The sequence below is a fragment of the Somniosus microcephalus genome, chromosome 14 (assembly GCF_052327205.1).
Source record: "Somniosus microcephalus isolate GS21.2 chromosome 14, FLI_Smic_1.0, whole genome shotgun sequence".
Taxonomy (NCBI): domain Eukaryota; kingdom Metazoa; phylum Chordata; class Chondrichthyes; order Squaliformes; family Somniosidae; genus Somniosus; species Somniosus microcephalus.
Window position 1 is genome coordinate 84,428,840 of NC_141000.1, and position 1,079,820 is coordinate 85,508,659.

At 44.8% G+C, this 1,079,820-nt stretch overlaps 7 protein-coding genes and 1 non-coding gene across 14 annotated transcripts; 4 read left to right on the forward strand and 4 right to left on the reverse strand.

The window, feature by feature from the left end:
• Nucleotides 1-46,364: 46,364 nt before the first annotated feature.
• Nucleotides 46,365-629,814, forward strand: stxbp5l (syntaxin binding protein 5L). Of its 2 annotated transcripts, XM_086006840.1 has the most exons (29): nucleotides 46,365-46,821; nucleotides 104,458-104,555; nucleotides 237,734-237,815; nucleotides 254,052-254,152; nucleotides 336,267-336,401; nucleotides 351,913-351,976; nucleotides 381,003-381,086; nucleotides 408,257-408,380; nucleotides 420,714-420,792; nucleotides 430,297-430,451; nucleotides 432,851-432,923; nucleotides 435,975-436,125; nucleotides 442,850-442,917; nucleotides 448,659-448,699; nucleotides 453,910-454,127; nucleotides 457,206-457,381; nucleotides 467,119-467,244; nucleotides 474,903-475,054; nucleotides 478,601-478,666; nucleotides 508,883-508,948; nucleotides 537,557-537,607; nucleotides 542,724-542,813; nucleotides 567,825-567,998; nucleotides 595,183-595,419; nucleotides 596,574-596,934; nucleotides 598,030-598,195; nucleotides 616,305-616,416; nucleotides 625,950-626,170; nucleotides 629,608-629,814. In XM_086006840.1, exons 1-29 carry the CDS (start codon nucleotides 46,600-46,602, stop codon nucleotides 629,647-629,649), a joined length of 3,735 nt encoding a protein of 1,244 aa, XP_085862966.1. In that variant the 5' UTR covers nucleotides 46,365-46,599; the 3' UTR covers nucleotides 629,650-629,814. The 2 variants fall into 2 exon arrangements, with proteins under 2 accessions (XP_085862966.1, XP_085862967.1); XM_086006841.1 differs by lacking the exons at nucleotides 478,601-478,666; nucleotides 537,557-537,607; nucleotides 542,724-542,813.
• Nucleotides 420,305-420,501, forward strand: LOC147107640 (U2 spliceosomal RNA). The gene has a single exon (XR_015080933.1). It is a non-coding gene; the product is annotated as a U2 spliceosomal RNA (small nuclear RNA).
• Nucleotides 629,815-640,442: 10,628 nt separating the features above from the next.
• Nucleotides 640,443-730,930, reverse strand: polq (polymerase (DNA directed), theta). Its single transcript, XM_086006838.1, has 32 exons — nucleotides 724,283-730,930; nucleotides 723,277-723,388; nucleotides 717,520-718,378; nucleotides 715,493-715,675; nucleotides 713,886-714,016; nucleotides 708,086-708,242; nucleotides 707,043-707,151; nucleotides 706,048-706,273; nucleotides 702,133-702,292; nucleotides 698,268-698,414; nucleotides 697,405-697,617; nucleotides 695,778-695,920; nucleotides 694,373-694,562; nucleotides 692,355-692,497; nucleotides 683,017-683,210; nucleotides 679,824-679,948; nucleotides 679,416-679,659; nucleotides 673,807-676,445; nucleotides 672,762-672,905; nucleotides 672,181-672,386; nucleotides 671,822-672,062; nucleotides 668,927-669,120; nucleotides 667,395-667,529; nucleotides 665,418-665,592; nucleotides 663,722-663,851; nucleotides 662,296-662,414; nucleotides 661,640-661,824; nucleotides 658,834-658,945; nucleotides 658,286-658,410; nucleotides 650,031-650,190; nucleotides 644,090-644,205; nucleotides 640,443-642,530 (listed from the first exon to the last, which is right to left on the reverse strand). Exons 1-32 carry the CDS (start codon nucleotides 724,441-724,443, stop codon nucleotides 642,417-642,419), a joined length of 8,292 nt encoding a protein of 2,763 aa, XP_085862964.1. The 5' UTR covers nucleotides 724,444-730,930; the 3' UTR covers nucleotides 640,443-642,416.
• A 562-nt stretch (nucleotides 730,931-731,492) lies between these two features.
• Nucleotides 731,493-770,616, reverse strand: LOC147107642 (F-box only protein 40-like). Of its 4 annotated transcripts, none has more exons than XM_086006844.1 (5): nucleotides 770,574-770,616; nucleotides 768,034-768,123; nucleotides 752,496-752,523; nucleotides 748,718-750,631; nucleotides 731,493-733,604 (listed from the first exon to the last, which is right to left on the reverse strand). In XM_086006844.1, the coding sequence occupies exons 3-5, from the start codon at nucleotides 752,496-752,498 to the stop codon at nucleotides 733,371-733,373; spliced, it is 2,151 nt and encodes a 716-aa protein (XP_085862970.1). In that variant the 5' UTR covers nucleotides 752,499-752,523; nucleotides 768,034-768,123; nucleotides 770,574-770,616; the 3' UTR covers nucleotides 731,493-733,370. The 4 variants fall into 4 exon arrangements, with proteins under 4 accessions (XP_085862970.1, XP_085862969.1, XP_085862971.1 ...); XM_086006843.1 differs by lacking the exons at nucleotides 768,034-768,123; nucleotides 770,574-770,616 and adding exons at nucleotides 755,200-755,310; nucleotides 762,894-762,938; XM_086006845.1 differs by lacking the exons at nucleotides 768,034-768,123; nucleotides 770,574-770,616 and adding exons at nucleotides 755,200-755,310; nucleotides 762,894-762,938 and having other exon boundaries at nucleotides 752,437-752,523.
• On the forward strand, nucleotides 770,610-783,544 carry taf13 (TATA-box binding protein associated factor 13). The gene is made up of 4 exons (XM_086006850.1): nucleotides 770,610-770,734; nucleotides 777,413-777,491; nucleotides 778,248-778,345; nucleotides 781,596-783,544. Exons 1-4 carry the CDS (start codon nucleotides 770,681-770,683, stop codon nucleotides 781,764-781,766), a joined length of 402 nt encoding a protein of 133 aa, XP_085862976.1. The 5' UTR covers nucleotides 770,610-770,680; the 3' UTR covers nucleotides 781,767-783,544.
• popdc2 (popeye domain cAMP effector 2) lies at nucleotides 775,745-803,952 on the reverse strand. 3 transcript variants are annotated; one of them, XM_086006848.1, is made up of 5 exons: nucleotides 803,341-803,952; nucleotides 799,823-799,931; nucleotides 790,912-791,248; nucleotides 784,286-784,405; nucleotides 775,745-776,093 (listed from the first exon to the last, which is right to left on the reverse strand). In XM_086006848.1, exons 1-4 carry the CDS (start codon nucleotides 803,832-803,834, stop codon nucleotides 784,332-784,334), a joined length of 1,014 nt encoding a protein of 337 aa, XP_085862974.1. In that variant the 5' UTR covers nucleotides 803,835-803,952; the 3' UTR covers nucleotides 775,745-776,093; nucleotides 784,286-784,331. The 3 variants fall into 3 exon arrangements, with proteins under 3 accessions (XP_085862974.1, XP_085862973.1, XP_085862972.1); XM_086006847.1 differs by having other exon boundaries at nucleotides 780,967-784,405; XM_086006846.1 differs by having other exon boundaries at nucleotides 780,967-784,405; nucleotides 790,776-791,248.
• Nucleotides 803,953-842,954: 39,002 nt separating this feature from the next.
• Nucleotides 842,955-852,810, reverse strand: cox17 (cytochrome c oxidase copper chaperone COX17). Its single transcript, XM_086006851.1, has 3 exons — nucleotides 852,553-852,810; nucleotides 845,384-845,493; nucleotides 842,955-843,210 (listed from the first exon to the last, which is right to left on the reverse strand). Exons 1-2 carry the CDS (start codon nucleotides 852,669-852,671, stop codon nucleotides 845,409-845,411), a joined length of 204 nt encoding a protein of 67 aa, XP_085862977.1. The 5' UTR covers nucleotides 852,672-852,810; the 3' UTR covers nucleotides 842,955-843,210; nucleotides 845,384-845,408.
• An 11,298-nt stretch (nucleotides 852,811-864,108) lies between these two features.
• On the forward strand, nucleotides 864,109-1,070,527 carry LOC147107646 (potassium/sodium hyperpolarization-activated cyclic nucleotide-gated channel 2-like). The gene is made up of 11 exons (XM_086006852.1): nucleotides 864,109-864,867; nucleotides 923,988-924,183; nucleotides 931,226-931,333; nucleotides 939,917-940,051; nucleotides 942,367-942,528; nucleotides 1,001,541-1,001,634; nucleotides 1,003,666-1,003,793; nucleotides 1,035,630-1,035,776; nucleotides 1,047,010-1,047,247; nucleotides 1,066,138-1,066,305; nucleotides 1,070,395-1,070,527. The coding sequence occupies exons 1-11, from the start codon at nucleotides 864,149-864,151 to the stop codon at nucleotides 1,070,439-1,070,441; spliced, it is 2,142 nt and encodes a 713-aa protein (XP_085862978.1). The 5' UTR covers nucleotides 864,109-864,148; the 3' UTR covers nucleotides 1,070,442-1,070,527.
• Nucleotides 1,070,528-1,079,820: the final 9,293 nt, after the last annotated feature.

Consider the following 1,079,820-nt stretch of genomic DNA (forward strand, 5'->3'; position numbering starts at 1 on the left):
TCTCTGCTTTCTGTCCCTTAGCCAATTTCCTATCCATGCTGCCACTGCCCCTTTAATCCCATGGGCTTCAATTTTGCTAATAAATCTATAATGCGGTACTTTATCAAATGCCTTTCAAAAGTCCATATACTCAACATCAACCATACTACCTTCATTAACCCTCTCCATTACTTCATCAAAGAACTCAATCATGTTAATCAAACACGATCTGACTTCAACAAATCCGTGCTAGCTGTCATTTCCTACATTGCAACAGTGACTGCTCTTCAAAAGTACGTCATTGGCTGTAATGTGCTTTGGTACATCCTGAGCCTGTGAAAGGTGCTGTAGAAAGCCAAGTCTTTCTTTCTTTCCATTTATTAACCCATATTTTTCCAAGTGGCAATTAATTTTGTCTCGGATTATTTCAAAAAGTTCCTCCACCACCGACGTTAGACTGACCGGCCTGTAGTTGCCAGGTTTATCCCTCTCCCCTTTTTTGAACAGGGGTGTAACATTTGCAATCGTCCAGTCTTCTGGCATCCCTCCCATGTCTAAGGAGTATTGGAAGATTGTGGTCAGAGCCTCTGCTATCTCCACCCTTACTTCCCTCAGCAACCTAGGATGCATCCCACCCAGACTTTTTGAGTAACTTTTCTACTTTAAGCGCTGCCAACCTTTTAAGTACCTCCAATTTATCTATTCTTATTTTGTCCAATTACTCTATTACCTCCTCCTTTACTGTAACATTGGCAACATCCTTTTCTTTGGTGAAGACAGATGTGAAGTACTCATTTACTACTTTCTGCCTCCACTAGATTTCCTTTTCAGTCCCAAATCAGCCCCACCTTTCCTTTGACTACCATTTTACTATTTACATGTTTATAAAAGACTTGTGGGTCCCTTTTATGTTACCCATATTGGCCCAGAAAGTCGGATCCCAACGCGTGAGTAAGCACAGAGTACTCACGCGTGGACCCGATGGAAGTGCCGGTTTCTTGCATGCACTACGCATGCGTGGGAAACCGGCATTTCTGATCCTCTGAACAAAGGGGTTCAGAGGTGGAACGCGTGCGCGCGGGAGTCTGCGCGTGCGCGTTGAACTTCCTTTTTTTTTTACAGGTTTTTCCGTGCGTGAAGGCCGCTCCTTTTTACACATCTAAAAACCAGGCGTAAGGACTTCATTTTAAAAGGTAGGTGGTCAATTAATTAAAATTAGAACATTTTTTCCACAGGTTTATTATTTTTAAATACTTTAAAGTAAGGTAAGTGTATTTTTAGCCCCGTTTTTTATAAAATTATTTTTTCAAAAATGTAAATTATTGTTTAAAATAGTTATTTAATGTTATTTATAGTTTATTTAAATAGTGTGATTTTTTTTCAAATTTATTTTAAGGTTAAGTACTGTTTTGGGCGCCCGGAGTTTTCATAAGTTTGACAGTTCTTTCTGTCAATCTCATGATTGGGCTTTTCCCTCCTCCGTTTGGTTGCCCATGGCTCACATGATCCCAGCGGATGCATCGCACTAAGTACGCCGCTGGATCACGCAAGCACAGCGCGCCGGGAGCTGGACCGGGCCACAGACAGGAAATCCACGCAGGGCCAGGCCTCAACTGCCAGCGCGCTAGCTAAGTGTAGTTCGGGGGCTTGCACCCGCGGGAAGCCCCCGACATGAATTTCTGGGCCAATGAATTAAAATCAGAAAAGAAAAAAAAGTTTTAACTCAACTTTTTCTGACAATTTTTGGTCTTCTTTTGCTCTATAAATAGATTCCCAGAGAATTTGCAGCACTTTACTGAGCTATGGCACAGACTATGCCAATCATATTTGCATATCAGCTGCATTCCAACATCTTTAACATGTTTTAAATCTATAATTCTATGCTGAAAAACTGGAAATTTACAACATTTAGCAAAGCAGTCGAAGAACAGATGTTCTAACCCCTAGGCTTAGAAACATAGAAACATAGAAGATAGGAGCAGGAGTAGGCCATTCGGCCCCTCGAGCCTGTTCCGCCATTTAATGAGATCATGGCTGATCATCCAAATTCAGTACCCTGTCCCTGCTTTCTCCCCATATCCCTTGATCCCTTTAGCCTTAAGAAATATATCTAACTCCTTCTTGAATATATTTAATGAATTGGCCTCAACTGCCTTCTGTGGTAGAGAATTCCACAGGTTCACCACTCTCTGGGTGAAGAAATTCCTCCTCATCTCTGCCCTAAATGGCTTACCCCTTAGCCTTAGACTGTGACCCCTGGTTCTGGACTCCCCCGCCATCGGGAACATCCTTCCTGCATCAAGTCTGTCTAGTCCTGTTAGAATTTTATAAGTTTCAATGAGATTCCCTCTCATTCTTCTAAACTCTAGCAAATATAAGCCTAATCAACCCAATCTCTCTTCATACGTCATTCCTGCCACCCCAGGTATCAGTCCGGTGAATCTTCGCTGCACTCCCTCCATGGCAAGAACATCCTTCCTCAGATAAGGCAACCAAAACTGCACACAATACTCAAGGTGTGGTCTCACCAAGGCCCTGTACAACTGCAGCAAGACATCCTTGCTCCTGTACTCAAATCCTCTCGCTATGAAGGCCAACATACCATTTGCCTTCTTAACCACCTGCTGCACCTGCATGCTTACCTTCAGCGACTGGTGCACAAGGACACCCAGGTCTCGTTACACTTCCCCTTTTCCCAATCTATTGCCGTTCAGATAATAATCTGTCTTCCTGTTTTTCCCACCAAAGTGGATAACCTCGCATTTATCCACATTATACTGCATCTGCCATGCATCTGCCCAATCACCCAACCTGTCCAAATCATACTGGAGTTTCTCTGCATCCTCCTCACAGCACACACGTCCACCTAGCTTTGTGTCGTCTACAAACTTGGAGATATTACATCTAGTTCCCTCATCTAGATCATTAATATATATTGTGAATAGCTGGGGTCCTAGCACCGATCCCTGCGGTACCCCACTAGTCACTGCCTGCCAATCAGAAAAAGACCCGTTTATTCCAACTCTTTGCTTCCTGTCTGCCAACCAGTTCTCTATCCAAGTCAGTACCTTACCACCAATCCCATGTGCTTTAACTTTGCACGCCAATCTCTTATGCGGGACCTCATCGAAAACCTTCTGAAAGTCCAAATACACCACATCCACTGGTTCTCCCTTATCTATTCTACCAGTTACATCCTCAAAAAATTCCAGTAGATTAGTCAAGCATGATTTACCTTTTGTAAATCCATGTTGACTTTGTCCGATCCTGTCACTGTTTTCCAAGTGCTCTGCTATTATATCTTTTATCATGGGCTCCAGCATTTTCAGGCTTACCGGTCTATAATTACCCGTTTTCTCTCTACCACCTTTTTTAAATAGTGGGGTTACATTAGCTACCCTCCAATCCATGGGAACTATTCCAGAGACTATAGAATTTTGGAAGATGACCAGCAATGCATCTATTATTTCTAGGGCCACTTCCTTAAGTACCCTAGGATGTAGATTATCAGGCCCTGGGGATATATCGGCCTTCAATGGCGTCAATTTCCCTAACACCATTTCCCTACAAATACTGATTTCATTCAATTCCTCCCTCTCATTCGACCCTATGTTTCCCGACATCTCTGGAAGGTTATTTGTGTCCTCCTTTGTGAAGATAGAACCAAAGTATGTATTTAATTGGTCTGCCATTTCTTTGTTCCCCATTATAAATTCCCCTAATTCTGACTGCAAGGGACCTATGCTTGACTTCATCAATCTTTTTCTCTTCACATATCTATAGAAGCTTTTACAGTCAGTTTTTATGTTCCCTGCAAGCTTACTCTCATATTCTATATTCCCCCTCTTAATTAATCCCTTTGTCCTCCTTTGCTGAATCCTAAACTGCTCCCAATCCTCAGTTTTGTGCTTTTTCTGGCCAATTTATATGTCCTCTCCTTGGATCTTATGCTATTCCTAATTTCCCTTGTTAGCCACGGTTGAGTCACCTTTTTTGTTTTATTTTTATGCCAAACAGCATCTTAGTTCAGGTGTCTTTTTTTTCCAAAAATATCTATGCCATTCATTGAACATTCTCTGTGTGAAATTTCCTGCTACCTAATGCAAATTATATCTTATTTTTCCACCATTTCTGCCGTATAAAATTTGATTCCGTCCTCCCTAGTATATCCAAAAAGGTATGTGGCCTAATTTATATTGCACAGAACTGCTTTCAATGTACGTGCCAAATCCCAGTGCCCTGGAATCCACCCCATGTACATTATAGGTGCATTTATATTACCTTAATTTGTTGTTGTGGTATGGAAAGAGCAACGTCCATGCAGAACCCCTCCACCCCCACCCCCCCAAACCTCCACCTCCATCTCCGTCCATTAATACTGCTGCTTTGTCCAAGTCTCCGTGTAGTTCCATTGCAGACCAGTTCAAACTGCAGACTTGGGAACACATTTGAGAACACAACATCCTTTGCAAATCCTGCAGAATACAATGTATCGTGGTGAATCCTCCCAGCAGTTATGTGGAAAAGCTGCTGCAGGACGTAATCAGCACTATTGCAAAAGGATTTCTTCCCGAGGCAGAGATGAACTTTATGGTATTTTGCTTTGAGATTCCAAAGGTTACAGTGCCATCCTACCTTAGCAGGAGCTTTACTAAACCGATTGATCAGAGTGCAAATGTGGGGACAAGCTCTCCATGATTACATTGCTGCAGCAACAGACCTTGTGGTATCTTGAGGTGGCCATAGATGGAGATGGACACAGGTTAACTCCGTAACATGGTTTAATCAACACTTGCACATAAAAGCTTCTGCCATGAGGCAGCAAAAACAAAGAGTACAACCAGTACAGACCAGACTTAACTCAGGAGACCAATTGCCACAGCACCACCTGGTGGATCAGGTTACTCATAACCTCCCAGGTTACGACACTCCTCCCCCCTTAAGATTGCCGTATGCAATTCTTAAACAATAACCCTTACTAGGTGCTACGTTTTAATTAACCAGTACGCTCTAACCATGGTTAACCCCTGACTAATTTAACAGGTTTGTATAAGTCTTTCTGGTTGCTTGCGAATCCTTTGTGAACGTCTTAATTCCACTTGTGGTGGATTCTCAGATTCACTCGCACTTGAGATTGGAGTAGTCTCTGATGTTGGTTTTACTCTGTCCTGCTGTGGCCTGGCAGTACCAGTGTCCACTGGCACCTTATAAGCTGTGCTGGGTCCTGGAACAGCCTCCTCAATGCCCTTTGTTCCAACTGAGGCAGTTCCCCCTGCTGCCAGCTGAAAAGCTGATCCACATGCCGACAAACCCCTCGACCATCTCCTAGTAACACAAAGTATGACACAGGTCCTGTAATGCCCTGGATTAGTCCTGGTATCCATTTAGGTCCACAGCCGAAGTTCCGGGTGTACACAGAGTCCCCTATGGCAAAATGGCGAGCTTTAGTATGTTTGTCATGGTACGCTTTTTGGTTTGTTTGTTTTGTCTCAACCTTGCTTTTGAGATCTGGGTGTATCAGGTCTAACGTGCACCGCAACTTTCTCCCCATCATCAACTCAGCCGGAGAAAGCCCCGTGGTAGCTTGTGGTGTTATACGATAACTAAACAAGGCTCTATTGAGCTTGGTCTCCAGGGTGTCACCTGAGCTCTTCCTCAGGAGCTCCTTAAAAGTCTGCACGGCTCGCTCGGCTAACCCATTTGAGGCTGGGTGATATGGAGCCGAGGTGACATGTGTGATTCCATTCCTTACCATGAATTCTTTGCTCCCTTCACGAACAAAACACTGTGCATTGTCGGATACAATCATTTCTGGAATACCATGCGTGCTGAAGCTGTTCCTGAGACAATCCAGTGTGGCATCAGTCGTTGCAGAGCTCACTGGATGAACGTCGATCCACTTTGAGTGAGCGTCTACCAGCACCAAAAACATTTTGCCCATAAAAGGTCCTGCATATTCTATGTGAATTCTCCTCCAGGGTTTGCTGGGCCACTCCCAGGGATGGAGTGGTGCCCCGGCAGGTGCTTTCCTCTGTTCCTGACATATAGTGCATGACTTTACCTTTGACTCAATTTCAGCATCCAAGTTAGGTCACCACAGGTAGCTCCTAGCCAGTCCTTTCATTCTAGTCATTCCTGGGTGCGATTGATGCAACAGTTCCATCAAAGTAGAGCGTCCCTGCTCTGGGACTATGATGCGTGCTCCCCATAGCACACATCCATCTTGGACACTGAGCTCGTGCTGTCTCTGTCTGTATGGCGCAAACTCCGGTCCCTCACGGTGATCTGGCCAGCCTTTCAACACATACTCACGGATCCTTGACAGAACGGGGTCCTTGGCTGTCCAGCCCTGGATTTGCGCTGAAGTCATCAGGGGACTGATCTCCTGATCCAGCATCAGGACGTGCTCCTCAGGGGAAGTACTGCGAGGAGATTTTGAGAGGGGCAGGCGGCTGAGAGCATCAGCGTTCCCGTTTTCCTTGCCGGCTCTGTACGTGATCACATATTCATAGGCTCTTAGTATTACTGCCCATCTCATTATTCTCTGTGATGCCATTTGAGGCACTGCTTTCATCTCATTCAGTAAGCTAATAAGAGGCTTGTGGTCAGTACTGATTACAAACTTCCTCCCATATATGTATGAAATAAAGAGTAGATTGCCTTTCAAAAGCTAGGCTTTATTAACCTTAAAAAACCAGCAAGTACATGTTGAGCACCCAGTCTCAACCAAACTGTAGAGAACTGAATTTAAGATGGCCACCACAGGTCACATGGAATCAACTAACCAATAAGTTTACAGCATATATCTCAAGGCAGGAAAACAGGCAACCAATTACAATGCTTCTTATAAAACAAGAATAATCACCACAATGTACTTATGGAATTTCTTTACTCCAAATATAATGGCTAACCCCTCTTTATCAAGCTGTGAATAGTTCTTTTCCGCAGCTGTGAGCGTGCGTGAAACAAACCCGATGGGCCTTTCCGCTCCATCTGGCATGCGGTGGGCCAACACTGCCCCCACTCCATAGGGTGATGCATCGCAGGACATTATCAGCTCCTTCTTCTCGTCATAATGCACTAACACCCTGCTGGACTGAAGTAGCTCCTTTGACTGCTGAAACGCTTTCGCTTGCTCTGGCCCCCAACGCCATGGCTCCTCCTTTCTCAGCAGTTTGTGCAGGGGTGCCAGCAGCATCGATAAGTTTGGAAGAAACCGGTTATAATAATTCAGGAGCCCTAGATAGGCTTTCAGTTCAGTCACTGAGGTGGGTGCAGGTGCATCCTGCACTGCCTGCACTTTCCCTGGTAATGGATGGAGGCCTGTGGCATCCACCCGGTGTCCCAGGAATGTAACTTCCTTCTCCATGAAACTACACTTACTCCATTTCAGGCGTAGCCCCGCCTCTTCCAGCCGCTGTAGCACTTTGTCCAGTGTTTTTACGTGATCCTGATCGTCACTTCCTGTTAGCAGAATATCATCTAAGTACACGGCCACCTTTGGAATGCCCTGCAGAATGCCCTCCATAGTCCGTTGGAATATTGCTGGGCTAGAACTGACACCAAATGGTAACCTGGCATACTTGAACAGCCCCTTGTGCGTGTTCACCGTGACAAACTTTTTTGATTCTTCATCTGGCAATATCTGCTGATACGCATGACTCATGTCTAGTTTGCTGAATCTTTCTCCCCCAGCGAGCGATGTTAACATGTCCTCCATTCTCGGAATGGGGTACTGTTCCAGTGATGATACTCTGTTCACAGTTAACTTATAGTCACCACACACCCTTACGTTACCGTCGGGCTTCAATACCGGGACTATTGGTGCCGCCCAGTCTGAAAATTTCACTGGTTCTATTACTTTGTCCTTTAGCAGGCGATCTAGTTCCGCCTCAACCTTGGTTTTCATTGCAAAAGGTACCAACCTTGGTTTAAAGAAACGAGGCGTGGCATCACTGGCTACATGAATCTTGGCTGTGGCTCCCCTTATGGTGCCCAGTTCGTCCTTGAACACTAACTCATGCTTCATCAGCACTTCTTGCAGTGCCTCTGTACTGTCCTCCATTTTATTCATTGCCTGCCAATCCACACTCAACTCACTGATCCACCCTCGCCCTAACAGGTTTGGCCCTGACCCTGCTACCACTACCACCGTAAGCTCTTTGGTGACTCCTTTGTGTTCCACTTGTACTTCGGCCGCCCCCAAAATGTCCACCTTCTGTCCTGTGTAGGTTTTGAGACTAATGGGGCATGTACCTAGCTCTGGTACTTTTGCTTCCCCCCATAGCTTGGCGTACTCAGTCTGCGACATTATGGTTACACTACATCCGGTGTCAATCTCAAACTTAACTTGACCTCCGTTCACTATCAAATACTGAGTGAGAGGGGGTACGTTGGGCCTTGAAGTGTCTATACTGTATATAGTGAAAACCTCCTCACTAGACTCACTAGACTCTTCCTCCTCTTGTATGTAATTTGCTCGTTTTGTGTACTTCTCCCTCCCCCCTTTAGCATGCTTTGCCCCTTTAGCACTGCTTCTCTCACTCACTGCCCTTTTACAGACTTTCTTTAAGTGCCCTATTTTTCCACAATTGTGGCACTTTGCCTTTGCAAACCTGCAGTCCTTTGTATAATGCCACATCGGTAGCAATCCCCAACCCCGACTGGTAGACTTTTCGCGCCAGCTTCCATCTTGAAAACAGCTCCTCCCACTGGTTTACTCCATTTCTCCTTGCTCATACTGTTTAAGTCCTTAATGTCCTTGTTAGCCGTCTCCATGGCTTGTGCTTTTTTAAGTGCCGTCTCAAACGTTAATCCTTCTTCTGACAGCAACCTTTGCTGTATACTGTCGTCGTTAACTCCGCATACTAGTCTGTCCCTTAATATGACTGTGAGCGTATTTCCAAAATTACAGTCCTGTGCGAGCTTCCGAAGCTCCTCCACATACTCAGTAACGCGTTCTTCCGGCCTCCTAATCCTCGAATTGAATTTCCATCTCTGTCCAACACCGGCATCTCCACACCATGGCTATTTCACTAGGTTTCGGATTGAAATGATTCTTTAGTAGACTCACCAACTCGTCAAAAGATTTTTCTCCTGGCCGCTCCGGGCTCAGCAGATTCCTCAGCCGTGTATAGGTTTGCGCTCCCACACAACTCAGTAAAATGGCCCTTTTCTTTTCAGCACTGTCCACCTCGTTTGCCATAAAGAAATGGCTCAGTATTTCACAATACTCCTCCCAAGACTGCGACTTGCTGTCAAAAGGTGCCACGGAGCCTACCATTCCTGCCATCCTTGGAGTCCGGTCACTTCAGCCAAAAAATCAAACTCCGTTTCGACTCCCGCGGCCTAGCCTCGTGCTTTTCCGACTAGTTTGCTAACCAACCCGAGCACCTCTTCCGAATACTCCATAACTATGACTGATCCACCAAAACTTTTCCGTGCTTTATTCTCGTCGCCATATGTGGTATCTTGAGGTGGCCATAGATGGAGACGGACACAGGTTAACTCCGTAACATGGTTTAATCAACACTTGCACATAAAAGCTTCTGCCATGAGGCAGCAAAAACAAAGAGTACAACCAGTACAGACCAGACTTAACTCAGGAGACCAATTGCCACAGCACCACCTGGTGGATCAGGTTACTCATAACCTCCCAGGTTACTACAGGCCTTACGGCCGACATTTTCTTGGATCTAAAATGGCATTAATTCCCTGACTATCGAGTATATAAGTTACATAAAGGAGTGGAGCTGGCGGTGGGAAAACCGTTCATCTGTCCGTGGCTGCTTTCCTCCAATTTAAAAGAGCACTGTGAGCTAGGCTTCAGAGCATCATTTGCAAAACTAAAACAACTCATTGTATTGGCCAAGTGCTTAGCCCACCTTGAGGCACAAAAATTGACTGCCTGCAGTGATACACGTCACTAGAAGCAGTCATTTATATTTACTGCTGCTGGGACTTTGCCTCTGGCAGTGTGGGGACAGAACACTTCTTGCAGGGGTGCTCTGTGCTACTAGATACACAATGCCACATGATTTATCTTGCAGTGCTGCAGCTGAAGTCTGTACAGCATAACATAAGATAGCTATCTCTAGGCTCTGATATTCTGTCCTGTGGTGCCCAAGAATCAAAAATTAAGAGTCCACAAGGAGCAGCAGTAAGGAGACGCCTCCCAAGAAGTTGAAAAATAAAAATTTCACTGCTGGCAGATAAGGAACTAAATATATTTTTTGGGCCACAATTACTGGAATTATTTTTTTAAAGATGTTAATTACAGAGGGCTGGATTTTACCAGCGCTGAGGAGGCGGGGTTGGAGGCGGGACTGCTGGGAAAATCAAAAAGAATGGGAGCGGGTCCCGAACCCGCTCCCAACCCGCCTCCAACCAATCTTCCCGGGAGTCAGCTCCCTGATTTTTGCAGGGACCCAACTCCTAGCGGTGGGAAGAGGATTATAGCCACTTAACTGCCTGTTAACAGGTAGTTATCAGGCAATTAAGAGGCTTTTTCCCATTTTGCAACTTCTGCTGCGGGCTTCCTGATGTCGGGGAACCCCACCAGGGTAAGTGAGGCGTGTTGAGGGTCTGTTGTAATGTTTGTGTATAGATGACAGCTGCAGAAGTGGTGTGAAGGATACAATGGGACACTGGTGAGTATCAAAGGTAAGGAAATGTTGGGAAAGTCATTTTTAATGTGTTTAGATTTTTCTGTAGGTGACAGGCTTTGAAGTGTTTGTGTGGCCTCACCTCATTGGGAGAAGTGACAGATTGCTTCTGTACCCTCAACTGCAGCTGCCATCTGTTTTATCCTAAGGAGAGAGTCATTGGAGAGCCTGGGTGCAATGGTTCACCTTTGTACAGTGATTGTCAGTGTTTGACAGCACCTCAATGCTGTCAAACACTGTCAAATCATCTGTCAAAAATAAGGGGGAGAAATTCAGTATCGCCCCGTTTGGGCCGCAATTATCGGCCAGGCGCAAAGTTTAGCGCCTGCCGCTAATTCTCACCATCCGACTGTAAACTTGGCTTCTATCACCCCTGGAGGTGATTGGAGCACTAAATCAGGTGCTACATACCTGTCTTGAGGTACTAACACCGAGGAGCGAGGCAGTAGCTCAGAGTGCTGGCGAAGCTCATGTGATGTCAGTCAGCAATGGAACACAGACACACTGGCACTGGCCAGTTCTTAAAGGGGAGGGTCAATCTTGCTCTCCATCCACACCCTGCTCATTGCAGCCTTGAATCTCAGCCTGGAGAGGCCTGTACATCAAATCTGCTGGAAAGAATAATGGAGAGGCCCAGGGAAAGAGCTCAGGGTGCAGCCCCCATTGTCTCTTCTAAATCGATGCAAGGAAGGTCAAATCAAAATGATTCTGCAAAGTGCTGCTCAGTACCCAAAACTCCTTCACAAAGCGTTGAAGTCTCTCTCTCTCTCAGAATGCGTGGTGCAAAAATGTCACCGACAAAAAAAGGCAGGAAGCGGTCACTTTTAAATAGTGTACCCCCAGACCCTTCCCGACTGCAAAATGCTCCCCTCAACCTGTCGTTGCTAGCGGCAGGCAGAAAGGCAGGGCGCGCCACTCAATATCCGGTCTGGGGCGCTACCAGGTCATTGCACACTCGACTGACGTCACGATCTGCAGGCGCAGGAGATTGTGGTGGTAGTGTTTAGTGCCGTTGCAAAATGTCTGATCAATTTTGCGAGCGGCGCAAACATCGCCACGCCCGGGTTGGCACCATCCCACTGCAACACCATAAAGCATCCCTACAATGACCAAGCCATTCCTTTCAGACTCATCACCATTGCAGGGGGTACTGTTATGTCTCACCATTCACTGCAACTTAGATTAAACTTCAAATCTAACGTGGCCATGGACCCTTTGAAGATCCCGGCTGAAAACATGTCATGAATGACGTCACCAGACCTGCTCCATCTCATTGGGCCGGGCAACGTGCTGGGCGGGCTTAATAGGCCCCATTAAGGTAAATTCATTTTCAACAGCGGGATGGAGCCAGCAGCGGGGTTGCAACCCGCCATGGATGCCGCCCACACCGGACCCGCCCAGGTAGGTAAAATTCCAGCCATACACTTCTTTGTGTTGCTTCTTCCCAAGTGTCTTATTCCCAAGTGTTCCCCAACATGAGGGCATAGAAGTAGTTGGTGTCTTCTCAGGTAGCTGCCCAGCATGGAATTCATAAAACCTGTTGCCTCTACCTGCAACTTCCTCTGATGTACCTACACCAGTCCCAGTGCACCCTTTGTTTGAACCACGATGGGTTTGGTGTTTTTGGGTACAGTACTTGTGCAAGGCTATGTAATAGCACGTAACTGCCACTAACATAGAGTCATAGATTCATACAGCACAGAAGGTGGCCATTCGGCCCATCGAGTCCGTGCCGGCTCTCTGTAGAGCAATCCACTCAGTCCCATTCCGCCGCTCTATCCCCGTAGCCCTGCAAGTTTATTCCCCTCAAGTGCCTATCCAGTCTCTCCTTGAAAACATTGAGTGTCTCCGCTTCCACCACTTCCGTCAGCAGCAAATTCCAGGTCCTCACCACTCGCTGCGTAAAAAAGTTTATCCTCACATCCCCCCTGTATCTCTTGCCCAAAACCTTAAATCTGTGTCCCCTAGTCCTTGTACCATCAACTAGTGGGAATAGCGTTTCATCGTCTAGCCTATCCAAGCCCATCATAATCTTGTACACCTCTATCAAATCACCCCTCAACTTCGTTTGCTCTAATGAAAACAAATCCAGCTTCTCCAACCTATCCTTGTAGCTAAGATCCCCCATCCCCGGAACCATTCTGGTAAATCTCCTCTGCACCCTCTCAAAGGCTTCCACATCCTTCCTAAAGTGTGGTGACCAGAACTGTATGCAATACTCCAGTTGTGGCCTAACCAGCGCTTTATAAAGGTTCAGCATAACTTCTCTACTTTTGTACTCAATACCGCTATTTATGAAGCCCAAGATCCCATATGCTTTGTTAACCACTCTCTCAATATGTCCTGCCACCTTCAGGGACCTATGCACATTAACTCCCAGGCCCCTCTGTCCCTGCACACCCTTTAAAACTGTGTCATTAAGTGTATATTGCCTCTCCCTGTTCCTTCTGCCAAAATGCATCACCTCACACTTCTCTGTATTAAATTCCATCTGCCACTTGTCTACCCATTCAGCTAGCCTTTCTATGTCCTGTTGCAGTCGATTAGTATCATCCTCACTGTTTGCCACACCCCCAAGTTTGGTGTCATCGTCAAATCAAGAAATTCTACTTTGTATTCCAATATCCAGGTCATTTATATATATCAAAAAAAACAGTGGCTCCAGCACTGACCCTTGGGGAACACCACTGTCTACCATCCTCCAGTCTGAAAAACAGCCATTTACCACAACTCGCTGTTTTCTGATCTTAAGCCAATTCATTATCCAAGCTGCCACTGACCCACCTATTCCATGAGCCTCAATTTTGTTAACCAGCCTTCTATGTGGTACTTTGTCAAATGCCTTCCGAAAATTCATGTCGACAACATCCATTGCATTCCCTTCATCAATCCTCTCTGTTACTTCATCAAAAAATTCAATTAGATTAATCAAACACGATCTGCTGTTTACAAATCCGTGTTGACCCTCCATAATTAGCTTAAACCTTTCCAAGTGCCTGTTAATTTTTTCCTTGATTATTGTTTCCAAAACTTTACCCACCACTGATGTTAAACTGACCGGCCTGTAGTTGTCCTGACACCCTTTCTTGAACAATTTGCCACTTTCCGATCCTCAGGCACCTCTCCCGCAAAAAGGGAAAATTTTGGCAAGCCCTTCTGCTATCTCCTCCCCCAATTCCCTTAGCAACCTGGGATGCAAGCCATCTGAACCAGGCAACTTGTCCACTCTAAGCAGACTCAGCCTTTCTAGTACATCCTGTCTATCAATTTTCACCCCTTCCATTGCTTCTACCTTTTCCGCTTCTACCGATATTTTGTCAGCATTCACCTCCTTAGTAAATATTGATACAAAGTACTCATTGAGTATTCTAGCATTGCCCTGCGCCTCTAAGCATATATCACCTCTTTGTCTCTAATAGACCCCACCCTGCCTCTTAATACCCGCTTACTGTTTACATGCCGGTAGAAGATTTTGGGTTCCCTTTTATGTTAACCGCCATTCTACTCTCATATTCTCTCTTTGCCAATCTTCACTTCCCCTCTCAACTTATTGTATTTGGTCTGGTCCTCCCTTGAAGAATTCACCTGATATGTGTCATACACCCTCTATTTTTGTTTCATCATCTTCTCTATCTCCCTCATCATCCAAGGAGCCCGTGCTTTGGTTCCCTTACCCTTCCCTCTTGTTGGAATGTACCTAGCCTGTACTTGGAACATCTCCCCCTTAAAGATCACCTATTGTTCCGTTACAGATTTTCCTGTCAGTCTTTGGTTCCATTTTACCCTGGCTAGACCCTTTCGCATCCCATTGAAGTTAGCCCTATTCCAGTTTAGAAGTTCCACTCTAGATTGTTCCTTGCTCTTCTCCATTGCTAATCTAAAACTTATGATACGATGATCACTCGTACCCAAGTGTTCTCCCATAGACACTTGGTCGACTTGGCCCACCTCATTCCCCAGCACCAGATCCAGCAATGCCTCCTTCCTAGTTGGGCCAAGAACATATTGGCCAAGGAAATTCTCCTGAACACATTTCAGAAATTCCTTTCCCTCCTTTCCCTTTACCCTAGCATTATCCCAATCAATATTTGGGTAATTAAAGTCCTTCAGTATCACCACACTATAGCTCTTGCATTACTCTGCGATTTTCCTGCAGATTTGCTCCCCTACCTCCCTCTCACTATTTGGAGGCCTATAGAATACCCCCAATAGCATGATCATACCCTTTTTGCTCCTCAACTCTAACCAAATGGATTCTGTCCTTGTCCCCTCAAGGACATCCTCCCTTTCCAACACTACAATGTCTTCCTTAATCAGCACTGCCATCCCACCTCCCTTTTTTCCTTCCCTATCTTTTCTGAACACCTTGTACCCTTGAATATTAAGTGTCCAGTCCTCACCATTTTTAAGTCACATTTCCATTATTGCCACAACATCATATTGCCACACGACTAATTGTGCTTGTAGCTTACCAACCTTATTCACCACACTTTGTGCGTATACGTACATGCATTCTAAACCCATTGTTGAATTTTTCGTAGTCTTTCTTAGTCTGCTCCTATCTAATATGGTAGTACTTCCGCCTCTAGTACTACTTTCTTCTCCAGTACTATCCAACACACTCACTCCTCTATGCACCTTAGTCCTCTTTTCTACTCCTATATGCTGGTGCCCATCCCCCCGCCAAGTTAGTTTAAACCCTCTGCAACAGCACTAGCAAACCTCCCCATGAGAATATTGGTCCCGCTCTGTTGAGGTGTAACCCATCCGGCTTGTACAGGTCCCACTTTCCCCAGAAATGGTCCCAATCCCTCAGGAATCTAAAGCCCTCCCTCCTGCACCATCTCTCCAGCCACGCATTCATCTGTTCTATCCTCCTATTCCTGTACACACTAGCATGTGGCATTGTGAGTAATCTGGAGATTACTACCTTTGAGGTCCTGCTTTTTAATCTCTCTCCTAGCTCCCTAAACTCTGCCTGCAGGACCTCTTTCTGCCTATGTCATTGGTAGCAATATGGACAACGACCTCTGGCTGTTCACCCTCCCCACTCAGAGTGTCCTGCAGCTGCTCAGTGACATCCTTGACCCTGGCACCAGGGAGGCAACATACCATCCTGGAGTTACATCTGTGGCCTTAGAAACGCCTGTCTGCTCCCCTAACTATCGAATCCCCTACAACTATTGCTCTTCCACTCTTTTTCCTCCCCCCCCACCCCCGTGCAGCTGAGCCACCCGTGGTGCCGTGAACTTGACTCTGGCTGCCCTCCCCAGAGGAACCATCGCCCTCACCAGTACTCAGAACAGAATACTGGTTGGAGAGCGCGATGCACTCCGTGGACTCCTGCACTTCCTGCCTGGTCCTCCTCTTCTGTCTGGCGGTCACCCATTCCCTCTCTGCCTGAATACTCTTAAGCTGCAGGGTGGCCACCTCTAGAAACGTGCTATCCACGAAGTTCTCAGCCTCGCAGATGCACCGCAGTGACTCCAGCCGCCGCTCAAGCTCTGAAACCTGGAGCTCGAGTTGCTGTAGCTGGCGACACTTCCTGCACATGTGGTCGTCCAGGCTACACGAAGCATCCAGGACTTCCCACATGGCACAGGATGTGCACTCCATGGGACTGAGCTGCCTTGCCATGCCTCTAGTTAATAGACTAAGAACTAACCCAGCAGAAATAAACTTAAAACTTAACAAAAAACACTCCCCAGCTACTCACCAATCAGCTCTTTCCCTCTATTTTATAGGCTATTAACTAACTTAGCAGAAATAAACTTATGAACTTAAAATTTAAAAAAAAAATAATTTAAATTAAAAAAAATACACTCTCCAGCTATTCACCAATCAGCTCCTTCCCTTGTGCCCATGTCACTTTTTTTTACTCTGACGTCACTTTTTCAAAAACGGCCTCTGTTAAGCTGCTGCTGCTCGGGACTGCTCCGCTCTCGGTGCGCTCCCACCAGGTCCGCTCCTTCCGGTCTCCGTGCTGCTGTACGTCTGCATACACGCCACTGCTGGACAGACTGTCCTTGTAAGATCCTCTGATCTTTCTTTGCAAAGACCAGTGAACAGCTGTAAGGTAGTTCTCTGAATCCGTTGTGTATGGTTGCCTCTATGCATTTGCTGAACGAGTTGAAATCAGCCATGACTGCTTGAGGCAACTTATCCACACCATGTTCCATTGCTATGGATATCAATCCATACGCAGGCAAGTGACAGAATGAGGTGATTGCGAACTGTGAAAGCAGCATTAATACAGCTGCGTCTTGATTAGCTGATTTTCTGCCATTCCCACTAATGAATTTGTTTTTCATGAATTTAATGGCAAGAAAATCACTACTAGCCACCATTTAGAATGCCTGTGTTAATCGAGGGGAACAAATTAAGTAGTTTTCTACCCAAAAGACAGAAGTTATACCCATAAGTAGTGACTCAAAGCAAAGTTGATAGGGTTAATGGATGAATCAGAGTGACAGGCATGCTGGAAACTTAATCTGGAATGATATTCCAGGATGTAGATCAGTGATATAAGCTTTATTTCATTGAGATACAAGAAAATAACAATAGTGAGCTGAGGTTTTAGTGCAGTAATGCCATACAATTGCTATTTTACTGGCAGTGAAACCCTAATATATATTAATATCATTAGAAAATGTGTTTTTGGGCAGAATTTCATCACAGGCTTAGAATGAACAGGGTTTCACCTGGCACACAAAGGCTACTTCCCCCCAGGATGAGGATGAGATAGAGCAGAAATAATACCGGTGCTGTTTTTAGAGGCACTCAGGCCATTTGGAACCCCTGATGCATAGGAAAATATTTCCATTAAGCTTAATAAAAATCTTTATTTGATACTTGTTCTCTGCTCAAAGGCCTCACTGTAGCCACAGCAAGTGCACCATCTAAAAAAACACAAGATTTTTGGTGGCAGAACCCCAGGGGCATTACAGGAAACTCTTGTTTAAACGGCACCTAATTATCCGGTATTCTCTAGTAACCGGCAAAATTTTCACGCCGAAAACAACACCTCAATAACCGGCAATGTTGCCGAGTCCGAGTCTCCTGCAGTGGCCGAGTTAGTCAGTGGGGGTAGTTCTCCAAACTGCCACTACTCGGCTTCTTGGCGCTGTCGGAAGTCGGAACACCTCAATACCCCTGTAACAGGAGTCTGACTCTCCCGCGCTGCCGGTAGTCTCTTCTGATCCGCCATTTTACAGGGGTACTGTGTGTCTCTTACGCTGCTGGTAGTCACTGCATTGCATTACCCTCAACTGTACTGTACTTAATCAAGCATCTTCCACCATCAATTTAACACAACATTCTGTAGGTGAGTACCCAATTACTGTATACTGCACATTTCTTGATTTTTTTTTTTTCTTTTTTAAAAATAGCCTCGGTAGATCACCCTCTCTGGCATCCGGAATTTTCGATCAACCGGCAACACGCCGGTCCCGTCGGTGCCGGATACCAAAGAGTTTCCTGTAATACTGCCTCTACCCCCTCTGTGGCAATGTACTGCAAACTTAATGGAACATGGCAAATTTAAAGGAACAGCAGAATATGTTGTCGGATATGTGTATTGTATCACAAAATTCAAAGCAAACAGTGTTTTCCATGGCACACATGAAATAAAAGTCAGTAAATTAGACAGATGATCCACAGCAGCAATCATTTTTGTACTACAAGTTAAACCTGATCGGGTGGCAAGTGAATTTGTATATTCAGTGCACCTATTTCTGTGAAATTCCTGTAAATTATGGTGTTTCTAGCGGCAATATAGTTCGGGCATGGAGTTCCACAATTTATTGGAGATATTTCTAATAAACTCACTGGCCATTTTATTGCAGTGAATATGTTGTGTATCCTGCAGAATAAAAATGTTGAACAAGTAGCCATAACCACATAATACACAAGCATAAAAGACACTAATGCAATGTGTTGTGCTTGGTCCACAAGGTGTTTAGATACAAAATCACAATGGCATCTGTGAGTCATGATGGGTAAATATTTCACATTTTTTTAAGTGTTGAAATAAAGAACATAAAAAGAAACAGAAGATCAACCTTAAAAGTACGAGTATTACCCAAAAATAATACGGCTCTTGTGTTCCACAATTCTGCAGCTTATGAAGACTTAGGGCTAGAAATTCGGTGTCTTAGTGCCTCTAGTTATCGCCTCCGGTGGGTGATAATGGGGCGCTAAGGTCTTACCGCCCTGGCGCGGCGATGTTACCACCACCCACGAAATTCACCTGCTAGTTTGCGGCAGCAGTAACCCCCATCGCCACACTCGACTGCGGCCGGAGATCGTGACGTCATCCGGCCGCGCATCACCCTGGACCCAAAATTCATTTCTGCCTCCTGAAGTATCGCCGGGTGAAAACAACGCCAGCTTCAAGGGACGTGCATCAGGCGACTGGCCGCTTCAGGGGCGATGCTTAAGGGCGAGGTGGCCGAGGTAAGTAAACAAAAACTGACCATTTTTAATCCATTTTTCCGCGGGTTCCTGCCCGCGATCGATTGATAGAGGCAAACCCGCCCCCAAACCGCCTTTGTGCCCTCTTGCCAAGATGCGGGAAGCCGCCCTGCCCCGGGTCCCGCCTCCTTGGAGGCGGGAAGGGATTAAAGCCTATTAACTACCTGTTAACATCCTCCGATCCAAAAGTCAGCTGATTTCTGCAAAGTAGAGAGGTTTGATGAGTCCTGAACACAAGGACTCATCAAACTACACAGAATGTCAGTGTTTGACAGCTTCACAGAGCTGTCAAACAATGACATTTCTTCTTTCAAAAGTTCTAGACAGATGACATGTCATACGTTGATGTGCTCTGTCACTGACTTCCCCCTAATTGGCCTGCTGAGCCCGCAGGGTGGGCTTACCAAGGTCAATCAGGGGAAATTCCCACTGGTTGGCCAGAAGCTGTGGAGGCGGGACTGAGACCCGGCAAGCAGTAGTTCCACCTCCAAAAGCTTCCCATTCAGAAAATTCAGCCCTTTGTGTCCATCCAACTTCCCAAGCATTGTCTCCCAATGAGTTCATATGATCAGCCTCATTGACATGTTTCAGACAAGCTCCACTGTCCTCCACTCCCACTCATTTCCCAAAGGTCATCTCACCCTCAACTTGTTTTTTTTTTCCTGGTCTCCTTCCCCACCCTCCCTTGCTATCTATTTCCCTCAAAGAGGCACTGTTTGCTTTCAAAATTAAACTTAGTTGTTTTTGTAAAATAAATCAAATTGAATGAGAAAAAACAGTCTGCCTGCCATTCTCTCTCTACTTGTCTGTCTGTGTCTATCTCATAGGTGTAAGCAATTAACATTTACCTTTTCTAACTGTCAACAAAGCACAGATGAGATAAGTTTTGAAAAAAACGAAGAAAGACTTCGGGTTGATTTTCGTGTGGTGAATACAGGAAACTTTCGATTAACCGGCCACTAAATAACCAGATATGTCGGTTAACCGGCAAAATTCAGGAGTCGGTTCAGATAACTTTTTTTACTTTTAGTTACTGTTTTTTACTCATTTCTGGCTGTGCAAGCGTCTAACTGAAGCTGTTGCTAAGCTACAGAGACGCTTGCAAGCTGTGCTGATTGTTTTGAAGCTGTTGCTAAGCAACAGGGTTTGTTGCTAGATACGGAGCTCAGAAGCTCCGTATGTTTTAATTATAGCACTCGATTCTCCGGCAATGTTGATAGACCGGCACCAGCTCAGTCCCGTCCATGCCGGATACCAGAAAGTTTCCTGTACAATGAGTAGCGGTAGGTGGGGTGTCCACTCTGCCCACCTAATGCAGTCGGCGAGAGGTTGATGCCATTTTCGTGGTCAGGTCTCATTAAAATGCAATCATCAAGCTGCCAGTGCTAATCATGCTCCTGATAAGCACCTAACCGATTGCGAAGGTGGGAAATACGGCCACTACTTAAAGGCACCCAAAAATAGGAAATGCACTTTTCAATGGTGGATAGTGGGAAGCAATTTTCCGAAGCAGCAGAAAGCATGACTTCGTCCAAGGGCCCTAGATTATCTGATGCAGTTATAGAGATGCTCATAGAATAGGAAGAAGGTCCTCTTCCTCTCCGATGGGCAATGCGTGCTCAGAAAAATGAGTCAGCAGCAATGGAGAGAAGTGGCATAGCAAATGAATGTCACCAGCATTGTTCCATTGACTGCAGTTAAGGAAGAAATTTAATGACTACACCAGGAATTCCAAGGTAAGACCACCCTTTTATGTCTTTCTTATTATCTGTATGGCTGCAACATCCTACTTTAGCCCCAGCACGATCAATCATTCCCCTCCCCCCAACCACTTCTTATGTCTTTCCTCCAATCATAATGGGATACCTCACTGCACCTCCTTCTGTTTGCACTCACAACCTCAAGACCTCCTGCGGCCCTCACAACTAGTTCCCCCTCTTGGCCACACTTGACAAATTTTGATACCCTTCAGCAGGTCTTCAGGAGAAGCTAGCACAAAACAGGAGGAGGCTGCCATCAACATAGTTGGCCAGGGAGAGGGTGCACAGCATTGGACACAGCCAGGCTGGAAGCTGCACACAATAGGGTGCCTGACATCTGCCCATCTTTTCTCTATTTAACTCTCACCCACACACTCTGCATGGAAAACCTGGTGATGCATTGCACAGCCACTCATCCACTACTGCACAGCACAGAAATCAGTACCCTGCATAGTGTAGATAGTGAGTTAGAGGGATTAGCACTGGGTGATTCATCAAGCACAAGTGAGCAGGAGCAGATGCAGGTGGAAAGGACAGCCAAGGAAACTGCTCAATGGAGGGCAAGATCACATCCAACCATGGCTGAGGACAGATATGCAGACATTAGAAGCCCAGCCTTTAAAAGAAAGATGATGTCTATGCAAAAGTAATTGCTCAATGCATTGCATAGCCTGACAGAGAGCTTCAGAAATATGTCAGAGTGTGTAGAGGAGTCCACTACTGATTTGTGTGAAGTTCTGGTATGTGGTATTGACACTCTGCAGTCAACCGTGGAGCGAATAGTCACTTCAGTCAATGCAGCAGCTGAGCTCTCCCTGCAGGAGTCTGTGGCACCAGTAACAGCACCTCTCAGGGAAGCACATACTGGGATTATGCAGGTTCTGTGCTCAACTGTGTCCTCTGCCTGTGACAGGCTGAGAGACCAAATAGATAAGGGCTTCAATCGGATCACAGGTGTCCTACAGTCTGCTCTCTCACAGATCTGTAGAAGTGCTGAACCACAGCCTGGTAGCAGGGGCAATCATGCAATGGGAATGGAACCTTATGCCATCTCTCAGGATGACAGCACGTCTGGACCCTTGCCATGTCCTGAACCAATTAGTGCCAGAAAACCAGCTGGGCCAGGCTGCCCCGGCAGCCATTATGTTAGTGCACTCTGCAGCTGGGCTGTCTCAGACCCAAGCTCCTTAAAGTCGCTGACCACTAGCACCTCATAAGTCCTGGATTAAGATACCAGCCGAACAGAAACATGGAGGGCAATTTTAACCTAATCCACCCAGCAGAAAACTGATATGATCAGCTTGACATGTTCCCAGTTTTACTTTCCATCACCCGGCGTGTAAGACAGGCGGCCAATATGATCACATCAGTTTCCCCCGGGGAGTTTAGGTTAAAATTACCCCCAGAGACTGAGAGAACAAAATGTGAGACACAGCCAAGCAATGCATTAGAGATTTAAGAATTGATTTTAATGCTGCCCACCTGCCTGGTGGAAACGGGTGGGGAGTTTAGATGGCAGGGGAGCTGTGCCATGTTCCCGACGCGTTCCCACCTCCCACCATCTTAACTGACCTCAGGTCGGGCATGGGAGGGTCGCCTGTCCCAGACAAGCAGGGCCTACTTTACATGGAAAAGTCGCAATGCCGTCATGGAAAAGAAAATTGGGGCGGGGTATAAAATGGGTAGCAGATTCATTATTTTTTTTTATTCATTGATGGGATGTGGGTGTCGCTGGCTAGGCCTGCATTTAGTGCCCATCCCTAATTGCCCTTGAGAAGATGGTGGTGAGCCGCCTTCTTGAACTGCTGCAGTCCATATGGTGTAGGTACACCCACAATGCTGTTAGGAAGGGAGTTCCAGGATTTTGGCCCAGCGACAGTGAAGGAACGGCGATACAGGTCCAAGTCAGGATGGTGTGTGGCTTGGAGGGGAACTTGTAGGTGGTGATGTTCCCATGCGTCTGCTGCCCTTGTCCTTCTAAGTGGTAGAGGTCGCGGGTTTGGAAGGTGCTTTTGAAGGAGCTTTGGCGAGTTGCTGCAGTGCATCTTGTAGATGGTACACACTGCAGCCACAGTGCGCCGGCGGTGGAGGGAGTGAATGTTGAAGGTGGTGGATGGAGTGCCAATCAAGCGGGCTGCTTTATCCTGAATGGTGTCGAGCTTTTTGAGTGTTGTTGGAGCTGCACTCATCCAGGCAAGTGGAGAGTATTCCATCACACTCCTGACTTGTGCCTTGTAGATGGTGGAAAGGCTTTGGGGAGTCAGGGGGTGAAACACTCGCCGCAGAATTCCCAGCCTCTGGCCTGCTCTTGTAGCCACAGTATTTATATGGCTGGTCCAGTTCAGTTTCTGATCAATGGTAACCACCAGGATGTTGATAGTGGGGGATTCAGTGATGGTAATGCCATTGAATGTCAAGGGGAGATGATTAGAGTCTCGCTTGTTGGAGATGGTCATTGCCTGGCACTTGTGTGGTGCGAATGTTACTTGCCACTTGTCAGCCCAAGTCTGAATGTTGTCCAGATCTTGCTGCATATGGACACGGACCGCGTCAGTATCTGACGAGTCTCGAATGGTGCTGAACAGTGTGCAATCATCAGCGAACATCCCCACTTCTGACCTTATGATGGAGGGAAGGTCATTGATGAAACAGCTGAAGATGGTTGGGCCTAGGACACTGCCCTGAGGAACTCCTGCAGTGATGTCATGTGATTGAGATGAATGACCTCCAACAACCACAGCTAACTTCCTTTGTGCTAGGTATGATTCCAACCAATGGAGAGTTTTCCCCTTGATTCCCATTGACTTCAGTTTTGCTAGGGCTCCTTGATGCCACACTCGATCAAATGCTGCCTTGATGTCAAGGGCAGTCACTCTCACCTCACCTCTTGAGTTCAGCTCTTTTGTCCATGTTTGGACCAAGGCTGTAATGAGGTCAGGAGCTGAGTGGCCCTGGCGGAACCTAAACTGGGCGTCAGTTAGCAGGTTATTGCTGAGTAAGTGCCGCTTGATAGCACTGTCGACGACACCTTCCATCACTTTGCTGATGATTGAGAGTAGACTGATGGGACGGTAATTGGCCGGGTCGGATTTGTCCTGCTTTTTGTAGCCTATTTGTCACCCGGCACTAAAAGACTAAAAGTTAAAATAACCCCCTCCCTCGGAGATAATTACATTGTGTGCCATATAAAATATAGCAATCATAATACTAAGAATACCTAAAGGAGATTAAGGGAAATTCCTTGGAGCTTCTGCTGCTCAGCCGTAACTTTGGCGGAATTGTGGCAGAAACCCTATTAATGCACTTAAATGAGGTTTCTGCCACATTTAGGAACAGGAGTATGCCATTCAGCCCCTCGAGCCTGTTTTGCCATTCAATTAGATCATGCACTTCCAATGAAATTACAGTAGTGGCATGGGAGATGTTCTGAGGAAATTCACCCCTTACATTTTAATATATCTTGCCTGAAACAAAAACTGGAAAAGTTTAGCAACACTCTTGGTTACCATTGTGAATATGCATCAAATCAATGCTGCCGATGTCACATGTTCCCATTTGTCCGACAGTCAATGATATACAGACAGATATGATAGATTATTGCACACTTGTCATAGCATTTGACCTAATTTGATGTTTGAGAGTCACAGGTACCAGCTATTTGAGATAGCACCTCAGTAAAATCTGTGCATTAGAACAAATGAAAAAAGTAAACATAGCTTCTGTTTCGCATGTAACACGATGGTGCATCAGAAGCAAATGTTTCATCGTCAACAAGTTATCTTCTAAAAAATTGTAATGTTGCATAGTATCGAGTTGAAATAAAGAAATGCATAGAACCATAGATTTTTATAATTCATATTACATACTGAATAACAAATTAAAAACATTATTATTGCTTTTGTGCAGCCAAAAACTACCATAACACTCAAAGGCTAACAAAATCTGGAGTTCATTATGTGACATTCTCATGCCAGTCACGTCTTGACTGAAATGTGTAACCTAAGTAAAGAATTGCAGTGTAAAGTGACACATGTTTCACATGCCTCTGCTTCAACATCCCTTTAGGTCACAGCAGATTATTCTAACATATCAAAAAGAATTGACATGCTATGCAAGTGATGTCACTACTAACTATGGTACATGTGCCAACTATGTAAATTAAACCAAATGAGCCAGCTGTTCCATAAGTGCCAACAGGGACAAACAGACTCTCTGGTTCATAGATCCAGACAGCTCATTTGTTTGGTCTGGTCCAGGGACCCAGACAGCTTATTTTTTTGCCTTATTATTTATTTTTGTTACATTGTACTCTCCACATTTTGCAGTCTGAATCAAGGCAGCAACTATGGTTGCCAACCTTCCCTTCCAAGTCACACACCATCCTGACTGGGAAATATATCGCCATTCCTTCATCGTCGCTGGGTCAAAGTCCTGGAACTCCCTCCCTAACAGCACTGTGGGAGTACCTTCACCACACGGACTGCAGAGGTTCAAGAAGGCAGCTCACCACCACCTTCTCAAGGGCAATTAGGGATGGGCAATAAATGCTGGCCTTACCAGCGACGCCCACAACTCGTGAACAAATAAAAAAATATTGTCCTAGATTCTCCAGAAATTAAAGGTTAATCACCTGGACACTGCTTTGACCATCCTGGGAGAAAAATCATAGAGCATTCTCAAAATAAACACTATGGGGCCACTTGAAGCTGAGAAAGGGTGAGTAAATCAGCAAGTTTCTGCTCTGAATAAGACAAGCTAGAGCTTGGAATCTTCTTTTTTACTTCCCAGAGCTGGGCAACAAGCACCTGTAACAAGAGCTAAAACTTCTTTTTCCTTTTAAGTAGAGGACAAACATTTTTGCTTTGTTTAAACTCCCGGAATGTGTGATCTGGTTTAAATGCATTTCCTGAATGTGTGTTACTGACACACTGCAGACTATGTGGTATCCCAACTCCAATTACAGGGAGTTTCAATTGAAGTTTATTTTTCCCTCACCATCAACAGGCAAGTTAGTTCACTTACTTACACCGGCTCCTATTTCTTATGGTCTTATATTGTAAACTGAGATCTTCCAATCCAATCACAGCATGTGATGGGGTTCCTTTAACCACCAGAGTGCTTTCATTCCACTTGACTTGATGCTGTTGCATGAGGCTTGTGGTGACGTCTGTACACAGTTGTGCAAAAGTCACACTTTTAATGTTTTTTTGTTAGTTTGCAAAAAGAATGAGTCCTGATCAGATCAACCCATATTTTCCAGGGTCGGCCAGGGGTGGGGGCGACAGTTGATATTTGGGATGGAAGCCGCTCCACAAAGAGAATAAGATGTAATTAAGAATGGTACATTGTGTGTGTTTAAAGGTTAACCTTCTGATGATAATGCTTGTGCCAGATTATTGTACAGGAGTTCCACTCAGTTCAGTGTGCTACTTATCCATTTCTGTGATTTTTCAATATTGTTTATTTATATAATGTGCTTGAGCTTTGTGTGTACATAAAAAATCTGCTACACACACTGGTCCTTATTTTCCAGTGGGGGTAAACTGTGGGAAAACTGCCTGCTCCATTGTAGATGAGTTTCGAGCAGCACAGATCTTAAGCCATTACATTCTATGCTGAAACCTCCTGGAGTACGTCCAGCCAGAATTGGCAGCCCCAGCAGCAACTGTTTAATATAAGACGACTAATAAGAAGGGGAATGGGTAGAATTATGTTATCATACTCTTCCTTTACCTTAGAGACCATACAGATTTAATGTAGTGTCAGAGGATGAAGATGTCTCTCTGAATGTTGTGAAACACCCTAAATGAAATAATTTTGGGCAGTTCACATTAGATTGAGGCCCATAGGATAAAATGACCCTTCTAAAAAGGGTGAAAATATTACGATAAGGCTAACTTGACTCCGACTTGATTTTTTTTCAGCTTTGTCTCAATTGGGAAAGTTAGGTAAAAGGTCAATGCTGTAGGACAGCACAAAGTGAGAAAGAAGACAAGGAAAATCAAAAAGCGATGATAAGCTTATGCCACCTTAAGTTTTAAAAGCCAATAAATTGCAAGAAGGGGAGACTGAAGGAGATAGTCATGAGTTTATTTTGATTTTTCGAAACAATATGCAGTTTCGGTGGTCCCATTAAGCTCTCATTCAGGAGTCCAAACTAAATGTTATGCCTTCTGGTTGACTCTACAAATGTATATACTGTACAAATGAGACATGCAGGAATGTGTTAGTGAAATAGCTGTCAGAATGGATGAGCAATTGCAAGATACAGTCACTATATATACATGTCATAGAAAAGTTGACTTAAATTTGAATTGCTGTGTTCTCATGGTTCAAACTATATGAAGAAAAAATAAAACAGTGCAATGGTAGATTGACACATGGGTTACAACAGGAATAATTTGTAGGGCTATGGAGACACAGCGGGAGAATGGGACTAATTGGACAGCTCTTTCTAAGAGCCGGCATAGGCACGATGGGCCTAATGGCCTCCTTCTGTGCTGTAAGAGTCTATGATTCTACAAAAAAATTGTTCTTCACACCACATTAAAATGTTTATATGCAGGCATAATTCAACTTAATCAGGATGATCCAGTGACATGAATTGAATTTTAGCTTATTAATTTTGGTCAAGCATCTGTTTACATGCTAGTAAATTAAATTAAATTAAATTACTGTTAGCTTTATTTTAAGTCAAATTGCCTCCTGTATGTCAATCCAATACATGAAAATGTTTCATATATAATCCAGAAAGAGAGGCAGAAAGGACTAGTCAATCATACCCATCCCCCTGTTCAGCAGTCAAAAGCAACTGGTAAACTTGAATTGAAAATAATTAGAATCTTAGCACAAAGGCAGGCCATGCAGCCTATTGTGGCTGTGGCAGTGCTAGCTTTTAAACAGAAGCTATTTACTCCCTGATGGCTCAGTTGTTAAAAGGCAGGGCTCAATTTTGCCAGGCCCGAGGAGGCGGGAATGGAGGCGTGTGTGGTGTTAAAATTTCAAAAAGTGGCAGGCGGGCCCGACCCCGCCTCCAAGCAATTTTCCCAAATGCGTGGTTTCTGATCCCGTCTCCGTCCCACCTCCAAGAGGCGGGATAGGCCCTTAAGGCCCTTAACAACCACAGAATTGCCTCTATAATCCCATTTTGAGAAGCCTTTCTGATTTTAACACTTTTCCGACATGATGCACGCCTCCTCTGAACCACGACGGTGAAACCTGGTGGTAGCACAATTGGATTACTGACTATCAGCTGCAGCTCCACTATTAAATAGGAGATTTGATCAGTCATCATTTGCAGGTGGCAGGACTTTGTTGTCTCAGGTCTGGGGGAACTTTTAGCAGGCATAACCATAGCTGTGGAAGTTTGGAGCCTGACACCCATCTCCAGTGTGACCTCCTGGGAAATCCCTCTCGCCACCTTGACTGAGCGCTTCCTCAACTGAGGCATATACCAGAAGCATGGGAACCATTTATTTCCTTTCCTCCTGGACATCAGATTTGAACGAAGACCAGCCATGGCAGCAGCAGAACCATAAACAACAGCACCACCAACAGCAGCAGCAACAACAGGAGTGCCAAGCTGCTGCTCACCCACCTGAAGCTGCACAGGCCAGAAGGCGCCAGCGCACGACCACATTGCTGCCCAGGATGCAAGGAATGCACTCATCTTGGCCAGATTTGCTTAGCCTGCACAATCAAACAATTTTGTCTCGCACCTTCTTATCAGACCATCGACAATGGCCAAGAACCTGCAGATTCCTAGCACTCTGACCACCATACTGACAATTGCAAGTAATCCTAAGCCTTCAATGTGGAAGTCCCATTAGCAAAATGACACACGTCACAACTGCAACAGTTGCCATCAGAATTTTTATTTACAATAACCAACTGATGGATTCTCAACATTAAACATCACATTTCACCCAAGTGACTGCCCTTGTGACTACTGGGCAGTATCTTTCTCTTACGCATGTTCCTACGTGGTGGTTCCCCCTTGGCATCAGCAGATGTGGAGGCCCCTTGCTCACTTTCTTGCTGCTCGTGTCTCGACACCTTTGGCAGGCATCCTCTAGGGTTGCGAACCTGTGAGGGCTCGGCAACGGTCTGCTGCTCCTGCGGCTGTGCAGGGGTTGAGACGCCGATCTCAGTTGGGTGGGGACTCTGGTGGGGCTCTGACCAAGGGCTCTGCAGTGGCATGGAAGTGTGAGCGCTTGGAGAGGAGCCCCCACTTCCTTGTTCTCTGTCATCAACATCCCTCTCATGGGTCAGGTCCACCTCAGCGCTTGCAAGTGGCTTGAGAGCACCTTGCTGCACAAAAGCACAAAAGCAGTGTTGAATTGCAGAAAAACATCAGTAAGCAGCAGGAAAATAAATGCACTTGCTATAATGCACAATTTGGTTTGGCAAGTCAAAAACAGCATTCAAATGCAAGTCTCACAAATATGGCAGTCCACCTTTAAATGTTGAAATTCTAGATTAAATAATTTGGCGGCTTCCCAGTGCCCGATTTTTATGTGCGCTCAGTAAATGAGGAGCTGCGCTACAGAACAGAGTTAGTCATTTATCATGAGGCAGAATTTAATTCATTTAAATAATTTTGTAGCCTGTAATGAGGGCAGCACATGCACCTGGCGTGATATCAAAAACTTGAAAAATGTTTTCTCCCGTGGATTTGGAAGTATGGCAACAAGTGCGCTGAGGCGTATTTTCCCAATTCCACAGGTCTTGAGCCCTCAGATCAGGGGGTCTGCTCTCCAAGCGTTATGTTGAAGAATCAGTTCTTATGGGGGTATAATTGGTCTTCAACAAGAGCAGAAAACAGGCAATAGCGAATTGGCAGAACATTTTACACCCCATCCGGTTTCCTATTCTATTGACATTAATGGAAAAGAAAATAAGGCAGGGTGTGAAACAAGCTGCTGACCCGCTATTGCCTGAAGACCAATTTCACCCTCTGTATCTCTTGGACGTTGGCTCCTTCAGACTCTAAAAGCTACAGTTCGTTAAATATCCCTGAAAACAGCCATTGGAACTTCCTGGGTTTGAATAACTATTCACCAGATTTGAAAATAATTGGCTGTCATACATAAAATTGCACAAATCACACAATGCGGGGAATTTTAACCCCCAAGGGTTGGGGCGGGTGGGAAGGTAAAACATTTAAAAATCTTCAACCCAACCTCAACTCGTCTGCAACCCACCCACTTCCGGTTTCAATCTGCTCTTAGGAGGCGGGTCGATCACTGAAATCTTTAAAGGAGATTGCGTGCCTCCATTTGAGCAGGGTTTTTATTTTTAACTCATGGAGGCCTCGGGAATCCAGCCAGGTAAAAGGAGGTGAGAAGGGCCGGATCCATGAGGAGCCTGCCTTTATTGCACTGCTTGTGGGCCAGGAGGAGCAGAAATATTTCCTCCAACAAGCTTACCTTCGCGCAATCAGACACCGCGACTGTCTACTCCCTACCCCCCCACGATATCCGACCTCCCACAATGTCCGATTCACCACCTGCAATATCTGATTCACCCCCCACGATGTCTGATTCATAGAATCATAGAAATTTATGGCACAGAAGGAGGCCATTCGATCCATCGGGCTGGATTTTCATTGAGGAGGCGGGTAGGAGGCGGGACTACAACTTTCAGGGTTGTAGTCCTGCCTCCATCGAGTTGTGGCCAACCCACGCGATTTTCACTTGATTGACCTTGTTGAGCCTGCCCAGCGGCTCAGCAGGCCAATTAAGGGCCACTCGGCAACAGGTGACATCACAGATTGACGTTTCATCTATCAAGAGCTTTTGACAGATGAAATATCACCGTTCGACAGCTGTGTGAAGCTGTCAAACGTTGACAATCTGTACTCCAAGTTAATTCCTTCCTCTCAGGATGATTTAGAGATCTCTCCGGAACAGAAAGCTGAATGCTACAATTTTTGACAGATCACGGCCATTCTACTTTCTCTGCCGGTGAGATGAAGGACTCCCGAGACCTGAAGGAAGGAAGACTGTAAAGCTAAGTAAGACTTCTTTAAACACTTTAAACACACCAAACACACTTACCTCTGCACTGATGCACCCATCACTCACCTGAACACCGGACATCTCGACCCCTCCAAGCCCTTCATCCCGACGGCCCGCCTCGCTAACTTGGCGTGGTTTGGAGCCGTCGGGAATCCCACACTTCACCAATAAAAATAGGGATTACGCTAAAAACTACCTGTTAACTACCTGCTAGCAGGCAGTTAATTGGCACTAATCCCCTTCCCATCTCGAGAAGGTGGGTCCCAGCGTGGGTCGGGTACCCGCCTCCTTTGAAACTGGCATGGAGGCGGGTTGGGGGCAGGATGGGTTCGTGCCCCCCGATTTCAAGATTTTAACCCCCCACACTCCTCCAATCCCGCCTCCACGGCTCAATGAAAATCCTGCCCATCGTGTCTATGCCGATTCGCTCCCCACCTCTCCATGATATTTGTCCCCTGCGATATCTGATTCGCCCCCACAATGTCTGATTCATCCCCAATGACATCTGATTCGCCCTCACAATGTCTGATTCATCCCCAATGACATCTGATTCGACCCCACAATGTCTGATTCGCCCCCAATTGTAATGATCAGTAACATGTCATTCTAGAATGGTACACTAGGTGGAGCTGTATGTTTAGTAAAGGGCTACCCACAAGGCAGTAGTCAAGATGGATGCTGTATACTAGTCCACATGGCTGAATAAATGACTAGCTCAAGCTAGCTGTTCATAATGAAAACGTCTATTTATTTATGATCATAACATGGTACCAGGATTGGTAATATCTGCTGAATATGGTGAAACGCGACATGGAGAATTTGAAGCCACCAGAGGGTTTGAAACTCATGGGGAATGTCGACTGCAATTGGTGGACTTTCAAACAACAATTCAAACTCTATATTGCTGCCATCGGGTTCGGTACGATACCAGACGCAAGGAAAATAGCGTTACTGCTCACAGTTGCAGGCCCGCAGGCAATAGAGGTATTTAATACATTTGTATTTGATCAAGAGGAGGACAGCGAAAAAATGGGCGATGTGCTAAAGAAGTTTGATACACATTGTTCTCCCAAAAAGAACGAGACCTATGAGAGGTACGTGTTCTGTTCACGGACACAGCAGCAAAATGAGACTTTTGATAGCTTTGTGACCGATCTGAAACTGAAAGCACAGACATGTAATTTCTCTGAACTGAAATCATCCATGATTCATGACCAGATCGTGTTTGGTATTCATGATAAAAAGGTCAGGGAACATTTGTTGAGAGAAACTGAACTAACATTGGAGAATGCTGTGAAAATATGCCATGCCAGTGAGCTAGCTCAACAGCACGCAAAGACTTTCAGTGAAATTAATAATGATGCAACTGAATCTTGTCACTCACCACCAGAACAATCTAACACAAACACACATACAGGCTCTCATGAAAACACATCAGACTTACCTGTGCTGAGAAGATCCACACGTGAAGTAAAAAAGCCTGATAGACTTAATCTTTGAGTATAAAGAAAACTATAATAAAAGAATGAAAAGCTTAGAGTTCATAAAGTAAAGCTTTGAAAATGTGTTGACTGTTGTGAAGATGTTTATGTCGTTATGATTGATTGATATTGATTTTGTTTAACCTCTAAGGAAGGGGGATGTAATGATCAGTAACATGTCATTCTAGAATGGTACACTAGGTGGAGCTGTATGTTTAGTAAAGTGCTACCCACAAGGCAGTAGTCAAGATGGATGCTGTATACTAGTCCACATGGCTGAATAAATGACTAGCTCAAGCTAGCTGTTCATAATGAAAACGTCTATTTATTTATGAACATAACACCAATGACATCTGATTCGCCCCTCACAATGTCTGATTCATCCCCAATGACATCTGATTCGCCCCTCACAATGTCTGGGTCACCCTTCACGATATCTGATTCGCCCCTCACAATGTCTGGTTCATCCCCAATGACATCTGATTCGCCCCTCACAATGTCTGATTCATCCCCAATGACTGACATCTGATTCGCCCCTCACAATGTCTGGTTCGCCCTCCACGATATCTGATTCGCCCCTCACAATCTCTGATTCATCCCCAATGACATCTGATTCGCCCCTCACAGTGTCTGATTCACCCCAAATGACATCTGATTCGCCCCTCACAATGTCTGGTTCGCCCTCCACGATATCTGATTCGCCCCTCACAATGTCTGGTTCGCCCTCTACGATATCTGATTCGCCCCTCACAATGTCTGGTTCACCCCCAACCCCTCCCCGATGCCAGACCATCCTCCCACCCTGACCCACCGCGCGATATCAGACTGGGCTGGTATCCGCTCCCCGGCTGCTTTCCTGCCCGACTGAGCCTGTCAATCTGGCTGGCTGTCAGGTGGGAAACCAGTTGAAAAAAATTAAAAGCCGTCCTGCGGATAATTTCTGCAGGGGGTCCGGGAAACCCATACTTCCAGGTTTCCTGTCCGAACATCCTCTCGCCCCGCCCTCTTCCCAGCAGAGTAAATATCGGGGCCAATGCGTGTATATTCAAACGTAACTTGGCATCTCCCTCAAGTTTTGAAGAAAATTGATGAAGCTTGCAACATTTGATCCAAGTTAAGCTTCAGAGAAGATTTTAATTTTAGATATTTTTTTCAAAATCATCTTAATCCTGAATTTAATGCTAGGTAATATTGGGAAACCTAATATAACCTAAGCAGATGGGCGAGGAAAATCAGTTAGGGAACTGTTCTGCAAGATTCCTCGCCTTATAATCATACAATGTATTTCCTGTCATTTTCATGCTGACAACACTGGGCACAAGGGAAACCTGTGCATCCCTGCCATCCAGTGTTGGTAAGAGACTTGGAGGGATTTAAATTTTAAAAGGTTGTATTTAGCAATGCAATTGATTGCAGAGAACGGGCCAGTCTAACAAAAATATTTTTTTGCTGTTCCCTTGGATCCTATTACAGTACTTGTGTCACAACAAAATGCCTTTCTATTATAAAATACAAGGCAAGATCATTTTTGCCAGACACAAACTAATTGAATTTAGCTTTGTCTACCTTTACCTAAGTCTGCTGTACCTTCTCTTTCAGCTAGTTAATTTCCAGCAACATGCTGGTCTCTCAGTGAATCTACCTTCCCTACATAAATAAATCTACTATTAAAGCACCCATCTGACTGTGAGTGCCTTTACTAAAAAACACTTACAAGATAGGAAGTATATTCTGATATATCCTAAAATCAAGCATTACTCAAAATACACAGCACTGTACTCCAAAGCTTGCATGTGACTTCTGCATCATAGGGACGAAATGTGAACTTTTGCATAACCAGAAGCTACAAATTGAATGCCTGCCATAGCAGCACATCAATTGTTTGAGAGCAATAGGAGCTGTGTTGGCGATGGAGAAGCTGGTATTCATTTGTCTAGAATCTCAGGCAGGAACAGTAGTAATCTAAATGATTTACTTCCTTATAAATGATGCATGCCTCCTCTATAAATTGCATACAGTTCTTGAATGACATGTATGATATGCATAACAGTGGTAACTTTTACACGCTAGGGATGATCAGGAATATGGTCTGGTTGTATTTGCACCGGGACTGTTGTGTGTGCTCTTACAGTAGACTGAGCTGACCTTGCAGAATAATGCATATTTTTGTGGCACATGATACACTGGAAGTACACCAGGGTCCGGAGGATATCGGGTTAAGCAGTTCTTAAAGGGCCGCTTACCCTTAAGTGTGTCCCACTACAGAAGAGGGAAAGAATGGCTGAAGCATGACAATGAAGCAGCTTTGGAGGTACTGCTGCAGGAGCCCCTGGAAAGAAGGATGCCCCTTTTTGAAGCTGAGGACCACCTTACAGTGAAAAGCAGCATCAGTCTGGATAGAGGTTGCAGTAAAGGTAAATCCTGCCTCATCTGTGTAACATACCTGGAAGCAGATGAGGAATAAAATGACTAGTCTCAGGAAGATTGCTACATTAAGTAATGGTCACCTTTTGCTCATAGTTAGTATCTTCCTTTGCTTTTCATTTTTTATCTCCTTACTTATTCATTTATTCCCTCACATGCCGCATTGCAGCATAACACACTACAATGTCTTGCCATGTAAGCATACCCTGAATAGGCATCCCGCTGCAGCTTACTGGTTCTGGGTCAATGCAATATCAAGCAGCCAGAGGCCGACTCGGCCGGGTAAAAGGCTGGCCCAGGGAAGAGTTGTGATCGCGGAGGGTGGGGGGCGCTTGGAGCGGCAGTACGTTTTTGGGCCTCTTCTGTTGTTCCTCCAGGTTTTACTAAGCGAAGCATCCATGATGGATATTCTGTAGGCTGTTAAAATGCCATCAGGACCCTATGTACGTTATAAGATCTTGATTTGCATGTATTTATGAGGCTCTCACCTGATTCAAGTGGGTGCCTCCAACACACATGAAAATACCAGAGGGAATATGATGGCAGATTGGAAGCAAGGTGGTAAATTCACCGCTATGATTTTAACTCCATTATTGTCGTTTCCGCTTTTGGGTCACTATATTTATTAATTGTTTGTATACACAATATTTAAATTTCAGTAGTGATAATTGTGATTTGTAATCAATAAACAATTGTTAGTGGAGGTGCTGCTGCAGGAGCCCCTGGAAAGAGGGATGCCTCTTTTTGGAGCTTGTTGTCTGACTTATTTGATGATTTGGCAAAAAAGGGTGAATTAATTCAAAGTAACATGTAAGTATCCTAATTGAGGGTGGTAAGGTAAATTCATATTCAATCCGATCTGGGTGATCTAAGACAGTTTGGCAAGCCAAATGTGGCATCATTCACTCCTAGACCTAAACTGGATGGGAAACTCCAGAATCCTTTGTGAGGAGCTACATAAAATTACATAGAATATACAGCACCCTCTCCAGTGCCTCTATATCCTTTTTATAATATGGCAACCAGAACTGTAAACAGTATTCTAAGTGTGGTCTAACCAAGGTTCAATACAAGTTTAGCATAACTTCCCTACTTTTCAATTCAATCCCTCTAGAAATAAACCCTAGTGCTTGGTTTGCTTTTTTTATGGCCTTATTAACCTGCATCGCTACTTTAAGTGATTTGTGTATTTGTACTCCCAGATCCCTTTGCTCCTCTATCCCATTTAGATTCTTATTTTCCAAGTAATATACGACCTCCTTATTTTTCTTACCAACATGTAATACCTGACTTATCAATGTTGAGTTAAAATGAGGGCGTAAAGGAGTTGTCTGTTTCCTTGGCATATATTTATCGGGATATCTAAACCAGTGTTCTGACACAATCTATTCTTGAATATTGACATAGGCCCTGAATTTCCTCACTATCTTCAACAATTATGCTATTATTATGCCATAATTGTGCTAAAAAAGATAGAGGCAGCATTTGGAGCATAGTTCAGGTGCTCCAACCTCATGATGGGGCCATCACCTAATTTAAGTATTTTTGGCGGGTTTCATGAACCTAAGGTATGGAAGGTGCATAGATTATCTGCACCACAAGTGTTCAGTATTAAATTTCATTAATTAAAGTAAAGTATGGATTTAAAATCTGACAAGGCCATTTATCTTATCTAGGGAGAGGGGTTATGTTTGAGCAGTAGGCAGTATGAGTGTTGCTTCAAATAGAAAGTAAAAAAAAAAGTTATCATTTATTGCTGGGAAATTACTTCAGCTTATTTTGGATTCTACCACCTAAAATTTCTGTGGGGCTCTCCCCATCTCCTGCTGTAATTTCGGCAAAAGATCAGTAGAAACCCTGGAGAAACAGTGTAAACTACCTCAGCGCGCCCCTCATAGTCTCTATATTGTGCGGATGTTGCTGGCTGACTGCATGCCAAGTCTTGGAACTGTGACAGGGTGCCTGTGATAAGGTGCTTCTTACAGGTTCTGTGGAGGGCCCAGCCCAGAACACAGCACGGTGGCATAGTGGTTAGCACTGTTGCCTCACAGCGCCAGGGACCCGGGTTCGAATCCGGCCTCGGGTGACTGTCTGTGTGGAGTTTGCACATTCTCCCCGTGTTTGCGTGGGTTTCCTCCGGGTGCTCCGGTTTCCTCCCACAGTCCAAAGATGTGCGGGTTAGGTTGATTGGCTATGATAAATTGACCCTTAGTGTTAGGGGGATTAAATACGTGGGGTTATGGGGATAGGGTGGGATATGTGTTGGTGTAGGGGTTACGGGGATCGGGTGGGATATGTGTCGGTGCAGGCTCGATGGGCCGAAATGGCCTCTATCTGCACTGTGGGGTTTCTGTGATTTCTGTGATTTACTTTGTCATTCCTGTGCAGTCATAAAGAGGAAGAAATATAAAGGTAAATTAATGTGTAATAATGGGTTTTATCATCACCACACAGGATGGTCCTGAAAGTTCACATTTTCAGGCACATTGACCTCTCAAGGACAATTAGGGATGGGCAATAAATGCCAGCCTTGCCAGTGATGCCCACATAAATGAATAAAAATAATTGGCTGCCATGTTTGCCTACAAAACAACAGTAACTATACTTCAAAAGTAATTAATTGGCTGTAAAGTGCTTTGGGGTGTCCAGAGGATGAGAAAGGTGCTATATAAATGCATGTTCTTTCTTTCTTACGTGCTTTAAGGAGTCAAGGAAGGAAGGTAATAATACAAAGGCAAAATACTGCGGATACTGGAAATCTTAAATAAATTCAGAAAATGCTGGAAATACTCAGCAAGTCAGGCAGCATCTGTGGAGAAAGAAACAGAGTTAATGGGAGGAATTTTAACATGAAAAAACAGGTGGATTAGGAGCGTGGGGGTAGTTAGGTGGAGAAATTTGGTATCGCCCCATTGGGGCGCTAACTTTTAAAAGTTGAAAATATAAGCACCAGGCACTAATGCTTTTCAGCTTTAAAAAAATTCAGTGTTTGCACTCCAGGAAGGAAGTAGAGTGCTAAATCAAGCGTTCCACTTTCTACAAAAGCAAAATACTGTGGATGCTGGAAATCTGAAACAAAAACAGAAAATGCTGGAAATACTCAGCAGGTCAGGCAGCATCTGTGGAGGGAGAAACAGAGTTCGCATCCACTTCCTTCCTGGAGCGCAACAGGCAGCAGACGGGGCGGTAGGTGAGCAGCGCTGCACAATGGGCCATGCATTGTTTCCTTAAAGGGAAGGGCCATCACTGCAGGCTCTGCAAGGAAAAAACTTACCTGGTCCCCAACGGCAACTGCGATCCGGCTCGATCAGCCCAATGCACTGCAACAGAGAGCCGGGCTGATCGATCGCTGGTGAAGAAAATTGAAAAAAAAACAGAAAGAGCATTTGAGAATTTTTTCCACTTACCTCGGCCACCTCACCTTTAAGTATCGCCCCCGAAGCGCCCGGCCTCCCAATGAACGCTTCCTGCAGCTGCCGGTGTTTTAGCCCGGTGATGCTGCAGGGGGCGGAACCGAAGTTCGGGTCCGGGGCGCTACTGGGCAATGCGCAAGGCGATGGTGTCACGTTCTCTGGGCGAAGGAGATCGGGGCGCAACGCCATACTGCCACCGCAAACCTCCCGCCGAATATAGCGGGAGTCGATCTTCTTGCCGCGCCCGGGCGGTAAGTGATTAGCGCCCCATTGTCGCCCCTCCCCCCCCCGGAGGCAATAACGGGAGGCGCTAAGGTGCCCAATTTCTAGCTCAGAAAGTTTTAAATATCTAAATCCCAACCCCAACCCGTCCACTTTCAACTTTTACTCAGGCGAGATGGGGGACGGGCAGCCAACCCGCTGCCAGGAGACGGGTTGGCATTTTAAATATGATAATGAGGCCCTTAAGTCTCTGCTTTAACCTGCAGGCCAGGTTTAACTGCAGCCCCCCAAGCTCACCCAACAGCATCCCACCCCTCCCCGGGGTCGGGGATCGAACCCCCCCACCCCGGGGTCGGGGATTGAACCCGCCCGGGGATCGGAATTCACCCCTGGGGTCGGCGATCAGACCACTTCCGGGGATCGGATCCCCCGGGATTCGGACCACCCCACAGGGATCGGACCCCCCCTCCCCCCGGGCTTGGACCCCCCCCACCTTGGACCCCACACCTACTTGTTGCTGTGGCGTCCTCTCCAGCCAGTGTTTCCCGCCCGACTGGAAGCCAGCCTGTCAATCAGGCTGGCTTCCGGGCAGGGAACCTGCCCATGATGTCACACGTATGAGTTTTAACTCCACAGTGTGCGGAGAAACCTGGACTTCCGGGTTTACCGCGGTCTATCGGCCCCCCGCCCCGCGGTCAGAAACTTCAAAATCCAGCCCGATGTTTCAGGTTGTTGACCTTACATCCACCACCTGAAACATTAACTCTGTTTCTCTCTCCAACTATGCCGCCTGACCTGCTGAGTATTTCCAGCATTTTCTGTTTTTATTTAAGGTAATAATATTTTTTTTCATAGACTGACTCCTTACTTAGCTTCATTCCTGTACATTCAAATTGTTAAAACTCTTCAGAGTAGGGGTTTTACACAGTTAATACAAGGTTCAGCATCTTCCCTATTTAGAAACAGGTTAGATTTTTCTCAAATTTATAAAACATTGCTTTATAAAGTAGAGGATTAATATTTAATAAAGCTATTAAGTCATTACAGTTTAGCACCTATAAAAGGGAGTTGTTTAATCACGCATTGTAACATTTAAGGTACAGATTGTACAAAATGTTGATACATCTGTTACAAGCCACTTAAAGTAAGAGCGAGGATATATTTACATGCCACTGATTATTTTTAATCTTAAATTATTTGGATTTAAATTACAACTCTCATTATGGGTGCAGCTTCAGTGTTACTGTAAACATTGGGCGCTCAGACTGCATATTTTAATTATTATGTAATTTTTTGATGCAAGTGTAAACATTTGGAGATATCTCAGCTTTTTGCATTTTGCTATAAAGCTGGTGATTGATATGGCAGGATGGGGAGATAAATCGTACCAAGGGGGAGCTGGGAGGGATTTGGAACTCAAGGCCGATGCTGTCAGGATCAGGAAGCTCTAGGAAGGGAAATTAAATCAACAACGGGAATTAGGGGGAGCCTTGTGTTGACTACCTGAATCGAAAGCCCTGACGGTTGACAGGCCCATTTTGAAACAAAGAATCAGACATACTTGGATACATCAACCCCTGACAGAAATCAGCTGTTAGAAATAACAATTGGCACCGAAGTAGTCACTATTCTATCGGATATAAATATAGGAAAGAATAAGTCTACTATGTTAAACAGCAATGAAGCACAATTACCGAGTGACTGGCTGAATCAGATGTCACCATATAAAGTAGGGAAAGAATACTGATCTGGATACTTCCCAAATCCTTTATTATCTGGAAGGGCAATGTCGCCAAGGGAAAATTAGGACGTGGGAGAAAACCTCCAAATTGTTCAGATACGCGTTCTAGCCTCCAGCAGAGATTATCCTATCCTACAGAAGATCACAGCTAGAAAGCAATGGTTTAGTGACCCACTACCCATGTTTTTGTGCTCTGCGATTGCACAGTTCAGAAGCTTGCCATCACCCCATTTAGACTCATCAAATCTCAATAGTTCTGAGAAACATGAAGTACAAATTGCACAGGGGCCTATAGGTTTGCAACGATACCGGAAATGATATAACAACAACAACTTGTATTTATATAGCGCCTTTAACGTAGCAAAACGTCCCAAGATGTTTCACAGGAGTATTATAAGACAAACAAATTTGACATTCACAAAGTAGATTTGGGATGGCTGACATGCGAACATTCCAAGGAATGTCAGTATCTCTGGAAAGTGACTAGCAGCTGAAATATTTTTGCGGTATTATACCCAACTTCACAATCTGTACCTGCCTATATTGCAAGATGATTCATTAGGGGAAGAGTTAATTAAATCCAGGGAAGTTACAGACTGCAAAGAGCTATAATAGTGTTTCGGGGTTTCCTGGGGAAGGAGGACCAATACAAAACTGCCAACGATGAAACACAGGTAATATAACAGAATTCAAATTTATTTGCCACCTTAAGGAAAATAAAAGATGACGAGGTGTCACACCTGATTATCTGCATTAATGATATAAATTCCTAGCAAATGTGCTGGAGACATCTCTGCGATGAGGGCAGAACTTATTAATAATGTTCCAGGATTGGTCAGACCTTATGTAGATCCAGGCCTTATAGTGGCACCACGTACACTAGATAGCTTTAACGTAAAATTTTGAATACTGGTAGGATGAATTTGTCAGTGCCTTTTCCCTGGGCCATGATTTAATTTGCTAGCAAGAGGTAACGATTACACCTAGTGACTGGGTGCAATTGGATAACAGATACTAGGTGCTCCACAATGAAAAGAAAACTCCTCAGAGGCAGGTTACAGTCAGGCAGAAACCCATAGATAGATCTATCCAACCACAAATTGCAACACGGCAGAACCCCTTTGCTATGGTTGCTCAGCAACAGAGGAATATTGTAAGGTAGCCAGACAATTATTTGGGAACATGATTTTACCCAAGGATATTTGAAGAACAGTTTGAATTAATTGACAACCAGGTCTCTGGCAACATGTCAGAGAAATTGATTTGTTGAAACTGCTATGCGAATTCTCCACTGGGATGGATTGATAGGACTAGACAATATATTGAAAGAAAGGAAGCTTTTCTATTGCCTTAACCCCTTATTGCAACTCACTGGTAGCAAGAGTGTTGGTAGACCAACATATTGAGAAAGATGCTAGCAGATGATATGGTTGACCCAGCCTCCACCCTGTGGGCATTTCCTCTGGTGGAAGTTCCAAAGCCACCTGGGCAAGCTAGCCTCTGCATCAACTACAAAAGACTAAATGAGGTAACCATTGAAGACAAATCCCCAATGCCCTGTGTAGACAACTATTCAAACTTCCTGTCAAAGCTAAATATATTAGCACACTGCACCAGGATTCTGGATATTGGCAAGTGGCTGTACATCCTGACAGCAGGGTTAAGTTAGCATTTCACTCCAGCTGAGGGTTGTTCCAGTTGAAGGGACTACCATTTAGCTGTGCAATGCCCCCACTACGTTCTAGCATCTTATGAATAATTTGCTGGTCTGATTTACACCTGTTGTCTAATGTACCTGGAGTTGTGGTTCCACCCATGATACTGGACTACTTAAAGGACCTGCTTCAAGTGTTCTCCCAACTGCAGAAAGCAGGACTGACTGTAAAAACAAAATCAATTTTCAAGAAATGAATTATCACTCATAGGATGAAAACAACTTAGGACAAAATCCCAAATGGATTTCAATAGAAGTGAAAATTGGGCGGTTTCTGTAACAGGCAGATGATCTGCAATGCCAATTTTACACCTTAGTGGCAAGTTGAAAATCTACCCCATTGTGTTTAACACGTTTAACTTTTTTTCTTGCTAATTTTCACCATTTGCCCCCCTCTCCTGAAGTCACTAATAGTTTATTGGAAAATGCATGCACCCTGACTGCAATTGTTGTACGCCATTCAACCAAGAGATGCATCATAACCAAGCATAATCCTGTCTTTATTTGAACATCCACATGTGCATTTCTGGTGGGGAATCATTGGATAAGGATCAGGAGTAGGAAACTTCGCTAATTTTCCCTTCTCTAATCCAGTTATACTGCATCAGGTCAGTTAACTCAGGATGGACCAGTTGAAGCTAGGATCTTCCTCATCTGCATGGCACAGCTACTCACTGCAAAAACCCACTGAATTATTTAAATTTTTTACATTTTTAATTAAAATTGAAGTGTTTATTTTTGTATTTAGGGTTAATGTAACAATAATATATGAATAGCCTTATTACTGTAATATTAGTGTTTATTTCAGTGTCACATTGTATATCCTGCTGCTGCTCCAATCCCTATGCCTTAAAGATATGACCAAGAATCACAGAGGGAATGTCATATGCATTTGTACGATTTTACATTGACACCATTGCTACATCTTGTACTCCTCAGGCTTGCCAGACTAAATAAATTACGGAACCTAAATTCAGACTACCAGTCCCTTCAGTCTGTAGCTCCTCCACAGACTGCAGTCCGGGCTTCATGGCTGAATGCAATCTTTTCTGGTAGTTGTTTTAATATAATTAAAATATTCCATCACTGTGCTCCAGGCTTGTTATATGTCTTATAATTCTGTTCAACTGATGAACAACCTCCTCCCTCCTGCTGGGTAGATTTGAGGATATTCACCCCAGCACTAAATATTCTCTACCGCCAAATACACTTCTTGTTCTGTAAATCTGGGCATCGTGTTATTTAACCAAATATGCCATTTTCCAATCAGCTATGCCATTGGTATTATTGCATAGTTGCTCACAGGAGTCAAGACACTCATAGCTGGCTTGTTTAGATGGTGAAATGGAGTTATTACTGATTTCTAATTCTTGTCTGATTTACTTTACTGCCAATGCAAAGTTAGAATTTGGTGGAGCTACAAATGGGACACAATTGGTTGGCTGTGATACTGTGCAGTTAATGCTGCAAACCTGTCTAAATGTCTTTATTCCTGATATACAAAAAAAGGAATATTGACATGTACTAAAATAATAAACAATAAGAGAAAGCACTTAACAAATAAGGCCACTTACCCCATTGTGTCCACTCCTTCAACAAACCATATACAATTTGCACTATCATGAACTCTTCCCAACATGTAATCTTCCAAGATGATTAAACTCATTGAAATTTATCCCTGATCCCCAAAGGTACACAAGTGAAAACACCAGGATAGCCAGCTATAACATTCAACCGTGACCAGTTTCAGTTCACAGATGTTATTTGCAGGATTGTAACCATAGTATTCCATTGAGTATTTGACCACCTATGTCTATAAATAATCCTCAGTTTCATTCTTAACCAGATAGTCATCCAGCTTCCTTCTAAAGTTAGTAATCAGCATGACATTAACTGCTTCTAATGGAATACAAGAATGAAAATGAGAAATGAATGAGAAGTCAAAATTTAGAATGAGGCAATAGCTTTAATGAAGTTATTTATTTTCAGGAACTAATTGGATATGCTGTAGTGACTACAAATAGACTCTGTGAGTTCTGCAGAATGTCAAGTTCTTATTACTACAACAACCACTGACACAACTGCCTAGACTGTTAGTTATCATGTAGCAGAGCTTAACAGGACACAATGTTTATCTTAGCTGAATTCAAAAAGTTCTAGTCCAAGGGCAGAATGTCTTACTAAAAGAATATTTAATTTAACTCATGGAGCAAATAGGATACTCCAGCAGTACATCATTCCAGTTAGATGGTCGCAGATTTGATTTGTAGAATATTCCTGCCACCATTAGGATAACTTTTTCATTAAGTGCTTAAAAGTGAAAATTCGCTCAGGTAATTCAATATTCCATGCTGGAGGAAGGGTGTGGAAGTGAAAAAAAATCTGTGTTAACCCACTACAAGTATACCTTTTTTGGCTGAGATTGTTAAGAGTCATGAAATGTCATGACAGGGAAACATTGGTAAAGTCTAGAGTTGGGGAAAGACAAAAATGTAAAACAGGATGTAGATCTGTTGGACCAGAGAATTGGAAGTTTTATCCTGAATTGCCCATGACCTGAGATATTGACACTGGGTTCCAAAAATAAAGAAATGCTCTATTCCCTTTGCTGATAACACACAAAATTCATTGAAAACAACAGGTAAATATTACATTTCACGAGAGTCAGCCATGTCCTACTACTTCTTGAATCTAGTATTACCAGAACCAAAGCTCAGCATAAATGGATCAAAGTTATTTTGATTTTCTAGAAAATATAGCTAACTTTGCTGCTAATTCTTTGAGGAATTACCTTATATTTTTATATTGTTTCAATTCACCTTATATTAATGCCAGAAATACAATAGTTCCCAAAAGTAAATTACAGCAAAATACTATTCACTAATGTGATATTTACAATTATTGATAATTTCTTGCATATTTGTAATTATAATTGAACATTTTCTGAAAGTAAAACTTGTTCACTGTAGTATGATAGTTTACAATAATAACGGATATTATGCAACATGTGAGATAAAATCTGGCTAAATATTTGGATTGTAAATTTGTAATTAGCTTAAAAAAGTATTAATTTAATGGTAATTTACAACTAACACTAACAATGATTAATAGAATTGGTGCAAATAGTAATGGGCTGGATTATACATAAGAATCACTTAAAGGACAGTAATTTATCAAACATCTTTAAAGTGGAAAAGTGGAATGTATTCTATTTGGTTGGTTACAAACTAGCATAATATTATTCTCGTGATAATATTATTTATTAAGAAAGATGTTATAATAGCTGCAATCTACTTTTCTGTAGTACTTGTCAATATTTATTATCAAATGAAGTAATCAAATAATGTCTGCTGAGTATATTCCTCATACGGTCATACATGTGAGGAAATACAGTAGAGGAAAACCTATTACCCAAAGCCTAGAATAATTAGCCTGATATGTGATCAGTAAAGCGGAAAGATTTTCTAAAAGTAGAAACTAAAATTACAATGGTTCCAATCTGGCAGTGATTCAAGGTACTGATTTTTAAAATTTCCGCAGCGCAGAACTCTTCCCTCTGTAGACCACCTGAACAAAACCCACAATGTTACAATATTAAAATAAAGTAACAGGTTGCTACAAGATCGTGCTGTGGTTTGTTCTACTTGACGTATTACAAAGGATTTAAAGAGAACGTTAGTAGTCTTTACCTGGACGTTTTAACGGGAGTGTGTGATAGCTTCCATGTTTTGCTGCTTTTATGAATGCAGAACAAACCCTCTGTTTTCTATGATGCTTCCCCAGCCCGGTGATGAGAGTGGAAGGGATGAGGCGTCTCACCTCTGAGAAATGTAGTGCAAACCTATTTCAAAATATCCTTAAAGCAAAGACGCATCTCTACTGAGCCTAAAATATAAAACCGAAAATGTAATTATTTCTGATTGGCAGGCACAAGCGCTTCAATGAAACCTTGAACCGCAATCGAGACTGCAACCCATATACACATTGTGATGCTCGCGTACACAGATTGCTCGTCCAAATTGCTCTAAAAAGCGGATAGGGAACAGCAGTGAAATGAATGAAAAGGATAATCTTACACATTGCATCTTAAGGGCAGACACTTGTTTATTTCATAGGAGCGAGTCTTTGATATGAAACTGCGACTTGTTTCTCTGCAGATTGATTTCCTTCTCTGATTGCTTCACGACTCGGGCAGGTCTATATATTCCTGAATGCCGGGCAGCGCGGGGGAAAGGTTGGAAGAAAGAAAGGTACCTGTCAATCAAATGGATTTTCGGTTGCTTTGATCCAATCGGATCGAGGCTGGGCGGGATTGACTACAATTCCCAGAATTCCGCGAGCCATTCACGGGCGATACGTCAATCAGGCAGGAAATGGACCAATGAGACGCGGTGGTCCAGCCGGGACTTCCGGTTAGTGAGGCTCCGACCGTTAGCGCAAATTTTCTCTCAGTACGAGTATCCTCAGCGCGAGCGAGGCATGGCACCTGTATGAGGGGCAGCGCGTCGGATAGCTCATATTATAATATATATATATATGTCTGGAAGTATTTTTTTGTAATTAAATATATATATTTATTACAGACGGCAAATCCATTTTTCCAATAATTTGAATTTTTTTTTTTCTTGTGTGGATATTTTTTGAGGGAAGAAAAAAGGGCGACGGCACGGTGTATAGTTAAATAATTCCAATTTTGAAATTAAATTAATTATGAAGAAGTTTAATTTCCGAAAGGTGTTGGACGGTTTGACAGCGGCGTCCTCCCCGGCTCACCCTGGCGGCAGCGGCGGGCTCGGATCCGGGGCTGGCGGCAGCTGTGGTGGAGGCGGAGGCAGTGGCGGCGGCGGCGGCACCGCGGGAGGAGGGAGAGGAGGAGCTGGGGACGCGGAAATACCGGAGACGCTTACATCGGAACACTTCCAGATCTGTAAGGTAAGGGAAATAAACATGTAAAAAAATAGACTTCAATTAAAGGGAGAATGAAATAAACACATCTGGGTTATTGTTGATAAACATAATGAGGTGCAAGACCTCAGTGTAACTGTTAGCCGTCTGATCTGTCTAGTAATCAAATTAAAAACTTTTACATTAAGAGCGCAAGCATGAATTTCCCATCAGTTAGCTCATATTGACAGCTAATAGTGGAGGATTTAAACATGGATGATGGAATTATTGGTAACCCTGACGCAGTGATTTGTGTGAAGATCTAATTAATTTTCTCACTCTCACACACACAATATTAAATGCTGATTAATGATGAAGAACATCGTAAAGATGCACTTGGTGATGGGTTTAATGATGATGCAGAAGGTAAGGCAAATAAAAGCATACAGTATTCATGGTATCTTAACTAAAGTAACGAGTTTAATTTATATCTGAATTAACGCAAATCGTAATGAGGGACTAGGCGAGTCTTGGAAAACTTAATGCAGAGCCCTGTAAATTAAATTAAATGTTTATAAATTAATCGAAATCCACGTATTAGAGTCTATTTGAAATAAAGACGACAATAGAGTTCACATAGCAGGTAAAAAGTATCTCAGAACAGTTAAGAATCTGCAGGATAACTTTTAATACTGGAATTCAGTCAGTATATCATGCAAGATAATACATGCAGTAGCGAGCAGGAGGAGGGCGTCAAGAAGGTGAAGGTGCCAGAGACTTCTTACCTCAGAATATAAAGTCTGTAAGGAAACAGCATGATATAAATGACATGCAAAACTGGAGGTAGTTAAAAATGCACACCCCTGAGCTTGTCAAAATCGACATAGCATAAAAAGCCTTTAGATAGATTAGCTTCATGTAAAGATGTCAAACATAAATTGAAGTAAATAGAAAATTAAGAGAAGACAAGGGCAAAATGAAAAGACAGAGTTTTTCATGATTACAATATTTTTTCATGTTGTGAAGGGAGGCAATTAATAGAATCTGGGGAAATACCATTCATGAACACTAACCTGTAATTAAAGGCTTAATATTCTCAAATATATTATTTGTGACAATGTGTACAATAAATAACCTGGAGATAAGATATTCTCGGACAAGAATTTGACATTTAAAGAGGGTGGCTTGCTTCTGTAAGTGCAAAATATAATAGATAATATAGTGTGATTAAAAAAAGAGTGATCTATAGAACTACCTTCAGAACACTTAATGGCAGTCAGCTAAATCAATTAAATAATTTTGTATCTAAAAATAAATGTGATGCAATATGTATTAAATAATGCTATTACAAAGGTTTTCCATGGAAATACCAATAGAGCATATTTTAATGTAAATGCATGAATTGCTTTGTAATTTAGATGTGCTTATATACACGCGAAGGAAGAAATGTTTACGTGAAAAGACCTAAATATAAAATCCAAACTGTATAGGGTATGTAAATTTATTAAAATACTTCTAGAATTACTGAGTTATAATAGCAATAAATAGGGAATATGAAAGTTATTTCTTCCCCACAAAATAAATGTTGTAGTGGTCCTTAGCTTCTGAATAGCATTGGCATAATATAGAAATATATTTACAAATCACAATACATGAGCTGCAGTCTTTTTAAACCATCTTTGTTGTGATTATTTTAAATCAGAAAAATGTATTCTAAAGATCATGGTGGGATTTTTTTACTTGAGCAAAGTAAGTTTTCAGAAAGTAGATTGCATTATGCAGTGATTGACATGATAGTCTTGAAACGATTGTCATGCTGTTAATTCACCCCATGCTACAGATGTTTGAATACAAAGGAAGGGAGCCATGGATCGCTGAGTATTGAAAGTTAACTGTGGATTCAGTAATACGCTTGGGTGGAAACTTCTGGTATGATGTAAGAGCTTGTGCTGCAGAAATTGGGTTTCTGTGACGTATTTTAATATTTTTAAAGACAAATGTGTACTAGGACGCCAATGATGTTTTACCAAATGGCTATGTGAAAAAATGAGTGCTGTAATATTGAAATATCGTAGCAGGTTTAGCTGTGATAATTTCTATCTCTGTATGGATTCTTTTCTAGCAGATAAAATCTGCATGAATTACTTTCTGTAATTTAAAAAGTCTGTTATGTAGAATACTAAGATGTAATGAATACAACAAATTGCATTTCTATAACACTCCTCAGATGCAGGGAGGCATCTTAAACCACTTATAGGGCAATGGACAGAAAATAAACAGTAAGCCGGGTCAGGAAAGGGAAAAAAGAGGGATGGGATGAGGGTGGGTCAAAGCAGGACAAACTATGGTGGGGTGCAAAAGCACAGAATAGTTCTTTAATTAAAAAAAAATCCTGCTAATTAACATTTTATTCCACTGGTATCTATGATGGCTTCAAAATTCATGGATGTGACAGTTCAATGTAATGAACCTAAAATCGGTGAATTGGAAGTAACAGTGCAGGCTGTCAGGCATGTTTAGAATAAGTTCAGAATGTGAAGAGGCTTATCCATGGACTAAATAGCACTTTAGCGACAGAGAGCTGCTGACGTACTTTCACTCATGCGCTTGTGGTGCTGATGAAGAACTGTTGTATTGCACTGTCACTGCCAGTGCAATACCTATTTGTAATCATTTATACTCTTTGATTTTAGTGAAATAATGCTGTTGAAGTCCTCAAAAGATTAACTAGTCCCTGGTGCGTGTATTAATATTTTTTAAAAAAATTGTTAGAATAATAAGTAGGGGATAATATATAATGGGAAGTGGCATATTGATTTTTATTCAGAAGTGAGAGACTGCATAACTCATGAGCACTGCAGACTTGAGAACCGTATGGTCTTTTTAAAATCAATCACTTCATATCATCAAATTCTGTTTATTTTATGTCCTTTAGAAGCCAAGAAATACTTAATTCTTTAAATAATAATTCATTTTTAATCTCCCAAAACCATTTTACTCATTGGGCTATGATGTAGTACAGACAGTGTCTAGAGTACTGTCTACGCAAACTGAGGCTGTCACTTTCAGCGAAAACACTTAGGTGAACATCACCAATGTAATATTTATACAGACATAAAATATTATTATTACTTAAATAAACCAAAAGGAAGAAAGAAAGACTTGCATTTATAAACGCCTTTCACAACCTCAGGATGTCCCAAAGTGCTTTACAGCCAATGAAGTACTTTTGAAATGTAGCCACTGTTGTAATACAGGAAATGTGGCAGCCAATCTGCGCTCAGCAATGTGATAATGACCGTATAATCTGTTTTTGTGATGTTGATTGAGGGATAAATATTGGCCAGGACACCAGGGATAACTCCCCTGCTTTAGTGCCATAGGATCTTTTATGCCCACCTGAGAGGGCAGACGGGGCCTCGGTTTAACGTCTCATCTGAAAGACAGCACCACCGACAGTGCAGCATTCCTTCAGTGCTGCACTGGAGTGTCAGCCTATATATTTGTGCTCCGTTTCTGGAGTGGAATTTGAACCCACAACCTTCTGACTCAGAGGCGAGAGTACGATCAACTGAACCACGGCTGATAATACTCCAGAAGAGATAGGCACTGCAGACCCTCGCGTCAACAATGATAAATAATAGATAAAGGGAACCATATTATTTGGTTAGGCAGTTGAGTTGGTTGAATGATGTATACACGCTTATGTATATCCTTTATGTTCCACTAAAACATGGGGAACATTTGACCTGGTTATTTTTGATGTCTGGATTTGACTATGTGCAGTGAGAGATTTATGCAGTGTATGAGCCAAAGATAAGACAATTTTACTTATACAATACATGGACTTGTGAGACAAAAAAGGATCTGAAAATTGGACAATTGCAGATTCATAGTATTAACCATTCCTGTAAAACTGCCCAGGTATGCCCTGTCCACAAAAAGCAGGACATATCCAATCTAGCCAATTACCGCCACGTCAGTCTACTCTCAATCATCAGCAAAGTGATGGAAGGTGTCGTCGACAGAACATAAGAAATAGGAGCAGGAGTAGGCCATTTGGTCCTTCGAGCCGGCTCGCCATTCGATAAGATCATGGCTGATCTTCTCCCTCAACTCCACCTTCCCGCCCGATCCCCATGTCTCTTGGTTCTCTTAGTATCCAAAAATCTATCGACTTCTGTCTTGAATACACTCAACGACTGTGTATCCAGTCCTCTGTGGTAGAGAATTCCAAAGATTCACAATGCTTTGAGTGAAGAAATTTCTCATCTCAGTCCTAATGGCCGACCCTTTATTCTGAGACTGTGATCCCTAGTTATAGACTCCCCAACCAGGGGAAACATCCTCCAGCATCTACCCTGTCAAGCCCCTTAAGAATTTTATATGTTTCAAGGAGATCACCTCTCATTCATCTGAACTCTAGGGAATATAGGCCGAGTCTACTCGATCTCTCCTCACAGAACAATTCCCCCCCCCCCCCCCTCCCAATCGCAGGAATCAGTCTTAGAAATTGCTCGACCAAAAAAGATAATGTTATTATGAATTGTGTTAAGGTAATCCTGAAAAAAATTGCCCACAATTTAACACAACCCAGTATTAATCTCACTTAAAGGTCACAAGATTGGTCGTTGCTGGGCGTTCCCCCAAGGTTAGGTTTAACGCAGGCTTTGGACAGCATCGGGATCCTTTACTTAGCATCGGGCTGTTGCTCCCAGGGTGCTGTAGCACTTGCTGCAGCCTGGGAACAAATGTAGAGTATTCTATTCCACAGCATCAACACTCTTCAGTTTGATGGGAAAAGCACAAAAGCACGGTGGCATAGTGGTTAGCACTGTTGCCTCACAGCGCCAGGGACCCGGGTTCGAATCCGGCCTCGGGCGACTGTCTGTGTGGAGTTTGCACATTCTCCCTGTGTTTGCGTGGGTTTCCTCCGGGTGCTCCGGTTTCCTCCCACAGTCCAAAGATGTGCGGGTTAGGTTGATTGGCTATGATAAATTGACCCTTCGTGTTAGGGGGATTAAATACGTGGGGTTACGGGGATAGGGTGGGATATGTGTTGGTGTAGGGGTTACGGGGATCGGGTGGGATATGTGTCGGTGCAGGCTCGATGGGCCGAAATGGCCTCTATCTGCACTGTGGGGTTTCTGTGATTTCTGTGATCTGTGAAAATTAATGGAAAAATTGCAACTTCCTGTAAAATTTATCCCCCAAAAAGGTTAAGAAATTTAGACCCAAGTATGGCTTTGTAGTTGTTATGGTGCTGGACAGTGCTATCAAGCGGCACTTACTCACCAATAACCTGCTCACTGATGCCCAGTTTGGGTTCTGCCAAGACCACTCGGCTCCAGATCTCATTACAGCCTTGGTCCAAAAATGGACAAAAGAGCTGAATTCCAGAGGTGAAGTGAGAGTGACTGCCCTTGACATCAAGGCAGCATTTGACCGAGTGTGGCATCAAGGAGCCCGAGTAAAACTGAAGTCAATGGGAATTGGGGGGAAAACGCTCCACTGGCTGGAGTCATAACCTAGCACAAAGGAAGATGGTTGTGGTGGTTGGAGGTCAATCATCACAGCCTCAGAACATCACTGCAGGACTTCCTCAGGGCAGTGTCCTAGGCCCAACCACCTTCAGCTGCTTCATCAGTGACCTTCCCTCCATCATAAAGTCAGAAGTGGGGATGTTCGCTGATGACTGCACAGTGTTCAGTGCCATTCACAACTCCTCAGATAATTAAGCAGTCCATGCCTGCATGCAGCAAGACCTGGACGACATTCAGGCTTGGGCTGATGAGTAGCAGGTAACACTCGTGCCACACAAGTGCCAGGCTATGACTTATTTATAACAAGCGAGCATCTAACCACCACCCCTTGACATTCAACGGCATTACCATCGCTGAATCCCCCACCATCAATATCCTGGGGCTCACTATTGACCAGAAACTTAACTGGACCAGCCACATAAATACTGTGGCACAAGAGCAGGTCAGAGGCTGGGTATCCTGTGGTGAGTGTCTCACCTCCTGACGCCCCAAAGCCTTTCTACCATCTACAAGGCACAAGTCAGGAGTGTGATGGAATACTCTCCACTTGCCTGGATGAGTGCAGCTCCAACAACATTCAAGAAGCTCGACACCATCCAAGACAAAGCAGCCCGCTTGATTGGCACCCCATCCACCACCTTAAACATTCACTCCCTCCACCACTGGCATACCGTGGCTGCAGTGTGTACCATCTACAAGATGCACTGTAGCAACTCGCCAAGGCTTCTTCAGCAGCACCTCCCAAACCCGCGACCTCTTCCACCTAGAAGGACAAGGGCAGCAGGCGCATAGGAACACCACCACCTCCAAGTTCCCCTCCAAGTCACACACCATCCTGACTTGGAAGTATTGTCGCTGGTTCAAAATCCTGAAACTCCATCCCTAACAGCACTGTGGGAGTACCATCACCACACAGGCTGCAGCAGTTCAAGAAGGCGGCTCACCACCACCTCCTTAAGTGCAACTAGGGATGGGCAATAAATGCTGGCCTTGCCAGCGACGCCCACGTCCCATGAACAAATATTTTTAAAAATGCAGTAATACACAATTGGAATTTTATAGAGTAAGATCTAAATTGACATGTTCCATGTTTTTGCACATACATAATCTCTGAAATTAAATTAGGATTTAACTCTTGGGAACTGGTAGTTACATTCTTTTTATCGTTATGAATGCGTTCTTTTTTTAATCATTGAGGTAACATTTATTGCATTATTCAAAGCCTAACCTGCTTTGTGGTAAGAGGTAATCTTGGACTACTCTAAAATATGGGCAAAATTTTAGTCCTGAATATCAGCAGTATTTGTGCCATGGTATTAAAATTTTGTCTTACTCCATGACATGATGACATGCCAATCATCATTTAGATGTTCTTCTGTTTACGCATGTGCCCTGCAGCTATCGTCAATATGTCAGAGTACCTGGAAGGAACACTTAGGTATAGAGATCTCGCCAGGAGTGAATGGAACTTTTATTATTGCCTTATCCCATCGCTAGATAATTGAATATAGCAGCATAATTGTCATTTAGGGCACCTGACTGATCCTGATGCTGTAATTTTTTAGTTCAGGCATTTAAATGTAGTTTTATTGCTGACACGAAGGTGATGCCCACATGTTGAGGAAATTAAAATATGATGATTTTGACACTTGTTGCATTGCTTTAATGGAGATTTAGAGTTGCCTCCTTAGCAGCATGGTGTGAAATTCCTGTGATGCTGTTGAAGTAATTCTCTATTTTTACATGTAGCTAAAATTAATGGCCCGGAACTTGTGGTCAGCGCCGATGCTGACCTCAAAGAAAGCTGCCCGCAAAGATCTAGCGATCTCTGTGGCATGAATTTCCCCTCTCCCGATCTTTGTTTGAATCTGGTGCCACATTAGGCAATTCCTAAATGACCAGCAACAGTAATGTCATCAAGCTGGCTAAGCAACCAATCACATTGAAGAATTCTCATAGACAGCAAACCAGGAAGTAAAATGCACTGATTCTAATTTACTTTTTATAAATTTTAGAGAGCAAAATAAAGATTGGAACATGCACATATGATTACATTAGAAACTGAAATATCGCAAACTTTAAAATATATTATTATTAAAAACTTGAAATTCTTATTCATATTAATGGAAAAATGAAAAGGTTGTTCAGCAGTCAGTACGCTGTTAAAACCCCCAGTTACACCTCTTTTAACAAGGCTTAAAGTTTTAGGAGGGTTTTAACAGCGATATTCCATTGTAAAAGGGGAAGTTTTTATTTGTGATTTCAACTGATTGCCGGCTCTGGGAAGTTCCACAGCGCAACCTGTGGTGGAGCAGTGAATGACTGACCGCAACTTCAGGATTTCCACGTTCATCTGTGCATGCACTAAATCCTGAAGTTGTGGTCAGTTTCAGAGGGGTAATGACGGCGAACGCTGACAGTTTCACTGTCATTACCACCGCAAAATCCAGGCCATTAATTAATTTTTAAAATCAATAGTTGGCTCAAAAAATAACATTTATGGTAGTGTTAGCAAGAATATTAGTTATGTATTTTTATTTTGTCAGATAAAATTTACAGTATTGGGCTGTGGGTTATTGTAGAGTTAACAAACAGTACCACTGAGGATAGATGAATAGAGGATCTGCTCGGTTTTTGATCATAGCCACATCAAGCAGGAAGGCCGTGAGTCAAAAGTGCGACTTCTCCCAACATGAGACGGGAAAATTGGAGAGCTAATATGTCAGGCTGATCTTTGTGCCCTGGTGGTTTGCTGCATGGGCCATACATGACTTGGGAGCTGGACTGCGTATCCAACCCGTTGACTGCAGGCATCAGACACAACGGACAATTAAAAGAGAGTAAAAATAAAGGGTAAAGCTTATTTAATAAAATAATAGTAATGAAGCTGTATGTTATACTTCTGTGTATTTACTTTATAAAGCTATGAAAAACTACTCTTCCCTTTACTGCAATTTTACCATCTGTGTATCTAAAATTACTGAGGATAGTAAAAGTGCATACAGTATTAGATAAGTATACAATGTTTTCCTTGCATTACAACAGTGACTGCACTTCAAAAGTAAGTTATTGGCTGTGAAACGCTTTGGGATGTCTTGAGGTCCTGAAAGGCACTATATAAATGCAAGGTATTTCTTTTCTTTAGAGAAAAATGTTGTTTTAACATAAAGGGTACATCATGTGAAACAAATCTGATTTTAATTATCCTGTGATTGAGTTATTGGTATCCATCTAAAAACATTCAACTTTTCAAAACTAATTGTAAATTAAGTGTAGCAAGTTATATAACTCATTTATTCAACATTTTCTCCACAGTTATACATGTGTAGTCTGGAAAATAAAATTCTCATTTAAATTGACATAGTTGTGTATGAAAAAAAATCAATTCAGTTCTATTATTTAATCTATCAAAATATTTTTATTCATTCACTGGATGTGGGCGTCGCTGGCAAGGCCTGTGTTTATTGCCCATCCGTAATTGTCCTTGAGAAGGTGATGGTGAGCCCCCTTCTTGAACTGCTGCAGTCTGTGTGGTGAAGGTACTCCCACAGTGCTTTTAGGGAGGGAGTTTCAGGATTTTGACCCAGCGATGATGAAGGAATGGTGATATATTTCCAAGTCAGGATGGTGTGTGATTTGAAGGGGGACTTGGAGATGGTGTTCCCATGCGCCTGCTGTCCTTGTCTTTCTAGGTGGTAGAGGTCGTGGGTTTGGGAGGTGCTGTCAAAGAAGCCTTGCTGTAGTATATCTTGTTGATGGTATACACTGCAGACACGGTGTGCCAGTGGTGGAGGGAGTGAATGAGCAGTTTTGATTAATAAAATGATCTGTGATTCCTGCATTTTTTGTAAAACAGGATTTTGTGGAACTGAAACCCTATGTAGAGAATTAAATCAAAATTAATCATATAAATGCAATTTGAAAGCTGTAGCTAAAAGAGTTGAAGTAGAAAATGCCCTTGCACATTCTTTGCTATCAATTTCATAGTCATTTCAATGGATAAATTATAACTTTAAAAAAGTTGGTTAGGAACGGTGAATTTGGATTTTAGTTCATGTGATTTTTGATTATACAATGCTTTAATTTTAATGCAATTTGGTAATTCTTGATCAAATTAAATTTATGAAAAAAAGCTAGTTAATTTTCACAGAACAATTAAAAAAAAAAAAAAAATTCTGGAGGCAGCTGGCCAATTAATGTATGCCAGTGTTAGGAAAGATCAGTGAGCTTCTTATCCATTTTTAGATTCAAGTGAGTGGGCTCCAACGTGTTCTAACAGGCTTACAACAATTATAACTTGTATTTCTATAGCACCTTTAACATAGCAGAACATTTCAGGTGGTCAGACCTTACCAGGAGAGAAATTAGGGAGGTTATCGAAGGCATGGCAAAAGAGGTAGGTTTTAAGAAGGTTTTTGAAGGTGGGGAGAGATGTGAGAAAGTAGAGGGGCTTAGGGAAACAGTTCCAAAGTGTGGGGGCACAATGGCTGAAGGCTGTATTACCAAGTGAAGGTGGGGGGGGCGGTTGGTGGGTTGGTGGGTGCTGGTGGGAAGCACACAGTAGCCTGGAGTTGGAACCGTGAAGGGTGTGGTAGGGATGTAAGGCTGGGGAAGGTTGCAAAGGTAAGGCGGAGTGAGGTAGTGGACACATTTGTAGATGAAGCCAGTCATTTTGAAGCTGATGTGCTAAGGGACAGAGAGCCAATGGAGATGGGCAAGAAGAGTGGTGGTAGGTGTAAAGTCTGTGGGTTGTATTGCAAATAATACACAGACTCCAAGATTAACAAATAAAACAGGTCTTTACTATTCAGAGGTTCGGGCGAATCTGCCCTAGTTAACGTATCACAACCCTTATATACTGGTGTGGTCACTATCGGTATTACAGTATACATGAGCCAACAAATAGTGCCACACCTAAAGTAGTGCTCTTAAAGGCGAACGGTTACATTCTATAGTTCCCTTAAAGGTAAACGGGTACATACACTACAATCCTCCCTTTTTAGCTTTTTACTTACAGAATCCCGTTAAACATACAATCTTCAACTTTATATAAACAGTTTGCAGATATACTCTCGATGGAGTCAACGTCATATAACAGTTTACAAACATACTCTCAGTGGAAACAGTTTACAGGTTCAGTCTCTGTGGGAACAGTTCATAAATTCAGTCTCTGGTATTAATTCGTCCCAGACAGCATCTTTTTGGTGTAGCCGGTTCACCTGGTAAACGTGACTCCTCCATAGCCTTTTTAACAGCTTGTACTTTCGTCCTGTTGAACCAGCAGTGCGGACTTATACAACCCACTGGCTGTCTTGATAATGTCCCCGGATTTTTTTTACAAATTTAGCACCTTTCGTAGTGTTCGGACTGAGGTAGTAGAAGTAATAATATTTTAAACAGTTATTATCTCCGGCTTCTTCTTTTTCTTTTCTGCCTTTTTGAAACTCTCGAAGCTCCTTTCTCGGCGGCCAGCTGTAGCGCCACCAACTCTCTATGTTCCTTAGACCTTAAGTGCTTCATCCGCATTTCAGCACTTTGGGAGTTTTCATCACACTTTGGGCAGACCACCTCCTCGTAATATTCAGTGTCACTCAACAGGTCATGGTCACATTCGGGGTCATCCTGAGTTAGTCCATCGAGAGGCCCTTCTACTTCTTCCTTACCCAACTGGACGCTAGCCGACTGCTGTTCCTTCTCTATCTCTCTTTCTTTAAAAGACTTCCTCATGCGTTCATATTCATTCCACTCCTCCAGGGTTGTCTGCCATTCCTTCACTACTGACCTCAATACCTCCCCTTCCATCGAGGATTGAGTTATCAGGTGATTTAATCCTTCTATCGCAGCAGCTGTTTCCACATCCAGACATCTCTCCTGAAGAGACTTCTTCATGTGTTCAGCTTCCTCCAGCTTTTTCTGCTCCAAACCCCTCTCCTTTGACGATTTAAGCTCATGTTCAGGGCCCATTCTTACGATCTCTGTGTTTCTTACAGTTCCCTTTTCTTCCACTGAAAAGATTCCCAGTTGAATCTGTTCTTCAAGTCGTTGGACCTCGGCCATTGCCACTTCATATTTATTTCGTGTTTCCTTTAATAATTTAACGAGTTCTTGGACATCCTGTATTCCCTGTTCTGTTATGTCTTCCACCACTAATTTTTCCTCTATGGATTGAATCCCTAACGATGAGTCAGCCTTGGCCTGGAGCTCATCAAACATCTCCTGCAGTCTTTGTAATTCTTGCTCCTGTTCAGACTTTTGTTGTTCATATGCTTCCAGTAAAACTAGCTTTTCGGAGGTTGCCAAGTTAACCCCTTCCAGGATTGTAGTCTGAGCCTGTTCATACTGTTCTTTCAACTCGTTACACTCTGCTTGCAACAAGTCGTAGAGATGAACTGGAATACCATCCTGACTTCCTGAAGATTCCTCTTCCTTTGGATCGTTCTGTGCATATTCTAGTTCCTGAACAGCCTCAGGGAGATGTGATTGGTACTTGGCCACGATGGCTCTATGGTCGCTCTCTGCTTGAGCTAGCTGTCTCTGTTGTCTTTCCAGGGTCTCCCATTCGGTGTCCCAGAACTTTTTCATCTTTTCCATCTCTTGTACGAGACGGGCACTCAACTGTTCTAATTGTCGTTGTACTTTGACATAAGTTTGGGACCGAGCTCGGTGTTCTTCCATCGTGGATGAATCCTTAGCTTGAGCAGGCTCAGAATTCTCTGTCAACCTGGGGTTCTGCTCTACAGCTTGATTTTGCTTGGTAACATGGGCCTGCCTGCCTGTCTTCGTTTCCTTTCCCCTCATCAGCAATTCCCTTTTTGCCTTGTCTTCCATGTTTACATTGGTCGTCACGTCATCCATTTCAGAATCTGAGCTGATAGCTTGCACCGAGCCCTCCTTCCCTATGGCTTTTAGGTAGTGCCATTCTATGTTTATTTTCTGCATCCACTCCCGCCCTAGGAGTGGTGGTCCTCCCTCAGGTAATACGTACAGATTCATTCGTGGGTGTTCTTTGCCCCTATCTCTCACTTTGACTCGTATTTTTCCCATGGGGTATACATTATGCCCCGTGTATGTCTGTAATACGAATTTAGTATTTCTTAAGGGTATGTGAGAGAATAGCCGGTGGTAGTCCTTTTGGTTGATGACTGATACAGCTGATCCCGTGTCCAGCTCCATTCGTACTTGGACTCCAGCTATTTTTAGTGTGACCCAGATCGTCTGTAGATCAGTTACTTTACCCACATTGTGGATTCTCAGACTATCCAGCTCCTGGCTGTTTGGGTCTGAGTCTGAATTTTGTTCGTCTGAACTCTTTTCAGCCACCTGATGCACCGTGTTGTACTTTTCTTGTGGTGGTGGCTTCCTTTGCTTGTTGGTCTTCTTTCCGGACCTGCATACCTTCGCGATGTGACCCAGTTTGCCACATTTCCTGCACTCTTGGTTCTTAAACCAGCACTGATTCTGGTCGTGCGTTGTCTTTCCACAACGGTAGCATTTGGAAGTGCTTGCAGTAATTTGGTCCACCCCGAGTGCCGCCGCCTTTAGCTGCATTTCCGCCGTTCCTTTCGCTGCAGCTTCGTGCGATGAAGCTATGAGGACAGCCCTGTCCAGTGTGAGGTCGTTTTCTTCCAGAAGTCGCTTCTGCGTTCCTTCTTTGGCCAAGCCGCATACGAACTTGTCCCGCAGCGCCTCTGTCAAATTCCCTCCAAACTGGCAGTATTTCGCTAGCTTACGCAGTTCGACTAAGTATTCCGCATTGCTTTCATCTTTCCTCTGGGTTCTTGCGTAAAATTTAAATCGTTCAGCCAGCATCAACGGTGTGGGGTTCAAGTGATCCTTCAGCACTGCTACGATCTCTTCGAAGGTCTGGTCCACTGGTTTAACTGGTGCTATTAGATGTTTCAAGAGCCCGTATGTTTTTGCTCCCATCGAATTTAACAAAGTTATTGCCTTGTCGTCATCCTCAATTTCGTTGGCTTTGCAATATATTTCTATGCGTTCCACATACGTGGCCCAGTCCTCTATCTCAACATCAAAATCATTAATATTTCCTCGCTTAGGCATCTTCTTCTCTTCTCGAGCACAACACAAGTATTTCTTTACTTATTATTATTTTTCCTCTCTTCTTGAGAACAACACCAGTATTTCTTTACTTATTATTATTTTTCCTCTCTTCTTGAGAACAACACCAGTATTTCTTTACTTATTATTATTTTTCTCTCTTCTTGAGAACAACACCAGTATTTCTGTAAATTCTTATTATTTTTCTAAGATGGCGGTTTCCCGCTTCTGTCTTCTTCCCCGGCGGTTTTCCCGCGCTTCTCGGCTCTCCCCGCCCACTTTAATGGCGGTTTTCCCCGCGCTTTTCTGTTCTCCCCGCCCACGGCAATGGCGGTTTCCTGCTTCTTCCCCTGGCGGGAGGGGTACACTTTCCCCCGCGGGCGACGGCCGCTGGCTACCGGTCCCCAGCCTGTGCGTCGGCTTCAGCGCTCTCCGCTGGCTTTCAGACCCCCAGCCCGCGCGTCGGCTTCAGCGCTCTCCGCTGGTTTTCAGATCCCCAGCCCGCGCGTCGGCTTCAGCGCTCTCCGCTGGCTTTCAGATTCCCAGCCCGCGCGTCGGCTTCAGCGCTCTCCTTCCCGCGGCAGGCAACCGGCTCCGGGTACCCCCGATGACGGCGGACAGTTACAGCCTCTGAACTGGCTCTCGGCCAATTCCCGATTTCTCGGCTCTGTCTCACCCGGCCTGCTCCCGGTCTCAGCGCCTCTGGACCCGACTTTGTCTGGCTCCTTTCCCCCTCGACCGTGGTCGAGTGTACCGCCCTTATCCTCTGGTTTTACTCCTTCCTTATTTTCTTTTACTGTTCCCTTACTCACAGTCCGTGGCAGCCTTGCCTCTCTTGTCGATTGGCTCGCTCCTCACTGTGGCAGAAGGGACCGTCAGTGCCTGTTGCAGATGGAAGTTTTCAATGCCAAAATCTTCTTCTTTGCTATCGCTGCAGCCTCGAGTTTTCACCCAGCAGAACGACGAGGGCGGGTGCCTCACTTCGACGCTCCTTAGTTGCTTAGGAACTACTGTTGCCGCAGGGTACGATCGGCCTCGTCGCCATTGTAAAGTCTGTGGGTTGTATTGCAAATAATACACAGACTCCAAGATTAACAAATAAAACAGGTCTTTACTATTCAGAGGTTCGGGCGAATCTGCCCTAGTTAACGTATCACAACCCTTATATACTGGTGTGGTCACTATCGGTATTACAGTATACATGAGCCAACAAATAGTGCCACACCTAAAGTAGTGCTCTTAAAGGCGAACGGTTACATTCTATAGTTCCCTTAAAGGTAAACGGGTACATACACTACAGTAGGTGAGTGGGACTTTGGCAGGATAGGATGCAGGAGATGTAATTGGGATGAATTGGAGTTTATAAAAGGTGGAGGTTGGAAAGTTAGTGAAAAAGCATAAATGAGGGTTTCAGTGGCAGTGGGATGAAGTTGGGATGCAGATGGGTGATATTTCAGAGGTAAAAGTAGGTGGTCTTGGTGATGGATTGATTTGAAGCTCAAACAGGAGCATTATGTGGTAGAGTTTAAAGAGGCATCCAGGAGGGGTGTTGGGATCAAGGACTGAAGTGCAGTGTTTCTGGCTGGGACTGAAAAACATATCTTTGGTCCTGCTAATGTTGAAATTCAAAAAGTTGTAGCTCGTTCCCGACTTGATGCCGACCAGGCAGTCGACTAGCACATTGGCAGTTTTGTAATTGAGGGTTGTGGTGGAGAGGTGAAGCTGAGTGCCTTTTGGCATACAACAACAACTTGCATTTATAGAGCACCTTTTAATGTAGTAAAACCTCCCAAGGTGCTTCACTGGAGCGTTATCTAACAAAATTTGACACCGAGCCACATAAGGCAATATTAGGGCAGATTACCAAAAGCTTGTTCAAAGATATAGGGGGAGAAATTTGGTACCTTAGTGCCTCCAGTTAGTGCCTGGCCGGGGCGCTGAGGCAGTAGTGCCGCGGCGAGGCGAATCCAGTGCTGTACGCCAAATTCAGCCCCCCACGTAGTGCTGCCGCTATGAGTTAGCGCCGGGGACTTCAGCGGCAGGCAGATCGTGACATCAGTAATCGCTCACTGGGCGCCCGATCTGCCAAGTTGAATGTCGCCCCCCTGCCTTAGCGCCTCGCCCTGACAGAGACAGGGAGAGGAGGCGTGAAGCAGTTGGTAGCTGGCTCTAGGGGCGCTACTTAAAGGGATCATGAGCAATGAGTCGTAGCTCTCAGGTTAAGTGCTGTTTCACTGCTTCCTTGTCAGTTTGACATTGAATTAAACTGTTGCACAGTCATTTAAAGGTTGCTTAGTCTCTGGAGTGTTGTGGCTACTAAAAATTAATTACATTTATTCTCACAACATATCAAAGTGCTACACTTCGTTACATTAATGGGGGTTGTACTGGCAGTCGACCTCCAGGATCTATGGCGGAGGGAGTGGGGCAGCAAGAAAGATTGGAACATGTGGACAGAGGGAGGAGGAGGGCCATGAGGGCTCAACAGGAGGCCTTACCCTCCGAGGGTATTCCGACAGCACTTCTCCTACCTTCAATTAAGCGAGAACTCTGCCACCTCCTGCAACCAGACCTCGAGCCTCCGATCAGGGCGACCACGGCTCTCTCAGTGGCAGTCAAGGTCACCGTCGCCCTCAATTTCTTCACCATCGGATCCTTCCAGTCTGCAACAGGAGATACAGCTAACATCTCGCAGGTCGCCATCCATCGCTGCATCCGGGAGGTCACAGAGGCTCTCTACAGTAGGAGAAGGGACTACATTTCCTTCCCCATCACCAGAGAGAAGCACGATGAGCGTGCATGTGGCTTTGCCAGGATAGCGGGTTTCCCCATGGTGCAGGGCGCAATTGACTGCACCCATGTTGCTTTGCGGGCACCGCATAACAATTCTGACATCTTCCGTAACCGCAAAGGCTACCCCTCACTTAATGTGCAGTTGGTGTGTGACCGCAGACAGCGAATTCTCAATGTGAATGCCCGCTATCCTGGCAGCAGCCACGATGCCTTTATCCTGTGCTAGACCGGTGTGCCAGCACTCTTCCAGCCACCACATCAAGCTTGCTGCTGGCTGGTCGGAGAAGAGGGCTGGCTCATGACTCCCCTCCGCAAACCCAACATTCCTGCCCAGCACTCATATAATGAGAGCCATGCCGCCACCAGGAACATCATTGAGCAGACAATCAGAGTGCTCAAGCAACGGTTCTGATGCCTTGACCTCTCGGGAGGAGCACTCCAGTATTCAACTGAGCGGGTGACCCATTTTGTCGTTGTCTGCCTGATGTGCCTCAATAAGTTCCGAGACTGATGTTAGCGAAACAAAATAAGGCTTTTATTAACTTAGAAAGTAACACGTAAAAGAGAGAGATGTCTTCCTTCTGGAGGCTGAGGCCACACTGAGCCAGCTTACAAAAGGGGCCAGGTATGGGCGGAGCCCTACACACAGCACATTCCAATACATAATACAATGAGGACTGGGGGAAGGGAAATGACACTGAAACCGACCACAGTCACAGGCAGTGATGAATGGAATATATTTCATCACATTCACCCCTTCTATAGATTTAGTCTGTTCGGGGGTTTGATAGTCCTCTGCGACCGACGTGGTGCCGCGGGTGTCGGCTGGGTGTCCCCGGTAGCCTCCTGGGTCTCTGCCGGGGGTGCCGCCAGGGTTGCTGAAGGGGTAGTTGGTGGGGGTGCCGTTGGTCGATGTTCTTCCGGGGGTGATGAAAGAGTAGTGGGTGGGTAAGGGTTGCTGTGATCGTTGTCGCTGCTATTGCCGTGGTTGTTGTCGATGCCGGCTGGGGCGACGTCTTTTATGGACACGGTGTCCTCCCTTCCGTCGGCGTGCCGGACATATGCGTATTGGGGGTTGGCGTGGAGTAGGTGTACTGGCTCCACGAGAGGGTCCGTCTTGTGGCCCCTCACATGCCTTCGCACGAGTACCGGACCTGGGGTGGAGAGCCATGACGGCATGGATACACCTGAGGTGGATTTCCGGGGAAAGACAAACATACGTTCATGAGGCGTGGCATTAGTGGCCGTACACAATAGCGACCGTATCGAATGGAGCACATCCGAGAGGACTTCCTGCCAGCGGGAGATAGGGAGGCCCTTGGTCCTTAGAGCTAGAGTGACTGCTTTCCACACTGTCCCGTTCTCTCGCTCCACCTGGCCGTTACCCCGGGGGTTGTAGCTGGTGGTACGGCTCGTGGCGATCCCCTTGGACAGCATGTACTGGCGTAGCTCTTCACTCATGAAGGACGCCCCCCTATCCGTATGGATGTAGCTCGGCATACCGAACAGGCAGAACAGGCTGTTGAGGCATTTAATGACCGTGGCGCTGGTCATGTCTGGGCAGGGGAAGGCGAATGGGAACCGGGAGTATTCGTCCACAATGTTCAGGAAGTAAACATTGCGGTCGACGGACGGGAGGGGGCCCTTGAAATCTAAGCTGAGCCGCTCAAAGGGCCGTGTAGCTTTGATTAAGTGGGCTCTATCTGGGCGGTAGAACCGAGGCTTGCACTCAGCGCAAGTGCGGCAGTTCCTGGTCAGAGACCGAACTTCCTCAATCGAGTAGGGTAAGTTACGGGACTTTATGAAGTGGAACAGCCGCGTGACCCCTGGGTGGCAGAGGTCGTTGTGGAGGGTCTGTAGCCGATCCCCGGTGGCGCTGGCACACATCCCTCGTGAGAGGGCGTCAGGGGATTCGTTAAGGGCCCCTGGCCGGTAAATGATGTCGTACTCGAAGGTGGAGAGCTCGATCCGAAGAATCTTATCATTTTTAATCTTCCCCCTCTGTTTATTGTTGAACATAAACGCTACCGACCGCTGGTCGGTAAGTAGGGTGAAGCGTTTGCCGGCTAGGTAGTGGCGCCAGTGGCGCACTGCCTCCACGATGGCTTGGGCCTCCTTTTCCACGGAGGAGTGTCTGATCTCGGGCCCTTGGAGGGTCCTCGAGAAGAAAGCTACGGGCCGCCCCGCCTGGTTGAGGGTGGCCGCCAAGGCGAAGTCAGACGCATCACTTTCCACTTGAAATGGAGTGTTCTCGTCCACTGCCTGTAGCGTGGCCCGCTCAATATCCTGCTTAATGCTTTTGAAGGCGGCGTGGGCCTCAGCAGAGAGCGGAAAAGAGGATGCTTTCAAGAGGGGGCGGGCTTTGTCGGAGTAGTTGGGGACCCATTGGGAATAATAAGAAAATAACCCCAGGCACCTTTTCAGGGCTTTGGGAGTGTTGGGCAGGGGCAGCTCCCGTAGGGGGCGCAATCGGTCGGGGTCTGGTCCGATTTCCCCATTCTCCACCACGCTGCCTAGTATGCAGAGGCGCGTGGTGTTGAAAACGCACTTGTCCTCGTTGTAGGTGAGGTTGAGTTTTTGTGCGGTTTCCAGGAACCTCTCGAGGTTCGAGTCGTGATCCTGCTGATTGTGGCCGCAGATGGTGACGTTGTCGAGGTAGGGGAAGGTTGCCTGCAAGTGGTGGTCATCGACCATGCGGTCCATCTCCCTCTGAAAGACCGAGACCCCATTCGTCACCCCAAAGGGGACTCTGAGGAATTGGTAGAGGCGTCCGTTCGCCTCGAAGGCGGTGTACGGGCGGTCCTCTGGTCTGATAGGGAGCTGGTGGTACGCTGACTTGAGGTCGATGGTGGAGAACACCCGGTATTGGGCGATTTGGTTCACCATTTCTGATATGCGGGGTAGCGGGTAGGCGTCTAGTAGGGTGTACCTGTTGATCGTTTGACTATAGTCGATCACCATCCGTTTCTTCTCGCTACCCCTTACCACTACCACTTGGGCGCGCCACGGGCTGTTGCTGCGTTCAATAATGTGCTCTTTCAGGAGCCTGTCTACCTCGGTCGCGATAAACCGCCTGTCCTCCCAGCTGTACCTCCTGCTTTTGGTCGCTATTGGCTGGCAGTTAGGGGTAAGGTTCGCGAATAGCGAAGGTGGCTTTACCTTCAGGGTAGCCAGACCGCACACCGTGAGGGGCGGCTGGGACCCACCGTACTTGAGCATGCTGCTTTGGTGGTTGCACTGGAAATCCAGGCCCAAGATCACGCTCGCACATAGGTTCTTCATGATTAACACTTTAAAATTATCGTATACAGTTCCGTTAACGCCCAATTGTACCGTGCAGTAACCCAGAATGGTCGATGTCTGGGTTTTATCAGCCATAGAGATGGTACCCTGAGTAGGGACCACCTTTAGGGAGAGTTGCTGTGCCAGTTCAGGGTGGATAAAACTCTCCGTGCTTCCACTGTCAATTAAGCATTTAACCCGGCACCCGTTTACCTCGATGTCCACCATTGATTTGGATAGCGGGTGCGGCCTGGTCTGGTCCACTGTGACCGATGCCACTGTAGGGCCCTGATCGATACAAGATGGCGTCCACGCTGTCTGCTCATAAGATGGCGGACCCCACGAGGTCGGGCAAGATGGCGTCCAAGATGGCCGCTCCCACGGCGCATACACGGCGGTTGCGGGTTTTCCGGCGGTTGGTTTTTCCGGCGGGGTTCCCTCTGCACACCTTCCCGAAGTGCCCCTTCTTACCGCACTTAAAGCAGGTGGTGCCTTTCGCCGGGCACAGGTTTCTGGTGTGCTTTGGCTGCCCGCAGAAGTAGCAGTTGGGTCCCTGACGCGTCGCGGCTGTCGTAGGGCTTCTGGGGAGAGAGCTGGGCCCTGCCGGTGTCGGGCTGCCGGGCGGGGAAGATGCCTTCCAAGATGGCGGCGCCCTCGGTGCGCACGTGGCGGCGTGGACGGCGCGGGCTGAAGAGTAGGCGTCCGAGTTTCTCTGGGCCACATCCAGGGACCGCGCGGTGTCCGCAGCCTGTTTCAGGTCCAACCCCGTTTTTTCCAGCAGTCTTTGCCGGATGTAAGTGGAGCTGAGGCCTGTGATAAAGGCATCGCGAACAAGCTCGTCGGTGTACACTGCGGCTTTTACATCTCGGCACTTACAGTCTTTGCCAAGCATTTTCAGGATGCTTAGGAACTCCTCCACCGATTCCCCAGGTCGCTGTGCGCGAGTAGCGAGTAGATGCCTAGCATACACCTCATTCGTAGGCTGCTGGTAATGCGCCTTTAAGATGTCGCAGGTGGCCAGGTACGTATCGGCGTCTTGGATGAGGGGGTAAACCCGGTGGCTTACCCAATTCCGCAGAATTCCGAGTCTCATCCTCGCAGCGTCCGTAGCGTCTTTGACGGCTGCGGAATTGTCCAGGAAGAATTCCATACACTCAAACCAGTGTCCGAAGCGTGCTGATGCGTCCGGAGCATGTTGATCCAAATCCAAACGTTCGGGTTTCAGGAGTTGGTCCATAGTGTTGAAAAATAAGTTAATAAAATTGATGTGCCTCAATAAGTTCCGAGACTCGATGTTAGCGAAACAAAATAAGGCTTTTATTAACTTAGAAAGTAACACGTAAAAGAGAGAGATGTCTTCCTTCTGGAGGCTGAGGCCACACTGAGCCAGCTTACAAAAGGGGCCAGGTATGGGCGGAGCCCTACACACAGCACATTCCAATACATAATACAATGAGGACTGGGGGAAGGGAAATGACACTGAAACCGACCACAGTCACAGGCAGTGATGAATGGAATATATTTCATCACACTGCCCATTGTGAGGGCCCAGCCCTTGCCACCACAGATTGCGGGACCACCTCAGGAGGGGGGGGGAAGGAGGAGGAGGGGGGGGAAGGAGGAGGAGGGGGGGGAAGGAGGAGGAGGGGGGGGAAGGAGGAGGAGGGGGGGGAAGGAGGAGGGGGGGGAAGGAGGAGGAGGGGGGGGAAGGAGGAGGAGGGGGGGGAAGGAGGAGGAGGAGGGGGGGGAAGGAGGAGGAGGAGGGGGGGGAAGGAGGAGGAGGAGGGGGGGGAAGGAGGAGGAGGAGGGGGGGGAAGGAGGAGGAGGAGGGGGGGGAAGGAGGAGGAGGAGGGGGAAGGAGGAGGAGGGGGGGGAAGGAGGAGGAGGGGGGGGAAGGAGGAGGAGGAGGGGGGGGAAGGAGGAGGAGGAGGGGGGGGAAGGAGGAGGAGGGGGGGAAGGAGGAGGAGGAGGGGAAGGAGGAGGAGGAGGGGGGGGGAAGGAGGAGGAGGAGGGGGGGGAAAGGAGGAGGAGGGGGGGAAAGGAGGAGGAGGAGGAGGGGGGGAAGAAGGAGGAGGAGGGGGGGAAGAAGGAGGAGGAGGGGGGGGAAGAAGGAGGAGGAGGGGGGGAAGAAGGAGGAGGAGGGGGGGAAGAAGGAGGAGGAGGGGGGGAAGAAGGAGGAGGAGGGGGGGAAGAAGGAGGAGGAGGGGGGAAGAAGGAGGAGGAGGGGGGAAGAAGGAGAGGAGGGGAGGAAGGAGAGGAGGGGGGAAGGAGAGGAGGGGGGGAAGGAGAGGAGGGGGGGAAGGAGAGGAGGGGGGGAAGGAGAGGAGGGGGGGAAGGAGAGGAGGGGGGAAGGAGAGGAGGGGGGGAAGAAGGAGGAGAGGGGGAAGGAGGAGGGGGGGAAGGAGGAGGGGGGGAGGGAGGGAAGGAGGAGGAGGGAGGGGGGGAAGGAGGAGGAGGGAGGGGGGAAGGAGGAGGGGAGGGGGGGGAAGGAGGAGGAGGGGGGAAGGAGGAGGGGGAAAGGAGGAGGAGGGAGGGGGGAAGGAGGAGGGGGGGAAGGAGGAGGAGGAGGAGGGAGTGGGGAGGAGGAGGGAGGGGGGGAAGGAGGAGGATGTGATGAAATATATGCCTTCATCACCCCCTGTGTTTTACCTGCTTTGTATTGGAGGGAGGGGGAGGGGGAAGGAGGGAGAGGAGGAGGAGGACGACGATGAGGAGGAGGAGCAACAGGAGCAAGGGAGGAGGCAGCCACTCAATCAACCTTCCAGAAGGTCGGTCCCTGACTGCCTCATTAGACTGCGGTTCCAATAAATTAAACCCCAGATCTCTCTTCCTCACCACCTCCCCATCATTCCATCCCTGTCGCAGGCCATTTCACAGCGCAAAATTGAAATGAGACACCCCACAAAATAATCCAAACTGATTTAATAAATTTATCATTAATTGGTTAACACATATTTACAACAACTTTCACCCTTGTGCACTCCCTTAGTGTCTCTCGTTACTGTGCCTTTTGCCTACTCTAGTGCTCCTACAAAGTGTTGTCCTAGTGTCTGCAGCAGGGCTGGTGGAAGGCTGCTGAGTGTCCGTGCGGACTTGCAGGATGCCCTCGACCAGCTCGGGGCCTGGAAGGCCCGGCTGTACACTGCACCACCTCAGCATGGACGGCAGCAGTCTGGGATGGCTGGATAACGGGCAGCGACAAGGGCAATGGCGAAGTGTCAGTGGTGGGAGCAGGAATGCAGGCATCCTGAGAGAGGACTGCAGGTTCCTGTTCCACTGACCCACTGCCACTCCCCCGGGGCAGCACCTCCGCATCCCTAGCAATCTGTTGCCACACAGATTGCTGGCCTGCTGCGACACCATGAAAGACCCAGTCAACGGTGGTCGACTCAGCCACGATGGTAGCATGTCAGAGCTTGTGTGGCATCAAGCTGAGACTGCATGAGAGCAGTCTGAGATTGAATGGCACCAACCATAGACTGCATTACAGCACTAAGATGTTGCGTTGCTTCCGTCTGTGCTGCAATGGAAGCTGCCAGATCGCCTATCGCACGCGGCATCAGGTCTGGGTCGCCACGGTCTCTCTGGGAGTCGACTATCCTTTCCAGATTGGAAATGATAGGTTCCATGGTGTGCGCAGAGCTTTGTACAATGTTGGAGGCGGACTCCTCCATGCTTCTTACCATTGCCGACAGGCTCTCAGACACCTTTGCCATTGCACCTATTATCTCTGTGTGCATGCCCATCACTCTTCTTCTAAAGGCCTCCTCATCGAGGTCCTAATTGGAGTCCTGTGCAGCAGAACTCGTGCGCGAACTTGCCCTTCGGGGAGCTGGCCCCCGAGCTACCCTTTTCCCTTGGCCTTGCTGCAGCCCGCTCGTTCCCGTTGCATCACCCTGTGCCGATTCTGCTACTATACTAGCCTCTAAAGAACGCGTAGTGCCATTATCTGAGCTGGTGCCTGCAGGTGAGAGATGCAGTGACGCGGTGTGTTCTTCCTTCAACTCTTCTCCTGCCTCGCTCTCAACGGTGCCCTCCGGGACAGGCTGCTCGGGTGCTTGCTCATTATCTGGAAGCATTAAGGCACAAGAGTCGGGTTAAGGTGAGGGGAGGGGGGCAGGAAGTGAGAAAGGCATGCATACAGCATGATCAGCTAGAAAGTGGAAAAGGCTTGTGGGATGTGAGGAGGAGGAGTAGGGATGAACATACCGTTGTTGTCCCTAAGGGGGTCAGTGTCGCCAGTGGCCACGGCACCCACCACCTGGCACCCAATAATCTCCAGCACACTCTTTTCCAGCGCAGACAGTGGTTGGATGTCGGCTTGTCCCCTGCCTGTGTGCTCCTGCTCCCTCTTGTTGTGAGCCAACTTGGCCTGCAAGAGAAAGGAAAGTGTGTGAGTGAGTGTGGAGCAATGTGTTTGGGTGATGTGCTTGCCATAGTTAAATAGCTGTCATTGTGTGAAAGGTGTGAGATGTGGGTGTGAATGTTGGTAGGTGGAGATTGTTGGTGGGTGAGTGCTGGGGGTGGGGGGCTTTGGCCAGTGTGTGCAGACTGTGGTTCAGACTGTGGTATGTAGCATTTGTTGAGGCATTGACTCACCCTGACCACCCGAGTGAGGTCATTAAATTTCAACCTGCACTTTGTGTGGGTCCTGTGGACCACAGTGCTGCCCGAGACATGCTGGGCAACCTCCCTCCACATAGCACGGAAGACTTGTGGCGAGGGCCTCTTGCCACTTGCTGGGTAGAGCACCGCCCTCCGTCTCTCCACAATGGACACCAACTCCTCCAAAGCTTGGTCCGAAAATCTGCGGGCTCTCCCTGGGGCGTGGATCTGCCATCATGACAGCTGGTTGAGTCGTCCGGCTCCTTGAACTTGGCCTGTTCCTGCTTGCTGACACAGGTTCTCACAAGCAGCAATGCTGAGAATGAGGTTCTGCAGCATGAATGAACCTCCCCTTTAAGAACTGGAAAGAACCTGTGGCAATGATGACTTACGATTAGACTGCACCTGATATTGGCTAGCGCTTTGAGTCTAACACCTCTGAGCTAGGTCGTTAGCGCTTGATTTAGCGCTCCCATCCTTTGAGCGATGACACTGAATTTTGCGTGCAGCGAGATTCATTAGCGCCTGGCGCTAAATCTCAAACTTTTCCAAAGTTAGCGCCCATTCCTGGGCTATAATGAATTTCTCCACCATGGGTTTTAAGGAGCGTCTTAAAGGAAGAAAGAGTGGTAGATGTTTAGGAAGGGAATTCCAGAGCTTAGGGCCTTGGCAGCTGAAGGCATGGTTGCTAATGGTGGAGTGATTAAAATTGGGGATGTTCAAGAGGCCAGAATTGGAGGAGTGCAGAGATCTCTGGTCGGGGGGTGGGGGGAGCGGGGGTGGCGTTGTAGGGCTGGAGGAGGTTACAGAGATAGGGAGGGGGCGAGGCAATGGAAGGATTTGAAAACAAGGATGAGAATTTTAAGATCGAGACGCTGCTTAACCGGGATCCAATGTGGGTCAGCATGCACAGGGGTGACGTGTGCGCGGGACTTGGTCTGAGTTAGGTCACGGGCAGCAGAGTTTTGGATAACTTCAAATTTACGGAGGGTAGAACTAGGGAGGCCAGCCAGGAGCCCGTTGGAATAGTTGGAAGGTTTCTGCAGCAGATAAGCTGAGCGATTTTTTACGGAAGTGGAAATATGCGGTCTTAGTGATGGCATGGATATGTGGTAGGAAGATCATCTCGGGGTCAAATGTAACACCAAGGTTGCGAACAGTCTGGTTTAGCCTCAGACAATTGCCAGGGAGAGGGATGGAGTTGGTAGCCAGGGAATGGAGTTTGTGGCGGGGACTGAAGACAAGGGCTTCAATCTTCCCAATATTAAGTTGGAGGAAATTTCTGCTCATCCAGTCGGACAAGCAGTCTGGCGATTTAGAGACATTGGAGGTGTGAGAGAAATGGAAGTGAGGTAGAGCTGGGTATCGTCGGTGTACATGTGGAAACTGATGCTTTGTTTTCGGAAGATGTCGCTGAGGGGCAGCATGTAGATGAGAAATAGGAGGGGTCCAAGGATAGATCCTTGGACATCAGAGGTAACTGTGCGGGAGCATATGAAAGCTGACCCCATGCTTAAAAATTATGATATGAACAGAAACATATAGCTGAGGAATGTGAGTAGGCCAAGGGTAGAACCATGGCGCGTACCAGACATGACCATGCGGGCATGGGAGAAGAAGCTATTGCACAAGATGTGCTAGCTGCGTTAGCACAAGTAGGAGCCGTATGAAGACAGTGCCATGGAAGTCCACAGAGGTGGATGTGGAGAAGGAAGGTGTGGTTGATTGCGTCAAAAAGCAGGAAAGCATGACGAGGGGTAGTGCGCTGCAGTCATAATCACACAAAATGTCATTGGAGACTTTGACCTGAGAAGTCACAGTACTGCTGGCAAAGTGATTGAGGGTAGGCTTTTTTGGAGTGGGGTTATTATGGCACTTTGGAAAGGGAAGAAATGGTGTCTGAAGGAAGGGAACTTGGAAGGTCATTCAGCTTCTTGCATTTACACTGGCTCGCAGAAAGATCTGAGTCTCTTTTCCCAAATCATTAAAACATTTTCTTTATTAAATTCTTAATTGCTTCCCTTTTAAAAGCTATTATGGATTCTGCTTCCACCACTGTTGAGGCATCCTAGGTCCTAACAATCCTCTGAGTGAAAAAAAATCTCCTAATTGCTCCATTTGTTCTTTTGGTGACGATCATAAATTTATGTAGCCTAGTTACCAACTCACTAACCAGTGGAAATAGCTTTCCCTATTTACTTTACCAAAACCTTTCATGATTTTGAACTGCTCTAGCAGATCACCTTCTGTTCTAAAGAAAAGAGCCCCAGTTTTCTAGTGTCTCCTCATAACTAAAACCTCATCCTTGGTAAATATTAGTGAATTTCTTCTATACCCTCTTCATGGTCCTGACATCCTTGCTGAAGGTGCTCAAAACTGGGCACTGTATTCTAACTGCAACCTAACCAATGATTTAGATAGGTTTAGCATCACCTATTAGCTTTTGTACTCTATGACCCTAATTATAAAACTTAGAATCCCAGATTCTATTATTGTTTCATAGCAGTTTCTGATGTTGGTAAGGATTAATGGCTGAGTGTTCAGGCACTTAGTCCGGGGTCAGGGGAGCAAGTGATGGGTCATAGGGAGGGGATTAGTCTGGTGAGGGCTTCTTTCCATCTTCAACTCTGTTAGCATCGCCCTCTGCTTTTGGAATAAAACTACTCCAAGCATTTTCTTCAATTCCTACGCCTCCAGCCAAACATCTGTCACAAAGATGTTACCTCCATAAATGCACTTAACAATTCCCTTGCTTTCACTGTGGCGCACTCATCACCATCACTCATTTACAGTTTTCCACCCCCAACATTCCCCGGTACAGTAAAACCACCTTGTCCCTAAATTTAAAGGAGAGAATCGCAGATCGGAGAGAAGCTATAAAATGTTGTGAAGTTGGAGTTAGGATAAGGGGTGAGCTGGCATGCTCAGGGAGGACAGAGTGGCTTGAGGTTGAATAGATTGCCTCAATTTTGGAGACACATTGATAAATCGCAGCTGGTATCAGATGTGAGAATGGATAGGGCAGGAGAGAGAGCTTGAAGGAGGCAGCTAATAGCGGAGAAGAGGAACATGGAACTTCCCTTGCCTTCTAAGATGATCTTCGAGTAATAAGATGGCTTGGGTGTAGAGAGGGAGAGCTGATGTTGTTTCAGGTGGTTGAGCCGGATCTGGCGATGAATGACCCAGGCTGGTCATGCCCATGCTAACCTAAACCTGTGATCCGGGTAACGTTGGGGGTGGAAAACTGTAAATGAGTGATGGTGATGAGTGCGCCACAGTGAAAGCAAGGGAATTGTTAAGTGCATTTATGGAGGTAGCATCATTGTGACAGATGTTTGGCTGGAGGAGTGGGAATTGAAGATGATGCTTGGAGTAGTTTTATTCCAACAGCAGAGGGTGATGCTAACAGAGTTGAAGATGGATAAGGGTGTATGGATAACAAGAATGTGGTGATGGAGACCTCGGAATGACAATTAAGGTTAAGATTAAGGTAATAACAATCACTGTCAATCTGTGAAATATTATCCTCATAAATATAATTCTGATCTGGATTGACAGTACTGTGACATGTTTGACTGAGCACTTGGAAATCAATGAGGAACCACTTACAAAACACTACAACAATTACATACAACAGAAATTTAACTTGTTCACTGCTAACTATATCTTGGGATAAATATGAACATACATAAACAACAAACCCGAAAAGACCAGCTGGTCCATTGAGCTTGTCCTATACTGTCATGGCAATTTAAGCATGCCATGAGCCCTATTGCCCCCCCCCCCACCACCTCCCCCCGCTAGCCATGCAATCTCCTGAGACAAAAAACAGAGAAAAACCAATTTAGGGGGGAAAAAATCTGGGAAATTTCTCTTCGACCCCGAAGACAATCAAACATAACATACTGAATAGGAGCAGGAGTAGGCCATTCAGCCCTTCGAGCCTGCTCCGCCATTCAGTGAGATCATGGCTGATCTTCTGCCACAACTCCATTCACCGGCCCTATCGCCATATCCCTTGATGCCCTTACTAGTCAGAAATCTATCGACTTCTGTTTTGAATATACCCAATGACTGAGCCTCCACAGCCCTCTGGGGTACAGAATTCTAAAGATTCACCACCCTCTGTGTGAAGAAATTTCTTCTCATCTCAGTCCTGAATGGCCTACCCTTTATCCTGAGGCTGTGGCCCCTGGTTCTAGACTCCCCAGCCAAGGGAAGCATTCTCCTAACATCCACCCTATCAAGCCCTGTAATAATTTTGTATGGTTCAATGAGATCCCCTCTCATTCTTCTGAATTCAAGAGAATACAGGCCTAGTTTACTCAATCTCTTCTCATACGACAGTCCCGCCATCCCAGGAATCAATCTCGTGAACCTTCGTTGCACTCCCTCTATGGCAAGTATATTCTTCCTTAGGTAAGGAGACCAAAATTGTACACAGTACTCCAGGTGTGGTCTCACCAAGGTCCTATATAATTGGAGTAAGACTTCTTTACTCCTGTACTCAAATCCTCTTGTAATGAAAGCCAGCATACCATTTGCCTTCCTAATGGCTTGCTGCACATTTACTTTCAATGAACAAGTTCCAGGAGACCACAGTGAACAGAAGACACATCCACCAATACCCCCCCACCTACCTTTTGTACACTATGATGCAAGCCATAGTTAAGAACTTGTCCAGCTCCCTTTAGAATAATTGTAGTGAATCCACACTCGCTGAACAACCTGACATACTTGTTCACCTCTGAGAAAAGAAAAATCTCCTGACAGCTAACCTAGTTATATGTTTCTGTAACTTGTACTCGAGCCCTGTGGTCCTTCCTAATCTATTTACCTCAAATAGCCTACCCACATGGACTGGATCTAATCCATTCATTATTTTAAAGACCTCAATCAAATCTCTTTGAAGTCTATGTTTTCCAGAGCAGAAAACCCCCAGCCCTCTAAGCCTATTGTGGTAACTAAGGGCCTTTTAACTAGGTATCCTCTGAACCTTTTCTAGGGTCTCTTATCAGCGACCAAATGAGAGGACCAAAACTGGACATGGTATTCTAGATGCAGCTTAACCAAGGTTTTATAAAAGTATAGTGTTTTTTGTTCTATATTTGATCATCCTGGCAATAACTCCGAGTACTCTATTTGCTTTCTTCTGTAGTCTCGTGTCAGAGGGCGTGAACATTCATTTGTGTACTTTAACACCTAGGTCTTTCTGCCACTCAACAGCCTTAAGTACAAAACCCTGTATTGTGCATGCATGCTTAGTGATAGCCCTATCCACATGCATGTTACTACATTTATTGATATTAAATGACATTTGCCATATGAGTCCATTCCCTCATCTCATCTTGTAATCTATTTTTCGCATCCAAGGTCCTAACATTAGCACAGATCTTTGTATAATCCCAGAACTTGTCGACTGCTCCCCAACGCCTTCATCCAGATCATTCATGAAGATTTTGAAGAGCAATGGCCGTAACACGGATGCCAGTGGAACTCCATTAGTAACCAGTCCTGACACAGAATCATTGCCATCAATAACAACCTGCTGCTTACAAGAATGCTCTGGAATTCCCTTCCTAAACCTCAATTGTAAATTTTTTGGAATTCTGAAATTGAGACTGATGAAGTGTCTCTTTTTTTGCTTTTTCTTAACTTAGATTTATTTTTTATTCGTTCATGGGATGTGGGCGTCACTGGCAAGGCCAGCATTTATTGCCCATCCCTAGTTGCCCTTGAGAAGGTGGTGGTGAGCTGCCTTCTTGAACCGCTGCAGTCCGTACGGTGAAGGTACTCCCACAGTGCTGTTAGGGAGGGAGTTCCAGAATTTTGACCCAGCGACGCTAAAGGAACGGTGATATACTTCCAAGCCAGGATGGTGTGTGACTTGGAGGGGAACTTAGAGGTGATGGTGTTCCCGTGCGCCTACTGCCCTTGTCCTTCTAGGTGGTAGAGGTCACGGGTTTGGGAGGTGCTGCTGAAGATCCCTTGGTGAGTTGCTGCAATGCATCTTGTAGATGGTACACACTGCAGCCATGGTACGTCGGTGGTGGAGGGAGTGAATGTTTAAGGTGGTGGATGGGGTGCCAGTCAAGCGGGCTGCTTTGTCTTGGGTGGTGTCGAGCTTCTTGAGTATTGTTGGAGCCGCACTCATCCAGGCAAGTGGAGAGTATTCCATCACACTCCTGACTTATGCCTTGTAGATGGTGGAAAGGCTTTGGGGAGTCAGGAGGTGAGACATTCGCCGCAGACTACCCAGCCTCTGACCTGCTCTTGTTGCCACAGTATTTATGTGGCTGGTCCAGTTAAGTTTCTGGTCAATGGTGACCCCCAGGATATTGATAGTGGAGGATTCGGCGATGGTAATGCCGTTGAATGTCAAGGGGCAGTGATTAGATGCTCACTTGTTGGAGATGGTCACTGCCTGGCCCTTGTGTGGTGTGAATGTTACCTGCCACTTATCAGCCCAAGCCTGAATGTCGTCCAGGTCTTGCTGCATGCGGGCATGGACTGCTTCATTATCTGAGGAGTTGCAAATGGCACTGAACACTGTGCAGTCATCAGTGAACATCCCCATTTCTGACCTTATGATGGAGGTCATTGATGAAGCAGCTGAAGATGGTTGGGCCTAGGACACTGCCCTGAGGAACTCCTGCAGCAATGTCCTGGGGCAGTGATGATTGACCTCCAACCATCTTCCTTTGTGCTAGATATGACTCCAGCCAGTGGAGCGTTTTCCCCCCAATTCCCATTGACTTCAGTTTTACTCAGGCTCCTTGATGCCACACTCGGTCAAATGCTGCCTTGATGTCAAGGGCAGTCACTCTCACCTCACCTCTGGAATTCAGCTCCTTTGTCCATGTTTGGACCAAGGCTGTAATGAGGTCTGGAGCCGAGTGCCCCTGGCAGAACCCAAACTGGGATCGGTGAGCAGGTTATTGGTGAGTAAGTGCTGCTTGGTGGCACTGTTGATGACACCTTCCATCACTTTGTTGATGATTGAGAGTAGACGGATGGGGCGGTAACTGGCCGGATTGGATTTGTCCTGCTTTTTGTGGACAGTATATACCTGGGTACTTTTCCATGTTGTTGGATAGATGCCAGTGTTCTAGCAGTACTGGAATAGCTTGGCTAGAGGTGCGGCTAGTTCTGGAGCACAAGTCTTTAGCACGACAACCGGGATGTTGTCAGGGCCAGTACGCTCAGCCGTTTCTTGATATCACGTGGAGTGAATCGAATTGGCTGAAGACTGGCTTCTGTGATGGTGGGGACCTCAGGAGGAGGCCAATATGAATCATCCACTGGCACTTGTGGCTGAAGATATTTGCAAACGCTTCAGCTTTGTCTTTTGCACTCGTGCTGGGCTCCACCATCATTGAGGATGGGGATATTCATGGAGTCTCCTCCTCCCGTTAGTTGTTTAATGGTCCACCACCATTCACGACTGGATGTGACAGGACTGCAGAGCTTTGATCTGATCCGTTGATTGTGGGATCGCTTAGCTCTATCTATAGCATGCTGCTTCCGCTTTTTAGCATGCATGCAGTTCTGTGTTGCAGCTTCCCCAGCTTGGCACCGCATTTTTAGGTTCGCTTGATGCTGCTCCTGGCATGCTCTTCTACACTCCTTATTGAACCAGGGTTGGTCTCCTGGCTTGATGGTAATGGTAGAGTGAGGGATATGCTGGGTCATGATGTTACAGATTGTGGTAGAATACAATTCTGCTGCTGCTGATGGCCTAGTGCCTCCTGGATGCCCAGTTTTGAGCTGCTAGATCTGTTCTGAATCTATTCCATTTAGCACAGTGGTAGTGCCACACAACACGATGGAGGGTGTCCTCAGTGTGAAGACAGGACTTTGTCTCCACAATGACTGTGGTGGTCACTGCTACCAGTGCTATCATGGACAGATGCATCTCCGACAGGTAGATTGGGGAGGACGAGGTCAAGTAGGTTTTTCCCTCGTGTTGGTTCTCTCACCACCTGTTGCAGGCCCAAACTGGCAACTATGTCCTTCCAGGATTCGGCCAGCTCGGTCAGTAGTGGTGCTACCGAGCCATTCTTGGTGATGGACATTGAGGTCCTCCAACCAGAGTACATTCTGTGTCCTTGCTACTCTCAGTGCTTCTTCCAAGTGGTGTTCAACATGGAGGAGTACTGATTCATCAGCTGAGGGAGGGCGGTAGGTGGTAATCAACAGGACGTTTCCTTGCCCATGCTTGACCTGAAACCATGAGACTTCATGGGGTCCAGAGTCAATGTTGAGGACCCTCAGGGCCACTCCTTCCCAACTGTATACCACTGTGCCACCACCCCTAGTGGATCTGTCCTGCTGGTGGGACAGGACATACCCAGGGATGGTGATGGAGGAGTTTGGGACATTGGCTGAAAGGTATGATTCTGGGAGTATGACTATGTCAGGCTGTTGCTTGACTAGTCTGTGGGACAGCTCTCCCAATTTTGGCACAGGTCCCTAGATGTTGGTGAGGAGGACTTTGCAGGGTCGACTGGGCTGGGTGTGCCGTTGTCGTGTCCGTAGCCGGTGCCGAGATCGATGCCGGGTACCCTGTCCGGTTTTATTCTTGCTGTTTTTCGTAGCAGTTTTTTACAACTGAGTGGCTTGCTAGGCCATTTCAGAGGGCAGTTAAGAATCAACCACATTGCTGTGGGTCTGGAGTCGCATATAGGCCAGACCAGGTAAGGATGGCAGATTTCCTTCCCTAAAGGACATTAGTGAACCAGATAGGTTTTTACAACAATCTGATAGTTTCATGGTCAGCATTACTGATACTAGCTTTTTTTAAATTCCAGAATTATTTAATTAACTGAATTTAAATTCCCCTTGGTCTGAACATTTGTAGTGATGTGCATGCAACACACAAGAAGTTATACACTTTGAGGGCATTCACATGGTGGGTGTAAGTACCTTGGTGGGATGGGAGGAGGGACTGTTGGTACATTGGGGAGGGATGATTCAAGTGAACCGTTGCTCCGTGAGTTGCTGCCGCAGAGCTTTGGCAGCTGGTGGGATTGGTGGCCCTTGCTCTTTGTCATCCTCATCTTCCTGCTCCTCCATTTCTTCCTCCCCAGCTGTCTGTAAGGGTTGGCCCCTTTGCAGAGCAAAGTTAGGTAGAATACATCAGACAATGATGAAATTGGACACACTATCGGGGCTGTATTGCAGAATGCCTCCAGACCTGTCCAGGCAGCGAAACCTCTGCTTCAGAAGGCTGATGATTTGTTTTATGAGAGCTCTAGTGGAGGCGTGGGTCTGATTGTAGCACTCCTCAGTGTATGTTCTAGGTTCCTAACCGAAGTCATGAGCCAAATAGTTAGAGGATACCCCTTGTCCCCAAGCAGCCATCCTGTAACCCGATGGTTTGGATGGAAGAGAGGTGCGATTGTAAACTGGTGCAGGATAAAGGTATCCTGAGACCATGCACAGACCTTGCACAATGTGCTACCTGTCGTCACGCATTCAGGCATTGAGGGAGTGGAATCCCTTCTTGTTCACATATATCCCTGGGTCTTCACGTGGAGCATGCAAGATATTGTGCATGCATTCTATAATGCCTTGCCGCCTGGGAAGCCTGCCATCCTGGCAAAGCCCACAGCTCTTTCCTTGCTTTGCTGCCTCCATGGGGAACGAGATGTTTTGGTTCCTCTTGGAGTACAGTGCTTCCATCACATCCCTGATTCAGCAGTTGACTGCAAACTGGGTGATTGCTTATATCTTCTGTTGCAGCCTGGAATGACCCTATGGCATATAAAATTAAAGACCACAGTTACCTTGACAGAGGCATCTCAGACTAGGGTTTCCAACCCTTAGGATTGTCCTGGAGTATCCAGGGATTAAAGGTTAATCTCCCGTATATTACTGCAAGCAACCCGGAAAAAAAATCATAGGGGCATTAAATATAATTGTGTTTTTTTTCATTGAACACATTCGTTTCTTAGTTATAAAAATATTGGGCATGGAGAAATAAGGCTGTTTTACTGACAGCCAAGAACCATCCAATCAAGTAATGAACAGTCTGTCTGTTTGCTTTTCAATTGGCATGCAAAGACGGTGTGCTGTGAGGATGGATATGTCGGGCAACCAATGGTGGGAGTGTGGGGAGGGGACAGTTGGAGGTGGGAAGTCATGTGATAAAATCTCCTAGAATACGTCCAACTCACATTGCTCATCAATCAGGTTAAGGTATGAAATCTGGTTCGCGAATGCACGCATGGTGTAGGGCCTCCTGCGCCATTCCCTCCTTGTGGTGTACATGGATTTTCAAAAGGTGTTTGATAAAGTGCCACAAAAGGCTTGCCAGCAAAGTTGAAGCCCATGGAATAAAAGGGACAGTGGTAGCATGGATACGGAATTGGCTAAGTGACAGGAAACAGAGAAGTGGTGAACGGTTGTTTTTCGGATTGGAGGAAGGTATACAGTGGTGTTCCCCAGGGATCGGTACTAGGACCACTGCTTTTCGTGATTATATATTAACGACTTGGACTTGGGAGTACAGGGCACAATTTCAAAATTTGCAGATGACACAAAAATTAGAAGTATAGTGAACAGTGAGGAGGATAGTGATGGACTTCAAGAAGACATACAGGCTGTTAAAATGGTCAGACAACGTGACAGATGAAATTTAACGCAGAAAAGTGCGAAGTGATACATTTTGGTAGGAAGAACAAGGAGAGGCAATATAAACTAAAGGGTACAATCCTAAAGGGGGTGCATGAACAGAGAGACCTGGAAGTATATGTGCACAAATCGTTGAAGGTGGCAGGGCAAGTTGAGAAAGCGGTTAAAAAAGCATACGGGATCCTGGGCTTCATGAATAGAGGCATAGAGTACAAAAGCAACAAAGTTATGAGGAACCTTTACAAAACACTGGTTCGGCCTCAACTGGAGTATTGTGTCCGATTCTGGGCACCGCACTTTAGGAAGGAATATGAAGGCCTTGGAGAGGGTGCAGAAAAGATTTACAAGAATGGTTCCAGGGATGAGGGACTTCAGTTACGTGGATAGACTGGAGAAACTGGGGTTGTTCTTAGAGCAGAGAAGGTTGAGAGGAGATTTGATAGAGGTGTTCAAAATCATGAGGGGTCTAGGCAAAGTAGATAGAGAGAAACTGTTCCCATTGGTGGAAGGGTCGAGAACCAGAGGACACAGATTTAAGGTGAGTGGCAGAAGAACCAAAGGCGACATGAGGAAAAACATTATTACGCAGCGAGTGGTTAGGATCTGGAATTCACTGCCTGAAAGGGTGGTGCAGGCAGAGTCAATTGTGGCTTTCAGAAGGGAATTGGATAAGTAGCTGAAAGAGAAAAAATTGCAGGGCTACGGGGAAAGGATGGGGGAGTGAGACTAGCTAAAGTGCTCTTGCAGAGAGCCAGCACGGGCTTGACCGGCCGAATGGCCTTCTGTGCTGTAACCATTCTCTGATTTACCCTCTTCTACCAGTATCTCCTGGTCTATGCACTCTTCCTTGCTGTTGCTCCACATCCTCCAGCCGCAATAGTAAATCTAACAGAACAACCACAATAAAAATAATGGTGAATGCACAAATTGTTTAAACTCTGCTGCTGCAATCAAAACAACCAAAAAAAGAGACCCATAAGTATCCTCGCAGCCTAAAACGACTAACCAGAGACTTACTTTAATGGAGGGGAGGATTACTTTAAATTGCGCTTCTGCAGCCTGTTTCCCGATTGTTCCTGCCTTAATTTGCAGGATTTGCTTAAGAATTAGCAAAACAGGCGCTGGCGCAGATCAGTTTCACAAAAGGATCTTAAAACAGTTGAAGGACGCTGATTTAAATACACTATTGGCATAAACGCTTCTTTTAAATAGGCACCCGGGACAACTAATTTGCGGCCGAACCAATATGACACGCGACTCATGTCTGGTCAATATCAGGTGCATACAATTACAGCCCGATATTGGTAAGTTTAGCACCCCTTGCACGCCTGAAAAACAGATGAAAGGACATCCGATTTTGCTCCCAGAGTTCCTTCCCTGAAAAGAATCAAGCAGTACTAGTAATATTTCTATAACACTCAACCCCCCTGCACAACATGTATCACTTCCTTTTAAAAGTGTTAGCTGCCTTGTTTCAAATGATAAAATCTTTATATTCTGTCTTTTCATGTGAAATTGCAGTCAGACCACAGTGCTGGGATTTTTAAAATGAATGTCATGGCTGCAGTTTCCATTAAGCTGACCTCTGTTGGCTTGAGAGCTTGTTGATATAGCAAGTATAGACACTCGAGTGTACTTTCATATTCAAAAGAGGACATACCGCTTTGTTATAATATGGCTTGTAGACAGACTCCATTATGTCAGTTTGTTTGACTGTTACCACAAACAATTTATGCAGGTTTGCCACTGAGAAGAAGAGAGTCGTTATCTATAATGGCTGCCCTATTATGGGTATCCCGATGGGAAGGTTGTTATCGCTAGATACGAAAGGGCTACTTTGTTTGGTAGTGGGGAGTTACTCTTCAAAAATACTGGTTTTTATTTAAAGGAAATGAGGGATATATCTGAATGGCAGCCCTATGTTGTTGAGTTCACTCTGCTCAACCATATTTCTAGGGATTGCAGCGAAACAGCACTCCAGTTTATCAGAAGCGGCACTTATATAAAAAGCTTATTAAAAGTTATGATATAAAGAACTCTTTTTATAAAAAAAAAGACTTGCATTTATATAGTACCTTTCGTGACCTCAGAACGTCCCAAAGCACTTTACAGCCAATGAAGTACCTTTGAAGTATTGTCACTGTTGTCATGAGCAGCCAGGGAGAGAGAGAATCATGTATATAGGTATATAATTTTTGGCAGGAGCTGAATAAAATTGTTTTGGTTCTCCCAATGTTCAGTTGGAGAATGTGCCAGTTCATCTGTGGCTTGATGTCCAGTGGGAAATCTGACAACACGGGTGATTGTGGAATTGGGTGTGGTAGTGGTACTAGGTGTCACCAGCATAGGAAACTGAACATAAGGGGGTATAAATTATTTGGTGCCCAATTTTGGATGTGAATGTGGCAACGTGGCCGCGTCGCCTCCCGAACCTGGTGGCCTGAGGCCAGTCAGCGAGGCAAGAGTAAGGTAAGTTCCAAGAGGGACAGGTGAAGCGGTGGTTCGGGTGGAGGTTGGGATACTGTGAAGCCAGGGGAGCACTCCACCTGGCTGTACAGCAATGATTTAATTTTTTTTCTTAAACTTACCTTTTGGTGGCGGTCACCCAGTGATCACTTAAGCATCCCGAGCGGAGCAGGCCCGGCTCCTGTGGTAACGGATTTCGCAGAGGGGTCCTAAAACAACCATTAGACCCTTCATTTACATAGGTAAGGGGCTTAATACCTGAAAAATCACCTGACCCTCAATCAACTTGGACGTCTTCAGGCATTTTTTCAGCGCAGTGCATTGGTCCCCAAAATTGGCCCTTGTTACATCCGTAAAATGGGTGCAGTGAGGTCCAATTTCTACTCCAAGATGTTCAAGGGGCAGCATATAAATGAGGAAAAGTTAGACTGTCAAGAATGGAATCTTGGAACACTCTAAGGTAACTTTGCAGGGATGAAAGGAAGCCATTGCAAGAGACATGCTAGCTGCATAGAGATAGGTAGGAAAGGGATTGAGTGTGTGGAGCATGTAAGAGGACGGAGTGGTTGATAGTTGAACATCACGGAGAAATCGAGAAGGACAAGGGATGATATGCCACAATCGTTGTCAGTGTCTTTGACGGTCTCTGGCAGGATGGAAGCCAGATTGAGCAGATTCATGAAGGAAGAAGTGAGTACGAAGCTGGGTGGCAAAAAGGTGTTCAAGAACCTTGGAAAGGAAAGGGAAGTTGGATATAGAAATGGTATTTGGAGAAGATGGAGGTTTTTCTGAGTAAGGGCAATGGTTATGAAGAGGAGACGATCAGTACCTATGCAAAGGGAGCCACTGGAACAACAAATGGTAGTTGAGGGGAGAGGGGATTGAGGGAACAAGAGGTGGGTATCATGCAGGAGATCAGCCTGGTGAGAACTGTGGTGGTTGGAGGAATTATAGGGGAGAAGTTACAGAGTGATGTGGCATGAGGCTGGGCTGTTGAAAAGGGTGGAGGGGGCGGCGGTGGGAAACCGTGACAGACTGCAGGATAAAATGGTGATGGTGGCTGAGGCAGCTGCATGGATAGCCATTTTTGTAAGCTTGTGCTTGTTCTTGAAGTGAGTTTGGAGGGAGCAGGAATAGAGGACTAGAGCAGGTGGTTGGTCGTTGAAAAAAGGAATATGTAATTTATTATGTCCGTGTATAATTGAGACACGGACTGCAGGAGTTGATTATAACAAGTCTTTACTGAATGGAGACAACCTGGAAACTGAAACTACAGAAGCCTGCTAGGGCCTTTTATACAGGGGTGGTCACTGCCGGTACTGCAGTCTGAGACCAGTTATTCCCTTAAAGGTACATACACAACAATTCCTCCCCTTTTAGATAAACAGTACATAACATTCATTTAACAACTAAATAATAACTAATTACAATTACAATTACGGTTGCTAGATACATTGGTTGAAGTTAAGCAATTATAAGTTCAGTCTTTGAGGAGGCTTCCTGATTCTGTCTGGATAACGCCTCTTTGGGATATCAGGTTCTTCTGGCAAGGTTGCGTCGGGATCAATGTTGTTGTTTGGTTCGTCTGCTTCCAATATCACCGATTCTGCGGTAGATGCAATTGGTACTTCGGTTTCATCGCCAGGTGTATCAGATCGTGGTGTGGAGTTGACGTTTTCCAGTGACTCTAGAATCTGGTCAGCATGGCGTCTTACAATGCTCTCTCCAACGTCCACGGTATACATTAGAGGTCCTTGCCGTGTACAGATCGTTCCTGGCTGCCATTTCTCTGTGCGGTAGTCCCGGGCCAAAACTGGTTGACCTATCTTAAAACTCCTGGTCGGCCTTTCATTCATATTCTGAAACTGCCTGTTCTCCACGTCTCTTCTGATATTTGGCTTAACCAAATCCAAGCGGCATCGTAGTCTTCGATTGAAGAACATCATGGCTGGAGTTTGGTTGGTAACCGCATGTGTCGCATTCCGGTAGGCAAACAAGAAGTTATCCACCTTGTGTTGTAGGGGTATATCTTCATTACACATTGCCTTGATAGCCTTCTTGAATGTTTGAACAAACCTCTCAGCCAATCCATTGGTGGCTGGATGATATGGGGCGGATGTGTAATGCTTAACACCATTGTTCTTTAAGAACCTCCGGAACTCTTCAGACACAAACTGTGGTCCATTGTCAGAGCAAATCTGTTCAGGCAGCCCATTCCTGGCGAATATGGTTCGTAAGACTGTGATAGTTTTTTCTGTGGTGGTTGAGGACATTTTTATTACCTCTGGCCACTTTGTGCATCCACCGCAATTAAAAACATCGAGTCCATAAAGGGACCAGCAAAATCAATGTGCACCCTTTGCCATGGAGATGAGGGCCACTCCCATGGATGTAGAGGGGCTTGTGGTAGGGCGTTTTGGACCTTCTGGCATCCTGTACAGCTCTTGGTCATCTCTTCGATTTCTCTATCGATTCCCAGCCACCACACAAACGTTCTGGCTAAGTTCTTCATTTTTGCCCCTCCCAGATGACCCTCATGAAGCTCATTGAGCACTCTATCCTTCAATTTGGGTGGAATTACTACTCTGGATCCACACATCAAGGTTCCTCGGCACACTGACAGCTGTTCTCTTCTCAGCGAGAATGCTGGCAGCAGTGGTTCGCCATGTGCTGGCCATCCCTTCACCGTTAAATCATAGACCCAGGAGAGTGTCGGGTCATTTCGTGTTTCCTTTTCTATGTTTGCATTCGTCACAGGGAGACATTCGACTATAGTCGAGTGGAATAACTCCACTGGACCCACTGCCAGTTCTTCTTCCACCGTCGGCAACGGTAGGCGCGACAATCCATCAGCATTCCCATGCTGTTTAGTTCCTTTGTACTCGATGTCATATTGGTGTGCCCCTAGGAAAAGGGACCACCTCTGTAGCCGTTGCGCCGTCATTATCGGTACGCCCTTCTGAGGGTTGAAAATGGAGACGAGAGGTTGATGATCAGTTAGTAGAGTAAATTTCTGACCGTGCAGGTAGTGATTGAACTTCTTCACCCCCCACACCAGGCTGAGGGCCTCTCTGTCAATCTGGGCGTAGTTACGCTCGGCTGAAGTTAACTAGCGTGACGCAAAAGCTATCGGCCTCTCTGAACCATCAAGGAATTTATGTGACAGTACCGCCCCAATGCCGTAGGGAGACGCATCACACGCCAGTCTTATCGGTAGTGATGGGTTGTAGTGAGCCAATACTTCTCTTGAAGTGATTAGGTCCTTACTCTTCTGAAAGGCCCGCTTACATTCATCGCTCCATTTCAATGCCACTCCCGTTCGTAGTAGGGCGTTCAGTGGATGCAGAATTGTGGACAAATTCGGCGAAAACTTATGGTAGTAATTCACCAATCCGAGGAATGACCTCAGTTGCAACACATTTTCAGGCGCTGGAGCCTTAACTACCGCTTCAATTTTGTCAGGGGACTTATGCAACCCCTCTTCATCAATCACGTGGCCACAATACGATATCTGTTTCTTAAAAAACTCGCACTTGGGGCGATTGGCTCGTAGCCCATGTTCAAGTAGTCTAGTGAGCACCTGCTCTAAGTTGGCAAGGTGTTCACTGTCATCTTCACCTGTCACTAGGATGTCGTCTAAGTAACACCGAGTCCCCGGAATCCCTTGCAGGACTTGTTCCATCGCTCTTTGCCATATCGCCGGAGCTGATGCTACTCCGAATACCAGTCGATTATACTGGTAAAGACCTTTGTGAGTGTTTATCGTGAGATACTTCCTAGAGGATTCTTCAACCTCCATCTGCAAATATGCTTGTGCTAGGTCAATTTTTGTAAAACGCTTCCCTCCAGATAGTGAGGCGAAGATATCTTCTATCCTTGGAAGAGGATATTGTATTGTGTGCAGGACTGGGTTCACCGTCACCTTGAAGTCCCCACAGATGCGAACCTTCCTTGGCTCCTCAGACTTATTGTTTAATGTTTTCTTCATGACAGGAAGGATGGGTGTCGCCCACTCGCTCCAGTCTACCATAGATAACACGCCTGCATTCTCCAGCTCTGCCTCGACGGCTGGGCGAATTGCATATGGTACCGGTCTTGCTTTGAAAAACTTGGGAATTGCATTCTCCTCTATTTTTATCGACGTGGTTACGCCTTTAAGAGTGCCCAGTTCTTGTTGAAATACCTCTTTGGCGTTAGCTAAGATTGTTGACAATCGTCCAGGAGTGACGTCGTCATCCTTTTTACCAGCCACCGTCAGTGCCTGAATGGAGTGCCAGTCTAAACTTATCTTTCTGATCCATTCACGTCCCAATAACGGTGGTCCACCATCTTGCAGTATGTAGAGATACAATTTCCGTATTTTCTTGCCGTTGTATTCGACAGGCACCCTTATTTTTCCTCTGGGATATACTTTTTGCCCCGTATACGTCCTCAAGACAATGGATGTCTCTCTCAAGGGTATGTGTGAGAATAGCTGCTCGTAGTCTCGTCGATTCATGACGGTTAGAGCTGATCCTGTATCCAATTCCATTTTGACTTGGGACCCTGCTGTCGTGAGGGTGACCCAAATGGTTTGGTGATCCTCTTTTGCGATTACGTTGTGAAGTTTGAGACAGCTTAGTCTCTTGTTCCCGGATTCACTATCGCTCATCTGGTCTTCGGAACTACTGTCCGTCATCTTTTGTACTTTCCTGTACGGTTCCTTAGTAGCCTTTTTGTTGTCGTTGGTCTTCTTCCCAGACCTGCAAACTCGTGCAATGTGTCCCATCTTTCCGCATTGCCTGCATATTTTGTCCTTGGACCAGCAGTCCTTCTGGTCATGGTTTGTTCTGCCGCAGCGATAACATTTTGCAAATCCCCGTGTCATTTCGTGGGTGCCGTATTCCTGTGGCTTTTGTTGTATTTCCGTAGCTCCCCTTGCTGCTGCTTCGTACGATACTGCCACGCTGAAAGCCTTATCTAGCGTCAGCTCTTTCTCTGAGAGTAACCTCTTCTGGGTTCCTTCACTCAGGAGTCCACAGACAAATTTGTCCCGTAAGGTATCTGCCAGTCCTGCTCCGAACTGGCAGTGCTTTGATAGCTTGCGTAGTTCCGTAAGGTAATCAGCATTGCTCTCATTTTTATGCTGATTTCTCCTGTGGAATTTAAATCTTTCTGCTATCAGCAGCGGTGTAGGATTTAGGTGTTCCTGTAGGATAGCAACAATTTCGTTAAAACTCTTCGCCTTCGGTTTGGCTGGAGTAATCAGGTCCCGCAATAGGCCGTACGTTCTTGCGCCCATTAAATTTAGCAATACCGATGCCTTTTTCTCATCGGCTATTTTCGTTTGCCTCGCAATATACCTCGACTCTTCCCACATATGTGGTCCAGTCTTCTATTGCATTGTCGAAGGCAGTGATATCGCCAGTCTTTGGCATCTTGAAAATCTAAGATGCCGCCTCCCGCGCTTTGCCTTCGTCCCCGATGGATCAAAATGGCGCCTCCCGCGCTTTTCCTTCTTCCCTGCCGAGTTAAGATGGCGCCTCCCACGCTTTCCCGCCGCTGCCGCTGCTCCCAACGCTGTTGTTGGCGATTATATTTATTTTACTATCCTGTAATGGCGACGCCCTATGGTCTTCGCGCCTCCCTGATCGCTGCTGCCAACGCCGCGCTCCGCGGTATTATTTTTCTATCGCGCTTCAATATTTGCTCCGTTAATTGAAGAACAGTTCCCGTCGTGGAGCGGACCCTCTGGGACACTTCCCTCCCTCTTCTTAGGTCCGAACGCTGCCCGGCTTCGAAGCACCGGCCGCGCCCTGTGTGCTCCACCCTCTCTCTCTTTGCTTCCCGACTCGGTGCCCGGCCCCGTTGCAGAGCCACCTGATCGAGCTATAGCCCGCCGCAGCCCAGGAAGGATCAGTGCACTACCTGCCACCAGCCCGATTAGCTGGGAAACCACAGACTGGAGAACTAAGCCTGGCTCTCGACAGTCTCTCCTGCACTTTTCAATTCGATGATTTGGAGGGCGGTTGCCCACGGTCGACGCCCGTTTCTCGAGTTTCTTTGGATTTTTTTCCTTCCTTCTGGCTTTGACCTTCAATAACGTCGTCTGAGGTGCTGCCGAGTTGCAGGTAAGTTCGTTTCTTACTCGTCGCCAGTATTATGTCCGTGTATAATTGAGACACGGACTGCAGGAGTTGATTATAACAAGTCTTTACTGAATGGAGACAACCTGGAAACTGAAACTACAGAAGCCTGCTAGGGCCTTTTATACAGGGGTGGTCACTGCCGGTACTGCAGTCTGAGACCAGTTATTCCCTTAAAGGTACATACACAACATAATTCTCCTCACCGAAAGATGATCCTGTAGTTGTAGGAGGATTTGGCTGCGGAGAGGAAGGCTCGATCTGGTTGTTGACCAGGCGTATTATTTTTTAAATAAGAGCAGGAGTAGACCATACAGCTCCTCGAGCCTGTTCCGCCATTCAGCAAGATCATGGCTGATCTACTTCAGCTCCACTTTCCTGCCCTATCCCTTGATTTCCTTAGCGTCCAAAAATCTATCGACCTCAGTCTTGAATATACTCAACGACTGAGCATCCACAGCCCTCTAGAGTAGAGAATTTCAAAGATTTACAATCCACTGAGTGAAGAAATTTCTCCTCATCTCAGTCCTAAATGGCCCACCCCTTACCCTGAGACTATGATCCCTATTTTTAGCCACGTGATGGACTTTGTGGCCTTCGGACCTCAGGGCACAGAAGTGGGAGCCCATGATTGACTTGAAGGGGGCAAGCCTTCGGGGGTGGAACTTATAGAGATTTTGATTATGTTGGCAGTGGTGTTGTGGCAGATGGAGGGCCAGAAGGGAAAGAGTTGCCAATTTGAGACTGCTGGTGAAGGGGCTGCTAACAAGCTTTTTCCAGGGATTGAAGGTAAGTGTAGTGGGTAAGGTAAGCAGGGAAATGTGAATGGTGAAAGAGATGAGGTCGTGAATGGAGATGGTCTGTTAATGATTAAAATCCCACAAGTGACAAAGCTGCGTGAGATGCTCACTGCGAAAGGGGATGAATTGCTGCTGTGGTAGTAATAATGACAGGTGCCACAGAGGATTCCTGTGATGGAGCAAAAGGACTCATGTTCAGTGACCTGATGTCATTGTGTTGCTGGTAGTGCCCTAATTTCTTGCTGAATGCTTTACTAATCATGATACTCCTTTTTAATTATCACAATCTTACAATCACATGACAGATTCTACATCAGTGAGTATGTTTTTGATCACCTGAATTATCAAAATAACACATTACTGACCCTTCCACATAAACTACTGTGGTCACTATTATATATATTACAGTAATTTGTGTGACAGCAACAACTTGTAAATTATGTTTATTGCAGTTTGCTTCAACGGGAGTTAAAATTACTTAAGATCTATCGATTAGTAGTTAATTGGACCTGCTTATAATCATTAAATACAGATAAGAATGACAAAGGAAATAAATGCATTACCGTACACATCAAGTACAGTGATCACCTTCATTTCAACACTTCTAAACAAAATGTCTGCTCTTTTACAATGCACAAAACCAATGTGTTTATTATCATAGCAGTGAATTGTAATTCCCATTCTCCTTTTTTTAATCAGATAATTAATTTCTTCTCTAAAGAGGGTATGATATGACCTTAGGCAATGGTAATTGTTTGAATACAATTCAGTCCTATAACGAATTGTGGATCAAGTGGCAGCGTATTTTATTGTTAACCAGAAAGTTTTGCGTCCCATGACTACTTGTCATTTGAACTTGCTGATCTCACTTTAGCGTTTCTGTTTTTTGTCTTGTCCATTAGAATGGAGTGTGATCCAGAGCAAGTTTGCTATCCTCGAATGAGAGGGGAATAGAGATTCTCTTTCCTTAACTAAATCCCAGCTCTTAGTGGCCAGTCTTTGACGATATTAATAATTAACATGAAAACATCAGTATTCTTATAGAATATTGTAGGCCTGGACCTATTGGATAATTATCTATTGTGAATGGTATGTGAGGAGGTAAAACTCCTCAAGAGAGCTGCAGTTCCCTATTTTCAGGTTGCTGTGTATAAAAGTGCAAGGCATTAAACTTGTGTAGTTAAGGGAAGCAGATATATTAGTAACTTCTGATCTGTGTTTTGCCATGGATGTTAAACTATGACATTTAATGGCATGTTTGTTGAAAATGTTCAATTTTTAAAAAATAATTGAAACTCAGCACTTGACTTATGCAAGTAAGTATGGCTTGTTACAGCATTTTGGTGATTAAAGTTGGAAAATTACATCTAAGACCAAGGTAAGATGCATATCACTTTTAGTGACCATTTGGTTCCTTGTGCACCAGTCGCTGAAGGTAAGCATGCAGGTGCAGCAGGCGGTTAAGAAGGCAAATGGTATGTTGGCCTTTGTAGCAAGAGGGTTCGAGTACAGGAACAAGGATGTCTTGCTACAGTTGTACAGGGCCTTGGTGAGACCGCACCTTGAGTATTGTGTGCAGTTTTGGTCACCTTACCTGAGGAAGGACGTTCTTGCCATGGAGGGAGTGCAGCGAAGATTCACCAGGCTGATACCTGGGATGGCAGGAATGACGTATGAGGAGAGATTGTGTCGATTGGGCTTATACTCACTGGAGTTTAGAAGATTGAGAGGGGATCTCATCGAAACCTATAAAATTCTGTCAGGTCTGGACAGACTAGATGCAGGAAGGATGTTTCTGATGGCCGGGGAGTCCAGAACCAGGGGTCATAGTCTAAGGTTAAGGGGTAAGCCATTTAGGACTGAAATGAGGAGGAATTTCTTCACCCAGAGAGTGGTGAACCTGTGGAATTCTCTGCCACAGAGGGCGGTGGAGGCTAGTTCATTAAATATATTCAAGAAAGAGTTGGATATATTTCTTGAGGCTAAAGGGATCAAGGGATATGGGGAAAAGGCAGGGACAGGGTACTGAATTTGGATGATCAGCCATGATCACATTGAATGGCGGAGCAGGCTCGAAGGGCCGAATGGCCTACTCCTGCTCCTATCTTCTATGTTTCTATGTTATTGTCTGTGCTGGTTTATTGCTAGAGCAATCCAAAACGAATCTCGCTGCCCCATGCTCTCCTCAAAGCCTTGTATCTTCCTCTGCTTCAAATATTTATTCACTTCACTCTTTAAAGATGCACTGATCTCTGCCTCGTGCATTCCCTGTGGAAAATTCTATTCTCCAGTGTCCGAGAGCTACTGATGATGTCACTGAAGAGGAGTCATAGAGTCATAGAGTAATACAGCACGGATAGAGGCCCTTCGGCCCATCGTGTCCATGCCGGCCATCAAGCCCTGTCTAATCTAATCCCATATTCCAGCATTTGGCCCGTAGCCTTGTATGCTATGGCATTTCAAATGCTCATCCAAATGCTTCTTAAATGTTGTGAGGGTTTCTGCCTCCACAACCCTTTCAGGCAGTGAGTTCCAGACTCCAACCACCCTCTGGGTGAAAAAGTTCTTTCTCAAATCCCCTCTAAACCTCCCGCCCTTTACCTTGAATCTATGCCCCCTAGTTATTGACCCCTCTACTAAGGGGAAAAGCTCCTCAGCATCCATCCTATCTATGCCCCTCACAATTTTGTACACCTCAATCATGTCCCCCCTCAGCCTCCTCTGCTCCAAGGAAAACAAACCCAATCTGCCCAGTCTCTCTTCATAGCTGAAGCGCTCCAGCCCTGGTAACATCCTGGTGAACCTCCTCTGCACCCTCTCTAACGCGATCACATCTTTCCTGTAGTGTGGCGACCAGAACTGCACACAGTATTCCAGCTGTGGCCTAACCAGTGTTTTATACAGCTCCATCATAACCTCCTTGCTCTTATATTCTATGCCTCGGCTAATGAAGGCAAGTATCCCATATGCCTTTTTTACCACCTTATCCACCTGTTCCGCCGCCTTCAGGGATCTGTGTACCTGCACACCCAGATCCCTCTGACCCTCCGTCTTGCCTAGGGTCTTTCCCTTCATTGTGTATTCCCTTGCCTTGTTAGACCCCCCAAAGTGCATCACCTCGCACTTTTCCGGGTTAAATTCCATTTGCCACTGTTCCGCCCATCTGACCAACCCATCTATATCGTTCTGCAGACTGAGGCTACCCTCCTCGCTATTTACCACCCTACCAATTTTAGTATCATCCGCGAATTTACTGATCATACCCTTTACATTCATATCCAAGTCATTAATGTAGACCACAAACAGCAAGGGACCCAGCACCGATCCCTGTGGTACCCCACTGGCCACAGGTTTCCAGTCACAAAAACAACCTTCGACCATCACCCTCTGCCTTCTGCCACTAAGCCAGTTTTGTATCCAATGTGCCAAGGCACCCTGGATTCCATGGGCTCTTACCTTCTTGACCAGTCTCCTGTGCGGGACTTTATCGAAGGCCTTACTGAAATCCATGTATACCACATCCACTGCGTTACCCTCATCCACACACCTAGTCACCCCCTCAAAAAATTCAATCAAATTAGTCAGACATGATCTTCCCTTGACAAAGCCATGTTGACTATCCCTGATTAATCCTTGCCTCTCCAAGTGGAGACAAATTTTGTCCCTCAGGATTTTTTCCAGTAATTTTCCTACCACTGATGTTAGGCTCACTGGCCTGTAGTTCCCCGGTTTTTCCCTACTACCCTTCTTGAATAATGGTACTACATTAGCGGTTCTCCAGTCCTCTGGCACATCCCCTGTGGCCAGAGAGGTCCTGAATATATGTGTTAGAGCCCCCGCAATCTCCTCCTTTGCCTCACACAGCAGCCTGGGGTACATTTTCATCCGGGCCTGGGGATTTATCCATTTTTAGGCCAGCTAAAACCGCCAATACCTCCTCCCTCTCGATGTTAATATGTTCGAGCATATCACAGTCCCCCCGCCCTATTTCTATGTCTACATCGTCCTTCTCCATAGTGAAAACAGATGCAAAAAATTCATTTAGAACCCCTCCTACATCTTCCGGCTCCACACACAGATTGCCACTTTTGTCCCTAATGGGCCCTATTTTTTCCCTAGTTATCCTTTTACCCTTAATATACTTATAAAACATCTTCAGATTTTCCTTTATTTTGCTCGCCAGTGTTATTTCATGGCCCCTCCTTGATCTCCTAATTTCTTTTTTAAGTATCCCCCTGCACTTTTTGTACTCCTCTAGGGCTTCCTCCGTCTTTAGCCTTTTGTATCTACCAAAAGCCCTCCTTTTTTTCCTAATCCATTCCCGTATATCCCCTGACATCCACGGTTCCCTGTGGTTTTTGGAACCACTCTTGACATTTATGGGAACATGTTGCCCTTGTATGATCTCAATCTCCCTTCTGAAAGCCTCCCATTGCTCCGATGCGGATTTTCCTACAAGTAGCTGATCCCAGTCCATTTTGGCCAGATCCTGCCTTATCCTATTAAAATCGGCCTTCCCCCAATTTAGAACCTTTATTTCCGGCCCATCCCTGTCCTTTTCCATGACCACCTTAAATCTTACCATATTATGGTCACTATCACCAAAGTGCTCACCTACTAGCACTTTTTCCACTTGGCCGGCCACATTCCCTAGAATTAGGTCCAGTACCGCCCCCTCTCTTGTAGGACTTTCTACATGCTGGCTCAAACATACTACTCAAACATACTACTGTAGAAATTGAGCCCAAAACAATGTACAAGTTGTTTCTCCTATTTTAGAAGTACCATTTTGGTTAAAGTTACTACCTGGCATACTGGTGCATTAGTTGCATTTGTATATTTAGGTGGATACAAAAACATGTATAAATGTGGGACTTTGACACCAGATTTTACGTAAAGTTTGGTTTCACTTTAGTCAGAGGTCTCTGGCAATTTGAAGACTAATTGTTGGAATGTTTTTTGTGTAAGATGCTTCATGTAACAACAGCTGCAGACTTTTTTTTGAACAGGATACCTGGGTAGAGTTTTTCGGCCGAAATCAGCCCAACCAGCATAAAAGATCAATAAATTTCAAGTACAAGTTACATCCAGCGCAAATCGAGCTTCTGCGATATTTTATGCTGGTTTGCAAACATTGTGCTGGAAGCATGGCGAGCTTCCGCTAACTGCACCCATTTGTGGTCCTTCAAATTAAGCTTTTTTTTAGGCATAAGGCACTAGTTGGCACGTTTTAAATAGTTTATAAATATTTAATTTACTGAGAAACTGACTAGTGTATACCAATGAAACTAGTAAATGGTTTTGTATCATTTTTTAAAGTAATTTAAAATCAGGTTACTCACAGGTGGAGAACTAGACACTTATTAAAAATGCTATTTTTTGTGATAAATGCATTTATCCAATAGCATTTAGTGAAGTCTTGTAAATCAGACATGTATTCTTCATGAGCAACAATTTGCTGTCCATGAAGTGTATACCTTGCTTCTCCATCCCCTGAACACGTATTATTCATAAAAAAACACCTTTAGTTCATAGACAATCCAAAGTTAGCTAATAATCATTCTAGATATGGGCACAGATCATTATTCTGCATCCACAATCTTTTTTTCTTGGAGGGAGTGAGGAAATGGAAGAATGACCATGACATTAATTGGATGAACAACCAACCCATGAAAACAGGTGTTGATCAACAGGATCAGTCAGATCAGGTGTAAAACCTGCTACCATGACAATAGTAGACAATACTACCTGGACTGTTCAACACTGAGTGCTGGGTGGTGGGTAAGTAAGCCGGCCACTTCTAGAAAGTGCCAGCGCCTTACGGCGAATGAGTCCTGGAGGAGGTTAGTGGGTCTCTTGATGGAGGAAATGCAATCAAGATGCGGGTGAGCTAATCCTTGAATTAACCGACGTCATCCACAATCTACAAGCCGTGACTGGTAGAGTAGTGCTGCTTCTTCATAAATCTCACTTTAAACCAGCATCATGCACATGAAATATCCAAGGCCATTCTAAATTCAAAACTTCAGTGTCACCCAGTGATTTAACAATGTTGCATTATGTAATGCAATTTCCTTGAGTGCATTTTGTAGAGCAAATTGGTTCTAGAATTCATTTGCTCATCTGACAGATCAGAAAACAGCAAGACTGGCAGGTCCATGGTACAATTGTTTAGATCTTTCTAGTTGTTTGAAGGCCAGTCTGCAGAATTTTGACTGTTGTGTGCAACATCATCAATTGTGACTATGAAGTATTAATATAAAGTTATTTTTAAGTTCTATAGGAAATATATAAATAGATTTAGAAAGAGAAAATACTGTTAAACTTTATTCATTCAATTCTTAAGGAAAAATCTATTATAATTTTGTACATACAGTACTGAACATAGTTACTATTTTATTTCACAGAATAGAGGAAGTCCACATTTCTTGCTGATTTTAAATTAATTGTAGGACTAAGGTTAACTGTACTTCAGTTTTGCTTTGTTTAAAATATGTGCAATTTTTTTTCTATGTTCAAAGGTGCTATATAAATCTAAGTTGGTGGTGCTGTTGCCTATCTGAAATTTGATGTGGTCAGTTGAACATTTTTCGTGCTCCTACTACAAGCTGATTGCCCCATTATCTTCCATACAGAAAAGAAACTTAGAGAATGTTGCAGGTTCTCCCTTCTTTGTTCAGTTCATAGTTTCAGGACTTTTCTAATTGAGGCCTTTTATCTTTTAGGGCCTAGTTTCATTAATACTTTTTATAGAAATTGACTTGGTTTGTCTCATTTGAAACCAATTAATTGTTTTTGACATAACATTTATCATTGTAAACTTTTACTTATACTCATTTTACATTGCAAATTCTGAAGTTTTCAAATATTGAGAACATGGATTGTAATAAAACCTGGTTAGATTGACTTGTAGCACTTTTTTTTTAAATATCAGAAAATTGCAAATGAACTGAAACTTTCCTAATTCACTCTAATCACTCCCTATATTGGTGCTTTTCTCATTAGTATATTAGAATTTGAGCAGTATGCAGTAATAATAACAACTTATATATTTATAAAGCACCTTTAACGTAATAAAACATCCCAAGGCGCTTCACAGGAGCGTTATTAAAGAACAACAACATTTGACACCGAGCCATATAAAGAGATGTTGGGGCAGATGACTAAAAACTTGGCTAAAGAGAGAGGTTTTAAGGAGCGTTTTAAAGGAGGAAAGGGAAGCGGAGAGGCAGAGATTAAAGCACCCTTAGATTTTGAAATGCTATTTTTTGATTGGTATTAAGTGGCTGGTTAAAATCATCTCCCCCTAGGTCCCCAGCCTGTACACCAGACTCTAGGCTGCCGGTTGCTTAAAATGTGCCTGTCATTTAAAATGAGTTCTAGCAGTCTTTCCATAGACCACTGTAGCTGGAGTATTTCACAAAAGGAAAAATTATGGACAGAAATAAAACACCTGTAATTTATGCGTCACTTACTACAGCATTGGGAAAACAATAGATATTATTTCAAGGCAGTAATCTAATAATCCAGTGCCAAATTGTGAATACAGAGTCGATGTAGGTTATAGTCCATAATTGTTATCTGTATCCAAAGGTTAGTGCCTTGAAATTGCTGTTTCTTTTTAAATCCATAAATCAGTTTAATTTCATATGGTAGCTATAATAAAGATGTTAACTGCCATGAGCAGGAGTTGTGGTTATATTGTGCACTAGCATTGGTGTTGTTTGGGGGATAATCAAATCTCCACAAATACATACTTAAATAGAAGCACATAGCTCTGCTCATCAGTCTTCAACTGCCAGTGAAACCTGTAAAGGTAGAAAAGAGCTGATGGGATCCTGTGCCCTTTTTAATCATTAGAAATTTAAACGGCAGTGCAGTAGCCACATGAGCTCTTTTTTTGATTTAAAGATTAAAAATGTTATCTGTATACCTGTCATAATGGTTTGCTGAAGATGTTGACAAACTTCAGTTTAAGCTGCTACAGATGCCCTTTGTTGGCAAGAATCTCTGGTGAGCAAATAGGAAGTTGTTGATGGATTTTAGGAGGTGTTAGAAAAACCTCAAAGCTATACCAGATGTTGGACCAAAGACACTGATCCAGGGGTATGGGATACATGAATTAATGTAAAATGCATCAAAATAAGAATAGCATACTGATGTGTGTTATCTAGAATAATGGGTATGTAGATGGTAGTGATGAAAATAAGAGTTTTGATTAGGCATTTGTTTTAATGTATATTTAAAATATGCAAATAAACATTCTGACTGATTACTTCCTCTGGGTATTCACTAGGGAAGACATGAGCAATGTAACTAACACAGTAAAGTAAGAATTTAGTGCAAAAATTGAATGATCAGATGATTTGAATTGTGGCTTTGAATTAAGAATTAACTGTATTCATCCTTCTAGCACTTTGTTTCTAACCACATATTCATCCAGCTGTTTTCCTGAAAGATGTGAACTGATGCATCATAATTGCCATTGCTAGAGCCAGTTCCAAATATCGCTACTATGTAATGTATGAGGGGTATGTATGGGGGAGTCTTGGTTCCTTTTAATCTCAAGTCTTTGTGAGATGTTTTAATCGTACTCGTGTTCTTTGGTTTAGATCTGGGATCACAGTGCAAGTCAGATAGCATATTAAGCTAAATGACTTGTTTCTGTGCTGTAACATTTCACAACTCTATCTTGCAATGTTCAGTCCTCAGCATTTCAAAAGCTGGATCATGTCTTCTCCGATTTATTACTTTACATTTAAATATGGGCCTGAAACCTGAGTGTGTGTTATATAGGAAAACCTTAAAGCTTGTTTTCATACTTTCTTGCAAAATAAAGACACTACTTCCTGTTAGAAAATGGACCTAAAACCCATTATGACCAGTTATTGCAAATTGGGAAATTTTTTACAGATATGGAAAAATGTGAGTTATATATGGAATAGTTATAGTATTCCATTCACCCTCCCTCCCACCCCACCCCCTAAACAAATATAAAAATGTTTGGAATTTGCACACTTTTTGTGTAATGATTTTGATATGTGTTGAAGCTTGAGACATGAAAAACATTACATTTCAGTTATTGCTATAGATGTTAAATATCTAAATTAAATCTTAGAAGCTAGAAATCGGTTTTTACATTGAGGATTGTTGTGGATACCAATGGATTTTCCCCTCTGCAAAAATGTGGATTTAATTGTTCAGTACCACCATATGAATGGATAGATGTTTGCAGTATGGTTGATGCATTGTGCCACTGATGCAATAGCACTTGTGCCACTGATGCAATAGCACTTGTTATCTTGGCTATCCGTGTGTTCAGGAAAAAATATGTCGGTGAAAACACTCAATTTTGTTTCCCCATTCCCTGTACACTTTTTCTCTTTTATTGGCAGTTTATGCTTTTGTTATTGTACTTGTATAAAATACAGTATCGTGTAGAAAACAGTTGGATTTGACCTACAATCCAGACCCAAACTAATGAGAAGACCCATGTATGTCACTCATTCACTCCCTTTACAATCTTTGCTTTGTATCATAAATACCAAAGGCACTGTACCTGGTTCCTGTCATTGTTTTAAAAAAAAAAACCTGATGGTCAACATGAGTTGACTGCACAGCTCTGCCACTAATGAGGAGCAAAGAGTAGAAAAGCTCTTGAGCACAAGAATATAGTGTAATGGGTATTTGATGTTGTGGATGCAAATTGAACAGAAAATTTTTCACATTTTGATTGTACAACTTGCAAATATAGCATTTTCAGAAATTTGAAGAGGAAGTAACTTGATAAAACGGCAATTAATATTCATTGTTAAGAGGACCATGTGACTCATGCAGGTAAAAGTACATCTGTGAACTGCATTATACTAAAACTATTATGCAAAAAAAGTTCAAAATTCCATGTTTAACCCTGTGGATCCTTACTACATTATTGAACAGCATTTACATTGAAAATGAGGAATGTGAATATCAGTTTGAAGGAACAGAAAGGGTAGACAAGGGTAATGTAGTAGATGTAATATATTTGGATTTTCAAAGGTCCTTTGATAAGGTACTGCATAGTAGACTCATGACTAAGTTCAGAACATGTGGAGTCCGGAAACAAGAAGCAGAATGGATAGCAAGCTGGCTACAAAACAGAAAACCGAGAGTAGGGGCGCGATCTTGCCAGCCCTGGGGAGGTGGGTTTGGAGGCGGGACTGCTGGGAAAATGATAGAATCTGGGGGCGGGTACCCATCCCGCCTCCGTGCCATCTTTCCAGGAGGCGGGAAGGGGATTACAGCCACTTAACTGCCTGTTAACAGGTAGTTAACAGGCAGTTAAAAGGATTATCCCCATTTTGCCACCAGAGGCGCGGGCTTCCCGATGTCAGGAAACCCCGCCAGGGTCACCGAGGCGAGCAGTGGGTCTGCGGGGTGCAAAAGTGCGCTGTGGAGCCGAGTGATGAGTGCAAGTATGGAGAGGTAAGTATGTGAGGTGAGTGGAAAGTGTTAGAAAAAGTTTACTTACCTTTGTTTCTTCCTGCAGGCGTCAACAGTTTGGGATGCGGAGAGTCTCGCATCTTCACGGCAGAGATGACAGATGGCTGCTGCATTTTCCGATGCAACAATCATCTAATTTCTGCGAAAGAAAGAGGTTTGATGAGTCTCGAATACAAGGACTCGTCAAATAACATAGAATGTCAGTGTTTGACAGCTTCATAGAGCTGTCAAACGATGACAATTCAGATGAAACGTCATACGCTGATGTTCTCTGTAACCGGCTTTCCCTTAATTGGCCTGCTGAGCCCGCTGGGCGGGCTTAACAAGGTCAATCAAGGGAAATTAGCGTGGGTTGGCCACAAGTCGATGGAGGCGGGACTGAAACCCGACAAGCTGCAGTTCCGCCTCCAACGCACCCCCATTGGCAAAATCACCTCCTAGGGGTTAAAGGTAGTTACTCAGACTGGCAAAAGGTTGGAAGTGGTATTCCACAAGGATCAGTGCTGGGACCACTGTAGTTCACCATTTCCATAAACGATTTGGACTCAGGAATCGGAAGTGCAATTTCAAAATTTGCGGGTGACACCAAATTGAGGGATGTATTTAATAGAGAAGAGGACTGCAATAAAATACAGGAAGACATTAGTAAACTTGCAGAATGGGCATGTAATTGGCAAATGAACTTCAATATAGATAGGTGTGAGGTGGTACATTTCGGTAGGAAGAATAAGAAAGCCACATACTCCTTGGAAAATAAGTGTCTAAATGGGGTAGAGGAGCAGAGGGATCTGGGGTTATAGATGCATAAATCATTAAAAGTAGCTACACAGGTTAACAAGGCCATTCAAAAAAAGCAAACGGAGCTCTGGGGTTCATTTCTAGAGGGATAGAATTGAAAAGCAGAGAAGTCATGTTAAACTTGTATAGAACCATGGTTAGACCACACTTGGAGTACTGTGAACAGATCTGGTCTCCATATTATAAAAAGAATATAGAGGCACTGGAGGAGGTGCAAAAAGTTTTTTACTAGGATGATACCAGAACTGAGAGATTGAACAGGCTGGAGCGCTTTTCTCTAGAAAATAGAAGACTGAGGGTGACCTGATAGAGGGCTTTAAGATTATGAAAGTGTTTGATAGAGTAGATGTAGAGAAGGTGGGCTGGATTTTCATTTAGGAGGCGGGACTACAACTTTCAGGGTTGTAGTCCCGCTTCCATCGAGTTCTAGCCAACCCATGCGATTTTGACTTGATTGACCTTGTTGAGCCTGCTCAGCAGGCCAATTAAGGGCCACCCAGCAACAAGTGACGTCACAGATTGACATTTCATCTGTCAAGACCTTTTGACAGATGAAATATCAGCGTTTCACAGCTGTTTGAAGCTGTCAAACACTGACAATCTGTACTCTAAGTTAATTCCTTCCTCTCAGGATGATTTAGAGATCTCCCCCGGAACAGAAAGCTGAATGCTGTAATTTTTGACAGATCGTGGCCATTCTGCTTTCTGTGCCGGTGAGATGAGGTACTCCCGAGACCTGAAGGAGGGAAGGCTGTAAAGGTAAGTAAAACTTCTTTAAACACTTTACACACATCAAACACACTTACCTCTTCACTCATGCACCCATCACTCACCTGAACACCAGACATCTCGACCCCTCCAAGCCGTTCATCCTGACGGCCCGCCTCGCTAACTTGGCGTGGTCTGGAGCTGTCGGGAATCCCACATTTCACCAAGGAAAATAGGGATTAGGCTAAAAACTGCCTGTTAACTACCTGTTAACAGGCAGTTAATTGGCACTAATCCCCTTCCCGTCTCGGGAAGGCAGGTCCCAGCGCGGGTCAGGTACCCGCCTCCTTTGAAACTGGCATGGAGGCGGGTTGGGGGCAGGATGGGTTCGTGCCCCCCGATTTCGGGATTTTAACCCCCCACACGCCTCCAATCCCGCCTCCACGGCCCAATAAAAATCCTGCCCGATGTGTCCACTTGCAGGGCAGACCAGAACTAGAGGCCATAAATATAAGATAGTCACTAATAAATCCAATAGAAATTTCAGGAAAAACTTCTTTGCCAGAGACTGGTTAGAATGTGGAATTTGCAGAAGGAGTAGTTGAAGCAACTAACATTGATGCATTTAAGGGGAAGCTAGATAAACACGAGGGAGAAATATGTTGATGGGATTAGATGAAGAAGGATGGGAGGAGGCTCGTGTGGAGCATTAACACTGGCATGGACCAGTTGTGCCGAATGACCTGTTTCTGTGCTGTAAATACTATGTAATACTAAGTTTATTTATTTATTTATTGAAATTTGACATTCAATATGTTTCTTTTTTTTTCTTTATTCATTCACGGGATGTGGGCGTCGCTGACAAGGCCTGCATTTATTGCCCATCCCTAATTGCCCTTAACTGAGTGGCTTGCTAGGCCATTTCAGAGTGCTGTTAAGAGTCACCCACATTGCTGTGGGTCTGGAGTGACATACAGGCCAGACCGGGTAAGGATGGCAAATTTCCTTCCCTAAAGTAGATTAGTGAACCAGATGTTTTTTTTACGACAATCTGGTAGTTACATGGTCACCATTACTGATACTAGCTTTTTATTCCAGATTTATTTATTAACTGAATTTAAATTCCACAGCTGCCATGGTGGGATTTAGACTCATGTCTCTGGATCATTGGTCCAGGCCTCTGGATTACTAGTCCAGTAACATAACCACTATGCTACCGTTCCCTTGTTTCATGCCACATGAATGGATTTTTGAAAAAGTAGAAATGTATAGATTTAAATGCAGGTTTATGTCAGTCAAGATAGTTTTTATGTATAATTTTACCTTTGTGAAAGATGTTTACAAGGTCAGTTTTTAATGATTCCTTTGGTCCCATCTCTTATTTTGCAGACGGTGCGTCATGGCTTCCCCTGTCAACCGACTGCCTTAGCTTTTGATCCAGTGCAAAAAATCCTGGCCATTGGGTGCCGCACAGGAGCTCTACGAATGTATCCTTTTTTAAGAATTATTTTTTTGACTAGTTCACAAGAAGGTTTGTAACAGTGGACACTTGCATCTTCCCATCTACTGGTCATATTGCTTTCTTCTCCATTGAACCTGGATTGTTTGCACAGCAGTCATGGATAATATACAGCTTCGTCTCATTATGGTAAGTGTGTTTACCTGCAGCTTGTTCCATACTTAAATATTATTCAGATGAGTCTAGTCTGGCAGTGTTATGCTTATGTGACTAGGATTGTGTTGGAAAGTAATGATGTAATTCAATTTGGATCAGCTGCAGATGTAGGGGTAGAGTATTTGCTTCCTTTTATCCCATTTCTCTTGCTGGTATTGTGGTTTGCAATTCATTTACACACATGGTACAAAGAGAAACAGCTCAGTTCTCTGTCAGCAAATCTGCCTGTAATGTTTTTACCATTTTTCTGAACTGATAGGATGATCTCAGAGTTGAAATTGCCATCTATTGTTTTCAGTTTCCATTTCATTCTGGTGTTGCTGTATGTACAGTTTGCTACATGCATTCCAGCCATTTTAAGATTGAAGAGCCGTTGCAGCTTTCAGAATAAATTTCTGCTATGCACAGATTCTTTGATACAAATATATTTCTCACTTATTTCCACGAGATTGAGATGAAACAATTTTGTTCAAATGGAATAATTATTAGAGGATTGTTTTTTGAATAAAAACTTAGTTATAATCACATCTAGTGCAAGATTTTTGTTTCTTTATTTCAATAGGGATGTATGTGGTAGGGTACCTCAGTTCATGTGCTCTTAATGTGATCAAACTGCAGGAAAACGGAAATGCTCTGAATCTCGGTTCTAGTGGCGATACAAGATGGCAGACCTAATGAATAGAGAGATGGATACAGTCTCTTTTTGTACTTTAGGACAAAAGTAAATACAATTTAAGAAGAAAAAATTATTAGTTGTAGAATTGTATATTTATCTTTTTTAAATTAAGGTGCCACATTATTGAAGAGAACTAGTATATTGGGGAATTACTTCTTTATATTTTCTCTGTTTTTTGTCTCTTTTTATCATTGTATCAGGTGTTAGCCTGGCAATCTGCTTTCAGGTTTTAGCCAATGCAGATTTTGAGTTAACTCGAAGGAATGTCTTAGAATGATCTTAACTGATTTGACCTTGAATTTTGCCCTTTTTCTATAGCCTGTTCCATTATTGGGGATTTATGTGGGTTACTGTGTGTCTCATTAAGGATCTTGTGAGAAGATCACTTCTTTGAGCAAACATTATAGAAATTTAGGAAAGGTCAGACCAACTTCACCATACTGATGTCTTGGTATCAAAAAATTGTACGTAGTTCACCCTGCATACACCAAATACAAGGAAATATGTACACAGTACTCAGGAAAAAAAACTTGATTTTGTTCCTTCACCATCAGAAATATTGATCAATGACCAGGTTTATAACAAATGTGCGCATAAGTGGTTTGAAGTGCGATGTAGAGGCAGTCAAGAAAAATATGTTCAATAGTTCACAGTTTCATTGAAAATGACAGAATTATTTATTTCAGAGTTCTATGTAACAGGATACTCCAATCAAGCTGTTCATTCTGGAATGTATCCCTTGAATGAGGTGGACTAAATAACTCACGAGTGGCACAGAGTTCAGAAGATCCTACTTGCAAATGGAATCAATTCCAGATTTAGTATGTGTGGTGATATAAAACCTATTAAAAAAGGCACTTTATTCCTATAATAAAAACAGAGAAAATTCTGGAAACATGCAGCAGGTTAGGCAGTATCTGTGGAGAAAGGATGGTAAGGTTAACGAGCTCGATATTAACCTCCCCACGATGGGTGGGAGAGGGTCGGGGTGCATTACCAGTGGCTGTGAAAGCCGCCACCGCCACTCTCAATTTTTGTTCCTTCCAGGGCTCTACCGGAGTCATAGCGAGTGATTTGCAGTTGGCTACAAATAAATGCATAAGGCAGGTGACTAATGGATTGTTTGCCAGGGCTGTAGGTATGTAAACTTTCTCTGTGATACAATAGTCAGATTGAGCAGACACTAGGATTCGCGTCTCTGGCTGGCTTCCCACAGGTGCAGGGTGCCATCTACTGTTGCACACATTTGAGCACCTGTAGATCAACCAAGATCAACACAAGCGATCAATGTTCAGCTGGTCTGCAACCACAAGAAAAGTTTCATGCAGGCCTGTGCCAGATTCCCTGGGAGCCATGATGCTTTCATACTGCGGCAGTCCAACATCCTAACCCGTTTGGACCTGGAGCCAGCCTTAAAGGGTGACTGACAGGCAACAAAGGATACCCCCTTCAAATCTGCCTGAGACAACTCTGAGGAACCCCACCAATGAACACCAGGAGTGCTATAATGTGAGCCATATTTTTTTACCAGATATGTCATTGAACAAACCATCGGCATGCTCAAGTTGCGCTTCAGGTACCTGGACAGATGTGGAGGTGCCCTTCAATACTCACCAGCGAGAATCGCTAGGATAATCGTCGTGTACTGTGTTCTGCACAACAGAGCGCAGCAGCGAGGACTAAAGGTTGCAGGAGGAACAAGCCGCTCAGCTCTCCGCATCTGATGAGAATTCCAATGAAGAGGAAGATGGGGTGGCCAACGCTACATCAGCTGACCACAATGCTGCTCGGGATGCCAGGGATGTCCTAATAGCTCAAAGGTTCAGTTATTCACTCACTGGACCAAGTAACACCCCCCCCCCCCACCCACATTTACACGAGCAGTCCTTTTACCAACCACCCACTCGTTGCACATGTACCAATTGGTCTCAGTCAATTCATGTCTTTCACATTCAGCACCAAACAACTGAAAACCCAAGTTGGCACTTGACATGCCAGAATGGGGAATATGGGAAAATGGTGCCAAGTAATAAATTAAAGATATTAACACATTTTCAGATACACCCATGTACATAACTTCATTAAGCTGCAGCTTTTAATTTTCCTTCCCTGGCACTGCTACATGGTGCAATCCCTGTGCCTTTAGCAGCGGTAGTAGCAGGCTGCTCCATGCCTTACTCTGCCTTCTGAGGTGCTCGAGGCCAACGGTCTCTGGGTGTTGAGGCCCGTGAGGGCCCTGCCAAAAACTGGAGCAGGAGTGTGACATATTAGATGAAATAAACAGTGAGAGAGGAAGTATTAAGGGGTTTAGCAGCTTTAAAAGTGGATAAATCCCCAGGCCTGGATAAAATGTATCCTAGGCTGTTAAGCGAAGCAAAAGAGGAAATAGCAGAGGCCCTGACCATCATTTTCCAATCCTCTCTGGCTTCAGGCATGGTGACGGAGGACTGGAGGACTGCTAATGTGGTACCCTTGTTTAAAAAGGGAGAAAAGGATAGACTGAATAATTACAAGCCAGTCAGGCTAACCTCAGTGGTGGGAAAATTATTGGAAAGAATTCTGAAGGACAGGATAAATGTTAATTTAGAAAGACACGGATTAATCAAGGATAGTCAGCATGGATTTGTTAAGGGAAGGTCATGTCTGACAAAATTGATTGAATTTTTTGAGGAGGTAACAAGGAGGGTAGACGAGGGTAGTGCGTTTGATGTAGTGTATATGGACTTTAGCAAGGCTTTTGATAAGGTTCCACATTGCAGACTGGTCACGAAGTTAAAAGCCCATGGGATCCAAGGCAAAGTGTCAAGTTGGATTCAAAACTGGTTCGGAGGCAGGAAGCGGAGGGTGTTTTTGTGACTGGAAGGCTGTTTCCAGTGGGGTTCCGCAGGGCTCAGTACTAGGTCCCTTGCTTTTTGTGGTATAGAAACATAGGAGCAGGAGTAGGCCATTCGGCCCCTCGAGCCTGCTCCGCCATTCAATGAGATCATGGCTGATCATCCAAACTCAGTACCCTGTCCCTGCCTTCTCCCCATATCCCTTGACCCCTTTAGCCTTAAGAAATATATCTAACTCCTTCTTGAATATATTTAATGAATTGGCCTCAACTGCCTTCTGTGGTAGAGAATTCCACAGGTTCACCACTCTCTGGGTGAAGAAATTCCTCCTCATCTCTGTCCTAAATGGCTTACCCCTTATCCTTAGGCTGTGACCCCTGGTTCTGGACTCCCCTGCCATCGGGAACATCCTTCCTGCATCTAGTCTGTCTAGTCCTGTTAGAATTTTATAAGTTTCAATGAGATCCCCTCTCATTCTTCTAAACTCCAGCGAGTATAAGCCCAATCGACCCAATGTCTCCTCATATGTCATTCCTGCCATCCCAGGTATCAGTCTGGTGAATCTTAGCTGCACTCCCTCCATGGCAAGAACATCCTTCCTCAGATAAGGCGACCAAAACTGCACACAATACTCAAGGTGTGGTCTCACCAAGGCCATATATCAATGATCTAGACTTGAATATAGGGGGTATAATTAAGAAGTTTGCAGATAATACTAAAATCGGCTGTGTGATTGATACTGAAGAAGGAAGCTGTAGATTGCAGGAAGATATCAATAAATTGGTCAGGTGGGCAGAACAGTGGCAAATGGAATTCAATCTGGAGAAGTGTGAGTTAATGCATTTGGGGAGGGCTAACTAGGAAAGAGAATACACATTAAATGGTAGGACACTGAGTAGTGTAGAGGAACAAAGGGACCTTGGAGTGCATGTCCACAGATCCCTGAAGGTAGCAGGCCAAGTAGATAAGGTGGTTAAGAAGGCATACGGAATGCTTGCCTTTATTAGCCGTGGCATAGAATACAAGAGCAGGGGGGGTTATGCTTCAACTGTATCAAACACTAGTTAGGCTTCAGCTAGAGTACTGCGCGCAGTTCTGGTCACCCCATTACAGGAAAGATGTGATTGCACTAGAGAGGGTACAGAGGAGATTTACAAGGATGTTGCCGGGAGTAGAGAATCTTAGCTATGAGGAAAGACTGGATAGGCTGGGTTTGTTTTCCTTGGAACAGAGGAGGCTGAGGGGAGACCTTATTGAGGTGTGTAGAATTATGAGGGGCCTAGATAAAGTGTTTAGAAAGGACCTATTTCCCTTAGCACAGGGGTCAAAAACCAGGGGGCACAGATTTAAAGTAATTGGTGGAAGGTTTAGAGGGGATTTGAGAGGAAATTTCTTCACCCAGATGGTTGTGGGGGTCTGGAACTCACTGCCTGAAAGGGTGGTAGAGGCAGAAACCCTAACCACATTTAAAAAGTACTTGGATGTGCACTTGGGATGCTGTAACCTACAGGGCTATGGTCGAAGAGCTGGGAAGTGGGATTATGCCGGGTAGCTCTTTGTTGGCCAGCACGGACATGATGGGCCAAAATGGCCTCCTGTGCTGTAACTTTCTATGATAACTGCTCCACCTGCACCTGTGCAGGGGCAGACTGGCCCAGCGGGAGAGGAGGCAGTATGTTTGGTATTGGGGGTGGGGTGAGGTGGGCAAAGGGTGAGACATGCAAACACTTTGAGAGGAGTTTGCACTTTCATCTTCCTATCGCCAGCGTCCCTCTCCTGGGATCACTCCTGCTTTTCTCTGGGAGAGCAGCTTGGAGCAGATCAGTGATGTCTTGTAAGCCCATGGCTAATGTATCTGTCATCCTGTTTAAGGCGGTAAAAATGTTGGCATCCATAGGTGAGACTGCTGATAAGTGTGCCGCGATTCAGGTTCCACTGAGGTGGCCACTCTCTAAATGGAAGACATCCTCGCAATGGCTGCAAAATCAATCCACATATGTTTGAGCTGGACTCCTCCTTTCTCTGTGACATTGTGGAAATTGTGCCTGGCAAGACTGCCAATACCTCACACATTTGTTGTTGACTCTATTTTCTCCTTTTCATTGATGGCACCTTTGAGTTCAACATCTCTGTCCAGTTGAGCAGAACTTGGAGAGGACTGCGCCCTCCAACACAGACCTTCCACAGCTGGCCTTGTCACCATGCTCTGTTTGTGCTCGCTTGTGCAGTGCGAATTACCAGGTGACATCCCAACCAACTGTCCAACTGGATCCACTCAAGTGCTCATATCTGCGCTGATGCCTTGTTCTTGTTGAAGGAATGAGCTCCTCTAAGGAATCCTTGTCTGTAAAGGGCAGGGGCTGCTGTTCTTCGAGTGATGGCCTTGGAGGAGAGAAGAGACGGATATGATTTAGTCATGGGAATGTAGAAATGTTGAAATGATTAAGCACATGATTATTTCATTCGGTGCTGAATTCACGTCAAGATGACTTAGCCTTGTAGGAGATGTGGGTCAGAGAGATTAATTCTGTCACCCTGCAGCAATGAGGTAGGAGTCTTGCCACTTCCGATGTTCAGAATGGCTGATATGCCGCTTATCTCCAAAGCTTCCTGCTCGGCATTTTCAGCTCCATGATCAGTAGGGGTTCCACCTCTGGTCCTCTCCTGCTCCCATGTATTTTGCGCTCTCTTTTGCAAGGGAGCATGACAGACCTATGAGTGTCTTTAAGGCATGTGTGCATCCGATGGGTGCAGTGCTTTTGGTGAGGGTGACTATCAGGCAGCTGCATCACGAGTGTCACTGGCATGCATTTAAGGATGTGCGCTGAGCATTGGGGGAGCTGACTGAGGTGGGATCACGTTACATAAGGATTGGGGTGAATGGCAGTGGTGGATGGAGGAAGGGGGAGGTGAGGAAGTGCATTGAAACGCAACAATGGGTGCTGCAGAAATTTAAATGGGGGTGAGGGGTGATGTGAATGGAGTACGATGGACAAGACAGTGAGTGGTGGGGGGGGGTGCACTACAGGATCTAGGTTAGGCCACTTAAGCGCTTACTACACAGGGTCCATGTCCTCAAGACAACAGTCCTGCTGCTCACCTCTTGGGCCACCTCCAGCCATTCTTTCTTTGTTGTGGCAGCAGGTTTTTTCCCCCCGTTGCTAGGGAAGAGCGCCTCCTTGCATGACCTTTCTGCACCCAGCAGTATGTCCAGGGATGCCTCATTAAATCTCCGTGCAGCCTTTGCCTTCCCTGATTTTATTTTGCAACTTCCACTTAACACAATATTCAGAACGCCAAACTTCCTCCACCATTGCATCTGTGAAGTGGGCCTTTAAATAGTCAAGGTGAAATCGATTCATGTGGGTCTGCATCACACTTGATCATGCACATGGAGACACGAAACCTGGAATTAAAATAAGAGGCATTTCTATTCAAACCGGACATTCCCACGTGTCCCACAATCCTGTGCATTTGTTGCCTGCTATCGCCCGCACTCAGAACCTGTCTCAGCGTTAATATGGAGGCCAGCGTCTCAGGTCTATGACCCTTAGTCAGAACTGGAAGATGTTACAGATGAACAGCTTATAATGAGGAATAGAGCAAGGGTAAAGGGGGTGGGGAGAAAAAAAGAGACCACATACACAAGAAAAAAATGTAAACTGATTAACTAGCGGACAGGAGATAATTAAATACCAGATGTGATAATAGTATAAGACAAAAGGAGGCAATAATGAGATAATTTAGAGTAATAAAAATATATATGTGACCCAGAGGATGTATGAATGATTATAGCAGACTGGGAGGGAAGCGTGGAAAAACTGGCAAAGCAGAGTAGGCTCCAATGTTCCGGGAGCGTGGTGGAAGAAAATGACAGACCGACACCAGGGGTGTAGACCAATTCACCGGCCATGTAGGGAATACCCATGCCAAGCACCAACTCATACCTCCCCCATCCCCAGAAGTGCTGGTACACTCCTACATTACCAGCATCTGTTGTCAGAGAGGCAGGTGGATCCACTATAAGCTTGGGTATTACTTTAACATACCTTTAGGCGGCACTCACCTATTCCATAGATTTTGTTGGTCATCTTGGATGTTCTTTTCATTGGTGTGGAGATGCCGGTGTTGGACTGGGGTGGACAAATGTAAGAAATCACACAACACCAGGTTATAGTCCAACAGCTTTATTTGAAATCATAAGCTTTCGGAGCGCTGCTCCTTCGTCAGGTGAAGTGGAGAGATGCATAAAAACACAGCTTATATAGTCAGAGAATAATGTCAGATGTTTACAGGTAATCTTTCTAACTGCCATATATCACACCTCGGCAGAGAGATAATCACAGCAATCAAAGGTGTAAATGGTGTCCAAACAGGTCAGTCAGGAAAACATTACATCAAAGAACAATGAGGTGGGGTCACAAGGGGTCAAATGTTGCAGATGCTGGGTTCTGTATGAAAAACAAAAAAACAGACAAAAAACATTTTTTTTGCTGGAAATCACAGCAGGTCCGGCCGCATCTGTGTGGAGAGAACAAGCCAATGACGACTCGAGTCTGGATGACCCTACATCAGGTGGGGTTACATGTAGCGTGACATGAACCCAAGATCCCGGTTGAGGCCGTCCTCATGGGTGCGGAACTTGGTTATCAGTTTCTGCTCGACGATTTTGCGTCGTGTGTCTCGAAGGCCACCTTGGAGAATGCTTACCCGAAGATCGGAGGCTGAATGTCCTTGACTGCTGAAGTGTTCCCCGACTGGCGATTGTTGCGCGGTGTCCGTTCATCCGTTGTCTCAGTGTCTGCATGGTCTCGCCGATGTACCATGCTCCGGGGCATCCTTTCCTGCAACATATGAGGTAGACAACGTTGGCCGAGTCACATGAGTATGTACCATGTACCTGGTGGGTGGTGTCCTCATGTATGATGATGGTATCTGTGTTGATGATCTGGCATGTCTTGCAGAGATTGTTGTGGCAGGGTTGTGGTGTCGTGGTCGCTGTTCTCCTGAAAGCTGGGTAATTTGCTGCGAACGATGGTCTGTTTGAGGTTAGGCGGCTGTTTGAAGGCGAGTAGTGGAGGCGTGGGGATGGCCTTAGCGAGGTGTTCGTCGTCATCGATGACATGTTGAAGGCTGCGAAGAACATGGCGTAGTTTCTCCGCTCCGGGGAAGTACTGGACGACGAAGGGTACTCTGTTGGTTGTGTCCCGTGTTTGTCTTCTGAGGAGGTCTATGCGATTTTTCACTGTGGCCCGTCGGAACTGTCGATCGACGAGTCGAGCGTCATATCCCGTTCTTACGAGGGCGCCTTTCAGCGTCTGTAGGTGTCCATTGCGTTCCTCCTCGTCTGAGCAGATCCTGTGTATTCGCAGGGCTTGTCCATAGGGGATGGCTTCTTTAACGTGGTTAGGGTGGAAGCTGGAGAAGTGGAGCATCCTGAGGTTGTCCGTGGGCTTGCGGTAGAGTGAAGTGCTGAGGTGTCCGTCTTTGATGGAGATTCGTGTGTCCAAGAATGAAACCGATTCTGAGGAGTAGTCCATGGTGAGTTTGATGGTGGGATGGAACTTGTTGATGTTATCGTGTAGTCTTTTCAGTGATTCTTCGCCGTGGGTCCATGGGAAGAAAATGTCGTCTATGTATCTGGTGTATAGCGTTGGTTGGAGGTCCTGTGCAGCGAAGAAGTCTTGCTCGAACTTGTGCATGAAGATGTTGGCGTATTGGGGTGCGAATTTGGTCCCCGTGGATGTTCCGTGTGTTTGTCTTCACCGTCGACAACCAGTTCTTTACACATTGTGGTCAAGGATGAAGCGGATGAGTTGTAGGATGGCGTCTGGAGATTGGCTGTTGTTGGTGTTGAGTACTGAGGCTGTCGCAGCGATGCCGTCATCGTGGGGGATCATTGGAAATAGTTAACTGGGGTTTGGATAGTGTCTAGATGTTTTGCATATTCTAAGTCAAGATGCTAGATATTTCAAGTGTTTGTGCTTTCATATTGAAAAATAAATTGGTTTACTTTATACAAAGCTCAACTTGAAAGTAGCAATGTTGGATAGTTTGACCCTTAATCTTGTCTTTTGTGTATTTGTGCAGTGACTACTTGCAGCTTCTGTCTATACATTCATTTTTGTTCAGTACAGGAGATGACCCACCAGTATATCAGCAATTGTATAAAATCCATGGTCATAATTATTGTGGATATTGCTATTATAAATTTAAGCACTGATATAATGAGCTGAATTTGGAAAAATAGTAGTAAGTAGACTCCTTGGATATTTTGCCAATATAATATCTAGTGAACTGCTTTCTATAAAAACTGTCAGAATGGAAAACCTGTTAACAATAGTAGACTACCTCCACCATGTCAGAATTATCAAGAGTTTATAAAAAATAAAATTGCAAGAAAATGATTAAACTTAAAAATAGACATATGACAAATCTAGGGCTAATAGTACTAAAGAAAATTAAGAAAATAGAGGCAAAGCAAAAAAGATTAGTGAGCCCAAGAAGGGATGTGAAGAAAGACGAGGAGGTAACAAGGGAATTGGTTAAAGGTTTTTATAAACACTTTACAGCATTTGCAGTTTTACTTTTCTTTTGCCTTTGTACGAGGCAAGGCTTGTCTGACAAATTTAAGAGATCTTTGAGGAAATAATGGATAATATTGCTGAGAGAAATGCAGTGTATGTGGAATTTCAAAAGGCATTTGATAAGAATTCTTGTTGGTAAATTATGTGGCAAATTAAAAAGTTTAGAGAGCTTTCCAGATCAGTATTTTGCTCCCTATACAATCTGACTTCCTATAATGATGCATTGAGAAAACACAAATAAAGATGGTTTATGCTGCTAACAAGTGTTAAGATGTATTCCTGACATCATTTTGACCTGAATGGCCCTTAAATGTAGACGGCCTCAAGGTGAAGGCAAACCTAGATCACCTTATTGCAAGGTCAATTTAATACAACTGCTACTCAGTAAATACGTTTGTTTAATAGAATTATACATTTGTTTTGCATGGTACATAAATTATTTTCATTCAGGAATTAAATAGGGATATATTCTCATTTATGTTTACTCTCTTTTCACTTTTATTAATGTTCCTTTCATGTGGCACTACCTCTTTAATATCTCTTTTCCTTCATATCTTTTATTCATACATTATCAAACTTTACCAATGTGAAATGAAATTTGATACTGAATGTAACAGCAGTCTGATACTTGACATTTTCAAGAAGTGTGGATAAAGGTTAGGTGTTTATGCTATTAAGAAAAATATTAGTTGCAATGTTGGGGTTAGAACATATGTTAGATGAAATTCCTCTTATTGATAATTTTACCAAAAATATTGGTGTGACTACAAAATGGGAAATTTCAACTATTTCTTTTGCTAAAATTATCAACAGGATGAATTTCAACTCCCCATAGGAGTGAATGTGGATGAGAAATGCCAGCCCTCTTTCACCACTGAGTGTGTCTCTTACTTGTCTGTTGCCCGATAATGGAGTACCTGTAGCTTTGAAAGCCATGAAAGAATATATGGCTGACAATTCATACTTTCGGCAGAAACAGTTTGTATGATTGCGAGTGGCTCATTGGAGAAATAAGTGGACAAAATGGGGATAAAAATGTAACATGATAAAAACTGATCACTATATTACTGCATGAAAAGACAACAGTGTTATCCATTTCTTGGTACCTCAGTCATGGTCCAAAAATTGCTTCCTAATAAATCCCAGTGGGGTGTAAAAGTCAATCTTAGGAATGGTCTAGGATGGTTCGTATAAATGAGTACACAAGCAACTCCAGAAGCAGAGATGAAACAATATGATCCATTTATATGGTAATATTAATCAGAAGTTTACTGCTACTGGTTGGTGGCTCACAGGTGGGAAATTCTGTGTGCTTTGTTTCTGAATTAAAGTGCAAATATAATAGCAACTGATAACTCACATAATAGCAAACACGTCTTACTGCAGAATATAGAAATTTGTGATGATGTGCACTGTCCTATTTTAAAAATGTAACTGTATTACAAAATAACATTTCAGATCAAAGGGTGCTTTTGTATTACTTTTATATTATTGGCCTTGCATTATTGTATTCAGTTTGAATCAGGATCTTTCTTGTTCCCAGACTTTGCACTGACCCAAGTCATTGTAAGGTATTAAATTAACCAGGCATATCAGGTACTATTTTTCTTTGTTCATGTTGTCAGAAATATGCATCAAACTTATGATACTAGGCAAATATGAGCCTCTGCATTTGCAGCCCTCATCTGAAGATGAAGTCCCGTCTTCACAAAATGCAAATAATACTAAGCTGAAGGTGTATGACGTGACAACTAAGGAACTATAAAAGGACAGAAAAAAATTCCAAATGGACAAAATAATGGTAGATGAAATTCAATACAGACAATTGCAAGGTTTTACACATTTGATAAAAGAATGAGTTTCATGTTTACTTAATAAATTGTGTTGAACTAGTTAGGAAAGAAGCTGAAGGAGATCGGAGAGTGATGGTAGATTTAACATTTACCATGTTCATTCACTGCAGAGGAGCAGATAATAAAGCTAATGAAATGCAGAGCTATATTGTCAAATGCTGTGGCGGTAAAAATAAGTGATCTTGGTGATATATAGGAGGTGGGGTTGTAAGCTCAGCACAGTTAAACAGGATGCTGAGATTATCTACCATTGGGTTCAGCCTGAGTGAGGGTGATGGAGTCAGGACTTGGGTGTGGAGTTTTTAAGCAGGTGCCCAACAGCATGACTTCAGTCTCACTGATCAATTGGAGGAAGTACTGGCTCACCCCATGGCTTAATGATGGGAAGTGGTCAGACAGCACAATGGTGACGGTGGCAGAGAGGTAGAGCTGGGTTTCATTCACATGTATATAGAATCTGACCACATGCCTGTAGATTGCTGAGGAGCACCATGTAGAAAATGGGTAGGTGATGTTACAGCATGGAACCTTGGGGTAGTCCTGGAGTGCACTTGCAGGGAGGGAAGAGAAGTCATTGTACGAGATGTGCTGGCTATGTGGTACAAGTAGGAGTGATAACAAGTGAGGGCTACGACATAGAGTTAGGAACCATGGAAAAAAGACAGTGGAGGAGGATGAAATGGTCCAACATCTTGAACACAGCAGAGAAGTTGAGGAGAACAGACAGTTGCCCATGTTTTGGTAACTGACCAGGGTGGTTTCTATACTGTAGGCAGGGTAGAAACTAGATTGAAAGGATCCAAACAGTGAGTGATGGGAGGGATCAGCACGGAGCAGGGTAGAGATAACACACTTGAGGCCTCTGGAGAGGAAATGAAGATTAGAGATGGGGTAGTAATTGGAGAAGAATGTAAGGTTGAGGGTTAGAACTCTGGAATTATTCAAAAATTAGTTAGATGCTGTTATGGATGGACACTAGATTTCTGTGGCTAGATGAGCTAAATGGCTACTGCCATTTATACTTTTTTAAAAGAAGTGCAGTGACTGTTATGTCAGGAAATATGGCAGGCATTGTGTGTACAGTCAGATCCAACAAGCAACACTGATTTGAATGACAAGCTAATCTGATGGTGGTTAGTGGAGGAATATTGTCCTGGACATCATTCCTTACTTTTATTTGAATACTGTAATGTAATCTTTAACTTCCATGTTAATTATATGGGACAGAACCTTGCTATTTGAAACAGGCAGATGGGGTCTCAGTTCATTGTCATCCAAGGATGGCATTCGAACAATCCAGAATTAGAGTGTCAGCCTAGATTATGTATTCAGGTCCCAGATGATTCGTGAGTCCATAACCTACTGACTCAGATGAGAGTGTTGCCAAGTTGACACACAGTGAAAATGACTAATAACATGTTTAGCAGAAAATTAGTTAAAATAATGTGCCAATATTTTTTATAAAAGTGTGGCAATCTTCACAGTACTAATTAGGTTGTTAATAAGACATGTTCTCTGGCTTTGAACCCAAACACTTGTAATTATAGTAAGGTACAGTGCTAAATGTTGATCTGACCTAAGGATAGATACAAAAAGTGATTTCTGGTACAGTGGAAATATATAACTTGCATGATTGTGCAAAGCTATTTTGTTGAGGGTTTAAGCATATGATGCTATTAGGCCCATTTAAAAAAATATTGTGCTGCTTGATATATAGTTTATTTAGTATCATACAGCACAGAAGGAAGCCATTCAGCCCATCATGCCTGTGCTAGCTCTTTGAAAGAGCTATCCAATTATTCCCACTCCCTTGCTCTTTCCCCATAGCCCTGCACATTTTTCCTTTTCAAGTATTTATCCAATTCCCTTTCGAAAGTTAACTACTGAATCTGCTTCCAGCACTTTTTTAGGCAGTGCATTTAAGTAGTAAAGCATGATAGTTCAAGAGTATATAAAGTAAAAGCCTTTTAAAAATGAGTGCATAAAACACTGAGCCTGTTGTGTCTGCCATATCATTTTTATTCAATCCTGTGGTTTGGCAGAACATCTCAGTAGAATGCTAATTGGAAACTAAAGGTCAAATACTGTTTATTAGCCTGAGATTTGCAGTAAACATTGTGACTTGTTTTCTTCAGGATCTGAACTTATCTTATGCACAAGCTTAATGGATAAACCCAGGAGTTTATTCTGTTTGGTTTTTATAAAGGCAGTTACATGACAAATTGGTGAACCGGACGATCACACACCATTTCGGCTCAGTCAGCAAACATTGCATAGATTTATTTTCCTTCAAAATTATATAAGTTTTAAAACCAAAAAGTAATCAAACATGTACCTTGGCTTAAATTTGTGAGAGAAGATGCAGAGATTTAAAAATGGTTTTGACAAAAGGTCATCGACCTGAAACGTTAACTCTGTTTCTCTCTGCCTGACCTGCTGACTATTTCCAGCATTTTCTCTTTTTATTTCAGATTTCCAGCACCTGCAGTATTTTCCTTTTGATTTAAAAATGATGGATGTGCTAGTGAAATTGAGTAATGACTTAAAAATTCATGAGTGTCAGCCAGTCTGGTAGCTCTAGTAGCAGAACGTTTGAATTCTGGCCAGTGGGTTGTCAATTCAAATCTAGCTTTGACTGCTTTGTTTACCTCATTAAAACCTTGAAATGTAAAACTTCTTCAATCAAATACTGCACTGTACAGGAAACTCTCTTTTTACCGGCACCTAAATAACCGGAAATCTCTCAACCGGCAAAATTCAGGAGTAGGTTCAGGTAAGTTTTACTTCATATTAGTGGCCGTGTAACCGGGGTTCCTGGATCTGTGGCTGTGTAACCGGGGTTCCTGCACCTGTTGCCATGCAACAGGGACGCCTGGATCTGTGGCCGTGTAACCGGGGTTCCTGCACCTGTTGCCATTCAACAGGGACGCCTGGATCTGTGGCCGTGTACGGGGCTCTCGTACCTTAGTAAGTATACCTCTCTGTAATCCAGACTTTTTGATCAACCGGCACCACGCCGGTCCCGTCGGTGCCGGATAAAAAAGAGTTTCCTGTACTATTATTGTCTTAAATTGCTGTTTGAAAACCCATGTTAAACAGCTTTTTTTATTATACCTACAGCTAAAAATGGGGAAATGTTTTCTATAATGAAAATATCCTACTTGCCTGTGTCATATATCTGGTTTCATCCCTGTCACAATGTTTTGCATTGATTTGTGTCTCGTGTAACAGGGAGATTGGCTAGTTGATCACCTAGTACACAATTCAATCTTCTTTATTTAATTGAAAAAAATCACTTGATTATCTCATTGGATTGGACATGGATGTTTTATTGCGAAACGAAGAAATGTTGCCTATAGTCACATTTAGTATTGTCTTTTGTGTCCTTAGACAGCTAGTCTTGTGTCTGCGTTATAACTGTTATTGCCAGGATTAACAGGCAATAATATGGTCTAATAAGATAGAACTACTTATGCCATGTGAGAGTTTAGGCTATCTGTTAGAGTGTGCACTCCGCTTTGTAGGTTAACAGCTGACCAACAGTTGATGATGTGTGGGAAGCCAGTTTCATATTGCAGATGCATAATTCTACTGGTGAATGTGCAAAGATGGTAATGTTATCAGTTAAAAGTTTGATGCCTGTTCTCTACTGATTGATGTCTTAACTATCAGTTTTTTAAATTGATAGGTTTTCAGTATGAGCAGATGATTAAGACAGGTTTTACTGAAGTACTGCAGGGACTTGTATACCAGATGTGAACCAAATATGTACATCCATATCTGAGAGTTTTCATAGTCAACCAGTATATTTCTGGAGAGGGAAAGAGATAGAAAACATAATCTCTGATTAAGGGCTCAATTTTGCCAGGCCCGAGGAGGCGGGATTGGAGGCGTGTGAGGTGTTAAAAATCGCAAAAAATGGCGGGTGGCTCCGATCCCGCCTCCAAACAATTTTCCCAGAATTGGAGTTTCAGACCGTTTCCATCTTGCTGCCAAGAGGCGGGATAGGCTCTTAACAACCGGTTAAGTGCCTCTATAATCCAATTTTGAGAGGCCTTTCTGAATTTAACACTTCCCCCCCCCCGTGCTGCACGTCTCCTCTGGAACATGCCAGTTAATGCTGGCGGCCTCACAAGTGGATTGCTTACTAACAGCTGCAGCTCCACCATTAAAAAGGAGTTTTCAGCAATCATCATTTGCAGGTGGCAGAACTTTGTTGTCTCAGGTCTGGGGGAACTTTTAGCAGGACTACTCATTGTTGTGGAAGTTTGGAGCCTGACACCCATCTCCAGTGTGACCTCCTGGGAAACCCCTCTCGCCACCTTGACTGAGCGCTTCCTCAACTGAGGTATATACCAGAAGAATGGGAACCATTTATTTCCTTTCCTCCTGGACAATGGGGAAGGGGGGCTGTCGCTGATCCTGTGGGGGAGTAAAGGAAAGAGTTAGACATGTGAGATAAACGTTGCATGAACATTGAATTGTGCAGATGATCATAAGTCAATTTGTTAGAGCATCAGAATCAATATCAGTCACTCATGCAATGTCAGTGAGAGAGATGAAAAACTATTCTGTCACCAGCTTGCTCTGATGCACCCGTCTGTCCGTCCCCCACTTGCGCATCCTCCTCCACTCCCACGATCTCCAGGGCGCCTCCTCCGCAGTGGTGAGCTGGGCTATTGAGGATGGCCCTCCTCCTGTCCTTGTCCTCTCCCTCTTATTGTGGGCTCTCTTTTCCTGCAATGAGGGACATAAGTAGAGTTTGAGTGAGATTGAAGGAGTGAGTGTAGAGAATCCATAGCATAGATGCTTAGAAGGACACAAAGATGGAGTGAGGTGCCAAGACCAAGGACCCTCCCTGTGTGTTGTAAGTTGTTGTCATAGCATCACAGTGATAGGGAGTGTGAGGGCTGCATAGTCAAATAGTTAAGTGAATGTGAACATACACAGAGAGGGAATGGGTAAGGATGCAGGGATGTAAGCGTGAAATGGGATGTGGAGGAGGAGGAGGTTGACAAAGCAGAGTGCTGGTGAAGAGAAGCGATGGGGATCAGATTGAGGGTCATGGGGGTGGAATACTCACTTTTCCTGTGCGGAGAAGGTCATGAAACCTCTTTTGGCACTGCAGCCAGGTTCTGCTGCACATTGAAATCGCATTCACCTCCTGTGCCACTTGCAGCCACACAGCTTTGGTCTGTTGTGGAGGCTTTTTCCTCCCTGAGGAAGGAAAGAGCACTTCCTTGTTTGCTCTTGCTCCCTCTACCAGAGCTTGGAGGGAGGCCTCATCGAATCTGGGTGCACACTTTGGTCTGGTGCTGGACATAGTAGCAGTAGGAATCCCTCAGAAGTATGTTGATAAAGTTGTAAGGCTAAAAAAGAACCAAGGCCGCTTGCAGGCTTTAAATCCAGCTGCATAGATGATGTCATCGGAGGCAAGTTTCAGTATCAAAGACTCATTGGGCCAGGGGTTCCCACACGCTGGAAATCAAGTGCCCAATTAGGGCAAAATTGCACTTTTGTCCCACCTAACATTGGAGGCGGGGCCCTGACACGCCCCCAATGACAAAATCCAGCCCATAATCTCTGATTAAATAGTAACCACTTATAGTGGAAAAAATAAATAGTACAATGCAGTAAGAAGCATGAGACCTCATATTTGATAGTTCCTTTTGGTTCTGATTTAAACACATGATGATAAAACACTGAGTGACAAGCTACCCTTTTCCCCTTTAGCTGAACCAAAGGTCAGCTGCAGCTAAGAGAAATGGTGGGCAAACTGGCTATCCAAGTTTTTTCCAGTGCCCCTCTACAAGATCTTGGGAGGCATGAGAGTGGCTCAGGAGCAGGGCTCCTACTGACATTCCCTTCATTTCAGTGGGAAGGCAGCTGCCTTCTGCTTTAAACACTTTCCCTTTTCTCGTAGATTGTAGCTGAGATCAGGATATGAACATAGTGGAGGATTTGTCCTGTGTACCACCACACTACATCAACTGCTGATACTCACTTGAAGTCGTTGTGGTTAAATTGGGTGCATAAAATTGCAGCTAATGCTTTTCAACTGCAGTTTAATTTTCTTTTCATGTTTTCAAGGTTAAAGTGGTGTTTTTTATACCAAACTAAATTTTGTAATGGTGTTCATGTAGGTGATACATTAAATATGGTATCCAAAGTGGTGGGATGCTAAAGCTTTTATCTATCTTTATTACAGTTGCAAGGACCAACACATGTAATTATAGACAATTGGAGAAAAATGTAAGAACAGGGCCATAATAATGAGTGACTTTAATTATCCAAAAATAGACCGGGGTAAAAGTAATGTAAGTGACAAAGAAAGAAAGGACTTTCTATGTAGTGTCTAGATCAGCATGTCTTTAGTCCAACAAGGAAGGAGACAGTGCAGCATCTAGTTCTAGGAAATTAAGTGGGGAAACTAGGTAATTTAAGGGTAGAGGAATGTCTAGAAAATAGCAACCATAATATATTGAGGTTTGCCATAAAATTTGGAGGGAAAAAAAGGGAACCATCAAAGATAAAAGTACTTGATGGGGAAAAAGCAATTTCAATGAGATAAGAAGGGAACTAGCCAAAGTAAATTGCAAAGTAAAATTGGCAGTTAGGACCAGGACAAACAATGCGAAACATTCAAATTGGAGATGATTTGGGTAGAGATGAGGCATATTCCCACAGGAAGAAAAGGTAGTTAAGCAGAAGCTTTAGAGTTTTTTGGGATGAATAGACAACTTTAAATTAAGGTTAAAGGCATACGACAAATCTAGGGCTAAGATTAGCATACTAATTAAGTGATTCTGTTAATTCATAATAAGTGGCCCAGAATCTTCACTTAAGTAATTTCTGGAGTAAAAAGATCATTTTGGTTTTAAGTTCAGCTTTGGGGCAGCATTGTAAATAAGGCTAGTAGTTTGGTCTGTATGATTTATTTGTTATAATTGAAAATAGTTTCCTTCTGATCTTAATATATCTTTCTCTTTGGGGTTACTCAGCACCATAAGGGGAGGAGAGAAGTTCTGTTGTAGTACTAGATTTTTGCCAATAGAGGTCGTAAGTCATCTTCTAGGTGCAGAAAATGGATGTTGCAAAACAATTACAGTATTTACAAATATTGAAAATGCTGGAAACACTCAGCAGGTCAGTCAGCATCTGTGGGGGAGAACAGATAAGTGGATCTAACAACAGAAAATGCTGGAAATACTCAGCAGGCCAGGCAGCATCCGTGGCCTGCTGAGTATTTCCAGCATTTTCTGTTGTTATTTCAGATTTCCAGCATCCGCAGTATTTTGCAATTAGATAAGTGGATCTGTTGTGTTTGTACCGCTATACACAACTACATAAAATAATAAAGCAGCAGAGACTGAGAGTAACTTCAAGTGAACTTTACTGGGTAACTGGAACTTCGGCACTGACTATACAAATCGATACGCGTCTGTTATATACGCTCGCAACTAAGGATGTACATCCGCAAAACAAAGTAGTCCCTTCAATGTTGTATACATTACACTTCCTTCCCCCTTTATTACTTTAATAGTATATTAACGCAAAATTTCTATAATTAACATACAGAGCCTGTCTTTACAGTAACCTTTTTGTTTTCTTAAAAGTAACAAAATTCAAATTCCAACATAACATTTTATTTTGTCAACAGCCCTTTTACAAGTCAAGTCTCTGGGGAGGCCTCCTCTGCCTCTCTGGGTAACGTCTCTCCAGACTCTCTTGCTTTGGGGAATGAGACTGTACAGGTACAGGTGCATCAGATGAGCTATCGGCACAGGTAGAGCTCTCAGCTGTGGATGAGGCTGGTGCTGATGCTGATGAATCAGGAGTGTCTGTTTCCATGTCAGGTGAGTGGGCGAGGTATAGGGGTGTTTTTCACCTGAACATCCAGAATTTGGTCCACATGACCTTTCAAAACGTTCTCTCCCACATCCACAGTATACATCAGTGGTCCCTCTCTTGTGGATATTGTCCCTGGTTGCCACTTTTCCGTCCGGAAATCACGAGCAAGAACTGACTGTCCCACACTGAAGCTTCTTGTTGGCTTAGCATTCAAATGTTTGAACTGTTTGTTCTCTACATCACGACGTATATTCAGTTTAAGAAGGTCCATGCGAGATCTCAGGTTCCTGTTCAGAAACATCATCGCTGGAGTCTGATTAGTGGCTGCGTGTACTGCGTTCCGATAAGCAAAGAGTAAATTGTCTATCTTGTGTTGTAGTGGTAGACTCTCGCTGTACATTGCTTTGATGGCCTTCTTGAAAGTCTGTACGAATCTTTCTGCCAAGCCATTTGTAGCTGGATGGTACGGGGCAGATGTGTAGTGCTTGATTCCATTTTTCCTCATGAAACCTTGGAATTCGTCAGAGACAAATTGTCGTCCATTGTCTGCAGATTTGTTCTGGTAGGCCATTTCTAGCGAACATGGTCCTCAGAACTGAAATGGTCTTTTCAGATGTGGTTAATTTCATTTTAATGACCTCGGGCCATTTGGAATGTGCATCGACTGCAATCAAGAACATGGAGTCCATGAACGGTCCAGCAAAGTCGATGTGCACACGTTGCCATGGTGATGAGGGCCATTCCCATGGATGGAGAGGGGCTTGTGGTGGTGCATTCTGGACCTTTTCACATCCTGAGCAGCTCTTTGTCAGGTCCTCGATCTGTTTGTCAATTCCCAGCCACCACACATATCCACGGGCAAGGCTTTTCATCTTTACCATACCTAAGTGGCCTTCATGCAGTTCATCTAGCACTCGGTTACGAAGCTTGGGAGGAATCACAACTCGTGAGCCGCACATCAGTGTTCCCCGACAGACTGGTAACTGCTCCCTCCTAGCTGAGAATGCTGGAAACAATGAGTCACCATGCGCTGGCCATCCCTTCACAGTGATGTCATAAACTTTTGACAATGTAGGGTCAGTGTGTGTTTCTCTTTCAATGAGGGAGTTTGTCACTGGTAGCTGCTCAACTATTGTGTGAAATACCTCTGCTGAGTCAACTGTTGTAGTTCTCTTGGAGGTCGGCAGTGGTAAACGTGACAAACCATCGGCGTTGCCATGTTGCTTGGTCCCCTTGTATTCAGTGTCATACAGGTGAGCCCCTAGGAAGAGTGACCATCGCTGTAGCCATTGTGCCGTCATCACTGGAACGCCCTTCCTTAGGCTGGTGGTCAGTTAACAGTGTAAACTGTTGACCATACAAGTAGTGGTTGAATTTCTTGACTCCCCACACAAGGCTGAGGGCCTCCCGGTCAATCTGTGCATAATTGCGTTCAGCTGTAGTCAATGATCTTGAAGCAAAGGCTATTGGTCTTTCTGAGCCGTCTGGGAACTTATGTGACAACACGGCACCAATGCCATGGGGTGAAGCATCACATGCCAGTCGAATAGGTAAGGATGGGTCAAAGTGAGCTAGCACCTCTTCTGAAGTAATGAGTCTTTTACTCTCTTGAAAAGCTTGTTCACAGCTGTCACTCCACTTCCATTGTGACCCTGCCTGTAGCAGTGCATTTAGTGGATGTAACACTGTGGATAGGTTGGGCAAGAACTTTTGATAGTAGTTCACCAGTCCAAGATATGATCTCAACTGAGACACATTTTCAGGTGTTGGTGCATTAGTCACAGCTTCAATCTTGTCTGGAGACTTGTGTAAACCGTCCTTGTCAATCACATGTCCACAGTATGAGATTTCCTTTTTGAAAAACTCTCACTTGTCTCGGTTCGCTCGGAGCCCATACTCCCGTAACCTGATGAGCACCTGTCCAAGGTTGGAAAGGTGGTCGTTTTCATTCTTGCCAGTAATGATGATGTCATCAAGATAACACTGAGTACCTGGGATCCCCTGCAGGACTTGGTCCATTGCCCTTTGCCAGATTGCAGGAGCTGATGCTATTCCGAATACCAGCCGATTGTACTGGTAAAGGCCTTTGTGCGTATTTATTGTCAGGTATTTCTTTGATGCATCATCAATTTCCATTTGGAGATAGGCCTGGGCCAAGTCAATCTTTGTGAAGCGTTCCCCTCTTGACAGGGAAGCAAAGATGTCCTCAATGCGAGGCAATGGGTACTGTATTGTGTGGAGGACTGGGTTAACAGTCACTTTAAAGTCTCCGCAGATGCGCACTTTTCTTGGCTTTCCTGGTTTTGTGCTGGAGGTTTTCTTCATCACTGGAACTATAGGTGTGGCCCATTCACTCCAATACACCTTGGACAGGACCCCTAACTGCTCCACGTTCTCCAGCTCTGCTTCTACTGAAGGGCGAATTGCATAAGGCACTGGTCTGGCCTTGTGGAACTTTGGATTTGCATTCTCAATCTTAATTTTTGCTTTCATGCCCTTAAGTTTTCCTATTCCCTTCTTGAACACTTCCTGAGAGTCAGAGTATTTGTGACAGTCTCTCAGGAGTGGCGTTGCTGTCCTCCTTTGCTGACACAAACAGTGCTTGGATGGTGTGCCAATCCAACTGTATTTTCCTGAGCCATTTGCGTCCCAGCAATGGTGGCCCTCCATTTTCCACTACGTAGAGGTTCAATTGCAGTATTTTTTTTCTTTGTATGTCACTGTCACTTTTATTTTACCTTTGGGGCACAGTCTTTGTCCTGTGTATGTCTTTAACAGTACTTTAGTTGGCCTTAGCAGTATGTGTGAAAACAGTCGTTTGTAGTCATGTACAGAGATCACTGTTAAAGCTGAGCCTGTGTCCAACTCCATTTTCAGCCTAACTCCTGCTACTTCTGGAGTAACCCATATTATTCTGTGATCCCCTGTGTCTTTCACACTGTAGTTTTAGACAAGTCAGATCCTCTTCCTCTGAGTCTGTGTCACTTTTTTCTTTATCTGAACTGTCTCCAGTCATGTGGTGTACCTTCTTGTATCTATCTTTGAAAGGTTTCTTGTTTTCAGTCACTTGATGTACCTTTTTGTTACTCTATTGTATCAGTTTTCGGCTTCTTATTTTCTTTGCAGACTCTTTCAATGTGCCCTCGTCTGCCACATTGTTTGCAGTCTTTATCTTTAAACCAACAGTCATTGTGGTCATGTGACATTTTGCCACAGCGATAGCACTTCTTTTCTTGTTTCAGTGACATTTTATTAGTTGAATATTCCAGGGATTTTTGTTCAATTTCTAAAGCGCCACGTGCTGCTGCTTCCATTGATATTGCAATACTCAGAGCCTTCTCCAATGTGAGGTCTTTTTCAGACAGGAGCTTCTTTTGTGTGCTTTCACTTTGCATGCCACACACAAATCTGTCCCTCACTGCGTCTGATAAGCCCACTCCAAATTGGCAATGTTCTGATAATTTGCGCAACTTTGCCAAATATTCAGAAATGCTTTCGTTTTTGCTCTGGTTCCGTTTATGGAATTTAAATCTTTCGGCTATGAGCAGTGGTTTGGGGCTTAAATGGTCTTGGAGTGTGTCCACTATTTGTTTGAATGTTTTGTTTGCTGGCTTTTCAGGGCTTTGTAAACTACGTAGCAGCCCATATGTCTTTGCGCCCATAACACACTCAGCAAAACAGTGGCTTTCTTTTCTACCTCCACTCCGTTAGCCCCACAGTACAACTCCACTCTTTCAATGTAAGTTGCCCAGTCTTCAGTGCTGCTATCAAATGCTGCAATCGTGCCAATCATCGCCATTTGTTTTTTTCCAAACCCGTTTTTCTTTCTTTTCTAGTTAGCTAGCGTCATGCAAGTCCTGTGCACTTTTCACTTGACTTACGCATCCCCTGCCTAGCTTAGCAAGCGTGCTCCATTTTCTCTACCTTCTCGCTCCTTTCTTCCAAATTTCGGTGTCCTCTGGATGCGATGCCAGAATAGGAAGACGTAGGTTCATAATTCTCGTCGCCAATTTGTTGTGTTTGTACTGCTATACACAACTATATAAAATAATAAAGTAGCAGAGACTGAGAGTAACTTCAAGTGATCTTTAGTGGGTAACTGGAACTTCGGCACTGACTATACAAATCGATACGCGTCTGTTATATACGCTCGCAACTAAGGATATACATCCGCAAAACAAAGTAGTCCCTTCAATGTTGTATACATTACAGGATCCTAAAGGCATGACCCCTTCATCATGGATTTACAACTGAAGCATTTTTTTTTCTGTCTCCACAGATTTTGACTGACTTGCTGAGTATTTTCAGCATTTTCTATTCTTGTTTCATATAGAAACATAGAAGATAGGAGCAGGAGTAGGCCATTTGGCCCCTCAAGCCTGTTCCACCATTTAATGAGATCATGGCTGATCATCCAAATTCAGTACCCGGCCCCTGCTTTCTCCCCATATCCCTTGATCCCTTTAGCCTTAAGAAATATATCCAACTCCTTCTTGAATATATTTAATGAATTGGCCTCAACTGCCTTCTGTGGTAGAGAATTCCACAGGTTCACCACTCTCTGGGTGAAGAAATTCCTCCTCATCGCTGTCCTAAATAGCTTACCCCTTATCTTTAGACTGTGACCCCTGGTTCTGGACTCCCCGGCCATCGGGAACATCCTTCCTGCATCTAGTCTGTCTAGTCCTGTTAGAATTTTATAAGTTTCAATGAGATCCCCTCTCATTCTTCTAAACTCCAGCGAGTATAATCCCAATCGACCCAATCTCTCTTCATACGACATTCCTGCCATCCCAGGTATCTGTCTGGTGAATCTTAGCTGCACTCTCTCCATGGCAAGGACATTCTTCCTCAGATAAGGCGACCAAAACTGCACACAATACTCAAGGTGTGGTCTTACCAAGGCCCTATACAACTGCAGCAAGACATCCTTGCTCCTGTACTCGAATCCTCTCGCTATGAAGGCCAACATACCATTTGCCTTCTTAACCGCCTGCTGCACCTGTATGCTTCCCTTCAGTGACTGGTGCACAAGGACACCCAGGTCTCGTTGCACTTGCCCTTTTCCCAATTTATTGCCGTTCAGGTAATCTGTCTTCCTGTTTTTGCCACCAAAGTGGACAACCTCGCATTTATCCACACTATACTGCATCTGCCCAATCACCCAACCTGTTCAAATCATACTGGAGTTTCTCTGCATCCTCCTCACAGCACACACGCCCACCCAGCTTTGTGTTGTCTGCAAACTTGGAGATATTACATATGGTTCCCTTGTCTGGATCATCATTAATATATATTGTGAATACCTGGGGTCCTAGCACCGATCCCTGCGGTACCCCACTAGTCACTGCCTGCCACTCGGAAAAAGACCCGTTTATTCCAACTCTTTGCTTCCTGTCTGCCAACCAGTTCTCTATCCAAGTCAGTACCTTACCACCAATCCCATGTGCTTTAACTTTGCACGCTAATCTCTTATGCGGGACCTTATCGAAAGCCTTCAGAAAGTCCAAATACACCGCATCCACTGGTTCTCCCTTATCTATTCTACCAGTTACATCCTCAAAAAATTCCAGTAGATAAGTCAAGTGTGATTTACCTTTTGTAAATCCATGTTGACTCTGTCCAATCCTGTCACTGTTTTCCAAGTGCTCTGCTATTACATCTTTTAAAATGGACTCTAGCATTTTCCCCACTCCCGATGTCAGGCTTACCGGTCTATAATTCCCCGTTTTCTCTCTACCACCTTTATTAAATTGTGGGGTTACAGTGGCCACCCTCCAATCCATGGGAACTATTCCAGAATCTCTGGAATTTTGGAAGATGACCAGCAATGCATCTACTATTTCTAGGGCCACTTCCTTAAGTACCCTAGGATGTAGATTATCAGGCCCTGGGGATTTATCGGCCTTCAATCCCGTCAATTTCCCTAACACCATTTCCTTACAAATGATACTGATTTCATCCAATTCCTCCCTCTCATTAGACCCTATGTTCCCCGACATCTCTGGGGGGTTATTTGTGTCCTTCTTTGTGAAGACAGAACCAAAGTATGTATTTAATTGGTTTGCCATTTCTTTGTTCCCCATTATAAATTCCCCTGATTCTGACTGCAAGGGACCTACGCTTGACTTCACAAATCTTTTTCTCTTCGCATATCTATAGAAGCTTTTACAGTCAGTTTTTATGTTACCTGCAAGCTTACTCTCATACTCTATTTCCCTCCTCTTAATTAATCCCTTTTTCATCCTTTGCCGAATCCTAAACTGCTCCCTATCTTCAGGTGTGCTGCTTTTTCTGGCCAATTTATGTCATCTCCTTGGATCTCATGCTATCCCTAATTTCCCTTGTCAGCCACGGTTGAGTCACCTTTTTTGTTTTATTTTTATGCCAAACTGGGATGAACAAATTCTGTAGTTCATCCATGCGATCTTTAAATGTTTGCCATTGCCTATCCATCGTCAACCCTTTAAGTAATGTTCCCCAATCCATCCTAGCCAACTCGCGCCTCATACCATCGTAGTTACCTTTATTTAAATTCAGGACCCTAGTCTCTGAGTCAACTACTTCACTCTCCATCTTAATGAAGAATTCGATCATATTATGATCGCTCCTCCCCAAGGGGCCTCGCACAACAAGATTGCTAATTAATCCTTTCTCACTACATAATACCCAGTCTAAGATGGCCTGATCTCTAGTTGGTTCCTCAACATATCGGCCCAGGAAACCATCCCGTATACACTCTAGGAATTCCTCCTCCACAGTATTGTTACTAATTTGGTTAGCCCAATCTTATTGCACGAGTCTCTAATTTCCCGTTTAATGCCATCTCCAACCTCAGCATTACTGTTTGGGGGTCTGTATACAGCTTCCACTAACGTTTTTTGCCCCTTGGTATTTCTCAGCTCTACCCATACAGATTCCACATCATCAGAGCTAATACCCTTCCTTACTATTGTGTTAATCTCCTCTTTAACCAGCAATGCTACCCCACCTCCTTTTCTTTTTTGCCTGTCCTTCCTCAATATTGAATACCCCTGGATGTTGAATTCCCAGCCTTTGTCATCCTGGAGCCATGTCTCCGTAATCCCAATTATATCATATCCGTTTACATCTATTTGCGCAGCTAATTCATCCACCTTATTACAAATGCTCCTCGCATTAAGACACAAAGCCTGCAGGCTTGTTTTATTAACACTCTTAGTCCTTTTATAATTATTATTATTTAATCTTGCCCTGTTTGACTTACAGCCTTGATTTCTCTGCCTTCCACTTTTGCTTTTCTCCTTCCCGTCTTTTGCTTCTATCCTTGCTCCCCTTTCCTCTGACTCCCTGCACAGGTTCCCAAACCCCTGCCATTTTAGTTTAAACCCTCCCCAACAGCACTAGCAAACACTCCCCCTAGGACATCGGTCCTGGTCCTGCCCAGGTGCAAACCGTCCAGTTTGTACTGGTCCCACCTCGCCCAGAACCGGTTCCAATGTCCCAGGAATTTGAATCCCTCCCCCTTGCACTATTCCTCTAGCCACATATTCACCTGAAATATCCTTCTATTTCTACTCTGACTAGCACGTGGCACTGGTAGCAATCCTGAGATTGCTACCTTTGAGGTTCTATTTTTTAATTTACCTCCTAACTCCCTATGTTCAGCTTTTAGGACCTCATCCTGTTTTTTACCTATATCGTTGGTACCTATATGCACCATGACAACTGGCTGTTCACCCTTCCCCTCCAGAATGCCCTGCAGCCGTCCCGAGACATCCATATTTCCAGCATCTGCAATGTTTTCCCTTTTGATTAAAACTTGCAGCAATTTTATATTGGCTTGGAGTTTCCACTGATATATAAACTGAACAGGTTGTGGATAATGCTAAAGGTAATATTTTGGCACTGAATTTAATTATATATAGATTTACTCATATATTACTTAACTTTAAAAATCCAAAGAATCTTGATTGTAAAAACTCATTCATAGAAAGCTTTTCTCCTGTTTGAAATGGTAGAGCATACCAGAAATGCGAGCTGGAATATGTAGTGATCAATAGCATGTCATTCTATAGTGGACACTAGGTGGAGCCGTAGAGCTGTATATAGCTGTATGTATAAGACTACACTACCCAGCTATATATTATATTAAGACTATATTACCCATGAGGCTAGGCTACCCACAAGGCAGCAGTCAAGATGGAAGCCTCTACAAGATGCTGTACAAGTCCACATGTGCTCAATAAAATAACTAGCAAAAGCTAGCTGTGTTCATAATAAGAATGTCTATTTATTAATGAACGTAACAGAATATTGAAGATATATAATTGGGTTATACCTATTCCTGTCTCCCGTGCTATGTGGTCATCTTTCCAGAATGCTCTAATTCACTGCCTTGTTGTCTTTGGTTCCTGATACAGTCAGATAGAAACTGCTCATTGTCTGCCACAGTTGCAGAGCCTTGGAGTATTTTTTGCTGTTACACAGCCTTTTCCTCTGGATATCTGGTAGAGAATCCAATGCTGTAATCTAATTAAGCAGTTCAAATTACATCATAAATGGCAAAAGAAGCTCAAATGGTTTATTATCATCTGAATTCTAACATTTACGTTATAGTTTTTAAGTCCATTCCTAGTGTCCATTGGCCCTATTTCTGTAAATTATAGAGAATAAAATATTACCCTATTGCCCATTCTTTTATGGAATGAACAGATTTCCAGTGATACACACATTGTTGTATGTGTTTAACAATACCAAAGCACTTCTCCCAAAAAAACACTAAGGGCTGGATTTTCTCAACGGGGCTGCTGCTTGCCTGGTTTCAGTCCCGCCTTCCAACAGCCTCTGGCCAATCAGCGGGATCTTCCCCTGATTGACCTTGTTAAGCCCGCCCGGTTGGCTCAGCAGGCCAATTAGGTGGAAGTCAGTGACAGAGCACGTCAACGTATGATGTGTCATCTGTCAAGAATTTTTGAAAGGAGAAATGTCACCATTTGACAGCTCTGTGAAGCTGTCAAACACTGACATTCTGTGTAGTTTGATGAGTCCTTGTGTTCAGGACTCATCAAACCTTTCTACTTTGTAGAAATCAGATGACTGTTGGATCGGAGGAACCAACAGCCAGTCTGTGATCTCTACAATGGAGATGTCAGGACTCTGGCTCCACAGCGGCTGAAGGATGTAGGCAGAAACAAAGGTAAGTGAACATTTTCTAACTCCTTACACTCGCCTCACATACTTGCCACTCCACACTTGCACCCATCACTCACCTCTACATTGCACTTTCAGACCCCTCCGACCCCCGCAGACTTCCTACTCAGCTCCTACACCCTGGCGGGGTTCCCCGAGGTCGGGAAGCCCGCACTTTGGAGTGAAAAATGGGGATAATCCTATTTTCTGCCTGTTAACTACCTGATCTCACAAAGGCCTTCGACACTGTCAACTGTGAGGGATTATGGAGTGTCCTCCTCAAATTCGGCTGCCCTCAAAAGTTTGTCACTGTCTTCCGCCTGCTTCACGACGACATGCAAGCCGTGATCCTGACCAACGGTTCCACCACAGACCCAATTCACGTACGAACCGGGGTCAAGCAAGGCTGTGTCATCGCACCAACGCTCTTCTCAATCTTCCTTGCTGCAATGCTCCATCTCACCCTCAGTAAGCTCCCCACTGGAGTGGAGCTAATTTACAGAACAAACAGGAAACTGTTCAACCTCCGTCGCCTCCAGTCCAGATCCAAGGTCGTCCCATCCTCTGTGATCGAATTACAGTATGCAGACGATGCTTGCGTCTGCGCTCACTGGGAGGTCGAACTCCAAACCATCGTAAACACCTTCACTAAACATCCGTAAGACAAAGGTCCTCTACCAACCAGTGCTGCCCCCCCCCCCCCGATTATCAAAATCCACGACAAGGCCTTGGACAACGTGGACCACTTTCCATACCTCGGGAGCCTACTGTCAACAAGGGCAGACGTCGACGACGAAGTCCAACACTGCCTTCAGTGTGCCAGTGCAGCCTTCGGTCACCTGAGGAAGAGAGTGTTTGAAGACCAGGACCTCAAACCCGGCATTAAGCTCATGGTCTACAGGGCAGCAGTGATACCTGCCCTGCTGTATGCCTCAGAGACATGGACCATGTACAACAGGCACCTCGAAGCACTGGAGAGGTACCACCAACGCTGCCTCCGCAAGATCCTGCAAATCCATTGGCAGGATAGGCGCACCAACGTCAGTGTTCTTGCTCAGGCCAACATCCCCAGCATCGAAGCTCAACCAGCTCCGATGGATGGGTCACATTGTCCGCATGCCCGATACGAGACTCCCAAAACAAGCGCTCTACTCGGAGCTCCAGCATAGCAAGAGAGCCCCAGGTGGGCAAAGGAAACGCTTCAAGGACACCCTCAAAGCCTCCTTGAAAAAGTGTAACATCCCCACCGACACCTGGGAATCCCTGGCCCAAGACCGCACAAAGTGAAGGGGAAGCATCCGGGAAGGCGACGAACACCTCGAGTCTCTTCGCCGGGAGCAAGCGGAAGCCAAGCGCAGGCAGCGGAAGCCAAGCGCAGGCAGCGCAAGGAGCGCACGTCAACCCAAGTACCCCACCCACCCGCCCCTTCAACCACCGTCTGCCCCATCTGTGACAGAGACTGTAGGTCCCGCATTGGACTCATCAGTCACCTGCGAACTCATTTTTAATGTGGAAGCAAGTCATCCTCGGTTCCGAGGGATTGCCTAAGAAGAAGAAGAACAGGCAGTTAATAAGCTTTAATCCCTTTCCCACCTCGAGGAGATGGGACCCGGGGCAAGAGGGCACGGAGGCGGGTTGGGGGTGGGTTTGCCACCCGCCCCCAAATTCTGCAACCTTACCGGCAGACCCGCCTCCTGTAAGTGGTCGTTTTAACGAGCTTGTGGTGTGCGAGATCGGTTTTTGATTTCACACTGCTCGTGAGCGGTTCCGAAGCGCTCCCCCCTCACCGGTTCTAGACACTGAGCTTATTGCCAGACCACCTTGATGTGTTGGCCCAGCTTGTGACTCGGAAGACAAATGGATCAGGTGAGACAAGGTAAGTTTTAAATCAAAGGTATCTTTATTTTTAAGGAGGATAAAACATAGAGAATGAAGAAACAATGCAGACAAAAATCATGAACACGCCTCTCAATGGGAACTAAAATTTAACACACAAGAGTTACTTTGACTATCATAATACATCAATTCTAGATCAGCGATATAATAAAACGGGGGTGGAGAAAGCGCACGGCACAACGAAGGATGACTAACACTCCCGAATTACAAAGCCCTTAATATTAAAAACCCTCCCGTCTCTACAGTATACCTCAACTAGATCAGCTAGGTGGAGTTGGGCCTCTATGCTCACCAGGGTTTTTAAAACTGTCCTTGACCTTGGTGCTCCTGTATCGTCCGGGATCTCCAATCTTCCTTATGGGACCGGCTCCTGAACCTGCTCGAACTTGTAGGCCCTCCGTGCTCCTCGAACCGTAATCGAACCTCTCCACTCGCTCTGCCTTTGACCTCGTGTCTGTGTGAAACTTTTTTTTATGTCTCTTTTCCCCCAACAGTTATACTGTTTTCTTGCCCTTATCTTGGCGCCAAATCAGGGGTTTTCTTTTGTTAAAGTAATGGGCAGGCTGCTTTGACAAAAGCGGGAACTTTATTTTAATGTCTTGTAAATGAAACTAATGGGATCTGTTCTGTGTCCCTCTGAGTTTGGTACAGATAAGAGGTTTTGTCTGTGCTCTGCGATTTCAGAGATGGGTTTGCGTTTTGCTAGCAATTAACACACCTTGAGGTGTATATACTTTTGTTTTGACTTCGTTACTACTGTAACCATTTTAGCATATCAATTGCAGCCAGTTCTGGAATCTTCTAATCGGTAGTGACTCAGGTTTCTTTAAGATACTGCAGTGGTATGTCCTTCTGAAATGAGTCATGTGATCTGCCAACTCCATCTTGTGTTCATAAAATGTGGCCATTTCAGGGGTTTTACAATGTAGACTGTATTTTCCTGGATTTTTGCAAATCCTACACTCCTCAGGGCTGAGAAAATCCAACCCTTAGTGTTTCAGCTCTAGTGCTCACTACTTTGGTGGCCACAATTTAAAGAGACAGCTGGGTAAGCATGGGAATATTCAAAACTTTTATGTTCTGAGGAAAGAATGCAGACTAGGTGACAATAGATTATCTGCCAGAGAAAATTTCTGCATACTGTACCAGGTCAAAGGACTGCTCTATTAAAGATAAAGTAACTTGAGAAACATCACTACCAACTGAGTAACTGTGAGTTGAAGTCTTAGGTCTGTGTAACTCTTGAACTTGCTTGTCATGGTTGTGCATCTTATTTAAAACCAGTTGCTAATTGAGCCACTAGATGTAGAGGAGCTTGAATTATAAATTTTGTCAGTTGATATTGGATCAACAATATCATCAGTTTTGTGGAAGTCTGTGGCTGTCGGACTATGCTGGATAGAGAAAGGTGTGTAGTGGAATGGGGTAAAGTAGGAAGAAAGTGTTTTCTGATTTTTTTTATTTAATGGTACATGGGTCTGTAAGTGCTCTTTTGCAACCTATTTACAAAAGTGAAGATAATTGTACTGAATTGCTATATGCAAACTATAGTTTAGATTTATACATACATTATAGGCTTCATAATAAAATAATATTTACATTTATAATGTCTTTTATGTTAAAAGATCCCAAAGTGCTTCACAAGATGAACAGTTTTTTGAAGTGCTTTGATTGTTATGTAGCCAAATGTGGCAGCCATTCAGTACCAGTAACATCCATGAGATAAATTACTAATCTTTTTAAGTGGGTTTGTTTGAAGGAGGAATGTTGCCCAGGAAAAATGTCATGGGAACCTACTTATGAAATACGTATGCATTGTACACAAGAGTATTGTATTTGGCAAATTGGCTGCTGCATTTTCTACATTGCAATAGTGACTGCACTTCAAAAGTACTTCTTTGGTTGTAAAAACGCTTTGGAACGTCCTGAGGTCTTGAAAGGCGCTATATAAATGCAAATCTTTTCTTTTTGGATTTGAGCACATCAAAAAACCTAAGCCAGTATAAATTGAAACTTACAAAAAAATCTAATAAGCAATTTTGATATGATTCATTGGGCTAGTAATTGCATCGCACAGTGCCCATTTTTCGGGTGCTGCGCGGACATCTAAGCCCCCACAATGGTAGGCAGGAAGCACATGCACATTTCCAGCAGGAAGTGTACCGACCGCCATGTAGAGTGAGGACAAACAAGAGGCATCCTTTACCCACGCCTGAAGCAGGCATTAGACCCTTTCCATATGCAAATAAGGGCTCTAAGCCCGCTTGAGGACCCCTCTCCAGGTTTGGTTTGCCCTGACACCCGATCTCACATTCTCCCGGCCCCAAGATCCCCGACCCCCTGATCACCCTCCCCCAGCCCGAGTGACCCCAGGCTCCCACAACCCGATCCTCGGCCCAAGCTACTATATTCTAGGGCTCTGGGGGAGGGTTTAAACTAAAATGGCAGGGGGTTGGGAACCTGAGCAGGGGGACAGAGGAAAGGGAAACGAGGATAAAAGCAAAAGATAGGAGAAAAACAAAAGTGGCAGTCAGAGAAATCAACGGTTTAAATCAAACATGGCCACAGTAAATAATAATTCTAATAGGTGTTAAGAGCATTAAAAAAACAAGCCTGAAGGCTTTGTGTCTTAATGCGAGGAGCATTCGTAATAAGGTGGATGAATTAGCTGCACAAATAGAGGTAAACAAATATGATTTGATTGGGATTACGGAAACATGGCTCCAGGGTGGCGAAGGCTGGGAACTCAACATCCAGGGGTATTCAATATTCAGGAAAGATAGGCAAAAAGGAAAGGGAGGTGGGGTAGCATTACTGGTTAAAGAAGAGATTAACACAATTGTAAGGAAGGATATTACCTCTGATGATGTGGAATCTGTATGGGTAGAACTGAGAAATACCATGGGGCAGAAAACATTAGTGGGAGTGGTATATAGACCTCCAAACAGTAATGCGGAGGTTGGGGATGGCATTAAAAGGGAAATTAGAGAAGCGTGCAAAAAGGGCACAGCAGTCATCATGGGTGACTTTAATCTACATATAGATTGGGCTAACCAAATTAGTAACAATACTGTGGAGGAGGAATTCCTGGAGTGTTTACGGGATGGTTTCCTGGACCAATATGTCGAGGAACCAACCAGAGATCAGGCCATCTTAGACTGGGTATTATGTAACGAGAAAGGATTAATTAGCAATCTTGTTGTACGAGACCCCTTGGGTCGGAGCGATCATAATATGATCGAATTCTTAATTAAGATGGAGAATGAAGTAGTTGACTCCGAGACTAGGGTCCTGAATTTAAATAAAGGAAACTACGATGGTCTGAGGCGCGAATTAGGTAGGATTGATTGGGGAATGTCACTCAAAGGGTTAACGGTGGATAGGCAATGGCAAACATTCAAAGACCGCATGGATGAACTACAGAATTTGTTCATCCCAGTTTGGCATAAAAATAAAACAAAAAAGGTGACTCAACCGTGGCTAACGAGGGAAATTAGGGATAGCATAAGATCCAAGGAGAGGACATATAAATTGGCCAGAAAAAGCAGTAATCCAGAGGATTGGGAGCAGTTTAGGATTCAACAAAGGAGGACAAAGGGATTAATTAAGAAAGGGAAAATAGAATATGAGAGTAAGCTTGCTGGGGACATAAAAACTGACTGTAAAAGCTTTTATAGATATGTGAAGAGAAAAAGATTGGTGAAGTCAAGCGTAGGTCCCTTGCAGTCAGAATCAGGGGAATTTATAATGGGGAACAAAGAAATGGCAGACCAATTAAATACATATTTTGGTTCTGTCTTCACAAAGGAGGACACAAATAACCTCCCAGAAATGTCGGGTAACATAGGGTCTGATGAAAGGGAGGAACTGAATGAAATCAGTATTTGTAGGGAAATGGTGTTAGGGAAATTGATGGGATTGAAGGCCGATAAATCCCCAGGGCCTGATAATCTACATCCTAGGGTACTTAAGGAAGTGGCCCTAGAAATAGTAGATGCATTGCTGATCATCTTCCAACATTCGATGGAATCTGGAACAGTACCCATGGATTGGAGGGTAGCTAATGTTACCCCACTATTCAAAAAAGGTGGTAGAGAGAAAATGGGGAATTACAGACCGGTAAGCCTGACATCAGTAGTGGGGAAAAAGCTAGAGTCCATTATTATAAAAGATGTAATAGCAGATCACTTGGAAAACAGTGACAGGATCGGACAAAGTCAGCATGGATTTACAAAAGGTAAATCGTGCTTGACTAATCTACTGGAATTTTTTGAGGATGTAACTAGTAAAATAGATAAGGGAGAACCAGTGGATGTGGTGTATTTGGACTTTCAGAAGGCTTTCGATAAGGTCCCACATAAGAGATTAGTGTGTAAAGTTAAGGCACATGGGACTTGGGGGCAAGGTATTGACTTGGATAGAGAACTGGTTGGCAGATAGAAAGCAAAGAGTTGGAATAAAAGGGTCTTTTTCCGAGTGGCAGGCAGTGACTAGTGGGGTACCGCAGGGATCGGCCCTTGGACCCCAGCTATTCACAATATATATTAATGATCTAGACAAGGGAACTAGATGTAATATCTCCAAATTTGCAGATGAGACAAAGCTGGGTGGATGTGTGTGCTGTGAGGAGGATGCCAAAAAACTACAGGATGATTTGAACAGGTTGGGTGATTGGGCAGAAGCATGGCAGGTGCAATATAACGTGGATAAATGTGAGGTTATCCACTTTGGTGTCAAAAACAGGAAGGCAGATTATTATCTGAATGGCAATAGATTGGGAGAAGGGGAAGTGCAACGGGACCTGGGTGTCCTTGTGCACCAGTCGCTGAAGGTAAGCATGCAGGTGCAGCAGGCGGTTAAGAAGGCAAATGGTATGTTGGCCTTCATAGTGAGAGGGTTTGAGTACAGGAACAAGGATGTCTTGCTACAGTTGTACAGGGCCTTGGTGAGACTGCACCTTGAGTATTGTGTGCAGTTTTGGTCGCCTTATCTGAGGAAGGATATTTTTGCCATGGAAGGAGTTCAGCGAAGATCCACCAGGCTGACACCTGGGATGGCAGGAATGACGTATGAGGAGAGATTGGGTCGATTGGGCTTATACTCGCTGGAGTTTAGAAGAATGAGAGGGGATCGCATTGAAACTTATAAAATTCTGTCAGGACTGGACAGACTAGATGCAGGGAGGATGTTCCCGATGGTCGGGGAATCCAGAACCAGGGGTCACAGTCTAAGGATAAGGGGGACAGAAATGAGGAGAAATTTCTTCACCCAGAGAGTGGTGAACCTATGGAATTCTCTACCACAGAAGGCAGTAGAGGCCAATTCATTAAATATATTCAAGAAGGAGTTAGATATATTTCTTAAGGCTAAAGGGATCAAGGGGTATGGGGAGAAAGCAGGTACCGGGTACTGAACTTGGATGATCAGCCATGATCGCATTGAATGGTGGAGCAGGCTCGAGGGGCCGAATGGCCTACTCCTGCTCCTATCTTCTATGTTTCTATATTCTCCCCCATCCCTTCCCTCCCCGACCCCCAGCCTGAGCAACGCTAGGCTTCTCGACCGCTGGACCAACTCTTGGACTGACTTACCTGAGGGCCAGTGTGACGCTAGAGGCCCGATTGTTCTTAAGTCGTCATCCAGTCTTTGCAGGCATGCTTTAGGAAGGGTTGCCTTATTAGACTTCACTGTTATAACTTCAGTCCATTCCTTCCCTAGGCTTTTGTGCATCAGAGTGAGAGTTTGGGGTAAAGAGGTGTTTCCAAATTAATTTGATGGTTATTGTCACTTCATCCTAACTACAATCTAACTCATAAAATTAGGTATTAGATTTGTATTTGCTTAATGAGCTGCAAACAGAACACACAAAAACTATTAACATGGCAATAATGTAATTTCAAAGGCCACTGTAGTCAGCATTGGCCTACTGGTACTCTGTAATTTGTCAGTAAAGGGAATAATTACATTTCTTGCTTCCCATTAAAATGAGGTTACAGTGTTTTAGTATTGTTATTGAAGCTGTTTTTCTATTTGTAGATGTATTTATGGTGCATGTATGAAAACATATGTTGGCTTCAGCACAGAAAATAGAATTATGTGAAGGTTAATTATCATTGGTGATTATGCATTTGAAAGCTTCCCACTGCTTTGCTAGATGCCTTCCTTCCACACACATGTTAACTTAGATGCTGAAAATTTTCATCCATTATAAATACATCACAGTTGTGTCTTAATTTAATCAGACCAAGAAAGGAGGAGAACTTGTGTTACTTGTTGAAACTACTATAATAAGCTCATTTACAAAGCATGTGAAGCATTATGTTATGGCTAAGATCATTCTGCATCAAAACTGGAGCGTAGTTTGTGAAGTGAAGTTTCAAGTCCGAGCTAGAAATTAAACTTACCAAACCAGAACTGCACAGAGTGGTCTTGCATGGAATGCACTTAAACAGAGTGTTAATGTTGGGAATTTGGAGAGAGTGGAAGTCTCTGGTAAGTATTGGGTGAGTACTAGATGTAAAAAATGAAATTTAGTTTAACATTTTTAATTTAACCGTAGTTAACAGAAATGGCCTGCCAGTGACAGTGAACCGTCAATCAGCAATAAGTGTGTTATTTGTTGCTAATTACTGAGAGCAGGAAGCTGAGTCAGCACTTGTAAATTGGATGTGGCTGCAACAGGTTGTGTATCTTCTGCTGCTTCAGAGAGAGGTGTCTTTGTGACTGAGAGGAAGAGGTAGAGGTCTCTGCTGCTGTTGCTTCTACAACAACAACTATTACTACTGAGGTGCCTGGAGAGAGGAGGGAAGAAAAAACATCAGAAGGTAGCAACTCTGCATTGTCTCCTTTGATTGTGCTCCATTTTGGGAGAGGGAAAGAGGGGAGGAAGAGACTATCTTAACAACAACAGCAGTAAGACCATCATCTGTTTGGAAGGAGGGAGAGCCAATTCAACCTTCACCATCAGGTGGGTGTTTTGGTGCACTCTCAAATAAAAGACTGTTACTTATAGGTGGGGGGAGGAAAGAAGGAAAAGGCCGGAACATCGTGGGGCGTGTGTGTGGCCTTGTGAATAACTGGGCCACACACACTACTAATAAACACCCCTCCCCCATTGCTTGGCCGGGACAGCTGGAGCTGCCTGGGTGAAGTCTCTTTAATTTCCCATCAATAAGACCTGTTGGAGGACTGTGCCTGGGTGTTTCCAGCTGTCCCAGGTGAAGACACGTTTTCCCCCCCCCCCCCCCCCGGAAGAATATCATCCTAATAGACATTCTAAATACCATCGGAGAGTGCACCCTGCAAGCACCCACCCACCCACCATCGTGAGTAGCGATCCTGCCCCTGCAGCCTTCCTCCTTCCCTTCCCCCCCCCCCATCTCTCTCTCCCTCTCTGAAAGGCACCTCAATTTTCTTAATTAATTGATTATTGAGCAGATGGGAGAAGGCCCTTCTCCCATCAATACAAAAAGGGAGGGGTGGGTTTCCTTTGAAATCCCCTCTACTTGAGAACAAAAAACCAAGGCCATAATTTTTAACATCAGGCCTAAGACTTGGGGTAAGTGTAGCCCTTAAAAGAACACCCTGCCATGGCAATTCCATCTTCGCCGGTGGCGGGGACAGCAAGGACGTACGCGGACGTGGCAACTACAGCCACAGCTGCTCCTGTTGCCCCGTCACCCTTCCGACTTTTAACCAAAAACATGGGTTCAAGAGCTACACTCACCCCAACATGACCATCAAGGCTTGCGTGAAAGACATGGCTGGGGTTGTCGGCCCCTCAGCCATTGTTGCAGCCTCGAAAATGTACGGGAAGGCTGTGTTCTTCCTGGAGTCGGAGCAGGCGGTGTCCCTGGCCCTTAATAAGGGACTCACGGTGGGCGGGACTTTCCTGCCGCTGGACCCCCCTTGTTATCTCTAACGTCCCGCCATTTGTCTCCGGTTAGCTCCTCCTCCCCCACCTATGTCAACTAGGGGAGGTGAGGTCGGGGATAACGGCGATCCCGCTCGGCTTCAGGGAGGCTAGCCTCCATCACGTCTTCTCCTTCCGGCGCCTGCTTTTTATTAGTTGGTGCGGGAGGAGGACACGGAGGGTGCTTTTACAGTGCATCACGAAGGGACAGCCTACTGCGTCTTCTGGATGGTGTGCGGTGCCACGCCTGTAAGGAGGTGGGGCACGTACAGAAAAACTGCCCCACCTCCAAGGCTGCTAAAATACTTTAAGCAGCCAAGGCTGGCGCCGCTGCCACTCCTCCCCCCGTTCCCATCCGTGCGTTTGAAGCAGCAGATGCGCTGGCGATGTCGGAGTCCAATGCCATCACGGCCTCCGGCGGGGGGGGAGGGAGAGCGTCCGAGTGGAAAGAAGGCGCGGAGGAAAAAGAAGCACAGAGAGGCGGGTCCCTTCGACACACCAAGCACACCCATAATCACGCGCGCCCCGAACACCATACTGGCGACTGTGAGCGTGAGGGATCCTGAGCCTGAGCCCGTGACTGTACCCGTACCTGTTGCTGTGGGGAACTTACAACCTGCAGTCAGGCTCGGGCCCGGCAGAGAAACACAGAAGGAGGGAGTGGATGCGTCAGTAGACATGGAACTCCGGGAATTTTTGGTGGAATGCCTGGGTCATCGCGATGAGATCCAGCTGGCCCGCGCCACTGTTAAGACCATGGGTTGGACAAAGACGCGAGCTGCGCCGGCTCAAGACGTTCCTCACTGGGCTGCTGAGGGAGTGGAGGATAATGCGTGACTCCGCTCCCTCCCCACGGTAGGTTAGGTAGAGGTTACATTATGCTCTTGCCATGAAGATAAGCAGGGTGTGACTGGGCGAGCTCAGTTTGGGGTGGGGTCTGCCTCCTGGCATTTTAACATCCTGCTGCTGGAGGACAAGCGGTTCCGGGACTCGTTCAGTCAGTTCTGGGCCGACTGGAGGATGCGCAAGTGCCAGCAGGCCTACTCGGTTGCGTCCTCCGCCAGGACCAATTGGGAGAAATGTTCCGGACTCCTGGTGGGTCAGTGGCGGGTGGACTCCCTGCCGGAAGAGCTCAGGCCTTTTGCCTGGAGCACTACTCATCTCTACCTTAGCCCTGCCGAGGAAGCCTAGCCGGCAAACTGGCAAGAGCTGGAGGCCAAAGTCACTGCTCGCCTAGGGTGCTGGACAGGACTGCCCCGAGTGCTGTCCTACAGTTGTCGAGCGCTGGTCATAAATCCAACTGGTGGCCGCTATGCTGTGGTACCGGTTGGTCACTTTGATCCCTCCCCCTGTGTTTATGTCACCAAGATACAGAAGAAGCTCATCGAATTCTCCTGGGACAAAAGGAAGCATTGGGTCTCTCCTGCGGTTCTGAGTCTCCCGCTTAGGGAGGACGGTCAGGCGCTGGTGTGCCTTCGTACCCAGGTTGCGACTTTCTGTCTTCAGACCCTGCAGAGCTACCTGTACGTCGAGAATCCTCTCAGATGGTGTGTGCTGGCGACGTATTTCTTTCGCCAGCTGTGGCCTCAATTACGACACGCAACTCCTGTTTATATACCTGGAGGGTACCCGTGCCTCCTTGCGGGTGCTGCCTGTCTTCTACAAGGAACTGATCAGGGTCTGGAACAAGGTTGCTTGCAGATGGAGTTCTCCCCCATCAGGAGTGGTGGCCATCCTTCGGGAGCTGCTACTCAGGAATCTGCACCTCCGCGATCGTGGGTTTATGTGGCTGATGGAGGGCAGGGTTCTGTCTGGCAAGGTGGCCGGACTCGGGGACCTACTTGATGGCGGAGGAGCGGGTTGGATGGTGCCAGAGGAGCTGGCACAGTGCCTGTCCTGGGCTGATGTCCCACTCGCGGCCAAAGCCATCGAATCGCTAAAAGTGGCAGTGGGCCCTGACTCCACTAGGTGTGTCGAGGAGCCTCGAGCATGTGGGGCGAGCCCATCTGAACTGACCCCTGTTCGGACGGAATTCCTCATTGGCGCCAGGCCCCGAAACCTCCCTCGGGAGCTGGTGCCTCACAACTTGAACCATCTCCAGGAAATCCCTTCTGTGTCTTTGCATTCTGCACGAAGGGGATTCCTTTATGGGCTGCTGTTGCACAGCCTGCACTTTGTCATCTTTGTCTGCCGTCCGGACACGACATGTTGCCGTCTGGAGGAGGCAGGGGTCCCCAATGGTGGGCTCTCTACACTGGTGTCTTCCCTTTATCTATTGAGGACTTGGCCTGGAGGGTGTTGCACGGGGCAGTCCCTTGCAATAAGGTTTTAAATCAGTTCATGGACTCCCAGGTCGCCTGCATTTTCTGCGGCCTGGAGGAGTCCGTGTTCCATGTCTACGTAGAGTGTGAGAGGTTGCAGCCCCTCTTCCACTATTTGAAGTGGCTGCTCCTTGATTTGCACTTCAGCCCCACGCTCCTGATCTGTGGTTACCCGGTGCAGGGGGGAGCGGACAAATTGGAGGACTTCCTCATAGGACTGCTTCTGGGCCTGGCCAAGGTGGCCATCAACAGGTCCAGACAGCGGGCGGTCAAGGGGGTCGTTTGGCCCAATTGCCTGCCTCTCTTCTGCGGCTACATTCACACCCGGGTGGCCCTGGAGATGGAGCACGTGGTGTCCACCGACAGACTCAGGCCTTCCGTGACAGGTGAGCATCGGAGGGTCTGGGGTATAACATTTTAATTTAATTTGCTACGGTGCCTTTAAACTTTTTTGTTAAGTTACAGTTTTTATTGGTTGTGCCCCTTTAAAAAGGGGACACATGCTTGACTTTTAATACGCATTTGCCTGTAACAAGAAGAGTCAGCACTTGTAACTTGGGTGAGGCTCAGCTCAGAGTTGTTGAGTTGGAGTCGGAGGTGACCAAGGTTGGGAACTAAATATTCCAGGGTACTTGACATTTCGAAAAGGCAGGCAGAATGGAAAATGAGCATGTGGGGGTGGGGGGGTGGGTAGCTCTGATAATAAAGAATGACATAAGGACAGTAGTGAGAAAGGATCTTGGCTCAGAAGACCAGGAAGTAGAATCAGTATGGGTGGAGATAAGAAATAACAAGGGGCAGAAAACACTAGTGGGAGTAGTTTGGAGACCCCCTAACAGTAGCTATACTGTTGGACAGAGTATTAATCAAGAAATAATAGCAGCTTGTAACAAAAGTAATGCAGTGATCGTGGGGGACTTTAATCTTCATATAGACTGGGCAAATCAAATTGGTAAAGGTAGTCTGGAGGAGGAGTACATGGAATGCATTTGAGACAGTTTCCTGGAACAATATGTCGTGGAACCAACCAGCGAACAGGCTATTTTAGATCTAGTATTGTGTAATGAGACAGGGTTAATTGGTACTCATAGTAAAGGATCCTCTGGGGAAGAGTGATCATAATATGATAGAATTTCACATTGAGTTTGAGAGTGACATACTTAAGTCTGAAACTAGAGTCTTAAACTTAAATAAAGCCAATTACATAGTTATGAGGGGCAAGTTGGCTAAGGTAGATTGGGAAATTAGATTAAAAGGTATGACAGTAGATACGCAGTGGCAAACATTTAAAGAAATATTCCAAAATTCTCAATGAATATACATTCCATTGAGAAATAAATGCACCAAGGGAAAAGTGATCCATCCGTGGCTAACTAAAAAAGTTAAGGATGTATTAGTTTAAAGGAAGAGTCTTATAAAGTTGTGAAGAATAGTAGTAAGCCTGAGGATTTGGGGAGCTTTATAAACCAGCAAAGGAGGACCAAAAAATTGATGATAAGGAAGAAAATGGAATATGAGATTAAACTAGCAAGAAAAATAGAAACAGATTGTAAGAGTGTCTACAAGTATGTAAAAAGGAAGAGGGTAGCAAAAGTAAGCATTGGTGAAATTATAATGGGGAATAAGGAAATGGCAGAGACTTTAAACAAATATTTTGTGTCTGTCTTCAAAGTAGAAGACACAAAAAGCATACCAAAAATAGTGGGGAAACAAGGAGCTAATGAGATTGAGGAACTTAAAGTAATTATCAGTAGAGAAAAAGTACTTGAGAAACTAGTAGAACTAAAGGCCGACAAATCCCCTGCACCTGATGGGTTCTAAAATAGGAGGCTGTAGAGATAGTGGATACATTGGTTGTGATCTTCCAAAAATTCCCTAGATTCCAAAACGGTCCCAACGGATTGGAAAGTAGCAAATGTAACCCCACTATTCAAGAATGGAGGGAGAGAGAAAACCGGGAACTACAGGCCAGTGAGCCTGACATCACTCGTCGGGAAAATGCTGGAATCCATTATTAAGGAAGTAACGGGGCTCTTAGAAAATCATAATGGACCAGATATTCCGATCCCTACGGGTGGGTATGCGCTGTGTACCCACCCGTAGGGACATTGGAAATGCCGGTTTCAGGCATGCGCTGAAAACCGGCATTTCTGATCTGTCAAGAATGGCCTTGACAGATCCTCCGGCTGCCCTGGAGAAGGGCCTCTACGGGCGGGTAGTTCCGCTTTTTGGAGACCCTCCGCCCGCAAAAAAACCCTTACAATTCTTACACCTGGTAAAAGCAGGTGTAAGGCCTGCTTTTACCAGGATATGAGTTGAAAAACGTTTTAAAAAAATTAATTTTTTTCACTGATTTATCATTTAAAAATACTTAAACGTACCTTCGTTTATTTTTAGCCCCGTAAAAAACTTTAATTTTTTTAAAATTTAATTTTTATTTAAAATACTTAATTTATTGTAATTTCAAGTCATTTAAAAAATGTGATTTAAAAAAAAAATGTATTTAAAGTTTTATTATGTTTTTGAGGTGATCTCCATTCATATATTTGACAGGTCTTCCTGTCAAATGTATGAAGGAAGATTCCCTTCTGTGATTGGCTCCCCATGGCCCATGTGATCCCAGGGATGCTGCGAACGTGGGCCCTGCACACTTCAAGTTCGAAGAGGCCCAGGAGCGGGAGGGTGTGCGTCCCGGGAGCCCTCGGGTAAGGGCGTAGATTTTTCCAGCCCGCGGTAGGCCTGTGATCGGAAAATAGGGGCCAATATGATTAGGTAGAGTCAGCATGGTTTTATGAAAGGGAAATATGTTTAGCAAAGTTAGAATTTTTTGAGGATGTAACTTGTAGGGCAGATAAGGGGGAACCAGTGGATGTAGTATATTTGGATTTCCAAAAGGTATTTGATAAGGTGCCACATAAAAGGTTGTTATGCAAGATAAGGGCTCTTGGGGTTGAGGTTAATATATTAGCATGGATAGAGGATTGGTTAACGGTCAGAAAACAGAGTAGGGAGAAATGGGTCATTTTCAGGTTGGCAGGCTGTAACTAGTGGGGTGCCACAAGGATCAGTGCTTGGGCCTCAGCTATTTACAATCTACAGGAAACTTTGAGTTATCCGGAGGCGAACCGTCCGGCAAGCTCGAGCCATCGGCAAAAATCAGGAGCCGTTTTTTATTCTTTTCGTTTCTTTTCTTTGCTTTTTTTGAACAGTCAAGCTCTGTAAGGTCTGTAGCTAAGCAACAGCTTCAGCTAGAGACGCTACAGAGACGCTTGCCGACTGTTTAGAGGCTGTTGCTAAGCAACAGGGTTTGTTGATTCATACGGAGATGAAAATCTCCGTATGTTTCAACATTAACTCTGGTGTGTCCGGCAGTTTTGAGGGAACGGCAGCAGCTCGGTCCCGTCGGTGCCGAATAGCAAAGTTTCCTGTATATTAATGACTTAGATGAAGGTGTAATGTATCCAAGTTTGCTGATGATACAAAGCTAGGTGGAAAAGTAAGCTGTGAGGAGGACACAAAGAGCCTACAGAGGGATTTAGACAGGTTAAGTGAGTGGGCAATAAGGTGGCAGATGGAGTATAATGTGGGGAAATGTGAGGTTATTCACTTTGGTAGGAAGAATGGAAAAAAATAATAGTTTCTCACCATTTCAAAAATATTAAATGTTGGTGTTCAGAGAGATTTAGGTGTCCTCACAGGAAACCGAGTTAGCATGCCGGTACACCAAACAATTAGGAAGGCAAATGGCATGTTGGCCTTTATTGTAAGGGGTTGCAGTACAAGAGTAAGGAAGTCTTGCTACAATTGTACAGGGTTTTGGTGAGACCACACCTGGAATACTGCACACAGTTTTGGTCTCCTTAACTGAGGAAGAATATACTTGCCTTAGAGGGGGTGCAACGACGGTTCACTAGATCGATTCCTAGGATGAGAGGGTTGTCCTATGAGGAGAGATTGAGTAGCTTGGGCCTATACTCTCTGGAGTTTAGTAGAATGAGAGGTGATCTCATTGAAACATATAAGATTCTGAGGGGGATTGACAGGGGAGTGTCTTAAAGGAGGAAAGAGAGGTAGAGAGGCGGAGAGGTTTAGGGAGGGAATTCCAGAGCTTAGGACCTTGGCAACTGAAGGCACAGCCGCCAATGGTGGAGCGATTAAAATTGGGGATGCGCAAGAGGCCAGAATTGGAGGAGCACAGATATCTCGGAGGGTTGAGGGCTGGAGGAGGTTACAGAGATAGAGAGGGGCGAGGCCATGGAGAGATTTGAAAACAAGAATGAGAATTTTAAAATTGAGGCGTTGCTCAACCGGGAGCCAATGTACGTCAGTGAGCATATGGGTGATGGATGAACGGGGTTTGGTGTGAGTTAGAATACAGGCAGCAGAATTTTGGATGACCTTAACTTTATTGAGCATGGAAGATGGGAGGCCGGCCAGGAGTGTGTTGGAATAGTCAAGTCTGAAGGTAACAAAGGCATGGATGAGGGTTTCAGCAGCAGATGAGCTGAGGCAGGGACAGGGTTAGGCAATGTTTGGAGGTGGAAGTAGGCTGTCTTAGTGATGGCACGGTTATGTGGTCGGAAGCTTATCTCGGGATCATATACGACACCAAGGTTGCGAAAGGTCTGGTTCAGCCTCGGGCAGTTTCAAGTGAAAGGGATTAAGTCGGTGGCCAGGGAACGGAGTTTGTGGTGGGGACTAAAGACAATAGCTTTGGTCTTCCTAATATTTAGTTGGAGGAAATTTCTGCTCATCCAGTACTGATGTCGGACAAGAAGTCTGACAATTTAGAGACAGTGGTGGGGTCGAGAGAGGTGGTGGTGAGGTAGAACTAGGTGCCGTCCGCATACAAGTGGAACCTGACGTGTTTTCGGATGGTGTTGCATATGCGGATCACAAGGAAGGATTCTAAGTTCTTTTGATCAATGGCCTTGACTAATTTATCAAACATGCTACTTGTAATTTAAGTTACTTCTGAAGCTGTGCCTATTAAACACTGACAATTTGCTGAGGGACTTTAAATGATGCAACTGCAAGTGATTTCCCAAGGCCCCCACCCCGAGCCTTGTGGGTGAACTTGCAATTAAAGGTGTTTTTGATGCTTGGAGCTCCCCCATAATATTTTAATGAGGCTGATCCTGGAAATCACAGCAGGTTCAGTGCCCAGCACACTGCCCTACTTCCAGTTAGGTTCATGCCCAAATGGAAAATCTAGGCTTATGAGTCATTTGTCTCTCCAGACACTGAACTCTCCATTGCACAAACAGAAGTTAATTTGAAGCCTTGATTAGAAATGATCATTTATACATTTTACTAATTCAAATGAGGAAACTACTGGTTCATAGCGATGACATAGGGGTCAATTTTCTGCCAGCCGTCGGGCGGCTTTTCATGTGGCCGGGGGCCGAAAATCGCCGAAAAAGTGGGTCACAACCCCCCTCCCCGTCTGACTTTCGGACCGCCGTTTCTCTCCGACCCGCTTCAACCCCGCCCGCTGCTGGCGGGACTGGCCGTCGGAACAGTAATCAATTACAGTATCACCTTGTTTAAGCCGATTTTAGGCTGCCCTTGTGACTTTCAGGGGTTTCCCACGCAAAACACGCCTGCGGGGAACCCCGCTGATGAGACCTGGCGTGAAGCTTGCCGGCTTGCTTGCTGTCAGCTGCAGGTCAATCGGAGAAGCTTCAATTTAAAGGGACAGCACTTGTATGTTGAAGGACCTTGTTGTTGCAGGTTTGGGGCTACTTCTTCAAGGCTTAGGCACAGCTGTGGAAGGCTGGAGCCTCACACACTTCTCTAATGCGATCTCCTGGGAAGCCCCTCTCGCCACCCTCACGCAGCGCTTCCTCAGCGGAGGCATCTACGAGAAGCATGGGACGCCTTTTTTTCCTTCCCTTCTTGCCATTAGAGGATCTCCAGCAGCAGAGGCGGCAGCAGCAGAACCAGGAACAGCAGGATGAGCACCAGGCTGCTGCTCACTCACCTGAAGCTGCACAGGCCAGAAGGGGCCAGCGCTTGGAAGTGGCTTGAGAGCACCTTGCTGCGCTTTAGGGGGCCATAGGGACCCGTTTCTGCACTGGCAGTCCTACTCGGAAGGACTTCCATGAAGATCTGGTTTCTCTGTTCAACAGATGGCCAACGCTCCTCAAGAGATGTCATTCTCTTATGAGCACTCACCATGTTTTCCGTACCCTGGCGAGTTATCTCCTCCATGGAGGTTGCCAACCTTTCCATGGTGATGCGTTCATGTGCCAATGACTCCACAAAGGCTCTGCTCATGGTCGCTATGGACTCCTCCATTCGCTCCACACTCGCAGCGACCCTGGAGACAAAACTTGCCAGAGACTCCTGCATCTGTGCATGGAGATCCATCACCTCTTCTCTTGCGGATGGAGGCAGAGGGTCGACATGCAGCGCAGCTGAGCTGAGCTGGCAGAGTCCTGCGCCCTCCGACGAGGACTCTCCACTGCTGTCCCTGTCTCCAGAATCTGCTGAGGCTCACTTGTGAGCTGTGAAACACCAGGTGACAACACTACTCTATGTCCCGAAGGTCCCCCCGAGGTGTGAGTGTCTGCGCTGGTGCTGGGTGCGCTTACTTCTGCTGACGCTGCGCCCTCAGAGGTTGGAGCTTCCTCTGAGGAGTCTGGCTGCACAGCCTCTTCCTCCTCCACAGCGAGGACGGGGGCTCTGGATGTTACTGTGGGGGAGTTAAAGAAGGAGTTAGAGATGTAATGCCAAGGTTCTTCTGGTGACTCCCAGTGAGTTGGCATCTGCTGACACCTGCATCCATGCAGCATTGGTCTCAGTGGGAGGCCTCTTCCTCCCTGACCTAGGGAAGAGGACCTCCCTGTGGGCCCTAACCCCATCCAATAATGCCTGCAGTGAAGCCTCGTCGAATTTGAAGGCAGCTCGGCCTCTGCCGCTGGCAGCAGCTGGTGCAGGCTCCTCTGCCATTGTGCAAGAGTGGTTGAGAAGCCTGCAGAGGTGGAGAAGCTTGCTGGACACTTTGAAAGCACCACGAATGATGACATCATACTGTGGGGATTTCTGACTCGAATTGGACAATTAGCAACGCTTCCCACATGCTGGGAATTAATTAGCCACTTGAGGGAAAATTGCGTGGAGCTGGCTGACACTTTTTTATGTGTCAGAAACCCCACATTCGGGGAAACCTGACCATTTCCCACACAAGCCGAAAATCGGGGCCATAGTCTTAGGTTGTCGATTTTCTAATTATTATTCCTAACTGATTGATGCAAGCACTTTAAAACTTTCATTTTGCAAAGTATGGCTAATATGGTTGAGTAGGTGTTTTGTTACTTTCCACTGTTGTCATATAATCAAGAGTCGTGAGGAGATGAACAGGAGTTTACAACCTATTAGCCCCAAATGTTGTTAGAGATAAGTTACAATAATACCTTTTTGGGTATATGCAAGATATGTTACACAAAAACTTGAGGCTGAAGTGGAACGAACTGAAATGAAATTAATTTTTTTGAATGATGTAATTTTACTGGTGTAAATGAGATTTATAGATTAAAATTGATGTTGGTATTTGGAACCCTTTTTTAAATTAGTTCCTAGGATGTGGGCGTCGCTGGCAAGCCCGGCATTTATTGCCCATCCCTTATTGCCCTTAAGGTGGTGGTGAGCCACCTTCTTGAACCGCTGCAATCCTTATGGTGAAGGTACTCCCACAGTGCTGTTAGGGAGGGAGTTCCAGGATTTTGACTCAGTGACGATGAAGGAACAGCAATATATTTCCAAGTCAGGATGGTGCTTAACTTGGTGATGGCGTTCCCAAACACCTGTTGCCCTTGTCCTAGGTGGTAGAGGTTGAGGGTTTGGGAGGTGCTGCTGAAGAAGCCGTGGCGAGCTGCTGCAGTGCATCTTGTAGATGGTACACACTGCAGCCACGGTGCACTGGTGGTGGGGAGAGTGAATGTTTAAGGTGGTGGAAGGGGTTCCAATCAAGTGGGCTGCTTTGTCCTGGATGGTGTCGAGCTTCTTGAGTGTTGTTGGAGCTGCACTCGTCCAGGAAAGTGGAGAGTATTCCATCACACTCCTGACTTGTGCCTTGTAGATGGTGGAAATGCTTTGCGGAGTCAGGAGGTGAGACACTCGCCACAGAATACCTAGTCTCTGACCTGCACTTGTTGCCACAATATTTATGTGGCTGGTCCAGTTAAGTTTTTGGTTAATGGTAACCCCCCAGGATCATGATGGTGGGAATTCGGCGATGGTAATGCCGTTGAATGTCAAGGGGCGGTGGTTAGATTCTCGCTTGTTGGAGATAGTCAGTGACTGGCACTTATGTGGCGCAAATGTTACTTGCCACTTATCAGCCCAAGCCTGAATGTCGTCCAGGTCTTGCTGCATGCGGGCATGGTCTGCTTCATTATCTGAGGAGTTGCGAATGGAACTGAACACTGTGCAGTCATCAGCAAACATCCCCACTTCTGACCTTATGATGGAGGTAAGGTCATTGATGAAGCAGCTGAAGATGGTTGGGTGTAGGACACTGCCCTGAGGAACTCCTGCAGCACTGTCCTGGGGCTGAGATGATTGATCTCCAACAACCACCTTTCTTTGTGCTAGGCATGACTCTAGATAGTGGAGAGTTTTCCCCCTGATTTACATTGACTTCAATTTTACTCGGGCTCCTTGATGCCACACTCACTCAGATGCTGCCTTGATGTCAAGGACAGTCACTCACCTCACCTCTGGAATTCAGCTCTTTTGTCCATGTTTGGACCAAGGCTGTAATGAGGCCTGGAGCCGAGTGGTCCTGGCAGAGTCCAAACTGAGCATCGGTGAGCAGGTTCTTGGTGAGTAAGTGCCGTTTAATAGCACTGTTGATGACACCTTCCATCACTTTGCTGATGGTTAAGAATAGGCTGATGGGGCGGTAATTGGCCGGATTGGATTTGTCCTGCTTTTTGTGGACAGGACATACCTGGACAGTTTTCCACATTGTCGGGTAGATGTCAGTGTTGTAGCTGTATTGGAACAATATGGCTAGAGGAGTGGCTAGTTCTACAGCACAAGTCTTCAGCACGACAGCTGGGATGTTGTCAGGGCCCATAGCTTTTGCTGTATCCAGTGCACTCAGCCGTTTCTTGCTATCATGTGGAGTGAATCGAATTGGCTGAAGACTGGCTTCTGTGATGGTGGGGACCTCTGGAGGAGGTCGCAATGGGTCATCCACTCGGCACTTCTGGCTGAAGATGGTTGCAAACGCTTCAGTCTTGTCTTTTGCACTCGTGCACTGGGCTCCACTATCATTAAGGATGGGGATGTTTATGGAGCCTCCTCCTGTTAGTTGTTTAATTGTCCACCACCATTCATGACTGGATGTGGCAGTACTGCAGAGCTTTGATCTGATCTGTTGATTGTGGGATCGCTTAGCCCTGTCTATAGCATGCTGCTTCTGCTTTTTAACATGCATGTAGTCCTGTGTTGCAGCTTCTCCAGGTTGGCACCGCATTATTAGATACGCCTGGTGTTGCTCCTGGCATGCTATTTAACCAGGGTTGGTCCCCTGGCTTGATGGTAATGGTAGAGTGAGGGATATGCCAGGCCATGAGGTAACAGATTGTGGTGGAATACAATTCTGCTGCTGCCGATGGCCCACAGCGCCTCATGGATGCCCATTTTTAAGCTGCAAGATCTGTTCTGAATCTATCCCATTTAGTATGGTGGTAGTGCCACACAACACGATGGAGGGTGTCCTCAGTGTGAAGACGAGACTTCGACTCCACATTGCGGTGGTCATTGCTACCAATACTGTCATGGACAGATGCATCTGCAACAGGTAGATTGGTGAGGACGAGTTCAAGTAGGTTTTTCTCTCGTGTTGGTTTTCTCTCCACCTGTTGCAGTCTAGCAGCTATATTCTTCAGGGCTCAGTTAGTAGTGGTGCTACCGAGCTACTCTTGGTGATGGATATTGAAGTCCCCCACCCAGAGTACATTCTGTGCCCTTGCTATCCTCTGCTTCTTCCAAGTGGTGTTCAACATGGAAGAGTACTGATTCATCAGCTGAGTGAGGGCGGTAGGTGGTAATCAGCAGGAGGTTTCCTTGCCCATGCTTGACCTGAAACCATGAGATTTCATGGGGTCCGGAGTCAATGTTGAGGACTCCCAGGGCCACTCCCTCCCGACTGTATACCACTGTGCCGCCACCCCTGGTGGGTCTGTCCTGCCCGTGGGACAGGACATACCCAGGGATGGTGATGAAGGAATCTGGGACATTTGCTGAAAGGTATGATTCTGTGAGTATGACTATGTTAGGCTGTTGCTTGACTAGTCTTTGGGACAGCTCTCCCAATTTTGGCACACGTCTCCAGATGTTAGTGAGGAGGACTTTGCAGGGTCAACTGGGCTGGGTGTGTCGTTGTCGTGTCCGAAGCCGAGGTCGATGCCGGGTGGTCCGTCCGGTATTTTTATTATTGTTTTTTGTAGCGGTTTGTTGCACCTGAGTGGCTTGCTGGGCCATTTCAGAGGACAGTTAAGAGTCAACCACATTGCTGTGGGTCTGGAGTCACATAGGCCAGACCAAGTAAGGATGGCAGATTTCCTTCCCTAAAGGACATTAGTGAACCAGATGGGTTTTTACAACAATCCGATAGTTTTATGGTCACCATTACTAATACTAGCTTTTTATTCCAGATTTATTTTAATTAACTGAATTTAAATCCCATGGTGGGATTTGAACTTACGTCTCTGGATCATTGGTCCAGGCCTCTGGATTACTAGTCCAGTAACATAACCACTATGCTACCGTTTCTGGTAATGCTTCGTGTTGGTTTGTGGAAATTTTGCAGGATGCTATAGCAGAAAACAATTACATAGAATAATGTAAGGATAGGTTTTCTGATTTCGGTGCAGTTCCGGCCGAAGTAGAACTCTGTGAGTGCACCACTTGCTTCTCTTTGGAATGCTGAATTTATCTGACGTGAAAAGGATAACTAGCATTCTTCCTGTGAGCTGCATGCGAGTTTACAACACTCAAACAAATTCACCAAAGGGCTGGTGAATAACGGGTTTCTTTTATGCTTCTATAGTAACTACATAGATACCTGACACAGTTTCCAGCCCTACAATACATTGCATGTCATATCTTTTGTGCGTACGCTGAAATGTCATATGAGATCTTAAGCAATGCATTCTGTTGGGATTTGAAGTTTCCAAGGTTGAGCGAGCATTCGAGGCCTAGTGCAAATAGAGGCTAGAAACTCTCACTGTCTGCCCAAAACACGAGCTGTTGGCAACTATGCTTCTTGAGCCATTCTGGTTGTATAAGTGGCATTTATTTGAGAGCTGATGGTTTGGACTGGACTAGAGCTGCTTAACTTTAATATTTAACGGTTCTCAGCCAGTATTGATATTGTAGCCTTGTCATCTGAATATTTAATCCATTGAATAATTTGGAAAATAAAATCTGGGGTCATCTAGCCTCTTGGAAAAAGTATATTTTTTGAAATGTTTGCATAACATTATTATATAAGCTGCGTATTGGCCTATTGCTGATGTGAAGATAATTAAATTCCAATAAGGAAACTTTCTTGCTAGTTTACTTTATTAGAATGCTCCACTTGCCAGCTGAGTGAATTCGTTGAATGTTAATGTGGCTTTGCTGAGAAAGATGAATTGTATATAGTGGGATGAAGGATGATTTTGATTTGAATGTTTTGCATCTGAAGTGGCTTTCAGCTTTTCTGACATTATGTAATCCGTCACTCATCTGGAGAGAGAGATGAGACATTCATTTGTTATTTTGTTAGTCACAGCAGGTTGGTGAGCTATCTAACATAATTGGTTTAATACAAGTCAATTCTTAATGCTGGTTAACTTCTCGGCATTCTTTTGCATATTTTCTGCATTCTACAATTGAATTCTGCCTTCAACTAGCAAGTTTTTGCTGGTGCTGAACTGCCTTCAGAGCAGTTTTATTGCAGTCGTGGGTGGTCTGCTAGGTCTGCCTTTGGGGCTGGAGGATGAGAGGGTGTGGTGACGTCAGGCATGCAAGACTTCAACTGTGTTAGTCCACTACTTGTGTCTGTTTTCTTGCAGTCGTCGTGACCAACCTTGCCCTGAAAATACATACAAGACATTAAAAATTGGAAAAGCAGCCAGATAGCCAGCATTGTAGTCATTGCACATACAGTACTGTGATTGCAATTCAATGTAGCATTTGGTGGTATTGCAGCTTCAGAGGACACCTTTCACTATTTAGGTGTCACACTGCTAGCTACTTGTGTGTAGCTTTTCTGGAATCATGCAGAAAGAGGGAAGCTCGTTTGGATGCTTTGCATAGTATTTCCCTGAGGGTGCTGCAACTCACAATTTTGGTTCTATCCTGTTTGTCATCCCCCAATATTAATCAAGTATGCAGAGATGTATATACTTAACTTTGGAATTCCTCCTGATCTCATGAAACTGCCACTAAATATTTTCCTCACTTATAATTTAGGCTTGTGGACATGAGACTCCATTCACTCTTTCTGTTACCTCCATCCATCTATTTTGCACCTCTGTTTTCACAGGAAGGTGGCCTTCCACTCCAAAGAATGGCACCTTCTATTGCCTCTTCATGAAAAGGAGCATTTTTCTTCACATTACCCCTTTAGGTGCATTGTAGCTTTGATAAGAATATCCTGTTAAATCCTGAAACGTTCCCATTTGTGTAGCAGCCCTTTTAAGAGTTGCTGCCTTGCTGAAAATCATGCTCCTGCCCCACACATTTGCGCCTGGTTGAACTACTAGCTCCTGGTGTGAGAACAATTAGGGGGAAAGGTCTAGCCTTGCAAGTTCCGGTGAGGCTAACCCTCCCCATTGCGAGCACTCCTATGCTTGTGCCATAGTGAGACACAACCTAAAATTGTAAACCGTGCCCTTTCAAGACATATATCTCTTGTTGATTGAGAGATATAAGCTTTGAAATGGCAGTGTTTACAATTTCTTCCACTGATTTAGTCACATAAGGGCAAATGATGATCTAATCCAATTTACTTGCTTTTAGAGAGATTTCAGAACTGCTACTTTGATACCTGATTTGATTGGTTCACAGATAATTTGCATGTGTCCCCTTTACCGATTCCTAAATTACCTGGAACAGTGGAGCCAGGGCTTGGATTCAAGCAGCTTGATCATATAAAGGTAATGTCAGAATATGCCACGAGTTTACTGTAGTATTTGCAACATCCAGGATAGCTAGATATGCATTTTTTCCCATATCGTTTATTTTTCATATAATTAACTGTAGAAATTTCTGCCCTTGTCCTTATTTATCATAGAATAGTACAGCACAGAAGGCGGCCATTCGGCCCATCGAGTCTGCGCCGGCTCTTTCAAAGAGCCATCCAGTTAGTCCCTGCAATTTTTTTCTCCTTCAAGTATTTATCCAATTCCCTTTTGAAGACTACTATTGAATCTTTAACCACCACCCTATCAGGCAGTGCATCCCAGATCCTAACCACTCGTTGCGTAAAAATGTTTTTCCTCATGTTGCCTCTGGTTCTTTTGCCAATCACCTTAAATCTGTGCCCTCTGCATATCGACCCTCAGCCATTGGAAATAGTTTCTCTTTATTTACTCTTATCTAAATCCTTCATGATTTGAAACATCTCTATCAAATCTCCCCATAGCCTTCTCTACTCCAAGGAGAACAACCCCAGCTTCTACAGTCTATCCACGTAACTGTAATCCCTCATCCCTGGAACCATTCTAGTGAATCTCTTCGGTACCCTCTCCAAAGCCTTCATGTCCTTCCTAAGGTGTGGTGCCCAGAATTGGACACAATATTCCAGCTGGGGCCAAACTAGTGTTTTATATAGGTTTAGCACAACTTCCTGGCTTTTGTACTCTATGCCTCTATTTATAAAGCCCTGTATTAGATATACTTTATTAATTGTTTTGTTAATCTGTCCTACCACTTTCAAAGATTTGTGCACAAGCACCCCAGGTCTCTCTGTTCTTGCATTCCCTTTAAAATTCTACCATTTAGTATGTATGGTCTCTCCTCATTCTTCCTACCAAAATGTCTGACCTCCCACTTCTCTCCATTGAATTTCATCTGCCATGTGTCCACCCATTCCACCAGCCTTTCTGTGTCTTCTAAAGTGCATTACTATCTTCCCCACTGTTTCCTATACTTCCAAGTTTCGTGTCATCTGCAAATTTCAATATTGTGCCCTCTACCCCCAAAGTCCAAGTCATTAATGTATATCAAAAACATAGAAACATAGAAGATAGGAGCAGGAGTAGGCCATTCGGCCCCTCGAGCCTGCTCCGCCATTCAATGCGATCATGGCTGATCATCAAAATTCAGTACCTGTCCCTGCTTTCTCCCCATACCCCTTGATCCCTTTAGCCTTAAGAAATATATCCAACTCCTTCTTGAATATATTTAATGAATTGGCCTCTACTGCCTTCTGTGGCAGAGAATTCCACAGGTTCACCACTCTCTGGGTGAAGAAATTCCTCCTCATTTATGTCCTAAATGGCTTACCCCTTATCCTTAGACTGTGACCCCTGGTTCTGGACTCCCCGACCATCGGGAACATCCTTCCTGCATCTAGTCTGTCCAGTCCTGTCAGAATTTTATAAGTTTCAATGAGATCCCCTCTCATTCTTCTAAACTCCAGCGAGTATAAGCCCAATCGACCCAATCTCTCCTCATACGTCATTCCTGCCATCCCAGGTATCAGCTTGGTGAATCTTCGCTGAACTCCTTCCATGGCAAGAACATCCTTCCTCAGATAAGGCGACAAAAACTGCACACAATACTCAAGATGTGGTCTCACCAAGGCCCTGTACAACTGCAGCAAGACATCCTTGTTCCTGTACTCAAACACTCTCGCTACGAAGGCCAACATACCATTTGCCTTCTTAACCGCCTGCTGCACCTGCATGCTTACCTTCAGCGACTGGTGCACAAGGACACCCAGGTCTCGTTGCACTTCCCCTTCTCCCAATCTATTGCCATTCAGATAATTGCATTCCTGTTTTTGCCACCAAAGTGGCTAACCTCGCATTTATCCACGTTATATTGCGTCTGCCATGCTTCTGCCCAATCACCCAACCTGTCCAAATCATCCTGGAGTTTCTTGGCATCCTCCTCACAGCACACACGCCCACCCAGCTTTGTGTCGTCTGCAAACTTGGAGATATTACATCTAGTTCCCTTGTCTAGATCATTAATATATATTGTGAATAGCTGGGGTCCAAAGACCGATCCCTGCGGTACCCCACGAGTCACTGCCTGCCACTCGGAAAAAGACCCGTTTATTCCAACTCTTTGCTTTCTGCCTGCCAACCAGTTCTCTATTCAAGTCAATACCTTGCCCCCAATCCCATGTGCCTTAACTTTACACGCTAATCTCTTACGCGGGACCTTATCGAAAGCCTTCTGAAAGTCCAAATACACCACATCTACTGGTTCTCCCTTATCTATTTTACCAGTTACATCCTCAAAAAATTCCAGTAGATTAGTCAAGCACGATTTACCTTTTGTAAATCCATGTTGACTTTGTCCGATCCTGTCACTGTTTTCCAAATGCTCTGCTATTACATCTTTTATCATGGACTCTAGCATTTTCCCCACCCCACTGTAATTCCCTGTTTTCTCTCCACCACCTTTTTTGAATAGTGGGGTAACATTAGCTACCTTCCAATCCATGGGTACTGTTGCAGATTCCATTGAATGTTGGAAGATGATCAGCAATGCATCTACTATTTCTAGGGCCACTTCCTTAAGTACCCTAGGATGTAGATTATCAGGCCCTGGGGATTTATCGGCCTTCAATCCCGTCAATTTCCCTAACACCATTTCCCTACAAATACTGATTTCTTTCAGTTCCTCCCTTTCATCAGACCCTATGTTCCCCGACAGCTCTGGGAGGTTATTTGTGTCCTCCTTTGTGAAGACAGAACCAAAATATGTATTTAATTGGTCTGCCATTTCTTTGTTCCCCATTATAAATTCCCCTGATTCTGACTGCAAGGGACCTACGCTTGACTTCACCAATCTTTTTCTCTTCACATATCTATAAAAGCTTTTACAGTCAGTTTTTATGTTCCCAGCAAGCTTGCTCTCATATTCTATTTTCCCCTTCTTAATTAATCCCTTTGTCCTCCTTTGTTGAATCCTAAACTGCTCCCAATCCTCAAGTTTACTGCTTTTTCTGGCCAATTTATATGTCCTCTCCTTGGATCTTATGCTATCCCTAATTTTCCTTGTTAGCCACAGTTGAGTCACCTTTTTTGTTTTATTTTTATGCCAAACTGGGATGAACAAATTCTGTAGTTCATCCATGCGGTCTTTGAATGTTTGCCATTGCCTATCCACCGTCAACCCTTGGAGTGATATTCCCCAATCAATCCTACCCAACTCGCGCCTCATACCATCGTAGTTTCCTTTATTTAAATTCAGGACCCTAGTCTCTGAGTGAACTACTTCATTCTCCATCTTAATGAAGAATTTGATCATATTATGATCGCTCCGACTCAAGGGGCCTCGTACAACAAGATTGCTAATTAATCCTTTCTCATTACATAATACCCAGTCTAAGATGGCCTGATCTCTAGTTGGTTCCTCGACATATTGGTCCAGGAAACCATCCCGTAAACACTCCAGGAATTCCTCCTCCACAGTATTGTTACTAATTTGGTTAGCCCAATCTATATGTAGATTAAAGTCACCCATGATGACTGCTGTGCCCTTATTGCACGCTTCTCTAATTTCCCTTTTAATGCCATCCCCAACCTCCGCATTACTGTTTGGAGGTCTATATACCACTCCCACTAACGTTTTCTGCCCCTTGATATTTCTCAGTTCTACCCATACAGATTCCACATCATCAGAGCTAATATCCTTCCTTACAATTGTGTTAATCCCTTCTTTAACCAGCAATGCTACCCCATCTCCGTTTTCTTTTTGCCTATCTTTCCTGAATATTGAATACCCCTGGATGTTGAGTTCCCAGCCTTCGCCACCCTGGAGCCATGTTTCTGTAATCCCAATCAAATCATATTCGTTTACCTCTATTTGCGCAGCTAATTCATCCATCTTATTACGAATGCTCCTCGCATTAAGACACAAAGCTTTCAGGCTTGTTTTTTTAACGTTCTTAGACCTATTAGAATTATTATTTACTGTGGCCATGTTTGATTTAAACCGTTGATTTCTCTGACTGCCACTTTTGTTTTTCTCCTTCCTATCTTTTGCTTTTATCCTGGTTTCCCTTTCCTCTGTCTCCCTGCTCAGGTTCCCAACCCCCTACCATTTTAGGTTAAACCCTCCCCCAGAGCACGAGCAAACACTCCCCCTAGGACATCGGTCCCGGCCCTGCCCAGGTGCAAACCGTCCGGTTTGTACTGGTCCCACCTCCCCCAGAACCGGTTCCAATGTCCCAAGAATTTCAATCCCTCCCCCTTGCACCATTCCTCTAGCCACGTATTCACCTGAAATATCCTTCTATTTCTACTCTGACTAGCACGTGGCACTGGTAGCAATCCTGAGATTACTACCTTGAGATCCTATTTTTTAAATTTACCTCCTAACTCCCTATATTCAGCTTTTAGGACCTCATCCTGTTTTTTACCTATATCGTTGGTACCTATATGCACCACGACAACTGGCTGTTCACCCTCCCCTTCCAAAATGTTCTGCAGCCGCTCTGAGACATCCTTGACCCTTGCACCAGGGAGGCAACACACCATCCTGGAGTCTCGTTTGCGGCTGCAGAAACGCCTATCTATTCCCCTTACAATAGAATCCCCTATTACTATAGCTCTACTCCTATTTTTCCTCCCGTCCTGTGCAGCAGAGCCACCCCTGATGCCAGGAAGTTGGCTGCTGCTGCCTTCCTCTGATAAGCCATCCCCCTCAACAGTATTCAAAGTGGTATATCTGTTTAAGAGGGGGATGTCCACAGGGGACTCCTGCACTACCTGCCTGCACCTACTACTCTATCTGTTGGTCACCCCTTCCCTTTCTGCCTGCCCAACCTTTGCCTGCGGTGTGACCAACTGCTTAAACATGATATCCACGACGTCCTCAGCATCGCGAATGGTCCAGTATGTATCCAATCGCAGCTCCAGTGCCGCAATGTGGTCTGCCAGTAGCTGCAGCTGGACACACTTTCTGCACACATGGTTGTCAGGGACACAGGAAGTGTCCCGGAGTTCCCACATAGCGCAGGGGGAGCATGCCACGGGGCCGGGCTCTCCTGCCATGACTTACCCTTTAATTAATTTAAATTAAATTAAATCAAATCAATCCCACCAATTACACTACAGTTAAATGATATATTTAAGGGCCCTGGTTTACCAACAGTCCCCGCTACACCACAGAGACCCTAAAAACTATAAACCACAGAGTTAAAGTTTAAAAAGAGAGAAATACTCACCAACCAATCACTTACCTGCTTTCTGGTGACGTCAGACTTCGATTACTTTTTACTTCTCTCCCTCCCTCTGAGCTCTGAGATTGGAGATTAGTAAGTCTACCTGGTCCTCGCCGCTGGTTTTATCCCGCCGCTCGACCGCCTCGTCTCCCGCAGGTCCGCCACTGCCGCCGCTCTCAGTGTACTACTTGGGGAACACCTCGCTCCAGTCCGAAAAACAGCCATTCACCATAACACACTGTTTTCTATCCCTTAGCCAATTTTGTATCCATGCTGCTACTGCCCCTTTTATCCCATGGGCTTCAATTGTGCTAACAAGCTTAGTATGTGGTACTTTATCAAATGTCTTTTGAAAGTCCACATACACAACATCAACTGCACTGTCCTTATCCACCCTCTCTGTTACCTCATGAAGAAACTCAATCAGGTTATTCAAACACGATTTGTCCTTAACAAATCACTGCTGGCTCTCCTTTATTAGTACATGCTTGCCCAAGTGGCTGTTAATTTTCTCCCGGATTATTATTTTTAAAAGGTTCTCCACCATCGACATTAAACTGACTGGCCTGTAATTGCCAGGTTTATCCTTCTCCCCTTTTTTGAACAAGGGTTTAACATTTACAATCCTCCAGTCCTTTGGCACCACCTCTGTATCTAAAGGAGGATTGGAAGATTGAGGCCAGCAACTCCCCAATTTCTACCCTTCCCTCAGTAACCTCGGATGCATCCCATCTGGACCGGGTGACTTATCTACTTTAATTACCGCCAGCCTGTCTAGTACCTCCTCTTTATGTATTTTTATCTCATCCAGTATCCCAGCAACCTCCTCGTTTACCATAGCTTTGGCAAAGTCCTTTTCCTTGGTAAACACCGATGCAAAGAACTCATTTAGTACCTCAGCCATGCCGTCTGCCTCCACCAACCCTCTGACAACACTTTTACAGTTAATATGCCTATAGAAGACATTTGGATTCCCCTTTATGTTAGCTGCCAATCTATTCTCGTAGTGTCTCTTTGCCCCTCTTATTTCCTTTTTCACTTGTCCTCTGTACTTTTTATATTCTGCTTGATTCTCCCTTGTATTATCAAGCTGACATCTGTCATTCACCCCCTTTTTTTGCTTCATCCTACGCTTCAACTCCTTCATCATTCTGGGAGCTCTGGCTTTGGTTGCCCTCCTTTTCCCCATTGTAGAATGTACCTAGACTGTACCTGAACCATCTCCTTTCTAAAGGCCGCCCATTACTCCGTTACATTTTTGCTTTCCAGTCTTTGACTCCAATTTACTTGGGCCACATCCCTCCTCAATTCACTGAAATTAGCCCTAGTCCAGTTAAGTATTGTTATTCTAAATTGCTCCTTGTCCTTCTCCATAACTAATCTAAACCATACGATACTATGATCACTATTCCCGAGATGCTCTCCAACTGTGACATTCTCCACTTGACTCACTTCATTCCCCTGGACTAGATTCAGCAATGCATCCTTCCTCGTTGGGCAGGAAACATACTGATCAAGAAAATTCTCCTGAACACACTTCAGAAATTCCTCCCCTTCTCTGCCCTTAACACAATCACTGCCCCATTCAATATTGGGTAGTTAAAGTCTCCCATTATCACTACTCTATAGTTCTTCACGGCTCAGTAATTTCTTTGCAAATCTGCTCCTCTATCTCCTTCCCAGTATTTGGTGGCCTATAAAATAGGGTACAGTAGCATAATGGTTATATTACTGGACTAGTAATCCAGACGTCTGGAGTAATAATCCAGAGACGCGAGTTCAAATCCCACCACGGCAGCTGGGGAATTTTAATTCAGTTAATTAAAAAATCTGGAATTAAAAAGCTAGTAGCAGTAATGGTGACCAAGAAACTACAGGATTGTTGTAAAAACCCAACTGGTTCAGTAATGTCACTTAGGGAAGGAAATCTTGCCATCCTTACCCAGTCTGGGCTATATGTGACTCCAGACCCACAGCAATGTGGTTGACTCTTAACTGCCCTCTGAAATAGCCTAGCAAGCCACTCAGTTGTACCAAACTGCTGCGACGAAGTCAGCACTATGGGAGTACCTTCACTGTAGTGGTTCAATGGCAATTAGGGATGGGCAATAAATGCAACGCCCACATCCCGTGAAGGAATAAATAAAACACCAAGTAGCGTAATAGCTCCTTTATTGGTTCTCACCATATAGGAGTTAATATCTTAGTGCAATAGTATGTTAAATGGTAGTTATTTTTTTCTTTGTGCGTTCAGAGGAATGCAGAACTTTACTCAGTGCCTTTATATTGAACTTGGATATGTTAAAATTAATGTGCAACTGAGGAGCCAATTATAACATACCACTTGTTGAACTGCTCATTATACTGGTTACATGCTTATTATATTAGTTAAATAATGTAGAGTAAGTCAATCCAGCTGTGGAGTGTGAAATGGAGAAAACAAGGAGATCCTGAAAAACATGCCTTAATGAAGAGACATTTCAAGTTTTTAGGTGGTATGAGTAAAGAAGACTGTTTCAGTCTGCTTGGCAGCATGAAACAATGTTTACTGCTATCAAGTACATTTTCTAATTCTAATTGAAGTGAACATCTGCCATTGCTTTAGCATTGGCACATGAGAATTGCAAAGGGCTTTAGGAAGGAATGTCTGGCATGACACAGCAAAGTACTGAAGTTACTTCCTCCCTGCAGACCGCTTTGGAAAATATAAAAGAAGGACTAAGAGGAACAATATAAAAAAGGGATAACCGTGTAGTTTTTATATTTTCATCAGTCTTGTTGTCTATATCCCATACAGGAGTGAAATACTGCACAGCATGATAAACATAGAATCTTTAAAGAAACAAAATTGCTGTTTTGGCAGTTGCATATCACATTGACTTACTCAACACTCCTCTCCTTGGCATTCACTGAAGAACATATGCAAGTGGAAGTGGAAGTCAGGATTTGTGCCCAGAAATTGGTCACCCTAATTCCTATTTTTCGCCCATGAATCGGGCATGATGGAAAGCAATTTCTCCTGCATTTTCTGTTAATGAGGAAGTTTCTTTCCAGATTAGAAATGATTAGGTTTCCATCCGTTTCTTACATCTTCTTTTGTGTGACACAGAAATTTTCATATTAGACCAAGATTAACATATGTGATTAACACATTACGAAGTGTGATGGACACATCTCAAAACCTTAATATATAAATTGAAAGAAGTATATTTGGTGTTCAGAGAGATTTATGTGTCCTAGTACATGAAACACAGAGTTAGCATGCAGATACAGCAAGCAATTAGGAAGGCAAATGGCATTTTGGCCTTTATTGCTAGAGGGCTGGAGTACAAGAGTAAGGAAAGCTACAATTGTACAGGGCTTTGGTCAGACCACACCCGGAGTACTATGCACAGTTTTGGTCTCCTTATCTAAGGAAGTGGAACAGTGATCATAGTATCATGAGGTTTAGATTAGGTATGGAAAAGGACAGGGAGCAATCTAGAGTAAGAATGCTTAACTGGGGGAAGGCCAATTTCAGTGGGATGAGAACAGATCTGGCCCGGGTAAACTGGAATCAAAGATTGGCAGGCAAAACTGTAGTGGAACAATGGGCTGCCTTTAAAGAGGAAATAGTTCGGGTACAGTCGAGGTACATTCCCACGAGGGGGAAAGGTAGGGCAACTAAAGTCAGAGCTCCCTAGATGACGAAACAGATAGCCAATATGATGAAGCAGAAAAAGAGTGCGTATGACAGATGTCAGGTTGCAAATACATCTGAGAATCAGGCTATATACAGAAGGGTCAGAGGAGAAGTGGAAAAAGAAAATAAGAGGGGCAAAGAGAGGGTATGAGAATCGAATGGCAGCCAACATAAAAGCTAATCCAAAAGTCTTCTATACGCATATTAAATAGTAAAAGGGTAGTAAGAGGAGGGTTGGGGCCGATTAGGGACCAAAAAGGAGACCTACGCATGGAGGCAGAGGGCATGGCTGAGGTACTAAATGAGTATTTTGCATCTGTCTTCACCAAGGAATAAGATGCTGCCAAAGTCATAGTGAAAGAGGAGATAGTGGAGATACTGGATGGGATAAAAATTGATAAAAGAGGAGGTACTAGAAAGGCTGGCTGGACTTAAAGTAGATAAGTCACCAGGACCAGATGGGATGCATCCTAGGATGCATAGCGAAGTTAAGGTGGAAATTGCGGAGGTACTGGCCATAATCTTCCAATCCTCCTTAGATACAGGAGTGGTGCCAGAGGACTGGTGAATTGCAAATGTTACACCCTTGTTCAAAAAGGGTGTAATGGTAAACCCAGCAACTACAGGCCAGTCAGTTTAACTTGGTAGTGGGGAAGCTTTTAGAAATGATAATCGGGGACAAAATTAACAATTACTTGGACAAGTGTGGATTAAATAAGGAAAGCCAGCACGGATTTGTTAAAGACAAGTCGTGTTTAACTAACTTGATCGAGTTTTTTGATGAGGGCAATGTGGTTAACGCAGTGTACATGGACTTCCAAAAGACGTTTGATAAAGTGCCACACAATAGGCTTGCCAGCAAAGTTGAAGCCCATGGAATAAAAGGGACAGTGGCAGCATGGATACGGAATTGGCTAAACGACAGAAAACAGAGAGTAGTGGTGAACGGTTGTTTTCCGGACTGGAGGAAGGTATACAGTGGTGTTCCCCGGGGGTCGGTTCTAGGACCACTGCTTTTTTTGATATATATTAATGACTTGGATGTGGGTGTACAGGGCACAATTTCAAAATGTACAGATGACACAAAACTTGGAAGTATAATGAACAGTGAGGAGGAGCGTGATTGACTTCAGGAAGACATAAACAAGCTGGTGAAATGGGCGGACACGTGGCAGATGAAATTTAACGCAGTAATGTGTGAAGTGATACATTTTGGTAGAAAGAATGAGGAGAGGACATATAAACTAAATGGCACAATCCTGAAGGGGGTGCACGAATAGAGAGACCTGGGGGTATATGTGCACAAATCGTTGAACGTGGCAGGGCAAGTTGAGAAAGCAGTTAAAAAGGCTTACGGGATCCTGGGCTTCATAAATAGAGGTATAGAGTACAAAAGTGTGGAAACACTGGTTTGGCCCCAACTGGAGTACTGTGTCCAATTCTGGGCACCACACTTTAGGAAGGATGTGAAGGCCTTAGAGAGTGCAGAAAAGATTTACAAGAATGATTCCAGGAATGACGGTCTTCAGTTACGTTGATAGACTGGAGAAGCTGGGATTGTTCTCCTTGGAGTAGAGAAGATCGAGAGGAGATTTGATAGAGGTGTTCAAAATCATGAGGTGTCTGGACAGAGTAGATAGAGAGAAACTGTTCCCATTGGCAGAAGGGTCAAGAACCAGAGAACACAGATTTAAGATGATTGGCAAAAGAACCAAAGGTGACATAAGAAAAATCTTTTTTACGCAGTGAGTGGTTAAGCAATGCACTGCTTGAAAGGGTGGTGGAGGCAGACTCAATCTTATATTTCAAAAGGGAGTTGGATAAGTATCTGAAGGAAAAGAAATTGCAGGGCTACAGGGAAAGGGCAGGGGAGTGGGACTAGCTGAGAGTCGGCACAGGCTCGATGGGCCGAATGGCCTTCTTCCTTGCTGTAACCATTCTATGAAGGATATGCTTGCCTTAGAGGCGGTGTAACGAAGGTTCGCTAGATTGATTCCTGGGATGAGGGGGTTGTCCTATGAGGAGAGATTGAGTAGATTGGGCCTATACCCGAGTTTAGAAGAATGAGAGGTGATCTCATTAAAACATATAAGGTTCTGAGGGGGATTGACAGGATAAACGCTGAGAGGTTGTTTCCCCTGGACGGAGAGGCTCGAATTAGGGGGCATAGTCTCAGGATAAGGGGTCGGCCTTTTAAGACTGAGATGAGGAGGAATTTCTTCATTGAGGGTTGTGAATCTTTGAAATTCTCTGCCCAAAAGGGCTGTGGATGCTCAGTCATTGAGTATATTCAAGGCTGAGATAGATAGATTTTTGGACTCTAGATGAATCAAGTGATAAGGGGATAGGGCAGGAAAGTGGAGTTGAGGTCGAAGATCAGCCATGATCTTATTGAATAGGCTCAAGGGACCGAATGGCCTACTCCTGCTCCTTATTCTTATGTTCTTATGTATCCATCTAATTTATGAACAACGAGGACAGCATAGAACCAAAAATAGATTCCTGTGGAGCTATACTAATCATAGTCCACAGCTACAGCTTTACTCTATCACTTTCTACTTTCTATTGCTATGCCAGTTTTAAATCCATCAGTAATCTTCCATTTATTCTATCATAGGCCCCAACATAGGGGGACTGGGGAACAACTAATACCCCAGCTTTATTGTCAGGCAGACAATCTGAGATAATTGTCAGGCAGGCAATCTGAGATAATTGTCTTTCTCTCTGGTAGGAGGGTATAACTACAGCGTGACAGGTTTGCATGGGCTGTTTACATTATAAATATGGACATAGGCATTTATAATGAGAAAAAAAGTTATGGACAGAATTTATGACTTCAAAATAGTGACTGAATTTCATCTGAGTGCCCTGTTCAAGTTTTCTCCCACCCTCTAACCCGGTTTTATATGAAGACTACGTTTGGTCTTCACTCCCGGGAGTAAAATGAGTGATAGTGAATCGGCAACCCTTTTTACCTCTTTCCCGATTTTTATTTTCACTGACTTTGTCATTGCCGATTTGCCATCACCTGTTTTATACCATCGTAGCAAGTCATAATACCACCCCCGCCCTGTGTGCAGTGCCACAAAATTGACTAGTCTTGTTATTAAAGTAAAAATGACATATTAAATGAATATTTAATTTTACTGTTTAAATGAACTCCTCAGAATTCTGAATAATTTATGAAACCATTTTATCCTCGCAAATCATTTAGAGCTTTACTTCAATAGCCTCTCTATCAATTTGTCTACAAAACCATCACTGGACTTGGGGAAATAGTGAATAGTTTTGAAAGTGAAACAAGTGGTAACAAAGGGGAAAGTTGTTGAGTCTGATTAATGATGGAAGGCAGATTGTGTGGGGAGGAGGCCCGTGATCGGGAAGGTTGGGGGGAGGAGGCCCTTGATCGGGAAGGTTGGGGGGAGGAGGCCCTTGATTGGGAAGGCTGTGGAGAGGAGGTCCTTGATCGGGAAGGTTGGGTGGGGGGAGGAGGCCCTTGATCGGGAAGGTTGGGTGGGGGGAGGAGGCCCTTGATCGGGAAGGCTGGGTGGGGGAGGAGGCCTGCGATCGGGAAGGCTGGGTGGGGGAGGAGGTCTGCGATCGGGAAGGCTGGGTGGGGGAGGAGGCCTGCGAGCGGGAAGGCTGGGGGGAGGAGGCCTGTGATCGGGAAGGTTGGGTGGGGGGAGGAGGTCTGCGATCGGGAAGGCTGGGGGGAGGAGGAGGTCTGCGATCGGGAAGGTTGGGTGGGGGGAGGAGGTCTGCGATCGGGAAGGCTGGGGGGAGGAGGAGGTCTGCGATCGGGAAGGCTGGGTGGGGGGAGGAGGCCTGCGATCGGGAAGGCTGGGGGGAGGAGGAGGTCTGCGATCGGGAAGGTTGGGTGGGGGGAGGAGGTCTGCGATTGGGAAGGCTGGGGGGAGGAGGAGGTCTGCGATCGGGAAGGCTGGGTGGGGGAGGAGGTCAGCGATCGGGATGGTTGGGTGGGGGGAGGAGGCCTGCGATCGGGAAGGCTGGGTGGGGGGAGGAGGTCTGCGATCGGGAAGGTTGGGTGGGGGAGGAGATCTGCGATCGGGAAGGTTGGGTGGGGGGAGGAGGTCTGCAATCGGGAAGGCTGGGTGGGGGGAGGAGGATGGGAAGGCTGGGAGTTGAGGCTGGAGATCTGAGCTGGAGAACGCCGAAGGATTACTTGAGGGGCCTGGGGGGAGCACTGCCACTCCTGCCCCACAAGGAGTGCTAAAAGAGCCACTTACCTTGGGGAGCCAGAGCTCTCGCCTCCGTTTCATTGCCAAGTTTCCCGAACCTGGGAAACCTGTGCAGCAACAGTTAATTTCAAATTAGGCTCCCAATTGAACAGTAGGAGACCTCCACGGCGGGACACTCGGATGCCCCAATATCTGCCACCGTAAAAATGGTGACTGGCATGTGCACCGCGTGTCATGGTTGGGTTACGGGGATTTCACATTGTAATGCAACCCTCTACCGCCCGTTGTGGGGGGCAGGGCAGGGTGGGGCCCGTGAGTCTGGCATTATTTGGGCATATTGATTTAGTGTTATGTGCATCAAGATCAGTTATTCACATAATTTCTTCAGCATGCTGCAGTCACAGGAGTAGAGTATCTTATCATTTTAGGACAAGATAGCTGTTAAACTGACGTTACAGAAACATAAAATCAATTTCAGTCATTTGCATTGAAACAGGCCAAAGCCATAGTTTCTGCAGATTGCTTGCAACTGGTGCTACATTTGATATTTCAATCCCCACTTTTTTTGAAAGGTTTTATACAAAATATGTTCAGTACATTTGATGAGATGTTGGTTTTATGTTCTTGGACTGGAAAGAACAGTGTGGATTCTTACTACTGCTGCTTTCAATTTGCCAAATCGAAAAAGTGATTGAGTGTAAAGTGACTAAATCAAAGGTTATTGATTCTATATGATGATGATTTCAATAGCAATGAGATAGTGATGTGATGTTGGTTGAGGGCTAAATATTGACCAGGGAAAGCTCCCCTGCTCCTTTTCGAAATAGTGCCATGGGATCTTTTACGTCCACCTGAGGGGAAGATGGGAGCTTGGTTTAACATCTTATCCGAAAGATGGCGCTTCTTAAAATTCTGGATGATTTTTGGTTCTTGCTTTCTCTCCCCGTCTGCAGTCAATTTGTAAGCAGACTAGTGCTGCCTCTTGTGGAAATCAGCTAACTCAGAAGCAACCTGGGATCAAACCTGGGACTTTACTGGTTTGCATACCTTGGTGACAATTTGCCCTTTAAGCCATGTAGTTCTCTGGACCTCCCACGCAGCCGGCTTTTCAGTGGGAAAAACCATGCATGCGCAGTGTTTTGAATGGGCCGCGCAGCGCCCCAAAAAATTAACTGGAACATTGCTTGTTCAATGCATTTAACTACTGAACCATTGGCAGAGCTCATTTTCCAAATATCTCTCCCAATAGTCTTTATTTCTTCCCTTTGGTAGATTAATTTTGGAACACTTTTCATGGCTGATAGATTTACAAAAAGATATTTTAATCAATTTATGTGATTGTTGTTGCCTAACCTATACTGAAATCTCTAGATGCTGCCAGATACAAAGGTCCAAATCGATAACTAAATCAGCTCGGTTCTTTGTCTTAATTCAAGACACCAAATAAACACGGTTATAGAGAAACATACATTTATTTAAACACACTACTTACAGATCAGCTATAACCACAGCTTGGGGACCGAGTAGGTTGCAGCGAGAAGCTCTTGCTGCCTAGGTGGAAAACCGAGTTCTTTATTGAATCATCACCTTTTCTATCTTTTTCTATCATTAGCATGTGACAGCTCCACATTTTGATCTAACGATAACTTCTCTTTGTTCAACAATAACAACTTGCATTTATACAGTGCCTTTAACATAGTAAAACGTCTCAAGGCACTTCACAGGAACGTTATCAAACAAAATTTGACACTGAGCTACATGAGATATTAGGACAGATGACCAAAAGCTTTGTCAGTGAGGTAGGAGATTATTAAAGGAGGGTAGAGAGGCAGAGAGGTTTAGTGTGGGAATTCCAGCTGAAAGCACGGCCGCCAGTGGTGGAGCCGTTAAAATCAGGGATGTGCAAGAGGCCAGAATTAGAGGAGCGCAGATATCTAGGAGGGTTTCAGGGCTGGAGGAGGTTACATTGATAGGGAGGTGCGAGGCCATGGAGGGATTTGAAAACAAGTATAAGAATTTTAAAATTGAGGCATTGCTTAACTGGGAGCCAATATAGGTCAACGAGTGCAGGAGTGATGGGTGAATGAAACTTGATGTGCGTTAGGATACGGGCAGCAGAGTTTTGGATGAGCTTAAGTTTTTGAGCGTGGAAGATGGGAGGCCTGCCAGGAGTGTGTTGAAATAGTCTAAAGGTAACAAAGGCATGGATGAGGGTTTCAGCAGCAGATGAGCCCTAATATCACCTTATGTGGCTCGGTATCAAATTTTGTTTGATAATGCTCCTGTGAAGTGCCTTGGGACGTTTTACTATGTTAAAGACGCTATGCAGGAGCTGAGGTGAGGCAGAGTCAGATGCTGTTACGGAGGTGGAAATAGGCAATGTTAGCGATGGCGCAGATATGTGGTTGAAAGCTCATCTCAGGGTCAAGTACGACACCAAGGTTGCGAACAGTCTGGTTCAGCTTCAGACAGTTGCCAGGATGAGGGATAGAGTTGGTGGCTAAGGAACAGAGTTTTTGGCAGGGACCCAAGACAATGGCTTTGGTCTTCCCAATATTTCTGGATGTCGGACAAGCAGTCTGTCAATTTAGAGACAGTGGAGGGGTCGCGAGAGGTGGTGGTGAGGTAGAGCTGGGTGTCGCCTGAGCATATGTGGAACCTGGCATGTTTTCGGATGATGTCAGCACAGAAGGCGGCCATTTGGTCCAGTGTGCCTGTGCCAACTCCCCTGCTCTTTCCCCATAGCCCTGAAAATTTTTCCCTTCAAGTATTAAAATGTCAACAATATGGGATCCATCGAAATAATAAAAAGGAATCTGTAAACGATGTGAATGCTTAGTATGATTTTGCTTCAGAAAGGATCTTTAATGTACATTTGGGATTAAAATGAAATTATTATGGGAAAACCCATTTAATTATGCTGCTTCAAATGTCTCTTACTACAATAACAACAGAAAATGCTGGAAATACTCAGCAGGCCAGGCAGCATCCGTGGAGAGAGAAACAGAGTTAACGTTTCAGGTCTGGGACCCTTCATCAGAACTGGAAAAAGCTGGAGATGTAACAGATATTAAGCAGGTGCAGAGACAGGGGGCGGGGGGTTAGGAGGGGGGGAAGAAATAGAACATCCTGTACTTTTGTAAGAGGCAGGAAAGATAAAATGTTGCAAATGGGAATGGCAAAAATCATACTGCATGAAAAATGGGGGCAGGGATAATTATCTGAAATTGTTGAACTCAATGTTGAGTCCGGCAGGCTGCAAAGTGCCCAATCGAAAGATGAGGTGCTGTTCCTCGAGCTTACGTTGAGCTTCATTGGAACAATGCAATAGCCCGAGGACAGAGAGATCAGAGTGGGAGTGAAGCGGTGAATTAAAGTGACAGGCGACCGGAACGGACTGAACGGAGGTGTTCCGCAAAGCGGTCGCCCAATCTGCGTTTGGTCTCCCCAATGTAGAGGAGACCGCATCGTGAGCAGCGAATACAGTATATTAAATTGCAAGAAGTACAAGTAAATCGCTGTTTCACCTGGAAGGGGTGTTGGGGCCCTGGACAGTGGGAAGGGAGGAGGTAAAAGGGCATGTGTTGCATCTCCTGCGCTTGCACGGGAAGGTGCCAGGTGAAGGAGCAAGGCTGTTGGGAGTGATTGAGGAGTGGACCAGGGTGTCGCGGAGGGAGCGGTCCCTTCGGAATGCTGAAAGGGGAGGTGAGGGGAAGATGTGTTTGTGGTGGGATCACGTTGGAGGTGGCGGAAATGGCGGAGGATGATCCGTTGAATGTGGAGACTGGTGGGGTGAAAGATGAGGACAAGGGGAACCCTATCGTGGTTCTGGGAGGGAGGGGCAGGGGTGAGAGCAGAAGTGTGGGAAATAGAACGGACACGGTCAAGGGCCGTGTCAACCACGGTAGAGGGGAATCCTCGGTTGAGGAAAAAGGAAGACATGTCAGAAGCACTAGTATGGAAGGTGGCATCGTCAGAACAGACGCGGCGGAGACGGAGAAACTGGGAGAAAGGAATAGAGTCCTTACAGGAAGCGGGGTGGGAGGAAGTGTAGTCCAGGTAGCTGTGGGAGTCAGTGGGCTTGTAGTGGATGTTTGTTGAAAGCCGATCGCCAGAAATGGAGACGGAGAAGTCAAGGAAGGGAAGGGAAGAGTCGGAGATGGACCATGTGAAGGTGAGGGCAGGGTGGAAATTGGAAGTAAAGTGAATGAACTTATCCAGTTCAGGGCGAGAGCAGGAAACGGCACCAATACAGTCATCGATGTACCGGAAAAAGAGGTGACGGAGGGGACCTGAGTACGATTGGAACAAAGAATGTTCCACATGTCCCATGAACAGGCAGGCATAGCTAGGGCCCATGCGGGTTCCCATAGCAACACCTTTAATTTGGAGGAAGTGAGTGGAGTCAAAGGAGAAGTTGTTCAATGTGAGAACAAGTTCAGCCAGGCGGAGGAGGGTGGTGGTGGATGGGGACTGGTTGGGCCTCTGTTCAAGGAAGAAACAGCGCCCGAAGGCCGTCCTGGTGGGGGATGGCGGTGTAGAGGGATTGGACGTCCATGGTGAAAAGAACTGATTCTATACTGCAGTACCGGCAGTGACCACCCCTGTATATAAAGCCATAGCAGGCTTCTGTATTTCAGTCTTGAACTACTCCCTGTTCAGTAAATACCTGTTTTATTGTTCTCCTGCAGTCTGAGTATTATTGATCCTCGGACACTACACTGGCGACGGGCAGGTTTGAACTCGCCTGCAGTACTGCATCACCTCACGGGGATCTTTTCCCTGAAGAGAAGCTTCTTGGAGGTCGAAGTCAGAACGGCGGGCGTCGACCGCGGGCAACCGCCCAGGGATCCATCGGAGAGTTGCAGGGGAGGCTGTGGAGAGCTGGGCCTGGCTCCCCAGTCAAGGTGTTCCAGCAAGTCGTGCTGGTAGCAGGTAGTGCGCTGACCCTTCCGGACTGCGGTGGGCTCGGGCTCGATCGAGCGGCTCTGCAAAGGGGCCGTGCAGCGTTGTCGGGAGGAAGAGAGAGAGAGAGGGTGGAGCGCACAGGGCGCAGTCGGTGCTCAAGAACAGGGCAGCGTGGAGAGGATAGAACGCGGGGAAGGAAAAGTGATACGCGCCGAAGCCGCGGGTCGCCGCCATTACCCTGTAGAACGCTAGGAGCAGCGTGGCAGCAAGGGGAAGAAGGAAAAGCGCGGGAGGCGCCATTTTATTACATTGGGGAAGAAGGAAAAGCGCGGGAGGCGCCATTTTATTCCATTGGGGAAGAAGAAAAAGCACGGGAGGCGCCATTTTAAATCACTCAAGATGCCGAAGAGTGGCAGTATCACTGCTTTCGACAACGAGGTAGAAGACTGGACCACGTATGTGAAAAGAATTGAAGTGTACTGCAAGGCAAATGAGGTGGCCGATGGAAAGAAGGCGTCAGTATTATTAAATTTGATGGGCGCGAGAACGTACGGCCTATTGCGGAATTTAATTACCCCAGCTAAACCAATGGAGAAAAGTTTTGAAGAGATTGTTAATATCTTACAGGAACACCTAAACCCTACACCGCTACTGATAGCAGAAAGATTCAAGTTCCATAAAAGAAACCAGCACAAAGATGAGAGCAATGCTGACTATCTTACGGAACTACGCAAGTTAGCGAAGAACTGCCAGTTCGGAGCAGGACTGGCAGACACCTTGCGGGATAAGTTTGTCTGCGGGCTCCAGAGTGAAGGAACCCAGAAACGACTACTTTTGGAAAAGGACCTGACGCTAGAACAGGCTTTCAGCGTGGCAGTATCCTATGAAGCAGCAGCACGGGGAGCTGCGGAAATACAACAGAAACCACAGGAATACAGCACTAACGAAATGGCGTATGGAGCAGAAAAGTGCTATCGCTGCGGCAGAACAACCCATGATCAGAAGGACTGCTGTGTTAAGGACAAAGTATGCAGGCAATGTGGGAAAATGGGACACATAGCAAGAGTCTGCAGGTCGGGAAAGAAAACCAACACTACAAGAACTACTAAGGAAAAGTACAAGAAAGTAAAGAAATTGACAGACAGTAGTTCGGAAGATCAGGAGAGTGATAAGGACTCCGGGAGCAGGAGACTAAGTTGTCTAAAGTTACACAACGTGATCGCAAAGGAGGATCACCGAACCATTTGGGTCACCCTCATGATAGCAGGGTCCCCAGTAAAGATGGAATTGGACACAGGATCAGCCCTAACTGTCATGAATCGACGAGACTATGAGCGGCTATTCTCACACATACCCTTGAAGGACACGTCCATTGTATTGAAGACATACACGGGGCAAAAAGTCTACCCCAGAGGAAAAATAAGGGTGCCAGTTAAATACAACGGCAAGGAAACATAGAAACTGTATCTATATATACTACCAGATGGAGGACCACCATTATTGGGATGTGAATGGATCTGAAAAATACAATTGGATTGGCATTCCATTCAGGCGCTAACTGTGACTGATAAAAAGGATGATGACGTCACACCTGGACGACTGTCAAAAATTCTAACTGACGCGAAAGAGGTGTTCCAACAAGGACTTGGGACTCTAAAAGGAGTAACGGCAACGATAAAAATCGAAGATAACGCAAACCCAAAATTTTTTAAGGCCAGACCGGTACCTTACGCGATCCGCCCAGCCATTGAAGCAGAGCTGGAGAGTCTGGAGCGTTCGGGTGTGCTGTCCAAGGTGGACTGGAGCGAGTGGGCCACACCCATCATTCCTGTAATGAAGAAATCATTGAGCAGCACGCCTGGGGAACCGAAGAAGGTTCGCATCTGTGGGGACTTCAAGGTAACACTGAACCCAGTCCTGCACACAGTACAATATCCACTTCCACGGATAGAAGATATTTTCGCCTCACTATCTGGAGGGAAACGCTTTACAAAGACTGATCTGGCCCAAGAGTATCTACAAATGGAGGTGGAAGAAGCGTCTAGGAAATACCTCAGGATAAACACTCACAAAGGCCTTTACCAGTACAATCGACTGGTATTCGGGGTAGCATCAGCCCCAGCTATTTGGCAGAGGGCGATGGAACAAGTCCTGCAAGGGATCTCGGGGACCCAGTGTTATTTGGACGACATCCTGGTTATGGGCGAAAATGACTGAACACCTTGCCAACCTGGAGCAGGTGCTCACGAGATTACAGGAATATGGGCTACGAGCCAACCGCCCCGAATGCGAGTTCTTCAGGAGACAAATCTCGTATTGTGGCCACATGATTGATGAGGAAGGGTTGCATAAGTCGCCGGACAAGATTGGGGCTGTAGTCAAGGCTCCAGCACCGGAAAATGTGTCGCAACTGAGGTCGTTCCTCGGGTTGGTGAACTACTACCATAAGTTCTTGCCGAATTTATCCACAATTCTGCACCCACTGAACGCCCTGCTGCAAACTGGAGTAACATGGAAATGGAGTGATGAGTGTAAGCGTGCCTTTCAGAAATGTAAATGCCTAATCACTTCAAAAGAAGTATTGGCCCACTACAATCCAACACTACTGATTCGGTTAGCATCTGATGCGTCTCCCTACGGCATCGGCGCGGTGCTGTCACACAAATTCCCTGACGGTTCAGAGAGGCCAATAGCCTTTGCGTCGCGCTCGTTAACCTCAGCCGAGCGTAACTACGCCCAGATTGACAGGGAGGCCCTCAGCCTGGTGTGGGGGGTGAAGAAGTTCAATCACTATCTGCACGGGCAGAAATTCACCCTACTGACTGATCATCAGCCCCTGGTCTCCATTTTTAACCCAAAGAAAGGCGTTCCGGTGATGACGGCGCAACGGCTGCAAAGATGGTCACTTTTTCTAGGGGCACATCAGTACGACATAGAGTACAAGGGTACGAAACAGCATGGAAACGCTGATGGGCTGTCGCGCCTACCGTTGCCTACGGTAGAGGAAGCACCTGCAGTGGACCCTGTTGAGATATTCCATGTGACCATAGTCGAATGTCTACCTGTTACAAACTCAAGTATAGAGAAGGAAACCCGAAATGACCCGACACACTCTCTGGTCTATGATTTGACGGTGAAGGGATGGCCAGCACATGGCGACTCACTGTTGCCAGCATTCTCGCCAAGGAGAGAACAGCTGTCAGTGTGCCGGGGGACCTTGATGTGTGGATCCCGAGTGGTAATTCCACCCAAGTTGAGGGATAGAGTGCTCAATGAGCTTCATGAGGGTCGTCTGGGAGGGGTAAAAATGAAGAGCCTAGCCAGGGCGTTTGTGTGGTGGCCGGGAATCGATCAAGAAATCGAGGATATGACCAAGAGATGCACAGGATGCCAGAAGGTCCAAAACGCTCCACCACAGGCCCCGCTACATCCATGGGAGTGGCCCTCATCTCCATGGCAATGGGTACACATTGATTTGCTGGTCCATTTATGGACTCAATGTTCCTAATCGCTGTGGACGCCCATTCGAAATGGCCAGAGGTCATCAAAATGTCCTCCACCACCACAGAGAAAACTATTGCAGTCCTACGGACCATCTTCGCCAGGAATGGCTTGCCAGAACAGATTTGCTCCGACAATGGGCCACAGTTTGTGTCAGAGGATTTCCGGAGGTTTCTGAGGAATAATGGGGTGAAGCATTACACATCTGCCCCATATCACCCAGCCACAAATGGATTGGCTGAGAGGTTTGTTCAGACCTTTAAAAAGGCCATAAAGGCAATGCATAATGACGACATACCACGACAACGCAAGGTGGATAATTTCTTGTTTGCTTACCGGAATGTGACACATGCAGTCACCAACCAAGCTCCAGCCATAATGTTCTTCAACCGAAGGCTAAGATGTCGCCTGGATTTGCTCAAACCAAACATAAGACGAGATGTTGAGGATAAGCAATTCCAGCACATAAATGAGAAGCCAACCAGGAGCTTCAAGATAGGGCAACCAGTCTTGGCCCGCGACTACCGAACAGAAAAATGGCAGCCAGGAACAATATGCACACAGCAGGGACCACTAATGTACACAGTGGATGTTGGAGAGAGCATCATGAGACGCCATGCTGACCAGATTCTAGAGTCACAGGAACAAGCCAAACCGTACCACGAGCAGGTGCACCTGGTAATCAACCCGAAGTACAGATTGCGTCTACCTCAGAAGCAGTGGTATTGGAAGCTGACGAACCAACCAATGACAATGAGCCAGAATCAACTCCGCCGCAAGAACAGGATACTCGAGAAAGGCGCTATCCAGTCAGGATCAGGAAACCTCCTCAAAGACTGAACTTATAAATGATTATTTCAGTTGATGTATATAGTACAGAGAAAATTGTAATTGTAATTAGTTATTTAGTTGTTAAATGAATGTTATGTACTGTTTATCTAAAAGGGGAGGAATTGTTATGTATGTGCCTTTTAAGAGCACCTCTTTTTCCGGTACATCGATGACTGTATTGGTGCCGTTTCCTGCTCTCGCCCTGAACTGGATAAGTTCATTCACTTTACTTCCAATTTCCACCCTGCCCTCACCTTCACATGGTCCATCTCCGACTCTTCCCTTCCCTTCCTTGACTTCTCCGTCTCCATTTCTGGCGATCGGCTTTCAACAAACATCCACTACAAGCCCACTGACTCCCACAGCTACCTGGACTACACTTCCTCCCACCCCGCTTCCTGTAAGGACTCTATTCCTTTCTCCCAGTTTCTCCGTCTCCGCCGCGTCTGTTCTGACGATGCCACCTTCCATACTAGTGCTTCTGACATGTCTTCCTTTTTCCTCAACCGAGGATTCCCCTCTACCGTGGTTGACACGGCCCTTGACCGTGTCCGTTCTATTTCCCACACTTCTGCTCTCACCCCTGCCCCTCCCTCCCAGAACCACGATAGGGTTCCCCTTGTCCTCATCTTTCACCCCACCAGTCTCCACATTCAACGGATCATCCTCCGCCATTTCCGCCACCTCCAACGTGATCCCACCACAAACACATCTTCCCCTCACCTCCCCTTTCAGCATTCCGAAGGGACCGCTCCCTCCGCGACACCCTGGTCCACTCCTCAATCACTCCCAACAGCCTTGCTCCTTCACCTGGCACCTTCCCGTGCAAGCGCAGGAGATGCAACACATGCCCTTTTACCTCCTCCCTTCCCACTGTCCAGGGCCCCAAACACCCCTTCCAGGTGAAACAGCGATTTACTTGTACTTCTTGCAATTTAATATACTGTATTCGCTGCTCACGATGCGGTCTCCTCTACATTGGAGAGACCAAACGCAGATTGGGTGACCGCTTTGCGGAACACCTCCGTTCAGTCCGTACGGGTGACCCTGAGCTTCCGGTCGCCTGCCACTTTAATTCACCACTTCACTCCCACTCTGATCTCTCTGTCCTCGGGCTATTGCATTGTTCCAATGAAGCTCAACGTAAGCTCGAGGAACAGCACCTCATCTTTCGATTGGGCACTTTACAGCCTGCTGGACTCAACATTGAGTTCAACAATTTCAGATAATTATCCCTGCCCCTATTTTTCATGCAGTATGATTTTTGCCATTCCCATTTGCAACATTTTATCTTTCCTGCCTCTTACAAAAGTACAGGATGTTCTCTCTATTTCTTCCTCCCCTCCTAACCGCCCACCCCCGTCTCTGCACCTGCTTAATATCTGTTACATCTCCAGCTTTTTCCAGTTCTGAAGGGTCCCAGACCTGAAACGTTAACTCTGTTTCTCTCTCCACGGCTGCTTCCTGGCCTGCTGAGTATTTCCAGCATTTTCTGTTGTTATTTCAGATTTCCAGCATCCGCAGTATTTTGCAATTATGTCTCTTACTACAAGTTGCATTCATGTGATTCAGCTATCCATGCTAATATTTCAAACAAAGCTGTATTTGCTCATGGCTCCAGCACTGTTCATCAGAATAAACAACAATATTGTAACGAGTTGGATCACTTTTATTACCTACTTAGCCACCTACCTTCCCTGTAGTTATTAATGTTCCTAAAAGCTTTGCCAAGAACCGCACAAAGTAATTTTGCTAACAATAGCCTTAGAAGTCCGTAAGCAAATCTGAATCACATTGCTGCATATCGTAGTAGCGGGTCGAGTTCCCAGTATACTTAGTACTGGGAACTTTCATAACATATCACGTACATCATTACACTTCACTTTCATAGTTGTAACTGACTTTAGTTCCACACCTGGACTAGTCTCCTTTATTACTTGCAGGTCTAAAGTAGCAAACTGTCAATGACTATGCTTGACTTCATCTTCAAATTTGGATCAATTCTGGCAGGTTTCTCTGGCTGGTATCCTCCTCTTGCTGCCAGCATTGTTTTATGCTACTAGGCTGCTCTCGGGGCTCTCTCCTTTCTTGAACTTAAAATTCTCCACTTGTGTTTCTCTGGCTTAGGTTCATGATTGACCGTCTACTCCTGACTCCTTGCTATAAGGCCTGCTGCCCTCAGCCTCTTCAGCATCCTTGGGAGAGAGATTCTACAATCTCACTCTTCCTCTACCTTTTTTTCTTCTTGATCCTACTATATTTATAACATTTTATTCCTGGGTTTTTGCTCTGATTCAGCATTTGTTTTCCTCTGCTCTGGCTTTTCCTGCCTTAGCTCATTGTGTTCATGCACATTTTTGCCCTCTCTTAGTCTTCCCAGGCTTTCCAACGATGTGCCAAAGTTTTTTGGGTGATTTTAATTGATTGCCGGCTGCGGGGAGTTCAACAGCACGCCCTGTGGAGGAGCAGGGAATGACTAACAGCAACTTCTGGATTTCTGCGTTTAACTGTGCATGTGCGGATGCCAGAAGTTGCTGTCAGATTCACAGTTGCAAAGACAGTGACGCTGACAGTTTCGCCGTCATTACAACCGCAAATTTCGGGCCATTGAAGTATTGTTCTAGATTTACTTTTGTATTCCCTTACTACATGCAAACTGATGAAAATGTTGGCCAGGAAAGGACCAGCTGGTCCATCCAGCCTGTACCATACCATTGTGATGCCTTTGCATCACGATTCAGACACTCCGCACCCTAGGAATCATGTAATCTTCTAGGAGAGGCAAATTGACAGATTAAAACTAACTCTTAACCCACTATGAAGCCCCAGTTCATCCAAAATCTGAAACTGCTCCCATAAATGGGGTGGCTCTTCAAGCACGCCTAGTCAGGATTCAAGAAGAAGCTCATCATCTCATAGGCAGTTATCTCTAGCCTCCAACCTTTCTCCATCGGAGCCTTTTTTGTTTTTCTCTATTTTACTACTATGGTCAGTGCTCCTCTGAACTTGACTCTTGTTCTTTCTAACTCCAAATATGCTATTCTACATACTCTTTCTCTTCCCACCTCCCCACTGTGTTGAAATTGAGTCACATTGTACAATCTCCTACTGTAATCATTCTTTCCCAAGGACCTCAAAAGTGTGGAACTCCTTAACTCCCTCATTTTTTACTTCCTCCTATAATCTTCAGGTTTTCGAAGCCCAAGCTTGACATTCCTTAATCATTACTTCCTGATTTATCTAATCTATTTTACTGTTTTCAACCTTGGTGGTATCTTCAATTATGGGCCTTATCCCTTCTCCTTGAATTCTAAATTTACAAAAAATCTTCACGGTAAATCTCCCAGAAGATAATTCTTTGAAATTCTCCCTGACACCCAAGAGTAATCGAGGAAAATCTCAGAATATTCATTCAAAATTATAACTAACACTTGTATCTGACTAGTTGTGCCCCATCTGTGCATGACTCTGTGTACTTTAGAGCATTTGATTATCTGTGTCAATCCTTATCAAGTTGGAAGTTAATATTTATCCTTTTTTTTCAATAATGTATTGGTACAATACTGTTTCGTGCGAGGTGTCTCGGAATTCGGAGTCTGAAGTCTGGGGCGTGGTCTCTGAAGTCTGGGGGAGTCTCTGAAGTCTAGGGGTGTCTCTGAAGTCTAGGGGTGTCTCTGAAGTCTAGGGGTGTCTCTGAAGTCTAGGGGTGGTCTCTGAAGTCTGGGGGGGTCTTTGAAGTCTGGGGGGGTCTTTGAAGCCTGGGGGGGCCTTTGAAGCCTGGGGGGGGCCTTTGAAGTCTGGGGGAGGCCTTTGAAGTCTGGGGGGGGCCTTTGAAGTCTGGGGGGGGCCTTTGAAGTCTGGGTGGGGCCTTTGAAGTCTGGGGGGGGCCTTTGAAGTCTGGGGGGGGCCTTTGAAGTCTGGGGGGGGCCTTTGAAGTCTGGGGGGGGCCTTTGAAGTCTGGGGGGGGTCTTTGAAGTCTGGGGGGGTCTCTGAAGTCTGGGGGGGGTCTCAGCATTTGGAGGGGATATCGGGGAGAGAAGGAGAAAGGGAAGAGAAGGGGACTAGGAGTTGGGAGATTGGGGCTCAAGCGAGGGGGAGGGGGGGAGGTGGGCATCATCATTCTCTGCCGAGCCAGAAGAAGCAGTAACAACATGTAGTGGAAGCAGCACTGAGAGAAGAGCAGCCAGTAGTGTAGGAAGAACCAGTGGGGAAGGGAGGAGGAAGGTTCTTAAACTGAGGGCTATTAGACCATGGGACCCTTCACCACATGTGGCTATTGAGGTAGAGACTAATATTTAATATGAAAGGGAAGGGGATAAATAAAAGGAGGAATATAATAGGAGGATCTGGGGGGTTACAGGACAGAGTCCCAGCACAAGGGACTGTAGGCATCTACCTGTGCTGTAATTTCTCAGTTTCCCCTCTTTATCTGCTCACTGGTGGCCTCCTGGTTCTTAGAACTTCCCACACAACAGCTGCTGGCACGAAACCACGAGCATAAATAGTCATCCACAGGAGACCCAACCATTTATAAGGTATATGCAATAACATTTGTAATAGTCATGTGATCAGATGTCACATGATCATGCATCGCATGGTTGGAGTTCATGTGATCAGAAAATCATGTGATCAAACCACCAGGGATGCCTCCAACCAGAGTTGGCAAACTTAACCGGGCAATCTTTTCAAACTTCAGTCTGTCGAGCAGGGCACCATCCGACTTCATGTGGTGGAATCCATTTATTTTCCATTCCTGTCAAATATTATCAGGTATTTCTAATTTAAATCAGCATTAAGTGCAGAGCAGAGGAGCACAGGTGCAGAGTGTGAAAGCGGTCACTCAAGGGGAAAGCTCCGGTCAGACTGCGAGCAACGGGCTTGACACGCGAGTCGAGCACTCAAAACCCAACCGAAAACACGCGAGTGGCTGGAGAGAACGGGAAATATTTAATCTGTGATTGGAGGATCGCATCTCACTCAATTAGTACGTCAGGTAGTGATGAGCTTTTAACAACCCCCTACCCATGCTCCAGCAGTTCAAACATTAGAAGCTGCAGCACACGGAGGGGGGGAGTCCCAGACAGGGGCATGCTGGCCATTAATCCTCCCAATTTGGCTGGGATCTCCCAGGCACTCCTACAGTAGCCACCTTGCCCTGTGCAAGCTGACAACATAGCAGTTCCCACGATCACAACATTGCTCCCTCACCAGTACTGGGGCAGGAGGGAGCTGTTCCGTCTGGACGGGCTTCACTTGGCCAGTGCTGGGACTAGAGTCCTGGCGGATCATATAACTAGGGCTGTAGAGAGGGCTTTAAACTAACTAATGGGGGGGAGGTTCCTAGAGAGCGAATAATAAAAATGACAACAGAGAAGGTCATAGACTTAGGTAGCAGTGGGGAAATTAAAAACCAGAGCGTGTCAGGAAGGGGCAGAAGGTATGGAGTAAAAGGTAAAGTAATAAAAAGGGCAAAAGTAGGAACTACGTGTCACAAAACATCTTTGAAAGTTCTCTATCTGAATGCACGTAGCATTCGTAACAAAATAGACGAGTTAATGGCACAAATAACTACATATGGGTATGATCTTGTGGCCATTACAGAAACATGGCATACCAGGTTATTTAACGATCAGGAAGGACAGGCAGGAAGGAAGGGGAGGTGGGGTGGCTATGTTAATAAAGGAAAGAATCACTGTAATACAGAGAAATGATATTGGGTCAAAAGATCTGGATAATGAAACAGTTTGGGTGGAGGTAAGGAATAATAAGGGGAAAAAAACACTAGTGAGCGTAGTCTATAGGCCTCCGAACAGTGGCAACTCTGTTGGATGGAGTATCAATCAGGAAATAGTTGAGGCTTGTAATAAGGGAACATCTATAATTATGGGGGATTTTAACTATCATATTAATTGGACAAATCAAATTGGGCAGGGCTGCCTTGAGGATGAGTTCATTGAGTGTATTAGGGATGGGTTTCTTGAGCAGTATGTAACTGAACCGACCAGGGGGCAAGCAACCTTAGATCTGGTCCTGTGTAACGAGACGGGATTAATTAAAAATGTCCTAGTAAAGGATCCCCTTGGAATGAGTGACCATAACATGGTTGAATTCCATATTCAATTAGAGGGTGAGAAGGTTGGATCTCAAACAAGCATGCTAACTTGAATAAAGGAGACTATGAAGGTATGAGAGCGGAATTGAGTAGAGTGGATTGGGAAAATAGATTAAAGGGTAAGACGACACATGATCAGTGGTGTACATTTAAGGAGTTATTTTACAACTTCCAAAAAATATATATTCCACTGAGAAGAAAAGGGTGTAAAAGAAAAGACAGCCATCCGTGGCTAAGTAAAGAAATTAAGGATAGTATTCGACTAAAAACAAGGGCATATAAGGTAGCCAAATCTAGTGGGAGGATAGAGGATTGGGAAAACTTTAAAAGACAGCAAAAAATAACAAAAAGATTGATTAAGAAAGGGAAGATAGATTATGAAAGTAAATTAGCAAAAAATATAAAAACAGATAGTAAGAGTTTTTATAGTTATATAAAAAGAAAAAGGGTGGCTAAAGTAAATGTTGGTCCCTTAGAGGATGAGACCGGGAAATTAAGGGTGGGAAATATGGAGATGGCAAAAACACTGAATATTTTACATCAGTCTTTACAGTAGAAGACACTAAGAATATCCCAACACTGGACAAACAGGGGGCTAAAGGGGGGGAGGAGCTAAACACGATCAAAATCACTAAGGAAGTGGTACTCGGTAAAATAATGGGACTCAAGGCGGATAAATCACCTGGACCTGATGGCTTACATCCTAGGGTCTTGAGGGAAGTGGCGGTAGGGATTGTGGATGCATTGGTAATAATTTTCCAAAACTCCCTGGACTCGGCAAAGGTCCCGGCAGACTGGAAAACTGTAAATGTAACACCCTTATTTAAAAAGGGCAGTAGATAGAAGGCTGGAAACTATAGACCGGTTAGCCTAACATCTGTGGTAGGTAAAATTTTGGAGTCCATTATTAAGGAGACAGTAACAGAACATTTGGATAATCATAATTTAATAGGACAAAGTCAGCATGGTTTTATGAAGGGGAAGTCATGTTTGACAAATTTGCTGGAGTTCTTTGAGGAAGTAACGTATAGGGTGGATAAAGGGGAACCAGTGGACGTAGTGTATTTAGACTTCCAAAAGGCATTTGACAAGGTGCCACACAAAAGATTATTGCTTAAGATAAAAAATCACGGGATTGGGGGTAATATTCTGGCATGGATAGAGGATTGGCTATCTAACAGAAGGCAGAGAGTTGGGATAAATGGTTCATTCTCAGACTGGCAATCAGTAAGTAGTGGTGTTCCACAGGGGTCAGTGCTGGGTCCCCAACTCTTTACAATCTATATTAACGATTTGGAGGAGGGGACCGAGTGTAACATATCAAAGTTTGCAGATGATACTAAGATGGGAGGGAAAGTAGTGAGTGAGGAGGACATAAAAAAACCCGCAAGGGGACATAGACAGGCTAAGTAAGTGGGCAGAGATTTGGCAGATGGAATACAATACTGGAAAGTGTGAGGTTATGCACTTTGGCAGGAAAAATCGTAGAGCAAGTTATTATCTTAATGGCAAGAAACTGGAAAGTACTGAAGTACAAAGGGATCTGGGGGTCCTGGTGCACGAAACTCAGAAGGTTAGTATGCAGGTGCAGCAAGTGATTAAGAAGGCCAATGGAATGTTGGCTTTCATTGCTAGGGGGATAGAATATAAAAATAGGGAGGTATTGCTTCAGTTGTACAAGGTATTGGTGAGACCGCACCTGGAATACTGCGTACAGTTTTGGTGTCCATACTTAAGAAAGGACATACTTGCTCTCGAGTCAGTACAAAGAAGGTTCACTCGGTTAATCCCGGGGATGAGGGGATGGACATATGAGGAGAGGTTGAGTAGATTGGGACTCTACTCATTGGAGTTCAGAAGAATGAGAGGCGATCTTATTGAAACATATAAAATTGTGAAGGGGTTGGATCGGGTAGATGCGGGGAAGATGTTCCCGATGATGGGTGAAACTAGAACTAGGGGGCATAGTCTTAGAATAAGGGGCTGCTCTTTCAAAACTGAGATGAGGAGGAACTACTTCACTCAGAGGGTGGTAGGTCCATGGAATATGCTGCCCGAAAAAGCTGTAGAAGCTACATCATTACATAAATTTAAAACACAAATAGACAGTTTCCTAGAAGTAAAGGGAATTAAAGGTTACGGGGAGCGGGCAGGAATTTGGACATGAGTCTAGGTTTGGATCGGTCATGGCCCTGTGGGTAGCGGAGCGGGCCCAGGGGCCGTGTAGCCTGATCCTGCTCCTATTTCGTGTGTCTAATTCTGTTCGATTCAGGAGATGGTTCTGTGATAGTGGATTGGTGGTTAGGATCAGATCAGCCATGATCTTATTGAATGGCGGAGCAGGCTCGAGCGGCCGATTGGCCTACTCCTGCTCCTATTTCTTATGTTCTTATGACCTCAGGATGACAATGAGCTGGGAAACCCAACAAACAGAACATGAACTGAAATCACATCCTACAGGCAGGGCTGCATAATTAGGCACAATCCCAGGTGAGAGATATATATCGAAGGAACGCTGCAGGAGATAAAGCAAATCCTAGGTTATTTGGCTCATCCGGTTTATTGTACATACAATGACCATTTTGAAAATAAGGACACCTGCAAATAAAGAACACCTGATGCAAGTCCCTTAGGTGTCTCTACAGGTTTCACTATCTAATCTGTTACATTGCTCTTGCTTTTGTTTAATTTCTTAATAAACATAGGTTAGCAGTTTTAGTCTGAGCTAATGTTCTGTCACTGGTGTTTCCTGCCATTTGGAAAGATCAGGAGAGTATAGTTAGTATCCTGTACATTTCCAGTATATATCCTGAAGACAAAAGGGTTCATCATTCACCTGGAGGCCCGCTATTCCAGATCCCTTGCACACAGTTCATAGGAAGTACACATTTACCTATGGAAGCTTATTTTTGCATTGATGATAAGTGAAAAGAAATGGGAGAGAACCTTGAATTGTGTACAGGCATGATGAGGAAAACAAAGCAAAATTAGGTTGTATATAAACACTGAATAGCCAGCCTTGTGTTCCCGAAATGCTATAGAGAGTAAATAAAGCATGTACAGAATGCAACAGCAAGCTAGAGGATTAGTTTACAATGGGGCAGAGGCATGAATTGGAACTTTACACTCAGTACAGAGTGTGTGCCTCAAGCTTGGCTGTTGCTTTATGTTTATGCTCTTCGAGACGGATCCATGCAATACAACATGGCCTGCATCATGCAAACTAGGTGCTTCCAGAAGTAGCATATCCGAATCAATATCTGCCAAAGGCCTTAAAAACCATGTCAAAAGCAGTAGCATATTCATGATCCATGACGTGTACGAGCATCACATAAAATGCATGTCACCAAAATTTGACACATTTTCCTTGAGTTCACTAATATGCCTATAAAGAACATATATACCATAATATGTTGCTCTGATTCCCTTTAGCAAAGCACAGTACTAGGTATCAGCCCTGGCTCAGTGGTGGCATTTTTGCCTCTGAGTCAGAAGGTTGTGGGTTCAAGTCCCACTCCAAAAACTTGAGTACAAAATCTAGGCTTGCACGTCAGTGCAGTACTGAGGAAGTGCTGCACTGTCGGAGGTACTCCCTTTCAGATCCCACGGCACTATTCGAAGAAGAGCAGGGGAGTTCTCCCGGTGTCTTGGCCAATATTTATCCCTCAATCAACATGACTAAAACAGATTATCTGGTCATTTATTTTTCATTGCTGTTTGTGGGATCTTGCTATGTACAAATTGGCTGCCACTTTTCTTACCTTACTACAACAACAATGCTCATATTTATAGAGCGCCTTTAATGTAATAAAACATCCCAAGGCACTTCACGAGTGTTATCAAAAAAAAAACAAAATCTGACGCAGAGCCATATACGGGAAACTTTGGTTTAACCGGAGGTTGTATGTCCGGAAAACTCGCTCTACCGGCAGAATTCACCCCCCGAAAACAGCGCCTGAGTAACCGGCAATGTTGCCGGTTGCGAGTCTCCAACGGTTGCCGAGTTCGTCAATGGGGGTAGTTCTACAAACTGCCACTACTCGGCCTCTTGGCGCCAGCGGAACACCTCAGAAACCCTGCATCAGGAGTCTCACCCTCCCACGCTGCCGGTAGCCTCTTCTGATCCGCCATTTTCGGGGTTCCAGTACAGTACTGTGTGTCTCCAACGCTGCCGGTAGCCTCTTCTGATCCGCCATGTTTCGGGGTTCCAGTACAGTACTGTGTGTCTCCCACGCTGCCGGTAGCCTCCTCTGATCCGCCATGTTTCGGGGTTCCAGTCCAGTACTGTGTGTCTCCAACGCTGCTGCAACTCATTGGGCTGCATTATGGAAATCCCAAAAGTTGATCCAACCAAAAGGGAGAGAGTGGCGTTAACTTTAAAGCAGAAAATTGATATATGCAAACGACTAGAAATGGGAGCGAAGCGTATGCACATTATGAAAGAATTCCAAAATCGGTTCGTCAACAATGTACGACATCAAAGCGCAGAATGATAAGCTGCTCAAGTTTTATGCAAGCTCGGAGACATCTAAGAGTGTAGAGAAACGGCGCACGCTTCGTAAGCCTAAGCTTGAAGAGCTGGATACCGTGCTTTGAGTGGTTTGCTCTGAAGCGTTCAGAGGGTGTTCTGATTTCCGGACCCTTGCTAATATCAAAAGCAAAGGATTTTTATGCAAAGATTGAGCTCACTGACGAGTGTGCTTTCTCTGATGGATGGCTATCGTGCTTCAAGGCACGGCATGGGATACGACGACTCGATGTTTGCGGGGAGAAGAAATCGGCTGATCACGACGCCGCAGAAGAATACTGCGATTATTTCAATCAGATTGTGCAGCAACATGATTTGTCGCCAGCACAGCTATACAATGCCGATGAAACGGGCTTATTTTGGAGGTGTTTGCCAGAATCAACACTTGCTGGGGCTAGTGAGGCTAATGCTTCAGGTTACAAGAAAAATAAAGATCGTGTAACCGTGCTAACATGTGCGAACGCTGCTGGATCACACCGGGTTAAACTTCTCGTCATTGGGAAGTATAAAAATCCCCGTGCATTTAAAAATGTGAGGCACTTACCTGTTGAGTACAAAGCTCAAGCAAATGCTTGGATGGATAAGGAAATCTTTTCAAATTGGTTCCATCATACTTTTGCTCCATCTGTGAGGGAACATTTCCGTAGAATAAGGAAACCTGAAGATAGCAAATGCATTTTATTGCTGGATAATTGTAGAGCCCATCCGCATGAATCTGAGTTGGTTTCTGGAAATATTTTCACCATTTATTTGCCACCAAATGTAACTTCTTTCATACAACCCATGGACCAGGGCGTTATCCAAAATCTCAAGTGTCATTACAAGAAAGACTTCCTACGTAGACTGATAAGCCAAGATGATAATACAGGTATTCAGGCATTTCAGAAGGAATACAATCTTAAAGATGCCATCTTTAATGTTGCATGTTCCTGGAAATTGGTGAAAGGTCACACTTTGAGACAAGCCTGGTGCAAATTGTGGCCTTCTGTAATGTTTGCTGAAGGTTCTTCTTCAGAGGAGGAATTTCGTGGGTTCAATGTTCGTCCGCGGAAGACTGCAGTAATGGAAATGGCTGACCTGGTGAAAGATGTAGGCCCAGCAAACCCTCTACATCACCTCAGTGAAAGTGATATTGAGCAGTGGGTTGATGCCGATAGAGAAGTTGCTGTTGTGCATTTGCTAAGTGATGATGAAATAATGGAGAATGTTTTGAATCCAAGGAAAGAAAAGGAAAGTGTGATGGAAAATGAAGACGATGAGATTTCTGAAGTGAACAAGATTTCTTGGGCTAAAGCTGCAGCAGATCTTGCTTCATTCATCAAATTTGCTGAAAGCCGTTCTTGCTATTCTGCCCAAGAAGTTATGCAGCTCCATATTCTGCAGTCTACCTTTCTGCAAAGAAGGCAAGAGTCCACTAAGCAAGCAGACATCCGGGACATGTTTAAGAAAACTTCCAAAAGAGTTGGCGCACTGGAAGTGCCTGAAGAACCTGTTGAAGTGCATGATCCTGATGAACCAGTTGGCTTGGAATAAGTGTACAGTCAACTACCGTACAGTACTTTATACTGTACTGTACAGTCATTTAAGTTTTGGTGCACTGCACAGTCGTTTATAAGTTTTGTTTTACTGTTAAGTTATTGAAGAGTTATGGATTACCATCAACTGGCAGTACTGTACTTAATCAAGCATCTTTCACCATCCATTTAACACAACATTCTGTAGGTGAGTACCCAATTACTGTATATTGCACATTTCTTGATTTTTAAATTTTTCTTAGTTAAAAACAGCCTGGGTAGATAATCCGCTCACCACTCCGGAACTTTTGATAGATCGGCATCACGCCGGTCCCGTCGGTGCCAGATATCAGAACTTTTCCTGTACAGAGATTTAGGGCAGATGACCAAAAGCTTGGTTGAAGAGGTAGATTTAAAGGAGCATCTTAAAGGAGGAGAGAGAAGTGGAGAGGTGGAAAGATTTAGGGAGGGAATTTCAGAGCTTAGGACCTAGGCAGCTGAAGGCACAACTGCCAATGGTGGAGCAATTAAAAACCGGGATGTTCAAAAGGCCAGCATTGGTGGAACGCAGAGGTCATGGGGTTTATAGGGCTGGAGGAGATTACAGAGTTAAGGACGGGTGAGGCCATGGAGGGATTTGAAAACAAGGATGAGAATTTTAAAATCGAGGCGTTGCTTAACTGGGAGCCAATGGAGGTCATCAAGCACAGGTGAGCGGGACTTGGTGTGAGTTAGCACATGGGTGGTAGCGTTTTGGATGACCTCAAGTTTATGAAGGATAGGATTAGGGAGGCTGGCCAGGAGTGCGTTGGAATAGACAAGTCTAGAGGTGATAATGGCATGGATGAGGATTTCGACAGTAGATAAGTTGAGATAAGGGCAGAGACGGGCGATATTACCAAGGTGGAAATGGGAGGTCTTAGTGTTAGAATGGATATGAGGTAGGAAGCTCAATTCATGATCAAATATGACACCAAGGTTGCGAACAGACTTGGTCAGCCTTAGACAGTTGCTGAGGAGAGAGATTGACTCAGTGGAAAGGAAACGGAGTTTGTGGTGTGAACTAGTGAGGAAGAAAACTGTAGACTGCAGGAAGATATCAATAGACTGGTCAAGTGGGCAGAAAAGTGGCAAATGGAATTCAATCCGGAGACGTGTGAGGCAATGCATTTAGGGAGGGCTAACAAGGCAAGGGAATACACAATTAATGGTTGGACACTGAGAAATGTAGAGGAACAGAGGAACCTTGGAGTGCATGTCCACAGATCCCTGAAGGTAGCAGGACAGCTAGCTAAGGTGGTTAAGAAGGCATACTTTCCTTTATTAGCCGAGGCATAGAATATAAGAGCAGGGAGGTTATGCTTCAACTGTATAAAATACTAGTTAGGCCACAGCTAGAGTACTGCGTACAGTTCTGGTCACCACATTACAGGAAAGATGTGATTGCACTAGAGAGGGTACAGAGGAGATTTACGGGGATGTTGCCAGGACTGGAGAATTTTAGCTATGAGGAAAGATTGGATAGGCTGGGGTTGTTTTCTTTGGAACAGAGGAGGCCGAGTCGAAATTTAATTGAGGTGTATAAAATTATGAGGGGCCTAGATAGAATGGACCTATTTCCCTTAGCAGAGAGGTTAATAACCAGGAGGTATAGATTTAAAGTAATTGGTAGAAGGATTAGAGGAAAGTTGAGAGAGAACTTTTTTCACCCAGAGGATGGTGGGGGTCTGGAACTCACTGCCTGAAAGGGTGGTAGATGCACAAACCCTCATCACATTTAAAATCTGTTTGGATATGCACTTGAAGTGCCATAACCTATGGAGCTACAGACCAAGAGCTGGAAAGTGGGATTAGACTGGATAGCTCTTTTTTGGCCGGCACACACACAATGGGCTGAATGGCCTCCTTCTATGCCATAGATTTCTATGATTCTGTGAACTATTTGAACCCCTTAATTAATTTTCTTACATGGAAAATTATACTGTTAGCACTCATTTCATCTCTGAGTTAGTGAGCTGTAAACCCCTTTGGATTTGCATTCTGACTGAGCAGTCCTTCGGATTCATCCAGGGTGCTCACGTAAAGTTGATTTCTGGTTTAATTTGGGTCATGGTGCAGTGGTTTTATCCACTGTCACACAAGGCAGAATTGGAACATAAGTTCCGCTATGCAGATTAACGGTCCAGCAAACGGCAAGGCTGATGGCACTCGCTGTTATTTATGGGTAAATGGTATAGCAACTTCAGGCGAGGAGCAGATGCGCAGTTAAATGTGAATATCCAAAAGTTGCTGTCCGGATTGCTCCATTGTTAGCTTCGCAAAAACAACATCTCGCCTTTAACCTCCCTGTTTTTTAGTAACTTTCTGTATTTTCCTATTAATTGCCCATTTAACTCGCTACAGAAAGTTAAGTCTGGTCATTACATGCGCCTATACCCTTTTAATGACATAGCAAGTGTTAATAAGTGCCAATCAACCTCTCTGGCACTGAAAATTAACTATTACAAGTGTGGATTCTCATTCCTTCAGGTTTTGAATTGTTCTGGAAGATGTTACAAATGTCAGATTTTAGATTTTTTTTTTCTTACTGTTTTCTGTTTTTTTGTCTTTTGTTTCTCTCTTAATCCAATCTCCATTCCCTCTATTTCGCTTTCTGTACCTGATTTGACATTGAATTCACCCCCATTAATTCAGTTTCCTTCTCAGTCCTTCCTGTGTTTATTTTCCAATCCTTAAATCTCATTGTTTAAGGAGATACCCTGTTGGTTTCCCTGTTCACTCAGGTCCCAGATACCCTGTTGCCCTTGCTGCGCCGTTATCAGCTTGCACTTTCAGCAACAGTGTGGGCAAAATCTTTTTGAGCTGAAGAGTGTAGATGTTGGATGCCCTGCTACAGCAAATTCTGGCCCAATATTATGTCTCGTACAGAGCAATTGCAGAAGTTTTAAGTTATTAATTTCCTATGGAGCAAAGACTCGTGCAAACCAATGTCCAAGCTAATTGGACAGTTGAGTGCATTCTGCGGGTTAAAGGCCATTCTGCCCCATTCCACAGTTGCTTCCTTGGTGTCTTTATATCAGGTTCCAATTGACATAATTTGCAAGGTTCCCACTTGGAGGAATCTTCAGATACTTGCTACGTATTACTGACCAGATTTAACTGCAGCTCGTGACATGCTTTAACAGATTGTTCCTGACAACTGCTTGTTATGGCTTCTCCACAGGGGTCTCCTCTTCCTAAATGGCACTACATTGGTATGCTTCCACGTATAGAGGCTGCTTAATGAAAAAGGAAGATAAATTAATTACCTTTTAAGGTCATGCTTCAAATGATACACTTCCCCTACACATTGCAGTCCTCCTTATCAGGCTCTACAGGATTTACTTTTGTTGTTGAGCAGAATTAGAAGTTAGTTTCCATAGCATCAGATCAAAATGAACTGGTGCTATCATGCAGGTTTTTGGGGCTTTGTATGACATGGGCATAGGAGACCATGTTCAGTACTGCCTATCTACAACATCATGGCAGCTTTTTACATGCATCACACACATTTTCCCCAGAACCAATCAAGTTAGGCTTTATTCCTATGGTGTGTGGAAAATATACATCATTTGAATGATGATGAAGATCCCAAAGGGTATGTGAACCTGTCCCACTAATCTAATCACCTAAGGGAATGTTCTGTAAAAAATAAAATCCCCATCAAGACAATTAGGAACATAAAGCATACAGTTAAAAACTCTGTGGGATGCCAGGAATTGAACCTTGAGTTCATAGATATAAAGCATTTATTCTACTATTGAGTTACAACCCCTGAAATATCTCCTTTCGTAACTTAGAGCCCTAAGTTGAGCAGTCATCTCATATGTTGTTTTCTGAATTCTCTCAAAAGTTTCAATATTCTTTTGAAAATAGGATGCCTAAAATTAAACACAATGGCCCAGAAATTAGGATCGGGGGCTTGCCGCGCGTGCAAACCCCCGATGTACACTTACCCGGCGCGCCGACAGCTGAAGTTGGGACTGCTTGGAATTCCTGTCACTGGCCCGGTTCAGCTGTCGGCGCGCTGTGCTTGCCTGATCCAGCAGTGTAGTTAGTGCGATGTGCCGGCTGGGATCAGGTGAGCACTGGGCAGCCAATCAGGGGAGGGGAAACTTCATTCATGAGTTTGATAGTAAGAACTGTCAAACTCATGAAAACTACGGGCACCCAAAACACTACTTAAACTTTAAATAAAATTTAAAAAAATATCCCACTAATTAAATGAACTATAAATAACTTTAAAAAAACTATTTTAAACAATTAATCAAATTTTTGAAAAAAATAATTTTTTAAGAAATCGGGTCTAAAAATAAACTTACCTTACTGTAAAGTCCTTAAAAACAATAAAGCTGTGGAAAAAATGTTATAATTTTAAATAATAGACCACTTACCTTAAAGAATCAAGTCCTTACGCCTCCTTTTTACATTTCTAAAAAGTTTAGGCCCTTACACACGGGCAAACCTGTCAAAAAGAAGGAAGTTCAACGCGTGCGCGCAGAGTCCTGCGCGCACGCGTTGGACCTCTGAGCCCCTTGGAGGAAATGCCGGTTTTCCGCGCATGCGCTGTGCATGCTGAAATCCGGCACTTCCAACGGGCCCACGCGTGAGTACCCCGTCCGTACTCACGCGTTGGGACTGGAATTACTGGCCCATTATTCTAACTATCATCTTAACCAATGAGTTCTACAGCAATAAAACAACCTGTTAAACCTGTCTTAACAAAGGGTTCACCTGAAACGTTGACCCTATTTTCTCTCCACGGATGTTGCCTGGCCTGCTGAGTTTTTCCAGCATTTTCTGTTATTTCGGATTTCCAGCATCTGCAGTATTTTGCTATTGTAACCTATTAAATGTTCTTCGGATGCAGTCTAGCACTTGATTAGTTTCACTGATAACTTAACATTCACTGAATATTTTCAGTCAGTGGTTAATAATCATAGCCAGATTCTTTCTTATTCTACATTTGTTAGTGGATTATCCAGTTAATCGTCTAAGGAATGTTCCATGTTTCTTTGTCTTATGTGTGTGCATACCTTTCTTTAAACCATCCACTTAGTTAGTCTGGATTCCCCCCGTTTTTGAATACTGTAAATTTACCTTATACTAGTCACTTGGTCAAATAGCTTGATATCAGAAAGTTGTAATATTGCAAAACATACACTCCTCCATATCATTTAGGACACGTGTAGACAGAAAGAGATTGAAGAGATCCCTATTGAATTCTGTTAGTCATTGCTCCCCAGACATTTTGTTCCACTACTTCCTGATTTCTATTAGCAAACTCATTTTTGCAGAATGGCCAGCTCTTAAAACAGGACCAGAAAATGATGGTGCAAAATTATGGCAGAAATATTAAATGAGTACTTTGCATCGGTCTTCACTCTTGAAGATGATGCTCAACTATTAGAATTTAATAATATTACTAACAAAATTGGTAATATTAACATAGATGATCATATTGTTTTGGAAAGAATGAAGAACTTGAAAATAGAAAGAGCAGCCGGACCGGATGATATCCACCCATGGGTCCTCAGGGAGATGGGACATCTGCTGTGCAAGCTCCTAGCCTGTATTTTTAATAGCTCACTGCACTCTGCAATGCTTCCTGTAGATTGGAAGGAGGGTAATGTAGCCCCCAACTTTAAAAAAGGTGACGAGACAGACCCTGGTAACTATAGGCCCATTAGTTTGACATCAGTAATAGGTAAGAGGCTTGAGAGAATCATTAGGGATACAATATATGAATGCTTGGACAGAGAGGGACATATTGGGGATACCCAAAAGGGCTTCATAAAATGGTCATGTCCTACAAATCTAATTGTATCTTTTGAAGAAGATACTAAGTTGGTGGATGAGGGAAGCCCAGTCGACATTGTCTATTTAGACTTTCAAAAAGCTTTTGATAAGGTACCGCAATAGAGGATTCTCTAAGATCGAAGGCTCTGGTATTAGTGGTAATATATTGAGCTGGATTGAGAACTGACTAGCAGAACATAGGCAAAAAGTAGTTATAGATGGATTTGGATCTGTTTGGAGATCAATCACCAGTGATGTCCCGCAGGGATCTGTTAGATCCGTGTGTTAATGGAGACACGGAATGCAGGAGTTGATTTAACAAGTGTTTACTGAACAAAGTCTGGAGGTGAACTAACTACACAAGACGCTATACAGGCTTATATACCCGAGTGGTCACTACTGGTACTACAGTATACAGGGGCTTCAAAAACATAGTTCCTCTTAAAGGTACATACACTACAATTCCTCCCCTTTTAGATAAATAGTACATAACATTTTAAGTAATCATTAAATAACATTTTTACAAGAACAATAATATACACATTTGCTGAAGTTAATCAATTACAAATTCAGTCTCTCTGGAGGCTTCCTGACTCAGTCCGGATAACGCCTCGGTGGTGTAGTAGGTTATTTTGGCAAGGTCGATTCGGCTTCAATGCCAGTGTCGGGTTCACCTGGTTCCAGTATCACCGGATCAGAGGTAGATACTATGGGTATCTCTGCTTCATCACTAGGCGTATAGAGTTGTGGTGTAGGTTGTCCTTTTTCGGATGACTATGATCTGGTCAGCATGGCGCCTTATTATGCTTTCTCCAATGTCCACGGTATACATCAGCGGTCCTAGTCGTGTGCAAATAGTTCCAGGCTGCCATTTCTCGGTACGGTAGTCCCAGGCCAAAACTGGTTGACCTATCTGGAAGGTTCTAGTTGGCCTTTCATTCATGCTTTGAAATTGCCGGTTCTCTACGTCCCTTCTGACGTTTGGCTTGACCAAATCCAGCCGGCATCTTAGGCTTCTATTGAAAAACATCATGGCGGGGGTTTGGTTTGTAACCACATGTGTTGCATTCCTGTACGCAAACAAGAAGTTATCTACCTTATGTTGTAGATTTATGTCTTCATTACCCATGGCCTTTATGGCCTTCTTGAAGGTCTGGACAAACCTTTCAGCCAATCCATTGGTGGCGGGATGGTATGGGGCGGACGTGTAGTGCTTAACCCCATTGTTTTTTAAGAACTTCCTGAATTCTTCGGATATAAATTGCGGTCCATTATCAGAACAGATCTGTTCAGGCAGCCCATTCCTGGCGAATATGGTCCTTAATACTGTGATGGTTTTTTCCGTGGTGGTGGAGGACATCTTTATTACCTCCGGCCACTTGGAGTGTGCATCCACCGCGATTAAGAACATTGAGTCCATAAATGGACCAGCAAAGTCGATATGTACCCTTTGCCATGGAGATGAGGTCCACTCCCATGGATGTAGAGGGGCTTGTGGTGGGGCGTTTTGGACCTTCTGGCATCCTAGGCAGCTCTTGGTCATTTCTTCGATGTCTCCATCGATACCTGGCCACCACACAAACGCTCTGGCTAAGTTCTTCATTTTCACTCCACCCAGATGCCCCTCGTGAAGCTCCTTTAGCACTCTATCCTTGAGTTTGGGTGGAATCACCACTCTGGATCCACACATCAAGGTTCCTCGACACACTGACAGCTGTTCTCTTCTTTGCGAGAATGCTGGCAACAGTGGTTCGCCATGTGCTGGCCATCCCTTCACCGTTAAATCGTAGACTTGAGAGAGTCGGGTCATTTCGCGTTTCCTTTTCAATGGTAGAATTTGTCACCGGTAGACATTCCACTATGGTAGAGTGGAACATCTCCACTGGGCCCACTGTAGGCGCCTCTTCCGCCGTTGGCAACGGTAGGCGCGATAACCCGTCGGCATTCCCATGCTGTTTTCTTCCTTTGTATTCTATGTCATATTGGTGTGCCCCTAGGAAAAGGGACCACCTCTGTAGCCTTTGCGCTGTCATAATGGGAACGCCCTTTTTAGGGTTGAATATGGAGACGAGGGGTTGATGGTCAGTCAACAAGGTAAATTTTTGTCCGTGTAGGTAATGGTTGAATTTCTTCACCCCCCACACCAGGCTGAGTGCACACCACACCTGTCGATCTGGGCATAGTTACGCTCAGCTGAGTTTAATGAGCGTGACGCAAAAGCTATCAGCCGCTCCGAGCCATCAGGGAATCTATGCGATAATACCGCTCCCACGCCGTAAGGGGATGCATCGCACGCCAGTCTGATTGGCAGTGATGGGTTGTAATGAGCCAACACTTCCCTGGACGTGATCAAGCCTTTGCACTTATGGAAGGCACGGTTACAGTCTTCGCTCCATTTCCAAACTACTCCCGTTTGTAGCAGTGCGTTAAGAGGGTGCAGAACCGTCGACAAGTTTGGTAAAAATTTATGATAGTAATTTACTAATCCCAGGAACGACCTTAATTGTGAGACATTTTCAGGCGCTGGGGCCTTTACGACCGCTTCAATTTTTTCAGGTGACTTATGCAACCCCTCTTCGTTAATGACATGGCCACAATATGATATTTGTTTCTGGAAAAATTCGCACTTGGGGCGATTTGCTCGTAGGCCCCGTTCTCTCAGCCTCGTGAGCACCTGCTCCAAGTTGGCAAGGTGCTCGTTGTCGTTTTCTCCTGTTACAAGGATGTCGTCTAGGTAGCATTGAGTCCCCGGAATCCCTTGCAGGACTTGCTCCATAGCTCTTTGCCAGATAGCCGGAGCTGATGCCACTCCGAAAACCAGTCGATTGTACTGGTACAGGCCTTTGTGTGTGTTTATCGTGAGATACTTTTTAGAGGCCTTCTCAACCTCCATCTGTAGATATGCCTGTGCTAAGTCAATTTTGGTGAAACGTTTCCCTCCGGATAGTGAGGCGAAAATATCTTCTATCCTCGGAAGAGGATACTGTACCGTGTGAAGAACCGGGTTTACAGTCACCTTGAAGTCCCCACAGATGCGAACTTTGAACTTTTCTCTGTTCTTCAGATTTATCATTATTCAACGTTTTCTTCATGACCGGGACGATGGGTGTTGCCCACTCGCTCCAATCTACCTTGGATAACACGCCTGCTTTTTCCAAATTCTCCAGCTCTGCCTCGACGGCTGGACGAATTGCGTATGGCACCGGCCTTGCCTTAAAAAACTTGGGAATTGCCGCATCTTCCACTTTTATTGAGGCGGTGGCACCTTTCAGGGTTCCTAGTTCCTGTTGAAACACTTCGTTGGTGTTAGCCAAGATTTCTTTTAATCGTCCAGGTATGACGTCATCATTGTTTTTTTTCTTACTGGTCACCGTCAGTGCCTGAATGGAGTGCCAGTCTAAACGTATCTTTCTGATCCATTCACGTCCCAACAACGGTGACCACCATCTTGCAGAACGTATAAATACAACTTCTGTATTTCCTTGCCGCTGTATACAACAGGCACCCTTATTTTCCCTCTGGGGTATACTTTCTGCCCCGTATATGTCTTCAAGACAATGGATGTGTCTTTCAAAGGTATATGCGGAAATAGCCGCTCGTAATCCCGTCGACTCATGACGGTCAGAGCTGATCCTGTATCTAGCTCCGTTTTGACTGGGGACCCCGCTATCGTGAGGGTAACCCAAATGGTCTGGTAATCATCTTTGGCAATTACATTATGTAATTTGGGACAGCTTAGTCTCTTGTTTCCGAAGTCGCTATCGCTCTTCTGGTCTTCGGAGCTACTGTCCGTCATCATTTGTACCTTTCTGTACTTTTCCTTATTGACCTTTTTACTGTCAGCGGATTTCTTTCCAGATCTGCATACACGTGCAATGTGTCCCATCTTTCCGCATTGCCTGCATGCTTTGTCCTTGAACCAGCAGCCCTTCTGGTCATGGGTGGATCTGCCGCAGCGATAACATCTCTCGAAACCCCGTGTCATTTCATGGGTGCCGAAGTCCTGTGGCTTTTGCTATATCTCTGCAGCTCCTCTTGCTGCTGCTTCGTATGATACAGCCACACTGAAAGCCTTGTCCAGTGTCAAATCTTTCTCAGAAAGTAGTCTTTTCTGTGTTCCTTCACTTAGGAGACCGCAGACGAATTTGTCTCGTAGAGAATCTGCCAGTCCTGCCCCGAATTGGCAGTGCTTTGACAGCTTTCGTAATTCGGTGAGGTAATCAGCGTTACTTTCATTCTTGTGCTGATTCCTCCTGAAGAATTTGAATCATTCCGCTATCAGCAGCGGTGTTGGGTTTAAGTGCTCCTGTAAGGTATCAACAATCTCCTTAAAATTCTTGTCCATCGGTTTGGCTGGAGTGATCAAGTTTCGTAACAGCCCGTATGTCCTTGCGCCCATCAGATTTAGAAGTACCGATGCCTTTTTATCATCCGCTACTTCATTCGCCTTGCAATATACCTCCACTCTTTCCACACATGTGGTCCAATCTTCTATATCACTATCGAAAGCAGTAATATTGCCAGTCTTCGGCATCTTGAAAATCTAAAATGGCGCTTCCCGCGCTTTTCTTTCTTCCCCGCCGAGTTAAGATGGCGCTTTGCTGCCGCTGCTGCCAACGCTGTTCTCCGCGGTTCCCGTTGCGACCTGCAGCTTTTCGCGGTATTTCTATTTTTAAAAAATGTTTTTTTAATATATCGCTTCAATAGTTTCTCCGTTACTTGGAGAACCGTTCCCGTCGTGGAGCGGACCCTCTGGGACTTTCCCCTCCCTCTGCTCGGCCCGTACGCCGACCTGCTTTGCAGCACCGGCCGCGCCCTGAGTGCTCCACCCTCTCTCTTTGCTTCTGCTTCCCGACTCGCTGCGCGGCCCCGTTGCAGAGCCACCCGATCGAGCTCTAGCCCGCCGCAGCCCAGGAAGGATCAGTGCACTACCTGCCACCAGCCCGTTTAGCTGGTGAAACCACAGTTTTTTTTCTTGCTTTTGGCTTCGACCTTCGTCTGAGGAATCGATCTCCTTGAGGTGCTGCCGAATTGCAGGTAAGTTCGTTTCTAACTCGTCGCCACTGTTAGATCCGTGTGTTAATGGAGACACGGAATGCAGGAGTTGATTTAACAAATGTTTACTGAACAAAGTCTGGAGGTGAACTAACTACACAAGACGCTATACAGGCTTATATACCCGAGTGGTCACTACTGGTACTACAGTATACAGGGGCTTCAAAAACATAGTTCCTCTTAAAGGTACATACACTACAGGATCGGTGTTGGGACCGTTGCTGTTTACTATTTTTATTAATGATCCGGATGTGGGTGTTGGTGGCACAATCTGCAAATTTGCAGGTGATACTAAGATCTGTGCAAATGTTAGGACTGTAGACAATGCTCGTCTGTTTCAGGCAAATCTTAATGTGTTGAGAGATTGGGCTCAAGACTGGCAAATGATGTATAACTTGGATAAGTGTAGGGTTATGCATATGGGCAAGGCAAATGCTCAACATTCATATACCTTCAGGGAAAAGTATTACAGAAGTTTGCACATTCTCCCCGTGTTTGCGTGGGTTTTCTCCGGGCGCTCCGGTTTCCTCCCACAGTCCAAAGATGTGCGGGTTAGGTTGATTGGCTATGATAAATTGACCCTTAGTGTTAGGGGGGATTAAATACGTGGGGTTACGGGGATAGGGTGGGATATGTGTTGGTGTAGGGGTTACGGGGATCGGGTGGGATATGTGTCGGTGCAGGCTCGATGGGCCGAAATGGCCTCTATCTGCACTGTGGGGTTTCTGTGATTTCTGTGAGAAGGTGGAGATAGAAAGAGATTTGGGCATTCTAGTGCATATATCTCTAAAGGCACATGAGCAATGCTATGAAGCGATAGCTAGAGTGAATATGGTGTTAGAGTGTATTTATAGGACAATTGAGTACAAGACGAGGCATACTATTTTGTCCTTGTACAAGACCTTGGTTAGGCCTCACTTGGGAAACTCTGTCCAGTTTTGGTCTCCTCACATGGTGGGTAGGATTGAGACTTTGGAAAGGGTGCAGAGGAGGGCCACTAGACTAATTCCCAGTTTAAAGCATCTCAATTATCAAGATAGGCTATAAGAGTTGGGGCTCTACGCTTTAGAGAAATGTAGACTTAGAGGGGATCTGATTGAGGCTTATAAGATAATGAAGGGAATAGATTGTGTTCCATTTGACAGTTTGTTCCAATTAAAGAGGTTAGGGAGGACTACGGGTCACAAATTTAAGTTGTATAAGGCCAGATCTAGGTTAGATGTCGGGAGGTGGTTCTTTTCCCAGAGAATAGTGGATCTCTGGAACAGGCACCCATCTCATGCGGTGGATGCTGATTCGCTGAATTTCTTCAAGCGCGAGCTGGACCTGTTTCTGGCTGGGGCAGAGATCACCTCTAACAGAAGGTAGGTACTACAAGGAATTCAGGGCCAGTGTGATGATCTGGACTAGTTTTGATTGCCTAGATGGGTTGGAGAGGAATTTCCCAGATTTCTTTCCCCCAAATTGGCCTGGGTTTTTTACTTGTTTTTTTTGCCTCTGCCAGGAGATCACATGGCTTTGGGTCGGGTGGGGAGAATATATTGTGATACACGAGGTATTGCAATTGTGTGGGACAGGCTTGATGGATCAGAGGGTCTTTACCTGTCCGTCCTTGTTCGTAAAGTACGTTACTAATAGATGGAGCTGTTGAATATGGAGGTCACTAGAATTCAAATAGACTTGTAGTCCAGAATCTGGAACTGTCCTTCTTGTAACCAATAGCACGTTGAGATGCAATCAGCTCCTCAACATAAATTTAAAGAAACGTCACCTTAAGTGCTTAAGTACATTGTAAGCCATGTTATTAGATTTACATATTAAAATGATTTTGCTTATCTCAGAGATACCAATTTGCAAATCTGTAATCAAATGCAAAGTGTGTAATATAGCACCGAGCCTACCACTCCTGCTAATTGGCAATATGAATTAGAGCCCCAAGTCATTTTTTGTTTTAAATCTCCGAGGGTGAACAGTATATAGCTGAAATGGATTCTACAGCTTACAGTAACAGATTGTCTGTAAAGTGGAATACCAAATTAGTATAATGAGCCTTGTTCTGAGTCAATCTATTAATTGTAAGAGCAGGAGTAGGCCATATGGCCCCTTGAGCCTGCTCCGCCATTCAATAAGATCATGGCTGATCATCAACCTCAACTCTACTTTCCTGCCCGATCTCTATATTCTTTGATTCCCCTAGAGTCCAAAAATCTATCTATCTCAGCCATGAATATATTCAAAGACTCAGCATACACAGCCCTCCGGGGCAGAGAATTCCAAAGATTCACAACCCTCTGAGTGAAGAAATTCTTCCTCCTCTCAGTCTTAAATGGTCTATCCCTTATCCTGAAACTATGCCCCCTAGTTCTCGACACTTGAGCCAGGGGAAACAACCTCTCAGCATCTACCCTGTCAATCCCCTTTAGAATCTTGTATGTTTCAATGAGATCACCTCTCATTCTTCTAAACTCCAGAGAGTATAGGCTCAATCTACACAATCTCTCATCATCGGACAGCCCTCTCATCCCAGGAACCAATCTAGCGAACTGTCACTGCACCGCCTCTAAGGCAAGTATATCCTTCTGTAACCGCTTTCTGCGGTGGCCAATTTCCTATAGGCCCTGCCGCAATTGCCAATTATTGTAAGTGGTTTCGCCCTGCCCGTAGCGAGCATGCAAACCCCCTCACTACAAGTTCTGGACGATGGGGATTACTGAGGACAGATTGGAACACGGACAGCATTTTTGGGCTCACTCGTGCAATGTTTATTAAGGTTGACAAAACCATTCCATTCACATACAGTACGAGCGGTGTGAACACAACAGTACAGTTTAAAACAGTACAACCTTGACTTGTCCAACAAGCCCCTGCCGTGCTGACTTACCACGGCCTAAAAACAACACCCCGTGAACTAAACTGTCACAGGACCCTTCCAACGCTAAACCCCCTCTGGTTTGGTAGGAAAACACAGGCACCCCCTCACACAGCTAGGTGATCTTGTGGGTGTGCAGGCTTGGCAATGCTCACCTAGATTGCCCTTGATCTTGCTTGCAGCTTCCTCCCGTACGTCTCGGCTACCTGGTTCCGTACCGGCCATGCGGCATGCAAGTCCCAGTCTGAATCAAAGTCCGTCTCGGTTGGAAGAGCAAGGCTCAGCTCCTCTTGATGTTCCGTTGTGGGGAGAGCAGGAGAGAGAGAGCTATCCAAAACGGCGCTCTGATATAATCCCCCCCCCCCCCCCCCAAATACACAGACCGCTGTCTCTGGTTTTAATGGACACATGGCCTCAGGGAAATGGTTTCCAGGCCTCCTCCCAGGTTTGGATGGTTTAGATCTCGTTTCGATCTCCCAGCCGATTTAACTTAACGAGTTCATCTTCTTCAGAAACAATGAGCCGCCAACCTCGTTATTCATGACTTGGGAGTGGGCCTCTCAGGCCATTGTTCCCAAGGACAGTCCGTTACCAAACGAATGCAACCTGGTTACGTCAGCCACCTTCAGCTTGAGTGTTTTTCCACAGCTTCCCTCCCAAACAGCCTGTCTAGTTTTTAATAAGGGTATATGTTCATAATCTAAAAATCCATGGAGTCTGCGCTGACTGATACAGGCCCCCCTTTGATATTTCAACTTTTCCCAAACAGAAATATCATCAAAAGTTCTGTCGTCTTCCGCTGCGGGAGACGCACTGTACATCCCAACCAAACCGTACATCAAATTTTACCCCAGGGTCCTGTATCTCACACTTTATACAATAAATCACATCACAGTTACAGGTCTATATATACAAACAGAGTCAACTCTGGGCTATTCTTTAATCAAAGCTTGCCACTGGTTTCGGAGTGTTTTACTTCACTTTCTGCATGACAATCGGAGAAGGTAAAACACTAACGCACATTGAACTACTACAATCACATGAGAAATCACACGAATCCATGGGGGAATCACGATATTCAGACCGATGTCCCACCATGGCGGAGAAACCAGTTCTTTTATCTCATCCCCCGTTTCCCTGTTCTGATGCTCGAGGGTATAGAAATGCTTTTGGGAGAGTTCAACTTCCTTTATTAATTTTGTGAGGTGTTCGGGCAGAGGAGGAATTTCATACCCGAACCGTGTTAGTTATTGTTGCAGGTCTCATATTGAATCATTCACCGCGAGGTGTACCGTGGTGGGCTCTGAAATGGGAATGATGCGCTCTTGAGCCACCTGAACTTCTGTGTGGAGTTTGAAGCAGAAAGTCTTATCAGTGACCGGGCACCAAGTGTCGTTGTGTACCCGGTACTGGTCCACGCTTGTCGTGACGCAGTACGTCCCTCTGTCCGCATATGCTAGGGGTGGAACGTGACTTTGGGCCATCACCTCCATGGTGCAATTAATGGGCTCCGCACCCTCTGATTCAAACCCGCACACCGGCCGATTAAACGCATTCAAATGCTGGGGACAGAACACCACGTGCGCGCCCCTGCTCTGGCATCCATTGAGGTCAGTGCCGGTCATGGTGTGCTCCCACTTTACAACAAATGGAGGGGCCCCATGATGTCGCACGTGCACCCCATCCCTTAGGACGCCAATATTCTCTACTCGGTATACCTGCGCTGGCCGCGGTGACCCGCCCATTACCGGCATCTGGACTACAATCCCCATTATAGTGTTGTTGGACTGGCCACAGTCAACTGGGACCGGGTATGCCTCTGAGGCCAGTCGGAGTTGGCACGGGCTCATTAAATTTTCATACGGGCTGAGCGCAGTGAGGTGCTGGTTGCTGACCCATGAAGGGTCGCGACCTTGCTGTAGGCCCTCCAAATTACTGCACCCTTCGTTCAGCAGCCACGCACCGTACAACACACACGCATCGTTTTTCGCTGCCTGCGCTGAGGCATTCTGATTCTCCCTGATCAAAATATTGATCGTCTGAACGTGTGCCTCCAGCTCGGCTATGACTTCCTTTAAATGTATAGTCATAGTCTGATCTTCCCGTAACTCCGACCCCTCGAGCTCGTTACCCTCCCCCAGTAACTTTCGCAGCTGGTCCCTTAATCTGCAACTGTGCATCGTCCATACTGTTGATAATGGGCGTGCCCATGCTGAAGGCTATAGCCGCATCATTAAATAACCCCCGTCTATATCTCCCCGAACCACGCAATGGTTTACAGTTAAATCGAACAGACTTTCCCGATTCACGTCCCCGTAACTTAATTCATAAAATTGTCGGAACATTTCCTTCAACAGGGCTTCATATACTTTTTCCGTTGCTACCGGACACCACTGGGGCAGGTGTACCCGGGTTAAATTTAGAATGACTGACGAGACGTCGTAGTGAACATCTTGATACAAGATCTTGCCGGTCGGGACTAACACTAACCCATTCCTCGGTCCCGGTGTGGTGGTGGGGCAACTAATCTGTGTTTTCTGTACCGGTGGGGTTGTGGGCAGGGGCTTCCTTTCGTGTGCTACAAGTTCCGTGGAATTTACTGTGTTGGGAGGGTCTGGGATCACGCAGGAGTCCCCACTCTTGATCCCATCCGGTCCCGGAATCCTGCCATCGCCGCAAGAAGGCGATCGGCAGACCCGTTCCGACCCCCACATACACAAGTGAATTCCCTGTTGCTCTTTCCACCATTTGTTCCAGCACACTTCTACTCCCCTCCCCCCCCCCCCCCCCCCCCCCTTGCCCCCATAATCTGTCGGTACGTATCGTCCCCCAGTTTCTCCCAGTCCGCAGATCTGTTATGGCCTGGCCCAACTACCTTAACCACCACCACCGTCCCAAGGGAATGTGTCCCTCACATCTTAGACAGACGCATTTCCCCTCGGTCACCCTAACCCGTGTGGCTGTGATCTGCAGTTTGGGGCACGTGAAACCCTCGCTGCCGGAATACCGAGTCGAGTTCGCTGCCGGAATACCAAGTCGAGTTTGATCCTGGCCACCTTCCCTCGTGGAAGTAAGTGGCCATTCCGTCCATGTCCCATGTCCTATCCCCCTGTGTCACGGTAGGCCCGTTCCCTCCTGTGCAGCCATAGAGGAAGGACACCTCGGTGTCTCCTCTTTCCATGCTGCCAGTCCTGATCATCATTAGGAATAGAAGTACGATAAATTTGTTGGCCATATCCCCTTGTTCCTCCGATCTCCTTTGGTTCCCTGCCAAAACAAAAGCAAAACAGTTCCGTTCTGAGAGGGTTTTCCTCCACGGATCTGGTTTTGGTTATTTACAAAATATTTAGTGTTCCCTGCCGCATTAACGAGCGCCCCATTTAAGACCTCTCCTGTCGGGTCTCTTGCGGCTTGCGGTCGGCGAGTAGGGAGGCGTCCACGGCATCCTAGGCCGTGGGACCCGACTGCTCCTCCTTACTGCCCCGTCCTCCGGGTCATCATCGTCCCACACCATGGGAGGAAGACCTGCGTCCACCAGGCTCATGACTCTGCCCTGGTACCTTTTGGCCTTTGTTTTCCCCTTCTCGGGGTTAAACAACTTGCACTGGTTTACATGAAACCATTTTGTGCGTTTCGGGAATTTTACTGCATATACCATGGGGCTCGCTTTATCCACGATATTATAAGGCCCCGTGTACAGCAGCTCAAAAGCCCCTACTCGGACATAATTACGGACCATTACCTGGTCTCCCACTGCCCACTCGTGGGTTCTCTGGGGTTCTAAGAGCAGCCGATTTTTCTGGTGCTGGCTCCCCAGGTTACTGGCTGCCTGCCAGTGAATCCGTTGCAATGTCTCGTAGAGATTCTGGACAAACTTGTCCCGGTTCACCGCCTTGACCTGCGATTCGGTGAGGACCGGTGCCAACACATGGGTTGGGGTGTGCATAATCCTCTCGGTCATAAACTCGTGTGGGGAGTACCCTGTGCTTCTGGAGGGGCTGGCCCAGACACCCATTAAGACTAGAGGCAAGACCTCGTCCCATCTCTGCAGGAACGGGCTTATCTCCTTCCTCAGTCTTTCTTTCAGTGTCCGTTCACGCGCTCCACAATCCCTGATGACTGGGGGTTGTGAGCCACATGCCACTTCCTTTGTATTCCCAAGAGTTTTAAGGTGGCCTGCATCACCTGCCCCGTGAAATGGCTCCTTTGGTCGGACTCCACGACCTGTGGCAGCCCCCACTGGGAGAACACTTCCTTCACCAGGATTCTAGCTGTTGCAAGTGCTGTGGCTGCTTGGCAGGGGAAGGCTTCCACCCACTTGGAAAATATGTCCACCAGGACTAAACAGTACTTGTTGCCTGCTTTAGTGGTGGGTAGTGGTCCGATGAAATCGACCTGCAGGGACTGCCATGGCCCCTGTACCCTCCTGGTGTGTCCTATGGGGGCTTTCCTGCGCTGCGGATCGGGGTTATTGGCTGCGCACACCAAACAGTGCGCACAGAAAACTCGGACATCCTCCCTGAGCTGGGGCCACCACCCTGCCTCCTCTACCCTTTGCCAGGTGGTTTCTGGCCCTGGGTGTCCTGCTCCCGGGCCCCCATGGGCCAACTGGAGAAACTCCTCTCGGTACTGCGCTGGGACTACCCACCGATCCCCTTTGAAAAGCATCCCCTCTTTGATACTAATGTCCACTGCCCCGAACGGACCTTCTATGGACTCCCCATTCTCTCTCTTTACCAGGACGGCCTTATGGATAGGAACCTGCTTTAAGTCTGGGCCAAAGCTACCCCGTGTGCCTCCCTTGTCCCGGATTGCTGCTACCGGACCTGCTTTGTACGGATCCCAGAATACTCCTTCCCTGGCCCGCTGTTTGGCCAGCTCCTCTGCCTTTTGGTTGCCCTCCCACTTGTGTTTGACCTTCTCCCCGGAACCGGCCTTAAAAGCTAAGCCCAATTTCTGGAGCATGCCTGCCCCCGTGTTCACGAGGTCCTCGGAGTCAAATCATGGCTTTAATCCGTGGCAGGCTGTTTGCTACCAGGGTCCTGAGCCAGTCATTTCTGGGGACCCCTATCAGTTGTGTGCGGTCTGGTGCACCTCCAGTTGCCTTTGCGTACACCGGCCATAGCCTGTCCGCAAATGCAGCTGGTGCCTCGCCGGCCAACTGTCGAGTCCGTTCCACTTGTGAGAACGGACTACCCTGGGTGTGCCCCATGGCTCTCAGGATCTCCTCTTTCAACCCCTTTGTGGTGCCTCGCCCCGCTTTTGTGGCTGCGGACAGGCTCTGATACAGTTTCCCATCAAGGGAGAGCAGCACCAGCCTGTGGGTCTCGCCCTCGCTACACCCATTGATCCCCCCTACCTGCTCGACCTCCATAAAGTGAACTGAGGGGTCCTTGTCCTGTTTTAGTTTGGACAACTCTACTACCATGGCTTGCAACTGTGGGGTGGTGAATGGGACCACGTAATCGCTCTGCAGCGGGCCCTGGTCACCGTTTGGTGTGGGTGGACCGTACTTTTGCTGCCGCAGAGGATACATTGGTCTCAGTGGCGTTTCCGGCGGCGCTGGTGGGACTTCCCTGTCCTGAACCTTATCCTCTGTTTCCTGACCCTCCTTGTCCCACTCCACCCGGGTTTCCCCTGGTGCCATTAAACAGACCATGACTCTGGCCCCAGACAAGGCTTGGGTCAATTTTTTAATCCTTTCTTCGCAGGGATCGTGATCAGAGTCTTCATAGCCCCTACTTCTAGCTACCTTATGAGCTATTTTAATGTCCCTTAGCTGACCCTCCAAACCGCCAGCTCTCGTCGTTAATCTTGCGTTCTCCTCCCGTAAGGCCTGCTCATTTAACCTAGCCTCCGTAACCTGGCACTGCAGGTATTCCCCCATACTACGGGAGGTCTCTTCCTGCGCGCGTCTTTCCTGTCTTTCCTCGCGCAACTCCTCCACTAGTCTACTCCCCCTTGCGTCTGACTTGTCTTCAGACTCCTTCAGCTCGTTTTTGAGCTTTTCAACCTGCTCCAACAGAGCAATCTAGTCAGTCCCATTCTCCCGCTCTATCCCCGTAGCACTGCAAGTTTATTTCCCTCAAGTGCCAATCCAGTCACAATTCACAATTCACAATTCAAATCGCTTTATTGGCATGATAAGTTACATCTTATGTTGCCAAAGCATCAAAATACATTTATGGTTTACCACATAAACGCAGTTCTATTCATACAGTGTATAAACAGGTATATCCCGGAGTGTATAAATATACATTCGCATTGTTTATACATATTCTTTTCTTAGTTTACTGGTTGTCTCTCTGTTCATGGCAAGCTGTAACATAGCGTGCCGCCAGTGTTATACAGCTTCTCTCCTCTCCCAGTAGGAATGGGAGTTTTTGGTTGTCATTCAGATTTCTGAAATCAGGGCATATTTGTGAGAATTTTTGGTAGAAATTCTCCCTGATGCCCTGATATTTTCCACAAGCTGTGAGGAAGTGCATCTCTGTCTCCACCACTCTCTGACTGCAGTGAGAGCATATCCTGTCCTCTCTTGGCAGCCTGGTCTGCCTGTGTCTGCCTTTTTCGATCGCTAGGCTATGTTCGCTAAGTCTGTACCTTGTCAAGGTTCTTCTCAGTTTGTTATCCTTTACCATGGTCAGGTAATCAGCTATGTTGTATTGTCTGTTTAGGGCCAAGTAGCAATTGAGTTTGCTTTGGGTTTTTGTTGTTTCTGCCCAATATGTCAGATATTTTTCCTTTTGCTTAGCGACGATTGTGTTGGGTCGAATTCTTTGTGTTACCCTGTCACTGTCCTGGGGCTGGTTATTGTTAGTATTGTTAGTAGTTACTTCACTGAGTCCCAGGACTAGTTGACTGAGGGTATTCTTCTTTATGGTCAGCTCTTGGCATTTCAGGGCGTCGTAGTGATAGCATTGGGGATTGCTCATTTGTAGGTGATTCCAAAATTTGGTGGCTCTTTTTTGGATAGTGATTATTAATGGATATTGGCCTAGTTCCGCCCTGCATGCATTGTTTACTGTTTTCCTTTGAGTCCGGAGGATACTTTTACAGAATTCTGCATGTAGGATCTCAATTGGGTGTTTGTCCCATTTTGCAAATTCTTGTTGAGTTAGCGGTCCCCATACCTCACTGCCATAGAGTGCAATTGGTTCAATTACTGATTTGAAAATTTTGAGCCAAATGCTAATTGGGATTTCTATTTGGATTGATTTTTTGATGGCATAGAAAGCCCTTCTTGCTTTCTCTTTCAGTTCATTCACAGCCAGTTTGAAGTTTCCCGTAGAACTGATTTTTAAGCCCAAGTATGTGTAGTTAGTGGTTTGTTCAATTTTGGTTGTTCCTACTGTGAAATTTATTTTGGGTCCCTGATGTTTGGATCTTTGCTGGAACACAAGGACTTTGGTTTTTTGGGGATTTATTGTCAGGGCCCAAGTCTGGCAGTACGACTCCAGCAGGTCCAGGTTTTGCTGTAGCCCCTCTTTAGTAGGTGACAGCAGAACCAGGTCATCTGCATAGAGGAGGAATTTAACCTTGGATTCATATAGGGTGAGGCCGGGTGCTGTAGATTGTTCAAGTAGTTTTGCCAATCCATTTATGTAAATATTAAAGAGTGTCGGTGAGATTGGCGAGCCCTGCGTCACCCCCCGCCCCTGTGGGAAGTATTTTGTTTGTTTGTCTCCAATTTTAACTGCACATTTGTTGTTTGTATACATTGATTTAATTACATCATATGTTTTCCCTCCTACCCCACTTTCGATAAGTTTCAGGAATAAACCGTCATGCCAGATGGAGTCGAAAGCCTTCTGGAAATCTACAAAGCATGCGTAGATTTTGCTTTTGTTATGGTGAACGTGTTTGTCAATTAGGGTCTGTAGGGTGAAGATATGATCGGATGTTCTATAGTTTGGCAGGAATCCAATTTGGCTTTTACTCAAGACATTGTGCTCCTCAAGGAAGTTTATAAGTCTTTTGTTTATGATGCTACAGAATACCTTCCCCAGGTTACTGTTTACACAGATGCCTCGATAGTTGTTTGGGTCGATTTTGTCCCCACTTTTGTATATGGGCGTTATGAGTCCTTTGTTCCAGATATCAGGGAAATAACCGACACTCAGAACCAAGTTGAAGAGTTTTAGGATAGCCAGTTTCATTTTGTTGTCTGTGTGTTTAATCATCTCGTTTAGTATGCCGTCTGTCCCGCAGGCTTTTCCTGGTCGCAGGTCCTTGAGTTTTTCAAGAAGTTCTTTTTCTGTTATTATGGCGTCCAGCGGGTTTTGGTTATCTTTTATGGCCATTTCTAGCTTTTCCAGTTTTTTGCATATTTGGTGTTGCTCTGGTCTTAGTGTGTTTTTCTGGTATAATTTTTCAAAGTGGTTTACCCATGTGTCCCCATTTTGAATGGCCAAATCGTCGTGTTGTTTTTTGTGTAGTGTTTTCAAGTTTTCCCAGAAACAATTGGAATCAATGGATTCCTCCATGGAGCTGAGTGTATTCTTAATATATTGCTCTTTTTTGGTTCTGAGTGTGTTTCTGTATTGTGTTAGTGTCTGACAATAAGTAAGGCGTAGTTCCTCGTTTTCTGGATGTCTGTGTTTTTGGTTTGATATTTTTCTAAATTTTTTCCTCATGTTATGGCAATCTCGGTCAAACCATTTTTCATAGTTTTTTGTTTTGGGTTTGTTCTTGCGAGCTTTCAAGTTTGCATTTGTTGCCAAATTATCAAAAATATTGTTTAGTTTACTAACTGCCTGGTTTACGCCTTCTTTATTGTGAGTGTATATGTTATCCAGAAAGGTGTCTAAGAGAGCTTGAGTTGATGCATTGCTAATTGTTTTCTGGTATTTTTCCGTGTCGTTTTTGGCCCATCTGTACGATTTTTTGGTGTTGTACAGTTTACTGGGTTGTGTTTCTATGTTGTTTGTTTCTGTCTTTTTGAGGAACATAGTAATTTGACTGTGATCTGACAGTGTTGTTTGTGGTTTGACTGTGAATGCTCTGAAAGAGGATGGGTCTAAGTCTGTAATCATATAGTCTACTGTGCTGCAGCCAAGAGGTGAGCAATAGGTCGATCTTCCTAGGAGGTCTCCTATGAACCTACCATTGACAATGTACAGACCCAGGTTTCGACAGAGCTGTAGTAGCTGTTTTCCGTTGGTATTTGACTGCTTGTCGCAGTTATGCCTGTATGGAAGGGAAGGGATGTCAAAGTGGTTATTCCCGAAAACGTAATTGTTTCCTTGATTATTGGTGAAGTCTGGTTCTTCGCCCGTTCTTGAATTGAGGTCCCCACAGATCAACACGTTCCCCTGGGCCTGGTATTGGATAATTTCCCCCTCCATGTTGGAGAAGGTGTCCTCTTTAAAGTACGGGGAATCGATTGGAGGGATATAAAGTGCGCAAATGTAAACATCTTGGGTGTTTGAGATAATCTCCCTCTCAAGTTTGAGCCACATATGGTTTTCGCCCTTTTTTATAAATTTGATGTAATTCTTAAGTTCTGTTTTAAACCTGATCAGTATGCCTCCGGAGTCTCTGCCTTGGGTTACACTTGGTAATTTATTGGAGGGGACCACCAGCTCAGTGTACCCTTGGGGACAGCCAGTGTGTCTTTTCCTTTATACCAAGTTTCCTGTAAAATGATAATATCTAGGTCTTTAGTTTCATCTATGAACTCTGGGGTCCTACTTTTCACTTCTCGCAGTGAAGAGCGTAGACCTTGGATATTCCAGGTCGAAATATATAAGGATTTCATGTTAAGTTTGATCTTTTACTATGATAGGTTAAAGAGTGGTACGTGTTTGTCGTGTCTAAGTGTGGGAAAAAAAAGATCACATCAGTTGTCCACAAAAGTTAATACAATTTGGTTACAGTTCTTTCTATTAATTAGTCCTTGATCCATAAGGCGGAAGTAGATGCTGCTGCACATCTGCTTATTGTCTCTTAATGGATTGTTTCTGTCTGAGGTATTGCGTACGTCCTGTGCATCTCTCCCTCTGTCTGGCTGGGAGCAGTCCTATTCCCCTGTGGGACAGGAGTGGTGCAGGTCTGATATTGTTGTTTTGCATGGGGATCCTCTCTGGTCTCGGTTGGTGTGTTGGTCTCCCCTTGAAAACATTGCATGTCTCCGCTTCCACCACTTCCGTTGGCAGCGAGTTCCAGGTCCTCGCCACTCGCTGTGTAAAAACGTTTTTCCTTACAGACCTTGTATCTCTTGCCCAAAACCTTAAATCTGTGTCCCCTAGTCCTTGTACCATCAACTAGTGGGAACAGCCTTTCCCCACCTAGCCTATCCAAGCCCATCATAATCTTGAACACCTCTGTCAAATCACCCCACAACCTCCTTTGCTCTAATGAAAACAAATCCAGCTTCTCCAACCTGTCCTTGTCGCTAAGATCCCCCATCCCCGGAACTATTCTGATAAATCTCCTCTGCACCCTCTCGAGTGCCTTCACATCCTTCCTAAAGTGTGGTGACCAGAACTGAATGCAATACTCTAGTTGTGGCCTAACCAGCGCTTTATAAAGGTTCAGCATAACTTCTCTACTTTTGTACTCAATACCTCTATTTATGAAGCCCAAGATCCCATATGCTTTGCTAACCACTCTCTCAATATGTCCTGCCACCTTCAGGGACCTTTGCACATTAACTCCCAGGTCCCTCTGTCCCTGCACACTCTTTAAAACTGTGCCATTAAGTGTATATTGCCTCTCCTTGTTGCTTCTGCCAAAATGCATCACCTCACACTTCTCTGTATTAAATTCCATCTGCCACTTGTCTGCCCATTCGGCTAGTCTTTCTATGTCCTGTTGCAGTCGATTGGTATCATCATCACTGTTTGCCAAACCCCTAAGTTTGGTGTCATCAGCAAATTTAGAAATTCTACTCTGTATTCAAGTATCAAGGTCATTTTTTATCAAAAAAGCAGTGGCCACAGCACTGACCCTTGGGGAACACCACTGTCTACCATCCTCCAGTCTGAAAAACAGCCATTTACCACAACTTGCTGTTTTCTGTCCTTAAGCCAATTCTTTATCCAAGCTGCCACTGACCCACCTATTCCATGAGCCTCAATTTTGTTAACCAACCTTCTATGTGGTACTTTGTCAAATGCCTTCTGAAAATCCATGTAGACAACATCCAATGCATTCCCTTCATCAATCCTCCCTGTTATTTCATCAAAAAATTCAATTAGATTAGTCAAACACGATCTGCCTTTTACAAATCCGTGTTGGCTCTCGTTAATTAGCTTAAACCTCTCCAAATGCCGGTTAATCTTTTCCTTAATTATTGTTTCTAAAACTTTACCCACCACTGATGTTAAACTGACCGGCCTGTAGTTACTAGGAGTGTCCTTACACCCTTTCTTGACCAATGGTGTCACATTCGCCACTTTCCAATCCTCAGGCATCTAGGGAAGATTGGAAAATTATGGCAAGCCCTTCCGCTATCTCCTCCCCAATTCCCTTAGCAACCTGGGATGCAAGCCATCTGGACCAGGCGACTTATCCACTCTAAGCATCAGCCTTTCTAATACATCCTGTCTATCAATTTTCACCCCTTCCATTGCTTATAACTTTTCCACTTCAACTGATATTTTGTCAGCATCCACCTCCTTAGTAAACACCGATACAAAGTACTCATTGAGTATTCTAGCCTTGCCTTGCGCCTCTAAGCATATATCACCTTCTTTGTCCCTAATAGGCCCCACCCTGCCTCTTACTACCTGCTTACTGTTTATATGCCAGTAGAAGATTTTTGGGTTCCCTTTTATGTTAACCGCCATTCTACTCTCATTCTCTCTTTGCCAATCGTATTTTCATCTTCACATCCCCGCTCAATTTATTGTATTTGGTCTGGTTCACCCTTGAAGAATTCACCTGACATGCATCATACACCCTCTTTTTTTTGTTTCATCATCTTCTTTATCTCCCTCGTCATCCAAGGAGCCCGTGCTTTGGTTCCCTTACCCTTCCCTCTTGTTGGAATGTACCTAGCCTGCACTTAGAAAATCTCCTCCTTAAAGATCACCCATTGTTCTGTTACAGTTTTTCCTGTCCATCTTTGGTTCCATTTTACCCTGGCTAGATCCTTTCACATCCCATTGAAGTTAGCCCTATTCCAGTTTAGAAGTTCCACTCTAGATGAGAGGTAGAGCATAGTAAGAAGGCAGAGGAATTTTAGAGGCCCAGATAGATGGCGAATGGGAAAAGAAAGAGAATCTAAGGTTGCCAGAGCACAGAGGAGTGGTGCAGCTGTGCCGCTGCAACCAATGATGTGAGTACTGGGATGGGAAAGGGATATGTTAAGGGGAGAGAGGGAAGGGGGAGTAATTAAATAGATCTGGTAAATGAGCTAAATGTGGGTGAGCACCTTGGAAGTACTGACCACAATATAATAAAGTTTAAGATCCAACTAGAAAAGAAAACAGTCATTTCAAAACTAGAACACCAGATTGGATTAGGCAAATTTTAGAAAGATGAGAGAACTAGCTGAGGTGAGGTGGAAGGACAAATTGGCACACAGGGCTGTAGAACACCATGAATAAATAAAGAGGTTGGAAACCAATTAAAATTGAAGAAGCCTATAAGGACAATAAGAATAGTAATGAAAAAACTAAGAGAATTTGTGGTAATAAAGAAAACTCAGATGAATTATGAGGAAACTGTCAAAAAAAAAATCAGTAAAATATTTTACAAGTATATCAGTAAAAGGAGAATTGTTAGAAGAAAGGTGGGACTCCTGAGAGGAGTGGATTGGCAATTTATAGATGATGATCAAAACATGGCAGAGGTATTTTATAAGTATTTTGCATTGGTCTTTACCAAAAGAGAAGGATATCGGAGAGAAGGTTAATCCTGAAGTGGTTGAGGGTGAGATAAGGAAATATGATGGGTAAAAGAAAAATTGTAGACACATTAGTTAGGCTAAAGGAAGCCAAAGTGCCAGGAACCGATTGGCTACATCCTAATTTCCTACGGGAAATGAGGGAGGACATTTTCACGGCCTTAGAAATTATATTTCGGGGCTCTAGTGAGTATGGATGTGTGCCAGAAGACTGGAGAGTGGCCAATGTAGTACACATTTTTAAAAAGAGAGGCAGAGCTAATCCAGGTAATTACAGGTCAATTGGTTTAACATCTGTGGAACAGAAAATTATGAGTCACTAATTAATGATGAATTTACCATATAGCTGAATAAGAAGAAATAGTTAGAAGTAGCTTGCACAGATTTCAAAAGGGATGATCATGCTTGGTCAACCTCATACCCTGCTTTGAGAAGGTAGCAGGCATGGTCGATGGGGGAAATGCAGCAGATTACTAGAAGATTAAGGGGTCTGGATTGAGGGGTAGATAGCAAACTGGATTAAAATTGTTTACAAGGGAAAAAACAGAGTAGGAGTTAAGGGCTGTTTTATTTTTTAAAGTGTTTGGAAGTGGGTAGTGGCGTTCCACTGTGTTCGGTTCTGGGGCTACTTCTGTTTACTGTGTATATCAATGATTTGGATATAGGCCTAGAGGGAGTGATGTTGAAATTTGAAGATGATACCCAAATAGGCAGTACAGTTAATTCTTAGAAGACCAAAGAAAGCTGCAAAGGGATACTGATAAGATGGGCTTGAAAGTGGCAGATGGAATTAAATGTCAGTAAGTGTGAGGTGGTACATTTTGATTATTAAGACGAGCAGAAGTAATTATACTCTGAACAGAAGTAGGCTTGGTGCTGTGGAAGAGCAGAGGAATTTAGGAGTACAGGCTTGCAGAATATTAAAGGTAATAGGGCGTTAGTGACTAAGGTGACATCAGAGAAAAATAGAAAAAAGATCAAGCTAAAGGCACTATATCTGCATGAAGCATAAGCAACAAAATAGATGAATTAACAGCACAGATAGAAATAAATCGGTTTGATCTCATTTTCATTACGGAGATATTGTAAAGTCTGTGGGTTGTACTGTTAATAACGACACAGACTTCAGGAGTAACAAACAAACAGGTCTTTACTATTCGAAGGTCAGGGCGAATCTGCCCCAGCAATCCTGCCACAACACTTATATACTGGTGTGGTCACTGTCGGTATTACAGTATACAGAAGCCAAACAAGTAGTGCCACACCTAAAGTAGTTCTCTTAAAGGTGAACAGTTACATACAATAGTTTCCTTAAAGGTAGACGGGTACATACACTACAGATATGTTTGCAGAATGACCAAGGTTGGGAACTAAATATTGCAGGATACTTGACTTTTAGAAGAGAAAGGCAAAATGGAAAAGGAGGTGGGGGTAAGGGGTAACCCTGACGATAAAGGATGGGATAAAGACAGTAGAAAGAAAGAATCGTAGCTCGGAAAATCAAGATGTAGAATCACTTTGGGTGGAACTAAGAAACAACAAGGGGCAGAAAACACTGGTGGGAGTATATAGAGCCCCTAACAGTAGTTGTAGTATCAGGCGCAGTATAAATCAAGAAATTAGAGGTGCATGTAACATGGGTAATGTTATGTTCATTAATAAATAGACATTCTTATTATGAACACAGCTAGCTTTTGCTAGTTACTTTATTGAGCCATGTGGACTTGGTACAGTATCTGTAGAGATGCAGCATTGTGCTCCTGTGTGCAGGCTGCCATCTTGACTGTTGCCTTGTGGGTAGCCTAGCCTCATGGGTAATGTAGTCTTAATGTATGTATAGCTGGGTAGTGTAGTCTTAATGGGCCAGAAATTGCTGAACGGGGCTTGCAGCCCCGTTTTTGCACTTACCCCGCGCTCCTGCCGATCAGCTCCAGGGACGCCTGCACTTGCTGAAACAGAAAGAAGAATCCCGGGCAGCGTATGACGTCACGCCGCCCAGGAGTGCAGCCAGCGCGAAGCCAGGAGCGTGCAGTGCAAGTGAGACACGCCCCTTGAGGTCTCAGTTTCACTGGACACGCCCCCAATGTTTCTGTCAAGCTGCTAAGCATTTTTACATGCAAAGCAGCAGTTTAAATAGGTTTTTGGAAGTTTTTTGAAGATTTTGGTAACTTTTATAAACTTTTTAAAATGTTTACATTATTTTGAGTAATCTGAAGTAGTTTTAAAGAGAATTAAAGCAATTTAAAGACTTTTGAAAGCCCTAAAAGAATTTTTTAAATTCCATTTATTTATTTAGCAATGCCGTCGTCATACGTGTCTTCACACTGTTCTCTTTGGGGAACTGTATGAAGTAGTGGAAGGATTTATGGCCATGATTAACGCTCATTCCGTGACCGTAACCATCTTTGAACCAGCCATTAGGGCGGTTAGTCCTATGGCGGGAGGGTTTTACGGGCTCCCACAAGCTATACAAGGAGGGGGGGCCACCCACACCCACGGACGCAAATATCCCACTGGATGTCAACCCAGAATTTAGAGCCGGAGCTCCGACTCCACTTGCCGGGACTGTCTGGAGCGGGGTTCGAAACCCTACCCTGATCTGGCCCAGCGGCGGGGATCCTACCGCTATGACAAAGGCCCAATCCGATTAGCAACGTGAAATGGCAGCATAGGGCTCCAGTCACGGGGAGGGAAAAGGCGCAGGAAACGTATGGGTGTCACCTTTTGTGCGGAGTGGGCCTTTTGCGTAGCAGTAAGCATCCCCGCCGCTGGGCCAGAAGGAGTAGGGTTTTGAACCCCACTCCAGACAGTCCCGGCAAGTGGAGTCGGAGCTCCAACTTTAAATTCTGGGTGGACATCCAGCGGGATACTTGCGTCCGTGGGTGTTGGTGGCCCCCCCCCCCCCTCAGATGGGTTGTGGGAGCCCGTAAAACCCTCCCGCCATAGGACTAACCACCCTAATGGCTGGTTCAAAGATGGTTACGGTTACAGTCACGGAATGAGCGTTAATCACGGCCATAAATCCTTCCACCACTTCATACAGTTCCCCAAAGGGAACAGTGTGAGGATACGTACGATGATGACCTCTTGCGCAATGCACCTCCTTGGACCCTCAGTCGCAGATGCGAGGGGGCAAGTCGTGCAATTGTTAAATTTTTCATTTTATTGACATGTAAAATGTTGGCCCAGTAATTCCCTTCCAAATGCGCGAGTACGGTCGGGGTACTTACGCATCTGGCTGGATGAAATGCCGGTTTTCAGCATGCACGGTGCATGTGGGGAAAACCGGCATTTCCTGTCCTCTGAACTAAGGGGTTCAGAGGCAGAACGCGTGCGACTGCACAGGCAGCGCGTGCGCAGTATAATTCGCCGCTTTCATTAATGCTTTCAGTCAGGTCAAGTCATTACAACTTACACATGAAAAAAGCATGGGTACAGTTGCTCCAGAGGCTGCGGAGGAAGATATTTATTATCGTGGAGCTTCTGAAAGTATGTATGTCTGTATATATTCCTTTACTTATGTGTATGAATGTATTATTTAATTATGACTTTCAGAGAAAGTAACTTATTGGAAAATCATAATTAAAAACATACATTCATACACATTAGTAAAGGAATATAAAACATACATACATATACGTAAAGGAATATATGTGGACATACATACATAACTCATTCTCACATTCCATTCACACAGCCACAATTGCTCCTTCTACCTACCGTTCTGAAAACACTTTATTAAAAATAAAAAATAAAAATTTTAACTTTAAAACTTACTTAAAATTTCTTAAAATAACTTCCCTCCCTTTCCCAAACAAAAATATTGCATTTCAGAAGCTCCACGATAAAATATATCTTCCTCCGCAGCCAATGAACAACTTTACACTTGCTTTTTTCAAGTGTAACTTCTAAGGACTTACCCTCACTGAATCCATCATTGAAATCCACAAAGTTCACTGCGCAAGCGCTGCCTGTGCAGTCGCACGCGCTGTGAATAGACCTCGGGTCTGGAAATGCCGGCGTTCCCCGCATGCGCTGTTCCTGCTGAACGCCGGCATTTCCAACGGCCAGATGCGTGAGTACCCCGACCGTACTCACGCTTCTGGCCGCGAATTTCTGGCCCAACACATACAGCTATATACAGCTCTACTGCTCCACCTAGTGTCCACCACAGAATGACATGTTATTGATCACTACAGGTAATACAATCATGAGGGACTTTAATTTTCATATAGACTGGGCAAACCAAATTTGCAGTAACAGTGTGGAGGACGAGTTCATGGAATGCATTCAAGAGAGTTTTCTAGATCAGTATGTCGAGGAACTAACTGGGGAGCAGTCTATTTTAGATCTAGTATTGTACAATGAGACCGGGTTAATTAATAACCTTGTAGTAAAGGAGCTTCTCGGGATGACTGATCATAATATGATAGAATTTTATATTGCGTTTGAGAGTGATTCAGTTAAGCCCGAAACTAGGTTCTTAAATCTAAACAAAGCAAGCTACGTAGGTAGGAGTGGCGAGTTGGCTAAGGTAGATTGGGAACTACATTAAAGATATGATGATAGATAAGCAATGGCAAACATTTAAAGAAACAATTCATAATTCGCAACTAATTTTTTTTTGTTATTGGGATGTGGGCGTCGCTGGCAAGGCCAGCATTTATTGCCCATTCCTAATTGCCCATGAGAAGGTGGTGGTGAGCCACCTTCTTGAACCGCTGCAGTCTGTGTGGTGAAGGTAGTCCCACAGTGCTGTAAGGGAGGGAGTTCCAGGCTTTTGACCCAGCGAGGATGAAGGAACGGTGATATATTTCCAAGTCAGGATGGTGTGTAACTTGGAGGGGAACTTTGAGGTGATGGTGTTCCCATGCACCTGCTGTCCGTGTCCTTCTAGGTGGTAGAGGTCGCGGGTTTGGGAGGAGCTGCCGAAGAAGCCTTGCCGAATTGCTGCAGTGCATCTTGTAGATGGTACATAGTGCAGCCACGGTGGAGGGAGTGAATGTTTAAGGTGGTGGGTGAGGTGCCAATCAAGTGGGCTGATTTGTCCTGGATGTTGTCGACCTCTGAGTGTTGTTGGAGCTGCACTCACTAGGCAAGTGGAGAGTATTCCATCACACTCCTAACTTGTGCCTTGTACTTGTTGGAAATGCTTTGGGGAGTCGGGACGTGAGACACTCACTGCAGAATATCCAGATCTGACCTCTTGTTGCCACAGTATTTATGTAGCTCGTCCAGCTAAGTCTCTGATCAATGGTGACCCCCCCAGGATGTTGATGGTGGGGGATTCAGCAGTGGTAATGCTGTTGAATGTCAAGGGGCAGTGGTTAGACTCTTGTTGGAGACAGTCATAGCCTGGCACTTGTGTGGTGTGAATGCTACTTGCCACTTTTCAGCCCAAGCCTGAAAGTTGTCCAGGTCTTGCTGCATTCGGGCATGGACTGCTTCATTATTTGAGGAGTTGCGAATGGAACTGACACTGTGCAGTCATCCCCACTTCTGATCTTATGATGGAGGGAAGGTCATTGATGAAGCAGCTGAAGATAGTTGGGCCTAGGACACTGCCCTGAGGAACTCCTGCAGCGATGTCCTGGGGCTCAGATGATTGACCTCGAACAACCATAACTATCTACCTTTGTGCTAGGTATGACTCCAGCCAGTGGAGAGTTTTCCCTCTGATTTACATTGACTTCAGTTTTACTAGGGCTCCTTGATGCCACACTCAGTCAGATGCTGCCTCGGTGTCAAGGCAGTCACTCTCACCTCACCTCTGGAATTCAGCTTTTTTGTCCATATTTGGACCAAGGCTGTAATGAGCTCTGGAGCTGAGAGGTCCTGGCAGAACCCAAACTGAACATCAGTGAGCAAGTTATTGGTGAGTAAGTGCCGCTTGATAGCACTGTCGACGACACCTTCCATCACTTTGCTGATGATTGAGAGTAGGCTGATGGGGTGGTAATTGGCTGGATTGGATTTGTCCTGCTTTTTGTGGACAGGACATACCCGGGCAGCTTTCCACATTGTCGGGTAGATGTCAGTGTTGTAGCTGTACTGGAACAACTTGGCTAGAGGTGCGGCTAGTTGTGGAGTTCAAGTCTTCAGCTCGACAGCCGGGATGTTGTCGGAGCCCATAGCCTTTGCTGTATCCAGTGCGCTCAGCCATTTCTTGACATCACATGGAGTGAATTGAATTGGCTGAAGACTGGCTTCTGTGATGGTAGGGACCTCAGGAGGAAACCGATATGGATCATCCACTTGGCACTTCTGGCTGAAAATGGTTGCAATCGCATCAGCTTTGTCTTTTGCACTCGTGCTGGGCTCTGCCATCATTGAGGATGGGGATATTCATGGAGCCTTCTCCTCTCGTTAGTTGTTTAATTGTCCACCACCATACACGACTGGATGTGGCAGGACTGCAGAGCTTTGATCTGATCTGTTGATTGTGGAATCGCTTAGCTCTATCTATAGCATGTATGTAGTCCTGTGTTGTAGCCTCACCAGGTTGGCACCTCATTTTTAGGTATGCCTGGTGCTGCTCCTGGCATGCTCTTCTGCACTCCTCATTGAACCAGTCTGTGAGGGGTGGGTGGAGGGGGGGCGAGGGGAGGACCCCTGGCTTGATGGTAATGGTAGAGTGAGGGATATGCCAGGCCATGAGTTTACAGATTGTGGTGGAATACAGTTCTGCTGCTGCTGATGGTCCACAGCTCCTATGGATGCCCAGTTTTGAGCTGCTAGATCTGTTCTGAATCTATCCCATTTAGCACGGTGGTAGTGCCGCACAACACGATGGAGGGTGTCCTGAGTGTGAAAACGGGACTTCATCTCCACAAGGACTTTGCGACGGTCACTGTTACCAATGCTGTCATGAACAGGTAGATTAGAGGGGATGAGGTCAAGTAGGTTTTTCCCTCGTGTTGGTTTTCTCACCACCTGCCGCAGCTATGTTAGGTAACTTCAGGACTCGACCAGCTTGGTCACTTTTGGGGATGGATATTGAAGTCCCCCACCCAGAGTAAATTCTGTGCCTTGCTACCCTCAGTACTTCTTCCAAATGGTGTTCAGCATGGAGAAGTACTGATTCATCAGCTGAGGGAGGGCGGTAGCTGGTAATCAGCAGGACATTACCTTGCCCATGCTTGACCTGAAACCATGTGACTTCATGGGATCCGGAGTCAATTTTGAGGACTCCCAGGGCCACTCCCTCCGGACTGTATGCCACTGTGCCGCCATCTCTGGTGGGTCTCTCCTGCCGGTGAGACATTAGTTGAAAGTTATGATTTTGTGAGTATGACTGTGTCAGGCTGTTGCTTGACTAGTCTGTGGCACAAGTCTCCAGATGTTAGTGAGGAGGACTTTGCAGGGTTGACTGGGCTGCCTGTGCTGTTGTTATGCCTGTGCCGGTGCCTAGGTCGATGCCGGGTGATCCGGTTTTATTCTTACCTTTTTTCGTAGCAGTTTATTACAACTGAGTGGCTTGCTAGGCCATTTCAGAGGACAGTTAAGAGTCAACCACATTGCTGTGGGTCTGGAGTCACATTTAGGCCAGGTAAGGATAGCAGATTTCCTTCCCTAAAGGACGTTAGTGAACTGACAATCCGACTAGCTTTTTATCCCAGATTTATTTAATTAACTGAATTTAAATTCCCCAGCTGCCGTGGTGGGATTTGAACTCGCGCTTCTGGATTACTAGTCCAGTAACATAACCACTACGCTACCGTTTCCAGTGATAGACATTCTCTTAAGGAATAAAAACCCCACAGGAAAAATGGTCCAACCGTGGCTAACAAGACCAGTTAAAGATAGTATTATATTAAAGGAAGAGGCTTACAATGTTGCCAATAGAGTAGTAAGTCTGAGGATTGGGAGGACTTTAGAATTCAGCAAAGGATGACCAAGAAATTGATAGAGAGAAGATGGAATATGAGAGTAAACTAGCAAGAGACATAAAAACAGGTTGTAAAAGCTTCTATAGATATGTAAAAAGGAAGAGATTAGCTGAAGTAATTGTGGGTCCCTTGCAGGCAGAGACAGGAGAAATTATAATGGGGAATAAGGACATGGCAGAAACATTAAACAAATACTTTGTCTGGCTGAAGACATAAAAATCATTCCGGAGATAGCGGGGAACCATGGATCTTGTGAGAATGAGGAACTTAAAAGAAATTAGTATTATTAAAGAAATAGTACGTACTGGAGAAATTAATGGGACTAAGAGCCGACAATGACCCTGGATCTGATGCCTGACATCCTAGGGTTTTAAAAGAGGTGGCTACAGATAATGGATGCATTGGTTTTGATCTTCCAGAATTCCCTGGATTCTAGAACGGTCACCGCGGATTGGAAGGTAGCAAATGTAATCCCGCTATTCAAGAAAGGAGGGAGAGAGAAAATGGGGAAGTGTAAGAATAGATTCCAGGAGGTCAAAGGTTGTGCCACGGTTCTACATTACAACAGTGACTGCACTTCAAAAGTACTTCATTGGCCTTAAAGTGCTTTGGGACGTCCTGAGGTCATGAAAGGTGCTATATAAATGCACATCTTTCTTTTTCAAGTCTTTCAATGACGCCTCGCTTGATGTGCTGCTGGGGTCAGTGAGGAGCCGGAGAAATACACTCTTCCCCAGCAATAGGAGGAAGAATCCTGCTGCTGACACCTAGAAGGCGTGGCTGGAGGTGGTCCAGGAGGTCAGCAGCAGGAGCATAGTGTCACGCTCATGGATTCAGTAGTGGAAGCGCTTTAGTGACCTAACCAGGTCAGGAAAGGTGAGTAAAGTTGCATATTCATTTACATCCTGCTGTGCGCATCAGCCCACCCCCCTCACTCTGCTTTGTCAAGCCTACTCCATCACATCACTCCTCACACCCTTCCTCACATCCCCATCTATCCATGTTTCATGTCTCTCCCTCATCAACTGCATTGCATCAATTCGGTGAACACATGCCATTACAGTCACTCATAGGTCTCTTCTTTCCCTCATTTCAGGAGAAAAGAGTACACAACATTCGGGGGAGGGAGAGAACCAGAGGTGGTACTTCACAGATTTCCCAGCTCGCAAGTGCAGAGGAGGCAGCACTGGAGATCAGTGGCTTTTCGGCATCCCTGGCCGTCAGAAATGGGGACCTCCCAGCTACCTGGTGATGCAATTAAATATCAGCGACCTACATGTCATACAGCACTCAGTCATGTTGACTTGATTTCAACAACGAGTGAAATATGTTCATCTTCATAATGATAAGTTGCAGTATTCTTACATTGCCAGTACTAATTTATTTTATCTCCAATAGGGCTTTCACATGTGCAGTAGGAGTCGGTGGAGGTCGCGGACGACGATTCCTTAGAGGAGCTGATTTCTTTTGAGGGTGCACCATCATAGGACTCATGCATACCATGCACCAGCTCAGATATTCTCACTTCGGTGGGACTAGTTAGGCAGATACAGGAAACTCTTTGGTATCCGGCACCAACGGGACCGGTTTGGTGCCGGTTGATTAAAAATTCCGGATGACGGAGAGGGTTATCTACCGAGACTATTTTTAATAAACAAAAATTTAAAAAATCAAGAAATGTGCAGTATACAGTAATTGGGTACTCACCTACAGAATGTGTTAAATGGATGGTGGAAGATGCTTGATTAAGTACAGTACTGCCAGTTGAGGGTAATCCATAACTCTTTAATCGGAAGAGATTTCGGTAGCGCGGGAGAGTCAGACTCCTGTTATTGAGGTGTTCAGACTTCCGACAGTGCCAAGAAGCCGAGTAGTGGCAGTTTGGAGAGCTACCCCCACTGACTAACTCGGCCACCGTGGGAGACTCGGACTTGGACTCGGCAACATTTCCGGTTATTGAGGTGTTTTTGGAGTATGAATTTTGCCGGTTAATAGAGAATTCTGGATATTTAGGTGCCGTTTAAATGAGAGTTTCCTGTAGTTGGGTTTTTACCTGGTGACTCATCTTCACAAGTGAGCAAGAGCAGATGGTGGTGATAGGGACAGCAGTGGAGAGTCCGCGTCGGAGGGCACAGCCCTCTCCAAGCTCTGCTCAGCTGGACACAGATGCTTACCCCGGGGGCCGTTGATGAAAAGTAAAATCATTGAGCAGCAGCAGAAAATGTGCGATGCACTGACGCCTTCCAAGCATACTGAACACGATTGCAGAGAGAATGAAGGAGTCCGCCTCAAGCATGTCGCAGGACATTGAGATGATGTGTTCTTCCATGGGTAGAATGGCCAGCTCCATGGAACATTAAACGCTGCAATCAAATGAGTTCATGCACGCCTTGACCACAGCTGTGCACACTCTGAATGCCAACATGTCTGCCACCTTAAATAGGATGACAGATACCTTAGCCTTGGCCTTACAGTGCCACACTGATCTGCACAGAAGCTTTCCAGCACAGTGGTAAGAGTGAAATGCAGCTGGGCCATGAGAGGGATGATGGCAAAATGGGACATGGAAGTGGGGACTACACCGAAAGCACTTTTACTTCTCACCTGTTGCCCCCCCCCTCCCCCCCAGTCAGTACCCGACATACAGGCTCGTCTCCCAATGGCCGAGTCTGCCCCTGCACAGGTGCAGGTGGAGCAGTCTTTGGCGGGGCCCTCATGGGCTCCAAAGCCCAGAGGTCGTCGGGTAAGAGCATCTCCACAGTCAGAGCAGGGATCTGAGCAGCCTGCCTCTCTGCTGAAGCCACAGGGATTGCACCACATAGGAGCAGAAGGAAGAGGAAAGCTTTGTAGTTGCACAAGCGTGTATGAGAGAATGTAATGTTGTGAAGTTTCTGTTGTTTAGTTCAAGCATATAAATTTTACTCTTTTTGCACCACTTTCCCATCTTTCCCATTCTTGGTTGCTGGGTAGCAAGTTGTCTTTTAACTTGCTTGATGATGAATGGGAAGACATGAATTGACAGGGTCTGATGAGGGAATATGCAAGGGGTGGTTGGTTGTTTGCAATGTCAGTGGCATTGGGTGGGGGTGGGGTGAGAAGCGTGGCGTTGCATGTGCTTCTGATAGAGCACTGATGCAACCTAAGTAAACCTTGCATTAATAAGGGCATCCCGGGCAGCAGTGAGAGCATCTGGTGGTGCATTGCCCTTATCACCTTCCTGCTCCTTGTCTTCCTACTCCTCCCCCTCCTTGGAATTGTCTGAATAGGATCTGAGCTCTGCACCTTGTTCCTCCTCCAGGTTCAAACTTTGCTGCTGCGCAATGTTGTGCAGAGTGCAGCACACCACAACTATTCTGGACACCCTGGCCATTGCGTGCTGAAGGGCGCCTCCAGATCTGTCTAGACACCTGAAATGCATCTTCAGCATGCCGATGGCTTGTTCAATCACACATCTGATGGTCATGTGGCATTCGTTGTAGTGCAGATGGGCTTCATTTGTTGGGTTTCTGAGAGGTGTCATCAGCCAAGTTTGAAGTGGGTATCCCTTATCTCCTAGCAACCACCCCTTAAGTCTGCCTGCAGGTCCGAAGACGTCAGGGAGTGTGGACTGCCACTGGACAAAAGCATCATGGCAGCTGCCCGGGAATCTTGCGCACACCTGCATAAATATCTTTTTATGGTTGCACACCAGCTGCTCATTGATGGAGTGATGTAATTGCAGGCGGAGTTCACATAATTGCCCGCCCTGGCAAACAGCCCAGCAGTCACCTGCCTTATGCATTTGTGGACTGCCGACTGGAAGATCCTGGATATGTCTCCGGCAGAGCCCTGGAATGATCTGGAGGCTAAAAAGTTGAGGGTGTGGTGACTTTGACAGCTACTAGTAGCGCATGACCACAAGGTCCAGCAGGCAGCAGATCTTCTAGCAGGCTGCAGATGTCTGCCACCACCTGACTCGACAACCTGAGCCTCCTGAAACACTGCTGTTTGGATGTGTCAAGGAAACTCAGCTGAAAAATTTGAAAGTTAGTTGAAATATCACTCCAATTAAGCGATTAGCATATGTTAATAGGCAACTCCTGACTGGCTTTGAGTGGAATTTATTACTTAATCTTGGCTTTGAGTGGAATTTATTACTTAATTTTAAACAGTAATTTGTTGGTCCTCTGGGGGATTTAGTTAAAAAGCTCATTATTCTTTTATAATTTTAACTCCTCCCTCCCTTCACCTTTTTCCTATCCCCCATTCCTTACTCTCCCCTTCCTCCCTACCTCACCTCCAGTCCTTCCACTCTCCATCCACTTCCCTTCCCCGCAAATCTCACTCTCCTCTCTCTTTTCCACCTTCCTTTTTCTCTTGCCTCCCTTCAGGTTAAAATTCCCCCCATGTCAACATTCAAGATTAGATTGGACAGTTGGATAAAGGGAAAATGGATAAAGGGAAATGGGAACAGAGCAGGTAAATGTGATTAGGACTATTTGCTCGCGTAAATGGTAAAGAGAGGGAGAGAGAGTTGCGGAGGAGGGATAAAGGAATGAAGAGTGGTGGTGGGGGGGGGGAACGAGGAGTACGGCAGATAGATGGAAGGGGATAAGAGGGGATGGTGGATTGAGGAGAAGAGATGGAAGGGGGAAGAGTGGGCGGGTGGAGAAGGGAGGAGAGTGAAGATGGCAGAGGGATGGGTTGGGAAAGTTAGCAGGGAGGCAAGAGAAAAAGGAAGGTGGAAAAGGGAAAGGAGAGTGAAATTTGAGGGGAAGGGAAGAGGATGGAGAGTGGAAGGACGGGGGGAAGTAAGGAATGGGGAATAGGAAAAAGGTGAAGGGAGGGAGGAGTTAAATTTATAGAAGAATAATGAGCTTTTTAACTAAATCCCCCAGAGAGCCAACAAATTCATGTTTTAGATTATGTACTAAATTCCACTCAAAGCCAGAGGGCGAGGAAATTTAAATTGAATACTATTACTCACTCACTCACTCACACAATCGTGATCCCAATAAGCAGCTACAGACTGACAGGAAGCCTGCAAGTGGGCCAGCAATGAATGTCATAGAGGGCAGAAAGTTAATTTTTTTGAAGAAAATTTGTACCTTACAAACCTAAAGAGGCTTTTGGGATGAGGGAGCAAGATAGCTTGAGGAATGAAAAATGAAGGTTTTTAACCATAAAAATAGTGGAGACCGTTGGAGGGAGGAACAGGACACTGGAAACCCATGGATTTTCCTTAGAAAATTAAAGGGTTAAATATGTGTGTAAAAAGAGCTTCAAGGCTTTTATAAACTGCAATTACAGATATACTTTACAATTTAAATATATTAAATAAATGTCCTTTAATATTTTGGAAACACAAATCTGGTGCTGTAATCCTTATTTCTATCTTGACAAAATGAAAACAATCGTACTCAATCTGCTTTAACTGCCAAGGTTGGTTAAAGTCATTTTGTGCTGTAGCAGCAGTTCCAATGTGACAGGAGGACTATCTAAGCATCACTGATGCTTTGTTAGATATCCCATCAAGATTTGTTTAGAAGGTCATATTTCCTTACACATTTAGAATGTGAAGCATTTAGATTAGATGTGACATTGTGGCTGTGCAATTGTTAAAGTTTTAGATCTGATGTAAGTGCTAGGATTACTTTCATGCATTTCTGACATGATTTTGCTGTAATGAAGTTAGAAATAGAACAGGTAACTTTAATGGTAATAGACAACATGCACAACTTGCCATCATAGTGTGCCAAAGATCTGTTACCAAGCTCTATGAAATTTCATACGAACCAGTATATCTAAAGATGTTATAAAACTGAGTAATGCATGCTTGTACACAGCTGACCACTGTAGCCAGTTAATTCCCCACCATACATATTGGCGCAAAAAGTTCTGTAACCTGGTCAACGAACGCCGCCCACCGTCAGTTGGACTTTCCCTTGCCCGTTTAATTTCCATTATATTTTGCATGGCAAGTTGATAGAAGTGTGAAATGGAACCGACATGGTATCCTCTACAGGGCATCTGATATCTGAGTGAACAGGGCAAGCAACTGTATATCTTCTTAACCAATCAGATTGAAGGATTCTGAAATTAACAGCACAGGGTCTAAACAAGGAAGTGTAATTTAGAATGGTGAATTCAATATTAAATCAGGTACAGAAAGATAAATAAAGAGAGTGAAAGAAAGATTGGATTAAGAGAGAAAAAAGAAAAAGTAAAATAAAAATTCCAACAACAATTAAAACCTGAAGGAATGAGACTCCACACTTATAATAGTTAATTTTTGGTGCCAGAGAGGTTGACTGGCAATAATTAACAATTATCACACTGTTAAAACGGTACTTAGTCTGAAATAGACAAGCCCTAACTTTCTGTGGTGAGTTTACTTTGTATCTACAGTGCAAATAGAGGAACTTTACACTGCTCAAAGCATTTGAAGGGGGAGCCAGACACCAAGATGCCATTTTCACAAAGCCAAAGGAGGAGCGGCGCATCTCTGACAACAACTTCTCGATTTCCGCATTTAATCGCGCATCTGCAGTCGCCTGAAGTTGCTGTGGCATTTGCACTTAAATAAGCGAGAGCGCTATTACCCTCGCCGTTATTTTGACTGCAATTTTTGGACAATTGAGATGAGCAAGTGCTTCTACCTGCAAACACAACAATGTTTTGTAGAAGAAATGTAAATAAGATTTTTTTTTATGAATGACGCAATATTATCATGAGAGCACAATACGGAAAGATTCAAGGAATAAAATATAATGAAGTGATTAAGTAAAATATTGGTTTTAGGAACATTTTATAAAGCATCAAGCTAATAGAAGTAGGATTATGTATTTAGTAATTATTATTGTACTGAATTACATGGCATAACCCGAGTGGTTAGGAGCTGGAATGCGCTGCCTGAGAGGGTGGTGGAGGCAGATTCAATTGTGGCTTTCAAAAGAAAATTTGATAAGTACCTGAAGGAAAAAAATTTGCAGGGCTACGGGGAAAGGACGGGGGAGTGGGACTGGTTGAAATGCTCTTGCAGAGAGCCGGCACGGGCCGAATGGCCTCCTCCTGTGCTGTAACCAATGTATAATGGGAAATTCAAATCTACAATGCCATTATGACAGACTCTGTCACCATAAACTGTGATTATATTTGTTTGTGTCTCTTATTGAATCTCATTACTATTTACAGCTTTAATAAATTAACAAAGTGAGTTAATTTTCTGCTTAATGCACTGAGACTGGGTTAAATTAGAGATTTTTTCTCCCATTTTTAGTGAATTTGCAGACGTGTTTGACTTTATTCAGTACACAATAAATATTAGAATAACTAAATATTGCCAATTCCATCAACAAAAATCATGCACATTATTTAACCATATATTTAATGCAGGGGATGCACAAAATGACGTATGTATTTATCATGATGTCCCTTGAATTAAACATACGGCAACTTAGGTAATACTTTTTTACCTTTTTTGTGCTCATTCAGGTGAAGGATATTAGTGCTGGGGACTGGAAAACTTCCCATTTCAGTAACTCAGTGCCAGCTGCAAGGATAGTTAGGTGTAGGATGCAACTTGCACTCTGCCCTAACAATGTGTCTGAGCTTCAACCAAGCATCCTGGTTGTGATTGCACCAGTGTGACATCTTGTAGCGTCTATGGGCAAGAGTGCCAATTTTATGCTGTGGATTCAGATTACACAAATCTTTTTTAAGTACGACCTTTACAACCCACAGAGACTTTCATCCTATTATGAGAGTAAGCTTGCAGGGAACATAAAAACTGACTGTAAAAGCTTCTATAGATATGAGAAAAAGATTGGTGAAGTCAAGCGTAGGTCCCTTGCAGTCAGAATCAGGGGAATTTATAATGGGGAACAAAGAAATGGAGGACCAATTAAATACATACTTTGGTTCTGTCCTCCTTCACAAAGGAGGACACAAATAACCTCCCAGAGATGTCGGGGAACATAGGGTCTAATGAGAGGGAGGAATTGAATGAAATCAGTATTTGTAGGGAAATTGACGGGATTGAAGGCCGATAAATCCCCAGGGCCTGATAATCTACATCCTAGGGTACTTAAGGAAGTGACCCTAGAAATAGTACATGCATTGCTGGTCATCTTCCAAAATTCTACAGACTCTGGAACAGTTCCCATGGATTGGAGGATAGCTAATGTAACCCCGCTATTTAAGAAGGGTGGTAGAGAGAAAACGGGGAATTATAGACCGGTAAGCCTGACATCGGTAGTGGGGAAAGTGCTAGAGTCCATTATAAAAGATGTAATAGCAGAGCACTTGGAAAACAGTGACAGGATCGGACAGGTCAACATGGATTTACAAAAGGTAAATCATGCTTGACTAATCTACTGATATTTTTTGAAGATGTAACTGGTCGAATAGATAAGGGAGAACCAATGATCTAGACGAGGGAACTAGATGTAATATCCAAATTTGCAGACGACACAAAGCTGGGTGGGCGTGTGTGCTGTGAGGGGGATGCAGAGAAACTCCAGTATGATTTGAACAGGTTGGGTGATTGGGCAGATGCAGTATAATGTGGATAAATGTGAGGTTATCCACTTCGGTGGCAAAAACAGGAAGACAGATTATTATCTGAATGGCAATAGATTGGGAAAAGGGGAAGTGTAACGAGACCTGGGTGTCCTTGTGCACAAGTCGCTGAAGGTAAGCATGCAGGTGCAGCAGGTGGTTAAGAAGGCAAATGGTATGTTGGCCTTCATAGCGAGAGGATTCGAGTACAGGAGCAAGGATGTCTTGCTGCACTTGTACAGGGCCTTGGTGAGACCACACCTTGAGTATTGTGTGCAGTTTTGGTCGCCTTATCTGAGGAAGGATGTTCTTGCCACGGAGGGAGTACAGCGAAGATTCACCAGACTGATACCTGGGATGGCAGGAATGACGTATGAGGAGAGATTGGGTCGATTAGGCTTATATTCGCTGGAGTCTAGAAGAATGAGAGGGAATCTCATTGAAACTTATAAAATTCTAACAAGACTAGACAGACTAGATGTAGGAAGGATGTTCCCGATGGCGGGGGAGTCCAGAACCAGGGGTCACAGTCTAAGGATAAGGGGTAAGCCATTTAGGACTGAGATAAGGAGGAATTTCTTCACCCAGAGAGTGGTGAACCTGTGGAATTCTCTACCACACAAGGCAGTTGAGGTCAATTCATTAATTAAATATATTCAAGAAGGAGTTAGATATATTTCTTAAGGCTAAAGGGATATGGGGAGAAAGCAGGGACAGGGTACTGAATTTGGATGATCAGCCATGATCTCATTAAATGGCGGAGTAGGCTCGAGGGGCTGAATGGCCTACTCCTGCTCCTATCTTCTATGTTTAGGCTAGGCTTGAACCCAGATCCCAGAGGTGAAAGGCCAGTTTTTTTTTTAAACAGCCCTTTATATATAAGTTTTATGCAGAACTCATGAGTATGTTTGACATCTACTTTGGCAATTATCCTAAATTAGATTTAGGTACTTGGTTAGAATTGAATGAAGGAGTTCTGAATGAACAGAAAATGCATCCAACAACACAAGCTGCAATTGGAAGAAATTTCAATTTTTTACCCACATCAATTGAAATGATTAACTGGTTTTAAATAAACATTGCTTTAAAGCTGGTGGTTCTATTTCCTGAATGCTTTTTGTGTGAACAGTTAATAGCAGATTCCTTGACTCATATTCTATCAGACTCGGTCGTCCTGGCGTTGACTGCTACTGCCAACATGATAGTGGGGCAGCTGTGCTGCAGCTTCAGTTCCTGATCAATGAGGTAAGCTAATAATACTCAGTTGCCCGATTTCGGATAAATACAGAGAATCATTGACATATAATGGCATACATTTAAAAGATTCTGTGTAACTTAGATGGCTTATGTGCAGAGATCATGGCCTGAATATTCTGATTGGCCATGCTGGTAGACATGCAGTAGGATGGAAAAATCCATCGCTTTTCATCCTGGCCGGATTTGCAAGATCAGCTCATCCAAATAATTTTGGCAGGCTCCTTGACCACCCCAGAAGCCCACCTGAGAACAGTTAGAGAATGGCTATGGCAGGCCTTGGGCATCATAAATTTACAGTCGATCTTCCCCACCCATATACACAACATGCTTTTTTTCTGTTACTGTTTTCCTACCTTCCTTTAGTTCTCCCTTCTCCATGCATCTTTTGTATCTGTCCTCTTCAGTGGAGAACATCTTCACAAAGCCTTTTTAAAGCAGAGTAATCTACATCACAAAGTCCTCACAGTGACCATCATTAACTGTATAGCTCTGTGATTGTCATGAGTCACTGCAGTGTAAATGGTCACCATTCTTATTTCCTTTGCATGTAATTTCAAATGTTTCACTGATAAATTTCTCCACCTGCACCCTAATTAAAATCACTGATACTTAGCACAATAGTTTTATGAAAATCTAAGTGCCTTTAATTTGGGATTATAAGAACATATGAAATAGGAGCAGGAGTAGGCCATTCGGCTCTTCGAACCTGCTCTGCCATTCAGTAAGATCATGGCTGATCTTCTACCTCAACTCCACCTTCCCACACTATCTCTTGATTCCCTTAATATCCAAAAATCTATCAATCTCTGTCTTGAATATACTCAATGACTGAGCCTCCACAGCAGCAGATGGTAATTAGCAGTTACGGCCACATCAGGGAAAAATAGTAAAAAGTTAAAATTAAAGGTGCTATGTATGAATGCACAAAGCATTCGTAACAAGATAGATGAATTAATGGCACAGATAGAGATAAATAGGTTTGATCTTGTAGCCATTATTGAGACACGGTTGCAGGGTGTCCAAAGTTAGGAACTAAATATTCTGGGGTACTTGACTTGTAGAAAAGATACGTAAAATGGAAAAGGAGGTTGGGTAGCCTTGATAATAAAGGATGAGATAATGGCAGTAGTGTGGTAGGGCCTTAGCCTAGAAAATCAGGATGTAGAATCAGTATGGGTGGAGCTAAGAAATAACAAAGGGCAGAAAACACTGGTGGGAGTAGTTTATAGGCCCCCGAACAGTAATGATAGTGTTGGACAGAGTATAAATCAGCAAATTAGAGGAGCATGTAAAAAGGGTAATGCAATAATCCTGGGGGACTTTAATCTTCACATAGACTGGGCAATCCAAATTGGCAAAAGTAGCTTGGAGGATGAGTTCATGGAATGCATTCATGACAGTTTTCTAGAAAAATATGTTGAGGAACCAACTAAGGAACAGGCTGTTTAGAATCTAGTATTGTGTAATGAGACAGGGTTAATTAGTAATTTTATAGTAAAGGATCCTCTGGGGAAGAGTGATCATAATATGATGGCATTTCATATTAGTCCGAAACTAGGGTCTTAAATTTAAACAAAGCCCAATACGGAAGTATGAGAGGCGAGTTAGCTAATGTAGATTGGGAAATTAGATTAAAAGATATGATGGTAGATAAGTAATGGCAAACATTTAAAGAAATAATTCATAATTCTCAATGAATATACATTTCCTTGAGGAAAACAAATCCACTAGAAAAGTGGTACAACCGTGGCTAACTAGAGAAGTTAAGAGTTGTATTGGATTAAAAGAACAGGCTTACAATGTTGCCAAAAAGAGGAGTACGCCTGAAGATTGGGAGAGTTTCAAAATCAGCAAAGGTTGACCAAGAAAGTGATAAAGAGGGAGAAAATAGAATGAGAGTAAACAAGCAAGACATATAAAAACTGATTGTAAAGGCTTTTACAAGTATGCACAAATGGAGATTAGCAAAAGTAAATGTGGGTCCTTTAGAGGCAGAGACAGGAGAATTTATAATGGAGAATAAGGAAATGGCAGACGTTAAACAAATATTTTGTATCTGTCTTCACAGTAGAAGACACAAAGAACATTTCAGAAAGTGTGGGGAACCAAAGATCTAATGAGAGTGAGGAACTTAAAGAAATTAATATTAGTAGAGAGAAAGTACTGGAGAAATTAATGGGACTAAAAGCTGACAAATCCCCATGATCTGATGGCCCATATTCTAGGCATTTAAAAGAGGTGGCTGCAGAGATTGTGGAATGCCCTGGTTTTGACCTTCTAGAATTCCCTAGATTCAAGAACGATTTCCGCAGATTGGAAGGTAGAAAATGTAACCCTGCTGTTCAAGAAAGGAAGGAGAGTGAAAACAGGGAACTATCGGCCAGTTAGCCTGACCTCAGTAGCAGGGAAAATGCTAGAATCTATTATTAACGATGTGGTAATAGGGCATTTGGAAAATCACAGTATGATTTGGCAGAGTCAGCATGGTTTTATGAAAGGGAAATAGTGTTTGACAAATCTATTAGTGTTTTTTGAGGATGTAACTAGCAGGAAAGATAAGGGGGAACCAGTGGATGTAGTATATTTGGATTTTCAAAAGGAATTTGATACGCTGCCACACAATAGGTTGTTACACAAGCTAGGTCTCATGGGATTGGGGATAATGTAGTAGCATGGATTGAGGATAGGTTAATGGACAAAAAACAGAGAGTAGGATAAATGGGTCATTTTCAAGATGGCAGGGTGTAACTAGTGGAGTGCCACGAGGATCAGTTCTTGGGCCTCAGACATTTACAATCTATATCAATGACTTAGATGAGGGGACCGAGTGTAATTTATCCAGGTTTGCTGACGTTACAAAGCTAGATGAGAAAGTAATCTGAAGAGGACGTAAAGAGGCTGCAAAGGGATATAGACCGGTTAAGTCATTGTGCAAGAAGGTGACAGATGGAGTATAATGTGGGGAAGTGTAAAATTATCAACTTTGGTAGAAAGAATAGAAAAGGAGAATATTTTTTAAAAGGTGAGAGACTTACTAAATTTTGGGATTCAGAGGGATTTGGGTGCCCTTGTACATGAATCACAAAGTTAACATGCAGGTACAGCAAGCAATTAGGAAGGCTAATGGTATGTTAGACTTCATTGCAAGGAGGTTGCAGTGTAAGAGTAAGGAGGTCTTGCTGCAATTATATAGGGCTTTGGTGTGACCACACCTGGAGTACTGTGTATAGTTTTGGTCTCCTTACCTAAGGAAGGATATACTTGTCTTAGAGAGGATGCAATGAAGGTTCTATAGATTAATTCCTGGGATGAGAGGACTGTCCTAAGAGGAGAGATTGAGTAGAATGGGCCTATATTCTCTGGCGTTTAGAAGAATAAAAGGTGATCTCATTGAAACGTATAAAATTCTTAGAGTGCTTGACAGTGTAGATTGCTGAAAGGCTGTTTCTCTGGCTGGAGAGCCTAGCACAAGGGGTCATAGTCTCTAGGTTGACAATTTAGGACTGAGATGAGAAATTTCTTCAGAGGGTTGTGAATCTTTGGCATTCTCTATCCCAGTCATTGAGTATAATCAAGACTGAGATCAATAGATTTTTGGGCACTAAGAGAATCAAGGGATATGGGGATCGGGCGGAAAGTGGAGTTGATGTAAAATTTCAGCCATGATCTTATTGAATGGTGGAGCAGTCTTGGGGGGGGGGGTCATATGACCTATCCCTGCTCCTAGTTCTTATGTTCTTGTGTAAAAGCCCTTGTTCTTAAAATAAATATAGGGGATCGTTTTAAAAATTACTTTGGAAAGTGATGCGACTATTGTGGTTATTATGATGTTCCAACATATTTTGTGCTGATTAGGGGACACGAAAATTATTAAAGCACTTTGTTTTGTCTTGTCACTGTAAAGCATTACATTTAGCCCATCTAACTCGTTGCATTGTCTAGGCTCTATTCCATTTTTTTGTCTTTTTTAACCCCAAAATCATACCCCTCTAAACTATATGTTGAACAAAGAATCAATTTTAATTCCCTTTGAAAGTTTCAATTGGTTAATTACCCACTGCACTGGGTAGAAAACTACAACACACATCATTAAATCTGTATGAAGAAGTTATTCACTTAGGGAATTTGTGGTTACATTACTTTATAATCATGTTCTCTGGTTCTTCTATTTTCTTTGCTCAAAAAATTCAGATTATCAATGCTTTTTTGTTACTCTTTCCCTCCCCACCCCCCCCCCCCCCCCGCCCAAATTTGCTCCTTCTGCCTTGAAGACATTGGCCTAGAAATTCAGCTGTTCAGCGCCCGTGTTTCAGGCACTAACTGGCCTACTAAGCTCTCAATATGACCGGCAGGGAGCAAGCGAGAAGTGTACTGCCCACCATATTGGTAAAGGTAGATGTGTTGGCGACAGTTAAAGCCCAGAATAATTAATTCAGATTAGGGTCCTGCACGTCTTTCAGCACCCGTTTTCCATTTTCAAACGTCCCAGCGCTTCACTCGTCATGTGCTGACCCCCACAACACAACGTGCGCTAACTGGCAGGAAGGCCCTCTCACTAGTGCTATTTAAAGGGATCATGTAGAACTTACAGTTTAGTTGCTGGTTTCTCATTTCAGGCTGCTGGTTGTGTTCTGGATGTTTTTAAATGTATTTTATGAATATGGAAAGTTCACTTTGTCTACACAAAGAAAGATTTTGCTACATTGTTGTTTGCTCCAGCAATAGTTTGGGTGCAGACATGGGTGGTCTCATAGGGCTGTCTTCAGGGCTGGAGAACGAGGGGGAGCAGCAAGGAAAACACCAAAAAGGAAGAGAAGCTGTCAGAAGTGGGAGGAGAAAAGGGCACTGCGCAGGAGGCTATATCCATGGAGGAGCAATGTATGAGGTGCCTTTGCTTCACCAAGGAGGCTGTCACTGAGCTACGTCACCTGCTGCAGCCACATCATGGCCCACAACCTTTAAGTCATGGGCTCCTTTCAAGCTGCATCTGGTGATATCAGCAACATCTCACCGTTTGCAGTACACTGATGTATCAGGAAGGTCACTGAGGCTCTACACCATGAGGAACACCTACTTATCATTCTCTATGGCCAGAGTGAAGCAGGACGAAAGAGCACTAAGTTCTGCCAGCATTGGCAAGCTTCCCCAGGGTACAGGGTGCCATTGACTGCACACACATTGTCTTGCATACTCCCTATCACCAATCTGGCATCTTTATCAATCGAAAGGGATACTACTTCCTCAACGTACAGCTGGCTTATGACCACTGGCAGTGCATCGTGCAGGTCTGTGCCGCTATCCCAACAGCAGTCATGACTCTTTCATTCTGCGGCAGTCCTCTGCATTGCCTTTATTCCAATCGGGCCGCAAAGCTGCAGGCTGGAACCCGCATACAGCTGCAGAGAATGCATACAATGAGAGCCATTCTGCTACAAAGAACATTGTTAAGCAAACAATTGGGATGCTCAAGCAATGCTTCCGCTTCCTGGACCATTTTGGAGGAGCTTTGCAGTACATCCCTGAGTGGGGATGCTGATTTCTCAGCGTCTAATGCATGCTCCACAACTTGGCCATCATGAGGGACCAGCCTTTACCATCACCTGGGCAGCAACAAATGAAGGAGGAAGAGGAGGGTGAGAGGCAACGACCCCCAGAGCCCCTACCTGCCCAAGCTGTCAGAGATTATCACATCGAGGAGCGTGTCACATAAATCAACTTTTCCATTCCCCATTCCATCAACAGCCCCACAATCCTTACCACTTTTGTTACAACCACAATCCGATTGCTTTCCATTACTCTAGACTTATGGGTCTTGCCCTCAGTTCATTACAAAAACAAACACCAACACCAAATCCAGAACAAAACCCAAATTCATCAAACAAATATTCACAAATCATGTCACCATTGACAAAAAAAATCACTAATCACCCTTGTGTAATCCCTTAGTGTATGTCTTAAGTGCTCATTTTCTTATCCTCATGTTTCTGCAAAGTGTTGCCCCAGTGGTTTCATCTTGGGAGGTGGAAGGCTGCTGAACTTCCACTGAGGACACCTTAGATGGCCTTGTAGGATGACCTCAAGCGGCTCAGGGCCTAGAGGACCCCGTTGCAGACTGTAGCATCTTGGCATGGGCTGCAGTTGTCTGGGCCGGCTGGCTGTGTGGCACTAACAGAGGCACTGGTGGAGTATCCGGCGGTGAAGTAGACATGCTGTCATCCTGAGAGAAGACAGCCGGTACCTCTCCCATGGAGCGAAGGCCACTCTCCTGGGGTGGCACCTTAGCATTCCTAGGGCTCTGCGCGAGAACTAGGTGCAGGAGTGACTTGATGCCTTGGAAGCCCATTCAACAGCGGTCTCCAAAGCCTAGATAGCAGCCGTCTGAGCTTTCATGGTGGCAGCTTGTGCTGCAATGGAAACTGTAGGAACTGTCATAAGAGGCTCCATGATGGTGGGTTCCACTGTGGTGTTGATGGGCATATTGGACATAATTGTCACCATCATCTGCGTAAAGCCTTGAGCCAAGTTGGAGCTGGATCCCTCCATGCTCTGCGATATTTTGTACAAGCTCTTTGGCAGGCTGGCTAGTGTACCTAGCCTCTCCCGTTGTATGCCCATCAGCCTTTTCGGTAGGCTGGGCCCCTCAAAGTCAGCATCTGAGTCCGCTGCAGCAGAACAAGTATGCAACCTTGCCCTTTGGCGAGCTGGCACCTTTGGTGTCCTTTTCCTCCTGCCTTGCTCCTGCACACTAGTGTGCAGATACCTCCTCTAATCTAGTCTCTAAAGTCCACATGGTGTCAGTATCTGAGCTGGTGCTTACAAGTGACAGTGCATCTTTCAAAAGGCTGGACTCCTCTTCCTTGACTGGCTGAGGGTTGTAGACATTCTCAGCAACTGAAATGAAAGAGTGTGACAAGGATTAGCTTGTGGTGTGAAGAGAGAGAAAGAAGTGGGTGATGAAAGCATCTGAGGCTAGTCGTGCATAGTGCCTGCTGTTGTGTGCCACCTTCTCCAAGAAAGAAGGGAGTGTGTTAGTGAGAGTCTTGTGAAGTTTTGAGAGAATGTGGCTATCATGTTAGAATTGTTGACTGTGTGATGTGAGCTGTGGGTAAGTGAGTGTTGTAATAGTAGTGAGTGTGTGAGTATGAAGAGAAGGGAATGTAGTGAAGTGTGGTGCTTTGATTATAGGAGAGTGCAGGATATTGGGGGAAGGCAGTCTCGTGAGTGGTGTCAGTATTGTAATTAATTGTGCAACTGTGAGCAGGGAGTATGAGAGCAATCTTCTTACCTTAATAACTCTAGTTAGATCATTACATTTCTTATGGTATTGTAGCCATGTCCTAGGTACAGTACAATGCTTCTGGCATTGACATACACAGCAATTTTTTCCCCACTATCTGCTAATTAGATGCGTGGAGACCTTACTGCTCCCTGGCGGGGAGAGAGGATGTCCCTCCTCATCTCCAATGCCTGTACCAGGGTCCCCAACGCAGCTTGGGAAAACCTTGCTATCCATTCGCACCCTCCTTTAGCCATCTCTTAAGCAAGTTCTTCCTAGGTTTCTGCAGCTAGAATGCACCTCCCCTTTAAGAGGTGCTGGCTGCTTTTAAATGGCAGCATAGATGCACAATATCCAGCCAATGAGTTACACGGGTAGCGCTGGCTGCACGCTTGGATCATTAAAATCAGCAGGCAGCACAAATATTGCATGCGGTCTGCATACATATTAACTGGTGTGAGGCTTGCTCCTGTGCACCCAATTCTGGGCGTGACCAGATTTCTAGGCCATCATTATTTTTGACTATATAAACAACCGACGCTACCAAAACAGATTAACTGGTCAATCATCTTATTGCTATTTGTCATACCTTGATGTGTGTAATGTGGCTGCCATGTTTGTCTACACAGCAGCAGTGACTACACTTCAGAAGTAATTAATTGGCTATGAAATGTTTTGGCAGATCCTGATGATGTGAAAGACACTAGAAATGCAAGCTCTTTGTTCTTTCTGCTCTACATGTATTGTTTCTCAGTTGGAGTCTAAGCTAAGCTACAATAAGGAACCAGTAAATTTGACATTACTGCCACAGATACTGGAGGAAGGACAGAAGCTTGAAGTGCGATCATCCATTGTTGTTGCTACATACTTCAGGACTTCAACTAGAAAAGCCTGGTGCCACTGTCTTTCTGTGGCAAAAGGGTTATTTGGGGACCAGGTAGATGTGACCCTTGAGAATTGATGAAGCATCTGCAGACCTCCTGAGTTTATCCAGGGATTGCTCTGAAAGGGTCACTTTGCTGGGCAGAATGCCTAGTCAGCACCATGAGGTCACTTCTTCAGAATAAAGGAAGATTCATCCCAAAGATTAAACGCTCCTGACAGGATGGACAGTAGGGGGCCAAGAAGACTAATGTGTCAGCTTTACTTATTGTTCTAACCTTCAGTAGTGAATTTAAAATGTGTTGTGTCCGTGTATAATGAGACACAGACTGCAGTATACATGAGCTGTAAAAAATAGTTCCCTCCTTAAAGGTATATACATTACAATTCCTCCCCTTTTAGATTAACAGTACCATAACACTCATTTAACAATTAAATATCAAACTAATTACAATTAACACTTTTAACATGCAACATTAGCTGAAAATAGTCTATTTATATATTCAGTCTTTGGGGAGGCTTCCTGATCCTTTCTGGATAGCACCTTTCCTGAGTGTCTTGCTCTTGGTGCGGAGGCGATTCTGGCCCCCTGTCGTCGGTTGGTTCATCAGCTTCCGATGCTACTGTTTCTGGGGTAGATGCGACCTGTACGTCGGGTTCATCACCAGGTACATATGGGCGAGGCATGGGGTTGACTTGTTCCTGTGACTCTAGGATCTGGTCAGCATGGCGTCTCACGATGCTCTCCTCAACGTCCACTGTGTACATTAGTGGGCCCTGCCGTGTGCATATCGTTCCTGGCTGCCATTTTTCTGTTCGGTAGTCGCGGGCCAAGACTGGTTGCCCTACATTGAAGCTCCTTGTTGGCTTCTCGTGGATGTGCTGGAATTGCTTACTCTCAACATCTCTTCGTACGTTTGGTCTGAGCAAATCCAGGTGAGATCTTAACCTTCGGTTAAAGAACATCATGGCTGGGGCCTGGTTGGTGACTGCATGTGTCGCATTCCGGTAGGCGAACAGGAAATTGTCCACTTTGTGCTGCAGCGGAATGTTGTCATTGTACATAGCCTTTATTGCCTTCTTAAAGGTTTGTACGAACCTCTCAGCCAATCCATTTGTGGCTGGATGATATGGGGCGGATGTGTAATGCCTTACCCCATTCTTTTTCAAGAACCTCCGGAACTCTTCGGACACAAACTGTGGTCCGTTGTCGGAGCAAATCTGTTCTGGCAAGCCATTCCTGGCAAAAATGGTCCGTAGGACTGCAATAGTTTTCTCTGTGGTGGTGGAGGACATTTTGATGACCTCGGGCCATTTCGAGTGCGCATCCACGGCTATTAAAAACATTGAGTCCATGAATGGACCAGCAAAATCAATATGCACCCGTTGCCATGGAGATGAGGGCCACTCCCATGGGTGTAGAGGGGCCTGTGGTGGCGCATTTTGGACTTTCTGGCATCCTGAGCAGCTCTTGGTCAGGTCCTTGATTTGTTTATCGATTTCCGGCCACCACACATAAGCCCTGGCTAGGCTTTTCATTTTTACCCCTCCCAGATGACCCTCATGAAGCTCATTGAGCACTCTATCCCTTAACTTGGGTGGAATTACCACTCGGGATCCACACATCAAGGTCCCCCGGCACACTGACAGCTGTTCTCTCCTTGTCGAGAATGCTGGCAACAGTGAGTCGCCATGTGCTGGCCGTCCCTTCACCGTCAAATCATATACCCGAGACAGTGTCGGGTCATTTTGGGTTTCCTTTTCGATACAAGCGTTAGTTACCGGTAGGTATTCAACTATAGTCGAATGGAATATTTCGACAGGATCCACTGCTGGTGCTTCCTCCGCAGTAGGCAGTGGCAGGCGTGATAGCCCATCAGCATTTCCATGCTGTTTCGTGCCCTTATATTCAATCTCATAGTGATGCGCCCCTAGAAAAAGTGACCATCTTTGTAGTCGTTGCGCAGTCATCACCGGAACGCCCTTCTTCGGATTAAAAATGGAGACAAGAGGCTGGTGATCAGTCAGCAAGGTGAATTTCTGCCCGTGCAGATAGTGATTGAACTTTTTCACTCCCCACACTAGGCTGAGGGCCTCCCTGTCAATCTGGGCGTAGTTACGCTCGGCTGAGGTTAGTGATCGTGACGCAAAGGCTATTGGCCTCTCTGAGCCGTCCGAGAATTTGTGCGACAGCACCGCTCCAATGCCGCAGGGTGACGCATCACATGCCAACCGAATTGGTAATGCCGGGTTGTAATGGGCCAATATCTCTTTCGATGTGATTAGTGTTTTGCTCTTCTGGAAAGCTCATCTACATTCATCACTCCACTTCCATGGCACCCCAGTTTGCAGTAGGGTGTTCAGTGGGTGTAGTATTGTAGACAAATTTGGCAAGAACTTAAGGTAGTAGTTTACCAGCCCGAGGAACAACCTCAGTTGTGACACATTTTCCGGTGCTGGAGCCTTGACTACTGCCTCAATCTTCTCTGGGGACTTATGTAACCCCTCTTTATCGATAACGTGGCCACAATACGAGATCTGTTTTCTAAAAAACTCGCATTTGGGGCGGTTAGCTCGGAGCCCATATTCCTGCAATCTAGTGAGCACCTGCTCCAGGTTGGCAAGGTGATCACTGTCATTTTCGCCCGTGACCAGGATGTCGTCCAAATAACACTGGGTCCCTGGGATCCCTTTCAGGACTTGTCCCATTGCCCTCTGCCAAATAGCCGGAGCTGATGCTACCCCGAATACCAGCCGGTTGTATTGGTAGAGACCTTTATGGGTGTTGATTGTGAGGTATTTTTTTGATGCTTCTTCTACCTCCATTTGCAGATACGCCTAGGCCAGATCAATCTTAGTGAAGCGTTTCCCTCCAGATAGCGAGGCGAAAATATCTTCAATCCGCGGAAGTGGATATTGTACGGTGTGAAGGACCGGGTTCACTGTTACCTTAAAGTCCCCACGGATGCAAACCTTCCTTGGTTCCCCAGGCGTGCTGCTCAACGACTTTTTCATCACAGGGACGATGGGTGTAGCCCACTCGCTCCAGTCTACCTTGGACAGTACACCTGAACGTTCCAGACTCTCCAGCGTTTTCTTCAATTTTAATCGGCGCTGTCATGCCTTTTAGTGTTCCGAGTCCTTGCTGGAACACTTCTTTCGCGTCAGTTAGGATCTTTGACAGTCGCCCAGGTGTGACGTCGTCATCCTTTTTGTCAGCCACAGTCAGTGCCTGTATGGAATGCCAATCCAGTTGTATTTTCCGGATCCATTCACGTCCCAGTAATGGTGGTCCTCCATCTTGCAATACATACAGGTCTAGTTTTGGTGTTTCCTTACCGTTATATATAATGATCACCCTCATTTTTCCTTTGGGGTAGACTTTTTGCCCCGTGTACATCTTCAAAATAATTTTTGTGTCTCTCAAGGGTATGTGTGAGAATAGCCGCTCGTAGTCCCGTCGGTTTATGACTGTTAGGGCTGATCCTGTGTCCAATTCCATCTTTACCTGGACTCCTGCTATCTTGAGAGTGACCCAAATGGTTCGGTGATCCTCCGTTGTGATCACATTATGTCGTTTCAGACAACTTAGTGCCCTGCTTTCGGAGTCGTTATCACTCTTTTGTTCGTCTGAACTATTCTCCGTCATCTTATGTACCTTCTTGTACTTTCCTTTGATAGGTTTCTTATTGCTGGTTTTCTTTCCCGACCTGCAGACTCGTGCTATGTGTCCTACTTTTCCACACTGTCTGCACACTTTGTCTTTGAACCAGCAATCATTCTGGTCGTGTGTTGTTCTGCCGCAGCGATAGCGCTTCTCTGTTCCATATGACATTTCGTTTGTGCCATATTCTTGTGGTCTCTGTTGTATCTCTGCAGCGCCCCGTGCTGCTGCTTCATATGATACCGCAATGCTGAAAGCCTTTTCCAGCGTAAGGTCCTTTTCAGATAAAAGCCGTTTCTGGGTTCCTTCACTTTGAAGCCCACACACAAACTTGTCCCTTAAGGTATCTGCCAGTCCCGCTCCAAACTGGCAGTGTTCGATAGTTTGCGCAGTTCTGTTAAATAATCAGCATTGCTTTCATCCTTATGCTGGTTCCGTTTGTGAAACTTGAATCTTTCTGCTATCAGCAGCGGTGTGGGGTTTAAATGTTCCTGTAGTATAGTTACTATGTCTTCAAAACTCTTTTCCATTGGCTTCGTTGGGGTTACTAGATTTCGTAATAACCCATACGTCTTTGCACCCATTAAATTTAACAATACCGACGCTTTCTTGTCATCTGACACCTCATTTGCCTTGCAGTACACCTCTATTCGTTCGACATATGTAGTCCAATCTTCGACTTCATTGTCAAATGCGGTGATACTGCCACTCTTCGGCATTTTGGGTGTGGTTTAAAATGGCGTTTCCCAATGGCTTAAAATGGCGTCTCCTGCGCTTTCCTCCCTCCCCCGCTGCTACCAACGCCACTCCCGGCGGCTCTCGTGGCAATGGCGGCGCCCTGTAGGTTTCGCGCGCTTCTCCTGCGCTGCTGCCAACGCTGCTCTTGGCGGTCCTCGTGGCAATGGCAGCGCCTTGCGGGTTTCTGCGCGTCTCTCTCTCCCTCTCTTCGACGCTGCTCGGCCCCTGAACACCGGCTGCGCCCTGTGCGCTCTGCCCTCTCCCCCGTCGACGCTGCTCGGCCCTTTGCTGTGCCGCTCGGTCGGGCTCTAGCCTGCCGCTGTCCGGGAAGGGTCTGCGCACTACCTGTTGCCAGCCCGTTTCGCTGGACCACCTCGACTGGAAAGCCAAGCCTGGCTCTCGACAGCCTCCCTCGCAATTCTCGAGTCTCTGCTGGATGACTGGGCGGTTGCCCGTGGTCGACGCCCGAGTCTCTGGCCTTGACCTCCAATCCACTGATCTCCAGGAACGAATCCCCGGGAGGTGATGCAGAGTTGCATGTAGGTTCGAACTTGCCTTGTCGCCAATGTTGTGTCTGTGTATAATAAGACACAGACTGCAGCATACATGAGCTGTAAAAAATAGTTCCCTCCGTAAAGGTATATACATTACAAAATGCTTAATAGAGCATATATCATTGAATATAATAGCTGCTGGTTACTGTACATTCAATAAAACATATTCTGCTCACCAGCTAATTTAACATTTTGAGCACTAATTTTAAATGGGAACATTTAGTACTCTTAAGCGCCAGTAATTAGATTGGAGGTACCCAAAGCACTGTGCTTCAGGTGCTGCAGCTCCATATTTTCAGTGCAGGAGGTTGCTATTAAGTGTCAGAGCCTCATATTATGAGGTGTGGAGGCCTGAGACCTACCTTGTGCTTGATGTGCACTGCGCATAGGCGTACAACCTGGAATTGCTTTGAGCACTTCAACTCCCATAATGGATGCTTCAAAGGAGGCTCAGTTAAAAATTGCTCTCTCCTCCACAAAGGAGCACCCTTTATTACAGGAGCTCCTGCTGCATGGCCTTCAATCCCCGATCTGTGAACTATGCCATTCTTCCTACTGTGATTTTTTTTTAAAGTCTCCACTTTAAAGCAGTCTCCAGCCCTTTAACAGTTGCTGCCATCCAATCACCTGTCCTCACAACCTCAGTACTGCCCCACCATATCATGTGCAACGATGTGGCAGAACCATCTAAATTATGTACATTAGCTGACCTCAAATTATGGGCAATGTCAGCTTGTAGACTCTGCATGGCCAGCAGCCAATATGTAGCAGTCCCTTAATTTTAACAGTATTTAGATACTCATTATAATGAGTTCACAGTATTTCTGTTTAATATTGGAGTTCTAAATGGTTAAAGTGCCGGTCAACAGAGTGCCATTATTTGATACAGAATAACTAGTTTCAGAGGCACATTAAACTTTTTGAACTCCAAGCGATAGAAAGAGAAAGTGATTTCTCAATAGTGAACTTAGTGTTGTCCTAAATTAACGTAACTGACTTGATTTGTCTTGGAGCTTTACAAAAGCTAGTTCCCTATTGTCTTCAAGCGAAGCACCTCGGGAACTTTTTTACGTTAAAGACAACGGGCCATAATTTGTTGTAGTATGGCATCTAACGGCATCTGCTGTTAGTTAGACTGGACCTTGCACTTTTAGGTTTTAAATTTTTTTGCATAGCTAGTTGCTGAAAGTGCAAACTGATAATGTTGCAGCGAAGGAAACCGGGCATCTGGGACCTGAGTGAACAGGGCAACCGATCTCCTTAACCAATCAGATTGAAGGATTGTGAAATTAATAGCGTAAGGATTGAGAAAGAAGTGTAAATTAGATGGGCTGAACTCAGTGTCAAATCAGGTATAAAAAGAGAAATAAAGAGAGGGAAAGAAAGATTAATGAAGAGAAAAGAAGGAAAAAATGTTTTTTAAAAACTTTTTAATTTTACATTTTAAAAAACTCAACAATTTAACAATTAAAACCTGAAGGAATGAGACTCCACACTTGTAATAGGTACTTTTCAGTGCCAGAGAAGTTGTTGGCAGTAATTAAGACTCATCACGTTGTTAAAAGAGTACTTAGACTGATATGGACATTCTGTGGTGAGTTTAATTCATACCTACTGCACAAATACAGCAACTTCATGGCATTCAATGCATTTCAATGGTGAGCCAGAGAGGGAGGTGAGGTTTACCCTAAGCTAACGGCGAAGCGGTGCATCTCGGACAGCAACTTCCGGATTTCCGTGTTTAACAGTGCCTCTGCTCTCACCTGAATTTATGAGTGTAGGGAAAAAAATCAGGACAAGAAGCTATAATGGGCCAGAAATTCAGGTCCCCACGGGTGAGTACGTGCTGGGTACTCATGCGTAGGCCCAACGAAAGTGCTGGTTTCGTGCATGCACTGCGCATGCGCGGGAAACCGGAACTTCCACTCCCTTAAAGGAAGGGGTTCACAGGTCGAACGCGTGCGCGGGAGAGGCAGCGCGTACGCCTGGAACTTCCGTTTTTTTTACAGGTTTCTCCAGGAGGGTAAGTCTCCAGCAGCTACGCTTTTAAAAAGCAGTCGCAAGGCCTGCTTTTAACAAGGTAAGTGGCGAATTAAGTAAAATTAAAACATTTTTTCCCCACAGGTTTATTATTTTTAAATACTTTAAAGAAAGGTAAGTTTATTTTTAGCCCCATTAAAAACTGTAATTAATTTTTCAAAAATTTTAATTATTGTTTAAAGTAATTATTTTTTGTAATTTATAGTTATTTTTAAAATGTGATGGTTTTTAAACATTTATTTGAAGTTTTAGTTATGTTTTGGGGCTGATCTGTATTTATAGATTTGACAGGTCTTCCTGTCAAATCTATGAATAGAGATTCCCTGCTACGATTGGCTCTCCATGGCCCACGTGATCCCAGGGGACGCTTCGATCTAACTGTGCCCCTGGGATACGCAAGCACTGCGCACCGGCAGTTGGAGCAGGCCCAGGATTGGAATCCCATGCGGGCCCACAGCACAATGGCCAGCGCGCTAGGTAAGTGCAGGTCGGGGGCTTGCCCCCGCGGGAAGTCTCCGACCCGAATTTCTGGCCCCGCGATCTATATATATATCATAGAATCTTACAGCACAGAAGAAGAATCTTACAGCACAGAAGAAGGCCATTCAGCCCATCTTTGAAAGAGCTATCCAATTAAGAACACTCCCCAGCTCTTTCTCCATAGCCCTTCAAATTTTTCTCCTTCAAATATTTATCCAATTCCCATTTGAAAGTTATTATTGAATCTGCTTCCACCACTCTTTCAGGCAGTGCATTCCAGATCACAACTCGCTGTGTAAGAATTTTTTTTTCCTCATGTCGCCTCTGGTTCTTTTGCCAATTACCTTAAATCTGTGTCCTATTCTGGTTACCGATCCTTCTGCCACATGAAATAGTTTCTCCTAATTTACTCTATCCTTCAAGATTTTGAACACCTCTATCAAATCACCCCTTAACCTTCTCTGCTCTACAGAGAACATGCCCAGTTTCTCTAGTCCCTCATGTAATTGAAGTAACTTCAGTGGGCCGTTCTATCCTGTGGAGAGTAAGAATAATTTGATCATGCATTTCCTTTTTCCATATCTCTGCAGGGAGCTTTAGTAAGTGCATGTGCAGATGACACACTTCATCTATGGAATCTTCGACAAAAGCGTCCAGCAATCCTTCATTCACTCAAATTCAACCGAGAGCGGTAAGAGGCCATTCATATTGCTATTTTTGTGACGTGGCGTAACAAGAAAATTTTTAAAGCAATGTCTGATATACAAGCATATTTTGGTTCATAGTTTGTGATTTTTTGAAATGATCATGTTCACATGCCTATGTTCAAAGACATTTTATCATAAAATCAGAATACATATGCGACTTTCTTCCTGTACCAAGGCTAACATATCAATTATTTTTTGTTGCCAGCATTGTGGCTACTCCTTACTGCTATTGCTATTCCTATATGTTAAGGTTTTAATCTGTGCCTTACTGTTTTTCCTTTTCAATTTTGCTGCAATTTGCTATTTACTTGTCTCTGGGTTTTCCTCTGAATGCGGTGAATCAGAGCAGCGTACAGTTCCATTGATGCGAGCAGTCCTCCAGTACATTGCTCAAATGGCCATTCTTCATGTGTGAGTCTAGGCATGTGTGAGTGTTGATGGGTGATATAATCATGAGAGGCATTACAGTTGTGTCTGATTATGTGTTTCCTGTCATGCAAACCTACACACTTTGCAGCAGGGGTCATTGGATAATCATCAGGAGCAGATCCCTGAATCCACCCCCCCCCCCCCAACAGTTATGGACATTAACATATTTTGTACTGTCCCACTGCTGCCCTTAGACAGATGAACTAACTCAAGAATAATACTGCATGGTATATTTACTCATTAAGCCCTCAAAGGGGTTACTTTGTTTTGTTTTTGACAAAAAGTTCTGTACCTTATTTCGACTGTATTCTAAGTGCAGTCAAGCATTTGGATTGGCAGATAATAAAGCAGTCTGATTCTTTTCATCAAGTTATGATATAGCCTGTGACTGTGCCCGGGCCCCTAAGTCTAGACAAGGCAATGCTGCTTAAGGAGGTAATCTTCCAAGATTGGAATGAGCCCAGATAAATCAGCAATTGGAGGTTTGCCAGCCCCATCTAACCTTAAAAACTCTGCTGCACTGGTTCTTTTTTATTCTGCTTTAACTTTAAAGTTTGGTACAGATAGTTGACCTAGTGTGGCACCAGCAGATTCTGCTTGAAGGCAAAGCAGAGAACTGGTAGCTTGCCGACATGGTTATGAACTGATTGGTTCCTTCAGATTCATCATACCGCTAAGCTTTTCCAAAGCATCTAAATATGTGAATGCAATTATATTTTTTTGATACTTCATTGCCACCAAATAAGATTAAGAAATGCTATTCCAACTGATAGCACAACTGAGCACTGACCAGTTCTCCCCTTCTACTAAATGCTCAGTGCTGAGTCCATTTAAACATCATTAAAAAGCAACATTGAAATATTACTCAGTAACAGTTTATCCGTTGCCAATGCATGATCTGAAAATTCCCTAGTCCCCATTTGAGAAATGCAGCATACTGTAGCAACAACAGGAGCAGTGCCTTTCTTTAAATTTGAGACCATCTCCATCAATTTTAATGGAACGTTAAAACTACTCTTCTTAGAAGATTACCATTAGGTAAAGTGACCAAATCTAAGCCAGGTTGTCTCATGTGGCCAAGGTGAACCATCTCTACAGTCCACAGAACTATAGTATCATACAGCACAATAGTAATACCATACAGAACAGAAGGAGGCCATTCAGCCCATCGTGCCTGTGCTGGATAAGTGCTTATAAGTAAATTTTTGCTGCTTCTATTACTACTTGTCGGTCATGTACCTAAAGCAACAGAAACATTACAGGGCCAGAAATGCAAATGATGGGTTCTTGGGGGATATCGTTTTGCAGATATAGTCATTAAAATTTGCATTGTATTTATGATTCTCTTCTGCCTAGCCCCAGCACCTGTTTCATTTTGGCATTAATTGTAAGTTGTTCTATTTACTGTCTTCTCTGGAGTAAAAACTGAGGGCTGGATGTTAACTTCACGACGCACGGGGGAGGGGGGGGGCGGCGGATCCGGTAGCAAGATTGCCACATACATGCAGTTGATGATGCCCTGCACCTGTGGGAAGCCAGCCAGAGCCGCAACAGCTGAGCACCCACTCATTCTGACTGGCGTCATTGCAGGAAAAGTGTACATAATTGCCGGCCCTAGCAAACAAGCCATGTCTTATGCATTTGTGGGCCGCCAACTGCAAGATCCTGCAAATGTCTACGGCAGAGCCCTGGAAGGATCCAGAGGCAAAGAAATTGAGGGAGGTGGTAATTTTGACAGCCATTGGTAAAGCGTGGCCACCCGGTCCACTTGGCAGCAGGTCTTGTTCCAGTAGGTTGCAAATGTCTGCCACCACCTGACGCGACACCCTGAGCCTCCTCAGACACTGGTGTTCCGATTTGTCGAGGAAGCTTATCCTCTGCCTGTAGACCCTGTGTGCTGGGTATGGCCTCCTGCGAGCTGCTCCTCTCAGCTGATCCCCTCTCTCCTGTGGAGCTGCAGGTCTGTGAGCATCAGGCTGGTGCTGCTCCTGCTCCTGGTGCTGGTCATTTCAGTCCTCATCTGAGGTACAAAGTAACACAGCACAAGCGACACCCATGCTGATCTGATATATCAGAGTGCCAAAGTGCTGATCAGACATACAAATCTCCAAAGTGTAGATGACACCTCCAAAGTTGTAAAAGTAACCCCCAAATTTGTAAAAGTAACCTCTCAAATACTGTGGAAAAAAGCTTTTCATACAAGCAGGAAAGACAGCAGCTGTGAGGTGTCATACTTCCCGGTCATGTCTTCAGCACCCTCAGTTGCTGCAGTGTTCTCGTCTTGCAAGTTCCAGGAAGCCTGGGAAATTCATGGATCCACAGTTAAATTGCAAAAGCCATGTCAATTTCGCTGTAATTGAGCAATTAACATATTGAAATTGACAACCTGCCTCTCCCGAGGGAGTTGCGCGCATGCAGCCTAATGCACTGGAGTTAAATGTGGAAGTCAGCGGGTTGGAGTCGGCTTGCCGATGCGCTCGCATTTTTCCAGGACTTAACCCCCCCCCCCCCCCCCCCCCACTCGCACCCAAACCCACACGCTCATCCATGTTAAAGTCTCCACTGACTGTCTAACGGGAAACCTGTTTATATGGCATAGTAAAGCCACATAGGTGTGTCATGTTATTAAGCACATATAAAGACTGTGTCTATGTTGGTACTCCCTTTGGCAACCTGAACTCCTCCGTCACTTTCCCTGGGTATGCCCAGTCCCACCGGCAGGACAGACCTACCAGAAATGGTGGCATAGTGGTATACGGTTGGGAAGGAGTGGCCCTGGGACTCCTCAACATTGACTCTGGACCCCATGAAGACTAATGGCATCAGGTCAAATGTGTGCAAGGAAACCTGCTGCTGATTACCACCTACTGTCCTCCCTCAGCTGATGAATCAGTACTCCATGTTGAACACCACTTGGAAAAGGCACTGAGGGTAGCAAGGGCACAGAATCTGGTGGGGGACTTCACTGTCCATCACCAAGAGTGGCTCGGTAGCACCACAACTGACCGAGCTGACCGAGTCCTGAAGGACATAGCTGCTAGACTTGGCCTACGGCAGATGGTGAGAGAACCAACGCGAGGGAAAAATCTACTTAACCTCGTCCTTACCGATCCACTTGTCTCAGATGCATCTGTCCTGGACAGTATTGGTAGGGGTGACCATCACATAGTCCCTGTGAAGACAAAGTCCTGACTTCACTCTGAGGACACCCTCGATCGTGTTGTGTGCCACTACCACTGTGCTAAATGGGATAGATGCAGAACAGATCTAGCAGCTCAAAACTGGGCTTCCATGAGATGCTGTGATCTATCAGCAGCAGCAGAATTGTATTCCACCAAAATCTGTAACTGCATGGCCTGGCGTATCCCTCACTCTACCATTACCATCAAGCCAGGCGACCAACCCTGGTTAAATGGAAGTGTAGAAGAGCATGCCAGGAGCAGCACCAGGCGTACCTAAAAATGAGGTGCCAACCTGGTGAAACTACAACACAGGACTACATGCATGCTAAACAGTGGAAGCAGCATTCTATAGCCAGAGCTAAGCGATCCCACAACCAACGGCTCAGATGAAAGCTCTGCAGTCCTGCCACATCCAGTCATAAATGGTGGTGGACAATTAAACAACTAACGGGAGGAGGAGGCTCCATGAACATCCCCATCCCCAATGGTGGCACAGCCCAGCACGTGAGTGCAAAAGGATAAGGCTGAAGCGTTTGCAACCATCTTCAGCCAGACGTGCCGAGTGGATGACCCATCTCTGCCTCCCCCTGAGGTCCCCACCATCACAGAAGCCAGTCTTCAGCCAATTCGATTCACTCTGCATGATATCAAGAAACAGCTGAGCGCACTGGATACAGCAAAGGCTATAAGCCCTGACAACATCCCAGCTGTAGTGCTGAAGACTTGCGCTCCAGAACTAGCCGCACCTCTAGCCAAGCTGTTCCAGTATAGCCACAACACTGGCATCTACCCAACAAAGTGGAAAATTACCCAGGTATGTCCTATCTACACAAAGCAGGACAAATCCTATCTGACCAATACTGCCCCATCAGTCTACTCTCATTCATCAGCAAAGTGATGGAAGGTGTCGTCGACAGTTCTATTAAGCGCTACTTACTCACCAATAACCTGCTCACCAATGCTCAGTTTGGGTTCTGCCAGGACCAGACCTCATTATAGCTTAGGTCCAAATATGTGTAAAAGAGCTGAATTCTAGAGGTGAGGTGAGATTGACTGCCTTTGACATCAAGGCAGCACTTGACCGAGTGTGGCATCAAGAAGCCCTAGATAAATTGAAGTCAATGGGAATCGGTAGGTGTGGGGGGGGGGGGGGGAACTCTCCACTGGCTGGAGTCATACCTAGCACAAAGGAAGATGGTTGTGGTTGTTGGAGGCAAATCATATCAGCCCCAGGACATCGCTGCAGGAGTTCATCAGGGCAGTGTCCTAGGCCCAACCATCTTCAGCTGCTGCGTCTGACCTTTCCTCCGTCATAAAGTCAGAAGTGAGGATGTTCGCTGATGATAGCACAGTGCTGAGTTCCATTCGCAACTCCTCAGCTAATGAAGCAGTCCATGCCAACATGCAGCAAGACCTAGACAACATTCAGGCTTGAGCTGATAAGTGGCAAGTAACATTTGCGCCACACAAGTGCCAGGCAATGACCATCTCCAACAGGAGAGAGTCTAGCCACCTCCCCTTAACATTCAATGGCATTACCATCATCAACATCCTGGGGGTCACCATTGTCCAGAAACTAACCTGGACCAGCCACATAAATACTGTGGCTACAAGAGCAAGCCAGAGGCTGGGTCTTCTGCGGTGAGTGACTCACCTCCTGACTCCCCAAAGTCTTTCCACCATCTACAAGGCACAAGTGAGGAGTGTGATGGAATACTCTCCACTTGCCTGGATGAGTGCATCTTCAACAACACTCGAGAAGCTCAACACCATCCAAGACAAAGCAGCCCACTTGACTGGCATCCCATCCAACACCTTAAGCATTCACTCCCTCCACCACTGGTGTATCGTAGCTGCAGTGTGTACCCTCTATGAGATGCACTGCAGCAACTCCCAAACCTGTGACCTCTACCACCTAGAAGGACAAGGGAAGCAGGTGCATGGGAACACCACCACCTTCAATTTCCCCTCCAAACCACACACTACCTGACTTGGAAATATATCGCCATTCTTTCATCGTCACTGGGTCAAAATCCTGGAACTCCCTCCCTGTGGTCAGGGACAGGAGGATGTGACTGCGAGTGAGGCAGGTATGGGGACCCAGGAGGTGGAGGAGCCTCAGCCTTTGCAATTGTCCAACAGGTTTGAGGTTCTTGCGGCCTGTATGGATGAAAGCGGTGGCTGCAGGGTGGATGAGCAAACTGACCATGGCACCGAAGTACAGGAAGCCATTCAAGCGGGGGAGTTAATAGGAATGTAGTGGTAATTGGGGACAGCATAGTCAGGAGGATAGATACAGTTCTCTGCAGCCAAGAGCGAGAGTCCAGCCGGCTGTGTTGCCTGCCTGGTGCCAAGGTTCAGGACATCTGTTCTGGGCTGGAGAGGAACTTGCAGTGGGAGGGGGAGGAGCCAGTGGTCGTGGTCCATGTAGGTACCAACGACATAGGTAGAACTAAGAAAGAGGTTCTGCTGAGAGAGTATGAGCAGCTAGTGGCTAAATTAAAAAGCAGAACCTCCAGGGTAATAATGTCTGCATTATTACCTGAGCCACGAGCAAATTGGCATAGGGTAAATAAAATTAGAGAGATGAATGCGTGGCTCAAAGACTGGTATGGGAGAAATGGGTTTTAATTCCTGGGGCACTGGCACCAGTAGTAGGGAAAGTTGGATCTGTATTGTTGGGACGGTCTTCACCTGAACCATGCTGGGACCAGTGTTCTGGCGAGTTGTATAACTAGGGCGATAGAGAGGGCTTTAAACTAAATATTGGGGCATGGGATCAAATTTGGGAAGATGTGGTAATTCAAAGATTAGAGACAAGGCAATAGAGTAAAGGTATTAATATGGGAACTGATACAGACCGTGACAGGAAGGGATAGAGAGTACAAATCTAAGAGTAAATCAACAGATAAGGCTAGAGGTGACAAAACTAAAGGCTCTGCATCTGAATGCATGTAGCATTCGAAACAAAACGGATGAACTGATAGCGCAAATAGAAATAAATAAATATGATCTGATAGCCATTACAGAAACAGGGCTGCAGGATGACATAGGTTGGGACCTGAACATTTAGGAAAGACAGGAAGGTGGGAAAATGTGGAGGGGTGGCTATGTTAATTAATGATGGTATTAGCACAATAGAGAGGGATGACCTAAGTTCAGGAAACCAGGATGTAGAAGCAGTTTGGGTAGAGATGAGAAATAATAAAGGCAAGAAGTCACTTGTGGGAGTGGTGTACAGGCCCCCTAACAGTAATCACATGGTAGGATGGAGTATAAAGGAAGAAATAATGGGAGCTTGTCAGATGGGTACGGCAATAATCATGGGGGATTTTAATCTGCATATAGACTGGAAAAATCAGATCGGCAAAGGTAGCCTAGATGAGGAGTTCATGGAATGTTTTCGGGATAGTTTCTTACAACAGCACGTTCTGGAGCCAACCGGAGAGCAGGCTATACTAGACCTGGTATTGTGCAACGAGATAGGATTAATTAATGACCTCATAGTGAAGGTGCCCCTAGGTAGCAGCGATCATAATATGATTGAATTTTACATTCAGTTTGAGAGAGAGAAGAGTGGGCCCAAGACTAGTATTTTAAACTTAAATAAGGGCAATTATGAGGGCATGAATACAGAGCTAGTTAAAGTGAACTGGCAAATTAGGTTAAGGGATAGGTCAATAGAGTTGCAGTGGCAGACATTTAAGGGGATATTTCAAAATACACAGAATATATACATTCCAACAAGAAAGAAAAATTCCAAGGGGAGGACCCACCATCCATGGTTAACTAAAAAAGTTAAAGATAGTATTTAACTTAAAGAAAAATCATATAATTGCGCAAAGATGGGTGGCAGGCCAGAAGATTGGACAGAATATAAAAAACAGCAAAGAATGACTAAAAGATTAATAAGGAGAGAAAAATTAGAGTACGAGAGAAAGCTAGCTAGAAATATAAAAACAGATAGTAAGAGTTTCTATAGATACTTAAAAAAGAAAAGAGTTAACAAAGTGAGTGTTGGTCCTATAAAAAGTGAGTCTGGGGAATTAATATTGGAAAATAAGGAGATGGCAGTTGAATTGAACAGGTATTTTGCATCGGTCTTCACTATAGACGATACAAGTAACATCCCAGAAATAGCTGTAAATCAGGAAATGGAAGGGAGGGAGGAACTCAAGAAAATTATAATCACCAGGGAAGTGGTACTGAGCAAATTGTTGGAGCTGCGGGCTGACAAGTCCCCGGGTCCTGATGGACTTCATCCTAGGGTCTTAAAAGAAGTGGCTAGTGAGATAGTTGATGCATTGGTTTTAATTTTCCAAAATTCCCTAGATTCGGGGAAGGTTCCATTAGATTGGAAAATAGCGAATGTAACTCCTTTATTCAAAAAGGGAGGCAGAAAGCAGGAAACTACAGGCCAGTTAGCTTAACATCTGTCATAGGGAAGATGTTAGAAGCTATTATTAAAGACGTTATAGCAGGGCACTTAGAAAAGTTCAAAGTAATCAGGCAGAGTCAACATGGAAGGGAAATCATGTTTAACCAACTTATTGGAGTTCTTTGAGGAAGTAACGTGCTGTGGATAAAGGGGAACCGGTGGATGCACTGTACTTAGATTTCCAGAAGGCATTTGATAAGGTGCCACATCAAAGGTTATTGCGGAAAATAAAAGCTCATGGTGTAGGGGGTAACATATTGGCATGGATAGAAGATTGGCTAGCTAACAGGAAACAGAGAGTAGGCATAAATGGGTCATTTTCTGATTGGCAAGATGTAACGAGTGGTGTGCCACAGGGATCAGTGCTGGGGCCTCAACTTTTTACAATTTATATAAATGACTTGGATGAAGGGACCGAAGGTATGGTTGCTAAATTTGCTGATGAGACAAAGATAGGTAGGAAAGTAAATTGTGAAGAGGACATAAGGAGGCTACAAAGGGATATAGATAGGTTAAGTGAGTGGGCAAAGAACTGGCAAATGGAGTATAATGTGGGAAAATGTGAAGTTGTCCATTTTGGCAGGAAGAATAAAAAAGAAGCATTATCTAAATGGTGAGAGATTGCAGAGCTCTGAGATGCAGAGGGATTTGGGTGTGCTAGTGCATGAATCACAAAAGGTTACTATGCAGGTACAGCAAGTAATTAGGAAAGCTAATAGAATGTTATTGTTTATTGCGAGGGGAATTGAATACAAAAGTAGGGAGCTTATGCTTCAGTTATACAGGCCATTGGTGAGACCACATCTGGAGTACTGTGTACAGTCTGGTCTGCTTATTTAAGGAAGGATGTAAATGCATTGGAAGCAGTTCAGGGAAGGTTTACTAGACTAATACCTGGAATGGGCGGGTTGTCTTATGAGGAAAGGTTGGACAGACTAAGCTTGTATCCACTGGAGTTTAGAAGACTAAGAGGTGACTTGATTGAAACATATAAGATCCTGACGGGCCTGGACAGGGTGGATGTGGAGAGGATGTTTCCTCTTGTGAGAGAATCTAGAACTAGGGGTCACTGTTTAAAAATAAGGGGTCGCCCATTTAAGACAGATGAGGAGAAATTTTTGTCAGAGGGTCGTGAGTCTTTGAAACTCTCTTCCTCAGAGGGCAGTGGAAGCAGAGTCTTTGAATATTTTTAAGGCAGAGGTAGATAGATTCTTGGTAAGCAAGGGGGTGAAAAGTTATCAGGGTTATGTGGGAATGTGGAGTAATCAGATCAGCCATGATCTTATTGAATGGCGGAGCAGGCTCGAAGGGCCGAGTGGCCTACTCCTGCTCCTAATTCGTATGTTCGTATGTCCCTTACCGCACTGTGGGTGTACCTTCACCTCACAGGTTGCAAGTTCACCACCACCCTCTCGAGGGCAATTAGGGATGGGCAATAAATGCTGGCCTTGCCAGCGATGCCCACATCCCAGGAATGAATTAAAAAAACATAGGGGGAGAAATTGGGTATGGAGCGCCACCTATTAGCGCCTAAAGAGGGCAGTCAGTGGCTGTAGGGCCACTGGCCGCGCCTCCCGCAATATTCAGCGGGGGCGCTAATGGTGGCGTTAGCCTGTTGCGCTGCGCCGCCACCGATGACGTCATCGGTGTGAGCAGCGCCCCATTAGCGCCCCGATCGCGATATTTGGTAGCGAACGCCGCTGTAGCGCCGTTCGCTACCCGCGCCCGGTTCACGGGGCCTTGCTGTGCCGGCAGTGGCGCAAGTTAAGGTGGAGGTGCGGGGCTGCCGCCTTTTTCGGCGGCCGCCAGCCAGCACCTCCTGACGCCCCCCCCCCCCCCCCCCGCGGCATTGCCGGCTGTTTCCCGAGAGCCTGGCACTTCTCCTCGGTGCCGGGCTCTTTTGCCGGCACTCGCGATCGGGGATCGCGCTGTTGCAGGCCCCTCCCCCTTAACAATGGGAGGAAGGCCTGCAGCGTGCCGTGCCGCAGCGTGTGGCGCTGCGGCACGTTGCGCTGCGATATTCAGTTTCAGCGCCCTAAGAGGGACGCGGAGCACCTCGAGCCTCACCCCGTCTCCCTCTAGGGGCGCTGAAACTGAATTTCTGACGTTCGTTAATGCTCCGAACGCTGCGCAAAAATCAGCGCCCAGGCGAACTTGGCGCCACTTTGGCGCCTCAACACAATTTCTCCCCCATAGTCTTCTATTACACAGAAAATGTTATGTTACTTTTAAAATATATATTTTCAATAGCGGTAGTTGGTAGCCGTACCACATAGCAAGTTATGGAAAAACTGATATCCAGGACAAACCAAAATTATTTTTAAGGACTTGTTATTTGACAGTGGAATTATATATGGTGAGTTGATGAATGCAGGCTTTTTAATACACAAGATAGTGACAATGTTAGGAGAGAAAATTCAGAACTCACCACAGAGCCTGCAGCCACATTTCAATGGGCTATGTTGCCATAGCAATTCACAATGGTAAATATTGACAGAAAGGAATTAAGGTTGCAGCACAGAAATATGCCATTTTGCCTATCAAGTCTCTGCCCATTTTTTCTCTGCATGAGCTAGAACTGAGAGGTTGTAACCAATGTTCCCTGTAAGTCAGTGCTCCAGCGATCCCGCGCAGCTGGCTTTTCAGTGTAATAACCTCTCGTGCGGTATTTTGAATGGCCCGAGAGGAAACATTGGTTATACCTATCAGGGAAGATTGAACAAGCTAGGGTTCTTCCCTCTAGCAAAGAGAAGGCTAATAGAGGTCTTTAAAATTATGAAGGGGTTTGATAGCTAGACATAGAGATGTTTCCACTTGTGTCGGAGTCCAAAACTGGAGGTTATAAATATAAGATAGTCTCTAATAAGGATTATCTTTCTGTCTTATGGTTATGTCTTTGTGTGTGTGTGTGTGTGTGTTTGAAGTAATTTGTGTATACTTGCAGGTGTGCCTGTGATCTTTATAGGGATTTTTTAATGTTGAGTGATAGTTGTAAAATTGATGTTTATCTGCATCTGTGCTACTGATTCCTTTTGAGCGCATGTCTTTTTTTTCCCAGTTGATTTTCTTTTCTTTCTCATGTCTGATTTATGTCATTAGTGATGTGTATGTTGCTGTGGGCCGTTGCTTCCTTTTGTCAAGTGTTGTTTGTTTTTCTAGTGGGATGTGTTGTAGCTCTATCTCTATGCACTTGTATATGTGTATTTGTGGTGATTTGCTTTTTGTGTTTTCTGTGATTTTGGTTTGTATGCTGTGCTATGCTTTTAGCTTTGTCTGAAAAATAATTATTTGGGAAGAGGAAGAGAAGGGATGAAAGTGGAGAAAACATTGAATGGGTGAAAAACCATTAAATAAAGGATCAGGAGACATAGGCTGTGAAAGCCAGAAAAAAGTATTGGGAAAGAGGGAGAGTTGAAGCAGGTGGTAAAAAGACAAAGGGGAAAAAAATGAATTTGGGTGAGAAGAGGCAGAGATCTAGTCTAAGATAAGTTGCGAACACCAGAGAAACAGGGATTATGGAGGGAGGAGAAATGGTCGTACGTATAATGCTAATCTAGGGTAGACTGCCAACATCTACGAGGCAGGGATCGCGGCGGAGTCACAGGTAGGTTACACACGGCTGGGAAGGAGTACGGATTGTGGTGGAATCACAGTAAGCCAAAATAAAAGCCAAAAAGGAGTGGGGATTAAGGCAGGATAGTGGGTGGGATATGAATTGCCATGCAGAGAAGAATTGCCAGCTTTGGACCCACAGCATAAGGAGAAATAGAGATTAGGCAAGTGATGAAATGGAGCACAGTGGTTGGAGTAGAACACAAATGCCAGAAAAGATTTTGAGTAGTGGCGGGAAGGTGAATCTGGAAGCAGAGTTAATAGGGTGCGAGATGTTTTGGAATTAATTAAATAGATTAAACTAAGATGAAATGAATGCTGGAAAGTACAACAATTATCAATATGATTAAAAATAAAACTTACTGAAGTGAAGTTGAGGAAAATATAAAATGTTAGAAGATACATCGGCCAGCAATTTATTTACATTAAAAAAATTTAAAATAAAAATATAGTAGCTATAGAACCAGATCAACAGGCTCCAACTGACTGTTACAATGACAGCCAAGTGTGACAGGCAAGGCAGAATTAATATCTTAAAACAATTATTAAAGCACCATCTACTTGTGTCACAGGGCAATGTACCAGGTAAGTATGGCTTTCCAAACATAGGAATTCTCATTACTAAGCATTTTTCAGTGAAACTCCTGATCCTTGCCATGATTTTAATGTATTACTAGCAGATCTGCTGAGGTGCTGCCTCTGGTGAGGCAGATGATATGTTTATAATAATAGGAGTGTCAGAACAAAATGTGTTACAGAAAGTAAATGTGACAGGTAGAGGAAGTACATGGTAGATGTTCAGAATATTAATCATTTTTAGGATGCGATTGGAAAGGCCATCACTATTTTAAAGAAAGAGAACAGAAGATTTTTAAAAAATCAATTGTATATTGAGGTAATTAGCTAAATTCCATGGTGCCGTGGCTATTTATAGTTGGTGGCAATAATTTATATTAATTTCTTTTTAGCTCAGTAGCAATAGAGAAAATCTTAATTTGAATGGACTGATAGTACAAAAATTAAATTAAGGGTAAAATCATGATTTTTAAAGACTGAAGGCAGAGATCTGGGCAAAGAATAATTGTAGAGTTGAATGTAAATTGTAAATTGAATTGGGCGAGCACCTGCAATAGCAGAAATGTGTTCATTTTTAAGTTTCTAGTTAGAACTAAACAGATTTTTGAAAAGCTGGTTTTTATTGCTATTTTGAGGTTGCTGAGGGGGAAAATATGCAGATTTGGAAATGTGATATTAGTTTTCAGTCACTGACAGTAGAATTAGTGTTAATATTTTTGGGGCCACAGGAACACAATTTATTTAATTATATCCAGCTCAATTACAGCAGGGCACAGCACCAAAATCAGGCCAGCTGGAACTCGGAGCGGAAAAACAGAGCAGCAAAACACGTGGCAATAACTTTTCATAAACATAGGGAAGAAATACAAAGCACACACAGGAAAATCTAAGATTTTAATTTAAAATTAAGTACCATTTAAAGAGGAGATGTAATGGTAGACACAACCTTTACCAAAATATCAACATGCTCGAGAACACCACAGGTGATGTGACAGGCACGTGTGACTTTTCAACTCAACATTTAAAACTGTTATAAAGCAAAAAATCCTCTGACTCACTAAAAGTGAGGAAAATGGTTAATAAACTACCACAGTCTTATGAAAAGACCCAATCTTGAATGACCAATCAGGAAAACCCACCAATAAAAGAAAGAAGGATGTGAGCTAATTGAATTACTTAAAATGCTTTTTGAAAAACAGCTGCCAATCAGAACTGAAGAGGGAGGGAACATACAAATTAAAAATGAGGAACACTTGTGAGAAGACAAAAATCAAACTATTTTTGGGGCTTAAAGATATAGGGGGCTAAATTCGGTTGATTTGCGCCTCCTGTTAGCGCCCTAAGAGGCCTGGGCACGGCGCCGCTAATGCCTCCTGCGAAATTCAGCGGGAGGTTAGTGGCGGTGCTAACGGTTAGCGCTGCGCCGCCGGCGATGACATCATCGCCGTGCGCAGTGCCCCGCTCACACCCCGGCTGTAACATTGGGTGGCTCCCACCTACTTACCACCGGATGCTATGTCCGCCGGGGTCAGGAGGGCCTACCTGCGGCTGGGGCGGCGCTAGTTAAAGGGGAGGTGGCGGGCAGCCATTTTTGTTGCTGGCCACCTGCCAGCAGCTGCCCCCGTTGCTGTCCCCGGCCCCTGTGAAGTCCCCCCGCGGGGTGCTGGCTGCTCTCCGTGAGCCCGGCACTCCTCTTGAGTGCTGGGCTCGTTTGCCGGCACTCCCGATCCCTGGTGGCCCAGCTGGGCACCGGGATGCGCTGTGCCAGGCCCTCCCCCCTTTAATAAGGGGAGGAAGGCCTGCAGTACCACGGCACGTAGCGCTGCGATATTGCCTCGCAGTGCCCCAAGAGGGATGCGGGGCACTTCCAGTAGCGCCCCCTCCCTCTCAGGTGCTACCTGGGAAAATCGGCCGCGGGGGCGCTAACTTTTTTGGGGAGCTACCCAATTAATACCCCAAAGTTTTTTTTGTATAGAAATGTGGAAACTGCATAAATAATAATCCTTTCAGCATTTCATAAGAATATAAGAAATAGGAGCAGGAATAGGCTACTTGGCCCCCCTTCAATAATATCATGGCTGATCTTGGGCTCAAAGCTACTTCCCTGCCCGTTCTCCATAACCCTTCACTCCCTTATCTTGCAAAAATCTTGTCTATCTTAGGGCAACTTTTGGTCAGATAAATTCCTCATCCCTTGGACCATGTTCCAGCAGATAAAAGCAGAACCACACCCACACCAAGGAGCTAATTAAATCACGCCGTCTAGACCAAGGTGACGTCAAGCGTAATCAAGTCAGTGAGATCACACTGGCCAATTCTTCTGTGGGTCAATGAGTTCAGAGCTACCGAGAGAGCAAGTGCCAGGACTAAACCAGGCAACAATTTCACGTGTAAAGCTCTCGGGAAGCTAGCAATACCGGGCAACCTTAAATATCTAGTACAATGCTGGCTCCTCCCTCCTCTCAACAGATAATGGCCCCTACAGATGAGGTTATCTTTTTTAAAGACTATACTGGAAGAAGAATGCACTGCCTCAGTACTAAGCAGAAATGCCAGCTTAGATTATGCGCTCAAGTCCCTAGACTTGGGCTTCATCCCATGACTCTCACAAGGTCATACTGTATAAGTTGGCAAACCACCAATATTGTGCTTCATGCTTAAAGGTTGACAGAGGGGAAAGCAGTGAGGAGGTGCATGATGACTGAATGAGGCCACAGGCTCATCAGGGAAGGACGCTGTCTGGCAGGAATATAGTGTGGTTAGATACTCAATCGTCCAAAGGAGGCCTTGGAAAGTTTGGGTTTCATTCTCCCAGGACACCTCCCCTTCAAAGCTAGTCGTCCCCTCTCAATACTGCTAGACTCGAGCAATCCTCCAATGCTGCCAAACCTTGCACCCAGTGCTCCTGGACAGCTTTCTTCATAATCCCAAATCCCAGCACCTGTTTCAGTGCCTGCAAGACCCCTCTCCACATGCTCCAAAGCCCCAGGATCCTCCCCTCATTGTTTTCAGACCCCGAGCCCCTACATTAGCCTGCTAAATCTGAGACCCTAGCCCAGTACTCCCAGACTTCGGGCAATCTCCAAATAGCCAAGATCCCAGGGCCTCCCCAAACTGAATAAATCAGTGTCCCTGATAATACCACTTGACGTACCCCACTATATTCTTACATAAATCCCCCAACTCACTGCGAGAAATGCCATGGAACCTCAGCTAATTATGCACATAGCCATGGAATTTGAACAGAAAATACCGCCAACAGTCTCGCAATACTCTAATAAAAAGGTAATGTAACAATTTAATTAGTTAATCAGTAGCCATTATAATATATTTTATATGGAAGGAAACAGCATATCCTCCATCTCGCCATGAACAACACCATGGGAGATAGAGGCAGAGCCAGTGGGAGGGGTTCATGACCGCCCCAATCACTTTGAGGTTGGTCAACGTAGCTTTGGAGCATCGCCTCCATTTCACTCCTAGGAACCTCTGTCACCTGTCTTTCGCCTCAGCCTGGAAGTCTGGCTCAGGCTTCGAACTAGTTATGTCGGCGTTCCCAGTTTGGTTCACTTCCTGCCAAGTCAGACATATCTCAAGTTTGATTTCCACCTCACCTCCACCCAATTGTCCAAACCTAGCTTGGCTACTGATGGGAGATCTTGTAGTAGATAAGCTAGTGTTGCATCTAGCACATATCTGTAGTGTGTGGCACACTTGAAAGTGTCATAGGTGTAAAAGTGTATATCACAATTCTGCCTCATTGGCCCAAATAACTACTATTTGTTAAGTTAACTGTGTTGATTTACTCACATATAAACACATAGGAAAACTTCTCAATCACCAACCTTTACAAAATGAACCAGTAAACTGCTTTTTTTTTTTCAAAACTACCACTTTTAAAAATGAGCAATTGCAGTAAAAAATACAAACTGAAATGTTGAACTAACTTTTTTCCAGTTTCATTTTTTGGTTATCATGTTGCTTCTTCAGCCAACCCACTAAATACTGCTTAAAAATACAATTCAAAACATAACATAACCATAAAAATGTCCATGATTTGCAGAAAAGAATATTTAAACTTATCCATAAAATTGTTCAATTCCAGTTGGGAACCAAGCCACTAAGTTTTGGCTTCACGGACCTACCCTGCATCAGAGGCCTGGGGCTTGTTATTTGCTCCAATACTGGCATTTGTATTGTTTAATTGGCTCTTGCATGCCCTTCTCAATCTCCCACATTTAGTTCCTCTCTCCTACAGATGATGAATAACTTTCTATGCTCCTGGTGTGGCTACTGCTCGTTTTGGTCGTTTAGTGATGACCTTAGCCACTTGCTGACCTCCCACTATGGCCATTTCTGCTTTTTGTTCTCCTTTTTGTCCAGTGCTATATGTGAAAAGTTTTAAAATACCTCCAGGAGCAATTTGCCATCTGCAGTGAGATTCCACAGTTTCATTGTTCCTTTGCTGGGCCTCCAGCAACAACTTTCATTTATATAGGACCTTTAACATAGTAAAATATCCCACGGTGCTTCACAGGAGTGTTATCAAACAAAACTTGACGTAGAGCCACATGAGATATTAGGATGGGTGACCAAAAGTTTTGTCAAAGGGGTAGGTTTTAAGGAGAGTTCTAAAGAAGGAGAGCGAGGTGGAGAGGTTTTGGGAAGGAATTCCAGAGCTTAGGGCTTAGGCAGCTGAAGGCACGGCCTGATCAAGAAGCTGACCCTGGACCTCTCCCTGGTCATTGGCGCCATTCCATACAAAGGGTTCAACAATTGGTCTTCCAGTGAGGCCAGTAACTATAGCATGAGCAGTACTAGCATGAGCTGGCCGCACATGGAGTTCCCACAGCACATGGGAACTCCTCCTTATGACATGGTCACTGGTGGATCGATGAAAATCAGGTGATATACATGAGACCAGAATTGGAGGAGCAGAGATTTCAGAGGGTTATAGGGCTGGGGAGGTTACAGACATAGGAGGGTTGAGGCGATGGAGGGATTTGAAAACAAGGATGAGAAATTTAAAATAGAGGCATTGCCTGACAAGGAGCCAATATAAGTCAGTGAGCACATGGGTGATGGGTGAACGGGACTTGATGAGAGTTAGGATATGGGCAGCAGACTTTTGGATGAGCTCTAGTTTACGGAGGGTGCAAGATGGGAGACCGGCTAAGAGAGCATTGGAATATACAAGTCTAGAGGTAACAAAGGCATGGTTGAGGGTTTCAGTAGCAGATGGGCAGAGGCGAAGACGGGCGATGTTACAGAGGTGAAAGTAGACGGTCTTTGTAATGAAGAGGATGTGAGGTCAGAAGCTCATCTCAGGGTTAAGAACATAAGAAATAGGAGTAGGAGTAGACCATTCGGCCCCTCGAGCCTGCTCCACCATTCAGTAAGATCAGGGCTGATCTGATCTTGGCCTCAACTCCACTTTCCTGCCCGCTCCCCACAACCCTTGATTCCCCTGTTTTTCAAAAATCTGTCTATCTCCACCTTGAATATATTCAACGACTCGGCCTCCAGAGCTCTCTGGGGTAGAGAATTCCAAAGATTCACGACCCTCTGAGAGAAGAAATTCCTCCTCATCTCCGTTTTATATGTGCGACCCCTTATTCTGAAACTATGCCCCCTAGTTCTAGATTCCCCCACGAGGGGAAACATCCTCTCTGCATCTACCCTGTCAAGCCCCCTCAGAATCTTATATGTTTCAATAAGATCGCCTCTCATTCTTCTAAACTCCAATGAGTATAGGCCCAACCTACTCAACCTTTCCTCATAAGATCAACCTCTTCAACTCAGGAATCAACCTAGTGAACCTTCTCTGAACTGCCTCCAATGCAAGTATATCCTTCCTTAAATAAGGAGACCAAAACTGTACGCAGTACATGGAGTCATAGAGTTATACAGCACAGAAAGAGGCCCTTCAGCCCACCGTGTCTGCGCCAGCCATCAAGCCCTATCTATTCAAAACCCATTTTAAAGCACTTGGTCCATAGCCTTGTACACTATGGCGTTTCAAGTGCTCCTCTAAATGCTGCTTGAATGTTGTGAGAGTTCCTGCCTCTACCACCCTTTCAGGCAGTGAGTTCCAGATTCCAACCACCCTCTGGGTGAAAAAGTTTTTCCTCAAATCCTCTCTAAACCTCCTGCCCCTTACCATGAAACTATGCCCCCTGGTTATTGACCCCTCTACTAAGGGGAAAAGTTCCTTTCTATCTACCTGTACTCCAGGTGTGGTCTCACCAACGCCCTGTACAGTTGTAGCAAGACCTCCCTACTTTTATACTCCATCCCCCTTGCAATAAAGGCCAATATTCCATTTGCCTTCCTAATTACTTGCTGTACCTGCATGTTATGTTTTTGTGTTTCATGTACAAGGACACCCAGATCCCTCTGTACTGCAGCATTCTGTAGTCTCTCTCCATTTAAATAATATTTTGCTTTTTTATTCTTCCTACCTCACATTTTCCCACATTATATTCCATCTGCCAAATTTTTGCCCACTCACTTAACCTATCTATATCCCTTTGCAGACTCTTTATGTACTCCTCACAACTTGCTTTCCCACCAATCTTTGTATCGTCAGCAAATTTGACAACAGTACACCCTTCATCCAAGTCATTAATATAGATTGTAAATAGTTGAGGCCCCAGCATTGATGCCTGAAACACCCCACTAGTTACAGTTTGCCAACCTGAAAATGACCCATTTATTCTGACTCTCTGTTTTCTGTCAGTTAGCCAATCCTCTATCCAGTTTAATATATTACCCCTAACACCATGAGCTCTTATCTTGTGCAGTAACCTTTTATGTGGCACCTTATCCTTCTGGAATTCTAAATACACGACATCTACTGGTTCCCCTTTATCCACCCTGCTCGTTACTTCCTCAAAGAACTCTAGTAAATTTGTCAAACACGGTATTATGATTTTCTAAATGTCCTGCTATTACTTCCTTACTAATGGATTCGAGCATTTTGCCAATGACAGATGTTAGGCTAAGTGGCCTATAGTTTCCTGCTTTCTGTCTCCCTCCTTTCTTGAATAGGGGAGTTACATTTGCTGTTTTCCAATCCGCTGGGACCTCTCCAGAATTCAGGGAACATTGGTAGATTACAACCAACGCATCCACTATCTCTGCAGCCACTTCTTTTAAAACCCTAGGATGCAGGCCATCAGATCCAGGGGACTTGTCAGCCTTTAGCCCCATTAGTTTGCCTAGTACTTTTTCTTCAGTGATAGTGATTGTTTTATGTTCCTCTCTCCCTATAGCCCCATGATTATCAATTATTATTGGAATGCTTTTAGTGTCTTCTACCATGAAGACTGATACAAAATATTTGCTCATGGTCTCTGCCATTTCCCTGTTTCCCATTATTAATTCCCCAGTCTCATCCTCTAAGGGACTTTAGCTACTGTCTTCCTTTTTTATATACCTGTAGAAGCTCTTACTGTCTGTTTTTATATTTTTAGCTAGTTTACTCTCATAATCTAGCTTCTCCCTCTTTATTATTTTTTTAGTCATCCTTTGCTGGTTTCTCAAAAATTCCCAATCCTCTGGCCTACCACTAAACTTTGCAACATTGTATGCCTTTTCCTTCAATTTGATACCTTCCTTAACTTCCTTAGTTAGCCACGGATGGTTCATCCTTCTCGTACAGTCTTTCTTTCTCACTGGAATAAACCTTTGCTGAGAGTTGTGAAATATCTCCTTAAATGTCTGCCGCTGCTTATCTACCATCTTACCCTTTAATTTATTTTCCCAGTCCACTTTAGCCAACTCTGTCTTCATACCTTTGTGATTGCCTTTATTTAAGTTTAGGACACTAGTTTCAGACACAAGTTTCTCACCCTCAAACTGAATTTGAAATTCAATCATGCTATGATCACTCTCCCCTAGAGGATCCTTTACAATGAGAGATCATTAATTAATCCTGTCTCATTAAACATTACCAGATCTAAAATAGCTTGCTCCCTGGTTGGTTCCACAATGTATTGTTCTAAGAAACCATCCCAAATACATTCTATGAACTCGTCCTCAAGGCTACCCTTGCCAATTTGATTTGTTGAATCTATATGAAGATTAAAATCGCCCATGATTATTGCAGTACCTTTCTTACAAGCCCGCATTATTTCCTGATTTATACTCTGTCCTAAAGTATAGCTACTGTTAGGGTGTCTATAGACTACTCCCACCAGTGACTTCTTTCCCATTTATTTCTTGTCTCCACCCAAACTGAGCCAATATCATTTCTCACCACTGCCCTCATCTCATCCTTTGTTAACAGAGCTATCCCACCTCCTTTTCCTTTCTGTGTATCCTTCCAAAATGTCAAATACCCTTGAATATTCAGTTCCCAGCCTTGGTCACCTTGCAACCACGTCTCTGTAATGGCAATCAGATAATACCCATTTATTTCTATTTGTGCCGTCAACTCATCTATCTTGTTACGAATGCTGCGTGCATTGAGATAAAGAGCCTTTAATTTTGTCTTTTTACCATTTTTCTCTACTCTGACTCTATTTGCTGGTGCACTCTTAAGTTTGTATGCTGTGTCTCTTCCTGTCATTACTCCTATCGCTACCATGCACTATTACCTTTTCTTTTTTCTTTGACTTTCTAAATTCCCCTTCACCTGAACCCTCCCCCCCACTATAATAAATAGGATGCCAGGATTGCGAACGATCTGGTTCGGCCTATACAGTTGCCAAGGAGAGGGATAGAGTTGGTGGCTAGCGAACAGAGATTTTGGCAGGGACCGAAGACAATGGCTTTAAGGTTGAATGGTATGTCAGGACCATAAATCATGTCATTAACAAGGTCCTTGCTGAATTATCAGCCCTAAATGGCTGCGGCAAGATTAATTTGCATTAATGGTGTAAATCCAGTAATTTCATGATGCACAGTGAACTTTAATTGGGAGCCTCACTGTGAGATTGCAATTTTTTTGGTTTTGTTGAGGCTAATGGCAAATCGTCCAGCAACTTGTGGAGAATCGGAATTCCTGGCGTGTCTCCTCTTCACTGCAAATTGCTGTTTTTTTTACGAACTAATAATGGCAAACATCGTTAATTCCCCATTATTTTCCCAGCAATTTAATTTCTGCAGTTTCTTTCCTTATCTCCCTCAGGATCCTAGGATGAATCGCAACGGGCCCTGGCTCTTAGTCTTCCTTTAGGCTAACTAACTTATCTACAATAGTTTTTTTTATTCACCGGGTTATGTCCATTGCTGGCAAGGCCAGCATTTATTGCCCATCCCTAATTGCCCTAGAGAAGGTGGTGGTGAGCCGCCGCCTTGAACCGCTGCAGTCTGTTGAGGTGAAGGTACTCCCACAGTGCTGTTAGGTAAGAAGTTCCAGGATTTTGTCCCAGCGATGATGAAGGAACGGCGATATATTTCCAAGTCAGGGTGGTGTGTGACTTGGAGGGGAACTTGCAGGTGGTGTTGTTCCTATGCGCCTGCTGCCCTTGTCCTTCTAGGTGGTAGAGGTCACGGGTTTGGGAGGTGTTGTCGAAGAATCCGTGGCAAGTTGCTGCAGTGCATCTTGTAGATGGTACACACTGCAGCCATGGTGCGCTGGTGGTAGAGGGTGTGAATTTTTAAGGTGGTGGATGGGGTGCTAATCAAACGGGCTGCTTTGTCCTGGATGGTGTCGAGCTTCTGGAGTGTTGTTGGAGCTGCACTCATCCAGGCAAGTGGAGAGTATTCCATTACACTCCTTACTTGTGCCTTGTATATGGCGGAAATTCTTTGGGAAGTCAGGACTGGGTCACTCGCTGCAGAATACCCAGCCTCTGACCTGCTCTTGTAGCCACAGCATTTATGTGGCTGGTCCAGTTAACTTTCTGGTCAGTGGTGACCCCCAGGATGTTGATGGTGGGGGATTCGGCGATGGTAATCCCGTTGAATGTCATGGGGAGGTGGCTGGGCACTCTTGTTGGAGATGATCATTGCCTGGCACTTGTGTGGCGCGAATGTTACTTGCCACTTAGCAGCTCAAGCCTGAATGTTGTCTCGGTCTTGCTGCATGTTGGCATGGACTGCTTCATTATCTGAGGAGTTGCGAATGGAACTGAACACTGTGCAATTATCAGCGAACATCCCCACTTCTGACCTTATGATGGAGGGAAGGTCATTGATGAAGCAGCTGAAGATAGTTGGGCCTAGGACACCGCCCTGAGGAACTCCTGCAGTGATATCTTGGGGCTGAGATGATTGGCCTCCAACAACCACAACCAACTTCCTTTGTGCTAGGCATGACTCTAGTCTGTGGAGAGTTTTCCCCCTGATTCCCATTGACTTCAATTGTCCTAGGACTCCTTGATGCCACACTCAGTCAAACACTGCATTGATGTCAAGGGCAGTCACTCTCACCTCACATCTGGAATTCAGCTCTTTTGTCCATGTTTGGACCAAGACTTTAATGAGGTTTGGAGCAGAGTGCTCCTGGCGGAACACAAACTGAACATCAGTGAACAGTTTATTGGTGAGTAAGTGCCGCTTGATAGCACTGTCGATGACACCTTCCATCATTTTGCTGATGATTGAGGGTAGACTGATGGGGCGGTAATTGGCCGGATTGGATTTGTCCTGCTTTTTGTGGACAGGCCATACCTGGGCAGTTTGCCACATTGTCGGATAGATGCTAGTGTTGTAGCTGTACTGGAACAGCTTGGCTAGAGGCGCGGCTAGTTCTGGAGCACAAGTCTTCAGCACTACAGCAGGGATGTTGTTGGGGCCCGTAGCCTTTGTGCTCAGCCATATCTTGAAGTCACATGGAGTGAATCGAATTGGCTGAAGACTGACTTATGGGATGGTGGGGACCTCAAGAGGAGGCCGATATGGATCATCCACTCGGCACTTCTGGCCTAAGATGGTTGCGAACTTTTCAGCCTTGTCTTTTGCACTCACATGTTGGGCTCTGCGATCGTTGAGGATGGGGAAGTTCATGGAGCCTCTTTCTCCTGTTAGTTATAAAGTCATAGGGCTAAAAATTGAGTTGGGGCGCTACTTTTAGCGCCCTGGAAAAATTAGCGCCCCCGCACCGGAAATTTAGTGGTTGCACCCCAAGAGGGAAGCGGGGTGCTACTGTAAGCACCCCGCATCCCTCTTGGGGTGCTACAAGTCAATATCGCAGTGCTACGTGCTGCAGCGTCCGGCGGTAAGACAGGGGGCACTCCCAAAGATCGTGGCTGGGGCGCTGTGCACGGCGATGATGTCATCATGATGGCACTACTGGTTAGCGCCACCGCTAACCTCCTGCTGAATTTCGCGGGACGCGTGGTCGGAGCCGCGCCCAGGCGCTAGTTGCTTTGTGCCCTGTTAGGGCGCTAACGGGAGGCGCAAAGCAACCCAATTTTTCCCCCATAGAGTCATAATGGCTCCGAAGGAGGCCTTTCGGCCTATTGAGTCCGTGCCAGCTCTCTGTAGAGCAAGCCAGTCAGTCTCATTCCCCCGCTCTATCCCCGTAGCCCTGCAAGTTTATTTCCCTCAAGTGCCTATCCAGTCTCCCCTTGAAAACATTGAGGCCTAGAAATTCAGTATAGCCACGTTTGGGGCGCTACAGCATGGCGTTCGCTAACTTTTGCGCCCGGCGCAACTTAGCGCCACCTTCGCCGATATTCAGTTGCATCACCCCAAAAGGTTGCTGCTGCGCTAAAGCAGGCGATGCACGACTATCATTAGGTGCTAAGCCGGCGATCCGGGCGCAAACACCGAAGGCAGGTGCGGCGAGGTGCTCATTGAGGGCAGACAGTCAGGTGCCGGTCAGCACTTAAAGGGGGAGGGTGGAATTGCTTGGCTGCCACGCCCTGCACACTGCAGCCCTAAGGCAAGGCCTGAACACTGTTTCTGGAACAGCTCCACGCCCAGGAGAATGGAGAAGGCCAGGGAGAGAGCGCAGCGCTTCGGCGAGGGTGACCTGAGGCTGCTGGTTGGCGCAGTGGACCGCAGGCGCCATATCCTCTTCCCTGAGGGTGGCAGGAGGCCGCTGCCCGCCGAATATCGGAAAGCATGGAGGGATGTGGCAAACAGGGTCACGTCCAACAGCGTGGTTGGCAGGACACCAACCCAGTGCCGGAAAAAATGCAACGACCTCACTCGGGTTGTCGGTGAGTACCCTTTCCAGTATCCTCCTCATCCCTGCATGTGCACCTCACTTTATGGCCAAACGGGTCTGAAAGCCCTAATGGCCAGCCCTCAGCCAGCAGCTATGGGACTGTCATGAAAAGCACTTGCGCAATCAGGACTTTAGACACTGTCAGGGCTATTCGAACATGGGAGGCAGTGCGGGCAAGATCAGGGCTTGACACTGTACTTAGAGGCGGTCCTTTCTCTTGCAGGCCAAGCTGGCGCATAACAGAAGACAGCAGCGACAGACCGGGGGAGGCCGTCCTGACCTGAAACAGCTGAGCGACCTCGAGCAGCGAGTGGAGCGGATCATGGCAGGCCGGCTGAGTGGCCCCGTCGCCACTGGAGATGCTGACCCTGTTCTGGGCACCAATGGTAAGGTCATCACCTTTTTGACCTCTCCCTTTCCACTTGCGCCTCACACCAGCATCCTTTGCCACTATCGAACCAATGCAGTGCACAGCAGCACTCATGCCTCCCTCGCTGCCGCCCTGTCCTCACTCTAAAGCAACTCTTGTGCCTCCCTGCTTTCAGATGGTGACTCGCCAGGTGAGGAGGCAGCTCCTCAAGCTGGCACTGTGTCCGAGTCAGACATAGAGGAGGAGGAAGAGGAAGCCAGCCCATCAGGGACACCCTCAGCTGAGGCAGCCCATGGCCATGATGGTGACACGTCTTCCCTGGAGGGGAGCAGGGGGGAAGGGTCGGAGGATAGTGAAGCTCCGGGGACCAGCGGGCTGCAGCAACGCGGGAGGGGTGGGGAAGCTCGGCGGCCTTCTCCCCGGAGGGTGAGCGCGGCCTCCAGTCCTGCTACGGTGAGCGCAGAGGAGGTGCGGCTCCTAGCAGAAATGGGCGCCCAGGCTGAGCGCAGGCACACTGAGCTCATGGCTGCAGTGGCAAGGATGCCTGACTCCATAGAGTCACTGGCAAGGAGTGTGCAGGAATTCGGGGCAGCACAGGCCAGGAGTCTGCAACAATTCAGTGTAGCACAGGCCAGGAGTCTGCAGGACATCGCGGCAGCACAGGCTAGGAGTCAGCAGGACTTCGCTGCTTCACAGGCGGCTTCTAGCCAAGTGCTCAGTCGTGCCGTGCATTCACTGGCTGCTGTCATGCAGACACAGACCAGGGCCACACGGGCACTAACTGCTGCCACACTCGCTGGATCAGCCAGGCATCGCCGGGGCACTTGCTGTGCCGCAGCAGCCCAGCAGTCTGTGCCTCAGCAGATTGCTGCGCATGCTGCAGTGCTGGCCCGTGCACGTGCCAATGTATCAGCCGACCAGGGAGTGCCTGTGATCTGTCAGGTTGGCAGCATTCCTGCAGCCAACACTGTCACTCCTCCATTGCAGCTGCCACCAGCTGTTGGACAGACTGCTGCCGCCCAAGCAGAGTTGGAGCAGTCAGCAGCCGGCCCCTCCAGTCCCAGAACTGGTCCAGGCCGACCCCCAAGGGCATCTGCCGTCTCATCATCTGACCCTCAGCAGCCTTCCCCCAGCCTTGCTGCAGCCACTGGGGTCCCATTGAGGAGGAGCTGCAGGGCGGGTAGGGGCCAGTCACGGAAGCAAAACGGATCACCCTCGCAGGGGAAAAAGTAGAAGGTGTGGCCAAATGTTTTGTTTTACTTATAAAAGCCGAGACTGGTGTATTTGTTTCATATATAAAGGCTGAGACTGGTGTATTTGTTTCATATATAAAGGCCGAGACTGGTGTATTTGTTTCATATATAAAGGCCGAGACTGGTATATTTGTTTTACTTGTAAAGGCCGAGACTGGTGTATTTGTGTTTTTGGGGGGGGTTTCTCTCCATTAGTTTGTCATGTGGGAAGGGCACAGAGGTATCACAGTAAAAAATTTTCTTAAATCGCACTGTCCATGCTTTCTTTTGGAAGTCCTGGTTGCCCTGCTCGGCTGAGGGCTTGTGTAGCGGCTACATTCATCTTCTGCCATTGGCACAAGCCATTCCCTGAGAGGGGGGCCTAGAACCTCTTATGTTCATTAATAAATAGACATTCTTATTATGAACACAGCTAGCTTTTGCTAGACACTTTTATTGAGCACATGTGGACTAGGTACAGTATCTGTAGAGGCATCCATCTTGACTGCTGTCTTGTGGGTAGCCTAGTGCCTCATGGGTAATGTAGTCTTAATATACATACAGCTATATACAGCTCTACGGCTCCACCTAGTGTCCGCTATAGAATGACATGTTATTGATCATTACATCCCCCTTGCTTTGAGGTTTAACAAAATCAGTATCAATCAACTTTCAAGAAAACAATAAAGATAATATCAGTAACACTTTTGTTAGTGCTCTATAAACATAAACATTTTCAAAACAGTCAACACATTTTCAAAGCTTTACATTGTACTCAAAGATTAAGTCTATCAGGCTTTTTTACTTCACGTGTGGATCTTCTCAACATGTGTAAGTCTGATGTGTCTTCATGAGATTGTTCTGGCGGTGAATGACAAGATGCAGTTGCGGCATTGTCATCAATCTGGTCTTGAATAGTCTCTTGTGTTTTTAGGAGGGAACGGCGGTTCCTCCTGAGAATCTGTCCTTCCTCAGTTCTAACAGTGTATGACCTTGGTCCTACTTCCTCAAGAACTGTAGCTTTCCTGTTCCATGCATCTGGATCCTCAATCCTGACAACATCATCCCTTGTCAGTGGTTTTAGAGTTTTGGATGACTTGTCATAGTATGATTTTTGTTTCAGCTTTAACAGTTGAAGTCTCTGTCTCAGTTCCTCACTTTGCTGTTCTTTTGCACAGCAGGGTAGCGTGGTGTGCAACTTGCGACCCATTAGTTCAGCAGGTGAAGAACCACAGTCTAAAGGTGAGGCTCGGTAGCTCAGCAGGGCGAAATAAGGATCAGACTTGCTTTCTGTCGCTTTCTTCAGTAGCTGCTTGAGAACTTGAACACCTTTCTCTGCCTTACCATTTGACTGAGCATACAAAGGACTGGATGTGATGTGCTGAAAGTCATAATGTGCTGCAAACTGTTGCCACTCCTTACAGTTGAAGCACGGACCATTGTCGCTAACGGCAATCCTGGGAATTCCATGTCTGGCGAAGATGGATTTCACATGCATTATGACACTGCTTGCTGTGGTGCTTGAGAGCAGCGCCATCTCAGGATAGTTAGAATAGTAGTCAATCACTATTAGATAGTCTTTACCATTTAAATGAAAAAGGTCCATACCAACCTTTTGCCATGGTGCTGTTGGTATGTCAGCTACTATCATTGGTTCCTTTGCTTGTTTGTTTTGGTGTTTCTGACATGTCTCACATTTGCCTATCATGTTCTCAATGTCCTTATTTATGCCAGGCCAATAAACAGTGTCTCTTGCCCTCCTTTTGCATTTTTCAATTCCGAGGTGTCCCTCATGAATCCTTTTGAGCATGTCTTGACGTAGAGCCTGTGGAATGACTATTCTGTTCTGTTTTAGTAATAGTCCACTTGCGACACTCAATTCTGACCTTATGTGAAAATATTTTGGACAGGAACCTTTTGGCCAACCATGGTGAATGTTCTCTATTACTGTTTGTAATACTGTATCTTTTACTGTTTCTTCTGCTATTTGCTTTGATTTTGTGTCTGACACGGGCAGCGCAGCAGTGACCATACTCACATGAACATCCACGTCTTCTTCAGTAGAGCTCACATGACTCATTGTGGGTGCTCGGGATAGTGCATCTGCTAACACTATGTATTTGCCTGGTGTGTAGATCAGTTCAAAGTCATATCTTTGCAGCTCCATCATGAGTCGTTGAATCCTTGGAGACATCTCATTCAGGTTTATTTTTATGATGGCAACCAGAGGGCTGTGGTCTGTCTCAACTGTGAAGGTGGGAAGTCCATATATGTAGCCATGAAACTTTTCTAGTCCAACTACCAAGCCTAGACATTCCTTTTCAATCTGGGCGTATCGACACTCAGTATCAGTCATAGACCTGGAGGCATAGGCAACAGGCTTCCAATCTTCACCCTCTGCTTGTAGCAAGACTGCACCTAGGCCATCTTTTGATGCATCCGTTGACACGTTGATTCTTTTTGTTGGGTCAAAGAAGGTGAGTACAGGTGTGGTTGTCAGCACTGTTTTGAGGTTTACCCACTCTTGTTCATGTCTTTCTGTCCATGCAAACTCATTTGTTTTATGTAGCAGGTCTCGCAGACAGGCTGTTTTGGCTGACAAGTTAGGAATGAACTTTCCAATGAAGTTTATCATCCCCATGATGCGTAGCACTCCTTTTTTGTCAGTGGGTCGGGGCATTTTGAGCATGGCGTTTACTTTTTCCATATCTGGCTCTATTCCTTTACCAGATAGATTATCTCCTAGGAAAGTGACTTCCTGGACGCCAAACTGACACTTGGCTTTGTTGAGCTTCAGTCCATTCCGGCCTATGCTCTGTAGCACTTTAGTCAGTCTCTCATTGTGTTCTTTCAGTGTGGAGCCCCAGATGATGATGTCATCAACATAGACCCGAACTCCTTCCAGACCTTCAATTATGTGTTCCATCGCTCTATGAAAGATTTCAGATGCAGATATTATCCCGAAAGGCATTCTGAGGAAACAATACCTGCCAAATGGTGTGTTGAAGGTACAATATTTGGTGCTCTCTTCATCCAGTTTTAGTTGCCAAAATCCTTGTGAGGCATCGAGCTTTGTAAAGTATCTGGCACCTGACATTTCACTGGTGATTTCTTCTTGCTTGGGAATCTGGTAGTGTTCACGTTTTATGTTTGCATTTAAGTCCTTTGGATCCATGAATATTCTTAGATCATTGTTTTTTTTCTTTACACATACCATGGAGTTAACCCAGTCTGTTGGCTCTTCGACTTTCCTGATGACTCCTAGTGTGGTCATTCTGTCCAGTTCATTCTTGAGCCGGTCACGCAGGGGGGCTGGAACTCTTCGTGGAGCATGTACCACTGGCTGAGCATCCTCCTTTAGCTGGATCTTGTAAGTGAATGGTAGAACTCCAAATCCTTTGAACACATCCTGGAAATTATTCACTACAGAATCCACCGAGTCATCTGGTCTGCTTATGGCACAGTTTATACGGTAGACTCTCTTGACCAGTTCTAAGTCCTCACAAGCTTTGTCACCCAGTAGTGAATCAAGTCTTTCAGCCACAACAGAAAACATGAGATGATGCACTTCGTCTTTGACTGTCACTTTAAGTCTGCATACACCTAAGCTATCTATTTTCTGTCCATTATAGTCCTTCAGTAGTACTGACTTTTTCTGTATTTTGGGCTTTTCTTTCATATTGTTAATGTCACTCATACTGATTAAGTTTGCTTTTGCCCCAGTGTCTAGTTTCAAGGTAACTAATGCTCCATTTACCTGCAGTGGGATCATCCATTTGTCCTCTTTTACTGCATTAACTTTATGTTCAGCATTGTCCATTTCTGAGGGCTGCACATTTTCTGTATCCTTTTTGATATTGTCACATGACACCATTCCTACAAAAAATGTCTCACTTAAATCAGTGTCCTCAATTACATTAACTCGTTGCCCTTTCTTAGTTTGTACTTTTGAAAAGCATTGTTTGGCAAAGTGATTCTTTCCATTACACTTTGTGCACATTTTTCCAAATGCTGGGCATTGTCTTAACTGGTGTTTGTAACCACAGCGTTTACAATTAAAAATGTCATCCTCCGATTGCTTTTCATTTCTGTTCTGCCCACGTTTCTTCCCCTTGTAGGACACAGCACCGACAGCAGCATTATCACTCATTACAATCGCATCATTATTGATTTCACTGAAAGTCTTCGCGTGCTTTCGAGCTAGCTCGCTGGCTTGGCATATTTTCACTGCATTTTCCAAATTTCGTTCGGTTTCTCTCAACAGACGCTCCCTGACTTTTTTATCATGAATACCAAACACAATCTGGTCACGAATCATGGATGATTTCAGCTCGGAGAAATTACATGTCTGTGCTTTCAGTTTCAGATCAGTTACAAAGCTATCAAAAGTCTCATTTTGCTGCTGTGTCCTTGAACAGAACATGTATCTTTCATAGGTCTCATTCTTTTTGGGAGAGCAATGTGCATCAAATTTTTTTAGCACATCTTCTAATTTTTCTCTGTTCTCCTCTGGATTAAATACAAATGTATTAAATACCTCTATTGCCTGTGGGCCTGCAACCGTAAGCAGCAACGTTATCTTCCTTGCGTCTGGCTTCGTACCGAATCCGATGGCTGCAATGTAGAGTTCGAATTGTTGTTTAAGAGTCTGCCAATTGTAGTCGATATTTCCTGTGAGTTTCAAACGCTCTGGTGGCTTCAAATTCTCCATGTCGCTTTTCACAATTTTCAGCAGATCTTCACCATCCTGGTACCATCTTATGTTCATTAATAAATAGACATTCTTATTATGAACACAGCTAGCTTTTGCTAGACACTTTTATTGAGCACGTGTGGACTAGGTACAGTATCTGTAGAGGCATCCATCTTGACTGCTGTCTTGTGGGTAGCCTAGTGCCTCATGGGTAATGTAGTCTTAATATACATACAGCTATATACAGCTCTACACAGCTCTACGGCTCCACCTAGTGTCCACTATAGAATGACATGTTATTGATCATTACAGAACCGACTTGCAATAAGCCGCCGACGGGCGGCCCTTGCACTTTCTGCCTCCCTCCTGTGCTGGTCCTCCTCCTCCTCCTCCTCTGGTGGTCCTCCAATGTCTGCTGGCAGTGGCTGAGTCCTGCGGATAGCCAGGTTGTGCAGCATGCAGCACACGACAACGAAATGGGAGACTCGCTCAGGCGAGTACTGTAGGGCTCCCCCAGAACGATCCAGACAGCGGAACCGTTGCTTCAGCACGCCGATTGTTTGCTCAATGATGTTCCTGGTTGCTTGATGGCTGTCATTGTATCCCTCTTCAGCAGGGGTGCTGGGCGCACGGAGCGGGGTCATCAGCCAGGTGCACAAAGGATAGCCTTTGTCCCCGAGAAGCCATCCTCGTGGGTGAGGCTGGGCCTGGAACATGTCTGCCACAGAAGTCTGGCGCAGGATGAAGGCATCGTGGCTGCTGCCTGGAAAGCGGGCATTGACAGCTAGGATGAGCTGCCTGTGGTCACACACCAACTGCACGTTGAGCGAATGGTAGCCCTTCCGGTTGCGGTAATCCTCGGCATTCTCTAGAGGTGCCCGCAAAGCCACATGCGTGCAGTCAATGGCGCCCTGCACCATGGGGAAGCCCACTAATGCTGCAAAGCCCATTGCACGCTCTTGCTGCTTGTCACGGGTCATGGGGAAGGAGATGAACTGACGTCTCCTTCTGAAAAGGGCATTGGTCACCTGGTGGATGCAGCAATGTACCGCAAACTGGGAGATGTTGGAAATGTCCCCAGTAGCGGATTGGAAGGAGCCGGTGGCATAGAAGTTGAGAGCCACCGTCACCTTCACTGCCACCGACAGAGACGTCCTGCTCCTCAGCTGTGGCTGCAGATCTCCGCAAAGCAGGTGACAGATCTCAGTGACCACCGCCCTTCTGAATCGCAGCCTCCAAACACACTGCTCCTCAGACATGTTCAGATATGAGAACTGCTGGCGGTATACCCTGGGTGGGTAAGGCCCCCCTTTGCCGACGCCTGTTGCCCCTTCTCCGTCTGGCCATGACTGGCACTCTCTGACGGCGTCTCTGAGCCCTTTGAATGCAATGGAGAAGCCCAACGTTTCCACCCATTGCAGCCCCCATTATATGTTTCCAATCAATGCTGTGACACTGAAGTTAAAGACAAGTGCAAAGCTGTGGCCTGAAGCCACAAGTACCTGTGCGAGTGTTGAGCCAAACCAGAAAGCTCTCTACCTTTGTCTCTCTCCAAAGATCCGTCTCTCACAAAGAAGGAGTGGTGCAAAATGGCTGCCATTTATACTGCAGGAGGAGTCCCCTTTAATTAGCGCCCCGCAGCGACTGGGAACCGTTCCCCTCTACCAGTCTCTAGGGGCGCCAGGCGCACAATAGGCCGGCGCCACTGAATTTCCGGTTCGGGGCGCACAAAGGGCGTTGCACCATGAAATGACGTCAGGATCTGCGCGCGCAAAGGTTTTGCGCCGCCGCTAAATCTTAACTGAAGTTCGTGAGAGGCGCAGATCGCGCTGCGCCCGGGCGCTAGCCGCTTAGCACCCCACTTCTCCTCCTCCTAAGGCGCTAGCGGCTGGCGCAAACAACTGAATTTCTAGGCCGGAGTGTCTCCGCTTCCACCACTTCCGTCGGCAGCGAATTCCAGGTCATCACCACTCGCTGCGTAAAAAAGTTTTTCCTCACATCCCCCTGTATCTTTTGCCCAAAACCTTAAATCTGTGTTCCCTAGTCCTTGTACACCAACCAGTGGGAACAGACTATCCCCGTCTAGCCTATTCAAACCCGTCATAATCTTGTACACCTCTTATCAAATCACCCCTCAACCTCCTTTGCTCTAATGAAAACAAATCCAGCTTCTCCAACCTGTCCTTGTAGCTAAGATCCCCCATCCCCGGAACCATCGTGGTAAATCTCCTCTGCATCCTCTCAAGGGCCTTCACATCCTTCCTAAAGTGTGGTGACCAGAACTGGACGCAATACTCCAGTTGTGGCCTAACCAGCGCTTTATAACGTTGTTTAATTGTTCACTACTATTCATGACTGGATGTGGCAGGACTGCAGAACTTTGATCTGACCTGTTGGTTGTGGGATTGCTTCGCTCTGTCTATAGCATGCTGCTTCCGCTGTTTAGCATACAGGTAGTCTTGTGTTGTAGCTTTACAAGGTTGGCACCTCATTTTTAGGTACACCTGGTGCTGCTCCTGGCATGCTCTTCTAAACTCATTGAACCGGGGTTGGTCCCCTGGCTTGATGGTAATGGTAGAGTGAGGGATATGCCAGGCCGTGAGGTTACGGATTTTGGTGGAATACAGTTCTGCTGTTGCTGATGGCCCACAGCGCCTCATCAAAGAATCATAAAAATTTACGGCACAGGAGGAGGCCATTTGGCCCTTTGTGTCTGTGCCGGCCTAAAAAGAGCTATCCAGCCTAATCCCACTTTCCAGCTCTTGGTCCACAGCCTTGTTGCGGCACTTCAAGTGCATATCCAAGTACTTTTAAAATACGATGGGTATTTCTGCCTCTACCAGCCTTTCAGGCAGTGAGTTCCAGACCCCCCACCACCCTCTGGGTGAAAAAAATTTCTGCTCAACTCTCCTCTAATCCTTCTACCAATTTCTTTAAATCTAGGTCCTTCCTGTCCACTCCACCTAGGCCCCTCATAATTTTATACACCTCAATCAAGTCTCCCCTCAGTCTTCTCTGTTCCAAAGAAAACAACCCCAGTCTATCCAATCTTTTCTCATAGCTAAAATTCTCCAGTCCTAGCAACATCCTCGTAAATCACCTCTGTACCCTCTCTAGTGGAATCACATCTTTCCTGTGATGTGGTGACCAGAACTGTAGACAGTACTCTAGCTGCGGCCTAACTAGTATTTTATACAGTTGAAGCACAACCTACCTGCTCTTATATTCTATGCCTCGGCTAATAAATGAAAGTATCTCAAACGCCTTCTTAACCATCTTATCCTCCTGTCCTGCTACCTTCAGGGATCTGTGGACATGCACTCCATGGTCCCTCTGTTCCTCTCCGTTCCCTCTCACTTCTCCGGATTGAATTCCATTTGCCACTTTTCTGCCCACCTGACCAGTCCATTGCTATCTTCCTGCAGTCTACAGCTTTCTTCCTCACTATCAACCACACGGCCAATTTTTGTATCATCTACAAACTTCATAATCATGCCCCCTACATTGAAGTCTAAATCATTGATGTATAACACAAGAAGCAAGGGACCTAGTACTGAGCCTGTGGAATTCCACTGGAAACAGCTTTCCAGTCACAAAAACACCCGTCAACCATTACCCTTTGTTTCCTGCCACTGAACCAATTTTGGATCCAATTTGCCCCTTTCCCTTGGATCCCATGGGCTTTTACTTTCCTGACCAGTCTGCCATGTGGGACCTTGTCGACTACATCAAACCCACTCTCCTTGTTACCTCCTCAAAAAATTAAATCAAGCTTGTCAGACATGACCTTCCCTTTACAAATCCATGCTGACTGTCCTTGATTAACCCATGCCTTTCTAAATGATGATTAATACTGTCCCTCAGAATTTTTTACAATAATTTGCCCACCTCTGAGGTTAAGCTGACTGGCCTTTAATTACTCGGCTAGTCCCTTTCTCCCTTTTTGAACAACGGTATTATTATGTCCGTGTATAATTGAGACACGGACAGCAGGAGTTGATTTAAACAAGTCTTTACTGAATGGAGTCAATCGGGAAACTGAAACTACAGAGGCTTGCTAGCGCCTTTTATACAGGGGTGGTCACTGCCGGCACTGCAGTCTGAGACCAGTTATTCCCTTAAAGGTACATACACAACAATTCCTCACCTTTTAGATAAACAGTACATAACATTCATTTAACAACTAAATGATAACTAATTACAATCACAATTACGGTTGTTAGATACATTGGTTGAGGTTAAGCAATTATAAGTTCAGTCTTTGAGGAGGCTTCCTGATTCTGTCTGGATAACGCCTCTTTGGAGTATCAGGTTCTTCTGGCAAGGTTGAGTCTGGATCCATGTCGTTGTTTGGTTCATCTGCTTCCAATATCACCGATTCTGCAGTAGCTGCAATTGGTACGTCGATTTCATTGCCAGGTGTATCAGATCGTGGTGTGGAGTTGACGTTTTCCAGTGACTCTAGAATCTGGTCAGCATGGCGTCTTACAATGCTCTCCCCAACGTCCACGGTATACATGAGAGGTCCTTGCCGTGTACAAATCGTTCCTGGCTGCCATTTCTCAGTGCGGTAGTCCCGGGCCAAAACTGGTTGACTTATCTTAAAACTCCTGGTCGGCCTTTCATTCATATTCTGAAACTGTCTGTTCTCCACATCTCTTCGGACGTTTGGCTTAACCAAATCCAAGCGGCATCGTAGTCTTCGATTGAAGAACATCATGGCTGGAGTTTGGTTGGTAACCGCATGTGTCGCATTCCGGTAGGCAAACAAGAAGTTGTCCACCTTGTGTTGTAGGGGTATCTCTTCATTACACATTGCCTTGATAGCCTTCTTGAATGTTTGAACAAACCTCTCGGCCAATCCATTAGTGGCTGGATGATATGGGGCAGATGTGTAATGCTTAACACCATTGTTCTTTAAGAACCTCCGGAACTCTTCAGACACAAACTGTGGTCCATTGTCAGAGCAAATCTGTTCAGGCAGCCCATTCCTGGCGAATATGGTTCGTAAAACTGTGCTGGTTTTTTCTGTGGTGGTTGAGGACATTTTTATTACCTCTGGCCACTTTGAATGTGCATCCACCGCAATTAAAAACATCGAGTCCATGAAGGGACCAGCAAAATCAATGTGCACCCTTTTCCATGGAGATGAGGGCCACTCCCATGGATGTAGAGGAGCTTGTGGTGGGGCGTTTTGGACCTTCTGGCATCCTGTACAGCTCTTGGTCATCTCTTCGATTTCTCTATCGATTCCCGGCCACCACACAAACGCTCTGGCTAAGTTCTTCATTTTTACCCCTCCCAGATGACCCTCATGAAGCCCATTGAGCACTCTATCCTGCAATTTGGGTGGAATTACTACTCTGGATCCACACATCAAGGTTCCTCTGCACACTGACAGCTGTTCTCTTCTCGGCGAGAATGCTGGCAGCAGTGGTTCGCCATGTGCTGGCCATCCCTTCACCGTAAAATCATAGACCCGGGTCATTTCGTGTTTCCTTTTCTATGTTTGCATTCGTCACAGGGAGACATTCGACTATGGTCGAGTGGAATATCTCCATTGGATCCACTGCAAGGTCTTCTTCCACCGTCGGCAACGGTAGGCGCGACAATCCATCAGCATTCCCATGCTGTTTAGTTCCTTTGTACTCGATGTCATATTGGTGTGCCCCTAGGAAAAGGGACCACCTCTGCAGCCGTTGCGCTGTCATTATCGGTACGCCCTTCTGAGGGTTGAAAATGGAGACAAGAGGTTGATGATCAGTTAGTAGAGTAAATTTTTGACCGTGCAGGTAGTGATTGAACTTCTTCACCCCCCACACCAGGCTGAGGGCCTCTCTGTCAATCTGGGCGTAGTTACGCTCGGCAGAAGTTAACGAGCGTGACGCAAAAGCTATCGGCCTCTCTAAACCATCAAGGAATTTATGTGACAGTACCGCCCCAATGCCGTAGGGAGATGCATCACACGCCAGTCTGATCGGCAGTGCTGGGTTGTAGTGAGCCAATACTTATCTTGAAGTGATTAAGTCCTTACTCTTCTGAAAGGCCCGCTTACAGTCATTGCTCCATTTCCATGCTACTCCCGTTCGTAGTAGGGCGCTCAGTGGGTGCAGGATTGTGGACAAATTCGGTAAAAACTTATGGTAGTAATTCACCAATCCGAGTAATGACCTCAGTTGCGACACATTTTCAGGCACTGGGGCCTTAACAACCGCTTCAATTTTGTCAGGGGACTTATGCAACCCCTCTTCATCAATCACGTGGCCACAATACGATATCTGTTTCTTAAAAAACTCGCACTTGGGGCGGTTGGCTCATAGCCCATGTTCCCGTAGTCTAGTGAGCACCTGTTCTAGGTTGTTAAGGTGTTCACTGTCGTCTTCACCTGTCACAAGGATGTCGTCCAAGTAACACTGAGTCCCCGGAATCCCTTGCAGGACTTGTTCCATCGCTCTTTGCCATATCGCCGGAGCCGATGCTACTCCGAATACAAATCGATGATACTGGTAAAGACCTTTGTGAGTGTTTATCGTGAGATACTTCCTAGAGGATTCTTCAACCTCCATCTGCAAATATGCTTGTGCTAGGTCAATTTTTGTAAAACGCTTCCCTCCAGATAGTGAGGCGAAGATGTCTTCTATCCTTGGAAGAGGATATTGTACTGTGTGAAGGACTGGGTTCACTGTCACCTTGAAGTTCCCACAGATGCGAACCTTCCTTGGCTCCTCAGACTTACTAATTAACGTTTTCTTCATGACAGGAACGATGGGTGTCGCCCACTCGCTCCAGTCGACCTTAGACAACACGCCTGCCTTCTCCAGATTCTCCAGCTCTGCCTCGATGGCTGGGCGAATTGCATATGGTACCGGTCTTGCTTTGAAAAACTTGGGAATTGCATTCTCTTCTATTTTTATCGAGGCGGTTACGCCTTTAAGCATGCCCAGTTCTTGTTGAAATACCTCTTTGGCGTTAGCTAAGATTGTTGACAATCGTCCAGGAGTGACGTCTTCATCTTTTTTACCATCCACCGTCATTGCATCAATGGAGTGCCAATCTAAGCTTATCTTCCTGATCCATTCACGTCCCAATAACGGTGGTCCACCATTTTGCAGTATGTAGAGATACAATTTCCGTATTTTCTTGCCGTTGTATTCGACAGGCACCCTTATTTTTCCTCTGGGGTATACTTTTTGCCCCGTATACGTCGTCGAGACGATGGATGTCTCAAGGGTATGTGTGAGAATAGCCGCTCGTAGTCTCGTCGATTCATGACGGTTAGCGCTGATCCTGTATCCAATTCCATTTTAACTTGGGACCCTGCTATCGTGAGGGTGACCCAAATGGTTCGGTGATCCTCTTTTGCGATTACATTGTGAAGTTTGAGACAGCTTAGTCTCTTGTTCCCGGATTCACTATCGCTCATCTGGTCTTCGGAACTACTGTCCGTCATCTTTTGTACTTGTACGGTCCCTTAGTAGCCTTTTTATTGTCGCTGGTCTTCTTCCCAGACCTGCAAACTCGTGCAATGTGTCCCATCTTTCCGCATTGCCTGCATATTTTGTCCTTGGACCAGCAGTCCTTCTGGTCATGGTTAGTTCTGCCGCAGCGATAACATTTTGCAAATCCCCGTGTCATTTCGTGGGTGCCGTATTCCTGTGGCTTTTGTTGTATTTCCGCAGCTCCCCTGGCTGCTGCTTCGTACGATACTGCCACACTGAAAGCCTTATCTAGCGTCAGCTCTTTCTCTGAGAGTAACTTCTTCTGTGTTCCTTCACTCGGGAGTCCACAGACAAATTTGTCCCGTAGGGTATCTGCCAGTCCTGCTCCGAACTGGCAGTGCTTTGATAGCTTGCGTAGTTCCGTAAGGTACTCAGCATTGCTCTCATCTTTATGCTGAGTTCTCCTGTGGAATTTAAATCTTTCTGCTATCAGCAGCGGTGCAGGGTTTAGGTGTTCCTGTAGGACAGCAACAATTTCGTTAAAACTCTTCGCCTTCGGTTTGGCTGGAGTAATCAGGTCCCGCAATAGGCCGTACGTTCTAGCGCCCATTAAGTTTAGCAATACCGATGCCTTTTTCTCATCGGCTATTTCGTTTGCCTCGCAATATACCTCGACTCTTTCCACATACGTGGTCCAGTCCTCTATTGTATTATCAAAAGCAGTGATACAGCCAGTCTTCGGCATCTTGAAAATCTAAAATGGCGCCTCCCGTGCTTTGCCTTCTTCCCCGATTTAACAAAATGGCGCCTCCCACGCTTTGCCTTCTTCCCCGCTGATTAAGATGGCGCCTCCCGCGCTTTGCCTTCTTCCCCGCTGTTGCTAGCGCCGCTTTCCGCGGTTTCCGTTGCAACCTGCAGCTCCTCACAGTTTCCTGCGCGTTTAATATTTCTTTTTTTTTATTATTTTCCTGTCGTGGAACAACCCTGTGGGACTCTTGCCTCCCTCTTCTCGGGTCCGTACGCTGCCCGGCTTTGTAGCACCGGCCGCGCCCTGTGTGCTCCACCCGCTCTCTCTCTCCTCTTCCCGACAATGCTGCTCGGCCCCGTTGCAAGCCACCCGCTCGAGTTCACGACCGCCGCAGCCCAGGAAGGATCAGTGTACTACCTGCCACCAGCCCGATTAGCTGAAGCACCGTCGACAGGAACCAGGCCCCGCTCTCGACAGCTTCTCCAGCAATCTTCAACTCCGCTGACTCAGGGGTGGATGCCCGCGGTCGACGCCCATTTCTACTGCTTCTTTCTTCCTTCTGGCCTCGACCTCTGCTCACTTCGCTTCAGGAATGGATCCCAGGAGGTGGTGCAGACTGTAGGTAAGTTCGTATCTGCTCGTCGCCAATATTATATCCGTGTATAATTGAGACACGGACAGCAGGAGTTGATTTAAACAAGTCTTTACTGAATGGAGTCAATCGGGAAACTGAAACTACAGAGGCTTGCTAGCGCCTTTTATACAGGGGTGGTCACTGCCGGTACTGCAGTCTGAGACCAGTTATTCCCTTAAAGGTACATACACAACAGGTATAACGTTGGCAGTCCTCCGGCACTACACCTGTAGCCAGAGAGGATTGGAAATTGATGGTCAGAGTCTCCGTTATTTCCTCCCTTGCTCCTCTTAACAGCCTGGGGTACATTTCATCCGGCCTGGTGATTTATCTACTTTCACAGATGCTAAACTCCTTAATATTTCCTCTCTATGTTTATCTCATCGAATATTTTACACTCCTCCTTAACTAAAATCGTCCCTCTCTTTGTGAAGACAGATGCAAAGTATTCATTAAGAGCCATACCCAGGTCTTCCACCTCCACACACAGGTTACCTTTTTGGTCTCTAATAGGTCCTACTCTTACTTTAGTTATCCTCTTGCTCTTTATGTATTTATAAATCATCTTTGGGTTTTCCTTGATTTTACTTGACAATATTTTTTTATGCCCTCTCTTTGCTTTCCTAATTTCCTTTTTAATTTCATCCCTGCACTTTCTATACTCCTCTAGGCTTTCTGCAGTATTTAGCTCTTGGTGTCTGACATAAACTTCCCTTTTTTGCCTTATCCTACCCTGTATACCCCTTGATATCCAGGGGGCTCTGGATTTGGGAGTCCCATCCTTTTTCTTTGTGGGAACATATTTGCTCTGAACCCTCACCATCTCCTCCTTGAATACCTCCCACTGCTCTACTTTCAAGTAGCTGTTTTCAATTCATTTTTGCTAAATCACATCTCAGCTCAGTAAAATTGGCCTTTCTCAAAATGAGAACTTTTACTCCAGTTCTATCTTTGTCCTTTTCCATAAGTATGCTAAATCTAACTGAATTATGATCACTACCACCAAAATGCTCTCCCACTGATGCCCCTTCCACCTGCCCAGCTTCATTCCCAAAAACCAAGTCCAGAATCGCCCCCTCTCTTGTTGGGCTTGCTACATACTGGCTAAAAAAGTTCTCCTGAATGCATTTTAAGAATTCTGCACTCTCTGTACCTTTTACACTGATTCTATCCCAGTTAATATTAGGGTAGTTGAAATCTCCTACTATGACTACCCTATTGTTTTTGCACTTCTCAGAAATTTGCCTACATATTTGCTCTTCTATCTCCCTCTGACTATTTGGGGGTCTATAGTACACTCCCAGCAGTGTGATTACCCCTTTTTTGTTTTTCAGTTCAACCCATATGGCCTCATTTGAAGATCCTTCTAACATATTATCCCCCCGCACTACTGTAATTATTTCTTTAACCAATATTGTGACCCCCCATCCTTTTTTTATCCCCCTTTCTATCTCATCTGAAATCCCTGTAACCAGGAATGTTGAGCTGCCATTCCTGCCCTCCTTTCAGCCATGTTTCAGTAATAGCTATGATATCATGCTTCCACATGTCTATCTATGCCCTCAGCAAACTCACTCACTAATTTTCTGCCTGCCATTTCCAGCTTTTCTCCTTTTTGAATCTCATAGATACCCAGTTTTGAGCTGCTAGATCTGTCCTGAATCTCTCCCATTTAGCATGGTGGTAGTGCCACACAACACGATGGAGGGTGTCCCCAGTGTAAAGACAGAACTTTCGTCTCCAGAAGGACTATGCGGTGGTCACTCCTACCAATACTGTCATGGACAGATGCATCTGCGATAGGTAGATTGGTGAGGACGAGGTGAAGTAAATTTTTCCCTTGCATTGGTTCTTGCATCACCTGCTGCAAGGCCAGTCTGGCAGTTATGTCCTTCAGGTCTTGGTTGGTAGTGGTGCTACCAAGCTACTCTTGGTGATGGACATTGAAGTCCCCCACCCAGAGTACATTCTGTGCCCTTGCTACCCTCAGTGCTTCTTCCAAGTGGTGTTCAACATGGGGGAGTACTTCCTTCTATCCATCATATTATCCTTCATCTAGCTCTTAACAACTTCAGGAATCACCTTCTTTATACTTTACTTTAGTAAAGGCTGATGAAAATTTAACGTTTCTTTCTAAAAGGAAAATAACATTGTGAGGGGTTTTAATAGAGTTGAAAGAGAGAAAATGTTTACACTGTCATGAGGATCGGCAACTTGAGGACACAGATTTTTACGCAGCGAGTTGTTCTGATCTGGAATGCACCGTCTGAAAGGGTGGTGGAAGCAGATTCAATAGTAAAAGGGAATTGGATATATGCTTGAAAAGGCAAACTTTGCAGGGCTATGGGGAGACAGCAGGGGACTGGGACTAATTGGCTTGCTCTTTCAATGAGCAGGCACAGGCACGATGGGCTGAATGGCCTTTTCCTCTGCTGTATGATTCTACAATAATGGAAAGGGAGTTGTGGAGCCAATTTATTCTTGTAGAAATACATTTGCAAAGCCTTACTAGTTTTTCTTGTTTTTTGTTTTACTCCCTGACATCATCTTCACCACCTCACCCTCTTACATCCTTATTTACTCTCACTTAAAATCATTGTTGTAAACTGCCTTTCCAAGCCCAACAGCAACTTCATCACCAAGATCCCCTCCCTTAGCCTCTGCTTCTACAAATTCCTCACGTTTGGTGATGTTAATCTATGGATATATTCATAGAAACATGGAAGATAGGAGCAGGAGTAGGCCATTTGGCCCCTCGAGCCTGTTCCGCCATTTAATGGGATCATGGCTGACCATCCAAATTCAGTACCCTGTCCCTGCTTTCTCCCCATATCCCTTGATCCCTTTAGCCTTAAGAAATATATCTAACTCCTTCTTGAATATATTTAATGAATTGGCCTCAACTGCCATCTGTGGTAGAGAATTCCACAGGTTCACCACTCTCTGGGTGAAGAAATTCCTCCTCATCTCAGTCCTAAATGGCTCACCCTTTATCCTTAAACTGTGACCCCTGGTTCTGGACTCCCCGGCCATCGGGAACATCCTTCCTGCATCTAGTCTGTCTAGTCCTGTTAGAATTTTATAAGTTTCAATGAGACCCCCTCTCATTCTTCTAAACTCTAGCGAATACAAGCCCAATCGACCCAATCTCTCTCCATACGTCATTCCTGCCATCCCAGGTATCAGTCTGGTGAATCTTCGCTGCACTCCCTCCATGGCAAGAACATCCTTCCTCAGATAAGGCGACGAACACTGCACACAATACTCAAGGTGTGGTCTCACCAAGGCCCTGTACAACTGCAGCAAGACATCCTTGCTCCTGTACACTAATCCTCTCGCTATGAAGGCCAACATACCATTTGCCCTCTTAACCGCCTGCTGCACCTACATGCTTACCTTCAGCGACTGGTGCACAAGGACACCCAGGTCTCGTTGCACTTCCCCTTTTCCCAATCTACAGGAAACTTTGTGCTATCCGGCACCCATGGGACCGAGCTACTGCCGTTTTTTAAAAAGCTCCGGATAGACCAGCGTCAAATGTTATCAGATAGGAGCTTTTCATCGCAGTATCTGAGCACAAACACTGTTGCTCAGCAACAGCTTGTAAACACTCGGCCCGTGGCTTGGAAGCGTCTCTGAAGCTGTTGCTAAGATACAGAGACGCTTTCTAGAGCCTGCCGTGTCTGACCACAAACACTGTTGCTCAGCAACAGCTTGTAAACACTTGGCCCAGTAGCTTGGAAGCGTCTCTAAAGCTGTTGCTAAGCGACAAAGACGCTTTCCAGTGCCTGCCTGTGAAAAGAATGCTAGGAGAAAAAAAAACCTAACCAAAACGGCTGCTGATTTCTGCCGTTAGATCAAAGTTGCCGGACATTCAACTTCCGGATAGCACAAAGTTTCCTGTATTGCCGTTCAGATAATAATCTGCCTTCCTGTTTTTGCCACCAAAGTGGATAACCTCGCATTTATCCACATTATACTACATCTGCCCAATCACCCAACCTGTCCAAATCATACTGGAATTTCTCTGCATCCTCCTCACAGCACACACGCCCACCCAGCTTTGTGTCGTCTGCAAACTTGGAGATATTACATCTAGTTCCCTCGTCTAGATCATTAATATATATTGTGAATAACTGGGGTCCTAGCACCGATCCCTGCGGTACCCCACTAGTCACTGCCTGCCACTCGGAAAAAGACCAGTTTATTCCAACTCTTTGCTTCCTGTCTGCCAACCAGTTCTCTATCTAAGTCAGTACCTTACCCCCAATCCAATGTGCTTTAACTTTGCACGCTCATCTCTTATGCGGGACCTTATCGAAATCCTTCTGAAAGTCCAAATACACCACATCTACTGGTTCTCCCTTATCTATTCTACCAGTTACATCCTCAAAACATTCCAGTAGATTAGTCAAGCATGATTTACCTTTTGTAAATCCATGTTGACTTTGTCCAATCCTGTCACTGTTTTCCAAGTGCTCTGCTATTACATCTTTTATAATGGACTCTAGCATTTTCCCCACTACCCCTAGTCCCCTAATCTCCTCTCTCCGACGACTCTGCCATCCTGTCTTCACTTAATCTCACCCTTCACATAAACACTTACACCAACACATACATCTATAACTATCCAGTCAACGTGGCCTCTTCACCTTTGCAGTCCTCATCACTGATGGGTCTTTCACTGACTACTTCCACATCTCCTTTACCACCCAATTTACCCCGATCTCACTTTCTTCACTCTCTATCTTTGGGGAAAAAAGTGTCCTGCAGCTTAATGGATTTCTTCATCACTAAGATTGAGACCATCCATGCAGCTTCCTCTGCTACCACTTTTTACCCACTCCCCCCCCTTTACGCTCTGCTTCATACTCAACCTATCCCTGATCCCCTGTCACTCCTTAGTTTCTCTCCCATCTCCCCTCTATCCTCTTCAGTTTTTACCACAAGTACATCTGCTGTTCCCTCGAATCTCATTCCCACCCAATTCCTGACCAGTGAATTACCTTTGCTGGCCCCCATGCTTGTTGATGTTGTTAATAGCTACTTTGGATAGGCACCACTCCTCTCTCTTTCAAAACTACCATCATTAGGCCCCAACCCCTGATTCTGATAAATCCCACTCGATCATTGTAACGCTAACCTCTCTTTCCTCTCAATGGTGCTTGAATATGCTGTCACTTTAATGACGTGTCCATCTCTCCCAAAAGTCCCCGTTTGAATTTTTTAGTTCAGCTTCTGCTCTGCTCACAGAACTGAGATTTCCCTGGCCAAAGTCGCAAATTATGTCCTTGGTGACTGCGAATGTGCTGCGTTTTCCATCTTTGTCCTTCTCCATCTCATGGTTGACCATGCCATATTCCTCCATTACCTCCTCTCTGTTGTCCAACCCCGTGGCATTGTCCCTGCATGGTTTCATTCCTTCCCTATCTTAATGCAGTCAGCGAATCTCCAGCAACAGCTTCTCTTACCACCCGTCGCCTTCAGAGTTCCCAAAGGATCTATCCTTGGCACTATCTTCTTCCTCTTCTATATTGTGCCCCTTGGTGACAATGACAACTTTCATACGTATGCTGTTGACACTCAGTTCTAAGTAAGGGTAAGGGCCTAAAAATGAATACGGCAGCCTGTTAACCCTGACAATCAGCCCACCACGATTTTGAAAGGGGCCTACCATTGGGTGGTTGAAGCACCTACCTGTTTCACGTGGTAGGCTCCTTTAAATATGCAAATTGGGATCCTAGGCCATACAGTTTAGGAGAAAACTGATCAAAGTGTGCGCCTTGCATTCTCCGATCAGTTTAACAGGCAATAGAGGAGAAGAGGCCCAGCAAAGTTAAGTTTTACAAATAATGTGGGCTGCTGCCATCCTGGGAACACCCACCCTCCTCGCACTTACCTATCGGCCAGCTGGGGCAGCGTGATGTAGATCAGCCTTAATCTGTTGAGCTGCATTGGGACGCCTGTTTGGCGCCACACAGCTCGCTGATCCATTGTAAATGAGGCATGGGCCTCAAAATCACAGCTACCTCGTCACTGTCGGTCAGCCACCCAATACTCAAACTGACCCCAATATCTCTAATAACGTCCATGCTGGCCTCTCATTCTCCACCTTCAATAAACTCCATAATTCAAAACTTAACGGCCCATATCCTGGCCTACACTAAATTCTGCTTGCCCATTGTTAGATCCGTGATTCTGAGAGTATGATGTTTTTCAATAACCACACGGATGCTGTAACTTAACAATCAACAGGTATTTACTGGAGTAGGGTCGTCTCAAGACTGGGGTACAGAGGCATGCTCAAGGCTTATATACAGGTGTGGTCACTGCCAGTACTACAGTATACAGGAGCTGTAAAAGTAGTTCTCTCTTAAAGGTACAGACACTACAATTCCTCCCCTTTTTAGATTAGTAGTACCCATAGTATTCAAGTAACAATTAACACTTTAACATGTACATTAAACAACAATAGTCCATTTATAGATTCAGTCTTTGGGGCGGCTTCCTGATCCTTTCGGGATAGCGCCTTTCCTGAGGTTCTTGTTCTTGGTGCAGAGGCGATTCTGGCCCCTTTTCATCGGTTAGTTCATCGGGTTCCACTGCTATTGGTTCGGAGGTAGATGCTACCGGTATGTCGGGTTCATCCCCAGGTACACAAGACATGGGGTTGACTCGTTCCTGTGACGCTAAGATCTGATCAACGTGGCGTCTCACAATGTTCTCCCCGACATCCACTGTGTACATTAATGGCCCCTGCCTTGTGCATATTGTTCCGGGTTGCCATTTTTCTGTTCGGTAGTCACGGGCCAAGACTGGTTGTCCTACGTTGAAGCTCCTTGTCGGCTTCTCGTTGATGTGCTGGAATTGTTTGTCCTCAACATTTCTTCGCACATTTGGTCTGAGCAAGTCCAGACGAGATCTCAACCTTCGGTTAAAGAACATCATGGCCGGGGTCTGGTTGGTAACTGCATGTGTCGCGTTTCGGTAGGCTAATAAGAAATTGTCCACCTTATGCTGTAGTGGAATTTCATCGTCGCACATGGCCTTTATCGCCGCCTTAAAGGTTTGTACGAACCTCTCAGCCAATCTATTTGTGGCTGGATGATACGGGGCGGATGTGTAATGCCTTACCCCATTCCTTCTCATAAATTTTTGAAACTCTTCGGATACAAACTGTGGTCCATTATCAGAGCAAATCTGCTCTGGCAAGCCGTTTCTGGCAAATATGGTCCGTAGGACTGCAATCGTTTTCTCTGTAGTGGTTGAGGACATTTTTATCACCTCAGGCCACTTCGAATGAGCATCCACTGCTATTAAGAACATTGAGTCCATGAATGGACCAGCGAAATCAATATGCACCCGTTGCCATGGAGAGGAGGGCCACTCCCATGGGTGTAGAGGGGAATGTGGTGGTGCATTTTGGACCTTCTGACATCCTGAGCAGCTCTTGGTTAGGTCTTCGATTTGTTGATCGATTCCTGGCCACCACACAAGCCCTAGCAAGGCTTTTCATTTTCACTCCCCCCAGATGGCCTTCATGTAGCTCATTTAGCACTCTCCCTTAACTTGGGTGGAATCACCACTCTGGATCCACACATCACTGTCCCCTGGCATACTGACAGCTGTTCTCTTCTGGATGAGAATGCTGGCAACAGTGAGTCGCCATGTGTTGGCCATCCCCTCACCGTCAAATCATATACCCGAGACAGCGTCGGATCATTGCGGGTCTCCTTCTCTATATCCGCGTTCGTTACTGGCAATCGTTCAATTATTGACGAATAAAATATCTCGATAGGGTCCACTGCTGGTGCTTCCTCCACAGTAGGCAGTGGCAGGCGCGATAGCCCATCAGCGTTTCCATGCTGTTTTGTGCCTTTATATTCTATTTCATATTGATTCGCCCCTAGAAACAGGGACCATCTTTGTAACCGTTGTGCAGTCATCACTGGAACGCCCTTCTTAGGATTAAAGATGGAGACAAGTGGTTGGTGGTCAGTCAGCAAGGTGAACTTCTGCCCATGCAGATAGTGGTTGAATTTTTTTACTCCCCATACTAGGCTGAGGGCCTTCCTGTCAATCTGGGCGTAGTTGCGCTCGGCTGAGGTTAGTGACCGAGACGCAAAGGCTACTGGCCTCTCCAACCCGTCTGGGAATTTGTGCGACAGCACTGCTCCAATACCATAGGGTGAGGCATCACATGCCAAACGAATTGGTAGTGCTGGGTTGAAATGGGCCAACACCTCTTTAGATGTGATCAATTCTTTACACTTCTGGAAAGCTCGTCTACGTTCGTCATTCCACTTCCATGGTACCCCTGTTTGCAGTAGGGTGTTCAGTGAGTGTAATACCGTGGACAAATTTGGTAAGAACTTATGGTAGTAGTTTACCAGCTCGAGGAACGACCTCAGTTGTGACACATTTTCCGGTGCTGGAGCCTTGACTACTGCCTCAATCTTTTCAGGGGACTTATGTAACCCCTCTTCATCGATGACATGGCCACAATACGAGATCTGCTTCTGGAAAAACTCGCACTTGTGGCGATTAGCTCATAGCCCATATTCCTTTAATCTGGTGAGCACCTTCTCCAAGTTGGCGAGGTGATCACTGTCATTTTTGCCCGTTACCAGGATGTCGTCCAAATAACACTGGGTCCCTGGAATCCCTTGCAGGACTTGATCCATCGCCCTTTGCCAAATAGCCGGAGTCGATGCTACCCCGAACACCAGCCGGTTGTATTGATAGAGACCTTTATGAGTGTTAATCGTAAGGTATTGTTTCGAGGCTTCTTCTACCTCCATTTGCAAGTACGCCTGGGCTAGATCAATTTTGGTGAAGCGTTTACCTCCAGATAGCGAGGCGAAAATATCCTCAATTCGTGGAAGAGGATATTGTACCGTGTGAAGGACTGGGTTCACTGTCACCTTAAAATCCCCACAGATGCGGACCTTCTTTGGTTCCCCAGGCATATTACTCAACGACCTCTTCATTACAGGAACGATGGGTGTAGCCCACTCGCTCCAGTCTACTTTGGACAGTACTCCTGAACGTTCCAACCTTTGACAGCTGGCCTGATCGCATAAGGCACTGGTCTGGCCTTAAGAAACTTTGGGCTTGCATTTTCCTCTATTTTAATCATTGCTGTTATGCCTTTTAGTGTTCCGAGTCCCTCCTGGAACACTTCTTTTGTGTCAGTTAGCATTTTTGACAGTCGTCCAGGTGTGACATCGTCATCCTTTTTGGCCTCAACCTTCAGTGCCTGTATGGAATGCCAATCTAATTGTATCTTCCGGATCCATTCACGTCCTAGCAGTGGTGGTCCTCCATCTGACAATACATATATGTCCATTTTAGGTATTTCCTGGCCTTTATATATCACTTTCACCCTTATTTTTCCTTTGGGGTAGACTTTTTGCCCCGTGTACGTCTTCAAGACAATCTCTGTAGCTTTCAAGGGTATATGTGAAAATAGCCGCTTGTAGCCCCTTTGGTTTATGACTGTTAGGGCTGATCCTGTGTCCAATTCCATTTTCATTTGGACTCCGTCTATCTTGAGTGTAACCCAGATAGTCTGGTGACCCTCCATTTTGGTTACCTTATGTAGTTTCAGACAACCCAGCTCCTTGCTTCCGGAGTCTGTGTCACTTTTCTGTTCGTCTGAACTACTGTCCATCACCTTGTGTACCTTTTTGTACTTCTCCTGTGGAGATTTCTTACTGTTGGTTTTCTTCCCAGACCTGCAGACTCTTGCTATGTGTCCTGCTTTTCCACACTGTCTGCATACTTGGTCCTTGAACCAACAATCCTTCTGGTCGTGTGTTGTTCTGCCGCAGCAATAGCACTTCCCTGTTCCATAGGACATTTCATTGGTGCCATATTCTTGCGGTCTCCGTTGTATCTCTGCAGCGCTCCTTGCGGCTGCTTCGTGTGGTACTGCCATACTGAAAGCCTTGTCCAGCGTAAGATCCTTTTCTGATAGAAGCGCTTCTGGGTTCCTTCACTTTGCAGCCCACACACAAACTTGTCCCTTAACGTATCTGCTAGTCCCACTCCAAACTGGCAGTGTTTCGATAGCTTGCGCAGTTCCGTTAAGTACTCAGCATTGCTTTCGTCTTTGTGTTGGTTCCTTTTATGGAACTTAAATCGTTCTGCTATCAGCAGCGGTGTGGGGTTTAAGTGGTCCTGTAGGATTTCTACTATGCTTTCGAAATTGTTGTTCACAGGCTTCTCTGGGGTTATTAGGTTTTGCAGTAACCCATAAGTTTTTGCACCCATGGAATTTAACAAAACCAGTGCTTTCCTAGCATCTGGCACTTCATTTGCCCTGCAGTACACCTCAATACGTTCCACATATGTCGCCCAATCTTCGACTTCATTGTCGAACGTAGAGATACTGCCACTCTTCGGCATCCCTGGGTGTGATTTAACTGTCAAAAATGGCATCTCCCGCGCTTCCCCTTCTTCTCCGCTGGCACAAAATGGCGTCTCCCGCGCTTTCCTTTCTTCCCGCGCTCGCCCTTCTTCTCCGCTGCGGCTTCTAAAAATGGCGTCTCCCGCGCTCTTCCTTCTCCGCGGCTCAATGGCGTCTCCCACGCTCTCCCTTCTTCTCCCCGCGGACGCTGTTCAGCCCTTGAGCCCTGGCTGTGCTCTGCGTGTTTTTTTTTCTTCTTTCTGTGTGCCTTTCCCGTTTCCACCGCTCGGTCCTGAACCCGGCTGCTGCTTTACCCTCTCTCTCTCTGTTTTGTTTTTCCTCAACGCCGCTCGGTTTTCAACCCCCGGCTGCGCCCTGTGCACTTCACTCTCTATCTTACCACGTCGACGCTGCTCGGCTTTTTCTCCGCCGTCGGTCGGCTCCAGCCGCCGCTGTCCGGGAAGGGTCTGCGCTGTACCTGTCGTCTGTCTGTTGCTGAACATCGTGGCTGGGGAACCAAGCCCGGCTCTCCACAGCCTCCCCTGCGATGTTCACTCTCTGCCGGACGACTGGGCGGTTGCTCGTGGTCGACGCCCGTGCTTCTGGCCTCGACTTTCTTCCACCGCCCTCCGGAGCGAATCCTCGAAGGGAAATGCAGAGTTGCAGGTAGATTCGAATCGACACTCGTCGCCACTGTTAGATCCGTGATTCTGAGAGTATGATATTTTTCAATAACCACACGGATGCTGTAACTTAACAATCAACAGGTATTTACTGGAGTAGGGTCGTCTCAAGACTGGGGTACAGAGGCATGCTCAAGTCTTATATACAGGTGTGGTCACTGCCGGTACTATAGTATACAGGAGCTGTAAAAGTAGTTCTCTCTTAAAGGTACATACACTACACCCATCACTCCATGCTTGTTAATCGAACTGGCAAGGTATTAAATCTAAACTTGTTTTTATCTTCAAATCCCTCGACAGCATTGCCCACTCATTCCTTTGCAATCCTCTCAGCTTTTCAGCTCGTTCCATACCATTTAGCCTAGTGTGCATCTCTTCCACCTCTCCCATTCTCTTGGATCCACCAGTGGAGCAGAGCCTTTGGTCCTATTTTCTAAACATCCTCTGCCTCTCTACTTCTTCCCATGCTTTGAGAAGCCTTTTCAAAACCTTTTTCAAAGCTTTTTAACGAACTTTTGGCCATCTCTCTGATTCTCTCACTACGCCTTGGTGTGCACTGCTTTATGAAAATGTTCCCTCCGTAAAGGACCTTGGGATGTTTTTCTATATTAATGGTGCTATAAAAGTACAAGTTATTGTTGCTTAATGCCGAGTAACCGCACACTAATGTAGTGTAATTCTGCAGTACTATTCACATATTTTGATTGACTGGCTAATGGTATACTTGACTCAAAATGCTGACGTATATCAATAGTCACAGAAGCCTGTACTTAGGCTATAATTGACTTTTAAGCAGGATTTGTTTTTGCCTGTTGAAGTCTTGACTGCTAATGCTGAGGTTTTTTCAAATTTCTACTCTTAAAATGTTTATCAGTAAAAGAAAAGATTATGGGATACCATATCACAATGCACTCATTTATGGTATTACAGGGCATTCATGCAGAAAACTAGTAATACATCCTCATCATTACAATAGGTAGCAACAAAACAGATCAGCCTTATTTATATGCAGAGCCATGTCATGCAATGAGGCATTGGAGAATGTTGATAAATGCGTGGAGCAGCTTTTTTTTCTTTGGTTTGTTTTAAATAAAAATGGGAATACTAATTATAATCATGTTTGACAGAAGTTGTCAAATTTTATGCAAATAAATTAAACAGGCACTTTTGAAGGTCGCGTCCCATTTCTCCTTTCTCTGAATTAAAATTATGCAAATATAAAGAAATTATTTTGTGTCAGTTGTCATGCTTGTGTTCTTGAGGATTTTGTGATTGATGATTCCAGCTATTCTAATGCATCACGCATGCATGCTTGCCAAGGCATGAGTTTGCAAACCACATAATGAGAAAACTGTAGTTGCTTGAACCTCTTCTGTTGGCAGCATGCCCAATGGATGGCATCATACCAGAGCAAATAAGATTCAGTCATTAGCATCACAAGTAATATATTTAAATAATATCATTCAAGAAAATATTTTGATGGGAGTATCAACAAGCTCTGTAGGGGAGGAAATCTATTTCATAAATTTGTAATTTCTGGAAGTCAGTCACTTTTTTTAAAATGCAGTTGTAATCCTGTAGATTTCCTTGTGTAATATTCACAGGCTAAATCTGTGCCCTTTTTATTCTAAATCCTCGGGTTAGGCCATGCCAAACAGCCTCACAGAAATAATTACACAGAACTTAACCCTCAATAGGTGATGACTTGCGTTGGGCATATATGGAGGGACGAGTAAACTGGTGTACTCATGTTACATATTGGATTATTCGCCACTGAAGGGTCCAAGAATTTGTTTTAATTCATTCACGGGATGTGGGCATCGCTGGCAAGCCCAGCATTTATTGCCCATCCCTAATTGCCCTTGAGAAGGTGATGGTGCGCCTCCCGCTTGAACCGCTACAGCCCGTGAGGTGAAGATACTCCCACAGTGCTGTTAGGGAGGGAGTTCCAGGATTTTGACCCAGCGACAATGAAGGAATGACGATATATTTCCAAGTCAGGATAGTGTGTGACTTGGAGGGGAACTTGGAGGTGGTCATGTTCCCATGTGCCTGCTGCCCTTGTCTTTCTCAGTGGTAGAGGTCACGGGTTTGGGAGGTGCTGTCGAAGAGATGATTAACGTTCTTATTTAACTGATATACAGATATGAGTGTACTAGAGGGTTGCAAATGTTACACCCCTGTTCAAAAAAGGGGAGAGGGATAAATCAGGTAACTACAGGCCAGTCGGCCTAACGTGGGGAAACTTTTAGAGACATTGATCCATGACAAAATTACTTGTAAAAATATGGATTAATCAATGACAGCCAGCACAGATTTGTTAAAAGCAAATCGTGCTTGACTAACTTGATTGAGTTCTTCGATGAAGAAATGGAGAGGGTTGGTGAAGGGAGTGCAGTTGATGTGTATATGCACTTTCAAAAGGCGTTTGATAAAGTACCACATAATAGACATGTTAGCAAAATTGGGATTAAATGGCAGTGGCAGCATTGATGCAAATTTGGCTGAGAGATATAAAGCAGAGAATAGTGGTGAATAGTTGTTTTTCAGACTGGAGAGAAGTATACAGTGGTGCCCCCCAGGGATCTGTATTAGGACCGCTGTTTTTTATATATATATTAATGACCTGGACTTGGGTATACAAAGCCTAACTTCAAAATTTGCAGATGACACGAAACACGGAAACTCATGAAGGGTTTTGATATGGTAACTAAGGAGAAACTGTTTCCACTGGCAGAAGGATCAGTAACCAGAGGACACAGATTTAAGGCAATTGGCGAAAGAGCTAGAGGTGAGACGAGGAGTAATGTTTTTACGCAGCAATTGTTATGATCTAGAATGCGCTGCCTGAAAGGGAGGTGGAGGCAGATTCAGCAGTAACTTTCAAAAGGGAATTCAATAAATATTTGAAGGGGAGAAAATTGAAGAGCTTTGGGGAAACAGCAGGCAAGTGGGACTAATTGGACAGCTCTTTCAAAGAGCTGGCACAGACATGATGGGCTGAATGGCCTCCTTCTGTGCTGTAAGATTCGATTTTTATATACTTGTCCTGAGTTTTTCCCCACACACCTATTTTTTAAATTATTGTAACTGTTTGTAATATATCTGTGACAAAAGGGAATTTTTTTTGTACTTGCCAATAGCTATACAAGGTGATCTGGTATACCAAAGGCATTAATATGTAGCAAACAGTGAGGCGGATATTAGCAGACTTCAGGAGGACGTTGCCAGACTGAGGTAATGGGCGGACACATGACAGATGGGGTTTAATGTAGAGAAGTGTCAAGTGATGCATTTTGGAAGGAAGAATGAAGAGAGGCAATATAAATTGCCTGCTAATTACTTGCAATCCCAGGTTGAGCAAAGTGTTTGGAACAGATCAAGCGGTCTAGCCATTCCATTCATTTCAAACTTCCTGATGATTGACATCCTGAGAATCTTTTTAACGTAATATGCTTCTGTGTTGAAGACGAATCAGGTTTTTGAGAGCAGCAGAGCCATGATTTTTTACAGACCCTTTGACAGACATTTCTGTAGCTGTGAGCTACAGCTTGTAGGCTTATATTGGCCCGCCTGCATTCAGCTCACTAATCTGAGGCTAGCAGGAGTAAAAGCCTGATCAAACCACTCCATGGGATGGAAATTTGTCAGCGCCCAGTTTCAGGCACAAAGGCACTAATACATGCAAGAACCACGGCCTGAACCTGGGCCTCGGATCTCAACTAAATCATGTGGGCGAGCTACTGGCACGTGTTGTGCCTCCATAGGCAGCTTGTCTGATTGAAGAATTGAATTTCAGACCGCCTACCTCACTGCCAGCAGTCCTCGTGTAAGTCCCCGGGCAAGGGGAGGAAAACAGGAGGGGGACCAGTCAAGGGCCAGAAGTGGCCCTCAGGAACACTGGAGCCAGGAGGAGCCTTCCTGCTCCTCCTGACTCCACAGGAACTTTAAAAAAAAAGAAAATTGTTTAAAAAAAACCATACTTTTCGTGGCTTAAGAATCCTGAGCCTGTCCTGTCATCACAGAAGAATGTCAACGAGGGGGCCTAAAACAGGTGTTAGGCTACTTACTGTATTTACATATGTAAGGGGCCTACTGCCTGTTTTAGGCAGATGCCATGAACACCTTAAAAAAAAAAAAATGGCATGACACAGCTTCGGGTCAGACATTTTACAGGCATCTTTGGAGCGCTAGACATTGGTCCTCATTGGTCCCAATTTACACCTGTAAAACAGGTGTAACTAAGTCCAATTCATACCCCCATAAATAATGAGTACCATGTAATAGGTAAGCAGCTATGTTTTGAGGGTCAGCCTAATTTTGATAGCAAAGGGAATGCATTTTTATGATTTTGGCATTTTTAGCAGATTGGTAAAAGTTTGTAATTACTGTCGTAGTGTTTGTACTGAATACTGTTCTTTTACCTGTTTATGTTCAATGGCTTATAACATGAGACATAGTCTGATGTTTTCTCTTTCACCTACCAAACTCGAGGAGATCATGTGGACGCATGAGACATATGCCAATAAACCAGAGTACAGTGATGAGGGTTTTGTGCTCAACCTCAGGGTCTCGCTCTATTTCTCTCGATATTAGGCAGATAGAGGCACACTTTTCCTGGGGAAGAGAGATCTGCTTATGGGAGTGTCCAGTGACACAGAATCCAAGGAAATATCTAGCGTAAAAACCCAAAAACGTAACTGCTATATCTATCCTAATTGTTTTTTCTTACTAAACTTTTTTTTAAACTTTATTTACTTATTTTCCCCATAGCCCCCCAGGGACCAATTGTTCAGTTTTTGGAGGTGTTACTAGCATTGAAAAAATTGGAATTTGTCATGAAATGGCTCCTGAAGCAGGTTTTTATTTCAGCTAAGCATAGCATAGAAGTATAATGATCAATATGGATACGTCATACTTGCAGCCGTGCTATCTTAGCTGATTTCTTAAATGAAAAACTTGTTAACACTGGACAAATTATATTCTCTATGGCGCTTACGAGAAATCATCCACTGTGCAACAAGGGATTAAAAAGAACATATTTGCCTTTGGTGGCCCTGCAAGACAAGCTATAAGCACCTGCCTCCTAACCAGATGGTAATGAGATTTGAACCGTGCGTGGTCTGTCGCTCCAGCTTGTTTCTCACTCTTGGAGACTCATTTTGCTACTTGGCAACTGCTGCCTGTGAAGCTATTACCTAAAGTGAGTCACTGCCTTTAGGAGTCAAGGGGTGAGAGGCAGTAATTGGATAAAAGAAACATTTCTTAATAAAAACACTTAATAATCATCAAATAAATATTTGAAAGATATCTGCATTTAAACCATAGAAAAGACTTTCATAATTCATTTATAATAGAATCCCTATGGTAATCGTGATAGTTCATGTTCCTCCATGACTGATTTCAATTCATTTTCAGAAAGGTTTTAATTTTCTGCAGCATGACTTACAGTTGGAGTACATAATTAAATAGGATCTTGATTCTGGTTAGAGTATCAAACTCGTCGGCCTAGAAATTGGATAAGGCCTGAAAACGGGTACAGGCATCGCGCAGTGCTATGTGCCTGCGCCTATACAAAGTGGTGCAGGCAGCACTCAAAATTTGTGCTGCCTGCTCATTATAATGAATGCAGCACTAAACATGCTGCTGATTAGCTTAGCGCAGAACAGGGGGGCTCTCTGCACTATGTAAAGGGGAGGTGCGGTGCTTTTTTGCAGCAACACCTCATTGTCATTGTGAACAGAGCCATGGCCCAACAGGCAAGGAAAAGGGCAAGGAGATTTTCGGATGCGGCACTGGAGGCCTTGGTCCTGGGGATACAAAGACACTGTGAGGTCCTCTAGCTGCAGGGGGCAGGAGACCTTTAAGTCTGAACACCAGAAGGCTGTGGGAGGAGATCTCTCCAGCTGTCACTGCGACGGGTGTTGTCCCCAGGACCTGGATCCAGTGGCACAAAAAGTTTAATGACCTCACACGAGTGATCAAGGTGAGTGAATGCATCATCAAATGCCATATCCCACCATCTGCACCACAAGCCTCTCACACTGCTCAATGCACCACACCCCATCAATCACCACTCATACTTCACAATCATAGCTTCACTTCACCTTTACATACTTAGCACTGCTGTAAGACTCACACCCACATCTCACATCTTGCACACACTGCCAGCTATTCAACCAGGGCAGACACAGCACACAAACACATTGCACCACACTCACTGACACACTTCCCTTTCTCTTGCAGGCAAAGGTGGCACACAACCGCCGGGAGCAGCAGCAGACGGGTGGCGGGGAAGACAGACTGCAGAACCTCACAGAGCTGGAGGAAGCAGTTCTCAAAATAATTGGAGGGGCAGTCACAAAGTCCGTGGTGAGCGGGGAAGTTGAAAGCATTGCTAATGATGACGGTATGCTCATACCTAATCCTTCTCACATTCCACTTCCCCATATCCCACAATTTCTTCTCACTTACAAGCTGCTGATTGATGGTTTATACATGGATATCTTGCTCCTCCCCCCCCACCCCTCACCATAACCTGACCCTTGTGCATTTCTCTTCAGATACCCAAGAACTGCCAGCAGCCCAGCCTGTCCCTGATGTGATGGAGGAGGACAATGATAGAGAAGATACACAGGCACTGTATCTGACACTCACAGCCAGCAGCTCAGATAATAGCACTGTGCCTACTTTAGAGGGTAGTATAGAGGCAGAATCTGCACATGGTGAGTCACTGGGTGGGCTGAAGCCAGGCCAGGGAGAAAGGGTAGCTCCCCGGTGGGCAAGTTTGCGTACGACTTCTGCTGCACAAGACTTAGATGATGACCTTGATGGAGCAGCCTTCAGAAGAAAGGTGATGGCATGCACTCAGAAATGCTTGGTGCAATGGCAAGCCTGCCAGAGAGCCTCTTGTCAGTGTCAAGGAGCATGGAGGATTCCGGCTCCAGCATTGAATGGGGCTTTGCGCGGAGCTTGGAGCCCATGATTCCCAGGATGGAAATGATGGGCAACTCTATTAGAGACCTTGTGAACCCAGCCATGATGCTGCATGTGATGAGCGATGTCACAGCTTCCATTGCAGCACCGGTGAAAGCGATCAAACGTCTCAGTGCTGCATTGGAAGCACAGACTGCTGCCATCGTGGTTGGGTTTGCGAATGGGGAAAGGGGTTTGCAGGGTCTCACAGCACTTCAATCTGTCCCCCAACAGATGGCTAGGAATGCTGAGGTGCCGCCCTGGGGGAGTGGCGGTGGCTCAGTGGTGCAAAAACCTCCTGTCCTCTCTCAGGATGACAGCATTCGTACGCCCACCATTGCCACTCCACTAGTGCCCTTGCTGTTGCCTGTCATCCAGCCAGCCCCAGACTGCTGCCGCCCATGCCGAAGTGGTGCAGTCTACAGCCGGGCCTTCCAGGCCCAGAGCTGCTCGAGGTCATCCCGCAAGGCCATCTGCAGTCTCCCCCACTGAAAGTCAGCAGCTTTCCACCAGCCATGCTGCAGCCACTGGAGGAGCACTTTGTAGGAGCACAAGAGTATGAAAAGGTGCACGAAAGACATGCAGGGAATGCAGAAGGGTGATTAGTTGACTTTGTTCTTTTGATTTGCATTTGATAAATTTATAAATTATGATTGGAATGTTTGTTTTGTGGTGGCTTTTAATTCATCTTTGTGCCCAGGAGGACGCTGCGTTTCGTGACAGAGCAATGGTAAGATGGGGCAGTGGCGAGCAATGGAGATCTGTGGTTTCATTCACTGGAACCGGAGTCTGATGAGGCGCTCACGGACATCCTGTCTGGAATGGGGTTCTACTGCTTTCCTCCTCTTCCTCTTTCTCCTCCTCCTCCTCCTGAGGTGGTCCCGGAACTCATGCTGGCAAGGGCTGCATGAAGGCCAAGTTGTGGAGCATGCAGGAGACCACCACAAAATGGGACACCCGCTCCGTGTACTGGAGGGCTCCTCCCAAGTGGTGAAGGCAGCGGAACCATTGCTTTAGCACCCCAATGGTCCGCTCTATGACGTTCCTCATGGCAGCATGGCTGTCATTATACGAGTGCTGGCCACGAGTGGTGGGGTTGCGGAGGGGAGTCATCAGCTAGGTGTCGAACGGATAGCCCTTGTCTCCGAGCAGCCACCCTCAGGTTCAACATGGTGGCTGGAAGATTGCTGGCATCCCGGCCTGGCGCAGGATAAACATTGAATGAGATCATGGCTGATCCGATTTTGCCCTCAACTCCACTTTCCTGCCCGCTCCCCATAACTCTTGACTCCCCTGTTGCTCAAAAATCTGTCTATCTCAGTCTTGAATATATTCAATGACTCAGCTTCCACAGCTCTCTGGGGTAAAGAATTCCAAAGATTCACGACCCTCTGAGAAAAGAAATTCCTCCTCATCTCCATCTTAAATGGGAGATCCCTTATTCTGAGACTATGCCCCCTCGTTCTAGATTCCCCCACGAGGGGAGACATCCTCTCAGCATCTACCCTGTCCAACTCCCTCAGAATCTTATATGTTTCAATAACATCACCTCTCATTCTTCTAAACTCCAATGAGTATAGGCCCAACCTGCTCAACCTTTCCTCATAAAACAACCTAGTGAACCTTCTCTGAACTGCCTCCAGTGCAAGTATATCCCTCCTTAAATAAGGGGGCCAAAACTGTACGCAGTACTCTAGATGTAGTCTCACCAGCACCCTGTACAGTCGTAGCAAGACTTCCCTACTTTTATACAGGTAGACTATCCCTTATCTGAAAATCTTGGGACCAGCTGTGTTTCGGAATTTGGAATTTTTCGGATTTCAGAACGGTATTACGGGGCAGCACCTCGTAAGCAAACACATTAATATTTCTGCAGCGAACCTTATGAATATTCACACTGAGTGGGATAAATAAAGACTATAAATAGTATTACAGTTTATTTGTACAGTAATAATTTGGTAAATTAAATAGTGGGAGAAATGTAGACCATAAATACTCTAGTACAGTTTATTTGTAAGGAAAACATTCAGTAAAACTTCAAACATATACAGGTACAAACTAAGCTAAATACCTGTACATATACATGCAGTAAAGGTACATTACATCTGGCTTGACGATCTTGGAGAAGAGGGTACATCAGTGTTGTCATCGTCGTCATCAGGTTGGAGTCGGACAGCTGAAGATGGGCCAGGAACAGGATTCTCAAGTGATGAAGCAGCACTACGACAGACGGCCTTTTTAAAGATTTCTTCCAGTGTCATCTGTCTCATTAACATTGGTTTCTGTCTAAGCAGTCTCTCTTTAATTGAGTAAACTTGCATAATCTCTTGCTCACTGATAAATGCACGTTGTTCAAGGCCAGCAATTAACTGATCACACATTGTCACCATATCGCCTATGGGGACTTTTTCACCTGTGTTCACAATGTCATCATCATCACTACTATCCTCATGCTTGTCTTTATTTAACACCATTTCAGTAATTTCCCCATCACTCAACGAATGCACAACAGGTGCATCATTGTCAATGTTCAGCACTTCTTCGATGTCAGCTTCCTCTAACTTATTTACACTTTCGGATGATAAACCTTTGGCGTAAGTAAGGAGGTTTGATATCATCATCTTCTCCTGACTGACAGGAAATCCTTCAAAATCTTCATCTGCAGGTCCATCTTCATCAAACATCGTTGTAGGCCAAAGTCTGTGCCAAGCATTTATTAATGTTGGTTTATCAACATCGTTCCAAGCATTAGCAACTGCGTAAATGGCATCCTTAACATTGAACTCTTTCAGGAAGCTTTGGATTCCTATGCCTCTGTTGATTGCATCAAGCATACAGTTCAAAAAAACGTCTTTATACTTGCTCTTCATGGAGCGTAAAATTCCTTGGTCACAAGGCTGTATTAAAGATGTCACGGGGAAAGTTAAAGCCGAAAACATTACTTTTCACAAGAAGTTCAGGAGGGGGATGTGCGGAGCAGTTGTCCAGGAACAATAAAATGTTGCCGTTTTCTTCCAGTCCAACTTGCCTGCAATGAGCTCGTATCGCTGGTACGAAGTGGTTATTGAACCAGTCAGAAAATATTCCTCTGGTTACCCATGCTTTCTTGCTCGCATGATAATGCACAGGTAAATTGCATACACCTTTCAAACATCTCGGATGTTGGCTTTTTCCAATCACTACCAACTTTAACTTTTGTGTGCCTGCAGCATTGGCACACCCAAGAACAGTCAACCTGTCCTTAGCATCCTTAAAACCTGCTGGTGCACTCTCATCAGCCGTTGTTAATGTTTTTCTAGGAACGTAGCGCCAGAACAGAGCTGTTTCATCAGCATTGTAAATTTGTTCAGGACCGAGGTTTTCATCAGATATTATTTTGGCAAATTCGTCTGTCATTTTCAGCTGCTTCATGATCAGCAGAAGCTTTTTCACCACAGATTTTCAGATATTTTATACCATGACGCTTCTTAAATTTATGCAGCCAACCTTCTGAATATTCACACTCAACTTCATGGTATATTCTAGCTTGTTTCACGACCATCAAACCAGTCAGTGGCACACGTTCACCTCTTCGTTGTCGAATCCACTCAATCAGCACACGGTCAAGATCTTCATTTTTTGCCCTATGCAATGTTTTCCTACTTTTCATTAGTTTATGGTCACCACTGTCAGTGTAAAACTTCAACAACTTGTCTTTCTGTTTCTTTAAGTCATATACGGTGGTAGTTCCCACACCATATTCTTCAGTAAGACGTCGCACAGACACACCACGATCAAGCTTCTGCAATAACTCCACTTTCTGCGATATCGATAATGAGAGATGCTTCCTTTTCTGCTTCTCACAGTTACCCATAGGGGTATCTGCAGCTCTTTTTAACATTTTCACAAATCACAAAAAAACAAAAAATATCAAAGAGAGCAGCAGACGCACGTGTGACAGCACTGAGACACAACTGACGCCTCACACCTGCGTGGGTCAAGCCTCCACGAAAAAACTTTCGGTTTTCGGAAGTGCGGATAAGGGATAGTCTACCTGTACTCCAGCCCCCTTGAAATAAAGGCCAACATTCTATTTGCCTTACTGCACCTGCATGTTAACTTTTTGTGTTTCATGTACGAGGACACCCAAATCCCTCTGTACCGCCGCATTCTGTAGCCTTTCTCCATTTAAATATTGGCCCGTATTTTCCGATCCCTACGGGTGAGTACAAGCTGTGTACACACCCGTAGGGACCTCGCAAGTGCCTGTTTCAGGCATGCGCTGAAAACTGGCATTTCTGATCTGTCAATCCTCTTGACAGATCGCACGCCTGCCCTGGAGAAAGGCCTCTGCGGGTGGAGAGTTCTGTTTTCTGCAGAACCTCCGCCCGCTGAAATCCCTTAAAAATCTTTCGCCTGGTAAAAGCAGGCGTAAGGCCTGCTTTTACCAGCATAAGAGTTTAAAAAAGTGAAAAAAAAATGTTTTCACTCATTTATAATTTAAAAATACTTTTAAAAAAAGGGAAGTTTATTTTTAGCCCTGTAAAAAACTTTAATTTTTTTCCAAAAATTACATTTTTGTTTAAAATATGTAATATTTAATATGTAATATATAAAATAATGTAATTTTAAAAACGTGATTTTTTTTTTTTTTTAATTTACTTAATGTTTTGATGTGCTTTTGGAGTGATCTCCATTCATACATTTCACAGATCTAAGCTGTCAAAAGTATGAAGGGAGATTCCCTTCTCCCATTGGTTCCCCATGGCCCACATGATCCCAGGGATGCTTGCAAACCGCCTGGGCCCTGCACATTTCGTAGAGCAGAGGCCCAGGAGCGGAAATGGCCGGACCTCTGGAGCCCTCGGGTAAGGGCATAGATTTTTTCCAGATCAGAGGCCTCCGCACGCAGGAAGCCTCTGATTGGAAAATACGGGCCAATATTTTTCTTTTCTATTCTTCCTACCAAAGTGGATAACTTCACATTTTCCCCAATTATACTCCATCTGCCAAATTCTTGCCCACTTACTTAACCTATCTACAGTATATCTCTTTGCAGACTCTTTATATCCTCCTCACAACTTGCTTTCCCACCTATCTTTGTATCGTCTGCAAATTTGGCTACAATACACTTGCTTCCTTCATCTAAGTCATTAATATAGATTGAAAATAGTTGAGGCCCCAGCACTGATCCCTGAGGCACCCCACTAGTTACAGATTGCCATCCTGAAAATGACCCATTTATCCTGACTCTCTTTTCTGTTAGTTAGCCAATCCTCCATCCAATCTAATATATTACCCCCAACACCATTAGCTCTTATCTTATGCAGTAACCTTTTATGTGGCACCTTGTCGAATGCCTTTTGGAAATCCAAATACAATGGCCCCAATTTTCGGCTTGTGTGGGGAATGGTCGGATTTCCCCGAATGTGGGGTTTCTGACACACATAAAAAAGTGTCAGCCAGCTCCACGCAATTTTCCCTCAAGTGGCCAATTAATTCCCAGCAGGTGGGAAGCCTTGCTAATTGTACAATTTGAGTCAGAAATCCCCACAGTATGATGTCATCATTCGTGGTGCTTTCAAGGTCCAAAGCAAGCACTGCATCCTCTGAAGGCTTCCAAACGAACCACACAGGATGGCAGAGGAGCCTGCAGCAGCTGTGGGCAGTGCCAGACCCCGAGCTGCCTGCAAATTCGACGAGGCTTCACTGCAGGCATTATTGGATGGGGTTAGGGCCCACAGGGAGGTCCTCTTCCCTAGGTCAGGGAGGAAGAGGCCTCCCACTGAGACCAATGCTGCATGGATGCAGGTATCAGCAGATGCCAACTCGCTGGGAGTCACCAGAAGAACCTTGGCATTACATCTCTATCTCCTTCCTTTACTCCCGCACAGTACCATCCAGAGCCCCCGTCCTCACTGTGGAGGAGGAAGAGGCTGTGCAGCCAGACTCCTCAGAGGAAGCTCCAACCTCTGAGGGTGCAACGTCAGCAGAAGTAAGCGCACCCAGCACCAGCGCAGACACTCACACCTCGGGGGGACCTTCGGGACATAGAGTAGTGTTGTCACCTGGTATTTCACAGCTCACAAGTGAGCCTCAGCAGATTCTGGAGACAGGGACAGCAGTGGAGAGTCCTCGTCGGAGGGCTCAGGACTCTGCCAGCTCAGCTCCGCTCCGCTGCGCTGCATGTCGACCCTCTGCCTCTGGGTCCATCCGCAAGAGAAGAGGTGATGGATCTCCATGCACAGATGCAAGAGTCTCTGGCAGGTTTTGTCTCCAGGGTCGCTGCGAGTGTGGAGCGAATGGAGGAGTCCATAGCGACCATGAGCAGAGCCTTTGTGGAGTCATTGGCGCATGAACGCATCACCATGGAAAGGTTGGCAACCTCCATGCAGGAGATAACTTGCCAGGGTACGGAAAACATGGTGAGTGCACATAAGAGAATGACACCTCTTGAGCGTTGGCCATCTGTTGAACAGAGAAACCAGATCCTCATGGAAGTCCTTCTGAGTAGGACTGCCACTGCAGATACGGGTCCCCATGGCCCCCTAAAGCGCAGCAAGGTGCTCTCAAGCCACTTCCAAGCGCTGGCTCCTTCTGGCCTGTGCAGCTTCAGGTGAGTGAGCAGCAGCCTGGTGCTCATCATGCTGTTCCTGGTTCTGCTGCTGCCGCCTCTGCTGCTGGAGATCCTCTAATGGCAAGAAGGGAAGGAAAAAAAGGCGTCCCACGCTTCTCGTAGATGCCTCCGCTGAGGAAGCGCTGAGTGAGGGTGGTGAGAGGGGCTTCCCAGGAGATCACATTGGAGAAGTGTGTGAGGCTCCAACCTTCCACAGCTGTGCCTAAGCCTTGAAGAAGTAGCCCCAAACCTGCAACAACAAAGTCCTTCAACATACAAGTGCTGGCCCTTTAAATTGCAGCTTCTCCTTACCTGCAGCTGACAGCTAGCAAGCTTCACACCAGGTCTCAGCAGCGGGGTTCCCCGCAGGCGGGTTTCAGGTGGGGAAAGCCCCAAAGTCGCAACGGCACGGGAAAATCAACTTCAACAAGCAGATAATTGCTTGTTAGTGCTCCGACGACCAGTCCCGCCAGTGGCGGCCGGGACTGAAGCAGGTCGCGGGGAAACGGTGGTCCGAAAGTCGGATGGGGTGGGGAATCAGGTGGGGGGGGGTGGTCCCGACCCGCTTTTTCGCCGATTTTCGGCCCCCGGCCGCATGAAAAGCCGCCTGACGGTGGCCAGAAAATCGGGGCCAATACATCTACTGGTTCCCCTTTATTCACCCTGTTCATTACCTCCTCAAAGAACTCTTAATAGATTCGTCAAACACAATTTCCCTTTCATAAAACCATGTTGACTCTGTTCGATTGTATTATGATTTTCTAAATGACCTGCTACTACTTCCTTAATAATGGATTCCAGCATTTTCCCAATGACAGATGTTAGGCTAACTGGCCTATAGTTTCCTGCTTTCTGTCTCCCTCCTTTTTTAAATAAGGGTGTTACATTTGCGGCTTTCGAATCCGCTGGGACTTTTCCAGAGTCAAGGGAATGAAAGCATCGTGACTGCTGCCAGGATACTAGGCATTCACCATCATGATGCGCTGGGCGTGGTTGCACAACTGTACATTAAGTGAGTGGTAGCCTTTGTGGTTGTGGTAGATTACAGGTTTGGTATGCAGCGGCTGCAAAGCCACGTATGTGCAGTCAATGGCGCCCTGCACCATCGGGAAGCCCGATATCCTGGCAAAGTCACGTGCGTGCTCCTCCTGCTTTTCTCTGTTCAGAGCGAAGACAATGAAGTCCCTTCCCCTGGAACACAGCATCTCTGACCTCCCGGGTGCTGCGATGGACGGCGAACTGGGAGAGCACAAGGGAAACTGCAAGTAGAGCCCCCATGACTGGAAGCAAAGTGGTGTGAACAGAGCCCTTTAAATGAGAAGCGAGGCAATCTGCACTTGCAGCAACACTCCCCGTCACCTCAGCAACTTTAAACAACTCTAGAAAGCTCCAAACAGTTGCACAAACTTACACAGAGCCTGTAGAACTGAAAAAGCAAGTCAGCTGCAAGTTGTTGATTATTCCTTTAAATCTCGATGCCGGGGAGTCCTTCCTGCTGCTGAACGCATGTGATTAGGAGAGGGTGTTAAATAGAGCGGAGGCGTTGAAAATGCCAGATCATGTGTCAAATCAGCATTGCACACTCATTGACGCCACGATCTGCCTCATCTTACTATCTGCAGCGAGCGCAGACAACGGCAGTGCTGCCGACCTGCCCAAACTGGCAGTCGCTGAGGGACCCACCAGAAGCGAGGTGGCCGCCATTTTTTTCTTCAAAACCGGCTAAAGGCTCCAATTTCACGTCCACAGCCTTTTATGCTGAGTTGGGGCATCAGTAGCTGTTGCCAAGCTGCTGCTGTACAAACTGGATACATATGGGACAGGAAGAGGATGTATTGTCAACCAAAACATTTTATGAAAAATTAAATGAATTATGAAATTCTGTAAAATATGAAGTCTACTCTCTATCTGCTTTCACATAGAAAGTGCTTTGGGATGTTTTAGTCAAAGTCAGTGTAAGTAAGCTTTCAGCTTAAAATGACCAATATGTGCACTTGGCATACACAGCAGGGCTGCAATGGAAAATCTCCCCTTATATAAATGCAGGTTGTTATACCAATTCCTGTTTTAGTGTAATCAGTTATAATGTGGCTATGACATACCTTCTAATTTTGTTTGGTTCCAATAGTACAGCACTAAACTTCTTATAATCTATCCAGATGGCTCCACAATTACCCTGCCAGATCAACCATTTGAGTTTTAGTATCTCTAACTATGTTGGTAAATCAAGTTATCATATACAATAAATAAACTTGACTGAAAAAGTACTGAGAAGGGACTATAATAAGAATCTCTTAACTATTCTGAGGTTTTGGTTTGCTTCCAAATTCTTTTCCACCAGCACCCTTTAAAATAAACACAGAAGTTGCTCCAAGGCTGAAAGCATGGGGACTCAAAAACTCTAGGGTATGAACTCGTGCAAGTGCATGTTTTCTGGGCAATTTAAAATGGCAGTCGGCCAGATTGGGGCAGGAACGGAGCGAGTAAGTTCTCTGCTCCACATTAACTTACCCACCCCCCTGGTTTCCGCTAGGTAGGGGGAGTTTAAATTGACCCCCATAGGTCTAAATGAGACAAATTTGCAATATTTTCAATTTGGCTGGCTCCCAAACAGTATTGTAGCAAGAGTCTATTGTGTTATCTTAATATGCTTTCTGATCTTTTTCATCTAGCAAATTTGTTGCATTATATTTTATGTTCAGCCCAATATACAGTATCACTTGGAGGAATTACTTTTTGCCATAAAGATGTTTTTGCCAAGCAGTCAAGATTGTGTAATCTTACTAGTGAATTACAATTGGGTGATGGGAGATGCATTTGCTGCAGTACAATTTATGAAAGCCCTGCCCCACAGTATACAGGGAATCCAGAACGATTGGCAAATGCTAAATCTTGAAACTATTGTTGTCTATTATCTCTAAATCTATTATGATAGTAGGACATTACTTAACTTATATCAACCCAGTATAGACCAGCTTTCCATAAATGTTTAGAAAAAGTGATCTGAGAACAGAGAAAGCAGAAACATAGAAGAATTTTCCTTTTCCTTTTCCTTTATATATGTAACGCTGATTGGATTTCAAACTATTTGATAGGTACATATATTGCAAAGATTAGTGGTAGGCCAGAGGATTGGGAATTTTTTAGAATCCAGCAAAGGATGATTAAAAAAATTATAAAGAGGGAGAAGCTAGATTATGAGAGTAAACTAGCTAACAATATAAAAACAGACAATAAGAGCTTCTACAGGTAGTAGCTAAAGTAAACGTTGGTCCCTTAGAGGATGAGACTGGGGAATTAATAATGGGAAACAGGAAAATGGCAGAGACTTTGAACAAATATTTTGTATCAGTAGAAGACACTAAAAACATTCCAATAATAATTGATAATCAAGGGGCTATAGGGAGGGAGGAACTTAAAACAATCACTATCACTAAAGAAAAAGTACTAGGCAAACTAATGGGACTAAAGGCTGACAAGTCCCCTGGACCTGATGGCCTGCATCCTAAGGTTTTAAAAGAAGTGGCTGCAGAGATAGTGGATGCGTTGGTTGTAATCTACCAATGTTCCCTGGATTCTGGACAGGTTCCAGCGGATTGGAAAACAGCAAATGTAACTCCCCTATTCAAGAAAGGAGGGAGACAGAAAGCAGGAAACTATAGGCCAGTTAGCCTAACATCTGTCATTGGGAAAATGCTGGAATCCATTATTAAGGAAGTAATAGCAGAACATTTAAATCAAATCAAATCAACTTTTATTGTCATTGTTAGTGCACAAGTGCAGTACAACGAAATGTAGGCTTGCGGCTCCCGAGAGTGTACATTTAGATTAAGACATTTAAACATTCAACATACATTTGGCTTGAAATACATTAACATAAACATAACCATAATAAAGTGCATTGGCAGATGTGCAGGCTTTAGAGTTTATTTGTGGAGTTCAGTAGGATGACAGCCCTGGGAAAGAAGCTGTTCCTAAATCTGGTCGTACGGGTGCGAATGCATCTGTAGCGTCTCCCAGATGGCAGGAGGGCGAACAGACTGTGGCTGGGGTGGGTAGGGTCTTTGATGATGGACCGTGACCTCCGTAAACAGCGTTTCTGGTATATGTGCTCTATGGTCATAATACAATCAAGCAGAGTCAACATGGTTTTATAAAAGGAAAATCGTGTTTGACAAATTTACTAGAGTTCTTTGAGGATGTAACGAGCAGTGTAGATAAAGGGAAACCAGTAGATGTCGTGTATTTGGATTTCCAGAAGACATTCGATAAGGTGCCACATAAAAGGTTACTACACAAGATAAGAGCTCATGGGGTTAGGGGTAATATATTAGCATGGATAGAGAATTGGCTAACTGACAGAAAACAGAGAGTCGGGATAAATGGGTCATTTTCATGTTGGCAAACTGTAACTAGTGGGGTGCCTCAGGGATCAGTGCTAGGGCCTCAACTATTTACAGTCTATATTAATGACTTAGATGAAGGAACCGAGTGTACTGTTGCCAAATTTGCTGACGATACAAAGATAGGTGGGAAAGCAAGTTGTGAGGAGTACACAAAGGGGATGATTTTCAGTGTGCCGTGAGGCGGGCTTTTAGGCGTGCGGGGGGGGGTTAAAATCCCGAATTCGGGGGTCCTGACACCATCCCGCCCAAAACCCGCCTCCATGTAAGTTTCAAAGGAGGCGGCTACCTGCCCCGCACTGGGACCTGCTGACCCGAGGCGGGAAGGGATTAGTGCTAATTAACTGCCTGTTAACATGCAGTTTTTAGCCTAATCCCTATTTTGAAGGTTGTCGTGTGGGATTCCCGACGGCTCCAAACCACGCCAAGTTAGAGGAGTTGGGCCGTCGGGTTGAAGGACTTGGAGGGGTCGAGATGTCGGTGTTCAGGTGAGTGATGGGTGCATGAGTGCAAAGGTAAGTGTGTTTGGTGTGTCTAAAGTGTGTAAAGAAGTTTAAATTACCTGTACTTACCTTTACAGCCTTCCTTCCTCTACGTTTCGGGAGTTCATCATTCAGCCGGCACAGAAAGCAGAATGGCTGCGATCTGTCAAAAGTGACAGCCTGCAGCTTTCAGTGCCGGCAAGATTTCTAACTGAGTCTGCGTAGAAGGACTCAGGTTAGAAATAAGACTGTCAGTGTTTGACAGCTTCAAACAGCTGTGAAACACTGATATTTCATCTGTCAACACGTCTTGACAGATGAAATTTCAGTCTGTGACATCACCTGTTGCCGGGTGGCCCTTAATTGGCCTGCTGAGCCCACTGGGCGGGCTCAACAAGGTCAATCAAGTGAAAATCGTGTGGATTGGCCGCATCTCGATGGAGGCGGGACTACAACCTGAAAGTTGTAGTCCCGCCTCCTTCCCGACTTCTGAATGAAAATCCAGCCCAAAGAGTCTGCAAAGGGATATAGATGGGTTAAGTGAGTGGGCAAAAATTTGGCAGATGGAGTATAATGTGGGAAAATGTGAGGATATCCACTTTGGTAGGAAGAATAAAATAGTAAAATATTATTTTAATGGAGAGAGACTACAGAATGCTGCGGTACAGAGGGATCTGGGTGTCCTCGTACATGAAACACAAAAAGTTAGCATGCAGGTACAGCAAGTAATTAGGAAGGCAAATGGAATATTGGCCTTTATTGCAAGGGGGATGGAGTATAAAAGTAGGGAAGTCTTGCTACAACTGTACAGGGCGTTGGTGAGACCACACCTGGAGTACTGCGTACAGTTTTGGTCTCCTTATTTAAGGAAGGATATGCTTGCATTGGAGGCAGTTCAGAGAAGGTTCACTAGAGTTGAAGGGGTTGTCTTATAAGGAAAGGTTGAGCAGGTTGGGCCTATACTCACTGGAGCTTAGAAGAATGAGAGGTGATCTTATTGAAACATATAAGATTCTGAGGGGGCTCGACAGGGTAAATGCAGGGAGGATGTTTCCCCTTGTGGGGGAATCTAGAACTAGGGGGCATAGTTTCAGAATAAGGGGTCGCCCATTTAAAACGGAGATGAGGAGGAATTTCTTCTCTGAGGGTCGTGAATCTTTGGAATTCTCTACCCCAGAGAGCTGTGGAGGCGGAGTCATTGAATATATTCAAGGAGGTGATAGACAGATTTTTGAAAAACAGGGGAATCAAGGGTTATGGGGAGCGGGCAGGAAAGTGGAGTTGAGGCCAAGATCAGATCAGCCATAATCTTATTGAATGGCGGAGCAGGCTCGAGGGGCCGAATGGCCTACTCCTGCTCCTATTTCTTATGTTCTTATGTTTCATTCGCTAATTAACAGAGAAACTTATGATACCGCTTGTTTAATCAGAAGTGTAGTCTTCTTTCTCTGGTTCCTTTTTAATTGCATGGTCTTTTAATGTTTCTTGCTTCAGAACATCCGGAGCTTGGCTGTTTTTCAGTTGAAATGTATAGCTCTATGTCCCATTTGTTTATTCGAAAGTTCTACCAACCTAGGCAGTATTATCTGCTTTTTCTTAGAGCAGACATACAGGTTATAATTATCAGTGGGATTAAGCTCAATTTAGACATTTGCAAGTAATCCATTCCTCTTGTAAAACTTTCTCAAGGTTCATTTTTAATTGCATGCAGTGTTAATTAATTTCTCTTTCAAGATTGTTTCTAAAAAGCTTCTATTTCATTAGGATTACCAGTTTTATGGATTTTTGTAGTTTACAACTCACTTTGAGTAATAAAATTATATTCTTAGGTGATACAAAGTACAACCACATTAGGTTAAAAAAAGATACAGAATACATTTATTAATTACTCACACACTCAGGATCCATTGAGATTCCTGGTGTCACAAATATCCTATGATGTACAAAGGGCCCTAATTGCCTTTTTGGGAGTCAGTGGCACCATGCACACCAGTTTTACCTGGTAGTACAGACGAATAAGACCAAAGACAGTAAATGTACAATTATGTTTGTGGGGCCAGGAGGAGCAGAAGTTCTCCTCCATAGAATTTTACAGCACAGAAACAGGCCATTCGGCCCAATAGGTCCATGCCAGTGTTTAACCTCCACACAAGGCTCCTCCTACCTTAATTCATCTCACCCTATCAACATATCCTTCTATTCCTTTCTCCCTCATGTGCTTATCTAGCTTCCTCTTAAATGCATCTATGCTAGTCACCTCAACCACTCCATGTGGTAGCGTATTCTACATTCTCACCGCTGCCTGAGTAAAGAAGTTTCTCCTGAGTCCCTTATCGAATTTATTAGTGACTATTGTATATTTATGGCCCCTAGTTTTGGACTCCACAAGTGGAAACATCTTCTCTACTTCTACCCTATCGAACCCCTTCATAATTTTAAAAACCTCCATCAGGTCACCTCTCTGTCCTCTCTCTTCTAGAGGAAAGAGTCCTGGCCCGTTCAATCTTTCCTCATAGTTGTACCCTCTCAGTTGCACTTTCTGCAGTGCTTCTACATAATTTTTGTAATATGGAGACCAGAACTGTGCACAGTACTCTTAAGTATAGTCTAACCAAGGTTCTGTATAAGTTTAACACCTATTCCTCTAGAAATGAACTCCAGTGCTTTGCACTTTTTATGGATTTGTTAATCTGCTATGTTACTTTTAATGATTTGTGAATCTGTACCTCTAGATCCCTTTGGTTTTTGCCTAGTTTATCAATTATCTCCCTCCTAGCTATCTTAAATGTCTTGATAACCTTTTTGATCTCTTCCTCTAATGTCATGTCCACCTTGTTAGCCTCCCTGGTAAAAACTGAGGCAAAGTAACTATTTATTACCTGTGAATTTATCTTGTGCATCCCTTAGTGGCCCTGTCCCTATCTTAATTTTTCCCTTTTTGTTTATACGTCTATAGAATACTTCACTATTTCCTTATATTTATATGTCTATAGAATACTTCACTATTTCTTTTTATATTCTTTGACAATTTCATTTTGTAATTTCACTTTGCCTTCCTAATTGTTTTTTTGACCTATTACTTAACCCCTTCCTATTGCCTTTTGTCATCCTCTCCTTTTATCGCCTACGTACTTGCTGTATGCCTTTTTCTTTCATTTCAGTTTTACCCTCATCCATGGTGTCTCATTATTGGCTAGTTTGCCCTCATTTTTCAGTTGAATGTATTTCTCCTGAACTCTCTTTGATCATCTTTTTAAATATTTCCCACTGCTGTTCACAAAAGGATGTCAAGGCCTTGGAGAGGATACAGAGGAGGTTTACCAAGATGATACCAGGGATGAGGGACTTCAGTTATGTGGAGAGCTCGGAGAAGCTGGGATTGTTCTCCCTAGAGTAGAGAGGTTTAAGGGGAGACCTAATAGAGGTACAGGAAACTTTCGATTAACTACCCCCTAAATAACCGGAATGCTCTATCCACCGGCAAAATTCAGGAGTCGGTTCAGGTAACTTTTTTTACTTTTATTACTTTTTTTACTCCATTTGTTGCTATGCAAGGGTGTAGCTGAAGCTGTTGCTAAGCTACAGAGATGCTTGCAACTTGTGCCAATTGTTTTGAAGCTGTTGCGCAACAGGGTTTGTTGCTTTATACGGAGCTCTGAGCTCCGTATCTTTTACTATAGCGTTCGGTTATCCGGAATTGTTGATGAACCGGCAACACGTCTGTGCCGGATACCAGAAAGTTTCCTGTATTCAAAATAATAAGGGGTTTTGATAGAGCAAGTAGGGAGAAACTGTTTCCTCTGGCAAGTGGGTCAGTAACCAGAAGTTACAGATTTAAAATTGTCGTCAAAAGAACTAGAGGGGAACTGAGAATTTTTTTCACACAGAGGGTTGTTAAGATCTGGAACGCACTACCCGAAAGGGTGGTGGAATCAGATTCCATAGGAACGTTCAAAAGGCAATTGGACGTAGTTGAAGAGGACTCATTTGCAGGATTATGGGGTAAAAGCTGGGGTGTGGGACTAAATTGGACAGCTCTTTCAAAGAGCCAGCACAGGCACGACGAGCTGAATGGCCTCCTTCTGTGATGCAAGATTTTATTATTCTATTCTATGATTCTATGCTGCTCTATCTCTCCGTTTGTCAATTTTTTTTTCCAGTTTACCTAAATACAAACTTACGAACAATGACAGACAGAAAAAGACCCTCTGGCCCATTAAGCCTGTCCCACACAATTCTCCACCTCACCTGAAACCATGTGATCTCCTGGGAGAGGTGAAAAATCAGATAAAAACCCAGGCCAATTTGGGGGGGGGGGGAAATCTGGTATATTCCTCTCTGACCCCCCATAGGCGATCAAAACTAGTCCAGGAGATTACTCTGGCTCTGATAATTCTATGCAGTGCTACTTTTTGAACAAGATGATCTCTGCCCCAGCCAGTAACAGGTCCAGCTCTCACTTGAAGGAATTCAGTCAGTTGGTGTCCACTGCACAAGCCGGAAACCTGTTCCAGAGGTCCAATATTCTCTGGGAAAAGAATCACCTCCTGACATCTATCCTAGATCTGACCTTGTATAGTGTAACATTGTGGCCCTTGGTCCTACTTAACATATTTAATTGAAACAAACTCAACTCTTACACAATCTATTCCCTTCATTTATCATATAAACCTCGATCTAAAGTGTAGGGTCCCAGCTCTTTTAGCCTACCTTAATAACTAAGATGATTCAAACTGGGAATTAAGTTAGTGGAATTATCTGGTGGCCCTCCTCTGCACCCTTTCCAAAGCCTCAATACTGTATCACCCACCATGTGAGGAGACCAAACCTGAGGCCTGACCAAGGTCTTATACAGGGACAAAATAGTATGCTTTGTCTTATAGTCAGTTAACCTATTAATGTACCCTAGCACCCTATTCATCCAGCTATCGCTTCATGGCATTGCACATGAACCTTTAAAGATCCACGCGGTAGAACGCCCAGATCTCTCTCTTTCTCCACCATCTTTAATGCTTTTCCCTGAAGGGTGTATGTATGTTCAGCATTCACCCTACCCAATTGCATAACACTGCACTTTTCCAAGTTAAACATCATTTGCCAGTCACAAACCTAATCCCCCAACACATTAAAAGATGCCTGAAGCAGTCAAGCATCGTCTACAGTCCTGACACTCTCACAAACCTTAGTATCATCTGGAAACTTGCAGATCGTGCCCCCAACACCTACATATAGATCATGGATTGAAAATTAATTAACAGACAGGAAACAGAGAGTAGGAATAAATGGGTCTTTTTCGGGTTGGCAGGCGGTGACTAATGGGGTACCGCAGGGATCGGTGTTTGGGCCCCAGCTATTCACAATATATATCAATGATTTGGATGAGGGAACCAAATGACGACCTGAAACTAGGTGGGATTGTGAGTTGTGAGGAGGATGCAAAGAGGCTTCAAGGCGATTTAGACAAGTTGAGTGAATGGGCAAATACATGGCAGATGCAGTATAACGTGGATAAATGTGAAGTTAGCCACTTCGGCAGGAAAAATAGAAAGGCAGAGTATTATTTAAATGGTGATAGATTGGGAAATGTTGATGTACAGAGGGACCTGGGTGTCCTTGTACACCAGTCACTGAAAGCAAACATGCAGGTGCAGCAAGCAGTTAGGAAGGCAAATAGTATGTTGGCCTTCATTGCAAGAGGATTTGAGTACAGGAGCAAGGATGTCTTACTACAGTTATACAGGGCCTTGGTGAGACCACACCTGGAGTACGTGTGCAGTTTTGGTCTCCTTACCTAAGAAAGGATATACTTGCCATAGAGGGAGTGCAGCAAAGGTTCACCAGACTGATTCCTGGGATAGCAGGATTGCCGTATGAGGAGAGATTGGGTCGACTAGGCCAGTATTCACTAGAGTTTAGAAGAATGAGAGGGGATCTCATTGAAATGTATAAAATTCTGACAGGGCTAGACAGACTGGATGCAGGGAGGATGTTTCCCCTGGCTGGAGGGTCTAGAATGAGGGGTCACAGTCTCAAGATACAGGGTAGGACATTTGGGACTGAGATGAGGAGAAATTTCTTCATTCAGAGGGTGGTGAACCTGTGGAATTCTCTACCACAGAAGGCTGTGGAGGCCAAGTCACTGAATATATTTAAGAAGGAGGTAGATAGATTTCTAGAAAGAAAAGGCATCAAGGGGTATGGGGAGAGAGCGGGAATATGGCATTGAGATAGAGGATCAGCCATGATCATATTGAATGGTGGAACAGACTTGAAGGGCCGAATGGCCTACTCCTGCTCCTATTTTTCTATGTTTCTATTAATAATAATAGTAAAAGCAACGGTCCCGACACCAATCCCTGCAGGACACCACTGGTGACAGGTCTCGTGACGGGTCTCCAAACAGATCCAAATCCATCTATAACTACTTTCTGCCTACGACCTTCCAACCAGTTCTCAATCCAGCTCAGAGTATTACCACTAATACCAGAGGCTTGAATCTTGTAGAGAAGCCTCTTATGTGGCACCTTTTCAAAAGCTTTTTGGAAGCCTAAGTTCACAATGTCTACTCTGCTTCCCTCATCCTCCACTTGGGTGACTTCTTCAAAAAATACAATCAAATTTATAAGATGCAATTTTTTTTTTGAAGCCATGTTGGGTATCCCTAATGATTCCCTCAAACTTCTTTCCTATTACTGATGTCAAACTAATGGGCATAAAGTTATCCAGGCCCGTCTTGTCTCCTTTTTTAAAGATGGGGAGTACAGTATATTAGCTTCCTTCCAGTCTACGGGAACTGTCTCAGAGTGCAGTGAGCTATTAAAAATGTGGGCAAGTGGCTTGCACAGCATGTGTCCCATCTCCCTGAGGATCCTCGGGTGGATATCATCCTGCCCGGTTGCTCTATTTATTTTCAGGTTTTTAATTCGAACTAAAACAATTTGTTCATCTATGTTAATATTACCAGTTTTGTTATTAACTTCTTCATTAAATTCTAAGTCAAGCATTGTCTTCAATTTGTAACCTATCTTTGGAACCATGATAGCGGGAAAGGGTTTGAAAAATGAAATCAGTTTTAAATAGAGGAAGTGCAGTGAACGTCAAAAAAAATCTCACCTTGAAATGGCTCTTGTGGGCGGGTGCAGCTGAACCTTGTCTGAAAAAAGACAGTGGCCTAGAAATTCAGTATAGCCACTTTTGGGGCGGTAAAGTCGGGCGAGCGCTAAAGTTTGCGCCCGGCGCAAAGTCGATGGCACTTCGCCGATATTCAGTAGCTTCGCCCTAAGAGGTTGCTTGAGCGCTAAAACTGGCGTTGCACGCCTATCTTTAGGCGCTAAGCCGGCGGTGCAGAGGGATAGCGCCGAGGCCGGGTGCAGCGCAGGTGCGGTCATTTTTTGATTGACAGCAGACACCGTGGCGCCGGCCAGCTCTTAAAGGGGGAAGGGTCGACTTGCTCTGCTGCAACGGCCTGCACACTGCAGCCTTCCAGCTAGGCCTGAACACTGCTGGTGATCAGAAGGCGCCATGGCAACGGTACAGAAGGCCCGTGAGCGTGCCCTGCGCTTCTCAGCCCATGACTTGAAGGTGATGGTGAGGGCCTTGGAGAAGAGACAGCACATCTTGTTCCCGGACACTGGCAGGAAGCCTCCCACTAGCGTCTATAGGAAAGCCTGGAGGGAGGTCGGCCACCAGCGATGCCCCCAGGGACAATGTCCAATGCCGGAAGAAGTTTAATGACCTGACCAGGATTGTCAGGGTGAGTACCCTTTCCAGTCTCCTCCTCATCCTTGCATGTACACCTGACATGATGGGCAAAGGGACCTGAAAGCCCTAATGGCCAGCCCTTAGCCAGCAGCTATGGGACAGTCATGAACATCAATTGCACATTCTGCACTTTACACCATGGGAGGCAGTGCACACCACATCAGGGCTACACACTGGCCAAGCTATTCCACCATGGGAGGCAGTGCACACCACATCAGGGCTACACACTGGCCAAGCTATTCCACCATGGGAGGCAGCGCACACCACATCAGGGCTACACACTGGCCAAGCTATTCCACCATGGGAGGCAGCGCACACCACATCAGGGCTACACACTGGCCAAGCTATTCCGCCATGGGAGGCAGTGCACACCACATCAGGGCTACACACCGTACTTACAGGCCGTCCTTTCTCTTGCAGGCAAAACTTGCCAACAACCGAAGGCACCAGGAGCAGATCGGGGGAGGCCGCCCCCAGATCCAGGAGCTCACTCCCCTGGAGGAGCGCGTGAGTCGCCTCATGGGACCCCGGGTGATTGGGCCCGTCGCCTGTGGAGATGCCGACCCTCTTCTGGGCCACAATGGTATGGACATCACCTTTTGGACCTCTCTCGTCGCATTTGCGCATCCGATCTACCTCCTTTGCCATTGTCCGACCAATGCGCTGAATGCCACCAGTCATGCCTCCCTCGCTGACGCCCTCTCCTCACTCTAAAGCTACTCTTGTGCCTTCCTGCTTTCAGCTGGTGACGAGGAGCTCCCTGAAGCTGCCAGTGACAGCCCCTCCGAGGAGGAGGAGGAGGAACAGGAAGGCGGACCATCAGGGCAGCAGTCAGGTGCGGCTGCAGATGCCGAAGTAGTGGACACGTCTTCCCTGGAGGAGAGCCTGGAGGAAGTGTCGGAGGGGAGTGGAGCTGCTGGGACCAGTGGCGTCCAGCAACCCAGGAGGGCTGCGGTTGGTCCGCGGCCTTCCCCCCAGAGGGGGGAAGGATCGGAGGGGAGTGCAGTTGCTGGGCCCAGTCGCCGCCGGCAACGTGGCAAGGGTCGGCCAGCTCTGCCCCCTGCTCCCCAGCGGGAGAGTCCGGACTCCAGTCCGGCCACCTTCAACTCAGAGGAGGTGCGCCACCTCGATCAAATGGCCCAGGATTCGGATCGCCGGCACACCGAGCTGATGGGGGTAGTGGCACGGATGCCTGAGGCCATCGAGTCCCTGGCTAGTAGTGTGCGCGAGTCCGGGGCCTCACATGCCGCGAGTGGCCGGCTGATCAGTGATGCCGTCCAGACAGTGGCTGCTCTGTTGCGGTCGCAGACCAGGGCAACAGTGGCACTGACTGCTGCCACATGCGCTGCGTCAGCCAGGCATCGCCTGGACACCCGCCGCGCTGCAGCAGCACAGCGGGCTGCCCTTCGGCAGATTGGTGCGCATGCTGCAGTGCGGGCCCGTGCGAGTGCCAGAGTGGCACATCACCAGCCAGGGCCGACCATCCGCCAGATTGCACACATTCCTCCAGCCGTCACCGCCACTCCCCCAGTGGCGCCTCAACGGCAAGCGGCTGCGAATGATGTTGGCCAGGCACAGCTGCGCCAATCACCAGCCGGCCCCTCGAGGGGCAAACCCCGTCTAGGCCGCCCCCCAAGGGCATCTGCCGGAAGAACATCTAACCCTCAGGAGCCTTTCCCCAGCCTCGCAGCAGCCACTGGGCAGAGCTTGCGGAGGAGCAGCAGGCCAGGCAGGGGCCCCAAAAGGCTCGACAAGGTCTTGCCCTCGCGGCCCAAGAAGTAGACGGTGTGGCCAAGTGTTATTTTATATGGCGATGCCTATGTTTCTTTTGGCCATGGTTGTTTTGTTTCTGGGGATGTTTTTTGGATTAAGGCCGAGGATGAAGGCCATTTTTGAACAAATGTTCAGTTATTCCTCCCCAGGTTGTGGGAGTGAGTCATTTGATGTACTGTTTTTTGGGGCCGTTTAATGTTTCTGGGTTTCATGTGTGAAGGGGTTTCATTGGTCTAAAATAAAGATTTCTCTTTATTCAGACAGTGTCCATGTTTGTTGCTGTAAGTGTTTGTTGCCTTCGCCGGCTGAGGGCTTGCGGAGCGGCTGCGTTCATGTTCCTTCATGGCCACAAGGCATTCCCTGACGGGGCTTAGAAGTGACGTTCAATAAGCCGCCGACGGACGGCCCTTGGACCTTCTCGCTCCCTCCTGGGATGGTACTCCTCCTGCTCCTCCTCCTCATGCTCCTCCTGCTCCTCCTCCTGAGGTGGTGGTCCAACGTGAGGTGGCAGTGCCTGAGTCCTGCGGAGAGCCAGGTTGTGCAGCATGCAGCAAACAACGACGAATTGGGACACTCGGTCCGGGGAATACTGCAGAGATCCGCCGGAACGATCCAGGCAGCGGAACCGCTGCTTGAGGACGCCAATTGTTTGCTCGATTATGTTCCTGCTCGCTTGATGACTCTCGTTGTATGCCTCTTCAGCAGGGGTCCTGGGCGCGCGGAGCGGGGTCATGAGCCAGGTACACAAAGGATAGCCTTTGTCCCCGAGAAGCCATCCTCTTGGGGGAGGCTGTGCCTCGAACATGTCACGCACAGTTGTCTGCCGCAGGATAAAGGCATCGTGGCTGCTGCCTGGAAAGCGGGCATTGACAGCTAGGATGCGCTGCTTGTGGTCACACACCAGCTGCACATTGAGGGAATGGTAGCCCTTCCGGTTGCGGTAATCCTCGGCATGCTCCACAGGTGCCCGCAAAGCCACATGCGTACAGTCAATGGCGCCCTGCACCAAGGGGAAGGCCGCGAATCTTGCAAATCCCAGTGCACGCTGATGCTGCCTCTCCAGGGCCATGGGGAAGGAGATGAATTGGCGTCTCCTTCTGAAAAGGGCATCGGTCACCTGGCGGATGCAGCAATGCACGGCGAACTGGGATATGTTAGCTATGTCCCCAGCAGCGGATTGGAAGGAGCCGGTGGCATAGAAGTTCAAGGCCACCGTCACCTTCGCCTCCACCGACAGAGACGTCCTGCTCCTGAGCTTTGGACGCAGATCTCTGCGAAGCAGATGGCAGATCTCTGCAACCACCTCCTTTCGGAATCTCAGCCTTTTTACACATCTCGCGCCACTCATGTTGAGGTAGGTGCGCTGCTGGCGGTATGCCCTGACTGGGTAAGGCCTATGTTGCCGACGCCTGTTGCCCCTCTGCGTCTAGCCAGGGCTGCCCCTCTCACACCGCGTCTGCGAGCCCTACGGACATGACGCTGAAACTTTGGCACCCCATGCAGCCCCCATAATATGCTGCCAAACAGTCAAATATCCAAGAGGCCACTTGCAACGCTCTGGCCTGAAGCCAAAAATACCTGAGCTAGTGTTGGCCCAAACCAGAAAGCTGTCTTCCTTGGTCTCTCTCCTGAAATCCGTTGCACAAGAGTGTTTGCTGCAAAATGCCTGCCCTTTATAGTGCAGGGTAAGTGCCCTTTAATTTACGCTCCCCGGGTCCCGCGTCGGCTCTGTTGCGTTCCACTAAACAAGCGTGCGGGCCGCCGGCCGCACAATGGGGCGGTCCCACTGAAGTTCTGGATCGGGGCGCGCAAAGGGCGTTGCACGAGGATATGATGTCATTTTCTGCGCGCGCAGGTGAGTGCGCGCTAAACTTTGCGCCGGCGCTAAATGTCTACTTAATTTGGGGCGAGGCGCAGATCGCGCTGCGCCCGGACGCTACACGCATAGCGCCCGAAATTCACTTCTCTTAAGGCGCTAACGGCTGGCGCAAGCAACTGAATTTCTAGGCCAGTGTTCCAAAATCATCATCATCCAACAGAATGGCTATTTGGATCTCCTGAAAGCTTTCACATTTAGCAACCTATACCTTTCCAAATACCACACATAGCTTGGAGGTATGTCGAGCATCCAGCACTTAAAATAATAAATTGTGCTGCAACAATCTCAACAGACTGAACAAACCTACTATGCATTCTGACTGAACTCTACTGATCAACCCCACTGAGACACAAGAGCTGAAATGGCTCTCCTTCCCCCAATTACAACACTTGTGATTTACACCCCCACCCAGTGCCTAGTTGTTTGGAGCCAACTCCTTCTCAGCCACTTCCACACTGGTGTTTTGGGGACTGGAGTTCACACACCTCAACAGAGCATATCTCCCTCCCCTCCCCCACATTAGCCATCCAAGCAATGCCTCCTCACACCTCCTCCTGTCCCCCGCCCCACCTATCTCTCATGAGCATCGTTTTGGTGACTGGATCCCAGCCTCCTCACCCGAGGACATCTCCCTCTCTTCCCCCCCACCCCCAAGCACTGCCTAAGTTGATTGTAACCAACCTCCCTATTCTCCTTTTCACTTCCTGCATCATCCTCACTTCTCCCTCCTTACTCTTCCTTGCTTCTCCTGCCTCCATTCTCTCCCCTCTGCTTCCATCCTCTTCCCTCTATCTCCATCTTCTCTCCCCCTTCTCATCTTCTCTCCCCCTTCTCATTTTCTCTCCCCCCCTTCTCATTCTCTCAACCCTTCTCATTCTCTCCCCCCCTTCTCTCCCCTTTCCCCTCCCCCTCCTCTCCCTCTCCCCTTCTCTCCCCCTCCCCCTCCTGGCCTCCTCCCCCTTCTCTCCCTCTCCTCTCCCCCTCCCCCTTCTCTCCCCCTCCCCCTTCTCTCCCCCTCCCCCTCCTATTCCCCTCCCCCTTCTCTCCCCTCCCCCTTCTCTCCCCCTCCCCTTCTCTCCTGCTCCCCTTCACTCCCGCTCCCCCTTTCCCCCCCGCTCCCCCCTTCCCCTTCCCCCCCGCTCCCCCCTTCCCCCCCACTCCTCCCCTTCCCCCTTCCCCCTTTCCCCTCTTTCCCTCTTCCCCTTTTTTGCTCTCCCCGTTCTTTTCTCCTGCCCTCTCCCTCCTTCCTCTCCCTCTCTTCCCCCGATGTCCTCTGCCCTTCCTTCGCCCCCTCATCTTCTCCCCTTCTTTACTCCACCTCATCCTCTCCATCCCTCTCTCCCACTCATCCTGCCCTGACTACACCCTCCCACCTGCCTCCCATCTCCCCCAGCAATTCAATGATCCCTAGCCATCTAACCTTGCTTGACCTTAATGCTCCACTTATTCTTGACTCCTCGTGTGCATCATCACAGAAGATCAACTAATTTTTTTGTAAATGAATGGAAATATTGCAATTGAGTTTCATGATCTTTTCATGATTGAAACAAAACTGACCTCTCACCTGGGACAATATTTTCTTCTTGTTGCATATGTGTAATTTTTTAATATTAAAAAAAAAAATATTGAGTGTTATAACTGATGTTTTTTTAAAACCAGGATTACCTGCTGCCATCTCCCTTTCCAGAGTAAATGGTTGTACGTGGGCACAGAGCGAGGAAACACGCACGTTGTAAATATTGAGTCCTTTGTCCTTTCGGGATACGTCATCATGTGGAATAAAGCAATAGAACTGTAAGTATCATCCATGACCAAGTAAAGAATATTATTGTGGAAGGAAAGTCACATCAGTTCACAATGGCCATTAACATGAAATATCTAGAATCACTTAAATTTATAGCAATGATGCTATCTAATGAAGTCTGATGTAGGTCAAAAGTAAACTTTTTTTTAAATTGAGCTTGTGATTTTCATAGTCCCTGTTTCAATTGCAATGCATTATTTTGTGAATATCAGTTATCAGAAAGATATAACACTTCAGTAGGAGACTCAGCAAGCCCAAAAGTGCCTGTCAAAACTTGCCATGGTCCATAAGATTGCCTAACATGGGAGAATAATAATGGATTAAAAGAATATAGTGGCATTAATATCAGGGCAGAAAAAGCTGCTGCTGTTTCAATAAATTAGACTAACTATGGGAAAAGAAACAAGAAGCAAAAAACTGCAAATGCTGGAAATCTGAAACATGCTCAGCAGGCCAGTCAGCCTCTGTGGAGAGAACTGATGTTAGTGGTGGAGAAATAGGCCCCAGTTTCAGCCATTTTATAGGTGTAAAACTAGGGCAAAAATGACCAATTTTGTAGCACAATGTCCTGCACCGGAAGTGCATCCAATGCCATGTTAATTCAGGTGCTCGTTAAGCATCCCTGGCAGCGCCTGAAACAAACACTTGCCTAATTAAAATATGTAAATAAGAGTCCTGCGCCTCAATCAGGACCCTTTTGTGCAATTCGTGTCTGGAAGTGCCTGATTGGTCAGTTTCTAACCCCACCCAGAAGAACATGTTACCAACAGTCGGAAAGCAGGCTACAATTGCGATATTTAAAGGATCCTCACCTCTATTAAGAGTTACTGGTTAGTTTTTATAGGCTGCTGGTGTACTTTTGTGCCAATTTTCAGCTACCCAAAATAGCTGGATTTCCACAGGTGCAGGAAGTCACAGATTGTACCCATGTATCTCTACATGCTCCCTATCATCAACCAGCAATATTTTACAACAGAAGGGCTTCCATTCCCTTAATGTTGAACTCGTCTGTGACCACAGACAGAGAATAATGCAAGTCTGTGCCTGGTTTTCTAGCAGTTGCCATGATGCTTTCATTCTGTGCCAGTCCTCAAAGCCTCCTCTTTTCCACCCAGACCATAGGGTCAAAGGCTGGCAGCTTGGGGACAAGGGGATCCCCTCAACACCTGGCTTATGTTTCCTGTTAGGAACCTGGGCACAGATGCAGAGTTTCACTATAATGAGAGCCACACAAGAACAAGAGTTCTGATAGAGCAGACCATTGAGGTCTTAAAAACAAAAATTCTGCTGTCTATAAAGCTTTGGAGACGTCCTTCAATACAGCCCGAGCATGTCTTGCGATTCATGTTCGTGTGTTGCATGCTGCACTGTTTAGCAATACAAAGGTGGCCTTGGAGCCATCAGAGGAGGAAGAGCTAGAGTAGGAACATCAAGAAGAGGACGAGGAAGCGGAAGGTCCAGAGGAAGAGGAAGGCCCAGCATTGCTGCCACCTGCCAGAGCTCTAAGGCAGCAAATCATTGAAGAGAGGTTCTGTTGAGGAATCCCTCTCCTTACTATGGTACCAACCTTCCCTCACCAATGCACAGTCCCTCCAACCATCTCACCCAGTCCTTACACCCACCATCTAAATGTTGTCGATCTGTACAACTTCATGGGTGATGCTCTTGCATCATTAAGAATATTAAGACCAACAGCAATCCAAAAAGAGGTTACTACTCCACAATACTTTATCACACTTCATTTGGCAAATGCTTGTATTGAACAGAGAGAACTAAAAATCAACTTTGTGCAAAGCCCTAATGACTCTTCTATACCCGTTAACCTATTTTGGTGCTCCTATGAGGTGTATCTCCAGTGGCTACAGCTTTGGAGGTGGAAGGCTACTGAACTTCCGCTGAGGGGCGTTAGCAGTGGCCTGATTTTTCTCCAGTCTTTGCCGGTGGGCTGTTTCGCCATGCCAGCTCTTGCAGTGATGCCTGACGTCCAATATCTGGGAAGCCTCTGACCTCGCCATTATGACGCAGGGTATTTATGGGCGCTCCTAAATGCCTGGGCCCTGGTGTCGGAAGGAACGATTCAGATTTCTGAGAATGTAATTGGCTGTTGGGAGGGGGAGTTTGGAGAGAGTACCAAGTAGCTTCTCAGTGGCGGGGAGACAGAATTGCTTCCGAGTGGTTGTGGGTATGAATTACTTCAGTCATAGTGGGATTTGATGAGCTTTTCCATGATTTTGCGGGTGTCACGATTCCTTCCATGTAACAGTGGGAATGTGCGGTTAGGAAAGTGAGGGTAATTATATTGGGAGTATTTAACTAAAACTTCAGGTACACAAAGATTAATTTGCAGTTCAGTGCAGCTCATGTCTGTCCATTTCAAATTGTCTGCTGTTGGAAGTTGTTCATGTTTCCACTTGCCCCTTCTGGGATGGTTATGATGGGCAGACTTTCTAAAACAGGGAGAGGAGGTAGGTGTTGGGAGGTACAAGTTGAGATAATGGAGAGATGAGCTGGAGTTATCCTCCTTAAATCTCTCCCTCCATAATAACTCCCATATTAACGGCCACCACCTCGGCCATGCCATCTGATGTGGCCTTGCTATGCCCATTCTGTCAATCACAGATAAGGCCATCTCTGACAACCTCCTTGTATCCCTCTCCACTCGCATCCCTCTTCCCCTCCCAACCCCACTTCCCTCTGTGTCTGCCCTGGAAAAAACTCTTACCCCCCACCCCCCCCACCCCAAGCCACTTAGAACTGCACTTTCAAATTCCCAACTGTCTAGCCTTTGGCCCTCCATTCACCACGACATTTCTGTAGCTGCTTCTGCTCAATCATACCCTAACCTCCACCTTTGATGCCCTTTTCCCCATTAAGACCATTACACTCTCTCACTCTGGTTGTTCCCCTGGTATGGCCCTCATCTCCGCTCCCTTAAGTCCAAGGTACACAGACTTGAACATCTATGGCGGACAGCTGGTTTAATCATTAATCGCCTGATCTGGCTGGACCACGTAATGCACTACCGGATCCTGCTCTCCTCTGTCAAAACTGCTCACTATTCCAGGATCATCTTTAAATACAAAGATAACCCCTTCTCTTCTCCATTAAAAGCTGTCTTTTTAAAACCCTCTCCCCTGCCTCTTACATCCTCACCTCCAACAATAAGTGCAAGGAGCTCATGGCCTCTTTGCCACAAAGATTGAGACCATCCGTTCAGCTGCCTCTGTCGCTTCCCTCCCTTCCCCTAGACTACCGGACCAAACTTCACCTAAGGTTTCCCCCCTGCCCTAGCCCTGAACTCACATCTTTCTCTAGTTTCTCTCCTATCTCTTATGCCCTCTCCGAGCTCATCTTGTCGATGAGACCCACCTCCTGCTCCCTCGACCCTATTCCCACCAAACTGCTGACCACCCAACTTCCCTTCCTGACCCCCATGTTAGCTGATATTGTTAATGCTTCCCTCTCCTCAGGACCAATCCCTCTCCCCTTCAAGTCTGCCGCCTTCACCCCTCTCAGAAAAAAACACCATTGACCCCTCTGTCCTTGCAAACTACTGCCCCATCACCAACCTCCCTTTCCTCTCCAAGGTCATTGAATGTGTTGTTGCCTTCCAAATCCATGCCACCTTTCCCGCAACTGCATGTTTGAATCACTCCAATCGGGTTTCTGTCCCTACCATAGTACTGAAATGGCCCTTATCAAAATCACAAATGGCATCCTATGTGACTGTGACCATGGTAAACTATCCCTCTTCATCTTTCTCGACTTGTCAGCAGCCTTTGATACATTTGACCACACCATCCTCCTCCAACTCCTCTCCTCCATCACCTTGTCTGATTCCATTCTTATCTATCCAGTCGTAGCCAGAGAATCACCTGCAATGCCTTCTCTTCCGGCTCCCACACCGTTGCCTCTGGAGTCCCCCAAGGATCTATCCTTGGCCCCCTCCTGCTTCTCAGCTACATGCTGCCCCTCAGCGACATCATCTGTAATAACACATCAGGTTCCACATGTATGCTGACGACACCCAGCTCTACCTCACTATCACCTATCTCAACTCCTACTCTGTCTCTGATTTGCGACACTGCTTGTCTGACATCCAGTACTGGATGAGCAGAAATCTCCCCCAGCTAAATATTGGGAAGACCTAAACCATTGTATTCAGTCCCTGCCACAAACTCTGTTCTATTCCATCCCTCTCCCTGGCAACTATCTGAGGCTGAACCAGATCATTCGCAACCTTGATGTCGTATTTGACACCGAGATGAGCTTCCGACCACATATCCGTTTTATCACTATGACCGCATGCTTCTACCTCCGTAACATTACCCACTTCCGCACCTGCCTCAGCTCATCTGCTGCTGAAACCTTCACCTATGCCTTTGTTACCTCTAGACTTGAATATTCCAATGCTCACCTGGCTGGCCTCCCATCTTCCATCATACATAAACTTGAGCTCATCCAAAACTCCACTGCCCTGACTCACACCAAGTCCCGTTCACCCATCAATCCTGTGCTCGCTGACCTCCATTGGCACCCGGTCTGACAACGCCTCAATATTAAAATTTTCATCCTTGTTTTCAAATCCCTCCATGGCCTCAACCTTCCCCATCTTTGCAGCCCTCAAGCTTTTGACATCTCTGCACTCTTCCAGTTCTAGCCTCTTGTGCATCCCCAATTTTAATCGCTCCACCAATGGCGGCTGTGCATTCATGGATGGTGTGTTCAACCATGTTCAAGGCTGCTGACAGGTTGAGAATGATAGTTTACTACAGTCATAGTCACATAGGATGTCATTTGTGACTTTCTTAAGGGCCGTTTCAGTGCTATGGTAGCAGCGGAAAGCTGATGCCTGGGCCCTAAGCTCTGCAATTCCCTCCCTAAACCTCTTCGCCTCTCTAACTCTCTCTCCCCCTTTTAAGATGCTCCTTAAAACCTACCTCTTTGACCAAGCATTTGGTCATCTGTCTTAATATTTCCTTATGTGGATTGGTGTCAAATTTTGTTTGATAACGCTTCTGTGAAGTGCCTTGGGACGCTTTACTACGTTAAAGGCACTATATAAATGCTGTTGAGTTTTTATTTGCTGCTGCACAATTGCAACAATCCATTGGAAGCTCATTGCAAGGTGCATTGTGTCCATTTCAATGCAGGTCTGCTGCTGGAGACTGCTACTTACACTCTACTTCTGAGGTAACATTGAACCAAAATTTGCGATCGGAGGCTTCCGACCTGTAAAAAATCTACGAATTTACCTGGTGGCCCAAGAGGTGTGGAGACTTGCGATCCTGGGCCTCTCCGGGTACGCGCGGGCAGAGGCCTACGAATCCCAGGCACCCCTGGGATCACGTGAGCTGGCCCAACCAATAAAAGAAGGGATCCCCATTCATACTTATGGGAGTTCCGTACATACGGAAACCCCTTAAGTATGAATGAGGATCACTTTAAAAAATACATGAACACATGAAATATATTTTTTTAAATTACATATTTAAAATGAATTAAAATGCCATTTAATTAAATATTTTAAACAAAAATTTAATTTTTTGAATTTTTTAAATATGTTTTATCGGAGCTAAAAATAAACTTACCTTATTGGACAGGGTTTTTAATGTATAAATGAGTGATAAAATTTAATTTTTACCACGTGTAAGAATTTCACGGGCATTCAGTGGGCGGAAGTTGGGCAAATAGCGCAACTGTCCACCCGCAGAGGCCCTTCTCCTGGGGTTGCGGAGGATCTGTCACATGCTTAAACCTGGAACTTGCGCGGCCCCTACAGTCACGTACACACCCCGTATGCACCCATAGGGGTCGCAAAATACGGCCCATTATCTTTGAGGATATAAGGGGCTTTCATTTTTTACTCCTGGGACAATTTGTGAGACCATTAAAGGAGCGTTCTTGCAAATTAACAGAATACATGGCAGTTTTGGCTATCTAAAGTGGTGGGAGATGGTACAGCAACCTGCCGCATAATGTTAAGGGGAGTCCCACTTTATCAAACTACAGGAAACTTTCTGGTATCCGGCACTGACGGGACCTAGCTGGTGCCGTACCATCAAAACTGCCGTAGAAACCAGCGCTAATGTTAAAACATACGGAGTTTTTGAGCTCCGTGTGAATCCACAAACCCTGTTGCTTAGCAACAGCTTCAAAACAGTTGGCCGCAGCTTAAAAGCGTCTCTGTAGCTAAGCAACAGCTTCAGCTAGACCTTGCAGAGTCTGACTGGAAAAAAAAAGCAACGAGAAGTAAAAAAACTTATAGGAAACGGCTCCTGAATTTTGCCGCTAGATAGAGCTTTCTGGACATTTAACCTCCGGTTAAACGAAAGTTTCCTGTAGTCACACAATGTAACATTCACAGTGCCACCTACAGGTGCAGGTCCATTAGACTATTGCATCCATTGGGCTAAAAATTCCAAGGTTTAGTGCCGGCTCGATTGGTAGGAAAAATGGCGGCTGCCGCACTTTTGCCCACTGCTGGCGGTACCCGCGGTGGCAGCCATTTTCAGCAGGTTGGCAGCACTGCCATTGCCTGCGCTCGCCAAAAATATTGTAATGAATCAGAGAGTGACGTCAATCGGTGTGCATGTTGGATATCGCCACTCCTATTGCTGCCCTCTCTAAAGCATGCCCGTGCGTGCAGCCACTAAAAGCACTTCAGCAGCGTTAATGGCCATGAGGAGTCTAGCAGGACTTGGCAGATTGTATACAAAGATGGAGGCTGACAAGTGAAAAACACCGTGGCCTAGACATTCACTATGGCCCCGCCAGCTGGCTAGCGCCCAGAAGTTAGCGCTGGGCGGGAAGCCTATAGCGATCGTCAGATATTCATTGTTAGCGCCCCAATTCGGAACCGGGCGCTATACCAGGGTGTGCCCGCCTCCGCTTGGGGCGCTGACACTGAATATCAGCGCTCTTGGCGCCGCTGCGCCAGCCGCTGAGGAGCGGCAGGCTGCGGTACTGCAGGCCTCCTCCTTCTCTTAAGGGGGAGGTGCCTGCAACAGCCGGAGCCCCGATCGCGAGTGCCGGCAAAAGAGCCCGGCACAACGGAGAAGTGCCGGGCTCCCGCAAACCAGCCGGCAATGCCGCGGGGGGGGGGGGTGGGTGGAGGAGGCCGGGGAAGGAGGTGCGGGCAGGCGGCCGCCGAAAAAGTGGCCAGCCGCACCTTCCCCTTTAAAGCGCCCCACTAAGGATTCAGCACGGCCCCGTTCTCTGGTCGCTGTTTGCGGCCGCTTCGGAGGAGGCGGCCGCAACTAAATATGGGGATCGGGCCGGTTTCGGGGCGGTACCGGGGCACTGCGCACACCAATGACGTCATCGGTGCCGGCGCAGCGCTAACGGCTACCGCCGCCAATACCGCTGCGCTGAATATCTGCGCAAACTCATTTTTGGCACAAAATCACTCTTTAGGCGTTAACTGGGCGCAAAGCTGGCAGCGCCTTAATGAATTTCTAGGCCCCTGGGTTAATGGCGGAACTTCAAACGCATCCTTTGCCAAGGTTCTTCGTTTATACTTTGATTTTTTACTCATTGAGCGGGGCCGGGGTGTGGGGGTTGCATTTTCTGCCGGCTTTCCAGGAGGGCTACAGTGCTTGTGGGTTAGTAAATCAATGGGTGAAACCTTGTGGAGCAAGCTTTTAGTTCAGAACTGAACACCTGCACAAAACTGTAAAACCCAGCAAATAATAAAAAAATAATTCCTGAAGGGTATCAGATTGCCTGGAACTCCATTGCAACGTTTGAAGATCATCTCTGATAAGATCTCTTTTATCTTTATGATAGCGTCAGCAGAACCTCTAGTAAATTTGGACTCAACTGCTTAAGATTTTAAGGAATTATAATTAATTTATGCAAAATTCCAGAACCAATTACCTATCCAATAACTATTTTGTTTCGAGTATGCAAGACCCACTAAAATCTGGCACAATTACTACACATTTAAACACTTTCAGGAGTAACCAATGGGAAAAGATTAGTGTTACAGAGAACGCAGATGCATTAATCTCATGAACTATTAAAAAATCAACAAACATTGGGTGGCAGGTAATATTTTTGTAGTAAGTACGGCAACTGTTCTGTACATGGCCTACAAGTTCGCTCCTTTCTTCCCCATTCTTCACTGCAAGCGAAAGACAGACGCGACCTTCGGCCTCCTGCTGATTTTGTGGCGTAACACGCTGGAAAGAGCGCATTTCACCACAAAATCTCCGCACTGCTGATGTTAATTAGCAGGCAGCACCAAAATACCAGTGCTGCATGTGCTCTCTCGGTGGGCGGCTGTTAGTCTTGGCCGGCATTGTTACTGGCGGGTTTCCAGCGTACTGGAATTTTTAGCCCACTGTTTTTAATATATAATAGTTAGGTGTATATAATAATGATGTTGAGGTATGACTGAGGATTAAACATGGTGTGTATTAAGTATATGGAAGATGTTGAAGACTAAGCATTACACACAAATTTTAATCCTCATTCATACCTTAGCCCCCTAAATAAAAGTGCATGTACTCAGTACACCATCAACTATATGTTGCCTCCAAACTCAGTATACCATCAACTACCACATTGTCTCCAAAAATGAAGTGTATGCACTCAATAAATCCTAGTAAAACTTCAGCTGCATTCTGGACTATAGTAATATAAATGTTTAATGATTGGGGGTGGAGTTGGTCTTAATTATGCAGAATTTAAAATCTCACTTAATTATTTTCTAATATAAAAATCACAATTGCTAGAAATGGCAACCTAACTTGCAGTGGTTATCAAATTGAAACACCGCTTTATTAGACTGTTGTTCAGTTGGGCTTCTTCTTGATTGTGGTTTGTTGAAGAGAATAAGTACTGATGTCCCTCTTTGGACAGTGGGTAAAACATAAAGGAGTGGCATTGATGACATCCATGACGAATCACGCTGCCCCCCCCCCCCGAAAATGAATATATTGTTGACTGGGAGTGAGGAAAATGGGTTTGTGAGGAAAAAGGGAAAGATTGCAAAATAGAAATGGGTGACGAATGCCATTTGGCCTATCCAACTTTGGGAATCAGTATGCACTGCCATGTCTTCAATTAGCTTATCCCATTAAAACATAGGGCTGGATTTTCATTGAGGAGGCGGGTAGGAGGCAGGACTACAACTTTTGGGGTTGTAGTCCCGCCTCCATCGAGTTGTAGCCAACCCACGCGATTTTCACTTGATTGACCTTGTTGAGCCCGCCAATTAAGGGCCACCCGGCAACAGGTGACGTCACAGATTGATATTTCATCTGTCAAGACCTTTTGACAGATGAAATATCAGCGTTCGACAGTTGTTTGAAGCTGTCAAACACTGACAATCTGTACTCCAAGTTAATTCCTTCCTCTCAGGATGATTTAGATATCTCTCTGGAACAGAAAGCTGAATGCTGCAATTTTTGACAGATCGTGGCCATTCTGCTTTCTGTGCTGGTGAGATGAGGGACTCCCGGGACCTGAAGGAAGGAAGGCTGTAAAGGTAAGTGAAATTTCTTTAAACACTTTAAACACACCAAACACACTTACCTCTGAACTCATGCACCCATCACTCACCTGAACACCGGACATCTCGACCCCTCCAAGCCCTTCAGCCTGATGGCCCGCCTCGCTAACTTGGCGTGGTTTGGAGCCATCGGGAATCCCACACTTCAAGAATGAAAATAGGGATTAGGCTAAAAACTGCCTGTTAACTACCTGTTAACAGGCAGTTAATTGGCACTAATCCCCTTCCTGCCTCGGGGAGGCGGGTCCCAGTGCGGGTCAGGTACCTGCCTCCTTTGAAACTGGCATGGAGGCGGCTTGGGGGCGGGATGGGTTCGTGCCCCCTGATTTCAGGATTTTAACCCCCCACACGCCTCCAATGAAAATCCTGCCCATATTCTCTATCAGGTGATTACTTCCCACATACATATTAAAACTGCTGGTGCTGTAAGGGTCAGTGGTCACTATCTTAGAATTGCTGTGTAGTTGTATAATTATAGCATCAATTCGTTATTTTAAGACATTACAATTTAAGAATCCTACTACCTTACTTAATAAACAATGGGCTAAATCACTTCAAGTCAGCAGCAGAATTCTGCTGCTACTCTGATCAACCCTTTCCTTACAGCATTACTTTGCAGATTTATAGGTTAATATGGGTAGAAATTAGTTGGGGCCCTTTTTCAGACCTAGACCCAGAGTTGTGGAGGCCTGAAGCAAGATGCATGAGGATTGATAGAAATCAGTCCTCGGGCCTCATCTGCTTACTTGGGGCCAGCTGCCGGTGTTGGTCGCACCTCCACAGACAGCTTCACCCATGGAAGAAACCAATTTTGGGCCACCTACCTCGCCGGCAGTGGCTCTCAGGTAAATTCTGGGAGGGGAGATGGAGCAGCCTTAGGGGCAGGGAAGGGGAAAGGGTCGATCATGACTCCTGTGGAGTTGGGGGAGCATTTTTGTTTCTCATGGCTCCATGGGAAGGTGTTTTTGAAAGGGAAATATTAAGTTGATAGCCACTGAAGAAGCCTGAGCAGTACAGGCCTGCCCATGAGGTGCCCAATTTGTGGAAGGTGTCCTTTAACAAGTGTTAGGAGACCTAAATTAGTTGCCTGTGCCCTTTGCATTACTATCTGCTGCATATCTCCTTTATGATATATTTCACATCACTCCGTCTCTGCAATACATTTTACATGAACAGTATACCTGTACCTGAAGGTTTGAAGTACTTAAACACCACTGGATACCATTTCATTATGAGATAGAACAGCACCCAAGTGATCATGCATCTGTGCAAGCTCTGGCATGTGTATGTGCAGAGGAGAATTGCATGAAATTTTGAGGAGACGTTGAAAGATGTGCCAGGTAGCATGGGACCCATATAATAGTGTTTGCGCATAAGTTTGCAGTATATTGCCACCTGAAATTTTAATGTACTTCTAAACCACTGGGTACTATTTCATTAGCTCGTCAGACTCTGACGTGAGAATTGCAGGGTGTTTTGGGGTGACCTTAGAAGACTGGTCAGTCATTGCAGGCAGCACTAATTTTGGTCAACACTGACACAAAGACACAGCTGTGCAAATGCTGACTGTTAGTGTGAAATGCTGATGATTGACATGTACATAGAAATACATAGAAGTTACAACATAGAAACAGGCCATTTGGCCCAAGCAGCCTGTGCTGGCATTTACTCTTCACGCATGCAAATAGTTCTAATCACACTAAAAGGGAGCAATGGAAGACGAGAAAAGGAAGTAATGCGCTTAGGTCCAGTGCAGCAGCCAAAATGTGTATGCAAATGGCACAGAGGGAATTCAGGTTCCATAGACAAAGATTAGGAAAGTCATGCCCTGGTCGTAAACAGATAAATGGAGGAGTCAATATAAGAGAGTCAAAAGTTATATGGTCTGAGATCCTCTAGTGGGATGAAGTTAACTTGAAGACTGGATAGTCAGCTTGGAGCATTAACAAACCAATGTCTAGGTTCGGAGACAGTTGCAGAGAGGGAGGGAATCCAGGAGTTGGTCGAAGGGCAGAGTATCAGTGGGTGCATTGCTGGAAGCTATCCAGTAGAAACTAGAGGGCCAAGAATAAGTGGAGAGTCTATCTTGAGCCAGCAGAGTTTTATGCAAGGGTCCAGCATAAGTGCATAGTTGCCTCAGCATTAGAAGTGCACACCAGCAGATCCAGTATACCAGCAGACGAGCGAGGAGCAGTGGGCGTGAAACCCAAGGACTGAGAACAGGGAGTTAGGGCAACAGTGAAAAAGGTAAATCCACGGGATCAGTGCAAATGAGGGAGCTGGCCCATGGAACAGCTGTATGGTGGTGAGGAGCACACAAGATTGGGAGTAACAGTAGGAGCTTGAGGAGCTGGTCCAACCCAGTCTGTTGAAGGGTGATGGAAGAGTTCTGAAGGAAGCAACTGGAAAGTAACAAAACAGAGATCATTTCGCAGTAAGGGAACTGAATACAGAGCAGGATGAGAATATCAGGAACTGATCAAAGTTAGCTTAGTGTAGTGAAAAATTCCCAACAGAGGAGCTGAAAGCTGAGAATGCAGGAACAGACCAGATACTAGAATAGAGGCATGCCAGTGGAGAATACAGTCTCCATAGAAAGCAGAGGCGAAAGTGAAGATCAAGCCCAGATGCCAGCAGAGATATTGACTTTGCCCAGGAGAAAGTAGTTTTTTTTTACGACCCAAAAGCAGTAAAACAGAGAAGCCAGGAGTGCATTGCAGTATAGTCCTGAAGCTTAGCAGGTAACAGCAGCAGTTTGGGGGATGGGCAAACAGCCTTCAGCCTGTAGCTTCAACTTGTAGATATGTGCTAAAGTCTGGAGGAGAGCTCCAAACACTTGCACAAAATGGATTGTATTTATTTTAGACTGGAAGGTGGAAAGTGTTTGCTATTGAAATATTTCAGATGATATGATATAGGAAGGTAGGCCACGAAATCCGGAGGTCTAGCGCCAGCAGTTAAGGCTGGTTTTGCTGAAAAAATGGTGGCCGACTTGGAACACGGCGGTTGCCATTTTGGGGAGGTCGTTAGCTCTGCCGTTGCCTGCGCTCGCTGCCCATAGGTAAATATGCAGATTGTGACTTCAATGTCTGAATTGACGCATGACTGTGATTTTGGACGTTACCGCCCTCTCCAAACCATGCACAGAAGAACGTGTGTGCAGCAGTACGACAGAGACGCTGCCAGCACTTCTTAAAGGGACACACGCATCTTTCAAGTTTAGATTTTAGCTTTTGGGCTTTTTTTTTACATTTTATTGAAGTGGTAGCTTGGTTCAGTACATTTAATAAGTTGTTAAAGTTTGCAGGGAGTGCTGCTGGATGCTTGCAAGGCTTTGGATGTTAAAGGAAAGCCTCTAAGAACACCACTTGCTCATAGTCCTGGGGGCTCTAGTTGCAATCCTCCTTGGGCTACACCACCACATGGAGATGAAGCAGAGGCAGCAAAGGAGACAAGATGCTCGCAGGGGGAAGAGAAGGAAGCCGAAGAGGAGAAAGCGGAAGGAAGGAGGCAACCCATACAACCCCTTTCTGGCCGGGATGTCTGGGATCGAATCATCCGCTTGCGGTACCAGTGAGCACAACCCCAATTCCCCTTTCAACATTGGTCCCACACCTTACCTTCCCTCTGTTATTGACCATCACACCGTCCTTTTGGCCACACTGCTGAAATAAAAGCCACCACAAAGCAAACTTTCTAATCCAACTTTATCCATATATGTATCCAATATTACATCGAAAAATCAACTAATCAACTCCCTTAGTGAGTGTCTTGCTTGTGCCTTTGGTTATCCTGCAGATGGCCTTGCAGGATGACCTTGAGGAGCTGGTGGCTGAGAGTGTGAAATCAAGTGATGGTGTTTCTTCTTCACTCTCCTCTCCCTCTTCTGGCTGGGCTGGCTGGATTTCTTGGATGTCTGAAATGAGGAAAGCACACCACCGCTGGCCAAGGGCTCAGCCATGCCCCTGCTAAAAATGGCCAGCACCGTCTCCTCCAAGGGGGTGACGAGAAGCAAGGAATGTGCGGTGTGCCTGGTGTTTGGTAGAGATTGTTGGTAGGTGAGTGCATTGAGCAGTATGTGAGGCTAGTGGTGCAGTTGGTAGGAGATGGCTTTTGAAGATGCATTCACTGACCTTGACCACTCGTCTGAGGTCATGAAACTTCTTTGGGCACTGGAGCCAGGTCCTGGGGGGTGACACTGCTGGCAGTGACCGCCTTGGCGATCTGGTCCCACTTCCTCCTGGCCCCCTGTGGGTAGAGGACCTCTCTTCCAGTGTTGACCCCCTGCACAAAGCTGGAGTGCTGCGTCCGAGACTGTAGGTGCCCTTTCCCTAATCTGTTGAGCCATTTGTATTGGTGCTGAAGCACTCTTAACATTTTTTATGTGCAGAAGGCAGTTCAGCTTTCGGAGCTGCAGACTGCCTATTTTTGAATGATTTGTAATTTTTTTTCAGAAGGCAGTTCAGCTTTAAGGGCTAGAGACTGCCTTGGAAACCAACAGCCTAGCTTAAAGGAAAGGCAGCCTCGCTCCAGCGACGCTAACTTGGGCCCCCTGCTGAGCGCACAGCCTGTCAGCAGCGCGATAGTCGCTAGGCTGTGCGCTACAATCATTTAAATTAGCAGGCAGCACCAAATTGAAATGCAGCCTGCGCTTTTTGAATGGGTACGGGCATATCTCGCATCGCGGTGCATGCGCCCGTTTTCTTGCATTATCACATTTCCCAGCCATAGAAAAAGGAGTAGGTGGTTAGCCTCTTGAGCCTGTTCTGCCATTCAGTTAGATCATGGCTGATGTGTACCTCAACTCCATTTGCTCGCCTTTGTTCCATATCCCTTGATAGCCTTACGTAATAAAAATCTGTCAATTTCAGTCTTGAAAATTTAAATTGACCCAACATTCGCAGCCTTTTGGGAGAGAGAATTCTAGATTTCCACTACCCTGTGTGTGGAAAAAGTGTTACTGAATGGCCCAGCCCTAATTTTAAGGTTGTGCCCCCTTGTTCTGGATTCCTCCCCCAGAGGAAATAGGTTCTCTCTATCTACCCTATTGGATCCTTTTATCATTTTAAACACCTCAATTAGATCACCCCATAACCATCTAAACTCAAGGGAATATAAGCCAAGTCTGTATGCATCCTATCATAATTTAGCCCTTGTATCATTTTGGTGAATCTGCACTGTAACCCCTCCAAAGCCAACATATCCTTTCTGAGGTGTGGTGCTCAAAACTAAATGCAGTACTCCAGGTGGAGTATGACCAAGGCTCTGTACAAGTGAAGTGTAACTTTTTCCCCCCTATGTATTCCAAAAGAATGATGAAAATAACATAGCACTTTAAACATAGCACTATGTTAAAATAACATAGCTCTTCGAAAGAGCCAGCGCAGATTCAATGGGTCACATATGCTGTACTATTCTATGATTCCATGATTAGGGACAATTTTCTTGTGCTTTGTACCCAGGTAACATTTAATATGTCAGCACAAAGCACCAAGAAAAAGTAGTGGGAATATGATACCATGATGCCAACTCTACTCTGTTACTTTGCCCCATTATTTCTGGAGCTTCCCTTGGGTAGAGGATGGAGTGCCTATGCCTACAGTAAATGTTGGCTAAGAGCTGTCATGGTTATGAGGTGGGAAGGGGAATCCCTGGCTGACTTGCCTCCCCTTGCTTCTAGATGCTATACCCGGGGGGCAAAGCTGCTCCAGGGGAGCACCTGATCTATGTCAGCTTCACAATCTGTATGCTGTGCCCCATGCTGATTTAGTTGTACAGCTTAAGTTTCAACTAATGTTTTGTCCTAATCACTTAAACTGAGGCAAGGGGGGGAGGGAAGAATTTGTTTGTGGAAGGGACCATCTCTACAAAACAGCAATCGTAGATCTTGTAAGCTACATACTAATACAGGTGTGTTTTTTTTTTAAATCAAGTTTTATTTTTTTCAATATTTTTCATTATGAAAATTATATATTTTTTTGCAGGTCGACAAAAACTCACCCTGGCCCTGTTGTTCATTTAAGTGACAGCCCAAGGGACGAGGGGAAAGTAAGTAAGAAAGAAAAATAACATATAATTGGTTTTTTTAATGCTTTTTTTTCTGTCCAGGAACTTCAGATGAGTTATTTGGGCTTTAAAATCCCAAATAAAAGTCTCATGGTACATATACAACATGTATTCATGATATCTGTTTTTTGTACCTTTACTGCCTTAAGATGTTAACCTTCAAAGCATCACTACAATTATTTCTGCTTCAATGATAAAAAAATTATGAAGGGACATTCCACTAAAAAAAATAGATTGGTCTTAAGTTGTTCACTCTTACAATAGACTTAAATGACATGTTTTACTTCTGCATTGCTTGTGAGTTCACAATTAGATGTACATCACTTCTAATCTGTTGTCTATGTCATAGACCCATAGAATATTACAGCAGTCTGTGCTGCTGTTTTTCTGCACTTGAGCCATCTAGTCTAATTCCATTTTCCAGCTCACTGTTTATTATCAAGCAACTAATTCCACTTTAAAAGAATTTATGGAATCTACATCAATAACAGTGCGTGACAAGGAATTCTGCATTCTAACTACCCTCTGTATGAAGAAAGTTTTCTTACTTCCCCTTTAGATCTTTTTAGGATTGGCTTAAATTTGTGACCACGTGCCACCATTTTGCTGACCAGTGGAAACAATCTATCACTATATACTCTAACATAACCCTTCATAATCTTGAAGACCCCTGTCAGATCACCTCTCAACCTTCTCAGATCCAGTGGAGAAAAAAACCCAAGGGTAATTGCTGTAATGCAGAACTCCAAACAGAATCAGACCTAACAGTGGACAACTTAACACTTAGCTCTTTATTAGTAGTTCAGTAATAAAATCATTGCAAGTTACTTCTCATCAGGGCAACGAGAGATATCCGCAATCATCATGTATATGAAAAAGCTGCTTGGTAAGGAACCTCTATGCACATAACTGCAAGGCTCCTTGGAATATAGTTCTCATAACCCTCAGGTGCCTCCCATATTTATAGTTAGTACAGAAATGCATACATTATAATTATTCATTAGCTTGCATGAATGTTAGGTCTCCTGCTTTGCCAAAAAACAGTCAGTTCTATTTAAAAAGTCTGTTTCTGGCCTTCAAATATGTGCTCATTCATGTTATAGATAAGAGTTAATGGTTCCTAACCACTATTGTCTAACAATACTCAGTATTTTTCCATCATGGGAACAGAAAACTACACATTGATTTTATCCCATTCGTTACCAACAGTAATTTATACCTTCACCACTTGGGCGATAAACAGGTGGCGTGGATTTCCTGCCCAGTGTAGAACCTGCCCAATTGGATGAAAATTGGACAGGTTCTACAGCAGTTGGAAAATCTGCTCCACCCATACTGCCCAAGTGGTGAAGATGAAAATACCCACCAATTTTTCAAGTCTCTCTTCATAATTGTAACTCCTCATCCCTGGCAACATCCTACAGAATCCCTGCTGTACTTTTTCCATTCCTTTGATAGTCTTCCTATAATGGGGTGCCCAAAACTGATTCATAATACTCCAACTGCAGCCTAACTAAGTTGAGCATTGCCTCCTTCCTCTTCTACTGTGGCGTTTGTATTACCTTATCTATATGTGCTGCCACCTTTAATGACCTGTATATCGTCACAATAAGTTCCCTCTGGCCCATTTAAAATCTCACCATTTAAGGTGTATTTCCTTTTCCTATTCTTACGTCCAAAATGTATTGCTTCACTTTTTTTTTTTACATTGAACTGTATTTGCCACCTCGTTGCCCATCCTGATAATTGTTCCAAGTCCTCTTACCGTCTTTCATGATCCCAATCACAGTTTGCCATACCACCCAATTTAGCGTCTTCAGTACCATATATCTTCCTATCTGACAACACTAAGCAGTATTTGGCAAAATATAAAGGACTCAATCTTTATCTGAAATGCGAATATTATATTAAATAGTTGTTATAAAGAATGGTAAGGATTATAAATTATAATCTCAACTTCAAGTGAAATGTTCATTAAAGTGGGCTGGTGGATTCTGTAATTGGTTTAATTTTGTCCATTATCCCCTTTCCCCCTCCATTTATGTATGTTGTTTTCTCCCATCTCAGTAAGTACATCCATACTTTGGGTAGAATTAAGAAACACCAAAGGATTCAAGACTCTTGTAGAAGTTCTCTACAGACTTCCTGACAGTAGTGATGTAGTGGGGAGATGTATAAATACTGAGATCAAGGACGCATGTAGCAAAAAAACTGTGGTTATAATGGGAGATTTTAATTTTCACATAGACTGGGAGAAGCAGAACAGCTCAAGTAGTAAAGGCAATTAATTTTTAGAATGTATTCAGAACAGTTTTCTGGAACAATAGGTTTTAGAAGGAACAAGCCATACTAGATTTAGTGATGAGTAAGAACCTGATGGTAAAGGAACACCTTGTGAACAACGCGACAGCGGGAGAAGCCTGGAGTTCAAAACAGCGGAAGAAGCCCGGAGTTCAAAACAGCGGGAGAAGCCCGGAGTTCGGGAGAGCGGGAAAAGCCCAGAGATCAAAACAGCGGGAGAAGCCTGTAAGGGGTAGTTTTAACGAGCTTATGGTGTGCTAAATCGGTTTTGATTTTCGCACTACTCGTGAGCGGTTTCGAAGCGCTCCCCCCTCACTGTTCTAGACACTGGGCTTATTGCCAGACAACCTTTGTGTGTTGGCCCAACTCGTGACTCGGAAGACAAATGGTCAGATGAGACAGATTGAGTTTTAAATCAAAACGATCTTTATTTTTGAAAGAGAATGTACACAGAGAAAAATGGCAGGAATAAATGCAGACGAAAAATAACGTTTCTCACAGAGGACTAAATTATACACTGAGAAAAATAACTTTAAAGCATATAAACAGTTCTAAAATAGCGATAAGCTAAAAGCGGGGGTGAGGGAAGCGCATGGACACATCGAGGGATAAATCACACTCCTGACTTACAAATACCCTTAACGTTACAAACCCTCCCGTTACTGAGTATACCTCAATTATGTCAGTTAGGTAAAGTTGGGCCTTTATGCTCACCAGAATTTCAAAACCCTTCTGGACCTTGGTACTTCTTGTTACGTCTGGAATTTCCGATCTTCCTTATGGGACCGGCTCCTGGACCCTGTTACTTGGTATCGTCCGGGACCTGCGACCTTCCTTATGGGACCGGCTCCTGGACTCGCTCTCCTGTACAAACTTTGGAAGTCCTCCGAAATCCTCGAGCTGTTTTCTGTTCCACACGGTCCTCGAACTCCTGATGGTAACTGGACTTGAACTTCACGGTGTGAACCGTCTCCGGAGGAGTCTTCCTTACTCTGGTCGAATCTTAGACTGACTTGCTGACGATTTACCTGAACGGTTATACTCTTTTCTGGCCCTAATCTTGGCGCCAAATCAACCGTTTTCCTTTGTTAAGGTTGCTTTAACAAAAGCAAGCACATTAATTTTAACTGCTCGCAAATCGAACTAATGGGAATCCGATTAGTGTCCCTTCGTTTGTGTGTGCTCAGCAGTTTCTGAGATCGGTTACCGCTTTGCCATAATGGGAATCCGTTTAGTGTCCCTCCGTTTGTGTGTGCTCAGCGGTTTCTGAGATCGGTTACCGCTCTGCCAGCGATTAGTGCACCTCCAGGTGCTAATAGTTTTGTTTACTGCTGTAACCACATTACAATATCAAAAACAGTAAGGTTCTGGATTCTTCTAATCGATGATGACTCAGACTGCTGTTAGGTACTGTGTGTGTGTCCTTTTGAGCTGGGCCATGAGAACTGCCAACTCCATTCTGTGTTCTCACAATGTGGCCACTTCAGGGGCCGTACCCGTATACTGTATTTCATGGATTTTTGCGAATCCTACAGTCCCCCCTGTGATACAATGAGCATCTTCAATCATCTTTGTATCATAGAATGTCTTTGGGTGAGCACAAATCCGTTCCCTCCCCAACTGACCTTCCCCGTAATTTACCTTGCTAAGGAGTGTACCTCGCCCGCACTTTCCTCATTCCGACAATGAAGTTGAGTAAACATCTCCTATCGGAGAAAACATTCAAACAATGTACAGACTCGCCTAGAGTCGTAACATAATCTTATTTCAATAATACAAAACCATCCAATGTACAAAACAATCCAATGGAATACCTCATACATTCATTCTAAAATAACAATAATCTTCGGTTGCGGTTTTCTATCTGACCGTCTGACGGTCACCACATATGAGGTTTCCTCATGGGTCGGACCCTTGGCTGGAGTTTTGGCCCTGGCTGCAGTTCGTGGCTTCCCCACGACTGCCGGCTGTGGGCTTCCTCCCGCAGGCTCCGCCTCCCTAGGCTCTGGGTCAGCGGCAGGCACCTCTTTGCTACCTGGGACTCCAGGTTGAGAGTCCCCGCCCCCAGACGCCACCTATCTAATGCTACACTGAGGGGCAAGACCTAAAACCTCGGCTCCTCCCCTTCGCCGCAGTCGGGGGCGGGACCTTCGTCCTCCGACTCGGCTTCATTATGACCAGGGACAGGGCCTGGGACCTCCGGCTCCTCCCCTTCTGGGTGATCGGGGACAGGACCTGGGACCTCCGGCTCCTCCCCTTCTGGGTAACCAGGGACAGGACCTAAGACCTCCGGCTCCTCCCCTCCTGGGTCCCAGAACAATGGGGGAGTCTCCCGTTTAGATGAGACCACTCCTCCCCTCACGCAGGCTGCACGTCCAGCCTGTGTGACCTGTGGCTGCAGCTCCCCTACAGCGTTTAACTCTTTACTGGCCTTTTCAGCCCCTGCTCTCTCTTTCCCTGCCTCCGGCTTAAACAGCTTGCACTGTTTAATATACCTGGCAGCTAGCCAGTAATCTAGTTTTATCTCCTCTTCCCTACCCACTCCTGTACTGGGGGCAGGTATCCCCTCACCACCCGCTGCTGGTGGCTGAAAATCTTCATGAACCATTTTAAAAACCTTTAGCTGACCCTCTAAACTGCCAGCCCTCGCTGTTAACCTAGCGTTCTCCTCCCTTAAAGCCTGCTCAACTAACTTAGCCTCCGCAACCTGGCACCGCAGGTATTCCTCCATTTTACTGGAGGTCTTTTCCTGTGCATGTCTTTCGAGGGGACACAGGTCGACAGGCTGCGCTGGCTCTAGTGATTGTGGGGGGGGCAAAGGTGGGGGAGGGAACTACAGCAGCTGTGCTTCCCTGGCCAGTCAGAAGAGACTGCATGGCCTCTAAAAATGACTCAATCCCAGCGGGATCAATTTCTGTCTCTGCCTTTTGGACTGGGGCTGTGGGAACCTTTTCCCTTGTGTCCTTCCAGGGATTCTTACAGTCCCTGCGCCAATGCCCCTCCTTCCCGCAACCGTAGCACGTTTGCCTGCTTTGGTTGGGACGGCTCCCTTCCTGGCGCCACTCTTTACGGGGCTGGTCACCAGGCCTGACCTCACAAACCTCCCCTTTTTGCTCGGGTGTCTCACTATCCCTCCCATTTCTAAAGGTGACAGTGAGTTGGCGGATTACCGTCGCCTCCGTGTTCAGAGGGTTTCGGGGGTCGAACCAGGCCATTGCCTGCATTCGAACGCGGGGCAGGGAGTTGTTCATAAGGCACCTTAGCCAGTGAACTAACGGTTCCCCGTCCAGGTGCGCTCGCGCCGGCATTCCCGGGCATGCATCCTGGTAGACTGGCCACAGCCTGTCCGCGAACGCCTGCGGGAATTCCCCGGGGAGCTGGACTGTTCTCTCTACCCGGGAGAACGGACTCCCCTCGTTCATCCCCATGGCCTCCAGGATCTCTTCCTTGAGCTTGCCATAATTCTCCTGACCCCTCTTACACTCATCGGGTAGCGTCTGGAGGAGATCGCTACCCAGGGAGAACAGCATCATTTTGGCCTTTTCTGCCTCGTCGCAGTCATTCACACAGGCCGCCTGCTCTATCTCCCTAAAGTGCAGGGAAGGGTCCCCCCTCATGGTGAGCTTGGGGATGTAGCTCACCATGGAACGCAATTGTTGCGTACCGTGTGGAATCTGGAATTGGTTCTGGATGTCCCCAGTTTCCCCGTCGTTACCAGGTGATCCGTACCTCCGCTGTATAACGGGGTACACCGGTCCCGGTCCCTGACTCTCTTGGGCTAGCCTGGTCTACCTGGGGTTCTTCATCCCCCACCTGCTCCTGTTCCCAGACCTCTGGAAAACTAGGGGCTAGGGGTGGTGGCTGTGCAACCTCAGGTTCCCTAACCCGTTTAGTTCTAGGGGCTGCCTGTGGGACTGCCCTGACTGGGTTGCCGTTAAATTCGGCCTGGCCGATTTTTGGGCTAATGAGACATATCATCCCCTTTGCTTTGGCCAACTCCATACGTAGGCTTTCAATTTCCTGCCTACAGGTGCCGTGGTCTGCTTCCTCAAACCCCTGAGCGCAAGCCACCTTATAAGCTGCTTTTACCTCGGCTACTTTCTTCTCCTGTGCCTTAAGTTCCCCCGTGAGACTGCTAATTTCCGCCTTTAACTTCCTTTCTCTTTCCCTAGATTCTCTTGCTTGGTACTCAACATGTTCTACCCTAAAACTAGCACTCTCCTCTAACTCAGCTATCTTGCCCTTTAGCCTTTCTACCCTGGCTTGGTGCTCACGCTGTACTTCAGCGGCCTGGCTTTCCATGTGCTCTACTTTCCCCCGATGATCCCAGACCATCGCTGCCCTCTCTTGGCTTATTGCCTCCAGGGCCACTAACACTTTCCCTTCTGCTGCAACCTTTTCCTGCAGCTCTTGGGACAAATGCCTAATCTTAGATTCTTTACTGGCCACTGCGTGGTCCAGTACCAGAACCTGCTTTTTATAACACATGAGCCATACCACTTTCTCAATGCCCTTGCGGTGCTTTTTACTAGCCGTCCACTGAGCGGCTGCCTTTAGGGGACGCTCGGCTCCTAACATGTCATACACCCATTTTTTCGCTACATTGACTTTCCCACACACGTAGGAAGCTAACTTATCTTCCATTACATCTGTCTCACCCGAGTCTTTGTCCACCACACAAGGTTTCTGTAGCCAGTGTCCTGCCGCGGTCGCCATTCTGTAAGGGGTCGTTTTAACGAGCTTATGGTGTGCTAAATCGGTTTTGATTTTCGCACTACTCGTGAGCGGTTTTGAAGCGCTCCCCTCTCACGGTTCTAGACACTGGGCCTATTGCCAGACAACCTTTGTGTGTTGGCCCAACTCGTGACTCGGAAGACAAATGGTCAGATGAGACAGATTGAGTTTTAAATCAAAACGATCTTTATTTTTGAAAGAGAATGTACACAGAGAAAAATGGCAGGAATAAATGCAGACGAAAAATAATGTTTCTCACAGAGGACTAAATTATACACTGAGAAAAATAACTTTAAAGCATATAAACAGTTCTAAAATAGCGATAAGCTGAAAGCGGGGGTGAGGGAAGCGCACGGACACATCGAGGGATAAATCACACTCCTGACTTACAAATACCCTTAACATTACAAACCCTCCCGTTACTGAATATACCTCAATTATGTCAGTTAAGTAAAGTTGGGCCTTTATGCTCACCAGAATTTCAAAACCCTTCTGGACCTTGGTACTTCTTGTTACGTCTGGAATTTCCGATCTTCCTTATGGGACCGGCTCCTGGACCCTGTTACTTGGTGTCGTCCGGGACCTGCGACCTTCCTTATGGGACCGGCTCCTGGACTCGCTCTCCTGTACAAACTTTGGAAGTCCTCCGAAATCCTTGAGCCGTTTTCTGTTCCACACGGTCCTCGAACTCCTGATGGTAACTGGACTTGAACTTCACGGTGTGAACCGTCTCCGGAGGAGTCTTCCTTACTCTGGTCGAATCTTAGACTGACTTGCTGACGATTTACCTGAACGGTTATACTCTTTTCTGGCCCTAATCTTGGTGCCAAATCAGCCGTTTTCCTTTGTTAAGTTTGCTTTAACAAAAGCAAGCACATTAATTTTAACTGCTCGCAAATCGAACTAATGGGAATCCGATTAGTGTCCCTTCGTTTGTGTGTGCTCAGCAGTTTCTGAGATTAGTTACCGCTTTGCCATAATGGGAATCCGTTTAGTGTCCCTCCGTTTGTGTGTGCTCAGCGGTTTCTGAGATCGGTTACTGCTCTGCCAGCGATTAGCGCACCTCCAGGTGCTAATAGTTTTGTTTACTGCTGTAACCACATTACAATATCAAAAACAGTAAGGTTCTGGATTCTTCTAATCGATGATGACTCAGACTGCTGTTAGGTACTGTGTGTGTGTCCTTTTGAGCTGGGCCATGAGAACTGCCAACTCCATTCTGTGTTCTCACAATGTGGCCACTTCAGGGGCCGTACCCATATACTGTATTTCGTGGATTTTTGCGAATCCTACAAGCCCGGAGTTCAAAAGAGCGGGAGAAGCCCGGAGTTCAAAACAGCGGGAGAGCGGGAGAAGTCCGGAGTTCAAAACAGCGGGAGAAGCCTGGAGTTCAAAACAGCGGGAGAGCGGGAGAAACCCGAGTTCAAAACAGCGGGAGAAGCCCGAGTTCAAAACAGCGGGAGAGCGGGAGAAGCCCGGAGTTCAAAACAGCGGGAGAGCGGGAGTTCAAAACAGCGGGAGAGCGGGAGTTCAAAACAGCTAGCTCAGAGCAGCGCGAACGGACCTGTGAGGTGGGAAAAAAATTAAATCAAAGTGTGACGTCACAGGAAAGCAGGTAAGTGATTGGCTGCTGAGTATTCCTTTATTTCTCTTTTTTTTTCTAAACTTGGTTTAAAGTGGGAGCCGTGATTACAGATTAAAAGCTATACATAGATGATTGAAATTTCAATACTTGAAAACCAAATTAAATAAAATACATAAAATAGATGGCAGGGCAGGTGATGTGTGGCAGCTGGTGGACACCAGTGTGATCCACGGCGACCACATCTGCAGTAAGTGTTGGCTGCTCAAGGAACTTCGGCTCAGAGTTGATGAGCTGGAGTCCAAGCTTCAGACACTGCGATACATCAGGGAGGGGGAGAGTTACCTGGACACTGTGTTCCAGGAGACAGTCACACCCCTTAGGTTAAATACTTCAAATTTGGTCCATGGTCAGGGACAGGAGGGTGTGACTACGAGTGAGGCAGGTATGGGGATCCAGAAGGTAGCATTGGAGGAGACTCAGCCCTTGCAATTGTCCAATAGGTACGAGGTTCTTACTCCCTGTATGGACGAGAGCAGGGACTGCAGGGAGGATGAGCGAACTGACCGCAGCACCATGGTACAGGGGGCCATTCAAGTGTTGGGGGGGGGGGGGGGGGGAGTAAAAAGAAATGTAGTTATGATCGGGGACCGTATAGTTAGGGGGATATATACTGTTCTCTGCAGCCGAGAGAGTGAGTCCCAAAGGCTATGTTGCCGGCCCGGTGCCAGGGTTAAGGACATCTCCTCTGGGCTGGAGAGGAACTTGGAGTGGGAGGGGAAAGACCCAGTTGTCGTGGTCCACGTAGGTACCAATGATATAGGTAGGACAAAGAAAAAGGTTCTGCTGAGGGAGTATGAGCAGCTAGGGGCTAAATTACAAAGCAGAACCACAAAGGTAATAATCTCTGGATTACTACCTGAGTCACGAGCAAATTTGCATAGGGTAAATAAGATCGGAGAGATGAACACGTGGCTCAAAGATTGGTGTGGGAGAAATGGGTTTCGATTCATGGGGCACTGGCACCAGTACTGGGGTAAGAGGGAGCTGTTCTGTTGGGACGGGCTTCACTTGAACCCTGCTGGGAATAGTGTCCTGGCGACTCGAATAACTAGAGCTGTAGATAGGGCTTTAAACTAAATAGTGGGGGGGAGGGTTCAGGTGAGCGGAAATTTAAAAAGTCAAAGAGGAAGGCAATAGTGCAGGGTAACGATAGGGGTAATGATAACCAGAGTGTGGCAGGAAGGGACAGAGCGTATAAACATAAGAGTGCATCAGAAAGTGGGGTCAGGGTAGGGAAAAATTGTAAAAAGACAAAATTAAAAGCTCTTTATTTGAATGCACACAGCATTCGTAACAAGATAGATGAGTTGTCGGCACAAATAGAAGTAAATAGGTATGATGTGATAGCCATTACAGAGACATGGCTGCAAGGTGACCAAGGCTGGGAACAGAATATTCAGGGGTATTTGACATTTCGGAAGGATAGGCTGAAAGGAAAAGGAGGTGGGGTAGCTGTTACTAAAGGATGAGATCAGTGCAGTAGTGAGAAATGATATTGACTCAGAACATCAGGATGTAGAATCAGTTTGGGTGGAGATAAGAAATAATAAGGGAAAGAAGTCAGTGATGGGAGTAGTCTTGGCCCCCTAACAGTGGCTACACTGTAGGTCAGAGCATAAATCAAAAAATAATGGAGGCTTGTATGAAAGGTACTGCAATAATCATGGGCGATTTTAATCTTCATATTGATTGGACAAATCAAATTGGCCAAGGTAGCCTTGAGGAAGAGTTCATAGAGTGTATTGGGATGGTTTCTTAGAACAATACATTGTGGAACCAACCAGGAAGCAGGCTAGCTTAGATCTGGTACTGTGTAATGAGACAGGATTAATTAATGATCTCATAGTAAAGGATCCTCTAGGAAAGGGTGATCATAGCAAGGTAGAATTTCAAATTCAGTTTGAGGGTGAGAAAGTAGGGTCTCAAACCAGTGTCCTGAACTTAAATAAAGGCAATTACAAAGGTATGAAGGCAGAGTTGGCTAAAGTTGACTGGGAAAATAGATTAAAGGGTAAGACGGTAGATAAGCAGTGGCAGACATTTAAGGAGATATTTCACAACTCTCAGCAAAGATATATTCCAGTGAGAAGGAAAGACTCTAAGAGAAGGATGAAGCATCTGTGGTTAACTAAGGAAATAAAGGATGGTATCAAATTGAAAACAAAGGCATACAATATTGTGAAGATTAGTGGTAGGCCAGACGATTGGGAAATTTTTAGAAACCAGCAAAGGATGACTAAAAAAATAAGAGAGAAGATAGATTATGAGTAAACTAGCAAGAAATATAAAAACAGACAGTAAGAGCTTCTACAGGTATATAAAAAGGAAGAGAGTAGCTAAAGTAAACGTTGGTCCCTTGGAGGATGAGACTGGGGAATTAATAATGGGAAACAGGGAAATGACAGAGACTTTGAACAAATATTTTGTATCGGTCTTCACAGTAGAAGACACTAAAAGCATTCCAATAATAGATAATCAAGGGGCTATAGGGAGGGGGGACCTTAAAACAATCACTATCACTAGAGAAAAAATACTCAGTAAAATATTGGGACTAAAGGTGGACAAGTCCACTGGACCTGATGGCCTGCATCCTAGGTGTGGTGTATGTGCCTTTAAGAGCAATTGTGGTGTATGTGCCTTTAAGAGCCCCAGGTGTGCGTAATGCCGGTAATTGCCACTTGGGCTATATAAGCCTGTGTATTGTGTACATCCTTTAGAAACCCCCCCCAGACTTGCTTAGTAAATACCTATGAACCAACTCCTGTCTTCAGTGTCTTTATCTACACACGGACACTACAGTGGCGACGAAGTGGAAACAGACTTACCTGCAATTCGGCAGCACCTCAAGGACATCGATTCCTCCAGCGTCCAGAAGACTCAAGGAAGTAAGAGAAACTGTGGTTTCACCAGCTGGCCAAGCTGGTGACAGGTACTGCGCTAATCCTTCCTGGGCGTCAGGCTGGAGCTCCAGCGGCGGGCTCTACAGCTGAGACAGGCAGCGAAATCGGAGGCAAGCAATAACGGACTGGGAGGGTGCACTCGAGAGACGGCCGGCGCGGCAAGCAGGTCAGCGTTTAGACCTCCGTCGGGAACGAGTCTCCAACAGTGAATAAACGGAAACCACAGTATAACAGCGTTGTTATCGGTAGCAGCGGCGGGAAAGCGCGGGAAGCGCCATATCGTTGCTACAGAGAGAAAAAAAAAAGCGCGGGAAGCGCCATATCTTTTCTGAAATGCCTAAATCTGGTAATATTGAGGCTTTTGATGGCGAAATAGAAGATTGGACCACATACGTGGAAAGAGTAGAGGTTTATTGCACTGCAAATGGAATAACAGATGAAAAAAAAGCTTCAGTACTTCTGAACTTAATGGGCGCGAAGACATACGGGCTGTTACGAAATTTAATCACTCCAGCCAAACCAAAGGACAAGACTTTTAAAGAAATTGTTGATACCCTGCAGGAGCATTTAAACCCAACACCGCTGCTGATAGCGGAACGATTCAAGTTCTTCAAGAGAAATCAACACAAGAATGAAAGTAACGCTGATTACCTAACCGAATTAAGAAAGCTATCAAAGTACTGCCAATTCGGAACAGGACTATCGGATTATCTTCGAGACAAATTTGTTTGCGGTCTCTTAAGTGAAGGAACACAAAAAAGACTGCTTTCTGAAAAAGATTTAACATTGGACAAAGCTTTCAGTATGGCTGTATCATACGAAGCAGCAGCAAAAGGAGCTGCAGAGATACAACAAATGACACAGGAGTTCGGAAGATGTTATCGCTGCGGCAGATCCACCCATAACCAGAGGGACTGCTGGTTCAAGGGCAAAGCATGCAGGCAATGTGGTAAGATTGGACACATTGCACGGGTATGCCAATCTGGACAAAATAAATCCACTGACAGAAAACAAAAAATCAATAAAGAAAAGTACAGGAAGGTACAAATGATAACGGACAATAGCTCCGAAGACCAGAATAGCGATAGCGACTCCGGAAACAAGAGACTAAGCTGTCTCAAATTACATAATGTACTTGCCAAAGAGGATTACCAAACCATTTGGGTTACCCTCACAATAGCAGGGTCCCCAGTTAAAATGGAGCTAGATACAGGATCAGCTCTAACCGTAATAAATTGACGAGATTACGAGAGGCTATTTTCGCATATACCTCTAAAAGACACATCCATTATCTTAAAAACATATACGGGGCAGAAAGTCTACCCCAAAGGAAAAATAAGGGTGCCTGTGGTATACAACGGCAAAGAAATACAAAAGTTGTATTTATACATTCTCCAAGATGGTGGTCCACCGTTGTTGGGACGTGAATGGATAAGGAAGATACGTTTAGACTGGCACTCCATTCAGGCACTGACGGTGACCAGTAAGGAAAAAAACAATGATGACATCATACCTGAACGATTAAAAGACATCTTGGCCAACGCCAAAGAAGTGTTTCAAGAGAAACTAGGAACCTTGAAAGGCATCACCGCCTCAATAAAAGTGGAAGATACAGCAATTCCAAAATTTTTTAAGGCAAGACCGGTGCCATACGCAATACGTCCGGCAGTCGAGGCAGAGCTGAAGAATTTGGAAAAGGCAGGCGTATTATCCAAAATAGATTGGAGCGAATGGGCAACACCCATCGTTCCAGTCATGAAAAAACATTGAAAAATAACTCTGAGGAACAGAAAAAAATTCGCATCTGTGGAGACTTTAAGGTGACTGTAAACCTGGTCCTTCACACGGTACAGTATCCTCTTCCGAGGATAGAAGATATTTTCGCCTCACTATCCGGAGGGAAACGTTTCACAAAAATTGACTTGGCACAGGCATATCTACAGATGGAGGTTGAGGAGACCTCTAAAAAGTATCTCACAATAAACACACACAAAGGCCTGTACCAGTACAATCGACTGGTTTTTGGAATAGCATCAGCTCCAGCTATCTGGCAAAGAGCTATGGAGCAAGTCCTGCAAGGGATTCCGGGGACTCAATGCTACCTAGACGACATCCTTATAACAGGAGAAAATGACAACGAGCACCTTGCCAATTTGGAGCAGGTGCTCACTAGGCTGAAAGAACGGGGCCTACGAGCAAATCGCCCCAAGTGCGAATTTTTCCAAAATCAGATATCATATTGTGGCCACATAATTAATAAGGAAGGGTTGCATAAGTCACCTGAAAAAATTGAAGCAGTTATAAAAGCCCCAGCACCTGAAAATGTTTCACAATTAAGGTCATTCCTGGGATTAATAAATTAGTATCATAAATTTTTACCGAACTTATCAACTATTCTACACCCTCTTAATGATCTTCTACAGACAGGAGTGATTTGGAAATGGAACGAAGACTGTAAATGTGCCTTCCATAAATGTAAAGACTTAATCACATCCGAGAAAATTTTGGCTCATTACAACCCATCACTACCAATCAGACTGGCGTGCGATGCATCCCCTTACGGCATAGGAGCGGTATTGTCCCATAGATTCCCTGATGGCTCGGAATGGCCGATAGCTTTTGCGTCACGCTCATTGAACTCAGCTGAGCGTAACTATGCCCAGATAGACAGGGAAGCACTCAGCCTGGTATGGGGAGTGAAGAAATTCAACCATTACCTACACGGACAAAAATTTACCTTGCTGACTGACCATCAACCCCTCATCTCCATATTCAACCCTAAAAAAGGTGTCCCCATTATGACGGCACAAAGACTACAGAGGTGGTCCCTTTTTCTAGGGGCACACCAATACAACATTGAATACAAAGGGTCAAAACAGCATGGGAATGCTGACGGTTTATCACGCCTACCGTTGCCAACGATAGAAGAGGCACCTACAGTAGACCCAGTAGAGATATTCCACTCTACCATAGTGGAATGTCTACCGGTGACAAATTCTGCCATTGAAAGGGAGACAAGAAATGACCCTACTCTCTCACAGGTCTACGATTTAACAGTGAAGGGATGGCCAGCACATGGCGAACCACTGTTGCCAGCATTCTCGCAAAGAAGAGAACAGCTGTCAGTGTGCCGAGGAACCTTGATGTGTGGATCCAGAGTGGTGATTCCACCCAAACTCCAGGATAAAGTGCTAAAGGAGCTTCACGAGGGGCATCTGGGTGGAGTGAAAATGAAGAACCTAGCTAGGGCGTTTGTATGGTGGCCAGGTATCGATGGAGACATCGAAGACATGACCAAGAGCTGCCTAGGATGCCAGAAGGTCCAAAATGCTCCACCACAGGCCCCTCTACATCCATGGGAGTGGCCCTCATCTCCCTGGCAAAGGGTGCACATCGACTTTGCTGGTCCATTTTTGGACTCAATGTTCTTAATCGCAGTTGATGCACACTCCAAGTGGCCGGAGGTAATAAAGATGTCCTCCACCACCACGGAAAAAACCATCACAGTATTAAGGACCATATTTGCCAGGAATGGGCTGCCGGAGCAGATATGTTCTGATAATGGACCGCAATTTGTGTCCGAAGAATTCAGAAAGTTCTTAAAGAACAATGGGGTAAAGCACTACACGTCCGCCCCATACCATCCCGCCACCAATGGATTGGCTGAAAGGTTTGTCCAGGCCTTCAAGAAGGCCATCAAGGCCATGGGTAATGAAGACATAAAACTTCAGCACAAGGTGGATAACTTCTTATTTGCATATAGGAATGCAACGCATATGGTTACTAACCAAACTCCCGCCATGATGTTCTACAATAGAAACCTAAGATGCCGGCTGGATTTGGTCAAGCCCAACATCCGAAGGGACGTGGAGAACCGGCAGTTTCAGGGCATGAATGAAAGGCCAACTAGGGCCTTCCAGATAGGCCAACCGGTTTTGGCCCGGGACTACTGTACCGAGAAATGGCAGCCTGGAACTATCTGCACACGATTAGGACCACTGATGTATACCGTGGACATCGGAGACAGCATAATAAGGCGCCATGCTGACCAAATCATCAAGTCATCCGAAAAGGGACAACCTACACCACCACTCTATACATCTAACGATGAAGTAGAGATACCCATATCTACCTCCGATCCGGTGATACTGGAGCCCGATGAACCCGACACTGGCCTTCAAGCCGAATCAGCCTTGCCAGAAGAACCTACTACACCACCAGAAACTACTACACCCCCGAGGCGTTATCCGGACCGAGTCAGGAAGCCTCCTGAGAGACTAACTTATAATTAATTAATACAGCAATGTATATTATTTTGCATATAACATGTAATTAATAATTACTTAAAATATGATGTACTAGTTAGCTAGAAGGGGAGGAATTGTGGTGTATGTGCCTTTAAGAGCAATTGTGGTGTATGTGCCTTTAAGAGCCCCAGGTGTGCGTAATGCCAGTAATTGCCACTTGGGCTATATAAGCCTGTGTATTGTGTATATCCTTTAGAAACCCCCCCCCCAGACTTGCTTAGTAAATACCTATGAACCAACTCCTGTCTTCAGTGTCTTTATCTGCACACGGACACTACACTAGGGTCTTAAAAGAAGTGGCTGCAGAGATAGTGGATGCATTGGTTGCAATCTACCAAAATTCCCTGGATTCTGGAGAGGTCCCAGCGGATTAGAAAACCACAAATGTAACGCCCCTATTTAAGAAAGGAGGGAGACAGAAAGCAGGAAACTATAGACCAGTTAGCCTAATATCTGTCATTGGGAAAATGCTGGAGTCCATTATTAAGGAAGTAGTAGCAGGACATTTAGAAAATCATAATACTGTACAGTCAATCAGAGTCAGCATGGTTATATGAAAGGGAAATCATGTTTGACAAATTTGCTGGAGTTCTTTGAGGATGTAATGAGCAGGGTGGATAAAGGGGAACTAGTAGATGTAGTGTATTTGGAATTCCAGAAGGCATTCGATAAGGTGCCACATAAAAGGTTACTGCACAAGATAAGAGCTCACGGGGTTGGGGGCAATATATTAGCATGGATATAGGATTGGCTAACTAACAGAAAACAGAGAGTCGGGATAAATGGGTCATTTTCTGGTTGGCAAACTATAACTAGTGTGGTGCCACAGGGATCAGTGCTGGGGCCTCAACTATTTACAATCTATATTAATGACTTGGATGAAGGGACCGAGTGTAATTTAGCCAAATTTGCTGATGATACTAAGATAGGTGGGAAAGCAAGTTGTGAAGAGGACACAAAGAATCTGCAAAGGGATATAGATAGGCTAAGTGAGTGGGCAAAAAATTGGCAGATGGAGTATAATGTGGGAAAATATGAGGTTATCCTATTTGGTAGGAAAAATAAAAAATAAAATTATTTAAATGGAGAGCGATTACAAAATGCTGCAGTACAGAGGGATCTGGGTGTCCTTGTACATGAAACACTAAAAGTTAGCATGCAGCTACAGCAAGTAATTAGGACCACGCTGTGAGCCGCCTAACCAGTGGTCCTTAAAGGGACTATTGGAGGTTGCCCCAGAAACATCCTTGAACTTTTTATGGGGTAATTTTTGTGCGGCCAGGAGGAACATAAATGCTCTACCTAGCTCCACAAAAATATTGCTGGCTATGGGTCCCCCTCCCCTTCTTACAGCTGTGTTCTGGATCAGCTTATCCATGGAGCTACTGGATTTCCCACCCCCTGTGTGGCGAGCTGCACGCTAGTGCTCATTGAGCACTTGACAATTTGCCTTAGTTATGCTGATGAGGCCCCTCTGCCGATTTCACAGCCATTTTGGACAGAAGTTAAAATGGCCCCCGTGATCAGATTTTAAACATACAGGCGTTAAGAACATCTGAAGCTTTAAAAGAAGTAATTCAGTACAGTGCTATCTACTGTGTTGTTTTCTACTGGTCTGTGATAGGAGTGCAGCCAAATTAATTGAAGTAGCAGTGACCCATGAGTTCTGTTCTGCCTTCCTCTTGACTGCTCTGCATTTGGGCCTGTCTGCGTAAATTAGTCCCACTGGCATTGTTCAAAGGATCAAATCTAGAGTCTAATCTCAGCATCTGCTATGATGATTTGTGCACAAGAGTCACATAATGCAAAACTCCTTCAGTTATTTTATTTATGCAGGGCATGTTCAGGCTTGCAATCCGAAAAGCCAATGATCTGATTTCAGTGTTTACCAGAGGTGCCCATTAGATGTGTTTATGTTACATTTGGTGAAATTATGAAAGACTTGCTGATTTGCCAACTGCTAACTGGATTGTAATTTATGAAACAGAAAATAAAGTATATTTGACAAAAATTAATAACATTCCTAATACTTAATTCTTCTGCACTTTAGAACAGACATTTTATCCTGATGTTTCAACTGTATTCTTCTTTCAGAACCTGTATGTTCTGATTTACTTACATAGAACATGTGGTGTGTTAGGCAGCCACTTGCTGATGGGTATATAGCAATATACAGGAAACTCTCTTTTAACCGGCACCTAACTGAAAATCTCTCTTAACCGGCAAAATTCAGGAGTAGGTTCAGGTAAGTTTTAGTATATATTGATGTGGAGATGCCGGTGTTGGACTGGGGTGGACAAATGTGAGAAGTCACACAACACCAGGTTATAGTGCAACAGCTTTATTTGAAATCACAAGCTTTCGGAGCGCTGCTCCTTCGTCAGGTGAAGTGAAGAGATGCATATAGGCACAGCATATATAGTCAGAGAACACTGCCAGATGATTACAGGTAATCTTTCTAACTGCCCTTTATCCCACCTCGGCAGAGAGATAATCACAGCAATCAAAGGTGTGGATGGTGTCCAAACAGGTCAGTCAGGAAAACATTACATCAAAGAACAATGAGGTGGGGTCACCAGGGGTCAAATGTTGCAGATGCTGGGGTCTGTATGAAAAACAAAAAACAAACAAAGAACAATAAAAAAAGAATTTTTTTTTGCTGGATCTGTGTAGAGAGAACAAGCCAACGACAAACTATCGACACCACAAACTGCCGGCTCAAAGTGAAGAGGATCTCCAAGAAGATCGCGCATATAGACACAGACATCAGGTTTCACAGGATCTCCAACCAACGCTATACACCAGATACATCGATGACATTTTCTTCCTATGGACCCACGGCGAAGAATCACTGAAAAGACTACACGATAACATCAACAAGTCCCATCCCACCATCAAACTCACCATGGACTGCTCCTCAGAATCGGTTTCATTCTTGGACACACGAATCTCCATCAAAGACGGACACCTCAGCACTTCACTCTACCGCAAGCCCACGGACAACCTCACGATGCTCCACTTCTCCAGCTTCCACCCTAACCACGTTAAAAAAGCCATCCCCTATGAACAAGCCCTGCGAATACACAGGATCTGCTCAGACGAGGAACGCGATGGACACCTACAGACGTTGAAAGACGCCCTCGTAAGAACGGGATATGACGCTTGACTCGTCGATCGACAGTTCCGACGGGCCACAGCGAAAAATCGCATAGACCTCCTCAGAAGACAAACACGGGATACAACCAACAGAGTACCCTTCATCGTCCAGTACTTCCCCGGAGCGGAGAAACTACGCCATGTTCTTCGCAGCCTTCAACATGTCATCGATGACGACGAACACCTCGCTAAGGCCATCCCCATGCCACCACTACTCGCCTTCAAACAGCCGCCTAACCTCAAACAGACCATCGTTCGCAGCAAATTACCCAGCTTTCAGGAGAACAGCGAACACGACACCACACAACCCTGCCATGGCAACCTCTGCAAGACATGCCAGATCATCAACACAGATACCATCATCACACGTGAGGACACCACCCACCACGTACATGGTACATACTCATGTGACTCGGCCAACGTTGTCTACCTCATACATTGCAGGAAAGGATGCCCCGGAGCATGGTACATCGGCGAGACCATGCAGACACTGCGACAACGGATGAACGGACACCACACAACAATCGCCAGGCAGGAGTGTTCCCTCCCAGTCGGGGAACACTTCAGCAGTCAAGGACATTCAGCCTCCGATCTTCGGGTAAGCATTCTCCAAGGCGGCCTTCGAGACACACGACAACGCAGAATCGTCGAGCAGAAACTGATAGCCAAGTTCCGCGCTCATGAGGACGGCCTCAACCGGGATCTTGGGTTCATGTCACGCTACATGTAACCCCACCTGACGTAGAGTCATCCAGACTCGAGTCGTCATTGGCTTGTTCTCTCTACACAGTTGCGGCCGGACCTGCTGTGATTTCCAGCAAAAAAAAATTTTTTTTTATTGTTCTTTGTTTTTTGTTTTTCATACAGACCCCAGCATCTGCAATATTTGACCCCTGGTGACCCCACCCCATTGTTCTTTGATGTAATGTTTTCCTGACTGACCTGTTTGGACACCATCCATACCTTTGATTGCTGTGATTATCTCTCTGCCGAGGTGGGATAAAGGGCAGTTAGAAAGATTACCTGTAATCATCTGGCAGTGTTCTCTGACTATATATGCTGTGCCTATATGCATCTCTTCACTTTACCTGACGAAGGAGCAGCGCTCCGAAAGCTTGTGATTTCAAATAAAGCTGTTGGACTATAACCTGGTGTTGTGTGACTTCTCACATTACTATATATTAGTGGCTGTGTAACCGGGGTTCCTGGATCTGTGGCCGTGTAACTGGGGTTCCTGTACCTGTGGCCGTGCAACAGGGACTCCTGGATCTGTGGTCGTGTAACCGGGACTCCTGCACAAGTGCCGTGTACGGGGCTCTCGTACCTTGGTAAGTATACCTCTCTGTAATCCGGACTTTTTGATCAACCGGCACCACGCCAGTCCCTTCGGTGCTGGATAAAAAAGAGTTTCCTGTAGTACCCGCCCAATTTTAATTCCATTGATTTCAAAGGAATCAAACTTGGGCAGGTTTGATAGCATGTGGGTGATCTGCCCTGCCAGATTACCGCCCAGGTGGCGAGGATGAAAATCAGCCCCAGTGTATCCTCCAATTCACTATGAGCAATGCCAAAGGAGATCTGCTCGTTTGTATGGGGTAGTTCTTGAGAAATCTCACTTTTTACTTAGATTGAACTTATCTGGAGTAGCTTGTGCTAGAGTGTGGCGGCAAGCAGATCAGTGGCCAGTCATCAACAGCTTAGATCACTAACAGCCCATAATGTGGGTTGGGAAGCAGCAGAAAAGCTCTGGGGAGGGGGCGTGCAACAACATATATTTGGCGTAAGTGTGGGGTTTGACTTCTCTTCCTGGGAAGGGGGAGGAGGATGTTTATGAACAATGCGAGGAGCTAGTGTAGATTGATTTTCAATGCCCTACAGGTTGAGGAAGGGGAGGTACGATAATTGAAAAAAAACTTCAAACAAGATTTTAAACTACAGGCAATAGAAATTATTGCATGGGCGGGACCTGGCCAGAAAGCAGACAAAATATAGGAGGGTGAAGGGAAAGATAAGCCCACCTCAACTAGGCTTCGTAAATACTGAGGTACGCTTCTAAAGAAAACCTTGATTATTTTTCACTTTTGTATACACATTTACTATAAATTATAACTAACTAACGAATGGTGTGCACAATTCAATTGCTTTTAGATATAAGGAGATAGTATTGTTGGCCAGGCACCCAGTATTTTACGTGTGTACGCTAACTCATTCACTACTCCTGTATACATTGGATCTAACATTACATTACTTTTAACACTGTAAAAGCTTATCACAGCACCACGTACCTGTTTAGCACTAGCTGTTTAAACTTGTTTACTTGGATCAGTTTTGAGCTGGTAATAGGTAATTTTTTACAAAGGCAATCGGATTAACTGTTTGCTGGATAATTTTTTTCCCTCTGTGGCAGTTGGGCTATTGTGTAAGTTAAGATAGTATAAGTTTGAGCTGAGTAGCGAGAGATCAGTCTCAAGCTGCAAGATACCAGTGAAGTGTGATGTCAGAAGAATGTGGCATTTAGATTGACAAGAGTTTTTTTCTCTATAATTACTACTTTGTGAAGTTAGTAAGCATAGTTTGGTTTTTGCAACTGGTTTAGTGTTGTTGGGAGTTCAGACTAACACAAGGGTTCAATTTTAAATCCCGAGCAGGAATGCAGCAAAGTGAACGACCGCCCCATATGGGAACAGTGACATCGAGGCTCAACCGATTTTAACAGCCAGGCCTCATTAACATGTGGCTTACCGACTTCAAAACGGCCGGGAAGTCGGGGGGAATTGGCTGCCTGGCTGTTAAAATCAAGTGGTAGGTGGCCGCTGCCGGGGCCTCGGGAAATATCCCGAGCACATGGTAAGTGCTTTGGGAGGAAAATCTCAACTGGGGGAGTGGGGGAAGCACTCCTGCTCCTCCTAGCCCACAAGGAAACTAAAGAGACGTTATAAACTTACCTCTTTTGTCTTTGGCTCTGGCTCTAGATCCTGTTCCCAGCTAGTTTGGCCGAGTGGCCAACACCGCTCCCCCACTCAAACTTCGGGTAAAAATTGCAAATCAGGTCCCAGTGACGTCATTGGAGCATGTTTAAAGAGGATCTTGTTGGCTTGGGGTGGGTGTCCTTTTTACCTGCAATATAAAATTTCAGTCGTAAGGAAAAACTACTGAATCCACATGTTGAATTATCTCTGAAATTCCAGTAACAGTTTTTTTTTAAGCTGTGAAAGACTTAATTTTCATGGTATATAGTAATATTTGATGTGTGTGGCTAGGAGAAAAACTTCTTAAGTATTCCTAAATGACTATTTACAAAAACGGACACAATCCCCGGTATCTTGGATCTGTATTGGACATTGGCGCCGCCACTTCTGACTCATCGTTGTGTTCTCTGTGGTGTATTCAAATGAGTTTTCCAGCAAATTTTGGCATATATTTGACATTGGAGGATCAGGGAGCACAATGGGTCTAACTAGTGGTGTTCGTCACTAATATCACCGTTGCAGTTGTAAGGGTTGGGGCTTCTTTAAACTGGTTTAAAGTAATTTTCCTGGTCTTACAGCCTTTGCCTGCACATCAGACCAATTCCAATAAAACCAATTTTAAAACAGCAGTTTCGAATCGCTACCCCACCTTCCAGTTCTGACTGCAGGGCTTATAATTATTGATATTAAAACAGACACGTAGTTTGGATGAGAGAAAAAAATCAAGTTTTGTTAACTAAAAGAAACTATAATCAAAATATCAAACTATACCACACGAACACAGTAATTACAGTAAAACTATATAACGGGGTTGCAGATGGCGAAAACGAGGGATACAATGGCTACAATGTTATTTAAACAATCTTAGCAATTCCCTTAAATCACCATCCCCCAAACTCCTTAACTAGGTTGCTTTGCTGAGGAGTCAGAACACTCTGCTCACCTGTGGTCCAGCGAAGTAAGAGAGCGAGATAGCTTCTCAGCCGCTATCTTTATACCTGGTGAGGCCCCTGCCGTTCTGCCTTGCAAGGGCTGTGTGCAAAATTCCCCACCCAAAGGGTCCAATACACAAGAGAAAGCTGTGATTGGCTAACTCAAAGTGGTTAGACTGGGTTAATGTGTCTTCCGGAGCTCCCTGGGCTGAAACAAAAGGGAAATACAACTGCTCTATTGTCCAGAATGCTAAGTGATTTAGACCCATTCAATTCTTAAACGATCCCATTCAAGATACAAAAGTCTCTTCTGCAGTTTAGATGTATCCACTCGATATACAAACAAATGCTAATAGCATTCAATTGCTTTGTAAACAAAGCATTGTCCTTTGTCTTCATTGAACCTTCCAGACACAGAAAGCTGCATTCCAAGCCCCTTTTGTCTTCGGCCATGTGGTGCGACAGCCATTTTTATCCCTGGAAATTTAAAAGCACTACGCCCAGGGATTCTTTCATCAAAAAAAATTGATCTTCAGAACTGTAAATTATTGCGAATTCTTACACAGTGAATTCTGGGCTGATGAGTGGTTTGATGATTCCAATGACACTGAACTTGTAGGTGGTGCTGTAGAATGTTACATGACTAATTGAGCACGATAAGTCAGCACCTAATGTTACGTAACAGCCCTTAACTTAATGCTTAATAATCCTCAGGTAACGCTTTTTAAAATTGGATTTGCAGATGACACTACTTTAAAGGCACAGTAGCTTGTGTTTGCAAGAGAGCAGGAAGTTACAAAGGGGTGCAAACAGAGTAAGTGTGTGTGCAAACCTATGGCAAATGGAGTTCAATGTGGGGAATCATAGAATCTTACAGCACAGAAGGAGGCCATTCAGCCCATCATGCCTGTGCTGGCTCTTTGAAAGAGAATTATTGCCAATTATTGTAAATCTGTGTCCTCTGGTTACTGAACCGCCTGCCAATGGAAACAGTTTCTTCTTATTTACTCTGTGAAAACCCTTCATAATTTTGAACACCTCTGTCAAATCTCCCCTTAACCTTCTCTGTTCTAAGGAGAACAACCCCAGTCTCTCCACATAACTGAATCCCTCATCTCTGGTATAATCCTAGTAAATCTCCTCTGCACCTTCTCCAAGGCCTTTTCAAATATCTAAATATTTACTTGATGAGCATCTTAGACCTTAGGAATCTATTTGTTCAAGCCTCAATTTGTTATGATAATTAAAACTTTCCATAGACAACCAGAATGTTGCTGGCTTTGAGTAGAAACCACACAATATGGCATTTGGTTAAGTAGGAATGTAGATCATTGGGTGGGTGTTCCTCCTCTTCTTCCACTTCCTGTTCCTCAGTGGCCACTTCTGGATTCTCTGCTTCCATTTCCTTTTTTTGGAGTAGTTACTGCTTTTCTTTCTCTTTTTGTTCCTTTGCCAGCTTCCTCCATTTAATCTCTACATTTCTCTATCACATCAGAACAGACGTAAGTGTAATGATTAGAAATGCTCATGTTGCTTATCTCTGCATATTGCCAAACAATAATGCCATTGACTCAGTTTTTACAGTGTGTTCTCAGGATGTGGGTGTCACTGGCACAGCCCATCTCTATTTGCCAAAAGGCATTAAGAGTCAACACACTGGCCCTGATATTTACAGGGAGGCGGTTGGGTGGGGGGAGGAAGCGTGGGGAAAACCCGGCAAGGCCGGGGACGCGGAGGTCCTGCTGACTTTATTGGCAGGACCTCATTATAATTTTTTTCTTCTGTTTCCTGGCCAGCAGCTGGGCAAATTGACAGGCTGACCGACTGCCTGGCAAGAAAACCAGTGGCAGGAGGCCGCAGCCGGGGACCTTTGGGGACGGTCCCCGAGGTCATCTGCTTTGGATCCAAAATAGGCAAATCGCATTATTTTCTTAATGGTGAAAAGTTAGGAACTGTGGTGGAGCAAAGGGATTTGGGTGTCCAAGTACACAAAACACTAAAAGCTAGTGCACAAGCACAAAAAGAAATCAAAAAGCTGGCTTATATCTCATGAAGGTTGGAATTCAAAAGTGAGGAAGTGATTCTTCAATTGTACAGAGCTTTCATAAGACCTCATCTGGAGTACTGCGTTCAGTTTTGGGCACCGAACCTCAGGGAGGATATACTAGCAAAATACTGCGGATGCTGGAAATCTGAAATAACAACAGAAAATGCTGGAAATACTCAGCAGGCCAGGCAGCATCCGTGGAGAGAGAAACAGGGTTAACGTTTCAGGTCTGGGCTGTTCTGATGAAGGGTCCCAGACCTGAAACGTTAACCCTGTTTCTCTCTCCACGGATGCTGCCTGGCCTGCTCAGGGAGGATATATTGGCCTTGGAAGGGGTACAGCGCAGATTCACCAGAATGACACCAGGCCTTAAAGGGTTAAATTATGAAGCTAAGGTTGCAAAGGTAGAAAGGAAAAACAGAAGCAGAAAATTATAGAGACAAGAAAAGGTCAACAGAAAAGACAGAGAAGCAGGACAGAGAAGCAGAAGTCGTCGTCGTATGTGTCTTCATACTGTTCCCTTTGGGGAACTGTATGAAGTGGTGGAAGGATTTCTGGCCGCGATTAATGCTCCTTCCGTGACCGTAACCATCTTCGTACCAGCCATTAGGGTGGTTAGTCCTATGGCGGGAGGGTTTTACGGGCTCCCACAACCCATACGAGGGGGGGGGCCACCCACACCCACACCCACGGATGCAAGTATCCCGCTGGATGTCAACCCAGAATTTAGAGCCGGAGCTCTGACTCCACTTGCCGGGACTGTCTGGAGCGGGGTTCGAAACCCTACGCCTTCTGGCCCAGCGGCAGGGATGCTACCGCTACGCCAAAGGCCCACTCCGAAGCAGAAGTGAAACTGACACATGTACAGAAACATCAACTGGAAGATGACAGGCAGGTAAAGGAGAGGCCGTATGCTCCAACTTTCAGTGAATAATGCTACGGGAGATCCACTATATAATTGTTGAGGTGTAGGTAGTTTCCACTAATTTTGTGCAACTGTTCTATTCTTTCTGTAATCTTCAGCTGGTAAGAAGCTTTCGCTGTGAAATCTGTGAATTTCTTTATCTTTAAACTAAATAAAATGTGTATGTTTTCTCTCCATTTGTATACTTTCAATACTTTGTGTTAATAGTTTTCTCCATGTTTTTGAAATAATTCTTTGTAGGTGATGTGGCTATAAGAGAAATTAGTAGATTTTTTGAATTTTCCCTCCGTATTTGTGTTTTTCTCTGTCCTGCATTCTACCTGTTGTACTTACGGCATCCTACTGGGTGAAATGGCCTGTGGTAGCAATGGATTTCCTCTCATCCCCCGTGAGTGATTTGGTGGGAGAATTTAAATTTAATAGAAGATTTTCAGGAAGCATTTTTGTCTTAAAGTTTCCCTCTTGGGTTGTTTGTTCTCCGTGTTTGTGGCTGGAGTTGATGGTTTTGACCCGTGTCTGCTACCCTCCTCCCCACTCCAGGTGGCAAAGTGGAGCTTCAGCTGCCAATTTATTGGGTACAGCTTTGTTTCTAAGTCTGTATCATATCTTCTGCTTTAATGGGACCAACTAAAGTTATGTCCTTCTCGAGGATAAAGCACCTCAAAGTTAGCAATTGCTTTTATATATCACCTGATTGTCCCACATCCACTTAAAGGGACCACTGAAGGCCACCAAAGAAACCAGCAGGTAAGTTTTTTTTTACTAGGAGTCTTCTTCCTACTTTCACATTAATGCTTTGGGCCGCTCCCGCTCGAGTGCTCACTCCCCTTCCTGTTTGCCCACCCACTTGTTGGGCTTACCTGTTGGCTGGCTTGGCATCTGATCCAAGCAAAATTCCAAGTTCCCAGGCCAGCGAGATGTGTGAGGACTTGCAATTGGCACCCACAGCTTGCTAGATTTATTCCAGTGAGGCCCAAGGATGGATTTAGGATGGTCCTCGGGTCTCTTCTAACACGCGAGCCCAATGTGCCAATTATTTCATGCCAGATATCGGGTGCTATCGAATTTAGGCTCCACTGTCATCCCTTGGCCCTGGTCTAATTGTCTCCCACTGTCTAACCCCACTTCACCTGAGAACTGTCCTTGCTCTTGACTCCCCGTGTGCAACGCCATGGAAGATCGACTGGTGGTATAAAATGTTTCTACTTTGGCTTTACTTCCGTACAGGTGTATTGATAAACTATTTGCTAATTGTAGCTGCCTGCCTCACATTAGGGGGGTATCTCATCAACCTCTTTCTGGTCTGTTAAAGACACCCTCCTTGGACAATGACAGCCATAGCGTGATGACAATGCTGTCCAGGAGCTCCAATGAAAATATTTTAAAACAAGACTGTTGGCAATAGGAGCCTTGTAGTTAGATGTCAACATAGTTATTGGGTGCATCAATAAAGAACTACAAAGCTCACATACTTTGGACGAAGGTGATGTATGTGTAGCACATGCTGTTGGCACAGCATCTTTGGAACAGAAAACTTTACCAAAAGCTGGAACATAACCAAGAAGCAAATGACATATGGCCCTTCGCTTAACAGGCATTAGTCCTGTTCTGGGTGAATTTTGTGTGTTTTCTGAAAAAATGAAATAGACTGTAAGAAAGTTTTCAGCTGGAGATTGTATTAATTCAACACAGCAATGGAATTTTAATGCTGATACAATAACAATAACTTGAATTTATTTAGCGCCTTTACTATTGAAAAGCATCCCAAGGTGCTTCACAGAAATGAAATAAGCCAAAGAAGGATATATTAGGAGGAGTGACTGAAACCTTGGTCAAAGAGGTTTTTGATTATTGAGTTTCTTTGCAGCATTCAACACATACATATTTCTACAAAGTGACACTGAAACAGCATTAGTAACCTTTGTAGACAATTTTAGCAGTAAAACAGATACCCTTGATTGATTAAAAGCCAGTAATCTCAAATTTTGAGCAATTTTCAAGAGTTAGTTGAATCTTGTACTCACCACCATACAATATTTTATAACATATATACTGTTCGCTTCTTGCTGCTTGCAAATTATCATGATGAACATTGAAAGCAAGGGTGTTTCATCCATCTTAAAGGATATTAATGATTGACAAAATTGTTTTGCTTATTTAGTGATAACCCACAGTTGATAGCTAGGAAATAGCATATATTACAATAATTTTACTGAAGGAACTAAAAAGATCACAGACACTAACTTATAGGTGAGTCCAGTTAAGTATATTATGTAGTTAATCAAGAATATTATGCTTTGGATGAGAATTTCTATTGTCTATACAGGTATATGGATAAAATACAGCATTCATACCCTGGTCCTTTGAGACATTTACTCTGCAACAGAATCTGAATAAAATAAAGTGTACTATTATAAAAATGTACAGCAGTCATCATACACCAGCCCCCACCAATTTTCATTATTGTAGTTAAAATGCCATCTGTCCACCATATTCCTGCCAACTACCTCTTATTTACAAATGCACACCAACAGCATTGCAAATACTGTGCCAAATGGTTGCTTGGATTTTTTTTATTCCCTAAACTGATCTTAACATGAAGAAATGTTGAAAAACACTGACAAATAGAGTGATGTTTGTTTATTGGAAATCACAGTACACCTGGTTTTTAAAAACACTAGGTGAATGAAGATTGGGTCATCTCAGAAATCTATACTGTGTATTCCTGCTTAATGTATCAACATAGGTCTTATTTTAAAATATTCAACTGCAACAAAATGCTATTGCTTCCATTGTACAGGAGCTTCTATTGACTGTAAATTTTAGATGGTGATTGGATCTCATATTTACATAGACTCTGCCCCTTCTCTAGTCTCATAACACTGACATAATAAGTATAAAATTATATGCATTTGCCAGACGTTTTTCTTCTTTTGCAGTTTCTATACTACTAAGACATATATGCACAGTGCTGCGGCTAAGCAGCACGAATATTTACTCGTAAAATAGTGCATTGTGTCCCCACATTAGTTAGATTTGAAGCATATATATTTATCTGGAATTGACTATATTTCTTCAATTTCCTGTTGCAGCTCCTCATGGGATTTGAAAGTGGAACAGTTGTGTTGTGGGACATGAGGTCAAAAAGAGCAGATTTCAGATTTTATTACGATGAGGTGAGTAAAATTTTAATGTTTTGAAGAATGCAAGAATCCCCTTTTGTGTGTGAATATTATATGTTATTTAGATTGGGTCCGTCAATACCTTTTAAAAAGTTTCTATTTTGTGGAGGTGCACAGGAGCTTGATTTTTATGATACCTGTCTTAATGGTGTGATGAGCTGCTTTGGGGATTGCAGGTTTATGTATAAAGTTGGCAACCTGCTAATGAAGACTACAGCCTGTACTATATTATGTAAAGAGAAAATACCATTTGGTAAATTGTCCTAAAGGACAGTTTTCATGGGCTTTAGTTATGAGAAGGGACTAGAGAAATTGGGGCTCTGTTCAATATATCAGAGAAAGAGATCTAATAGTGGTGTTGAAAATTGATGAGAAATAGAGAAAACTATTTGCACTGGTTGGTGAGTCGGTAACTAAAGGGTATTAACATAATCATCAAAGGATTGAAGAGAGAGGTTAGGAGAATTCTTTTTACACAAAGGGGGAGAAATTTGGTTGTTAGCGCCACCGATTAATGCCTAAAGAGGCCGAGAAGTGGGGCGCTAGCCAATTTCCGGGCAGGCGCAAGGCGCCTATCGCCTCGCCCCATATTGAGCATGCATTTAGCGCCGGCGCTAAATCTTAGCGCCCGCTCATGGGCGCAGGCTGATTATGATGTCATTTGAGTGTGCAATGCCTTTTGGGCGTCCCGGACCGGAAATTCAGTGGCGCCCCCCTCCGTAGCGCCTGGCGCTAATAGTGACAGCTTACCTGGACCTTACCAAGTCGCTCTCGGGCTGGAGGAGCATTATTTAAAGGGGACTGGTGTGGTTTAAAAGCGGCAGCCATTTTTGGAGCACAACTTCCTCGAGAGCTACAAAGAGTTGCTGAGCTGCACACTGAGAGCCATTTGACCACTGAGCCAGTGCAGCCAGACGATCTTCAGCCTTCTGACCATCACCTTGCTGTTGGTGAGCCTTGACAACGGGGAACCTTCCTGTGGGCACTTATTATGGGGGCTGCATTGGAGGGGGACGTCCTGCTGCTGAATCATCTGGAAAGGGCACTGAGACGCTGGGAGAGGGGGACGGGCATGGCCAGACAGAGGAGGGCCAACAGACGTCGCCACAGCAGACCGTACGCTGGCAGGGTTTTCCGACAGCAGTTTTCCTACATGAACATGCCGGAGGAGCAGTGTGTCAGAAGGCTGCGATTTAGAAAGGAGGTGGTGACTGAGCTGTGCCAGCTGCTTCAGCCAAATCTGCAGCCTCAGATAAGGTGCAGGACATCTCTGTCGGTGGCTGAGAAGATGCCTGCTGGCCTGAACTTCTACGCGAGCGGCTCTTCTCAGGCTGCGCGTCAGAGGCTGATCAGAAGTAGCTTCTAGGCCCCTCTCACGGAATGTTTGCTGCCATTCCAAGAACAGGAATGGAACCGGTCTGATACCCCCAAGCCTGTGAAGGGCAAGATGCATGTAAATAGAAGGCATGGCCATTGTAAATGAAGAAAGTGTTTCATTACACAAAATGTGGTTCCTTCAAACATGAGAAAGCTATGGCAACAGAAAGCAAAACTAATACACTGACACATAACTGCCTCTCACACCCGGGAGACTGTCCAAAACATAAATCACATTCCGACCATCTTCCTTGGCCTTGATTCCACTGCGCCAACCAAAGCATCCAATGGCCCATCAGTGAGGCGTTCTGCCCTCTGCCTCACCCTTTCCATGTCTTGCTAGGCTGGTGTGCCACAGGTAGGCTCCCACCGCTTTGAAGGCCTACAAGGCAGTGAGTGTGTCTGGTGATGCCAATTGACCTGCCCCTTTAACAGCTGGCCGGCGCCAGTGTGTCTCAGGGAAAGTGATTATTGACAGCACCCTCGCTGCGCCCCGCCGCCGCGAAATTGGGTTACGCCACCGGGTTAGCGCCTTAAGAGTAGCGTGCAGCGCCTGATTTAGCGCCGCAATCACCTTTAGGGGCGCTGCAACCCAATATCGCACTAGGTGGCGCTAAATTGTGCCTGGCGCTAAACTTTGCGCATCGCCAGGACTAGCGCCCCAAATGCAGCTATACCGAATTTCTAGGCCAAAGTTTTGTTCGGCCATGGAATGGTGCAAGTAGAATCCATAATAGCTTTTAAAAAGGAAGTACATAAACATTTGAAATGAAAATATGTAAGGCTGAGGTGAAAAGACAGGGGAATGGGACTAAGTGGATAGCTCTTTTAGAAAGCTGGCTTAGGTATAATGGGCTGAATGGCCTCCTTTAGTGCTACAAAATTCTGCGATTGTAGCTCATATGAATAATAAACAGTTTTAGCCTTGTGCTGGCAGCTAGCCTAATGGGGCAGGTGAAAAATCTGTTAGCAGCTCAAATTTAAAGAGATGTGGCCACTTAAAGGTATGCAGATGCATAAGGGGGCAAATATTGTTTTAGTGTTTATAAAAGGTCAAATTAGATTTGAAATATTTATCAGCCTTTGACAAAGCTGTGAGGGGGGAAGAAGTGATTGGTGAAATAGAAAGAAATGCCAGGCATAAATGAATTGAAAGTAAACACAGTACGGAATGCATAAAACAAGTTTGTGGGCAAGTGACATGTTACCCAGATGTTTGATGGTTGGCGTAGTGGACGTGTTGCTGCATGAAATGAATGTTTGACACCCAGAGCACCCTTCCCTAAGGACAGCAGTGCACCTTGTCAGTCAGGAGATGGCAATCAGGTTCAGTGGTCTCTACAGTACATGAATGCTATCTCTGATGCTCTGCACCCTTGTGAGCCCTGCCACCAAAGAATAAGGCAATGGACAAACAATGGGAAATATTCAAACAGTAGATGATTAGGGTACAGAATAGACATTTTCCCACAAAAACAAAAAGTAAGTGTAGCAAAAAACTGGAGTTCCCTGGATAAGTACAGAAATTCATATTAAAATGAGGCTTAAGAAAGGCACATGACAAATTGTGGATTAATAATGCAAAAGAAAATAAAGCAGAGTATCAAAAATATAGAGGGAAAGCAAAAAATATTTTAAAGGCTAAGAGAGGGTATGAAGAAATACTGGTAGCACCATAAAGGGAAATAGTGAAGGACTTTATACAACACATGAAAAGTAAAAGGATAGTCAAAGAAAATATCCTGCCTTGTTACCATTGCCGCTGATCTTGTAATAAACAGTGTTAGCACAACCCAGCTGAGATGGTTTTTCTTGTGTCCTTAGCCAGAGTCTCTTCTGCCCTGTGTTACTCTATATGGAAGCTTTTTCTACTTGTTGATCACTCTTTGGGGCCGATTTGTATCTCTGTAACGGCCCGTTTTTTGGCACGACCAGGGCTGGGGCAGTAGAAAAACAATTGCCGACTTACCACCAGAGGCCTGCCCGTTGTGATTGCCAGGCCTCGATTTATGCGGCCATCTCTCCCACCCTAAACCAGCAGTGTCCTATTATGTTGTTAAGACCCAAATGCTTTTCATGTCAATCAGTGCTGTCACTGCTGCTTCCTCAACCCACCTGCAAACCATGGGCAGTACAGATTGGGAGGCAGCCATTTGCAACACTACTTAAAGGAAACATAAGCTGCACTTGGGTAAAGATGGAAGCAGGTCTGTCAATAACTTTTGTTTCATTATTTTTGGGACTTTGAAGCCTTAAAGCCTTCCCTAAGTTCAATTTCTTGCTGTTTGGTGTGCTCTTTACATTTCCCTGCTTTTTTAAAAATTCATTTATGGGGTGTGGGCGTCGTTGCCAAAGCCAGCATTTATTGCCCATCCCTAATTGCCCTTGAGAAGGTGGTGGTGAGCCGCCTTCTTGAACCACTGCAGTCTGTGGGTAGGGAGTTCCAGGATTTTGACCCAGCGACGATGAAGGATCGGCAATATACTTCTAAGCCATGATGGTGTGTGACTTGGAGGGGAACTTGGAGGTGGTGGTGTTCCCATGCGTCTGCTGCCCTTGTCCTTCTAGGTGGAAGAGGTTGCGGGTTTGGGCGGTGCTGCTGAAGAAGCCTTGGTGAGTTGCTGCAGTGCATCTTGTAGATTGTACACACTGCAGCCATGGTACGCCGGTGGTGGAGGGAGTGAATGTTTAAGGTGGTGGATGGAGTAACAATCAAGTGGGCTGCTTTGTCCTGGATGGTGTCGAGCTTCTTGAGTGTTGTTGGAGCTGCACTCATCCAGGCAAGTGGAGAGTATTCCATCACGCTCCTTATTTGTGCCTTGTAGATGGTGGAAAGGCTTTGGGGAGTCAGGAGGTGAGACACTCACCACAGAATACCTAGCCTCTGACCTGCCCTTGTTGCCACAGTATTTATGTGGCCGGTCCAGTTAAGTTTCTGGTCAATGGTGACCCCCGGGATGTTGATGGTGAGGGATTTAGCGATGGTAATGCCATTGAATGTCAAGGGGCGGTGGTTAGATTCTCACTTGTTGGAGATAGTCATTGCCTGGCACTTGCGTGGCGCGATTTGTTACCTGCCACTTATCAACCCAAGCCTGAATGTCGTCCAGGTCTTGTTGCATGCGGGCATGGACTGCTTCATTATCTGAGTTGTGAATAGTGCTGAACACTGTGCAGTCTTCTGCGAACATCCCCATTTCTGACCTTATGTTGGAGGGAAGGTCATTGATGAAGCAGCTGAAGATGGTTGGGCCTAGGACACTGCCCTGAGCAACTCCTGGGGCTGTGATGATTGACCTTCAACCACCACAACCATCTTCCTTTGTGCTAGGTATGACTCCAGCCAGTGGAGAGTTTTCCTCCTGATTTCCATTGACTTCAGTTTTACTAGGGCTCCTTGATGTTACATTCGGTCAAATGCTGCCTTGATGTCAAGGGCAGTCACTCTCGTCTTACCTCTGGAATTCAGCTCCTTTGTCCATGTTTGGACCAAGGCTGTAATGAGGAGTGGTCTTGTCAGAACCCAAACTGGGCGTCAGTTAGCAGTTTATTGGTGAGTAAGTGCCGCTTGATAGCACTGTTGATGACACCTTCCATCACGTTGCTGATGATTGAGGGTAGACTGATGGGGCGGTAATTGGCCAGATTGGATTTGTCCTGCTTTTTGTGGACAGGCCATACCTGGGCAGTTTGCCACATTGTCGGATAGATGCTAGTGTTGTAGCTGTACTGGAACAGCTTGGCTAGAGGTGCAGCTAGTTCTGGAGCACAAGTCTTCAGCACGATAGCTGGGATGTTGTCAGGGCTCATAACCTTTGCTGTATCCAGTGTGCTCAGCCGTTTCTTGATATCACATGGAGGAAATCGAATTGGCAGAAGACTGGCTTCTGTGATGATGGGGACCTCAGGAGTAGGCCGATATGGATCATCCACTTGGCACTTCTGGCTGAAGATGGTTGCAAACGCTTCAGCCTTGTCTTTTGCTTTCACGTGCTGGGCTCCACCATCATTGAGGATGGGGATATTCATGGAGCCTCCTCCTTCCCGTTAGTTGTTTAATGGTCCACCACCATTCACGACTGGATGTGGCAGGACTGCAGAGCTTTGATCTGATCCGTTGATTGTGGGATCGCTTAGCCCTTTCTATAGCATGCTGCTTCTGCTTTTTAGCATGCATGTAGTCCTGTGTTGCAGCTTCCCCAGGTTGGCATCTCATTTTTAGGTACGCCTGGTGCTGCTCCTGGCATGTTCTTCTACACTCCTTATTGAATCAGGGTTGGTCCTCTGGCTTGATGGTAATGGTAGAGTGAAGGATATGCCAAGCCATGAGGTTACAGATTGTGGCGGAATACAATTCTGCTGTTGCTGATGGCCCACAGCGCCTCATGGATGCCCAGTTTTGAGCTGCTAGATCTGTTCTGAATCTACCCCATTTAGCACGGTGGTAGTGCCACACAACAGGATAGAGGGCTTCCTCAGTGTGAAGACGGGACTTCGTCTCCACAATGACTGTGCGGTGGTCACTGTTACCAATACTGTCATGGACAGATGCATCTGCGACAGGTAGATTGGCGAGGACGAGGTCAAGTCGATTTTTCCCTCGTGTTGGTTCTCACCATCTGTCGCAGGCCCAGACTGGCAGCTATGTCCTTCAGGACTCGGCCAGCTCGGTCAGTAGTGGTGCTACTGAACCACTCTTGGCGATGGACATTGAAGTTCCCCACCCAAAGTACATTCTGCTACTTCCAAGTGATGTTCAACATGAAGGAGTACCGATTCATCAGCTGAGGGAGGTGGTAATCAGCAGGAGGTTTCCTTGCCCATGCTTGACTTGAAGCCATGAGACTTCATGGGGTCCGGAGTCGATGCTGAGAACTCAGGGCCACTCCTTTCCAACTGTATACCACTGTGCCGCCACCCCTGGTGGGTCTGTCCTGCCGGTGGGACAGGACATACCCAGGGATGGTGATGGAGTTTGGGACATTGGCTGAAAGGTATGATTCTGTGAGTATGACTATGTCAGGCTGTTGCTTGACTAGTCTGTGCGTCAGCTCTCCCAAATTTGGCACAAGTCCCCAGATGTTGGTGAGGAGGACTTTGCAGGGTCGACTGGGCGTGCCGTTGCCGTGTCTGTAGCCGGTTACAAGGTCGATGCCAGGTGATCCGTCTGGTTTCATTCTTATTATTGTGTTTCGTAGCGGTTTGTTACAACTGAGTGGCTTGCTAGGCCATTTCAGAGGGCAGTTAAGAGTCAATCACATTGCCTTGGGTCTGGAGTCACATATAGGCCAGACCAGGTAAGGATGGTAGATTTCCTTCCCTGAAGGACATTAGTGAACCAGATGGGTTTTTATGACAATCTGATAGTTTCATGGTTACCATTACTGATACTAGCTTTTTTTAAATTCCAAAGTTATTTAACGAACTGAATTTAAATTTGCTGGGATTTGAACTCACGTCTCTGGATCATTAGTCCAGGCATCTGGATTACTAGCCCAGTGACATTACCACTATGCTACCCGTTTCTCTATTCTTATATACCTCTATGAAATTACCTCTCAGTCGCCTCCTTTCCTGGCTGAAAAGCCCAAGTTTCACCAGTCTTTCCTCATAACTCAGCCCTCTAACACTGGAAACAAAAAGCAAAATACTGCAGATGGTGGAAATCTGAAACAAAAACCTTAAACACTGGAAACACTCAGCAGGTCAGGTAGTATCTATCGCGAGAACACAAGTTGATGTTTCAAGTACGGAGTTCTTCCTTGGAACTGGAAGATATTACAGAAGAACAGTATTTGAAAAGTACCAGAATAAGGGATTGACCACACACACAGGAAAAGAAATAGAATAACCTATAAAATGCTTAGGTGGAGAACAGCCGTTAGTTAATGGCAGAAGTGATATACTCAGGAGAGAAAATCGTTGGTGAGGCAGGATCTTTCCACTCTTAATCCATATCAATTACTGTTAACTAGGTTATTAATGTACAGATGATGCTCAAGTTTACTCCTGATAACCAGTTTCATAATTTCACCTTGAATGGACGTAAGATTAATGATTTGGCATGTCACCCTTTTTGAATATGGGTGCCATGTTGGTCTATTTCCAATCTTCTGGTACCTCCTCATTGTTCTTTGGCTCCCTTGTAATGATTGTCAGTGCTTCACAAATCACTTCCCTAGTCTCTTGCAGCACTCTGGGATAAATACCATGTATCCCTGGGCATCTATTTGTTTTGAACCCAATTAGCTTATCGAGGACTTGCATCTCATTTATAACAAAGTCATTGATTTTACATGGGATATCTTTGGAGAGGACATGTCGCTCATGTATTCCCTTTTGAATACTTGGAAAAAGTAGTCATTCAGAATAGAAAGAAAGAATGAAAGACTTGCATTTACAGTATATAGCGCCTTTCACGACAACTGGAATTCCCAATGCGCTTTACAGCCAATGAAGTACTTTTTGAGGTGTAGTCACTGTTGTAATGTAGGAAACACGGCAGCCAATTTTTGCACGCCAAGCTCCCAGAATATTACTGTTGTATGCTTATTCTCAGTTTCAAGTCCATTTACGTCTTTTATGGCTTTCACCTCTTTTCTGACTTGATGTGATACTGAAAGATTTTTTTTACTATTGCGCTTAGCCACAACTGCTGTGCTTTTTTTCCAGGTCCATCTTTGCCTCTCTGAAAACCTTTTTAACGTATTTCTGCAACTTCTTGTATTCATCCCCTTGAGCCCCTTTTCTTTCTCCCTGCAGGATTTGTACAGGCTATTTTTTCCTCTTTATCTCACTTTAAATTTGTTTGTTGATTTATTTAGGATCACATTTGCTTTGTCTGAGCTTGTTTGTTTTGAACATGCATGTATTCTGCATGCTCAGCATTATACTTTTATGCCTTTAACTTTAAAAGATGTTTAATGTATTATATTCTTACTGGACGATTATAAGGAACTTCATGAGCAGCAATGACCTGCTCACATTTAGAATTTATAAGATGGTTCTGGCAATGAGATGCAGAAACAGTAATAATGAAGATTTTTTAATTTTAAACTTCCTTTTCAGTATTATATTGACTATATCTAATATTTTAAATTATTAATCAATCATTCCACACTGTGTTCAGTACATGGTACTTCCACTTCCAATGTCCGAGTTAACTACACAGTGTTTGCAAAGTTCATTTTATGAAGTTAAATTTGGTCAAAATATTAACCACCCAATTTCCTTTCCTTGCCCCATGCTATCTGGTTGTAAATGATTCACTCTCCTCAGGTATTGTCCCACTTACTTCCAAAACCATCATCATCGCTCCCTCCTCAAACCGACCACCCTTGATCCTTCCGTCCTTGCAAACTGTTGCTCTATCTCCAATTTCCCTTTCCTCTCCAAAGTCTTAGAATGTGTTATCCCATTTTTTCCACAACTGCCTGAATCTCTCCAATCAAGCTTCCACCCCTACCACAATGCTGAACTGGCCCTAAGCAAAGTCACAAATTACATCCTCTGTGACCATGGTGCATTATCCATCCCTGTTTTCCTCAATCACTTTGCCACCTTTGACATGGTCAATTACGCCACCCTCTTCCAAGGTCTCTCCTCTGTTGTCCAGCTCAGTGGGACTGCCCTCATATGGTTCTACTCTGACCTATCCAGTTGTAGCCAGAGCACATCCAGCAATGGCTTCTCTTCCCGCCCCTGCAACGTTACCTCCAGAGTCCACCAAAGATCTATCCTTGACCCTCTCCTCTTTGTTAACTGCATGCTGCCCTTTGGTGACATCATCAGCAGACGTAGGGCCAACTTCCACGTGTATGCTGATATCAACCAGCTGTATTTCTCCACCACCTCTCTTCACCTGTCCACTGCTTGTCTGACATCCAGTCTTAGATGAATCGCAGTTTCCTACAGATAAACATTGGGAGACGGAATCCATCATCTCGGCCCCTGCCACAAACTCCGTACTCTTGCCACCGATTCCACCCCCCCTTCCTGCTACTGCCTCATGCTGAACCAGACCATTTGCAACCTCTGCATCATATTCGATCCTGAGCTGAACTTCTGACCGCATATACTCTACCATCACAAATACCACCTACTTCCACTTCTGTCACATTGCCTGGCATCGCCCATACCTTAGCCCACCTACTGCTGAAACCCTCATTCATGTCATTGTCACCTCCAGACTTGACTATTCCAACAATCTCCTGGCCAGCATCCCATCCTCCACCCTCTGTAAACTTTCAGTTCATCCAGAATCATGTTGCCTATATCCAATGCTGTGCCAAGTCCCGCACCCCCATCACCCCTGTCCTTGCTGACCCACATTGACATCAATGCCTTCAATTTAAAATTCTCGTTATGTTTAAATCCCTTCATGGCCTTGCCGCTTCCTATCTCTATAGCCTCCTCCAGCCCCACAATGCCCCCCCCCCCCCCGCCAATCTCTTCATTCCTCTGACTTTGACATCTTGTGCATTCCCTCCATCTTTCACTGCACCCTTGGCAGCTGTGCCTTTAGCTGCCAAGGCCTCATGCTTTGTAATTCCCTCCCTAAATGCCTCCACTTCTCTACCTCCCTCTCCTTTGTGACCCTTTTAAAGCCCATCTCTTTGACCATCCTAACATTTCCTTCTTTGGGTTAGGAGCCATTTTTAAAAATCTGTCTCTGTGAAGTGCCTTGGGCGTTATTTTACGTTAAAAGCACTACATAAATGTTACAAAATTAAAGTACTACGGATGCTGGAAATCTATAATAAAAACAGAAAATGCCGGAAGCACTCAGCAGGTCAGGCAACATCTGTGGCGCGTGGAACAGTTAAAGTTTCAGGTCGATGACCTTTCATCAGAACTGGAAGGTGTTAGAGATGAATACAATCTGAGCTGATTAGAGAGAGCCAACCTGGATTTATAAAGCCTAATTAATCTAACTGAATTTTTGAGGAAGTAACTAAATTAGTAGACGGGAATATCTATGGATGTAGTTTATATGGACTTCCAGATGGCATTTGATTATGTTTCACATATGAGACTGTTAGTGGAAATTAAAGCTAATGAAATTGAAGGCAATTTATTGACCTGGTGAGGAGAATGGTTAGGCGGTAGAAGACAAGAGAGTAGGGATAATGGGTATGTACTCAAATTGGAAGGAACCTGACTAGTGTTGCCCCACAAAGATCTGTGCTGGGGCCTCAGCTATTTACTATATTAATGACTTAGATAACACAATTGAGAGCCATATATCCAAATTTGCTGATAACACAAAGATAGATGGCATAGTAAGTAGTGTAGACGGGAGCACAAAATTACAAAGAGACATTGATAGATTAAATAAGTGGGCAAAATTGCGACAGATGGGTTTCAATGCAGCTAAGTATGAGGTCATCCATTTTGGACCAAAAAAGGATAGGTCCGACTATTATTTAAATGGTGAAAATCTAGGAGCAGTGGAGGTCCAAAGAGATTTAGGGGGTCCATGTACACGGATGTATCTGACTAAATGTACTAAAATATAGTGGTCAGATACAGAAAATAATCAAAAAGGCTAATAGGGGGCTAGAATATAAAGGGGAGAAAATTTTGCTACAGCTATACAAACCCCTAGCTAGACCACATCTGGAGTACTGTGTACAGTTCTGGGCACCGCACCTTAGAAAGGATATATTGCAAGGAGTGCAGTGCAGATTCACCAGAATGTTACCAGGGCTCCAAGGATTAAATTATGAGGAGATTACACAAACTAGGCTTGTATTCCCTGGGTGATTTGATTGAAGTTTTTTGGATTTTAAAAGGAATTGATAGGGTAGATAGAGAGAAACTTTTTCCACTGGTGGGGGAATCTAGGACAAGGGGGACATAACCTTAAAACCAGAACCAGGCCATTCAGTAGAGAAGTTAGGAAATACTTCTTCACACAAAAGGTGGTAGAAGTGTGGAACTCTCTCCCACAAAAAGCAGTCGATGCTAGCTCAATTAATAATTTTAAACCTGAGATGGATAGATTTTTGCTAGCCAAAGGTATTAAAGGATATGGAGCCAAGGTGGGTGGATGGAGTTAGGGTACAGATTAGCCATAATCTCATTGAATGGCGGAACAGGCTCGAGAGGCTGAATGGCCTGCTCCTGTTCCTGTGTTCCTAACAGTTTTTAAGCAAGCACAGAGCCAGGGAAAAGGGGGCAGGAAAGGAACAAAAGTGAGAGGTCTGTGATAGGGTGGGAGCTGAAATGACAAAAGTGATGATGGTGTTAGGCAAAAAGGAAGTGATTATGAGACAGGTATAGAAACAAAAGATGAGTCCAGTGGAGGTGGAAATAGTTACAGTAGGGGTAGGAAAACATAGAAAATCTGGCAAAGAGAAAACTCCCATGGCCCGGGAGTATGGCAAAAACATAGAAAAATAGGAGCAGGAGTAGGCCATATGGCCCTTCGAACCTGCTCCGCCATTCAATATGATCATGGCTGATCCTCTATCAATACCATATTCCCGCTCTCTCCCCATACCCCTTGATGCCTTTTGTGTCTAGAAACCTATCTATCTCCTTCTTAAATATATTCAGTGACTTGGCCTCCACAGCCTTCTGTGGTAGAGAAGTCCACAGGTTCACCACCCTCTGAATGAAGAAATTTCTCCTCATCTCAGTCCTAAATGTCCTACCCTGTATCTTGAGACTGTGACCCCTTGTTCTAGAAGAAAGACAGGTAGACGCCAGGAGTGCAAACCACCCACTGGCCATAAGGGACCCCCACCCCAAGCACCTGCCCACATCTCCTCCACTCCCAGTGGCTCTGGTGCAGTCATCCTCTATTACCAGCACCTGCTGTCCGAGAGAAAATGGGAGCGGTGATTAAGGTCTAAAGCTGTTAAACTCAGTGTTACGGCCGGAAGGCTGTAAAGTTCCTTGTAGAAAGATGAGGTGCTGTTCCTTGAACGTTGAGCTGCTTTGGAACAGTGTAGGACACCCTCAACCATGGCCATCTGATTTCCCACACTTCCACCATCATCCCTTCTCCCTCTCTCCCAGAACCATGATTTGGTCCCCCTTGTCCTCGCCTTCTATCCCATCAGCCTCCGTATTCAACAGATCATCTTCTACCATTTCTGCCACCTCCAGCACAATTAAGGTCTGGGATTGTTCCCAAGGACCGGTGATGCCTATGTAAAGAAATAAGTCAGAACCAGGAAATTATGGGCCCATTAATTTAACGTCAGTTATAGGCAATTTACAAGAAGCGTTTATTAGAGATGCATTATATGATGGTGCCTGAAACAGGTGGGAACTGCATTATAGAAATAATAAAGAACTTGGCCTAGAAATTGAGTGGGCTTAGCGCCCATTTTGCGGCGCTAGAGGGCATTGCGCTGGACTTACAGCCGGTTTTGAAATTGACTAGGGCCCAACATCGGCGTTACACCGGTAGCGCTGCACCGGCACCGATGACGTCATCGGTGTGCGCAGCGTCCCGGTTGCCGTGGTGACGGGCCCCAGCGCCGAAATTCAGTTGCGGCCGCCTCGCCCGTGGCAGCCGCAACTAAGACTCTGGCAACAGAGTCTTACACGACTTTGCGCCGGCGCATAAAGGTGGAGCGGCGGCCGGCCGCTTTCCCGCCGGCCGCCTGCCCGCACCTCCCTCCCCGGACTCCCCCACCCCCCCCCCCGCGGAACAGATGCTTCTCGGCTGCGAGCCCGGCACTTCCCCGAGGTGCCGGGCTCATTTTTGTGGCGATTTAACCGGCCAGCGGGCGGGTGCAGGCAGCTCCTCCTTAACTGAAGGAAGAGGCCTGCACTTCTCGAGCCTGCCGCACCGCATCAGGCGCCGTAGCGCCGCAATGCGGCGCGTAGCGCCAGTTTTCAGGCGCAAACAGCCTTCAGTAGCGCCGGCAGCCGTTTGGGCGCGGCGCTACTGAATTTTTGGCGCGCACAGCGCGACTTAGCACCGGCGCTAAATTTCCGGCGTTAAGCCCCGGCGCAGCGCAAACTCAATTTCTAGGCCCTTGTATTTATACAGCACCTATCACATCCTCAGGATAGTCAATGTGCTCCACAGTCAATTAATTACTTTTGAAGAATAGTTGCTGTTGTTCAAATGATGCAGCAGAGCCATTATATCGCCTCGTGTTTGTTTCCAACCATTACACAAATCTTCACCACTTGTAAACATCGTGCATATACAAGGTATTCTTTGGAAGTCGGGCTGAACATTACCTGGAAGTAAATTAAAGGGGCCAAAAAGATTAAAACAGTTGTATATATTACTGACTTGCTTTTCTTCATTTTTTTTCTGCTGGTACAGTACTTGGAATCTCTTGAGCCTTTGTGCCAATAGCTTTGAACATTTTTTTGCCTTCCGCACCCCATTACTGACATCAGTAGGGTGATGTCATGAAGCGACGTGGAGGGCGACCTCTTCACAGTCATCTCATGCATCAACTCAACTTCAATCACTATGAAACAGATGGTTGGGTGCTAGGCTGCTTCATCATTTGCTTGCAGATTTATACCTGCACATAGTGTTTACTTTCCCTTCATTTTTGTCTGATGCAATTAATCATAGACACTATAGGAGATTCCATTTTTTTTGTTGAACTTTTTTCTTCAGTCACTGTCTGCCACAATAATTCCCCTTTCCTGCATCCAGCACGGTGTCACTGTAAATACAGCTGGGAGCACCACCACAAACACTTAAGTGAAATTGATTCCAGAAGATCTGAAGGGGTCAGGGTGCAGGACCTATGAATCTCCTGTACTATTTTCAGCTTACTGTTGTATGTTTAGATGTTTTAGCTATTAACAGAGTAGCCCGAAGCAATTAAACCCTCAAATAGCTATGAGATTGACACCGAATACTAAATTTGTTAATCCACTGAGGACAGATGGAGTTTCTAGTTCCAGGAAACAAATACTGTTCCTACATTTTTAATGGTCTCTTAAAATATAGATATGGCATGAAACTGCCAGTAGAATAATCATTATGAAAAGATCACGATAGTCTAAATGCCATTAATCCTATTATTTTCAGCAATCATATTAACACTATGATCAACATGATGATTTGTTTTATTTATAATTTCACATAAAATAAAATATATTCACTATATTAGTATTTTAAACAACACTGCCTACAGTACTGATATTGTGCCATAAATTTTAGTTAATATGCTGTTTACTGCAGAGTATTTACAACATAAGATAAAGGCATCTAGAAAGCCAATATTCTCAATGCACGCTACCATTAAGAATCTCACCCACCTGCTTTATATTCAGAAAATCATCTCTGTACTGTCAAGACTGCAACTCTTTTTTTAGGAACATAGGAACCAGGAGTAGGCCATTCAGCCCCTCTAGTCTGTTCTGCTCGATGAGATCATGACTGATCTGTATTTTAACTCCATCTACCTGCCTTGGCTCCATATTCTTTTATACCCTTGGCTAGAAAAAACCTATTGATCTCAGATTTTAAATTATTAATTGAGCTAGCATCTACTGCTTTTTGTGGGAGAGAGTTCCACACTTCTTCCACCCTTTGCGCGAAGAAGTGTTGCCTAACTTCTCTCCTGGATGACCTGGCTCTGATTTTAAGGTTATATCCCCTTGTCCTCGACTCCCCCACCTGCCGAAAAAGTTTCCTTCTATCTACCATATCAGTTCCTTTCAAAATCCTAAAAACCTCAATCAAATCTCCCATAGCCTTCAATATTCCAGGGAATAACAGCCTAGTTTATGTAATCTCTCCTCATAAGCTAGCCCTTGGAGCCCTGGTGACATTCTGGTGAATCTGCTCTGCACTGTACAGAGTACTGCAGATGTAGTCTAACCAGGGCTTTGTATAGCTGTAGCAAAGCATCCTCCCCTTTATATTCTAACCCTCTAGTTATAAAGGCTAACATTCCATTTGCCGTTTTGGTTATTTTTTATACCTGACCATGTCATTTTAGAGATCTATGTACATGGACCCCTAAATCTCTATTGCCCTCCACTGTTCCTAGATTTTCACTATTTAAATAAAACTCTGATCCTTTTTGGTCCAAAATGTCACACCTAACTGCTTTGCAATTCATCTGCCACAGTTTTGCCCGCTCTTTTACTTTATCAATGTCTCTTTGTAATTTTATACTCCCGTTTACATTACTTAGTATACCACCAATCTTTGTGTCATCAGTGTATTTGTATACATGGCTCTCTATTGTGTTATCTAAGTCATTAATAAATGGAGGGAATAATTGAGGTCCCAGCACAGATCCTTGTGGGACACCACTAGTCACTTACTTCCAATTTGAGTACATATCCTGTGTTCAGAATTACAATAGCAACTGATTCATTTTCCATTTGGGAAAGTTGTTTTTGGTGGAAATATTGAAAACCTCTAAATATAAATCTAATTTCCGAAAGTTTAAGAATGTGGTAGGCATGAAGCAAAGGTATTGCACCACAATCATCAATTGTACAAGCAGTGCACCCCAGAGATTGGCTTGTGCCCATAGACTTAAAGGATGTATATTTTCACGCAGCAGTTTAGCCCTGCAATTAGTAATTTCTCCGGTTACATTTTCAGAGTACAAGTTCTCAGTAAATATTTCTTTCTTTTTGGCATTCCCTTTCAGAGTCTTTACAAAGTGTATTCCAGTAGTTACTCCACATCTATGTCTGCAGCTTATTCACACACATCCTTATTTAGTGAGTCCGATCATCTACCCAGGACTCTGCCAGGCAGGTAGTCCAGCAAGTAATCTATACCTTAACATCGTTGGGGCTTTTGTCAAATGACAAATGGACCCCTAAAGAACCTTGTGTTTCTAGTTTTGTAAGTTGGATATAGTTTTGTAAGTTGGATATAGTTTTGTACATTTAGGCACAGTGGCCCCCTTATTTATGGGGAAGCGGGGAGGGGGCGGGTGAGTCCGAGAATGGCCGAAGAACCCAGCAGAGGTCCTGCCAATCTTAGACCCTCAAACCTGTCCTGCCCGTTGTGGGGGGGGGGGGGGCGGTTTAATATCAAGGGCAGTGTGTTCCTGACCCTGAACAGATTTGTGACACGCAGGCATATAATTTCTTCCCTTTAAAGGAAGACACATCTCACAACTCAAATTTCCCAGGACTTATATCAGCTACAATTTTTGTCATTTCCAATGGTTCATGAGAGCCCCTTCCCTGGAAACTCCTTTGTCCTATCTGGCACATCTGGACAGGTGCTAATGATGGATTTCGATTGGTGGACTCAGCAGTAGGGTTGCAAAATTCCAGGAGTTTTTAAAAGAGGAAACTTTCCATGGGAATTTTCGGGAATTTATGGGAATTTTGAGTTTTTTTGCACACTGATGGTTTTTGTCTCTGACCCTTATATTATCTTTGTCATCAAAATAGACACACTGTTCCATACAAATAAAAACAGGCTTTCAAAACTTTATTTAGGTTATAATTTTGAACTTTATTGAACCCCCACAAAAAAGACCCATCTAAAATAAAATAAAAAGAGCGTCAGCTTATTTAGCCTGTAATTTGTCCTTATTTTGTCCCTTTGAGTCTTCTTCTCATGAGTCTTCTGAGTCTTCTACTCATCATTGCTCCTCCTGATTCCCTGACTCAGGCTCTGACGTGTCCATTTCCTCCTCTGTGTCACTGTCTAGCTGTGTGGTGGACACTTCTGTATCTGGCTCAGTAAGTTGTAGGTTCGCCCGGATAGCCACCAGTTTCTCCACTCTTGTTAGTCAGCCTGTTGCGCACCTTTGTATGCGTATTCCCAAAAAGTGACCAGTTTCGTTCAGAGGCCGCTGATGACGGTGGGATTTGGAGTATCACCGATGCAATGGGTGACAGGGCCTCAGATGCACAAAGTCCCTTCCACCAGGTATGTGCACTGATATGCTTGCATGATTCTCATATCCCGTCCTCATTCCAAAGACCTTGCTTGGTAGAGAACTTTGCCAGACTTCCCAGAACTTTGCCCACGTCCAGATTGAGGTGGCGTGAGAGGATAGAAATCACACTGTAAGCGCTGTTGATCTGTTCTCCAGAAAGTATTGGTCTCCCAACATGCTTTGGGTCCAGCATGTATGCTGCAGCATGAATCGGCTTGACGCAAAATTCTTGACGCGTTTGTATGAATTGAACAATTGCCTTCTCCTCTGCTTTGAGCAGCAGGGATGCGGGTAGGGCAATGCTGATTTGTTCTTTTAAATCAGCAAAAAGCCTGAGAACATCTGACAAGACAGCGTGATCTCCTTCAATCTGAACAATTGCAGATGCTACTGTTGAGAGTAGTTTAAGGCTGCTAACCACTCTCAAAACACATCATCCAGCAGTATTTTCTTAATGGTGGTTTCCATATCCCCAGACTGGGATATTGCCATTTCTTACAGCGACTCCTTACCCTCCAGAAGGCTGTTGTACATTATGACAATGCCACCCCATCTAGTGTTGCTGGGCAGCTTCAGTGTGGTGTTCTTGTTCTTTGTCATTTGTTTGGAGTTGCAGGTTGCTGCAACTACCTGTTTTCCCCTGACATACTTAACAACTTGCTTGGCTGTCTTGTACAGTGTTTCCAAACCCATGATGTCCTTGAGGAGCAGGTTGAGCCCATGAGCTGCGCACCCAATAGACGTAATATGAGGGTAGGCCTCCTCCACTTGAGCCCAAGCAGCCTTCATATTTGCAGCATTGTCAGTAACTACTGCAATGACCTTTTGTGATCCAAGATCGTTGATGACTGCTTTCAGCTCACCAGCAATGTATGTGCCTGTATGTCTGTTGTCGTTCGTGTCTGTGCTCTTGAAGAACACTGGGAGAGGAGTGGAGACGATGTAGCTTATGATGCCCTCCCCTCGTACATTTGACCACCCATCTGAGATAACTACAACACAGTCTGCCATCTCTATCATTTCTTTGAGCTTTCCTTGGACTCTGTTATACTCAGCCTCCAGCAAATAAGTAGACAAAGCATGTCTGGTGGGAGGACAGTATGCAGGGCGAATAACATTGAAAAATCTCTTCCAGTACACATTGGCTGTGAGCATGAGGGGTGAGCCTGTCGCATATACAGCTCAAGCAAGGCACTCATCTGCATTCTCCTGGCTATGGTTATCCATTGTATCAAAGAACCTTCCAAGTAGGCCAGGAGTTGCTGATGATAAGGAGCCTGATGCTGAATGTGAACCATCATCTTCTTGAATGGAAGCAGAGGAACTCTGGGCTGACTGCTGTGAGCTTTGAGTGAAGTTGTTGCATTTGGATAAATGCTGCTGCATCTTTGTGGTAAAAAAATATGCAGCAGTGTTTGCACATGTACACAGTCTTTCCATCTTTAATGCCTGTGGTAAAATGCTTCCACACATCCGACGGTAAACGTGGCATTGTTCTATGCAGAGAAATAAAGGGCATTCATCTCTGTGTCGAACTGTGGTCGATCAGCACGATTGCAACAGGGTGAGTAAATTTTTCCTGCTGCTCCATGTGATGGAAGCATGACCTGTGCACACACGACGCTACATCACCAATAGAGGGAGCTAATCACTCATCCAACCAATCAGGACACATTTGTTCACAGTCACACACAAAACTTGTAATTATTAAAACAAACCAAGTAAGAAGATAAACATATATTGATTAAGAAATTCCTTAATAATTAAGATTCCATCCCTGTTAGTAATTTTAAGAGAGGACCTGTGAAAAAAAATGAAAGAAATACAAAAAAAAACCCCAAAACCAATATTATGCTAGCATATGCTTCTTTGGGCAAAATTCCCAAGCTAAACTTCCCGTGGAAAATTTCTGGAAATTTACCGGAAACTTTCCACCCCTTCGCAACCCTACTCAGCAGTAATGATATTTTGTGGGTTTCCCTTTAAGCACCTTAAAATCAATTTGTGATAGTGGTGACTACATCCCTATTGGGCAGGGGGAGACAAATCTGTAAGACAAATGGGTGCAGAGAAGTTTTCATTTGTACAGTCCACTTAGCTCTTCAGTTATTTGGCATTTCAAGCAGTACATTGGCCTTGCATCAACAAACATGGATGAGGGAGTCAGTCCCATTTACTATGTCAGAATGAACTATGGCTGGCACTCTGGTGCCTCATCTAAGGAATTAGTCTCGCCTTTCACCTGGTAGGAGTGGAGAACATAAGGGTGATGCCTTCCGTTGGTTTACTATTCATCAACTTGAGCAAGAGATACAACTTCAGCTAATTCAAGAAACATTCTGCACATGGGTTGGCTGGAGATCAACCCGTTTCCACCCAAGAAAATCATCTCCGATCTCTAGGAACAGGAGTAGGCCATTTAGCACCTCAAGCCTGTTCGCCATTCAATGAGATCGTGGCTGATCTGTGACCTAACTCCATATACCTGCCTTTGCCCCATATCCCTTAATACCTTTGGTTAAGAAAAATCTATCAATCTCAGATTTAAAATTAACAATTGATCTAGCATCAATTGCCATTTGCGGAAGAGAGTTCTAAACTTCTACCACCCTTTGTGTGTGTAGAAGTGTTTTCTAATTTCACTCCTGTAAGGTCTGGCTCTAATTTTTAGACTATGCCCCCTAGTCCTAGACTCCCCAACCAGCAGAAATAGATTATCTCTATCAATCCTATCTGTTCCCCTTAATATCTTGAAAACTTTGATCAAATCACCCCTTATCCTTCTAAATTTCAGGGAATACAACCCTAGTTTGTGTAATTCCTCCTTGTAATTTAACCTTTGGAGTCCAGGTATCATTCTGGTAAATCTACACTGCACTCCCTCCAAGGCCAATATATCCTTCCTAAAGCCCAGAATTGCTCACAGTACTCCAGGTGTGGTCTAACCAGGGCTTTGTATAGCTGTAGCATAACTTCAGCCCCCTTCTAGTATTCTAGTCCTCTAGATATAAAGGCTAGCATTCCATTAGCCTTTTTTATTATTCTTTGTACCCGTTCATGACACTTTAATGATCTATGTACCTTGGACCTTGACTGTTTCTAGCTTTTCACCATTTACAAAGTACTCTGTTCTATCCTTTTTAGGTCCAAAGTGGATGACTTCATATTTACCTACATTGAAATCCATTTGCCAGTTTTGCCCATTCATTTAATCTATTAATATCTCTTTGTAACTTTATGCTTCCATCTACACTGCTGACAATGCCGCCTATCTTTGTGTCATCAGCAAACTTGGATATGTGGCTTTCAATCCCATCATCTAAGTTGTTAATAAATATGGTGAATAGTTGAGGCCCCAACACAGATCCTTGTGGGACGCCACTAGTCACATCCTGCCAATTAGAGTACCTGCCCATTATCCCTACTCACTGTCTCCTACCACTCAGCCAGTTTCCTAAACAGGTTCAATAGTTTTTTTTAATTCGTTTATGGGATGTGGGCGTCGCTGACAAGGCTAGCATTTATTGCCTATCCCTAATTGTCCTTGAGAAGGTAGTGGTGAGCTGCCGCCTTGAACCGATGTAGTCCGTGTGGTGAAGGTACTCCCACAGTGCTGTTGGGTAGGGAGTTCCAGGATTTTAACCCAGCGACGATGAAGGATCGGTGATATACTTCTAAGTCAGGATGGTGTGTGACTTGGAGGGGAACTTGGAAGTGGTGGTGTTCCCATGCGCCTGCTGCCCATGTCCTTCAAGGTAGAGCGGTCACAGGTTTGGGAGGTGCTTCCAAAGAAGCCTTGGCCACAATTGCCTTCAATTCCATGAGCTTCAACTTTAACTAACAGTCTCTTATGTGGGACTTTATCAAATGTCTTCTGGAAGGCCATATAAATAACATCCATAGACATTCCCCTGTCGACTACTTTAGTCACCTCTTCAAAAAATTCAATCAGGTTCATCAGGCACGACCTCCCCTTTACAAATCCATGCTGGATCTCTGATCAGCTGAAAATTTTCAAGGTGTTCACTCTATTCTTAATTATAGACTCTAGTAATTTCCTGACAACAGATGTTAGACTAACTGGTCTATAATTCCCTGGTTTCCCTCTCTCACCCTTCTTAAATAGCAGAGTGACATGTGCAATTTTCGAATCGAGAGAACTCTGGAAGATTACAGTTAGGGCATCTGCAATATTCTCACCTACTTCCTTTAAAGCCCAGGGATGGAAAGCATCTGGTCCTGGGGATTTGTCACTCCTTAGTGCCATTATTTTCTTCATTACTGTTATTTTGCTTATGTTAATTTTGGTGAGTCCCTGTCCCTGATTCAATATTAGTTTCCTTGGGATTTCTTCCTCTACTGTAAATACTGATGCAAAGTAATTATTCAGCATGTCTGCCATTTCCTTATTTTCATTGCCAGCATCACCATTATCAGTTTTCAAGGGGCTCACATTGCTCCTGACCACCCTCTTTTTCCTAATATAATTGTAAAAATATTTTGCGTTGATTTTGATATCCCTTGCAAGTTTCTTTTCATACTCCCTTTTTGTAGCTCTAACTATTTGCTTTGTCACCCTTTGCTATTCTTTGTTTCTCTCCCATTCACTAGGATCTGTGCTATTTTTTGCAATCTTGAATGCTTTTTCTTTTAGTTTTATGTTCCTTACCTCTAGTCGTCCAGGGCTGGGGGTTTTTTGGCAAGTAGAGTTCTTGCCCCTTAGGGGTATAAACTGGTTCTGTATCACATTAAATTATTTTTTGAACACCTCCCACTGATCTCCTGTATTTTTACCCATTAACAGATTTGCCCAGTTTACTAGGGACAGTCTCTGTCTCATCGCATTGAAGTCAGCCTTACCTCAATCTAGATTCTTAGTAGCTGTTTCACGTTTCTCCCTTTCAAACACTATGTTGAACTCGATCATATTATGATTGCTATTCGATAAATGTTCATGCACTGTTAGACTGTTAACTCAATCTGACTCATTACTAAATCTAATATGGCCTGCCCCCTTGTTGGCCCTAGGACATATTGTTGCAGAAAACTATCCTGAACACACTCAAGGAATTCACTACCTTTATGACATGTGCTTGTCTGCATTTCCCAACCTATGTGAAAGTTAAAATCCCCCATTAAAACCACTCTGCCTTTACTACATGCTTGTCTAATCTCTGCAATTATACCATCTACCACTTCACTGTTGCTGCCAGGAGCCGATACACAACTCCCACTACAGTCTTAAATCCTTTTCTATTTCTTAATTGTACCTGACGTAAGAAAACTACTAGGCACATGGTCAGAGTATTAAACAAGGCTTTAATCGACTGTTTCACAACATGGAAGTCTAGTTATCCTTCACTAGTTCCTGTTTACAGAATGTCCCTGAGCAAGCTGGGCCCGTGCCCGAGTATTTATACTCTCCCTGGACAGCGCCACCAGCAGGCCGCCCTGTATATTTCATAAGTCATTTCTACATGAACGCACAATTTATGTCAGTGCCCATAAAGTCTCCACAGCCTGCTTACCTCTTGTTATATCCTCTCTTATCATTGAAGTAATTTCATCCTTAATCACTAAGGCTACTGCTGCCCTCTACCATTTTCCCTATCTTTCCTGTAGACCTTATTACCTGGTATATTTAGTTCCCAGTCCTGACTGTCTTTCAGCCATATCTCAGTAACGGCTACCATGTCATACCCTCCAAGTTGAATTTGCGCCTGTAATTCATTCAATTTGTTCTTTATATTTTGTACGTTTGTATAAAGAACGCTTATTTGGGGCACACACCCTAACCGGTCCTCTGCTCTAATGTTCTATTCGCACATTACATCTTTTCGTTTTCCTTTTACCTGTAGTGCCTAAAGCACAGTTTCTGACTATTGCTCCACTCCCTTCTTTTTCATTTGTTTCTGAACTATTGTTTATACTACCATTTCCACCTGAGCCCGCCCCCCCCCCCCCCCGGAACTACTAGTTTAAAGTCCTTATGCCCGCCCGATTTATCCTTTTATCCATATAAATGCAAGTCTTTTTTTTTCTTTTTCCACTAGGACCCTGGTCCCAGCCCGGTTCAGGTGGAGCCTGTTCCAACGGTACAGTTCCTTCTTGTCCCAGTACTGATGCCAGTGTCCCATGAAATGGAACCCCTCTTTCCTACACCATTCTCTCAGCCACGTGTTCACCTCCCTAATCTGCTTATCCCTACGCCAATTTGCACATGGCTAGGGTAATAATCCAGAGATTATAACCCTTGAGGTCCTGTTCTTTAATTTAGCTCCTAGTTCCTGGTATTTTCCAAACAGGGCCTCTTGTCTACTCTTTCCTATGTTGTTGGTCCCAACATGGACCGCAACAACTGGATCCTCCCCCTCCCATTCCAATATCCTTTCAAGTCGGTTTGAGATGTCCCTCACCCTGGCACCAGGTAGGCAACATACCATGCGGGACTCTCAATCCTGCTTACAAAAGATGCTATCCGTCCCCCTAATTATTGAATCCCCTACAACTACCACATTACGCTCCCCCCCCCCCCCCCCCCCCCCACGTTGGACAGCCTTCTGCTCCAAGGTGCCATGGTTAGCATTCTGGTTGTCCTTCTGACAGTCTTTATCCTTATCCTCACAGATAGCAAGTACATTGTACCTGTTGGATAGGATCAGTTTCTGTAATCCTCCTCTATCTCACCTGGGTTCCCCTTACTCTGTACACTATCGGTCACACCAACCCCGTTCTGAACCTGCACCTCTCTACAAGGTGTGACGAGATCTGGAACAAACTGCCTAGATACTCCTCCCCCTCCCTTATCTGTCGAGTGTCTCCAACTTGCACTCCAGCTGAATGACTGAGCCAGAGAGATTCGAGACAGAGACATCTACTGCAGCTGTGTTCACTTGGGACTGTCCACAAACTCTCTCATACTGCAGTCCAAACACATAACCTGCTCTGCCATATCTTAGTCTAACCTTGTTTTATTTATTTAATTAGTTAAAATCTTTATTCAAATGATTATTTATAGTTATATTAATTAGTTTATTTAGTTAAGTTATTAATTTAATAAAGTAAGCTATAGTTTCTCAGCTCTTAATTTAAATCACTGTCCTAGCTTAGAGAGGGAAAAAAATGCTAAAGCTCACCAACCAATCCCCTACCTGCTGTCCTGTGCCATAACTCCTTGTGTTTTTGTTGTTTTTGAATTCGCCGGATATACTCTGCCTCTGCTGCTGCCGCCGCTGCTCAGGTCCACAGCCTCCTGCTCTGTTTATACCCTGCCTCCACAGCTGCCGCCACTCAGGTTCACACTCTCCTCGGCTTCCCACTCTATTTATACTCTGCCTCTGCTCAGGTCCACTCTGTTGTGCTCTAGGATGGAGGCACTTTCACGTGGAAGCTGGCTGGTCTCTCTTCGTGGAGTTGGCGATTTCTGTACATGGTTTTTCCCTTTTGCCAATCCCCTAGATGCTGCAGAAGACAAGCGGACCTGGTGAACTCTGATCACCCTGCCTCATCAGCTGTGTTTTCTGGTGATCTGGGCAATGAGCAGAGTCAGCATTCCTCTAACCCACCGACAAGATCTGCTCTCACAGTGGAATGTAAGAGGTTCATTATATTCTAGAATAAATGCAGTGATTGAGCTGAATCTGAAGCCCAATCCATTCTAGTAGATGTGGCCACCATCATGGTCTTTCATGAACAATTAGCATTAGATTCTTGTGGCTTTGTGTCTTGCTTTGAAAACTATATGGAAATTACATTTAACTAGACCTTATTTAGATGAAACATCTATGTAGCTCACATAAGTGGGGCTTTAATTTAGTTGTCATAATTTTTAGGATATTCCAGGGTTCAGTATCACTGGTCACTCCTGTAAACAAAGTTCATGCCCCCTCTGACCTGGAATGCATTTGTTTCCATCCACTATCCAGTTAAACAATAGTATGCGCCGTAATCGAACCAGAGTACCCTTACTCCATACACTGGCTACTGAAATAACAAGCTGTCACATGAATTCTCCTCTCTTTTTAGAAGGCAGGCTGAATAGAGACAAGAATCCAACTTTGGACTTGAGCAGTTTATTTATGTACGACATATGAATGAAGAGTAGACAATTTTTATAGTGGGAGTATACATTTCCCTATAGTCTTCAGTTCATCAAATGAGATACAATATTCTTTCTGTCTAAAAGTGGGCCCAAGACAGAAGATCACTTAGACTAACTTCACCCTTCAAAGCTAAGTTGCCTCAGGCAACACAGATAACCTTTTGCTCTTAGTTGCAATATACACAAAACTCTGTGCTTGACAGAGAGACTTTCATGTCACTCCCTTAAATGTGTAAGAAAATGTGTAGGGTTTCTGCCTACTGAGCTGTCAATAACAGGACTACAGCCAACCAATGTCCTGCTCCAATCTTCAAAGGACTCCTAAATACATTATCCCTCAACCAACATCAATAAAACAGAATACCTTGTCACGTAACTCATTTCTTTTTGTGGGACCTTGCTGCGTTTCCATACATTACAACATTGACTACACTTCACAAAGTAATTAATTGGCTGTAAAGTGCTTTGGGATGTCCTGAAGTCATGAAATATGCCATATAGATGCAAGTACCTTACTTTCCTTCTTTCTTTTCTATTCTCTCCTTTTGATATGAGAGGTCAGGAGGCTCCCAGATGTCTGTCTGACTATATTCCCTACTGTGCAAATGGAATGGGAACACTGTAGATCAACAAGGACCCATCTCTGATATTGACATGAAATGTTTGAGATTGTAAATAATGATCCCCAGGTAGCTAATTATCACTTTAAATCACAATTATGAGCCTAAAGAAACTTGCATATTGAGGAAAATCTAATGGATGAACAGTCTAGTCTCAGGATTCTGGCTACTGTTTTTAAAAAAAGGATACAACCTTGGGAGTTAACCCCTTGTGTACTGATCTAGCAGAACAGAAATACAAGTTTAAAAATCCAACACAGGCAAAAATCAATTTTGCCACATAGTTCTTAAACTATGGACCCATCATTCAAAACTTCTCAAACATTTTGTACGGTTTCTTACCTCGAAGGCAGCATTAATACTCATGTTAGCTAGTGAGCTGCAGGGTTTCATTGTAGATTGGCCCTATTTAATTTAGCATTAGGATAGACTAATTTTTGGACACTCTCAAATTTTTTCATGAGGTGGTATTACAGTTTCATTTGGGTCAAAAGATTGTTGTACCCTCCGTATCCACCTCCCTAGCACTCAGATAAGGGGATGGATTTCCCCTTTGTTGCACCTGGGGAACAGTTCCTAAATGCAACAAAGAGGAAAAAGGAAGACCTATTACATCAGGTCTCTGCCCCACTGTGCCATGCTAGGATTTGCCAGATGGACAATACTGGGCCTGTGCCTGGAGTCAATACAGGCTCAGCATAATCATTCAAATGGGACAGGGATAGGGTGTTCCTTGCATTGTTCAACTATTGAGTATCCAGGCAGAGGGGTACCTAAAGGAATCAGGAGTCTGGAGGGGCGGGAGCGTGGGGGAAGACCTGGGAACATCCTGAAGATTTTGGGGACCGGATACGCAGAGGAATATCTACCCTGATGATTGATCAGATAAACTGTAAGGATAAAGTTACTTTTAAATTGTTGCACCTAGGTTATAAAATAACAGCATATTGTTTAAATCTATACAGATTATAATTCCATATCTTAGAGATCAGTGGAATGGTTCATTTAGCAAAGTCAATGTACATGGGTGTCAAATGAAATTTAGTGTGCAGAAGTAGATTACATTTAATTTTATCAATATTTATTGAATGTAAAGTACACTGGCACATTGATCTGTAACAATTATTAGATTGCTTGAAAGACACCAATAAAGCATAATCTATTACTCACAAAAATATAATGTACTCACTATAACTTTTTTTTTAATAGGCTATCCATTCTGTCAGCTGGCATCATGAAGGGAGGCAGTTCATGTGTAGCCATTCAGATGGTAGTTTAACCCTTTGGAACTTGAAAAACACAAGCAAACCTTTTCAGATCACAGTACCACATGGTAAGCACTTCTGAAAGCTAATAGGTAAGTGCAGGCGTATATTACCTTAACTTGCATGATGTCTTTAAAAAAATTAACAATCAACATAGAACGTTTATGACTGAATTTGTATTTTTGGGTGTTGCTAAAATAGATGCCTTCCGATGGCCTATAAGTTGGTTCATTCCGGCCTGCCGGTGCGAACTGGACACAGGTAACGATCCCTGGGCCAGAACCAGTAGGTCGGAGGCACACCCGATATTTCACTTACAGGGCGTCAGGCGGCGAATAGGATTTCAATTTTGGGCCACTGCGTCGTCAACAGCGGCCCTCAGGTAGGTCCTGGGAGAGGGAGGGAAGCAATCAGGAGGAAGAGGAGTGACCAGGAGAAGGGGAAGCGATTGAGAGGGAGGAGATGACCAGGAGAGTGAGGGGGCGGGGGAATTTTCAGGAGATAGAGGGGCGAACAGGTGGGGTGGGGGATGAAATTGGGAGGAGGAGGTTGAGCGGGGGCCGGCAGCAGTCTTCGGCACTTCAGTGCACCTCTCAGCCCCACATTTAGGTAAGTATTTTTTTTAAACTTACCTTCTTGGTGGCGGCCTCCAGCAATCCCTTTAAGGACTGTTGGTTAGGCCGCATGCAGACCACGGTTTCCTGAACGCAGTCAGCCTGGAGTCAGCTGCGTTCAAGGCAGCCCAAAGTTCCAAAGGGGATTTCAAACTGGTGTTAGGCCCCAAATTTGCATATGCAAACGGTTTAACGCCTTTTTCAGGCACAGGCTCGGGATGCCTCTTTTTCTGCCTCTAAGGATCACGCATGCTCCACCTGCTATATCGGGCACTAAGTGTGACAGTCCTCCCATGCAATCTCCAGGGAGAGGCAAAAATACAAAGTAGAAATTTTGGGCTAATTTATGTAAACTGGGAAATTACTCTCCAAAATTAATCTTAGAATTAGGGCATAAACTTTAGATTAGAGCTCGGCCATTCAGGAGCAAAATCAGGATGCACCTTTTTTCACACACAGGCTGTGGATGCTGGGATAATTGGAGCTTTCAAACCTGAGATAGATAGATTTTTGTCAGGTAAGGTCATCAAACGATATGGAGCAATGGTGGGAAAAGGGAGTTGAGATGCAGATCAGGGTTCAGTGTCGGGCTGCTTGCTCCATTTCACTGTTCATTACGGGAATGTGTTGCTTCACTTGTTGGACATTTATGCCCTAAGCAGTGGTGCAAATGATCGTGCTTCTTTAACCAGGTGTTTACCCATCTCTATTCCATTGATGCCATTTAGTGTATGGCCCTTTGGGGACAGGTGTGATTTTAATTGCACCCTCATGGTTCAAGACTGCACTGCTCTCCAGCAACATAAGGATCACACCCATGTGGAGCCAAAATATCAGCATTGAACTATAGCAGTTTACAGATTGAAAAGATGTTTTTCGGCTCATTGTGAATGTGCTTTTTTTTTGCTAGAGCAATCCAAAACTAATTCCATTGCTCCGCTTTCTCCCCATGGCAAATAATGAATCTGTTACACAATACAGTGATTATTCAGTACAGTGAGACAGATGGAGCAAATTCCACCTGACTGCAACAAGCAATAATTATTACCTTTTGGAAACAGAAAAGAAATTGCTCTGATTGATCCATGCATTGTGGAATTTTGCTACTATCAATCTGTGCCAAAGTCGTTTCATCAATCCTAAGCAGCAAAATCATAACATTAGTCTGATTCTAAATGCGCCAACAAAAGTTGGGCTGCATGCTGGGCTTCACCGCCAACATGATTTATGTAATTAGATTATTGGTAGAAAAATAATGAGAGTTCAACTGATCATTTTAAGTCACGTTTATTGATCTTGAAATTCTTTGACTCAGTTAACTGAAAACCCTTGTAGCTGCTGACTTGGGTGTGCCAACAAAATAACTGCAAATGTTTCAATTTTAGTACAGTAACATCACTAACTATATTCTCATTGGAAACCAAATCACCATGTGCAAATTGACATAGGGACAAGCAGATCGTAGAGTTAATTGCATGGCTCAAAGAGTGGTGTGGGAGAAAGGGGTTTTGATTCATGGGGTACTGCCACCAAAATTGGGGAAAGAGGGAGCTGTCCCGTTGGGACGATCTCCACTTAAACTGGGCTGGGACCAGTGTCCTGCGAATCGAATAACTAGGGCTGTAGATAGAAACATAGAAGATAGGAGTAGGCCATTCGGCCCCTCGAGCCTGTTCTGTCATTTAATGAGATCATGGCTGATCATCCAAATTCAGTACCCTGTCCCTGCTTTCTCCCCATATCCCTTGATCCCTTTAGCCTTAAGAAATATATCTAACTCCTTCTTGAATATATTTAATGAATTGGCCTCAACTGCCTTGTGTGGTAGAGAATTCCACAGGTTTACCATTCTCTGGGTGAAGAAATTCCTCCTCATCTCATCCTAAATGGCTTACCCCTTATCCTTAGACTGTGACTCCTGGTTCTGGACTCCCCCGCCATCGGGAACATCCTTCCTACATCTAGTCTGTCTAGTCCTGTTAGAATTTTATAAGTTTCAATGAGATCCCCTCTCATTCTTCTAAACTCTAGCGAATATAAGCCTAATCGACCCAATCTCTCCTCATATGTCATTCCTGCCATCCCAGGTATCAGTCTGGTGAATCTTCGCTGCACCCTCTCCATGGCAAGAACATCCTTCCTCAGATAAGGTGACCAAAACTGCACACAATACTCAAGGTGTGGCCTCACCAAGGCCCTGTACAACTGCAGCAAGACATCCTTGCTCCTGTACTCGAATCCTCTCGCTATGAAGGCCAACATACCATTTGCCTTCCCATCGGGCTTTAAACTAAAAAGGGCAGGGGGAAAGGTCAGAAGAGGGGAAATTTAGAAATCTAAAGAGAAAAGTCAAGGCAATGGAGCAGTGTAGCGACTTGGGTAAAGATAAGCAGAGTGTGACCGGAAGGGGCAAAGAGTTTAACGGTAAAAATGCATCAGCGAATAAGGTGAATGCAGGGAATAATGGTAAAAAGTTAAAATTAAAGGCTCTATATCTGAATGCATGAAGCATTTGTAACAAGATAGATGAATTAGTGGCATAAAAAGAGATAAATGGCTTTAATCTAATAGCCATTACGAAGATGTGATTGCAAGGCGACCAAGGTTGGGAACTAAATATTCCAGGATACTTGACGTTTCGAAAAGAGAGGCAGAATGGAAAAGGAGGGGGTGGGGTAGCCCTGATAATAAAGGATGACAAAAAGACAGTAGTGAGAAAGGGTCTTGGCTCGGAAGATCAGGAAGTAGAATCAGTATGGGTGGAGATAAGAAATAACAAGGGGCAGAAAACACTGGTGGGAGTAGTTTATAGGCCCCCAAACAGTAGCTATACCGTTGGACAGAGTATTAATCAACAAATAACAGGAGCTTGTAACAAAGGTAATACGGTAATCATGGGGGACTTTAATCTTCACATAGATTGGGCAAATCAAATTGGCAAAGGTAGTATGGAGGACGAGTTCATGGAATGCATTTGAGACAGTTTCCTAGAACAATACGTCATGGAATCAACCAGGCAACAGGCTATTTTAGATCTTGCATTGTGTAATGAGACAGGGTTAATTAGTAATCTCATAGTAAAGGATCCTCTGGGGAAGAGTGATCATAATATGATCAAATTTCACGTTGAGTTTGAGAGTGAAATACTTCAGTTAGAAATGAGTGTCTTAAACTTAAATAAAGTCAATTACATAAGTATGAGGGGCGAGTTAGCTAAGGTAGATTGGGAAATTAGATTAAAAGGTATGACGGTAGATAAGCAGTGGCAAACATTAAGAATTTTTGAATATTTTTTTAATGAATATACATTCCATTGAGAAATAAAAACTGCATGGGAAATGTGATCCATCAGTGACTAGCTAAAGAAGTTATGGCTAGTATTAGATTAAAAGAAGAGTCTTATAATGTTGAGAAGAATAGTAGTAAGCCTGAGGATTGGGAGAACTTTAGAAACCAGCAAAGGATGACCAAAAAATTGATAAAAAGAGAGAAAATACAATATGAGAGTAAACTACCAAGAAATATAAAAGCAGATTGTAAAAGCTTCTGCGAGTAATTAAAAAGGAAGAGAGTAGCAAAAGTAAGCATTGGTCCCTTAGATGCTGAGACAGGTGAAATTATAATGGGGAATAAGGAAATGGCAGTGACTTTAAACAAATATTTTGTATCTGTCTTCACAGTCGAAAAAGCATACCAAAAAGTGAGGAACTTAAAGTAATTAATATCAGTAGAGAAAATGTACTTGAGAAACTAATGGGACTAAAAGCCGACAAAGCCCCTGGACCTGATGGTCTACATCCTAGTGTTCTAAAGGAGGTGGCTGCAGAGATAGTAGATGCATTGGTTGTGATCTTCCAAGATTCCCTAGGTTCTAGAACGGTCCCAGCAGATTGGAAGGTAGCAAATGTAACCCCGCTATTCAAGAAAGGAGGGAGAGACAAAACAGGGAACTACAGGCCAGTAAGCCTGACATTAGTCGTCGGGAAAATACTGGAATCCATTATTAAGGAAGTGGTAACAGGGCACTTAGAAAATCATAGTATTATTAAGCAGAATCAACATGGTTTTATGAAAGGGAAATCGTAGTTAACAAATTTATTAGAGTTTTTTGAGGATGTAACTAGCAGGGTAGATAAAGGGGAACTAGTGGATGTAGTATATTTGGATTTCCAAAAGGCATTCAATAAGGTGCCACATAAAAGATTGCTATGCAAGCTAAGGGCTTATGGGGTTGGGGTAATATATTAGCATGGATAGAGGATTGGTTAACGGGCAAAAAACAGAGAGTAGGGATAATCGGGTCATTTTTCGGTTGTAACTAGTGAGGTGCCGCAAAGATCAATGCTTGGGCTTCTATTTTATCTATATTAATTAATGACTTAGATGAAGGGACTGAGTGCAATGTATCCAAGTTTACTGATGATACAAAGCTAGGTGGGAAAGTAAGCTGTGAGGAGGACACAAAGCGCCTGCAACGGAATATAGACAGGTTAAGTGAGTGGGAAATAAGGTGACAGATGGAGTATAATGTGGCAAAATGTGAGGTTATTCACTTTGGTAGGAAGAATAGAAAAATAGATTATTTTTTAAATGGCGAGAAGCTATTAATTGTTGGTGTTCAGAGAGATTTAGGTGTCCTCGTACAGAAAACACAGAAAGTTAGCAAGCAGGTACAGCAACCAATTAGGAAGGCAAATGGCATGTTGGCCTTTATTGCAAGGGGGTTGGAGTACAAGAGTAAGGAAGTCTTACTACAATTGTACAGGGCTTTGGTGAGACGACACCTGGAGCACTGTGCGCAGTTTTGGTCTGCTTATCTGAGAAAGGTCATACTTGGCTTAGAGGCGGTGCAACGATGGTTCACTATATTGATTCCTAGGATGAGGGGATTGTCCTATGAGTCATAGAGTCACAACGGCACAGAAGGAGGCCATTCGGCCCATCAAGTCCATGCCGGCTCTCTGTAGAGCAATCCAGTCAGTCCCATTCCCCCGCTCTATCCCTGTAGCCCTGCAAGTTTATTTCCCTCAAGTGCCTATTCAATCTCCCCTTGAAAATATTGAGGGTTTCCGCTTCCACCACTTCCGTCGGAAGCGATTTCCAGGTACTTACCACTCACTGCGTAAAAATATTTTTCCTCACAGCCCCCCTGTATCTCTTGCCCAAAACCTTAAATCTGTGTCCCCTAGTTCTTGTAACATCAACTAGTGGGAACAGCCTTTCCCCGTCTAGCCTATCCAAACCTGTCATAATCTTGTACACCTCTATCAACCTCCTTTGCTCTAATGAAAACAAATCCAGCTTCTCTAACCTGTCCTTGTAACTAAGATCCCCCATCCCTGGAACCATTCTGGTAAATCTCCTCTGCACCCTCTCAAGGGCCTTCATCTCCTTCCTAAAGTGTGGTGACCAGAACTGGATGCAATACTCCAGTTGTGGCCTAACCAGCGCTTTATAAAAGTTCAGCATAACTTCTCTACTTTTGTACTCAATACCTCTATTTATGAAGCCCAAGATCCCATATGCTTTGCTAAACACTCTCTCAGTTTGTCCCGCCACCTTCAGGGACCTATCCACATTAACTCCCAGGTCCCTCTGTCCCTGCACACTCTTTAAAACTGTGCCATTAAGTGCACATTGCCTCTCCCTGTTCCTTCTGTCAAAATGCATCACCTCACACTTCTTTGTATTAAATTCCATCTGCCACTTGTCTGCCCATTCTGCTAGCCTTTCTATGTCCTGTTGCAGTCGATTGGTATCATCATTACTGTTTGCCACACCCCCAAGTTTGGTGTCATCAGCAAATTTAGAAATGCTACTCTATATGCCAATATCCAAGTCATTTATATATATTAAAAAAATCAGTGGCCCCAGCACTGACCCTTGGGGAATACCACTGTCTACCATCCTCCAGTCTGAAAAACAGCCATTTACCACAACTCGCTGTTTTCTGTCCTTAAGCCAATTCCTTATCCAAGCTGCCACTGACCCACCTATTCCATGAGCCTCAATTTTGTTAACCAGCCTTCTATGTGGTACTTTGTCAAACGCCTTCTGAAAATCCATGTAGACAACATCCAATGCACTTCCTTCATCAATCCTCTCTGTTACTTCATCAAAAAATTCAATTAGATTAGTCAAACACAACCTGCCTTTTACAAATCCATGTTGGCTCTCCTTAGTTAGCTTAAACCTCTCCAAGTACCCGTTAATTTTTTTCCTTGATTATTGTTTCAAAAACTTTACCCACCACCGATGTTAAACTGACCGGCCTGTAGTTACTCGGATTGTCCTTACACCCTTTCTTGAACAATGGTGTCACATTTGCCACTTTCCATTCCCTAGGCACCTCCTCCGCATCTAGGGAAAATTATGGCAAGCCCTTCCGCTATCTCCTCCTCCAGTTCCCTTAACAACCTGGGATGCAAGCCATCTGGACCAAGCAACTTATCCACGCTAAGCATACCCAGCCTTTCTAGTACATCCTGTCTATCAATTTTCACCCCTTCCGTCGCTTCTACCTTTTCCACTTCTTCTGATATTTTGTCAGCATCCACCTCCTTAGTAAACACCGATACAAAGTGCTCATTGAGTATTCCAGCCTTGCCCTGCGCCTCTGTGCTATCCGGCACCGACGGGACCGAGCTGTTGCCGTTCCCTCAAAACTGCCGGACAAACCAGCGTTAATGTTGAAGCATACAGATCTTTTCAGCTCCGTATCTGGCAACAAACACTGTTGCTTAGCAACAGCTTCTAAACAGTTGGCCGTACTTTGGAAGCATCTCTGTAGCTTAGCAACAGCTTCAGAGAGACTTTGCAGAGCCTGACTGTTGAAAAAAAAGCCACGAGAAGAAAAAAAGCCACGAGAAGAAAAAAAACCTAACAAAACGGCTCCTGATTTTTGCTGGTGGCTCGAGCTTGCCGGACATTTAGGTCCCGATTTTCAGCTTGTGTGGGAAATGGTCGGATTTTCCCGAATGTGGGGTTTCTGACACACATAAAAAAGTGTCAGCCAGCCCCACGCAATTTTCCCTCAATTGGCCAATTAATTCCCAGCATGTGGGAAGCCTTGCTAATTGTCTAAATCGAGTCAGAAATCCCCACAGTATGATGTCATCATTCGTGGTGCTTTCAAGGTCCATAGCAAGCACTGCATCCTCTGAAGGCTTCCAAATGAACCATACAGGATGGCAGAGGAGCCTGCAGCAGCTGTGGCCAGTGCCAGACCCCGAGCTGCCTTCAAATTCGACGAGGCTTCACTGCAGGCCTTATTGGATGGGGTTAGGGCCCACAGGGAGGTCCTCTTCCCTAGGTCAGGGAGGAAGAGGCCTCCCACTGAGACCAATACTGCATGGATGCAGGTGTCAGCAGATGCCAACTCGCTGGGAGTCACCAGAGGAACCTTGGCATTACACCTGTAACTCCTTCCTTTACTCCCCCACAGTACCATCCAGAGCCCCCGTCCTCACTGTGGAGGAGGAAGAGGCTGTGCAGCCAGACTCCTCAGAGGAAGCTCCAACCTCTGAGGGTGCAGCGTCAGCAGAAGTAAGCGCACCCAGCACCAGCGCAGACACTCACACCTCGGGGGGACCTTTGGGACATAGAGTAGTGTTGTCACCTGGTGTTTCACAGCTCACAAGTGAGCCTCAGCAGATTCTGGAGACAGGGACAGCAGTGGAGAGTCCTCGTCGGAGGGCGCAGGGCTCTGCCACCTCAGCTCAGCTGCGCTGCATCTCGACCCTCTGCCTCTGGGTCCATCCGCAAGAGAAGAGGTGATGGATCTCCATGCACAGATACAGGAGTCTCTGGCAGGTTTTGTCTCCAGGGTCGCTGCGAGTGTGGAGCGAATGGAGGAGTCCATAGCGACCATGAGCAGAGCCTTTGTGGAGTCATTGGTGCATGAACACAGCACCATGGAAAGGTTGGCAACCTCCATGGAGGAGATAACTCGCCAGCATACGGAAAACATGGTGAGTGCTCATAAGAGAATGACATCTCTTGAGGAGCGTTGGCCATCTGTTGAACAGAGAAACCAGATCTTCATGGAAGTCCTTCTGAGTAGGACTGCCAGTGCAGAAACGGGTCCCACTGGCCCCCTAAAGCGCAGCAAGGTGCTCTCAAGCCACTTCCAAGCGCTGGCCCCTTCTGGCTTGTGCAGCTTCAGGTGAGTGAGCAGCAGCCTGGTGCTCCTGGTAATCATCCTGCTGTTCCTGGTTCTGCTGCTGCCACCTCTGCTGTTGGAGATCCTCTAATGCCAGGAAGGGAAGGTGCCAAAGGCCTCCCATGCTTCTAGCAGATGCCTCGGTTGAGGAGGTCCTGAGTTAGGGTGGTGAGAGGGGCTTCCCAGGAGCTCACACTGAAGAAGTGTGTGAGGCTCCAACTTTCTGCAGCTGCTCCTAAGGCTTCAAATAGTTCCCCCAAGCCTTGATCAACAAGGTCCTGCAGCCTGCAAATGCTGCCTCTTTAAATCTCTTCAGCCCTCAGCGACCTGCTGCTGCAAGCAAGCAAGCCAGCTGTTTTCACGCCAGCTCTCATCGGCGGGGTTCCCCGCAGGCGGGTTTCAGGTGGGGAAAGCCCCAAAGTCGCAACGGCACGGGAAAATCGTCCTTAACAAGGTGATCATTGGTGATTAGTGTGCCAACGAGCAGTCCCGCCAGCGGCGGGCGGTACTGAAGCGGGGCGCGTGGAAACGGCGGTCCGAAAGTCAGACGGGGCGGGGAATCAGGCCGGGGGGGTCCCGACCCGCTTTTTCCGCGATTTTCGGACCACGGCCGCATGAAAAGCCGCCCGAAAATCGGGGCCATAGCCTCCGGATAACACAAAGTTTCCTGTACCTGCTTACTGTTTACATGCTGGTAGAAGATTTTGGGGTTACCTTTTATGTTAACCGCCATTCTACTCTCATATTCTCTCCTTGCCAATCTTATTTTCATCTTCACTTCCCCTCTCAACTTATTGTATTTGGTCTGGTTCTCCCTTGAAGAATTCACCTGACATTCATCATACACCCTCTTTTTTTGTTTCATCATCTTCTATATCTCCCTTGTCATCCAAGGAGCCCTTGCTTTGGTTCCCTTACCCTTCCCTCTTGATGGAATGTACCTAGCCTGGACTTGGAACATCTCCGCCTTAAAGATCACCCATTGTTCCGTTGCAGTTTTTCCTGTCCGTCTTTGGTTCCATTTTACTCTGGCTAGATCCTTTCGCATCACATTGAAGTTAGCCCTATTCCAGTTTAGAAGTTCCACTCTAGATTGTTCCTTGCTCCTCTCCATTGCTAATCTAAATCTTATGATACGATGATCCCACAGACACTTGGTCGACTTGGCCCACCTCATTCCCCTGCACCAGATCCAGCAATGCCTCCTTCGTAGTTGGGCCAAGAACATACTGGTCAAGGAAATTCTCCTGAACACATTTCAGAAATTCCTCCTCCTCCTCCTTTCCCTTTACCCTAGCATTATCCCAATCGATATTTGGGTAATTAAAGTCCCCCAATATCACCACTCTATAGCTCTTGCATATCTCTGTGATTTCCCTGCAGATTTGCTCCTCTACCTCCCTCTCACTATTTGGAGGCCTGTAGAATACCCCCAATAGCGTGATCATACCCTTTTTGCTCCTCAACTCTAGCCAAATGGATTCTGTCCTTGTCCCCTCAAGAACATCCTCTCTTTCCAACACTACAATGTCTTCCTTAATCAGCACTGCCACCCCACCTCCCTTGTTTCCTTCCCTATCTTTTCTGAACACCTTGTACCCTTGAATATTAAGTGCCCGGTCCTCACCCTTTTTAAGCCACGTTTCCGTTATTGCCACAACATCATATTGCCACACGGCTAATTGTACTTGTAGTTCACCAACCTTATTCACCACACTTTGTGCGTTTGCATACATGCATTCTAATCCCATTTTTGAATTTATCGTAATCTTTCTTAGTCTGCTCCTATCTAATATGGTACTACTTCTGCCTCTAGTACTACTTTCTTCTCTAGTACTATCCAACACATTTTTTTATGCACCTTATTCCTCTTTTCTACTCCTATATGCTGGTGCCCATCCCCCTACCAAGCTAGTTTAAACCCTCCCAACAACACTAGCAAACCTCCCTGCGAGAATATTGGTCCCGGCTCTGTTGAGGTGTAACCCGTCCGGCTTGTACAGGTCCCACCTTCCCCAGAAATGGTCCCAATGCCTCAGGAATCTAAAGCCCTCCCTCCTGCACCATCTCTCCAGCCACGCATTCATCTGTTCTATCCTCCTATTCCTGTACTCACTAGCACGTGGCACCAGGAGTAATCTGGAGATTACTACCTTTGAGGGCCTGCTTTTTAATCTCTTTCCTAGCTCCCTATGAGGAGAGATTGAGTAGATTGGGCCTATACTCTCTGGAGTTTAGAAGAATGAGAGGTGATCTCATTGAAAGATGTAAGATTCTGAGGGGAATTGACAGGGTAGATATTGAGAGGTTGTTTCCCCTGGCTGGAGAGTCTAGAACTAGGGGGCATAGTCTCAGGATAAGGGGTCAGCCATTTAAGACTGAGATGAGGAGGAATTTCTTCACTCAGAGGGTTGTGAATCTTTAGAATTCTCTACCCCAAAGGGCCGTGGATGCTGAGTCGGTGAGTATATTCAAGGCTGAGATAGATAGATTTTTGAACTCTTGGGGAATCAAGGGATATGGAATTCAAGTGGCAAAGTGGAGTTGAGGTCGAAGATCAGCCATGATCTTATTGAATGGCGAAGCAGACTCGAAGGGCCATATGACCTACTCCTGCTCCTAATTCTTATGTTCTTACCACTGAATTTTGCATTCAGGAGTTCATTAATGATAGATTATGACCCCAGAATGCTGAAAAGCTGTTGTGGACAGAATTATGGTGGCAACAACGGCTGAATCACCTGATTGGGACTACACCATATAGAAGCGAGAGCCCATTAGAGGAACACGGAAATTTGGGAGAGGAATGAAGAAGCTAGGGAATGGAAGAATTGATCAGGCAGTGAGAGTCTAAAAGAGAGATAAAGAAATGAATAAAGAGATTGAAATGGCGAGCAAAGGAGAATTTATATGTAGTCCATAAAGTTGAAATTGGTCGTCTAGATCTGGACTGTGATTTTCCTTTTGTGCATCTTTTCTGACACACATGATGGAGTAGATACCTATAACTGTTGGCTTCTTTGAAGATTCAGAAGTTGAAGAATATTGATCCGTTGTATGCAGTTATAAAAGTAGAGGTGCCTTACAGACTAAAAAGTTGTATTGTAAACCAATAACAGGGTTGGGAAATAACATTCAATTAAATTAAGTTCAAGCCTCATAGAGAAAAGATAAATTTTCCTTTTACTATTGGACAGTAAAAAGATGCAAAACTAAGTAAACGTCCTGTGAAAATGCTAATAAAACGAAGATCAAATATAGTATATCTTAATAGTTTAATAGTTGATAACGCCTCCTATCTGGGAACCACATATTTAATTGATTCTTGTAACAGAGAAATGGAATAGGGGCTTGCGCCGTCTACTTCATGTATCAATCTGGTATTGCAGTGCTTCCAGGAATAGCACCCTTGGGATGCAGGAGTAGTAAAATTAAAAAATACAAAATCAAAATCAAACCTGATAACATTAACAGCCAATCTGAACTGGCCTTTATGCTGGAATAATCAGTGTCCACTCCAAATATTATATCAGTTTCCCTGAAGGACTGCCTCACCAGAAGAAGAAGGAATGTCTGTTTCTTGTTTGCAGTTACAGTGTTTTTTATTTTGGTCTTTTTCTAAACAGGAAAAGTCCAGCGGGATGGTAAAAAACCTGAGTCGTGTAAACCAATTCTAAAAGTAGATCATAAGACGTGTAGAAATAGGTAAGTGCAGTATTTTGCATTTATCAATTGTATTTTTAAGACTACCAGTAAAAGGTTTTTCAACAACTTCAGAAGAATTTGCTAAATTTGGGCAGAACAGTTCTTTGTTGCTTCGGTGCACTCTTCACAACTGCTGCTGTTGCTATTTTGGTTTCTTTACAAATCTTTTGCAGTCAGTTGCTAATTTTCTGACACCTGTCAGTGCCTTCCTACCAATAGTCATTGCTTTGATCTCTTTGGAGCCAGTCATCCTGGAACTGAATTAGATACTGCACAAAAAGAATTGATGTGGTACAATCTTTGGGGAGATTAAAATGATTCATTAACTCTGAAATGTCTCTCCACTCTGGAAAGGGCTACATATTATTGTTTAAATGTTGCATGTTATTTCCAATGATTCTCATCCTTGTCTAATCCAGTAGTTCAGAATTCTTCTGTACCTCTCGTAGCTGAAAACTTTTCAAAGAGTGTAAATTGCAAACTACATTACTTGGATCTTTTAATTACAGTTTTTCATGGGGAGAGCAGAATTAGCCATATAGGGTAAAAAGGAAATTTACATAATCAAAAAACATCCCAGACGAAATGCTCAGCAACATTTAGTTTTAAATACATTTGGAGAATTATATAGTTTTTTCTTCCAATCTCTCTTTTTATCTCCTCAAGTTGGTGATCATGCATCCCCACAGATGCTAGCAGTTCTCCGGTACTGTAACCAAGAAACCATTCTTCATGTGTGAGCCTGGACAGTGGGTGCTTACGTTCTACTTCTGTCCTCATCTGATGTCCACATCTAGATTTTCCAGGCATGGTTACAAGAAAGCAGACAGAGCTTGGATTTTTCCTACCCTCTCTAGCCTAGAGTACTGATGATCATGCGGTCGAAAGCTCAGTTTGGGGTCAAATAGGAGACCAAGGTCATGAAGGGTCTGGTTCATCCTCGGACAATGGCCAGGGAGGGGGATGTAATCGGTGGTGAGGGAACGGAATTTGTGGCGGGAACCGAAGACAATGGCTTCAGTCTTCCCAATGCCTAATTGGAGGAAATTGTGGCTCATCAAGGATTGAATGTCCGTCAAACAGTCTGACAACAGAGAGGCAGTGGAGGGGTTGAGAGAGGTGATGGCGAGGTAGAGCTGGGTGTCGTCAGCGTACACATGGAACATGGTGGCATGTTTTCGGATGATATCTGTGCTCCTTTAATTCTGGCCTTTTGAGCATTCCTGATTTTAATCGCTCCACCATTGGTGGCTGTGCCTTCAGCTGCCAAGGCCCTAAGCTCGGGAATTCCTTTCCTAAACCTCTCTGTCTCTCTACCTCGCTTTCCTCCTGTAAGATGCTCCTCAAAACCTACCTCTTTAGGCCTTTAAGCTTTAGGTCATCTGACCTAATATCTCCTTATGTGGCTCGGTGTCCAATTTTGTATTATAACGCCCCTGTGAAGTGCCTTGGGACATTTTACTACGTTAAAGGCACTATATAAATACCAAGTTGTTGTTCTGGCCATATCACTAGTGCTGTCATTGGCTCTATATAGCCATTGATCTGTGGGAAAGTAGACCTAATGTTTGCAAAGAGATCAATAAAACCATGTGTTTGCAACTGGTCACCAAGACTCTCCTGACATCCAAGGTCTTTATTTCAGCACACTTGGAGAGTGCTGAAATAGAAGCCGCTATTTTACTTCCCTCGGCGGGTCCATGACGGACGATGTCAGTGGCGGGTCCCGACCCTGCTGTTGGCTCCATCCCGCTCTGTGAAATTACTTTCCATTGATAGGGCTTGTTAAGCCCGCCCAGAGCATTACCCGGGCCAATTAGAGGAAGCGGGTCTGGGGACATCATTTCATGACGCGTCATCAGCCGGTTTCCTTAAAGGGACCATGGCCAACTTTATTTTGACATTTGTGCTGTCAGTGTTCTACAGCATTGAAATGCTACAAACACTAACAAGCACTGCACGGAGGTGCAGAGCTGCACCCAGGCTCTCCCATGGCTCCCTCCATATACTTATACTTATGGAGGGAATCACAGCATGCAGGGAGGTCCTCTTCCTTTCCAATGGGCGGAAGACACCTCCCTAGCTGACCAACACAGCCTGGTTGCACATTGCACAGGAGGGCACAAGCAGGGTTATCATCAGGAGGACCTGAGCGCAGTGGCGCAAAAATTTCAATGATCTCATTAGATCAGAAAACGTTCGTACAAAGTCACACTCAGCTGCTTCCTGCTGTGCCTCTCATCACATCCACATCACTCTGCCTTCCCTACCCTTGCACATCCTTACTCATACCAACATACCTTGCACCTCCACCCATCCCTCTCTCTCTATCTACATTATCACATCCCCATCTCACTAGCCACCACTCACCCTAGTGTAATCATACCAACTTACAGCACACGCAGGTAGCCACTTGGATGTTTATTCCAATGTTCATGTAAAGTTTCTGTTAGTGTGCTGTCAAACATTGAAATCTTTATTTTCAACACTTTGCGTTCTTGGACAGATTTGTGTGCACCTTTGGAAATGGCTTAGTGAGTTGCAGTGAATGGTGAGACATAACGATACCCCCCGCAATGGTGTTGAGGGTGAAAGGAATGGCTTGGACATTGTAGGGATGCTTTATGGTGTTGGTGTGGGGTGGTGCCAGCTTGGAGCATCATGTGGCAGCCAGAGTGTACAGCGTCAAATGAAGTAAATCTGGCCACGGTGAGACCGTCCCTGACAGCAATGTGCTCGAGTGCTCATGCCCTGTGTCCTGTGCAGCATCAGGTGATTGTGGAGAAGGTTGGTGGTGGTGTTGGGGCTGATCGTGGTCGGATTTTGAGAACCAAGGTGAGACAGTGTAAAGGGCACCCATGTTGATGAATAGGTGGCTAGTGAAGTACAGATGACAGACGCATTCTGTCAATGGTGAGAGAGTTCTTCCAAAGAGGTGATCCTGGATGGAGAGTGGAAAGCCTGCAGAATCTATGCTGGAAATGGACTGAGAAACAGCTTGTGGCTGAGGAAAGTGAAGATCGATCAGGCAGGAACTTTTATTGTACATTTGAAGCCGTCAAGGAATCGCTGGAGCAATGGCCATGGAACTCCCGCCTCAGGTTGACAGCCGTGGTCCCCAAACAGCATGTTTCCCATGGCCATGAAGTTATAGTTGAAAAGGTAAGTTAAAAAAAGCCTGTTAATGATCTGTCAACAAGGCAATAATGAGATTAACTGGGTCCCCCGCCACTGTCTGTCTGGTCTGCTCAACGCTGACAGACCCGACATTGGGAAAGATGTGTGGCGGCGGGTTGACAGCGGGTTCCCGACCCGCTGTCAAAAAAAACCACTTTCCCACCCAACCCGCCACCGATCCCGCTCACTGACCCCTGGAAAACTCCCCCCCCCCAAGAGTCTCTGCTTCAAATATCCTTTGAATTAGTTACTCCGGGGGAATTTTCCGGGAGATCAGCAGGTGGGATCGGTGGCGGGTTGGGTGGGAAAGTGTTTATGATTATGGAGGGAGTCATGGGAGAACCTGAGTGCAGCCCTGCACCTCTGTGCAGTGATTGTCAGTGTTTGCAGCACTTCAATGCAATAGAACACTGACAGCACAAATGTCTAAATAAAGTTGGCCATGGTCCCTTTAAGGAAACTAGCTGATGACGCGTCGTGAAATGACGTCACCAGACCCGCTTCCTCTAATTGGCCTGGGCGGGCTTAACAAGCCCTATCAGCGGATAGTCATTTCACAGAGCAGAATGGAGTAGTAAGAGCGAGGTCGCGACCCGCCACCGACATCACCCACATGGACCCGCCGAGGTCAGCAAAATTGCAGCCTCCATGTTGGAAAGCTGTGAACTGGTCCTCAAACATGGAGTACATGCTGCTGGTGGACTTCTTATCCAAGATGCCATCTGCTGCACACCAACCTTCCCCCGATTTTCTTAGCCCCTTCATTGGCGGCCATGCCTTCAGCTGTCTTGGCCCTAAGCTCTGGACTTCCCTCCTTAAACCTCTCTGCCTCTCTATATTTCTCTCCTTGGGAGGTTTTACTACGTTAAAGGCACTATATAAATGCAAGTTGTGTTGTTGCATGTTACCTAACCAGCCTAGTCTCCCTCCTTTGCTCCTCCATTCTGCAAAAATAACCAAATATGGTAGATTCCCAATGGAAGCCCATTATGTCCTCTCTGCATTTGGTGTGCGTGGTGCTGGTAAATGGCAGCTCCACAGCAAAAGGCACAATGGTGAATGGTTATCATCAATAATAAGTAATCCAAACTTCAGTAAAGTCTTGTATTGTTGCTGTAGGATTCCTTAACTTAAGTTCTGTTTTCTTTCTAGTGCCTAGCAATTCTGAGCACGTGAGAATGTAGCTGGACACAATTGAGGTGGTAAAACTGGAAATTGGGACATGTGACACCACCAAATCATTACCACTTCATTTAAATGTGCCCTTCCAAAAATGAACAGAGGCTTTCTGCGTCTGCTAGACAACAGCAGAAAATAGTGTGGAAATAAGTGTTCAGGGATCCTACAAAACACTCTATCTGTGTTGATTTCTGTCTCTTTTTTCAATATTTTGTCTGTCCACTCTATCTTTATATATCTGTCTCTGAATGTTTGTGTTTCTCTCTCTCGCTCTCCCTCATCTCTCCCTCTCTCAGCCAGCTTGTCTCCCTTTCTCAGCCTCTCCCCTTTAAGGAAAAATAAGCAGTTGAAAAATGTTTCTGAATTCATGCTTTACCTCCGGGATGTCCAAACTATGACTTATGAGCCACATGTCCTGGCTACCTGATCCAGGCAATGCATATCTATTTGTGCTTATATTTCTTATTCACCACTTTGTCCTGTTTGAACATTGTAGCCTTGCAGATTTGGAAAAGGCTGTTCTTATTCCTGTTACCTCGTTGGTCAATAAATTCTAAATCAATGCACCCAGAGACATGGTCAAGCTTAAAAATGTTCCTCCTTTAATTTGCTTGAATGCCTTTTGCAAAAAACAAAGCAGCTCATAATTATTTTTATAATCCAAGGAAAGGTGCATTTTGAATTGTGCACAATGAACCTGAAAAATCATACTAATGCATGCTGGGGTATTTCTCCACAGTGCATGTGTTAAAATGTAGATATGATAGGAATTGCAGGTGCTTCCTGATAGTTGTAGATGTTAGCTTAGATTTTTCTTGGGTACTGTTCTGCTGCCAAACGTTCAACAGGGTGGTCCCTCCAGCTACCTTTCAATTGCACCATTGCGACAGCCCACTCTCAAAGTCAGCTCATTACCATAATGCTAGTTAGGCTGTTAACGCAGGTTCCACCAGCCTTTGCTGGAGAGAGGCTGCTGCTGCTGCAAGATTTAAGATCCTGCAGCTGCATAAAAGGCACGTAGCAATCTGTAGTTTTGAGATCAACAAAGAAATGGCAGCTTTCTAACGAAAAAAGAAAGGCCAGCTTCCAAGTGGTGTGAAGACCTGAAGACCTGAAAGTCCTTCTGGAGCAGATGTGGCAGCTGAGGGACAGACTGTTTGCATATTACGGAAGGAGGCTTTTAATGTCAGTGGTGCAGACCTTGTGGAGGGAGGTGGCAGTAAGTGCTACCTCTCTGATACCCCCCCGAAACAGCAGTATAATTCCAAAAGAAATTTGATCTGACTAAGACAAGAGTTCCACTTTCCCAGAATACACAGCACTACAAAGTATGCCAGTCATTCACTCTTTACCACAGTGTTTAGAGCTGTAGCAGAGGATCAATAGTGTGCAGCCGTGTTTGCTGGCACCATCACATTTCCAGCCACCATTTTCAAATTAACCTTCGCTCACAGCCTTACATGTGTGCTCACCCTTCAAAATTTCACCTCTCATGACCTTGTTTCCTTCTAGTCATTGGTATCACCGTTTAATTCGCAGCTTACTAACACCTGAGTTGCACTATATTACCTGCCTAAAAGAGGACTTTCACATTATCTGCTTTCTTCCTCCAGGTAAAGATGGCACATAGGGGGAGAAATTGGGTGAGTAGCGCCACCTGTTAGCGCCTAAAGAGGCAGTCAGTGGCTGTAGCGCCACTGGCTGCGTCTCCCGCGATATTCAGTAGGGGCGCTAATGGTGGCGTTAGGCATTTGCGCTGCGCCGCCACCGATGACGTCATTGGTGTGCGCAGCGCCCCATTCGTGCCCCGTTCGCGATATTTGGTAGCGAACGCCGCAGTTGCGCCGTTCGCTACCCGCGCCCGGTTCACGGGGCCTTACTGTGCCGGCAGCGGCGCAAGTTAAGGTGGAGGTGCGGGGCGGCCGCTTTTTCGGCGGCCGCCTGCCAGCACCTCCGTCCCCGGCCTCCTAACCTCCCCCCCCCGCGGCATTGCCGGCTGTTTCCCGAGAGCCCGGCACTTCTCCTTGGTGCCGGGCTCATTTGCCGGCACTCGCGAGCGGGGATCGCGCTGTTGCAGGCACCTCCCCCTTAACAGTGGGAGGAAGGCCTGCAGTACCGCAGCGTGCTGTGCCGCAGCGTGTGGTGCTGCGGCACGTTGCGCTGCGATAATCAGTTTCAGCGCCCTAAGAGAGACGTGGAGCGCCTCGAGCCTCGCCCCATGTCCCTCGAGCGGCACTGAAACTGAATTTCTGGCGATCGGTATTACTCCGATCGCTGCGCTAAATCCTGCGCTCAGGCGACTTTTGCGCCACTTTGGCGCCCCAACCCAATTTCTAGGCCTCAATGCCATGGAGAGACGGGCCACAGGATATGGCCCCCCAATCTCAGGCCCCTGACACCTTTTGAGAAGGAAGCAATGGAACTCCTAGGGAGGCAGGGATGGAGAAGTTGGAGGGTTTGTGTCAGCACAGATTTGTCTTGACAATCTGTTGCTCTTCCACCACCTACTCAGGTCCATAGCCAACCTTTCTGCAAGCCTCTTGTTACTCCTTCTTCTGAAAGTCTCAGGAAAGGTTTGCCTGACCGCCACTCTTTCTAAACTTTCTTCCTCTTATCCTCCAGATGAATCACAGCAAGAAACAGAGGAGTAAGATCTACTAGGCCTCTCTGCTTCATGGTACACTACCACATCCTCATCCACACAATCATTTGCCCTTTCACTGCCACAGCGCCAACCCAGAGAACACTACTCAGTGCAAAATAAATAGTGTAGCTGAAGAGATTACACTGGGTAAAGCACAGTGCACAAGTGAACCAAAGGAGATGGGAGTGAAACAGAACTTTGATGTTCCTGAGCTAAGGCTCAGGAGACATCAGCCTTTTAATGAAGAGCCTGCAGACCCTGACCTCACAGATGGTACTTGGTAAAGAAAGATGTTTTCTGTGCATCACATGCACATTTAGGCACTGGAAATAGGCTCCTAGCACGTACAGCAGATGTCAAGTAATGGGGGTGTTCACTGCCGTCCTATGCAACACCATAAGGGAATGCTTGTCAACTCTGCAGAGCATCTTGCAGTATGTGGTACCTGCAGGCACATCTGCAGTCAATGGCCCCACCACAAAGGCATAAAGTCAAATAAGTGCATCCTTCATGTGTGCGCACAGGGGATTAGGGCTACTGCTCATATGGAAGATAAAACACACCGACTGGTTCCATGTTGTAATTTCGATGTAATTCTATGACTACTGCCATTTAGGTCTGAGGTGCCAGATTGGAGAGCATGATGTCTTCTGGCCTCCAAGCTACCTTGGCTGGGATTCTGGCAAGCATATCTTCGACTTCCATTATTTGATTGGAACTACTAGGTTAGCCCTACCACTGATAAGTAGTTGGCTAAAATCAAGGCCCAGTACCCGTGGCATCGCAGGGCTTCGCTTATGTGGTGCTGCTATCCCTCATGATAGCAGTACTTGCGAACCCTTTGGCCAGCCTCCTAGATATCTGCAGTTCTAACTGAAAGGAGGCAGGATCAGAATGCCCAGGCAGAAATAACAGAGACACAGACTGCAGCAAGTTCATCCAAGAACTAAGCTGACCTGAGACAGGAACCAGCACGGTTCCAAGAAGGTGATTCTCAAGGTTTTCAGCCAGCCAATTCTTGCACACCTTCCCCTCAGCTGGCACCTTGAAGGAGCATCAGATTAGGATTGAAAACACTGTGCAGTGTGGCCAAGTGGAAGTACAGTGGTAAGAAACATGAGGAACTGTAATGCCGTGGTGGAGGGGGAAGAAAATGAACATTTCGTTGGATATGAAGTTGATGTGGTCAATATGAATGCCCTTTTGTAGTTATGGAGCTCATTGGGATGGCCCGAGTGTGAGCTGTTTAATTTGTGGAATGCACAGCATAGTCTAGAGATTGGACATACAGGCAAGTGGAAGGGTGTAAATGCATAGCTATTGTCTTCAGCTGACAGAATGATAGCTGTAAGAATATATCAACTCAAACCCTAAGGTTTTCAAAGAGGCTGAAGTTTCTGAGCAAAAATGTTAATGAAAGCACTGAAAAAGACATAAGATAATTCATAGGTAAGTTGTAAAAAATTATTTTCTTATTAATTTATTATGTTAGAAACATTATTTTCAACCTACTATACGAAAGACCAGCTGATCCATCGAGCCTGCCACCATCAATCTCCCCCCCCCCCCCCCCCCCCCACTGCAACAACTCTCTTAGGAGAGGCAAACAAACCTTTGGCCAGCATAGGGGGAGGGAAACTCTGGGAAATTCAGCTAGTGAAAAAATAGAGGGGCTGATAAGAGTTTCAAAAAATATTTTGACAAAATTGTATGGTTCAGTTTTTCCTTTCTTTTATTGGTACATTTTCCTTGTCACTAATTTTGATTTGTTGCTTTCATATGTATTTGGTAGTTCCTGATTGGTAGGTTTGTCACTGCTTTACTTGCTTTTGCTTTCGCTTCCAACATTCATATAGAATTCTGATTTGTTACTTTTTCATGAATATGAAATTTGAGCCAACTAGAAAGTGTAGTTCAACATAGGAGGTGTGGCAGTGATGGAAAGGAAATGTGCAAATTCCCCATGGTGTTGCTAATGCTAAACTGGATAAGACTCTGGGTAGATGTTCAGTTATCTGCCGAAGTGTGAAACTGACATTGCGGATCTGCCGTCCATTATAGAAACAGCCCGATTTTCATTTCTGTTGATTTAAATTTAAATTAAAATTGGGCAGTTTCTGTAACACGGGACCGATCCCCCGGGGGCAAAATGTAACCGACCATTTTCATGACAAGAGTATTATACCATGTAATGCACAATGTATTATTCTGCTACTAGGCTGGAGCTGTATTTCAGTTTGCCTGTTTCTTTAAGGCCACAAAGTTTAATTGCTATAAGTAAACAGAGCTTAACATGACAGAGTTTAATTGCTACTTGGTCAGGGAACTTTGAAGATGTGTTTTGTCAGTTTCAGGTTGCAGTTTAGAAGTAACCAGCAGTTTAAAATTATTTTGCACCAGTACCAAAATATAACACCTGCAAATGCTGAAGTACCCTTTTTAATATATTAAACATAGATTAAATGTAAATTGTATGCTATCTAACTATGGTTTTCATCTTCCAGTGAACCATTTATAATTTTTTCTGGAGGACTTTCCTATGATAAAGCGTGCAGAAGACCCAGCCTGACAATTATGCATGGCAAATCCATTACAGTTCTAGAAATGGATTATCCCATTGTGGACTTCCTATCTCTTTGTGAAACACCGTATCCAAATGGTAAATAAGAATGAGTGAACAGTTCAGGCTTTACTTACCCCTTGAAAGGGAGTGTGTACTTAGTAAGGCTTAAATTAATATTGGCCCAGAGTTTACACAAATGGTGTAACCGGCAAGTTACACCAAAATAGATGTTGAAATTTACGCCAATCTTGGCATCGGCAGCTTACGCCGAAATTTCCTGAGAATCTCATTAGCATACGTTGGAACATAAAAACGGGCGTAAAACAAGTAGAAATCAGCATAAACAATCGGGACCTAAGGAAAGTGTGGAAAGGTGCCATTTTCCTTTTATGTATACAATTTTGAAGCCATCAAACCATCCTTTATGTACCTTAGGCACAGCGGCCAAAAGTTTCCACTTTGTGCGCAATCGGCGATCTGAGTGCAAATTACGTTCAAATTTGCACTCGTTTTAAGACGTGGTTTTTTTCTCAAGCTTCCACTCAAACTTATTTGTATATTGCTGAACGTAAAATCTTCCATGAACCAGTGCAATCGGGCAGCATTTTAGAATGTAATTTAAAAAAATTTTTTTAATTCCTTGATATATTTAAGAGTGAAAACCTGGTGCCATTTTATTAATACAGGGGAAAATGGATTTATTACAAAAATAAGCATTTTTTAATCTGAGTGTCCAGTTCACCACCTGTGAGTAACCCAATTTTAAATAACTGAAAATGACTTTAAAAAACTATACGGAACCATTTGCTAGTTACATTGGTGTACACTAGTCAGTTTCTTAGTAAATTAAAAAAAATGTTTAAAAGCTTTCAAAACGTGCCAATTAGTGTTCTTACACCTAAAAAAAACAGCTTAATTTTAAGAGCCTCTTTGAAGACCCGCAAACGAGATGTAATTAGCGGAAATTCGCCATGGTGATTACTTCGATCTGGGGCATGGCCAGTTTGTGGGCGGGGCGAGCTTCCAACGCAATGTTTTTTAAACTAGTGCAAAAGATCGCAGAAACTTGATTTCTGCTAGACGTAATTTGCGCTTGAAGTTCCTCGATCTTTTGCGCTGGTTTGGCCAATTTCTGGCGAATTTTTAAGAAAATGCAATCGTGGAAGCTTTTCAATTTTTAATGTAACTCAACCTGATGACATAAAAATGCATTCAAAGATACGGAAAATACTGTGCGGGTCTCAGTGAGGAAAAATGTTAAAAATGGCTTAGAAAATAGCCAGGAGTATGACTTTGGGTCCCACTGCACCTAGATATTGGTGTATATTTACGCCTGTTCAGAACTGGCATAAATGAGGAATCTTGCGTTCTCTGGTCTTTTGCATGGGGGTGGAACTATGTTAAGCAGCGGAGGGTTTCAGTGGAGCTTTCACTGAATCGCCACAAAAAAATCAAGAAAAATCAGTCATAGCGTAAAAATGAATGTAAGTTACTTACGCCTAAATTTCCTCAATCTTTTCGGCTGAAAATCAGCATTACGCGTTGTTTTGGAGCAAGTTTTCAGGAAATTCTGGGCCAAGCTTGATCAAGTAACTTTAAAACAAAGTTACTAAAATGTTTGTTTTTTCCTATACAAATAATCTTCCTCTTATCTATCTCAAAATCATTTATTTTTTAAAGTTTTAACTCACATTTCCACCTTTATGGTAATGTCTTTTGCCCAAAAAGATATCTAGAATAGTAATAATTTAGTTAGTAATCTGCATTTCTACTTTTGGTTTGACTTTCCTTTGGCTTTTCTTGTACTTACATTCTCCAGTTCACAAATGTTGACCTTTTTTTTATTATTCACAGGATGTGGGCAACGCTGGCAAGGCCAGCATTTATTGCCCATCCGTAATTGCCCTTGAGAAGGTGTTGGTGAGCCAGGGCTGTTCCTGAAAAGAATTACTTCCAAATTGCAAGCAGTGCTTAAACTGACCTGCTCCAACATGGAGTGTTAGTCAAGTTTTCCAGCACGATGTGCTGCTGATCACACACAAGCCTATTTGAAACAGTGCCAAATATAGATGGAGGGAGGTGGAGAATAGAAGTAGCAGAGCAGTTAAATTGCACCACTCTTTACTTTCAATATTGGGTTTACAGTATAGTGCCAGGAATAAATAAATGCAGCTTAAGAAGCATACTGACTGTATATCTATCATAATGACTAGCCCTCTCACAATTAGGAGGAACGTTTATTTGGGTGGTTTAATTTTGACTTACAGTTGCTAAATTTATTAAATATTTATATACAAAGTTATCCATCCTGTATAAATAAATCCCCACTCCAGGATTATTTTCCATTTGTCCCTTTACTTTTATCAGCATAATAAATGAATAGCTTTAAATAGTGGAAGAGTTATACATTACACAAGCATTCAGTTCCATTATGTAGAACCTATTGCATTGGTGCAATATAATTAGGTGCTGTTTAATTGTGCTTTATTTTACAGAATTCCAGGAACCTTATGCAGTCGTTGTGCTACTTGAAAAAGATCTGATCGTTGTTGATCTTACACAAAGCAAGTAAGTGTATTTATGCAGACAGCATGATCCCTAGCTTTAGATATTAGGTTATGTTTGCAAACATTGAAAGTTTTTTAATGTTTTTCTATGTGGAAAATCAGTTATTGCCATGAGTTGCAAAAACTATTCATCGTTTTTGGAAGGACTGACAAGATGAGAAATGAGGGCAGGACTATCTTGTGGAAATTTTGCTGCACATTTTCTTATTTTTTCTCGATTAAAATAGCAATAGATGAGGGAATCATAACTAAGTCATGCACTATAGCTTAAAAAACACTCAAAAACAATAATAAATGATCAAACGCTCTTAACATAAGAATTAGGAGCAGGAGCAGGCCATTTGGCCCCTCAAGCCTGCTCCGCCATTCAGTAAGATCATCTACCTCAACGCCACTTTCCTGCACTATCCCCATATCCCTTAATATCCAAAAATCTATTGATCTCTGTCTTGAATATACTCAATGATTGAGCCTCCACAGCCCTCTGGGGTAGAGAATTCTAAAGATTCACCACCCACTGAGTGAAGACATTTCTCCTCATCTCAGACCTAAATGGCCAGCCCCTTATTCTGAAACTGTGACCTAGTTCTAGACTCCCCAGCCAGGGGAAACATCCTCCCTGCATCTACCCTTTCAAGTCCTGTAAGAATTTTGTATGTTTCAATAAGATCACCTCATTCTTCTAAACTCCAGAGAATATAGGTCTACTCCATTCAATCTTTCCTCATAGGACAAGCCCCCATCCCAGGAATTAGTCTGGTGAACCTTCGTTGCACTCCCTCTATGGCAAGTATATCCTTCCTTCGGTAAGGAGACCAAAACTGTACACAATACTCCAGGTGTAGTCTCACCAGGGCCTTGTATAATTGCAGTAAGACGTCTTTACTCTTATACTCAAATCCTCTTGTAATAAAGGCCAACATACCATTTGCTTTCCTAATTGCTTGCTGTACCTGCATGTTAACTTTCAGTGATTATTTATTTGATTAGTTAATTAATTATTTTTTAAATCAATTATTTTAGTTTTATTACTTAATTGGTTTATCTAGTTTTAGTTACTAATTTAATAAAGTAAAGTTATAGCAATTTACAGTTTCTTACTTAGTTTAGAGTAAAAAAAACTGTAATACTCACAACCAATCACCTACCTGCTGTCCTGTGATGTCACTCCTCAATTTGTTTTTCTCTCTCTCCTCCGCTCTTTATTCCCCTGGCTCCGCTCCATCCCCAACCAGGTCCGCTCTCGCCGCTGCTCTTGGGCTCTTATTTAAATACTCATTCGGTTACAAGCTGGACAGATCAAAAATAGTTGCAATGCAATTTTTTTTAGCAACATATAACGTAGAATAAATAGAACAGCATAAGATTGTAGAGACTACAGCAAATTTTACCAGTAGAAACCGCCACTAATAGCCATTGACAAGAGCTAGTTCCTCAGGAAAACTTGATGATTTTGTTTGACTAACTTTTGACTTCCTGCCTGGTAGATTTCAACGTTTGGAAGAAAGATTCTTTGCTATCAATTTTCTTAGGTTTCTTTCCTAAGTCAGGCTAGCAGCAGTCATATTTCTGACCATTGCTTTCCCTTTCTCATTGGTAAAACCACTGCTCCATAAATGGGTAGTTAACAGCAGGAAAGCAAAACACTCCGATTCATAGATCTGCCTTTGAAAGTGGTTTGGTACTATGCAAAGACATAGGTCGGGAATTTCCTTAGAGCTGCTCCCCCTCTGTCGCCATAACTTTGTCGGAAGTACAGTGGTGGCGCAAGTGCAGCTCTGAGGAAATTGTTCATTATTAGGGTAAATTTTGTGAAGTACCACGCCACTGGTGGGGTCTCATACTCTGCAAGCACCTGTTTCAAAATTGAGCACTGGATCCTACAAGCCCAATTCTTACTATGCCAAATTTTGTGAGGCACAATTTGGGCCCTTTTTTTTAAAGAGGCTACACTATGGGCATGAACATAAGCATATTTAAATTAGATTAGGACGGACCCCATCTAATTTTAGGACATTGGGCCCTTCTAAAAACTGCCCATTTAAAAATCTTTTGACCTGAAGGCACAACCTAGAAACTTTGAATGTCCAATTTATATGGGCGATCATGGAAATTGGCATGCATCCTTAATGTAAAGACAGAAAAATGACATGAAAAGCATTTGTGTCATTTCCATCTAATTTTCAAGTTCCCATAGAAACATAGAAAAATAGGAGCAGGAGTAGGCCCTTCGGCCCTTCGAGCCTGCTCCGCCATTCAATATAATCATGGCTGATTCTCTATCTCAATACCATATTCCCGCTCTCTCTCCATACCCCTAGATGCCTTTTGTGTCCAGAAACCTATCTATCTCCTTAAATATATTCAGTGACTTGACCTCCATAGCCTTCTGTGGTAGAGAATTCCACAGGTTCACCACCCTCTGAGTGAAGAAATTTCTCCTCATCTCAGTCCTAAATGTCCTACCCCATATCCTGAGACCTAGACACCCCCCCAGCCAGGAGAAACATCTTCCCTGCATCCAGTCTGTCTAGCCCTGTCAGAATTTTATGTTTCAATGAGATCCCCTCTTATTCTTCTGAACTCTAGTGAATACAGGTCTAGTTGACCCAACCTCTCCTCATACGACAATCCTGCCATTCCAGGAATCAGTCTGGTGAACCTTCGCTGCACTCCCTCTTTGGCAAGTATATCCTTTCTTGGGTAAGGAGACCAAAACTGCACACAGTACTCCCATCTGTTTCAAGCAGCAGCTTCCTGTGCCCACTCATTTGGTCGCTGGAAATGCACATCCTTCTCAAAAGGGTTGTAGGTCTCCGCCCTTTTTTGTGCGGTTGTGCCCCATAAACTGGTGCCACAAGCAGTACTGCTAATAAAAAACAGATTTAATTTGATTGAAAAATGGCTTGTTTCTGTGCTGTAACATTCTATGATGTGCTTAGAACAGTGCTTATCTTGGATTTACTATAAACTATAGTTATGTTCTGATTGTCTGAGCATAAGTTGTCTTTATTATTTAAAATTTATTACTGTTTTTGGTTTTCCTGGTCAGTTTTCCTATCTTTGAAAACCCATATCCGATGGATGTACACGAGTCTCCAGTGACTTGCTCTGAATATTTTGCTGATTGTCCTCCTGATTTGATACCTGCACTCTATTCCGTAGGAGCCAAACAACAAAAAAAGCAGGGATATAGCACAAAGGTAATAGACTGCACTTTATTTTTGTTTATAGTGTTTGCTGGCCATTGGTGTCTTGAGACAATTCTATTGCTGGTAGAGCTGCTATTATATTTTGTTTGGTAAACATTTAATAAGTGTCCTGTTAAATAAAAAGCAAAACATAGTGGGCGTAGACATTATTCATAGGGCCATTTTCATTCTGATTTTTAGATGAATGCTAAATTCTCTGTCTTCACCGTCAACAGTTTTGTCCCTTTTAGTACAAGATATATTGGCATGCTTTTTACAGTTTCATGCAATATTGTGCCCTTTTTGGGCAGCATAAAACAGGAATGAAAAGCAACTTTGGGGAAAAATCTGTGGCATTACTAATTAATAATTTCCATTAGTTTTATTAGAATACATTGTTGATGCATAAATCTGATGCAAGTAATCAACAATATCTTATAATGCAAGCTTCAATTTTCCAAAACTATCAAAGCATATTTAAACATGATAGCTCAAATTATATTTGTTTCATTTTGATGTAAGAATTCCTAACCCTCTGGAATTAAAATAGGCATTTTTCACTTGGTCCTCAAGCAATGCATATCATCTCTTACAGCTCAAATTAATAGTATACTTGATTGTGTATGCATGTTTCAAATAAATGCAAAAACAGTGAAAGTTTTGGGCAGGTTACCAACAAATGAGCAACACAATTGTACCATGGTCAATAATTGAAACCATCTTCAAGTTTGAAAGCAATGCCCATAATGTGTATCTGTTAATATCTAATTTATGTGACGATTGCAAAAAAGTCTTGCAGTGCTCTATTACTTCCACTAGATGCATTCAGTGCATTTGCTAAGTATATTGGGCAAGAAATTCGGGTTGGAGGCTTCCCGCGGGCGCAGACCCCCGACCTGCACTTACATAGCACGCCTGCCGTTGTGCTGTGGGGCCGCGTGGGATTCCGATCCTGGGCCTCCTCCAGCTGCCGGTGTGCAGTGCTTGTGTATCCCAGGGGCGCAGTTAGTTCGCAGCGTCCCCTGGGATCACGTGGGCCATGGGGAGCCAATTGGAGCAGGGAATCTCTATTCATAGATTTAACAGGAAGGCCTGTCAAATCTATGAATAGAGATCGGCCCCAAAACCTAAGTAAAACTTCAAATAATTTTTTTTTAAATCACATTTTAAAAATAACTATAAATTACATAAATTAACTATTTTAAACAAAAAATTTAAATTTTTGAAAAAATTAATTAAAGTTTTTAACGGGGCTAAAAATAAACTTGCGTTTGTTTAAAGTATTTTAAAATGATAAACCTGTGGAAAAAATGTTTTAATTTTACTTAATTAACCTCTTATCTTGTTAAAAGCAGGCCTTGTAACTGCTTTTTTCATGTGCAGCTGCTAGGGACTTAGCCGCACGGAGAAACCTGTAAAAAAAAAAAAAAAAATCGGAAGTTCCAGGCATACGCGCTGTCTCTCTGGCGCACGCGTTTGACCTGTGAATCCCTTCCTTCAAGGGAACGGAAGTTCCGGTTTACAGTGCATGCACAAAACCGGAACAGCATCTCATCTTCCGATTATGCACTTTACAGCCTTCCGGACTCAATATCAAGTTCAACAATTTCAGATCATAACCTCGGCCCCTATTATATTTTAATATATTTTTTATCCACACCTTTGGTTTGTGCCTTTTCCTTTTTTTCTCTCCCACATGGCAGCTGTCTCTCATTCTGCCAGTGCATTTCACACTTCATCTTTTGTCTCTTTACCTGTCCTATTACCATCTTGTCTCGTCTTGAATATCTCTTAATGTCTCTTCACCTCCCAGACCTTCCCTTTTGTTCTTTCATCCCCTCCCCCATTTCCCAGCCCCCAAACTGGCCTTTTAATCTGTTTCATTTCCTGCTTTTTTCTCAGTTCTGAAGAAGGGTTTCGACCTGAAACGTTAACTCTGTTTCTCTCTCCACGGATGTTGAGTTTTTCCAGCGTTTTCTGTTGTTATTTCGGATTTCCAGCATCCGCAGTATTTTGCTATCAGATGAGTCAAGGGTCTGTTTTTTTGAGGAGGAGAGTGATGACAACAATTTTGAAAGTGGTCAGAGTAGTGCATGAGGAAAGAAAACCATTAAGAATGTTACCTAGCATGGGAGCCAGCATGGGGATCTGAGTAGGGAGGAGGTCAGGGGAACAGGAGATGTGTCTCCTAGACAAGATGAATTTCACAAGGGTGAGGGGTGGTGATTGGGTGAGATTGTGGGTCCTTGGCTAGTGTGGGTGGGAGACGGCCTGACTTTAATTTTAAGGTTACCTCCCCCTTGTTCTGGACTCCCTCACCCAGAGGAAATAGTTTATCTCTATCTATCCTACCAAATCCTTTAATCATCTTAAACACCTAAATTAGATCACCCCTTAGTCTTCTACAAGCCTAGTCTATGCAACCTGCTCTCATAATTTTACCCTTTTAGCTCTGGTATCATTCTGGTAAATCTGCAATGCACCCCCTCCCAGGCCAATGTATCCTTCCAGAGGTGTGGTGCCCAGGACTGAACGTAGTACTCCAGATGCAGTCTAACCAGAGCTTTATGCAATTGTAGCATAACGTCCACCCTTTGGTATTCCAGGCACCTTGAGATAAAGCCTAACATTCCATTAGCCTTTTTAATTATTTTTTCTACCTGTCCACTAGTCTTTAGTGATTTCTGTACATGGACCACTAAATCTCTCTGCTTCTCCACAGTTCCTAAATTCTCACCATTTAGAGAATATTCCGATCTATCTTTCTTATGTCCAGAGTGGATGACCTTGCACTTCCCCATGCTTGGTCTTGCTTGATTTGGTCAAGTTGGATCAGGCAGTGTTGACTAAGGCAGTTGTGCACCGGGTACATTTGAACTTGCGTCCCTCTGACTTGAGGGAGCAAAATTGGAGTTGGACCAGTGAACCAACAGAGACAGTGATTCATTTGTTGGGGCAAGGGCATCAAAGGCAGGGGGGAAACAGCAATTAAGGAGGCCAACAGCGGCAGATGTATTCTGATGGGAGGAGGGCTATAGGCAAAGGAGTTGGGAATTTGTGAGCGAGCTGTGGAAGTGTTTTTTGCATGGGTGCTTGGTGACAATGGGATTGGAGGAGGGCAAGAGTTCTGCATGGTAAGGGAGAAGAGGTGGTGTTCAGAAATTGTCTTGTCTGTGATTGAAAACTAGGGTGCAGAGAGGCCATAGAGGCGATGAGCTTAAAGGAGTATCAAAGGAAATGGGTCAGGAAATTTATATGGAGGCACTACAGGGGTGGGGATGAAGTCAAAGGCGAAGGTGCCAGGGGAATGGAGGTGTTGGTTGAAGTCATGTGATGCAGAGGCTGAGGGAAGAAAGAAGGGAAGTCATCTCGTTAAGGAAGTTAAAGTGCGGTGGTAGACGATGAAAATTTTAAAGAAGAGGTGTGAGGGATGGAATAGGTTGAGGTTCTCAAAGGAGGAGAAGGTGTGGAGCAGAGGCCAAGGTGAGACCTCACGATGAAGGCCATTGTGCCACCACGATGGTTTGGGAAGGCTGGTGGTGAAAAGTATAGCCTAGTGGGAAGGCTTCTGTAAAGGAGAAGGAATTGCTGGCAGTCGCATTTTTGTCAGTGCCAGGATGTGAATAAAATCATCCACGATGAGATCATAAATGACAAGGGTCTTATTTGCAGGTGAGCAAAAGTTCTGGAGGGATATATGGAAAAGACCAGTGATTGTAGATCTGCTTGCAGAGAGGAAGGGCAGCAGTGGAAGAGTTGAACAGGATGAGGAGAAGTTTGGAGATATTAGTCACCTAGGAGTATATAGGGTGAAATGGTGCCAAGAGTGGAGAATTGGGCAATTTAGACTGCTGCTCGGGGAGATTGGTAATGTGGCCCACAGTGTGCCAGTCAAGAAGTGCAGAGAAAGGTCCACAAGAAAGCTGTGGACTTGTATAGGAGGGATTCAAGCTTGGGATGGTGGCTGGAGAGAAGATAGCCTCTGGGGTAGTGAAGTGTGGGGAGGAGGCTGAAGGAAGGCAGGGTTGTGGGGGCAATGAAAGGTGGCATGGCTGATGAGAGTGAAGGTGGGGCTCAGGAGCGACTGTAAAGAAAAATAGGAGCAATGGGCTCAGAACCAGAACAGCAACCAAGGTTTTGTATTTAAAAGACACAACGAAAAACTAAGTTACATGAACATGACAGGCTACCAGAGATAAGCCTTAGGAAAAGGACATAGGGTGAGCAGATAGGCAATCCCAAATCAGATGGCCAGCAGGCAGCAGTGAAAGAAGGAAGAAAGAACTTTCACAACCTCAGGACATCCCAAAGCACTTTACAGCCAATGAAGTGTCACTGTGTAATATAGAAAACACAGCAACCAATTTGTGCACAACAAGCTCCCACAAACAGCAATGAGATAATGACCAGATAATCTGTTTTAGTGATGTTGGTTAAGGGATAAATGTTTGCCAGGATGCCGGGGAGAACTCACCTGCTCTTCTTCGAATAGTGCCATGGGATCTTTTATGTCCCTCTGAGAGGGCAGATGTGGCCTCGGTTTAAGGTTGCATCCAAAAGACAGCACTCCCGACAGTACAGCACTCCCTCAATACTGCACTGAAGTGTCAGTCTAGATTATGTGCTCAAGTCTTTGGAGTGGAACTTCAACCCACAACTTCTGACTCAGAGGAGCAGTGGAATATTAGTAAGTGTTGGAGGTGTTGCTGGCAGAGGAGAGAAGTCAGGTTATAATCCATTAAGGAAAAAGAGTGGATCCAGGAGCCACTGCAGGAGCAGAGAATTAATCAGCCACTGGCGGAGTTTGAGCCAAGGGTCCAGGCGATAAACTTGGATCATGTAACAATTCTTCAACCCTCCCCACTAGACTATACTTTCCATCATTTGCATTGCCCAAATCACCACGGCTGTGACATAGCCCTATTCACCATAGCCTCTCCCCCTACTCATCTGGCCCCTTGTCCTCCTTCAAGCATTTACCCTGTTGCATTTCTCCCACCTTTCATTCAGAATCCTTTGCCCCATGGCAATTTCCTCGCCGAGATATTCTACCCTCTCACCCTCTGGGACCCATCCTAAACCCCTTCATTATCTATTTCGCTCTCCTCCTTAATAAACCTTCTCAAAACCCATCTTTTGTCCAAGTCTTCAATTACTTCTAAACTCTCTCCTCTGCCTCAATGATCCCTGCCTCTTAATGCTACTCTAAAATGCGTTGGAAAGTTTTATACTTTAAAGATGCTATACAAATGTAAATTATTCTTGTAGCACCCTGTAATTGAAAATAGACTCTTCAATTCCATCATAGCTTGCTTTACTGACCTTTACATGTATTCTTGAGATAGTTTAACTAGATGTGGAATTTGTGTTCCATCTTCATTTGTGAAGACTGATGTAAAGAATCAGTTTAAAGCATCTGTCATTTGCAGATACTTTGTGAGTTTTCACTACTTAAAGTAGTACTGAACTATACAGATCATGAAGAGTTCATTCTTTGGTCAATGTTGAGGACAATTTTTAGTGTGTCACTCGAAGTGACATTTGCATAAATAGATAGGGAAAGTACATCTTTCTAGATGGTTTCTAGAAATTATCATTTGTTTCTGATGGATGCAGAATTCAAATTAGTTTTTTTTAATTAGTTTTTATGGGATGTGGGTGTTGCTGACAAGGCCAGCATTTATTGCCCATCCCTAATTGCCCTTGAGAAGGTGGTGGTGAGCCTCCTTCTTGAACTGTTGCAGTCCGCATGGTGAAGGTACTCCCACAGTGCTGTGAGGTAGGGAGTTCCAAGATTTTGACCCAGCGACGATGAAGGATCGGCGATATACGTCTAAGTCAGGATGGTGTGTGACTTGGAAGGGGATCTTGGAGGTCGTGGTGTTCCCATGCGCCTACTGCCCTGAATGTTTAAGGTGGTGGATGAGGTGCCAATCAAGCGGGCTGCTTTGTCCTGGATGGTGTCGAGCTTCTTGTGTTGTTGGAGCTACACTCATCCAGGCAAGTGGAGAGTATTCCATCACACTCCTGACTTGTGCCTTCTAGATGGTGGAAAGGATTTGGGGAGTCAGGAGGTGAGACACTCGCCGCAGAATACCTAGCCTCTGACCTGCTCTTGTTGCCACAGTATTTATGTGGCTGGTCCAGTTAAGTTTCTGGTCAATGGTGACTCCCCAGGATGTTGATGGTGGGGGATTCGGCAATGGTAATGCCGTTGAATGTCAAGGGGCGGTGGTTAGACTCTCACTTGTTGGAGATAGTCATTGCCTGACACTTGTATGGCGCGAATGTTACCTGCTACTTATCAGCCCAAGCCTGAATGTCATCCAGGTCTTGTTGCATGCGGGCGTGGACTGCTTCTTTATCTGAGTTGAGTCAGAATAAACAAACTTTTTTTGGATCTCCTCACTCAGCTTACATCCAACTCAGTATTGATGTTAGTCGTAACCTGTAAGATGGAGCTGCTGATCTGGAAAGTAATTCAAAACTAGCAGATATTCCTCTGTATGCTATTTATTTTGAAAGGAATGGGCGATTTGAAGGAGAGATGGTCGGAATTAGACCAAGTTCAGTTTTCCTGAATAGATTCAGACTATTCAAGTTAGCAGTTCACTTCTGACACTCTATTACTAGTTACCTGAAGATTACACCAAACAGCTAATCAATTACTGTGTGTTAAAAATGAAAATTTTACTTTATATCCAAGTCTAGATTTCAACCTTTTGTATTTCCCTAGGAATGGCCAATCGGTGGTGGTACATGGAATTTGGGTGCACAAACATATCCTGAAATCATAATAACTGGGTAAGGACAAAATGAATGGAGCATGAATCAATACCCTGCTGGTGTTAAATATTTTATGCTTTTACTGGTGTAAATGAATATAGAGTTGAACAGAATGTCTTGAAAATCAGTAAATTATACTTAACACTTCAGGTGAACGCTATTCCTTCTTCAGGTAATTCACCCTGGGATGGATAGCATTACTACATATGTCATGTTGTATAGCTGCACGATAAATTTTCCCTTGTGATTTTTCACTTGTATTACAGAATACCTATTTTGTTTGTGAGCCAAGATTTTATGAAATGTTTTAAAGCAGAGCTGCAGAGTATAAATTAACTAGTAGCTTCTAGGATAATCTTTCCTGTAAACAATACATGATGTAAAGTCAATGGTGTCCCCAGCAACTAAAAAATACATTGTTGTGAATTGGATTTTGCCAAACCAGAGTAGAACATGAACTTAGATTTTTAGGACTGTCATTTGTGTTGGCATAGATGTAACAATTTGCTACATATAAGTTTGACCAATAAGCTACAAGTTAACAATTCAAATGTGACAAGAGGTTAGCATTTGTATGAATGTCAGGGTCCATCACTGTCACATGACTTGTCTCCAATATCTTGCTAACTATAAAAAAATGTCCTGAATTGCCTCATTGTCTTTAGCACTTGCACATAGTTACGCCATTATTAAGCTGAAAAGATCAAGGAAATTTGTGATTTAGCGCCTTTGGGTATATTTACTCCTTTACTATGCTAAATGCAAGTTTCGACACTCTTTAAACAGTGCAAATCTTACACCTGTCAAAGTGCTTATTTGCATAGCTGCACTTCTCAAGTATACGGAAGTTTCTTGGGTTCACGCCACTCCTACAATTGGAGCATCCTATCCTTTCAGACAAGTGTAAGTGAGGAGTTGGTGAGATAATGAGGACACCAACTTAACTTGCTGATTACCGGCTTCTGACGAACTTCTTTTAACCCCTTCCGTAACATTTTTTAATCACTGACACCTGCAATTCATTTGCCGTAGTGCTTTCCTCTCTTCCCAGAATTGTTTTTTGGGACCCCTAACTTCCCCCACCTCCAAACCCACACTCAGATCAAGGCATACCATTCCATGTCATCATATGGAGGAGGAGTTGTTCAGTCCAGGAGAATTAGGCAGAATGGATGAATACAGCAGCCTACCAGGTACTACCCTTCACGATGCACGTACAAGCCACACCGATCCTATGAGGACCTCTCTGGGACACTGTGCCTCTCCAAGGATGCCATTGGGCATCTCTGCCAACTTCATAATGAAGATTTGCAGACTTGCTCCACTGCCACAACTGTGTCAGCTGTGGCTCAGTTGGTAGCACTCTTGCCTCAGAGTCAGAAGCTTGTGAGTTAAAGTTGAACAAAAAAAATCTAGGCTGACACTCCAGTGCAGTACTGAGGGAGTGCTGCACTGCCAGAGGTGCCGTCTTTCAGCTAAAACATTAAACTGAAGCCCCGTCTGCCCTCTCAGGTGGACATAAAAGATCCCATTGCACTATTTCAAAGAAGAGCAGGGGAATTATCCCAGTGTCCTAGCCAATATTTATCCCTCAATCTACATCATTAAAGCAGATTATCTTGTCATTATCACATTGCTGTTTGTGGGACCTTGATGTGCGTAAATTGGCTGCCGCATTTCCTACATTACAGCAGTGACTTTAAAAGTACTTAATTGACTATAAAATGCTTTGGGACATCCTGAGGTTGTGAAAGTCTTTCTTCTTTCTCTGTCCATGGAAATTAAAGTGACAGCAGCCCTCAACTTTTATGGCTTTATATCCTTCTAGGCTGCCACAGGGCATCTGTGCAACATTAACCAGGAAGCTGTCAGGGCATGTATCTTGCAGGTGATGGATGCCCTCTTTCTTAGAGCAACTGAATTCCTCCATGTGGGCATTGCCCCAGGTAGCAGAGGCGCAAAGCCTGGGACTTCTACAGGATAGCTGGATTCCCCAGGGTGCCACAATGACACACGTGGCACTGAAGGCACCAATCGAACAGCTCCTGATGTATGTGAATAGGAAGGAATTCAATTCCCAGGATGTCCAGCTCTTCTGTGATGCAAATCAGGCCTCATTCACTGCAAGGGGTATCAGAGGGCAGATTCTGCAGGACGTCTTCATCAACTGATCAGCTGCAGTGACAGCACCTCAGCCATACCTCCTCCTACCCACCTTACCCAATGAAACCACAGTAGACCTCTTTGGCCCAACAGGACATTGCCACAAAGCATCACATGAGTGAAGAAGTCCAAACCAAATGAGAGCTCCCTTTCCTGAAAGACTGTCATGACCATAAGTAACAAAACACAAGATAACTGCACAGTGTATTTCAAGCAATACATTTCTTTTATTTACAGAAAAACAATTAAATTATAAGACTTCCTACTCTTTCATCACCATACTTCCCCCTCATGCCTAACCGTGCCTTCCTAACTCCAGCATATTACAGCATTAGAAAGAGGGGATATCAGTAAGGATGAGCAGGCATTAACACTCTGGGTAGAACTGAGGAATAACAAAAGATGCAAGACTTTGGAGGGAGTTGTCTACTGACCAATTGATGGCAGCGCTGAAGTAGCGGGATGCAGAAATATAGAGATCAGAGAAGCTTTGTGGAAAAGCAGAGTGGTTATATTGGGAGACTTTAATTTTCACACAGACTGGGAGAAGCAGAACAGCTCAAATCCCAAAGGCAGCAAATTTCTTGAGTGTATTCAAGAGAGTTTTCTGGAACAATATAATCTTGGATCAACAAGAGGACAGGCCATGCTAGATTTAGTGATGAGTAATGTGCCAGAATTAGTTAACAATCTAACAGTAAAGGAACCTATAGCTAACAATGATTATAACATGATTGAATTCAATATTAGGTTTGAGAGGGAGAAGGGTGAGTCATAAACCAAGGTTTTAAATTTACGTAAGGCTGACTTTGAAGGGATGAGGCAGAAATTGACCACAGTCACTGGGGCGGGACTGTTAACGGGTAAAACGACAGATGAACAGTGGGAGGTGTTCAAAGACATATTTGGTACAGTACAAGACCTGTACATACCATGAAAGGGCAGGGGCTCTACATGTGTAATTAAACAACCTTGGTCAACAAAAGAGTTGAGCGATGGTATAAAACTAAAAGAAAGGGCTTACACAAATGCAAAGAATAGTGGAGATCCTGCGGTCTGGGAGAGATAAAGAACAGCAAAGGGATACAAAGAAAGTAAGAGCTGCAAAAAGGGAATATGGGAAAAAATTTATGGGGGATATCAAGGATAACACTAAAAGTTTTTACAAGTATATTAACAAAAAGAGGGTGGTGGCTAAGGGTAATGCTAAGCCCCTTAAAGACAGATGCAGGCAATATTGTAATTGAAAATAAGGAAATGACAGACTTGCTAAATGATTATTTTGTATTGGTCGTCACAGTAGAGAAAGAGGATAAAGTACCAGAGATACAAGGAAAAATAAAAATAAATCCAGGGGATGAACATACTAGATTTCATATAAGTTTAAAAATTGTAGAAAATAATGAGACTGAACACTGACAAATCTCCAGGATCTGATAGTTTCCACCCCAGGGTATTAAAAGAAGTAGGTGAGGAAATTGCAGATGCTTTAGTCATGATCTTCCAAAGCTCGCTTGATTCAGCAATTGTCCCCATGGATTTGAAAATTGCCAATGTCACTGCATTATTTAAGAAGGGTGGGAGGAATGAACCAGAAAGTTATAGAAATATTAGTCTAACATTTGTTGTGGGGAAGTTACTAGAATCTGTCATTAGGGACAGAGTAACTGAGCACTTGAACAAATATGAACTAATCAGAGAGATCCAGCATGGATTTGTAAAGAGTAAGTTATGTCTAACTAACCTATTTACATTTTTTGAGGAGGTCACTAACATGGATAAGAAAGTATCTATGGATGTTATTTATATGGACTTCGAGAAAGCATTCAATAAGGTTCCACACAAGAGACTTAGTAAAAATGAAAGCTCATTGGAATTGGAGGCAATCTATTGACATGGGTAGGGAATTGGTTAGGAGGTAGGAGACAGAATGTAGGGATAATGGGTATGCACTCCAATTGGTAGGATCTAGCTGGCGGTGTCCCCCAGGGATCTGCAAGGGAGCTTCAGCTTTTCACTGTATTTATCAATGATGTAGATGATGTAATAGAGAGCAGTATATCCCAAGTTTTAATGATAACACTAAGTTAGGTGGCACAGTAAGTAGTGTAGATGGGAGCAGAAAGTTGCAATGGGACATTGATAGGTTAAGTGAGTGAGCAAAACTGTGGCAGATGGAGTTCAATGTGTCCACTTTAGACCTAAGAAAGATAGATCAGAGTATTCTCTAAATGCTGAGAAGCTAGGAACTGTGGAGGAGCAGAGTGATTTAAGAGTCTACGTACAGAAATCACTAGAAACTAGTCGACAGGTACAAAAAATTATCAAAAAGACAAATGGAATGTTGGCCTTTATCTCAATGGAATACAAAGTGGTGGAAGATATGCTACAGTTGTATAAAGCTCTGGTTAGACCACATCTGGAGTACTGCGTTCAGTTCTGGGCACCATACCTCAGGAAGGATATATTGGCCTTGGAGGGGGTGTAGCACAGATTCACCAGACTTATATCAGGGCTAAAAGGGTTAAATTATGAGGCTAGGTTGCATAGACTAGGACTGTATTCCCTTGAGTATAGAAGATTAAGGGGCGATCTAATTTAGGTGTTTAAGATGATTAAAGGATTTGATAGGGTAGATAGAGAGAAACTATTTCCTTTGGTGGGGGAGTCCAGAATAAGGGGCTTAACCTTAAAAATAAGAGCTAGGCCATTCACAGGTAAAGTCAGGAATCATTTCTTCACACAAAGGATAGTGGAAAACTGGAACTCTCTTCCCCAAAAAGCTGTTGAGACTAGGTCAATTGAAAATTTCAAAACCGAGATTGTTAGACCTGTGCTAGGCCAGGTTATTAAGGGATATGGAACCAAGGCAGGTAACTGGAGTTAAGAGACCGATCAGCCATGATCTAATTGAATGGCAGAACAGGCTCAAGGTGCTGAATGGCCAACTCCTGTTCCTATATTCTAATCCTAGTGCTGTGTCTAAGTGCTCACTAAGGTGGCTGCTCAGGCTGTACACAAAATATCCTAAACAGTTATAGATGAAATAATCTCTAATTTCAATGTCCATGTAGTTTAGATTATAGTAAATGATTAAATTAGTATTTGATTATTTTTACATGAAATATTACCAGTTAATAATAAAGCCCTATTTTCCCTTCATTGAATGGGTCACATTTGCATGTTCTCCAAGGAGTACTTTTCAGAGCTCCATGTTACTTACCTATGCAAAACAACGTATTAATATGGTGCAGTTGTGTATTTCTTTTACATTCCTTTTTTGACATCAACCAACAGCTTTTAACCACATAGCGAAGGTAACATTTCGTGGAATTAGACCAAATTGCATATAAAGGTTGTTTTTAGGATTCTTCAGATGAATTTGATTGTCATGTCCATTTGTCCGTTTAGTGGATTGCAGAGTGTAAAACATTTTTATAACCATTAAAGCTATTTTTTTGAAAATTGCTGCATCTGTCACAATTTTCTAATCACCCACTAAATTACTTATCCTGGTTGCACTTGTCTAGTCTGTTCGCATTACAGCCCTGATGTCAATTGGTTTTTATTTGCAATAAAACTTCTGTTTTTCACAGGCATGCAGATGGCTCACTGAAGTTCTGGGATGCTTCTGCCAGTAAGTGTGTAAGCTATAACCTTTCCATGGTACTTTCAAATTCTTTAATAGCCTGTTCATAAAAGTGTTAAAGATCATATTAAGTTTAGTTACCATTTTAGGTATCTTATAGTATGTGTGTATGCGCTAATAAAGCAGTAGCAAGTGCCTGATGTGCTGAAGTGCATTGGGGACCAGCTCTTTATGTTATCAGGCACAGAGGCCTGAGGCCTACTCTGCTGCTCTGTGGTATACAAAAAGTTGTATGCTGGGATGCTGCATACACAATGGGCTGGATTTTCATTCAGAAGTCGGGAAGGAGGCGGGACTACAACTTTTGGGTATTAGTCCCGCCTCCATCGAGATGCGGCCAATCCACGCGATTTTCCCTTGATTGACCTTGTTGAGCCCGCCCAGCGGGCTCAGCAGGCCAATTAAGGGCCACCCGGCAACAGGTGACGTCACAGACTGAAATTTCATCTGTCAAGACGTGTTGACAGATGAAAAATCAGTGTTTCACAGCTGTTTGAAGCTGTCAAACACTGACAGTCTTACTTCTAACCTGAGTCCTTCACCGTCCTTGGCCTCTTGTATTGTTCCACGGAAGCTCAACGTAAACTCGAGGAACAGCACCTCATCTTCCGATTAGGCACTTTGCAGCCTTCCGGACTCAATATCGAGTTCAACAATTTCAGATCATAACCTCGGCCCCTATTACTTTTTTACTTATAATTTTTTCCACCCCTTTGTTTTGGGTCTTCCTTTCCCCCGCCCCCCCTTTTCCTTTTGTTTCTCTCTCCCACCTGGCAGCTGTCTCTTACCCTGCCAGTACACTTCACACCTAATCTCAGCTGCCTTTTGTCTCCACGGGCCTATTACCATCTCGTCTGGTTTCGAATACCTTTTATTGTCTTTTTTACTTCTTTTGTTCGATCGCAGCCCTGCCTTCGATCTATTTTATTTTCTTTCCAGTTTTGAAGAAAGGTTTCGACCCCAAACGTCAACTCAAATTTCTCTCCACGGATGTTGCCTGACCTGCTGAGTTTTTCCAGCATTTTCTGTTGTTATTTCGGATTTCCAGCATCTGCAGTATTTTGCTATCCTTCTACACAGACTCAGTTAGAAATCTCGCTGGCACTGAAAGCTGAAGGCTGTCACTTTTGACAGCTCGCGGCCGTTCTGCTTTCTGTGCCGGCTGAATGATGGACTCCCGAAGCCTAGAGGAAGAACTAGAGGAAGGAAGGCTGTGAAGGTAAGTACAGGTAATTTAAACTTCTTTACACACTTTAGACACACCAAACACACTTACTTTTGCACTCATGCACCCATCACTCACCTGAACACCGACATCTCGACCCCTCCAAGTCCTTCAACCCGACGGCCCGCCTCCTCTAACCTGGCGTGGTATGGAGCCATCGGGAATCCCACACGACACCCTTCAAAATAGGGATTAGGCTAAAAACTGCCTGTTAACTACCTGTTAACAGGCAGTTAATTGGCACTAATCCCTTCCCGCCTCGGGTCGGCGGGTCCCAGTGCGGGGCGGGTACCCACCTCCTTTGGAACTTACATGGAGGTGGGTTTTGGGTGGGATGGTGTCGGGACCCCCGAATTCGGGATTTTTGCCCCCTGCACGCCTAAAAGCCCGCCTCACGGCACACTGAAAATCGACCCCAATGTGTCCAAGCCTCATTAAGGCCCCAGAAGTTATTAAATTAGGGGACTTAACTGTAATGTTACTGTCGTGCCAAAACAGCATTCTAGTTGCTTGAGTACCTGTTTAGAACAGATACTTCATGGGGTGCCCAGAGGGGGGAAGAAAGAACAAAAATCTTGCTTCTTGGAAGTCCTCCTTTATATAAGGCCACGTTTCCTTTTTGCTACTTTTTTTTGGGCTTTAACTGCCAAATTTACCAAGGAGACTTAAATCCCCAGCGGCTGAATTTTTTCTTAAAATGACTGCACCATTCAGGCAGACAGCAGCCCTTCACTTGCTGCTGGTCTCCACCTGTGGCATTCCCATCACATCATGCACTGGTGCTGGGAGCATTACTAAGCTATTTAAATTAGCTGACCTCACATTAGCGTACATGGTCATTTCAGTGCAGGTGTGGCCAGCGCCTGATTCACTACAGTCTCTGTGCCATGACCACATTGTCAGCCTTATAGTGTGAATTTTATTTTTTGATTTGTGTGGTTTGTGCGGTTTTAGTTTACACTTATTAGTGAAATACAGTGAAAATTTTTTTTTTTCAAAACGGTTCTTTTTTGCGGGGGAAGGGTGAATTTTAATGCTAATTATGGCGGTGTATGTGGTGGAGAATAGAATTCTTTTCCCCCTTTGGTCACTATGGGCTGGATTTTGCTGGCGCTCAGAGGGCAGGTTTGGAGGCGGGCCCGCTGTCAAAATTGCAAAGATTGACAGCAGGTAGGAAACTTGCTGTCAACCCGCCTCCACGCAAGTCTCCCAGGTGCCGGGTGCAGAGAACTGACCCGACACCAAGCGGCGGGGGAGACAATTGAGCTCATTAAATGGCTTGTTAACGGCCAATTTAATGGTATTTTGAGGCTTCCTTCCAATTTTACGTGCTCCCCACGGGTTACCTGCTGCTCGGGAACACGCCAGCTCACGCTGGCGTGAGTTGAGTCTGCTCTGATGTATCTGATAAGCTGACAGCTGCAGAAGTGGTGTAAAGGATGCCATGTTGCAGATGGTCAGTTTCAGAGTGCAGAAACTATTCGTTACTGCATTTGTAAGACATATAGAGATTTCTTTAGCTTGCAAGTGTCCAGTGCCACCTCATTGGAACAACCTCTCTCGCCATTGACAGATTGCTTCTGTCATCTCACCTGCAGCTGCCATCTATTGCAGCAACATCGGTGCCCTAGAAACTATCTCACCTTGCTCCTCTGATTCTTTCCACGCTCAGCCCCAACACCAACATCACCAGGCACACCAGCAGCACCAACAACAACACCAACCTTCTCCACCATCACCTGATGCTGCACAGAACACAGGGCATCAGCCCCTGACAACATTGCTGCCCTGGAGGCCAGCGATGGCATCACAATGGCCAGATTTGCTTCACTTGACGCTGTAAACCCTGGCTGTGCCACATGATGCGCCAGGTTGACACCATCCCACACCAGCACTGTAAAGCATCCCTTTAATGTCCAAGCCATTACATGCACACTCATCACTATAGCGGGGGGAGTTATGTCTCAACAGTCACTGGCACTCAATAAGATATTTCTCAAGGTGCGCACAAATCTGTCCGATAAGGGGCAGTGTTGAAAATATAGATTTCACTGTATGACAACACATTACAGAAACTTCACATGGACATTGGCTAAACCTCGCAAGTGCCAACCCTTGTGTGTTGTTAGTTGGTATGCTTGCAGTAGGATGAGGGTGAGTGTGAGGGTGGCTAGTGAGATGGGGAAGTGATAATGTAGATAGAGAGGGATGGGTGGAGGTGCAAGGTAAGTTGGTGTGAGTAAGGATGTGCAGGAGTAGGGTAGAGAAGGCAGAGTGATGGGGATGTGTTGAATGGCACAGCAGGGTGAGTTTGAGTGGGGCTTTGCAGTAACGTTTCGTGATCCACTGAGATGATTGAAAGGTTTGCGCCACTGCAGCCTGGGACTTTTGACAACATCCCTGCTTTTGCCCTCCTGTGCAATGTGCAACCAGGTTGTGTTGGTGTCCTGGGGAGTTCTCTTCCACCCTTGGAAGGGAAGAGAACCTCCCTGCGTGCTGTGACTCCCTTCATTTGACAGAACAACTGTCAAACTCAATGTGGCCGTGGTCTCTTTAAGGAAACCGGCTGATGACGCGTCATCAAAGACATCAACAGACTCACTTCCTGTTAATTGGCCGGGAAGCCCACAGGGCGGGGTTAACAAGGCCAATCAAGGGAAAATTCCTTAGACAGAGCAGCTGCAGCGGGAGCGGGACCGGAACCCGGCAACCAGCTATCCCGACACCGCTGAGAAAATCCAGCCCTTGGTGTCAGCATAAAGCACTCGCAGGTCAGACTTAGCATTGCCATATACAGAATAAAGTTACCTTTGCTCTGCCCAGCAAGGTATCTTAACCCCCTCCTCCCCAGCCTCAGAAGGACACCAGTGATGCCCTTTAAAAGATTATGGGGGAGAAATTCAGTTGGTTGCACCACCCGTTAGCACCTTAAGAGGGCACTAAGTGGGTCGCAAACCAACTGGCGCCCAGGCGCGGCACTGCCCACACCTCCCGCTAAATTCCGCGAGACGTTAGTGGTGGCGCTAACCGTTAGTGCTGCGCCGCTGCCGATGACGTAATCGGTGTGCGCAGCGCCCCGCTGACGCCCCAGCCGCGATATTCGACAACGCCCCCTGATTTACCGCCGGACGCTATGTCCGACGGGTTCAGGGGGTCTACCTGCGGCCGGGGAGGCGCAAATTAAAGGCGAGGTGCGGGGCAGCCATTTTTGTTGTTGGCCGCCTGCCAGCACCTGCCTGCGCTCCCGTCCCCGGCCTCCTGAACCCCCCGCCCGCCCCGCGGAGTGCCGGCTGCGCTCCAAGAGCCCGGCACTTCTCTTCAGTGCCGGGCTCTTTTGCCTGCACTCCCGATCCTCGGGGGCCCAGCTGGGCCCCAGATCGCGCTGCACAAGACCCCTCCCCTTTAAGAAGGGGAGGAAGGCCTGCAATACCGCAGCGCGACGTGCCGCAGCGCGTGGCGCTGCGGCATGTTGCGCCATGATATTCACTCGCAGCGCCCCAAGAGGGATGCGGGGCGCCTCCAGTAGCGCCGTGCTTCCCTTTGGGGCGCAACCACTCAATTTCCGGTGCGGGGGCGCGAATGTTACCGGGGTGCTACTTTTAGCGTCCTGGCGAGGCTGGCACCCCAAACGAGGCTATACTCAATTTCTCCCCCTATACCTTCAACTTGAACTTTATTTTTGTCAATAGTGATTCTTTGCCAACAGCTACAGTGGTTACCAGCAAGTTATATTTTGTCATTCGCAAATGCAAAGTTCAAGCTCAATAGATTTCCAGGAAAATAAAGTAAAAACCCAATAGCATACTGAGAAAATTAAACATCAGATTACCAAACCTGACTAGAAAATGGAAAAAAAATACTTTTTTGCCAACTAGTGTTAACTTCATGTTCTATTACTGATTTATCAACTGTTTCTTTAACCACCACTGCTACTTTTTAACTGATCTGATTGTTTTTGTCTGTCCTTTTCTAGTAACTCTTCAAGTATTATACAAGCTGAAAACCTCCAAAGTGTTTGAAAAGCAGAAGGTGAAAGATGGAAAGCAGATTGCAGAGATTGTAGAAGAGGATCCCTATGCTATACAGATGATCAGTTGGTGTCCAGAGAGCAGAATTTTCTGTGTCGCAGGCATCTCAGCACATGTGATCATTTACAGATTCAGCAAGCATGAAGTTACTGCTGAGATAGTGGTGAGTCTCTAAGTACAGACCTTTTATTCTTCCTCTTGTGTTGCCACAAAGTTGTCATTTCCATGATAAGATCTAATTTTAGTGGTGCTGTAGTTATATGCATTTGCATTTTTATGTTAGACAACAATGTTAATGAGTGGACTTATAATTACCAAATATAGTTGTTTACAGTGGTGTTTATCTTTGTATTCAGTTATTCCAACAGTGAAATTGAATTAATTAACGTGACTTTTGGTAGAGGGGAGGGGAGGGATAGATAGTTGCTCACTTCTCCAGTTTTTATTTTCCAGACAGATTAAAACAGTTTCATATATATATTGGCCTGGAATTTGTGGTGGGTAATAATGCAAGATCTCTGTGGGCAGCTTTCTTTGGAGCCAGCGGTGAATGCCTTTGCTTCGCCGCTGACCACAATTTCCAGGCCAATATATATGGACACCACTTATACTTTTAGTAGTACAACCTCGGGTGACTGTCTGTGTGGAGTTTGCACATTCTCCCCGTGTTTGCGTGGGTTTCCTCCGGGTGCTCCGGTTTCCTCCCACAGTCCAAAGATGTGCGGGTTAGGATGATTGGCTGTGATAAATTGACCCTTAGTGTTAGGGGGATTAAATACGTGGGGTTACGGGGATAGGGTGGGATATGTGTTGGTGTAGGGGTTACGGGGATCGGGTGGGATATGTGTCGGTGCAGGCTCGATGGGCCGAAATGGCCTCTGTCTGCACTGTGGGGTTTCTGTGATTCTGTGATTATATAGAAAGGACAACAAAAATATGCAAGTAGATGGGGGGGGGAAGGAAAAAGGCATTTCCTGCTCCCCTCTGCTTCCTGCCTTTTGGAGGTACTGGTCCCTCTGCAATGCTTTGTCTATTCTTCCACCACCCCACTTCCAGCTGTCCTCACCCTGGCATCTTCCCCTGCAAGTGTAGGAGATGCAATACTTGTCCATTTATCTCCTCCTACACCATTATTCGGGGCCCCAAATACTCCTTCCATGTGAGACAGCAATTCAATTCCTCTAATCTTGTATACTATATTAACTGCTGGCGTGCAGCCTCCTGTACATTGAAGAGACCATACACAGATTAGGTGAGTGCTTTCTGGACATTTCTGTTCTGTCCGCAGGTGTGACCCCAACCTGCCCGTTGCTTGCTACTTTAACTTCCCTCTTCTATTCCCGCCCTGACCTCATCTTTTTTTTCCTTTGCGCACCTTGGGACGTTGTTTCTGCCTTAAAGACTCTATATAAATGCAAGTTATTGTTGTTGGTCTTTTACACTGCTCTAGTGAAGCTCAGCGCAAGTTTCCAGAACAGTATCTCATCTTTCTGCTGGGTGCTCTGCAGCCCTCTGGTCTTAATACTGACTTTGGTAACTTCAAACCTTAGCTACACCCTGCATTTTCTTCACTGCAGTGGGTGCATGCAATATGGGGTGGGTCTGTCAGTGCCCGGAGGGAGGGGAGGTGGGTTGACATTTTAGTCGGAGATCACTCGTCAGAACACATCGCTGCTGGGGGTCTGAGCAATGGAATCGACCCATTCTTTTTCTCTTACGATTGGTGGATCCACCATTTTTTGCTTGTATTTTGTCTTTTAATTTCATATCTGCTGCACCTGCAGCTTGTTTTTTTCACTTTTTTTCTTTATTTCTCATGCTTTTGTGTATATGAATCTCTTCTGTGTCTTTTCACCCCCACATTATTTGCACTTTCTTTTATCTTATCTATGTGTCTCACTGATGATCTTTTATATCTCCTAACTGCTTTTCATTAAGTGGTTTACAGGTAATTTAATACATTAACTCCCTCACTGTGATTAATGTATCTCCTGCATCAACTACATTTGCCAGCATTGTTGATGCTACCTGGCAACGATTGTGGGGATTGAACTGTCTGAGTGAGCTGAGAGCTAGGTGCAGAGGTGCCATTTGCTGCTAGAATATATAAAACGGCTGCTATATTTTGAATGGTAATATAAAACATACAGGCCCAGAAATTCAGGAGCGTGCGGGGGGGGGGAAGTATGCAGGTACAGCAAGTAATTAGGAAAGCTAATAGAATGTTATCGTTTATTGCGAGGGGAATTGAATACAAAAGTAGGGAGGTTATGCTTCAGTTATACAGGGCATTGGTGAGACCACACCTGGAGTACTGTGTACAGTATTGGTCTCCTTATTTAAGGAAGGATGTAAATGCGTTGGAAGCTGTTCAGAGACTAATACCTGGAATGGGCAGGTTGTCTTATGAGAAAAGGTTGGACAGGCTAGGCTTGTATCTGCTGGAGTTAGAAGAGTAAGAGGTGACTTGATTGAAACATATAAGATCCTGAGGGATCTTGACAGGGTGGATGTGGAGAGGATGTTTCCTCTTGTGGGAGAATCTAGAACTAGGGGTCACTGTTTAAAAATAAGGGGTCGCCCATTTAAGACAGAGATGAGGAGAATTTTTTTCTCACAGAGGGTCGTGAGCCTTTGGAACTCTCTTCCTCAGAAGGCGGTGGAAGCAGAGTCTTTGAATATTTTTAAGGCAGAGGTAGATAGATTCTTGATAAGCAAGGGGGTGAAAGGTTATTGGGGGTAGGCAGGAATGTGGAGTAATCAGAGCAGCCATGATCTTATTGAATGGCGGAACAGGCTCAAGGGGCCGAGTGGCCTGCTCCTGCACCAAATTCGTATGTTCGTATGACAGGGTGAGGTGAGTTCCAAGGCCCACCAGATATTGGATCTGGGACCTCATTATAATGGAGCCAGTGTGGCGCAACTGCCCACCGGCGAAGACTGGAGAAAAACCAGGCTATTGCTATAATTCCCAATTTCAGCCACGCTACTCTGGAGAAGTGGCAGGTGGAGGCCAAACACCTTCCCACGGGGAGGGAAAATCATACGGTCAGTTGTTCCTGGATCACTCATGCTGTGGCATTTTGGTGGAGGCCTGGGAGCAGATATCCTGCCTGTCCTCTAAACTGCATGTGATGGTGAAAACTAGCAAGAGGGAAAAGAAATTGCAGGGTAAACATACTTGTAAAAAGTTTGCAATCCTTAAGTGCTTAATATTGTCTTGAAATCTTTGTGTTTCTAGGCTCTGGAACTGCGATTACAGTATGAAGTTGAAGATATTGTTACTCCAGAACCTGAATCTGTACCGCCATTCACCGATACTTCTTCCCAGCTTTCCTTTTCAAAGACTCCAGCATTATCTGGTAGTGCAAATACATTAACACCAGAGGGAGTAAAGGACAGCATCCCATGTCTCAAGTAAGAGTGTGAGATTAATTTTCACACTGCTGTATCCCATCGTTTATGTTCTCTTTCAACCAAGAGGCAGGGAGATTCTGAGATAAAGAATACTCTATACCTGCCTTCAGTAGCACTTCATAATCATATTGCGGGGAGTGAGGCTCCCTGAGGCCTTATGCTGCCAAGTGCATCGCCACCTGCGACCACCATTATAAAAATATATTATTTTATCCATATATAGAATCAGGATTAGCACATTGAGAGCCTGGTTGATAATATTTTATGGGGCGTTGGCACCTAAAATGATTTCAGAAGTTGTGCATTTTTATTTAACTCTTGGAACACTGAATATCCTGTGGTTTTCAAAATGCACATCTTCCTTATGTCTGCAAAAAAATATTTTCTTTCATTTGTTATGGCTGAATATTATAAACTACAGGTAATTTGCAGCATTTTCTATTTACAGTATTTTCAAAATAAACTTTTAAAAATATCTTGCCTTTCCATGTGGTATTCTAGTATTCCTTCAGAATTCAAAGACATTAAATACACATTAATATCCTGAGTCACCTAAATCAGTCACATCCAAGCAGGAAACCACGTTTATACAAAAAAGGGAGTCCCATGACATGACATCAAGATCACCAGCTTAGAGAGGTTACTGAGTCAACACGTGCTTGAAATGGCTGCTTTGAAACACCTTGTGTGGATGACAGCTTGCAGCTGATGTTAATTTAGTCTCCCTTGCAATCTTTTTGAACATTTTGAGTGCAATACATGTTATTGTTTGCATGGGTTGGAAGTTTTAACTTTTTCATTTTTTAATCTTTGCTCCACCACCAGTAAACACCGCTGAAAATTGACTACAGTGGGGGGTGAAATTCAACCTCTGAAGGAAACTCAGATCGGGTGTATAACGTGTGACCGATCCGTTACTGCCCATTTTACCTGTGATGCTAGCAGCGGCCCGATTTTGCATTCCTCTTCGCCAGCGGGCTCTTCTTACCTTGTCGGCTTCATTGAAACGAGACATCGGGCCTCATCATTCAGATGCAGGTGGTGCGTCTTATGCCACCCCTTCCCGCAAAATGGGCACGCCCAAATTTCTGGACCAAAGATTCCGTGATGCCTTTCGAAGCAGCGCACTAAATTCTAGCCGTTATTCATTCTCGACCATCAAAACTAATTATCTAATTTTGCTGTTTGTGGGACCTTGCTGTGCGTAAATTGGCTGCCGTATTTACCTACATAACAAGTGACTGGTTGTGAAGCACTTTGGAGTATCCTGAGGACGAAAGGCACTATATAAATGTGACTTACTTCCTCTTCCTTGTGTTTTTTTTAACGTGAACCTCCTTTCCCTTTGTTCAAGTATCATCTTCCCTCTGACTGGCTTTAGGTGTTTCCTCATTTTGATGTGTTCTCTTTTTCTCAATGATCTTTTGTCTTTAAGCAATACCTTTTTTATGCAGCATTCTCTGTTGTCTTACTTCAGCTGGTTGTTTTTCACCTCCTTTCAGATGCACCTTGCTTTTCAAATTGCGTCTAGTTTGCACTCATCCCTTGTCTGACCAAATCTCAGCACCAGACTGGTGGAAGTGGTGAAAGCGAGTGGAAAAATTCGTGTGTTTAAAAAGCAAGATATGTCTCAAAAGAAAATAGAGCAACAATTGGGTGAATAAAGAGGGTTTGTAAATCAGGGGAAGCAAAAGAGAAGGAAAGATTATTAACGAGCAAGTCACAACATTGAAAAATCAACGAAGACTCAAAGAAACCTGTAAATGCCACGGTAATGGTAAGCAAACAGTGAAGTAAAGACAAAGGAAGCTCATAGAAAACAACAGGACCAAAGATTGGAAGATGTAAGTACACAGACCAGTACATTATATCCAACAGCAAAATAAAGACATTTTTGGGGGGCTACATGGAAGAGTATGTTAAACCAATTTAAAGAAAAGGAGAACTAACCATAACAGGAGGAAAGTGATTTGCAAAAACACTTTTCAGATCTTCTAACTGCCATTGACTCCTTGAGGTAGATTTTAACTTGAGGCGGTTATTGGGCGAGCAGGTAAGACGATTCTGAAGTTCGAAATGTCTCAGACAAGAGCACTGCGGTTCTCTGATACAGCGGTGGAGGTGCTAATGGAATAGGTGAGGGCATGCAAGAAGGTCCTGTTCCTCTCAAATGGCAGGAACATACCCAAGGAGACATGGAGTGAGGTGGAAGACGTCGTGAACACCTGTTCCATTACCCCCCAGGATGTAGATTCAGTGCCAGAAGCACTGAAACTATGTGACCCAAACAGCAAAGATAAGCATGCAGTCTTTCTGTCTCTATTCTTATACATTACACTTGGCCACAGCACTCCCCCAACATTCGAAATACTTCCCTCCCCTGCACTACATGCTTCTCCACTAACCATAAAGGGACACTGTACCAACTGTCCTTCTCATTCTAATCACACACTCACTTGGTGCTGCGGTTCTCACCACAGGCAGTAATAGCATTATGGTTTTACTGGTAACAACTGCTAAGCATTTCACTGTTCTGCTGACTGCTTTCTCATTTCACAGTGGAACCACTTTCTTGCACAGGACCATTTCTCCATCCTGCTCGCAACTTGCTGCATCTCCCTCTCAGCATGTGCAATATATGAAGTTGACAAAGGCCACTCACCAACTCTCCCTCTTTTTGAAGGACAGGTTGGCTCGCAACACAAGGAAACAGAATCGGGAGAGGCTGCAGCCTTCCTCCAGGCCCTCGTCCAGATGGAGCTGGAAGTCATAGATATAATCAAGGCAGTTAGAGCGAGGTGCATTGGCGACGGCGAGGCTAAAGATCACACTCAGCAGGGTGTCCACCAATTACTTTTACCCTTTCACTTTCCTGAAACAATCACACCTATAAGCAATGTGACAATTTAGTGCTGCCAGTCATTTGCTGCTGCCTAGTCTTTCCATGCCATGCTGGCCTTTGTACCTCTACCTTTTCTCTAGGTCAATCTGAAGACTGGGAGCCTACAGAACATTATATTTGGAGGAGCAAAATCCTCCTGAAGAAGCATTGACACTTGCACCATTCTTTGCAAGCACCAGCACATAAATTTGTACCCCGGGTAGAATAGATAGCAAGTTAGAGGGGTCTGTACTTGGTGAAAAACACAGAACAAGTGAGCAGGAGCAAGGGCTAGTGGAAGGGACAGCCTAGGCAACAGCTTACTGGAGGACATGCTCAGCTTCTAGCTGTGCTGAGGAGCCTAGCCTTCGAAAGAAAGCTACTTGCTGCACAGATACAGTTGTACAAGGTATTATAAAGCTTGTCTAGGAGCAGTCGCACCATATCTGAAATTATGGAAGAATCTGCTTGCAGCTTGTGTGGCACAGGTCACTCTACCTTGGAGCATGTGGACTTCCACAGATGCTGCAGGCAGGCACTCACACCAGGAGTCTGGTCACCTGCTCTTGAAGCTTTGATCGAAGCTCAAACTGTTCACATTATTAGGCTCTGGGTTGCACCGTCTCAACTGTCTTGGAAAGGCTGGACAACTGCATGGATAGGGACTTCGATCACGTAGCCGAACTTCTACAGTCTGTTCTCCAGCAGATCAGTGGTGAGTGATGAGTAGCAGCTGCATGGGAGTGGCACTGGAGCAACGGAAGTAGCACATGTTGCCTTCTCTCACAAGGACAGCACTGCTTCCTGGCATCATCCTCAACCAATGTCTGTCATGGTGCCATAAGGCCAGATAGGTCACACTGCCCTTGCAGCAGCTGAGATTCTGGAGGTCACCAACCACGAGCATCTCAAATGGCATGCACTATCTGTTCACAAATGTTACTTCATGTAACACATTTTATGTCCGTTTTTATAATGGAAATTTCCCTTGTAAACATTTATAATGAAAAATCCTGTTAGCCAAGTCACTGTCCCATTTTTTCGATCACTCAAAACGCTTTTGGAAAAACTTTCCATATGCCATTTTTTTCAAAATAACTTAAATTCTCAAGTCTAAAATAAGGTTTTAAATATTTTTTAAAAATTAATACTTATATATTTCACAATAACATGATTAACTTTACCCATTGATGTGTATGTTGTATCTTTTAATACTTTTGTTAACGTTTCTACTTGAAGGCCTCAGCACCCCTCAAAAAGCTTGGGCTTTGACAATATTTTTGCCTAGAACAATGACTCTGACCTGCAGTAGATACTGCAATCTGAGTGTGTGCAGTGTGTAAAATTTCCCAGAATGCATCCATAGCATTTAGCTAGCCAAACAATAGAATGATTCTATTTGGTTGTTTTTCAAAATTATTTGAAGAAAAGCTACAAGACATATTTGAAAAGCTTTGTTCAGGTTAAAGTTTATATTTTTTTTTAAAGAAGGGCTGTGTGTGAGAGAGAAAATAAGAGATAAAAACATGACAAACTATTGATTACACAACTATTGCAGATTTTGTTGGTTTTGAATTATAAGTACAGTACTGTATAAACTTCAGAAATCATATTAAGTTTTCACATGTCTTTCCTCATCCTAACTTGAATTATTTTCTAAAAATGAGTTTACATTTGAAAGAAAACAAGGCTAATTATCATCTGATTATCATTTCGTCTTTTGTTGACAGTAATGGGAAACATGCTAATTATTCACATTTGTAAGACAGAGGGAGAGACACAGATGTACACTCCCAGAAACCTATCGAAATATACCAAATTTAATGTTTGGGGAGATCTCTTGGAAAGTCGTAAACTAGTACTACAAGTGCTAGGATAGCCCCACACCTGCAGAATGCTGCCAAGATTATTTTTCCCCTTCAGCCCACTACTGACAGACACAACATCTACCAGTGACCCCCAGATCTGCCAAGATCAGGTTCCTCCTCCAATAGTTCTATCAAACTTATGTTCGCTCTCCACAGTGATGCCAGACAAAGGATTCCACCTCTGTGCTGCTAAACCCCAACACCTCCACCACAATGATTCCAGAATTCCCATTTCAGTGCTACTAAAACCAAGGACCATCCCCCAATTCAACCAAAGCACAAGTTTGCCCCAGTACAACAAAATAAAACCACCATCTACCCAGAACTGCTAAAAAGTTGATATGTAGCTCCAAAATATGTACCATCTAACTGTATTCTCAGCTTTATAACTGGTAAGTCATAAAAATTGAATACATATGAGGTAAAGAAATATCTTATACAATACAATATATATAAAAAGGATAGTGGTGTCTGTCTGTCTGTCCGGGCATCACTCAAAAGTTATAGAGCGTACCTACACATATATCAAAAGAAAGGTTATGATTAGGAGGGTGTCCTAGGCATATTTACTTTTTGGTCAGACAAAAATTTTTCGGACAGTAGACAAAAAATGTTCAAAATTCCGCTCATTAGTGGTTGGCCAATCATACGGGGGAAATCCGCTCATTAGCATTGAGTGACGTGAAGGTTGACCAATCGTACAGGGGGAGCGCGCTGCGTCACGGGGGGCGTTTCATGGCGTGTGTGGGCGGGGCCTAATCTTTCAAACAGCCGTTAATTCGGCCATCTTTACCTCAGCTTTTACTTTTATTCACATTTTAACAGCTGCCACCTTCCTGTTCTATATGGCTTAATGCCAGATCATGTAGTGCAGTTGTCTTCTTAGCTATGGGGTGCTTAAAAACCTGAACTTTAATACAGGGAACTAAGGAAAGGAACAAATTAATTCAGTTTTAAATAGTATTTAGGAACAGTTAGAAATGAAGTGATCCATTTCACGTATGAAGGAACTCAGTTGTCTTCCAGGGAAGGTCTCCCCACCTTGTGGAGCTGGAGGCCCCAGCCGGGGACTCGGGCTTTCCCCCCCTCGGCCCGGTCCTCGGCTCCGTTTGCGGCCGGGGACTCGGGCTTTCCCCCCCCTCGGCCCGGTCCCGGGGCTCGGCTCTGTTTGCGGCCGGGGACTCGGGCTTTCCCCCCCTCAGCCCGGTCCCGGGGCTCGGCTCCGTTTGCGCCCGCGGGCCGGGGACTTGGCCTTTCCCCCCCTCGGCCCGGTCCCGGGGCTCGGCTCCGTTTGCGGCCGCGGGCCGGGGACTCGGCCTTTCCCCCCCTCGGCCCGGTCCCGGGGCTCGGCTCAGTGTCCGGGCCTGAGGCGCGAGAGAGGGAGAGGGGAGGGAGGGACAGAGAGGAAAGCAGGGAGAGACAGGGGGAGGGAGAGAGAGAGGAGGAGGGAGGGAGAGAGGCAGGGGAGGGAGGGAGAGAGAGCGGGGAGAGAGGGGGAGTGTGGAGAGATGAGAGGGGAGAGAGAGAGGGGCAGGGAGAGAGAGGGGGAGGGAGAGAGAGAGGGTGAGGGAGGGAAAGAGTGGGGGTGGGAGAGGGAGGGAGAGCTCGCCTTCTTCCTTCGCAGGGGTCCATCGGGCCAGGCCTGAGGTGCTCCTTCCCCCCCTCTCCAGGCTAATCCCGAACTAAATCCAGCAGACTCTCTCTTCCCCCCGTCTCTCTCTTCTCCCCAGCCTCTCTCTCTCTCTTCCCCCCCCGTCTCTCTCTCCTCCCCCCAGTCTCTCTCTCCTCCCCCCAGTCTCTCTCTCCCCCCCAGTCTCTCTCTCTTCCCCCCAGTCTCTCTCTCTCTCATTCCCCCGTCTCTCTCTCTTCCCCCCAGTCTCTCTCTCTCTTCCCCCCAGCCTCTCTCTCTTCCCCCGTCTCCCTCTCTCTCTCCCCCCAGTCTCTCTCTCTCTCTCTCCCCCAGTCTCTCTCTCTCTCTCCCCCCCAGTCTCTGTCTCTCTCTCTTTCTTCCCCCCAGTCTCTCTCTCTCTCTTCCCCCCAGTCTCTCTCTCCCCCCAGTCTCTCTTCCCCCCAGTCTCTCTCCCCCCCAGTATCTCTCTCTCTCTCTCTCCCCCCCCCAGTCTCTCTCTCTCTCTCCCCCCCAGTCTCTCTCTCTTCCCCCCAGTCTCTCTCCTCCCCCCAGTCTCTCGATCCCCGGGCCCCTCTCCCCCCCCCCCAGTCTCTCTCTCTCTCTTTCCCTCTCTCACTCTCTCCTTCCCACACAGACAGACAGACAGACAAACTCATTTATATAAATTATTTCTACTTTTTTCATAACAACATGCCCTCAAAAAACCCTCGGCACCGCCGGGCACTCCAGCTAGTATGTGTATAAAATAAAGGCCACTCTATCAAGGTTTTCACAGATTAATGGAGTGTCAAGGAATTCAATTCCCAAAGCACCAATTAAAATCCCAGAATACTATTTTTAGTAAATCAGTAGCTCTCATGTTATCCGCCTGAAAATCTGTAGCCATTCAGGCCGACTCTCACTGTAACTTTGGCAGGAGCTTGCCAGAAGCTTGGCTAGTTACTCTGGGTGAGGATGAAGCCCCTGCAGACCCCTTACAAAACCATTGATGCAAATGAGGGTGCGATTCTGAATGTTGGAGTTCCTTACACCCAGGTCTTATTAGGGACCCAGTGTATGGTTGGCATAGGTACATTTGGTTAGACCAACCTTATTGGCGGACCTGCACCCATCTGGGCATCTAGGCCAAGATCGAGGCCTGGATCCCTGCAGATCAGCACACTCAGTTTTTCTTTGTATTTTTTGAAGCAGAGTTTGTATGGGAGCCACGGGCCACCTAAATTTTTCTTCTCTGGTTGGGGAGGGGGGAAAACCAGGCAATCTTCCTCCCAACCCTGGACTTTTCAGATGGACTTTCCGGTCTCTTCAATGGGTGAGAGCCCCAGCTGCATGCCTAGCCTGCCAAAGGCATGAAAATCACATGACCTCCCCTTGAACCTGTCAACTTTGGAGTAAGCAGTATTGGTTGGACAAATGCATCTCGGCACTTAAACTTAAATGCGCCACCATGTGGATTTTTGGGGCCCCTGTTATAAAGCAGTACATCCTCTGACTCACTGTGAACAATACCACAAGAGATCTAATAATTTAAAATGAATGGATTAGCAACCACTTTAAAATAGTTCAGACGAGAAGTTAATCTGAATGCTTAAACTCGGGTGTCCTAACTTTTTGTCTTCCTTTCGATGCTTTGACACATTTCTTTCTACCTCTCCCTCAGTACATTTTTCTTCCCCTCTCTAGTACATGGTTGTACTCTTTGTCCTCTGTTTCCCTTCTTGCTCCCCCTTACACTCAGTTCAATCTGGCACCCTGCCTTCCATTCCAATTTCATCCTGGCACTCTCTTCACTCCAGTGTGGCACCAGGCTTCTTCCCCAGTCAACATGGATGCCAATTCCTACCTCCTCCTTCTCTTAGTGATTGAATGCCACTGCATATTGTGGATGAGAATTCATGATGTGAGAATTCCCTCCCGCAGCAGTATTCAATCTCTTGCCGTAACGGCAGCAGAAAGTAAGAAGTGACCGTGACAATGAAGGTGCTGGTACCTACAGAGAGAAAGATGTCTACAGTCTCACTCAATGTATGTAAACTGGATAGTCCAAGCTCACGGGCCAGATCCAAATTGTAGTCTGTTGTTTGGACACTCCTACTTTAAAAATAATGCAGAAAGGAAGTTAAACCCTTTGGGGGAAAAATTCGGTATCACCCCATTTGGGGCGCCATTATTGGCGGTGCGCAAAGTTTAGCGCCTGGCGCTAATTATCGCCTCCGACAGCAAACTTGACTTTTATCGCCCCTGGAGGTGATTGGAGCGCTAAATCAGGCGCTACACACCTCTCTTAAGGCGCTAAGGCCGAGGAGCGAGGCGTTACCTCAGAGGGCAGGCGAAGCACATGTGATGTCAGTCAGCAATGGAACACAGACACAATGGCACCAGCCAGTTCTTAAAGGGGTGGGTTGATCTTGCTCTCCATCCACATCCTGCTCATTGCAGCCTTGAATCTCAGCCTGGAGAGACTTGTACATCAAATCTGTTGGAAAGAACAATGGAGTGACCCAGGGAAAGAGCTCACAGTGCAGCCCCCACAGTCTCTTCTAAATTGATACAAGGAAGGGCAAATCAAAATGAACCTGCAAAGTGCTGCTCAGTACCCTAAACTCTTTTACACAGCGTTGAATCTCTCCAGAAGTCTGTCTCTCTCTCTCAGAATGCGTGGTGCAAAAATGTCACCAACAAAAAAAGGCAGGAAGTGGTCGCCTTTAAATAGCGCTCCCCCAGTCCCTTTCTGACTGCAGAACGCACCCCTCAACTTGTCGTTGCTTGCAGCAGGCGGTAAGGCAGGGGGCGCCACTCAATATCCGGTCCGGGGCGTTGCGCACTCGACTGACGTCACGATCTGCCGGCGCAGGAGATCGTAGCGGTAGTGTTTAGCGCCGCTGCAAAATGTCTAGTTAATTTCATGAGTGGCACAAACATCGCCGCGCCCGGGCGCTAGTTGCTTTGCGCCCCACTTGGCACCCTCTTAAGGCGCTAACGGGAGGCGCAACCAACTGAAATTTTCCCCCCTTTGATCTGTTATATTGTCAGCAGATTCTGGGCCAAGGAGTATGATGGGAATCAGGAAGATACCAGGATTGTCCCAATCTCTCATCTAAAGCAGACACTGTAGATAATTGGGAAGAGCACTGGAAAATAAAAATGGGAGAAAAATAATTGACCACAAAGTGCACAGTTTTAATGCCTGGAGTTATTTTTCACTCATAGGCGATGATGGTATTTGAAATAAAACTGTAATGTAAATGTACTGTAGAAGTTTCTATGTCTGCAATTTACTATTAATTTCAAAAATAACTCCAGTACAAATTTATTTTGTCCAGGATTCTTACCCTATAATCTTATTTTTGCATTTAAGGGTGAAAACTCGTCCCGTCAAAATGGCTCCTGGGTACCAGGCTAATCTTGTCATTCAGCTGGTGTGGATCGATGGAGAACCGCCTCAACAGATCACAAGCCTAGCAGTAAGCTCTGCCTACGGCCTGTAAGTAACACAATCATGAAATAATTGTGCCGTTGAATAAGTAAACATTCACTAGCAGGAATCCAGATCTTCGGCCAAGTCTTCAAATAAGTAGTTTTTATGTTCTCACGCAATAAAAAACTGAAATTGGGGCTTTTGAATTAATATTCTTAGATCTTGGTTTATTCCTTTTTTTTCTCTTTAATGTTTATCAAGTTTTTCAAGTTTGCCGGTAATGTCAAGAATATATGAACAAATAAAAAAACTGAATGAAACTCGTGTCACCAGTAGTAGAGGCTCACAAATTCAGATTGAAATGTTTGTGTAGTGGGTGATATTTGAGGATATGGATTTAAATCTACTTAATAAATAATAAATCTGATAGAATCAAATAGTTACTAAATCCAGATTTTCTTGTGACGTAGCCCCTATACTTCAAGTGCTTGCAGTATTACAACTTCATTCATACAACAATCTTGCACAATTTGAATTGGCATAAGCTTTTGACGTAGAGCAATGGTTGTGCGGGTTCAGAAGAATTGGACAATTGGGAGCACAGATTGGGACATGTTTTACGCTCAGTTCCTTCAGCCCATGATTTTCCATCTGGCTGCATTTTGTGTGTCAGAGTTCTTGAATATGTTTGGTGTCATTGCCTTATTAAAGCTAGAATGCATACAAAATTTTAAATGAATACATGACGCAATTTTCTGGCTTTTGCACTGGGATTGCACTTTTTTCCTACAATGCCAATTTGAATGATTGCAAGAGAAGCTTCGAACTGTTGAGGTCTTAAAGGGGACTAGACTTTGGATTTTCTCCAGAGACTTGAGCACACAATCAAGGCTTGACACTTCAGTGCAATACTGAGGGAGTGCTGTGCTGCACTGCCGAGGGTGCTGTCTTTCGGATGAGACGTTAAACCATCTGTCCTCTCAGGTGGACGTAAAAGACCCTATGACACTATATCAAAGAAGAGCAGTGGAGTTCTCCCTGGTGTCCTGGCCAATATTTATCCCTCTACCAACATCATTAAAAAAAACAAATTATTTGGTCATTATCATACTGTTTGTGGAGGTTGCTGTGTGGAATTTGGCTGCCACGTTTCCTACATTACAACTGTGACTACACTTCCAAAGTACTTAATTGGATGTAAAGCACTTTGGGACATCCTGAGATCGTGAAACGGATTACATAAATACAAGGTTTTTTTGTTCCAATGTTTACAATATTGGCCCTGAAATTAGGATCGGGAGCTTGCCGCGCGTGCAAGCCCCCGATGTGCACTCACCCGGCGTGCCGACATCTGAAGCCTGGGCCTGCTTGCATTTCCTGTGACTGGCCCGGTTCAGATGTCGGCACGCTGTGCTAACCTGATCCAGCGGTGTACTTAGTTCGATGTGCCGGCTGGGATCAGGTGAGCACTGTGCAGCCAATCAGGGGAGGGGAAACGTCATTCATGAGTTTGACAGTATTAGCTGTCAAACTCATGAAAAGTAAGGGGCCCAAAACACTACTTAAACTTTAAATAAAATTTTAAAAAACATCCCACTAATTAAATTAACTATAAATAAGTTTTTTAAAATATTTTAAACAATTAATCAAATTTTTGAAAAAAATAAATTTTTAAAAAATAGGGTCTAAAACTAAACTTACTTTACTGTAAATTCTTTAAAAATAATAAACCTGTGGAAAAAAAAATTCTAAATTGTACTAATAGACCACTTACCTGTAAAACTAAGTACTTACGTCTTTTTTCCACACGTAAAAACCTCCGGCCTTTACACTCGGGCAACTCTGGGGGGAAAAAAGGAATTTCACTGCGCACGCGCTGCTTCACAAATCGCATGCGTTCTGCCTCTTAACCCCTTGGGCCAGAGGAGAGGAAATGCCGGTTTTCAGCGCTGAAAACCGGCAATTCCTCCGGGCACGCGTGTGAGTACCCCGTCCGCACTCACGCGTTGGGAGAGGAATTACTGGGCCAATGTTTTTATGCAGTGTTTTATCAGAATTTTTTTCAATTTTAATCTAATTTTTGTAAATATGTGTTTGTGGACTTATTTTACGGGGAAGAATTTTTATTAACTCATTACGGTAAGTTTAGATTTAAACATCCCAAAAGAAAGGACCATTATTTCCCGTTAAATCACTGGAAAGCAGACTGCAAGTGAATCATTTACAGGACTACAACAGAACAGGAACAGATGAAAAAAGCTACCAACTTTCACAGGAGCTCAGAAAGCCACAAGGCATCTAAGCGGAAGCTGCGTAATCCAATGAGAGGACAACAAGTGAAGGTAACGCCAATGATCGGTTTGGTTTGGATATACCTCAAATATAGTATTTCATGATTAAAATGGTGCAACATGAGGAAAGGAATGCCAAAGGAATCAGACACCTAAGCCGCATTTGTTGTACGTGGCATGGCACCAACCATATCTAGAGGCCGTGGCTTACCTGACTGCCAGTAACCCAAGACTACTGCTTCTGAAGGCACTAGCCCAGCAAGGAATCTGTTGCAGAGCTTTGTCATCTGCTGCAAGGCTACCTGTTGCTAAGCTCCAACATAGACACAGCACTGCCAATGGCAATCAACGTCACCACCACCCTCAGCTTTCTGACTGCGACCCATTCCATGCTAGCACTGCTGTATCAGCTAGTGATAACCCTTATATCAGATAGGTGCCTGATGTATTGTTCGGAATGACCAACACTTTCATCTCCTTTCCTAATGAAGAGCAGCAGGAGTATCACTTGACTGCCCAATTTCACTTCACTGCTACATTTCACGAAGTACACAGGACCATCAGGGCAGCAGGTTACTGCTCTTCCATACCTTCACGCCGTGACTCACTCAATGCTATCTCCTCAGCTCACTCTGGAATATGTGTAGCTATGTTGGTATTTGCAGATATAAGTGAAAGGGATACAGAAGCAGTACATTCAAGCTGCTTTTACAGATCTACAATAACATTAAAGTGACAAGTTACTATGCTGTATCCAAGAGACAGTTTTCAGTAGAGCTTGTATTACAAGGTACTGACTGTGTATGTTGTTTGTGTGATTGCACATAAGCCACTGTGGAGATGAATAAGAATGAGGCAACTGGATGGTGTCAGCAGTCAACCTCCTTCCTTCTATGGCTCACAACAATACGTTTCGAGTAAGCACGAGACATTTTGTAGTGTAATATACGGAACAGACTTTATTACTGACTGGTTTGAATGATCAGCTTAATCAGACAAAAGAGAGTGGCTTTTCAGCTTCAAGTTCTATCTTTCGAGCTCTCTGAAGAACTATTGAAAACCATGCTCCTTTATACATCATATATTTTGCCTACATCAAAGGTAGATGTCATAGATAATACCTCATGACGTATCTATTCCCAAATCCTTTGAAGATAGTCTGTTCATGTAAGCAGTTATAATTGTTTACTCTAAAGCTATTCCCTCAAACAAGACTTCCTCATGTAACGGTCCCCAACCTCTTTGAAGAATATGCTTTACCAACCGTCATCTTTCTATACCATAGTTAATGGATACCTCTACCTATGTTTATTACCCAAGCCCTAAAGTTACACTTTAATCATTCATGGCTGACTTCATTATTGTCATGTATATCTCCTTACACAAGTACTTCTCGTATCAGAAGACACGCTATACATACCCCCTCAACACTTCAAAGCCATCCAGTTTATCTTGGAAAACCTGTTGCTCCAAGATACAAAGAAGTTCAACTATTTACCTTTAACTCCCCAAGATGTCCAACATACATCTCACCAGGATGTCCAATAGATGGTGTTAGTCCATAGCTTGGAGGAGCCTTGCAGCTTCACTTTCTCTTACTCCATCAAGGTTATCCGTGGTAGCCTCTTCCAAGGGAGTCCAGAGCTGATCATTTCTGAGCCTTCCTCCAGCTTGGGTTTGTTCCACTGTTTTAGATGACCATCTTTCCAGCAGAGAAGTAGTTTTGTACTCATTGTGATTTAAAGCAGCACATGAACAGTGAACAGCATGTGCTAAAGTTGTAGTCCATCGTGGGTGTCATTAAATGACCCTGCTTCATACAGCTAGGTTGTATTACGGTGCTTTTATGTATTAAGCCCTTAGAAGCTGTATGTGCCAAGGCTTTCAATTGTAAGTTGTATTTGTAATTTGTAATCTGTACCCCGTGGGTATGCATGACCAGGAACCTGCCTATAATGGTCCAACATTAAATGTGCAACAGGTTGCCTCACAACACTCTGTGACATACATACATGGGCCATGTACCTGGTAAATTGAACATTGGACAGGCTTACCTTGGCAGCTTTCTTCAGATGTGCAATCTTCCTCTGCATCTGTTCCTGACTCTTGAGGGTAGTGCATACACGAGTACAGCCTGGCTGCCAACTCCTGCCAGATGTGGTGCCCTGCTATCCCTGAATTTGCGTACAGGACAATCCTCCTCACACCCACCTTATGCAGCATCACCTCCGTTTCGCCAGACATCAAACAGGGAGTTCAAGTGGGCCTGCTTCTCTACCAATCGCCCACAAACTCTGTGTCCTGCCTCCACATTTATTGTGCTAACCATGTTTTTGGTCCAAACAGCATCTGGAATGGCTGAAATATGCATTACAAATATTTGTAGTCTTCTTAGAGGTGGTGTAATTTTTGCCTCATTTGCGCCACTTTAAGTGCTGCATCTCTTTAAAGTTTCTCATCATCCCTTGTCAGCAGCCCTTTAAAGCTGCTCAATTTCCTCCCTCTCCTTCAGCAAAATGCCAGCACCAAGCTTAAGCTATAAGATCGCTACCTTTTTTAAAATGTGGAAGTCCTAGCCAGGCCATCACTTATCCATTAGCACTTATTCCACATGGTCTACTTGCAAGTTTCCAGCCCCTACTGGACTGTGTGAGGGAGGTGCTTCCACAAAGAGAAGAAAAATTATATGACGAGATCGGAAGAATCCCACAAAAATTGTCTCCAGTGTCTTTATTTGTGCAGTGCATCTTGGGATGGATCAAATTATTTATGGAGTCAATTCATTCTTTCACAGAGAGAAGAAAAAATATGAGATCTTTTTTTCCCCGAGTTGTTTTCATCTCTCTCTTTAAGATTGCAGCACCATGCCACATTCCCTAAGTATGAAGACTATAGATAACTTGAACTTAGGCTTCTACGAAAGCGACTCTGTAACCTGTTATTCTTTAAAATTCCACAGTTACTACACAACAGAAATGTTTTAACTAGTAGGTACATATAGTCACCTGGAATTCCCATAGGGGCTCTCACCATTAATTCATCAAAGTTTTGGTGGAATATTGTGAAATCATAGAATGATGCAGCATAGAAGGAGGCTATTCAGCCCATCATGCCTGTGCCAGCTCTTTGAAAGAGCTATGCAATTAGTCCCACTTTCCTGCTCTTTCCCCATAGACCTGCAAATTTTTCCCCTTCAAGTTTTTTCCAATTCCCTTTTGAAAGTTACTGTTGAATCTGCTTCCACCACCCTTTCGGGCAGTGCATTCCAGATCATCATAACTCCTGTGTAAAAAAATGTTTTCTCATGTCACCTTTGGTTCATTTGCCAATTATCTTAAATCTGTATCCTCTTGTTATCGACCCTTCTACAACTGGAAACAGTTTCTCCTTGTTTTTGCTCTATCAAAACTGTTCATGATTTTGGACACCCCTATTATGTCTCCCCTTAACCTTCTCTGCTCTAAGGAGAACAACTCCAGTTACTCTAGTCTTTCCGCATAACCGAAGTCTCTCATCTCGGGTGTCATCCTGGTAAACCTCCTCTGTATCCTCTCCAAAGCCTTGACATCCTTCCTCAAGTGTGGTGCCTAGAATTATGCACAATACTCCAGCTGAGGCCTAACCAGTGATTTGTAAAGGTTTAGCATGTCTTCCTTGTTTTTGTATTCAGTGCCCCTATTTACAAAGCCAACTATCCAATACGCTTTCTCAACTGCTTTATCAACATGCCCTGCCACCTTTAAGGATTTGTCAATATGCCCAAGTCCCTCTGCTCTTGCACCCTCCTCAAAATATTACCATTTAGATTATACTGCCTCGCCACGTGGTTTCTCCCAAAGTGCATCACTTCACATTTATCCGCATAAAATTGCATCTACCATGTGTCTGCCCATTTCACCAGTCTGTCTATGTCCTCCTGAAGTCTGCTACTATCCTGCTCACGATTTACTACGTTGCCAAGTTTTGAATCATCCACAAACTTCCCTATACCTGTCCAAATCATTTATGTACAAGAAAAGCAATGCTCCTAATACCAACCCCTGGGGGACCCCACTGCATACTTCTCTCCAGTCAGAAAAACATCCGTTCACCAATACTCTCTGCCTCGCATCCCTTAGCCAATTACGTACCCAAGTTACCATCATCCCTTTAATATCATGTGCTTCTAATTTCTGAATAAGTCTGTTATATGGTACTTGCCTTTAGAAAGTCCATATATACAACATCTGCTGCACTACCATCATCAGCCCTCTCTGTTACTTCATCAAAGAACATCAAACAAAAGATCGGAAAAATCCCACAAAAATTATCCTTCAGTGTCTTTATTCATGCAGTGCATCTTTGAATGCATGACGTACACTTGTGGAGTCGATCCAAGCAATTGTCACATGGTACAAATTTAAATCTCCCATTTAATAATAATCCACATAGCTATAGTCTGATTCTTCCATCAAGCTGACTAATGCTAAATTACAACTCCAATTGTGTGTCATTGCATAAACAGATCATCTCATGTGAGACACCATTGTCAAGTTAAAACATTTAATCTGGAGGTTATAAAAATTTTGACATTTATGTCCATGTGTTGTATATGGGTGAAGGCAAAATACTAAGATCTCACAGGAGACAGTGCTTTGGAAATGTGTTTTATTCAGCTATAAATATGACCGGATGAAATATGGGTAATTAGCTAAGCATGAAATTGTAAGAAGACCTAGGAGTCTTCATACATGCAGCCATCAAATATCCAAACACACAATTGACAAAGCCAATTAAATGTTGAAATATATAGCCAAAAGAGTAGAATAAAAGTCAGAGGAAGTCATGGTCAAACTTTACAGTGCTCTGGTCAGACCACCTCGAATACTGTGTCCATTTTAGCTCACAAGGGAGTCATTCAAGCGCTGGAAACAGAAAAGAGCCTCAAGACTGATTTCCAGCCTTGGAGGTCTAAGTTATGAGGAAAGACTGGAGTAACTTTAGCCTTTAAAGGAGATATCTTAGAGTTGATCTTAAAGAAGTATACAAGATTGTAAATGGTATGGAAGTGATAAATCCATAAAATTATTTTTAATCAAATTGTGAGAGTGGAACAAAGGGCCACAGGTTTAAACAAGTATAAGGCAAATTTAGAACTGATAGCAGCAAGCTCATCACGGAAAGAATGATCAAGCATAGAATGGACTCCCAGATGGAGTACTGGAATCAAAAGCCTGGATTCTTTTAAGAACCAATTGGAAGCTCTGGGAGTGGGGGGTGGCGCTTTAGAGTAATTCTGGATGGATGAATTGAGATGGGCTTAATGTCTCCTTCATCTGTAATTATCTTGTGATCTTTGTAATATAGGAGTCTACATCATTCTAAATAAATTAATTGGTGTATTGCAGCATGAAAACAAAATGCTATCAATTTTTCTTTGTACCTTATCTGCAGTGTGACATTTGGAAACTGTAATGGTTTGGCTGTTGTGGACTTTATGCAGAAGACCATTCTACTCAGCATGGGAACTATTGAGCTTTATGGTACAAGTGACCCATTTCAACGGCAGCTTAGATCTCCCCGAAAAAGCAAACAGCTCACTGCAGGTAAAATCCGAATATTAGGTTGCAGTGGCTACCACTTGCTGTGGTGGAATGCACATTGCATGAAATTCTGCTTATTCACATGTATTTTTTTTTACCGCTATCACTTGTGGTGTAAATAAAGTGCTGTCTGCTTATCTATTCAAACAAAGTTATATATTTGGGGGAAGTCAGCATACCCAAATTTCAGTTGTTGACCAGTGCAAAATACTGCAGCAGTCTTGTATATTAATTGCATTGATGTCAAAGTTGTTTTGAGATTAAATTTACTAAAATTAAGAAATTATCCAAAAAATTATGCTTCATTCCAAATATGTATCTATTTTCAATCATCCATGATTTTTTTAAATCCTATGTTTTTCTGTTGTGCACGTACAGGATTATGAATTGTCATTGGTTGCCTGTTTAAGCCAGTTTGGTAGGACAGTCATAACTAGACTTGTCAATAACCACTAAGTATTGCTCCATAATAAGCTGATAGCGCACTGACTTCAAAGCAAGCAGCTTCCTTCCCCAAGGTCCTGTCATACTGTGGTGATTCATCTGGTGCCCAGAGCAACTACTGTTGGAGGTTGCTCCTAAACAGTGGCAGACAGGTTTAGCACCAAACATTCTTAGGAATCAAACCCCAAACATCTGGTTGAGAGGCATGTTCCACGTCAGCCTTTTGTATAAATGAGTAATACTGAATATTATAACATTGGCACTGTAGGAACTTATGATTTACAGGATTCTCTAAATTAATTAAAACATTAAAAAAGATGTTTGCTATACTTCAAATTATTTTGTAAAAACATTACTGTAGTCTCAAAGTTAAAATACAAGTCAGAAAATAATTTGAGTGATGATAGAAAAAAAATCAGACCATTCCACATTTCTATTAAGTATGTGAACATGATTTATTCTAGATATTATATGGCTTCAAATTAGTTAAAACAGACAAACAGAAAATATTGAGATATTAAGATTCATAGTTAGGTAGCAAAAGTGGTCAATAGACCAGCCTAACCTGTTTGTGGCAATTGGCCAAGAAAGATTAGATCAAAAAAAATACTGCAGATGCTGGAAATCTGAAATAAAAACAGAAAATGCTGGAGATACTCAGCAGGTCAGGCAGCATCTGTGAAGAGAGAAACAGAGTTAACGTTGCAATAACAAAAGGGAAGATCTGTGATAGGATGGAAGGCAGGAGCGGTTAAGAGACATTAAAAGATATTCAAGACAAAAGGAGATGGGTAATGGGACAGGTTAAGAAACAAAGGATGGCTCTAAATTAAGTGTAAATTGCGCTGGCAGAATGGAAGACAGCTGCCATGTAGGAGAGAAGAAAAGACACAAACAAAAGGTGTGGATAAAAAATATATATATGATAGGGGCCAAGGTTATGATCTGAAATTGTTGAACTCTATGTTGAGTCCAGAACGCTGTAAAGTGCCTAATCGAAAGATGAGGTGCTGTTCCTCGAGCTTATGCTGAGCTTCCGTGGAACAATGCAAGAGGCCTAGGACGGTGAGGTGGGAGTGGAGCGGAGAATTAAAGCGACAGGCGACCGGAAGCTCGGGGTTCCCCTTACGGACTGAACGGATGTGTTCTGCAAAGCGGTCACCCAATCTGCGTTTGGTCTCCCCAATGTAGAGGAGACCACGTCGTGAGCAGCGAATACAGTATACTAAATTGCAAGAAGTACAAATAAATCGCTGTTTCACCTGGAAGGGGTGTTTGGGGCCCTGGACAGTGGGAAGGGGGTTGGTATAAGGGCATGTGTTTCATCTCCTGCCCTTCCCATAGCAACACCTTTGATTTGGAGGAAGTGAGTGGAGTCAAAGGAGAAGTTGTTCAATGTGAGAACAAGTTCAGCCAGGCGGAGGAGGGTGGTGGAGGATGGGGACTGGTTGGGCCTCTGTTCAAGGAAGAAGCGGAGTGCCCTCAGGCCATCCTGGTAGGGGATGGAGGTGTAGAGGGATTGTATGTCCATGGTGAAAAGGAGGCGGTTGGGGTCAGGAAACTGGAAACTGTTAGTGACGGAGGGCATCGGAAGAGTCGCGGATGTAGGTGGGAAGAGACTGGACAAGGGGAGAAAAAATAGTGTCGAGATAGGAAGAGAGAAGTTCCGTGGGGCAAGAACAGGCTGAAACGATGGGTCTACCAGTGCAGTCCTGTTTGTGGATCTTGGGAAGGAGGTAGAAGCGGGCTGTGCGGGGTTGAGGAACTATGAGGTTGGCGGCCATGGGGGGAAGATCTCCAGAGGAGATGAAGTCAATGACAGTCTTGGAAACGGTGGCTTGATGTTCGGTAGTGGGGGTCATGGTCCAGGAGGAGGTGTCGGAGAGTTGGCGTTCAGCTTCCGCTAGGTAGAGGTCAGTTCGCCAAACAGCAACAGCACCACCCTTGTCAGCAGGTTTAATGACAATGTCGGGGTTGGATCTGAGAGAATGGAGTGCTGCAAGTTCAGAGGGAGGTAGGTTGGAGTGAGTGAGGGGAGCAGAGAAATTGAGACGGCCGATGTCACGCCGGCAGTTTGCAATGAAAAGATCTAGAGAGGTTAAGAGGCCAGAGGGAGGGGTCCAGGTAGAACAAGAATTCTGAAAACGGGATAAAGGGTCAGCTGTGTAGGGGAAAGACTCCTGACCAAAGAAGTGGGCAAGGAGACGAAGGCGGCGGAAAAAGATCTCAGCCGATTAGATCAAGTAGGCAAGATGACAAATATATCTACAGGAAACTTTGTGCTATCCGGCACCGACGGGACCGAGCTGTTGCCGTTCCCTCAAAACTGCCGGACACACCAGCGTTAATGTTGAAGCATACGGAGCTTTTCATCTCCGTATCTGACAACAAACACTGTTGCTTAGCAACAGCTTCTAAACAGTCAGCCCGTACCTTGGAAGCGTCTCTCTGAAGCTGTTGCTAAGCTACAGAGACTTTGCAGAGCCTGACTGTTGAAAAAAAAGCCACGAGAAGAAAAAAAACCTAACAAAACGGCTCCTGATTTTTGCTGGTGGCTCGAGCTTGCCAGACATTTAGCCTCCGGATAACACAAAGTTTCCTGTAGTGTGTTTCAAGCATATGGGCTAGATTTCTTAACCATTGATTATGAATGGTCGGAAAATCTAGCCCATAATAGCTTATGATTGGTTGACCATTAAGAATTCAGGGAATTTTTCAATATGCCATTCATGTTTGATTTATTTGGCTTTTGTGTACCTGAAGCATAATTCTGTTCTGTTGAATAGGGAATAGATATAGATAACATGCCTGTGTGGACTTTATAAACATATCCAACTACATTGTATGGTTCTGTGTTGGTCACATATAGTCATTTTTAATGCTTAGTTTTACCTTCACTTCACTGTTCCTAACTGCTTTGGAATGGCTTTGTCCTCGGTGTGCATACAAAGAGTGACTTATTTTTCAGCTACCAGTTTCTTCTATGTGCTGCTGAATGAAGACTTGCTATTTTACAGCTAGATGCCACTTTCTTTCACTTTAGCCTATATCTGTTTTTCTCTCCTCTGCCTGCCTGCTGCTGGTGATGGTTTGGCATGCTGACAGAAAACCTTTGCATGCGTGGCCTGTCTAGCTTGTACTCACTGAAACGGCTCCGTACATCTTATCAGAGTAAGTTATACATGTCTGTAGACCATATTTTATTCTGTTTTTGATGGATGACTACTATTGTTTTGCCACACTTGAGTGCGACTGGCAGAATTAATATTTTGAGTTGCAACTTCTAAGAGAAGAGCTAATATGGTTTCTTGGTGAATTGCTCCTTTTAAACTAATCATGATTTTTCATAATAAGTATTGAAAAAAGTATTGATTAAAATGTATTATCCTAATAAAGCTGTTGTACATATTTTGTCACAGCATCTTGTAATTTCTCTTTACTGTCACTTATGTATAACTAACGCACACCAGTAGTCCTCAGTGTGGCAACTGAGTTATCCATATATTGGCTTAAAACAAAAAAGTATGGTCTATAATGTGCCCAAACTTTGAGTAGGTTGAGAAAAATTTGGTACATTGGATTCTTGTAATTGTCACTTTGCCAGCTGAAAATGTTTAATTAAGAATCATGTGCCAGAGTAACATTTTGATTGAGCATTTTGCAATAAAATCACTGTAAATTTATAATCAGTTACTCTGTGCTTTGAATGCTGCCGTCCTTTTGCAAAGGTTGTAATTACATTTCCAGTTTTGAGATAGCCACAGACATTTGCATCTTAATAGTGTGACAAACATTTATAATAAACCTTCTCAGTAGCAAAAGGGCATCAGACATGAATTCACAAAGAACAAATTGCATTATGAATTTTGGAACAATTTAAATGACAATACTGTAAGTGAAATTAGCAGTGAGAGCTGACAACAAGTGGAATCCACTGTACGGAGCAAAGTATCAGGCTTACCAGTGGTCTCCAACATATTCGGCCCTCACAGTCACCTAATGCTTTTTATGGTATAATGGCTGATAATATAGAAGATAAATATATAATCAAAGTAGAAATGCAAAATAATCCAAATTAGGTTACATTGGTTGGCTCCCTTCATTCATGCAGATTTTTTTTCTGTAAAATGGTTGGGGTTCAACAACATGCCAAGCTTTTATTTGTTCTGTTACTCCTAGTAGTGATTTCAGCAATTTAAATTTTAGCCCGTTGTTGGTACACAATGGGGGAGAAATTCAGTATCGCCCCATTTGGGGCGCTAACTTTTGAAAGCTGGGAAACTTAGCGCCAGGCACTAATGATTCCCAGCTTTTGCAAAATTCGTTGTTTGTGCTCCAGGAAGGAAGTGGAGCGCTAAATCAAGCGCTCCACTTCCTTTCTGGAGCGCTAAAGGACGCAGGCAGGGCGGTGGGGGGCAGGGCTGCACAATGTCCCGTACAGCACTGCCGCGATCTAAAGTCCTTCCCTCCCTTAAAGGGAAGGGCCATCGCTGCAGGCTCTGCATTGGGCTAGTTAGCTGGTCCCTGATGACAGCCACGATCCGGCCCAATCAGCCCCATGCACTCCAGCAGAGTGCCAGGCTGATTGAACGCGGACTAGGCGAATTGGAAAAAAGCCGTTTAGAAATATTCATACTTACCTCGGCAACCTCACCTTTAACTTCCGCCACCGAAGCACCCAGCCTCCCGAACAACACCACCTGCAGCTGTCCGTGTTTTCGCCCGACGATGCTGCAGGGGGTGGAACCGAAGTTCAGGTCCGGGGCGATGCCCACGACAACTACGTCACGATTTCTGGGCGCAGGAGATTGTGGCGCAAAGTGTTACCGGCGCTGCAAACCTCCCGGCCAAGTTAGCGGGAGTCGTTCATCTCGCCGTGCCCGGGCGGTAAATTGTTAGCGCCCCGTTATCGCCCCCGGGGGCACTAATGGGAGGTGTTAACCCACTGAATTTCTCCTCCAATGTTCCTGGAAAGGAAAGAAATTGACACCAGTTTGGACTAAATGAAGCATAGCATTTAAACAAATGTCAATACATTTGTCTTTACTGAATGTACATTGAAGTATGTAAGTGTGTTACTAAATCCTATGCATTCACAGTTTCTGATATACAGACTTTACACACCTTTTCTGTGAAAGGACATTGTGAATCACATAATTTTGTTGTTGTTCAGAGCAGGCCAGAAATCTGACTGTGGGCCTCTGGAGACCACTGAGGGTAGATGCATTGCAGTACTTTGAAGTGCAACTGCTGTGAGTACTCTCATAGCTGAATGGGTTACCCAGTAAATATATTAATTAAATTAGGACTGGAGATATATTAATTAAATTAGGACTGGAGAAATTAGTGCATTTTCTTCTGGGCATCTCCCTCCTGAACCAGATACTCATTTGATTTGATCGTTAATGCTAACAGAAATGGAAACTGGTGAGGCTGCATGTGCTCTAGGAAATAATACTACCCAATGAGAATGAGCAAGCTAAGATCAAACTGAGCCAGAGAACAACGTGGTACTCTATTGGGTTCTATAATGAACATGCACTATTTGGGTTTCAACTTAACAATGTATGACTTTGTTTTACTTTGGAACGCAGCTTCCTTTTCCTCATGAATAAAAGTGGTAATAGCCAAGGCCATTTGCCGTTACCAATAATGTTCAGTAGGATGCTGATTTTTCTTTTTCTTTATGATCCTTTAGTTAGAATTTTCATCTGACCTTGTGTTTGAACTTCAGTGCAAAAATTGTATTTCTGCCGCATTGCTAGCCACCATTAAATATAATCTATCGAAATTCAATGGTTACCCAATTGTCTGCTCCAGTGGTGCTGGACGGTAAGGCATTAAGAATAGAACAAAAAGTCAGTACCTAAATAGACGTTAACGTTCTATTTATTGTCAAAATTGACATAGAAATGACCTGAGCTCCTGCACTGACAAGAGCATTCATTTTCTTTTCAGTTAAATTTTTGACTTTGCATTATGCTTTCAACTTGCATTATTAGCAGAAGCCCAATTGCTTTTGTTGTGACAAAAATCAGACAGCCAATTTCAAGGTGCTGACAAGCCTGCCATCTTAATATATAAACGCTCAATTCCGAGCATTACTACTACTGTATTGGTCTACAGTAGAATAAAGTGTCCACTTAAATAAAAACAGAAAGTGTTGGAAATACGCAGCACGTCAGTCAACCTCTGTAAAGAGAAAGGGCAGGTTATTAACATTTCAGGTATCTAAACCTTCATCAGAACTGGAGACTGAAAGAGTAAACATGTATTTTAGTAGGGTTGGAAAATGGAAGAGGAGGAGATAGAATCATTGCTTAGAATTACATTACATAGAATATATACAGCACAGAAACAGACCATTCGGCCCAACTAGTTTGCTGGTGTTTATACGCCACACGAGTCTCCTCCCATTCCATCTACCTCATCTCAGCCTTTCAGCATATCTTTCTATTCCCTTTCTCTCATGTACTCGTCGAGATTCCTTTTGAAAGCATTTAAGCTATTTGCCTCAACCACTTCCTGTGGTAGCACTCTCTGAGTAAAGACATTTCTCCTTATTTCCCTATTGGAATTATTAGTAACTGACTTGTATTTATGGCCCCTAATTTTGGATTCTCCCACAAGTGGAAACATTCTCTCCACAGCTTCCCTGTCCAACCCATTCATAATTTTAAAGACCTCTATCAGGTCTCCTCTAACTCTTCTCTTTTCTAAAGAAAACGCCCCAACCTGTTCAATCGTTCTGATAGCTGTAATCTCTCAGTTCTGGTACCATCCTTGTAAATCTTTTTTGCACTTTCTCCTGTGCTTCTACGTCCTTTTTGTGGTATGGAGACCAGAACTGTGCACAGTACTCTCAAGTGCAACCTGTCCAGGGTCCTATACAAGTTTCACATAATTTCACTACTTTTGAATTCTACACCCCTAAAAATAAATCCTAGTGCTTTTTTAGCATTTTTAATTGCTTTGCTGACCCGCGGTGCTACTTCTAATGATTTGTTCACCTGTATCCCTAGATCCCTTTGCTCTTCAACCCCATTCAGTTTCTTATTTTCTAAGGTGCAGGTGATGTTTATGTTTTTCCTGTGCATTACCTCACATTTATCTATGTTAACATTCGTTTGGCACTTAACTGCCCAGTCTGCAAGTTTCCTAATGTCGTCTTGTATTATGTTGCATTCTTCCTCAGTGTTAGCTATACCCCCCAGTTTAGTATAAGAAATAGGAGCCAGGAGTAGGCCATTTGGCCCTTCGAACCTGCTCCACCATGGCTGATCTTCTACATCAACTCCACTTTCCTACCTTATCCCCATATCCCTTGAGTCCCTTAGTATCCAAAAATCTATCGATCTCTATCTTGAATATACTCAACGACTGAGCCTCCACAGCCCTCTGGGGTAGAGAATTCCAAAGATTCACAACCCTTTGAGTGAAGAAATTTCTAATAATTTCAGTCCTAAATGGCCGATTCCTTATTCTGAGACTGTGACCCCTAGTTCTAGACTCCCCATCCAGGGAAACACCCTCCCAGCATCTACCCTGTCAAGCCCCTTAAGAATTTTATATGTTTCAATGAGATCACTTTGATGTTGAGTTACTTATTCCTAAGCCCAAGTCATTAATGTAAATTATGACTAACAGTGGTCCCAGTACTGATCCTTGTGGAACACCTGGTTCAATCCCTGCATCTAAATGATGAGGCCCAATTTCAATGGAGCTGGCATGGTGCAAACAGCTAACCGGCAAAGAGTCAATGAAGATGACAGCGACCCTCAGGTAAGTGAAGGCCAGGGGGGTGGGGAGGGGGGAGGGAGAGGCTGCGAAATGGAGCCTGGGGAGGGAGATCAGAGGCTTGGGAGGGGGAATAGAGGCAGGAAAGGGAAATAAGAGGACTGGGAGGGAAAATGGAGGCTGAGGTGGGGGGCGGAAATGGAGGTTGAGGAGGAAAATTGGAAGCCGGGTCGGGGGGAAACGGTGGCCGGTGGGAATCAGAGGCTGGGGAGGAGTTTAGGATGATCGGGGAATGGCCTGTGTTTTTTAAATGTGGTGTAGGGAGTGAGCACTCCTGCTCCTCTCGGCTCCACATTCAGGTAAGTATATTTCAAAAAACTACCTTGTAGGTTGCAGGTGGTCCCAAGATCTGGTTCAAGCTTAGATAACCTAAATGCCAGCAGGATTTTAAAGAAAGCAAAATATAATTAAGAAAAATGGCCAGAAATGGCCTTAAACCATTTAACTGATTTTCACTATACAGGTACCACTTAAATGCGCTGCCTCCCATAGCTCACTCCCTAGAAACCCTGGAGGTCTGGTTTCCTGGACGTGGTTTGCACTTGACATCCTACACACCCCCATGTTCAGAAATTGCATGCAGGACATCTCTGGCCCCTTTTGCATAGGTTAATGAAGTTCATGTCTGTTTAGATGGCAGCTTCTGATACCTGCTCCAACCCTGACTTGAACTTGAACTGGACAGTTTGTAGGAGGATACCTATTGAGCTGATCACAGCTAAATTTTCTATTCTGTTGCACCCTATCTGCACCCATCTTCAGAATGCAATGGAGATCAAAATTGGCTCCACTGGATCACCTAGTATCCAATCCAAAAGATGACAGTCGTGCCTATGCCCTGGCTTGTTATGAACAAGGAACATGGAGGTGAAAGGACATAGTGCAGACTATCAAAGTTTTAAGAAACTTGATAAAACATGCCTCTGTAGATATGGTGAAAGGTTTTACATTCATTCTAGGGGATATATATTAACGTACTAAAAAAGATTTAACTTTTAGATACGAGGTACAGTATGTGCTTCATGGGACCAATCCCATGTTTTGCAGGGGCCCCATTTGTTTCAGAGTTTGCTCACCCTTATCATGCACACCATATCCTTGAAATGAGCTACATTGTATAGGTAAACTGTGCAGCCTGCAGTTGAAACCAAATACTCCAGTTGGGGGAAAATAAGTTGATAAGTCTTCTTTTATACAATATCTGTCAAGCTGTGCAACATATTTGAGCAGAAAGGTCTGGTTTCAATCAGAGAATTCCAGTTTATCATTCTCACTTGCACAAAACAAAATAAATGATATAGAAATCGTCACAAAACTCACAAATTGATGGTCATTTATAATCCAAGTTTGTACAGGTTCATGTATTTCATTGGCTTTTGGTTTCATGTATAACATTGTTAGGAATAAGGCCAAATAATATACCTAAGAATGTTTTTAAAGATCATCTTTAATATTTGTTTTTCTTTTTTTAAATTACATCATTCCCTTCACTGTCCAATTTGAAAAGCTGCTCATACAGCATTAAGCCCTGGCTGCTGTGAAGGTATGTTTGACATTTGCTTCCCTCTAGTTACAGGAAACTCTCTTTTAACCAGCACCTAAATATCCGGAAATCTCTCTTAACCGGCAAAATTCAGGAGTAGGTTCAGGTAAGTTTTACGATATATTAGTGGCCGTGTAACCGGGGTTCCTGGATCTGTGGCCGTGTAACAGGGACTCCTGCACAAGTGCCGTGTAACCGGGGCTCCTGTACCTGTGGCCATGTACGGGGCTCTCGTATCTTGGTAAGTATACCTCTCTGTAATCCGGACTTTTTGATCAACCGGCACCATGCCGGTCCCGTCGGTGTCGGATAAAAAAGAGTTTCCTGTATTTGCTTGCTTGTGTGTATGTACGTTTGGAATGAATGCGGCTCATGACGTGAATCCTTTAATCATTTAAATATGAATCATTCAGATGCCAACACAATCCTCTGCTATGTGTTCAAGTCTAGGCATTAAATTCAGCTTGTATTTAATTTTATACACCACAGCAATGCTGCATTTCCTTTTTCTCCCAATGTATTGTGGATAGTAAAATAAATAATTCCAGTTTCTTTCGGTTATGCTGCATAACTTTATTGAGTATGATTTTTATTATTGTTACACAATATCAACAAAGTTCAGTTACATGGAAATGGAAAAATGATTTTAAAAATAATTAAACTGAATTTATCCCAAATATAGCATAACAGCTGTTATCAATTTCTTGAAGCCTTGTTGCAATACTCAAGAAAAATGTATCTCTTCCAACTTATCCTTTATATATGAGTAAGCAAGTCAGGAAAGTCCAACAAAAGTCATAGTCATACGGCACAGAAGGAGGCCATTCGGCCCATCAAGTCCGCGCTGGTTCTCTGTAGAGCAATCCAGTCAGTCCCACTCCCCCGCCCTTTCCCCGTAGCCCTGCAAGTTTATTTCCCTCAAGTGCCTATCCAGTTTCCCCTTGAAAACATTGAGTGTCTCCACTTCCATCGGCAGCAAATTCCAGGTCCTCACCACTCGCTGCGTAAAAAGTTTTTCCTCACATCCCCCTGTATCTCTTGCCCAAAACCTTAAATCTGTGTCCCCTATTCCTTGTACCCAGTGGGAACAGCCTTTCCCCCTCTAGCCTATCCAAACCCGTCATAATCTTGTACACCTCTATCAAATCACTCCTCACCCTCCTTTGCTTTAATGAAAACAAATCCAGCTTCTCCAACCTGTCCTTGTAGCTAAGAACAAATCCAGCTTCTCCAACCTGTCCTTGTAGCTAAGATCCCCCATCCCTGGAACCATTCTGGTAAATCTCTGCACCCTCTCACTCCAGGTACCCAGAATGAACTTTTTTAACACTCGAGGAACTGAAGTCAAGAGCCTCATACTTAGCACATTTGATATTGTATCCCAATAATAGTAAAATAGGGTTGTAAGCCATTCATCCGCTTGTGCCTGCCCAATTAGGTCATGGCTGCTCTGCACCTCAACTCCATTAACCTGCCTTAGCTCCATATCCCTTGATACCCTTACCTAACAAAAATCTATCAATCTCAGTTTTAAAGCTTCAATTGTCCTAGCATCCACAGCTGTTTGAGGGAGAGAATTCCAGATTTTTACTACCCATTGTGTGAAAAAGTGCTTCCTGACTTCCTTCATAAATGGCCTAGCTCTAACATTGATTCAGAAACGGGAGAATTTATAATGGGGAACAAGGAAATGGCAGAGCAATTAAACAAATACTTTGGTTCTGTCTTCCTGGAAGAGGACACAAATAACTTCACAGAAATGCTACGGAACCAAGGGTCTAGTGAGAAGGAGGAATTAAAGGAAATTAGTATTAATAAAAAATATAGTGCTGGAGAAATTAATAGGACTGAAAGCCGATAAATCCCCAGGGCCTGATAATCTGCATCCCAGAGTACTAAAAGAGATAGCCATGGAAATAGTGGATGCATTGGTTGTCATCTTCCAAAATTCTAGAGATTATGGAACAGTTCCTGCAGTTTGGAGGATGGCAAATGTAACCCCACTATTTAAAAAAGGAGGGAGAGAGAAAACGGGGAACTACAGACCGGTTAGCCTAACATCAGTAGTAGGGAAAATGCTAGAGTCTATTATAAAGGATGTGATAACAGGACACTTAGAAAATATCAATGGGATTAGACAAAGTCAACATGGATTTATGAAAGGGAAATCGTGTTTGACAAACCTACTGGAGTTTTTTGAGGATGTAACTGGTAGAATAGATAAAGGAGAACCAGTGGTGTATTTGGATTTTCAGAAGGCCTTTGATAAAGTCCCACATAAGGAGTTAGTGTGCAAAATTAAAGCACATGGGATTGGGGGTAATATACTGGCATGGATTGAAAATTGGTTACCAGACAGGAAACAGAATAGGAATAAATGGGTCTTTTTCGTGTGGCAGGCAGTGACTAGTGGAGTACTGCAGGGATCAGTGCTTGGGCCCCAGCTATTCACAATATATATCAATGATTTGAAATGCCATAGCATACAAGGCTACGGGCCAAATGCTGGAATATGGGATTAGATTAGACAGGGCTTGATGGCCGGCATGGACACGATGGGCCGAAGGGCCTCTATCTGTGCTGTATTACTCTATGACTCTATGACTCTATGAGGGAACCAAATGTAATATTTCCAAGTTTGCTGATGACACGAAACTAGGTGGGAATGTGAGTTGTGAGGAGGATGCAAAGAGGCTTCAAGGCAATTTAGACAAGTTGAGTGAGTGGGCAAATACAAGGCAGATGCATGGATAAATGTGAAGTTTTCCACTTCGGTAGGAAAAACAGAAAGGCAGAGTATTATTTAAATGGTGATAGATTGGGAAATGTTGATGTACAGAGGGACCTGGGTGTCCTTGTACACCAGTCACTGAAAGCAAACATGCAGGTGCAGCAAGCTGTTAGGAAGGCAAATGGTATGTTGGCCTCCATTGCAAGAGGATTTGAGTACAGGAGCAAGGATGTCTTACTACAGTTATACAGAGTCTTGGTGAGACCACACCTGGAGTACTGTGTGCAGTTTTGGTCTCCTTACCTAAGAAAGGATATAACTGCCATAGAGGGAGTGCAACAAAGGTTCACCAGACTGATTCCTGGGATGGCAAGGCTGTCGTATGAGGAGAGATTGCGTCGACTAGGCCTGTATTCACTAGAGTTTAGAAGAATGAGCAGGGATCACGTGGAAACGTATACATTTCTGACAGGGCTAGACAGACTGGATGCAGGGAGGATGTTTCCCCTGGCTGGGGGTCTAGAACGAGGGGTCACAGTCTTAGGATACAGGGTAGGACATTTAGGACTGAGATGAGAAATTTCTTCATTCAGAGGGTGGTGAACCTGTGGAATTCTCTACCACAGAAGTCTGTGGAGGCCAAGTCACTGAATATATTTAAGAAGGAGATAGATTTCTAGATACAAAAGGCATCAAGGGGTATGGGGAGAGAGCGGGAATATGGTATTGAGATAGAGTATCAGCCATGATATTGAATGGCGAAGCAGGCTCGAAGGGCAAAATGGCCTACTCCTGCTCCTATTTTTTCTATGTTTCTATTATGTCCACTAGTTCTTGATTACCCCATCAGAGGAAATAGTTTCTTGGTATCTAACCTATTGAATCCTTTTAACATTTTAAACACCTCGATCAGATCACCCCTCAATCTTCTGTCCTCCAGGGAATACAAGCTGAGTTTATACAATCTGTTATGATAATTTAATCCTCTAAGCCCCGGTACTATTCTGATGAATCTGCACTGCACACTCTCCAAGGCCAATATATCCTTCCTGAGCCCAAAATTAAATACAGTACCCCAGATGGGGTTTAACCAAGGCTTTATACAATAATTAGGGGGATAGTTAGCATTCTCTGCAACCAAGAACGAGAATCCCGAAGGGCGTGTTGCCTACCCGGTGCCAGGGTAAGGGATATCTCGAGGCGGCTAGAGAGGAATTTGGAAAGAGAGGGGTAAATCCAGTTGTCGTGGTCCATGTCGGAACAAACGACATGGGTAGGAATAGGGAGGAGGTCATGCTGAGGGAGTATCAGGAGTTAGAAGCGAAATTAAAATGCAGGACCTCGAGGGTAATAATCTCTGGATTATTGCCCAAGCCACGTGCAAATTGGCATAGAAGCAGTCAGATCAGGAGAATTAACAAATGGCTAAAGGGCTGGTGTGGGAAAGAGGGGTTCCTTTTCATGGGGCACTGGCACCAGTACTGGGACAGGAAGGAGCTGTACCGATGGGAAGGGCTCCACCTGAACCGGGATGGGACCCATGCCCTAGCAGAAAGGGAAAATAGGGAGGTGGCAAAGGCTTTAAACTAGTAAGACGGGGGGAGGAACCTACAAGAAATGAAACCAGCCTAAATATAAACAAAACAGGAAAGGAGAGCATAGGAAAGAATAAAGTAAGGGAGGATATTGATGGGCAGAGAATAAATAGAGTTATAGAACAGTAGTTTAAAAAGATGGTTAAAAATAAAGAGAGAGGAACTGCTATTAAAAATGAGTTAAACTGTCTGTACACCAATGCACACTGTCTGTAATAAAACAGGGGAGCTGGAGGCAATTATGCGTTGCAAGGAACCATACGTAGTAGGGATTACTGAGACATGGGGAGCGATTTTGCCAGCCCTGGGGAGGCGGGATGGAGGCAGGACTGCCGGGAAAATGGCAGAATTTGGGGGTGGGTTGCCGTCCCGTGCCGGGTCCCACCTCCTTGGAGGCGGGAAGGGACTAAAGCCTTTTAACTGCCTATTAACAGGTAGTTAACAGGCATCCTGAAGGCTCCAAAACATGCCAGCTCAGCGAGGCAAGTACTGGGTCTGCGGGGTTGGGGGGGTGCAAAAGTGTGGTGTGAAGGTAAGTGATGGGTGCAAGAGTGTAGAGGTGAATATCTGAGCTAAGTGCAAAGTGTTTTTAAAAGTGTACTTACCTTTGTTTCTTCCTGCAGGCGTCAGTCGGTTTGTTTGTGGAGACTCTCGGACCTCCATGTTGCAGATGAGAAATGGCCGTTGCATTCTCATATGCAACAACCATCTCATTTCTGTAAAAGAAAGAAGGTTGATGAGGTCTTGTATGCAAGACCTCATCAAACTGCAAAGAATGTCACTGTTTGACAGCTTCACAGAGCTGTCAAACTATGACTTTTTGACAGATGAAACGTCATACATTGACGTGCTCTGCAACCGGCTTTCCCTTGATTGGCCAGTTAAGCCCGCTAGGCGGGCTTCACAAGGTCAATTGGGAAAATAGCGTGGGTTGGCCACAAATCGATGAAGGCGGGACATCGACCCGACAAGCAGCAGTCCCGCCTCCAACGCACCCCCATTCACAAAATCACCCCCCTGGCTACAGAAAAATCAAAAAATGCTGGAAATACTCCGCAGGTCAGACAGCATATGTAGGGGCAGGGGCAGGGAAAGGGGGGAGGGGAGGAAAAAACACTCCTTCCAGGTGAAACAGCGATTTACTTGTACTTCTTGCAATTTAGTATACTGTATTCGCTGCTCACGATGCGGTCCCCTCTACATTGGGGAGACCAAACGCAGATTGAGTGACCGCTTTGTGGAACACCTCTGTTCAGTCTGCAAGCGTGACCCCGAGCTTCCGGTCGCCTGTCACTTTAATTCTCCGCTCCACTCCCACTCTGACCTCTCCGTCCGCGGCCTCTTACACTGTTCCAATGAAGCTCACCGTAAGCTCGAGGAACAGCACCTCATCTTTCGATTAGGCACTTTACAGCCTTCTGGACTCCACATCAAGTTCAACAATTTCAGACCATAACCTCTACCCCCAATTTTTTTTTCATATGACAGCTGTTGATGATTCTGCCATTACCAGTTACACCTCATCTAGACTCATCTTTTGTTTCTTAACTTGTCCCATTACCATCTCCTTTTGCCTTGCATCATCATCCCTTTTGTCTTTTAATCTCTCCTGCCTTCCATCCTATCCGTGGCTAAGTAAAGTAATTAAGGATAGTATCCGACTAAAAACAAGGGCATATAAGGTAGCCAAATCTAGTGGGAGGATAGAAGATTGGGAAGTCTTTAAAAGACAGCAAAAAATAACTAAAAGATTGATTAAGAAAGGGAAGATAGATTATGAAAGTAAATTAGCAAAAAATATAAAAACAGACAGCAAAAGTTTCTATAGTTATATAAAAAGAAAAAGGGTGGCTAAAGTAAATGTTGGTCCCTTAGAGGATGAGACCGGGAAATTAATGGTGGGAAACATGGAGATGGCAAAAACGCTGAACAATTATTTTGTATCAGTCTTTACAGTAGAGGACACTAAGAATATCCTAACACTGGACAAACAGGGGGCCCTAGGGGGGGAGGAGATAAATACAATTAAAATCACTAAGGATGTGGTACTTGGTAAAATAATGGGACTCAAGGCGGATAAATCCCCTGGACCTGATGGCTTGCATCCGAGGGTCTTGAGGGAAGTGGCGGTAGGGATTGTGGATGCATTGGTAATAATTTTCCAAAACTCCCTGGACTCAGCAAAGGTCCCGGCAGATTGGAAAACTGCTAATGTAACACCCTTATTTAAAAAGGGTAGTAGGCAGAAGGCTGGAAACTATAGACCTGTTAGCCTAACATTTGTGGTTGGTAAAATGTTAGAGTCCATTATTAAGGAGACAGTAACGGGACATTTGGATAAACATAATTTAATAGGACAAACTCAGCATGGTTTCATGAAGGGGAAGTCATATTTGACAAATTTGCTTGAGTTTTTTGAGGAAGTAACATACAGGGTGGATAAAGGGGAACCAGTGGACGTAGTGTATTTAGACTTCCAAAAGGCATTTGACAAGGTGCCACACAAAAGATTATTGCTCAAGATAAAAAATCACGGGATTGGGGGTAATATTCTGTCGTGGGTGGAGGATTGGCTCTCTAACAGAAAGCAGAGAGTTGGGATAAATGGTTCGTTCTCAGACTGGCAACCAGTAACTAGTGGTGTTCCGCAGGGGTCAGTGCTGGGTCCCCAACTCTTTACAATCTATATTAACGATTTGGAGGAGGGGACCGAGTGTAACATATCAAAGTTTGCAGATGATACAAAGATGGGACGGAAAGTAGTGAGTGAGGAGGACATAAAAAACCTGCAAAGGGACATAGACAGACTAAGTAAGTGGGCAGAGATTTGGCAGATGGAATACAATACTGGAAAGTGTGAGGTTATGCACTTTGGCAGGAAAAATCATAGAGCAAGTTATTATCTTAATGGCAAGAAACTGGAAAGTACTGTAGTACAAAGGGATCTGGGGGTCCTGATGCACGAAACTCAAAAAGTTAGTATGCAGGTGCAGCAAGTGATCAAGAAGGCCAATGGAATGTTGGCTTTTATTGCTAGGGGGATAGAATATAAAAACAGGGAGGTATTGCTGCAGTTGTACAAGGTATTGGTGAGACCGCACCTGGAATACTGCATACAGTTTTGGTGTCCATACTTAAGAAAAGACATACTTGCTCTCGAGTCAGTACAAAGAAGGTTCACTCGGTTAATCCCGGGGATGAGGGGGTGGACATATGAGGAGAGGTTGAGTAGATTGGGACTCTACTCATTGGAGTTCAGAAGAATGAAAGGCGATCTTATTGAAACATATAAGATTGTGAAGGGGCTTGATCGGGTGGATGCGGTGAGGATGTTCCCAATGATGGGTGAAACTAGAACTAGGGGGCATAATCTTAGAATAAGGGGCTGCTCTTTCAAAACTGAGATGAGGAGAAACTTCTTCACTCAGAGGGTGGTAGGTTTGTGGAATTTGCTGCCCCAGAAAGCTGTGGAAGCTACATCATTAAATAAATTTAAAACAGAAATAGATAGTTTCCTAGAAGTAAAGGGAATTAAGCGTTACGGGGAGCGGGCAGGAAATTGGACATGAGTCTAGGTTCGGAATGGTCATGGCCCTGTGGGTAGTGGAGTGGGCCCAGGGGCCGTGTAGCCTGGTTCTGCTCCTACTGTGTTCTAATTCTGTGTTAGATTTCAGGAGATGGTTTTATTCCTGTTCCTGGCTGGGGTGGAGATCGCCTTTACAGAAGGTAAGTACTGTAGAAAATATAGGGACAGAGTGATCTCCTGGACGAGTTTCGATCGTCTAGATGGGTCGGAGAGGAATTTCCCAGATTTTTTTCTCCCAAATTGGCCATTGGGTCTTTTATCTGGTTTTTCGCCTCTCCCGGGAGATCACATGGGCTCGGGTGGATGGAGAGTGATAGAAGATTTGAGGTTAGGATCAGATCAGCCATGATCTTATTGAATGGTGGAGCAGGCTCGAGGGGCCGATTGGCCTACTCCTGCTCCTATTTCTTATGTTATTATCACAGACTTTCCCTTTTGTTCTTTCCTCCCCCTCCCCCTTCCCTGCCCCTGCACTTGCTTAAAAATCTGTTACATCTCCAACTTTTTCCAGTTCTGACGAAGGGTCATCGACCTGAAACGTTAACTCTGTTTCTCTCTCCACAGATGCTGCCTGACCTGCTGAGTATTTCCAGCATGTTCTGTTTTTATTTCAGATTTCCAGCATCTGCAGTATTTTGCTTTTGTGACAGAAAAATCAGGACTGGGAATTAAACATTGCAGGGTTTCACATATTTAGAATAGATAGAGAGGGAAAAAGAGGAGGTGGAGTAGCTACACTTCTTAGGGATAACATAATGGCAGTAGAAAAATGTGACGCAGCTATCAAAAAGACAGAAATAGAATCCATGTGGATAGAGATTGACATGAATCAGTCATTCATGAAAGAAAGACTTATGAAATAATACTGAGCGGCCTACGGGTGGCGCTATCCAGGGAGAGTATAAATACTCGGGCACGGGCCCAGCTTGCGCAGGACATTCTTAACAGGGACTAGTGAAGGACACAACTAGACCTCCATGTTGTAAAACAGTTGTTTAAAGCTTTGTTTAACGCTTAGACCAAGTGCCTAGTAGTTTTCTTACGTCAGAGATAAAAATAGTAAAGGATCAAACAGACTAATAGGGCTAGTCTACAGACAACCTAATAGTGGAAGGGAGGTGGAGGAAGAAATATGCAAACAAATTAGGGAAATGAGTAAAAAAAAATATTAATCATGGGGGATTTCAACGACCCCGATATTAATTGGACGGAAGAGGTAGGTAAAGGGAATATGGGAATGGAGTTCCTACATTGTGTACAGGACTCCTTTCTCACCCAATATGTAAGAAGCCCAACAAGGGAGGATTCGCTATTGGATCTAGTAATGGGAAACGAACCAGAGCAGATAAGAGAAGTAAAAGTTTGGGAATATCGAGGCAATAGTGACCATAATGTAATACGCTTTAAGATAATAATTGAGAAGGACATAAGTATGACGAAGACCAGGGTTATAGATTGGAGAAACGCTGATTATGAGGGGCTAAGAATAGAACTTGGGAAAATAAAATGGACAATAATATTGGCAAACAATGACGTAGAACAGCAATGGGAAACATTTAAAACGGTATTCAACAGAGTCCAGGAAAAATATATTCCGCTAAAAAACAAGAATAAGCTAAACACTAATGAGACACCACAGATGAATAAAGTCGTAAGGGAAAAATTGAAGGTAAGGAAAGAGGCATACATTAAGTACATGGACAGCAGGGGGGAGCATGATAAGGGGCGAATATGAAGAGAAGTCAAAAAACAATTAGGAAGGCAAAGAGGAACTATGAAATTAAATTATCAAGGAACATAAAACAAAATAGTAAAATAAATTAAAAAAAGGAATGTCGGGATAGGAATAGGGCTATTAAGGGATAGACAGGCAGTGATAGAGAGATGGCAGAAATATTAAATAATTACTTTGCTTCAGTATTTACCAGGGAGATAAAACAGGTGGACATGATATTGGATGATGAGATTAGTAATGAGATAACTGCATTTAAAATAAAAAGCGGAGATACATTAAATAACCTAATCAAACTCAGAGTATAAATTACATCCGTGCATTTTAAAAGTATCTACAGAAGAGATAGCAGAGGCATTACTACACATATTTAATAATTCATTTGAAAAAGGTGCAGTGCCAGAGGACTGGCGGATAGCTAACATAATACCTATATTTAAGAAGGGAGATAGAACATGTCCAGGGAATTATAGACCAGTCAGCTTAACATCGGTAGTAGGAAAAATAATGCAATCATAAGAACATAAGAAATAGGAGCAGGAGTAGGCCAATCGGCCCCTCGAGCCTGCTTCGCCATTCAATAAGATCATGGCTGATCTGATCCTAACCGCCAATCTACTATCACAGAACCATCTCCTGAATCTAACAGAATTAGACACACGAAATAGGAGCAGGATCAGGCTACACGGCCCCTGGGCCCGCTCCGCTACCCACAGGGCCATGACCGATCCGTACCTAGACTCATGTCCAAATTCCTGCCCGCTCCCCGTAACCCTTAATTCCCTTTACTTCTAGGAAACTGTCTATTTCTGTTTTAAATTTATGTAATGATGTAGCTTCTACAGCTTTTTGGGGCAGCATATTCCATGGACCTACCACCCTCTGAGTGAAGTAGTTCCTCCTCATCTCAGTTTTGAAAGAGCAGCCCCTTATTCTAAGACTATGCCCCCTAGTTCTAGTTTCACCCATCATCGGGAACATTCTCCCCGCATCCACCCGATCCATCCCCTTCACAATCTTATATGTTTCAATAAGATCGCCTCTCATTCTTCTGAACTCCAATGAGTAAGAGTCCCAATCTACTCAACCTCTCCTCATATGTCCATCCCCTCATCCCCGGGATTAACCGAGTGAACCTTCTTTGTACTGACTCGAGAGCAAGTATGTCTTAAGTATGGACACCAAAACTGTATGCAGTATTCCAGGTGCGGTCTCACCAATACCTTGTAAAACTGAAGCAATACCTCCCTATTTTTATATTCTATCCTCCTAGCAATGAAAGCCAACATTCCATTGGCCTTCTTAATCACTTGCTGCACCTGCATACTAACCTTTTGAGTTTCGTGCACCAGGACCCCCAGATCCCTTTGTACTTCAGTACTTTCCAGTTTCTTGCCATTAAGATAATAACTTGCTCTACGATTTTTCCTGCCAAAGTGCATAACCTCACACTTTCCAGTATTGTATTCCATCTGCCAAATCTCTGCCCACTTACTTAGCCTGTCTATGTCCCCTTGCAGGTTTTTTATGTCCTCACTCACTACTTTCCCCCCCATCTTAGTATCATCTGCAAACTTTGATATGTTACACTCGGTCCCCTCCTCCAAATCGTTAATATAGATTGTAAAGAGTTGGGGACCCAGCACCGACCCCTGCGGAACACCACTAGTTACTGATTGCCAGTCTGAGAATGAACCATTTATCCCAACTCTCTGCCTTCTGTTAGATAGCCAATCCTCTATCCATGCCAGAATATTACCCCCAATCCCGTGATTTTTTATCTTAAGCAATAATCTTTTGTGTGGCACCTTGTCAAATGCCTTTTGGAAGTCTAAATACACTACGTCCACTGGTTTCCCTTTATCCACCCTATACGTTACTTCCTCAAAGAACTCCAGCAAATTTGTCAAACATGACTTCCCCTTCATAAAACCATGCTGACTTTGTCCTATTAAATTATGATTATCCAAATGTCCTGTTACTGTCTCCTTAATAATGGACTCCAAAATTTTACCTACCACAGATGTTAGGCTAACCGGTCTATAGTTTCCAGTCTACTGCCATTTTTAAATAAGGGTGTTACATTAGCAGTTTTCCAGTCTGCCGGGACCTTTGCCGAGTCCAGGGAGTTTTGGAAAATTATTACCAATGCATCCACAATCCCTACCGCCACTTCCCTCAAGACCCTAGGATGTAAGCCATCCGGTCCAGGTGATTTATCTGCCTTGAGTCCCATTATTTTACCGAGTACCACTTCCTTAGTGATTTTGATCGTGTTTAGCTCCTCCCCCCCCTAACGCCCCTGTTTGTCCAGTGTTGGGATATTCTTAGTGTCCTCTACTGTAAAGACTGATACAAAATATTCATTCAGTGTTTTTGCCATCTCCATATTTCCCACCATTAATTTCCTGGTCTCATCCTCTAAGGGACCAACATTTACTTTAGCCACCCTTTTTCTTTTTATATAACTATAAAAACTCTTACTATCTGTTTTTATATTTTTTGCTAATTTACTTTCATAATCTATCTTCCCTTTCTTAATTAATCTTTTTGTTATTTTTTGCTGTCTTTTAAAGTTTTCCCAATCCTCTATCCTCCCACTAGATTTGGCTACCTTATATGCCCTTGTTTTTAGTCGAATACTATCCTTAATTTCTTTACTTAGCCACGGATGGCTGTCTTTTCTTTTACACCCTTTTCTTCTCAGTGGAATATATATTATTTGGAAGTTGTAAAATAACTCCTTAAATGTACACCACTGATCATGTATCGTCTTACCTTTTAATCTATTTTCCCAATCCACTCTACTCAATTCCGCTCTCATACCTTCATAGTCTCCTTTATTCAAGCTTAGCATGCTTGTTTGAGATCCAACCTTCTCACCCTCTAATTGAATATGGAATTCAACCATGTTATGGTCACTCATTCCAAGGGGATCCTTTACTAGGACATTTTTAATTAATCCTGTCTCGTTACACAGGACCAGATCTAAGGTTGCTTGCCCCCTGGTCGGTTCAGTTACATACTGCTCAAGAAACCCATCCCTAATACACTCAATGAACTCATCCTCAAGGCAGCCCTGCCCAATTTGATTTGTCCAATTAATATGATAGTTAAAATCCCCCATAATTATAGCTGTTCCCTTATTACAAGCCTCAACTATTTCCTGATTGATACTCCGTCCAACAGAGTTGCAACTGTTCGGAGGCCTATAGACTACGCCCACTAGTGTTTTTTTCCCCTTATTATTCCTTACCTCCACCCAAACTGTTTCATTATCCTGATCTTTTGACCCAATATCATTTCTCTATATTACAGTGATTCCTTCCTTTATTAACATAGCCACCCCACATCCCCTTCCTTCCTGCCTGTCCTTCCTGATCGTTAAATAGCCTGGTATGTTTAATTCCCAGGCATTGTCAACCTGCAGCCATGTTTCTGTAATGGCCACAAGATCATACCCATATGTAGTTATTTGTGCCATTAACTCGTCTATTTTGTTACGAATGCTACGTGCATTCAGATAGAGAACTTTCAAATATGTTTTGTGACACTTAGTTCCTGCTTTTGCCCTTTTTATTACTTTACCTTTTACTCCATACCTTCTGCCCCTTCCTGACACGCTCTGGTTTTTAATTTCCCCACTGCTACCTAAGTCTATGACCTTCTCTGTTGTCATTTTTATTATTTGCTCTCTCGGAACCTCCCCCCCACTAGTTAGTTTAAAGCCCTCTCTACAGCCCTAGTTATATGATCCGCCAGGACTCTAGCCCCAGCACTGGCCAAGTGAAGCCTGTCCCAATGGAACAGCTCCCTCCTGCCCCAGTACTGGTGCCAGTGTCCCAGGAAGCAAAACCCATTTCTCCCACACCAGTCTTTGAGCCACGCATTTAACTCTCTAATTTTATTTGTCCTAGCCAAATTTGCTCGTGGCTCAGGTAATAATCCAGAGATTATTACCCTTGAGGTTCTGTCTTTTAATTTGACCCCTAGCTGCTCATACTCCTTTAACAGAACCGGCTTCCTCGTCCTATCTATGTCGTTTGTACCAACATGGACCACGACAACTGGATCCACCCCCTCCCACTGCAAGTTTCTTTTCAGCCCAGATGAGATGTCCTTAACCCTGGCACCGGGTAGGCAACACAGCCTACGGGACTCTCGCTCTCGGCTGCAGAGAACTCTTATCTATCCCCCTAATAATACTATCCCCTACCACTACAACATTTCTATTTACTCCCCCCTCTTGAATGGCCCCCCGCTCCACGGTGCTGTGGCCAGGTTGCTCATCCTCCCTGCAGTCCCTGCTCCTGTCCCCACAGGGAGTAAGAACCTTGAACCTGTTGGACAAGAGCAAGGGCTGCGGCTCCTCCAACACTACCTCCTGGATCCCCGTACCTGCCTCACTCGTAGTCACACCGCCCTGTCCCTGACCATGGGCTACATCTGAATTAATTAACTTCATAGGTGTGACCATCTCCTGAAACACAGAGTCCAGGAACTTCTCCCCCTCCCTGATGTGTCGCAGTGTCTGAAGCTCAGACTCCAGCTCATCAACACGGAGCTGGAGTTCTTGTAGCAGCAGACACTTGTCACAGACGTAATCACCGTGAGCCTCAATGGGGTTCACCGGCTCCCACATCTCGCAACAGTAACACATCACCTGCTCCATTCTATGTAATTAATTACATTTTTTATTGTTAGTTATGGATTTGCTAGTGCGAGCAAGCACTGAGTGCGAGGTCAGCAGAGAGTACTGTGAGTTTGGGTAAGTGTGAGATAGGGTAAGTGGGGTGTTAGGTGCTCTTTTCAAACTTTAACTCTGTGGGTTGCAGTTAATAAGGCCTTTCTGGTGCAGAGTGACTGTTGGTAAACCATTTAACTGGTGTAATTAGAGGGATTGATTTAATTTGAATCCAATAAATTAAAGGGGATACTAGCATCTATAATCAGGCAGAGGGTGTCCATAACTAACAATCATACAAAAGGAGAAAATAGAATACCTAGAAACCAACAATAATAATGAATAGTCAGCAAGGATTTCAAAAGGGAAAGTCTTGCTTGACCAACCTCATTGAATTTTTTAAAGTATGTAACAGAGAGAGTAGACAAGGGTAATTCAGTAGATGTAATTTATCTAGATTTTCAAAAAGCCTTCGATAGGGTACCACTTAATAGACAATAAGGTCAGAGAATGTGGAGTCAGGGGACAAGTAGCAGAATGGATAGCTAACTGGCTTCAAGACAGAAAGCAGAGAGTCGGGGTAAAGGATAGCTATTCAGTGGCAGAAGGTAGGAAGTGGTGTTCCACAAGGATCAGTGCTGGGACCACTGTTGTTCACAATTTATATTAACGATTTAGACTTTGGAATCAAAAACACAATTTCTAAATTTGCGGATGACACCAAATTGGGAAGGATAGTCAATACTGAGGAGGACTGCTACAAATTACATGAAGACATTAATAAACTTGCAGAATGGGCATACAATTGGCAAATGAATTTCAACACAGATAAATGTGAGGTATTACATTTTGGTAAGAAGAATAGGGAGGTCACTTATTACTTGGAGGGTGCGAGTCTAGGTGGGGTAGAGGAGCAAAGGGATCTCCGAGTACAAATACACAAATCACTAAAAATTGCGACATAGGTTAGCAAGGCCATGAAAAAAGCAAACCAGGCACCAGGGTTTATTTCTAGTGGGATAGAATTGAAAAGTAGTGAAGTTATGCTAAACTTGTATTGAACCTTGGTTAGACCACACTTGGAGTACTGCATACAGTTCTGGCTGCCACATTATAAAAAGGATATAGAGGCACTGGAGAGGGTGCAGAGAAGATTTACAAGGTTGATGTGAGGATATACCTCAGGAAAGGATGAACAGACTGGGTCTCTTTTCTCTTGAAAAGAGAAGGCTGAGGGGTGACCTAATAGAGATCTTTAAAATTATGGAAGGTTTTGATAGGGTCGATACAGAGAGAGTGTCTCCACTTGTGGGGAAGAGCATAACTAGAGGCCATCAATATAAGACAGTCACCAAGAAATCCAATAGGGAATTCAGAAGAAACTTCTTTATCAATGCTGGAGGTTTAGTCATTTTCTTTAAGTCATCCAAGAATTGACAGAATCTCCTCCATAAGGGAAATAGAAATTGAGACAGATATCTAAGTACTGCACAGAATCCTCATTTGATCTGCATGCATTGATGGCTTTTGCAAATATTGGAGCAAAAATAACATTTTAACAAGCAGACAAATATGATTCATCGCACTTGATCGAATCAGTTGAAATATGGAATTATGTTCACTTATCACGTAATACACTGGACATCGTTCATAGACGGGCTTTTCTCCATTTTGTGTCAAAAACTACCCTACTATGTAGATTCTCGTTCAGTTGGAGCACTGACTGGCATGGAATTGGCCCAAATTGAACAGCAAGATCCCGTGTTTGATCCCCAGTCGGTACTGCTTCAGTTGATTGTACTTTAGCGCAGAAGTTGGAGTGTTCCAATTTGCCTCAGCGTCCCTGTGCTACAGAGGAAAGCATCAGCTGGAGTCACACACCTGGCCATCACCGGTGTCCAGTTACCACTGGAAAGTGGGCGTGTCTTTGAACATCATGTGAGAACCAACATCAACCTCAGCCACAATGCCCTCCACGATAAAACCTTATTTTGGCACAGACAGAAATAATTACCATTTGGTTGATACCAGAGGCCAGCCAGCACATATGGAATCTCTACTGCAGTAAGAAACGGCACCTTCAGGAGAGGAGGCAAGAGAACAGGCAAACTAAAGAAAAAATTCCAGGAGGACAAAGCAGATTCGTTTAACAGTAAGACAGAATGATGTAAATGGGTTGTGTTTTATAACACTCCCCAGTCTCAGACAGAACAAACCTTCCTGCTGTTTGATGATAATCTCATTTTAATAGTGACTTCAATCACTGCAATAAAGGAAACTGGAGCTATTATAATTAATGGTGCAGAAATTCCGACCCCTACGGGTGTGTACGCGCTGTGTACTCCCCCGTAGGGACATCGGAAATGCCAGTTTTAGGCATGCACTGCGCATGCGCTGGAAACCGGCATTTCTGATCTGTCAAGAAAGCTTGACAGATCCTCCGGCTGCCCTGGAGCAGGGCCTCTGCGGGCGGATAGTTCCGCTTTTTGGAGACCCTCCGCCCACAGAAAACACTTACAATTCTTGCGCCTGGTAAAAGCAGGCGTAAGGCCTGCTTTTACCAGGATATAAGAGTTGAAAAAAGTTTTTTAAAAAATTCCACTGATTATCATTTAAAAATACTTTAAAGAAAGGTAAGTTTATTTTTAGCCCCGTTAAAAACTTTGATTATTTTTTTCAAAAAATAAAATTTTTGTTTAAAATACTTAATTTATTGTAATTTAAAGTCATTTTTAAAATGTGATGTTTTTTTAAAAATGTATTTAAAGTTTTACTATGTTTTGGGGGTGATCCCTATTCAAATGTATGAAGGGAGAACATAAGAACATTGGCGGTTAGGATCAGATCAGCCATGATCTTATTGAATGGCGGAGCAGGCTCGAGGGGCCGATTGGCCTACTCCTGCTCCTATTTCTTATGTTCTTATGTTGGCGCAGATTTTTCCAGATCGCAGCCCTCCACCCGCGGGAGGCTTGCGATCGGAATTTCTGGGATTAATATTCATTACAATAACCGGATAGAGCTGAATATCAACACAATCCAAACTGTTAGGGTGCAGCACCACACTTTGAATCACTTCTACCGTTGATACAAAGATTTTTTTTAAATTTCTTCATGGGATGTGGGCGTCGCTGGCAAGGCCAGCATTTATTGCCCATCCCTTATTGCCCTTGAGAAGGTGGTGGTGAGCCGCCTTCTTGAACCGCTGCAGTCCGTGTGGTGAAGGTACTCCCACAGTGCTGTTAAGTAGGGAGTTCCAGGATTGTGACCCAGTGACGATGAAGGAACAGCGATATATTTCCAAGTCAGGATGGTGTCTGACTTGGAGGGGAACTTGGAGGTGGTGGTGTTCCTATGTGCCTGCTGCCGTTATCCTTCTAGGTGGTAGACGTTGCAGGTTTGGGAGGTGCTGTCGAAGAAGCCTTGGCAAGTTGCTGCAGTGCATCTTGTAGATGGTACACACTGCAGCCACGTTGCACGGGTGGTGAGATCCAAATAGTCCAATAACATAACCACTATGCTACCGTACCCTCCATTTTTGAGATGCAGAAGCTTAAATTGACTCAGAAGTTTGAACATACTTTAGTTCTGTGTTTTTATAGACCCTTCTTCTCTCTATAATCTCACCCTGCTTCTTATACACAGACCTCTAACCTCTGGCATCCAGAAACAGTAGTGTGTATTCTGCCTTTGTAGAGATGCCTATCGGAGGGATTAATGTTTACCCCAATCATTGTAGTCTTGTGCTACAGAACCAAACTCTATTTGAAATGGTGAATTTTACCACACGGACTGATGGTTTACACATAAAAGCAACTAAAGTATTTACATAAATTAAACAGTCATAAAAGGCACATAAAATCAGCAAATACTGATGCTACAGTATATAAAACATACAAACAGTTAACAGAGCAGGATTGTTTGTGTCAGATGTACAAATCCATACTTTGGAGCTAAAAGATTTCTTTCACATCAATGTAGCACCAGCTATTAATTATATCAAGGAAACAAACCCCTTTGGTCTTCTGGTCAAAACACCACCTGAACCTTAAATAAACGAGACCGTGATAGGGATCCAGGACTTCTCTTCCATTCCAGATATTATTTTCTTCTTTCCAGCAACATAATCCTATCTTTCTTAGTAGAGTAGAATTCTTTTTGGTGCAGTGTTTCTATAAAGGAGCAGCAGGCTCCTTATTAAGACCCTTTCTGTGCTATTTTAACGCAATCATTAACTGGTTTTATTAACCTGTTTAAAATGAATGGGTTAACTCCTGCATTAAGGTATAGCAGAATATTGTTGCCTATGGTCACGTATGTTTAACGTGTTCGTACAAGACCATAGGTAATTGTAATTTTGACTCGATGATCTTTTAACTCTACAGAGCCCAAGTTGTCATGTCAGGTCATGTGTTAGGTAACAAAAGAATCAGGCTCACAGGTGAAGTCCTTCAGGGTCAAATAACCTGTTCACACTCACTGTCTTGGCTTGCACATTTTTTAAATTCATTCTCGAGATGTGGACATCAGTGGCAATGCCAGAATTTATTATCCAGCCCCAGTTGCGTGGTGATGGTGGGCCACCTTCTTAAACCGTTGTCATAGTTTGGTACAACTTGTGTGGCTTGCTAGGCCACTTCAGAGGGCAGTTAAGAGTCAACAATCCAACACCTTATTATTTCCAGATTTTTTTTTTAACTGAATTCAAATTCTCAAACTGCCATGGTGGGATTTGAACTCACGTTTTCATAGCTCGCGGGAATGCAAAAAAAAAAAGGGATAAAAATAGAAACTGACATTACACCTTTCAAAAACATCGGGAAACAAATCACATTTTTTGGGTACGTTCCTTAAATAGGACAGCATCACCTGGCTCTCACCAATTCTCGAGCTACTGGATGCTTTACCTATGAATTTGGGAATCCCATATTGTAGTTTTGGATAGCCGAAACGACAGTTGTTCCTTCAGTGTCTGGAGCTGTAATAATGCAGGGCCCCACTTTTAAAGGCTGCACCAGAACTTAATTCCCTTTATCCCAGAGGCAGCATGTCAATAAAGGGCAGCTTTCTGGCCCCCAAACTGCCGTGCATGGCTAATGAGGGTTCTCGGAGGAAATAGCAGCAGGTTATCAACAGTTTCACATTGGCAGGCATTATGATTACGCCACCGCAAGCCCACCAATGGGTGGAGAATCCAAGACCTTGATCCATTTTGATGTGATTTATCATTAGGTCTGTGTAAACTTTTTCAGGAAGAAAGTGGCCTTTAAGTAACTAACCTATATTCAGCGCTGTACTTTTTTGATGTTTGGCTGACTGGAGCTTCCAGTTCAAAAGCCCATAGAAAGTCTCTGGGCAAGTGCAAGTGTAACGAATGGCACCTTTGCCCTTGCCCATTTAATTTCCTTGAGCTTTTGCACGGCATGTTGTTGTAAGTGGGAGATCAAAACATTGTGGCGTCCTCTACAGGGCATCTGGGACCTGTGTGAACAGGACAAGCAACTGTGTATCTCCTTAACCAATCAGATTGAAGAACTGTTCATGAGCAGCGCAAAGTCTGAACCAGGAAATGTCAGTTAGAATAGTAAATTTAATGTCAAATCAGGTACAGTAAGTGAAATAAAAAGGGCAAAAGAAATATTGGATTAAGAGAGAGGAAAAAGAGATAGAAAGAAAAAGTAAAAAGAAAATGTAATTTTATTTTTTTTAAATCTCCCAACAATTAAAAGCTGAAGAAATGAGACCTCCACACTTGTAAAAGTTAATTTTCAATGCCAGAAAGGTTCTTTGCAGTAATTAAGACTTATCACGCCATTAAAAAGGGTACTTAGATTGAAATGGACAAGCCCTAACTTTCTGTGGCGAGTTTAGTTCATATCTACCATGCAAGTACAGGGCCTTCACGCCATTCGGTGCATTTGAATGGTGAGTCAGACAACAACTTGCTGTTTTCGGGAAGCTAATGGTGGAGTAGCACAACTCTGACATCAACTTCCGGATTCTCACATTTAACCACACATCTGCCCTCACTGCTTCCGGATTTTCGCATTTAACCACACATCTGCCCTCACTACTTCCGGATTTTCGCATTTAACCACACATCTGCCCTCACTACTTCCGGATTTTCGCATTTAACCACACATCTGCCCTCACTACTTCCGGATTTTCGCATTTAACCACACATCTGCCCTCACTAGAAGTTGCTTTGCGATTTGCGCATAAATAATGGTGAGCGCCATTAGCCTCACTTATTTTGACAGTAAATTTTGGTCCATTTACTTAAAAAGAATTACAAAAACAACGTTTTCACGTATGATAATGTTCCTAGTAGCACATTTAATAGTTATTGAAAATACGCAACAGATGAACTAGTTTTGTTATTTTTCCTAATATTTTAAGTGCAGGTACTTATTTTTATTTTAGTACATTTACTTATCAGATTCTTTCAGTTTACATTGTGTTCACAGAGGGGGAGAAATGCAATCTTGTTTCACACATTTGTCGGGTGTAATGTAAGGGAAATACTTACGAAAATCGGGCCGGCCCTGATCTGCACCTAAACTTTGGTGGACGCCATTTTGGATCAGGGGACCTTTAGTGACTGCTTAAAACAGGCGTTGGGCTTCTTGAATATGGTAATAAAGCCTGTTTCAGGACACCAGTGCCAAATTAGACAAAAATTAGGTGGAGCATATGCCGAATATGCTCCACTCAGGTTTTATGGATCTACAGTAGCCTAACCAGTGGCCCTTAAAGAGGTAAGTTTTCCAATTTCCACTTATGATGTGGAGCCAGGAGGAGCAGGAGTGCTCTTTCTCTCTCCACAGCAATACTTTGGGCTACTGCCAGCCTGTGCTTGCCTCCCTCCCATTCGCCTCCTCCTCTAAGGAATTGCCTATGGGCCAACTCTGCATTCGAGCTCGTCGATTTTCAGAAATGCTGGACCAGCAAACTGGATCGGGACACCCAGTTAGCATTCACAGCTCACTGGTATTATGGAGATGATGCTCGAGGGGTGAGCCTCGGGCCTTCGTCTGTAGGTATACGTTTTCAACGCGTCACCAATTTTGCACCACTTCCCCGCTGGTGTAAGGATTTCGGGGCTTCTTTAAACTGGTTTAAAGTAATTTTCCTGGTCTTACAGCCTTTGCCTGCACTCAGACCAATTTTAAAATAAAACCAATTTTAAAACAGCGGTTTCGAATCGCTACCCCACCTTCCAGTTCTGACTGCAGGGCTTATAATTATTGATATTAAAACAGACACGTAGTTTGGATGAGAGAAAAAAATCAAGTTTTATTAACTAAAAGAAACTATAATCAAAATATCAAACTATCCCACACGCACACAGTAATTACAGTAAAATTGCTTAACGGGTTGCAGACGGCGAAAACGAGGGGTAAGTGACTACAATGTTGGTTAAACAATCTTAGTAATATCCCCTTAAATTACCATCCCCCAAACTCCTGCTAGGTTGCCTTGTTGAGGAGACAGAAACTCTGCTCACCTTTGGTCCAGCGAAGTAAGAGAGAGTGATAGCTTCAGCATCTATCTTTATACCTGGTGAGCCCCCCTGCCGTTCTGCCTTGCAAGGGCTGTGTGCAAAATTCCCCACCCAAAGAGGGTCCAATAACAAAAGGGAGATACAGCTGCTCTATTGTCCAGCGCTGGGTGATTTAAAACCCATTCAAATCTTGAACAATTCCCATTCAAGGTGCAAAAGTCTCTTCTGCAGTTTATACAAACAAATGCTAATAGCATTCAGTTGCTTTGTAAACAAAGCATTGTCCTTTGTCTTCATTGGACCTTACTTCCAGATACAGAAAGCTGCATTCCAAGCCTCTTTGTCTCGGCCATGCGGTGCGACTGCCATTTCTATCCCTGGAAATTTAAAAGCACATCGCTCAGGGATCCTTTAATCAAAAAAATGAATCTTCCGAACTGTAAATTATTGCGAATTCTTACACTGGAACCCAATTTCTCCCTGGTGTTTCATAGTGATATTTGACAGATGTGCATTCAGTATTAGTGGAAGACAGTATGCCGTTAAATGGCACTGTATACGAATTAATTGAAACAGGTTGCTGGTTGTGGTGTTGCAGGATGGGCAAGTGGACCTTTGCACTGCCAATATAATGAGAACCGTGTTAGACTGCACAGCAAACCATTGCATTTTGCTTTATAAAAAAAAAACAGATAAAGCAAATTAAAAGCTCCATTTGCAAAGACAAATATTTAATTGTTAAATTAAACCAAATGGAATGCAATCTCTTAATGTTTATAATTACCTCAATCCCGTAACAGGATTGTTTGACAGATAATAGCACTTTACCAGACCAAAGCACACACCGTGTGGAGTAATAATTTATATTGGCCTAATTTAAAATTATTTATTTATATCTAGCCTTAATTTGGCATAAAGTAATGATAGAATTTCCTCCAATCTAACCTCAAATAAACAATCCATAGTGGTAATTTTGCTGCAAATCTGCTTTGCATTTGCAAGAAAAACGAAGTAAAAATGCTTAAACAGAGTGGCCTAGAAATTCAAGCACGTCCGTTTCTGGGCATGCAGGGGGCGCAGGGTACAATTCCTGCGCCTGAATGGTAAGGCCCCCAATATTGGCCCTCGGGCCTCATTTCTATGCAGCTGTGCAGAGCTGCCATTGAAGCGCAAGTGAAGATCGGTAAGTGAGGAAGGGTGGGCGATCAGGCTGGGAATGATGGGTGATTGGTCTGGGAAGGGTGGGCAATTGGGTAAAGAGGTAGTGGGGGGTAAGGGGGGGGGTTTGGGTTGGTACCGGCCCATGTTCTTTTAATGTGGGGTCGCGAGGAGCACTCTTACTCCTCCCAGCTCCACATTCAGCTAAGTATATTTTAAAATCTTACCTTGTTGGTTGCGGCCGAAAAGTAGGTTCCTTTAAGCACCTTTGTTAGGCTGCTTGTAGGCCTGATTTTACTGATTGGTTTTCCCTGACCAGGGCCGGCTGCAATCTTGCAGTGGGGGCCTCAAAGAGGCATGAGGCATACTTGAGCCTCTTCTGGAGCCGATTGGCACTAGTCAACACTGCCACAAACTGCAGTTAAAATCATGCAGTATCCAGTTTCACTAAACACTGTTAAAGCACTTACTTAGGACATCAACAGTGTGGAATTAGAAATGGCTGTGCAGCTCTTCAAGCCTATTCTTTCCAAAGAAAGTATATAATCCACTCTATTGTAGTTTTTACCCAATCCATTTAATCTTCTGAGCAAAGGTTCTGAAATGTTTCTCCAGCAGCTTCTAATCCAAATAATAAATTGTTGCTGAAGTACAGAACTCAATGTTGCCTATACATTATGTCTCAGGTCATGACCATTCCAGTTCTTGTATCAGTAAACTAGCCAAAAAAATCAGCTCTTGCCTACAATTGCAGTGGAATTAAAAGTATTAAATTTTAATTTATCTGAATTACTCTGGAGATGGACAATTTGTTTGGACGAATCATTTGTTCCTTGCCAGAATTAAACTGAAAAGGCAACATGAACAAAGTTTTGAAAAATCTTGGTTTATGTATATCTAATATCTTTAACTATTTACAACCTTACCAATAATGCCTTATTCTGTTGGAATTATTGTTTCAGAATCCTCTAATCATTTATCACTATTGCTAACAGTAGTAAAATGTTTTTCTTTAATTATATCCAGTAGCATGATAATTATTTATTCCTCTTTCCAGGCTTGACTGAACTTGTGGATAGCCCTGTATCACTGGAGATTGAACGCTGCAAATCACCCACCTCAGGTAAAGGTAATCGGTTTCTGTACATCATTACTTGTAGTTGTCTATGGCCCAGCATTGTTGTTTCATTATATCTATGCAAGATATTGTGCATACTACAAATCACTCATACCTCTAGCATTAGAAAAGAGTTATTTTCAAATAGGCTGAAATTTGATGCTTAGTAGCACAGACAGCAGCAGGCTCTCTGCTCAACCAGATGAACATGGATTCACATGCTCAAACCTATTTTCTATTGGTATGAATATGAGTTATTGGCCAGAAACATCTACGCACTCTCTCCTGAACCTGTTGTAAGTGCTACTTTTACAAACTGATCTCGAAGCAGTCACAGTAGACTGGTTCCTACAGAAAATATAAATGAGAAAAAAAATAAAGAATTTTAAGGTAAATTGAATAAAATAGAAAAAAAATCTTTCTCCACACTGCTTCAAATTGCTAGACTTTAAAAAAAAAAGTATTACATGTCTTTCAATAATTACTTCCTGTAGCGGCAGCATTAGGAAGGAAGAAAGTAATATTTCAATGAAAAATACTCCTTGAAATTTGCACAAAGCTTGCTGTTAGTATAGCTAGCACACTCCGCAGAATGAACTCTTTCTGAATAGTAGAATCCAACTTCAGCGGGGCACAAGACATGCGTCAGCGGATCGACCACCCGTTATAAACCCTTTCCATAATGGGAAAGAAAATTGTGCAGGGTGTAGAATGGGCAGCCAATCTGCAACTGCCCTTTTGCACCCCCACAGAAGCCCCTACATGTCCATTTCTGTCAGGACCAAATTATGTGGCTACATGGCCAAATTGGATAAGTTAATATGCGCAATTTTCAAATACAGGAGGGTGTGAAAGTCCCAATCACAAACGGACAACATGTTTTGATTAAATTAGTTAGCACTAGTGTTACTGTGCTGTATGGTTAAATTCACATTTAAGTCCCAGACCAAATCTGCATGCTGCCAGTCAGCTGCCCATCCAAAACAGGTTGAAAGTGGCTGCTGGCAGGTGGGCAGGAGCTGAATTTCGGGTGGTAGGAGGTTGGTGGCCAGCACCAAAGGAACGGTCGCCAGCAACAAGGTAAGTCGCGGTGAGAGAAGGTGTCACGGGAAGAAAGGGGAAGCCCAGAGCATGCGAGTCTCAAACTCTCTTTGTGGGGCTCAAAGAAGCACTCCTTCTCCTCCTGTTCCCACAGAAAAGTTAAAAAAAAACTTACCTCCTTTCCGGTGCCTTTTCCTGCTGTCTTTTCCTGGTGGGAATGCCAAAACATCATCTCTACTCAAGCCACAGTTAAAATTGAAGTTGGCCCGATAACGTCATAGGACTGTGATCTGCATATTTAAAGAAGGACTCCACCGGCTTAAGATGAGTCTCGTTGCCACCTGCTCAGAAGAGCAGGTCAAACTAGAAGACGGCAGGATCGGTGTGGGAAGTCAGTGGGTAAAGCAGCAGACTAATTTTAACAGCCCCCCCCCCCCCCTCCGGTTTCCACCAGGGGGGCTATGCTTAAAGTCTCCCCAGATATATTTTTTGGCTATTTGCAGTCTTTGGGAAGTGTTAACATTGCTGAGGTGCAACTGGGCACTTTTCCTAGAAGTAAAAGGTAATTGCTATTACACTTAAGTACCTACTGCTGTTTTCAGTGTTTTGTGGAAGACTGTTTACAGAAAGGGTGTCCAAATGTTTTACCTTGATGGGTTACGTAGTTGCTTATAGGAGCCCTATATGCCACATATAAACAATTACTGTACAATACTGCTCAGTTTATGTTGAGAGTCGAGAACTCAGGCTTCAGTCTTTTTTTTCCATTGGAAGAAGTTGTGACTTATTCATGACTTGATGCCAGACAAGCAGTCTGACAGTACAGATGTGGTTATGGGTTCGAAAGAACTGATGGAAAGGTAGATCTGGGTGTTATCAATATATATATATATATATAAGCGGGTTAATGTCAACAAAGGGCAGCATGTAGGTGAGGAAGAGAAGTGGACCGAGGATCAATATTCCCCCTAATTTTTTGGGGGGTCCCTTTAACGGGCTGCGCAGCCCTTTCAAAATCTTGCACATGCACGAAATGTCCCATTGAAAAGCCAGTGATCAGCCTGCATGGGACTTCCAGACAGCTTAGCGGGAATGTTGCTAAGGATATATCCTTGGGGACTTCAAATTGACAGTGCAGGGTGGGAAAAGAAGTTATTGATGGAAGTTCTGTGAATACAATCAGATTGGTAGTAGTGGAACCACATAAGGCCAGTGAAACAGAGCTACACAACAGAGAAGAGGCAATGGAGAAGGATGGCGTGGTCAACTGTGTCAAATACTGTGGAGGGTTAAAAGGATAACACCAGTCAGACAGTCAGAGTTACAGATTATGTTAACCAGGAACAGAAAACATTTAATATTAAACAAATTAAGATTAATCAAATCTTCTTTGAAGCACAATGGGGAGAAATTGGCTAACACCCGTAAATGGCCATAGAGGTCGCAGTATGTGATTAACTCATGCCCGTTTATTGCTTTGCAGGTAGCAAGGTAAATTCATGCTGCCTGCTGCTTTACATGATTGCTGCATGCAGCCAGCGCTCCCTGTGCTGTTCATCGGTTGCATGCATCAACAGGGGGCGAGTGGCTAGCCCTATTTAAAGGCAGCCTGCACCTCTTAAAGTGGAGGTGCTTTGTAGCTGCAAGAAATGGTGGGAGCCATTGAAAACTGAATCTGCACTGTGAATTGATACTTTGAGCAATGGCTGAACATGCAAGAGATCGAGCATCAAGGTTTTCAGACACAACACTGGAGATCTTCGTGGAAGAGGTGAAAAGAAGGAGGGATGTCATGTATTTGCAGGGTGCAGAAGGCCCTCCAGACAGATGCTCAGGAGACAGTGGGAACATGTAGTGGCAGAGGTCTCTGCCAGGAGTGTTGCTCCAAGAACATGGCTGCAGTGCAGGAAGAAGTTTAACGATCTCACGCGAGTTGCCAAGGTGAGTGAGTTCATCTTCAAATGACGTCCTACCTAGTGCACCACTAGCCACATCTATTGCTCAATTCAGTACACCACTATCACTAATCTACCAACAATCTCTATCAATCAGTACTCAACCATAAAATTCATATGCTTTACCTCACCCTTACCCACTTAGCACTGTTGCAAGCCTTGCACCAACAACTCACAGCTCACATACACTGGCAGCTATTCAGCCATGACAGCCACATCACCCAAACATATTGCAGGACACTCACTGACACACTTCCCTCTTTCTTGCAGGAGAAGGTGGCGCATAACAGCAGGCAGCAGCAAAGAACTGGAGGAGGACAAGCGCGCCTGCATGTTTTAACCCCCATGGAGGAGACCGTGCTGGCCATCATGGGAAGCGGCATCACTGAGGCCGTGGCCACTGGTGGGGCTGAAGCAATCAAGGATGAGGGTATCTGCATACCTAATCTTCCTTCTATCACCCCACTTCTCCCTCAGTTTCTTCTGACTTAGAAGCTACAAATGGTATAAGCACGCACTTCTTACTTTCTCCTCTCCCTTCACCACAACCCAACCCTTGTCCCTTTTTCATTTCAGACACCCAAGAACTGGAACCTTCACAGTCAGTGGAGGAAGAGGAAGAAGACAGTGAAAATGAAGAGACATCATCACTCGATCTTACAGTTGCAGCCACCAGCTCCGATACTGACACTGCATGTATCTTAGAGGCTAGGATAGAGGAGGGATCTGCACGTGGTTAGACACCGGGCACAAGGGCAGGGGGATCGGATAGCACAGGTTGCCAGAGGGTGAGGTCGCACACTAGTTCTGCTGCAGAGGACTCAGATGAGAACTCAGATGCGTTGTGCCAGGCTACAGAAGAAAGCTGATGGATGTACATAACCAAACTCTTGGTGCACTGGAAAGCCTGCCAGACAGCCTGCGCTAAGTGTCAAGGAGAATGTTGGAGTCCAGCGCCAACTTGGCACAGGGCTTTGCGCAGACCTTGGAGCCAATCCTTTCCAACATGGAATGGGTGGTCACCTCCATCAGCACACCTGTGGAACCCACCATGATGCACTGTCTGATAGCCAATGTCACAGCTTCCATCAAAGATCTGAGTGCTGCAGTGGAATGCTGCCTTGCAAGCTCAGACTGATGTCATCGTGGCTCTGGATACAACTGTTCAAAGGGGTTCCAGGGCGCCACAGTAGTCCATCAATCTGTTCTGCAACAGATCAGTAGGATTGCTGAGGCGCCACCCCAGGTGAGTGGCAGTGGCTTCACAGAGCAAGAACCTGCTTTCCTCTCTCAGGATGACAGCATTCGTGCTCCCATCCCTGCCACTCTGCCAGTGCCCTTGCTGTTGCCTGTCAGCCAGCCAGCCCAGATTGCTGCAGCCCAGGCTGAGGTGCTGCAGTCTGAAGCCGTGCCTTCTAGGCCCAGAGCAGTTCAAGGTCGCCTTCCAAGGCCATCTACTTAGGAACATAGGAGCAGGAGTAGGCCATTCAGCCCCTCAAGCCTGTTCCGCCATTCAATGAGATTATGACTGATCTGCGACCTAACTCCATAAAGCTGCCTTTGGCCCATATCCCTTAATACCTTTGGTTAACAAACAGCTATCAATCTCAGATTTAAAATTAACAGTTGATCTAGCATCAATTGCTGTTTGCAGAAGAGAGTCCCAAACTTCTACCACCCTTTGTGTGTAGAAGTGTTTCCTAATTTCACTCCTTGAAAGATCTGGCTCTAATTTTTAGACTATGCCCCCAGCCCTAGAATCACCAACCAGCGGAAATAGTTTCTCTCTATCTACCCTATCTGTTCCCCTTAATATCTTGAAAACTTCGATCAGACCACTCCTTAACCTTCTAAATTCTAGGGAATACAACCCTAGTTTGTGCAGTCTCTCCTCGTAACTTAACCCTCGAAGTCCAGGTATCATCCTGGTAAACCTACGCTGCACTCCCTCCAAGACCAATATATCCTTCCTAAGGTGTGGTGCCCAAAACTGCTCACAGTACTCCAGGCGTGGTCTAACCAGGGTTTTGTATAGCTGCAGCATAACTTCTACCCCCTTGTATTCTAGTCCTCTAGATATAAAGGGCAGCATTCCATTAGCCTTTTTGATTATTTTCTGTACCCGTTCATGACATGTTATTGATCTATGTACCTGGACCCCCCCAAGTCTCTTTGGACCTCCACTGTTTTTAGCTTTTCACCATTTAGAAAGTACCCTGTTCTATTCTTTTTAGGTCCAAAATGAATGACCTCACATTTACTTACATTGAAATCCATTTGCCACAGTTTTGCCCATTCACTTAATCTATTGATATCCCTTTGTAATTTTATGCTTTCATCTACAATGCCGCCTACCTTTGTGTCATCAGAAATTTTGGTTATATGACTTTCTATGCCGTCATCTAAGTGGTTAATAAATATTGTGAAAAGTTGAGGCCCCAACACAGATCCCTACGGGACACCACTAGTCACATCCTGCCAGCATGGATTTGGAAAAGGTAGGTCATGCCTGACAAACCTGATTGAATTTTTTGAAAGGGTGACTAAAGTAGTGGACAGGGGAATGTGTATGGATGTTATTTATATCTATAGTCTCCTCACTTGGAGGTCAACAGCCTTCCACCACCCATGCTGCAGCCTCTGGGGAAGCACCTCGTAGGAGCACTAGGAGAAGCAAAGACATTTGGAAGACAGGCACAAAGGGAATGCACAAGGGTGATTCATTTATTTTTGTATGCCTTATGTCATGATTGAATTTATAAATTTGGATTGCAATGTGCATTTTCTGGTGGTTTTTATATTTGTGTTGTCAAAAAGAGGACAATGTGTGATGGTCAGTGATAGAGGACAAGTAAGGAGGGTGGAACTGTTGGTGAATGGGGAGGTGTGATTGAGGTTACTGGTATCACTCATTAATTATTTCATCACGTAGAGCCCGGGCCAAAAGGGGCTGCCTACATTGTAGCCTCCCTTCCTCCTCCTCCTCGTGCTCCTGCTCCTCAGTTTCTCACCTGTTAGGTGGTGGTAAGGGCTGTTCCCTCAAAATTGCCAGGTTGTGCAGCATGCAGCATACTACCACAGATTTTGGTACCCACTCAGCTGAGCACTGCAGGGCGTCTCCAGAGCGGTCCAGGCAGCGGAATCGTTGCTTGAGGACACCAATGGTTTGCTCTATAAGGTTCCTTGTGGCAGCATGGCTCTCATTGTAGGACTGCTGTACATGTGTGCGTGGGTTCCAGACCGGAGTCATGAGCTATGTCATGAGTAGATAACCCTTGTCAGCCAGTAGCCAGCCTTTGACTTCCCGTGGTGGTTCAAATACAGGTGGCACAGAGGACTGCCACAGAACAAAGGAATCATGACTACTGCATTCACCTGCATGATGCGCTGCCTGTGGTCGCACACCAGCTGCAAATTGAGGGAGTGGAATCCCTTTTGGTTCACGAAAATGGTCACGTTCAGATGAGGCGCACGCAAAGCAATGTGCATGCCGTCAATGGCACGCTGCACCATGGGGAATCCTGCAATCCGTGAAAACCCTCGTGCTCGCTCCGCCTGATTGTCTCTGGCAAGAGGGAATGAGATGAAGCTGTCTCTCTGTGTATAGAAAGCCTCAGTGTCCTCCCTTATGCAGCAGTGTACTGCAAACTGCGAGATGTTGTTTATATTTCTAGCAGCAGCCTGAAAAGAGTCAGATGCATAAAAGTTAAGAGCCATGGTCACCTTGACAACCACAGGCAATGCAATCCTTGCCCGGCTTTGAAGTTGCAGTTGTGGCTGCAGCAGTTGGCAGATTTCAGTCATGACCTCTTTAGTGAAGCAAAGACGTCTGAAACATTGGTCCTCGCTGAAGTTGAGGTAAGAAAATTGCTCCCTAAAGACCCTAGACGGATATGGCCTCCTGCTGAGAGCCCTTCTTCCTTTCCTTCTCCTCCCTCTTCTAGCAGCTTGTCCTGCTCTGCGTGATCACTCTTCATCCTCCCAGGCATGCTCAATTCCAAGAGGAAGGCCTACCAGGCCACCCATGTCTGGAACCAACTTGTTTCAACACAAGCTTTAAAATGAACAAAAAAGTACTTCAGCACCAGCCAGACTACTCCCTGTACACTTTTGAAACTTTAGGCAATATATGAAAGCTCCAAGAACACGTACAATTGCACCAGCTGCCTTCCTAATTGCTTGCTGTACCTGCATGCTGACTTTCTGTGTTTCCTAAGTAGGTGAGGGGTCCTTCATGCCATTTAACATTGTGTTCAGCTGTGCGAGGTTAAGCAGGTAGGCTGGAGCGTGGCATTCAAAAATGACAGTGTTGGCATCAAATCAGCGTTGCACATTGATTGATGTCATAATCTGCCTGCTTTACATGCTACCAGCAGTCATTAGGTGTGTGCGCACAAACCCCTTTACCATGATGCTGTCCAGGGCACTTCCCATTGGAAGTGGGCACACGCATCTTGGAAGCCATTTTCGAGCATTAGGAGGCCCACGTAGCACCTAAAAAAACAGATGCTACAGAGCCCAATTTCTTCCCCAATGTCAGACATATTTTATAATGGTGTTTGTGCGTTGCTATGTATGGAATATTACTGTGAAAAATAGCTGCCACGTTTATCCACGTAACATGGAAGACATTTCAAAGTTATTCATTGTATGTGAAGTGCTTCAGGAGTTTGCTATATAAATAAAAAATCTTTAAAGTCTTTCTACTGCAACTGTTTGCAAACAAATCAGACTGAATTTGAAGGTGGATCCTTATTTGAAAGAAGACAAGAAAATATTCACTCGGGTATATTTTCATATTTACTGCCTGAGCGTTGAGCTTTCCCTGGGAGGAGGGTAGAGAGGAAAATCAGGCAGGTAGGATCATATGCCAGTGTTAGAACTCGCTTGATTTACCTTCCATTTAAATTAACAGAGAAAATTGGGCAGGTTTGGAAACGGGCAAGCAATCCTTCCTGCATGATTTTCCTCTCTGCGCGCCACCCATTCAATGCTTAACACCCAAGCAGTAAACAAAAATTCATCCCACTGTCTTTCAGATGAGACATTATAGTGAGGCTCCATCTGCCTGCTCAGGTGGATGTAGAAGATCCAGTGGCACTATTCAGAGAAGAGCAGGGGAGTTCACTCGGGTCCTGGCCAACATTTATCTTTCAACCAGCATCACTAAAAACAGATCATCTGCTCATTTGTCTCATTGCTATTTGTGTGATCTTGCTGTGTGCAAATTGGCTGCTACAGTTGCCTACATTACAATAGTGACTACACTTCAAAAAGTGCTTCATTGGTAGTGAAGTGTTTTGGGTCGTACTGAGGACTTGAAAGGCACTATATAAATGAAAGATTTTTCCTTCATTTTTTTAATAGCACAAACAGCATTTTTATGCACAATTGATGTCAAACACTACACAAACTATGCTGCAGCCTTGATGTATTTTTAAACGTCTGTTGTACAAGTTGTAACATGAAGACACTGAAGGCATAGCCTCCAAATATTGCTTCAGATTGTTTTATTCTTAAACTTAAATATTAGAGTTAACATCGTTAGGGGGCCATCACCAAACACTTATGCATAGATATTAGATAATCACACAGATGAAAGTACATTATCAATGGCTGATTCAATAGTAACTTTCAAAAGAGAATTGGATATTTACTTGAAAAGGAAAAATTTTAGGACTATGGGGAAAGAGCAAGGGAGTAGAATTAATTGGATAACTCTTTCAAAGAGTCGGCATATGCACGATGGGCTGAATGGTCTCTTTCTGTGTTATATGATTCTTATGATAAGCATTTTACTAACATGCCAGAACTATTTTGTTAAAGTTAATGCTGTAATTCAGTCTGGTATTTTCAGTGTGGTGGTGACAACTTTATCTACATTTCAAGAGAATTCAAAAAGTAAGTCTGATTTATTTGCTTTATTCACCTTAAAAGTTAATTCAGGAAAACAAAACACTCAATTTAGTTACTCATATTAGCTGCTCTTCACTAACGCCAAAGAGAAAATATCATGGGCACATACATAAGGGACACAAACCAGAAATTGTTCATCTACATGTGTTTTATATATATTTTTAAATTTTTATGAAAATCAAGTTGTCCAAATTTTGGAAGAAAAGCAGTTTGGATTTGGAATGACCTGTTCCTTTAAAAGATAAATGTCCAAAAAATGTGAAAAGGAAAGTAGCAGTTTGGATTTAAATTTGGATTCAGTTTTGTCACTTACCCTTTCATTAGTGCATTCTGCTGTTATTCAGCGTTCTATTTTGTTCATCATAACAGCAGTTTCCATTCAAAAATATATTGAGATATTATGCACTAGCCTGACTTCAGCAGCTTTACATAGCCATTTAAAGTTCCCTGGCCTGGAAGATTAGCAAAGGCCTGATTGGCCAAAATCCACTAAACAGGGAGCAGCTTTTTCCAGGAACTTCATAGAACCGAAACCTCCAAGTTGTCAGGTTGCGTATGCTGACATTCATTAAGAAATGCCATAAGTCACTAGTGAGCCTCGACTGAGACCAATAATGGCTGCAACAAACTACTTCAAAACAAAGTCTCACCAGTGTCCCGTGAAGGGAATTAACAGATTACAGGTGACCATTAAAGGAATCTGGAACGAAAGAGAAAGCAATTTAGGATTCTACCGAAAAACAGTGTCCTCATAACCTAAATAAATGCAACCTATTTCTCCAGCAAAGTCTGATTCCACCTACTGAACTGCAGCCTTATCAGATCAGACAGGAAATATAGGAAAGAAAGGCGAGCAGCCCTCCTCATATACCACAGCCTGGAGTATAGCATTATTGATGTTTCTGGTGTTACCTGTAGCCTGGAGTGTGTAGCAGCCAAAGTTTACCTGGAACATGGAGTGCCACTAAGTAGTGTGTCTTTCTACTGTTGGCCAGGGACTTCTCTACCACAGAGTCTATTTGGATTTACCTGTATGATTTGGAAGCACACTGATCCTGGCAGGACGTCAATGCAAAGCATTTCATTTGGGGCAGCCAGTCCATTAACACTGCAGGCAAAGAGTTACTTGATATGACTGTGGACCTGGACTACAGCACCTAAAAACCCCAGAGTCCACTTATCAGAGCAGCAGCTTTAATTCCCATGATGTGCTTGACCTCACCATTGTAACACCAGCTCTAACCAGCAATTGCTCAGACCTAAGGGTTGGGGAAAATATTGCGGGGGGCGGTGCTGTCTGCCATTTCTGTTCACACTGAAACTGTCTACTGATTCTCATCACCCAGAACTAGGCTTAAACTACAGAAGAGCTAACTGTGCTACCTCCCGGCTGCTTCAAGCAGAGAATATCACCCACCCAATCATCGTCAAAATCACTGACAACCTAGCGCTGGCCAGTAAGCAGCTGACTGATGCACTAATTGCAGCAGGATAAGCAACAATATAGATGAAGAATTATTCTGGTGCTAGACTGCTTTGATACCCTAACACATCAGATTTGGTTAAAAAAAAACAGACAAAGGAGGAACCACATTGAAACACAGCTCAGAGACAAATCCAATCCGGCCAATTACCGCCCATCAGTCTACTCTCTATCATCAGCAAAGTGACGGAAGGTGTTGTCAACAGTGCTATCAAGCGGCACTTACCAATTACCTGCCACTCGATGCCCAGTTTGGCTTCCGCCAGGATCACTCAGCTCCAGACCTTGTTACAGTGCTGGTTCAAACACGGACAAAAGAGCTGAATTCCAGATGTGAGGTGAGAGTGACTGCCATTGACATCAAGGCAGCATTTGACCGAGTGTGGCACCAAGGAGCCCTAGGAAATTTTAAGTCAATGGGGATCAGGGGAAAACTCTTCACTGGCTGGAGTCATACCTACCACAAAGGAAGATGGTTGTGGCTGTTGGACGCCAATCATCTGAGCCCCAGGACGTCGCTGCAGGAGTTCCTCAGGGCAGTGTCCTAGGCCCAACCATCTTCAGCTGCTTCGTCATTGACCTTCTCTCCACATAAGGTCAGAAGTGGGGATGTTTGCTGATGATTGCTCAGTGTTCAGTTCCATTCACAATTCCTCAGATAATGAAGTAGTCCATACCCACATGCAGCAAAATCTGGAAAACATCCAGGCTTGGGCTGATAAGTGGCAAGTAACATTTGCGCCATACAAGTGCCTGGCAATGACCATCTCCAACAAGAGTCTAACCACCTCCCCTTTGATATTCAATGGCATTACCATCAACATTCTGGGAGTCACCATTGACCAGAAACTTAACTGGACCAGCCACATAAATGCTACGGCTACAAGAGCAGGTCAGAGGTTGGGTATTCTGCGGCGAGTGACTCACCTCCTGACTCCCCAAAGACTTTCCAACAGCTACAAGGCACAAGCCAGGAGTGTAAAGAAATACTCTCCAATTGCCTGGATGAGTGCAGCTCCAAACAACACTCGACGCTCGACACCATCCAGGACAAAGCAGCTAGCTTGATCGGCACCCCATCCACCACCTTAAACATTCACTCCCTTCACCACCGGCGTAACATGGCTGCAGTGTGTACCATCTACAAGATGCACTGCAGCAACTTGCCAAGGCTTTTTTGACAGCACCTCCCAAATCTGCAACCTCTACCACCTAGAAGGACAAGGGCACGGGAGCACCACCACCTCCAAGTTACTCTCCAAGTCGCACACCTCCTGACTTGGAAATATATCGCTGTTCTTTCATCATCGCTGGGTCAAAATCCTGGAACTCCCTGCTTAACAGCAGTGTGGATGTACCTTCACCACACGGACTGCAGCGGTTCAAGAAGGCGGCTCACCACCACCTTCTCAAGGGCAATTAGGGATGGGTAATAAATGTTGGCCTTGCCAGCGATGGCCACATCCTGTGAATTAATTTTTTTTTAAATGATCTAAGTGACCGCACAAAATTATAGTAACACAGAGCAGTATTGCAGGAGTCCAGCACCTGGAACTTCCAAAGAGCTTATCTTGACCTCCCATCATGAGTTTGTGGAGAAATGGTTTAAATGGCCATTTATGCCATATCTCCAGGGTTTCCACTGATCTTCGCCAAAGTTACAATGGGAGATCTGGAGAACTCTGCGGAAATTCTACTCTCCAGTCTCAAACTGCCCTTTTATTTCTGACAGTCAATCAAATATATAATAGTGTTTGAAGAGAATAAGAGAAGTATGGAGTAATTAAATGAACTGAAAAAGATTTTCTGCATCGGTAAAAACCTGACTGGAATAATGGCAGAGTGCATTTTTGGCCAATTGAAATTAAAGTGTGCTGACCCTGCCAAATTTTCCAGGGTCAGCCTAACATTAATATTGGTAACTGCACTGCAGCTGTTTGGAAGCTTGCTGTGGGGCGGGTGGAATTGCATGTTGCTGCGGGCTTTAAGGCCTTTACTCTCTTGCCTTCACCTGGAAGCATTCCTTCCCTCACTGTCTTAAATCACCCTACTCAAAGTCTCACACAGTCATGCTGCATATACCCATTATCACAGCATTATGGGGTGCTTGCTGATACCTGGAGTTTACAGATTCTCATGGTTCCCATTCTAACTTATTCCATTTTTTTTCAAGGAGAAGCTAAACCATAATATTAGAGTGTGAAATACCCCCACCTACACCCTCTCATCCCCAGAAGGAGGAAACACTGGAGCTGCTGAGGAAGGAAACACTTATGGGAGTCAGAGATAAGGTAGTTGGAGGGCAGCTGCCAGCTTCAGGTTTGTCCGGATATTCTGCTTCTTTTCCATCTCATGCTATTGTACTTCACACCTATCAGCAAATTAAATCATGAAATCCTCAGGTTACTCCTACTGAAAATGGCAAACTCAGTTCATCAGTAACCCATTTAAAATTCTTTTCCTCATCTAGATATAACAGACAAACCAGAACCAGACACCAGTGGATCCAGCCCCATGAGCATATTGAAGGTTGTTCTGTCACTTACTCTTTCCTTCTCAAACACCAGCTCAGAGACATCCACCCAAGAGGAATTAGAGCTTCAGGCACAGAGAAGTGCACAGAATTGACAAGAGGAGCTGGAATTAGAAGATCAGGAGAACCCATTGCTAACCAGAGAGTATGGGGATGTCACCACTTGATTGAGAGCCTGGGTACACAGATCTCGTACATCCTGCTTTTTAAAAGGATCCTTACAGAGCACTGATGACAGTCTCTGAGAAGGTGCAATAGATGGAAGGACACTTGGAGGAGTAGACTACCAGCATCTACCATATCATGATGAATAGGTTTGCAAATCTGCAGTCCATCGCAAGGCATGTGGCAGCTCCAGGCCATTCTGCAGAGCGCCCCTATAATAGAGGCCCAAAGGACAATGTTAGCTTCTGCCATGGACAGTCAGACTGCTACCATAGAGAGCCATCCCTTCTGGCCTCCAAGTAATTGGGGCTTGGATGCAGTTAAATATCTCTCAGAGCTTCACTGATCTCACTGATACTATTAGGTCTGCTTTCCCACTAATCAGTGGTCACACACTGTTAGTGGCTGGTACGAGTGGTGTGACACAAATGCACTTCATGATGGTGCAGTCTCTTGGTAGCAGCACTTGTGTAATTTTCCAATATTCTCCTGGATGCCTGATATGTGGCAGAAAGGAGACAAGGCCAGGCTGCCCACACAGCAACAAAGAGATGCAGCCAGCAGGAGGTCCATCTCAAGCTCATCTTAGTCCCAAGAAGCTTATCTCGACACACAGCAACCAGACACTTCATGCACTCCTGCCACTCGGGTAAACTTAGGACGAGCACTAGGTTAATGTAAGAGTTCATATACCACATACTCATACCAACAGGAAGCACACTGGGATGCAAATAAAAATATGCTAGCTCTAATATTGGTGTGCATTGTTAGTGGCAAGGTTTGGACGGTAGCTTGAATGGAATCTGTGTGATTGATATGCACAGGAAAGGGTGTGAAGATGATAGCATCTTTGAGATGGGAAGGAGAAGATATAAACAGGACTATTGATGAGTTGGCGAGATGTAGTGGTCAAGAGAAGGTCTCCTGTATCAGTTTGACCCAAATATGCCTTGCTACTTTTCTGGCTGATCACCTTGATGTACTTGGGTGCCTTCCTCCCTGGGGCCCTCATGAGGAGGAAAGCCTTCTTGTAAGCCAGAGGTGTGTAGTATGTAGCACACCATCACAATCCTTGAGACCCCAGCTGGACCATATTGCACAGAACCCAAAGGCTGATCCAGGTAGCTGAAATGTGCTTTCAGCATTTTGAATTTGTGAGCAATGATGACTCTGGCGGCAGAATGAAGCTTCTTATTGGGGTGCTCAGCTGTTTTCCTGCGATTAGTCTTAAAAGCTGTTAGCCATCTCAATATTTATAACCATGTTTACTTATACATTTATTAGCAGATTTCCCATGACATTGTTCATAGTAAGTCGGATGATGTACTATTTTATAAGGACGAATGTTACACCATGTCTAGAGAATGTTTTACTCTCCTAAGGTGGAGTTCTATCCTTCTAAGACCACAAAATTTAATTGTTGCTTGAAGATTATTCAAAGATTAATTGTTGCTTGGTCAGGGAACTTTGAGATTGTAATGAGCTTGTCAGTTTCAGTCTGCAGCTAAGAAGAACCTATCATAGAATCATAGGGCCCAGAATTCCAATGGGCCAACTTCACCAACAGAGCAGGCTACAAGTCTACCAATGGCCACCGATCACATCCCAAAGCCGATGACTAGGACTAATATTTTAGTCAGAGCAGGCCACCCTCCTGTAAGCGCACATTAGAGGCACCCATCCTGCAACAGTGCAGAAAATCAGAATAGTTCCATGCCACTCTGATGGGACAGGAAGAGGCCATTGAAAAGCCAAAGAACAGAGATTAAAAGGGCCAAATGGAGAAGGTAATTGATCTCCTCTGGGATCAATTACTTCTCCTTAATGCAGTCCTTGGATCTTTCCAAGGCCTTTGACAGAACTCATGACAACTCTCAGCTGGTGAGAGTTAAGATCTATTGGGCAGAAATCCCTAGGTAGCTCAGGAACTCACCATGATGTGCCCCTTGACATAAAGGGGGCCAGGCAGAAGATTTGCCTTCCCCGCCCCCCACCGGAATTTCATTGGCATTTATAAATGGGGTGGAATATCATCGAAACTCAGTTCCGCTCCAAATTCCGGCCCTCATCGGGTGTTTCAGCCCAAGTTGTGCCCAGGGTCGATCAGAATTCTGGACCGACAGAATTTTTCAGCGCAGAAGGAGGCCATTTGGTCTCTGTTGGCTCTCTGAAAGAGCTGCATACTTAGTTTCATTACATTGCCCATATATTTATAAAATTTTCTTTGCAAAGATTTAGCCACTTTCCTTTTAAAAGCTATTATGAATTCTTCTTCCACCAATGCTTCTGATAAAGCATTCCATGGAATCACCTTAGTGAATCTCTTCTGTACCCTCTCCATAACTCTCTCAGGTGAACGTAAAAGACCCCATGGCATTATTTTGAAGAAGAGCAGGGGAGTTATCTCCGGTGTCCTGGCCAATGTTTATCCCTCAATCAACATCACTTAAAAATAAACAAATTATCTGGTCATTATCACGTTGCAGTTTGTGAGAGCTTGCTGAGTGCAAATTGGCTGCCGCGTTTCCTACATTACAACAGTGACTACAGTTCAAAAGTACTTCATTGGCTGTAAAGCGCTTTGGGACGTCCTGAGGTCATGAAAGGCACAATATCAATGCAAGTCTTTCTTTCATGCTCAGTGGGTGCCCCACCAGATTTCCCACCCTCCCAAAAGAGCCCATCAGTAATCAAGAATTTAAAGCATTGATCAGGCATTGTGATCGCTTTGCTGATCATCTGCCTGATGTACGCCGAAGACCAAAATCAATGCAAATGTATTAGCTTCTGCTAAAGTGCAGGTGTGTTCCTTTCAAGCTACAGGGATAGAATTTCTGCAGGGCATCCCTAATCTTGTGCCATAACTTCAGCAGAAGATCAACAAAAACCCCGGAGAAAATGCGACAAAGTCTAATTGTTGTTAATTAAACACTGGATCATACAAAAGTCAATTAAAAGGCTGCTGCAGTTAAGTAAACAGTGGGTAAGTTCATATAACGTCAATTAAGAGACTGCAGTCATATATTTTGTGTTCCTTGAAAGTTCCTTTGTTTCTTTATAGTTTTCACAAAGAATGGTGATAGACAAGAAATACATGCTAGAAGTACCATTTTTATAATGTTACTAGCAGATATACCATGGCATTATTTAGGATGAGTTGAAGGATATACTGTTCTATAACAATTAGGGAGATTATGCCATGTGACGCAACGTGTATTATCAGGCCACCGGTTTCTCATTGACAGTTATCTATCTCTTACCTAGCCTTTGATTCATAAGCCCCGAATTATAATGTGTTTAAGTACTTATAATGGCCCAGATTTTGCAGGGGCAATGACTGCATACCGCTAGTTCTGGGTTTCCGCATACATCCCAAATACACTTTCGCTGGCAGAGTTGGCTACTGCCTAGCAAATGCCCACGAAACCCTTACGCCTGGTAAAAGCAGACGTAGGGCCTGCTTTTACCAGTGTTTGGGTTAAAATAAATGTTAAATTAACATTTTTTAAATGATAAAACATACAAAAACATTTAAAATTAGTTCATGTAAATTTTGGCCCGGATTAAAATGTTTAAAATTATTTTTCAAAAAATTAAATTTTTATTTTAAATGTTTAATTAAAGAGACTTTTAATTAATTTTGAACATGGGAATATATATTTATATTAGAATTGTATTAATTTATTTATTTGGAGATTTCTCATAAGCATATGCAAAATTATGCAGGCCGAGGACCCCGGGAGCCAGCAGGTACTTTTGTATTTTTTTTCGGGTCGGAGGCATACTCCAGAGGTACGCCTCCAAACGCAAATTTCGGCCCAATGTGTTCACCGTTTTAGAGTTCAGTGCTGGTTTAACCAACCTGAAGACAGTACCTTGGATGGAAGCTCCAAGGGAGAAAGAAGGCTTTCAAGTAAATGGGGGCAGGAGGAGGGATTATGAGGTTGAGAGCTCAAGGACCAAAGAGTTGGGAGCACAATATTGGATGGCTTGAGGCCTGAGGCGGTAGACTGGCGGGAAGGACCTTTGCCAGTGAGGAAAGCAAAGAGGGTGGGTGGGTAATGGGGGAGCTGCTGCCTAAGGCCCAGAATCAGACAGCCTCAAAAAGGGTTGGGTAGCTGGAGAGTGCCTTGCAAATGGGTTGTGTGAGTAACAGGAGTCCCAAATGCTCCAAAAATTTAGGTGAAAAGTCCAAAAATCAAGTTTAAAATGGAATGAAAATTAGGCAAGTTCTAAACCTGTCGGACAATCCGTTCTGCCAGATTAATGTCCAGGAGCTGAAGACAAAAATTTACTGTTTTATGTCAACATTTATGTTAAACTTTACAATGTTAACTGCTATGTAAACATTTATATTGGGACAGCCTTATCTAAACATGCCAACATTTAAAAATGGGTAAACTACATGTAAATGTTTTACCATCACGTTTTTTTGATGAACTAACTGAATTACCCTAATCGGGAACTAGCTTTTCAAGTGCAGGAGCAGGATTCCTCAAGTTTGTGGGGAAGCTGCTAGGGAATTTCATGTCCCCATCCCCTCAGCGAGGTCCTACTGTCTCAGACTTTGTGCCCACCCTCCCCCATTCCAACCAATGCTCCTTGTTCTTTATTGGTGTCTCAGCACTGAGAACTGGCAATTTGTTTTTAATATGCTTATTGTGCTGTATTCTTTTTCTAGCATTTGTGACACAAATGAAGTATATTAGTCTAGTTTTAATCTGGTAGTGTAGCGGTACCACCGAGTGTCCCTTACTTACCGTACATAATTCCCTTTAACGTAACGATGTATATATGTGGTTTGCCTGTGTGGGGCGTTCCCCCTTTGGGAGCGCGGGCGAACGCGATGACGCGGGTAAACGCGATGATGCGGGCAAACGCGATGACGTCACGTTGCACATCACGTGACCGCCCCAAGCGCGGGCAAACGCGATGACGTCACGCCGCACATCACGTGACCGTCCCAAGCACAAGAAAACGCGATGACGTCATGACGCAATCCCCGGGACTGACTAATCAGTCCTCGTGGCATCTCCGTCTGGTTAAGACCTACTTAATGGCTCTCCTGTACCGATCTCAGCCAGCTGTTGGAATTCGATTATTCTTGCATTAAAGAACTATTTGATTGTTCTCCTGGAGTCGACCTCGATTATTTGATAGGCATTCGTCCAACACCTACAATTGGTGAACCCGAATACCTACAGTAGTTCCTTTAAATCCAGTCATAATACGTAAGCAGTTTAAAAGTCGAATACATTTAGAATTTTTGTACCAAACTTAAATTGATACAGTATTGCAAGGTTTTGTTTAGTTTGTCTCCACACTTACAGGCTTGAGAGAGCGACCAAGTCACATAGTTCAAACTTAATGCTGTGCAATTGGTTCATATCCAGTGGTATTATTCAAAGAGCAGGGAGCTCTTGCAGTGTGTTGGACAACATTTCTCCTTCAACCAACACCATTAGCCACTCCTTCATTAACTGTTTGTGGGGCCTCACTATGTGCAAGTAGCAGCCATGTTTGCCTGCATAATAACAGTGACTGCACTTCAAAAAAGTAATTCATTGTTTGTAAAACACTCCTGAGGATGTAAAAAGATGTTATATAAATGACACTTGTTTATTTATTAATTGTTTAAAGGGAAGTACTAGAAGAATCTACATGGTCCTTACCATTTAAATTAAGGAATGACCTCACTAGGCTGACTAAACTTGTATAAGATAATCTAAAATCATGTGCAAGGCCAGCAAAAAAGTTGGTACAATTGTAATTGTACTGGGAGTATCGGGTAGTTCAGAGCCTGTTGGTGTTACTACCGGTAGAGCATAACAAGTTACAGGCTAACTGAGCACCATACAAAGTGGTAGAAAGATGTCGCGAGGTAGATTCTATAGTCGAGATACCCAAACAATTACTTCTTTCATGAGGAAGTGGCCTGGAATGGATAGGGAGGACCCAAAGGGACAGCCCTAGGCAGAAGGAACCCTTCCGATGATGGGACATTCAGGTTATGTGGTTGAGGGGTAGGATGGTAAGAGGTGATGGAATAGACAATGAAGAGGTGAGCAATAGGAAAGACAACAGGACAGCAAAGGTTGGGACAATAGAGGATATGAGCAGGTATTGTGAAAGGAAAGGGGTTGGGGACATGCTAGGAGCATAGGAGTGGTTGAATGGGGATTTGTGAGGAGAAGACGCTATGCAAGGCGATGGGAGCAAGGGAATGAGGTAAAACTGAAGTGGATGCGAAGAGAGTCACCAATACCTACCAGCTGCATTCCTCCCATATTCACCACTGGAAACTGCGACTTTCAGTCCTCAGCAACTCCCTTCCATGACATGCTACCCACCACTTCCCACTCAAAGACAGAAGTAAAAGGGAGAGAAAGAAGCAGAAGAGCACAGAAACAGAAGAAAGAAGAGAAGTACAGATGAGAAGCAAAAGACGGATATGGAAGCAGAAGAAGAGAGAGACAAAGGGAAAACAGCAACCCAAACACGACAGTGACAGGTAAGACAGAGGCGGTATACTCCAAACTACTATGAGGAACACCACAGGAGATCCATTTATATAATAACACATACTAGTTATAACAATCTATAATTATATAATACATATTTACTATATAATAAATTCAATTGACTGTATACAATGCCATAGGAGGTCTACTGGTAATATATTAAAAGTTTTGCATCAAATGTGCATTTCCTGTTTGTTACACTTACTTCCTGTGTCACAGTTTTGTCACATCAGTGTGTCAAAATGTCATCGTGCCTGGGGTAATACTTTGGTTATTACCATTGACTGTTAGGTATGTATACTTATCATTATACTTACCTTTTAGTCCGCCCAACGCCAGGCAGCCCTGCTGCTTCTCCAAGGTACATCTCCCACATCCATTGCTCTAGGTGGCGCTGCAGGTAAGGTTTTTTTTATTTTTAACCCTGTTACTTTCAAAGTTTATGTTTTTAATTTATGTAACTTATTTTCCACTCCACTGCCACCAGGTAAGTTCTATTTCAATTTCATTTAATTTACCTTTTATAGTAATCTGGGATGTTATGATTAAGGTTATCCACCAGGTGGTGCTGTAGCGAGTGCTGCTGCTAGTTAAGGTCATCAAAGGTGGAATGGAGGGATGCAGGCCTGTATGTTTGCTACGCAGTTGTTAATAAAGTACACGGACTAATTCTACTATCTTGCCTCTTCGGGTTCCTCGTTTTACTACATGGAGTTAACACATTTGGCGACGAGGTAAAAGGACACTGAATAAAGAAGAGAAGTCTGCCGGGACTTTTAAAAAAACAAACTCACGAGCTAAAGTTAGCTACCAATTGGACGAGAGCATGGCTGCCACGGTAGGAACGGTCCCCGCTTTTGATATTCAAGCACAAACCTGGGAGGAATACTGTGAAGTGTTGGGTTATTTCTTCGAAGCAAATTAAATAAATGATGCCGGAAAAAGGAAAGCCATTCTGCTTAGTTCAGTGGGAAGCCAAACCTACAGTTTGATGAAGAATCTGCTCAGTCCTGAAAAGCCTGGAGACAAATCAATTGTTGAATTAATGGCCTTGCTAAAAGAACATTTCAGCCCTAAGCCTAGTGAGATTGTACAGCGGTTCAAGTTTAATTCAAGGAACAGAAAAGAGGAAGAGAGTGTAATGGACTATGTAGCGGTGTTGCGTAAATTAGCACGAGATTGCAATTATGGGAACAACCTGAAGGAAATGCTGAGAGATAGGCTGGTTTGCGGAATAATGGACGACCGAATGCAGCGTAGATTATTATCCGAGACTGGGCTTACTTATGAAAAAGCATTGGAACTTGCTCAAGCCATAGAGACAGTGAACCGAGATGTAAAAGAAATACAGGGTTCAGACAGGGCTAATGCTAAACAAGTCGCAGGTCAGGTTATTGTGCACAAGTTAAACATGCGTCAGAAACCACAACGTGAGCATGTGAAGGCATGTTATAGATGCAAGGGCGAGTGAATGCCGGTTTCTGGAGGAAAAGTGCCACAAGTGTGGGAAACAAGGACACATAAAACGAGCATGCAGGGCAAAATCACCTGTGGAGGAATCCAAACCAAAAGGGGGAGGAAAGCAAAACCAAGGAAGAGAAGTGAAAAAACATAGAGCACACCACATCAGTAGGGAAGCTGAGGAAGAAGAGAACATGTTCATAATGTATAGCATGTTAGAGAACATTCCAAAAGTGGCTCCTATCACATTGCAACTGACAGTAAATGACTCTAAGGTGAACTTTGAAGTTGATACAGGGTGCGGTGTAACCATAATGAACAGGGCAGAGTACTCAAAATTGCGGAACCGTGCAAAAGTTCCAGAGTTAAAGTCTTGCTCTCTGCATCTTAAAACATATACAGGTGAACGAGTAGCGACATTAAGTGCAGCTAATGTAACTGTGCAACACAGGGACACAGTGGAACAGCTACCTGTAGTTATAGTGTCGGGTACCGGACCAAACCTGTTAGGTCGGGGCTGGATAAAAGAACTTAAATTAGACTGGGGAGCAGTAAATCAAATAGATGAGGGCAAACAGTTGACTTTGCAAGAAGTGTTGAGTGAACATGAGAATGTGTTCAAGGAGGAACTTGGCACATTTAATGGCCCCCCAGCTAAGATTTATGTAGACAAGGAGGCACCGCCAAGGTTTTTTAAACAACGACCTGTGCCTTATGCCATGAAACCAAAGATAGAGGTTGAGCTTGACCGTCTATTGAGAGAGAACATACTGGAACCAGTGAAATGTTCAGAATGGGCAGCTCCCATAGTACCTATTCTAAAACCGGACAGTTCAGTAAGGCTCTGTGGAGATTATAAATTGACAGTCAATCGGGTGTCCAAACTAGAGCAGTATCCTATTCCCAAAACAGAGGATCTCTTTGCAAACCTGGCTGGAGGAAAGAAATTCACAAAGTTGGATATGAGTCATGCATACTTGCAGATTACACTGGATGACGAATCAAAGAAGTATGTTACCATAAATACACACAAGGGCTTGTTTACATATAACCGTTTGGTGTCTCATCTAGTCCAGCTATCTTCCAGAGGACAATCGAAGGTGTCCTGCAAGGGATTCCACATGTTTCCATCTATCTGGATGACATTCTAGTGACGGGAAGAACCGACCAGGAGCATCTGAGCACTCTGAGAGAGGTACTACAGAGATTGGAGAGGGCAGGGTTACGGCTCAAGAGGAGTAAGTGCACTTTCCTGGGGAAGGAGGCAGTGTTCCTGGGACACAGAGTGGACGCCACCGGGCTCCATCCAATCAAGGAGAAGGTACAAGCACTGCAGGACGCCCCTGCTCCTACCAATGTGGCTGAGTTAAAAGCTTACCTGGGACTGCTGAACTATTATAACAGGTTTTTACCAAACTTGTCAACAGTGTTAGCACCTCTTCACAAACTACTGCGCAAGGAGACACAGTGGCAGTGGGGAGAGGAGCAGGGGGTTTCATTTGAACAGTCCAAGAAACTGATGCTGTCGTCGGATGTGCTGGTTCACTACAATGAAGAGAAAGACATAATTCTCTCTTGTGACACTTCACCTTACGGGGCAGTTCTTTCACACCGCCTGGAAGATGGAACTGAAAGACCAATAGGGTTTATGTCCCGAACTCTAACACCAGCGGAAAAAAACTATTCCCAGTTAGACAAAGAGGGGTTAGCAGTAATGTTTGGGTTACAGAGGTTCCACAAGTACATGTATGGCAGGAAGTTCACCATATGCACCGATCATAAACCTCCTCTCTTCAATGAAATGAAAGCAGTTCCACAGATGGTGTCACCCCGGATCCAGAGGTGGGCAGTGACGTTGAGGGCATATGAGTATGTCATCATCTACAAGGCGGGCAAGTACCATGGGAACGCAGATGCCTTGAGCCGTCTTCCACTGCCAGGCACACCTATCCTTGCAGCTCCAGAAGATAGAGTTTTGATGTTGGGGGACACTGACACGGCACTTGTGACTGCAGAGCAAGTAAGAACATGGACAGGTAAAGATCCAGTACTGTCTAGAGTTCGAGAATATGTGGTGAGGGAATGGCCACAGCATCCGGAAGGGACTGACTTCACACCCTACAGTGTCAGGAAAACAGAGCTGAGTGTGCAGGATGGTTGCGTGTTGTGGGGAGCACGAGTGATTATTCCACAGCCAGCACGACAGTCTATCCCAGAGCAACTACATCAGTGTCATCCTGGGGTCTCGCGTATGAAAGCCTTGGCCAGGAGTTACTTGTGGTGGCCAAAGCTAGATGAGGAGATAGAAAATCTAGTCAAGACATGCAGCACTTGTCAGGTACACAGGAAGGCACCAGCAGCAGCTCCTCTCCACCCCTGGGAGTGGCCGGATAAACCATGGAGAGATTGCACTTAGATTATGCGGGTCCATTCATGGGGAAGATGTTCCTCATAATCATTGATGCACATTCCAAATGGATGGATGTTTATCCTGTTAATTCTGCTTCCTCCACTACTACTATAGACTGCCTGCGTCAGAGCTTCAGTAATCAAGGGCTACCGGAGATCGTGGTAAGTGACAATGCCACTTGTTTTGTGAGTACAGAGACAAAAGAGTTCATGAGAAACAATGGCATAGTGCAGGTGACCTCGGCTCCATATCATCCGTCCTCAAATGGACTTGCGGAGAGAGCCGTACAAACATTTAAAGAGATGATGAAAAAAAGTGCAGAAGGGAGTTTAGCAGCCAAAGTGTCACGGGTTCTGTTCAGCTACAGAATAACACCTCAATCCACCACAGGACTCTCTCCTGCTGAGATGTTATTAGGTCGTAGACTACGCTCCACTCTTGACCTTGTCCACCCAGACCTAAAAAGGAAAATGGAAAACAGACAAAACAAACAAAAAGAGAACCATGACAAAAGAACAAAGAGCCAAAGTTTTGGAGAAGGAGATGCGGTCCTTACCAGGAATTTCAGTTATGGACCAAAGTGGATTCCTGGCTTCATAGACTCAATGACAGGTCCAGTATCATACAAGGTCATGGTGGGAGATGGTAGGGTAGTACGCAGACATGTAGATCAGATACTTACCAGACAAGGGGAAATTGAAATTGAGGTTCCAGATGCAATGGCTGAGGACAGGTTTGCCCCCAGTTATCCAAGTGCATCTGTGGTGCCACCACCATGGACAGAGACAATTCCACAGGAACCCATTCGTCAAGAGGAAGCCATCGTTGTTGCAGAGTCAGATACTCTGAGCGCTGCTCAGGAGCAGCTGGTGGCTTCACCACAAACAAGCAGGGACTTTACTGTTCGACGTTCACAAAGGCCTCGCAAGCCACCAGAGAGATTGGTACTGACCTGTTAGATTCGTCAAGTATTGAACATAGTGAATGGAGACTTCTTATGTGACCCTTAGGAATGGTTGTTTGTTAAGAAATTCATACTGAAATTTTAAGGGTGGAGGAATATAGTAATCTGGGATGTTATGATTAAGGTTATCCACCAGGTAGTGCTGTAGCGAGTGCTGCTGCTAGTTAAGGTCAGCAAAGGTGGAATGGAGGGATGCAGGCCTGTATGTTTGCTGAATGGAGGGATGCAGGCCTGTATGTTTGCTACGCAGTTGTTAATAAAGTACACGGACTAATTCTACTATCTCGCCTCTTCGAGTTCCTTGTTTCACTACATGGAGTTATCACACCTTTACATTTAAAATTAAATAACATTATATTTACTTATCTGCTGCTGCCTCCATAAGCCTCAGGTTTTTTCCCTTTTCAGTTCCTTCACCTAAGCTGAGCCTACCCATTTGCGCAGGACTCCCCCAGAGTACCCTACACTCATTGCCCACCCAGGCCTATCACCACCTGAATGCCACCCCCCAACCCCCATGTCTCTGGCTGCTCCTTGCTGGGGAGCATGGCCTAGTCCACTCAAGCCTATCACCGCCAACACACTTTCCCTTTCCTACCCATGCCCAGCCCTGCTACCACGTATCATCCCTCCTTCACCCACCGGTTGCTGTCCGTCTGCTGTCTTTATCAAGAATCTGATCATTTGTTTTTAAAGCTCTTGTAGTGATGTAAGCACTTTAAAAAAACAAATTGCTGGTTTCTTGGTGAAGACGTGGTGGGACCTAGGCAGCTGAAGGCACGGCCATCAGTGGTGTGGCGAATGGAGGGGGAATGCACAAGAGGCCAGAGTCAGAGAAACAGAGAGTTTGCAGGAATAACAACAGAAAATGCTGGAAAAACTCAGCAGGCCAGGCAACATCCTTGGAGAGAAATTAGAGTTGACATTTCAGGTATAACCCTTTTTCAAAACTGGAAAGGAAATGTTGCCTGGCCTGCTGAGTTTTTCCAGCATTTTCTGTTGTTATTTTGGATTTCCAGCATCTGCAGTATTTTGCTATCGTAAGAGAGTTTGCAGGTGGGGTTGTGAGGCTGGAGATTACAGGGGTCGCAATAGGATACAGGCAGCACAGTTTTGGATGAACTGAAGTTTATGGAGGGTGGAGAATGGGAGGCCAGCCAGAAGATCATAGGAGTAATGAAGATGAACAAGGTTGAAGAGCCAAACGGAGATCCCGTCGAAGAGAAGAGCAGAACTACTTGAAGGTAGGCATTCCTAGAAGAGGTGTGGCAGTGAACCAAACACTAGTATGATAGCAAAATAGAGCAGATGCTGGAAATCCAAAATAACAACAGAAAATGCTGGAAAAACTCAGCAGGCCAGGCAACATCATGACATCTTGACAAAGGGTTTGACCCAAAACATTGACTCTTTTTTCTCTCCACGGATGTTGCCTGGCCTGCTGAGTTTTCCAGCATTTTCTGTTGTTATTCCGGATTTCCAGCATCTGCAGTATTTTGCTATTGATCATAGGAGTAGTTGAGTCTGGAGGTGGCAAAGGCATGAATGAGGGTTTCAGCAGCAGATGGGCTAAGACAGGGACGGAGATGTGCAATGTTACGGAGGTGGAAGAAGACAGTCTTTGTGATTAAGAGGAAATGGATTTAAAAGTTCAGTTCAGGGTCGATTAGGATGGCGAGGTTGGAAATAATCTGGTTTAGCTTGAGACAGTGGTGGGGCGGGGGATGGAATCAGTAGCAGGAGCTGAAGATGATGGCTTCGGTCTAACCAATGTTTATGGAGGAAATTGCAGCTCATTCAAGACTGGATATCGGGAAAGCATTTTGACAACACAAAGGCAGTGGTGGGTTGAGACAGGTTGTGGAGAGGTGGAGCTGGATATTGTCAGCATATGCATAGAAGCTAACTTCATGTCTTTCCATGATGTCACCAAGGAAGAGCAGATCGTAAAAGCTCTGAGCAATCTTGCTTTTGTGGGGATGGAGGCATCAACTGGTTTCTTGCCACTTTTTAGGTGGGCATCAGTTGCAGATTCTAATGAAGCTGCCACAGCTCCTTTGATTTCTGCAACAACAAAAAAAGTGTCCCTGATTTTGCCACAAATGAGGGTTGTAGATTCCAGAGACATACAGTCAGCTGCCGCATCTCCTCAGAGAATGACCTCAGATGAGATGTTTCTCAAACATTCTTCTTTTCAGGACCCATGAGTTCTGGGTCCCACAACTCTGAAGTCGTGGGGCCGTCTTTTCCTCGGCCTCCACTAAGAAGGCAGCTCACCCTCACCCACTCGGCACTTCTCTAGTTCCCGTGAATCAGGGGAAGGGGGACTCCAGCGTTGAGTGGATAGTTCAAAGGGATAAAGGTAGGGATAGCAGTGGGAGTGAGTGAGTAGTGACGTGGTGTTAGGAAAGGCAGGGAAAAGGCAATGAAAGTGAAGGGGTGGGGCATCACAAATAATGGAGCGAGGGGATGGGATGGGAAGAGAGTTGCTGAGGACTGTAGACCACATTTTCCCTGCAACTTCCACCAGAAAATGTAGCCTGTAGCCCTCAGCAGCTCCATTCCCTACCACACCACCCACCATTTCCCACCCAAAAGGAAAGAAGAAAAAGTTAGAAGCAAAAGGAAGAGTTATGGAGAGATGAGGGAAAGAGATAGAAGCAGAAAAGAGAGACACAGAGAAACAGCAACATAATGAAAAGAGAAACAAGTAAAGGAAAGACCATAATCTCTGACTTACTGTGTATAATTCCAGAATGTCAAGTATGTGTGTATATATCACTCATGGAATATAAAGTCTTTCACACTTATGGAATACACTGCTAAGCTCAAAGTGGCATTGACATTGAAGTGAGAAGAAATGTTCACCTCACTCCCAGCTGAAGGTGACTGTGAAGCAAAGAACTCCTAAATGACAGAAAGAAGTGGAGAAAGATAAGTAAAATAAACAGTAATATTAATCCATAATTCAACCAGCAGCCTATTAATTTTTCCCATTATATATGATGATTCATATTTAATCAGATAATCTACTGCATAGTATCTAAAATAAACACTAGATCTTTATAGATTCTTTTTGTTAGTAATGAACAAGTTTTTATAGTCCTCATTAACAGTCTTCCTATGTAATCTTCATTTCCTACTAAAGTATTTCTTTCAGCCAGTATGAAGTTGTTTTGGGGATCTTTAATTTCATACACTATATGAGTGTCAGTGTGTCACTCAGCAGATTGCCTTTAATGCAAGTTTGCATCCTCCTCTCCCATTTGTAAAGTGCACAGACATTCTTCTGTACAAGGGCACTTAAACTGTTAGTTGTTAGCTGTTGTGTTTGGTTTGCACATGTATCTATATGAGTATGGAACAACTAACATAATATTTGTAAAATGACTAAGGATTTCACATTAACATGAAGATCACGCTGCAAGACTAATCATTATCAATATTAGTTTATGTGATTTGTTCACAAGAAAGAAAATTGTAACTAACTCATTGTATAGTACTCACAGGTGCTTGTATTTGTTCAAAAAATATATTGTGCACTATCCTATTTTGTCACTATCACTGATCACTCTCAGAATACAAATATAAATCACCATGCGAATGATTTAATAGAGACATTCAGCATGCATGCAGCAGTGTTTCCAGTGATTCTGTTTGCATATTCAGTATTTTTTTGTGTGTTTGAAGGCCATTAAAGTAGTACAGTACTGTGTTCTTTATCTTTTCCCTCAGTTCCACAAAATTAGACAACTCTGTACATTTTTGAAGCTGTAACTTGAGTATTTTATTAACAAGAAAGCGTTGCTTAGCTAACACTACAAAAATGGGACTGGTAACCATAGTTCCAACATTTGAAATATTCAATCCTTATATGTTGGCATTTCCAAGGATTCCTGAATGAGAAAAACAGCAAATACATGAGGTGGTTTGAGATCCCAGTGTAAAATCTACAGTATGTTTTCACACATTAAAAGTCCATTCTGTCTTTTTCAGCAATGCAGCTTGCTGATTGATATGTTGAGCATCCACATCCCAGCTTGTCCAGCGCTTCTGCCTGTTTACCAACATTACAATCTTAGTACACATTTTTTTGCACACTATCTTGCAAATTTTGTTTTCTAGTATTAACTGTTGCCTTTTGTTTTTCTTTCTGTTGTTTCAGTAAAAGGACCAAGAAAGTTAAGTCTGCCGACAGATCTTAAGACTGATCTCGGTACGGTAGGCGAAAGCTGACAGTTTGTTTTTTCAGGTTACTTGGGTTGGGGATGAGCAAATAAACTGAGGTGAACTAAACTGAACCAGACAAAGTAAATGGTTGTTTGGGACTCCATGAAGGGCATACATTGCATTAATTTCAAAAGCCTAAACAATATATGTCCCCTTAGAGATCCATGCCATTCTTATTTATGGTCAGATGGTTCTTTGCTCATCTCTAACTTTTTTTAAACTTTTTTCCCTCTTTATTTTTGAATCTACTTGATTTTTGTGTTTTGTTTTTAGTTTAATTAGTTTTGTGTGTTTTTTTAATAAAAGAAAGTAACTTATTTTGCCTTCCTAGCCCAGAATTTATAACTAGCAAACTTTTAAAATCTGTAAAATAGTGCATTCCATCCATTCAACTTTGTTCTAATGTACAAGATATTTTAAGATACTGAACATCCACATGGAGAGGAAAATAGAATATTTCCCTCAGTGAAGTGCAGGCAGTTTCTCTTAGGAGCAAATAGGATGCTGCTTAACCAACATTTCTGTGTTGTGGATATTAGCTTTTTCCTTGTTGATTTATCCTCCAGAAATGATTTGTGTGGGTAAAATTCTTTAGATAGTTTAATGTGCTCAACAGGAACATTATAGGCTTTGCAGCCATTTCTGTCTGGGCAGGCATAGCGCACTTCAGGTGTGCTGTTTCTGTCCAGCGCCAGTAAAGAGGGCTGTCAGGAAAATCGGCCCACCGTGTTTAATAATATTCACAATTTTGGTGCTCTCATCTTCTTTAATCTCAGGTTAGAAAAAAACTATTCCCTTTATAAGGATCTATCTTCTTGTGATTATTAAATGGAATTTTAAAAAGGATATGTGTCACTGATTTAACAGTCAGAGCGAGCAGTGAGCATGCGGCCGGTGGGAGGAGCATCAAGCATACCCTCGCTTGCCGATGTGAGGCCCGGGCTATTTTGACACTCAGGCCTCATTTTAAATACATGATTTCAGTGATGTCAGGCCGGCGGTGGGAGGTCAGGCGAGCGGGAACAGTTGTCAGCAGTCAGGTAAGTGGTACGAGAAATGGAAGGTGCACCAGCTCCTACTGGCCCACAAGGAAACTTTAAAAAAATGTAAGTAAATTACCTTTTCAGTCCTCTTCTGGGCCTGCTGCACCTTTGCACCCAGTGTTCATTGTGAAGCCGGCACCAGTTGCCGAACATGACTGCACACTGTTGAATGTTGCGGTCTGAATTGCGTTATCAGACCCCAATTTCTGAATGTCAATGAGGCCCTCGCCCTGGCTGCCCAAACCATGCCTGTTAAAATGGTGACAGACGCAAAGATGATGCGAATGAGGTGAGTAACTTGTTCAGATTTTAACACCACACATTCCCTGTCCTCGTCAGGCAGGGGGGAGTGGCGGCGGGGAGTTAAAATTGGGCCTTAAATTTCTGTTACAGTTAAGAAGAGGTCAAAAGAGGTAAACACCCTGCTACCGACGCTCTACTAATCACACTTTGTAACAGGCTGCGAAAAGAAAATTGGTTGGGGGTAATACTCTTTGATTTTTTTGTCCCTTATACAATGGTTTGGTTTTGCTATAAAATATGCCAGTGTTACAAGGTTTCCCTGTAGTCTATAACATTAATGACTTATAGTCCATGCAATTAAAATGCCTGAATTGGCTTCATTACTCTCACTTTTTATGAAATAGGTAATGTGCCCTCTTTCTAAATTTATGTCCAAAGATTTTCTCAATGAGATATCTAAACAGAGTTAATTTTAGTTTTTTGTTGCAATGGTGGTATACTGGCACAACCCACTGCCTGCACTATGCTGTGAGGGATAAGATATGGATTCACATCCATGATATCCCACATGGTGAGCACCTAATCACAGGTCAAGCCATGGAGGGAAATGGCAAGTGAGGATAATGTGCATTTCCAAACAGAAGGACAGAAAATCATATGATAGGTCACTTTAGGGTATCTGATTAGCAGCTGATTACAAAGTGCATATTGATAGAGGGTCACTTATCTGTTTATATAAGTGAAATGGCATGTACCATAATGAGGAAGAGAGACAAGATTGTTGTACTTTGGTTTACATTTTACTTTCCTTAAAACCAAGTAGCAGCATAGGAATAATTTTTGCATGTTTACATCAGTTAGCAACAACTAAAAATGAACAGGGTAATTTCAGCTTTCAGCAGTTTTTTGGCAGAAAATTCCTACTTGCTCTTAAGAGGAGCTGACTGTAGTAGAAACTACTGCATCACCTGGGAGCACAGGCTTCAAACTGGCGTTAGGCTGGCCATGCGCTAGATCTCAAAGTACTATGCATGCAGTAATGCACTACTCAGTTGGAATTGCCATAATTTGGCATCTGATTATACAGGCTGATATTGTACTATGAAATACTATTGGAAAAAATAGATAATAGAACTTCTAGATCAAGATTGTTGTAATCTTTGCTGATGAATTTTGTGTTGCCTGTTTATCAGTGCATATAATACCTGATGTATTCCATATTCATAATCATTTACATACATGCCAACCTAAAAATTCTGAAAAGCTGACATAACCCCCAAAATATTGACAACTCACAATAAAATACACAAGTGAAAAGCAGCCCTGAATAAAGACTACTGCTTTAAGACAACTGAATAGATGCATTCCTTTTTATTACATTGGATTTCAGGATTTTTATTATTGTTTTTGATCATATTCTGCAATTTATTTATTTTTTCTGTAAAATCTCAATGGTTTCAGTATGGCATACAAAAATAGTTATAATAGGAGTGCAGTGGTACATGAACTTGCCAATATTTAAGTTGCAGCTATAGCCAATATTCTATCAGTTGTAATATCGAGGAAAAGTTGAAGTATACAAAAATACGATTTTTGCCGTGGTGGATTTAAAAAATATTTAAAAGGATAGTGGGCTCTGATAGTGCAAAATGTATTTCATGGGGACATGTCCCCTCAGCAAATTTTTAATTTTTGAAATGTTTTTGCTACACTTTCCAGCATTGTGAAGTGTGCTGTGACTAACATTTGATGGTAAAAATAATTTATTGTGTAATAAAAATTCTGATTGTGTTGCAATGAAATTTCAGCGCTTAACTACAGGGCTTCCTTTGGAAACGGTTCATTGATTGCGCTATACAACCAGAATTCTTCTCCAAATTACAGAAACTAACACCTGGCCCCTCAATTCATGTTTAATAGAATTGAGCCTGACAAAATTCCACATTGTTTTATTATTGCATTTCTAGTTTTGTTACTGCATTTGTTGGAATTTTTATTTGTGCACCATTGAGACTGAGAATTACCCTTACTCACTGTTATCAACATGTCTGACGTTCTCCAAGGAAAGGATTGCTGCAGTGCTATCCAGTGGACAAATTTAAGAATCACATTAAGATTTCCCTGAAGCACTTTAAGATTAGTTGACCAAGTGAATTTTTGAACATTTTTAATAGCCACTCTCTCACCCCATTGTCCCAGTTCACAGAGGCACTTTATGCCCTCCAGACCCATTTCACACTGCACCCCCTCCAATTCCCCATCCATTCACAGAGACACTCTCTTCTCCAGCCTTCCCATTTAATACTAGCACTCTTCTCCCTCTCCTTCATCAGTCCAAACTGGTGCTCTTCACCCCCCAACCCAAGGTTATGCTGGCACTTTTTGCTCCTCAGTTCATGTTGGCATGCTGGCAATCTCCCTTGCCGCTCCCTCTCAGTTAACACTAGCATGCTCTTTCCTTCCCACCCCAAAATACTGTTCTCATATTTTGCACCTTTCCATCTCACCTTGATTACAATCCATTTTTCCTTCCCTTCTATTGCCATCCCTTTAACTCCTCCTTCAGTGACATTGATTTTTCCATTCCCTCTTGCCTTTACTGTCTCCCACTCCTCTGTCCCCTCCCTATCCATTCTACTTTACCATGTAATTTACCCTCTCGCTTAGCCATGCATTCTGCCCCTACCCCTCCCCTCCCTTGCATTCTGTCCCCACCCCTCTCCTTGCATTTCCCTTCCCTTGTCTTGCCATACATTCTCTCCTCTCCCCTTGGCATCTATTTTTCTCCACCCACTCCTACCCGAGTCCCTTGGTTCATGCACTGGACCGACATTGCTCCTCCTCTTTGCATGCTTCCAGTACTACTTACCTGGATTGCAGCCTCTGTATACTGGAAGTAGGATCTCCCATTCTTGCAACTCTTGGGGACATTAGCACTGAAAACATGAGCCAAGGAGGAGTGGGGCTTGCCCAGTATGCTAGCCATCGGAGTCAGGAGGAGCAGGACTGGGGGGAGCAGTTCCAACTCCACTAATTTCTTAGCACAAGCATGGACAACATGAACAGGGCTGCAAATATTGACTATCCATGTCAAAAAAAGGGACATTTGGCATGTATGCATTTTTCATTAGTAATTTACTTTGTATAAATAATGCTTCATCATACTTGGAAATCAATTTGTATGTGGTCTGTATGGTTAGTCCATAATGATACTCATACCCAAGTATGATAAAGCTTTAATGATTAAGGAGATGTGTTAATAACGAGGTACCATAACCCAACTGCGTAATGTATTACTGTTGTAGATTTTAAATTATAAGAGCTTGGCAGCCTACTAGAAGTAGCAACGGAGTACTACCCTATTAATCAAAACTGCCTATTACTTGAGTCCACCTGACACTGGTAGAATTTTACCAATTTTCAGGAAGCCCACAAGACGGCGTGAAGCCTGCTCCATTTTGAGTGGGAGAGGGAAAAACTGAAATATCTTGCCACTGCAAACATGCCTCCTAATGGCTATTCACAAAGTGGAATCAGTGATGGTTGTGGAAAACGGTATCATTCAAACCATCTGCCTCTAGCGACTGGAGGAGGAAATGCAACATATTACTGTACTAGTGTGAAACATTCCTATAGGAGGAAAAAGGAGGTGGAAATCAGTGTCAAATACTACTGTTTAAAAACAGCATTCAGTGGTTAGCAAAACAACTCTAAGGAAATATTTTATCTTCAGTACTACGTGAATGTCATAGTAAATAAGTTCAGTCAAAAGATTATAGTTTTACTTCAGGAATCAGTTACCATCTTGCTCTCTAGGGTCTGTGAAAAGTTCCTGTGTAGAAGGGAAAACAACTCTTTCAAGGAACTCAGTGAAAGCTTTTGAGAAGACTAGAACAATTTGTGAAGGTATGTTATGAGGTATTGATTTATGATACTTTTTAACTAAATCAAAATAATTGATCAAAATGGAAAATTGTTATAATCATGCAATGAACATAAATCTGGGACAGAAATCAGAGCTAATCTGAAATTGGTAGATTGGGTTATTCTGGGCCAAGTCTCCTTTAAAATGGTAATAAATAGCCCATTTTGCACAAAGAATTATTTGAGCTAAAACCAGAACTGAGCAGAAAAACGTGGAGCTGAGCCAAAATTATATGTGCGTATTATTGATCTCAGTAGTAATTTTATTAGTCCAGATTTAACTTGATGGGCTTCAGTTGGTTTACTAAAAGTTGAACCAAAAATGTAGCCAGATTACGCATCTTTAATTCTTATGAACATATTTAATACTCAAAAAGTAACTGTTCCCAACATATGTCACACTTGTGCTTTATTTTAGTTTTTCTGATAACATGTTTCTTCTAATAGTAAGCAATGTATCTTTGTCAGCAAAATATCATCTATAATAAGATTCTAAGCACAATAATTAGCAGTCTTGTAAATATTGTTAGAGGAAGTGCTTTGGTGCTGAAAAAAATGCACTACCTCAGTAATCCTTGCACTACAAAGGATTGCATGCTTCATTACTCTTTAATAAAATTACAAAGGGGACGATTTTCAACTGCCCCCAGAAAAATAGGTGATCAGCAGTAGGAAAGTGTAGGGCGGGCAACTCAGCTGGCTCATTGATGCCCATGACTTACCTGATGCAATTGTCAGGCGGGTCTTAAATGAGCGAGCAACCTGTCTGCCTGAAACCAGCTGATTAAATATGCAAATCGTGGTCCTACGTCGGTTGTTCTATAGTTCTAAAATTCTATGGACTCTGGAGCAGTTCCCATGGATTGGAGGGTAGCTAAGGTTACCCCACTGTTCAAAAAAGGTGGTAGAAAGAAAACGGGGAATTATAGACCGGTAAGCCTGACATCGTTAGTGGGGAAAATGCTAGAGTCCATTATGAAAGATGCAATAGCAGAGCACTTGGAAAACAGTGACAGGATCGGACAAAGTCAACATGGATTTACAAAAGGTAAATCGTGCTTGACTAATCTACTGGAATTTTTTGAAGATGTAACTGGTAGAATAGATAAGGGAGAACCAGTGGATGTGGTGTATTTGGACTTTCAGAAGGCTTTCGATAAAGTCCTACATAAGAGATTAGTGTGTAAAGTTAAGGCACATGGGATTGGGGGTAAGATACTGACTTGGATAGAGAACTGGTTGGCAGACAGGAAGCAGAGTTGGAATAAACGGGTCTTTTTCTGAGTGGCAAGCAGTGACTAGTGGGGTACTGTAGGGATCGGTCCTAGGACTCCAGCTATTCACAATATATATTAATGATCTAGACGAGGGAACTAGATGTAATATCTCCAAGTCTGCAGATGACACAAAGCTGGGTGGGCGTGTGTGCTGTGAGGAGAATGCCGAGAAACTCCAGTATTATTTGGACAGGTTGGGTGATTGGGCAAATGTATGGCAGATGCAGTATAATGTGGATAAATGCGAGGTTATCCACTTTGGTGGCAAAAACAGGAAGGCAGATTATTATCTGAACGGCAATAGATTGGGAGAAGGGAAGTGCAACGAGACCTGGGTGTCCTTGTGCACCAATCACTGAAGGTAAGCATGCAGGTGCAGCAGGCGGTTAAGAAGGCAAATGGTATGTTAGCCTTCGTAGCGAGAGGGTTTGAGTACAGGAACAAGGATGTCTTGCTGCAGTTGTACAGGGCCTTGGTGAGACCACATCTTGAGTATTGTGTGCAGTTTTGGTCGCCTTATCTGAGGAAGGATGTTCTGGCCATGGAGGGAGTGCAGCGAAGATTTACCAGACTGATACCTAGGATGGCAGGAATGACGTATGAGGAGAGATTGGGTCGATTGGGCTTATACTCGCTGGAGTTTAGAAGAATGAGAGGGGATCTCACTGAAACTTATAGGCCTAGAAATTCAGTTGTTTGCGCCAGCCGCTAGCACCTTAGGAGGAGGAGAAGTGGGGCGCTAAGCAGCTAGCGCCCGGGCGCAGCGCGATCTGTGCCTCTCGCGAACTTCAGTTAAGATTTAGCGGTGGCGCAAGACCTTTGCGCGCGCTCAGTTGCGCGCGCAGATCCTGACGTCATTTCATGGTGCAACGCCCTTTGTGCGCCCCGAACCGGAAATTCAGTGGCACCAGCCTATTGTGCGCCTGGCGCCCCTAGCGACTGGTAGAGGGGAACGGTTCCCAGTCGCTGCGGGGGGCGCTAATTAAAGGGGACTCCTCCTGCAGTATAAATGGCAGCCATTTTGCACCACTCTTTCTTTGTGAGAGACGGATCTTTGGAGAGAGACAAAGGTAGAGAGCTTTCTGGTTTGGCTCAACACTCGCACAGGTACTTGTGGCTTCAGGCCACAGCTTTGCACTTGTCTTTAACTTCAGTGTCATAGCATTGATTGGAAACATATAATGGGGGCTGCAATGGGTGGAAACGTTGGGCTTCTCCATTGCATTCAAAGGGCTCAGAGACGCCGTCAGAGAGTGCCAGTCATGGCCAGACGGAGAAGGGCCAACAGGCATCGGCAAAGGAGGCCTTACCCACCCAGGGTATACCGCCAGCAGTTCTCATATCTGAACATGTTTGAGGAGCAGTGTGTTCGGAGGCTGTGATTCAGAAGGGCGGTGGTCACTGAGATCTGCCACCTGCTTCGCGGAGATCTGCAGCCACAGCTGAGGAGCAGGATGTCTCTGTCGGTGGCAGTGAAGGTGACGGTGGCTCTCAACTTCTATGCCACCGGCTCCTTCCAATCCGCTACTGGGGACATTTCCAACATCTCCCAGTTTGCGGTACATTGCTGCATCCGCCAGGTGACCAATGCCCTTTTCAGAAGGAGACATCAGTTCATCTCCTTCCCCATGACCATTGACAAGCAACAAGAGCGTGCAATGGGCTTTGCAGCATTAGCGGGCTTCCCCATGGTGCAGGGCGCCATTGACTGCACGCATGTGGCTTTGCGAGCACCTCTAGAGAATGCCGAGGATTATCGCAACCGGAAGGGCTACCATTCGCTCAACGTGCAGTTGGTGTGTGACCACAGGCAGCTCATCCTAGCTGTCAATGCCTGCTTTCCAGGTCGCAGCCACGATGCCTTCATCCTGCGCCAGACTTCTGTGGCAGACATGTTCGAGGCCCAGCCTCACCCACGAGGATGGCTTCTCGGGGACAAAGGCTATCCTTTGTGCACCTGGCTGATGACCCCACTCCGTGCGCCCAGCACCCCTGCTGAAGAGGGATACAATGACAGCCATCAAGCAACCATGAACATCATTGAGCAAACAATCGGCGTGCTGAAGCAACGGTTCTGCTGTCTGGATCGTTCCGGGGGAGCCCTACAGTACTCGCCTGAGCAAGTCTCCCATTTCGTTGTCGTGTGCTGCATGCTGCACAACCTGGCTATCCGCAGGACTCAGCCACTGCCAGCAGACATTGGAGGACCACCAGAGGAGGAGGAGGACTAGCACAGGAGGGAGGCAGAAAGTGCAAGGGCCGCCCATTGGCGGCTTATTGCAAGTCGGTTCTAGGCCCCCTCTCAGGGAATGGCTTGTGCCAATGGCAGAAGATGAATGTAGCCGCTCCACAAGCCCTCAGCCGAGCAGGGCAACCAGGACTTCCAAAAGAAAGCATGGACAGCGCAATTTAAGAAAATGTTTTACTGTGATACCTCTGTGCCCTTCCCACATGACAAACTAATGGAGAGAAACCCCCCCCAAAAACACAAATACACCAGTCTCGGCCTTTACAAGTAAAACAAATATACCAGTCTCGGCCTTTAAATATGAAACAAATACACCAGTCTCGGCCTTTATAAGTAAAACAAATATACCAGTCTTGGCCTTTAAATATGAAACAAATACACCAGTCTCGGCCTTTAAATATAAAACAAAACATTTGGCCACACCTTCTACTTTTTCCCCTGCGAGGGTGATCCGTTTTGCTTCCGTGACTGGCCCCTACCCGCCCTGCAGCTCCTCCTCAATGGGACCCCAGTGGCTGCAGCAAGGCTGGGGGAAGGCTGCTGAGGGTCAGATGGTGAGACGGCAGATGCCCTTGGGGGTCGGCCTGGACCAGCTCTGGGCCTGGAGGGGCCGGCTGCTGACTGCTCCAACTCTGCTTGGGCGGCAGCAGTCTGTCCAACAGCTGGTGGCAGCTGCAATGGAGGAGTGACAGTGTTGGCTGCAGGAATGCTGCCAACCTGACAGATCACAGGCACTCCCTGGTCGGCTGATACATTGGCACGCGCACGGGCCAGCACTGCAGCATGCGCAGCAATCTGCTGAGGCACAGACTGCTGGGCTGCTGCAGCACGGCGAGTGCCCCGGCGATGCCTGGCCGATCCAGCGAGTGTGGCAGCAGTTAGTGCCCGTGTGGCCCTGGTCTGTGTCTGCATGACAGCAGCCAGTGAATGCACGGCATGACTGAGCACTTGGCTAGAAGCCGCCTGTGAAGCAGCGAAGTCCTGTTGACTCCTAGCCTGTGCTGCCGTGACGTCCTGCAGACTCCTGGCCTGTGCTGCACTGAATTGTTGCAGACTCCTGGCCTGTGCTGCACTGAATTGTTGCAGACTCCTAGCCTGTGCTGCCGCGACGTCCTGCAGACTCCTGGCCTGTGCTGCCCCGAATTCCTGCACACTCCTTGCCAGTGACTCTATGGAGTCAGGCATCCTTGCCACTGCAGCCATGAGCTCAGTGTGCCTGCGCTCAGCCTGGGCGCCAATTTCCGCTAGGAGCCGCACCTCGTCTGCGCTCACCGTAGCAGGACTGGAGGCCGCACTCACCCTCCGGGGAGAAGGCCGCCGAGCTTCCCCACCCCTCCCGCGTTGCTGCAGCCCGCTGGTCCCCGGAGCTTCACTATCCTCCGACCCTTCCCCCCTGTTCCCCTCCAGGGAAGACGTGTCACCATCATGGCCATGGGCTGCCTCGGCTGAGGGTGTCCCTGATGGGCTGGCTTCCTCTTCCTCCTCCTCTATGTCTGACTCGGACACAGTGCCAGCTTGAGGGGCCGCCTCCTCACCTGGCGAGTCACCATCTGAAAGCAGGGAGGCACAAGAGTTGCTTTAGAGTGAGGACAGGGCGGCAGCGAGGGAGGCATGAGTGCTGCTGTGCACTGCATTGGTTCGATAGTGGCAAAGGATGCTGGTGTGAGGCGCAAGTGGAAAGGGAGAGGTCAAAAAGGTGATGACTTTACCATTGGTGCCTAAAACAGGGTCAGCATCTCCAGTGGCAACGGGGCCACTCAGCTGGCCTGCCATGATCCGCTCCACTCGCTGCTCGAGGTTGCTCAGCTGTTTCAGGTCAGGACGGCCTCCCCCGGTCTGTCGCTGCTGTCTTCTGTTATGCACCAGCTTGGCCTGCAAGAGAAAGGACCGCCTCTAAGTACAGTGTCAAGCCCTGATCTTGCCTGCACTGCCTCCCATGTTCGATTAGCCCTGACAGTGTCAAGCCCTGATCTTGCCCGCACTGCCTCCCATGGTCGAATAACCCTGACTGTGTCTAAAGTCCTGAATGCGCAAGTGCTTTTCATGACAGTCCCATAGCTACTGGATGAGGGCTGGCCATTAGGGCTTTCAGACCCGTTTGGCCATAAAGTGAGGTGCACATGCAGGGATGAGGAGGATACTGGAAAGGGTACTCACCCTGACAACCCGAGTGAGGTCGTTGAATTTTTCCCGGCACTGGGTTGGTGTCCTGCCAACCACGCTGTTGGACGTGACCCTGTTTGCCACATCCCTCCATGCTTTCCGATATTCGGCGGGCAGCGGCCTCCTGCCACCTTCAGGGAAGAGGATATGGTGCCTGCGGTCCACTGCGCCAACCAGCAGCCTCAGGTCACCCTCGCCGAAGTGCTGCGCTCTCTCTCCCTGGCGTTCTCCATTCTCCTGGGCGTGGAGCTGTTCCAGAAGCAGTGTTCAGGCCTTGCCTTAGGGCTGCAGTGTGCAGGGCGTGGCAGCCAAGCAATTCCACCCTCCCCCTTTAAGTGCTGACCGGCGCCTGACTGTCTGCCCTCAATGAGCAACTCGCCGCACCTGCGCTGCGCCCGCCTTCGGTGTTTGCGCCCCGGATCGCCGGCTTAGCGCCTAATGATAGTCATGCATCGCCTGCTTTAGCGCAGCAGCAACCTCTTGGGGCACTGCAACTGAATATCGGCGAAGGTGCGCTAAGTTGCGCCGGGCGCAAAAGTTAGCGAACGCCATGCTGTAGCGCCCCAAACGTGGCTATACTGAATTTCTAGGCCATAAAATTTTAACAGGACTAGACAGACTAGATGCAGGAAGGATGTTCCCGATGGGGTCACAGTCTAAAAATAAGGGGTAAGTCATTTAGGACAGAGATGAGGAGGAATTTCTTCACCCAGAGAGTGGTGAACCTGTGGAATTCTCTACCACAGAAGGCAGTTGAGGCCAATTCATTAAATATATTCAAGAAGGAGTTAGATATATTTCTTAAGGCTAAAGGGATCAAGGGATATAGGGAGAAGGCAGGGACAGGGTACTGAGTTTAGATGATTAGCCATGATCTCATTGAATGGCGGAGCAGGCTCGAGGGGCCGAATGGCCTACTCCTGCTCCTATCTTCTATGTTTGTGGGATCTGATTGCAAATTTCAGGTATGTGCACACTCTGCCTATTTGTACGAGGCGCTGAGCTGATAAACCAGTGGTCCTTAATGGGACTGCTATAAGCCGCTCAAAAAAGGGATGAAGAAATTTTCAATTTTTTGTTTGTGTGAGGAGCAGGGTCCGCAAAGAAAACTCTGGCTCACTGCTGGCCCGTTCGAGCCCCGCCCCAGCCAGCCAGCTCAGTATGAGAGCTGGCTGATTTTCCACCCACCCCAACTGGCAAGTTGCAGTGAGGTGCCCATTTGGCACCCGCAGAACGCCGGTGGTATTTAAATGAGGCCCGAACCTAAATACATCTGATCCAAAACAGAGGACCTCTGACAATGCAGCACTCTCTCAGTACTGTACTGAAGCATCAACCTAGATTTTGTGCTCAAGTCTCTGGAGTGGGGCTTGAACCCACAACCTTCTGACTCAGAGGCAAGAATTCTACCACTGAGCTAAGGTTGACAACTTGCTAAGGAGGAGGGTAGTCAACCTGTTTTGTACCATTGCAAGTGCCACCTCCAGATATTCTTGTATTCTCTCAGCAGCACCCAAGGTCAAATTTGTGACATAACCATTCTTGATCCCTGGATTCTTCTAAGATCTGACTGTTATTAATCAAAGTCCTTATGGCTAGCCCACAATTCTGAGCTCATAATAGAGTGCATAAATTTTAGTTGAAAGTCTAGTTCTATCTTGCGAACCTGTTCCACATTCATATATGGTAAAACATCCATTAGATGATATGTACATACCCATCTCCAGACTGACTAGGAAGTGTGGTCCACCTGGCTAATACCAAAGTTTTAATTGTACCATATACTATTTTCTAGCACGTACCTCTCGAACCCTTTCTTTGACAATTATCTAAACAATTTGCTGTATTCAACTTCACAGCACCAAGCAAACCACATTTTATTCCTTGTAAATGCAATTACGTAATCTGTATATGTTGGCTTCTGTAAGGACATTTGGAACCCTTCGGTAAAGCTTGATAAAGGACGTAAAGATTAGATGCATTTTTCAGTTTCTAGAACTTGGTAGGCTTCTAAAAGCTTGACAATATGCATCTAATGCAGCTACAGATATATGTTATATTTAAGCAATGTTGGCTCATTATCTTAACACATAGAAGGGTGATGAGCTAGACATCGATTTTCCCCACATCTGAACTTCAGTTCAAACCTTCTTCAAGGAAGCTTGGAAAAGTTTGAAAACATAATGGCTGCGAAATTCCCGTAGTTAGTGCTAGCTGTTATGGCCGGGTTGAAGAAAAGAATGGTGCTTGCCATGCTTCCCGTGACTTCTGGCACGGGCCATGCTGGTCGCCATATTGGGAAGGGCGATAGCGTGTCCATTGCCTGCGTACACTGGAAGAATTCAAATGAGGCAAGTCGTGACATCAATCAGCGTAACGCTGATTTGATGCACAACCTGCTGTTTTGGACGTCGCCGCTCCACTGTAGGCCGTCTCCTAAGTACGCACAGCTAAACATGCGTTCATTTGCACGATGGACCCCCACCAGTGCTACTTAAAGGGACACACGCAACTTTCAGGTAAGTTGCTTTTTGCTTTTGTACTGGTTTCTGTACGGTTTATTTGAGCAGTGGCTTGGTGTAAGACATTTAAAAGGCGGTTAAAGTGTGCAGGGAGTGTTGCTGGACATTTGCAAGGCATTGGCTCTTAAAGGAAGGCCTCTGAGAACACCACTTGCTCCCAGTCAAGGGGGCTCTAGTTGCAGACCTCTTGGGCTGCAGCATGAGATGAAGCAGAGGCAGCAAAGGGGACAAGCTGCTCGCAGAGGGAGGAGGAGGAGGGCTCTCAGCAGGAGGCCTTACCCACCTAGGGTCTTTAGGGCGCTCTTCCCCTACGAGCACCTAAGCCAGGAGCAGTGTGTTCATCGGCTCCATTTCACCAAGGAGGTGGTCATAGAACTCTGCCACTTCTTGCAACCAGATCTGCAGTCTCAGAGCAGGGCGACGATGGCGCTGCCGTGGCCCTGAATCTTTTCACCAGTGGATCCTTCCATTGTTGCATCTGAGAGGTCACAGAGGGCTCTGTACGCTAGAAGAGGGAGCTTCATTGTCTTCTCTCTAAACAAAGAGAAGCAGCAGGAGCGTGCACGTGGCTTTGCCAGGATATTGGGCTTCCCGATGGTGCAGCGTGCCATTGACTGCACACGTGGCTTTACGGGCTCCACATTTCAATGTTGAGATGCATCGCAACTGCAAAGGTTACCATTCACTTAATGTGCTGGTGGTGTGCAACCATGCCCAGCACATCATTTTGGTGAATGCCCGCTATCCTGGCAGCAGTCATGACGCCTTCACCCTGCGCCAGACCGGTGTGACAGGAATATTCCAACCACCACGTCGAACCCAAGGGTGGCTGCACGGCAACAAGGGCTATCCGTTCTACACCTAGCTGATTACTCCCCTTCGCAACCCCACCACTCGTGGCCAGCACTCATATAATGAGAGCCATACTGCCATGAGGAACGTCATGAAGCAGACCATCGGGGTGCTAAAGCAACGGTTCCGCTGCCTTGACCGCTCAGGAGGAGCTCTCCAGTACTCGCTGGAGCGGATGTTCCATTTTGTCATGGTCTGCTGCATCATCCACAACTTGTCCATCATGAGGGCACAACCCTTGCCACCACAGGTTCCACGACCACCTCAGGAGGAGGAGGAGGAAGGGAGGTGGCAGTCTGCACATCCACGTTCTGGACGGGCTGTCCGTAAGCGCATCATCAGACCCTGAATGAAACCCCAGATCCTCATTGCTCAACACTTCCCCACCTTACTATTCCTGTGTCAAGGAACATCACCGCATCCTCTTGGCCACAATGGCGAAATGAGAGCCACCACAAAATAAACGTTCCAAAACACATTTATAAATCATTCAATCCGATATTACATAACAAAATCAGCTAATCACCCTTGTGCCTGTCTTCCATGTGCCTTTGCCTGTCCTAGTGCTCCTATGAAGTGCTATCCCAGTATCTGCAGCATGGCTGGTGGAAGACTGCTGACTTTCAGTGGGGGAGACTGCAGATGCCCTTGCAGGATGACCTCGACCAGTTCTGACCCTAGAAGGCCTGGCTGTAGACTGCACCACCTCGGCATGGGCGGCAACAGTCTGGGCTGGCTGGCTGACAGGCAACAGCAAGGGCACTGGCAGAGTGGCAGTGGTGGAAGTAGGAATGCTATCATTCTAAGTGAGGGCAGCAGGTTCGTGCTCCACAGAGCCACTGCCACTCGCCCAGGGTGATGCCTCAGCAATCCTAGTAATCCGTTGGAGGACAGATTGCTGGACTGCTGGGACACCCTGCAAATCCCTTTCCACACTAGTAAACGCAGCCATAATGGCAGCAGTCTGAGCTTGCTTGGCAACAAGCTGGACCTGCATTAGAGCAGCCTGAGCTTGTGTGGCACCAAGCTGAGCTTGCATGACAGAAGTCTGAGCTTCCACTGCAACACTCAGACGTTGCGTCGCTTCCACTTGTGTTGCAGTGGAAGCTGAGACATCGCCCATCAGACCCTGCATCATGGTTGGCTCCACAAGTGCGCTAATAGAGTTGCCCATTACTTCCATCCTGGAAATCATGGTTCCAAGCTCTGCGCAAAGCCCTGTGCAAGGTTGGTGCCGGACTCCTCCATGCTCCTTGACAGTGACAACAGGCTCTCTGGCAGGCCTGCCAATGCACCAAGCTTTTCTGTGTGCAGGCCCAGCACACTTCTGTAGGCCACCCCATCAAAGTCCTCGTCTGAGTCCTCTGCAGCAGAACTCGTGTGCGGCCTCAGCCTCCGGGGAGCTGGCACCTGCGCTACCCTTTCCCCCTGCCCTGGCTGCAGGCTACTCGTGCCCGGTAAAAACGTGTAGAGCCCGCCCCTATACTCCCCTCTAAAGTATGCACAGTGCCAGTTTCTGAGCTGGTGCCTGCGAGAGTGAAATTGAGTGACGATGTCTTTTCTCCATCACTCTCCTCTTGCTCTTCTTGCACTGGCTGGCCAAGTTGGAGTTCTTGAAAATCTGAAAGGAGAAAGGCACAAGGGTAGGGTTGTGGTGAGGAGAGGGGGTGAAAGCAAGATGTGCATGCTTATACCATCAGCAGCGTCTAAGTGAGAAAAGATTGTGGGATGTGAGTAGGAGGATTAGGTATGAGCATACCATCATCTTCAATGGTTTCAGCTTCGCCGATCACCACGACCTCAATGAGGGCCCCTCCAATAATGTTGAGTATGGTCTCCTCCAGCTGGATCAGGATATGCAGGCTCACCAGTCCCCCGTCGGTTAGCTGCTGCTGCCTGTGGTTGCCCTGCAAGAGAAAGGAAAGTGTGCCGGTGAGTATGATGCAATGTGTTTGGGTAATATGCCTGTCATGGTTGAATAGCTGGCAATGTGTTCAAACTGTGAGATGCGGGTGTGATGCTTGCAGTAGTGCTAAGTGTGTGAGGGTGAGGTGAAGCTATGAATGTGAAGTATGAGTCGTGATTGGTAGAGATTGTTGGTGGGTGAGTGATGGGGGTGTAGTGCATTGAGCAGTGTTTGAGGCTAGTGGTATAGTTGGTGGGAGACAGCTTTTGAAGATGCATTCACTGACTTTGACCACTCGGTTGAGGTCATTGAACTTCTTTTGGCACTGGATCCAAGTCCTTGGGGCAAGACTGCTGGCAGTAACCACTTCGGCTATTTGCTCCCACTGCATTCTGACTGTGAGTCTGGAGGGCCTCCTGATCCCCTGCGGGTAGAGGACCTGTCTCCTCTGTTCTATCCCCTGCACTAAGGCCTCTAGTGTTGTGTTGGAGAATTTCAGTGCGCTTTCTCTGCCCTGTTGAGCCATTACTGAGTGACAGTTGCTTTGAGAAGCACTTCCAGCAGCTGCTGAATGCATAATGCACCTCACCTTTAAGAGGTGCAGACTGCCTTTAAAAGTGGAGACTAGCTTTAATTAGAGCTAGCCTCGCATGAACTTTGGCCCCCTGCTGAGCACTCAGCAGCACACTCAGCACTGACTGCACGCATCAATCATGGTAATTAGCAGGCAGCATGAAGGTCATGTGCTGCCTGCACTACTTTCAACGGGTGCAGGCCGATCACGCATCGCGATCCCTGCCCCCCTTTTCGGGCCTAATCGAATTTTTAGCCCAGTATCTATTTACCACTTGGCACAATACTATTGCTTGAAGAGCAGTATCCAGTGACTAGGAACGTATAATAATGCTGCAGTTCAATTTATCATTTACCCAACAGAAGTACTATTATTGGCGACTGCTGTATATAAATATTATGATCACATTTTCGTCTCAATTTCAGACATATCATTGTAAAGCAATCAAGTATATCAGTGGAAAACGACAACAACTTGCATTTATATAGAAAAACAGACTTGCATTTATATATTGCCTTTCACAACTTCAGGACTTCCCAAAGCGCTTTACAGCCAATGAAGTACTTTTGAAGTGTAGGCACTGTTTTAAGGTAGGAAACACGGCAGCCAATTTGCGCACAGCAAGCTCTCACAAACAGCAATGTGATAATGACCAGATTATCTGCTTTTTGTGATGTTGAGTGAGGGATAAATATTGGCTAGGATACCGGGGATAACTCCCCTGCTTTTCTTTGAAATAGTGCCATGGGAATCTTTTACGTCCACCTGAGAGGGCAGACGGGGCCTCAGCTTAACGTCTGAACTGAAAGATGGCACCACTGACAGTGCAGCACTCCCTCAGCCTAGATTTTTGTGCTCAGTCTCTGGAGTGGGACTTGAACCCACAACCTTCTGACTCAGACAAGAATGCTACCAACTGAGCCACGGTTGATATAGTGCCTTTAAAATAGCAAAATGTCCCAAGGCACTTCACGAGTGCTATCAATCAAAATTTGACAGTGAGCCACAGCAGGAGATATCAGGACAGAGGACCAAAAGCTTGGTCAAAGGGGTAAGATTTAAGGAGCGTCTTAAAGGAGGAGAGAGAAGCAGAGAGGTGGGAGGGAATTCCAGAGCTTGGGACCTAGGCAGGTAAAAGCACGGCTGCCAAGGGTAGAGCAATTAAAATCAGGGGTGGGCAAGATGCCAGTATTGGAGGAGCATAGAGATCTCGAAGGTTTGTAGGGCTGGAGGAGGTTGCAGAGATAGGAAGGGATGAGGCCATGGAGGGATTTGAAAACAAGGATGAGAATTTTTAAATTGAGGCATTGCTGGACCAGGAACCAATGTAGGTCAGCAAGCATAGGGGTTATAGGTGAACAGGACTTGGTGCAAATTAAGTCTCCGGCAGCAAAATTTTGGATGAGCACATGTTTATGTAGGGCAGAAGTTGGGAGGACGGCCAACTGGGAGAGCATTGGAATAGTAAAGTCAAGAGGCATGGATGAGGGTTTCAGCAGCAGATTAGCTAAGGCAGGGACGGAGTCGGGCAATGTTACGGAGGTGGAAGTAGGCAGTCTTGGTGATGGAGCAGATATGTGGACGGAAGCTCATCTCGGGGTCAAACACAACACCAAGGCTGCGAGCGGTCTGGTTCAGCATCAGACAGTTGCCAGGGAGAGGGATGGAATCGGTGGCCAGGGAACAGAGTTTGTGGCAGGGACCGAAGACTTTGGTCTTCCCAATATTTAGTTGGAGGAAATTTCTACTGATCCAATACTGAATGTTGGACAAACATTGTGACAAATCAGAGACAGTGGAGGGGTCAAGAGAGGTGGTGGTGAGATAGAACTATCATCAGCATACATGTGGAATCTGACATTATGTTTTCAGATGATGTCGCTAAGGGGCAGCATGTAGATGAGAAATAGAAGGGGGCCAAGGATAGATCCTTGTGGGACTCCAGAGGTAACAGTGCAGGAGTGGGAAGAGAAGCCATTGCAGGTGACGCTCTGGCTACGATTGGAAAGATAAGAATGGAACCAGGCTGGTTCCACCCAGCTGGACGACGAAGGAGAGGCGTTGGAGGTGGGTGGTGTGGTCTCTGTGTTGAAGGCTGCAGGCAGGTCAAGAAGGATGAGGAGCGATAGTTTACCATGATCACAGTCACATAGAATGTAATTTGTGACTTTGATAAGGGCCGTTTCAGTACTGTGACGGGGGTGGAAATCTGATTGGAAAGAATCAAGCATGGAATTGCGGGAAAGATGGGCATTCAAGGACTTTGGAGAGGAAAGTGATGTTGGAGATGGGGCAGTCATTTGCAAAGATAGAGGGGTCAAGGGTGGGCTTTTTGAGGAGAGGGGTGATGACAGCAGATTTGAAGGGGAGGGGGACAGACCCTGAGGAGAGGGGACCGTTAACAACATCAGCAACATGGGGGCCAGGAAGGGAAGTTGGGTGGTCAGCAGTTTGGCGGGAATAAGGTCGAGGGAGCCGGAGGTGGGTCTCATGGACAAGATGAACTCGGAGAAGCACAATGGGAAATAGGAGAGAATCTAGCGAAAGATGCGAGATGAGGGTTAGGGCAATATTCCAATTTATGCCAGGAGTGAAAATGCTGTCAAAACTCACAAATAACTAAATTGTTACTTTACATAAAAATAATTTTCAGGGGTGAACTAAACTGGGTTATTCTACAGTTTCTCATTATATGCTACATATGTAGTAAAAACACTTATCTGAAAATCAGTAAAAAATAGATTCCACTTCTGCTGAGGTTTCACGCAAACAAATCTCTAGAAATGATAAGTAACTCAATTGTTTTTATGATAGCAAAATACTGCAGATGCTGGAAATCCGAAATAATCCTAATCTAGAGCCGTCTTTTGTCTCTTTACTGGTCCTATCACCATCTCGTCTCGTTTTGAATACCTCTTAATGTCTCTTCACTTCTCTTTTGTTCTTTCATCCCCATTTCCCAGCCCCCAAACTGGCCTTTTTATCTGTTTCATTTCCTGTGTTTTTTCAGTCCTGACAAAGGGTTTCGACCTGAAACGTTGACTCTATTTCTCTCTCCACGGATGTTGTCTGGCCTGCTGAGTTTTTCCAACATTTTCTGTTGTTATTTCGATTGTTTTTATACATGAAATGGGTATCATAATGTGAAACTGAATAGTAGCTAATTGTGGTGAATGGTGAACTTTTACCCATAGATAGATTGCAAATATTTAGGTCTCGATATTAACCTATTAACCTCCGCCCACCCCCACCCCCCCACCAATGACACGGGGTGGGGGGGTGGATAAACATTTTAAAACAGGAAGCACATCCACGCTTGTTGCTGTTTTTACGGCTGCTGGTTTTGTGACATCTGAGTGTCCCACCCTGGAGAGGCGGGACACTTCATTAATACAGTATATTTAAATCAAGCGCCTACCTTCCTGTAAATATCGGGGCCCTAGTGATTCTCCTTTTAACCTTTAGATCAAGTGTTTTTGTATCTGAAGTTCCTTCATAATTTTCTTTAAAGGCCTTAAATGGCCCAGTACATGTAAAATCCTGTACATTGAATCAGTATGACAATAGCAGTGATGTATATTTCTTAAGGAATTCTACGTACACAGGATTTCCGCCAAAGTGACGGCAGCGGAGCAGGAGAAGCATGAAGAAATTCCCTGCAAATGAAATGAAACGAGGACAGTTTAAAACTCTTTAAGCGATAGTACCAACTGGGGACAAGTTATGTGGAACATTTCTGCTCCATACTCATAATCACAAAATATATTATGAAATAATATTTTTATCCTTTGGGTTACACAGTCCAACCATGTAATATAAATTAGGTTTTCACAGGGTGGTTTCATGTAATTTTTCAGTGTGGTAAATTCCTAATCATGTGTAGTATAGAATACAGTACATATATATATATATACCTGCATACAAAATACAATGATAGTGTTCCAAAAAGTTACTTTCAACCCATTTTTTGAGGTTTAAACAACCATCAATGGTATTTTAAAATAATTGCCTTGCCGATACCTTGTTATTTTACTTTCTATTTTAATCAGCTTTGTCAAAGCAACTGAAATTAAAAACCATTGAACTAATAAATATTTGTAAGTTTTTTTTTAAATATTTGAGTGTCTTTAAACATTCTATGTTGGCATTTGTATAGGAGTTAGATCTAAACATGATTAAGCACAAGTGCCAATTGGAATGAATTGGAAAATGCACAAATGTTACCCCCCAACTTGCCATCTTGTTCGCTGTAATTTATTCTAGATTTTGTTGCTTTTTTTATTACCTTCCGAGAGACCAGGATAGACAAATAATGAAATTCTGCACAAGGCAGTGGATGCTAGGACAATTGGAGCTTTCAAGACTGAGATAAATAGATTTTTATTAGGTAAGGGTATCAAAGAATATGGAGCAAAGGCAGGTAAATAGAGTTGAGGTGCAAATCAGCCATGATCTAATTGAATGGGGTTTGAGGGGCTGAATGGCCTACTCCTGTTCCTGCTGATAGATTTAGATGAGGAAAGACGGGAGGAGGCTCGTGTGGAGCATAAACGCCGGCAGGGACTGGTTGGGCCGAATGGCCTGTTTCTGTGCCGTATATCCTATGTAATATGTAATGTTATGTTTTTAAGTATTGTTCATGTAACACATGATCAACTAACTGTATATAATAACTGTATATATTCCACTGAGAAGAAAAGGGTGTAAAAGAAAAGACAGCCATCTGTGGCTAAGTAAAGAAATTAAGGATAGTATTCGACTAAAAACAAGGGCATATAAGGTAGCCAAATCTAGTGGGAGGATAGAGGATTGGGAAAACTTTAAAAGACAGCAAAAAATAACAAAAAGATTGATTAAGAAAGGGAAGATAGATTATGAAAGTAAATTAGCAAAAAATATAAAAACAGATAGTAAGAGTTTTTATAGTTATATAAAAAGAAAAAGGGTGGCTAAAGTAAATGTTGGTCCCTTAGAGGATGAGACCGGGAAATTAATGGTGGGAAATATGGAGATGGCAAAAACACTGAACGAATATTTTGTATCAGTCTTTACAGTAGAAGACACTAAGAATATCCCAACACTGGACAAACAGGGGGCTATGGGGGGGAGGAGCTAAACACGATCAAAATCACTAAGGAAGTGGTACTCGGTAAAATAATGGGACTCAAGGCTTACATCCTAGGGTCTTGAGGGAAGTGGCGGTAGGGATTGTGGATGCATTGGTAATAATTTTCCAAAACTCCCTGGACTCAGCAAAGGTCCCGGCAGACTGGAAAACTGCTAATGTAACACCCTTATTTAAAAAGGGCAGTAGACAGAAGGCTGGAAACTATAGACCGGTTAGCCTAACATCTGTGGTAGGTAAAATTTTGGAGTCCATTATTAAGGAGACAGTAACAGGACATTTGGATAATCATCATTTAATAGGACAAAGTCAGCATGGTTTTATGAAGGGGAAGTCATGTTTGACAAATTTGCTGGAGTTCTTTGAGGAAGTAACATATAGGGTGGATAAAGGGGAACCAGTGGACGTAGTGTATTTAGACTTCCAAAAGGCATTTGACAAGGTGCCACACAAAAGATTATTGCTTAAGATAAAAAATCACGGGATTGGGGGTAATATTCTGGCATGGATAGAGGATTGGCTATCTAACAGAAGGCAGAGAGTTGGGATAAATGGTTCATTCTCAGAATGGCAATCAGTAACTAGTGGTGTTCCGCAGGGGTCGGTGCTGGGTCCCCAACTCTTTACAATCTATATTAACGATTTGGAGGAGGGGACCGAGTGTAACATATCAAAGTTTGCAGATGATACTAAGATGGGGGGGAAAGTAGTGAGTGAGGAGGACATAAAAAACCTGCAAGGGGACATAGACAGGCTAAGTAAGTGGGCAGAGATTTGGCAGATGGAATACAATACTGGAAAGTGTGGGGTTATGCACTTTGGCAGGAAAAATCGTAGAGCAAGCTATTATCTTAATGGCAAGAAACTGGAAAGTACTGAAGTACAAAGGGATCTGGGGGTCCTGGTGCACAAAACTCAAAAGGTTAGTATGCAGGTGCTGCAAGTGATTCAGAAGGCCAATGGAATGTTGCCTTTCATTGCTAAGGGGATAGAATATAAAAATAGGGATGTATTGCTTCAGTTGTACAAGGTATTGGTGAGACCGCACCTGGAATACTGCATACAGTTTTGGTGTCCATACTTAAGAAAAGACACACTTGCTCTCGAGTCAGTACAAAGAAGGTTCACTCGGTTAATCCCGGGGATGAGGCGATGGACATATCAGGAGAGGTTGAGTAGATTGGGACTCTACTCATTGGAGTTCAGAAGAATGAGAGGCGATCTTATTGAAACATATAAGATTGTGAAGGGTTGGATCGGGTGGATGCGGGGAGGATGTTCCCGATGATGGGTGAAACTAGAACTAGGGGGCATAGTCTTAGAATAAGGGGCTGCTCTTTCAAAACTGAGATGAGGAGGAACTACTTCACTCAGAGGGTGGTAGGTCCATGGAATATGCTGCCCCAAAAAGCTGTAGAAGCTACATCATTACATAAATTTAAAACAGAAATAGACAGTTTCCTAGAAGTAAAGGGAATTAAGGGTTACGGGGAGCGGGCAGGAATTTGGACATGAGTCTAGATTCGGATCGGACATGGCCCTGTGGGTAGCGGAGCGGGCCCAGGGGCCATGTAGCCTGATCCTGCTCCTATTTCGTGTGTCTAATTGTGTTAGATTCAGGAGATGGTTCTGTGATAGTAGATTGGCGGTTAGGATCAGATCAGCCATGATCTTATTAAATGGCGGAGCAGGCTCGAGGGGCCGATTGGCCTACTCCTGCTCCTATTTCTTATGTTCTTATAATTCCTTCTCCCTCCCTCCTCCAAGGGTGGGATGCTGAGAAATCATTATGTACTCTATCCAGCCACAAATTGATGAGCCTCCTTCCCAAAAGAGTGGTAGGGAGATTTGAAGAGTGTGTCTTAGGGATATGAACTCATGACCAACTCATTGGCAGGATGGTGCTTCACTGTTAACGCTATTAGGCTATTCACTTTTTCTTCTTCCTCTTAACACCTCACAATTCCATCCATCTTTTCTCAGTGATTGAGATTAAACAGAAAAGCTAGACTCTTAATAATTTTTGACAGTGCAGCTGTTTTCTAGTTAAATTTGGGTACAGATCCTTAGTAAATTAAAAAAAAAATTAAAACGTACCTATTAGAGTCCGCGCGCCCAAAAGACCCAGCTTAATTTTTGGAGCCTACTTGAAGGCCTGCAAACAAGTGCAATTAGCAGAAACACCCAAAGGAGATTAATTCATCCTGGGGGTGGGCCCTGTGGTGTATGTAACCTGTTCCACCTTAAGAGAACTTAAGCCTGGTCCACCTTAAGAAAGGTACTACTTTCTTTGGCTGCTGTATACGTAATACCGGTGGTGACCACACCGGTATATAAGCACAGTGTAATAATATTGTATTCAGTATAGTCCGACCTCCAACCAGTAAAGACCTGTTGAATTTACTCTTGTGGTCTGTGTAGTAATTCTCACTATAACACACAGACTTAACAGTGGCGACGAGTCCGATTCTTACCCTGCTGCAGTCATTTCCACGGCGACTTCGTCCACAGACAGGACGTCGAAGAGAGGTTTCCACCCTCATCACCTACGGGAAGACACGTCGAGCGGCAGGCATCGAGCAACCGGAGTGCAGAAGACATCCTGACCTCGAAGCCTCCATCAGCGACTGTCAGCTTCTTCTACTACCTCGTGGTGGGTAAGCTGGGCAGCGACGCGACAGAAAGTCAACCGCGTTGGCTGTACAGACGGGGCTGGGAAGACGGAGGAATAAGGGCGGTGAGGTCGATCGCGACCAGAGATAAGGGCCGGGCCGCTTTCGAGCGAGAGGCGCAGCGCGGGACATCGATCGCGACCGGAGATAAGGGCCGCATTCGGGCTAAAGGCGCAGCGTCTGGGGAAACTGAAGGCGCGAGAGCCGCGGTGAAGCGGAGACAGCGTCGGGGGACGGGTGAAGACCGCCAAGCGCGGGGAAACCGCCATTTTGTGGGCGGAGGACAACGACAAGAGCGGGAAGCCGCCATCTTGGATAACATTAAAAATACGATAAATTGCTACGATGCCTAAACATGGGAACATTAATGCCTTCGACAGTGATATAGAAGACTAGGCTACGTATGTAGAACGCATACAAAACTATTGTAAGGCAAATAAAATTCCTGATGCAGATAAAGCACTAACATTACTAAACTTAATGGGTGCGAAGACATACGGGCAATTGAAACACCTGTTATCACCAGATGAACCGGCGGATAAGACGTTCGAACAGATTGTTACTGTCCTAAAAAAATCATCTTAATCCCACGCCGCTGATGCTAGCGGAACGATTTAAATTTTACGATAGAAGACAGCTGCAAAATGAAAGCAATGCTGAATATTTGATGGAATTATGTAAACTAGCAAAATATTGTCAGTTTGGAACGGGACTGACAGAGGCACTTCGAGATAGATTTGTGTGTGGTTTATTTAAACAGGATACACAAAGGCGACTGCTCGAGGAGAATGAGCTGTCTCTCGAGAAGGCGGTCACTATGGCAGCAGCACACGAGGCCGCAGCGAGAGGCACGGCAGTAATGCAGCTACGGCCACCGGAACTCGGTACAAACAAATTGGGTTTGAGTTCTGTCAAATGTTATCGTTGTGGAAAGACAACGCACGATCAGAACCAGTGTTGGTTTAAAAACCAAGAATGCAGAACGTGTGGCAGGCTTGGCCACATAGCTAAAGTATGCCGGTCAGGAAAGGAGACCAGCAACAAAAAGTCACCGCAAGGAAAATATGCAAAGGTACACAAGGTGACAAAGAACAGTTTGACCGAACAGAAGTCAGATTCAGACGCTAGCAGTAATGAACTGGATAGCTTAAGAATACACAACGTTGGTAAGTATTCAGACCTCCAGACAATTTGGGCCACTCTTAAGATAGCAGGAGTCCAAGTAAAAATGGAATTGGACACTGGATCGGCATTGACGGTCATGAATAAGAAAGATTACAGAAGGTTGTTCCAACATATTCCCTTACAGGATACGGAGATTATATTGAAAACGTACACGGGGCAAAGAGTGTACCCCATCGGAAAAATAGAGGTAGAAGTGGTCCACAAGGGCGAAGGAAGCCAAGTAATGGACTTATATGTGCTACCTGAAGGAGGTCCACCACTACTAGGACGGGAGTGGATTAGGAAAATGAATATGGACTGGCACTCCTTGAAAGCACTAACGGTAGATTCCGGGGAAACAGCTGTCAAACCTAAACGATTGTCCAGAATATTGGATGAGGCTAAAGAGGTGTTCCAGCCGGGACTGGGAACACTGAGAGGAATTACGGCAAACATCAAGATTGATGAACATGCACAACCAAAATTTTTTAAAGCCAGACCGGTACCCTATGCAATACGACCTGCGGTTGAAGCGGAGCTGGAAGCACTAGAACGTTCAGGTGTACTGTCTAAAGTAGATTGGAGTGAGTGGGCTACGCCCATTGTTCCCGTTATGAAACGTCCTGCGAACAATAAGCCAGGAGATCCAGGGAAGGTTCGCATCTGTGGAGATTTCAAAATCACCGTTAATCCGGTGCTTCACACGGTGCAGTATCCGCTTCCACGGATTGAGGATATTTTCGCTTCACTGTCTGGCGGGAAACACTTCACCAAGATAGACCTGGCGCAGGCGTACTTGCAGATGGAGGTTGAAGAAGAGTCACGCCAATACCTCATGATCAACACGCATCGAGGGTTGTACCGGTACAATAGGCTGGTTTTTGGAGTGGCATCGGCTCCAGCAATTTGGCAGAGGGCCATGGAGCAGGTATTACAGGGAATTCCAGGCACGCAGTGTTACCTGGATGACATTCTGATCACGGGTGATGGTGATGAACAACATCTCGCTAACTTGGAACTGGTGCTCAACAGACTGAAAGAGTATGGACTTAGAGTAAATCGGCAGAAATGTGAGTTCTTCCAGAAGCGGACCTCGTACTGTGGTCATGTCATTGACCGGGAGGGGCTTCATAAGTCTCCTGACAAGATAGAGGCAGTTGTAAAGGCTCCCGCTCCGGAGAATGTCTCTCAGTTGTGGTCATTTCTAGGATTAATTAACTATTACCATAAATTTCTGCCAAATCTATCCACGGTACTGCATCCGTTGAACGCTCTTTTACAGAAAGGGGTACCATGGGACTGGGGCGAAAACTATAAGAAGGCATTTCGCAAAAGCAAAGAATTGATCACCTCAGAGGAAGTGTTGGCTCACTTCAACCCGACACTGCCTATTCGGTTGGCTTGTGATGCTTCTCCATATGGTATTGGGGCAGTACTCTCACATAAATTGCCAAATGGCACGGAAAGGCCAGTCGCGTTTGCATCCAGATCATTGACCTCCGCTGAGCGCAACTATGCGCAGATCGATAGGGAGGCCCTTAGCCTTGTATGGGGAGTGAAGAAGTTTAATCATTACCTACAGGGCCAAAAATTCACACTTCTGACGGACCATCAACCGTTGGTGTCCATTTTTAACCCTAAGAAGGGTGTTTCGGTGATGACAGCACAGCGTCTCCAGAGATGGTCTCTTTTCTTAGGGGCACATCAATATCAGATAGAATTCAAAGGTACGAAACAGCATGGCAATGCTGATGGCCTGTTGCGCCTGCCGCTACCTGAAGATGAAGACACGACGAAAGTTGACCCTGTTGAGTTATTTCATTCGACCATTATCGAGTGTTTACCTGTCACCAATGCAGGTATTGAAAGAGAAACCAGGAACGACCCGACACTGTCCAGAGTCTACGAGGTGACAGTGAAAGGATGGCCAACACGGGGTGATCCTCTGTTACCGGCATTCTCGGCAAGGCGAGACCGGCTGTCCGTCTGCCATGGTACTTTGATGTACGGGACAAGAGTGATTATTCCTCCCAAGTTAAGGGAAAGAGTTTTAAAAGAACTACATGAAGGTCATCTGGGGGGGAGTTAAAATGAAAAGTCTTGCTAGGGCTTACGTATGGTGATCGGGTATTGACCAACAGATTGAGGAGTTAACGAAAAGCTGCGCTGGGTGTCAAAAAGTGCAAAATGCACCTCTGATAGCACCGCTACACCCATGGGAATGGCCTTCAGCCCCATGGCAACGCGTACACATTGACTTTGCTGGTCCATTCATGGACTCCATGTTCCTAATCGCGGTGGACGCACATTCCAAATGGCCAGAAGTCATCAAGATGAATACCACTACTTCAGAAAAGACAATTGCGGTGTTAAGAACAATATTCGCAAGGAACGGATTGCCAGAACAGATCTGTTCGGACAACGGACCACAGTTTGTATCGGAAGAATTCCAACAATTCTTAAAGAAGAATGGAGTTAAACATTATACCTCTGCCCCATATCATCCGGCGACAAACGGGTTGGCTGAAAGATTTGTCCAGACATTCAAAAAGGCTATTAAGGCCATGAATGATGATCAGATTCCGCTGCAACACAAGGTCGATAAGTTCCTGATGTCATATAGAAACGCCGATCATGCCGTGACTAACCAAAGCCCTGCTATGATGTTTTATAACAGGAGGTTGCGGTCCAAGTTGGACTTGTTAAAACCAAATGTGCGGAGGGAAGTGGAAAACAAACAGTTTCGGCATATTAACAGCAAGACCACTCGAACTTTCGACGTAGGACAACCAGTGATGGCAAGGGGCTAGGGAAACGAAAAATGGCAGTCCGGAACAATCCGGGCCAGACAAGGACCTCTGATGTACACCGTAGATATTGGTCATAATGTGATAAAGCGTCATGCGGATCAACTGGTAGAGTCGAGAGCAAGGGTCGAACCCATGGTTGTGACAGAGACAGCTGTGGAAGACGTTCATGAACCTGAAGCATCTACCTCGGCCGAGAATGTACTTGATGATGATGACACCCAATACATTGGCAACCAACTAGAGGAGGCACCTCAACAACAAGAATCAGAGACCACTGAAAGGCGTTATCCAAGCCGAATCAGAAAGCCTCCTGAGAGACTGAACCTTTGAACTGTTATACCTGAAGTTATATATGTATATATGTTATGTTTATTTGGGGATATGACTGTTAAGCTAAAAAGGGAGGATTGTGGTGTATGTAACCTGTTCCACCTTAAGAGAACTTAAGCCTGGTCCACCTTAAGAAAGGTACTACTTTCTTTGGCTGCTGTATACGTAATACCGGTGGTGACCACACCGGTATATAAACACAGTGTAATAATATTGTATATTCAGTACAGTCCGACCTCCAACCAGTAAAGACCTGTTGAATTTACTCTTGTGGTCTGTGTAGTAATTCTCACTATAACACACAGACTTAACAGGCCCAGTTTTGTGAGCGGGGCCTGCTTCTAGCGTAATGTTTTTAAAACTAGCGCAAAACATCGGGAAACTCGAGTTGCACTGAATGCAATTTGTGCTTAAAATTCCACGATCTTTTGCGCCGGTTACACCGATTTTGGGTGAATTGCACTGAAAAAACCAACGCAATTGAGTGGAAACTCCAGACCATGATCTGCAAAAAAAATTTTTAGTTTCCTTTTGTGATTTTTATGCCAAGTTGCATATTAAATTCATTTTACATCATGTTTTAAAGTACAGCTTTATTGCTAGTTACTGAAGTTAGTATTTTCAGAGCTTTAAATTATTTGATATTAGTAGAGAGTGGCAAGAAAACTATCAACTTAGACATTTTCTTCCCTTAATTTCTCCAAACATGGAACCAGATTTGAGCTACTACAATTACTTTTCATAAAATCGATGACAAAGTGAAAACTTGGCTTAGCTCATCCAAATTTTCATGTCAAACAAAATGAAAATTCTGCTATTTAAATCATTTTCAATCTTCTTGGTATCCAAATGACACTAACTTTGGTTTTCTTAATCCAGTCAAGCTGACCTACTTTAAATTAGTTTTGGTTTCTTGTCTAGATTTCCACTTATCCGTATTTATTGCATATTGTTGGAAGCCATATTGAAAATCACTTGGTGTGAGAAGTTAAAGTTGTTATATTAAGCCAGTCCTCCAGTCAGTTTTAATGCTGATATTGTGAACAATCATCTTGTCCCTTTTCTTGTCACAATTTTTTTTATTTTTATGCTCAGTAATTTAATTAAAATAAATTATTGAAAATTGTCAGTTAGAGATAATCTTACCTCCAGCCCACATGAGATGCCATTGGCTTCCAGCCCTTGATTCTGTATTTTGTTACTCTTACATTTCCTTCAGCTCACTAGAAAAACAGTTGCTGGGAAAGACTATCATTGCCCTAGCTGCTGCACAGCGACATCAAAGGGGCAGTGTCCAATTAAATGCAATGGGTTGACTGTAAAATCTACCATTTGTTACACTTATTTCAGATCACGTCAATGGAGTATGCACGAGCCCTACTTCCCAACCCTGCAACACCGGCAAGCGCCTTTCCATTGCTGATACTTCAAAGCTGAACCGTCGTGGACCAGGCCGACCACCTTTTCGAAAAGCACAGTCAGCTGCCTGCATGGAAGTCTCACTGCCTGTCACCCACACAGAAGGTGTGTGTGAGTGTACGTGTGTATATGCATGTCTCTTAATGTGTTCCCAGTTAACTGCAGTGACCTCAGATCCAGGTACAGCAAATCCATTGCTATCAAATAGCAACTAGCAACTGGAAACAATAGGACTCCTAACACTGATGATACAGTTACTAATTTAGCCGTCTAGTGCACAGATGCTCTGGCCATCAGGTACTGCATGCCCCAGAGTGTGATTCTACTCGTGTTCTTGTGCATTTATGTAGAATTGGAGGTTATACCACCAGTGAAAATTCTTATTTTAACTTATTCAAATAAAATAACTCAAATTCAAGCCTATGGATTAACATCGTAGTGGATGAAATCAAAGTCTTTTCACCAAAATTGACATGTCTAATGGAGTACTGCCAAGAAAACCCAGCCCTATTTACAAAATAGTACTTTCCAGAACTTTGCTCATCAACATGATCCTCTGCCATGCTTTTCTTACAAGCTCTCTAGATTGTTTAGATCGGGACAAATATGTTTCATGATAATTTTTCATCTGGGGGAAAGAGTCATTCATGCTGAGAAAATCAGATTCAATATTAGTTGGGTTTATCAATTTAAAAATAAAAATAGAAGTTCCAGGTGTGATGCATCATTCAGAGTATTTCGTTGGAAGAAACTGTCCTAGTGTTTCTTAGTGGCATAGATAATACCCTGGTGTGATTGATTCTACATTTAAACAACCAGTGGGACTGATAGTTTAACTCGTGAAGTCACGATTAAGTTGCACCCAAAAAAGTCCATGAGTTAAGTCTAAGTTTTATATAACACCAGGACCTGTATAGAATCATAGAATGGTTACAGCACAGAAGAAGGCCATTCGGCCCGTCAAGCCCATGCCAGCTCTCTGCAAGAACACTTCAGCTAGTCTCACTCCCCCGCCCTTTCCCCATAGTCCTGCAAATTTTTTTCCTTCAGGTACTTATCCAATTCCCTTTTGAAATCCACAATTGAATCTGCCTCCACCACCCTTTCAGGCAGTGCATTCCAGATCATAACCACTCGCTGCGTAAAAAAGTTTTTCCTCATTTCGCCTTTGGTTCTTCTGCCAATCACCTTAAATATGTGTCCTCTGGTTCTCGACCCTTCTGCCAATGGGAACAGTTTCTCTCTATCTACTCTGTCTAGATCCCTCATGCTTTTGAACACCTCTGTCAAATCTCCTCTCAAACTTCTCTGCTCTAAGGAGAACAACCCCAGCTTCTCCAGTCTATCTACATAACTGAAGTCCCTCATCCCTGGAACCATTCTTGTAAATCTTTTCTGCACCCTCTCTAAGGTCTTCACATCCTTCCTAAAGTGCAGTGCCCAGAATTGGACACAATACTCTAGTTGAGGTCAAACCAGTGTTTTATAAAGGTTCATCATAACTTCCTTGCTTTTTGTACTCTATACTGTACCTCTATTTATGAAGCCCAGGATCTCATACGCTATAACTGCTTTCTCAACCTGCCCTGCCACCTTCAACGATTTGTGCACGTAAACCCCCAGATCTCTCTGTTCATGCACCCCTTTTAGAATTGTACCCTCTAGTTTATATTGCCTCTCCTCATTCTTCCTACCAACATGTATGTAATAGCTGACTAATGTTTGATGAAATTTCAATATCATTGTTATAAATTAAGAAAAATGAAGTAACTGGTGGACTTAACTCATAAATATGTGCAGCGACCTGGAGGAATAACATACTTTTGTGTGAAAATTCTACTAACATACTGAGAGTAATACTTTCATATATTGAACGTTATTTAAGTGTTTTTGTGTTGGGATAGTTGTCAGTGAGGTTTAAGTGATTTTTCTTTACACTGAAGTCTGACTGTAGAGTAGAGTGATGGTCAAGTATTGCAGCTCACACTGGGCCAAAGAAGCCCTGTGAAAAATTAATGTACTGATGTTTAAGCACTTCCAAAGGTGACAAATATTGCAGAAATCAATATTTTGCAAATTAATACTGTATCCCACTTAAGAATATATTTTGTAACTGATAATTCTAGCCACAACTACGTCACCACATCGTTTTTTTTAATTTATTCGTTCATGGGATGTGGGCGTCACTGGCAAGGCCAGTATTTATTGCCCACCCCTAGTTGCTCTTGAGAAGGTGGTGGTGAACCGCTGCAGTCCGTGTGGTGAAGGCACTCCACAGTGCTGTTAGGGAGGGAGTTCCAGGATTTTGACCCAGTGACGATGAAGGAACGGTGCTATAGTTCCAAGTCAGGATGGTGTGTGACTTGGAGGGGTACATGGAGGTGGTAGTGTTCCCATGCACCTGCTGCCCTTGTCCTTCTAGGTAGTAGAGGTCGCGGGTTTGGGAGGTGCTGCCGAAGAAGCCTCAGCGAGTTGCTGCAGTGCATCTTGGAGATGGTACACACTGCAGCCACGCTACGCCGGTGGTGCAGGGAGTGAATGTTTAAGGTGGTGGATGGGGTGCCAATCAAGCGGGCTGCTTTGTCTTGGATGGTGTCGAACTTCTTGAGTGTTGTTCGAGCTGCACTCATCCAGGCAAGTGGAGAGTATTCCATCACACCCCTGACTTGTGTCTTGTAGATGGTGGAAAGGCTTTGGGGAGTCAGGAGGTGAGACACTCGCTGCAGAATACCCAGCCTCTGACCTGCTCTTGTTGCCACAATATTTATGTGGCTGGTCCAGTTAAGTTTCTGGTCAATGGTGACCCCTCCCAGGATGTTGATGGAGGGGGATTCGACGATGGTGATGCCGTTGACTGTCAAGGGGCGATGGTTAGACGCTTGCTTGTTGGAGATAGTCATTGCCTGGTACTTATGTGGCGCGAAGGTTACCTGCCACTTATCAGCCCAAGCCTGACTGTCATCCAGGTCTTACTGTATGCGGGCATGGACTGCTTCATTATCTGAGGAGTTGCGAATGGCACTGAACACTGTGCAGTCATCAGCGAACATCGCCACTTCTGACCTTATGATGGAGGGAAGGTCATTGATGAAGCAGCTGAAGATGGTTGGGCCCAGACACTGCCCTGAGGAACTCCTGCAGCGATGTCCTGGGGCTGTGATGATTGACCTCCAACCACCACAACCATCTTCCTTTGTGCTAGGTATGACTCCAGCCAGTGGAGCGTTTTCCCCCCAATTCCCATTGACTTCAGTTTTACTAGGGCTCCTTGATGCCACATTCGGTCAAATGCTGCCTTGATGTCAAGGGCAGTCACTCTCACCTCACCTCTGGAATTCAGCTCCTTTGTCCATGTTTGGACCAAGGCTGTAATGAGGTTTGGAGCCGAGTGGTCTTGGCAGAACCCAAACTGGGCATCAGTGAGCAGGTTATTGGTGAGTAAGTGCCGCTTGATAGCACTGTCGACGACACCTTCCATCACTTTGCTGATGATTGAGAGTAGACTGATGGGATGGTAATTGGCCAGATTGGATTTGTCCTGCTTTTTGTGGACAGGACATACCTGGGCAGTTTTCCACATTGTCGGATAGATGCCAGTGTTCTAGCTGTACTGGATCAGCTTGGCTAGAGGCGTGGCTAGTTCTGGAGCACAAGTCTTCAGCACGACACCTGGGATATTGTTGGGGCCCAAAGCCTTTGCTGTATCCAATGCACTCAGCCGTTTCTTGATATCACGTGGAGTGAAACGAATTGGCTGAAGACTGGCTTCTGTGGTGGTGGGGACCTTAGGAGGAGACCGATATGGATCATCCACTCAGCACTTCTGGCTGAAGATGGTTGCAAACGCTTCAACTTTGTCTTTTGCACTCACATGCTGGGCTCCACCATTATTGAGGATGGGGATATTCATGGCGCCTCCTCCTCCCGTTAGTTGTTTAATGGTCCACCACCATTCATGACTGGATGTGACAGGACTACAGAGCTTTGATCTGATCCGTTGATTGTGGGATCGCTTAGCTCTGTCTATAGCATGCTGATTCCGCTTTTTAGCATGCATGTAGTCCTGTGTTGCAGTTTCCCCAGGTTGGCACCGCATTTTTAGGTATGCCTGGTGCTGCTCCTGGCATACTCTACTATACTCCTTATTGAACCAGGATTGGTCCCCTGGCTTGATGGTAATGGTAGAGTGAGGGATATGCCAAGCCATGAGGCTGAAGATTGTGGTGGAATACAGTGCCTCATAGAAGCCCAGTTTTGAGCTGCTATGTACTGTGGAAGAGGAATTCCTAGAGTGTATACGGGATGGTTTCCTGGACCAATATGTCGAGGAACCAACTAGAGATCAGGCCATCTTAGACTGGGTATTATGTAATGAGAAAGGATTAATTAGCAGTCTTGTTGTGCAAGGCCCCTTGGGGAGGAGCGATCATAATATGATAGAATTCTTCATTAAGATTGAGATTGAAGTAGTTGATTCAGAGACTTGGATACTGAATTTAAATAAAGGAAACTACGATGGTATGAGGCGCGAGTTGGCTAGGATGGATTGGGGAATGTTACTTAAAGGGTTGACGGTGACTGGGCAAGGGCAAACATTTAAAGATCGCATGGATGAACTACAGAATTTGTTCATCCCTGTTTTGGCATAAAAATAAAACAAAAAAGGTGACTCAACATTGGCTAACAAGGGAAATTAGGGATAGCATAAGATCCAAGGAGAGGACATATAAATTGGCCAGAAAAAGCAGCAAACCTGAGGATTGGGAGCAGTTTAGGATTCAGCAAAGGAGGACAAAGGGATTAATTAAGAGGGGGAAAATAGAGTATGAGAGTAAGCTTTCAGGGAACATAAAAACTGACTGTAAAAGCTTCTATAGATATATGAAGAGAAAAAGATTGGTAAAGTCAAGCGTAGGTCCCTTGCAGTCAGAATCAGGGGAATTTATAATGGGGAACAAAGACATGGCTGATCAATTAAATACATACTTTGGTTCTGTCTTCACAAAGGAGGACACAAATAAACTCCCAGAGATGTCGGGGAACATAGGGTCTAATGAGAGGGAGGAACTGAATGAAATCAGTGTTTGTAGGGAAATGGTATTAGGGAAATTGACGAGATTGAAGGCCGATAAATCCCCAGGGTCTGATAATCTACATCCTAGGGTACTTAAGGAAGTGGCCCTAGAAATAGTAGATGCATTGCTGGTCATCTTCCAAAATTCTATAGACTCTGGAACAGTTCCCATGGATTGGAGGGTAGCTAATGTAACCCCAGTATTTAATAAAGGTGGTAGAGAAAAAACGGGGAATTATAGACCGGTAAGCCTGACATCGGTAGTGGGGAAAATGCTAAAGTCCATTATAAAAGATGTAATAGCAGAGCACTTGGAAAACAGTGACAGGATCAGACAAAGTCAACATGGATTTACAAAAGGTAAATCATGCTTGACTAATCTACTGGAATTTTTTGAGGATGTAACTGGTAGAATAGATAAGGGAGAACCAGTGGATGTGGTGTATTTGGGCTTTCAGAAGGCTTTCGATAAGGTCCCGCATAAGAGACTAGCGTGCAAAGCTAAAGCACATGGGATTGGGGGTAAGGTACTGACTTGGATAGAAAACTGGTTGGCAGACAGGAAGCAAAGAGTTGGAATCAACGGGTCTTTTTCCGAGTGGAAGGCAGTGACTAGTGGGGTACCGCAGGGATCGGTGCTAGGACCCCAGTTATTCACAATATATTAATGATCTAGACGAGGGAACTAGATGTAATATCTCCAAGTTTGCAGACAACACAAAGCTGGGTGGGCGTGTGTGCTGTGAGGAGGATGCAGAGAAACTCCAGTATGATTTGGACAGGTTGGGCGATTGGGTAGATGCATGGCAGATGCAGTATAAGGTGGTTAAATGCGAGGTTATCCACTTTGGTGGCAAAAACAGGAAGGCAGATTATTATCTGAATGGCAATAGATTGGGAAAAGGGGAAGTGCAACGAGACCTGGGTGTTCTTGTGCACCAGTCGCTGAAGGTAAGCATGCAAGTGCAGCAGGCGGTTAACAAGGCAAATGGTATGCTGGCCTTCATAGCGAGAGGATTCGAGTACAGGAGCAAGGATGTCTTGCTGCAGTTGTACAGGGCCTTGGTGAGACCACACCTTGAGTATTGTGTGCCGTTTTGGTCGCCTTGCGATGTTCTTGCCATGGAGGGAGTGCAGCGAAGATTCACCAGACTGATACCTGGGATGGCAGGAATGACGTATGAAGAGAGATTGGGTCGATTAGGCTTATATTCGCTAGAGTTTAGAAGAATGAGAGGGGATCTCATTGAAACTTATAAAATTCTAACAGGACTAGACAGACTAGATGCAGGAAGGCTGTTACCGATGGCGGGGGAGTCCAAAACCAGGGGTCACAGTCTAAGGATAAGGGGTAAGCCATTTAGGACAGAGATGAGGAGGAATTTCTTCACCCATAGAGTGGTGAACCTGTGGAATTCTCTACCACAGAAGACAGTTGAGGCCAATTCATTAAATATATTCAAGAAGGAATTAGATATATTTCTTAAGGCTAAAGGGATCAAGCGATATGGGGAGAAAGCAGGGACAGGGTACTGAATTTGGATGATCAACCATGATCACATTGAATGGTGGAGCAGGCTCGAGGGGCCGAATGGCCTACTCCTGCTCCTATCTTCTATGTTTCTATGTTCTGAATCTATCCCATTTAGCACAGTGGTAGTGCCACACAACACGATGGAGGGTGTCCTCAGTGTGAAGACGGGACTTCGTCTCCACAATGACTGTGTGGTCACTTCTACCGATGCTGTCATGGACAGATGCATCTGCGACAGGTAGATTGGTGAGGACGAGGTCAAGTAGGTTTTTCCCTCATGTTGGTTCTCTCACCACCTCTCGCAGGCCCAGACTGGCAGCTTTGTCCTCCAGGGCTTGGATGCTCGGTCAGAAGTGGTGCTACCGAGCCACTCTGTGATGGACGTTGAAGTTCCCCACCCAGAGTACATAAAAACATAGAAGATAGGAGCAGGAGTAGGCCATTCGGCCCCCTCGAGCTTGCTCTGCCATTCAATGAGATCATGGCTGATTATCCAAATTCAGTACCCTATCCCTGCCTTCTCCCCATATCCCTTGATCCCTTTAGCCTTAAGAAATATATCTAACTCCTTCTTGAATATATTTAATAAATTGGCCTCAACTGCCTTCTATGGTAGAGAATTCCACAGGTTCACCACTCTCTGGGTGAAGAAATTCCTCCTCATCTCTGTCCTAAATGGCTTACCCTTTATCCTTAGACTGTGACCCCTGGTTCTGGACTTCCCCACCATCGGGAACATCCTTCCTGCATCTGTGCCCTTGATACTGTCAGTGCTTCTTCCAAGTGGTGTTCAACACGGAAGAGTACTGATTCATCAGCTGAGGGAGGGCGGTAGGTGGTAATCAGCAGGAGGTTTCCTTGCCCATGCTTGACATGAAGCCATGAGTCTTCATGGGATCTGGAGTCAATGTTGAGGACTCCTAAGGCCACTCCTTCCCGACTGTATACCACTGTGCCGCCACCCCTGGTGGGTCTGTCCTGCCGGTGGGACAGGACATACCCAGGGATGGTGATGGAGGAGTTTGGGACATTAACTGAAAGGTATGATTCTGTGTGTATGACTATGTCAGGCTGTTGCTTGACTAGTTTGTGGGACAGCTCTCCCAATTTTGGCACAAGGCCCCAGATGTTGGTGAGGAAGACTTTGCAGGGTCGACTGGGCTGGGTGTGCTGTTGTAGTGTCCATAGCCGGTGCCGAGGTCAATCTCGGGTGGTCCATCCAGTTTTCTTCTTATTGTTTTTCGTAGTGTTTTTTTTACAACTGAGTGGCTTGCTAGGCCATTTCAGAGGGCAGTTAAGAGTCAACCACATTGCTGTGGGTCTGGAGTCACATATAGGCCAGACCAGGTAAGGACGGCAGATTTCCTTCCTTGAAGGACATTAGTGAACCAGATGGGTTTTTATGACAATCCGATAGTTTCATGGTCACCATTACTGAAACTAGCTTTTCATTTCAGATTTATTTAATTAACTGAATTTAAATTCCCCAGCTGCCGTGGTGGGATTTGAACTCACGTCTCCGGATCATTAGTCCAAGCCCCTGGATTACTATAAAGTGTTACAATGACTGCAGGGATGGATGTGTGAAAGCAAGGGCTTGTATTTATATAGAGTAGCACCTTTCATGTTCGCAGGATGTCCCAAAGCGATTCACAGTCAATTGAAGTGTAGTCACTGTATAGATAAATTGTATGTCAGGGGACTATGTTGATGAAACAATTAAAGTGTTGCTAAACAGGATGAATTCTCTAAATGTTGCTAGGGAAATAATAAATCCCACTGCTGTATTTATTTTTGCTTCCTTTTTCACCTTTTCATGAAAAAAAGAAAATTCTGAAAAAATACCAAAATAACTTACTGACAAAATGTAATTTCTACTTAATCTCTCTCCTCCATGCTTGGCTGATGTGAAACAGTGATAGCTTCCCAAAGGGTGATCATTCTTTATCATTTGATCGTTTGTATTTTTACTGAGGAAGCTTTACTGGTGGGATAGCCTATTTATTATTCCACACCTTTGAATGTTACTGCTGATCTTTTGAGATGTACTATTATTTATATACTGAAAGTAGATTTTATACTGACCATACCTTCATACAGAAACTTAAGTGGATATAGTCCATATGTTTACTCCAGGTTACTCGATAACCTATGGAGATTTTCTGTTTCATACATTGTTTTTCCCATGTCAGTCTATAACCAGCAGTGTCATTATTTCCATAGGTGAGAGGCTCCCCTATCAAATGTAATTAAGTGCAAGTTCTAAATTATTTTCAATGAGTATTTTAATAAAGTGAGTTGCCATGGTTTATACCATATTTGGTTAAAAAAACATTTTTTACTGCACTTCACAAATGGTCTCAAGTTGTAAATAAATATGTTTTTGAATGTAAGTACAATACAAATAAATCTTATTAAACTTAAGAAATAATATTACAGTAACCCAAACATTATATTGTACAGGAGATTTAAACTCTACAATTTAAAATAGAACACAACCTTTGTTTAATTGACTGTATCCTGAGGTATTCCAGGTGGTATGTGAGAACACTATCCGAAGATCCTTACACATGTTAAGGAATTTGTGTACTGTTTACTGGCTATTTTGGCCACTAGCAGAATGTCTAGAACTGCTAAACCTGTTACAAAGTATGTGACACCATCTGAGTGATATTTAAAGCACAGATAATACGCAAACATTTCTTCTCGATGTTGGTCAGCTTTACATATTTTTGAGACAATGTGACTGTCATCATTCAGCAAAGATATCACCAGGTTGTTCTGGACTTTTTCAAAAAGACAGAAAAAGTCTCACAAACTATTGCTTTCAATTATACTGAATACAGGTGTGGAATAATAATATATTCTTTTATCCACAGTCTATGCAATGAACTGACCAATGGCTGTGCAAAGCTATATCATACATTGACATACGTATCTTAACTGTAAAGGCCATTAATACATTTTACATCTTTTGGAGCATAATTTCTTTTTTGCAACTAAATGGACTGTTTGTTGAAAAGTTCTGTGTTTAAGTGGGTTTCCATTCTAATTGTCTTCAGTGTCTCAATGTCTTGAATGACTGGCTCTCTCTTTCCCTCCCCACTCCTTAATGGCAGTTTTAGAAATCCAGAACAGTAACCACTAGTTGTTTGCTTGAACCTTACCAGTTGTAATTCAAATTCTGCTTCTTGGCTCCCCCAGTGGCTCAGGAAGTTATCTATTAAGTAGCTGAAGCATCTAGACCAGAAGATCCATGGTTTACTTCATGATCTATGCTTATTTAGCCAATCGATAGCATTAAAAGTGCTACAAATGGCTACAGTACCCATGTGTTAGGGAGGGAAGTATCAGCCAATGCTTCCATTCCAGATCACTTAAAGCCAGCCCATTGCTGAAGATCCATATTTGTGGCTGTTGGTTGAGAACAGGGTCAGGCTTGCCTGTGATGCCCCATATGGTCAATCAGCTTAATCACATTCATTGTCAAGAATTACATATGAATAATGACTGAGATATTAAAGGTTGACTGTGCAACAATGCCAAAGTAAGGAACGTAAAAGAGAAAATTGGGAAGAAAAACAGAAAAAACTTTCTGATGTATATTTGCTATTTTAATAGTATAATTGTAAATTGGTTTGTTTTCCATACTCCTGGCACAGGCCAAATGCCAGCATATATCGATCCCACTGAGTAGGGAGATGACCTGGACTATGGACACTTCCATGATTTTGTTCCGTGACTGGCCTACAGGAGTTGCAATCCAAGTGAGGGAAGTTGGACAATGTCTGAATAGAAAATGTTCACTATTGCACTGACTTCCCCCATGCTCCCCCAGTTCCTGTTGGGCATACAGCCTGACACACTGAATAAACACACTTAGGCAAAGTAACCACAACTGACAAACAGCCCTGGGCATGAAATCTTCTTTGGAAACATAGAAACATAGAAGATAGGAGCAGGAGTAGGCCATTCGGCCCCTCGAGCCTGTTCCGCCATTTAATGAGATCATGGCTGATCATCCAAATTCAGTACCTTGTCCCTGCTTTCTCCCCATATCCCTTGATCCCTTTAGCCTTAAGAAATATATCTAACTCCTTCTTGAATATATTTAATGAATTGGCCTCAACTGCCTTGGAGCCAAGAACACAATGCCTTGAACTGCCAGACGATCTTATTGCCAAGAAACTCAATTTGCGTCCAAAACAGCGACGGCTCCTCGCACCAGTCCATGTCGGCCTGAAGCCCAAGCCAAATTTGGCTTTGAACCATTTTAAATGAGCACCACGATACAGATCAGGGAGGGTGGGAAATTGGACACCTCTTGCACTGAGGCAGGTAGCATCTGGGAGGGAAGAACATAAGAAATAGGAGCAGGAGTAGGCCATACGGCCCCTCGAGCCTGCTCCGCCATTCAATAAGATCATGGCCGATCATCGACCTCAACTCCACTTTCCCACCCAATCTCCATAGCCCTTGATTCCCCTAGAGTCCAAAAAATCTCAGCCTTGAATATACTCAAAGACTCAGCCTCCACAGCCCTCTGGGGCAGAGAATTCCAAAGATTCACAACCCTCTGAGTGAAGAAATTCCTCCTCATCTCAGTCTTAAATGGCCTACCACTTATCCTGAGACTATGCCCCCTAGTTCTAGACACTCCAGCCAGGGGAAACAACCTCTCAGCATCTACCCTATCAATTCCCTTCAGAATCTTGTATGTTTCAATGAGATCACCTCTCATTCTTCTAAACTCCAGAGAGTATAGGCCTATTCTACACAATCTCAATGGAAGGTGATCCATGGGGCGGGGGGGTGGGGGGAGGCGGTGCTCAAACATGCCAGCAGTGGGCCAGAGTTTTTTTGTGGGTTCAGAATGCCCACAAAAATAAAAACTGAAAATTTGCTGGGCCTTTTAAGCAGCCTCCAGTGGTCCTTTTAAGGATCGCTGGTTAACTGCTCAATGCCTGATACACCTAGCACAAGCTCCACCCATTTGTACCTGAACTTCACATTTGGGATCTTACAACTGCTGTAGAACACCGATTTGCATATTTGAGGAGTTTTAACGCCCATTTCAGGTGGGTGCCTTGGATGATTAAAAGTCATCTGAGCCAATATGGCAACAGGTATAATTCGGGCGCAGCAGAACATGCCACAAAATTCAGAGGTTTTGCATCACTTTTATGCTGGAAAAACAGGTTGCTGTGAGATGAATTTCTCCCCGTGTGCTTCCTTTTGTTATATATGTTTTCTCCTCTGTGTTATCCCATTGAAATATTTTTCTCTCTATTGCGTTATCTTTCATTAACAAAAGGCAACAGAGAATGCTGCAGATATTGCAGTGACATGAATGGTGATGCCAATTTGTGGCCATTCAGCAGCCATTACCTGGGAGGGAGAGATTTTAATTTTTATTTATCAGTTTTAGGCAGGCTGTAGGTGGAATCCCTAACAGTGGAAGAGTATCTCATTTTGAGTTTAAAAAAATGTTTACATTGACCAGCTTACTTTACAAGAGGATTTCTGTTCAGCTAAGCTTCAAGTAGCAATTATTTTCAAGTTTGTGGCTCATTTACTGTCCCAATTAATAGACCTTATGTGAGAGTGTGAGTTAAAAGATCAGAGAAAATTATTAATTTTGCATGGGGGAAAAAGATATTGTCAGTGGTTTTTCTGACAAAAATATTTGCTACTGAGTGACATTAATGAGCCCAATCATCCCAATTGCCCTGTAACATGTAAGATTTTGTCGACAATTATACAGAAATAGGACCATTGTGTTAGAAACATGACCATGTATAAGCATTAAATATCTGTCTGCTATGTTTATTCTGCATCTTAACTGTCTAAAATGATTATTCCTCCTTACATTTTGTCACGGCATTTTTAAAAGCAAAAATGTATTACCTTTTTCCAGTACACAGAATGAAAGTTTGGACATTGTTATGTTTAGCATGAAGTTGTATCCTAGGATAAAAATTTAAAGACTGAAATTCCATGCGCTTCTGATGCACTCCCACCATAACTCCAGTATGCATACAGTGGATGGGCTCAAAATTAGGCCACGATCTGGATACATCAGGTCGCAATCTGGACCCAGACAATGCTATTAGGCAGTGGGAGGGGCCAGCACTGCAGGCTCCCAACATTGGAAGTTCCTGCATCCCCAGCCTAGCCAAGGAAGATTGACGGCGATATGCTGAATGTGGACCTCATCTGGAGGTCCATGCTTGGATCATGGCTTTTACCCCTGAAGAAAAAAAGGAGGGTTTTTAAAAAAAAAATTAAATATGGCCTCTGGAGGAAGGCAGGTGCCCCTAGTGGCATTTAAATTATCCTCTAAACTTTGTCAGGTTCAGCGCTGGAGGTCCCGGGTGGGCACATCCCAGCATTTTCATGGTTGCTCTCCCCCATGGATTTTCAGCCTCTTAAACTCTACTGGTCCAGTACCCTAACAGTAGCAGCACTGGTGTCATCACATATTTGCAAGTTTGAGTCCTAAAGCTAACTTATACATTACTTAGGTCCCATACATATTGATAAGTTTTCGTAGTTCTTTCATAGATGGGCCATTAGGCATGCTTCACATGCAGAGGAAAAGTCACATGACAATCTTACCTATTTACCCATTCTGATGGCTAATTATAGAGTTGAATTCTCTCAGCTGAAGGAGATTGTATGTAGGAGTCCAGTGGGGAGGAGAGGGTAAATTTCAACTTGACCACAACTAAAATCAGTCAATTGCCTGAGATGGTCAGTTATTATTTAGGGAAGAAAACGCATTGAGTGGACAATCCAGCCCATCAAAGAGTTATTGTCTAAGATTTTGTTATTCTGTATGTACTGAAATTATATGTTATGTTAGTCCCATGCTTTGTGTACTGTCAATCTGGAAAATATGTGGTGTTTTCTATGTAATTACACCATCAGTATTGTGTGATAATGAAATCAATGTTTTATGATGATTTCAGTGTTAATGTGTGTTTTTTAAAGAGACAGTATCCAATTCATCCGTCTAGTTTGTAATTTAAAAAACCATTGCAAATGTTCTGTCTAGTAATTCGTTAATTTCAATGTACTCCAGCCTTTTCAAAAAAGAAAAAGATTTAATGAAAAAAATGGGATACAGATTTATTCAGTGCAATGAAAAGGACCAGGTAAATGAATATGGGCCAGTCAATGACTAATGTTGAAAGAAAATTATACTAAAATAAGCAACGCAGTAGTCTAGCCAGTTTCAAAAAAATTGACTTGGATTTGCTTTTTGGGCACCTAGACCTGTAGAAAATGTCACTTTAAAATCAAATAGAACGTTTGAGAATAAGAACAATTATGGCATCATAATGTCTATTTTTTGACCCAAGTAGCCGCTATACTAGTTCATAGTGGCATCTAGTGGTAGAAATAAAGTCCTGTAATACCACACTAATAAGTGGATCAGTAGGTTCCCTCAGGACCTTGAGGTTCTGCACTGGCAATACCACGCAAAATACACATTTTGCATATTTCACATCCCATATAACAAAAGATTCATCTACCAATCATTTGTTGAATTTTGTCACTTCTCAGCTAGGCTTGTGAGATATGTGCAGAAGCAGCAACAACAACAAAGCAGGAGATCTCATCTAAGTGATGCCCCACCAAACATGACACAAACATGAAATCATGTTACACAGTACCAATCAAATTGCCTGTGTTTAGGCTGGTATTTGTAAATTAAATCCCACTTAATTTTTAAAAAATCTTACTGCAATATCACTGTTTTATTAATTAGCTGAGTAGATGCATGACACTGTCTATGCTTTTTCTGAAACTGGATAGATACATTGGATTGGACCAGAGTGCAAATGTATATTTTTATGGACAGAACAGGAACCCTACCATTTTCATGCTGTTTCTTCAGCAGATTAACACCTGAGTAAATCAACAAACAGCAGGCATATTAAAAATCAATATACTGTACCACAATTTGAATCATTACAAACTTTAGCTATTGGATGTACAAACCCCATTTGAACAATCTATGCAGAGCTTTTCTTTCCACCTTTTAAACAATTTCTTTTTTTAAAATGATCAATTTCTCTTTGGCTTTGCCTTTTTGGAACTTATAGCAGGTTAATTAAAAGATGATGATATTGCTGAAAAGGACAAAAATTAAAGGATACATGTCCCTTATATACATGTTTTGGAGAAGGCCGGAGTGACTTTTTTTGCAAAGTAATTTTGTTTTTGAGGGGTCCAAGTTACTAATAGGCTTGAGCAAATTGCTGTCCAAGTCAAGTTTACAGGGAATGGGTTATAATAAAGGATGCAGTTTTTCTGGGGGGGAAGAACATCTAATGTGGTTTTCAACAGAATTTTCTGTTCCAGTCATAAACAATGATAAGTTTAGGCTGTGATTTCTGAAAATTGTACTTTGTCATTTTAATTCCAACATGATTATTTTTCTTCTGTGTATAAACAATCTGAAAATTGATGAATAGCAATGAACCTCCCATACTGTTAATGATTACTATAAAATCTTGTAATTCTGGTAACTCTAAAACATTGTGAGGGACAAATTAACTGCAGAAAATGTTCAGAATCACATTCCTGTGTCAAAATCATTTGACATTGAGAAACAAAACAATGTGTTCCCTTTATAACTCATCCTTTTACTGCAACCCAGTTTGGATCACAGCATGCTTATCAAACAAAGGGGTTCTGTCTCTTTAAACTGTCTTCCTTGAATGTGTGCACCTCATATGCCTATCCCTTCAAACCTCTGTTACTGAAGCATTGCCCGTTGTTGATGCTGATGTCTTTGTCCATGTTAAATCCTGTCAGTATTTGAATTTTACTCAATTTCATCATTCAGTCGCAAAACCAGATATATTTAATTGAGCAAATTTAGCATGTGCTAGTGTTTATATATATTTTCTTATTGTTTGACTAATATTAGATTTTATAGATACCATTAACAGTGATGCTCTTAAGAAATGTCATCAGCTGTTACTAATGCCATGAAAGCTTCACCTGGTCCACCAACATTTTCAAATGAAATTTTGAAAGAGACTCAAAACCTAAATTGATCACACAGTCACCAATAAAATTTACAGGTTGATAATATAAATACTTAGATTAGTTGACTGAAGTAATCTAATTAACCAATAAAAGAGTCCAAATGGGAGATAAAACTACTTTCTGAGAAATAGTATAGCAGGCCAAACCTTATACAATGTAGATCCTTAAACTGTTGCTATTGACTTGTGCTTTATTTTATGTCTCATTGCACCATAAAACACACTGCAGTTTGTATTACACTCTCAGTAGATAGTTAATCTGGTTAACCCAGTATATATTGTTAAGGGAAACATTCATTACAACTTTGTCTATGAATGGCTATAGTAATAAGAGTGAAAATAGAACCTCTGCATTTGTATTCTAAAATCTTAAGAGAATTTGCTCCTGAACTCAAAATTCATTCAAAAGAATCATGATCGTTTAATCTTTTTGCTCAGGGAGTGATTAGGCAGAGGCTTTTATCATAACAACAACTTGTATTTATATCGGGTCTTTAATGCAGAAAAACATCTCAAGGTGCTTCATAGAGGCAATCAGCCAAAGGAGATATTCAAAGGGGCAATCAAAAAGGGCGGGTTTTACAGAAGATCTTAAAGGAGGCAGGGAAGATGGAGAGTTTTAGAGAGGGAATTCCAGAGCATAGGGCCTAGATGGCTGAAGGCACAGCCACCAATGGTGGCATGAAAGGAGGGGAGGTGTACAAGAAGTCAGAGTCTGAGTAACCCAAAGTTCTTTGGTGGGGGAGGGGGTGGTGGTTGGAGGTTTGGAGGAGGTTACAAAGATAGATTGTGACTATTTTGTTTCATTTTAATAATGTTATTTTCATTCTTATATTGTGCATGCCACAAATAGGTCACCTATCAAACTGAAGTGAAAAATAGGTATCTTTGCTTTAAAGGTGATGAAACTGAACCATGTAACCCTTCACTTCCTATGGTACATGAGGCTACTCATTCAGTTATTTTTCTTCCACTATTGTTACTAACCAAGCTGTATTAGTACAGTTGCAGGGAATATATTTCATTCAGCTTTACCACTGTCTGGCCTTTCAAATGAAAACTCATTTTCTTTAGCTACTTGTGATAGGCTTACAGGAGTCTATGTCAGGTTTCATGTCTTGCACTGTATGCAAAAATCTCGTTACTAATAACATGCACATGACTGACATGAACAATGCTACTGATGAATATGACATGCTTTCCTACCTCCTGCTCCTTTATCCCATTTACACTAAGCTGCTGACCACCTAATTTCCCTTCCAAGCTCCAATGCTAGTTGACACTGTAAATGATTCCCTCTCCTCGGGTATTGTTCATCTCCCTTTCAAAACCACCATCATCACCACCCTCCTCAAAAACCCATCCCCGATATTTTTCAAAATGTTTGACCATTACATTTCAGGGTTTTTTTTAATGATGTAACAGTGTCTAAATATATTTAGCTCCATGTTGAAAGTGCCTTTCTCAACTTTTCCAATCTACCTGTTCAGCTATTATCTCACATCCTAAAGTGTAGAGGAAGTCTCAAGACGTCTTTCATTTTCTGGGGGGAGGAATGTATGAAATCCTTCCAGTTTCTCCACCAGCCATACATACACAATGCTTGGGTGCGCAGACTGACAATCAGCTGTCATGTCTCATAACTCATTCATTGTGCTCTGAACTGTCGCGCACGAGTGAGCACAGTACACTTGGGATTGGGAACCTGTGTCCTATAACTCTACGGCACTACTTATTCGTGCAGCAACACATTATGAAACCATGTAACTCAGCTCTTTGAGAAGGCTTTCTCAATATAAGGTGAGTAATGACAAAGGACGATGCAACTACAGTAGGAACTTTTGCTATTTGATGACCTGTCTCAGAAACTATTTTAACAAACAAATCTTTGATGCAAAATGTCTGGATAACAGTCTTGTGGCAACAATGCTTTCACAAGTAGGTGACATTGTACAGGAAACTTTCTGGTATCCGGCACGGACGGGACCGAGCTGGTGCCGGTCTGTCAACATTGCCGGTGAATTGAGCGCTATAGTTAAAACATACGGAACTTCTGAGCTCCGTATCTAGCAACAAACCCTGTTGCTTAGCAACAGCTTCAAAACAATCAGCACAGCTTGCAAGCGTCTCTGTAGCTTAGCAACAGCTTCAGTTAGACGCTTCCACAGCCAGAAATGAGTAAAAAAACAGTAACTGTTATCTGAACCGACTCCTGAATTTTGCCGGTTAACTGACATTTCCGGTTATTTAGTGGCCGGTTAATCGAAAGTTTCCTGTAACTGCTTACGATGGATGATGAGCTGAATAATACACAAGTGTTGGAATTAAAGGAAGTGAATGTGGTTCCTGCCTAAAATCTCTTAAAGGGTCACATGCTGCTGCAAATGTTATTCCTGTATTTAAAAAGGGAGATAGAACAAGTCCTGGGATCAACAGACTAGTTAGCGTAACATCAGTGGTAGGAAAAATAATGGAATTTTTACTCAAAGATGTAATAGAAAAACATCTAGAAACTGATGTTTCAAAAGGGAAGGTCATGCTTGACCAACCTTGTTGAATTTTTTGAAGAAGTAACAGAAAGAGTAGACAAGGGTAATTCAGTAGATGTAATATATTTAGATTAACAAAAGGCTTTCGATAAGGTACCACATAGCAGACTCATGACTAAGGTCAGAGCATGTGAAGTCAGGGGACAGGTCTTAGAGTCATAACGGCACAGAAGGATGCCATTTGGCCCATTGAGCCCATGCCTGCTCTCTGTAGAGCAATCCAGTCAGTCCCATTCCCCCGCTCTATCCCCATAGCCCTGCAAGTTTATTTCCCTCAAGTGCCTAACCAGTCTCCCCTTGAAAACATTGAGTGTCTCTGCTTCCACCACTTCCGTCGGCAGCGAATTCCAGGTCGTCACCAACTCTCTGCGTAAAAAAGTTTTTCCTCACATTCCCCCCTGTATCTCTTGCCCATAACCTTAAAACTGTGTCCCCCTAGTCCTTGTACCATCAACTAGTGGGAACAGCATTTCCCCATCTAGCCTATCCAAACCCGTCATAATCTTGTACACCTCTATCAAATCACCCCTTAACCTCCTTTGCTCTAATGAAAACAAATCCAGCTTCTCCAACCTGTCCTTGTAGCTAAAATCCCCCATCCCCAGAACCATTCTGGTAAATCTCTGCACCCTCTCGAGAGCCTTCACATCCTTCCTAAAGTGTGGTGACCAGAACTGGACGCAATACTCCAGTTGTGGCCGAACCAGTGATTTATAAAGGTTCAGCGTAACTTCTCTACTTTTGTACTCAATACCTCTATTTATGAAGCCCAAGATCCCATATGCTTTGTTAACCACTCACTCAATATGTCCTGCCACCTTCAGGGACCTATGCACATTAACTCCCAGGTCCCTCTGCCCCTGCACACGCTTTAAAACTGTGCCATTAAGTGCATATTGCCTCTCCCTGTTCCTTCTGTCAAAATGCATCACCTTACACTTCTCTATATTAAATTTCATCTGCCACTTGTCTGCCCATTCTGCTAGCCTTTCTATGTCCTTTTGCAGTCGATTGGTACCATCATCACTGTTTGCCACACCCCCAAGTTTGGCGTCATCGGCAAATTTAGAAATTCTACTCTATTCCAATATCCAGGTCATTTATATATATATATATATATAAATATATCAAAAAAAAGCTGTGGCCCCAGCGCTGACCCTTGGGGAGCACCACTGTTTACCATCCTCCAGTCTGAAAAACAGCCATTTACCACAACTCGCTGTTTTCTGTCCTTAAGCCAATTCCTTATCCAAGCTGCCACTGACCCACCTATTCCATGAGCCTCAATTTTGTTAACCAGCCTTCTATGTACCAGAATGTATAGCAAGCTTGCTACAAAACAGAAAGCAGAGTGTAGGGGTTAAGGATAGCTATTCAGACTGGCAAAAGGTGGGAAGTGGTGTTCCACAGGGATCGGTGCTGGGACTACTGTTGTTCACAATTTACATTAATGATTTGGACTCGGGAATCGGCAGTACAATTTCAAAATTTCCGGACAACACCTAAATGGAAGGAAGAATGTGGCAAAATACCGGAAGACATTAATAAACTTGCAGAATGGGCATGTAATTGGCAAATGAATTTCAATATAGATAAGTGTGAAGTGGTGCATTTGGTAGGAAGAATATGGAGGCAACATATTGCTTGGATAATAAGAGTCTGAATGGGATAGAGGAGCACAGGGATCTAGGGTTACATATAGACAAATGACTAAGAAGTGACGCAGGTTAATGAGGCCATTAAAAAAAATAGCAAACCAAGCACGGGATCATGTCTAGAGTGATAGAACTGAAAAGCAGAGAAATTAAGTTTAACTTGTATAGAACTGTGATTAGACCATTCTTGGAGTACTGTGTACAGTTCTGGTCTCCCTATTATAAAAAGGATAAAGAGGCATTGGAGAAGGTGCAAAACAGATTCACAAGGATGATACCAAAACTGAGAGGATATAATTAGCAGAAAAGGCTGAACAGGCTGGGGCACTTTTCTCTAGAAAAGAGAAGGCTGAGGGGTGACCTGAGTTCTTTAAGATAATGAAAGGGTTTAATAGGGTAGGTGATAAGAAAATGTTTCCACTTGTCCAAAACTAAAGGTCATAAATATAAGGTAGTTACTAACAATGTTCCCTTTAATTTCTGGGGGGGGGAAATGCGCGTTTTTTCCATTCAAAAGCCTGTGAACTGGCTGTGCGGGACCTCCAGACAGCTGCACAGCCGCGCAGCTTAAAGGGAACATTGGTCACTAATAAAGCCAATAGGGAATTCGGGAGAAACTTCTTTACCCAAAGAGTGGTAAGAATGTTGAATGCGCTACCATAAGGAGTAGTTGAGGTAAATAGCACAGATGCATTTAAGGGGAAGCTAGATAAGCACACGAGGGAGAAATGAATAGAAGGATACAGTGATAGGTTTAGATGAAGTAGGGTGAGAGGAGACTCGTGGAGCATAAACGCCGGCATAGACCAGTTAGGCCGAATGGCCTGTTTCTGTGCTATACACTTGATGTAATTCGATGCCCACTAATTATGCAGTTGCATTTCTTTTCTCCATAGCATATGGAGTATAACTATGAAAAGGAATATGTACTGTTATCAAAAGTACAGTTCATTTCCTCAAAGATGTCACCAAATAGCAAAAATACTTAATTCTAAATAAATATATATTGCACTTCTTCCAGACAAGCCCAATTGCAATCTGTATTAAGGATACCAGTTTATGAAACTTTATAAATGTAAAACCCTATTTTTTCCCTTGTCCACTGACTCTTGTTAGGCTTGAAAATTAAGTATGTCATACAAGCAATTGTTGCCTTTTAATTCTTTTCCTTTAACTTAAGAAGATCACACACTCAGTAAACACAGGCAGCTTTTTGGAGCACCATCACATTATGTGAGAAAATTGCATTTATATTGCATTTGGAGCCAGAAAACTGACAACACTTTCTACATGAATGCTTCACCACGCAAGTCACCAGTTTCACTTCTTACAGGTGAACATTCTAAGACACATCTTTGATCATATTGGTCATTTCTTTTAGAATACAAAGGCTAATCTGGAATACTCTTGATTGCTGAAAAACTAGAGTTCAACAGATTGTCTACTTTTACACAAAAATCAAACTATGTTTGCTTAAGTAATTCTGTCATCTCTAATCTTCCATTATGATCAGATGCTGCTATTAATTTTATTTCAGTCCTGGATCACTAATGAGTATTATAGAGGCAGATCATCAACTCTAATTTTCCTTCTTGCAAGTCCGATTTATCAAAAAATACTAACAAGCATCTATTACAAACAGAAATATAGATAAGTATGCCCTCCCAAAAGTATTTTTTTCAAAGCAAAATTAGATTTATGCTGTTGAAAGATTGCATTACCATTGTGATTGGATTTAGGATATAAATCACTGCAATCAAAATATAAAATTCTTCACAAAATATGTGTCTATGCATTTAAAAATTAATACAAGAAAAAGTCACATATTCCAGAACTTTCTACTCTTAAGTACTAACCATTATTTTAGAATCATAAAATGGTTACAGCACAGAAAGAGGCCTGTCGAGCCCGTGCTGGCTCTCTGCAAGAGCACTCCAGCTAGTCCCACTGCCCTGCCCTTTCCCCGTAGCCCTGCAATTTTTTTTCCTTCAGGTACTTATCCAATTCCCTTTTGAAAGCCACGATTGAGTCTGCCTCCACCACCCTTACAGGCAGTGCATTCCAGATCATAACCACTCGCTGCGTAAAAAAGTTTTTCTCATATTGCCTTTAGTTCTTCTGCCAATCACCTTAAATCTGTGTCCTCTGGTTCTCGACCCTTCCGTCAATGGGAACAGATTCTACTTTGTCTAGACCCCTCATGATTTTGAACACTATCAAATCTCCTCTCAACCTTCTCTGCTCTAAGGAGAACAACCCCAGCTTCTCCAGTCTAGCCACATAACTGAAGTCCCTCATCCCTGGAACCATTCTTGTAAATCTTTTATTGGTTGGGCCGGCACACATGATCCCAGGGGTGCTTGCGAACCACATGTGCCCCTGGGATACGTGGGCCTCTGCCCACGCATACCTGGAGAGGCCCAGGAGCGCAAGTCTCCATACCTCCCGGACCACCAGGTAAATTCATAGATTTTTTTTACAGGTCAGAGGCCTCCAACCGCAAATTTTGGGCCAATGGCTTTGGCCGTCCCGATATTTAATTGTAAGAAATTTCTACTCATCCAGTGCTGGATGTCAGACAAGCAGTCTGATAGTATAAAGACGGTGGAGGGTTCGAGAGAGATGGAGGAGAGGTAGAGTACATGTGAAAACTCACGTCGTGTTGTCGGATGATGTCACCATGGGGCAGCATGTAGATGAGAAATAGGAGGAGGCCAAGGATAGATCCTTGGGGGACACCAAAGGTGACAGTGCGGGATCGGGAAGGGAAGCCATTTCAGGTGATTCTATGGTTATGGCTGGAAAGATAGGAATGAAACCAGGCGAGTACAGTCCATCCAGTTGAACGATGGTGGAGAGGCATTGGAGCAGAATTTTGTGGTCAACCGTGTCAAAGGCTGCAGACAGGTCCAGAAGGACAAGAAGGGATAGGCTTGCTGACCTATATTGGCTCCCACTTAAGCAACGCCTCCATTTTAAAATTCTCATCCTTGTTTTCAAATCCCTCCATAGCCTCACCCCTCCTTATCTCTGTAATCTCCAGCCCTATAATCCCCCTAGAACTCTGTGCTCCTCTTATTCTGACCTTTTGAACATCTCCGATTTTAAATTCTCCACCATTGGCAGTCGTGCCTTCAGCTGGCTAGGTCCTAAGTTCTGGAATTCCGTCCCTAAATCTCTCCGCCTCTCCACTTCTCTTTCCTCCTTTAAGGCACTCCTTAAAACCTACCTTTGTCGCAGTCAATTAGAATGTCATTTGTGACCTTGGTAAGAGCAGTTTCAGTACTGTGGCAGGGACGGAAGCCTGATTGGAGGGATTCAAACGAGTTCTGGGAAAGATGGGCACAGATTTGGGAGGGACAACACGTTCAAGAACTTTGGAGAGGAAAGGGAGGTTGGATATGGGGCAATGGTTTGCAAGGATGGAGGGGTCAACGGTTGGTTTTTTTGAGGAGTGGGGTGATGACGGCAGATTTGAAGGAAAAGGGGACAATACCAGAGGAGAGAGAACCGTTAACAATATCTGCTAATATGGGAGCCAGGAAGGAAAGTTGGGTTGTCAGCAATTTAGTAGGAATAGGGTCGAGAGAGCAAGAGGTCAGTCTCATTGACAAGATGAGCTTTGAAAGGGCAAGAGGGAAGATAGAGAAATATGCTAATTTAGGGTTAGGGCAGGGGGGAAACGGAGAGGAAATAAGGTCTGGTAGGCTAGGGGAAGTGAGGGAATTGAAAGCAGAAGCAGTTAATCAGATACTCTTTTTAACAAAGAAGTCCATGAGCTCCTCACATTTATTGTTGGAGGTGAGGGAGGAGGAGGCAGGGGAGGGTGGTTTGAGAAGACGGTTATGGGTGAAGAGAAGCCTGGTGTTATTTTTGCCATCCTGAATGATCTTACTACACCAGTCATTATAAATGAAGAATGCCAATTTATGTCAACCTTGCATCAAATTGATAACCTTCTAAAATGTTGCAAAGAGAAACAAGTTGGAACATTTGTAAACTTACTCACAAACCAAAGTATCCAAGTAAAAACTATTAAGATATATATATTTATTGAAGCTACCATATTGAAAGCAAACATTAAATATACAATTATTTTATGTCATATTTACTAAAATAAAAGAACCAAAATTGCATTCTACTTTCCTGTATTAAAAAATGAAGTAATTTACTCAGCATTAGTATCAGTACTGATATCAGTTACTTGCTTTTAAAGTTAACATCTTAATTGTGCATGTCTGCATGTAATTTTAGATAAGGATGAGCAAACCTCAGACTAGGCTGGACTGATATAAAAAGTGACAGGGGGATGCTGTAAGAGAATCTACTGTGTGTGCCCTGTAGGCACCAATGTCACATTTTCATCAGTCAAGCTCAAAACAGGTTACATTTCCCTATAGTGCCTGTGTGTATCTTTTGATTGTCATGGAATTTGCATGCCAGCGAGAGTTTTTGTAGGCAGTTTTTGTTTTGACTGATTGCTATATAATGAATGTCCCTTTTGCACGCCTTTTGGGACAGTAGGCCACACTTCCAGACGGGCAATGCTTCAGCAATTGCACGGCATCAGTATTTTCTCTCACGATGAGCACCATGCTTCTTCATATTCATGGAGTGAAAAAGGTAAGACTGAGTTGTATCACTAAATGATGAATGATTTTACCCCTGAAGCAAGCCTCTAAGCAAAATAACAATTTTTAAAAATGTGATTCCTTATTAAAACTATATTGTTTTAAACTTATAAATATATATCTTATATTTTATTGTCAACTTTATATTGCTTGAACTACGATCAATGGACTGAAAGGATAAATGTTTTAAGTTTTTGTCAGATTTGAACTTTGGAGACTTGGAAATTTGGTTAATGTATTGGTAGTCCAGCCCAGTGCACAAGAACTAGTAATCTCACCACAAGCTGTCCAAGATTTGTTTACACACCTGTTATCCTCGATTTGGCTAATGTCTAATGCATGTTTTAAACACTTAACTACAGCCACTGCATTTTCCATACAAATAGTTATTTGTCCAGATTTTGTTGCAGCAGGACATCTAACGGCATTGGCCATTAGTTAGACATGTTCATGCATTTTGCTGGAAGCGCGAGCTGGTAACGTCACCGAGAGAAACAAGTTATTTCGGACCTGAGTGAACAGGGCAACCAGTTGTGTATCTCCTTAACAACAACAACTACTTGCATTTATATAGCACCTTTAACATACTAAACCATCCCAAGGTGCTTCACAGGAACGTTATCAAACAAAATTTGACACCGAGCCACATGAGATATTAGGACAGGTGACCAAAGCTTGGTCAAAGAGGTAGGTTTTAAGGTGTATCTTAAAGGAGGAGAGAGAGGCAGAGATGTTTAGGAAGGGAATTCCAGAATTTAGGGCCTAAGCAGCTGAAAGGACGGCCGCCAATGGTGGAGCGATTAACCAATCAGATTGAAGGATTGAGAAATTAGCAGAGGAAGGACGGAGAAGGAAGTGTAAATTAGAGTGGGTTAATACAAAGCAGGTACAGAACGAGAAATAGAGGGAAAGAAAGATTGGATTAAGAGAGAGAAAAAAGAGATAGAAAGTAAAGTAAAAAAAATAAATTTTAAATTTGACATTTTCAAAATCTCCAACAATTAATACCTGAAGAAATGTAACAGTTAATTTTCAGTGCCAGAGAGCTTGATTGGCAGTAATTAGCAATTGTCATATTGTTAAAAGGGTACTTGCACTTGTACAAGGGTACAAGACTTAACTTTCTGTGGTGAATTTATTTATCTACCGTGCAAATACAGCAACTTCATGACAATCAGTGCATTTCAATGGTGAGGCAGACAGTGAACTGGTGTTTTCGTGAAGCTAACAGCAGAGCAGCTAAACTCGGACAGCAACTTTTGGATATTGGCATTTAACCGCACATCTGCTCCTTGCCTGAAGTTGCTGTACCATTTACGCATAAATAACAGCGAGCGCCATTAGCCTCACCATTATTTTGAACGCAAATTTTTGGCCAATGATGTTGCCAGAGATTGGAGCATGCCAAAATTCTCCTTCCCACCTAGACTGTCTAAACCAGAAAAGAACACAGATATATGTCCATCCTGACACTGCAAGGGATTCCCTTACTCCTTCTCCAGATAACTAGGGAATTTTTTCTCTCAGTATCTTCTCAGCCTCATTTCTAATTTTTTTTAGACCTCAATTAATGTCACCATTTGCCAAGTAGGATAGGAAGTATGGCCCCACACCTTTGTTAATGGTGCTATGGGCTATTGATTTACACTTTAGAAATGTGGAAGAGCAAACTGGGGGTAGCTTGGTCTCTGATTTCCCCACTGCATAGGAGCCTTTGACTGGACTGAGCCACTCTATCTGATAGCGAAGTTTGGAAACTCTTTATCCCTAGGCTTTTGCCAGCTGGCAATCTTTATTACAGACTAGCCTTCAAATCAAAATGCTTTCAATTGAGACCAAACTTATATCCCTGTGAACAAACAAGCAATGCCTAATTTCAGACCACTTAAGGGTTTAAATTCAGTCAGCATTTATCGACAATGCAATATAGCACTAATGATATTGTAAATTTATTTTCAACCATTATCTGGTCAATTTACTAAATTAATTTGACAAGCAAGACACAATAATACCATAATAAGATATAAGGTAATTTAAAGATTTTTTTCAATCATTGAGTTTTAATAAGGAACCTATTAAATGTTTATTTTTTAAAAACAATTGTTGAAAATTCACTTTTAATAACTGAGTTTCAATTTATTTATCTCTTTTTCACCGTATTTTTGGTGATGTTACAATTTTACTTGGATGGAGAGGTGAGTGCAGGTTCTTGATTTCTCCATACTGCCATCACAATCAGGGCAGGTGCATTATTAGCAGGATAAAACAAATTCTGAATATCTCCCCATTAGTATATGTTGTGTCTCTACTTAGTGGTCAGCGGAATACTGATAAACAGTTTAAGGCTGCACTGCAATTTGAATACATATCTAGATCTCTCCTCGGAGTATTTTCTTTTTACTGCTATTATTCCAGAAAACTCATGGCAATAGTTACCTTTTTTCAAAATCAGATTGTGTTTGTTGCAATAAAAATATTATTTGCACTTTATGAATGTTATAAGTATATAAATGGTACACAGCAGCGATAGAACAGTGGCTAATTTTACTGAGCCATTCAAATCTGCCATGATTATTGGGCCTCAGCTGGCACTGATCTAGTAGCAACAAATTCTAGTATGTAATAGCATAATTTAGAAACTACAGTGGATTAGAAATTCTGGAAGTATACGTCCATCAAACCCTACAACACTTAGGAATATTAATGCCTAGAAGAATTGTATGTACCATCTTTTCAATTATTTCTTGATCTCAAGCGATTTTATTGTTCACTGGTTTTATGCAGAAAGTAAAGAAAATTCTTTTAACCGGTCCCGAAGTTCCAGTGTCTCCAGCATTGACAAAGAATCAAAGGAAGCTATAACTGCTCTATACTTCATGGAGTCCTTCAGCCGAAAGATGGACTCTACCCTCTCACCATGCCTATGGGTTGGTACCAGTTTGGGTACGGTGCTGGTCATCTCATTGAACTTACCTCCAGAAGAACAAAGGCATTCAGAGCCACTCATGGTCTCTCCCAGCGGTAAGATTTTTCTATATATTTATCTTACAAGATGGCTTCTCATTATAGCAAAGTTCTTTTTGGGTAACTTCAAAATATATTTCTTGATCTTGTCATACAGCAACAACAAAAACAACTTGTATTTATGTAGCATCTTTATCGTAATCATAGTGGACTGAGTGACACATTGGCCTACTTGGCTGTTGCGCTGGTGGAAGTAAGTTAGGTGGGCACTTCTACCTGCCCCAAGAGCCTCCTCTAACACCAGCAGACTTTCCCCTGACACCGGCAGTAAGCCCTTGGATAGTAACATAGAGGAAGCAGTCTTCTCGGTGGAATTGTGCCAACCTGGGCAGACTTCTAGAGACTTTCTTTCAGTTAACATTCTATTCAGTATATTGAACTTGGGTTAAGTATGTTTATTAAATAATGAGCATTTATTTGTTTTGTTTTGACAGTAAACAGATAAAAATATACATTGCAATCTAAATATTGCAATATTTTAGACATTAACTCAGGGTTAAGAGTATCATTGGTTGCTTCTCAAAATCTAAACTCTTACATTTTCCTTATCTTCATAGTAGAATTCCCATGATGTTGTTCACGGGTAGTCCCAGCCCTTTGAACACAGATTCTGATGCTTACTTAGTGCAATGTACAGTGAGTGGTAAATCACAATAGTAATTTGACAATTTACTCCATTCAGTAAATACAGCAGATTTACTGAAGTAGTCTAATAATATTTAAATATGTATTTATTGCTTGGTTACTTACAAGCAGCCACCTTTTGGGTAAGATTCATGCATAAGTGGAAATATTTTATGTTCGGATCAGGAATATACATACAATATTATGCTTTTGATTATAGATTCCTTGTAATAAGAAGGACTAAACGAATTTGGCAAATTAGAATTCTTTGCCAAGTATTTATCTGGAATCAGATGTTACAAGACTTTCTCACAAGCAAAGTTAAAATTAAAACGGTATTATGTGCTATTGTCTATATTTCATTTGATATACATGTAACATTAGAAAACTTATCAAGGGTCCTTATGTCAAAATACGATATGATAGAAATGTTAATGTATTCAAATTGGTGAAATACTGGTATTCAATTTCAAGAATGATATTGGCGCTCATGGGTACTACATATAGCCTTTTGATTTTTTTTTCAGGAACTGTGTTAATGTTGAAAGGAGCCCTACTAACATTTTCCTCCTTGGATTCTCTGGGTGGTTTAATACACCCCCCGTATGAGGTGTGGAGGGATCCAAACAGCGAAGATAAAGATGATAAAGGACGGAAAAGAAAACTAGTAACATTTTCACCAACTTCCTCTCAGGAGATGGGGGACCACCAGTATGTAGTGCTCTGCTCAGAGAAACAGGCCAAACTCTATTCCCTTCCTTCTCAAAGCTGCCTGTATGTACACAATATCACAGAGACTTCCTTTGTGTTACGAGCAGATATCGTAACCATGTGCAACAGCATCTGCCTGGCATGCTTCTGTGCTAATGGACATATTATGACCCTAAGGTAACTTTCATGTACTGTAAGTCGTACACTTTATTTCTCCACTATAATTTCTTAATTTAATTTAGTCTATTTAATATTGTAAAGTTAAATTTGTGAAACTTGTTCGTGAAGATTTCCTTTCCGATCTCCCCAGCTGTGAATCAGGTGCAGCCGTTTGGGAAGTCGGTGAACATGGTTCATATATTTTTTCTCTTGAGTCTATCTCTTGAGCATGCAAATAGCAGTGTGCCATTGACTCTGTGTTCAATTCCTTCCTTAATCTCTTTTCCATAGCCTTTGCCCACCCCTGGGTCCAGCAGCTCCTGATCTCTGCGGAATCCCACATGACACCCCTCAAAATAGGGATTAGGCTAAAAGCAGGCAGTTAATTGGCACTAATCCCTTCCCGCCTCGGGTCGGCGGGTCCCAGTGTGGGGCGGGTACCCGCCTCCCCTGAAACTTACGTGGAGGCGGGTTTTGGGCAGGATGGTGTCGGGACCCCCGAAATCGGGATTTTCCCTCCCCACACACCTGAAACCCCGCCTGACGGCTCCAGGAAAATCGACCCCCTTATTAAATCTGAAGTTAAGCTAATAAATAAATCCGGTGTTATCTGGGTGTAAATTGCTTTGCCTATGATTTAATCTTTTAGTACATTATTCACTGAACTGCACATGTCTAAATGCCATTCACATTTCATTCTTTACTAAAATCTTTTATCACTGTCACTAGCTTCTCCAGTTATGAAACATTTCTGCCACCATCTCTTTTTCAGTGCTTTATCTTCCTTATTGTACACCTTGCTCTCTTTTCATATTTCCATTAGATTCTATTTTTTTCTGATCTTCATTTATTTATGGGAGGTTGTTTAATATCAAAATAAATCTAATTAGTAAATGGCCATTATGAGGCTTCACTCAATATAATTATGAATGAAGAATAGATAAGATTCTGTTTTGTGTGCCTTGTAAATGATATTGTGTTTATCAAAAACAAATAGAAACAAATTCATTTTACAGTATATTGCTTGTCACTCCTCACAGAATGGAGATGTTCTTTGTGGTTTTAAACTGCAACAAATATTCTCAGCATTTTTTACATTTTTTTAAACCATAGTTTGCCAAGTCTTCGGCCACTGTTGGATGTAAACTACTTGCCTTTAACTGATATGAGAATAGCACGGACTTTCTGTTTTACAAATGGTGGACAGGCTCTGTACCTGAGTTCCCCCACAGAAATCCAGCGAATTACTTACAGCCAGGAGATGTGTGAAAACCTTCAGGTAAGGCTGCCATTCCATGTGGAAGTTTTCACAGAAGTGGAGAATTTCAATTAATCTTTAATGAGTGTCCCATAATTTGTGAGGTGAGCAAGCAAGAATAATTTAGAGTGGTCTTTTTTGAAAGTAAGGAAACATTGAGAGCGCACCATTTGGTGGAATATTTTCATTATTTTGCAGGAACTATCGTACTGAATTTTGAATAATCGCAGAACATGGTAGACAGTGTAGTATGTGCTGTTTAACAGGCCCTGAGTATTTTTTATTTTAACCGAAAGCCAATGATTTAGTGTAGTGTTAAGGTGCTTGGAGGTTCACAGTTTACATCACATTCTTATCACCGGCATTAAAATAACTTTCACTCCATTAGATCTTTCTGACCATAGCCCTAAATGACAACTAACTTATCTTAGAACTGGTGGAAATACTAAATGATAAGGTTGCATTATGTATCATCGGATGATGTATAAAGTAACATTAAAATTAATGTAACATTTATCCTAAGCAATGACGTTTAATACCTTTCCATAGAGGCTTTTCTTTTGACTTCCGTATGTAAAAAGTTACAGCAGTTTCCAGTAGAGAATAGAAGATGGAAACTGTTGTTTCTGGCTTTGTCCAAATTCTGAATTGTGATGGTCAGGGAGTCCAGAACCAGTGGTCACAGTCTAAGGATAAGGGGTAAGCCATTTAGTACAGAAATGAGGAGGAGTTTCTTCACCCAGAAAGTGGTGAACCTGTGGAATTCTCTACCACAGAAGGCAGTAGAGGCCAATTCATTAAATATATTCAAGAAGGAGCTGGATATATTTCTTAAGGCTATAGGGATCAAGGGATATGGGGAGAAAGCAGGGACTGGGTACTGAATTTGGATGATCAGCCATGATCGCATTGAATGGCGGAGCAGGCTCGAGGGGCCGAATGGCCTACTCCTGCTCCTATCTTCTATGTTTCTATGTCTCAAAAGTGTTACGGTGCTTGAAGGTTCACAATCTGCATCACATTCTTATCACCAGCAGTAAAAGCAGCTTAAGACATTTTGCTGGTGAGTTGGTGTAGGGTGGAGTTTGGGAGGATGGTGAGTTGGTGTAATGTGGAGTTTGGGAGGATGGTGAGTTGGTGTAATGTGGGGTTTGGGAGGATGGTGAGTTGGTGTAATGTGGAGTTTGGGAGGATGGTGAGTTGGTGTAATGTGGAGTTTGGGAGGATGGTGAGTTGGTGTAATGTGGAGTTTGGGAGGATGGTGAGTTGGTGTAATGTGGAGTTTGGGAGGATGGTGAGTTGGTGTAATGTGGAGTTTGGGAGGATGGTGAGTTGGTGTAATGTGGAGTTTGGGAGGATGGTGAGTTGGTGTAATGTGGAGTTTGGGAGGATGGTGAGTTGGTGTAATGTGGAGTTTGGGAGGATGGTGAGTTGGTGTAATGTGGAGTTTGGGAGGATGGTGAGTTGGTGTAATGTGGAGTTTGGGAGGATGGTGAGTTGGTGTAGGATGGAGTTTGGGAGGATGGTGAGTTGGTGTAATGTGGAGTTTGGGAGGATGGTGAGTTGGTGTAATGTGGAGTTTGGGAGGATGGTGAGTTGGTGTAATGTGGAGTTTGGGAGGATGGTGAGTTGGTGTAATGTGGGGTTTGGGAGGATGGTGAGTTGGTGTAATGTGGAGTTTGGGAGGATGGTGAGTTGGTGTAATGTGGAGTTTGGGAGGATGGTGAGTTGGTCTAAAGTGGAGTTTGGGAGGATGGTGAGTTGGTGTAATGTGGAGTTTGGGAGGATGATGAGTTAGTGTAATGTGGGGTTTGGGAGGATGGTGAGTTGGTATAATGTGGAGTTTCGGAGGATGGTGAGTTGGTGTAATGTGGAGTTTGGGAGGATGGTGAGTTGGTGTAGGTTGGAGTTTAGGAGGATGGTGAGTTGGTGTAATGTGGAGTTTGGGAGGATGGTGAGTTGGTGTAATGTGGGGTTTGGGAGGATGGTGAGTTGGTGTAGGGTGGAGTTTGGGAGGATGGTGAGTTGGTGTAATGTGGAGTTTGGGTGGATGGTGAGTTGGTGTAATGTGGAGTTTGGGGGGATGGTGAGTTGGTGTAATGTGGGGTTTGGGAGGATGGTGAGTTGGTGGAGTTTGGGAGGATGGTGAGTTGGTGTAATGTGGAGTTTGGGAGGATGGTGAGTTGGTGTAATGTGGGGTTTGGGAGGATGGTGAGTTGGTGTAATGTGGAGTTTGGGACGATGGTGAGTTGGTGTAATGTGGAGTTTGGGGGGATGGTGAGTTGGTGTAATGTGGGGTTTGGGAGGATGGTGAGTTGGTGGAGTTTGGGAGGATGGTGAGTTGGTGTAATGTGGAGTTTGGGAGGATGGTGAGTTGGTGTAATGTGGGGTTTGGGAGGATGGTGAGTTGGTGTAATGTGGAGTTTGGGACGATGGTGAGTTGGTGTAATGTGGAGTTTGGGAGGATGGTGAGTTGGTATAATGTGGAGTTTGGGAGGATGGTGAGTTGGTGTAATGTGGAGTTTGGGAGGATGGTGAGTTGGTGTAATGTGGAGTTTGGGAGGATGGTGAGTTGGTGTAATGTGGAGTTTGGGAGGATGGTGAGTTGGTGTAATGTGGAGTTTGGGAGGATGGTGAGTTGGTGTAATGTGGAGTTTGGGAGGATGGTGAGTTGGTGTAATGTGGAGTTTGGGAGGATGGTGAGTTGGTGTAGTGTGGAGTTTGGGAGGATGGTGAGTTGGTGTAATGTGAAGTTTGGGAGGATGGTGAGTTGGTGTAATGTGAAGTTTGGGAGGATGGTGAGTTGGTGTAATGTGGAGTTTGGGAGGATGGTGAGTTGGTGTAGGGTGGAGTTTGGGAGGATGGTGAGGGTGTAATAAGCGGCTTGGGAGGATGGTGAGTTGGTGTAGGGTAGAGTTTGGGAGGATGGTGAGTTGGTGTAATGTGGAGTTTGGGAAGATGGTGAGTTGGTGTAATGTGGAGTTTGGGAGGATTGTGAGTTGGTGTAGGTGGAGTTTGGGAGGATGGTGAGTTGGTGTAATGCGGGGTTTGGGAGGATGGTGAGTTGGTGTAAGTGGAGTTTGGGAGGATGGTGAGTTGGTGTAATGTGAAGTTTGGGAGGATGGTGAGTTGGTGTAGGTTAAGTTTGGGAGGATGGTGAGTTGGTGTAGGTGGAGTTTGGGAGGCTGGTGAGTTGGTGTAGGTGGAGTTTGGGAGGATGGTGAGTTGGTGTAGGGTGTTTTCAGTGGATTATGCCAGCTAGAATGACGTTGCAGCCTCCCAGCTGGTACCTACTGTGCATTGCAGCAGTTCCAGTACACTGAGCTCTAGCTACTTCCTGCAGACTTGCCAAATATTGCTGATTATGAATGATAACTACTCATTTTGGCCTATGACTGTGACTATGAATTATGGGATGCATTTTGCTCTTAAAAATAAGTAAAAGCTCCATATGTTTGAACATAATATATCACTTGTGTCAATTGAAAATGTCATGTCTAAAGCTGCTTTTATATTGGATTAAGTATTGTGAGCCACATGGCTATTGACCAAATTGAGCAGGATTCAACAAAGAAGGACAAAGGGATTAATTAAGAAGGGGAAAATAGAATATGAGAGTAAGCTTCCAGGGAACATAAAACTGACTTTAAAAGCTTTTATAGATATGTGAAGAGAAAAGGATTGGTGAAATCAAGCGTAGGTCCCTTGCAGTCAGAATCAGGGGAATTTATAATGGGGAACAAAGAAATGGAGGACCAATTAAATACATATTTTGGTTCTGTCTTCACAAAGGAGGACACAAATAACCTCCCAGAGATGTCGGGGAACATAGGGTCTGATGAAAGGGAGGAACTGAAAGAAATCAGTATTTGTAGGGAAATGGTGTTGGGGAAATTGATGGGATTGAAGGCCGATAAATCCCCAGGGCCTGATAATCTACATCCTAGGGTACTTAAGGAAGTGCCCTAGAAATAGTAGATGCGTTGCTGATCATCTTCCAACATTCGATGGAATCTGGAACAGTACCCATGGATTGGAGGGTAGCTAATGTTACCCCACTATTCAAAAAAGGTGGTAGAGAGAAAACGGGGAATTACAGACTGGTAAGCCTAAAATGCTAGAGTCCATTATAAAAGATGTAATAGCAGAGCACTTGGAAAACAGTGACAGGATCAGACAAAGTCAACATGGATTTACAAAAGGTAAATCGTGCTTGACTAATCTACTGGAATTTTTTGAGGATGTAACTGGTAAAATAGATAAGGGAGAACCAGTGGATGTGGTGTATTTGGACTTTCAGAAGGCTTTCGATAAGGTCCCGCATAAGAGATTAGCATGTAAAGTTAAGGCACATGGGATTGGGGGCAAGGTACTGACTTGGATAGAGAACTGGTTGGCAGACAGAAAGCAAAGAGTTGGAATAAATGGGTCTTTTTCCGAGTGGCAGGCAGTGACTAGTGAGGTACCGCAGGAATCGGTCTTTGGACCCCAGCTATTCACAATATATATTAATGATCTAGACAAGGGAACTAGATGTAATATCTCCAAATTTGCAGACGACACAAAGCTGGGTGGGCGTGTGTGCTGTGAGGAGGATGCCGAGAAACTCCAGGATGATTTGGACAGGTTGGGTGATTGGGCAAAAGCATGGCAGATGCAATATAACGTGGCTAAATGTGAGGTTATCCACTTTGGTGTCAAAAACAGGTAGGCAGATTATTATCTGAATGGCAATAGATTGGGAGAAGGGGAAGTGCAACAAGACCTGGGTGTCCTTGTGCACCAGCCACTGAAGGTAAGCATGCAGGTGCAGCAGGCAGTTAAGAAGGCAAATGGTATGTTGGCCTTCGTAGCAAGAGGGATTGAGTACAGGACCAAGGATGTCTTGCTGCAGTTATACAGGGCCTTGGTGAGACCACATCTTGAGTATTGTGTGCAGTTTTGGTCGCCTTATCTGAGGAAGGATGGTCTTGCCATGGAAAGAGTTCAGCGAAGATCCACCAGGCTGATACCTGGGATGGCAGGAATGACGTATGATGAGAGATTGGGTCGATTGGGCTTGTACGCGCTGGAGTTTAGAAGAATGAGAGGGGATCTCATTGAAACTTATAAAATTCTGACAGGACTGGACAGACTAGATGCAGGAAGGATGTTCCCGATGGTCAGGGTGTCCAGAACCAGGGGTCACAGTCTAAGGATAAGGTCGGTTGGTACAAACGACGTAGATAGGACAAGGAAGGAGGTTCTGTTAAAGGAGTATGAACAGTGTGGTAAACCACTGTCGTTCACGGTGTTCACTATTGTTGTTGTTGTTGTCGTTCACTCTTGTTTCACTGTTATACCTGACTATGCCTCAGCTGACTCCGCCCTTGGCTACCTGGTATAAGGACGGCTGCACGGCAGCTCTCTGCCATTCGGTCGTCCACTAGAGGCATAGTCCTGATCTGTTTGTAGTTGCATTCAGTAGTTAATAAAAGCCTGTTGTTCTGAACTCTACTCAGCCTTTTATTAGAATCGATAGCGCATCAAACAGCTAGGGGTCAAATTAAAAAACAGAACCTCAAGGGTAATAATCTCTGGATTATTACCTGAGCCACGAGCGAATTTGGCTAGGATAAATAAAATTAGAGAGTTAAATGCGCGGCTCAAAGACTGGTGTGGGAGTAATGGGTTTTGCTTCTTGGGACACTGGCACCAGTACTGGGACAGGAGAGAGCTGTTCCGTTGGGACGGACTTCACTTGGCCAGTGCTGGGACTAGAATCCTGGCGAATCATATAACTAGGGCTGTAGAGAGGACTTTAAACTAATTAGTGGGGGGAGGTTTCTAGAGAGCAAATAATAAAATGACAATGGAGAAGGTCATAGACTTAGCAGTGGGGGAATTAAAAAACAGAGCATGTCAGGAAGGGACAGAAGGTATGGAATAAAAGGTAAAGTAGTAAAAAGGGAAAAAGCAGGAATTAAGTGTCATAAAACATATTTGAAAGTTTTTTATCTGAATGCACGTAGCATTCGTAACAAAATGGACGAGTTAACGGCACAAATAACTACATATGGGTATGATCTTGTGGCCATTACAGAAACATGGCTGCAGGGTGACCATGACTGGGAATTAAACATACCAGGTTATTTAACAATCAGGAAGGACAGGCAGGAAGGAAGGGGAGGTGGGGTGGCTATGTTAATAAAGGAAGGAATCACTATAATACAGAGAAATGATATTGGGTCAAAGGGTCAGGATAGTGAAACAGTTTGGGTGGAGATAAGGAATAATAAGGGGAAAAAAACACTAGTGGGCGTAGTCTATAGGCCTCCGAACAGTTGTAACTCTGTTGGACGGAGTATTAATCAGGAAATAGTTGAGGTTTGTAATAAGGGAACTGTAACGTCCGTGTGTAATTGAGACACGGACTGCAGGAGTTGGTTATAACAGGTGTTTACTGAATGGAGACAAAACTGGAACAACTATACAAAGTTACTACACAGGCTTATATACAGGGGTGGTCACTACTGGTACTGCAGTATACAGGGGCTGCAGAATATAGTTCCTTCTTCAAAGTACATACACTACAATTCCTCCCCTTTTAGCTAAACAGTACATAACATTTGATTCATAATTAAATAACATATTTACAATTACAGTTGCTATATACATTAGCTGAAGTTAAGCAATTATAAATTCAGTCTTTGAGGAGGCTTCCTGATTCTGTCCGGATAACGCCTCTTTGGGGTATCAGGTTCTTCTGGCAAAGTTGATTCGGGATCAACGTCGTTGTTTGGTTCGTCTGCTTCCAATATCACCGATTCTGAGGTAGATGCAATTGCTACTTCGGTTTCATCACCAGGTGTATTGGATCGTGGTGTGGATTTGACGTTTTCCAGTGACTCTAGAATCTGGTCAGCATGGCGTCTTACAATGCTCTCTCCAACGTCCACGGTATACATTAGAGGTCCTTGCCGTCTGCAGATCGTTCCTGGCTGCCATTTCTCTGTGCGGTAGTCCCGGGCCAAAACTAGTTGACCTATCCTAAAACTCCTGGTTGGCCTTTCATTCATATTCTGAAACTGCCTGTTCTCCACATCTCTTCTGATGTTTGGCTTAACCAAATCCAAGCGGCATCTTAGTCTTCGATTGAAGAACATCATGGCTGGAGTTTGGTTGGTAACCGCATGTGTCGCATTCCGGTAGGCAAACAAGAAGTTATCCACCTTGTGTTGTAGGGGTATGTCTTCATTACACATTGCCTTGATAGCCTTCTTGAATGTTTGAACGAACCTCTCAGCCAATCCATTGGTGGCTGGATGATATGGGGCGGATGTGTAATGCTTAACACCATTGTTCTTTAAGAACCTCCGGAACTCTTCAGACACAAACTGTGGTCCATTGTCGGAGCAAATCTGTTCAGGCAGCCCATTTCTGGCGAATATGGTTCGTAAGACTGTGATAGTTTTTTCTGTGGTGGTTGAGGACATTTTTATTACCTCTGGCCACTTTGAATGTGCATCCACCGCAATTAAAAACATCGAGTCCATAAATGGACCAGCAAAATCAATGTGCACCCTTTGCCATGGAGATGAGGGCCACTCCCATGGATGTAGAGGGGCTTGTGGTGGGGCATTTTGGACCTTCTGGCATCCTGTACAGCTCTTGGTCATCTCTTTGATTTCTCTATCGATTCCTGGCCACCACACAAACGCTCTGGCTAAGTTCTTCATTTTTACCCCTCCCAGATGACCCTCATGAAGCTCATTGAGCACTCTATCCTTCAATTTGGGTGGAATTACTACTCTGGATCCACACATCAAGGTTCCTCGGCACACTGACAGCTGTTCTCTACTCGGCGAGAATGCTGGCAACAGTGGTTCGCCATGTGCTGGCCACCCCTTCACCGTTAAATCATAGACCCTGGAGAGTGTCGGGTCATTTCGTGTTTCCTTTTCTATGTTTGCATTCGTCACAGGTAGACATTCGACTATGGTCGAGTGGAATATCTCCACAGGATCCACTGCAGGTGCTTCTTCCACCGTCGGCAACGGTAGGCGCGACAATCCATCAGCATTCCCATGCTGTTTAGTTCCTTTGTACTCGATGTCATATTGGTGTGCCCCTAGGAAAAGGGACCACCTCTGTAGCCGTTGTGCTGTCATTATCAGGACGCCCTTCTGAGGGTTGAAAATGGAGACAAGAGGTTGATGATCAGTTAGTAGAGTAAATTTCTGTCCGTGCAGGTAGTGATTGAACTTCTTCACCCCCCACACCAGGCTGAGGGCCTCTCTGTCAATCTGGGCGTAGTTACGCTTGGCTGAAGTTAACCAGCGTGATGCAAAAGCTATCGGCCTCTTTGAACCATCAAGGAATTTATGTGACAGTACCACTCCAATGCCGTAGGGAGACGCATCACACGCCAGTCTTATCGGTAGTGATGGGTTGTAGTGAGCCAATACTTCTCTTGAAGTGATCAGGTCTTTACACTTCTGAAAAGCCCGCTTACATTCATCGTTCCATTTCCATGCTAATCCAGTTTGTAGTAGGGCGTTCAGTGGGTGCAGAATTGTAGACAAATTCGGCAAAAACTTATGGTAGTAATTCACCAATCCGAGGAATGACCTCAGTTGCGACACATTTTCAGGCGCTGGAGCCTTAACTACCGCTTCAATTTTGTCAGGGGACTTATGTAACCCCTCTTCATCAATCACGTGGCCACAATACGATATCTGTTTCTTAAAAAATTCGCACTTGGGGCGATTGGCTCGTAGCCCATGTTCTCTTAGTCTAGTGAGCACCTGCTCTAGGTTGGCAAGGTGTTCACTGTCATTTTCACCTGTCACTAGGATGTCGTCCAAGTAACACTGAGTCCCCGGAATCCCTTGCAGGACTTGTTCCATCGCTCTTTGCCATATCGCCGGAGCTGATGCTACTCCGAATACCAGTCGATTATACTGGTAAAGACCTTTGTGAGTGTTTATCGTGAGATATTTCCTAGAGGATTCTTCAACCTCCATCTGCAAATATGCTTGTGCTAGGTCAATTTTTGTAAAACGCTTCCCTCCAGATAGTGAGGCAAAAATATCTTCTATCCTCGGGAGAGGATACTGTACTGTGTGAAGGACTGGGTTCACAGTCACCTTGAAGTCCCCACAGATGCGAACCTTCCTTGGCTCCTCAGACTTATTGTTTAACGTTTTCTTCATGACAGGAACGATGGGTGTCACCCACTCGCTCCAGTCTACCTTAGATAACACGCCTGCATTCTCCAGATTCTCCAGCTCTGCCTCGACAGCTGGGCGAATTGCATACGGTGCCGGTCTTGCTTTGAAAAACTTGGGAATTGCATTCTCCTCTATTTTTATCGAGGCGGTTACGCCTTTAAGAGTTCCCAGCCCTTGTTGAAATACCTCTTTAGCGTTAGCTAAGATTTTTGACAATTGTCCAGGTGTGACGTCGTCATCCTTTTTACCAGCCACAGTCAGTGCCTGAATGGAGTGCCAGTCTAAACTTATCTTTCTGATCCATTCACGTCCCAATAACGGTGGTCCACCATTTGCAGTATGTACAGATACAATTTCTGCATTTCCTTGTCGTTGTATTCGACAGGCACCCTTATTTTCCCTCTGGGGTATACTTTCTGCCCCGTATACGTCTTCAAGACAATGGATGTGTCTTTCAAGGGTATGTGTGAGAACAGCCGCTCGTAGTCTCGTCGATTCATGACGGTCAGGGCTGATCCTGTATCCAATTCCATTTTGACTTGGGACCCTGCTATCGTGAGGGTGACCCAAATGGTTCGGTGATCCTCTTTTGCGATTACGTTGTGTAGTTTGAGACAGCTTAGTCTCTTGTTCCCGGATTCACTATCGCTTTTCTGGTCTTCGGAACTACTTTCCGTCATCTTTTGTACTTTCCTGTACTGTTCCTTAGTAGCCTTTTTGTTGTCGTTAGTCTTCTTCCCGGACCTGCAAACTCGTGCAATGTGTCCCATCTTTCCGCATTACCTGCATGTTTTGTCCTTGGACCAGCAGTCCTTCTGGTCATGGGTTGTTCTGCCGCAGCGATAACATTTTTCAAATCCCCGTGTCATTTCATGGGTGCCGTATTCCTGTGGCTTTTGCTGTATTTCCGCAGCTCCCCTTGTTGCTGCTTCGTACGATACTGCCACGCTGAAAGCCTTATCTAGCGTCAGCTCTTTCTCTGAGAGTAACCTCTTCTGGGTTCCTTCACTCAGGAGTCCACAGACAAATTTGTCCCATAGGGTATCTGCCAGTCCTGCTCCGAACTGGCAGTGCTTTGATAGCTTGCGTAGTTCCGTATGGTAATCAGCATTGCTCTCATCTTTATGCTGATTTCTCTTGTGGAATTTAAATCTTTCTGCTATCAGCAGCGGTGTAGGATTTAGGTGTTCCTGTGGGATATCAACAATTTCGTTAAAACTCTTCGCCATCGGTTTGACTGGAGTGATCAGGTTCCGCAATAGGCCGTACGTTCTTGCGCCCATTAAGTTTAGTAGTACCGATGCCTTTTTCTCATCGGCTACTTCATTTGCCTTGCAATGTACTTCGACTCTTTCCACATACGTGGTCCAGTCTTCTATTGCATTATCGAAGGCAGTGATATTGCCAGTGTTCGGCAGCTTGGAGATCTAAGATGGCGCCTCCCGCGCTTTGCCTTCTTCCCCGATTGAACAAAATGGCGCCTCCCGCGCTTTGCCGCCTTCCCCGCTGGATTAAGATGGCGCCTCCGTGCTTTCTGTCTTTTTGTGCTGCTGCTAGCGCTGTTGCTGGCGTTTTTATGCCTTGATGGCGACGCCCTATGGTCTTCGCGCACTTCCCCCCCGCGCTGCTGCCAACGCCACGGTCCCCGTGGCAAACTGCAGCTCCTCGCGGCTTTCTGCGCTTCTAATTTCTTTTATTTTAATTACTGTTCCCGTCATCAGAGCAGACCCTATGGGACACTTTCCTCCCTCTTCTCGGGTCTGTATGCTGCCCGGCTTCGTAGCACCGGCCGCGCCCTGTGTGCTCCACTCTCTCTCTCTCTCCTCTTCCCGACAACGCTGCTCAGCCCCGTTGAAAAGCCACCCGATCGAGCTCTAGCCTGCCGCAGCCCAGGAAGGATCAGTGTACTACCTGCCACCAGCCCGATTAGCTGGAACACCATAGACTGGATAACCAAGCCCAGCTCTCGACAGCCTCTCCTGCAAATCTTCGAATTCGATGAATCAGAGGGCGGTTGCCCACGGTCGACGCCCGTTTCTTTTGTTTGTTTTTTTTTCTTTTTTGGGGGATTTCTTCCTTCTGGCCTCGACCTCTAACAACTTCACTTCAGGGATGGATCCCCGTGAGGTGGTACAGAACTGTAGGTAAGTTCGGATCTGTTCGTCGCCAGTGTAACGTCCGTGTGTAATTGAGACACGGACTGCAGGAGTTGGTTATAACAGGTGTTTACTGAATGGAGACAAAACTGGAACTACTATACAAAGTTACTACACAGGCTTATATACAGGGGTGGTCACTACTGGTACTGCAGTATACAGGGGCTGCAGAATATAGTTCCTTCTTCAAAGTACATACACTACAGGAACAGCTATAATTATGGGGGATTTTAACTATCATATTAACTGGACAAATCAAATTGGGCAGGGCAGCCTTGATGATGAGTTCATTGAGTGTATTATGGATGGGTTTCTTGAGCAGTATGTAACTGAACCGACCAGGGGGCAAGCAACCTTAGATTTGGTCCTGTGTAATGAGACAGGATTAATTAAAAATGTCCTAGTAAAGGATCCCCTTGGAATGAGTGACCATAACATGGTTGAATTCCATATTCAATTAGAGGGTGAGAAGGTTGGATCTCAAACAAGCGTGCTGAGCTTGAATAAAGGAGACTATGAAGGTATGAGAGCGGAATTGATTAGAGTGGACTGGGAAAATATATTAAAGGGTAAGACGGTACATGATCAGTGGTGTACATTTAAGGAGTTATTTTACAACTTCCAAAAAAATATATTCCACTGAGGAAAAAAGGGTGTAAAAGAAAAGATAGCCATCCGTGGCTAAGTAAAGTAATTAAGGATAGTATCCAACTAAAAACAAGGGCATATAAGGTAGCCAAATCTAGAGGGAGGATAGAAGATTGGGAAGTCTTTAAAAGACAGCAAAAAATAACTAAAAGATTGATTAAGAAAGGGAAGATAGATTATGAAAGTAAATTAGCAAAAAATATAAAAACAGATAGCAAAAGTTTTTATAGTTATATAAAGAAAAAGGGTGGCTAAAGTAAATGTTGGTCCCTTAGAGGATGAGACTGGGAAATTAATAGTGGGAAACATGGAGATGGCAAAAACACTGAACAAATATTTTGTATCAGTCTTTACGATAGAGGACACTAAGAATATCCCAACAAGGGGCAAACAAGGGGCTCTAGGAGGCGAGGAGCTAAATACGATTAAAATCACTAAGGAAGTGGTACTTGGTAAAATAATGGGACTCAAGGCGGATAAATCCCCTGGACCTGATGGCTTACATCCTAGGGTCTTGAGGGAAGTGGCGGTAGGGATTGTGGATGCATTGGTAATAATGTTCCAAAACTCCCTGGTCTCAGCAAAGGTCCCGGAAGATTGGAAAACTGCTAATGTAACACCCTTATTTAAAAAAGGGTAGTAGGCAGAAGGCTGGAAACTATAGACCTGTTAGCCTAACATCTGTGGTTGGTAAAATTTTAGAGTCCATTATTAAGGAGACAGTAACGGGACATTTGGATAAACATAATTTAATAGGACAAACTCAGCATGGTTTTATGAAGGGGAGGTCATGTTTGACAAATTTGCTTGAGTTTTTTGAGGAAGTAACATACAGGGTGGATAAAGGGGAACCAGTGGACGTAGTGTATTTAGACTTCCAAAAGGCATTTGACAAGGTGCCACACAAAAGACTATTGCTCAAGATAAAAAATCACGGGATTGGGGGTAATATTCTGGCATGGGTGGAGGATTGGCTCTCTAACAGAAAGCAGAGAGTTGGGATAAATGGTTCGTTCTCAGACTGGCAATCAGTAACTAGTGGTGTTCCGCAGGGGTCAGTGCTGGGTCCCCAACTCTTTACAATCTATATTAACGATTTGGAGGAGGGGACCGAGTGTAACATATCCAAGTTTGCAGATGATACAAAGATGGGAGGGAAAGTAGTGAGTGAGGAGGACATAAAAAACCTGCAAAGGGACATAGACAGGCTAAGTAAGTGGGCAGAGATTTGGCAGATGGAATACAATCCTGGAAAGTGTGAGGTTATGCACTTTGGCAGGAAAAATCATAGAGCAAGTGTTGTGTATGTACCTTTAAGAGAATAACTGGTCTCAGACTGCAGTACCGGCAGTGACTACCCCTGTATAAAAGGCGCTAGTGAGCCTCTGTTGTTTTCAGTTTCACGATTGACTTCCATCAGTAAAGACTTATTTTGTTCCACTCCTGCTGTCCGTGTCTCAATCATTCACGGACGTAATACTGGCGACGAGCAGATACGAACCTACCTACAGTCTGCACCACCTCCTGGGATCCATTCCTACAGCGAAGTGAGCAGAGGTCGAGGCCAGAAAGAAAAGAAAGTTAAAGGCAGTAGAAACGGGCGTCGACCGTGGGCATCCGCCCTGTGTTGCAGAGTTGAAGATTGCTGGAGAAGCTGTCGGATGCGGGGCCTGGTTCCTGTCGACGGTGCTTCAGCTAATCGGGCTGGTGGCAGGTAGTGCACTGATCCTTCCTGGGCTGCGGCGGTCGCGAAATCAAGCAGGTGGTTTGCAACGGGGCCGAGCAGCGTTGTCGGGAAGAAGAGAGAGAGAGGGCGGAGCACACAGGTGGTGCTATGAAGCCGGGCTGCGTATAGACCCGCGAAGAGGGAGGCAAGAGTCCCACAGGGTTGTTCCACGACGGGAAAATAATTTTAAAAAATATTGAACGCGCAAGAAACCGCGGAAAGCAGCGCTAACAACAGCGGGGAAGAAGGCAAAGCACGGGAGGCGCCATCTTAATCAGCGGGGAAGAAGGCAAAGCACGGGAGGCGCCATTTTGTTAAATCGGGGAAGAAGGCAAAGTGCGGGAGGCGCCATTTTAGATTTGCAAGATGCCGAAGACTGGTTGTATCACTGCTTTTGATAATACAATAGAGGACTGGACCACGTATGTGGAAAGAGTCGAGTTATATTTCGAGGCAAACGAAATAGCGGAGGAGAAAAAGGCATCGATATTGCTAAACTTAATGGGCGCTAAAACGTACGGCCTATTGCGGGACCTGATTACTCCAGCCAAACCGAAGGCGAAGAGTTTTACCGAAATTGTTGCTGTCCTACAGGAACACCTAAACCCTGCACCGCTGTTGATAGCAGAAAGATTTAAATTCCACAGGAGAACTCAGCACAAAGATGAGAGCAATGCTGAGTATCTTACGGAACTATGCAAGCTATCAAAGCACTGCCAGTTCGGAGCAGGACTGGCAGATACCCTACAGGACAAATTTGTCTGTGGACTCCTGAGTGAAGGAACACAGAAGAAGTTACTCTCAGAGAAAGAGCTAACGCTAGATAAGGCTTTCAGCGTGGCAGTATCGTATGAAGCAGCAGCCAGGGGAGCTGCAGAAATTCAACAAAAACCACAGGAATACGGCACCCACGAAATGACACGGGGATTTGCAAAATGTTATCGCTGCGGCAGAACTAACCATGACCAGAAGGACTGCTGGTCCAAAGACAAAATATGCAGTCAATGCGGGCAGATGGGACACATTGCACGAGTTTGCAGGTCTGGGAAGAAGACCAGCGACAACAAAAAGGCTACTAAGGAACCGTACAAGAAAGTACAAAAGATGACGGACAGTAGTTCCGAAGACCAGATGAGCGATAGTGAATCCGGGAACAGGAGACTAAGCTGTCTCAAACTTCACAATGTAATCGCAAAAGAGGATCACCGAACCATGTGGGTCACCCTCATGATAGCAGGGTCCCAAGTTAAATTGGAATTGGATACAGGATCAGCGCTAACCATCATGAATCGACGAGACTACGAGCGGCTATTTTCACACATACCCTTGAGAGAGACATCCATCGTCTTGACGACGTATATGGGGCAAAAAGTATACCCCAGAGGAAAAATAAGGGTGCCTGTCGAATACAACGGCAAGAAAATACGGAAATTGTATCTCTACATACTGCCAAATGGTGGACCACTGTTATTGGGATGGGAATGGATCAGGAAGATAAACTTAGATTGGCACTCCATTCATGCAATGACGGTGGACGGTAAAAAAGATGAAGACGTCACTCCTGGACGATTGTCAACAATCTTAGCTAACGCCAAAGAGGTATTTCAACAAGAACTGGGCACGCTTAAAGGCGTAACCGCCTCGATAAAAATAGAAGAGAATGCAGTTCCCAAGTTTTTCAAAGCAAGACCGGTACCATATGCAATTCGCCCAGCCGTCGAGGCAGAGCTGGAGAATCTGGAGAAGGCGGGCGTGTTGTCTAAGGTCGACTGGAGCGAGTGGGCGACACCCATCGTTCCTGTCATGAAGAAAACGTTAAGCAATAAGGCCGGGGAGCCAAGGAAGATTCGCATCTGTGGGGATTTCAAGGTGACGATGAACCCAGTCCTTCACACAGTACAATATCCTCTTCCAAGGATAGAAGACATCTTCGCCTCACTGTCTAGAGGGAAGCGTTTTACAAAAATTGACCTAGCACAAGCATATTTGCAGATGGAGGTTGAAGAGTCCTCCAGGAAGTATCTCACAATAAACACTCACAAAGGTCTTTACCAGTATCATCGATTGGTATTCGGAGTAGCATCAGCTCCGGCGAAATGGCAGCCAGGAACAATTTGTACACGACAAGGACCTCTCATGTATACCGTGGACGTTGGGGAGAGCATTGTAAGATGCCATGCTGACCAGATTCTAGAGTCACTGGAAAACGTCAACTCCACACCACGATCTGATACACCTGGTAATGAAATCGATGTTCCAATTGCAGCTACCGCAGAACCGGTAATATTGGAAGCAGATGAACCAAACAACGACATTGATCCCGACTCAACATTGCCAGAAGAACCTGATACCCCAAAGAGGCGTTATCCAGACAGAATCAGGAAGCCTCCTCAAAGACTGAACTTATAATTGCTTAAACTTAACCAATGTATCTAGCAACCGTAATTGTGATTGTAATTAGTTATCATTTAGTTGTTAAATGAATGTTATGTACTGTTTATCTAAAAGGGGAGGAATTGTTGTGTATGTACCTTTAAGAGAATAACTGGTCTCAGACTGCAGTACCGGCAGTGACCACCCCTGTATAAAAGGCGTTAGTGAGCCTCTGTTGTTTTCAGTTTCACTATTGACTTCCATCAGTAAAGACTTATTTTGTTCCACTCCTGCTGTCCGTGTCTCAATCATTCACAGACGTAATAGCAAGTTATTATCTTAATGGCAAGAAACTGGAAAGTACTGTAGTACAAAGGGATCTGGGGGTCCTGGTGCACGAAACTCAAAAAGTTAATATGCAGGTGCAGCAAGTGATCAAGAAGGCCAATGGAATGTTGGCTTTTATTGCTAGGGGAATAGAATATAAAAACAGGGAGGTATTGTTGCAGTTGTACAAGGCATTGGTGAGACCGCACCTGGAATACTGCATACAGTTTTGGTGTCCATACTTAAGAAAAGACATACTTGCTCTAGAGTCAGTACAAAGAAGGTTCACTCGGTTAATCCCGGGGATGAGGGGGTGGACATATGAGGAGAGGTTGAGTAGATTGGGACTCTACTCATTGGAGTTCAGAAGAATGAGAGGCGAACTTATTGAAACATATAAGATTGTGAAGGGGCTTGATCGGGTGGATGCGGTGAGGATGTTCCCAATGATGTGTGAAACTAGAACTAGGGGGCATAATCTTAGAATAAGGGGCTGCTCTTTCAAAACTGAGATGAGGAGAAACTTCTTCACTCAGAGGGTGGTAGGTCTGTGGAATTTGCTGCCCCAGAAAGCTGTGGAAGTTACATCATTAAATAAATTTAAAACAGAAATAGACAGTTTCCTAGAAGTAAAGGGAATTAGGGATTACGGGGAGCCGGCAGGAAATTGGACATGAGTCTAGGTTCGGAACGGTCATGGCCCTGTGGGTAGCGGAGCGGGCCCAGGAGCCGTGTAGCCTGGTTCTGCTCCTATTTCTTGTGTTCTAATTCTGTGTTAGATTTCAGGAGTTGGTTCTATTCCTGGTTCTGGCTGGGGTGGAGATCACCTTTTACAGAAGGTAAGCACTGTAGAAAATATAGGGACAGAGTGATCTCCTGGACGAGTTTCGATCGCCTAGATGGGTCGGAGAGGAATTTCCCAGATTTTTTCTCCCAAATTGGCCATTGGGTTTTTTATCTGGTTTTTCGCCTCTCCCAGGAGATCACATGGGTTCGGGTGGGTTGTAGAGTGATAGTAGATTTGAGGTTAGGATCAGATCAGCCATGATCTTATTGAATGGTGGAGCAGGCTCGAGGGGCCGATTGGCCTACTCCTGCTCCTATTTCTTATGTTCTTAAGGGGTAGGCCATTTAGGACAGAAATGAGGAGGAATTTCTTCACCCAGAGAGTGGTGAACCTGTGGAATTCTCTACCACAGAAGGCAGTAGAGGCCAATACATTAAATATATTCAAGAAGGAGTTGGATATATTTCTTAAGGCTAAAGGGATCAAGGGGTATGGGGAGAAAGCAGGGACCGGGTACTGAATTTGGATGATCAGCCATGATCGCATTGAATGGCGGAGCAGGCTCGAGGGGCCGAATGGCCTACTCCTGCTCCTATCTTCTATGTTTCTATGTTAGAAAAGGATTTCAGTGTACTATAAGCAGGCACTGAAGCACACTGACAATTCCAGTAGGTATTAATTACATTGCTGCTTCCAGCCCTGCAACCAGAGCCCGCAGTAACAATTGTAGTAGACTTTCTGCTTCCATAACTACAATTAATTGTGATAGTTTTAGTAAACTGAGAGAATTGTTACATTGCTGCTAAAATAATTACTACTAGTTGATACTATTTTCTCTCCGCTACCTTCCTGTCCATGAGTTTTGAGGTTATTGACTCTGTTTGTACATTTACTTTTTCAGGAAATGCTTGGAGATTTGTTTATTCCTATTGAAACCCCAGAAGCCCAAAACAGAGGTTTTTTAAAGGGGCTGTTTGGAGGAAGTGGACAAACTTTTGATAGAGAAGAACTATGTAAGTTAATGAGAAGACACTGTAACTTGCCATCACTTACATTTCACAGGCAATACAGTCGTCATTACTTAATTTAGATAATCCTTTACACTAGATTTTGGTCAGGCACAAATAGATTCCATTACATTAAAATATTCAACGTGATAAATGGAATCATGGTAGGTCTACCGGAGTGTCCAAATTCATATGCTTTACAGTATCATGACGGAAAGGTGATTTTCCTCACCAATTTTGTGTGCCAATTTATCTTCCTCCCCTCTTCTAAAATGTGTACCAAAGAAAGGGAGAAATAATCTTTTAAAAAAGTGAGTTACATTTTTTTTAAAAATAATACATTGCTATGGAGCAAGAGAATACTACATGTTGTGCTACATAAGTGTATAGTGCCTCGTCCTGTTCCTTCTGCCAAAATACATCACCTCACACTTCTCTGTATTAAATTCCATCTGCCACTTGTCTGTCCATTCTGCTTGCCTTTCTATGTCCTGTTGCAGTCGATTGGTATCATCCTCACTGTTTGCCACACCCCCAAGTTTGGTGTCATCGGCAAATTTAGAAATTCTACTCTGTATTCCAACATCCAGGTCATTTTTATATATCAAAAAAAGCAGTGGCCCCAGCACTGACCCTTGGGGAACACCACTGTCTACCATCCTCCAGTCTGAAAAACAGCCATTTACCACAACTCGCTGTTTTCTGTCCTTAAGCCAATTCCTTATCCAAGCTGCCGCTGACCCACCTATTCCATGAGCCTCAATTTTGTTAACCAGCCTTCTATGTGGTACTTTGTCAAACGCCTTCTGAAAATCCATGTAGACAACATCTAATGCATTCCCTTCATCAATCCTCCCTGTTACTTCATCAAAAAATTCAATTAGATTAGTCAAACATGATCTGCCTTTTACAAATCTCTTTAATTAGCTTAAACCTTTCCAAGTGCCCGTTAATTTTTTCCTTGATTATTGTTTCTAAAACTTTACCCACTACTGATGTTAAACTGACTGGTCTGTAGTTACTAGGATTGTCCTTACACCCTTTCTTGAACAATGGTGTCACATTTGCCACTTTCCAATCCTCAGGCAGCTCCCCAGCATCTAGGGAAGATTGGAAAATTATGGCAAGCCCTTCCACTATCTCCTCCCCCAATTCCCTTAACAACCTGGGATGCAAGCCATCTGGACCAGGCGACTTATCCACTCTAAGCATACCCAGCATTTCTAGTACATCCTTTCTATCAATTTTCACCGCTTCCGTTGCTTAGAAACATAGAAGATAAGAACAGGAGTAGGCCATTCGGCCCCTCAAGCCTGCTCCGCCATTCAATGAGATCATGGCTGATCATCCAAACTCAGTACCCTGTCCCTGCCTTCTCCCCATATCCCTTGATCCCTTTAGCCTTAAGAAATATATCTAACTCCTTCTTGAATATATTTAATGAATTGGCCTCAACTGCCTTCTGTGGTAGAGAATTCCACAGGTTCACCACTCTCTGGGTGAAGAAATTCCTCCTCATCTCTGTCCTAAATGGCTTACCCCTTATCTTTAGACTGTGACCCCTGGTTCTGGACTCCCCCGCCATCGGGAACATCCTTCCTGCATCTAGTCTGTCTAGTCCTGTTAAAATTTTATAAGTTTCAATGAGATCCCCTCTCATTCTTCTAAACTCCAGCGGGTATAAGCCCAATCGACCCAATCTCTCATCATACGTCATTCCTGCCATCCCAGATATCAGTCTGGTAAATCTTCGCTGCACTCCCTCCATGGCAAGAACATCCTTCCCCAGATAAGGCGACCAAAACTGCACACAATACTCAAGGTGTGGTCTCACAAAGGCCCTGTACAACTGCAGCAAGACATCCTTGTTCCTGTACTCAAACCCTCTCGCTACGAAGGCCAACATACCATGTGCCTTCTTAACCGCCTGCTGCACCTGCATGCTTACCTTCAGCGACTGGTGCACAAGGACACCCAGGTCTCATTGCATTTCCCCTTCTCCCAATCTATTGTTGTTCAGATAATAATCTGCCTTCCAGTTTTTGCCACCAAAGTGGATAACCTCGCATTTATCCACATTATACTGCATCTACCATGCATCTGCCCAATCACCCAACCTGTCCAAATCATACTGGAGTTTCTCGGCATCCTCCTCACAGCACACACGCCCACCCAGCTTTGTGTCATCTGCAAACTTGGAGATATTACATCTAGTTCCCTCGTCTAGATCATTAATATATATTGTGAATAGCTGGGGTCCTAGGACCGATCCCTGCGGTACCCCACTAGTCACTGCCTGCCACTCGGAAAAAGAACCGTTTATTCCAACTCTTTGCTTCCTGTCTGCCAACTAGTTCTCTATCCATGTCAGTACCTTGCCCCCAATCCCATGTGCCTTAACTTTACACGCTAATCTTTTATGCGGGACCTTATCGAAAGCCTTCTGAAAGTCCAAATACACCACATCCACTGGTTCTCCCTTATCTATTCTACCAGTTACATCCTCAAAAAATTCCAGTAGATTAGTCAAGCATGATTTACCTTTTGTAAATCCATGTTGACTTTATCCAATCCTGTCACTGTTTTCCAAGTGATCTGCTATTACATCTTTTATAATGGACTCTAGCATTTTCCCCACTACCGATGTCAGGCTTACCGGTCTATAATTCCCCGTTTTCTCTGTACCACCTTTTTTGAACAGTGGGGTAACATTAGCTACCCTCCAATCCATGGGAATGTTCGGGAAAGTGTCGCAATCCCGCACCGCTTCTACCTTTTCCACTTCTAATGATATTTTGTCAGCATCCACCTCCTTAGTAAACACCGATACAAAGTACTCATTGAGTATTCTAGCCTTGCCCTGCGCCTCTAAGCATATATATCACCTTCTTTGTCCCTAATAGGCCCCACCTCACCTCTTACTACCCGCTTACTGTTTACATGCTGGTCGAAGATTTTTGGGTTCCCTTTTATGTTAACCGCCATTCTACTCTCATATTCTCTCTTTGCCAATCTTATTTTCATCTTCACTTCCCTTCTTAACTTATTGTATTTGGTCTGGTTCTCCCTTGAAGAATTCACCTGACATGCATCATACATAGAAACATAGAAACTAGGAGCAGGAGTAGGCCATTCGGCCCTTCGAGCCTGCTCCGCCATTCAATGAGATCATGGCTGATCATCCAAACCCTAGCACCCGGTCCCTACACCGACAGCCATCCCACCCAAGCCCTATTCCCGTAACCCCACATATTTAATCCCCCCTAACACTAAGGGCCAATTTTTATCATGGTCAATCAACCTAACCCGCACACCTTTGGACCCTCTTTTTTTGTTTCATCATCTTCTCTATCTCCCTCATCATCCAAGGAGCCCTTGCTTTGGTTCCCTTACTCTTCCCTCTTGTTGGAATGTATTTGGAACATCTCCTCTTCAAAGATCACCCATTGTTCCGTTACAGTTTTTCCTGTCAGTCTTTGGTTCCATTTTACCCTGGCTAGATCCTTTCACATCCCATTGAAGTTAGCCCTATTCCAGTTTAGAAGTTCCACTCTAGATTGTTCCTTGCTCCTCTCCATTGCTAATCTAAATCTTATGATATGATGATCACTCGTACCCAAGTGTTCTTCCACAGACACTTGGTCGACCTGGCCCACCTCATTCCCCAGCACCGGATCCAGCAATGCCTCCTTTCTAGTTGGGCGAAGAACATACTGGTCAAGGAAATTCTCCTGAACACATTTCAGAAATTCCTCCCACTCCTGTCCCTTTACCCTAGCATTATCCCAATCGATATTTGAATAATTAAAGTCCTCCAATAATACCACTCTATAGCTCTTGCATATCTCTGCGATTTCCCTGCAGATTTGCTCCTCCATCTCCCTCTCACTATTTGGAGGCCTACAGAATACCCCCAATAGCGTGATCATACCATTTTTGCTCCTCAACTATAACCAAATGGATTCTGTCCTTGTTCCCTCAAGAACATCCTCCCTTTCCAACACTACAATGTCTTCCTTAATCAGCACTGCCACCCCACCTCCCTTTTTTCCTTCCCTATCTTTTCTGAACACCTTGTACCCTTGAATATTAAGTGCCAAGTCCTCACCATTTTTAAGCCACGTTTCCGTTATTGCCACAACATCTTATTTCCACACAGCTAATTGTGTTTGCAGTTTCCAGAACTGTGAACCGGTTAGCGAACGAGATGCACTCTGGGTATTCCTGCCCTACCTGCCTGGTCCTCCTTCTCTGTCTGGTGGTCACCCATTCCCTTTCTGCCTGCACATTTTAAGGCTGCAGGGTGACCACTTCTAGAAACGTGCTTTCCAAGTTTTTCTCAGCCTCGCGGATGCACTGTAGTGACTCCAGCTGCCGCTCAAGCTCCGAAACCCGGAGCTCGAGTTGCTGCAGTGGGCAACACTTCTTGCACACATGGTCGTCCAGGCCGCAAGAAGCATCCAGGATTTCCCAAATGGCACAGGATGTGCAAATCACGGGGTTGAACTGCCCTGCCCCGCCATGCCTCTATTTACCAGACTATGGAGGTAATTTAGCAGAAATAAATTTAAACTTAACAAGAAACACTCAACAGCTACCCACCAATCTGCACTTCCTTCTATTAGATAGGCTATGAACTACTTAGCAGAAATATACTCAAAACAAAACAAAAAAAAAGTACCACAAAGTCTCACCCTATACTAACCCGATACTTACCAATCAGCTCCTTCCCTTGTGCCGATGTCACTTTTTAATTCTGACGTCACTCTTTCCAATTCGGCCTTTGTTGAGTTGTTCCCGCTCAGGTCCACTGCCTCCGCTCTCAGGCCTTCCTCTGCCGCGCAGTTTATTTGCTCCGCCTCCGCACTCGCTCCCGCTCAGTTCCCTGCTGCCCTGTGATGTCACTCCTTGATTTTTCTGTTTGAAGGCTCTAATGAAAACAAATCCAGCTTCTCCAACCTGTCCTTGTAGCTAAGATCCCCCATCCCCGGAACCATTCTGGTAAATCTCCTCTGCACCCTCTCAAGGGCCTTCACATCCTTCCTAAAGCGTGGTGACCAGAAATGGACGCAATACTCCAGTTGTGGCCTAACCAGAAGGAACAGGGAGAGGCAATATACACTTAATGGCATAGTTTTAAAGAGTGTGCAAGGACAGAGGGACCTGGGAGTTAATGTGCATAGGTCCCTGAAGGTGGCAGGACATATTGAGAGAGTGGTTAGCAAAGCATATGGGATCTTGGGCTTCATAAATAGAGGTATTGATTACAAAAGTAGAGAAGTTACGCTGAACCTTTATAAAGCACTGGTTAGGACCTATGTACATTAACTCCTAGGTCCCTCTGTCCTTGCACACTCTTTAAAACTATGCTATTAAGTGTATATTGCCTCTCCCTGTTCCTTCTGGTTAGGCCACAACTGGAGTATTACGTCCAGTTCTGGTCACCACACTTTAGGAAGGATGTGAAGGCCCTTGAGAGGGTGCAAAGAAGATTTACTAGAATGCTTCTGGGGCTGGGGGATCTTAGCTACAAGGACAGGTTGGAGAAGCTGGATTGTTTTCATTAGAGCAAAGGAGGTTGAGGGGTGATTTGATAGAGGTGTACAAAATTATGAGGGGTTTGGATAGGCTAGACAGGGAAAGGCTGTTCCCACAAGCTGATGGTACAAGGACTAGGGGACACAGATTTAATGTTTTGGGCAAGAGATACAGGGACGATATGAGGGAAAACTTTTTTACACAGCGAGTGGTGAGGACCTGGAACTCGGTGCCGACGGAAGTGGTGGAAGCGGAGACACTATGGGCTGGATTTTGTCAGTGTGGGCGGGCTGGGGCGTGTCAGGTGGAAATCGTGTCAGGACCCCGACTCCTAACTGAAGTGTTGAAAAAGTGGGATTTTCCCCTAATTGGGCAATTGATTTCCTGCGTGTGGGAACACCTGGCCCAATGAATCTTTTCATACAGAAAGTCACCTCCGATGACGTCATCAATGCTGCTGGATTTAAGACCTGCAAGCAGCCTTGCTTCCTCTGGAGATTGCAAAGGCTCTGCAAATTGTATGAAGGTGTTGATTTCCCAACAATGTCCACGATCAAGCAAAAGTGTGCACCTTGGTTTGATGAGCCCTCCCTCCAAGCTCTGATGCACAGAGCCAGATGTAGTAAGGAGGTGCTGTTCCCTTCCTCGGAGAAAAAAGCCACCCCAGCAGACAAAAGCTGTGTGGCTGCAAGTGGCCCAGGAGGTCAACTCCAGTTCACTGAGCCGCAGAACCTGGCTGCAATGCAGGAAGAGGTTTCATGATCTTCTCCGCACAGGAAAAGTGAGTATGACTTTCCCATCACCCTCAATCTGATCCCCATCGCCTCTCCTCACCAGCACTCTGCTTTGCCAACCTCTTCTTCCACATGCCACTTGACACTTACATGCCTGCACCCTTACCCATTCCCTCTCTCGAAGGTCACATTCACTTAACTATTCGACCATGCAGCCCTCACACGCCCTATCACTGTGATGCCATGACAACAACAACTTTCAACACAGGGATGGTCCTTTTGTATCCTTCTAAGCATCTATGCTATGGATTCTCTACACTCACTCCTTCATTCTCACTCAAACTTCACTTGTGTCCCTCATTGCAGGAAAAGCAAGCCCACAATAAGAGGGAAAGAGCCATGACAGGAGGAGGGCCACCCTCAGTAGCCCAGCTCACCGCCTGGGAGGAGGCGGCCCTGGAAATCGCTGGGATCGAGGAGGATTCCCAAGTGGGGGACGGACAGATAGGCGCATCACAGCAAGCTGGTGACAGAATAGTTTGGCATCTCTCTCATTGACATTGCATGAGTCACTGATAATGAATCTGATGCTCTAACAGATTGACTTATGATCATCTGCACTATTCAATGTTCATGTAACCTTGACCTCACATCTCTAACTCTTTCCTTTACTCCCCCACAGGACCATCGAAAGCCCCCGTCCCCACTGTCCAGGAGGAAGAGCCTGAGCTTCCAGACTCCTCGGAGGAAGCTGCAACCTCTGAGGGCGCAGCCTCAGCAGAATTCAGTGCACCCAGCACCAGTGCAGACACTCACACCTCAGTGGGACCTTTGCGAGATAGAGTAGCGTTGGCACCTGGTGTATCACAGCTCACATGTGAGCATCAGCAGATTGTGGAGACAGGGACAGCAGTGGAGAGTCCTCGTCGGAGGGCGCAGGACTCTGCCAGCTCGGCTCAGCTGCATGTCAACCCTGTGCCTCCGGGTCCATCCAGAACGAGAGCGGTGCTGGAACTCCAGGAACAGGTACAGGAGTCTCTGGCAGGTTTTGTCTCCAGGGTCGCTGCGAGTGTCGAGCGAATGGAGGAGTCCATCATGAACATGAGCAGAGCCTTTGTGGAGGCATTGGCGCATGAACGCATCACCACGGAAAGGATGGCAACCTCCGTGGAAAGGATGGCTACAGTAGAGGAGAGGATGGCCACGGCCATGGAGGAGCTAGGTCGCCAGAGTGTAGAAAACATGGTCATTGTTCAGAATAGACTGGCATCTCTTGAGGAGCGATGGTCAGCTACTGAGCATAGAAACTAGACCTTCATGGAAGTCCTCTGGAGTAGGACTTCCAGTACAGAAACGGGCCCTCATGGCCCCCCTGAAGTGCAGGAAGGTGCTGTCAAGCCACTTGCTAGCTCTGAAGTGGGGCTGACCCATGAGAGGGATGTTGGTGGCAGACAACAAGGAAGTGGGGGCTCCTCTCCAAGCGCTCAAATGACCATGCCACTGCAAAGCCCTCGGACAGAGCCCCACCAGAGTCCTCACCCAACTGAGATGGGCGTCTCATCCCCCGCACAGCCGCAGGAGCAGCAGACTGTTGCCGAGCCCTCACAGGTTCGCAACCCCAGAGGACGGCCGCCAAAGGTGTCGAGACAGGAGCAGCAAGAAAGTGAGCAAGGGGCCTCCACATCTACTGAAGCCACAGGGGTAGCACCACGTAGGAGCACGCGTAAGAGGAAGATAATGCACAAGTAGTCACAAGGGTAGTCACTTGGGTGTTATGTTGTGTTTATTTTTGAAATGCCACCAGTTGCTTGTGATAAAAAAAATTCTGATGACGAACTGTTGAAGTTGTGGCCTGTGTCATTTCACAAATGGGACTTCCACATTGAGGGCTTAGAGCAATTTGCAATTGTCAGTATGGTGGTCAGAGTGATAGGAATCTGCAGGTTCTTGTCCATTGTCGATGCTCTGGTAAGAAGGTGCGAGGCAAAAGTGTTTGATTGTACAGGCTAAGCAAATGTGACCAACATGAGTGCGTCCCTTGCCTCCCGGGCAGCAATATGGTCGCACTCTGGCAACTTCTGGCCTGTGCATCTTCAGGTGGGTGACTAGCAGCTTGGCGCTCCTGTTGATGCTCCTGCTGTTGGTGCTGCTGACGCAGCTGGTCTTCATTCAAATCTGATATCCAGGAGGAAAGGAATTAAATGGTCGCCATGCTTCTGATATATACCTCAGTTGAGGAAGTGCTTAGTCAAGGTGGGGAGAGGGGTTTCCCAGGAGGTCACACTGGAGATGGGTGTCAGGCTCCAAACTTCCACAACACTGAGTATGCCTGCTAAAAGTTCCCCCAGAACTGAAACAACAAAGTTCTGCCACCTGCAAATGATCATTGGTGAAAACTCCTTTGTAATGGTGGAGCTGCAGCTGTTCGTTAGCAATCCACTTGTGAGGCCACCAGCATTACCTGGCGTGTTCCAGAGGAGGTGTGAGGGATGGGGGGAATGACTAAAAATCGGAAAGGCCTCTCAAAATGGGATTATAGAGGCTATTAAGTGGTTGTTAAGGGCCTATCCCTATCCCGCCTCTTGGAGGCGGGATGGAAAGGGGGTCAGAAAACACGCTTTTGGGAAAATTGCTCAGAGGCGGGATTGAGCCTGCTCACCATTTTTGGCGATTTTAACAACTCACATGCCTCCAATCCCGCCTCCTCGGGCCTGGCAAAATCGAGCCCTCAGTGTTTTCAAGGGGAGACTAGATAGGCACTTGAGGGAAATAAACTTGCAGGGCTACGGGGATAGAGCGGGGGAATGGGACAGACTGGATTGCTCTAGAGGGAGTCGGCACGGACTCGGTGGGCCAAATTGCCTCCTTCTGTGCTGTTATGACTATCACATCAAGTGTTGACAGACTGCAGGGGCAGTCTTGTCCACCTGTTAAAGGGAAATCTTGTTTAAACAGCTGAAATCTGTAGCATCCCTTGCTGATACTCCGTTGTCATATTAGGCATGAGGAATAGCCTGAGAAGTGATTCTAGCTGTTTCCAGCGCCCAGATTGAAAGCTATATGAATCATTCATTTAACTGCTTACACCCTTTCAAGAGTCCTCCTAAAGACCCGGCGGTACCACCCTACTGAAGAACGAGAGAAAATCTGAAGTCCAGCTGCAAGTTTTGCCACACTCTCCGGTCAAAAAAATGTGGATAACTTAAAACACAATACAGTAAATTATAATTTAATCAATTATAATTTTCTTAATCTTTTTCTTTTAAGTTGGTGAGGCTTCAGCAGGCAAGGCATCTCGGACTCTTGCCCAGCACATCCCTGGACCTGGTGGACTTGAGGGGGTTAAGGGTGCTGCATCTGGAGTTGTTGGCGATCTAGCTCGTGCTCGGATTGCTTTGGATGAACGTGGGCAGAGACTAGGGGAACTGGAAGACCGAACTGCTGCCATGACGGCGAGTGCAGAGACATTCTCCAAACATGCACATGAGGTAAAAAGCGTTTGGTTCTTTAAAGAATTTTCACCTTTGCATGTAAATGGACTTAAAGTCTATCTACCTGTGTAGAGTTCTGTGCTGTTGGAAAGCTAGGACACAAGTTTGTGCCCCAATCTTTCACATTGTGGGGGAGCACTAAGTGGGAGGTGAGATTCTTCCTCCCCAGGGAGTGAGAATTATTCAACACTGTTATCAACACTTCCCAGTTGCTGGTTTAAGAACCTCATTAGCAGAGGCTTGGGTGCAGGTCACCCAACTACCCTTTCAGTGAGGACGGCATGTGTCGGGGCAGTCTTAAAAAAGGAGATGGGGAGAAAATACCCTAACAAAAAAGGATTATTCACCTTTCATAAAATTGTAATCTTTAAAATAGATCTCCATCTCTGTGAATGAAATGCTGAAAGAACTATCCCCAAAAAAGTAAAAACAAGTAGTTACAATCCCTTCATGGATTTATAACATCTCTACAAACTCAACAAGAAAACAGTAACTATACTCAGCTCTTGTATGCAGTTCATAAATTTTTGTTTATATTAATTTTAACTCCTGTTTCTCATATCGCCTGCCTTTTTAGCATGCTTGCTATGACACACCCTACTCCAGTTTGAAGCTATAAGCCATTCAATGATAGGCCAGCAGATACTGTACCATGATTAGATGACAGCATTTTCCCCTAAAAGGAAACAAAGTGGAAGTGTCCTCTACACGCCAGGCTAAGAACTTACAAAGCTTTCAGTTGAGACAAACAAGTTAGCGTGACAGGGACTCAGATTCATAAGCCGAGATTTTCCACTTCAGCAGAAACCCAATGGCCCGGATTTTGCTGTGAGCGGCGAAGGAATGGCTTTTGCGTTTACCTCGTGTGCAGTTGCCCACAGACTTTTAGCAGGCTTATCAGGGAGATTTCTAGTAATCCAGTGTCTGTTTGAATTCAGCGCCCTCTACAGGGAGTCTGTGGAGTCTTTGAGCATTGAAGCAGCAGCGAGGTTGTTCAACCAATCAGATTGAAGAATCCTCGCTGAGACAGACAGCAAAGCAGGAAGTAAAAAACAGGAAATATAAATTACATTTAAATCATTGTACAGGAAGCAAAATAAGGATTGGGACGCCCACATGGGATTAAGGGAGAGACATAAAAGAGAAAAACTCTATATAAAAAATGATTTAAATTTTTTTTAATGATCTGCAACATTAATTTTCTTCTGAGAGAATGAGATTCCACATTTGTAAAATTAATTTCCCAGGACCAGAGAAGTTGTTCAGCTGTAATTATCACTTACAACACCGTTTAAAAACTCAGTTACTCCTGATTGAAAAAGCCCTCATTTTTCAGCTGTTTTTAGAGTGAGAATAGTGGGTAATTACTCTAAGTTCACACCATGACAGCGATCTCTCTGCAGATTCTATCGGTAAAGACTGCAACAGCGCACCCTGTGGAGGAGCAGGGTATCACTGACCGCAACTTACAGATTTCCGCGTTTAACTGCGCATGTGTGGATGCCAGAAGTTGCTGTCAGTTTCACCCAGTAATAACGGCGAGCGCTGACAGCCTCGCGGTTATTAGTACAGCAAAATCTGAGCCATTATAAAATCAGTTGGGGTTTGCACCCAATCGTTTGCCCCACCACTGATCCCATTAAAAGCATGGAGCTTGCTACAAAGTATCTGTGTGTGTTGCTCCGTAATCAGACTTTAGGATGTTCACAAGTGTAGCCCAAGTGACTTGCTCACTATGGGTAATCACTTGGCTGCTGCTTGGCATCTGCCACAATGAAACAATCATCATGTGGAGAATTTGAGGGACGAACATGCCCTACTTCTATGAATGACGCAGTATGATCATACAACATCAAACCATTCAGGTATCAGTGAAGCATTTCTCACAGTATTATCTATTGTTCTGTTATGTTTGGGATAAAGGAATTACTCAGATTTGACTGTACTGACCCAGCTAGTTTCCTTAATTTATCTTGACCTAAAAAGACTTACTAAAGCATCAAAGACATTTCTGGTATTTATATTGTTCTCTTCTATAAAAAGCAAAACTTGACTTTCCTTCCCTTTTAAGTATATATTAGCATCAGCTTCTGTTTATCTACACAGTGTAATTATTACAACAGTCTGCGACATCTGTAAAGTGTTGTTGAAATACATTTTGCATGTGCTCCTGATAATTCAAAGTCATTTTGCCTAAAAAATGTAAATTATCCAATAATTTGAATGAAGCAACATAAGTAACACAGTAAAGTGATAAGTCGGTGCTAAAAAATGAATTATAAGATCATTTGAGTTAAGCAACTTTGAATTAAAAGGAGTAGATTGTACTGTAAAATAGACACAAGTTGAAAAGGGGTCATTAAGCTGCTTGTGGTGACTAGTCTTTGTGCCAATTATGTTCATAGCATATGTTGAGTATTCTTGAAAGCAACAAATCTCATTAATGCCCTTTTGTCAGTATCATATGGTATAATTAGTTTTGTGAATGTCTTTATCCATCAAAGGCATATGGGGCATGTTAGCAGCTGCTGTCAGCATGAAAAAATCAAGAGATGAAATTTAAAAGGCTACCAACACAAAAATCTTTACACATGCAAGGTGGCAAATGTTACATCCCTGTTCAAGAAAGGGGAACTGATTAGTCAAGAAATTACAGGCCTGGTAAACTTGCCTTGAATTATTTTCCTTTGCTTTATACTTGAGGAATGCTTATTTCCTAGGCTAAAGCAGAGAAAAATGAGGTGGACATCCATCAAGCTGATCCCTTTGCATTGCTTGAGAACATCTCGGAAATCCCCTGAGGGTGCAGAGCACGTTAATATACTAATCAGTGGGCAGTGATGTCATAATGCCTCCTGCCTCATTTTCTTAGGTCCCCACTTGGCAGAGGCTAAAACAGAAGGTGGCACACTAATAGTGGACTTTATTCCTTGCATCCAACCCACTCAAATGGAGTATCTGAGAAGGACCTGGGTGCAAAGTTTTGGGGAGAGCCAGAAAGTAAGTTTATTCCTTTCACAGGACGAGCAGATGAGATCTAGAGGGTGAAGGTCTTCTAGGTGGTATTTTTGGACTGCAGTTGGCTCTCCTCCTCCAGACCCAAGCCCCAGCCAATGGGTGTTTCTGCACCAGGCTATGTTAGGAATATAGTATTAACCTGAACCCAGAAATACAGGTGGATTCAGCGCAAGTCAGGTGAAACAAACGTCAGGCATGCTCCACCTGACGTGCCCAAGCAGAAGGGCACAGGAAATTCATCCCTCTTGAGTCCTTAATACAGTTTGAAATTAGTGAACATTAACAGTTGATGGTGTCATCTACACATCTCTGTACTGTTTACCATTTTTTTATGTGCAATCGGTGTGACTGAGTCTGCTTATGTCATTGGGTTGTTTCTGACAATCTCTCACTTGAACTTTTTTTCTCCTTTCCAGTTGATGCTGAAATGCAGAGATAAGAAGTGGTATCAGTTCTGAAGACTTCAAGAGCCGTTAACAATGTATTAATTCAATAATGCCATTTAGGGAAATGGACATTGTCTCCTTTCACTGGTTGCTGGAAAGGAAATGGCTTTTCTCCTCCAAAATTCCCATTCCTAAAAATAATTTGAAAAATAAATTGATACTTTCTGTTTCCACAAATGATTGAGCTAAAGGCTTAACAAAAGGTCTCCGTCCATTGAGATCATTTTACTAGGATTTTATCCTAGACGCTTATGTTTCCATTTTACTGAACTACAACAGTGGACATATTTTGTTTAAATAGAGCTTTTTCACTCAATGGGGGAAGGCAACCTGGTAGCAACTTGTACAGGTTTGAATGATAATGCTCCTATAGAAAACTAGACATACTTTAACACCTTGCATGAAAAAACACCACCCTTATGATGAAAAACAAAAGCATGTTATTATGGAGGGGGGAGGGGATGGAATTCATTTCTAGCATAGGCAGAATATAAAAAGAAAACAAGCAAAATATTTCTATTTTTAAATCTGCATAGCAAAGCCAAAATTGGCATGTGAACTGCAATAGAGGATTGACTAATTGATGGGCTGGTTGAATGAATGGATGTGTTGTTCAGCAAACTGGTAACTATGTTGATTAACAGATAACTTGGCAGTGAATCTTTCACTTTCATTAAAGCTTCCCTTAGCTACAGATTCTGCTTAACATTAGCATATTACTCTGGTATTGATAAAGAATATGCAGCATGGTTGATGTTAACTACAATAGAGCAGAAGGTCAGACCATCAGATTTCCTTCTTGGTTACTCTGTTACATGGTATAACTGTAATTTAGGCAAGCTGGTGAAGATCAGACAACCTAATCAACCTGGCTAATATCTTATTCTGGATGGGTTTCTATGGGAGACATTCATTATCCAGGTTACAGAAGATTGTATACTTTTAGGAGTTGGACAATGCATGTGCCTGTAGGCTCTCAGATATTCTGTGCCATCCTGCTCTGGTTATGTTTAGTCTGGTCAGCGGTTTCCTCATCTCTTCCAGTTTGCTTTACTGCTGTAACACCCTGTCAGCTTCCTTCACTTCCACCCATTCTGAAATGAAGTGGGTAGAAGAAAAACAGGATGCAAAATCTCAACTAACTTTAAATCAGAATCTCTGTGGCATAACCTCCTGCATGTCTCACATGTTGCTCATATATCCAAAATGAAACTGATGCTGTCCACTCTACTGGTTGCTTATAAAAACATACTGATGAATAGAACGTAAAGCAAAATACTGGAGATGCTGGAAATCTGAAACAAAAACAGAAAATGTTGCAAAGTTTCCAGCATTTTCTGTTTTAGTTACTGATGGATAGATGTTGGTATGGTGACATCAGGGACAGCTTACGTCACTTTGCTGCCAAGGACTCTGACTACTTGCCAGTACAGAGATTCTAATATCAAGCCTATGAAGCATTAATATTATTTCATATTCAGAATGACACAGGCACCTCTGTTGCTATGCTTCCAAAATACAAGGTTCAACAGAGTTCATGTTATTAGTTTTATAAACAAGTTAAGCACATACTGGATTCCCTCCAGTATTAACTTGGCAGTATAACGCATCCTGGGGATTGAGGGGTTGGAAGGTACATTGCTGCCATATTGCTCAGTAATCAGATTTATCCCACTCATTGCTTGAAGTTTTCTTATTTCTAATACTCTATTTACAATGTAAATCCTGCGGAGATCTCAGTAGGTTTGGGTCAGGATGACCAGAACTGAATGTGATCCTTCACTGTTTATATTGAGGAGCCTGACTGTCAAGATTATGCACTCTGAGTTATGAATTACCTGCCTGGTACGTGAGGATATTTGTCTACTTAATGTCAGACTGTCCATTCCAACTTGATCTGAATCTCCAAATTTACAGCCTAGATATGCACTGAGGTAGAAAGTTGGGGTTCGGACTCAGTTGTGCCCTTGTACTGAATGTTACAAAGTCTTTACTTGGTCTTTTGAAGTGCATAAACTACAGGTTTCCATCAGATATGATTTTTTCAAGTGTAGAATAAATGGTGGTTAATGTGTTTCAGGTGAAGCCATGTGTTACAATATTGCACCCTTCATTTCTAGTACGTACATGGGTATGCATACAGCCCAGCAAAATGGTTTCATTAATAATCTGTACCGATTATTAAGGATTACAAGTGAAGCAAGTTTGGGCCATCTGTTCTCAGCAGGACATTTCCACAGCTCTAAATACCCCCCTCGTTAATTGGTACTGCTTCAACAATCTTATTCTTATGCCTTGTTAATACTGCAATTAGTGTAAATAGATCAGAACAATTCTGGTCTCATTCCAATGTCACCAAAGCATATTCTGTAAAACACCAATTATCATTGGTCTGGGAGAAGGCAGTCTTTGTAGTTTGCACTGTCAATTGTAGAACAGAGCCTGCCAGAAATCAAGTGCTCCAATTTACAAATTTTAGTATATTTTGGGGCATTCAAAGAATAGAGTGTAGAGCAAAAATGTGACATTGGAGCATTGGAGAGTGCTTTCCTAGTGTACTGAGATTGTTTAATCACCTGCAGCCCCAGTCTATTCAATGCTGCCACATAGTCCAATCTCAGTCAGAACTACCTTCCCTCCCTTTCCCATTTTTACCAATCCCACTCTGAACCATTGGCAAAAGGTATGAACATTAACTTGCCTTTTGATTTATTTTGTTTCTTCCTCAAATTTCTGACATAAGGAACTAACCATGTGAGGAATCAAGCATTGCCGGAATAATATGTTTTGCATTCACTGTCAGGCTCCCATTATTTTCAACGTATGAGAAAACCCTCACAATTCTAGAATTGGTTAACACAAAATCATGCATATTTCAATCACGTATTTTTATTTCTATTTTTTTTTAAATAAAAATATTGCATTCAGATTTTTTACAAGATATATTTATTTTAAAATAACAACAGTGCTTAGGTCTTTGAGTCAATCACAGAAGGATTTCAGATATGCTCTACCCCCTGTCCCAGTTATATCCAGTGTAATAACCTATTATGTAAATTTTGCTGATTACAAGGAAGGCAGAAGATGGTGCAAACTGAAAAAGATTTGTGCTGTCCCGGACGCATTAGGTTCAAACCTTATGATAGGTAAAGAATCAACTGTTTGTTTTTCGTTCCTCGCCAAATTTTCACCTTCGGGGTCCTTTGCCTCACAGAAGATCCTTCAGCTTTGAAGATTGGTCCTGGCCATGGAGTGTCCCATAGAGTGACACTATCAGGTGGAGAGTCAAACAGCTGCAAAGTGTTCCACTTAGTCCCTAAACTGAGAAAACTCCCATTGCTAGGTTAACCAAACTGAGAGTTTTTTACTCTTTTCTCTCCCTATTTATAATTATTATTGATATAGTTAATTGGTAGTATGATCAACTAAATCCAAATTATGCTACCAATAATTTGTTCTTTATATATTACTTGTCAGCATCTTTTTAACAAGAAAATAAACTGCCAATTTAATTTTTACATTTTATTTCATATTTAAAAGAATTTTGTCTTATCACAAGGTTGCAATCTTTTCACTCCAGTGAAGATACTGATATCGCCATGGTTACAAGATATTGGTGCTAGATCTCACTAATGTAACTGTTGCACAAATAAAGAACCATAAACCCTTTGTTATTACATACTCAGGTATACCACAGTAAGGATGGAAAAAGTCTTTCAGATCTGAGATTAGTCCTTTATGAACCAAGTCATTTGATTTAGTTGCTTTGATTTTTTAGTTAGATTTTTATTTCCCAAAACAGAATTCATTTTTTTTTATAAGACAGGTACAAATGTCTCTTGATATTTTGTATTGTTTTCATATGATAGTAATCACCTTCATGTGAGTAAGTGAAAACAAATCTGATGAAACTTCAACCTGCAGATTGGCTAAAAGAATCGTAGGCTCAGATCAAATTACATGCTCTGTGAAGGGATGAATAAAATCAAAACTCATCTTTGTATTGTGATCTCAGATAATAGCATGTATTATTTATGGTTCCTTGAAAGCATTTCATAGCTCTTTACTGTTCTGTGAACCAATTAGTTGTAGCATCCTAAGTGATAATCAGCAAGAAAAGCACTTTATTATAATGCCCCCATCACTGTATCGTTTTTCTTATGGTTATGACAACCAAAGACATAGATAATAGCTCACTTGTGACAGTGAGTTACTGATATTCTTTCATGCGTGTGAAAGTCCCATGCCAGTGAATTATGATCGCGTTGTACAAATGAAAGAATGCTTATGATCACTGTCATTCAAGATGCATTATGTTTATTCTCTGTGAGTGAACAATCCTTTGAATCATACCACAGCCTTTAAGTTAATTTAGAATACCACATTTGCTTGCCAACAATTGTGATCATTTGCATACATTTATCATTTCACTGGTACCAGTTATCATTGCCCAGAAAAATATAGTTCACTCCCAGAATATAAAGCATTATAGCAAGGTGTAACTATCAAACATTGTTTATCTAAATGTTCAGTAATTAAATACAAATGTGTGTGCAAAGTGTGACAGAAATTTAATATACAGAAAACCCTTTCAAATTAATTCTAGTGATTACATCATGCAGTGAGCAATTCAGTATTAATTTATGAACAAATAAAGGACGCTTAATCAGCAAACACGAGTCCATTAACAGACACCTCAATCTTGTTTCAATATGCCGTTAAAAAACATTTGATAATGGATATGATCTTTTTCAGATTGAGTTAATTTCACACACTAAGAATTAAGGTTTCAGAGCATTTAAGGTTTCCCCTTTAGTAGACAAAGCATGGAGTATTTTTTTAATACAGAGATATGTAGATGGAAATTAAAAAATCAAGTTGAGGAAAATAAGCTGCATTTGATTCTGTTAAGATAAATAGTAAAGGGGTAAATCATTGATATGTCTGTGTAGATTTATACAGATGTTAGTTATTGATTGACTTCCGTACACAGCAACTATCTGGGCACTTCTTTCATTAGATACGGCACATTGCTGAATGTGCAGGGTTAAATATTCTTTGTCCATGTAGGTGTTTAAGTGGTAGCTTTAGGAGAATCTGAATGTGGGCCATTTGTCTGCCAATACTCTGCACCTGGCTCCTCTCTTAATTATTTAACTTTCTCTCCTTATGCCTTTTTTTGGTGAGGAGAATACTGCGGTTTGTTTAATAAAAATTGTTGGAGACAATTTTTCTGTTGCGTGTTAATCAGGCATACATGGCGACCACCTGGAGGAGTCAACATGCATCCTATTTAATTTTGGTACTGGGCCTTCATTATAATGCAGTCCCCAATAATCAGATCACCAATCTGGAGGTGGGAAATCAGGCGGGCTGGCCGCTTGTGAAGGGCCTGCAGTAGCACCTTAAATAGGAGGTGTACTTAGTGTTAGGAATACAAAGAAGCAGGACTTTGGAACAGCAGGCAGCATGCAGAACCTGCAGCAACAAATATATAACATTTCAAAGCCTTTAAGGTGCCTAACCCACAACAACTATTCTCCAATTATTCCATCCAGCTTTCCCTAACAGGAGCTGAGGACCCCTTTAACCATGGTTAGTGAGTAAGAGCAGGAATTGGTGGTACCCAGGCAGGCAAAGAAATAAAAGGCATCATGGTCTTAACTGAATCATTTGACCGCAATTTGCATATGTGTGTGATGCTCCTGCCTGTTTCCGACAGGAACTCTAACCGTCGGGAGGCAGGTCTGCAACAAAGTTCGGGACAAATGCCAACGCAGCGGTAAGTTGGCGCCACTACTCGCCACTTGATTTTGGTCCTGTTACTGCCCAATTTTTAAGCACAAATGGGGTGGTGACGACACGTAAATTGCCTTTGATATCTCTTTAGCTATTTGAATCATAACTAAGAGCAGCACTTGGCTCTGAAATTGGATGATAGGAGATGCACAAGATTGCCATGGGTATAACCTTTCCTTGGAGTTTTCCTTCCCTCCCATTTTATTCCCCAGCCAGGCTGAAATGACATTTGGGGGAATTGTGGGTATAACCTTGCATCTTACTGTTTCATAGTGGAGCTAAATAGAACCCGCCAATGTGCGGTGTCATTCAGCCCCTAGTGCCTGTAGGTGTTTTAGTCAGCAATGAGTTTGCAGCATGTAAGTTTTTGGTGGTTGAATGGTTATTGGAAGTATCTAAGTACATGTATCAGCAGCTAGGCTAGGGATCTTTCACTGTCTGACAGTGACACCTTATATAATGGCCAGCTGCAAGACATTTTTTTAAAATTATTCTTTATATCTCTTGAAGGAGCCTTTGTACCTTTAAACAATTATTGCATATCTATTACCCAAGTTTGATAAAAGTTACTGGGGCTTGCATTTTTCTTCTCTAAAATGTACCATTGAGAAGCCAATTTTTAATCTTGAAATACATTGGATTGCACCATTTTTCATTTTACATTGTTGCAGCATATCACCCCAGTGAGCTTTTACATAAAGAGGTGCTCACTGATCTCATAATTACATATCATTTCACCTAATATCATGGAAATTTTTTAAATATATTGCCTTTAAAGAAAATGTGTTACTGTTATTTATATTTTATTGGATTGTATTTGTTTGAATATTTGTGAGCTTTGTATCAATGACAATGGTGTGTTAGAAACAGAGGCCATATTCCGCATCAATTGATAAAACTTATGCCATACTGTTGCACTGAGAGAAGGAGCTGTTCATCAGGAATGCCTTTGCAAGGGGAAAATGGAAATGATAAAAGGGTGGGACAACAGTGATTCTTTAGTGAGTAGTTGGCCAACTGCTTCCTATCCTTAACATGACACTGATCACAAAACACATGAAAATGGTGCAGATGGCAACTTTAACCAACAAACTGTTGGATATATTTACCATTTTTGTGTTATCTTTGACCATTAGAAATTCTGGGATGATCATTTGTTACATGCTGCAAATTAAATGGACAGTGTCATCCTGTTGGAGGTTGAGGTTAGGGAAGTATCAGCCTACATTATGACAGTGATACATGATTTGTCCATATATTCCCTTTCCAAGTGCATATGACAAAGTGATGGCAGTCTTCTCTATGACAGTTTTGAATGTTTGGAATCAGGAGAGGAATTTTTTGTTGTCTGTACCCATTTAAGATGTTCTTTATTTTTGTACCATGATTAAAACAAGGCTTTATTTGTTTGAGGCTTATCTAGAAAAACTGGTTTCACAAGTAATATTTTTAAACCTTTTGTTCTTTGTAATGATATCACCATAAGCTGTTCTTGGTCCAGATCATAAGGGGTTTGCTCATCCCTATGTGTAGATTTGGACGGCCGTCAATACAGAACTGCGCATGTACAGGGCATGCAAATAGTGGTGTAGCATAGCAAAAATGAGCATAGCAATATGTGAAAGACCGCTAAACAATTTTACAAATGTTTAGCAACAACTGTTCAGATTTTTTTTGATTGTGAGTTGCTGCTTAATACCATGCTTTACTTTTGAAAAGATGTGTATTGCTACTGAAATTCAATTGCTATACAAAATATTTTTGGATAGCAGTTTAGAGAATTGCGTGTCATAATTTTCCATTATTTCTTATCTTGCTATTTAAAAAAAATAAAAAGATTAATGCCAAAAAAGGGAAATAAGGTAGTCTGAAAGTTTTTGGCAGAAATTCAGGAGTTGAAAGTTACCCTATTTCTTAGCCATAAGGTCATGTCTGTGATTTAGCAGGACGTTGTGTGATGTTTCTATGTAACATTTAAAGGGCAGCATTCTAACAGGAAAGGCTAACAGTGACAATCACCATAGCTAACCCTGATGCAGCTATTTCAGTGTTTTATTTTAAAACTGCTTCTTCAATGTTACTTCAGCACTTCAATGAACTGACATTTCTGTAGGTAATAGAATTAAAACTGTATATGGTTGTACATACAATGTTCTATATGTAATGTATATGTTGTACAAGTTTGTTAGTGCATAATGTTGATGCTTTCTATTGAGATATGAGGTATTCGTGGAATAAACCTCATTTAAATTATACATGGAAAAAGAACATTGATAGTTGAAATGTGCAGATTAAAATTCTATGGAATTTTGTTGGAAAACAGAATCCATTTGTGTAATACATATCAGTGCATCTAGCTTTAAAAATACTGTAACAGGTTATGTTTTTTATATATATATTACTAGCTGGAAAAAGTAATTGTACTGTTCTTGATGGTGCCTAATTACTGGCTCAAAGTCTAAATATCATAATGTAATTTATCACCTCTAGTCATCATTGCACATAAAACAGCCGACAGACAAAATCACCTCTACATGGATTTTCACTGTTCAGTATCCTCGTATTAGAGACAAATCCACAATTTTACTTGAGGATGTGCAGCGTAATGATAAAATTAATGGGAAATAAATATCTGATTGAATTTCTGTCAATTATTTGTAGTTCCTTTCTGAGAACCCATGGTTGAAATCTCTACAGTGAAATGTTAGACTTAGAATATTAGTTAAATCTGGATCTGGATTTAGGTCGCTGATGCAGTCATGGCAAAAAAAAACTTTCCAAAGGAAAATGACCAACAAGAGAGGACTCTTCAATTTGTCAGAGTGGCTGGGTTCTCAAGAATGCAGGGCCTCATCAATGAACTAATTTGGTCACATTGGCTGTTTTTTTCCAATGCTATGGCACTTCTGAATAGGAAGGCAGGCATTCCATTAATTCTCCAGATTATATGCGACAATCAGAGGTAGACCTTGAAGGTTTGACTGCATTTTATTCTACTCCAAAAAAATAGTACTAGCATTATTTCATGGAATCCTCCTCCCTCCCCAATGCCTCCTAATTGCACAGTAGCTTGCATGCTGTTTCTGCTGGCTGTATTTTCTATGAACTGAAATTTAGAACCACTTTCTATGTGATTGTATCCCACAAGAATTGTACCCTACCACTCCTATTTTACAAAAGTGTTTAGTGAAAAGGAGATAATGTCTTCTGGTCTATATCCAAGGTTGTAGGAGATGAACATTTTATATTTGGTTCATGTGTTCTGTGGACCACCTAAGCATGTATAAAGGTGCATACATTTCACTTAGCACTTTTGATGCCACTGAACTTTTTGCACATAGCGATAGACTTGGGAGACTGCATTCAGTTGCTCAGCAACCTCAATCAGAGTAGCAGGAGCTTTAGACTAACCTGGGATTTACAGTCGATTTGTTTAATCACCCCCACCAGAAAGAGTAGACTAACCTGGAGAGAAATCTGGCAGCATCTAAGTCAGGGTAAGGGTACTACAGCATGATTAGCTGATACAGGAAACTCTCGTTTAAAACGGCACCTATCCGGAATTCTCTATTAACCGGCAAAACTCTCACTCCGAAAACAGCACCTCAACAACCGGCAATGTTGCCGAGTCTGAGTCTCCCGCGGTGGCCGAGTTAGTCAGTGGGGGTAGTTCTCCAAACTGCCACTACTCGGCTTCTTGGCGCTGTCGGAAGTCGGAACACCTCAATAACAGGAGTCTGACTCTCCCGCGCTGCCGGTAGTCTCTTCTGATCTGCCATTTTACAGGGGTACTGTGTGTCTCCCACGTTGCTGGTAGTCAATTGCATTGCATTACCCTCAACTGGCAGTACTGTACTTAATCAAGCATCTTACACCATCCATTTAACAACATTCTGTAGGTGAGTACCCAATTACTGTATACTGCACATTTCTTAATTTTTCTTTGTTAAAAATAGCCTCGGTAGATAACCCTCGCCGTCATCTGGAATTTTTGATCAACCGGCAACACGTCGGTGCCGGATACCAAAGGGTTTCCTGTACTAGCTTTCTTTAGAAAGTACGCCTTAGGATTTCCTTTGTCTTGTATGTCAGATGTAGATTTCCCTTGTCTTGTATGTCAGATGTAGATTTCCCTACTCACAACATACCTGTGTGAACTTGGATTTTGCAGCACACATGCCTTCAAAGAATAAGCAGTGAAGCAGATTGAAGTAGAGAATTTCAGGTACAGTAGCCTAGTGGTTATGGTACTGGACTAACAACCGAGAGATTGAGACTTCAAATCTCATGGCAGGTTATGAAATTTAATTCAATAAATCAGTTTGTGAGCTAGCTCAAGGGGAAAAAATAACCACGAAAGATTGCAGATTGTTGGAAAAATCCAACTGGTTTGCAAATGTCCTTCAGGGAACAGAGACTGCGCCAAGTGTGGCCTACATGGGACTTCAGTCCCACACTATGAGGTTGACTCTTAATGCCATCTGAAGTGGCCTAACAAGCCACCCATTTAAAATAAATGGGTAAACACTGTCAATATAGAGAGGAATTTGAGCACATTGAGTTTTCATACAATGCTATAATGTATTAAAATCTTACAGCAGCATGCATTGCCTATCTCCAAAATCTTACTTCCCATGTCAACTTTTTCCATTTAAATTTGTCAATTATAATTAATCTACCTCTCTGCATCCCAAATTTTCATAAGTTTTGCTATTTAACTATAAATAAAGTATTACAAAAACAAGGACAGAATGTAGGATGTTGAAATGAGGACTGAATTAGGTCTGTGTGCCCTGGTCCAATTATCTCCTGCTTCCCCTGAAGAGAATACTTGGTCTTGGTGCACTGGCACAAGAGATTGACTAGAAATACCAAACCAAATAAACTCTACAAATCACTCTGCTGCATTTCAGGAAAGCTCAGCTTTCACACCGTGACTTTCCCCCCTTCATGTCCCACCATATAGGAGGTGTGTTCATTCATGGTGATTAATTTGTTTTATATATAGTTCAAATGCAAAACAAAAAAACAAATTACACATCCCATGTGAGCAGCTTTAATTAGCCCAAAGCAAATGAAAACATGAGGCCTCGCAATTTTTTTGTCTGCTTTTGGGAGAGAATGGTTTGGGAACCAATCTACGACACCCACCCAGTGGACTTGGTGGGCAGATAGGTTTACATATGAGCGAGTACTGTAGCTTGAAGAAAATGTTGCACACGGTTACTTCCTTGTCAATAAAATGAAGATATTTACAATTTTTTAAAGTGCTCAGGTTTAGGGTTGTGATGGGGAAATTTAGTAGACAGATAGACACCAGGAAGCACTTTTTGCACAGAATGATCAACAGCTGAAACAAGTCGCCAGGAAGAGCAGGACTTTTTAAAAAGTTAAATGTTGTAATGGGAAGATGGTTGGGTCAGTTTTCTGAAAGGATGAAATAAAATGGGCTGAAAGAACTCATCTTCTGAAAAATGGGTTACCACTAGTTTAAAAATGTGTCCATAGAAACCAATGTGTAAATCCAAATAAAGCATTATTGTTAAATTTGGTTTCATTGTTTTTGCTTTATTGGTAAATACAGAACAAAAAGTCTGTCTAGTAAAACATTATACTCAAATATATTCTCATAGTTTGAAACCATTTACAGCTGAACAGCAAAAATGTTCAACTTATTACATTGCCATTAGAGCTAAACTGTTTTTGAATAAATACTTTTCTCAGTTTACACTGCAGCAATAACATTTTTTACAAAACTGATCTTCACATGTTTAAAAGCAATCTTTATTTGAAAAAGGATTAAAAATATGTACAGAACAATTCATCATACCTCAACAGATTTGATTCATAGGAATAATGTTGCATTAACAGCTGGACATCTCAAGTGTATTAAAGAGCATGTGTTTGACTTCAATCTAAATAAATCAGTTTACATTGCAAAATATATTCATCTTATACGCAGTCTCATTGCCATAAGCTGAGCTTCTTGCTAAATGGCTGGAAGTAGATAACTACACTAGCAGTTTAGAATAACTTCACTTGTGGAGAGGCAGGGGTAACTGGTGGCATAATACCTTTCAGTCAGAGTACTGCTCTTTCGAGTCACTGATAGCCCTATTTCAAAATAATTTATGGTTCCTTGGTACAGAGTTTTACCAATTCTTAATCATGTCAGTAGATAGAGTTAATTACTATGGCAGAATAATCCACCTGAAGGGGGAAAAATTTGCCAATCAGCTTGCTTTATAAGCATATCTCCAGCCACAAAGCAGTGGTTTCGTGATATTCTCTCCCAGTTAAAAGAATGAGATGAACCGCAGTTATCCAAAGCTGTCATTCTGTACAACAAAGTCAAGAGTGAGATAAGTGGTATCCTAATGGATATCTCAGGTGCCATTATACTCTGTACAAGTGGTATCCTAATGGATATCTCAGGTGCCACTCTGTACAAGATGTAAAAAGTTAACCTCTTGTATATATGAAAGTTACTTTTCATTTAAAATTACTGAATTTAATTAAACACTGAAGGTAGTTAATATTTGTGATGCCACGAGACAGCAGCTGCAACATTAGAGAATTCTCCATCAGAGACAGTTCTTTTATTCTAGAAGCTCCCTGTAAAATAGTCTTCCTTAAATTAATTCCCAAACACTACATTCAAATTACTTTGATTTTTACAAATAATAAATATTGATTCTTTGCAGAGTAAAATTTCCACCAACTCCCAGTGAAAAAAGCTTTAGGTAACCCCAATCAGTATTATGTTCCAACCCAAATGTCAGCAATTCACTATCAAGAGCTGAAAGTTTATCAGATTTGATTTATTTAAAAAGATATATTAATTATATTCTAAATAAACCAATACAAAATGATCTTTCATTTTCTTGAGTTATATATTAAATAGCACCAATTATAAGCCATGTGTCCAACAGTATAAATTAAATACACAAGAAATTCATTTAAATCTGGCAAATTCTTCACTACAAGTCTAAGTCTTGAAGGTTCCCCCAACTGGGACCAATCTTTACTTTAACACAGAGTTTCACCAGCAGTTTCATGGCATTTTCCATTTCATTTTTCATTATCTGAGCAACCTGAGGCAGGGCAGAAGAATGTGGGAAAAAAATGAACAAAACTCACAATCTGATCAGTAATCTAAATCCATACGAGAAAGTTTAGAAGATAAACAGAGGACATCACAGATTCTCCCTCCACTGGTTTCAGCACCTGTGCTGCAGAATACTCCAATAAAGCTCACATCACTAAGGTGATTCAGCTCAACTGGTGTTCTGATGGCATCCTCATGACATAATCAACTGCTTCACTAGAATAGGACACTACCTCCACTCTCTGTACACTGGCTAATCCCAGAGCAGCTGCAGCACTGATTTTCTGGTTGCCTACAGCACAGACCACCTACCTACTCCCTACCACAGAGCTCAGAGCACCTGTAAACCATTTAGTTTGGGGGTGGGGGGGGGGGTGGAAACAATCTCTAATAACATTTTGTACATGGGAAAGAGAGATCAAACAGACTTGATTTCTTTAGTAACCACAGCCTATGTTGAATTTAATTTCATATTTTGAGAGACAGATAAAGTATATTCCATACTTTTTCCTCATGGACAACGTCAGCGATTCCAATTTAAATCTCAAAATCCAATGCATTTCAGAGTTCAGTTGTTGGCGCGCTCTATTACCAGAGATTTGTGCAGAGATCTGGAGTCACAATTCAGGCTCAGCACTTGAACCAAATGCATGGGCTGAGTAGTTACTCCTGTTAGTACAGCGGCTCCGTGTATTTCTTCTTTTTCTGTCAAATTATCTGTATCTACATCCAATACTCTGTATACTAAAAAATAATGGTGTGGGGATGGGGGAAGGTTATTTCTAAACACTGGAAGTAAGTGTTGCCAGACTGAAGCCGTAGATGAATTGGAGCAATTGAAGTAGTAATAGGGTGCAGAGCTGCAAATCCACCAGTGCCATTTCTGAACTAATCTACTCAATCTTATTCCTGAGGTTAACTACAGAAATTTTGGTACAGGATGCCCCATGTCGTAGCTATCTATATCCCTACTCTTTCTCCATACCTTCTTATAATTTTTTTTTTTTTTTTTTTTAATTCCCTCCTAAGTGTTGTGATTAATGTGCAGCCATCCATTTAATATTGTGTGGAAAAAAATCCTGCTAACCTTCCCATTATTAATCCTAAATTTATGCCCTTTTTTAACCAATTTACAGACCAGTGGAAATTTGTTTTCACTATTTACTATTTGATAATTGTGAACATTTCTATTAAATCTCCCCTTAAATCCCTTGCATTACAACCCTTTTTTTTTGCATTTCTCAACATAACTAAATCTACTTATCCCTGGTATCTTCTTAGTGAATTTATATTAACAGCGTTTTCCATGGCTCCAACAGCTTTTCTATAATGGGATGTGCAAAACTGTACACACTGCTCCAACTACAGCCTAACTAATGAGTTACACAGATTCATCATCACATCCTTGCATTTGTATTCATTGCATAACTCAGAATCCCATTGACTGGTTTTCTGGCTTTGTTCATTTATATTTTGAGACTGAAATGAGCACTACTTGAGAAAAGAGAGAAGGCAAGTAAGTGAGGAAATTCTTCACATTCCCACCTGTATCACGTCGTTCTCTGCAACTTCATAAAGCAGTTCGTCATGTAGCTGCAAGATGAAAAAACCTCCACTATCTGGCCGGTACATTTCTCGCCGTTTCTTCCTTTCATTTATATCTACATTTGGGTGTAAATATCAGTTATTCTCAAATTAAAAACACTTCACTCAATTTGATCACAATCTCCTCACAGCCTCATGACCTGATCAGAGTCTGAAGTTGATGCGCTATCAATTACTCATAAAAGACTGAGAGTTAGAAGAGTAACCAAAGGCTTTTATTAACAACAGAATGGAGGTCTGCCTCGCGTGGTCGACCGGTCCATGATACTAAGGGCTGGGGAGCAGTCACCTTTATACTAGGACCTGTGGGAGGAGTCAGCCGAGGCATGTCCAGGCATGTACACAGTGGAATACAAACAGGAATACAAACATTGGTTTACCACATTCACCCCTTGTTTAAAATTGAGTCCGGCGGGGTGAAGTGTATTAAAAGTTAGTGCATTGGAGTCTCTCCGGAGGTCTTGTCTGCCGCTGTGATCTGCGTGGCGACGGCAGGGGTAGTGAAGTTTCCGGCGTCGAGTCCAGCGTAGGCTGTGGCACAGGCGTGTCGTCCTCGTAGATGTCGAGCGGGGCCCAGGCCTGCCATCTGCTGGGGCTGGATATCGGATCGTGGGGGGGGGGGGGGGGTGGTAGTGGGTTGTGGGTTACTGCGGCCCCCGAGGGTGCAAGGTCTCTTATGGAGACTGTGTCCTCCCGCCCGTCCGGGTATGCGATGTAAGCATACTGGGGGTTGGCGTGGAGGAGGTCGACCCTCTCGACCAGGGGGTCCGTTTTATGGGTCCTCGCGTGTCTTCTCAGTAGGACCGGCCCTGGGGACGTCAGCCATGGCGGTAGCGATGTCCCCGATGTGGACTTCCTTGGGAAGACAAACATTTTCTCATGAGGGGTGGCGTTAGTGGCAGTGCAGAGCAGTGACCGAATAGAGTGGAGCGCATCGGGGAGCACATCCTGCCAGCGGGAGGTTGGAAGGCCCCTAGACTTTAAGGCTAGCAGGACGGCCTTCCAAACTGTCGCATTTTCTCTTTCCACCTGTCCGTTCCCCCGGGGGTTGTAACTGGTGGTCCTGCTTGTGGCAATACCCCTAGTTAGCAGGTACTGACGGAGTTCGTCGCTCATAAACGATGAGCCCCGGTCGCTATGGATATAGCTGGGGAAGCCGAACAGGGTGAAGAGGTTGTTCAGACATTTAATGACCGTGGCACTGGTCATGTCCGGGCAGGGGAAGGCGAATGGGAAACGGGAGTACTCATCAATAATATTGAGGAAGTACACATTGCGGTCGGAGGAGGGGAGAGGCCCTTTAAAATCGACGCTCAGGCGCTCGAAGGGGCGAGTGGCTTTTATCAGGTGGGCCCTGTCTGGTCTATAAAAGTGCGGTTTGCACTCAGCGCAGACTTGGCAGTTCCTGGTCATGGTCCTGACCTCCTCAATAGAGTAAGGCAGGTTGCGGGCCTTGATGAAGTGGAAGAACCTGGTGACCCCCGGGTGGCAGAGGTCATTGTGGAGGGCCCGCAGTCTATCGATCTGCGCACTGGCGCAGGTGCCACGCGATAGCGCATCCGGGGGTTCATTTAGCTTCCCGGGCCGGTACAAGATCTCGTAGTTGTAGGTGGAAAGTTCGATTCTCCACCTCAAGATCTTGTCATTTTTGATTTTGCCCCTCTGCTTGTTGTTAAACATAAAAGCAACTGAACGCTGGTCAGTGAGCAGGGTAAATCGTTTTCCGGCCAGGTAGTGCCTCCAATGACGCACAGCCTCCACAATCGCCTGGGCCTCCTTCTCAACAGCGGTGTGTCTGGTCTCCGGGCCTTGGAGGGTTCGTGAAAAGAAGGCCACGGGTCTCCCCGCCTGATTGAGGGTAGCGGCCAGGGCAAAGTCAGACGCGTCGCTTTCCACCTGGAAGGGGATGGATTCGTCCACTGCGTGCATGGTGGCTTTGGCAATGTCCTCCTTGATACGGTGGAAGGCTAAGCGGGCCTCTGCCGTCAAGGGAAAAGAGGTGGACTTGATCAGCAGACGGGCCTTGTCCGCATAGTAGGGGACCCACTGGGCGTAATAGGAGAAAAACCCTAGGCACCTCTTCAGGGCCTTGGGGCAGTGGAAGTTCCATAAGGGGACGCATCCGGTCGGGGTCGGGGCCGATGACTCCGTGTTCCACAACACAGCCAAGGATGGCGAGGCGGTTTGTGCGGAATATGCACTTCTCCTTGTTATATGTCAGGTTTAGGAGTTGGGCGGTGCAGAGGAATTTTTCGAGGTTTGCGTCATGGTCCTGCAAGTCACGGCCGCAGATGGTCACATTGTCCAGATATGGGAAAGTGGCCTGCAACGCATTTTGATCTACCATCCGGTCCATCTCCCTTTGGAAGACGGAGACCCCGTTGGTGACGCCAAAGGGAACCCTAAGGAAGTGATAGAGGCGGCCGTTTGCCTCAAAGGCAGTGTACTGGCGGTCCTCAGGGCGGATGGGGAGCTGGTGGTACGCTGATTTCAGGTCAATGGTCGAGAAGACGCGGTACTGCGCGATCTGGTTGACCATATCAGCTATACGGGGGAGTGGGTAGGCGTCCAGCAGGGTGTAGCGATTTATTGTCTGGCTGTAGTCGATGACCAGGCGCTGCTTCTCGCCGGTCTTAACGACCACAACCTGGGCTCGCCAGGGGCTGGTGCTGCCCTCAATAATCCCTTCTTTCAGGAGCCGCTCCACTTCGGTTTTAATGAAAACCCTGTCCCCGGCACTGTATCGCCTGCTCTTTGTGGCGATGGGCTTACAGTCGGGGGTGAGGTTAGCAAACAGTTGGGGGGGGGTGACTGAGTGTGGAGAGGTTGCACCTGGTGCGCGGCGGGCAGTTTGGAAGCTGCTGGCTGCGGACTGTGAGTGGGGGTAGGGGTCCACCGTACGCCATCGTAACACTTTTAAGGTGGCACTGAAAATCTAACCCCAGCAGGACGGCAGCGCAGAGGTCAGGCAGGACCAGAAGTTTAAAATGATCGTACACGGTCCCGTCTACTACGAGTGTCACCACGCAGTAGCCGCCGATGTCCGCCGACTGGGACTCGGAGGCCATAGAAATCCGCTGTTGCGCAGGCAGGACTGGGAGAGAGCAACGCCGCACCGTGTCGGGGTGGATGAAGCTCTCCGTGCTCCCAGAGTCAAAAAGGCAGATTGTATCGTGACCATTTACCTTAATGTCCATTGTGGAACTGGCCAGTTGGTGCGGTCTCGCTTGGTCCAGTGTAACGGATGCCAGCGTAGGGGTCGGTGTGTCGCTGCGGGTATCAGATGAGGCGGTGTCGGGGGCCTGCTGCGTCCCGGCTGTCATCCAAGATGGCAGCGTCCATGATCCCCATGTGGCTGGAGGCCTCCAAAATGGCTGCTGTACCGGTGATTCGCACATGGCCGGAGAGGTCCAAGATGGCGGCCCGCATGGCCCACACGCGGCGCTGCTGGGGTTCGGGGTGGCTTTGGCCCTGCAGACGCTAGCGTAGTGTCCCTTCTTCCCGCAGCCCGAGCAGATCGCGTTTTTCGCCGGGCAGCGCGCTCTGGGGTGTTTTGCCTGGCCCCGTGTCCCAGGCTGTCATTCCCCGCGGCGTCCACGGTGCAGAGGAGTAGGCATCCATGCCCTGGTAGGCTGCATCCAACGATAGTGCGAGTTCAGAGGCCTTGTTGAGGTCGAGGTTACTCTGCTCCAACAGTCGCTGTCGAGTGTAATTGGATCTGTGGCCCGCTACAAAAGCGTCCCGGATAAGTTCCTCTGTGTACACGGCGGCCTTTACATCCTTACAACCACAGGCCCGGCCAAGCACAGACAGTGCCTGAAGGTATTCCACGGTCGATTCCCCAGGTTGTTGTTTACGACTCCCCAGGAGGTGCCTGGCGTACACTTCGTTCACTGGGCGCGTGTACTGGTCCTTGAGGAGCTTGATAGCGTCCGCGTACGAGGTCGCGTCTTGGATGACCGAGTACACTCGGTGGTTCACTTTGGAGGTCAGGACATCCAGTTTGTCCTCGTCCGATTTGATTGCTTCGGAGGCGGTCAGGAATTTTTCGAAACACTTAAGCCAGTGAGTAAACTTGGTGGATGAGTCCGCCTCCCGATGATCTAAGTCCAGGCATGCTGGTGTGAGGATCTTCTCCATTATAAAAATGTTGTTAATAAAATTGATGCGCTATCAATTACTCATAAAAGACTGAGAGTTAGAAGAGTAACCAAAGGCTTTTATTAACAACAGAATGGAGGTCTGCCTCGCGTGGTCGACCGGTCCATGATACTAAGGGCTGGGGAGCAGTCACCTTTATACTAGGACCTGTGGGAGGAGTCAGCCGAGGCATGTCCAGGCATGTACACAGTGGAATACAAACAGGACAAACAGGAATACAAACAGTGGTTTACCACAGAAGTGTCATCAAATGTACCTACAATACTAGAAAATAATAGGGATCAGGTTCATTCATTTAGACTCCAAATTCAATCTGAATTTTATGGGAGAGTATATCAGGCAAATCTTTAATTTCATATAATTTACTCTAATGCTAAGGAACATAGGCAAGAACTGCAGCCATTTTGATTGGTGCTCATGGTGTTCTTTACATCAGTGTCACTGGTGTGGTGAGTGGTTTTATATATGACGAGGAGATTTGGGTAAAATTAACAGGTGCGTAACTATTTCCCATCCCCCACCCATCAAATACCGAGCACTCAGCCACATTCCCCACTCACCAATGTACCTGGAATTTTATTAAGTCACTACTGCAGCAGACCTCCAAGGAAAAAAAAGTTTTAGAAGGCTGAAGATTCAGTTAAATGCTGAAACAAAGTATAGCCAAAATTATGGGGGATTTTGCAGCTGCCTTAGGCTCCTAGAAGCTTTTGATGTCACAAAGCCTTAGTTTATTCTTTCAATAAGGAAAAACTAGTACAATATCACTGCAGATTAATAATTGCAGGTAATTGCTTAGAAGGGAATACTGCCACAGTCACGCTCCTCTGAACTACTAGTAGGGAGTGAATGGAGGCAGCACATTCCCTTACACAGCGAGTGAATTCTCTTAATAATGTAAATTAAACAAATATTTTCACAAGTCTGAAATATAATCCATGTAAAGATTATAATCACTTATACATTAAATCAGTCTCCTCAACTTATCCTGGCTTGTCTCCATGCCAAGACAAGGCTCTGCTGCCTCTCTACTGCAGCACAGCTCTGGCCAGAATAAGGAGCTCATGTGATGCACAACATCTGCCATGTGATGAAATGATAGCACAGCATCATGCTGGCAACCTCAGCTGAACTGACAAGAACTGGGCTTCAGCTGTAGTTTCTATCCAAATTGCAGTTTGCATGGCTGGGAGCAGCTGGAATTTGTGGTTCATGCAAAATGAGGTGGTCAATTTGATCACAATCTCCTCACAGCCTCATGACCTGATCAGAGTCTGATTCACTCCGGAGAAAAATAACGTGTAATTGTAGTTTAAAGGAGTTAAGGTCTTATGAACCCAGTGAAGCAACAGTTAGTCACAGGACAACAGCATAAGCAGGGAGGCAACAAAAGGCAATAAGCATGTGCAGTAAAATTATGATGCTTATTTCTTATCCTAGAAATCATAAATTGCAGTCCCATATCTGACAAACTTAAACTATGATTGTGAGGAATGGAGTCAGCTGCATTGCTATGGCATCCTCCGGGAATAGAGTTTATCACCTCAGGATAAAATTAAACTGAAAAGCCATCAGGATCCTACAACAAGTATATCACCATCAGTCCAGTAACAGACTGCAACACTGGGGCTGGAGTCATGGAAATGTCCACAGAATGCTCACTGTTCCTATGAGCAGAAGGGAAAAGAAAGAGAAATAAAAGATAAAACTTGGCCCTCACCCAATCTTTGGTCGCCCTGAAACATACGCTTCCAATGACCATGAGATTTGGCACTAGAGGGGAAGGTTTCTTCGAATCGTTTCTGAATATTAACGGTAGCCATTTTTACCAGATCAGCCGCTGATCCTTGTACAGTGGTGTTCACTGCTTGACGTTGGGCCTGTTGGGATATAATAACCAAAATGAGAATCTGTGAGTACCCATAGATGACTAGTGAGGTAGTTCGGGAGAGCGAGAATCCGAGAGTTTAAATTTGAGGTAAGAGTTTTTTAATTAAAAGTATGGCAGGGGACCTCAGTCTCGTGCGTTGCACGGCCTGCAGCATGTTGGAATTCCTAGACGCTTCTTGCAGTCAGGGTGACCACATGTGCAGTAAGTGCCAACGGTTTGGCCAACTTGAGATCCGGTTTTCGGAGCTCGAGCGTCAGCTGGAGGCACTGCGGTGTATCCACGAGGCTGAGAGTTACGTGGATAGCACGTTTTTAGACGTGGTCACCCCGCAGCTTAAGAAAGTGCAGTCAGAGAGGGAATGGGAGATCACCAGTCAGAAGAAGGGGGGGCAGTCAGGAAAGCCCAGAGTGCATCTCACTCAACAACTGTTTTTCTGTGTTGGAAAATGGAGAAAGTGACGGTTCCTCTGGGGAGTGCAGCCAGAGCCAAGTTCACGGCACTGTGGGTGGCTCAGCTGCACAAGGGGGGAGGAGTAAGAGTGGAAGGGCAATAGTGGCAGGAGACTCAATAGTGAGGGGTGCAGACAAGCGTTTCTGCAGCCGCAGAAGTGACTCCAGGATGGTATGTTGCCTCCCTGGTGCCAGGGTCAAGGATGTCACTGAACGGCTGCAGGGCATTCTTAAGGGGGAGGGCGAACAGTCAGATGGTTCACATTGGTACCAACAACATAGTTAGAAAGAGGGATGAGGTCCTGCAACAAGAATTTAGGGAGATAGGTAGCAGATTAAAAAGCAGGACCTCAAAGGTTGTAATCTCTGGATTACTCCCAGTGCCACATGCTAGTGAGTATAGGAATAGGAGGATAGAGCAGATGAATGCGTGGCTAGAGTTGGTGCAGGAGAGAGGGCTTAGTTTCCTGGATCACTGGGTCTGTTTCTGGGGAAGGTGGGACCTGTACAAGTCGGACGCTTTGCACCTGAACCGGAACGGGACCAACATCCTTGCAGGGAGGTTTGCTAGTACTGTTGTGGGGGGGGGGGGTTTAAACTAACTTGGCAGGGGGATGGGATACGGAGTGGAGCTATAGTAGGGGGTGATGCACAGCCAAATATAGAGGAAAAAAGTCACTCTGGAAGACAGAGCAAATATGTAACAGCACAAGGGAGTATGGCAAGGCTGGATGGCATTTATTTTAATGCAAGGAGTTTTGCAAGTAAGGCAGATGAATTGAAGGTGTTGATGAACACATGGGAGTATGATATTGTTGCTGTCACAGAGACACGGTTGAGGGAGGGGCAGGACTGGCAGCTCAATATTCCAGGGTATAGAATCTTCAGGCGAGGCAGAGGGAGGATATCTTAGCAGGTTCCTCTAATGAGGCCATATGGGTAGAACTTAAAGACAAAAAGGGGGGCAAGTACTTTGCTGGGAGTGTACTATAGGCCCCCAAAAAGTCAGGGGGAGATAGAGGAACAGATATGTAGGCAAATCTCAAGTGTAGAAATAAGTAATAATAGTAGGGGATTTCAACTTCCCCAATATTAACTGGGATAGTCAGAGTGTGAAAGGCTTAGAAGGTGTGGAATTCTTAAAGTGCATCTAGGAGAGCTTTTTGAGCCGGCATGTAGAAAGTCCTACAAGAGAGGGAGCGGTACTGGACCTAATTCTAGGGAATGTAGCCGGGCAATGGTAGAAGTGTCTGTAGGAGAGCATTTTGGTGACAATGACCATAATTCGGTGAGATTTAAGGTAGTCATGGAAAAGGACAAAGATGGACCGGATATAAAGGTTCTAAATTGGGGGTAGGCCGATTTTAATATGATAAGGCAGGATCTGGCCAAAGTGGACTGGGATCAGCTATTTGTAGGAAAATCCACATCAGAGCAGTGGGAGTCATTCAGAAAGGAAATAGAGAGTGTACAGTGCAAACATGTTCCTGTAAAGGTTAAGGGTGGGACCAACAAGTCCAGGGAACATTGGATGTCAAGGGATATACAAGAATGGATTAGGAAAAAAAGGGATGCTTTTGGCAGATACAAAGGACTAAAAACAGTAGAAGCCCTAGAGGAGTATAGAAAGTGCAGGGGGGTACTTAAAAAAAAGAAATTAGGAGAGCAAAGAGGGGGCATGAAAAAACACTGGCGGGCAAAATAAAGGAAAATCCCAAGGTGTTTTATAAGTATATTAAGGGCAAGAGGGTAACCGGGGAAAGAGTAGGGCCCATTAGGGACCAACGTGGCAATCTGTGTGTAGAGCCGGAAGATGTAGGTGAGGTTTTAAATGAATATTTTGCATCTGTGTTCACTTTGGAGAAGGACGATGTAGGCATAGAAATCAGGCAGGGGGATTGTGATATACTTGAACAAATTAGCATTGAGAGGGAGGAGGTACTAGCGGTTTTAGCGGGCTTAAAAGTGGATAAATCCCCAGGCCCAGAAGAGATGCATCCCAGGCTGCTGTGTGAGGCAAGGGAGGAGATTGCAGGGGCTCTGACACACATTTTCAGAACCTCTCTGGCCACATAGGAGGTGCCAGAGGACTGGAGGACAGCTAACGTAGTACCATTATTCAAGAAGGGTAGTAGGGATAAACCAGGGAATTACAGGCCAGTGAGCCTAACATCAGTGGTAGGGAAATTATTGGAAAAAATTTTGAGGGACAGAATTAGTCCCCACTTGGAGAGGCAAGGATTAATCAAGGATAGTCAGCATAGCTTTGTCAGCGGGAGATCATGTCTAACCAATTTGATTGAATTTTTTGAGGGGGTGACTAGGTGTGTAGATGAGGGTAGTGCAGTTGATGTAGTCTACATGGACTTCAGTAAGGCTTTTGACAAAGTCCCACATGGGAGACTGGTCAAGAAGATAAGAGCCCATGGGATCCAGGGCAATTTGGCACATTGGATCCAAAATTGGCTTAGTGGCAGGAGGCAGAGGGTGATGCCCGAAGGTTGTTTTTGTGACTGGAAGCCAGTGTCCAGTGGTGTACCGCAGGGATCGGATCTGGGTCCCTTGCTGTTTGTAGTGCACATTAATGATTTAGATATGAATGTAGGAGGTATGATCAGTAAGTTCGCAGATGACACGAAAATTGATGGAGTGGTAAATAGCGAGGAGGGAAGCCTCAGACTACAGGACGATATAGACGGGTTGGTCAGATGGGCAGAACAGTGGCAAATGGAATTTAACCCTGAAAAGTGTGAGGTGATGCATTTTGGGAGGACTAACAAGGCAAGGGTATACACAATGAATGGTAGGACCCTAGGAAGGACAGAGGATCCTTGGTGTGTATGTACATAGATCCTTGAAGGCAGCAGGACAGGTAGATAAAGGTGGTTAAGAAGGCATATGGGATACTTGCCTTCATTAGCCTAGGCATAGAATATAAGAGCAGGGAGGTTATGTTGGAGCTGTACAAAATGCTAGTTAGGCCACAGCTGGAATACTGTGTGCAGTTCTGGTCGCCACACTATAGGAAGGATGTGATTGCATTGGAGAGAGTGCAGAGGAGATTCACCAGGATGTTACCTGGGCTGGAGCGTTTCAGCTATGAAGAGAGACTGGACAGGCTGGGGTTGTTTTCCTTAGAGCAGAGAAGGCTGAAGGGGGACCTGATTGAGGTGTACTAAATTATGAGGGGCATAGATAGGGTAGATAGAAAGGAACTTTTCCCCTTAGTAGAGGGGTCAATAACCAGGGGGCATAGTTTCAAGGTAAGGGACAGGAGGTTTAGAGGGGATTTGAGGAAAAACTTTTTCACCCAGAGGGTGGTTGGAATCTGGAACTCACTGCCTGAAAGGGTGGTAGAGGCAGGAACCCTCAACATTCAAGAAGCATTTAGATGAGCACTTGAAATGCCATAGCATACAAGGCTATGGCCCAAGTGCTGGAAAATGGGATTAGAATAGACAGGGCTTGATGGCCGGTGCAGACACGATGGGCCGAAGGGCCTCTTTCTGTGCTGTATAACTCTATGACTGTTTAGATTACAAGCTCACATGCAGCAATGAGCAGGGGTATTGCTGAAAGGCCATGGGGATTTGTGTACAAAACTTAACTATTAAAAAGGTGCTTTCCAGTTTGGATTTCAACCAGCTGGTGTCCTGTTGACATTCAGGAAAATATTATGATAGTTGTGCCATACAAAGTACAACAAAACAATTCGAAATAAACAGCTTGGTTTTAGATTTGAATAAATGTATTATAGAATCATAGAAATTTATGGCACAGAAGGCCGCCATTCGGCCCATTGTGTCTATGCCGGCCGAGAAAGAGCTATCCAGCCTAATCCCACTTTCCAGCTCTTGGTCCCTCTGGTTGAAAAATGTTCTCCTCAACTCCCCTCTAATCCTTCTACCAATTACTTTAAATCCATGCCCCCTGATTATTGACCTATCTGCTAAGGGAAATAGGTTCTTCCTATCCACTCTATCTAGGCCCCTCATAATTTTATACACCTCAATGAAGTCTCCCCTCAGCCTTCTCTGTTCCAAAGAAAACAACCCAGCCTATCCAATCTTTCCTCACAGCTAAAGTTCTCCAGTCCTGGCAACATCCTCGTAAATCTCTGTACAGGAAAGATGTGATTGCACTAGAGAGGGTAATGTGGTGACCAGAACTGTACGCAGTACTCTAGCTGTGGCCTAACTAGTGTTTTATACAGTTCAAGCATAACCTCCCTGCTCTTAGATTCTATGCCTCGGCTAATAAAGGAAAGTATCCCGTATGCCTTCTTAACCACCTTACCTTCCTGTCCTGCTACCTTCAGGGAGCTGTGGCCATGCATGCCAAGGTGTCTGTTCCTCTACACTTCTCAGTATCCTACCATTTATTGTGTAATTCTTTGCCTTGTTAGCCCTCCCCAAATACATTATCTCACACTTCTCCAGATTGAATTCCATTTGCCACTTTTCTGCCCACCTGATCAGTCCACTGATATCTTCCTGCAGTCTACAGATTTCTTCCTCACTATCAATCACATGGCCAATTTTAGTATCATCTGCAAACTTCTTAATCATGCCCCCCCCCTACACTGAAGTCTAAATCATCGATATATACCACAAAAAGCAAAAGACCCAGTACTGAGCCCTGCAGAACCCCACTGGAAAAAGCCTTCCGGTCACAAAAGCACCCGTCGACCATTACCCTTTCTTTCCTGCCACTGAGCCAATTTTGGATCCAACTTGCCACTTTCCCTTGGATCCCATGGGCTTTTACTTTTCTGACCAACCTGCACGTGGGACCTTGTCAAAAGCCTTGCTAAAATCTATGTATACTACATCAAACGCGCTACCCTCATCAACCCTCCTATTACCTCTTCAAAAAATTCAATCAAGTTAGTCAGACACGACCTTCCCTCAACAAATCCATGCTGACTGTCCTTGGTTAATCCGTGCCTTTCTAAATGATGATTAATACTGTCCCTCAGAATTTTTTTTTACAATAATTTGCCCACCACCGAGGTTAGGCTGACTGGCCTGTAATTACTTGGTCTATCCCATTCTCCCTTTTTAAACAATGGTACAACGTTAGCAGTCCTCCAGCACCACACCTATAGCCAGAGAGGATTGGAACATGATGGTCAGAGCCTCCACTATTTCCTCCCTTGCTTCTCAACAGCCTGGGATACATTTCATCCGGGCCTGGCGATTTATCTACTTTCAAAGAAGCTAAACCACTTAATACTTCCTCTCTCACTATGTTTATCTCATTTAATATTTCACACTCCTCTTCCTGAACTATAATGTCTGCATCGTCCCTCTCTTTTGTGAAGACAGACACAAAATATTCATTAAGAACCATACCCACGTCTTCTGCCTCCACACACAGGTTACCTTTTTGGTCTCTAATAGGCCCTACTCTTTCTTTAGTTATCCTTTGGCTCTTTGTGTATTTATAAAACATCTTTGGGTTTTCCTTGATGTTACTTGCCAATATTTTTTCATGCTCTCTCTTTGCTTTCCTAATTTCCTTTTTAATTTCATCCCTGCACTTTCTGTACTCCTCTAAGCTTTCTGCAGTATTTAGCTCTCTGTACCTGATGTAAGCTTCCCTTTTTTGCCTTACCCTACCCTGTATGCCTCTTGACATCCAGGGGGCTCTAGATTTGGGAGTTCCATCTTTTTTCTTTGTGGGAAAATGCCTCCCACTGCTCTGACACTGATTTACCTTCAAGTAGCTGTTTCCAGTCCACTTTACTTTTATTACTAGGTATGTTGTATAATCACACACAAGAAACTGCTTGAAATTGAGAAAATATTATCTACAAAGCAAATTCCAGTTTCTAGAAATCACTGTGCTGATTTCAGAGGGAGTTTGCAAAATATCTGTGATAACTAGTTGTCAATGTACCTTCACAGTTCTGGTGTCATTTGTAGATCTACATATGGCTCTGGATTTCACGTGCATGCTGGAAGCCAATGAATTTTGATTGAAATGTGGGAATACATGCCCGATCAGTAGCCCAGAGCATGTTGGGGTGATAATTAAGTTCACGTGGCTAAAGCCTCACTTGTACTTAGCTGTGAAACAAGGTATTGCCTTTATACTGATAACTAACAGCACAAGTTCCTTGGGGCAATTACATCCAGCATCATCTTTGAAATCATAATAGACATTTATCATCATTCGTGGAGAATGTTTAAATCTATTTACTTAGGATGCCACTTGTTTTTCACCATGTCCCTTGTCAGGTAATTTTAAAAAGTGGTTAGAGAGTCTAACATATGCCAAGCACTTTGTAAGCCAGGTTTGACACTGCACTGGATATATACTCCATGCAATATCAAACCCAATCAATGCACGATTCACTCCTCCAGGTAGACTTATTCCATTGCACGCCAGTCAGGTTGGGCCTTGACTCTGGATTTACACTGCAAGTCGACACTAAACTTGAAGTATAAATGCACCAAAGGGTAGCTTCTTTCATAATGCTGTCTAATGGGGAGTCTGGGACTGGGGGCATAGCCTAAAAATTAGAGCCAGACCTTTCAGGAGTGAAATTAGGAAACACTTCTACACACAAAGGGTGGTAGAAGTTTGGAACTCACTTCCACAAACGGCAATTGATGCTAGATCAATTGTTAATTTAAAATCTGAGATTGATCGATTTTTGTTAACCAAAGGTATTAAGGGATATGGGACAAGGCAGGTATGTGGATTTAGGTCGCCGATCTCATTGAATGGCGGAACAGGCTTGAGGGGCTGAATGGCCTACTCCTGTTCCTATGTTCCTCAGCCAATTAGTAAGCAGTAAAAGCAAGTATGCTCCTTATTTGGTGGCAGGAGACAGACTGTGGACACTGGAAGCTGGTTTTGCATAGTTCATATGGTTACAGACCAATATTTTTTTTTTTTTTTTTTTTTTTTTTTTATATAAACAGAAAGGTCCCTGTCAAAACTTAGTACCAATCTCATACCCAAGACCTTTTCAATTCACAGGTACAGCTTTGTCAGTGAGAGTTCTTAGGGAAGGGAACAGAAGCCATGACATTTGACTCTCACTCTAATTGGCCTAACCAAAAAGATAAAGAGTTTTCCTGTAACAGGTGAAGATGTGGGAAGCCATTGAATTACTGGGCACCAGCAATTAGAGAAGATACAATTATATCATCCATATCAGGAGAGGAAAGCCAAACACTTGCAAAATCAGACCAAAAATGAAAGCATTACTTAGAACTGAAACTTCCTGTTACTACTAGATTTTTTTTAAAATCACAATTATAATCCAAACTGTACACCTTCTCTGTTTGCATACAGTTATAACATTCTTGGTATTCTTATAATATTTTCTGTGCATTTTTTATTCCATATGAAGTAAACTAAAAAAGTTACCATAAAAATCCACACAATAGCCTCAGCGAAACACAGCACAACAGGAAGCATTTTGCATGGCATATTAAAGCAAACACTATAATATAATGCAAAACTGCAAACAAAAATAAAAAGTCTCAGTCTAGTAGTTTTACGATGGTGTTCTGCACAGAAACTCCCATAACAGGAGTAAGTTTGTTACAAACTGGCCACCATTGAACAGTATTTGACCACACAACCATGGAGACAGACTCTGTAAACTGCAATACATACGTGAGCTTTAATGTGAGGATTGGGATCCTTTATTGCTGGAAGGTACCGTTTCCGGCCAAGAATTGTTTGAACAAATCCATTTTCCTGACATTTTTTTACTGTTTCCCGTAGAAATGTCTGAATCCCTGTGGAAACCGGTTAATTTAAAAATGTTAATAAAGGCGCTTTTTTTTTAAATTAAGGAACAGAACCTTTATATGCTGGAATTAAAGTCTTGTCCACAGTTATTCCCCCAACTGAAGAAAAGCTTCATTTTACTTTGGTCTGTTTCTTTTAAGAAGGTTTTCTTCCCCATTCTCTTTCAAAGCTACTGACTGACGCACAACTCAGAGATCTGCAAGACTTGGGTGGTTTGACTTATTCTCTTGGTTTTCCTTTCTTTCTTCCTCAGGAAGACCTGTACAAGTCACAAATGATAAAAATCCTCTTCGCTCCTGGGCTCTTCCCCATTGTGCATTTCTTTTGCTCACACAGAAAACAAGCTCATTTAAAATTCTTCTATTCTCTTCAAAACCAACCAGTGAAAGGATAAATGAAGGTTTCCTTACCTTTATATCGCGATTTGAATGTTTCTAGGTAACAACCCGCATCATTCTCATCCAGGCCCATTTGCTCACCAAGAGATTTGGCCCCAATTCCATAAATTATACCATAACAGATCTAAAGGAGAAAGGATGCCTGCACATTAGAGTTCAGGGGGCAGCAGTAAATCACTATAGGAGGGCACACAACAGAGGTGACGTTTACACAAACTAGCATAGAGTGCTTTCCTGATCACAACTCACAAAATGCATATACCACCTAAAGCAATTCATTGATCATAAATAGTGGATTCTACATGCTAGTAACCTGTTTTAATGAAAAGAAATAATGAATCATAGAATAGTACAGCACAAGAGGCCGCCATTTGGCCCATCAAGTCTGCGCCAGCTCTTTAGAAGAGCAATCCAGTTAGTCCCGCTCCCCCGCTCTTTCCTCATACCCCTGCAATTTTTTCTCCTTCAAGTATTTATCCAATTCCCTTTTGAAGGCTATTGAATCTGTATCCACCGCCCTATCAGGCAGTGCATGCCAGTTGCGTAAAAAAGTTTTTCCTCATGTTGCCCCTGGTTCTTTTGCCAATCGCCTTAAATCTGTGCATGCTGGAAACAGTTTCTCTTTATTTACTCAATCTATACCCTTCGTGTCATCTGCAAATTTCAAAATTGTGCCCTGTACCCCTAAGTCCAAGTCATTAATCTGCATCAAAAACAGCAGTGGTCCTACTACTGAACCCTGAGGAACATCACTGTATACCTCCTTACTTTACAGACTTCTGGACTCAACATCGAGTTCAACAATTTCAGACCATAACCTCGGCCCCTATTTTTTCACATGGCAGTTGTTGATGATTCTGCCATTCTCATTTACACCTCTTCTAGATTCATCATTTGTTTCTTAACTTGTCCCATTACCATCTCCTTTTGCTTTATACTATCATATCTTTGGTCATTTAATCTCTCCTGCCTTCCAGCCTATCACAGACCTTCCCTTTTGTTCTTTCCTCCCCTCCCCCCTTTCCCTGCCCCTGCACGTGCTTAAAATCTGTTACATCTTTAACTTTTTCCAGTTCTGACGAAAGATCATCGACCTGAAACGTTAACTCTTTCTCTCTCCACAGATGCGGCCTGACCTGCTGAGTATTTCCAGCATTTTCTGTTTTTATTACTGTATACCTTCCTCCAGTCTGAAAAACAGCCATTCACCACAACTCGGTTTTCTATCCCTTAGCCAATTTTGTATCCATGCTGCTACTGCCCCTTTTATCCCATGGACTTCAATTTTGCTAACAAGCCTAAACGTGGTACTGAATCACTATTGTTTTAATGAGCATCAAATTAACAAGGCTAAAGGTGGCACTTAATCAACCGCCTTTTGAAAGTCCATATACACATCAACTGCACTGCCCTCATCCACCCTCTCTGCTACCGCATCAAAAAATTCAATCAAGGTAATCAAACACAAATTGCCCTCAACAAATCCGTGCTGGCTCTTAATGAGTCCATACTTGTCCAAGTGGCTGTTAATTTTCTCCTGGATTATGGTTTCTAAAAGCTTCCCCACCACCTGACTGGCCTGTAATTGTCAGGTTTATCCTTCTCCCCTTTTTTGAACAAGGGTAACATTTGCAATCCTCCTGTCCTTTGGCACCACCCCTGTATCTAAGGAGGACTGGAAGATTGTGGCCAGCACCTCCGCAATTTCTACCCTTGCTTCCCTCAGCAACCTAGGGTGAATCCCATCTGGACCGGGTGACATCTACTTTAAGTACTGCCAGCGTTTCTAGTATCTCCTCTATCTATTTTTATCTCATCCAGTATCCCAGTACTTCCTCATAGCTTTGGCAAAGTCCTCTTCCTTGGTAAACACTGATACAAAGTATTCATTTCGTACCTCAGCCACACTTTGCCACCTCCAATAGATCTCCATTTTGGTCCCTAATTGGCCCCACCGCTCTTCTGACAACCCTTTTACAGTTACTGTTTTAATGAGCATCAAATTAATAAGCGCCAGCAGTTTGAAGCATTCTTGTCATTACAGATACTGCCCGTGAATGCCTAATAAGATAGTGATTTTTGCTGGTTGAAATCAGATCTTCACTATTCTAGCAGTGGTGCATTCCGATTACACAGTACTGCTGAAGTGATTCATGCATATTACATACCCACACACACTGGGAATCCATTTGCTAGAGACAATGAGCAAATTCTGGTCATGCAACTTCAAGGAGGCAGCTTATCACCACCTTCTCAAGAGTACGTAGAGATGGGCAATAACAGCTGGCCTTGCCAGTGACACCCACATCCCATGAACGAGTGAAAACAACCCAATAACCACGAGTTTATGTGAGCCATAACAAGGTGCTTTATTTAATGTAATTTATTCATATAACTAGAGGAACCCGTGTTGATATCCTAGCTTGCAAGTTCATTAAACATTATTTAAAATATAAGGTATGCGTCAGGGGCTCGTGGTTTATGCAACGTCAGCTGTAATACCAAGAAATTTTGTCCCTGATGTAAGAGTTAAAAAATTATATTCATTTACGTTCCACTGGTTTCAAGCAACGTGATTATAGAGACAGGAGCAGCAGACACAGTGATGCCACATAAAGCAAATAGAAAAAATGTCCATATTGCCAGTTCTGTATGCTGGATCAGTGTACACTGGACATGGCATTACTCAAACTCATTCTATTTTACACTTTTAACAGAAGATTTACACTCTGTCTGTTTCAGCGGGAGATGAAATGTTTTGTGTTGTGAAATAATGCACCAAGGATATCTGAAATTTCTTCAGCAAGAGTCAGCTGACCTGCTTGGCTTGTTGTCGCAGTCTGTCGCTCACAGATGCTGGCTCCACCATTTTCCATTCTGCAGCAATGCTCTTGAACACATCTTCCCCACTGTTTAGGACCTGAATAAGGCTCCTATCCTTGGAGAGATGAGCCAGAATTCGTAGCTCCAGCTGGGAGTAATCTGCTGCCAGAATGAGGCCACCTTTAAGGAAAAAATAAATTAGATATGGTTAGTTTGTTAATCCTGATATTAATCCAGAACTGCATTCAAGAAATGCAGAAATTGTTTGAGTGTAACTTTGAGAGATCATTCACCTAAAGAGTGCAAAGGCAGAAGGGCCAGACATCATGGATTGAGAAGCAGCAGCTTATACCTTACAAATCCACTGGAGTTTTTCTGAAGAGGTAACTGAACTGGTAGGCAAAGTGGATAAAACAAGTTTCTGCAAACTTTCAAGTTAAACAAACTTGTCGATCTAACAGTGCAAAAACAGTTCTTTTACAAGCTGGAGTTCACAGAGCTCAGCTACAGACTATCTGACCACATTTCACTGAGGACCTGTACTAGCGCTTCTGAAATGGTCAGTTTTTAAACTCCTCTTCTTTTGTTAAGGACTTTGAATCAATCACACCATTACAATTTTTTTTTTTTTACATAAAGAATCCAAATTACCTGAGAATGGGACAAAAGCGTGTCTTATACTGACAGCAAATGGCAGCCCTTTATCAGTCTTTCCATCGGCCATCACAGCCAGCCGGGAAGATGGCATCATACTACGGCCCCTCCTTCTCCTAAAACATAAACAAATGTCAAATTTAAAAGCATTGTCGCATTCCCTTGTCTAAGTTCCACTACATTCCTGCTACTTAGAGTACAAAGCTACAATGAGTTATAAAACCAGTGGCAAGAAGCCAAGAGCAGTTACAAAGATCAAGCTGATTGTAAAGTAAATGTTGCACCACTGAAAAGCTGATTATTAGTTTCCACACAGATATTCAGTTCTATAGCTCATTTTTAAACATATATTTAAAAATGCACTAGATTTGCTTACAAACAGAAATATTAAACACACTAGACTTTCACAATTGAGAGAGAATAGAAGGTGGATAGTAAAAGCACACTAACCCAAAGAAACAGAGGCACAAGAGAAAGGCGCACTTACTTAGGGTGACTGAAGGCAGTAGTTGAGAAATGAGCAGAGAAAATGAAAAACTTGTAAATATTTGAGAACCAAACAGGAGAAAGCAAAGGCGATTGAACTATAAAAAAATGTTACAAGCAAAAGAATCAAGCAGCATATGTTTACATTACAAGTATGATTTAGGCAGATAATGTAACATTTTTGGGAGAAACCTATAAAAGTGTTTACTTTAAAAACACAAAGATGTTTTGTCCATATAGCTAGATTGTTTTGCAGTATAGATGGTAAATAACAAATAAAGGACAGGATCAAATTAAGTTATTCAGTATAGCCTAGTTCTACCTGCAGACAGATTTAGCACTCTCTGGTCAAACCTAATCATGTGATATGTGGAGTTTGCTTGGACTGTCCGTAAACAATAACCAAGGTATATTGCAATAAAAAGGAATATGGGCCACCAGTGAGCTGCAGGTGCTTAAGATCATACAGTTGAGATAAATGTAGGAGACAGTTCAGTTCCCATATGAAAGGCCGTGGTATTATCAACAATAATCCCACAATATTATGGAATGGCAACTTGTAAATTTTACTTTAAAATAAATGTTTTATATTTTTCAATGTTTTACAGGAGATAATAAAAGACATGCCACAATTTTAAAAATTAACAGCTGATATGTATTTATATATAATGTATTACACAATTTATACACAAATACACATGGCTAGATAAAGATAGCTATAGATATAGAGGTATCTATGAGATGGGCAGAGAGACACTAAATATTTATTTCTCTCACACTTTATTTATCACCATCATTTCAAAGTAAAATGAATATTTAAGTAAAGGCACTTGGTTACTGGTGGATAATCAGAAGATACATGGAGATCACAAAGCCTCAACTGAAAAAATAAATCACAAAAGGCGCGATTTGTGAGGATTGCATATGGAGGAAATACCTGGATCGTGTAGGAACAGCTGTGTTGCTTGTTCCCTGGGAGGGGGGACTTTCTCTGATCACTGTTGGCATTTCAATTTCAAAGTCCTTTGGCACGTTCTGTAGGTTTGGCTCAATAAAGCTGATTCGACCTAATTAAATAAGAGATGTGTTACGGAGAGTGGGTTCCAGGTCACATGAAAACAAAAAGGTACATCTAAAGGCAAACTAATATAAACTATAGGTCACGAACTCTCTAATATATTGGATTATTATCTTGCAATAGAATGGGAACCAATTCCAAAAGATTGTTTATGAAATCTTGTTTCAATCTAATAAATCATGTTATTATGGTTCAAGGTTAACGGATTGATCTTGCTTGTCATTTTTTGCACAAAGCCCAACTTTAACCTGATTATATGCACAGCACAAGTTTGACTGAGCTGGAGATAACCAATCACCACACATTTTGTGCAGATTTCCAGTTAATTTGTAATGCCATAAAACTGCATATGCCTGGGAATAGTTTGTAATTCTGCTCTTTCTACTCCTTACTCCAAATGGTGAAAGCAGGGTGTTGTTGTGCCACCAGGAAATGGAATGGAATGCCACATGGTGGCATCTCATTGCATACAAGTTCTTCAACATTTATCATTCTACTGGGGTACTCCAAAACGCCCAATGATGGTGCCAGCTCTCAATGGCTTATTGCTTCCCACAATGTGACCCCCTCGAACAAAATAAAAACTGTTTCTGCATCAATGGTTGAAATGACCCATTACATTTACTGTGCCATGTGCAGCTAGTCTTGTGCTGGAAACAAATATCACATACATATTTAATCAGAGGTGGAATGGGACTTCCACCCACCTTGAAGTCATTCCACCTTAAGGTCATGGCGCCAATACAGCTGTAGGTTGCTGGGTTATCTATTTTAAATATGCAAAGGCATGAGGCAGAGATGTGGGGAGATTTGTTGGGTCAAGAAATAACCCACTCACTGGACCTCAGGTTTAGCAGATATTGTAAATGGTTCCTTCTCCTCAGGCATTGCCCCTTTAGTTTATAAAGCCATCCTCGATCCCTGTCCTCTCTAATTACCAACCCGTACCACAGGACCTTGAGGGGCCGGGGAGAAGCACTCCAGCTCCTCCTGGCCCACAAGCAATGCTGTGAAGACACTTACCTTCTCCCCAAAGCTGTCCTCGCCTCCCTTCAACTGCCAGGTTTCCCGAGGCCCGGTCACTGGTAAACCTGATTTAATCGGAGGCTACCAGCCTCATCAAAATGTTTAAATAGCCAACCCGCCTCCTGGGAGTGGGTTGGCTGCCCGCCCCTTGTCCCACCTCCATTAAACCCATAAGTGGGCAGGTCGAAGTAATCAGATTTTTAAAAATTTAACATCCAGCCTGACCCCAACCCACCCAATTTTGGGTGTTAAAATTCAGCCCATGGAGAAAGCTTGAGGAATTGAGAACATAAATATATAGCTACTATGATAATGACAAAACAGGCTCAAAGGGCCAAATGATGTACTTAACTTCCTACATTTTATTTCCAGGCATACTAAAAAGCTTTCTCTTGTGTTTCTACTACACTGAAGAAATTATCAATTTTATGGTGAGCTTTTATTGATGTAAATTCTGTGTCAGGACTCACTGGGTTGCACAATGTGCATTATTTTGCATGACACAGGACAAAGTGAAATCAGCATTTACCTGTGGCACTGTGCGTCTGTGAGATGGAGTAGATCCTCTCCATTCCCAGCTGAGGATGTAGGTGCTTCTCTCTCTGCAGGGGGAGCACTACTTTGGTCATTGCATTAGTAATTCTTCTCCATTCCAAGATTAAGCCTGGCAAAGGATGAAGTGGCTTCAATTTCTCCAATACTTCCTAAAACATAGAATGGTATAATAAATGGTAAAATAACGGGTTCATCGGTCATATATATATATATTTTTTAAGAGGTTTATCTTTTATAAGCAAAGTAAATGTAATATAACAGCAAAAAAAACAAAAAAATTAGATACATGAACAAATAGCATGGGAGAGAAAAACGTGCATTATTCAGTGATACCTAAAGTTACTATCAACACTGGTCTCCATCTCACAATGTAGTAGTGTCTTGCAAATATTTACGTATATGTTTGTCTGTTCTATAGGAATGTTCTAGTCTCAGATGAGAGATATTCTGCCCACCGTAATTAGCATCATCATTTCACACTGTACTGGTTTACGGACCCTCTCATTAGTCATTCTTGCCCAAATAATTTTCTGCAGATGCTTTGTTGCACCAAAACTCAGAAGCCTCCAGCCAACTAGAATTCTTTTAATCACAATTAAAGCTTAAGCATTTACTACCTCTTGCAATTGCTATCCTCTGCTTGATTTCTTTGTTACTCTGTTTATTGAAAAAAATCTATGCTAATTTGCTTGCTCCATTTTTATATTGTTCATGCAAACATCAATTTTTGAAAGGTCCTCTTTCTTTGTATTTACCATTGACTCAGTTCTTAGTATTTACTTTCAATCTATATTTCCCAACCAGTCTGATTTACCTCAAATATTTTTTGTAACACATCAGCAACTGGTACTGCATTCCTTAGTTTGTTTATCAATTTCCCATGGATCTTGAAACCAATATCAAAGTTATCCAGACTGTCTCCCATAGTGAATTCAGCTTAAATGTTAAAAAGCCTGGGTGGTGTAACACATCCTTATCTCACTACTCTTATGATCTTTGTCTCTTTCACTCATTATTAACTCTTATTGTTGCCAATAAAGATTCTTAGACAGTCTCATGTCTTTGCAATCTATTCCAGCTCTTTGCAGGACATCTAGCAATCTTTCATGCTTCACTCTGTTGAATGTTTTCTCAACCTATAATGCATGGATACACGTCTCACTTCATTTCTATTGTTCACACACAAATCACCTTCGAAATAAATATTCAGATGCGTATTTCTAAAACCAACCTCACTTAATACCCAACCATTTCCTTTTTACGTAGCGAGAGGGTTTGAGTACAGGAACAAGGATGTCTTGCTGCAGTTGTACAGGGCCTTGGTGAGGCCACACCTTGAGTATTGTGTGCAGTTTTGGTCGCCTTATCTGAGGAAGGATGTTCTTGCCATGGAAGGAGTGCAGTGAAGATTCACCAGGCTGATACCTGGGATGGCAGGAATGACGTATGAGGAGAGATTGGGTCGATTGGGCTTGTACTCGCTGGAGTTCAGAAGAATGAGAGGGATCTCATTGAAACTTATAAAATTCTAACAGGACTAGACAGACTAGATGCTGGAAGGATGTTCCCGATGGTCAGGGAGTCCAGAACCAGGGGTCACAGTCTAAGGATAAGGGGTAAGCCATTTAGGACAGAGATGAGGAGGAATTTCTTCACCCAGAGAGTGGTGAACCTGTGGAATTCTCTGCCAAAGAAGGCAGTAGAGGCCAATTCATTAAATATATTCAAGAAGGAGTTGGATATATTTCTTAAGGCTAAAGCGATCAAGGGATATCGAGAGAAGGCAGGAACAGGGTACTGAAGTTGGATGATCAGCCATGATCTCATTGAATGGCAGAGCAGGCTCGAGGGGCCGAATGGCCTACTCCTGCTCCTATCTTCTATGTTTCTATGTTACTCTTTCTATTGATCAAAAAAAGAACAAAGATTTGCACAAGAACTAGGCGATTACCTTGTTTGTGCTGAATTGTTTGGCCAGCCTGCAGCGCCCTCCCGCAGGTGCTGTCCTCCTTGTGGAGCCAAGCGTCCTCTTGCCATTAGTGTTGGTATCCCCATTAGGAGGAAGTTTGAGCTCCGAAAATAGAACCTGGAATAGGAATTAAATCGCTGAGCCTGTGAAAGTTTGAGCAGGACAAAGCAAGTGCATTTATTAGGCTGCTGTGCTTGATTTGCGCAGTGACATTTCACACCATCGGGTATTTTGTAAATGTTTGTATAAAAGCTGCAATTCCTATGGGCTTTTACTAAAACATTTGGGGCAGTGAAATTTATTCGCTCTGTTGAAATCAGCATAAAGCTCACGTACAAAATCTAAAAATCGGATTTAAAAAACAGGCCCGAGGAGTGTTGGATAGTATGAAATATTAATACAGGTAGACTACCCTTTATCCGAACTTCCGAAAACCGAAACCCTCTAAAAACCGAAGGTTTTTTCATTCAGCGTAAGTCCAGTGCAAGTCGTGCGCACGACCCCCCGCGGACCCCCGCCGGCCCCGACCCCCGCGCCGACCCCCCCGGGTACCCCCGCCAGCCCCGACCCCCGCCGACCCCCCCGTGGACCCCCGCCGACCCCGACCCCCGCCGACTTACGCTGAGCGTCAGCGTAAGTCGTGCGCACGACCCCCCGCCGACCCCCCCGCCGGCCCCGACCCCCCCCCCGTGGACCCCGACCGTAAGTCGGCAGGGGTCGGGGTCGGCGGGGGTGTCGGCGCCGGCGGGGGTCCGCGGGGGGGGGGGGGTCGGCGGAGGGGTCGGCGGGGGGTCGTGCGCACGACCCCCCGCCGACCCACCTTCCGAAATCCGAAATTCTCCAAAAACCGAAACACGGCTGGTCCCGAGGTTTTCGGATAAAGGATAGTCTACCTGTATACCTATCTTAAATCTGAACAGGCAAGTTGCAGCACCGCATGTTTGGATTTCAACCCAATATTCAGTCTAAATTCTGCCAAAAATATTGGGACCTGGACAGTCCTAACAGTCATCACAATTGAAACAATTGCAATGAAACTAACAGGAGAGATACAGGAAACTTTGGTTTATCCGGAGGTTAACTGTCCGGAATGCTCGATCCACCGGCAAAAATCAGGAGCCGTTTCGTTAGGTTTTTTTTTCTTTTCGTTGCTTTTTTTTCCACCAGTCAGGCTCTGCAAGGTCTAGCTGAAGCTGTTGCTTAGCTACATAGACGCTTGCAAGGTACGGCCGGCTGTTTAGAAGCTAAGCAACAGGGTTTGTTGCTAGATACGGAGCTCAAAAGCTCCGTATGTTTTAACATTAGCGCTGGTTTGTCCGTCAGTTTTGATGGGACGGCAACAGCTCAGTCCCGTCGGTGCCGGATATCACAGTTTCCTGTATTCAAAGTCAACTGAATTGACAACTTCTCCAGTGAAAGGGTTACATGTTATCTCGTACCCTTGCTAGTCCTTTTAATAAAAATCCTGTACAATGCTCCACAACATTTATTGCATATGTACGTTACAATCTTACCTCAGCAATATCATCTGGGCTGGTTAGAGAGAAGCTGTGGCCTACTAGCTGGTAGGCCTGTGCTTCTATGACAGTTAGCTTAGCCTGCATTACGTATTTCTGGCTCTCACATTCAGCTGTACTGAATCCTATTCCATTCATCTCCAGCAAGGCCAGGCAATACTGAGTCTTCATTTCAACATTCCAAAACAAGTCTGCAACAGAGCAGAGAAAGTTACATGCTGGTAAAATTTACCACAATGGAAGTTTCCCCCCCCCCAGATACAGAAGTTACCCGTTGGGATCTCCTGTAATTGTACAAGATGGGATAACTGTTGTACAAATAATATTAATCTTTAATTTCTACCAACAGAAATAAGAATTTGATCAATACGATAACAGTTATACATAGTTAGTGATATATTCAAATGGCCTACGGAGTCTTTCATTAGTTTTGAGTTCCAGGTGCAGAAGGAGCCCAGCACCAACAAACACACACAAGACCACAGATCTATCCCAGTATTTGCCCACACAGGACATTTTTGAAAATGTGATTTAAGAATTTTTTTTTTTTTTTAATATAAGGTTGGCCCATTTTCTACCTTTTCCTTTCTTGCAGGCAGGTGCTCCACCAACTGGAGATATTCCTTCATATTCCTATAAGAACCTAACCAGTGCACAATCACCATGATGCTACTCCCCAAACACCACAAAATGCGCTCAAGTGTTATGAAGATGACCTTCCTGTAACATATCATGCGACACTCAAACCCTACCCAGCATTGCAGACAAACATAGGAGAAAGAACAGGAAAGGACCAAACTGGTCCAGCCAGTTAGATACAGCCCACTCACCCGCCCAAAACCCTCCCCCATCTCCTTGCCACCAGTAATGAAATCTCCTGGTAGAGAAAAAAAAAAAGTGGAAGAAAAAGCGTTAGGCCAATTTAGGAAGCAACGCTGGGAGATTCCTCTTTGATCCCCAAAGGGATTCAGGCAAGCTCCAGGTGACTGCAGTAACCGATAGTATTTACAGCCGGTTCTCCATCTACATTCTATAGCTCAAGATGCCTTCCATTCTAGGAACTGGTCAGCTCCTTTTTGAAGGCTCATAGCAAATTCATACTTACTGCCTATTCAGCAATGTATTTCAGAGGTCGATGATTCATTGAAAAAAATAAATAGTTCCTGGCATCTAACTCAATTCTGTTTTCAGATTTTGTACTGATGCCCCCTAGTCCCCCCTATCAAGCACAAATAACCTATCCACCCAAACAGAATCTATTCCCTTCAATATTTTAAAGACCTCAATCGTGTCTCCTCGAACACTATACTTCGCCAGGTGAAAAGCGCCCCAGTTCCCTGAACCTATCATGATAACGAAGAGCGGTAATAATGGATATCATTCTTCTGGCCTTTCTAGAGTTTTGACATCCCCCACCTTGTAAGGGAACCAAAACTAGGCACAGTATTCTAGCTGCAGCCATACCAAGACCTTGCATAAGGCAAGCATTGTATTTCTAGCTTGTATACACCGCACCACCATATGCGCTTTCCCTACAGCTTTGCAACACTGACCTTCAATGTTAACCTCCAGATCCCTCTCTCGACATAAGTGGGTAATCCTGCATGGTATATGAATGCCTGGAATTACCCTGCTCCAAATGCATCGAGCTGCATTTATCCACATTGAAGGAAACATGTCACACACTGGCCCATTATCCCAATAAACGTAGAGCAGCCTCTAGTCTATTTATTTCACTTGAAGTCCTAACTCCTGCATACATCTTTGTGTCATCAGCAAACTTAAGAATTGTCCCCCAATGCTTTCCTCCAAATCATTGATAAAAATGGTGAAGAGCAAAGGTGCTAAAAGGAATCCCTCCGGGACTCCACACTATCAATAGTTACCCTCCGTCTATGCAAATGCAACTAGAACAATGCATTGCCTTAGGACTCTTAGTTGTCAGGATAGACTCAGGGAACTGGAGCTTTTCAATGAAGGCTCATAGACTTCGAGAGGGCATTATTAAGGTCTTTGAAATAATGAAGGGAATAAATTCTGTTTGGGTGAATAGGTTGTTTGAGTGAGATAGGAAGGAAAGGTCTAAGGGACATTGTTACAAATTAAGAAAGCAGAGTCAGGCTAGAACATTTTGTTGCAGAGTCAACAGCCAGTGGGGATAGATTCCTAAACCATGCAAGGAGTATGGATTTGCTACAGGCCTTCAAAAGCAGCCAAATGAGTTGCTGTAAGTAGAAGACAAAGTTATACAGACAGGTTGCATTAGCTGTGACTAGTGAGATCAGTCACCATGGACCTCTGGAGCTGGTTTGATTACCTTTGAAAGTCAGAGGGGAATTTCACAAGAGTGTTTTCCTAAATTAGCCCAAGGTTCTTTTTTCTGGTGTTTTGCCTTTCCCAGGGAATTACAAGATTGATAGGGGTGGGTGAATGATACACGCAAGCTACACCTTGTCTACATGGGACAGACTAGGTGGACCAATTGGTCTTTTTTGTATGTTCATATGTAATTCACTATCCAGCCTAAAATCTGCCCACCGATCCCACAAGACACAGCCTTACTGAACAGCCTTTTGTGTGGCACTTTATTGAAAGCTTGCTAGAAATCACACTTCACAACTACTACAAGGTTCCACCATCCATCCATTAAACTAAACCACTCTTCACATTTTTAGTGCCAAGTTCTCCCCCCACCCACCAAATATATTGTTCTTCTTTAATGAATGTCTCTATTAACTGCCATCTGCAACCACATCCCAAATTTGGGTGATTCAGCAGTGAGATTTTAAACAAAATATGAACATTTGTCCAAAAGACACCATCAAACTCTTCAATCTATATTTTTCAAGAGTGGACTCAAACCTGTCTTATATAACAGGACCTCCACTATACCTTGCAGATTTTCTTTCTTGAGCAGCAAATTAAGTTGATTCATTGTATTGTAGACCAACACAGACTCTATGGAGGCTCTGTGACGGCCCGAGAGATCTGTGTTTGCATCCAGCCCGAGACTCTGAATGCCATGGCTGGTGCCCACTCCTTCCAGTAATGCAAGCTCCTGGGGGAGAAAGTTGGTCACCATATTATGAAGAGTTCTCTCTTTGGAGCCAGGATCCAGCAGCCAACATGCCACCTAGAAGAGAAAACAAACATTTACTGTCGGTTTAGTTCTCAAAATGACAATCAAGAGATGGAGTGGAAGTTAGTTCCTCTCCAACTGACTCAGAATTCCAGCAAAAATGAATTATAACCTTTGGATCTTCATAACTGCCTTCCATGGAGATGTTGCAAGCCTCGAGGAGAATTTTGTAGTGTTGCTTAAAGTCATACATAACAGCAGAGCGCTGGGCATCGGCAGTTGCACCCTGCTGTAAACATGAACGTACATGGAGAACCCTCTCCTTCACGGATAGCTCAGGGTCAAGCGGCGGAGCGGCCAAACTGTTGCTTAAATCTCCTTAAAAAATAAAAATACTTTTAAATAAAGATTTACAATAACTGCAAATGTGGTACCAGTTTAAGCGCTCTATGAAATTATTTTCCATAGGACGGTGCACAACAAAAAGCATTTATATAGTGCCTTTAACATAGTAAAATGTCCCAAAGTACATTTGTGTGTGCAACAGCAACTTGCAGCTTCAATATATCTCGAGGCTTATTTGTATATAGTTGAAAAACACCAAAATTATATTTTCTACTGGGTCCTCAATCTGACTGGATTAAGATGTATTGGTCATTGAGAGAGATGGTAGTCTAAACAAATTGACCCAGAGGACAGACTTTCCAATCTAATTTAAGTTGAGCTAAGTGATTATTTAAGCCATTTTCTTACCGGTATTTTCCTGACCCTCCTGCAAAGAGATGTAATAAGCATCCTTCCCTCCCCAAGACACACTCAAACCTATCAGTATAAGGTCTTTGTGACTGCTCACTTCAAATCCATTAACCTTGGCCTGAATCTTTATGGTGGTCTGGGCTAGAAAATAAATGAAGACATTAATTAAAAATTCTGTATTAATCACACAGTAACAACTAATTCCTTTACAGTCTACAAGCGTACACTCAATATTCAAATGTAAATACTAATGCTTGATGTCAATTTATTCACCCGAATAGTCATCAACTACACCAGAGTCTACATCATAGTTTGTTTCAGAGATGAACCAAAGGTGATATTTGCAACCAACAGGGGTATGTATGTATTTTACAGTTGTTATCTTTGAAAAGTTTCAAAAGATTTGAAGTCCTCGTCCCCCAAAAAATAAGGCTTTTATATAAAAAATTCTGACTTTAGCAAATCAAGCAAACAACTTTTTTAAAAACTTCAAAAATGAGTGAACTAGGTGGTATAGGGGATTAGATACAAGCCTATCAAAACCTGGGCTCAAATGCAAGTCACACTGATGAGATGAGTTTGGGCCATCACATTCCAGTTTCCAATGGGCGTTGAAGCACAACACAAAACGGTCCTTAATTCACCACTAAATTGGCAATCTTTGAGCAGCCATAGGATGGCTGTTGTGGGAAGTGTGAAATGGGAAGATGTCACACGGGTGGGTGTTCTTTTGATGTGGGGGATGAGGCACCTTACTGAGGCAGATTAAAGGATTAGGAAGCAGGGGTTAAATTACATTCCAACTCTCCTATCTAGAGAAATTATTAGTTTTTCCTCGTTAAGCAGCACAACAGAGATCAGGAATTTTCTGTGTAGGCAATGGCAGGGCAGACAATCCATCTAATATTTAATAAGAAATAAACTTGCATAATTAGTCAGTGGGTAAACATATCATGTGGCGTGCGACTAAGGCACCCTCTATAATAGTCTGTTATGGCACAAGCTGCTACTCTTTCATAAATATATACATCGATTTACCCACCTTGTTTAAACCTGCCACCTATCTCCGAGCTGGGTGACAGAACACGTTCCTTTTTCTCACAAGCAGCTGCTAATGCAAATCTTTGTTTACTTTTCCACTCCTTTATAAATGTCTGGAAAAGGACGCGGCTACTTGCCACGTCAATAATGGTGAATGTTTCTGCACTGCAGGCGCCAGAAGGTGATGATAAATTGTCTTGAGAAAGATGAAGCAAAAAGCCTTCATCTATGAAAGAACCATCGGCATCACCAGTTATCACAGGTCTACAGTCAACATGAGGAGGAGATGGGGGATTTCCTGCTACCCCTCCTCCAAAAGCTGAACTATGAGATGAGCAAACAGGGGTTATTTTTGGCAAAGACTGCTTTTGGCACTTTTCCGCTGATCTTTCAGCCATCGCTGCAGTCAATGTTATTTTGATTCTGGGAGTCACAGGTTCATTGGGAGGTGTTGGAGGAACTTCATTCCGACTATCTGGCCTGGATTCGGGCAGCTTTTCCATTTCTAAAACTGGTGACTGGTTACTTGCATCTGTTTGATTTAGTGATATCGGATTAGGAATTTTCTCTGTTTGGCAGAACACCAGCATATGCTGCTGATTTGGGGTTTCAAAGGTTCTCGTTGCATGGTTCTGAAAGCCACCAATTTCTGTGAATTTCCTCAAACAGTGGTCCTTCTCCAGGTCATTGGTTTGTTCATTTATATTTGGAAATCTCTGACCCGAAGGAGCTGGCAGTTGGTTTAGTATCTCTTTCATCCCTGGACTTAGATCAAGTGAAGTGTCTGACCACATCCAATTACTGTTGTCTGCCACCTTATTTTCCACTAAAGAGTCAGCTAACCCTTTGGTTAAGGTGCCTTGCTTTGGGTCGCCACTTTTTATCTGACTATTCAACTTCTCCTCCTGTTCTTGCAACCTTAAGCAATCGGCAATATCAGATGCATCTCTGCCCAGATTATGCATCGGCAACCCCTGCAGGTTACAATTGACAGAATTGGCATTTTGGTAGGAATCTCGAAAATCAGAGAGATTGAAGGACAAGTCATTCCAGTCCAAACATGCTTCAGGAACTTCTTCAGTGGTTTTTTGTGTGTCATTTTGATCCTGTATTTCATCTTCTGCAAAGAGACTATAGGAAGTCAGGCTTTCAGTGATCATATCTGCTTTAGGTATGGGTTGTTGGCCAGGTGGAAAACCCTGTGCATACATATCATCACTGGAGGAAATTTCTGTGAAACTATCAAATAAACTATCACTCATGTTCAGGGTCATCTCATAGTCAGCACTGGAATGGACACGAAGTTCTTGTAAACCGAGTTTATCATCATTGGATCTTGTATTATTCAATATGCCATTCAATTTTTGAACTGGAGCAGCTGGGACGCTTTCTTCAGTAGAGTCTGGTGTCTTGTAATCTAGCATGAAATTCTCTAGCTGAGTATCAGTTAAAGAAAAATCATTGACTTTCAGCAAAGGCAGACCTGTTTGAGAGAATGGAGCTGGAAGACTATTAGGAGATCTTATTATGGATTTAACTAAGTTGGAAGACACTCCTTTTCCAGAGCTCTGCATCTGACCACCAGTAGAGCTAGAATGTGCTAATTGCACAGTTTTCTGTCTTACAGCAGGCTTATTTTTCGATGTCTCATTTCCATTTGAAGTGTTGCCACCAGATTGCTTTGTACTTGTTTCAATATTAACTACGCTCCCACTATTTCCTGACCTGGATTGGTCTTTCACGGTCAACTTAGTGCTTTCAGTTTCTTGCTGATTTTCACAAGTAGACAACACCACAGCAGCATGCTCTATAATCTTCTCAATTTGAGAGTCCAACTGAAAACTCTCATCAAGCTCTCTTGTGGCAGAAAACAACTCGGAGGACTTGCATAGAACAACAATTGGGCTGTGTATATTATTCTCACTAATAATTAGGTGCCTGCGCTCTTCACGATTTAGATCATTATTAGCGTCATTCTCAGACTGAATTTGGTGCAAAATTTGAGCTGTATTTTCTGTGACACCCTTCTCTTCAGTGTTCCCACCACTATTTTTGTCCTTAGTTACCGGAAAGGAATTCTTTGCATTATTATTTACAATTTTTATGTCATTCAGAAAACGTTGCCCAACTTTTGACTGGTCCATACTCGCCATGCCTGTCTTACAATGCGCATCAACTGTGAAACAAATATTTTCCCCAGGAGGACCATCTGATGGTTGCTTGTTACCAGTTTCCCTGCTGCAACAGGAATCCAGGCTTTCTGCATTCCTGACACAATTTATTTCAGTCTTGATGGCAATATGTTCCAATGGGCCAGCAACTGAAATTTCTGTAGCTCTGGGGCTCTTCTCGGCTACCTCCGAATGCTGATCGACGGATGCAGCATTATCATGTTCCAGACTGCTCTCAGACCCAGCAGCAACCGGAGCAGGCTCCTGCTGTACCACAGTCAACAACTGGTCAGGGATCCATTCGATTCCCATTGAAGCCAGATCTTGTTGAAGATGATTCCTGGCCTCTTCTATAATCAGGACAGCAGCATCTCTCTCAGTTAGTCCTTTCCTTCCACTCACCCAGATACATCGCGTCTTCCTGCGCTCTTGAGCTTCATATTCACTTTCATCAACCGCTCTTCTAGAACTGATATAAAAAAAAGTAAATCATTTACTAAACAAGTTTTGAGCTTAAAGTTTGGGGGTTTTTTTACATAAAAAGTGTTTACTTTGTTGGTAGCGTAATTCTGGTACAAGAAAAGGATTATAACCAGCTTTGTTTCTGAAGCTTTTAATTTAACAGAATCATGGAATTTTACAGCACAAAATGAGGTCATTTTCTGAAGAGCCATTCACTTAGTCCCATTCCTCTGCCCTTTCCCCTTTTAAATTGATCATTTTCATATATTTATCCACTTCTCTTTTAAATACCATATGGTTTCTGTTGCCACCACTGTTTCAGGTAGGACATTCCATGTTCTAATAACCCTCTGCATAAAACATTATTCTCCTAACCTCTCCTTTTGCACTTTTGGTCATCTCTGCTACACCCTCTCCATTGCCTTGACATCTTTCCTAAAGTAGTGTTTCCAAAACTGAACACAATGGCCCAGATTTTCTTGGGGACTTGCACCGTTGTAATGGTGCATCTACGGCATTGGGACCCTAATTAGAAATGCAGGAAAATATGGCATAAGTTATCAACTGTGAGATTGGTGTGCTGGATCTACCCACTGCAGTAAATTCTGGGCCACTATTCCAACTAGAAATGAGGCAGGAATGATTTCATCAAACCTCCCATCTCATTTTCCTGGATTCCCGCTTGGCAAAGTGCCAAATGTAGGGGTGCTCACAGTTAAATACAAATCACAACAGGGAAACAGGCCCAACCAGTCCGTGTTAGTCTCTATCCTCTATCCTCCACACGAGCAGTAGTCCCAATTCCATTTGCCCCACTTGTTCTCATATCCCTTTATTCCCCCTTTCCTTCAACCATTTATCTAACCTATTCTTAAATATTGACACGGTTTCTGCTTCAATCACTAACTCTGATAGAGCATTTCACAGCCTCACAATCCTCTGTGTAAAACAGTTCTCCAACTTTCTTCTTTTTCCCCCCTCAGCCATTGCTACCTCTAGACTTGACCATTTCAAAGCTCTCCTGGCCAGCCTCCCTTCTTTCACCCTACATAAACTTGTGCTCATCTAAAACTCTGCTGCCCGTACCGTAACTCGCACCAAGTCTTGTTCACCCATCACCCCTGTGCTTGCTGACCTACACTGGCTCCCGGTCCAGCAATGCCTCAAATTTGAAAATCCCCATCCTTGTTTACAAATCCGTCCATGGCCTCGCCTCTCCCCATCTCTGTAACCTCCTCCAGCCCTACAAGCCTTCGAGATCTCAGTGCTCTTCCAATACTGGCCTCCTGCGCATCCCCGATTTTAATCTCTCCATCATTGGCAGCCGTGCTTCCAGCTGCCTTGGCCCGAAGCTCTGGAATCCCCTCCCTACACATTACAACAGTGACTATACTCCAAATGTACTTAATTGACTGTATGGCACTTTGAGACGTCCAGTAGTCGTGAAAGGCACTATATAAATGCAAGTCTTTCTTTTTAAGCCTCTCTCTCCTCCTTTAAGATGCTCCTTAAAACCTACCTCTTTGACCAAGCTTTTGGTCACCTGCCCCGATATCTCCTTCTGTGGCTCAGTGTCAAAAATGTTTTTATTGATAACGCTCTTGTTAAGTGCCTTGGGATGTTTTGCTACATTAAAGGCACGATATAAATACAAGTTGTTGTTGTTGTTTTACCCTACGGCCAGCAGGACAAGCATCAGGTTGGAGGCTTTTTGGTTGCTGTTACTGTACAGTGGCCACTACCATTGCTCCTCAGTACAGCTTCCTCCCCACTTCTAGGTGCAAATCCCTTCCAAGGGGAGTTTCTGCACAGAGGAAGTGTTGGGGCCATTATAATGGTTTGAACCTGCAATAATGGGCGGATTCAGGTCCCCTCAGGCGGAGCGCACCTGAAGTACACTCTACTTCACTTGTGCTCAGGTTGGGGGCCAAGAAAATCAGTGCCTGCATGTTTGGCACTGAAACACATGGACCCCAAACTCAGCTGGGATACTGGTGGGGTTCTACAATTGTCCTCAGTGGCCTCAGGTGTGGGGGTGCAGGCCTCAGATGTGGGGGTGGGGGAAAGAGAAAGGACAATCCTGCTCCTGATCATGAAAAGTGCAAGTGTGCCCAATGGATGAGGACCGGATCAGCTACATGGCTCCCCACTGTCAAACAACCTTCCTATGTTCAGTGATCAGACTTAGACTTAATGAATAAAATGCTGTCAGACTGCTGAGACATGTTGAACAATACCCAAGAAGGAAAGGAGAGAAGTAGTAAAAACTACATTGTGTGCCATTTACAGAAAGTTCAAAGAACTAAGAATAGAAGAAACACGATAGTAAAAATAAGGAAAACCTTGAAAATGTACAGAGAGGTTATGCTGGTCTTACTCAATTCTAAGAAACGGAGAATTCCACTGATTCACACTGTGTACTGTGTTTACACCACTGGTAAATATTCGCAAAGATGTACAGTAATATTCCATTTACAAAATATTAGCACAACAAAGGCCTTGAAACATGAACGTTTTGCAATATGAATCAATAAAACAACAACCACCTCCTCAAATTGAAGTATACCAGTCAGAGGGAGATAGCACAAGTTCCTTGCAAGAAGAAAATATTTCTTAAAATGTGAATGACTTGCCCTGGACCCCATACTCACACTTTCTATCAAGTGATTATTGATCAGATTTGGAGGAGGCAATCTGTCAAATCTCTAAGTGATGGAATGAGGCAATTTTGTGTCTTTAATTAAATACATATTTTTCAAAATAAAGAGATGAGGTAGAGAAATGAAATTTTAAAAGTCATGGTAATGTACTGAAGCATTGACAATAAATTATAAGATTGAAAGACCTGACTAAGCCATGCATAACTGTCAATCCTACACAAAACAAATGCCATTGTGTAGCAAGGTTTATGCCCAGTTATATCCATGCACTTATAAATCTTAAAACCGCAAGATAACATATCCAGTTAAATCTATACCTTTTAAATGGGACAGCATTTCTCAGAGCAGTTTCTACATCAGCAGGGTTCCCCTGTGCCAGCTCAGATACAGTACCAAATCCAGCATCATATAGTGCTCGAGCACGCTGTGCATTCAGCAAGGAAATCCGAACCAGATCACAAAGTTGCCGTTGAATACCAAAACTAAGACGGCTCTGAAACTGCGAGAGGAGCAGCTCCATATTGTGCCAACCAAGCCGGTTACTGAACACTGTTACCATACCTGTACAAGATACAAAAGAGCAGTTAACACTTTGTTTTAGAAAAGAACTGTGCCACTCCAGAGTAAAGCAGTCATGCACGAGAAAAGAGAGGTTTCCAACTCTGGTTAAAAGCAGCGTATGCTGGTTCCATTTAGAGTTGCTCTTGGTCACGTTTTGCTCTCACCTGCATAAGTTGCTGCAGACTGCTGCAGAGACTGAAGCTGTCCTCGACTGCAGTGGTATTTCTTCGCAACATTTCCGAGAGGAACTTCATTGATTAGATCGAGTAACACAAGGCTGGTGAAAAACCTGGAGCATTGAGAAAACAAGAAATTAGGCATGCAGATTAACCATGATCCACAGTAAATACTGCAATGCATATCATTTTCATAACTCAATTCTAAATCTGCGCTGTAATGAAGCTTTAGAGTTTTACATCAGAAGTGCGTCTACTGAAACCCCCTCATAATCCTAGACATCATCTTCAAAAAGCGTGACATTTACTGGTGCCTCGCAGTTCTCCCTTGCTTCTACTCTTCATGATTTCAAACTTCAGGTCAGAGGCATACATTTTGCACAGAATCTGCTCTTCACCTACACACAGACTAATCTAGGAAACTGGCAAGAGCTGACCAACAGCTTCAAATGAAGCTGACAGCCTCAAAATAAACTGAACACGCAAAAACAGCCGTGAACACAACATGACATGTAGTTACACTGAAAGTGCAGTGAGGCACAAGATTATCATTAATTAAGCTACAAGCATAACCAACATTCTATTATATGCATAGCAAGAGATTGTCAAAAAAAGTGGGGATTTTTCTAATTTTGGAGAAATTGCAGACTTTTGTGAATAAGTTTTGGCAATCTGTTGCTAAATCTGGTTGTTACATTGTTTAAAAAAAATTATATGGTTGTTATAATGACACACAGCACTTTTCCATATGCCCCAATTCAGAGGCACACATATTCTCCCCGCTCATCCCCCAGTTCACACTGGCACTCTTCATCACTCCCACCCAGTTCATTCTAGCATCCTCCTCCCCTCTCCACTACTCCCGATTCCTACCCAAAGCGGCTATTGATTTAGTGGATAAATTCTGCTTTGGCAAGGAATTCCTATCACGAGAATTCCTACCCACAGTAGTGTTCCATGCCCAGAGCAGCAGCAACATTGGGTAGGAGGTGGGAGCGCTGCTGACGGGCAGAGCCAAGGCCAGCACTGATTTTCATCTGCAAACATAGACAAGCTGACACTGACCGCAAAATGCTCACAGTTCACATAAAACTTGAACATCTGGCATGTGTGCTGACTGGATATAGACAACTGTGGGTTATATAGAACTTCAGCTGTTCAATTTCAGACATGCTGCTTACATCACATTGTTCAGTTCAAACCACTATCAAATGGAACAATTCAGTTTTGAAGGGGTGACACATAACAGGCAATAAAATATACAGTTTTGGGTCAGGATTTTATAAAAGTGCCATTTGTTTTCAGGATTTAAAAAAGTGGTTCAAGGGATCCACTTTAAACGTGAAGGCAATAGAAGATTTCATGATTTTTTTAAAAATCAATAGTGGCACAAACCTTTTTAAAAAAGTGTGGTTAAAAATCCAGTATCTTGTAAACAGAGTGCCTGCAAAACCTGTTTAAGACTGTCAGTAGTTGCAATGCAAAACTTAATCTCCTGGTAGTGGAGGAATGACGAGGGCTGTTAAGCTCAGTGACAGTGAAGGATATGACAGGGGCTGGAAATTCTGCTCTGCCCAATTCCCAATCTGAGCTGTATTGAGCAGGAAGGTGCCGAGTGGAGGCTATGGTGACTCCCTGTGGGTTGATTAGGAAAGAACGAAAAATCAGAAGACAGTTTTGTGGCTGGGCAATATCTAGTGCCTTCAGGGACAAGAGGAATTGGTGGTGATCTAACAGCAGGTTCTGCACCCAACATCTTAGCTTTCAGATAGCAGGCCAGGAGAACAAAGAGGATAAACATACAAAAAATGAACAGACTTAAAAATAATAGAAATTTTAAAACTAGCAATTTTAAACTTCCAGTTTTAGAACATGGCTGATGGATGGAGGTACGATATGTTTACGCTCCTGGACCTGAAGCACAGTTATGATGTGCGGAGAAGTAGCAATCAGTCACTTTCTTGATCATTAGACACTTTCCAATATTGCAAATAGCAATAATTCTTGAACCATCTTTATGGAAACCATCAGCAATGATAAATTACTTTTGAAGTGCGTGATTTATTATGTAGGCAAGTATGGGAGCCTTTTTGTACACAGCAAGGTGCTACGAGCAGCAAGGAGATCAGTTCATCTTTTATTGATGATATTGGTTGAGGGGAGCATCAGCGAGTGCCATGGGATCTTTAACACTGAGTCAGGGTCAAGGGTAATATAAGCTTTGCCCATGCTACACTGACAAGTGTGATGAACATGTTAGATACAAGGGCTGTTGGATACAATCATTTTATATAGTCTTCACCCACTTTCATTTTTAAACAAAACTTTTTCGGTCAGACACCATCTGCACACTAGCTCTTTCAGCCAGTATTGCAAGATGGCCTGAGCATTGGGTTTTTTCACAACCTTCTCAATTCACCGTGATCTGCTAATACTTCTGTTTGGTGGTGGGATGGTTGGGGAGGGAAGAAGCCAGCAGCCCCTGTAATTCCCCCTGTTGAAATGGAATGTTCAGTCTAGTGACCCGACTGAGAATGGGCAAGACCCCCCCAAATAGGGGGAACTGACTCTAACCATCAGTAATCATCTGTGGAGTACCAATGAAGCCATTCTTAGGGTGTCTGTTTACAGAATAATTCTAACCTTTGGAATGCAAAGGAAAAACATTACACAGAGTTAAAATCAGATATAAAGTTGACATATCAGTAAACACAAATTAGAAGTGCAACACAGCTTTCCCAATGACTCAGTGGGGTTATCTAATGCGTAGCCGAGTCATACAGACCGGGTAAGTCCCAGGTTCAATCCCCAATTTGTGCTTAGTTAGCTGATTCTAACCCCTGGTTAGAGAATGGCTAGAATCACCACTAATTGCTATCCAGTGACCTCTGCTGGAAGTGGATGTGAACGTCCACCATGACCAAATAGTCTTACCATCAAAACTCACACATCAATAATATGTCTCTGGTGAGTTTTTATTCCTAAATTCATTCTCAGGATGTGGCCGCCCCTGGCAAGGCCAGCATTTATTGCTCATCTCTAGTTGCCTGGAGAAGGTGGTGGTGGGCTTACTTCTTGAAGTATTGCAGTCCAACACATGATCCGATTCCATGGATCCTTACCCCAGGGAGGAGGGGAGAAACTGTGATCAAACAAATAGAAGTCAATATAACATCAGTACCTTTTGTGAATGGCCATTTGCCTGTGCTGCTTATCAGTCTTAGGAATAAGTTTTCCTTTAATTGAACGAGCCAAGAAACCTTCTTCAATTCCAACCAGCTCTGCTACTCTCTTCATTGAGGCTGACAAGCTCTCCCACAAGCAAAAGAACTGATACCAATCAATGGTTACCCATTCTTCATAGACTGGTGTGATCTGCAGTCAGTAGAGAAAGAAAAAAACTACATTAGCATCCACCGCAAGGCCTATGCACCAATACAATGGTTTCTTTTGGTGGGGACAGCATGCATTATGGACACATTTAGTCTGCAGGCTTGAGCTCTACTTAGAACATGGTAACTGATGTAGTTCAATTATAGGAGCAGATATACCATGGCATTGTTCACAGGACGCTCCTGGGTCTGAAGCACAGTTATGATGATCAAAATAGTGGCCTTAAACACACAAGCCAGGATAGCAGCTAGTTAGGCCAATCCTGGCAATTGTAGTTACTTATAAAACCGTCACACAACTTTGTTTATTTTAAACTTTTCTTTGAAATATGATACAAAAGGAACTGTTCACAAACAGAAAATACCAGAAAGGATTCTGCAGTCTCTGAATTGTCTTCTAGATCAACTCACCCAGTATTTAATAGCAGCAGCTTTTTAAATTAACCTCCAAGAACCTAGCCGGGGAAAATTCAGTTGTTTGCGCCTCCCGTTAGCGCCTAAGAGTGCGCTAATAGGTCGCAAAGCAACTAGCGCCCAGGCGCGGCGATGTTTGCAACGCTCGCGAAATTGACCATTTTGCGGCGGCAGTAAACACTACCACCACGATCACCTGCGCCCGCAGATCGTATCGTCAGTCAAGTGCGCAACACCCCGGTAGCGCCCCGGACTGGATATTGAGTGGCAGCCCCTGCCTTACCGCCTGCCGTTAGCAACGACAGGTTGAGGGGAGCGTTTTGCAGTCGGGAAGGGACTGGGGGAGCGCTATTTAAAGGCAACAGCTTCCTGCCTTTTTTTGTCAGCGACATTTTTGCACCACGCATTCTGAGAGAGAGAGACCCCGAGACTTCTGGAGAGATTCAACGCTGTGTGAAGGAGTTTTGGGTACCGAGCTGCACTTTGCAGGTTCATTTTGATTTGCCCGTCCTTGCATCGATTTAGAAGAGATTGTGGGGGCTGCACTCTGAGCTCTTTCCCTGGGCCTCTCCATTGTTCTTTCCAGCAGATTTGATGTACAGGTCTCTCCAGGCCGAGATTCAAGGCTGCAATGAGCAGGGTGTGGATGGAGAGCAAGATCAACCCTCCCCTTTAAGAACTGGTCAGCACCAGTGTGTCTGTGTTCCATTGCTGACTGACATCACATGAGCTTTGCCAGCGCTCTGAGGTAGCGCCTCACTCCTCAGCGTTAGCACCTTAAGAGAGGTGTGTAGTGCCTGATTTAGCGCTCCAATCACCTCCAGGGACGATAGAAGCCAAGTTTGCAGTCGGAGGCGATAATTAGCGCCAGGCGCTAAACTTTGTGCCCGGTCGATAATTACGCCCCAAAAGGGGCGATACCGAATTTTCTCCCCTAGGTGGCACATATTCAGTCTGCATGACTTATAACCATGAGCAATGCCAAGGGAGATTTACAATTATAAAAATAGCATATCTAATGAGCAATTCCTGTCCATCATAATTCCCTGTCAAACTCAAATTTCAGTATTACACATCTAAAAGTATAAAGAAGGAACAGGAACTCTCCAGGAATACAAAATACCAGAGCCAAAATGTCTGCTGCTCACCCAGCTGATGAAACTCAGCCTGTGTTTACTTATCAGCAATTGGACTTTGTCGTCTTTAAGTTACACACATCTACACTCTAGCAGGAGATGAATGCATTGTCATTCACATGGTGTAATGGTCTCTCTACCCCCTCTCCCCCTTAAAGCCTACCTCTTGGACCGAGCTGTTGGTCACCTGCCGAAATGGGGGCATGGGCTTGGGTCAAAGCAAAATTCTGCAACCTGGACCCTGGAGGACACCAGGTCTGAAGCTGTAATGGAAAGGGAGTGCACTCCTGAAGTTGAAAAGCAGCAGGGCAGGGCACGGAAGCCATAGCTGGAAAAGTGATGTACTATTGTAGGTCCCATGCCCAAGCTGTAGCAGGGAGAGCCCAGAACTGGCAAAGCCCACAGCAAGAACAGGAAGAAGTACAGAGGGATTTGTGGGCCAGAAGTGTGGTGAGGGTGGGGAAGAGAGTGTTTCTCTGATGCTGCGTCTGTGTTTGGGGTCATGGAAGTATTGCTGTTACAGACCAAAAGCACAGGTTTTAAGATGGCACATATACTGCATAAGCCTCAGCTCCAATAGATCAACTTATTTTCGTGAGTGCTGATCCTGAACGTTCAGAATCAGAAGAGCATCACTCAGCAAGTCGGAATGAGGGTGTCCACCCACTTAAAAACACATTCCACTGATCTACAGCAGCATCCCGCTGTAGCCCAGTTTGGCGAACAGGTGACTGGAAGCACTCAAAGGATGGAGGGGTTGGGGAAGCAAAACCAAAAGACTCCGAGGGAAGCTGGACAGTGGAGCTGGAACACAAATGACAGCCTTTGGTGGGGAGCAAAGCAGAGGTCCAAGAGAGATAAAGATGTAAACATTGCAAAAACAAATCTTTTAATTACATAGATATGTGAATTCTATATATAACCATTTTCAAAATACATACATAAACTTCTGAATAGATTTAAAATCGAAGAATTGTCACTTCCACTTGGGCTTTCCATTTAACTTCAAATCCAAAATCCCGTTTTCAAGTGGTCAGTCACAGCTGTGCATGATAACCAATCATGCTGCTGGCCCTGCTCTGCTGAATTAAACTAGTGCTGTTTATTACATAGAATGACATAGTAATTACAGCACAGAAACAGGCCATTCGGCCCAACTGCTCGATGCTGGTGTTCATGCTCCACACAAGCCTCCTCCCACCCTACTTCATATCAGCATATCCTTCTATTCCTTGCTCTCTCATATACTTATCTAGTTTCTCCTTAAATGCATCAATGCTATTACAGAGGATAACAGTCCTTTACAGACAGATGTCAATGTCAGACTAGCTCAATGTGCCAAAAGCTGAAGAACTCAGTCTCTGCCTTAAAATAAACACCCCCGTTTCCATATTAGGCCCCAAAACTAAAAGTGTATCTTAAAAATTCATCTAAAGTTTTTCTCTTTTGGAAAGTGAAGTAAACGAGCAGTTTGGGGGAATCCCGAAACCACTCAAACACGTATCCTGGTGAGTTAATCAAAGACGTGTTATTGGAATCTACAGAGATGCCCCTCCAACTGGATACATTTAAAACAAAGTAGAGTGCAACATTAGCAAGACTTTAATAAAACTACGACAATTTTATTTACAATTTTGAAGGGGCAAAAATGTGATTCATGTTGGTTTACAGTTCCATAGGTATTGGTAGCCATCCACTATAACAAGTGTCCATTCTTTACATACATGCCTAGACTGTGACTGTGGGTAAACTATTCAATTGCGGGAGTGGGGGCAGGTCATCGCAGCTGAGCCTAATTTTGACACCCAATAGACAGCAATCCAGAAGAGGTGACCAGGCTGCTATTTTCCCCTTCCTAGCACAGGTCACCGTGACCAATTTACAATGGCACAGAATTCGCAATGAGAATAACGGTGAGGCTATCAGCGCTCACCGTTCTATTGGAGGAAACCCCTGGGCCATGTCCTCGCTCCTGACCTCCTTATAGTGTGTCTCCTTCTAGTGAGTGTGTCCCGCGGTGTCTCCTTCTAGTGAGCGTGTCCCACGGTGTCTCCTTCTAGTGAGCATGTCCCGCGGTGTCTCCTTCCAGTGAGCGTGTCCCGCGGTGTCTCCTTCCAATGAGCATGTCCTGTGGTGTGTCTCCTTCCAGTGAGGACAGACAGGCAGTCAGTACCCGCTGGAAGGAGCACGTCAAAGATCTCCTTAACCGAGACTCTGTCTTCGACACGAGTGTCCTCAACTCCATCCCGCAGCATGCTACCCGCCACCACCTCAGCACAACCCCAGCCTGGCATGAGGTTGAAAAGGCCATCTGACAACTGAAGAACAACAAGGCCTCAGGAGCAGATGGAATTCCCGCCGAGGCGCTAAAACATGGCAGAGAAGCACTATTGGTGCGAATACATTCATTTCACTTATTTGGAAGGAGGGCTGCATGCCAGGGAATCTCAGAGACACCATAATCGTGACCATCTGGAAGAAAGGTGACAAGTCTGATTGTGGTAATTACAGAGGAGTCTCCCTGCTGTCACAGGGAAAGTCATCGCAAGAATCCTCTTCAATCGCCTTCTCCCAGTGGCTGAAGAGCTCCTCCCAGAGTCGCAATGCAGATTCCGCCCACTAAGGGGCACAATGGACATGATCTTCACCGCGCGTCAATTACAAGGGAAATGCAGGGAACAGCACCAACAGTACATGGCCGCCTTTGACCTCACAAAGACCTTCGACACCGTCAACCGTGAGGGATTATGGAGTGTCCTCCTCAAATTCGGCAGCCCTCAAAAGTTTGTCACTATCCTCCTCTGCTTCACGATGACACGCAAGACGTGATCCTGACCAACAGATCCATCACAGACCCAATTCACATATGGACTGGGGTCAAGCAAGACTGTGTCATCGCACCAACGCTCTTCTCGAACTTCCTTGCTGCAATGCTCCATCTCACCCTCAGTAAGCTCCCTGTTGGAGTGGAGCTAATCTACAGAACAAACGGGAAACTGTTCAAACTCCGTCGCCTCCGGTCCAGATCCAAGGTCGTCCCATCCTCTGTCGTTGAATTATAGTATGCAGACGATGCTTGCGTCTGCGCTCACTCAGAGGTCGAACTCCAAGCCATCGTCAACACCTTCACTGAAGCATACGAGAGCATGGGCCTTACACTAAACATCCGTAAGACAAAGGTCCTCTACCAACCTGCCCCCGCCACACAGTACTGCCCCCCGATTATCAAAATCCATGACGAGGCCTTGGACAATATGGACCACTTTCCATACCTCGGGAGCCTACTGTCAACAAGGGCAGACATCGATGACGAAGTCCAACACAGCCTTCAGTGTGCCAATGCAACCTTCGGTCGCCTGAGGAAGAGAGCGTTTGAAGACCAGGACCTCAAACCTAGCACCATGTTCATGGTCTACAGAGCAGTACTGATACCCGCCCTCCTGTATGCATCAGAGACTTGGACTATGTACAGCAGGTACCTCAAAGCACTGGAGGTACCACCAACGCTGCCTCCGCAAGATCCTGCAAATCCATTGGCAGGATAGGCACACTAACATCAGCATTCTCACTCAGGCCAACATCCCCAGCATCGAAGCTTTGACCACGCTCGGTCAGCTCCGATGGACGGGTCATATCGTCCGCATGCCCGATACGAGACTCCCAAAACAAGCGCTCTACTCGGAGCTCTGACACGGCAAGAGAGCCCCAGGTGGGCAGAGGAAACACTTCAAGGACACCCTCAAAGCCTCCCTGAAAAAGTGCAACATCCCCACCGGCACCTGGGAATCCCTGGCCCAAGACCGCACAAAGTGGAGGAGAAGCATCCGGGAAGGCGCCGAACACCGAGTCTCTTCACCGGGAGCAAGCGGAAGCCAAGCGCAAACAGCGGAAGGAGCGCACGTCAACCCAAGCACCCCATCCACCCACCCCTTCAACCACCGTCTGCCCCACCTGTGACAGACTGGAGGCCCCGTATTGGACTCATCAGTCACCTGAGAACTCATTTTTAGCGTGGAAGCAAGTCATCCTCGGTTCCGCCTAAGAAGAAGAATGGAGGACATTTGACAGCAACTTCTGGTGTACGCACATGCACAGTTAAATGCGGAAATCCAGAGATACCGTGCTCCTCTACAAGGTGCGCTGTTGCAGTCCTCGCCGATAGACTCGGCATTGAAATTACTGCAACGGCGTGAACTTGCTGTACTTACGCACTAGTTCCACAATAAAAATGGCTGAAAAAGTTAGGGCTGGTGCATTCAGGAGTGAGTTAGTTCGTTTTTAACAGCGTGATAAGTGATAATTACTGCTGAACAACCTCTCTGGCCCTGAAAAATTAATTTTACAAATGTGGAGTCTCATTCCCTCAGAGGAAAATTAGTGCTGGAGATTTTTTTTTTTTTTTAAACTAAAAATTAAATTTTTATTTTTTCAGTCCGTCTCTTTTATCTCTCTCCTTTAATCCCATCTGGATTTCCCAATCTTTATTTCGCTTTCTGTACATCATTTAAATCTAATTTATATTTCCTGCTTTATACTTCCTGGTTTGGACTCTGCGGTGGGGTGAGGGGGGGCTGTCAACCTGCCGCAATGCGCCTTTCCCACAGGCGCGCATATGTGATCTCTGCTCCGACCCGACGAGGCAGGCGACCCAAATTAAACCAATTATTGAGTTGCCAACAGACCCTTAATAATGCTTTTAACCTTACCTTTTCACTTTAACTGCTCGCCCACAGGGTCCACGTTGCTTGGGGACCACGGCTGTCAACCTTGGTGTGAATAAGGATGTGCAGGAGTAGTGTAGGGAAGGCAGAGTGATGGGGATGTGATGAGAGGCACAGGAGGATGAAGGAGAGTGTGCCTTTGTACTAATGTCTCGTGATCTAATGAGATCATTGAAAAGTTTGTGCCACTGCACCCAGGTCCTCCTAACAACATCCCTGCTTGTGACCTCCTCTGCAATGTACAACCAGGCTGTGTTGGTCTCCAGGAGAGGTCTCTTCTGCCCATCAGAAGGGAAGAGGTCCTCCCTGCCTGCTCTGACTCCCTCCATAAGCATATGGAGGGAGTCATGGGAGAACCTGGATGCAGCCCTGCACATCTGTGCCGTGATTGTCAGTGTTTGCCACACTTCAATGCTGTAGAACACTGACAGCACAAATGTCAAAATAAAGTTGGCCATGGTCCCTTTAAGGAAGCCAGCTGATGACACGTCATGAATGACGTCACCAGATCCATTTCCTCTAATTGGCCTGGGAAATGCACTGGGTGGGCTTAACAAGCCCCAGCAATGCAAGTTCCTTTTAGGCAGCGGGATGGAGCCAGCAGCAGGGCCGCAACCCATCACTGACATCGCCCGCCCCGGACCCGCCGAGGTATGGGGTCTCAGTGAGGATACTTCAATCTGATTGGTTGAAGAGCCTCGCTGTTGCTTGTCCACAGACACCACAGATCCCCTGTAGAGGGCATCGCGTTGGAAAAAGACGTCGGATGAGAGGAAATCTCCACTGACAAGCCTGCGGAAAGTCTCTGGGCAGCTGTCAGTGAGGTGAACGGCGAATACCATTCCTTCGCCGCTGAGATCAATGTTTCTATAAAAACTGTGTAACATAGCGCTTCTTGGTTTCTAAAGCATGGTGGCACTCCCAACTGTAATATAAAAATGCATACATTCACAGTAGCTTCAAAAATATATTGTCTATCCCTTCAAATAGTTGTTTCACAGTATGAATATAGAACCTGATTGTTACTGAAGGAAATGCACTGTTCGAAACAGCCCACTAAAAGGAGCTCCTTCCATCACCAGGCAGAGAGAACACAGGTAGTGGAATGACTCATCTGAATAATTCTCTCATGGCTTTAGCATTGCAGTGGGTTCAGGCCTATATCAAAAATGTGGGGATAATGTGTTGGTATACCACTCACTGTAAGGTCAATAAAACTAAAGAGAGATCGAGACTTGCACGAGCATCAGGCTGCCGAGAACAAAAGAACATAAGAACATAAGAAATAGGAGCAGGAGTAGGCCAATCGGTCCCTCGAGCCTGCTCCGCCATTCAATAAGATCATGGCTGATCTGATCCTAACCGCCAATCCACTATCACAGAACTATCTCCTGAATCTAACAGAATTAGACACACGAAATAGGAGCAGGATCAGGCTACACGGCCCCTGGGCCCGCTCCGCTACCCACAGGGCCATGACCGATCCGAACCTAGACTCATGTCCAAATTCCTGCCCGCTCCCCGTAACCCTTAATTCCCTTTACTTCTAGGAAACTGTCTATTTCTGTTTTAAATTTATATAATGATGTAGCTTCTACAGCTTTTTGGGGCAGCATATTCCATGGACCTACCACCCTCTGAGTGAAGTAGTTCCTCCTCATCTCAGTTTTGAAAGAGCAGCCCCTTATTCTAAGACTATGCCCCCTAGTTCTAGTTTCACCCATCATCGGGAACATCTTCCCCGCATCCACCCGATCCAACCCCTTCACAATCTTATATGTTTCAATAAGATCGCCTCTCATTCTTCTGAACTCCAAGGAGTAGAGTCCCAATCTACTCAACCTCTCCTCATATGTCCATTCCCTCATCCCCGGAATTAACCGAGTGAACCTTCTTTGTACTGACTCAAGAGCAAGTATGTCCTTTCTTAAGTATGGACACCAAAACTGTACGCAGTATTCCAGGTGCGGTCTTACCAATACCTTGTACAACTGAAGCAATACCTCCCTATTTTTATATTCTATCCCCCTAGCAATGAAAGCCAACATTCCATTGGCCTTCTTAATCACTTGCTGCACCTGCATACTAACCTTTTGAGTTTCGTGCACCAGGACCCCCAGATCCCTTTGTACTTCAGTACTTTCCAGTTTCTTGCCATTAAGATAATAACTTGCTCTACGATTTTTCCTGCCAAAGTGCATAACCTCACACTTTCCAGTATTGTATTCCATCTGTCAAATATCTGCCCACTTACTTAGCCTGTCTATGTCCCCTTGCAGGATTTTTATGTCCTCCTCACTCACTACTTTCCCTCCCATCTTAGTATCATCTGCAAACTTTGATATGTTACACTCGGTCCCCTCCTCCAAATCGTTAATATAGATTGTAAAGAGTTGGGGACCCAGCACTGACCCCTGCGGAACACCACTAGTTACTGATTGCCAGTCTGAGAATGAACCATTTATCCCAACTCTCTGCCTTCTGTTAGATAGCCAATCCTCTATCCATGCCAGAATATTACCCCCAATCCCGTGATTTTTTATCTTAAGCAATAATCTTTTGTGTGGCACCTTGTCAAATGCCTTTTGGAAGTCCAAATACACTACGTCCACTGGTTGCTCTTTATCCACCCTATACGTTACTTCCTCAAAGAACTCCAGCAAATTTGTCAAACATGACTTCCCCTTCATAAAACCATGCTGACTTTGTCCTATTAAATTATGATTATCCAAATGTCCTGTACTGTCTCCTAATAAAAGTAACTAGTGGAGCCCCCCAATCGCACTCCACTAGATTCCATATGCAATAATGATAAACACAATTAATGCTAAACAGCAAAAAAAATGCCCGATGTACCTGATAGAGAATATGAAGATCATTCTCCAAAACAAATCCTTTCATTGCTTTTTGTAAGTCTGCAAAGATTCTCAGTGCGTCGGGAGGTGACAGGGAAGAAGCGAGAGTGGCTGCCCCCAACTGTGTGGGACGATACAGTTGAGCTATTAAAAAAAAAGTTAAACATATTACAGGAAACTCTCGTTTAAACGGCACCTAAATATCCGTAATTCTCTACTAACCGGCAAAATTCATTCTCCGAAAACAACACCTCAATAACCGGCAATGTTGCTGAGTCCAAGTCCCCCGCGGTGGCCGAGTTAGTCAGCGGGGGTAGTTCTCCAAACTGCCACTACTCGGCTTCTTGGCGCTGTCGGAAGTCCGAACACCTCAATAACAGGAGTCTGACTCTCCCGCTGTGTAGGTGAGTACCCAATTACTGTATACTGCACATTTCTTGATTTTTAAAAATTTTTGTTTGTTAAAAATAGCCTCGGTAGATAACCCTCTCCGTCATCCGGAATTTTTAATCAACCGGCACCATCCCGGTCCCGTCGGTACCAGATACCAAAGAGTTTCCTTGTATTAGAATCTTGCAGCACAGGAGGCTATTTGGCCCATCATGCCTATACTGGCTCTATGAAAGAGCCGTCCAATTTAGTCCCACACCACAGCTATTTCCCATAACCCTACAAATTAGTTCTTGTCAAGTACTGTGTTCAAGTCTTAAGTGAATCAATTTTGCCAAGGAATGGAGCTTAACAATCCAATGTTTCCATTGCTCTGTTGTGTGATAATTCAGTATCTTAAATAAAACAGCTCTACTGTGGAAACTTTAACATGGCCATGATTCATTCAAGAAGTTCACATGTTAACCTTTTTTTTGAAAAAAAAGTTACACTAAATGACATGAGGAAAAAGAACAGAATGATTGAGACACAGAACAGAAACCTGAAGTTGCATTGAGATCCAGAGAATAAAGAGGCAGAAAAACTACTCTGCAATAAGTAAGATAAGGAAGTCACGAAAAAATTGTTCAGAAATTGGAAAAGGAAAAATTATAAAAACAGAAATGAAACAGAAATGACAGAAAATATTGAATTATAGAAAGAACACGTTCCTTCAAAATACCCAAGATTTTTTCTAACTTATATGAAAGCAGAAGAGATTATGAGAGTATACACTTGAGAAGACAAAAAAACAAAAAGGGAAAACTGAAAAAGTAATCAGAAAGTTGAAATCTGACGTAAATAGAAGCCTGTATTTTACTTCTAGCTTATTCCTTATTATTGAATGTCCCTGGAACTTCAGTAATCAGTGAAAATCTTAGCTTTTTTTAAAATGGGGAAATGCATTGGTGCAGCAGGCTTGTAAACTTCCATGCTCCCCCTACACTGTAATCTGATCTGAGCCATGCTATTACAGAAGACACCAGAGGCCAACTGCTCACTCACTGGAGGGGTAAGAGGGGAGAAGTCAAAAAGCAGTTATCCAAGTGCACATAGTCAGGTCTGGCTAAAAAGAACAGAAATGCAACAGAAAAGACAGAGATCTGGAAACAGATTTTCACCCTTTCCCACTGACTACATGGTGGAGGTTGAAACAAAATAACTTACCAAAACAACCTAGAAATTAAAATAGGCACGTTATCGATAACCGGTGGCATACTGAAGTGCACGACAGAGCAGCAAGCAGTAGTATTTATAGTAAGCCACGATTGAAAAGCATCAGGTTTGAATGTTCCCACAAGTTGCACTGGACACAGGATATTAAAACAAATGGGGGAAATTAAACTGAATTTAAAAAGTACTAACTTAAAAATTAAAAAAAACTGTAAAAGCAGATTGTCCTGTGTGAATAAACGGGACTATTATTTCAAAGTTTAAACAACAGATGTACAGAAACATCATTTCCAAAAGATGATGCGTAGTGTGGAACTAGCTTTAGAAGAGTACAATTCAGGCAGTTTGTCTAAACATGAGAAAGTGGGTGAAACTTTATTTGCCAAATTATGAAATAGAAGTGAAGGAAAAAGTTACTTTTATCTTCTTCCTGGTCCTCCTCCAGTATCTGAATAAGCTCATTCTCCATTAGGTACTCAATAGAGTCCTCAATAGCGTTGCCCTGGATTGATGCTGCCTTACTCTCACGGTGACTGGCAGCCAACAGTGTGCATGAGGCGTACACACGGACATCTTCTGGGGTACTGGCAACACCGCCCACTATTATCTGAAACCAAGATAAAGAGCCAAAGCTTTTAGAAATCCTACAACTTCCAAAATATTCCTCAAGTCTGATTTGCTTATTTTCACAGTCTAAACGAGATACAAGCATCGAATTCAAATAGAGCGCCACTTCCCAGCCACCTCAACCACAAGATCTTAAAGCAAGTTTTTTCTCATAATCAACTACAGTCTGTGGGTCAGATATGGCAGGAGACCTAGCCAGATGATTTCTATTTGCACTTATATTTCTTACTCTGCTGGATTCTGTAAAAATGCTGGGATTGATACCCTGACAAGAATATTCATCAAGGGCACCAAATGAATCCTTAACTCCTTCACCTTAACTCATCCACAAGGAACCATTTGGGGTTTATCACCCAGTCTATGCCTAGGAGATAATGATGCCTAAATTTGACTTGCCAAACTGTCTTACATCAACCATTTCAGATTCTACTAGCATTTACACTACCATCCTCCCATTACGATCAAACTACTGAGTGACTGAATTAACCCTCTCTCAACAATTATCAAAGAAGTCAGGCAACAGTCAGGAACTAACAATTGTTTATTTATACAAAAGCAAAATACTGCGGATGCTGGAAATCTGAAATAAAAACAGAAAATGCTGGAAATACTCAGCAGGTCAGGCAGCATCTGTGGAGAGAGAAACAGAGTTAACGTTTTCAGGTCAACGACCCTTCGTCGAGATGCTTTCATTTATATTTAATTACACTAAATTATTTTGTTTATTAATCCACCAACAAAGAGAAATATAAACTTTTGAGCAACCCACACAAAATGTGTTTTTTCTACCAGTTCTAGGATACTTCTATCAATAAATGAATGATTAGATGGGCTGTGGTATGAAGATCTGTAAATTGACCGTTTCTGTCTGAGGTTTTCAGAAACACTTCAACAATGTATATAATATTTAAATCGGTAAACTAGGACTCCGTGGCATCAGAAATTTACTCAAATCCCATTTTGTAGTTTATACAATGCTATTGTATGTAAAACAACAAGGGCAGGGTCTGGATTACAGCTTGCAGACTTGTACATGCTCAAAACCTAACTGAAGACGCTCGACTTATTCTATAGGGAGAGAAAATAAACTTTTTGACACCGGGCTCTAATGAGCTAAAACTTTTTAGTCAAGAGCTGTAAGCACATAGATTAGATTCCTTCAATTTGAAACGGATCCTGTTGTTTTTCATCTTACCTCAAGGATAGCTCGGATCATGCTGGTGGTGACACCCTCTCCCTCCTTCTTCACAAGGCAGCTATGCACAGGTTTAAGAGAGCCCTGTAACAGGCTCACTCCTTTTGCTCTCTCTGCACTCTTACACACTAGTATACTTTCACCTGGAACAAGGTTTAATGTTGAACATTTTAAATATATTTTACTTAAATGTGTTCTTCTCCTCCCCTAGTTACTCTTCTAAAAAAGAATTAAAATCAAAGAAGTGATGAAGTCAGATGAACTTTGTTCATTGTAATGGCCCATTCTATTTCAAATATACACTAACACAAGTTAAGGATAATTCAAGTGGGTGCAGGGTTTTTCTGGATATGTAGCGCGTAACTTGTAGGCCCTATGTGTGATGTAGGGTAGAACATCTGGAATAAATTTGTACAAAACTTTTCAAGGAATCAATTCCAAGTGACTTTAGTATTTCTTGAGTGCTGCTAATTCAGGTGTATTGTACTTCAACTTAAAATGCATTTGCTGTTACTTCATTCACATCTTATCTGGCAGAATAGTTGGATTTAATTTGAATCTGTAGAACTATTGTCAAATGAGCCGTGAACCTTCATCAACCTCCAGTGGGAGGTACGGGACCACTGGAGGCAGTGATACACCGTCCAGGAGAAAAGTCTCTTCCCTCAAGATAGCTGTAAAGAATCTGATTGGAAATTAGTTTGTTAGAGTACTCAATCCAGTTCCCTCCAATCAGCTCATAATATGGACTAATGGGACCGTCTTACTTTAAGTGAAATCACTGCTACACTGGGCTGATAATCCCAAGGATCATCTTAGCTGTCAATGTGAAGACCTCTGAACGACCATGTCCTCACAAGATAATGGAAAGATCAGTCCCACCACACACACTCCAAACCATTACTTTATAGGTGGCCAGACATATGAAAAAGTGATCTTATATGAAGGAATTGGAAATTGAAATAGCTCTCACTATCGCCATTAGTTAGCAATATTTTGCCAAGATTGATTAAAGAGTTTGTGCCTTCCCTTGTAGAAGGCTGGTATGAAGGAGCTCATACACTGGTTTAATAATTTTCTTTCAAAAAATATTTGTTAAGCTAACTTCCGATATAAATGTAGTAGTGGACTATAGTCAGTCTCTGGTAGTCTAGTACATTAACTTTATTTTTAGCTCCCTGGAAATCTAGGAGTCAGTTACTGGCACACTGGCCATAGGTATGCAACTTTGCTTTCCAAAAAATCTTATTGGTGGCAACAGATATGCATCCAATTCCTGGTAGTCTTACGATAGGTATCAAACCCAGGCAAACTGGTGGTAGAAAGGAGTTATGTGCCCTCTAGTGGTCTAGGTAAGCCTTGCACAGCAGCCAGTTATCAGAATTAGATGATAGTATTGTGTATCTGTAAATCGAGTCCTGATGCTACTTCTTGCAAAACTTTTCTTTTGAGTTGAATGCAGTGTTGGACACCCTATAATGTAATATTTTAATCAGGTCTACCCTCCAAGGACCAATATTAATACTTCACACGTTGAACAATGAAAGTGCAGCTAGTTTGATTTGCTACCCAAATGTAGGTTTCACAAGTAATATATTTATTGTATAAAACAACTGGCCATGCTTACCCATCGTGTCCACTCCTTTTCTCCCAGCTCTCCCAGACATCTGTTTGTAGGTGATAACATCAAGAAGCCGTCCATTAAACACAGGCGATCTCACAATTACACGACGAGCTGGTAGATTCACACCAGAGGACAGAGTGGAAGTAGCCACGAGAACCCGAATCAGACCCTGACGAAAGGCCCCCTCAATAATATCCCGTTCGTCAAAAGTCAAACCTAATATAGAAATGAGAAAGGCAGAAATAGATGTGGTATCCAAACTTGCCAGTTACTAATTTGGACTTTGTGTCATTCAGTAACAATCTGGAAAAATAGTGTCATATCATCACTATATGCAATAAGTCAGCTGAAAGCTCTATACATGGCCAGCATATTTTATGATTGGTTAACTGTACACCTATTAACAAAAAGAAATATCCTGATCCCCGCTCAAGGCCTGAGACTTTATCTTTCGGTTTCTTACCTTCCAGCAATAACATTATTACTTCACTTACTATATATAAAGCAAACATGCACCATAATCTCATGAAAATACATGTATTAATTTGTGTAACAAAATAGTGATCATTCATCATCCAGCAGCCTACGGCTTGGCTCTGAACTACTTTAACTGAACTACTGATGAACACTTACACACAAATCCAAATAAGCTGTTATTAAGTAAACATACATAGTCTCAGCCATCTTCACACTCACAAGAAATGACCAATTGCCCAAAAAGGAAACTGAAATAAACCAGCTTCCTGTAAAAAAAAATGTCGTATTAGCCCCTCACCACATCTAACAAAATTAATTATTTTTACATATATGCCTTATAGGTTTGTTTCATGAAACCTCTTCAACATTCAGGAAAGTGGTTGTAATACCAGCATGATGAAAGCCCACTCCCTGAGGTACAGTGCGGCCGAGTACTACATCGAGCCCAGCTGGTGATCGCTTTAGCTGATCCACAATCTCCTGGAGTTCATCCTTATGCAGTATGAAAGGGAGTAATTTGGATGCTTTTACAAATCCTACATTAAAACACAAAAATATAAACAAAGTGTAAAGCACAAATCACATAGCTCACACTAAATGACATTTTATGATGAAAAGTTTTTAAGTGATAGGTAATACCACAGTATAAATGATTATCAATATGGATCATAGAATCATACAGCACAGAAGGAGGCTATTCGGACCATTGTACCTGTGCCAGCTCCCCTTTCAGCATTCCGAAGGGACCACTCCCTCCGCGACACCCTGGTCCACTCCTCAATCACCCCTAACAGCCCTTCTCCTTCGCCCGGCACCTTCCCATGCAAGTGCAGGAGATGCAACACCTGCCCTTTTACCTCCTCCCTTCCCAGGACCCCAAACACCCCTTTCCAGGTGAAACAGTGATTTACTTGTACTTCTTGCAATTTAGTATACTGTATTCGCTGCTCACGATGCGGTCTCCTCTACATTGGGGAGACCAAACGCAGATTGGGCGACCGCTTTGCAGAACACCTCCGTTCAGTCCGTAAGGGTGACTCTGAGCTTCCGGTCGCCTGTCACTTTAATTCTCCGCTTCACTCCCACTCTGATCTCTCTGTCCTCGGCCTCTTACATTGTTCCAATGAAGCTCAACGGAAGCTCGAGGAACAGCACCTCATCTTTCGATTAGGCACTTTACAGCCTGCCGGACTCAACGTCGAGTTCAACAATTTCAGACTATAACCCCTGCCCCCATTCTTCAGGCTATATGATTTTGCCATTCCCATTTGCAACATTTTATCTTTCCTGCCTCCTACCTTAGCACAGAATATTCCTTCAATTCCTTCCTCCCCTCCCACCCACCTACCTCCCTGCCTCTGCACCTGTTTAATATCTGTTACATCTCCAGCTTTTTCCAGTTCTGATGAAGGGTCCCAGACCCGAAACGTTAACTCTGTTTCTCCACGGATGCTGCCTGGCCTGCCGAGTGTTTCCAGCATTTTCTGTTGTTATTTCAGATTTCCAGCATCTGCAGTATTTTGCTATTGTATCTTAAATCTGTGTCCTCTGGTTACCAACTGTTGAGATTAGATTATCTCTGGTCTTGCAAATAATCAGGATCAAGTGCAAACCAATATGGTGGGTATATTGTGTTTAATTGGAGTTTAAGATGGAATATAACACACTAGTTATACAGCAAAAACATACGATCATGACAAGTAGCTGGTACTGGTCCAGACAGGGCAGACAGCTGGCGTGTACGAACAGCTGCTCTTGCTCTCTCTTCCTGAACTACCCAAGAGTGTTGGACCGAAGTCAGCGTTAGATCCACGCTCAGGATTCCCCACTCCACCGTCTGCACTAAGGGCTTTTCAGGTCCTTCTTTTATACTATTTTTAGGGGTGGACCTGGGGTAGAATAGACAAGACCATCTAACCTATAGAGGTTCCCCTTAAAACAAGGTGCGCAATGGTATGTCGAGTTCTTTGTTTAAGCCGTGGAAAAGGGGTCAACCCTTCTGTTCTCTTCCACCTGTCAGGGGTCCCCGTAGCCATTACACATGGTTTCTGTACTTAACCAATCATGGCCTTACAGCATGTCGAGGACTGTTTTAGCTCATCCGGCCCTATCCTCCCAAGGCTAGAGTCTCTTATCTCATACTCATTTTCCAGGAAAATGAAACTTAAGCAGTTCCAGTAAAATACAACTTATACATTAACCCTTTACCTGTCTTGAGCTCTAATACAATCCTTTAAACACAGTATTATTCGCGTCACACTTTAATTCGCATAACCATATACATTTTAGGTACCCCTAATTTCTAACACAACCCTCCTCCCAGTGGAAACAGTTTCTTCTTATTTATTCTATCAAAACCCTTCTTAATTTTGAACATCTCTATTAAATTTCCCCTTAACCTTCTTTTCTCTAAGGAGAACAATCCCAGCTTCTCTTGTCTCTCCATATAACTGAAGTCCCTCAACCCTGGTACCATTCTAATAAATCTGCTCTGCCCCCTCTCCAAGGCCTTGACATCCTTTCTAAAGTGTGGTGCCCAGAATTGGACACCCGAAGCCTTACCAGTCATTTCTAACAGTTTAGCATTACCTCCTTGCTTTTGTATTCTATGCCTCTATTTATAAAGCCCAGATCCTGTATGCTTGTTTTAACAGCCTTATCAACTTGTCCTGCCACCTTCAAAGATTTGTGTATGTGAACTCCCAGGTCTCTGTTCCTGCACCCCTTTAAAAGGGGGCTAAACATTCTGCTTAGTAAGTGATTTATAATGCAATCAGCTTTTAATGCTCACCAGTTATAGTGCCAGAGCAAATCTATCTTTCCAAAACCATTTCCCATTTATACAAGCCTGTTTTCTCTTGGTTATAATGATTAACGGTCATTCAGTTATAATGACCAATTTTAAAGCGACCTCCTTTGATGCTTCAGAACCAGAAAATAATTGCACAACTATGGGCATGCCTATTAAAGGCAATTCAAACTGGATTGACCTGCCATGGATATAAAAGCAGCCTCAGCTTTACTTTTCTTCTCCGAGCACCAGCCTTTGTTAATGTTACTGCTGGAGAGCAGTCTCAGACTTGAATTATGAACTACTTTCATAAATGTGGTTTACAGTACGGAAAAATTGTTTGCAGTTATACCAGCCTCTTATATTGTATGCTTGAAGTGATTTTCACAATGCTAAATACTTATTTGTGGATATACGCTTAAGGGGAGACCATAAAACGTATCTTGTAACATAAGGAGTATTCATAGATAATTGTCCTGATGGCTTTATTAGTAAATGCATTGCCCAGTGCAGGATGGAGCCAAATACCCTCGGAAGTTGAATCAGCAGTCGACACGGAATTAGCTGACTGAAGCCAAGGTGACAGTGTGGGCGCTACAGTTGGCCTCAGTGTCCCTGGCCTATGAAAGGATTGGAACAAAATAATCAGCTGCCAATTCCTGCTCTCACTGCTATCTAGTGACAGTTGCTGTAAAATGCATGTGTTTGGACATTGAGTAAGAACATGAAGAACAGCCACTTGAGCCAGGTGCCAGAGAGAACTGTGCTTTAGTAATGAGTCAGTGCTTTCTGGAAAGGAGAGAAAAATTAGGGGGTGGGAGGGAAGACTGCTCACTGCGGAAGCTACATACCACGTGTGCACACACTGGATACATGAAAATCTGATCTGATACAAATTAATTTTAGTCTTTATTTTGCTCCTAACAGATGATGTACAGTCTAGTCCTGTTAAACACACGCCTAGTCATAAGCAACTTTTTAGTTCCTCATCTAGCGCAACGTACTTAGGAAAAGTGGCTATCAGAATTTAACCCATTGAATAGTATTCCCAAAGTAATGAGTTGTTTAAGAATGAGTGCAAGTCAGGTTGAAAAAAATTGAGAGTTTAATGCTCACAAACAGAATTTCACTCCTTTGACTTCACACAGTGCTCCCTTGTGTTCATTTATGGATCTGAATTAGTTTCCCAACGTTTGGTGTTGTCTTGATGGGAGATTGGAACATTTCTAGGTTTTGTCACAATTCAAACGATCTGAAGGAAAATTCCAGTTCAGGCTTAAGATTCTTTTTTTTAAATGTTTCTCAAAAAACATTGAGAATTACTTTCATGATAAATAAAAAGTATTCTGGATCTGATCATCCACATTGCAATAACCCTATCAACTTCAAAAGGCACAACTGGAATGATCCTGACCAACCTCATTTAACTTGGGTCTCAATCGACAAACAACAAGGCTACTCACCTTCAGTGCCAACAGTAGTTCTGTGGTGGAGATGGTAGAACTCTCTGGCTATGGTTTCAGACAGCTTTTCACACCAATTCTTGGAAGGACAGAAGAGTAGGACAGAGTGGCCATCCTGCACAGTCTCATAGCAAAGGCTAACAATGTTATCCTCATCCCCCTACAAGCAATCACATATATATTCACATCAGATACCAAAGTATACAAAATGTACAATATATTTTTGATTAGTAGTTACAGCTCTGACTTCACAAACAGGTGGCAATGTTTTGGGTCCTAGCATTTCAGTGACTATCACTCAAAACAACTGCATCAGGTTTTAGACAGGCCACAGAGTAAAAAGTACACTTTGTCTATTGCTCCAATAAATGCACATTCATTGGGCTTTCCGGGGGGGGGGGGGGTGCATCTATCAGTTAATAGCTTGTATGGAGGGCTAAAACATTAGACAAGGAAAATATAAAATAAGTTGGAATCCAAAATAAATGCCTTGTTTCCACTAATTTGGATAAAATGGGAGTTTTGCCTTTCAAATTACTCATTCAATTAACTCTTCAAACGTGTTTCCAATCATTCACACACAGAAATCAAGAATGCTTTTGAGGAAATGCCAATGGGTCCACATGATCATCAAATTTCTATTTGTCCCAAGAGATTTTTGTACTTTTCAGCACTTGTAAACGCATTAGCATGTTTCATAGAAACATAGAAACATAGAGATAGGAACAGGAGTAGGCCATTCGGCCCTTCGAGCCTGCTCCGCCATTCAATGAGATCATGGCTGATCTTCATCTGAGATCTTAGCTGATCTTACCAGTTCAGTACCCCGTCCCCGCCTTTTCTCCGTAACCCTTAATCCCCTTAGCCTTCAGAAATATATCCAATTCTCTCTTGAAAATATTTATTGAATTAGCCTTCACAGCCCTCTGTGGCAGGGAATTCCACAGGCTCACCACTCTTTGAGTGAAGAAATTCTTCCTCATCTCTGTTTTAAATGATTTGCCCGCTATTTTTAGACTGTGGCCCCTGGTTCTGTGCTCCCCTGCCATTGGAAACATTCTCTCTGAATTCAGCCTGTCCAGGCCTGCCATAATTTTATATGTTTCGATGAGATCCCCTCTCAATCTTCTAAACTCCAGTGAGTACAAGCCCAAACTATTCAATCTCTCCTCGTAGGTCATTCCCGCCATTCCAGGTATCAGCCTGGTGAATCGCCGCTGCACTCTTTCCATGGCAAGAACATCCTTCCGCAGATGGGGCGACCAAAACTGTACACAATACTCCAGATGCGGTCTCACCAGCACCTTGTACAGCTGTAGTAAGGTATCCCTATTCCTATACTCGAACCCCCTTGATATGAAGGCCAACATACCATTTGCCTTCTTAATCGCCTGTTGCACCTGCATGCTCTCCTTCAGTGACTGGTGCACAAGAACACCCAGGTCCCTCTGCACTTCCCCATCTCCCAATCTATTGCCATTTAGATAATAATCTACCCTCCTGTTTTTACCCCCAAAGTGGATAACCTCGCATTTATCCACATTATAGTGCATCTGCCACGTATCCGCCCATTCCCCCAACCTGTCCAAATCGCACTGTAGCCTCCTGACATCCTCATCAGAGCCCACCCCTCCTCCTAGTTTAGTGTCGTCAGCGAATTTGGAAATATTGCATCCAATTCCCTGATCCAGATCATTTATATATATTGTGAACAGCTGGGGTCCCAGGACAGATCCTTGCGGCACCCCGCTGGTCACTGCCTGCCACTCCGAAAACGAGCCGTTTATTCCAACTCTCTGTTTTCTATCCGCCAGCCAGTTCTCTATCCACGTTAATACTTTGCCCCCAATCCCATGAGCCTTAATTTTGCATGATAATCTTTTGTGTGGAACCTTATCGAAGGCTTTCTGGAAGTCAAGGTACACCACATCCACTGGCTCTCCCCCATCTATTTTACCAGTTACTTCCTCAAAAAATTCCAGCAGATTAGTCAAACACGATTTACCCTTTGTAAATCCATGTTGACTCTGTCCGATCCTTTCCCCATTTGTCAAGTGCTCCGCTATTTTATCCTTAATAATGGACTCTAGCATTTTGCCCACAACCGATGTAAGGCTTACTGGTCTATAATTCCCTGCTTTCTCTCTACCCCCCTTTTTAAATATTGGGGTAACATTAGCTACCCTCCAATCCACGGGTACTGTTCCCGAGTCAATGGAGTTCCGGAAGATGATCCTTAGAGCATCTGCTATCTCCAGGGCCACCTCCTTAAGTACCCTAGGATGTAGTTTATCAGGCCCCGGGGATTTGTCGGCCTTCAGTCCCCTCAACTTACCCAACACCATATCCCTAGAGATACTAATTTCTGTCAGCTCCTCCCTCTCATTAGTCCCTATGTTTGCCGATATTCCTGGGAGGTTATTTGTGTCCTCCTTTGTGAATACAGAACCAAAGTATGAGTTTAATTGGTCTGCCATTTCCTTATTCTCCATTATATATTCTCCCGAATCGGACTGCAAGGGACCGACTTGGGATTTTACCAGTCTTTTCCTCCTGATATACCGATAAAAGCTTTTGCAGTCTGTCTTTATGTTTGCTGCAAGTTTACTTTCGTATTCTATTTTCCCCTTCCTGATTAATCCCTTTGTCCTCTTTTGCTGTATCCTGTACTGCCCCCAATCTTCCGGTCTGGTGCTTTTTTTTGCCAGTTGATATGCCCTTTTTTTTGATTTTATGCTGTCCCTAATTTCCCTCGTTATCCACGGTTGAGCCACCTTTTTAGGTTTATTTTTATGCCAAACCGGTATAAACATGTTCTGGAATTCTTCCATTCTATCTTTGAATGCTTGCCATTGTCTATCCACTGTCAATCCCCCCAGAAACACCACCCAATCAATCTTACCCAATTCCCGTCTCATACCCTCGTAATTCCCTTTATTTAAGTTCTGGACCTTAGTCTCTGATTCAATTTCCTCACTCTCCATCTCGACTGAGAGCTCGATCATATTATGATCGCTCTGACCCAAGGGGCCTCGTACAAGAAGATTGTTGATAAGTCCCTTCTCATTGCACAATACCCAGTCTAAAATGGCCTGATCTCGAGTCGGCTCCTCGACATATTGGTCCAGATAACCGTCCCGAAAACATTCCAGGAATTCCTCCTCCTCAGAATTTTTACTAATTTGGGTAGTCCAATCAATATGTAAATTAAAGTCACCCATGATGACAGCTGTGCTCTTATCGCACGCTTCTCTAATTTCCCTTTTTATGCCTTCCCTCACCTCCATATTTCTGTTGATGTATACTAATAAAAACTTTTCAGCAACAACAGCGCTGCTTCAAAAGTTAGGGTAGAGAGTCGCCAGTATTTCACGTCAGTACTTGCAGAGGTTCCCACACAAGAACGTTTGAAAACGATTACTGTAGAGTTCCCCAACTGTACTCAAACAATGCATCTCAGAACAGCACTCCCCAGTGTGACACTTTTCATTTCCCGCACCAACTATCCGACAATGTCTCCGAGAGTAAGAAATTTCAATTTGTGTTAGACAGGGGAAAGTTTATGCTGTGAGCCCATATCCAAAATGATTTTTGGTTTGTGACTCTCAAACTAATTTCACATAGGAGCCTTGCGTCCAATACAGAGAAGGTAGTAATCCCAACAGTCTGGGCTTGAACCCAGGTGCCAAAGGTGAAAGGTTAGTGTCCAACCTAATTGGTCAGACTCCCAATTAACTAAAGTTTTACTAGGCTTCCCAATCATTTAATATTTTAGTTGTGTATCAGGGAAAGTACGTACATCATTTACAAAAGTTAATTATTGGATTTTTTCAAAATTCTAACAGATTTGTCAATCATAATCTGAACTACAATACTAGGCTCCATTTCTAGAACAATTTCACTGAAACCCCTTACCTTTATCTTGAGAGCAGGTTGAAATTCCCGTACCACTGTCATTGTTGAATCGTAAATTGTATTGCCAATCTTCACCCGTTCCATTAGAGGTACAGGCCTGAAGTCAGTACAATACAGTTCTGCGTTTAGCCAGGTTGCTACAATCCCTAGGTTTGGAAGAGTGGCACTCATCCCTACAATCTGTATCCCATCACCGAGCCTCTGTTCTCCTGCTGCAGTCTTATGCCTGGAATGCCAAAATATCTCTCTCAACCCCAATCATCAGGTTAAATTTAAAACAGATTTTTCCACAGATTTCATAAGATAACAGATAACATAAGATTTCATAAGATCACATTCCAATATGAAACAAAGTTTAACAAATTATAAATCAATCAGTACTTTTCCTCCTTCATAAAAGAAAAACCACCAGGACAACTGCCCAAGACCGCTGTAATTTGCAATTCCTACCAACATCATTTGCTCTTGTGAAATCGCCCAGCCTTATGGTGCTCCTTTCAGCCACCATATTCCCACAAAACACAGACTGAGGTTTGCATCCACTCCAAAATAAAGCACACATCCAGTTTTGCAAATTCACAAGTTTGACATGGACTTTGCATACCAGAAGTGTGACACCCGAGGTGTGCCAGTCAAGATGCAATGCAAGAATGTGTAAAATAAAATGCAATAAGGTTGCAATTTTTTTTAGGAATATATAATTTGATCTTATCTTTGCATAACTGTATGCAACAAGTTGCAAGGCTATGGGGATAGTGCAAGAACCGGCTCAGGCACAATGGACCAAATGGCTTCCTTCTGTGCTGTATGATTCTATACAGAAAAGCAGCCCTTCACTTCTGCATAATGTTATACCGGAGATCAGGAATGAACCTCTGCCACAAACAATTTATTAACGAATGTATCTTAAAAGTTCCACTGCAAGAAATGAGAGACATCAGGAGTGCACTGGAATTTTCTGCTTGATGTTCTTGCTCGCTACTGTAAAAATGTACCTTTTTGCTCTCTTTTGAGTGACAAATAGTATCTTGGTTAAGAGAAGCTCCAATAGATATCCTCTATGCGAGTCCCCCAACATATGTAACTCATCCACTACTACTATCCCTGTAGGGGAAAAAAACAGAAAACCATAATATGATTATAAGGCACTAGAGTCAGACAATCAAATTGGGAGAACAATAAAAGAATTGGAATCATTGGCACAATAAGTCCATTACACCTCCTCAATGTTTTTATTCCCTAAAACGCTCAATAAAAGTCCATATTTTGGAGAAAGAAACATAAATTCCCCAAATAATATTTACTAAGATTTTAATTGGATTTTTGGTACTTGCTTCACAAAACCCTTCACCAAAATCCAGAATATTGAGATATAAACGTAACATTTTCTTTCTCTCCCATACATAGTTTTATCAATTTAGAAATTAAGAATTTCATATAAAGATAGAATTTGGAGGATGAAATGGCGGCAGAGGTTTCCCCGCTCTGCTGAAAACTTCTTTCCTCCTCTGTCTCTACCATCAGTGACATCACTGATTCAAGTGTTATAGCCAAGAAGGATTTGCATTCATACAGAAACATGCCAAAGCACATCACATAAAATGAATTACTTCGTATTGGAGTCACTGTTATTATGCAGATCAAAATATCAGCATACAGAAAGGTCCCTCAAACAGCACAAGATGAATGACCAGTTATTTTTATTGTAATGTTGGTTGAGGAAGGAAAGTTATCCAGGATACTAGGAACATTTTCTTCAAACAGTGCATGGGATCTTCAATATCCTTCCAAACCACTGGAAGAGGGCCTCAGTTTAAGGACTCATTCAAAAGATTGGACCACCGACAATGCAGCAGTTTCTCAGAACTGCATTGAAATGTTAGCTTAGATAATGTCCTGGAGTGCAGTGTGAGCCCATAACCTTTTGACTCAGAAACAAGACTGCTGCCAAAAGAGCCGAGTTGAAACACAGGCCTCACTTGATGAAAATAATAGACAAACAATAAAGATTCACTAGAAAGATATTTTGGACCCTCACCGAGCTGGTCCATTTTCTCCTCCTCAATAATTCGGTTAATGAGTCCATTTGCTTTCTCAATCGTGCACACAGCTACATCCAGCGATGAAAATCCCCCAGCAGGTGACGTGCTTCCCATATATCCCTCCACTCGCACCATCGCCTCTTGGAATAAGTTCTGAGACAGAGAAATGTCATTATATAGCACCTTACCACATCTCTCAAGATGTCCCCAAAAGTTGGCCTTTATTGCAAGGGGGTTGGAGTAGAAGAGTAAGGAAGACTTCCTACAATTGTACAGGGCTTTGGTGAGAACACACCTGGAGTACTGTGCACGGTTTTGGTCTCCTTATCTGAGGCCTTAGAGGCGGTGCAACGAAGATTCACTAGGTTGATTCCTGCAATGAGAGGGTTGTCCTATGAGGAGAGATTGAGCCTGTACTTTCTGGAGTTTTAGAAGAATGAGAGGTGATCTCATTGAAACATACAAGATTCTGAGGGGGATTGACAGGGTAGATACTGAGCGTTGTTTCCCCTGGCTGGAGTGTCTAGAACTAGAGGGAATAGTCTCAGAATAAGGGATGGCCATTTAATACTGAGATGAAGAGGAATTTCTTCACTCAGAGGTTTGTGAATCTTTGGAATTCTCTGCCCCAGAGGGTTGTGGATGCTGAATCATTGAGTATATTCAAGGCTGAGATCGATAGATTTTTGGACTCTAGTGGAATCAAGGGATATGGAGATCGGGTGGGAAAGTGGAGTTGATGTCAAAGATCAGCCATGATCTTACTGAATGGCAGAGCAGGCTCGAGGGGGCGGATGGCCTACTCCTGCCCCTAATTCTTATATTTTTATAAACGCAACTTCTTTAGAGCCAATTAATTACTGTTTGGAAGTGTAGCATTGTTGTTATGTGCAGCAGTTTGATGATTACAATAGCTCTTTCTACTCTGCCCAATGTGCTTCAGAAGAGCATACCCACCATGAACAAGATTGAGACTACCCAAAGCTTAGTTCAGAAAGAACTGTTACAGCCAGAACAGACTTTCATCCAATCAGCTTTGGCTGGACTCAAACGCAGATCCCAGAGGCAAAAGACCAGTAACTAATCCACCATTTTTAAACATGTGACAAACATTTGTATCAGATGATCATCATTCACAACATGTAAACGCTGTTGCATTGTTTGAATAGGTTGTGAAGAAAATACTGTTCTTCCAGAACCAAAATGATTGAAATTCTTTGCCCAAATCAGCAATATTCCCCCTTAACACAAAAATTATTGCTGACAGTTTGTTCAGTGACTGACAGCAATGAAAACTAAAATAATCATGCATTCAAAACAATGGTGGGAGAGGAGGCAAGTTTCATAAATTAATTTTGCTAAGATCATTGGACATGGTAAACCAACCCTGACATTACCCTATTTTCTTGTCACCTCTCATAATGACAATGACTCTTGGTAGAGTCCACAGGCATTAGCAGCCGTCCATCATGTTGTGTGGTGCTACCACTGTGCTAAATGGGGTAGATTCAGAACAGATCTCGCAGCTCAAAACTGGGCATCCATGAGGCGCTGTGGGCCATCAGCAGCAGCAGCAGCAGCAGCAGAATTGTATTCAACCACAATCTGTAACCTCATGGCCCGGCATAGCCCTCACTCTACCATTACCATCAAGCCAGGGGACCAACCCTGGTTCAATGAGGAGTGCAGAAGAGCATGCCAGGATCAGCACCAGGCGTACCTAAAAATGCAATGCCAACCTGGGGAAGCTGCAACACAGGACTACATGCATGTTAAAAAGCGGAAGCAGCATGCTATAGACAGGGCTAAGCGATCCCACAATCAACAGATCAGATCAAAGCTCTACAGTGCTGCCACATCCAGTCGTGAATGTTGGTGGACCATTAAACAACTAATGGGAGAAGGAGGCGCCATGAACATCCCCATCCTCAATGATGGTGGAGCCCAGCACGTGAGTGCAAAAGACAAAGCTGAAGTATTTGCAACCATCTTCAGCCAGAAGTGCCGCATGGATAATCCATATCAGCCTCCTCCCGAGGTCCCCACCACCACAGCCGCTGGTCTTCAGCCAATTCGATTCACTCCACATGATATCAAGAAACGGCTGAGCGCACTGGATACAGCAAAGGCTGTGGGCCCTGACAACATCCCGGCTGTCGTGCTGAAGACTTGTGCTCCAGAACTAGCCGCGCCTCTAGCCAATCTGTTCCAGTACAGCTGCAACACTGGCATCTACCCGATAATGTGGAAAACTGCCCAGGTATGTCCTGTCCACAAAAAGCAGAACAAATCCAATCCAGTCAATTACCGCCCCATCAGTCTACTCTCGATCATTAGCAAAGTGATGGAAGGTGTCGTCAACAGTGCTATCAAGCAGCACTTACTCACCAATAACCTGCTCACTGATGCCCAATTTGGGTTCTGTCAGGACCACACAGCTCCAGAGCTCATTACAGCCTTGATCCAAACATGGGCAAAAGAGGTGAATTCCAGAGGTGAGGTGAGAGTGACTGCCCTTGACATCAAGGCAGCATTTGACAGAGTGTGGCATCAAGGAGCCCTAGTAAAACTAAAGTCAATGGGAATCGGGGGGAAAACTCTCCATTGGCTGAAGTCTTACCTAGCACAAAGGAAGATGGCTGTGGTGGTTGGAGGTCAATCATCACAGCCCCGGGACATCGCTGCAGGAGTTCCTCAGGGCAGTGTCCGAGGCCCAAACATCTTCAGCTGCTTCATCAATGACCTTCCCTCCATCATAAGGTCAGAAGTGGGTATGTTCGCTGATGACTGCACAGTGTTCAGTGCCATTTGCAACTCCTCAGATAATGAAGCAGCCCATGCCCGCATGCAGCAAGACCTGGACGACATTCAGGCTTCGGCTGATAAGTGGTACGTAACATTCGCGCCACACAAGCGCCAGATAATGACTAACTCCAACAAGCGAGCGTCTAACCACCGCCCCTTGACATTCAACGGCATTACCATTGCCTAATCCCTCACCATCAACATCCCGGGGAGTCACCATTGACCAGAAACTTAACTGGACCAGCCACATAAATACGGTGGCAACAAGAGCAGGTCAGAGGCTGAGTATTCTGCGGGGAGTGTCTCACCTCCTGACTCCCCAAAGCCTTTCCACCGTCTACAAGGCACAAGTCAGGAGTGTGATGGAATACTCTCCACTTGCCTGGACAAGTGCAGCTCCAACAACATTCAAGAAGCTCAATACCATCCAAGACAAAGCAGTCCACTTGATTGGCACCCCATCCACCCACGTTAAACATTCACTCCCTCCACCACCAGCGTACCGTGGCTGCAGTAATTACTATCTACAAGATGCACTGCAGCAACTCGCCAAGGCTTCTTCAGCAGCACCTCCCAAACCCGCGACCTCTACCACCTAGAATGACAAGGGCAGCAGGCACATGGGGCCACCACCAAGTTCCCCTCCAAGTCACACACTATCCTGACTTGGAAGTATATCGCCGATCCTTCATCGTTGCTGGGTCAAAGTCCTGGAACTCCCTCCCTAACAGCACTGTGGGAGTACCTTCACCACACAGACTGCAGCGGTTCAAGGCGGCTCACCACCACCTTCTCAAGGGCAACTAGGGATGGGCAATAAATGCTGGTCTTGCAAACGATGCCCACATCCCATGAACACATTTATTTTTAAAGTACCTCAAACTAGTGGTCATTCTTCATGAACCTAGACAGTGAGTGCCAGCAAGCTATTCAGCTATGGAGGAAATCAGTGGGTGATCCTGTTCTCACTTGACATCAACTTATATTTGTCAGCTGGAGTCACTGGATAATGATCAGGAGTCCAAACCTGGCTGATTATTCCCTACACTCTATTCCAGGGGTGCTGAGGCTAATTGTAATATCTCTATTGCCACTCCAGCAAAGATCACCTGAATCAGCACAGACCAGATAGGAAACCGGTATCACAGTAGCAGATAAAGACTCTAATTTAATCATGAACAGAATATTTAAGTGAGTTTTTGGTAACAACCACTAATCAGTGAGATTTGTCATAACCCAAGATCAACATCCCTCTCAGTTACATCAAACTTTATGAATGAAGTCTTCAAATTTGCCATCAATACCTTCAATTCCATCACAGTGTGGCCCTTCTTGTGTGATTAGGTGATGCCAAAGGAATGGAATTGACTGACTAATTACATTGTTCCCTTTAATTTGATCTGAATGAAAAACTAATCTATGGAGAGTGGGTTAAGTTCTCCTTTGACAGATTGCAAGTAACAACCTAAAGTAGAAAGATTCTGGATGGGGTCAATTGAGCTTAGAGTTGAAGTTAATAGAGGTCTACAGAATGAGTAGAGGTCTACAGAATGAATAGAGGTCTAGAGTGAAGATGGTTCGAATTTGACAATTTCACTCAAACCACTCTCCCAACAAAGGGGGCGGGAATAGCCAGTTTCCAATTTGGAGAATCACACTGGTCAAAAAAGACCATGACCCTGAATTTGCGGTTGGAGGCTTCCCGTGGGGAAATGCCTCCGATCGCAAATAAAATGCCCGCGTACCTGGTGGTCCGGGAGATACGGAGATTCACGGTCCTGGGCCTCTCCGGGTACCCACAGGTAGAGGCCCACGTATCCCGAGGCGCAGGCGGTTCACGTGGGCCGGACCAACCAATAAATGAAGGAAATCCCCCTTCATGCTTATGGGGATTCTGTATGTATGGAAAATTCTTGACAAATCGCAAGTTCCGGGTTTTCACGCATGCGCTTCTCGCGCGAAAACCCGGAACCTGCAGGACCCTTACGGATATGTACACACTCGTAGGGGCCGCAAATTACTGGCCCATGTTTTTCGAGCTGGAGATTGACACATTATGATAATAAATACAAGGCAACTCTGCACTGCTGTAGGCTTTTGGGATGTCTGATCAAACGGTGCCCAATATAACTGCTGGTTGAAAGACAGTCAAATCATCCAGCTCTCAATATGCTCATCTTGCACCAATCAGTAATGCACCTTTTTTTGTATGTAAAGCTTGGTGCTCATCAAGGGAAAGAATGGTAGTGTTGGGGAGTGGAACACTCTCCAGTTATGGCACACAGCAGCAACATCAAGCACTTCCTGGTCAGTTATAGAAAAGAAAGACTTGCATTTATATAGCGCCTTTCACGGCCTCAGGACGCCCCAAAGCACTTTACAGTCAATGAAGTACTTTTGAAGTGTAGTCACTGCTGGTTGTAATGTAGGAAACGCAGCAGCCAATTTGCGCACAGCAAGCTCCCACAACCAACAATGTGATAATGACCAGATAATCTGTTTTTGTGATGTTGAGGGATAAATATTGGCCAGGACACCGGGGATAACTCCCCTGCTCTTCTTCAAAATAATGCCATGGGATCTTTTACGTCTACGTTAGAGAGCAGACGGGGCCTCAGTTTAACATCTCATCCGAAAGACAGCACCTCCAACAGTGCAGCACTCCCTCAGCACTGCACTGGAGTGTCAGCCTAGATTTTTGTGTTCCAGCCTCGAGTGGGACTTGAACCTACAACCTTCTGACTCGGAGGTGAGAGTGCTACCCACTGAGCTACGGCTAACACGTTTAGATGCAGTCCCAGTACCAATTTTTAAAAAATCAATGTGAAATTTTCCACTTCCCATTTCCTGTGGCTGCTTTGATTGAGATGGCCAAATTTGGGACTATTCAAATGATTTTCATGGATCCCTTACAGCCATCAGACAAAGGAGACATGTGTTGGATTAAAATGATTTTCTGTCATTTGTTACAGCACGGAGTTCTGCACTGACCTGCAGGTAATACATTTTCTCCTTTGCCACAGAAACAAACGGCAGGATGAACAGTGCCTTCTTCCTCCTTTCCAGAACCCTCTTTAGAATTAGCAACTCTGCGACAAGTGTCTTTCCAGCACTGGTAGGGGCTACAACACAAAAGAGAATTGGAGCTTGTTTGTTTAGTGCCAATAGCAAAGTAGCAGGAATTGGTGTCATGTGTATCACTTCCCTTCACCTTCGGAGTTTGGATTACAATGGATAAATAGGAACAAAAGTTTCTTCCAACTAACTGCAATCTATGTTAAACATGACATTTTGATTTCTAAAATGTAGCCACATTTGCAAAATACTAGATGAAATTATAAACTGGTGTTCAGTGTGTACTTTTTCCATTAAAATTAGCGAACCGAGGAAAATATAGTTTCCACAATCAAATTTATTCCAAATATAGGAGGAGAGGATGTGTCTGCCTCCGACGGCCGTTTAGAAAACTCCTTTCAACTCTGGGACCTGGAATCAAACCCAGTCCAGGCAGAGGAGGGGCGGGGGGGTGGGGGGGGTGAAGGCTCTTCTGTACGAATCAATTATGCAGTAAGTATGAAAATGGAAAATATAATGTACATAGGATTAACCAAGTACTGGGATCTTTCCCCCAGGTCTGAGTAGGTACAACTGTTTTCATTCAATAGAATTTGCACAAGAAAATAAGAAAGCATGGGACAAGATAAAGCTATTCAACTTATCAAACCAATGCCTTCCACAGAGTGTACAATCTTATGCATCATAGTCTTGGGAGATTAACCAAACATGTAAAGTTCTGCAAAATTTTGACTGGTTCACTCCCCAAAAGCAATCAAGCGTAACTCCAGAATATCTGTCTAACCTTAGATAAGTAGCATGATATTGCCAAAGTCAAAGAGGAAACTTGTACACCCATTTATTTATTTCCCCCACCCCCTCAATTTGGAAAGTCACTTTCTCATTTTAGGTCGCCAATTTGGCAAAGAGGTCAAGACCAATTCCCAGACCTCTCCCAATGCAACTCCATCATCAGACTCCAGATGATGAACAAGAGTACACACCAGGGTTGATTTGTTCTCAGCTATTTCTCTGTTGCTGAGATTGAGGAAGCTTTTTCCCCTCCACTTGTCTCTCATGGTGGTCTGATCGAGTTCAGGAACTCAATTTATGGAGAACCAACTATTTGAGGCTGTAACCTACTGCTGCATAGTGCTCTCTTTAACAGCCCTCTATTGCAAATACATTTTTGATGTTAAATGATCCTTCAGCCATCTTGAATTTTCACTGTGGTGCTTCTTGCGCATAGAACAACTCACCTCACACCTGCTGCCTCAAAACAAAGCCACTGAAAGAACTAACACCACTGCTTGTGAATCTCATCTACAGTGACTAGAAAGCTGCTAATGAACCAGATGCAAGACCCAAAATTGACTAAATGTTAAAAATATAAGTGTAAGAAGAAAATCATTGTGATTTTAGCCTTTAAAAAATAGCACAAGCCAACATTACTTAGATATCTTTGTGTAAAGTGGTCTAATTGAGACCTACTTCAATTAACCAAATACTTAAATCAGTTTATATATTTCAAAATATTAAGTTACCTGAATAGACCAAGTTTCGTCCCTCTAACACACGATGTTGTGTAAGACATTCAGCTTGCCATTCAAAAATGCTCACCACCCCCATGCTCCGATACTTCTCCAGAACTGATTTGGGCAGCCCCCAGTTAGACAGCAACAGCATCTGCAATTGTTCTGTGGGGGCAGCTACCTGCCCAGATTGCCCTGGAATAAGAGGCAAACAATCCTAAAGTATCTACAGAGAAGTATGCAAGACATAACATTTACTGGTAATTACCAACTATGTGATTCAAAATACCTTACTTCAGACAAACAGTTAAAATTAATTGTGGTAAAGGAATTCTACAAGTTTATTACTTAAATGATTAATTACACTTATGTAGCACCTATGCATGAGCTATAAACACTTTTGACTTGTAATTAGTAAGCTTTACTCTCAACATTTGCTATAAATATTATAGAAGAAATTGGCAGTACTGTAATGATGGTCACTATATAATTTATATACCAGTTATATTGCCTTTAATAATGTGTCCTATACACTCATCAAACAGTATGAGGCTTGGACTCAATGCGGTCTCTGGATACATAATCATTCGGACTTGCCTAGCAGTACAGTTATAAAACACAGTATTGATTAACAGCTTCTCAGGGTCGTCATAACTGGCTGATACACATCAGGGCATCAGCAATTGAAACCCAAAGACGACACTGAAATGGGGGAGAAAGGGGAGGGGGGTAAAACATGAGGTTCCGAGGTCACAGTTGCTAATGTTTGAATTGGTCTACCGTTTTGGCAGCAAGGCAACACATAGCTACACTTACACAGTTTGCATGGTTGCCATTTAAGTGTATTTGCATGTCGCACCGCTTCCCACAATTCCGATCATCACATACCCACCACACAGAGCCAGATGCATTAAGAATTCTTGGGGCCCTGGCAACCAAGAACATTCGGGGTCCCTCCACACAACTGCAGCACCCACACCCCCCACCCGCCCCAGCCATTAAAACACAAACGTGTAGTAAAATGCATAAATAGCCCCATAGAATATTTACACATTACATTGATAATAAAACAAATCATATCGCAATATACTACGCTGAAATGAAACTGATCCAGTGATTGTATGCAGTTTTTCCTGTGTTATGTGAGCTTTACCGGGGGCCCCATATTGGCTGAGGCCCTTGGGCACAGGCCAATGTGTGTTTAATTCCCTTCTGTCGCCACACATCTCAGTGTAGTCAATGGAAGATTTAATTTTCTGGGCAGTTATTTTAAAATAGTCAGGATAGGGAAAATGGGTGGATGCAATGTAAAGATTTCCCTAAAAACTATCCACTATTTACAACTGACTGATGATGGATAAGACTGTACACTCTGACTGTCACATAAAGCTAGCTGTTGCCCCAATGCACTGTCACCTAGTTACAGTACCTTTGGAATCTTTAGATTACTCCCCATTTTTAAATATACAATGCATATTCTTGTTTTAAGCTTTTCATTTTATAGTTTTTCCTTCTTTCGGTCTAACCATGGACATAAATGAAAGCAGAAACATGTTTAAAAAGTTTTGAGTATTGAATCCCCTCCTCCCCCACTCCCACTGTTTGAATTTGTCCATGGATCCAATGGTCTGTCACATCAGTGCGGAAATTTTTCTGCCGAGTCTAATCTAAAATTAGAAGATCTGGGTCTTGGACCAGTGGAAATTTTGACCTTGGAACATGAAGGAAAATCATCCTGATGGAGCAACATAAGGAAATGTAAAAGCAAAGAGGCCCGATAAATTTGCACCTTCCAACAATCCCTCGAAAATAAGAGACTATTGGAATCGCAAATGCATGCTTTAGAAAACAGATCATGACTGAACCAGAGATAGATCTAGTAAAAAGTAGCCATCACAAACTATGACAGCAGATGGCTGCCTAAGTGTTTACTTTCAAAGATGCTGAAAAAATGGCTAGCAAATTTGTTTCTCATGAGAATTAATGGAGAAGGGTTTTATTTTGTATGGTTTCATTTGCTTATGTAATATAGACTGTACCTGTTGCTGTCAGGGACTCACTGAGTTTGCTGCCATCCAACAGACTTTGACTGAGGCCAGGAGGAGGTGACAGCACAGGCAAGGAACAATTGGATTGAAAAAGTTTCTTCTTTTGCAACAGATTTTGGCAGTTAGGACTAAGCACGATGGAACTTCTTGAAGTTTCCAAAGTTCTATCTAGCCCGTGCGAGGTTCTAACCTGCCTTTTAACCACAGGTCCTGCTGTTTGAAAGTTCTGACCACAAGATGGTCGTTGGCCTCCATTTATGACAGGTGAACACTTATGAGAAACCATTACTTTCTTTGCAGTAGGGCACGCTGAAGTATCTGAATCTGGATTGTTGATGGACAAAGGCCTTTCCCTCTTGTGTCTGTTGACCAGCTCTAATGTCCTTCCACCTCTCAGGGTAACATTGCCCTGAAGTCCACAGACCTGCAGAGAACTTGTGTCTTTTTCCTTACGGCCACTATGTGAAGGTTTATTGAACAAATCGTGGACAGTCTCTGTAATTACCGATGAACTCTTAGTCTTTTCAGGAGCTGCAATTCTTTGCAATGTCTTCTGGTTCACACTGCTACTACTACATTCCCTTGCTGCAGAACTTCCTGTTCTTGAGCACTTCTTGGCTTCACTAAAAGGATCAAACTGATTTACTTCTTCAATTGTGTCTCCACCAGAATTGGAGGTTGCCTTAGTATGGATCAAATGTATGGCTTTTAAAGTATCTTCTCTTGGAATTTCAGCACTCCAGTTTTTTTCAAGATCCAATGCTGCTTGTATAAGTTCATCATCTAGTGTTAAGGATGAATCAGGAACAAAGTCAGGGCTCCTAAATGATGGCTTGACATTAGCACGTACCTGAAAGAAAACATAAGTATATAAAGACATGTTTTCTTATACGTCATCCAGCGGCTGAAACTTCCACTGCTCAGGGGGCTATTTTAAGGCCTGGACCAAAAGATTTCCCTAAAATCCACGGCAAAAACTGGAAATACGTAGCTGGTCCATTAGCATCGGCAAGAGAAACAACAGGTTAATGTTTCAGGTGTAACCCTTCCAATTTTACGATGCTGTATGACCTGTTGTGTATTTTCAGCATTTTCTGTTTTATTTTCAAGTTCCAGCATTTACAGCTGGTTTTCTTTTTAGTCGTATCCTCTGAAATCCAGTTGTTCAGTGGTATAAGATTGCTCTGCAGTAATCCAGTATTCAATTTCTGCCAGTAAATGAATGTTAGCAATTTACACATGATTTATCTTTAAGGTCTAGATCAGAGTAAAATCCAATATCGATATGGAAACTGTGCAAGCATTAGTGATAAAGTGACCATTTTTTGCCACTTGAGGGCATTAAACACTCAGTATTTATAACACTCATTTGGGAGGCTTCAAAAGGAAGAAACACAGTAAAAGTAATTGTATCGTATCTTTACACTCTTCCCTGCCACAAGGCTACACATGTCTACACATTAAAGGGTTCTTCAAAACTACCGCATCTAAATTTCCTTTTTCATATATCTCATGCAGTACTGTAGCTAGCTACTGCCATCTAAAAGAGCATATCCAAGTTTCTTGTAAATTAGTCCAATATTACTACATTTATTACTACATTGACTACTTTAAGTGACAGTTTAGTCTATTGTCTACAACTTACATTTAGACAGCAAGCCACCTCTAAGGAAATGTTTTAGTGGACTCAAAGCTAGGGAAAGGGAGGAAAAAGAGAATCAGGGAGAGGGCTAAAGGCATGTTCAATGAGGTTTTGTAGGAGGCTTTTGAAGGTGGGGAGGGGGTATCAAGGCAATGTTGGGAGAGTTCCAGATGAAAGAATAGATATCGATGGTAAAGCATATGACAAGTACAGGAAACTCCCGTTTAAACGGCACCTAAATAGCCAGAATTCTCTATTAACCTGCAAAATTCTCACTCCGAAAACAACACCTCAATAACCGGCAATGTTGCCAAGTCCGAGTCTGAGTCTCCCGCGGTGGCCAAGTTAGTCAGTAGGGGTAGTTCTCCAAACTGCCACTACTCGGCTTCTTGGCACTGTCAGAAGTCGGAACACCTCAATACCCCTGTAACAGGAGTCTGACTCTCCCGCGCTGCCGGTAGTCTCTCCTGATCCGCCATTTTACAGGGGTACTGTGTGTCTCCCACGCTGCTGGTAGTCACTGCATTGCATTACCCTCAACTGGCAGTACTGTACTTCATCAAGCATCTTCCACCATCCATTTAACACAACATTCTGTAGTTGAGTACCCAATTACTGTATACTGCACATTTCTTGATTTTTAAATTTTTCTTTGTTAAAAATAGCTTCGATAGAGAACCCTCTCCGTCATCCGGAATTTTTGATCAACTGGCAACACGCCGGTCCCATCGGTGCCGGATACCAAAGAGTTTCTTGTAGTAATCTAGTGCTAGAAGGGCAGATGATGCATTGAATGGTGAGGAGGATAGGGATAGACTTCAAGAGGACGTAGTTAGGCTGGTGGAACGGGTGGGCACGTGGCAGATGAAGTTTAATGCAGAAAAGTGCGAAGTGATACATTTCGGTAGGTGTGAGAATAGTGGGAAAGTCTCCACTTCATATTCACTTACTAACTAACCAGACATATAATTGCACTTATAATCATACTGGTAAACCTGTTGTGAAATGCCCTGGGTAGCCCTGGTTTGGGAGGTAGGATGGAGGAAAAATAAAGGCTCATGGGTCCTTCTTGACCAAAATTTTAAAAGGCCATTTCAGCATTTTCTCATAAAAGAATAGCTGCCTGTAAAACAACAAGGCCAGCTTGGCAAGATTCCAGAGACACTGATAAGAGACAAAGGAGAAGTCATAGTGAAGCCACAACGAAATCTAACTATTCGCTTCCCAGGTGAGATAAATGATGGACAAGGACATCATGTCTCATTTAAATAAGGCACTGTTAGGGAGTGAAACACAGATGGTGTCAGGAGAAGGAGGGGGTCATGCAGGTGATGGCCTGACAGGGGCGGGCAGGATCAGTGAGTACGTGGCATCACTGCAATTGGGTAGTGAAATTCAGGTGCAAGTCTATGATTGGCTTAACTGGTCCCCATAGACATTGCTGTGAAGTAGGGGTATAAGAAGGGAGTCTCTTAGACACAAGTGTTGTAAAGCTTGGGACTATCCACAGACGGGCCAGGAGGGACCACATGTGTGACACCAACCGTCCAGAGTCTATAGGGCTAACGGGGGTTTGCTTGTGGAGATCACCTTTCTATCCAGGACATAACGGGTAATATAACACTTGATTGTGCCTTTTAAACTACTGCTCAGATACTAGTAATATATCAAGTCTCATTTATACTGAATAAAGTATACTCACTGTCACCAATAAGGGTGAAGTCGAATTTTTTGGAACATGAGAGAAAGGGTTAAGAACATAAGAAATAGGAGCGGGAGCAGGGCATTCGGCCCCTCGAGCCTGCTCCGCTATTCAATGAGATCATGGCTGATCTTCTGCCTCAACTCCATTCACCGGCCCTATCGCCATATCCCTTGATGCCCTTACTAGTCAGAAATCTATCAACTTCTGTTTTGAATATACCCAATGACTGAGCCTCCACAGCCCTCTGGGGTAGAGAATTCCAAAGATTCACCAACCTTTGTGAAGAAATTTCTTCTCATCTCAGTCCTGAATGGCCTACCCCTTATCTTGAGGCTGTGGCCCCTGGTTCTAGACTCCCCAGCCAAGGGAAACATTCTCCCAACATCCATCCTATCAAGCCCTGTAATAATTTTGTATGCTTCAATGAGATCCCCTCTCATTCTTCTGAATTCAAGAGAATACAGGCCTAGTTTACTCAATCTCTTCTCATAAGCCAGTCCCGCCATCCCAGGAATCAATCTCGTGAACCTTCGTTGCACTCTCTCTATGGCAAGTATATCTTTCCTTAGGTAAGGAGACCAAAATTGTACACAGTGCCTTCCTAATGGCTTGCTGCACCTGCACATTCACTTTCAGTGACTCATGTACAAGGACACCCAGGTCCCTTTGAGCATCTGCATTCCCCAATCTTTCACCATTTAGGAAATGCTTTGCCTTTCTGTTTTTTCTACCAAAGTGGATAACTTCACATTTATCCACATTATATTCCATCTGCCATGTTCTCACCAACTCACTGAGCCTGTCGAGATCCCCTTGAAGCCTCTTCACATCCTCTTCACAACTGACACTGTCACCTAGCTTTGTATCATCAGCAAATTTGGAAATGTTACAATTAGTCCCCTCATCTAAATCATTGATATAGATTGTGAATAGTTGGGTTAATTGGCACAGACCCAGAAACTCAACATAGGAAGAACGAGGAGAGGCAATATAAACTAAATGGTACAATTCTAAAGTGGGTGCAAGAATAGAGGGACCTGGGGTATATGTGCACAAATCGTTGAAGGTGGCAGAGCAGGGTGAGAAAGTGGTTAAAAAAGCATACGGGATCCTGGGTTTTATAAATAGAGGCATAGAGTACAAAAGCAAGTTACGATGAACCTTTATAAAACACCGGTTCGGCTACAACTGGAGTATTGTGTCCAATTCTGGGCACCACACTTTAGGAAGGATGTGAAGGCCTTAAAGAGGGTGCAAAAAAGATTTACAAGAATGGTTCCAGGGATGAGGGACTTCAGTCACTGGAGAAGCTGGGGTTGTTCTCCTTAGAGCAGAGGAGATTTGATAAGAGGTGCTCAAAATCATGAGGGGTCTTGACAGATTAGAGAGAAACTGTTCCCATTGGCGGAAAGTTCGAGAACCAGAGGACACAGATTTAAGGTGATTGGCAGAAGAACCAAAGGCAACATGAGGGAAAACTTTTTACACAGCGAGTGGTTATGATCTGGAATGCACTACCTGAAAGGGTGGTGGAGGCAGACTCAATGGTGGCTTTCAAAGGGGAATTAGATAAGTACCTGAAGGAAAATAATTTGCAGGGCTACGGGGAAAGGGCGGAGTGAGAGTAGCTGAAGTGCTCTTGCAGAGAGCTGGCACGGGCTTGACGGGCCAAATGGCCTCCTTCTGTGCTGTAACCATTCTATGATTCTATACAGAGCCATATAACTGAAGAAGATCCCTCAGGTTGGATGGAACAATGCCATGATTGGACTTGAAAGTGAGTACAAGGATCGCGAACTCATTCACTTGTGCCCAGAGAAGTGTGGAACTTGACAAAGATAGGGTGACGGGAGTGCAGGACTTTGTGCAGGTGAGCGAGGACATGGCTACCGAGTTCTGAATTAGTCAGAGCTTTTGAAGGGGGCAGGTGGGGAGAACAGCTAGGAAAACATGGGAGAAGTCAAGCCTTGAGGTGATGTTAGCATAGATTAGAGTTTCGGAAGCGGGTAAAAGTAGGGGCATTGGTGGGCAATGTTCCAGAGCTGAAAGGCGGCAGTATTGGCGACCGTGCTAATGTGGAGCAGGGAGCGCAGTTTGGGATCAAACAGGTGCCACGGTTCCACCACAATTTGCCGAGAGGCAAAACTTACTCCTTTCTTCATTTGATCCAACTTGTCATCATATCCACGCGTTCTGTGCTCTTCATCCGATAATTATCAAGGCGTTAATCACCATCTTATTCCGTCCACCCACCAATTTAAATACTTTATAATGTTTATTATCGCTTGGATTATCTTTCTTTTAATCAGAATAATTAGATTCCTTCTATCTTGCTTCATACAGAAATACGAGCCCAAAAATCGTGTAATTGCTCTTCCGTGCTCTCTACAGCAAAACCTACCTTGGTGCAGGTCCCATCAGTGTGATTTTCCTTGCCATCTGAATCTCGCATGTGATCTCGCTGCTGTAAGCGGCCTGAGCGGCGAAGGGTTAGGGGTTGTGAATCAACTGTGCTGGGTGCATAGAAACGAAAATCACACAAAAGTCCTCAGTTATCTCTTGCACTAATCAGTTTAATGTAACATGGACTCAAGGTAGTTGCATATACCACCAGGGGAAAGCGGAGAATTCCAATGTACATCATCATTCATTCAGACACGATCCTTCCTTCAATTCCGGAATGCGTACAGGGAATTGTAGCAAGATCGGACAGTACAGAACTACTAAAATTACAACCATTATAAGTGGACTAGTAGTAACTTCTAGATGAGTGATCCAATGTCTGACTTGACAGATTCAAAGCCTTGTTTCAACCTGCTTTGACTTCCCCAGGCCCCGATCTCGTGGTTCCCTGCTCGCCCTCAAAAAGCACATGCTTGTTTTTGTCATTATCATGACTGACTACAAGGATCATTAAGTTTAAATCTCATATTCTTTCAGCGCATCTTTATACATTCATGCAGTCCACAAAATTATATTTTATGAGCTGAAAATGCTATATGCTTTTGTGGTTTAAAAAACTATTTTCCATGGGGTAGTATATATAGTATAAAAAGTAGGTAGGTTACTGGACTAGTAATACAGGGGCCTGGACTAATATAATCCAGAGAACAGGAGATCAAATCCTACCATGAATTCAGTTTAAAATATCTGGAAATAAAAAGTTGCCATGAAGCGATCAGATTGTCCTAAAAAAAACACTGGTTCACTAATGGGAATGGAAGGAAACTTGCTGTTCCCTACCCGGTCTAGACTATATGTGACTCCAGTCCCACACCATAGTTAACTCTTAAATGCCCTCTGAAGCGGACTAGCAAGCCAAACAGTTAGGGATTGACAATAAATACCTGCCTTGCCAGCATTCCGACATTCCAAGAGAGAATTTAAAAAAAAACAGGGTTTCCTACCATTGCTTTCTGATAGCGACTCGGTGTTGTCCCAGAAATCTTTGCTGACACTTGATGGCTGGAGCGGTTTCTTTGTTGGACATTTTTGCGGATTTGAGCTGTAAACTCACGGGCTGATCAACGCGGCGTTTTTGACGCCAAGTCTCCGAAAGCCTTTTCATTTTCACCCCCGATTTCCAAAATGACTACATTCCGTACAGAATATATACACACTTTTACCTCTCTCTTTCTTTCCATACTTACACATTTATATCGGTATATCATAAATTAATTTCAATGGATCACATTTAATTTGCTGTTCACTGTATTCGAACAGCTAAACAATGAATACATTTCAAATTCACAACCCTCGCGTGTCAAATCCTCTTGCACTGCTTTCGTTGTTCCTTGAAATCTTTCAATCGGTATTTCATATATTCCCAGTTATTTAAATTATATCGTATTCTCATTCGGATAAAAAAAAAGTAACTTAGCAAAGCCTCCGGAAACAAACAATCATTCAATTTCACGGGAAGTGCCGATCGGCGGCGGCCGTTGATATTTCAGGATAGTAACATGGTCTCGGCAGTGTTAAACTGAAACGGGGAATTGGGAAAGCTCCGGGCTGCTCGCTAACGTTGCCCGAGCCGCCTGGAGCTAAATGTAAACCCTGGTCCCCAGGATCCGCACTTGGTCAATTTCAAACAGCCCGCCACCAGCAACCAACAGAGCAGAAGCGGAACCAGTTCCAGCCGCTGATATCATTCCCCCCCCGGCAACCAACAAACCAGAAGCGGAACCAGTTCCGCCGCTGATACCATCCCCACCCCGCCGCGGCTTCTCCCAATCTTATTAAGTGTCCCCACTGAAACTCGCCGTGAGAATTGTAACTATCACCTTCACTATGAAAACGTCCCCATCCCGATTCCAATTTGCAAACCTCGGGAAGATTTTCTGATGGTGAAGACTCAGGCGAGTGCTCAAGGTGCCGCTACATTGGCTGTGCCTTCACGGCCTGCTTTGAAGGGTCACACATTTGTTCTTTTATTTTTTTAAGCAAATTATTGCCGGGAAGCTGAGTTACGAAGCTTTATATTCAAAGTGTGGCTGACTGTTCAGAGGGTGTCACGCTCAGAACTGAAACGTCTGACTTACTGTATCGGCGAAACTTCTTCCCACACCTATCGCCGTCCTCAGAAAGCTTTCCCAGCATAACTGCTCATAGCCTGTAGGAAATTGCCTTCAGCCCTATTTTTGTTTCCATGGAAACTGTTTCAAAATCAACTCTTTGTCGCCTGCAAGGAAAATACTCCTAGCTTCTTGTGACCATTGCCAGAGCATCTCCATAGTGCCCCCACCCACCACCAATTGCCATAGCTGTCAAGTTCAGGGAAATGTTGGGAGGTACAGCAAGCAATGAGGAAGGCAAATGGCATGTTGGCCTTTATTGCAAGGGGATTGGAATATAAGAGTAAGGACGTTTTGCTACAGTTGTACAGGGCCTTGGTGAGACCACACCTGGAGTACTGTGCACAGTTTTGGTCTCCTTGTCTAAGGAAGGATATAATTGCCTTGGAAGTGGTGTAGGGAAGGTTCACTAGATTGATTCCTGGGATGAGAGGGCTGTCCTATGATGAGAGATTGTGTAGATTGGGCCTATACTCTGGAGTTTAGAAGAATGAGAGGTGATCTCATTGAAACATACTGAAGGGGATTGACAGGGTAGATGCTGAAAAGTTGTTTCCTCTGGCTGGAGTGTCTAGAACTAGGGGGCATAGTCTCAGGATAAGGGGTAGGCCATTTAAGACCAAGATGAGGTATTTCTTCACTCAGAGGGCTGTGAATCTTTGGAATTCTCTGCTCCAGCGGGCTGTGAATGCTGAGTTTTTGAGTATATTCAAGGCTGAGATAGATAGATTTTTGGACTCTAAGGGAATCAGGGGATATGGAGATCGGGCGGGAAAGTGGAGTTGAGGTCGATGATCAGCCATGATTTTATTGAATGGTGGAGCAGGCTCGAGGGGCCGTATGGCCTACTCCTGCTCCTATTTCTTATGTTCTTATGATCAATTCAAAAAGTGAAACTGATGGCAAACTTATTTAAACATATGGGTCTGTGTTTATTCTTTAAGATTGAGCTATATCAAAATGGGCCACATTGTCGAACTGAAATAAGCGAATCTCATTACAAATGTGAGACACTGAGCGGATTGATATAAGTACTTACATTGAATTTATTCCAGATTCAGCTCTCTTACAGTCTCCCATTTATGTTGCTTTGAAATTACTCCTAATGTTTTACTGTCCCTAAGTACACTATTGTATTTCCTGTTTTATTACATATTTCCAAAGCTACAACTTCCAATTCAACTCTGTTTCTGTTGGCAGATTGGTCACTCCCAACATTGTAAATGGCTCTGAGTAAATTACTCCTAACTCTATTACTACCTAAAAAATAATCAACAACTTGTATTTATATAGTACCTTTAACATAGTAAAACATCCCAAAGCACTTCAAAGGAGCGTTATCAAACAAAATTTGACACTGAACCATGTAAGGAGATATTAGGGCAGATGACCAAATAGCTTGGTCAAGGATGTAGGTTTTAAGGAGTGTCTTAAAGGAGGAAAGAGAGGTGGAGAGTTTTAGGGAGGGAATTTCAGAGCTTAGAGCCTTGGCAGCTGAAGGCACGACCGCCAATGGTGGAGCGATTAAAATCGAGGATGGGGAGAGATGACTAGGCAAATGAGGAAGGTTAGGTTCCACCAAGAACGCATTTTAAAAGCCTTTAGATTGTAGGATATTAATAATTGCTGCAGAAATATCGAGTGATGCTGGTTTTAATAGGAAGAATTGTTCAAGAAACCTTTTAAAATAAAAGAGATTTGGGGGTCACTTTTGCTTCATGTGAAAATCAGTTTTTTTCTTTTTAAACATTTTTTGGTGATGGATGCTGGCATTGCAAAATGGATCCCTTTTCCATTACAGATAACTTGTACTATATCTGAACTGAGAGTACATGATAAGTGCAGAATAAAACTCCCTCTATGCTGCTCTAGCTTTAGAAAAACCCTCTTGCACCTGTATGACATTTCCACACCTGCAGTACCTGGGGCCTTTCTGAGTGAGTGACAATTTAGTGCCAGTTTTTGTGCTGGAGGCCAATGCCTACTTGGAATTGAGTTGCAGCTGCCCAAGCTGATTTTACATAGAAATAGTATAGACAGTAGAGAGAAGAGATCTTCATCAGATTTACAGTAGTTGGCTTTGAACTCAGGTCCCAGAAATTGAAAACAGTGAGGCAAAAGCAATTCTTTCAGGTGCTCTGGGTAAGCCTTTCCAAGTAACTCTAGACTGTAATTCTGAAAGAGTTCAGGAAATTCTTGGTTAGAGATAGTCCACCAGAGTCGGAATTTAAATGACCCATAGTAATGAACATTGAAAAAATGAACCAGAATGAATTTAATGACATTTATCTATTGTAAGGTTTGACTTAATTAACAATTATATTGTGCCCTATCATAATGGACATCTCAAATGCTGCATAGAATTAAGATTTCTGAATTCCTATTTAATAAAGGCAGATGAATTTTGTATTTATGTGATGAGAGGGTTAACCCTCAAATCCCTGTCAGAAAAATTATGTCTACATCTTTGACTTTGGCAAATTCTTTCCTGATATATTACTTTTACAAACAGCTTTCTTGTGACTTAATGGCACAAAGCTATAAAGTCCAGAAGATCCTCGGTTCAATGCCTGATATGTGCCGAGTTAGCTGATCCTAGTGGGAGGCAGAGATTGGGATACTATAATTGGCTTCTTGGGCTAGGGAGGTGCAAAATCAGCCATGGTTCTCTCTTGATCACTATCTAATGCATGTTTTGAGTTTGGGTAAGAAAGGGAGCAGACTTGACTATGATGCCCTCCACAGTCAAATAACCAACTGGGTCTCTCTATGTTGACACATACATGAAGAATGGTCAGTTGAGCAAGGTACTGGAGGGGCCCAGATGCCCATGAAACTGTACTTTAGTAAAAGTTTACATTTTCAGGAGAAGGTAAGAAATATCGGAAGAAATTGGCATTTAACAATGGTTCTTCATATGGAACAGTTATTAGTGTTAATTAGTCTGTCAGATACTAAAAAGAAATTAAAACAATTTCAGTTTTCCCTAAAATTGTTCATTGCAAATTTTACTATCCACAACTTATAATTTCTATGTTTGATCTTTTTATTTCTAAATTAAATATATATGTGTATACTTACCAGTTCAGAAAAAATTACAACATACTTTCCCATCAGTATAACATTACCTTTTCACTGGTTCTTTTTAAAATCAGAAAGGAAAAATAAACCGAATGATATTGACACTAAGACTTTATTGGTCACTATAGAACTACAGAGCTCCACAGCTTTTTTTTCAGTTGCAGCAAATACTTATCTTATGGGTAACAATCAGAAATAACAATAATAAAGTACGATGGGAAATTAAGTTCCAGGTTTCCCTTTAGGTGGATGGACAGGTGCTTCACATTCCTGACAAAGAATATCAAGTCAATATGACAGCACACGATGATGGCATGAATCTAAAAAAAAGAGCTGTATTCCCTTCCCCCCTCTCACATATACTGAAAATAGTGATGGACTTCGCCCATATCTTGGGTCATCACTTCTATTTTGTAATGGAGCAATAAAAATAGTAAATGGGACAAGTCACACTGCTAAGGATATGAGCAAATTGAGAGCCACGCAATGTAATATGTAACTGTAATAGGGAAGTAAAATCAATGCATTGTATTATAGATTGTGTGTGTGTATAATGAACAAAAGTAAGTTGCATGTCGCAAACTTATATTGTGTGTACTAAAACCAAATACAAGTCAACAAAACAGTGAGAAGAAACACGAGCATCATTCAACATACTTGTGAAATGTGTATAATTAATTCCGTACAATGTGCAATACTGTGCCTATTACTTTATTGTCTGTTAGAAAATCTTCATTAAGATAAAGTTTAATAAAATACATATACTATACTAAAGTATTTGCTTTATAGTTTATTGAATTAAAGTTTTGCTATACAGAGCTTAAAACTTTGGAAAGCTTTGCATAGAGTCAAAAGATTTTGGATGCCAACACCAGTAGAGGGCAACAGGCAAAATCTCCCAACTTGCAGACTGCAATCATGCCAACCAGCCAGTCACTCTGAAGGGCAGGGACTTAAATTCCCTTATCATTCAGTAACTTAAATGGAATAAATTCCCCCCAAGTTTCAGCAGTGCAGGCAGAGACTGGACTGAACTTGAACACATTTAATCACAATGCAAATAGCTACAACTCCACACAGCCACTGGAACCTTAGCTAGATGTGGTAGTTCTTGCACTATAGTCAGGAGAAACATGATTGCTTGTTCACAGCTGCAATACAAAAGTCCAGTTAAATCTCCTCGTACTTAATAATTTAGGTTAGTATTATCTAGAAATCTATCTCCTGGAGCCCATGCACCTTGGTTCTTTTTGTTGGTATGTAGTCAGTGCTTAAATCATTTTGGTTGGCCAGTACCAGATATGTTGTTTGGACAATGGTGGAATTTGCATCATTCCCTGACAGAGAAGATTCAGTCTCATGTATGCTCAGCTCCAGCAGTTCAGTTAAAGGGCATTTGAGATTAGTGAAACATGCGGTGCTTTAAGTGATACTTCAGCATTCTAATAAGCACAGTCTACAAGCAAAATGGAAGGTCATATATTCTAGAAAATGTAACCACAGTCTTGGAAATGGAGGTTTTTTCCCCACTAGACAAGAAAGAAGATCGACAGTGCAAGTGAAGGTTATTAAATAAATTTGTTTGCTACATCTTTTGGCATATGATGATTTTACAAACATTAACAAAATTTGAATATTAAAACACTATAGTAACAATGTCATGAATATAATTGTTATTGTACACACAGGGTATGGTCACTTCTGTTTCCTTTCTGTCCTGCCAACTAGTAAAGTTTTCTTCAGTATTTAAAGTATAAACTGTACTGACAAGTAAACTATTAAACCTCTGAAGCACATTTGTCACGTTGGTTCATTTTTCACTACTCTGTTCAATGTATATTGCATGACAGTAAATTCTCAGAATGATCTGTTCACAACTCATCCAGGATTTATGCATTCTGGATTCTCACTTATAGTAGATCTTCAATAGAACCATAAAAGTTTACAGCACTGAATGAGGTAATTTGACCCATTGGGGGTCATTTTAATCTCCAAAAATGGGTTGGTTTGGGGCAGGTGGGAAGTTAAAATACTAAATATTTCAGATCCAAACTCTAGCCGCATCAAACCCTCTCACTTCCGGTTTTAATGGAGTTGGGACGAGGGCCGGGTGACCAATCCGCTCTCAGGAAGCGAGTCGGTCATTGAAACCTTTTAAGGAGGCTGCATGCCTCCATTTTAACAAGGTTTCTATTTTTAACTCATGTCGGCCAGGTTTCCCAGGCCTTGGGAAACCTGGCAGGTAAAAGGAGGCACGAAGGGCTGTATCCTTAAGGCAAGTGCTTTTACAGCACTGCTTGTGGGCCTGGAGGAGCAGGAGTATTTCCTCCAGGCCCAACAAGCTAACCCTGTAAACCCCCACCCACCCCATCGCGATCTGTCCGACCCCACCTCCACGATCTCCCCGCGACCCCCCACATGATCACTGACACCCCAATCTCCCCCCATGATCACCGACACCCCCGCTCCGCTCCCCCGAACTCCACGATGTTTTCGCTCACCCCAACACCACGATTTCTCCGCTCCCCCCACCCCACATCTCTTCCCCGCCCCGTGATCTCTTCTTCCCCCCCCCCCCCACCATTAAACCTACCTGCAGCCTTTCCTGCCACAGACAGCCTGTCAATCAGGCTGGCTGTCATGCGGGAAACCTGGCAAAAAAAAATCAAACACGCCCTGGAATTGGAAATCCACACTTCCAGGTTCCCACCCCACTCCGAGATTGCATCTCGGTAAATATCAGGTCTGTGGTGGCTCTTGGCTGCAGCAATCCCAAACTGAACCCTCTTCTCTCACATTACAGCCCTATATCATCCTCTGCTTCAAATGTTTATCCACATTTCCTTCAACAGAGGCAATGGTCTTTGCCTCAACTACTAGTACGTATAACACTATGAACTGAATGCTCAGCTCATCACTAGAGCGCAAATGCTGTGTAAAATAATGCAAGCATCACTGATAGCAATGATGATATGTTTTTAATAACATACTTTCATTCATAGTGCCTTAGCATATTGAAACATGTTAAACAATTATTTTTCAAGTGCAGGAACTATTGTTATGTAGGCAAAATGCACCAATGTCCCACAACCAGCTGAGGTGATTGACCAATAAATGTGCTTTTTGCTGGTGCTGCTTGAGGAAGGAATGCTGTCTCGGACAGCAGGAGAACTCCTGATCTTTCTTTGAATATTGCCATCTTCAACTTTCAACTGAACCACTGTAACAGACAGACATGATTTCCGTTCATCATATCATCTGAAGGATAGCACACTCTAATGCAATCTTGAGGGCACCAAGAATATCAGCATATACTATGACCTCACACCAAGGTAGGAAGTTGCAAACCACAACATTCACAGACAAGGGTCCCAGCTAAGTATCAGTTAAACCAAGCTGACCTTCTCTGAAATAGTAAGAAGCTAATTTGTACATCAAAGATTGACCGTCACGACACTCGACTTTGATTTCTAACCCCCACTCTGAAGAAAAATTGTAAAAATGACCTGCACCAGATAACACCAGCCGAGAGTTAACTTTACAGCAGCACAACAGTTGAAAAAAACAAAAATAAAGATTAGATGAATTTGCAATATAAAAGGACTTTTATCCTGCAACTAATCCATGTTATACCTGAGAGTATAGTTCTCAAATATCCTGCATTGTGCAGGACATTCCAGTCTTGGTTGTGTCCCACTTATCCATCAGCACAAACCTCAATTTTAAATCATATTTGCTTGTTGTGTAAATCTGGCATTCGTGTTAAAGAAAACATGGTGAGTATCCCACATGGTCTCCAGTGTGGTATACCATTGTTAAGGAATATAAAAGCTCAGCTTCTGCACAGCCACATTATTTTCACTTAAAACAAAACATCTTTTAAAATTCCGGTCATTAAGGTGGGAGATAGCTGTTCTGTGAATGAAAGTTATTTTTCCAGTGTCAACAAGGACTCCCAGGTTAAGTGTGGTATGAATTTGAAGCAAGGAAAGATTCCTTTTGGACACCTTAACCCCCAGCCTTAGAAGGCCACCTCATAATATCTCAGTAGTGCTACGACAAATGCATTTCTCTTAAAAAGCACAATTGCCTTTTCATTTTAATACAGCAGAAACTTTATTAAAAATATTTTTTCCCCTTCCTAATGCTACCACTACACAATTTCTCAGCCGAGAACACAGGCAATCAGGAGGAAAGCATCCTGCTCCCAGATCATTCTGTAGCCAACCACTAAAAGATGTACGAGAGCAAACCAGATTGAGTTACCTCCACTCCCCCATTCAACGTGTCCAGCTTCTACTCTGAATTTTCCCGAGACAGCATCATCAAAAATCCACAATGTTGAGAAGTGTAGGAATACCATTAACATACTACACAGGGGTGAAACCTGTTGGCAGATCCATGTTCTGTGCTAACAATAATATACTTTTAAAATTTCTGACATGAAATTATCTGATCATAATCAGTTTCTGACTATAAAAACAAACTCCTGATGTAAGTAGATTATTACTATGCCCCATTTGTTCCTACTGATACAGCCACATGACACACCTCTCACATACAAGTCCGGTTTTAAACTATTTTTTTATGCCGCCTGCCTTATTATGCAAGTGTAGAACTGTAGTCCTGAGTCTCATATATATCATGCCACAACATTGTCATTCCTCTCTAAGCTTTATGTGACAAATAAAACACAACTTTCAAGTAGCTTAGGGTTTATAGTAATACAATTAAAATAGAAAGATTTTAGCTGACCTAAATGTAATCTGTATGCTATCTACTTACCAGTTAAGAGTATTGAATGAAACAGTAACGAAATCAAGATCAAAACACTAAAACTTCATACAATCAGACTGGAAAATCTATTTCCTGCTTTTTTCCTACTAAACATATCAATAAGGCTCTTTTTATTTTGTTCCGACTCCTGAGACTTGCACATATTGATGAGAGGGACCGGCTTTGACCTACGCTCTGTCACATAGTATGAACAGGTTTTCAGATGTTCTGCCATGCTGGGGATGTCATTAAACCTCCAGTTGTCAACAGTAGAGAAGACAGAGCTGAACTGCCACGTCTGTAATAAAAAGAAAGGAGGTCACAGTCTTATTAATTCAGATTGATCAGTGCTACATGGGTTCAGACACAAGGTTTGCAAAAACAAATTGTACAAGTCAAAAGTACCGTATACTGTAAACAGGTAGTTCCAGGACTGAAATACAGGAAACTTTCGATTAACCAGCCCCTAAATAACCAGGACGCTCTATCCACCGGCAAAATTCAGGAGTCGGTTCAGGTAACTTTTTTTTACTTTTATTACTTTTTTTTTTACTCCATTTGTTGCTGTGCAAGGGTGTAGCTGAAGCTGTTGCTAAGCTACAGAGACGCTTGTAACTTGTGCCGATTGTTTTGAAGCTGAGCAACAGGGTTTGTTGTTTTATACAGAGCTCTGAGCTCCGTATCTTTTACTATAGCGTTCGGTTATCCGGAGTTGTTGATGAACCGGCACACGTCGGTCCCGTCCGTGCCGGATACCAGAAAGTTTCCTGTAATATGACATTTTTCACACCAATATAAGTGCAACTCCTGGTTAATCCCTGAGCAACATTAATGGCAGTTTTAGGGTGTGGAGTCAGTGCAAAGCCAAATGAGAGGAGGTGGTCTCATTCCACTTCACTTGGAGACAGCTGACACCCAATTTACATCCCACGAGCTTGAGTTTCCACTTGTTTCCATTCACAATCCAGGCGGACTCAGCTAAAACAGCTCAAAAGATTGGGGAATTTTAAACGTGAGCTATGCCCAAAACCACTCACGCTCGTGTTTTCCGTGATCTTTTATGCTGGTTCAAGATTCAATTCGCCTGAATTAGACCCCACGGACAAAACTGGCCACGCCCCCAGGTCGATATTGCGAGGTTCCGCTGATTGCGCTGGTTCAAGAAGGTTCTTCAAATTGCGCTCATTTTCTTAGGCGCACTGACACGTTTCAAAAGTTTTTTCATATCAACAATGAAACTTAAATGGTTCAGTATCGTTTTTATTTGAGTCATTTTCAGTGATTTTAAATTGGGTTACTCACAGGTGGAGGATTGGGCACCCTTATTAAAAATGTATATTTTTGATGATAAACCCATTTTTAGCTGTATTACCACTCTTAAATACATCAAGGAATACTTTTTATGGAAAGGAAAAAAGACAATTACATTCTATTACGCTGTCCGATTTGTTGCGATTGGTACCTCCCCGTTACGACACAACTGTGATTACATTGAGGAAACGCTGCTTCATGAAAAATTTTACATTTGTGATTATGCAAATAAATTTTAGCGGAAACTTGAAGCCTAACCTAACTAGCGCAACTTCAAGCGCATTTTGGGTGCAATTTCCCAATTGGGCCCAAAGCAGAAATTCTACCTCCACATGTTTAGAATTGGCACAAAAGCAAAACCAGTTTGCACCGATGCTAACTATTGTAGTGTGAATGCACCAATAGAGTAAACTAGAGCTTGTAAAACTAACTCCATTCCCTTGCAGCATACCACTCTCTCCACAAACATGGAATTCATGTTGCAGTAAGAGGTCTTCTAAAAGGAAAACTGGAGGATTTTTTTGTGCAGGACATCAAAAAGTGCTAACATTTATGAAATTAATTTGGTGTTGTAACTTATATTTAATCCTCCTCCACCTCATAATCTCTAAGTGCCTTGCACCTTTGGCAGCTGAGAAGACAAAGAGACCAGCTCACAAGCCTCCACTAATGCTGCTTTACAGCCAGCTGCTGCGGAAATTGGTGCCTCCCCACTATGACAGAGCTGTGATTACTGATATGCCTATCAATTAGTCCAATAAAAGGCGACGAGTTAAGAACGTAACTGAAGGTTTTTATTGGCTAAATAACAGAGCCCACCCTCGTGGGTGATCCGATCCAACAGGGAGGAATACTAGCCAGTCAGCTACCTTTATACCTGGGCAGGTAATGGGCGGAGTCGGAGGTGGTCAGCCCAGGTATAACAGTGCGACAAGAGGCGACCTCGTGTAGTGATGTGACAGTGAGAACAGTGAGAACAATATACAGTGATAACTATAACAGTGGTTTACCACATTCACCCCTTGTTTAGATTAGAGTCCGGCGGGGTGAAGTGTATTACCAGCTCTGGTATGTCAGTCTGTCCGGAGGCTTCGTTAGCCTCTCCGATCGTCGCAGCGGCGGTGTTACATTATCCGGTGTTAAAGCTGGTGTCTGCGTAGTCGGCAAAGGCTCGTGGGGTTCCGGCATGCCGTCTACCTCGGCTGGACTCGGGGGGTTGGGAGGGGGGGGGTGAGGGTGCGAGGTCTCGTAAGGAGACAGTGTCCTCCCGTCCGTCTGGGTAAGCCACATAGGCGTACTGGGGGTTGGCGTGCAGGAGGTTCACCTTCTCGACCAGGGGGTCCGTTTTATGGGCCCTCACGTGCTTTCGCAGCAAGACGGGTCCCGGAGAGGTCAGCCAGGTTGGTAGGGTGGTTCCCGTAGTCGACTTCCTGGGGAAGACAAACATTCGAGCATGGGGGGTGGTGTTAATGGCAGTGCAAAGTAGTGACCGGATGGAGTGCAGCGCAATCGGGAGGACCTCTTGCCAGCGGGAGGTTGGGAGGCCCTTAGACTTTAAGGCTAAGAGGGTGGCCTTCCATACCGTCGCGTTCTCTCTTTCCACCTGGCCGTTCCCTCGGGGGTTGTAGCTGGTGGTCCTGCTTGCTGCAATACCCCTCTCCAATAGGAACTGACGGAGTTCCTCGCTCATGAAGGAGGCGCCCCGGTCACTATGTATATAGTTCGGGAACCCGAACAAGGCGAAGAGTTTGTTCAGGCATTTAATGACCGTGTTACTGGTCATGTCTGGGCAGGGGAAGGCAAAGGGGAAACGGGAGTACTCATCAACGATGTTGAGGAAGTACACATTACGGTCGGATGACGGTAGGGGCCCCTTGAAGTCGATGCTCAGACGCTCGAAGGGGCGGGTGGCCTTGATCAGGCTTGCTCTGTCCGGCTTATAGAAGTGCGGTTTGCACTCAGCACAGATCTGGCAGTTCCTGGTCATGGTCCTGACCTCCTCGATGGAGTATGGCAGGTTGCGGGCCTTAATGAAATGGTAGAGTCTGGTGACTCCGGGGTGGCAGAGGTCATTGTGGAGGGTCTGAAGTCTATCACTTTGCGCGCTGGCGCATGTAATGCGTGAAAGAGCATCAGGGGGGTCGTTCAGTTTACCGGGCCGGTACAAGATCTCATAATCATAGGTGGAAAGCTCGATTCTCCACCTCAAGATTTTGTCGTTCTTGATCTTGCCCCTCAGCTTGTTATTAAACATGAAGGCAACCGAGCGTTGGTCGGTGAGGAGGGTAAATCGTTTGCCTGCCAAGTAGTGCCTCCAGCGCCGTACTGCCTCCACAATTGCCTGGGCTTCCTTCTCGACCGACGAGTGTCGGGTCTCGGGGCCCTGTAGGGTCCTTGAGAAGAAGGCTACCGGCCTACCCTCCTGGTTAAGGGTAGCGGCTAGGGCGAAGTCGGATGCATCGCTCTCCACTTGGAAGGGGATTGACTCATCCACTGCGTGCATTGTGGCCTTGGCTATGTCTCCCTTAATGAGGGAGAAGGCCGCGCACGCCTCTTCCGTGAGGGGGAAGGATGTGGTTTTCAGGAGGGGTCTGGCTTTGTCCGCATAATTGGGTACCCATTGGGCATAGTAGGCGAAAAGCCCCAGGGTTCTCCTAAGTGCTTTTGGACAGTGGGGGAGGGGTAGCTCCATGAGGGGGCGCATTCTTTCGGGGTCGGGGCCGATGACTCCGTTCTCTACTACACAGCCAAGGATGGCAAGGCGCGCTGTGTTAAACACGCATTTCTCCTTATTGTAGGTGAGGTTCAGCCGTTGGGCCGTACGGAGGAATTTCTCCAGATTCACGTCATGGTCCTGCCGGTTGCGGCCGCAGATGGTGACGTTATCGAGATAGGGGAAAGTGGCCTGTAGTCCGTTCTGGTCAACCATCCGGTCCATCTCCCGTTGGAAAACCGAGACCCCGTTGGTGACACCAAAGGGGACCCTAAGGAATTGGTAGAGGCGGCCATTCGCCTCGAAGGCGGTGTACTGGCTGTCCTCCGGGCTGATGGGGAGTTGGTGGTAGGCCGACTTGAGGTCGATGGTCGAGAATACGCGGTATTGTGCAATCTCATTGACCATGTCCGATATGCGGGGGAGGGGGTATGCGTCCAGCTGGGTGTATCTGTTTATGGTCTGGCTGTAGTCGATAACCAGGCGATTTTTGTCGCCGGTCTTGACTACCACCACCTGGGCACGCCAGGGGCTGCTGCTCCCCTCAATAATGCCCTCTTTCAGGAGTCGCTGCACCTCAGAGCTAATGAAGGCTCTGTCCCCAGCGCTGTACCGCCTGCTCTTAGTAGCGACAGGTTTGCAGTCGGGGGTGAGGTTAGCGAACAGGGAAGGTGGCGGTACCTTGAGGGTGGATAGGCTGCAGGTGTTACGCGGTGGGCGGTTTAACTTTCGCTGGTTGTCGACTGTGAGTGGGGGGAGGGGTCCACCGTATGCTAGGGTTACACTTTGGAGGTGGGATTGGAAGTCCAGCCCTAGTATGACGGCAGCGCACAGCTGGGGGAGTACGAGGAGTTTAAAATTTTTATACTCTGTCCCTTTAACCGACAATGTCACGACACAGTAGCCGCTGATGTCTGTGGCGTGCGACCTCGATGCCATCGAGATGCGGCTGCGCGTTGGCAGGACGGGGAGGGAGTAGTGGCTCACCGTGTCTGGGTGGATGAAGCTCTCCGTGCTTCCGCTGTCGAACAGGCAGGTCGTGGCGTGGCCGTTGACTTTGATGTCCATCATTGAGCTGGCCAGGTGGTGCGGGCGGGCTTGATCCAGGGTCACGGAAGCTAGGGTGTAGATGAGCGCGTCGTTGTCATGACAAGATGGCGGCGAAGATGGCGGCCCCCGTAGTTCACATGAGGCTCTGTTTAAATCGTTTGCCCCGCACAAAGATGGCCGCCCCTGCTGTTCCCATGAGGCTCTGCAGGCTTCGGCTGCCCCGCACAAAGATGGCCGCCCCTGGTTTTCCCATGAGGCTCTGCAGGCTTCGGCTGCCCCGCACAAAGATGGCCGCCCCTGGTTTTCCCATGAGGCTCTGCAGGCTTCGGCTGCCCCGCACAAAGATGGCCGCCCCCAGGGTTCGCATGAGGCACTGCTGGCTTCTGAGGATTTGCTTCTGCAGGCCTTGGAGAAGTGGCCTTTCTTGAGGCAGGTTTTGCAGGTCGAGTTTTTGGCTGGGCAGCGCGACCTCGGATGCTTCTCCTGGCCGCAAAAGAAGCAGCCAGCGGCCCGATCGGGGTTGCCTGATGTCGGGGCCGGTACCGGGGCTAGCGGGCCCGGTCGGATCCGTGATGCAGACGCTGAGGTAGGTCCCGGGGGCAGCGCTGTGAAGGGTGGTGGGGTGGGGGTCGGGCCCGAGTCCCAGGGTCGCGAATAGTACCTGGCAAACGCTTCCTGGTCTTGCTGGGTGGCCTCTAGGGTGAGGGCGAGGGCTTCGGCCTTGTCCAGGTCTATGTCCTTAGCTTCAAGCAGTCTTTGCCGTGTGTAGTCGGAACGTAGGCCTCTCACCAAGGCGTCGCGGACATTGTCTTCCATGTTCGCAGTAGCCGTCACCGCTTTAAAGTCACAGTTCCTGCCGAGTTGTCTCAGCGCTCGTGAAAATTCAGCTATCGATTCTCCTGGCTGTTGCTGGCGAGATCTTAAGAGATGCCTAGTGTACATGTAGTTTACCGGGCTCCGGTACTGCTGTTTCAGTAGGTTGATGGCGTCGTCGTACGTAGTCATGTCCTGGATGAGTGTATATACTCTCGGGCTCGCTTGGGCTTTCAGGACTCTTAGTTTGGATCTCTGAGGGACGACGGCTTCCTCCAGGTACGATTCGAAGCAGTCCAGCCAGTGTTTGAAGTCGTTGGCTGAGTTTGGTGCCTGTGGGTTTAGATCCAGGTATGGTGGTTTCAAGGCTTGCAGCCAAGCCGGCTGGTGTGGCCCGTTGTCTGGAGGCTGCTGTTGCTGTGCTGCTGGGTGAGCTCCTTGCTGTTGCTGTTCATTATCAGACATCTTTAAAATTTAGCCAATAAAATTGATATGCCTATCAATTAGTCCAATAAAAGGCGACGAGTTAAGAACGTAACTGAAGGTTTTTATTGGCTAAATAACAGAGCCCACCCTCGTGGGTGATCCGATCCAACAGGGAGGAATACTAGCCAGTCAGCTACCTTTATACCTGGGCAGGTAATGGGCGGAGTCGGAGGTGGTCAGCCCAGGTATAACAGTGCGACAAGAGGCGACCTCGTGTAGTGATGTGACAGTGAGAACAGTGAGAACAATATACAGTGATAACTATAACAGTGGTTTACCACAATTACATTGAGGAAGATCAATACCATGAATCCCTGAAATGTCTCGAGTGCTGTTTGTGCTTTAACACGAGATACTGACAGATTCCTGAAGGAACACTGGTGAGATTGAATCAAAAACAAGGTTGTTTTTACACATACAAGCAAGACCCCCACTAGCAGTAGCCTTTGTTACCTCTAGACTTGGCTATTCCAACGCACTCCTGGCTGGCCTCCCACGTTCTACGTAAACTTGAGGTCATCCAAAACTCTGCTGCCCATGTCCTAACTCGCACCAAGTCCCGTTCACCCAGCACCCCGTGCTCGCTGACCTACATTGGCTCCCGGTTAAGCAACGCCTCGATTTTAAAATTCTCATCCTTGTTTTCAGATCCCTCCATGGCCTTGCCCCTCCCTATCTCTGTAATCTCCTCCAGCCCCAAAACCTCCGCCTCCCACCCCCCGAGATATCTGCGCTCCTCCAATTCTGCCCTCTTGAGCATCCCCGATTTTAATTGGTGGCCGTGCTTTCAGCTGCCTAGGCCCTAAGCTCTGGAATTCCCTCCCTAAACCTCTCTGCCTCTCTACCTCCTTTAAGATGCTCCTTAAAACCTACCTCTTTGACAAAGCTTTTGGTCATCTGCCCTAATTTCTCCTTATGTGGCTCAGTGTCAAATTTTTTCTTATAATACTCCTGTGAACCACCTTGGGACATTTTACCACATTAAAGTTGTTGTTGTTGTCAGTGATTCATTAGTAGTTTTGTCATGTCTTCTACATGGAAGGAAACTCTCTACCAAAAGGGTAGCCATAATTGCACTTGTTGAGGACTTGAAGGGATAACAGCAAACCCAAGAGATGGTCAATGGTGGTAATGGGAACTCCAAACTTCAACAGGTCATATAACTTAATCTGACTAATTCAATATATTGAGAGGTATGGTAGCGTAGTGGTTTTGTTACTAGAATAGTAATCCAGCGGCCTGGACTAACAGTCTATGAGAATGAGAGATCAAATCCCACCATGGCAGTTTTTGAATTTGAATTCAGTTTAACTCTGGCAATAAAAAGCTACATCAATAAAAATGACCATGAAGCTGTTGGATTGGTGCAAAAGCCCAACTGGCTCATCAAGCTCCTTTAGGTATGGAAACCTGTTATCCTTACCCTGTCTGGCCTATATATAACTCCAGTCCCACACCAATGTGGTTGATTCTTAACTGCTGTGATGTGGCCTAGCAAACCAGTCAGTTTCTCAGGATGAGCAATAAATGCTGGTCTTGTCAGCGACTCACAAATCCCAAGAAAGAATAATAATGGCCCGGATTTTGCGGTCAGCGGCGAACGAACGGCGCTCACCGGTCGTTACACTTGCAGCTGCCCACAGACTTTCTGTGAGCTTTTGAGCGGCAACCTATGGTCATCGGGCATCTGAAACAGTGTGGCGCCCTCTACAGGGGATCGGGGACCTGTGTGAACAGGGAAGCAACAGCGTGTCTTTTCAACCAATCAGATTGAAGAATCCTTACTGAGGCACGCAGAGTCTCAACCAGGAACTGTAAGTTAGAATAATTAATTCAATGTAAAGTCCTGTACAGAAAACAAAAATAAATAGAGGGATAGAAAGATGGCATTGAGAGAGAGAGAGTGTGAGAGATAAAAGAGACAGAAAGAAAAAGTTAAAAAAAAATTACATTTTTTAAAAACCTCCCAACAATAATTAAAATCTGAAAGAATGAGACTCCACACTTGCAAAAGTTAATTTTCAGTGCCAGAGGGGTTGCTTGTCAGTGATTAAGGCTTAGCATGTCGTGAAAAATTCACTTACACTTGAATGGACAAGCCCTAACTTTTACTGGTGTGTTTAGTTGGTATCTAGAGGGTAAGTTGAGGACCACCATTTTAAGAACATAAGAAATAGGAGCAGGAGTAGGCCATTCGGCCCCTCGAGCCTGCTCCACCATTCAGCAAGATCATGGCTGATCTTCTACATCAACTCCACTTTCCTACCTTATCCCCATATCCCTTGATTCCCTTAATATCCAAAAATCTATCGATCTCTGTCTTGAATATACTCAATGACTGAGCCTCCACAGCCCTCTGGGGTAGAGAATTCCAAAGATTCACCATCCTCTGAGTGAAGAAATTTCTCCTCATCTCAGTCCTAAATGGCAGACCCCTTATTCTGAGACTGTGACCCCTAGTTCTAGACTCCCCAGCCAGGGGAAACATCCTCCCTGCATCTACCCTGTCAAGCCCTGTAAGAATTTTGTATGTTTCAATGAGATCACCTCTCATTCTTCTAAACTCTAGAGAATATAGGTCTAGTCTACTCAATCTCTCCTCATAAGTTTGCAACCTCACGCCCTTACCTGTATTTCAATGCCGAGTCTATCACCGAGGTAATGGTGTAGCGCAGCTTGTGGAGGAGCAGGGTAAATCGGACAGCAACTTCCGGATTTCTGCCTTTTACTGCCCATGTTCGATTTACTCCATAATAATGGTGAGTGCTGATAGCCTCGCTGTTATTCTTACCTCAAAATCCAGGCCCCCCCAAAAAATACCCTGTTCATTGTCCTTGCTGTCCAGCATATTGATTATAGTTTTTCCCTCACCAGTCTAATATACCAGAACCAATGATAGAACAGATAGCTCCTTCAAATGATAGCGAGCCCATACAAAGCAAATTATCTGCTATTGGAATGGTCTAATGTATTATCAGCAATGTTGTTTTTGCTTTGTTATCACTTTGAATGAGTTAAACAAGCTGAGGGAATGCATGTGATCAACAGACTGAATGATCTGAATGCCATGAGTTGCTATTCCCAGATTTAGTAACAGTGCAATCACGGATAGTTATTTTTAAACTGGCAGTGATAGAGATAAAAGAGGACTAAATGAAGGTCAACATACCATCAATGTTTGCTTTGGTAATGGAAAATTAACAAAATGGTGGTCCTCAACCTTTCAGACATTAATTGTTTGGTATATTGAAGATTATTTTACTTTCTGGATAACAGAATTATTTATTTTCATAGCATTGTGTTTATGGACATTACTGGTATTTTCGTTAATGCTCCATACCAATGAAAAAAACAACAACTTGCATTGATATAGCGCCTTTAACATTGTAAAACATCCCAAGGTGCTTCACAAATTGGCCCAGCAGATCAAAGGTGGCCAATAAGTCAATTTTGACACAGGATTTTATTGGCTGTATGCTTATGTCTGGCACTATGAAAAGTTCTATAATTTCTCTAATTACAATGCTTTCAACTCACTGAAGATGTCATTCCCCGTGAATAATTATATGCCAAGCTACATATCTGAAGGTGTCTGGAAAGTTAATTTTGTGCAAGCAGTAATTTTTTGGGGGGAGGCAGAAGCAGCTGTTAATTATAGATCATATAAAGAATTACCTTCTGTTGGATCTTCCTCATTCTTTGAATCTAATTTATCTTCCATGTATCCTCAAGACAGGCCCATCATCCAAACCAGGACAAATATGACTGAGCAAATGGCTTTCCACTTTGTGAAGGGGGTACAGTAGCATAGTGGTTATGTTACTGGACTAGTAATCCAGAGGCCTGGACTAATGATCTGGAGACACAAGTTCAAATCTCACCACAGCAATGGTGGGATTGCTGGGGAATTTAAATTCAATTTAATAAATCTGGAATAAAACTACCGTTCGTCGTAAAAACCCATCTGGTTCACTAATGCCCTTTGGGGAAGGAAATCTGCTGCCCTTACCTGGCTATGTGACTCCAGACCCAAAGCAATGTGGTTGACTCTTAACTGCCCACTGAAATACAAAGAAGTATACTAAGAATAAAACCGGACAAACCACCCGGCATCGACCTAGGAACCGGACACGACAAATGCACACCCAGCTCAGTCAACCTTGCAAAGTCCTCCTCACTAACATCTGGGGACTTGTGCCAAAATTGGGTGAGATGTCCCACAGACTAGTCAAGCAACAGCCTGACATAATAGCAAAATACTGCGGATGCTGGAAATCTGAAATAACAACAGAAAACGCTGGAAAAACTCCAGCATAATCATACCTTTCAGCCAACGTCCCAGACTCCAACATCACTATTCCTGTCCCACCGGCACAGTGGTATACAGTCAGGAAGGAATGGCCCTGGGAGTTCTCAACGTTGACTCCAGACCCCATGAAGTCTCATGGCTTCACATCAAGCATGGGCAAGGAAACCACCTGCTGATTACCACCTACCGCCCTCCCTGAGCTGATGAATCAGTATTCCTCCATGTTGAACACCACTTGGAAGAAACACTGAGGGTAGCAATGTTTTCTGGGTGGGGGACTTCAATGTCCATGACCAAGAGTGGCTCGGTAGCACCACTACTGGCCGAGCCCTGAAGAACAAAGCTGTCAGACTGGGCCTGCAGCAGGTGGTAAGAGAACCAACACGAGGGAAAAACCTACTTGACCTCGTCCTCACCAATCTACCTGTCGCAGATGCATCTGTCGATGAGAGTTACCACAGCACAGCCCTCCTGGAGACGAAGTCCCGTCTTTACACTGAGGAAAGTTTCCATCTACCACGGTGCTAAATGGGATAAATTCAGAACAGATCTAGCAGCTCAAATCCAAATACCGCCCCATCAGTCTACTCTCAATCATCAGCAAAGTGATGGAAGGTGTCGTCGACAGTGCTATCAAGCGACACTTGCTCACCGATGCACAGTTTGGGTTCTGGATCACTTGGCTCCAGATCTCATTACAGCCTTGGTCCAAACATGGACAAAAGAGCTGAATTCCAGAGGGGAGGTGAGAGTGACTGCCATTGACATCAAGGCAGCATTTGACCGAGTGTGGCATCAAGGAGCCCTAGTAAAATTGAAGTCAATGGGAATCAGGGGAAAAACTGTCCAATGGCTGGAGTCATGCCTAGCACAAAAGAAGATGGCTATGGTTGTTGGAGGCCAATCATCTCAGCCCCAGGACATTGCTGCAGGAGTTCCTCAGGGCGGTGTCCAAGGCCCAACCATCTTCAGTTACTTCATCAATGACCTTCCCTCCATCATAGGGTCAGAAGTGGGGATGTTTGCTGATGATTGCACAGTGTTCAGTTCCATTTGCAACTCCTCAGATAATGAAGCAGTCCGTGCCCGCAAGCAGCAAAACCTGGGTGACATTCAGGCTTGGGCTGATAAAGTAGCAAGTAACATTCGTGCCATACAAGTGCCAGGCAATGACTGTCTCCAACAAGAGCGTGTCTACCCACAGCCCCTTGGCATTGAACGGTATTACCATTGCCGAATCCTCCATCATCAACATCCTGGGGGTCACCACTGACCAGAAACTTAACTGGACCAGCCACATAAACACTATGGCTACAAAAGCAGGTCAGAGGCGAGTGTCTCACCTCCTGACTCCCAAAGTCTTTCCACCATCTACAAGGCACAAGTCATGAGTGTAATGGAACACTCTCCACTTGCCCGGATGAGTGCAGCTCCAACAACACAAGAAGCTTGACTCCATCCCAGCATGCCAACAACCACCTAAACATTCACTCCCTCCACCACCAGCGCACTGTGGCTGCAGTGTGTACCATCTATAAGATGCACTACAGCAAATCATCAAGGCTTCTTCGACAGCATGTCCCAAACCCGCGACCTCTACCACCTACAAGGACAAGGGCAGCAGGCGCATGGGAACACCACTACCTGCAAGTTTCCCTCCAAGTCACACACCATCCTGACTTGGAAATATATTGCCGTTCCTTCATTGTCATTGGGTCAAAATCCTGGCACTCCCTACCTAACAGCACTGTGGGAGTACCTTCACCACACAGACTGCAGCGGTTCAAGAAGGTGGCTCACCACCACCTTCTCGAGGGCAATTAGGGATGGGCAATAAATGCTGACCTTGCCAGTGACCCCCACATCCCATGAACGAATAAAAAAAGTAATTAGACAAGTCCAAGGTATGAGATTTTCAGTTGCAAGCCAGACACCCAAGGCCTTGACATGATTAAAAGTGGCAAGCTGTTGCCATATGGACTATAGGGGACAGCCAAATACATGCTTTTGTCCTCTTTTATGCATCCTTTTTTCCTCAGCACTCTCTCCTGATCTTTTCCCCATTTCTCTTTTTCTGTCGCCCTTCTACTGTATTTCTATTTGCATTTTTACAACCCACCTACCTGTGAGATTTACACAGGTTTTCCCTTGAAGGAGATGCTATGCAAGGATATCTCTGAATCCATAATGCTAGTGAAAACTTTCTGTTAAACCAAAGACTATAATTTTAAAAGACATCTTTCACCATCACTACAAATACTGAATAACCTTGACTCCAATCTTGGCTTCTCTCAATCTGCAGTGACAAAGCATCAGAAGTGTTGCAGATTACCAACGTAGTCCATACATGAGGAGGCTTGTGGCCCTGAAGCAGTAGGGTAGAAGATTGCGATCACCTGTGTGAGATGATAGCCAATGCAGGAAAAGTTGAAAATTGGTAGGCCTGAAAATTATGTTAGAATCATTGAACTTTCCTAATCCTCAACAGCATTAACTGTCATGACCAGATCTGTATCCTGTTTTTTTTTTAATGGAAACAGCCTTCAACGCAGACTATTATAATACAGTAAAGGAACAGTAAAGTCCAAACCTTCACAATTAGAGATGGAAACAAGACAAAAATAGAGCGGCAGTGAGGCCTGTGATATTCAAGGGATATGGCATTAACGTGGAATGGTCACAGATCAAACCCCCACAATGTAATAGAGCTGTTGTGAACTCACCACTCTGGGCATAGTAAGTTGAGGCCAATGTGATGAGTGGCACCCAGTTGATGAGCTTGGGTGTTGCTTTTAAGCATTGTAATTCACACCCAAGAAATATTTGGGCTCTTAAAATGTTATTACCACAGTTGTAATTCTCAAAAAATCCTAATGGTCTCTATCGGCTGGATTTTGCGGGGTGGTCAGTGGGCGCGATCGGTGGCGGGTCGGGTGGGAAAGTGGTTTTTTTCCCCAGCGGGTTGGGACCCCGCTGTGAACCCGCCAGCACGCGCCTTTACCAAATGTCAGGTCTGTCAGCGCTGAGCAGACCCAACATGCAGCGGCGGGGGAGGCAATTAAAATAATTAGTGGCTTGTTTACAGCCACTTACAAAGGTTTTTTTCCCCAGCTTTTTGGATTTTGACAGGACGCCCACCAGTTTCCTGCTGTGCCTAGACCCCATCTGTGAAGCTGAGGCGGGAGGTCAGTGGTCACTGAATCAGCTGATGAGTTGACAGCTTCAAATGTCAAGTCAAAGCTCCCAGCTAATTGACAAATGTTCCCTTAACCATTAGCTTCTCTAAACTGCACTTCCACTACAGATTCAGGATGCTGCAAGTCTTTTCACAAGTCTCCATCCAGTCTGACCTCATTACCTCTCCTACCATTGACAGAGCGCTTCTGTCATCTCTACTTCACCTGCCATCTATTCCATCAGCATGGGTGCCCTTGAAACTCTCTCACCCTGGTCCACAGAATCCCACCACGATCAGCCCCAACACCAGCATCACCAGGCACACCAGCAGCACCCGACCACAACGCTGCCCGGGAGGCCAGGGATGGCCTCACCATGGCCAGATTTACTTCAATTGACGCTGTACACCCTGGCTGCCGCATGATGTGCCAGGTTGGCACCACCCCACACCAACAACATAATGCATCCCTACAATGCCCAAGTCATTCCTTTCACACTCATCACCATTGCGGGGGATACCGTTATGTCTCACCATTCACTGCAACTCACAAAGCTACTTCCAAAGGTGCACACAAATCTGTCCAAGAACGCAAAGTGTTGAAAATAAAGATGTTTGACAGCACATAAACAGAAACTTTACATGAACATTGCATAAAACACCCAAGTGCCTATCCTTGTGTGTTGTTAGTTGGTATGATTGCACTAGGATGAGGGTGAGTGTGAGGGGTGGCTAGTGAGATGGGGGATGTGATAATGTAGATAGAGAGGGATGGGTGGAGGTGCAAGGTAAGTTGGTGTGAGTAAGGATCTGCAGGAGTAGGGTAGGGAAGGTAGAGTGATGTGGATGTGATGAGAGGCACAGCAGGATGAGCTTGAGTATGGCTTTGTACTAACATTTCGTGATCTACTGAGATCATTGAAACGTTTGCGGCACTGCACCCAGGTCCTCCTGACCACATCCCTGCTTGTGCCCTCCTCTGCAATGTGCAGCCAGGCTGTGTTGATCTCACGGTAAGGGTAGAGGACCTCCCTGCGTGCTGTGACTCCCTCCATAAGCATATGGAGGGAGTCATGGGAGAGCCTGGGTGCAACCTTGCACCTCTGTGCAGTGCTTGTCAGTGTTTGCAGCACCTCAATGTTGTAGAACACTGACAGCACAAATATCACAATAAAGTTGGCCATGGTCCCTTTAAGGAAACCGGCTGATGACGCATCATTAAATGACGTCACCAAATCTGCTTCCTCTAATTGGCCGGGAAACGTGCTGGGCGGGCTTAACAAGCCCCATCAAGGGAAATTCATTTCAGAGGCCAGGATGGAGACAGCAGCGGGGTCAGGACCCGCCACCGACATCACCCACCACGGACCTGCCGAGGTTTGTAAAATCGCGGCCTTTGTTTCTACAAACTCTTCACTGAATTACATTTAATTAGGTTGAATATGGCGATGCTGGTATCAGTCTAAATTACAGATGCAGGCAGGCAGCTACTGAGCTTTTTAGTAGTTTTCTTTAAAAATTCAAACTCTGATCAAGATAAAGAAATGTACTTGCCCGTTTTCGAGCTCGCCAAGAATAGCTTCCCTGTGAGTAACTTTTCCTTTCCCAGACAAGAAGGACCATGCCGTGCTCTTGCAGTAAAGTAGAAGAGACCTCATTCATCAATATAGACACTTGGGACAGCTGTGCTAGGCTATAGCTGTCCAAGAAGCTTGCGATGTGCCTCAGTATCTCAGATGGAAGACTACTCAAGCTAAGCATATTCTTCCCACTTTTCCATACATTTAGATCCCCGTGACTGTTCTGACACAGAATTGCAGGAACATCTGGTTTGACTGCAAACGTACTTTGGTGATGATTGTAGATCACCTTTGCCTTGTGCGTGGAGGGGCAGAATCTCTGTTGTGAGTAGGAACAGCCAAGATAAGCTAGAGGACATCTCTGTACCATCCATCCATTCAGGCATGACTGAATGTCAGCATGCACATTCTTGAAGTGTGATGAAAACTCATCTCGTCTGAAGAAATGGTGGCACATAAATGTAAAAGCAGGATTCAATTTGTTGTGTCTGTTTGTGATGCACTCTGCCTGGAGTTGCAGATATAGACAAGAGGCTTTCTCTGCTGCTACATCCGCCAAAACTACATCACGGCCAAAAGGAGCAGAGGGGAAAGAATAAGTCTGAGTCCCAAAATCAATAGTCAGTCCATCAGTGGCCTTTGTTTCTGATATAACATGGCCTTTTAGCACTTTTTCCAAATTACAAAGTAATGAAATAGTAACTTCATCATTTTGATGACATTTTGTCTCCAGGTCAGAAGTGTCCACAGCTTTGTTCTCCTTTTTGGCCTTACTTGCAAATGTATCTCCAAAAGGTGTACGATTGGCACGGTAGCTGGTGGGAAGCTTAAATGTATTGACAGTTCTAACCTCCTGGGCCTCCAGTTTCCCATAAACAAAGTCTTTTTCTTTGGGTGTACATGCACTCATCTGGCCAAATCGAATAAGCATACTGCCATGATGCACCAAATACATATTGAACTGTTTCGTATCCATCTGTGTTTCTAGCCTATCCAAAACACCTTCCTGCCAAGGAGCTTCACCTGTCTTTTCTACTGCTGCTAACAAAGCTGGGTCTTCCGTAATGGTTTTATTTTCAGACAAGTTTTTCTTATTTTTAGTGCTGGCTGATGAATTCTCACTCTTCTGCTCAGTTATAACTTTTGCAGTTTTCTCTTCAATGGCACAGCTACCTTTATCCTTACTGAAAATATGCTCCCAAGTCGAATACCTAGTTAAATCTACTGCCTCACTGGATTCTGCAAGAGCTTTTTTTTCTTCCTGGGTGAGTTCAACCATCTCTTCCACATCTGCACTGACTTCATCAATTCCATCTTGATGTGTTTCTGCTCCTGTTTCAAAAAAATTTCTATCCAAAGATGCAGAAGCCAATAGCTGTCCTCCCACTGCCCCTGCTTCATTCAAATCCAAATCCAAATCATTTTCATCAACTGTCTCTGCCATCTCTGGGAAAAGTTTGGCCATCTTCATTGAATTGAAAAGAATCCCCTGATCCCTCATTGCAGTGCCTAAGTCCAAACTCTCTGGATTCAAGGATTCTTTGACTTCACTATTCTTTAATGTTATGTCATCTTCATTAGCTGGCCAGCGGTTCCATTGTATTGAACAGCACACAATGCTGGCAGGACAGACACGAAGGTGTTTGGAAAGTTTGTGGCGTGCCATGGAGAAGGGGCAGCCAAAGGCTGAATTTAGGCAAGGAACATGTTCCAGTGGACACAGCAATGTATGTTCGTTCTCCTTACACTGATGGAAAACAGCACCACACTTGGAAGGGCAACTGATAACCAAACAGGCAACAGAAAGTTCAAAGGGCTTTCTGCAGTGCCGACTATAACACTTTTCACAGTGCATGTGCAGTCGCGGAGTCGAACTTCTATTTCTGATCTATAGAAACAAAAAGATATTTCTTTAATTTCATAGGTTTACTTGATTTACTTGTATATAACTGTGTGGTGTATGTGTATATAATCTGTACATGTGTGATGTCAGACTAGGATTATGAATATGTGTATATATTTGTGTGTACATGCACTAAAATGTAAATCAGAGTATATATACAATTGTTCTGACTATAAATTTTCTACTCTGTGATACGATCAAGCCTATCTAGGTCAAAAGGAGCTTGGTTTTAACACCCAGTGTGATTCAGGCAAGTGAGGCAAGTGCAAACCACAGTTACAGATCTAAGTTTGAGACCCAGGATATTTTAACTCCCTGGCTCTATCTGCATGTCACTAGTCAGCTGCCTGCACAAAATAGGCAGAAAGTGGCACCTGACCAATGGGCAGGAGAGCAAGTTTGGGTGGCCAGAGGATGCCAACCAGCACCAAAGGAAAGCTTGTTAGCAAGCAGGTAAATTGTGGTAAAGGAGTTTTGGGGAGGGTCAAAAAAACCTCATAATATTTAGAACTCTCCCTGAAAAGCTGTAATAATATTTACAATGTTTACTCTACTTAGCAGTACTGTTCTCCACACAATTTTTGTCTCACTACCACCCATTTCTAGGTGTAAATGCATTGGTAGCGAGACAACATTTCAACATTCTAAATCATAAATAAGAGTTGCCAATAGTTAAAATATGCAACTTTAATTGATGTTCATATTTGTTATTCTCAGTAGACAATTTTGTTGTTCTCAACCAAGTTGCCAGTTAGGGAACTTTATGATTTTGAGAGACATTTTGCTTGTATTACATTGTGATTCTTCCAACCTGCTGAAGGTTTAGGTTCTGTTCTACAGCTGCCTACCTTTCAATTTTTGGGAATCCTTGGCTGCTGCACCCTTTGCATCACGGCATGTGGATCTCATTGCACAGAAGATATCTGCATCTCATCCAGCAGTACCTAGCCACCAGAACGTGCATACTCTGTGAATTTTCCTTGCACCTCAGACAGAAACAGTACATAAGGAGGTTCCACTTTCCCAAGGAGGCCATTCAGGATTGTGCAACGGGCTGGAAAATGATCTCTACGCCACCTCCATCATTCCCACTGCACTTCTAGTAACAGGAGTCTACATTAATGCTTTAATAGATTCTTTCACACTGCTAAGGAGGTATACCCAATATTTTTCAGTTCACTAGCACACCTCACTGGTTCTACAAGGCCATTGATCTGCAGAAACACTGAAACCCTGCCTAATTGATGTCTCCAACAAGTTCACAATTTTGCTTAAACCGGAAAAGACAACGCTCTCAAACCGGTCACCCAAGACCTCCATGGCAGCAGCAGGTATAGATGCCAGAAAGGAAATTTGTATTGCTTCAATAGCCTATGTGTTCTGTGTATCCACTGCACGCCTGTTCATGGTGCTGCCATGCTCCAGAGTGGCCTGCAGTGCTGTGGTGTCATCCCTAATGCTACCACACATGCTAGCCCTGGAAAGAAAAGAAGCATAAAGCAATGAAAAAATGGGCTCAGCATTCCACCTCGGTGAGAAACTCTGGGCTGGCGGTAAAGAATGAGGATTTTAAAGGCAAGGCGTGAGGGGTGGAACAAGGTGAGGTGCTCAAAGGAGAAGCCGAGAGAGGAGTACGGGGAAGAGATCGAGGCGAGGTTTGATGATAAGGGCCACACCGCCACCACAGTGGTTTAGGCGGGGCAGGTGGTGGAAGATTCAAATGTTAATCTCTGCGGGGAGTCAAACTTCCAATAACTATGAAGTAAGAGTCACAATAATTTGAGCATTACTTTTTGGCCTTCTTGGAATTTTGTTTACTGCAGATGACAGTCTAGTTCAAATTTCTTACCATTCTGACTAGTCCTCTTTCTTCTCAGCTGAAAGAATAAAGAAAATTGCTTTAGATATAATGCAACAAATTTAAAGTACAATAAGTTTCCAAAAAATAAGTCATTCTGAACAATTTTAAAACAATCCAGCTTATCGAGTGTGACTTGGATGGAGTATGGTTTATGGTGTGGGTGGTGCATAATAGTAGGTGCACTGTGGGTGAGTAGACTCACTTGTAATTGATGTACAGGAAACTCTTTTTTATCCGGCACCTAAATAACCGGAAGTCTCTGTTAACCGGCAAAATTCAGTAGGTTCAGGTAAGTTTTACTTCATATTAGTGGCCTGTTCCTGGATCTGTGGCCGGGTTCCTGCACCTGTTGCTAAGCAACAGGGATGCTTGGATCTTGTGGTTGGAGTTCCTGCACCTGTTGCTAAGCAACAGGGAAGCCTGGATTTGTTGCTGTGTACGGAGCTCTCGTACCTTTTACTATATCTCTCTGTAATCCGGACTTTTTGATAAACCGGCACCACGCCGGTCCCATTGGTGCCGGATAAAAAAAAGTTTCCTGTATTGGGAATGAAGCATAAGTAATAATGGCATTCATTCCAATAGCAGTATCAATGATCCTCAGGTCAAGTATAAGTAAAGGATCTATTACAGAGCTCCACAACATTTTTCTGACAACCTGACTCAACCTCAAAACCAACAGTGTGACATGTCAATTTCTTAAATTCTATCCTCATGAATGTCTCTATATAATACAGCTAATTACTGTTGAATTTGAGCATTTTTTGGTAGACATTATCATTGAAATTAGATTCAGAGGCTGCGACTTTCTCAGCGGGGTCGGGATGGGGGCAGGTCAGCTGGTTTCCAGGTTCCAGTCCCGCCCCCAGCTGCCTCTGCTCTACAGACGCGATTTTCCCTTGATTGGCCTTGCTAAGAACACCCTGCGGGCTTACCGGCCAATTAACAGGAAGCGGGTCTGATGACGTCATTTGATGACGTGTCATCTGCCGGTTTCCTTAAAGGGACCATGCACAATTTTATTTTGACAGTTGATTTTTCAGTGTTTGACAGCATTGAGGTGCTGAAAACACTGAATCACTGCACAAAGGTGAACTCTTGCACCCAGGTGCTCCAATGACTCCCTCCATACGCACCTCCACCCAACCCTCTCTATCTACTTTATCACTTCCCCATCTCAATAGCCACCCCTCACACTCATTCTACTGCAAGCATACCAACTAACAACACACAAGGGTGGGTACTTGAGAGGTTTAGCCAATGTCCGTGTGAAATTTCTGGTAATGTGTTGTCATACAGTGAAATCTCGTTTTCAAAAAGTGCCCCTTATTGGACAGATCTGTGCGCACATTGAGAAGTATCTTACTGAGTTCCAGTGATTGTTCAGTCATAACTTCCCCCCCCCCCCCCCCCCCCCGCTATAGTGATGAGTGTGCATGGAATGGCTTGGATATTAAAGGGATGCTTCACGGTGCTGATGTGGGATGGTGTCAACCTGGCACATCATGTGGCAGCCAGGGTTTACATCATCAAATGAAGAAAATCTGGCCATGGTGATGCCATCGCTGGCCTCCTGGCCAGCAATTTTGTCAGGGGCTGATGCAGTGTCCAGTGCAGCATCAGGTGATGGCGGCGAAGGTTGGTGATGAGATTGGTGATGATTGTGGAAGGATTTGGAGGACCACGGTCTGATTGTTTCATTGGCTCCGATGTTGCTGGAATAGATGGCAGCTGCAGGTGAGATGACAATAGCGATCGGTCACTGGTGAGAGAGGTTCTCCCAATGAGTGACACTGGACATACAGTTGGATTTAAAAACTTGTAAGCTAAAGAAATCTGTATATGTATTAAAAATGCAGTAACCAACATTTTCTTTGCTCTGAAACTCACCATGTGCAACATGGCATCCTTGACACCACTTCTGCAGCTGTCATCTTTTCACAAACATCAGACCAGATTCACGACACGCCACACTTACCTGGCGTGTTGTCCGGACGGCGTAAAACCCAACCCAGAAGCTGGAAAATCGAAAAAGACCCTAAAAATTGCTCACAAGTACCTGTTAATAGGCAGTTAATTGCCTTTAATCCGTTTCCCACTGCTAGGTATCGGGTCCATTCGCAAATCAGGGACCCGACACGTGGGAAGGTTGTGTGGAGGCGGGATGACGGCGGGTTCGGAACCTGCCATCAATCAAAACGACTTTAACCTCGAACCCGCCTCCAAACCTGCCCTCTGAGCACTGGCAAAATCGCAGCCAGAGCCTTCAGATTTCTATAAGTTACTTTAAAACTTGTAAAAGAGGGGAAAACTGCACCTCATCTGACTAGGCTGGATTTTATTTTATATGCCCATGGTGAAAGGAAATATTCATGCAGACAAACTGGCCAGAATTATGTTTGCCTTTAAAACCTTAATTTTCACAAGATAATCAGAGATGAGGAACAACATTTGGCCCATTTTCATATATTCATCCAAAAAGATGTTAAAATCTCTTCATCCAATATTCCAGTGTTTTCACCTCCACCACTCTAACTAGGAATCCATTCCATGTGTTGATGACTCTTTGTATAAAGAATAACTTCTTGGTATTAGTCCTAAATTTGCCTTTTTACTAATTTTACTCTTGCAATTTAATTTAAAGTTTTTTCCCCAAATTTAGCTTTTCCATAATGTTTACTGTCTTGTATACCTCAAAAAGGTCATCAGCAGTTGTGTTTTCCTTCCAAACTTTTTCACTGCATTCTGGCCTACTTATCTCTCATCTTTCTCATTTCCAGAAATACATTCAAAGTATAATTATCTGTGGCACATAAAATGAGAATATAATTTATCTTAAACCAGTTGAGAATGGCATAGAATTCAAGGCTCTTATGACAGAAACCATGTAGTAAGTATTTAGGCCGAGAAGCTTCATGGTTTCTTCAGACGTCCTACTCACAACCGGATGGATCTAGGAGAGGGAATAGCAAAAAAAATTGGGTTTGTTTTATGGGGAAATTAGTTGTCCTTAGCAAAATAACATAATCTAATCCATGTCTATTCTCACGACAGGCACAGAGGGCCAGATTTTCAGTGTGCCGTGAGGTGGGCTTTCAGGCGTGCGGGGGGCAAAAATCCCGAGTTCGGGGGTCCCGACACCATCCCGCCCAAAACCCGCCTCCACGTAAGTTTCAAGGGAGGCGGGTACCCGCCCCGCACTGGGACCCGCTGACCCGAGGCAGGAAGGGATTAGTGCCAATTAACTGCCTGTTAACAGGTAGTTAACAGGCAGTTTTTAGCCTAATCCCTATTTTGAGGGATGTCATATGGGATTCCCGGCGGCTCCAAACCACGCCAGGTTAAAGCAGGCGGGCCGTCAGGTTGAAGGACTTGGAGGGGTCGCGATGTCGGTGTTCAGGTGAGTGATGGGTGCATGAGTGCAAAGGTAAGTGTGTTTGGTGTGTCTAAAGTGTGTAAAGAAGTTTTACTTACCTGTACTTACCTTAACAGCCTTTCTTCCTCTAGGCTGCGGGAGTCCATCACTCAGCTGGAACTGAAAGCTGAACGACTGCGATCTGTCAAAAGTGACAGCCTTCAGCTTTCAGTCCCGGTGACAGTTCTAACTGAGTCTGCGTGGAAGGACTCAGGTTAGAAGTCAGACTGTCAGTGTTTGACAGCTTCAAACAGCTGTGAAACACTGATGTTTCATCTGTCAAAAACTCTTGACAGATGAAATTTCAGTCTGAGACATCACCTGTTGCTGGGTGGCCCTTAATTGGCCTGCTGAGCCTGCTGGGCGGGCTCAACAAGGTCAATCAAGGGAAAATCGCGTCAATTGGCTGGACATCGATGGAGGCGGGACTAAAACCCAAAAGTTGTAGTCCCGCCTCCTTCCCGACAGCTTAAGGAAAATCCAGCCCAGAATCTCTGTTCAGATGTGTAATCATTTTTGGTTCAGCAAATTTTAGTCTCAATGTAAGGAGCGAGGAGTCTGCCATGCACACTCAATGCTTAAAACAGTAAAGGATTAAAAAATAAGCTACTACAAAGGTACAAACCGTTCGAAGCACTGGCCTTTGCAGCTGAAAAGTCAATGGTGTTTCCTGGAGTTTCCAAGACAAGGACTCGTTACTGTTAACTGTATAAGCTACAGTGGCCCCAATATTTAGAGGGAGGCGGGGAAAGCCGAAAACGGCTGAAGAACCCAGCAAGGCCACAAGAAGTGCTGGAAAAGGCACTTACCTTGTGGAGCGGGCAGCTCCTGCCTCCCTTTCACTGCCGGAATTCCCGACCCCAGGGAAACCTGTGGAGCAGCAGAGATTTTTTAAACGGGCTCCCAATTGCACTGTGGGAGCCCGATTTAAATACGTTAATGACAGACCCGCCGTCATTAAAATGACAATGGGCATGTGTACAGCAGGTATGGGTCATGTTTCACACATTTGATGGTTTAACCCGCCCACCATCAACCCTCTTACGCCCGCCGTGGGGGGGGGGTTAAAATCGAGGCCAATGGGTCAGAGAGCAAGAGTGAGAGAAAAGGAGTATAAGAACTAGGAGCAGGAGTAGGCCATTCGGCCCCTCGAGCCTGCTCCGCCATTCAATAAGATCATGGCTGATCTTCTACCTCTATTCCACTTTCCTGCACTATACCCATATCCCTCGATTCCCTTAATATCCAAAAATCTATCAATCTCTGTCTTGAATATACTCAATGACTGAGCCTCCACAGCCCTCTGGGGAAGAGAATTCCAAAGATTCACCACCCTCTGAATGAAGACATTTCTCCTCATCTCAGTCCTAAATGGCCGACCTCTTATTCTGAGACTGTGACCCTGGTTCTAGACTCCCCAGCCAGGGGAAACATCCTCCCTGCATCTACCCTGTCAAGCCCTGTAAGAATTTTGTATGTTTCAATGAGATCACCTCTCATTCTTCTAAACTCTGGAGAATATAGGCCTAGTCTACTCAATCTCTCCTCATAGGACAATACCCCCATCCCAGGAATCAGTCCGGTGAACCTTTGTTGCACTCCCTGTATGGCAAGTATATCCTTCCTTAGGTAAGGAGACCAAAACTGTACACAATACTCCAGGTGTGGTCTCACCAGGGCCCTATATAATTGCAGTAAGACGTCTTTACTCTTATACTCAAATCCTCTTGTAATAAAGGCCAACATACCATTTGCTTTCTTAATTGCTTGCTGTACCTGCATGTTAACTTTCAGTGATTTGTGTACAAGGACACCCAGGTCCCTCTGAACACCAACATTTCCCAATCTCTCATCATTTAAAAAATACTCTGCTGTTCTATTTTTCCTACCAAAGTGGATAACTTCACATTTCTCCACATTATATTCCATTTGCCATGTTCTTGCCCACTCACTTAGCCTGTCTATATCCCCTTGAAGCCTCTTTGCATCCTCCTCACAACTTACATCCCCACCTAGCTTTGTATCATCAGCAAACTTGGATATATTACATTTGGTCCCCTCATCCAAATCATTGATATAGATTGTGAATAGCTGAGGCCCAAGCACTGATCCTTGCGGTACCCCATTAGTTACAGCCTGCCAACCCGAAAATTACTCGTTTATTCCTACTCTCTGTTTTCTGTCCATTAACCAATCCTCAATCCATGCTAGTATATTATCCCCAATCCCATAAGCCCTAATTTTGTTTAATAACCTCTTGTGTGGCACCTTATTGAATGCCTTCTGAAAATCCAAATACACCGCATCCACTGGTTCCCCCTTATATATTCTGCTAGTTACAACCTCAAAAAACTCTAACGGGTTCATGAAACACGATCTCCCTTTCATAAATCCGTGTTGACTCTACCCAATCCTATTATTATTTTCTAAGAGCCCTGCTACCACGTCCTTAATAATAAATTCTAGCATTTTCCCTGCTACTGATGTCAGGCTAACTGGTCTGTAGTTCCCCGTTTTCTCTCTCCCTCCTTTCTTAAATAGTGGGGTTACATTTGCTACCTTCCAATCCGCGGGAACCGTTCTAGAATCACTGGAATTTTGGAAGATGACAACCAATGCATCCACTTTCTCTATAGCCACCTTTTTCAAAACCCTAGGATGTAGGCCATCAAGTCCAGGGGATTTATCAGCTTTCAGTCCCATTAATTTCTCCAGTACTTTTTTTTTACTAATTCTAATTTCTTTCAGTTCCTCATTCTCGCTAGAGCCTTGGTTCTCCACTATTTCCAGGAGGTTGTTTGTGTCTTCTTCCGTGAAGGCAGACACAAAGTATTTGTTTAATTTCTCTGCCATTTCCTTATCCCCCATTATAATTTCTCCTGTCTCAGCCTATAAGGGCCCCTCATTTACTTTCGCTAATCTTTTTCTTTTTACATACCTATAGAAGCTTTTACAGTCTGTTTTTATGTCTCTCACTAGTTTACTCTCATATTCTATGTTCCCTTTCTTTATCAATTTCTTGGTCCTCCTTTGCTGAATTCTAAAATCCTCCCAATCCTCAAGCTTATTGCTCTTTTTGGCAACATTATAAGCCTCTTCCTTTGATCTAATACTATCTTTAACTTCTCTTGTTAGCCACGTTTGAACCACTTTTCCTGTAGAGTTTTTGTGCCTTAAAAGGAATGTATATTTGTTATAAATGATGTATTAATTCTTTAAATGCTAGCCATTGCTTGTCGACCATCGTACCTTTTAATGTAGTTTCCCAATCTACCTTAGCCAACTCGCCCCTCATACCTACATAGTTTGCTTTGTTTAGATTTAAGACCCTAGTTTCGGATTTAACTAAATCACTTTCAAACTTTATGGCCCGGATTTTCCGATCGGAGGCTTCCAGCGTGCGGATGCCTCCGATCTGGAAAAAATCTACGAACTTACCTGCCGGCTTCGTAGGTCCCAACACTTCCACTCCTGGGCCTCTCCGGGTGCGCTCGCGCAGAGGCCGAGGTATCCCAGGGGCGCAGACGGTTCGCAAGCGTCCCTGGGATCATGTGGGCCATGGGGAACCAATGGAAGAAGGGAATCCCCCTTCACACTTTTGACAGGTCTCTCCGGATAGACTTGTCAAAAGTATGAATGGGGATCACTCAAAAAACACAGTAAAACATTAAATAATTTTTTTTTAAATCACGTATTTAAAATTAGTTAAAATTACATTAAATTAAATATTTTGGACAAAAATTTAATTTTTTGAAAAAAATTAAAGTTTTTTACGGGGCTAAAAATAAACTTATCTTTTTAAAAGTATTTTTAAATTATAAATGAGTGAATTTTTTTTTTACCTTTTTAAACTCTTATGCTGGTAAAAGCAGGCCTTACTGCTTTTACCAGGCGTAAGATTTTTAAAGGTTTTCAGCAGGCGGAGATTGTGCAGAAAGCGGAACTCTCCACCCGCAGAGGCCCTTCTCCAGGGCAGGCGGAGGATTCTTGACAGATCGGAAGTGCCGGTTTTCAGCGCATGAATGAAAGTGCAAATGAGTGATGAGAGGAAGAATATGAGCAAGCGTAGGGGAATGAGAAAGAATGAGAGTAAGAGAGAATGACAAATAGTAAGAAAAGAGCAAATGACAATGACAAAGCAAATGCGAGCGAAAGACAAGTAGAGAAAACGGGCCAGATTTTGCTGGAGTGGGGCATCTCGCAGCGTGTCTGGTTAGTTAGACTTGCTCCTGCATGTTTAGGGTTTAACATTTTTTGCCCACCAAATTGCTGGAAGTACAAACTGATAACAGTGCAGCGAGGGCAACAGGGCATCTGAGACCTTGGTGAACAATGGGACAAACGGTGTATCTCCTTAACCAATTAGATTGAAGGATTGAGAAATAAACAGAGGAAGGACTGAAAGGAGGGTGAATTAGAGTGGGTGAATTCAATGTCAAATCAGGTGCAGAAAGAGGAAAAGAAAGATTGGATTAAGAGAGACAGAAAAAGAGAGGCAGAAAGTAAAAGAAAAATCATAAATTAAAATTTGACATTTTTATAATCTAAAACAATTCACAACCTGAAGGATTGAGACTCCACACTTATAATTGTTTACTTTCTGGGCAAGAGAAGTTGATTAGCAGTCATTAACAATTATTATGTTGTTAAAAGGGTAATTACAAGACTTAACTTTCTATGTTGAGTTTAATAGCCAATTAATTTGCAAATGCAGTAACTTCCTGAAAATCACAGCGAAGTTATGCGCGAGGTGAGTTTTCGTGAAGCTAATGGTGGAGCGGCGCAAATTGGCCAGCAACTTGTGGCAATTCACAACTCACAGGGTATCTCTTCCTCGCTACAAGTTGCTGACCGATTTGTGTAGTTCAGACGCCGTTATTTTTTCAGAAAAATCTGGCCGTGTGAGGAGAAAAAAAGATTGAGAAAGAGAAGCAATGAAAAAGTCATGAAATGAGGGCAAGATGAGAAAGATGAAATCAGAGAAGGTGATAAGAAGGATGAGAGAACTAGAAAGAGAATGAATAAAAGGCAATGAGAGATAATGAAAAAGAGAATAAATGAAAAATAATAAAAGATAAAGTTAGAGAAAGAATCAATGGGAAAAAGAGAAAAGAATTAGAAAGGAGGGAATGAGAGTGAGAATGAGCAAGAGGTAGAAATGAGTATTAGAGGGTATATAATACAGATTTTAAGTAAAATACTGGAAACTAAGTAGCCTGGATTTTCCTCCTCGCTGCCTGATTCTTGGGCAGTATTTCAATGGTTGTGGATCCTTTACACCAGATCCTTGCCCATTTTACCCCATCTAATTTGTCGTCGTCATTTGTGGCCGACAGCAGAAGCACCCTCCCTAAAATGAGGTAATGATAGGATAACATCATATGTCACATTTACCATCATTATCACCTGATTTACACCGACCATCAAGCACACCTATATGAAACAGACTTCCAGCATTACTAGGTGCAAAGGAAAAAGCAGAAGTTGATCTAAATGGCCGAGCAGCTACTTTAAAAAGGATTCACAGAAAGTTTATTTCTCAGCCAATTATCACCTCTGGTAACTGATTTACCATCTATCTTTGTACCTTCAACTTCGACTTCCTCACAGCCTGCTTCTCAATTCTAAAGACAGCCCAATAGACCTTCCATTCGTTACTCCTCCTCTTCTTCCTCTTAAAAAGAAAAGAGGGCGGGCAGGCTGGTCAGGCAGCACAGAAGGCACAGAGCACCCACCTGCCAATACACCACACCAAAGAAGATAGACTGAGACAGTCCTACTTTCATTTCAAAATCAATGCTTGCAACTGCATGGCCACTGATCTGTGGGAAAGTAGGTTTAGCAGTCCTAATGAGATCAGTGAAGCCCCGAGATATATTTATCTGTATCCCAGTCTCAATTGCTTGGAGGCTGGAAGAGAGAATTTGCTCCAATTTGGCACCTTAAACCCCTAGCCCCTTTAAGCTGCTACAGGAATTTAAACCCTGCAGCAGGAAGCAATTTCCCACCCCCAAATTGACAAGTTTCCAATGAAAGGCATTGACAATGCTCAGAGTTTGCCCACAATATTCAAAGTGAAAACTTCAATATGGTTTGTGCTAATGTAGGTGGGCATAGTGAAGTTTTCCCCTTTTGCCAAGGTTCTGGCAATTGTGCTACTGAGGAAAACCTAGGCTAGCATACCAAATCACATTAATAATCAAAATGTCTTGCATGCAATACTTGTGGTTAGTGAGAATATCAATTAGTGAAAATATTCTTTAATATACTAGATTTAAAACTTTTTTAATCAGTATGCAATTTCTTTCTTCAGCTTTGAAAGCATGGTCACTCCTGCTTTAGTTAAAGCCCTAGTAAACATGAGCACTGCTCCTTATTTGTTTCATGCAACATTTCATCGCCTAATGCGGAGCTTTCTAACCATATTTTAGGAGCTATTGTGGGTTGTTACAGATTTATTTCCATTATACAAGACACTGCAGTGAAAAGCTCTAAACTATGAGAATCCACCTGACACATAAGGCTTCAAGGATTAAAGGGTCTTAAAATGAAATTTTCATAAGTGCCAATCAAGAAAAGGAGCAAAACGTCCACTTTTGGAGTACTGCACCTTGAATTCTTGGTGAATTTATACACATGCACAAATGCATATACATATTTTGTATCTATGCCTTTGAAGAGGGCATTTAAAAAAGAGATATAGCATTACAAATCTTTTTATTTTTCAAAACAGGGTTTCACCAACTTGCAGACTATCTTTGATAAGGGCTTCATACACCATTATGGGTCCAGTTGTGTTTTGTTATTGAGGTTTTTCTGGATCACAAGATCCATTCACTCTAACAGTATTCACAGACCACTCAATGCTTTTGCTGAATGATCAACTTAATATGTAGCACACGTCTTTAAGGCTAACCTTCACAGAAACAAAATGAGAGTTAAAGCAGTGCTGGAAACAAATCCAAACTTACTTTTAATGATACCGAGAACAATTTTGTTGTTGAGTTTAGTCCTCCCTGCTCAGATCTGAATAATGCACATGCCCAGCTCACGAAGAGGTCACATTTATATTTAGATAAATGTGTTTGGTATTAAAAATAAACCGAATTCAAGCTTCTGGAATGAGGTAAGTGATATTTGGGATCCTACCAGGCCAACAAGCAATTAATGCCCAAAACATTGCTATTTCTTATCTTGTTAAATTACGAAGTCTTCTCAGTAATTACCCAACATATTGAATAAGAAATTTCTCCCACTTAAGTTAAAGATCAGTGCAGGTTCAGAGTGATTTTTGCATTTCAAGTAACAATACCGCAGGCGTTAGGCAATGAAATATCAAACTCTCAGAACAACAATTTTTTCCAAAAGCATTATGCAGTACCGCTACCATATATACAAAGAGCTGATTATGGAAAAGTATTTTCATTTTGGTTGTTTAGCTGTGAGAGCCCAGATCTGATCCCCAGCTTCTGCAATGCTTTGAGCTAGTTACAGGAGTAGATAACAGGATCACTGAAAGTGAAAGCATTGCATAGCGACTCAAATCAATCCAGTATTGTGTAGAATTGAATTTACATTCCTAATTGCTTGCTGGTGGCGAGTTCAAATCCCACCACGGCAGCTGGGGAATTTAAATTCAGTTAAGTAAAACAAAAAGCATGAACTACCAGGTTATAAAAACCCATTGGTTCATTAATGTCCTTTAGGGAATGAAATCTGTCGTCCTTACCCAGTCTGGCCTATATGTGACTCTTAACTGTCCTCAGTAACAAACCGCTTCGAAAAACAATAGTAATAAAACCGGACGGATCACCCGGCATCTAGGCACCGGATTCGGACACGACAAAAGCACACCTGCAAAGTTTTCCTCACTAACATCTGGGGACTAGTGCCAAAATTGGGACTAGTCAAGCAACAGCCTGACATAGTCATACTCACAGAATTATACCTTTCAGCCAACGTCCCAGACTCCAACAACACTATCCCCACCGGCAGGACAGAGCCACCAGAGATGGTGGCACAATGGGATAGAGTCAGAAGGGGAGTGGCCCCTGGGAGTCCTCAACACTGAGTCCGGACCCCTTGAAGTCTCACTAGGTCAAACATGTGCAAGGAAACCTCCTGCTGATTACCACCGACTGCACTCCCTCAGCTGATAAGTACTCCTCCATGTTGTACACCACCTGGAAGAAGCACTGAGGGTAGCAAGGGCACAGAATGTATTCTTGGTGGGGGACTTCAATGTTCAGATTATTATCTGAACGGCAATAGATTGGGAAAAGGGAAAGTGCAACGAGACCTGGGTGTCCTTGTGCACCAGTCGCTGAAGATAAGCATGCAGGTGCAGCAGGTGGTTAAGAAGGCAAATGGTATGTTGGCCTTCATAGCGAGAGGATTCGAGTACAGGAGCAAGGATGTCTTGCTGCAGTTGTACAGGGCCTTGGTGAGTCCACATCTTGAGTATTGTGTGCAGTTTTGGTCGCCTTATCTGAGGAAGGATGTTCTTGCCATGGAGGGAGTGCAGCGAAGATTCACCAGACTGATACCCGGGATGGCAGGAATGACGTATGAAGAGAGATTGGGTCAATTGGGTTTGTATTCGCTAGAGTTTAGAATGAGAGGGGATCTCATTGAAACTTATAAAATTCTAACAGGACTAGACAGATTAGATGCAGGAAGGATGTTCCCGATGACGGGGGAGTCCAGAACCAGGGGTCACAGTCTAAGGATAAGGAGTAAGCCATTTAGGACTGAGATGAGGAGGAATTTCTTCACCCAGAGAGTGGTGAACCTGTGGAATTCTCTACCACAGATGGCAGTTGAGGCCAATTCATTAAATATATTCAAGAAGGAGTTGGATATATTTCTTAAGGCTAAAGGGATATGGGGAGAAAGCAGGGACAGGGTACTGAGTTTGGATGATCAGCCATGATCTCATTAAATGGCGGAACAGGCTCGAGGGGCCGAATGGCCTACTCCTGCTCCTATCTTCTATGTTTCTATGTTCATTACCAAGAGTGGCTCGGTAACACCACTACTGTCCTAAAGGACATAGCTGCCAGACTAGGCCTACAGCAGATGGTGGGAGAACCAACACGGGGGTAAAATCTACCTGACATCGTCATCACTAATCTACCTGTCACAGATGCATCTGTCCATGACAGTATTGGTGGGAGTGACCACCGCACAGTCCTTCTGCAGGCGATGTCCCGTCTTCACACTGAGGACACCCTCCATCGTGTTGTGTGGCACTACCACCGTGCTAAATGGGATAGATTCAGAACAGACCTAGCAGCTCAAAACTGGGTATCCATAAGTCACTGTGGGCCATCAGCAGCAGCAGAATTGAAGTCCACCACAATCTGTAACCTCATGGCCAGTCATATTCCTCACTCTATCATTACCATCAAGCCAAAGGACCAACCCGGTTCAATGAGAAGTGTAGAAGAGCATACCAGGAGCAGCACTGGGTGTACTTAAAAATGAGGTGCCAACCTGGTGAAGCTACAACACAGGACTAAAAGCATGCTAAACAGCAGAAGCAGCATGCTATAGAATGAGCTAAGCGATCCCACAACCAACGGATCAGATGAAAGCTCTGCAGTCCAGCCACATCCAGTCGTGAATGGTGGTGGACAATTAAATAACTAACGGGAGGAGGAGGCTCTATGAACATCCCCATCCTCAATGATGGCGGAGCCCAGCACGTGAGTGCAAAAGACAAGGCTGAAGCGTTTGCAACCATCAGAAGTGCCGAGTGGATGACCCATCTCAGCCTCCTCCTGAGGTCCCCACCATCACAGAAGCCAGTCTTCAGCCAATTTGATTCACTCCTCCACGTGATATCAAGAAAGGGCTTAGCGCACTGGATACTGCAAAGGCTATGGGCCCTGACAACATCCCAGCTGTAGTGCTGAAGACTTGTGCTCCAGAACTAGCCGCGACTCTAGCCAAGCTGTTCCTATACAGTTACAACACTGTCTTCTACCCGAGAAAGTGGAAAATTGCCAGGACCACTCGGCTCCAGACCTCATTACAGCCATGGTCCAAAACATGGACAAAAGAGCTGAATTCCAGAGGGGAGGTGAGAGTGACTGCCTCCGACATCAAGGCAGCATTTGACCGAGTGTGGCATCAAGGAGCCCTAGGAAAATTGAAGTCACTGGAAATCAGGGAGATAACTCTCCACTGGCTGGAGTCATACCTAGCACAAAGGAAGATGGTTGTGGTTATTGGAAGTCAATCATCTCAGCCCCACGACATCGCTGCAGGAGTTCCTCAGGGCAGTGTCCTAGACCCAACCATCTTTAGCTGCTTCATCAATGACCTTCTCTCCCATCATAAGGTTAGAAATGGGGATGTTCGCTGATGATTGCACAGTGATCAGTTCCATTTGCAACTCCTCAGATAATGAAGCAGTCCATCCCCGCATGCAGCAAGACCTAGACAACATTCAGGCTTTGGCTGATAAGTGGCAAGTAACATTCGCTCCACACAAGTGCCAGGCAATGACCATCTCCAACAAGTGAGAGTATAACCACCTCCTCTTCAAAATCAAATCAACTTTTATTGTCATTGTTAGTGCACAAGTGCAGTACAACGAAATGTAAGCTCGCGGCTCCCGAGAGTGTACAATTTGGATTGGACACTTAAACATTTCAACATACATTTGTACATATATATTAGCATAAATATGACCATAATAAAGTGCATCGGCAGATGTGCAGGCTTTAGTGTTTATTTGTGGAGTTCAGTAGGATGACAGCCCTGGGAAAGAAGCTGTTCCTAAATCTGGTCGTACGGGTGCGAATGCATCTGTAGCGTCTTCCAGATGGTAGGAGGGCGAACAGACTGTGGCTGGGGTGGGTAGGGTCTTTGATGATGGACCGTGCCCTCCGTAGGCAGCGTTTCTAATATATATGTTCTATGGTCGGTAGCCAGGTGCCGGTAATGCGTTGGGCAGTTTTGACTACCCGCTGCAGGGTTTTCCGGTCATGGGAGCTACAGCTGCCATACCATACCGTGATACAGTTTGTCAGGATGCTCTCTATAGTGCAGCGGTAGAAGTTAGAGAGGATCGGGGATGACAGATTACATCCCTTCAGCCTCCTCAAGAAATATAGGCGCTGCTGGGCCTTCTTCACCAGAGAGGAGGTGTTGAGGGACCAGGAGAGGTCTTCCGTGATGTGGACTCCGAGGAACTTAAAGCTGGCTACCCTTTCCACCTCCGCCCCATTGATGTGGATGGGGGTGTGACTTCCGCCTTTGGACTTCCTGAAGTCCACGATTATTTCCTTTGTTTTCTTGGTGTTAAGGGCATTCAATAGCATTACCATCATCGAATCCCCCACCATCAACATCCTGGGGGTCACCATTGACCAGAAACTTAACTGGACCAGCCACATAAATACTGTGGCCACAAGAGCAGGTCAGAGGCTGGGTATTCTGCAGCGAGTGTCTCACCTCCTGACTCCCCAAAGCCTTTCCACCATCTACAAGGCACAAGTCAGGAGTGTGATGGAATACTCTCCACTTACCTGGATGAGTGCAGCTCCAACAACACTCAAGAAGCTCGACACCATCCAGGACAAAGCAGCCCGTTTGATTGGCACCCCATCCACCACCTTAAACATTCACTCCCTCCACCACCGGCGCACTGTGGCTGCACTGTGTACCATCTACAAAATGCACTGCAGCAACTCGCCAAGGCTTCTTCGGCAGCACCTGCCAATCCCGCGACCTCTTCCACCTAGAAGGACAAGGGCAGCAGGCACATGGGAACACCCTCCAAGCCACACATCATCCTGACTTGGAAATATATCGCTGTTCCTTCATCGTTGCTGAGTCAAAATCCTGGAACTCCCTCCCTAACAGCACTGTGGGAGTACCTTCACAACAAGGACAGCAGCGGTTCAAGGAGGCGGCTCACCACCACCTTCTCAAGGGCAATTAGGGATGGGCAATAAATGCTGGCCTAGCCAACAATGCCCAGATTCCAAGAACTAATAAAAAAAAGTTATTAGCAGACAAATACTCTTTTACATTATAATACAGATGTTTTACACATATTTACTTTCACTTAACATTTACCACCATTAATTATTTCCATACCTGTTCACTGGCCTCTTGCACACTCATCTTCTTGTTCTTCAGATTAACAATATCTTCATTTATTTCCCTCAGTAGCGTCATCAACACAAGCTGTAGAAAAGAAACTAGGCCAAGTACAGGTTACATGTAAACTAGAAAGGGCAGATTACTTGCTTCTGCTATATCATAAATAGAATTCTGTTGGTCCTAAGCCAACTCCCTTTTTATATAGATTAGTTAGGAGGACACCCTCAAAGCCTCCTTGAAAAAGTGCAACATCCCCACCATCACCTGGGAATCCCTGGCCCAAGATGCACAAAGTGGAGGAGAAGCATCCGGGAAGACGCCGAACACCTCGAGGCTTCTGCTTGCAGAGACAAGTGCTGACAGACTTGCTGTGCATTTTCCAACATTCCCATTTCATATTTTCAGTAGTCAGTTTTCTTTCTGGGGTAGAGAATTCCAAAGATTCACCACCCTGTGTGTGAAGAAATTTCTTTTCATCTCAGTCCTGAATGGCCTACCCTTTATCCTGAGGCTGTGGCCACTGGTTCTAGACTCCCCAGCAAAGGGAAACATCCTCCCTGCATCTACCCTGACAAGCCCTGTAATAATTTTGTATGGTTCAATGAGATCCCCTCTCATTCTTCTGAATTCAAGAGAATACAGGCCTAGTTTACTCAATCTCTTCTCATACGACAGTCCCGCCATCCCAGGAATCAATCTCGTGAACCTTCGTTGCAATCCATGCTAGTATATTACCCCCAATTCCATGTGCCCTAATTTTGTTCACAAACCTCTTGTGTGGGACCTTATCGAAGGCCTTCTGAAAATCCAGATACACCACATCTACCGGTTCCCCTTTGTCTACTCCAGTAGTTACCTCCTCAAAGAACTCCAATAGGTTTGTCAAACAGGATTTCCCTTTCATAAATCCATGTTGACTCTGCCCAATCTTGCTATTAGTTTCTAAGTGCCCAGTTATTGCATCCTTTATAATAGATTCCAGCATTTTCCCAACTACTGATGTGAGGCTAACAGGTCTGTAGTTCCCTGTTTTCTCTCTCCCTCCTTTCTTAAATAGCGGGGTTACATTTGCTATCCTCCAATCTGCAGGAACCGTTCCAGAATTTTGGAAGATGACAACCAATGCATCCACTATCCCAATGGCCACCTCTTTCAAAACCCTAGGATGTAGATCATCCGGTCCTTGGGATTTATCGACTTTTAGTCCCATTAATTTTGTTAGTACTGTTTTTTTACTAATAATAATTTCTTTAAGTTCCTCATTCTGATGAACTCTGCCTCAACTATGGTTTGGACATCCTAACCATTCTCTGTGTAAAAAATGTTTTTCTTACCACTTCATTAGTTCTTTTTGTGACTATCTTAAATTTGTGCCCTTGTTACTGTCTTGCCAACCAGTACAAGTATTTACCTTACCATAATCGTGAAGTGCTGTCAGGTCACCCTTTAACATTCTGTGTCACTGTGACACAGCACCTCTGTGCTCCAATTCGTTACATTATTGTACTGCTTCAAGGTAACAGAAGTGATCGTGAAAGGCGCTATATAAATGCAAGTATTTGTTTTTACAAAAGATGGATTTGCTACAAGATCACTTCTACCTAGGAACAGCAAAACCTCAAATAAACAATAAAAGGTGTTTATTTAGTATGGGATTAAAAGAAACCTGAAGAATAAGTAGAGCCAGACTTATATTCGAAGAATGAACACTGAGACATTGAGACTCAACAGCAGCTGCCAGCCAGTACTCATGAAGAAAAATTGGCCGCATCGAATCATTAGTCTTCAAACTGAGAAATAACTTGATCGTAGGTCGCTCAACAACTACAGGCCATGGCCTCAAACTGTTTAACCAATATTCGTTGCCATTTCTTGCTCGCAGGCAATATCATTGTAGAACCCTGGTTAGAGCACACTTGGGAGTACTGTGAGCAGTTCTGGTCTGTATATATTATAAAAAGGATATAGAGGCACTGGAGAAGATGCAAAAAAGATTTACAAGGATACCAGAGCTGAGGGGTTATACCTATCAGGAAAGATTGAACAGGCCGGAGCTCTTTTTTCTAGAAAAAAGACTGAAGGGTGACCTGATAGAGGTCTTTAAGATTATGAAAGGGGTTGATAGGGTAGACGTAAAGATGTTTCCACTTGCGGGTGAGATCAGAACTAGGGCCACAAATATAAGACAGTCACCAATAAATCCAATAGGGAATTAAGGAGAAACGTCTTTATCCAGAGACTGTGGAACTCGCTACCATAAGGAGTAGTTGAGGCGAATAGCATAGAAGCATTTAGAAGAGGCTAGATAAACACACGAGGGGGGAAGAAATAGAAGGATATCTTGATGGGGGAGGAGGCTCCTAGTGGAGCACAACGAATGGCCTGTTTTAGTACTGTAAATTCTATGTATACTATGAAATTTAATACGACGCAGACCCAATATATTTATCTTTAGGTTCCAGAAACTTATAATTGCCGCCGACATCCAGGGAGAAAAAAAAAGCCGTCATTGGCGGCAGAGGTGCGTCACTCACATATCAGCTGGTCTAAGGTCCGGACACGTGAGCTGAGGCCCGGGCCGCGGTTGCTGGGGAGATTCTCACCGTTTGGCTCGGGCGCGGGTCAGTGACGTCTTTGATCCATGGACCGAGATCCGTCTCCGAAAAAAATGGCTGATGAGGACGATGAGCCGACGGTAAGTCCGGTTTATTGATTTAGATTTCAAAGAGTTGGCTGTCATGGCGGGTGTGATCGCTGTCTCCCGTCGTAGGTTTGCGCCTTTGAAACGGTAGTATTCAACTGTTACTAATTTCAGCAGATGCTGTCGATCGAAGTCCATCTCTGACCAGTGAGTGAAACGGCCAAAAATCAGGAAATAGAATTAGGCCTGTTTTTTTTTATGTGACTTGTTTTTTTCTGTTCTTTGTGGAGTTTTGAGCCTACTGCCTTCAATGGGGGAAGTGATGCGTCGGGAGATGGTTTACAGAGGCGTCTCCCTCTTATAGAATAGAGAATCATTAGAATGGTTACAACACAGAAGGAGGCCCGTCGAGCCCCTGCCGGCTCTCTGCAAGAACACTCCAGCTAGTCCCACTACCCACCCTGTCCCCGTGGCCCTGCAAATTTTGTTCCTTTGGGTACTTCTCCAATTCCTTTCGGAAAGCCACGATTGAGTCTGCCTCCACCACCCTTTCAGACAGTGCATTCTAGATCCTAACCACTCGCTGCGTAAAAAAGTTTTTCCTCATTTCGTCTTTGGTTCTTTTGCCAATCACCTTAAATATGTGTCCTCTGGTTCTCGACCCTTCTGTCAATAGGAACGGTTTCTCTCTACTCCGTCTAGACCCCTCATGATTTTGAACACCTCTATCAAATCTCCTCTCAACCTTCTCTGCTCTAAGGAGAACAACCTCGGCTTCTCTAGACTATCCACGTAACTGAAGTCCCTCATCCCTGGAACCATTCTTGTAAATCTTTTCTGCACCCTCTCTAAGGCCTTCATATCCTTTCTAAAGTGTGGTGCCCAGAATTGGACACAATACTCCAGTTGTGGCTGGACCAGTGTTTTATAAAGGTTCATTATAACTTCCTTTTCATCACACACACATTCCCTACTGTCTCCAGTACTGCTGCACCCCAGGCCCTCAATACTACCAATTCCCACAACTTCTCACCACTACTTCCAATATCATGAAATCACCTCTTTTAAATCCCACTTCTATTTCTCCCACACCCAGGTACTGCCCTCCTATCACCACCACACTGTGTAACCTGCTTTCCACCCCTACCATATATCCACACAATACTCATGGCGTCTGGCACTCCCCACTACTCACATAACTTTGACATTATGCCCAAACCTAGAAACAGCATTCCTGTTTTTATCACAATTCTAAACCCCTCTTCCCAAATGCAGTAATATCCTGAAACTCAACAAAAACATCCCAAAGCCCAAGACTACTACTTCTTAAGCAGTCCCTCGGAACCGAGGGTGACTTGCTTCCACATTAAAAATGAGTTTGCAGGTGACTGATGAGTCCAATGCGGGACCTACAGTCTCTGTCACAGGTCCGTTCACTGTTGAAAGCACGCGACGCAGCATTTAAATCTGGCGACGCGGTGGCTTACAGTGCAGCTAGGACCAACCTAAAAAAGGGTATCAGGACTGCCAAAAGGAAACAGACACTGCGGATAGAGGATCACTTCCGCAACAACTCTGACCCCCGGCGCATGTGGCAAGGCATCCAGTCCATCACTGACTACAAGGGCAAAAACACCAGTCCCCCGGTTAGCGATGCCTCCCTTCCGGAGGAGCTTAACAACTTCTACGCTCGCTTCGACAGGGACAACAGGGAGCCGGCTACCAAAGCCTTGCCACCCCTGGAAGACCAGGTGCTCACTCTGTCGACCTCCGACGTAAGGGATGTTCTACGCGGAGTGAACATGGCTGCTGGACCGGATAGCATCCCTGGACGGGTACTCAAGGAATGTGCTGATCAGCTGGCTGATGTCTTCACCGCCATCTTCAATCTGTCATTGGCCCAGGCAGTAGTCCCTACATGCTTCAAGACCGCTACCATTATTCCTGTGCCAAAACAAACGGCTGTGACGTGCCTGAACGACTATCGACCTGTCGCACTCACACCCATCATAATGAAGTGTTTCGAGAGACTGGTCTTAGCCCACATCAAAGCCAGTGTTCTTGCCTCCCTTGACCAACACCAGTTTGCCTATCGTGCAAACAGATCAACGGAGGATGCAATCACAACTGCTCTACACTCAGCACTGAATCACCTAGATGATAAGGAGACCTACATCAGAATGCTGTTCATAGACTACAGCTCAGCATTCAACACTATCGTCCCCAACAAGCTGGCCACCAAACTCCAAACTCTTGGCCTGAACACTTCCCTCTGCAACTGGACCCTGGACTTCCTAACAAACAGACCCCAGTCTGTCAAATTAGGTAACCACACCTCCCCTTCCCCCCCCCCCCCCCCCCCCCGACCCTGAACACTGGGGCCCCACAAGGATGTGTGCTGAGCCCCCTCCTCTACTCCCTCTTCACCCACGACTGTGTGGCTGTTAAGGGTTCCAACACCATCATCAAGTTTGCAGATGACACCACGGTAGTAGGCCAGATCACCAACAACGATGAATCAGCCTACAGGGAGGAGGTCCAGCATCTCGTGAAGTGGTGCGCCGATAACAACCTGGCCCTTAACACCAAGAAAACAAAAGAAATCATTGTGGACTTCAGGAAGTCCAAAGGCGGAAGTCACACCCCCATCCACATCAATGGGGCTGTGGTGGAAAGGGTGGACAGCTTTAAGTTCCTCGGAGTCCACATCACGGAAGACCTCTCCTGGTCCCTCAACACCTCCTCTCTGGTGAAGAAGGCCCAGCGGCGCCTATATTTCCTAAGGAGGCTGAAGGGATGTAACCTGTCACCCCTGATCCTCTCTAACTTTTACCGCTGCACTAGAGAGAGCATCCTGACAAACTGTATCACTGTATGGTATGGCAGCTGTAGCTACTATGACCGGAAAGCCCTGCAGCGGGTAGTCAAAACTGCCCAACGCATTACCGGCACCCGGCTACCGACCATAGAGCACATATACCAGAAACGCTGTCTACGGAGGTCACGGTCCATCATCAAAGACCCTACCCACCCCAGCCACAGTCTGTTCGCCCTCCTGCCATCTGGGAGACGCTACAGATGCATTCGCACCCGTACGACCAGATTTAGGAACAGCTTCTTTCCCAGGGCTGTCCTCCTACTGAACTTCACAAATAAACTCTAAAGCCTGCACATCTGCCAATGCACTTTATTATGGTTATATTTATGTTAATATACTACAAGCCAAATGTATGTTGAATGTTTAAATGTCTTAATCCAAATGTACACTCTCGGGAGCCGCAAGCCTACATTTCGTTGTACTGCACTTGTGCACTAACAATGACAATAAAAGTTGATTTGATTTGAGGTGGGGAAGACGGTGGTTGAAGGGGTAGGTGGGTGAGGTGCTTGGGTTGACTTGCGCTGCCTGCACTTGGCTTCCGCTTGCTCCTGGCGAAGAGACTCTAGGTGTTTGGCGCCTTCTCGGATGCTTCTCCTCCTTTGTGCGGCCTTGGGCTAGGGATTCCCAGGTGTCGATGGGGATGTTACACTTTTTCAAGGAGGCTTTGAGCGTTTCCTCTGCCCACCTGGGGGCTCTCTTGCCGTGCCGGAGCTCCAAGTAGAGCGCTTGTTTTGGGAGTCTCATATCGGGCACGCGGACAATGTGACCCGTCCATCGGAGCTGATTGAGCGTGGTCAAAGCTTCGATGCTGGGGATGTTGGCCTGAGCAAGAACACTGACGTTGGTGCGCCTATCCTGCCAATGGATTTGCAGGATCTTGCGGAGGCAGCGTTGGTGGTACCTCTCCAGTGCTTTGAGGTGCCTGCTGTACATGGTCCATGTCTCTGAGGTATACAGGAGGGTGGGTATCACTGCTGCTCTGTACCCTCCCTATTGCATACAATTTTATTTTCCTCTATACCTTTTCCCTCACTGTTCTGTCCTTTGTTACCACTCTATCTTTCATTACCACCCTAATTCTCTGTTCCTGCTCTTACCTAAAACCTTTCATCCTTGCCATAACTCTGCAATGCCTAACATTTATGCTTATTCATTCCCTAACCTTTCACCACTCTGTCACTCATTCAAACTCCCACTCATCACCATCAACCTCTCTGCACCTACATTTTGCCTGTTCCTCTCCTATTGTCTACTATCTCTCTATCATTCATCCCAAACTCTCCAATCTTCTTCAATAGCAAAATACTGCGGATGCTGGAAATCTGAAATAACAACAGAAAACGCTGGAAAAACTCAGCAGGCCAGGCAGCATCCGTGGAGAGAGAAACAGAGTTAACGTTTCAGGTCAAAGACCTTTCATCAGAACTGGAAAAAAGCAGGAAATGGAACAGATTTTAAAGCAAGATTAGGGGCTGGGAAATGGGGGAGGGGATGAAAGAACAAAAGGGAAGGTCTGTGATAGGATAGAAGGCAGGAGAAGTGAAGAGGCATTAAGAGATATTCAAGGCAAGAGGTGGTGTTAATGGGGCAGGTTAAGGAACAAAGGATGGCTCTAGATGAAGTGTGAATTGCGCTGGCAGAATGGAGGACAGCTGCCATGTGTGTGGGGGAAGAAAAAAGGCACAAACAAAAAGTGTGGATAAAATATATATATATGATAGGGGCCGAGGTTATGATCTGAAATTGTTGAACTCTTATGTTGAGTCCAGAGGGCTGTAGAGTGCCTAATCGAAAGATAAGGTGCTGTTCCTCGAGCTTAGGCTGAGCTTCCGTGGAACAATGCAAGAGGCCGAGGACGGTGAGGTCCGAGTGGGAATGGAGCAGTGAATTAAAGTGACAGGCCACCGGGAGCTCAGGGTCCCCCTTACGGACTGAAACGTTGACTCTCTCTCCATGGATGCTGCCTGGCCTGCTGAGTTTTTCCAGCGTTTTCTGCTGTTATTTCTCCAATGTTCTTCCTCTATGCATCACACATTAAACTTCAGACTTTTAAACTCCCAACACAACACCATGCTCAAAATAAAAAAACTTTTATGTACTCTCAAATTCTGGGTTTTTTGGTTCCATTTTTTTGTTGATTTTTTTTCCTCTCATTTTGAACACTAAATAAAAACTTAAACAGCTTTTTAAATTGACAATGAAAATTGCCTTTAATGATCCTTATATATTTTATCAAGCCATTATACATATAGGTGTACATCTCACACATTTTACGAAGCCATCTTATATTTGTACATATACATTTTTTTGAAGCCATTGTACATTCCAGTTACATATTGCTTGTAGGGAGAATGCATTGACACATTCAGGTCACTTGTATCACTGCTTGTGCTGGGAGCAGTCAGATCAGGAGGTTGAAGCAGTTTGTTTGGTCTTGGTTTCTGGGGGTTAATTAGACTTGGGTACAGGGGAGGAAGCTCTTGTCTATTGACGATCATGTCAGTTGTTGTGCCTTCATGTTGGGTTGCTGTGCTGTGAGAGAGGTGAACAGATTGTGTTGAGTTTCCAAGAATAAGCCCCTGACTATTTAGTATTTCTACAGTTCCTGGCAAAGGCCAAACATATATCCTATACTAACATATTTGTTTTATCCCAAATGATGCAATAAATATTACTAGTCTATCTCCTGTTGCGTTGCTATCGGTAGTCAAGACAAATTTAAATTCCTCAAGTCAAGCAGGGTGAGAGGGTGGGGGATAATGGAACCAATGTGGGGGAAATGGACACAAGGAAGAGAAGGCAAGGAACGGAGGTAGGGAAGTGGAGTGGTGATGGAAGGGAGTGTTAAGGAAGGGGAATTCAGATCAGCGGGAGTGGGGGAGAGTTGGGGTATGGAACAGCCAGACATCAGCAAAGGAAAAATATAGCATGGGGGGGGTGGGTGGCGGGGTACTGTTGATAGGAAATTAAGATCTGCGAGTTATAAAAGGTAAAATGAGGCAGAGTACAGGAAGCTTGTGAGGGGCTACTGCAGCCAGTGGGAGTGGGAAGTGATTGGCAACCAGTATGTGGGTGGGAATGGGATATACAGCTAGTGGGGGAAGGGATTGAAAACTTGTTCATGGGTCGGGGGGGGGGGAGCAAGGTGCTGAAATCTCGTTCAGAGGGGTTGAAAGTCACAATCTTGCTTGGTGTGAGGGGGAGGAGTGAAGTCAATAATCTTGTAGTTTTCCTGTGTGTTTACTGACATCACATTAGTTTTGACTTCTTTGGAATCTTGAGACCACTCACCATTTTTTATTATATAATTGAAGGTAACCTTTTTAGGGCTAACTAAAATTACCATCTGTAGACAAGAGTTTTCAGAACCATATTGGCCATTTTATCAGTTGAATGTCAATAATTATTTCCTTTGCATACACTTACATTTGGTATTCCAAAGATTTTAGGACCTAGTGGTGGGACAGTTTAGCCCAGGAAACCCCAGGAGGGTTAGTTTGGAGGAACCTTGCAATGCCTCTCAATGCTGCACTGCATAGATCTGAACTTGTTAGGTCTGGAGCTGTTTTTTTTGGCAGGGGGGGGGGGCGGGTGCGGAGAGGAGACAAATTTTGCTGCTGTGGAAGAACTTAACCAAAATGTCCGTTTCTGGTTGATGGGTGCACATACAGATCTCGGTTATTAATTGTACCTGGGAGATCTCTTGATATGTACTATCTCTTTCACAGCTCCAGAAGATGAAAGGCAATATAATTCTGGGTGTAAGATGCATGAATAATGTATAATTTATACATTTATATTATAATAATTAAATGGACAAAGGTAAATGTGTAGCATTTTCCGTCTTGCAGTTTGATGAAGATGTGGAGGAGAGTGGAAGTGGTGCAGAGGGTGGACAAGGCAGAAGAAAAAGATTGTTTTCTAAGGAATGTAAGTCATAACGCTGCTAAAATATTTTTAAATCAACAATGTGTAACTAATCTAGTAATATGTGTAAAACCCAAATATAAAAGTTCATCTTTCTGTGGACTACAGTTAAAAGACAACTCCACATTACTCATTCAGTTTTCACTGATTAATGGTATAAAATTTGGGAGCTATGCTTCGAATTGACATTAAACAAACAGAATTTGTATCCGTAAAATAAATAAAATGATGTTGTTGCTGCTACACCGATGCTATTCTTTTCACTTGCTAATGAAATGCTGTACGGTGATGTTTATGCAAAATCTTCTTGTGAAATTTTCCTGTATCTTGAGTTATTGGAAACTACCTGATAAAATTTAACCATGTGTACAGGACAACAACATCTAAAATCTAAACAAATCTTTGTCTTGCATGGTTCCTGTTGGGGTTTTATCCTTTTATCCATATAGTGCCTGGAGGTAATGTTACCCAGCTTTGCTTAGAAGTGCACACCTGTTCATTTTATTTTGTTTTTGATTGATTAGCTGTAAAGAAATAGATTAATGTAATTTTAGTCTTAGTTACTCCTGATCATATTTCCAGGCAAAGATTAGGATTGGATATTTTTCTAGTAACTGGTTGTCTAGTTACAGCGGATGGGTGAAAGCTTACTAAAATATAGCAGAGTTGAATACCTTTATTTGAAATGCAGAGAATTACATGGAATATACAGCACAGAACCAGGCCATCATTCTTCTTCTTCTTCTTCTGTCCAAACAGTAAGATGTATGATGTATGGCTTTGGGGATGACCAGAACCCTTACACTGAGTCGGTGGATATCCTGGAGGATCTTGTCATAGAATTTATCACCGAGATGGTGAGCTGAGCTTTATATTTTATCTCAGTTGTAGTCTGCAAACCAGTGGGACAATACAGGATGGGATGCAGAGTTTAAATTTGGTAGGGTATGTTAATGAAAAGCCTGAGGTTCATAAACACCATTCATTGCTCAGTTCAATTCAAGTAAAGTTTTGAAAACAGTGTTTGAAAATGCTTGAAAGAAAGAACTTGCATTTATTCAGAGCCGCCTTGCGTCGCGAATGTCCCAAAGGGCTTCACGTACAATGAATTACCTTTTTGAAGTACAGCCATATGGTTATCTAGGTCAGTGTTTCTCAAACTGGGGTCTGTAGAGATTTTCCAGGGGGTCCGCGACCGGAGGCAATATTCCCTTTAATTTTTTTTAGGCTGCGTGGTCCATTCAGAAATCCGCACATGTGCGTTTTTTGCATTTAGAAGCCAGTGAGCCGGCTGCGCTGGAGCTCCAGACAGCTGTGCTGCTGTGCTGCTTATAGGGAACATTGGCCGGATGGAATTTCAAGCCTGCTCCTCTCTCTAAAACCAACACTCAATTCAGTTCTTGCGAATTTTTCTTAACGGCTGGACCCGCCTCCTAAAAGAGGCCCACAGCTCTCGCTCGCTTTGCAACAAGCACTCCCTGCCGGTCGAGCCGATTTCTCTACCTGACGCCGCGACCTTGTGCCAGCCTCCTGACGTGATCACGCAAACACATACAATCCCACAGTGCAGCTGTTACAGAAAATGCCAGTGGGCCAGTATGGCGGTGAGCAGCATCCAACCATGTGCATGGGTGCTCGTGCCCTCACTCACCTTGGCCAGTCTGCTGACGGCTTTAAAAATTGTCCAGCACTAAGTGGCTAATAGTGGTCATCTGTTGCTGCAGAGTACCCAGAATTGGTGTGAGAAGCAGGCACACCCATCTGGCTGATCTCTGACTAAATACCTGTTTTCTTAAAAGCATTATTAAACACTCTTTACATGCAGCACTCTCATATTATGAGTATTATATAGTGTAATTTAGATTGGGGGTCCGTGATTACTAATCGATTTGAAAAGGGGTCCTTCAACCAAAAAAGTTTGAGAACCACTGATCTAGGTGAACCCAGCAGCCATTTTGTATACAAGATCATCCCACAAATAGCACTGAGCTGGATGATCAGATAATCTGTTTTTGATGATATTGGTTGAGGGAGGAATGTTTGCCAGGTTACCGGAATCTTTAATATCCATCTGACCCACTGGAACAGGAAGGCAGGGCATCAGTTTAATGTCTTAGCCAAAGGATAGCAGGCACCTCTGATGGAGAACACCCTCAGTACTGCACTGGTCTCTACCTAGATTATGTCCTGAAATCCTGGAGTGGGGGGTTAAGGCTATGTAATGTGAGCATAAAATGCAAAATTCAGTCTCCAGGGAATTTGCATGTATCCAATGAGAACTCAATCTAGTTGCCAGTGGATATAGATCCACAGCACAAAACTAACAATAATTGAGTGCAATCGGTGCTAAACTGGCAGTCTCATTTAGCAAGGTCATAAGAGAAGAATGGTTGGTGTGGAAAATGGAAAAATTCACAGTATAATGAGATTGAGGGTAATGTACCTTCTTGGAGCAGAGTAGAAGCAGCTTCAGTCTGGACTTGTGCTTGTTACTAACATGGATTTCTAAAAGTGGAACACAATTGCACTTCGAAGCACTAGTTATTAGATTACTACGAAGTTTACAAAAGCAAAAGAAAAGTCGAATATACTCCAACTTTACCCAGTGCCTCCTGTAGTATTCCTGTTCCTGGGGTAATATGTCATAGCAGTTTGCTGTGGCATAAGAAATACTGCTGTTCAGTGACAGGCAGGCAAACCAGTAACCAAAATCATACAATGGAGTATCCCCTAGATCTGGTGGAAAGTGCCTATAAATTCAAGGAGGTCAAGACTACATAGAATCTTACAGCAAAGAAGGAGGCCATTCGGCCCATCGTGCTTGTGCCAGCTATTTGAAAGAGCTATCCAATTAGTCCCACAGCCCTGCTGTTTCCCCCATAGCCTTGCAAATTTTACCTTTTCAAGTGTACAGGAAACTCTCTTTTAATCGGCACCTAAATATCCGGAAATCTCTCTTAACCAGCAAAATTCAGAAGTAGGTTCAGCTAAGTTTTACTATATATTAGTGGCCGTGCAACCGGGGTTCCTGCACCTGTGGCCGTGCAACCGGGGTTCCTGCACCTGTGGCCGTGCAACCGGGGTTCCTGCACCTGTGGCCGTGCAACCGGGGTTCCTGCACCTGTGGCCGTGCAACCGGGGTTCCTGCACCTGTGGCCGTGCAACCGGGGTTCCTGCACCTGTGGCCGTGCAACCGGGGCTCTCGTACCTTGGTAAGTATACCTCTTTGTAATCCGGACTTTTTGATCAACCGGCACCACGCCGGTCCCGTCAGTGCCGGATAAAAAGGTTTCCTGTATATATCCAATTCCCTTTTGAAAGTTACTATTAAATCTGCCTCCACCACCCATTCAGGCAGTGCATTCCAGATCATCATAACGCATTGCATAAAATAAATTCTCCTTATCTCCCCTATGGTTCTTTTGCCAATTATCTTAATTCTGTGTCCTCTGGTTACTGGACATGGATTTGTATTTACTTTGTTATTTCAATTGCTGTCTTGGTTATCTCAGTGTGCTGGTCTGGACCATGCTTTCAGTGCTCCTCTTGATTTGCAAGTGTGGTTCTGGTAATCCAGTCTCGCGCATTGAGTCCCTATTGCTCAAGAAAATGGTAGAAATGTGTCACACATTTGAGTTGTACTGCTCACCATGCTGTTCATTAGTTGCTGATATCTGCTGCCTGCCTAGCGAAGGCTCGAACCTATGCTTGAAGGTTGTCTAATGACCAACTAGTGACAATGCTTCTTGAAGTGGAGATAAACTATTAAGCATTATGATAGGTTTGAATGCATCAGCTGAGCAAAAAAGATTGCTGTTTTTTTTTTATTAAGTGAACTGTATTTTAAGGTTTTCAGTGACAAGTTGTTTGGAACTTATTCTACTTCTGAGTAGAATGTATAGCTCATTTATGATAAACTTCATATTGAATAATGTGTCATGAAGTATATTACATTTCCATTATTGCCTTCATGAATCTTAAGTGTATTTTGTCTGTTGCAGATTGTCTGTGCAATTAAATAGATGTGATATAGTAGTGTGTTCTTTTGGATTTTTTTCTTTATGCATAAAAATGCAACATACTTGTTGTAATTTCTTTTTTATATAGACTCATAAGGCCATGTCAATAGGACGTCAGGGCCGAGTTCAAGTAGAAGATATTGTCTTCCTCATTCGTAAAGATCCTCGGAAGTTTGCAAGAGTGAAAGACCTACTGACAATGAATGAAGAATTGAAACGTGCCAGGAAAGCTTTTGATGAAGCTAATTATGGGTCCTAGTTCTCAGAAAGAAACATATGGTGGAGCAAATGATGACTCAATATTGCCTGTCTTTGAAACATGTACTTGAGGTAATGTTTGACTCCAGGCCTACTACAGCCATCATAATATGGACTGTTGCAGTAGAGCCTGGCTACAGCTCAGCAGAGCAGGGCCTGAGAAATCTGAAGATTCGTCTACTCTCTTACTTCATCAATGTAAGCAATGTTGTTGGCTGAGGAATGAAATGGAACACCTTTTGTAATTTGTCTTAAAGATTTCTGTACATATCAGAACTAGTAGTGAATGCGAACAGTATATGTAACTTGGCCAGTTCTGTAATAAATGTTATGACAAGTGATGACTATTCAAAAAAAAGTTGATAAAATTCATGTCTAGGTTAATAATTTTATATTAAAAATTCAAATGTTCTGGGATTTTCAGTCTATCCAACAATACCATATTTAAAAATTTCCTATCTGCACAACTTGTTGCTGCATTTTTGTCACACTTTCTGTGTGAACTTTTTCCTCTAAGTTCTTATGCTCACATTTATAATGGTATTTGGCTATGTGCACTCGTCATTCTGGCCACCAGATTCCCACAAAGTGCTCAAAAAGCTTTCTGAATTTTTTTTTTTCTCTGATCCATTAGTTGTTTCTCGGCAACTGAACATTTCTACTGGCCAAAATAAGGGTTTCATTTGTTTTGTTAAATTAAGAACTTACATATTTCACAATGGAATCATCCACTGAATTGTCTTTTGTGATTTAATGCCTTCATTAAAGTTTTCACTTGAAAACATTGGCCTCGCCAAAAGACCAGATATAGCCTTCAGGTGAAGTGGGGTTCGAAGGCAAGAGATAATTGGACCAGAAGATGCAGATATAATTCTGTAACCATTTTAAAGTTTTAAATTCTGTCCTTATTTTTATATTTCCATTATAAATTTCTGTGTCTATATAATGGAAACGAAACTGTCTAATTAAACTTCTCACGCTGTCATTACATCCTCCCACAAGTGGTGATGCTCCACTGGGGGTAGGTGAAATGACAACATGACAAATTTATGTGAGAGATTTCCATTATAAATATGGACATTATCATTTAGAACGGAAAAGGTTGACGGGACGTACGTGTAGACATCAACAACTTGCATTTATATAGCGCCTTTAACGTAGTAAAACGACCCACGGCGCTTCCAGGGAGTGTTACATAAGATTTTCATATAGATAGATGTTTCATTGGCAGTTTCTTTGAGTTTAACAGCTATTTACATTTGTTTGGTCCCAGTCATTTTTTGGAAAGTTTTTATAGTCTGTTGCTCAAACTTGGGAGTCTGAAGCTTTCGGAGAGATGGTCAAATCAGAGAGCTTTCCATGGATAATGATGAAATAAAAACATGTAAGAATATTGAGTACGTTGCAGTTTAGCACAATAGTTGCAACTATTTATTATTTTCTAATTACTGTAAAATCTACAGTGTCACTGTTACTTTCATTTATTCTTTTACTATTTAACACATTTATGTGGCAGTTAAAGCCTCAGTTGTGGTCTAGTGAGTATTTACTCTGCCACCTTCAAAGTCAAGGAAGATTGTGTAAGGGCATTCCACCAATGTGCACAGCAGGGAAAGGAATATTTTCAACTGTAAGCATGGTCAGGATGTCAGTCATAAGAGTATGGTAACTATGAAGCCTGAGTTAAGAATCATTATTCTTACATTATATTACTTACACTGGCATCTTTTATTAATCCATACTTCAATTTCACAATTAAAGCTGTCTGTGTTCCATGAATTATGTCTTTATTTGAAACCAGTATTATTGCACCATTCAGATTAGCTGTCAAGTTGTACAATATTAACAATTTCTGTAGATGGCTTCCAACAGTTGCACAAAATTTCAAACCATTACTAATTTAAGTTTTTGCATCATTATTATACCTGTTAAAATTAGATATTCTAAGAAAGTTCTTGTATCATGCGACTATCAGGATGATAGGCAAACTAGATGGACCTTGGTCTTTTCGTCTAACAATTCCTATGTTAAAGTTTTAAGTTGGCAGTAATGTAGTGCCACACTTGACTCATGATACAGTCAGACCTTGTTACAAGACACCCTTTCATCTCTACCCTTGTTTCCTACTAGTGAAACCAGTTTCTGTATTTCTCGAGTGCCACCTTGCTCACTGACTCCAGCATTTTGAATGGAAAATATGACAATTTTCCATTGCTTTTTTAAATACTATACCGTACTATTCATGATTTATTTATTTTGTCTCGTGATTAAATATAAAAGTTAATAAAATTGTGATTCTGTGTTGCCATGCTCATTCAGTCTAGTTCTATTAACCCTACAAATACTGTATCCCACTGTACTGCTGATGATGAATCATCCCAACCAGCTGGTATAACAAGGTTTGATTGTTTATTTTGGAAACCAGAGAAGCCACATTGGAATACTATGTACGAGCATGTTAATAACACAAGCCTATATTTTTTTCAATCTTTCGATATTCGTTGGAAGTTTAAATAGTACTTGTTTTCTGTTTCCCCATGCCGGGTTCTTTTCCCATTGGTGGTACTCAGAGTTCTGGGGTCTGAGTGGGAGCCAATGGGGCGTATTCCTTACGAATGCCACTCCAAGAATTCTTTATATCTGCAGAAAAGAACACAGTAGAAATTTATTTATATGACTAGGATAAGTTGATATACATATTCATGGCAGTTTCTGAGGGGGAAAAAATACCTTGCTAGCCATTTCCCAACTGGTAAGACTTCTAGGCAAAACTGACATTTCTGAAGAAGAGTCTAATGTAATCAAGTTACTGTTTGAGAACCACGCTGAGCTGCCTGAAATTTTACACTTTTATATTACATTATATTTATATTAGTAACTTACCTTCATCTGAATAGGAATAATGAAATATCAAAAATAACCACTCCAAACAAAGGAAAGGACTGTATTGCTACAGGATTTGTAGTCTATATTGCAAATGTATACCTTGTTTATATGTATATAATTTTTAATGTCAGCATTTTGTTAAGTGTATAAAAGATATGTTTTCATTTTAAGTATAGTATATATTTTAATAGTCTAATGTGTATGTGAAGTGAAAAATGTCAATTAAGACTTAATTTTTTTTAAATTCTCCAATAGCCACTTTTAATGCAATTTCTGAGTTGCTTTTGAAACAGCTTATTGGCAATTAATAATCACATAACTATAGTGGAGCTGCCTGGCAAGCTCATTGTACATTGGTAATCAAGTGAACTTCTATGTGTAAGAGGTCTCTAGATCAATGCCAGTACGGGCAGTCAGCAGGTTTCAGTTTATACAACAATGATAGTACCTTCCACAGATTACTGTTAGCCCTACATTCATGATAAACATCAGTACTAATGTTATAAACACTCCTCACTTTCAGAAATTCCTATAATTAAGAGCCCGTCTGCATCCATGTTTCGGGGGAAACAACTGCTGCTTCTGCAGCTTTACTGGTGTTCCAATTGTGATATACAGGGAGAACAAGAAAGGAAAAATTGGAAAGTAATAGGGACAAAAGATGAGCAGAGACAAGCGGCAACATATCCAGACAAAGATGTAGTGAGCTATAAAACGGATACTCCACTGGTCTCGGCCTTAGATCAGTGAGTGATATTCCCAGAAAATACACTTGGATATTAGAATTTTGAAAATATATTTTGGCTGCTTTATCCTGTAATGTCAGTGAAAACAAATTACATCATGCCACTGACATAGAGTAAAATTGTCAACAACCACATGACAAGGACCGAGGAAAGTAATTGTGTCATACAGTTTAGACTTTCTAACTGACCTTGTTCTGCATATGAGAATTCATGAAGCAAGTAAGACAGAATATGTAAAGATTGAGAAGTTCTTTAAATGTTATGTTGCGTGTGAGACCAGCTTTAGTCGGTGTGTTTTTCCGCTCTCCCTATGGGAACCTACTCTTTACTAGCGCAACTGAGATACAAACTCACTAGATGCAAATCCACATCCTCCCCTTAGTGGTGCAGTGTGTTGTTACATTACAGGGTTACTTGATGTAGTTTATTCCACTCAAGGAAGCTGAAAGCAAGCTAACTGAAACTTTTACTGTGCAATTAGGATACATAGGCCCAGGTTTGCGCACTCACCAGTCTGCAATTTCCCCACACCCTATTCATTTTAATGGATGGGAAAAAAATTAAAAAATTAGGCTAGTGAGTGCATAGTAGAAAACCTGGGCCATTAAAATTAATGCTAGCACAGAATTGAATTCACTGACGTCTATCATCAGTTTAGTGTAATCATAAATAGGAAATCTGTTACTGATATATCATGGTCTTTGTTTTTAAGTTTTTATTTTCTTTTATCCATCTGCCATAATTGGCCAGCTTTAACTGGGAACCTAGAATCAAGCTTACAACTTCTCCATGTCTCATGCCACTGTAGTCAGCCAGTATGGAATTTGTACTTCTTGCAGAATGCGGTGCATTGTGATTTTTTTTTCCCCTCTTTTCCAAGGTCAAATGTTTGACTTGGTGGTCTGGCTGAGAACTTCCGAAACTCATCCAAACTTCAGCATCTGAGTTCAATTGACAGGCACCTTTTCTACTTGAACTCCCTTCCCTTCCTTTTCCTTCTCCATATTAGACTAGCAATCCTGTACTGTAAACATCAACTAGGTGTTTTTTATAATGTCAAATGCTACCGTTTGCAAATGTCACAACAGTGTGGCACTTTATCAAAGTAACCTCCATTAATTTCACCTGTTTTCCAGCTATAATTAATTAGCTGAAAAGTATTCTTAAATGTTTATTTGAATAAACTCTTACAAAATCTCGCTACTATGCCTAAATTTATATTTTGAGAAAGTTTCGGTGCTGTCCAGCACAAAGTACAATCTACAATTATCTGGAAGTTTCCTTTAGTAAGGTGCTGAAAGAAGTGTCCATAAATGAAGGTACTGAAATGGCAAATACAGAACAGTAGTCAGCTAGAGAACAGCAGTAAATGTTACATGCATTACAGCAGGAACAGCAGAAGCTTTAGGGGAACTGAGTGGTACAACAAGGTAAACTTTATGTATCAGGATGAGAGTTAAAGCACAATCAAGACAAGATGAATGAAGTCCATTCCATCATGGAAATAAGTTCACAGCAAGAGACTGCTATCAAATACAACACTAATTTTCCATTCATTTGCCAGTCACATTTGGACAACTTCATTGGTTAAGAAGTATAGAAAATGGAAAAGTCACCTTGGTGCAGTCTGGGGTGCTCATCTGCATTTGTCTTTAGTTAGATTAATTAGAGCTGTAAATGTATAATTTACATTGCATCTGATCCATGTTATATCATTGCTGTGCATAGGTGAAATTTAGAAATGATTAAGTTTCCCAGTACTGTCATCTCTCACTTAAAGAAAAAACTTGTACTTATATAGTGCCTTATCACATCTTTCAGAAACATTACAAAGCATTTCAGATAAAATTAATTATACTGTATTGTGCAATTACTGGTAAATGCAGCATTTAAGGAGCATTCATACACTTAAAGATGGAACTATATAAAAAAAAATGCTGTGAAACTATATTAAATGTTTCCTTTTCAGGAAGTTTACATTCAGATCCTTCAGAGAAAAATATGAAGCTCTATAACTGCCACCAAAGGCAACATAGGGTGGAATGTGAAAGATAGTTGGTCCATTGAGCCATTCCCTCCAATGTAACAGGAATGGTTTGTATAGTTTATAGCCTTTTCTTAATTTGTCTAAATATCTTAGGGGAAGCAATTAAATACAAATAAAATTTGTAAGAAAGAAAAGAAATAACTTGCATTTATATAGTGCCTTATCATATCCTCCGCACTTTACAACCAATTGAATACTTCTGAAGTATAGTCACTGTGATGTAGGCAAAAATGTGAACTTCCTCCAGATAATATTGCCACATCCTAATTAACTGGGATTTTCTCAAATGGAACTTGAACTCACAACTTTCTGTCTCAGGGGTGAGAATGCTGCTCCCCCGCACCCCCACCCCTCAACTGGGGTAGGTCATTTCTGGAGTGAGAGGTTTAGAACGTGCATCCATATGAAATTCTGAATTTTTATTACATTCAAATTGATAGGAATGCACCATTGTTGCTGGGTCAGCATACTGGAATTCCCTACCTAACATGGTCATCGAGCCCTATCACCACAAGCACTGCAACAATCTATGAAGAAGGCCCACCATTACCTTCTCAAGGTCAGTACATTGGTCAATAAATGTGGCATTGCTCACATCCCAAGAACAAATTTTAAAAATTACATTTGGGTTTTCAACAAACCAACAGACCCAGCTTCCTTAGTGTTCCTCTCTTAAGCACTATTCCCAGCTTCTACCTGCACTCTTTTCCCTCCAAAATATGCTGCTCCACCTCCTCCCCCGTCAAGACTGCTGCTCTCCCTTTCTCTCAAGTGCAGCTCCTGAACAGTTACCTAGTGCTGCTACTTCTCTGATTGACGGTATTGTACACTGGAGGCAGAAATTTCTGCCCACAGTGTGCACTGATGCCAAGTACAGCTGGAGCACCAGCAGATGGGACCTTGGAGGAGGCACTTGGGGGAGATCCTTATCCCCTCATACTGATTTTGGTCCACTAACATAGACGTCCAGATAATGTTACCAGAACCTGACCACATCAAACACAGACAAGTGGCATGTATGCAGAACATATCAAGAATCAAACCATAGAAGTTTACAGTACTGAAGGTGGCCTTTTTGTTCATTGTATCTGTGCTAGCAGACCTGGATCTGGGTCTGTATGTGTTACACCAGACAGTGCCTTCACCCACAAGGCTATCCGTACCGCTATAACACTAATCTTACAGATATACTTTGGGGCTGAATTTCTTCTCAGGTTATATGGGAAATCAGCATAATTTGGAACAGTAAGGTGAAATATGATCACCCAGTGGCTCGTTTTTCCACCTATCACGATTTCCGCAGGATGTGGGCCCACATATGGGTGGCTTATTATGATGCCATGCAAATAAGAGAACTACATCATGTGACATATTTCATAGAGCAATTGATTGCTTGACTGAAAACTGCAGAGCCAGGAAGGCTTTTCAAAAAAAAATGTATTGGTGTTCCCAGGGCCTCACTTATATTGCAGCAATTCCCCCCACCAACCCCCGCTCCAAGTTAAGGCAGGCGCATCATTGTCACCAGCACCCACTCAAAATATTAAAATTGGCTTGATCCTGGAAAGTGGGTCAGGTTCAGGGGCACAAACAACAGGAGGATGGAAGTCCCACTCTACCGTACTTCTGCCAGCAGAGCTGGGTGAGGTCAGAGGAAATTTGGTCCCTTAGTGCTATATATTTTTGATGAGAGTCAGCCTTGTAGCAGACATTTGCTGTTTTAGTGAGAACACAAATTGGCAGCCCTTTATCTGGGATTTCACCTGAACTGATTCAAAGACTAACCTACCTAGTCGGCTAAACTAAAAGGCTTTAATCTGCAGTAACACTTGGACTAGTTTTTGTGTCAGGGCAACATAGGTCAGTGGTGCACAGTTGGCCAGCTCTTGACTTGAAAATTGCTGAACCTGTACTTCCAGTTGTGTGCCAAGCATGATATGTGCCTTCTCTTCAGCCCTCCCCCATTAGGAGGTGAGAATTTGTATGCTTTTGTCGGTCCTGAAGGGATTTTTAAAAATATAGCAATAGCAGTGCCCATGGTTCAAGGAGACCATAGAAACCTTGCAGCAGCACTGGCAGTAGAGATGGAACATCCACTTTCCTCCAATGACCTCACCAGGGGTGGAAGGTAGGAGACTGCACTGTGACATCATAATTATGCAGTGCAGCAACTATTACTGGCATGAGTTGTTCACTCCCAACCATCCTTACATTGACTAGCTACCCATCATTGTTGATTAAGCAGCACTCTACCTTTCCCAGCATCTCCCTTTCCCACCATCACTTCCTTCAGTAAAGCCTCAAATGTATAATCCCGTTTCGTGTACAGCATCTGTATGATAAAGGTGTTGCTCACCTTTGTTTATTTACTGTCAGGATGTGAGCAAAGATGACAAGGTTGCATTTATTGCCAATCCCGAGGAAGTGAGCATTTACCTGCAAGATTCTCTGTCGATGCTCATAGACTACCCGCACATTGAATGATGAGCATTTTGATTCATGAATATTGTGTGTAGGAGCGTGTAGGACTATATGTATGTAAACAACGACAGCCTGGATTTTACAGGAAAAGTGATGAAATTGCTTTGTCTGGCAAACAATTCACCAGTCACCCACTTGATACATCAGTGGACTGTAGGTTGGTTGGTCCTCACATTCTATGAACTGGTGCAGACTGACATAACTGAAACAAAATCAGCCCCACTATCTGTAGGGTTTGTTTCAAATATTTGAAAAGTAATAATGCAGCTGCGATATGCAAGACATGGTAATCAAAGAGAAGCCCATACTTGAGCAAAAGCAAATGCACCATATCAGAAGATAAATTCAAATGAAAATGTATGTAAAACTTTGACTACTTTAACTTTTTTTTAAATGTTTTAGTCAGTCTAGCAATAGAATGGGGATTCCGTATTTGGGGAAAAAAATAATTTAATGTGTTTACGAAGCTGAGGAACAACTGTGCTGAGGAACCGAACATGTCTTCCTATTAATGGGGAAAAAGCTTTATAATAAAGCAATGTTTACATGCAGTGAAGCATATTCTTAGTTTTGGTCCTTCAGATGACAGCATTTCTTAAATTATGCCATTGTGCCTCCATGTTTGGTGGGCTAGCATTAAGCATTAAAAGAGCAAGTATAAAACAGGGTGTTAAAAGGAAACTGTTTTACATCTAACTTAACAATGTACCTCAACGTCAGCAGAACACCCCAACTGCTTGAGGATAGCTTTTCCACTTACCACATACTGTCATTGTGGTCCAGCAGAATCAGATAGCCAAGTTAGTTTTTTTAGGCGTAGTTGTAAGCTTTGAAGCAGCAGTGTACTTACACATGAATGGACAGTGACAGGGTTTTATCACATTTACTGGGTCACTATTTCATGTACTCCCTTTCACTGGTATATTCCATAAATGATCCAGTCATATCTGCAAAGTCCTCCAGAACTAGGCTGGTGGAATCCTCACCAATCAGGTCGTTGCTGTCGGGCCATGGTTTTTTAAAGGGAGACTCCTGAGGCCTAAATGGGCTCTGAGGAACATGATGGGGACTCTCTGCAATCTTCTCCCTCTCAGCTTCGACAGAAGGTGCTAATACATGGTAAAGACTGGGTAGACGGATGTCGTAGCGAACCCCGCCCCTGCAGTAGAGCTTGTCAATAAGTGAGTAAAGTTTGTCTGCAATGTCATTTCCAAGCATAACAGTGAAAAGGCGTGCAATATATTGGTGTTTAGACAAGAGCAGAAATAGCTTCCTTCTCTTCCACGTCACATAGCAACAGTCTGTTTCTGCTGTCAGCGTCACCTGCAAAACAGATACATTGAGATGTTCAGTAGCATCAGAGTGACTGAAGCAAATTTTCAAAAGATACAAATTCCCAGTATCATCAAAATGAACATAATTTGCTCATACTCAGTCTGTAGATAAGCTGTTTATTTTAACAGAGCCAACTATTTATTTATTTTCTATAGTGCCATTCTCACAAAATCATGCCTCTGGCAGGGAGCTTTGCCAACTAATGGCCAGAAAATCAGGGGAAACGTGCCCAATATTTCCCAGTATGCACTCCCAGCAGGCAAAGCTCCCTGCTGAGAATGTGCATTCATAAAATCGGCCCTTATATGTCCAGATGGGAAAGATTAATTTGGCCACACATAGTTTTCCTTAAGGAAGTTCAATCCAATTTTTACAAGATGGGGGAAATGTGCTTTAAAAATTAATATCTCAAAATGAAGCTTCTTGTATCAATAGCGTGAGTACTGTAGTCAGATTATCTGGGTTAAAGCCCCAGTAGACTCAAGATACTCAAATTACTAAAATAAGAAGAGAAAATGTTGGAATCGCTCAGCAGGTCAGGCAGCATCTGTGGAGAGAGAAAGGTAAGGTTATCATTTCAAGTCGATGACCTTTTGTTAGAACCACTTTTTATTTCAGATTTCTAGCATCTGCAGTATATTGCTTTTTGCTTTATTAGCATTCAAAATACGGATGCTTTGAAGTAGTTTGTATGTTAACCAGTTCATGCCAATCAGACTAAAAATTGTTGAAATCGAGGAACAGCTTTGTGATCTGTTACCTGTTTCCTACTGCCTCAACCAAGAGTGGGCTAACAGGGCTCCATGTGCTGTGTCTCTTACTTGTAAATAAATCTATTAGTTTTAGTCAGACTGTGGTATTAACACCTTTTAAGTAGATTGGAGTATGTGGTGGGCATCCCATGAGGTCTCCACTGCAATATACTGCAGTTAAGGAGTAATTGTTAGTTCCATGGCACACTATTCCACTCACAGAATACGTAAGGGTTTAGGTTCATATGAGATAAGGTCTGTTTAAGGAAGCTGCTTTTTTTGCTGTGAACTTAAAGTATTATTGCTGGAAGAAAGAATGTACAATGATAATTTGCTTTTTGCGATAACTGGACAAATACTTCAGAGCAGACCATATAATTACTACATTTGCCATTTTTTCCCTAGTTCTTTATTTACAACTTTCATGAGAATTGAATTGATAAATAGAATGTTCAACACACTATTAATTAGTCCATTAACATAATACTAACATAGTGAAGCTGGAATTTTTTTTCATTTTTGGGATGTGGCAAGGCAGGCATTTATTGCCCATTAGTTGCCATGAGAAGGTAATGGTACGGTTTGATACAACTGAGTGGTTTCCTAGGCCATTTCAGAGAACAGTTGAGAGCCAATCACATTGGTGTGGTAGTGGAGTCACATATAGGTCACACCAAGTAAGGACGGCAGGTTTCCTTCCCTAAAGGGCATCAGTGAACCACTTGGGTTTTTACAACAATGGTTATTTCTACTGGTAACAACTTTTTATTTCCTTTTTTTTAAAAACTGAATTAAAATTGTCAAACTGCCATGGTGGGATTTGAATTCATATTCTCTGGATTCTTAGTTCAGACCTCAGGATTACTAAATAACAACAGAAAATGCTGGAAAAACTCAGCAGGCCAGGCAACATCCGTGGAGAGAAATTAGAGTGATGTTTCGGGTCTAACCCTTTTTCAAACTGGAAATGAAATAAAATAGATCGAAGGCAGGGCTGCGATAGAACAAAAGAAGTAAAAGTAAAAGAGACATTAAGAGGTATTCAAAACCAGACGAGATGGTAATAGGACAGTGGAGACAAAAGACGGCAAGATTAGGTGTGAAGTGTACTGGCAGGATGGGAGACAGCTGCCGTGTGGGAGAGAGAGGAAAAAAAAGGAAAGGGGGGGTGGGAAGGGACGATCCAAAACAAAGGGGTGGAACAAAATATATAAGTAAAAATGTAATAGGGGCCGAGGTTATGATCTGAAATTGTTGAACTCGATATTGAGTCCGGAAGGCTGCAAAGTGTCTAATCGGAAGATGAGGTGCTGTTCCTCGAGTTTATGTTGAGCTTCCGTGGAACAATACAAGAGGCCAAGGACAGTGAGGTCCAAGTGGGAATGGAGCGGTGAATTAAAATGACAGGCGACCGGAAGCTCGGGGTCACCCTTACGGACTGAACGGAAGTGTTCCGCAAAGCGGTCACCCAATCTGCGTTTGGTCTCCCCAATGTAGAGGAGACCGCATCGTGAGCAGCAAATACAGTATACTAGATTGCAAGAAGTACAAGTAAATCGCTGTTTCACCTGGAAGGGGTGTTTGGGGCCCTGGACAGTGGGAAGGGGGGAAGTATAGGGGCAGGTGTTACATCTCCTGCGCTTGCACGGGAAGGTGCCAGGTGAAGGGGAAGGGCTATTGGGGGTGATAGAGGAGTGGACTAGGGTGTATCGGAGGGAGCGGTCCCTACGGAATGCTGAAAGGGGAGGGGAGGGGAAGATGCGTTTGGTGGTGGGATAACTTTGGAGGTAGCGGAAATGGCGGAAGATGATCCGTTGGATGTGGAGGCTGGTGGGGTGAAAGGTGAGGACAAGGGGAACCCTATCGTGGTTCCAGGAGGGAGGGGCAGGGGTGAGGGCAGAAGTGCGGGAGATAGAACGGACACGGTCGAGGGCTGTGTCAACCACGGTAGAGGGGATTCCTCGGTTGCGGAAAAAGGAAGACATGTCGGAAGCACTGGTGTGGAAGGTGGCATCGTCGGAGCAGATATGGCGGAGATGGAGAAACTGGGAGAATGGAATAGAGTCCTTACAGGAGGCGGGGTGGGAGGAAGTGTAGTCCAGGTAGCTGTGGGAGTCAGTGGGCTTGTAGTGAATATTGGTCGATAACCTATCTCCAGAGATGGAGACGGAGAAGTCGAGGAAGGGAAGGGAAGAGTCAGAGATGGACCATGTGAAGGTGAGAGAAGGGTGGAAATTGGAGGCAAAGTGAATGAAATTGTCTAGTTCGGGGCGAGAGCAGGAAACGGCACCGATACAGTCATCAATGTATCGGAAAAAGAGGTGAGGGAGGGGACCTGAGTAGGACTGGAACAAAGAGTGTTCCACGTATCCCACGAAAAGGCAGGCATAGCTAGGACCCATGCGGGTACCCATAGCAACACCTTTGATTTGGAGGAAATGAGTGGAGTTAAAGGAGAAGTTGTTCAATGTGAGAACAAGTTCAGCCAGGCGGAGGAGGGTGGTGGTGAATGGGGACTGGTCGGGCCTCTGTTCAAGGAAGAAGCGGAGCGTCCTCAGGCCATCCTGGTGGGGGATGGAGGTGTAGAGGGATTTTTTTCTCTCTCCCACACGGCAGCTGTCTCCCATCCTGCCAGTACACTTCACACCTAATCTTGCCGTCTTTTGTCTCCACTGTACTATTACCACCTCGTCTGGTTTTGAATACCTCTTAATGTCTCTTTTACTTCTTTTACTTCTTTTGTTCTATCGCAGCCCTGCCTTCGATCTATTTTATTTCCTTTCCAGTTTGAAAAAGGGTTAGACCCGAAACGTCACTCTAATTTCTCTCCACGGATGTTGCCTGGCCTGCTGAGTTTTTCCAGAATTTTCTGTTGTTATTTCGGATTTCCAGCATCTGCAGTATTTTGCTATCGCCTCAGGATTACTAGTCCAGTAATATAACCACTAGACGAACGTACCCCATGTCACAGAGTCATCGAGTCTTAATGGCACAGAAGGAGGCCATTCGGCCCATTGAGTCCATGCTGGCTCTCTGTAGAGCAATCCAGTCAGTCCCATTCCCCCACTCTATCCCTGTAGCCCTGCAAGTTTATTTCCCTCAAGTGCTTATCCAGTCTCCCCTTGAAAACATTGAGTGTCTCCGCTTCCACCACTTCCATCAGCAGTGAATTCCAGGTCATCACCACTCGCTGCGTTAAAAAAAATGTCTTCACATCCCCCTGTATCTCTTGCCCAAAACCTTAAATCTGTGTCCCCTAGTCCTCGTACCATCAACTAGTGGGAACAGCCTTTCCCCGGCTAGCCCATCATTAGAGTATTGTAAGCAGAGCTCCATGTTACATCTGACCCAAATTATATTTTCAATTGTAAGGGGGATAGATAGGAGTTTCTGTGGCCGAGACCGAGACTCCAAGATGGTATGTTGCCTCCCTGGTGCAAGGGTCAAGGATGTCTCGGAGCGGGTGCAGAGCATTCTGAAGGGGGAGGGGGATCAGCCAGTTGTCGTGGTACATGTAGGTACCAACGATGTAGGTAAAAAGAGGGAGGAGGTCCTACAAGCTGAATTTAGGGAGTTAGGAGCTAAATTGAAAAGTAGGACCTCAAAGGTAGTAATCTCTGGATTGCTACCAGTGCCACGAGCTAATAAGTTTAGAGAGAGTAAGATAGATAAGCTAAATACGTGGCTTGAGCAGTGGTGCAAGGGAGAGGGATTTAAATTCTTGAGGCATTGGAACCAGTTCTTGGGGAGGAGTGACCTGTACCAAGGGGACGGTCTACACCTGAGCTGTGAGGGAGCCGATGTCCTCGGGGTAATATTTTCTAGGGCGGTTCGGGAGGATTTAAACTAATTTGGCAGGGGGATGGGAACCTAGATAGTGGAAAAGAGGGAAGTCATATGAAGTCAGAAATAGATGGTAGAAAGGTGAGAAGCAATAAGCAAAGGAGAGAAACACAAAGGGCCAAACTAATTCATAATGAGAGTGTGAAAAAAGCAAGCCTGAAGGCTTTGTATCTTAATGCTAGAAGCATTAGGAACAAGGTGGATGAATTAGTTGTGGAAATAGAGGTAAACAAGTATGATTTGATTGGGATTACAGAAACGTGGCTGCAGGGTGGGCAAGGCTGGGAACTTAACATCCAGGGATATACAATATTTAGGAAGGATCGGCAAAAAGGTAGGGGAGGTGGGGTAGCATTGCTGGTAAAGGAGGGGATTAATGCAATGGAAAGGAAGGATATTAACTCGGATGAAACGGAATCTGTATGGGTAGAAATGAGAAATAGCAAGGGGAGGAAAACGTTAGTGGGTGTGATATATAGGCCTCCAAATAGTAATATGGAGGTGAGGGAAGGCATAAAAAGGGAAATTAGAGAAGCGTGCGATAAGAGCACAGCTGTCATCATGGGTGACTTTAATTTACATATTGATTGGACTACCCAAATTAGTAAAAATTCTGAGGAGGAGGAATTCCTGGAATGTTTTCGGGACGGTTATCTGGACCAATATGTCGAGGAGCCGACTCGAGATCAGGCCATTTTAGACTGGGTATTGTGCAATGAGAAGGGACTTATCAACAATCTTCTTGTACGAGGCCCCTTGGGTCAGAGCGATCATAATATGATCGAGCTCTCAGTCGAGATGGAGAGTGAGGAAATTGAATCAGAGACTAAGGTCCAGAACTTAAATAAAGGGAATTACGAGGGTATGAGACGGGAATTGGGTAAGATTGATTGGGTGGTGTTTCTGGGGGGATTGACAGTGGATAGACAATGGCAAGCATTCAAAGATAGAATGGAAGAATTCCAGAACATGTTTATACCGGTTTGGCATAAAAATAAACCTAAAAAGGTGGCTCAACCGTGGATAACGAGGGAAATTAGGGACAGCATAAAATCAAAAAAAAGGGCATATCAACTGGCAAAAAAAAGCACCAGACCGGAAGATTGGGGGCAGTACAGGATACAGCAAAAGAGGACAAAGGGATTAATCAGGAAGGGGAAAATAGAATACGAAAGTAAACTTGCAGCAAACATAAAGACAGACTGCAAAAGCTTTTATCGGTATATCAGGAGGAAAAGACTGGTAAAATCCCAAGTCGGTCCCTTGCAGTCCGATTCGGGAGAATATATAATGGAGAATAAGGAAATGGCAGACCAATTAAACTCATACTTTGGTTCTGTATTCACAAAGGAGGACACAAATAACCTCCCAGGAATATCGGCAAACATAGGGACTAATGAGAGGGAGGAGCTGACAGAAATTAGTATCTCTAGGGATATGGTGTTGGGTAAGTTGAGGGGACTGAAGGCCGACAAATCCCCGGGGCCTGATAAACTACATCCTAGGGTACTTAAGGAGGTGGCCCTGGAGATAGCAGATGCTCTAAGGATCATCTTCCGGAACTCCATTGACTCGGGAACAGTACCCGTGGATTGGAGGGTAGCTAATGTTACCCCAATATTTAAAAAGGGGGGTAGAGAGAAAGCAGGGAATTATAGACCAGTAAGCCTTACATCGGTTGTGGGCAAAATGCTAGAGTCCATTATTAAGGATAAAATAGCGGAGCACTTGACATATGGGGAAAGGATCGGACAGAGTCAACATGGATTTACAAAGGGTAAATCGTGTTTGACTAATCTGCTGGAATTTTTTGAGGAAGTAACTGGTAAAATAGATGGGGGAGAGCCAGTGGATGTGGTGTACCTTGACTTCCAGAAAGCCTTCGATAAGGTTCCACACAAAAGATTATCATGCAAAATTAAGGCTCATGGGATTGGGGGCAAAGTATTAACGTGGATAGAGAACTGGCTGGCGGATAGAAAACAGAGAGTTGGAATAAACGGCTCGTTTTCGGAGTGGCAGGCAGTGACCAGCGGGGTGCCGCAAGGATCTGTCCTGGGACCCCAGCTGTTCACAATATATATAAATGATCTGGATCAGGGAATTGGATGCAATATTTCCAAATTCGCTGACGACACTAAACTAGGAGGAGGGGTGGGCTCTGATGAGGATGTCAGGAGGCTACAGTGCGATTTGGACAGGTTGGGGGAATGGGCGGATACGTGGCAGATGCACTATAATGTGGATAAATGCGAGGTTATCCACTTTGGGGGTAAAAACAGGAGGGTAGATTATTATCTAAATGGCAATAGATTGGGAGATGGGGAAGTGCAGAGGGACCTGGGTGTTCTTGTGCACCAGTCACTGAAGGAGAGCATGCAGGTGCAACAGGCGATTAAGAAGGCAAATGGTATGTTGGCCTTCATATCAAGGGGGTTCGAGTATAGGAATAGGGATACCTTACTACAGCTGTACAAGGTGCTGGTGAGACCGCATCTGGAGTATTGTGTACAGTTTTGGTCGCCCCATCTGCGGAAGGATGTTCTTGCCATGGAAAGAGTGCAGCGGCGATTCACCAGGCTGATACCTGGAATGGCGGGAATGACCTACGAGGAGAGATTGAATAGTTTGGGCTTGTACTCACTGGAGTTTAGAAGATTGAGAGGGGATCTCATCGAAACATATAAAATTATGGCAGGCCTGGACAGGCTGAATTCAGAGAGAATGTTTCCAATGGCAGGGGAGCACAGAACCAGGGGCCACAGTCTAAAAATAGCGGGCAAATCATTTAAAACAGAGATGAGGAAGAATTTCTTCACTCAAAGAGTGGTGAGCCTGTGGAATTCCCTGCCACAGAGGGCTGTGAAGGCTAATTCAATAAATATTTTCAAGAGAGAATTGGATATATTTCTGAAGGCTAAGGGGATTAAGGGTTACGGAGAAAAGGCGGGGACGGGGTACTGAACTGGTAAGATCAGCTAAGATCTCAGATGAAGATCAGCCATGATCTCATTGAATGGCGGAGCAGGCTCGAAGGGCCGAATGGCCTACTCCTGTTCCTATCTCTATGTTTCTATGTTTCTATACCTGCCTTCTGAAAGCTTGATGATGTCACCGGGTGCAAAAAAAACATTTCCCAGCACAGTTATCTTTCACCTTTAGGAAAACAAACATTAGCAACGAAAATTAAATAGGATCAATTTGACTTGCTTCCCCCCCTCCCCATTTAAATCCAAATTCTTTCAGAGTAAATGATCTATGAGCTACCTGGGAGAGCCTTACAAAATAACTTGATATATGCTGCACTTAGAACACACTGACTCATTTCCAACATGCATTTATGACAGAAAAAAAAATTGCTTCAACATTGTCTCTTATTTATATCATTGGAACCACTGAAATTATTAATCCTTGTAATGTGGAGATTAAAATCAGAGTAAGTTGCCCACTTGCATAGCTCCTGGTAGCTAGTTTTCAGCAGTACTGATGGTAGCCTGTTACTCACCCTTTTAGCTGCTATGAAATACTAGAAGGCATAAATATTGAAGGATATATGCTCCATATGCAAGACTTTTAGTGATATATTATTTAATGTCCATGATGTTGCACACAAGAAGTCAAGAGTAAGTGTAGTCTTCAGGTGGAACAGGGTTCGACAGCAGGGTATAATTGGATCATGGCATGCAAGCATAATTTAGTCTCAATTTTAAAGTCATACATTCTGCCCTTATTTGTATATTTCCATTACAGTATAAGCTCCTACATCCACATTTATAATGAAAACTGCCTATGTAAAGTTGTCATGCCCATCAATGGAAAAGTTGACAGGAAGTGCATGCAGACATAAGATTTTTTAATATATTTTTAAAGATAGATAGATACTAGATATCCACTATATGTCAAAAGCATAAATTGTTAGTTTGGTGATTCGCTTTAAGCATCAAACAAATGAAGAAAATTGAATTACTTGAAAATTGCCTTCTTCATTAGGCCGTAGAGATTCCCATTCTGGAGAGTCAAGGAACTGATAGGGAAAGATATAGTGCAGAAACTGCTGCTCATGAGTAACACGGACCCTATAAAAACACATAAAATGGTTTTGTTTGCCATTATGGAACATATATTTTTGACATTTAGTGGTTATTTTCTGCCCTTTCCTGAATTGAGTCTCCCTATACCATACAGTGTACACAGCCAATAGAAGGGCATTATATTCCCACAGTTCTACCAAATCTAATCTAAATTCAGAAAATAGGAGGTATGCGACTTTTCAACATCACTAATTCATCTGGCTTTAACAAGTGCAAATTGGGAAGTAGAAAGGTGGGAAACTACAATGTAGAACAGCTTAGAAAGGCTTTAAATTGTGATTCTTACCTCCATTGCTTTTCTGAACCACTTTAAATTATAATCCTTACTCACTTCCATTGCTCTCCTGCTTCTTGAAGTTCCTGAGAAGAATCACTGATTTAGGTCAGCAAATGCTGACACTCTGACATACAAACATACGAATTAGGAGCAGGAGTAGGCCACTCGGCCCCTCGAGCCTGATCCGCCATTCAATAAGATCATGGCTGATCCGATTACTCCACATTCCCACCTACCCCCGATAACCTTTCACCCCCTTGCTTATCAAGAATCAATCTACCTCTGCCTTAAAAATATTCAAAGACTCTGCTTCCACCGCCCTCTGAGGAAGAGAGTTCCAAAGACTCACGACCATCTGTGAGAAAAAAATTCTCCTCATCTCTGTCTTAAATGGGTGACCCCTTATTTTTAAACAGTGACCCCTAGTTCTAGATTCTCCCACAAGAGGAAACATCCTCTCCACATCCACCTTGTCAAGACCCCTCAGGATCTTACATGTTTCAATCAAGTCACCTCTTACTCTTCTAAACTCCAGCAGATACAAGCCTAGCCTGTCCAACCTTTCCTCATAAGACAACCTGCCCATTCCAGGTATTAGTCTAGTAAACCTTCTCTGAACTGCTTCCAACGCATTTACATCCTTTCTTAAATAAGGAGACCAATACTGTACACAGTACTCCAGATGTGGTCTCACCAATGTCCTGTATAACTGAAGCATAACCTCCCTACTTTTGTATTCAATTCCCCTCGCAATAAACAATAACATTCTATTAGCTATCCTAATTACTTGCTGTACCTGCATACTAACCTTTTGCAATTCATGCACTAGGACACCCAGATCCCTCTGCATCTCAGAGCTCTGCAATCTCTCACCATTTAGATAATATGCTTCTTTTTTATTCATCCTACCAAAATGGACAATTTCACATTTTCCCACATTATACTCCATTTGCCAGATCTTTGCCCACTCACTTAACCTATCTATATCCCTTTGTAGCCTCCTTATGTCCTCTTCACAAATTACTTTCCTGACCAAGGCTGGGGAAATGATGATGCCAGCACGTATGAATCAGAGTAACTGATGACCTTTGTACTACAAGTGACTTTGCCAAGGTGCATAGCCACAAGAGCTGTACTGCTGAACACAAAGCGAACTGGGTCTGCAAGACTGCCAATGTGGTGAATTTGACAGTGGATAATTTGGCCAATGATTTCCTTGCCTTTGTAGCTGAATGCATTGACAAACCAGAGCAAAATTGTGCTAATTCAATAAGCATGGTTTCGTCAAGATAACTGCAAGGCGGGAGGGGGGGGCTACTTGGGGAAAGCTATGAGACTTTAAGTGGTATGTGAATCCCCTTTGGAGGAAACAAGAGTTGCTGCAGAGGTAGATTATGAGATGTAGTGCATTGTGTAGGTCATGAGGGAAATGATGTGGGATCAATGGATTGTGTTCATTTGCAAAAATAATCCTAAACTTTTTCCATTGGCTGAAGTTTGCCATCAGACAGCATCAAAAGGGTTACTCTGACAAGTCTGGTGCTCTTCAACAAACCCGCAAAGGTATACTCAGCATTGGAAAAACACATTATAATGAATTGGCATCTGACCCAATGCAGATGCTGGAAAACTGAAATAAAGACACCAAATGCTGAAAATACACAGCAGGTCAGTCAACACCTTGTAAAGAGAAAAGACAGACGATGACATTTTGGGTGTGTACCCTTTATCCGAATTGAAGCCTGAAACTTAATCAAGCATTTTAGTAAGAAAGAAAAAGGAGAGTGAGAGAATCAACAGAGAAACCATTCACAGAGGGGGAGTGATGGGTTAATTGACCTGCAAACTGTTTAATAGAAAGATATACGGTGAGAGTAGTACGGACCCATTTGTATAAAAGTTAGTAAAGTTGGTGGAGTGTGCTGTGCAGGTAGAAAGTCCACTTTACTGGGCAGAAATGGACTCCGTACTGATTGGCCTGTTTAATGTTGGGTGAGGCATGAATGGCTCTAGGAAAGAGGGGGATTGTAGTAAGACTTCAAACTACTGCAGAATCTTGCTGATATCAATGACTTTTAACATGGTCCATTGAGCTATTGCAGAATGTATATTGGATTGGTTTGAGACTGGAGTTGAAAACAAAGAACAGATTGGATTTTATTTTGTGAGGAATGAATAGGGTAAATTGTAGCTGTATCTGAGATACTGGTTTAGATTGATGCGTCTGTCACTTTCTCTTCTGCCCTCTGGGGAAATACCTAGCTTCTACTTATAGCCCCACTACAATGACCCAAATGAGATTGGAAATTTATGATTTGCAGGTTGAACCTGCACTTAACCAATCTGTCAGCACTCTGCGCCATCAGTATACCTGAGATTAATTATTTTAACTGCCTTGGTTGACTAAACAAAGAGGAAGGTGAAACTTTGTATGGTATTTGGCCAATAATTAACATACTCTCTCCATACTGTGGAAAAGCGTGACCAAAACAAGTTAGAAATATTTAAATGAGGTTTTGGTAAACATACATCCCACCAATACACAAGGGGGACACTGAAATATACAACTTAGTTCACTGGTGTGGATCCACTCCCGACTTTCTAGTACTGTATTATTAGGTCCCCAATATGTATACTATTTGAACTCAAAATTGAATCACATTAACAATAAAAATTGAGTCAAACCAAAAAAATATTTTTGTTACAGTATAAATTGTGCTTGATCTCAACTTAATCGCCGAGTACATTCCTTTTAGGTTTCGGCATAATACAAAAGTAGTGTAACTTTTCTTATCGAATAGTACTCGCTACTAGAACTTTTTTTTAAATCACGGAACAGTATTTTATCCCCACCAGTTATGGAAAACAAATCGAACGCAATGTTTTTGATTAAAACACACACGTTTGTATAGTTGTGAGAGTTTTACATTTAACTGGAGTGTTCAGCAAAGCTGCTCAACTTTTAAAGCAACATGTTTTGAGGTTTCACTGTGAAAGAAATGTTGGCATCGGCCACATCCTACAAAATAAATGAAGACACAAACATTTCCCCCCTAAAGATGTACTTTTTAAAGGGAGAATATGTCGCACCGCTTTAAACGAGCGGCCTCCACCTACCTGCCCGACAGCAGCAGCGACAAGCGGTCGATGGCGCTTTTCCCCTCCACCGCGTAGTTCTGGTCGCGGACGAGACTCATCGCCTCGGCGTCGCAGCATCTCACGATCTCCTTGTAGACGTTCAGAGGCACCTCCAGAGGCCGAAACATGGCTTTGTAAAGATTAGAGAAGTCTTCCTCGAAAGTCACTTTCCTCAGCCGGTAGGCAATGTACGCGAGTTGGACCAAACACAGCACAAAAAGTAACAGACTCCACATAAAAATATCTACCCCGCAGGCATCGACCCAGCCCCAGAGGGACTGAATGAAAAACCCAACGCCTAAAAGGCTGAAGATATAAATTAAACCAAAGAAACCACTGCCACTCATGTAGCCTAGTGTGAACATAACATTGGCCAAGTGGTAGATCGCTCCTTCAGTCCCATTTTTCAAAATCTCACATTCAGAATTATCGTACCAAATAGTTTCGATGAAACTTGAGTTTTCCCTCAACATTTTTCCCCAAAAGGCAAACTTGGGAGATCTAGGATCTTGAGCTAATCGCACAATAGCCCAAGCAGGCAGAGAGAAAGCAGCGTGTGTGTGTGCGCGCAAGGAGAGAGAGAAGAATTTGTCTTGGCAACAGAGCTAAGTCGCAGAGAAAAGGTTACCATGTTTGGAGTTGAAATCCAAGGAGGACTGAGAGGGAGGGTGAGAACAGATGGCACTTAACATAACTGTGACACAGTTGATAAGAGGTTGCTATAACTTCAAAATAATATGCACCTAATCTAATTTTTGTGTAAAATATAAAGTTATTAAGATAATCTGTACAAAGATACTATAGATCCTGCAACTCAAAGTCATTCTGCTGAGCTGTACTGCTACTTACCCCTTAACACCAACAAATACTTAAAATAATTTTTCTCAGCATTCTTTTTAACTCTCACACACATCTCTTCAAACGGGAGAGTTCCAGTTAATGTCTTCTTCCCTACAGCTAAAATTGTAGAGTTCACATTGGATAAATTAAGTTTTACTGACTTACTAGCTTTTTAAAAATGAGCTTGTCAGCTCAGTGGTAGCAGTCCAGCTTCTGAGTCAGAGTTTGTGGGTTCAAGTCCCACTTCAGAGACTCCAGCACATCATCTAGGCTGGCACTTCAGTGCAGTACTGAGGGAGTGTTGCACTGTTGGAGGTGCTGTCTTTCGATGCAACGTTAAACGTCTTCCCTCTCAGGTGCAAGTAAAACATCCCCACGCACTATTTGAAGAAGAGTGTTGTCCTGGCCAATATTTATCCCAAAACCGACACCTAAAAAAACAGATGATCCGGTCATTTATTTCATTGCTGTGTCTGCACAGAGCGGGATTACACGGAGTGGACTTGAACAGAGTGCTTTGTTTGGGAATTTGGAAAGAGTGGGAAGTCGGAGGAGAGAGGGAAGGAGTTGTTGCTTTTTGCCTACACTACTTGTAGTGCTTTGTGTTACAGGTAGATATTTAATTTCAGTACCCTTAACTTAATCTAGATCAAGTAAGTAGTCAGGAAACTACACTGTAAACTAAGTTATCTAATTACAAATGTAATTAAATTTAATTAAATAAATCAATTTCATATATGGATGGCAGTGCAGGTGGCGTGCCGCAACTGCAGCTTGTGGGAGTTTGTGGAGAGCATTGTGATCCTGGACAACCACGTTTGCAGTAAGTGCATCTTGAGGAACTTCAGCTCAGAGTTTTTGAGCTGGAGTTTGAGATGCAGACATTGCGGGGTATCAGGGATGGGGAGTTACTTAGACTCTTTGATCCACGAGGCACTCACACCCCTTAGGTTAGGTAGTGGTACAGGTCTGGTTAGTGGTCAGGGACAGGAGGGTGTGACTGCAACTCAGGCAGGTAAGGGTGCAGTGCTGGAGAAGCCTCAGCCTTTTCCCTTGTCCAACAGGTATGAGGTTCTTGCTGCCTGTGTGGATGAGGGAAAAGCCTGCACCATGGTGCAGGAGGCCATTCCAGTGGAGGGAGTGAAAGGAAATGTAGCTGTGGTAGGGGACCATATAGTCAGGGAGATAGATACTGTTCTCTGCAGCCATGACCGAGAGTTCCGAAGATTGTGTTGCCTGCCTGGTTCCAGGGTTAAAGACATCTCGCGGCTGGAGGAGAACTTGGAGTGGGAGGGGGAGGATCCAGTTGTTGTGGTACACGTAGGAACCAATGACATAGGTAGAACTAGGAATGAGGTTCTGCTGAGGGAGTTTGAGGAGCTAGGATCCAAATTAAAAAGCAAAACCTCAAAGGTAATAATCTCTGGATTGTTACCTGAGCCACGTGCAAATTGACATAGGGACAAACAGATTAGAGGTTTAAATACGTGGCTCAAAGAGTGGTGTGAGAGGAAGGGGTTTCAGTTCATGGGGCACTGGCACCAGTACTGGGGAAAGAGGGAGCTGTTCTGTTGGGACGGGCTCCACTTAAACCGGACTGGGACCTGTGTCCTGGCGAACCGAATAACTAGGGCAGTAGACAGGGCTTTAAACTAATGAAGGGGGGGGGGGGGAAGGATTCAGGAGAGAGTAAATTTAAAAGCAGCGAGAAAAATGTCAAGGCTCTAGAGCAGAGTAGAGTTTTGGGTAAAAATAAGCACAGTGGGTCAGGAAGTGACAGAGAGAGTAACAAAGGTAATAAGGCATCAGTGACTAAGGTGACATCAGGTAAAAATTAAAAAAGTCAAAGCTAAAGGCACTATATCTGAATGTGCGAAGCATTCGCAACAAAATAGATGAATTAATATCGCAGATATAAATTAACAGGTTTGATCCAGTAGCCATAACAGAGACGTGGTTGCAAAGTGGCCAATGTTGGGAACTAAATATTCCAGAATACCTAACTTTTAGAAGCGATAGGCAAAATGGAAAAGGAGGAGGGATGGCCGTGATAATAAAGGATGGGATAAAGACAGTAGAAAGAAAGGATCTTAGCTCTGAAAATCAAGAAGTAGAATCAGTTTGGGTGGAACTAAGAAACAGCAAGGGGCAGAAAACATTGGTGGGAGTTGTTTATAGGCTGTCAAACAGTAGTTGTAATGTAGGGCAGTGTATAAATCAGGAAATTAGAGGCGCATGTAACGAGGGTAATACAGTAATCATGGGAGACTTTAATCTACATATAGACTGGGCAAACCAAATTTGCAGCAATAGTGTGAACGACGAATTGATGGAATGTATGCAAGATAGTTCCTGGGACTAGGGACAGGGTCACTGGACAAGGCTTGTAGAAGCTAAACAGAGCCAGGCCTGGTTAGTACCTGGAGGGGTAACCATCAGGGAAGAGCAGGTGCAGAATGGTCACGGAAAGAGCCCCGAGGAGGGGCGGTTGGTGAGAAGGTCACGGAAAGAGGAGCGGCTGGTGAGCAGGCCCGGGCATTGGGCTGAAGATTGTCGGAATGGTGGAAATGGAATGGCGGCGCGCACCGATGCAGCGGCTTTGCTTCTCCCAGTTATGGGAGCTTGCAAGATCACATTTCATTGTTCATGTACTTGTGCAATGACAATAAAGTTGAATTATTATTATTTTCTCGATCAGTATGTTGAGGAACCAACCAGGGAACAGGCTATTTTAGATCTAGTATTGTGCAATGAGAAAGGGTTAATTAATAACCTTGTAGTAAAGGGTCCTTTAGTGAAGAGTGACCATAATATGATAGAATTTTATATTGAGTTTGAAAGTGACTTAGTTAAATCCAAAACTAGGGTCTTAAATGTAAACAAAGCAAACTATGTAGGTATGAGAGGTGAGTTGGCTAAGGTAGATTGGGAAACTACATTAAAAGGTATGACAGTGGATGAGCAATAGCTAGCATTTAAAGAATTAATACATAATTTACAACAAATATACATTCCTTTAAGGCACTAAGGCCTAGAAATTCAGTATAGCCACTTTTGGGGCGCTAAAGGCGGGCGGCCGCAAAAGTTTGCGCCCGGCGCAAAGTCGCGCCCCCTTCGCCGATATTCAGTCGCATCGCCCCAATAGGTTGCTGCTGCGCTAAAACAGGCGATGCACGACTATCTTTAGGCGCTAAGCCGGCGGTGCTGAGCGATAGCCCCGAGGCCGGGCGCAGCGCCGGTGCGGCGAGTTCTTGATTGACGGCAGACACTCTGGCGCCGGTCAGCTCTTAAAGGGGGAGGGTCGATTTGTTTGCCTGCCACGCCCTGCACACTGCAGCCCTCAACCTAGGCCTGACCACTTCAGCTTCACCTGCACAACGCCCAGGGCTATGGAGAAGGCCAGGGAGAGAGCGCAGCGCTTCAGCGACGGTGACCTGAGGCTGCTGGTTGGCGGAGTGGAGCGCAGGCGCCATGTTCTGTTTCCAGAAGGTGGCAAGAGGCCGCTGCCCAGCGCCTACCGGAAAGCCTGGAGGGAGGTCTCCAACAGGGTGTCTTCCAACAGCGTGGTTGCCAGGACTCCTGTGCAATGCCGGAAGAAGTTCAACAACCTCACTCGGGTTGTCAGGGTGAGTACCCTTTCCAGTGTCCTCCTCATCCTTGCATGTGCACCTCACTTTATGGGCAAAGGGACCTGAAAGCCCTAATGGCCAGCCCTCATCCAGCAGCTATGGGACTGGCATGAAAATCACTTGCACATTCAGCACTTTACACACTGTACAAGCTCTTCGACCATGGGAGGCATTGCAGACAAGATCAGGGCTACACACTGTACAAGCTATTCGACCATGGGAGGCAGTGCAGACAAGATCAGGGCTACACACTGTACAAGCTATTCGACCATGGGAGGCAGTGCAGACAAGATCAGGGCTACACACTGTACAAGCTATTCGACCATGGGAGGCAGTGCAGACAAGATCAGGGCTTCACACTGTACTTAGAGGCCGTCCTTTCTCTTGCAGGCCAAGGTGGCGCACAACCGGCGCAACCGAACTGAGACCGGGGGAGGCCGTCCTGACCTCAAAGAGCTCTCCGACCTCGACCAGCGTGTGGAGCGCATTATGGCAGGCCGGCTGATTGGCCCCGTCGCCAGTGGAGATGCCGGCCCTGTTCTGGGCACCAATGGTAAGGGCATCACCTTTTGGACCTCTCTCGTTCCACTTGCGCATGAGATCACCATCCTTTGCCACTGTCCGACCAATGCGGTGAATGGCAGCACTCATGCCTCCCTTGCTGCCGCCCTGTCCTCACTCTAAAGCTACTCTTGTGCCTTCCTGCTTTCAGATGGTGAATCGCCAGGTGAGGAGGCGGGCCCTCAAGCTGCCACTGTCAGCCCTTCGGAAGACGAGGAGGAGGAAGAGGAAGCTGGCCCATCAGTGCCACCCTCAGCCGCGCCAGCCCATGGCGATGTAGGGGACACGTCTTCCCTGGAGGGGAGCCGGGGGGAAGGGTCGGAGGAGAGTGAAGCTCCGGGGCCCAGCGGCCTGCAGCAACGCGGGAGGGGTGGGGAAGCTCGGCGGACTTCTCCCCAGAGGGTGAGTGCGGCCTCCAGTCCTGCGACGGCGAGCGCAGAGGAGGTGCGCCTCCTAGAGGAAATGGCCGTCCAGGCTGAGCGCAGGCACACTGAGCTCATGGCTGCAGTGGCAAGGATGCCTGACTCCATAGAGTCTCTGTCAAGGAGTGTGCAGCAATTCGGAGCAGCACAGGCCAGGAGTCTGCAACAATTCAGTGCAGCACAGGCCAGGAGTCTGGAACAATTCAGTGCAGCACAGGCCAGGAGTCTGCAGGACTTCGCGGCAGCACAGTCGGCTTCTAGCCAAGTGCTCAGTCGTGCCGTCCATTCACTGGCTGGTGTCATGTGGACACAGACCAGGGCCACATGGGCACTAACTGCTGCCACCCTCGCTGGATCAGCCAGGCATCGCCAGGGCACCCGCCGCGCAGCAGCAGCCCAGCAGTCTATCCTTCAGCTGTTTGCTGCGCATGCTGCAGTGCTGGCCCGTGCGAGTGCCACTGTATCAGGCGACCAGCGAGCACCTGCGATCTGCCAGGTTGGCACCATTCCTGCAGCCGACACTGCCACTCCGCCATTGCAGCTGCCACGAGCCGCTGGACAGACTGCTGCCGCCCAGCCAGAGTTGGAGCAGTCAGCAGCCGGCCACTCCAAGGCCAGAGCTGGTGCAGGCCGACCCCCAAGGGCATCTGCCGTCACGCCATCTGCCCCTCAGCAGCCTTCCCCCAGCCTTGCTGCAGCCACTGGGCTCCCATTGAGGAGGAGCTGCAGGGCGGGCAGGGGCCAGGCAAGGATGCGAAAGGCATCGCCCTTGCAGGGCAAAAAGTAGAAGGTATGCTCAAATGCCTGTTGTGTTTTTGTAAGGCCGAGACTGGTGTCTTTCTTTCTTTTTGTAAGGCCGAGACTGGTAGTTTTTTGTTTTTGGAGGGGGCTTCTCCACATGAGCATGTAATGTGGGAAGGGCAGAGGTTTTCAATAAATTATTGTTGTTAAATTGCAGTGTGCATGGTGTTTTGGTTAAGTCCTGGTTGCCCTGCTCGGCTGAGGGCTTGTGGAGCGGCTACATTCATCTGCTGACATTGGCACAAGCCATTCCCTGAGAGGGGGCCTGGAACCGACGTTCAATAAGCCGGCGACGGGCGGCCCTTGCACTTTGTGCCTCCCTCCTGTGCTGGTCCTCCTCCTCCTCCTCCACCTCCTCCTGAGGTGGTCCTCCAATCTCTGGTGGCAGTGCCTGAGTCCTGCGGATAGCCAGGTTGTGCAGCATGCAGCAAACGACCACGAAATGGGAGACTCGCTCCGGCGAATACTGTAGGGCTCCACCGGAACGATCCAGACAGCGGAACCGTTGCTTCAGGACGCCGATTGTTTGTTCGATGATGTTCCTGGCCGCTAGATGGCTCTCGTTGTATCCCTCTTCAGCAGGGGTGCTGGGCGCATGGAGCGGGGTCATCAGCCAGGTACACAAAGGATAGCCTTTGTCCCCGATAAGCCATCCTCGTGGGTGAGGCTGTGCCTGGAACATGTCTGCCACAGAAGTCTGTCGCAGGATGAAGGCATCGTGGCTGCTGCCTGGAAAGCGGGCATTGACAGCTAGGATGAGCTGCCTGTTGTCACACACCAGCTGGACGTTCAGCGAATGGTAGCCCTTCCGGTTGCGGTAATCCTCGGCATTCTCCAGAGGTGCCCGCAAAACCACATGCGTGCAGTCAATGGCGCCCTGCACCATGGGGAAGCCCGCGAATGCTGCAAAGCCCATTGCACGCTGTTGCTGCTTGGCAAGGGCCATGGAGAAGGAGATGAACTGACGTCTCCTTTTGAAAAGGGCATTGGTCACCTGGCAGATGCAGCAATGCACGGCGAACTGGGAGATGTTGGCAATGTCCCCAGTAGCGGATTGGAAGGAGCCGGTGGCATAGAAGTTGAGAGCCACCATCACCTTCACTGCCACCGACAGAGACGTCCTGTACCTCAGCTGTGGCTGCAGATCACCGCCAAGCAGCTGGCAGATCTCTGTGACCACGTCCCTTCTGAATCGCAGCCTCCGAACACACTGCTCCTCAGACATGTTGAGATAGGAGAACTGCTGGCGGTATACCCTGGGTGGGTAAGGCCTCCTTTGCTGACGCCTGTTGCCCCCTCTCCATCTAGCCAGGGCTGCCACTCTCTCACGGCGTCTGTGAGCCCTTTGGATGTAATTGAGAAAGCCAGCGTTGACACCCATTGCAGCCCCCATAATATGCTGGCAAACAATGAGATGTCAATGAAGGCAAAGACTAGTGGAAAGCTGTGGCCTGAAGCCAGAAGTACCTTTCCGAGTGTTGGGCCAAAGCAGAAAGCTATCTACCTTGGTCTCTCTCCAAAGATCCGTTTCTCAAGAAGGAATGCTGTGAAATGGCAGCCTTTTATAGTGCAGGAGGAGTGCCCTTTAATTTGCGCCCCCCGCGCCCCGCATCGGCTGAGCACCGTTCCACTCTAACAGTCGCTAGGGGCGCCAGGCGCACAATGGGGCGTTGCCACTGAAGTTCCGGCTGGGGGCGCACAAAGGGCGTTGCACGAGGAAATGACGTCATGATCTGCGCGCGCAGCTGAGCGCGCGCAAAGACTTTGCGCCGCTGCTAAATCTCTAGTGAAGTTGGGGCGAGGCGCAGATCGCGCTGCGCCCGGGCGCTAGCCGCCTAGCGCCCGACATCTACTCCTCCTAAGGCGCTAACGGCTGGCGCAACCAACTGAATTTCTAGGCCTAAATCTCCACAGGAAAAGTGGTCCAACCGTGGCTAACCAGAGAAGTTAAAGATAGTATTAGATCAAAGGAAGAAGCTTATAATGCTGCCAAAAAGAGTAGTAAGCCTGAGGATTGGGAGGATTTTAGAATTCAGCAAAGGAGGACCAAGAAATTGATAAAGAAAGGGAAAATAGAATATGAGAGTAAACTATCGAGAGACATAAAACAGACTGTAATAGCTTCTATATGTATGTAAAAAGGAAAAGATTAGCAAAAGTAAATGTGGGTCCCTTACAGGCTGAGACAGGAGAAATTATAATGGGGAATAAGGAAATGGCAGAGAAATTAAACAAATATTTTGGCCGTGATTTTATCGGCACTAAGAAGTCGGGTTTGGGGCAGGTCAAGGGTCAAAATTGTTTTGATTGCCGGCGGGTTTCGATCAGCCTCCAAACAATTTTCCCAAGTGTTGAGTCCCCGATTTGCGCATGGACCCGACACCTAGCAGCGGGCAGAGGATTAAAGCCACTTACCTTCCTGTTAACAGGTACTTGATAGTAGTTAACAGGCTCTTTTTCAATTTTGCCGCTTCTGCCTCGGGGTTCCCGACATCCGGACACCATGCCAGGTAAGCATGGCATGTTGTGAGTCTGTTGTAGTGTTTCTGCATTGATGACAGCTGCAGAAGTGGTGTGAAGGATCCAATGGTGCACTGGTGAGTTTCAGAGGTAAGAAAATGTTGGGAAAATCATTTTTAATGTATTTACACTTTTCTGTAGGTTACAAGTTTTGAAATCAATGTCTAGTTCCACTTCATTGGGAAAACTTCTCTCACCAGTGACAGATTGCTTCTGTAACGTCACCTGCAGCTGCCATCTGTTCTAGCCTATGGAGGGAATCACTGGAGAGCCTGGGTGCAATAGCTCACCTTTGTACAGTGATTGTCAGTGTTTGCAGCACCTCAATGCTGTCAAACATTGAGAAATGAGCTGTCAAAGAAAAATTGTGCATGGTCCCTTTAAGAAATCCAGCAGATGACGCGTCATCAAATGGCGTCATCTGACCGGCTTTCTCTTAATCGGCCGGCAAGCCCGCAAGGTGGGATTAACAAGGTCAATCAACGTAAAATCATGTCCGTGGGCCGGATGTAGTTGGGGGCGGGACTGGAAGCCGGAAACCACCTGACCCACTCCCAACCCGCATCCGTTTACACAATTGTGGCCTTTGTGTCTGTCTTCACAGAAGAAGACGCAAAACTCTTCCCGGAAATAGTGGAGAACCAAGGGTCTAGCAAGAATGAGGAACTGAAAGAAATTAGTATTAGTGAAAAGTAGTACTGGAGAAATTAATGGGACTGAAAGCCGATAAATCCCCTGGAACTGATGGCCTACATCCTAGGGTTTTGAAAGAGCTAGCTATAGAGATAGTGGTTGCATTGGTTGTGATTTTCCAAAATTCCATAGATTCTAGAACGGTTCCCGCGGATTGGAAGGTAGCAAATGAAACCCCACTATTTAAGAAAGGAGGGAGCGAGAAAACGGAGAACTACAGACCAGTTAGCCTGACATCAGTAATAGGGAAAATGCTAGAATCTATTATTAAGGACATGGTAACAGGGCACTTAGAAAATAATAATAGGATTGGGCAGAGTCAACACGGATTTATAAAAGGAATATTGTGTTTGACAAATCTATTAGAGTTTTTTGAGGTCGTAACCAGCAGAATAGATAAGGGGGAACCAGTGAATCACAGAATCACAGAAACCCCACAGTGCAGATAGAGGCCAATGCAGTGTATTTGGATTTTAAGAAAGCATTCAATAAGGTGCCACACAAGAGGTTATTAAACAAAATTAGGGCTCATAGGATTGGGGGTAATATACTAGCATGGATTGAGGATTGGTTAACGGACAGAAAACAGAGAGTAGGAATAAATGAGTCATTTTCAGGTTGGCAGGCTGTGTCTAATGGGGTACTGCAAGGATCAGTGTTTGGGCCTCAGCTATTCACAATCTACATCAATGATTTGGATGAGGGGACCAAATGTAATATATCCAAGTTTGCTGGTGATACCAAGCTGGGTGGGAATGTAAGTTGTGAGGAGTATGCAAGGAGGTTTCAAGGGGATATAGACAGGCTAAGTGAGTGGGCAAGAACATGGCAATTAGAATGTGGAGAAATGTGAAGTTGTCCACTTTGGTAGGAAAAATAGAAAAGCAGAGTATTTTTTAAATGGTGAGAGATTGGGAAATGTTGGTGTTCAGAGGGACCTGGGTGTCCTTGTACACGAATCACTGAAAGTTAACATGCAGGTACAGCAAGAAATTAGGAAAGCAAATGGTATGTTGGCCTTTTATTACAAGAAGATTTGAGTATAAAAGTAAAGACGTCTTACTGCAATTACATTGGGCCCTGGTGAGACCACACCTGGAGTATTGTGTACAGTTTTGGTCTCCTTACCTAAGGAAGGATATACTTGCATTAGAGGGAGTGCAACGGCTGGTTCCTGGAATGGGGGGATTGTCCTATGAGGAGAGATTGAGTAGACTAGGCCTATATTCTCCAGAGTTTAGAAGAATGAGAGGTGATCTCATTGAAACATACAAAATTCTTACAGGGCTTGACAGGGTAGATGCAGGGAGGATGTTTCCCCTGGCTGGGGAGTCTAGAACCAGGGGTCACAGTCTCAGAATAAGGGGTTGGCCATTTAGGACTGAGATGAGGAGAAATTTCTTCACTCAGAGGGTTGTGAATCTTTGGAATTCTCTACCCCAGAGGGCTGTGGAGGCTCAGTCGTTGAGTATATTCAAGATAGAGGGCGATAGATTTTTGAATATTAAAGGAATCAAGGGATATGGGGATAGTGCAGGAAAGTGGAGATGAGGTAGAAGATCAGCCATGATCTAATTGAATGGTGGAAAGGCTCGAAGGGCTGAATGGCCTACTCCTACTCCTATTTCTTATGTTCTTATGTATGCTGCGTTCCCTACATTATAACAGTGACTACATTTCAAAAGTGCTTCATTGGTTGTAAAGTGTTTTGAGACATCCTGAGATTATGAAAGGTGCTATATAAATGCAAGTTTTTCAAGTCTTTCGTTTTAATGTTACTACTTTTTGCCTAGTCTAAAACTGAACAGGAGCAAGGTTTCAGACAGGAGTGGGCCTAGGCAAAGGGATTAATTCACATTTACTTTGTCCACTTTTCTCTTCAAAAGTCTCCCCTCTCTTTTATTCTTGCTACCTTGCTTTTTCAGTAATAAATAATGTTTTTTTTAATTCATTCACGGGTTATGAGTGCTAGCAAGGCCAACATTTATTGCCCTTGAGATGATGGTGGTGAGCCTTCTTCATGAACCGTTGCAGTTCATGTAGTCAAGGTACTCCCACGGTGCTGTTAGGTAGGGAGTTCAAGGATTTAGTGGTGAATGGGCAGTAACTTTCCTGCTGATTGAGTGTAGGCTGATAGGATGGTAATTTGCTGGGTTGGATTTGACCTGCTTTTTGTGAACAGAATATACCTAGGCAATTTTCCACATTGTCGGGCAGTTGCCAGTGTTGTAGCTGTACTAGAACAGCTTGGCTAGTTCTGGAGCACAGGTCTTCAGCACTACAGCCGGAATGCTGTGTCCAGTGCACTCAGCCGTTTCTTGATATCATGTGGAGTGAATTGAGTTGTCTGAAGACTGGCATCTATGATAGTGGGGACCTCAGGAGGAGGCCGAAAAGGATCATCCGCTCGACATTTCTAGCTGAAAATGGATACAAACACTTCAGCCTTGTCTTTTGCATTCACGTGCTGGGCTTTGCCATCATTGGGGATGGGAATGTTCATGGAGTCTCCTCCTCCTGTTAGTTGCTTAATTGTCCACCACTGTTCACAATTGTATGTAGCAGGACATGAGCTTTGACCCAAACCATTGGTTGTGAGATCACTTAGTTTTGTCTATAGCATGCTGCTTCAGTTGTTTAGCATGCATGTAGTTCTGTGTTGTAGCTTCACCAGGTTGGCACTTCATTTTTAGGTACACCTAGTACTGCTCCTGGCATGCTCTTCTACACTCCTCATTGTACTAGCTTGGTCATCTGGCTTGATGGTAATGGAGGAATGAGGGATATATCGGGCCATGAGGTTACAATACAATTCTGGTGATGCTGATGGCCCACAGCACGTCATGGAGCCTAGGTTTGAGCTGCTAGATCTGTTCTAAATCTATCCCACTTAGTGCAGTGGTAGTGCCACACAACACAATGGAGGGTGTCCTCCGTGTGAAGACGGGACTTGGTCTCCGCAAGAACTCTGTATTGGTCACTCTTACCAATATTGTCATGGACAGATGCTTCTGTGACAGGTAGATTGGTGAGGATGAGCTCAAGTAGATTATTCCCTCGTGTTGGTTCTCTTACCACCTGCTGCAAGCCCCTTCTAGCAGTTATATCCTTCAGGACTCAGCCAACTCGAAGTGGTGTTCAACATTGAGGAGTACTGATTTATCGGCTGAGGGAGGGTGGTAGGTGATAATCAGCAAGATGTTTCCTTCCCCATGTTGACCTGAAACCATGAGACTTCATGGGGTCTGGAGTCAATATTGAGGACTCCCAGGGCCACTTCCACTGGCTATATACCACGCTGCTCCCACCTCTGGTGGGTCTGTTCTACCGGTGGGACAGGACATACCCAGGGATGGTGATGGAGGAGTCTGGGATGTTGAGTAATAGGTATGATTATGGGTGTATGACTATGTCAGTTGCTTGACTAGTCTGTGGGACAGCTCTTCCAACTTTGGCACCAGTTCCCAGATGTTTTTAAGTAGGTCCTTGGAAGGACGACTAGGCTGGGTGTGCTTTCGTCATGTCCGAATTTGATGCCTAGATCGCAGCTGAGTGGTACATCCGTTTTTATTCTTTTTGGTCTAGAAATTCATCTCGGGAGGTGGCTTATTCTTTATATGTTATACCTTTAGTAAGAATGCCTCTAGTTATTAGGTAGCAAACTTCAGTTCTACATTTATCTGCAAATGATCTAAGTCAGGTTGCTGTTCATCAGTAAACATAGGAAGCTTTGCAGCCGTTCTTACCATTTACACAGGGCTACTTGTGAAATATGAAGTTTGGTTTTTGTTTCCACAAGTAACTCTGCACTTTTACATTTTCTTGTAATATTGGCCCAGAAATTGCTGGAATAATAATGGCGAATTCACAACGTGCGCCATTGTTAGTTTGAAAAATCCAGCAATTTGCAACAAAGAGATACACCATGGTTCCCATTCTCCACAAATTGCTGGCCGCTCTGCCATTAGCCTCGATGAAACTGAAAAATCTGCAACCTCACCATAAGCCTCCCCATTGAAGTTCATTGTGTGTCATGAAATGGCTTGGGTATTGTAGGGATGCTTTATGGTGTTGGTGTGGGGTGGTGCCAACCTGGCGCATCATGTGGCAGCCAGGGTGTACAGCATCAAGTGAAGTAAATCTGGCCTTGGTGAGGGCATCCCTGGCCTCCCGGGCAGCAATGTGGTTGGGTGCTGATGCCCTCTGTCCTGTGCAGCATCAAGTGATTGCAGAGAAGGTTGGTGTTGTTGTTAGTGCTGCTGGTGTGCCTGGTGCTGTTGGTGTGCCTGGTGATGCTGGTGTTGGGGCTGATCGTGGTGGGATTCTGAAGACCAAGGTTAGAGAGTTTCAAGGGCACCCATGCTAATGGAATAGATGGCAGGTGAAGTAGAGATGACAGAAGCGATCTGTCAATGGGGGAGAGGCAATGAGGTCAGACTGGACATAAGAACATAAGAAATATGAGCAGGAATAGGCCATTCGGCCCTTCGAGCCTGCTCCGCCATTCAGTGAGATGATGGCTGATCTTCTGCCTCAACTCCATTCACCGGCCCTATCCCCATATCCTTTGATGCCCTTACAAGTCAGAAATCTATCGACTTCTGTTTTGAATACACCCAATAACTGATCCTCCACAGCTCTCTGGGGTAGAGAATTCCAAAGATTCACCACCCTCTGTGTGAAGAAATTTCTTCTCATCTCAGTCCTGAATGGCCTACCCTTTATCCTGAGGCTGTGGCCCCTGGTTCTAGACTCCCCAGCCAAGGGAAACATTCTCCCAGCATCCACCCTATCAAGCCCTGTAATAATTTTGTGTGCTTCAATGAGATCCCCTCTCATTCTTCTGAATTCAAGAGAATACAGGCCTAGTTTACTCAATCTCTTCTCATAAGACAGTCCCTTTCAGGGACTCGGGACAGACCAGGAGTCGGTGCCTTTGTCCACTGAATCCACAGAGATAGACCCATTAAAAAAAAAGACAACTGGTGAGTTTAAAAAGACCTCACATATTAAGGACATAGAGTGCTCAGGCAGCTGCTGTCTGCATTGACAGCTGCTGCTGTCACAAAACAGGACCAAAAGCAAAATAACTCCCTTATAAAATTGAAACTGTATACAGTGACTACACAGCTGTAATCTAATACAGGAGTTCAGCTGTCTTTGTTCTTACAAACTGTACAATTATAAGAAACCCCTGGATTACAATACAGCTTTCTAATAGGTCTGTTGTGTTTCATAATTTTCAACTATTTAGCCTAGAAGGGAATTTTGGTTTAAACTATAATATGGTTTTGATATGAAGACAGATTCAGGTTTCTAAGGATTGATTTCCAAAGGCCCAATATCTTTTTTTAACTTGACAGAGAAAAAAGACTGAAGCAGTTGTACAAGGAGAATGAGACATATTCATGAGCTCTCCCAAAAGGAATGGGCCAGCCATCAAAACCATATCAGTTTGAGACAACGGGAGGAATCATTAACACATTCCAATACCTCCTAGAAACATCCTTACATGATATGTTGGAATGGCTCTATTCATTGGGGCTCAGCAGGGGTTAGTTGCCAGGGAAATACTCATCTAGAAGGGCAGTAATTGGTTTGAATGTCAGCTGAACTGTCCAATCTCGACACGGTAAGCTGAGGGTCATAGGTAAAGCCTTTGCTTTCCTCTCCAGCGAAAAAGAAACAGAGAATATTTAGGGCAGAGACAAAATTTGCACCACCCTTATATAGCCACCGTTTTTTAAATTATATTATAAAAGAGTTCCTGCTCCTGATCATCATTAAGCAAACCCTTCTGGCAGTAAGGATGTGCAGCTATAGGGTGAGGACAGCATTAAGCTTGACTGTAACTCCCTCAATGACCAAATAGTTTGTTGATAATAAATGCCTGATCTTAAAGATCTTAAAGTAGGGGAACATCTAGACAATAGTGATCATAATATAATACACTTTAAGATAATAATTAAGAAAGACGATAATTGAAGGATAATAATTGAAGCATGATAAAGACCAGGGTAATAGATTGGAGAAAAGACGATTTTGAGAGGCTGAGAATAGAACTTGGGAAAATATAATGGACAACAATATTGGCAAACAATGAAGTAGAACAGCAATAGGAAACATTTAAAACAGTGTTCAGCTGAGTCCAGGAAAAATATATTTCAATAAAAAACAAGAACAAGACACTATGGATGAATAAAACCTAAGGGAAAAATTGAGGGTAAGGAAAGAGGCATGCACTAAGTAAATGGACAGCAGGGCAAGGGAGAATACAAATAAATTAGGAGAGAATTTAAAAAAACAATTAGGAAGGCAAAGAGGAACTATGAAATTAAATCATCAAGGAATGTAAAACAAAATAGTAAAATATTCTACAGGCACATAAATAAAAAAAGAAAAGTTGGGATGGGAATAGGGCCACTAAGAGATGGGCAGGATAAAATCACAGGCAGCAATAGCGAAATGGCAGAAATATTAAATAATTACTTATTTACCAGGGAGACAGAACAGGTGGACATGACATCGGAAGATGAGATTAGAAATGATATAACCACATTTAAAATAAAAAGTGGAGACATATTAAATAAACTAATCAAACTCAAGGAGGATAAATCCACTGGTCCGGACAGATTGCATCCATACATTTTAAATGAATGTGGAGAAGAGATAGCAGAGGCATTACTGTGATGTTGATTGAGGGATAAATATTGGCCAGAACACCGGGGATAATTCCCCTGCTCTTCTTCAAAATAATGACATGGGATCTTTTATGTCCACCTGAAAGAGCAGACGGGGCCTTGGTTTAACGTCTCATCCAAAAGACAGCATCTCTGACATTGCAGTACTCCCTCAGTACTGTACTGGAGTGTCAGTCTAGATTTTTGGGCTCAAGTCACTGGAGTCAAGCCTGAACCCACAACCTTCCTTGCATCAGAGGCAAGGGTGCTGCCAACTGAGCCACGGCTAACACTCAGGATTAGGAACTCACAGTCTCTGGATCATTACTCCCAGCCTCTGGATTACTAGTCCAGTAACATTACCACTATGCTACCATTCACTTTGTTGTACCTGTAGTACCAAAATCTTTTTCCCCTGGTAGTTCTTAATAAAATTTGAACGGTCAAAGTAAAATTGATAAAATACCGGAGTGGTTTTGTGATAATGCGATTGTGAACTCAGTTCACACAAAGCAACATTTTTCACTGTGTAATAGTAACATTTTATAAGCTACACCAACATTTACAGCTGTGACTTTGTATTGATTTCCATGCTCAATTATTAGACCCAGGGCCACTAGTTTACAATGACTGAATAAGTCAAATTTAGTCTTTGTTACATGGGATTCCAAGACTTTTGCCTGTGTTTTTTTGATTGCATTTTGTGATTATATCAATTTATGATTATGGCCATTAGTTTAATGTGACTGAATAAGTCAAATTTCATTTTTCATTACTTTGGATTTTTTTTATCAGTGTTTTAGGGATCAAATTCCATGATTCTGTCCGTTTTCCCCGCAAAAACCTAATCTCGTCCCTTTCTCATCAGTAATATGAATAAGTAACTTCAAAGGGACATGTTAAGTTCACCCCACCCCAAGGATATTTGAATGTGGACATTAATTTTAAATTATTAATTCCAGGTCTGCGCTATGTGTATGAGCCACTGCTCAATGTCCACTCACTGACCCTGTTGTGCAAATCAATCCAAATATAATATTTACAATCTGTGAAGTGAGAGGAGAGTCTTCTACCTGTCCAGGATACCTCCAAGTTGTGTACATATCCAGACAATATATCATACACAGGATTTTTAAAGCTGAAAACTGAAATTATGCCCAATGATGCATTAGAGGGGCAGTCATCCCAGATTTTACATGAATACCCATGGCATGGAAATCATAGCCTAGCTTATTTACAGGTGTGCCAAAAGTAATTACAAGGCACACTCACAAATGGTGCAGTCACTTCAAGCGAACATCTTTGGCTAGTAACACAAATAATTAGTCATTTCAAAAGCGCTTTTGCAAGATTGAATGCCACCCTGCTAAAAATAACTGTTACGTTAAAACAATATACCGGGCAAATGAGTGATATGCTAATATAGTGCTAAAAAATTATGTGGGTCAGTTTTTATGTAATTTTGAGCAATTAATAAAAATGGTACTTTAATAGTCTTTAAATAGTTTAATATAGATTCCCTGCTCAGCAAAGTTATAAAAACAATCCTCTTAACTGAAATTAGCTCAGTCAGTGATACCCAGTAGGCTTGAGCTGAGTTTAGTTCCCAGTAGACTTTGCTTCAAATTTCCACTCCTCCCTCACCTTCACATGGTCTATCTCCGACTCTTCCCTTCCCTTCCTTGACTTCTCTATCTCCATTTCTGGGAATAGGCTGTCATCCAACATCTGCTCTAAGCCCACTGATTCCCACAGCTATCTTGATTATGTTTCCTCCCATCACGCTTCCTGTACGGACTCTATTCCATTCTCCCAGTTTTTCCATCTCCGTTGCATCTGTTCTGAAGATACTACCTTCTACACCAGTGCTTCCGATATGTCTTCCTTTTTCCTCAACTGAGGATTCCCCTCCATCGTGGTTGACAGGACCATCGACCATGTCCGTCCCAGTTCCCGCGCTTCTGTCCTCACCCCTTCCCCTCCCTCCAGAACCACGATAGGGCTCCCCTTGCTCTCACCTTCCACCCCACCAGCCTGCACATTCAATGATCATCCTCCACCACTTCTGCCACCTCCAGCACGATGCCACCATCAAACACATCTTCCCCTCCCCACCCCCTTCAGCATTCCGAAGGGACTGTTCCCTCCGCGACACCCTGGTCCACTCTTCAATCACCCCCAACACCCGCTCCCCTTCCCACAGCATCTTCCCATGCAGGTGCAGGAGATGCAACACCCATCCTTTCACCTCCTCACTCCCCACCGTCCAGGGCCCCAAACACTCCTTCCAGTTGAAACAGCAATATACTTGTAATTCTTTCAATTTATTATACTGTATTCACTGCTCACAATGCGGTCTCCTCTACACTGGGGAGATCAAACGCAGATTGGGTGATCGCTTTGCTGAACACCTCCGTTCAGTCTGCAAGTGTGACCCCGAGCTTCCGGTCGCTTGCCATTTTAATTCTTTGCTCCACTCCCACTCTGACCTCTCAGTCCTTGGCCTCCTAAACTGTTCCAATGAAGCTCAACGGAAGCTTGAGAAACAGCACCTCAGCTTTCAATTACGTACTTTACAACCTCAACATCGAGTTCAACAATCTCAAATCATAACTCCCATTTTTCAGACAGCAGGTGCTGGTAATGGTTCTACTGTTTCCATTTACAGCTCCTCTAGACCCATCTTTTGTTTCTTTACTTGTCCCATTACCACCTCCTTTTGCCTTACACCATCATCATCCCTTTTGCCATTTAATCTTTCCTGCCTTCCACACTATCACAGACCTACCCCATTGTTCTTTCCTCCCGTCCCCCCTTTCCCTGCCTCTGTACTTGCTTAAAACCTGTTACATCTGTAACATTCTCCAGTTCTGACGAAAGGTCATCGAACTGAAACAATGGGCCTGAATTTGCGGTCGGAGGCTTCCCGCAGGCGGATGCCTCTGACCGGCAAAAATCTACGAACCTACCTGATGGTCCTGGATCCACGGTGATTTGCACTCCTGGGTCTCTACGCATAGACATATGTAGAGGCCCACATATCCCAGGGGTGCATGCGGTTCCAAGTGCCCCTGGGATCGTGGGTTGGCCCAACCAATGAAAGAAGGGCATCCCCATTCATACTTGTGGGGATTCCGTATGTATCCCCACAAGCATGAATGGGAATACCCCAAAAGATACATCTACACATCAACTAAATAAAAAAATTACACATTTAAAATGACATTTAATTAAATATTTATAACAAAAATTTAATTTTTTGAAAAATAAATTTAAATGTTTTAAATGGGCTAAAAATAACCTTACCTTATTTTATAGGTTTTTTTAATGTTTAAATGATTGAAATTTTTTTTATTTTTACATTCATTGAAACTCTTATGCTGGTAAAAGCAGGCCTTATGCGTAAGAATTTCACGAGCATTCGCTGGGCAACTCTCCGCCCGCGGATGACCTTTTCCCGGGGATGCGTTGGATCTGTCAAAAACCCGGAACTTGCACGGCCCTTACGGGTATGTATGCACCTCATACGTGCCCGTAGGGGCCGCAAATTATGGACCAATAACTCTGTTTCTCGCTCCACAGATGCTGCCTGACCTGTTGATTATTTCCAGCACTTCCTTAAAATCTGGATCTAGCTGCCATTAACTTGCCAATTGAATTCACTCAAAGAGGCCACATTGATTGAAAGTCAGTTCGTTACTACTCTTCTGGGAGTAAGGCATGATAAAACAACAAAAAAATTGCATTATGTAACCACAACCTACTGTCACTTGATGCAAAGTGAAAAAAATCTGTTTCTTCACTGTCCTCATCACTTATGTAAACAAAATAAAGACAATCAATTAAGTTCCCCCGCACCAATGGCTCAGAGAATGAATACAGTGAGCTGTACAGACCATGGAGGTCATCGACCTGAAACGTTAACTCTGTTTCTCTCTCCACAGATGCTGCCTGACCTGCTGAGCATTTCCAGCATTTTCTGTTTTTATTTCAGACCATAAAGGTCCCAGTGTCGATCCCTGTTCTGTGATCAATTGACTAATCTGAGCCGGAGTGGCAGTAGCAAGGGGAAAATCAGCCAAAGTTCTCACACCCGATCAATAGCCTGCAACCCCTGCTGGAAGTGCTTGCATGTGGACACTGGGGAAGGATAGGATAAGGTTTGGCTGTGCTACCTCTGTAGTTGAATAGCCAGTGAACATTCACAGTCACAGCTTAAACATGAAACATGAGTACCTGGATATGGGGTACTGGAGAGTGCCTAGCAAGAAGGGAGAAAATTGGCAAGAAAGAAAATGTTCCTAATGCTACAGTTGTTAAAGTTAGTGTGATCTCACTTGGGAGGACAAGGAGTTCGGTGAGGGTTGATTCCACTCCCCCTACACCGCCCAAAAGAAAAACTGCATTGGCTGCTATTTACTAGATTGTTTTATGCAGCTAATCCTCAAGTGTCAGCTGTGGCTCAGTGGATAGCACTCTTGCCTCTGAGTCAGAAGGTTGTGGGTTTATAATCCCACTCCAGAGAATTGAGCACAAAAATCTAGGCTGACACTCCAGTGCAGTGCTGAGCGAGTGCTGACCTGCCAGGGGTGCTGTCTTTCAGATGTGATGTTAAACCATCTGCTATCTCAGGTGCATGTAAAATATCCCACGGCACTATTTCAAAGAGCAGGGAGTTATCCCTGGTGTCCTCAAATCAACATAATAAAAACAGATTTTCTGGTCATTATCACATTGCTGTTTGTGGGAGCTTGCTGTGCACAAATTGGCTACTGCGTTTCCTCCATTACAACAGTGATTGTATGTCATTGGCTGTAAAGTGCTTTGGGATGTCCTGAGGTTGTGAAAGGCACAAATGCAAGTCTTTCTTTCAAGTTTATTTTTCATGATCAATTTTATTATTATGTTAGTTATTAATTGGTTAGTTAGCTAGTTGATTTGTTTTGTTGCCCCTTTTAAAAGAGGTACTATGTTGGGTTGGGCAGTGCATGCAGTGTTGTGGGCTTTGGGTTAGCAGCAGTGATCTCTCAAGTTAGGCTGCAGAATTATTTCACTAGATGATCAAAGCCATGTCTTTCTGTGCATAGGTTAGTGTCTTCTTACCCACAGTGATCTTCTACATTGTTGACAGTGATCATTCTTTCTCTGTGCTTGCCAGATGTGGATTCCCACTAGCAGCATCACTGCAGCCCCAAAATCTTTTGGAACATCTTCCTGGGGAAAATACAAGGTGAGATTGTGTGACGGATTAACACATTTTCACAAGTTTGAGGCAATCAGTGCACGGCTGGGACAAAGGCAGCTGAGGTGTTGGGTCATGTGGTTCATGTGCAAAACTACATACTAACTGCAAACAGCTGCTTTTCAGCAAGATGTGGCAAGGATTGTGTCTGCAAACATGGCCTATAGGTGGCCTCAGAAGGATATTTATTTGGTCAGCTGGGTGTCTGACACACAGAGACAACCCTTCACCAAAGGAACAGGAGTTGACCATTCAACCCAGTGACCTCTTCTACCATTTTGTTAGCCACACTTAAGCATGCTTAAGAGTCCCCAAACCAAACTACCGAGAAACAACAAAAGTAATTTCTATTTACACTTTCTCTGCCCCTTTGGGATACGCATCACTTCACTAAGCCTAAAGAATTTAGACATAGATAGCCAAGTGTCAAGGTTTAGAGGCCACCAAGTATGAGTAGGATGTTACAAAATAGAGACATTTCTGCATTTCAGTTAATACAGTTTAACTAATGTTAAAATGGAAGCTATCTTCCCTTACTAACTTTTTAAATGAAGGACAGGGGATATAAGGACCTGACCAGGTGAGTCAGGATACAGGGACTTTGTTCTAGGTGAAAAATGAATTGTATATGACAAAGGCATTAACAATACTGGATACCCAATCTGCTCATTAGTATTCTGTGCAATAATCTCTATTATTGTGTCTTTGATCATGGTTGATTGATAGTTCTAACTTCAGAAAAATCTTGTCCTGGATAAGTAATGGGAATTCTCCCATAGTCTTTAGTTCAGACAGGAGATCCAAACTTTGTGGATGAACTGATATTCATATTATTGAAGTGCATCTGAACTAAAGGATCTACCAAGAGATCAACCTGACTGATTCATTCAAAAGTGTTGTCATTTATTAGACCTTGTGAAAAATATATTCTAAAAAAGGTATTTTAACCCCATTTGGAGTGATTAAAAAAAAATTGTCATGCTGATTGAGTATCTTGTTGTGTTAGTCGTATCCATTTATTTGCAACTTGCTTCATTGCAACTTCCGTTTTAACGTAACTATTAAAGTTCTGTTTTTTCCCTATACTACCAATTGTGAAAAGTTTGTTTTATTACAATTTAATTTATTGCAATTCCCACTTATATGCAAGTGACATGCAGGAATCCTGCGTTAACAAGTCTTATCACCTTTGCACCTGAGGCTTTCACCTCTTCATTTGATTGGGTTCGGTGGTCAAGGTGCCTAAAAACTGGTTTGACCTGGTTTCCACCTGTTTGTTAGTGTTGTGTGGGTGAGGGAGGAATGGAAGTCGAATTTCCTAATTGCTCAACAAAAAAAGTGCTGTGAATTTTCGCTGTATGTCAATTTTTTTGTCTTATAATTCTCCTGTGAAGCGCCTTGGGATGTTTTACAGAGTTAAAGGCGCTATATAAATACAAGTTGTTGTTGTTGCTAGCAAGTGGGTGTTTTGACAGTTTGAAGGAATTGAGGATTCAAAAGCTAGTCACACAGAAGCATGGCTTTTCTGAATCTCCGGTTTCTAGAATTCTGAAAAGAAAAGCAAATGCCTTGAAGGACTAGGGAAAACATAAGAATCGCGATTGGAAACAAAAGCATGAAAGTAAGATGGTAGAAGTTGATGAAGCACTGCTTGGGTGATTTAATCACAAAAGAGTTCAGAAAATCCCGCTTGACGGCTGTCTGTTGAAAGCTAAAGCTAATGGGCTTGCCAAAGAACTTGGCATGAAAAGCGTGGGGAAATGACTGATGTAGAAATCATTTCTTCTCTGAGATGGATAGGATATAAATGAAGATGTGCCAGAGCTGGAAATTCCCAAATTTAGAGGTAGATTCTGCATTGTGCGTTCTGTGTCGATTCATCGAGTTCAAAGATAGTGAAACGTTTGATGAATGTTATGCACCGGAATGGAAAGTGCAGAAGTTGATGACTTCTGATCTCCACCAAATTAAAATCACAGAATTCTTTGCAGCATAAAAGAAAAGTCACAGCACGTGCCCATTTTTCTTTTGAAGATGTTGCTGTGTTCACCCATGTTGTAAGATGTTGTATGAAATTTAGGCAAATAAAGGTTGTTAGACATCAGACTAGCTTTGATTTTTGTTGCTTCCCGTTTCATAGAAATTCCAGTTTTACTGCAAGTTGCGAGGTTGTTCCAAACAGTTGCAAATAAATGGGCTCCACTGCAATTACATTTGGCTTCTGTGTATTAATTAACTTGTAAATAAATCTGACCAAGTAGTTTTAGCCTATATACATACATTCTTATATTGATGTGATTTTTTTGCCTTTTGGGAGAGACAGAATGTGGTGCGCATCCCATGTGATCTTCTTTGAACGATTGGCCCAGAAATTCAGGTCGGGGGCTTCCCACGGGTGCAAGCCCCCGACCTGCACTTACCTAACGCGCCGGCCGTTGAGCTGTGGGCCCCCGTGGAATTCCAATCCTGGGCCTGGTCCAACTGCCGGCGCGCAGTGCTTGCGTATCCCAGGGGCGCAGTTAGTTCGATGCGTCCCCTGGGATCACATGGGCCATGGGCAGCCAATCGGAGCAGGGAATGCTCCATTCATAAGTCTGACAGGAAGTGCTGTCATGTTGAGATACCGCGGCAAACGTGGGAGTCGAGACCAGAGTTGATGGAACACAACTGCTTTAATTTACATCATGGCAAAACAAGTGAAGTTAAAAAGCCTGCGCAACCACTTAAATACTCCCCAGACAGGAAGTGCTCCCGGCAGCCTGTCCCTGCGGGAAACAAGTTGCCGGAGGAAAGGGCCCACGGCTGGGGGTGGCTGCTGCCGGCAGTGCGCCTGCGTAAACTGTCCGTGCCGCCGTGAGCGGATTATGTCCAATGGTGGTGTGTCGCCACAGAGCTCCCCCCAGAATCTGCTTAGGAGGAGTGGACGAGTCGTGACGGTGGTCTAATGGTTCTGCCGGAGTGGCTCTGAGTGGCCGCCGGTCTAGTTGGTGGGGCCGGGCAGTTCACTGCCGGCTGTGCTGGCTTGCTGGCGGGACGGCCTCTAGTTGGAGGTCGGGCCACGGGGACCTGTTCCCCTGGTTCTGTGTGTGCTGGTTTGAGTCGGTCGATGGAGACCGTTTCGACCCTGTCGCCGAGTCGCAGCTTGAAGACCTTGTCCCCGGTTTGTAGTACCTCGTACGGTCCGTCGTACGGGGGTCGCAGGGGTTGTGTCGCACGAAGACGAAGCGTGCCTGCTGTAAGTTTGGCGGGACGTGAGGTGCGTGTTCGCCGTGTCGGTTAACCGGAAGTGGGGCGAACTGTTGAGTGGAAGAGAAAGAGTTGAGCCGCTGCTGTTCGGCCGACCAAGGCATGGTAGCCTCCGGGAGGAATTCGCCTGGTACGCGCAGCGGTTGTCCGTAGACTAACTCCGCTGCTGAGGACTGGAGGTCTTCCTTGACCATGGTGCGTAGGCCTAGTAGCACCCACGGTAGGCGGTCAGTCCAGGTACTGTCCTGCAGGCTGGCGCGGAGTGAGGCCTTGAGTGACCTGTGGAAGCGTTCACACAGCCCGTTGGCCTGCGGGTGGTACGCCATGGTTCGATGGAGCGTCACCCCGAGGTTGCGTACTGTGGCCGTCCAGAGTTCGGACTTGCCTTCCTCTGGTGGATCCTGCAGCGCTGCCCAAACCTTGGGGACTGTGGCGCAGGTGAGAGAGGCGACGAGGTAGTCGTACTTTGTGGCGTCGACTGTAATGCTTCTCAGCCGGAATCTGGACTCGGTTTGAACGAACCAGGCCTCGGCCAGGTTCTCCCAAAAGTCCGGCAGTTTAACCGTGACTGCGTTTGTATCCGCCATGCTAGCTTAGGATTCGTCCTGAGCGTCGGGGTCACCAGTGTTGAGATACCGCGGCAAACGTGGGAGTCGAGACCAGAGTTGATGGAACACAACTGCTTTAATTTACATCATGGCAAAACAAGTGAAGTTAAAAAGCCCGCGCAACCACTTAAATACTCCCCAGACAGGAAGTGCTCCCGGCAGCCTGTCCCTGCGGGAAACAAGTTGCCGGAGGAAAGGGCCCATGGCTGGGGGCGGCTGCTGCCGGCAGTGCGCCTGCATAAACTGTCCATGCCGCCGTGAGCGGATTATGTCCAATGGTGGCGTGTCGCCACAGACAAGACTTATAAATACTACGGCCCCAAAATAGCACTAAATCTTCAAATAATTTTTTTAAAAATCACAGTTTTTAAATAAACTATAAATTACATGAAATAACTATTTTAAACAATAATTTAAATTTTTGAAAAAAATAATTTTGTTTTGTAACGGGGCTAAAAATAAACTTACCTTGCTTTAAAGTATTTAAAAATAATAAACCTGTGGAAAAAATGTTTTAATTTTAATTAATTCACCACTTACCTTGTAAAAAGCAGGTCTTACGCCTGCTTTTTACATTTCTAACTTCTGCAGGCTTATGTTCCCGGGAAAACCTGAAAAAAACCGAAGTTCAATGCGCACGTGCAGCCTCCCCCGCGCACGCGTTCGACCTCTGAACCTCTTAGTTCAGAGGAACGGAAGTGCCGTTTTCCCGTGCATGCACAGTGCATGCAAGAAACCGGCATTTCCATTGGGCCTACGGGTGAGTACCCCGTGCGTACTCACCCGTGGAGACCCAAATTTCTGGGCCAATACAATTGGGTGTTAATTGCTAAACCCGGGCATGCTAACCCATAAGCGACACGTACAAAGTTGCAAATTTCTGTTTGTAGGAGACATACGCTGCTTATGAAACTGCCTTTAGCCGTGACCACAAGACAAAAGTGTTAAGGAAAAAAAATCCCAAACTATAACATAGGAGACTGCTAAAGTTTAACTGGCTAAAATCATAGTTTACCAACACAGAATTCTGGTAAGCTTCTGGCTGTTTAGTTCAGTTGGGATCATCCTATGGTAAGGTTGATGAATCGTAAGTCTGAAAAATATTCAATCAGTATTAACCAAAAGTATCAAATGAATCTTTCCCCCATTCCTACACTTTCACATCAGAGAATTGGGTTGGTGATTTATCATTTTATCTAAAGTTTGTAAGATGATTAAACTAGCTTGCCTTTTAACCATTTTACATATTCTGTCCAAATTATATTAACAGTTATGCAAGCCAAATCAATCACAGATGCAGAATGACACTGAGTAACTTCTAAAAGGCAATCATAAAGAACTTAGGTATCTTCTTCTTCTTAGGCCCCTCTGAACCGAGGATGACTTGCATCCACATTAAAAATGAGTTCGCAGGTGACTGATGAGTCCAATGCGGGACCTGGAGACTCTGTCACAGGTGGGGCAGACGGTGGTTGAAGGGGCGGGTGGGTGGGATGCTTGGGTTGATGTGCGCTCCTTGCGCTGCCTGCACTTGGCTTCCGCTTGCGCCCGGCGAAGAGACTCGAGGTGTTCGGCGCCTTCCCGAATGCTTCTCCTCCACTTTGTGCGGTCTTGGGCTAGGGATTCCCAGGTGTCGATGGGGATGTTACACTTTTTCAAGGAGGCTTTGAGGGTGTCCTTGAAGCGTTTCCTCTGCCCACCTGGGGCTCTCTTGTCGTACCGGAGCTCCGAGTAGAGCGCCTGTTTTGGGAGCCTCGTATCGGGCATGCGGACAATGTGACCCGTCCATCGGAGCTGATTGAGCGAGGTCAAAGCTTCGATGCTGGGGATGTTGGCCTGAGCAAGAACACTGACGTTGGTGCGCCTATCCTGCCAATGGATTTGCGGAGGCAGCGTTGGTGGTACCTTTCCAGTGCTTTGAGGTGCCTGCTGTACATGGTCCATGTCGCTGAGGCATACAGCAGGGCGGGTATCACTGCTGCTCTGTAGACCATGAGCTTAGTGCCGGGTTTGAGGTCCTGGTCTTCAGACACTCTCTTCCTCAGGCGACCGAAGGCTGCACTGGCACACTGAAGGCGGTGTTGGACTTTGTCGTCGATGTCTGCCCTTGTTGACAGTAGGCTCCCAAGGTATGGAAAGTGGTCCACGTTGTGCAAGGCCTTGTCGAGGATTTTGATAATCGGGGGTCAGTACTGTGCGGCGGAGGCATGTTGGTAGAGGACCTTTGTCTTACAGATGTTTAGTGTAAGGCCTATGCTCTCGCACGCTTCGGTGAAGGTGTTGACGATGGTTTGGAGTTCGATCTCCGAGTGAGCGCAGACACAAGCGTCGTCTGCATACTGTAATTCGACGACAGATGATGGGACGATCTTGGATCTGGACTGGAGGCGATGGAGGTTGAACAGTTTCCCGTTTGTTCTGTAAATTAGCTCCACTCCAGTGGGGAGCTTACTGAGGGTGAGATGGAGCATTGCATCAAGGAAGATCGAGAAGAGCGTTGGTGCGATGACACAGCCTTGTTTGACCCCGGTTCGTACGTGAATTGGGTCTGTGGTGGAACCGTTGGTCAGGATCACGGCTTGCATGTCGTCGTGAAGCAGGCAGAGGATGGTGACAAACTTTTGAGGGCAGCCGAATTTGAGGAGGACACTCCATAATCCCTCACAGTTGACAGTGTCGAAGGCCTTTGTGAGATCAAAGAAGGCCATGTACAGTGGTTGGCACTGTTCCCTGCATTTCTCTTGTAATTGACGTGCGGTGAAGATCATGTCCATTATGCCCCTTAGTGGGCGGAATCCGCATTGCAACTCTGGGAGGAGCTCTTCGGCCACTGGGAGAAGGCGATTGAGGAGGATTCTTGCGATGACTTTCCCTGTGGCAGACAGCAAGGAAACTCCTCTGTAATTACCGCAATCAGACTTGTCACCTTTCTTGAAGATGGTCACAATTACGGCATCTCTGAGATCCCCTGGCATGCTCTCCTCCTTCCAGATAAGAGAAATTAGTTAATGAATTCGCACCAGTAGTGCTTCTCTGCCATGCTTTAGTGCCTCGGCGGGAATTCCATCTGCTCCTGAGGCCTTGTTGTTCTTCAGTTGTCGGATGGCCTTTTCAACCTCATGCTGGGCTGGGATTGTGCTAAGATGGTGGCGGGTAGTATGTTGTGGGATGGAGTTGAGGACACTCGCGTCGAAGACAGAGTCGCGGTTAAGGAGATCTTCGTAGTGCTCCTTCCAGTGGGTACTGACTGCCTCACTGTCCTTGATGAGTACCTCTCCGTTCTTGGCCCGCAGTGGGGTAGGGCCTTGGGTGCTTGGGCCATAGATGGTCTTGACTGCGCTAAAGAATCCACACACGTCGTGGTTGTCAGCTAGCTGCTGGATCTCCTGCGCTTTCTCCACCCACCATCTGTTCTTTAGGTCGCGAGTTTTTTGTTGGACCTCAGCCTTCAGGCTTCTGTAGAGCTGCTTTCTTGCTTTCGAGTTCTGTTGCTGTTTCCAGATCAGGAATGCCTTGTGCTTGCGGCTTATTAGCTCCTGGATCTCCTGGTCATTCTCGTCGAACCAGTCTTGGTGTTTCCTGGTCGAGTGCCCGAGCGTCTCTTCACAGGTGCTGATTATGGAGGCCTTGAGTGCAGACCAGGCGCTGTGGGCACTCTGTGTCTCTGCATCACTGGGAGTCGTCAGGTTGTTTGTGAGGCAGAGGCTGAATAGGGCTTTCTTAGCGGGATCTTTGAGTGCTCCAGCGTTAATTTTCCTGCGGCATTGTTTCTGTTGCCGCTGCTGTTTTGGGGCTACATTGATGGAGATGACAGAGCGGATTAGGCGGTGGTCTGTCCAGCAGTCATCAGCTCCTGTCATGGCGCGTGTGATGCAGGCGTCCTTGCGGTCCCTCGCTCGAACGATGACGTAGTCCAGCAGATGCCAGTGCTTGGAGCGAGGGTGCTGCCATGAAGCCTTGTACTTGTCTCTCTGATGGAACAAGGTGTTGGTTATGACAAGGCCATGTTCTAAGCATTTCGACAGGAGGAGGGTACCGTTGGAGTTGGCTTTCCCTACCCCCTCTCTGCCAATCACACCTCCCCAGAGGTCTGTGTCCTTTCCAACTTAGGAACGTAAAGAAAACCATAAAGAACTTAGGTATACATTTTAACTAACTGACAGAGTCTGAATCACTGCAGCCACAATCATGGTTTAAGTGTATCACAGTCTCTCAGCATTAGTTGGGTTTCCTTTATAACATTGTTACAGCGCGTTAGTCAATATCCAAGATTTCAATACAGTTTAGCAAGATTAAATTTACAGAGCAAATCCAACTTGTCATTGTCAAGTTTCCAACATTCAGCTATTCCTCCAAAATATGAACATAAAGCATATGACCCATAACTTTTAGTAAGCTGGGTACTGTAGCATTAGGCAGTTCAGACTTCCTTCGTGATGCTCGGCTTCTCCTCAGGTGCATTTAACATGTTGATGTTTGTGACCGTTGTCTCCTTTCACGGTCATCTTCTCATCCTAGCTTAACTAACCTTGTATGTATGTTATCTCTCTGTACTGTTAGTTACTTTATTCTCATTGGGTTTAGAGCTAACAACTGTGAATCACTTTACAAGTTTTACCTGTTTGATTAAACTCTATAAATTTCATAATCTTTCAACTTTTACTTTTAACAATCTCTGCTTTTTTCAGAATTGCTTCAAAAGTTCTTTACTTTTTGTCCTTTCCAGGAATGTTTTCTAACACATTTTTGTAGCTTCTGAAGCTTCTCGGAAACCCTTTTTCCTCCAAGGTAGGATGGTTTTATATCTTAATTTTTGCTAAGACGATCCCATTAACAGGACCTAAACATTAATGGCCAAATCAAGAGGAGTAACATGGATCCTTTCCAAGGTGTCATTCAACTGGAGAAGCATGTAACAGCAACTATAATTGCCAGATGTCAAATAGTCTCAGAAGTATCCGCAGTACTAATAATTGTTTTTAGTACTGCTAGAATCAACCATTCTTGATGAAAATACTACCAAATTGATAGTAGCTGTCACCTTTATTAAACAGCAGATGGCGCGGGGTGGGGGTGGGGAGACTCTGGACAGCACATGGAGCAAAGGGTGGACTTTGATACAACAGAGGATAGATGCCGCCCTAGGTAAAATGCCTGTGTTTTCCAAATAACTTCCTGTGATTGGGTTAATCTAGCATTAGTGTCATTTGCACACCAATATTATTAATGTTCAATAGGTGGCTGTTTTTTGTGTGACTTAATAATATTGCTTTGTGTTTAGCAATCAAGAGTGGGAAAAAAAATTCTCTGACCGAACCTTGATTATCATAAAGTACTGAGGCTAGAAGCACAGTTCAGAACTGATGAAACTTTAAGGAATCGAAGTTGATAAATCTTGCAGTCAGGCAGCTCTAGATGATTGTGGGTCTGAATTTGCAACTGGGCTGGTGGTTAATAGATTTTATCCTAAAACTTACAAAAGCCCTTAGAGATATAGAAATCAATTAAGTGGAGGAGAAAATAGTCAATGTACACTATGGAACTATGTTAATTGACTCCAAATTTAGAACATATTCAAATATAGGACATCTCATAGGTACAGAATTACAGACTGTCCAGTCAAAAATCAGATGATTATTCAATGCAAGTATTAGCCTTATGTCACACTCTCAGCACTAGATTTACAATATTGATGTGGCCTAATGATTCCCTCCAGAGAAAAAAATGATTTCATAAATATCTGTATAAAATTTATATAAGCATGTCAACTTGGCTCAGTTGGTAGCACTCTTGCCTATGAGTCAGGAAGTTGTGGATTCAAGCCCCACTCAAGAACTGATGCCCATAATCTAGGTCAGGGGTGTCCAAGCTTTTTGACTTAAGGGGCTGTTTTGGTGTACGTCATAGAACTATGTGGATCATATATAATGTTTAAATGAATGTTCCCATGAATTTGCATACATCAAGTTGCTGATGCGAGCAGATCTTGATGCTTTAATTTAGGATCTACCATCCAATAAGGTAACGGGGCTAAGAAAAGCCCTTTACAAATCCCAAGGCCCATAAAATTCAAAAAGGACAAACCAGTGCATTAGGAATATACAGGTATAAATAGAGCGGAGTTGTCGGGATCTTGTGGGTTAGATTACTGATGCTCGTATGCTGTAGTTTGGACACCCCTGATCTAGGCTGTAAGTTCCTGTAACTCCAGTACAATATTGAAGGAGCGTTGTATTGTCAGAGGTGTTGTCCTTTGGAAGAGATGCGAATCAGAGGCTCCATTGCCTGTTCCAGTGGTTCAGATGGACATTAAATAGCCCATTGCACTATGTGATGAAATATGTCATTCATCAGACTCTGTATTTAACTACATATATTGTATTGCCTGCTCCGGTGTTTTACCTTGTATTGTATATAGTGCACCGCCCCCTTTCTCCCCATTGGATGTGTCGGCTCCGCTCATACCTGGCCCTACTTAAGACAAGCCCAGGCTTGTCTTGCAGCAGAACAACAGAACGCTAGGTGAAGACACAGGCATCTTTCTTTGCTAATAAAAGCCTTGTTTTATTCAGTTAACTTTGAGTCTTGAAGTTATTGAGGCGCATCAATTTTATTAGCAAACTTTTAACGATGGATCAACTTTTGAAACCGGAACGCTTGGATTTGGACCCGCATGCTTCGGATGCATCGGCACGGTTTGGACACTGGTTCCAGTGCTTGGAATTTTTTATGGCCAACTCCGAAGCCGTCACAGCCTCTAAAGCCACCGGAGATGTGAAACTCGGGATCCTGCAGAATCGGGTAAGCCACCGGGTTTTTCCACTCATCCAAGACGCCGCCACCTACCTGGATGCCTGCAACATTCTAAAGGCCCACTATCAGCGGCCTACCAACGAGGTGTACGCCAGGCACCTGCTTGCTACCTGCACACAGCGACCCGGAGAGTCGCTAGAGGACTTTCTAGTCACCCTAAAAGTGCTTGGCAAAGACTGCAAATGCAAAGACGTGAAAGCCACGGTATACACAGACGAGCTTATTTGGGATGCCTTTATCGCAGGCCTTAGCTCTAATTACATCCGGCAGAGACTGCTAGAGAAAACGGGCCTAGATCTGACACAGGCTGTGGACACAGCGCGATCGCTGGATGTGGCTCAGAAGAACTCTGACTCCTACTCGTCAGGCTGCGCGGCCCACGCCGCCTCTGCTTCCCCGCCCGGTAGCCCAACACCGTCGGGGCCCTGCTCTCCCCCCAGAAGCCCTACGACTGCCGCGACGCATCGGGGCCCCAAATGCTACTTCTGCGGGCAGCCGAAGCACACCAGGAACCTGTGCCCGGCGAAAGGCACCACCTGCTGTAAGTGCGGTAAGAAGGGGCACTTTGGGAAGGTGTGCAGAGGGAACCCCGCAGGCAAAACCGCCACCGCCGCGTGCGCGCCGTGGGAGCGGCCATCTTGGACGCCATCTTGTCCGACCTCATGGGGTCCGCCATCTCGCGAGCAGACATCGTGGACGCCATCTTACCCGGCCTCGTGGGGCCCACCATCTTGTCCCGATCAGGGCCCTACAGTGGCGTCGATCACAGTGGACCAGTCCAGACCGCACCCACTATCCAAATCGATGGTGGACATCGAGGTAAACGGGTGCAAGGTTAAATGTTTAATTGACAGCGGGAGCACGGAGAGCTTCATTCACCCTGATCTGGTACAACGACTCTCTCTAACTATAGTCCCTACTCAGGGCACGATCTCTATGGCCGACAAAACCCAGATATCGACTATTGCGGGTTACTGCGCGGTACGATTGTCCGTTAAAGGCACTGTATATAATAATTTTAAACTGTTAATTATGAAGGATTTATGTGTGAGCGTGATCTTGGGCCTGGATTTTCAGTGCCACCACCAAAGCATCACGCTCAATTTCGGTGGGACCCAGCCGCCCCTCACAGTGTGCGGTCTGGCTACCCTGAAGGTAAAGCCGCCTTCGCTATTCGCGAACCTTACCCCTAACTGCCGGCCAATAGCGACCAAAAGCAGGAGGTACAGCTGGGAGGACAGGCGGTTTATCGCGACCGAGGTAGACAGGCTCCTGAAGGAGCGCATTATTGAACGCAGCAACAGCCCGTGGCGCGCCCAAGTGGTGGTGGTGGTGAGGGGTAGCGAGAAGAAGCGGATGGTGATTGACTATAGTCAAACAGTCAACATCTATACCCAACTAGACGCCTACCCGCTACCCCGCATATCCGAGATGGTGAACCAAATCGCCCAATACCGGGTGTTCTCCACCATCGACCTCAAGTCAGCGTACCACCAGCTCCCTATCAGACCAGAGGACCGTTCGTACACCGCCTTCGAGGCAAACGGACGCCTCTACCAGTTCCTCAGAGTCCCCTTTGGGGTGACGAATGGGGTCTCGGTCTTTCAGAGGGAGATGGACCGCATGGTCGATGACCACCACTTGCAGGCAACCTTCCCCTATCTCAACAACGTCACCATCTGCGGCCACAACCAACTGGACCACGACTCAAACCTCGCGAAGTTTCTGAAAACCGCACAAAAACTCAACCTCACCTACAACGAGGACAAGTGCGTTTTCAACACCACGTGCCTCTGCATACTAGGCAGCGTGGTGGAGAATGGGGAAATCGGACCAGACCCCGACCGATTGCGCCCCCTACGGGAGCTGCCCCTGCCCAACACTCCCAAAGCCCTGAAAAGGTGCCTGGGGTTATTCTCGTATTATGCCCAATGGGTCCCCAACTACTCCGATAAAGCCCGCCCCCTCTTGAAAGCATCCTCTTTCCCGCTCTCTGCTGAGGCCCATGCTGCCTTCAAAAGCATTAAGCAGGATATTGAGCGGGCCACGCTACAGGCAGTGGACGAGAACACTCCCTTTCAAGTGGAAAGTGATGCATCTGACTTTGCCTTGGCGGCCACCCTCAACCAGGCGGGGCGGCCCGTAGCTTTCTTCTCGAGGACCCTCCAGGGGCCCGAGATCAGACACTCCTCCGTGGAAAAGGAGGCCCAAGCCATCATGGAGGCAGTGCGCCACTGGCGGCACTACCTAGCCGGCAAACGCTTCACCCTACTTACCGACCAGCGGTCGGTAGCGTTTATGTTCAATAATAAACAGAGGGGGAAGATTAAAAATGATAAGATTCTTAGGTGGCGGATCGAGCTCTCCACCTTCGAGTACGACATCATATACCGGCCGGGGGCCCTTAACGAATCCCCCGACGCCCTCTCACGAGGGATGTGTGCCAACGCCACCGGGGATCGGCTACAGACCCTCCACAACGACCTCTGCCACCCAGGGGTCACACGGCTGTTCCACTTCATGAAGTCCCGCAACTTACCCTACTCGATTGAGGAAGTTCGGTCCCTGACCAGGACCTGCCGCACTTGCGCTGAATGCAAGCCTCGGTTCTACCGCCCTGATAGAGCCCACCTAATCAAAGCTACACGGCCCTTTGAGCGGCTTAGCTTAGATTTCAAGGGCCCCCTCCCGTCCGTCGACCGCAATGTCTACTTCCTGAACATTGTGGACGAATACTCCCGTTTCCCATTCGCCTTCCCCTGCCCAGACATGACCAGCGCCACGGTCATTAAATGCCTCAACAGCCTGTTCTGCCTGTTCGGTATGCCAAGCTATATCCACACGGATAGGGGGGCGTCCTTCATGAGTGAAGAGCTACGCCAGTACATGCTGTCCAAGGGGATTGCCATGAGCCGTACCACCAGCTACAACCCCTGTGGTAACGGTCAGGTGGAGCGAGAGAACGGGACAGTATGGAGGGCAGTCACCCTAACTCTAAGGACCAAGGGCCTCCCTATCTCCCGCTGGCAGGAAGTCCTCCCAGATGTACTCCACTCAATACGGTCACTATTGTGTACTGCCACTAATGCCACGCCTCATGAGCTAATGTTTGTGTTTCCCCGGAAATCCACCTCAGGCGTATCCATACCGTCATGGCTCTCCACCCCAGGTCCGGTACTTTTGCGGAAGCATGTGAGGGGCCACAAGACGGACCCTCTCGTGGAGCCAGTGCACCTGCTCCACGCCAACCCACAATATGCGTATGTCCAGCACGCCGACGGACGGGAGGACACTGTGTCCATAAAAGACCTCGCCCCAGCCGGTAACAACAGCAACAACGACAACGACTACAACAACAACAGCAACAACGACAACAACCACAACAACTACTACCCACCCACTCCACCCACTATTCTTTCATCACCCCCGGAAGAACACCAGCCAACGGTATCCCCACCACCTACTCCTTCAACAACCCCGGTGGCGCCCCCGGCAGAGACCCAGGAGGTCACCCGGGACACCCAGCCGGCACCCGCGGCACCGCAACCGTTACGTCGGTCACAGAGGACTATCACAACCCCGGACAGACTAAATCTGTAGAAGGGGTGAATGTGATGAAATATGTCATTCATCAGACTCTGTATTTAACTACATATATTGTATTGCCTGCTCCGGTGTTTTACCTTGTATTGTATATAGTGCACCGCCCCCTTTCTCCCCATTGGATGTGTCAGCTCCGCCCATACCTGGCCCTACTTAAGACAAGCCCAGGCTTGTCTTGCAGCAGAACACTAGGTGAAGCCACAGGCATCTTTCTTTGCTAATAAAAGCCTTGTTTTATTCAGTTAACTTTGAGTCTTGAAGTTATTGAGGCGCATCACACTATTTGAAGAGCAGAGCATTCTCCTAGTATTTTGGTTTCAATCAAATTAATTTAACTGGCTATTCAGCTCATTGCAGTTTGTGGACCTTGCTGTAAGCAAAATGACTGCTGCATTTTTGTATATAAATGATTGTTCTATAAAGTAATTCATTGTATGTGATTACTTTCTTTATAAGTATTCATTCAAATAAAAAATGATGGAATATTTAGAAAAGGGCATCAAATTGGCCAACATGCTGTAAATAAAGGATTGTGAAAAAAATGTAACACTTTGTCTATGATGAATTGTGGATTGGCTTCTTTCTTAATGTCACCATACAAATGGAAGTTTAAAACCATGGCTCTGAAATTCCAGTTGTGCTGGATTTGTGCCAGTAAATCAAGTGTTGTGCCCAATGTGCTGGGTCAGCTCATTTGCATATCCATTGGAGGATCTCCCTTTACACGTTTTTGCTAATCTAGTTAATATGTAATACCTGCACATCTCACTTTTTTTTAAAATCAGCATTACAAAAGGAATTCTAGTATGATGGGATCCCCTCTTGTTCTCCATTTCAATTATTATAGGATGCAATTATTGCATATCTATTCATGTAACTTGTGAAATTTGTATTTCCAATATATCCCATTCTCTAACAAGAAGTCTCTTTTTGCCCAGGTGTGATTCTACCTGTTGCACTTCTGCCAGAAGAAAAGTCAATTTGTGTTGGGACGGGACAGATGCTATTAGCATCCTCTTAAATAAAAACTGTTGATTGGTATATGAGGCACAGTGAAAGACTCAACGAGGGTCACAGGTTTAACCAAGTTAAATTTGTGACTTCTGCAAGCTGACCACAGACACTTTGAGGAATTCTGATCACTGTAATCCATCCTTGGAAGCTAGAGAATATTTTGAGTTGAACATTTTATCAGCAACACACTATTTTGGCTATTTAACAGTTAGTCTATGGTCCCTAATTAGAGTTGACCAATTGTATAACCAGCAGCTATTCCCATCAACAGTAACAAGTAATAAAAACAGCAAATGCTGGAGATACTCAGCAGGCCAGGCAGCATCTGTGAAGAGAGAAACAGAGTTAACGTTTCAGGTCGATGACCTTTTGTCAGAACTGGAAAAAAGCAGGAAATGGAACAGATTTTTAAGCAAGTGTAGGGGCTGGGAAATGGGGGAGTGGTGCCAAACTGGCGCATCATTTGGTATCCAGGGTGTACAGCGTCAAGTGAAGTAAATCTATCCATGATGAGGTCCCAGGCAGCAATGTGGTCGGGTGATGATGCCCTGTGCAGCATCAGTTGATTGCGGAGAAGGCTGGTGTTGTTGTTGTTGCTGCTGGTGTGTCCAGTGATGCTGGTGTTGGGACCGATCTTGGTGGGATATTTTCAGGGGCAGCGATGCTAATGCAATAGATGGCAGATGAGGTTGAGATGACAGAAGCAATCTGTCAACGGAGTGAGGTTGTTCCAATGACGTGGCACTGGATAGAGTTGGCTCCAAACACTTGCAAACTGCAGAAAGCTCAATCTGTCTTCTAAATGCAGTAACCAACAGTTTCTGAGCTTTGAAAGTGAACAGCTGTAACATGGGATCTTTCATACAACTTTCGCAGCTGTCAGCTCATGAGATAAATCAATGCTGAATCCACTCATGATATGCTGAGCTGACGTGTTCCCCAACCAGCGGGTAAAATTGAAATGTAGGCTTAAAATAAGTTAATTGGATGTTAACAACCCATTTAATGATGTGAATTGCCTCCCCCGCTGCTTGGTGTCGGGTCTGTTCAGCGCTGACATACTCGACACCTGGGAGACTTGCGTGGAGGTGGGTTCCCTACCTGCCGTCAATCTTTATTATTTTGACAGCGGATCCACCTCAGAACCTGCCCTCTGAACGCCAGCAAAATTCAGTCCAATGTTTCAGGTTGATGACCTTTCCAAGAGATGTGTTGATGAGTTCTAATGAAGAGTACACAACTGAAAAGTCATAACCTGTCCTTTCCCTTTGCAGATGCCTCCTGTATATTCCTAGCATTTGTTGTTTTTCAGATTTCCAGCACTTGCATTTTTTTCCTTTTTAAATTAACTGAATAGTTCATTTTGCATTCTTTTTCTTGATACTTTATGAAGTTTCTACAATGCAACTTGAGGGGCTTAAGACACCAAATAATTTAACCTTTCCATATTGAACTGCAATCATATGAATTCAACCTTTTTTAAAATCATGATACAGTCTGTCCCAATGTGTCTACCGTAAGGGAAAAACTGATAAAATGAAAATATAAACCATTGGAAGACCCTTTATGTAAAGAACATGTCCTCAGGTTCTGCAAGTTCCTCTATCATTTCACACTAACACAAACATTAATTTGTAATGAGATGCCATTTGATAATAGCCAAGCCAACTGCTTGATGAAGTGACCAGTATTGAACCACCTAGTTCTGGTAGCTTTGGCTACCTTAAATGGCTCCAAAACAAAAACACAACATACTTTGGAGAATTAAACATCTAAAATTAATACCATTTTTAATCTATTATATTGCTGCTGAAGCTTGCCTTGGCAGCAATTAACTTGCCATGTCAACATAGAGTTAATTATACTGTTGTTGGTTGCATATTGGGACCTGTATTCAAATTACAAGATTCCAAGTTATAGCCAATCTACAAGATCCAACAAGCACAAGACTTCACTACAACATAAAAATGATGGCAAGTTATTTTTCAGAGCCAAGTATTAAATAAAAATACTAAGGCAAAACAACTTATAAAAACTGGCTAGATCCTTGTAAGTCAGTCATAGAATAGTACAGCACATTCGGCCCATCGTGTCTGCACCGGCTCTTTCAAAGAGCAATCCAGTTAGTTCCACTCCCCTGCTCTTTCCCCATATCCCTGCAATTCTTTCTCCTTCAAGTATTTAAGTGACAGGTTATGTAGAGAATTAGTTTAGATACAATAAACCTATCTAGATTTGAAAAACAGGGCAGTAATACTGCACATTCTGCATCACACAAACTGCATTATACCTCCATTTGAACTGGAAGTTTGTAATTTGGTGTCAGACTGTCCCGAGGAGGTATTCTCACATTATTTCAAAAGGCACACCACCTGCAATATAACTGCACTTGGTGCAAAGCCAACTCTTAATATCCTCACTATTGTATTGTACTACTTGAATATAAAAAATCCTAGACTGCTGAACCAGCATTACATTTTTAAAGTTAAAAAAAAAGCCAGTCTGCTCTTTTCTATTAAAAAAATCACCAGCTGGTATGCAGAGAATGGAACACCAGGCACAATAAACAGCACTGATAAGATTTCAAGGTGATGGAGGGAGGCTTAAACCCAGAACTACTGCACTGGGTAGCAGGATCTATTAGTGTTTTATTAATAATGTAGCAAACACATATACAGTAGATTGTAATTAACTGACTTCTGGGATTTTCTCTCCTGTAGAATAAATACCTGGCTTATTAACTATCCATTCTCAGCCCAGGTACAGTACCGCAATGCACAGGTAAGGTTTCTACATAGAAACTGAACTTTGTAAAACAAGCCTATCACATGGAGTGTGCAACTTGAAAATAGAATCTCAGTACAGTATATATTGATAAACGGCAGGTTGCCAACCCTATACAAAATGAAGTAGGATCAAAGTGACGTATTTTCAAACTTTTATTAAAGGATAAATCATACAAATTTGCAAGTATCTCTGATTTTAAATAACTGCGGACAAGAAAAGGCAGAAAAGATAGTGATCATCTGACTAATTTCTGGAACAAATCACTGACGACGAGTTTTCAGTTCCAGCTTTTGTCGTAAGAGTTCATTTGTATAGCAATGTATCCACATACAACTCCTCTTCATTCACCTTCAGGCAGAGCAGCACACAAAATGTATTCCCAACACAATCCTGTTAGTGAAAAAAACACAAATATAAGAAAAATAGCTGTGTAGTCTGGTTAAATTGGATTATCACAAAAATGTATGTATAGTACAAATACCCCAATTTTCCTGTAGGTATTGAATTTACAGGATTTAAATCAGCCAGGTCAGTGTAACCTCAAACCACCTGGTCTCGTTAGTTTCCAAGTGAAGTACAATCCGGCATAACAGGGAGGCTACTGTGTTTATCCTTGTAAGGAACACCACCTGGGAATTGGGGCAAAACTGTAGACAGTGATTCCTTAAATCAAAAAAGTTCCACCTGCAGTGGAACACTCCTCTACTTTTACTGGATTTTAAGTAAACAGGGACAGTTAATGGTAGATTCACAATATTAAAGATCTAAGATGTATTGCGCTTTTAAAATTTAAATGGGCATATTATAAAACTGTTGGAGTGTTCACATGGCTGATAAGATCCTGGCCTGGTCTCCAACAGGGAACCCAATATCCAATGGATGCAGGGAGCACCCAGAGGGTTGGAAAAGTAATTTATGCTTCTTATTTTGTGAAAGAATTACTGTGGTTATGAAAAGTCAAAAGTTTCTCTCTCTTACTGCAACACCACCTCCCTCTAACTCCAAGGTGAAACAGGCAGGGATCCTCTTAGCTACAAATAGCTAAGGCAGAATGTTTTGCCACTTGTGAGATATACAACTAGAAATAAATAGAGGTCAAGAGAATCGATGCTTTCAAAAGGAAGCTACATTAGAAGGAAATGGTATTTAAATTTTACCAGCACAAGAGTTGATCTTTCCTGAATATGTCAACCCTTTAAAATAAACTTGTATCACTGCATAGAGCTTAACTGCACACCGTAACTAAAATCTGATAGCTATTTTCCCCATTGTCTACCACCCTAAATTTGGCTAGTTCCTCTTCTCTCCCTCTAGTCTTCCAATCAGGAAATTGCTGAAGCAGAATGGGCTAGGAAGCCAGGAGACCCTAACTTCAGACTTCATTACTTCAGACAAATACCCAAGCACAGCAACATTTATAAAAAATTTCCAAATGCAAATATGTTAGTTGAGATTGGTATTCCAGTTAATACTAGCACACTCTTATTCCACTTTAAAAACAAAAAAGTTAAATATTATAAATTATGAGTATAATAAAACTGAACGCATACTGCATCCTTAATAGTTGGCTAGTACCCAAATCAAGAAGTTGTTGGATTGCAAAAATAGGCCTGTGAATCAAAGCTTGAATCCTCTAGTCTTTAAATATATTAACCAAAGCTGCAGGGAGGGCTGTAGTACTAGAAATCATATTCAAAGGATGTTTAGCTTCATGTATGAGGAAATATATATAAAACGTACATGTAGCATTTAGGTAGCTGCAAAGCTTGATGGGACACTTGACCATCATATTAACCCTCTTTAACCAAGTACTGTAGAAATAGTGGACCACAGCAGGTTTACTAGACTCTTAGTCTCTGTCTTTGTTGTTATCAGTGTTACAGAAGCAGTGTTTAATGCAGCTGGCTTTCTGAGAGATAAGGGAAACTGAACTTCATAGGGAGTCGGCCATTTTTATCTCTGCCTCAAACACTTTATCTTCCTTTGTAATGTCTGCTCGCAACCAAAAGCGGACATTGTTTATTATCTCAAGAATTAAGTGACCTTGCTCACAGAAGCTGGAAACTAGGTGTTATGCTGTATGTCAGAACACTTCAGGGCGGCTCCCGACATTGAGTGACTAATCACCCAACCAATAAGAGTGTAACTGTAGTGACGTTGTCTGTAGGTGTACGCCCACTTTTGTAACCAATGGGCATTGCTTATTGAAAGGTATATTAATGCTTGTATGCTGTATTTTCTTTGAGAGACAAGTGCGAGTCTGAGGAGGCTCCCTCCTCTCCCTTGTGCACAAGGCCTTCCATCGTCTTCAAGTAAACTTTTACTTCCTCAGCAGTTCCGTCTCCGTGTGGTTTTGCTCCAAAAACTCGAATCTAAAAGTATTGCTAAAATATCCTGTGCCTACTTCTGGCGAAAAATCAACACGATTACACATACTCTCACAAAAGCTAAATGCTATACATACAATCTGTATTAACTGCTCACATAAATCACTGTAAATTGTACAGTTTAGGCAAATAAAAAAACTTAGAAAAATGCTAGAAGGGTGAGGTTTAATACTCACCACACACTTCCAAAGTGCTGCCTCATCAGACCTTGAATCCCAATGCCCTCATGCATTCTTTGTGAGCTTCAATCAGGTCTTTGCAGTTCTCCTCCCCTTTCTCAATGATACTGCAAATAGAATTAATGTTAAGTAGATTGGTTCAAATTATTAAAACAAAGCATCTACCATGAGCAACCAAAAATCTTTCCCAACGCATTAACTTTTATTATTGGAGACCCAAAGTTAGTAAACAATGCTCACTTCTTAGCTTTCATAAATATTGTTTTGTGTGGCAACATAAGCACATCTGCTTTTGAATAGATCTGAATTTTGGAATAGAATAAAACATTTTTTTTTATAAAGTAAAATTGTTTGTTTGAGAAATAATTTTGTACAACTACTTAAGTAAACATTTTTGGGTTTAGTTTTTGGGGTCAGGGGGAATTACTGAACTACAAAATGGAGAAGTGTAATCATAACTAGAACAGTCCATTAATCCATTCTCCATTCGTTTTTTGAGTTTCTGTACATTTTGTTAAAAAGGACTGAAGGTATCAGCTATTAAGTTGCCCTATTGTATAATCTCAAACTTGCTTCACTGCAGAGAATGGAAAATAACATTCAGATCTTTATTTTGGCATTTACCATTATTTCAATGGAAACTCCACCAGAACTGTGTTTCATTAGGAAGTACAGTCAAAAGGAAACAATCAAAACATCCGATTAAGAAACAAAATCTGTCACTACCACTGTACTCTTATGAGGGCAACAACAGTCAGTGTAAATTAACTCTCAAAATAACAATTATAGGTTAAGATGTGGAAAATTTGGGCTTGTAACTTTCAGTTTTAAAACATTCTAATTAGTGATACATAGGTATATATGTGTGTGTATGTCCAAGAACTAATCACAAAACACAGAATTCAATGTTTGGAGACCTTTTAGAAAGTTACAAACCAGTAACCAGTTTTATCCTGGTCCAAACTTGCTTCTTCTGATTGGGGGCATAATAATCTCTAGAATATGCCACTGGCTAATTTCAGTAATGGAGGTAGAAACATAGATAACAGTTTTGTCAGAGTATTCTGTGAGAGGTGGGGAGGTCCATGGAACAATTCTGCAGAAATTTTCCTCGAGATTAAATAGATGCTACATAACCCATATATGGCAAATTTCCATATGGTTTGTGGGAGAAGTAAGGTGAGCTGTAGAGTGGCTCTTGATCTGTGCTTTTGTACATTGCCACTTTGAATCCAGTGGCAACTGGAGCTTCAAAAGTTTCACTGTACAAGAAGCTATGAAGGTGAACAGGCAAATAGAAAGGCTCCGATTACTGTCACCGGTGTTTAGTTGATAGTTAGAAAATATAACCATTCTAATTAGTGACACACATACATATAGGTATACATGTGTGTGTCCAAGAACTAATCACAAAACACTGAATTCAATGTTTGGAAACCTTTTAGAAAGTTACAAACCAGTCCTACTGGACCAGTGATAGCCCCTGCCCAATGCTATAAGATACCCTTTACCTCACTGGTAACAGACACCAGTAATCTACCTGTAAGCAAACGCCACTATTTCTGTCAAACCTCAATTTCCTTCCACAGCTCTGCCAACCCCCAACACCTCTACCTCACAGTTGCCAAGTTTCAGAACCTCCATTCCAGTTTTGCAGAGCTCAGGACCATCCACCCAGTGTAGATAAAGCCCACCCTCCTAGTACTACCAAAAACACAGCCAGCTTTCTCCAAATGGTACAGCCTGCATATCAACATAAGAATTAGGAGCAGGAGTAGGCCAATCGGCCCCTCGAGCCTGCTCCGCCATTCAATAAGATCATGGCTGATCTGATCCTAACCGCCAATCTACTATCACAGAACCATCTCCTGAATCTAACAGAATTAGACACACGAAATAGGAGCAGGATCAGGCTACACGGCCCCTGGGCCCGCTCCGCTACCCACAGGGCCATGGCCGATCCGAACCTAGACTCATGTCCAAATTCCTGCCCGCTCCCCGTAACCCTTAATTCCCTTTACTTCTAGGAAACTGTCCATTTCTGTTTTAAATTTATGTAATGATGTAGCTTCTACAGCTTTCTGGGGCAGCATATTCCATGGACCTACCACCCTCTGAGTGAAGTAGTTCCTCCTCATCTCAGTTTTGAAAGAGCAGCCCCTTATTCTAAGACTATGCCCCCTAGTTCTAGTTTCACCCATCATCGGGAACATCCTCCCCGCATCCACCCGATCCAACCCCTTCACCATCTTATATGTTTCAATAAGATTGCCTCTCATTCTTCTGAACTCCAATGAGTAGAGTCTTACTGTGTATCTTCAGCTTTAAAAATGTTGATAAAAATTATAGGTAAAGGAATATCTAAATATTTTTTAAATCATGTATATGTCATACTTCCTGTTGTGATTTTTGGTGATGCTTTTAAGTCAGCACTAACATTGAAACTGACTATATAAACCTTTTTTTTTGGGAGGGGGGAGAGATTTGGTATGTAAACAGTTCACCATCACATTGGAAACTTGGACCACTAAATGGCACTGAGGCAAGTCTTCGACTGTCTCCCTTAACTTGCTCCATCATTGTTTCTTTCCAGGTAATATTTTTTCCATTGCAACACTTTGCCTATCCTTCAATTTTTTTATACTATGCCTGAAGGTAAATTGTTACGCTTTGTTATCTAATTTTTATACCTAACCAACTTTACTCTTCTCTAAAGCAGCTTTTAAATCACTGAAGCCTATGCTGTTCAGATCAGTGCATCCCACTCCTACTGTGGTCCTGGCAAGAATGTCAGAAGCCTGATTTTCATGAATTAATTTCTCAATTTCAATTAATTCTTTAATAGAGAGGAGAGAGAAACAAACAAACCAACAACTTGCAGATGACAAAACAGAGCTAGAAACAGAAAATGCTGGAAATACTCAGCAGGTCAGGCAGCATCTGTGAAGAGAGAAACAGAGTTAACGTTTCAGGTCGATGACCTTTCGTCAGAACTGGTAAAACAGAGAATCTAGCTAAAGACATACCATGGTCAACACCACAGTGGAGGCCATTAGTGTATAAAGGTTACTATTTCCACAGCACAATGAACTTTGGCAGAATTCGGCCCCTAAAGCACTAGTAAGAATACCATATAATGCAAATGAATGTGACGTAAATTAGTGACCTTGATATTATGTCCTACATGGCACACAACTATTGCTAAGTCTAAGGATTTTTTTTTATAACATGAGCAATGTCATTGAAGATCTGCCAAAATAACATTTCTCATGTTAAACCATTGGAGATCTGCCAAAATATATATTTCTCATGTTAAAAGGTTTCCCTCTAGTGCATAATTCCCATTTGTCATTTTTCCTGTGTCACAATTTTGTCATGCCTGGATAATGCCTAGAAGTGCTTTTAACCTGAGAATTGCTTTCTATATTTACCGTGTAGACTTCCTATTGCTAAGTGGTGCTGTTGTGCTACTAACCTCCATCTCTCAGTTCCATCCACAGCCAGCTCTTCTCCCACCAAATCTAAGCTTTTTTGTGATCTTTTAAATTCATCTATTTATTCATCTAATTTTTGTAAGACCATTTGTTGCCTTACCAATCTTACTCTGCTCCTTCACTAGGGTCCTGGACCACTATGAACCTATCACAGCCCTCACCCAGTTAGTCTCAATCATGCTTCCCAACCCTGTCTGTCTGTCTTACACCACTCCTGGTTGTTGTCACCTATCACTAAAAAAAAGCAAATTATTTTTAAACCATTTATAACAATGATTTATGGGGTGGGCTGAGGGAAACAGGACAATGGGAGCAGCACTGGGACTGGGCAGGTGTGGGAGTCAAGAGGATCCAGGATTTCTTCTCAAACCGGGATAGGGGACATAGGAGGTTCACAGACTGTCCATACAGCATATAGGAGTGGAGGTCATTTGGAGAGTTACGGGTCTGATGGAGAATAGGGAACAGATATGGATGTGGTGGGAAGGGGAGGGCAAGAGGTGCGAGGGGCTGATGGTGAGCTGCCTGTCCTCAGGGAGGATAATAGGATAAGAAGTGTAGAGGGGGGAATGGGGGGCTCAAGAAGATGTTTGAGGGGGTAACAGTGTAGCAAGGGGGAAAGAGGATTCAGAGGTGGAGTACACAGTTCAAAGCATTACAGAAATCTATGCGAGTAAGGAGATAGTAGGAAGATAATTTCCCTTTTAGCAGAATACATTGTGCATTATGTGGTATAATGCTCCTTTCCTTATCCTCTGACTTACTGTGAGAATACCACATAGATGTCTTTTGATATAGACATCTACTTATAGATTTTTTTTTTTTTTTTAAATCCTTATATCTGTACCCTTCTCTTTAAGCTGTAGTCTGTTGTAAAATAATTACCACAAATAATTTGCCAGAGAACTCCTTTCTATCCTTTCCATAGGGCTCATCAACTACATGATAAACAAGCAGCAACTCCTGGAAAGGTCAGTGATTTTTCAAAACAGAGGATGAAGTCATAAAATATGCCTCAACAGGACAAAAGCAAAATACTGCGGATGCTGAAAATACTCAGGTCAGGCAGCATCTGTGGAGGGAGAAACAAAGTTAGCGTTTCAGGTCGATGACCTTTCATCAGAACTGGAAAAAGTTAGAGATGTAACAGGTTTTAAGCAAGTAGAGGGGCAGGGAAAGGGGGGAGGGGAGGAAAGAACAAAAGGGAAAGGCTGTGACAGGGTGGAAGGCAGGAGAGGTTAAATGATAATGTCTGAGGATTCATATAGAGAAATGCAATTAAGTACCAGAAATAATTTTTAATAGACATGTAATAATGACATCAGCTTTCTTTAACCAGCATTCAGACTTCCTGAAACTGCAAGAAATACTAGAATCTTTACAATAATCTGAAGATTTTAATGTAAAAAATCCACAAATAGTGGATTAAATGCTATAAACCTAATCAGAGTTCAGAGGGCATTTATTAGTCACTTAGGAACTCAATCTGACATAATCTAATCCCTAGATTCATTTTGTGTAATTTATTCCCAGATGTTTTTCTGTAGTACACAAATGCATTTATCCTCCCGCCCCAAAAAGTGGTTTTGCTAACAAATGGACTACAGAATTAACATCACGGCTTGAACTAAAATATAGATACGTTATTTTGAAAAGATATACTTTGCAATGATTGTTTGGTATGCCTAAATATCTATTACAGATTAAAAATGCTGAGTGGGTCACAACATTTCATTCTGAAAGGCAGTGAAAACTCCTATGCCAGGCTTTAAGGAAAAAGCCATTTTAAAAGGGTTAATATTTCGATGCAGTACCTGTTATGCTTGTGCGTGCCGTGTGATAAAAAGACCGGTCACGTAAAGTTAGTTTGGAAAAGTCACACAGTAAACTGAGCATCTAAATCTGCATACCTTTCCACACCCTGACCTCTGGGTGGCTCTGCAGCAATAGGTTTACTTGAAGCAAAAGGTAGCAATACAAGAAAGGTTTGGATTGATAGTGTTTTTCATGACCTCTGGATGTCCCAAAGCACTTTACAAACAATGAAGTACCTTTGAAATATAGTCACTGTTGTAATGTAGGAAACACAACAGCCAATTTGTGCATAGCAAGTCCAACAAACAGCAATGTGATATTGACCAGTTTTTGTTTGTGATATTGGTTGAGGGATAAATATTGGGAAGGACACCAGGGAGAACTACCCTGCTTGTCTTAACAGTGCCATGGTATTGTTTACCTGAGGGGGTAGACAGGGCCTCGGTTTAATGTCTCATTCGAAAGACAGCACCACCGACAGCCTGGATTTTGTGCTGAAGTCTCTGGAGTTGGACATGAACCCACAACCTTCTGACTCAGAGGCAAGAGTGCCACCACTGAGCCAAGACCAACACCATATGAGTAATTTCTGAAATGTTTTTAAGCACTTGCTTTTTTTGGGGTACCCAATGCACCTTTACTCAAGCTGGAATGCAGTCTCCACTACCACTTGCTGAGCCATAGACTGCTCCTTAATTATTGCCTGCCCGACAACATAACAGTTTGGAGCATTCCCAGGTCCTGCTTTAGAATTCCCTTATGTGCATCTGGTGCTGATCAGTGAGATGGTGAGGCAGCATCCATTCCCAACTTGTAAGACTTTGTTGCTTTGCCATACTCTGCCAGTCCCCTGATGAAAACTGCTGCACCATCAGCATTCACTCAATGCCCTCCTCATGACTGCTGGTAATTGTGCACAGTAACTGAAAACCATGCAATGGCCTTAAAAACGTTTCCTGACAACTACCTCCTCCAGTTGCAGCCATATACTGTCCATGTCACTCTTTCCCACCAACTTTGTATTTTGGGATACTCCCCCAAATCACTGACATTTTCTGTCCTTCTGCCTCCCCTGTTTGTTGCTGTGTGTCCTCTGCCCTTGCCGCCTGCCCTTGGCTACCACCTTCCATTCCACAGAGACTTTATTGACCTTGGCTTCTACCTTACTAAATCAGTTTGGCACTCTACCAGCCCCCCTCTTGTCCATCCCTGCCTTTCTCCCCAGTCCCCTATTCTCTCTTCCTACCACCTTCCCCCTCCTCCACCTTGATCCAATTATTTTCCCCCTCTCATAACCTTTATTGACCTGAATATTAAACGTGGTCTTGACTCCCGATGTGTAATACCACAGGAGATAAACTTGTGTTATTGAAAATGTTCAATTTGTTTCTCATAGGCCTAGTCCGCGAGCTATGCTCTTTGTCTGCGCTGATAAGTAATGCAATGGGAGATCCACAAGTGTTACATAAACTTCGCAGCTGTCGTAATCTCGGTGCAAGTTGCAGAGAGCAGAATGAGGAACTTTTTGCTCAGACACGAACAGTCCACATTTCAGTGATAAACTTTAAAGCGTGCCATTTGAAAAAAATCGGACATTTGCTCCCGCCCTTCTAATAAACACCTCTGCAATTATTATTGCAAGTTTTCATTGTGAGGGTTGAATCCGTACAATTGCCATTGCTTCTCCCGCGGGGTGAAGTGAACCGGCAGGAGTGCGGCTTAAGCGTAGCATCAAATTAGACAAGACCTGTGTGTCTCTGTCAGAAAGTGCGCGGAGCAGAGACCGTTCCGGAACAGACCAACTCTCAGTAGCGAGGTCAAGATATAAATAGAGGCATTAAAAAAGTTTCCCATTACCAGACGTCCCTGACTTTCTTGGTCTCAGGACACGCACAACATGGTTTCAAAGGCTTCTTCTCCCCAGCCTGTCCAGCGGGCACCGTCCCCAAGGATGTAGCCGCAGTTAATTCAGACATCTTCGTCTGAAATTATTTTTAATTGCTTGTTATTTTTTTGTTTCTGAATGAAATGGTTTTATTCGCTTTCCACCTTCGTGCGTCCTTTCGCCGACAGCTTCAATCCGACGCAATACGCGTTAGAGGTCGTTGCGATTGGTTTGAAGGCGTGATGCACCCTGGGATTTGTAGTTCTCCCTCCGACCCGATCAGTAATTGAACGTCACAACACGAACTACAAATACCAGAATGCTCGAGGCTTTCCACAACCGGTGGGCACCGGAGGGTCTGGACTGCATCAGCAACCCCCCGCAACAACATTTTAATTTAAGCTGTTCAGTTTCCTTTAACGTTTTTAATGTGGAAGCAAGTCATCTTCGGTTCCGAGGGATAGCCTAAGAAGAAAATTGTTTAGTTTCCACCAAAGGAGGTACAAATACCAGAACACACCGCCCTAGGCAGGATGCTTTGCTTGCACGGATATCCGCAGATTCCAGTTGGAACTATGTACAGATGTTTGCTGTTTAAAGAGGAACGAGATGAAACGATTCTTCTATTAGTCCTTAAAGTAAAAGTAGACTTTAACAGACACTTTTGGAAATGAGAGTTGATGGGGTTAGATGAGAGGTGGGAGGACACGCGTGCGGTATTTTACCTGTTGGGCCGAATGGCCTGTTTCTGTGCTGTAAATACTTTAAGAATATTATTACTTCTCTGTTGGATACTTTTAAAGCATTATTGACTTTTACCAGTTGAACAGCTCCCCAGAATTCACCTAGTTTCACATCCCCAGTGAGTAAAAGCAGGAGGAAAGTCTATACAGAATAATTTTTTTTCAAAATATTCGTTTTTTAATAGGTTTTCCATAAATTTGTTGACATTTTAAGAAAAATCTATTTTATTGCCAATATGGAGATCCTTGGATAAGGCTGTCATTCCCTGGTAGCCAGTATCCTAACTCGCACCAATCCCATTCACCCATCACCCCTGTGCTCACTGATCTACATTGGCTCCTGGTGTAGCAACGCCTCAACTTTAAAATTCTCATCCTTGTGTTCAAATCCCTCCTTGGCCTTGCTCCTCCCTATCTCTAACCTCCTACAACCCTCTGAGAACTTGGAGTTCCTCCAATTCTGGCCTCTTCTGCATCTCCAATTTCCTTTGCCTCACCATTGGCTACCGTGCCTTCAAGTCAAGGCCCTAACCTCTGGAATTCCCTCCCTAAATCTCTCCACCTCTCGTCCATTAAGACACGCCTTAAAACCTACCTTTTTGACTGAGTTTTCGATCACCTATCCTAATATCTCCTTTTGCGGCTCAGTGTCAAATTTTGTCAGATAATGCTCCTGTGAAGCACCTTGTAACATTTTTATATGTTAAAGGCACTATATAAATGGAAGTTGTTGTTGTAGGCCACCATGACCTCAAGCATGAGAAAAATGGCCTTGCACCTCACAAGGACACTACTGAGAAGATCACAAGATAATTCTGGATGAGTAAGGCCATTTAGTCCATCTTCATTGATCCACCCAAAGTGATCTAAATGTCCCCCGCCCCATTGTAGCATCCAATTGTTTATTAAATGACTCCAGGGTCTTCGCTTCTACTTAGGGTTGCTAACTTTGGGTTGCTAATTTATTATTGCTAACTTTGGTTGGATGTATTCTTGGAGGTTTCATCATATGACCTCTCCCCTCCAACTGCCCCGCCCAGTCAAACAGCCTTTTTCCCCATCTCCAATATTGTAACTAATAAATGGAAGTGTTCAAAGAAAATGGGAAAAGAACAGTCTTTTTGATGGCTCTATGATTTTTCTTCTGGGTTGCTCACAGTATTGTCCAGCAGGTTAATCTTTAACTCCTGGAGGCTCCAGGACAATCCTAAAGTGTTGGCTATCCTACCACCACTACTCTATCTGGAAATTTATTCCATACATTGTTAGAATCATAGAATGATACAGCACAGAAAAAAGCCATTTGGCCCATCATGCCTTTACCATCTCTTTGGTAGAGCTATCCAACTAGTCCCACACCCCTGCTCTTTCCCCATAGCCCTGCAATTTTTTCCTTTTAAGTATTTATCTAATTCCCTTTTGAAAGTTACTAATGGTTCTGCTTTCAACACTCTTTCAGGCAGTGCATTCCAGATCACAACAACTCGCTGTGTAAATAAATGTTTTATTATGTCTCCTCTGGTTCTTTTGCCAGTTACCTTAAATTGGTGTCCTCTGGTTACCGATCCTTCTGCCACTGGAAACAGTTTCTCCTTACTCTATCAAAACTCTTCATGATTTTGAACACCTCTATCAAATCTCCTCAACCTTCTCTGCTCTAAGGAGAACAACCCCAGCTTCTCTAGTCTCTCCACATAACTGAAGTCCATCATCCCTGGTACCATTCTAGTAAATCTCTTCTGCACCTTCACTAAGGCCTTGACATAATTTCCAAATTGTGGTTCCCAGAATTGAACACAATATAACAGCTGAGGCCTCACCAGTGTTTTATAAAGGTTATAACTTCCTTGCTTTTGTACTCGATGGGGGGAATTTTAACATGGGTGAGCGGGTGCGGGTGGGAGGTTAAATGGGCATAAGAACATTAAAAATATGAGCAGGAGTAGGCCATTTGGCCCTTCGAGCCTGTTCCGCCATTCAATAAGATCATGGCTGATCTTCTACTTCTATTCCACTTTCTTGCACGATCCCCATATCCCTCGATTCCCTTAGTATTCAAAAATCTATCGATCTCTGTCTTGAATATACTCAACGACTGAGCCTCCACAGCTCTCTGGGGTAGAGAATTCCAAAGATTCACCACCCTCTGAGTGAAGAAATGTCTCCTTATCTCAGTCCTAAATGGCCGACCCCTTATTCTGAGACTGTGACCCCTGGTTCTAGACTCCCCAGCCAGGGGAAACATCCTCCCTGCATCTACCCTGTCAAGCCCTGTAAGAATTTTGTATGTTTCAATGAGATCACCTCTCATTCTTCTAAACTCTGGAGAATATAGGCCTAGTCTTCTCAATCTCTCCTCATAGGACAATCCCCCCATTCCAGGAACCAGTCTGGTGAACTTTCGTATCACTCCCTGTATGGTCTCCTTCCTTAGGTAAGGAGCACTTCATGAATCGTAAATATATTACGTCCCCCTCACAATTATGTGGATCCTTTTGTTAATGGTAAGGCTGTAAGGAATATGGGGGGGGGGGGGAGGTGGTTGTGAAAGTGGAGTCTACCCTTCTGGAGATCAATGCTTCAGTATGGATTTGTTGGGGTTGATTGACACAAAAAGGAGCAAGACCTTTTGACACATGGGTCACTCAGAAGCAGAATTTTTCTTTGTCTTGGGTAGAAGTAGCAATCTTTACTAGTCTCTGTGTTTATCTGAAGTAGTTGCTATTTTTCTTCTATAAGAACTTTTACATAGCAGATATAAGAGGTATCCATACCAGTACATTGTACCTTTAAGGACAAAGTGGCAGTGGTTAGAAGCTAAATTGTGGCTACACAAGCCCGTTAGCCCATTATGGGCAGAGCTAAGAGTGTCACTTAATTACAAGTAGTCTAATATGAAGAATCGTGAGAGGGAAGCCAGCTTAGATACTGTCACTTGTTTGTAAGGTGAGTTCAGTCAGAATCGAAGGTCCAAGTGAAACAGATAACCCACCACAAAAGAGTTCATCAACTCAACATTCCAGAAGCTAATCCTTGTATCCCAAGGAAAGGAAGAGGTTGATCCAACCACAACTGCTTATGAGCACTGGGCTGTGTAAGTTTTGAACCTTGTTAATTACAGACATAGACTTGAGCTATTTGATAGACTGGCTATTCAAAGCTGTTAACTTGTTAGCTATCTGAGAAATTATTCTTAAACGAATCTCACCAATTTATAACCTTAGACTCTGGCCACTGTTATAGTTAATACTCAGCATTAGTGCAAATTTACAGTGCTACACTGAATTGCCGGTGTAAACTTTGCTATTAATTTTATTAAGTATCTCTATCAGTTAATGATTTGCTGCCCAACTCTGATTATATTTATGCATGTCTATTAAGTGTTTGTGTACCCATCTTTAGCTTAAAGTTGTGATTTGTAACCAATAAATAGTGTTTAGCGCATGACTTGTGGTCTGGCGTCTTCCTTGATGATTTGGCAAGAGTTAATTCACTCACTGAGCAGCTTGAGGGTAATCTAATTGAGGGTTAGTGAATATAATTCATTTTGATCCCTTTCCTCCTACTGACCCCCATCCTCTCCCTCCTCATATCTGTCTCCACCGCTCTCTCTGCTTGACCTAAATATTGCATTTGGTCTTGACTCCATGTTTGCCATGGAACATCAACTAGTTATATATTAAAAATGCTAGTTGGGTCACAACATTCTAGTTACACCTGTATATGGTGGCCCTGGAGATGGAGCACACGGTGTCCACCGGCACGCTCGAGGCCTTCCGCGACCAGTGAGGACTGGAGTGCATCATCACCCCGGCCAACAATATTTTAATTTAAGTTGTTAAGTTTAATTTAATGTTTAATTAGTTACAGTTTATTTGGTTTAGGGTGCATCCAGAAGAGTACACCTGTATGTGTCACCCTCAGGAATTGAATCCTAACCCCCCTCCCTCCACCAGATAAATCTACTCTGAAAGTCTTGAATCTAAACACCCCTCACCACTGAACATCAAAAACAACCCAGTGAAAATTAGCTTCACCCACCCACTGAGTAGCAAATAGAACCTGGAGGAAATGAACCCCCACTAATCACCAAATGTAACACTATGCTAAACTGTTCCAACCCCACCAAGCACCAAATTTAACCCGGAGATAATCAACTCTTCACCCCATCCCCCCCCCCCCCATTGAATACCAAAATATCCCTGGACAGAAATCAATCCCCTACTCCCTGAGCAACCTCCCTCTAATCCTGCATAACCTGAATTCCATACTTCATCTTGAGTTCCTGTGTACAATGAACCAGTAGATTGTAGCCTATTAGGTATAGGTACTATGAGGTTCCTGCCCATAACACTCCAGCATTATACTTGTGTCATGGCCTGGCCAAAATAGCCATTAACTTGTCCAGGCAGCGGGCGGTTGAGGGGGTCATTTGGCCCGATTGCCTGCCTCTCTTCCGCGGCCATGTTCGCGCCCGGGTGGCCCTGGAGATGGAGCACACAGTGTCCGCCGGCACGCTTGAAGTCTTCCGCGACCGGTGGGCGCCACTGGGACTGGAGTGCATCATCACCCCGGCCAAACAAATTTTAATTTAATTTGTTAAGGTTCTGTGGTGTATGTGCCTTTAAGAGCCCCCTGTGTACTGTAATGCCGGTAATGGCCACTCGGGCTATATAAGCCTGTATATTGTCTTGTATCTGTTAGTTCACCTCCAGACTTTGTTCAGTAAACACCTGTGAAACCTACTCCTGCCTTCCGTGTCTCTATTAACACACGGATACAACAGTGGCGACGAAGTGGAAACGGCCTTACCTGCAATTCGGCAGCAACTCAAGAAGATCGATTCCTCAGACGAAAGTCAAAGAAAAGCAAGAAAAAAAAACTGTGGTTTCACCAGCTAGCCGAGCTGGTGGCAGGTACTGCAATAATCCTTCCTGGGTGGCGGGCTGGGGCTCCATCGGCTAGCTCTGCAGCGGGGCCGAGCAGCGGAGGCAAACACAGACAGAGGGGGGGAGCACTCGGGAGACGGCCGGCGCTGCAAAGCAGGTCGGTGTTCGGACAAGCAGAGGGAGGGAAAAGTCCCAGAGAGTCCGGCGGGAACGAGTCTCCACCTGTAAATAAAAACCGCGGAAAACAGCGTTGTCAGCAGCAGCAGCGGCGGGAAAGCGCGGGAGGCGCCATTTTTTCCCCCCAAGATGCCTAAGGCTGGCAATATTAAAGCTTTCGATAACGATATAGAGGATTGGACCACATATGTGGAAAGAGTGGAGGTATATTGCACCGCAAATGGAATAGAAAATGATAAAAAGGCGTCAGTACTTCTAAATCTAATGGGCGCAAAGACATACGGGCTGTTACGAAACTTAATCACTCCAGCCAAACCAAAGGACAAGAATTTTAAGGAAATTGTTGATACCCTACAGGAGCACTTAAACCCAACACCGCTGCTGATAGCGGAACGATTCAAATTCTTCAAGAGGAATCAACACAAGAATGAAAGTAACGCTGATTACCTCACCGAATTAAGAAAGCTATCAAAGCACTGCCAATTCGGGGCAGGTCTGGCAGATTATCTTCGAGACAAATTCGTCTGCGGTCTCCTAAGTGAAGGAACACAGAAAAGGCTGCTTTCTGAGAAAGATTTGACACTGGACAAGGCTTTCAGTATGGCTGTATCATACGAAGCAGCCGCAAGAAGAGCTGCAGAGATACAGCAAAAGACACAGGGCTTCGGCACCCATGAAATGACACAGGGTTTCGAGAGATGTTATCGCTGCGGCAGATCCACCCATGACCAGAGGGACTGCTGGTTCAAGGACAAAGCATGCAGGCAATGCGGAAAGATGGGACACATTACACGTGTATGCCGATCTGGAAACAAAAAATCCACTGACAGAAAAAAAATCAATAAAGTAAAATACAGAAAGGTACAAATGATGACGGACAGTAGCTCCGAAAACCAGAAGAGCGATAGCGACTCTGGAAACAAGAGGCTAAGCTCTCTCAAATTACATAATGTAACTGCCAAAGAAGATTACCAGACCATTTGGGTTACCCTCACGATAGCGGGGTCCCCAGTTAAAATGGAGCTAGATACAGGATCAGCTCTGACCGTCATAAGTAGACGGGATTACGAGCGGCTATTTCCGCATATACCTTTGAAAGACACATCCATTATCTTGAAACCATATACGGGGCAGAAAGTATACCCCAAAGGGAAAATAAAGGTGCCTGTTGTATACAACGGCAAGGAAATACAGAAGTTGTATTTATACGTTCTGCAAGATGGTGGTCCACCATTGTTGGGACGTGAATGGATCAGGAAGATACGTTTGGACTGGCACTCCATTCAGGCACTGACGGTGACCAGTAAGAAAAAAAATGATGATGACATCATACCTGAACGATTAAAAGACATCTTGGCCAACGCCAAAGAAGTGTTCCAACAGGAACTAGGAACCTTGAAAGGCATCACCGCCTCAATAAAGGTGGAAGATGCGGCAATTCCCAGGTTTTTTAAGGCAAGGCCGGTGCCATACGCAATTCGTCCAGCAGTCGAGGCAGAGCTGGAGAATTTGGAAAAGACAGGCGTGTTATCCAAGATAGATTGGAGCGAGTGGGCAACACCCATCGTCCCGGTCATGAAGAAAACATTAAATAATGATAAATCTGAAGAACAGAGAAAAATTCGCATCTGTGGGGACTTCAAGGTGACTGTAAACCCAGTCCTTCACACGGTACAGTATCCTCCTCCGAGGATAGAAGATATTTTTGCCTCCCTATCCGGAGGGAAACGTTTCACAAAAATTGACTTGGCACAGGCATATCTACAGATGGAGGTTGAGGAGGCCTCTAAAAAGTATCTCACAATAAACACACACAAAGGCCTGTACCAGTACAATCGACTGGTTTTCGGAATAGCATCAGCTCCAGCTATCTGGCAAAGAGCTATGGAACAAGTCCTGCAAGGGATTCCTGGGACTCAATGCTACCTAGACGACATCCTTGTAACAGGAGAAAACGACAACGAACACCTTGCCAATTTGGAGAAGGTACTCACTAGGCTGAGAGAACGGGGCCTACGAGCAAACCGCCCCAAGTGCGAATTTTTCCAGAAACAAATATATTGTGGCCACATAATTAATGAAGAAGGGTTGCATAAGTCCCCTGAGAAAATTGAAGCGGTCATAAAAGCACCAGCACCTGAAAATGTCTCACAATTAAGGTCGTTCCTGGGATTGATAAATTACTACCATAAATTTTTACCGAACTTGTCAACTGTTCTGCACCCTCTTAACGAACTGCTACAAACGGGAGTAATTTGGGAATGGAGCGAGGACTGTAAACGTGCCTTCCATAAATGTAAAGGCTTAATCACGTCCAAGGAAGTTTTGGCTCATTACAACCCATCACTGCCAATCAGACTGGCGTGCGATGCATCCCCTTACGGCGTTATGCGGTATTATCACATAGATTCCCTGATGGCTCAGAACGGCCGATAGCTTTTGCGCCACGCTCATTGAACTCCGCTGAGCGTAACTATGCCCAGATCGACAGGGAAGCACTCAGCCTGGTATGGGGAGTGAAGAAATTCAACCATTACCTACACGGACAAAAAATTTACCTTGTTGACTGACCAGCAACCCCTCATCTCCATATTCAACCCTAAAAAGGGTGTTCCCATTATGACAGCGCAAAGGCTACAGAGGTGGTCCCTTTTCCTAGGGGCACACCAATATGATATAGAATACAAAGGATCAAAACAGCATAGGAATGCTGACGGTTTATCGTGCCTACCGTTGCCAACGGTAGAAGAGGCACCTACAGTAGACCCAGTGGAGATGTTCCACTCAACCATAGTGGAATGTCTACCAGTAACAAATTCTGCCATAGAAATGACCCGACTCTCTCATGAGTATACGATTTAACGGTGAAGGGATGGCCAGTACATGGCGAACCACTGTTGCCAGCATTCTCGCAAAGAAGAGAACAGCTGTCAGTGTGCCGAGGAACCTTGATGTGTGGATCCAGAGTGGTGATTCCACCCAAACTCCAGGATAAAGTGCTAAGGGAGCTTCACGAGGGGCATCTGGGTGGAGTGAAAATGAAGAACCTAGCCAGAGCGTTTGTGTGGTGGCCAGGTATCGATGGAGACATCGAAGAAATGACCAAGAACTGCCTAGGATGCCAGAAGGTCCAAAACGCTCCACCACAAGCCCCTCTACATCCATGGGAGTGGCCCTCATCTCCATGGCAAAGGGTACACATCGACTTTGCTGGTCCATTTATGGACTCAATGTTCTTAATCGCGGTTGATGCACACTCCAAGTGGCCGGAGGTAATAAAGATGTCCTCCACCACCACGGAAAAAACCATCACAGTATTAAGGACCATATTTGCCAGGAATGGGCTGCCGGAACAGATCTGTTCTGATAATGGACCGCAATTTGTGTCCGAAGAATTCAGGAAGTTCTTAAAAAACAATGGGGTTAAGCACTACACGTTCGCCCCATACCATCCCGCCACCAATGGATTGGCTGAAAGGTTTGTCCAGACCTTCAAGAAGGCCATGGGTAATGAAGACATAAATCTACAGCAGAAGGTAGATAACTTCTTGTTTGCATACAGGAATGCAACACGTGGTTACAAACCAAACTCCCGCCATGATGTTCTTCAATAGAAGCCTAAGATGCCGGCTGGATTTGATCAAGCCAAACATCAGAAGGGACGTGGAGAACCGGCAATTTCAAGGCATGAATGAAAGGCCAACTAGAACCTTCCAGATAGGTCAACAAGTTTTGGCCCGGGACTACCGTACCGAGAAATGGCAGCCTGGAACTATTTGTACACGACTAGGACCGCTGATGTATACCGTGGACATTGGAGAAAGCATAATAAGGCGCCATGCTGACCAGATCATAAAGTCATCCGAAAAGGGACAACCTACACCACAACTCTATACGCCTAATGATGAAGTAGAGATACCCATAGTATCTACCTCCGATCCGGTGATACTGGAACCAGATGAACCCGACACTGGCATTCAAGCCGACTCAGCCTTGCCAAAAGAACCTACTACACCACCAGAAACTACTACACCACCGAGGCGTTATCCGGACCGAGTCAGGAAGCCTCCAGAAAGACTGACTTATAATTGATTAACTGCAGCAATGTGTAGATTATTGTTCTTGTAACATGTTAATTAATGATTACTTAAAATATTATGTACTGGTTGTCTAAAAGGGGAGGAATTGTGGTGTATGTGCCTTTAAGAGCCCCCTGTGTACTGTAATGCCGGTAATGGCCACTCGGGCTATATAAGCCTGTATAGTGTCTTGTATCTGTTAGTTCACCTCCAGACTTTGTTCAGTAAACACCTGTGAAACCTACTCCTGCCTTCCGTGCCTCTATTAACACACGGATACAACAGGTTCCTTTGAAGTTTTATTAATTTACAGACAATTTGTTTAATCACCCACACAAAAAGAGTACACTTGTATTGTGGCCTGGCCAAAATAGCCATTAACTGGTCCAGGCAGCGGGCGGTCGTTCGGCCCGACTGCCTGCCTCTCTTCCTCGGCCATGTTCGCGCCCGGGTGGCCCTGGAGATGGAGCACATGGTGTCCGCCGGCACGCTTGAGGCATTCCGCGACCGGTGGGCGCCGCGGGGACTGGAGTGCATCATCACCCTGGCCAACCAAATTTTAATTTAAGTTTTATTTAAAGTTTTATTAATTTACAGTCAATTTGTTTATGTACCAATCAAAAGAGTACACCTGTATGTGGTGGCCCTGGAGATGGAGCACACGGTGTCCACCGGCACGCTCGACGTCTACCGCGATTGGTGGGTGCCACGGAGACTGGAGTGCATCATCACCCTGGCCAACCAAATTTTAATTTAATTTAAGTTTTATTTAATGTTTTATTAAGTTACAGACTATTCATTTAATCACCCAACCAGAAGAGTACACTTGTGTCATCCAATTAAATTTTAATTTAATATGTTAAGGTTCTTTTAAAGTTTTATCAGTTACAGTCCATTTGTTTAATCACCCAAAACCAGAAGAGTACACTTGTGTCGTGCTCTGGAGTCACAATTTTTGATTAGTTGAATTAAAAAAAAAATCACATCTATGAAGACCAGAGGGCGAAAATGGCCAGAGAACGCAGGATGTGGAGCAGACCTGAAACTTAACCAACCTAAATTTTTCATAATCCTTTCATTCTCCATTATCTTTCCCTCAGTAACTGACATTTCTAACGTCCAAAATAAGGTTTGTAACAATAATGACTGTGGTCTCCGTTTTAGAATGTTTTAATGTTTTCAAAAAACGGACTGCCCCGAACAGTTGGGCTCTCGAGCGACAGAACGGACGCGAGTCCAATGAATCAGGGGCAGAAGCAAAATGGTCAGACAGGCGAGCGTGCGTCAGAGGGCGAAAATGGCCAGAGAACGCAGGACGTGCGGCAGGCGAAAATGGTCACCTTCGCGGATGAGATCGCGGGAAGGGAAGAAGATGGTCAGAGAATGGCGGGTGAGGGTGCGGGAAGGGATGAAGATGGTCAGAGAGCCGAGGGTGAAGATGCAGGAAAGGAAGACGATGGTCAGAGAATGGCGGATGAGGGCGCGGGAAGGGAAGAAGATGGTCACAGAATGGCGGGTGAGGGCGCGGGAAGGGATGAAGATGGTCAAAGAGCCGAGGGTCAAGATGCAGGAAAGGAAGACGATGGTCAGAGAATGGCGGGTGAGGGCGCGGGAAGGGATGAAGATGGCCAGAAAATCGAGGGTGAGGGCGTGGGAAGGGATGATGAAGATGGTCCGAGAATGGAGGGTGAAGCCGCGGGAAGGGAAACATATGATAGTGAAGACGCGGGAAGGGATGAAGATGGCCAGAAAGGTGAGGGCGCGGGAAGGGATGAAGATGGCCAGAAAGGTGAGGGCGCGAGAAGGGATGATGAAGATGGTCCGAGAATGGAGGGTGAGGGCGCGGGAAGTAATGAAGATGGTCAGAAAGGTGAGGGCGCGGGAAGGGAAACACATGATAGTGAAGACGCGGGAAGGAATGAAGATGGTCAGAGAATGAAGGGTGAGGGCGCGGGAAGGGATGATGAAGATGGTCCGAGAATGGAGGGTGAGGGCGCGGGAAGGGAAGTACCTGGTCAGATAGTCGAGAATATAGAAGGCGAACGTGGTCAAAGCGAGGACCAGGTGGCCGAAAATGACAAGGGAACAGAAGGCGAGGAACAAGTCAAAATGAAAAGCAGTTTAGACGTTAAAGTTGAAACGATTATAAGAAGCAACATCGGCACGGCGACGGACAAACCAGATTCAGTGTGTGTAGAGGTTGTGACCGATGAAGAGAGACCGACTAAAACTCGCACTACAGTGATTAGGTGCCCTTGCAAACTAACTGAGCACCTACAAGAACCTCAAATAAATAGACTGACATTGTATATTTTTGGCAGTGAAGACGCGGTATTGAAAGAATGTGAGCGCGCTAAAAATATAGATGCCTTCATCATTCACCCTTACAGTACACTCAGGTAAACTTACACCTCCATATTAATCGCCTAAATGTAATCCAAAACGCTGCATATGGCTAGAGTTTGATCTCGGTATCAAAATGTTGATTTCGCAAATATTAGGCCTACGTGAACCTAGTTTGGAATAGTGCTGCAAATTGGCCAGAGATTAATCCTGGAGGCGGAGTTATAATACTGTGCCGGTCAATCTAAACTGCAACTCCTCTGCTGAAGCGTTCTGTTACTTTGTTCTGTCTGGATTAATTTTTTTGTTGGCGTTGCGTCACGTGCATTAGAACTAGTAGCAAAATTAGATTTCTTGATGCAGCATTTGTATTCAAATTAATTTGAAAGAAATCATAGTGAGATTTATGGTTGACAGGATTGCTATACAGTATATATGTAAACCTATGGAAATTCAAAGTAAAAAACGGCAAATGTTGGAAATCTGAAATAAAAACTGGAAATGCTGGAAACACTTAGCAGATCAGTAAGCATCTGTGGAGAAAGAACTGTTGAACAGCATTTAAAAGGAAAAGAACAAAGGGAAGGGGAGGAGAAGTGTACATGACCTGTAAATTGCTCAGGCGATGTTTAAATGACTAAAGTAATAATATTAATATGAGACAGTAGGAAGAAGTATCATAGAAAGAACTTGCATTTATTTAGTACCTTTCATAACCTAAGAGTGTCCCAAAGCACATTACAGCCAATGAAGTACTTTTGAAATGTAGTCACTGTTATAATGTAGGGCAACGCAGCAGCCAAATTGTACACAGCAAGGTCCCACAGACAGCAATGAGATAATGACCAGATAGTCTTTTTTTGTGATGTTGGTTGAGGGATAACGGGACACCGGGAGAACAACCCTGCTCTTCTTTGAAAAGTGCAAGAGGATCTTTACCTCATCTCCACTTTCCTGCACTATCCCCATATGCCTTGATACCTTTAATATTCAAAAATATATCGATCTCTGTCTTGAATATACTCAACGACTGAGCCTCCACAGCCCTCTGGGGAAGAGAATTCCAAAGATTCACCATCCTCTGAGTGAAGAAATTTCTCCCCATCTCAGTCCTAAATGGCCGACCCCTTATGGCTATTGGATCAAACCTGTTAATTTATATCTGCGATATTAATTCATCTATTTTGTTGCGAATGCTTCGCGCATTCAGATATAGTGCCTTTAACTTTGACTTTTTTAATTTTTACCTGATGTCACCTTAGTCACTGATGCCTTATTACCTTTGTTACTCTCTCTGTCACTTCCTGACCCATTTTGCTTAATTTACCCAAAACTACACACTGCTCTAGAGCCTTGACATTTTTCTCGCTGCTTTTAAATTTACTCTCTCCTGAATCCTCCCGCCCCTACCCTCCCTCTTCATTAAAGTTTAAAGTCCTGTCTACTGCCCTAGTTATTCGGTTCGCCAGGACACTGGTCCCAGCCCAGATTAAGTGGAGCCCGTCCCAACGGAACAGCTCCTTCTTTCCCCAGTACTGGTGCCAGTGCCCCATGAACTGAAACACCTTCCTCCCACACCACTCTTTGAGCCATGTATTTAAACCTCTAATCTGTTTGTCCCTATGCCAATTTGCGCGTGGCTCAGGTAACAATCCAGAGATTATTACCTTTGAGGTTCTGCTTTTTAATTTGGATCCTATCTCCTCAAACTCCCTCAGCAGAACCTCATTCCTAGTTCTACCTATGTCGTTGGCTCCTACATGGACCACAATAACTGGATCCACCCCCTCCCACTCCAAGTTCTTCTCCAGCGCAAGGAGATGTCTTTAACCCTGGCACTGGGCAGGCAACATAACCTTTGGAACTCTCGGCCACGGCTGCAGAGAACAGTATCTATCCCCCTGACTATACTGTCCCCTACCACAACTACATTCCCTTTCACTCCCTCCACTGGAATGGCCTCCTGCACCATAGTGCCATGGTCAGCTTGCTCATCCATCCTGCAGGCTTTTCCCTCATCCACACAGGCAGCAAGAACCTCATATCTGTTGGACAAGGGCAAAGGCTGAGGCTCCTCCAGCACTGCACCTGGGGTTCCCTTACCTGCCTGAGTTGCAGTCACACCCTCCTGTCCCTGACCACTAACCAGACCTGTACCACTACCTAATCTAAGGGGTGTGATTGCCTCCTGGATCAAAGTGTCCAGGTAACTCTCCCCATCCCTGATGCCCCGCAATGTCTGCACCTCGGATTCCAGCTCAAAAACTCTGAGCTGAAGTCCCTCAAGATGCACTTACTGCAAACGTGGTTGTCCAGGATCACAATGCTCTCCACAAACTCCCACAAGCTGCAGTTGCGGCACGCCACCTGCACTGCCATCCATATATGACCTTGTTTTATTTAATTCAATTTAATTAAATTTGTAATTAGGTAACTTAGTTTACAGTGTAGTTTCTTGACTTACTTACTTGATCGAGCTTAAGTTATGGGTACTGAAATTAAATATCCGTCGGCGGGAACTCAGCGGCAGCAGCGGGGCTATAAAAGTCCCAGAGACCAGGTAAGGGCTCAGTGCGTCGGCGGGAACTCAGCGGCAGCAGCGGGGCTATAAAAGTCCCAGAGACCAGGTAAGGCCTCAGTGCGTCGGCGGGAACTCAGCGGCAGCAGCGGGGCTATAAAAGTCCCAGAGACCAGGTAAGGCCTCAGTGCGTCGGCGGGAACTCAGCGGCAGCAGCGGGGCTATAAAAGTCCCAGAGACCAGGCAAGGCCTCAGTGCATCGGCGGGAACTCAGCGGCAGCAGCGGGGCTATAAAAGTCCCAGAGACCAGGTAAGGCCTAACAGTCTCCAGTCTGGGAACTCGGAGGGAAGGAGAGAGGTAAAAAGTAATCCAAGTGTGACGTCACCAGAAAGCGGGTAAGTGATTGGTTGGTAAGTATTTCTCCCTTTTTAAGCTTAAATCTCTGGTTTATAGTTTCTAAGGTGTGATATTCACCATCTAGAATCGGGGCGGAGGGTATTTAAGAATAATATTAATAAATTTAATTAATTACATAGAATGGGAGATCTGGTGATGTGTTGCTGCTGCAATATGTGGGAGCTGGTGGACACCATTGATGCTCACGGTGATCACATTTGCAGTAAGTGTTGGCTGCTCGAGGAATTCCGGCTCTGTGTTGAAGAGCTGGAGTCTGAGCTTCAAACACTGAGACACATCAGGGAGGGGGAGAGTTACCTGGACTCTGTGTATCACGAGGTATTCACACCAATTAGATTAATTAATTCAGATGTAGTCCGTGGCCAGGGTCAGGATGGTGTGACTAGAAGTGAGGCAGGTACGGGGATCCAGGAGGTAGTGTTGGAGGAGCCGCAGCCCTTGCACTTGTCCAACAGGTTCGAGGCTCTTACTCCCTGTGAGGATGGGAACAGGGACTGCGGGGAGGATGAGCAACCTGGCCACAGCACCGTGGAGCGGGGGGCCACTCAAGTGGGGGGAGTTAAAAGAAATGTTGTAGTGGTAGGGGATAGTATCGTTAGGGGGATAGATAGAGTTCTTTGCAGCCGAGAGCGAGAGTCCCGAAGGCTGTGTTGCCTGCCCGGTGCCAGGGTTAAGGACATCTCCTCTGGACTGGAGAGAAACTTGGAGTGGGAGGGGGAGGATCCAGTTGTCGTGGTCCATGTTGGTACCAACGACATAGATAGGACAAGGAAGGAGGTTCTGCTGAGGGAGTTTGAGCAGCTAGGGGCCAAATTAAAAAGCAGAACCACAAGGGTACCTGAGCCACGAGCGAATTTGGCTAGGACAAATAAAATTAGAGAGTTAAATGCATGGCTCAAAGACTGGTGTGGGAGAAATGGGTTTTGCTTCCTGGGACACTGGCACCAGCACTGGGGCAGGAGGGAGCTGTTCCGTTGGGACGGGCTTCACTTGGCCAGTGCTGGGACTAGAGTCCTGGCGGATCATATAACTAGGGCTGTAGAGAGGGCTTTAAACTAACTAGTGGGGGGGAGGTTCCTAGAGAGCAAATAATAAAAATGACAACAGAGAAGGTCATAGACTTAGGTAGCAGTGGGGAAATTAAAAACCAGAGCGTGTCAGGAAGGGGCAGAAGGTATGGAGTAAAAGGTAAAGTAATAAAAAGGGCAAAAGCAGGAACTAAGTGTCACAAAACATCTTTGAAAGTTCTCTATCTGAATGCACGTAGCATTCGTAACAAAATAGATGAGTTAATGGCACAAATAACTACATATGGGTATGATCTTGTGGCCATTACAGAAACATGGCTGCAGGGTGACAATGCCTGGGAATTAAACATACCAGGTTATTTAACGATCAGGAAGGACAGGCAGGAAGGAAGGGGAGGTGGGGTGGCTATGTTAATAAAGGAAGGAATCACTGTAATACAGAGAAATGATATTGGGTCAAAAGATCAGGATAATGAAACAGTTTGGGTGGAGGTAAGGAATAATAAGGGGAAAAAAACACTAGTGGGCGTAGTCTATAGGCCTCCGAACAGTGGCAACTCTGTTGGACGGAGTATCAATCAGGAAATAGTTGAGGCTTGTAATAAGGGAACATCTATAATTATGGGGGATTTTAACCATCATATTAATTGGACAAATCAAATTGGGCAGGGCTGCCTTGAGGATGAGTTCATTGAGTGTATTAGGGATGGGTTTCTTGAGCAGTATGTAACTGAACCGACCAGGGGGCAAGCAACCTTAGATCTGGTCCTGTGTAACGAGACAGGATTAATTAAAAATGTCCTAGTAAAGGATCCCCTTGGAATGAGTGACCATAACATGGTTGAATTCCATATTCAATTAGAGGGTGAGAAGGTTGGATCTCAAACAAGTGTGCTAAGCTTGAATAAAGGAGACTATGAAGGTATGAGAGCGGAATTGAGTAGAGTGGATTGGGAAAATAGATTAAAGGGTAAGACGATACATGATCAGTGGTGTACATTTAAGGAATTATTTTACAACTTCCAAAAAAAATATATTCGACTGAGAAGAAAAGGGTGTAAAAGAAAAGACAGCCATCCGTGGCTAAGTAAAGAAATTAAGGATAGTATTCGACTAAAAACAACGGCATATAAGGTAGCCAAATCTAGTGGGAGGATAGAGGATTGGGAAAACTTTAAAAGACAGCAAAAAATAACAAAAAGATTGATTAAGAAAGGGAAGATAGATTATGAAAGTAAATTAGCAAAAAATATAAAAACAGATAGTAAGAGTTTTTATAGTTATATAAAAAGAAAAAGGGTGGCTAAAGTAAATGTTGGTCCCTTAGAGGATGAGACTGGGAAATTAATGGTGGGAAATATGGAGATGGCAAAAACACTGAATGAATATTTTGTATCAGTCTTTACAGTAGAAGACACTAAGAATACCTCAACACTGGACAAACAGGGGGCTATGGGGGGGGGAGGAGCTAAACACGATCAAAATCACTAAGGAAGTGGTACTTGGTAAAATAATGGGACTCAAGGCGGATAAATCACCTGGACCTGATGGCTTACATCCTAGGGTCTTGAGGGAAGTGGCGGTAGGGATTGTGGATGCATTGGTAATAATTTTCCAAAACTCCCTGGACTCGGCAAAGGTCCCTGCAGGCTGGAAAACTGCTAATGTAACACCCTTATTTAAAAAGGGCAGTAGACAGAAGGCTGGAAACTATAGACCAGTTAGCCTAACATCTGTGGTAGGTAAAATTTTGGAGTCCATTATTAAGGAGACAGTAACAGGACATTTGGATAATCATAATTTAATAGGACAAAGTCAGCATGGTTTTATGAAGGGGAAGTCATGTTTGACAAATTTGCTGGAGTTCTTTGAGGAAGTAACATATAGGGTGGATAAAGGGGAACCAGTGGACGTAGTGTATTTAGACTTCCAAAAGGCATTTGACAAGGTGCCACACAAAAGATTATTGCTTAAGATAAAAAATCACGGGATTGGGGGTAATATTCTGGCATGGATAGAGGATTGGCTATCTAACAGAAGGCAGAGAGTTGGGATAAATGGTTCATTCTCAGACTGGCAATCAGTAACTAGTGGTGTTCCGCAGGGGTCAGTGCTGGGTCCCCAACTCTACAATCTATATTAACGATTTGGAGGAGGGGACCGAGTGTAACATATCAAAGTTTGCAGATGATACTAAGATGGGAGGGAAAGTAGTGAGTGAGGAGGACATAAAAAACCTGTAAGGGGACATAGACAGGCTAAGTAAGTGGGCAGAGATTTGGCAGATGGAATACAATACTGGAAAGTGTGAGGTTATGCACTTTGGCAGGAAAAATCGTAGAGCAAGTTATTATCTTAATGGCAAGAAACTGGAAAGTACTGAAGTACAAAGGGATCTGGGGGTCCTGGTGCACGAAACTCAAAAGGTTAGTATGCAGGTGCAGCAAGTGATTAAGAAGGCCTTCTCTGCTCCAAGCAGAACAACCCCAGCTTCTCCAGTCTGTTCACGTAACTGTAATCCCTCATCCCTGGAACCATTCTAGTAAATCTCTTCTGTACCCTCTCCAAAGCCTTTATGTCCTTCCTAAAGTGTGGTGCCTAGAATTAGACACAATACTCCAACTAGAGCTGAGCTAGTGTTTTATGTAGGTTTAACACAACTCCTGGCTTTTGTACTCTATGCCTCTATTAATAAAGCCCAGGATCCCATATGCTTTATTAACTGATTTGTTAACCTGTCCTGCCACCTTCAAAGATTTTTGCACAAGCACCCCCAGGTCTCTCTGTTCTTGCATGCTCTTTAAAATTGTATCATTTAGTGTGTATGGTCTCTCCTCATTCTTCCTACCAAAATGTATCACCTCACACTTCTCTGCGTTGAATTTAATCTGCCATGTGTTTGCCCATTCCACCAGCCTGTCTATGTCTTATTGAAGCCTATTACTATACTCCTCACTGTTTACTACACTTCCAAGTTTCGTGGCATCTGCAGATTTTGAAATTATGCCCTGCACCCCTAAGTCCAAGTCATGAATGTGGTGTATGTGCCTTTAAGAGCCCCCTATGTACTGTAATGCCGGTAATGGCCACTCGGGCTATATAAGCCTGTATAGTGTCTTGTACCTGTTAGTTCACCTCCAGACTTTGTTCAGTAAACACCTGTGAAACCAACTCCTGCATTCCGTGTCTCCATTAACACATGGATACAACAATGAATGTATATCAAAAACAGCAGTGGACCTAGTACTAAACCGTGGGGAACGCCACTGTATAACTGCCATGGGCTTCATTTTGCTAACAAACCTAACATGTACTTTATCAAATTCCTTTTGAAAGTCCATATACACAACATCAACTGCATTGCCGTCATCCAGCCTCTCTCTTACCTCATCAAAGAACTCAATCAAGTTAGTCAAATATGATTTGTCCTTAACAAATCCATGCTGGCTCTCTTTTATTAAGTCCATGCTTGTCCAAGTGGCTGTTAATATTCTCTCAGATTATTGTTTCTAAAAGCTTCTCCGCCACTGAAGTTAAGCTGACTGACCTGTAATTGCCAGGTTTACCCTTCTCCCCTTTTTTGAACAAGGGTGTAACATTTACAATCCTCCAGTCCTTTGGCACCACCCCTGCATCTAAGGAGGACTGGAAGATTGTGGCCAGCACCTCCACAATTTCTCCCCTTACTTCCCTCAGCAACCTAGGATGCATCCTGTAGTGATCAATAACATGTCATTCTATAGTGGACACTAGGTGGAGCCGTAGAGCTGCGTAGAGCTGTATATAGCTGTATGTATAAGACTACACTGCCCAGCTGTATATATATTAAGACTACATTACCCACGAGGCACTAGGCTACCCACAAGGCAACAGTCAAGATGGCAGCCTGCACACAGGAGCACACATGCTGCATCTCTACAGATACTGTACCTAGAGAACGTGTACTGAATAAATGACTAGCTAGAAGCTAGCTGTGTTCATCATAAGAATGTCTATTTATTAATGAACATAACATGGTACCAGGGTGGTGAAGCTCTGCTGAAAATTGTGAAAAGCGACATGGAGAATTTGAAGCCACCAGAGCGTTTGAATCTCGAGGGAAATGTCGACTACAATTGGCGGATTTTTAAACAACAATTCGAACTCTACATTGCAGCCATCGGATTCGGTACGAAGCCAGACGCAAGGAAGATAGCGTTGCTGCTTACGGTTGCAGGCCCACAGGCGATAGAGGTATTTAATACATTTGTATTTAATCCAGAGGAGAACAGAGGAAAATTAGAAGATGTGCTAAAAAAATTTGATGCACATTGCTCTCCCAAAAAGAATGAGACGTATGAAAGATATATCTTCCGTTCTCGGACACAGCAACAAAATGAGACTTTTGATAGCTTTATAACTGATCTGAAACTGAAAGCACAGACATGTAATTTCTCTGAGCTCAAAGCATCCATGATTCGTGACCAGATTGTGTTTGGTATTCATGATAAAAAAGTCAGGGAACGTCTGTTGAGAGAAACCGAACTAAATTTGGAAAATGCGGTGAAAATATGCCAAGCCAGCTAGCTAGCTCGAAAGCACACGAAGACTTTCAGTGAAATCAATAATGATGCGATTGTAATGAGTGATAATGCTGCTGTCGGTGCTGTGTCCTACAAGGGGAAGAAACGTGGGCAGAACAGAAATGAAAAGCAATCGGAGGATGACATTTTAAATTGTAAACGCTGTGGTTACAAACACCAGTTAAGACAATGCCCAGCGTTTGGAAAAATGTGCACAAAGTGTAATGGAAAGAATCACTTTGCCAAACAATGCTTTTCAAAAGTAAAAACTAAGAAAGGCAATGAGTTAATGTGATTGAGGACACTGGTTTAAGTGAGACATTTTTTGTAGGAATGGTGTCGTGATGATATCAAAAAAGATACAGAAAATGTGCAGCCCTCAGAAATGGACAATGCTGAACATAAAGTCAATGCAGTAAAAGTGGACAAATGGATGATCCCACTGCAGATAAATGGAGCATTAGTTACATTGAAACTGGACACTGGGGCAAAAGCAAACTTAATCAGTATGAATGACATAAAAAATATGAAAGAAAAGCCCAAAATACAGAATAAGTCAGTACTACTGAAGGACTATAATGGACAGAAAATAGATAGCTTAGGTGTATGCAGACTTAAAGTGACAGTCAAAGAGCAAGTGCATCATCTCATGTTTTCTGTTGTGGCTGAAAGACTTGATTCGATACTAGGTGACAAAGCTTGTGAAGACTTAGAACTGGTCAAGAGAGTCTACCGTATAAACTGTGCCATAAGCAGACCAGATGATGAAGCAGAGAGCCCATCAAGTATGAAAAGGCCAAAGGGTATCCATGTCTTCAAAAAGCCTAGTTTCTCCAAGAAGAAAGAAAAAGACTTTAAGGTCAAAGAGAAGGCAAAGGAAGAAAAGCACAAAGAGGAAAAACACAAGGAGAAAAAGTCCAAAGATATAACCGCAGCAGATGTTGTTAAGCAGTGGAAAGAGAAAAAGAAAAAGAAGAAGCCTGCACCAGAGCAGGAAGCAGTTCCGGTGGATACTCCTTCTTCCCTCAGGCTAACCTTTGGTGTTCCATTAGCCGAGGCTGCTGAGAGGACTATGCTGTATGATGGGATCCAGCTGCCAGCAGTTTTTCGAGAGTGCATTGACTACATTGAGAGTTATGGCATGAAGAGTGAAGGAAACACTGAAACCCTCTCCAAGCAAAGATCGCAAGGAGACCTCGATCTATACAAGAGCAGATTGATGACAATGCCGCAACTGCATCTTGTCATTCACCGCCAGAAGAATCTCATGAAGACACATCAGACTTACCCGTGTTGAGAAGATCCACACGTGAAGTAAAAAAGCCTGATAGACTTAATCTTTGAGTACAATGTAGAGCTTTGAAAATGTGTTGACTGTTTTGAAAATGTTTATGTTTATAGAGCACTAACAAAAGTGTTACTGATATTATCTTTATTGTTTTCTTGAAAGTTGATTGATATTGATTTTGTTAAACCTCAAAGAAAGGGGGATGTAGTGATCAATAACATCATTCTATAGTGGACACTAGGTGGAGCCGTAGAGCTGTATATAGCTGTATGTATAAGACTACACTGCCCAGCTGTATATATATTAAGACTACATTACCCATGAGGCACTAGGCTACCCACAAGGCAACAGTCAAGATGGCAGCCTGCACACAGGAGCACACATGCTGCATCTCTACAGATACTGTACCTAGAGAACGTGTACTGAATAAATGACTAGCTAGAAGCTAGCTGTGTTCATCATAAGAATGTCTATTTATTAATGAACATAACACATCCCATCTGTACCGGGTGACTTTTTTACTTTAATTACTGCCAGCCTTTTTAGTACCTTTTTATCTATTTTTACCTCATCCAGTATCCCAGCAATCTCCTCATTTACCATAGCTTTGTCAAAGTACTTTTCCTTGGTAAACTCCGATGCAAAGTACTCATTTAGTACCTCAGCCATGTCTTCTGCCTCCACCAATAGTTCTCCATTTTGGTCCCTAATCGGCCGCACCAGTCCTCTGACAACCCTTTTACTGTTAACATGCCTATAGAAGATCTTTGAATTCCCTATTATGTTAGCCACGAATCTATTCTCGTACAGTCTCTTTGCCCCTCTTATTTCCTTTTTCACTTCTCCTCTGTACTTTTTATAGTAAGCCTGATCCTCCCTTGTGAAGCTGACATCTGTCATTCGTCCCCTTTTTCTGCTTCATCCTACTCTCCTACTCCTTTGTCATCCAGGGAGCTTTGGCTTTGGTTGTCCTCCCTTTGGTTGTCCTCCCTAATGGAATGTTGGCTTTCATTGCTAGGGGGATAGAATATAAAAATAGGGAGGTATTGCTTCAGTTGTACAAGGCATTGGTGAGTCCGCACCTGGAATACTGCGTACAGTTTTGATGTCCATACTTAAGAAAGGACATACTTGCTCTCGAGTCAGTACAAAGAAGGTTCACTCGGTTAATCCCGGGGATGAGGGGATGGACATATGAGGAGAGGTTGAGTAGATTGGGACTCTACTCATTGGAGTTCAGAAGAATGAGAGGCGATCTTATTGAAACATATAAGATTGTGAAGGGGTTGGATCAGGTGGATGCGGGGAGGATGTTCCCGATGATGGGTGAAACTAGAACTAGGGGGCATAGTCTTAGAATAAGGGGCTGCTCTTTCAAAACTGAGATGAGGAGGAACTACTTCACTCAGAGGGTGGTAGGTCCATGGAATATGCTGCCCCAAAAAGCTGTAGAAGCTACATCATTACATAAATTTAAAACAGAAATAGACAGTTTCCTAGAAGTAAAGGGAATTAAGGGTTACGGGGAGCGGGCAGGAATTTGGACATGAGTCTAGGTTCGGATCGGCCATGGCCCTGTGGGTAGCGGAGCGGGCCCAGGGGCCGTGTAGCCTGATCCTGCTCCTATTTCGTGTGTCTAATTCTGTTAGATTCAGGAGATGGTTCTGTGATAGTGGATTGGCGGTTAGGATCAGATCAGCCATGATCTTATTGAATGGCGGAGCAGGCTCGAGGGGCCGATTGGCCTACTCCTGCTCCTATTTCTTATGTTCTTATGTTCTTTCCCTCTTGTGGGAACGTACCTAGACTGTACCCGAACCATCTCCTCTTTAAAGGCTGCCCATTGCTGCATTACATTTTTGCCTGCCAGTCTTTGACTCCAATTTACCCGGGCCAGATCCCTCCTCAATTCGCTGAAATTAGCCCTTCTCCAGTTAAGTATTTTTTATTTTAGATTGCTCCTTGTCCTTCTCCATAACTAATCTAAACCTTACAATACTATGATCACTATTCCCGAGACGCTCTCCAACTGTGACATTCTCCACTTGGCCCACTTCATTCCCTAGTACTAGATCCAGCAATGCCTCCTTCCTCGTTGGCCAGGAAACATACTGATCAGGAAAATTCTGGACAGAGTTCAGAAATTCCTCCACTTCGTTGCTTTTAACACAATCACTGCTCCACTCAATATTGGGGTAGTTAAAGTCTTCTATTATCACTACTCTACAGTTCTTGCACCTCTCAGTAATTTATTTGCTAATCTACCCCTCTATCTCCTTCCCACTAATTGATGGCCTATAAAATACACCAATAGCGTAATAGTGTTGCGGCTGCCGCGGAACACGAATGGAGGCCGAACCGATCTGAGGAACACATGGCTTTTATTACATTCTCTTGAGAGATGGCTGCCCCAGCTCCTCTCTCTGCTAAACCCGAAAACAGACTGAGGGCGACACCCGCGCTTTTGAGTACACAATGAGGGCGACGCCCGCTCCTTTGTCATGCCTTAAAGGCAGCATGCTTCTTAAAGGCAAAGTGCCCGATTTATTGTCCACGGACGGAAAAGTGGATTGCGCCCGTTTAGGTGGCGATCCGCCACACAGCTCCCCCCAGAATCTGCTTAGGAGGTGTGGACGAGACGGTGCGGCGGTCTGATGGGCCGGCCGGTGCGGCTCTTGTAGGACGCCGGTGGACGTGGAACGGTCGGGCGTGGAGCAGCCGGGTGTACTGGCTTGAGGGCAGGTCGGCCGCGTGGCGGTGGACGAGCTACTGGGACCTGCTCACCGGGCTCCGAGTGTGCTGGCTTGAGTCGGTCAACCGACACTTTTTCAGTCCTGTCGCCCACTTGTAGGTCGAAAATTTTGTCCCCAGCCTGTAGCACTTTGTAGGGCCCGTCGTACGGGGGTTGAAGGGGTCCGCGGTGGGCATCGTGTTGGATGAAAACGAACCGTGCCTGGTGCAGGCTTAGCGGGATGTGTGAGGTGGATTCGCCGTGCCGGGCAATGGGCACCGGGGCGAACTGTAGCGCCGGTGAGGCGAAGTCGTGGCGTTGCTGGTCGGCTGACCAGGGTGTCGTGGCGGTGGGCAGGAACTCGCCGGGTACGCGCAGCGGCTGGCCGTACACGAGCTCTGCTGCCGATGCGTGGAGGTCTTTAACCGCGGAGCGCAGGCCGAGGAGGACCCACGGGAGTCGGTCGGTCCAGGCGCCGTCCTGGAGGCTGGCTCGAAGAGATGCCTTCAAGGATCTGTGGAACCGCTCACACAGTCCGTTGGCTTGGGGGTGGTATGCTGTGGTGCGGTGAATGGTCACCCCGAGATTGCGTGCGATGGCGGTCCAGAGTTCAGAGGTAAATTGCGGACCTCTGTCCGACGTCATGTCGGAGGGGACGCTGAACCGTGCGACCCAGGTGCTGACGAAGGCTCTGGCGATGTCGGCAGTGGTGGTAGAGGTCAGTGGAATTGCCTCGGGCCAGCGCGTGGTGCGGTCGACGATCGTCAGCAAGTGCGTGTGGCCTTGCGACGGCGGCAGGGGCCCGACGATGTCCACGTGGATGTGGTCGAATCTACATGAAGGGACGGTGAACTCCTCGAGGGGTGCTTTCGTGTGTTGCTGCACCTTGGCCCGTTGGCAGGCTAGGCAGGAGTTGGCCCAAGTACGCACATCCTTGCGAAGGCCGCGCCAGACAAAGCGGTTGGCTACCAATTTGATGGATGCGCGGGCGCCGGGGTGGGAGAGGTTGTGGAGAATCTCGAATACCCGGCGGCGCCAGGACGCTGGGACGACGGGCCGAGGTTGAGATAGGGATATGTCGCACATGACCGTGACTGCGGTCGGGCCGCAGGCGACGTCGGCCAGGCGTAGCCCTGGTAGGTTGGTAGGTGCGGAGAGCAGATCAGGGTCCGTGAGCTGGTCTGCTGCGAGTTGAGCGTAGTCGACTGCCAGGTGTGCGGCGTGGATGGCGGGGCGGGAGAGGCAGTCGGCTACCACGTTGTCTCGGCCGGAGACGTGTTGGATGTCCGTGGTGAACTCGGACACTGCCGCGAGCTGGCGCTGCTGCCTGGCGGACCAGGGGTCGGTTGTCTTTGCCATTGCGAATGTCAGGGGTTTGTGGTCGACAAACGCAGTGAATGGGTGGCCCTCCAGCAAAAACCGAAAATGGCGGACCGCCAGGTACAGCGCGAGGAGCTCGCGGTCGAAGGTGCTGTACTTGACCTCCGGGGGCGTAGTTGGCGGCTGAAGAAGGCAAGTGGTTGCCAGGCGCCGTCGACCCACTGCTCGTAGACGGCGCCGACCGCGTGGTCGGAGGCGTCCGTGGTGAGCGCTACTCTGGCATTGGGCCGTGGGTGCGCGAGCAGGGTGGCGTCGGCGAGCGCGGTCTTGGTGGAGTTGAAGGCGGCTGATACGTCTGCCGTCCATTCGACCGCCATCTTGCCGCTCCTGCCCCGGAGGGCTTCATACAGGGGCCTCATGAGGGACGCCGCTTTGGGGATGAAGCGGTTGTAGAAATTCACCATCCCGAGGAACTCCTGGAGTCCTTTGATGGTGGTGGGGCGGGGAAATTGCTGGACGGCCTGCACCTTGGTGGGCAGGGGAATGGCCCCAGCATGGGTGATGTGGTGGCCGAGGAAGTCGATCTTGTCCAGGCCGAACTGGCACTTGGCTGGGCTGAGGATGAGCCCGTGGTCGCTGAGGCGCCCGAACAGGATGCGAAGGTGTTCGAGGTGTTCCTGCTTGGAGGAACTGGCTACCAGGATGTCGTCCAGGTAGACGAACAGGAACTTCAGGTCCCGAAGGACCGAGTCCATGAGCCGTTGGAATGCCTGGGCCGCATTTTTGAGGCCGAAGGGCATCCGCAGGAACTCGAAAAGCCCGAAGGGGGTGATTACGGCCGTCTTGGGGACGTCCGCGGGGTGGACGGGGACTTGGTGGTAGCCGCGCACCAGGTCGACTTTGGAAAAGACTGAGCGGCCGGCCAGTCTAGCTGAGAAGTCCTGAATGTGCGGCACGGGGTACCGATCAGGGGTGGTGGCATCGTTGAGGCGGCGGTAATCCCCGCAGGGGCGCCAACCCCCGCCTGGTTTGGGGGCGATGTGGAGTGGGGAGGCCCAGGGACTGTTGGAGCTGCGGATGATGCCGAGCTGTTCCATAGTGGCAAACTCGGTCCGCGCGATCTCTAGTTTGGCCGGGTCCAGCCTGCGGGCGTGGGCGTACACTGGGGGGCCCGTGGTGGGGATGAAGTGTTCCACCCCGTGTTTGGCGACCTCCGCGGAGAAGGTCGGGTTGGTGAGGGCCGGGAATTCGGCCAGGAGTGCCGAGTAGTCATCTGTGGCCCGGGCGTGGCACTGTGACGCCATGTCGGCGGGTTGACGGGGGGCCATGGCGCCCAGGATGGGGGACATGGTGTTCATGTCCACGAGGCGGTGTCGAGGGATGTCTACCAGTAGGCCGTGGGCGCACAGGAAGTCTGCGCCGATGAGAGGGGAGAGTACCTTGGCAGTGATGAACTCCCATCGGTAGCGGCGACCAGCGAGGTCGAGGGTGACTGTGCGGGTGCCGTACGTCTGGATGTCCGAGCCGTTAGCGGCAGCCAGCGCCTGTCCTCGTTCGCCCTTTTGGATGTCGAGGGCGGAGGCCGGGATGATGCTGTGCTGAGCTCCAGTGTCGCACAGGAACCGGCGGCCGGTTTTGTCATCCGTGACGTACAGCAGGGAGCCCGCGTGGCCCACGGCCATCGCGGGGGCTGGTACGGGGGCGGACTTGAAGGAGCAGGGAGGTGTGCACCGTTGTGCCCTGGCGCCGAACCGTGCGTGGTAGTAACAGTAGCCCGGGTTTGTGGGGCGCGAAGGCCCCGTGGGCCCCGTGGCTGGGCCTTGTGGCCGCGTGGTGGCCGGTGAGGGGCGCACCCAGGCTGTGGCTGCCAGGTCCGGAGCGACGTCGCGGCTGGAGTGAGCGGACAGCAGCTTGTTGGCCTCGTCGGCCAGGGCTTCTAGGTCCGTGAGGCCGGACGCCACGATCGCTGGCGGATGAACAGCGTGCGGAAGAGGGACCCGGGTGGGCTCTCGTCGGTGCGTGAGAGCATGTGGGAGAGGAGGTCTGACGGTGAGGCGTCACCGAGGCCTGGAAGGTCGAGGAGGCGGCAGTTTCGCTGGTATGTCGAGGTCGTAAATTTTTTAAGGAGCGCGGCCTTAAGATGTGCATACTTGCCCTCCTCTGGTGAGTTCTGCAGCGCTATCCAGACCTTCGTGACTGTGGAGCTACCGAGTGATGCGACGAGGTAGTCATACTTCGTCCCATCTGTGGTGATGTGTCGCAGCCGGAATCGGGACTCAGCTTGGAGGAACCAGGCTTCAGGCTGGTTTTCCCAAAACTCCGGCAGTTTCACGGAAACTGCGTTCGTGTCCGCCATTGCAGTGCTCGGAATACATTCTGAGCGTCGGGGTCACCAATGTTGCGGCTGCCGCGGAACACGAATGGAGGCCGAACCGATCTGAGGAACACATGGCTTTTATTACATTCTCTTGAGAGATGGCTGCCCCAGCTCCTCTCTCTGCTAAACCCGAAAACAGACTGAGGGCGACACCCGCGCTTTTGAGTACACACTGAGGGCGACGCCCGCTCCTTTGTCATGCCTTAAAGGCAGCATGCTTCTTAAAGGCAAGGTGCCCGATTTATTGTCCACGGACGGAAAAGTGGATTGCGCCCGTTTAGGTGGCGATCCGCCACAATAGCTCCTTTATTGTTTCTCAATTCCAACCAAATAGATTCTGTCTTTGATCCCTCAAGGACATTCTCTCTTTGTAGCACTGTAATATTTTCCTTCATCAAAAATGCTACCCCTCCTTTTTTCCCTTCCCTATCTTTTCTGAATACCTTGTACCCAGGAATATTAAGCATTCAGTCCTTCCCTTTTTTGAGCCAGGTCTCAGTTATCACCACTACATCATATTCCCACGTGGCTATTACTGCCTGCAGCTCCCCAACCTTATTAAACACACTTGCATTCCAGACCTAACTTAGAGCTCTTTGTATTTTCTGTGATCCCACCTAATTCTGTATTCTTTCTGACTAGAACTGTCTCTCCCAATCCTCTGTGCATCTTGTTTCTGCTTTTTAATGTTACATCCTGGTGCCCAACCCCCTGCCGAATTAGTTTAAATCATCCCCACAGCACTAGTTAATCTGCCGCAAGGATATTGGTCCCGGCTCTGTTCAGGTGCAAACCATCCATCTTGAACAGGTCCCTCTTGCCATAGAACTGGTCCCAATGTCCCAGGAATCTGAAGCCGTCCCTCCTGCACCATGTCTCTAGCCACGCATTAACCTGCCATACCTTCCTGTTTCTACTGTCAGTAGAATGTGACACTGGGAGTAATCCAGAGATTACTACCTTTGATGTCCTGCTTTTTAACTTCTTCCCCAGCTCTTTAAACTCTGACTGCAGGACCTCAACCCTCTTCCTCTCTATGTCATTAGTTCCGATACGGACCACAACTTCTGGCTCTTCCCCTTCCCCCCGCAGAATGTTCTGTACCCTCTCCGTGATGTTCCTTCCCCTGGCACCAGGGAGGTAACATACCATATGGGTCTCGCATCGACAGTAGCAGAACTGCCTGTCTGTCCCCCTGACTATCGACTCCCCAATTACTACTGCATTCCTACACTTTGCCCTAGCCCCCTGTGCAGTCCTTTGCCTCATGGTGCCAGGCTCGGGACTGCACTCCTTTGAGGTATCGTCACCCTCACCAGTATTCAATGCTGAATATCAGTTTGAGAGTGCCACACTCCCGAAGGATTCCTGCACTGCCTGCCTCCTTCCTACCCTTTAGGTAGGCCACTCACTTGCTTTTCTGAACTCTATCTGGCTGTGGGGTGACCACCTCCTGGAGAAAGAAAGACTTGCAATTATACAGCGCCTTTCACAACCACCGGACGTCCCAAAGTACTTTACAGCCAATTAAGTACTTTTTGAAGTGTAGTCATTGTTGTAATATAGGAAACGCAGCAGCCAATTTGCTCACACAAACAGCATGTGATAATGATCAGATAATCTTTTTTTTTAATGTTCGTTGAGGGATAAATATTGGCCAGGACACTGGGGCTAACTCCCCTGCTCTTCTTCAAAATGGTGCCATGGGATCTTTTACGCCCACCTTAGAGAGCAGAAGGGGACTCGGTTTAAGGTCTCATCCGAAAGACAGCACCTCCGACTGTGCAGCACTCCCTCAGTACTGCACTGGAGTGTCAGCCTAGATTTTTGTGCTCAAGTCTCTGAAGTGAGACTTGAACCCACAACCTTCTGACTCAGAGGCAAGGGTGCTACCAACTGAGCCACAGTTGACACACGATTTCTGGCTCTTCCCCTTCCCCACCGCAGAATGTTCTTCACCCTCTCTGTGATGTCCCTTCCCCTGGTACCAGGGAGGCAAAACCTGCGATCCAGGAAACACTCAGCCACCTGTATGTGCTGCAGTGAATCCAGCTGCCCCTCAAGCTCAGAAACCCTTAGTGCGAGCTCTAACAGCTGGAGGCACTTCCTGCAAACATGGGCCTCTGGGACACATGAAGCATCCTGAAGTTTTCACATGGTGCAGGAATTGCAGGCTACGGGTCATAGCTGTCCTTCCATTCTACCTGTAATTAGAAACCGCCTGCTGCACCTGCATGCTTACCTTCAGCGACTGGTGCACAAGAACACCCAGGTCTCTTTGCACTTCCCCTTCTCCCAATCTATTGCCATTCAAATAATAATCTGCCTTCCTGTTTTTGCCACCAAAGTGGATAACCTCACATTTATCCACATTATAGTGCATTTGCCATGTTTTTGCCCAATCACCCAACCTGTCCTAATCGTACTGGAGTTTCACGACATCCTCCTCACAGCATACCCTCCCACCCAGCTTTGTGTCATCTGCAAATTTGGAGATATTACATCCAATTCCCTCGTCCAGATCATTAATATATATTGTGAACAGCTGGGGTCCTAGGACCGATCCTTGCGGTACCCCACTAGTCACTGCCTGCCACTCGGAAAACGACCCGTTTATTCCAACTCTTTGCTTTCTGTCCGCCAACCAGTTCTCTATCCAAGTGAATACCTTGCCCCCAATCCCATGTGCCTTAATTTTGCACGCTAATCTCTTATGCCGGACCTTATCGAAAGCCTTCTGAAAGTCCAAATACACCACATCCACTGGTTCTCCCTTATCTATTTTACCAGTTACATCCTCAAGTACAAGAACAAGGATGTCTTGCTGCAGTTGTACAGGGCCTTGGTGAGACCACACCTTGAGTATTGTGTACAGTTTTGGTCGCCTTACCTGAGGAAGGATGGCTTGCCATGGAAGGAGTGCAGCGAAGATTCACCAGGCTGATACCTGGGATGGCAGGAATGACGTATGAGGAGAGGTTGTGTCGATTGGGCTTATACTCACTGGAGTTTAGAAGATAGAGAGTGGATCTCATCAAAACCTATAAAATTCTGTCAGGCCTGGACAGACTAGATGCAGGAAGGATGTTTCTGATGGCTGGGGAGTCCAGAACCAGGGGTCATAGTCTAAGGATAAGGGGTAAGCCATTTAGGACTGAAATGAGGAGGAATTTCTTCACCCAGAGAGTGGTGAACCTGTGGAATTCTCTGCCACAGAGGGCGGTGGAGGCCAGTTCATTAAATATATTCAAGAAAGAGTTGGATATATTTCTTAAGGCTAAAGGGATCAAGGGATATGGGGAGAAGGCAGGGACCGGGTACTGAATTTGGATGATCAGCCATGATCTCATTGAATGGCGGAGCAGGCTCGAGGGGCCGAATGGCCTACTCCTGCTCCTATCTTCTATGTTTCTATGTTTCTAAACAACTTAGATACAAGGTGATTTATAAAATTGCTGTTAACTAGGTCTAAACTACACTGCAACTTTTCTATTTGCTCCTCAAAGCAAACTACCCAAAGACTAAATTATTTACTCAAGCTTAACAAGAACCACTGAGATATTAAATACAAAGGGGGAGAAATTCAGTATCGCCCCATTTGGGGCGCAATTATCGGCCGGGCGCAACGATTAGCGCCTGGAGCTAATTATCGCCTCCGACTGCAAACTTGGCTTTTATCGCCCCTGGAGGTGATTGGAGCGCTAAATCAGGCGCTTCACACCTGTCTTAAGGCGCAAAGGCCGAGGAGCGAGGCGCTACCTCAGAGCGCTGGCAAAGCTCATGTGATGTCGATCAGCAATGGAACACAGACACAGTGGCGCCGGCCAGTTCTTAAAGGGGAGGGTTGATCTTGCTCACCAGATGTCTGTCTCTCTATTAGAATGCGTGGTGCAAAAATGTCACCAACAAAAAAAGGCAGGAAGCGGTCGCCTTTAAATAGCACTCCCCCAGTCCCTTCCTGACTGCAAAACGCTCCCCTCAACCTGTCGTTGCTAGCGGCAGGCGGTAAGGCAGGGGGCGCCACTCAATATCCGGTCTGGGGCGCTACTGGGGCATTGCACACTCGACTGACGTCACGATCTGTCGGCGCAGGAGATTGTGGCGGTAATGTTTAACGCCGCTGCAAAATTTCTAGTTAATTTCGTGAGCGGCGCAAACATCGCCGCGCCCGGGCGCTAGTTGCTTTGCGCCCCATTAGTGCCCTCTTAAGGCGCTAACGGGAGGCGCAAACCAACTGAATTTTTCCCCCAAAGAACCTAAAAGGTCGAGGAAGATGAGGATTGACACACCATGGTCACAGTCACAGAATGTTTGTGACTTTGGTTAGGATCATTTCAGTGATTTGGCAGGGGCAGAAACCTGATTGGAATGATTACAGAGCCTGTTTCTATCGGCCTAACAAGTCTGTGCTGGTGTTTATACTCCACACAAGCCTCTTCCCATTCCATCTACCTCATCTCAGCCTTTCAGCATATCTTTCGATTCACTTTTCTCTCATGAACTAATTTAATTTCCCTTTGAGCATCCAAGCTATTTGCCTCAACCACTTCCTGTGGTAGAGAGTTCCACATTCTAACCACTCTCTGAGTAAAGACAGTTCTCCTTATTTCCCTATTAGATTTATCAGTAACTACCTTGTATTTATGGCCCCTAGTTTTGGATTCTCTCTCAAGTGGAAACATTCTCTTGACTTCTACCCTGTCCAACCCATTTATAATTTTAAAGACCTCTATCAGATCTCCTCTAGTCTCTTCTTTTCTAAAGAAAAAAACCTGTTCAATTTTTCCGATAGCTGTAATCTCTCAGTTTGGTACCACCCTTGTAAATCTTTTTTGTACTTTCTCCTGTGCATCCACATCCTTTTTATAGTATGGAGACCAGAACTGCGAATAGTACTCTTAAGTGTAGCCTGACTAGGGTCCTATACAAGTTTAACATAACTTTACTACTTTTGAATTCTATACCCCTAGAAATAAATCCTAGTGCTTTGTTAGCATTTTTAATTGCTTTGCTGACCTGCAATGCTGCTTATAACAATTTGTTCACTTGTATCCCTGGATCCCTTTGCTCTTTTACCCCATTCAGTTTCTTATTTTCTAGGCAATGGTTCTGTTTTTCCTACCAAAGTGCATCACCTCACATTTATCTATGTTAAAGTTAATTTGCCACTTAACTGCCCAGTTTACAAGTTTTCTAATGTTTTCTTGCATTATGTTGCATTCTTTCTCAGTGTTAGCTATACCCCCTAGTTTGGTATCGTCTGCAAATTTTGATATTGAGTTACTTATTCCTAAGTCCAAATCATTAATGTAAATTATGAATAACAGGGGTCCCAGCATTGATCCTTGTGGAACACCGCTTTCTATCTTGCTCCAATCTGAATAACTACCTTTTACCCCCACTCTCTGCTTTCTATTTTTTTTATCCAATTTGCTGTCCATTCAGCTGTTTGTCCTCTGACTCCACATGCTTTAATCTTTGTCATGAGCCAACCATGAGTTACCTTATCAAAGGCCTTTTGAAAATGGCTTTCAGAGAGGGAGTTCTGGGAGAGATAGGTACAATTGTAAGAGGTGATTACAATTACAATGGCCTAGAAATTCATTAGGGCGCTGCCAGCTTTGCGCCCAGTTAACGCCTAAAGAGTGATTTTGCGCCAAAAATGAGTTTGCGCAGATATTCAGCGCAGCGGTATTGGCGGCGGTAGCCGTTAGCGCTGCGCCGGCACCGATGACGTCATCGGTGTGCGCAGTGCCCCGGTACCGCCCCGAAACCGGCCCGATCCCCATATTTAGTTGCGGCCGCCTCCTCCGAAGCAGCCGCAAACAGCGACCAGAGAACGGGGCCGTACTGAATCCTTAGTGGGGCGCTTTAAAGGGGAAGGTGCGGCCGGCCGCTTTTTCGGCAGCTGCCTGCCCGCACCTCCTTCCCCGGCCTCCTCCACCCCCCCCCCCCCACGGCATTGCCGGCTGGTTTGCGGGAGCCCGGCACTTCTCCGTTGTGCCGGGCTCTTTTGCCAGCACTCGCGATCGGGGCTCCGGCTGTTGCAGGCACCTCCCCCTTAAGAGAAGGAGGAGGCCTGCAGTACCGCAGCCTGCCGCTCCGCAGCGACTGGCGCAGCGGCGCCAAGAGCGCTGATATTCAGTGTCAGCGCCCCAAGCGGAGGCGGGCACACCCTGGTATAGCGCCCGGTTCCGAATTGGGGCGCTAACAATGAATACCTGACGATCGCTATAGGCTTCCCGCCCAGCGCTAACTTTTGGGCGCTAGCCAGCTGGCGGGGCCATAGTGAATTTCTAGGCCAATATGTTCAAGGAATTTAGCAAGGTAGTAGTTTGCAAGAACGCAGTCATTCAGAACGGATTTTTTGAGAAGGGGGTGATAATGGCAGTTTTGAAAGGGAGGGAAGCAGTGACGAGATGAGAAAAGGGAACGGTTACAGTGTCATCTAGCATGGGGGCCAGGAAGGGAAGCTCAGTGGACAGCAGTTTATCGGGAATTGGGTCAAAGAAGCTCAAGATGGATCTCTTGGATGAGATGAGTTCAAAAAGGGAGGAAGGGAGACGGGGGAGAAACAAGAGAGAGATGGAGCTTTAGGACTAGGGCGTGGGGGCCCAGTGGATAGGGTTGGTTTGATGAGTAAGGGCAAGAGGGAGAAGCAACTGAATACAGGGGGGGGGGGAAATTTGGTTGCTTTGTGCCTCCCTAAGAGGGTGCTAATGGGGTGCAAAGCAACTAGTGCCCGGGCGCGGCGATGTTTGCGCTGCTTACGAAATTGACCAGACAGTTTGCGGTGCACACGCAGATCGTGACGTCAGTCGAGCGTGCAACACCCCGGTAGCGCCCCAGATATTGATTGGCACCCCCTGCCTTACCACCTGCTGCTAGCAGCGACAGGTTGAGGGGAGCATTTTGCAGTCGGGAAGGGACTGGGGGAGCGCTATTTAAAGGCGACCGCTTCCTACCTTTTTTTGTCGGCGACATTTTTGCACCACGCATTCTGAGAGAGAGAGAGAGACTTCTGGAGAAATTCAACGCTGTGTGAAGGAGTTTTGGGTACTGAGCAGCATTTTGCAGGTTCAATTTGATTTAACCTTCCTTGCATCGATTTAGAAGAGACTATGGGGGCTGCACTCTGAGCTCTTTCCCTGGGCCTCTTTGTTCTTTCCAGCAGATAGGGCCGAATGACCTACTCCTGCTCCTATCTTCTATGTTTCTATATGATGTACAGGTCTCTCCAGGCCGAGATTCAAGGCTGCAATGAGCAGGGTGTGGATGGAGAGCAAGATCGACCCTCCCCTTTAAGAACTGGCCGGCGCCAGTGTGTCTGTGTTCAATTGCTGACTGACATCACATGAGCTTCGCCAGCGCTCTGAGGTAGCGCCTCGCTCCTTGACGTTAGCGCCTTAAGAGAGGTGTGTAGCGCCTGATTTAGCGCTCCAATCACCTCCGGGGCGATAGAAGCCAAGTTTGCAGTCAGAGGCAATAATTGGTGCCAGGCGCTAAACTTTGTGCCCGGCTGATAATTGCACCCGGCCGACAATTGCGCCCCAAACGGGGCGATACTGAATTTCTCCCCCAGGATCTCTAAGTAAGAAAGATGCCTATAAGCTATTTGTAATAGTTTTTAGAGGTAAAGGTGGCAGGTGAGAGGCGTTTAAGGAGATAGTTAGTAATGGAGAAAAGAAGCCGGGGATTATCTTTGCTCACCAGGATAAACTTAAAGCAGTGGGTTGTTTTGGAGAGGGAGAGTGAGGCCCAGTAGAGCTTGATGTGGTCTAGCCGGATCTGGTGATGGATGGTTAAACTAGTTGTGCACTCCTTGGATTTGACGGTGTGAATATGGGATTCATACAACTGGGATGGGAGATAGTGAAGATTTTGCTGGGGACAAGGACATCAGACAGAGAGGTGAGTAAGTGGTTGAGCAAATTGGCGGCTGCAGAGTTATCATGGTGAATGGAGAACCAAAGGCTAGGAAGTTAGGAGCTTGTAAGTGCATTTGTAAACAACTTGGGGGAGAGTGTTTCCCAGGGCCGCATGCAGAAGACAGTGGGGTAAGGGGATACGGATGGTGAGAGATACAAGGAAGTGGTTGGAAATGATTAGTAATCACGACCATGGGTGGAGACAGGCCACAGGAGATGGCAAGATAGAGGGGGAGGATGTAAATATGGGTAGGTGAGTTTATATGGAATAAACGGTAAGGGGAGGACAGGAGGGCAGTGAACTCAGGAGAGCGGAAAGGCGAGTTGAGATGCCGGTTAAAATTACCGAGGATGAGAAGTCTCTCAGTGCAGAGGCTGATGGAGGAAAGCAGTGAGGATATCTCGGTGAGAAATATGGCTGTCAGTCACAGTATCACTGACGCACAAACTTTCATCGATCAACAGCTCTATGAGAGTTGGTTAGCGAATGCTGTTATTATAATGACTGCTCCTAACATCCCATCAAAGGCTGTTGCTCCCTCCCCCCACCCCCAGATGACTTTACAGATGCCAGAAAACAGGAAGGGCTAGGCTGCTCCTGCACCAGCAGAAGTGCAGTAGGCCCCGTTCGGGGTCATGCTCACTGAAGTTGAGAGCCACCTCGATCCTAGAAGCCTCTCGAAGCCACTCAGCTGCCAACCACCTTACAAGCTCCAACCGCAAGATTGCATTGAGTAGAATACACCAAAGTAGTCAAGCACGACACACTGATGGGAAGCAGGCACCAGTTAGAGAAACATCATATGCTTGTTAATAAATTACATTGGTACAGTAGTTGTAGCATTTGCAGAGTTTCATTTGTGAGGTATGGATAAGAAATGTGCAATGATAAGCTGTGGTCTGGCTGGCAGATACATTAAAAAAAATGTTCTCAGGATATGGCAAAGATCCATTTTTTTTGTTACCCTGAGAAGCCTTTTCCTTGAACTGCTGCAGTCCTTGTGCTGATGGTGTTGTCACAATGCTGTTCAATATAGAATTACAGGATTTTAACCCAGTGACGGTGAAGGAATAGTGATGGTATTTGACTTGGAGGCGTGACTTGACGTTCTTGGGTCATGGGTTTGGGAGGTGTTGTTGAAGTAAGCCTGGTGAGTTGCTGCAGTGCATCCTGTAGTACATACTGCAGCCAAAGTGTGCCGGTGATGGAGATGGTGGACATTAAGTCCAGTGGAAGAGGCACTGAATAGGCCGACTGTTTTGTCCTGCATGGTGCTAAGCTTCTTGAGTATTGTTGAGGCTGCACCCATCCAAGAGAGTGATGTGTGTTCTATCACAATCCTGACTTGAGCCTTGTAGAGAATTTGAGGGTCAGGAGATGTGCTACTCTTTGCAAATTACCGAGCCTCTGCCGTGCTCTTGTAACCATGTTGCTGATATGACTGGTCCATGTTGGTCAATGGTGGTTCCCAGGATGTTGATGGCAGGGGATTTGGAAATGGTGGTGCCATTGAAGGTCAGTAGAAGTTGGATATGCGTTTTGTTGAAGAAGGTCATTATCTAGCATGTGTGTGGCATGAATGTTACCTGCCACTTGTCAGCCCAAGCCTGGATGTTGTCCAAGTCCTGCTGTAGGCTCTTGAGCTGTGAGCTGTATCATTGTTGGTGGAGCTGTGAATGGAGTTGAACAATGTAGAATCATCAATGAACAGCCCTACTCCTGACCTTATAAGAACATAAGAAATAGGAGCAGGAATAGGCCACTTGGCCCCTCGAGCCTGTTCCGCCGTTCAATAAGATCATGGCTGATCTTGGGCTCAAAGCCACTTCCCTGCCCGCTCCCCATAACCCTTCACTCCCTTATCTTGCAAAAATCTGTCTATCTCCACCTTAAACGTATTTAATGACCCAGCCTCCACAACTCTCTGGGGCAGAGAATTCCACAGATTTACAACCCTCTAAGAAGAAATTCCTCCTCATCTCAGTTCTAAAAGGGCGACCCTTTATTCTGAAACTGTGCCCCCGAGTTCTAGATTTCCCCACGAGAGGAAACATCCTCTCTGCATCTACCTTGTCGAGCCCCCTCGATATCTTTTATATGTTTCAATAAGATCACCTCTCATTCTTCTAAATTCCAATGAGTATAGGCCCAGCCTGCTCAACCTTTTCTCATAAGTCAACCCCCTCATCTCTGGAATTAACCTAGTGAATCGTCTCTGAACTGCCTCCAATGCAAGTATATCCTTCCTTAAATAAGGAGACCAAAACTGTACGCAGTACTCCAGGTGTGGTCTCACCAACGCCCTGTACAGTTGTAGCAGGACTTCCCTGCATTTATACTCCAACCCCTTTGAAATAAAGGCCAACATTCCATTTGCCTTTTTGATTACTTGCTGTAGCTGCATGCTAACTTCTTGTGTTTCATGCACAAGGACCCTCTGAACTGTAGCATTTTGTAATCTCTCTCCATTTAAATAATAGTTTGCTTTTTTATTTTTCCTGCCAAAGTGGATAACCTCGCACTTTCCCACATTATACTCCATCTGCCAAATATTTGCCCACTCACTTAGCCTGTCTATATCCCTTTGCAGATTCATTGAGTCCTCTGCACAACTTGCTTTCCCACCCATCTTTGTATCGTCCGCAAACTTGGCTACATTACACTCGGTCCCTTCATCCAAGTCATTAATGTAGATTGTAAATAGTTGAGGCCCCAGCACCGATCCCTGTGGCACCCCACTACTTACCGTTTGCCAACTGGAAAATTACCCATTTATTCCGACTCTCTGCTTTCTGTTAGTTAGCCAATTCTCTGTCCATGCTAATATATTACCCCTAATTCTGTGAGCTCTTATCTTATGCAGTAACTTTTTATGTGGCACCTTATCGAATGCCTTCTGGAAACCCAAATACACCACATCCACTGGTTCACCTTTGTCCACCCTGCTCATTACACCCTCAAAGAATTCCAGCAAATTTGTTAAACACGATTTCCCTTTCATAAAACCATGCTGACTCTGCTTGACTGCATTATGATTTTCCAAATGGCCTGCTACTGCTTCCTTAATGAAGGACTGCAGCATTTTCCCAACGACAGATGTTAGGCTAACTGGTCTATAGTTTCCTGCTTTCTGTCTCCCTCCTTTCTTAAATAGGGGTGTTACATTTGCGGTTTTCCAATCCGCTGGGACCTCTCCAGAGTCCAGGGAATTTTGGTATATTGCAATCAATGCATCCACTATCTCTGCAGTCACTTCTTTTAAGACCCTGGGATGCAGGTCATCTGGTCCAGTGGACTTGTCATCTTTTAGTCCCATTATTTTACCAAGTACTATTTCCTTAGTGATGGCGATTGTCTTTAGTTCCCCCCTCCCTGTGGCCCCTTGATTATCCATTATTGGGATGTTGTTAGTGTCTTCTACCGTGAAGACAGATACAAAATATTTGTCCAGAGTCTCTGCCATTTCCTCGTTCCCCATTATTAATTCCCCAGTCTCATCCTCTAAGGGACCAACGTTTACTTTAGCTATTCTCTTCCTTTTTATATACCCGTAGAAGCTCTTACTATCTGTTTTAATATTTCTTGCCAGTTAACTCTCATAATTCATCTTCTCTCTCTTTATTATTTTTTTAGTCATCCTTTGCTGGTTTTTAAAAAATTTCTGAATCCTCTGGTCTCCCACCAATCTTGGCAACATTGTATGCCTTCGTTTTCAATTTGATACCATCCTTTACTTCCTTAGTTAGCCACGGATGGTGCTCCCTTCTCTTAAAATCTTTCTTTTTCACTGGAATATATTTTTGTTGAGAGTTATGTAATATCTCCTTAAATGTCCACCACTGCATTTCAACTGTCTTACCCTTTAATTTATTTTTCCAGTCCACTTTAGCCAGTTCTGCCCTCATACCATGGTAATTGCCTTTGTTTAAGATCAGGACACACTGTTCTAGGAAACCATCCCGGATGCACTCTATGAACTCCTCCTCAACACTACCATGGCCAATTTGATTTGTCCAATCAATATGAAGATTAAAATCACCCATGATTATTACTATATCTTTTTTACAGGCCTCCATTATTTGTTGATTTACACTCTGTCCAACAGTATTGCTACTGTTCGGGGGCCTGTAGACTACGCCCACCAGAGACTTTTTCCCCATGTTATTTTTTATCTCCACCCAAACCGATTCTACATCTTGATCTTCTGAGCCAATATCACTTCTCACCACTGCACTGATCCCATCCTTTACCAACAAAGCCACCCCACCTCCCTTTCCTTTCTGTTTATCCTTCCGAATTGTCAAATACCCTGGAATATTCAGTTCCCAGCCCTGGTCACCTTGCAACCACATCTCTGTAATGGCGATCAGATCGTACCCATTTGTATCTATTTGTGCCGTCAACTCTATCTTGTTACGAATGCTGCGTGCATTCAGATATAGAGCTTTTAATTTTGTCTTTTTACCATTTCTCCTTGTTTTGGCCCCATTTTCTGTTGCACTCTTATTTTTAAACATGCTGTCCCTTCCTGTCACACTCTGGTTATTATTTCCCCCATCTCTATCCTGCTCTATTGCTTTCTCATTTCTCATTGATTTTTTAAATTCCCGCTCCCCTGGATCCTCCCCACCACTATTTAGTTTAAAGCCCTCTCTACAGCCCTAGTTATTCGATTCGCCAGGACTCTAGCCCCAGCATGGTTCAAGTGAAGCCCGTCCAAACGGAACAGCTCCCCCTTATCCATGTACTGGTGTCAGTGCCCCACAAATCGAAACCCATTTCTCCCACACCAGTCTTTGAGCCACTTGTTCATTTCTTTGATCTTATTTACCCTATGCAAATTCGCGCATGGCTCAGGTAGTAATCCAGAGATTATTACCTTTGTGGTTCTGCTTTTTAATTTATGATGGAGGGAATGTCGCAGTTGAAGATAGTTTGGCTGAGGACACTTCCCTGAGGATTTGTACATTGATGACCTGCGGCTGCGATAATTGTCCTCCAACAAGCATAATCATCATGAAATTCGGCTCCGTAGTGCCCGGTTTTGTGCCCAAAATGGCGTGCCGGGCGAGCACACTTCTGATGTGGGCCGTGTCAGATGCCATTTTGGTGAGGTCACTAGCACAGGTGCTGGGAGCATTTGCTGGAACTATGCAGAGTAAGCAGATTGTGACCGTAGTCAGCATGTAATGCTGATTTGACCTCAACAGCGCCCTCTCTTAAACACGCAAAGCTGAACATGCACCAGTGCTATTTAAGGGGATCATCACCTGCATTCAGGTTAGTTGCTGAATGATTTCTACTGGCTCTTGGTGAGTTTGTAGAGGTGTTTCTTGGTTTGGTGTCTTATGTGAAGTTGCTAAAGTCTCAAGGAAGTGACGTGGCAGGTTACTTCAAGGCTTCTGCTCAGACCAGTTGCTCCTAGACATGGGTGCTGTATTTTGTATCCCCCTTGGCCTGCAGCATGATAGGAAGAATGAGCAGAAGCGACACGGAGGAGGACAAGCTGCTCAAAGAGGGAAGAGTGGGAGAAGGGATCTCAGCAGGAAGTCATATCCACCCAGGGTCTTCAGGGAGCACTTCTTCTACCTCAACCTCAGTGAGGAACAGTGCATGCGAAGTCTCCACTTCACTAAGGAGGTGCTCACTGAAATCTGCCACCCGTTCCAGGCAGACCTGCAGCCTCAGAGCAGGGCGAGGACGGCATTGCCAGTGTCTGTGAAGGTGACCTTGGCCATTAATTTTTATGTGTTGGGCTCTTTCCAGGCTGGAGCAGGTGACATTTGCAACATCTCACAGTTCGCCATTCACAGTTGCATAAGGGAGATCACTGAGTCTCTGTATGCAAAGAGAGGTGAATATATTCATTCTCTTTTGCCAGTGAGAAGCAGCGGGCTCGTGGCTTCACCAGGATAGCAGGCTGCCCCATGGTGCAGGATGCCATTGACTGCACACACATTGCTTTGCGGGCGCCGCATGTGAACTCGGAGATGTACCACAACCAGAAGGGATTCCACTCCCTCAATGTCCAGCTGGTGTGCGATCATACTCAGCACCTCACGCAAGTCAATGCTCGGTATCCTGGCAGCAGCCATAATGCCTTCATTCTGTGGCAGTCTGCTGTACCATCGGCTTTTCAGCCACCACGACAAACCAGAGGGTGGCTACTGGGCAACAAGGTCGTGAGCACCGAGGCCCGACCAGTTCCAGGGAGCAGTGAGGCACACCAACTCAGCAGCGGGGAGAGAGGTAAAAAGTAATCAGAGTGTGACGTCACCAGGGAGCAGGTAAGTGATTGGTTGGTGAGTATTTCTCTATTTTTTAAACTTTAACTCTGTGGTTTATAGTTGCTATGGTCTTTCTGGTGTAGCGGGGACTGTTGGTAAACCATACAAGCGCCTTAGAGTTTATCTTTAATTGGTGATAGTGAATTAATTTAAATTAATTAAAGGGTAAGTCATGTCAGGACAGCCCAGCCCTGTGTTATGCTCCTCTTGCTCTGTGGGAATTCAGGGACGCTGCCTGTGTCCCTGACGACCATGTGTGCGAGAAATGCATCCAGCTGCAGCTACTAGCAGACCGCATTGCGGCGCTGGAGCTGCGGATGGATGGGCTTTGGAGCATTCACGATGCTGAGAGGGTCGTGGATAACACGTTTAGTGAGTTGGTCACACCGCAGGTAAGGGCTGCACAGGCAGAAAGGAAATGGGTGACCATCAGGCAGAGCAGTAGAGGCAGGCAGGTAGTGCAGGGGACCCCTGTGGCCATCCCCCTCTCAAACAGGTATACCGATTTGGATACTGTTGAGGGGGATGACTTACCAGAGGAAGGCAGCAGCAACCAACTTCCTGGCACCAGGGGTGCTTCTGCTGCTCAGGAAGGGAGGAAAAAGAGTGGGAGAGCAATAGTGGTAGGGGATTCTATCGTGAGGGGAACAGATAGGCGTTTCTGTGGCCGTAGATGTGACTCCAGGATGGTTTGTTGCCTCCCTGGTGCCAGGGTCAAGGATGTCACTGAACGGCTGCAGGGCATTCTGAAGGGGGAGGGTGAACAGTCAGAGGTTGTGGTTCACATTGGGACCAATGACCTGGGTAGGAAGAGGGATGAGGTCCTGCAGCAAGAATTTAGGGAGCTAGGTAGCAGATTAAAGAGCAGGACCTCAAAGGTTGTAATCTCTGGATTACTCCCGGTGCCACGTGCTAGTGAGTATAGGAATAGGAGGATAGAGCAGATGAATGCGTGGCTAAAGAGTTGGTGCAGGAGGGAGGGCTTTAGTTTCCTGGATCACTGGGCCTGCTTCTGGGGAAGGTGGGACTTGTACAAGTCGGACAGGTTGCACCTGAACCAGAACGGGACAAATATCCTTGCGGGGAGGTTTGCTAGCACTGTTCGGGGGGGTTTAAACTAAAATGGCAGGGGGTTGGGAACCTGAGCAGGGAGACAGAGGAAAGGGAAACAGGGATAAAAGCAAAAGATAGGAAGGAGAAAAACAAAAGTGGCAGTCGGAGAAATCAACGGTTTAAATCAAACGTGGCCACAGTAAATAATAATTCTAATAGGTCTAAGAGCGTTAAAAAAACAAGCCTGAAGGCTTTGTGTCTTAATGCGAGGAGCATTTGTAATAAGGTGGACGAATTGGCTGCGCAAATAGAGGTAAACGAATATGATTTGGTTGGGATTACGGAAACGTGGCTCAAGGATGGCCAAGACTGGGAACTCAACATCCAGGGGTATTCGATATTCAGGAAAGATAGGCAAAAAGGAAAGGGAGGTGGGGTAGCATTACTGGTTAAAGAAGGGATTAATACAATTGTAATGAAGGATATTAGCTCTGATGATGTGGAATCTGTATGGGTAGAATTGAGAAATACTAAGGGGAAAAAAACATTAGTGGGAGTGGTATATAGACCTCCCAACAGTAAGGCGGAGGTTGGGGATGGCATTAAAAGGGAAATTAAAGAAGCGTGCAATAAGGGCACAGCAGTCATCATGGGTGACTTTAATCTACATATAGATTGGGCCAACCAAATTAGTAACAATACTGTGGAGGAGGAATTCCTGGAGCGTTTACGGGATGGTTACCTTAACCAATATGTCGAGGAACCAACCAGAGATCAGGCCATCTTAGACTGGGTATTATGTAACGAGAAAGGATTAATTAGCAATCTTGTTGTACAAGGCCCCTTGGGTCGGAGCGATCATAATATGATCGAATTCTTCATTAAGATGGAGAATGAAGTAGTTGACTCAGAAACTAGGGTCCTCAATTTAAATAAAGGAAACTACGATGGTCTGAGGAGCGAGTTGGGTAGGATTGATTGGGGAATGGCACTCAAAGGGTTGACGGTGGATAGGCAATGGCAAACATTCAAAGACCGAATGGATGAGCTACAGGATTTGTTCATCCCAGTTTGGCATAAAAATAAAACAAAAAAGGTGACTCAACCGTGGCTAACAAGGGAAATTAGGGATAGCATAAGATCCAAGGAGAGGACATATAAATTGGCCAGAAAAAGCAATAATCCTGAGGACTGGGAGCAGTTTAGGATTCAACAAAGGAGGACAAAGGGATTAATTAAGAAAGGGAAAATAGAATATGAGTGAGCTAGCAGGGAACATAAAAACTGACTGTAAAAGCTTTTATAGATATGTGAAGAGAAAAAGATTGGTGAAGTCAAGCGTAGGTCCCTTGCAGTCAGAATCAGGGGAATTTATAATGGGAAACAAAGAAATGGCGGACCAACTAAATTCATACTTTGGTTCTGTCTTCACAAAGGAGGACACAAATAACCTCCCAGAGATGCCGGGGAACATAGGGTCTGATGAAAGGGTGGAACTGAAAGAAATCAGTATTTGTAGGGAAATGGTGTTAGGAAAATTGATGGGACTGAAGGCCGATAAATCCCCAGGGCCTGATAATCTACATCCCAGGGTACTTAAGGAAGTGGCCCTAGAAATAGTAGATGCATTGCTGGTCATCTTTCAGAACTCGATAGACTCTGGAACAGTACCCATGGATTGGAGGGTAGCTAATGTTACCCCACTATTCAAAAAAGGTGGTAGAGAAAAAGCGGGGAATTATAGACCGGTAAGCCTGACATTGGTAGTGGGGAAAATGCTAGAGTCTATTATAAAAGATGTAATAGCAGAGCACTTGGAAAGCAGTGACAGGACCGGACAAGTCAACATGGATTTACAAATGGTAAATCATGCTTGACTAATCTACTGGAATTTTTTGAGGATGTAACTGGTAAAATAGATAAGGGAGAACCAGTGGATGTGGTGTATTTGGACTTTCAGAAGGCTTTCGATAAGGTCCCACATAAGAGATTAGCATGCAAAATTAAGGCACATGGGATTGGGGGCAAGGTATTGACTTGGATAGAGAACTGGTTGGCGGACAGAAAGCAAAGAGTTGGAATAAACGGGTCGTTTTCCGAGTGGCAGGCAGTGACTAGTGGGGTACCGCAAGGATCGGTCCTAGGACCCCAGCTGTTCACAATATATATGAATGATCTGGACGAGGGAATTGGATGTAATATCTCCAAATTTGCAGACGACACAAAGCTGGGTGGGAGGGTAAGCTGTGAGGAGGATGTCGTGAAACTCCAGTACGATTTGGACAGGTTGGGAGATTGGGCAGAAACATGGCAAATGCACTATAATGTGGATAAATGTGAGGTTATCCACTTTGGTGGCAAAAACAGGAAGGCAGATTATTATTTGAATGGCAATAGATTGGGAGAAGGGGAAGTGCAAAGAGACCTGGGTGTTCTTGTGCACCAGTCGCTGAAGGTAAGCATGCAGGTGCAGCAGGCGGTTAAGAAGGCAAATAGTATGTTGGCCTTCGTAGCAAGAGGGTTCGAGTACAGGAACAAGGATGTCTTGCTACAGTTGTACAGGGCCTTGGTGAGACCGCACCTTGAGTACTGTGTGCAGTTTTGGTCGCCTTACCTGAGGAAGGACGTTCTTGCCATGGAAGGAGTGCAGCGAAGATTCACCAGGCTGATACCTGGGATGGCAGGAATGACGTATGAGGAGAGATTGTGTCGATTGGGCTTATACTCACTGGAGTTTAGAAGATTGAGAGGGGATCTCATCGAAACTTATAAAATTCTGTCAGGCCTGGACAGACTAGATGCAGGAAGGATGTTTCTGATGGCCGGTGAGTCCAGAACCAGGGGTCATAGTTTAAGGATAAGGGGTAAGCCATTTAGGACTGAAATGAGGAGGAATTTCTTCACCCAGAGAGTGGTGAACCTGTGGAATTCTCTGCCACAGAGGGCGGTGGAGGCCAGTTCATTAAATATATTCAAGAAGGAGTTGGATATATTTCTTAAGGCTAAAGGGATCAAGGGATATGGGGAGAAGGCAGGGACAGGGTACTGAATTTGGATGATCAGCCATGATCTCATTGAATGGCGGAGCAGGCTCGAAGGGCCGAATGGCCTACTCCTGCTCCTATCTTCTATGTTTCTATCTGCTGGCCACCTGGCTCATGACTCCGTGTGCAACCCAACCACATGTGGACAGCATGCATATAACGAAAGCTATGGAGTCACATGTAATTTGATCGAACAGACCATTGGGGTCCTTAAACAACGCTTCCGCTGCCTGGATTGCTCTGGAGGAGCCCTGCAGTACTCGCCAGAGCGCATCTCAAGATTCGTCGTGGTCTGCTGCATGCTGCACAACTTCGCCATCATGAGGGCACAGCCCTTGCCACCAGGTATATAGTGAAGAGCTGAGGAGGAAGGGAGGAGGCAATCAACACAACCTCTTTCTGGCCGGGCAGCCCGTAATCAACTGATCTGACAGCGGTACCAATGAACGCAACCCCAACTCCCCATTCATCCATGCTGGAAAGGATGGGCTCCAAGCTCTGCGCAAAGCTCTGTGCAAGGTTGGTGCCGGACTCCATGCTCCTTGACATTGCGCTCAGACATTCTGGCAGGCGATCCAATGCACCAAGCATTTCATTGTGCATACCCATCAGCCTTCTTCTATAGGCCGCGAGTCCTGTGCAGCAGAACTCGTGGGTGACCTTGTCCTCCAGGGAGCTGGCACCTGTGCTATCCTTTCCCCCTGCCATGGCCAGGCCACTCGTACCCGGTGTCTCACCGTATACAGATCCTGTGTCTAACCTATCCTCTGAAGTACGCGGAGAGTCAGTATCTGAGCTGGTGGCTGTGAGTGTGAAATCGCGTGATGGTGCATCTTCTGCATCACTTCCTTCATCCTCTTGCACTTCCTGCTCCTCCTTCACTGCCTGGCCAGGTTGTAGTTCTTGGCTATCTGAAAGGAGAAAGGTACAGGGTAGGGTTACGGTGAGAGGAGAGGGTGGGAGCAAGAGGTGCACGCTTATACCATCTGCAGCTTGTAAATCAGAAGAGATTGTGGGATGAGGGGGAAGTGGGATGTGAGAAGGAGGATTAGGTATGAGGATACCATCATTCTCTATTGTTTCAGCCCCGCCGTTGGTCACGGGCCACGGGCTCGCCGATGGCCGCTCCAATTATCTCCAGCACTGTCTCCTCCATGGGGGTTAGGTCATGCAGTCGAGCCTGCCCCCCGCTGGCTGCAGGCCAATCGTACCCGGTGTCTCTGGTTGTGAGCCACCTTGTCCTGCAAGAGAATGGGAAGTGTGTTGGTGAGTGTGGTGCAATGTGTTTGGGTGATGTGTCTGACATGGTTTAATAGCTGGCAGTGCGTGCAAGCTGTGAGATGTTGGTGTGAGGCTTGCAGCAGTGGTAAGTGTGAGGGTGAGGTAAAACTATGAATGTGATGTATGAGTCGTGTTTGATAGAGATTGTTGGTAGGTGAGTGATGGGGGTATGGTGCATTGAGCAGTGTGTGAGGCTAATGGTGCAGATGGTGAGATATGACATTTGAAGATGAATTTACTGACCTTGACCACTCGTGTGAGGTCATTAAACTTCTTCCTGCACTGCATCCTGGTCTTCAGGGCTAAGCTGCTTGCATTGACAGTGATGGCTATCTGCTCCCATTCCATTATCAGTGTGTATCTGGAGGGCCGCCTGGTCCCCTGTGGATAGAGGACACCTCTTCTCATGTCCACCATCTGCACATGGGTCTCAAGTGCTGCATCCAAAAATCTGGGAGCCCTCTCTCTGCCATGTTGCACCATCTTCACTCTTCTTGTAGGTGATACACTCCTCTACAACGATTTCCAGTACCTGTTGCAGCCAGAATGCACCTCCCCATTAAGAGGTGCAGGCTGGCTTTAAGAAGTGCAGGCTAGCTTTAAATGGTGCTAGCCTCACACGAACTTGGGTCCCTGCTGAAGCGTGCAGCCACTCAACTGCGTGTTTCGTGTTGGCTGCACGCTGCTGTCATTTAAATTAGCAGGCAGCATAAAGTTTGTGTGCTGCCTGCATTGGAAGGAACAGGTGCGGGGTAGTCGCGCATCATGATACCTGCGCCCGTTTTCGGGCCTTATCCAATTTTTAGGCCAATCATTTCTTTTGTGTCCGCTATGACTCTAGGTACTGAAAGGCTTTACCCTTGATCCTTATTGACCACCATTTTGCTAGGGCTCCTTGGTGCCACACTCAGTCAAATGATGCCTTGATGTTGAGGGCAGTTACTCTCACCACGAGAGTGGGCTATAAATGTTAGAAATTGCGGTTTATTGCAGAGCATGGGGAAAATCCTGGGAGGTCTTGAAGTGGTAAGGGTTCTTGTATCTTTAGAAGAAAGTATCCCGTATAAAGGTCTGCCGAATGGCTTTTAGTTCCTCACGTTCCTCTTGGAGAGCTTTTGCTGCAACTGCTTCATGTGGATGCCTTTTTGAATTTTGATGTTATAAAAAATGCAGCAGACTGTGATGACGTGGGAAATTTTGGCTGGATTATAATCAAGGGTGCCTCCAGACCTGTCAAGGCACTGGGAGGTTTGCTTCAATGCGCTTGTGATATGCTCAATAATGGATTTGGTGGAGTCATAAGCTACGGCAACAGCAGACAACATTAGTCTCCCAGGATCCAACTGTGATTTATTTTCTATCTGTACATAATAGTGGCATGGTGGATTGCCATAAAATGAAAGCACCAAGACTATTCCTAGTGCAACCATATTGCAACAGCAAACGCTTCCCACCTCTGCCCAAAAATCAATTTGTTACTTTTAAACCAAGTTGATATTTGTCACTTTAATGTACTGTGCCGTTGAAATGCAGCATTGAAACCATAACTCTGAGGCCTGAAATTCCGTTTGAGCATAGGAGTGAAGAGTCAGCAAATATCCTGCTTGCGGCTGGATTTTGGGCAGTTTCACTGGGATTCTGTCCCGTTTCTTTGCAGTTGTCATTTTTTCAGTTGTGGGGGGATGAGGACAATTCTTCTCTCTGCACCGTTCACATGAAGGGGGCATGTCTGCCTAGCCAAGCGCAGGCAGCGCAAGGAGTGCACGTCAACCCAAGCACCCCACCCACCCGCCCCTTCAACCACCATCTGCCCCACCTGTGACAGAGACTGCAGGTCCTCATCAGTCACCTGCGAACTCATTTTTAATGTGGAAGCAAGTCATTCTCGGTTCTGAGGGACTGCCTAAGAAGATGATGATGATGTCTGGGAGTTCCCAGGCTACCATAGCAGGAAGTGCTTGCCATATGCAAGACTTTGAATAAATTGCCAGTAGATCTTTGGTGGCATAACTCACAGTAAGTGAGAAGATTAAATGTTTTATAATAATAGGGATATTTATGCCATATCAGGGCCCCTAATTTACAGTGACTGAGTCAAATACAATTTCTATTAAATCGTATTCTAGAATTTTTGCTGTTTGTTTTGAGATTAAATTCCATAACTCTATTCATTATTCTGTGAAAACGGAATGAGTGGGACCTTTGTTTCATATATATTCCTTTATGTTTGTATTTATATTTTAAGCCGTATCATTTTGAAAACTGAGAAAACACACCAGGATGTTATGGAGGGACATGACTGGGCCCTGAAATTCTGTAAAAGTTCTACTGGTCTCCTGCCAGAACTCTGGCGGGGGACCAGCAGAGCCCCCAGGGAGATGACATAAATTGCTTTTACCGCTCTCCCGCCGGTCTTACAGCAGTACTGGGGACGAGGAATGGGATTTAGCGGCACTTGGGGCCATTCTGTGCTATAGTACCATTGGGGATGGTCCTAGGCTTTGGTAGTACTGGGGAATGGTTCTAGGCTTTGTAGAATACAAAATAAAAGCTACAGCAGATATACAATTAGTAATAACAACAGAAAACGTTGGAAAAACTCAGCAGGCCAGGCAGCATCCGTGGAGAGAGATCCACCCAGGATTACAAATATCTCCAAGACATTCATCGTTCCTCGAACTACTGCTCTCGCCGCATCTTGAGATCCACACTCAACGCCATGCGGCGCCACATGAACACTCTCGATCTCTCTCTTCAGCAGCACTGACGCACTCTATCTCAAAGCTGTCCGGGTCCACAGTTCCATTTCATGCTTCGACTCATCCGACGCTTCAACAAAAAACTTTTTTCTTCCTTTCTGATATCAAGGATCGCAAGCTTCATCAACTCTTGAACACCAATGCCCCTCCCGAACATTCTTCCCCTTCACTTTCCTCTGACCCCCCTTCTCCCAATCTCACCCACTGCCGTGTTTTCACTATCCCTTCTGACCTTCCCCTCTCTGACCCCTTATGCCCCCACCTCAATGAATTTCGAGCTCGGCACGATGCTGAGCTCTTTTTCCGCCACCTTCGCCTCCGTGCCCACTTCTTTGGCCAGGAGTCTTCCCCCCGCATGGCTGACCCTTTCTCCCGCTTTCAGAATTCTCGTTCTACCTGGACCCCTCCCTCTGGCCTCTTACCCTCTCTAGATCTTTTCATTGCAAACTGCCGCCGTGACATCGGCCGTCTCCATTTCTCTGCTCCCCTCACTCCAACCTACCTCCCTCTGAACTTGCAGCACTCCATTCTCTCAGATCCAACCCCGACATTGTCATTAAACCTGTTGACAAGGGTGGTGCTGTTGTTTGGCGAACCGACCTCTACCTAGCGGAAGCTGAACGCCAACTCTCCGACACCTCCTCCTACCTCCACCTGGACCATGACCCCACTACCGAACATCAAGCCACCGTTTCCAAGACTGTCACTGACCTCATCTCCTCTGGAGATCTTCCCCCCACGGCCGCCAACCTCATAGTTCCCCAACCCCGCACAGCCCGCTTCTACCTCCTTCCCAAGATCCACAAACAGGACTGCCCTGGTAGACCCATCATTTCAGCCTGTTCTTGCCCCACGGAACTTATCTCTTCCTATCTCAACTCTATTTTTTCTCCCCTTGTCCAGTCTCTTCCCACCTACATCCGCGACTCTTCCGATGCCCTCCGCCATGTTAACAGTTTCCAGTTTCCTGGCCCTAACCACCTCCTTTTCACTATGGACAATCCCTCTACACCTCCATCCCCCACCAGGATGGCCTGAGGGCGCTCCGCTTCTTCCTTGAACAGAGGCCCGACCAGTCCCCATCCACCACCACCCTTCTCTGCCTGGCTGAACTTGTTCTCACATTGAACAACTTCTCCTTTGACTCCACTCATTTCCTCCAAATCAAAGGTGTTGCTATGGGTACCCGCATGGGTCCTAGCTATGCCTGCCTTTTCGTGGGATATGTGGAACACGCTTTGTTCCAGTCCTACTCGGGTCCCCTCCCTCACCTCTTTTTCTGGTAGATTGATGACTGTATCGGTGCCGTCTCCTGCTCTCGCCCTGAACTAGAAAATTTCATTCACTTTGCTTCCAATTTCCACCCTTCCCTCACCTTCACATGGTCCATCTCCGACTCTTCCCTTCACTTCCTCGACTTCTCCGTCTCCATCTCTGGGGATAGGTTATTGACAAACATTCACTACAAGCCCACTGACTCCCACAGCTACCTGGACTACACTTCCTCCCACCCTGCCTCCTGTAAGGACTCTAATCCATTCTCCCAGTTTCTCCGTCTCTGCCACATCTGCTCCGACGATGCCACCTTCCACACCAGTGCTTCCGACATCTCTTCCTTTTTCCTCAACCAAGGATTCCCCTCTACTGTGGTTGACACGGCCCTCGACCGTGTCCGTTCTATCTCCCGCACTTATTGCCCTCGCCCCTGCCGCTCCCTCCCGGAACCACGATAGAGTTCCCCTTGTCCTCACCTTTCACCCCACCAGCCTCCACATTCAACGGATCATCCTCTGCCATTCCGCCACCTCCAACGTGATCCCACCACCAAATGCATCTTCCCCTCACCTCCCCTTTCAGCATTCTGTAGAGACCGGTCCCTCTGCGACACCCTACCACCCCCCAGCACCCCTTCCCCTTCGCCCGGCACCTTCCCGTGCAAGCAGGATCTCTCCTGCTTTCTATCCTATCCTATCCTATCCCAGAGATGCAACACATGCCTTTATACCTCCCCCGCCTTCCCACTGTCCAGGGCCCCAAACACCCCTTCCAGGTGAAACTGATTTACTTGTACTTCTTGCAATCTAGTATACTGTATTCGCTGTTCACGATGTGGTCTCCTCTACATTGGGGAGACCAAACGCAGATTGGGTGACCGCTTTGCAGAACACCTCCATTCAGTCCGTAAGGGGGACCCTGAGCTCCCGGTGGCCTGTCACTTTAATTCACCGCTCCATTCCCACTCAGACCTCACCGTCCTCGGCCTCTTGCATTGTTCCACGGAAGCTCAGCGTAAGCTCGAGGAACAGCACCTCATCTTTCGATTAGGCACTCTACAGCCCTCTGGACTCAACATAGAGTTCAACAATTTCAGATCATAACCTCGGCCCCTATCACATATATATATTTTCTTTTTTTTTATCCACACTTTTTGTTTGGCCCCTTTTTTTCTTCCCTCCCACATGGCAGCTGTCCTTCATTCTGCCAGCACAATTCACACCTCATCTAGAGCCATCCTGTGTTTCTTAACCTGTCCCATTACCACCTCCTCTTGCCTTGAATATCTCTTAATGTTTCTCAATGTCTCTTAATCTCTCCTGCTTTCTATCCTATCACTGACCTTCCCTTTTGTTCTTTCATCCCCTTCCCCTTTTCCCAGCCCCTAAACTTGCTTTCCATTTCCTGCTTTTTTCCAGTTCTGATGAAGGGTCATCAACCTGAAACGTTAACTCTGTTTCTCTCTCCACGGATGCTGCCTGGCCTGCTGAGTTTTTCCAGCGTTTTCTGTTGTTATTTCGGATTTCCAGCATCCGCAGTATTTTGATATCGTATACAATTAGTAATTTACCTGCATACACAGCACCAATCACGCAATATAAACTTTGCTGAAATAAAGCTTTTGGAATTTGGCTGTAGCTTTTTTTTAAATTAAAAAAAAAATTGAGCGATCTGCTAGAAGCTAATGAAAAATATCCCATAAGTATAGCTGACTGAACTGTGCTGATGCATGCTGGGAAATTAGGTACACTGCACATTGTTAGGGTGGACAATCCAAATCCAGTTCACGCGTCACAGCTTTGAGCAAAAGGTTTTGGGAGAGGCTGAGGCACTTGAGTAAAAACTGTAATGAAGGCATTAAAATGCAAAAAGACAAATCATTGTATAAATTTAATCATGCCATTGTGACAATGGTCATCACTTGCGGGAGATTTAATACAGGAAACTTTTTTTTATCCGGCACGGACGGGACCGACGTGGTGCCGGTTCATCAAAAATTCCGGATAACCGAACGCTATAGTAAAAGATACGGAGCTAAGAGCTCCGTATAAAGCAACAAACCCAGCTTCAAAACAATGGCCACAAGTTGCAAGCGTCTCTGTAGCTTAGCAACAGCTGCAGCCACACCCTTGCACAGCAACACATGGAGGAAGGCAAGTAATAAAAGTTACCTGAACCTACTCCTGAATTTTGCCGGTTAACCGAGATTTCCGGTTATTTAGGTGCCGGTAAATCGAAAGTTTCCTTTAAGTTAGGATAGTCCTTTATAACATGAATTGTGCTTCACCAATTGGAAAGAATGGGCTAGATTTTCAACTTGCTACCTGGGGTAAATCTGGCATTGCAGAATGACTGCTCATCATTAAAAAAGCCCGATTTTAATTTCCACTGATTTCAAGTTGAAAATCTACCCCAATGGGTCTTATAAATTGAATAACTTTTTCTTGTTGCATACTTTCTTATATTCTGTTACTTTGTCTTAACATTTTTGCCACAGCGCTGTTCAAAGATCTCATTACAATGAAAAAAATAACTTTAACAAAGTCACACAACTTGTTTACTAATATTTTGTTTATTAAGAACATTAAAAAATTGCCTTTATATATTTGGAACCTACTTTATGAATTAGACTACAACACTATTAAGACAATGATTGAATACCTTTGTAAATTATGGAATAGATGATGGCCCTGAATTTACGGTAGGCATGACGGCAAACTGTCAGAGTACGCTGTCATACCGCCTTTGAAATTGACCGCATCACCAGACTTCCCAAACTTGCGACCTGTCAGGTTATACCTACAGAGGCTTCGCTGCGTCTTTCAGCTCCTGATAGGAATCAATATGCTGGTGAAAAGTTGGGCTAATTGCTCAGCTACTCGAATTAATTACGTTAAAAAATTTTAAGTCTTGTGCAAACAGACGCAGGAAGTTTGTTGCACAGCGTAAGGGGACTGGATGAGAAAATTGTAATAACAAAATTTCTTGTCAACGATTTGTAACAGCAGAGTACACAGTGCTGAAGCTTGTAATAACAAAGGGGAAGATTTGTCCTATACAGCAAAATCATAAATGCATTTATAAGTGCGTTTATGATTTTGCTCAAACAGATCTTCTCACAAAACTAGTTAACAGTTTTAGCTTTTAGTCATGTCTTCATATTTTCTGCAGAATATGTTCCATTTAATTTTAATTGGTAAAATGGCAAGGGTATTGTTGAGTTTCTGGGTCTCTGCCAATTAACCCTTTCACTCTTAAGTTCCAGAAGATTTGACTTGACCCTTATTGGTGCCAGTGATTAATACTTTATTCAGTGTAAGTGAGACTTGATACATTACTAGTATCTGAGCAGTCCTTCTTCTTCTTAGGCAGTCCCTCGGAACCAAGGATGACTTGCTTCCACATTAAAAATTAGTTCTCAGGTGACTGATGAGTCCAATGCGGGACCTACAGTCTCTGTCACAGGTGGGGCAGACGGTGGTTGAAGGGGCGGGTGGGTGGGGTGCTTGGGTTGACGTGCGCTCCTTCCGCTGCTTGCGCTTGGCTTACGCTTGCTCCCGGCAAAGAGACTCGAGGTGTTCGACGCCTTCCTGGATGCTTCTCCTCCACTTTGTGTGGTCTTGGGCCAGGGATTCCCAGGTGTCAGTGGGGATGTTGCACTTTTCAAGGAGGCTTTGAGGGTGTCCTTGAAGCATTTCCTCTGCCCACCTGGGGCTCTCTTGCCGCGTCGGAGCTCCGAGTAGAGCGTTTGTTTTGGGAGTCTCGTATCGGGCATGCGGACTATGTGACCGCTCCATCGGAGCTGATCGAGCGTGGTGAAAGCTTCGATGCTGGGGATGTTGGCCTGAGTGAGAACACTGACGTTGGTGCGCCTATCCTACCAATGGATTTGCAGGATCTTGCGGAGGCAACGTTGGTGGTACCTCTCCAGTGCTTTGAGGTGCTTGCTGTACATGGTCCATGTCTCTGAGGCATACAGCAGGGCGGATATCACTGCTGCTCTGTAGACGATGAGCTTAGTGTCGAGTTTGAGGTCCTGGTCTTCAAACACTCTCTTCCTCAGGCGATCGAAGGCTGCACTGGCACACTGAAGGCGGTGTTGGACTTCGTCATCGAAGTCTGCCGTTGTTGACAGTAAGCTCCCGAGGTATGGAAAGTGAGCCACATTGTCCAAGGCCTTGTCGTGGATTTTGATAATCGCGGGGCAGTACTGTGTGGCGGGGGCAGGTTGGTAGAGGACCTTTGTCTTACGGATGTTTAGTGTAAGGCCCATGCTCTCGTACGCTTCGGTGAAGGTTTGACGATGGTTTGGAGTTCGACCTCCGAGTGAGCGCAGACGCAAGCGTCGTCTGCATACTGTAATTCAACGACAGAGGATGGGACGACCTTGGATCTGGACTGGAGGTGTCGGAGATTGAACAGTTTCCCGTTTGTTCTGTAAGTTATCTCCACTCCAGCGGGGAGCTTACTGAGGCTGAGATGCAGCATTGCAGCAAGGAAGATCGAGAAGAGTGTTGGTGCGATGACACAGCCTTGCTTGACCCCGGTCCATACGTGAATTGGGTCTGTGGTGGATCTGTTGGTCAGGATCACGGCTTGCATGTCGTCGTGAAGCAGGTGGAGGATGGTGACAAACTTTTGAGGGCAGCCGAATTTGAGGAGGACATTCCATAATCCCTCACGGATGACAGTATCGAAGGCCTTTGTGAGGACAAAGAAGGCCAGGTACAGCGGTTGGTACTGTTCCCTGCATTTCTCTTGTAATTAACGCGCGGTGAAGATCATGTCCATTGTGCCCATTAGTGGGCGGAATTTGCATTGCAACTCTGGGAGAAGCTCTTCGGCCACTGGGAGGTGATTGAGGAGGATTCTTGCGATGACTTTCCCTGTGGCAGACAGCAGGGAAACTCCTCTGTAATTACTGTAGTCGGACTTGTCACCTTTCTTGAAGATGATCACAATTACAACGTCTCTGAGATCCCCTGGCATGCTCTCCTCCTTTCAGATAAGAGAAATGAGTTCATGAATTCACACCAGTAGTGCTTTAGTGCCTCGGCAGGGATTCCATCTGCTCCTGAGGCCTATTTGTTCTTCAGTTGTCGGATGGCCTTTTCAACCTCATGCCGGGCTGGGGTTGTGCTGAGATGGTGGCGGGTAGCATGCTGCGGGATGGAGCTGAGGACACTCGCGTCGAAGACAGAGTCTTGGTTAAGGAGACTGACTGCCGCTCTGTCCTTGATGAGTACCTCTCCGTTCTTGGCCCGCAGTGGGGTAGGACCTTGGGTGCTTGGGTCGTAGATAGTTTTGACTGCGCTAAAGAATCCACGCACGTCGTGGTTGTCAGCTAGCTGCTGGATCTCCTGCGCTTTCTCCACCCACCATCTGTTCTTTAGGTCGCGAGTTTTTTGTTGGACCTCGGCCTTCAGGCGTCTGTAGAGCTGCTTTCTTGCTCTCGGGTTGTGTTGCTGTTTCCAGATCAGGAATGCCTTGTGTTTGCGGCTTATTAGCTCCTGGATCTCCTGGTCGTTCTCGTCGAACCAGTCTTGGTGTTTCCTGGTCGAGTGACCGAGCGTCTCTTCACAGGTGCTGATTATGGAGGCCTTGAGTGCAGACCAGGCGCTGTGGGCACTCTGGGGTCGATTTTCATTCAGCAGTCGGGAAGGAGGCGGGACTACAACTTTCGGGTTTTAGTCCCGCCTACATCGATGTCCGGCCAATCCACGCGATTTTCCCTTGATTGACCTTGTTGAGCCCGCCCAGCGGGCTCAGCAGGCCAATTAAGGGCCACCCGGCAAACAGGGTAACGTCACAGACTGAAATTTCATCTGTCAAGAGGTCTTGACAGATGAAATATCAGTGTTTCACAGCTGTTTGAAGCTGTCAAACACTGACAGTCTGACTTCTAACCTGAGTCCTTCTACACAGACTCAGTTAGAACTCTTACCGGAAATGAAAGCTGAAGGCTGTCACTTTTGACAGCTCGCAGCCATTTTGCTTTCAGTGCCGGCTGAGTGATAGACTCCCGAAACCTAGAGGAAGAAAGGCTGTTAAGGTAAGTACAGGTAATTTAAACTTGTTTACACACTTTAGACACACCAAACACACTTACCTTTGCACTCATGCACCCATCACTCACCTGAACACAGTCATCGCGACCACCTCCAAGTCCTTCAACCCGACGGCCCGCCTGCTCTAACCTGGCGTGGTTTGGAGCCGTCGGGAATCCCACACGACACCCCTCAAAATAGGGATTAGGCTAAAAACTGCCTGTTAACTACCTGTTAACAGGCAGTTAATTGGCACTAATCCCTTCCTGCCTCGGGTCGGTGGGTCCCAGTGCAGGGCGGGTACCCGCCTCCTGTGAAACTTGCGTGGAGGCGGGTTTTGGGCGGGATGGTGTCGGGACCCTCGAATTCGGGATTTTTGCCCCCCGCACGCCTAAAAGCCCGCCTCACGGCACACTGAAATTCAACCCCTCTGTGTCTCTGAACCACTGGGAGTCAGTGATTACTAGTATCTGAGCAGTAGTTAACAAGGCGCAATCAAGTGTTATATTACCTGTTATGCCCTGGGTAGAAAGGTTGTGATCTCCACGAACAAACCCACATTAGCCCTATAGACTCTGCGTACGGTCAGTGCCACACATGTAGTCCCTCCTGGCCTGCCTGTGGATAGTCCCAAGCTTTTCAGCCAAATACCTCTACAACCCTTGTATCTAGGAGACCCCCTTCTTATACCCCTACTTCACAGCAAAGTCCATGGGGACCAGTTAAGCCAATCATAGACTTACACCTGAATTTCACTACCCAATTGCAGGGATGCCACGTACTCACTGATCCTGCCCGCCCCTGTCAGGCCATCACCCACATGACCCCCTCCTTTTCCTGACAACATCTGTGTTTCACTCCCTAACAGTGCCTTATTCAAATGAGACATGGTGTCCTTGTCCATCATTTATCTCACCTGGGAAGCGAATAGTTAGATTTCGTTGTGGCTTCACCATGACTTCTCCTTTGTCCCTTATCAGTGTCTCTGGAATCTTGCCAAGCTGGCCTTGTTGTTTTACAGGCAGCTATTCTTTTGTGAGAAAATGCTGAAATGGCCTTTTAAAATTTTGGTCAAGAAGGACCCATGAGCCTTTATTTTTCCTCCATCCTACCTCCCAAACCAGGGCTACCCAGGGCATTTCACAACCGGTTTACCAGTATGATTATAAGTGCAACAATTACATAATGAAATCTTTAATCTACAATTACTAATAGTATGAATTGGTTATATTGTCCGGTTAGTTAGTAAGTGAATGTGAAGTAGAGACTTTCCCAGTATTCTCACAGTATTGCATATTAGCTCACCTACATTTTCACTTTTTCGCCAGTAATAGACATCGATTAAAAAGACATGCGAAACTTATTTAAATGTGTAATAATGCAATTATATTGATGTAATTCCAATGCATTGTCTCAGTTTCATTGATCTTTAGTGGAGACCAAATGATAATTGAGCCCATCTCGAGGTGGTAAATAATTGTAAAATTACAGCCAAATTCTTGTTGTTAAAAGAGTTAAACGTGGAAAGCTTAAACATACATAAGCCATGATATTTAAGTTCTTGAGATTGGTTATGTTTCTCTTACAGAAACTGCACCTTGAAGTGACTACATTTTTCTTCTCCCCATTTATTTTCATTTACCCAAGCGTTCCATTTTTTCACTAGACCGATAACTTCATTGATATTTGTTTCTTATTGCTGATCATGTTCTACTGCCATAAATTTATTTATGAAGGTTTCATTTCCATTCTTACCCTTTATGAGTGAATCCCTCCTCTTGTCACTTCGCACTTAAGGGCTCAGTTGTAGCTTATAGGCTAAGAATCAGGAAGTAAAAGAACCACTGCCCCACGTGACCCCAGGTTCGCATGCGCACAACGGTGCGCTCCTGGGCTCCGTGGGGGTGTACGCTGCGCGGAACTCTGCAGTGTTTTAAAGGAAGTTCTCGCAGGGAGGATTGCACGAGGTAGGTGTGGATTTACTTGCGATGTCGGTGACATATTCCTCTGCTTCGCCGCCGACTGCAAATTCAAGCTCAATATTCTAAACCCGGTTCGTTCGGGATTTCGTGGGCGAGGGCAGAGAGAAAATCCTCCACCTGCCTCACTACGGACTTGAGTACATAATTTAGGCTGACATTTCAGTGCAATTTTGGGGGGTGGGGGTGATGCTGCATTGTCAGGTGCCATCTTTTAGATGAGGTGTTAAACCAAGGATCGTCTGTCTGTTCAGGTAGACGTAAACTATTACATGGCACTATTCAAAGAAGGGCAGGGGAGTTCCCCTGGTGTCCTGGTCAACATTTATCCCTCAACCAACATCACCAAAAACAAATTAACTGCTCTTTTATCTGATATGCAGTGTGAGAATTGGCTGCCACATTGCCTACATAATAATTGACTGTGAAGCACTTTGGGATGTGAAGGCGCTATATAAATTCTTTCTTTTAATTGTATAAGTAATACCCAGTGCGTAATACAATATTTTGAATCCTTTATTAAGTAAATATTAAATACATCCTTTGGGGAATAATTGGGTCGTGCCCCCTTTGGTTAGCGCCCCCGCGCCGTAAATTGAGTGGTAGCGCTCCAAGCAGGAAGCACTCCCCCTCACTCTTGGGGCGCTACCATTCAATATCGCGGCGCTACGTGCAACTACAGGCCTCCCTCCCCTGATTAAAGGGGAGGGGCCTAGCGCAGCGCGCACCGGGGTCCTGCTGGACTACCGGGGAACGGGGTGCCGGGGAACGGGGTGCCGGGAAAAGAGCCCGACACTCAAGAGGAGTGCCGAGCTGACCGATTGTGGCTGGCACCACTCATGAGCAAGCGAAAGGGAGCAGGTGCTGGCCGGCGGCCCCCAAAAAATGGCCGCCCGGCACCTGCCCTTTAATTTGCACCGCTGTGGCCGCAAACACAACACCCTGACCCTGTCGGACATATCGCTGTGGCCGCAAACACAACACCCTGACCCTGTCGGACATATCGCTGTGGCCGCAAACACAACACCCTGACCCTGTCGGACATATCGCTGTGGCTGCAAACATAACACCCTGACCCTGTCGGACATATCGCCGCGGCCGCAAGCACAACACCCTGACCCTGTCGGACATATCGCTGTGGCCGCAAACACAACACCCTGACCCTGTCGGACATATCGCCGCGGCCGCAAGCACAACACCCTGACCCTGTCGGACATATCACCGCGGCCGCAAGCACAACACCCTGACCCTGTCGGACATATCGCTGCGGCCGCAAACACAACACCCTGACCCTGTCGGACATATCGCCGCGGCCGCAAGCACAACACCCTGACCCTGTCGGACATATCACCGCGGCCGCAAACACAACACCCTGACCCTGTCGGACATATCGCCGCGGCCGCAAGCACAACACCCTGACCCTGTCGGACATACCGCTGTGGCCGCAAACACAACACCCTGACCCTGTCGGACATATCACTGTGGCCGCAAACACAACACCCTGACCCTGTCGGACATATCGCTGTGGCCGCAAACACAACACCCTGACCCTGTCGGACATATCACTGGCCGCAAACACAACACCCTGACCCTGTCGGACATATCGCTGTGGCCGCAAACACAACACCCTGACCCTGTCGGACATATCACTGTGGCCGCAAACACAACACCCTGACCCTGTCGGACATATCGCTGTGGCCGCAAACACAACACCCTGACCCTGTCGGACATATCGCTGTGGCCGCAAACACAACACCCTGACCCTGTCGGACATATCGCTGTGGCCGCAAACACAACACCCTGACCCTGTCGGACATATCGCTGTGGCTGCAAACATAACACCCTGACCCTGTCGGACATATCGCCGCGGCCGCAAGCACAACACCCTGACCCTGTCGGACATATCGCTGTGGCCGCAAACACAACACCCTGACCCTGTCGGACATATCGCCGCGGCCGCAAGCACAACACCCTGACCCTGTCGGACATATCACCGCGGCCACAAGCACAACACCCTGACCCTGTCGGACATATCGCTGCGGCCGCAAACACAACACCCTGACCCTGTCGGACATATCGCCGCGGCCGCAAGCACAACACCCTGACCCTGTCGGACATATCACCGCGGCCGCAAACACAACACCCTGACCCTGTCGGACATATCGCCGCGGCCGCAAGCACAACACCCTGACCCTGTCGGACATATCGCTGTGGCCGCAAACACAACACCCTGACCCTGTCGGACATATCGCTGTGGCCGCAAACACAACACCCTGACCCTGTTGGACATATCACTGTGGCCGCAAACACAACACCCTGACCCTGTCGGACATATCGCTGTGGCCGCAAACACAACACCCTGACCCTGTCGGACATATCGTCCGGCAGTAGGTCAGGGGGGCGCGAGCGAAGTTTGCGGCTGGGATGCTGCGCATGGCGATGACGTCATTGCCGGAGGCACAGTGCCGCTAACCTCCCACTGAATTTCACGGGAGGCGTTAGTGGCGCCGCACCTGGGCACTAGGTGCTTTGCGCCCCGCTAACGGGAGGCGCAAAGCAACCCAATTTTTCCCCCCTTTATGTTTTGCCTTGAAACTCTCTTGGTTTCTGTAGAAATGTTATATATTAGCATAAGCAACTCAGAACCATCCAAATCTCATAGAGTTGATGGGACGTCAGGTATTTTACAAGCTGTTTAAGAGCAAAGCTGCGTGCCGTCCATGCCTTACTGAGGACAGTTCTTATGGTTGTGATGATAGCTATTAAAATTTGGGCTACTTCATAATACTCTTCATTTTATATTCTCCCACAAGTCAAATTGCATAGGGCAAGTCCATGGTTCCTTTGAACTGAAACATGACTTTATGTGTAAAATATTGGACAGTAATGGCATTCTCCAGATTGTATGAGAAGTCCACTTACAGAAGTGATTAATGGCACAGGACCCGACGGAATATCTACTATTACAAAGTATTTACAACACAGAAACAGGTCATTTGGCCCAACAGGTCCATGCTGGTGTTTATGTTCCACACAAGCCTCTTCCCACTCCTCTTCATTTAACCCCATCAACATATCCTTCTATTTCTTTCTCCCTCATGTGCTTATCTAGCTTCCCCTTGAATGCATCTATGCTATTCGCCTCAACAACTCCCTGTGGTAGCGAATTCCACATTCAAACGACTCTCTGGGTAAAGAAGTTTCTCCTGCATCCCCTACTGGATTTATTAGTGACTATCTTATATTTATGGCGCCTAGTTCTGGTCTCACCTGCAAGTGGAAATATCTTCTCTACGTCTACTCTATCAAACCCTTTCATAATCTTGAAGACCTCTATCAGGTCACCCTTCAGTCTTTTCTAGAGAAAAGAGCCCCAGCATGTTCAATCTTTCCTGATAGGTATAACCTCTCAGTTCTGGTATCATTCTGGTGTCACTTTATAGACCTCTGCAATTTGTAAGAGACATCCATTCCACCCTTCACTCTCCCCTTTATGCTAATTTTACCTGAGTATTGCTTCTAATGGAAGTGATTCTGGCAATTACATACTTTAGGCAGGAGTGGCAGTTCTCATGAGAATTCCCTCCTACAGTATGCAGCAGCTGGAATCACTTTGATTAGAAGCAGGGCATAGGTAGGAGCAGGATTGGAGAGAGAGCTACCGGCTTGCACTAATTCTTTGCCCACAAATGCAGTCAAGTTTGTAGAACAAGAGGCCATAAATTTAAATTAGTGGTAAAAATGGCACCAAAATCTGTAGCCATTCCTGCAGACTTTGGTGGGAGTCTGCTCGACCAGCTGCAAACTCTACGGGGATCCAGATATACTGGGTTCTGGCCGAGGGGTGAAATTCTAGAATGGGTTTGTAGGCGTGGAGCCTCTGCTTGCCCCTACAAGACCATTGATGTAAGGGGGCATGGAGCTGGGGCAGAGGCCCCCTATGTTGGGAGCTCCTGCACCCAGCCTCAGTCAGGACATGCCGTAGAATTGCCACAGATACACCTGGTCTCACAAGGCATACCTCACTAACAGGGGTGGGGTGGGGGGTGGTTTTGGGATCTGTTAATATGGGGGAGCAATGTAGCCCAATCTGAGCTGGTTACCTCTGACTCTTTTAAAGTTGGCTCATAAAGACAAAAGGAATAGTCAACGATGAGGAAAGCCTATTCAGCTCATCGCGCCCTTTAAGATGAAGGACAAGCAACCGTCGAACACAGGATAAGGATTTTGTGCTGCAGATAGCTCTGAGACCACATTAGTCTAAGTCAGAAACAACATCTTGTGTAGCTTTCTGTATCTCTTCATCCTTCTCAACCTCTCCACCCCCTTCGATGCCGTTACTGCACCAGTGTCTCTCTGTAGCCCACCTTTGGCATTCCTCTCCTGGCTTGGCTCATACCTGTCGCAATGCCGGCACTACATCTGCTCACATTGTCATCTTTGTTGTAACCCAAAGGTCCATTCTTGTCCCATCCTCTTTACTGTCTACATGCCACTTCATGATGACATTATCAGGAAGAATAATCAGCTTCCCACGTATCTAGCTTTACTTCTGTGCTTGCTACATTAAAAGGTTGTTGGTTTATGCTTCAACTGCTTGTCTGAAATCAAGACCTGGATGAGCCAATTTTCTTCTGCCTCAATATTAGCAAAACTGAAACCCTAATTTCTTTGGCTTCTGCCACCACCGACATGCTTCTGGCTTAGACTTAGTCAACCTCTCTAGCTGCCACCTCAGGCTGAATCAGAAAATGTGGAACCTTGGTGTGGTGCTTGACTCCAATGCTAGCTTCTCCCCCTACATCTTCTCTCTTTCCAAGACTACTTTGTTTAACCTCTACATCATCATCTTTCGCCACCCCTCACTGCCAAAACTCTAGTCCGTGCTGTAGTGTATGTACCTTTAAGGGGAGAACTACTTTTTACAGCTCCTGTATACTGTAGTACCGGCAGTGACCACACCTGTATATAAACCCTGAGTAGGGATCTGTACTGTTAGTTTTAGAGTAACCCTCATCCAGTAAACACCTGTTGATTGTTCCCTGCAGTCTCTTGTCTAGTTATTGAAGGACACACAACATCAAGATACACGGATCTAACATTGGCGACGGAAAGATTCAAACCTACCTGCAACTCTGCATCACCTCCCAGGGATTCGCTCCTGGAGAACAGTGAAAGAAGAAGGCCGAGTCCAGAGGCACAGGCGTCGACCATCCAGCGGGGAATTGAGCATCGCAGGGGAGGCGGTTGAGAGCTGGGCTTGGTTCTCCAGTCACGGTGGTCCAGCGAAACGGGCTGGCAACAGGTACGGGGCAGACCCTTCCCGGACAGCGGCGGCTAGAGAAGAGAGAGGGTAGAGCGCATAGGGCGCAGCCGGTGTTCAGGACCGAGCGGCGTCGACGGGAGCAGAGAGAGGGTAGAGCGCACAGGGCGCAGCCGGTGTTCAGGACCGAGCGGCGTCGACAGGAGAAGAGAGAGGGTAGAGCGCACAGGGCGCAGCCGGTGTTCAGGACCGAGCGGCGTCAACGAGAGCGCACAGGGTGCAGCCGGTGTTCAGGACCGAGCGGCGTCAACGAGAGAGAGCAGAGCGTAGCCGGTGTTCAAGGGCCGAGCAGTGTCAACGAGAGAGAGAGGCGCGCAGGAAAACGCGCAGAGCGCAGCCGGTGTTCAAGGGCCGAGCAGCGTCAGCGGGGAAGAAAGGAAAGCGCGGGAGACGCCCTTTTGAGCCGCAGCGGAGAAGAAGGGAGAGTGCGGGAGACGCCGTTTTGAGCCGCAGCGGAGAAGAAAGGAGAGCGTGGGAGACGCCATTTTTAGCCACAGCGAAGAAGGGAGAGCGCGGGAGACGCCATTTTGAGCCACAGCGGAGAAGAAGGGAGAGCGCGGGAGACGCCATTTTGAGCCAGTCTAACCACACCCAGGGAGGCCGAAGAGTGGCAGTGTCACAGCGTTCGACAATGAAGTCGAAGATTGGACAACATATGTCGAACGCATAGAAGTGTACTGCAAGGTGAATGAAGTGCCAGATGACAGGAAAGCGCTGGTATTGTTGAATTCAATGGGTGCAAAAACGTATGGCTTACTGCGAAACCTAGTAACCCCAGAGAAGCCAGTAGAAAAGGATTTTGAAAACATAGTGTCAATCCTACAGGACCACTTACACCCCACACCGCTGCTGATAGCAGAAAGATTTAAGTTTCACAAAAGGAACCAGCATAAAGATGAAAGTAATGCTGAGTATTTAACGGAACTGCGCAAGCTATCGAAACACTGCCAGTTTGGAACGGGACTAGCAGATACTTTAAGGGACAAGTTTGTGTGTGGGCTTCAAAGTGAAGGAACCCAGAAACGGCTTCTATCAGAAAAGGATCTTACGCTGGACAAGGCTTTCAGCATGGCAGTATCACACGAAGCAGCCGCATGGGGCGCTGCAGAGATACAACGGAGACCGCAAGAATATGGCACAAATGAAATGTCATACGGAACAGTGAAGTGCTATCGCTGCGGCAGAACAACACACGACCATAATGATTGCTGGTTCAAGGACAAAGTATGCAGACAGTGTGGAAAAGTAGGACACATAGCAAGAGTCTGCAGGTCGGGAAAGAAAACCAGCAGCAAGAAATCTCCACAGGAGAAGTACAAGAAGGTACATAAGGTGACGGAGAGTAGTTCAGACGAACAGAAAAGTGATACAGACTCCGGAAGCAAGGAGCTGGGTTGTCTGAAACTACATAATGTGATCAAAACGGAGGATCACCAAACTATCTGGGTCACGCTCAAGATAGCCGGAGTCCAAGTGAAAATGGAATTGGACACAGGATCAGCCCTAACAGTCATAAACCGAAGGAACTACAAGCGGCTATTCTCACATATACCCTTGAGAGATACAGAGATTATCTTGAAGACGTACACGGGGCAAAAAGTCTACCCCAAAGGAAAAATAAGGGTGAACGTTATATATAACGGCAAGGAAACACCAAAAATGGACCTATATGTATTGCCAGATGGAGGACCACCACTACAAGGACGTGAATGGATCCGGAAGATACAGCTAGATTGGCATTCCATACAAGCACTGACTGTAGATGCCAAAAAGGATGATGACGTCACACCTGGACGACTGTCAAAAATGCTAACTGACGCACAAGAAGTGTTCCAGGAGGGACTCGGAACACTAAAAGGCATAACAGCGACGATCAAAATAAAGGAAAATGCAAGCCCAAAGTTTTTTAAGGCCAGACCGGTACCTTATGCGATCCGCCCAGTCGTCGAAGCAGAGCTGGAAGGTTTGGAACGTTCAGGAGTACTGTCCAAAGTGGACTGGAGCGAGTGGGCTACACCCATCGTTCCTGTAATGAAGAGGTCGTTGAGTAATATGCCTGGGGAACCAAAGAAGGTTCGCATCTGTGGGGACTTAAGGTGACAGTGAACCCAGTCCTTCACACTGTACAATATCCGCTCCCGCGGATTGAAGATATTTTCGCCTCGCTATCTGGAGGGAAACGCTTCACTAAGATTGATCTGGCCCAGGCGTACCTGCAAATGGAGGTAGAAGAAGCCTCGAAACAGTACCTCACGATCAACACTCATAAAGGTCTCTACCAATACAACCGGCTGGTGTTCGGGGTAGCATCAGCTCCGGCTATTTGGCAAAGGGCAATGGATCAAGTCCTGCAAGGGATTCCAGGGACCCAGTGTTATTTGGACGACATCCTGGTCACGGGTGAAAATGACAGTGATCACCTCGCCAACCTGGAGCAGGTGCTCACTAGATTGAAGGAATATGGGCTCCGAGCTAATCGCCACAAATGCGAGTTTTTCCAGAAGCAGATCTCGTATTGTGGCCACGTTATTGATGAAGAGGGGTTACATAAGTCCCCTGAAAAGATTGAGGCAGTAGTCAAGGCTCCAGCACCGGAAAATGTGTCACAACTGAGGTCGTTCCTCGGGCTGGTGAACTACTACCATAAGTTCTTGCCGAATTTGTCTACAGTACTACACACACTGAGCACCCTACTGCAAACGGGGGTACCATGGAAGTGGAATGACAAATGTAAACAAGCTTTCCAGAAGTGCAAATAATTGATCACATCAAAAGAGGTGTTGGCTCATTTCAACCCAGAACTACCAATTCGGTTGGCATGTGATGCATCACCCTATGGCATTGGAGCGGTGCTGTCGCACAAATTCCCGGACGGCTCGGAGAGGCCAGTAGCCTTTGCGTCTCGGTCACTAACCTCAGCCGAGCGTAACTACGCCCAGATTGACAGGGAGGCCCTCAGCCTATTGTGGGGAGTGAAAAAGTTCAACCACTATCTGCACGGGCAGAAATTCACCTTGCTGACTGACCACCAACCACTTGTCTCCATCTTTAATCCAAAGAAGGGCGTTCCAGTGATGACTGCGCAACGGCTACAAAGATGGTCCCTTTTTCTAGGGGCGAACCAATATGAAATCGAGTATAAGGGCACGAAACAGCATGGAAACGCTGATCGGCTATCACGCCTGCCACTGCCTACTGCGGAGGAAGCACCAGCAGTGGACCCTGTCGAAATATTTTATTCGACTATAATTGAACGATTGCCAGTAACTAACGCTGATATAGAGAAGGAGACCCGAAATGGCCCGACACTGTCTCGGGTATATGACTTGATGGTGAAGGGATGACCAGCACATGGCGACTCACTGTGGCCAGCATTCTCATCCAGAAGAGAACAGCTGTCAGTATGCCAGGGGACCTTGATGTGTGGATCCCGAGTGGTAATTCCACCCAAGTTAAGGGAGGGAGTGCTCAATGAGCTTCACGAAGGCCATCTGGGAGGGATGAAAATGAAAAGCCTTGCTAGGGCTTATGTGTGGTGACCGGGGATCGATCAGCAAATCGAGGACCTGACAAAGAGCTGCTCAGGATGCCAGAAGGTCCAAAATGCACCACCACATGCCCCTCTACACCCATGGGAGTGGCCCTCATCTCCATGGCAACGGGTGCATATTGATTTTGCTGGTCCAGTTGTGACACATTTTCCGGTGCTGGAGCCTTGACTACTGACTCAATGTTTTTAATAGCCGTGGATGGGCACTCGAAATGGCCTGAGGTGATCAAAATGTCCTCCACCACCACGGAGAAAACTATTGCAGTCCTACGGACCATATTTGCCAGGAACGGTTTGCCAGAGCAGATTTGCTCTGATAGCGGACCACAGTTTCTGTCCGAAGAGTTTCGGAAATTTATGAAAAGGAATGGGGTAAGGCATTACACACCTGCCCCGTATCATCCAGCCACAAATGGATTGGCTGAGAGGTTCGTACAAACCTTTAAAAAAGCAGTAAGGGCCATGTGCGATGACGACATTCCACTGCAGCATAAGGTGGACAATTTCCTGTTAGCATACAGAAATGCGACACATGCAGTCACCAACCAGACCCCGGCCATGATGTTCTTTAACCGAAGGTTGAGATCTCGTCTGGATTTGCTCAGACCAAATGTACTAAGAGATGTTGAGAATAAGCAATTCCAGCACATCAATGAGAAGCCGACAAGGAGCTTCAATGTAGGGCAACCAGTCTTGGCCCGCGACTACCGAACAGAGAAATGGCAACCAGGAACGATATGTACACGGCAGGGGCCACTAATGTACACAGTGGATGTTGGGGAGAACATTGTGAGACGCCATGTTGACCAGATCCTAGAGTCACAGGAACGAGTCAACCCCATGTCTCGCGCACCTGGTGATGAACCCGACATACAGGTAGCATCTACCCCAGAAACAGTAGCATCGGAAGCTGATGAACCAACCGACGACAGGGGGCCAGAATCGCCTCCGCACCAAGAGCAAGACAATCAGGAAAGGCGCTATCCAGAAAGGATCAGGAAGCCGCCCCAAGACTGAATTTATAAATAGACTATTTTCAGTTAATGTTGCATGTTAAAAGTGTTAATTGTCATTAATTGATATTTAATTGTTAAATGAATGTTATGGTACTGTTAATCTAAAAGGGGAGGAATTGTAGTGTATGTACCTTTAAGGGGAGAACTACTTTTTACAGCTCCTGTATACTGTAGTACCGGCAGTGAGCACACCTGTATATAAACCCTGAGTAGGGCTCTGTACAGTTAGTTTTAGAGTAACCCTCATCCAGTAAACACCTGTTGATTGTTCCCTGCAGTCTCTTGTCTAGTTATTGAAGGACACACAACATCAAGATACACGGATCTAACACCTGCCTTCATCAGACAGTGAGGCGTGGTGCAAAAAAATAGGAGTTGGTGGAAAGATGGGTTTTGAGAAGATTTTTTAAAGGTAGAGAGAAAGATTGAGAGCTGGAAGGGTATAGACATGGAACAGAAAATAGGGCCAAGGCTCTGCCACCAATGGTGGGACAGTGGGAAACGAGGATTCACAAAAAAACAGATTCAGAGGACCAAAGGGTGTGGAAGGAGATGTAAGGCTACAGAGATAGGAGTGGGGTTAGGCTATGGAGAAATTTGAAGATGAGGATGATAAATCTAATGCATGGGGGAGGGGGCAACGGGGAACAAATGTTGGTTGATGAGGACTGGAATGATTAGGAAGCGGGACTTTAGTGTGGGACAGGATACGGACAACTGAGTTTTGGACAAGTTGACGTTTATGGAGGATGGAAGGCCAGCAAGGTGGACGTTGGAGAAATCAAATCTTGGGATGACAAAAGCGTGAATAAGGGTTTTAGCAGCAGTGGGGTGAGGTGGGGTGATATAATAGAAGTGTAAGTAAACAGTCTTGGTGATGGAAAGGATGAGTGGTTTGAAGCTCAGCTCCGGGCCAAACAGGATGCCAAGATTTTGCATGCTCTGGTTCAGCTTGTGGCCAGGGAAGGGGATGGAGTCTGTGGCCAGGGAACAGTTGACAGTGGGGCCCAAAAATAATGGCTTCAGTATTCTTGATGTATAGTAGCATGAAATTTTGACTCATCCAAGATGTGATGTTATTCAGGCAGTCTGATGGCACAGAGGTGATCATGGGGTTGAGGGTAGTGGTAGAGGAGGAGAGTTCAGGCATCATCAGCATGCTCTGTAAGACATTTTAAGTGAACAATTAATGTATAATATAAATTTGTGACATGAATTAAAACTGGGACACTAAGCTGCCCCACAGGAATGGGGAAGAATGGATTAGGGAGTACTTATAATTTCAGTTTTTATTTCTTTGATGCTATTTTTTCTGATTGACTGAGAATGCTATTATAGGTTGTCATGATCTGTGACATCATTAAATAGAGTGATTGCTTTTCCATTTACAGGAGCTACTATGTCATGTTTATATTGATGCTTACACTCGCCAATCTTATTATTACACCACTTGGAATTACTTTCTTTGACCATGGTCAAGGCTTGAAAACATACGGATGGAGAACCTTCAGTTTTGTGTCTGACATAGTGTACCTTGTCGACATCATTATAAATTTCAGAGTGGGCATCTTTACTGAAGATCGGGAGGTAAGAAATACAAATGTCATAAATGTGCATCACTACATAACTAGTGAAAAGCTAGCCACACAATTGATTTGTCAGCAGATGCTATTTCCAAGTAGACCTCTATATTGATAGAACACAGTAAATTACAAAGTTATACACTGCAGAAACTGAATTGTCTACTATAAGTTATATGTAATTGTGCTTGTCCTATTATAATATGCTTTAATCAGCTATTCTTTTATTCTAACTCAGACTCAGCAAAACTAGGGTCAATAATGCAATCTTTTCTGCTTATAGCACTGCTGTGCATCATGAGCTGGCTTATTATATTATGGGGTCTGATTCCTGAGGCCTTCTAAATGCATCATAATGTGACCTATTATGGATGCCAGGCTCAGTAAGGTACTTAGGGGGCGAAATTCCCCTCGTTTGCACCTCCGGTGGGAGACACTAACGGGGCTCAAATGACTTTTCACCCCCCAGCCCCAGGCGATAACCGCACCTCCCGTGAAATTCCACGGGAGGTTAGCGGCGGCGCTACCGGGTATCGCCCTCATCTTCTGCGCCCGGAGATCATGATGTCATCTCTGGGCGCAGCACCCCGGTAGCACCTCAGGAGAAAAATTCGCACTCGTGCCCCGCAGCAGTGCCAGGCGATGTTACCGACTGCTGCAGGGGTTGCGAACACTTGAGGCCGGCCACTCGCAGGGCGCAACTTAAAGGCGTGGTGGGCGACCGGCCAAACAAAAAATGCAGATATAAAAATTTTTTTTAATTTTTGACCACCGGTCGCGCGTCCATGCCGCGATCGCTCAGTCCGGCACTCTGCTTGAGTGCCAGGCTGATAATGTGGCACTTCTGCTCCCCGGTGGCCCAGAAATCTACAATGAAACCTGCAGAGCTCGCAGCGTGGGGCCCTTCCCTTTAATGCAGGGAAGAGCCCCAGCAATGCGTCAGCTGCTGAGCACATGGCCCCGGATCGGGACATTCCCCGCCTCTTGCACTCCAAGAGGCAAGCGGAGTACTTGATTTAGCTCCACTTCCCCCTTGGAGCAAAAGGAGGGAATTTAACAAATGTTTGGAAAGGTTATCGCCTGGTGCTAACTTTCCAAACATTTTTCACTTAGCGCCCCAAACGGCCCTCTAGGAGAATTTCTCCCCCTTACTTTTTAACATAATTTAGGGAATGTGCCCATAATGCATTTAGAGCACCTGAACAGCATTCCAAATGCTCACTGCCAATATAAAGGAGAATACAGGCGGATAAAAATTCGGGGGCTTAACCCCCACCCCGTTATCGGCAAAAAATGGCGAAAGAGCGGGTCCCGGTAGCGATGCAACATCCCGGTAGCGCTTTCGACATCCCAGTAGTGGTGCCGGTAAGTAGTAGACCCTACAAAAAAAATGGCGGAGTGGTGATGTCAGTCGGTGTGCAACGCTGACTTAACATCACCACAGCCAACTTCAACCCCAGCACTGAGTTCAGTGCTGGGTCATAACCACGCTAAGGAAGCCTGGCGTGCAAACAGAATGACAGAAGCACTGTCAGCATCTCTTAAAGGAAACACACATCTTTTAGGTAAGTTTGCATTTAAACTTTTGGACTGGATCTTTTTAAATTTTATTGAAGAAGTGGCTTGCTGCAATGCATGTTAAAAGTTTTTTTAAGTGGGTAGGGAGTGCTGCTAGATACTTGCAAGGCCTTGAATGGTAAAAGGAAGGTCTTTGAGAAGACAGAAAATGCTGCAAATACTCAGCAGGTCAGGCAACATCCGCGGAGAGAGAAACGGAGTTCAGGTTGAGATGCTACCTGGCCTGGTGAGTATTTCCAGCATTTTATGCTGTCATTTCAGATTTACAGCATCCGCTCGTAGAAGGAAGAGGAAGACGCAGAAGAGGAAGACGCAGAAGGGGAGAGGGAGTAAGCAGAAGGAAGGATGCATCCCAGACAGCTCCTTTCTGGCTGGGCTATCTGGGGTGGAATCATCCGTCTGCGGTACCAGTGACCACAACCCTAATTCTCCTTTCAACATTTGTCCACACCTTACCTTCCCTCTGTTGCTGACCATCACAGCGCCCTCTTGGCCATGATGCTGAAATAAAAGCCACCACAAAGCAAATTTTCCAATCCAACATTATATATCTATCTATCCAATATCACATCAAGAAATCAATTCATATGCATTCTCTTAGTGACTGTCTTGTTTGTACCTTTGCCTGTCCTACTGATGTCACGCAGTGCTACCCCAGTGGCTGCAGCATGGCTGGTGGAAGGCTGCTGACTTTCAGTGGGGGACACTGCAAATGGCTATGCTGGCTGACTATGAGGAGCTGGTTGGGAGTGTCAAATCAATCTTCTTCTTCACTCTTCTCTCCCTCTTGGCCAACCGTTGGCTGGGCAGGCTGCATTTCTTGGGTGTGTGAAATGAGGAAGGCACAAGGGTGGAGTTGTGGTGAGGGGAGGGCGGGAATGCAACAGGTGTATGCCAGAATGAGGATAGCGTATGAGGATACCAGCATCTTGTAGCCTTTCAGCCTCGCCGCTGGCCAAGGGCTCAGTCATACCCTTGCCAAGTATGGCCTGCACCGTGTCCTCCAAGGGGGTGAGGTGAGGCTAGGAATGGGAGATATGCCTCGTGATTGGTACAGATTGTTGGTAGGTGAGTGATTGTGGGAGGTGGGGAGGGGGGGGAGTCATGCATTGAGCAGTGTGTGAGGCTAGTGATGCAGTTGGTAGGAGACAGCTTTTGAAGATGCATTCACTGACCTTGACCAGTGGTCTGAGGTCATGAAGCATCTTTGGGTACTGGAGCCAGGTGGTGGGGACAACACTGACGGCCTCGGTGATGTGGTCCCACGTCGTTCTTTCTGGAGGGCCTCCTGGCCCCTGTGAGTAGAGGACCCCTCTTGCAATATTGACCCCTTGCACAAAGCTGGAGTGCTGCGTGTGAGACCCTGGGTGCCTCTTCCATGGCTTGCTGAGCTATTTATGTTAGTGCTGAAGAATTTTTTTCCCCAATTTTTTGAAGTTCGGAAGGGAATTCAGCTTTAAGTGCCGAAGAATCCCATTTGGAACTTTTTATGGTAAATTTTTTATTGAAAGGCAGTAAGGACTGAAAGCTGCATTTTTTTTCACTGCATTGTAATTTTTATTAGTTCTGAATGCATTGCCCCTTTAATTCATAGCCCCTTTAATTGCCCACAATTCCTTGCGAACTCCACAGCCTCGCTCCCAGAGGCTGTAAGAAGCTGCAAGGCCGACTGGACGGGAACTTCGGGTTGGAGGCCTCCATTAACGCCACCAGGAGGGCGTTGTACGTTAAGTTAGCGCTGCGCTACAGATCGCCAGCTCCCTAGAGCGATTTCTTTTGTCCGGTGGTCATTTGCAGCGGCTGTTAACTCGAGTTGCCGGTGACATGGCATTTCTCTTGGTGTACACGAATATTTCCCCTAGGATGTTTATATCTATATGTTAAAATATTACATATACACATATTTCTTGACTTCAAACCTTTCTCACTGTTATGATTTTTGACAGTGCAGCTGAAACTGCCCACAAACATTTTACATTGACATTTCCCCATGAAAACAGTTGCCTGTCATGGTTTGTCAAGGAACCATTTGAATCACTCAAATTGCTTTTTGAAATTTTCATCCACCATTTTTCTCAGTAACTGAAATCTCTATGTCCAAAATAAGGTTGTAAACAAATTAAAAAAGTGACAAAATCACATACATTACAATAACATGATTAAATGTATCCATTTGTGTATGTATATTTTAATGTCTCAATTCAAGCTTTTACCTAAAAAGCCTTAGCCTCTCTCAAAAGCTTGAGTTTGGACTTGATACATTTGCTGAGAACGGCGACTCTGTCAACTGAACGCAGGTCCTGCAGTCTGAGCGTGTGCACAATTTCCCAGGATGCTTCAGTAGCATCTGTATCTAGCCAAATGATAAAATGCTTCTCCCTCATTCTCTAACAAAATCTATTTGATTGTTTAAAAAATTATTATGTGAAGATAAACTAGAAGACAAATTTCAAAAGCTTTATTCAGGTAATATTTTTATTGAATTTTTTAAATCCGAGCCTGTGTGTGACCAAGCAAGAAAGAAATATGATAGACTTTACTGATTACACATTTGTTATTATTTTAGTTGATGTCTGAATTATAAATACTCTATAAACATTAGAAAGTATTATGCTGAGAGAGAGAAAAACATAGAGTGCATAGTTACTTTATTCATCCTAATGTAAGTTTACTTTTTTCAAAAGTGTTGAATTTTGAAAGCAATCATAACTCCTATAATTATCAGCTGATTATCATGTGTGTTTTGTTGATAGTTATGTATTTACTTATTGACTGGGAGACAGAGAGAGGATGAAAGACTTGCACCAGGAATTTTCTCATGGGATCTACCAAATGGCCATCAACTTCAGCGGAAGATTGGCAGAAGCTATGTTTACCCATGTATCTGGGGATTTACTGATTTGACGAAGTTACGGGGGCTGATCATGAGAATCCCTGAGGAAATTCCAGGCATTGTTTATATAGCACCTTTCGTGACCCCAGGACACCCCAAAGCACTTTACATCCAACAAATTTATTTCGAGCTGTCGTCATTGCTGTTTCTGTAGATAATCGCAGCAGCCAATTTGCACATAACAAAGACTCATAAACAGCAGTGTGATGAATGGTCAGTTAATCTGTTTTGGTAGTGTTGGTTGCGGGATGAATGTTGGCTAGGACATCACCCTGCTTTTCTTCAGAAAAACACCATGGGATCTTTTGCACCTGAAAAAACAGACAGGGCTTATTGATTTAGTGTCTCACCCAAAAGATAGCACCTCCAGCAATGCAGCACTCCTTCATTAGTGCACTGAAATGTCAACCTAGATTATGCACTTAAGTCCTGGAACTTCGCATGGCCGTATGATCTTCTAAGAGTAAGAGTACGTTGATACACGAGAGAGACATGAAAGAGAGGGAGAGCCAGAGAGAAGCTGTAGCTATTTTTGGTGCTTGCAGCAGTTAGTGAGAATGATGGAAGGTGCTGACCTGGTCAAGACCACTGGCAATCCTGGCATACTGTTCTTCTAAGCTGACAAGCAATGTATATGGTACTAGCTGAAGTGCCCGGCGGTGCCGAGGCTTTTTCGAGGGAATGTTGTTGTTGGAAGAGAGAGAGAGAGCGACTGGGGTGAAGAGAGAGCGACTGGGGGGAAGAGAGAGAGCGACTGCGGGGAAGAGAGAGAGCGACTGCGGGGAAGAGAGGGAGGGGAGGGGGGAGGGGGAGGGGAAGGGGGGGAGGAGGGGGGGAGGAGGAGGGGAGGGGGAAGAGGGGAGGGGGAAGGGGGGAGGGGGAGGGGAAGGGAGGGCGGGAGGGAGGAGGGGGGGAGGGAGGGAGAGGGGGAGGGGGAGGGTGGGGAAGGGGGGAGGGGGAGGGCGGGGAGGGGGGAGGAAGGGAGGGGGGGAGGGGGAGGGCGGGGGGGAGGAAGGTAGGGAGGGGGGTAAGGGAGGGCAGGGGGGGAAGGGGGGAGGGAGGGAGGGCGGGGGTCGCCCCCCCCTCCGAGGTGAAGACCGCTGATTGCGCGCGCAGCAGGAGCTGAGACTGTCGGCCGGCGGGCCCGGTTGCCAGGGTAACCGTGACGCTGACCAAGCCAGAGAGAGAGACGCCGCGTCTCAGCTGCTCCTGCTGCGCGCGCGGCCACCCACCCCCCCGCCCGAGGGTCGCGGCCCCCCCCCCCGAGGTGAAGACCGCCGATTGCGGCTGCGCGAGATGTCCGGCGGGCCTGGTTGCCAGGGTAACGCTGGACGCTCAGCAAGCCCCGCCCCCCGGCCAGCCAGAGAGAGACAGCGGGTCTCAGCTCCTGCTGCGCGCGCACCCTAGCGGCGCTGGGCTGAGGCTGGCCCTCCAGCCTTCGAGTGGGGCCGGGAGGTGCCTAGCTCGGGCGTGGGTGCGGAGGAGACGCCGAGGCTTCTAGGCCTACCTGGGAAAACGGGGAAAGGTAGGAAAATTAATGAGATTAGATAAGTTAATTACTTTCTAAATAATTTTTTTAAAAAACAATATGTGTTTTAAAAGCAACGTTTTTTTTTAAGACGTAGAAAGCGGGAAAAAGAAAGGAAAAGTTTGGAATCAAGATGGCGACGACTCACCTCGGTTCAGAACGATAAAGCCCGGCCACACACGCACCGATTGGCCCGGCGGCACACGCCAGCAACCCGGCGTACGATTGGTCAAGCTCGAGGTCACTCTGTCGGTCACTCTGTCGGTCACTCTGTCGCTAATGAGCGGATAATGAGATGCTAATGAGCGGAATGTTGAAGGTTTTTGGGATACCGCGGGCGCAATTTTAGCCCGGCCGAAATGTAAATACGCTTAAAACCGTCTCGGAAGCGTAAGCTTTCTTTGGAGGTAACGCGCGCGTAGGTACGCCCTGTAACTTTCGAGTGCATACCCGCAACGCACACGCGATGACAGACAGACAGACAGATAGACAGAATGACAGAAGTACCGATTTATATATATATAGATGCTTTCTCCACCTTCAAACAAGTGTACATTGCAATAAACTAGGAGTGATGTTTCATTGGTTGACTATGCATATGTGTAATTGAGTGATTAAATAGAGGGCAAGGATAGACCAGGATAATAACCCTGAACTTCAAGAGTATTCTAATTAGTAGTTGACCAGCATGACATTGTTCAGTCTTGTCTTGTTCATGTGATTTTTTAAGTTTCTGTCATATTTGTATTTCTTGTTGGACTCTTGTACTTTCATCTATGTATACTTTGCAACAGTTTATTATTTTTTTTAAAAGCATTGTTTTAGAAATTTTTGTTTCAGATTTGGCTTTGCCTTTTACATTATAAGGCAGCTATTTGGTTACAGTACTTTGGTTACAGTACAAGAAACCAAAAAGTATTCTAATTAGCAGTTGATCAGCATGACAAATTTCAGTTTTACATTGTTGCACAGAAATGATTCTTTACATTAGTCAGATTTCCTAATGTGCACCTAGCATACAGTAACATGATTCCGTATCTTTACCGACAGGTGGTGATCTTGAATCCAAAAGATATTGCAATAAAATACATGAAAACCTGGCTTCTGATTGACCTAGCTGCAGCATTTCCTCTGGACTCTATATTGTACCTGATTAAGGTAAGAATACTGAGCTGGATTTACTCAAAAACATTTACATAATAAGCTAATTAATTTCTTCAGGCTACAAATCTATATATATTATTTAAAAAATCTTGTGCATGTGTGCACTTACTGTCCACAAATGTTAGTTGCTGTAATACTTTTTATGTCAATATTTATAATGGAAATTTCCCATGTAAATATTTATAATGGAATTCTGTTTGTAAATAATTTATAATGGGAAAACTGTATATAAACATTTCACCATCATGGTTTGTTGATGAACCAATCGAATCAATGAAAATGATTCTTGAAAGCATTTAGCCTGCTTTTTTTCAATAACTGAAATTTCTAATGTCATAAATAAAGTTTTAAACAAAATACAAAAGTTACAAAATTACACATTTCACAATAACATAAAATTTATCCATTGAATTGTTTTTGTGTCTTCATTAAAGTTTTTACTTGAATGCCTCAACCTCAAAAGCTTGGGCTTTAACTTAATATTTTGCCTAAGGCAATTGCTCTGTTTGCTGTAGGCAGATCCTGCAGTCTAAAAGTATGTAATGTGCACAATTTCCTAAGATGTTTCAACATACAGGCTACCAAAATGAAAGAATATTTTCCTCTCCGTCTCAAAATCTATTTAGTTTTTTCATATTTTTGGAACAAAAACTAGAGAAATTTCAATGGCCCAGAAATTTGGGTCCCAATGCGTGAGTACGCACTGGGTACTCATGCGTCGGCCCAACGAAAGTGCCGGTTTTGTGCATGCACTGCGCATGCGCGGGAAACCGGCACTTCCGTTCCCCTGAAAGAAGGGGTTGACGGGTGGAACGCGTGCGCGTGCGCATCGAACTTACGTTTTTTTTGCAGGTTTCTCTGGGAGGGTAAGTCTCCAGCAGTGAGAGGGATGTTGTTGGCAGGACAGAAGGAAGTGTGGGCTCCTCTCAAAGCGCGCACACGACCATGCCACTGTGGAACCCTCAGTCAGAGACCCACTTTGCGGAGATAACTGAGATGGCTGTTTCAACCCCTGCACAGCCGCAGGAAGAGCAGACTGTTGAAGAGGCCTCCCAGGCTCCCAAACCCAGAGGATGCCCGCCAAAGGCGTCTAAGCAAGGTGCCTCTACATCTGCTGAAGCCACAGGGGAAGCACCACGTAGAAGCAAGCGTAAGAGAAAGATTAAGCACCTATAGTCACAAGGGGAGTCACTTGGGTGATTTATCTTTTTTTTTGACTGTTGCTGGTTTATTATCCTTTTGTGATGTTTAAAAGAAAAATTATGTCAAAACAGTTGATTGTGTGGCCTATGTGTTATGGAAAATGGCAAAAGCGCATTGAGGGCTCAGGGCGACTTGCTTTTGTAATGCTGATGGTAAAAGTGATAGGCAATAACAGGGTATAGCAGAGATGAAGTATGACATTGGACAAGTGTCGCCTGCAATTACAGAGCCATATGGTAGCCACCTATGGTTGAAGAGTAAGCTTATGCTAATGTGGCATGGCAGTGTGCATACCCTGCTTGACGGGCAGCAGTGAACTGGAGGGATGCTGCATTGATCACAACAGGGCATGCAAGGCGCCCCTCGTCCTCCTCCTACTCTTCCCAGGAAGATCTGTGCTGAGCCACGCGGCTGCTACTCCTCCGATTATGAGGAACAGGATGAGAGGGCATAAATGTTTCCCATCCCCTTGCTATAGATTTCATTTGAGGCAACAATCTTGCAAGCGCACAGTTGAAGTGGCCTGAAATTATTTCATTCATGTCACACTGCAGATGGGTGTCAGCTTGAACAGTCACAAGGTCAGTAGATGTGCAAAATCTTATCCCATACATACAACACCAAAGTTGTTGCATTTGAATGTCAGTCATGTTTCAGGGGCGCTTTTAAAGCCCTCCACCACTGCATACAAATCATGTCCTCCAGCAACTCGTCTCCTTGAACCTGGCCTGTTTCTGACATGTCTGGAAACAGGAGCCAGAAGCACGAAAATGGGAAACCTCTATGAAGATAGGATTAACAAGGCAGTTAAAGGCTGTTAACTGCCTTAACTACCTGTCCCACCGGTTCCAGTCGGGTCAGTTTGGGAGCGGCTGAACAGACAAAAGTTGGGTGGGGGCGGGATGGAGGCGGGTTGGGTGTCTGAAGCCATTTTTTCCAATTTTCGCTACAGACCCGGCTCCTCGGCTGTTAAAATCGAGCCCTTTGTGTCTGTGTGTATACTAATTAAACTTCTGTTCTAGCTTTAGTTGGTGCTTGAGTTATATTCTAGAAACTTGAAAAAGCATATAAAGCTGAGAAAGAGAGGCAGGGATGCTTTCCTCATCAGTGTCTTTCCTCATCCTTATTCGAGTTCTTTAAAAAAAATCATTTGATTTTGAAACAAAAAGCCTCCAATGATAGCTAGCAAATGCAAACATTCTAATCACTGGTACCTGTGGGAAAGAGAGAGAGAAGCAGAGTGATACATGAGACAGACCAATGGCCCAATTTTAAAGTAGGGATCTGCCAAGGTTCAGGCGCTGACCCAGACTTTCTCTTTTTCTCCCTTTACTAATATGGCAGGTGGCACACTTCCAGCGCAGAATGTTTGCTGCACATCGTCTGCTATATTGGAAGCTTTGGCGTCGAGTGCAGTGTCAACCAATTTCTTGACCCAGGAATCCACTAGTGAATCAAATCCCAAATTTCTGCCAGATGTAATGTTTCCCGCTCCATAGTTTTGCCAAACCCAATGTTCCCCTTCCACAGTGATGCTAAACCAAAGGATCTCTCCATGGTGTCAAACCCCAGCAGCCCCACACAGATCTGCTCAACCACAGAACCATCCCCAGTACTACCAAATACGTAACAGTCCCCAGTGCTACTAAATTGCAAGCCTGCCCCCAATGCAGCTAAATACCAAGTACTATTAAATATCAGAGCCTAGAAATTCTCCCTCGGGAACAATTCTGTTACTGTAGGCTGGAAAATGGGGGCTGGAAGCTGGAACCTAGATCTGACAGGTTTCTGCCCCATTGATGTAGCCACAGAAAATCTTGATCTGGGAATGATCAGGCTGTTCCTTCTGCTTTCCATCCATATACCCTAAGAATGTGACCAGATGTGCCTGTCATAGGCTCAACGGGACCTACATCTGCTGACAGCAGGCATACATTTTGTTCTGGGCCTAAAGTGGGCATCACAGTCACCAAAGTAAATGGCAACCAACCCTCGAGGCATTGATTGGGACCAATTACCATTGGAATAAGGGCCTGACATCGATATAGAAAAAGTGAGAGAAGTTTTTCATCCTTACCTTCTTTGGCTCAAATGGCCTCAGGCCCCCCTTTTGGGGCAACAGGGTACCATTCTGGGGTTTTGATGTGTCCACAGCGTAGTTACCACTATTGCACAGCTACAGGCGCTTGCACCTGCTCCCCATTATTTAAATGACTCCATCCCAGGGATTTGGGATGGGGTCACTTCCAGGTGAAAATGGTGGGTGGAAATACCTCCCTGTCACACTTCTGGCAATGTAGTGGCACCATGGGTGCAGTAGTCTGTTTCCCCCTTGGCCTGCACCATAACAGGGAGAATGAGCAGAGGCAATACAGAGTAGGACAAGCTTATAGAAAAGGCAGGAGGAGGCGGGGGAGAAGGCCTCTCAGCAGGAGGTCATATCCATCCCGGGTCTTCAGGGAGCAATTCTCCTACCTCATCCTCAGCAAGAAACAGTGCATGTGACATCTCTGCTTCACTATGGAAGTGCTCACTAAAATCTGCCACCTGTTGCAGGCAGAACTGCAGCCTCCGAGCAAGATGAGGACAGCATTGCCGTGGCTGTAAAGGTGACTGTGGCCTTGAACTTCTTTGCGTCGGGTTCCTTTCAGGCTGGAGTAGGCGACATCCATAACATCCCCCAGTTTGCCATTCACTCCTGTATAAGGGAGGTGAGTGTGGCTCTGTCTGCAAAGCGAGCTGTATACATTTCATTCTCTCTTGCCAGAGAGAAGCAGGCAGAGCTAGCACACGGCTTCACCAGGATAGCAGGCTTACAATGCTGCAGGGTGCTATTGATTGGACAAAGGTCACTTTGCTGGCGCTGCATCTCAATTCAGAGATGTACTGCAACCAGAAGGGATTCAACTCCCTCAATGTCCAGCTGGTGTGTGACCATACTCTGTGCATTATGCAGGTCAGTGCTCAGAATCCTGGCAGCAGTCATGATGCCTTCATTCTGCAGCAGTCTCCTGTACCATCAGCATTTGAGCCACCACGACAAACCAGAGGGTGGTTACTGGGCGACAAGGGCTATCCACAGACCACCTGGCTCATGACTCCGCTGCGCAACCCACACACACATGGGCAGCATGCATACAATGAAAGCCATGCTGCCACATGGAATCTGATAGAGCAGACCATTGGCGTCCTTAAACAACGCTTCTGCTTCCTGGACTACTCTGGATGAGCCCTGCAGTACTCGCCAGAGTGCGTTTCAAGATTCATCATGGTCTGCTGCATACGTCAGAACCTCGTCATCATGAGGGCATAGCCCTTGCCACCAGGCCTATGGCGACCAGCTGAGGAGGAGAAAGAAGAGGAAGGGAAGAGGAAACCCAGACAGCCCATTTCTGCCCGGGCTGTCCGTGATCGAATCATCCAACTGCAGTACCAGTGAATGCAACCCCAATTCCACATTCACCAATAGTCCCACACCTTCCCTTCCCTCTGTTACTGACCATCACAGTGTCCTCTTGGCCACAATGCTGCAATAAAAGCCACCACAAAACAAACTTTCCAAACCAATTTTATGAATCAAACCATTAAACTTTCATTCAAAAGTCAACTAATCACCCTTGTGCATTCCCTTAGTACTTGTCTTCCGTGTGCCTTTGCCTGTCCTGGTGCTCCTATGCAGTGCTACCCCAGTGGCTGCAGCATGGCTGGTGGAAGACTGCTGACTTTCAGTGGGGAAGACTGCAGATGGCCTTGTGGGATGACTTCGAGCTGCTCTGGGCCTAATAGGCCCGGCTTCGGACTGCACAACCTTGGCATGGGCGGCAGCAGTCTGGGCTGGCTGGCAGATAGGCAACAGCAAGGGCACTGGAGGAGTGGCAGTGGTGGGAGGACGAATGCTGTCATCCTGAAAGAGGACATTAGGTTTGTGATCCACGGAGCCACTGCCAACCCCAGGGCGGTGCCTCAGCAATCCTGGTAATGTGCTGGAGGACAGATTGCTGGCCTGCTGTAGCACCCTGCAAGTCCCTTTGAACACTGCTAACCACAGCCATGATGGCAACAGTCTGTGCTTGCGTTGCAGCACTCAGACGTAGGGTGGCTTCTGCTTGTGCTGCAATGGAAGTTGAGTGAACGGCCATCAGACGCTGCATAATGGTTAGTTCCACAAGTGCGCTAATGGATCTGCTCACCCCTTCCATGCTGGGAAGGATGGTCTCCAAGCTATGTGCAAATCCCTGTGCAAGGTTGGAGCTGGCCTCCTCCATGCTCCTTGACATTGCATTCAGGCTTTCTGGCAGGCCTGCCAATACAGCAAGCATTTTGTTGTGCATACACATCAGCTTTGTTCTGTAGGCTGTCCCATCGAAATCCTCATCTGAGTCCTGTGCAGCAGAACTCGTGTGCGACCTCACCCTCTGGGGAGCTGTGCTACCGTTTCGCCATGCCCTGGTGGCAGCTTACTTGTACTCTGTGACTCACCACGTGTAGATCCCACCTCTAAGCTACCCTCTAAAGTCTGTGCAGTGTCCATATCTGACCTGGTGGCTGCGAGTGTCAGATCGAGTGACGATGTTGTTGCTTCATCATCACTCTCCTCTTCTTCTTTCACCACTGCCTGGCCATGTTGGATTTCTTGGGTCTCTGAAACGAGAAAGGTACATGGGTAGAGTTGTGTTGAGGGGAGGGGATGGGAAGCAAGAGGTGCATACTTACACCATCTGCAGCTTGTAAATCACAAGTGATTGTGAGCTGAGGTGGAAGTGGGATGTGAGAAAGAGGATTAGGTATGAGCATACCATCATGTTCATTGGTTTCAGCACGGCCGCTAGCCACGGCCTCAGTCACAGCGACTCCAATTATGCTGAGTACCATCTCCTCAAGTGGGGTCAGGATTTGGATGTATGCATGTCTCCCTTCGGTTAGCTGCTGCTGCCTACAGTTGTGTATCACCTTGTCCTGTAAGGGAGATGGAAGTGTGACAGTGAGTGTGGTTCAATGTGTTTGGCTGATGTGGCTGTCATGGTTGAATAGCTGGCAGTGTGTGCAAGCTGTGAGATGTGTGTGAGAGGTTTGCAGCATCGATAAGTGTGAGGGTGAGATGGAGCATATGAATGTGAGATATGAGTTGTGTTTGGTAGAAATTGTTGGTAGGTGAGTAATGGGGGTGTGGTGCATTGAGTAATGTGTGAGGCTAGAGGTGCAGTTTGTGAGATACGACATTTGAAGATGCATTCACTGACCTTGAACGTCTTTCTGCACTGTATCCAGGTCCTCAGGGCAACACTTTTTGCATTGACCTCTGTGGCTATCTGCTCCCGCTACTTTCACAGTGTCTGTCTGGAGGGCCTCCTGGCCCCCTGTGGAAACAGGACCGCTCTCCTCCTCTCCACCTCCTGTACTAAGGCCTCCAGTGCTGCGTCATAGAACCTTGGAGCCCTCTCTCTGGCCTATTGTGACATTGCTGAATGTTTCCCAGTTGAAACTGCCTTCTGGATTGACTTCCAGCACCTGGCCTCGTCAAACTACGCCTCCCCTTTAAGAGCTGCAGGCTGGCTTTAAGAAGTGCAGGCTACCTTTAATTGGTGCTAGCCTTGCATGAACTTGGGCTCCCTGCTGAGCATGTAGCCACTCAGCAGTGCGATTAGTGCTGGGCTGCACGCCACTATCATTTAAATTAGCAGGCAGCACCAAGTTTGCGTGCTGCCTGCATTACTTTGAACGGGCGTGGGTTAATCGTGCATCGTGATCCCCACGCCTGTTTTCGGGGACTTTCGAATTTTTAGCCCCATATCATCTGACTCACTGTGAACAATGCCATGAGAGATCTCCTAGTGTGACTCATTTACTGTCTTCATAGAATTATGTGCATTGTTATGGAATTCAATCGTCAATCAGTAAAAATCCCAGAATACCAATTAATAAAAATTAGAATTTGACTTATTCAGTCACTGTAAATTAGTAACACTGATGTTATCCCTATGTATCATAAGCTTCCCTATTATAACAGCATATCCTCTGACTCACCATGAACAACTCTACAAGAAATCTGCCAGAAAACAAAACTCAAGAGAGTGAAAACTTTACTGTGTGGTGATGGAAACTATTGCAGTAGTATTTTAAAACTTTTACGCTGAAGTCAATAGACTGTCACTTGGACATATCTGTCCCAACTGCTTACAATGTAATTTTTTTTTTAGCTGCCAAATTGCACTTAACGGTCTCTTGCAGAGTTGCCCCTAAGGTGCGTGGCCGTGCACCAATGCGGAGGTCCCATGCAGGCCGTTTACCAGCGCTGCCACCGGAAGAGATACTGCGTATGCACGGCCGCGCAGCAAATTTAAAGTGTCTGCGCAGGGGAAAAAAATTAGAGGGAACATTGGTCTTTTGTATTATCTAATACATATAAAAGAAGCACTCAATAAATGGTTTTCTTGACAAAACATATTAATTATTTATCACAGACTCTTATATTCAAATATACTATAATCATTCAATTTATTTATATTGGAAGAATACGTAAGACTTGTCTACATCCTGACATTCCACATAGATGCTGGATCAGTAGTAATAGTCCCAACATTACAATGCAAAAACCTAAAATAACATGCAGTATCAAAATAAGTTATACTGTAGCGGTTCGAGTAAATCGCCACTAAATGAAAGTTTAACTTCGACGAACTATAAATAAGTTGTTTATTTACCAGAACAGGATAATTACAGCAGGTAAGGTAGCAGGTAAGATGGCTGACTGCAGGAGCACCATGTTGTAGGTCTTGCCCCAGCGGGGACTCCACAAGGACTAAGTTCCCAGTCCCGTGGGGAGCGTCATGACCTCATTACGCTCTGCTCTATATTCCCGCGCTTTGGGCGTCACGTGACCGCATCGTGACGTCAGCACGTTCGCGTGCGCTTAGGCGGTCACGTGACCTGCGCCGTTGCATCGGTACATCTCCCCGGTACGGAGGCTGGCCTTTGAGGCCGAGGTTGCAAGGCTGGGCTATGCCGGTACTTGCCGCGGGAGTAGAGGATCGCTTCACTCCCGCCTGCTGGCCGATGCGGCCGAAGTCACGGTAGGCCGGGCTGTGCCAGCGGCCGTCTAGAAAACCCGAGTCGGGCCGGCGGCCGGCGCGCATGCGTCACGTGATGCGTGACATCAGCGCGTTAGGTCGCCTCTTAAAGGGGCAACGGCCCAACAGGTAAGTTAAAGGGGCAACAGCCCCAACTGGTAAGTTATACAAATAAGTAAGTTAAGTACATACAGTTAAGTAAGTTATACATACATAAGTAAGTTAAGTTAAAGGGAATTATGTATCTCAATGTAAAGGACAACCAATGGGACCGCCACAATACTATATTAAATGTTTTGTTTTTCAGCTTTCTGGGTATCAGAGGTTCACTTCTTACACTTTCTCCAAATTTCTAAGAGTTCTGTACTTCGGTCGGATAGTAAGCTTGATACAACTTCTGCAAGTCTCCAGTATGATGAGGCGTTTTAAAGAATGGGAACTCGTAAGGAATTTTACACTTCAAAAATAACATGTATTAATGAGATGTAATTTTTGGAACATTTGTAACTGAGGCCTATAAATAACTTACTGCCTTTCACTGAGTCTATAATTGTCACTGGTAAGAACCATACTTTCTCATTTATGTGAATGGAAATTCAATTAATTTTTAAAAATACAGCATAAAATTTGAGGTTGAACTGCTAAGAAGTGGTACGCTGGCACAGTATTTGGACATGGGTTTGCACCTGCAGTCCTGTACATGGTGAGTTACCGATCTCAGCTGTGCCATGCTTGGGACAGCAAATAAATGATAACAAGGGAGTGAAAATAAATTGGAGGGCGATCTGTTTTTGTCAGCTCCCAGTAATAAGTTTGGAGTGGTATTAGCAGAAGCTGAGGAGTGGTTTGCCCACCTATCCATTTAACTGCAATTGTTACAAGGCCAAGGGGGGGAAATGGGAAGAAAATTTAAAGGGCATTTGCCCTAAAAAAAAACGGATACTTCGATTCTTATTTTCAGGGTTACATTGACTTTTTTCTTGTGACTGATCCCTTTGGATGTTTCAGATTTTTTTCTTCTGTTCTAAAGAGGTGTTGGACAATTGCTACCCCTTTGGGAGCCCTCATCTGACTGTGGGAGCTGGGGAAATACAGGGACAGAAGTTTCTGGGACCACATCTGGAGAGGCTTAACAGCCCACAGTGATTTACCCTACACCTTAAGCAACACGTAGATTGAATGTCCTACAGGAGTTCGACAACACTTTGTGAGATCATTACACCAAGGTTCACATTTTGATTCTCTGACCGGTACGTGTAGATTTGGCGATAGACACTGAGGAAAATAATAACTGCACAAATTTGTAAAATAATTGGATATTACTGCACAGAGATTCATGTTTGCATGTGGGAAGGAGAAAATGTGACTCTGACTCTAAAACATTAAAACTTTACTTACATTGTGCAGCTGTGATCTCATAATCAATAAAGTCATAAGAGGTCCGAGGACGAAATGTGTATGACAGCATCAGCTTAGTAATAGACATTTAGGGGCCGACTCCAGGAGGATCAGATGGATATGAACCTGCAGGACATGAATATGCACCAGGAGCAATGACTATTTAATTCACATTATGACCTTCCATTATGTGAGGTCTACTCATTTAAGTAAATATTCAGTGCTCCTAGTGTGTAGTACCTGACATGCTGGCACACCAAAGAGGCAAAGGGTGTGCCAGAACCTCATAAATGGCTGCAGGTTGCCCCTAAATGGAAACAACAAAATTTCAAAAACCTCACAACGGTATGAAGGCAGTGTACTAGAATTTTTGCAAAGTATCCTAACAGATACATACTGTAAGAATTGGATAGGAGAACACCACAGAATCACAGAAATAGCTCGAAACAAATGTAGTGGAAAAATCACAGAAATAGCTCAAAACAAATGTAGTGGCTACTGGTAGCAAGTCATTGCTGTGAAACCAAGAACCCAGCATGTTGGAAAGGGCTTCTTCTGCAACACTCGTTTCATCAGTGTTTAGAGTACTGTTCAGGTACTCCAAGCATGCTATGGAGCAATCTCCTAATTTGAATAAAATTAAAGGCCATAATAAGACTAAGTGCCACAGGTGGTTTACACGTACATTCTAGCATGCTGTGCATTCATGACTGAACAGGCCACAGGCTTCAGCACTCCATAATGCAGGAGGTCGGCACCTGATGTGCATCAGTCCTATGGGTGCTAGATATTTTATTATCGGCTTCATATACCTTCAACCTTTTTCAAAGAGTTTCCTGCCCTAACGGGCAATCTACTTATTGGCTTCTGTCAATATTGCTCCTCAATCGGCCACTAGGAAAAGTGCAAACGTGTCCTAAGATTACTTGTCTTTCAATTTTCTTTCCTTCTTTTTGGAAAAGCAATTGGCTTGTCCCCAGCATCTACACTTGATGGAATGAACGAGATCAGAAACTCATTAGATGGGTAAACTCAGGGGCCAACCTACTGTATCTTTGTGCCACCAGCGCCGAAAGATATAAGCTATTAATATGGAAAGATTAATATTGATAGAAATTCTACTAATAAATAAATGCTTATCAATTTTGCAGCTTCTTTCCAGGAAACTGGACAATTTATACTATGGACTTTTTATCCAAGCAGCTCTATATCTCCTTTTCCTTTTCAGGAGCTACATTTATAGATGGAGTTAGCTTTACATGTGGTACTGATTAAAACCTTACCAGAAGAGACTAAAATGGTAAACTTTTCCTGTAGACCTTCACTAACTTTCAAAAAATGTGTTTTTGTTTTCTTTAGGCAACAGACCTAAATCTGGAACCAATACAGTTGCTTCTGCATGCTATGTCTGTTTGCTTTATAATGCTAATCATCTGTCATTGGAATGGTTGCCTTCAGTTTTTCATTCCTATGATGCAAGGATTTCCTAAGGATAGCTGGGTGGCAAAAGCAAATCTCACAGTAAGTAATATCTTGATTATTTAAACTGATCCTTGTCAGAGATAACAGCACTACTAGTTGGAATATTTTCCATTGTTATACCCAGTGACAGCACCAGACTTTCACCTCAGTATGATGCGGGCGAATTATACTGCACAGTCTTCTTGTAAGCTCTGATTCAACCTAAATTCTTGAAACAAAATTAATTAACAATATGAAGATTTTCTGAATATACCAAATGTGATAAGTTAATTATTAATAGCTAATATGCATGCTTGGGAAATTGAGGAGAAGCTAGGGAAATTGTCTGAAGTCCTTGGTTCAGCAAAATATAGCTTGAAGATTTTAATATTTTATTTCCATGTTTCTTCTTGATAAAACAAAGTACTTCACAGGCTTCTTTACACTGTGCTGGTTACATAGCTTTAATAAAGTTCTTAGAATAAATAAGTAACATGGTTTTTCCCCAATTTTTTTGCTGGTTTATATGTTGTTGCAGTTGTACAGTTTACTTCCACAGTATTTACAGGAGCATATTGTTTAATTATCCACTTATGATATAGGGTTATGTCAATTATTTGTAATGTAAGAAAAGCCCAGGAGGGCAGCCAAAGGATATTGCTTACCGGGAGCACATATCAGACTGGGGTGACAAGTAGAAACTAAGAGAAGCACCTCAGAATAAAATACTATTGTCAGTATCCTGTACCTTGAATCCAAATATGACAGCTACATCAATAGGAGAGTTCTGCTGGCATATAGTTATATATACTAATACTAATATGATAGTCGTCCAAGTGGGACTGAGGTAATAAGTGCAGCACAGTAAATTTAGGGCTACTAAATTTCCACCGGCAGGCTGAGTTAAAATTGGCCCTATTTAAAGTTACGACACAGAAACAGGTCATTTGCCGATGAAAGCTATGGAGATGTTTATCTCCACATGAGCCACCTAGTCTAATCTCATTCTGTTGCTTGCTCCCTATACTCTTTTGCCATACAACAGGGGTTATTTTTATCTTCATTTCTTGGGTGGTAATCTGGCAGAGCAGATTGCCCACCTGTTGTAGAATAATTTCAGTGGGCTGGAAATCAGACGAGTTCCAGAGGTTGGTGAGTGCTTCTCTCTTTTTTTCTAAACTAGGGCATTGGTTTACATTAAGAGCCGTGATTTTAGATTTAAAAATATATATAGATAATTAAGTGATATTCCGAACTTGAAAACCTAATTAGTTAAATAAAATACAATAGAGATGGCAGGGCAGGTGATGTGTTGCAGCTGTACCATGTGGGAGCTGGTGGACACCAGTGTGAGCTATAGCGACCACATCTGCAGTAAGTGTCTGCAGCTCGAGGAACTTCGGCTCAGAGTTCATGAGCTGGAGTCCGAGCTTCGGACATTGCGATACATCAGGAAGGGGGAGAGCTACCTGGACGCTGTGTTCCAGGAGGCAGTCACACCCCTTAGGTTAAATACTTCAGATTTGGTCTGTGGTCAGGGACAGGAGGGTGTGACTACGAGTGAGGCAGGTATGGGGATCCAGATGGTAGCATTGGAGGAGCCTCAGCCCTTGCACTTGTCCAACAGATACGAGTTTCTTGCAGCCTGCGTGGACGAGAGCAGGGACTGCAGGGAGAATGAGCAAACTGACCACAGCACCGTGGTTCAGGGGGCCATTCAAGTTGGAGGAGCAAAAAGAAATGTAGTAGTGGTAGGGGACTGTATAGTTAGGGGGATAGATACTGTTCTCTGCAGCCGAGAGAGTGAGCCCTGACGGTTGTGTTGCCTGGGTTAATGACATCTCCTCAGGGCTGGAGAGGAACTTGAAGTGGGAGGGAGAGGATCCAGTTGTTGTGGTCCATGTAGGAACCAACGACATAGGTAGGACTAAGAAAGAGGTTCTGCTGAGTGAGTTTCAGGAGCTAGGATCCAAATTAAAAAGCAGAACCACAAATGTAATAATCTCTGGATTACTACCTGAGCCATGAACAAATTGGCATTGGGTCAATAAGATCAGAGGGTTGAATGCGTGGCTCAAAGATTGGTGTGGGAGAAATGGGTTTCGATTCATGGGGCACTGGCACCAGTACTGGGGAAGGAGGGAGCTGTTCCGTTGGGACGGGCTTCCCTTGAACCATGCTGGGACTAGTGTCCTGGCGAGTCGAATAACTAGGGCGGTAGATAGGGCTTTAAACTAAATAGTTGGGGGGGGGGGGTTCTGATGAAGGGGAATTTAGAAAGTCAAAGAGAAAAGAAAAGGTAATAGTGCAGGGTAGCGATAGGGATAATGAGAACCAGAGTGTGACAGGAATGACGGAGCATACAAACTTAAGAGTGCACCAGCAAATAGAGTCAGAGTAGTGAAAAATGGTAAAAAGACAAAATTAAAGGCTCTTTATCTGAATACACACAGCATTCATAACAAGATAGATGAGTTGACGGCACAAATAGAAATAAATGGGCATGATCTGATTGCCATTACAGAGACGTGGTTGCAAGGTGACCAAGGCTGGGAACTGAATATTCAGGGGTATTTGACATTTCGGAAGCATAGACAGAAAGGAAAGGGAGGTGGGGTAGCTCTGTTAATAAAGGATGAGATCAGTGCAGTCATGAGAAATTATATTGGCTCAGAAGATGAAGATGTAGAATCAGTTTGTGTGGAGATAAGAAATAGTTTAAAAGAAGTAACTGGTGGGAGTAGTCTATAGACCCCCTAAAAGCAGCTACACTGTAGGACAGAGTATAAATCAAGAAATAATGCGGGTTTGTAAGAAAGGTACTGCAATAATCATGGGCGATTTTAATCTTCATATAGATTGGACAAATCAAATTGGTATGGGTAGCCTTGAGGACGAGTTCATAGAATGTATTCGGGATGGTTTCTTAGAACAATACGTTGTAGAACCAACCAGGGAGCAGGCTATTTTAGATCTGGTAATGTGTAATGAGACAGGATTAATTAATGATCTCATTGTAAAGGATCCTCTAGGGAAGAGTGATCATAGCATGATTGAATTTCAAATTCAGTTTGAGGGTGAGACACTTGTGTCTGAAACTAGTGTCCTAAACACAAATAAAGGCAATTACAAAGGTATGAAGACAGAGTTGGCTAAAGTGGACTGGGATAATAGATTAAAGGGTAAGACGGTAGATAAGCAGTGATAGACATTTAAGGAGATATTTCATAACTCTCAGCAAAGGTTTATTCCAATGAGAAAGAAAGACTGTACGAGAAGGATGAACCATCTGTGGCTAACTAAGGAAGTTAAGGAAGGTATCAAATTGAAGGAAAAGGCATACAATGTTGCAAAGATTAGTGGTAGGCCAGAGGATTGGGAAATTTTTAGAAACCAGCAAAGGATGACTAAAAAAATAATAAAGAGGGAGATGATAGATTATGAGAGTAAACTAGCTAAAAATATAAAAACAGACAGTAAGAGCTTCTACAGGTATATAAAAAGGAAGTGAGTAGCTAAAGTAAATGTTGGTCCCTTAGAGGATGAGACTGGGGAATTAATAATGGGAAACAGGGAAATGGCAGAGACTTTGAACAAATATTTTGTATCAGTCTTCACGGTAGAAGACACTAAAAGCATTCCAATAATAATTGATAATCAAGGGAGGGAGGAACTTAAAGCAATCGCTATCACTAGACAAAAAGTACTAGGCAAACTAATGAGACTAAAGGCTGACAAGTCCCCTGGATCTGATGGCCTGCATCCTAGGGTTTTAAAAGAAGTGGCTGCAGAGATAGTGTATGCGTTGGTGTAATCTACCAAAATTCCCTGGATTCTGGAGAGGTCCCAGTGGATTGGAAAACCACAAATGTAACTCCCCTATTCAAGAAAGGAGGGAGACAGAAAGCAGGAAACTATAGGCCAGTTAGCCTAAAATCTGTCATTGGGAAAATGCTGGAATCCATTATTAAGGAAGTAATAGCAGGACATTTAGAAAATCATACAGTAATACAATCAAGCAGAGTCCATGGTTTTATGAAAGAGAAATCGTGTTTGACAAATTTACTAGAGTTCTTTGAGGATGTAACGAGCAGGGTGGATAAAGGGGAACCAGTAGATGTATTGCATTTAGATTTCCAGAAGTCATTTGATAAGGTGCCGCATAAAAGGTAACTGCAGAAGATAAGAGCTCACGGTGTTAGGGGTAATATATTAGACTGGATCGAGGATTGGCTAACTAACAGAGAACAGAGAGTCGGAATAAATGGCTAATTTTCAGGTTGGAAAACTGTAACTAGTGGGACGCCACAGGAATCAGTGCTGGGGCCTCAACTATTTACAATCTATATTAATGACTTGGATGAAGGGACCGAGTGTACTGTTGCCAAATTTGCTGACGATACAAAGATAGGTGGGAAAGCAAGTTGTGAGCAGTACACCAGGGGCTCGATTTTAATAATGGCGGCGGGTTGAGGGTGGACCCTCTGCTCGGCAGCTTTCGGACCCGCACCCGGCTGCCGCCTCCCATCACTTCCGATTTTGGCTTCATTGACTTCGTTACAGCCGACGTGCGGGTCCCTCCAGGCAATTGCTTAGAGGACGTCAGTTTCTCACGTCTGATGGCGCGTTGTTTGTTTGAAAATTTAAAGGGTCCATGTCCCCTTTGCATACACATGTCATTGAGATGGCTTGGTGCTTTATTATCTTGAAAGGGGAGTTGACAGCGTCTGTTCGGAGCAAAATTGAATGAATTATATTGCTGGTCATATTATTCCAGAAAGAGATTCATGGTTTTTTGATATATGACTTTATTATCTGACTATGAAATGAAAAAGATGCCAGATATGTTCCAATTTTTTGCTTGGTAATATTAATGCTTTTTTCTCGAAAGGTGCTGGGAGCTGCAGGAATGGCAGCCCCAAAAACTAAAGCTGCACCCCGGTTCAATGAGGGCTCTCTCCATGCTCTTGTTGAGGGAGTTAGAGGACATCAGGAGCTCCTCTTCCCTGGAAACGGGAGGAGGAGGCCTCCTTAGCAAACCAAGGCAGCTTGACTGCAAATTGCTGAGGAGGTGAGCTCGAGGTCAGTGAGCAGACGCACATGGGTTCAGTGTGGAAAAAGGTTTAATGATCTGCTGAGATCACCTAAAGTGTGGCCTCTGTGTTCTGGGAAATGGAAGTTCAAGAGTGAGTGCTCAGGGCGATTTCCATATAGAATGATGGTGGTGACACTGAGCGCAAACCACTGTTTATTGGACAGATGATGCCTGGGGTTTGAGACTGTTGGACTTAAATTCATCTCCATGTGCCAGCCACCTGTGGTTGAAGCGTTAGCTTACGCGAATCTGGAATGGCTGAGTGCATCCCTTGCCTGACAGCCTAAATTAATGTGGTCACCTGCTGCTGAATTGGCCACATCCGGCCCCGCAAGGCGTTACTCCCCATCCTCCTACTCATCCTCATCCTCTTCATCTTTCTCCAAGGAGGCTGTGTGCTGAGCCACTTGTTCATCCGGCAGCACTAAGCCGCGCTGCTCTTTCTTCAAATCTGACGACCAGGATGAGAGGATGTAAATGGTTCCCATCCCGTTGTTAAAGATTTCAGTTGAGGCAAGAAGCTTGCGAGCGCACACTCAAAGTGGCCTGAAATTATTCCCAATCAGTTCAAACAGCAGATCTGTCAGCTTGACCAGTCACAAGGTCATTAGATTTGCAAAATCTTATCCCAAACCTCCAACAACAAAGTTGTTGCATTTGAATGCCAGCCATGTTACAGGAGTGCTTTTAAAGTGCTGCACCAATAACGACTACATATCATGTCCTCTAGCAACTCGTCTCCTTGAAGCTGGACTGTTTCTGACAAGACAGGAAACAGGAGCCAGCGGCAAGAAAATGGGAAACCTCTATCAAAATAGGATTATCAAGGCAGTTAACAGGCTCTTAACTGCCTTAACTACCTGTCCCACCGGCTGGAGTCGGGTCAGTTTGGGAGCGGCTGACCCAACACTCACGAAAATTGCGTAGGGGCAGGATGGAGGCGGGCTGGGTGTCTTAGCAATTTTTCCCCAATTTTTGCAGCTGACCCGCCTCCTCAGCTATTAAAATCCAGCCCAAAGAATCTGCAAAGGGATATAGATAGGTTAAGTGAGTGGGCAAACATTTGGCAGATGGAGTATAATGTGGGAAAATGTGAGGTTATCCACTTTGGTAGGAAGAATAAAAAAGCAAAATATTATTTAAATGGAGAGAGACTGCAGATTGCTGTGGTACAGAGGGATCTGGGCCTCGTACATGAAACACAAAAAGTTAGCATGCAGGTACAGCAAGTAATTAGGAAGGCAAATAGAATATTGCCCTTTATTGCAAGGGGGATGGAGTATAAAAGTAGGGAAATCTTGCTACAACTGTACAGGGCGTTGGTGAGACCACACCTGGAGTACTGCGTACAGTTTTGGTCTCCTTATGCAAGGAGGAATATACTTGCATTGGAGGCAGTTCAGAGAAGGTTCACTAGGCTGATTCCTGAGTTGAAGGGGTTGTCTTATGAGGAAAGGTTGAGCAGCTTGGGCCTATACTCATTGGCGTTTAGAAGAATGAGAGGCGATCTTATTGAAACATATAAGATTCTGAGGGGGCTCGACAAGGTAGATGCAGGGAGGATGTTTCCCCTCGTGGGGGAAGCTAGAACTAGGGGACACAGTTTCAGAATAAGGGGTTGCCCATTTAAAATGGAGATAAGGAGGAATTTCTTCTCTCAGGGGTTCGTGAATCTTTGGAATTCTCTACCCCAGAGAGCTGTGGAGGCTGAGTCAGTGAATATATTCAAGGCGGAGATAGACAGATTTTTGAAAAACAGGGGAGTCAAGGGCTATGGGGAGCGGGCAGGAAAGTGGAGTTGAGGCCAAGATCAGATCAGCCATGATCTTATTGAATGGTGGAGCAGACTCGAGGGGCCGAATGGCTTACTCCTGCTCCTATTTCTTATGTTCTGGCAGATTACCACCCATGCATCCTTTGGCATACCCTCTGCAATTTGATGTAATTAACAAATGTTGATATTGCTCCTTTAATTCCTCAGTCCAGATCATTTATGTATATAGTAACTAAGGGTAGCCTCAACACAGACCCTTGTGAAGCACCACTCTCTTGTCAAAACTTCTTTTTACCTCTATACTTTTCTTTCTGCTCTCCAACCATTTCTCTATCCTTGTGATTACATTGTCCATGTGCCATTATATTTGCCATGAGTCTCGTATATAGTACCTTATCAAATACCTTTTGGAAAATTCTTATAAACTACTTCCATTGTATTTCCTTTATCGATCCTCTCTGTTATTTCTTCAAAGAATTCTATAAAGTCAGTCAAACATGACCTTGCTTTTAAAAATCCATGCTGACTAACCCAGATTAATTCATGTTCCTCCAAGTGTTTAGTAATTTCATCCCATATTCTAGACTGTAAGGGCTGATTTTTGTCTTCAAATGTAAGTCAGTTCCAAGTGGTTTAGGACTGTTCCTAATCCAGCCGTTTTCTCAAGTGCAAGTAATACTCAAATTCCCACTCATCGGGTATGGTAGTGTTGTGGTTATGTTACTGGACTATTAATCCAGAGGCCTGGACTAATAATTTAGACAACATGAATTCAAATCTCATCATGCCAGTTTGAGAATTTGAATTCAGGTTAGCAATTTTGAAAATAAAACTGGTATCAGTAAAAAGTGACCAAGTAAAAAGGGTTGTTGTAAAATCCCCACTGGTTCACTAATGTTCCTTAGGGAAGGAAATCTGCTATCCTTACTCAGTCTGGCATATATGTGACTCCATTCCCACACCAACTTGGTTGACTCTTAACTGTCCTCTGAAGTGGGCTAGCAAGCCACTCAGTTGTCTCAAACTTTGTCAGGGAAACTAGGGATGGACAGAAGAGCATGCCAGGAGCAGCCCCAGGTGTACCTAAAAATGAGATGCCGACCTGGGGAAGCTGCAACACAGGACTACATGCATGCTAAACAGCGGAAGCAATCCCACAATCAATGGATCAGATCAAAGTTCTGCAGTCCTGCCACATCCAATCGTGAATTATGGCGAACAATTAAACAACTAACAGGAAGAGGAGGCTCCATGAATATCCCCATCCCCCATGATGGCGGAGCCCAGCACGCGTGCAAAAGACAAGGCTGAAGCGTTTGCAACCATCTTCAGTCGGAAGTGCCGAGTGGATGGTCCATATCGGCCTCCTCCTGAGGTCCCCACCATCACAGAAGCCAGTCTTCAGCCAATTCGATTCACTCCACATGATATCAAGAAAATGCTGAGCGCACTGGATACAGCAAAGGCTATGGGCCCCATCAACATCCTGGCTGTAGTGCTGAGGACATGTGTTCCAGAACTAGCCGCACCTCTAGCCAAGCTGTTCTAGTAGGGTTGCAAAGGGGTGGAAAGTTTCCGGTAAATTTCCGGAAATTTTCCACGGGAAGTTTAACTTGGGAATTTTGCCCAAAAAAGCACATGCTAGCATAATATTGTTTTTTTTGTATTTCTTTCTTTTTTTTCCACAGGTCCTCTCTTAAAATTACTAACAGAGATGGAATCTTAATTATTAAGGAATTTCTTAATCAATATATGTTTATCTTCTTACTTGGCTTGTTTTAATAATTACAAGTTTTGTGTGTGACTGTGAACAAATGTGTCCTGATTGGTTGGATGAGTGGATGAGCGATTAGCTCCCTCTATTTGTAATATTTGCATATCGAATTGTGATTGGCCTGCAGGCATCTGTAAGACTGCTATAGTTTTTTTAAGATCCAGGTTAGGGGTCCTGAGGGAAGTCATTTTGTTTTCTGCTGATGTTGTGAATGATGATGCAGTAAGTAAATCAGACTTTATACCAAATAAACCAGCTACTTGTTGAACTCTGTTGTCCTTCAATTTAAAATATACAAAATAATACACTATTGGTGATGTAGCGTCGTGTGTGTACAGGTCATGCTTCCATCACATGGAGCATCAGCAAAAATGTACTCACCCTGTTGCAATCGTGCTGATCGACCACAGTTCGACACAGAGATGAATGCCCTTTATTTCTCTGCATAGAACAATGCCACGTTTACCGTCGGATGTGTGGAAGCATTTTACCCCAGGCATTAAAGATGGAAAGACTGTGTACATGTGCAAACACTGTAGAAAGCCATATGTAAAGAATGCCACAAAGATGCAGCAGCATTTATCCAAATGCAACAACTTCACTCAAAGCTCACAGCAGTCAGCCCAGAGTTCCTCTGCTTCCATTCAAGAAGATGATGGTTCTCATTCAGCATCAGGCTCCTTATCATCAGCAACTCCTGGCCCACTTGGAAGGTTCTTTGATACAATGGATAACCATAGCCAGAAGAATGCAGATGAGTGCCTTGCTCGAGCTGTATATGCAACAGGCTCACCCCTCATGCTCACAGCCAATGTGTACTGGAAGAGATTTTTCAATGTTATTCGCCCTGCATATTGTCCTCCCACCAGACATGCTTTGTCTACTTATTTGCTGGAGGCTGAGTCCAAGGAAAGCTGAAAGAAACGATAGCGATGGCAGACTGTGTTGCAGTTATCTCAGATGGGTGGTCAAATGTACGAGGGGAGGGCATCATAAACTACATCGTCTCCACTCCTCTCCCAGTGTTCTTCAAGAGCACAGACACGAAGGACAACAGACACACAGGCACATACATTGCTGATGAGCTGAAAGCGGTCATCAACGATCTTGGATCACAAAAGGTCTTTGCAGTAGTTACTGACAATGCTGCGAATATGAAGGCTGCTTGGGCTCAAGTGGAGGAGGCCTACCCTCATATTACGTCTATTGGGTCAGGGTGCGCAGCTCATGGGCTTAACCTGCTCCTCAAGGACATCATGGGTTTGAGAACCATGGAAGCACTGTACAAGAGAGCCAAGCAAGTTGTTAAGTATGTCAGGGGAAAACAGGTAGTTGCAGCAACCTACAACTCCAAGCAAATGACAAAGAACAAGAACACCACACTGAAGCTGCCCAACAACACTAGATGGGGTGGTGTTGTCATAATGTACAACAGCCTTCTGGAGGATAAGGAGTCGCTGCAAGAAATGGCAATATCCCAGTCTGGGGATATGGAAACCACCATCAAGAAAATACTGCTGGATGATGTGTTTTGGGAGAGAGTGGTTAGCAGCCTTAAACTACTCTCACCAGTAGCATCTGCAATTGCTCAGATTGAAGGAGATGACGCTGTCTTGTCAGATGTTCTCAGGCTTTTTACTGATTTAAAAGAACAAATCAGCATTGCCCTACCCACATTACTGCTGCTCAAAGCAGAGGAGAAGGCAATTGTTCAATTCATACAGACGTGTCAAGAATTTTGTGTCAAGCCGATTCATGCTGCAGCATACATGCTGGACCCAAAGCATGTTGGGAGACCAAAACTTTCTGGAGAACAGATCAACAGTGCTTACAGTGTGATTTCTACCCTCTCACACCATCTCAATCTGGATGTGGGCAAAGTTCTGGGAAGTCTGGCAAAGTTCTCTACCAAGCAAGGTCTTTGGAATGGGGATGGGATATGGGAATCATGCAAGCATATCAGTGCACATACCTGGTGGAAGGGACTTTGTGCATCTGAGGCCCTGTCACCTATTGCATCGGTGATACTCCAAATCCCACCTTCATCAGCGGCCTCTGAACGAAACTGGTCACTTTTTGGGAATACGCAGACAAAGGTGCGCAACAGGCTGACTAACAAGAGAGTGGAGAAACTGGTGGCTATCCGGGCGAACCTACAACTTATTGAGCCAGATACAGAAGTGTCCACCACACAGCTAGACACTGACACAGAGGAGGAAATGGACACGTCAGAGCCAGAGTCAGAGAATCAGGAGGAGCAATGAGGAGTAGAAGACTCAGAAGACTCATGAGTAGAAGACTCAAAGGGACAAAATAAGGACAAATTACAGGCTAAATAAGCTGACGCTCTTTTTATTTTATTTTAGATGGGTCTTTTTTGTGGGGGTTCAATAAAGTTCAAAATTATAACCTAAATAAAGTTTTGAAAGCCTGTTTTTATTTGTATGGAACAGTATGTCTATTTTGACGACAAAGATAATAGGGTCAGAGACAAAAACCATCAGTGTGCAAAAAAACTCAAAATTCCCATAAATTCCCAAAATTCCCATAAATTCCCGAAAATTCCCATGGAAAGTTTCCTCTTTTAAAAATTCCCAGAATTTTGCAACCCTATGTTCTAGTACAGCTACAACACTGGCATCTACCCGACAATGTGGAAAATTGCCCAGGTATGTCCTGTCTGCAAAAAGCAGGACAAATCCAATCCGGCCAATTACCGCCCCAACAGTCTACTCTTAATCAAAAGCAACGTGATGGAAGGTATTGTCAACAGCGCTGTCAAGCGACACTTAGTCACCAATAACCTGCTCACTGATTCTCAGTTTGGGTTCCGCCAGGACCACTCTGCTCCAGACCTCATTACAGCCTTGGTCCAAACATGGACAAAAAGAGCTGAATTCCAGAGGTGAGATGAGAGTGACTGTCCTTGACATCAAGGCAGCATTTGACCAAGTGTGTCGTCAAGGAACCCTGGTAAAATTGAAGTCAATGGGAATCAGGGGGAACTTTCCACTGGCTGGAGTCATACCTAGCACAAAGGAAGATGGTTGTGGTTGTTGGAGGTCAATCATCTCAGCCCCAGTACATTACTGCAGGAGTTCCTCAGGGCAGTGTCCTAGGCCGAACCATCTTCAGCTGCTTCATGAATGACCTTCCCTCCATCATAAGGTCAGAAGTGGGGATGTTCGCTGATGCTTGCACAGTATTCAGTTCCATTTGCAAGCCCTCAGATAATGAAGCAGTCCATGCCTGCATACAGCAAGACCTGGATGACATTCAGGCTTGGCTGATAAGTGGCAAGTAACATTCACATCACACAAGTGCCAGGCAATAATTATTTCCAACAAGCGAGAGTCTAACCACCGCCCATTGACATTCAATGGCATTACCATCGCCGAATCCCATTATCAACATCCTGGGGGTCACCATTGACCAGAAACGAATCTGGATCAGCCACACAAATACTGTGGCAACAAGAGCAGGTCAGAGGCTAGGTATTCTGCGACGAGTGTCTCATCTCCTGACTCCCCAAAGCCTTTCCACCATCTACAAGGCACAAGCCATGAGTCTGATGCAATACTCTCCACTTGCCTGGATGAGTGTAACTCCAACAACACTCAAGAAGCTTGACACTATCCAGGACAAAGCAACCCGCTTGATTGGCACCTCATCCACCACCTTAAACATTCACTCCCTCTACACACCGTGGCTGCAGTGTGTACCATCTACAAGATGCAGTGCAGCAACTCGCCAAGGCTTCTTCGACAGCACCTCTCAATCCCGCGATCTCTACCACCTAGAAGGACAAGGGCAGCAGGCGCATGGGAACACCATCACCTGCAAGTTCCCCTCCAAGTTACACACCATCCTGACTTGGAAATATATTGCCGTTCCTTCACCGTCGTCGCTGGGTCAAAATCTTAACAGCACTGTGGGAGTACCTTCACCATACAGACTGCAGTGGTTCAAGAAAGCGGCACACCACCACCTTCTCGAGGGCAATTAGGGATGGGCAATAAATGCCAGCCTTGCCAGTGACAATCACATCCTGAGAATGGATTAAAAAAAATTCTAAGTTAGTTTGAATAATTATTAACAATCACGAAAGCAAAATCCAGATACGTCTAGGAAAGACACTAGTGTTGGAAGAGTTAAATTGTGTAAATTAAATTTAAAGGGATTGACAACTAAAGAGTGTCACAATAGGAGGAGAAAATTTCAGCAAACCTTTGGAGAACTGTAAAAGGTATCTCAGTTCATCAGCAGCTTTTGCCAAGGATTAAGGATTAAGAAGTGGGTGGCAAAAATGAAGTTAATGGGAACCCTAGGTGCAGTGTGATCATGCAGGGAAGTCATGTAACAGCCCAGCCATCTAAACTCCTGTTCATACTGCTGAAATAATGTTGATGCTGGCTGGGGTACTTGTGAGAAGAGTTCCCCTGTGTGTCATTCCCAGCATCATCTCTACAGGTCAGCATTGCAACATGCCTGCAATGAGGTGCAACCAAGTTTCAGTTGACCATTACTGTCCTGAATGTGCAAGCCCTCTGCTGTATAGCAGCCACAGGTGTCCTTATAGCAAATGGCACAGCTCAACATCTGGCTCTTTGCTGACCCAGATGCTGAGAATTCCCAGATAGGTGTTCCAGGGCCTGCAGAAATGCTTGGTGGCATCTTGACAGGTATGGCTAATCAAGCAATGCTGGCTCTTGGTCACACTAGCATGCCTTCTTTTATGCAGTTCCATGTAAAGCATGGGGTCTGGGACAAGATTTTGCTGTGGTAATGACAGCGAAACTGTCAGAATTCGCCATCATAACCCCTCTGAAACTGACCATAACTTCAGGATTTAGTGCATGTGCAGATAAACGCGGAAATCCTGAAGTTGTGGTCAGTCATTCCGTACTCTGCAATAGACTGCGCTGTGGAAGTCCCCATAGCCAACAATCAGTAAAATCAGTTCTGACGAAGGGTCACGGACCTGAAACGTTAACTCTGTTTCTCTCTCCACGGATGCTGCCTGGCCTGCTGAGTGTTTCCAGCAATTTCAGTATTTTGCTATTGAATCAGTACTGATGAAAACTTCCTTTCCAAAGAATTTTGTAAAATTATATTCAGAGCTTCAGATGTTTCTTTCCTAGTCTCCCTTAGATCACTGGATGTAAATCATCATGTCCATGTGATTTGTCTACCTTAAGTTTGGGTAACTTATTTAGAACCTTCTTTAGAACAATCTAATTAATAACCTACACTGTTCTACACCCACCTCTAGAAGTTGTACAATCTGAATTGCCACCTCCTCTTGTTCAGTATTTCTACCATTTCGAGACTCTCCACTGCAAGTTTTCCTTCATCCCTTACTAGCCTTGATTATGCATTTACTACCAATGTTCATATAGAAAGCATTTTAAAGGAAGAAAGACTTGCATTTAAAGCACTTTTCATGGCCTCGGGACGTCCCAAAGACCTTTTTGAAGTGTAGTCCCTGTTGTAATATCAGAAACACGCAGCCAATTTGTGTACAGCAAGGTCCCACAAACAGCAATGAGATAAATGACAAAATCATCTGTTTTAGGTCTTGGTTGAGGAGAAATATTGGACGGGACACCACTCTTCTTTGAAATAGTGCCACCTGAGAGGACAGATGGGGCCTCGGTTTAACATCTCATCTGAAAAAAGGCTGCTTCAACAGTGCAGGGCTCCCTCAGTACTGGAATGTGAGCCTAGATTTTCTATTCAAGTCTCTGGAGTGGGACTTGAACGTACAACTTTCTGACTTAGAGGTGAGAGGGCTACCAACTGAGCCACAGCTGACACACAACATGCCTTTTGTATTTTCCCTAATTTCTCTCATAATTCCCTTAGCCTTTCTAACCTCCCTTTATGTAGCTTTCTTCAATTTTTTATATTTGTCCTGCCTTTTCTATTTATTATCAGCCTTGCAAGTGCAAAGTACTTTTATTTATTTTCAAGTTTGATCTGATGTCCCTTTCTTCCATGGAATCCAGCCTTTAGGACACTCCCTTTTTTTCTTTATTGGAATATGCATGATTCGTGCTCTTTCCATCTCTGTTAAATATTTCCAATTGCTGATCCAAGCTTCTATCTGCCAATGTTTCCTTCCATTTAATCTTAACAAGGTCTCTTTTATCTTGCTATATAATTTGCTTTTTTCTAGTTGAGTACCCTTGTCTTCAACTTATGTTTTTCCTTTTCTATTCTCACACTGAACTTAACACGGTACCTGGTCATCGACCTGTAACGTTAACTCTGTCTCTCTCACTACAGATGCTGCCTGACCTGCTGAGTATTTCCAGCATTTTCTGTTTTTATTTCAGATTTCCAGCATCCGCAGTATTTTGTTTTTGTATTAACTCGATACCTGTTTCCTAAATGTTGCCTACTTCTAGGTCAACTACTCATTACTGAGAACCAGATCAAGAAGTGCTTCCTTCCCTGTTGGACTGCGAAGACGGTCCGGAACACACTACAAAGAAACACTCCCTTTCTCCCACATACTTTTCCCCGATCTCAGCTGGTTTTTGGATAACTAACATCACCAACAATTATGACTATTGTTAATTCCCATCTCTCTAATTTGTCTACAAATTTCATCCTCAATTTTCTTCCCAATTTTTGGTGGTCCATAATATATTCCCAGCAAGTTCTCAGCTTAGTCCAAAAGGAATCTCTTTGGACCACTTCTATTAAAAATTTTACGCTGTAGTGCTATGATATTATCTATAATGAATTCTGATTTCATCCTCCCTTTCTTCCTTATTCTTGCAGATTATCCTATACAGGATAATTTAATTGCCAATCTTGACCCAGCTGCAGCCTCATTTCAACTATTGTTGTTATGTCATGATTTTCTCTTTTAATCTATGATTTTAGTTCCTAATTTTTTTCGTATGCTAATATGCGTACATTTTAGTCTGGATCCCCTTGGTTTGGCACTTTTCCTTTTATTGCCTTGCCATCTCCTGATTTTTTCTATTTTACAATCTTTGAACCTTTCTACCTCATTGCTAACAGTGTATCTAGGGGAAAAAATTGGGTTGGTTTGCACCTCTCGTTAGTGCCCCGGGGGGCACTAGTCGGAGGGCGCAGGACTCTGCCAGCTCGGCTCAGCTGCATGTCGACCCTCTGCCTCTGGGTCCATCCATAAGATCAACGGTGCTGGAACTCCAGGAACAGATGCAGGAGTCTCTGGCAGGTTTTGTCTCCAGGATTGCTGCGAGTGTGGAGTGAATGGAGGAGTCCATAGCGACCATGAGCAGAGCCTTTGTGGAGTCATTGGCGCATGAACGCATTGTTATAAATCTCATCATCATAAAGAAACTACTCATGAAATAACACTGGACAGCCAGCTGGTGGCGCCGTCCAAGGAGTATAAATACTCGGGCGTGGGCCCAGCTTGCCCAGGGACATTCTGTAAGACAGGAACTAGTGAAGTACAACTAGCCCTCCATGTTCTGAAACAAGTTGATTAAAGCCTTGCTTTATACTCAAACCAAGTGTGTAGTGAGTTTTATAACGTCAATTTAATCAACTTGATATCGACTCCACGCTCTGAGTGATTTCGGGAACAGCCAGCTACGACTTCAACTGCAAAAGGGAACTCCAGTATAGTAATCAATCCATCATGGACAAACTACTCAGACCCGCCCGTCTTGACCTGGACCCGAATTCACCTACAGCTGCTAAGGTATGGAAACACTGGTATCGTACTTACAGCAACTTCCTCAGGGTGTATGGTGAGAATGTTCCTGATAAATTAGAGATACTTGCCAATTATGTATCTCCTCATGTGTTTGACTATATTGAAGACTGTGTAGACTATGACTCCGCTATCCTAATATTGCAGCGACTATATGTTAAGGCCCCAAACGAAATTTTTTCTCGGCATCTACTGGCCACAACTCGACAACAACCTGGGGAAATCACTTGACGAATTCCTTCAGAAACTTTGCAGGCTCAGCAAGGATTGTAATCTTAAAGCTGTCACAGCTGAGCAGTACCAGGAGGAGTTAATTCGTGATTCCTTTATTAATGGGATCGCGTCTCCCTTCATACGCCAGCGTCTGTTGGAGAATAAAACCCTCGAGTTACAGGCTGCCTATGACCAGGCATGTTGCCTGGACTTAGCAAAGAGGAATGCAGATATCTATCTTACCTTGTGCACGGGCTGCTGCTATCACTTTTAATGACTCCTTCGATAGGTCTCGGGCGGAAGCCCTCACTGATGATGACTCTAACCTAGCGGATGACACCCTACCCTAGAAGCCTTCACTGATGACGACCCTGCCCTAGCGGCATCTTGGCAATCTGGAAGGAAGTGTTTCTTCTGTGGAGCTGCGTTCCATTATAGGAAATTTTATCCTGCTCGCAACGCAACCTGCAATCATTGCAGCAAGAAAGGTCACTTTTCTAAGGTATACCAGTCAAGAGCCTCTGTTAGTAAGAAAGGCCCCTTTCCTAAGGTATATCAGTCGAGAGCTCCTGTTAGTTTTGCAGCTACTATCTATAAAACTGCTCCTCCCCCAAGAGCCACTACTAAGGTTACAGCTGCTATCTATGAAACTGCTCCTCCCCCAAGAACCACTACTAAGGTTACAGCTGTCAAGGGTAAAACTGCCCCTCCTCCCATCACAGCTGTTTTCCCCCAAAGTCTGTCCCATGCAGCCACGAAAGTTTCGGTAAATGGACACATTTTGAGTGCACTAATTGACTCATGCAGCTCTGACAGCTTCATTAGTGAGCGGGCTGTCAGCAAGTTAAAACTGCGTATTTACCCCTCAGACAGGGAAATCGCAATGGCTCTGACGACACTGACCACCAATTCTTCCGGCTTTTGTCTTGTCGACCTTATTCTCAATGGCCGCCCTTATTTCTCCACCCGGCTCGGGGTGCTCAAAAACCTATGCAGTGATGTGCTCCTGAGACAGGATTTCCAGAAACAACACAAAAGACTCACTTTCGAGTTTGGAGGGTCAAAGCCGGAGCTTACTATTTCTAAATTACCGTTTTGTGCGCTTTTGGCGGCTTCGCTCGACGAGCCCTCCTTGTTTGCCAATCTTTCCCCCCGATGTAAGCCCATAGTCACTAAATCACGACATTTCAGCCAAGATGATCGACCCTTTATCGAGGCAGAAATCTCTCGCCTTCTAGCTGACGGTATCATTGAGCCATGTTCATCTTCCTGGCGAGCTCAAGTCGTCATTGTTAAAAATCCTCTGAAGCAACACAAGAAACGTCTTTGCATCGATTACATAGAAACATAGAAGATAGGAGCAGGAGGAGGCCATTCGGCCCCTCGAGCCTGCTCCGCCATTCAATGCGATCATGGCTGATCATCCAAATTCAGTACCCGGTTCCTGCTTTCTCCCCATATCCCTTGATTCCCTTAGCCTTGAGAAATATATCTAACCCCTTCTTGAATATATTTAATGAATTGGCCTCAACTGTCTTCTGTGGTAGAGAATTCCACAGGTCACCACTCTGGGTGAAGAAACTCCTCCTCATTTCTGTCCTAAATGGCTTACCCCTTATCCTTAGACTGTGACCCCTGGTTCTGGACTCCCCGACCATCGGGAACATCCTTCCAGCATCTAGTCTGTCTAGTCCTGTTAGAATTTTATAAGTTTCGATGAGATCCCCTCTCATTCTTCTAAACTCCAGTGAGTACAATCCCAATCGATCCAATCATCTCCTCATACATCATTCCTGCCATCCCAGGTATCAGCCTGGTGAATCTTCGCTGAACTCCTTCCATGGCAAGAACATCCTTCCTCAGATAAGGCGACCAAAACTGCACACAATACTCAAGATGTGGTCTCACCAAGGCCCTGTACAACTGCAGCAAGACATCCTTGTTCCTGTACTCAAACCCTTTCGCTACGAAGGCCAACATACCATTTGCCTTCTTAACCGTCTGCTGCACCTGCATGCTTACCTTCAGCGACTGGTGCACAAGGGCACCCAGGTCTCGTTGCACTTCCCCTTCTCCCAATCTATTGCCATTCAGATAATAATCTGCCTTCCTGTTTTTGCTACCAAAGTGGATAACCTCACATTTATCCACGTTATATTGCATCTGCCATGCTTCTGCCCAATCACCCAACCTGTCCAAATCATCCTGGAGTTTCTCAGCATACTCCTGACAGCACACACGCCCACCCAGCTTTGTGTCGTCTGCAAATTTGGAGATATTACATCTAGTTCCCTTGTCTAGATCATTAATATATATTGTGAATAGCTGGGGTCCAAGGACCGATCCCTGCGGTACCCCACTAGTCACTGCCTGCCACTCGGAAAAAGAACCGTTTATTCCAACTCTTTGCTTTCTGTCTGCCAACCAGTTCTCTATCCAAGTCAGTACCTTGCCCCCAATCCCATGTGCCTTAACTTTACACGCTAATCTCTTATGCGGGACCTTATCGAAAGCCTTCTGAAAGTCCAAATACACCACATCCACTGGTTCTCCCTTATCTATTTTACCAGTTACATCCTCAAAAAATTCCAGTAGATTAGTCAAGCACGATTTACCCTTTGTAAATCCATGTTGACTTTGTCCGATCCTGTCACTGTTTTCCAACTGCTCTGCTATTACATCTTTTATAATGGACTCTAGCATTTTCCCCACTACCGATGTCAGGCTTACCGGTCTGTAATTCCCCGTTTTCTCTCTACCACCTTTTTTGAATAGTGGGGTAACATTAGCTACCCTCCAATCCATGGGTACTGTTCCAGATTCCATCGAATGTTGGAAGATGATCAGCAATGCATCTACTATTTCTAGGGCCACTTCCTTAAGTACCCTAGGATGTAGATTATCAGGCCCATGGGATTTATCGGCCTTCAATCCCATCAATTTCCTTAACACCATTTCCCTACAAATACTGATTTCTTTCAGTTCCTCCCTTTCATCAGACCCTATGTTCCCCGACACCTCTGGGAGGTTATTTGTGTCCTCCTTTGTGAAGACAGAACCAAAATATATATTTAATTGGTCTGCCATTTCTTTGTTCCCCATTATAAATTCCCCTGATTCTGACTGCAAGGGACCTACGCTTGACTTCACCAATCTTTTTCTCTTCACATATCTATAAAAGCTTTTACAGTCAGTTTTTATGTTCCCTGCAAGCTTACTCTCATATTCTATTTTCCCCTTCTTAATTAATCCCTTTGTTCTCCTTTGTTGAATCCTAAACTGCTCCCAATCCTCAGGTTTACTGCTTTTTCTGGCCAATTTATATGTCCTCTCCTTGGATCTTATGCTATCCCTAATTTCCCTTGTTAGCCACGGTTGAGTCACCTTTTTTGTTTTATTTTTATGCCAAACTGGGATGAACACATTCTGTAGTTCATCCATGCGGTCTTTGAATGTTTGCCTTTGCCTATCCACCGTCAACCCTTTGAGTGACATTCCCCAATCAATCCTACCCAATGCGCGCCTCAGACCATTGTAGTTTCCTTTATTTAAATTCATGACCCTAGTCTCCGAGTCAACAACTTCATTCTCCATCTTAATGAAGAATTCTATCATATTATGATCGCTCCGACCCAAGGGGCCTCGTACAACAAGATTGTTAATTAATCCTTTCTCGTTACATAATACCCAGTCTAAGATGGCCTGATCTGTGGTTGGTTCCTCAACATATTGGTCCAGGAAACCATCCCGTAAACACTCCAGGAATTCCTCCTCCACAATATTGTTACTAATTTGGTTAGACCAATTTATATGTAGATTAAAGTCACCCATGATGACTGCGGTGCCCTTATTGCACGCTTCTCTAATTTCCCTTTTAATGCCATCCCCAACCTCCGCATTACTGTTTGGAGGCCTATATACCACTCCCACTAATGTTTTCTGCCCCTTGGTATTTCTTAGTTCTACCCTTACAGATTCCACATCATCAGAGCTAATATCCTTCCTTACAATTGTGTTAATCCCTTCTTAAACCAGCAATGCTACCCCACCTCCCTTTCCTTTTTGCCTATCTTTCCTGAATATTGAATACCCCTGTGTTGGTAAAAAATAAATTCACTCGAGTCTGTCTTAAAGTAAAAGTACACAGTTTATTAACAGAACGTTCTGGGAGAAGGTCATAGACCCCGCGGTCTAGTGACACCCTCCTCGTTCTCTCTTGGTTGGTACAGCTTTTTATTCTATTTTCATCCAATCACATTGTATTACAATAATCACCTGATCACATATGGCTTACTTATTCTCTTCAGTATTAGTAAAGGTTAGTTACATCTTACTATGCCTTTGGTCACAGGTCAAATTCCCATGGCCCCTATATTCTGCTGTGTCTACAATTTTTAGCTAAAGCAGCACATTTCTTATCGCTTAACACACATTCTGTCTTGTCCCACAGCTGCGTCTTACCTTTGTTTTGCAAGACTAGCGAGAGTAGCACTTTTTCAATCTGTACTGTCTTATCTTTGTTTTTCACATAGCACTTTTCAGTCTGTCCTTTGTTTAGTTTTGCCTTTTTACGTAAGTCAATTTTTATTGTGATATTTCTTATCGTCACCTGGTATCTTTTAATTTTTGTTCACCTTCACATGACCCCACTCCTTTGTTCTGATTTTAATTCTGAATTCTAAGAGGGTTCATTTTATCCCCTTCAGTCCCACCTGTTGGTCCCACACCAAATTTAGATTTTGGCTAGGGATACCAACTTCTCTTCCACTTTTACCATCCCCGGGATTACTCCTACACTGATGGCTTAAATTTAGTACCTAAGTTCGTTTTTCCCCTGTGTCTATCTTGTTGTGCTGGGCGTGGTAATCTGTGCAAATGACCAAAGAACTTTACATGTATGTTCCTATGTCTATCAGTTCATTATCCCGCATTAACTGTTCGGTTTCTGGCTCAATATCGATTATATCAACTGTAGCAACCGGCACTATTCAGGACACAGCTGCCCTACAGCATGCTTTCAGAACTGTCATCATAACACAAAATAATACTACAACTATAATAACAATTATAAGTCCATGCGTCAGATATGAACTCCAAGATCCTCCAAATAGCCAACTCCACCAACCTTCCCCATGGGTTTCGTGGCTCCTTGTTATCTAGCAGGTGCTATCCTCCCTGTTTCCTTGCATTTTACCAATCCCTTATCATTTCTATTTGTCTTTTGATGCTTGATATTCGACCTTGCTGGCATTTATGCTATCTTTTTCCGCTTTCCCGTTGTCAGTCCCTGGTCTAAGAATTAAAACCCATCTTTGAATCTAACAGCTATTTCTTACAGTTCCCTTTTTTGAGAAGGAAATATTCTTATTGACTTCTCACAATCGGCTCTTAACTAATCTAGCTAGCTCTTATTGCTCTCTCAACTTGGGCGTTAGTTAGTAGGGAGTCTTGAAGATTTCTCCCTTACAGTCCATTCCTTTGAGGAGAAGGAGCAGCCTCTGACCCCTTACTCAAATTCAATCCACTGTTCCGGTGTTCCAATTCTGCCCCGCCTGGGATCTCCTCTGTTTCTTCTATCTTTCCTGATGTTACCCCGCCTGGGGTCTCCTCTACATTGCTTCGGATCTTCTCTTTCGGTGTGCTCAATTCAGTTGTTAGTGCTTGTCAGTCATGGGCATGCGTACCCAATTGGCTTATGTATCAATGTCTTACTACACACGTTACATATATCAAATACACTATCATTACAAGTTGGATAACTACCAGAGCATGTGAAATAATACAAACCTAAGGGTGTATTAAGCCCAATACCCCATCAATGTGAGTTGTCCCCTATACTGTCAATTTCAACATCTATTCTCGAGTTGTCTTGCTCCAAAACATAAAAATGCTTTAGAGAGGAGTTCAGTCGCATCATGAGCTCACTGAAACCCACAAACAACAGGGGAATGTCATATCTGAGTATCTGAATTGTGCCACATAATTGTGTAGCTCATACTTAAAAACGTGTTGGTTTATGGGACAGATCCTGTTAGACCCATAAAGCATGGTAATTGCAGTAGTAGTGACACAGGAGGCACCACTAAAATCACCTCATACTGGATTCGTACTGGTTTTTCCCACGCTCTGTCACCCATAAAACACAATTATTACAGTCACAGTTAAATTCAGTCTTACAATCATATCAAATACATTACAGTTTAACATCTAATCAACAAATCATGGATTTAAAAGATTCTCCAGATCTCTCTTTTGCTCGTATCCATCTTGTGGATAATTCTTACTAATCATGATTTCTCCTTAGCCCTCGATTGTACCAATCCAGATTCCATGCAACTCTCCACTTCAACTTCAATCCCTCTAACAGGTACCCGTGTGTTTAACTCTATTCTGATTGTTTCATTAATTAGATAGTTTCTCGATGGAGTATGCTTTAAAAGTTGTCTTGCTCTCCTGAGCCACATTAACCATTTCATGTCTTGCTGTTGTCAAGTAACTGAGCATGTCTGAGACCCATTCTTCAGTGCAAACTCAACATACATTCCTGGATGGTAATTACCTCATACGTATTGAATCACCTTTGCACACTCATATCAGTATCTCAATATCGTGCCACACGTGCCATCCGATACAAGCCTTTCTCGGGCTTTCAGGTATCTTATCGAAAGATTGTAGTCGCCTGGAGATCTTTGCTCATCTTCCTCTGCATGGTCCCGATGTCTTGGGTAGTGGCCAGACTATCAAATTCAGTTTTCTTAAAAGTTCATTAAAGGCAGGGACACAAATGTCTCCAAGAGAAAGCTATCAATTTACTATTCTTAACTACATTTTCCTGACTTTCACTAGAAAATTTTGAAAATGCCCATTCAGTAGTGTAATTCTCCTGTTTCAATCTTACACTCTCAATCACTTTCCTTTAATTACCATTCATATCTCATTCATGAGTCCTGGAAAAACTTTACTGTCCAGTACAATATTTAAGATAGAAAACATAGATCAAACGTTCTCACTTGATCCAAGTTATTAACACATTTTATTATCATTTTTAGAGGATCTTTTATTTTCCCAAAAGTAACCAAATATATAGTGCCTGAGTCCATTTTGTCATTTCAAAATTATCCCAAAATCCAAATAGCAGTACAGTTGAACTGACAGGTTTTGTCAATGTTCAATTTCATCTCAATCAATTTATCTTCCATTTCCAATTTCAGAAACAAGTGATTCTCAGGCTAGGTAGCTTACACAGTGTTTTTAACATTAGAGACAGAAGTGCTGCAATTAGTTTACAAGGTAACTTCCATATAACAAAAGAAAGAAGGGAATCCATTGTGACTCTGCTTAGAGCCGAAGGGGTTAATTTATCAAATCTTAATTTTCCCTCTGTCACTGTGGTGAAATAATAACTTAAAATTAAGAAACTTAAATTTAATAATGTCCACTATCTTTAGATTTCATACTAAAGTTGTTGCTTGGTGAACTTAAACAGCTGTCAGTGGAAAGGGTTAACTCCTTGGCAGGTTTTTAAGAAGGTGGAGCAAAACATCAAATGCACGCAACTGCGTCAATTCACGTAAATCAAAAAAAAGAACTTTCCTGATCGAAAGACAGTTGTGTTTTCACACTTTAACTAAACACGAACACGGAGTTAATATGGACAGTGAAGAAAGACGGGATTGAGCAAAGTTCACAAGCTAAGTAAGTCTTTGTAAGGAACTCTGCAACTATCGGATGTTCTTGCGGAGCGGAGTTATCTTATTCAATGCAGTCTACACAAATTTACACCAACCAAAATTTCACCATGGCCACAATGAAAGCCTGGTTTTAATAGGTTAATTAACCTTTTAACTCCAATTTAATCCAGATCTTGTAAACATTCAAATTAATTTTCTTCCAAGCACATTGGCAACTGTAACTTTAAGGCAGAAGCTTATCTTTTGTAAAACTATGAACAGACAAACAAAACGAAATAGCACATTCTTGCAGAAAACAGTAAATTACGTCATATTTTCTTATTGTCCTTTCTTCAGATGTCTTTCCAAAATACTGTAAAAACATTGAATATAACTGGAGAAAAATTAGTTTTTCACATTTAAACAAATCAAATCAAACTGCTTTAGAAGATTTCACCATAGCAACTGCGACTCCAAGGTTAAATCTTAGATTGAAACTTAATCTTTTGTTAAACAAACTTTTTGTTGCTGTTCAGTTTTTACACACCAGCTTAACTTAAATTAGTTCAAAGGTTTTTTTTTCCAATTCTTGGGGCACAATCTTATTCGCACATTCTTCCAAAATCCAAGACAAGACAAAAGTTTTTAAACGCTTTTAACACAGAGAAGTGGGTGGAGCTAAAACAAACATAACAGACTCTTTCTTTTAAAGAACATCTAATCAGACAAAAGAAATACTGTAACTTCTTAAACATTCATAGTCAGGAAAACTTTCACACTTTAACACACAAACTGAAATCCAGCATTTTTTAAGGTTCCTTTCACTCAGCAAATCTTGTGTTTTATTTGTCTCAGCACAAATGTTAATACTGTAACTTCCATGTCAGTAAAACTTTAAGTTTCTCTTTTTTCCCCTCTTATTCCATCGGGGTCCCCATCTTCTTTCTCCTTGTTTATCCTTTAGTTTTGCCAATTTTTTTTCTCTAATTTTGTCACCTGCTCCTGTAGATTTTCATTTTAATTTCCTCGGTCTTGTGAATGACCGTTACTAATTGGTGTACCAATATAACTCCCGCTTTCTTTGTCTTACTTCCCTTTTGTGTCTCCCACCATTCTCATTGGTACACTAGTACCTTAGACGGATCAGATCCGTCCTTTTTCACCTTGTCTATCAAACCCTTCCGGTCGTCTGCATAGAGCCTGGTAAGGGACCCAGGGGGTCCCCATTCCATCTCTTTCCCCGACGCCATATCCAGTCCTACGTCAGTCTTACCTACTCCGCTGCGTTTCTCTGTGCGGGTTTGCCGTGATCCTGTCTTTATTCGTGGTACGTCTGTGACCTGGGATTTCTACCCTCCGTCTTACCTCTAGTAACACCCCCGGTGGTTGTAGAAGACTTTTTAAGCGGTTAATTAATCACAATTAAGCACACATACATTCATTGACTTCACGATCCCAGGGTACTTTGAAATCTCTCAGCCTACTTGATCCTGGCCATCACGTGGGGCCCAATCGCTCTCTTAATTCCGGCTCAGGCTAGGGTCAATGAGACAGGCACCCTCCTTGTCCTTGTCGATCAGTCAATCACTCATTCCTTCGCGAACTCTATCGCTACACAGTGTTCCCTTAGTTCATGCGATCCACACTCACACAACTGTGTTCTCTCACCTCTTACAGACTTTCACTTGATTCGTGATGCTACGGCACTGTCCCTCCGCCTTCCCAGATGACTCAATTTCTGGACGGTCAAAATTTGACTTCTCGTCCGGGTTCACTGGTACGGGCAGTCTTTCAGTTCCTTAGCATCCTGCCAACTACGCCAATTTGTTGGTAAAAAATAAATTCACTCAAGTCTGTCTTAAAGTAAAAGCACACAGTTTATTAACAGAACGTTCTGGGAGAAGGTCATAGACCCCGCGGTCTAGTGACACCCTTCTCGTTCTCTCTTGGTTGGTACAGCTTTTTATTCTATTTTCATCCAATCACATTGTATTACAATAATCACCTGATCACATATGGCTTACTTATTCTCTTCAGTATTAGTAAAGGTTAGTTACATCTTACTATGCCTTTGGTCACAGGTCAAATTCCCATGACCCCTATATTCTGCTGTGTCTACAATTTTTAGCTAAAGCAGCACATTTCTTATCGCTTAACACACATTCTGTCTTGTCCCACAGCTGCGTCTTATCTTTGTTTTGCAAGACTAGCGAGAGTAGCACTTTTTCAATCTGTACTGTCTTATCTTTGTTTTTCACATAGCACTTTTCAGTCTGTCCTTTGTTTAGTTTTGCCTTTTTACGTAAGTCAATTTTTATTGTGATATTTCTTATCGTCACCTGGTATCTTTTAGTTCTTGTTCATCTTCACATGACCCCACTCCTTTGTTCTGATTTTAATTCTGAATTCTAAGAGGGTTCATTTTAACCCCTTTACCCTGTATGTTGAGTTCCCAGCCTTGGCCACCCTGGAGCCATGTTTCCGTAATCCCAATCAAATCATAATTGTTTACCTCTATTTGCGCAGCTAATTCATCCACCTTATTATGAATGCTCCTCGCATTAAGACACAAAGCCTTCAGGCTTGTTTTTTTAATGCTTTTAGACCTATTAGAATTATTATTTACTGTGGCCATGTTTGATTTAAACTGTTGATTTCCCTGACTGCCACTATTTTTCTCCTCCCTATCTTTTTCTTTTATCCTTGTTTCCCTTTCCTCTGTCCCTCTGCTCTGGTTCCCAACCCCCTGCCATTTTAGTTTAAACCCTCCCCCTAGGACATCGGTCCCGGCCCTGCCCAGGTGCAAACTGTCCGGTTTGAACTGGTCCCACCTCCCCAGAACCGGTTCCAATGTCCCAGGAATTTGAATCCCTCCCCCTCACACCATTCCTCTAGCCATGTATTCATCTGAAATATCCTTCTCTTTCTACTCTGACTAGCACGTGGCACTCGCAAACTATTAACCAGTATACCGACCTGGATGCCTACCCACTACCATGCATCGATGACATGGTCAATAACCTTGCCAACTCCAAGGTATTTTGAACTTTTGATTTAAAGAGCGCATATCATCAAGTACCGTTAAAGGACTCTGTCAAAAAGTATATGGCCTTTGAGGCCAATGGTTGGCTTTACCAATTTTGTCGCCTTCCATTTGGGGTCACCAATGGGATGGCCGTCTTTCAACGGGCAATGGATAGCCTAGTCAAACAGGAGAACTTAACGGCCACTTTTCCATATCTGTATAATATCACCATTGCTGGTCATGACCAGAAGGAGCATGATGCTAACCTCCAGAAATATTTTGACGTTCTCTGTCGTCGCAACTTAACCTTAAATGAGTCCAAATCTGTGAAATCAGTACCATCAGTCAACATCCTTGGCTACTGGGTGGGCAACGGTGTCATCAAACTGGATCTGGAGCGACTTCGTCCGCTTCAGGAGCTCCCTCCCCCTATGAATCTCGGCTCTCTTCGTCGGGCACTCGGCATGTTCGCCTATTATGCGAAATGGATACCCCACTTCTCCGACAAGATCCAGCCCCTGCCTCACGCAAAGTCATTTCCATTGGAGGCAACGGCTATTTCAGCTTTCAACCTCCTCAAGCGACAACTGGAAAAAGCCACGCTTCGTTCCATTGATGAAAATCTTCCTTTCGTGGTTGAGTGCGATGCATCGGATGTGGCAATCTCTGCTACCTTGAATCAAGGTGGTAGACCCGTTGCATTTCTGTCCAGAACTTTGCAGAGTAGCGAGCTCCATTATCCTTCTGTTGAGAAGGAGGCTACGGCCATCATCGAAGCTGTACGTAAATGGAGTCATTTTCTCGCTCGTCGCCATTTCACACTTATAACCAATCAGCGCTCCGTGGCCTTTATGCTGGATAACCGGAAACGCACTAAGATCCAGAATAACAAAATACAACTCTGGAGGATGGAATTGGCCGCCTTTGGATACACCATACATTATCGACCCGGCAAAGAGAATGTGGCCCCGGATACCCTCACGCGGGCATTCTGCTCTTCTATGTCAACTTCGACTCTTGCGGATCTTCATACTGACTTATGCCATCCTGGTGTTACCCGTATGTTGCACTTTGTGCGATCTAAAAATCTCCCATTTTCTACGGAAGATGTGAAAAGAACATGCTCCTCCTGTAGAATTTGTGTGGAATTAAAACCGCAATTCTTCCGTCCATCGGATGGCTCGCTCATACACGCTATGCAGCCTATACAGTGACTCAGCTTTAAAGGGCCATTGTCTTCCTCAAAGCGAAACACCTACTTACTTACTATGGTGGACGAATATTCATGCTTTCCCTTTGCTTTCCCCTGTCCCAATATGCTTACTTCCACAGTGATCAAATGCCTTGATCAAGTCTTTTCCCTTTGCGGTACGGCCAATTTCATCCACTCTGATTGGGGTCCCTCCTTCATGTCAAGCGAACTCAAAAGTTATCTTTCCCAACGGGGAATCGCCACAAATAAAATGACACCGTACCATCCCATTGGTAACAGACAGGTTGAGAAATACAACGCGATCATTTGGAACGCTGTTCGTCTTGCTCTGAGGTCACATAACCTACCAGACCAGCAGTGGGAAACTATGCTCCCTGACGTGTTGCATTCCATCAGGCCTCTTCTTTCTACATCCACCAATGTCACACCTCACGAGCGATTCTTCAGCTTCCAGCGTCGCTCCACTCATGGGACGTCCCTACCATCATGGTTGGCAGCTCCCGGCCCCATGCTGCTCCGAAGATTCGTCCGATCTTCTAAAAACGATCCCCTTGTCGACGAGGTAGAGCTCATGGACGTCAATCCCACGTACGCGCACGTGCGGTATCCTGATGGCCGGGAGTCCACCGTTTTGCTCCGGGACCTGGCTCCCTGTCCACCCGGTTCCACGGACCCAACGGATAGAGGGACCCACGGTGATGATGCCGACACTGTGCGCTCCCTCGAAGATGACACCCTACCTGTGACATCGAGAGATCTGCCGGCTGCCCCACCGGATCCACTCGGGGAGCCGAGCGCTCCCCGTGGGATGGCCACCCAAGGCCAGGACGCCGGTCAATCCCCAGCTATCAAACAGGATGAAGCCAGCTCTGCGCCTGTGGGGACCTGCACCCGGAGTCACGATCTCCCCAGCCTTCCTCGGGTCGATCAGGGCAACACGGCCCTGTCGATCCACCGGTACGGATCAAGCGGCCCAGGGACCAAGACACGGTCCGGGGAGACGTGCTTTCTAGCCAGAAAAGACTGCAGCTATTCGTGGTCCGCCTAATCCGTTAAGAGGATGTCGTCGGACTTCCAAATCTTTTAGGCAGGAAGAATGTTATAAATCTCATCATCATAACGAAACTACTCATGAAATAATACTGGACGGCCAGCTGGTGGCGCCGTCCAAGGAGTATAAATACTCGGGCGTGGGCCCAGCTTGCCCAGGGACATTTTGTAAGACAGGAACTAGTGAAGTACAACTAGACCGCCATGTTCTGAAACAAGTTGATTAAAGCCTTGCTTTATACTCAAACCAAGTGCGTAGTGAGTTTTATTACATCGCGCATCACGACGGAAAGGATGGCAACCTCCCTCGAACAGATGGCAACAGTAGACGAGAGGATGGCTTCGGCCATGGAGGAGATAAGTCGCCAGAGTGCTGAAAACATGGTGAGTGTTCATAATAGAATAACATCTCTGGAGGAGCAATGGTCATCTATTGAACTGAGAAACCAGACCTTCATGGAAGTCCTTCTGAGTAGGACTGCCAGTGCAGATACGGGTCCCCATGGCCCCCCTGGTGTGCAGCAAGGTGCTCTCCAGCCACTTGCAGGCGCTGAGGGGGACCTGACCCATGAGAGGGAAGTTGGTGGCAGATATCAAGGAAGTGGGGGCTCCTTTCCAAGCGCTCACACTTCCATACCACTGCAGAGCCTTCGGTCAGAGACCCACCGGAGTCCACAACTAAGTGCGATAGGCGTCTCAACTCCTGCACAGCCACAGGAGCAGCAGACTGTTGACGAGCCCTCACAGGCGCGCAACCCCAGAGGACGCCCGCCAAAGGTGTCGAGACAGGAGCAGTAGCAAAGTGAGCAAGAGGCCTCCACATCTGCTGAAGCCACAGGGGAGGCACCATGTAGGAGTTCGCGTAAGAGAAAAATTCTGCACAAATAGTCACAAGGGTAGTCACTTGGGTGAAATGTGTTTATTGTAAAAATGCCATCAGTTGGTTCTTGTACATAAAAATTCTGATGGCAACTGTTGCAGTTGTGGCGTGTGTCATTTTGCGAATGGGACTTTCACATTGAGGGCTTAGGATTACTTGCAACTGTCAGTATGTTGGTGAAATAGCTAGGAATCAGCAGGGTCTTGGCCATTGTCGATGCTCAGGCAAGAAGCTGCGAGGCAAAAGTGCTTGTTCGGCTAGGCTAGGCAAATCTGGCCAAGATGAGTGCGTTCCTTGCATCCCGGGCAGCAATGTTCTCGCGTAATGCTGCTGCTGGTTGATGGGCCTCTGCAGGATATGCGTTTTCGCACTCCTCCTCCTCCTCCTCATCTGAGGAGGGTATGTGAGGAGCCACTTTGACCTCAGGAATCTGCAAGCCACGACGCTGTGCCATGTTGTGAAGTGCACAGCAAACCACGACGATTCTGGAGACCCTGGCTGCTGAGTACTGCAGGATTCCACCGGATCTATCCAGGCATCTGAAGCACATCTTCAGCAAACCGATGGTTTGCTTGATTATGGCTCTGGTGGACATGTGTCCGGAGTTGTAGCTCTCCTCAGCTTCGTTGGATGGGCTCCTCAACGGCGTCATTAGCCACGTCCTCAGGGGATAGCCTTTGTCTACAAGTAGCCATCCGTTAAGTTGGTCTGGCGGACTGAATAGCGGAGGCACACTAGATTGCCGCAGGATGAATGAGTCACGGCAACTGCCAGGATACTTGGCACAAACATGCAACATTTCCTTCTTGTGGTCACACACCAGCTGAACGTTAAGGGAGTGGAAGCCCTTGCGGTTGACAAAAATACCTGGATTGCGATGGGGTGCCTTATGGGCCACGTGTGCAGTCAATGACGCCCTGCACCCTTGGAAAGCCTGCCAGATTAGCTAATCCAACCGCTCGCGTCGTGACACTTGCTCGATCCTTGGTGAAATGGATGTGATTGTGCGCGAGGGCAAAGAGCGCATCGGTTACCTGCATGATGCAAGTGTGTGGGGCCGCCTGGGAGATGATGCTGATATCTGGAATGAGCCTGAGGCAAAAAAGTTGAGTGCGGTGGTGACTTTGACGGCCACTGGTATGGCTTGGCCACCTGGTCCTCTGGGCTGCAGGTATTGTTGCAGCATTGCGCAGATGTCACTCACTACCTCTCGGAGCCACCTTTGGCACTGCTGCTCAGACATGTTGAGGTAGCTGACCCTGTGTCTGTAGACCCTGTTTGGGGGCTATCTCCTGCGCCGACGGGCTTCCAAGCGCTGGCTCCTTCTGGCCTGTGCAGCTTCAGGTGGGTGAGCAGCAGCCTGGCGCTCCTGTTGCTGCTGCTGCTGTTGGTGCTGCTGTTGTTCCTGGTTCTGCTGGTGCCGCGGCTGGTGCTCGAGCTCATCTAATGTCCAGAATGGAAGGAAATAAATGGCTCCCATGCTTCTGGTATATGCCTCAGTTGAGGAAGCGCTCAGTGAGGGTGGCGAGAGGGGTTTCCCAGGAGGTCACACTGGAGATGGGCGTCAGGCTCCAAACTTCCACAGCTGTGGTTATGCCTTCTAAAAGTTCCCCCAGACATGAGACAACAAAGTCCTGTCACCTGCAAATGATGGCTGATCAAATCTCCTCTTTAATGTTTGACCTGCAGCTGATAGTCAGCAATCCAATAGTGCTCCCGCCAGGTTTCACCATCGTGTTTCCCACCAGGCTTGTTTCACGTGGGAAAAGGGTTAAATTCGCAAGCGCCTTTCAAAATAGGATTATAGAGGCTATTTAGTGCTTGTTAAGGGCCTTAACGACCTATCCCGCCGGTTGGAGGCGGGACGGAGTCGGGACCATTAGACATGACTGAGTTAAAGTTGCTCGGAGTCGGGAACCAGGCGGGGGTGGTCCCGCCCGCCAGTTTTCGCGATTTTAACCCCCTACACGCCTCCAATCACGCCTCCACGGCCCATTGAAAATCCAGCCCTATGACTCTTCTCGTGCTTTTCCTCTCCCCGTTGCTTTGCTGCCGTTTGTTATAATTGGATGTAGCTCAGCAGAGAAGCACAGGGATTGTCCTACCTTGCCTACGTACGCCAATGGGAGACATGTTTCCTGTCGGCCTACCTTTCCTTCTGTGAAACTATGTTGTGGAATTGATGATGTTTTTCTTATTGTATATCGCTCCACAAAGGGGCTCCAGACTGCACAAGACCTGTCCACCTTTTGCAGAACACATATAAAAAAATTAAAAGAAAAACACACAACTTACTTGGTGGCATGGACATAGAAGCCTAGATTGGGATTACCCATTTTAGTGGGTGTCCTGGATCGGAAAATAGGCCAGAAGTGCATTTAAAAAAAATTAATTCACAGGATGTGGGCATCGTTGGCAAAGCCAGCATTTATTGCCTATCCCTAATTGCCCTTGAGAAGGTGGTGGTGAACTGCCTTCTTGAACTGCTGCAGTCTGTGTGGTGAAAGTACTCCACATTGCTGTTAGGGCCTAGGTTGATGCCGGGTGGTCCATCCGTTTAAAAAAAATTCTTATTATACTTTGTCATAGCGGCTTGGTACAACTGAGTAGCTTGCTAGGCTTTTTCAGAGGGCAGTTAAGAGTCAATGTTTTCTTTGCTGTGGGTCTGGAGTCACATATAGGCCAGGCCGGGTAAGGATGGCAGATACTCTTCCTTGAAGGACATTAGTGAACCAGGTGGGTTTTTACAACAATCCAGTAGTTCATGGACACCATTGCTGATACTAGCTTTTTATTCCAGATTTATTTAATTAACCGATTTTAAATTCCCCAGCTGCCTGACTTGCTGAGTATTTCCACCATTTTTTGCTTTTATTTCAGATTTTCAGCATCCGCCGTATTTTGCTTTTATTTTTCATTTATGTAAATAGTGAACAACAGCGGTTCCAGCACTGATCCCCGTGGAACACCACTTCTCACCTTCCACTAGTATAAGTAACTATCTTTAACCCCAAATCTCTCTTTTCTGTTTTGTAGCCAGTTTGTTATCCATTCTGCTATTTGTCCCCTGACTCCATATGATCGGATTTTAGTCATGAGTCTACGGTACCTTATCAATGCCTTTTGAAAGTCCATGTATATCACATCCACTGCATTACCCTTGTCTACTTTTTCTGTCACTGCTTCAAAGAATTCAATAAGGCTGGTCAATCATGACCTTCCCATTTGAAATCCGTGCTAACTATTCTTGATTATATTTTCATTTTCTAGATGTTTTTCTATTACATCTTCGAGTAAAGATTCCAGTGGCCTGGATTTTGCTGTACTAATAACGGCGAGCTGTCAGCACTCGCCATTATTACTGGATGAAACTGACAGCAACTTCTGGCAGCCACACATGCGCAGTTAAACGCAGAAATCTGGAAGTTGCTGTCCGTGATACCCTGCTCCTCCACAGGCTGCACTGTTGCAGTCTTCGCTGGTGGAATCTGCACAAAGACCATTGTCATGGCGTGAATTTCAGCTAATTACCCACTATTCTCGCTTTAAAAATGACTGAAAAGGTTAGAGCTTGTTCAATCAGGAGTAACTGGGGGCCCATTTCATGTAATGCAGGCAGCAGGCCTGCTCATTATAATGTTGCTGCGTGTTGCCCGTGCTAACCGCGCTGTTCATTGGCTGCACACATCAACAGGGGGCCCAATAGTGTTACTTGCTAGCACTACTTAAAGCTAGTCTGCATTGCTTAAAGATAGCCTGTACCTCTTAAAGGGAAGGTGCATTGTGGTTTCTGGAGGTGCTGAGATCATTCGGAATAATGCTGTGCAACAATCAACAGTGGCTGATCATGGGAGAGAGCGTGTACCAAGATTTTCTGACGCTGCAGTGGAGTCTTGGTGGAGGAAGCGGAAAGCAGGAGGCCCTCTAGACACACGATGAAAAGGCAGTGAAAACAGATAGCTGCGGAGGTAACTGCCATGAGTTTAGCCCTGAGGACCTGTATGCAGTGCCGCAACAAGTTTAATGACCTCACATGAGTGATCAAGTTCAGTGGATGCATCTTCAAGTGCCAATTCCTACAAACTGCACTAATAGCCTCAGCCATTACTCAATTCAACACACCCCATCATCAGTGTTCCCTGTAATTTTTTTTGGGCCATGCGGCCCTTTCAAGGGGCTGCACGGCCCATTCAAAATAGCGTGCATGTGCGGCTTTTCTAAGCCAGCTGCACGGGACCCCTGGAACGCTGCACAGCCGCGCAGCTTACAGGGACACTGCCCATCACTCACCTACCAACAATCTCTATCAATCAGGACTCATGCCTAACATTCATATGCTTCAGCTCACCCTCACACACTTAACCAACAATCTCTATCAATCAGGACTCATGCCTAACATTCATATGCTTCAGCTCACCCTCACACACTTAACCAACAATCTCTATCAATCAGGACTCATGCCTAACATTCATATGCTTCAGCTCACCCTCACACACTTAGCACTGTTGCAAGCCTCAAACCCATATCTCACAGCTTGCACACACTGCCAGCTATTCAACCATGACAGCTATATCACCCAAACATATTGCACGACACTCATTGACACACTTCCCTCTCTCTTGCAGGACAAGGTGGCGCACACCCGGAGGCAGCAGGAACTAACTGGAGGGGGAGAGGCGTGCCTGCATGTTCTAACCCCCATGGAGACGGTGCTCGCCATTATGGAAAGGACCATTGCTGAGGCATGGCCAGCGGCAGGGCTGACTCTATTGAATACCTCATACCTAATCCTCCTCACATCCCACTTCTCCCTCATCCCACAATCTCTTCTGACTTACAAGCTGCAAATGGTGTAAGCATGCACTTCTTACTTTCCTCTCTCCCCTCACCACAACCTTACCCTTGTGCCTTTTACCTTTCAGATATCCAAGAATTGCAACTTGCCCATGCAGTGGAGGAAGACCAAGAAGACAGTGATGATGAAGAAACGCCATCACTTGATTTCACACTTGCAGCCAGCAGCCCAGATACTGACACTGCATAGTTTAGAGGATAGCATACAGACGGGATTTGCACGTGGTGAGACACCAGGCACAAGTGCGCTGCAGCCAGGGCTGGGGTCAAGGATAGCGCCGTTGCCAGCTCGCTGAAGGGCAAAGTTGCACACGAGTTATGCTGTAGAGGACTCAGATGAGAACTTCGATGAGCCAGGCTACAGAAGAAGGGGTTTACACAACAAAATGCTTAGTTCATTGGGAAGCCTACCAGAAAGTCTGCGTTCAATGTCAAGGAGCGTGGAGGAGTCCAGCACGAACCTGGCACAGGGCTTTGTGCAAGGCTTGGAGCCCATCCTTTCAAGCATGGAACTGGTGGCCAACTCCATTAGCACAGTTGTGGACCCAACCATGATGTAGCGTCTGCTGGTAGATGTTTCAGCTTCCATTGCAGCACAAGCACATTCACCAAAAGTCTTGAGTGCTACAGTGGAAGCTCAGACTGCTGTCATGCAAGCTCAGACTACTACCATCGTGGCTATGGATACCAGTGTTCAATGGGGCTTCCAGGGTGTCACAGCAGTCCAGCAATCTGTCCTCCAACAGATTACTAGCACTATCGGGCCCTGCTCTCCTCTGTCAAAATTGCTCACTGTTCCAGAATCAAGATAAACCCCGCCTCCTATTCTCTACTGCTAACCGTCTTCTTAAACCCCTCTCGCCTGTCTCCTCCACCCTCAACTCCGATAAGAAGTGTGAGCAGCTCATGGACTTCCTTGTCTCTAAGATTGAGACCATCCGTTCAGCTGCCACTTCCCTTCCTTCCCCTAGCCCACTGGGCCAAAATTCCTCTAAGGTTCCCCCCTGCCCTAGCCCTGAACTCACATCTTTCTCCAGTTTCCGATCTCCCCTCATGATCTCTCTGCGCTCATCTTGTCTATGAGACCTACCTCCTGCTCCCTCGACCCTATTCCCACCTGGTTCCATTCTTATCAATCTAATTGTAACTAAAGGATCACCTGCAACGGCTTCTCTTCCTGCTCCCGCATCGTTACCGCTGGTATCCCCCAAGGATCTATCCTTGGCCCCCTCCTATTTCTCATCTACATGTTGCCCCTTGGTGATATCATCCGAAAACACAGCGTCAGTTTCCACATGTACGCTGACGACACCCAGCTCTACTTCACTACCTCTTCTCTTGACCCCTCCACGGTGTCTAAATTGTCAGCCTGCTTATCCGACATACAGTTCTGGATGAGCAAAAATTTTCTCCAATTAAATATTGAGAAGACCGAAGCCATTGTTTTCGGTCCCCGCCACAAACTCCGTTCCCTAGCCACTGACTCCACCCCTTTCCCTAACATCTGTCTGAGGCTGAACCACACTGTTCGCAAACTTGGTGTTACATTTGACCCTGAAATGAGCTTCCGACCACATATCCGCAGCATAACAAAGACCGCCTACTTCCACCTCCATAACATCGCCCATCTCCGCCCTTGCCTCAGCTCATCCGCTGCTGAACCCTCACCATGCCTTTGTTACCTCTAGACTTGACTATTCCAATGCACTCCTGGCTGGCCTCGCACATTCCACCCTACGTAAATTTTTTTTGCATTGTGGCCAAGCGGACGATGTGATGGTCAGTGACAGAGGGAAGGTAAGGAGTATAGGGTTGTTGGTGAATGGGGCATTGGGGTTGAGGTTATTGGTTTCACACTTGAATTAGTTCTTCACGTACAATCCAGGCAGAAAGGGGCTGTCTAGGTTCCTTGTCCTCCTTTCCTCCTCCTTATGCATCTGCTTCTCCGCTTCTTTCCTGATAGGTGGTGGGAAGGGCTGTTCCCTCATGACGGAAAAGGTTGTGCAGCATGCAGCATAATCCACAAATAGTGAGACCTTCTCAGCTGAGTACTACAGAGCTCCTCCAGAGTGGTTCAGGCAGCAGATTCATTGCTTCAGCACGCCAATGGTCTGCTCTATCAGATTTCTGTGGAAGCATTGCTCGCTCTAATCATATGCATGCTGTGCACGTGTGCGTGGGTGGCAAGCCGGAGTCCTGAGCCAAGTCATCAGCGGATAGCCCTTGTTGCTCAGTAGCCACCCTTTGGTTTGGCATGGTGGCTGAAATACAGCGGGCACAATGGATCGCCACAGAATGAACGCGTCATGTCTGCTGCCAGGATACCGGGCCTTGACCTGCATGATATGCTGCCTATGGTTACACACCAGCTGCATGTTGAGTGAGTGGAATCCCTTTTGGTTTCGGTACATGGCAGAGTTGACAAGAGGTGCACGCAAAGCAATGTGCATGCAGTCAATGGCATCCTGCACCATGCGGAAGCTGTGCTATTCGTGCAAACCCTTGTGATCACTTTGCCTGTTTCTCTCTGGCAAGAGGGAATGAAATGAAGTTATCTCTCTTTGAATAAATAGCCTCAGTGACCTCCCTTATGCAACAGTGGACTTGAAACTGCAAGATGTTGCTAATATCTCCAGCACCAGCCTGAAAGGAGCCAAACACATAGAAGGCCATAGCCACGGTTACCTTCACAGCCCCTGACAATGCAGTCCTTGCCCTGCTCTGAGGCTGGAGTTATGGCTGCAGCAGTTGGCAGATTTCAGTGACGACCTCCTTAGTGAAGTGCAGATGTCTCAAACATTGGTCTTCACTGAGGTTCAGGTAGGAGAATTGCTCCCTGAGCACCTTTGGTGGATATGGCCTCCTGCTGAGAGCCCTTCTCCCTCTCCTCCTCCCCCTCTTCTAGCAGCTTGTCCTGCTCTGCGTGGCCGCTGCTCATTCTCGCAGTCATGCTCTATTCCAAGAGGAAGACCGACTAGTGCACCCATGTCTGGGAGCTTTGTGCAGAAGCCTTCAAGTCCTAGTGCGAACAAGCACTGAGTGCGAGTCATCAAAGAGTGCTGTGAGTTTGGGTAAGTGTGAGAGTTCTTTAATTGTTATTTCTCTTTAAATCATTCTTGATAAGATTACTTAAGCAGTTTAAGTAAAGGGGAAAAGTTAAATATTGGCACAGCAGGCAGTGGAAACCAGTTTTCTAACCAATCAGCAGGGGTGACTCATTTGGCTGTAAACAAGCAAACAAACAGTATAAAAAGACCAGTCCTAGTGCGAGCAGGCACTGAGTGCGAGTCATCAAAGAGTGCTGTGAGTTTGGGTAAGTGTAAGAATTTGGGTAAAAAAATTAATTAATTACATAGAATGGAGCAGGTGATGTGTTACTGTTGCGAGATGTGGGAGCCGGTGAACCCCATTGAGGCTCACGGTGATTACGTCTGTGACAAGTGTCTGCTGCTACAGGAACTCCAGCTCCGTGTTGATGAGCTGGAGTCTGAGCTTCAGACACTGCGACACATCAGGGAGGGGGAGAAGTACCTGGACTCTGTGTATCAGGAGGTGGTCACACCTATGAAGTTAATTAATTCAGATGTAGCCCATGGTCAGGGACAGGACGGTGTGACTACGAGTGAGGCAGGTACGGGGATCCAGGAGGTAGAGCTGGACGAGCCGCAGCCCTTGCTCTTGTCCAACAGGTTCGAGGTTCTTACTCCTTGTGGGGACAGGAGCAGGGACTGCAGGGAGGATGAGCAACCTGGCCACAGCACCATGGAACGGGGGGCCATTCAAGAGGGGTGAGTAAATAGAAATGTTGTAGTGGTAGGGGATAGTATTATTAGGGGGATAGATAGAGTTCTCTGCAGCCGAGAGCGAGAGTCCCGAAGGCTGTGTTGCCTACCCGGTGCCAGGGTTAAGGACATCTCCTCTGGGCTGGAAAGAAACTTGCAGTGGGAGGGGGTGGATCCAGTTGTCGTGGTCCATGTTGGTACAAACGACGTAGATAGGACTAGGAAGCCAGTTCTGTTAAAGGAGTATGAGCAGCTAGAGGTCAAATTAAAAAACAGAACCTCAAGGGTAATAATCTCTGGATTATTACCTGAGCCACGAGCGAATTTGGCTAGGACAAATAAAATTAGAGAGTTAAATGCGTGGCTCAAAGACTGGTGTGGGAGAAATGGGTTTTGCTTCCTGGGACACTGGCACCAGTACTGGGGCAGGAGGGAGCTGTTCCGTTGGGACGGGCTTCACTTGGCCAGTGCTGGGACTAGAGTCCTGGCAGATCATATAACTAGGGCTGTAGAGAGGGCTTTAAACTAACTAGTGGGGGGGAGGTTCCTAGAGAGCAAATAATAAAAATGACAACAGAGAAGGTCATAGGCTTAGGTAGCAGTGGGGAAATTAAAAACCAGAGCGTGTCAGGAAGGGGCAGAAGGTATGGAGTAAAAGGTAAAGTAATAAAAAGGGCAAAAGCAGGAACTAAGTGTCACAAAACATATTTGAAAGTTCTCTATCTGAATGCACATAGCATTCGTAACAAAATAGATGAGTTAATGGCACAAATAATTACATATGGGTATGATCTTGTGGCCATTACAGAAACATGGCTGCAGGGTGACAATGCCTGGGAATTAAACATACCAGGTTATTTAACGATCAGGAAGGACAGGCAGGAAGGAAGGGGAGGTGGGGTGGCTATGTTAATAAAGGAAGGAATCACTGTAATACAGAGAAATGATATTGGGTCAAAAGATCAGGATAATGAAACAGTTTGGGTGGAGGTAAGGAATAATAAGGGGAAAAAAACACTAGTGGGCGTAGTCTATAGGCCTCCGAACAGTTGCAACTCTGTTGGACGGAGTATCAATCAGGAAATAGTTGAGGCTTGTAATAAGGGAACATCTATAATTATGGGGGATTTTAACTATCATATTAATTGGACAAATCAAATTGGGCAGGGCTGCCTTGAGGATGAGTTCATTGAGTGTATTAGGGATGGGTTTCTTGAGCAGTATGTAACTGAACTGACCAGGGGGCAAGCAACCTTAGATCTGGTCCTGTGTAACGAGACAGGATTAATTAAAAATGTCGTAGTAAAGGATCCCCTTGGAATGAGTGACCATAACATGGTTGAATTCCATATTGAATTAGAGGGTGAGAAGGTTGGATCTCAAACAAGCGTGCTAAGCTTGAATAAAGGAGACTATGAAGGTATGAGAGCGGAATTGAGTAGAGTGGATTGGGAAAATAGATTAAAGGGTAAGACGATACATGATCAGTCGTGTACATTTAAGGAGTTATTTTACAACTTCCAAAAAATATATATTCCACTGAGAAGAAAAGGGTGTAAAAGAAAAGACAGCCATCCGTGGCTAAGTAAAGTAATTAAGGATAGTATTCGACTAAAAACAAGGGCATATAAGGTAGCCAAATCTAGTGGGAGGATAGAGGATTGGGAAAACTTTAAAAGACAGCAAAAAATAACAAAAAGATTGATTAAGAAAGGGAAGATAGATTATGAAAGTAAATTAGCAAAAAATATAAAAACAGATAGTAAGAGTTTTTATAGTTATATAAAAAGAAAAAGGGTGGCTAAAGTAAATGTTGGTCCCTTAGAGGATGAGACCGGGAAATTAATGGTGGGAAATATGGAGATGGCAAAAACACTGAATGAATATTTTGTATCAGTCTTTACAGTAGTGGACACTAAGAATATCCCAACACTGAACAAACAGGGGGCTATAGGGGGGGAGGAGCTAAACACGATCAAAATCACTAAGGAAGTGGTACTCGGTAAAATAATGGGACTCAAGGCGGATAAATCACCTGGACCTGATGGCTTACATCCTAGGGTCTTGAGGGAAGCGGTGGTAGGGATTGTGGATGCATTGGTAATAATTTTCCAAAACTCCCTGGACTCAGCAAAGGTCCCGGCAGACTGGAAAACTGCTAATGTAACACCCTTATTTTAAAAGGGCAGTAGACAGAAGGCTGGAAACTATAGCCTAACATCTGTGGTAGGTAAAATGTTGGAGTCCATTATTAAGGAGACAGTAACAGGACATTTGGATAATCATAATTTAATAGGACAAAGTCAGCATGGTTTTATGAAGGGGAAGTCATGTTTGACAAATTTGCTGGAGTTCTTTGAGGAAGTAACATATAGGGTGGATAAAGGGGAACCAGTGAACGTAGTGTATTTAGACTTCCAAAAGGCATTTGACAAGGTGCCACACAAAAGATTATTGCTTAAGATAAAAAATCACGGGATTGGGGGTAATATTCTGGCATGGATAGAGGATTGGCTATCTAACAGAAGGCAGAGAGTTGGGATAAATGGTTCATTCTCAGACTGGCAATCAGTAACTAGTGGTGTTCGGCAGAGGTCAGTGCTGGGTCCCCAACTCTTTACAATCTATATTAACGATTTGGAGGAGGGGACCAAGTGTAACATATCAAAGTTTGCAGATGATACTAAGATGGGAGGGAAAGTAGTGAGTGAGGACATAAAAAACCTGTAAGGGGACATAGACAGGCTAAGTAAGTGGGCAGAGATTTGGCAGATGGAATACAATACTGGAAAGTGTGAGGTTATGCACTTTGGCAGGAAGAATCGTAGAGCAAGTTATTATCTTAATGGCAAGAAACTGGAAAGTACTGAAGTACAAAGGGATCTGGGGCTCCTGGTGCACGAAACTCAAAAGGTTAGTATGCAGGTGCAGCAAGTGATTAAGAAGGCCAATGGAATGTTGGCTTTCATTGCTAGGGGGATAGAATATAAAAATAGGGAGGTATTGCTTCAGTTTTACAAGGTATTGGTGAGACCGCACCTGGAATACTGCATACAGTTTTGGTGTCCATACTTAAGAAGACACACTTGCTCTCGAGTCAGTACAAAGAAGGTTCACTCGGTTAATCCCGGGGATGAGGGGATGGACATATGAGGAGAGGTTGAGTAGATTGGGACTCTACTCATTGGAGTTCAGAAGAATGAGAGGCGATCTTATTGAAACATATAAGATTGTGAAGGGGTTGGATCGGGTGGATGCAGGGAGGATGTTCCCGATGATGGGTGAAACTAGAACTAGGGGGCATAGTCTTAGAATAAGGGGCTGCTCTTTCAAAACTGAGATGAGGAGGAACTACTTCACTCAGAGGGTGGTAGGTCCATGGAATATGCTGCCCCAAAAAGCTGTAGAAGCTACATCATTACATAAATTTAAAACAGAAATAGACAGTTTCCTAGAAGTAAAGGGAATTAAGGGTTACGGGGAGTGGGCAGGAATTTGGACATGAGTCTAGGTTCGGATCGGACATGGCCCTATGGGTAGCGGAGCGGGCCCAGGGGCCATGTAGCCTGATCCTGCTCCTATTTCGTGTGTCTAATTCTGTTAGATTCAGGAGATGGTTCTGTGATAGTAGATTGGTGGTCAGGATTAGATCAGCCATGATCTTATTGAATGGCGGAGCAGGCTCAAGGGGCCGATTGGCCTACTCCTGCTCCTATTTCTTATGTTCTTATTTTAAAAGAAGTTCAGCACCTGCCACACCACTCCCTGTACACTTTTGAAATTTGAAACAACTATGGAAAGCACCAAAAACGTGTAGAATTGTAGCAACAGCCAGAAGAAATCAACCAGCAACTAACCTGTAAGTAGTTGATGATCCATTTAAGTAGCACTAGTGGGGGGCCCTTCATGCTGCTTATTGTGTGTTCAGCTGTGCGAGGTTAAGAGAGGGCATCAGCTGGAATGTGTAGTTACAAAATGGCAGCGTTGGCATGAAATCAGTGTTGCACGCTGATTAACATCATGATCTGCCTGCTCTGCATACTTCTGGCGGACATTAAGTGTGCGCGCGCTAACCCCTTTACCAACATTGCGTCCAGCGTGCTTCGGGTCAGAAGTATGTGCGTGCCGCGGATGCCATTTTGGAGCCCTATGGGCAATTGTAACAAAAGAAAAGGGCGATACCGAACCCAATTTAACGCTGTAGTAAGTGATAATTACTGCTGAACAACCTCTCTGGCCCTGAAAAATTATTTTTTTAAGTGTGGAGTCTCATTCCCTCAGAAGAAAATTAATGTTGCAGATTATAATAAAAATAAACATTTAAATCATTTTTTATTATAGTTTTCCTGTTTTGCTCTTTTATGTATTGCCTTTAATCCCATGTGTCTGTCCGAATCTTTATTTCGCACCCTTTACAATGATTTACATCTAATTTATATTTCCTGTTTTTTACTTCCTGCTTTGCTGTCTGCATGTGTCGGTGAGTATTCTTCAATCTGATTGGTTTGCAGATGACATGAAACTTGGAAATGTAGTAAACAATGAGGAGCATAGTAAGAGACTTCAGGAGGACATAGACAGACTGGTGAAGTGGGCAGACACGTGGCGGCAACAACAACAACTTGTATTTATATAGCGCCTTTAACATAGTAAAACGTCCCAAAGCAGTGCACAGGAGTATTTTAAGACAAAAAATTTGACACCAAGGCACATAAGGATAAATTAGGGCAGGTGACCAAAAGCTTGGTCAAAAAGGTAGGTTTTAAGGAGCGTCTTAAAGGAGGAAAGAGAGGTAGCGAGGCAGAGAGGTTTAGGCAGGGAATTCCAGAGCTCAGGGCCTAGGCAACAAAAGACACAGCCACCAAAGGTTGAGCGATTATAATCAGGGATGCACAAGAGATCAGAAATAGAGGAGTGCAGATATCTCAGGGTGGTTGTGGGGCTGAAGGGGATTACAAAGATAGGAAGGGGCGAGGCCATGAAGGGATTTGAAAACAAGGATGAGAATTTTGAAATCGAGGCGTTGCTTAACCGGCAGCCAATGTAGGTCAGTGAGCACAGGGGAGATAGGCGAACGGGACTTGGTGCGAGTTGGGATACGGGCAGCTGAGTTTTGGATGACCTTAAGTTTTTGTAGGGTGGAATGTGGGAGGCCAGCCAGGAGCGCGTTGGAATAGCCAAGTCTAGAGGTAACAAAGGCATGGATGAGGGTTTCAGCAGCGGATGAGGTTAGGCTAATGAAATTTAATGCAGAGAAGTGTGAAATGATACATTTTGGTCGGAAGAATGAGGAGAGGCAATATAAACTATACAATTTTAAAGGGGGTGCAGGCAATGTTCCCAGTAATTAAATAGCGCGGCTCATTTAAGGGGCTATGCGACCCATTCACAGTTTCCTTTAACATTGAAAAAGCCAGTCCCGGGCTGTGCAGGACCGGCAGAGAGCTGCGCGGCTGCGTGGCTGTGCAGCTTATATGGAACGTTTGGTGCAGGAACAGAAAGACCTGGGGGTGTATGTACACAAATCTTTGAAGGTGGCAGAACAAGTTGAGAAGGCTGTTAAAAAAGCATATGGGATACTTAGTTTTATCAATAGAGGCCTAGGGCAGGATTTTCATTGTGCCGTGGAGTCGGGATTGGAGGCATGGGGGGGGGTGGTTAAAATCCCAAAATCAGTGGTCCCGACCCCTTCCCGCACCTAAACCCGCCTCCATGCCAGTTTCAAAGGAGGCGGGCACCCGCCCCGCACTGGGACCCACCTACCCGAGGCGGGAAGGGATTAGTGCCAATTAACTGCCTGTTAACAGGCAGTTAACAGGCAGTTTTTAGCCTAATCCCTATTTTTGATTTTGAAGCGTGGGATTCCCGACGGCTCCAAACCACGCCAAGTTAGAGGAGGCGGGCCGTCGGGTTGAAGGACTTGGAGGGGTCGAGATGTCGGTGTTCAGGTGAGTGATGTGTGCATGAGTGCAAAGGTAAGTGTGTTTGGTGTGTCTAAAGTGATTAAGTTTTACATACCATTTCTTACCTTTTCAGTCTTCCTTCCTTTAGGTTCCGGGAGTCCCTCATCTCACCGGCACAGAAAGCAGAATGGCTGCAAACTGTCAAAAGTGACAGCCTTCAGCTTACTGTGCAGGAGAGATTTCTAACTGAGTCTGTGGAGAAGGACTCAGGTTAGAAGTAAGACTGTCAGTGTTTGACAGCTTCAAACAGCTGTGAAACACTAATATTTCATCTGTCAAAAGCTCTTGACAGATGAAATTTCAGTCTATGACGTCACCTGTTGCCGGGTGGCCCTTAATTGGCCTGCTGAGCCCGCTGGGCGGGCTCAACAAGGTCAATCAAGTTAAAATCGCGTGGATTGGCCGCATCTCGATGGAGGCGAGACAGCAACCCTGAAATTTGTAGTCCCGCCTCCAACCCGACTCCTGAGTTAAATTCCTGCCCATAGAGTACAAAAGCAAGGAAGATATGCTAAACCTTTATAAAACACTGGTTAGGCCTCAGCTGGAGTATTGTGTTCAATTCTGGGAACCACGTCTTAGGAAGGATGTGATGGCCTTAGAGAGGGTGCAGAAAAGATTTACTGTAATGGTACCAGGGATGAGGAACTTCAGTTATATGGAGAGACTGGAGAAGCTGGGAACAGAGAAGGTTGAAAGGAGATTTGATAGAGGTGTTGAAAATCATCAATGGTTTTGATAGAATAAATAAAGAGAAACTGTTTCCAGTGGCAGAAGTGTCAGTAACCAGAGGGCACAGATTTATTAGTGGGCATCGCTGGCAAGGCCAACATTTATTGCCCATCCCTAATTTACCTTGAAAAGGTGGTTGTGAGCTGCATTTTTGAACCGCTGCAGTTCATGTTGTGAAGGTACTCCCACAGTGCTGTTAGGTAATGAATTTTTTATCTTACTATACTTTTTTGTAGGAGTTACATACAACTGAGTAGCTTGTTAGGGCATTTTAGAGGGCACTTCAGAGTCAGCCATATTACTGTGGATCTGGAGTCACACATAGACCAGATAGCAGGTTTCCTTCCTAAACGACATTAGGCGACAAACTTGGGCGTTTAAATTTAAGTGCCTTGGTGTAGATTAAAAGATATACGTGTTCCAAATTTTAAAACTAAATTAATTAATTGAGATGGGAGACCAGGCAATGTGTTGTTGTTGTTGCATGTGGGAGTTGGTGGACATCATTGAGGTCCAAGGCGACCACATCTGCAGCAAATGTTGCTGCTCGAGAAACTTTGGCTCAGAGTTGATGAGCTGGAGTCCAAGATTCAGACACTGCGACACATTAGGGAGGGGGAGCGTTACCTGGAAATTAAGTTCCAGGAGGCAGCCACACCCACTAGAGTAATTACTTCCAATTTGGCCCATGGTCAGGGACTTCAAGCGAGGCAGGTATTGGGATCCAGGAGGTAGTATGGAGGAGCCTCAGCCCATGGCCTTGTCTAACAGGTATGAGATTCTTGCTTCCTGTGTGGACGAGGGCGGGGACTGCAGGGAGGATGAACAATCTGACCACAGCACCGTGGTACAGGGAGCCATTCAAGTGGGGGGAGTAAAAAGAAATGTTGTAGTGATAGGGGATAGTATAGTTAGGGGGATAGACACTGTTCTCTGCAGCCGAGAGCGCGAGTCTTGAAGGCTGTGTTGCCTGTCCGTTGCGAGGGTTAAGGACACCTCCCCATGGCTGGAGAGAAACTTGGAGTGGGAGGGGGAGGATCCAGTTGTCATGGTCCACGTAGGCATCAATGACATAGGTAGGACAAAGAAAGAGGTTCTGCTGAGAGAGTATGAGCGACTAGTGGCTAAATTAAAAAGCAGAAACACAAAGGTAATAATCTCTGGATTACTACCTGAGCCACGAGCGAATTTGCATAGGGTAAATAAGATCAGAGAAATGAACGAGTGGCTCAAAGACTGGTGTGGGAGAAATGGGTTTCGATTTGTGGGGCACTGGAATCAGTACTGGGATAAGAGGGAGCTGTTCTGTTTGGATGGGCTTCACTTGAACCATGCTGGGGCTAGAGTCCTGGTGAATCGAATAACTAGGGCTGTAGAGAGGGCTTTAAACTAAATAGTCGGGGGGAGGATCCAGGTGAGCGGGAATTTAAAAAGTCAGTGAGAAATGAGAAAGCAATAGAGCAGAATAGAGATGGGGGAAATAATAACCAGAGTGTGACAGGAAGTGGCAGAATGTTTAAAAATAAGAGTGCAACAGAAAATGGGGCCAAAACAAGGAGTAATGGTAAAAAGACAAAGTTAAAAGCTCTATATGTGAATGCACGCAGCATTCATAACCAGATAGATGAGTTGACGTCACAAATAGATACAAATGGATATGATCTGATCACTTGCAGAGATGTGGTTGAAAGGTGATCAGGGCTGGGAACTGAATATTCCAGGGTATTTGACAATTCGGAAGGATAGACAGGAAAGGGAAGGTGGGGTGGCTTTGTTGGTAAAGGATGGGATCAGTGCAGTGGTGAGAAGTGATATTGGCTCAGAAGATCAAGATGTAGAATCGGTTTGGGTGGAGATAAAAAATAATAAAGGGAAAAAGTCTCTGGTGGGCGTAGTCTACAGGCCCCCGAACAGTAGCAATACTGTTGGACAGAGTATAAATCAACAAATAATGGACGTCTGTAAAAAAGGTACGGTAATAATCACGGGTGATTTTAATCTCCATATTGATTGGACAAATCAAATTGGCCATGGTAGTCTTGAGGAGGAGTTCATAGAGTGCATCCAGGATGGTTTCCTAGAACAGTATGCAATGGAACCAACCAGGGAGCAGACTATCTTGGATCTGGTACTATGTAATGAGACAGAATTAATAAATGATCTCATAGTAAAGGATCCTCTAGGAAAGAGTGATCATAGCATGGTTGAATTTCAAATTCAGTTGGAGGGTGAGAAAGTTGTATCTCAAACCAGTGTCCTGATCTTAAACAAAAGCAATTTCAGTGGCATGAGGGCAGAACTGGCTAAAGTGGACTGGAAAAATAAATGAAAGGGTAAGACAGTTGAAATGCAGTGGCGGACATTTAAGGAGATATTTCATAACTCTCAACAAAAATATATTCCAGTGAGAAAGAAAGATTTTAAGAGAAGGGAGCACCATCTGTGGCTAACTAAGGAAGTAAAGGATGGTATCAAATTGAAAACGGAGGCATACAATGTTGCCAAGATTGGTGGGAGAGCAGAGGATTGGGAAATTTTTAAAAACCAGCAAAGGATAACTAAAAAAATAATAAAGGGAGAGAAGATGAATTATGAGAGTTAACTGGCAAGAAACATTAAAACAGATAGTAAGAGCTTCTACAGGTATATAAAAAGGAAGAGGGTAGCTAAAGTAAACGTTGGTCCCTTAGAGGATGAGACTGGGGAATTAATAATGGGGAACGGGGAAATGGCAGAGACTCTGAACAAATATTTTGTATCTGTCTTCACGGTAGAAGACACTAACAACATCCCAATATTGGATAATCAAGGGGCCACAGGGAGGGGGGAACTAAAGACAATCACTATTGTAGTGTCCGTGTGTTGATAGAGACACTGAAGACAGGAGTTGGTTCATAGGTGTTTACTAAGGAAAGTCTGGAGGGGTACTAACGGATATAACACAATATACAGGCTTATATAGCCCGAGTGGCCATTACCGGCATTACAGCACACATGGGGCTCTTAAAGGCACATACACTACAATTCCTCCCCTTTTAGCTAACCAGTACATCATATTTTAACTAATTATTAATTACATATTATAAGAAAAATAATATACACATGGCTGTAGTTAATTAATTATAAGTCAGTCTCTCTGGAGGCTTCCTGACTCGGTCCGGATAACGCCTCGGTGGTGTAGTAGTTTCTGGTGGTGTAGTAGGTTCTTTTGGCAAGGTTGATTCGGCTTGAATGCCAGTGTCGGGTTCATCGGGTTCCAGTATCACCGGATCGGAGGTAGATATGGGTATCTCTACTTCATCGTTAGGCGTATAGAGTTGTGGTGTAGGTTGTCCCTTTTCGGATGACTCTATGATTTGGTCAGCATGGCGCCTTATTATGCTTTCTCCGATGTCCACGGTATACATCAGTGGTCCTAGTCATGTGCAGATAGTTCCAGGCTGCCATTTCTCGGTACGGTAGTCCCGGGCCAAAACTTGTTGACCTATCTGGAAGGTTCTAGTTGGCCTTTCATTCATGCCTTGAAACTGCCGGTTCTCCACGTCCCTTCTGATGTTGGGCTTGACCAAATCCAGCCGGCATCTTAGGTTTCTATTGAAGAACATCATGGCGGGAGTTTGGTTGGTAACCATATGTGTTGCATTTCTGTATGCGAACAAGAAGTTATCCACCTTGTGCTGAAGTTTTATGTCTTCATTACCCATGGCCTTTATGGCCTTCTTGAAGGTCTGGACAAACCTTTCAGCCAATCCATTGGTGGCGGGATGTTATGGGGCGGACGTATAGTGCTTAACCCCATTGTTTTTTAAGAACTTCCTGAATTCTTCGGACACAAATTGCGGTCCATTATCAGAACAGATCTGTTCCGGCAGCCCATTCCTGGCAAATATGGTTCTTAATACTGTGATGGTTTTTTCTGTGGTGGTGGAGGACATCTTTATTACCTCCGGCCACTTGGAGTGTGCATCAACCGCGATTAAGAACATTGAGTCCATAAATGGACCAGCAAAGTCAATGTGTACCCTTTGCCAGGGAGATGAGGGCCACTCCCATGGATGTAGAGGGGCTTGTGGTGGAGCGTTTTCGACCTTCTGACATCCTGGGCAGCTCTTGGTCATTTCTTCGATGTCTCCATCGATACCTGGCCACCATACAAACGCCCTGGCTAGGTTCTTCGTTTTCACTCTACCCAGATGCCCCTCGTGAAGCTCCTTTAGCACTTTATCCTGGAGTTTGGGTTGAATCACCACTCTGGATCCACACATCAAGGTTCCTCGGCACACTGACAGCTGTTCTCTTCTTTGCGAGAATGCTGGCAACAGTGGTTCGCCATGTGCTGGCCATCCCTTCACTGTTAAATCGTAGACTCGTGAGAGAGTCGGGTCATTTCTCGTCTCCCTTTCAATGGCAGAATTTGTTACTGGTAGACATTCCACTATGGTTGAGTGGAACATCTCCACTGGGTCTACTGTAGGTGCCTCTTCTACCGTTGGCAACGGTAGGCGCGATAAACCGTCAGCATTCCCATGCTGTTTTGATCCTTTGTACTCTATGTTGTATTGGTGTGCCCCTTGAAAAAGGGACCACCTCTGTAGCCTTTGTGCTGTCATAATGGGAACACCCTTTTTAGGGTTGAATATGGAGATGAGGGGTTGATGGTCAGTCAACAAGGTAAATTTTTGTCTGTGTAGGTAATGGTTGAATTTCTTCACTCCCCATACCAGGCTGAGTGCTTCCCTGTCGATCTGGGCATAGTTACGCTCAGCTGAGTTCAATGAGCGTGACGCAAAAGCTATCGGCCGTTCCGAGCCATCAGGGAATTTATGCGATAATACTGCTCCTATGCCGTAAGGGGATGCATCGCACACCAGTCTGATTGGCAATGATGGGTTGTAATGAGCCAAAACTCCTTCGGATGTGATTAAGTCTTTGAATTTATGGAAGGCATTTTTGCAGTCTTCGTTCCATTTCCAAATTACTCCTGTTTGTAGCAGTTCATTAAGAGGGTGTAGAAGAGTTGATAAGTTCGGTAAAAATTTATGATAGTAATTTATTAATCCCAGGAACGACCTTAATTGTGAGACATTTTCAGGTGCTGGGGCTTTTATGACAGCTTCAATTTTTTCAGGTGACTTATGCAACCCTTCCTTATTTATTATGTGGCCACAATATGATATTTGATTTCGGAAAAATTCGCACTTGGGGCGATTTGCTCGTAGGCCCCGTTCTCTCAGCCTAGTGAGCACCTGCTCCAAATTGGCAAGGTGCTCGTTGTCGTTTTCTCCTGTTACAAGAATGTCGTCCAGGTAGCATTGAGTACCCGGAATCCCTTGGAGGACTTGCTCCATAGCTCTTTGCCAGATAGCTGGAGCGGATGCTACTCCGAAAACTAGTCGATTGTACTGGTACAGACCTTTGTGTGTATTTATCGTGAGATATTTTTTAGAGGCCTCTTCAACCTCCATCTGTAGATATGCCTGTGCCAAGTCAATTTTGGTGAAACGTTTCCCTCCGGATAGTGAGGCGAAAATATCTTCTATCCTCGGAAGATGATACTGTACCGTGTGAAGGACTGGGTTTACCGTCACCTTGAAGTCTCCACAGATGCGAATTTTTCTCTGTTCTTCAGATTTATTATTATTCAATGCTTTCTTCATGACTGGAACGATGGGTGTTGCCCACTCGCTCCAATCTATTTTGGATAATATGCCTGCATTTTCCAAATTCTCCAGCTCTGCCTCGACTGCTGGACGAATTGCGTATGGCACTGGTCTTGCTTTAAAAAACTTGGGAATTGCTGCATCTTCCACTTTTATTGAGGCGGTGATGCCTTTCAAGGTTCCTAGTTTCTCTTGAAACACTTCTTTGGCGTTGGCCAAGATGTCTTTTAATCGTTCAGGTATGATGTCATCATCGTTTTTTTTCTTACTGGTCACCGTCAGTGCCTGAATGGAGTGCCAGTCTAAACGTATTTTCCTGATCCATTCACGTCCTAACAGCGGTGGGCCACCATCTTGCAGAATGTATAAATACAACTTTTGTATTTCCTTGCCGTTGTATACAACAGGCACCCTTATTTTTCCTTTGGGGTATACTTTCTGCCCCGTATATGCTTTTAAGATAATGGATGTGTCTTTTAAAGGTATATGCGGAAATAGCCTCTCGTAATCCCGTCGATTTATTACGGTCAGAGCTGATCCTGTATCTAGCTCCATTTTAACTGGGGACCCTGCTATCATGAGGGTAACCCAAATGGTCTGGTAATCATCTTTGGCAAGTACATTATGTAATTTGAGACAGCTTAGTCTCTTGTTTTCGGAGTCGCTATCGCTCTTCTGGTCTTCGGAGCTACTGTCCGTCATCATTTGTACCTTTCTGTACTTTTCTTTATTGATTTTTCTTTTCCTGTCTGTGGATTTATTTTGTCCAGATTGGCATACCCGTGCAATGTGTCCAATCTTTCCGCATTGCCTGCATGCTTTGTCCTTGAACCAGCAGTCCCTCTGGTTATGGGTGGATCTGCCACAGCGATAACATATTTCGAAACCCTGTGTCATTTCATGGGTGCCAAAGTCCTGTGTCTTTTGTTGTATCTCTGCAGCTCCTCTTGCTGCTGCTTCGTATGATACAGCCATACTGAAAGCCTTGTCCAGTGTTAAATTTTTTTCAGAAAGCAGCCTTTTTTGTGTTCCTTCACTTAAGAGACTGCAGACGAATTTGTCTCGAAGATAATCTGCTAGTCCTGCCCCAAATTGGCAGTGTTTTGATAGCTTTCTTAATTCGGTGAGGTAATCAGCGTTACTTTCATTCGTGTGTTGATTTCTCTTGAAGAATTTGAATCGTTCCGCTATCAGCAGCGGTGTTGGGTTTAAGTGCTCCTGCAGGGTATCAACAATTTCTTTAAAATCCTTGTCCTTTGGTTTGGCTGGAGTGATTAAATTTCGTAACAGCCCGTATGCCTTTGCGCCCATTAAATTCAGCAGTACTGAAGCTTTTTTTTCATCTTCTATTCCATTTGCCCTGCAATATACCTCTACTCTTTCCACATATGTGGTCCAATCCTCTATTTCGCTATCAAAAGCATCAATATTGCCAGACTTAGGCATCTTAGAAAAGATATGGCGCTTCCCGCGCTTTTCTTTCTTTTCTGCAGAAAAGATATGGCGCTTCCCGCGCTTTCCTGCCGCTGCTGCCGATGACAACGCTGTTTCCCGCGGTTTCCGTTCTTTTTTTATTTATTTATTTACAGTTGGAGACTCGTTCCCGCCAGACTTTCTCTCTAGGTCTGAACGCCGACCTGCTTGCAGCGCCGGCCGTCTCCCGAGTGCTCCCTCCCCGTCTGTTATTTCTTGCCTCCGATTTCGCTGCTTGTCCCAGCTGTAGAGCCAGCCGCTGGAGCCCCAGCCTGACGCCCAGGAAGGATTAGCGCAGTACCTGCCACCAGCTTGGCCAGCTGGTGAAACCACAGCTTCTTTCACTTTCTTGAGTCTTCTGGACGCCCGAGGAATCGATGTCCTTGAGGTGCTGCCGAATTGCAGGTAAGTCCGTTTCCACTTCGTCGCCACTGTAGTGTCCGTGTGTTGATAGAGACACTGAAGACAGGAGTTGGTTCATAGGTGTTTACTAAGCAAAGTCTGGAGGGGTACTAACGGATATAACACAATATACAGGCTTATATAGCCCGGGTGGCCATTACCGGCATTACAGCACACATGGGGCTCTTAAAGGCACATACACTACAACTATCACTAAGGAAATAGTATTTGGTAAAATAATGGGACTAAAAGACGACAAGTCCCCTGGACCAGATGGCCTGCATCCCAGGGTCTTAAAAGAAGTGGCTGGAGAGATAGTGGATGCATTGGTTGCAATATACCAAAGTTCCCTGGACTCTGGAGAGGTCCCAGCAGCTTGGAAAACTGCAAATGTAACACCCCTATTTAAGAAAGGAGGGAGATAGAAAGCAGGAAACTATAGACCAGTTAGCCTAACATCTGTCGTTGGGAAAATGCTGGAGTCCTTCATTAAGGAAGCAGTAGCAGGGCATTTGGAAAATCATAATGCAGTCAGGCAGAGTCAGCATGGTTTTATGAAAGGGAAATCATGTTTAACAAATTTGCTGTAGTTCTTTGAGGATGTAACGAGCAGGGTGGACAAAGGTGAACCAGTGGATGTGGTGTATTTGGATTTCCAGAAGGCATTCGATAAGGTGCCACATAAAAGGTTACTGCGTAAGATAAGAGCTCACGGAATTGGGGGTAATATATTAGCATGGATAGAGAATTGGCTAACTAACAGAAAGCAGAGAGTCGGGATAAATGGGTCATTTTCCGGTTGGCAAACGGTAAGTAGTGGGGTGCCGCAGGGATCGGTGCTGGGGCCTCAACTATTTACAATCTACATTAATGACTTGGATGAAGGGACCGAGTGTAATGTAGCCAAGTTTGTGGATGATACAAAGATGGGTGGGAAAGCAAGTTGTGCAGAAGACTCAAAGAACCTGCAAAGGGATATAGACAGGCTAAGTGAGTGGGCAAACATTTGGCAGATGGAGTATAATGTGGGAAAGTGCGAGGCTATACACTTTGGCAGGAAAAATAAAAAAGCAAATTATTATTTAAATGGAGAGAGATTACAAAATGCTGCAGTTCAGAGGGACCTGAGGGTCCTTGTGCATGAAACACAAAAAGTTAGCATGCAGGTACAGCAAATAATCAAAAAGGCAAATGGAATATTGGCCTTTATTTCAAAGGGGTGGAGTATAAAAGCAGGGAAGTCCTGCTACAACTGTACAGGGTATTGGTGAGACCACACCTTGAGTACTGCGTACAGTTTTGGTCTCCTTCTTTAAGGAAGGATATACTTGCATTGGAGGCAGTTCAGAGACGATTCACTAGGTTAATTCCAGAGATGAGGGGGTTGACTTATGAAGAAAGAAAGGTTGAGCAGGCTGGGCCTATACTCATTGGAATTTAGAAGAATGAGAAGTGATCTTATTGAAACATATAAGATACTGAGGGGGCACGACAAGGTAGATGCAGAGAGGATGTTTCCCCTCGTGGGGAAATCTAGAACGCAGGGGCACAGTTTTAGAATAAAAGATCGCCCTTTTAGAACTGAGATGAGGAGGAATTTCTTCTCTCTGAGGGTCGTTAATCTGTGGAATTCTCTGCCCCAGAGAGCTGTGGTGGCTGGGACATTAAATACATTTGAGGTGGAGATAGACAAATTTTTGCAAGATAAGGGAGTGAAGGGTTATGGGGAGTGGGCGGGGAAGTGGCTTTGAGCCCAAGATCAGCCATGATCCTATTGAATGGCGGAGCAGGCTCGAGGGGCCAAGTGGCCTATTCCTGCTCCTATTTCTTATTTTCTTATGTAGTGATAATTTGATAGCTTCATGGTCACCATTACTGATACTAAGGCCGCGATTTTGCCAACCAAGGTGGGGTTGGTGTCGAGGTCCTAGCCCGCTGGCTACTGCAGCCCGCACTTTCCAAGTCGTTGTATGTGATTGGACTTGTTAAGCCCACCCTGCAAGGTTCCCGGACAATTAAAAGGAAGCAGGTCTGATGACGTCATTTGATGACACGTCATCAGCCAGTTTCCTTAAAGGGACCATGCCCAAATTGATTTTGACAGTTCTGTTGTCAGTGTTCTACAGCATTGAAGTGCTGCAAGCACTGCACTAAGGTGCACGGTTGCACCCACGCTCTCCCATGACTCCCTCCATATGCTTCTGGAGGGAGTCACAGCACGCAGGAAGGTTCTCTTCCCTTCCCAGGAGGTCAATGTGAAGGGATAATTACTAGCCCTAGCCCCTTTAGGGCTACCCCGGATCAGGCGTATTCTTTAGACGTTCACTTTCAACTAAAGTTTGAGGTAGCCGAATCCTAAAGAGGCATAATTGGGTCTAAAGGTCTGGACTATCTCTCCCTAAAGGAAAGGAACAACCTGAAAATGTTACCGTCCTACAGATAGCACTTTTAATAAGTTTAGCTAGACTGTAACGTTCTGGATATCATGAGGGTCCGGAAAACTCCCCCAGAATTCTGCAACTCCTCACCAAAGAGTGTACAGAGATTGAGTTCGCGAGTTTTTGATACAGAAGTCTGATGTGAGACAATTCTAAAAATATATAGATTTATTAAAGAATCGACATGTAATTTACAGTTGGTGAGTCAATTGCAACATTAACAGTTCCAAAAAGAGAAAGCCTACAATCTTATTATCAGAGAACTTTACTCTCAAATCTTAACTTCGCTACAGTTTTACAGTTCTTAAAGTTCTATTCAGGATATCCACCAAAATCAAATACCTTTGATCCCCGAGGTACAAAGAGTTGGAGATTTACAGAGCTGCCTCTGAAGCCGAGAATCGCTTTGCCCCTTTAAAGTGAGTCTGTTATCCCATTTGAGAGTTCAATATTCATACCCTTTTCCAGTGGTATTTCCTTTAAGGTTTTCTGCTAATGTAAGCTAATTATCTCTAGTCATTTTTCTGCTGACCCCTGCAATTCTTACCGTCACCTCAGCTGGTAGCATTACAGAATTATGGCCTAGAAATTGGGTTGGGGCGCCAAAGTGGCGCAAAAGTCGCCTGAGCGCAGGATTTAGCACAGTGATCGGAGTAATACCGATCGCCAGAAATTCAGTTTCAGTGCCCCTCGAGGGACACGGGGTGAGGCTCGAGGCGCTCCGCGTCCCTCTTAGGGCGCTGAAACTGATTATCGCAGCGCAACGTGCTGCAGCGCCACACGCTGCGGCATGGCACGCTGCAGTACTGCAGGCCTTCCTCCCACTGTTAAGAGGGAGTTGCCTGCAACAGCGCGATCCCCGCTTGCGAGTGCCGGCAAATGAGCCCGGCACCAAGGAGAAGTGCCGGGCTCTCGGGAAACAGCCGGCAATGCTGCGGGGGGGGGGGGGCGGTTAGGAGGCCGGGGACGGAGGTGCTGGCAGGCGGCCGCCGATAAAGCGGCCGCCCCGCACCTCCACCTTAACTTGCGCCGCTGCTGGCACAGTAAGGCCCCGTGAACTGGGCGCGGGTAGCGAACGGCGCAACTGAGGCGTTCACTACCAAATATCGCGAATGGGGCGCTGCGCACACCGATTACGTCATCGGTGGCGGCGCAGCGCAACAGGCTAACGGCACCATTAGCGCCCCTCCTGAATATCGTGGGAGGCACAGCCAGTGGCGCTACAGCCACTGCCTGCCTCTTTAGGCGCTAACAGGTGGCACTACTCACCCAATTTCTCCCCCTATGTCTCTTCTCTAGGTGTTCTAAGTTTACCATAAAAAGCGGTGTAACGGTAGGTGTGTTTTTTACTTGATGTCATTTTTAGGAAGGCAGCTGTTTCTTACTTTTATGTGCTTCTTTACGAAGTGTAAATTAGAACACCTTATCCGGGGTGAAGCATTGTTTCATTCCGAAAAGTTCAGCCTGCCGGAGCCTGTAACCTTCTGTTTCAATAAGGTTATTGATTCAGTGTCAACAACTATCTTATCTCTATAGCCAGAATGCTTTCACAGCTTTTTCATAGTTAGGTTTCTCGATTTCCAAACCCAGTTTGTCATGTTTTGATAAGGCCAGAATTCTTTCAAAAGTGTATTTTTCTGAATAGGTTATATGGCTTATTCCTTCACAAATGCAGCCTGGTTGCACATTGCACAGGAGGGCACAAGCAGGGATATTGTCAGGACGACTAGGCTGCAGTGGCGCAAGCCTTTCAATGATCCCAGTAATGATCACAAAACGTTACTGCCAAGCCACACTCAACTTCATCCTGCTGTGCCGCTTATCACATCCACATCACTCTGCCTTCCCTACCCTACTCCTGCACATCTTTACTCACACCAACTTACCTTGCACCTCCACCCATTCCTCTCTATATACATTATCACTTCCCCATTTGACTAGCCACCCCTTATACTCACCCTCATCCTACTGCAAGCATACCAACTAACAACACACAAGGGTAGGCACTTGGGTGGTTTAGGCAATGTTCATGTAAAGTTTCTGTTAATGTGCTGTCAACCGTTGAAATCTTTATTTTCAACACTTTGCCTTCTTGGACAGATTTGTGTGTACCTTTGGAAGTGGCTTAGTGAGTTATAGTGAATGGTGAGACATAAGGGTACACCCCCCTCCCCAACAATGGTGATGAGTGTGAAAGGAACGGCATGGGCATTGTAATTATGCTTTATGGTGTTGGTGTGGGGTAGTGCCAACCTGGCGCATCATTTGGTATCCAGGGTATACAGCATCAAGTGTACAGCATGAAGTGAAGTAAATCTGGCCATGGTCAGGCTACCCTTGGCGTCCCGGGCAGCAATGTGGTCGGGTGCTGACGCCCTGTGTCCTGTGCAGCATCAGTTGATTGCGGGGAAGGCTGGTGTTGTTGTTGCTGCTGGTGTGCCTGATGATGCTGGTGTTGGAGCTGACCTTGGTGGGATTCTGAGGACCAAGGTGAGATATTTTCAAGGGCAGCAATGCTGATGGAATAGATGGCAGGTGAGGTTGAGATGACAGAAGCGATCTGTCAATGGTGAGGGAGGTTGTTTCAATGACATGGCACTGGATAGAGAGTTGGCTTCAAACACTTGCAAGCTGCAGAAAGCTCACTCTGTCTTCCAAATGCAGTAACCCACAGTTTCTGAGCTTTGAAAATGAACAGCTCTAACATGGGATCTTTCATACAACTTTGGCAGCTGTCAGGTCATGAGATAAATTAGTGCTGAATCCACACACAACATGCTGAGCTGACATGTTCCCCGAGCAGCGGGTAACCCATGGGAGCGCACGTAAAATTGAAATGTAGGCTTAAAATAACAGTTAATTGGATGTTAACAACCCATTTAATGATGTGAATTGCCTCCCACGCCGCTTGGTGTCGGGTCTGTTCAGCGCCGACAGACTCGACACCTGGGAGACTCGCATGGAGGTGGGTTGACAGCGGATTCCTTACCCGCTGTCAATCTTTGCTCTTTTGACAGCGGACCCGCCTCAGAAGCAGCCCTCTGAGCGCCGGCAAAATTCAGCCCCAACTTTTTATTTCAGATTTTTTTTTAAACTGAATTCAAATTCATAAACTGCTATGGTGGGACATGAACTTACATCTCCAGATTATTAGTCCAGGATTACTAGTCCAGTGACATCACCACTACACTACCATATCCAGTGCTGTACATTTTCAATATTATAATATGGGCTTTTTATTATACTTATAAAATAACTGGGTTAACTTGTACACCACGCCATTATTTGAGATATCCTAAATGTCATATTAATATTGTAAATTTGTGTACAGAAGAATTGTGTTTTATTTTACAGGAAGGATGGTGGGCTGATCAGTATTCAGCTGGAATGCTTCGTGCTATCTCTCACACACTAGGCAACGGTTATGGGACAGGAGGCGTACCTACAGGTGCCAAAATGTATCAAAGTATATCAGCAATCAGATCTAAGCTTAAAACAGAGTTCAAACACCCTGATAAGCTGTATTTTCCATCCAAGTCCCCTGAAGAAAATTTACATATTTTACTATTGAGCAATGAACACTGCATGAAAAGAACCAAATGTCAGTTTGTGCAGTCGTTGCTGTAATAAATCTCCTATGTATATTTGGGATTTGTAGTCCGATTACAGGGATTAACTTCAATGTCTACATGACTAAAATTCATGCACATACATATACTGAGGGAGTGCAGAACTGTCGAAGGTGCCGTCTTTCGGATGAGACATTAAACCAAGGCCCCATCTGCTCTCTAAGGTGGATGTAAAAGATCCCAAGGCACTATTCAAAGAAGAGCAGGGGAGTTATCCCCGGTATCTTGGCCAATATTTATCTCTCAATCAAAATAATTAAAACAGATTATCTGGTCATTATCACATTGCAGTTTGTGGAACCTTGTGTGGAAATTGGCTGCCACCGCAGCACGGTGGCATAGTGGTTAGCACTGTTGCCTCACAGCGCCAGGGACCCGGGTTCGAATCCGGCCTCGGGCGACTGTCTGTGTGGAGTTTGCACATTCTCCCTGTGTTTGCGTGGGTTTCCTCTGGGTGCTCCGGTTTCCTCCCACAGTCCAAAGATGTGCGGGTTAGGTTGATTGGCTATGATAAATTGACCCTTAGTGTTAGGGGGATTAAATACGTGGGGTTACGGGGATAGGGTGGGATATGTGTTGGTGTAGGGGTTATGGGGATCGGGTGGGATATGTGTCAGTGCAGGCTCGATGGGCCGAAATGGCCTCTATCTGCACTGTGGGGTTTCTGTGATTTCTGTGATTACAACAGTGACTGTACTTCAGAAGTACTTAATTGGCTGCAAAGCACTTTGGGACGTCCTCAAGTTATGACACGCTATATAAATGCAAGTTCTTTCTTTTTATTTCTTTATTGCATGGTCACTATATAGTTAGCACATGGTGCCTACAGAGAAATACATTGGCGCATTAAGATAGTCAGTATTTTGTGTAGCTGTTAGCCTAGAGTTTCCTCTTTTGGTGTAATTTATGTTAGCATAGCGATTGCAAGTTTAGACAGACTCGAATGGAAAGCTGCTGTTACACCCAGTTTCTCTAGGTCAGTCCATTAGCATGATTTAGGGGGAAAATTTGGATAGGATACCAATGATGGGGGCAGAAAATTGCATGTAAGTCAATTTTAAGGGATGAAGACAATTAAAAGGGAGCATCACAGTAGGGGACAGAAATTCTGAAAGCTTTTAGAGAGCTCCAAAGGCATCTCAATCCAGTTAGCAGCCTTTGTAAAGGCTGACGAGGCAGAGAAATAAAAATCCCACACAACGCAGTCACCTCCCACACAGCCACACGTCGCTCCTCAAAAAAGTCAGAAGGGAATCACAAGGTACAATTGTGCTCCCCTTTCTGATAACTTCCCATTACTATGGCTCAATTAGTTACTGTTAAAATATGGCCGATGGACTAGTGCACACAATTTATGGACTAAAAAGTAAATGCCTGTCAGTTAAAATTTACACTTTAAAGGTGCTTCAGGAATGGAAATATTTGGACCTACTTGTTGATGTTTTAATAGCATACACATATACTATTGTCAAGCGTCTATCGTGAAAATTGAGGAGACAGTGAGCAAGTAACTTGTTCTAAGGTCCTCCTACCTGCTCTCTTGTTGACCACTTGGACATGCATAAGAATAGTTGAGGATGGATCGTCATCAAAGTAGATGTTCCTTCCATCCTTTTAGAGAAGCACCAAACCTCCTCTCAGTGCTGCTAATTACGGTCCACCAACGCACTGCAGTATAGTGATATCAATCTCAAATCTACTTTGTTACAATCAGTATTAAAAAAAGTAGAGGGAAAGGTTATGTCATTAAAAAATGTAAAAATTGCAGGCAATGTTTAATACTAAAAGGATTGTTTTTTCAGTAATTATAATTCATGCAATAAGGTATTTTTCAATGAACTATCTTACAGAATTAACAGAAGTTGCAGTCACGGTGGTCAGTATGATTTCTGGAGCTCTGATACATACAATAATGGTGGCAAATGTGGCGGCTATGGTATTAAATGCAGACACTCCAGGACGAATGTACAGAGAGAAGGTTTGTGAAGTTTAATGTGAAAAAATGCTTCTGTCTAGTTATAATGTATAGACATGCTTAACAAAACCTAGTTTTTCTGTCTATGTCAGCTCATCAGTTTTTCAGTGTAGTTATCTTAGAGTAAACTTCCATTTTTAATTGATAATCTAACATTTAAATTCATCTCTCCATCAGATTTAAACTATAGAAATTGATCTTTGAATGTGTCCTATTCTCCAAACATTTTTGTTAGTTCAGAGGATGCTATAGAAACATCGTGAGACGAGGATTTACTTAAGGCTGGTGCTGGGATTAGGAATCTAGCAAAAATGTTCTGTTGGAGTTAAAAGGAAACACTTGATGAAAAAGTTTGTCAAACTTCAGCCTTTGTAAACATGACACAATGATTTTTATTATATCAGTTACTTAATCAGTAAGACAATGATGTTTCAATTCTGGCTTTAGCACTAATAAACTATATTGGCCCAGTAATTCCGTTCCAAACGCGTGAGTACGGTCGGGGTACTCACGCGTCTGGCCGGAGGAAATGCCGGTTTTCAGCATGCACAGCGCATGCGGAGAAAACCGGCATTTCCTGTCCTCTGAACAAAGGGGTTCAGAGGCACAGCGCGTGCGACTGCACAGGCAGCGCGTGCGCAGTGAACTTCGTCGATTTCATTCATGGATTCAGTGAGGTTAAGTCCTTACAACTTACACATGAAAAAAGCATGTGTAAAGTTGCTCCAGAGGCTGCGGAGGAAGATATATTTTATCGTGGAGCTTCTGAAAGGCAATATTTTTGTTTGGGAAAGGGAGGAAAGTTATTTTAAGAAATGATGAGGTAAGTTTTAAAGTTTAATTTTTTTTTTAAACGGGTTTTCAGTACTGTAGGTAGAAGGAGCAATTGTGGCTGTGTGAATTGAATTTGCTGTGTTTATTAAATGTGAAAATGACTGTTCTAAAATGAGTAATGTAACATTTCCAACATTTTTAAGAAAGAAACTGTTCATCAGTAATATATTCTTTTAAGTAATTATGTATGTATGTCCGTATATATTCCTTTACGTACATGTATATATTCCTTTACTTATATGTATGAATGTATGTATTTAATTATGATTTTCCAATAAGTTACTTTCTCTGAAAGTCATAATTAAATACATACATTCATACACATAAGTAAAGGAATATATACATACATATACGCAAAGGAATATATACAGACATACATACATAATTACTTAAAAGAATATATTACTGATGAAAAGTTTCTTTCTTAAAAATGTTGGAGTCATTTTCACATTTAATAAACACAGCAAATTCAATTCACATAGCCACAATTGCCCCTTCTACCTACAGTACTGTAAACCCGTTTTAAAAAACAAAAATAAACTTTAAAACTTACCTCAGCATTTCTTAAAATAACTTTCCTCCCTTTCCCAAACAAAAATATTGCCTTTCAGAAGCTCCACGATAAAATATACCTTCCTCTGCAGCCTCTGGAGCAACTGTACTCATGCTTTTTTCATGTGTAAGTTGTAAGGACTTAACCTCACTGAAAGCATGAATGAAACCGGCGAATTTTACTGCGCCCGCGCTGCCTGTGCAGTCGCACGCGTTCTGCCTCTGAACCCCTTCGTTCAGAGGACAGGAAATGCCGGTTTTCCCCGCATGCGCTGTGCATGCTGAAAACCGGCATTTCCTCTGGCCAGACGCGTGAGTACCCCAACCGTACTCACGCGTTTGGAACGGAATTACTGGGCCGTTCATTTTACATGTCAATAAAATGAAAAATTTAACAATTGCACGATTTGCCCCCTCGCATCTGCGACTGAGGGTCCAAGGAGGTGCATTGCGCAAGAGGTCATCGTCGTACGTATCCTCACACTGTTCCCTTTCGGGAACTGTATGAAGTGGTGGAAGGATTTCTGGCCACGTTAACGCTCCTTCCGTGACCATAACCATCTTCATACCAGCCATTAGGGTGGTTAGTCCTATGGCGTGAGGGTTTTACGGGCTCCCACAACCCATCTGAGGGGGGGGGGGCCACCCACACCCGCGGACGCAAGTATCCCGCTGGATGTCCACCCAGAATTTATAGTTGGAGCTCCGACTCCACTTGCCGGGACTGTCTGGAGCGGGGTTCGAAACCCTACTCCTTCTGGCCCAGCGGTGGGGATGCTTACCGCTACGCAAAAGGCCCACTCCGCGCAAAAGGTGACACCCATACGTTTCCTGCGCCTTTTCCCTCCCCGTGACTGGAGCTCTATGCTGCCACTTGAAAGACCAAGCTATCATCTGTCCTTTTTGCGGCGCCTTTGACTTCTCATTACCAATGATGAGCAGGCGCTGCGCCTCCACCTCGTTGAGGAGATTGCTGAGGTCATCATCAGTTCAATTGTGAGTTCTTTTAATGCCGTGAATTGTGCTCATTCCAGCCATTTCACGTTGCTAATCTGAGTGGGCCTTTGGCGTAGCGGTAGCATCCCCACCGCTGGGCCACACGGCGTAGGGTTTCTAACCCCGCTCCAGACAGTCCCGGCAAGTGGAGTCGGAGCTCCAGCTCTAAATTCTGGGTAGACATCCAGTGGGATATTTGCGTCCGTGAGTGTGGGTGGCCCCCCCCCTCGTATAGGTTGTGGGAGCCCGTAAAACCCTCCCGCCATAGGACTAACCACCCTAATGGCTGGTACAAAGATGGTTACGGCCACGGAAGGAGCGTTAATCACGGCCAGAAATCCTTCCACCACCTCATACAGTTCCCCAAAGGGAACAGTGTGAAGACACATACGACGACGACGTTGCTAATTAAATAAATGGAATGAAAAAAATGCTTTCAGGGCTTTTAAAAGTCTTTAAATCGCTTTAATTCTGTTTAAAACTACTTCAGATTCTTCAAAATAATGTAAACGTTTTTAAAAGCTTATAAAAGTTACCAAAAGCTTCTTACAAATACCAAAACCTATTTAAAATGCTGCTCTACATGTAAAAATGCTTTGCAGCTTGTGAGAAACATTGGGGGCGTGTCCTTTTAAAATGAGACCTCAAGGGGCGTGTCTCACTTGCACTGCGCCCTCCAGGCTTCGCGCTGGCTGCACTCCTGGGCGGCGTGACGTCAGACGCTGCCCGGGAGTCAACATTTTAAAACAGCAATTCCAGGCGTCCCTGAAGCTCAACGGCCGGCGCGTCGGGTAAGTGCAGATCGGGGGCTTGCACGCGCGGCAAGCCCCCGACCCGAATTTCTGCCCCAATATATTAAATTTACTATGTATGTTATGCACTTCTTATTTGGGCATCATCATTCGGTCAAGTGATGCCCAAGGTGGCTCTCAATAGGATTTATCCTTATAAGGCTACCTATCACACAGCCATTTTTGCAGTTGCACACAAGATATGTCATATGCTCCTAAAGCTGTAGATCCCCATGCCTATACCTATACAAATGCACTTTGAGGGAAATTTGTTTTTTTACTGATAATCTGTGGGTAATGCTGCGGGAGATCCACTAATAATGTACAAAAAAATAGAAAATATCAAAACACTCTACTGCTCAGATCAGGTGCTGTGGTGCTCTAAAATGATGTGTTGTGGCGGAGCCACCAAAGGACTCAGAGCAGTTGTACATAATTCCTTTAACAGCATTGTAGTTACAGCCTGTGTCTGTACCTTTAATTACACTGTTTAACTGTACTATGTCTAGTTACCTTCACAGCACAGTTTTAACGTGATAACGTCATGCCATTAGTCACGTGATTCCCCCAATGGTGGGAAGAACGTGATGACGTCATAACGTCAGCCATCGGACCAGCCCAGCAGTCCTTGTGGAGCCTTCAGAGAGAACAGACCTACTATCGATGTATTCCAGCAGTTTCCAGTTAAAACCAGTTTTGTTTCATTAAAGTTCTTTGTTTTAATTGCCTGAGTCGAAATCAGTCTTTTCGCTAGGAACCTCCGTTCCTACATTGGTGACCCCGAATTCTACGAACATTTTTGGTGGAAGATTTTGTCATGGATACGAACGCCGTGACCCTGAAACTGCCACAATTCTGGGAGCAACAGCCAGCCGCCTGGTTTATTCAGGCTGAAGCTCAATTTGCAATTCGGAACATCGTCGTGGATTCGACCCGGTATTACTACGTGGTCTCCGCCCTCGACAGCAACACAGCCTCACGGATCGTCAGTCTCCTCGGTAGCCCACTGGATGACGGCAAGTACGATACTCTAAAGGCGCGGTTGCTCCAGGTCTTTGGCCTCTCGAAGTCGGAGCGTGCTCGCAGACTTCTCGCTATGCCCGGCCTTGGGGACTCCAAACCGTCTGAGCTCATGAGCCAGATGCTCACGATCTTGGGTGCCGAACCGGAATGTTTCCTCTTTAGAGAATTGTTCCTCTGTCAGCTTCCAGAACCAGTACAAACTGCCTTAGCCAGCTCTGCGATCACAGACTGCGCTGAACTCGCGGCAGAAGCTGACAAAATATTCACAGTAACCCAACAATGCTGCGCAGCCACGAGGCACCCAACCCCCACAGACGCGACTCCAGCTCCTCAGGTGGTGGGCTGGTGCTGCTACCACGCCCGTTTTGGCGCGAAAGCCAGACGCTGCCGTCCTCCCTGCAGTTTTTCACCAAAAAAAACCCAACAAAGCTCCCGCAGCGTTTTTCGCGAAGGAGGACCGGGTCTAAAGGGCACACCGCGGCCGCGATGTCCGTTGGATCTTCAGGGAAGCTTCTTTACATCACAGACTCCCTATCGGGTCGTTGTTTTCTCTGTGACACCGGCTCGCAGTGCAGTATCCTGCCCGCGTCGAGGCTTGATCTCCAAACCGGGGCCCACGGCCTTCCCCTCGAGGTGGCTAATGGCGCGGCCATTCGTACTTTCGGGAAGCGGCGGGTCCAACTGAGCTTCGGCGGTCAGCGCTTCTTTTGGGAATTTGTCACGGCCAAGGTCTCGCAGGCCATCCTGGGGGCGGATTTTCTGTGCACGAACGGGTTCCTCGTCGACGTCCGGCACTGCCGTCTAATCAACGCAGCCACGTTCAATTCGAACCCCTGCCACCGCAGCACCGCTGTGTCGTGGTCCGTCGCCTGCGCGTACCCATTGTCAGATAAATTCACTCATCTCGGGGAGTTCCCGGAGCTGACCAGGCCCACTTTCTCTTCCTCGGTCATGAAGCATGGTGTGGAGCACCATATTACCACGACGGGCTCCCCGGTTTACGCACGGGCCCGAAGGCTGGAACCCGGCAAGCTCGCAGCGACAAAGGCAGAGTTTGACACTATGTAGCGGCTGGGAATTATTCGACGATCGGATAGTCCCTGGTCTTCGCCGCTCCACATCGTTCTGAAACCTGGTGGCGGCTGGTGCCCCTGCGGTGACTACCGACGGCTGAATGATGCTACTACCCCCGATCAGTACACGATCCCACATATACAAGATTTTTCGGCCCATTTGGCGGGGAAGTCCATTTTTTCTAAGGTCGACCTCGTCTGCGGGTATCACCAGGTTCCCGTTCATCCGCAGGACATTCCAAAAACTGCTGTTATCACACCGTTCGGGCTTTTCAAGTTCCTACGAATGCCGTTCGGTTTAACGAATGCAGTGCAGGCTTTCCAGCGGCTTATGGACTCTGTGCTCCGTGATCTCCCGTTCATTTTCGTCTATCTTGACGACATCCTCATCGCCAGTGCTAGCAAGGAAGAGCACATCGGGCATCTTCGTACTCTCTTCACATGCCTTAGCCAGCATGGATTAATCATCAACCCGGCCAAGTTCCAGTTTGGCCTGCAAATCATCGATTTTCTGGGACACTGCATCACCTCGGATGGCGCCGTCCCCCTAGCAACGAAGGTGGAAGCCGTCATGTCTTTTCCGTGCCCACGGACCGTCCGGGCCCTCCAGGAGTTCCTGGGAATGGTACATTTCTACCACCGTTTCGTACCCAAGGCGGCTCTGCTTATGCAACCTTAGTACGAGGCCCTCAAGGGCAAATCTGGCAAAGACACAGTCGGCTGGACAATCGAAATGGACCAGGCTTTCGGGAACACCAAGAGGGCCTTGGCTGATGCAACCATGTTGGCGCACCCTCTTCCAGGCGCCACCATTGCCCTTACTACGGACGCGTCCGACTACGCCATCGGTGCAGTACAAGAGCAATGGGTCAATGGCACGTTGCAACCACTGGCATTTTTCAGCTGTCAGCTGAGAAAAAACGAAAGAAAATACAGCACCTTTGACCGAGAGCTACTGGCACTTTTCCTGGCCATCTGCCATTTCAGGTTTTTGTTAGAAGGACGTCCCTTCACGGCTTTTGTCGACCACAAGCCCCTTACCTTCGCCATGTCGAAGACCACAGCACTGTGGTTGGCTCGTCAGCAACGTCACCTGACGTACATTTCGGAGTTCACGACGGACATTCAACATGTATCTGGTAAGGACAACCTGGTGGCAGATTGTCTCTCCCGCGCGGCGGTCCAGGCGGTTCATCTCGGCATTGATTACGCTCGCATGGCTGAGGATCAGATATCAGACCCAGAGGTTCAAGCATACAGAACCGTCCCGTCAAGTTTCCAACTGGCCGATGTCAGCTTTCAGGCCGCAGGCACCACGCTCCTTTGTGATGTCTCCATGGGCGTTCATCGACCCATCGTGCCAGCCGCGTGGCGCCGGACGGTTTTTGACGCGATAAACGGGTTGTCGCACCCGGGTATGCGGACTTCACAGCGTCTTATGTCGACTAAGTTCGTCTGGAAAGGTATGCACCTGGATGTCCGGGACTGGGCCAACACCTGCGTGGTCTGCCAGAAGGCCAAAGTCCAGCGACATGTCAAGGCACCAATAGCTCCGTTCGTTGTTCTGGAGCGTCGTTTCGACCACGTTCATGTGGACCTCGTTGGGCCGCTGCCACCTTCCCGTGGTTTTACTCATCTCCTCACCGTGGTGGACCGCACCACCAGGTGGCCAGAGGCAATTCCTTTGGTTGCCACCACCTCGGCAGACGTCGCTAGAGCCTTCATCTCCTGCTGGGTCACTCGGTTCGGCGTACCGGCAGACATCTCCTCCGATCGTGAGCCACAGTTTACCTCGGAGCTTTGGAACGCTGTAGCTCAGGGGCTCGGCGCCAAACTTCATCACACCACCGCCTATCATCCACAAGCGAACGGCCTGTGCGAGCGATTCCACAGGTCGCTCAAAGCCGCCTTACGGGCCAGTCTTCAAGGCGCAGGATGGGTAGACAGGCTCCCTTGGGTCCTGTTAGGTCTTCGCACGGCGCCCAAGGATGATCTCCAATCTTCTTCAGCGGAGTTGGTTTACGGCCAGCCACTCTGAGTTCGGGGTGATTTTCTTCCTTCTTCCACGGAGCCATAGTCCGCCTCTCAGTAGCTCGTCAGCCACCAGGAAGCAGCCAAGTGTTTCCTCCCGGTGCCTACTTCCAACCACAGCCTGCAGAATTCCCACGTACCGGTGGCGCTGAAGAGCGCCGAATACGTCTTCATCCGTCATGATGCTCACCAGGACCCGCTCAAGCCTCCTTACACTGGTCCCTTCCGAGTCATCAAACCAGGAGACAAGTCTTTTGCTGTCGACGTCGGAGGTAAACCAGATCACATCTCGGTGGACCGCTTGAAGCCGGCTCATTTGGACTTAGACAGCCCAGTCGTCGTCGCTCAGCCACCAAAACAAGGCTGCCCGCCCGCAACGCCGTTTCGACCGCATCCACCCGCCAGTTCAACTACACCCGCCGCACCAGCTCAGCCACAGTCATCAGCTAGCTCGACCACCGGTCATCAACTTCCTCTGCCAGACTATCGAAGTCGATCAGACAGACTGGTCAGACCGCCTCCTCGTCTCATTTTTTCTGTTGAAGACAATTCTGGGGGGGCGCATGTGGCGGAGCCACCAAAGGACTCAGAGCAGTTGTACATAATCCCTTTAACAGCATTGTAGTTACAGCCTGTGTCTGTACCTTTAATTACACTGTTTAACTGTACTATGTCTAGTTACCTTCACAGCGCAGTTTTAACGTGATGACGTCATGCCGTTAGTCACGTGATCCCCCAATGGTGGGAAGAACGTGATGACGTCATGACGTCAGCCATCGGACCAGTCCTCGTGGAGCCTTCAGAGAGAACAGACCTACTATCGATGTATTCCAGCAGTTTCCAGTTAAAACCAGTTTCGTTTCATTGAAGTTCTTTGTTTTAATTGCCTGAGTCGAACTCAGTCTTTTCGCTAGGAACCTCCGTTCCTACAGTGTCATAATTTCAGAGCACTGGGCACTGAATTCAGCATGCCTCTGATTTCAGCATTTCACGGCCTCTGGACGTCCCAAAGTGCTTTACAGTCAATGACATACTTTTGAAGTGTAGACAGTGTTGTAATGTAGGAAATGCAGCAGCCAATTTTCACCCAGCAAGGTCCCACAAACAGCACTGTGATAATGACTAGATAATCTAGTTTTTAGTGATGTTGTTTGAGGGATAAATATTGCCCAAGACACTCCTCTGCTCTTCTTTGAATAGTGCCATGGGATCTTTTACATACACCAGAGGGGGCAGACAGGGTGTTGGTTTAACATCTCATCTGAAAGACGGCACCTCCGATATTGCAGCACTCTTTCAGTACTGCACAGAAGTGTCAGCCTAGATTATATTCGTAAGTTTCTGGAGTGGGACTTGAACCTACAACCATCTGACTTGGAGGCGAGAGTCCTACCAACTGAGCCACGGCTGACACGGTATTGAGTAGAGTTCTGAGTGAAATTACCCAGAATCTACTATTATTGAGGGGTATGGTCAATGTTTTGTATGTCTTTCATCTAAACTTGACATCTATGCTTGTCAAAGTGCCCTTGGGTTTTCCTCACTGACTCTAGTTTTAGGTGATGATTCTCCAGAAATGCAAGTGCCTGAAGAATCAGCATCATGCAGTCAGGTAAGGAAACTAAATTGGTTCTATTCTTGATATTTCATGGTCTCCAAAAAATCCAGGAATCTCAAACTCTGTACCGATCATTAACATAGCTCTGTCCCGATGCAAAAGAGCAGTTTACATGAGTTTCCTGCATTCACACCAGTAATCATAATCATAATCATAATCAACTTTATTGTCATTGTTAGTGCACAAGTGCAGTACAACGAAATGTAGGCTTGCGGCTCCCGAGAGTGTACATTTAGATTAAGACATTTAAACATTCAACATTCATTTGGCTTGTAATACATTAACATAAACATAACCATAATAAAGTGCATTGGCAGATGTGCAGGCTTTATAGTTTATTTGTGGAGTTCAGTAGGATGACAGCCCTGGGAAAGAAGCTGTTCCTAAATCTGGTCGTTCGGGTGCGAATGCATCTGTAGCGTCTCCCAGATTGCAGGAGGGCGAACAGACTGTGGCTGGGGTGGGTAGGGTCTTTGATGATGGTCCGTGACCTCCGTAAACAGCGTTTCTGGTATATGTGCTCTATGGTCGGTAGCCGGTTGCCGGTAATGCGTTGGGCAGTTTTGACTACCCGCTGCAGGGCTTTCCGGTCATAGTAGCTACAGCTGCCATACCATACTGTGATACAGTTCGTCAGGATGCTCTCTATTGTGCAGCGGTAAAAGTTAGAGAGGATCAGCGGTGACAGGTTACATCCCTTCAGCCTCCTTAGGAAATATAGGCGCTGCTGGGCCTTCTTCACCAGAGAGGAGGTATTGAGGGACCAGGAGAGGTCTTCCGTGATGTGGACTCCGAGGAACTTAAAGCTGTCCACCCTTTCCACCACAGCCCCATGGATGTGGATGGGGGTGCGACTTCCGCCTTTAGACTTCCTGAAGTCCACAATGACTTCTTTGGTTTTCTTGATGTTAAGGGCCAGGTTGTTATCGGCGCACCACTTCACGAGATGCTGGACCTCCTCCCTGTAGGCTGACTCATCGTTGTTGGTGATCTGGCCTACTACCGTGGTATCATTCGCAAACTTGATGATGGTGTTGGAACCATGAACAGCCACACAGTCGTGGGTGAAGAGGGAGTAGAGGAGGGGGCTCAGCACACATCCTTGTGGGGCCCCCGTGTTCAGGGTCAGAGGGGGGGAGGTGTGGTTACCTAATTTGACAGACTGGGGTTTGTTAGGAAGTCCAGGGTCCAGTTGCAGAGGGAAGTGTTCAGGCCAAGAGTGTGGAGTTTGGTGGCCAGCTTGTTGGGGACGATAGTGTTGAATGCTGAGCTGTAGTCTATGAACAGCATTCTGATGTAGGTCTCTTTACCATCTAAGTGATTCAGTGCAGAGTGTAGAGCAGTTGTGATTGCATCCTCCGTTGATCTGTTTGCACGATAAGCAAACTGGTGTTGGTCAAGAGAGGCGGGAACGCTGACTTTGATGTGAGCCAGGACCACATAGCCAGTGCACTAGCATAGATTTACGCCTAGAAATTGAGGTGCAGCAGGATCTATAGGTGTGATTCAGCAGTTTCAGCCTTGGAAGAGGCCCCAGACTTTGTAGCTTTATTTCTGCAGCCTTGCAGCAATTTTTCTTATGATTTTTGTTGATTATTTTGTCACTGAGATCTGCTGTCAGTCTCTAACTCAGATATTTTTCAGACCCAAACTCCCCACTTTCTAGAGGGGTCCGGCAGCTGTAATAGCCTTCACAAATGCCTGTTCAGCATCATCATGGAAGAGGAAGGGGAGCAACAGAGGCTGAGTGAAGCACTATGGCCGGAGGCAGCATCCCACTCGTTATTACCCCGCTTCCCCAGAGAGTGTATCGGCAGTGCATATCCTTTCAGGACCTGTCGGAGGAGCTATGTGTCTGCAGAGTGCGCTTCACAAAGGAAACCAGCGGCCATCTATCTGCAGTTCTGCAAGAAGACCTCAAGCCACAATTTACTTGCTGCAGGCGTTATCCACAGAGAGCAAGATCATCATGGTCTTGAACTTCTACGGCTCTGGATGTTTTCAGTTAGCTAAGTAGGGTCTATGCAACATAAACCAAGGAGCTTGAAGGGCCTGCATCCGCCAGGTTACAGAAGCCCTTTTTCTCTGGGCACCAGAATTAATCTACTATGGAATGTCACAAATGGAGCAAAGAGAAGGCTATACAGTTGTACAGGCTTGCTAGCTTCTCCAGTGTGCAGGAGGTGATCAACGGAATCCATGTGGTGCTGAAAGCACCAAATAAAAGCCCTGTGACTTGCATCAACAGGAAAGGATTCCACTCCCTTAATGTGCAGATAATCTGCAATGCGCAACAGTGAATACTGCACGTTAGCGCACAGCACGCTGGGAGCTGCCAGGACGCAGCCATTCCGCCATCGTGCAATTATTTACTGAGGATAGATGACAAACGTTGGATCCTGGGGGACAGGGCCTACCCTGATACCATGGTTCCTCACACCGTTCAGAATGACGCACAACACATCAGAGGATCATTGCAACCATGCACATGTAGTCACCAGGTCCTGAAAAGCTGCTTCAGTTGCCTAGACGGTGGGCGGGTGTCCTGCAGTACGCCTCGGAGAGGGTGGCAAAAGTAATAGTTGCCTGCTGTGTGCTGCACAGTTTTTCCTCGAGGGAAGGGCTGAGTCTGAACATCCTTGGAGAGGAGCCCATAAAGCAGCAGCTCCTGAGCTGGAGGTCCCAGAGCCAAGGGGAGATGCCAGCTCAGACGATACATTGCTTCAACCTGACAGGGGAGTCAGAGCTCGGCTCTCAGCTGAAGTGTTCAGTGACTGATGGCCTTCACCATCCAAGCACAGCTTCACCACCTTCTCTCCCACTCTTAGACAGTAAAGATTCTTGGAGAGCGATGCCCACCCAAGCAACTAGCAACGCTTTAGGTCTCTACCCCTTAGAAGGCTATGCCAACGTTCATCGGCCAAATGGAAAAGTCTGTACCAGTTATATGGACCATTCCCTGTGGGATTGTGATTGCAGAGAGTGACAGACCAAACATTTAAAGTGGAAATACAACTTTAATTCAATAAGTAACAGAAACAAACTAGTTTTCAAAATCAACAGCAAACTTTTCACCAGTATACATAAATGACAAGATCCTGACCTGTCTGTAAAACTGCATCAGTGACCAATAATGGAATAAGTTAACAATCAAGGAACATTCACATTTTGCAAAATACATTCTCTATGGAACGCTATCAATGCACTTTGAGCCTCATTATTGAAATGGCCAATTGCAAGCAGAACTACATAAATGGCACACAACTGAGATAACAGAATCAGACTCTACAGCCTTTTTTAAAATTTGTTTTTTATGGGATGTGGGCGTTGCTGGCAAGGCCAGCATTTATTGCCCATCCCTAATTGCCCTTGAGAAGGTGGTGGTGAGTTGCTGCCTTGAACCGCTGCAGTCCATGTGGTGAAGGTACTCCCATGGTGCTGTTAGATAGGGAGTTCCAGGATTTTGACCCAGTGACGATGAAGGATCGGCGATATACTTCTAAGTCAGGATGGTGTGTGACTTGGAGAGGAACTTGGTGGTGTTCCCTTGCGCCTGCTGCCCTTGTTCTTCTAGGTGGAAGAGGTCGCAGGTTTGGAAGGTGCTGCCGAAGAAGCCTTGGCGAGTTGCTGCAGTGCATCTTGTAGATGGTACACACTGCAGCCACGGTATGCTGGTGGTGGAGGGAGTGAATGTTTTAGGTGGTGGATGGGGTGCCAAAAAGCGGCCTGCTTTGTCTTGGATGGTGTCGAGCTTCTTGAGTGTTGTTGGAGCTGCACTCATTCAGGCAAGTGGAGAGTATTCCATCACACTCCTTACTTGTGTCTTGTAGATGGTGGAAAGGCTTTGGGGAGTCAGGAGGTGAGACACTCGCCGCAAAATACCTAGTCTCTGACCTGCTCTTGTTACCACAGTATTTATGTGGCTGGTCCAGTTAAGTTTCTGGTCAATGGTGACCGCCCAGGATGTTGATGCTGGGGGATTCGGCGATGGTAATACTGTTGAATGTCATGGGGAGGTGGTTAGACTCTCGCTTCTTGGAGATAATCATTGCCTGGCACTTCTGTGGAGCGAATGTTACCTGCCACTTATCAGCCCAAGCCTGAACGTCGTCCAGGTCTTGTTGCATGCGGGCGTGCACTGCTTCATTATCTGAGGAGTTGTGAATGGTGCTGAACACTGTGCAGTCATCAGCGAACATTCCCATTTCTGACCTTATGTTGGAGGGACGGTCATTGATGAAGCAGCTGAAGATGGTTGGACCTAGAACACTGCCCTGAGGAACTCCTGCAGCGATGTCCTGGGGCTGTGATGATTGACCTTCAACCACCACAACCATCTTCCTTTGCGCTAGGTATGACTCCAGCCAGTGGAGAGTTTCCCCCCCGATTCCCATTGACTTCAGGTTTACTAGAGCTCCTTGATGCCACACTTGGCCAAATGCTACCTTGATGTCAAGGGCAGTCACTCTCACCTCACCTCTGGAATTCAGCTCCTTTGTCCATGTTTGGATCAAGGCTGTAATGAGGTCAGGAGCCGGGTGGTCTTCGCGTAACCCAAACTGGGCATCAGTGAGCAGGTTATTGGTGATTAAGTTCCACTTGATAGCACTGTTGATGACACCTTCCATCACTTTGCTGATGATTGAGAGTAGACTGATGGGGCGGTAATTGGCTGGGTTGGATTTGTCCTGCTTTTTGTGGGCAGGACATACCTGGGCAGTTTTCCACATTGTCGGATAGATGCCAGTATTGTATCTGTACTGGAACAGCTTGGCTAGTTCTGGAGCACAAGTCTTCAGCACGATAGCCTAGATGTTGTTGGGGCCCATAGCCTTTGCTGTATCCAGTGCGCTCAGCCGTTTCCTGCTATCACGTGGAGTGAATTGAATTGGCTGACGACTGGCTTCTGTGATGGTGGGGACCTCGGGTGTAGGCCGATATGGATCATCCACTTGGCACTTCTGGCTGAAGATAGTTGCAAACGCTTCAGCCTTATCTTTTGCACTCGTGTGCTTGGCTCCACCATCATTGGGGATGGGGATATTCATAGAGCCTCCTTCTCCCCTTAGTTGTTTAATGGTCCACCACCATTCACGACTGGCAGGGCTGCAGAACTTTGATCTGATCCGTTGGTTGTGGGATCGCTTAGCCCCGTCTATAGCATGCTGCTTCCACTTTTTAGCATGCATGTAGTCCTGTGTTGCAGCTTCCCCAGGTTGGGACCTCACTTTTAGGTACGTCTGGTGCTGCTCCTGGCATGCTCTTCTACACTCCTTATTAAACCAGGGTTGTTCACCTGGCTTGATGGTAATGGTAGAGTGAGGGATATGCCGGGCCATGAGGTTACAGATTGTGGTGGAATACAATTCTGCTGCTGCTGATGGCCCACAGCACCTCATGGATGCCCAGTTTTGAGCAGCTAGATCTGTTCTGAATCTATCCCATTTAGCACGGTGGTAGTGCCACACAACACGATGGAGGGTGTCCTCAGTGTAAAGATGGGACTTCGTCTCCACAATGACTGTACGGTGGCCACTGCAAACAATGCTGTCATGGACAGATGCATCTGCGACAGGTAGGTGAGGATGAGGTCAATTAGGTTTTTCCCTCGCGTTGGTTCTTTCACCACCTGTCGCAGGCCCAGACTGGCAGTTATGTCCTGCAGGACTCGGCCAACAGCTGTGCTACCGAGCCACTCGATGACGCACATTGAAGTCCCCCACCCAGTGTATATTCTGTGTCCTTGCTACTCTCAGTGCTTCCTCCAAGTGGTGTTCAACATGGAGGAGTACTGATTCATCAGCTGAGGGAAGGCGGTAGGTGGTAATTAGCTGGAGGTTTCCTTGCCCATGCTTGACCTGAAGCCATGAGACTTAATGGGATCCGGAGTCAATGTTGAGGACTCCCAGGGCCACTCCTTCCCGACTGTACCGCCACCCCTGGTGGGTCTGTCCTGCCGGTGGGACAGGACATACCCAGGGATGGTGATGGAGGAGTTTGGGATATTTGCTGAAAGGTATGATATTGTGAGTATGACTATGTCAGGCTGTTGCTTGACTAGTCTGTGGGACAGCTCGCCCAATTTTGGCACAAGTCCCCAGATGTTGGTGAGGCAGAATTTGCAGGATCGACTGGGCTGGGTGTGCCGTTTCCGTAGCCGGTGCCGAGGTCGATCCCAGGTGGTCCGTCCGGTTTCATTTTTATTATTTTGTTTTGTAGCGGTTTGTTACAACTGAGTGGCTTGCTAGGCCATTTCAGAGGGCAGTTAAGAGTCAACCACATTGCTGTGAGTCTGAAGTCACATATAAGCCAGACCAGGTAAGGATGGCAGATTTTCTTCCCTAAAGGATATTAGTGAACCAGATGGGTTTTTACAACAATCTGATAGTTTCATGGTTACCATTACTGATACTAGCTTTTTATTCCAGATTTATTAAATTAACTGAATTTAAATTCCCCAGCTGCCGGTGGTGGGAATTGAACTCATGTCTCATGGATCATCAGTCTAGAACTTCTGGGATTACGAGCCTAGTGACATTACCACTATGCTACCTGGCTAGAATGAAAACAATTCTGTTATATTTTTTTAAATTCTCCATCCTGCTGTTGCAATTTTCAGTCAGAATTGGCTTTTTAAAGGCGGAACTCTGATTTGCATGCAACCTTAGCACAGTACTGTTTTAACTGGGATCTGCGCTAGAGAACCGCCAATGGATGTTTAAATGAGCTGACCCCACAAATTCTGGATCTGGGTGCAAGTCTTGCCTCATTAGCACAAATCCAGCACAAATTTACTGTGTGGAACCTTGTGGCCATTGTGTCATATAAAATGATTTTGGCCTAGAAATTTGGTTCTGTATTTTAGGTTGTTTGAGTGCTATGGGTGCCGAATTGGGACCAAAATGGCTTCCGAACAGCGAGTGCACACTTCTGGTGCGGGCGCGCTGGACGCACTTTGTGAGGGCGGTAGGGTGGCTGTTTGACACCAGCACTGCTATTTTTGTCGTCATCGCTAGCGCTAACACCCTATCCTAACCTCTCTCCGCTGAACATTCGTTTAGCAGCAGAAAGGACCCCCCACCAGCGCTATTTAAAGGGATCATCAACAACTTTCAGGTAACTTGCTTTTTGATTTCTACTGGATCTGTAAGTTTGTGGAACATTTGGAGCCTTCTAGATTTCTTCAAAGTTGGTGAGATGACAGGGAGTGGTGCTGCAAGTGGAGAAGGCCTTGGTTCTGAATTCAAGGGTTCTGGTCAGACCACTTGCTTCCAGTCATGTGTGCTCTAATTGTCATCCCCCTTGGCCTGCAGCATGACAGAAGCAGAGGCAGCGAAGAAGATGACAAGCTACTCACTGGGGGAGAAGGGGGAGAAGGCCTCTCAAAAGGAGGCCTTACCCACCTAGGGTCTTCTGAGAGCAATTCTCTTATGTCAATCTGAGCCAGAGGAGTGTCTGAAATGTCTGCGATTTACGAAGGAGGTGATCACAGAACTCTGCCACCTCTTGCAACCAGACCTGCAGCCTCACACCAGGGCCAGGACAGCGCTGCCAGTGGCTGTGAAGGTGACCGTGGCCCTGAATTTCTTCACGTCGGGATCCTTCCAGGCTGGAGTAGACGACATCTGTAACATCTCCCAGTTCGCCGTCCACTGCTGCATAAGAGAGGTGACAGAAGCTCTTTATGCCAGGAGAGGGGACTTCATTGTCTCCTCTCTGACCAGAGAGAAGCAGACGGAGCGTGCACGTGGCTTTGTCAGGATAAAAGACTTTCCCATGGAGCAGGCCGCCATCGACTGCACGACTGTGGCTTTGTGGGACCGTATATAAAGGCTGAATTGTACCACAACCGCAAAGGGTATCACTCACTGTGCAGTTGGTGTGCGACCATGCTCAGCACATTATGATGGTGAATGCCCAGTATCCTAGCAGTAGTCAGGATTCTTTTATTCTGTGCCAGTCCGCTGTTCTCTCAGTTTTTGAGCCACCAAGACAAACCAGAGGGTGGCTACTGGGCGACAAGGGGTATCCCTTGACCACGTGGCTCATGACTCCACTCCGTAACTCAATCACATGTGGGCAGTATGCTTACAACGAGAGCCATGCTGCCACATGAAACAGCATAGAGCAGAGCTTCCTTAAACAGTGCTTACGCTGCCTGGACCGCTCTGAAGGAGCCCTACAGTACAGAGGAGTGTATGTTCCAATTCGTCATGGTGTGCTGTGTCCTCCACAACCTGGCCATCATGAGGGCACAGCCCTTGCCACCAGGGATACGGCCACCAGCTCAGCAGCAGGAGGAGGAGGAAGAATAGAAGGAGGAGGAGAAGGAGGAAGAGGTGGAGGAGCAAGAGGAGGCAGAAGCGAAATGAAGAAGGCAACCTAGACAGCCCCTTTCTGGCTGGGATATCCCAGATCGAATCATCCGGCTGTGGTTCGATTGAACGCAACCCCCTTTCCCCATTCAACATTAGTCCCACACCTTAGCTTCCCTCTGTTACTGACCATCACAGTGTCATCTTGGACCCAATGCTGAAATAAAAGCCACCACAAAGCAAACTTTCCATCAAACTTTATCCATGTATGCATTCAATACTACATCAAAAATTTAACTAATCACCTTTGTGCATTCCCTTAGTGACTGTCCTGTGTGTGCCTTTTCCTATCCTAGTGCCCCTCGCAGTGCTACCCCAGTGGCTGCAGCATGGCTGGTGGAAGGCTGCTGACTTTCAGTGGTGGAGGCTGCAGATGGCCTTGCAGGATGACATCAAGGAGCTCTGGGCCTAGTAGGCCCGGTTTTAGACTGCACCACCTCAGCATGGGCGGCAGCAATTTGGGCTGGCTGGCTGATGGGCAACAGCAAGGGCACTGACGGAGTGGCAGTAGTGGGAGGACGAATGCTGTCATCCTGAGCGAGGAGAGCAGGGTCGGCCTCCATTGATCCATTGCCACTCCACAGGGGTAGCGCCTCAGCAATCCTAGTAATCTGCCAAACCCAGCCATAATGACAGCAGTCTGGACGTGCATTATTTCAGTCTGAGCTTCCATTGAAGCACTCAGATGTTGGGTGGCTTCTGCTTGTGCTGCAATGGAAGCAGAGACTTCGGCCATCAAACGCTACATCATGGTTGGGTCCACAAGTGTATTAATGGATCTGCCCAGCTCTTCCACACTGTAAAGGATGGACTCCAAGCTCTGCCTAAAGCCCTGTGCAAGGCTAAAGCTGGACTCCTCCATGCTCCTTGACATTGCATTCAGGCTTTCTGGCAGGCCTGCCAATGCACCAAGCATTTCATTGTGCATATCCATCAGCATTCTTCTGTAGGCTGTCCCATCGACGTCTTCATGAGTCCTGTGCAACAGAACCTGTGTGTGACCTTGCCTTCGGGGAGCTGGCACCGGAGCTATCTTTTCCCCTTGCCCTGGCTGTAGGCCACTTGTGCATGGTGTCTCACCATGTGCAGATCCAATGTCTATCCTGAAATGTACGCAGTGTCTCTATCTGAGGTAGTGCCTGGGAGTGTGAAATAGAGTGACGGTGTTTCCTCTTCAGCTTCTGGACTCTTCTCACCCTCTTGCTCTTCCACTGCTGGCTGGGCAGGTTGCAATTCTTGGGTGTCTGAAATGAGAAAGGCACAAGGGTAAGGTTGTGGTGAGGACAGGGGGGAAAGCAATAGCTGCATGCTTACACCATGTGCAGATTGTAAACCAGAAGAGATCATGGGCTGAGCGGGGAAGTGGGATGTGAGAGGAGGATAACATATGTGGACACCAAGGGGGAAAAATTCGTTTGATTAGCACCTCCCGTTTGTGCCCTAAGAGGGCGCTAACGGGGCGCAAAACAACTAGCGCCCGGGCGCGGCAACATTTGCGCTGCTCGTGAAATTGACCAGAGTTTTTGCGGCGGCGCTAAACTCTACCGGCACGATCTCCTGTGCCCGCAGATCGTGACGTCAGTCGAGCATGCAACGCCCCGGTAGCGCCCCGGACCGGATATTGAGTGGTGCCCCCTTCCTTTCCGCCTGCCGCTAGCAACGACGGAGAGGGGAACGTTTTGCAGTCGGGAAGGGGCTGGGGGAGCGCTATTTAAAGGTGGCCTCTTCCTGCCTTTTTTTGTTAGAGACATTTTTGCACCACGCATTCTGAGAGAGATTCTGAGAGAGAGAGAGAAACTTCTGGAGAGATTCAATGCTGTGTGAAGTAGTTTTGGCTACTGAGCAGCACTTTGCAGGTTCTTTTTGATTTGACCTTCATTGCATCGATTCTCAAGAGGCAATGGGGGCTGCACTGATTCGGGGCATCGTCCTGCACCTGCAGAATCGGAGGCATCAGAGACACAGAGAGAGAATGGCAAACATGGCCAGAGGGAGGAGGGCCAACAGACCTCTGCACAGGAGACCTTACCCTCCCAAGGTATTCTGGGAACAATTCTCCTACATTCATTTGTCTGAGGAGCAGTATTTGCGCAGGCTGTGCTTCAGCAAGGAGGTGGTCACTGAGCTCTGCCACCTGCTGCAACCAGATCTGCAGCCTCAACTGAGGACCAGGACGTCTCTGTCAGTGGCAGTGAAGGTGACAGAGGCTCTGAATTTTTATGCCACCGGCTCCTTTCAAGCAGCTACTGGGGACATCGCCAATATCTCCGAGTTTGCGGTCCATTGCTGTATCCGGGAGGTTACAAATGCCCTCTATAAAAGGAGACGCCAGTACATCTCTTTTCCCACGACCTGGGCCAAACGGCATGAACGCACATGTGGCTTTGCGAGGATAGCAGGCTTCCCCATGGTGCAGGGCGCCATTGACTACACGCATGTGGCATTGCGGGCACCGCATGAAAATGCAGAGGTTTTCCGAAACCGCAAGGGCTACCACTCCTTAAATGTCCAGTTGGTCTGCGACCACAGACAGCTGATACTCGCCGTCAATGCCTGCTATCCTGGCAGCAGCACGATGCTTTCATCCTGCGCCAGACTGGTGAGTCAGACCTTTACCAGGCACCGCATAACCCAAGTGGTTGGCTCCTTGGGGACAAGGGTTATCCACTCTGCACCTGGCTGATGACACCACTCCGTAACCCCAAAATCCCTGCTGAGCTGCGGTATAATGAGAGCCATATCGCTACCAGGAACATAATTGAGCAGACAATCAGCGTGCTCAAGCAACGGTTCCGCTGTCTGGACCACTCAGGAAGGAGCCCTGCAGTACTCTCCTGAGCAAGTCTCCCTCTTCATAGCACTGTGCTACATGCTTCACAACCTGGCAATCCTCAGGACCCAGCCAATGCCACCAGGGATTGGTGCACCACCTGAGGAGGAGGAGGATGATCAGCAGCAGCACCAAGGCGGGAGGGAGGCCCACAATGTTGAAACTGCAAGGGCCGTCCATCAACGGCTGATAACAAGCCGCTTCTAGGCCCCTACTCAGAAGATGGCTTCTGGCATGAGAACAACATGATGGAAAGCAACCCGCAACCCAAAGCAGGAATGATTCCAAAGGCCAAACATGTACATTTTGAATACAACAACTTTTTTATTTAACAAACTCTGTGTGTGTCATTTATTCATGACAAACTAATAGAAACAAACACAACAAATCATGAATTAACATAACTGGTTCTCACAAGCTGGAGATAAAGGCCAAAACACTAAACAAAAGTTATCAGATGAACCTCGGCCTTTAATAAAAACATTCCCACCATTTCTTGAGACCTCCTACTTTTTGCCCTTCGAGGGTGATCTCCATCCCTTGCGCACTTCCCCCCTTCCCACCCTACTGCTCCTCCATAATGGGGCCCCAGTGGTTGCAGCAAAGCTGGTGGAAGGCTGCTGAATGTCAGATGCTGAGACTACAGATGCCCTTGAAGGACACCCTCAACCAACCCTGGGCCTGGAGGCCCCGGCTGCAGACTCCACCAACTCTGCATGGGCGGCAGCAATCTGGGCTGGCTGTGTTGTAGGCGGTGGCAAGTGCAATGGGGAAGTGACAGTGGTGGGAGCAGGAATGCTGTCATCCTGAGAGAGGACAGCACCTCCCTGCTCGACCGACACGCTGGCACTCCCACGGGGCAGCACCTCAGCATCCGGAGCAATCTGCTGGAGCACAGATTGCTGGCCTGCTGCGGCGCCGTGAGAGCCCCGGGACAATGTGCCGAACCAGCGACAATGGAAGCAGTCAGTGCTTGTGTTACCTCAATCTGAGACTGCATGAGAGCAGTCTGAGATTACATCTGTAGAAATGGGGGTATGGGGTTTGTGTTTGGCCAGTCAGGCGTATCTGAGCTGCTCCAGGCCCCGTGCGGTTTCGAATCGCTCTCCTTTCTGGTTCTGACCGCCGGACTTATTTCAGTAGCGATGTAGACAAAACGAGACTCGTGGTTGGGTGCAAAGAAGACCAGTATTTATTGAAATAAAGAATAAATTGCTATACAGTGAAAATAGTAATGAATACAGCACACTTTTACTTAATACAGCACACCTTTACTTAATACAGCACCCTTTTACCTAACGGGGAGGAGAGAAGACGGACACATCGAGGAAAAATTGACTAAAATAACAATTTAACAAAATTCCCCTTTAATTACCACCCCTTATACATATCTAGGTTGCCTTGTAATGGGCCAGAAAGTCTATGCTCACCAGTAAACGCCTGCTCCGTGCCCCTGCGGTCTGTCTTGGATTCTTCACTGCCCGAAGTAGAGATACCCCAGTAATTCAAAAGTAACTGCTGGTATTCCACTTCTTTGGGCGGGCTGCTGAGCTGTTCCTCTTGTAGGCAGGGTACGGAGGCGAGGCGGTAGAGAGAGAGAATGGCTTCCTGAGGGACTATCTTTATACCCCATTAGGAGCCCTTATCTTCGCGCCCAAATCTGGATGTATCTGGGTTCACACAAAAGGGACCAACCTGTCCCCATTGACTGTAATGGGTTTGAATGCGTTTCCCATTCGTTTAACTGGTTTGAATGGAGCTGACCAGTTTTAAAATGTCCCACTGATTTCTCGAGTGCTGAACAAACAAATCCTTAAGTGTTCAGTAAACAGTACTTGAGTGTTCTGTAAACAATCCATTGTCCTGTGGTCACCGCCCAACCGTAATTGATTGACAGCTTCAAGTGTTTAAGCCCTTGAGTCAACACTGTAGAGGGCTTGTAAACAAACAATCCTTTGTTCCGTGTAAACTTCCTAACTGCAGTTGATTGACAGTTTAAGTACCTCAAGTACTTCAGAAGCTGGTATTTTTTCAAATCCTGTGTCAGACAGGCTGTCTTTCTCTATTGCCACGAGGCCTGACAGCCATCTTTGCTGCCCTGGGTTTTTAAGGTACATTCCAACCAGGTTTTTCTTTAATTAAATAATCTTCGGGGCTGCCGAAATGTTGCGAACCTTACAGTCCGCCCTTGGATACTAAAACTTAATTGCAGTATCCTGTTTAAAGGTGAGCAAGAATTTCTGACCCCCCACAAACAACCTTCCCTTATACTTATCTATATCTATCTTTGATCCCCCGACACCTCCATCCCCCTTATTCAGAGAGAATCGCAGTACACGGTAGGCATCTATCGATAGAAAAACATGATTAGTTACAATAATTCAAGCACGGAGGGGGACCAATGCCCCTGCACCACTGATTATTTACAATAATTCAAGCATGGAGGGGGTCCAATGCCCCTGCACCACTTGTGACATAGTTTTAATACGATACAACATCTTTAATGAGATTAACACCAAGCCAAAACATATTTGTTAAAAATACAAACGGAAGAAAACGAGCTTCCTTCCCTTTTTTTTAATAATGCAATTGCCTGACACTTTAATAAATGGCACCATTCTTCAGCCATAAATGTATTTCAAACTTCCACAATCTGCAAACACAACAATTCACAGGCATATGCAATTTTTTCAATTGACTCCAAACAAATAGTACAATCTCACAGTTAGGAACTAAATTCACACATTATTTCCGTTGGAGTTGGGACCAGTACATAATCCAAAATATACAATTAACAAGCCTTTTGTAAACTCTTAATCTTAATCTGGATTTCCAATAACAGTTTAATTGCTGTGAACAATAATGTACCAAGAATAACAACAGAAAATGCTGGAAAAACTGAGCAGGTCAGGCAACATCCGTGGAGAGAAATTTGAGTTGAGTTGACCAGCATGGGTCCTAGCTATGCCTGCCTTTTCGTGGGCTATGTGGAACAATCTTTGTTCCAGTCCTACTCGGGTCCCCTCCCTCACCTCTTTTTCCGATACATTGATGACTGTATCGGTGCCGTTTCCTGCTCTCGCCCCGAACTTGACAATTTCATTCACTTTGCCTCCAATTTCCACCCTTCCCTCACCTTCACATGGTCCATCTCGGACTCTTCCCTTCCCTTCCTCGACTTCTCCGTCTCCATCTCTGGGGATAGGTTATCGACCAATATTTACTACAAGCCCACTGACTCCCACAGCTACCTGGACTACACTTCCTCCCACCCCGCTTCCTGTAAGGACTCTATTCCATTCTCCCAGTTTCTCCGCCTCCGCCGTATCTGCTCCGACGACGCCACCTTCCACACCAGTGCTTCAGACATGTCTTCCTTTTTCCGCAACCGAGGACTCCCCTCTACTGTGGTTGACACTGCCCTCGACCGTGTCCGTTCTATCTCCCGCACTTCTGCCCTCACCCCTGCCCCTCCCTCCCGGAACCACGATAGGGTTCCCCTTGTCCTCACCTTTCACCCCACCAGCCTCCACATTCAACGGATCATCCTCCGGCATTTCCGCTACCTCCAAAGTGATCCCACCACCAAACGTATCTTCCCCTCCGCTCCCCTTTCAGCATTCCGCAGGGACCGCTCCCTCCGAGACACCCTAGTCCACTCCTCTATCACCCCAAACAGCCCTTCCTCTTCGCCTGGCACCTTCCCGTGCAAGCGGAGGAGATGTAACACCTGCCCCTATACCTCCCCCCTTCCCACTGTCCAGGGCCCCAAACACCCCTTCCAGGTGAAACAGCGATTTACTTGTACTTCTCGCAATCTAGTATACTGTATTCGCTGCTCACGATGCGGTCTCCTCTACATTGGGGAGACCAAACGCAGATTGGGTGACCGCTTTGCGGAACACCTCCGTTCAGTCCGTAAGGGTGACCCCGAGCTTCCGGTCGCCTGTCATTTTAATTCACCGCTCCATTCCCACTCGGACCTTACCGTCCTTGGCCTCTTGTATTGTTCCACGGAAGCTCAACGTAAACTCGAGGAACAGCACCTCATCTTCTGATTAGGCAGTCTGCAGCATTCCGGACTCAATATCGAGTTCAAGAATTTCAGATCATAAGCTCGGCCCCCATTTCATTTTCTCTTGTAATTGTTCCACTCCTTTTCCTCCCCCCCCCGCTTTCCTTTTGTTTCTCTCTCACACCTGGCAGCTATCTTTTGCCCTGCCAGTACACTTTACACCTAATCCCAGCCTATTACCATCTCGTCTAGCTTCTAATCTCTTTTACTTCTTTTGTTTCTTTTATTCTTTTGTCCGATCGCAGCCCTGCCTCCGATCTAGTTTCTTTTCTTTCCAGTTTTGAAGAAGGGTCCAACCCGCAACGTCAACTCAAATTTCTCTCCACAGATGTTGCCTGACCTGCTGAGTTTTTCCAGCATTTTCTGTTGTTATTTCGGATTTCCAACATCTGCAGTATTTTGCTATCGCAATAATGTACCAAGTATTGTTACACATTCTACACATCAATCAATGTGTTCTAGTGTGTGAAACTGAATAGAAAATTTAAATTACTTCTCGCGGATAGCGTAATGCCATCACCCACGATTAGTTACAATTCGGTCTTATTGACCTCCGAAAAGTCAATTTCACAGAATTCCCGAAACATCTTTTCCTTGGGGTGACGATTTGTATTCTCGGGCACTGGAGGGAGGCCTCCCCATACGTGAAGCCGGTCCCACTAGAATACTGGGTTGAATTGGATCCCAGTCATGCTGGCCAGTTCCCCTCGTGGGCATCTGCCTCCTGCAGACCCCTCCCTTCCCAAACCTGGGCTAGGGGTGCTCCCTTCGCCGAACACCCAAAGACACGATGGTCCTCCGCACCTTCCGAGACTCTGAAAAAGACTTAAAAAAAACAACATCCAGCCAGGTCCCCTGGCTCGGGGGAATGTGATCGGGTCCCGCGACCTCGGCTCACATAGACAACACTCTGGAACGGTTCCATACTTAAAACTTATACTCTAATACTTAAAACTACCGAATTGCAATACAAAATTTAAATTAACCCACTCTAATTTACTTATACACATTACTTAAAATTTTACTACTTAAACTATATACATCCGTCGCCCGCCTCCGGGTGGCCAGCCTAATCCCTGTTTGGACTGTTGCAGGCTACTGCCTGCAACGAAGCTGGACTGATCCCAACTATTAGTCCCTCGCAGCTTATGGCTGCTGGTTGGGGACTTCTGTCTTTTGGCTTCTCCCTGACTCGGGAGGCCGCCCTTTTCCACTGGAAAGTTGGTGACCATACTTTCTTGGGCTGGAGTACCCGAAGAGACCTAGGGAGTGTCGCTGGTGGGGCTACCCTGGCAAGCGGACCCTTAGCTCGGGTCACAGTCCTTGCTGGCTGGGGACCTTCTCCCTCGGGTCCCTCCCTTCCCAAACCTGGGCTGCGGACGGGCAATCCCTCGCCACCAGCTGCCGGTGGCTGAGAGTCTTCCCCTTCAGGTCTAAAACCTGGTTCAGGCTCCTCCCCAGAGTCTTATAAGAGAGGGGGAATCGCTCGGGCCAAGTGCTGGGTAACTTCTCCCTTTACGCATGTGACTGCGCCTGCGTGTGCAGTCTGTGTGAGTGTACCCGCTGCAGGCTGAGGGTTTCTAACCTCAGGTACAATCCCAGCTGCCCATTTCCCTGCCTCCGGCTTAAACAATTTACATTGTTTAATATAACTAGCAGCCCGCCAGTAACCCTGTTCTAAATTCTTTCCCCTTACCAGAGCGGCCTTAAAGGCGGAATCTTGGGCTTGGACCTGCTTTTGGTCCGGGGCCAAAGCTATCCCCTGTGTGCCTCCCTTGTCCTGGATTGCTGCTACCGGGCCTGCTCTACAGGGGTCCCAGAACTCTCCTTCCCTGTCCCCCTGCTTGGCCACCTCATTGGTCTTGTGGTTACCCTCCCAAATGGTATGGAGGGATCCTAAACCTATGGCCAAAGGTTTTGACCTTTCCCCAGCCTGCTCGTTCCCTGTGGGTCCCATTAAGCTAAATGGGACCTTGTTAGATCGGGGTGAATTGGTCAGGTCTTCCGAATGGACCACCGTGCTGGAAGCTCCAGTGTCCACCGAATATCTCCCCTGCACCGTCTTCACCCCCATCCTAACATAGGGCCTGCTCCCCTCAGCGTTTTCGCGGGGACACAGGTCGACAGGCTGCGCTGGCTCTAGTCATTGCTGGGAGTGGGATGGGGCAGACGGGGTCAAAGCACCGGTGGTGGCTGCTACTCTCCCCTGGCCAGTCAGAAGAGACCGTAGGGACTGTAAAAATGACTCGAACGCAGCGGGAGCGATATCTGGCCCTGCCTTTTGGGCTGCGGCTGTGGGATCCTTTCCCTTGTTATCTTTCCAGGGATTCTCACAGTCTTTTCTCCAGTGACCGTCTTTCCCGCACCCATAACAATTTAACTTAGCCTGGGAGGGACGGTTCCCCTCCTGGTGCCACTCTTTCTTACTCTGGCTCCCAGGTGTAAACTCATGGACTTTTCCCTTGGGTTGGGGCGTCTCGATACACCTCATGTTTCTAAATGCTACTGTGAGCCGGCGGATCACCGCTTCTTCGGTGGTCTGGGGGTTTCGGGCGTCAAACCAAGCCGCGACCTGGTCTTGGATCTGGGGTAGGCTGTTTGTCATAAGACAACGGAGCCAGTGAGTCAATTGGACTGAGTTCAGTGCTGCCCACCCTGGCATTCCCGGGCATGTGCTCCGGTAGACTGGCCACAGCCTGTCTGCGAACGCCTGCGGGGACTCCCCTGGGAGCTGCACCGTTCTTTCTACCCGGGCGAACAGACTACCATCATTGGGTCCCATGGCCTCCAATATCTCATTCCTCAGATCCTCATTATCCTTCTGCCCCCTTTTGCACTCGCCAGATAGGTCCTGGAGGAGATCACCTCCCAGGGAAAACAGCAGCATTTTTGCTTGCTCTGCATCATCGCAGTCATTAACACAAGCTGCTTGTTCTATCTCCCTGAAGTGCAGAGGGGGTCTCCCTTTTTAGTGAGCTTGGGGATGTGGTTAACCATGTCCCTGAGCTGGTGGGTGCCATACGGCACCACAAACTGATTCTGGATGGCCCCTGGGTCATCGTCATCAACGGGCGGACCGTACCTCCGTTGTCGGAGGGGGTACACTGGTCCTGGTCCCGGCCTATCTAGCGGGGCCTGCTGTGCTTCCTCTACCACCTCATCCTCCACCCCACCTTGCTGCCAGAGCTCCTGAAAGCTTGGAGCTGTGGGTGGCGGTCGTGGGACCTCTGATTCTCAGACCAACTTTGTTCTGGGTGTTGCCTGTGGGATGGTTCTATTTGGGTTGCCGGTAAAATCCGACTGGCCTATCTTTGGGCTGATAAGATATATCATCCCCTTTGCCCTCTTTAAAGCCATATTCAAGCTTTCTATCTCTTCCCTACAGGGGCCATGATCTGCTTCCTCAAACCCTTGGTCGCAGGCCAGCTTATACGCTGCCTTTACCTCCCTAACCTTTTCCTCCTGCTCTCTTACTTCTTGTATGAGGCGGGCGTTCTCCTCCCGCACCCTCATCTCATTACTCTTGGCCTCTGTAACTAGGCACTTCAGGTACTCTAACTCGTCCCTCGTGTGGCATTTGCCCTCACTAAACTGGTCCACCAGGCGCTCTATCTTGGTCTGGTATTCTTCAATCTCCATTTCCCTATCTGAACTCTCTGCTTTAACTTCCCTAAGCTTGCGGGAACTTAACCACAAACAGATCAGTGTAATAAAAAGAAAACCAATAACTGCTGCTCTCTCCAGACCCAGACCACCATCTGCTACATTGCATACTGTCGCCGACGGTCCTGCCGCAGTCGTCATTTTGTAGAAATGGGGGTATGGGGTTTGTGTCTGGCCAGTCAGGCGTATCTGAGCTGCTCCAGGCCCCATGCGGTTTCGAATTGCTCCCCTTTCTGGTTCTGACCGCCGGACTTATTTCAGTAGCGATGTAGACAAAACGAGACTTGTGGTTGGGTGCAAAGAAGACCAGTATTTATTGAAATAAAGAATAAATTGCTATACAGTGAAAATAATAATGAATACAGCACACTTTTACTTAATACAGCACACCTTTACTTAATACAGCACCCTTTTACCTAACGGGGAGGAGAGAAGACGGACACATCGAGGAAAAATTGACTAAAATAACAATTTAACAAAATTCCCCTTTAATTACCACCCCTTATACATATCTAGGTTGCCTTGTAATGGGCCAGAAAGTCTATGCTCACCAGTAAACGCCTGCTCCGTGACCCTGCGGTCTGTCTTGGATTCTTCACCGCCCGAAGTAGAGATACCCCAGTAATTCAAAAGTAACTGCTGGTATTCCACTTCTTTGGGCGGGCTGCTGAGCTGTTCCTCTTGTAGGCAGGGTACGGAGGCGAGGCGGTAGAGAGAGAGAATGGCTTCCTGAGGGACTATCTTTATACCCCATTAGGAGCCCTTATCTTCGCGCCCAAATCTGGATGTATCTGGGTTCACACAAAAGGGACCAACCTGTCCCCATTGACTGTAATGGGTTTGAATGCGTTTCCCATTCGTTTAACTGGTTTGAATGGAGCTGACCAGTTTTAAAATGTCCCACTGATTTCTCGAGTGCTGAACAAACAAATCCTTAAGTGTTCAGTAAACAGTACTTGAGTGTTCTGTAAACAATCCATTGTCCTGTGGTCACCGTCCAACCGCAATTGATTGACAGCTTCAAGTGCTTAAGCCCTTGAGTCAACACTGTAGAGGGCTTGTAAACAAACAATCCTTTGTTCCGTGTAAACTTCCTAACCGCAGTTGATTGACAGTTCAAGTACCTCAAGTACTTCAGAAGCTGGTATTTTTTCAAATCCTGTGTCAGCCAGTGATTGGAGATATTCAGACAGGCTGTCTTTCTCTTTTGCCATGAGGCCTGACAGCCATCTTTGCTGCCCTGGGTTTTTAAGGTACATTCCAACCAGGTTTTTCTTTAATTAAATAATCTTCGGGGCTGCCAAAATGTTGCGAACCTTACAGATCGCAGCAGCCAGTGACTGAATTGCAGCACTAAGCCGTTGCTCCACACTCCTTGCCAGTCCATCAATGCTTTCAGGCACCCTTCCCATTGCACCCATCAGCTGAGTGTGCATGTTCACCGCCTTGGTGTTCATTTCCGCGATGAGCCGCTCCTCCTCTGTGTCCAATGCAGCAGGACTCACTGACCTACTCTCCCTCCGGGGAGAAGGCCCCCGAGCTTCCCTACCCCCATGGCGTTGCTGCAGCCCACTGGGTCCCGGAGCTTCACCCTCAGCAGACTCTTCCCCCTTGCTCCCCTCCAGGGAAGACATGGTCCCAGTGTGGGCATGGGCTCCCTTGGGAGATGCTGGTACTGAGGCTCCGGCTTCCACTTTCTCCTCGCCTGTGGTGTCGCTCCCACTGATTGGTTGAGGGCCAGGCTCCTCAGCTGGTGGTTCACCATCTGAAAGCAGGGAGGTATAAGAGTGGCTTTAGCGTCAGGACAGGGGGGCAGTAAGGGAGCAAGGACTGGAGAGATTTAGTAAGTTGGATTGAAAGTGTAAAAGGCTGGTGTTGTGAGGGACAAGTGGAATGAGAGAGGAGAGAAAGCTGATGAACTTACCATTGCTGTCCTGAAGGGGGTCGACCTCTCCAGCGGCCACGGGACCTATCACCTGGCTTGCGACGATCCTGTGGACGTGCGCCTCCAGATCGCTGAGGGTCTGCAGCTGAGGCGGCCCTCCACCCATCCATTGCTGCTGTCGCCTATTATGAGATAGCTTGGCCTGCAAGAAAAAGGATGGCGTCTGAGTAAATATGCAGCTATGTGCTTGCCTGATGTGCCTCCCATAGTTGAACAGCCCTTAATGTATGCAAGATGTGGAATATGCGTGTGTGTTTTATGTGATGGCCATAGGTCTTGGATGAGTGTTGGGCATTTGGGGTTTTTACACCCTCTGGCCACAGAGTGAGGTTGAGATGGAGGAATGGAGATGTATTGAAAAGCAACCACTCACCTTAACCACCCGAGTAAGGTTGTTGAACTTCTTTCGACATTGTGTGTGGATCCTGGGCATCATGCTCCTGGAGGAGATGCGCTGAGCCACCTCTCTCCACACTCTTCTATAGTCGCGGGGCAATGGCCTCCTGCCACTCTGTGGGTAGAGTATTGATCTTCGGTGCTCCACTGTGCCAACCAGAGGCACCAAGGTCCGGTCGCTGAAGCGCTGAGCTCATTCCCTGGGCCTCTCCATTGTTCTTTGCAGCAAATCTGAAGTTGAGGTCTGTCCAGGCCGAGATTCAAGGCTGCAATGAGCAGGGTGTGGCTGGAGAGCAAGATCGACCCTCCCCTTTAAGAACTGGCCGGCGCCAGTGTGTCTATGTTCCATAGCTAACTGACATCACCTGAGCTTTGCCAGCGCTCTGAGTTAGCGCCTCGCTCCTCGGTGTTTGCGCCTTAAGACAGGTGTGTAGCGCCTGATTTAGCGCTCCAATCACCTCCAGGGGCGATCGAAGCCAAGTTTGCATTCGGAGGCGATAATTTGCGCCAGGCGCTAAACTTTGCGCCTGGCCGATAATTGCGCCCCAAATGGGGCGATACCGAATTTCTCCCCCCAACATCTTGTATTATTTCAGCCCCGCTGCTGGCCATAGGCTCAGCCATGCCCCTGCCAAGAATGGCCAGCATCATCTCCTTCAAGGGAGTGACTTGATGCAGGCGAGCTTGTCCCCCACTGGTTAAGCTCTGCTGTCTGTGTTTAAGCGCCACCTTTTCTTGCAAGAGAAAGGGAAGTGTGTCATTAAGTGTGGTGCAATGTGTTTGGGTGATGTGCCTGTCATGATTGAATAGCTGACAGTGTGTTCAAGCTGTGAGATGTGGGTGTGAGTCTTGCAGCAGTTGTAAGTGTTTGAGAGTGAGGTGGAGCTATGAATATGAGGTATGTGTCATGTTTGGTAGAAATTTTTGGTAGGTGAATGATGGAGGTGTGGTGTATTGAGCAGTGTTTGAGGCTAGTGGTGCAAATGGTGAGATATGGCATTTGAAGATGAATTCACTGACCTTGACTACTCATGTGAGGTCATTAAACTTCTTCCTGCACTGAGTCCAGGTCCTCGCGGCTATACTGTTGGCATTGACCACATTAACTATCTGCTCCCACTGCACTCTTGTCTGTTGCCTGGAGGGCCTCCTGGCCCCCTTGTGGGAAGAGGACCTCTCTCCTGGAGTTGACCTCTTGGACCAATCCTTCCAGTGCTGCATCTGAGAATCCCGCCAGTTCCTCTCAGCATATGGCTGACGGTAAGTTGCACAAAGCAAGCTTACTTGCTGTACAATGTCCATAAGTGAGCCTCACAATGCTGTATCTCAATAGCAATTAATCTCAGATTTATCCAATTCATTATCTTTCTCCTTTATCTTTACACTTTAGATATAAATCTGCACTGAGGCACCTCATCAAGTACTTGCTGTGAGTTAAAATATATTACACAAACCATCATTGCAAATCTTGTTACATCCTCAAAGAATTTGAAGAACTTTATTAGGCATAGCCCGCTCAAGTACAGACACAGTTCATTACAGTAGGCCGTCATTGGATCTATGGCCACTTAAAAAAATTGAAGTGTTTAACTAAGAGATCAGAGTTTAAATAATAATTATTTTATTTTATAATTTAGCTATGTCAAGTAGAAGAGTACATGAGCAATAGGAGATTCCCTCGGGATCTACGGTTGAAGGTTTCAAACTATTACAAAGAACGTTATCGTGGCAAATGGTTTAATGAAGACGGAATTGTTTCTGAGATGTCAGAATATCTGAGAGAGGTATTGAACTGTGACAAAATGCATGTAGAATGTTGAACGTCAAGGAAGTAGTAAGTTTTAAAGAATATGCATATAATTTTACTTAAAGTAATTTATAACATTTAAAAAAGAATTAAATCTTTGTATTTGAAAATAATATGGAAACAAAAAAATGTTTTAAAGGCTTTTTTGACAATAATGGTAATGTCATTTACTGTTCACCTATGCAGTTAATTAATTTCTGGAGAGCTCTAAATTTTATCTCTTTTCTCTGAACCTCTCAGGCAACCTCCTGGAAACTTAGATTTAAATTTTTTTAAATATCATTAAGCCTTGTTTAAATGTTATCGGATGGTTGCAACAACAAAAATAATCCGTGGTCTATTTTGGCTCTAATGTATTAGTTCAGCATTCCATCAAATCCTCTCCTGACAAGGCGTGGTTGTGTTTCTGGCCTAAGTACTGGAACACTTGTGTGTGGTTATCTATTAACAGGACAACATTCACCAATTGTTATTGGTCAACTAGCATGAGTGAAAAAAACAAATGATCAGTATCTTTTACATTTTTAAACTTGGAAAATGAGCATCCAGGTCTAACTTCAGTTTAGATTGCAACTGTTTGGGTTACTATTGCTAATCTCAGTTCTATGATCTGTGCTTGGAGGGTGAATGCTGAATAAGGTGGTGGATTTTCCAAAATTACACCACAGCAGGCGACATGCCTACTCATGATCCACTGCCAACCTCACTGAAACTTACAGGAACTAGCAAGGAGTGAAAGCTCCCAGCATGTAATGTGCCTTTACCTGGATGAGGAAATTTCTTAAGTATATAAGTATTTAAGTGTATAAGTATATAAGGAGCAGCCATTTAATGGAAGTGGCTACTTAAAGGTAAAGGTCTAGAAATTTGCCAAAATGGACACGGGGATTGTGATGCGCGATCAACTCACGCCCATTCAAAGGAATGCAGGCAGCACATGAACTTCGTACTGCCTGCTGATTAGCATGATTGCGGCATTCAGTCCAGCGCTGAATGCGCTGCTGAGTGGCAGAACGCTTAGCAGTGGGCCCAACTTTGTGCAATGCTAGCGCGATCTAAAACTAGCCTGCACTACTTAAAGGCAGTAGGCAACTCTTAAAAGGGAGGTGCATTTTTCCTGCAGCAGCTCATTGAACTGGCTGAGGAAGAGAGAGGAGAAAAGAAAAAATATGTCACAACATTGGAGCGAGCGTGCGCCTAGGTTCTCCAATGCAGCACTGGAGGCCTTGATGCAGGAGGTCTACTCGAGGAAAGAGGTACTGTTTCCACAGAGAGCCAGGAGGCCCTCCAGGCAACAATGTGAAGTCCAATGGAAGCAGATAGCCACTGTGGTGAATGCCAGCAGTTTAGCCTCGAGGACCTGGCCGCTGTGCTGGAAGAAGTTTAATGACCTCACACGAGTGGTCAAGGTCAGTGAATTAATCTTCAAATGCTATATCCCACTATCTGCATCACTAGCCTCACATACTGCTCAATGCACCATACCCCCATCACTCACCTACCAACAATCTACCAAACATGACTCATACCTCACATTCATAGCTTCACCTCACCCTCACACACTTAGCACTGCTGCAAGCTTCATGCTCACATTTCACAGCTTGCACACACTGCCAGCTATTCAACCATGACAGGCATATCACCCAAACACATTGCACCACACTCACTGACACACATCCCTTTCTCTTGCAGGAAAAGGTGGCTTACAACTGGCGCTGGCAGGTCCTAACTGACGTGGAACAAACGTGCCTGCATAATCTGACCCCCTTGGAGAAGACGGTGCTGGTCATTCTTAGGACGGGCATCGATGAGCCCATGGCCAGCAACAGGGCTGAAAGAATACAAGATGCCGGTATCCTCATACGTAATCCTCCTTCTCACATCCCACTTTCCCCACACACACCACAATCTCTTCTGATTTGCTAGCTGCACATGGTGTAAGCATGCACCTCTTGCTTTCCCTCCCTCCCCTCACCAGAACCCTACCCTTCTGCCCTTCTCATTTCAGAAACCCAAGAAATCCAATCTGCCCAGCCAGTGGTGCAAGAAGAAGAGGAGAGTGATGATGAAGAAGAAACACCGTCACTCAATCTAATACTCGCAGCCACTAGCTCAGATACTGGCACTGCACGGACTTTAGAGGGTAGCTTAGAGGCGGGATCGGTATGAGGTGAGTCACCGGGCATGAGTGGGCTGCAGCCAGGGCAGGGAGAAAGGGTAGCACAGGTGCCAGCTCCCCGGAGGGCAAGGTCGCACACGAGTTCGGCTGAAGAAGATTCAGATGAGGATTTCAATGGCGCGGCCTACAGAAGAATGCTGATGGGTATGCACAAAGAAATGCTTGGTGCATTGGCAGGCCTGCTAGAAAGCTTGATTGCAATGTCAAGGAGTATGGAGGAGTCCGGCACCAACCTTGTTCAGGGCTTTGCGCAGAGCTTGGAGCCCATGAATTTCAGCACAGAAGTGATGGGGGCAACTCCATTAGCTCACTTGTGGACCCAACCATGATGCAACGTCTGATGGCTGATGTCTCAGCTTCCATTGTAGCACAAGCAGAAACGTCTTAAGTGCTGCAGTGGGAGCTCAGACTTCTGTCATGTAAGCTCAGATAGCTCTCATGCAGACTCAGCTTGCTGCCACGCAAGCTCAGACTGCTGCTATCATGGCTGTGTTTACCAGTGTGGAAAGGGGCTTGCAGAGTGTCACAGCAGTCCAGCAATCTGTTCTGCAACAAATGGCTAAGAATGCCCCAGGGTACTGCTGCCGCCCATGCTGAGGTGGTGCAGTCTGAAACCCGGCCTACTAGGCCCAGAGCTGCTCAAGGTCACTGGCAAGGCCATCTGCAGTCTCCCCCACTGAAAGTCAACAGCCTTCCACCATCCATGCTGCAGCCACTGGGGTAGCACTTCGTAGGAGCACTAGGACAGGCAAAGGTACATGCAAGACAGCCACTAAGGGAGTGCACAAGGATGATTACTTGATTTTTTGATGTAATATTGGATGGATTGATGTACAAAGTTGGATTGGAATTTTTCTTTTGTGGTGGCTTTTATTTCAGTATTGTGGCCAAGATGACGCTCAATTGTCAGTAACAGAATGAAGGTAAGGTGTGGGATTATTGTTGAATGGGGAATTTTGGTTGTGTTCACTGGTACCGCAGTTGAATGAGTTGATCACGGACAGCCCGGACAGAAGGGTCTGCCTGGGTTGCCTCCTCCTTTCCGCTTCCCCCTCTACCGCTTCTTCTTCTTCTGCTTCTTCCTCTTTTGCTTCCTCCTCTTCCTTTTAAATGGTAAGAGATTGGGAAATGTTGGGATTCACAGGGACCTGGGTGTCCTTGTACACGAATCATTGAAAGTTAACATGCAGGTACGGCACGCAATTAGGAAAGCAAATGGCTTGTTAGCCTTTATTACAAAAGGATTGGAGTATAAGAGTAAATAAATCTTACTGCAATTATATAGGGCCTTGGTGAGACTATACCTGGAGTACTATGTACAGTTTTGGTCTCCTTACCTAAGGAAGGATATACTTGCCGAGAGGGAGTGCAACAAAGGTTCACCAGACTGATTCCTGGGATGGGGGGATTGTCCTATGAGGAGAGAATGTGGAGACTAGGCCTATATTCCCTAGAATTTAGAAGAATGAGACTGAAACATATAAAATTATGGGCAGATACTGGGAGGATGTTTCCCCTGGCTGGAAGTCTAGAATTAGGGGTCACAGTCTCAGAATATGGGGTCGGCCATTAGGATTGAAATGAAGGGAAATTTTATGGGTTGTGAATCTTCTGGAATTCTCTACCCAGAGAGTTGTGCATGCTCAGTTGTTGAGTATATTCAAGACAGAAATCGATAGATTTTTGGATATTAGGGAATCAAGGCATATGGGGATAGTGTGGGAAGGTGGAGTTGAGGTAGAAGATCAGCCATTATCTTACTGAATGGCGGAGCAAGCTCAAAGGGCCAAATGGCCTACTCCTGCTCCTATTTCTTATATTCTTATGTTCCTCCCCCTCCTCCTCTGGTTGCTGTATGTCTGGTGGCAAAGGCTGTGCCCTCATGATGGTGAGATAGCAGCAGACCATGACAAATCTTGAGATACGCTCTGGTGAATACTGCAGGGCGCCTCCAGAACAGCCCAGGCACCATAAGTGTTATTTAAGGACGCAGTGGTCTGCTGTATCAGATTCTGTGTGGCAGCATGGCTTTCATTGTTCGCATGCTGCCCACGTGTGGTTGGGTTGTGGAGTGGAGTACAGTAATAAGCCCGGTGGTCAGCAGATAGCCCTTGTCACCCTGTAGCCACCCTCTGGTTTGTTGTGGTGGCTCAAAGACTGAGGGAACATCGAACTGGCGCAGAATAAAAGCATCATGACTGCTGCCAGGATACCGGGTATTCACCACCATGATGTGGTGAGCGCGGTTGTATTCCAACTGCACATTCAACAAGTGGTAACCTTTGCAGTTGCGGTACATCGCTGCATTTAGGTGCAGCGCCTGCAAAGCCACATGCATGCAGTCGATGGCGCCCTGCACTATGGGGAAGCCCACTATTCTGGCAAAGCCACGTGCATGCTCTGCTTGCTTCTCTTTGGTCAGAGAGAAGACAAAGAAGTTCCCTCTCCTGGCATATTGAAGGTCTGTCACCTCTCTTATGCAGCAGTAGATGGCGGACTGGGAGATGTTACAGATGCCGTCTGCTCCAGCCTGGAAGGATCCCAACATGAGGAAATTAAGGGCCATGGTCACCTTCACAGCCACTGGCAGTGCTTTCCTTGCCCTGGTGTGAGGTTGTAGGTCTGGTTGCAAGATGTGGCAGAGTTCTGTGAGCACCTAAAGTGCAGATGCCTCACACACTGCTCCCGGCTCAGGCTGAGATAAGAGAATTGCTCTCGGAAGACCTAGGTGACTAAACCTCCTGCTGAGAGCTGTTCGCCCCCTCCTCCTCCTCCCTCTGCGAGCAGCTTGTCCTCTTCTTTGCTGCCTCTGTTCCATCTCCCTGCTATGCTGCAGACCAAGGGGGATGACAACTACCACACCCATGACCGGGAGCAAGTGGTCTGAACAGAACCCTTGAAGTCATAACCAAGGCCTTCTCCACTTGCAGCACCACTCCCTGCCACCTCACCAACTTTAAACAACTCTAGAAAGCTCCAAACACTTACACACAGCCAGTAGAAATTAATCAGCAACTAACCTTACAGTGGCTGCTGATCCCTTTAAATATCTCTGATGAGTGGTCCTTGCTGCTGCTGAACACATGTTCAGCTGTGCAAGGTTAAGACACGGAATTGAGGACAAAAATAGCAGCGCTGGTGTCAAAGCTGATTGATGTCACAATCTGCCTGCTCTACATATTTTTGGCACACACTCCTAACGCTCGCACTAGCAGTCTCACCAAGATAGCGTCCGGCATGGCACGCAGCAGAAGTGTGCGCACGCGGCACGGATGCTATTTTCGTCATAAAACGGCACCCGTAGCAACGGAAATTCAGGCACAACGGAGTCGAATTTCTGAAAGGCACACATTTTTTGTGAATGCAGGAAAAGGAGTCTTTGGGCAAGTGATGGAGTGACACAGCACCCGAATTTCTCGTTTGATGGATGGTCAAATGAAGACACAACTGCATGAGGTAAATTGTCATTGCCGAATTCTCTTTCAAGAGTACAGTAGTGCAGCATGCCTGGCAGAAGATGGCAACCAAGGTCATTGTTATGCACGGTATCCAGATGCAGAAGATGGAAAACTTTAAGGAAGTTGCCATGCTAATGCTATCCAACAGTAGCATATGCCAAGGAGATGATGTAATATGCATGTATGTCAGACTTCTGAATCGTGCAAAACCCTCAAGCAACTTTCTCATTGATTACCATGGATGCCCCTGCTGCAGGACACACATTCAAGCTGCAGCTTACAAGTGGAAGCCTTGGTGCACTGACACAGTAGCGTAGTAGTAATGTCACTGGGCTAATAAACCTGGACTAATAATCCAGAGATGGGAGTTCAAATCCCGGCAGCTGGGGGAATTTAAATTCAATTAAATAAATCTGGAATAATTACTATTCAAAAAAGGTGGTAGAGAGAAAACAGGGAATTATAGACCGGTAAGCCTGACATCGGTAGTGGGGGAAATGCTAGAGTCCATTATAAAAGATGTAATAGCAGAGCACTTGGAAAACAGTGACAGGATCGGACAAAATCAACATGGATTTACAAAAGGTAAATCGTGCTTGACTAATCTACTGGAATTTTTTGAGGATGTAACTGGTAGAATAGATAATGGAGAACCAGTGGATGTGGTGTATTTGGACTTTCAGAAGGCTTTCGATAAGGTCCCGCATAAGAGATTAGCGTGTAAAGCTGGGTGGGCGTGTGTGCTGTGAGAAGGATGCTGAGAAACTCCAGTATGATTTGGACAGGTTGGGTGATATGGCAGATGCAGTATAATGTGGATAAATGTGAGGTTATCCACTTTGGTGGCAAAAACAGGAAGGCAGATTATTATCTGAACGGCAATAGATTGGGAGAAGGGGAAGTGCAACGAGACCTGGGTGTCCTTGTGCACCAGTCGCTGAAGGTAAGCATGCAGGTGCAGCAGGCGGTTAAGAAGGCAAATGGTATGTTGGCCTTCATAGCGAAAGGATTCGAGTACAGGAGCAAGGATGTCTTGCTGCAGTTGTACAGGGCCTTGGTGAGACCACACCTTGAGTATTGTGTGCAGTTTTGGTCACCTTAGCTGAGGAAGGATGTTCTTGCCATGGAAGGAGTGTAGCGAAGATTCACCAGACTGATACCTGGGATGGCAGGAATGACATATGAGGAGAGATTGGGTCGATTGGGCTTATATTCGCTGGAGTTTAGAAGAATGAGAGGGGATCTCATTGAAACTTATAAAATTCTAACAACAGGACTAGACAGACTAGATGCAGGAAGGATGTTCCCGATGGCGGGGGAGTCCAGAACCAGGGATCACAGTCTAAAGATACGGGGTAAGCTATTTAGGACAGAGATGAGGAGGAATTTCTTCACCCAGAGTGTGGTGAACCTGTGGAATTCTCTACCACAAAAGGCAGTTGAGGCCAATTCATTAAATATATTCAAGAAGGCGTTAGATATATTTCTTAAGGCTAAAGGGATCAAGGGATATGGGGAGAAAGCAGGGACAGGGTACTGAATTTGTATGATCAGCCATGATCTCATTAAATGGCGGAGCAGGCTCGAGGGGCTGAATGGCCTACTCCTGCTCCTATCTTCTATTATCAGTAATGGTAACCATGAAACTATCGGATTGTCATAAAAACCCATCTGGTTCACTAATGTCCTTTAGGGAAGGAAATCTGCCATCCTTACTTGGTCTGGCCTATATGTGACTCCAGACCCACAGCAATGTGGTTGACTCTTAACTGCCCTCTGAAATGGCCTAGCAAGCCACTCAGTTGAAACAAACCGCTACGAAACAAAATAATAAAAATGAAACCGGACGGACCACTCGACACCGGCTACGGACACGGCAATGGCACACCCAGCCCAGGGTGGGGACTTCAATGTCCATCACCAAGAATGGCTCAGTAGCACCACTACTGACTGAGCTGAAGAACATAACTGCCAGTCTGGGCCTGCGACAAGTGGTGAGTGAACCAACACGAGGGAAAAACCTAATTGACCTCGTCCTCACCAATTTACCTGTCGCAGATGCATCTGTCCATGACAGTACTGGTAGCAGAGACCACCGCACAGTCATTGTGGAGACAAAGTCACGCCTTCGCACTGAGGACACCCTCCATCGTGTTGTGTGTCGCGACCACCGTGCTAAATGGGATAGATTCAGAACATATCTAGCAGCTCAAAACTGGGCATCCATGAGACGCTGTGGGCCTTCAGCAGCAGCAGAATTGTATTCCACCACAATCTGTAACCTCATGGCCTGGCATATCCCTCACTCTACCATTACCATCAAGCCAGGGGAAAAACCCTGATTCAATAAGGAGCGTAGAAGAGCATGCCAGGAGCAGCACCAGGCGTACCTAAAAATGAGGTGCCAACCTGGGGAAGCTACAACACAGGACTACATGCATGCTAAAAAGCAGAAGCAGCATGCTATAGACAGGGCTAAGCGATCCCACAATCAACGGATCAGATCAGAGCTCTGCAGTCCTGCCACATCCAGTCATGAATGGGAGGAGGAGGCTCCATGAATATCCCCATCCTCAATGATGGTGGAGCCCAGTACGTGAGTGTAAAAAACAAGGCTGAAGCATTTGCAAACATCTTCAGCCAGAAGTGCCGAGTGGATAATCCATATCGGCCTCCTCCTGAGGTCCCCACCATCACAGAAGCCAGTCTTCAGCCAATTCAATTCACTCCACGTGCTATCAAGAAATGGCTGAGCGCACTGGATACAGCAAAGGCTATGGGCCCCAACAACATCCCGGCTATCGTGCTGAAGATTTGTGCTCCAGAACTAGCTGTGCCTCTAGCCAAGCTGTTCCGGTACAGCTACAACACTGGCATCTACCCAACAATGTGGAAAACTGCCCAGGTATGTCCTGTCCACAAAAAGCAGGACAAATCCAATCCACCCAATTATCGCCCCACCAGTCTGCTCTCAATCATCAGCAAAGTGATGGAAGGTATCATCAACAGTGCTATCAAGCAGCATGTACTCACCAATAACCTGCTCACTGATGCTCAGTTTGGGTTCCGCCAAGACCATTTGGCTGCCGAACTCATTACAGCCTTGGTCCAAACATGGACAAAGGAGCTAAATTCCAGAGGTGAGGTGAGAGTGACTGCCCTTGACATCAAGGTAGCATTTGACCGAGTGTGGCATGAAGGAGCCCATGTAAAACTGAAGTCAATGGGAATCGGGGGGAAAACTCTCCACTGGCTGGAGTCATACCTAGCACAAAGGAAGATGGTTGTGGTGATTGAAGCTCAATCAACCCAGCCCCAGGACATCGCTGCAGGAGTCCTAGGCCCAACCATCTTTAGCTGCTTCATCAATGACCTTCCCTCCAACATAAGGTCAGAAATGGGGATGTTCAGTGCCATTCACAACTCCTCAGATAATGAAGCAGTCCATGCCCGCATGCAACAAGACCTGGATGACGTTCAGGCTTGGGTTGATAAGTCGCAGGTAACATTCGCGCCACAGAAGTGCCAGGCAATGACTATCTCCAACAAGCGAGAGTCTAACCACCGCCCCTTGACATTCAATGGCATTCCCATCGCCGAACCCCACACCATCAACATCCTGGGGGTCACCATTGCTAAGCTGTTGCTAAGCTACAGAGACGCTTCCAAAGTATGGGCCGACTGTTTGAAGCTGTCGCTAAGCAACAGTGTTTGTTGTCAGATACGGAGATGAAAACCTCCGTATGCTTCAACATTAACTTTGTATGTCCGGCAGTTTTGATAGATCGGCAACAGCTCGGTCCCGTCGGTGCCGGATATCACAAAATTTCCTGTACAATAAATGCTGTCCTTGCCAGCGACACCCACATCCCATAAAAAAAATTTAAAAAAAATATTGTAACACAATATCATTAAATATAATTAATGATCAGTTACTATATACAGAATGGGCTGCATGTCTGTTACTGTATGTGCTTCTTAGACTTTCAACATCTTAAGACTACTGCCTAGAATTTCAGGAGCAAGTGCAAATGTGCGCGGGGATGGGGATTAACCATGCCAGTTGATAGGAATGCAGGGAGCATGGAATATCCGTGCTACCAGATTATTATAATTATTTGTGAGTGCAGCAAGTGCTGCCCGCACTGTTCATTGGCTGCACGCCACTTGGAGTGTTGGGGGGGGCAGGGGGAGGGGTGTGCGATTTCTTAAAGGGAGCCAGCACCTCTAAAGGGGAGGTGGGTTTTAGCTACAAGATCTGTTGTTCCACTATTTGCAGTTGAAATGGCTACAGCAGGGAGAGAGCAGGTGTCAAGGTTTTCCGCTGCTGTACTGGAGGCCTTGGTGCAGGATGTGGAGAGGAGGCAGGACATCCTTTTCATCCTGAGGGCAGGAAGCCGTCCAGGAATCTGGTGAGGAGGCAATGATAGATAAATGCTCATCAGACTTCTTTGGTAGTTTCAGCCCTTGAGGCTATCATCTAAGTCCTCTACAGTAGAATTAGTATGCAACCTTGTTCTCGGGCGAGCTGGCACCTGTGACGGCTTATCCTCCTGCGCTAGCTCCTGCAAACTTGTGACCGGTGAATCACTCTGTGTAAACACTTCCTCTAATCTAGCCTCTAAAGTCCATGCCAGTATCTGAGCTGCTGCTTGCGAGAGTCGGATCAAGTGATGGTGCATCTTCCTGACGGCTCGCCTGCTTTTCCTGCACTGGCACAAGGGCTTCCACATTCTCAGCGCCTGAAATGAAAGAGCGACAAGGGTTAGCTTGTGGTTTGAAGGAAGAGCAAAGAGAGAGAAGCAGGTGGTGAAAGTTTCTGCAGCTTGTCATGTACAGTGTGGGGTGAGATAGAAGTCAGAAGGGACAAAAGATTGAATATGAAGAAACCCTGTGCGACGCCTTCTCTAATGTTCCCAGTCACCACGGCCTCAACTCTGCCCCTGCCCATGATGGCAAGCACACTTTCTTTGAGGTGGGGGCGGGTGTTAAGGTGCGCTTTTCCTCCTCCGGTGCCACCCTGCTGTCTTGAGTTGTGTGCCAGCTTCTCCTGCAAGAAAGAAGGGAGTGTGTTAGTAAGAATCTTATGAGGTGCTTGGAGAAGGTGCCTCTCATGGTGGAAGAGCTGAGAGTCGGTGTGAGTGGTAGGTAATTGAGGGTTGTAGAAGTAGTGAGTATGAGGAGAAGAAGGTATGGTGCAGTGATTATAGGAGAATGATGGGAAGTGGGGAGGGGAGTCTTGTGAGTGCTCTGAGTCTTATGATTAGTGAGGCTGTAAGTGGCGCAGCTGTGAACAGAGAGTAAGAGAGCTGGATTCTTACCTTAACGATGCTAGTAAGATCATTGAACTTGGCTTCTGGCATTCACATACTCTGCTCTTGAGATGAAATGTTTTACTTCTATAAAGTGTTCCATTTTGCAGTCTAGCCTAGAATTTAAAAGATCACCCCACTAAAACAAGTATGTTCATAATGAAAACCTGTTTGGCTGTCAAGTTGGCAGTCACGAGTTATCTGAGCTCTCTTCAAAAACAGTAGTTGTAATAAGTTTTTTGCCTTTTTATTTTATTACAGGATGTTCTAAGTTACCTATGCAGAAGTCTGGTCAATAATGTGCCAATGTTCCAAAATGGGGATCCAAATTTTTTGAATGCTATTATCATAAATCTGCACTACGAAGTCTTTCAGAAGAACGATGTGATAATAAGAGAAGGTGCTGCGGCAGAAAAGATGTTCTTCATTGATTCTGGTATCGTTTCAGTAGAGACAACGTATTATCAAAAGCACCTTTCTGATGGTGCTTACTTTGGAGGTTTGTGAACACAAGATCTTCAGCAGTGGAAATGCTAAAGAGGCTGGGAAGTACAATGTACTAGAAGTATAGAATTATATTCATAGGTGTACCTATCAATTTAATTGGGACATTCTGATTTTTAAGGTGAATTTCAATTCTGGCTGTTCTAACTTCAAAGCAGCATTCCTGATTGTATGCCAAGCTTAAATCTTGGAGTTAAAGAAGTTAGGGGAATAAAACAAATCTAAAATGCTTAATTGTTCTTTCCCCATACTTCTCAGTCTGGGGATTAACATCTTGTATTTTGCTTTAACACAAGAAGAGTTTAAATAACACTTGGGATTTGTTACTGCAAGTCAGAACTGAGAGAACTCCTTATGAAGAAATAGGGTACGTGAAAACAGAAAATTTATGGGTAATAGACGATTTTAACCAAGTTACTATAAATTAGTAATGCCCAAGTGGTTTGAAGTCTGAATAAGTAAATGTAATGCACAACTGCTTCATAACTAATGCGTAAAGGGAGCTACAAGAGGCAGCTCTCACCTAGACTTGGTAACTTGAAATGTTTTCCTACATTAAAGGTGATACACAAATGCTAGTTGTTGTTGTTGTAGAAACAAGCATAATGTACCCATATTCAAAAAAGTGTAAGTCTAATATATGAAACTTTGAGGACTAAACTTGATACATAGATTATGCAGTACTAACCTAATTAATAGCAGCCAGCACAGGAGGGGAAGACTGCTACAATAATCTCACTGACTTTTTAGTCAGTGCATTCCAAGTGGACTGTGATATTTGAGTATCTTGATTTCCAAAACCTTTGATGAGTTTCTTCATGAAAGGCTGAACTTAAAGCAGTGGGAATTCAAGATAAAACCTGAAAATAGGTGAGAAAATGGCTAAAGGAAATGAAGCAATAGGTAGTAGATAGGGGAGTAATATTGGAGTGGAGGGAAGTATGAGTGGAATGCCTCAGAGATCAGTGCTAAACCCTTACTATTTGTAATTTACTTGTGACCTAGACTCAAACTCAATGCAAATTGGTCAAGCTCATTAAATCGGGGGAAAGTTGAGTTGGGGAAGGTAGCCAGTTAGATAAAATCTGTAATATAAATTGAAAATACTAGAAATACTCAGCAGGTCAGGCAGCATCTGTGGAGAGAGAAACAGAGTTAACGTTTCAGGTCTGTGACCGTCTAACACGATGTCACCACCAAATGCATATACCCATCCCTCCCCTTTTACCGTTCCAAAGGGACCGTTCCCTCCACAACATCCTGGTCCACTCTTCCATCATCCCCAGCACCCGCTCTCCTTCCTACGGCACCTTCCCATGTAAGTGCAGGAGATACAACACCTCTCCTTTCACCTCCTCCCTTCCCAACATCCAGGGCCCGAAACACTCCTTCCAGGTGAAACAGTGATTTACTTGTACTTCTTTCAATTTAGTATAACTATTCTGCTGCTCACTATGCGATCTCCTCTAAATTTGAGGAGACCAAACATAGATTGGGTGATCACTTTGCTGAACACCTCTGTTCAGTCCGCAAGCGTGAGCCTGAGCTTCCAGTCGTTTTCCATTTTAGTTTTCCTCCTACTCCCACTCTGAACTCTCTGTCCTCGGCCTCCTACAATGTTCCAATGAAGCTGAACGGAAGCTCAAGGAACAGCACTTCATCTTTCGATTCGGCACTTTGCAGCCTTCCAGACTTAACATCGAGTTCAACAAATTCAGATCATAACCACTGTTCCCATTTTGATGGACAGCAGGTCCTGGTAATGATTCTGTTGTTGTCATTTACAACTCCTCGGACCCATCTTTTGTTTCTTTACTTGTCCCATTACCACCCCCTTTTGTCTTACCCCATCATCACTTTTATCATTTAAATCACTCCTGCCTTCCACCTTATCACAGACCTTCCCTTTTATTCTTGCCTCCTCCTCTCCCCACCACACCCCACCCTCTGCTCACCATTTCCCTGCACTTGTACTTGCTTAAAACCTGTTAAATCTGTAACATTTACCAGTTCTGATGAAGGGTCGAAGACCTGAAATGTTAACTCTGTCTCTCCACAGATGCTCTCCCCTGACCTGCTGAGGATTTCCAGCATTTTCTGTTTATATTAGTTTTCCAGCATCTGCAGTATTTTGCCTTTTGTATTAGATAAAATCTGTAGATGGGTAGGACAGTGGCAGATGAAAGTTGAAAAGCAATATAAGTATAAGGTACTACAGCATTGAAAAAACAATTGGACACATAGGGGGAAAAATTCAGTTGGTTGCGCCTCCCGTTAGCGCCTTAAGAGGGCGCTAATGGGGCGCAAAGCAACTAGCGCCCGGGCGCGGCGATTTTTGCGCCGCTCACGAAATTAACCAGACATTTTGCGGTGGCGCTAAACAATACCGGCCGATCTCCTGCACACGCAGATCTTGAAGTCATTCGAGAGTGCAACGCCCTTGTGATGCCCCAGAACGGAAATTGAGTGGCACCCCCTTCCTTTCCACCTGGCGCAACCAAGGACAGGTAGACTGGAACGCTTCCCAGTCGCTGTGGGGCTGGGGGGGGGCGCTATTTAAAGGGGGCCTCTTCCTGGCTTTTGTGTGGTAGCCATTTTTGCACCACTCGTTCTGAGAGAGAGAGAGAGATTTTGAGAGCGACAAAGAGAGAAAGAGAGAGTTCTGCATTGAGTCAATGCTGTCTGAGGTAGTTTTGGCTTCTAACCATAACTTTGCAGGTACTTTGGTTTTTGACCTTCATAACTTTGATTGCCTAGATACTATGGGGGCTGCAATGGATGGGGGCGTCGTCCTTCTCCATCACATTCGGAGGGCACAGAGATGCAGAGAGAGAGTGGCAATCATGGCCAGATGGAGGAGGGTCAACAGGCCTCTGTACAGGAGACCTTACCCTCCCAGGGTATTTCGCCAACAGTTCTCCTACATTAATATGTCTGAGGAGCAGTGTTTGCGAAGGCTGCGCTTCAGCAAGGAGGTGGTCACTGAGCTCTGCCACCTGCTTCAGCCAGATCTGCAGCCTCAACTGAGGAGCAGAACGTCTCTGTCGGTGACTGAAGATAACAGTGGCTCTCAACTTTTATGCCACCGGCTCATTTCAATCAACTACTGGGGACATCGCCAATATCTCCCAGTTTACGGTGCATTGCTGCATCCGTCAGGTCACAAATGCCCTCTTTAAAAGGAGATGAGAGTACATTTCTTTCCCCATGACCTCGGACAAGCAGCAAGAACGCGCAATGGGCTTTGCGATGATAGCGGGCTTCCCCATGGTGCAGGGTGCCATTGACTGCACGCATGTGGCTTTGCGTGCGCCGCATGAGAATGCCGAGGATTTCCGCAACCGAAAGGGCTTCCATTCCTTAAACGTTCAGTTGGTCTGTGACCACAGACAGCTGATACTCGCTGTCAATGCCCACTTTCCTGGCAGCAGCCACGATGCCTTCATCCTGCGCCAGACTTCTGTGGCAGGCCTTTTCCAGGCACCGCATCACCCAGGTGGTTGGCTTCTCAGGGACAAGGGATATCCTCTGTGCACCTGGCTGATGACACCGCTCCATACGCCCAACATTCCTGCTGAGCTGCGATACAACGAGAACCATCAAGCTACCAGGAACATCGTTGAGCACACAATTGGCGTGCTCAAGCAACGGTTCCGCTGTCTGGACCATTCTGGAGGAGCCCTTCAGTACTCGCCTAAGCGAGTCTCCCACTTCGTTGTTGTATGCTGCATGCTGCATAACCTTGCAATCCTCAGGACCCAGCCAATACCACCAGGCATTGGAGCACCGCCAGAGGAGGAAGATGAGGAGGATGATCATCAGCAGCACCAAGGCGGGAGGGAGGCACACAATGTACAAAGTGGAAGGGCCGTCCATCAAAGGCTCATGGCAAGTCGCTTCTAGGCCCCTTCTGAGGAAATGGCTTCTGCCATTCAAACAACCTGAATGAAACCATCCCGCAACCCCTAAGCGGTGAAGGCAACAATGATTGCAAAGACCAAACATGTACATTTTGAATACAGAAACTTATTTATTTTACAAACTCTGTGTGTCTCATTTCCGCATGACAAACTAATAGAAAGAAACACAAAAAAAAAGTCATTAACATAACTGGCTCTCACAACCTGGAGACAATGTCCAAAACAGTTTTAAAAATTTGACCACGAACCTCGGCCTTTAATAAAACAATGAACAACATTTTGTCACACCTCCTACTTTTTGCCCTTCGAGGGTGATCTCATTCCCTCGTGAAATTCCCCCCTTCCCACCCTGCAGCTCCTCCGTAATGGGACCCCAGTGGCTGCAGCAAGGCTGGTGGAAGGCTGCTGATTGTCACAACCGGAGACTGCAGATGCCCTTGAAGGACGGCCTCGACCAGCTCTGGGCCTAGAGAGCTCGGCTGCAGACTGCACCAACTCTGCATGGGCGGCAGCAGTCTGTCTTACAGGCGGTTGCAAGTGCAGTGGAGAACTGACAGTGGTGGCAGCAGGAATGTTGTCATCTTGAGAGAGGACAGCAACTCCCTGCTCGACCGACACACTGGCACTCCCACGGGGCAGCACTTCAGCATCCGGAGCAATCTGCTGGAGCACAGATTGCTGGCCTGCTGCGGCGCGGTGAGAGCCCCGGGGAAATTTGTCTGAACCAGCGAGGATGTCAGCAGTCAGTGCTCGCGTGGCCTCAATCTGAGTCTGCATGAGAGCAGCCAGTGACTGCATTGCAGCACTAAGCATTTGCGTGGCAGCCGCCTGTGCTACAGTGAAGTGCTCCACACTCCTTGACAGTGATTCAATGCATTCGGGCCACTGCAGCCATGAGCTCAGTGTGCCTGTGCTCCCCCATGGCGCTCATTTCAGCAAGTACCCACTCTTCCTCTGCGTCCAGTGCAGTAGGACTCGATGGCATACTCTCCCTCCGGGGAGAAGGCCCCCGAGCTTCCCTACCCCCATCGCGTTGCTGCAGCCCGCTGGGTCCTGGAGCTTCACCCTCATCAGACCATTCCCCCCTGCTCCCCTCCAGGGAAGGCATGTTCCCAGTGTGGGCATGGGCTTCCTCGGGAGAGGGTGGCGCTGATGCTCCGGCTTCCTCTTCCTCCTGGCCTTCAGCTTCACTCCCACTGGCAGCTTGAGGGCCCGTCTCCTCACCTGGTGAATCACCATCTGAAAGCAGGGAGGTACAAGAGTGGCTTTAGCGTGAGGACAGGGTGTCAGCAAGGGAGGAATGAGTGCAGCGATTTAGTAATTTGGATTGAAAATGTCAAAGGCTGGTGTTGTGAGGAACAAGTGGAAGGAGAGAGGACAAAAAGGTGATGACCTTACCATTGCTGTCCAGAACGGGGTCGGCGTCTCCAGTGGCGATGGGACCAATCACCCGGCTTGCCACAATCCCCTGGACGCGCACCTCAAGATCGCTGAGGGGTTGCAGCTGAGGCCTGTAGGGGGTCGCTGTGGGGTGGCGTGTGCGCCCAGTCAGTTATGCCTCTGACCGTTTATGAGCAGTTCAAATCGCTCCCACGCCCCTGGGTTCTAGACACCGGACTTAGGTACAAGGCGGTGGTACAGAGAAGACTCGAGTAGACAAGTGGTTGGATGTAAACAAAAACCAAGATTTTATTGAAGAGGAAATTAATACAATCTTATGGAGAATTACTAGTGTACACTTCTACAGGCAAAATACAAAAGAATAACTATACTTATACAGGGAATGGGGAACACACGGCACATCGAGGGAAAACAACTATCTTAACAATCCCCTTATCCTTATCCCACCCCCTATACCTAACTAGATTAAGCCATGAGGGGTCAGAACTTCATGCTCACCAATAAAAGGAGTCTGCTGAACTCAAAACAGCGGTGGGGTTCGGGGTTCGCTCTTGGTGCTCTCTGGAGCCTGCCGTCGTCACGTGGTCTCCGAGTGCTGCAAGGGCGTTGTCCAGGTACACATACCCCAAAGTTAAAGTCTCTGCTTGGGTACTTTACCTTGCTGGGATGGCGGTTTCTCTTCCTCGGCCGACAGTTTGAGTTTGCATGAAGATAGTCGCAGGTCAGCTGAGGCTGAAGGCCCGATGATTCGAAGCCTGTCTTCAGTCGTCTTCCTCAGTTCGTCTTCTCCGTCGTCTTCTTCACTTCGTCCCCCCCTCGCCTGGCCAAAATTGTCCGTGTCTACCCGATGCAGTGCCTGGGCGATCCTAGATGGAGTGGGGAAAAGGCACAGGCAAAGGCCAGGGGGTAAGCGCGGGACGGGGAAAGAGCAGCAGCCACGAGGGGCCGGAGCCGGAGCAAGGCTGAGAGCAGAGCACAGAGAAGGTTGCCGGTGGGCCTACAATTATACTTCTTTGGATGGCCCTTATCTGCGCGCCAAATCAGGTTCGTTCTTTGTCTTAATTTTGGCGGGCTATTTTAAATAACGGTGGCAATCTACTCTAACTGTTTTTAGATGGCCGGTAATCGCCCCTACCAGCCCGATAATTGACTTGTTTTGTCATGAATGCACCTTGATGGGTCTGTCCGGCCTCGATGGCTTCCTTAATCTGTTGCCGATTATATATGCAGACGGCTTGATGGCCTTAACTATAGGCCTAACTGGGTTTAGATTCGTCTCCAATTTGATCTAATACATAATTCAAAGTCCTGTCTGCTTTCAAAACACAAAGTCTCTCTTCACAGAAACTGCAGCTTGGGTTTCGATTTCTCCACAAGCTGCCTGTGTTGCAGAGTAAGTTTTAAAATCTCACAGGCTTTCTGCCACGAGGCGCGGACGCCATTTTGGGTACCCTTTTTCATTAAAATGTCCCTGCAGGGTCCCTTTTCTTATTAATAACTTTTGGGAAAATGTAGAAATTTTGCGAATCTTACAGGCCGCCCTCCACCAGTCCGTTGCTGCTGTCTCCTATTATGAGATAGCTTGGCCTGCAAGAAAAAGGACGGCGTCTGTGTAAATATACAGCCATGGTCTTGCCTGATGTGCCTCCCATAGTTGAATAGCCCTTACTGTATGCAAAGTGTGGAATGTGCGTGTGTGTTTGATGAAAGGGCCATAGGTGTTGGCTGAGTGTTGGGCATTGGGGCTTTTAAGACCCTCTGGCCATAAAGTGAGGTTGAGATGGCGGGATGGAGAGGTTTTGAAAAAAAGGCACTCACCCTGACGACCCGAGTGAGATCGTTGAACTTTTTCCTACATTGGATACGGGTCCTAGGCACCATGCCGCTTGAGGAGACTCTCTGAGCCACCTCCCTCCACACTCTTCTGTACTCGCGTGGCAAAGGCCTCCTGCCACTCTCTGGGTATGGTATAGATCTTCTGCACTCCACCGCGCCAACCAGAGCCTCCAAGGCCCGCTCGCTGAAGCGCTGTGCTCACTCCCTGGCCCTCTCGATAGTCCTTGACTGCAAGATTTAGTCACAGGTCTGCCCAGGCTGAGATTCAAGGCTCCAATGAGCAGGGTGTGGCTGCAGAGCAAGATCGACCCTCCCCTTTAAGAACTGACCGGCGCCAGTGTGTCTGTGTTCAATCGCTAAGTGACAGCACCTGCGCTGCACCCGCCCTCTGAGGTAGCGCCTCGCTCCTCGGCCTTAGCGCCTTAAGAGAGGTGTGTAGCGCCTGATTTAGCGCTCCAATCACCTCCAGGGACGATAAAAGCCAAGTTTGCAGTCGAAGGCGATAATTAGCGGCAGGCGCTAAATTTTGCGCATGGCCGATAGCGGCGCCCCAAACAGGGCTATACCGAATTTCTCCCCCATAGATATTATGTGGAAATAGCGAAAAGGGAAGTTAAAAAAAAATAACTTTGTTCATATACTTGACACTTATGTCAAGTCACTAGAGCAGCAATTACAAAGTAAAAAGAATATCAAAGTATATTGCCAAATCATTGTAGTGTAAGTTAGAGAGGATTTGCTCAAATTACACAGTGCTTTGGCCAGACAGCACCTTGTTATTGTTGCTCAATTTTGGTCATCAAGACATAAAGGAAACATTCAAACCCTTATGTAGTGCACCCCTGCCTTGGAATCAAAGTAGCCTAGTTTATCTGATAATTACAAACTGACTGTCTAGTTGGGTTAAGGCAACCACTGATAAACATCTTATGGCCACAGAACTGTCAATCAAAGGACTATAGCCAATCAGTGACCCCACCCCTTCGCACAAGCCTGTCTCACAGCTGTCAATCAAAATCACAAACCCCAGGCAGGCATGGTTCATTGATTGGTGCCATATAACTTGACCAACCTGTTTTCAAGATCTTGAACACAAATACATAAACAAACTAGAACTGTAATTATATAGATTGGCTTTCATTTCATAGAATTCAAACACAGATGATACTTGTGGAACAAACATGGAACTCTCTGTAGCTCAGAAGCTTTAAAATTAAAAGCTTGGCCATTTAAACAAGTAATGTAGGAATTGACGAATTCCTAACTAATAACTGAGGTCGACTCAGGAGATCAATCAAACAAGTCTTTAATGTAAGACTAAACGAATTCAAACAGCTTGCTGAGATCAATACAAGAGGGCAATCAAACAGGTCTTTGCTCAACGGAGGTTCCACGAGGACTGTCTGGGCAGTCCCGTGGATTGCGTCGTGACGTCATCACGTTTTCCCGCGCTTGGGCGGTCACGTGACTTGCGACGTGATGTCATCACGTTTGCCCGTGCTCTTAAAGGGGCCACGCCCCGTACATACAAACACTATATACAAAACACAGTAATGTCTAACACAATGGTACAGGCTTAGGCTGGTGTTAGAACATCGTTAAAGGGAATTATATACAGTTGCCCAGAGTCATTCAGTGGCTCCGCCACATGCGCCCCCCCAGAATTCGCTTTAACGGACAAAGTCAAACGGTGAGGGGGTCTGACGAGCCTGTCAGAATGACTCCTGTACTCCTGAGGCGGAGGCTGCTGGGTGGCTGGCGGTCTGGCAGGCGGTTGCACTTGGTCTGCCGTAACGGCGATGGGTGGCTGACCTCGTCTCGGCGGTTGTGCTGTCTCGACGGGGCGGTCAAGGTCCAAATGTGCTGGCTTTAAGCGGTCGACCGAAATGTGGTCCGGTTTACCACCGACATCTACCGTGAAGGTTTTGTCCCCTGCCTCCAACACGTGGAAGGGACCAGTATACGGGGCCTTGAGTGGATCCTTATGTGCGTCATGGCGAATAAAAACGTATTCAGCCTTGTGAAGCTCCGTGGGAACGTGCGAACTCTGTAGCCCGTGGTGCGAAGTGGGCACCGGCGCAAAACATCTGGCCGCCTCCTGGTGACTAGTAAGCTGGGCAGACGCGGACCATGGCTTCGTCGATGCTGGTAGGAAATCCCCTGGAACTCGCAGCGGCTGACCATACACCAGCTCCGCTGATGAAGAGTGACGGTCTTCTTTGGGGGCCGTGCGAAGGCCCAACAGGACCCATGGTAGCTTGTCTGCCCATCCAGCGTCCTGGAGGCTGGCCCTCAGGGCGGCTTTCAGTGATTGGTGGAAGCGTTCACAGAGATCGTTTGCCTGTGGGTGGTAGGCTGTGGTGCGGTGTAATTTGACACCGAGTCCTTGGGCCACTGCATTCCAGAGTTCGGAGGAAAACTGCGGTCCCGTCTGAAAAAATATCTGCGGGCACTCCGAAACGGGCGACCCAGGTGGAAATGAACGCCCTGGCCACGTCCGCCGAAGTAGTGGACGACAGGGAAACCGCCTCCGGCCATCTGGTGGTGCGATCAACCATGGTCAAGATGTGTGAAAAACCATGGGAGGGTGGGAGTGGTCCTACCCGGTCCACATTGACATGGTCAAAATATCGCTCCGGAACTGTGAAGGTGGCCAGCGGAGCTTTGATGTGGCACTGTACTTTGGCCTTTTGGTAGACCACACAGGTGTTGGCCCAGTCGCGGACGTCCTTGTGCATGCCATGCCATACGAATTTCACTGACATCAGCTTCTGAGAGGCCTTCATTCCTGGGTGTGACAACCCATGTATGGTGTCGAACACTTTGCGGCGCCAGACGACCGGAACGACAGGGTGAGGGTCCTGTACGGAGACATCACACAACAGCTTGGTACCTGCCGAATGGAACTTGACTTCGGCCAACTGGAGGCCAGTGACGGTCGTTCTGTAGGCTTGGACCTCTGGGTCCGAGGCTTGGTCCGCTGCCATGAGGGCGTAATCGATGCCCAAATGAACCGTATTGACGGTCGCGCAGGAGAGGCAGTCTGCCACCAGGTTGTCCTTACCGGCTACGTGCTGTATATCTGTGGTGAATTCGGATATGTCGGTCAGTTGACGTTGCTGTCGGGATGACCACAGTTCGGCGGTCTTGGCCATGGCAAAGGTTAGCGGCTTATGGTCCACAAAGGCGGTGAAAGGACGGCCTTCCAGAAGGAAGCGAAAATGGCGGCTGGCCAGAAAAAGGGCGAGCAACTCCCGGTCGAACATGCTATATGCTCTCTCGTTCCACCGTAGTTGACGGCTGAAGAATGCCAACGGCTGCCACGACCCGTTCACCCACTGCTCCTGCACGGCGCCGATTGCGTAGTCTGACACATCGGTGGTGAGGGCGATGGTGGCTCCTGGCAGCGGGTGCACCAGCATGGTAGCGTTGGCTAAGGCGCTTTTGGTGTTGGTGAACGCTCGGGCCATGTCATCCGTCCAGTCTACCGGGTTCTTGCCAGTCTTGCCCTTGAGGGCCTCGTACAGGGGCTGCATGAGTAGTGCTGCCTTAGGCATGAAACGGTGGTAAAAGTTTACCATGCCTAGGAATTCCTGCAGGGCCTTTATGTTTTGTGGGCGTGGAAAGGATGTCACCGCCTCTACCTTCGCTTGCAAAGGAACCGCTCCCTCTGAGGTGATGCGATGCCCCAGGAAATCAATTTGGTGCAGGCCAAACTGACACTTGGCCGGGTTGATAATCAGGCCGTGTTGGCTGAGGCGTCGAAAAAGGGTGCGTAGGTGACAGATATGTTCTTCTTTAGTAGGACTGGCAATTAGAATATCGTCCAGGTAGATGAAGAGGAACTTGAGGTCTCGCAGCACGGAGTCCATCAGGCATTGGAAAGCCTGGGCGGCGTTCTTTAACCCAAACGGCATTTGTAAAAACTCAAAGAGGCCGAACGGGGTGATGACTGCGGTCTTCTGGATGTCTTGCGGATGAACCGGGACCTGGTGGTAGCCCCGGACGAGGTCCACTTTCGAGAAGACGGTGTTCCCTGCCAAATGTGCAGAGAAATCCTGGATGTGGGGGATCGGGTACCGATCAGGAGTGGAGGCGTCGTTTAGGCGTTGATAGTCACCACATGGCCGCCATCCGCCGCCAGGCTTTGGGACGATATGGAGGGGTGAAGACCAGGGACTATTCGACCAGCGAATAATCCCTAACCGTTCCATGGTCGCGAACTCCGCCTTTGCGACCGCCATCTTGCCAGGTTCCAGGCGCCAGGCCCGCGCGTAGACTGGGGGGCCGTTGGTGGTGATGTGGTGTTCCACACCATGTTTCGTAGCTGTGGAGGAGAGCGTGGGTCTTGTCAGGTCAGGAAATTCGCCGAGCAGGCGAGCGAACTCATCCGGAGTCAGGAAAGCACAGGCGACGGTGCGCGACGTAGTGTTACTACGGTAACAAGGAATAGAGTTAAAAGTTGCCGCGTTGATCAGCCGCCGGTTCTTCACGTCGACCAGGAGGCTGTTGGCGCACAGGAAATCCGCGCCGAGAATGGGTTGAGAAACCTTGGCCGTAACAAACTCCCAGTGAAAACGTTGGCCCCCGAAGCACACCTGCACTCACCGTCTGCTGAAGGTCCGAATCGCTCCGCCATTGGCCGCTTCAAGGGCGAGGCCGTGATTCCCTGTCTGCACATCGAGGGCAGACGCGGGTAAAATGCTGCACTGCGCTCCGGTGTCGCACAAAAAACGACGACCGGAGAGAGTATCGGTGATGAAAAGCAACTTGCCCGCGTTGCCGATTGCGGCCGCAGGGCTCCCATTAGACCCGGTCCTCGGTGGTCGCAGTTGTTGTTTTTTTGGGGGGGGGAAAGCTGCAGGGAGGGCGGCAACGTCTCGCCTTCACGCCGAACTGCGCGTGGTAGAAACACAGCCCAGCAGGCTGACGAGCTGGGGCAGCGTCTGTGGGGGATGGGCGCCTTGTGGCGGCGCAGTACTGCTGCGTTACCGCAAAAATTTTGTCCGCCTCTGCAGCGAGTGCTGCGCAGTCTTCAACTTCGGATCTGGCCAGAGCAGCTTGCACCTGTTCAGGCAGTTGGCTGAGGAATATTTCACGGAATAGGAAGCATTCCGGTTCTGAGCCCAGGAGTGTGAGCATTTGGCTCATCAACTCCGAAGGCTTGGAGTCCCCGAGCCAATCATAGCGAGTAATCGTCGGGCGCGCTCTGATTTTGTGAGCCCGAAAACTTGCAGCAACCGCGCTTTGAGGGTTTCATACTTGCACTCCGTTGGAGGGTTTTCGAGGAGGCTGACGATCCGAGAGGCGGCAGAGCTGTCGAGTGCGGAGACCACATAAAGATATTTGGTCTGATCCGCATCGATGTTCCTCAGGGTGAACTGGGCCTCAACCTGAATGAACCACGAGGTCGCTTGCTGCTCCCAGAACTGCGGTAGCTTAAGCGAAATGGCGTTTGCCTCCATGCTGTGTTCTTCTTTTGTGAAAACGTTCACAAAAAACGGGGTCACCAATGTAGGAATTGACAAATTCCTAACTAATAACTGAAGTCGACTCAGGAGATCAATCAAACAGGTCTTTAATGTAAGACTAAACGAATTCAAACAGCTTGCTGAGATCAATACAGGAGGGCAATCAAACAGGTCTTTGCTCAACGGAGGTTCCACGAGGACTGCCTGGGCAGTCCCATGGATTGCGTCGTGACGTCATCACGTTTTCCCGCGCTTGGGCGGTCACGTGACTTGCGACGTGACGTCATCGCGCTTGCCCGTGTTTTCCCGCGCTCTTAAAGGGGCCACGCCCCGTACATACAAACACTATATACAAAACACAGCAATGTCTAACACAATGGTACAGGCTTAGGCTGGTGTTAGAACATCGTTAAAGGGAATTATATACAGTTGCCCAGAGTCATTCAGTGGCTCCGCCACAGTAACATATTAAATTCTCTATTATGTAACAGGAACTGGCTGTAGAAGTACTACTTTACATCTACAGATTAATTAACTTTAGACCAAAAATATATTCCTATATTTGTAGAAACAATAAACAAAGATGCATCATTTTTGCCACCACAGGAATACTCTAACTTGTGGGACATTATAGATCTGTTGTGTGACTAGGATTTGAAATTGCAACCCTTTCATCAGGTTAAATAGAAAAAGGAAGCGAGTTGCATTCTCAATGTCTCTTTACTGGGCTACAGTCGTGAGTAGCTGAGCCATACAGATTACGAATGTTCCAGATTTGTTCTTAAGTCAGTTATGAGTTAGCTTGTTTCAGTCAGGTCAGTAGTGATGGGTGGGCGGGGGGGGGGAAGCGGTATAATTGGTCTCCGTGCCCTTGGGGTAGGGAGGGGAAGATTGGCCCAGGGTTCACCATCCAACAACCCCTGCACTGGCTCAAATCTTGGGGGTATTATACTTCTAGGGTTGCCTTTTTACTTCAGATGGTCTAATGACATTTTTTAAACAGCTGTTTGATTTGCAAGTGATATTGTCCCACCAGTGCTACTACCAGTTGTTGCAATTAGGATTCTTGAAAGCACCATTTTTCCTTTCAGTGGTTTCACAGCAATTCCCATGAGCAAACCATGTTCCCTACAGTCATGCACCTCTGTTTTTTGTGGCTCCTCCCCTTGCCGATGGTATGTGACCTAGGTATAACAATTATATTAATTGCAGTACATTAAGTATTTTAAGTATACTCATTCTATGCCATCCTTTGGTTCGGTAGACCAAATGTCAAACCACAGATGAGAGCTTGTTAAGGCCAAAACTATTATGGTATTGAAGCACAATGTTGATGCATTGAAAGCCAATATATATATGCAGCACTGAAAATACATCAGAATGTTAGCACAGCTCTTGTGAAGCAAAAAGGTAACAGGATCTCCTGCTGTGCCAGTACTGAGTATAGGTATAGTAAAATGTAAACATAACATCAAACTGATTTTCTCTGCTCAAAATTGATTGAAGAACACAATAGGTTCAACCCCACACGCCCCCACCCCGACATGATGGGTCTCTCCGGTGGTCTCTCTCAAACAGTAATCATACAGTTTATAAACCATAGCCCAGAATTTGCACGGGCCTTCTATTCCGTTCGTAAATCTAAAAGGACCCAGAAATAGGCCAGGACCCAGATATGCTAGGAGTTTTTGGGCAGTCTTGTCTGGGGTGAAACCTTTGTCTACCTCAAACGCTTCTCCATGTCAGAAGGCACGGGGTGGGGACGCCCTATGCCGGTGTTCCCCTCTTCTGCAACCTCAGTAATACCCCACATAAAGTTGGAGGCCAGTGCTCAGTGAGATGAGGATGTAAAATGATGAATTGGTACAATTTGTTTTAAAAAAATGATCAACCACCTCTGTAAGAGAGCTGAAGAGGGTGGAAAAATTGTTTCTCCGTGCAAGGGGACCCAACTCCCACAGTTGGCAGCGGGTACCAGAGTATTTGTTCATAGTGGTGCCGGCACCCACCAGCCCCATGTAAATGAGTTGCTGTTTCGTTGATGTCCAACTGCCAGGATTGTGGCCTGTGCAAATTTGAGGTTCATATTTTTCTCTATATTCCAGATTTACAATAACATAAGATTAACAGCTGAAGTAGTTTTTTAAACATACAATTAACGTTGGACGATCAGAGAGTCACTGGGGGAAAAATTGGGTATCGCCCATTTTGGGGCGTTAATATCGTCCGGGTGCAAAGTTTAGCGCCCAGCGCTAATTATCGCCTCCGACTGCAAAAATCACCCCTGGAGGTGATTTGAGCACTAAATCAAGCACTACACACTTCTCTTAAGGCGCTAACGTCAGGGAGCGAGGTGCTACCTCAGAACGCTACCGAAGCTCAGGCGATGTCAGTTACCATAGAAGCCAGATAGACTGGCGCAGTCCAGTTCTTAAAGGGGAGGGGCCATCTTGCTGGCCAGCCACACCCTGTTCATTGCAGCCTTAAATCTTGGCCTGGAGAAACCTCTAAAGCAATTATGTTGGAAGCACTAATGGATAGGCCCAGGGAAAGAGTTGGGCGCTTAGGAACCTCCAAAGTGGTTCTCAGAAGCCAAAACTCCTTCGGATAGCGTCGAATCTCTCCAGACTTCTCTCTCCCTCTCAACCTGCGTGTTCCAAAAATTTCGCAGACAAGAGAAGGCAGGAAGCGCCCGCCTTTAAATAGCGCTCCCTCAGCCCCTTCCCTACTTGAAAACGTTCCCCTCTACCTGTTGTTCTTAGCGGCAGGCGATAAGACAGGGGGCGCGACTCAATATCCGGTCCAGGGCGTTGCATGCTCGACTGACGTCATGATCTGCGGGCGCAGGAGATCGTAGCGGTAGTGTTTAGCGCTACCGCAAAATGACTGGTCAATTTTGAGAGCGCCGCTAAAATCGCCACGCTCAGGCGCTAAGTTCCTAGCGCCCTGTTAGCGCTCCCCGGAGGTGCTAAACAACCACATTTTCCCCCCAATAACTTTCCAGTATTTCCAGACAACATTTACCTGACTAATTAAATAAATACAATATTATAAAAATAATTATAGTAAGCTTATATAAATTTTGGCAGGCATTCAGGATCACAAAACATCAATTATATTCAATTGCTTGCTCAATTATAATTTAAGTATTTACTTATCACAGCCAACTATCATGCAGGGCATGTTCTGCCTTTAATGCTATATATACGTTTTAAAATGATAGCCAATTTTACATTGGATGAAGAGCACCAGTTTTGCAGCATCAGGAAGTCCAATTTAACTTAATAAAGAGGCTGTTTACTATTTTATAAGCCAGGCATTTCACATAGTTTGGTGCCTGTAGTCAGTTTGTATTTCTTACATTTAAAGACTACAAAGCATTTCCACCACATCTCCATCTTTGATTTGCAAAATTGCTGTTTTTAGTTCATCAGCATTCATCACTGTGGTAATTATACATTGGAGTATATGAACTGATACTAATACTGCTGGTTAAAACTGCTCAATGTAATCTTACTACCTGGAAAATCATTAACTTGTGATAAGTGGGTGCTATAATTATTGCCAGATGGAATTGAAGGGATAATTGCTAGTCCTAGCCCTTTTCGGGCTACCCCCAGATCAGGCGTATTTCCCAGACGTTCACCTTCAATTAAAGTTAAAGATAGCCGTATTCTATAAGACGCTTAATTGGGTCTAAAAGTTCAAACTATGTCTTCCTAAAGGAAAGGAACGACGTGAAGATGTTACCGTCCTCCAGATAGCACTTTTAATAAGTTTAACTCGACTGTAACCTTCTGGATATTATGAGGGTCCGGAATACCCCCCAGAATTCTGCAACTCCTCACAAAAGAGTGTACAGAAATTGAGTTCGCGAGATTGATACAGAAATACTACTTGAGGCAATTCTAAAAATATATAGATTTATTTAAGATCCGACATACAGTTAACAGCTTTTGAGTCAATCGCAACATTAACAGTTCAAAAACAAATAGCTTACATTTCTTATCCTCAGAGATCCTTATTCTCAAATCTTAACTTCATACATTTTTACATTTCTTATTCTTAATTCTAATCCAGGATATCCACCAAAATCAAATACCTTGATTACCCGAGACTCAGAGTTGTAGGCTTACAGAGTGGTTCTGAAGCCGAGAATCGCTTGCCCCTTCCAGCGACTTCTGACTATCTATCTGAAAAGCTCTTTTATACCTTCTTTTGGTGGTTTATCCTTTGAAGTTTTCTGCTGATGTAAGCTAATTATCTCTAGTCATCTCTTTGTTGACTTTTTTCTATTCTTACTGTCAATTTAGCTGCTGCATGCATAATTATGACTCTACCTTTAGGTGTTCCAAAAACTTATCAAAAAATGGCTACAACAGATTTATCTCTTTGATGTCATTCTTATCGAAGGTCTTCCATTCAATTCTTAATATTGGCTTAACTGGTTATTAGCAGACGTTGTGTCTCTGTGGTGTTCCAAGTTCAATACAAAAACCATGTGATTGCTTGGTGCATCTATTGAAGTCATATCTTCAGAGTGTTCTGTTGGTATCATATTTACAACATGTAAATTAAAGACACTTCAACTAGGGTGTTTACTTGTTTTCTAGCTATCTCAATGGTTGTATTAAGAATTATGTCTCCTGTCTTCCAAGTTTAACATAAAAACTATTTGACCAGAAGGTGTTTCTTTTACTTGATGTCATCTTTTCAAAGGCACATGCCTCTTTTAACGTTCCTGTTCAAAGTGTTAGTTTATAACACTTTACTTGGGTCGTTCCATTGTGTTTCTCCCAAACTCCAGACCTTCTGGAAGCGCCAAACTGCTATTTCAATAGGGCCATTGTTTTAGTATTTTTAACTAATTCCCATTTCAAAAGCTTGTGGTGTTTTACAACTTTTGTGTTATCAAACCATCCCATCTCAGAAGCCTGTTTTCTGTTTGCAGCCTGTGTCTCCGAGGCTTTCCAGACTTTTAAACCCAGTATGTCATGTATTAATAAAATCAGAATTCTGTTCATATGATGGTGTATGTTTCTGAAATATGACTTATTCCTTCACAGAATATCTGTCTGAAACTGTTTAAATTGTAAAAAGCTTTCTTACATACATACCTGGACTCTTGTCCCCAGTAGATCTGGATTCCAGCTGCATGTTGGCACATTGGGGAGGAATAATATTGCAGGGTCCCCTTTACCTGCACTTCACGCTGGGCCAGCTGTTAGTCCCTTCCCTTTCTAGTGATGGTATTATTTATTTATTTATTATAATGCCTCAATTGTGTAGGTTAAAATATAATATATATTTACTGCATGTATTAAAAAATAGCTATACTGGGCACCATAATGGCCCAGATTTTGCTGAAATAATAATGGCGAGACCAACTGCATCACCGTTATTACAGGGTAAATCGGACAGCAACTTCTGGCGTCCGCACATGCACAGTTAAATGCGGAAATCCAGAAGTTTCTGTCAGAGATACCCTGCTCCTCCACAGGGTGCATTGTTGCAGTCCTCATATATAGACTCAGCACTGAAATCACTGTAATGGCATGAACTTAGGGTAATAATCCACTAGTCTCGCACTAAAAATGGCTGATAAAATTAGGGCTAGCGTATTCAGGAGTAAGTGAGTTTTTAACAGCATAATAAATGATAATTACTATTGAAGAACCTCTCTGGCCCTGAAAGCATAATTTTACAAGTGTGGAGTCTCATTCCCTCAGAAGAAAATGAATGTTGCAGATTTCTTTTTAAATTTAATTTTTTTTGTTTTTCTGTTTTATCTCTCTCCCCTAATCCCATCTGTATGTCCCAATCTTTATTTCATTTCTTGTACATGATTTAAATGTAATTTATATTTCCTGTTTTTTAATTCCTGGTTTGCAGTCTGCGTGTCGCGGTGAGGATTCTTCAATCTGATTGGTTGAAGAGCCTCGCTGCTGCTTGACCTACTCACATGCCACAGATTCCCTGTAGAGGGCATTGTACTGGATCAGATGCCAGATTAGTAGAAATCTTCACTGAAAAGCCCGCGAAAAGTCTCTAGGCAACTGTACGCGAGGTGAACGGCAAGAGCCGTTCCTTCGCCGCTGAGAGCAAAATCCAGGCCAATAACCTTTTAGCCAGAGGTAAACCCATAACATTTTTCCACGGAACTGTAAATTGTATTGTGTGTCAATAGGCGTACTGATACAAACTGCAAAAATAAAATATAGCTGATATTATTTACTAAAATTCTTATTGATTTTCAGAGATCTGTCTTCTCACTAAAGGTTACCGGAAAGCAACCGTACGAGCAGTAACTCTCTGCAAACTATATTCACTGTCAGCAGACAAATTTAATGAATTGTTGAAGCAATTTCCTTTTGCTAGGCAGGAGGTACTGATCGTGGCAGCCAAAAGGCAAAAAGCCCTCAAAAGTAAGTGACAATCCAGGCGTTCATTGCTTGTTATTTGTAAGTGATACTGGGAGGATACTCCTATAATTCCAGTGACTGTCTGGATGTGTCTAAACTGTTTCTGTGTCTTCTATGATATCTGGAAGCACAAACCGATGACGGTAGTGTTCCATTGATATGTGTATGTATATGCCTACCAGGCATGCAAAAATAACATTACTATGTTCCATCAGTCTATGTATCGTGTGATTGGCAAGAATTAATTGATGGGTTTGTTCATGCATGTGTATCAGTCAGACCTAGGAATTGCAGCCCTTTGGATCAGCAGGTTCAATACAATGGGAGAAAAAAGATGCAGCTTTATCACTGAAACACCTATTTAAACTGTAATCCACCTTTCCTTGTATGATCCTGGCTGGAATCCTATCCTCACTGTGGCTGGATTTTAGCTGTATGCTTGCATGGCATTTGAAGGAAATGATATTACTGGCACTTTGTTATTAGGTCAGATGTCCCTCACTCTCTTTTCTTTATGTTTGTATCAAAATGGCTAAATATTGGAGGTGTATGAATCACTAAGATTGCGTAGGTGACTGTGGACCCTGCAAAATAACTATTACAGTGTGGTTGTTTTTGCATGTGTGACTACTAACTGTTTACCATAATTGCCCTATTAATTTGCATGTATCCCTTTGAATAAAATTGGAATAGGTTAGATTTGAAAGTAATTAAAAGGAAGTTTCCAGTTAGCTTTGTAGGCAATCAGATTAATGATAAGTGGGATTGTGTTACTTGTGTATATTTTTTCCAATTTGTTACATGCTCTCCATTTTTATCTCCCCCCATCCCCCCAACACAAAAATTACCTTTTGGTCAGCAATGCCAAGCTCTCAGATATATCATCAGACACAACCAATTGATGAATGGACACTGCCAAATGGAGCAAGTGGCAACTCCAAGGCAATCTGTATGGAAGCCCTGAGAGCAAACCACAAATGCCATTTCCCTTGTAAATACTGGCGTAAAATTTCTGCAGAGTTCTCCTGATGTCCCACAGTAACTATGATGGAAACCTTGAAAAAACAGCGTAAATGGCCTTTTGCTCTGTTTCTACAGAGATTGTGCCAAAAGTACAGTGGAAGATTAGGAAAACCCCCATAGAAATACCACCCTGCTATGACTATGGCTATTGAGATCTGGAGCTCCAATTTATAGCTTGGAGAGGCTAGTGAACTTGATAGCAGACCTGACTCTCCTAAGCCGTGGCCAAGTGTCTTCCCAAACAAGGGAAGCATGGATGAGACATTGCCTCTCAGAATGATGCCACATCTGCCCAACCCAGCCAAACACCTCACATGACTGAAGATATGGCAATTAATGAACAGGAGCAGCTAGCCAGTCTGAAGATCAACAACCTAATAATTTAAGGAAGTGGTAATCTGCACAGCAGTGAGTGGAGCTTTCCCTGTGGTTGACCTTGTTTAGAGGTCAGAGTTGAGCAGACACCATGGGGCGATTTTCAGTTACCAGCTGCCCATTTCACATCTGCTCCATTGATGCTCAAAACCCGCCTGAGGCAATTTTTAGGCACGCCTGTAAATGGGGGAACAGCAGGTTCGCCTGTTTCCAGTGAGCGGCTGCTTAAATATGCAAATCGGAGTACTGTGCATGATGTAGAAACCTTATTGCAATTTTAAAGTACAAATTGGCCCAAAAAATAACTCTGGCCCTCTACCATCCCATCCAAGGCCCTCTACTGGATCAACTCTTCCCCCCCCCCCCACCCCGAGCTGTCCGATCTTCCGCCTTCCCACAACCATCGAGTTGCAGCTCACTGACAGCATTTAAATCATGCTTGAACCAAAAGTGGTTCGGGCCTCCTGGCGTTGGCTTTGGGCGGAGGTTGAAGATCGCCCCCCGCCCATAACTGTTGAAACACAGGTTGCAAAGATAGGTCCACTTAAGTTGGTTTACCTAGGTCTGAATACTTGGCTTTTGGAATGAGGCTGAGTAGGTGCCAGATGCCAGTGGTGCAAGCATATGTGCTGTTATTCCCTCTGCCTGAACTCCTCTTGCTCCTCCTAATTCATCACTTCTATTGGAAGGCCCAGTGGCATTCCCATGCAGTGTGGTTGCTGCTAATGCAGGAACTGCTGTTAGCAACTTTGCTGTGTCAAATAGTATCTGCAGATAGAACCTTGCAAAGCAAGAATGAGGCAGAAAAAAGCAACAAATTAATGCATCAAATATAGTACAGAAGCAGCTATATGAAAGTAAAAGAGAGATTTTGTAATGCTATACTTAATTGTCATTCACACCTTTAAGAACAAAACTTCTGACCAGAGAAAATCTCAGCAACTGCCATTTTAGATGGGCAAACAGTACTGAAAGAGCAATGAGCTGAGAAACATTGTGGAATTTGACTTTAATTTCAGAACTCTAATGAAACTCTTACTGGTTCATGTGAAGCCTCCAAACTTCAACTAAATTTTAATATTGTGGAAATTTCCCGCCTGTGAATTGGACGCTCTGGCCTATTTGCCCAATTCATCATGGCACACAACCAAAATTTGAGGGTACACCCTTTCCATATACTATCATGAAATCAGTCTTGCTGTTCCTGAAGTTTGCTTTGAACTTGGCTGAAGCAGTATGAGAGGTCAAAGATGGAAAGGTCACTATGAAAATAAGGGGAATGGGGATTAGAAATGGAGAGCCACAGAGATGTCAGGATCATGCTTATGGAAAGATTGAAGATGTTTAGCAAAGTGGTCATCCAATCTTAGTTTTGTTTCTCAATATAGAGACTGCACTGTGAACAGCGAATAAAATATTCTAGATTGAAGAATGTACATGCAAATAGCTGTTTTACATGGAAAGAGTGTTTAAGGCCCTGGACCACACTGTGGGGGTGGGGGGGGGGGAATAACAGAGGGACAGATGTTTCATTTCCTGCAATTGCATTGGAAATGTCTGGGGTTGAGTAACCAGCAGTTAACTTGGCGACGTATTTGATTCTTTTTGTTTGACTATTTTTTAAATCCCAAGTTAATAAGTGGGAAATAGACCTGCTCGCAGATCTCCACTAATGCCACTCTTTATCCATGCAGGAGAGGCTGATTGTCCTCCGATGTCCTCCGATTTTCCACTCTGCACTTCCCTTCATGGCACTGCTAAACTCATCGTGTGGTAATTTGTGTAAACAACCTTGTGTCTTGGCAGAGCAGCACCCTTTGAAATAGATCATTACTTTTTTTTTAGATTGCAGGATCTTCTAGCATTTAACAATGATGTCCTCACTTTTTGTCTGTACCAAAAAGAGCAAAATGCATCTACTCACCTGACCAGAAAATCTCATTAAAATGAGTCCAATCCTAAAATAAACAACTAATATGTAAATTAAAAACAAAAACTCCGGGGATTAGGTAGTGGAATGGGTTAGACATCGCCCTTTTACTTTGGAACCTAGACTGATGGGATAATAGGATAGGACATTAGGATAATCTTTTTTCTCTGCTGGCAGTAAGGATGCTATCTGAAATGATACTGGGCAATTACAACCCAGTTCCTGAGTCCACAGAACAAAACTTCCCTTCATTTGGCATTAATTGTTACTAATTTCCATTCACACTGAGAGGGTGTGGGAAATAGAAATGTCATAATAGTTTACTAGGGGCGCTCTTCTGAAGTTTGAGCTAAGGCATATCACTGGAACAGACTAAAAAGAGCTTTACTGTGTATCACTGGAACAGACAAAAAGAGCTTTACTGTGTATCTGGACTGTGCTATACCTGATCTGGGTGTGCTTGAAGTTGACACTGAGTGCTTGAAATGAGAATGCCCTTCAATCCACGACACTAACATCACTGACTTGATGAGAACAAAGAATTAAAAACTGAGCATTATGGGAGTGAAATTGGTGTTCAATGGAAAAAGAAAACCAAGTGTTGTGTAAAGCAGGCTACCGATTTGCTTTCACTTGTTTTATGCTACCGCCCAAGATTAATTTCACCCCCTATGTATTCCCTATTTTTAGTTTCATTTTATGTTACCATGCAATGGTTCTTTGTTGGTTTTGCTAATCTGCCTTTTTTCTTGTTTCATTGTCAGAAGCCTTAAATCGCTGGGATCCTAATACATTGCTTAAACCTCCTTAGCGGACAGGAAGAATCAATAAATCTGTATATTTTGTATTTGTATGATATCACTTGAAAATCAACTACAATAAAAATAATAAACTCCATAGTTATTCCTTGTCCCTTATTAACACAACTGTTTTTAAAAAAAATAAAAGATCGGTTTAAGCTGTCAAGTAGAACGGCATCATATTGGCAACCTTGCATTCAACCCTGAATGTAATTTGCAAAGAATACATGATTTGGTTATAGGTTGGTGATATTTTGTCAATGTTGCAAAACCTGAAAACATCTATATCACTGACGATCATACTGATTCATGGTTATAGCTTGATATCTGGATATAGGTGAATTGAAGAAAATCCGAAGCTCTTCCCCTTAATGATAGCTGTCATCAGGAAGACACTGAAGGCCATAAGGTCACATAAAGAACTTCCATATGGATAATGGCCTAGAAATTGGGCCACTTAGCGCCACCCGTTTGCACCACTGTCCCGGCAAAAAATAGCAGCCTTCTCTGGCGCAGGATACAGTGGCTGCCATTTTGGTTAAGGCCTTGGTGCTGCCGATAGCACTGGACATGTAAATGAGGAGAGGGTGACATCATACCAACTTAACGTTTCCTCAGCGAACCCCATCCTTAGCGCTGAGGTCAGCGATGGGTCCTAAGCTCGCTCTGAAAACTGAGCGTTCAGCAGACTGACAGAGGTGCTATCAGCACCTCTTAAAGGGACAAATACATCTTTCAGGTAAGTTTGAATTTAAGCTTTTAGATTGGATTTTTAAAAATGTTATTGAAATAGTGGCTTGGTGCAATACATGTTAAAAGATTTTTTAAGTGTGCAGGGAGTGCTGCTGGACACTTGCAAGGCCTTGGATGGTGAAGGAGAGCCTCTGAGAAGACAGAATGCTGCAAATACTCAGCAGGCCAGGCAGCACCCATGGAGAGAGAAACAGAGTTCACATCTCAGGTTGAGATGCTTCTTGACCTGCTGAGTATTTCCAGCATTTTATGCTTTCAGATTTACGGCATCCACTCGCAGAGGGAAGAGGAGGAAGCAGAAGGAAAGATGCAACCCAGACAGTCCCTTTCTGGCCGGGATATCCGAGATGGAATCATCCACCTGTGGTACCAGTGACCACAACCCCAATTCCCCTTTCAACATTTGTCCCACACCTTACTGTCACTCTGTTACTGACCATCACAGCATCCTCTTGGCCACAATGCTGAAATAAAAGCCACCGCATAGCAAACTTTCCAATCCAACTTTATCCATTTATCCATCCAATATGACATCAAGAAATCAACTCATCACCCTTGTGCTTTCCCTTAGTGACTGCCTTGTGTGTGCCTTTGCCTATCCTACTGATGTCACGCAGTGCTACCCCAGTGGCTGCAGCATGGCTGGTGGAAGGCTGCTGACTTCAGTGGGGGACACTGCAAATGGCCTTTCCGGTCGACCTTGAGGAATTGTTGCCTGGGAGTGTGAAATTGAGTGACGGTGTTCCTTCTTCACTCTCATCTCCCTCTTCTTGGTCATCCACTGGCTGGGCAGGCTGCATTTCTTGGGTACGTGAAATGAGGAAGGCACAAAGTTGGAGTTGTGAGGGGAGGACGGGAAAGCAACAGATGCATGCCAGAAGGAGGCTAACATGAGGATACCAGCATCTTGTATCCTTTCTGCCCCGCCGGTGGCCAAGGGCTCAGCCGTGCTTCTGCCAGTACTGTCTCTTCCAAGGGGGTGAGGTGAAGCTAGGAATGGGAGATGTGCCTCATGTTTGGTACAGATTGTTGGTAGGTGAGTGATTGGGGGTGAGTTGTGCATTGAGCACTGTTGTGAGGCTAGTGGTGCAGTTGGTAGGATACGGCTCTTGAAGATGCATTCACTGACCTTGACCAGTGGTCTGAGGTCATGAAGTTTCTTTGGGCACCAAAACCAGGTCGTGGGGGTGACACTGCTGGCAGTGATGGCCTCAGCGCTGTGATCCCACATCGTTCTTTCTGGAGGGCCTCTTGGCCCCTGTGGGTAGAGGACCTCTCTTGCAGTGTTGACCCCCTGCACAAAGCTGGAGTGCTGCATGCAAGACCCTGAGTGCCCCTTCCCTGGCTTGCTGAGCCATTTGTGTTTAGTACTGAAGCACTTTTCCCTTTTTTTAGGTGCGGAAGGCAATTCACCCTTAAGAGCTGAAGACTCCCATTTGGGAATTCCTTTTAATGTTAATTTTTTTTCAGAAGGCTGTTGAGTTGTAAGGGCTAAAAACTGCATTATTTACATTGTTTTTTTTTCCATTTTAGAAGGCAATGCCCCTTTAAGAGACTGACAATGCTTTCTGAAATGACAGCCTCGCTTTCAGAGCAGGCTGTTCTAGTTGCAATGACCCTTCGGTCATGCTACATTGGGGCTTTCTGCCAGAACGAATGCCACCAGGACAACGTTGCACAGTGAGTTAAGCGGTGGGCTAATGTTAATTAGTCCCCAGCACCAATTTTTTTGCTCTTGCCAGTGCCACCATTTTCAGCAGCCGTTATCACCAGCAGCTTTTGTGGCGTTCACAAATTTCTAGGCCCATGTATTTTGGCATCCTGGTGAGCCCTAATTTTTTTTTATCAACTCATGGATGTTGAATAGGCTATTAATTGATATTCAGAGCATGCCAGGGTTCCATTTTGTAAGCCCTACCTCCTCCTCGAATGCTCTCTATGGATAGTCGAGGACTGGAACGAACCACCGCCCCCCTCCCAAACCCGGAACTGAACCAATATTAGAACTAGCTATGGTAATTTACATTTTTTTAAATCTAGAAACATCAAAACAATGTAAGGCATAAATGTTTGAAATTTTAACTAAAGTCACTTTCACAGGTAATTGATATCTACATAATATATTAAAATGTTACGGCTGCATGCACTTTCTGTCAACTTTTCCATTATAAATTTGTTGGTCCACATTTATAATGGACTATCTATGGAAATTTTTCATGTTGTAATTAGACTTCCACCATTGGTGGTGTTGGAGCACATCCATTGGCAAGACAGTGTAATCACAGTGGCAAGTCTACATAGGCAGTTTCCATTATAAATGCGGACATATAACACTTGTGGACTACAAACTCCCAGGTCTGAATTTTCTTTCTAAAAGGGTGATCTTCAGGCAGGCTAGTGAGTAAATTTGGACAGAGAGGCCCTCTGTCAAAACTCCACCCCTAATAATGGCCACCTTGATTTTCCTCCTGTGACCTCACAGTGACGCTGATCCACTGGTGGAAACATGGCCTGACGTATTTAAATAAAGTATGGAGGGTATTGTAACGATCAATAACATGTCATTCTATAGTGGACACTAGGTGGAGCTGTAGAGCTGTATATAGCTGTATGTATAAGACTACACTACCCAGCTGTATGATATTAAGACTACATTACCCATGAGGCTAGGCTACCCACAAGGCAGCAGTCAAGATGGAAGCCTCTACAGATACTGTACCGGTCCACATGTGCTCAATAAAGTAACTAGCAAAAGCTAGCTGTGTTCATAATAAGAATGTCTATTTATTAATGAACATAACAGGTATGATCAAGAGTCCCACAAGATTTCCTTGCATTTCCACTCACCTACCACCCCTGAAAATTACTGCTGCTATAAAAGTGGTGGCACTGAGGCTGTCTGGTGCCTCAGTTTCTGAGCATTTAAAGGAACTTAGTGAAACTGGCTGAGAATTTAAAGGGAGCTCTATATAATGAACTAATAGATTTCCCTCTGGGGATTCCATTGTTTCTGTGCGAGAAAGATGATGAGAACATAGAGAATGAAAGGATGGAAACTAGAAGCATGCAACCTCATGCACGCAGGCAACAAGCAACCCACAGGAGGACCTATCTGGATTTTTCCTTTAGGCAGAAGGTTGCATTTCTCCTGATACCATGACAGATCTGCCAGCTGCTGGAATCTGACTTGATTTTCTTGAGTCACTACAGGAGCACTGCATTGTTTGGCTATGAAGGTGACAGCAGCATTTAACTTTCATGCGTCTGGATGCTTCCAGTTGACCACTGGTGACATTAGTCACATCAGTCAGTCAGTAGTTCATCTCAGCATTGGACATGTCATGATATGCTGTTCAGAATGCCTCTGAGTTTGTTCATTTCCTCATGGACCCATCAAAGTAAAAAGAGACAGCCATCAAGTTCTTCCAAGTGGCTGGATTGCTGCAAATGGAGGGTGCCATTGATGCTACCTATGTAGCTATAAAAGCTCTGTTTGAAAGCCCCATCAACTTCATTCATAGGAAGGGATTTAATTTCCTGAATGTGCAGATAGATTGATGGTCACCACTTCATTTGAGACATTTAGGGTACCTGATTGAGGCCAAGGCTGATGACATCCTTTTCAGAATCCAAGGACAGAGACTGAAAATAGGTTCAATGAGGCCTTGGGTGCTATCAGGATAATTGTGGAACAGACCTCTGGAATTCATAAGTCCAATTTCAAGTCCATTTTAAATAAAATAATCCTGGCAGCAGCAATAGATTTGTACGCTCAGGTTGTTTTTGTTAAGACACTAATATTGTTATAAAAACTCTAAAATGTGACTTTTTGAAAATTAATAGGTCATGTAAGGTTACATGGAGGTCGATTTTCTTTCTAATTTCTTTTAGCTTATTAGACAAGAGTATTTGATTTTGACAAGTCCTGCTTGCACGTACTTACAATACTATTAATCACTACTGTAAGATTATTGCGGATTAGTTGATTTTTAGAATACTTGTTTTAATATCTTAACATTAATATCTTATAATCCTCAATATCTTATAATCATCAGGAATGGATTTATAATCGTGTGTAAGAATTAAATGTAGAAGTTCGTAATCATCAATTGTATGCAATGATTACATCTGACATGTATTTTGCTTAGAATTAATAGTTTGAGTAAGCTGTAATCAGACAGCCTGTGATGCAAAAGAGGACTGCTATGGATGAATAGCAAGGCTGTGGGTGAAAGTTGGCTATTAGCCAACAGAAAGGATAAGACATAGAGTGCAGTTAGCCTGGGAAGCTAGGTCAAGTGTAGCTGCCACTGTTTTGGAATGTTATGATATCTAAAAACATAGGCCTTTCACAGGAACAGCAAAGACGCCATATCTCTACACTATGGAGACATGTTCCTTTCGTGTTGCCATAACTACCCCAGATATGAGACTTGAAGGTCAAAAATAGATGATGTAACTGTCATAAGACAAGGTGTTGCGGACATGGCATCTTTATGGTTGGGTTTTGGGTGTAAGCCAATTGGTTCAGTAAGTCTCCATAGGTTTTGAATGAGAGTAAGGGTATAAGAAGGCGGTCTCAACAGCCACAAATTGTAGAAGATTTCAGAAAGAGTAGAAGATTTCAAGAAGAATCAAGGAGACACCTATGAGACAAAGAGAGACGAGAAACAAGAGACATAGGGTGCTCCCAGAGATGTCGGGGAACAGGGACTAATGAGAGGGAGGAACTGAAAGAAATCAGTATTTGTAAGGAAATGGTGTTGGGGAAGTTGACTGGATTGAAGGCCGATAAATCCCCAGGGCCTGATAATCTACATCCTAGGGTACTTAAGGAAGTGGCCCTGGAGATAGTAGATGCATTGCTGGTCATCTTCCAGAACTCGATAGACTCTGGAACAGTACCCATGGATTGGAGGGTAGCTAATGTTACCCTACTATTCAAAAAAGGTGGTAGAGAAAAAGCAGGGAATGATAGACCGGTAAGCCTGACATCGGTGGTGGGGAAAATGCTAGAGTCCATTATAAAAGATGTAATAGCAGAGCACTTGGAAAGCAGCGACAGGATCGGACAAAGTCAACATGGATTTACAAAAGGTAAATCGTGCTTGACTAATCTACTGGAATTTTTTGAGGATGTAACTGGTAAAATAGATAAGGGAGAACCAATGGATGTGGTGTATTTGGACTTTCAGAAGGCTTTCGATAAGGTCCCGCATAAGAGATTAGCGTGCAAAATTAAGGCACATGGGATTGGGGGCAAGGTATTGACTTGGATAGAGAACTGGTTGGCAGATAGAAAGCAAAGAGTTGGAATAAACGGGTTGTTTTCCGAGTGGCAGGCAGTGACTAGTGGGGTACCGCAGGGATCGGTCCTAGGACCCCAGCTGTTCACGATATATATTAATGACCTGGACGAGGGAATTGGATGTAATATCTCCAAATTTGCAGACAACACAAAGCTGGGTGGGAGGGTGTGCTGTGAGGAGGATGTCGTGAAACTCCAGTACGATTTGGACAGGTTGGGTGATTGGGCAGAAACATGGCAAATGCACTATAATGTGGATAAATGTGAGGTTATCCACTTTGGTGGCAAAAACAGGAAGGCAGATTATTATTTGAATGGCAATAGATTGGGAGAAGGGGAAGTGCAAAGAGACCTGGGTGTTCTTGTGCACCAGTCGCTGAAGGTAAGCATGCAGGTGCAGCAGGCGGTTAAGAAGGCAAATGGCATGTTGGCCTTCGTAGCGAGAGGGTTCGAGTACAGGAACAAGGATGTCTTGCTGCAGTTGTACAGGGCCTTGGTGAGACTGCACCTCGAGTATTGTGCGCAGTTTTGGTCGCCTTATCTGAGGAAGGATGTTCAGCGAAGATTCACCAGGCTAATACCTGGGATGGCAGGAATGACGTATGAGGAGAGATTGTGTCTGTTGTGTCTGGGTATAATAAGACACAGACTGCAGGAGAAACGGTACAACAGGTGTTTACTCAACGTGGCTCACAGTGGAATTGATCTGTACAGATTACTACTCAGTGCTATATACAGGTGTGGTCACTGCCGGTACTACAGTATACATGAGCTGTAAAAAGTAGTTCCCCCCTTAAAGGTACATACATTACAATTCCTCCCCTTTTAGATTAACAGTACCATAACACTCATTTAACAATTAAATATCAAACTAATTACAATTAACACTTTTAACATGCAACATTAGCTGAAAATAGTCTATTTATATATTCAGTCTTTGGGGAGGCTTCCTGATCCTTTCTGGATAGCGCCTTTCCCGAGTGTCTTGCTCTTGGTGCGGAGGCGATTCTGGCCCCCTGTCATCGGTTGGTTCATCAGCTTCCAATGCTACTGTTTCTGGGTTGATGCGACCTGTACGTCGGGTTCATCACCAGGTACGTATGGGCAAGGCATGGGGTTGACTTGTTCCTGTGACTCTAGGATCTGGTCAGCATGGCGTCTCACGATGCTCTCCCCAACGTCCACTGTGTACATTAGTGGGCCCTGCCGTGTGCATATCGTTTCTGGCTGCCATTTTTCTGTTCAGTAGTCGCGGGCCAAGACTGGTTGCCCTACATTGAAGCTCCTTGTTGGCTTCTCATTGATGTGCTGGAATTGCTTACTCTCAACATCTCTTCGTACGTTTGGTCTGAGCAAATCCAGGCGAGATCTTAACCTTCGGTTAAAGAACATCATGGCAGGGGCCTGGTTGGTGACTGCATGTGTCGCATTCCGGTAGGCGAACAGGAAATTGTCCACCTTGTGCTGCAGCGGAATGTTGTCATTGTACATAGCCTTTATTGCCTTCTTAAAGGTTTGTACGAACCTCTCAGCCAATCCATTTGTGGCTGGATGATACGGGGTGGATGAGTAATGCCTTACCCCATTCTTTTTCAAGAACCTCCGGAACTCTTCGGACACAAACTGTGGTCCGTTGTCGGAGAAAATCTGTTCTGGCAAGCCATTCCTGGCAAAAATGGTCCGTAGGACTGCAATAGTTTTCTCCGTGGTGGTGGAGGACATTTTGATGACTTCAGGCCATTTTGAGTGCGCATCCACGGCTATTAAAAACATTGAGTCCATGAATGGACCAGCAAAATCAATATGCACCCGTTGCCATGGAGATGAGGGCCACTCCCATGGGTGTAGAGGGGCCTGTGGTGGTGCATTTTGGACTCTCTGGCATCCTGAGCAGCTCTTGGTCAGGTCCTCGATTTGTTTATCGTTTCCCGGCCACCACACATAAGCCCTGGCTAGGCTTTTCATTTTTACCCCTCCCAGATGACCCTCATGAAGCTCATTGAGCACTCTATCCCTTAACTTGGGTGGAATTACCACTCGGGATCCACACATCAAGGTCCCCCAGCACACTGACAGCTGTTCTCTCCTTGTCGAGAATGCTGGCAACAGTGAGTCGCCATGTGCTGGCCATCCCTTTACCGTCAAATCATATACCCGAGACAGTGTCGGGTCATTTCGGGTTTCTTTCGACACAAGCGTTAGTTACCGGTAGGTATTCAACTATAGTCGAATGGAATATTTCGACAGGATCCACTGCTGGTACTTCCTCCGCAGTAGGCAGTGGCAGGCGTGATAGCCCATCAGCATTTCCATGCTGTTTCATGCCCTTATATTCAATCTCATAGTGGTGCGCCCCTAGAAAAAGTGACCATCTTTGTAGTCGTTGCGCAGCCATCACCGGAACGCCCTTCTTCGGATTAAAAATGGAGACAAGAGGCTGGTGATCAGTCAGTAAGGTGAATTTCTGCCCGTGCAGATAGTGGTTGAACTTTTTCACTCCCCACACTAGGCTGAGGGCCTCCCTGTCAATCTGGGCGTAGTTACGCTCGGCTGAGGTTAGTGATCATGACGCAAAGGCTATTGGCCTCTCTGAGCCGTCCGAGAATTTGTGCGACAGCACCGCTCCAATGCCGTAGGGTGACGCATCACATGCCAACCGAATTGGTAATGCCGGGTTGTAATGGGCCAATACCTCTTTCGATGTGATTAGTGTTTTGCTCTTCTGGAAAGCTCGTCTACATTCGTCACTCCACTTCCATGGCACCCCAGTTTGCAGTAGGGTGTTCAGTGGGTGTAGTATTGTAGACAAATTTGGCAAGAACTTATGGTAGTAGTTTACCAGCCCGAGGAACGACCTCAGTTGTGACACATTTTCCGGTGCTGGAGCCTTGACTACTGCCTCAATCTTCTCTGGGGACTTATGTAACCCCTCTTTATCGATAACGTGGCCACAATACGAGATCTGTTTTCTAAAAAACTCGCATTTGGGGCGTTTAGCTTGGAGCCCATATTCCTGCAATCTAGTGAGCACCTGCTCCAGGTTGGCAAGGTGATCACTGTCATTTTCGCCCGTGACCAGGATGTTGTCCAAATAACACTGGGTCCCTGGGATCCCTTGCAGGACTTGTTCCATTGCCCTCTGCCAAATAGCCGGAGCTGATGCTACCCCGAATACCAGCCGGTTGTATTGGTAGAGACCTTTATGGGTGTTGATTGTGAGGTATTTTTTTGATGCTTCTTCTACCTCCATTTGCAGATACGCCTGGGCCAGATCAATCTTAGTGAAGTGTTTCCCTCCAGATAGCGAGGCGAAAATATCTTCAATCTGC

Coding starts and splice junctions, on each gene's coding strand:
- polq (XM_086006838.1), bottom strand. CDS start 724,443: ATGAAAAGGCTTTCGGAGACTTGGCGTCAAAAACGCCGCGTTGATCAG. Junction 714,017..715,492: donor ACGAAACTTGGTCTATTCAG/GTAACTTAATAT, acceptor TTTGTGTTGTAG/CCCCTACCAGTGCTGGAAAG. Junction 658,411..658,833: donor ATTCAAATCGCGATATAAAG/GTAAGGAAACCT, acceptor CGGTTTCCACAG/GGATTCAGACATTTCTACGG.
- taf13 (XM_086006850.1), top strand. CDS start 770,681: ATGGACCGAGATCCGTCTCCGAAAAAAATGGCTGATGAGGACGATGAG. Junction 770,735..777,412: donor ATGAGGACGATGAGCCGACG/GTAAGTCCGGTT, acceptor TCCGTCTTGCAG/TTTGATGAAGATGTGGAGGA. Junction 777,492..778,247: donor AAGATTGTTTTCTAAGGAAT/GTAAGTCATAAC, acceptor CTGTCCAAACAG/TAAGATGTATGATGTATGGC.
- LOC147107646 (XM_086006852.1), top strand. CDS start 864,149: ATGGAGGGTGAAGCCGCGGGAAGGGAAACATATGATAGTGAAGACGCG. Junction 1,035,777..1,047,009: donor TGTCAGAATATCTGAGAGAG/GTATTGAACTGT, acceptor ATTTTATTACAG/GATGTTCTAAGTTACCTATG. Junction 1,066,306..1,070,394: donor AAGGCAAAAAGCCCTCAAAA/GTAAGTGACAAT, acceptor TTTCATTGTCAG/AAGCCTTAAATCGCTGGGAT.
- stxbp5l (XM_086006840.1), top strand. CDS start 46,600: ATGAAGAAGTTTAATTTCCGAAAGGTGTTGGACGGTTTGACAGCGGCG. Junction 381,087..408,256: donor TCAGATTTTATTACGATGAG/GTGAGTAAAATT, acceptor TTTTTTTAATAG/GCTATCCATTCTGTCAGCTG. Junction 457,382..467,118: donor GACAGCATCCCATGTCTCAA/GTAAGAGTGTGA, acceptor TTTGCATTTAAG/GGTGAAAACTCGTCCCGTCA.
- cox17 (XM_086006851.1), bottom strand. CDS start 852,671: ATGTCTGAATTAACTGCGGCTACATCCTTGGGGACGGTGCCCGCTGGA. Junction 845,494..852,552: donor AAGAAAGTCAGGGACGTCTG/GTAATGGGAAAC, acceptor TTCTATTTGCAG/TATCATTGAGAAAGGGGAGG.
- LOC147107642 (XM_086006844.1), bottom strand. Junction 733,605..748,717: donor CTTGGCGAGCTCGAAAACGG/GCAAGTACATTT, acceptor TTTTTATTACAG/ACGTGGCAGTTCAGCTCTGT.
- popdc2 (XM_086006846.1), bottom strand. CDS start 803,834: ATGTTGAGGGAAAACTCAAGTTTCATCGAAACTATTTGGTACGATAAT. Junction 799,932..803,340: donor TCGCTGCTGCTGTCGGGCAG/GTAGGTGGAGGC, acceptor GTGTTTTTATAG/GGTCCGTGTTACTCATGAGC. Junction 791,249..799,822: donor ATGAAGAAGGCAATTTTCAA/GTAATTCAATTT, acceptor TCTGTTTTGCAG/GTGACGCTGACAGCAGAAAC.